This window comes from Corvus cornix, chromosome 2 (assembly GCF_000738735.6).
Source record: "Corvus cornix cornix isolate S_Up_H32 chromosome 2, ASM73873v5, whole genome shotgun sequence".
Taxonomy (NCBI): domain Eukaryota; kingdom Metazoa; phylum Chordata; class Aves; order Passeriformes; family Corvidae; genus Corvus; species Corvus cornix.
Genome location: NC_046333.1, coordinates 76,609,746 through 77,763,178, shown reverse-complemented (window position 1 = coordinate 77,763,178; position 1,153,433 = coordinate 76,609,746). Strand labels below are relative to the sequence as shown.

The 1,153,433-nt window shown below is 36.6% G+C and overlaps 1 protein-coding gene and 2 long non-coding RNA genes across 7 annotated transcripts; 2 read left to right on the top strand and 1 right to left on the bottom strand.

Moving 5' to 3' along the window:
- The first annotated feature begins 14,110 nt into the window (after nt 1–14,110).
- LOC104689848 lies at nt 14,111–138,810 on the top strand. Its single transcript, XR_005601524.1, has 3 exons — nt 14,111–14,192; nt 64,396–64,488; nt 138,758–138,810. It is a non-coding gene; the product is annotated as an uncharacterized LOC104689848 (long non-coding RNA).
- Nucleotides 138,811–561,693: 422,883 nt separating this feature from the next.
- Nucleotides 561,694–1,084,030, bottom strand: CDH18 (cadherin 18). Of its 5 annotated transcripts, none has more exons than XM_039548866.1 (14): nt 1,083,673–1,084,030; nt 966,877–966,974; nt 871,389–871,474; nt 733,610–734,090; nt 698,804–699,098; nt 692,288–692,407; nt 630,189–630,356; nt 618,648–618,835; nt 615,327–615,580; nt 600,384–600,520; nt 587,984–588,105; nt 581,953–582,070; nt 570,244–570,495; nt 561,694–569,044 (listed from the first exon to the last, which is right to left on the bottom strand). In XM_039548866.1, exons 4-14 carry the CDS (start codon nt 733,835–733,837, stop codon nt 568,542–568,544), a joined length of 2,385 nt encoding a protein of 794 aa, XP_039404800.1. In that variant the 5' UTR covers nt 733,838–734,090; nt 871,389–871,474; nt 966,877–966,974; nt 1,083,673–1,084,030; the 3' UTR covers nt 561,694–568,541. The 5 variants fall into 5 exon arrangements, with proteins under 5 accessions (XP_039404800.1, XP_039404803.1, XP_039404801.1 ...); XM_039548869.1 differs by having other exon boundaries at nt 561,694–569,032; XM_039548867.1 differs by lacking the exons at nt 966,877–966,974; nt 1,083,673–1,084,030 and adding an exon at nt 871,627–871,703.
- Nucleotides 833,682–843,774, top strand: LOC104689846. Its single transcript, XR_005601420.1, has 3 exons — nt 833,682–833,980; nt 838,648–838,709; nt 842,681–843,774. It is a non-coding gene; the product is annotated as an uncharacterized LOC104689846 (long non-coding RNA).
- Nucleotides 1,084,031–1,153,433: the final 69,403 nt, after the last annotated feature.

The window sequence follows — 1,153,433 nt, the reverse complement described above, 5'->3', positions numbered from 1 at the left end:
TTAATGTGTCCAACATGAAAACTAGTCTCATGGAGATGAGAACCTCTCAAAACAAGATTGGATTGTAAGGGACACAGTACCTGCACCTCTGTTTTGCAATTGCAAGGTTTGTCATGATGCAGAGCTGCAAGAGAGAGGTATGGAGATAGGTGTCCTAAAGACCTACAGTTTTCTTGAATTCTTTTAGCATAAATCTTATAGTTAATGAATCCCCCTGCAACAGGGCTGCTGGAACTGCCTGTGTCCAGTCACTCACCACAGGGGTCACAACTGCAGCCCCCCACTGCTAACACTTTGCCACTTAGACCTAATCAGCCCTACATCCAACACAGGTCTGGTCCATGTAATCTAATTATCATCCTCTTTGCCACATTACTGAGAAACATTTCAGGAAGCTTCATTTCTTTCATATCCAGAGTGCTCACCTTACAGTCAGCACGTGGCTGGTCTGAATGCATATTTTGGCTAAGAGATGTATACAACTGTACATGTACCCAGGTGTTTTTACTTGAGTGGGTGTATATAAGCAACTTTTTTCGATGAAAAAAGTGCTTGTGAGACACAGCAGGGGTTGGGGCAATACTGTGGCAGTTCACAGTCCATACTGGTGTTAGGTGCTTAAAGCCTAACACTGTTTCACCTGGCTGGGGCCATGGGGAAATGCTGCTTGGTGCCTCCCTGGCATATCCCTTCATAAATCTTGAGGTCTTAGTGTTCTAAAATTTACTCTGAACAAACACCCTCTTCCCGCCTTCCCTTCCCCCTTCCAACATTCCCCCCCGCCACCTTCCAACAGTAAAAAGAATGCTTTGGCTGGAAGTATTCAGAGATGCTCACAAAAGCCCAAAGGGCGAACGAGTAGTTGTGAGAGAAGGCCTGTCCTTGCACACAAGCACCTGAGACAGAAGCCCTCATTAACAACGTCATGCTCCACTGGACATTAGGAAACCAGTTATCAAGTTGATTTGAATTTATCTTCCAGGATAATTCACAGAAATTTAACTACTATGGTACTAAGAGCGTTCTCAGTGTTTTAGTTTGGTTGAGGGTATTTTTGCTTGGTTTTTTATTTGGTTGGTTGGTTGGTTGGTTTTTTGTTTGTTTTGTTGAGATCACATTGTTTACAAAAACATTAAGATTAATCTAACATTTGCTGGAAACACTGGAATAAAAATACATACAATCTGATTTTGGAATTGACACCCCAGCTGGAGGTGAAACAGAAGATATATCCTTTGCTATATTCATGTTAATTTTATCATGTTCTAGATCAACTCCTGTTTAAATAGGGACTTCATTTAATGCTATGCTATGGAAAACAAATATGGATAGCTTAGCTCACTCTCATGGATTGAGCTCTGTGGGATGAGTCAATTCTGGATCCTTTAATGAAGCTGCAGATCATCCATGTGAAAAACAGCAGGAAAATTATGAGTTTAATATGCAGCTGATTATAGCAGAATTTGAGCAACTAATTCTCCTGCACACATTTGAAGATTTTAGCCTTAATCCCTTGCCAGCATTATCTAATGAAATATTGATAGAAATTTGTCTGAGTTAAAGTTTCTATCGTTACTGTGACATTCAATATGCAGATGTTTTCTAAATATAGCTTTTTCTAGCATTACTTTTTCAGGATCTGGGATTCTCTTTATCAAATGAAGATTCCATGGTAGCTATGTACACAGTGTTTAATACCAATGGTGTTTCACTCAGATACAGAAGTAAAGTAATATAGTTATTTCTTTATAAATATTGAATTAGAAAGCAAAGCTGTAAACATCTCTTTCAGAGTATATCACAAGACTTTTGGGAATCAAGTTTGATTGTTTTAAAAAGTTGTACTGAATTCAAATACTATGCAATAGAAATAAAAATTATTTTTTCCAGCTTCAAGTAAATTTATCATTCTTGGAAGAAAGGCCAGCACCAGCTCCTTGCATCTGATATACTAACCTTTATTTTCTACTAGATCCAAGCTTTTTGATAATTTCAGTTCAAGATGTAGCAATGAAATAGACTCCAAGTTCCTACACAAAAAACCTGCAATATTGGACTTTAACTCTGTGTCAGCTAACATGATCACAAAGAGCAAGAGTTACCTTTTTTATAAGAGTTTGTCATCTTTTTTCAAGTAGTTGGAGCCCAGCTTCAGTGGACTTCCATCCAGTAAGATCAGTATAAGGACTTCTATGAGACACTAAAGGATTTTAGGAGCAGATCCTCTCTTTTTCTGCTGACATTTAGTAGACGTGACAAGAAAAAATCATCCTCAGCACTGATTTAGATTTATATTTCATTTCCCTCTGAACCTGAATATCTAGTGTGTGATGCAGTCTGGGTGTTTTTTCCACATTATTTCCAAGTACATAGGACTATTTAATATGATTATCTATTTACTCTTAATGCGGAACAGATTGAGGGAAATATCACCAAAAAAATCCATTATTTTGTAAGGATACGTTCTTGATCCCTTTGATACACTTATTACCCATAGGAAAAAATGTGTGACAGATATTTTAATGACAATAATTACCTTTTGGTCTGAACAGAATTTGATAGAAATTTGGTAATTAACAAGAACACAAGAATTCATAGATGGAACAGAATTCTTCCATTTCAGAAACCCAGATGCCATTTTTATCTATGATGGTTAAAACAGTACCAAGAAAATTAACTAAATAAAATTTCAAAGCTTTTGTAAATCCCAGCATGATTTTACAAATCAGACAGCTTTTTTGTTTTTGAAGTGGATGTCACAGCCTTGAAAGGATTTAAGCTTTCCTTTTTTAATAGTAAAATTTAGTGTTCTGGCATAAGATTCTTGGATGTATGCCGATTTTAAAATTATGCCAAGATCAGTTGAAACAATTTTCATTACAGCTTACTTAAACCTTACAAAGTTATATGCCACATCAAATATGAATCTAACATTCCTCCAATTTTCCTTCCTCATAACTTTCACAAGTTATGACCTATATAACTTATTTTCATTCAAGTAAACAATTTCAAAAGGGAATTTAAAATAAAACACAATGAGCATTTTTAAAGTCGTAATAATGTGCCTCTTCAGATATCTGTATTGAACACAAAATAAACCAAAACAGTTTTAATGAGGCAGAATAGACACAATAGCAATTATGCAGTGGACATGAGGTTGTTGAATCAATACTTGACTGAAACTATGCTAATAAAAATAGTTTTCTTAAAAGTGATTTTATAATTTATGAGCATAAAGTTAGAATCTTCTTCAGTCTCTTCAGTGGAAGCAGAAGTCTAATGACATTAAATAATCACTTTCTTTAAACTGCAAGCTAAATGTTTTCATGCTAAGTCCCGGAAACTTTCCTTATTTTTCTTCAGTGAAAACATTCCTATATTCTAAGGAGACATTCTTAGGAGAGATTATATCTTTCACATTGTTGTCTATGGATTTCCTCTGACTTCAGGGCTAAAACTCAGATTAAACCCTCAATTGCTAATCTCATCAAATAGATTTTCCTTCTGGAATTCATGCCTCCCTACCCTGTCTGCATCACAGCAGCCAGCCTTTCAGCCTGGGTTTAGCATAATGGTGAGGTTTGGATTAGAGATCAAGTGAAAGTATGATTACAAAATGACAGTGTTCCCTCTCATGCCCACATGAGTACTGCATGCAGTTTTTGCCATCATCCTATTCTGTGGAAAAACAAGTAGATTTTCCCAGGGCTATCATTCCAACCTTTATCCTGCATATTAAATATGCCTAGGTGAGATCTTGAATCCATTTTTGTAAACTGCTGTAATGCCTACTGGTTACTGTAACTTAAACTCTTAAACTAACTTAAATATAGATCCTGAGACATCTATTTTATGTAAAACAGTTGTTCCAGACTCTACTGAAGGCTAAATTTAACAATATTGTTTTTAATCACATGTAATCTGGGGTTAGTTTGCAGTAGCCATCTCTAGAATGAAAGAGAGGGCATATGTATACTAGGAGGTGGAGGCTCAGTTTTCGAAAATCTGTAAGCAAATATATTCCTTTCAAAGACCATGTACTAAGCCACACTTTTTAAAGGAGTTTTAGAGTACTGTGGAGCTGATTTCTTAAAACTGCAAGGGATGTGTGTACATGAAGGCTAAGATAAGAAAAGTGAAAAATTGAAAGCCAGGGTAGCATGGAGGCTTCAGGCATTCTATGGTGACAAACAACAAGTTGTCAGGGAACTCATCAGGCAAAACCTAACAGAAAGTATGTGAAGATGATGAGCATACTTTTGGTTTTTAACTCATGAATATTTATTTAGTGGCTTTCAGAAGATATGCAGGAGACTTTAAAAAAATGAAATCAGATAACATAAGTTCATGATTTCAGTCTGTCAGTGACAATGTTTAGATGTTCAATTTGACTTGAACTTTGATTTTTATTTAGAATTTTTTGTCTGTATTATTGATTTTATTTAGAATTTCTCTTAGTCTGTGGGCTTGATATTTTGAAACATTTAGAAAGGCTTTACTTTGCCTGTAATAGTATGCAAAATTTTCTAATAGCTATTATTTATGTTATTTAAACATTTTTACTTGATTTCCATTCCAAGATAAACATTCTCACACAACTAAAAGTCATGCTGAGGAAGTTTAGAGTTTTTAAGTAATACTCAATTTTACTAGGGGCCAAGTTGTTGGGGAAAGATAAAGGAAAGAAAAAGGATAAATATGAGACTTATGTTTTAGTTTCTCATAACTTTTCTAATATACAGCCAAGAAGGAATTTTTGAAGACTCATCCTCTCTCTCCAAGGAAGAAAAAGAAGTATTTTTTTTCACACCTAGATCTTCTGATGCAGAGGTGTTGTCATTTGCTAAACAGTTTAAAAGCTGTTAAGCTTCCACCAAGTTAAGTATGGGCACTTTCTGCATAGGAGGTTCAGAGGACTGAAGTCTCAAGATCAAGCAGCGCCTTGAAGTTAGCTGTCATTCCCCTTCATTGTAGTCACACTGGCATTAGCACCTTTCTCACAGTTTTTTTGTTTTAGAATGAACTGGTAGACTAAGGTTGGTTAATGGATAAAATTGATCTTAAAACAGTACCAGAAGACAAGAATCCAGCAGTAAAGTTGTGTTAAACTTTTTGTAGCGATAAATATCATTATTACCTGTTACATATAGTGAAATACTACAGAAGAGAAATTAAAATGATATGCTTCTAAGCATGGCCTTCACTAGGTCTTTCCATGTTTTAATTGGTTTTCCCACTTTTTAAGCTATGCAGCAGTCGTTTTGCACCCTAAGCACTTTACACAGGGAAATATAAGACTGACTGAAAGTGAGCTTTATCTCAGACACAGTTGTACAAAACATCCCTTCACACTTGGCCACGTGTGATCTTTGCTGTTGATGCTGCATGTTTGCACCACACTCATAGCCCAGAGGGCCAGACTCTGCTGCTCTGTGGAAGTGTCAGAGCAGGTTGTACATGAACCAGTGGATCACCTTGGGTAGAAAATTCCCAGCCAGTTAGAACTGGCATAAGCATAGGCAGTTCTTTTCACAACAAAATCACAGCTACATGCCAGGAATTTTTGGAGAATGTTTGTTGCTCTGTTTGAAGTTATACTTTTGAAATATTGTAACAAGAATTTCAGAAAATATTTTTGGGACAGTACTTTACCTTTAGGCTCTGTTGCAACTTTCCTCATAGTAATATCTAGCTCCAGTCAAGAGTGTGCTTCATCATGATACTTTAGAGTGGCTTGAGATCAGATTGAACTTTTTCTCTGAGAGTGAATTGTTGGCATTTTTCATTTCAGAAAGTATAGCTTTGTTCTTCTGTATCATTCAGGGCTCCTGTGGGAATATGCCAAAGGTTTTGCCTCAGTGTCATGTTCAAGGCTGCTACTGAGACACAGCACTCCACCTGCCACAACTTTTGTTTGCTGGGAATACTTTTATTTTGTTTCAGAAAGCTTGTCCCTTGTCCTGACCCTGGCCATTTCCCTGGTAAGGCCTGGAGATTTTGTGATGGAGAACTGAAATATAATATCTCCTCTATAGAGCATAATAATAAATTTATGCCACAATTTACATCTCTAGGAAATATATAATCTAAATGAAACAATGTATTTAGGAGGTTAGCTTGAAAAGCAATCAGTATATCCTTATAAGCAGGAACTTTAATTTCATCAATATGCTTTTTACCTTTTTGATACACTTTGAAGCAGTTTTTCAGACTTGATAGACCAGATTTTGGGGTTTGTGACCACTTGTATACTGCATCTTCCTAAAGTATCTCTCATAGAGTGGCAGTTTCTTCTTACATTTTAAAATGTTTCTCCACTTCAAAGGATTTTCTTAACATTGAAAAGCATAAGCTGTTTATTCTTTCTTGCTAAATGAAATTTTCATTTGGAGAGTTCAGTTCAGCTGAAGAAACAAATTTTCTTATCTGAATTATTTCTTAGAAAAAACAGTCAGTGCACTGCATTGGTTCTTCAGCACTTCAGTGAGTCTTTTGCAGCTTTAGAAGAATAAAACCCTTGCCTGCACATTCTTCTCCACTGGCTCTGTGTCATAACCCCTCACATTTTTTTACACTGCAGAAGACCACAATGACACAGTTCCTCCTCTCAGTGTGGCACGACTTCACCTCTCTCTCTGAGCATCCCTAGCTCTGAAGGCAGCCCAGTAGGAGGTCAATTTTTCTGTTCTAGGCTCAGCACAAGACCTGAATTTGAACTTGATCTAAACCAGAAGGACATTAATTTTGCTCACCTGCTAAAAGACCCTTTCCTGAGGTCATCAGGTCACATGCTTAGTTTCCACTCATCAGATTTCTCAGTGTAACGGTGGTTACACTGTACAGTCTCCTGAAGAAGAAATGTCTGGCCATCTTCAGCTGTTGTAGAGCAAGTTTATTTCCAGATTAATGAGCACCTTGGCTTCTTAAAAATTCCTAAAAGCCACTTTCTGAGTTCAGGCCCCATGGCATACCACAGCCTGTTTGTCCAACAACTTAACTGAAATGATCTTTTGTGTATATTTCAGAGGTAGAAGCTAGCATTCAGTCTTTTCTCCTGAAAAGGCTCTTAGCTATTAAGCAAGATTTCTTATTCCACTCTACTATTAATTTCCCTAAAAAAAGTATAGGTTTACAAAACTCCAGTTTGTATTTTGTTTGCATGATTGTATTCTTTTGAGATGTCATCCTGAAATTAAGAGAGCTGTCACAGCTGATTAACAACTCTTCTGATTTAAGAAATATTGGAATACACCAAAGATTAATTGTTTTATCATTTTCATGGTTTTAAATCTAAACATCATTACATTAAAATCTGTCATTTAATGTATAGCTGAATTTAGTGCAATTAGTTTGAAAACCAGACAAAAAGAATGATTTTTAAAAATACACAAACAAGATTGTGTGCAATTATAGAAAAAATCTGATTATGAACACAGATACATTTGAGGAGAAATTAATTATCATTACACATCTTAGCTATTTTGACAGAACTAGAACAGGTTAGTTGAAGTTCATCACTCTCTTTCTGCCTGTCGTTTCCTCCCTCATTAAAAAGTGATTGACTTCTGAGCCATTTAGTTCAAGCCAAAATGAATGTTTGTTCATTTTGATCTTATTAATTTTGTTTGATGTAACTCTTTCAAAAGAAAAGTGAATGATCATGACAGATTTTAGTTTAGTTTATTAATATCCCTGAAATTGTGATGGCTGTGGTGCTGGGTACCTGTCTTTTTCCATATTTCAACAAACTTCCAATTTAGTGCTCTATTTGGCAGCTTCTTGCTATGCACCAAGAACAACATTTTAACACAGTAGGTAAGATGAAGCTGTTTCAACACATGCACTAATTTAGTCAAGCTCAGCTTGACATTCAAAATTTCACTTGAAAACTCTATGCAAAGTTCTGCTTGTTTTCCAACAAAGAGTGAAGTCAGTCACAGCACTAGTTCTGTTCTTTGAGATATGTATGCATATCTTGTCAAGAAAGAGGATAAATTTTTGGCATCTCACCATGTTTTAAATATCGTTCTGTTGTTTTGAAAGTCCTCAAGGAGACAAGTTATTTTCCATTGTGAAATGTACCTGCTAACTTCAGTGTTCTGAGCAATTGATTTGATATTTTTTTTTTATATATATCAAGGTTAGCTATGTCTATTACTATTAGTGTGTTTCTTCTGTCCTAATGTATGTCTGGCTGGTTTTAGTAGACATTAAGACTACATACCAGAAACTGCATTTGCTTATGAAATTTCTCATTTTACAGTTATATGCATACATGCATGTGTATTAGTCCTGTGGATCATCATAGCTAGAGTGCAACAATGCCGTAAGCAATGTACAGTTTTCCATAAAATCCAGAAGACAAAATGACTGCAGTAAAGACCTGACTTTTTTAGTACGTTTTGTACCACATTCAAACATAAGTAGCAAATATTATGTAATGTATTTTTATATTAGCTGATAAATATATAATATATGAGTACAAAATATTTATGTCACCAACCTGAGTGTCTGGCCAGCACTAAAAACACTGTTAAGGTGAAAGGATTTCTTAGGGCTGATACTGAATCCACCTATATTCTTAAACAAAACTTACATAAAGGTATATTGGAAACACATATTGTAAGACTGATGTACTTTAGCAGCTTAATCTCACCAATAAGCATTTGCATAACTACTTTGGCAAACAGCTCAAAAATGAGAATTTTCCTTCTACTTCAGCCTGTCTCTTCAAGAGTTTGCTTCTTATTTTTATAAACAAAATCTATCCAGCAAGACAAGGTGCACAGAAAACATCTCATCATGCCCACTAAAACTGGAGGAGTTTGGACCAAAACACAGAAGCTAGTGGAGAGATGCATTTCTAGCTAAAGCTGCAAAGAAGTGATTTTGCCCCTCAGCAAACATAGAACTGTCTTGGCTCAGTTATCTTCCTACAAATCAATCACACCCCTTTGGTCAGAAAACACCTCTATTGCAGGGCTGCATGCTATTTTTGATACAAAGAAATCTTAAGAAAGGAGCTCTTTGGGATTCATTAGATATCAAAAGCTGTCTTGTGAACTTTTAAGAACTCAGTTCTGAGTATAAGAAATCATATTTTAAATCAGTAAAGACAGAAATCTGTGCTGAAGTAGGTGTTAAAAATATCTTAAGTATTGTATCATTGAAGTTCCCTTACAGAATAAGGAGACTTTAAAGAGGGTAGAGATCTATTTGCTTTTTAAAACTTTTACTTTTAAACTGTAGTTTCAATTTCTTTCTATTTGGATTTAAAGCACACAGTCCTGCATGAGAGGAAATTATGTAGATCTTTAATTTCTCCTCTTGAGGAAGTGAAAATGGAGCTTTTATCAAATACTAACTAGGGAAGAATTTTAAGGAAGCTATCCATTAAATTCAAGTAATCAGTACATTATAATAAGTACTGTTTAAGACATCAAAAGGATTTTAGGAAAATAGTTTTTTTGTGCATCCTTCTTTGACACAAGAACTTGCACTTGAGAATGTTACATCTATTTAGGTATTTCTGTTATCAACACTAAAATTGCAATTTTCATTTTGTTAAAATTAGGAATTGCTAAGATAATGCATCCATACTGGTATTTGTAAACTTGGGTGTGGTATTGCCAATCTTAGTATCTTAATCTGATTTTAAAATCACATTTGAAACTTCTAAATAATATAAGTAGAGTAACCTATACTATGAAATTACCACAAATCACCAGATGTTTTCATTATTGCATTGCTTACATTTAAGGATCTAATATTAGTGATGAGTATTCTGCATTTCATATCTTTATAAATGGCTTTTTTATGCCAGGACTTTCTCCATAGATAGTAGATAGGTGAATAGTGTTTTTTGGAAGAATGCAAATGTTGACTAAGAAAACAGTGTTGCGTTGTCAACACAGATAATATTACATTATTAATAATATGTAGGTGTAGGTTCTGCCTACAACACTACTTTCAGAGCATTGGATTTCTCTCATCTTGGTTATTTAAATTGGCATGGAAATAGCATATTTATGATTTTGTGATATTTTCTGAGTTGGAAGGGACCCATCAGGATCATCAAATCCAACTCTGGTCCTGCACAGGACACCCCAGGAGTCATGCCATGCTCCTGGGAGAATTGTCCAAACACTTCTTGAGCTCTGTCAGGCTTGGTGCTGTGACCACTGCCCTGGGGAGCCTGTTCCAGTGCTAGAAGTAAAGTGGAACTTGTTCTTCAAGGGGATAGGAGTAGTTAAGTACTGCTCTAGTTTTACACACAAACTTTGAATGTACGCCCATGACACATTTACTTATCCTAATATTACACTTATACAAGCCTTTTATTTAGAGGTTAAAGCCCAAATTACTAAAGATTGCTTAGCCCCTGATTCACCTAAGGTGCTTATTCTTTCCCACAATCAGTATATCTGGTGCAGGCAGATGTGGGTTCACTCTGCCTGTATTAAAAGCTCATTGTAGAGTAACTGTGTTAGGATAGCAGAGAGCCCAAGTTAATATATTCTGCCTGTTCAGCTTTTGGTTCAGTTCAGAGCTGATTCACATTTAGTTAAGTATGGGCAAAGGGAGCCTGCACCTTTCTCCACCATAATGCTGATGTATCCTGTAGCAAGCCCTTAACCACCTCTAAGAAGTAGCACCAAAGTTACAGTGTGTGAACCATTAGCACCAAGGTAACTTCAAAGCAGTCAGTGCATATTTTACGAGCAATAGAAACCCTCCTGCTATAGTGCCTAGTCCAGAGCTGGCTGGAGTTGCTCCTCTTGCTGCTGGTATGGGAATCCTTACCTCAGAGTGTGGGAGTCTTCTCAGCAGTCATTTTGAGCTGCATGTGATACCTTTCTTCTTAAGACACACCATGTACTCAAGCACAATGTTGTTCCTTAATGTAGCTTAAGGTGTTGAAATAAACATCTAAGCCTTTATGTCAGTTCAGTCAGGGAAAGATTTTGTGATTTGCTGCCTTTTGAAGTGGATGTCCAGAAGAGAACAAATGTAATGATACAAAACTGATATATAATTCTATGTTAAGTTGCCTTAAGTTGCATTATTGAAATTTAGAGCTGATAAATGCTTGATTTGACATAGAACTGGGCTAATCGCAGTAGAAGCTTTATGAAAGCAAATTGGAAAAACAGTTCAAAAGACCCCCCTTTTTTTTTCTCCTAACGATTATTTTAATAACTTTAAAATCAAGAAAATCAAAACATGTAGTGATAGGACAAGAGGTAATGGTTTTAAACATGAAAGAGACTAGATTATCTATAAGGAAGAAATTCTTCACTATTATGATTTGAGGCACTCGAAGAGATTGCCTGGAGAAGTTGTGGATATCCAGTCACAGAAGTGTTCAAGGCCAGGTTGAATGGAGTTCTGAACCACATGGTCTAGTGGAAGGTATCCCTGCCTATGGCCGGTGGTTTGGAACTAGATGTATTTTAAGGTCCCTTCTAAACCAAACCATTCCATGCTTCTACGATAAATTAAAACTACACTATTTTGCACACCATGACACTGTATGAATGTCAAAAATAGTCTCAATAATTAGTTTTGTAGTTTGGCTTAAATATGACTTGAGATTGCTTTCATATAAATTAAACATGCTTCTGCTCTTTTTCTCACACTGTCATGGCAGTTCAAGTGAGATGTTACTAAAAACTTAATGCCGGGCAAAAAAATTGCATAGGTAAGTTGTGTCTGAAAAACCAAGTTACTGAGAATTAGGCTTATGGAGCAAGTTTGTTTTGTGTGGCTTGGTATACTGCTTAACTTCACTGTTGATTTATGTCCCGTTGGTTTGTTCATGTCAGTCTCTTCTTGGACTCTACATGCTACTTATTCCTTTCCAGTTACTAATTCAACAGTGCAGCAGTTATACATTTTGCCTGTATTGCACAAGCTGGTCATGAATCCCAGATTGTTTCATCTACTCTTACCACCTTAAAACTAGGGAAGGGGTTGTCCCCCTGTACTCAGCACTGGTGAGGCCACACTTTCAATCCTGTGTTCAGTTTTGGGCCCCTCACTACAAAGATGCTGGAGATGCTGAAGTTTGCCCAGAGAAGGGCAGCAGAGCTGGTGAAGGGTCTGGAACGCAAGTTTGATGAGGAGCAGCTGAGAGAACTGGGGCTGTTTAGCCTGGAGAAAAGGAGGCTCAGAGGGAAATTTATTGCTCTCTACATCTACCTAGCCATGTGAGGGGTGTTGTTTTCTCCCAAGTAGCAAGTGATAGGAGAGGAGGAAATGATCTCAAGTTGCACCAGAGGAAGCTTGGGCCGGATATTAGGAAAGATTTATTCATCATAAGCATCGGAACAAGCTGCTCAAGGAAGTGGTTGTGTCGCCATCCCTGGAGATACTTAAGAGATGTATAGATGTGGCACCTGGGGACACGGTTACTGGTGGACCTGGCAGTGCTGGGTTAATGGTTGGATTTGATGTTAAAGGTCTTTTCCAACCTAAATGAATCTATGATTCTAATAATATTCCAACAGGTCTTTTCTCCTTTATTTCCACTGAAGGGTCACCTGTAAAACAGGCAAAATGGAAAAAAAAATATTCTCAGCCTATATAAAAGTTGATTGAGATATTAATTTTATACATGGAAAATGCTATATGTATGCACATGTAAGTGCCATAATACCTTGCAGTTGCTATGGTAACTAGAGAGCAGCTGAGGTCTGCTTTTTCTATATTTAGAAATAATATCTAAAATGTCTCACCCAATTAAACCTTAACATTGTTGAGAAAATTTTACCTAGAAGGGAGCTATCAGTTTTGCAATAAATGCCTTTAATTCATCCTTCTGAGGCATGTCCGAGAGGGCACATCCGAGTAAACCTCCAGACCTGACTGACAGCAAATGTAAGCTGTGTAGCCTCTGACCATGACAGGGCACATGTATTCAGGTGTAGGTGCAGGCTAGCTTGGGTTTCTAGATTACAGTCAGCTTGGCAAATCTGTCCAAGGCACAGGCTAAGTATGCTTATTTGGGACTGCACCTGCCCAGACAAAGTGCTTCAGTTTCAGCTGGACTTCTAAACTGGGAAATGGTTGGTCTCCTAGGTTATTGAGGATTGCAGATGTACCAAATGCAGTCTTAATTCAGCACCATTTGCTGCAGACACTGACACACAGCACACAGTGAGGGGGTTACAGGTCTGTGAAGCTCTAAAGATTGTGAAAAATCATGGACAGAGTTTGACCTCTGGTTAATGCAAGCTGATCTGGAGCTTAGTAGGGAAAGGCTGCATGTTAGGTACATTTTATTCCTCACAACTAAAATGCAGAAAATACCCATATTAATGAGAATTCTGATTTTAAATTGGGTGTGAAATGGAAATCAGTTTATGTGAGGCTGAAAGGCAGCACTAGTTGTAAAGCTCTCCTCCACACTCTAGAAATCTAGTTCCCTACTTTTACAAAGGCTATTATGTTGAGAATGTTTATAAGTATTTTGGTTATTGGGGGTATTGAAAGATATAACGTGACTGAGCACTGATCATGCAACATCTCTTAATTGTGCATAAACACTTTTCTAAAACTACAAGTCTTGTCAGAACTGCCTTTAGAAATTATATCACTGAGTGGTTACATCAGATGCTTAGTTTGTGGACTTGATTAAACTTATCAGTACATAAAGACCAAGCTGAGTGACATCAGGTTTCTCCCTTAAGTTTTACTGCAGGTCTCCAGCTGCATAGCGGAAGGGGCAGCTATAGCTAAATACTGGTACCTGTGCCTATCACCAATATGTTTTGAGGTTGAAAAGAAACAAGAGAAAGTAGGCAAAATGACTGCTTAAATTATAGTTATAATTAATGCTGGTATCCTTAATATTCTCTGAAAAGTTGGCATCTAAAATATAATGACCAAATTTATCAACCTGTTGGTCCACTGTGTTGACCCAGTTGAGTTTTTGCGAGCAGTGCTGTGATGAAATACACTGATCTCATTATCTGAAGGATATCTTTTCCTTTCTATATCTCAGATGCATGCACGTATGCTTTGAAATGACAAAAAGGTAGAGTGGATGCATACGAATTTGAAAATAATCATAGTATGCTGTTCTGTTCTTTCCTTGATTTACAGGCTGTCTTCATCCAGACCACTTTACAGTCTGTGTCTCCATGCTTTCAATACAGACAGAAACTGAGTGGATGGTGTGACTATAGAGGGTAAGAAATTTCATTTTGAGAAAGGAGAATGTGACTGGTTTTGCTTTACATGAACTCCATGTACATTTTAAATGCAATTCTTTTTACTACAGTCTGCTTTTTTTCCCCTAGAAAAAGAGATAAGAAGAATACTCTATTCTATTATTTATTTATCTATTGTTCTATTCCTATGTTAATATGTGTCATCTGCTGACTGTTATCTGAGGAGAATTCCTCAGCAAAGTGCATGAAATTGACAGTATGATGTTCATATTCCCTAGTATCAGTATTCATGCTTGTATTCAGTATAACTGATCAATAAAAATACTATGTTTCAACTATAAAAAACAGAGGAGGCCAGTGTATGAATCTTTTAAAAAACCCCAAAAAACAGGTGCAATACTCTAGTATCTTATAAGACCATTCCAAACTATTGTGGGAAAATGACAGTGTCATCTACAACCCATTGTGTGCATGGAGAAAAAAAAACAAACTAAATTTCTGAATCCTATCAAAGATGACATTTCTCAACTTATTTTATGCAAGGTTAACTTAAAATTATATCTGGTTTTTGACTGCCTCCAGTCTCAACTAGTATTCTCAGTTTCATAGGGTTACCTAGGAAACGGACTGGGATAGATTTCATGATCAGGAGGGAATAGATTTGGAAAGTACAGCTGCTTTCCCTCCATAGCTGCTGAATTTGCCTTTCCCCTCAGATATTTTTTAAACGGAAGCATTTCTCCATCTGCTGGCTCCAAGGAAGCTATTGCAGCCTTCCAAGCAGAGAACTACTTACGGGCAATGGAATATTTGTATAATAAAAGCCTGTTTGGAATCAACATTTCTATGCTGATGCTCCAGAATTGCTGCATTTGTAGTAAGTAGTTTTGGAGTAGGTTAGCTTATTTTTAGTTCATTCACTGAAGGGAACTGGATGTATTCCAAAAAGTAACATTGCCCCACATATCTCTATTATAAGTGAGACAGTACTGTGAAGGCACCCTGTGCTGCTCAGTCACAAACAAATTACTCAGGGCCAACTCTCAGGCCTTTCCAGTGCCTTAGACGCTGACATGTAGACATCGTGTATGGACACTCAATTGTACAACATCCAGAAATATTTATAGCTAGTAGGGCAATATCCAGTCTCTGATAGGGAGGATTACAGCAAGCGATGCTTTCAGGTATATTTTGAAAGGTGCAAAGCCTACAGCATTAGACTGGAGACATGCAAATTAATTGTGCTTCTAGTAGCTGAAAGTTGAAGATGAGGCAATGAAAGTGGCTGCTATACAGGCTGTCTGTGTCTCTGTGAGGATTTTTTTTGGTTGGTTGGTCGGTTGGTTGTGGTTTTGTTTTTGTTTTTTGCAGGGGGCTTCTTTGTTGCAATATTTTTAATTTTTTGGCTCAATATTTTGACATAGAACACACATGGTCTCGAAGGAGTTGATATCAGCACTTGGCACTCCTCACATCACACCAGGCAGTCATTTATGATGCAGTACCTTAGGATGAAGTTATTTGGTTCAGAAATAGCAGTGTGTGGAAAAATGTAAGAAAGATCTCTGTTGCAGCGGGGATTACTGCTACAAGTATATTTCAAACCAGGAGTCCCGTGGAAAGCGAAGTATATATGGACAGATTCGTGGTAGATGTTTCAGAGATGTTTATTTCTCCAGCCGCATGGCCGGGGCTCAGCTCAGGAACTCCGCAGTCACGGGACCCCAGGGTCCTTGGCCACACCGGGGAACACAAACCAACCAATGGGAAATGAGACTGACCAGGGGCAGGGAGACCCCGTGCCTCCCCCCAGGGCCCCTCTCCCAGGGCTCCATGGCAGGGGGGAGGGACCCCAACAGATCTCAGTGGATGAGACTTCCTATGGAAGTTGATGGAACTGTGTAAATTTTGTTTTGTAACACAATGACCTTCTTCAGCCTGTCCTTTTGCTGATCACCAATTTTCAACACGTGAAAAAAGTACTTCCATGAAAGGCCAATATCCTGAAAAACTGCCATACACGGTACAGTAGGATAACACTGCAGTATGCCTGTTTGTAAACCCTGCACTGCGCAGGTAATGAAAATCATCTCATTTTCCTCTTGGTACTTAATTTCTTGATTGACTAAAATTACCTTAAGCCTCCTGCTACTGAAAGTCTTAACTTTCCTGCATATTGCGGGACTGATGCTTGTGTGGCAGTCAAAATCCTACTTGAGCTAAATCTGATTGGTTTGGTATATTTCTGTTTGTTTGTTTCCAGCATATCGTATCTTTGATCTGGATGGCTGCATAGCTGCGTGAGTGGAAGAGCTGGAGGAGGATGGAAAACACTTAGGGAAGAAGACAGAACCATCTCCTCCAGCAACTCACGTTTAGACTGGCTTTTGAAAATGCATACTTCTTTGGGCAGAAATTTGTATTTCATAGAGAACATGTACATGCAGGCATAATTCATTGAAATCAGTTGTCTACTACTTAGAGAAAAAAAAGTTTTTTTTTAGAGGGTGCTACTCTTCATACAAGCTCATTTGCCTCACTCGTTGTCCCCTTGAGAAGAAACATAGTGGACAGTAGACCCTCCAAATATGTGTGTATGAAAATGATGCATGCATAAATCTTTAAGGTGAATGTCAGTGTTCATTTTCTACAGAGATATACAGCTATCTCATTCTCATATCTGGAATAAAGAATCATTATGCCTGGCAGTAATTGATCCCAGATGATCTTATTAACTAGGACAGTCTGTGGTTTTTACTAAGAATATAGAACTCCTTTCTTCAAAAACTGGGAGAAAAAAGTAGAGGAAATCTTCTTTTGTTATCTGTATTGGCTCTGGAGTTTTAAAGTTGTCTCTGTGCTCATATTTAATTAGTTTCTGCAAGCCTGAGGTCAAATGAGGTGCAGAGCTGGCACATGAAAAGAAACACCGGAGGTCAATTAAAATCATTAAGTCACTATCAAACTCATCTGGAAAAATTAAAAGAATTTTCTTTTCCTTTTGGGGAATAACCACGTGCTGAAGGGTACACATTTTCCTGCACTAGCAAAGGCATAGCTGCTCTGAGTAATGACTGTTTCATGACAAAACACATTATATGTTAATTGAAAGATAAATGGCAAAGTCATTCTAGTACCTTTTTTTCTCAGCTTAGGTTTTCTATATTCACTTGTTCATTAAAATACCTCTCTTTATATATCTCTTTCTTTAGGATATTATTTGACCCTCTCTGACATTTTCTCTAAACTGCTTAATTTGTCTTTGTCCAAATGGAAGCTTCTGGTTGTCCTAAAGCACTTCTTCTCATAGCCTTCTTAAATGCATGTGAAGATGCCAAAAAGCCCACTTAAGCAGTGTCTTACCTCTTTTTGGGTGTCAGATGGTGACAATGATATCTGTTCCAGTGGTGATATCTCCAGCATACAGCAGATATCCATGCTCACCTCAAAACAGACACTTTTCTAACTTCAAATTTGAAAAATTATGTGGTTTTTTCTGATTTATCTGCAGGGGGAAGACTTTGCTGCTTCCAAACTACTTTTTTCGTTCCCTGAAAAAATTGTGTCGATTAAACAGGATTGAATTTCTTTTCCTTGTCTGTATCTATGCCTTGGTCAGTGTATCTGCAGTTTCTCTAGATGCACTGTATAAATTCATAGACTATGCTAATTCATAAACTAAAGATTATCTTCAGGAAAATAAGTTCATGTAATCTTTTGTAGATGGGACTAATTATGGCGGGGAGGTGAGGGGAGTGAATAAAGGCCTAGAAGAAAAAGAAGTGGCATCTTTAATGTTTATTTAAAACACAGTGGTGAATTGACCCTGGCTGGACATTACAGGCCTGCCAAAGCAGCTGGGCAAGGGAAAGAAAGGATAACAAAATGTTCATGGGTCAAGATTAGGGCAGGTAGAGATCACTCACCAATTACAGTCATGGGGAAGCCAGAGTTGACTCGGGGAAATTAGTTTAATTTATTGACAGTCAGATCTGAGTAGGGTAATGAGAAATAATAAGTAAGTCTTCAAACACCTTGCCCCCACTGCTCTTTCACAGGGATTGATTTCTCTACCTCTTCTTGACAGAGGTTTAGGGGACATGAAATCGGGATTGTGGTCAGTTCATCACACGTTGTCTCTGCTATTTCTTTCTCCCCAGGGAGAGGACTCCTCACACTCTTGCTCTACTCCCCAGTGGGGTCATGACATATTTTTGACATGGGAAAACTAAAATCTGAATAAAATCCTGTAGTTAATTCTTTCTGCAACAAAATCAATATTTTGGGTTTTGGTGTTTATTTATTAGTCTTGAAAATATTTTGGCTTTTCAAAAATTCTTCCTTTCAGTACTGTTTTCCTCCATTTTCAAAGCTACATAAGAACATCTCATAGATTTTGTTCTGTTACTAGTTCACATAACTTTTTACTCATTTAATAGATTTTTAAAAATTAAAAAACCAAGCATGGGATTATATTTACAATACTTCAATAAAAACTCATGAGCAGTTGCGGTTATTTTAAATAAATGCTTCTTTCTCATTGCTTAGTGTCCTCTGACACCTCTTCTAGTGCTGAATTGAGTGTCTGTTCCTTTTATTTGAAGAAAACTATAACTCCATCTGTTGCATAATTATTTTGGTGAGCAACTTTGAATAGCAGAAAAAGCTGATCCGACTACTCATTTTACAAGACTGGTGAGAAGAGGACTGAAGGATATAACCTAAACCGCTTACATCAGTCTAAAGCCTGGGAAGTTTGTAATGGTTTTAATGTAAACAGTTTTGTGCGAGTACCATAGGCTTGGAGACCCTTTTTTTGGTGTGTTTCTCACCTGAGACATTTTTAGGGTTTCAATCTGCTCTCCTCATCTAGAAAAGCAAGCACTGAGCTGTACAAGTTATACCACAGCCTAAAGCCTGCTCAACATAGAGATTAGATGTTCTGGGAAAGCTATTTTCTGTAGGTCACTATGTAGTCATTCTTTCTTGGATTTTGAGGAAAGCTTGCTTTTCTGGGAGGAAAAAACCCAACCCAACAAACCAACCAACCAACCAACCAACCAGCAAAAAAAACCCAACCAAAACCAAACCAAACCAAACCAAAAAACCAACCAAAAAACAAAAATCACATAACCACCCCAAAAAATCAAGAAACATAAAACTGTATGTTTTTTACAAGATCTTATAATAGTTAATGCTATGTTTCTTCTAACAAGTGTCATAACAGCAGTGGTAAGACCTACTGCTATTTTGGATCCTCATATTGATCTCATTCTTTTCTGTAAAAATAACACTGCAGACAATGTGATCAATATGACCAATTATATAGTGTTAAAAACCCAGTTCACAAACTTTTTATGACTGCTGTGGTTTTAGCGTTTAATTCCACAAAGATAACTAATGTCTGACCTTACAGAGAGGACACATGAATATATGCACAACTATTTCCAAAATTTTGTCTTTACTTAGACCTTTATTTGTCTGGCTTTGGAAGAAAATGCAAAAAAACTTACTTTAATTTGAGTCTTGCTTTGGGCTAAACAACATGACCCCATTTTACACTAGCCTACAAAATCACTATGTATACAGCAAAATTTTGTACAATCAGCAGAGTAGTTAAAGGAGGTTTTTAAACTCACTGTGAAAGAGCTCTTGGTAGCAACATTTGTAGGAAAATATATTGATTTTTTATTATCCATTCACACAGTTTTATTTGGAGACCTTTGAAGTTAAACATGCTAATTGTAAACCAATATCAGGATGGAAGGGATAATTTGAAAATATTTATTTAAAAAATGAGTGACTATTAATGTATTGTTCTTTCGATATACAAGCAAGTATCTCATTAATTTCAATCAGAGGACAGAATAAAAACTAGGTGTGTTTGACATATTGGAAAAAAACCCCAAACAGTTCTTTCAACACAGTCATCTGAAATGGAAGCTTTAAACTAAGTAGAATTCACACTTGATAAGCCAAATAATTGGAATTAGGTTCCAGAACTATATTCTTCATAGGCTGTAATTGGATAATCACATAGATGTAGCTTGCTACCCAGGAACTTGGAAATGAACTCTTAGAGGCAATAAAGCTATTCTACTGAACTAAAACCAGAAAAAAATCTGTGTGTTCAAATACTTTGGGACATACTTGGAAAAAAGAAAATAGTAGTTTTGATTCTTTGATACTGTCTATAAAGAAAGATGGAACCCTTCTTCCCGTAATGGACATACCTATTATTTAAATTTATCAGATAGATTACAAAAAGAGGCAATAAAATGTCTTTTTATTCAACATAAAATTGCAGACACCTGATAACTCTATAGTTCGAACAAGAAATTTCTTGAAATCATATTTACATGTTACACATGAAAATAGAGTATTAAATGTATGTTTCTCAATAATTCCATGATATGCTGAGATCATGAGTCTGAAGAATCATGTTAAGGGATACAGTCACCTGTGGAAGTAACACAGTGTATGAATTGAAAACTTGAATATTATACTTTCTTTAAACAAAGGGATATGGAGTTTAGTGTATTAATTAGGGCACTTCTGTCATTGGAAGCTATTAGTCTTATAATCAAGGAATGTTTAGGTGAATGGATAAATAACAATGTTGCTGTATATCCCAAGTTAAGGGAATATCCCAGCTAAAGGGTAAAGACTTGAAAGTAAAATAATTCCCATTCTCTTTCATCTTTTAACAAACTATTCTGATTTCTGTGTTCTGAAACATTCATTAGTTTCTTGAAGCATATACGTTAGTGCTGGTGTGCTCATATCACGCTAATATAATGCATCTCAAAGTATAAATAGAATTACTTCATGATGTTGTGTATATTTTCAACAGTTGGTTAATTGAAAGTCAATAGTGGTAATGTGAGTTTCCCGTATGCAACTTTAAGATGGGTAAGGGCATGAAACACACAAGCTAACTGGAGAGGCTGACAGTGGGGGACTGGGCTTGCTGAGATTGACAAAGAGGAGATTGAGGAGCCACCTGGTAGCAGGCTGCAATCTGAAAGGGGATGTACAAAGATGATGGTGCTAGACTCTCAGTGGTAGTGCCAGACAATAGACTAGGGAACAGCAGGCAAAAAACATGACTTGACACTGCTCAGACTGGACGTTGGTAAAAATGCTGGGATGACAGTGCAGAATACAAACAGGCTGTTGACACAACATCCTTGAAAGTTTTGAAGACTGACAAAGTCATATTTAGTTTGTGATGTTGGTTATTATATTGTTTTGAGCGGAAGGCTGTCCTACCCAACCTCTTTTAATCAATTCTCTACTGATCCCATGGCAGTATTCAAATATGATTTGCTTAATAGTTGCTGGAAATAAAGGAAAAAACATAATGTTGTTGTGAAAAGTGTTCAGTCTAATAGATTTCTACTGATGTGTTACTGAACTAACAAGGAAACCAAAGTCTGTAGGGCTTCTTAATTTTTAAAACAGTGAAATTAATTGTACTTTATCTAAATTCAAGTAGGACTGTTTCGAATTTATCTTGGAAATGAACTTACCTTGTGCTCTTTTGGTTAATGTTTTATTTTAATCTTCATATTAAGGCTAGTTTGTTGTCCTCATGTCATTCTTTATGGTCTGGTGTAGATTTAGGTGGTGAATTTCTGATGATTTGCTTCATGTTTTACTAGCCTGGATAATTTTTTACCTGTTTTGGAGCAAAAGGTCATGAGATTTGTGAGAAGGGAAGCCAGCGGTCAGTTACAATTCTAGGATTTCCAACTGAACTGTTATATTCTTTCTTCCTAAATATGTATGATGGAGGGACTGAGTTGGTGGATAATGGAAGAGCAACTGATGTCATCAGTCTTGATGTCTATGAGGTTAACAGTGTTTCACAAAGCATCTTTGTCACTATATTGGATAGATATGGGTTTGATGGACCCTCTTTGATGGATAAAAAATTGGGTGTCTGGTCATATCCAAAGAATCTTAGTCAACGGCTTAATGCACAACAGGAATGACACCTTCAGAGGTCTGTACTGGGACCAGTACTGTTTACTATCTTCATCGTTGACATAGTGGGATTATGTGTATCCTCAGCAGATGACATCATCCTGAGTGGTACAGTTGATATGCTAGAAGGACCTAGCCATCCAGAGGGACCATGACAATTCTGAGAATGGACTCATGTGAACCTCATAAAATTCAAGAAGGCAGTATACAAAGTCCTGCTTCTGGGTCCAGTAATTCCTTGTATCTATGCAGACTGAGTGAAGAACTGAATGAGAGTAGCCCTGAAGAGAAGAACTTGGGGTTTTTGGTAGATGAAACTTAAGACATCAGCCAGCAATTTGCACTTGCAGCCCAGAAACCCAATTCTATCCTGGGGTACAAGGATGCATTAAAAAGAAACGTGGCCAGAAGGTCAAGGGAGGAAACTATTCATCTACTCTTCTCCACTGAAACCATACCGGGATTACTGCATCCCACTCTGTGGGCCTCAACACAGGAAATATAAGGACCTGTTAGGGCTGGTCCACAAGAGTGCTGTGAAAATGATCAATGGAATGGAACTCCTCTCCTGTGAGGAAAATTTGAGAGTTGGTGTTGTTCAGCCTGGACAAGAGAAGGCTCCAGGGAGACCTTATAGCAGCTTATATATATTCTTACAGGAAACTTATAAGAAAGATGGGGAAAAATTTTATTTAAGATCTGTAATGATAGGACGGGGGGGTAATGGCTTTAAACTGAAAGAGGGTAGGTTTAGACTGGATATTAGGAAGATATTTTTAGCTGTGAGATCAGTAAGACACTGGAACAGGTTGTCCAGAGAATTTGTGGGTGTCTCATCCCTGGAAAGGTTCAAGGCCAGGTTGGATGCAGCTTTGAACTACCTGATTGCATTAAAGATGTCTCTGTATGCAGAATGGAGGTTGAAATTATATGACCTTTAAGGTCCCTTCTGAGCCAAACTGTTCTAAGATAATAGTGAAGGGTGAAAGGAGGATGCAAGAGAGATGAACTATAACAGATGACTGGCTTTGTATTTGATTTTTGTTGTCTGATGGGGTAGAATGTTTCCATAGGAAGAAACACTCTTGCAGGATTTAGCCAAATTATTTGCTATACTCTTTGACTTCTTTTGTCTGTAGGCAAGTTACTCTCTTAAAAAAACTTCCAGCATGAAAATGAAAATGTAAGACAAGAAAGTATTAAAGCAAAGCAGGTTATCCAGCTCCCTTGACTTTTTGAGATGTAGATGTTTATTTACTTTGCTCCGTATATCTTTGTATTAATTTTGCCCCATCAAGTAGCATGTCTTATGCTGTGAAAGCTTGTAATTTTTGTAGTTCCTGCTTTTACAGCCAGTTTACAGGCACAATACTAGTACAAATCTATTTCTCTTTGCAGTTAAATAATCTTGCTGAAAAATCGTAGCAGGGGTTGGGAGTGGGCAACTGCATTAAAGCGCATTCTCATGGATGGAAATAAGATTTGCCAAAAAGTGAGGCAGAAAATTCTGAAAGGATTCAGTGAAACTGGCAGAATCTGTTAATAGTTTAGTCTTTCCTAGCACTATCAGACTTGGAAGATACTTAGAGACTTAAGCTATAGACGAAAATATAGACTCTCATAGATACAAATTGTCAATGCCATCTAGAGCAGGTTAAAGCAAGCAAGGAAGACTCATGTTTCTGTAGGCTTATATTAAGTGATTAGTCTGTAGGCTACATGTATTTGCTTGTTGCCATGAGCAGTTTAAATGAGAAAATCCAAACTTCCTGTAATCTGTTCAATGTTGAAAAAGAAGTTAAAATTATGCTGTTATGAAAGTCTGATTTGTTGAAGATGAGAGTATCAGGGTTTAACTGAAGCAGTGCATTTTCCAAGGGATAGTTCAGCATATATTTTCAAAAAAATCTTAACATCAGCATTTTCCTTATTAAGTGGCCATATTAAATATAGAAAATATGCATAATTCCTATGCAAAGGAAAAATTACATAAGTAGGAAAAAATCCCTACTAGTGACAGCATATTTTTTTAATTGGAGCCACAGTTGCTTTGTATAGACTTTTTTTAGCATGATAGTTTTGTGTAGTTATACATCTAACTCCACACTTGCATTGAGTAAATATGCCTTAAAGGCCTGTCCAATTATGACAGGAAGATGTATGTATTGATCTTCGTCTTCCTACTGTTATGCAATTACTACTTGGGGGAGAGAAATTATTTCTTTATCTAACAATACATTGCCCCTTTTCTTTTGTTGTTCATTTCTTCCTTTTCTCTCTGTCATAGGTTAGCAAGCATAGTCCCGGAAGTGAAGTTCTTACAAAAGGGTGCTTACAGCTTCCTCTATGACCTAACAGAACCTATCAGCTGGCCAGTTTGAATATGGACAATTCTTTAAGCCACTTAAAGTTGTGACCGCCTCTGTGATCCACACTTAAGAATAGAAACCCAGAGGCAGACTCTCTCTGTCTCGTTTCCGGTGCTGGGACAGGTGGCTGCAGACCCCGTGCGGGGGCCAGTGGGCCCGGCCCTAGCCCTGCTCGGGCCAGGCTGGGCCGGGCCATGGCCATCCTGGGGCCGATGGGCCCTGTTCTACCCGCGGAACCCCCCCACAGCCGGAGCGGCCCGGCTCCTCCCCCATCCCCCCCACACTGTGGCCAAGTTTTCAGCAAAAGCGGCACTGCTGTCCTGCAGAGGTCAGGTGACCAACAGTGATAAGCCACATTCCAGCTGCAAGGCCTAGGTGAGATTAACCCTTTTAGTGCTGTGAAGAGCTGAAAACCTGAGGGAAGAGAAAGAGGAGATGCTTAAAGATGAAATTCTGTTGTGAAGCTATGATATATCAGAGTATCCGTTGTAATTTCATGAAGATATGGAGGGTGGAGTGTTCAACTTGTACTTGTGTACCTGTGCTGAGATAGGCAGATGCTGAAGCAGCTGTAATTTCATGAGAAGTTTGGACAGGGAGAGATGGAAGCAATGAGGACTTTTGCTCCAAATGGGAAAGGAGAAAATCTCAGTTCCTAGAGATGCTCCCAGAGATAGTCCTAAAGATGAAGATGAGGAAGACCCTTTGCTCCCAGGGAAGGAGAAGGGCCTCTGTTCTTAGAGATGAAATGCTCCCAGAGATGGGTGAAGAGAATTTTTGTTTCTGAACGGCTCAACCTTAAAATTGTACCCCAAAAACTTCAAGAGTGGACCCTTGAAAGCAGTTGTGGGAAAAGCTGCAAGTTGGGGGAAGGGATTCACATGCGAGCAGAGAGACTCCTCTTCCTAAATGGACTGAACAAAGTTATTTGGAAGTAGGTGGCTGTCTCATTGTGATAATGTGTTCATAGCATGGGCAAGAGAGACTTCTCTTTCTAAATGGACTGAACAAGGTTATTATGGAAGTGGTAAACAGACTGAACATCTGAAGGGTTGTCTTTTTACATTGTCAGTGGGAGAAGGGAGGAAGGTGGGAGGAGGAGAAGAGTTCTGAAGGTGTGGTATGATTTTTTTTCCTTCTTTTAGGTCTGTTAATAAACTTCTTTATACTCTTTCAAGTCTGGTGCCTGCTTTGCGTTTCTCCTAATTCTTATCTCACAGAAGATAAACGGTAATGACTATCTCGGACCAAACCACTACACTCTCATAGAAGAGAAAGGCTAAGAAGTTTCAGTTGACTAACTCTGTATGGAACAGAATCACAGAATCACAGAATTAACTAGGTTGGAACATATGCATTTGTTTTGTGTGGTTATCTATCTAGGTTTTGAAATATCTGGATTCCTAATATTAATCTTATTCTAAAATTTCTTAAATGGCAATCCTTACTCGCCTTGGCTTCCTTTGAAAAAATCTAGGAATTAGAAATAATGTATTGAATAGATTTATGAACAAAAATCCATGGTGAAGGTTTTGAGCCAATCAATTCATTTCAGCCTGTGTTGCTGTGCAGCCAAGGAAGTATTTATGAAAGCAACAGACAATTTCATAGCCCACAAAACAGAAAGTCACAAAATCGAAAAAACTTACATCCCTCCAGTGTCTATGTCAGTATCTGCAATGCTAGGAAACCTGCCTAAACATTTTTGGAGGGTTCATTTTAGGGTGACCAATCTGAGATTCTAAATACTTAATTGCCGATGGCTGAATGCTCAAAGATGCAACATAAGAATCTATTCAAACTGGGTTTGGAATGTATGACCTGTAAACAGTAATCTGAATCAAAATGGGTACACAGAATTGTTAGGAATCCTTAGAGCTCTATCTTCAATTTGAGAATAGAGTGCTTCCTTGCTTAAAAGGTGTTGTAAAGATATATGTCAATTGGCAAAGTCTTCAAATGCTATAATGATGGGGCAGTGAAAAGCCCCAGGGAAATCAACAATTCAATAGGTCTTTCTTCAAAGTGGAATCAAAGAGAGCATGATAAATAAGACTTTGGAATGAAACTGAGAAAGAGAATAAGCTATGTAAAAGATGCCCACTTAATGAGACATGCCCCTCTTGGGAACAAAAGGAAGTGGTAGTCTTCTGGAAGATGTGTGCAAAAATGTCATTAGAGTGAATTGTGCACACAAAACGAAATCAGCAATGTTTTTACTACAGTTTTGTATGTGTTAATGAGGCATTTTGAAGCAAGCAGCCTGGACCATGGGGCGACTGCCAGCTCTAGCTCACAGCACCTTGTATGCAAGAAAATAGCATCCATGAATGGATGTTATCTGCTTTACCAGATGCTATGAAACTTGCTGATAGCATTCACTACAAGCTGAACTTGTAGAGAAATGGCTGAGTGAACAGGGACATGTGTACGTGCACAATCCAAGCTATATTAGTGAACTGTCTTCGACAAGGGAAAAAAGAGAGGAGCAATGCTGATGTGGCAAGCAACAGGATGTTGTGGAGGGGGATGCTGACCACAGAGAGAGAGAAACTTATGTTAGTTAGTTGCGTGCATATTAATCTGTAACCAATCGCTTGCTATTAAAGGCCGCGTGAACAGTAGCTGTAACCCAATAGTATGGAGCTTGCTTATGCGTGCTTGGGGAATTAGAGTATAACTATGGGACTGACAATGGAATAAACGGAGTTCCATCATATCTCTATGAGAAGCATGGTTCATCCCAGCAGATCTCTGGCTATTTGAACTCTCACTTTTTATATACCTGGGGCTTTCTGCCTACCTATCTCCTTCCCATGTTACTTTCTTCATCACTATTCCATTGTTCTCATTTTACAAAGACTGTTTTCCTCTTTTCCTCTTAGGCTGGTCTTTCTACTCCCTGTATGCAGAAAATCCTGTTTCCACTTAATGATGCCCCTTTTTCTCTGTTAGCCTTTCCCCCAGCAATCATCTCCTAGTCTGACTCTGTTATATTCACTTGCTTCTGCTTGGTGCTTAACATTCATTTGGACCTAAGCCAAATTTCCCCAACAAGTTCTTGAGGTCTTCTTCCCCTCTATCTTTTTCTTTCTATTTTGTTGTTCTTATAAGTCCCCCAAGTCTCTTTACAGCAGTTCCCAGTATTGTTCAAGAATCTATTTATTTTTTATTTTACATCGTTCTGTTACCTTCCCAATTCTCAACATATCCATTGCCTCTACTATTGAATGCCCATTATCCTGGGAGCTGGGTAATCTCTTTATTAACCCTGCAAGGAACCCAGGATGTCTCTTCAGAGCCAAGATCTGGGCCGCTTGAAGAGCTGAAATCACTGGAAAAAATTCTGCAAGCATAAGTCTGAAACTTATCAGTAAAAATATTCCTTTAAATAAAGCTGGGGAGAGGGGGGAGCTCATAGGAGTTAATTTTTCAAAAGTTTATGATTTTATTATGCTTGGACCAGTTTTTGTTCATCACAAGACTCTCAGATATCTGTTTCGTATCTGTCTTTCAGGCTCACGTTTCAATCCTAGCTGAACAGTGTGGGAACATCTGAGCTTTCCAGTGAGACACTAAGGTTTTAATGAGACTTAACTGGTGTTTTAATAAAACAGAAAATAAAGACATTCTCCCTTGTGTGCATTCCCACAGGTCTGAAATATTTGACTTGTATTATAAAAGGAAACTTGGAGGAACCCAATTGAACTTGCAGACTTGCAAGTATAGTAACAAATGAAAGGAAACATTCCAGTAAACCAAAGTTCTATGCAAAAAGGAGGATTTTAATATACCTTTTTTTTCTATATTGTTCATTATGTTGAGGAATCCTGACACGTATATTAACATATTTATTCCTCATGGAGATGCTCAGATGTCTCTCTGAAATTCTAGTTGCACTGTAATATTGAATTACCTGATCAATTTCTGTGATGAAAAGACTGGCTTGGTAGACAAGGGAAAACCAGGGAATATTGTCTACCTGAACTTCACTTGACATTGTCTCCCCATAAGTTTTGTGTAACTCTTGTTTCCAGAACATTTTCAGTCCAGAGGAAACACCTCTGAGAAGACTGTAATGAACATTAATTTAAAATCTGGGCATGATGAAAACTCTCAGTTTGATCACAAAGATTTGCTGTTGCAGGTAGTCATATAACTACATTTTTTTGCAAATAAGTTATTGCATTGATTTAAATAAGTTCAAATTACATTATATGTAGGCTATTCTAAGAGTAAATCAACAGCTGATGCTATGATTTTATAGTTACTCCTTCTTAGGGAGAAAATTTTTGATGAGGAGCTGAACAATTTTCTCTGAAGAAGGATTTAATAGCATAAAAACCATGCTGATAAACTTGAAATTTACTTGAACTAAGGCAAACACCATGAAGCAACTGAGTAAGCTACTGCCATAAGAAGGTTGCCCCTATTTCAACTGTGGTCTAATCTTCCTTCTTTCTCCTTGTTTCTGGCTGTGTATTCCAGCCCACTCAGGTTAGCTGCAATGGATATTTAGAAACACGATAAGGTATATACAGGATCTCACTCAGATGAAGGAAAATTAGGACAACTTAACTAATTTTGAGCCATCTGGCTGCATAAGTCCTAGCACTGGCATAAAGAAGACAGGAGATGGGAAGCATCCTGGTCTTGGACTAAACAGCTGTGGAACTGTAAGTTTAGGAAAATTAAAGCAATGTGATAGCTTCTAAGAATATCAGTGTTAAATAATGTTAGCAAGGTAACTGCTGAGCAAGAATTATTGTTCAAAATATTTTCTTCCCACAAATACAGATATATGCAAGTACAGATACCTGAAACATTTGGCAGATTTTCTTTCTTTTTGTTTTTTACCTTTGGAACTGCACCTCCTTTTGAAGTTTTTATGTCAAAATTAAGCAGAAGATATTTTTAAAATTCCATTCTCCATGGAAGTTTAGTGGTTTGGGTTTTTTCCAGTTGTTTCCTTGTTTTGGTTGGTTGGTTTCCATTGCGTTTTTTTTTTTTTTTTTTTTTTTTTTTTTTTTTTTTTTTTTTTTTTTTTTTTTTTGCTTGATAGTGGAGAAAAATTATTTTTATGGTTGCATCTTACATGCTTACATGTCTGGCTAAATGCCAACCATAAGACTCTTCTAAGAGGACTATGTCATACTTGTCTGCAATTGTTTTCTGTGTTAAAGTCTGAAAGTTTGAGAACAGTCTCTGTTTAGGACAGAATATTTTAATTAATAGTGTGGTGAATGTGATCTGGAAATTCAAGCAAAAGTTCATATACAGACAATCCAGCTAAAATAGCATTAATTGAGATGTATATTTGAAATGTAGAACATTTCCTTGAGACACCTCTAGAACATTTCCTTAAGACGCCTTTACTAGAATTTTTAAAGGTTCCCATAGAAACTTGATACCTAATTCTTTTCACTTTGAAATAGTACTCTTAATGTCCAGTGTGGTGGGTTTTATTGGTGAGCTGGTGTTGCTCTTTTCATTCACCCTGAGTTATACCAAGCTCTGTGCATACTTACACAAAATAACCAAAAGTAACTCACTGAATTTTTAAAGGTTTTATTTGAATTAGTCTTGTATTATCATACTTTTTGGTGCTATTTACACTTAAGATGCTGAATACAGAGGATCTGTAGGCTGTTTCTATAGCTGCAAATTAAATAGTGACCAGGAGCATCCTGTATCACCAAACTGTTATAACAACAACTTGTGTGCCTCTGGCCTGTCCCTCAGGTTATTCGTGGGTGCAGTCTGCAAGCTAGAGTAATCATTTCCAGGAATCATTCCCAACTGGAAGTTAGTACGTGAGCCTGTTTCAAAAGATAAGAAAGTTTAATATTATGTATCCAGGCTGTTCAGTGGCAGCTGGCCTCACCACTGGAGAATGGTCTCAGGCAAATTCAGTCTCCTAACCAGAGCACAGTTGATGTGGTACACCTTGTTAAAAGTGAATTACTATTTGATACATAATTTCCTATGTCTAAATTTGATGTGCATATTATTTAATAATATGATTGCTTTGGATTCTCAAGTCTATGCATATTCTAAATTTCTCCAGTAATGAAGTTTAGTAATTTTTGAAATTCAACATTCTTCAGGTGCTCTTTGCATATTTCCACTTGGGTCCCATAACACCACTGGAAATACACAACATCTGAGACTACCCATTCCCCAGGATGCAGATAAGGGAGTGAATCTAGCCACATCTGATTTCCTGTTTGGCTGGACAAATTGAAAAACATCAGATTGCAAATGTTATATTCAATATTCTCACATTTCTTGCACTGAAATTTCTTTTAACTGGAAAGAAATCTCACATTTTTTAAACTGCTGTCTTTTTCAGTAGTATTATACAGTTACCATTTCTGAAAAATGTCCAAAGCAGAAGTCTAAGCTGACTTAGGTTTACACTGCAGTGGGCACATGTAGCTTAAGCAATGGTATATAAGTGCTCTTTCTCATGTGTAATCTTAGTGGTCGCGCACACCGAACACAACATACTTTCCAGCAGTGGTTTGTTGCTTGTTGGCCACAGCACTTGGCTGTGCAGTTGCATGTTCACTGCTGCTACCTGAGATAATGGGCGGCCCCAGCTGGAGGAATCCTGCTTCCACACTGATGACCGATTGATCGTTCCTCCAGCCAGTGTTCTCACTCACATTGCACTGATTACCAGTCCTGAGATCTGAAGGCTTTGGGTTTTAATCTTTTGTTTGATGTAAAAGGTTATGTCTTTCTTCAAACACCAAGGAGTCCTCAAAATTCTTGTGAACCTGAATATTTAGGGAATTACTATGACCCTGGGAAACTTGATTTGGAATAGCATGTTTTCTGTTAAAGCTGAGATTGAATTCCTCAAATCTATTTTCTATTTAGGCTGTGACTCAGCAAATGCACTGTGAACATATAGCAGTTAAAGCATTCTTGAGTTATTAACTTTATTTGAACAGTTCACTGTTGTGTTATATTAATCAAAACTCTTAGTGCTCTTCTTAAATTAGACATAAGTAAAAGTAAATTCTATTATTTTTATCTAGATGGGGAAAAAAATATAGAGGGAGGTCTGTATGTTCAAACATGTGAAATTACATCTTTAACTAGTCTTTTGACCAAGTTAACACTTATTATATTCGAGTTTTGAAACTACATTTTTTGTCCTCAAATGCGAAGGTTATTATCTACAGGCAGTGTTAGAACTTAATGTTATAACTTATCTATATAGAACTATCATCAAATACGATAGTGCTAAGGCTTGTGAAGTTTTCTTACACAATGCTGTGGGTAATGTTTTAGACTCTAACCTAATTATATTGTTTCTGTCATTTTACAGTAGCACAAAGACCTGCAGGCTGTTTTCCCTTTTGGGGCTTTGTCATCAAAACTGTCACATTGCATACCTGATAAAAGCACAGAGCTCTGTGTAATTTGTTTGCTTACAAAGTTGTCTTGAGGAGGGTCACAAGAGCCTAACACAATTGAGAATATGAGGTGTTGGCAGTCAGCAAAACAGAGAAAGGGATTGAGAAAGGGACTGCTGTCACTGGTTCCCAAAATGTCTCACTGAAAATAGTAGAAGCAAACAGATGAATTCAAATATGTAGTTTTAAGACCCCAGAGGATGATTCAGTAAACAAATTTTAAATTCCGGTTTGCCATACAATAAATTATTAATCGGTCACTCAGTTTTCCCACAGTAGAAATGACAGCTATTATACTGTAACATTTCTCCTTACCAGAATATATTTTGTTTTATTGTCTTGTGCAGAAAGTTCTGTATTTTTTTGAACCTCACAAAAGCTGATGAGATGCTTTAATACAGAATTAATGTTCTGCCTTCAACTAACCTGTGCCCTAAAAACATTCATTTGCTGTGTTTATATAATGAGATGGGACAAAAAACTTGTTCTAATTCACAGATCTCTTAAGATTCAATAATTTCACATTTGCCCCATGTTAATACCAGAGATTAGTGACTTCAGGGAGTAAAATAAGAAAATAAAAAGAATAAAGAAAAGTTCCAGGAAACATAGATGTGATGATTCTATACTCGTGGAATGCCAACTTTGAAGGAACTGGAATTTCAGAAAATCTGAATATTGTGGTCTTTGGTAACAAAACAGGTTCATTTTCAATCCTCAAAAGTCTCCTTTTGATACAGATGGCCTCAATAAGTGTGTTAAAAGGTTAAATAATATGAATGAAGTGACCAAAACAGAGTTATAGAGGTAATTTTTAAGATTGTCTTGGTTTAACACCAGCTGGAAACTAAGCCCCATGGAGCTGCTTGCTCATTCTTCCGAGTGGGATGGAGGAGAGAACTGGAGAAGTAAGAGTGAGAAAACTCATGGTTTTAGATAAAGACAGATTAATATGGAAAGTAAAAGCTATGCATGCAACAGATATAATTTTAAATATTATGTAATAGGAAAATGATATTGCATAATCTTGTTCCTGTGAGACATACAGAGGAAAGCAAGACATCTGAGATGACTTAGACAGGCTCCAAATTTTGAATGAGATAAGCTCATGTTAAAATATGCCTCTGAGATACATGGCTTACATTGCTCCTGGAACTCAGATTGAATGTACATAGGAAACACTCTGTGAGCTTCCCATGTGATTTGTATTTCACGCCATTAAGTTCTGCAAGCTTTACAGTTGTACTAGATCCTTGGGAAAAAACCAAACCAGAACAAAAGCAGGATGCTTAATTATGCTTCTTTCAGGGATACTGTTACAATTTAATGAAGAAATACGTAAACTGTCAGTGTAAGAATAACACCATAACTGGTTTGTTTATATTTTTAAAATTTAAAAAATATTTTTTAGCTAGCTTATACACTTTGAGAGACACATTTGCAATATTTTTTTCATGTGAATACCATACCATGTTTTTTGAATTTAGTTCAACTCCATAATCCTTTTCCTTTGCATGCCTGTTAACATTTTATATAAATTTCTTACTGGCATAAGTTGTTCTAAAATATTACAAACAGTCCCCATTGTTGACATCCCATCCCTTCTTTCTGGCAATGAGAAATAGAAATATGAGCACTCTTTCACACAAAAGACTGTTTAGCTTTTGAAAGGAGGTGTCTACCTGTTCTCCCTCAGCACTTGACAGTAGGTACATCTCTCTTCTTTTCAGACCGTGGCACCTTTTCCTGATTTTATTTATGGATTCCCTACTCAGGTTTTTAAAGTATTGCTTATGATATCTGATGTATTTGTGTTGAATTATTATTTTTGAGAAATAAACAGAACTCTCTTTATATATATATATAACTCTGTTCATAGTTTCCTTACTTTTGTTTCAATACTAAGACCAAACCTCAACTGCAAATTTTCACGCTTTTAGCCAATAGTCTTTTGTTAAATGAATTGTCCTCTCAAATACAAAAACCTTCTTTTAAGAAAGATCTCCACCTATTTTGAGCAAAAGAACTGGAGACACAACCTGCACTCTCTGTTTCACACAATGGAATTTCATATAGACATTCCAACCAAATGTTCAAAGCAGTGTACATTGCAATTCCTCAGTTGGCTACTGGAATGCAGGAAATGTGTGCTAAAATACACACATTGCTTCTGGAGAAGCAATGGAGAATCTGGAGAAACACAAAGTCTTTCTTCAGAGAAGCTTACATTCTTTGTGGAAATCAGTCAGGGTGTATCTAAGTGACTGAATAAGGGTGACCCCAACTTCACTGCCCTGGAAGCTGGTCAAGTCACCTTGATGCAGTGCTTTGCTTTTGCTTTACTGAACAAGACCATACTCACCTGTGGTTTGTTCATTTCCATTTAGGTATTTGGTTTGGTTTTTGAAAACACAGTGCATTATACTATACCATACTCCACTTGAGGAGGTGCTGTCATTATGGGCTTGATTACTCCTCTAGATTTCCTTCCATGTTCCTTTATCGTCTAGCATGTTCACAGGAGATTCTCCTGTCAGGTCAGGCATTCATTCCATCCTGGCTCATAATCTGAATGAAATCTTTAAAATACTTATTGTGGTTGATCAGCTAGGTGGGTTACCTTGTCATTAAAAGAAATCAGGTTTGATAAGCTTTGAATACTATTACTTTTTATTTATGGGAATTGTAATACTTACAATTATTATAATGGGATATTTTTTATTCCAAATATGGAGGAGATTAGTTTTAAAACATTCAATTTTAACAGGATGTTAAACTCAAGAACCAAAGAAGTTGAGAAACTCAGTCTCTCAGTGTTTATAATATGTCTCAGAATACCTCAGCAGTGTCCAGGATCCTAGGAAAGAGAGGTGGTAATGTGCTTATACTTAGGTTATTACTGCTTTTAACAGGTAAACTAGTAAAGTTGGTGTTGATTGCAGCCAAAAGTCCTGATGAATTGGATGAGTAAAAACCTTGTGTTGATCTTCATATGTCAAGGGAATACCCAGCAATGGGAAATTTCAGGAACTCTGCAAGTGCTGCCTCCAAATAAGATCTGAAGGCTTGGCAGTAATCTGAGCGACCTTTGTGTTTACAAAGATAAACTAGGGCAGATTTAACAATAGATTAGTCTGTCCCTATTTAGGAAATAGAACCAAAGCAAACTCCCTGAGTTATATCTCTGTGTAGACGTCTTACAGTTTTAAAATTTTTCTTTGCAATTCATAGCCTGAGTATGGCATTTTCTCACCAGGAAGTAATACGAGATCACATCTTTCAAAATATTCAACTCTAAGAAGATCAGAAAATATTAAGAAAAGAATTTATGAAGTCCAACAGATAGGTTCCCTTTGCCATGTTGAGCTTGTCACAATTCTGGTAATTTTTTTTCTCTTCTAAGAAATACTGCAGTTGTGAGGCCATAACAGAAATCCTCCTAGGAAAGTACAATAAAAGAATGACAAAAAATACTGGTGTAAGTGTACTCTTTTCTGAGCATGCATTTCCCTTTTTCAGAAATTAAACAAAATCTGTCAAGAGAAGAAATGAAAGTTAAGAAGGGTGATTTAAATTAGTAGGGAAAAAGTGACTAAATTTAAAATACACAATATTCTATGAAGTCATTAAAGTTACTAAGAATAGAACTATTCTATTTAGGATTTAGTCATACAGCTAGAAAATGGGGTGACTTACTAATAGCTAAGAAAAACAGTGGCATCATCACTAAAATTCTGGGCAACAGACTGCGTAAAGCCAACTAAATCCAAAGGAAAAAAAAAAATCAGGCTTACTTCTATAAACTTTTTTGTTGGTTTCTCAAATGTTGTTGACTTGTAGCCACATTTTGAGAATTTGTTCTCATAGATAGGAGAGAGCCAAACACAGCCAAATGTGTGAATTAGCTGTTCTACCATGTCTGAAGAAATAAAACCCCAAACCATAAAAAAAACCTTCAGTCAGCAAATGTTTTATGAGTTCATCAGTTACAAGCTCAAATATAAGACTCAATTATATTACAGGAACATGGTTTTGAAGGGACACAATACTGCCTGTTGCTATGAGAAAGGTAATTGGACACCCAAGAATGCCTTGGTGAAACTTCTTGAAGAATAGGGTTTGGCTTGCCCTGTGACCTGTTTCCAGGTAAGGCCTGCACTGTCACAAAAGTGGTGCCCAGTTACCTCTTTACTAAAAAGCTGACTGAGGGTGACCGGAGGGAAGACATTTTTTAAAGAGTGAAACATGAATAAAAGCTTGAATAAGTATGGTTTTTATTAATAGCCCTTATTTCCTGCACATCTGTTGATTTGATCCCCAGTTGCACAGACTTTAGGTGCTACCTACTAGTCTCTTGTGGTGAACTTGGTTTGTATGGGCAAAGAGCAATCAAGCATCCACATCTGTATAACGATTAAAAAAAAAGAGGGTGTTCTTTTTTCAGGGGGAAAAAAAGAAAATATGTAAGTTTGATGTTTTTTTGAATTTCCCAAAGATGTTGGATAGAGAAAGAAATCATCTTTGGATAATGGGCTTATTGATTATACCTCTGTAAAACTGAGTAAATATTTTTATTACTTCTTAGCACTAGCTTTCAAGCTGTAAAAAAGAGCTATAAAAAATCTGTACTAAAATTTCCAAGGGATGTAAAAAGTATAAATCAAGAGCAAATAATTTCTTCTGTAATTTTAAACGATAGTACTAAATATAAAACTTGCAAAAGGCAAATAGCTGACAGTCTAATTCTATATACAGGTGCAGAGAGTGTAAGAAATACTTTTTCTTGAGTTGCTACAGTACTACAGTTTACTAGACAAAATAGCTACAAAAAATAGCTAGACAAAATAGCTAACCTGCCTAACCAGTACTCCTCAAAACCACCAATTTCTCTGTCCTATGATAATTTCCTCTTGAAATGTAAGAATGGAAATTAGGTTTTTTTCTCTGATGGAACCTAGATTCTTGTTTGTGAAGGTATTTGACTCTTTCTTTTATCCATATTCATCATTGTACTTTTAGCTTAAGAGCAGTTAGATACTACACATTAATTTTAGAAGCCTTTATATTCTGAAGAAAAGTTTTTCCATGGTGAATGTAACTAAAAGTATTTCGTGGGCTGTGTTGACATAATTGTACATCTGAGATAATGAGGGTTTTTTCCAGATTTTTTCAGAACTCACTGTGATATAAGTGATGCTGCACTTGAAGAGTACTCCCTGGAAGGGACAAAAAAAAAAATCACAGTAGTGTTCGCTAAAAAGGATGTAACTTCACATGATTTGCATTGTAATTTTGAGGGAATTTCTACATGTTGGTTATTCCACAAGCAATTGTGGGTAATTCCGTTAGTTGAATGTTGATCATTTGATCAGAAGTTATCTAGCGATATCTAGTCATTATTCAGTCTTGCACTAGAGAAGACATTTGTGCTATAATAAAACAATGTATTCTGGAAATCATTCTACTCTGATATGGAAGTATGGGTGAATGTTATTCAATTCCCTACAGGGAAGTATCTTGATGACTAAGATAAATTTTTAGTTGCCAAAATTCCACTGAATTTCTGAAGCATCTCAGTAAAAAAGCAGAGTTTATAGCATGTTTTAAAAATTTCATAAATGGAAAGGTGTATGTACTAGTGAAGATTTTGTTGTATAATTTCTTCACACATGAGCCATGGTCCCTAACCACAACAATTCTTCTACTGAAGAGTGGTATTTAGAGACAATGCATACAATTGATTTTTTTTTACTAAACAGGATCAAATGCATAATGAGGAGTCTAGTCTATTTTAAAGAAAACAAAGACAGCAAAGCACCTGGTTTGGAAAAGATGCAAGAAAATAAGTCAGAAAGTCATAGATTCACACAAACATTTATATTGAATAGATCTTTGAGAATCCAACCATTAATCCAGCATTGCCAAGGCTACCACTGAACAATGTCCGTAAGTGTCACATCTACGTGACTTTTAAATGCTTCCAGGAATGGTGACTCTACCACTTCCCTGGGAAGCCTCTTCCAGTGCTTGACAACCTTTTCAGTGAAGACATTTTTCCTAATATCCAATAAAAACTTTCTCTGGTGCAACTTGGGTCAGTTTCCTCTGTCTTATTGCTTGATATCTGTAAGGAAGGATCAACACCCACCTGGCTACAGCCTCCTTTCAGGTAGTTGTACAGAGTGATGTGTCCCCTCAACCTTCTTTTCGTCAGGCTAAACAACCCCAACTCCCCTTATCTGCTCCTCATAAGACTTGCGCTCTAAACCCCAGATCCTTTTCCACTGCATCACTTTCCAGACACCATTTCCCAAGCCTGTAGTGCTACCTGGGTTTGTTGTGACCCAAGTGCAGAACCCAGCACTTCACCTTGTTGAATCTGATACCATTCACCTTGGGCCATCAATCCAGCCTGTCCAGATCCCTCTGCAGAGGCTTCCTACACTCCGGCACGTTAACACTCCGGACCTGCTTGGTGTCATCTGCAAACTGACTGAAGGTGCGCTTTATCCACTTGTCCAAATCACTGTTAGAGATACTTAATAGGGCCAGCACTGAGCCCTGGGGAATACCACTTGTGACTGGCCACCAACTGGATGTAACTCCATTCACTGCCACTCTCTGGGCTCAGTCATCCAGCCAGTTTTTTACCCAGCCAACAGTAAGAAATGGAGATTTCTGTAGGAAAAGGTGTCAAATTCTTTACCTGATGTCCAAGGTGACCCCCCTCCTTATTTGTAAGACAGTCTAAAAGGATCATTTTATGATCATTGAAAAAGTCAAAAGCTGGTCAGCAAATGGAAAGCATTTAAATGTTTACATATAAAAAAATAGTCACTATTAGCAGTGTCCTCTAGTGGCTATGTGCTTAAACTGCAAGGGCCCAGAGACTCAGGAGAGGTTTGTTTTAGTACGAAAGATTTTCTTGATGCTATCAAAGGATACTTGAAGAGTGGGAATCTCAGCTAAGACCAAACTCTTGGCTCTCTGAGCTGGCAATAACCGAGGTGGTCATTCTGTTCTACTTAAAGCTGAGGGAGAACAGGCTTTGGAATATATGTTTTTTAATTTTGCCTACATAAATGAATGATGAATAACTTCAGTGTATCGAAATATTTGGCGTCATAACATAAAGTGGGCTAGTTTAGCTGTCTTCTCACAAACCTATGAAACAGACAGAACATCTCTCTTTTGTAACATATTGATGTGCCTCTTCTGATTTCTAATATTTGTATAGCTATTTAATCCAGAACTTCTGGAGAAAGATTAGGTCCACTTTTCCATTAGTCAGGTGCAATCAAACAGCACTCTGAAAAGTCTGTCCATTAAGGCAAAAGCCATATAATACGTAAAAAGAAAGACATAGCAGCAGACGAGGAAAGGATGAACTAGTCAGCAACAAGAATGTGGCTATTTTAGGGAACAGAACTACAGGGTCAGCTTCACATTTTGAATCAATGAGTAACAACCATTAGCTTCACATTGGTTCTGAGGAATCAATGCTGAACTGATTGAAGGTGCATATGACTGAATTCTAGAATGATTTTTAGCTTTTTAAAGCAATGTATTAAGTATTAAGGTTTTTTAAAAGAAAACTTTGCTTAAACAGAAGGTTAAAAAGAAAAAAATCTTTTCTCATCAAAATTATTTTTCTGCCAACAGTGGGTAACCTAAAGGGACAACATGGTGCAAAAAAAATGTCATTCCACTGGGGTAATTAGATTGCTTTTTTTTCTAAATTGGGATGGCAATCTGTAATGCACATGGTTCAAGGTCCTATCATCTTCAAACTATTTTTTCTTAATTAAAATTATGATCTGTAAATAACTAGAGGATTTCTAATCCAAGTAAGTGGAGAGACAATGTGTGCGTTTGCGTGTCTGTGTGTTTGTGTGTGTGAACTTGTTTGTACATCATATTCATGCTGTGGTGTAAAACAAGAAAACCTTGATGAAGTAGTTTAGTAAAAAAAGTCCTCTTCATAAATAATTTTTAAAATTTCAAACGCTATAACCTCTCTACAGAATTAATTTTTAGCTTTTGAAGATTTTCATAGAAACTTTTAAATATTTCTCTTGGTGGAGATGCCTAGGAATACCTGCAACCTTGAGGTGTATAAATAAATTGGATTTTTTAGGAAGCTAAAACTACTAGATGCAGGTTGGCTTCAAATGCTTTTCAAATTCTGGTGGAAATGTAAGTGTCCAGCCCAAAAGCTGGTCCTGCAGGCAGCGTGGAACAATTTTGCTTGCTGTCCAGCAGACTATTTTTGCTATTTATGACATTTGCTATTTTTTCTTGGAAAAGACACACGAAGTCTAATTTCCCAGGGAGAATACAATAATTATTCACATGTGAAATATCTTTTCCTGAAGAATTATCCATAGCCTTATATTTTGTGTAAAGTTATTTCATAATTACTTGCTTTTGTTTGTAGATCCCAAAAAATTTATGGTAACTTAACTCCAGAGGGTTGCTGAGTGAATTTATGGTAATATGTTTCTGGAATATGTTATTTGCTGAAAAATACTTTTTCTGCAAAACTACTGTGGTGGGTGGACGGGGAACCAAACCTCAAACCTAACAGGAAACCCAAAACATTTGTTTTATATTTACAAAACTGATTGTACTAGTTTGAAAACAAACCAGTAGGAGGCACCAAGTCGGAATAACAATTTAATGGAAATTAAAGAAAAGGAAAAAAAAAGTAAAAGAAAACACTGTCAAACTGACAGAGTCAAGGTACAACCTGACACCCTGTTAGGCAGGGTGGTGGTAGCAGTCTGGTAGAATGGTGGCTGCAGTCCTCTGAAGCAGTGATCCTGTAGTAAAACAGTCTGCTCTTCCTCAGGAAGTCCAGTGGTGGCTGTGTAGCTCCTGTCCTCTGGAAATCCAGTGGGAAGCCAGTGTCTCTGGTGTTCAGCCTCAGATTATATCCACGATGGGATGCTTGGTTCCTCCCTCTGGGTGGAGCATCTCACAATGGGGTAATGAGTCATGAGGCAAAGTGTTGATTAGGCTCATTAACAGAAGATAGTCCAGAGGGAGTTATCTCTGAGTCAGGTGGCAGGACAATGATGGGCCATTAACAGAAAGATAGTCTGGGGGGAGGAGGCAAGGAAACACTGCCCCACCTGATTTCAACGGCTGATGGGGATGGTAATAGAATACACTGCAACCCAGGACACTGATACAAGAATAACTTCCATTTCTGTATCCCATAGCTATGTACTTAAATCTCCTAATTCCCCAAAGCTGTGCTAGCTTTCTGAGCCTTTGGTTCATTCCTAGCTAGCAGCACAGAGAAAAGAGTCTTTTCTTTGCCAGAAGTGGTAGAGTGCTAACTCTTGGATACCACTAAGTTGTAAATCTTTTCCAGACATATCATCTCGTTGTGACAGTGTAGCTAACACTTCTGATCTCATAGATAAATGTAGACCACCAGCAATCCAAAAGTTCTCTTCTTTTTCATCTGAATCCTAAACCAGGCTTTTTTCAGCGTTAATTGAAAGTGTTTAAAAACTTTTATAAATGCCTGAGTTTGCTGCTTTTAAAAAAAAAAAAAAAATCTGGCAATAGTAATTGTGATGCTTATTATAAAAACCTGAATATATGAAAAATTTTGACTTAAGGAAATTGAAATGCGTTCTTTTTGAAACAAGGCCATCAATGGTAGGACCAAAAGTAGAATATGATATAAGGAGATGAGAGCACAGTATGTACAGAATGGTTGCTGAAGTCCTTATTAATTGCAAAACAAGATTTGTCAAGAAAAGCTGTGCACCTGATGTTTCATCTGCCTGCATCTCAATGAACTGGTGTATCGCAGGATTTCTGGGAGAAAACTCCATTCATTCTTTCTCCGTATGCTTGCAATAACTGTTCACCATGGAGTATACTACCACTTTTGGCAAAGAAACTAAACTTTTCTTACAGCTCAAAAACCTATATCAGCTTTGAGGAATTAGCAGCCAGAACAGAAATCTAACTCACATGGATGTTTACTTGTCTGTTTTCCCCCTCAAAACACATGTAACTTCAGGGGGCTAGTTTAGGATACAGATGGAAGAATTGACTTTGTATACTTGTTTCAAACAATGTATTTTAAATGACACCTTTCCTTGTATAAAACTAAATCACCTAGTGGTCGGAGCATATGAAGAAGAACAAGGAACTGCTAGAATAAGTCACAGATCTGGAAAACTGTTCTTAGAATCCTCTAACTAAATGCTTGGCTTTTTCAAACCTTTGTAAATTTCTCTTAGATTTTGAAAATTGCTGATGCTCAGTACATTTTAGTACTATGGAAGCTGAAGTAATTGATTATTACAGATAATCCGTCATTGTTATTTTTACCGCAAGAAACAATCAGTCCTAGGCCCAAATTACAATAACGAATTTCCTGTAAATAAAGAAATTTACCCCACTAAAATACAAGTGTTATTTGTCAGCTCCACTAATTTTCTGAATTTCCCAAAGAAACTACTCATATATGAACTTCCTTAATTTTCCTAGAAATATATTGTGCTTTCATGCTGAAAACTGGGCTGAGATTTAAACCCTATTTGCTTTAATTTTACTTGTACATGAGAAGTTATTTCAGAGAAATAGGGTAGGAACTGAAAATCCCTGATGTCACAAAGGAGACAACCAACTCCTTATATAGAAAAACAAGTCAGCATATAAGTTTTCAAGACAAGACTACCATCTTGTGGCCTTTGTGTACAATGACTGGCTGAAGGCACAGATTTTGCATAAAGATAGAAATAACATTCACTTCTGTTTGTTGCTAACAGTGTAAGCCTTTGTGCAGACAAAGCATATGTCTTTCAATAGAAGTTGTTTTGAATCTAACAAAGACTTATTTGACTTTTTGTATGGCTGGCATAACAGATGCAGAATAATATTCAAAAGCACAACACAAATGCTTTGTATAAATCAGTGCTGCTGAGTATGTGTCCTGTTAAAGGAGACTAACAGATCAACAAAACTGTGCTACAGTCTCTCTGTTTGACACACATGAGGTAACTGGATGCTGTTTCTTTTTCTGGCAACAATACTGTTTGATGCAAATAAGAAGCAGGGCAAATACTCAGATGATTGCCCTCATAAATACTGACATTTGTTTGGAATGAACTGCTATGGCTATCTAAGGTGGCTGACTTAAATTGTTTACTACTTTGTGGCATTTAATGTGGTATTGAAAAGTAACTTTCATTTAAATTGAAACTTCTGTCTACAGTATATCATCTGTACTTTGCTTGAGAGATCTCGCTTCTCAGTACAAATGAGATCAAAATCTCATGTGATTTTATAAAAATGGGGGAAAACTGTCTTGACCATACCTAGAAAAATGCTTAGATTTATCCTTTCCAGGGCAGCAAATGAAACTACTGCTTTACTAGATGACATTCACTAAAATCTTACAAATTATATGTATACAGTTGACATGTTTTACCATGTCATGTCTTTGAAAATTAATACTTGCAGGACTTACTTCTAGTTAATAGCTCATTAGAAGAGATGCCCATTTTTTAATCTTAAGAACATGGATATTGCCCTGTTACAACAGCATCTAGTGATCTCTGAGTTTAATTTCCTTTCAAGAGAGGAAGTTCAGGCTTCTTTGCTCACTCCCACTCTGCTACCACATGCAGGCACCTGGGCAGTCCAAGATCAGATCTTTGCAGCAACAGCTGAGGAAAAAGAGACCTTTGTGGCCCTTGGGCTTTTTCTTGTCTTTTGTTATGACATCACCAGGAGGCACAGGTGTTCCTTTGTGTTCCATTGGTTGCAGATGTCACCTGAGCATCTTTTCTGGCTTCTTGTGACTTTAGTGTGAATCTGTGAGAAGAGCCTGCCTATGTCCTCTTGAGGACGTTGAAAGACAGCTGAACAGAGCAGGATGCAGCCTCATCGACATTTCTTCTCCAGAGTGACTCAAGTCAGATGTGCAGCCTTTCCTCATGTAATCTATGTTCTGTCTGTCTGCTTACCTGGGCCTTTTGGGAATTTGCTGTAGCTTGCTAATATTCTTGGTTGTGTGGTGAGTATTAAACTGGGCTTTTTCTATGGTGCAATAGTCTGGCAAGTGTTAGAATTCTCTTTGCCCACACTGATGGCTTGAGTCTGATGAACAGTATGGTGAGTGGTGAGTAAGGGAACCAGTGTGGGACACCCGTCTGAAATCAAGGTGCCTTGAAAACAGTGGGCATAAGCTGTAAGGACCTTCCAATAGCAACTGGAGACTGAGTCAAAAGTTTTGTTAAAATATATATAATGAATTTCTACTGCTTTCCTCCCATTGAATGATTCACTTCATAGTAGAAAGTTATCAAGCTGACCAGAAAAGGTATTGGAACAGATTTTTTAACATTTACTTCACAGTACACAAGACAACCAAAGTTGGTGTAAAGTTCTAATACTCGATCCAGATTCTTGTAGGAACATGAACTATTCAACTTTTGGTTGCTCTTTACCCATTTCTTCTTGTCTTCCTTATACTGAGCCAAAGTAATGTGGGAGAGCTTCTTGATCACCAGTTTGCTTTCTGTCTTATTTATGAAGAGAACTGTAATCTTCAGTATGACTGTGTATCTTTTTTTTGCCCAAAGACAGTATTGCTGCTTAGTGTTTGATAGGAGTAATTAAAAAATCATGTATGGACAGCCTGCTATGTGCCTCAGTCTTTCACTATGACTTAAAAAGAGTAAGGTAATATATATTACCAGAAACAAACAAACCAACCAACCAACCCATTATTTTCTAAGGCTTGAAAAGTACTTTATATATAATACAAGGCAGGCAATATATGCTTATCAGTGTTACTGGAATATAAATTATTATTTTTAATGAAATACACAATTACTGTCTTAATCAACATTAGTTGTCAAAGGCAAGTGATATTTGTGAGAATGAATTGTCACATTAAAAATTAACAAATAGAATAGCTATAATTGCTGCAAAACTGACATTACTTGCTCATAACACAGCATAATCTGAGATTTCATATGGTTGCCTCACTACAATTAGAAAAAAAAAATCTCTAAAATATGTTGTCTATAAATCAAATAAATAATTAGCTACATAGTTTTCATCCTGTCTGAAAGATATTCTTTTTTGTCATGAGTTTGTGTTTTCATAGCTTTCAAGACAAATCATAATTGCAATTTTTTTTAAAACAAGGTTAAGCTAAAAATAAATCAAAAAACCCACCACAAAACCAACAAGAGTAATCCAAAGAAAATAAAAGCATTCATTTTCTCCATACACCTTTCATTACACGCTTTCCTGCGTGTTTTCTCTGTAGCTTTTTAAGGGTAGCTAATTTTCTCCACTGAAATGTAGACCTGCCCTAATCCCATATGATTTAATGTTAAGTTCAGTAGTATCTATTTAATTCAGTTTCCTCTACAGAGACATAGGAAACATCTTGGGTTATCAGATGCATGACTGTATGTGCTTTTTATAGGAAGATACCATTTCTAAACATTTAGCTATGTAAAGTGGATTTCGGCTTCTCTGGAGTATCTCTCATTTACCCCAGAGTCTTTGTATCTTGCAGGAATAGTACTGAGTAATACATCAAAAACATCTTTTTTTTATCTGTGCCAAACAGATCCTATTAAAATAAATCAGTTACATGTTCTCACCACTCTTCTGGGAGCATGAACACCAACTGGATTAAAAATAATTGTTTGAAAAGTAATTTCATACATCTATGTATCCAGGAAAACATCTAAATTAGCATCCTTTAAAAATGCAGTTGCTGGAAGACACATATAGTTGGCTTGGTTATTGGATGGACTGTTTTTCATGTATCTTTCCTAAACGTGAGAAGTAAATAAATACAGATAACAATTTTTGGAAATGTTCATCTAAAAAAAGTTACCTCATTCTGTAAAAATGCTTTATGTCACAGAGTCATAGGCTGGAAGGGTCCTCTGCTGAAAACAGGATCAACTAGAGCAAGTTGTGCAGGACTGTGTCTGGTCGGGTTCTGAGTATCTCCAAGGTCAGAGACTCCACAATCTCACTGGGAAAGTGTCTCATCACCCTCACAGTTAAAATGATTTTTCTTATGTTTAAATAGAATTTTCTGCATTTCAATTTGTACCTGTTGCCTCCATTGTCATTGAAAAAATAGAAATATTTTCTTCCTTACAGAATTTTTTTTGGTTGGTTTTAAAGATGATAGATGTAGCAGGCTAGCTAATTTGAACTAGAGCACATCTAAGTGAGTGAGCTCTATATCTATTCTGAGTTATAAGACACATACACATTTAAGGCCAAGTTGTTAAAATGACACAAAGTAGTTATCCTGAATTAGTTTTTTTCATCTCACCTTCACTCACACTGGCTTTATCTCTGGCTTGTGTTCTGTAAAAATAAACCTGCCATGTCCACAATATTTAAATCTTTTTAAACCATCTGTTCTTCTCTGACAAGGACAGTAAGTCTATTGCAAATGTTTTATTTATTGTGGTACTTCCTCTGTTCTTCCTCCTATCTTTTCTGGCACCTTTAAAATTAATGCTTCCTTCCCAAATCCTTCTGCAAATCCTTGCACATAGACAATATCATTGTTACACAAAAGTCAGAATTTTACATTTCTAGATACTGAAAGACTAATAAAATTGAAAACATTAAAAGCAAGCCAAAGGACCTTCCAAAGGGAAAATTTATGGATTTTTTTCTTACAGAGGTCTTTTGGTAAGCCCTGGTCATTTTTTCTGCAGCTGTTTTAACAACATGCAAAGAAATTATCAGTCTTCTGTAAGTAATGTACTGCACTGACTGTTTACAACCTGACATTAGCAAAAAATATAATTTGAGAATCATATTTCAAAGTTAGTTGACCTATAATAGACTCCGATTTCCCAATTAATTATCATTGATTATTGTGCCTAAAGAGATAATGAATTGTCTTACAACCAGCACTTATCTTCTAATGACCATTCTACTGAGCTTTACAGCTCTTCTGACTTTCAGCATACTAATCCATTTCATATGACTAAATTTTATTCTATTGATGAATCTTCAGGGTTAAAATGTCATATATGTGTTACAGAAACACCATCAGATAAATTAGCCAATGATAACATTGGCCTGATTAATAGAGTGGAATTATTTTGTTTACTTTCTGTATTAAAGTCAATAATTAATGTTTCCCTCTTTCAGAAATGTCTACTACTTTTTTTTTTTTTTAAATTTCTTGGTGTTTGCTTATTTTGATGAGTTGAAAACACATCTGTCCGATAAAACAGCTTTTAAATAGTCTAATACATTTAGAACAAAAAATTTGAACTTTGTTTTCTGCCATTAAAATTCTTGGTTCTGCTTATTATCATTGAAGCATGTATTCTAGACTGCACAATCACCATGTGATGGAATTTTATCTACAGGGATCATGTAAAGTTCTGTTGTCTTAATAATTTAATTGTCTAATAATTGCACTGAATCTTCTGCATTCCTGCTCAAGCTGTTCTTCCTACAATTTTTTCTGTCCAAAAACATTACTTCATCTGATCACTTCATTCTCCAGATCCGACCATTTCACAGCTACACTTGATGGATATTATCTTCCTATTCCAATATTAAAACATCCTAGAATTGTTAGGAAGCAGTAGATGTGGGAACCTACTGGTAAAAGAGTTGAATTGACAGGTGGGCTGAGCTATTTCTGTTGCTGCCTGGCCATCAGGATGCTTTGTTGTAAAATATATTCCTTTTTGATACCTTAAATTCATAGATCAGTCATCATTAGTACACTCCTGTTTCCTATTTAAAGCTGGATGAGCAGATGTAAGTTTTGCTTCTCCTGCACATTTTTCTGAGCTGTAGATGTCACTCTAGGGCTGACCAAATGTTGCAGGCTTCTTTCTTATCAAAATAAATTATCAAGTGCAGGTGGAAGGTGCTGAAAATTTTAATTGTTTACTCCTGAAATATTTAAGTTTTTATATGTTAGCTTGAACAGACAGAAATTGCAGTAAAATTCTTGCACTGAATTATGAATTATGGATCGTGGAAAAAAATCAGTTTTTCAGTACCTTACCTGACTGATGTCTCAAGTATTTTTCAGGAAATATAGTTCTAGTGAATGCTAATTTTATTGCATTTAAAAAACCTTTAAAATCCAGATAGATGGCTTTAAAAATTTATTTTGTTTTAATCCCTAACAAACCCAGAAATTTTTCACTATATATGCATTTAGACAGGTACTTTAAGATGACTACCATGCAAGGTTACTAAAGTTGGATGCCATTTAGGTAATCTGCTAGGCTAACTGGATCTCAGCCTTTGCATTCACTTATGTTCAAATACAGTAGTGTATTTACATTAAATTTAAAAACTAGAGCGCCAAGGAACCCTGTTGTGGACAAAACTGGAACCCTACTAGCATGGGGAGCCAGCAATTTACTGTGAGCAAATTGGTATAATAAAAGTCCAATGAAAATAAAGACAGAATTTCCATTAGTCCAGTTAAATTAACACTAACACATGCCAAAATATTAAAGACAGAAAGGTCCTGATCCCTGAGTCCTCAGGGCAGTACAGAGCCTTATGCTTTCTTCTGCCAGGGCTGGGTCCACTCCTGGCTGGGCATGGGATAGGTCCTGGCTGCCAGGCCCTGCCATTGCCCACCCAGGAGAGCCCCAGGGAGCCACCTCTGTGCCCTGAGAGGTATCACTGACAGTGTCTATATTCCAAGGCCTGAGATGAGACGGGGTCTGGATCATGGATGGGGTGGAGTGATGCCCCAGGCTCAGGACAGACAGGGCCAGAAAGGGTCAGTAGTACCTCAATAGCCCTGGAAAACCACCCTGGAAACACCAGGCATTCAAATGAGATATTAAATGCTGGGTGTTGTGGATACTAAGCCTCTTTCTTTCAGAAGCTACCCTACCATGTCTCAAATTATTAAAAAAGCCATTAAAAAACTTTAGGATGCATTTATTTTATTCTATTCCTCTAAAATTTTGCCTAGGAAAGAATAATATACAGAGGTTTATGTCCTTGCAGAAGACCTCGGGTGTTACGGGTACAGTGTTCCCCACTCCACACTATTCACTTTCTCATTCCAATACCTAAAATTGCTTTCTGAAATCTGCCAAGAGGGTCAGATCCACTGTTAAATGGATTTCAAGGCATTTGAGAAGATAAGAGTTCATAGCAAGTTTTGAGCTCTAAAAAAAGGAAAACAATTGGAAGCCTCTCCTTAAACTGAAGGAATGGAGAGGTCTGGAAGGCAGGTGACATGATCTTTTCTTAACTAAAATTTTTGGACAAAATAAAAGGACGCAAAATATTAGAACAACATTTATTTTATTTTTTTTTTAACTGCTATATACTTATATGTTGATATATCTAATAAAGTCACTCCAATGCTGGATTAACATGGTAGAATTTAAGTTTATAACTTTGGTGTAGCCAAATGGATGACATTTCTAGAGAGAAAACCTGCCTCTGGAAAGTACAAAATATGTATTCTTAGAAAATGAGTGAAGGTACTGTCCATTTGAGTACACAAATACAGTAAACATTTATGGAAATTATTCATCTGAGACAATGTGTATTAATTTTTAATGAGGCACGTAAAATAGCAGCTTGAAGATAACTTTCATCCTACTTTATCTGGTCTGCCAATGCCCTGAATAGTGCTTTTTCAATTGCTATATATCTTCAAAAACTTTGTCTTTTGCCTCTAAACCAGAACACAATAGATATGACTAAATTTCTTTCAGAACACTTCTCAAAGAAAATCCGTGTCTTTAATTATTTATCTCATACAACTTGTTCAGTGATATAGGTTTTCCTTTTTTTCCTCCTGTACTGGTCATTCTCTTTACAGCTGGCATTAACTCATTTCTTCTCAGTCCCTCTGTAAGTGTAATCAGATTTTTCAATAATTATACAGATCCTTAAAAAACTGGTTCCATTACTCCATAGGATGAACCATTGCCCCTTGTTTCTTCCAGAACACCTTCAAAAAATTCCATGCTCTTTGAAAATGACTGTTCACATGTCCAGCTTTTCCATTAGGAAAACTGGGGAAAAAGCTGTTGCATAATAGAAAACTGCCATTCTCAGCATGAAGAGGCTGTGCCAGAAACTCTTTATTCAACATATATTTGCTCCTCCCTGGCCAGGACTGCCAAGACATTGCTGAGGATCCTTGGTTTTACTGCCTGTGCTCCGGACCATCTGTGATCCAGCCGAGCTCTGGGCCCTTGGGCTTGCTGCTGGAGAAGCCTGCTGCCATGAGAAGCACATGCCTGGTTCATTACTCTTAAATGATTACATTGTATATGTTCTGTGATCTTTTAATTTGTCTGGCCCTTGACCCTTTTAGGCCAAGAGGACAAATCTAAACATGAAATCTATGTATTTGATTCAATTGCATGTGAAATCTTTTACTAGTATGTAAACATTTAATTTAAAAAATTAGAGTCCTATTTAATTTCTTAAACTTTTAAAAGTCATAGTCTGTCTTAAATTGCTTTTCAGTGTGACTTTAAATATACCTCCAGCAGAGACCTTTCCTGACAGCTTGTGAAATCAATGTGTTAGCTAAAACATTTAGACATAAATTTTTGCAACTTTTGCAGCTTGTTACTGAGTGTAATAAAATTCTACACTATGATGATTCTTTCTGAAAGTAGGCATTTGTACATATACACTGTGGATCTGTCAAAGATGATGTTTAACTGCTCATTGTAGTGACTCTTGAACTGATATGACAATGTAAATCCCGGGAAGTCTTTACATAATTTTCTTCTTAAGTTATGCGTAGAGACTTATGTCTTTTCTGAATGTAAAAAAATCAGAATGGCATTTAAAAGCAATGGTATTCAGGACATATATGCATCATTCTATTATCTACAAGCTCAATAAGAAGCTTAACTTCCCTTTGCTGTCAACATTTTTTGCTTCAAGAACAATTTAAAAATAAGGAATAGTTAATTTTGTGGCCCAACAGATCTTTACATCAAGCACTGTGTGACTAAATACTCACTCATTGCCATTTTAATAGAAATACAAATAGGAATTTTTAGCGGAGAATCTGGCTTTGTTTCGTGCAGGATTGTCTCAGCTTAGTGACATCAGCTCCAAGTTGTTTGTTTGCCTACCCCCATAACATGGGTCTTGAGTAGAACAAGCTTTATGACAGGACCCATAGCGAGCAGAAAGATTCCAGCCATGGGATCTTCATGAATCTCAAGAAATATTCAGACATAGCAGAGTATTGATCAGGTTGGAGGTCTTTGGGAGAGCCTTGAAGAACTTAACTAGGCTTTTCTATTACAATAGTCATGTAAGTATCAAGGAAATTGTTTTTTCATAAAGCAGACTATAACTTTTGAAGCAAAAGGGGTACTAAGCATACCAGAAAGTAACATTACTTTGTGGGAAAGATTTGCTGCAGTCGTAATCTTTTTCCCTTGGACTGACATTTAAATCACTTAAACATTTCTGTGTTGTTTATTTTTAAATGAAATTGAAGATTTATTATGGTAAAGAAACAAAATGAAAGAGTAGCATGCACAGAAGTCAATAATTTAGGAGATACAGTGTCAAGACCACAGCAAGTAGAATTAACCTGTGACATTGTAGCTGTGGTAAACAAACTGCAGCAATCAATAATGAAATTAATCAACTTCAGATAAGTGAACAAAGAGATTTGCCTCAGATTTCGGTCAAAACCCAGTCAAAGGATTCCTCCTCCAGCTGATGGAAAAGTGTGTGGGTGTTCAATCAAATCCTGGATGAGCAATTGATGAGATTAATCCATGTGTACTCAAAAGATGGTAGAGAGTTCTTCAGCATGGAAAAATGCACCTCATATCTAAGCTGATCTTACTAAAACTGCAGGATCAACTATGGGTGTTGTGCTCAACACTGGTATAGTCCATGGCTATGGAAGCCTCTGGTGGGGTTACAAAGGAGGAAACCTTATACTGTGTCAGCTGCGTTTCTTCCTTCCCTCTTCTCCAAACATTTTGTGTATGATAGATAGGAACTGAGAAGGTGAAGAGGAAACCCAGGGCACTCCTTTTGAATGTGATTGTGTGCAGATGCAAAGATCAACGGAGAAGAAAAGATAACTCTCACTTAATAGATTTGAAATGGAATTATTTAGTGCTTGGGACCGTCCTATTGAGACCATCACACCTATGGCAAGATACACTTTTCAGTAAGCACGTTTTTGTTTCCTACCCCCTGCATTCTATTCCCATACTAATAGTGAGAATGTAACTGGGAAATGCTACTGCAAGCAACTCAAAATCTCTGTGGGCCTTCCAGCTTTGCATTTGTACTGGGAATTAAGTCAAAATTTTTTTAAACACTACGTAATTAATATTGGTGAGTTGTCTGTATATACAGGCATTTCTTTACTTCTCCTAACCAAAGATTAGAAAGTATTTCTGTTTTTATCCCTGCAGTTCTGCAGAAGCCACAATCTAAAAGAAGAGATTTAAGGCCCTCCATCCTCAAATTGACAAATATATACTAATGTTATTTCAGTATTATCATTGAGTCTTATATAATTTTCCATCTTTTCAATTGAGTTTCCAGCTATCTCTATGTAGAGAAATAAGATAAAAATTTTCCCTAACATGAAAGAAAGTAAAAACTGTAACCAGATAGGAATCAAACCTGAGGGGTGGAAAAAAAACCCTCATGGTTTCTGGTTTCATAAGCAAAACATTCAGAATTTTTCTGGCTTGTGTTCTTTAGTACTGGTAAAAGTACTTTATGAATAATTTTGGGTAGCCTTACTATCTAGGTTGGCTGACTAAGCATTTGGCCTTACAAAACAGAGAATGTGACCTGTTGGAGAAGAAAGCATAGTCCTTTCCAGTTTAACACTTGAAAGATACACATGAAATATTTTGAAAATTGAAGGAACTGCAGCCCATGGGGACTCAGGTTGGACCAGTCTTTTACTGAAGGTCTGTAGCCCAGCCTGGAGAGGTTCAGGAAGAATTGTAGCCTGTGAGGAGGTCCCATGCTGGGGCAGAGAAAACTTTGAGGAGGAAGGAACAGCAGAGAGGAGCTCTTACAGACAGACCACAGCCCCACATTCCTCATCAGCCTTATTTGCTCTGGGAAAGAAGGTAGAGGAGACAGGATTAAAGGGGTAAAGTCAAGCCTGGGAAGAAGGGGAGAGCTTTGTCTTTGCTTCTCACCACCCAACATGGTTTCTAATTGGCAATAAATGAAAATAATTTTCCCCAAGTTGATTCTGTTCAGTTCACCACAGTAAGTGTTCCAAACACACGTGTCAAGGCAAGCATATAGGAACAGAGTAAACATATATGATACATAGCAGAGTATGTATACTTGTATTCAGTAGCCCTCAGTGAACAAATCCTTGGAGGAAAAAATCAAATTACTTTTGCAATCCTTACAAGAATTTATTGCCTTCAGTCCCCTTTGGCTATTTTCCAGATTACTTATCCATCATGTGAAGACTTTTGTTTGTAACTGCCATCCATTAGTTTTATCTGATATCACCTAATTCTTTTTCTGGAAATGACAGTGAAAAATGGATTTCTACTTTTTTCACTGCCCCTCAAGACCATGAAGAACTCTTTCATATCTCCTTTGGTCATCTGTTCTTCCATTTCCACTGTTCAGTGCACAGAAGCCATTTCAAGTCACTCTTGTAATCCTTTCTCTGTACATCTTCAAAAATTCCTTTGAATCCTTTTTCAGAGGTAGGGGATCAGTACCCATAACTGCACACTATATTCAGGATGCTACTGAACCATGGATTCATAGTGTGTCATAAATCCCCTTGTTTCCTTTTTCTTTCTCAAGAGTTTCTGGCTTTAAAATTATTATTTTTTTGATAGCTTCTGAATACTGAGCCAATATTTTATATCTATCTATTATAGTTCTAAATTTTCATCTGAGCTGTCAGTCAAAAGACCACAATCCAATGGACAGCATTTGACATTTATTTAAAATGAATTTAATCTGTAATTATTAGAAAAAAAGTTTGAAATTCTTCTCTTGATCCTGATTTACCTTTAGTAGCTTAGCATCAATAACAAAATTTGTCACTTTATTATGCACCCCTTTGGACAATATGTTGAATTGCACAGATTCCCTTGGTGATCTGAGATGCTACTCTTATCTCCCTTTACTGAAAAAAACTTCCTATCCCATTTTTCCAATGTTTTGATTAATTATTCATCCATTCTTCACCCTGAAATTGCCTACATAGGTCATTACAGCATAAAAGTACTGTGAGCAAGTAAATTTTCACAATCTGCAAAATGGAGTAAGCCATGTTACAACTCCTGACTCGGCTGGGCTCCAAAACCTAATAGAATATAGGGATCAGCTTCTGTTTCAAAAACAGAAGCCTAGTTTGACTATGTGCCATTTAGCTGATGCACTGACCATGAGCTATTAATTAGTTGTGGCACTCTGTTTTCAGCTGTATAGGAAAATATTTTCTATGGCAGTATAAGTAAGGACCTGTTAATGCATTATTTCTGAAAAAACAGAATTAACATTCTTTCGTTAGTCAAAGATTTAGACTCGTGGTCTGGCTGTTCCTAGAAGAAGGGGTGCCTTAAAAGGAAGACTTTTCTGGACGTCACTGTTATGTGTTGTAACAGTGTGTGTAGTTGCATAGCAGTGAAGCTAAGAGGAAAATACAACAGGAAGAAGACAGCATTCTTTCTCAACAATATCTATTGTATGTGACAGAAGGTTAATGTTTCAGTCAATTTTTGGCATGAGATCATTTTTGAATAGTTTACCAAGCATAGTCAGTGAGGGACAGTCATGTCTCAGTTGCCATGCAACTATGTAAGTTGCAGGAGAAAAGAACAGATGTTAGTCTTCTTATGCAAAAATTATAGTTAATGAAAAACATTCTTCTTGAGAAAAATGTTTAAATGCATGTCATCACTAATGAAGATGTAAATAATTACCATGGCCTTTTTGTGACACCTGTATTTAAGTTAAAATGTTAAGCAAAATATAACGTACATTGCAGTACAATATGTGTTACCTGAAGATGTTATTCAGTTCAAGAAAGAGAAAGACAAGAAAAATCTAAACTTGAGGTTCAGCAAGCATACTGCAATATTGGTGCAATTTGATGCTATGAGATATGATACCTGTTGAAGCTTGCTATGGATCACTAAGAATATGAAATTAGTGAGTCAAATCTGGTTGATCAATGCCTTGTGTTCACGCTGAAATAAATTGACAGACTAAAAAATTTTGTAAAACAATCTAACACCATGCCAATGCCAATAGTTGTCATATGTTATAGCAGCTTCTTCTAGCATTGTACTTCGATCTGAACTCAATTTTTTGGGAACCAAACAACTGAAGATAATTAATATTTAATTTTTAATAGGAACATATTATGCTAGAATATAATTTCCTAATTTTAGATCCACAAAATTTTCCCAGGATCATTCTCTTCAAGTGAGTTAACACCTTAACTGACACTATTCTGCAATGCAAATGTGTGGAAGATGAGTCTCTTTTTCCAGTTTTGGAGTCACATGCAGACCGTTGGGTATAACTGCAATGTATTTAAAAACCAAAAATACGTGTGAATTGAGTATTCCATAGATAGACTCTCTTGTGAAGCAGAGAGAAGATGAATTCAGGATCCATTTCTTTTTAGTTATTAAAAAAAAAATCAACCCTCTAACATCACCTTCAAAGCCTACCATTCATCTCACCTAAAATTTTGACAAATATTCTAAAATTGAGTTACTATTTATTGAAATGCCTAAATCTTCACTTAGGGGAGAAGAAATGTCAGCTTCAGGTAGAGAATTTTTCTACTTATCCTGGGCATCAAATGTCTTTGAGAAATACTTTTCTCAGCCATAAAAGGAGTTTTGTAAGCTAGTTTCGAATGGGTCATGAAACTTCATATAGCTGGAAAAGGTAAAATCTATTTTGAGCTTTGCTATTTTCACAGCTCTAACCATTGTTTATGTAGATATGTATTAGAAACCATGTGGGATAGTTCAAAATTATGTTTGAAGAGAGATAAATAAAAGTACAGTGCACATGTTCAGGGAACAGAATATGACTCTCACTTGAGAATCCCTTATATTGCAGCAGAGTGCTCTTTGGAAAAAAGTACAAAGAAATATGAGGATGTGAATGTTTAAAATCTAAAACAGATTTCCTTAGGGTCTGGCTATGGTTAAAATACATTCATCCTAAAGCATGTTTTTTACTTTCAATTCTTTCATTGAGATTTATTTGAATCTTTTGTTCTGCGTGCTTCACTGGTTGCACCCTTGGCAGACCCGTGTATCAGTAGGGAGATACGTATGTGCTCTTAAATGTTTTTTGGATATGGACATTTAATATGACTGGAAAAGTTGGTCTTTCTTTGGACCCTTGATAACTAGTCTTTTTTTCTGAAATGGTATATCTGAGATTTTTCTAGCACAGTTTAGATAAATAAATAGTGAGCCTTACCAAGGTTTATTAACAAAATTTACTTCACGGTGCATCCTTCAAATATCACAGAATCACAAAATCACAGAATATGCTGAGTTGGAAGAAACTCACAAGGATCATCAAGTCCAACTCTTGGCCCTTCACAGGATCATCCCTAAAAGTCACATCATGTGCCCAAGAGCATTGCCCAAACACTTGAATTCTGGCAGGTTGGTGCTGTAACGACTTCCCTGGGGAACTTGTTCCAATTCCCAACCACCCTCTGGGTGAAGAACCTTTTTCCAATATCCAGCCTAAACCTCCCCTGACACAACTTCAGGCCATTCCCTCGGGTCCTGTCACTGGGCACCAGAGAGAAGAGATCAATGTCTGACCCTCCTCTTCCCCTCACAAGGAAGTTGTAACTGCAATGAGGTCTCCCCTCAGCCTCCTCTTCTCCAGGCTGAACAGACCCAGTGACCTCATATGGCTTCCCCTCAAGGCCCTTCACCATCTTCTATATACAGGGTTCTTGTTTATTTAGAAGGGCTTTGATTTTAAGGCATTCTTTTTTTTTCAAGGAGATGACATGGAATTTTTGTGCAACAGCTTTTATAATAGTAATTATGCTTAGGAACTCTATCACAGAATGAAATGTCAGTTTTTGTATTTAAGCAGTTAATAATTTGAAAAGTATAAATCTCACAGTTATTCACTGCTTTAGAATCAGGTTGTTAAATCTTCCAACTGTGACATTATTTTCAAGGTTGGTGCTGTTGCCTGTCATATTCCACATATAATTTTTGCAGTATACTTCATCTTTATTCCTCTATTTTCCTTCCAGAGGTAAATATTCAAGGTGTGTTAAAGTTAATTTAACTAGGGAGTTTTTACATTATAGGATTTCTGAAAACATTGATTTGTTTTTTCCCCTTCTTGTGTCTGGTAGTTTTTGTTTGATATCTCGGGAATGCCATCACTATCTTTGACCTGTAGTCAGTGAAAGACCTTTACTGGCCTCAGTATCTATTGAAGAGGCCATATGGTTATGTTTACTTTATTTAAACACAAGTATTTGATTAAGTTAAAACCTAAAATAAAAGCACCTCTAAAAACATTTGATTCTCTTTTCTGGTAAAAAAAAAAAAGAAGATGATGTTGAACGCAGAACTCAGGCTATGCTTAAAGCAGTACTTTTTGCTCTCTAACTGTAGTTTAACGCTGATATTTTATCACGTTAACAAAGACGTAATAAGGTTCCTACGACACAATTGCAGATAATAGAACATAATTATATGTTTATGTAGCTTATTATAATGTTGCTTTTATCAAGCTGCACAGAGGAAGAAAAAAGGCTTGTTATATACCATACCTGATGAGCATGGCTGTTTCACTGTATGAGCTAGTGAGAAATGCCACTGTACTATGTAAATTTGCATGAATAAGAATTATGTTGAAAAACCAAAATAATGTATTGTATCAATAAATTTCAAGGGAAAAAAATAAATATTTTCCTCTAATTAGTAACGGAGAAATTTTCCACCATAATTGGATATCCTGGTGAAATAATTAATTGTCTTGGATTTTGTTTCTTTTCACAGAATAGAATTGAAATTGTAGTATGACTTTGCATTATGTTTTCATATATGTCAAATTACTACAGAAAGCATATTTTTATTTTTCTATGACATTCAATATCAGGTTTTGTCATAAATGTAGGAAGGCCAATTTTCTAGGAATGTAACACAAAAAGTGTATGATACCTCTGAAAAAGCAGTCAATCTGAAATATCTTTTGAATCTTGATTTGTAATCACAAGAGCACCTGGGTGCCCCTATCAAAAGCTGACAGGTATTCTTGATTCAACAAGTTTCATATTTTTTATTCTGTCTATATCTTGAAACTAATTTATTATGTTAGTATGTGAAAATACAGTTTGAGAGAATCAAAGAAGGTAAATAAAAGAGGAAACATCTGCACTGTCTTTTACTTTCAGAGTAATGCCATCAAAATTGACTAAATATTTTCCAAATAAATCCTCTAAAGTAACATGCTAGTATTTGTGTGGTTTCTGAACAAGTAAACATTTGCCAGCAGTGACTGCTGTAAACAAGTTGCATTACCCAATTAATTTTTGTAACAATATTAAAATTTTGTCATTACAATCATGCCACACATTTATTACTGGTGACACAGCTTAGTCTATTCAAGCATCATATATGAGTAATTTAAATTGAAAAACATTTTTATACATTAAATGTATAAAGAAATTCTCACTAATACTGCAGAAGTTTTCGTGTTCTGTTAGACATCATAAAATATTAATATTATTCAGGATAGGGTTATAACCATCACTTTATTAAATAAATATGATATTTTACTAGAATTGCTTTCATTTAACCTTGGGGTTGCAGTTCCTTATTTGTCTTTATAATATGAGTGCATGGCATAACAGGTCAGCTAGGAACTCTGCGTTATTGGAGAACTGTCAAGTAAAGACCTACAATAAAAGAACAAGGATTTATTCCTTTATTCTGATTCTGTGTTACTTTACAGCGGTATAACATGTAACATTTCCTTTCCATTTAAGAATATACCAGCTAATATGTTCTTAAATGAACTTAAGTTCGATAAAAACTTAAGTTCGACAAAAACTTAAGTTCAAGAAAACGAACTTAAACCCAGACAGATTTCTAATGTTTTTTAGTAAAAAATAAGGTAATATAGGGCCAAATGCCATAAAGTAAACACAGATAGAAAATATTATATTGAGAATTATTTCATAATTCTCAATGTGTCCTTATTGATTTGTACTGAGAACCATTGATAACATACTGGAAAATATATTCAGCTCATACTGTATACAAAGTGTGTCAATGTTTTACACAGAGCAGCTTATATAGCTCAGTGCAGAGTTCTGCTTAAAAAAAATGATGGCACCATATGGCTCTCTGCTGCTCAAAGCCTCAGTCTCCACTTCCACTGTTGAAAGTTGTTATTGTCAAAACAGATGAAGCACAATGTCACTGAAGAAAATTACCTTAAGGCAGATCTAACATAGAAGGCAATCTATCATTTAAAGGGACAACTTTCTTATGCTCATTCAATATTTTTCTGATGATCTGGAATTTGAGAATTTTTGGTTGACACACTAAAGAAAGAATTAAACAAAAGAGTCTGGGACCTACATAATTAACATTTTTCCATTACAAAGTGATTTCCCACAATCATATGGGGATAGAAAAAGGATAATATCCATTCTCATAGTTCTCTGTGAAGAATGGCATGGCAGAAAATGAGCTACATTTGATGATGAGTCAATATGATGACCCAATGAATGTCAATGCCCATCCCTAAAGCCCACTCAGCCCCATGACAGAACTTCGGGTAAAGATTTCACACAAGTTTTCTGTGATTCAGTTATACTTGAAAGTGTCAGTAACCCTTAATCATTCATTGTCTTAGAGAACCATGTAGAAGTTCTGCTTCAATGCTGAGCCTCTCTGTGCCAAAATACAGGAAGAAACAGCACTTGCCTCACAGGTTAAACTTCCAAAGGAAAGGTATAAAAAATGAAGAATCAGTGACCTTGAAGTCATATTATTATACACTGAAATAGTGCAGTATTCCTCATTATTCTGCTACATAAATAACTATTTTAAATATTTTTGTCCATGGAAAGCAACAGCTACTAGCAATGCTTATAAATTAATTAAAGACTAGTTAGGTCTGCTCGTCAGAATTTCTTTGAAGTACAGTCTGTGAGAAATGGGTGTAAGGTATGATTTGGCATCTGGTTTGTCCATAATGGATGAGAAGGCAAAGCTGATGTTCAGAGTATGTAACATTAGGGGTATTTTTAAATTTCTTAGTGCCACTGGAAAATATTTTCTATTCAAATATATTTTTCAGTTGTGTGCTGTTCAGTTCAGCATTTCTGTCTTGGAATGCATTCTTGGTTAAAATATGGAATAGGAAAATCATGTTTCTGAGGGCAGAAATGTTTTACTCTTGGTATTTATATTTCTCCTTTCTGCATGACTCCATGTTTGTAAACTGAATTTATGAACTTGCATCAATGTAGGGTGAATTCTCTGATATTTACAGTACCCTGAAATTTCAACCTCAGCAGCTGAGTCATAAATCTTTCACATTTTGTATAATTTAGTCATCAGTTTCTCAATTTCTTGATTGATTGTTCAATATTCTATTATATGTTATATTAGGCTTATAAATGGAATCTTAGATCACTGTGCATAGAGTATAATATAAGTTCTTCAATTTTGATTACAGGAGCCAGAAAATGCTACATAAATCATTTCAAACCCTGCAAATCAAATTATATTTTCCCTTTTGAACTGTAAAGAAAAATCTATCACCATAAAAACCCAAAGTCTTTTTGTTACACTGGTATAAACTGGACTATGTAGACTTTAAACATAGCATCATCAGCTTATAAATTTAGCACATCCTCATTTTTAGAGGACAGAAAGAAAAGGATATTTATTAAGAGAAAACAATACTCATAACAAGAGGGAAAAAAGTGTGGGTGTTTGGGGTAGGATAGAGATGGTCCCATATGTGGGACCTTGACTTCTCTTTTGGGCAAGGGTTCACAATGACTGTTCTCTATCATCTTCTTGTCCTGCTTATCCTTGTGTATTGTTTCAAAGAAAAGTTGATGTATTATTTCCCAAGTAATAAGGTCAGGACAATTACCAACAGTTGCCCAGATCCTTCTTGATTTTCTTGAATATAGACATAATTCATCTTTCCCAGCCCTAAGGGAACTCTGCTTTTGAGCAAGTCCTCACAATGATATCATCCAGCACTTCTAACCATCCTGGGTACCTTCTAACCACCTAGTAGATTTCATGGGCTTGTAGAACTCCAGTTTGCCTAAGTGGCTTATTTAATTTTTCTGCTGTGGGTTATATTTCCCCTATGCCACACTGCCTTGAGGCCAAGATCTGGGAGGCCTGAGGGCAGATTTATCAGCAAAGACAGAGACAAAGAAGCTAGCAAAAACCTTTTCTATTTCTGTGTCTGTTGTCAAATAAAGTTCTCTAGGTGTAGGAACATACTATTTCAGTCTATCTTTGACTGGCAAAGCCACAACAGAGCCCCTCCCTGTCCTTCACTTCCACTGGCAAATTCAACTACAATTAAGCTTTGCCTTTCATTATTCCACCTCTTCATGCCTGGGTGATGTTTCTGTATTCTTGGTAGAGCCTGGATCATTATAACCATATTAGTTTGGGCACAGCTATCCTAAGAATTTACCATTTGTAAAAAACACCAATATATTTTATAATTACCTCAATAAACCTTGTATTACAAAATGTTGCAAACTGATGATATTATTGTTGATTGTTGTTGATGAATCAAAGCCAAGATTAGATGACTCTTAATTGAGTCATCTAATCTTGTAGACTTTGTATGTATAACGATACTTGTGATTTGTTAATAAAAGACAGATGTGGAAAATCTATTCTAAACATTAGGCTCACATATGTTCCCTGTTACTTCATCATGTCACAAACATTTCACAGTTTTAAGTGATTTAAGCAACATGAATAATTCACAAACTAAATGAGCTGAGTAGTCAGGATGCAAGTAAGATTTAGAAAATGGCTGCAAGTAAAGTTCAAATGTATGACCTGAGACTGTATGTTTAAAACAGTAGTATTTGGCTTATTTCAGCAAATCTTACACAGAGTAGTGATTGCACTCCTGTTTCTGTCAGTGGGCCTGATTCTACATTCATTAGTGGCACTTAATACCCTACTTTGCACGTAGTCTCTTGTGAAATTAAATCTGTATAATTATTCAGTGTAAGTAAAGGTAATGAATTTGAGCCCAGTGGGATTGTCTCAAGAGATAACCTATAATTTGTTGACGTATTGACACTTATTGCTTGCTGGCTTCCATCTGTTTCTCAGTTTAACAAAAACTCTGTTTATGAAGCTTTTAAATGTTTCACTCTGCTACATTTGTGAAAGTCAAATTCAAAACATGGCTGAGTCAAACAATTGAAATGACAGCAAATGATAAAAGATAAAGGAAGTATTTACACTACAGGCGGTTGATGACTAGCAAATATCTCTGGTATCCTCAGCATGAGCTTGTGTTCATGACTGTAGACTCTGTACAGACTCAAGATGGAATAATCCTTTTTTTGCTGATATCCATGTTTCTGGTTGTGCTGTGTTTGGCTGGTGGCAATTTCCTTCACTGTATGAAGCCATGTTTTTATTTGTGCTGTTGATAACACATTATCGCTGAGCAGGGGTTATGCAGTCAAGGTCTTTTCTACTCCTCATCCTGCCCTGACAGTGAGAAGGCTGAGGGTCTGCCATGTGTTTGGAGGGGACACAGTTGGGACAGCTGACCCCAACTGACCAAAGGGAGATTCAATACCATATGATGTCATGCTCAGCCCAAAAATCTGAGGTAGGAAGAAGAAAGAGAGGGACATTTTGAGTGATGGCATTTGTCTTCCCAAGTTGCGGTTATGTGTGATGGAGCCCTGCTTTCCTGGGGATGACTGAACATGGGAAGTGGTGAATTAATTCTTTCTTTCTTTCTTTTGCTTTACCTACTAAACAATCTGTATCTCAACCCATCAGTTTTCTCACTTTTCTGATTTTCTCTCCCATCCCATTGGGGAAAGGTGAGTGATTGGCTGTGTTGTGCTTAGTTATCACCTGGGGCAATACTGGTAGTGTTCTCCTCTTGTTTTAATAAACTTTGAAAGTGTCAGATAAAAGACAATATATTGGATGTTCATGAAGATACCTTAAAACTAAAATGAGACCCATTTCACCTCCATTCTTTTAAAAGACTAGAGATAGTTTAACTAATGGTCAGAGTAGATACATTGTTCCACAGGAATACTTTAAGCTGAAGAAATTCACATATTTTATGTCAAAAGCAGAGCAGGATAATGAGAAGTGAAATAAATATTCAAAACTTCCCCTTCCCCCTGCCTACTTCCCAACCCTACCTCCTCCCCTGAAGTGGCCCAGGGGATGGGTGGGGGTTATGGTCATTGTTCCTGCTGCTGCTCAGGGAGAAGAGTCTTTCCCCTGCTTCAGTGTGGGGATAGTTCTCCATGAGCTTCTCCAGTGTGAGTCCATACCACAGGCAACAATTCTCCATGAACTGCTGCAATGTGGGTCACTCCTCCACTGGCTGCAGTCCTTCAAGGACAGCCTGATCCAGCATGAGACCCCACAGGGTCAAAAGTCCTACCAGGAAACCTGGTCCAGCCTGGGCTCCTCTTTCCCTGGGTCTGCAGGTCCCTGCCAGGAGCCTGCTCCAGCATGGACCTCTCACAGGTTCACAGCCTCCTCTCAGGCATCCATCTGCTCTAGCGTGGGTTTCTTCCAGGGGCTGAGGTGGATCTCTGCATCCCTATGGTCATCCATGAGTGGCAGGAGTACATCCTGCTATCAAAACCTGACCATGCAAACCCAATATATCATCCTTCCACGGGTTATGTAAAACAAATTTAATACAGGATAAAAAGGTATTACTTAGCCTTGATGGAAAAGGTTTCATCTCTTATCTCAAGTCATCTTTCCAGTGGTCTTTACAGAGTAGTTTTATGTTTCAGTTCTTTAGCCTGAGTGTATTTGAGAATACAAATTTTAAAGTTTATTTTCATTTATAATAGTCCCTGGTATTTCTCTTTCTAAAAGTAAATTTTCATAAAAATTTAGAACTGGCAGAAGATAAACACTGATTTTTTCTGTATTATCTCTAAGGAAAAAATAACTGTTTATAAAATAGATTACATTAAAATATTTCTAATTTCAGATGCAGAATATTTTATTTTATTTTTATTCCTAATTCTTTCCCCATTTTAGAGGGGAAGAGGGGGTTATGAAGAAGATATTGCATTCAGGTTAACTTTAACTGTCTTGTACTGCTTGTTTGCTTTAAGAAATATCATTCAAGGTGTCATATATCCCGATTCTCTTTATCTGCTAGAAATCCCTGTTTGAACAAAATTTCTGAGGCACATCATAGGAATCCCACTGGGAAGACTGAGTCATCAGGACCTGAATGGAGCTGCAAAAAGAAGTAAGTACTAATTAGTGTTCCTAATGAACACTATGACCTGAAATAAAATGTTAATTTTGGATAAGTTAAAGTACAGAAATCCTACTAAATATTTTCTCAGTAAAAATAGGCTTAGTAAAAGCAATATTTTCCATACAAATCTTGTGGGAAACCTGTTAACTTGGTCTAATTATCACATAGAGTTACCTTACTCAGACATTGTTCTGAAACAATATACTTTGAAATAATAAAAATAAAAGGCCCCTGGTTACCCAGAGCATCAAAGGCAGTGCTTTGTATAGTGTTTAGTTTATTAATATAAAAATTTTTAAAATAAAGACCAGAGTGATTTTGGGTTTAATTTGGAAATAAGCATTCTGTCTTTCTGTTGTTCTGAGAAGGAAAGAATGCAAAAAATATTAGTTTTATATTTGGACAGGTAGTAGATTATCACACCAAAGATCAAACATTCTGGAAGAATTAATTTTTTGCATTAATTTCTGCAAGACCTTAATTGTCTTAATAGCATGCACAATATGCATTTTCCTGAAATATGATGACTTATTAAGCTCCATCTGTCATTTTTGACCTTATTATTTCAGAAAGACGCTCTCAGTAAACTTTTCTGTGTCTTCATGACATTGCACTAAAATGTCAATTTCTGTCTGAAAATGTAAAGATAAAATAAATCTATAGGCAGCTTGTCAGAGTTGATGATGTCATCATTTTATGTTTGGAAGGAGAAAGGCAATTTGTTGTTTTGGTTCTAGTTTTGGTTTTTTGTTTTTTTCTTCATTGAAATTAAAATCCTTGTTGTGACTGTTCTGTTTATCTTCATAACTGGGTTAAGCAGTGCTGGACAGGTAGCATGGATCTTTCTTTTCAAGTATTTATTGAGCATTTCAACAACAAATCCAATCCAAGAGAGCTTATTGCTCCACATGTATCAATAGATAAGGGAATATCATCCAGCTGCATATTCTGACAGTGATTTCAGCTCAGCAGCACACAGTTCCTACGTGGTAAACTGAGTGTCAAAAATGTAGCCAGAACTGCCTGCACAATGTTCATATCTACCCTGCCATAGACAGTGAGCTGAATCTGTTCCACACTGAGGAACTTCTGGTTTATGTGGCCAGATTTTATTCACACTTTCAGAGGAATCCTTCAGCTCTGTGAGCTTCTGAGTGTTTTCATTCTGTAGTTTGGTCATTAGGCTAGGTAGATAACTGATTTAAATCATCACTAGAACTCCATTGTGGTTAAGAGATTTTTTCCTCATTGAGAATATATGTAACCTTCAAATTTCTTTCTTTGTTTGCATCTTGCTTGTAAAACCACTTGATAGAGAATCCATATAAAAAGGTCTATCAAAAATGTAGATTTATTTGGTCTACAGTTCACATGCTTCATAAACAGACTATGCTCAAATAATCATTATGTATTTTCCATTTCATACCTGTTCATCTGTAATAGCCAATTTTTGGAACTGCTGGTGGATAGATACTTGAACAGTTGGTGTGTAATTGACATTCAATATACACATCTGAGATACAACACTGAAACTCTTTTTCTATTTTAGCAAAAGATTGGATAACAATCAGAGCTAGTGTTACCAGAGGGCAAAGTGTCAGGAAAGCAATCAGCAGATGAGCAGATAAAATGGTGGTGGAATGGTATCACATATCCGATGAGGCTGAGAAGTAATGATCAAACAAGGCTAGGGAAAGACAGAATGGTTGTGGAGAATACTTCTGTCATTGGCTCCTTCAAACAGCCTACAGTACTTGATATGAGTCTGCTGAAGAAAAGCTGCTGGACTGTATTGTAGGAAAGATTGTCCTCATTAGGTGAATGTATGTACTAGTTTGAAAACAAACTAGTGGGAAGCACCAAGTCAGAATAACTATTTAATAGGGAAATAAAAAAAAAAGGCAGGAAACACAGAGTCAGGATACAATGTGACACCCTGTTAGTCAGGGTGGTGGTAGCAGTCCAATAAAATGGTGGCTGCAGTCCTCCTGAAGTAGTGGGTATGGTTCTGTTGAAGCAGTGATCCTGCATTAAGGGCCTGCTCTTCCTCAGAAGGTCCAGTGGTGGCTGTGTAGCTCCTGTCCTCTGGGGAATCCGGTGGAAAGGGTGTCTGTGGTGTTCGGAATCTCAGATTATATCCAGGATGGAATGCTTGGTTCCTCCCTCTGGGTGGAGCATCTCACAATGGGATGATGCGTCATGAGGCCAGGGATTGAGTGGCTCATTAGCAGAATATAGTCCTGAGGGAGGAGGCAAGGAAACACTGCCCCACCTGGTTTCAACAGCTCATGAGGATGGTAATACAATACACTGCAACCCAGGACAATGTAATATTATTTCAACTATTTTTTGGTCTCAGAAGTGTGAGACTAACATGCATTACATGGAACAGATCATTAGTACAAAAAAAATCTTACTTAAAAAAGTCTTAAAATTTTTTAGAAAACTGAAAAATAATTTTTAAAAGCTTGAATTGGCTTCAAAATTCACATTGTCTTCTTGGTGAAGTATTTAATGAAACCAGATGATTTTGTGTATTGAAGGGATTGATAAATTATTTCTGTAGATTTATTTTTGACAGTTTGCTGCAGTCTGCAGTAATTAGTTATTTTGGTGTGAATTTTATTTTATATCTTACAGGTATACAAGTCTAGAATAATTCCAATGATTTTTTGTTGACTGACCCTGGACACAGGGTCAGTAGGCCTTGCCTACTTTTTTCAAAATTAAGACAAGCAGCTGAACTATAATGAAATATTCTTTTTTTAATTTTTTTTGTTGCCTTTGCAGTCCTTTAAATATAAAATGGTTTCTAACGTAAGACCTCAGGTAAAAAAATTCCAAATTTTTACGAGTCAAAATTATTTTTCAGTGATTTTCTTAGACCATGTGTTACTTCAGTGTTTTGTCTGGATAGATTTATGACAGTAGAAGCCCATATATGGAGATTTTTATTGAAGCATGTTCTTTCTAATTTTTTTTTTAAATAAATGCACAGTACTGTGATGAATTCTTGAGTACTTTTGCTTCATATAAGTGCTTGAAAAAGACATAAAATGAAATAGCATACTACTGTTCCTGTATGATGGAATGTATATTGGGGAAAAAAATTCCTTCAGAGCTAGGTTCCAAAGACAGAAGCTAGTAATCTACTCCGTAATTTATATTATACTCCATATAAAGTGCAGAGTCTTCAAAAAATTTTGCGTCTAATCATTAGGACTATGTATTCATACTTCCCAGTGCAAGTCAAATTTTTTTCAAGTCAGGGATTTTTTAAGAAAAGACTTAAAATGTTATTAAAGAAATACCATTACCCATATATTAATTAGTTAAGTGTTTAAAGCAATAATCCAAAATATGAGGAGATCTGCATGTTCCTAATCTATCTAATGCGCATATTCAGCATAATGGCTACCATGATGTAGCATATTCTGGTAATGGGAACTCTGTTAAGAGCTGTCTTGGAACAATTAAGTATAAAGAAGTATGGTTTTAGGCCTAACAGAGCAGTCACATAAAATCTGGTAGAGCCTGGGTCAGATCCCATCCTCCAGTCCAGGAACCATTGAACTTGGAATCATAGAAACACAGAACCATACAACAGGCTGGACAGTAAGACTAAAGATCATCCAGTCCAACATTTCATGAGAAAGCCTGGATGAGATAATCCAGCAATCCAATCATGTCTTGAACACTTCCAGTGACAGGGAGTCTATCAAGTTCCTGAAGAGGTTGTTCCAGTGATTGTTCTCACTGAAGAAAAAAAAACCAACAAAAACCCCAAAAAACCCCAACAAAACAAAAACAAACAAAACCCAACAAAACAAAAAAAACCCCAAATCAAACCAAACCAAAACAAAACCACCAATAAGACATTCATATATTAAGATCAGTCCATGATGAAACCAAAAGCTGATAAGAGTCTTGTTCCAAGTGTTTTCTGAGATGAGAACATGGTGCGGAGGAAGGAGAGTCAGTTTCAGGTTAGCAAAAACAAACCCACCAAGTAGCGATGAAGAGTCTGAAGGGAAAGCAGTATGTCAGAACCATGGGTGAATTAAATCAGATTGAATGAGTGTGTCCTGCCAAACCTTTCTAGAAACAGGTTTCCTTAGGATGACATTATAATCTCCTATTTTCTGAATAGGTAACACTCTCAACAGATACACGAAATCCCTGAGTTCAAGGTCTTGTTCCAAGTAATGCTTCCTGATTGAAGATATCAATATGAAAGTTTAATGATACCCTGGCAGGTAGTACATTTTTCTGGGAGTCAGCACTGTGACTTCAAACTCTGTCAGAGGAGAGTATTCAGCTGGAGACTTTAATAAACTGGCTAGAGATCCTGCTCAGTATTTATTAAGTAAACCAAAAGAGAAGAGACACTTTCTTCTTACCTGAAAAGGTAGTTCATGCCCTCCTATTTTTCCGCTGAAAGCCATATCTCAAGTCAATTCTTGTTCTATGGAAGAAAGCCTGTAGAACATCAGAAAAAAATCAATATCATGTAAACTGTTTATGAATTTAAATTAGGATAAGAGTTTGTTATATTTTGGTTTGAATTATTGCTGCCAGTTATTTATTAACTGATCATTACTTTTTAGCTGGTAGTGGTTTATGCACTTACGAGAAAGAAAGTAAAGTTTCCTGCTGTCTCTCCTTCAGCAATAACACAACAGCCTTTTGAATGAATGACTGCAGCTTGAAAGTGTAGGGTAGGGAAGGAGCTGTAAGGCAATTTATTTTGATGCTAAAAGTGTGCTTGAAGTCTATTATAAATATATGAGAGTACAAATCAATGTATCTGATAATTTACAAAAGCATCTTTGATTTTCAATTTGTCATTGCTGAGAGTGGGTATTAACTACATGCAGACAAAAGACAGTTTCCTGTAATAAATGTACTGAAAATATATTCACCTTAACAGCGCTTTACAGATATAGAGGAGTAATCTGTAGAGTCTACCTGGAGTAGACAAGAAGGGCATTTTGGAAGATAAAAACAGTCATTTATAATGATATGGATATCAGTTTTAATTTTTCAGTAGGACTAATTTAGGACCATGTATCTCTGTTTTGTATTCAAAAAGATTTGCCCCAAAAATTTGAATGATAACTTCCTGTATTAGATGCTCATTCTCTGACTGTGTAAATCAGAGCACACATCTATAGATTTGGGGTAATCTTTACTTAATAAATAGAACTCATAAGTGGGTGACCTTAGCTTGTACTGTGCTGAATGCTGCTCTGTTCTGTAGTGAAGATGGACTGAAGCCAGGAATCTTTGGGAATTTTCAGATTTGGAAGGCAATTTAATTTTTTTCAGATTTGGAAGTTCAATTTCAGATTTTCCTATCTCAGAAATGAAAGAACAGTTGCCCTGAACTGCCTGTAGGTAGGAATATTTTTATGTTTTCAGTACTTCCCCTGTTTTGATTTTTCTACTAGAGGAAGCATCTACAGTTCCATGCATATTACTTTGGGGTACATGCCAAAACATCAGAATTAATACTGGCCTTGAGTAGAGGGCAGGATTTTCATCCCTCCTTGATCTCTCAACAAGGTAAATTTACCACCAGACTTCAGATCTACCACCGCTCTTTGCTGTTGGACACCCTTTGAGGGATGACTGGAGACATCTGTAAGGCTTTTGCTCTTTTCCACTAAGCTGTGAACAGTGGGATTTTGAAATGGAAGGACTAAATGTTAAGCTTTTCTATTTCTTATGGCAAAAAATATTAATTAAGAGGTCAATATTGCTTTCAACAGGCTGTGTGTACCTGCACGCTTAGAAGCAAGTCCTCAGTTTCTGTTTCTTAGGAAAGAAATAGGGATGTATTTGAAATTACAGATATTTAAAATTTCAAATATGTATTATTTGTTTATGCCCATGGAAGCATTTTAAATAAGCTTCTGTTCTATCATTTCTGAATTTTACTATAGACATATGTGCTTTCAATGGAAAGTAAATAAGACTGACAGCACTTCTAGAGTTCAGAAAAAAAAAAAGCAAGCTGTTCAAGGATGTGTAAAAATGCAGATTGACATAAATTGAGTCAATGTTACAGAAACCATTTATACAAAGCAAATATTAATGCCATGATTAACAATAGAGTGAATATAGGGAAATGGCTATTTTATTGGTAGTGAGTCCCATTATTCTTTTCTATCTGTTTGAATTTTAATGTGTATTTGATTAAACACGGGAGTTTTGGACATCATTTCAAAACAAAACCACTTCCTGTAGAGCAAACTAAAAATTAGAACTAAACTCTGTCACTGAGATTGAATGGCTTGAACTATGACAAAGATAAATTATCTTGATCGGTAGAGTAATAGAAATTGATTTGTAGCGTGCCAGAATGTCTGATGTTTCATCCTGCTTATTAGGTAAAAAGGAAAGATACATGGATGGAAGCTGAGGGTAGGAGCTCAAATCACAAAATTTACAGCTGATTGGACCTGAGGTATTTCTCCAGGCTTTCAGTTTTTGCTGTATAATTCTCTGTAGTCAGCTAAATGACTGTGTTTCTTGGCACTAAATTTCACTGTCAGTTTTATTGCCAAGTGTCTTCCATTGTACCCCTTGTGGTGCTGTGCTCTCTTTCAGTGTCTTAGCAGATCCTTCCACTTTCCACCTGTCCTCATTAGGGCTAATCCACTTATTTCACAGTTAACACCAAAATTCTGGAAGGTATGCAAAGGCTTTCTGACTTAAGGATCACGGAAATTCTCTCAAAAAATTACTGTGCTCTTTAACTGTGTTTTCTAAAGATTCTGAAAACAGGTTTGAATAGGCCAGTGTCAAAATGTCTCAGAAGAAGTCTGATATTTTTTAAGTTTAGAGAGCTGTACTTCACAGTATTCTTCAAGGAGAAAGAAATTATTTTTTTTTCCTCTTCTCTATTTCACATTGTTTGTTGCCACCGATGTATTTAATACCTTCCTGAATGGTGCTGGTAGAAACCACTAATTCTTCACAACTGTTTTTTCTTTGACTGTCAAGTAATCTTTGTAATATCAGCAAATTTTGTTACTTCAGTTCTCTCTTATTTTCCAAATCACTTCTATGTAGAACAGCATGGGTGTTGACATTTAAGTGATATCAATATTTGATTATATTCTGCTGCAAAACCTGACTACTTTATTTCTCCTATTTTGTATCTGTGAGGTGTTCTTTCAAAATGCTATCTTCTTTCATCATGTTTATCTTCCTCTAAGTATTTTGTAAAGTATTCCATCACAATTCTTTGCTCCACCACTAACCACATTTTCTGCGATAAAATAATTGAAATAATTTGTCATTGGTGGAGTATTTGTATTTCGTACTAGGAGTTTGTATCTTAAATTTCTGATAAATATCCAGGCTATAAAACACATTGTTGTGATAGACCTTAGATTTTTATGGTTAAGCAAGTAAGATTTCTATGGTCAAAGTCAAACTATAAATAAGCAGCACAAATGACTGCATGTGTGCAAGCCCTTCGTGTGTTGTCAGCACATGAAAGCTGTTTATCCATAATTGACAGTTGATGAGACATTCATGGTTTTTCACCATTCAGCTGCATCCTACCTAATGTAATCCAATTATTTAATACAGATTTTGCCTTAAAAAAAAGGACTACAGGGCAGTCACAGACAAATTCTCTTTACCTGGTTTGAAATTCCTTCCATTTACCTGGATCTCAAATTGTATATTGTCTCAAATGTACTTCAAACATGTTAAATCCTGCCCTACATCAGATTTCACATGTTTATTAAAAATTAGGGAAAATGAGGAATGAAGACTATTATTGTTCATAGCTTAAAGACAAAAAAACTTATGCACTGTGATTGCTCTGTCCAATATCAGTGGCACATCTGTGAGAAATCCAGCACTAGAACCCATGCTTCTAACTCTCAGGGACCAGTATTAGCTATTATAAAAGTATTGCTTATGTCATTTAGAGCAAAGATGCCTTCAAAGGTATAACTAGAGCACAAGTGTTTCTCTCACTGGTAAAATATTAATGCTGAAAACTGAGGCAACTCAGGAAACCATAAGACTGTTCTCTTGGAAAACCATCTCAGGCACATTCCACATCCCCTCTCTCTTACTGGTTACATTAATAACACATCATTTAGTGCATTAAGCCTTATGTTTAACAAAAAACAATGGAAATATTACTTCCTGTGTAGAATGGACAAGACAGTGGAATGGACAGTGCTTAAGAAAAGCATTGTCAAAAAACTTCCTGAATTTTCTGACTGTGTTGGGGAAGATGAAACAGGAAAGCCTTATAAATATGGTTGCCTGAAAAAAGATTTTGGGAATATGAAAACTACAGGCGACATCGAAATGAAAGCCACTTTTGAAATACCAAGTCTTAGTTACTGAACAACTGGAAAACAATGGTATGGCCAACTGAAGGTAATCCCCTCTTGATTGAACAATACCCTCTGCTTGCAGGCAGGTCCAAGGGTCAGAGCAGACCCTACCTAGCTCAGCAGAAGGGGTCCAAAGAGTAGTTTTTAGAAGTTAAGATGTAACACTCTATGGTAATATAAGAACTCTTATAGGCTGTATGTAAATGCTATAGGATTTGTATCTTGTATTAGATTGGTTAGTGACAATTAGAATATTCAGTACAGAAGATGATTTATTGTATTGTAACCAAGACTTCACCATTCCACTCTTGCACACTCTTACTACTTCTTCTTCACTCTCACTCCTCTCGCTCTCTCTCTCCTTACTTACTCGCTTACTCTCTTGCTCTCTTGGGCCTGCTCAGAGCTGCCAGCTGCAGCTCTGAGCAGTGCCCCTATACCTACGCCCTTTGCAATAAACCGCATGTTCCAAGATCTGACTTCAGAGATCTCCCGTCCGTAACCCGCATGACTGCTGCCTGCCTCAACCATATAAAAACCCAAGGTGTGTTTTTCTTTTTGCATCCCCAGTTAAATTCCTCTCCTGTGCTGGTGAGAAGGAAAAAGAAATTAAATGCTAAAAAAAAAAATCCTAGACTACATCAATCAGCCTTTTTTTTCTTGAGGGCAGGTAATGTGTGTGATGAAAGAAGATGGCTTATCCCCTTTTCCTCCTGATGCTTCCAAGCTCATATCTGGAGGCCAGGCATCCAAGACACCACAGCAAGCTCCTAAAAAGAATGAGTAACCAGAGTCACAGCTCCTCATACATGACTGCTGTGGTTAGAAAGGACTGTTCAGCATATCTCAGCCTCAGACTGTGTCAGGTCCCCTTTCTAGAACCCCTAGTCTGAGATTCATTGTTTTTTTGCTGTTGACTGAAGCAATTTACCATAGTTTCAATTGTATAAACTTAAACTGATGTTTCAAAGGTTATGTAAAATGCCAATAACACCCATAGTAGTATGGGCCTTATGAAAAATAAGAGAAACTCATGCACATACACTCTTCACGTTTGTATTGGGTACAAGAACATTGAATTGATACACAAATATCAAACCTGCTATGCATGAACTGCCCAAACTTACAACATGTTATCATATTTTCATCTCTGTACTGAAAATTCCTGCTGAAACCATGGGGTTTTTTATTCCCTGTGTCAACCACAAACCCCATATTTATGTCTGTGTAGTCTAAGTCCTATGAAAAGATAAAATTGCAGGGAAAAACATCCCCTGTATATAAAAAGCATATAATTCTTAGCTGTGAAATGTAGCAGCTGCAATTTTATGTGTGTAAGGTTCTGGAGTGACTGAAAAGTAAGTCATCTAAGTAGGTTTTTTTGCTAGATACTTTGGAGTGATGACCTGCTTTATGAATTTGTAAGGATATTGTTGAAATGCCATGAAATTTCTGATTGAATTATCTCTAAAATACTGCATATATTTTCTTAAATTACTGAAAAACAATAACATTAATGGTTAGGTTGTGTTCTGGCATAAATCATCTTTCCCTTTTTAAAATGGATTAAAAGAAAAGACTTCCAATTAATGTTTGCTCTCTTATTTGTAACATATATTGAATAAATTTAATCCATCTTTTTTCAGGCATTAATTTTGTGTCCAGTGATTCACAACAAATTTCATTATCCTGAAAATTGCATTAAAAACTGTGATTATGACCACAAAAAAATCCAAAAATGAGTAATGCTTGTGTTCCCAAGTCTATGTTTCTAAAGAAAATTAGAAACAGAAAATGATGGTAAGCTGAAATTCCTGGGATTCAGAAATCTGTTTCTGTGTGTCGCTTCTTTCTTTGAAATATGTCAGGGAGAAGACCTTTGGTAAGAAAATTCTACCCCTTTATGAGAAAAAATACTGATACTGAACTAAATAACAAATTAAAACCTATGGTAATTTTCTAGAACAGTAAATTTAGACATCTACCAAAAATACTGTATGAAACAAAAGTAAGAATGTCTAAAAGTCAAACATTGTTCATTATCATAAGAGAAACTTATAAACAAAACCTATATGTTTTCAAACTGTGACATCTAAAAGAAATACATCCATGCCTGTGGGGAAAGAGGGAATATTTTCTGTTGACTAACTGAGAAAGAAGATATTTACACAGACTTTTAATTTATAGCTTTTCAATTAGCAGAGCAATTGTAGTATGTAAATGGATTTTCTGTTCTATTAAAAATTAAGGAATAGTTTGTGGTTTGTTTTCTATTAATAATAAATTCTGCTGTTGTTTATTAATTTGGGAATGCTCGTAAACGAATCATTTTATTAGGCCCTGGAAAATTCAGTGTTGAAAAATTATTTAAATGGCTTGAGAGGAACTAGTAATGTGCATGCAATTTTGCCAACAATGCAAATAACAAATGTGCTAAAATAATTTCCATTCTGTGTGTCATAAATATCAGTTCATGTAGTCAGATATGCTGTAATTAAGTGTCAGTGAACATGAATAGTCTTTTTTTATAGGCAGACATAAAATGACTATTCCAGATAAAACATTTTTTTTTTTTAGTTTTCTAAGCTGTAGGCAACAGCTTCATTTGTTGGTTGTTGCATGCATGGTTAAAAATTCAGAGGAAAACAAAACTGCTCATGCAGCAGATATATTCCCTTTTTTATATGCTTATTTTCATATTTTAGACATTGAAGATGTTTAAGTAACCTTATGGTTTCCTCCGGAATTTGCATTATTGTTGCACACACTACATTTGACTTCAGCCAAAACAGATTTTGTAAAAAAAAACCCAAACCAAAAAACTCAAATAAAACAAACCAATCAACCAATGAACCAATGAAAAATTTCAAGTTTTGGGAAAAAGGGACTGGAAAAACTGTAAATATCTTTCTACCCTCATTCTTTGTAGAACCATGCAATAATGCACATATCTGTGCATATATTTGCCATAAAAACCACTGCTTTCACCACTTTCACAACTCAGACTTAAGTTGTGGCAGTCTGCATATTATATATCAGCTAGCCAAGAAAGATCTTAGAAAACCATGCCTTAGTAACTGGTTTTACATGAAAATAAAAGAAAATGTTCCTCTGTTATGTTTTTTTGTTTTCTCTCTGTGTAATTCTTCTTTTTCACAACCATTTTCAGTAGTTAGTTAAATTTAATTTCCATAAAAGTTCTAAAACTCAGCAAATTAATATTTCTTAGGATAATCAGTATCTGTATCAGTAGTGGGTAATGCTACCTGCTACTATATTAAAGAACTGCAGGCGAATTAAGAGATACCAAGTAAAAACCTTGTGTTAAGAATTGCATTCCTAAATATTGAGAAGAGAAATATTCTCCAATGTTTTCTCCGAAAACCTTACCCTAAAACACCTTGATTATGTCACACAGCTCAATTTGATGCAAGACCCTTGAATTAGGACCACGTTTGGAACTAAAGAGATGTTGTATCATCACGACACACAGGGTCTCCCAGCTCAGTGCTGTGTATCAATATTGGCTTCAGGAGCTGCACACGACTTATTTGCACTCTATGGTCCTATCAGCTTGCCTCTATTGAATTTGAGACAACATATACAGATGATGTCACCTGGATCTGACAGCCTCAGAATGTCTGGAGAAACTGGCCACTCTTATTTATCCAGTTACACTAACTCAAACATACAATTATAAGTAACTAATTAAAAAAAATAAGATAAATTTGTGTAACCATATATTGGACCAGAATGAACTTGAGGAAAGGACGAGAAAACCTTAGGCTGCCAGAGTATAATATCTCATTAGGATCAAGGGGCAGACAGTTCCCAGATTCTGCACATGAATAGCAAGTCCCAAAGAGGTTCCATGATTCCTCACTTAGGTGTGAGTGGAGTTATTTTTGCATGATCATTTTCATCCTGTCTTGTACCATTGACACCAGTAACTTTCTTTCTTTTTTTGTGTGTGAGAAATACTTGGTTGTCTAGTTTATGTTTTACTCTGGCCTGGTTAGATCTAGATGGAGTTCAGGGATAGAAAGGGAGAAGTTTCACTGATTCAAAAATATTTTGGTTTTGCTGTGGTATTAAGGGGCATCAACATGTCATCTTATGAAAGTTCAGTGGCACTTTTCTGTTGCAATTGAGATGTAGCTAATATGTTCTGTAGATAAACATATATAGATGCAATATGTTTTGTAGATAAACAAAAACTTAGAGTTGCTCATAAGCTACATGACATCTACTATTTAATCAGACTTGGTGTGTTGGTTTTGCATGGCCTGTTTTTTGGTACTGGCGGGGACACAGAGGTGGCTTATGTGAGAAGGTGCTGGAAGCTTCCATCATGTCCAGCAGAGCCAATGGCTGATGGCTCTGGAGATGGACATATTGCTGGCCAAGGCTGGGCCAGTTAGAGATGGTGGTAATGCCTCTGTGATAATACATTTAAGAAGAAAATCAAACCAAAGTGGGGCACTTTCTAGTGAGAGAAGAGAGGAGGTGAGAACATGTGAGGGAAACAACATGATGACACCAAGGTCAGTGAAGAAGGAGGGGGAGGAGGTGCTCCAGGTGCCAGAGCCGAGATTCCTCTGCAGGGCATGGTGAAGGCCATCGTGAAGCAGCTGTGCCCCTGCAGCTCATGGGGATCCACGGGGGATGCAGAGATCCACCTGCAGCCCACGGGGGAGGTGCCCATGCTGGAGCGGGTGGATGCCTGGAGGAGGCTGTGATCCAGTGGGAGAACCGGTGGAGAGAGGGGGCCCTTGCTTCCAGGCTGGAGCAGCCTGTCCTTGGTGGACTGTACCCCATGGAAAGAGAGACCCACGGTGTGGCAGTTTTTGGAGGACTGCTGCTCATGAGATTGGAACCATGCTGTAGAAGATCACAGGCAACTGTGTCCCGTGGGAAGGGACCCCACGGTCTCACAGGGGAAGGACTCCTTTCCCTGTGCAGCAGAAGAAAACCTTAGGTGACGAACTGACCAGAATACCCACGCCCTGTCTTCCTGTGCTGTCAGTGGGAAGAAAAGAGAGGTTGGGGTAAAAAAGGTGTTTTTAAGAGCTTATTTTACTTTTCATTATTCTCCTCTGATTCTGTTAGTAATAAATTCACTTCGTACTTCTAAGTTGAGCCTATTTTGCCCTTTGAGTGTTTTCTCCCAGTCCATATCTCAACTCATGAAGCCTTCATCAAATTTTTCTCTCCTTTGCCCAGCTGTGGCAGGGGAGGGTGAGTGAGTGACTTTTGTGGGTGCCTGGCATTGGACCAGTGTGAAACCATGACACATGGTTATAAAGCCTTATACATAAAGGAGTACTATATGGATAAAGAAGCAGAGGTCGATGATGTTGAAAAATGGGCAGAATTCTTTTCATTTCACTACAAAGACTTCACAAGGCTGATGCATCTTGCTGCACTTTAGCAGAGCTGAAGGCTTTCAAATCCAGCCCTTGTTATGAAACTTGTTTTGTGCTTCCTTGATCCCATTCTGCTACCTGTTCTCCCTAAGGGGAAGGTTTCTCCTGCCTTCTCAAAGACTTCCTATTGCTCCTAAAACTTCACAACTTCAGGCTGTTTAAGTGAGGAGGCATCTAATAGGCAGCCTATGACTAAGCAGTGCCACAGGTACATTGCAGCTGTAAGAGGAGCAGCAACTGTCTCAGTTGTTCTCTTTAACAAAACATTTGAGATTAATTGAGATTAATTGCACCTTGGTGTTATTCACTGTGTTCTTTCTCTAGTCTGTCTTATTTAGTAGACTTTTAATTAAAATAATTATAGACATTATTCAGTTTAAGACTGTAATCTGTCATGCAACTTTGCATTGATTGCAAAAGCATATAGTTTAGTCAACTGTGTAACCAAGATCCAGTATCAAGTGAAATGTGCACCAAGAGCCAATAGCAAACTCAAGTTGCACTCTGTTGTGTAAAAAAAAAATTTGAAGGACTATAAAGTAAAATGGATGGGGACATAGGTAGGGGGGAAGGAAAGGAGAAATTGAGTGTAAAGGCATATAAACCAAGATGAAATAAATGTGAAGAACAAAAGAAAATGAAGACTACTTTTCTGTTTAACCCACTTATGCTTAAAAAATGATTAATCTCTCAGGAACTTGCAAGTAGAATACTGAGCCTATGTAAATTTGATACTGTGCAGAGATACTCCCTTTCTTTCTTTATGCTCACACACAGCCAAAGTGAGGTAGATACAGCAGTAAGTGGGAGGCTCAGATTCTCTTGTTGTTCACCGTGAGCAGTGTAAAAAATGGACAACAGCAGTGCAGTGATACACAAAAGATGAAACCTTGATACAGAACAATCAGTTATCTTCCTTTAAGCACCTCTCAAGTGGCTATGTTACACTTGAACTGAGGGTATGACTCTACTCAGTTTAGGACTTTGCTGTGTAGTATCTGTTCTGGCAATTGCAGCTCCTATGCCCTACGGATGCTTATGAAGTCACTGGTGAATAGGGAGGAATCTTATATTTTCCTAGTCATTGTATTCCTGTAAAAGAACATGATTTGTCCTCACTTCAAGACCAAAGAAAATACAACTATTGTGATGTCTACATTATACCTTCTTTTTCAGTCTTTCAATTGCTCACAGGGGAGGGGGAAGGAAATGCAGTAGTTCTGTATTCTGTGAATTCTGCCGCTCCATGGCACCAAATCAATTGTTTCTTAATCAGACAACTCATATATTTTATTCCAATATTGTGACAGTATAGTGCTTTCTGGGGTAGAACGAAGACCAGAATTTCTTCTCCTTAAAGATATAATTCAGCTTTGAAGAAGTAGTGGAGAAGAACATAATTATCTTATTAAGATTCTGTGACAGGAATTAAAAGGCAAATGAATATCAGAGTGTTAATAAGCTCTGAGTTACTCTATTTGTAGGCTACATGTACTGTAACTAATCCAGGCACAGAGCTTGTAATTTCAGGATAAAAACATTACTCATCCTTGGGTTTGTCTGTTTTCAAACTGGTTCATTTATAATATTATGTAGAGTGAACACTTTACGCAGAAAAATAATTTTTAAAAAAAACTTCATCTTAGAATAAAAAAAAAGTCTTCTGTGCTTCTTCTGCCTGCAATATTTCTTCTGAAAATGCTACTGCAATTTCAAGTATTTTAAAAATAGTTATAATCCCTGTTTGTGGAGCTTGCAAAACAAATGAGATTCCTAGATTAAACTCTTCAGTAATGTTTGATAAATTTGATTTAAAATGTGCTTCATTTATACGTGCTGTTCATTTTGAATTATTTGGTATGATGAGATGAACATTTATATTCATATACGGAAGAAATAAAATCTGGCCTAATATGTCAATTGCTAAAAAAGAATTTATAGAAGGCACTGATAACAGGTACAGTTTTAACATGACTTAAAACCTGTCCCTGGGAAATAACAGAGAGGTCTGCTGAACTAGGAAATTAATTTATTATAATAATGTGAATCTGACAAATGCAAACAAATTGTATCTAAAGTATTTCCCACCATCTCATTGAACAATTCTTCAGAGTGTCATTACAGCACATCCTGCAGCATACACTCATTCTCAGGCTGGCAGTTTTACAATTAGCAAGCATGGGGCTGTCTGTGATGTTAAGTTATATTTATTGAGACTCATTTTCATCTGGGGAAAGAGTGTATACTTTCTCTTGATATTTCTATGCACTTTAGGAACATTCCTTTAAAGCAAATGTTGCTAAAAGAGTGATATGACAGAAATATATTTCTGCTGTCACAATTTCTCAAGAGAATTTTGTTTTTTTCTCTGTAGCACGTGATAAATTCGAACAGGAAGACTATAAACTATGCATAAACAAAGGCTATAAACAGCATAAATTTTAACTAGCCTGATTAATATCAGATAGAAGATCTTATACTGATCTCCACATTGGAGATACTGTTTATTTAAGCATTGGTTTCAAGTCCCTACTATCACCTGGGGAAGAAGTAGAGTGAATATAACTAAATTTTCTAGACTTTCATTTACTTCTGAATCTTTCTTCAGACAAATTTTCTAAAATACATAACAGATCTAATTGCTTGAGAAAATTTAGATAAAAATCTACCACATAACAAAAGTCTAAATTAATTTAAAAATTGATTATGACCTTGAGTTTTCCTAATAATATTAGTAATTAAAATTTACCTATAATAACCTCACCTAGATCATTAGGCATGAAACAGAATTCTTTGCGAATATTTTCAAACTTTAGCACTTGTTTTCCATAAACAGTAACAAGCAAAATTTCATTCAGGGAATTAAATTTAATATTCAAAACAAAGAAGCAACCAAACCACTTTAATATCTAGAAACTGTTATCATCATGATGATCTATTTTTTTTTAGAAAAAACCAGATACATAACCTCCAAGAATAAATATAACTCAGGAAATATGTGCATTAACAATGCACAATTCTTAAAAAGGAAAAGGGAGGATTTAGAATAAATTGTTAATTACAATGCAAGATGTGAGCTGAAAGACAAAATGTAAGCGTAATTATTGACAGTAACATGTCAGTAATGTCTTGAATTTCTCTTATTGTAGTATATATTTACTTCTTGACCTGTTTTGACCTTGGCTTGTTTATATCACAGTTAAATTGAACAGATAAGTGTGAATAAGGATATTTAATATATGATCAGCTAGTAGCTGCTTCTTTCAAATTTTCATCTAACTGTCACTGTAATTTGTAAGTGATTGAATATTCCTCTTTTCCCCTCAAAGTAATGTTAAGAATCAATAAGTTAAGGTCAATAGCTGTGAATCTTCTAAAGTACAGTTAATGATATGAAGTTGACATTTTGAACAAAGTCCTGTCAGATCATGAGAGAAGGAGATATGCATGAATTCAAGATCCTGGCTATTTATGAGACTAGACTGTGACATTCTGAGATGGGTGCACACTAGATGCATTTCAGGGAGGATAAAAACTCTGCTCAGGCCACAGGGGCAAATACCAAAGAATCAGCAGAACAGGTGCTGAGGAAATATTACCTATCTATGGCAAATTCACCAACTAAATCTCAGTCAAATTCCTGAACAGCCTCCTCAAGATATCGTTGTCTGGTGGACAAAATTATTAGGACAATAATAAAAAGTGATCAGACATCTAGAAAACCACTGTCAATGACTGTTAAATTGTATCCTAAAAAGATATAGGGAAGCAAAGAGGGACCCACTCATCACACACTGCAGGATGAAAATTTTAGTTCATGCAGATGCTCTTTTTCTTACAGAGTGACACACAGAGAAACGAAAATCTTGCTGAGTTGAAAAAAAAGCCAAAACCATGTTTCACTTATATAACAAAAGATTCAGGACAACAGCTCAGGATTTGAAGGACTGGGAGTACCAAATCCACATGATCATGCTTTTATGTCAAGTTAAATAATACCATAGCAAAAGAAAAGCATCAATAGGAATTTACAAAGGGAAAGAACAAAACAAAAGCAGAAAGGTAAAGCACGATGAAAAATTGACCAAAGGAACAAATTTGCAGAAGATGGAAGAAAATGAAATACAAATGACAACTGTAGAAAAATGGGCAGTGAAAAACTTGTTTTCTGTCCTCTTGAACAGATGAGACTTTCAGCTTGTGAACTATTTTATTATGCATCAATAAAAACAGCAAGGGCTGCTTAGGCATGAAAAGTAGAATTGGAAATATTACTTCCCTTCAAACTGTATCAAGAAAACTAAATGCTGCGAGGAAAAAATTTGTTTAGATTAGACAAAAGCTGGGAAATAGCAGCTTGAGCTACAAAATGAAAACAATCCTGTAGAAATGAGATATCTTATATACCTCAATCAAATGCACAATTTTTGTTTAAATATATGTCTATGGATATCTCAGTGTACAAAGTTCTTTCCTTTTTGATGTCTATGACATGTACTGAAGAATATGTGACAATCTAGTGACAGACTGAAAGAATATATGAGGATTACTCTAAAGTTAGAGTGGAAGACACATGGTTTTGGCTAGTAATTTGCCCCTTGGTATCCACAAATTTAGCATTCCTATTTAAACAAAATTAAAAATTATGTACAGCATACTTTCTGGTATTGTACTTAATAAGCTATCTGATAAGAAAATAACTATCCTAACAAGCTTTTCCCTGAAATTATCCACTAGATTGACTTTTTTCAAGTAGATCCTGTTATTAGCAAAGATCTTGACATAAGTAAGAGATCACAATACTAGCAAAAATATGAAAAGACACTATTAAGCATCATGACGAGTCTGAGAAATTCTGATCTTTTTTTAAATAGTCCTTTACCAAACTAAGAATTTAAAAAGGCAAGTTATCACACAGTGTTATGCTTTTAACCTGTGCATTATTACCTTCTAGGTTTTGCCGTCGTTTTGTTCCCAAATATCATGTGGACCCAGGCAAAAGTAGATACAAGCAATTGAACATATTGCCAGTTATTAAATTGTAATTGCATCTCACTAGAGCATAGTAGTGGTTTGGTAGCTGCAGAATACAAACTATAAACCTTATAGTAGAAGAAACATTTTTGCTTCTTGGTGTTCATGCCTGCCTTTGATTTTGCTTCATTTTCTGTCCTGCTGCTTGAACATAACTTCTTATCAATTTCCATAAACAAATAAGGTTTTTAAAGATACTTCAATGATATCTAATAATTTAATTTGTAATTTCAAGATCTTTGCTTCAGTGGATCTATTGTGGCAATCAGCTCTGAAGCAATTATTTAATTTGCAGTTATACATCAGATTACATAATATTTACATAATTAGCAACTATAAACAAGAAATTATAACTTCATGACAAAATACTGTATTTCTCACAATGATTAGGAATGCAAATATTTCCTTTTGTAAAGTGCCAAGTATATAAAAGTGCAATGTTTATAGGCCTGGGGGAGCAATGGCTGCGAGTTTAACTTGCTTACCATTGATGTGATCAATACTTGAACAGAATCAGATGAGATAATATTGTGTTAATGAATGACCTTTTCCTTGTCTATCTTGCCTTCCAGCAGTTAATGATATAATGACAACCTGAACTCTATACTCTGAATACAAAGAAATTATTTTTAGTAAGAACTATGGGCTCTTTCTCCTCTTAGGTGTGGACTTCATAGATAAGGGCTATTAAGAATGCTTTAAATTTATTTTTGGTCTGCTGCTGCAGGGTGTTTTTAAATTTACTGCACAAGCTTTTAGCACCTAGCAAACGATATCTAGAGATAGATCCATAAGGGGGAATATTCAGAACAGCTTATTTTCTGACTCTGAATGCCTGAAATTTAGATAGAAGGTGTTCATTAGAAATAAAATTTTAATTTAAAGTAAGCATTTAAAATTTAAATCTGGGTTTAAGAAATCCAGATTTTTTTTCATTACCTCTATTATTTACAAGACAGAGATTATTGCTTGGGCCAATGCAGACAGCAGAAAAGTTGTGTCATTTCTTCTCTAAACAGTATGTGATCATTTCATCTGCGCAGTTGATATCTTTCTGTTAAAAGGAGATTAAGAACATTACTAATGGAAAACTTTTGAAGTGTTGAGAATATAGTCAGAAAATTATATTTGGTCAATATATAATTTTCACAGAAACAAAGCCATATTTAAGCAGCAGTAACATTATTGCACTATGAAAAATCATTGAAGATGATCTTCAACTATAAAGTCATTTAGTTACATGAGTTCTGTAGAAGTTTTCTCAGCGTGTCTAAGAGGAATTACAATAGAACAACATCAGATTGGACTTATGTGAAGCCTGGGACTGAATTAGTGGTTTGTTAGGAGCAAGACATATATAGCAAGAAAGCTCAGTCATCTTTTAAAAATTGTTTTCTATTATACAGAATAAGAATACCGTTTTTCTGCTGGCTTTGACAAAATGAATAGACAGACATGTAGAAGATGTATTTTGGCTGGTATTATTTTACCAAAGTGTGAAGTGTCCTACTTTAAAGCAAATCAAAACTCTGAAGTAAAATGAGACTCATTTCAGTAGAGTGACTGAAATTTTCTGTACTAACAGTGGAATAATCTTCATAACAAAAAATGCACTTCATTTTTTCTTGCAGAATTTACTTTTTCAGCTATTTTGCTGTGATTTTTACCTTGGAAAATCAGGTCTTCTTTTGCACACACTGGCTTATTTTTCCTTTTGCTCTAAAATGTATTTTTTGATCAGAGATACCCTAACATTTGCTTCTGAATGCAGACATGTTCTGAAATGCCAGATGTCTGAACTATCTCAATTTTTAAATAATGTTTTCTGTAAACTTTTGTAACACTCATCAAGAAAATGCTTTAAAGTTCACAGAGAGCTGATATTTTAAATAGTCTTTTGAATTAAACTGAAATCCCTGTTTTATATAGTGGAAAAGTAGATCGAGATAGTCACATTACTTGTATGGCTGGTAATCAGTGCAAAGAAATGGCACCTTCTGATTCTCTGCTTTACTATCTTAATTTTACCATCCTTCCACTTCAGAATAACTATACAAATACGTCATTCCTTCCTGTCTCACATTCTTCAAAGTCAAATTTCTAACATTTTTATAGTAGTATGAGTACTTAGGAAGTAGGATGCATTGTGTTTCCTTTTTCCAATATATTGCTTCTGAATGCTATGGTCATTATTAGAGAGGTATGCAAACTTGAACAAATTTATTTCGTAGACAGAACGGCTCACAGACTTTATGATTGTTTCATCATTACTCCTTGTTGTGGACCCAAATTTATTGGTTTTAATAGACCAATAAAAAATGCAAAACTCTTCAGTAAAAGAAAATGTTTGATCACAAGACCAGTGATAATATTACACAACCAGAACATGGTTCTAGAAATTTTACTGAAATATCCATTCCTAAGACTGGCCTAATGGAATAATCATAGTATACAGAACAAGGTCATGCTAATCAGAATCATAGAATATTCTGAGTTGGAAGGCACCCACAAGGATCATCAAGTCCAAGTCTTAAGTGAATAGTCTGTACTGGGATCAAACCAGCAACCTTGGCACTATTAGCACCATGCTCTAAACAACTGAGCTACTCTCAGAGTCAAATAACCATTATTTAAAGGTTTACTCTGTTTATAAGATAGTGTTCAGAATCCTTAGTGACTTGGAGTCTTGAGTTAGCTAAATCTAACGAGATTTAATTGAGCTTTAAGAAGGAAAGATGGTAACTTCATCATATGGACAAGATAAGACAGGGAATTCAAGGATATGCTACTTAAATGAATTTTAGGAAAATTATGACCTTATTATGACCTTAATTTTGAAAGAAGAAATTTGAATTTATTAAGTATATTTATATTGCATGTGCATTTCTTTTTGATAGAGATCACTAACTCACTATGTGCAACAGTTTTAATTGATATAAAAATTATATACCTGACACAGTATTGAATGTAGTCCCAAGACTGTTCCTTCTCTGTTAAATTAATTTATATTGGTTCAGTGGGGCTCAAAAATTATTAAAAGGAGACCCGTATAAGATGGAGTGACACAAGAAAATGAATTCATGGTTTTTTTTATTTTCTTAACCTAGATAGCAAAATATAAGAACTCAGATTACAATGCATAAAAATTATGATTAATTTTAGGAAATATATGGGATAATCAATTACTTTTTCCCTCATATTTAATAGTGAGATGAAATATGGTTTCTTTCTTTTAAACAAGATAAAGAGTAGCCCTTTTGACATATTTACTAATTCACCAAAAGCTCTGGCATTTTAACCTTTTCAGAGGTCAATGGGAACAACCAAATGATTAGTGCATTCTTGTTAACAAATGTTACTGTCTCTTCTATGGCATTTCCCTCAATCCTTAATTAGCAAAAACATGTAACTGAGCTCCAACAATTATCGCCACATTAATCTGAGTTAATTTCTATACAGAAATAGCTGTCTGGAGCCTTGTATCAGATTGTATGCTGAAGTATTATCTGCAATACATTTTCTCATGAAGTAGCAATGAGCCAGGCTGACTAATAAAATGGAGGAAAAATTACAGCTCTTACTGTCATTTGGATGATCAATATATTATTCCTATCATGAACTTCAGTATTTGTTTCCTTTCCAAGACTGAATGATTTTATCATGCTATAGTTAGCAAAATGTTTAAGGAGGATTCAGTAAAGCTTAAGAAACTGAAAATAGTAGTCAGTGATCAGTTTTAAAAGAACAATCACATTTAAAACAAAAGAGTATATTTTTGTGCCCCCTGAAATATAAGTTTAAGTTTCTATTGGATTGACATGAAAATTCCCTCATGGCAGCTGGGGAGATAGAGGGTTGGCTTCTGTGAGAAGCTGCCAAGATCTTCCCCCATGTTCTTCAGAACCAGTGCCAGCTGGCTCCAAGCTGGGCCCACCACTGGCAGAGGCCAAGCTCAACAACAATGATAGCACCTCCGGGATAATGCATTTAAAAAGTAGTAAAAAAACCCCAACAAACTCGCCAGTTGCAGCTGGAGAGCAGAATGAGAATATGTGAAAGAAACATCCCTGCACACACCCAGGTCAGTGAGGAAGGAGGAGAGAAGGTGCTCCTTGTGCTGGAGCTGAGGTTCCCCTGAAGCCCATGGAGCAGACTGTGGTGAGGCAGCTGGGTTCCTGCCACCCGTAGAGGACCATAGGGGAACAAGGACCCACCTGCAGCCCAGGAAGGACTCCATGCCAAAGCAGGTGGATGTGCCTGAAGGAGGCTGTGATCCCACGGCAAGCTGTCAGGGAGGTACATGGAAACAACACGCAGACCAAAAACTCAGAAAAACTTTAATTTGCAAACAAAACCAAAACTAACCAGCAACAGGGGTGATTGATGATGACATTCCAAAGACATTTACCAGGTGATATATTTGGTGTACCCATTGGGGATATTGTTACTGCATGGACCAGAATGATGACCTACAGCACAAGCAAACACACATTAGACTCTCACCCAGAAGTACCCAGGAGATGGGTTCATTTTGCCCTAAGGGTCAAAGGATCACTCATGGATGTTCAGCAGTAAAACACCCAGGGTAGGTGGAGGGGTGGGGTGAGGGAACTTCATCCCAGGAAACCTCCTTGGGTGCAATCCCAGCCCCAAGAAGAGGCCTCCCCTCACAGACTCAGTGTAGGACAGTATGAGGGCCTAAGTAAAACATTGGATTTAGTGCTACATGTTAAATAATAATTTTAAAAATTAAAAGGTGAAAAATAGTACAAGAACTGTAAAAATTATCACATGGACTGAAATGAAGGCAAGGTACGTGAAAAAGAAAAGATGTCTAAAAGAAAGGAATTACTAGTAGAGTTACTCAACATTTTATTTTGAAACTGACCTCTTGCATTCTTTAGTGACTAAGGAGAGTCCTTCTAACCATAGACAGTCAAAGCAGAATGAAAAACATCATGAATTCCTGAAATGGCCATTACTTGGTTTTTACTCTTACTGTTTGTTTCATGAATGCTCGGTGAGGAAAAAACAATTAAAAAAAAAATTAATCAGGGATGATAGAAGCAGTAAAGCAACCATTTTAGGTCTATTTCTCAACAACAGTACCCAGTTCAGCAGGCGTCCCAACATCATATATTTGGTCATAATACTGCTAATATTAAGCATGTTTCTGTTCAGCTTGAGAGACTAAGTCAAACTGAGTTTTTGGAAGGCAGAGTGCAATGGGTTCAATAGTCATGCAGGGGAGTTCTGATTTGCTACATCTAATTTCTGTGTACCTTTAATATCCTGAAGCTGCTGTAGCAGTAGCAAGACCCCCTGGGAGAAGGGGTTTCATTTTGTGTTATTAAAGGAAAACTTATCTCCTGGCAGAGCCCAGTTTTCTTCACTGGTTTCTGAGGCAACTTATGCAACTTCCTTAGATAAGGTGTCTGTTAGGAGTCACCGTATCCTATATTTGTTATTAAGGGCCATGTAGAACAATAGCGAGCCACATTTCACTATAAAGCAGATTCTGGCTGATGCTATTTGTGTAACTGGTTTGTCTTACTAGTTTCCCACTGCAGCCTTTTCACAAAACATTTGTCTTAGAAACAAAATATTTTGCAGGTCCATATAGGTGATCAATGGGTCTGCCCTCAGATTTTTCTCTCTATTCATGGATAAATTCATGCTCCTTCATTGACCACATAGATAAAATCAAGTTCAAAAAGTATTTCTCATTTGAAACGTTTTGTAGATACTAGCAAAGTCTGATGCTTTAATGTGAATCTACATATGATAAACTCTGTTATACATAATAGAGCATAAGTAATATCCCCAGCTATCTCAAACAACGTGCATGTGCAATATATTGTAGAAAAATCTTCTCTTTAATCAGAGTAGAAAATTTCTATAAAGCAGCTCTGAATAACTTTCTTTGCTGGAAAAATTAAGACTTTTTTTCTGAAATCACCTTACAAGTCCAAGAGAACCGAAGAATTCTATTTGCTGTAGACATGTCTAACTATATTGTCTAACTATGCTTTTAGTAGTTTGAGATCTGCTCCTGCAAGTCAATATCTACCATTATATATCTCCTCCATACACATTCCAGTTTGGAAATATGTTGGTCTCAAAGCTATGCTATGACAACTACTCATTCCACACTGTAATACTGGCACTGCCAATAGATGCAGAGTTGTCTGCTCTTGTTCATTTAATGTGCCCTTTAAGACCTGCAGAGTTGACTTAAAACCTTTGTGCCAGAGAAGTGCAGCAAGCAAATTCATAACTGTCAGGGAAGGATCTATTGAAAAATCCTCCTCTGTGAGTCATCCAGCTGTTAAGTGAAGGATTATCATTGCTTGCATGATGCTTACTCACAGAGTTCTGACATGCTATATGGATCAAGTTGACAACTTTCTGCAAGCTGTGAGCATCACCGGCTGAATCATTTTCCTTCCACACTTCTGTCCTGCCTGTATATTTTCAGGCTCAGCACGCACAAATAGGCTATTGTCATATCACTGGAAGTATTTCGTTGCTTGTCAAACTATTTTTCATCTGGGCTAATGATCTGTGTGAGCATGCATTGATCTCCCAGAAGGAGAAATGCAGTATGCCCAGTGAAAAAAAGAGGAATTAGGCAAGGAAAGACAGCTGAATACCAGTCAGGCTTCAAATCTTCTTTTGTTTAATCACTCTGACCTGTGTTGCCATCAGTGACTTTAACAGGGACTTTTGTGTGCTGCAAATAACTACACTGACCCTTTTTTCCCCCTAAAACTCTTGTCCAATTGTGCCTCAGAATCAGACAGTTTAAACCATCTGATTACGTAAGCACCTCACTTAGTTTCTTTACGGAAGGTTACCATAAGCCTTCAAAATAAAGGATCTTCACAAACAAAGGTATGTTAAATATATCAAGTGACTTGCCAGACTTAAACAAGAGGTGAAAGGAGTTAAGAGGTCATGTCTCACTATTTTCAGTCTAGTGTTTTTTCTACTGAATCCTCCTTTCTGCGAGCTTTTAAAATAGTTACACCATATATATTGGAATTAAGGGATTTGGGACCACTATAATGTATATTGAGTTGTGGCTTGATAATAATTCTCGGGAATTTTGTGTGGTTTTTAGTCTAAAATGTTTCACTGAACAATGAATGGCAGTACACAATCATCTGATTGTAGCTACTTGTGTGCACTCAGTGCATCAATTATCAGCAACTTTGTTATAATGTACAACACAAAGGAATCAGTGAGAGAGTAATGATGTCCAAATATTCTTAGCAATTAGACAGGCATGTAAATAAATAAATTACTGATGCAGCTAGTAAAGTATGTACTTATTCTTTCCTGACATAGTGAAATAAATCTAAAATATTTCATTTATGCTTTAGTCAGAAGTGAAATAAAACACTTAGCTTATATTGCCTTACAATTATTTCAAAACAAAGACAAATTCCACTAGATTGACGTAAAAATGTTTGGGGTTTTTGCCACTACATGACAGAAAACAGTAATTGCATGACTGTGTTGAGAATATTTGACACCAGTATGAAATTATATGAAAACACATATTTTGAATGGATTTACCCTATCACTGGAAATTTTTGAAACACTTTGTTTTTATGGGATAAATATCAGGTTATATGTCATGTTTATACTTTTCTCCCACAAAATGCAAGAGAGATGTAAGGAAAGAGAGAAATAGATAGAATTTTTAATTTCAGAAACTCTGTTGCTAGGCATTTATGACTTGATACAAGATTCTGCATTTCAATTAGAAAAGTTGTCAGGAAGCTGTCACAAAGGCAATATACGCTGGCCGTTTTCTTCTATAACTTATTTTTTCCTGGATGATTAGCCTGCTAGCATGGACTTCAAAAAATAACTCAAGAGTTGGAAATCCACAGATAGTTTGAGTAAAGGATCTGTCTGTTTCAAACAGACTACTAGCAACAGATTAGCAAGTTGTAATACACATACAGAGAAGTTTGCATATGCCAGAGTTGCCGAACTATCAAAATACTGATTTCTCCAGAACAATGGACTTTCTTTGCATCTGCTTTCTTGTTGCAGTGCGGATACTGCAACATGCGTATCAAACAAGGAGTCCCGTGGAAAAGAAATATCTATGGACCGATTCTTGGTAGATGTTTCAGAGATGTTTGTTTCTCCAGCCACATGGCCGGGGCTCTGTCGAGGAACTGTGGCAATCATGGGACCCGAGGGTCCTTGCCCGCGCAGGGAAACACAAAACAACCAATGGGAACGAGGCTGACCAGGGGCAGGGAAACGGGACCCACAGCAGGGGGAAAGGGACCCCGACATTTCACCCATTTATTTTTAACAAAAAGAGATTTAGAACTTAACATTGAAAACAACTGGATAAACATAACAAGAACAGTTTCAAAACAAAACAAGCCACCCTCCTGAGTCTTTAAATGTCCAAGCAGATTCTCTGGAACATCTTAAGGCTGACAGAAGGGAGACATGACTCTCTGAGCATGCTTTGTGGGGAAACTGAGGCAGGAGAGGGTTTAATTTCTTCTCTCCCCTTTTCATCCCCCCCTCAGCATCAGAGAGGATTTGTAGGGAAAGGGAATTGTATAGGGAAGCCATGGAGTGAAAAACAGATTAGAAATAAAATGGGGATGGGGTAAACTTAGGAAAGGGTTCATATTGGGTATAGGGTAAAAGGGGAAAGTAGGTTGTAGGTAGGGAAGTTGCTGGGATGGATATTGTTTATAATTTTGTGCATAACGGCTGCCTTTGACTGGAACACCTCCAGGCCCAGTAACATTTGCTGCTTGTAAACCCTTCTTTCCTTGTACTATATCAAATTGTACAACTTCCCCATCTCCTACACTTTGCAGGTAATTTTTAGGGTTATTCCTTTTAATGGCAGTTCTATGGATGAATAAATCTTCCCCTGTATCATCTCGTGTTATAAATCCATAGTTGCTTTTTACATTGTACCATTTCACACTTCCTGTGATTTTTGTTGCTACAACTTCTCCTATCACATGCTTGCGTGTTTGTCATGGCTGCTTGTCCTGCATGGTTGCTGCCTCGCCGACTCCAATGTCTTGGCCGCGGCCTTGCGTTGCGGCTGCTCCGTGCCCTCCGAGCGACGCTGCTCCGGCGCGTGTCTGGGCTCTGCGCGGGCCTGCACCCACGTCTCGGCCGGGCCCCCAAGCGATGACCCCCCTGCACCCTGCTCCAGCGCGCGTTTCGGCTGGGCGCGGCTCCGCTCCGCTGGCACTGCCGCCAGCCACCGCCCGCGTGCCGCCCCTCTCAGTCGGGCGTTCACGGGGCTCGCTCCAACTCTGACTGCACAGGGCCAGGTGGGCACTGCTGGTTTGCGCCGCTCCTGCCGCACCTCGCTCCGCCCGCGCGCGGGAACTGCCTCGCTGCTGCTCGCAGAGGGCTTGGTTCACGTGGCCTGGGCCGCACGGTCCCTGAGCCAGGCTTCCCTTCGCCAGGACACAGCTGACATTGCTCAATAGTCTCGGTAATTAAATAATATTCATGAAAATATTCTTCCATCGGCATATATTTTGACTCAAAAATTAACTGTGTCCAAACGGTGTTCCAAAAGTATTCGGTAAGAATCAGATCCCAAGAAACATAGAAAAAGTTCTTAAACAACCATGCCAGGAAGTGTTTCAGTTCCTTTTGAGCTTGAATTCAGCTAAAATTTACAAATTGTTGTTCAAGAATCTTTTCAAGTTTAAGATAAATGTCCATACGTGGCTCTGAGAGCCAAGAGTCCACGGTTCCTCCACAGTTTAGATATGGAATAGCAAAACAAAAACAAGAAGAGGAATCCAGAGTTTCTAGGGTTTACTCACACATCAGTCGCTTAGGGATCGGGGATCGCTCTGCTTGCATTACCCACCATTTGTTACAGTGCAGATACTGTAACATGCGTATCAAACAAGGAGTCCCATGGAAAAGAAATATCTATGGACCGATTCTTGATAGATGTTTCAGAGATGTTTCAGAGATGTTTATTTCTCCAGCTGTATGGCCGGGGCTCTGCCAAGGAACTGCTCAATCACGGGACCCGAGGGTCCTTGCCCGTGCAGGGGAACACAGAACAACCAAAGGGGAATGAGGCTGACCAGGGGCTAGGGAAACCTCGTGTCTCCCCCCTGGGGCCCTACGGCAGGGGGAAAGGGACCCCGACACTTTCTCTTCCTTTTGCTGAAGAATGTAGCTAAAGACTCACAGGCAGGTGGGCACTAAAGACCATTGATCAAGTTTTATTCTTATGAATCAGAAAATCCTTTTTTTAAAGGCCAGACAGACTACACTTCTCTTACTATGTAGGGGAAAATGGATGAACCCTTACATGTAAGTCCAAAGAGACAACATTAGTCTGCCTGATAAAAAGCAAATATATTGTATTGTTAACCTAACCACTACTAGGTGGTTTTGCTTTGTGGTAAGAAATCTTTATTGTCTTGAAGAAGGGCACTTTGGTAACAATTCCCTTCCAACCCAAGCCATTCTATGATTCTATGATTCTATTATTCTATGATTCTATGATTCTGTTCTATGATCCTATCTTCATGAGCTGAAAATATCAAAAAAGGGAGATAGAGATACTTTGAATACAACAGTTTTACAGACCTATGAGAATACGGACTTCACAGAGCAATTGATGCAAGAGAACAACACAGACTGTAGTAGCTAAGCAGGACTATGGCAACAGGCATGCTTCTAATGGGCTCAGAGAGATCCGGAAATGCATATTCTATTAATTTCTGCTTTATTATACAATTTCCAGATGCAAAGCCACACAATATTTTTTTTTTCAAAAACAATGCTGTAATGCAACAAAGTCATGACTATACCAAATGAGCAGACAAATATAAATATAATTTATGTGTTCAAATAAAATTTGTCCTGTTTAGAAAAGCAGCTGTTTCATAAGAAACCTTTACCATGTCTGCATGAACACGGATTCAAAAGGTCATGCTTGGTCTTGGTCCAAGTAACCATTATGGGAGCTAAGTTTAATCAGAACATGTCTGTGCATCAGTGAATTTGAAACATGATTTCTCTCCCTCATGGAGGTAAGAACTTTCCTGTATTGCAGCCAGAAACTTTTGTGCCCAACAGCTCTGTCTGAGGTTAGAAGAAATACAAGACTTCACTCATTTTTACTATACAGTACGATTAAGTAATCTTGCATTTTTTAATCCCTATGAGTGAAAGTCCTTATGCATAGATTCAGATTCAGTACTGGAAAATGTCCTGAAAGGTATATTTAATATGTCCTAAAGGTATAGTGACAACCTTCCCAGTTTATTACCTTGAGATGTTAGTGAATTATGATTTATTCCAAGGAATTGATTTGTAACTGATTACTGCTATATCCTGAGAGAATGTTAATCCCATGCAATTCTTTTTAATCTTTCTCATCTTTCCTGATCAGAGCCTTGTTCAAAAGAAACTAAAGTACAGAATGATTCATGATTACTTTGCTGAATTCTTTTTTTCTTTTCTAGCCTTAAGGTCTGGACTCCAACTGTACTTAGCCCAGACTTTCACGCTCTTTCAAAGAGTTAAGCTATTAAGGTAAATTTATAAAAATGTAAACCTGCAATGACTTTCCACCCTCATAAGCTGCAGTTCTTAAAACTGATTCCTTTGAGTTACTAATCCCTGAGGGCCAGGCCAAAGACAGAGCAAGGACTACCTCTACACTCCTGCTAGAGTAAGCCCACGGACAATGTTCAAGGTCTGATTATCTACTTGTCATATTATTACTTGCAGCAGTGCCTGTGGTAACAGTCCAGGGATACACAGGTGTGACCTATTCATGAACTGACACAATAACAAGAGTTTAAGTGTTTCGGAGGGGCCAAAAAATCCATGCAGGCTGCAGCTTTCCCCTCTGCCCTTGCCATGATGATTTTGTGTAGAGATGACAACTGGAGACATTTACCGCAGGTGCTGTTTTTAACACTGGCCATAGCAGAGATGTGAGGAAGCAGCAGATAAGATTAATTCAAGTTGCCAACAAAGGACACAATGGATGCTGTGTATAGTGTCTTAGGGACTGGCTGGACAGTGGAGAGCTTCCTGTATGCATTTTCTGTCTGGCACATTAGAGGTGCAGATAATGAATCCTGTCAGACAAATCCCTGCAATTTCAGACGTTTCACACTCTCTCTCCAAGATACATCAAGAAAGATAAGGATCTGATTTACATTCACTTTCACATACACTCTGTTTCAGCCAAATCTGATATGCAACCACTTCTTTTTCTACTTTGTACCATAAGTGATGCTCTAGTGGTTGGGTTGTTTTTGCAGTAGTTATACATAAAGAAAATTCTGTGGGAGGAGTGAGGTTCCAGTCATGTGTATAATGTATAAAATATGGTAGCATGTTTTTATGAATGACATAGCTCTTTGTGCAGAAAATATATGATAATGATATTTAAATAATAACAAAATATTCCCAAAAATTACACACACACACCCCTCCCACCCCCCCCCCCCCACATTTCTACATAAAATAGGTATACTTTTAGAAATATCTAAATTAACTAAGTAGATAAAATTACCTTAATTCCTGTGGAAGTGATGAGGAAGCTAATCCTAAAAAACATTTCTAGGCACATGAAGGCCAGTAAATTCACCAGGAGTAGTCAGCAGAGATTCATCGAGGAGGAGCCATGCTCAATCAAATTGGTAGGTTTCTATGATGAAAACACTGGTCTGGTAGATAAGAGGAGAGAAGTGAGTATTTTTTACCAGGACTTCAGTAAGGCTGTGGACACTTCTCTAATAAGGAAGAATGATGAAGTATGGGTGGCATGAACAGACAAAAACTGAGGTGGATTGAAAACTGGTTAACAGCTGGATTCAGGTGGTGGTGATCAGTGTACAAAGTCTGGTTGGAGGTCAATAACTTACAGGATACCACAGCACTCAATACAGGGTCCATTCCTGTTCAACATCTTTGTTAGTGGTCTGGATGGTGGGGCAGTGTGCTGCCAAAGAGCCAAAAAATCACAATGAGAAAAAATAAAATATTCTAATTTTTTTGTTAACTTTGGCCTGGATGTCAATTATCTAAATAATCAGTTCTACTTGAGGATTTTAATACTTTCATAGCATTGAAAAAGTGATTCTTTTATCTTAAGATTTTTATAAAATTGCTCTGCTTATTCCAAAATATGTGGAGTTCAAATCATTCTGGTTTTTTGTAGAAATTTAGGCATCTTCAACCAAGTATCCTAATTTAATCTTATTATCACCTCAGGGAGACATATTTCATGCTAAACTTATGAAATTGATTGTACTTTCCCAATACACAGGGTTTTTTTATGACCTGAACTTGCTTGCAAAATACATTCTTTTTTAGTAATTTTTAGAAAAAAATCTTTCATTTTAAGGAGGAATCAGCAGAAACAGATATTTCTGGGTCATGATGAGATAATTTGTATTAACTCTTCTCACTCTTCGCATCTGGGAAATCTTCTCAAGTAAGGTGTGACTCTTCATAAAAGTATGCAACTTCTGTACAACACCTCTATGTGTGCCTCACAGTCATTTAGCTTTTTTAACAGAGACAGGGCACTCTGTCACTGTGTCTGTTACTAAGGCACAAGGGGTGGGCTTCAGTTTATAGCCCTATATTGATTTTGTGTTTGGAGCTGGCTTCTAAGTAGTCAACTCAGACAGCCTGTGGACAGATCTGTCTGTTCACATAGGAGTATGTCAACATGACTTAGAACTTGTTCAGGGATATTTCTGTCAAGTTGTCACTGCAGCACTAGTGTATGCTTATTTTTTAAATAATTAACTTAATGTATCTATAAAAATTTATACAAATCAATTCCAAGGGCTAAATGAAAAATTTTAAATGTTTCTGATGGATAAACATTCTGGATTTTCATTTCTGATCAATAAGTCCCCTGAACAGAAAACTTTTGAGAAATGGAGATTTTGTGAACTGAGAAAGGCTTGTCTTTAATTTACTTTACACAGTAGTTTTATTGTCATTTATTGCTAATCCTGGCTAACCAGGGAGGTCCCAGATGACTGGAGGTTGGCTAATGTGACACCCATCCACAAGACAAGCTGAATGAGGATCTAGGGAGCCTATCAATCTGTCAGCTTGGCCTTGGAACCTGGCAAAGTAACGTAACAGATCATCCTGAGTGATGTCACACAGCAAGTGCAGGACAATGAAGGGATCAGGCCCAGCCAGGATGGGTTCATGAAAGTCATGTCCTGCTTGACCAGCCTCATCTCCTTTTATTACCAGGTGACCTGCCTAATGGATGAGAGAGAAGCTGTGGGGATTGTCTACCTGGACTTCAGCAAAGTCCTTGACATTGTCTCTCACAGCATTCTCCGGAAGAGCTGTCAGCCCATGGCTTGGACAGGTGCACTGTTCACTGAATTAAAAACTGTCTGGGTGGACAGACCCAGAGTGGTGGCGAATGGAGTTACATCCAGTTAGCAACTGATCACTAGTGGGGCTCCCAGGGCTCCATATTGGGGCCAGTCGTGTTAAATCTCTCTACTGATGATCTGGATGGGGAGATTGAGTGCACCCTCAGTTCATTTGCAGACAACATGAATTTGGGTGGGGGTGTTGATCTGCCAGAGAGTAGGAAGGCTCTGCAGAGGGATCTGGACAGGCTGGATCAATATGCTGAGGCCAGCTGTATGAGGTACCACAAGCCAAAATTCAGGGTTCTACCCTTGTGTCACAACAATCCCATGAAGTGCTACAGGTCCAGGGGGCAGAGTGGTTGGAAAGGCACCCAGGTAAAAAGGACCTGGAGTTGTTGGTGAACAGTCAGTTGAACACGAACCAGCGTGTGCCCAGGTGGCCAAGAAGGCCAAGGGCATCCTGAACTGTATCAGCAATAGTGTGGCCAGCAGGACCAGGGCAGTCTCTACTCAGCACTGGTGAGGTCACATCTTGAGTCCTGTGTCCAGTTCTGGGCCCCTCACTACAAGAAAGATATTGAGGTGCTGGAGCAAGTCCAGGGAAGGGCACCAAAACTGGGGAAAGGTCTGAAGGGTAAGTCCTATGAGGAGTGTCTGAGGGAGCTGGAGTTGTTCAACTTGCAGAACAGCAGGCTCAGGGGTGACATTATGACTCTTTACAACTACCTGACAGAAGGTTGTAGCAAGGTGGGAGACCTCACTCACCCATGCCAGTCTCTTGCCTTCCTTGCCCCATACCTTGTGTCTGGGCATCCCTAGCTGTTGTATTCTGTGGAAGGAGTCCTTAAAGATTTGCTAGATCTCTTTTGTGCCCTTGTCACTGAGAGAATTTTTCCAGAGAGTGCTGTTGAATAACTCTTTAAAGATCTGAAAGTTTGCTTTACTAAAGTCCAGGTTCTTACCATAGAATAAAATTCCCCTTCCCCTGCTGAATACAATTCCCTTTTTCTGTTAAGAGATTATACAGTATTCCTCATTAAAGTATTTAATTGCAAATCATAGATTTCATTACTAGTCATAAGTGACATTATTTAAGAAATAAGATAGAAAATCAAATTATCCCTCCAGAAGGAAAATTACATGTTTTCAAATATCCTTCAAGACAGTAAATTAAAACTTCGCCCTTATTTGACCAGAGGTTTGAATTAGATGATCCCTACCAGTTCCCTCCACCACCAAATCCTTCTATGATTCTGTAATCACTCACACAAAGTGTCAAGTAAGGGATAATTTACTATCTTTTCCCAAAGGTGTTCATGAAGCTTGTTGAGTCAGCTCCATACTTTGTGCATTAAATAATGGGAAAAAAAAGTGGTGTAGATTCTGTAAAGATGCATTCTATTCAGCAGTGGTAATACTGTCTGCAGGATAGAATGAGGCTGCTGTGAGGCTGTATCTGGTGTTTGGAGTATATGACTACTCTTGTGGACTAACTTAACATGAGGAAGAGAAATCCTGTGGTGCTGCTGCTACTCCTTCCCTCAAGGCATGTCCTCCTTCTTATACATCAGTTCAATCTTGGATTGGGGCTTTAAGACTTTTTTGTGAAGACTGCAATTCTATCCTGTCTCTATTTTCCAAATAAATGTTTAGTCCTCTATTGGCTGATTTTCTCTGAGGAAATCTTCAAGAAACAGGAGCAGAAGCAGAAAAATACAAATGGACTTCAAGGGCTGATGCCTCTTAATAAATGTAAAGAAGGAGAGAGATATAGAACCTTTCTTACAATTTTTACACGAACTATGGTTATCCTGGCAGCTGGTATAAAGATGATTCCTCAAAGGAAAGATAGCTTAATTAGTAGCTTAAAACCCCATTGTTGGCAAAGGGACAACTCACTTGACTTGGGTATGAATAAAGTGCAGTGGTTTTTGAATTTTCTAGTTTAATGGCCTTTTTTTTTTGTTTCACAATTTAACTTCAAGAAGGCAATGCTTATTGGGTAAAGAGGGCAATAATGGCCTTGGAGATGCTTTATGTGCTGTTTTAAATGGTGTAATATTATACTGCTGGCTGACTAGTATTAAATCAAAGGAGTTTGTCCAAGAAAAACTAACAAAAAGAAATAATGAGAGGGATATTAAGCCTTACAGAGACAGTGTGAAGAAATAGTAGCTGGTGAATTTACTTTCTGCCTTCCGCTAGACTGTCTAGATGTATTCATTACAGGACTGAACCTAGGATCAGTCTAAAACCATGAAGTTCCTAGAGCTGGGAAGACACTCATCATCAGTTTATTTAGTTAAGAGTCAACCACACAGCTCTGCAATGTGTGATGCTTTATCACCCCAGGGCCAGTAGCAGGATGCCAAGGGCAGATGGAAAAAATATGTCAAAAAGCAAAGTATTGTTAGGTTGTTATAAAAGGTCCATCCACACACCCACAAAGTAAGCATAATGTCCTAATAACCTTGTCAGAGAGGAGGTCTGAGTACCAGTAGCTGGATTGGAGTGCAGGCTCTGGAGTTTGCACACCCAAATGACATCAGAGGATGCAGTTATTGGATAGACCAGCTACTGGAGGGACCCATATCCTATACATGTGCCTATTTTCCACTAAGAGGCTCCATTTTGACCAGCCTGAGAGCAGAAAAAGATGAGGCCATTTGTGCTGTTTGTGGTTGTGTGAATGCTGTGTTTCCTGTCTGTGCTGATCCCTGTGCATATGTATGCACATATGATGTGGGTGGTTGTGGCTGTGAGCGTGTGTGTCTGTGAATGCATGTCTGTGGGGACCTGGGAACAGGGAACTGGCAGCCTCCCACCTATTGGGCTACTTTAGCAGCTGTAAGTAGGTGTAAAATTCCTTTTCGTTTTATCCTCTTTAAAAAATAAGCACCTCTGGGCAAACTAATCAGGGAAGACGCGGGTGCTGCCTTGGTGAAGTCCCTTCTGCTAACTTTCTATTTAAATCACTTTGTTTTAGGAGCTCAGAAATACATTTGTGTCATGCTGCAACCAAAGGGATGTGCTTTCTTAAGAATCTGTCCTTCTAATCCAGACATAAGCTGACTAGAACAGGAGAAAGCTCATCTGAGGCATGGGAACATGCTGTAGTCTCTCTCTATCTGTCTCTCTGCTCACACTCATAGAGAGGTGTTTAAATCAACTGCTTTTGCTTAAACCTGGAGGGCAAGATCTTTCTTGTAAAAAACCCCAGAATATCAATATTGTTGGTGAACAAATTACTTCAGTTTGGAGATATGTTTGGTGAGATGGAGAAATTCAAGCCTGTAACTTTAAGGGTGCTCTTGAGAAGTGCCAAAAAATTGCCTAAATATATGTATGTTAATAGAGTGAGCTTTCCTCTATTCAGATCATGGAGGGCTCTTTTGATATTTTATCATGGGATGCAGTTTATTCATTGCTGAAATAATGCACCTTCATATAAAACAGCATACTGAGGTATTTCAAATCCCACTAAGCTCATCACTCTATAGGTTATCACACAACACTTCACTTCTAACTTTCAGTCACTCAGATCAGCTGTTTTTGATGGAGATTAATAGACTTATGCAGTATCTATTTGCCTAAAAGATCTGCTAAAACAGCACATTATCTCAGATAGGAATTTGGATGCAACTTCACCAGATATATATATATGAGTTTCCTGCTTAACCAGTATCAGATGAATAATAAAGACGAGGAGCTAATCCATTGTTTTATTGCTTATACTTGCCAAATACTGTTACAAACAGAACAAATCTGAAGCTATCTATTAAATATTTCAGCACTTATATATGTTCTCTGGGCTAGTTGTGAAAGTATTGCATTTTCTAACTGACTCTCTTCTGGCATTTCTTGAAAGAAAGATCATGGGACAATTTAATGGATTATGTGTTTGTGGTTATTAGTGTCACATTGCATTTCACTATTGGTTTTGATGGCATCCAGGGTTTTGCCCTGTTGTTTTATTTGCTGCAACAGGTGCTATCAGGGTTAAGAAGAGTTTGTCTTGATGTAACAAAACATTGGCAGAGATGTGTTCTTGTTGTGCCATTATTATGTATTGGCATCTAATTTGGCCAAATGCTCAGAGTCAGAAAAGAATGCTTCTGTCTTTATACTAAGAGTCTTGGTAGCCTTCCTTTCCAGTATGGAAAACACACAACAGCATGGAAGAGAAAATTCCTTACAAAGTACTCAGTTTCTGAAATGTTCATTCTGCATTATGACCCCAAATCTTTGCTTTGTATTTAAGAGATTTTATGGAAGCCTGCAAATTACAAAGTCCTCAGAAATTTCCATTGACATCGAGCTTCAAAATATGATTCTTCAGTTTTGCTTTAGAGTCATATTCAAAATATCTCATGTACTGTATCTCTGAACTTCAGTGTAGGAGCTATGTGTTATGTTTTTTCCTGGGATCACATTGATTAATGATCAGGGCAAGAGACTTCTATGCAAGAGAGAGTTAAGAAAAGAACATTTCAGCCTGGAAAGAAACAAATGAGAGGAATGTTGGAAGTATCTGTAGATATAACGAGAAACAGAGATAAAAGTATACAGGGTTTTATTGCTTTTTCCCTGTTTTAATAGAATAATTAGGGAGAATTAAAGGAATTTATAAAGTAGCAAATTCAGAACAAGGGAAAAGAAGTAGTCTTTACCACAAATTTTAAGTCAGTCTTGGAAATAAAAGATGTAGGATGCTATCAATATTGATAATCTTCATGGAGTTTAAAAGGATCCTGAATATGAGCAAAAAAATTCATTCAAAGTTACTCAGTGCTTAGAAATGATGGGGGAACAAATGCCTGAAAGTTAAAACAGTGTATATATAAATGCAATATAAACATGTAAGTATCATTTTACACATGCAAGTATTCTTATACTCCACAGACTTAGGCTGTTAATCACAGTCTTGACCTGACTCTCTGCAGATGCTGTTATGTCCTTTCGTTTCTTTGACTGATGTGTCCCTGCAGCCTTATTGCCTCAAGGATTAATATCTCACTTCCACAGGGTGTCCCTGTTTATTCTCTTGCCTATTAGAGGATAGAGATAACAAAAGAAATATTCTCCCTTTCTTTGCAAACCATCAGGTTGTATACTCCTGTTAGTTTCTTTGCATCTTTCTAAAGGATACAGACATCAGCACAATCCTAATTAGTTTATTCCTAACGTGAATTATAGGAATTTTGGAAGCATTTGAAACTAGAATCAGATCACGGAGTTCTGTCTTTTCATATTAAAGAAAACCATATCCATATTAGAACTAGACCACTCTTCTACCTCTGCCACTCATACAGGCAGACTGTTCTGCAACTGTTTTTCCCATGCCAGTAGGTTCTTGGATTTGAATAGTTTCTGTCCTTTCCAGTAGCTATATTCTGCTATGTTTAGGCAGAGGAATATTCCCTCTTAACTTTATTGTGCCAAGATGAATAAATTGAATTTTCTTCATTTCATTCCATGGACAGAATCCTCTATTCTCATCATGCTGAGAGCTGTTGTCTCTTCCTCCTTCCCTGTTTAAATTCGTCTTCTTGAATTCAGTTTATCAAAATTGTTCAGTGTCCATTTTAGAGTCATAACAATACCTTGTATTTTTTCACATTAATACCTCTGTACATGTCTGTATACTTGCGACATACTTCAGGATCAGGCTCAGTTCAGATTTTCAGTTCCATATTGTACCCATGACTCATATTTAGCCATTTTAGTTATGTAACACTCCTGGTCTTGCCCTTCCTTGGGTTGCAGTGGAAAATCCTAATTTATAACAGACAAGCTCAGTATCAATCTCTAAGTGAATGACATGGCACCTTTATCTCTACTGTCATCTTGTCATACTACCTCTCTCCCCAGTTCCTTGCAAGTTCACCTTCTCATCTGATAATTCCTCCAAGGGTTTTCCTCTTTATCAACTCATAAAGTTCCAAATACATGCATACAAAGAAAATTCTAATGCTTTATTTAAGTCTTCCTTCATTCATTCAATGCCTTCTCTTCAGTGGTCTGCAAATATATTACATAGCTCATCTTCAATCAAGCAGGGATGCAACTACCATTCATGTATAGCAGTTAGGTGAGAAGTGTATGAGTATGTGTATATGTGTAGCTTGCAGATTTTTGTTTGTCTGTGGGTCATTTGTCCAGTTGATCCCATAACTTGAATAAAAGGGCCATATCAGTCCATTTCAGCAAAGGCACATATGATGGACTCATCTACTCCTATCTTTTCCCTTTTTATTGAAGCCTGCATAAATCTTTGTAAAAGCACTTAACAAAGACTGTATTTATAATGTATTATTTGACATTCATGAGTTTGACAAAATCTTTTTGTACACAAACAAGATTTAAGGTTGAAACAAACAGCTTATTCTCTCCAACACCCAAATGCAGTCATGCAGCGAATCAGAAAATCTCCTATTACTGAAAGTAAATTAATAGCATTTACATTGTGCTTAAAAGAGATGTTTAATTTGTTCAAGGCTTTGTGTTGCATTTCTCACTTGGCACATGAAGTGTTAGAAGGGAATGTTGTTTGAACAAAAATTGAATTTGCTCTGTTTGTATTGGAAAGTGTCTAGTTTTGAAATGAATACATGTAATGGAACTAGACAGGAAAATGTACATATCTTTCTCTCTAGGGAATACTGCTCAGAGTTTTACATAATTGCTTCTGGCTGCTATTCTTTATTTACTTCTATCTCTCCCTGTTTAAGAAAAGGATAGTTTTGTGATATCAACTGATAGAATATCACATTATTTCATATCGTTTGAACTCATAACTCTTTTTGCCTGTTCTAATATAATGAGACAAAGGAGAAAATAAGATTGATATCACATTGTACGTGGCTGTTGTCAGTGTAAGTTCCAGTAAGATTGAACTGCATTTCCACAGCGCCAAATGCTGTTCTATTTATTTAAATAATGTTGAGCTGCAAGATGGTTTCATATACTGAGGAAAACTGAATTAATCACCAATTTTTTTTTTTTTCTCATGCATGCTAAAGTTGTTCTACATTTTAAACAGTAAGGGTCTGGGATTACAGAACTAATAGAAACTGCTTTACTCTCTTGATCACTCCGGAAAGACTTGTCCATTCTCAGATAGTGGTTTGTCAGTGGTTTGAGGATAGTAGTGCATCCATTTGGAACCATTTTTTTTCCTAAGCAGATGTCAGATTCCACTTTCCCTGACCTTGCAGAAACTTTAAGCTCCAGCCCCTCTCTTTGTTCTTCCTCAATCATGTATCTTTAATTTCTTCTGACATTTGAGTCTTTTGTTTCAAAAGCTGTGATCACACAAAAACTATTCCCTTAGTTCTTTTGGACATGATTCACTACGGCTTTAAAAGTCTTTTTTGTTCACATAGTAGACAATAAAATATATTTCTGTGAACTGTTGCAAAACATCTATTTTAAACTCAAGTGCTCTCAGTCCTAACTAAATCAAAGTTCATAATGGAGATTTTATACTCCAGTGTACAAATCACCTTGCACTTTAGCTGGATATCTATTAATAAGTCATAAGTGGGGAAGAAAGCTATGTGATCTGCAAAGCTAAAAAAATAATTAACTCTTTATGATCCTCATCTTTCATTTTATGTTGGTAGTTGACTCATGTTCTCAACAGAACTCACACTGCACCAGCTTCGTTACTGTATAATTCATTTTTAGTAGTAATATTCATGACAAATCTGTGCTATCTGAAAAGAATTACAGTTAATTCAAAGAAGGAAGGCACGGTGCATTAAGCTTGGCTGAAAACTGAGGTCCTATCTGGTCGCTCACACCCTCCTCCGCCCTCAGCAGGAAGAGGGGATGAAATACTTTAAAGTGGATAGAGAAAGCTCCTGGGTCAGGGTAAAGACAGAAAGATTCCTTACTGCAACAAATGGACTCAGCTGATAGAGAAAACGAATTTATTACCGGTAATAAATAAATATTTACAGGGAGTGGGAAACACACACATCTAACATATAAAACCATATTTCTTCATCCCATTCCCAGACTCAGCTTCACTCTTCACAGGATCCTGCGTCCCTTACCTTCTCCCCCAAGAAGGGCACACGGGACAGAGAACGAGGGGCTGGGTCACTCACACAGCTCATCTCTGCCGATCCTTCCTCCTCACGCTTTGTCCTGTGGCGTGAGTCCTCCCCAGTGGCCGCAGGGAAGCCCCTGTCCCGCCGGGGTCTCTCCCTGGCCCAGGGCCATCCGTGCCGGGTCTCTCCCGCCTCCGTCCCCGCTCCCGCTGTCCCCTCAGGCTCGCAGGGCTGTTTCCCGCACGGTTCCCCCGCTCAGCCCTGGCTGCCGGGCAGCGTTTTGCCCTCCCTTGGCCAGGCTTTTTTCCGGGGCTCTCGCCCGCCCGCCCGTGGCTGAGGGGCTCAGCCGTGCCCTGCGCTGGGGCCGCTGCAGCCGCTGGCACCGCCTGGGCCCGGCCCGGGCAGCCCCGGCACTGCCCCAGCGCACAACCCGTGGGCAAGTAAACCCCGTTCGGAGGAGGAACGAGGTCAAGAGCTGACCATATCAACACTTCTTCTTATTCTTTTTTTTTTTTTTTTTTTTTTTAAGTAAACTTTACCTTTTTCATTTCAAATCGTGACATCTAACTGGCATGCACAGCTCCCTGAATAGAGTTTTGCAAATATTTCTCTAGATCACAAGCAAATATTCATATGAAGTCTCACCTACATATGTAAAAAAAAATTGTACATTTTGTTCTATTGGATACCTAATAAAAATTAATACATCATGTCTTACAGGAACAGAGATCTGTGTCCCTCAAACCATAACGATGATCAACAAAAAGAAAGCTTGAAAAGTATGAAAAGGATAGGAGAGAAGATTGGGAGAAGGACAGTTTTATGATCTACCTGATTGCATAATTCTTCTTTGAATGAAATACCTTTTCAGATTAACAGCTCAGAAGAAAAATCCTTCCAAGGATAGGAGAAAAATAACATTTCATTTGAAAACAAAACAAAACAACCAAAACACGTTCATATTGAAAAGAAGCTTCAATATCTCTTAAGTGAGAAAGTTTTACTTGATGTTATGTTACCATATAAGAATTCTCGTTCTACTATTGTTAAATCACAAACATTTTAAGAAGAACAGTGTAAGAAGAAACATTACTTAACATCCCTCTGTTTCATTTTTTCAGCCTCTTATTTAATTTGAGTAACTGGCTCCTAAAAGGTTTTTGTATTTCTCTTCAGCCTTCAAATCAGTTAATTTTAAACTGCATGAATTTGTCGTTAAATCTATTTACTTTTGAGTTTCTGGTGTATTCAAAAAAGATAATTTATCCACATTTCTTCTTCTAAAAATTATTTTCTGAGGTCCTTTCTATGTTGTGGTAATTTGAAAAGTGATTTTTGCATAAATTATATGAAAATCATCTAGTCATTCCTGAACTCAGAGATATTTGAAACACTGGTTTTGCAAATTGGCACTAAATGATAATTAGGGCATGAAGATGTGCATTGTATATAACTTGGCCACTTTTATCAACATAAACTTTAAATGATTTATATCTAGCATACTAGCAGCTGGGAACTACATCCATTTATTCTTGGAGGCAATTCCCAGCTGGTGTTAGTGCTAGAAGTACTTTAGATAGAGTAGGAGCTCTTAAACTCAGTGGATTCTGATTAAATAGTTGAATTTCAAGTTAAAATGTTATCCTGAATTGCATAGAGGTAAATACTGAGGCTAATTTCCAGTAATGTCTGACAGGACCTACTGTGGATCAATTTTTCTCCTAATGAATTGACAGCAATGACTGAGCTTCATTAATACATTGTCATCCTGAAAGTCTTTTAGTGAGATCTGCCACTGTTGGGGTCCCTCCCCCCTGCCATGTAGCCCTGGGAGAGGGGCCCTGGGGGGGAGGCACGGGGTTTCCCTGCCCCTGCTCAGCTTCATTCTCCATTGGTTGGTTTGGGTTCCCTGATAACGCCAAGGACCCTCGGGTCCCGTGACTGCAGGATTCCTGAGCAGAGCCCCAGCCATGCGGCTGGAGAAATAAACATCTCTCTGAAACGTCTATGAAGAATCCGTGCATATATATTTCTTTTTCCAGGGGATTCCTGGTTTGATACATGCGTGTTGCAGTATCCCCACTGCAACATGCCACCATGGATTTTTAAAGATAATATGGAATAATTTTTCATAAATAAGTAACAGGTTAAATTTAGTAGACAAAGTTCTTTATGATAGCCTCAAGACCTTGTTTTAGTTAGTTGCTGTATGGAAGACTGTATGGCTAAAACAAGTTGGTTATGTTTTTTTGCTACAAGAGGGCTTTATTCTGTCTTTGTATGTTGGGATGTCTGTTTAACAGACTGAATGATTTTAAGGAATTCTTAGGCTAGAGAATCAGCAGTCTAATGTGATAAAGGTGTTTCTCCTTACTTGTTAATGACTTCTTCAGAATGAGCTTGTGGGCTGGGAAAGTATTAAGTGATTTACTCTGAATTAATTCAAAGGCAACCCATTACCCTTAAGCTGATTTAATTCCAAGTTGAACATCAGACTGCTGGCTTCATGAAGTAGCTGCATAATTACAAATATATTTATTTTTATGCGCTATGGTACCCTGACTGCTTCATCTATAATATAGGCTGAGAACACAGGCTGCTGAAAAATAATTCAACATCAAGAAAACAAAACTTTCATAAGGAAGCAAAAATCTAGTTGTACATCCCATATAATCAAATCTACAGCTCTTGATATACATCCAGTCAAACAGGAATTAAAAGGCACCTGAACAACAAAAAAGAAAGGTAGCTCCCCATTGAAAAGGCTATCGAGTTCCCATGCCTGCTTGAAATGTTTGTCACTTCATTTTAGCTACTGAAGATGCACTATGGATCAAGAAAGTGCTCTTGAAAAGTTTTGCTGAAAGATACTTCTACAGGAGGTAAATTGACAAAGTGAGATTCGGCTGTCAAAAAACAAAGCTAAAATGCAATTAAGTCATAATCACCAACTTTGTGTATAGTGCACCATATAATTGATGGATGGTGAGGAATTGTCATGCAGATACAAATTTGTCTGCTCAGCTCATAGAGAGAAACAAGAGGAAACAATATTGTAATTGGGAAATACTCAGGGTGTTAAGTGGGAAAGAAGATTGATTTTATTAGGTAGTTAATTAATATACAATTTGAGTACCTCTGAACAGTGTAAACAAAGAAAAATGTTGAATTCTTTTCTGTTTGAATTTGGGATTTTTTAAAGAAGATATGCTAACTCTCACATCTAATGTGGTCTTCAGATATGAAGGCATAAAGTAGGCAAATCAGATTTTGAGCAAGATTGAAAACTGCTTAAAACACTTTTAAAATTAATAGGATTGGTAAGTTTTTAGGCAAAATGAGTCTGTAATTTAAATGCATTAATAGAAACTAATCACAAATATATTTTTCCTTAATCATTCTTGTGAAAAACACTTAAGATCCACTTTTTGATATTTGAAACAAAGCAAGGCAAACATAGTTTTATAAGTAAAATTGGTTTTGTACAGTTCTATATTAGTAGATTCTAAAATAAATTTTTCAAATAAACATTTTTACCTCCATATGGCTGTTTCATGTAATGTCCTAGCAGTGTGGTGAACACAGACAGGAAAAAAAGGTAAAACAATTCTGAAGTACCACTATGATCACTTATAGTTCATACTTCTGTTTAAGTAACCTTCTGTGTACATATGTGACATAGTTCCCTTCAAAAACAGAGCTTGCCACAAAACACAGGTAAAGGCTTAACCCCACTTTTACTGTTACTCCCAGTTTGTCAGTCCCATCTTTAGCTTTCGCTGCTAAAAATTTTAGTGTCTATTTCAAAGTTTTTTTCACAGGAGATGGTGGCTTTGCCCAGAAACATATTGGGGTCAGTGATACATTTAAGGGAAAGTAAACATAAGGAGATGCTCCAGTGAACTGAAGCTAAACACATAGCTAATTTTTATGTTTTTTTTTTGTTTTTTTTTTCTTTTGTTGTTTTTGTTTTTTGTTTTTTGTTTTTTAAAAATTCTGTTTATCTTTTGTTGGCCATTAATAAAACTCAAGATTAATAAAAACTCAATTTCCCACATTTGACTCACACACTGGAATAACTGAGATTGGGACCAGAGCCAAACAGAAGAATTGTTGTTGGACATAGGCAGAAACGTTCACAAGTTCCAATCTTGACATAAACAGACATAAGCAAGTTTTCCTAAACTGTTTTACAATGGGTGTTGGAATTTGTAAATGCAGATGATAGAGTATGCAATCACAAGTAAATCTGCTCATAGGGACTACTCCATCTTCTTGCCTCTTGTGAAACCTGACTTCACGTTAACAGTTAAGTCTTGATACTTGATCAAAATCCAAGCACCAAAAACAGTTTTATGTCAAGCAGTAGGTATTCACCTCATACAGACAGAAGGAGACGTAAAATTTCAGAATTCACGTAAGTATTTTATTGTGTACATCCTTTTTCTACTCACACCTGCTCACCTGTTTTGCATTGGTACCTTCCATGCTGTATCTTGTGTTCCTCAGCCATGAGAAAAGAGATGAGAAATGGGCCTATCTGAATAAAATCCATCCCTGGGGGCCTTTGCTGTAAAAACTATTAAAATGTGACTGGTCTAGCATTGGGAAGGAAGGATTAAGTTTGAGCTGTAAAATTGTCTTGTTCCTATCATTCTTGCCAAAGGATAACACAGAGAAAATTAAATTAAAATCAGTTGGAAAAAATAGTAAAAAAGAAAAAAAACCTAACACATTTAAATGAAATCTGGACTTTGAAGTACTACATTTTATTTTTTAAAATAAAATAGTAATTTAACTATAACATTCTAAATCCTAAAAGTGTCATTTTTTTTTTTTTTTTTGCCTAGGTTTAACCTGTCTTTCCTTAACCTGTGTGCTGTTCTAAACCTCTTTTCCCTTTTTAATTTGATATCTGTTACAATTTTGTGTTGTCTTTATCTGATATTTATAGTACAATAAAAAAAGATATAAGATAATAAATTCCTACATTACTGTGAATATGATGCCCCTTGGAAAGAAACAAAAAAACACAAGCAATCATTTAATTCATGTAGAGAAAGAAGCTGAGGAAAGGAGGAAAAATGAGGAAGATATGTTTGACCTAAATTTTATGATTTCCATTTAAATTGCTATGTTTTCTGAAAGACATAGAAGATGACAATAAATCTTGTATGTGTTTTAGACAACATCTCATTTTCTAAGTTAACATAGAGTGCCAAAAACAGAACATCAGTAAGAATTCTCCTTGTCTAGGGAAAGGTATGATCCATTATTTTTCCTGATGACATATACTCCAAGAGCACAACTCTGGATAACTTTGCGAATAAAACTTTATTTTTCAAGCACATTTGAAACAAGTATACAGGACTGAAGCAAAATTGTAGAAGTAGTTCTAGCTGATACCAGTCTGACTACTGCAGCTTGTTTATTTAATTGGAGTTTGCTATCACTATGAGACTCTATTGAACTTCGTTTTAAAGATGTACATATAATAAAGATTCCTTTCACTAGAATCTTCATCTCTGAGGGAGATGCCTGTATATTTATTTCTTTTCTGTGCTTGGTAATAAATTATTAAATTAGGAGGAGAGAAATATTAAGAGTAATATTTTCTTTTTGCATAATTTATTATTTTTTTCTCATTTGTCTTTCTGTGTTAGCACTTTTAAAAATATGAATCCAACTCTTCTGCTTCCAGATGATCATTATTATTAGCTGTTTAGCATCTAGCTTACAGCTAAGATGATAGTCAACCCTTTTTTTTTTTATAATATGAAAGAATTAGAATGGTCACTATGTCTGTAGAAGAAGGTGATTCTTTTCTCAGGTTTCTGTTTGTACCTGATTCATCTGACACAATGATTAAATGGGGCCACATTAAAAATATAATTTTGTGTCTTAGTGATATTTATTAATGGATACAAGACTAAAGGAAAGCCAGCTTGCTTGCTTGCTTGCTTGCTTCCTTCTTCCCACTTTTCTAAGATGCAATATTTCCCTCTGTGTTTTTTCCTACTTATTAAAGACTAGTTTTTTATGTTGTTGGTGGATAACCTATCAGGGAAGAAACCTGATTTAGCTGGATTACACCCTCTATGATAAAAGGTTTGCCACCATTTATGAGCAGTGAGTAGACTGAATGGACTCAGATACCAGAACAGTTCAATGAGTGTTATATAAGCAGTTTTAGGAGTCAACGACTTCTGTGTTCTTTCAGGGAGATGGCATGAGGCAGAAGAAGGCAAGATGGGCCTGCCCACAAGCAGTATGCAGTTGGGACCTGGATGCTGGGTATGGGGAGAACTCTCTTGCCCTCTCCCCGTGATCTGTCCTGTTTGTGTCTTTGATACCCTGGAGCCTCCCTCTGCTGACTGATGCAGTTAGCTATGGAGTTGGATAGGGAATACCCAGCTCCTGACTGGGTCATGCATGTTGTCTAGGCACTGGACACTGACCAGGCTGTAGCCGCTCCAAGGCTCTCCACAGCTTTGCAACTGCCCCAGAAAGTGGTGGGTTGTGTATTCTGCAGGAGCTCGTCTCTTGTAGTGAATTGTCTTCCCTGGGCTATAGGGTTAGCAAGAGCTTATATGCTTTATATGGTACTGCAATGTCAGCCAGACCCAAGCTGTGACAACCATCAGAGTGCTGCAGTGCCAGGCTAAGGATGTTATGGATACGTTTGACGCCATTGCCATTACCTGAAGTATTTCTGCAACTTGTGTTCTGGAGATATTTACTTCTATATTGGGTTCATTAAAACATTTTGTTTTATTAAAGGGAAAGATGAAGGTAGGACAGATAAAATGAATTACTTTAGAAGTTCATTCTACATGTGTAGGTACAAAAATGCTGTTAGTGAGGATCTTCTTGTTATTTTTCTAAGTCCGTGAGAGACTTTTCTCTCTCACAGAAGAGGTAGCAGGGAATGTAAACAAACAAGCCACCTGCAACCTTGGAAAGTCTTGTTTATGGTATAGTAGAAAATATTTTGATAATGGATGTTTTAGGATTTTGGCCAATCACCCCCAAGGGTGGCTGGTCCTTTGTCCAATTAGACTATGAAGAAAAAAGTCTATAAAAGAGTTTGTAAAATAATTAAATAAATCAATCTTGCTGCACAATTCCTGCCTGCTGGATCTTCTCCTCCTCCTCCTCCCTATAGCTGCGGGACACGGTGATATACCGTAGGAACCAGGCCTGCGGTAATATACATGCATTTGGTTATTTCTTTCAGTGGCTCAGATCAATGTAAGAAATTATGAACCTTGATTACATGAGCTCCTTAGCTTTTATTTCTAAAGCACTCCTCTGATTTACTGAATTTGCTGTATCATGCATACTCTAACATGCATACTCATTACAAAGCCTAATGGTGAGGTCTTGAGAGAAAATATTCTTCTTCCCTTCCAGTGTTCTGTGTTCACCTCTTTCTTTGATTTTTGAGACACTTTGTCTCTCTTTCTTTTTGATGTCATGTGAAGGAGGAGGCAGATCAAAGAAATGTCAAAACAAGTGTTAGAAAATTGACAAAGCAGTAGATCTACTGTGACAAGAAAATAATATTAACTCTAATCAATAATAGTATATACCAGACTCTTTCTGATGCTGATATAATGATTTAAATGGAGGGGATATGAAGGACTGGGCTTGTGGCTAAGTAGGAGTGATCTAGTTATTAGTCACAGCTCTTTAACACCATCCAGATAGATTTGCTGGTAGTATCAGCCACCTTAGAGAATGTACCTTCTTGTGCAGTTAATGGGTTGAAGTTTAAGGATAATTTTGAACTTTGTTATAGGGGGTTTAAGTAATTTTTGTGGGTAGGAGAATCACAAAGCCATTAAATCCAACTAAAATTAGTAGACAGGATGTATTCATAAGAAATAGGAGTATGTAGATATAGTCATCATTTGGGAGTAATTTAATGCAAGTGGTGTATTGTGTTGGCATATTTCTATTTCACATCTTTAATTTTACAGCTATAAAGCAGAAAGGAACATACTGTCAATGTACTATTTGTTGCCATTATATTTTGGGGTGCAGGTCTCTCTTAAATCTGAATTTACACAGCTTTGCTTTCAAACATTTTCAGACGTAAATTCTTAGTGAAAGCTATAATGAAACTGTCACTTTCTGTTTGAATTAATCCACAGATGATACTAAATACATTTGCATTTTAAATCTGAGTCATATTAATGTTGAAATTACTTCAGTTGAAACAGTAGAATAATTTTGAACTTCTCTTACAGTGTGTTTAGATTCACATGAGAATTTAACCTTTATAAATATCACCATTTGAAGGGGGAGAAAGGTACTTAAACCGCCAGAAAGAAAATCAGGAAGTCACAAAAAGACATTCATCCTGCAGCACTGTTTCATAATTCTTAATATTTGCCTGACAGTCAAACTTGGGTTTATAATCGGCTTTTGTTGATAAGACTGCTGTGAAGAGAAAAAGAAGACATGGGTAATTAAACAGGTGAAAGAAGCTGCTTTATTCGGTTGTCTGCAGCTTCAAGAACTGAAATGCACACAAAAGAGAAAAACATTTTTAATCCACATACTGCTCCCTGAAATAAAATGTAATAATAATAACAGTAAAGAAAACCAAACCACTAAAAGCCAAGATAGAGGGATTATTGTCTGAACAAAATAACTGAAAAATAAAATAGGATTTCTTAAAAATGTCTATTTACTAAGACTGCAAATAGATTGTGAATTTACATTACTGTATTTAGAAGAGTATACTAAACAAGTAGCTAAATGTCTAAAAATTTTTTGTAATTAAAGATAATGCTAAATATAGGTTTTAAAGATGAAAGTGACAAAACAAATTATTATTTTTCAGTGGAAGTGATGAGGTTTGAATATTTGTTGTCTTTAGATAAACTACAATCTGCAGATATAGAATTCAATTCAAAGGCATCTCAAATTAAAAAGTATCAGAATTCCTCATCAGCTGCAATCTTGCAAGAAAAAGAACTAGTGCAGTGTAGATCGCTTTTGCATAGAGTGAGCATATATTCATAGGAAAGCGCAAATGTCCTTCATTCTCTGTTAGCAAGGGTATATATGTTTGTAATATTATATATTGTATTCAGCAAATTTGCGCACTACTTTGTATTCTGCCATCAGAGTTTTAGTGGAAGGGTTCTCCTTATGCCTTCAGGAGAATTTTTTTGCCCAATAAAATAGTATTAGTAATTGTATAAATGCTGTATGTCACATTTTTTTCCTTTTTATAAAGATATGGAGATACAATAATTTATTCATTGTTCAAGTCCACAAATTAAATATGATTAAATTCCAAAAGCATTCTGCTCACAATCTACTTTCCATCTTTTCTAAATTATCAAACTAACTTCCTAAGACCACAAAAAATGGCATTCATTTTGCTTTGCTGCTTTTAGTGAGAGGTTGCACAAAATGACCTTCAGAGGCCTCTTCTAACTAAAGTTATCCTATGAATCTGTGATTCTGTCTTTTGCCTTCTAAGATAGTGCTTTAAATGAAAAAAAAAGTTAAAAAGATTGTAAACTGGAATATTCACATTTAAAGTTGTTATGTATGTTATATATTAAAAAAAAAAAAATCTGTATGGCTCTTTTATATTAAATACTTCAGAGATACTGGTAAATGTCCTTGAAGTGATGGAAGCATTACTACCTCTACCAGATATAATTTTAGGTGAACAAGTGATTATTCTCAATTCCCCACAAGAGTAGAACTAGGCAATACCAGGGAAGGGAAGGGAAGGGAAGGGAAGGGAAGGGAAGGGAAGGGAAGGGAAGGGAAGGGAAGGGAAGGGAAGGGAAGGGAAGGGGAAGGGAAGGGAAGGGAAGGGAAGGGAAGGGAAGGGAAGGGAAGGGAAGGGAAGGGAAGGGAATCCTGAAGTATTTCAGGTAAAAAGAAATGAGAAGTGGGGAGGGGGAATACGATACATTCAGGGTACAGCTCAGTAGCTGTTAGGTACAATAAGCCCTCCTGTCTTTGGCTCAAGAGTTCATGTCTGCAGCAACTTAGCTGACTTATCTGGGACTTAGCCTTCCAAAGTATTTGCCACACTCTGCAAAAGGTTCAGTCAAAAGATTAACATTTTAAATTAAGTTTTGCAAATTAAGAATCAAAACTTTGATACCTAGTTGTTATTAATTGGAAGTTGTTAATTTTTTCTTTTCTTCCATTTGCAAAAATATCTTTCTCTTAACAATTCTATCTAATAATTATTCTTTCCATCTTGTATTTATTCCTCCATCTAATGGTTCTAAACCTCACAATTTTCCAATTCATTTCCATCTCACAACTGATACCTTTTAAATGCTATTATTAATCTAACTATTTGGGGATAAAAGCCCAGATTTTGCCTTGGTTCCTCAAGCTTTTCAGATGAACTGTACCAAAACCACGAGAAAGTGTACATGTCCCCTTATTAATTGTATGTGATATTGAACTATTAACAGAAACTAACCATTTGCATTTTAATAACATTCTAACTATCTGGTAAATGAATCCATTAATCTTTATTAACTGGGTATCAGACACTGAACTGTATAGTTCACTGATGTGTATAGGTAAAAAGAGAAATGTAAGTCATGTTTGAAATAATTTTTCCAGCAAATACTACAAATAGTAAGTCAAGCTCGATTAACATGGTGTAAGATACTGATCTATACTCACACTAAGCAAAAAAGCAGAAGCTGATAGGTTTAAATAATATGACATCTGTCACACAAAACAAGTGGCTGGGTCATCAAAATGAATCTGACTTCCCCTCTACCTTATGATACTAAGATTAAAAGAAAAAGTTATGAAATTAGAATGTGGCTGTGCTCAGGAAGAAGGTCAGACTGCTGCTGATTTCTCATATAGAGTAAATCAAAGCTCAGCAGAAGAACAGCATGAAGTATATATATTAGTGTGAGGAGATATTATTTTCTCCCACAGTCCTTGCTGCTGGCTTTGCATTCTCTTTTATGCATTGTAGTCCCAGTTGCACAACCAGAAGTTACTCATCAAATAACCTATTTTAAGCTGAGGTCTTTGCTTCTGCAGAGGGTAGATCTTGATGTTGTAACCTCTAAAGATGCAATTTGACTGTGTATGTGATTGCTTGCAGTGTTTGCAACCGTACTTATTCTTTCATTGCTGCTTAGCTCTCAATCACTTCTCAGAGGAATTACAGGAGCAGCAAATTGTTTTCAGCACCTCTGCACTACCCAAGTAAAGCAACTTTAGTCCCATTTCTTTGCTGATACTGAGATGAAAACTGAATGAATGGGGAACAACAGAAAACAACATATTCACACTTTTTTCCCTGAAAAGTTGTTGAGTTTATTTTCCTCATGACAGTAATTAGTAAGAGAGCTTCCCCTCTTTATTTCAAAACAAAAGCTTTTCCAGATGATTTCTTCCATCCTCCTCCATCCTGTTAAGGAGGGAGAGTGAGAGAATGGCTGGACTGGCACCTAGCAGCCAGTCAAGGTCAATTCCCTACAAAAGCCTGACATCTAATTTGCTTTTTGAATAGCTATAGAGCATGAAACAGGTATTTTAATGGAACCTAAGCTATTGAACTCCCTAAGTATCCTAACTGGTAGCAGTTTGCTAATAGTATGTGGATCTTGACAGGCTTGAGAGGTGGGCCCATGTGAACCTCAAGTGTGAGGTCCTGCAACTGGGTTGGGACAGACCCAAGCACCAATACAGGCTGTGCAGAGAATGGACTGACAACAGCCCTGAGGAGAAGGACTTGGGGTGGTGTTGACAAGAAGCTTGATGTGACCCAGAAAAGTGCACTTGCAGCCCAGAAAACTGAGTGTATTCTGGGCTGCATCAGAAGAACCATGACCAAATGTTAGGGAGGTTGTTCTACCCTTCTACTCCATTCTCGGGAGACCCCATATGCAGTGCTGTGTTCATCTCAGGGACCCCAAATGTAAGGACTTGGACCTGTTGGAGTGAGGGCAGCATAGGGATGAAAAGATGATCAGAGGGCTAGAGCACTTCTCCTATGAAGACAGCTTGAAAGAGCTGGGGCTGTTCAGCATGGAGAAGAGAAGGCCCTGCGGAGACTTCTTTTCAGCCTTCTAATACCTAAAGGGGTCTACAAGGAAGCTGGAAAGGGACATTTTAGAAGGACATGTAGTGACATCACAAGAAGGAATGTTTAAAATTAAAAGAGGGTAGGTTTAAATTAGATATATAGAAGAAATTCTCTACTGCAAGGGTGGTGAGGCAGTGGAACAGGTTGCCTGGAGGAGTTGTGGATGTCCTATCCCTGGAAGTCTTCATGGTCATGTTGGATGGGGCTTTGAACAACCTGGTCCAGTGAAGGTGTCCCTGCCCATGGAACCTGATGTTATTTAAGGTCCCTTCCAACCCAAGCCATTCAATGATTCTAGGAAACTAAGGAAGCTAAGATTTTTTTTTTTTTAATTATGTGCAGCACTGTGCAACTCTTTTGAATTTCAGTTGCCTCTGTGTTTCTGAATAATATATCTTTTAGGGTCTTCCTGCAATTTTTCATGCCTGGTTCTCATTCTTGATACCCTGCTTCATTCATTCATCAATACTTCTTTTGACATTGCTAGTCAGTCATTGTTTTCAGGTTATCTAGAAGTTATTTGATATAATACACCACAAGTCACAGGATATACCTCTGGGAAGGCCAATAGTGACTTCCTTCACTGAAAGAAAAAACTACTTGTTCCTAAGACTGGTTCCTTTCTTTTTACGGATTACTTTTCCCATTCAAGCACTTTTGTTATTTTGCCATGATTTACTATTTTGGAAAAATTTTTTACATACCTGAGTCCCTTAAGACCATTTAACAAGTTTAAATTTCAAAAATGAACCCCATAATAATATTTAAAACTAAAGTTTAACTTAAAACCAATTTGTATGTCACTAGTCTGTAAATAGTAACACATAACAAGAGAAAAAAGCATAGAGTGCATTATTTTCCTTCAGGTTTTAGCACAGGTTCCTCTTTTTTTTTCTTTTGTATTTTTTCTAATGAGAAAGAACCAGAAAGGTAAAGCTCCCTTTATCATAATTTTTCTTCCTTATGCTGGTTATTGTTATACCTTCCAAAACAGTAACTGTTAAGTTTATATTTTTAAGTTTTTTATCCTTTGCACCCAGAAGTCATGGTTGTGGGCCCATTATGTAAAACATTATGCCCTGGCCTAAAAGACTGAATACAGTGATGAATACTGTATATTCATATGTACTGCTACTTAAAAAATAGAGGCACCAAAAGACAGAATTTCCATGAAATTTTGGGTTGTGGCAGAATTGGAAAATTCATTGCTTTATAGAATCTCACCAATCACTGTGTTCCTGTTTATATTTTCTTTCTTATAGAATTGAGTATCCTAATGATGTCAGGGGATTTAATGTTGAGTGTCACTTCAGTTTTGTAATGCAGAAGATAATCAGATAATTTAGAAGAGAAAAAAAGAATTAAAGTGAAAAGAGTAATTTCTTTGTTATCAGATGATAATATTGTATTATATTCACAATCTGCCCAGGGCAAACTGCTTTAAATATATTATTTTCAAAGAAAACATAATGTCTTGGAGCATGAAAACTATCATGAAATCTAAAGTGAAATTTAAAATACTTGCAAGTAGCTCATTTCAGTTTTCACAGATTATGCACAATGCAATATTATGAGGAATTTCTGTGAGACTGGAAATTTAATTTTATTCAATGCATTCCATTATCCAGTGTCTCTTCTGACACAGTATTTTGGCATTTGGTATTGTGTTTATTGACCTCATTATACAATATCCTTGGGTAGCTTTATGGCACTGTTAGTGAAAGGTCAGCAAGAATGATTCTGACTACAAGAATGGATGCCATGGCAATTCATACCAGCTGCTGGCCTGTGCCACTGGCCTGTGATGGAGTCACAGTGAGGTTGTTTTTATTTGTTATTATTCCTGTTGTAATTTTCCTTTATATTGCATCTCTCTCCTAGCTTTATATATCTGTTCTCAGTAATGCTTTATTTCTTGCCATGTTCCTCAGCAGCATGCCGATTTTTACATCCATCCATCTTGAATATGTCCGAAAGATGATACATTAAATAAATGAGAAATTATGATGAAAGCACAGTTTCCAGAAAGGCTGACCTTTCCAAGAATCGTCATGGTCATTCAGAAAAAGTTTCAGTAGATGTGACTGTCCTCTAAAAAATTTCTTTCCCTTCTGAAGTATTTTGTAATTGCTTCAAAGGTACTTAAAATTCAAGCAGACAAGAGATGGGATTCTGCCTCTCTCCAGTTCTGCACTGTATGTGAAAGAACCTGCCCTCAACAAGAAGCAGTTTAATACATTATGTATGAGAAAATGTAGCAAAGTGGAAATTAGTATATACAGTAGGAACATCTGAAAATTAAAACACCTGGCCATTTTAATGAATAGGATTTTACATAGCTGTACTGGGAAAAGATGTATTAAACAGAATATATTTTTAATATTCAAGTACAAATGCATTTTACACAGTGGGAATATAGGATGATGTGTTTCTATCTATTTTCTTGGTGGAATAATATGTGATCACATGGCTCTGTAGAAAATTCTGTCCCTGCTCAGGAGTCAAGAAATATTTTCTGAAGAGAAAAATTAGTGTCATGTTTAACAGAGAAGGTTTTCTCAGCTGGAGGTTTTCTCATGGAAATTTGAAAATTTTGAGAGATTTAATACTGAAACAAGTCAGTGTTTCAATATGCTGTAGACATAATGAAAATTTTTAGCAAGCCAGAAGGATAAAATATATGTAATTTATCATGCCTCTACAGTTCATCCCATCAATATTTTCTGAAATTTTTTAAAATTATAGAAGTACATTTTTTTGTAGGGCTTTTAATGCAGCTTGCCTAAAGACAAATAGGGAAAAGCAAATTTTTGAGAAACATAAAGGAATGTTTCTTGTAAGTATGGCTGCAAACTAAGAACAGTTCCAAAACAGGGCATCTTACAAGTAATGGCTAAGAAGCCTTCATGATCAGACTTCCCTTGTAGAATTTTTGTGGCTATATTGTCAGTAGTGTGTGAAGGGCTAGCACCTTCTTATCAAATTATTTCCTGAAGTATGTAATGGTTTGAAGCCATGTTTATGAGCTTTTTGATCATGAGAAGAGACCAGATTTGTATAGCTATTAATTTACTTTTAGAAAGCAATCCGTGGTCCTAATTTTCAATTTTGTCATAAAATGTTATGCTGATTTGTTTTTCAAATTTTTTATTTTTCTACTGAATTTCCTAGTTTCCTGAGCTTATCATCAGTAACATAAGTATTGTAGTAAAATATGTAAAAATCAAATCATTGCTGAATAGATTTAGTTTTTATTACAAAGAAGAGGGTATTTTTCTTTAGGATTTTACCTACTTTCTGAAAAGCCATTAGCCTATAACATTGTATAGAATGAAAATGCAGTTAAAATTATCACTCCATTTCAGGTTACATCAGTGTTTCCTTGTGAATGTATGGGGTTAAAATTGTATCCATGTATCTAACTGTTCTTCAGGAAGCTTACAAGAAAAGGTAACAATTTGGTAGTATTTGCAAAAATATCTGTTGAAGTCACCCCATTTTTTCCATTTCTTCCATGCGCTCAAAATTCACAGCAACATTTGCACTGATTTTGATTGCCCTTTTAAATACTTTTGGACTGAGATCAAATCTGGGACATATCACCTGGAAAGGTTTTGCATGATAATGAAGCAGTAGCTGAAAGAGTTTGATTAGAATAAAAGTTGAAATTCATCCATATTACAGCCTTATTATCACAGACACTACTGAGATCTGCCTTACAATATTCTTTAGAACTCAAGTGTACCTGCTAAATATTACATTCATTTCAAAATGCATATTACTAATTTAATTTGAAGGAGGACTGAAGGACTGATTCCAGTTATGATACCAACAGCTGTGAATGTAAAAGTACAGAGATGACTACCTCCATTATCATTAAAATTCATGGGAGGTGGGTTAAGCAGTTCTCATTTTCATTACATTGTTTTCCTGTGGCAATCAGAATACTGTTAGACTTGATGAAAATGTCATATAGTAAAGGGCCTTAAACTATCCTAGAATTTCACATTTTAAGGTGGCCACTAAAATATTACAAAATTGATTATTTTATTTTTATTCATTTTACTTTTTGAGACAGTAAATCCAGAGGAGGTCCAAAGTCTCTTTAAATTGTCCAATGTATGGTGAAATGGGTAATCCTAATAGTCATTGGTGGAGATATACATATTGTTTTCATGCACTTTTCCTGCAAAGTTCAGATGACTGTCAGGGTGTTTTATTCTATCTGCATTGGTGATTGGTGGCTGTTTTACCCATTTTAATGTTGAATGGGACTTGTTTCAACAGTGGTCATTTGTATTAAGACTGATTCATTAAGTTGGAAAACATTAAGAGGAAGCTCTCTATTTCTTTTTGAAAGAAAAAAAAGCCATGTTATGGCAAAATTCTTGATTCCTTTCACACAAGGCAAAAGCATCTCAAGTCAGTTTCATCCACACCAGCTGTAGTATTTTGATTTTAGCCATTCCCATAACATTGCTCTCCTCGTTTTACCATTTGCATTAAACTTTAAATGGCCAGGGCTCAAATCACTGTCTCCATGTCTATAATGCTAAACTGACCATGCTCAGGATTGTTATCCAGTGCTGGTGTCATCTGGCATGGAATGGCAATCATCCATGCTGCCAAGCTCTCTTTTGGGAATGGTCACTATCTGTGACAGCTCTTGGCACAACCAAAAATGGTTTGAGAGAGTGCTAGCTTGTTCAGGATGAAATCATGACAGTGACTGTTGAAACACTTTGAGCCTACACACACACATAAAAGTAACCAAAAATTTTAAGTATTTGTGTCTATCCTGGCAATTTATCAATATGGACATAGTAAAATAGAGTTGATGCTTATGACACTGAATTTTACTGTCCCTCTATCCCAAACTGAGCCTTGCAGCTGTTGAAGAATGGTTAGAGGATCAGGGACATGGATCATTGATAGAGCTGTAGGGTACAGATCAATAAAAGAGCTGTACAAGCAAATGCCTGCATGAGAAAATGCCTGCATGAGAAACAAGCCTGAGAACCAAAAGGGAGTTTTAAGGAGGTACAGTGCTGTGCTGATAAGATGTACTGACCATGAGAGGGGAGGAAGAACTTTGATTTCTCAAGGTAAAACATAAATAGTAGAAGCTTGCCAATGTAGTCTTTTATCTAACCCAATTATGTAGAAACAAGAATGTGCTTTCATAAGCTTAAACCAATGAAGAACTGACAAGCATGTATACTCATACTATATAAGTGCCTTTGTATTACCAATAAAGGAAGCTTGCTTTATCAATCACACTGATTGTCTGCATGTCTTCCCTCGCCGATGTCAGCAAGATGCAGCCAAGAGTTTTCCTCAAAGAGCTTTGTCAATAAGGCAAAAGTGTCAAGTAGCCAAGGAAACTGCATTGAAAAAATAAATGCTGAAGAGAGGAGCATCCAGTCCTGAGGACAGAAAAAATGTTCATTCACTGTTGTAAGTCTCTGTCTCATTGCTTCCCCCTAGAACAAGGCATCATCTTTGTCTTCTAAAGACAGCCTCTTCTTCCTGTTTATAAAACATGGAAGCTGCAAGAGTGAAAATGAGCTGCTCTTAAACCTCTGTATCTCCTGTTTCATAATATAACAAAACTTTACACTACACCAGTGATTTCAGAGCTCCACCCTAACCTAAAGCAGATGGCTGCCTTTTAATTAAGCACATAAATTAATTAATTTAATTACCTGGTTTTAAAACAGAAATGTATGGGCACAATGTTCTTGCTCAAATTCTGCAGAAAATGATCCAAAGTTAACTGAGCAGAAAGAGAAACCTCTCATCATTAAAATATTCACACACAGAGAAGCAGGAGGTCTGATACCTTGTTATTTGGGGTATTTTTTAGTAACTAAAAGATATAGGAATGGAACATTTTAAGCATTGTAAAATTTTAATATTATGGAAGCAAGACATAGATTTTTCAAAATATCCTTACTTAGGAGAAGATAAAAAATCTCAGTTTCACAACACATGCAGACACAGGATGATACAGTGTAACTACAGTAATGTTACATTGCTCTCAAATGTTCATGCCCTGTTAATGAGAAATAAAGATATTCAGTGTGGTGTGTCATTATGTTAACTACTGTTAAATTTCTACCAACTCTTCTACTCTGGAAACCAAATGAGCTATTCCTCATGTGAGTTTAGTCTTCCTACCCAGAATATCGCTTGCCTGAGACCTCTTCCTCCCTAAGGCAATGAACAGAGACAACTCTCACAGAGCAGGGCCTGTTTTATTTCTCACCCAAGCTGGTCAAAATCCTCACCTGGCCACAAATTAGAGAACTCTAAATAAAGCCATATTTTTGATTTTATCATATTATGCCAGGGATAAACCAAAATGGAGTGAAATATTAAATCAGAATCATTGTTATATTTAATATCCTGCCAAGATCTTTGTTTTAGAGGAGAAAAGGACACTATTTCACAATATCTGAATAAACCCTCTCCAGGGTGTCCTACTCAAGCCTCCAGCAAGGAGTTTGAGGCAATGACAACTGTGAAGTTCATTTTCCTCAATCCTTCCAGCTTTGTCCTTAGTGCTACACTTGTCGCATCTGGTTAGAATTAAAGAACAAGTTGTTAGAGTGAACAAATAGTGTCAGGCTACACAATCACTGTATGATGGTACAGGTTACTGAAAATCTGTAGTAAAATAATAATCAGCTTCTACACTTGAGAGCTACTACAGTATTATACATCAGCTGAGAGAAGAATTAGCTGATACAGACAAACAACCAGAGGTTCTTCAGTCTCATCTGTTTGTTTGCCCCTTAAGGCAGTTTCTTTAGCCCTTTTCCTTACCTTTATTTTCTTCACTTCTTGAGCCAAAACAATCAAGGTTTTTCATCTTAGTTTCTGTCTCCTGTTTCCCTGAGAAGGGAGTGATAGAGCAGATTGGTGGACACCTGGCCTCCAGCCACAACATATATAACAGGTACATGAGTACATGTACATGCACATGCATGAGTACAACTCTTACAAGGTGTATATATTAAATCTTAGAAAACACTTTGAAAATGTACTTTGCATTTGTACTTTGAAGACACTGCTTAAATTTCTGACTCTGTCTTGAGATTTAGTGATAAAATATGAAACACTATTCACAGAAAGTTTTATTTAGAGCTTTTAAAATTAAAAAAAAAAAAAAAAAAGAAAACACACCCAAAAAGAAAAAAAAATGCCAAAATTAAAACCCCCACAAATTCAGAGCAGAATATAAAGGTCTGGAACCTAACATCAGACCCTGAGATAAGCTCAGCTGGTCAGAGCATGGTGCTGATAACACCAAGGTTGTAGTTTCATTCCTGTATGGGTCATTCACTTAAGGGTTGGACTTGATGATCCTTGTTGGTCCCTTTCAACTCAGAATATTCTGGGATCTGATAATAACTCCAATAGCAGATGAAGAATTTCTAAAATAATATATACTGTGGCTATACTGAAAGCAAAAATTTCAGAATCAGTCTTAGATCAGCCTGAAAATTTATTGATAGACTTATAGAAGGAGACACCAAAAGGATAAAGTTATTTTCATTGAGTTTGATCTTCTGTAGCTACAGAATGACAATTCCTGACTTGTACAAGGAGAGTAATTCTTTCCTCTATCAACTGGAGAACAATATTGAATTCAATAACTCATGGTTATGGAACTTTGTGTCTTAATGCAATATAAATAATTTTGATTCTGGGAACATTTAATGTAATTTGTTTAATGCATAATGTTTGACAAGGGAAGATATCTTTTTGTGTCTTATGACTTTAGCTCTTACAAGTGCAAAAATATATTTGCATTGTTGTAACATATTAACTCATTTAGTTAACACATTTGTAAATCAAATGGCTTTGAAATTTTTTCAGATAATGAAGGATGGATTTTGCATATGCCGGACAACTTTTTCATTTAATGTTAACATCAGAGAACTAAGAACTGTTCTATTGCACAAACTAGTGTAATTGATGCTTTCACCAGAAATTAACTGACCTCTTTGATATATAAAAATATATATCTGTATGACGAGGATTCATTCTTCTATTTCTATCAAGATAATAGAAACTATTATGCAGTGATTCACTAGAAGATGGATTAAAATTTTGTTTTCACCAAGAGATTCTTCTTCTTCTAATTCTGTAGAGCCTTTTTAATAAATTACTTTCAGTCCAACATAACAGTTATTTTATTTGATCTCTGGTAGTGAGCCCAAATAAATAATCTTCAGAATTATATGAGTATCACAAACACAATCACAAAAAGATAAGGCAAAGAGAATGAATAATGAATTATTAAAAGATTAGTCTTTTACTAATTTTAAGTCTATTTATATTAAATATGGTACTGTAAGAGTTAACCTGGGTCCTTGAGTATAATTGTTTAATGGGCTGAATGGTAATATTGTCCCCTTTTACAGTTAGACTTATAAATAAAATTCAAAGGATAGGCTTCAAAAAATTGGTCCAATATTACAGTTCATGTCAGGAGAAAAAAAATCCAGTCAATGGATGGGGTAAAATGCAAAAAATTTAGTTTTATTCTGAGGCTAATGGAACTTCTTTAGGGAATAAAATAGCAGAGAGGATGCAGATATGCACAGTGACCAGCAGAAACCCCAAGGACAATGCTATTATGTTTATTAAGGACTCATCCTTATGAGTCAGGGTATCCTGACTGGATAGTGCAAACATACTGTGTTCTGGCTACTATGCACCAGTTTCCTGTGCCCTCAACTATTTCTTACTGGCAAAATATGCGCACAAACTTTCCATAGGGAACTGAACTTGCTAAGACCGTATTTACAACTCAGACTGCAATGTAATGCTGGGATACTCAATCTAGTTTGGAAAGAGCTGGCTTAATTACAGGAAACATTGGAGCATGAATAACAAAAGCAGATTGCACTGTTTCATGGACAGAGGAAAACAGTTGTCTGTGAACACCATGCTGGGAGGGGTATTTTTATAGGCAAGAGGCAGGAAAAACTACCAAAAGCGTGTGCAGTGGGTTCTTGGGAGCAACAGTGAACTAATTTACACTCTGTTCACCTGCTCCTATATTCTTGTGTGGGTAAGTCCTAAAATTACTGGATGGGTAAATGTCTGCTGTTAAAAGTGGAAAGTCCGAGGCTCTTAACATCTAAATTCTCAGACAAACAAAAAGTAGAAATTGATCTAGAAACTGTCTTTGCTTTTCTGTAGTTATTTTGTGAGACGTGGTAATTGAGCTTCTTTAGAGACTAAACCAGGTAGTATGTGGAAGGAAGATATGGCAGAAAATTTATGGAGAACAGGCTAAAACATAATAAATCTGTTTCAAACAAGCACCCAACAAGTCTGTGCTGATGAGGTAGGCCAAAGGTCAAACCAGAAAATCAAGCCTGGATCAAGGAGGCTTTAGATGGGGTGTAGATACAGTGGCAGTGCGGCCTTTTCTTGTTCAGGAAATTAGCTAATATATCTTTTATTCCTTTCAAAAGAAGAAGAGGAATGAAAGGAGATTTGGGTTCAAAAGCTCGTCTGGTTGTTCTGGTATATATGTTTTTTTATATATATAATGTTTCAGGTTTTTTTTCTTTTTTCATTTCACCAGTTCTTGTTTCTAACAAATGTTTGCTGGGCCTTCTCTCCAACAGCAGAAATTCCAGAAAATTTGCAGCCAATTATTCTGCGATGTTCTAGTCTCAGTGAGAACACTAGAATTTTCAACATCTGCTATCCATATTCCTGTTATATATCTCATATGATATTTACTTTTTTTTTCAGTGCTAGGTGAAGTTGGTGACCCCTGGAATGCCTACATTCTTTTTATTTTCCCCCTTTGTATTAGCAGACTTGACTGTTCTGTTTAATGTATTAACTTTTCCCTCAGTTCCATGTGCAATACTCCCACCTTGTTATCCTTATGTTGTTTGCTCAGTGCTGAAAGCGGCTTTTTGCTTTAACTCAGGAGGATGTATCTGCCTCCTGTTTATGACTTAATATATGAGCTAATTTTAATTAGGAGGCAGTATCCCCTGCTGATTCATATGTTTCAGCATCCCTGAAAGATCTATGTTTTTTGCTCCTGTTATTGAACTACTCTACTTCTAGCATGTGACAAAAATCTCATTTTCATCCTAAAAAACAAATCAATTCCATTTAATTTTGCATACTCTGTTTCAAGCTTCAGATAATTTTGAATTCTAATAGTCCTTTGATAGTGTTACAGTCCTCTGGGGCTGCTATTTCTAGCAAACATAATAAACATTCCCTGAAAGAAGGAATGCATTATTTCACTGATACTGTGTGAGGCAATATCTCACTTGAAACATAAACAAAAAAACCAAAACACAATGCCTTAACTTCTGGGCTGTATTGACAATAACACAGATGTATGTTGGAGGAAGTTTTAATGCACCTTTTAGCACTTTTTAGAGTGTTTCTGGAATACTGTATCTGGTTTCAGGCACCTCAAAATCAAAAAATTTTAATAAACTGGAGTAACCTGAAATTTAGTGGGGGACCAAAGCATTATTCAGCTTGGAGAAGAGATGGCTAAAGAGGCACATATTGAAAGAAACAATCTAAACTCTCTGTTGTAGCGCCTTTGCAGCAAAAAAAGAGTGATTACATTTGTAAATTTAAAGCAGTAGGTTCAGATGGGGTTTAATAACAGATTGGATATATTTTCCTGAGGCTGGACTGGCTATTTTGGAACTTTTGGAGAATGCTGCACTTGAGACATTCCAGGCTCCCTTGTCTTCTTTGCTCTTCAGAGCTGTTCCTGTTTGATTCCACTTGCCTGCTCCTTGAACAAGCCTCAGGCTGCTTCCTTGATGCCTGAGGTCTAGGATCTGCTACTTTATTTCTTGTTTGCCCTTGGGATCTTCATATCAATTCTTCATGCTCACTATGGGCCAAGGTTGCTACAGATTGCTTCATCCTCACGGCATCATTATTCAACTTTAAACTGGAGCTCGTCATTGTTGATGACCTTTGTGCTTTTAAAATTTGTATTCATAACAGAAGGAATAATCTGAGTAATAATTTTGAGGAACATTTATTCATCTGTAGAAAATAGAAAAAAGTAAGAAGGTGATTGGAATCTAGATGTACACTTCTGGGTTTATTATTTTTTGTTTGGTTCATGGTGGGTTTTTTATTGGTCTTTTTGGGGGGGGGAGTTGTTAGGGTTTTTTTAATTGATGAGGATACTACATGAATATTCCTTGTAGCTGATGTAAATTTCCCCATCTTTCTACAGCTATTAAAGCAATTAAGTAGTAAGTCTCAGAACTGTATGCATGTGCTGTTTCAATGCGGAGGGTCTCTGGCTTCTACAGTCCTGTACCATCCTCAACTCATGTCTCCCTGAGATTGTGTGACCTTACTCTCAAATAAATTGATTTATGTGGCATGTACAGCATGCTTGACATTGTTAATGATACATGGAAAGGCCATTAAAAAAGATAAGCATTAATTGTTAAATAGACTCACAAATGAGTCTGGTTCATCCCTCACTCCAATTTTATTAATGTGTCAAAGCAAAAAGCAATCTCCTACATAAAGCTGTGAGTCACAGAATCATAGAATGCTAAGAGGTTGGAAAGGACCTTGAAGATCACCTAGTTCCCACTCCATCTGCAATGGCTGAGATCTTCATTATGAATTTTTTTCTTTCCTGTAATACAAAATTAAAACCATAAAATTATCAAAAGAGAAAGGTTTGGTAAATCATTAATTATAATGAATATGATGGGATCAGAGAATAGTACGTAACTAAACCAGCTTTATGGCCACTTGAGCCAGTTCAACACTTCTCCGCAGTGTAGACAAATTGAGGGCAAAGTTAAGTTTCTTTCTGCAGTGTTAGCTTATACTGAGCTGTGACAAATTCTTTCTTATATATTGAAGATTACTGTTGTGAGTTTAAGACCTCATATATCAATAATTTCCTACAAAAAGAGACTCTAGACAATTTTTGCTATTTAGTTGCAGACTTTATTACAAGTTCATATGGAATACCCAGTGGATATAGATCCTTATATAGTACCAAAACATCTGAGCATTCCTGATAATAGTTACTCCTTTAAAACTCTGGAAGTAAATCAAAACTATTCTCATTTTACAAGGGAGATTCTGACTGACAGAGAAGTAAAGGGGCTTGCCACACTTTGTATTAATAGGCCATGGTTGAACAGCCAGCTAAGCCAAATTTTCTAAGGAACACCAGCGCTCAACAGAGAAAAAGAACAGTTCTTTGAACCATGAAAGAGTCCTTAGCAATATAAGATGTCATGCTGCAGTAATTTTGTAGGTATATTGATCTCTATTTTCTGCATTTTGCTAAAAGTGCTCATTGCCACATTCTGCTACTGTATACACCTACCCAGTGGTTCAAGTAAATGTTTACCTATTATAGGAGTGCATTCAGCTAGCACAAGGAATTGCACTGGTTTTAGCCATAATGTCCTCCACAAGCAGCTCTTGGAGCATGAAAGAATATTTCTTTCATGGCAAAACACTCTTGCACATTTAGCAGCTTGCTCTGAGTGCACTTCTGCATTTCTGGACCAGCATAACTAAATCCTTCACTGAGAATAACCTACGTGGAAGTATTCTGCGCAAATTGCCCTACTCCATGGTGAATCCTTTGTGAGCAGATGCTAAGTTATGCATCCGTGGGCAGCACTTTTCCCTCCAAGGTATTTCCTGATGATTTATGCATATTTGCCAGGGTAATGCCACCTGCTTTCCTTGTATCCAGAGGGTGCGTGTGAGTAGGCAGACCCCTAACTCTTTCCTCCACTACAACCAGGATATCTATAAGTATTTAGTATTACTTCTGTGTCTATGTCCCTCCTCGAAGTTGCCACAGGTGATCCAGAAAATGTTGACTTGCTGTTTAGGAAAGGATTCTTGGAACTGAATGTGAAAAATTCCATTTATGCACAGGCCTCCGTGTTTTGGCTTGGTATGGCCAAAGGTAATAAATGAGGTAATTTTGGATTGTTTTCACATCATCAAGGCAAGGCGACTAGAATGAGCAACCAGAATGACAGAAGATCCCAATTTTTATATGCTGTTTTCCACCACAGAATAAGATGTGAACGTGTGTGCAGGAATGACATATGTCGAAGCTAAACTATGGTGTCAGAGGGTCACCATTAAGTGTGACAGTGTTGTTTTGTTCTTGTTTTGAAAGTTTTTCAGGAGTGAAGAGTGGAAGAATGGTTCCCAGGGAACAGTAGGACTGCCAGCTATGGATCGTGTGCTAATTGTTAGGCTGGAATACAAGTACGCATCCATTGATGATACCTTCGTGTTTTCATTCTAATACTAAGAGGTTGAATTTTCCAAGGTTCCCAAATTTTGTTTTCCGTTTTCATCAACCAATTAAATACTGTTCAAGTAAGGAAATGACTATGATGCACTGGGCTTTTGCAGTTTTCTTCCAAGTTAGGCAAGTTTAATCTTTCAGTTGGAAAGGGAAAAATCAAGGGGTTTTAAGCTCACTAAACATCATTAAAGGACTAAAATAACAGAGGGAAATATCAGACAGCTAATAACGTAATATTTGAATTTTAGATTATTTAGTGATTTTGAGCAAGATCAAATAGATAGATATCAAACTAGATAATAAATACCAGACTTTTTTTTTTTTGATAGACGACAAGGAGTAATTATATTATTTCACTTTTTCCCTTTACCTAGGTAGTGACAGTGGGCAGTCACAGCTTGTTTTGTGTATGAATATAATTGTTCTTCAGGAATGTTGATTCTGCTTCTGTTGGCTTTGCACCCTCTGTTAAGTGTCCTGAGAATCTCTTTTCTTTGGCAGCCTATATACTGACGGAGTTTGCCGTATTGTCATGCTATGCATCCTTTATTTTTGGTCTTAACTTTATGGAAGATGGGAAGTGAAGTTAGAAAAAAAGATATGGGAGGGTGACTGCTAATGAATACATTGTAAAGACAATCTCTGCTATGTCAGAAGTCTCTTACTTTGTCTCTAATGTCTTTCACATGCTTTGCTTCCATGGGTTAATGAAAAAAATTTTGCTGTAGTTGCTGAGCCTCAACGGTGAGGTGTTTCTTATCACTGTTTCCATATAGTGTAATGCTTTATAACATTAGAATATGAAAATATCCCTCTAATGCCATCCATATCCTCTCTACAAGCTGTAGCTATACTAAATTCTTTTGTCTTTAGCTTGGGAAATCAGTGTTTTTGTAAATATTTCATAGCAGGGAGTGGAGAATTATCCAAATGCAAATTGGAATCATCCATCACTGGATTCAGCATTCGTTATCTGTAGAAGCTGGCTCTCTTATCTGTAAACTTTAGGGAATAAAAGAGTTTAAGCCAACTGCTTCTTGAGATCTAATCAATTTCCAACAGAACTTTCCAAATTTCAGCTGTGTCCTCCATTTTCTTCATGCTAATTTAACTGTGGAAACTGCCTATACCAGAGAGAACATAAGCACATAGATCCTTCTTCTGTTACTTCTCTTGCTCATATACCATTTCATTCACAAGGCATCTTCTGCTGTGTTTTGTTCAACTACTGTTCCTGGTTTTAAGTCCCTGAGAAGTGCATGTACCAGAACTTTTGAAAGTCAAGTGTGTAGTGGTTTACCCATTTTCAGAGGAGCACAGTATCTACCAAGAGAATCTCAGAGACCAGCTGCATATTTGCGAAATCAAACATCATTCCCCATTTGAAGACACCTGAATCTTATATCAGTGAATATGATCTCATTACATGCTGCTTTGCCGTTGGTAATTGCCTCCACAAACAACAGAAATGTCAGACTAAGTGGAAAAGGTGTCAGTAGAATTTTTCTTTAAAGGAAACTGAAAATTGAGATAAACCGTGACTGGACAAACTAGTTAAAGTCCCTTAACCTTTTCCACTTAACTCAAGATTAAGGCACTGAACAAATACTTTTCCTACCTTTCACAGTTACTTGCAAAGCAGAATATTTTCCCTTATCCTGGGAATCTTGGTGTTATTAAAAGTGAAAAGGCAAAGCACAGGAAGTGAACAGTGTTTTCACATCTTACTGTTATAATATCTTGTATTGGTTCTTTTTTATCATATACTGTTAAAGAATCTTAAACAAGGGAAAATGTGTCAGTGGCTACAGTATAGTTATCTCTGTCAGGGGAAGAAATTGCACTTCATCAAATTCTTTCTCATGGATTTAGGGTATCTCTCACATTCTTGACCTTTCAGCCCCTTTAGCTGGTAGTGAAATTATATGTCTGTAGAGATGGAGTGTTTAAAGGTATTTGTTTCTAAGCTTTTCTTTAAATATGAAAACAGAGGGAGAAAAAATTGAAAGCTACTTTGTGTTTCTGTTGTCTTCAACATGAAGGGCTACATCTTTTTTCTTTTTTCTCCCCCATCTTATTTGTTTCCCACACAGAGGAAAAGCTATTAAAAAGCTGGAGATGTACCAATTTTTTTACTGAAATAAGTTTGCATGGTACATTTGGCAAATGTATTCAAATTTTCCGTTCCCTATATAACATTCTGTTGTTTATCCTGTTTCTAACTAACACTTAATAATGTTCAATTTTTTTCTGAAAGTAGAATGAAAATTGTAGGAGACGCAAATTAAGAAACGTGATTGCTATTTATAATTTCATGTTGCTTAAGCAAAAACTAATTAGACCTTACTGTGTTTAATCCATCCATAAATGTGAGAACATTCACTGTTGATTAATTGCATCTCATAAGCATTCAGTTGCTGCACATTTGATTTAAAATGTCAAGGAATACAGTAAACATTTGTAAGTTTTCTTTTTTTGAACATGTATGCAATCCTTCTATAGAAGCAGCCAGAAGTTCCCCCCATAGATAAAAAGACTATACTAAATATGCTTAGAAATAATTTTGAATATTATTCTACTCCCATCCTCTTTGATTAGCATATTGAAAGACTACTACCTTTGAAATATTTTCCAATTTTGTGATCAAAAAAATCCTGACTATCCTAATCTCCTTTTATATTGTAATGATGCTTTAGAGTGAGAGTGGTAGTAGACTAACATGGACATTCCCTCTTTCAATTTTGGATAGCGCATGAAATTGTTCACATAGATTTCCTCACTGTGCTCTTGGGAATATAATCCTTTGTTAACACCTTCAGGAATGGTAGAATAGTGATTTAAACATACATTCAGCTCTTAGACAAACTGTGTCTCCCAAGTTAGTGGACCTCAGTGTAGAAATCTGTAAAATATGAATTTAGCTGAAATGACTGAAAGTTCATTGATTAGGGGGCATAAAGCTCAGGAATGGCTCTTACTGATTTTTAACAAGCACTACTCAAGAGCAAAGCTGTTTACTTATTAGAGAAAAGGGGTTTTTTTTGTTCTTTGGGGTTTTTTTTGGTTGTTTTAGAATTAGTATGCAGTGTTGTGAACAATAAGGTTTATACTCCAGTTATAAGTCATGGCTAGTTCCCCACCTCTCCATTTCCCTGGTTCTGATGAAAAAACCCCACTATCCTTCTGAGAGTGCTATGCATGAATGAATTACAATTCAGAGATATAACTAACAGTAGTGATGAAAATCCCTCTGTGGCCATACTTTCCTTACATATACTCAAGCAAAAAATGTGTGCTTCTAGAATTTGTAGATATTGACATAGACTCTAGGGTTATGATGAAAAAGAGTGCAGAAGCTGAGGCATTCCTCCTCATCACAATATTAAGATGTGTGAAACATAATGTTTAGATGTCTGATTACTTACTTGCTAAAGACAATATTTTATTCTACCAGACATGAAACTATTTTTTACTCATAAATAACTTCTGTATACTGCTTTCCGAGATTAAAAGTTCAGGGAAAAAAATCATTAGACAGCTAAAATTGAATTTACAAAAATAGTAAATTTATCTCAAAGTAGGGATGCTCTTGGAAGAAAGTCTGAACAGCTATTGAGATTTTCACTGATTTATATGCATGCTTGCAATGAAGATTTCAAGAAAATTAAGCCAAATTAATCATAGAATCATAAAATTATCTGGTTTGAAAGGGACATTAAAGATCATCTAGCTCCAACCCCCTGCCTTGGGCAGGAACATCTTTCACTAGACCAGGTCACTCAAAAGTTTCAACCTGGCCTGGACCACTTCCAGGGATGGGGCACCTACAGCCTGTCTAGGCAATCTGTTCCAGTGCCTCATGAACTGTACAGTGAAGAATTTCTTCCTAATATCCAATCTAAACCTGCCCTATTTCTGTTTTAAGCCAATAACCCTTGTCCTATTACTACATATCCTTGTGAAAAGTCTATTTCCAGCCTTCCTGCAGTCCTCCTTTAGGTACTGGAAGACCACAATAATGTCTCCCCAGAGCCTTCTCTTCTCCAGGCTGAATAACCCCAGCTCTGTCAACCTGTATTCATAGGAAAAGTACTTCAGCACTTTGATCATCTTTGTCACCACGCACTCCAACTGGCCCACGTCCTAACCTATGTTTGGGTCCTCAGAGCTGGACACATTACTCCAGGGGTCTCATGAGATTGGAGCAGAGCTGGAAAAATCACCCCCTTCAACCTGCTGGTCATGCCCAGCCTGTATTTGTGCTTGGGATTGCCCCCAATCCAGGCGCAGGATCTCACACTCAGTCTTTATGGACTTCATGAGGTTCATATGGGTCTACCTCTCAAGCTTGTCATGGTCCCTTTGTATGGAAAGGGAACATGTGGGATCTCACATGCTCTCAGAAGACAGAAGAGATGTCAAAACATCTGGCATGTTATTATTATATCATGTTGTATAAAAGATAAAATGGGCATAAAGCAGATGCCTCTATATCCGGTCTGAAGTCCAGGGCATGGTCTCCAGACAGATGTCTCATGTTTGTGCTACCTGTTTTACTCCCCAATTTTCATGAAAGCTGTGTAAAGAGGGAGGTAGAAGTTGACCAGCTGTTCCTCCTGCTTATGATCGTTGACAAGAGAAGCTCAACAAAACCACTTCTGGTAGTGTTACTTTATTTAGACAAGATTTGATCATACAATAATGTGTTTGCACAAAAAATAAATATTTGCGGAAGATATTGTTGTTTTCAGTGTTTTAAATTGGAATAAAAACTGCATAATGAGTAGAGAGAAAAAGGAAGCTGTGGATAAAAGAGAAAAACATGCTTTTACATATGTTGTGAATATGTTGCCAGTGCAAAGTGTTTGATAGACAATGCAGAAAAATAACTTTTTGATGTGCAGGTTGCTGTCAAATTGTGAACCATCCCTATAAAATAATTTATTTTGAGCTAACATTTTTATTTTTTGAGTAAATGGCTGAAATACTTTAACAGAACAAAAGACAAACAGTGTAAAAATACATCCTGGATGGGTTTCAGCTTTCAACGTGGATACTCAAAGTGTCTATGAGAATGAAATCCTATTCATGAAAACCAATAGAATAGACAATCAGAGTGAGCAGGAATACATCTCTTTGAGAAAATCTTTGTGAACATTGATGGGTTTATGTGGAAGTTTTAGACTAACCAGCCTCTCAGTTACAGAACTTTGCAAGAAATATCACAAAACTAATAGTATCTGGCAAAGTATGACCTAAACTGACAGTGCTGTTCTTCCTTAAATATATTGTTACATCAAGAATTTTATGCAGTAAAGCACTCTTTTCTGAAGCTCTGAGTAACAGATTTAAAATCTGGAACTGAACACGGATATTTCCTTGAAGACTGCAAAAATCTTATTGATGTTTAGATCTAGTCATGTTGAAAAGGAATGAGGAGGGAGAGTATGAGAAATATCATTTAACTCTGGTTTGCTTCTTGAAGTGTTATCTCTCTTAAATGATCCAAAGTGATGGAGAAGACCAAAAAGTCAGTGTCAGACATGTTTCATCATAGAAAAAACTTCTGGGAAAGGTGTTTGTACCTTTCCCTGAGAGTAACTGAGCAGGCTCATCTCAGATGGACAAACAGACTAATTTGGAGCTGGCAGAAGGAGTTAGGGAAATGGTGTTGTAGTAAGCAACACATTATCTGTGGTAACCAGAGGGAATGTGCTGCAAGCAGAGGGGACTGGATAAAAACCCACGGTTTTTCTACACAGTCATCAAAGGGTAGACTTGATTTTCAGGTTTTCTATTCAGTCTTTTTCACTCTCATTAGATTTTGATAGTCTCAGTCTTAGCTGTTTAATTATTTGCTCTGGAAATCCATTATCTTTGAAAATTATCTTACCCTCTAAACCCCACTTCCCCACATGGAAGATTTTAAAAGAAAGGCTGGGGCAATTGCTCCTCAGGCCCTGAAGCTGTGAGTCTGTATTGCTAGGTATGTTAGTCAAATCATCCAGAGTGGCTTGGAGCAAGTTAATAAAAATCTCAAAAACGTCAGAGGGGTATTTTTATTTATGTTGTTATTTGCAAACATATTAAAGAATTGTTCAGTGTTTATCACTGACAACAGTAAGCACTTTAGAACAGTAGAAGAAGGGGTAACATCATCTTTGGCTTGGGGAGAAGCTCCAGGGAGAAGTGCAGAAAATCCTTCATTTTTGACTCTTCATAGAAGAAACAGAATTCAATAACTCTACTTTTTCTTGTCTAATCAGTGTTTCCATGCAAACAGTGTTCATGGGTTTTTTATTAACTGACTTACTGTTTCACCAGACTTCTGATATTTTTTTTTTTTAATCACAATTTGTCTTATTTCTGTTTTCATGTTGTGGAATTCTGGGCCTTCCTACTATTTGTGGCTAGCTCTTAAATTTACAAGAAGTTAGATCATAATAGCAAGGCTGTTGAAAAATATTGTCTGCTACTTCTTAGTTTAAAAAGTTGTTATAGTATGTGTCCAGTTGTTTAAAACAATTAAGAAGTAGCTAAGCAAACAATAAGTTATTTAACTCCACAGTGTTTACTTTGAAACAAGTGTAGATTTTTTTAACCATCTTGGCTGATGGCAAGCTAGATTTGATAAAACTAGAGTTCCACTTTCCTGAACTAGATTTGGGAAAAACATCAGCAGTTTCCCTCACATGTTTTTCATTTGCTAGGACTAACCACTATTTCCAGCGGTCAGGGTACCTTTACCTTACCATATCGAATATCAGCAGTTTTTTATAGCTTCATATGTCCCTTGACTTCCAGGATTGCTTCTTTTCTTCTAAAAATTTCAAGGTGATTCTATGTAGGAAACCAATGTGCACTTTAACATGTTTATCATCCCTATATTGGCCATCTGTATAAAGAGCTAAGGACATTTATTGGGCAGTCTTTCCTTCTTCTGACTGTGACAGTGGTCATTGTAGTCTACAGTTGCTCTTGAGGGGTGGCTGAGCCAAAAGGTACTGCTGTTTACCAAACTTAAACATCTTGCTGCTGGGCTTTTAAGGATTGATCATAGTCATCAGATGTTTTAATACCTCTGGTAATTTCTACAACTGGAGAAGCTGAATAATAGATAAAACTGACCTATGGATACCCAGGAATGGTTCTTTGTCAAATAAGCGTCCTGTGTCACATAATCACTCAAAACAGTTTCTGGTAGATGGCTGTCTTAAAAAACAAAACAAAACCAAACAAAACAAAACCAAAAATCAAAACCAAAAAACCCCAAAACAAACAAACAAAAAAACCCCAAACCAAAACAAAAAAACCCCCAACATGCAACATGGAAGTTACATAAATAACTTAAATTTTTTGTTAAATTGGTCATATTTTGAATGTTTTTTGCCAAGTTTTTTCTTTAAGTTCTGTAGAAGAGGAAGTGAAATACAGCAATATTAAAATACAGTAGATTAAAGCTCTTTGAGATCTAGTTAAGCATTATCTCTTTGTTTTTGTGATTTTTTCTGATAGTGACAGCTGAGGTTCAGCCTTGAGAGAAAGAATAAAAGATGAGCTACAAAGGTGAGTTTTGTTCACTGCCAAAGAATGAGTTAATGTTGGTATTTTAAAGTAATTGGTAATAATAAGAAGAAATACGTAGAATGCACTTCATGTTTACAAGGTACCTGTTCTCTCATTTTTAACTCTGATTTTATTAAGATATGCTTTCTATCTGTAAGTTGTCCCTATGTATTTGTAAGGTATAGCTTTTGCTGTGCTTTTATATCAGACCGTGTCAACATAAAGTTTCAGAAATGCTGTAACACTATATTATGAGCTTAAACTCTTTTGGATGGCTGCAGTTTTACTGATAATGACACTTAATAGATGCTCGAGATACTTGTAGGAAGATAGAACAGGTGTGCAGAGGACGTCTGTACTTCTTTGACTACATCTGAGATATTTGTGAAAAGCGGGCATAACTCAACTGCTTTGTATTCAACAGATGATTTTTATGTATTAGCAAAACAAAGATTTTTCATTTTGGTTTTCCTCACACAATTTTCTAGTGCCACAGAAATCTGCTGTCTTATCGATAGATCTTTTCAACATATCTGAAGTACAGTAAAGCCTTAAAGGATGGGCTAAAAAAAGTAGTCTGTAGTTTACAAACCTATACATAATGTGTGCAAAGAAGTGAGGATCTCTTGGACTAAGTAAAGATTTAGTAGTATGGACTTAAAGGTTATAAGGCTACACTGGCTCTGGCACCTCAGCCAGCTTACCTCAAGTTACAAGGATGTGTTCTTGGCTGGAGTGTCTTATGCTGAAATATTATTGGAAAATCAGCATAACACACACAGAGGACAAGAAAGTTTGTTAAAAACAAGCATTTAAAACAAATTTATTGAGAAGTATCACTGTTTTACCATTACTGTGTAAGGCCCAGTCCTGCTCCATCTCATGTCTATGTCTCACTTTGGAGTTCTGCTGCTTCTTTCAGAATAAATTCAAATAGGCACTCTGCATTAAGTGTTATTTTGTATCATTTTGCTTCCCCGTTGGTGACCTAGACCACATGACTGCTCTAGAAATGAAATACCTTTCTCAATTGTGCCTTTCGCATGCTGGCTGAGCTGGAACATTTTACTTTTTCCCTCCCATCTCATTTTTGGAAAGTATTACTTTCCTGTATTATTATTTTCCTTTATAAAACGTTATACCACGTTAGTGAAATTTACTAGAATCATTGAAAAGTGTGTGAGGATCCATGTATTAATGCAGGTTTATAAATATCAAAAGAGAATTTTGGTTCAGTTTTTATTGTGTGTTTCAAGGCAAATATTGAAAATGTTGCAAAGTAAGGCCTGGGTTTTAACCCAGTACTGTACTCATGAAAAATCGCAAAGAACTTGAAGCTAGGGTTTGGGGGGCGGGGGGGGTTTGTTTGTTTGTTTGTATTTTAGGCCACTAAGAATGTACTAAAGGATTTTATTGCATTAACTTCTATTACCTTTCTAAAAAAATCAGTTAATTTACATACTGATTAAACATCTTCCATGCCTTTCTAAATTATTCTTAATTACAAAGGCTGTTTCCATAGTTACAATTTATATCTTAATTTCATAGTAGATTTCTTTCCACTTATTCAGCTCATTCCATTTATCTACCCTATTTGTTATTTGAACTACACATAAACTTCAGGGGAGCTTATCTCTTACAGGTTTTGAGAAGGAAAAAATGTATTAAGGAAGAGATAAAACTGTTTAGTATGCAGCTAGTTCAATTACCACAGATAGACTTCTCTCTTTAATAGAAATACAGGTCTTTGAAAAGAGTCTATAAGAAAATAAGCCAGAGAATCAATTAGATTCTCCTAGAATTGAATAAAGTACAATAAGAACCATTTAAAAGCTGTAATAGTTTTTAACAAACAGCCATAATTTTTACTGTTTGTGAGAAACAGATAAGTCATGAAGGCATTTAAAACACTTCTAGACAACTGTAATGCTTAAAGGAGTCCATTAATATTTTAATTAAAGTTGAAAAATAGCGTTCTTTTCCCTTTATTAAGCTTATTTCTTTACAGAGGGCAAACTTATTGAGAGCAAACCTGAGGAGAAAGAGTTGAAGGTGTTTGTTGACAAAAGCTCAACATGACCCAGCAAGATACTCCCACAGCCCAGAAAGCCAACAATATCCTGGGCATGACCAGCAGGGCTAGGGAGGGGCTTCTGCCCCTCTGCTCCATGCTGGTGACACCCCACCAGGAGTGCTGCATCCAGCTCTAGGGTGTTCAGTAAAGGAAAGACATGGACCTGTTGAAGCAGATCCAGTGAGGGACATGAAGCTGGGGGCTATACTCCCTCAAAAGTTGAACAGAACGCTGGAGCAGAGGAGTAAATCTCTGCTAGACTAAGACTTTCTAGTGTAAAGTCCATAGACATTTAACACAAATGACCTAGCAGCTCACTTGTGAATAACATCTTTATTCTATGGCTGCATATGTAACCTTTAAATTCTGCTTCATCCTTATTGTTGCACAGTCATAGCCAAATGGCTTTAAGGTTATTTATTTGCTAAGTTTTTATACACTGAGTTCAGCTTCTGGCAGTCCCTACTGTTTGATAGTGCAATGTGGAATTAGTCAAGAATTCTGGGAAAAAAGAGAAATGCCAAACTTGCAACAGACCTCAGATGATTTTAAGTGATAGTTTATGACCAATCTCCTACTTGGCCAAAAAATAGACTGTGTAAACAATTTCCCACTATCCATCTTATTTTGAAAGTGGAATTGTTTCCTGAATATCAAAACCAGCTTGGCCTAACTCTTTAACAATTTGTTGCTTACATAGCAGTGCTGAAATGACTTATGTCCTCCAGTATATCTGAAGGACAGTACAAAGGAACTCTTTGGTTACAAAGTTTAAGGTGTGAATTGTACATTTTCCTCTTACTGCTCAGCCAGTCTGTGGGGAGCTCCTGTGCCCTGGAGCTTAGACTTTAGGAAAGGTATAGGCTGAGCATTCACTGCAACCAGCAAGCTGGCAAAACTGTTTAGTTCCAGAGGTCATATGGTCATATCAATCTAGCCACAGTTAGAATGTGTTCAAGCTGGATCTATAAATGGCATGCTAGATTTTTTGGTTTTCATGGCATGAAGTAACTGCATGATGTCAAAAAGGGTTTTCTGCACATTGATTGTAGGCAATGCCATTATGATGTTGTCTAAACTGCTTTAGATTCTGGCATTGCAACAGTATTTATTGGCTCTGTCTTCACTTTCCTCTTTATTCAGGCAGTTCGTTCTATGACATTTCTGAGTGCTTTCCTTCTTTGAAGTGCCTGGATTTTGCTTTAGGATATATCCCAGTAAAAAAGTAAAGCAATCTGATTCCTAAACTGCTTTCTAGCCATCAGGGAGTAAAGGTGAGGCAAAAGATTTTATTTAAGATTGGCCAAAGGCAATGAAGAAAAAACAGTGCATGCATATTTTGCTGCCACAGCATCCATGGCATTCTCAGAATTTCATGTTTGCTGCCATTTTGTGATTTTGTGTCAAGAGTGATGTGTGTTCTGACACCTTCTGAAGACAAATGAGGAGTTCTCATTGATTATGATGGCTCTTAAATTGCTTGCATTTTCAGTTATGCTTGTGATTACATCATGAAGATCATCTCCTTCTCCTGATCTTTCCTTTCCTGAAAAGGAAAAAGAAGTAGGTTTCTCCAAGGTAAAAGACTATAATTGATAACTTTCTAGAGTAAAGCTTTGAAACTGATGTTTTTCTCCTTCTCAGATCTTCATATGACCATTGCGAGAGTATATCTTATAGAAATATGATGTTAAATTCTATTTAATTTCTTCCTCCTTCAGATTTTACTCCCAGATAATTTATTTATCTTTATGTTGATAGGGTTTGAAAGACATTATATTGAATTGTCTGTGGAATGAAATTTAGGCAACACCCCATACTCTTTATCTTTGTTAAATCTAGGTGACTATCCATAATGCAGAGGCCCTCTAAATCACCCTTCTTCATATATCTCTTCTCTGTTTTTATGTAATGCAGTTCTATTCTCTATGGACTCATATGAGTGAGTGATGTACTGGCAATGGAGTATGCCAGTGGGTCACAGCCTACTTATTTTGCCTGAGTCACCATTGAACGTTGTTTTTATTGACTTGCAGTGAGGCTCTCTTATTGACAAAATGCAAGCTATGTGACTCAAATGTTCCTTAAAATAAAATAATCTGATGGAGCTTAATCCATCAAATAGAATATTTGCTTTAAATCCTCCAGAACTTGATTGCTTGTGTTTTGGTTTTAATGTCACTTAATGAAAATAAAGGAAAGAGCAATATTCTCCATTTGTTCCTAGTGCTGCAAAAATCCTTAGATTTGATATTCATTTCCATGCACAATAATTAATTATCATTCTTTTAAATTATTTTTCCAATGTAGAGTCGAGTTTGAATGTTACATGTGCAATATTTATTAAGGTAAGAGCTAACATCTCGAAATACTTAGATTGGATCTATAAATTTTTAGCTTTCCAACTTCCTTTTCATTACTGATTTTATCTAAGTGTAGAATGTATGGAAATGTATCTGGTATTATAATGAAACTGAAGAGGAGACTGGACTGGAGAAAGTAGCAATAGCATTTTTGAAATGTTAATACCTGTTGTGGGTCAATCCCTCTGGCAGTTAAAACCCACACAGCTGCTTGCTCACTCCCCCTACAGTAAGATGTGGGAGAGAACGGGAAGGGTAAAAGAGAAATCTTGTGGGTTAAGGTAAAGATAGTGTTTAATAGGGAAAGCAAAAACTGTGTGTGCATCAAAGCAAAATAAGAAATTTATTCACCACTTTGCATCATCATATAATTCTAAGATAGCAAGGCTTCATCACCCGTAACAGTTAATTAAGGAGGGAAACACCGTAACTACTAATATACCCCCTTCCTCCTTTTTCTAACTTTTATTACTGAGCATGATGCCATATGGTATGTGATATCCCTGGAATAAGCCTCGCTGCATAGATGGAAGTAGTGAAGCATGATCCCGAAACACTGCAATTGCCCTAAGGGAAAGAAAGGTCGTATCTGGAACCTCTTCAGAAAACTAGGTGGACCCAGGTGAGCTTCTGAGGTATGATGTGTCCCTGTGGTGTCCCTCCAGGTGGGGGCAGAGGGAGAAATTATCTTGCTTGCAGGAGGAATGGGCTGTTTGAGAAGATGGCTCACTAGGATATGGGGATGCAGGAGCAGGTGAGCAACTTGTGGAACATCAGGAAGGATGAAGGGCTCAGGATCAACGCAGAAGAGTGAGATGAACAGCTTAATCCCCAGAACCACCTGCTGGGGTTCCCTGTACCAACAAGGATATGATGAAGCTGCAATGTGTGCCCAGCTGCACAGGCAGGTGAAACAAAGGACCAGCTGTCCCAGCTGTGTCTTCTTCCAACTTCTTGTGCACCCCCAGCCTTGAGCACTCTATGATGGGCCAACCTGAGAAACAGAAAAAGGTGTTGATGGTCTGTAAACATAGTGAAATAGTGAAAATATCAATGTGATAACAAAATTGCTAGCAAAGCCAAACCACTGTACAATCCAGTACAAACCAGTATAGTCTTGCCCATGCTAATGCATTTAATGTCTTTCTAGTAAAGTGCTTGCTTAACCCAGCAAAAAATTCCCAAAATCTCTACCAAAGATGCCTAAAACATTGCATCCAGAGGAGGGCAAAAAAGCTGGTGAATGGGCTGGGAAGAATGGATATGCAGAGCAGCTGCAGACTCTGAGCTTGTTTAGTTTGAGGAGAAGGAGGCTGAGGGGAGAACTTCTTTGCTCTCTGGAACTTCCTGAGAAAGGGGAGATGGAGGTGCTGAGCTATCCTCCCTGGTACCCAGTGACAGGACTCACGGGAATGGTTCAAAAAAGGGGAGGTTCAGATTAGAGGTTCAGATTAGATAGTAGGAAACATTTCTTTACCTAGGGAGTGGTCAACCACTGGAACCGGCTTCCTGGAGAGGTGACTGATGCCCCAAGACTGTCAGTGTTGAAGAGGCATTTGGAAAATACCCTTAAGCAGGTATGGTGTTCAGTCCTGAAGTGTCAGGCATTTGGATTATATGATATTTGTAGGTCTTTTCTGGAACTATTAAATTCTGTTCTGTTCTGTGGGTTCTTTTTTTGGGAATGGCATCATTTTGTTTCTCATACAATGTTTTATTATTATTTACCTACATTATGGGAATGCCCAAAACACTTATAATGTGAAACTGTTCCCTCCAAATCAGGCCGAGTAATGATTACTGGACATAAGGCAAAGACGAGTCTGCACCTTGGGTCTCAGTTTTAACTCTTTAGATCCACAACACTCACTTCTTCCAGCTCTCTGGGGCTGGAGTGTATGGAGTTACATGGTTAGTTCATAAACCACTTGTGGTACTACCACCTGATAAAGCAGGACAGGCTCAGCAAGAGAAAGTTTTCAGTAATTCTTTGTTTCTCAACTTAGACAGGTCTTAACAGTTTTCAAATGTATGCATCTCTAATGAACATGGAGATTTCAGATGACATGAACTCAAGTTCAAAGACTAAACTGCAGTCCCTATAACAAAAGCCATATTTGTACTAATGGAGGTCTTCCAGTATTTATCACTCTTATTTCTCACCTCAACCTTCCCCACTTCAACCTTGTGCCTGAAAACGCAAATTCTAACAAATTAATGAAGATGACTGCCCCACTTTCCTTCTCAGACCTATGCGCAACCCCGCTTCCCCTGCCTGCCCCAAATTAGCTTAGTCAATATAAACAGAGGGGCCAAAACATTGCAAAGTCATCACCAAATTTAAATAAAACCCTGTAATGGAAAACATAAGACAATAGTAATACATGGTCCCGCTATAAAAATATGTTCCTTTTTTTTTTTTCTGCTTTTGGAAATCTATTTGAAAATTTATATTTGAACCGCTGTCTTGTAGCTACATCACATTCTTTGCCATTCTGTTATGACTTCTTTTATCTTTTTTTCCCAAAGGAATAAATGTGCTTAATTCTTTGTCCAGTTCTGTCAGTTCATTACTTAAAAAAGCAATTTATGTCAACAAGTTATGTGTTTCAAAACACTAAGCCTCTGCCTCAGATTGCAAGCACTTTTCTGGTCACAGTCAGTCATCTTATGCTATTTGCTAAGAAAAATTTGTTATATTGATTGTACTTGCTGTGATTGAAGTTGAAATATTACTTTAAGAGGCTAAGGAATGTCCTTATTGAGTTGCAAGTAGCAATTATGAACTGTCTTTCTTTTTTTGAGTAGAATATAGTATCAGACGAAAAACTGAGAGTTGGCCTCAAAGCAGCTATTGTTAAAGTTTACTTCAAGGAAACAAACTTTCTCTATGAACAACATCATGTTAGCAACATCCTGCTTCAGAACGATGTTGTAGGCTTCATTGTATTTAACTGCAGCTCTTTCAAGTTCAATTGACAAAACTGACATCAAAATGACAAAGAGAGTACTTTATCTATTTTGAGATGTAAGTAAGTTTTTTCGGTTTTTTTTGGTCTTACAAAAAAGATATACTTCCTGCTAAACGATCTCATAAATTCACTTTTCCCTATTCATCTTTTGCTATAATATTTTAAGCAAAGTGACATTTAAGGAGTCATATCTTACCTGCCAGCACAGATGAATTAGTTTAGAATCTACACTGAGCAGTTAATTTATAAAGGACTGTCTGTGTCACTGAAGAAAGTTGACTATCGTCCAGAAGCTCTGTTCCTAGTATTAACCTGCAGATGATGAAGTGTCTCATATTCTTAGCACATTAAGTTCCAGATATCATTCAACCTAATTCTCTTTTTCCTAACATTTATGTTTATAGGCCTTCAAGGTATAGCTGTCAGTGTTCTTAGATATGCAGGGCATGGAAGAAAGAAATGGAAATGTGTGGCTTGACAGAAGATTTTGGTCACTTGCACTATTTAGAGTAAGGATGCTGTGGCAGCTGGTGGGTCTAGGTCAGAAAGAACAATAGGAAAAATGGTTAATTTAGCATATAAATTCCATATATAGGAAGTGCTTTTATGTGTCTGGTTTTTTATTCTGTCTTGTGGAATAAAAATGTGACATTACATTTACTTGAGCGTCCTCTACAGCAATTTGTGTGCTATTTGGTAATATAAACCCTGGAAGATAAAATGAACTAGGGTCAAGCCTGAAGTTTTTCTTACTCGAGTGTATGCGAGGGTTGAAATATAATCTTCTCCATGTTCTAGATATATTATATGTATATATGCGTATTAGAAGTGAGAAGAATAGTCACACTAATCTTAAAGTATTTCATAAACCCTTCAAATATGGAGTGATATTTCCATGACACTGTTTATTTGCTTTGGCTTACACCCAATAATTAAGCTGTTTATTGTCTACGTGGTCTTCACCAACATGAAATAAAGCACGTTCATTTGAACCATTAAGGTTCAGCTGACTAGTGGAAAGTCATTAAGATGCCTGCAACATAGTACTTCAATAATATAGATGTAGAAAATCTGATATTTGGTGGGATGGACTGTGGGTTTAAGAGAGTGATTGTTGAATTTCCTTGTTGACTCCCTCATGCTTACAAAGTGTAATTTTTTTCCTGTTAAAATAAAATAAAATAAAATAAAATAAAATTCTTCTTCCCAGCAGACCTTTTGCATGACTTTGAAAATGTGTTATGGGCAACTAAATACAGCCCAAAAGTGATCATTTCATAATGGAGCCTTGTTTTCTGCCTCTCTCTTTCAATCAGTGTTTTGAAATTATATTAAAAGTTCCTTCTTTTCTTAGTAGGAATGGCTGTTTACACATATCACTAAAAAGAAAATTATTGTTCTGGAAGAATTACTGTTTAAGTTTCTGAATGGTCAAGACATGGCACAAATACAAAATTAAGAATTTAATGAGGACAATAGAGACAAAAGTTCCATCAGAAATGCAAGTTATAATTTCTTAACATTACTCTAACAAGTGAATAAATGCACATCTTTGCTGCAAATCCAGTAACAGTTTTATTATTTTTCCGGATGTCTCTGATTTATGTCAGTTTTCAAGGAAGAAGTGCCATGTGGGAGATTATTGTATTTTTTCTGAAGTTGTTGAAGCAAGAGGACTAGATACTCTACAGCATGGAGTTTTCATTTCATGGTAGCTGTCCCAAAGTGTTTATTTGGCATGCTAGGACAAATAAGGCAAGTATCTAGTCTAGTACTTGTAAGAAGGATGGTGAAGTCCCTTTAACTCCTATCTCTGCTATGTTTTTGCATTGTCTTTTTGGCTAATTATTTCCCTTTGCTTCCCATGGTCTTCTCTACCCACTCATGCACTTGGTGTTATTTAGGGTGTGCTCACAACTTGCAGTGTTATTAAAAGATACGATGTATAACTGGAGAGCAGCAGGTTAATTTTTTTCACTGCAAGAGATACAAAATCACTTAATAACTGATGATTTATTTTTCCACCTAAAAGTTTTGAGCTCCATGTAGGAAAAAAAATTGTTATTGTGTTCCCTAACTGAATACGATTTGTTATTGGCCAATAGGAAACCTATCTGTTGGGAAATAAACCCATATTTTTTATCTTATTCTATGTGTTAGCTACACTACTAAATGACAAAATTATGTTTTTAGTATAATGACATGATATACTAAATAGTCTGTAGTAATGAATTTTTTGGCAGTACACATTTTGAATGCCCCAACAGAGGTCACATTTTTGGGTCGCAGAACAAATAAAAACTAGAACACCACTCTAATCAAACTACGTCAATATTGGCCTTCAACACACTAATATTAAGTGACCAGGTTACTGAGACTGTAGATTACTCGTGTAGTCTAACCAAAGGGAGATGAAATTTTCCAGTGCAAGGGGCCATCATGTTTTGGTCTCTGAACACTGCAGGGAACTCTGGGAGTGCACATGCCAATGTTAAATAATTTATGCCAATCTGAACCTACACTGAGCCAGGGTGTGCCAAGGCCGTTTCTGTTATTATGAAATTCTCCATGCAACTGCTGGCAGTGCAGTGCTTGAGGTACCTCCCCTAGTTTCTAAGGAGCCAGCTCAAGAATGAGGAGCTTCAGTTTGTGCAGAAAATCTGTGGTTAAATTACCCAGGATGTATGTTCACACAGCCATGAATAAACGACTTCTATCTTTCAAGCCCTCTGGTTTACAGCAAACACTGGTATTTCTGTGCTATAGTTAAAATTACTGTGTGAGGCCATTAAGAGATGACAAGCTGAGCATTAAGGCAGTAATTTGCATCAAAGACTGAAGAAATTTCATGACCTTCGTTTTTCATAATACTACTTGGAACCAACTGAAAATAAAGCCCAGGCTATGTGAAATAATTAAGGAAAAAAGTGGAAAAAACCAAAATCAATATTGTGTTTTACTCAACTCTCCATATAAAATGCTATTTGTTAATCATCCTAATTTTTGTGGTTCTTCTGAGAAGCCTTACATCCACATGCATTCACATTTAATTACATAAATCAGTAGCATTTTATTAAGTCATTTCCAATTTCCACTACTTGACAGCTTCTCTTTTCCTGTAGAAGATATTTTTTCTGAATATTCCATAGCCATACTGGTGGGAAACTGATTCTATTTCAAGACGCGTAAAGATTACTTTGTAGATGCTCAGAAAGGTGGGATGGGTGCTGGCTTTTTAAAGTTAGGTTGCAGACAAATGGAGATATATTGTTTACGACCCTGACCTTATAAACCGTGTAATGTATAGTGGTTTTTTGTACCGTATGGGGTTTTTTTTACTGCATCGCTTTGTTTATTTTCTGCTCGTGTCTTTTAATTCCTTGACCGTATTTTCTAGAGTTGACTGTCTGCTTTTAAATTATGTTTGTCTCAGAAAAATAAAGCAGCTTGAAGATAGTTAGAGACTCTAATTTTAGAAATGATCAGAGGTAATTCTGCTCATTATAGCCCTGATGCTGTATGTTGCTTTTCAGTATTGGAAGTGATGTCTCTGATGGTAGTAATGTTTTCCTTATGTTTATTTTGGGAGGTTTTTTATTGTATTTCATTTGAGTCCAATGGACTTAAAAATTTCCAAGAGAAGTCTCCTTATTTTTTGTTATGCTTATTTAGAAGATGGTTTTCCATTACCTGGGTGTGAAATCAACTTAGTATACCACGTTTATAAATCTCATTAACTGCTGGTCTGCTTGATGTGTATAATTACTAGGCTGATTCCTTTGGTGAGAACCGCAGTGACCATCTGGTTTTTTGTTGTGCTGTTGTCTGTTGTACTTAGAAATATTAAGGACTTCTTCTTTAGATAGATCTAAGATAGCTTTCTTCCAGAGTTTCAATTGCTGCACTTCTGCTATTGATTCCTGTTTAGTGTACATGAAGTGAGAAACAGCTTTTATTTTCCCTATGTTTCTAGTTTTTCTATTAAACTGCAAACATCTGCTTCTAAGGGAGATTTTGTAAACTGAGGGAACTGAGGGAAAGAGTGAATTTTGTGATAGTTATTACTGGAATGAGCATTGCTGCTCAATTATTTTTATTTATTTATTTATTCCTTCATTTATTATTTATTTTTTTTTTATTATTATATAGAATGGAATATAACATGATTTTTTTAATGGTTCCACATAATTTTAGGGGTTTTCAATTTTGTTTTTTAATTTTATAAACTGACAGTCATTGGGTTTGGACATCTGTAACACACAATTTAGACTAGTAACTGACCAGCCGACCAACCTTGTTTTAAGGCAGAGGTCTATTTTGAGCTGTTCATTTCTCTGTTTGCTAATTGCGTGTTCGAAAATTAACATTTTATACTTGGTGGTGACCACAGATAACAAGAGAATGCTTTTCCACACAAATATTATTTGGAAGTGCTTCTTAAGGATCCACACATCTTCTAGCAAGAGTTGCATTTAAATGTTTGACTGTCACATTAGGATACAGTTGAGTAAACAATGTGTGAAGCAATTAAGATATGGTGCTGGAATGTGAATATCTGTCCTATCTCCTCTCAGTCAGCTGTCTTTTTCTAGGCTGAAGAAGCTTTTGTGATTTAATTTTTGGATGTACAGTGTTGCCTAATATCAAAAGACAAAAACTCTTGCAACAGTATTAAATGGTAAGATAAAAAAGCAGTTCTTTATTGGAAACCCCCAGGTGCCTCCCTAGTTATGGGCTTGGGCCCATATTGGATTTCTACTGTCTTTATAAGTTTAAATTAGCATATTTGACAAATATAGTTGAATTAGAAGAGCACTTGCTTATGTAATTTTCCCCTGGGTACTGCCCCACTGGAATTGGTCCAGGTCTTCTTTTCCCCATTTCTTGTGTCTTCTCAGATTCTGTTTGGGAAACAAAATGTTCTTCTTGTAGGTTCTCTTCTTGCAAATAAGACTAAACAATATTTCAGGAATGTGTTAAAAGGTTAACTTATTACTCTAAAATCTAAGAGAAATAGTAGGAAAAATATGGGGAGCTATATAACCCTGTATTAATAATCTACAAAGCTACAAATATATGAAAAATGTATAAAACCTGAAATCTTTAGGTATCAACAGAATCTCTTCCACCTTTGGCTAACCTTTTACATTCTTCTCTAAGCTTTATCCACTCTGCTACATCCTTTTGAAGGTTGGAAAGAGAATATTCACAGTTTAGAGGTGGCAGCCACTGGAAACTTGAGTCTGTAATGATGTTCTACCTCTTACAAAGTACCTTCCTAATTATCCCTAAAACCTGTTTGCTTCTTAGACCACTGCTGGATTCTGAATTTATATTTCTTTATTTATCATACCTTCCATGAATATCAAGGGCTATCTCAGAGAACGTAATATTATTTCAGGGTAACAGGACTTATTTTTTTGGGGTGTGAGCATTCCTTTCACATTTAGTCTTCTACTGAATCCTGCAGAAGTTATCTGCAGTTCTTCAGAGATGCTTTTTATTTTCCTTCTTCTGAACTACTTTGCTTTATCAGCGGTTATGATCTTACTCTTCTTCTTTCTCAGGTTCTTTACAGTCTATCCAACAGTGCTGATCCTACATATATTCATAACTCTACTGGTGACCCCTTCCAAGGTGAAAACACACAGTTTACTCTCACTTTCTGTCTTTTCACACATTATTTATCCATGCAAGATCCTTTCTTCCCAGGCCATAGGCACTTTACTTCCTAAAGAATACTCAATGAAAGCTTTCAACTAAAGTCTCTTATTAATTCAGACTGCCTCTATTAATTTTGATCTTCCTTATTCCTAGTCTTGCTGAAATTTGCAGAGGAATCCAGTGATTCTGTAACAAATTATTTTCCTTTTTTACAAAACCTTGTGGTTCCTTCCCTGTAATATAATTTTTTAGTCAGATGACCAGACTTCTGGTCTCTTTATTTATGCCTTCTACTGTGGTTTTCCCATTGTGAATGTCGGGCTTAGAAACCTAGAGTTGAGTCTCTTTGGCTATTTTCCAGTTCTCTGCTCTGAGAGGGAAGAGGTTAGCCATTAAGCTATTTCATTTTTAAGATCACTAGGTGATTACCACCTGGCCTTGGCAGTTTGTTTCCTTTTTATTGAATTTCTTCCACAACCTCTCCTGCCACCACTTCATCTTCTATTCTGGCTCTGCACATAAGGAAAAGCTCAACAAGAACAAATACCGAAAAGTCCCTTTCTGGTACGTATTTTCTTCTTACACAGCATCTTTTTTATTGGGGTTTTTTACTACTCTTCCAGGTTATTTGGCATGTTTCCTTAGTAATTACACATATTTTGTCTCACCTGGAAACTAGAAAATGTGTGAACTTGCCCAGAAATAAAGAAACTTTTAACAGCCTCTGATATTTTATTCTGGGAAAGTGTAAGAACCATGACCAGTACATAACTCTAACCACTCCACTCTCCATAGTTACTTTAGTATTACTGATTTAAGTACAAAAATAAGATCCTAAATAGAGGTCTGAAAAATTTGTTTTGCATGTGTTGTGGTTGAACTCTAGCTGGCAGCTAAGCGCCTCTCAGCTGCTTGCTCACTTCCCCCACCCTCACCATGTTGGGATGGGGAAGAGACTCAGAAAAAGGTAAAACCCATAGGCTGAGGTAAGAAGAGTTTAAAAATAAAAATATCAAAAGCAGCAGCAATAATAATAATAATATAATGCTACAAAAGAAGAGTTGTAAATTTTTTTTTTAATTTAAGCCCTTTGGATAATATCAAGTATGTGTTTAACAATGTGAAAAAATTATTCTTTGTGTGTGTGACTTGGAACATGTCCGCATAAGGAACTCTTGGTAAAAACATTTTAAGTTAAAATAAAACAAGAAACTAACAGAGGTGACAGCTTTGACTAACAGAAGTATTGCCATCTTGCAGGAAATTCTATCTAAACATAAGAAGAAAAAAGCCAAACAACCCTAGTCAAGTACTGGCACAGCTTGTTCAGGAAGGTTTTGGAATCTCCATCCATTTTGGAGATTAATAATCTCCATCCTTGGAGATATTCACAGCCTGAGTGAACATGGTGCTGGTCAACCTACTCTAGATGTTCATGCTCTCAGTAGCAGGATTGGACTAAGTGATCTCCAGAGGTCCCTTCCAAACTCAACCATGTTATGTTTCTGTAGCGGAAGGTGAGATTACATTTCTTACTGCAGTAGGCACATTGTATTGCTTGTCCAATTCCTCTTATAGGGACTTCAGTTTCAGAATTATTTAAGAAGAGGAAGTACAATTAAATGTCTTATCAGGAGAATATATTTTCTGAAAATGAGAAGTCTAACTGAGGGAGCTTCCAGAAAATGCATTATTAACAAATTTTGAACCTATATTTTAATTGGAAATATAAAATATATATATATTTTTTTACCTATATTGACCTATATCATGAAAGATTCATGTTTGATATTTTATTTCAAATATTTTAAGCAATATTATAGTTTGGGGCAAAAACTTTCAACCTAGCATTTTAATGCAGGTAGTTTATTTTGGTATGGAAATGCAGATTCTAGTGTTATTTTCTGCCTTTGGGAAGCCTGAAGTTAAGGTTTGAATATTTATTTAAGATGTATTTAATCAACTGAGGCTTTAAAATTATTTCTCCCTTCTCTTTTTTCACCTCAACAAATCACCACAAACAGTTTGTACTTTAACTTGTCTTTTTACCGACCCTGGATTTGTGGGGTTTTTTTAAGAAGAGAAAGGGAGAAAGGTGCCTCTAAGAATGAAGGTCAAGTGACTTAGTGATGATGAATGGTAGATTGTCCTTAATGTTGTGCTGTTTTTGAAAGTAAAAGAAACAAGGCAAGGAGACTAGCATGAAATTCAAATAAAATAAAAGTCAAAATAAAACCTGTAGAAAAATTGAGATTTTTAATTTTTTAGGTGTGCAGACAGTGTTTTTTACCAACCTTGGTCATAACTGATGCTGGATTTTTTTTCTTTTTTTCTTTTTTCTTTTTTCTTTTTTCTTTTTTCTTTTTTCTTTTTTCTTTTTTCTTTTTTCTTTTTTCTTTTTTCTTTTTTTTTCTTTTTTCTTTTCTCTTTTTTTCTTTTGTCTTTTTTCTTTTTTCTAATCTGTGTCTGAAATGCACTTTGCTATGCAATTTATGCTTTATGTGTACCCTCTGCCCATTTACACAAACTGACGTAGTTGCATTAAAACCTTTGAATACTGACAAGTTCTAATGGCATGACAGGAAATGCTTGTTTCTTTTTCAGTCATGGTACTTTTTCTTCAGTGATAATGACAGCTTCCCATGAAAGATGTTCAAAATTCAAATCAGAAGAAAAAAAGTGAAATCTTCTTGTCATTTATATGTTAAACCACTTGACCATAAATATTAGGAAAGGACTATAATCTTAAGTACTTTAAATTCCAATTAGATTATGGAGTTTCATTTGTTACCTTAGCAAGCAGGGCATGTTTGATTAATTCTATAGTTTTTCTTTAGATAATGGTGATATGCTGTATTTTTTCCTGCAAGCAATGGGAACTTTTTGAACTCCCTGATAAGCTGTGTAGGTGTCTATAATGATAAAATGGTAGGTGTTAAGTGTATATTAAATATATAACAATTAGTGTGTGGGAGTGAAGTAGATTAAAATATGAAGTTTGAAATGCTCTGATGTGGAAAAATATCTTTTTCTTCTGTATTATCATCATATTTAACATCAGAACTCATCTGTTTTAACATGAGAATACTTGTGGTTTGTTTTAAAAATAAGAACCAGGAAAGTATTAAACAAAAATGTTTGAAGTCAAGTTCTAACATTCTCTTCATTTGCCATTTCTGTCCTCAGACAGACCCCTGTGGACAAACTCTTGTGTGCTTCATGGTAGTAGAAAAGATGTGAAATGAAAGGAGACAACGCATCTGTGAGCCTTGCCCTGGGCAAGGGAGCAGATGAGAGTGCAGCTGGTATCTAAGGGAATGTTTCCTGTATACTTCCTGAATACTTCCTTTGAATATCCTGTTGGTGAAGCAAACTCTCTTGTTTCAAGAAATTTTGGTGAAAGCACAAACCGCACAAACCCACAAATCTAGATGTGATTCTAGAAGTGATTTTCTCTCCTTTATGGCAGGCTGTAAATACATTAAGATGGACAGGATGTTTGCTTGGCTGTTAGTTCAGGACTGACAGACCTTTGTTTTTAAAAATATCTGTGCCAGTTTGGCCAATTTTAGAAATACATCCTCTGAGAGAAGGCAGGTTACAAACCATCCCTCCCCCACCAGGTTCGGGAAAAAAACATTTTCCTCGAAGGAAAGTGAAAGACATAAAAGCTATTTATTTAACAAACACATGGGAAAAGGATAATAATGCTAAATAATAAAATCTCTCACTGTGGAGAAAAACCTGGAGAGTGTTAGAGTCCTCCCTTTGGTCTCCTCGGAGCTGGGGCTTGGCACAGGGCCAGGCCCTCTGCGCTCAGTGGAAAGTCCTCCCAATGTGCTCTGCTGTTGAAGCAGTCCAGCAGAAAAGGGAGAAAATCTGAAATTCCAGGGAAGGAAAAAAAGTTCAACTCTCAGTCTCTCCCCAGAGAAAAAGAAGCTGAACAACTGGCCAAAAGCTGACTGGGAAGCAGCAAGCTGGGTGCTTCCTCGTTCTCCTGCCACAGTTGAAAAAAAAGGTCTCTATCTCTGTGTGACCTTGAACAAGCTGCAAACTGCTTTGAAAAAGTTTTGCTCAAGTTTTCCTTCCCCCCCCCTCAGGCTCAGTTTAAAGGCATAGAAAGGCACAAAATTAATTCCTGGACATAGGGCAGCGATATGGGATACACATCATAAAGTCACCCCAAGACAAACTCTTAGAAGATATTTATTGTCACATACAAAATAGATTGTTATTATTTCTTTACAGTCTCAATACTAAGCTGAATTTTACCTAATTCTTGAGTTGGATGCCCTTAACATGTCTTGGAAAAGCTCTGACAATTTCACTTTATAACCATGTCAAAATTGTTTGAGATGAAGTAAGGAAAACCAAAGAACAAACACAAACAAAATCACAGGCACTTTGATATTTCTTATTAGTTGCAGGCAGAATAGTAGTGTACTTAGGTGATCATAAAATCTTTGGAAATCGGCATTTTCCCGTATATTAGGTGCAAGTTTTGTCAGCAGGTAGGTTCTGCCGGGGCTGCCCGGGCCGGGCCCAGGCGGTGCCAGCGGCTGCAGCGGCCCCAGCGCAGGGCACGGCTGAGCCCCTCAGCCACGGGCGGGCGGGCGAGAGCCCCGGGAAAAGCCTGGCCAAGGGAGGGCAAAACGCTGCCCGGCAGCCAGGGCTGAGCGGGGGAACCGTGCGGGAAACAGCCCTGCGAGCCTGAGGGGACAGCGGGAGCGGGGACGGAGGCGGGAGAGACCCGGCACGGATGGCCCTGGGCCAGGGAGAGACCCCGGCGGGACAGGGGCTTCCCTGCGGCCACTGGGGAGGACCGTGCCTGCTGTTAAAACCGCTGTTGGCAGTCCTGTGGGGGCAATTCTGAACATAGGTTGATATTCATGACACACTTCTGACTGCTTGGAAACTATGTACCAAAAGTTCTGTTGACCTAAACTCAGGGAACAGTAAAGTCAAGTACAAGTAAAGACCTTTCTTCAGAAATACAGGTCTTCTGAGGAAGGGATAGTAAAGTCAAATGCAGGACAGAAGGAACATGAAATTAAATGTCAAAATAACATCTTGGGGTGTTTGGTGATCATTTCTGCAGCAGCTGTATTCAACTCTGTTCCAAGGCGACTTGCTCCCAGTGTCAATATCCCATTCTGTAATGCTTTTCTGCTTTATATTGCACTGGTTAGAAATTAAAAATAACTTACTTTTTTGCTTATTATATCAATTGAACCAGTTGTCTTACTGTCTCTCTTGCAGGATGATTATTATTAGTGATGAATTAATGGAGCCTTTTTGAATTAAGCAGCTGTTTGAGAAATGATTAAATGGTAACCCTCACCTGGGAAGAAAGAAGGATATTTTCTGTACTGAAGAAAGGGCACTCTTACATAACGTTGTGAGATGTGGTTTTCCCTTAACACAAATACATCAAGAATATATTACACTGGCTTCAGTGAGGCTGGAATCCCAGAGGAACAGGGTGTCATACATTAAATTTTATGGGAAAAAAAACCCAAGACCAAAAAAAATAAAAACCACCAAATACCAAATTATGGCCAAACACTAAATAGCCAAAACAAGACTCAAGTTTTTTTTGAGCTATTGCTGGGAAAATTACTGTTTAAGCTTATTTTTGTATACTTCTTGTAGGTCTATGAAGTGGGTATTTGCTTTTCCATTCCTGAAAACTAGGAATTCTGTCATTGAATGTGGGCAGCATTTTTGGTGGAGAAGTCATCAGTCATAAACTATGTACCTTTACAGGAGAAGCAATCCCAGATTATTCAATGCATGAAATAGAGGAAATAGCAACTCTTTGCATTTGGGATTCATGTAGTTTTTCCATCTACGACGGATGACTGAAAAATAAGTTCTCTATGGAAAGTTCATGAAAACAGCTAAAGATTTAGAAAATTTGTCTAGCAATTCAGTCTTTAAAAATCAAGATAAGGTGTTTACTAAGAAGATTAGAGGGTGATGCTAGTCAGCACTTCTATGTAGGAAAAAAAAATCATTTAAGAGCTCCTCATTCTACCAGGAAAGAACATAAAAGAGCCAGTAACAAAGCTAATGTGAGTTAACATTTAACATCAACATAGAATACAAAAATTTAAAGGTGAGAGGAATTAATAGAACCATATTTAGTCAGTTATATGTCCTTTTGAACAACAGCTGAGTTGGAGGAAAATACTGCATTGAGACTGTTGCACTGTAATATTGATGCACTATGTCTGGTATAGCAGCAACAGATCCCAATTCCTTAAGTAGAAATTTGTTTTGAAACAATCCAAATCTTCTCAAACAGTTAAAAAGGTGCAGACAAATGATTCAGACAGAGCTCAGAAAAATACCAAAACAGTCAGACTTTTATAACAGTCTGGAACAGTATTTTTTTTTTAAAAACTTGCTTGTGAAAACTCATTCAAAATGAAAAAAAAAAAGATGTTTTTCAGGTATTTGTGCCAGAAGAATTTTTATAATTTTATTAAAATTACAGCAACATAGCAAAAATAAATTAGTCACTGAGGGATCTTAGGTTTCTTGCAAAGATAATATTTCTCAAGTTAAGATTTTATTTCGAATTACTAATTTAGTCAAAATCTATTAAAACTAATGAGCATTCAGCATGGATTTTACTTTATAACTGAATCAAGATCTTATGAACATTGATTGTGACTGTTGTACAAAGAATGCTCTCACAAAGAGTTGCTAATAACATAGCAACGGTTTTTTAAATTATTTAATACGCACATTTTCCCAAAGCAGACATTCCATGAAGTATATTTGTCTGCAATCTTTTAATAAGTCACACAGCTAGTTAGAGTCTAATGATTTTATGTAAGCAAATGTGTGCATGGAAGGCAGCCATGCAAAAGATATTTTGTGTTGCCTAATACCCACACTTCATGAGGAAAACTTGGACTTCAAGCAGTGAAAGGAAACATGGACTTTGTCAGCTGCCATTTGAAATCTATATTGCCTGGTACATGTTGGTATCCTCAGCAACAAAATTTTTTCTCAGGATTTCTAGTCATGGTACACCCCAAGATATGTAATGTCCTGACAAAGTGTAATGCTGGAGCTATTCTGTAAACAACTGTCTTGCAAAATGTTCTGCAAAGTCCCCCTTGCTGGTAAAAGTGGGCTCTGCAGTGCCATTACTGTGCGATCAATGCAGCTCGTCTGGATTAATGAAGAGTACAACGGAGAGAACTGAAAAAAATGGCAAAAACCATACTGAAAATACTCTTTGCTGATAGTATTGAATTGTGGTCTCCTAATCACAAGAGTGATTAACAAAAGATCAAAATCTTGACAGTGAAAGTTCCTTAAATACAAGTGGAGAACTGCCATGGGTTAAGAATCAATTAGAGAGGTGGGAGAACACTCTTGCCCAGGATGCTTTCTCTGCTCAAGCGAGGCATTTGGAATTTATGAAGTCAGAAAGAACAATATCAGTGATCTGATTTTACCTTCCATATAGTGCATGATATAGAAACATCAAATACTAATTCCTATTTGAAGTTGAGCATATTTGAAAAGTTTAAATATCTAGACATTTCATAAGTCTGCAGCAATAGGAAAATTTGTAACAGTCACTGCCAAATTCAGGATTGTACCAGAAGAGGTTGACATGACAGTTTAAATGTGCCTTTGCTGTCCCATGATTCATTTGGTAGATCCCTCTGTTGAAAATGTGTCTCTCCCTTCACTTCAGTTTGCTCCTCAAGCTCCATACTGGCTCTTTCTTGGAAAACAGATTTTGGTTTTCCTTTTCTTTTTTTATTTGACTTCCTCCCATTAAAAGTCAGCTTTTTGATTTCTACCTCTAATCGCTAAAGAAATAATCAAAATGACACATTGTTTTTAGTTAATACCATATAAAATTTTCTTATTCTTTGATAATGCATGCATAGCTATTCATCTATCCATTAATGCTGGAAATCAGGTTTGAACACCAAATGAATCATTTGCTCTTTACTAATTAAAATTTCTAGACAAATGCTACCAAACAAATTATGTCCAGTTTTTTTTACATGGAATTAAAAAGAATTACACACAATGTTGTTTGAAAACATTTTTAGTTTCAAGTATAATCAGTAGATTTTAGACATAAGTTTTTACTGAAGAGTGCAATGAGTATCTAAACATTGTAAGCATACTTGCCTTTAATTAATTCTATCAAATACAACATCAGCAGAGAAGTGCATACATATTTGTCAGAAATACTAGGAGGAAAAAACACTGCATATTTTTAAAGGATGACAGTGGTTTAGCACATTTTTAATTTATTAGATATGAATAATAGAAAACTTAAAGTTCACATAAGCAAGATGTATCATTTTTCTGATAAATTATAAAGCTTTTAGGGTATAAATCTACTCAGATCCTGAAAAGCGTTTATGGCAAGTATTCAAACCTTTACTAGTTAGGAGGGCACAGTAGGAAAAAAAGTAGTTGAATATGCATTTTAATTGTAAGAAATTAGTACAGAAAATCTAATCCAGCAATAGGAAGAATACCACAGAAACAGGTGAGAAAAAACTATATTCTTTGGTGCTATTGTAAAAATGTATTTTATAAGTAATTTGGGGTCTGAGGTCCAGGCATAATTAATTCAGAATATGTATTCAGATGAAGATTAGAGAGAATATTTAGAAGAATTATAAAGAATTGGAATGTTTTACACTTCTTTAGATTTGTCTTATGAAAGCACATGTAGATCAATGTTAATTTATTGTGCTTTGACATCACTGCATGTCCAAAAAAAAAGAGGAGAAAAAATATTTGAGGTTATTCAGAGCCTGATTTCTCTTTTTTTCTTTCTTTTAAGGATATATGTCTGAAATCAGCACATAGGTCTTGTTATACTGAATGAAAAATATATAACAAATTTTCTTACCCCTGACTTGCAAAGAGTGGCTGAAAAGCTGTTCTGCAGAATTCTGTATTTTGTAGTTACCACTGGGACTGCCTAGCAGACATTTTGATGTAAAGGTCAGGGAGGTTCTCAGTCATTAAATATTAAACAAATATTCAATATATGGTCTTTTGTGATCAAAATAGATTTAATTCCTCTAAAATCTTAGATTAATCAATCTTTCTAGACCTTTGTACGCCGCCTACAGAAGACAACTTATGATTTTTACTTATTTTTAAATTGTTATTCCACTCTATCTCTCTGGCAGTTCAGAATAGGGATTATTAGAGTATATGAAGTGGAAGTGATCTTTAGATACTAGTTTTCTGGAAACATGTCATAGAGCCCACTTCTTAAACTTAGCAAGTTCCAAAGAGCGCTCAGCTTTCTGCATGTCATTTACCCCTGCCTTTCTAAGTTAGAGGTTACTTACTCCTTCTGTGCTTAGACCTATTTCTGCCATGTTTCTAAGCAGTAATTCTTTCCTTTCACTCTTGTTTCTCCAGGTGAAAACAGTCTTATTCTTCTAGTCATCACTTACAGGATAAGATTTCTATTCTCCATATTTGTCTTTGATGAACATGCATACCTACAGTTGCACCTGATATTCCAAATAAAACTCTCTGAGACCACCTGCACTTATGTTAGTGCTTCTTGCTCTCTGATGAAAATTATTATCCTGATATTGGGATTTTATTTGTTTTCTTTGCAACTGCACCAGAATGCTAATTTACAGTTATCCTATGCCATGTACTATGTTCAGTGCTTTTCTGTAATTTTTAACTCTAGAGCTCATAACTGAAGGCTTTTGTATTAACAAGAAAAGTGAGTTTAAATTCATTATCGTTTTTTTTTTTTTTCACTTCAGTCCCCAACAGAAGGAGACACACGAAATTTCGTAGCTTGGCGTTTTCCCCAGCAGAGACCCAAGCAAAGACAGGGATGTATAGCATAAAGTCTAAATATGTTTAATTGTTACTATTGAAGTAACATGGAATTTTACATTTAATGCTGCTGTGATAGACCAAGAAACAAAATAACTGTATCTGACTAGAGAGGAAGACGTACAAACTGGAAAATGCTCCTATATTACCACACATCTCTAACAGATATATTTGTAGAATGAAATGATCCAATAATGCTCAAGACTGGACTCTGAGTCCTTCTTTACATAGGAGAGGAGTAAATAATCTAGAAGTTTATCTGGTGCCGACAAAAATGTATTTTCAGAAACTAGTGTTTATTCTCTGAGTTCAGGCTGCTGGGCAGCTTTGATCACTGATAGTTTTATTATCTAGACCTACCATGGTTCACTGAACAAAGATTTTTTTTGTTCAGGCAATACTTCATTCAAGAGATCTAACAGATTAGTTTAGCATGTTATACGTAAAGCCTCCATGCATCATGTTATGTTATTTTTTACATATTTGCACATTATTCTTTCCAAAATATGTTTGAAAATATTTCATGTCTTCAGTTTTCCCCTACTCCCCTTAATTTTTATTCAGTCACCGCTTGGTGACAAGTTGTATTTTTTCCAGATTATTTTGACAATATTTGTTCCTGAAGCATATATTCTATGCAAAGGATACAAATAGAAAACTTTGTTAATAAATGTTTTCTTAATTTTTAATTCAAATATTCTTCAGTAACCAGCATCAGTGGTCTCTTCCTAACATTTCTGAACTATGACATTTTAAAACTCAATTCTACATCCTATTAAAGTACTCGTGTATTGTCACTGGACTATGTTAAATAGGTTTATTTAGAAACAAGGCTGGTCAAAGACAGAGTAAAATGTCTTATCCCTTGACTGTTTAGAAATGAGTGGAGGAGAAAAAAGAAACAATTAATATGTCCATAAGTTTTTCTTTAAGATTCTCTTGAAATCTTCTGTAACACCTTACAATATACCTATTTCATCTAATTTAAAATTTTATGTCAATATAAAATTCTTAAATGTCAAGTCATGGCCAGCCATATTTAACAACTGTGCAACTGGCAACTGGAATATATCCATATTTCAGCTCGTTCTAAATAAAAATTCATCTGCACATCATAAACCAGCATCTCAGCAGGACACAAAATGAGCATGAACGTAGCTGTATCCTTGGAAAGTTTTTGATCAAATAACATGACTGTGACAAAAGTGTGGAGAGCTTTTGGGACTTCAAAATGTGGTGTACATTGTAACGGAATACATGAATGTGTATGTATTTTTATATATATATATATATATATATATATACACATCAGGGAATTAGGGATTGCCTTGATCGGAGTGCCTGGAAGACTGACAAATCAAACCAGTTAAAAAAGTTAAAACAGTGCTTTACTGGATTGATGTTCATTAAGGGTACACATGATGTTCATTAAGGGTATGCAGTGGGGTTTTTTTTAATGACTATCAATCTTTAGACACACAAAGAATTTGTCCTTAACTATCTTGTTTTGATCAGTATTAAGTAAAGCTCACCAGGGCTGATGCTGGCTCTTAATGCTGACTGTTGTCTTTGGTCCTCATTGGTCTTAGCCTTGAAGGTTGAGGTCATCAGGCCTGAGAGCTGGAAACAAAATGCACATCACTTTCCTTCATTTTCTCCCCTCAGGCAGTGTTGGGGTTTTTTGGGGTTTTGTTTGTTTGTGTGTTTGTGGGGGTTTTGGTTTGTTTTTATTTTGGTTTATTTTGTTGGGGATGTCTTTGTTGCTTCTTCTAACTCTTTAGTTCTTGAATTGCACATTTTACAGCATACACATTTTTCTGCACGCTGCTCGTGCAGCTCTACCGCAGGTCCTGTTACTATGAACTCGCTTAATCGACATCTGCTTTACAGGTGCACCGACACCCTGATTTTTCTGCACGTGCATTACGGAACTCCTGGAGCTCATTCTCTGTGCTAAGGACAACCAGGGACTACTGATGTGCCCAGTGTGCTGTGCTGACCCTGCCCTATCCCTCCCAGGTCACAGCTACTCTGAATGTTGAAACAGAGGAAGCTTTCACTCTGTAATGAAATGAATATGCTCAAAATCATCCACAGATTTAGAAACCAATAACTGGACAAGAATTCCTCCTACATAATTTCAGTAGAAAGATTTTTCTGCCTTCATGTACATACCTACTTCTAGGCTTTTTCTTCTCAATTTCCTCTTGTATTTATGTATCCACCCTGTATTTTAATGTCTTCTGTGTCATTTGAAGAAAGTTGCAAATAGATCCTATATACATAAATAAGATATATACATTTCATATTTAAGAAATGTTTTATCTACAGATGTTAGTCTGCTACTACTGGTAATAATGGTAGCTGTGTTTCCTCCTTTTTTTCCCCCTTTTCTCTTGTCCTACTCCCATTGACCACTATCTCTGGTTAGTATCTAAAATAGATTAGAGAAGAACTTAAGTATGAATACACCACTATTAAGCACCTTTTATAGTAGTTACAGTGGTATACATTAAATAATTATCTTGATTTAAAGAACATTGGACTGATTTAATACTGGTGTAGTTTTCTTCACTCAGGAAAGTATAATCTTTTTATATAAGGCTAACTTTTTGAAAGTCTGCTTGCATTTCTCCCAGTCTAATGCAGTCCTTTGGAAATGTCTGACTCCTCCAAAGAGAAATGTATGTTGGATAATTTTTGCTGTCTTCCATGGTTCCATCTCCTCTGTAAAACAAGAGTGCTGCTTCTCTAGTAAAACATTTTGCCAGAAACTTACTTTTCTATGTTTTTAACTTGCTATGGGGCTACTCACTGCCAGAATTTTGCTGTGGGTTTTTAAAGACTCAGTGTCACTTGTGTTTCTAGTATCTAATTATTATTTAATGAGTGAGCAGTAGAGAGAATGTTTTAGGTGATTCAGCCTTTGGAGTCCAGTGTTGTTGGTATGCATATGGTGGTGACTTACATTTTAGGTTATCCCAAAACTCTTCGGAAAGGCATATGGATAGATATAGTAGATTGGGTAATGGGAAGGAATGTCAGGAGTTACGGTGCTCTGGATAAGCAGAAAACATTTTTGCCTTTTTCAAAATATGCTCAGAGATGCATCAGATCTGTCCAATCATCTGGATGAAAATTCACATAAGGAAAGGATAAAAAGAAAAAACAATTTAGACTGGGTTGTCAGATGGAAATTGTTCATGATCAGCATTGGCAGACAGAGAAATTAGAGTGACAGAATGTTATCTGAATTTTTCAAAGCATCATTGAAGTGGTTTCTACTCGAAATTCCAAGAAGCACTAAGTGGTTCACTTTTAAAACTGACACTTAAGAGTATGAACTAATTAAAATTAAAATATACTGAAGTTTTTCCACGTGGCTAAGAGTTTTTTCAATTCTTCTATGAAAATACACAGATTTCAGAGATGAGCAATAAGGTTTGATAAAACTAAACATGTTAAAAAAAGAGGTAGCTTTAATAAATGGAAATGTAGCCGGTTAAAATCTAAAGACTAAGGATAAAATCCAAGAGGGATTTATTTCCCTTTACCTAGAACTCTAAAGGATTGTATGGAGAAATGCCTTTTCAAATTGATTTTTAAAGATTGATCATTCAGTCCTTTAGCTGGCATTGCAACTGATTGTATACTTTAATAACATTGCTATCCTTCCCCATTTGTGCTGGTTTTATTCTTAGCTTTATCTACTGTTTCTTGTCACCCAGTGTACTCATTGTCTCTTTCCCACAGGCATTCTAGATGGAATAGTAATCAAAACTATTATATGTTATCATAATCTATTATTCTTCTTTTAAAGAAACAGAATTGGAGTTACCATTGTTGAAGAGGCAGGGGTTGTCTACTTCTAAAGATAATATCACAATGTATAGACTTCAAAAATTTTATGTCTGTAATTATCTACAAGACTAACCCAGAAAAGTATGGCTTTGTCTCCCCATCTCTCTGTTTAGATGTATTCTTATCTGGAATACCACAGAAATGCCCTAAATAATGAGGGAGACATGTTCAGTCTGGATTATTTTCATCCCAAAGTATGCACTTTCTGCCGTTCTCTTTCCAAGTGTGCTCCCATGTGCATTTCACTGTTTTTGCAGTGGGATGTTATTCAATAGTGAGACAGGATAGAGTTAACTATCAGTTTTAATTGCAACAGTACAAATTTGTCACATGCCTCTCCTGACAATTCACTGCTCGTATTTGTTTTCTCCTGCTATTACTAAATGGCAAATGCAAAATGATATAACAAAGATTAGAATCATAGGCACCATATGCTTAATTGTTCATTTTTTATGACATGAACAAGTAAAAAGGGCATATTAATCTTTTAAAAAGTTCACATATTCTGAATGAATACAAAATTCTATGCTACCTAGATCTTTAACTGAGACAGCAGGCTTTCAAGCTCCATCTTTAAAAGGAAACAAATAGAGGACACTGAGTACCCTAAAATTATTAACTGTTGTTAACTGTTACTCCAGATGTAATTTCAGGTATATTTTATTCTCAAACACAAATCCATATAGCACATACTTGCATTATGTATGATCCCAGGGAATAAAGATAACATTTGGTGTATTTGGCAAGATTTTAAATCATGAAGAAGAAAAACCCATCAAAATTAGTATTGTTGGATGAAATATAATAGTGGAATAAATTGATGCCATTGATGTCAAGTCAGGAAAACAACCTTGGGCAAGTAGATAACCATATTTTTGTTGAAATATGTATAATACTGTTTTTATTAAAAAAACAGGCTTCTTATAGTAGTCTGTCTGTAGTGCTTTTTCTCTGGTTTTAATGAATAAATATCCAAAAGAATGTACTGTAAAATATAGCAACTAGCAATGTTTCACATAATTTCTTTTAAATCAGGGATGTGAGTTTTTCAGAAATATATTGTTGCATTAAGAAAAAGTGTTGTGTTTTCAAAGAATTTTCTTTAAATATTTGGTTCTCTTTTTCTTATACAGTTTATTGATGAAAATGACATTAACAAATATATTACTAGAACCTTTGATACAATCTTATACTTGCTTGGTTCATTTGACTTCTGACTGTTTATAAATTTTATTTTCTGTAGGGGAAAAACCTCTGTGCAAAGCCCAAATCTGTTAGGTTTTGTTTCCTAAATACTACAAAAACTAATGGTTTCCCCCCTTAAAATAGTTTCTCTTGTGGAATTCTATATGAAATTACTTAGGTATATTTCAGTAACATTTTCAGTCTCACTCAGTTGAATTTATTTGCAGTTTCTTTTTAAGGTAATGCCTGTAAGGTAAAGAAATTAACTGGCTATAAACTTTATTCTTAATCTGTCCATAGGGGTACTATATTAATTTCTTATCTTTGAAAAATTCATATTCCTGTTATACTACATTTATACCACAGTTTCAGTACTTTTTATAGCAATTAAAAAAGTACAATAATCAGAATAATTTTTAATAGGTGTCTTTTTCTTTTACAATAATTGTATCTGTCAACTGTTGTCTGATTTAGAAATCACCACAGTTTGAAATTTATTCAATATATTGGATGTATCAGACAACAAATGATTCAAGACTTATTCCATTACCCTCAGAATGCTCCATTTGCACAGAAGAAACAGATATTGTTAGTAACATGTTTCTTAATGTAGATTTCTGACTCAGTGTGTTTAGGTATGTATTACATTTTTGCAAATAACTTTGCATGTATCTGCAATTATATTGGAAGCCTGGTGTGAATTTACATGCATCAGTATAGGATTGGTGAAAGTTTAGTAGCCATGCAAGACTTGGTTTTAAATAGGGACCCAGTATACTACCCTTGCTATTTATAGAAACAGCCATGTGCTACCGTACACGTCTCCAAGGCAAATCATAACAGCAGATGGGCAAGAGTGATATGGAAATTAAGATGCAGAAACTGAAAGAAGTTATTGAGGTGGCAATGGATCTGCCCTCACTAAAGGGAAGAAAGCAAGGGCCAAGTGTCATCTGGTGATCAAGACCCCATCCTCTCACTCCCTGAGCCTCACGCTGTTATAGCTGCCATTGCTGTGGCTGCAGCTGAATGCTGACAGTGGTGTGGCAGGTCTAGGTCTGGAAAGGACTCATGTCCCCAGGAATATTGCTGCTCTAAATGGCACCATGCTGTTTACTTCAGTCCAAAACTAATGTCACAGGTACTGCTCTTTCTGCACCCTGGGTTGTGTTCTTATTTCATTACAATTATCTCAATATTGAGGAAAATGCCTGTAATATGCATGCATAGTTTTTGTACTTTTGCTACAAGCATCAAACAGTCTTTCTGAACCACCAGAAACTCAGTGGAAAACTCATAATTTTAAAAAATGTCACTGTTTTCCACCGCAGTCAAAACACAATTGTAAAGGTATTGTATGTCTTTAAATATAATATTAAAATGAACAGAAAAACATTACAACTGTTCATAAAAGGATATTGAAGAAATGTCTTTTAGTGGAAACTGTGACCGACACATTCTTTTTATTTTGTTTGTCTTGAGCAACATAGACTCATAGAGTGATTTGGGTTGGAAGGGGCATCAAAGACCATTTAGTTCCAAATTTTCTTCCACGTGAAAGGCACTAGACCCTCCCAAACAGTTGCTCAAACTCCCATCCAACCTGACTTTGAACTCTTCCAGGGACATCCACAGCTCATTTGAGCAACCTGTTTCAATGCCTCAAAGCCCTCACTGTAAAGAATTTCTATATATAACCTAAATCCATCTTCTCTCAGTTTAGTATTTGGTTTATCCTCTTTCAGTCATCCTTTACAGTTTATTAATACTACATTTTGACTGGGTCTTGGGAAAGCCTCACACGGTTGTTTGGTTTATTTGTGTGTGTTTGTTCTCTAAATGTTTTATACTTAGTGACTGAAAACCCAGAAAGAAAGTCAAATCTATTCGAAAGGTAATAGAAATAAATTGCACGTTGAGCAGCTTACTCTTTCTTAAAGACTTCAAGGAAGGTTTTGCATCTAGCCAGAAATTTTTGCTCGGAAATGGCTCTCAGTATCACACTCCTATTAACTATTCCAGCCTTAATAACTCAGTCATTATTGCATGTGGCCTTTACACTTTTTACTGCCTGATATGACTCTTCATATTTTTTTTGGCTTTAGAGAACTCCAGGGAATCCTAATGTCTTTGCAATTTGGAAGAAAATTATGAATCCCTGAAATGACAGTCAGACTCATGTTGCCTGCTTCTACCTTTTTCTGAAAAAAATTGGTTAGATATACATTTCTATGATGTTTCATACTTTGGAAACTCATAGATAACACCTATATTGAGAATTCCCATAATGTTTATATATTTTATTCTTTGAAAAAGCAAAGTACTCTTGAGACTCCATGCAAGAATATGCCTCTTAGGTTTGTTAATTGGAGTATCTATAAAAATATTAGAATATGTGAACTAGAGTTAACAGGTATGAACCTTATCATCTACTTAACAACACAGAGTTTTATTCTGGCAGTCTTCCCCAAACAAGAAATATTGCATGACCATATGTGTCATCCTTAATTTGATCCAGGTGATGTGTGACAAAAATAGTATTTGTTCCACATGCAAGGTGTATTGTGTATCATCGTAGCCTGCAATCCCCTTTTTCTGTAAAGCTGTCATCTTTTTCCTCTGAAAAAGTTTTTAAACTCTGCTTTCTATTAATTTCTGCACTTTTGTTCTCTCCATATTAGTGTTTTCCTTCTTTTTATTGCTTTTGCATTTTCTCTTTAGACATGTAATAGGTATTTTGAGAGAGAAGTAACTGTGTAACAGAAGCCTGATTTGGCTACTTTTTTTTTCTGTGTTGTGCCTGACTCTCAGAATAATTTAATTTGACTTAAAATAAGTACTTCAAGGAAAATTAACATTTATGAATTTTAGAGGGAAACAAAATGTCTCCTAGGAGTGCTTTCTTCTCCAGATTTGAATATTCATGGCACAATTCTGAATAAATTACCAACAAAATTTCAAAGTTTTGATTATATGGTTTCTTTAACAGAAAATAGCGGCGAGGGGAAAAAAAATGTTAAACATTCAAATCCTGAAAAACAAAGGTGGCAACATACCCTTGAATCAAGAGAATAGATTTATGGGTCTGTGCCTATTTTGCTGAGATTTAGGGATTCTGTGTCCTTTGTATTTAGGCACTTCAGTGTCTAACAAATGAAAAGTAAAGCTTAGACTAGTGAGAGGGTAGTAGCAAGCTGAATCCACAGTATTTGCAGTGCTTAAAAAAAATGTGTACACAAGGTGATGTGAGGCCTGTGACTCCACTGCCCTTCTGTGGTAGCTGTTTTCCCAAGGGAAAAGTTGTAGTGAAGCAATACTATTGTACTTAGTTGTTCTGTTAATTTTTGCTTGCACTGCAGTCAGGAACTGACAATTCTCAATTGTTTGCTCCATATGCAGTCATAAGGCTTCACAGTAAGTACAGGGAACTGGGACCTTATGCAAAGAATTCAAGGACAGGGAGTCTGAAAGTTTCTTTATAGGGTTTTGAGGTTTTTTGCCTTTCCATTAAAATAACCTAAGAGAATACAGCATAAGTGTAAATACTAATAGGAGGAAATAACACTCTTTTGTATCAGCAAAGCCTTGTTAAAAATCAGGCCCTCATTCTTAGCTGTATCCATGTATTCTCTGTTGCTGTTGAATCTGTAGTATCTCTTTTACACAAATGCCTACTAGTGCACGTATAAATGTATTTGGACATGTGACACACTTTCTTTCTTTGTATTTACCTTAGTAGCTTTAGAATCTTAATTGAAGTGACGGACCTTTCAGAATATTTTGAAGAGGAAAAAAGTTGTTAGGAAGCTCATGTACTAGACAAGAAATAATGTAGTCAGTCATGTTGAACGTGGGCATTTAGTACTAAACATTATTCTTATCTATTGTGATGGGGACTGCATTACATGAAAACAAAATGTATTGGCTTTTCTTCTTGACACACAGGGAGCGGAACAACTTTGGTGCTTCTTTTGGCTGTAGTTTTTTACTAGGGAATATTATGAGAATACCAATCCAATATACAACTTAACTCAAGGGGAAAGGAAGAAAAAAACCTGTCCTGTTTAAACTATCTTTTTATTTCTTTCCTTGTTGAAAAAATAAAAATTGAACATAGCTGTCTGTGTAATCCCAGCTGAAGATATCTAGATTAAATACTCAGGAAATGCTGAGTTTTATTTTTGCAGTCCATTCATGCAAGCTGACACAGATAAGTTATTTTTCATATAAATGAGAAACCCTGTGTGCACAGTAAATGTTTCCATTTTTCATGGGAATCCTCTAACTTCTGATTTGTAGTACAGAGTGGTAACATTGCATGCAGTCTACTGTAACGTAAGCAATTGCTCAGCTTTGGCATGAAAGAGGTATACTTGTTTTAAATTATCAAACCCCTTGTAAACTGCAGTCTATTTAAAGTAATCTTGTGTGCATTAGCAGCTCTTACACAGCATTGCCTATAATGATTTTTCCTTGGCATTTTGCCACTGTAAGCTACTTAGTATTTCTCCCTCCTAACCGTTTGCCAATGGCAGCTGTCAGCTAATTTACTGTAGATGTAAGCTCCTAAAAGTTAATTCTAAAAGGTAAGTTGGCTCACCTCCTTGAGCTATTGAACAATTATAGACAAAATTCCTCTTCTAAGAGCTTTGGTTCAGGTTCTGCACTTTCTTCCTGCAGTGGTAACTATCAGCACCCAGACCTGCACTTTAAAACTACAGTGTCTGTACCTGGCTTACATAAAATAAACTTGTAATTATTGCTTCCATTCTTTACCTTCCTGGTGCTTTCTATTTCATTCTTAAAGGAGTTTCTAATTCATTAGGTGAGTATTTTCAGGTGGGGTGGAGAAAAAATATGAGGGAAAGACAGAAAGAGCTCAACTCTGTTGCTGATCCAGAGAGGCATCAAGTGGTGAGACAGTCAGTCTAAAAGAGCCAAGACCAAAAGAGAAAGCCAGGAAAGCTCAGCCACCTTGAATTACACTTTTTTTGGTTAAAACTAAAAAATTTCCTTTAGGTTAGTGCAACAACACTATGGAGTTTTTAGTTTTTGTTTTGTTTTCTTTTTCCATAATTTTCCCCAGTTTACAAGAATTTGACAGTTTTTAAAGCTGAAATTTTGGTTATCTATGTTTTTTTTCACAATGGGCTCTATTGATCAATGTTCCAACGGCAATCTGACTTTTCTGTCCTTCCTTTTAACAATGACATAGAGGAGATGGAGGAAAAAAGTACTGAGCGAATAGTTTGGGCAAATTTTTTATAACTGCTTTGGGGAATAACTTCAAACTACCATCTTCTCAGACTTAACAATTTTCACTAGGACTAAGAATTGCTACAGCACATTAAGTGCTGATTATATTTGCAATGTATTAAAGCTTGATTTCTTTTTTGTCTAGAAGATATTTTTCTAATACCAATGGAAATGTTTTAGGTTGGTAATTTTTGACAGTAAGTAATTTCCTTGTAGAATGAATTACTTCACATCTCCACTGCTCAGCGTAAACTCTTCTGATCATGTCACAAGATTTTTCTGAGTTTTACTAAATTACCAAGTCTAGAATTACTTGGAATATTTCAGTAATGGTTCTACAGGTGTTTAAAGAGGGTCATGCTTTTAATACATTGTGCTCCCTTTCCATAATTTTCCCCTAGTATTCAGTAATACTCAATTAATCACTTAAGGGGCAACCTCCAAACGAATTTGTTGCTCAAATGTTCACATATGTTCCAAAGTAACATAGAGTTTAAGGAGGTGCAAGCAAGTAGTAAAATTCAGCTGGTGATATGAATATGGACATTAAAAGTTGTGTCTATTGAAATGATTTGTCTACTTTTTCTAGTAGACTAGAAAACATTAGATTTCTTACCCAAAGGCTAACTTATCATGGAGGACGAATTTTCAGACTGTAAGAACACAAGCTATCTTGCCAATGGGCAGCTGTTACAAATCTCAGTGAAGTCAGAGAAGTTTTTTTCTTCCTTTGTGGATGCTAAAAGGAAGGAGCAGAGGAATTTTCTAGCTGCTGAAGCATTTGTGAAGTTTTTCCTTTCTCATGCTTTAGCTGAGAAACAGAGAAATCCAGCTTCTCACAGCTTCTCTGTGAAAGCTTTCGTTCTCATGCGACAACAGTTTGAGAGAATGTAAACCATTTCTGCATGTGCAGGCCGTTGTGAGAACAGTGGAATTATTTTCAGTCGTGTGAGGATAATACTTTGAAATGGGTGGTTATACCGATCAGCCACTCAGTGTAGTGGGTGGCTAGCCAAGGGCCAATCATGTAATTTCTCTTTTGCGATCCGTGCTATAAAAGATGGGTTTTTGGCATTAAAGGTGGCTCAGCTCTGCTTCGGCCATATCATCTGACTTGGATTTATGTCTTTCGCTGTCTCTCTGGGAATAACAGCGACATTCCTTAGGTTTCCTTCCTTATGATTTTCTTAGGCTAGGAACTATGTATGCTTGTTTTATCTGTGTTCTGTAGTAAGAGAGAAATTTTTTGTTACACCACGAATGAAGTCTGGAATAAAGAAAACAGACAGAAAAAACCCCAAATATGTTGGCAGTAATGTGGGAACCAGGCAGCAGGTAATAAAATTGAGCTATCAACACCTATAAAAGTGGAAGAAATCTGTATGTTTTTCAGTTACTCCCAGATTATATCAGACTCAAGGAAACAACATGAGAAATAAAGCAATTATTAGCCTATAAAATCATATAGAGATGGAAAAACTGCAGCAAGATGTTGACATTTCTGTTCAGCCTAGATCTGAACAGTTTTTGATTGTTGCTAAAAGGAAGTTGATGAGAAAGCAGAGTACTGGAAAAGTTCAAATATTTCTACAACTGACAGGCTACAACATGAGATAACAGTAAGAAAAATGTGTTTGTTATGTTGTTGGACCTTCCTCTTAGCATCCTCACTCCTCTGGTGACCCAGATGAAGTGTTAACAGAATATACAGATGATCCACTAAACATGTGAGAAGCAACACTGCATCTGTCACTGCCACTGAAAGCAAGTGCTGAAGGAAATGGGTGAGGGTGAGGTCTTGCAGGCTGGCACTGAACAACGAGTGAGGCAGCCTTGCCACACCACTGGCAGCTGTTTGGGAGGTTTGTTCATCAGCTGCAGGGAGCTCTTCCAATCAAAGATTGTTCCAAAATTCAGTGACCATTTATTAAAAAAAGAAAAAAAAGAAAAAAAAGGGAACCATTTGTTGGAAGAGAGATTGCAGGTATCAGATAAGGACATTTTCAAAGAATCTATCTGTGCCTCAGGACCAAATATCTGATTCAGATGAACCTCTGATTAATAATTGCACCCACTTTTACAGTCAAAAAATCCAAAGATATTCAGTTTCTTGATAATTGTATATGCATTTCTATTGGAATACATAGATTTCCTTAAGTTCTCAACAGTGGAAATGGGTTCATTAGTTTCATTAATTTTTGTAGTGTAACTAACTGTAACCAATAGTGGTTTTGTATAAGATCCATCTATTGCTTGATACTATAAAATACATAATAAAATACACAAACTCATCCAAGTATTTTAGTTGTACATCTTTTAAAAATACAATCTTTTATTTTCTTGGGCACAGTAAAAATCCTTGTCTCCTGTAGGATTAATTCTGTTTCTGGATGTGAAAAAATTTCTTCAGAAGAATGGCTCAGATAAAACTTTCTTAAACTCAAATACTTAAAAAAAATCTCCTGGAATGATGGCATCACAAGAGACTTTAAAAGATGTCAATCCTTATAAAATTGAGCTGCTTTTGAAGCAAATAGAAATGGGACCTTCTCCTAGAAAAAAACGTAGAAATTGTTACCAAAGGATTTTGTCCCACAAAATCTGCTTGATTGTAAATACTTGCAGGAAGAATAAATACACATAGAGAATCCTCAATCTGACATATTTATCACAACAGACAGCTAAGAGAAGAAGACCAGTTCCAGGGTTTTGCTCCATATAATTTTATAGATAAGACTAACCATTTTTTACTGACTGTGTGGGGAGCCTGCAATATCTGGATGGTTCAGTGAGGTGCATAAAATTGAGTAACATGAAACTTCTGGTTAAAAAAATGGTGAAAATGCAATTAAACGGTGGTATTATGGAAGTCACAGGCATCTCCAAGTGTTTGACACAGCAAGAAAAAAATGGAAAGGCCACTAACATAAATCAGTAAATTTGAATGGTCTTTTAAAATTATGAGTTATATTCTTTAATGGTTCTAAAAATCTTAGATTCATGGAATAGTTTGCACAGGAAGGGAACCTTAAAACTCATCTAGTCCAACTGATCCACAGGGATCAGGGATAGGGCATTTGTCCGGGCAACCTGTTTCAGTGTTTTACCACCCTCTCTGTAAAAAAACTTCCTTTTATCTAACCTGTGTTTTAGTTTAAAACCATTACCTCTAGTGCTGTCACAACAGGCCCTGCTAAAATGTTTGTCCCCATCTTTCTTATAGGCCTCCTTTAAGTACTGAAAGGATGAAATTAGGTCACACTGAGGCCTTCTCAAGGCTTAACAATCCCAATTCTCTTCACATTTCCTTGTAGGAGAGGTGCTCCAGACTCCTAATTGTCTTTGCAGGCCTCGTCTGGACTTTCTCTTTCAGATCCACATCCTTCCTGTGCTGGGGCTCCCAGAGCTGGATGCAGCACTGCAAGTAGGGTCTCACCAGAGCAGAGCAGAGGGGCAGAATCCCTTCCCTCACCCTTCAGGTCACTCTGCTTTGGATGCAGCCCAGGAGACACTGGGCTTTCTGGGCTGTGAGTGCATATTGCCAAGTCATGACCGGCCTCTCCTCCACTTTCATCCCCAAGTTCTTCTCAGCAGGGCCGCTCTTGATCTGTTCATCTCCCAGCCCCTGTTGATACCAGGGGTTACCCCAACCCAGGAGCAGTACCTTGCTAAACCTCAAGAGATTCCCATGTGCCCACTTCTCAAGCTTGTCCAGGTCCCTCTGAATGGCATCCCATCCTTCAGGCTTGTCACCTGCACCTCTCAGCTTGGTGTCATCTGCAAACTTGCTGAGGCTGTGCTCTAATGCCACTGATGAAGGCATCATCAGTTCTGGTCCCAGTACCTACCCCTGACAGATACCACATATCACTGATGTACATTGGGACATTGCAACATTGACCACTATGCCCTGGATATGACCATCCAACCAATTCCTCCTCCACCAAGCAGTCAATACTAAACAGTATCTCCTGATTCTTCAGGCCTGCAGTGAATTGATATTTTTAAGCTTCCTTCCTCAAAACACAGAATTCCCTCTTAAAATTTTGCTCATGTCTTGCAAATTCAAGGTAAAAAAGCACATTTTCCACTAGTAAAGAATTGCACTACTGGATCTGAAAGTACTCCTGCAGGGATCCTTTTTTATACATGTCAGAAAGGAGTGTTCCAATTTTTCTCATATATTCCTACTGCTTGTTATGGGTAACCCTGTCAGAGTTATGATGTATTTGGACTTAGTACTAGAAGTAATGTTTTATAATCTTGCAGGCAATACTGAAAAGTCCTACTGCACTTTTATTGCTTTCATGTCTTCATTGTAGCTATACTTTTTGTCTTCACCCCTATGGAAAAGTGCATTGCTTGACAGTGACAGTAAAAAGAGACACTGGTGTGCCAGTGCTGTGAATATGTACACTGTCTCCTAGCTCCAACACAATTCTTAACATTTCTACTGCCTGTCATGGGTTAGCAAGCATAGTCCTGGAAGGGATGTCCTTGCAAAGGGGTGCTTACAGCTTCCTCTGTGACCTAACAGAACCTACCAGCTGTCCAGTTTGAATATGGACAATTCTTTAAGCCACTTAGAGTTGTGACCACCTCTGTGATCCACACTTAAGAATAGGAAACCCCGAGGCAGTCTCTGTCTCATTTCCGGTGCTGGGACAGGTGGTTGCGAGCCCTGTGCGGGGGCCAGCGGGCCCGGCCCAGGCCCTGCTCAGGCCAGGCTGGGCCTGGCCACGGCCATCCTGGAGCTCATGGGCCCTGTTCCACCCGCGGAACCACCCCCATAGCCCTGCTGTGGGCAGCCAGAGTGGCTCGGCTCCCCCTCTCCAGTGTGGCCAAGATTCAGCTGAAGCTGCCCAATGCTGTCCGGCAAAGATCATGTGACCAACAGCGATAAGTGAAATTCCAGCTGCAAGGCAGAGGTGAGATTAACCCTTTTAGTGCTGTGAAGAGCTGAAAACCTGAGGGAAGAGAAAGAGGAGATGCTTCAAGCTGAAATTCTGTTGTAAAGCTATGATGTATCAGAGTACTCGTTGTAATTTCATGAAGATATGGGGGGTGGAGCGTTCAACTTGTACTCATGAGCAAAAGCACCTGCGCTGAGATAGGCAGATGCTGACGCAGCTGTAATTTCATGAGAATTTTGAACAGGGAGAGATGGAAGCGATGAGGACTTTTGCTCCAAATGGGAAAGGAGAAAACCTCAGTTCCTAGAGATGCTCCCAGAGATAGTCCTAAAGATGAAGATGAGGAGGACCCTTTGCTCCCAGGGAAGGAGAGGGGCCTCTGTTCTTAGAGATGAAATGCTCCCAGAGATGGGTGAAGAGAACTTTTATTTCTGAGTGGCTCAACCTTAAATTTATACCCCAGTGATTCAAGAGTGGACTCTCTAAAGCAGTTGTGGGAAAAGCTGCAAGTCGGGGGGAAGGGATTCACATGCGAGCAGAGAACCAACCCGGGCAGCTGTCTCGTTGTGGTAATGTTTTCATAGCATGGGCAAGAGAGACTCCTCTTCCTAAATGGACTGAACAAGGTTATTATGGAAGCGGTAAAAAGACTGAACATCTCAAGGGTTGTCTTTCTACATTGTCAGTGGGAGAAGGGAGAAGGGGGCGGAGGGAGAAGAAGTGTTGTGAAGGTGTGGTATGATTTTTTTTTTCTCTTCTTTTAGGTCTGTTAATAAACTTCTTTATATTCTTTCACATTTGGTGCCTGCTTTGCATTTCTCCTAATTCTTATCTCACAGAAGGTAAACAGTAATGACTATTTTGGACCAAACCACTACACTAAATTGGTGTTTCTGCCTGGTTACAAACCAAACCCGCTACACTGCCATTTAATTTACATGCCCTTAAAGACGTCTATGAAGAGGCTGAATTCTTTACACCTTGTGAACAGGGTGCGTAAAAGAGTGGCTTCTATCCACACACTGTGGTCAACAGGAGAGGCAGAGAAATGGAGTTGAGACATAATGCCACTCTGACCCAAATCACAAAACAAGCATAGCTAAACTAACATCATAATTGGAGCCACTAGAGGTCACAGAAAATTTACTACCTGCCCAGAGCAAAAGGAAATCAGAGAATGAACTTTCAGAAACAATTCTTCTCCTATGCTGCGTTCAGGACAGCACAGCTACTTGTAGACAATTTATAACAGATTTGCTGCCATAGACTTAGAGTGACCATACTGGGAGAAGAAGGAAAAAAGAAAGAAGAACTCACCTTCTATTTCAGAAATAGAATGCCAAATTGCAATTAAGAAAAATGTTACAATGTTAATTGGGGTGGTTTGGTATTTGGCCTTTATTATGCAACTTAAATAACCCAGAACTCTAATGGAAAAATTGATCAAAGGACAGTTTCCTTCATGTCTTTATAACAGTTCTAATTTTGACTTTAACTTAACTCTCTTCGACTTTTCTATAATGAAATGTGATCAGGCTGTTCTTCTGTAATGTTTTTGTTTAATTATTATGGAAATCTGATGCAAAATAGGACCAATCTGGGTTCTTTAAAACTGACTAAAAAAAAAAAAGTTTTCTATTAAAAGGTGAAACTTTAAGTTCAATTGTTTCTATTCCTTTGTTTTCTGCCATCCCTCCATGTACTCTGGCAGGACCTGCAATAAATTAACAATATGTTTTCAGTTAATATGGAAACTCAGTATTTGAAAACCCACTTCATTTTTCTTTTGCATCACAAAGTGATCTGGGATGGAGTTGGTTAACACTCCATATCTGCTGCACACCAAAATTTCAGTGTGAGCAGAAGTTACAAGATAGAAACATCATACCTTGAGAAGAGAATAAATGTGGAACAGAAGCAAACAACTGCTGTTCTTGAATTTGCCTAACTCGCCCTTAAGGACAGGGATTTAGAGAGTTCTGTGTACTGTGCAGCACCACAAACAAGTCACTGGGCAAATGAAAGAATCTTAGCATAGAAGCTGTGCTTGTTAAGCTTATAGGGCATTAAGTTTTATTTGGATCTTTCACAAGGTGGAAATTCTTGATCCCTGGAATATGGCAGATCTAGAAAACTGTTGATTAAAATGGAACCCTAGACAGAAATAATTACTTGTTTTTGTGGAAAAAAAAAGTTACGACAGCATCAAGTTGGAATACTTTTTCTTATTTTTATGGTTATTTATAATGTACTAGTGTTAACTTAATAATTGTATATACAGCTATTTGTAAATATATCATATTAACATGAACCTATTATTTCTGTGATCTATTGACCATCATAAAATGAGAACTTGAGAGACGATCCTCGTAATTACTAACAAGGAAAATCTACAACGATTTCTGAATAATGCTGTCTTCCAGGCTTTTTCACTATTCCTTTCAACTCTTTATTGTACTAAATTGTAGGCCACCTACATTTTTCCTATTTGGTGGGTTGTACATTGCTGTGCAGCACTTAAATTATAAAAATGTTTGCCATACAATATTGTAGCCCAGTATGTATTGTGCAAAAATGGCTTGTTGGATGACTTTGCTTAAAATAAATGTTATTTTAGTATCTTCTCCCTGTGCTAGATTCAATGGAGGATAAAAGTTGTGTGTAGCTAATCAATAAAACACACAAGCACATGCATGCATATACACACTTCTATTTCAAACATGAACATTCTGATGTAGGAGTGCAAGGCACAGCTTGCTCTTGTAGAGCTTTGTGTATTTGATTTTAGGGTATTTTCAGTATTGTAACCAACTTTTTCCTAGATATGGCATTTTTTAAGAACTGGAAAAATCATCTTTGTGTTAAGACTGAAAAGTTTCATGTAGTTTTATAAGGAAAACATTGATCAGAGAAATATAATTGATTCATTACCGGTTCCTCCCTTCAATTATGGCAGTGGAATTTTCTAACTTCCCAACATGAAATGTGTTTGAGACTCACAACATTGAGAAGTACAATATGTCAGAGACTGAAATATTATAGTTTATGACTTAAATATTTTCTTGATGGACTTTTAAAACTGTATTAGAGAAGCTGCAGAGAAGACTACCACACCCTGAATGGGGCCCTGACTGAGGCCTTACACCGCTCGCTGATGAAGATAAGATAAAGTAACAACTCAGGGCTGGAGACATTCACAAAAGCACAAGCTTAACACCTTGTCATAGGTTAGCAAGCATAGTCCTGGAGGTGATGTCCTTGCAAAGGGGTGCCTCCAGCTTCCTCTGTGAACTGACAGAACCTATCAGCTGGCCAGTTTGAATATGGACAATTCTTTAAGCCACTTAAAGTTGTGACCACCTCTGTCATCCACACTTAAGAATAGACAAACTCCCCCCCCCAAGCTCTCTCTTGTTTCCGGTGCTGGGACAGGTGGCTGCGGGCCCCGTGTGGGGGCCAGCGGGCCCGGCCAGGCCCTGCTCGGGCCAGGCTGGACCGGGCCATGGCCATCCTGGAGCCGATGGACCTGTTCCAGTCGTGGAACCCCACCCCCACCACTTCCTTGCCGTGGGCAGCCGGAGCAGCTCGGCTCTCCCCCCTCTCCACTTCAATAAGAAAAATTCAACATTCCAGCTGCAAAGCTGCAAGGCAGAGGTGAGATTAACCCTTTTAGTGCTGTGAAGAGCTGAAAACCTGAGGGAAGAGAGAGAGGAGATGCTTAAAGCTGAAATTCTGTTGTGAAGCTATGATATATCAGAGTATCCTGTTGTAATTCCATGAAGATATGGGGGGTGGAGTGTTCAACTCGTAAGCAAAAGCACCTGCGCCGAGATAGGCAGATGCTGACGCAGCTGTAATTTCATGAGAAGTTTGGACAGGGAGAGATGGACTTTTGCTCCAAATGGGAAAGGAGAAAACCTCAGTTCCTAGAGATGGACCAGATGAGGACTTTTGCTCCAAATGGGAAAGGAGAAAAACTCAGTTCCTAGAGATGCTCCCAGAGATAGTCCTAACGATGAAGATGAGGAAGACCCTTTGCTCCCAGGGAAGGAGAAGGGCCTCTGTTTTTTTGTTTCTGAACGGCTCAACCTTAAAATTGTACCCCAAAAAACTTCAAGATTGGACCCTTGAAAGCAGTTGCAGGAAAAGCTGAAAGTCGGGGGAAGGGACTCACATGCAGGCAGAGACTCCTCTTCCTAAATGGACTGAACAATATTTGGAAGTGGGCAGCTGTCTCGTTGTGATAATGTTTTCATAGCACGAGCAAGAAGAGACTTCTCTTTCTAAATGGACTGAACAAGGTTATTATGGAAGTGGTAAACAGACTGAACATCTTAAGGGTTGTCTTTCTACATTGTCAGTGGGAGAAGGGAGGAAGGTGGGGGGAGGAGGAGAGTTCTGAAGGTGGTATAATTTTTTTTTCCCTTCTTTTAGGTCTGTTAATAAACTTCTTTATATTCTTTCAAATTTGGTGCCTGCTTTGTGTTTCTCCTAATTCTTATCTCACAGAAGATAAACTGTAATGAGTATTTTAGACCAAACCACTACACACCTCCAAGGTGGAGACCACAGCCCCAGGGCTATCAGCTGCCAGGCTCCCACAGACCCTCGCACCAAGGTGTGGAGGGAGGAGAGGCTCTGGGTATCTGGGAAAAGCCTGTGGTCAGAGGTGCCGTGACTGCCCATCCTCCACTGTGCAGAGGAGCCCAGCTGAGGGGTCCTCACTGGGGTGGAGGAAGCTTATCCACAGCAGAAGGGGGTGACATGGCCCATCAAAGAGGTCCCTAGACCCTGTACCAGAGCACCAGAGATGATACAACAGACCCTTAGTGTTGCAAAGGACAGTGTCAAGCTGGCCCCTGCAAGACAGGACACGTGGGCATTCCCACCTGGCCCACAGTGTATATTAATCCACAGGATTCTGTACTCTTTGGTGTGTGGAGGTGTGGCAGTACGTGGCGGTGTGGCCACGGTGGTGATGGGGGACCCTCACCACCAGCAGACCGGATAGAGGGGAGCAACGAGACGTTGTTGGGACCCTCGGATGGGTGATATGCTTCCACTTAACCCCCGTCACCTCTCCGTGTTCCCCCAGCCCCCCACGCACACTTCCCTTTCTATTTCTTTCTTTCTTTCTTTTCTCTTTCCTTCTCTTTGCCTCTACGATTAAATAAAATACATCAATATTTTGGCATCAGCATTTAATCTCATTTAGTTTTAATCTTGTTTCTGGGAATATTTTGAACCTTCTAAGTTCTTTCCAGTTTATGCACAGAGACTTAGCTTTCTGTGCTTTTCTAGATTTAAACCGGATCGTAACACCATAACTGTCTGGCAAAAAGTTTAAAATATTTTGTGTCATAGAAGAATGAAATAATTTCAGAAAGGAATTAAATATTTTAAATAAAGGAGGAAAAAAACTACTATAGAAACATTTGAAAATAAGAATTACAACTGTGTTTGCTGTTGGAGGTTGTCTTCAACTATACCTTGAAGAGGGGCACGATATGTTAAATATTGTTTTTCAAAGGCAATTGAAAGACAAATGAAATCTTACATTGGTTGTGTCCTTATGAAAATGTTTCTTCAGATCTTTCAGAAGGCAATATAGGCGCATTTCCTGGATATAAACATGAATAACATTTAATAGAAAACTCCCATGTGTTTGTGCTTGTGTTATCAGTTCCCCAGCTGAAAAATCCAAAGGTAAAGAAAAGAAAATGGAAATTTAGAAGGTTAGCTGTATTGTACTTAAATATGATTCTAAGCCTATGCAGTTAATAACTGCACATTTTAGGCTGGCAGTTATGTCATATCTGAAACACCTCTGTGAAAATTTGGTAGAAATGGTTCTGAGTAAACATTTTATACAGAGATCAATATAAAATAGTAATCAATCAGTCTAGAGTAAGAGGAAGTCAAAGAAGATAAACCGCCAACCCCACCACTTGCCAGCGATCTCCGACAAACGGGACGGGGGGCTCAAACAAGCATTCCAGGAGCTTTTATTAGTTTATCAGTCTCACATGCAGAGTTGAAACAAAGTTGGTACAGAGCTCACCCTGTCACAGAGACATCCCTAGATTTCCTGATTGCAAAGCATTCTTAAAAGCTTTTTGGCCAATAGAGTGCTTCTAAAAGTTACAGACACCTGTCTTAACCAATCCTTAATAAAGCACATACATCTATTGTACACAGTCACTTTTTATGCCTTATATAATAACACACAATACCCCATTGTTAAGCTTAAACTTATCTATCTAGCTAAGCATACTTTTTGCAACTTCAATATCCATCTAGGCCAATCCTAAAAAACTCTAACCATTGTCTTTTAGTGTCCTTGCTGCCTTTAACTGTATCTTCTTCTAATTTTCCCAGGCAAAGCTGAATTCTAAATCCCTTGCTTTATTTCCTGAGGCCTGTTTCTATGTCTCACACCTAAGAGCTTTTCACCTTTTGTGATTGCCCACAATTCCCCCTCTTGGTACAACTATAAAGAGACCTTTTTGATTTTGTCGCTTATTGACTACCTTGTATTTCATAACTCCTCTACGTAAAGGCACTTCTTCTGCTTACTCTAAGCAGTGCTATTTTACACTATAGCAATTTTAATGCTGTGAAAGGTTGGGTCTATTTCAGGAACGTAGGTCAAATCCAGCATTAGTTTTTTTATCGTTCGAATAGGTCTCGCCCGTTCCAAGGCCTTAATTCAAAGCCTTCATCTGTAATTGCCTGTGAAAGATTCTGAGAACTTCTTGTGATCCCTTTTCCTACATCATTTTCTTGTACGACAAAAACTTCTTTAACAGTTTTGTCTATCATTCGTCACACGCACTGAAGAATACAATGCATAACTATCAGTATCATCACTGCAATCATCAACACATATAAACCTGCCTTGCAAAGCTCCTTCAGCCAAGGTGCAAAGCTCCATCCCTCAAACAGTCTAGCCACAATCCACTGTCTCTTTGAATTTGAGATGTTAGGTCTTTTAGTTTTTGTATACTTTTGTGCATGGATTCAGAGTGGTCAGACAAATTCATACAACACAATCCTTCAAATTCTTCACAACCATATTCATGTGCCAGTAAAAGGAATTCAATTACTGCTCTGTTTTGAAGGGGAGCATGCCTAACACTGTTGACGTCAGCCAGCATATTGCTGATTGCAATGGATGTGGCATTGGTTTGTTTACTCAGCCAACATCCTACGCGATCCAATTGCTTCAGTGCTATTGCTGAGGCAAGCGGGGCTACTAACAAGCCTGCTGAAACCCTTGCTGTTTCTTTCCGGGGTCTAAACTCGCTGTTACAATTCTCACCATAGGGATAAGCAGATCTTTTCCCTCTATGTTTTTCCCTGATGACTGTTTTAGCATTGGGTGCTAGCACAGCAAGTTGTCCAGTGTTGCATGGACCACCTTCAAGGCGTGATGGAATGCCTTGCCCAGCCCTATCTCCACAAATGAACCAATATCAGACATATGGTATCTGAACCTGCTGCCTTGGCTAAAGTGACCCAAACATTTGGTTTTGGTTGTACCACAGGGAAATCTGCATTGCAAAAAGCAAACAAAGTTAACAAGCTCCAATAAAACATTTGATTTTGCTCCATTTTTGAGATCTACTTCTTGGCAAAAGACTTTCCTATATATTACAATTCACAAATTCTGCTTTTGTTCCCTCTCGAAGCTGCCGAGGAACCAAATGGCAATAGTGAAATTCCCCAAGAGTGGAAATTTCACCTCTGCAGACACACTTTTATTGAACAAAATAGATACCACGCTTTTGCCAAAAGAGCTCTATGAAACTAACAGATCACTCATTTAACATGACATGAAATTGAAGTTTGCAAATTCCATGGGTGAGCAAGGGACATCAGGCATGACTCACAGTCTTTCTGTTTGACTCACATCTGCGTGATACTTCCTTGCTCGTGGAGTTGTCTGAGCGTTCTCACCAATATTGTCTGTTCCCTTATGCCGAACCTCTTTTCTTTGAGGAGAAAACAAGCTGACTTTCTCAGAAATGCAATTAATTCCTTTTCTGATTTGAGAATATGAGAAAAGCAAGAATTTTAAAGAAGGTGGAACTTCAAGATATAAAGTTCTGCTGCTTGTTCAAAATTTAGAATAGTATGTGGGCTGACACTGACATTGACTGGATTTTTGTTTCATCTGGTGAATTTGCAACTTTCAAAATTGATAAAGGAAGAATGGAAATTCTTTCCTGAGGGGATATGAACATGGGATGAATGAGGAAGATTCTTTTAGGAGCTATTGACATGTTGTTGATTCTATGAATGTGTGCTTTTTGCAAGCAACTACAACTCATTCCAAAACATATATCTAGGTTTCCCTCTTCCACTTGCTTCCTCTCAGCCCTTTCCCTGACAAATATGTCCTATACATGCAAATGCCTGAGACAGTCACTCACACATGTTGTTAAACCCACATCTGCATTTCTGAGTTAGGTATTCTTAAAGTAACTCTCACTGCATGCAGGAACAGATCCTGATTGTTTGTAAACCCAGATAAACAGCTGACACTCAAAAATTCTGTTTCACCTGCATGTTGCCAGCAGAATAATTTCCTTTTATTTCTCTTCAGTTTGGATCTTAATACAGTAAATTCTACTATTAGAAGAGAGAGAGAAAGCCAATTCTCTTCAATCTCTTGTCTGTTTAGGATTCAGCTCTTTTGCAGGTGGAAAAGTACAGTCCACTTAGCCATTCCCAGTGAGAAAATATTTCATAACTTGATCATTCTTCTTGCCCTGAACTTACCTCTCTGAACTTCTGCACAAGTCTTGAGATGGAACCAAGCTACACAAATTATTCAGAAGGCAGGTAAACCAGGGATTTAATATAAAGCATAGTTACATTATGTTTTTTCCTCTGTCTTTTGAAATACTTCATAGGACTTGATTTGGGTGTTTTGATTGATGCTAAACAGTAAGTTGGCATTTCTCACAGATCTGTATTTTATAATAACATTTCCAAGGTGGTCTCAGAATTGCTTTTTTCTTCATGAAGTAAATGCTTCTTTTTTTCCCAGATGGAATTTCTTCACATATGATGACTTTAAGTTTTATTGTGTAGTCATTCACTTCCTAAGTCTCTCACCTTTAGTTGTTCTCATTTGTTCTTATCCATTCTGTTCTGAAAAAAATAATTTCAGTGGAAAACCTCATCCCTCTGTTCCTCACCCTGATTTCCAAGTGTTAAGCACAACAAATCAAAGTGAAAATTACCCAGTGGCCCTTCTCCACTCCTGCACTTTACTTCCCTACCTCCTAATCAATTATTTATCTGTGCAGTGACATCCCTTTTATAAGAGGGCTGTTTGGTTCCTTTCAAAACCTTTTCTGAGCAAGTTGTGAAGGTATTTTAGAAAAAACTGCTGGATTGTGTGAAATGAATGATCTTTGTTCCTTCAGCTGTTGGACACCTCAGAGAATTCTAGTAGGTCTGTAAGGGTGACTTCCTTTTATGAAAGTCATGTTATTTCTTTTATGACCATTTTCATAGCACCTCTTAAAGATGTCAAGCCAGTTGTTACATGTATCTTATGCCTAAATCTAGGGTTTCATTTGACCTCTTTAACCTAAATATTTCCTAAAAAAGTTACTGCTATTTTCTAATACCCTGATCTCCTCTCTATGTTTATTATATTTGTTCAGTTCAAATAGGATAATTAGTTAAGGTTTCTTCTTTATTATTGAAGTCTCTTTGATCTGCCTACAGTAGAAATTTTTGCCCTTTTCACATGGGCAGCGAAGAAGAGTCAGTATTGCACTGTTCCCATTTAAGCTCAGAATTTTGGTCCCTGTGGATTCTGATTTGCTTCTTGAGTTGTTAGTCTGCTGACTAAACTTGATTTTAATCCCTGTTTTAAAAAGCAATAATCAAATTCTTAGTGTATTTCTAATCTCTGTTTAGACATATAGTTTAGCACACTAGCCCTTATGTATGTCTTTAAGCAGGATGTTTGTTCAGATCACCAGGTTTTGGGCTTACTGAAGAAGAAGTAAAATGGGTTTTGTGACGCTTATGTCTTCTACTGTCTTTATGATATAACGATTCAGTCATCACATTTATCCCAGACAATTAGAAAACAAACATTCCTCGCCATAGAAAACCCCCACCTTGTTCTCCAATAGCACCTATCGCCTAAATAAAAACAAGTCTTGAAGCAAAGGTGGGCTTATATTTTTGGTGAAAGTGGGCTTATTTTGTTGATGAAGCTATGCTATTAAGAACATCAGACTTATGGACCCAAAATAAAATTCGTGATCTAGTGATGTTTCTTCAGAGCATTTAGTCAGCAAAAGCCGTAGATTACAGTGTTCGGTTCCAGTGCTTGCTTACATGTATTGCACTTTACCCCACGGCTGATAAGTACAAGATGTATAAGCACTCCCTGAAGCAAACAAATTTTTCTATTTAAAGCAGAGATGCTGTCACCAGTGGGCCACAGAGTCATGTTCTCTGTTGTTTGCTTCTCTTCCTTTGCTGTGCTTTGAAATGACTGGGGCCGCTCTTATGCATGATACCACAATCTGTGTTGTCTTTATACACTAATTTTGCTCTGAATACATTTTCTAAATAGGGCCCTGTGGGGGACTTATCTAAGTGGAAGCCTACTTTGTGCATTTTGTATGATTTTATTTATGCCTAATATGCTCAGAAAAGCCTTCAATATATCCAGTAGTGCAGCTTTACTTGCTTACATAATTGACACAAATGGAGGCAGCAATGGTTTTTAAAGCACCTAAGTTTCCAAGAGGGGATTCTGTGTTTCCTTGTTTGTTTGTTTTCCCTATAGACTTTAGACTAAACTCCCTATTAATATCTGTTGAAACTTTGTCCTATCATCATCAACTAAATTCAAGCTTAGCCCCTGAATTCCTTTTTTTATTACTTTTGAAAACCTAACTTATTGTGCTTCACTTGTCCATTTAGCAAATGAATGCACCATACAAATGCCCAGATTCTTTGCATATATTTGTTTATTACCAGAATATAATACTAATAATGTCATTTGTTGTTTTACACAATATAATACTTTTGACAGTTCAAAAATTTTAATGCATTGATTTTGCTGTTTAGAAAACAAAATTTATGCTAAAAGAAAAGTGCTGCTCTATTAGTTTTGTCTTAGAAAGACCAAACTATCATAATGTGTTCTTGAGGTAGACTTTTCCTTGTCTTTCATCAACAGTTTCATAGAAACAGCTGACATTGCAGTATATAGCACACTTGTTCCTGTCCAGGATCCATGCCAGAAATCTCTCATATTCTTTTTTCCACAGATTTCTAGTGTTCTCTTCTGGTCCTCCTCTAATTTAAAACTTTATTCATACTCATACCCTGAATGGTCCGATGATAATGTGTTGCTGTTTATCAAATTCATTGTCTCTTACATGACTATCTCTGCAGAAGAAATTGCTTCAGAAATTGCTTTTAGATGGTACTGATTTTCTTTGTGTATCTCTCCCCTTGGGTGATCAAACATTACAGATGCTGTGAACTAATTTGGTGCTTTGCTGTTTGTACAACCAGCGTGATACTGCAGCATCACTTTAACATTATTTTTTCTTCATCACAGCATGAATGGAAAAATCCAAACTATTTTTAAAAACCTCAGGAAGAGAGTAGGAATAAAAACATGTATTAGACATGATAAATCATGTTCTTACAAAGGTAAGGGTTGAAGGTGAGGAAAGTTAAACGGAGGGACTTTAAAGCTTTTTTCCATGTTAAAGATGCTGGATTAGTCTTTAGATACTGATTCAAGATAAATATTTCTATACATCAAAACTTGTGGGCAACAGTAATATGAAGAACAAAATGATAATTAAGGCAGCTCTGTGTGAGCTGATCTGTTTGGAAGCCTTCACCTAGCACATTTTCATGCTGGGCTATGTAGTGCTGCATTAAAATTGCACTGCCTAATTTTGAATGAGTTTCTACCTCTAACCCCAGGGGCAGGAAGGCATGGTTGTGGTCATCTTGCTTCCACCACTTACATTCTCACAACCACTTCTGGGGCACGTCATGATAATGCATTGCCAAGTGTGTCCTGAGTGTAATTTTTTTTTTTGCAGTAGAAATACAGGTTATGAACTTCCTGGAATTTCTCTGCCTTACTACAGATCACAATTTTTCTGTTTGGTGTCTCTCCCCTTTTGACTTTCTGCACTTTGTCCTCAGTCTAGTTATGAAGGCTGCCATTGACCTCTGCACATGGAAAAGATAATAAGAAGCAATGAACCCCATGAAGATATTGCCTTTACCCTTCCAAAGTGAGGATTTGCTGGCATTCATGCCTTGTCTTTGGTTCACCTCTGTCCTACATTTAATGGAATCCTCTTCAACTGATTGATTGCCTTTAAAACTTGTATTTTCTCCTCAGAATGGCAAGTCACAAACTGTGACCTCCTAAGGGCAAACTTTCTCCAAACACTTAAAGATGGCTAGACACATAGATGTGTATATATATTCTTGTGCTTTCCAGACTAATGGCAGACCAAACAAATCCCCAGAGTACATCGAATCAAAACATAAATGTAGAAGGCAACCCATAGCTGCATCAAGATGAAACAGAATCCTTCTGTTTTATTTTGTGTCATCTTCTAGGGTTTCCATAGTGAATTGCCACCTTCATTGTCCCAAATTCTTCTCAAATTGTTCAAAATGAAAGGTACATTTCAACATGTGATGAACTACGGTGTTCTATTTAAAATCTCTAGGTCTCAGAGATTAATGCATAATTTCTTCATGACTCATATCATTCTAAGTAAGTAAGAATAATTTTGACACACTATGATAAAACACAGAAAAGAAATACATTCTCAAAAAATATGTATGACTGAGTCTGAGTATGGTCACAAAAGAACAAAAATGAACAGTGTATATTAATATGCTTGCCCTGAAGGAAATCCGTATTGCTAGTTATTTTTCAAGAGGATTTTCTGTTATGTATTTGATAAGAAGAAGGTAAGACTATAGGATCTTTTCCAAGAATTTACTCTCTGTACACTCAAGAACCACGCAGAAAATAGGCAAGCCTATGCTTTAATACTTTGCTAAATCTGTATCAAAATCAGAGCCTCTCTCATAAGTGCAATCCACCTCCCTTTGCCCTGAGGAGACAAAAATTAAACAAAACACTATGCATTTAGATTTTTGTTTGCTTTGACTCTTCAGTACTAATAATTCTCCATACTTCTCTTCCATTTGTCCTTTATGAGTTTGAGTTGATAGAAACATTGTTCCCACTATCCCAGAGTTTCTCGTAAGCAAAAGATGGATCAGCAGTATTTTGAGTACCTTACAGTGATTCTTTTTCATGTTAGTAAGACAAAATGCTTATAGATCAGGAATTCTTTTAAAACTTTTTCTTTCATTTCTGATCATAATTCCATATAAGAATAAAGAAACAAATACAACCAAATTAATGCTACACAGGCTGGATTCTTTTAAATTCTAATTTTGCAGAACTGAAAATAGTTATGGGTAACTATCTAAAATCTGAAGCTCACTGGAATAATGGTACCCTTTTAAAGAATATTTTCCTAGTAGAATTCAAAAATCTACATTCTGAGGCATGAAAATAAGAATGGTAAAACACCCCCCTGCACATTCAATCCCCCCAAATCAGGAGAATTTGTAGGGAAAATGAAAGCAGCAATTGAAAAAACTAACCAGCATGATTGAGAAGAACAGTGGAACAGTTATAAAAGAATCAGAACTATAGAGAGGGGCAAGTTATAGAGGTCATTTAACTGCTTTTATATTTACTGTTATTTGTTAACTTTGCTTTTAGCTGTTTACCAAGTTGATAATGAAGTTTGAAAAAAAAACCCCTAATACTGCTGTAGTTTCATGTCTTGAGTTAGTTGAACAATACAGTCAAAAAGGGGAAGAATTTTTCAATTATTTTTTATTTTGAAAAATCAGATGACTCAGTCATAATGAAAGATGATTCAATGTTTTCTATTTCAACAATATTTCAGAAAGTTCAACAGCAGAGGCTATATTTCAACAGAAAAAAATCAGGACACAAAGATGATTTCCATCTACAATGATTTAAAGATCTTTATGATTAAAAAAAATGCAATTAATTAAAATTTATTTTTAATAACTTTGGAAACAATGAGTAACACAGAATATCTTTATTCCTGGTGGATGTCAAACCATTAAGTTCTTTGCAGATGCTCAGATAGGATAGGCACAAGAAGACCTGAAATAAGGGAAAATATTCAATCCAGTGAAGAAATACAGAATATTGATCATCTCAGACAATTAGAACTCATTCACTTGGTGTTTAAGACTGAAGATCTAACTTTGGATGGTAGGCTGAATATGCTGGAAATTAGGTTCTGTTTTCCTTGGGTACAAAAATACCAGTTACAGGACTTATCACTTATCAGTGATAGAAATAAGGTTCATCTTTTCAACAGTGAAGCAATATAATATTTGTCACAGCTTAATAATGTTTAGTGTGTTGCCAGTTGTTATGATCCACTGGAATAATGTTAGGATCCCACTCAAATAGTACTGGGGTCCAATTATTAAGAGATGCCTTTGCCTGAATTAAGGTGCGAAAATGTACATCGGCCAAAGTCAATAGTATGAATTTTATTTAACAGTAAGTGGTGAGAGAGAGAGAGATTATAGTCACCAGCATGAGTGTTCCAGCAGCATCCTGATGGTTCTTCTGGTCTTCTCGGTGGTGGGGGTCCCTAGAGTGTTCTTCTGGAGGTACCACTTTTCTACTGTCCACATCCCACGTATTCAGAGCCCTACATGCCGTTCTTACATCTTGGGATGGCATGTATGTAAGCAGTTCCTTCCTTTCCTACAGTTTGCCACAGTGAGAATTTTTGTCCAAATAGGTTACTCAGATCTGCATCACCAGGCCTGGCATCTTCGCCTCGTTGTGTCCGAGCTTTTCCCACAGTCTGCACAGTGGAATCTTGTCCAGTGTGCTAATTCCAAACCTTTCACCTCCATGTAGGCCTGAAATTAACATCTTCTTGTTTGCCATCTGAGACTGCTGGGGTAGTTTATCTTGCAGGAACTTCCTCCTTTGTCAGTGTTTGAGAGAATTCATTGCATTCTTTAAGTCTAACAGTGACAGCAGTCACTAGCAGCTTGCCAATGTGTTTCAGTTTCCATGAAGATTTCTTGTGTTCAAAGACATGACAGAATCACTAATTTTTTTTGTTTTGTTTTCTACCCGCATCTACTTTTTCTTCTTATACCACCTTTGCAGTGGCTTCTTACCTGTCTTTACTCTACAGAAGCAGCACAAGGTCCTTTTATGCAGCAGCCTCAATCATAAGCATCTCTATAGCTTTCGTGTCTCACACAGAACCAGGAATGAAAATGCACTTCAGAAGAAGTACAAAAAATAGAAAGGAAAGTGATAGGTTTGCAATATCTGGTTTTAATTCAGCATCTTAGTCTGTTTTTATTTAACCAACTTCACCAGCTTACTTTGCTTAGATTTAGTACCTTAATTTTTTTTCTCAAATATCCTAGAAGCACAACTTATCTCAAATTTTGAATCCCAGCAACAGTGAAACTCATGATTTTGCAAACATCCTGAAAAAAGAAAATTAAGATAGTCTCTTGAAACCTTCACTGAGTTCTCAGGCAATTGTTGCTGAAATATTTATACCTGTATTTTCCTTGTATCATTTGATAGGCTTTTTATAAGGAAACATAGGCTTTATTCAGTACAGATTGCTGTGATTACTACACCTAAGACACCACAGAAAAATTAATATAACCTCTTAGTGGAAGTTGCTGGTCATAATGGCCAACTAAAGGGAGTATAAATAACTTACATTTTGGCCGGTTAGCTGCTTGCTACAATAATTTAAGTTAAGACACACAATGAATATACTGTGCCAAGAGCACCATTTGTTGTAAAACACTGTGGAGAGAAGGACTTACTAAAGGCAATAGATAAACTCATGTCAGGGCATTTAAGATTTAGTATAGATATTTAATTGCCTTGTCCTCATGGAGACTTTTAATCAAATCTCTGTTACTCTCTCCTTCTAATGGGAGGAAAATCTCAGACTTTTTAAGTTTGTACTTTACTCGTGTTTTGGTTTTCCCCAGAAGTGTTCATGGCAGCTTAAATAGGTGATTAACTTCTCCTTTGAATCCCCATGATTTATTTTCAGATTGGATTGAGTTTCCTTTTAGCTTGTAGGTTAACTGAAGAAAAAAAAAAAGGCAGGTTGGATTAGCTTTGATGATTTTTTTAACTCTTTTAACAGCTAGTTCTAGTTTTCTTACATCATATATCATATTAAAAAAACCTCCAGCTCTTGTAAATTAAAATCTAAAATCACATGCCAAAAAAAAATTAAGAAGTTTCTGTTGTCTTCTGTATAATTCATTGTCCTGCAATATTGTAGATCTTATTGTGAAACTAATTTTGCTCTTGTCAAATCTTAGGGACAAATTGGATTTGGGAAAATGTTTTAAATAATTTTACATAAGTCATTCCTATATCTATTTTCTCCAAATAGCCACAAGATTATAAAAACTGGGACTTTTTTTTTTTCCTTTTTCAAGGTCTCTTGCTTCTTTTGAAAACTGTTTTTAGGTGAAGGTATAAAAGTATATTATTAACATGGCATTTATTTTACAGTGAATATGCTGTATCATTAACACATTATCAAAAACATCTGTCTATAAGTTTTAAAAGAGTTAAAGAGAGTAAAGTTCAAGTCTATGGATTCCTTGGCATTTTATTTAATTTTTCTGATTCCTTTAGAGTTCAGAATGGAAATATTTGCATTTAAAAATATAAAATTAATTTTGAGACACTGATGCCTTATTTTCTCACACTTTCAATTACTTTTTTTTCTTAGAAAATATGCATTTGCCAATTAAGCCAATTTGAAATACATCTTGAAATATCTTTTTCTGTAGATTGTTTACCCATCCCTGTCAATATAAATGGTCAGTTTGAAATAAAAAGCTCAATTTGCACAGATAGAAGAAATAAAGTGTATTATAGTTATAGCAAGCCACCTATGGGAGTTTTTCTGAACAGTCATAGCTCAGTCCTTTGTCTTTATTTTTTTTTCACCCTGTACCCTGACATTATAGCTGTGTTTGTAGATTGGTGCTGGCTTTCACTTTTTTCTTATGACTCTTCTGTGCAGCAACCCAGACCCATTTTTGTAGTACGTATAATGTAGCTTCACCCATTTCACTGCCAGTTAAATGACACATGACTGTTTTCTTCCATCAGTCCATTTGTTCATGCTCTTCTTTGCTTCCTTATTTACACTCTGAATGTACTGGAAAAATTTAGAAGGTCACATCTTCAAAAAGTCAAACAATTTTATATATATATATAAAATACTAACAGTAATTCCTTTATTACATCGTAACCATCCATGTTCATGATTTATTTAGTTACCAAAGGACTTCATCAATTCTCCCATTCAGAAAATATGTACATGTTGAAATTCAATCTCTCCCCATTTTATTTTCCCTGGTCTGATCTCCATGAATAACTGAGAATCATAGAGTCATTTAGATAGGAAAAGAAGTTTGAGAATATCAAGTTTTGTTATTAATCCATCACTGCCAATCCACCACTAAACAATGTCCCTAAAAACCACAACTATGTGTCTTTTTAATACTTTCAAGAATGGTGACTCAACCACCTCCCTGGGCATCCTGTTCCAATACTTGGCAACCATTTCTGTGTGGAATTTTTTCCTACTATTCAATCTAAACCTTCCCTTGAGCAACTGAGCGTCATTTCCTCTTGTCCTCTAGCTTGTTACCTGGAAGAAGAGACCAATACCCACCTTTTGACAGCCTCCTTTCAGGTAGTTGTAAAAAGCAATAATAATAATACGCTCCTTTCCTCCAGCCTAAACAACCCCAGCTCCTTCAGCTGCTCCTCATAGGACATGTGCTCCAGACTCTTCCCCATCTCCGTTGCCCTTCTCTGGACAAGCTCCAGCACCTCAACATCTTTCTTTGAGTGAGAGGGTCAAAACGGAACACAGGATTCAAGGTGTGGCTTCGCTCTATTAACAAAAGCTAGTGAATGTAATGCAGACATTCTGCAGTTTGGTTTAGATGGTTTAGAGAAACAGGCTAAAACTGATTTTAATTCTAAATTTGATACCCGTATGCAAAGCTGGGAGTTGCTCTCAACTAATTTAGGAATACTGAGATAATTGAGGCATGAATAATTTCTATGACACTTTGACTTTCTCTAGTGTTCTTTTCAGATCAGTTTTCAAGCCTCTAAGCAAAAGTTTGTCCTAAATGTTGATGTGCAAGACAACAATGAATCATGAATACACTGTAGCTAAATAGAATCTGGAAAGAAATGATGACAAAAAAGAATCATGGAAATTTTCCCTGAGATTTCAAAAATCATTTTAAACTGTATAAGAATTGATTTCTGGTTCGGAGCCTTTATCCTTGAACTCATTAATTTGGGAGAAATTGAACCATTAGTCTTGAGAGTAAATTTATAAAATTGTAGTGGATATGAACAAAAAACCCACAATAAAAAAGGCTGTTTTCAAAAAGATATGTCAAGCTTTCCGTATTCTACATCAGCTTGGTGACAGTCATGAGAACATTATAGTGTTCTGTTAGACTATGAAATACTAGAAGTAGAGGGATACGTTGATATAATAAATCCTTCTGAGCAATGTATCTTAATTCCTATTAGCAGTGCATACAATTATTTTCTTTTTACGGTAGCTTTTGAGATAAAGTAAGTATTTTTTTGTTATTACTTTAATTGTCCTGTATATCACATTTTATATCTAAGTGACTGAGTGATTGGTTTCTCTGTTCAGAATGACATTACATTACCTTGGCTATTTCTTAGAAAACTACTTTTCCTTTTTGGTTTAGATTAGAACAATTTTTAGTTCTTTCTGTATAATCTCTGACTAATAGAATATCTTGTAACAAAGGCTGTGATAACTGGTCTTATCTTTACTGCCATACAAACCTAATTATAAATACATCACGGAAATGAGGCCTACTGTTCGTGAGCCTGAAGGATGGCGATGGGAAAAAAAAATGCAGGAGGAAACTGGCAGTGGTTTTGCCCAAATGTTTGACATTTCCTTTTTATAAGAGGAATGACAGTCTGGGGTATATATTTCCAATAGGAAGAGTAGTACTGGGAAGCCTGGATAGCCTTAAAGCTTGAGCTTGAATAGAGGTCAATTAGTTCCCCAAAGTGATTTTTTAAATCAGTCTTGCTGGAGCAGATTTCAAAGACTCAGGTGCCCTGGAACATTAAAATTTCATTTTCCAAACAAGCTATTTAGCTAATTACTCTTTTTTTAGCAGAGATTTTTTTATTAGAGTAGCAGTAATATGGGGAGTGAACAACACCATGGAAATGCAAACACTGTTTAAACATTTGGGAGACAGAAAATGAGGTGAAGCAATGAAGTCATTTTGTAATCTCAGTTTTGCAGCTTACTTTATCTAAATTCTGTTAATAATGCTGTTCTCAGTGATCCTGAATGTCATCACTATTACTTTGATAACTATGATTGGCAGTTCTAACAAAAAGGCTGAGAGATGCATGCTCATTTATACTGAACTTTTTCCATCCCTGGAGGTATTCCCCTTCAGGTCAAGACTGAGACACATGGATGGGTTAGTCTGAGGGAGTTTGCATTATTGCTTCTAATATAATATTCATTCTCTGAATTTACTAGCACAGAAATTTTTCTGCCAGGCTTTCAATCTGGCAAACCTCATTAGTACTGAAGATTTTCTAGTATGTATAGAAAAAAATAAAACCTTTGTTTTCATTTAGTCTCTTGGTAACGTAAGACAGAACAAGGTAAATACTACAGACAAGAATGTCCTCCCAAAAGGTAATCTTTTCATGATGATTGCAGGTAGAACTAATAAGAAGTTCCCTCCTGGTCAGTCCTGCAGCTACATCCTGGCAGAACTCTTACACATACAAACAATTTAATCTCTCTTTTTAATTATTAGAGACTGTACAGTGACCTATGATAGTATTTATCTGCCCAGTCTTGCCCTTGAGGATCTCAGTGACACATTCCTCTCCCACAACCTTTGCAATCTCCTTTCATGCATTTTGTAAACCATCCCTGAATCATTGCATGCTTTACTCAATTTACAGTGTCGTCAGTTATAACTTACTCCATGCAAATGTATTGAAACTGTTCATTGTAAATTTACCTGGTTGAGGAGAACAGTTTCACCAAAAATATTTTGGAAAAGCAATTAAATAAATTAATTACAATTCAGTTCTGTCTTTAACATTTATGGTTTTAATCCCTGTAATATAGTAGACAAAATGAGATCAGAGATAAAAATCACATCTCATTTCATACTTTCTCCATAATAATTTTATTGATCTAGAACTGCTTAAGAAGGGGTGAGGACACACCTCTGTTAAAAGCCTAAGAAGTTTGAGGTGACTGGTTCCAGCTACAATTAGAAAATTAGGAGAAAAAAATTTCAATGATCTCTGAGGCTTCTGCAATGGAACAAAATGGGTTGACTGGTGTGGTCCCAACTAATCCTATTAAACCACTTCTATTCTTAGTACTGAGAGCACTGTGGGAGGCAAAAAGCTTCAGTGAATTCACCTGTGTGACCTGGCAGTCAATTTTCAATAGAAAATCAGAGCAAGTATCCTCAAGTATCTTCAAGGTAAACACTAAAAGTGACAGGTACCTGGTTTCAGCTTACCGGCTTCATCTCTTTGGGTATCCCACTCTATCCCTGTTTAAAACCAGACAAGAAAGGAATGAGACACAGAATTTGTGTATCCATATTGAATTGCAGGAAGAAATGTCCTAGCTGATCTGAGGTGGTGCCTGGCTAAATCTGAAGTATGTAGTGTCTGACTGGGTTTTTTTCATCTCACCTGCTGACAAATCCTTTCTCCTTCCATCACAAAGTAATAAAAGTATATTAAAAAGGACAAAGATTCATCTTGTCTGCTACTATCTTTCTGTGAGTCATCTTTATGTATATTTTACTTTCTGATGAAACTCCAGGATGCATAGAAGTCCAGTGACAGTGGATAAAATCATTCTGTGCTACTATGTGCCATACTTATTCATAATGTAAGAGTATTTTATGCATAAGCAACACCACACCAACTGCCTTTCCTAAGAAGTGTGGCACCATTCATTGCATTTAAGCTTCAGCATAGGAATAACCACACACTGGCAAAATGGAGTAAACTATTTGTGTGAGTTGTGCTGCCTCAGGATGTCTCACGGGCTCTTTGAATGTAATTGTCTTTTTCTTTCTTTCTTTCTTTTCTTTCTTTCTTTCTTTCTTTCTTTCTTTCTTTCTTTCTTTCTTTCTTTCTTTCTTTCTTTCTTTCTTTTTCTCTTTTCTTTCTTTCCTTTCTCTTCTCTTTTTTTTCTTCTTTCTTTTCTCTTTCTTTTCTTTCTCTTTTCTTTCTCTTTCTTTCTCTTTCTCTTTCTCTTTCTCTTTCTTCCTCTTTCCTCTTCTTTTCTCTTTCTCTTTCTCTTTCTCTTTCTTTTCTTTCTTTTCTTTTCTTCTCTTCTCTTTTCTTCTTCTTCCTTCCTTCCTTCCTTCCTTCCTTCCTTCCTTCCTTCCTTCCCCCCCTCTCTTTTTGCTTATGAACTGTGAGATGTGTAGTTGTAAAAACAAAGACACCTGCATCTTAGTGCTGACTGTGCCAGATGCTTCCTAGTTTTTCATCTGATCCCAGTGGGGAGAGAAAAAAGTAAAACACTCTTGTAAGATATCAGTAGCCCCACTGGAGCTTTCCACTGTATTTATTCTTTCAATTATCCTATTATGGATTCATTGAACTTTGCTGGTTTTATCTGAAAATTACAAGGATTTACACTGTCGTTATTTGTTGTATAATGTCCTAGGTGGTCTGGGATTTCATTATACTGAACATATTTGGGAAGAGACAGTACAGTTCAAAGTACGATCTGAGGCTCAAAGAAACAGTGGAAATTGTTAGAATGTTAGATTTTGAGAAAATGATGGCCAAACCTAAAAAGAGTAAAGCATGATGGAAATCAGCAGAAGAATGTAGATCTGTGTCAGACTACAGACACATATACTTGCATTCTGTGCTGTATTTGGATTTCCAGTTGTGCCAGTTAAATAAAATGGTTTAAAAACTCAAGAATGGACTAGAACTGTCTGCCACTTCTCAGTGCAGGAACTTCCATTAATGTGTACAATTGCAGTTCATGTTCACTCATAAAGGTTTCCTTTAAACATATCACTAAATTGCCTACTGAAATTCAGTGAGTTGGTGAAGCAGAGGAAGGTAAACCTTAAAGAACAAATTTGGGAAATGATGTTTTGAAGTTCCATGGACAACTGAATGTCTCCATGAGCTGTGGACAACAAAACTAGACAAGACCTGGGCACTGCCTCCTTTATCCATTCTGTTCTCAGTTCGTCTCAGTTATGGCCATCCCCGTGCCCTCCTTTCCCCTCCCCTCCCTTCTCCATTTCCCTTTATTGTCTTCATTTTTTGACCGGGCATTTAAATATTTTTGTATTTTCCAATGTTTCCTAACTCTTGAACCTGCTTATCTTTGATGACATAGAACAAATAAAACTTTTTGCTTTTTGAGTCAATATTGAGTGATTTTTACGCATACTGTATGACATTTTCCCTGCATGTCTACGTGCCAGCTCCCCATATGTGACAGGAGATGACCATATATTAAAAATCTCATCTGCCCTGTTGACAAAGCTTTTTGTGCTGTATCTGTTACTGCTGAGCTTACTGCTTTGTCTTTGCAGGTCGTTATTCTCTTCCATTCCTGTTGCTAAGAAGTGGCTGTAGTAACCAGACTGTTTATGTACTTGAGCTTTAAAAGGGAATCAGAACTGTTAAAAGTCTTTATTGCTTAAATCCTTCTGGGTAATATCATTCAGGTCCCCTCATAATAGTGAAGATTATGGGATCTAATCATAACTGTATGGCCATGAATCTTAGCCTTGATATATCTTGTAGCTGAGCTGCATAATGTCTCAGCTCCTGCTGTGCTCAACATCTGAGCCACAAGAGAAGTCTTCCCATAACTCACATTGTTATCATTATTGATATTAAAACTTAATTTTTTAATGCTCAGGTAATGATTCTTTTTCATTATATTGCTGCTCAATATACAGTTTCTGTCATCATGGAGTTAATGTTTTTTAATGAAGTAAGGGTTTCTTTCTCATCTGCTGATTTTGGTATAATTGAGTAGTATATTTGTCTTTGGATGTTTTACTGAAAAAACGTGGCAGGTAGTCAAGTGTGCCATTTAGGAACATTAAATAATTCACTCCTCTGAAATTTTATCTAACAGCAGTCATTTTGAAACCCATTAGAATGGACTTCATCAATAAATAAATAGCACATCATCCAGTTTCATATTATGCCAAAGTAACAATGTTTAAAAATGTTCAGATATATCTGCTCTCTGAATTTCATACAGCAGAGATCTTTATGCTTCTCCATAACCTAGATGGCATTTTAATTTATTACATTTCTTAAAAACAGAGTACTTTTCCTATGCTTTGTCATTGCAGACTCTTCCTTGACTGTTAAAACTATATAGCTGCCATTTCTAAATAGTTTATGTTTTTAATTAAAATCATTATTGGTGAAAAAAAAACCCCTAACAATTGTAGAGCCCCCGACAAAAGGATCAAAAGCAACTTTGAAAGGTTGCTTTTCAGTCTTTCTTCTGATCCAGTCATTCTTTACTAGGAAAAGCTTTTCATAAGTTTTCACTGATGCTCCCTTCAGTTATGAATTTTACCCTGAATCTTTACTGAAGCAAAACTGGACTTTTCAGCAGTCTGTCCTCCTCCTCCTCCTCCTCCTCCTCCTCCCTCCCTACCCCTCCCCCCCCCCCCCCCGCCACTATTTGAACCAGAGTTTCTGAGGCTGTAAAAACAGCTTTACTTATTCTGAGCTGGACCACAGGCTGGATGTCTGGAGTCTAAGCCTCCAGGATATGCTGTGGTCAACATCCTTCTTGGAAAGGGAGTGACAGAGTCAGATGCAGCAGTTCCCCACTCACCGATCATTCATTTTCTCTCTTCTTTCAAGACAGTATCAGTTGTAAGAAACTCAGTGGGAACTGGCTAGTATATCTCTTTATTGCACTGGAAGATGATTTCATCTGGGTTGAGGTAGGGTGGCAGCTCTCCTGTACAAGAAACAAATAAGGGATTAAGGCACATGTGACCACTAGTCCTGTGCTGAACATGTATTGTCAGAAATTTAATTATCATCAGAGGAGGAGAAAACTGAATTAAGCTTGTCTACTTAAAACTTGTCTTGTGCATTGTGCTTCATCTGGAGATGTCCAGGTCTAGGGTATTACTTAACAAGTATTTGCAGTACCAAGCTGCAAATCAATGGTAAGCAGAAACCTCTACTGAAAGTACAGTGAGAATTTTTTAGATAAAAGGCAGATAACAGAAGTAAACATTGGTCAAAATTTCCACTTTTCTACCCTATCAGAAGGATATATTATCCTGGTCCTTTTGAAGATTACTTCTGTCCTTAAAAATAGTGGCTCATGAAAAATACAACATTCCTTTAAAAGCAAGTATAAGATTTTGGCACCTATGACACAGAACCTTGTATTCCCAGTGTAACACCTAGAGAATTGAAATGTACTGGAAGTCCTTTCTTTCCCAAATATGCTGGTAGGTTTCCAGAATCTGGTGGTGGATGAATTCTTCTTGTAGAAGAATGAATAACAATTTTTAAAGTTTGAAACAGTGTCTTTGAAGTAAAGCAACACTCTGCACATTCTGAATTGACAAGAACAAACTGGGTTGTCAGACCTTTTATTAGCCTTTCTCCTTGACAGTACATCTCACTGACCGTTAGGCAACCTCCAAAATAATTTTGTGCATGATCTGAGATGTGATAAACTATCTCTCCCTTCTCCACTCAGAGGAGTGGTATTAAATCAGATGGAATCTGAAAGGCAGGGTATTCTTCAGCAGTACTAACAGTCGGTTTGTCAAACAGTGCAAATCATGCAGTATGAACAGGAGCATAACAAAAGGGAGTAAAAAGCATATGCAAGGGAGAGAAGATTTGTTGATCACTCAGTAAAATCTCATGCAGCTGCTGGGGGTTTGTTTCTGTGGAGCCACTGAAAAGGGTATGAACCCTGAAGAAAATATCAATTACTCATTGAATGATGTTTTGAAGTAACAAAATGTTGACAGCATTCAGGCTATTTACTGGGGACAGACTGATATACACTGGCTATACATAGATATGTAATGACCATTCATCTCTATTGCAGTAAACCAAGTGTTCTTTTCAGACTCAAATTGATTGCCTTCTTTGGGGGAGAGTGGGGGGAGGAATATAAGGAAATTGATTTATCTCCTGTCTTCTATTTTTTGGATGATGGTAACATTTCTTCCTGAGACTTCGCAATTTTACTCTCCACTTGTAGAAACTGGTAATAAGGCATTGCCTTACAGATTTTCAGAAAGACTTACAAATGAGCTGCAAGCTCATATCAATGTGCCAGATATTTTGAAATTGGTCATGCTTTACTCCTACACTGAGGTGTGTGATTAGTGCTGCTTTTGCCATGGCTCTGCCCTCCTTGCTCTGTTGGTAAATACCATTAGACATATGTGGAATATGCCAATCAGTGTCACTCTGCTAATGTGCTTTATACCAGCTTTCACAGAGATATACATTAAACCAACAATCTGCCTCACTTATAAGCTTATCTCTTTACACATAAGCATGTTTTCCAGAAATTAGCATGCATGAATGTCTCACATCTGCAGTAGCCGAGTTTCATATCATCAAAATTTCATATTCCAGAGAGCACATTGCACAAATAGTCTTTGAGAAACTAGGTCTCATTCTATATGGTGGATTGGGGCAGTAAATCCAGTGTTGCCATTTTGAACTGCTGGAAAGACCAGAAACACACAGCTGATGGTCAAAAGTATTTTCTTCAGTGAATCTGATCCAGCACCTCAGTAGCTGATAAGCTAAGATGTGCTATGTCATGGGTTGCTTTTTTCTCTCTTATTGAAACAACATTCAGCTGTGAGATTATAATACCAATACTTCTGTTAGGAAAATAGGGTTTTTTCTTCCTTAATTATTACTGACAATGTGAAATGTCATGCCATTGATTTTTGCAAGATCTTCAAAAAAGACTTTTTGTTAAAACAGTTAGCTTCATATGGCTGAAAAAAACTTCACAGCTTCAATTTAAAAGGACAAATGGAATTTTAAGGACATGGGGTTTTTTTAAGTGGTAAAAAAGTTTTTTAATTTAAAATTTTATTTTCCAAATAAAAGTCCTAGGGATGTCAGGTGTAAATGAACCTAATCTAACCTATTAAAATATGGTTGTTACAGCTCAAACTGTTTCCCGTTATGACATTATTTTTTATCATATTATGAAAAAGATCACAGAAATATTGTAAATGCAATAGTGATTGAAAATGCCAAGAAAATCAAAACATGATTCTCTCTATGGCCTGTTCTTGCTAAATTACTTTCCGTGTTTCCTTATAAAAACAGTCAAATGAAAATTAATCTTAGTTTACTGATTCTCGTGGTTAAGCAATTATTTAGAAATATCCACAGAATTTTAGAGCCCTAAGTAAATCTTTTAAATACAAATCCATTTTTTTCCAAGTCTCTGTAACTGTAATATATACTGGGTTGATGTGGAAATGTACATGATTTCCTAAATACTTCTGTTGCCTCTCTTTCTGTCCTGCTGTGTTCAACAACAGGAAATGCCAAAACTTCTTTTAAGATTTATCTCATTTAATATCATTTGTTTGAAGATCTGTGTGTAAATGTTTACTATGAAGATATATCCCCTGTAAGATCCAAATTTCCTATAATATTAATCTTTTCTTTCAGCTGTGTAGGCAAACCAGCAAAATATTAGTTAGGAGAAAGTTTTGTGGAAAAACAAAATCTTCAGATTTCAAAAACTCTAATTTTTATGTGCAATAGTAAAATACTCCTGTACTGTAGGTTTTAGACAGCCTGATCCTACAAGTCTGACTAAACCAAATTGCCATCATAGTCATCTTATGTTCAAATATGCAACACTCTGAATGCATCCAAAATGGAAGTTTCCTCTGTCTGAGCAGTGGCTCATGGAAAAGGCAGCAGAACTGGTGGTAAGGGCAAAGTTAGGGATCCTGAAAAGACAAGCTGGTGACATAAATGGGGTTCCAGACTGGTTGAGTGCTACTCAGTGGGTAGCACTCAACCAGTCTTTCCTTTCTTCTGTAGACTTGACTATCCAAAATCATCACTTCAATCCATTTTTTTGCTATGATTTCCTGCATACAGCTAGTCACAGCTTCTAGCTGTATGCTAACAGTGAATACACAATTGACAGCTTACAGTAATAAGCAAACTTTAATAGCTTGAAAGATCATGTGTAGAAAAATGTACCTCTATACTATATGCATCAGTAGAGGGCACTTCATAAAGCCAAATCACAAGGAAGCAAATTGTTTTTAACAAGGCATTTTGCAAGCATGTGCATAGTCATTGACTTGCAGTATATCTTTAACAGATATAAAAGAAGTGTGTCTTAATTAAACTCTTTTTCATAACCACATTTGCATTTTAGTGTCTGTGTTCCTACCTATGAAATAAAACAATGGATGTTTAATGTACTGCAGTTCTACAGATGTACCCTTGTAGCTCTCTTATATTCCTGTAGTTAAAATTCCATTAACAGTTCTAATGTAATCCTCTAATTTATACAAATGTTCACAGAACAAAATGTTGCAGTCTCCTGTGCTGTCAGTTTAAGTAAACACAAACTCAGTAAAAGATGTAATTGAATTCACCAGTTAGAAGCAGATTATTCCTATCTCTGGGTTTTTTACATCATTTGCATAAAAAACTAAATATAGTAGTAGAGCTCCACTGTTAATATTATTTGCCCAACAGTCTGAGCATTCTTATGAGGGTGAAAAACAGTTGTCATACTCTGCCATGTGGTCCTGCTTATGTATGAGAAGTATAAATGCCCTTTTTTTCCAGGAATGCCAGAAGAACAAGAAGGCAGTAAGTAGGCAGTTACTGACTTTGATCAGCTGTTAATAATGTCATCTCTGTCTGTTGCTTCTCTTGTTGTTTACAACTATTTCTTCATGTTTTCTAGTGTCTTTTTCTATCACACACAGATTTTATCCTGTATAGAAATCACTATTTTGGTGTTTGCATTTGAGGAAACCCATAGTATAGTACTACCCTGTCATGCTTATAAGTAGTTTTTATTGTTTTGAGTTCATTATCTAAAAAGTAGTCAAAATACTTCATGACTTTAAAGAGCAGTGTGGTTCATTTTCAGATCAAAGCTAATTATATTTTTCATGCATACACTACATACATCACATGTATTTCATTTAATACAATTAATGCATATTAATGCATAAAATACAATAATATGAATAATTATATAAAAGATATAGTAATATTTCATATGTTATTTTGTGATATTCATAATGTGGTATTAATAAACTAATATCCAATACATTATTATATGTTTTTTAATAGATCATGTATAAATATATTATAAACCCTAAATTACCAGCTGCTATTCATAAGAGCTTCACACAAGCATATGATTTTTTTGTCAGATAGTTAATATTGTAGAAAAAAAAAATTAAATGTATAAATAGTGGTCTCTGTTTATAATATTAAAGATTTGAACAGTAATTTAGTTCAAAATCTAATATGCTTGAATTTGACTCTTAAAAACCTTTACAATGTTTCAGTGAAATTGAAAAAATGTGAGCTTTAACCAAAAGATAATTAACTATTAAGAACTTAAATGAGGCAGGTATGGTTTCTCTTCCTATATTTTCCCATATTTCTTCCTCTCTCTTGGTTTGTTATATTATGTTCTTCTGTTACATATGATTTATACAAGAAACAGTATATATATGTGATTTCAGAGTGTTCAGCTGCCAGAAAGTGATGTGTCCTAGGCTCTTTTACTCTTCATTTTTTCATCCATTTTTCCATATCAGTGTATCACATAAGTTTCCAATGCCTTTCTTCTAAGACAGAAACAAACAAGTGTCTGCTTCCAGGGAAATGTGGTTCTCCTTTTTCATTCATCTGTTTCTTAAGGACAAGGAATAAGACATTTAAACCTTGTCATGGGTGGCCTTTTTCTAGGCTTTCTTGTATTTTAGAGTGAGGCATATATTTTCAGCAGATATTCTCAGCAGCTTCCTCATTTATTTTGGTCTGTTCCAATGAAACCAGAGGCTTGAAATTCCTTTGCTATGAAAATAAATGTGACGTTTGGGTTTGCTATGATTTTTTTGAAATAAATGATAATACCTATTATTTCTTTTTAAGTAAATATTTGTTTCACAAATGTTGCCCAAATGGCTAGATTCAGTAGACTCTTAACTTGTAGAGAAGTAAAAAAAGGAAGAAAAGCGTCTAAAGCATCTTGTTTGGAAAGGTTTCAAATATGGGATTACACATTTCAAAAAAAGAGAAGCTACAATTTCACAGGTGCAGAAAGCAAGAGGAAGTGAGAAGAGTTCTGCCAGGAGGCAAAGAAAAGATGTCAAGGAAAGCGTGCTAATCCATATATGAAAAGAACTTGTGGTTCTTTTGTTAAGATTGTATGGAAACTGATTAATTTGGGTCTATTTTTCAATTTAATTATTAACCCTGTTTGTGCTATGGAATGACAACAAAGTTGTTTTTTTTAATTGCAGTGTTACCTATAGCATCTCCCGGAGATTCATCTTAGCTGCCAATGCTCTTATTGATGTCTTTATCAGGGCTGCCAACATTGCTGATTTCTTTGAAGTCTTTTGGACTGATGGAACTCAGCACCTTTCACCTTTTGCTGTGTGCTGAGCATGGGCATGGGTCTTTCTGGTGTGGTGGTTTAGCCCTGGCTAACAGCCAAATGTCCACCCAGTCACTTCCTCACTCTCCTCCTCAGAGGAACATGTGCAGGAAACAGGATGAAGACAGGAAGATCACTTAGCAATTTTCATGGGAAAACCAGGCTTGACTTCAGCAGAACTGATTTAATATCTTGACAACTAAAATAGAGTCAGATGGTGCAAAACACCTTTTTCCCCACCCTCCTTTTTTTCCCAATGAAATTCACTTCATTTCTTCATTCTCAGTTCCTCTACCTCTTTCTCTCAAAACAACACAAAGGGATGATTGAGGTTAGAAGGAACCTTTGGAGATCCTCCAGCTAAATATACCCCAAACTTGTGGAAAAAGGCAACTAATCACTGAATCAATATTTGGTGCCTGCGAGTCATAAAAAGAGAGCAAAATATAACATAAAAGTTTTTGGGTTTTGTTTGTTTGTTTGTTTGTTTTTAGCTATTCTTTCTTGGTTGGGGTTTTTTGGGGGTGGGGTTGTATTTGGGGGGTGGGTTTAGGGGGGTGGGGGTGGACAGGGAGGGGTGCTATTCTGAAAATTTTAACAGCTCTCTGTTCTTCTACTTGTCATTTTTGTTCTTGTGTCATCCTAGCACCATGCTGACTTCAGCAACTACACAATGCTTACAGTTTTGCAAGAGATCTGCTTTGCTCTGTATGGTGCCATCTGGAGCAAGACAATGACTTTTTAGAGTATCCAGCCAAGTCTATGTTTTCTAACCTGAATTATTAGATGCTTAGCCACCAGTGAAGTAGAAAAAGAGGAGAAACTGAGAGCAGAAAGGTGGAGAGACAATGAAATAGCAGGTAACGGAATGATAAATAAGTAGTATAGCTAAATCTGAATAGCCACGTTTTGCAGTTATATTGGAGAAAAGCAGAACTGGAATGCCAAAAGCTTTTGGCTTTCATAATGAAGCATTTCTGGTGCAGCATCATCCTGATGCTCAGGAAGAAGTTGATTGTTCTCAAGCCCTCTGGTTCTCAGGGACGTAGCTTGCACAGTGCTGACCCTCCAGTCTCGAGCCTTGCTGGGAGTCAGCTGTCAATGGTTAAGAAAAAAGATTTCATACCAATTTCTATGCATCATAATACAACAAATCATCCCTATACAATCCCTTTCAGCATGAAAACATGAGTACTGTGAAGTGACAAAGCAAGCAGCTATCTGACCCTTCCACTTCCCCTCATCCAAGTTAATTAATATGTCTGTAACTGGGGCCAATAGACTACATGAGATGAGAGAAGAATATAATTCAGTTAATGTTGCCATGTTTTAGTAATAGTAATTTTTTTTCACCAAAAAATCCATTTTGGATGGTTTCACTACAAATAGTTTCAGAATCCCTTGTTAACAATATATTTTGTCTATTTATTCTTTACTCATCCACTGAAGTGACATACCATTTATGCTGTTATCTCCTCAAGAAACCTAGGCCTTCATCAATATCGGTTTCAAGTTGTGTTTGTACTTTTTTCCTTTTGGCATGTTTCCAAATACTTTTATATGATTTTTTCACTATGCTAACTATATATAAGCTGAACTTTTTTTATAATCCTAAGTGTTTTCAAGGACTTTTCAATTTTATCTGAATTTTCCAAGTCATTAGTGTAATAATTCACCTGCATAATGTGCATTCAGGTGAATGAGCACAGATTAGTTATATTTAAGTCACTCATTTTAGAGGTTATCAAGTGTGGGGGAAATTTCCTTGAATAATTGTTTGTGACAAGGTTGATGAAATTGTCAATGAACATTTCTCACAACTAATTGCTTAATAGTTGTACTTTATGCTTAATTGTAATATTCCTGCTGTATGCAATAAAAAGCACAGCCCACCATAATTTGAGGCACTTCTCTCAAAATACTTGGAAAGATACAGTGTCTGAATGCGTTCTCACATATGATAATGTCAAAGATATGTCTGGATTTTCATTCATTATAGTTTTCACAAATACAAGTAGTTAGAATTTCCCTGGCAAAACCTCCAATTAACTCCTTGGTCAAGACTTGAGAGAAGACAATAGACAGTTTAAATTCTTTTCTCTGTAATCTCAGGTTTTACTCACCTTTGTCACTGTCTAGTAACTTTTTGGATTTTATTCTCAAAGGAGCAATCTTTTTCTCTTTTTGCTGTGGGTGTCATACAATTAAAATGGAAAACATTCCTCTGGAATGGAGTAAGTACACTGTGTTAAGTTACCACAGTTTCTACATTTGAAAGAAAACTAAATTTTCAGCAAGTGTAATGAGGTTGCTGGTTTGCATTACTAGAGGAGAAAACAGTAATGACCGATGACCTCCCTAGGGCAACCTGCAAATGGGGAATCAATCACTCAAGACTACTGGAAGAAGCAGGAAAACGTTTCTTATTCTCAGGAGGATCTCGCATAGAACAAAAAGAGGAGAAGAAGACAAGTCTCAGCAACTCTCTTTCTTTTTTTTAACCAAGATGGCTCATTTGAAATTGATGAGTCAGTTTCTCTGTTCCTTACTTCTTTCCCACAAGTATCTCAAAAACAGAGATGAGGAACCACAGTGCTACCTGCGCCATACTGCAGGTTTGGGGAGGAGGAGGATAAATGCGTAAAGACACAGAAGCAAAATCTTAGATAGGAAAGGAAGGGCACGGAATAGATTTGACATATGAAGGTAAAATTGTCTGGGGTAGAGCAAACACGTTGATTTAAAACTGTGGTAATCGTGGCACACATAACTTTCCACTTTCTTTAAGTATTAAGAACAGAATAAATTTTCTCCTGTAATTACCGTTATAGCTTTCCATTTTTAATGAAAATAAGTGCAGTAAATAGGAGCATGGCTTTAAAAGAAGCCACAGATTGGTACCAATGCCATTTCCATACTTAGAAAAGCTAATGAGGAAATGACACATTGATCACTATATTTAGGTTTCTAAATTAAGTTGTCCTGAGTCTAAGCAAGTTGGTTTTGCCTCTCATTGCTTTCAGCAGAGTGAAATTGAGCTGTTCCTAAGCCTGATTTATCTTATTCTAAGGCTCTAAGACACATAAGATGAAATGTTCTGGAGAAAGCTTTTCTCTCAGGTGTCTTTAAAGAAAGCACTGGGAAATCTGACTTAGTCTAACTTTTAAACATACAAGTGTCCCGTGGTGTGATCCACTCCATCTTTTTCAAGCTGTCTAGGCAGACATCAAGTTTTCTCTCCAGCTTACTATTTCATTATGTACATTAAATCATTACCATGGAAAAAAAAATCTTAGTATTATTAAAAAAAAAAAAAAAAGAGTTTGGAATAAAATGTATGGAGATTTCTCTGTAAAATCTTAAAAGTCTTAAGTAAATAAAAAGTAAAAAAACTGTCTTTGTTTCTAACGTTAATTAGACATACTTGGTAGGTGCCTACTTCCCTAAGTTTGTGCTTTTACTGAGGATGATTTCTGATACTGTTGTAAAATAAGTATCACTAGGTTTTAATTCTGAGTGAAAATAGCCTGTTAGAAGTTATGACTGAACTCCAAATGGGATGGAGATGGATACTTCTTTTTTTCTCAATTAAATGCACTCTAAATTTTAGAAAGCTAAAACCCCCCCATCTTTTTCTATGAGTAGCATACTTTCTCTTTTTCAGCTTCTTTTGTTGGGTTTCTTTTCAGTAGCATAGAGCTGGAATTTGTAGCTTGTGTTTTAGATTTTTGTAACATTCATATTTTTAATTATGAGATTCATCATCAAGATCACATGACAGTCTGCCTTTCTTATGAGAAGTGATAAAGATTGATTTAGGTCTGTAGTTTTATATCATATGCTATCTTTACAAAATGCAACCGTGATTAGATTTTAATGTTTCTTTTAGAATGCACAGGATAAGAAAATCTAAAAAGTACTGGCTTTTGTTCTAGGGAAAAAGCTTGAGGCTGTGTCACAGTAAACTGGATGAAATAATTCTCTTGTTCTACAAAAATACATGCAGGAATAATTCAGATTCATATCTCTGAAGCACTACTAAATTGAACACAAAAATAATTGTTTCCCTCACATTGCAGGATTACAGATTTATTGAACTCTTAATAGTTTACAATCTTCTTGTTTTAGTCAACATGACAATTCTACTTTTTGATCTTGGCACGCAATCTAGTTCTTCCAGGTAGATGATAATGAAAGGTTTTTCTATCTTGCTTCTGCTACAAATTTTTTATTTTATATTCCCAATATAGTACCATTGCATTTATCTCTGAATGGTAGTGCAAAAATGTAATTTTTTTGATTCAGTTTGTGATTTATAACTGTACTAGTTCATTGGAATTTTGGTTTTTTTTGTCATGAAAGTTGGTTGGCTGTTGTAAGTATTCCTATTCTTACAAGGGAGAGTCAGAGGCACAAAATAGAAAAGTCACACACTAAAACAAAGCTAGATGAGATATAGCAAGAATAAAACTTGCTTTTGGAACATAAAAAAGTGAGAAATAATATATTTGTTCTGTGCAGCATATTGTCTTTTCATTTCTGTAATGTTTCTTTCCCTTTTATTTTTTTGTCCATTCTACATAGAAGGAAATGAAAATGAAAAATATGCAGATAACAAGTTTGAATCCTCTAGCAAATCAGCAAGCAGAGGTATTTCATTTGGAATTCTAAAGTCAAGTTGAAAAAGAAAGTAAAGAAAAATTTTCTGTGGTGATTTTGTTGGAGGATTCATCAGAAGGACTTTGTAGAATGGTATATTTTAGATTTAAAATATACAAAATTTACTTTTGTTTTTTGAGCCTGTTTCAAGTTTCTTGCACAGCTGAAGTAATAGACTGAGGATACTCTAGACTGGATGCACACAGAGGTATGGATATATGCTGCCTTGCCTTTTTTTTTTTTTTTCCAGTTGATATTCCTATCTCACTAACAAAAAGTTTCCCTTGTGAGTATAGCTGAATCTTTTTCAATGTTTGTATTGTTTGACTCCACTACTGAAAAGCCAAACCCCAGTGTTTGGAATGCTTGAGTCAACATGGATATATCACAGGAAGTTTAAGAGCTGCTTCCACTGTAATTAATAAAATCAAAGCTTTTTGAAATGTGCTATTCCCTGTGCAAATTGTCAGACAGCAAATGGAGAGGAAGTGTCAGCACCATCTGCCATATTGCAAGCAGCATCAAATAGAGGTGGCTAAAGAGAGTGAAAAGCAAATCAGTTGCTCATCTCATCTTACCTCCCCTCTTTCTGCTAAACAAAGTTGCTGGATCACACTGTGTAACTACAAGAATTAGTTGAAAGAGCAGTCTTTTCTCACCTGTCTTATATTTCTGCACAAATTTTTGGTTATTTTATTTAGGCCTGAATTTGACATGGTGAAAACAGTGGGAATGGGCTTCTTCCTTCCTATCAGTTCTCACTAAACTTCTGTTATTTCATATTATTTAAGATAGGCCAGTCCTCTTAAATTAATGGCAAATTAACACAGACCTCCTTGGAATTTTACATCCATGAAGTACTAGGAAAAGTTTTGCTAATGCATTAGAATACTGGAAGAAAGAATTCACTGATCTTGGAATTCATTACCATGAAGAAAAGTTTTCAAGGGTACAGGAATCTTCCCAGGAATAGTTTTTGCAATTAAGTACAGCAGAAAATCAGGATCACATTTCAGGTGGTGCTGAAATGAGTACCTGTATGCCAGATGTGCATTTGTATTTGCACATTTAAAATACTATTATATTTTCTTAGGAATGAAAGGCTATGCAATCCTTGATTTTAATGTGGATAGCAGGATTTATTTCAAGTAAACTTGATTAATACTGATGATCTGAACAGGAGGCATTTTTCGAAGGAACACTTTTGGCTGTTCTATTACAGATATTACCACCAAATCCTTGTCAGAAGCCTATTGACTAGAGAAATGATTCTGAGAGAGTGGACATAGAAGCAAGATAAATGTTGATCTCAGATTTGGTTCAAGGCTTGAGATTCAAGGGAAGGTTTTTGTTGACATAAGAAATGAGAACATAGCTATTCATATGGTTTATGATAAGCAGTAGAATTTTAAGGCTGACTGATAGCCTTGATGAGAAGCTGGAGGTTTTAAATTTTAAATCTGTCAAGGAGAAGGTTAAGGCTTATGCTTTATTAGGAGTGAGGACAAGAAGGTACTAGAAGGTATTACGTGTACAAATAGTGGGCCTATGCTTGTGCGTCCCAATGAACATGTTTCTCTGCATAACTTTTGCAGAAGCCTGACATCATGTTTTAGGTTAAATAAAATGTGCCAGTTATTCTTTTCAATGAAAAATGGCATAAAAATTGTCAGAAAGGAATTAAACAGTGTGACAAAACTCATCAATGAGATACCATTATGTAACAAACTTTTTAAATTCCTAGTTAATTTTTTTAAGTTACTTTTGTGGGGGTTTTTGGGTGTTTTTTATTTGGGCTTTATATTAAGAGTAATGCAATATTTTTTCCATTAGTTGTCATTGGGTTAATGTATAGAAATAAATATATAAAAGGTGAGCTCTCCACATGATGCACTTCTCACAATGGGAAACTCATTGAGTTAAAAATTTCCTAAAAATTCTTTTAAGGGGCACAGCACATATAACTTTCAATGTCCATAATTAGTAACTTTCTATCTTTCTCTTTCATAGAATTAGCAATTTTCATTGGTAGAATGCCAAGTAGTTGTGCTGAAAATTAAAAGTCATAAGAAAAGAGGCTAAAATATCTGAAGCTCTTCAGCCATGCAGCTGTCAAAACTGAAAATCTGGTGGAAAGTATTGTAGAATTCCTGCATTTAAAAGAAATAAATAGAACAATGTTGTTTTCATTGTCATCTTTATTGCTATCCAGATGAACAGATGGTATTTCAGTTATAAATCCATTGCAACAACAATAGCTATTCATTTTTATTCATTAAAATAAAAAGGCCTAAATAACGTATGATGTGACACTTGTGTTTTTCTATAATTGCATATTTATTCATGAGGGACAATGCATATGCCAGATGTACAAAATAATAGGACTTTTTTTTTTTGCATGGGATTGAAAAAATATTTATATAAATATAATGCATGCCTATGTGTTTTGTTTTTCACCTGTGTGTGTATAAATACAGAGTGTGTGAGAGTATTCTAAACACATTTGTGTGTGCCTGCTGTCTGTTCATGTGTTTTCAAACTATTGTGGTTATAGAGCCTAGTATGTATTTAAGGCTTTATAAATACAGCTTTGAAAGAAGTTAGCTGGACAGGTGGCATAACAGCTGAAAGGTATTATTATAGGATGTGAACAAACAACTTGAAGAACAAGTTCTTCAAGCTGATACTTAAAATCATACTCTAATGATCTATTGTATTAACTGTCCAGAAAAAACTGTGGTAGCTATTATTTTATAGTTCTTCCTTAGTGCTTCAGCCTTCTCATCAGTGATTCAGAACTTTAGGTTGCATGCCAGATATGTAGAGGTACAGCAATGAGTTTAAAAATCTGAGCTCACATTATCTATGTAGTGGCTAGTCTTCCAGTATACAGAACCTCTGCCCTAAGACAAACCCCACAAGAACTATAAAAAGCTGTATCATTCATGCCTTAATGGACTGTTAGGTATCAGAATAACAACATTTAACCCAGTATGCTTCCTGAGCAAATGGCTTAAGTCTTCACTGGTGGAATTAGATCCTTTCACTGGCAGAGGAAGCTGCCCATAAACTGTGAATTTCTCCTTACCTCTTATAACAGATTTGTGGTTGTGATAGATTGATGGAAGAAACATTACAGCAGTATATGGCTACCTTTTCCATCACTTTCACAGCAAGAAATTGGAATTCTGAATTCTGAACTTCTTTTCAGAATAGACTGCAGCAAGCCATCTTTGCTTCTTTCTCACACATTTGGTTTTGAGTGTGCCACTCACAGACTGCTCAGATTTGATATTTGTCCTTTAGCCTGAAAAGATAAGCTACAGAAATATACTAATATGGGATAACACTGAACAAGCTGTAAAATGAATGCATTATGCTTTAAGAGCATATTCATATTTGAAATTATTACTGTTCCTGTTCATCTGTGTTGTTTTACCCACAGATAATGGTAGCAGGCATTTGGACATTTCTAAGAAGTACAAAAGCTCAACAGCTAAACTAACATCAATCTTCCATTTCACTGGGTAAGAATCTAAACATTGTTTTGATTTTTTTTGGGAGTGGTCTAGACGCTATTTTACATATTCTGTAAGAAGAAGAGATAATCTCTGACATAATATAAACTCGCTCTTTCTTGTTCCAAATAGCTCTAAAATGCTGCTTCAGGAGTCTCCTAAGACTTCAGTTGTTTCTTTCAGCCCTGGCTGTTAGCAACTCAGACGGATGTGGAAAATGTAATTGCAATATTTGCAATCCTAAATGCATTTTTTCTTTGTTGAATTTGTTTTGATTACATATTAAATGATTCCCCAGCTTATCAGTAGCAGTATCTTAGCTTCACTACCTACCTCATGTGCTCATTTCAGAAACTCCATAGACAAGTTACTACTGTAGTAACTGTAGAATGTGTCCAAGTGTACCTGTCCTGCACTCCTTCAGTGCACTTATTTCTCACCACATATTTGCAGAGCTGAAGCTGCTCTGTTCCCAAATGGGGAATTCTTTGTGAGGTACAGTCTCTGACTTTCCCTGGAACATTATTGTCATGTTACTCATTAGGTTCCTGGCAGTCCCTGTAGCACACACACACACCATATCTCTAGTGAACTGACCTACACTGGAATGACACATGCCTTGTTCAAGTTCAGCTGAGTCTCTCATAGCATTGCAAACAGCTCCACCTAATTTGCTTCACTTTGTGTGCAGTTAAAGCACTGAGTGCAGCTGTAAGCACTCTCTGGACCATAAATCTGGAGAGCACAGCACATCCTGAGTTATAACATGCCTGCTTTCAACAGCAACATCCTTACCTGACTATTTTCCATATCTTTTGCCAGCTGAGAAAAGGCAAAATTGTCTTGTAATAATGGTTTGTTTACTTTATCCACATATTAATCTACCTTCTGCAATCAAAAGAGTAGATGAAGTGACAGACGGACAGGGAAGGCTCGTAACTCCAAAGGTACAGAATAGCTCTGGGCATTTGTGATCTTTAAAGTAGAGACAATATTTTCCTCTGCAAATTTCTTCAGAGTCCCTGAGCTGTAACACCTTGCTTCACTGGAACCTCTGCTGCCAACCTGGCTTCAGCAAGTGCAAAAAATGTTATGGCAAAGCATGGCTAATTGCCACAGAATGAATACTTACAGCTTGCTTGTTTTAATTCTTATCTTGCAATTCCTATCTTGGATGTGAAGGTGCATTAGTACCTTGTTAAAGACAGGAAATATTACCAGGCACATATTTCCAGGTTGTAAGGAAGAAGGGCAATTAGATATTTTTCTGTCTCTGCAAAGTTCAGCATCAATAAAAGCTTTATCTGTGGTACTTTACTGATATGATCACATAAATGCTTTGCAGGCTTATTACATTATTGTGTTCTAGCTGCTTGCACAGCCTTTTTCCTGGTAGGTGTAGAGTGAAAAGGCAATGGGATTTTTCTCATGCATTTTGTTCCATAATCTGGAAGTTTACTTTGAGTTGTCACAAAGCCATTGCTTTCTCTAACAGAAAATTGCAGACTTCATACTAAGATGTTAGAAGGTAAAATAGATACTAGTTAATTTTAACTTAAAGCCTAAGAGTTGATGTTAGCAGCAATAAAATCCACCAGAAAGCCAGGATATGCAGCTATAAGCATCACCATGAGAAAATTTTATGAGTATGGAGGATAGTGCAGCATGAAGCCTGGGGATTTCTGAGCAGGAAAGCTCGAGCTGCCTCTGTTGAGTGCTTGTTAGCATTCAGGGAATCATTTCTCTGTGTTTCCTTTACCTCACTCCCCCTTAATACCCCAAATTGCTACTTGCAAAGAGTCCAAAAAGGTTATACCCACTTAATAGTATCTTCTCGTTTATATTATAAGCTATTCCAAGAAGGTGTCAAATATCGCCTAACTTCTTGGTTCCAGGAGTAGCAATACTAACAGTGGATCTTAACTAGCCAGGCAGAAAAAGACAGGAGATTGGCTTGCAAATAATGAAAAAATGGGGGGATTTGTTTGTTTCCAAAAATATGACTGATGATGCCTTCTTGTCATCAAACCTATCCATGTAACTCCTCTCATCTTGAGTTATTCAGATTTATGGTTTTTTCTCTAGAAAAATATATTTTTCTGTTTCATTGTTCCATTGTTATTTCATATCAAATGGAAAATTTTATGTAATTACTTAATCTAAAAAAAAGATCATTCAGATGCTCACCTTTAGTTTTTACTACACACTTGCTATGTGAACATAGCAATACAAGGAGATCTCATTGACATGAGTGCTTAGATTTTATTATATTGTGAAGAAAACACAATCACAAACTTATTCTTGACTCGTAAGTTTAGGTAGTTGTTAACACCCAGTATTATTAATACAGTGCCACACATCTAGTTTGTCCCTCACATTATTTCCACCACTGTATTTATCACTCTTAAGGGACTTAAATTGTTTTTCCTTCCTGTGTCATCTTATCTGTCGGGGCAATTATTGTTTATTTCTCTATTTGGACTTATTACAAATTTTCATCAAAAGAGCCTTTAAATGCTTTCACCATTCAGATATTTTTCTGTGAGTTAAAATATTTTATACAGGTTTGTACTGAATTAAGCATGTTTTGATGTTAAAGCTGCAGCCATCTGTATGTATTTTTTTAATAGATCTTCTCAACAATAAAGACTGAGCGTAAAATGTAAAACATATGCTAAAATATACACGATGCCATTCCTAAATGAATAGTAAACTTTTATTTTGCTAGTCTCTGATTTATTAATTGATATTCCATGTTGTCTTTTGTAAAGCCAAAGAGAAAAAATTTAAGCAACAAGCTTAAGAAAATTATTTTCAGAGCTTTGTTGTATCTTTTGTTAACTAATAAAACAATTCAAACAGCCATGAAGCAGAATTTTTTTTTAAATACTATTCCATGGAGTCAAAACTTCTTTATAATGTATTCTTATGTTCCTTATTGATAATTTTAGGTCATAAAATAAGCAAGAGGGATAAAACAGAGTGAGAAAGGTAAAAACAAAGCCACCATATTTTTTTCTATGTATTCTATGTGTTCATTCTATTTGAGTTTTCTTGTTCCAGATATACTGGTGATTTTATTAAATTTGACAATGTAAAAATAAATAATATTACTGCATTTTTGTGTTTGTGGATCAGATCACAGGATCAGAGAGTCTTATGACCTTTTGTTAGGTCTCATGGCTCTCAGAAGAAGTTTCTCCAGATCCAGATGTTGTATGATAGTCATGTTACTTGAAGAAGAGAGGAAAGAGTAACGTTATCACTGACTGTTTTACATGTAGAATGAGAGACAGAATAGTATTTATCCAGGTTCACTTGAGAATCTTATGTAACCAAATCTATATACTTCGTGGCATCTTTCTTGATAGGTGATGTATAAACAAGAAACTGATTTATTCATCTAATTCCAGTAAAGTTGGTGCATTAAATTTTTTTTTTTCTTCTGGAAAGGTTATACATTCAAGAAAACGTCAGTAATCCTGTCTTGCAGAAATATGTTATTCAGTTTTGCCTCTAAAGTAATCCTTTCTTATAATTCTTCCTCCAGGATGCACAGACAATTAGTTCAGGTGATTTTGAATTGTTAAGTGATGAAGGACTAGAAGGTGTCATGGAGCTCCTTTGTCTGCTAGCTATAAAAATTCACCTTATATTGAGATTCAGTGGGAAAGATGAGTGCAGAAGGAAGACTTGAGGATATTTGTAGATGAAAAATTAGACATCAGCTGGCAATGTGCACTTGCAGCCCAGAAAACCAAATGTATCCTGGGTTGCATCAAAAAAATTTGCCAGCAGGTCAAGGGAGGTGATTCTCCCCCTTTGTTCTCATATCAGACCCCACCTGGAGTACTGACTCTAGCTCTGGGGTCCTCAGTACAGGAAAGACATGGACCTGATGGAATGGGCCCAGAGGAAGGCCACAAAAATAGTCAGAAGGATGGAACACCTCATTATGAAGAAAAGCTGAGAAAGTTGCAGTTGTTCAGCCTGAAGAAGTGAAGGCTCCAGGGAGGCCTTATTGCAGCCCTTCAGTACTTGAAGGAGCCTTATAAGAAAGATTAAGAGGGACTTTTTACCAAGGTCTGTAGTAATAGGACAAGGCACAACTGCAAGAGGGTAGATTTGGATTGAATATAATGAAGAATTTTTTTGCTATGAGTGGTGACACACTGGAAGACATTGCCCAGAGATATTGCAGATAGTCTCAGTTTGGAGGTGTTCTGAGCCAGGCTGGATGGAGCTGTAAACACTCTGATTAGTGAAAGATATCCCTGGCCATGGCAAGGGGTTTGGAATAATTGGGGCACTACAGTTTTGTCAGTGTGACCTTGGTGTTGGGGAAGGTCATGTGGCAGATGATCTTCAGTGCCATCACATGGCACATACAGGATAACCAGGTGATCATGTCCGTTCAGCACGGGTTTATGACTATCCTGACCTATATCTATCACAGAATCACAGAATCATCAAGGTTGCAAGAGACCTGCAAGATCATCCAGTCTGACCAACCTAGCACTACCACAGTCACCCCTAGATGATCTACATCTCCCACATAGTGGATGAAAGAAAGGCTGCGAATGTCATCTACTCAGACTTTACTAAAGTGTTCTTCCAGGATAAGCATTATTCTTCAAGAGTAAGTATTTTAAGGTACAAAACTGTTGGAAAGGAACCACACATATTAATATTTTTTCTCTATTCTTCTGCAGATTATAAGCAAAAAGGCACATTTCCCTCACTACAGTATCAAATTCACATTTCAAACCTTGAGTTTTTCTTTCCTGTGATGACTTTCACAGGAAACGTGCACTTTATAAATAAGAAATAAGGCAGGGTGTATTATATGAGCCATGTATATAATATGCTCCTTAGTAGATGTCATTTTATTTCACTGCAGTAGAAGGGAAAGAAATTGACATTTTCTTGTAAATTAGGATCTGAATTAAGACATCATGGGTTTCATTTTTGTTGTATCTCAGGCTCATTTTTAAGTTACCTACCATTTCCTTTTTTTGCATTTATGCTGGTTTTCCCTTTGGTTACCAAGTTAGATACCACAGACACCACAATATGAATTTACTTCGGAACCTCATCCCCGCTCTGGGAAGGTCCCAGCCAAAGCTAACTATACCAGCTCTGAGGTAGGGTGAGAGACAGCAGGAAAATGTGGAGTGGAAATGTGGACTTTCTATTCAAGTTGAAGAGGTGGCCCATGTGGCCATGTACACAAAATATTCAGACCTAAGCACTGTCTTGAAAAAGTGTTTCTTGCCTGCTGAACTTGTCTTAGGGGCTATATTCTGTTGATATTTTTTAGTAAGAAACAGCTTTCTTGAACTGTGTGTTGAGTTGGTCTTTGACAAAGATTTGAGTACTTTCCAGCATTCGGTTTCCTGCCAGTAAAATAAAGCAATATTTACTTCCTGCTGGCCTCAGTGCTATATTTTTGGATGCACAGGGCTGAGTCATAAGCCAAATTTCATGTTTCTCTGGTACTACTTCAAAATGATAGTGCTCTCAATGACATGTACCCACCCTCCTAGATAGCTTGGCATCTTCCATTTTCCACTCACTCAACACATGTCCTCCGGTTACTTTTTTACAATTTTCAGTTTATTCCTTCTTGTGCAGAAACTTTCACTCCCAGGGAGAGTTCAACGGTATTTGACAGCTGTGAATATGTCTCCCTGCTGATGACAGAAAATTACAGTTCACCCAGTTAGAGATGCGTTTCATTGACCTGAGCAATGCTAGCAACCAGGCTGGCATGAAGCTTCATGTTCCAGAACATTTCAGAAACCTTATATTTTTGACCACAGATAAAGCAGAGCAAGGACAGACATCACCAGTATCAGCAAGAGTAACAACTATGTTAAATGAGACAGACCCAAGAAGAAATACTGAGCAGCTCCAGCATGATCTTTCAGTGAAACAGGCTTACAAGTAGGCTGGATATGGACTTTCCACAAGTGCATGTAGTGATAAGACAAGAGGTAAAGGCCTTTAGCTGAAGTAGGGTGGATTGAGATTAGATATCAGGAAGAAGTTTTTTCTGTGAGGGTGGTGAAGCACTGGAACAGGTTTTCTAGAGAAGTTGTGGACTCCCCATCTCTGGAAGTGTTCAAGGTCAGGCTGGATGGGGCTCTGAGCAGCTGGATGAAGTGGAAGCTGTCCCTGCCCACAGCAGAGGGTGTTGGAATTAAATGATCTTTGAAGTCTGTTCCAACCCAGACCATTCTATGATTCTGTGAAAGCTGAAAAGTCTCCACGCCTCTGACTGATTTAGGTTTAAGCTGAAGAAAAATTCTTCCCTCACCCCAAAGCTATTGATCAGGCTCTCATTGAGAAGGACACTTGAGAGGTATTACTACAAGTCTTATGCCCCAGAACTATTCATGCATCAGAGCACCTGCATGTCATTTCCTGGTCCTTTATCCAACCATGCTAAACACCTTTTCCTTCACAAGAAGATGAGGACTGATTAATCTTCCCCTACTTTTTTGAGTAAGTCAACATGAAAACTTTAAATGTAGATAACTACAAGAAAAATACCCTTCCTTGTCCTCGTAGAAGCAGCTGAAGTCTTGAATTGTGACATAAAAATACCATTTCCTTTCATATACCAGGAGGTTCAGTTTTATTTTTCTGGACTGGAATGGATGGGTGAACAAAAGAAATAGCACAGGTTCCATCTTTGTCATTACTTTCCTTTGGTAAAAATATTAAGCTATCACAGTATCAAAGAGCATTCTTTATTTTGCTAGAACTTCATGAGTTATCATGGGATCATTTGGTTCTTAACAGCCCAAGTAGAGGTTAATAAGATTCTTAACTCAGTGCCAGACTTGGGTACCTTAGGTATTGTATTGCCCAGAGCATTTGGCAAAAAATAGCTAAAAATTGTACCCTCTGCTCATGAGGTAAGGGACCTAGGGACAAAGGAAATGGAAAAGGCTTAGCTGCTGATTGACTTCTTTGCCTTCGTTTTCACAGGAAAGCTGTACTCTCACAAGCAGGCTGTGTTAGAGCCTTCTGACACAGTCTGTGGGAATGAAACACTCCCAGAGCAGCAGGATAAAGGGGTAAAGCACCAAGCAAGTTGAACATACACGTATGGGAGCAAATGAGGTGCTGGCAGAGCTCACCAAGGTTGATGTGAGGTTACTGGCACTTAAAAGACACCATGTAATGAAGGGAGGTTTGTGATGGCTAGTCAAAAGCAGACATCGCATCCTCTTCAAGGCAGGCCCAGAGGGTGGGCAAAGAGACTACAAGACAGGAAATTTTTACAGTGGTTTCTTTCCAGTTCATATATTACCTGATGCAGGACTTGGGTTTTCATACAGTGGAAACAGGTTTCCAGATGGTGGTACTCCTGCTGCTTAGGAGGTAGGCATGTGTGTGAGAATTAACATGCATGAATTCTGTTTTGCTCAAACACCAACTCAAGTAAACTAAGCCTTGTGTGGTCTTCTGAAAATGTACTTATTCTAAGCAAGACAAAGAGCACTGTTTTCTGGGTTGTATTCCTAGCATGCCTCTACTCGTCTTTTGGGAGCAGGGGAGATAGCAGGGTTGTTGCTAAGCAGCAGCTGTCACCAGGAAGGTCTATGTATAATACTGTGGTAGTGGATTAAGTGCCACTGAGGTACATCTCTTCTGAAGCCTTTCTGTCTGTTAACTGTTGCAATAATTTATAGCCACAGTATTCAGCCCAATGTGTATATCCATTTTTCCCCTTTCCACACATCCATATTGACTGTGATGTCTGGTGACTATAAGGCTGTCTGTATTTTTGATGTTAGTATTCTGAGGAAGTCTGGCCCTAGAGCCAGGCTGGATAGTGCTGGAGTAAAAGTCTACCTGTACTGACTTGCTGCTCTCTAATACGATCCCCAGTTCTACCATTATGTTATCTGTATGAATAGCTCCTTAATCCTTGTCTTCTTTTCCCATATGAAATCTCTTTTCTTCCTCACAGACAGAGTTGTTATGGCCAACTCCCAAAATAGTGGTTGCAGAAAATACTTTTTTTCTGCTCTTGAGAAAGCTATTTCAACAAATTAGATTTTCATTTCCATTTCTATGGGCATAACTAAACACTGATGCAAAATATTTTGGTACTTAACCTGTTTTCAAAACTGCAGTTTCTTGAAAACAGTGAGAGAAAAGTCTGGTAGCTGTTTTGCTAATACTGTATGAACACAAAATGCCATTAACTTTCAGTGAGACTGAAGAAATCAGGTTCAGATGAGGGACAACGCTTCTGTCTGCTCTTTATGCTGGCTGGGCAGCAGGCAATTGAGATCCAAAAGCTTTTCACGGAAATTGGAATGACATTGTCCACAAACAAATCAGTCCTCCTTTTTAGTAAATCCATTAGACACACAGTCCAGGCAGAATAGTGTTGGCTGCATCTGCACATGTCAATAAGTTTTTCAAACTCTTTTTAGGTGTTAGGAAAGTTTAATTTCTTTTCTTTTCTTTTCTTTTTTTTTTTCAAAAAACAAATTATTATTTTCTTTTTACTTATTTTTTTGTGCTTCTTGTGTCTTGGACAGGTAAACTTTTGTTAAGTTGGGTTATCTGTGCATTTGTACAGCAACTATTGTGTTTGGATGCTAATCTGACTTTTGTCTCTTACTATTCTAGCAGTGCAACTGATACTTAGGGCTAAGAAATAAGCAAAATTTGTGGCTTTGGAAGTGGGAAAAAGCAAAAAAAATTCCAAAAGGGTGTAAAAACATTTCTCTACCCCAACTTTGATGCTACAGTTCTTTCAGTCAGCTCTTTGTCTATAAATAGGTCCAATCATAATTTTACAGTGCTGCTCAGTCACTTGTATTTATAAAGTAATAATTGCTTCCTAAAATGATGGTCATTAAACCCACAAATACTCAGATTGCCATACTGTGGGAAAAGAAAATTGCAACACACAGTTGGGTGATGTTACATTGTTTTCCAGTCTTCTGAAGCCTGGTAGATATGGGTGCAATCACCTCTGATGGCTATTGCTAACACAGAAATTTGGCTGGCAGCTCCCACCATGGACAATCTCCTCATGTTTTTATTCATATACACCCATTTGTGAGCATAACTGAAGGGAAAAAAAAAAAACCCCATAAAAATGAGGCTGAAATGTCCCATGTACATGTTTCTGATCCAGCTGTTTATTTAGGTCTTACATTTTAGTGTAAGGTCAAATGAACATTGAGTGGTCTTCATAAATGTCAGAGTGAAGACGAATAGACACAAAAAAACCCCCCTAAAAGTTAGCTGGCATGAAAAAAGTCAGCAGGTTGTAGCTGACAAAAGAATATATGCTAAGGCAATAAATTAGCCAGAGTCCTTTGCAGAGTCCTTTCATATTTCATATTGAGTACTTGTTTCCATTTGACTTGGTGAAGAAGGTCAGCCTGTAAGTAGCACCCTGTGAAATTGCCACGGATCTACAGCACAAACTGATGGAACACTAGTGGTGTTAACAGAAATAGAGAGACATTGTGATGACTACTTATTTTCCAAGTTTATTGATTTGCATTCTATCTCTGTTGGTTTGATGTCTTTGCTGACGCTCTTGTGTCTTTCTGTGAATGTGTGCTTTCACCTTGTGTAGCTTCCCAGTATTTGAATGTGTTGGTGAATTGAAGCTCTACATTTAAGCTGTATGTTCTTAATTGTAAGGTAAAAAAAGAAAGCAAAAAATATATTAGCAAATGCATTATACAGAAATCAGCTTGCTATATTTGTAATACTAGTTGAACCACAGTCTGTCACCTTTGACATGTGTAGCGCCCAGCTATAAGCTCTGGAAAGTAAATGAATATTGATGCAACTATAGTGACAGTAAGAGAAAGAATAACAGGAGAAAAAAGGAAAAAACTGATAATAACATCCTCTTCTGCACAGACCCTAGCACAGCACTTGCACTTCTGTAATGTGAGATTGCTGTGCAAGCACTGTTGTGTCCCACATGTTTAGATAAGGATAGTCTCTGCTCTCTATTCTCTGCCTAGCCTAAATCTGTGTCTTTGTGGATATGATCATACTGTCCAGGTAGCACACCTAATTACTGAGAAAGTAGCTGATTATCTGAACGGCATTTTCCAATGGAGCTGTGTAACTTTTGTTCCCAAGATTCTGATAAGACAGTGAAGCATAATAGAAGTCTCTGATGATATTTTTTTGAATGAAGCTGGATCTCCTTACTTTCCAGCCCCCTCCCCCCACTCTTGTCTTTTGTGATTAGAGTGATGAATCACTTATTTTAAACATACCAGAGTTCTGCAAGAGTGTAGTCTAAATGGTACTTCTTCCAACTTCTGATGTCAGTGGTCTAGAAACAAAACTTGCAAATGCAATTTCTATCACCTTAGTTCCTATTAAATTTGAAAATTAGCCTCTGTCATCTCCAAAGGTGTTAAAAAATGAAGTAATGTTAGTATGCATTTCTACTTTGTCTCACCCTTGCAGTGAACCAATCAAACCAGCACAAAGAATTCAGGTCACTAACAGGACATGCAAGTGGCAATAGATATGAATGCCAAACAAGGATCAAACAGAGTTTTCACTTAAGTAATTATATGTAAGTGCTATATTAAAAAATAATTGATGCAGTTCCTATTTCTGTATCAAACCAGAAATATTGAATTGCATGCAGCCTATAATTATGCAAAAGAAGGGAAAACTAAAAAATGTATTATTTCTTGGAATAAGGATATGTTGGTGACTGTGGTGTGGATGCTACCTGGTTTGGAAACATACTAGTAATAAGCCAAATATTATTTTCCTGTATCCTAGCATGGGATATTTGTGCTCAGGTGTAAAAAGTCTGAGTCAAGATTGTAGGACCTAATCTACTACATGACTTTTGCATTTCCTTAAGAATGGGATGCAATCACTTTGATGTGCACCAAGAAAATGATCTTTTTTAGATGGGAGTTTCTGAGATTAACATGCAGAAAGGTTTTGGGGGTTCTGAGTTTTATTTGTTGTGGTGTTATTTTGGGGTTTTGGAGTGTTTTTATGGCATTTGCTTGAGGCCAACATCTTATTTACAAGTCAAATTAAAGAGCTTAAAACATTGGTTGGTATATAGGGAATCCCAATGTTCAGTGGGACAGGACGTGTTCACTGGAGAAAAAGAAAACTATTCATTATTTGCATTTTAGGAGTGATGGGATCAGGAAAGTGAAGGAACAGTTGGAGCTGAATTTGGCAAGAAATGTGAAGAATGATGAGAAGGGCTTATACAAGTATAAGGAAGACAGAAAAGGAAGAGAAATGAAATTGCACCTCCATGATAAATATGAGAGGATAGCTAGCAGCAATGAGGAAAGCTGAGGTACTCAACAGTTTTTTCCTCGGTTTTCACTGGCAATCCCTCTTCCCATGCATCTTAAGTCCCTAAACCTCAAGCCAAGGACTGGGGAAACAAAGTCCTTCACATTGTAAGAAAGGATCAGGTTCAAGACCACCTAAGGAACCTGAACATATACAGGATTGTGGGACTCAATGAGACGCATGCATCCCTAGGTCCTGAGAGAACTTGTAGATGTAGTTGCCAAGCCATACTCCATCATACTTGAAAAGGCATGGCAGTCAGGGGAAGCACCCAGTGACTGGAGAAAAGGAAATATTGCACCTTGGGAACTAACAGCCTGGCAGCCTCAGCACCGTGCCTGGTAGCATCATGGAACAAAAGCTCCTGGAAGATATCTTGAAACATATGGAAGACAAGGAGATGTTTAGAGACAGCCAAGATAGTTTCACCAAAGAAAAATCATTCCAGACTGTTAGAGAGGATGAAAGTTTGGTAAGAAAGTTTCACAGGTATGTAGGCTTGGCTGAAAGATCTCTGAATGTAGAAACTGAGGATGACATAGAAATGAAAGCAAGTTTTGATAGAGAGTAAAAGATGTTTTGCTGAAACACTTATCACTGAATAACTGAGAAGGCAAAGGTTGGAGATGAGTTGGAAGGAGATTTTTATGATTAGGACAAAGGTATGTGACTACAAAGAAAGACATGTTTTTCACCAAGTAAATAAGTCTCAAGAAGAGCATAAGTAAATAGAAAACATGTTTTTACCAAAAAGAGAGATATCACAGGCAAACAAGAAATGTCGATGTAGCAAGAAGAAGAGAGGTCTGAGAATTTTCCACTGTAAGCTTAAATTGTAACTTACTTACTCTTGTGATTGGATAATAATGACTGTAATATGGTAATGGTAGTAGCTATGACAGGCTATAGGCAAATGTAAAGGTGTTGTGTATGGTGCTTATTGGTTGTTTTGTATTAAGATATTCAGCAAAGAAAAGTATCTAATGCTTTGTAACTTGAACAGAAAGTGGCTTCAGGTATGCCTACAGCTGGAGCTGGCAGCTGTAGGGCTGGCTCTGGATACCCACTCCCTGAAATGCTGTAACTTCACCTATGCAATAAACAGCTTTCAAGAGAGCTGCCTGAAATCCAGACATCCTTCGTGAACCTTTCTCCTATACCAGACTAATACAGTGTCATTCTACAGTGGATTGAATACATCCCTGGACAAGGGAAGAGTTATGAATGTCATCTACCTGGGCTTCTGTAATAGGCTGATGATAAAGTCCCGCACAAGGTTCACATTGCTCAGCTGGAGAGATATGGCCGACTGCATCCTGGGCTGCATCAAAAGGAGCATGGCTCCATGGAGCTGGTTGAAGGAGGTGATTCTCCTCCTCTACTCTACCCTTGTGCAACCCTGCCTGGAGTGCTGCATCCAGTTCTGAGGTCTTCAGCACAAGAAAGATGTGGACCTGTTAGAGAGGGCCATGAAGATGACCAGAGGAATGTTGCACCCTTCCTATAGACTGAGAGAGCTGTGGTTATGCAGCCTGGAGAAAAAAAGGCTTCAGGGAGATTTCATTGGGGCTTTCCAGTACCTTAAGGGGGCTTTTAAAAAGGGGAGAAAGACTTTTTATATGAAGAGTCATGAGTAAACATCCTCCACAAATTTATGAATATTTTAGCATTCCTATTTATTGTACAAGTTATATTGTTATGTGTATATTTCTTTAGTAGTATCTTACATGGGTGTTTCTGTAATTTCTACCCATCAGAATGTCATAAAACCTCTGAATTTCTTGTAGTCAGTAATTCCAAACCAGAACAAAGGTTATGCAAGAAATTGCATCATACTTTTTAAAATATGTTTTAATGATGTTTGTGCAGCAGTAGCATGTCTGTACAGTTGTAGTCCTCAAAGTCAGTTTAACAGAAGTGGGTGGTGCCCAGTCAGGGTTAATTTTCCTGTGGAAAAGATGGCACTTGTTCTGATTTGAGTTTTCATTAAAGGTGCTTTGGAAAGACAAACAAATAACACCTTCTCATGCATATGGATAGGTGTAAGTAAGGAAAACTCTTCCCATTTGGAGAATCTTGGAGAGAAATTAAAAGTAGAAAAAAAATCACATCAATAGAGGTAGTAGTTTCCTGATATTTACCTGGGGATGTGGTCCAGGTGGCTGTGGCAGTGATACTGTCCTCTGACATGCAAAAGCTTGTCTTGCATTCACTGATATTGGGTGGTAGAGTGCAAATGTGGGTCTGCTTTCTAGATACCCGCATATGATATACATTCTTTTAGCTCTCAATAGCTCCAACTATTGTTGAATTGCAAAAGCCTCCTTATGGACAATTTAATGAGGACTGATTTTTGCATGCTTCTTCTTCAGAGAACTTCTAACCTGATCAGATTTATCCTGGGATACCTTAAATTGCAGTACAAATTCCTCTGGGGTATGTCTGGCCTCTGAAAAAAAACCCACAACATGTGAATATAACCAAAACCAGGCTCTGAAATCTAAATTGATTTTACAGTGTAGTGTCCAGCTGCCAGTTCATAAAAACCTTGACATGAAGTGATTATAGTAATTTAAACCTTTTACGACTCTGGTCTGCTGATTTATTTTGTCAGAACTTGGGTGAACTGTTCCTCAGCAGGTTTCTGAAGGAAAACAGGAAGTAAGATATGTGTATTCAGTTCTGTTCCTGAGACACTAATACAAAAGCAGCAGTACTTCAGTCAAAGCATACATACTAACATGAGTACAAAATATGTGTAAACTCTCTCATTTTTAGTGTCAGGGCAGTGAGAAATGCAGAAGCTGCACAGGGCCCAAATTGAATAAAATATATGTTGTAGTGTCTATCCTTAGTTAAGTAATCAGTTATATTGTCCTGAGGAAAACTTAACCTGACTGAAGGCAATTATAGTTGTACATATGTCTGGAAAAGGGGAAAGAGGTAAGGAAATCTGATGTGTGGAAAATATGCATTAAATTACAGTGTGTTAGATTCTGTAGTCCCCCGAAGTTTTCTTTCCTTTTGTAAACCAGTGCTTATTAATCAAAGTCCACATAAACACGTTGCTGATTATAAGACCTTGTTACAGCCTGTCTGTGCTCCCACACATCGATCACCTTGACAGCCATTAAGAAAATGTTGCAGTAAGGACACTGAACAAATGTATGGACAACCAGTATCTTCCTCACAGATTACTGGGGCAGCTCAGACGGTGCTGAAGTGCACAACAATAAGATCGGGGGGGACTGATACTCAGTTCTATTGGAAGTGTCTATTCCAAAGCATGCCTTCTGTTTTAGTTTGCAATCCATTGTGCTTTGGTACAAAGGTTTGCTCAGGATGAGGTATTATGGCTGCTTTTAACACTTTCTATATTGGTATATCCACATTTTCTTAAATGTGGAAAATTGTGCTTTAGTCCATTTTTAGACCACAGGGACTCACAGGCTATGAAAGCTGATCTTTCTTTATCTAACTTTTTATTGAAAAGAACTTACACAGTTTTTTAATTTAAACTGTAACTGGTATTGGGATCAACACATCATTTAAATTTGAATTAAATATTTAAACAATTTCTCAAGCTGGCCAATTTTATTTTTGCCGTAGGGATTGGGGGTTAAGCAATTGTTTAGAACTTAAAATGGAGAAAAAAATTGAACTAAGCTCATGCAAAGTAAGCTGAAGTGTTTACTTAAGACTTAACTTTTGTATTTAAAAGAGTATAGTTTTAGCAAAAATGGCTACAGGTTTCTAATACTACTTTTAGGGATTGCAGCAAGACAGGACTAGCATATGAAAGACTGGCAGATTAAGATACTTTGAAATTACAACTATGTTAGTGTGATTATTATTTATTATTATTTATTTTAGCCATTTATTAAATGCATTATGCAGGTATATAGTTATCTTACATTTTACTCCTTTTTTCTTGGTTTGATATTTAGCTATTTAATTCTGAAGTTATATAATAGCAATATTTTGGTGTAGAAGAAACACATCTCAAAGAGGAAAATTATTGACCAAAATAGGAAACCAAAGTACTCCTTTTCTCCTTTTCAACAACCGATTATTCTCTTTTTCCTTTCATGAATTTCAATAAAAATAAAATCTTGCATCGTTAAACTTCCTGTGATTTTCTTTCTTCAAATTTGGAGGCAAAAACTTTCTACTTCCATTAGAGTGTGAATAAAAAGCTTTCAATAAAATTAATTTCATTCTTTCAGAAGCTTTGTTTGTCAGATCGACCAATTTATTATTTACTTGTTCTTGATTATTGGATATTCAGGCTTGGATGTCTGAATCTTTGAGACTTGGAGCTCTCATACTGAGTATGTGATGGGGCTGTGAAATGTCCTGGAGTATAAATCTTCTTTTGGTAGGGAAGGTGGGTTCCTTGAGGCTAGATGTTACTAAGGTTTTGAGATCTTCTGTTGCAAAAGTATTGAAAACCCACTAATAAACCCAAAACAATTATAAAATAAAAAGTGGTTTGTAGAAAAAATTAAATTCTTTAGCTGTTACCAGTGATCATTCGTGACAATTTCCTCCTGTATATTTTGATGCACATGATGAGGACAAGACCCTTGACTGTCCTGTAGTGTCTTGAATGCTGTGGTAAATCAGAGACATTGAAAGTTATTCTGTGAGAAAGCTTAAACAGTACTTAACAAAACCCTTCCTGATGGAGATGTGGGAGGGATGTGGGTGTGGGTGTGTGTGGGTGTTACTAATAACTCTGCAATATCTCTATCTTTGCTTTAATTTCTCTGGAACTAGTGCAGCTTCTGGTAGCTCTGTGGAGATTTTTTATTGCTGCTGCTTTTGAGAGAAAACCTAAGATAAAAAAGCCTTACTGCACAACTCTTTTCAAAGAGATAATTTGGTTTGTTGCCAAACCAAAGTGGAAAATGACACAGTCACAACACCATGCTGAGCTCATCAGAGTGATATAGAGTGTGTTCCAGATTCAGACACATGTATTTGCCAATAAATGCTATTGAAAGCAGGAAAATAAAGGTAATAATGCTAGATGTAATTTGAAAAATAATAAAAATTTTTCTTCTGGTGTTTTTACACTATCCAAGACATAATTTTAAGATGCCGTATGCTAGCATTCAACATTACCACAGGATTCTAACAAAGCACCACAGATATTCATTGCTTCATTTCAGAAAGGTGGTTTAAAATAAGGTAGACAAAACAGCTTCCTTGCTCTGCTAAATTTCAACTATGGTTGTTATGCTCCTCTGTTTTTTTCCCAGGTCTAAAATCTATTCCAGTGCTCCTGGAAGCCCCTGTGTGCTCTTGTTTGGTGCAACAGGATCTCTGCTTTAGCACTGTATCTCTCTCTTCTGGGAGGGGCACTTGTTTCTCCCGTGAAACCTATTGTTCAGGAGAAGTCAGACAAAATTCACTGGACCAGAATTATTAATATTTTCACCTTCATCTGCTATTCATGGAAATCTTTGGAAAGACTATTGACTACCTCATGTGAAGTAATGGTATATAGACTGTGGTAGTTCGACAACAGTGCATGGCACTGAGATTTGTAATGCTCTCAGAACTATGGTGGTTCATCCATTGAAAAGATGTATCTGTTTTTTTGCAAAGATTAAGGAACTGAAACTCCTCAGATAGCAAGAACTTGCCTTAAATAAAGGTAATATAATCATTATGGACTGAGAAGATGATCAGAAGATATAACAAAAGTTAATCCACTTGATCTCATAGAAGAGGTCTGTGTACAGTTCATGATACTTTCACATTCGGAAAAAATATGAATTCAACTGTTCAGCTCAACTCCAAATAAACAAGTATGTATGGCCACTTGCACTTAGATAAGATGCTACAGCCCTCTCTTCTGATCCCTGGCATATTGCATAGTTAAATTCTCTCTTGCAACATTGTGGAACTGTAATGCAACCTCTGTGATCCATGTGTTGATTTGCAACAATGAAATATTATACCTCTGCAATTACATTTTCCACAGATAAAACTTTAAAGCTATCCTGCAAGTTGTGTGCTACCTATTCATTCATTATCTAGATATCTGAAGATGATGGTCAGAAAAATTCCTCATATAACAGATATTCAGCAGTACCTTGGATGTTTCTATAAGAGTCTGTGAACTGGAGCGTGAATTTAAAAATCAGCACGACTGGGCAACAGATGAGGGTTAGTGAAAATCCCTTTTTAAACTCTTTGTGGTCATGGTCTTTCCCCAGGTGTTATAACAATTCTGTTCAAAGGTGTTATTTTTTAAGCTTGTATTCCCACAATGTGCTGTGTAGTGGAAGTTGCTGAAGGTGTGTTTTTAAGTTTAATCCCTCACCACGGAAAGCATTGTCATTCTTACATCTGGCATTCAGAACAGATTAGGAGGTCTGCTTTTCAAAAAGCTTCCCAAAAAGAGGGAAATTACCAAGGGTGGAATTTGCAGGATTAAGGAAGAATATAAAGGAAACCTGACAAGGATTAACAGACTTTATAATGTAACACTGGATCATTTCATGTGCTTTGTGTTTGCAAGTGTAAATATAATGAGGACATCTTTTAAAGAACAAATTGTAGATATAAATAAAAAAAGGAGAAGAGAAAGAAAAGAAAGAGAAGGGAAGGGAAGGGAAGGGAAGGGAAGGGAAGGGAAGGGAAGGGAAGGGAAGGGAAGAGATTTGGTCACTGCTCTACTGAATTGGAAAAATAGCAATACAAAATGTAGCAAGGTGTTTGTATTCAACAAGACCATGAAAAATTGGAAGGGAAAAAAAAGAAAACAATTTATGCAACTGTCAGAAAAAGAGGATGGAGCTTGAAATAAATCTTTGCAAATGGAATCGCTCTTGAACATATGATTGAAGAGAATACTTGGAAAGGTAGAATTCAAATATAGCAGTATTGTTTAGAAGAGAGGTCATGCTTAGCAAATATAATTAGTGTTATAAAGAAGAGCTAATGAAACTCGATGGTGTAGAAATAGAACGCAAAGTATTACGAACCCCTGAAAACCTAGGATTCAAATTACAGGAGCACTGTAATTTGGAATTAAAATAAAATAAGAATTAAATCTATAATTCCCTTCCTGGAGAATGGGGAAGCAATAAATGAATACAGTATTGCTCATCAAGGAAGTTGTAAGTGCTACATCAAGATCTGTGATCTGGGTTTGAATTTGTCATCTGTAATTGTACATATTTCCATTACATGAAGGGTGGGGATTTATTCTGGTCAGTCTTTGAGAAGTGGACTGGGACAAAAGAAGACAAAAATTAGTAACATAAGGATTATAGAATGTAACAAACTACATGGTAACCTGGAGCAGTGTCATAATAATTTTTAGATTATTGTGTGACAAAAATCCTTCATTGATTTATTACTATTGTGTAAAGAAATGGAAATGCAAAGAAATAAGGATTTCTCAGTGCATATTTGTATACTATTTTTTACAGAGAATAAAGTTTATGGAAAATAACATGCAGTTCTTGACCTTGTTTGATTCATTCTGCCAGGGAAATCAGACCCCTTAGTTGCTGTAAGGCTGATAATATGAAGTTAAAATTCCTCAAATAATGTCTAAAATATCATATGCATGTATCATTATTACTTATTATAAGAACTTTCACCTCTAGAAGAACTTATAATGTGTTCCTGTTGCATTGGGGATACTGCAACACGCATATATCAAACCAGGAGTCCTGTGGAAAGGAAATATATATGGACAGACAGATTCTTGGTAGCTGTTTCAGAGATGTTTATTTCTCCAGCCGCATGGCCGGGCTCTGCCGAGGAACTGTTCCAGTCACCGGACCAAGGGTCCTTCTGCCCCGCGCAGGGAACACAAACCAACCCATGGGAACGAGGCTGAGCAGGGACAGGGAAACCCCGTGTCTGTGCCCTCAGGGCCCCTCTCCCAGGGCTACACGGCAGGGGAGGGACCCCAACACCTCACCCGTTTTATTTTAATAAAAGGAGAATGAAAACAACTGGATAAACATAACAAGAACAGTTTCAAAACAAAATAAGCCACCCTCCTGAGTCTTTAAATGTCCAAACAGATTCTGTGGAACATCTTAGGGCTGACAGAAGGGAGACAGAACTCTCTGAGCATGCTTTGTGGGAAAACTGAGGCAGGAGAGGGTTTAACTTCTTCCCTTCCCCTTTTCATCCCCCACTCGGCATTGGAAAGGGATTTTTGGGGAAACAATTGGCAAAATCATGGTTTTGTGAGGGAAACCATGGATAAAAAAACGGATTAGGAATACACTGGGGGTAATAGGGCATAGGGTAAAAGGGAAAGGTGGGATTAGGAAAGGGAGACTGTAGGGGGGGGCTTAAAATGGAGATACTGTCTAACATGACTACGATTTTTTGCATATATACTGCCTTTTACAGGAACACCATCAGGCCCAGTGACCTGCGATGCTTGTAACCCTTTTCTACCTCGTATAATTTTGAATTCTACCACCCTCGCCATCTCCCAAGCTTGGATGCATTTTTCAGGGTTATTCTTTTTAATAGCAGTTCTATGCACGAATATGTCTTGCTGGTTGTCACACCTTGTTATAAAACCATAATTTTGCTTAACATTATACCATTTTACTATCCCTAAGATCTTAGTTACTATGATCTTTTCCTTTTTCCGAGTGGCTGCTGTTTTCTGTCTCGCTGCGTCTTTGCTCTCTCCTTCGGTCGCTCCCGTGTTGGAATTGTCGGGGCTGCTGGTGCCTGCGCACTCTTCCCGGGGTCGCGTTCGGGCTGCGCGGGCCGGGCCGGGCCGTGCCGCTCAGTTCTCCGTGCGTCGCCTCCTCTGGTCGCAGCTTCGCTGCCGCTGCCGGGCGCTGTACCCACGTCTCGGCCGGGCCCCCGAGCGATGACTCCCCCGCGCCCTGCTCCAGCGCACGTCTCGGCTGGGCGCGGCTCCGCTCCACCGCCATCGCCGCCAGCCGCCGCCCACGCGCCACCCCTCTCGGTCGGGCATTCACGGGGCTCGCTCCACCACGCGCTGTGCGGGCCGGGCGGGCACCGCCGGGTCCCGCCGCTCCTCGCTCTGCCGCCGACACTGCGGCTCGCGTGGCTCCGCCCGCACGCGGGAACTGCCTCGCTGCTGCTCGCAGAGCGCTCGGTGCACGTGGCCTGGGCCGCACGGTCCCTGCGCCAGGCTTCCCTTCGCCAGGACACAGCTGACATTGCTCAACAGTCTCGGTAACTAAATAATATTCATGAAAATATTCTGCCATCGGCATATATTTTGACTCCAGTATTAACTGTGTCCAAACGGTTTTCCAAAAGCCCTTGGTAAGAATTAAATCCCAAGAAACATAGAAAAAGTTCTTAAACAATCATGCCAGGAAGTGTTTCAGTTCTTTTGAGCTTGAATCAAGCTAAAATTTACAAATCGTTGTTCAAGAATCATTTTAAGTTTAAGATAAATGTCCATATGCGGCTCTGAGAGCCAAGAGTCTTCCCACGGTTCCTCCATAGTTTAGATATGGAATAGCAAAGCAAAACCAAGAAGAGGAATCCAAAGTTTCCAGGGTTTACTCACACAAATCAGTCGCTTAGGGATTGGGGATTGTTCTGCTCTCAATTCGCCACCATTATGTTGCAGTGGGGATACTGCAACACGCATATATCATACCAGGAGTCCCGTGGAAAGGAAATATATATGGACAGACAGATTCTTGGTAGCTGTTTCAGAGATGTTTATTTCTCCAGCCGCATGGCCGGGCTCTGCCGAGGAACTGTTCCAGTCACCGGACCAAGGGTCCTTCTGCCCGCGCAGGGAACACAAACCAACCCATGGGAACGAGGCTGAGCAGGGACAGGGAAACCCCGTGTCTGTGCCCTCAGGGCCCCTCTCCCAGGGCTACACGGCAGGGGAGGGACCCCAACATGTTCCATTGAAAGTTTCATCTCTTTTCTATGAAGTGATGTAATCTGCATATTTTCTGAAAGACGGGGAGGCCATGAAATGTAAAGGAATGGTGGCATAATATCTAGAAACACTAATTCTTATGGAGAGCTTGATCTTTGCAGTTTCCTTCAATTATGAAGGGAAAACTCTAAGTTTGAGGCAATAGTAAGAAAGTAATTTTGGACTTAATGTCCTCCAAGCAATACATATGAATGTGGTGAAATAACTTGTATCTTCAAGTGTGTACCATAACTGTAGGATCACGAAAGAAAAAAAAAAGAAACATCCACTATCATAGTAAAAAAAACCTCCAACCCTTTAGGTAGCTGTAAACTTCTGAAACTTGCAAAATTAACTAACTTTAGTAGTGTAGTATGAAGAAATTTTATATATCAAAGTGACATACAGAAATATAGAATAATGTGGGCTAGTCATGTAACACGACTTGATTAAGCTTTGACCTGCAGCTATAGTGCTGATGCCAGCCTGAAATACATAGTCAGAAAAAAATTTCAATACTTTATGTTCTAGGTATAATAAAAACAGTGGTGTGTTTATTTTTTCAGGTTTGTAGATTTTTAAAGGAATGGAGTGGAATCAGCAAATGGATCTTTAAATTAATGTTTAGTACACACAGAATACATCTGGAGACTTTGTAAGCCTCATCCAAAGTAATTTTGAGCACTTACAGAGAAAATAAAACCCTCCAGGATTTTCTGTGTTGTCTATGTTTAGAAAATAAAATTATGAAGAAAGGAGAAGACAATATGGCACAGTGGATATGTAACTTACATTTATATTTTTTATAAAAACATTTACCAAAGTAGGCTGGTAATAAAAAAACACATAAAATTTTGATTATGTCTCAAGTGATTTTCAAATTAAAAATAGATGACAAACTTGAAGTTGTTGACAGGAATTGTTAAGGTAAATACAATACTAAATAACTGAAGATTAATGTCCCCACAGCCTTCTGATAACACTTTTTTTTTTTTTAAACTAGGTAAAATATTCTTTCTTTTCATTTTCTTAAAATACTTAAATTTTTTATCACAGGAACAGGATAAAATGGAATTACTTAAGGGGTAATAAAAAGCAAGATAATTACAGTTTAGAGGAAGCAAAAATGTATTAATGTGATTCTTGTAGTAGAATTACTTGCTTTGGCAGAAAATGTACTGTTTCTATTAGTATGAATATTAATAGTGTCACTGACATGAATGACAGTGACAACAGACAGTAGAGTAGATATTGGATGCTAGACATTAGTTTCGACCTATTCTCATGTGTTGCTTTCATTGGTGCACTCTGATGGTTCCGGACAGACACCAGTAATTGTAGCATCAGAGCTGGAAAGGGGGGAACTCCTGCACCTCTTAGGTGTAGAACGAGGATACATCAGTGCATTGGGTCTGGCTGATCTGGAGTTCATTTCCCCACAGCAGCCCTCACAGTGCTGTGCTCTGCATTGGTGGCTGGAAAGGTGTTGATAATACACCGGTGTTTTGGGTACTGCTGAGCAGTTCCGGCACAGCATCAGTGCTGTCTCTCCAACATTCCCTGCATCAAGGGTCTGGGGGTGAGTAAGATCCTGTGAGGGGACACAACCAGGCCAGCTTACACAAATTAACTAAAGGGATATTCCTTACCATAAATCAGCTCGGATATAAAAGCTAACAAAAGGAGGAGGAAAGGCAGGTGTTCTTTATTTACAGTGTTTGCTTTCCAGAGCAACTTCTACGTGTGCTGAAGCCGGCTTCCTGGGAAGTGGCTGAACATCACTTGCTGATGAAAAATGCAGAATAAACCTATTCTTTTCCTCATTGATTGTACATGCACAAATGTTTACTTTTTCTTTCATAAACTGGCTTATCTCAATGTACAATTTGTTTTTCATCTAATTTTCTCTCTTCCCTCTGGGATGGGCATTGATAGAGTGACTTTGTGGGCACCAGGAATCCAGCTGAAGTCAACACACCACAACATGGCAGAAACGACAATCCTAAGTCTCCTATTTCTTTTCATATTCCAAAGAGTGCAATATGAGAACATAAAAGAGCAAGCTGAAATTTGGAGGAAAACACCTGGAAAAATAATTTTCAAGTGAAGCATACTCAAAATGTGTCCAATTCATTAATTTGAGCTGATGAAATGTAATGATTAAGAACAGTAATAAATCTAAAAGTCAAAACTATCCTGCAACAAAGGCAGTTAGGACTTTCTTCTGTTTAAACAGAAACAGTGCTCATATAAGAGAAGCACAAGAAGATGTTATTAAAAGTCAACTGTAAGAAAATTGTATCAGTATTGACATATACGAAGGATAAAGAAATTACAGAAAACAAATTTTAAAAAGCGTTTCATTAACACTTCGGAGTCATCAGTTTATGTGGAATACCACTCAATTACTTAAAGGACAAGATAAAGCAAAATAGTCCACACAGATCTTTCATGAAAAATAATGAAATTAAGTTAAATTAATTTAACATAAAATAAAATTTCTTCATAAAGAGAGAGATTAACTTATTTGTAAAAATAAAACACAGATATTTTTCTGAAAACATTAGCACAAACTTTACAAAAATCTGGTAGATCTTGTGTCATTATCAGAAAATGGAACACATTACATTGGTCTGCTAAATTCTGTGAAATTATGACTATTTATCTGTCCTTCAGTGATAAGAAAAGGCAAAATAATTACTAAAAATTTAAAAAAATTGAAGTTCTTGAACTAGATATTAGCATCTTTTACTACTTTAATGTATTGGAACCCAAGAGATTGACATTTATAAATGTCATGAAAAGGAGGTGGATTTTAGGCTGTGATTTCTGAAAGCATAAATTTAACAATGCTAGGCACAAAGATCGACCTGCAGGCATTCCCACAGAAGTGTAAGCACTGTATTTCAGCCAGAGAGATTACTTATTTTTTCCCCATGAAGACATGCACATCAGTGAAAATGCAGAACACAAGGTTGGCTGAGTAGTTGTGATACCTAGTGTCCTTAACAAAGATTAAAAAAAAAAATAAATAAAAAATAAACTCTTTACTTTCCCTCCTTCAGCTTTAGGATCACTTGAGTACTGCTCAGTGTGCATAGTCTCCAGGATCCTCCTCATGAACAGGCTGGTTTTGCTCACCCTCCTTCTCTAAACTGATTAGGATGACGGTTTTCTTCTATAAAATTCCAGTTTACTCTTACGTCTGATGGAGGATTTCCTTCAGTGATTTCAAACACTTTCTAGGCAGGACATGGCTTAACTGAAAGCTCCCTTAGGACATCTGGCTCGTCCAGCACTCTAAGCTCACTCATTGATCTGTTTTTCTCAAACTGTTGCCTGTCCTCTCTTTGGGGACCATGTCCAGTTTCCCTAGGGGATCTCAAAAACTTTAGGTTTTCTGTACCACAGTCTGAATTGCTTTAAATGTTTACAAGCTGAAAATAGTTGAAGACTGATGGAGGACTTTGACTCAAATAAGCAAAAAGGTAATAATGCAGGTGTTAGCTTGATTTAGCTTTCCACCATCATGCATTGCTGTGTTTACAGCCCTGAAATGACACTGACATATGCTATTCTGAAAATCAACTTCCTAACCAATTATGTAATACAGTTCTGAATTGTATTCAAGTAAGATGTTTTGGTTTTTTTTCAGTGGAAGCTGACGCTTGTTTTGCTTATTTCCTCAGACCAGAAGGAAACATACACGTGCTAAAATCATGTTAAAGTCTATCAAATTTGCATCATAAAAAGGCACGTATTTCAATAGCTTGTCAGAAACAAAAAAGTTCCATGCAATCTCTTGATTGTAATATTAAACAGAATTAAATACAGTTCTGTTAAAAACAGATTCAGTCATTCTAATCGTAAATGGATGTTTGCATTAAAAAAAAAAAGAATATGTATTTGGTACATATTTTACTGCCTATGACATTCCAGAAGTACAGGCAGTCTCTCGTAAGTTGAAATCCTGTCACCTTAAGGGCTTTCAACTGACGTTTCAGAATTCCTACCCCAACTAATTTCCAAAATTAAAGGGTTTTTTTCTTTTTTTTCTTTCCTGAGATCACATTTAGAAATCCACTTCCTCACTTGAATCTTAGAAAGTTTACAGCTTTTGCATGTCAATATTTTTATTTGATTAGTATAGGTTTTAATAAAAATGCCAGATGAACACAGTTCCTTGGTTCATTCTTGTCTTGAATAGTATTTTCTTCACTTTGAGAAAACTTTGTTTTCGTCATCTGTCGGTAATAGAATTGCAATAGAATAACATTGAACTGTCTTTCTTTTTTGCCCATTGAATAGCCAATGTGAGATAAAAGTTCACCTCATAGATTTTTCTCTTCCTTTGGACCATGTCTCCCTATTGCCTTTCACTGTTGAATTTTTATGAATGAAAACAAGTCCCTGAACCTTTCTATGAGGTATTGACCCTGTGAGGTTTTGTTTCCTTTCTTTCATGTAACCACGAATGCTATCTTCTCTGTCCAGTCCAAAAAAAAAGAAAAAAAAGGCAATAATCCCTTGGTAAAAACCACAATAAAAAATTAACTATACATCTAATTTTCAAATCCTTTTGACTAAGAATCCATTCAGACATGATCTTGACTCTCAGCAGCACAAAAATTTGGACAAAACCATACCAGCCTCCTGCTGCTTTGTGTTCTGGGATCTGTTATGGCTGCACTTGCTAAGGTCTCATTCAAAAAACTATCATTATAAGAAACTATTGGGTTTTGAGTCTGAGATACAGCTACTCTTGCTTTGAATTCTGGAAATTCCTAATGTAGTATGTTAGCCCAGACAGTAGCTGTTGCATTAGCTCCTTAGTATTACTTTTGGTTTCCAAAAAATTTCCTGTAATACCAAGGAAAGAATAGCTATTAAAGCACAAACTCACTTGTATTTTGAACATGACATTACAGTAAATCATTATGCTTTCAAAGTGTGGAAGGAGAAATATTACTCCTATCCTATTTTTACTCCTTGTTTACAACATTAGTTTTTTTATTAAAAATCATGGCTTCAATCCTTAGTTTTTTGAAAGTCAAATAACCACACAGAGGAAACATTTACAGCAATAAGCTTCTTGCCTCTACACAAAAACTTTGTCTGAAATGCAAAGGTCTATGTTTGTCACATTAAAATACATTTTATGACTATCATCCTGACACAGCAAATGACAGCTTCTATTCAGAGGTCTAAAGCTGACTGACCAAATCAGCTGTCTGAACAAATTCTATTCACAGGAAAATCGTTCCATTACTGCACATGACAACTCTATTCACATAATCAGCCTCTATGAGGCCAAACAATCCATAGGTAGAGGTGATGGACAGCAGAAAAACATAATTATATGGAAGAACTGAAAAGATAACAGTAGCTTTTGAAAGAAAAGGAAAATTATTAGTTGAACACATTTGTTTGAAAAGGTTTTCTGCATTCTTGAGGGACTTGCACAAAAGAACAATCAATAGAGAAGCTGCAGCAACTAGAGGATTAAGGTCACAAATAGATATATGCTTCAAGCCTACTCTTAGTCAAGTACATCTTATAAATATATAAAGGACATCTTCTAGTGAGAGAATGTATATATTATAATAGGGCACCTCTCCTGTCAGTTTTTGTTCAATAGCATTGAACAATTAAGTAAATTAAGCAATTTCTGCTTTGTAAATTTCATAACATACTTGGTGCTGATGACTGCTACTGGAAATTACATCTGAATATATGAAAACCTGAATGACAACAGATGCCTGTTTATAAGAGTTCTTGACATTTTTTCCTTGCCAATTTCTCTTGTCTGTTTCTGAGGCTATGTTTATATTTCTGAACTGTGTCTGTAAATTAATGCTCTGTATGCAAATAGCATCTGACAGATTTGCCTTCCATTTTGGTGAGATTAATATCTTTACTGCAGAGTAACTTACTTTATCAAGTTTAGAAATGCACTTGTTATATATCAGATGTAGAAAGCAACATTTATACAGAGTAAAAACATGATAAAGAACATTTCTTCTTCTTCTTCTTCTTCTTCTTCTTCTTCTTCTTCTTCTTCTTCTTCTTTCATCTTCTTTCTTCTTCTTCTTTCTTCTTCTTCTTCTTCATACTAAATTCGCTTACATCATTTGCAGAATCCCCTCCTAAACTATGTATAAAAATATTAGAAACTCTAAGTTAGTTGTTTTCTCTGACGAGTCATCCTTTTTGCAGCTGGGACAGGGTTAATTTTTGCACTATCCAGTAAAGGGGCATGACCAGGACCCTGAGATTATTCTATTCTACCTTGCATCATTTTCTGGGGACAGGGAAATGTTGAGTTCCCTTCTGGGTCGGGTAGCGTGGAGGAGGGAGCAGTCAGCCATCACATGTGAATCACCGCTGTTCTTGTACACCGTGCCATTAGTATGGTTGCTGTTACTGTTCATTTTCTTAACTCGTTGCTCTTTCCAGTAAATTTTTGTTATCTCGCCCCATGATCTTTTCCTTTTGTGATTCCAATCCTCCTTTCAAGCCCACTACAGGGAGAGAGGGACGAGGGATCGGGGAATGGGGAGTGAGAAAATGATGCATGGTTTGGAGTGTTTCAGAGGGAATGCTAAACTGGGGAATACCATTCCTAAATTGTGACATAAGTGGAAACAGTTAAGGACACTCAGATTGCATCTTTCTTGCCTAACAGAGCAATTTTTCTACAAAACAAGTCCAGTAAGGTCAGTTCAGTAGTGCATTTCTGAGATGCTTTTCATTCTCACAAAAGAGAACAGGCATTGTCGTTACTGTGGTCAGGGGTGGGTGAACAATTTTCTAAGAAAACTCTCTTTCTAAGGTCTTTAAAAAAATGAACTGTTCATGTGAGACAGAATAATAGCACATACATGCACACAAAAAAAACCACCAAAACCCCAAAATAACATTTTTTTGTGTTTGGAAGTCAGTTTCTCATTGAGGTCTTTCAGACTTAATTGCATCAAGAAAGTATTTGCCTTGCATGCTTGAGAAAGCTTGTCCAAATCAATTGAGTGTGGAAATAAGAGGGCCATGCCCAACATGTCAAAGTAAGATATGAATAAATGACCAGCATGTCCCATCTCATTGCAAGACAAAGATACCTTACATTGAATCATGGATGGAGAAAGTGTGTGAGTACAGGCAGCTGTTACAAAGTAAGTAATTCACTGTAGGGGTTTTTTACAGTTTCTGCAGTCCCTTGCGTGTTAAATGTTAAATGCGTTAAAATGCATTAATTCCAATGTAGACACATATTCAGAATTAAAATGTCCCTAATTTAATTTAGCTTAATTCACTTTGAAGTCTGAAGTAGACTACATTGAATTAAAGGCATTGAAAATTTGAATAAAAGGATCAATATGTGGTTTTAATTTGTTTAATTAATCCACTTTAAAAGTTACTTCAGATTAACTTTCTTAAGTGTTTCTGCATTGACAAATTCAATAGGTCTTGAGTCTTTAGATGGGACCTTATCATTAATTATGAAATTATCTGTTCCTTCCTTTGAAACCTAAAGAGCTCATGGCATAAGTTGTAGCTGTTCTGAAACAAACACAAAGCATACAGAATGAAAGCACAGAATTTTTTAGACCCTGGCACTTTTTTTCCCTGAAGCCTTGTTAATCATTGAAAAGACAGTAAGTTTATTTGACAATTAAAAGTAATCTATTATTAGCTAAAATGATGCAAGTCATTCAAATTGTTTATTCTATCATCTTTTAAAATGGACTGTGTTTCACATGAGTAAAAGGCAATATATGATATTTTTTATAATTATTCTATTTCAGCAGATTATGCTGTTTCTTAATTTAGGGTGAGAAGGAATAATTGATTAATTAAATGTAGTGTCAATATTTATACCTGGGACACAAAGGATCCTTAAAATTATTTGTTTTTTAAGTACACAAGGAGTTATTGTAACATTCCACATGACTAAATTGGAATAAAATTTGTGTTACTGAAGTAGTGCCACCTGAGTAGCAGAAGAATCCAGGATCATACCTCTTTTCAGGCTTTTGTTCAACCACAATTTCAAGGAAACACATTTTCCCCTCATCTGAATATATTTGAAAGCCCTCATAATTCAGTTAGCTGAAAGAGTTAAACATTGCAGCAAGTTATATATAAAATCATTATTGTAAGCATCTGTTTCCCTTATGCCATGGTAAGTGTCCAAAGCAATGGTTTCATGGAATTCAGAGAGATATTCACCAGTTTCTCTTGAAGGATCTCCTTTTCTCTTCTTTACACCATCATAAAGCTATCAAATCTTGACCTTAAATAGTGCTTCTGAAAGTGTCTCAGAGGAAGTTCTTAAAGAAAGGGCATTTTCTATTGGTTGGCTTTACAGCATGGAGGGAACACTTGTTGGAAAAAGTCATTTCCAGAGAGTTAATAGGCTTCACTGTCAAAAGAGAAGGCTATGTCAAATTCATTCTCTGCACATGTATTGTTCCTCATTAGTATTAATGGCCAGGTTGAAATAGAAATGAAATATAAAATATGCTTACTACATTTGAAGTTGAAACAAACCTGGAAAAAGCTGCAGGTGTGAAGGAGAACAAGATTAGAATTCAAAGTGATCTGTATAGTTTGGGAACTGGCCTGAGAAACCGGATGAATGTACAAAGTACTTCACACAGAAATAATTAATAGCACGGACACAGAAATGGGAACAGCAGCTTGAGGAATAGTTATTTACAAAAACATCAGGAAATTAAAACGTCACAAAGAGGTGAATGAATGTCAGCTATATTGAAAGAGGGACAAAGACTGTATTATGAAAAAAATAAACAGAAAGATACTCTACAAGAAATTTGGAATAATGCTCCTGTAAAAAGAGATGTATGTAGAGCCTTTGTACAGACACTGTCTCTCTTCAGAAAGGCCTACAAAGTCTCCCCTTTGCAGCTCTCCTCTGATCCTGACTTGACTGCGCATGAGGGCTTTACATAGCAGAGCAATGGTTACTGCTGAGTACGTTGTCATTTGGCCTGCTCTGCGTTAGTAAGGCTTTCCTGCAAACACTGCTGAAAGTTCTGGCCACTGCCCTTTGAGAAAGAAGAGACTTGGACATTCCTTGGAAAATGTCAAATGACCTCACTAAAAAGCATCAGGGCTTGAGAGCACATGAAGGAGAATTAAATTTGTTATAAGATTAAAAGGACTACAGAGGGGATTAAACAGCCTTCAAGCATGTTAGAAGCTGATGCAAAAGGGAAGGGAAAGGTCTATCCTCCACATCTGCCATAGCTAGAAGCATAAAATAATGGACTATTACGGGATCCCACAATGGTAGGGAGGATAGGAGAGATCCAACAGGCAGGAATTGTGCAGCAAGATTCATTTATTTAATTATTTTACAACTCTTTTATAGACTTTTTTCTTCATAGTCTGATTGGTCAAAGGATCAGCCACCCCTTGGGGGTAATTGGCTAAAATCCTAAAACATCCATTGTCAAAATATTTTCCTACTGTACCATAAACAAGGCTCTGCAAGGTTGCAGGTGTTTATAGTTTACAGAACTCTGCAAACATCTTAGTGAGAGAGAAAAGTATCTCACGGCACTGGAAAGAAGCAAGAGAAACTCTTGATAGCTGTATTTTTGTATCCACAATGGACTTCTGCTGCAACAAAACGAAGTCAAGTAAAATATTACGGAAAAAAACATTAGTGAAACACTGAAAATACCTGGTGAAAGGGCAGTGGCATCTCTGCCACTACTCATCTTAAGAACAGGCTAGAAAAGCATCTGCAAGTACTGATGCTGCCTCATCCAGTATGGTGCATGGAGTAATGCTGTCTCATGAGAACGGGAGGAGGGAGTAATGCAGTCCAGTTACAATTTTCCATGCCATTTACTGGAACTTGCTGACACTTGCTTTAAGCATACAGCAAAAAAGTTTAGGTTATTAAGTTTTCTAAAAGAATTTTTGCTTCATTCAGGAATAGTTCTCAGTATTTTCTTAATTTTCTTTTACTCCTTTTCTGTATGTTGTAGATAATTGGGACATATTCTCCACTGTTTTTTTCTTTTCTATCAGATGAAAATATTGGTGTAACATAAAAGGATTTTCCTTCAGTAGAGCCTTAAATTATAAACATGAGGTTTTTTCTAGGGTGTCTTTTGAAATTTTTAGAAGCATTCAACAGAAAGACACATAATTGTAAATTAAAACACAACATTGAGAGACCTTATGCTTCAGAAGTAGGGATGTTCTGCAGTTTTCTTACTAGTTTTTTCCATCTTCATTTAGATAATTTAGATAATACATTGTCAGCTTTATTTACAAAATCCTGAAGCCATTGAAACAATTTTTCATTTGTAAAGTGTCAGTGTTTGGAATGATTTTGTTATGGATGAAGTTTTTGAAAGTATATTACTGTTATTTTCTTGTGTTTGGATTCTATTCTTAGACTGTCTTCTTTTAAATTAATTTCTAAAAGTAGCAGGAACCTTTTTTACACTAACGCCCATTTTGTTCAAATAATTTAAATGCTTATACCTCAAGATTATATTTTATTGAGAAATTGGGTTTTATGAAGAGACAGATAAATGATTTTAAATACCTTTGCCTGAATTAACTTTATGTCATAATTTGAAAGATGATTTACTTTTATTAAAAATATTATGATAGAGGAAATAAAAACTTGTAGAAAATTAACACATGCAGCTATAGATCACCTGAAATGAGTATAGTTTCCTAGAAGGTATAAAACACTGAAGCTGTGTCTGGTGGCTCTGAAGAAAGTAACTTCTATTTCCTCTGATGTCACCCACAAGGTGCTTATTTCATATGAAGCTCTAATGACAGATGGAGCACTATTTCTTTTGAAATTTATTCCGTAATTTGAGATTACATTGTCTTCTACTGAAAGGGTATATTGGATCAGAAGATCAGAAATACACAGTTACAAGGCAATCCTTCTCCACAATACTTTTAGTTTCAGTTTAATGTTAATGCAGATAAGTTTAAGTACCAATCTGAGTCATAGAATCTTTAATCTTGTCTATGTCCTTTGTTTTCATCCAACCCAAGACGCTATCTGTCCATGAAAGAGACAATGGGTCTCCAACAGAAACCACAGATGTGATTATATGCATCATTTTTGGTGTTAGTTTTCCAGAAAAGAGCAAACCCGAATCCCAGACACATCTCCATAAAGTAAATATTCTTCACAGGAATCTATTATACACACAAAGCAACGGAAGAACTATGGCACGCAACCTTTTAAACCGTAGATCATGCATGCAGTTCCAGTGGAGCCATAACTCTGTCACCTTCTAAATGACATTTCTTTTGAATGTTTGCTTTACGTCCCTATTCCTCTGCAATGTTTTTTGTTCTGAACTTTTTTACTGTCATATATAAGCTGAATGTCTGCATCAATCCTTCTGTTCAGAGGGAAAGGGCCAGCCAAATCTGGTGAATTAACAACTCGTTCAAAAAAACACAGTGAGGAGTCTGATTAACTAGACCTTAGGACTTGTTTTGAGAAACCTGGTCTACAGCAGGCTCATGGGCTTCATCTGCAAAGGAGAAGATCATCTTCAGCCACAGGTTTGCAAAGTTGGTGAAGAGGACTCTATCTATCCCACTCCTACCAGTTGGATGCTAGTGCCAGAAAAAGATGCCCTGAGCCTGGAAAGGGATCACAGGTCAGCAAGAGAACACCTGAAGGGCAGCACCAAAGGAATTCCAGCCACCCCATCCAATAAGTCATTTCATTGGAAGCTCAACTTAAATTCCTCTATGCCAACATGTAGCATGTGGAAAAAACAAGGTGAGTTAGAGATGTGTACATGCCTGTAGGGATATGATAGGCATCATAGAGACATCGTGGAATGGTTCTTATGACTGGAGTGCTGGGTTGGAAGGATACAGGCTCTTTAGGAAGGACAGGCAGGAAGATGAGGAGGCAGTGTTGCCCCCTTTGCCCATGACCAACTGGAGTGAAAGGAGCTCTGCCTGAGGATAGATGAGGACCTGACCAAGAGCTTATGAGTCAGGATTAAAGGGAGGACACGGATAGGTGACATTATGGTAGGCATCTGACACAGGCCATCTGACCAGGAATATTAAGTGGATAAAGCCCTCTATAGAGAGATAGAATCAACCTCACACTCACAAGCCCTGGTCCTCACGGGGGACTCCAAACACTACAATATCTATTGGAGGGACAACACAGCAGGGCATAAGAAATCCAGGAGTTCTTGCAATGCACGGAGGATAAATTCCTTCTCCAAGCAACAGAGGAGCCAGCAAGGACAGGTGCTATGATGGACCTTGTTCTGACCAACAAGGATGTGCTGGTGAGGAATGTGGAACTCAATGGCAGCTGACCACAAGATGCCTTAGGATTTTCCAGATCCTGTACTGCTTTAGTGTGTAACTCTAAAACTCCACATAGCCTGTTAGCTACTGTTCTCCCATTCTGATTAGACATAGCAAATCCTCTCTAGGCCTGAGACTCAATGACACCTTACTGTCACAGGCCCCAAAATACGTAAACAAAGCCTCTAAAAAGGGGGAACAAACTTGGGGTAATGACATCATTACCTGAAATTGTAATTGGAAGATTGACCCCAATATGCAAATGGACCAAACTTATAAAAGTATGGAAAACTCATGACCCGTGGTCCATTTTGGATGTAGCCCTAGGGCTCTGTCTACCCATAGTGTACCTCATTGAAGGCACTTCAATAAATATCCACTTTTATCTTCTTAATTTTGTCTAGCCTCTGTTTTTAGGTAGCCACAAGAAGGCAACACATGGAATGGTGGCATTCAAGATTCTTTGGACAGGGAGGAAGGTGCACAGCAAGCTCACTACTCCAGACTTCAAGAGAGCAGATGTTTGCCTCTTTGGGATCTGTTTGGTAGAGTACAAAGGACTGAAACCCTGCAAGGAAGAGGGGTCCAAGGAATCTGGTTATTATTCAAGGATGACCTCCTCTAAGCTCAGGAGTGATGAATTCCAGGAAAGAGGAATAAAGGCAAAAACACCAGGAGGCCTGCATGGATTAACATGGACAAATATAAACACTAAAAGGAAGCCTGCAATGGAAGCAAGGACAGGTGGCCTGGGAGGAATACAGGGAGATTGTGTGAGCCATAAGGGGTCAGGTTAGGAAAGCTAAAGCCCTGACAGAATTAAACCTGGCCATCCAGGTCAAGGACAAAAGGAAAAGCTTCTATAGGTAAATTGGTGATTTAAGGAAGACTGGGGAAAACACGGGCCCTCTTTGGAAGAAAACGTGACACATCGTGACCTGGGACATAGGCAAGGCTGAGGTACTCAATGACCTTCTTGCCTTGATCTTCACCAGCAAGTTCTCCAGCTACACTATCCAAATCACAGAAAGCAAAGGCAGGGACTGGAAGAATGAAAAACCACATGTTGCAGAAGATCAGGTTCTCTACCATCTAAGGAACTCAAAGGTGCACAAGTCCATTGCACCTGCTGAGATGCAGCCATAGGTGCAATGAGATGCAACTCACAGTCCTGAGGGAACAAACTGAAGAAGTTGTTAAAGCAGTAGCCTTGATATTTGAAAAGTTGTTGTTTGAAAAGTTGATATTTGAAAAGTCCACCAGAAAGGACTTTTCTTCCCTTTGTCTCTTGCTCTGCCATTGCGGAGGTGCACAAAAGAAACTGGAAGGGACCATAGCTGCAACAGGTGACCTGAACTTACCAAAGGGGTATTCCACACCACAGAACACCACAATGAACATTTTTCTGTCCAGTAGTCTATTTTCGTAAAAAATGTGAGGTGTTATTTTTGAATTTTCTATGTGTTCCTCCAGTATTATTAAAATCAGCAGACATGAATATTATGGGAAATGGATGGCAGGCATGGTTTGTTAAACAGCACATACAGAGAAACACAAGCTTAACCTCCATCCCTTGACAGACAGGAACTATCAGTTTAAGCAAAGTGGATTAAATTAAAGAAGTGCATGAGAATTTTAAAACAAAATTAAATACGTTATAGCACACCATGCAATGCATGCTTTGCTGCAGCAAAGGATATCACAATGATTTCTGTCTTAGTCTACACAAGTCATACAATTCAGTATGTTTTACTTGTGAGCAATACAGACCATTCCAAGAGAATTGTAATGAAAACTTAACATGCCATAACAGATTTTTTTATTAATACTTACTGTTTAAGTTTTGGAGGGAATATTTAATCTCACTTTATTCTATACCTGTATTGAACTTCTGTGCAAAGACCATAGGAGGCTTTGGAGCACTTAAAATAGCTATTTCTGTATACTTGCTACTGTTTGATACGTATAAGTGAAATATTTGGAGGTCTGGAAGGAAATCTTTTATGAATTATTCAAAAGCTGAGATACCTCTCCTTTTTCTATAGGAAAAGTATACTGTACCAAGCAAAGAGATAATATATCTCTGGCTCAGAACAGAAACTTTGGTGTCTTAGGAATACCTTCTATTTTTTCTGGATGGTTGGTTGGTTGGTTGGCTGGCTGGTTGGGTTTTAAATGAACAAAGGAAGATAATAGATGCTCTTCTTGATTTAACCTACTCTGGTAGTTGATTTTCTGTCAACTGAACTGCTGAAAATGACCCAGGATCTCAGCATATCTCAATGTCAGGTGATGTTTTAGTGCAAAGAGAGGGTTTCTGAGCAGCCTTCCACCATATTTATACACAGGTTTAATCCATTTATACATAGACTGTTAGTGTGGTTATATTTTATCACACAGACTTAACCCTCCATAAAAACGTAACAAAAGTGAAACATTGACCAATTTAGGAGATTTTCTGTTGGGTGAATATAAAGTCAGGTAGGCAAATCTGCGCTTCCACCTACACACTCAAATAAACAGTCCCAGGACAGATCTGGCCTGAAACTTGCATAAATAAATTAACATTCCTCTGTCACTGAAACAGTTGTAACTTTTCAACATATTGGGTTTATTAATGCAGCTATAATACCTTCATTTAATGTACATCCTGATGGCATGACATTAACTTCCCAGCTCAGTTTTAACCTTTTAAAGGTGGACTTTTTGTTTTGAGTAAAAGCTTAGCCCAAAACATAGATAAGGATTATCTTTGTTGCACAGGGCATTAAATTAGAGGAGAAATATTCAGGATACAAAAAGGGCGTATTTATAGGACAAGAATTCTACTTGTCAATGAAAAATTACTTTTAGATTTTGCTGAGAGCTTAGCTGCATTTAAGAATATTTATGAGAAATTTCATCTACTAGACATTTCTCAGTTCATTTTTTAATTCCTGAAGACCATCTAAAAATTTTTCCATTTTGAAGACTTTTTCTTAAAATCCTATTTTCCTTAGTGGTATTGATAGCTCTGATTTGTTTTCTGATCAGGTTTCTATGGGAGCTTAGGTGATTTTTGTTTATTCAAAATTTAATGAGAATACTAACACCATTGCCAATTTTAATTGTTAAGCTTTAAAGGGCAAAAATGATTGACATTAATTTTACCCTGGCCATAACTAACTAGAATCTCAGCCTTGTGGCTATGCTTTCAGACATCTTTGCATTTCAATTTGACAGCAAGAGGCTGTTAGTCACTCTCTTCTGTGAAATTTGTTTCTTGTTTATTGACATTATAAGAGGGTGTTATAATCTGAAGACTAATCAACCTTAACTACAGATTTCATACTCTGTATGGCTCAAAGCTTTAATTAAATGGCTTGCTGAAAAATATTGTGCATCACAGAGGTTTTTGTCTATTCCTCCTTTGTATTGGTTCTGTGTTAGGCTAATTACTACTGGTGCATTGGTCAAGAATTTTATATATTAAAACAATACTTGATAAAGATCAGAAGTTTTCTGTTAATATAAATACATGTAGATGATGCCAGACAGCTTAAGTCGCAATTAGCATTTTTTTTCAAATATCTTCAGTTCTCACAGCATTCATGTATGTCCTAGCAGAAAGTAAAATTACCATAGTCTTAGTTTCTTCACAATTAACCCATTGAGAATCTGCTACTACTGCTTGCAAAAGAAAAAAAGCAAAACTATTTAGAAAAAATGAACTCACACTATAGGCATGAGTTTAGAAATAATTAAAAGGATGATAGTAGAGACAACTTGTGAGTGGGGATAAAAAGAGATGCCTAATAGGGGAAAGGAGAAGGGTTAGAGCCCTAACTCAAGATGGAACAAACAAGAAAGGAACTATAAGGAAGCTGGAAATAACATGGAGCATCTGTGATAGCACAGCTGATAGTATGGAGAGAAAGACCTTCATTCTGATATGTGCATTTTTGATCCTGTATTTTGGAGGAGCTTTTAGATGAGCCAGATAAAAAATGTTGTTGCAGATCTAATACTTTTTGTACCAATTCCTTCTTTATCCTTTCTCTCCGAAAGAAGGTGGAAACGGGAGATCTCTGCTTCAGTGACTGTGTTTGAGCCCCTTTTCCCTTTTAGTGATACAGTCTGGGAGTTCAGCATCTATGATTCATTCCTCTTCCATGGTCATATTATCAATAGCATCTTACTGACCTATTCCCCAGAAGGTTTCAGGTATGGAGTAAGTATGACTTTACTTAGGTCATATAAGTTTCCTAGAACTTATAGTTTTTGTTATCACTTCCTAAGCAGCAGATGTGACTAGGAATCCTTTCCTTTTACACCTTGCACAGGTAGCTCAGCATAAAAACCACAAAAACTGAGGAAATTACTATGAATGAAGTAGACTCTATTAAATTTGGCATGCAAGCATGAGTAACTGAGGAAAGGCATGGTGGAAAAGGGGAAAAAAGGGAATGAAGTCAGCTGTTAGTCTTTCAGATTTCCAACTGTGCTAGGGAGGGATACACTCAGCTAGTAACTCGATCACTTAATGATCTTCATAGCAGCCTAGTGATCTAAATAATTGGCTCTAGCATTAAATCAATATATCTGCAATTCTACAACATAACCTAGACTACCAAGGCAACTGACACAGCAAGATTTTTGGCGCTTGGTTGGTTGGTTAGTTTTGGTTGTTTCTTAATATTAATAAAAGAAATTCAGTATTTCCCGTATGGTAAATAAATAACTGAAATAGAATGTTACTTTCTTTGATGGGTGACTTTTATGAATATATATTCAACAGAAATAAGGAAATTTTCTGGTGTAAATTCCTACCACAGCTAAACATGTTATGAGGAAGTGGGAATAATGAAGGATAAAGACCTTTAATAGTATACCATTTTATTTTCTATTTCTTTTTATTTGGCACTCATTTTCTTAAATAAGCATTTCTGTCACTGTGCCATTCTCATATCTGACCATTTCTACTGTTTATATTTGTGTACTTACTTATTTCACTAGAAAGAAGATGGCATTAACTCCCCTCATCCTTTCTCAACTTCTCAATGTGAATCCTTATTTGCTTATTATTCCTTAATACTTTATCTTCAGACATTCTCATGACACTGTCTTAAATGACAGAATCTTACTGATGTCACATTTCTGTGGTTTATTTAATCTTTCAGCTGCTCCTTTGTACCTTTGGTCCTGTGTCCTGGCTTCTGTGTTGCTCATGTAATTTCACATCTTCTTCCAACCTTACATTCTCTCTTGTTAGTGCTCCTTTCAGACTCTTTCTTGTCTGCCCTTTCACCCCTCCTATTGCCTTAATTTTGTTGTTTTGCTTTATTATTTTTTCTTAGAAACGGTCCCAAATTTCAAGCACAGTCTTCATAGAAATTATGCATTTAGTAATCTGGGTTTAAAGTTTCAACAGACTAAAAGACTTTTGGAGAATGCTGTAAGATTTCTCTCTCCACTTTTCATTATAATTTTCAGCCAGTGGCCAATTTCCTGAAGGGGACTGTTCTCTGATGCATGGCTTGTATGTTTATGTGTTGTCTGCGTATGTCTTGCCAAGTCCACATCACTGATTTCATGAAGAGGTAGAATCATAGAATCACTAGGTTTAGACCATACACTAACTGCCATGTACAGTCATTTCTTGAACACCTGCAGGGATGATGACTCCACCACCTCCCTGGGCAGTGCATTCCAATGCTGAACCATCCTTTCAGTGAAGATGACATCCAACCTGAATCTCCCTTGGTGCAGCTTGAGGTTGTGTTCTCTTTTTCTGTTGCTAGTTGTCTGGGAGAAGATGCCAAAACCCAGCTGGTTACAACCTCCTTTCAGGTAGTTGTAGAGAGAGATAAAGTACCCCCTGAACCTTGGGTTTTCTCCAGGCTAAGTAACCCCAGCTCCCTCAGCTGCTCTTCATAGGAGTTACTGTTATACCCAGATGACTCAAACCTAGGGCTAAACCAAGGTTCTTTTGCTCTGGGTAGATGGAAAGGAGAAAAATCAAACCAAATATTATCAAGAGGTAAAAATACACAAAAGTTTACTGTCAAACTATAGAAAATTAAGGAACTTTGGCAAAAGAGTAAATACTACATAATATCACTTATCACAGCATGGGCTGAGCCCATGGAACATAGAAAACCTTATAACCCATTCGATGTTAATGTTCTCTGAGAAGAGAATTAGAAGAAAAACAAAGGGATAAAAACAGAAAGACAGGAAAGCTATAGAAACACAGACATATAGCTATCAGCTTCTGGTTTCCAGTGATGTAAAACTCCAAGATGAAGGTAGGGTTACAGAACAATGTGCTCACCTTGTGGTGACCCTTCTTAAACATTTTTGGCCCATCCTGGGCCTTCCTCCCAGGAGGGACTTCCAGTCTCTAAGCTTCTCAGGGACTGGCTTATGCAAAACTGGAGCTGCCTCCAGTTTGCCATGATTGACAGATGCTGTGGGGCTGAGAAGTATGGGGGGCAGGGAACCACTTCACCAGAGCAAGATCTGACCCACCCTCTGCATTCCAAGCCCCCAAGATGTCTCGAAACAGATCACCTTTTCCAGTCTCTAACGCTTACTCACTAAACCCTTCACCAGCTCTGTTGCCCTTCTCTGGACACTTAAGGTCTGTCTTGCTGTAAGGGGCCCAGAACTGAACACAGGATTCGAGGTGTGGCGCCACCAGCGCCAAGTACAGGGGACAATCACTTCCCTGGTCCTGCTGGCCACACTATTGCTGATACAGGCCAGGATGCCATTGGCCTTCTTGGCCACCTGGGCACATGCTGGATCATGTTCAGCTGGCTGTCACCAGCACCCCCAGGTCCTTTTCCACTGGGCCACTTTCCAGCCAGTCTTCCCCCAGCCTGTAGTGCTGAAAGAGTTGTTGTGACCTGTAATGACTAAGGCATGGATTTAGACCAGCAGGGATTCTGAGACATTTATTGAGAGAAACGGGCTGATTTTATACACTTCCTTAAGACACGGTATTTCCTTATGTGGTATTTTTCATGAAGCAACCTATCACACAATGCTATGTCAGCAACACACTTTCCGAATGTCCTTATATGGGGGTGATCACACAGGGTTCAGGTGTCTGGCAGGCTCCTCTCTGCGGGGCATCTGCCACATCAGATCTCCTCCCCCCAAGGTCAGGGGGAGACAAGCTTCTCTGTGCTGCCATGGCATTCTGCAGGTGAATCCCACAGCCTGTAGTTCAATTCTATCTTACCTCTCCCCACAGTGACCCAAGTCCAGGACCCAGCATTTCACCTTGTTGTACCTGATATAGTTGGTCTTGGCTAATTGATCCAACCTGTCCAGATCCCTCTGCAGAGCCTTCCTACCCTCTACCAGATCAACACTCCTGCCTGGCTTATGTCATCTGCGAACTTACTGAGGATACACTTAATCCCCTCATCTAGATCATTGATAAAGATATTTAACAGGACTGGCCTCAATACTGAGCCCTGGGGAACACTATTGGTGCCCAGCCACCAACTGGATGTAGCTCCATTCACCACCACTCTCTGTGCCAAGCAATCCAGCGAGTTTTTAACCCAGCCAAGGAAAACACAGAATAAAAAGGAAGGGACTTGAAGAAGCCTTAAAGTAAAAGTGTCTTTACAGAGCAGTATAAAAATCTAAATTAAAGATAACATGGGCAGTAATACCATAGTTTTAGTCGTTGCAAAATATCTATTTTTAAAAATAATATGGAAGGGTACATTGACCGACTAAAATTTACAGAAAAGCTCTGTGGGACTGGATTTACATGTGTGTAAAAATTCAGCAAAAATAATAATTCTATAGGGTTCATGTGTCTAACTTTCAATGGAGATACAGTGTTACAATGATCTATACTACTTCAAAGGATTTGCAATGCTTTCTATCATTAAAAGTTTTTTTTTTTAACCTAGGGTGCTGGATTTAATATCTATATACGTCTTGTTATAAATATATCTTAGTATAGGGAATAATTTTCTTAAGCTGTTTCAAGTTGTTCTGATGAATGGTTAGTATCTGGGTAACTTTTATGTGTTCTTAAAGATACCACTTTGATTTATCACTAACTGAAGTGGGTATATGCACACACACCAGAGAAAATGAATTTCTCTTTGACAAGGACATGTAGAACAAATTAAAACATAAGAAAAGCAGGCATATTTTGAAATATATCTGTAAGTATTCTTCAAGAAATATAATTGTAATTATACTTCTGAACCAATTAAAAACAATTTATGTATTTACATACTTGATGAACAGATTGAGGATCTATTTTTCTGTATCAATGGATTATGAATTTGGCAACAGCTCAGTAGTTATTCTCTTTTGACTGGTGAAACTGTAGCCAGTGCTGCAGAAAACATTTGAATACAAGCAAAAAATATTCTGCTTTAATGGAGTTGTGCCTGTCTAATGAAAGATGCTTCAACATTAACACAGATAGCTCCACATTCAGCTACTTTGTTTGGTGATTAGAATCTATAGCTCTAATTGGTTGTGCAGGACAGTTATCCTCCATTAACATTAGCCTGTACATTCCTCTGATATCCAGCACAAATGAAAACTACAAGAGCTGCTGTTTCTTATCATCCTGCCTACAGACTCTAAATTGGAATGGGTTGTATTATGAAATGAGTTGCACAAAGAAGTCAACAGTCCTCTTTCTCAAAGCTCAGTATATCTTCCCCAAAGCTTTGAATAATTTGGTTTACCATTTCTGCTTGGATTTTGGATAAGCTGGAAATTTATTTTGAATTTAATTCTTAAGCAGCAGCTGTACTCTAGATTAAAATGAGGAGAAAAATAGAAAAGTATAGCCATCTAAAGGACTAAAGAAAGAACACATTTAATTTATTTTTTTCTCCAACTTGTCACCATCCTACATTGATCCTACAATTGTATACAACTGTAGCGGTCTGCATCCCAGTCATTGAGAAAAACAGTTTTGTTTGTTCCCTTTTGTTTTGCATTTGAAAGGAAAACCTATGCAATTACAGACACAGATGTGTATTCAGTTTTGTCAGTTAAAAAGGAGGCCATCCTGCTGTAAAAGATAGGTTTTTGTTGAAAAAAAATAGCAAAAACAAGTGTTGCCAATTCAGTCCATTCAAGTTATAGAGTAGGTTGTTTGAATTCTCATCAAAATCTTTTAAACAAAAACTGTTTGCACCAATGCAAACACAATAATTTATCATTAAAGTCTTATTAGTATAAAAAAAGAATTATTATTAGTTTGGTTACAGTGATAACTGCACTTCAAGGTCAAATTATATAAAGTTAAAACCAGATGTACATGAACTTTCTAGTGAATTTTCCTTTCTCTGTTGTGCTCGTTTCACTTAGGGGGGAGCCATTAGTTTGGGGGAGTTCTCAGCATCCTATGTCCTTCATGAGATGACTATGATGATGCTGTTTGGTTTCTTGAAACCAAAGAAGAATGGTTTCTTCTACTCACTGCAGGACAATTTGAGGGCATTTTTATTTTTACTACCACAATATGTCTTGGTCTTTCTTCATTGGTGTGCAAGTCCACATTATATTCAAATCTACCATCTGTGATGTGGTGTTTTTATGTGAAACTGGTGCTGCAAATCTCCCAAGGGTGCCTTCATTTTACCATTGATTAGTTCCTGGTGTATTGTTTAAAATCCTGCAGACACTCCATGCCTGTAAATTCAGGTCATCTGCTGTAATCTCATGCTGGTTTTCTTCCATATTGCATTTTATCAGCATCATAGATAGCTGTTCTTCTTAGAATAGCTGCTGACAACAAATAGGCCTGACATCACACAACTGTACAAATCTAGACAAAAGCTGAAGAAAAATAACAGTGAGCTGGTCATTAGATAACTAATACAACCTAAAATAAATCTTCCGACAGACACAGAAAACTCTGGACAAAACTTGACAAGTCCCACGTGCTTTTTGTTAGCCTGTAAGAAAGCCTGTGTGCTGCTACAAGCAATGTCAAAAAACCCCACCAAAACTAAACATAACAATAAAACAAACTACCTAATAAAACCCCCACAGACTTGGGCTCTTTTTTAATTCATTGTCTACTTCAGGGTATGGTGAGATGTAAATTTGCTTGTTCTCTACTCCAGATTTTGCAAGCAGTGTCTAAACATCAAACTGACCATCTTGGTCACCAGAGTGAAGATTGGATAAGTGTTTCATCCCTTTGCAGAAACTGTGATGTGTACCTGAATTCAGAGTCAGAGTAAGCAGGTATATGGGTGATGGGAGAGCAGGGGGTATAATTTCCCTTTACTTTAGCTGGGCTTTCAACTCCTTCTCCCACAATTTTTGTTTTAATCTAAGTTTTCACTGTAGGGTCTGGATTGCTAGACAGTAAGAGGGGTAAAAGATGGGATAGATGATTGTCCTCAGAGGGCAGTGGTAAATGGGGAGGTGTTCAAGTAATGCTGGTGACTCATAGAGTACAAAAATGATATATCCAGCTTAACAGTGTTATCAGGAACTTGAAGAAGATTACAGATAGCACAATTATCGAGTAGGTGATAACCCTACTTGGTACTCTGTGGAGCACCAGTGCAACAACACAGACTTGTGCCTGCCTGTCTGGGAGCTGCTCTGTTGGAAGGGACCTGGAGGCCTTGGCCAATAGAAACTGAATATGAGCCAGCAGTGTGCCCTGGCTGCAGAAGTGGACAACAAACAGCATCCTGGATAGTATTCACACGGGTACATCCAGGACACTGAGCTGGATTTTTCCCCTCTGCTTGGCACCTATGAGATACCATATAGGTACTGCGTCCAGTCTTGCCACCCCAATTTTCACCCCTCCCGGGAAAGACATTGGTAAACTGAATCAGGCTTGGCAGAGAGACCTTAAACCGGCCAGAGCTGGAGAAGTTTCCCTGGGAGAAGAGGCTAAGGGACTGGGACTTGCTCATGCTGAAGAAGAGGTAGCTCCGGGATGAAGCTAACAGCAGCTTCTCAGCAGCTCTCAGGAGTTCATCAGAGATAAAGGCAGGCTCTTTACTGTGGTACATGATGGGAGAATGATAAGAAGTGGGCACAAGAGGAAGAAGGTGAATTTTAGACTGGATAGAAGAGAAAACCTTTTCTCCTCAAGGATATCAAGCAGCAAAATAAGTTTTCCAGAGATTTTGTACTTGAGACTCTGTCCTTGGAGATGTCAATATGAAGTTGGATAAAGTCCTAAGCAACCTGTTCTGACCTCAGAGCTGATGCTGCTATGAGGTTAGACAAGACACCTCCTGAAGTAATTTCCAACTTGAAATTTCCTGTGACTTCTGTATCTACTGGCTGAAAGAACAGAAGTAGAACAGTATTTACAGAAAACATTGTTATTAAACCTTATATTTTTAGCAAAAAATCAAAGTTATATCCTTAAAATTTGCCTATAGAATGATATCTGTTGACATAGATACATTAGTTCCATGGAATTCTAGCAACAGTCTGCAAAATATGTGGTTTAAGACGTGAATAAGACTTCTATATTATCTTCAGTTACTATCTAATGGAGTAATCAAAATCAATGCAAAATACCTGAATGAATATTCATAGATTGATAATAAAGTCATTATATCCACTAGTTCTCAAAAGTGTTTGGCATGTAGTAACACTATGTAATTTTTGTTAATCTGGAATTTTATCCTATTTCTCTGTATACATTTGATCTTTTGCACTGGTTTTGGGTGCTGTTTCAAAGTAAAAACATTCTTTCTTAATGGACTGTTCAGAATCAAGAACAGGTTATTTTTAGACACAGATTTCAGCTTGTAACAATCTTCTGGATTTACAGAACTAGAATTAAATATCCACAACTACTATTAAGATCTGTACCTGGAGAACTATTAAAGGCTAGGTATTCATTTGCCTGTGTGCCATTTTAGTGGAATCAACTGTGCAACAGTAACTAGATTAGTACTGATATAATTGTTGGGAGGAAAGGGTTAAAACCAAAAGATTTGGTGAGGAGGGAATAGTTCCATTCAAAGGGGCCTTGCAGCTGGGAATGCTAAGAATATCAGTGTGGGAAAACACATATTATGCCTTTTGCTGATTATCCTCTCTCTGTTTTGAGAAGTAGAATTTCTGCAGAGATAATGCAAATGTTGTCAGATACTTGAGAGGCATTTTCACAGACAGGCTTGAGTCTCCTGCTGGGAGAGAAAGCTCAAAACCCCAGAGATTGTAAAAAGCACAGAAGCCTTTTGATATACTGGGGCAGGCAGTGAGCCCCCCCCCACCTCTACTCCGGGCTAGGATTAACTAAGCCTAAGGGAGCCTGTGTCCCCAAGTGTCTCTGCTGTCCAGCATTGTTAGCAAGGTAATGAAACAAATCTACTCTTCACTTTTCAGTTGTGGCTTGGTGGTCGTGCTGGTTACCTGTATGTGTTGACTCACATAATAACCAAACAATCAGGTGTATGGGAGAAAGGACCTGGTATTACACCCCCACACAGGAGCCTACCTAAATTCATAAAATATCTGTGTATTGAACACAGCTTCACAAATACATTTGCGCATTCTGCAGCATTGGAAAAAGACATTTAGGAGTCGTCAGCCTTCAGTAACCCTCACTAAGTGATGATATTTATGATCTTTCGAGCTGAAAGTTATGGATGGTCAAGAAAATAGAGAAAATAGTTGCTGTTTTGAATTATTCTGTTTAACAGTCCACTTCTAGCAGATACAAAAGACAAGTGCATTAGGCTGAGGTGGAACTCTTGAAATATTTTGCTTGTGAATAGGGTTTGTGTTGATGGATAAATCAGGGTAACATTTACAGTTAAACCTCAGAATAAACAAACAAAATACCTTGCAATAAGAAACCGTCTAGAAGCCACTGTTTTAGAGTTTGTTACTGAGTAAAGAGGTACTGTGAGACATTGTTGAACTTCTAACTGTAGTTGCTAAGGGTACATCTGGTTTGGTGTAAGAAGTCACACCCTTCTCTATAGTTTCCTTTGTTTTAAATATATTAGTTATTCAAAGAGGAGTAGATAGAAGAATAAAAAACTGTGCAAAACTGACTGGTTTATTAAATCTAAACTTCAAAATAGAGGTAATTGAAGATTTTGATCATTACTCAAGAAACTTATTGTCCAGTACTGAAAGGAAGAACTTCGGTTATGACCTCAGTTTTAGCTCTTGGTTTCATAAGTAGATTGATTTTTCCAAAATTATGCCTGCAGCCTACACATAGATGTCACCACTGGCTCCCCTATAATGGGATGAAAATGATATTTCAAGAGAAAGTAACTCATCCTGTCTTGTAATGAGCCCTCTATGATATCATAATTTCCCTGAATTGCATTCCGTGTCCTTGTTGTTTTCTTAGCAAAAATCCTGAACTAATTTTTTTAGTGTTTCCAGTAGTGCAGGTGTTCCCAGATTAGTCCTCTAAATTTGTAGTTTGTTAGTGCCTAGCCACTGTTTAGCCTCGGCTTGTCATACTAAAGGAGTATGTACAGTAGTAGTAGTAACATAATCTGAAAAAGCTCATCTTTGGGTTTCATGGCGGGAAATGTAACCTTTCAGTTCAAATAAAGCCTCTAGGGTTTTCTTTCTAAGATAAGCCTGAAAGAGTAAACAGGTATAAAACAACCACTAGACTTGAAGTGATTAATGAACAAGAGCTGAAGACTCAGTACAGAGGTAAAACACATGCACATTTACTTACAGAGTATCAGTTACTTTTGACAGCTATGCTTGAAAAATCACTGCACCAAACTCTCTGCAGGTACTCAAGGCAGACATGTTCATTGGGGTGCAGTGCTGGTAGACTGATGTTTCTTGAAGGAATGACCAAAAAATTATTAATTCTGAGACTAAATCGAGGTATGCTTTGCTCTTTGAACAGGACTCATGGTACAGTGCTCACTACTTTGCATCAGCTGTTGCCAAGAAAAACCTTCTTGTTAAGAGACAGAGACAGTATATTGTGCTTGATGGGAATACAGCAGGGCTGACCAAGTGTATTTCAGTGAACACATTTCCTAGCATTACATTTCTGTTGTCTGTGTGATAAAGTATGCAAAATGATGCAGCTTGAAAGAAACTAATGAGCAGACACATGAACTGAATTACAAAGCAAATTTCAGGAAATAACTTCTTTCAAACACAGGGAGAATTGGGTAATCAGTCACAGATGACAAAGGCAATATTGCTTTTCAGAGTATGTACTGCATTACAGCACATAATTAACACCTAAGATTACAGAGCTCTGGAGGCAATTTTGCTGCAGTCAGAGGAAAAGAAAAAATCAGCGATTTCAGACCTGGTTTGTGAACCTGAAATCTAATAGTATTTCTTCAGTGGAATAAGAAAAAAATAAAGAGAATGCATAGTCTGTTCTCTTTGTAAGCTTACATAAAGTCATGAAATTGTAATCCCTTCCAATTCCAATTCTATTCTTAGAATTTTATATATGCATTTAAAATGTAATCTGTCTTTCTCTAAAATTATTCTAGGCCATTTAGGTTGCAATCTACAATTTAAGACAAATGCTTCATTTTCTCTTTATTTGGACTCTGAAATTTGCCCAGTTATTTACCATTTTGATGCCTGGTTATGAGATGTCCCTTGGAAGGCTCCTATTTTTAATAGCCAAATTCTTGTGAATTTGTAGGTTTTCCATCCTACTTAAAAGAGAAATTCACGACTTCAGAGAAACTGGAATATCTGACTATAAGTAAAACTGCAACCTAGCAATTAAGAGGTGATTTTCTCTAGTGTACTGTTTCTTTAAATTTTTAATAGAAATTTACATAAATATGTGCCAAATGAGGTTGATACTAAAGTTGTGATGGTTTAGGAGGTCAAAAAATTCAAACTATTTATGGTGTCTTTGACATATGGCGATATTGTAAACTTACAAAAGTATCTATAACCTGAAGTATGGAAAGGTATGATTTCTCCCTTGAAGCAAAAGAACATATTGAATGTCTAAAGTGAGGTTTACTGTGAAATTTAATGACATTACTCACTTGAATTTATACACCAAAACCTCATTCTGAGTAATGAAGACATACAGACAGAATCTTAGATTTTGGTACATTTCTTGCATTTACAAAGATCCTAGAGATAACAGAATTAATGCCTTTTGTTTTTATTTTGTGAGATTTCCAAAATGTTTCTAAAGAAGTTACTTTGTCAAAAATTCTGTATAATATTTAAAGTATTTAAGATAATAATTTGAATATTTTGCATAGTTAGGTTTGTTAAGAGAACCCCTTAGAATTCTACAACATTTACATTTTCATATATTAGAAATTGACCTAGATCTGTCTACTCATGTATCTGAGTTATTTCAAGTTCTTAGAATTTTAGGTGTTCAGATGGCCATCTTTGGGATTCATTCTTGTTTATCTAAATTTTTACCTTTTGTTTATTTCAAGAAAGAAAAGAAAAAGAAGAAAAATGAAAAACAAAAAAAGTTTCTGGCAGAATAAGGGGGTTTCCTGGAGGGCGGGTAACCTCTCTCAAACTACTCTCAACTTTTTGTCATCAATGTGTCATCAAAGTGTTGCCAATTTGTGCCAATAGCACACCTCTGTAGTTAACTTGACCTCTACTGCAGAACTGACTGGAAACATTTTTGTGTGAATGTTTACACAGATATGTATGCATCTGTTTATAAACATATGACTAAATTTACTTAACTTGCACACAGTTAAGAGCTGGGAGACCATTTGAGAGTGTGATCCAAAGGCTACTCCAATCGAAACTCAAGTGTGAATATTGATTAAACATCGTATTTAAGGGTTATTCATCAAGCTACCTTTCTGTTTTAACTGTGGTGTTCACAATGATATATGTACAGAATGCAAAGCAAAGTTCTGGAAAAAAATGAAAGAAAAATTAAATCTATACACATGTTCGTGTTTTATTCATAGGGTGAAGAACATGATGTGAGGGTAATAAGCTGCTTCTTCATTAAGTCTATCCAATCAAGAACATTTTCAGTTCCAAAGGCAGTAAGTAAAGAGGGAGGTGATAACCAAAACCATGGAGAAACTTAAACTTAGTACATCAGGGATAAAGGATACCTGGTCAAAGATTAAAAGTCTCCAGTTACTAACTGATAGGCTATTAACCAACTCAACACACAGGTTTGGAGAGGGACACCTGATCTTTTAAACTGATAAAAAGGGGGAAACTAAAGGAACATGAGGATTTGGGATATTCAGGTGGCATCTGTGAGACCATGCAAAGCTCAGGAAGAAATTTTTAACTGATGGGTCATGAGGAAGAAAAAAGCTGCAGTAATTTGGTGAAACTTCTTATTTCTAACGCTCTAGCTTTTGAAGAACAGGTCTGTTTCTAACCAAACTACCAAAGACCATACCAAAATTTTCTGGAGGAAGTAACTTTTCTCATAAGAAAAATATTTTTTCTCATTTAATATATTCAGTTGTGAAAAATAATGAAAATAAAATAATGCAGTGTTATGAAGAGAAGCAATGTTTAATTAAGTTCATCAAAACCAAATATTTAATTACTTGCCAGATAACAAATATCCAAAGTCTTCATCTCTTCTTACTCTCTTATTATATGTAAAGACATACATGAATATCCAAAATAAGTAATTTAAAAAGGTACATGGTATCAGGGAGTTTTGTTCCTGTGTTGAAGAATACATTTCTCTTTGTATTTAAGAGTTTTTTATTTTAGTCATTTATTTCCTAGTGCAGGAGCCAATAAGATCTGAAAAATTTACAGTTTTGATATAAAAGAGTGATAGGCCTATTGTAAAATTATATTCCTGAAAATTGAGACAAACATATTGTTGCAATAGTTGGCTTTTTTATTAGGAGTTCTGTGTAGACTTTCCTGGGGTGAACTGAGATAGGTCATGTTTTACATTCTTTCAGACTTTGAGCAGAACATGTTTGTAGTACATCTTTCATTCTTTGATTTTTGCTGTTGAGACTGTACAGTATTCCAGTGGAAAAAATTTACAAAGCATTTACAACATTAAGAAAAGTCCTAGTAGATAGCTTGTAAAAAAAGATGTGTCACATAATATTCAATTAGAATTTTGCAACAATAGCTAGAACTTCAAAAATGTACCATTTTATTCCATCTTCAAACTCCTTTGAATCTGCAATTCTTTCTAAGTTTTCTCTATTTTTCTCATTATCAATAACTTTTTTGATACTGAAAGTCCACTTTCTCAAGTTTTCTTAGCTGTCATGTAACCCAAAACACTTTAGGTTAGAGTAGAATATCCACCTTTTTAGATTTCCACATTGGTAGATGTGGGAGGTTGAACTGTATCTATCTCATGTTCTTTGTCCCAGACTTTAGATGCAAAATGGAAGTTTTGTTATTAAAAAAAAAAATTCTCCTCCTACAGCTGTAACTAAATATTTTTCTGGATCTTGTCAAAGTTATTGATGGCTTTATTTCTGAAAATGTTCATGTACTTTATAAAGTCAATTACTTCCTACTTTACTTCTGCTGGTTGAACAAATTTGGAGGCAGTGAACAAATATCTAACATGTAATTCCTGTTGCAAGCACTTTTCTTCCACTATTTTTTTAAATAAAGAAAATATTATTAATCCAATTGTGCAAAATGGAACACCTTAAGAAATCTTGCTGGATGTTTCTTTTTTCTATATATCCTGTTAATCCTGTTTGTGCAGAAAAATGTGAATTATGCCTACAAAACTGATATTGCTTAACCATGAGTAGAATCTATTTCAATATTATGAAAACAAATGCTCCCTTTTGAAAGTCAGAAGTGATCAAAAGTTAGTTTCCCTCGCCCCTCCTGTTCTTTGTTGGGAAGGGGCCTATGCTATAATGATAAATACTAAGAGCAGTAAATCCAGGGACAGAAAAAGGAAGCATAAACGAAAAACACTGATAAGCAATGAAGTATTCGGAGTACGAGTATTTTGTATGTCAGTTATACCAGCTGGAAAGATGAGGTAAATTCTTTACAATAAGCCCTTGCACATTGATTTTAGTATTATAAAAAGTCACTTAAATGTGCTAAAAAAAAAAAACAAAAACTTACTGTAATTAAGTTTTTTCCTCTTTTGTTTATGGTCAGAACTTGTCTGCTGTGAGAAAACTGAGCTACATTAGTCAAAATATTTTGATTCTATTAGTTAATTCAAAAACTACACAGGTGATTGCATGGACAAAGCCATTTTCCTGATTAAACAGATTTGTAAGTTTGCTCATTCTTGCATTTTAAAGAGCATCTAGATCATCCTGAAATAAAAGGTGAAGATGGAATGAGTTGCCTAGTTTGCAGATGAGTATTTTTCACATCCTTGAAAGACCCATGAGATTCTCTCACTCTTTGAAATTGAGCTGCATCTAATTGACAATATTCATGGTTACAGATCTCCAGAAACATATGAATTGCAATTCGCATTTTTGGTACAAATTTCAATGTTTCCATGTTTTAGTATCTCAAGTTGTAATGTGGAGACAAACTTTAAAGAGTTTATTGAGAAAAAGTTCTCTCGGTCATTAATTTGTGTGCTACTGTGAGTTGAAATATATTTTGTTCAAAAGTTCCTATTGTGAATGTTTTAATTGTTCAACTGTGTTGAAAGGCATTTGGTTGTTTAAGGGAGTGAGGGGAAACTAATGAAACAACAGTGAGACTGAAGGAAGAGAAGTTTTAATTGGTACTTTTATTGCCATATTTCAGTATGTCCTGTCATGTTGCTGAATGTGACACTATATCAAAAACTAGAATATTTTTGTTGAGTAAAATGTGAGTGTTCATTTTCATGCACCACCGCATGGCTTTCAACCTTCTGAATAAACTGTACACTGACTGGAGGACATTGATCTTTATGTATGCAGCATTTGCCATTATCACTATTAAGCTTCACTTGCAGTTTGGCAGTGAGCCCATGGAGCAGCAGTTAATAAAACAACTTATTTCTTCAGTGTCACAGTCCTAGATTCATTTTCTCTCACACTGAGCAAAAAAGAAAGAATCAACATTTAGTAACTCCCATAATTGTGTTCTTAGTTTTATGTGACGTACCTGATGCTTACTTTCCAGTTATTGCAAATAGACTCCAGCTGAATTACTCTTCTAAATGTAATACCCTCATAGGTGTTATGCAAGTATAATTTCAAGTCTGTTTATTCACAGAATGAGGTCATTCCACTTTAGTGAAATATTAAGTGGCTGATCATATATTTTCATACCTATTTCAGAACTCAGCAATATGAGTTCTTGTGAACATTTTATACCCAGCCCTCAAAGCTGGTTCCTCACTGACATCCCATTCATGTCCATGTGTTTAGTGTTTACCTTTTCCAAATCTATCTATGCTCTTTAAAGTGCTATTCCATAAGTTTGCAGAGTGTTGTGGATTTCACAACTGCAAGAAAAATGAAGGTAAGGCTCAGGATTCAATTAATTTAAATCTCATTAACTAAAAAAAAAAAAAATCCTACTGGTATAAAGATAATAAGTATATATAAAAAACTCATTTGGAAGATGGTGGACAGCATAGTGACAGGTCTTTCTGGTTGTTTTGTCTGTTTAACATGTAGACTGATGTTAGAAGATAATACAATTTAGAGTGAATATGTCACTGGAACAATACCTAACATTTTGGAAAATGATCTAGAGCCTCTATAGTGCAGATAGCAATCATCATGTCTTGAGCAAAAATAGGCATTGGTCTCTCATTTGAAGATTCATCACGTTTGACTCAAAAATGCTCAGATTGTAGATGAATCACAATATAAAACATAAGAACATATGTTACGCTGAAATCTAACAGACTCTTAAATATTTCAGAGAAACCTATAACCATGAATAGTTTCTGGCATTTATATTTACTATCTCATTCCTTCTGCTCCATTACTTTGAGATACAGCCCTATAATAGATGTTCTAGAAAGCAGAGCTTTAAGAATCTAGTATGAGTTGCTTGCATCAGGTTATTACATTTTTTCAGTGGCTCATTCCTTACCAGACTAATGATCCCAGATTCAGACATATCAGCTATGCCTGAACCATAGAAAGCAGGGCTAACACACTGGTGGGTACTACTTTGCATGTCCATCTATGGCTGCTCTCCTCACAATCGTGCTGGGGTGGTTTCAGTCTCTGTCAAGTTGGTGTGCTCTGAAATGGTGCCCAGGCATGATTTCAGTGAAGAGCATAGGGCAGGGACAGTCCCCAGCTGGCAACATGGATTCGTTATGTCTGTCGGTTTAGGAGAGGAAGGTCTGTTGTAACCATGTGAAGACAAGCTCAATTTCACTATTTGGCTTTATGGACAGAGAGCAATTTCTGGCCTGTTGTACTTAGTAGAATAATTTGTAGCCTTAGTGGGGACATGTTGATAAACTCCTTTGAGCAATATGTTTTGCAATTTACCTTTTTTGTCCAACAATAGATTTTAATCTGTTTGAAAAGATAATGCCCTGTCCATTCCATCCTTCTCAAGTTAAAAAAGAGGTTCACCGTTTAGAGAAGATGGTTTGCTTGCTTCTCTCTTCTCACTGTTTTCAAGGATGGCACATCTGTAACCTCTCTGGGCTACCTGTTCCAATAATTCACCACCCTCACCATAAAAATATCTTCCTTATATCTAATCTGAATCTACCCTCTTCTACCTTAAAGCCATTACCCTTTATCATATCATAACAGGTCCTGCTAATAGAATTAATCTTTCTTATAGGGCCCCTTAAAACATTGAAAGGCCACAATAAGGTCTACCCAGAGGCTTCTCTTCTCCTTCCCTCTGCACTGACAGACAGGCCTAGGCTGCATGAAAAGATAGAAAGACCTGCTTCTTCCCTTGCAGTGTGAACAGCCACTCATAGAACTTTGCAGTTGAGATAAAGAAAGCATGGTCATGTTGGAAGATCTTTGAAAGAATCTCCTACTTGGAGGTCTCCATTCTACTAAGACCTTGCACTGCAGAACTATTGAAATGCTCACTGCCATTAGTATTCAAGAAAGAAGTGTTTATAACCTGTTAAAGTTAAAACCTTTCTTTGCAAAATCTGATATGGATAATTTTATGTATGGTCTTGCCATAGATGCACAAATGTAAACCTCCTATCTGTAGAGATTTGATCAAAGGAAACGTTCTTAGGTAAAACTCTTTTTTTTTTTTTTTTCATTGTTTTAACTGATTCTCATGGGTTATTGGTGATATCAATGCCCAAGGAAAACAAACATATTTTGTTAGGGCCTTAAAGAAGAAGTAGTAAAATGTTGATATTTATTGAACAGAAGCAACTAAGGAATGAATGAATGAATATTATGAGATAAAAATTTGGAGAGGTGAAGCAAATTAGCACAGAAAGAGGCAAGTTAGAGAAATCTGATTATATATTGCCTGAGGAATATATAGGCTTGAAAGATGTCAGGATGAAAAAAAACTTTAAGAAATAAATACAACAATGTCTGGGCAAGAGAAGCCACAGAATATAAAGTAAATTTGATGTAGGAAAGTTCTTGAATTTAATTTGCCCACTTGGGTGAACAGCTGATGAAATCTGAGAGGAAAAAAATAGCTGAATTACAATGTGCTATGGAAAGAAGCAAAACTAAAGCAACTTCAAGAAGTGAAACAGAACCCTCAACTTGATAGTAGTGTCCAACCACATCAACTGGGAATTGATGCCAGCATTTCTGAGGTGAAAATGTTCAGTAGTAGGTGTGAATGAAAAAGACAATCACAAATCCAGATTTACACACTTACATATTAGCAAATTAACCCATAACACGGGCTATGAGTTTAAACATAAATAGATTATGCTCAGATTTAAAATATACTACCTTGACTTCCACTGGAAATCAACCAACAAAGTATTTAGTGAATGGAAACTTTCTTAACATCTTCAATAATTTTTTTTATATTACAAAAATTGCCTTCATATGTCTAATGTTTCTCTCCCGAACAGTGGGTATGAAGAACACTGTAAAAGTAAAAGTCTGACTGTGGTGAGGTGATTCTGCTAGGATGTATTTAGCTTCATGAACCACAAGCACATCCAAAACCCAGGTGCACACTCTGCATACCAGTCTTTGTCAGGATGGAAACTGAACATATTCTTCTCTATGATGTAGAGAAATAAAACAGAGCCTGCTGGGTGCAGATTCCCAAAGATGGACTCCTGGGAACGTTAGAGATTTATGTGTCCTGTATTTGAGCATAATATATAGGTTCCCTATTCTTTGGTAGCAGTAACATCCAAAACTCTAGTACCTTAAAGGCCACTTTATTAAAAGTACCTGGGAACTCATTTCAAAATTAAGAGAAAACAGGTTGAGAATTCCTCAGCAGCTGGATCATCATGTGCTAATCTGCATATTCTCTTTTAAGTGACCCAGGTCACTTAAGAATTTTTAAGTGACCCTGGTCAGGTTTTGTCTAACAAAGAGATTTCTTTTATAACTTTCAAAATGACAAAAGAATTTTACTTTCCCTAATATTTCCACTTTTACTTTGAAGTGTTTGAAGTTCTCTTGTTACTTTTTTCTCTATCCAATCGCTTTTAGAGTTCATGGACTTTCAAGATTGTTATCATGTAGACACAATGACTCCAGAAGTTTAGGAAGAATTTTCCAGTATTCTTATCTCTGTTCAATGAATCGGATTGCAAAACCTGCCATACTGTGTAGTTCACCTATGCAAGGAGCCATATTATTTATAAGACTAAAACTTTATTTCAGTGTGAAGTATGACCATTAATTTTTACCAGTTACCTTACAGGAAGTAATTTTAACAGGTCAGAAGTTTGGAAAATCAAAATGCAACAGAAGAAATCATTATCTTCTCACAGACACACTGCAGGCTGAAGATGATCTTTGAGTAAATTATTCATTGTGATTTTTTTGTTCAGTTCTAATTAATGTTTTCTGTTAGCAGGATATGTTCGCTATATTATAAAGTCATAGATTACACAGAATTGTACTTTCAGTTAGATTTGATAGAAGTTTTGGTTTATCGAATTTACACTCTGACAGAAGTTTATTCTTCTTTGGTTTTCACAGTAAAGTGTTTTAGTTTAATTGCGGTGGAAGAAAGCCAAATGCTTAGGAAGATATTTTTTCTTTCTACTGTTTCTTATGGCTCATATAAAAAAATATGACCGTATGGTGCGTTACATATCTAACAGCTGTTTCATTTTATTCTTCGTATAGAGCTACATAGCTGTTTTATTGAAGTATGGAAGGTGATGCAACCTCGTTTTGTGGTTTGGGTAATAAGTTGCCATTAGTACAGCAGTATGAAGCAAGATTTATTTATCCACGTGTCCAAAGACATATCTTCAATGTGAACTAGCATAAGAAACGTGCTGGAAAATTGTAAATTGATACTTCTTCAAATATTAGTCTATTTCTTTCCTTCTTTTGGCTGTTGTTGTTAGGCTTCCTGTTCATATAGACCAGTGATAAAGATGTTGAAAAACTGGTGTAATGGGCTTTAGTTTCTGAGTGCAATATTTTCCACCTTCAATAAATAGCTGTTTTAATTAGCACCTTCTTGAAATGAAAGCAGTTTCTCCATGTTGCCTGCATAAGGAAATAAAAACATACATAAAAATTACCCCAAGAAAATTGCAGAGAAGGGTGAATTCTGAGTACTGTTAGAAGAAGAGTAAAATTCTCTGTGGTGACTAGATGAAACATAGAGCTTACTTGTTTTTTTTTGCAGAGGAACCAGTTGCAGAGAATGAAAGGAGATAGAGTAATATCTTAATGAGGTAATAAGACTTAGTAATTATTCTCATTATACTAGATTAGTATTTAATTATTCTGAAAAAAATTCTGTCTTGCGTAAGCACACATGTACACACTCTCCTTTAAAAGAAAGCAATATGTGGCCTAATTCTATTCCATCAATCTGCTTTGTGCAACTGCATCTAAGAAGAAAAACCTTCAAAAAGCAACACATCTTCCTGCTGAGTTGCTGAAGGACTCATTTTCAAATAGAATCTTCAAATATTTTTTACAATTGTTGTATCCTGTTAATTCTCCTGTTCAGTTGTCTACTTTGTGGTAGGTTGCAACAAGCTAAACCACTTTTTGGTTAATGAGGTAAAGCCAATTTTCAAACACGGAAAAGTACTTGCATAAATATTTAAAAGAGGGAAATGTTGATTAAATAGGAGTTTGGTAATCTACTCCATTAACTCCCCTTGGAAACTGTGATCCTAACATACCCTTTGCCTTTCTTTGAAGACCTTTCAGTTAGAGTTCATTTAGTGACTTCAATACTCAGGCTCTGCTGTCTTTCTGTTGAATTAGGCAGTGCATGAAGTCAGAGTATATTCTAGCCACCTAACAACAAATATAGTGACAGTTGAGTGATAAATTTTTTTCTTTGTTGTAAAAAATGTCACATGAATCTAGAATAAGGAATCAACAAGATATTTAAGATAAAGTGTTCAAATATAATTAGAAAATAAATTTAATTTCATAGAATCATAGAACTGACAGTGTTTGAAGGGGCCTTAAAATCATTTCATTCCAACCCCCTTCCCCCCATGGGCAGGGATGTGACTCACTAGATCAGGTTACTCAGGGCTCCATCCAAGACTGCCTTGAACACTTCCAAGGATGGGCCATCCACAGCTTCTCTGGACAAACTGTTCTGGTGTTTCATCACCCTTTGAGTAAAAAATTTCTACTAAAATATAAAAAGGCAAGAAATCTATCTCCACTGTGTAAGTCCAGTGATGGTTACTGATGTGGGATAGAAATTTGAGTTTAAAGCAATTCAACTTGGAACATATATAGGTACACTATATTAAATATTATACCATGTCTAAAAGACTCCTCCTAATCATATATTGCCATTCAAACTGTGTACTAGTTTGTGCACTAGTTTTCTGTAAATGAATACTGTTCCTCCTAAAACTGTTCCTATTTTATTCTCATTGTCTGACACAACCAAAAAACACACACATCCCCTCCATGTGTATCTGGCTATTTTGTCTATACGTAACTAGGAAATATCCAGAACTAAAAGCACCCTTAATTAAAATTAAAGTTTTAAAACTAATTTCACTATATGATTGATAGTTGCTACAGCTACATTTATGCTAAAAGAATTATTTGAAATTACAGGAATAAAAACTTGCCTTTTAACAGCTGTCTCAAAGAAAGCATATCAGTGTTCAAACTCTAAATAACATTAGCTTATTCAATTACTTAAAGCCTGATTTAAAGATTGCCTGAAAAAATTTTTAAAAGTCTCAGTTAATTTACTTTGGATTAATGTTTGGGGTTTTTTTTGTTTGGTTGGGGTTTTTTTTTTTTGTTTTGTTTTGTTTGTTTGTTTGCTTGCTTGTTTGGGGTTGGTTGTTTTTTTTTTTTTTTTGTAATTGGGGTTTTTTTGGTTGGGGGATTTTTTTGATTTTTTTTAATAAAGCAAGTTGAACATAAGTCCAGTTGGCACAGTTGCAGTTTTAATTTTTTAAGTGAGTACACTTTAAGTCAGGTCAAAATCTGAACTCTCAAGCATAGTATTGTGTGTTAAGAATTATCTTGCTCATGAATCTTATTAAAATATAAGGTTTATTTGAATGTTTGTCTGCTGTGTGATAACACTTGTATTTTCTTCTTTCTTGAGGTGTTCTGGTACAGATAATTTTGTTGTAATTAAATAGATGGGCTTATATGTTTTGGAAAAAAATTGATCTATATTGTTTATATATAATGAAACATAGAAACATGGAAAAAAATTAGAATTAATAAAGGTATATTCAACTGTGATCTTTGTGCAATTGTGTCAAATGTAAAACATTTAAAATTGCACTGTGTATAAAAAAAAAGAAAATTCATAGCCTTTTGGAAAGGTCTATGATGAGTAAATAAAGCTTACTTAGTGTTTTAAAATTGCATTTCTTCTGAAATAAGCTTAAATAGCTAGTGTGTCGGTCACTGACTGCTAGTTAGATACTAAATTTGTAATTAGAACTGTTTCAATATTAGTATTCTGTGCTTTCAGTAGTTACATGCACATTTAAATGAGCATTTGTAAATACATCTGATATATTAACAGTATCTGAAATAAGTCTCTGTATTTTTATAGCTACTAATTCTTAAAAGAACAGTGTGTGTCTGTCCAGGGAATGACAGAGTCCTCGTGATATCTTGAAAATCATTAATATTTTTTGCAATTGAAGCAGTTTTTTCTCATCTCCAAATACCTATTTTTCTGACTCCAGAGTTGCACTGCATTAGCCAAGACAGATAGAAGCCAGATAGTCACCAGCTTTATTTATATAATGATACCCCTTTTTTCAGCTGTAACTGCTGGTGAGATTGCTCCACTCTGCCAAAAGCCATTTCTCTTCCCACAGCTTGAAAATCACCCCTCTGATTTTCAAGTAGTCCCATTTCCCAGTTCCAAAGTGATAGGAACAGAGAAACATGTAGGAATGGCCATGATTAAAAGCTTATTTTTCAGGTGGACTTGCTAGCACTGGGTCTGCTTTGACGAATGCAGCTGCAGGACTCATATCAGAAATGGTTTGTGTCCCACTTGCTCAGAACACAGGTGAAATTGGTGCTTCCACATAATTGTACAGCTTCCACATAATTGTACATCAAGGTCTTTTCTCTTTTCCCATGTCTGGTTGTAAATCTTTCTCCTCATTTCAGTGATTTTTTTCAAGTCCACAGCATCTATTGTCTTCCACTGAATTTGTTTGTGCAGATAGCACAACACATTTTAGAAATAATATTTACCAATTTGACATGAACATACAATGGACAAGGGAAATGTGAGAACTCTTAAACCTTGAAAATCACAATTCTTTCTCACTTTTGATTAGAGAGTCCCTAGTGAAAAAGTTGCACAAAGTTAATACCGACTTTCTAACAGCTCTGTGCTGAAATCCAGTGCGTGGGCACTGCAGGCACCAACCACTTAATTGCAGTCATCATCCACTGAAACATCTTGTGGTGTACAGAATTTGGAAATATTTTTGTTGAGTTAATACACAATTTTTTTGATCAAAGAAACTTAAAGACATGGCATACCTCCTTTTTCTTCCCAGAAATTTTTCCTTGCATTCAGAAGTCAAAGGTATTTAGAAAAGCATAGTTACTCTGGATGCCTGAATAGATCTCAGTGATGAAGTAATCAATCTTTGTGTATATTTTCCCTAATACCCAAGAAGAAGTATCATAACTGTTTTCTTGAGCTATGACCTTAACTGTGACAGCATCTAAATTGCATCGCAGGTAGTAATTATCCTGAGATTTTATTATTTTTAACCACTTATCTTCTATATTAAAAATGATAAGTAGACAATTGCAACTGTATGCTGGCACCTCGTTTTGTTCTTTTCTTTTTTTTTTTTTTAATATTTAATTTCAAAGCTTCTTTCACTGCAGCATCTTAATGCAATTCATTTTTTTGACACAAATCTGCATTATTGGAAGGTCACATTTTAAATTTTGGATAAATTTTTCTGGCCATTAAATGTAATCTGCTATTTTAAAGAAAGATCATGGCAGATGGTACCGTGTAATTTTTCTTTTTCACTTCATTATCAGTTAGTTTTCTGAATTTCAGAGGATTATATCAGGTTCTAATGGTCGCAATTCAATATTTATCACAGCAGAAAAGGTGCACTGAAGTTCCTGATACATGAGAAGAATTCATCATAACTGATTTCTGCTCTAATGAAAATGTTATCTGGTATTAGTATCCTTATATTTTGGGTTTAAGGAGTCTAAAAATGCTTCTCGTGTGTTCTCCAAAAGCAAAATGAAATAAAATAAGTCAGTGGTTTTCTACATTTGTTCAGAATTTCCTGAGTTCTTCATCACATCACCTTTAATTCTGTAATTACACTTGAGTATTTAAATTTTCAGTACTGAGGCATTTACTGGACCAAAATCATGTTCTGACTTACACCTGAAGAAGTGCAGTGTCTTTGCTCATTTCAACCAACACCAGCTTTCTCTCAATGAAAGATCAGTCTACAGAGAGATAAAAAGACCTTTTTTCTGCCTTGCCTTTTTCACCTGCCCTATGAAAATGCAGTGTCTGCAGAGGCTATGGGGGATTATGACAGAGATCTTTGTAAATAGCACAATCTCCATTTTAATAACTTCTTGAAGCAGGCCCTGCTTGTTCTCCCATGCAAGGCACTCTCTTTTTGAATTTATTTTTTATGTCCTACTCATCTGAAGCTAAACTAACTTCAGATTTCAGTTAGTGATTTTTGGGAAACTGGAAGGATAACAATAGTTGTAATACTCAGACCTGATTTTAAACTGTGTAGGAAGGTCATGGTAGGAAAGAGTCAAGGGGAATGAAATTTGATGGCTCTGAAAAAACAAAGGGAAGGAGGAAATAAGGAGGAAATTCTGCCCTATGGCTGTTCTAGGTTATTTAATCAAAGCTGAAAAAAAGGTAAAACTGCTTCTTAAATATTTAGGTGTAAAATGCTCAACTAAGAAGTTTTTAAGGTGCTGTATCTCAAGAGAAAGACTCTGGAAATCTTAATATCTAATAAAAATAACATTTGTTTTTTTAAACTTTTTTTATTAATTTCTAAATAAATGTGTACACCATTCTTATGTAATCAGGACATAGCAGACTGTCAAGGGACTAGAGGGATCTTCATCTGATTGCATTTAGAGACAGCAGAAAGAGGAAGGCATTACTAGTAATATTTAAATGTATATATTCAAATCCACAAAGGATTTAGGATGGATGCAGGCACCTAGTTGAAATATCAGACACAGTCCTCAAAACCACAAAGTCTTAGGCATCTAATATCTACCCAGAGGCCCTTGAAATTTTACCAGTGAATTGCTACTAGTACAGACAATTTGCTTCCAAATCTTTCCCTGTTTGGTAGCACTGAGTGGCCTAATGCACCCTGACCATTTGCCTTCAGCTGGAAACATCTGCTTAGGCATTTCACACAGATCAATCCAGAAAGTGTATTCAGAGTGAGAGAAGCAACGTGCATACCTCCTTTTACTAAAACCAGCAAGTGGTGCCGCTTTTGCCTCCAGAATATCTGCTGCAACCTATACAAAATATACAAATGGACATTTAAAAACAGAAATAGTTCTTGTCTGCTGGTTTTTGGTGTTCAGATGTACTCTTGTCTGGACATTTTTTGAACAATTTTTTTTAATTCTTAAATTTACTCCCAAGTGGCTTGCAGCCAAATTGAGCTCTGACTAATGTTAATTAGTCTAACAATATAAAAAAACTTTTTACTGTAAACATTTGCTATCGTATGCTTTGTAATCACAAGAAAAAACTAATTTAGCTTCAGAACAACTGCCTAGAAACAGTACACTGTGGTGGTCCACATGCAAAATTATGATGTGATATGAGGATGGTTGAGAAACATGCATGGATGTTATTTATCTGAGATCGCATCAAGCACAAAATGATTTTACAGCATGAATGATCACTCTGACTCTGAATTACTGTTATTTACTGCAATATTCTTTATAAGATTTTGTGGAGTTCAAAGGAACATAAAGCCCTTTAGAAAGGGCATGGAAATGGAGAGTGATTTGTTATATAAGTGCAGGCATTTACAACAGAATGAACAATTTTTTTAGCTGTGTTTTGACGTATGTGATTGGAGCTTATGAGAGTATATAGGTTTTCTAACTTTCCTGGTAGGTTAAGAAGCAGTTTTCACATAATTATTATCAAAATATTTCTATCTAAATATTATATTACTGTTGAAAATTGTTGTTACTTAGATGGATCTTGGGAATGGTCCTAGGCTAGGCAGGCTATCTCTAGATCTTGTTGTTCACCTTTTGTACTCTGTTGATTTATTCCATCAGGTTATTCCCCAGTTAGTTATGTCTTCCAGTTACCCACTGTGAACATTTCTGTCAGTTTGATATACAAAGCTACAGGTGTACTCACTGAAAAATCCCATGAAATTTGTAAATTTTTGCTCTACTTTTGGCTAATGAAGAGCATTATTTAGAGGGCAGATGTTGTTGCTGGTAATGTCACTGTGATTTTGCAGAACTAATCTAATCAAACTTACTATTCTAAAGTTGAAACAACTTTTTAATGTGAAAGTAGAGCAATATGATCAGGAATTTCTGGTCATTTTCACATTCTTCTTCTTTACTGCATTTAATCAAATTATGTCAAAGTTTTCTGCTTACGAACATTGGGAAAATCTCAGCTTCCCCCTCCCATATGAATCTTGAAGGAAATAAGATACAAACAAAAGTGAGAGGAGTTCTCATGCTATTTTAAACTAAGAAGAACTTAATTATCACAGATGAATAACATTTTTCTAATTGCTTCCTTAGATATTTTTAATTTGTTCCTATAATTTTTTTGAAAATATGATTAAATATTTAAATGCTGATTTAGCTTGCTTCATTTTTAGTGTTTCTTTATTAAAATAAGTGCAGCTTTACCAACCCTGACAATTCTGCTAGAGTGCCTTAGTGGTTTTAATATTGAGTGTCCCTGATGCAGTCCAAAGTAATAACACTTAAATGTATAAAATTGCATAGCTCATTGAGATAGTTGACTGCAACAGCAGAAGTTTTTACTTGTATGTGTCTTAAGTACTTTTAAATTCTTTGAATTATTGTATCATGATAGAAAGAAAAAGAAGCAAGTGAAAAAATTACATTGGTCGTGGTACCCTTATTTCATGTGCTATGTATTAAAAATGTGTTTTGTGGTTTTGCAAAGAAATAATGGCATGACAAAAAATTATATTCATTCTATTTTTAAAGTTCCATTCATTTCAACAGCTGTGTCTGTCAATATATATTTCTGGTTTTCCTTTCCTCTGAATTTCTCTTTCAAACTCTTCCATTCCACAGATCTGAACAGTTACGGTCATTTCCTTTTTCCCTGATGTTGCAAGCAAAGATGTTATTGCAGTTGTTGTATGAATAATATCTCTTTGTGGTCACTCTCAATGATCATTTTCTGCTCATGAGACAATGCTGCCACTCAGCAATGAACTGTTTGAGCAACACAGGATTTGGGAGAACAAATGCATCATGTATGAGAGGTGGGAAACTGAAAATTACCTGCCTAAGAACTATTCCCCAGATCCATCTGAATAATTACAGTCTTCCAGAGCGATATAACCATTGGCTAGAAATATTTTTATAATAATTATGTGAAGGACTTACTATTAATCTGTCAGGAAATTTAGGACAGCTATGTATTTCTGCTTACTATCACAATGATTTCCGAAATTATATTGCTTGTGCAGTAGCATATGTCCATCTTGTTACCTGGGTGTGCAGCTGCTGATTTTTATGAAGGACCCCACCTTAATAAAGTCTGAAATTAAATGTGGAAAGTGTGTTTAGAAAATCAAAGGCTTGGTTCAGTATGAATTCTGGGTCAAGACTGACATGTTAACACTTGAGTTTGCTTTACATTGAACATAAAATTAGCAATACCTCTTCTCTCAAATGCTAATAAAATTTACAGATTAACTGCTTTCTACTTATTTTTCTTAAGAAATATGTGTTCTGGATTGCAAGGGTAAAATGTCATAGATGAGTAGCAACATGGGCTTTGTCCGATTTCAAGAAAAAAAGAAGCATCTTGCCCTTTCAATGGTAAGACTTTTACTCTGTCTTAATGTCAGTGTCTAAAAGCACAGGCACCCAGATACTATTTATATTTTTATTATTTGGAATTATTTTACAGTAACTTTGTTTGGAGAATTCTGCACAGCTCATATTTGGTTTTTATTGCTTCTTTGGGTGTACTACTGTTCTCTTTTTGAGAAGTAATTTATACCACATCACATCAGTAGTATTTTCATAAACATAGAAACTATACAAACCACAATTTTCTTTGCTTTTAATAAGGAAATCTGTCATCTCATTGTAGTGAGAACTCAATATGAAAGGGAAAGCCAGATTTTTGTAGATAGAAAGCATTTTTCTTTGTTCTGGTATTTATCAAGCCAAGATTTAACTTTAATGGTATTCACTTTATGTTTTTAAACATTTCTATGCGTGTAGAAAGAGATACTTGTACAGAAATATTCTTTCTTTCATTGTGAAAAAGCTATTGCAATAAACCTTGAGCTGGCATCAGTAAAGATTTTCTAATATTCATACCTCTTACCCATTGCTGCATATTTTATCATTGAACTTCAGATCAATCAAACAGTGGTGATATTTTTGCTGTTTCTAGAATTACTCACACAGTGGAATTTTGTTGGAAAATACTAACACTGGGAAATTGATCTCAATCATCACTGAGAAGGAAAAATTAATTTTTTTCAGTAGTTTGATGAACTCAAATACTTTCTTTGAGTTTGGAGTGTTTTTGCAACATTTGAGCGTGGTATTTTGGAGTTATTTTACTGTATCTGAAATTTAAACCAATAGAGAATAATTGCAAACTTAATAAAATTTCCAATTATTCTGTTAATATAATAGAAGTTAAAAAAAAAAAGAATAATATGGTTGAAACAATAACAATTAAGTTGTAAGTAATTACAATTCAATTTCTTAAATTTTAGAACTATATTTATTTTATTTTCATTTATTTTTGGAATGCAGATATTAAAGTGATCCAAAGTGTCTAACTGCAAAATGAAGTTTGTCTGTGTATCAGACTCAGACATGTTTGCAGTGACTGTTCAGGGTTGCAAGGAGGTTGATTTCTCTGCTTAACATAAGACATGTTAACATGAAAAATTTTCGAGCATTCATGAGGATGTAATCAATAATAAGACATGAACTCTGATGCCCATGTAAAAGCAATCAGCAAATCAGTTTTGGGGAAAGCCATTTCTAAAGAGGAGTGAAATTCTGCCAACAAATCCCAATTTACATTCTAAAAGTGTTAAAATCGGATTTTTACCTAAATTTTCAGAACTGACTGATTTAATTTTCTTGGTCGTGGATATACATGTATTAAGGAGAGGTAAGTAGAATAATTTTTAAAATTACTTTAAAGTTTGAATTCATGCAAAGACTGAAATACAAAATTTATTCCAATAACAGTACAAGGATAGATAGTGTAATGTAGAGTAAAACAGAGTTTTGAAAGAAAAAACAAATCTGTCAGCCTAGGTCTCCTGGAGCTGTCTTTCTTCTTTATTTTACTATGTAAGGTATAAAAAAGTAGCTTTAAATTTTTTTTTGTATTTATTTTCTTATTCAGCAAGACATTCTTGTCATTTTCCTCAGGAAAGTAATATTGCTGCTTTAATAGAACTTGGGATGTGTTTGAAATAGCCAGTTCAACTTTCTTTATTGTTACTCAACATCATAACAGCACTATTTCTTGTTACACTATCTTGCATTCTTTAAAATAACAATTTTGTCTTTTGGGTTTTCATCCTTCAAATGCTTATTGATTTCTTGTTCCACTCCAGGCATTAGACAAGCCAGAGATGTGTAATTTTCTAGAATTGTCATGGTTGTCTCTGAAGTCCCTACAGTTTACAAATGTTTATCTGGAAGATAGTTTCTTGAACTGAATCCCATATTTCAAGCATTACTCCATCAGAGATGCCCAGAGACAAGTGTTGCCTGTTTGCTTTCTCTCAAGATATCTCTGTATAAACTGGAAATAAATTTTCCTAAATTGGAAAGATTTGGCCTTCCTTTTCTGTCATCTCACATTGAAAACATACAGTTTGTTATCACATGAACAAATTCTTTCCATTTCTGAGGCTGTCCATCAGGGAGGTCTTCCTATCACATTAAGAATTTGTTCTTCACATGGTTGCCTCCTCTTACCCTTTCAGCTCTCTGTTTCCAAAGTTGCATCTCAAAATTTAAAACATAAAATACATCAAGAAATAACAATTGTCAGGAATCCCAGTACTCTGCATCACATATTGTCTTACTGTAGCCATCAGATTTACTCATTCACATACTACATTGTGAATAGCCTTGAACAAAATATGTCTTGGGAAAAACTCTGACCTACGTGCTAGAGAAAGAGATATTGAGCACCATGGAGCTGGCTCACTAAATCTGGAAATTTCCCTTTCTAATCTACAAGGTAAATAAAATTGCTTTCTGATTTCTTCAGACTGTGAAACTGGGAAAACACATCCATTACAGAAACACATGATCTACTATGTGAATTTCTCTCTCACAGATGTTTTGGCAAGCTAAAGTGGATAAGTAAAGTTAACATATTTTATCGTATCAGCTACTGGATCTATCACAAGTTAGAAAGGATCCGTAAGTTCCAAAAGCATGCAAGCAGAAAGCAGGGATGGAAGCAGGATCGTGCATGTATTAAGGAAGAGTACAGGTATTTTGCAGCTCTGAGTTTCTGTAAAGCAACAGAAACATAAACTTAACAGCAAACCCCCACAAAACATTTAGGAGCCTTTCACAGAAAACAGAAGTTTTAATAAATTGCAGGACTAAAAGAGAGCCTGCCCTGGTTCGATTTCTTGTGATGTATAGTTTAACTGTGTTGATTACTGAGCACAGCCTAAACCCAGAGAAGTGGTTTGTAGCTGTAGTTGTGGCACAGAATGAAATTATGATAGAAAAGTGGTGATTTTCTGGGAAACTGAATTTAATAAATAAAATGTATGAACATAGATATCTCCTGTGCAAAAAGATACTTTTTATCTATTGACAGTCCTGGGGAGTACAGATAAAATGATCCTAAATACCAGAGATTTGACAGACTTTGCTGCTCTTTAACGTTGCCAGTTGAAAGGAAATGCCAAGCAGAGTTTCAGGCCTGTCTGAAAACACCAAAACAATGTGTTATTTTCTACTTACATGCTTAACAAACTATTAGCACCCTGGTCCACCCTAAATATATCTGTTACATGACATGTCTACTGAAGTTTTCCAAATTAATATTTCACTCTGCCTATTTAACATGGAGAAATTTTATTTGCATAGATCATTTTGGAAGTTAAAAGCAAATGTTTCTGTCAGTGGCCTCAATAAAAGGGTTATTTTTGATGTTAAAGTTTTTGTTAGATTTTAATTTACATGAAATAATAGCCTAAGGGGTGACAAGATACAGACTTATTTTGAGATGTTAACGAGATTTTATCATGTTGCATAGCACAATCCAAAGGCATCTTACTACCAAGCAAAGATGAGAACTTAAAGATAGATTTTTGTTCAATTTGGAAAGAAGATGTCACTTATCGACTGGAACACTGGGTGTGGGATATCAATACTAAGGGTCTAGTATAAGACTCTCCCATGGACTTGAGGTGAAATTTTCTTTGTGCTTTTTGTTTCATCAGTTTCAAAATGAATGTAGTGTAATAATCACATGTAAAAGTAACGGTGAGACTTAATGCATATTTAATGAAATGTTTCCCCAGACAAATAAGAATTTCACATTTGTCTGGATTTGAATTAGTTTTGGGTTAGAATGCATAGCTTAACAAATATGTGCAAAAGCTCTGAATAAATTGCCTCTTGAAATAAGGACAAAATAAAGATGACTCTTAAATTGCTTATTGTAAGATCCTGTACTCTCAAGAATATGGTTGTAACTTTTATACAAAGAAAATATTCTCCTCTTGACAAATATGTACAAATCTGAATTTTCTATTTCCTTACATGTTAATGAGAAAGATTAATTTAATACACATGAGGAGTTGAGTAGCTCTGTGCTTATCTCAAGACTCATGGAAGCTCTTTCACATTATGCAGTTGGTGATCTGGCAGCTTTTGTGATTGGTAGATCTCTCGCAAAAGCAACTAACTGTATGGTAGATAGAAAGGTTTTAACACCCTTCTGACAAATAAGCAGCTGACAGAGTCCCTTGATGGTGTTGTTTGTGACACAGATACACCAAACACTGTCTCATTTACTTGAAAATGTCAGCAGCTGGAACGCGGAACAAGATGGTGACTAATAAGTCTGAATTAATTGCAGCCATTAATTTTAATTGGGATTCAAAATGTTCCAATTTGATGTACATTTAAATTACTAATTAAGTTTCACTCTGTGTATCTCTCATATGAAGCAATTACTGATATTTCTCTCTGAGATAAATACCTCAAAAGGAAACTGAAGAAAGATTTTGATTTTGATTTTCATCAAACTGCGTGCATTTAAACTTGGCATTCTCCTTATTAGTCATATTTTAGTAAGATTCTCTAAGGACTGGAAAGATTTTTTAAAAAAACCCATTTTTTTTAATAAAATACACACCTTTATGGAGAAAAAAGTAAATTACTTACAAATTTCGGTACACTATACAACAATGCTCAGATTTTTAGGATTTTTGGGTTTGGTTTTTTCATTAGTTTTTTTGTAAAATTATGTTGCACAAAGGGATGTGTCCTAAGCTGCCTGAATTCACATATTTTTCATCATTTTGGACAACTCAACCATCCAACCATGGAGAATACTCTGTTATCTAGATGCTTACTCCACACACTTTGAACAAAATAGGATGTTGTTAAAAAGTAACTGTGAACTGGTTGAATAATGCCCAGAAATAATAAAATACTTAATTACTGATAAAAATACTCACATAATAAGTAAAGAAATAATAATTAAATAAAAATAACAAATAATAGAAATAAATAAATAAAAATAGCAAGAACTGACACTATCTAAAGACTCTAGAGGCCTTAATAACGTTTTTCCAAAAACTGCTCATGTATAAGTAATAATACAATTTAACACTGTAAGCAGCTCATCATATCATGCTGTTGTCTCAGAAATACAAAGAAATGGATCACCCTCTGAAAAGAACTAAGAGTAAAAAATTAATGTCAAAATGCACAAGGTTATCTGTAGATATTGAGTAGAAATAGAAAACTAAAAAGTCTTCCTTTCAGATCTTAGTAATCTAGTAGCAAAATCAAAATAACAATCAGATATTCTGTATGAGACAGCACACCATATAACTTGCATATAGGATTTTTAATTTATAGTAAAATATTTTAGTCAGTTAGTCCTTCTCTTCAGATGACCACCTACTCATTTTATTATATTAAAAACATTTTTTTTCTTTGTATTTAAAAATTCTACTTTTTGCTAGGACCTCAAATAAAAAAAAATTGGGAGTCAAGTCATGCTATATATCCAGGAAAGTAAACAATAAAAGTTATTTGCTAGAGGCCAGTTCACTTCAGATTTTTGGGGATTTTTTGTTTAAAAAGTAAGAATGAACTCTGTATGTACTCCCAAGTTTCCTATTCATTTTTTTCCCCTTTATTTCTGAATTTACTAGAAACAAAGTTGCAAAAAACTTACCGTTTATCTTCTAATCCTAAATTACTTACATCTAGCAACGTATTTTTGTTGTGCTGGTTTTAGCTTGGGTGGAGCAAATTCTCTTCACAGTAGCTCTTATGGGACCACGTTTTGTGCTGAAAACAGCACGGATAACACAGGGATGTTTCAGTTACTGCTGAGCACTTGTCAAGGCCTTTTTGGCTCCTCACAGAACCCAATCAGCCAGGAAGCTGGGGCTGCAGGGGAGCTGGGAGGGGACACAGCCAGGACAGCTGACCCCAGCTGACCAAAGGCATATTCCAGACCATATGGCACCATTCTCGGCATACAAAGGTCGGGGAAGAAGGAGGAAGGGAGGGGAAGTTCCGTGTGATGATGTTTGCCTTCTCAAGTCACCATTTTGTGTGATGGAGCCCTGCTTTCCTGGGAGTGGCAGAACACCCGCCTGCCCACAGGAATCAGTGAATGGATTTCTTGTTTCGCTTTGCTAGTGCATGGGTTTTTCTTTCCCTATTAAACTGTCTTTATCTGAACCCATCAGTTTTCCCACTTTTACTCCTCTGATTCTCTCCCCCATGTCACTGAAGGGGACAGTGAACGAGCAGTCACACAGGGTTTAGTTACTTACTGGAGTTAAACCACTACAAACATTTAATACAGACTTATGCAGTTATGTTAAGCTGTATATATCTTGTTCAATTTTATTTTATTTTATTTTATTTTATTTTATTTTATTTTATTTTATTAATTTTTAAATTATTTTTGATGAAGTTTTGATTATTTAATTCTGTACTGGGAGTTAATGTTCCTTATTTTTCATGCTGTAAGTTTGGCCAACCAGATAGGAATATCATTGTCAACAGCTGAATTCACCTAAGAGCTTGTTACGCAAATCATGAATAAGAGCATACTGTCATGTTTAGCTTCAATTAAAAAAATAATATTTTCTTTTCTTTCCATCTTAGGGTGGAAGTAGAAAAATATGGATATATAGTAAGTGGGAAATGACAACCCAGCTCTACCCCTGATAAATAGAAAAAGTATTTTAAGAGACTGTGAGATTAATACTGTAGGCATTAAGGAGTATATATGTACATGGCATTACCAATAGCATAGAGGATTTTGTGATCTCAGAGGAAAATCTGATTTCTCTTTGCTTGCAACATAGATTGATAGGGGGTTTTTTTGTTTGTTTACTTGTGGTTTTAATAAAGGCAATAAGTGTGATGCTGACATAATGCTGAAATAGTAGGAATTTACGTATTGCTGGGCATCTAATTAATAGGAATAAAAGAAAGGAAGAAAAGATTAATTCTGTTGGGAGAATGTGAAGTGTCCAGAAAAATACAGAGAGCACTTGCTGATCCTAAAAGACAAGAAATGTAATAAGCTTATTTCTCTGTGAAGTTGAGTGGGTAATGACAGAATCAAATATAATAACCCTGTCATGCTACTGTAGATGAACCATGTGCTCCAGGCAAAACTAATACAAGAAGAAGGGTAGGTTTGACAAGGCAGAAGAGATCACAGATCTCTCCTTCAAACTGCTGTGTCATTAAAAAAAAACCCCATGCAAGTGAATCTGAATTTCAAAGAAGAAAATCAAGGAAATACAAGTGTTGAATTAGAACATATACGGGAATAGCACAACCTAAATACCAAATGTTGCATTAATAATATCTTAAACCACAAGTGAATAAATATTTCTCATTTTATGATTGTGATTTGTGTAATTTTGATTTTTGTCTTCTACACAGATTGTAGGGCTCAGCTTATTATTATAAACATTATCATTATCATTGCCATTATCATTATCATTATTCGGTCCTTTTCTGATGGGCACCAAATAACAAAGCTCTTTTTCTGAGGATGACATTAAATTATGAATGAATCAATATTTTATAAATAATATTTTGCACTGAGAGACATTAGGACCCAAATAAATGTCTTCCATAATTCTGTATTTTATAGACATTTTTGTATCACCAAAATATTATACAATTTCTATTTTAAATTAATAATTTTAGTTTATGGATTGCCTTGGCTGAGCAGTCTCTTTCATGGAATAGCTTCATTTCATTTATTCTGGAAAATTATAGCAAATATTTCAAAATTAGTTGATTAAAATCTGGAAGAGATTCAATGATCTTTGCCTTTCATTTGATTTTTTTGCAGTAATTAGTTTTCTTTACCCCTCTATAGGATTTCTAACTTCCAAAATATTTTAAGACATTATAGAAATAATTTTTGATGTATGCAGTTTTGATGTGAGCAGTATTCTGATAAATAAATCCTTTTTGTCTGTGGGCCTAAGAGGTCTATTTAGCAATATTTAACAAAAAACCAAAAGAAAAACCCCCAAAAAAACCCACAAAACCAACAAACAAACAAAAAAAACCCCACAAAAAATTTACAAATAAAAGAGGAAAATTATAGCCTTCTTATTATGATTAGAAAAAGTTAGAGGCTGTAAATAGGGTTCTGCAATGATTTAGTTCAAAGAATAAATATCAGTAGCTAGAAAAATGAATAGAAATATGAGTAAGTAAGGAAATTAATAGTTTACAAAGTTTTATCTAAGGAAAGCAAAATTTTCTTGTGATGAAAGGTACAGCAAAGTAAATAGAATTTCTCATAATTTTTTTCTTCTTAGAGCATCCTTGCTAAAGGAGATGCTCTTTAGTTAGAATACATATAATTATTAGTAAGTATGAAAATGGGCATAACAGGACCCATAACAATAACAAAACAGTTTAGATAATTGCAGATTTTTTTTTTTTTTACATAATACCTGTTTGACAAAAACAGAAATTCCCAACTTCAGAAAATTCTGGGAAAAAAATGCATACTATGACAATAATGAGCAGAGGTCACACACACACTCAGAAATAGAAATTTCCATATTTTCCTGGAAAGAGATGTGGACAGAAGTATGGTCTGGAACAAGAGGCTTCACAGAGCCTAGAGCTAGAGAAAGAAATGACTACTTTTATACCTACAGTTGAACTATCCAAAGCTGAAGTAATTGAAATATTTTAGTGAGTGTTTGCACCAAAAAGTGACAGATGTTTCAGCTTTTAAAATTATTTTTGTCTTGAATGAACAATCTAACATAGAACACTGCTAATTATTTCTCTACTATGCTCACCTGTACTAGAAATAAAAATAAATTAAAAATTATGTTGGAAACCAGAGGAAAATGATTTTATCTGAATTAATACTTCATTGCAGCTGCAATAAGATATTCTGACACAGTCATTATGTTAGATCTACTGCTGTTTATGAACTCAGAATAATGATGCAAGAATCAATAAAAAGTTTCTGAATAGATGCAGACCACATTAGAAAAAAACAAACCAAAAGAACCTACTGAGTACAATAGAAACTCCTGCTTGTTACATATTGCAGCTGATTTAGTTGTTGGTTATAATAAACGCAAAATTACTTCTCAGTGATTTGTACCTAAAAAGTTCATCAGAAGATAAATCTTCTAAGGACTTACAATGCCATAAGGTAAATTAGACCAAAATTGTGGTATTGGTACTAATTAATTTAAATAGTGGCAGTGATGACTGAGAATGGATTTTTTCATCGTTCCTTTTATAGAGTTCAATAAATTCCATCTCACTATTGTGTAGAAAGCAGGTTTTTTAAGGTTTAATACTCACCATTTTGAGGGTATGTAAATGTTACTTTACTTAGTACTGCAACACCTGAACCACGGTCTATCTAACATTTAATTTTTGATCATGCATAGCGATCTGATCTTTTACGTTGTCACATCAGTTTGAAAATAATAAAGAGAAAGAAAAAAGAAAAGAAATGCAATTACCTTTGATCAAGAATTGCAGTGCTTTAAAACTTAATAAATCTGCACCCAAAAGGTCTTGATTTCTTTATACAGTGGAAATGGGAAGTCATTAAGAAGGTTATGTCAGAATTCTTCCAAGCATTGATAGAGGTAATTGAGAAAAGCTAGGGTCTCAGTGATCCAAAAGATTATTGCTTCAAGTTTGCCACTGGCTGCAATGATCTTGAGAAAGACCTTTAACTACTAAACCACTAAGACTTGATGTTGGCTTTTCTGGTTTACTTCATTGGATGCTGAGAACACTCTTAATTTAACTATGTGATCATTGAATGTGTTAACTAGAAATAGCATTTATTATATTTTATTTCAACATATACATCAAAAAGCAGTCAGAATGCATATGTAGATACTTCTCCTTTTTATGGACAAAACCAAAATATTCTCTCCTGTGCACAAGAGGCCCAAGGAGATGTTCTGCTGAAGATGCTTAAAAAATTTGTGAAGTACTTGGTTTGGTGCTTTCTTGTGTCTTGACAAGATTGTGCCTCCAGCAAAGCAAGGGTATGCCCCCTGGAGGAGGGGGCAGGAGTGGGAGGAAAGGCACACAAAATATGGAGATATTAATATTCTAGTAGTGGGTTATTGCTGTGGAGTTTATGTCTACTTTTGAAAAATATCATATCAAGGTGCCAAAGTAAAGGGTAGAGAGCTTTTATTTACTCAGATAAATATTGGATAACTCATTATTAGACAAGTTATGGACTATAAAAAGCCTTCTGGCAGACCCAGCCCAGCCCAGATTTCAGTAGAAGCATATCATAAAACACTGTCAGTTGCAAGTAGCAGCCGTGTTACTGGGCTGCAAGGTTACGCGCTCATTTAGCTCTGCTGTGGAGAGCCCCGTTATGAAGTTTTGCTTTCCATTTTCTTTGTTTTCCCATTGATTTTTCAACTGTCAGGTTGTCTGTCTTACTTTTCCTTAGTTCATCCCTTTCCCTGAGACTTTGTTCCTCCCAGCTCCTAGCTATGGCATACCTGTGCAAAGATGATCTTCTCAGTTTTGAAACCTGCGGTTGGGATGGGAGGCAAAGTTGGTTGTAGGGATGGTGCCTCTTCTGACATTTCCCTTGCTCACCCTCCAGGTGAGACAATAATTTTCTGCCAAAATTTGATAGAATAGTACTTTTGTTCTTAAATAGTAAAAACAACTTCGCTTCCGTAGAAAAAAAATCCCTGGGATTCATCTACGCATTACCTGGTCTTAATTTCTCAAGGCTTTAAGTACCCTGATGGTCCCTTCCAAAGCTCTGAGAATGTACAAAATTATTTACTTATTTTCTTACTTCCTTTGGTGGTTTTCTAGAGTTTTAATCAACATGTTGAGTGAGAGTTGTTGGATAACAGAATTAACTAATTTCATTGCAATTCATTATTTCTTTTTCCAAAGTTATGGAGAAAATACCACTATGTCACAAATTGAGAATTTAGTTTAAATTTTGAGAATTATTTTCCTATAAGACATCTTTGACATCACTATTATTGATGGAATTTAAAAATAGAGATATAGAATTTTCATTGGAAGTGCACTCATTTTAGAAGTCAGCTCACAACAGATTCATGTATGAAAATATAGTGAGAAGCATAATAATGCATCATTATATTTCATAAATAACTGGCAGCAGGATGGAAAAGATGATAAAAATGCCAGCTGTTCCCAATTAAGCCTTTCATATGGGTTGAATTTCTGTTGATTTATTTATTCTGCAGTTCACTTTTATCCTCAAAGTTTTGCAGTAGCAGGAGCTGTAGTCCAACACGAGGAGCAAGGTCTGATTCTGCAGTGCAAGTTTTCATTTGTGGCTCTGAACCAGGTACACCAATATGTCTCATGATAGCTATCATCCTGATTAAATTTTAATCCTCCAACCAGGGTCGTACCTGAGGGTTTGGAATCCTTTCAAAGTGTAGCGATATATCTGAAGATTTGATATCCTATGGTCCTTTTCCAAGAAGGTCACATTTTAGTGACTGCTGAACCTCAAACATTTCAGATAAGGTAATGCTGTAAATTTATTTTTAGTTAATTAAACAATTTAAATTAGTGGTCTCTTCAAAAAACTAGTAAAATTCTGGAGACTACTTTTTTATTTTGATATTTCTGGTGGGTTTTTTTAAATTTATTTTTTGTTTGCTTTGGGAATTTTAAGTTCAGTGGAGATATCTAATTATGTATAGAGTATAAAATTTAAAGTATTCCTAACCTAATTTTTAAGGGAGTTCAATGTAGAAGGCTTGTAGAACAGGCTAGCTGCATATCTCTTGGGACTGAAAAGTATATATGGGCATATCTTTGAAACTAAGGGGATGATCGAGGCGTCTTGTGATATTTGGTGGGAAAAAAAACCCCTTCCCCCTCCCCCCCAAAAAAATAAACATAAAGCAGGAGAAGTTAAGGAGTATATAAAGACATATAACAACAAGAGCAGAGATTCTGCATTTTAAGATTTATTTTACAATTTAGAAAAACAAATTTTATTTTAGAATACTGAAAAATTAATTCTGCTGTTTTGTATCACATCTGCAATTCATTCAAATTCTGCACACAGGAGTTAAATGAAATAAAACTTTAAAATAATTTTAAAAATGCATTTATGGTGTATGCATGCTATGTACCTATGTACACTCAAGATTAGTATAATGGTTATCAAGCATTTTAAAAATGCTTGCCCTTAAGAGTACCTTCTATGGCCTCAATTGGTTTTAAAGCAAAAGGACTTTTGTAATAATAATATCAACTTGACTAAAATTCTACAAGATTTTTATATTGGATTAATGCTAAATGTATAAGCATATTTCATTTATCAGTCAAGTTCCAGGCAGCTAATTAAACATTAGCTTTTTAACTGAATATCATAGGCTGTAACTTTGCAGAGCATTCTGCATTTCTCATAGTGTAAATCATTTATACCTGCCAGCAACAGAATTGGTCAACTAACTGGTGCCCCAGTTCTTATTTTCAGGCAATGTCCTGATGTCTTTGCAGGTTTAACCATCAAGTTTTGAGCACAGCATGTGGCGAGAAACTACTGCCAGTTTGAGTTTTTAACTGCTTAATTTCTATGTTTCAGTTTTCTATTCTTGATTATATTAATTTCTCTTCAGAAGCCTCATCAGGAATAAGAAACCTGTATGCTATCCAGTGTTCAGATATATTGCATGCTTGGTGGATAATGCATTTGAATTGAAATCAGAACTGATTAAGTGCAATTCTTCTGAATCCATTTCATCTCACCTTATATCAAAATGACTGAATTTTATCTCCTTTTATAAAGCACACTGAGATCTATGAATAAAAACATTTCCCAAGATTTATAATGACAATTGTCATTCTTTGTTCTTAAGAGAGTAAGAAAGAGTGGAATGGATACAATGTAGTGATGAATGTAAAGTGTCCATACTCACACACTCGCTCACTGGCAGAAGAAAGACAATTTTACCTTGCTCCTGGATTAATTTACAAGAAAGCACACTGTATTTCTCTTATATATAATACCTTCTCAGAGTATGTCAAGAGTTTTACTGTGCATCTTCCAGTAATACTTCTGAAAATAGGTATGTGTACCTAGCTGATTACTTCCCAATGAAGAGGAAGATGGATATTTAGAATGGTGTGCTTTATATTCAGATATGCAATTCTTGTCCTAGAGAGCAGTTTCACATACGGATGTTACACTGAAGTCTATGAGCATTGGAGGCACTCTGTGTCTTATGGAAAGTATTTTTGCATTATTTGACCTTTGTGCTTTCCAGCATGTGTACCTTCTTTCAACGATATTTTCAAGGAGATGTAATATTCAGTCACATTTTCCAGTGTCTTTTTGTTAGGGCATTGCTTCCCTAGCAAGCAGTGAACCAGAACATCTATTGTCCTACAGCTCTGGGTCTGCTCCTTGCACTGTCAAGTCAGGCCACAGATCCTCATAGCTCAGTGTGTCCTTTGTAGCAACAGAACATATTAGCTTTTCCCAAATCCTTTAATAATTCTTAACTCAGAATAGTATCAACTCCAGAAGTCTTGTAGGGGTGATGGGGAAGTCTCCAAGTATTCGATTTTTATTTAAAAAGTTGTTTTTCTCTGGAAGGGCATTTTTAACTTTCCTTGGCTAGCATAAGGTTCAGGAGCCTGGTCAATACAAAATCTCGCATACGATGAAATAGCTCTTTATAATTGTCATGTCCAAGCACTTTTCCAGTGCTTTTTAATCTTTACTTTTTTTTTGTTTTCTTGCTTACTTACTAAGTTCCTACTCCCAATTTAAGGTCTTAAGGTGACCTTTTTTCAATAAATAGCTGATCCTTAAACACAAAAAAAAGACCAAATATCCTCCCTTGCTTCCTGAATGGGCAATTCCATTTGAAAGGGATGTTTATGTAGAGGAGTGATACTGAACTATAAATTTCAGGTTAAGTGACTATTTATTTTGTTTTTCCATCTATTTCTCTTCTTTCTTCCATTAAATATAAGGCAGCTGCACTTGTCACATACAATTTATAATTGCAGTTTTGTTTTGTAGAGGCCTTGCTATGATGTACTCTCTTAGGAGTTTTCACTGCATTTCTCTGCAAACTGATTAAAAAATTATAAGGAATATGAAGGTGTAGGAGTTTATTTTCTACTTAAAATTTCAGCTTGGAAATACAGAAGATGCTTGTCATACTTTGCTAAGAAAATAGTCTAAAAGCTACTTTCAAACTCTTGTCCATATATTTTGTCAAACAAAATGTACCACTAAAAATTGTAATTTTATCCTTAATACATATACAGATTTAAGCTAAGCAGATACTAATACAAACATAGAAAGAGTCTATTTAAGGAAGAAATCTGACCCCAAAATTTTTTCTTCTAGTTATATTGCTAAATTTCCAATAAATTAAACCATATTCTATACAAAGTATATTCAAGTACCATTTAGTTTACTCCTAGACTGAAATAAGGTTTATCAAAAAACTTTTTAGTTCAAGAAATTGTAATTGGCCATTTTTTATAAATAATGACACCTTAACGCATCACCAGCTCATTGACTGCATTGTGATTATCCGTGGAATAAGACATTCTAATACAAAGCTTCAGGCTGAGCCAAAATTTCTCATCATAATATAAGCTTTTATAGTCATTATAGAGTGTTAAGTTAGGCTGAGGGTTGGAGAAGAAATTCAGGAAATGACTAAGTGATAGACCATCAAGGAATAATGAGATTAGATTGGAGGGCTTATCAAGCATCTCTTTTTAACTTCATTTTTTATTACAGCGGAGAGCCAGCTGCTTTGCTCTGGTTCTCTCATGCTTCTCTCACATGCTTCTCTCACATGCTTTCTCTGATTCTGTTGCATTTTGAGCAAAGAGATCAGAAAGGACTTTTTGGACAGATGGTGATGTTGACTCTGAGCTGTAATTCATATGCAATCTCTGTCCAGAATTACTTTTGTGCCATATGCACTGACTTTTACATTCCCTTTGGAAATGGTTTTAAGAGCAGGAACAAGCAAGATATCAAAATATGTCATTTCTCTTCCCCCTATGGTTATACCAAATGCACTTCTGCAAGGTGCTAATGGACAAGGTGTCTCAAACCTCACATCCCATCTCTGTAAGGGGGAGGCCAGCCTCAGCTGTTGAGGACAAGTCTCCTAGGACAACTAGTTGTATAAAGGTGGAAATCAATTTATATTGAGAGATTAAATTGAAATGAATTATTTAAATTTTAGTGAATACTTGAAGCCAGAAACACTACATCGTCTTCCAAAAATCTGTACCTCTAAAAAGTAGAATTGAACCGAAAGCAGGAAATATAAGACCTCTACCTTTAAATAACAAGGAATGTGGTGGTTGTGCTTATAGTAACTCATTATACACAAAAATACAGATGAGAAATAGGCAAATAGTATCCACATAGTGCATGTGTAGTGCAGTTTACATTGAAAGGGTAAATGGTAGGGGTCTAATTTAACAGCAAAATCAACCATAGGTAGGGCAGAAAATTAATTGTTGTAGAGGTAAAAGCAGGCTACAGAATACAAGTCATTCATTAACTAGTGTAATCCGGAAGAAAGTTCCTTTGTGCAGATTATACCATAGTTTACCTCTACAGATGATTTTTCAGTTTCCATGAAGCTTAACTGAAGAAGAAAAACCAGGCAGACAGGACTATCAGGTGAGACCTAACCTTAGTTATATTTTTAAAATAGCACCAGTTGTTTTAGGAGAAAGGTGTTATTTGCTAAATCTCTTACAGTTTATGGGTCAAGTCCTTGACTCTTAAAAGAGGATTAGGTAGTTGACAGTGCTGACAGTTTTACAGGTCATTCAAGGATTTCCCTCATGCATGTTAAGTTTCACATGTTAAAAATTAACTGCTCTGTTTTTCACCACATTTTTCAAAAATGTCTCTCATAGCAGAATTATAGCTACAGGATCTCAGGGAGAATTAGTCAGGGATAACCTGTTGGAATTATATTGTTACAAAAAATATCTTATTCATTTTCCAGTCAGAAAATTGTAATGTTATATTTTTCCTGTTAAGAGAGTTGAAATGATGGCGCCTTGGGTGTCTGCTTTGGAAGTCCTCAGTTTTATTCTGTTTTAGAGAAAAAAAGATAATGCATTGGAGGACAGACAATTTGATCAGTATCCAGGTTGTTCCATAGTATGCAACCTATTATCTGGTAGACCTAGACACACAGAAGTGTTAAGTCTCTTCTTTAAGCTTCCTGTAACTTGCCAACACACCTTAAGCTGCAAAAGATACCAAAGAGGTTGTTTCAGAATGTTTGACAGTTCATTCTATGCATTTGGAGGCCTTATTGCAGACTTCCAGTACCAAAAGGAGACATCCAGGAAGGGCATGCACTAATAGGCCAAGGGGAAATGGCTTCAAACTGAAAGATGGTAGATTTAGATGGGATATTAAGAATAAATTAATCATTGTGAGGGTGGGGAGGCACTGAAAGAGGTTGCCCAGAGAAGCTCTGGTTGCCCTATCATGGGAAGTGTTTAAGGCTCGGCTGAATGGAGCTCTGAGCAACCTGGTCTAGTGGAAGATGTCCCTGCCCCCAGCAGGGAAGTTGAAACTAGGTGATCTTCACAATTCCTCCCAACCTAAACCATTCTGGTATTCAAAAGGAAGAAAATGTATATAGTCTATAGAATAAGTATAGTAGTGTAGTGGGATATTAGGTGCTTGAGACAATGAGTTAAAGCTTCTAGAAGAAAAATAAATATGATAAGCATGAACAGATGAAGATAAAAAATTGCTTTCCCTTCTTAAAAAAAAGAAAAAACAATTAAGTTATTTTTGTCTTTTGTTTCCCCCACACATGGATTTTAATTGCCTCTGAAAACAGCAAAGCAATATAAAGGAATGCCATTTCCTTTCTTTGAATATTGTAGGGTTGAAAAATGCTATTTGCAATGTCTTTCTACCATTTACTTTTTACCACTACAAAACATAAAACAATTTCATTATCATGTGCTAAAACATCAGGGCTGTAAAATATCATCCTGGATTCATATAATAAGATTTCTTTTCTGGTGTTCAGATTAAATGTTTCTTTCAGGGTCTTGTTGAAGGGAAAATTTTCTATATGCATAGCAGGTAAGAAAGAAATGAAATTCATATAAATAAATATGCTCTATGTATACAATAGCAAAAATATTCCATGAAAACTGCCAGACATAGCCTATGCTATATTTTGTTTTCCTTGAGTGCACTGAGAAAGCTAAAACTTTTATTTACTATACACTTTTTGGGTGGCAAGGACTTTCAAAACATCAATGGGCAGTCTCTAAAAAGCACAAATGGTAAAGTTTTATGATATTTTTAATCCTATTGCAGCCATTTTTATTTATTACCTTTTAATAATTATCAGGATCTCTAGGGGTTGGCATTTTTTTCATTTGTGGTCACATGTTTTTCAGGGGGGTTGTGTACTTATCCCTGATTTGTTTTTCTTATTTTTTTTGTGGGGTTTTTCCACCAAGCTCAGCACTAAGGACCTTATCTCACCCTGGCCAGCCTTATTGAATCTGATTTTCTCTCTCATTGGGTTGATATGTTTGAACTATTGCCAAGTCAACTTGATCTTTAATTATTCTGGGTAGCAATGCTAGCATTATCCTGATTATGCATTTTGGGAGGAGGGATTGTGTGTATACATTATATTTAGATTCCTTCAATTAAATGAAGAGAAAATGTATTCTTAATAATACAAGCTGCCAAAATCTATAAAGACAGAAACAAAGAAGGGATAAAACAAGATGACATTACCTCCAGCCAGTCATCTTTTGTTATGCAGTTTATTGTAAGTACCATGGACTTTGCAAAGATTTGTTTACATGTGTTCCGACGGCACAGTTTTCCATCCCCCTTCTTCCTTCTTGGAAAGGAAAACGAATTTCATAAACTCTGATCTCTGAAGTGAAAAGATTAAAGCAAATCTATACTTCATTCTTTTATACACAAGACTTTTCAAATTTTTCAGTGGTATTACCTGTAAGAGATCTAAGGAATCAAGGAAAATTAGGCCCTTTCATTAATGAAAAATTATCTCAGGAGACCATTTATTTTCTGCCAAGCTAAAACAATGTGGTCTGCAATTCTAACTATTCTCTAAGTTTGATGAAAATCTCCATATCATGTAACACACTTTCGCGAAAGAGAAAATACAATATAAAATTCATAATTGTATTAACAGTATAGTTCAAACTAATATCTAATACTGTTTCTGCAGATGGAAAAAGAAAATGCACATATTCTGGTGGCCTAACTTTTTTAAAGCCATCTTAGAATTATTTATTAAGAAATAACGGCAAAATCTGTGAAATATTGCAATCGATTAGATTATTACTAGTTGTCAATAGAAAAGAAAACTGATACTAGTATGGCACCTATAAATAAATGGTAGATAATATCACCAGGGACAATACTAGAAATTATTACCAGAGCAATAATCTTACCAGTGTACCACAGCTGAAATAGAATTTCTTATCTTGAGTGTTGAGGTAAATTCCACCTTCATTGTTGGAAGCATGCCATTAGACAAACTCAGAGCAAATACTACGTTGTAACAATGACACATGGAATAATAAATTTGGGAACTGGTGGCAAACAGTAATGAAAAGCTAATGAAGAAACTAAAGCTTAATATACATTTCATAAGTTGTGCTTCTGTGAACAGAAATAACCCACAGAACAGTACTGTAAATGATGCAGAGAATTATGTTTTACAGCATCAGCCAAATTGCCTTTATTTAAATTAGAAGCTTTCTAAATTCAAGGAAATGTAAATAAAGTTATCATTAGCAATGTGCTGCACTAGTCAAGATTAATTGGATAGCTGTTCAATGAACAACAATTCAGACTTAAGATTATGAAGAGCTTGCTGTTTGCTTTCTCTGCAGTGTATTTTTAAGACAGTATACTGGCAGAATTAATGCTACAAATTGAAATGGTAATGCAACAAAGAGACGACAGTTAATATAAATCCATGCATTGTATTTTAGGGAAGTTGAAAGGATATTTTTGGTTAGGGATGTAATTGAATAGTCAGTGTCTTGAATGTTAATTTAGAAGATTCATAAGCATATTGTAGCTGTATAAATACATAATTGTTGATAGGAATATGTGGATATTCGAGAGGTGAAGTGTGGTTTCTTATTGAATGCACTATTGTTTTTATAGCATTACCATATTGGCAATAATGATGAGCCATAAGCCTTCACAGGTCTTTGTAAAGAAAAAAAGAGTACTTCTAGTACAGAGCTTGCTTTTTTTCTGAAGGAGAAAGAAGAATCTTAGATCCATATTTTTACATATTTAATGTGGGTTTTTTTAAAATCTTGGTAAGAGTACATAGAAATATATCAATACAAAATATGTCCCACTTTGAGAAATGAAAATTTTATTTTCATTTTTCTTTTTCCCCCAATTTGGTTGTATTGTAATGGACACCTGAATAGTTCTGTCAGCTCCAAACAAATGTACAGAGTAAAACTTTTTAGTCCAAATAAAGTTTCTAAAACATACCCTTTCCTTGTATTCAGGGCTAAATATGATACACTGCAGGTAAGCATAAATAATCAGCTTTTGCCCCTAATGACTGGAAATTTATGCTAAGCATGCCAGAGAACATCAAACTCTACAAAGAGAAGAAGCAAGGACAAGAAGACGGCAGATATGTCATAGAATGGGAGAGTAATTTGTCAAAACCTTTTTGTCACGTTCAGAATATATGGGTTTTAAAAGAAGGTCTCAGATGTGGGGTGTTTTGCCAAATAAACAAGCTTTAACTGTGGCACTTTATAGTCTGAATTTCTTCAGCACTGCAGTAAGGCATTCCAATTATGTTTGGATAGAAAATAAACTACAAAGTCTATTATTTCTTTTGCTAATGCATAATAAACTATTGGTTTAAATCTGCACAATTTTTACCCACAAAAAAAGAGAAAATTTTTTGACAAAGACGTGCAGATGATTGGATTATAAAGACAGGAAAAAAAGTAATAAGTGATACAAAACATATGAAATATTCCTCAAATTAATTCTTTTTAGTAATGAATAAATATTTTCTATAAATGGAAGTATTTTAGAACTTGGATGTGGAAATTAGGTGCAAAGAAGAATAGCAATGAATAGGAAAAAAAGGTAGATGGAATTAAGTCAGAAAAGAAAAAATGTTCTGAAGAAATGACCAATTCACTGAAACTAGTCTCATTAAAGCATAGATAAATAAGAAGTCTTGAAAAAAACTTTATGGAAGTAAAGCTTATTTTGAATTGTTAGAATTTCAGATCTCATTTGGCTTTGATATATTTTGTTTTTAATTTGTAGAAATAAATTTGTTTCCTTTTTTTTTCCTTCAGTAAGTCTGATATTGAGAGATTTCAAATAGTTCTGGGTGAATTCTTGCCCACTGTGAAAAATTCTGGAGGTTAAAAACACCTTTCAGAACTTTATGTGAAAAAATATTCCCTCTTTGCTATCCCTTTTGCTAAAATTGACCCCTTTCCTCTAAGGACATCAATCCAGACATTCTCCTGATGAACCTGCATCCTTTTTCTCACAGAGGGTTAAGAGGGAAAAAGAGTATTTTTTTCTCACAGTGCTGAACATAAACACTCCTACCTATATGGCCAACCTTCTCACACAATGGTCTTTCACAGATCCACAGGGATGATATCCTGCCCTATTCTAGGAAAAAAAACCAACAACAATCTGAAAAACAGCAACAAACCTGTTTCCAAAAGTGTTTAGGTAGAGATGGGCTGCTTCAACAGGTCAAATGTGTTATGATTTCCTACTGATGCTTCTCTGTCACCAGTGAGATCGTTGCACCTATGAAATTAATTTCAGTTAAGGTAGCACTGCAGCAGCTTTTCTAAGAAGTCTTTGGTCTGGAGGAGGAGTTGAAATCTGTTGGAGATGGTCACATGATTGGTTTCCTCTCTGAAGTACCCTACAGAAAGGCATATGGCATGGGGAACACATGGGAGAAATTTGAGATCTGCATGCTATGGTTTCTTTGAGGTGAAAGAGGTGCAGTGGGATAGATCACACAACTGGAGTGCTGCACTGAATGGATATAGCATTTTTTAGAAAGAACACAAGAAGTGAGAATGGGGAGTCACCCTTCTGGGAAAGAGAAGCAGGAATTCATGGAGCTCTACCTTGGATTGGATGATGAGCCACCTAAGAGTTCAGGATTAGTGGAGAGACCAAACCAGGTAGTCTTAAGGTGGGTACATCAATGTCAACATCCTGGCACAGCCTGACTAAGGATCGGATGGTAAAAGATGCTCTTCTGAAATTGATATTAAAAAAAAAAGAGTTCTAGTGGGAAATCAAGAGGTTGGGGCAGCCTTGGCTGTGGTGTTTATGAGATGGCGGAGTTCAAAATCCTGGGATAGGGCAGGGAGGTGGGAGTGGAAAACAAAGGTAAAAAACAGGATTACAGTCTTGAACTTTGTACAAGTAGATTTAGGCCTCTTTTGAGAATCTCATGGTATAAATTTGTAGAGAGAAGAAGTGTCCAGGAGAATCAGTGGATTTTCAAGAATCACCTCCTCTAAATTCAAGAATGGTCCATCCTGAGCATAATAAAATCAAGGAAATGTGACACCAGGCTTGCAGGAATGAGCAAAGAGCTCCTGAAAACTCTCACATATGAAAAGGGAAGTGTTGAGAAGCTGGAAGAAGCACCTAGTGACCCAAAAGGAATTTAAAGTCACTCTCAAGGTCTGAGGGATAGGTTTAGAAATTCAAAGCCCATCTGGGGTTCTATCTGGCAAGGGGCATGAAGGGTAAAAGGAGGGCCTTCTACAGGTGTATAAAGAAAAATATCTTCAAGAAATGAACGTAACTTAACTTCAATTTATGTTAATTTTCAGATGGTGTTTGACTCAAGTCATACATATGGCATACATCATATTGTTGTACTTAACTATTCTGAAAATGTTTTAGTAATAGAAAGTGAAACTGTTTTCTAGACATTGAATTAATCATAAGTAATAAGAAGGAAAGAAAACTAAGTTCAAAGATCTGATGATTTTACCTTTTGTTGCTCTTTGGCAGGTTGGTGGATGAATCAGTAGTTCTGACTGAATTTTGTGTAACTTTTATTAGAAAATATGTAGTTAATGCTAGAAACAGAATGCAAGCTGTTTTATAGAAGATGAAAAAATTATAGGCCATAGTTTAAATAAAGTGCTATTTTATTTTGATTATGTGTTCCAAATGTTTGGGGTTTTTCTTAGTCTGTTCTATCACAAACTCACACATGCAAACAAAATATGCTGTGAAATTCAGTTACTCAGAGGTATAACCCAGTCTTGTTTAAGTGTGTCATAGGGTGTGTACATTTGTTGTTTCATAAACAAATCAGAGAACTGCTATTTAAACTTGGTATCTGAAAGAATGACAAAGGGTGAGTTAACTGACCTTTTTTTATGCACAACAGTTAGACATATAAAATCCAAATGCTTAAAGCAGTTTCCCTGTTGTGATTGCAGACACCCTTGGGGACTGCAGTATTAGCCAAAACAGGAATGTGTATTCATAACACAATGAATAGCTGAATGTTACTATGCTATATCACCAGTCTTCCACACAGCAATGTTCTCAGAATGCAGCAGTTCTTTCTTTGCTGTTAAACAGACTGATCATATATGTGCTAATTCTTGCAGTGCTCAAGATTTGCAGAAAATTACGGGTAATTTACTGCATTTTGGATGACATGATTAAGGACAGTACTTAGGAGGAAAGAGATATTTGCCACAGTTGAAACTGACTGTCAGAGGCATCTAGGAGTGCCTGATAAATGCAAGATTATGTCCAGTAATCCCAGGTAGTAGTGATGATGCTGATACAAAAATGGAAAAAGGAAAGTTAACATAAAAAATTAAACAAAATCTCCCCACATAAAGAAAAAAATGATCATTTAAAAATAATTACAGGGCAGCACTTGAAAAAGGAAATTTCATCAAAAGTCTTTTGTAATCAAAACTGAGGTCTCGATTTGAGACAACAGTGTTACAACCATGAGAGATGACAGGGAACTCCTGTGACAATGCAAAAAGCAGTGTCTGTCTGACCTGACAGTAAATGAATTAGAAGTAAAAATGATGATATGACTACAGCAAAGGAATTTTCTACAAATTATGTTAGTAATGAATAAAAATGAGAAAAAAATGAACCGAAATGTACAAAGGAAAATATAAAGGGGAGCTGGAACACCTTTGTAAAAGCACTGTTAAAAGCGGTTTGAGCAATGATGAAAATCTTTAGGAGAACATTTATTGCTTAGGAATTGAAAAATTTCTGAATTGCCAAAAAAATTCTAAGGGGTTTTGAGTGGTTTAAGTAGTATCAGAAGTCCTTAAGAAATGGAAGAAAAGTGATCTGCTAAAGGTAACCTAAAAGGTCTATGTTGTGACATTTGGTTTTGCAGACAATCACCAAGGAGCTGAAAAGTAAATAAGCGTCAAAACACACTCACAAAAAACCCCCACCTCTCAACAGCAGGAAAAATATGCTCTTAGCATGATAGGGGGCAAAATTTGGGGCCATCCAAAACCATATGTGTAGTAGAGAACAGCTGAGTAAGTTAGCATAGGTTTCACTAACGTACAAATGTATGAACTTCTTTACAAGGAGAAATCAGAATTTCCAAGCTTTTGCCCTTAGTGATCCAGGCTGGTTTTGCTTTCATTACACTGAAAACAAAGCAGAGCAGGAAAACAATTGTTGAGCGCATCCATGGCATCTTCCAGAATTTAAGTGAGGTGGAACCAATCACAAACAGCACCTGAAGAGCTCATCTCCTAGTATGATAATTGTTTTGGAGTCCTGTTTAATTTTCTTTAAAATTGTCATACTGGATGTCTGACTGTATCACTAAGACCTCTTCTTCAGACCTAAATGAACTGTATGAGTTTACATATAGTGATGAGTCAGAATATTATACCTTTAGTTTGCCTTATATTATCCAAGATGTTGTACTGAGGTAACTTGCTTAGGGTGGTGCAAGAACTGCTATGTCCAGAAAAATATGTAGGCTACAGTTTCAAAGGATGGAATAATTATATTTTTTTTACATTGAGAAGGTTCTCTAAAGGTGCTGAAAAAGATATCAGTTGTTAAAAGTAATGTACTCCAAGTGTCATTTCAGTTATACCCCTGAAGAAAATAATCTATATTTCCTGTCAGAAAAAGAGTTTTCACATTAAATAGAACTGTTTTGTTCAATGGAGCCACAGGGTTTCTATGTTCACAGATAGTATAATCCTTTTTTCAGACTTCTTTGTCAACAGAATTAGTTGGCATACACATCTCCAGCAAGACAAGTTAGTTTCAAGTGCTCTGAGAAGCTGAGTTTTGTACACATCTTTCTTCCCAAATGAAATTTTAGTAGTTTTTTTTTATATGTATTCCCAATGAGCAAAGGAACAGCCAATGGCAGAAGGGCTCCCTTCCCCCTGGTGTGGCACTGGTCCCGGGGGGCACTGTGACTTTTCACAGTAACAGCACCAGTAGCAGCAGTAGCAGTGGCTGCTCCTTCTTCCATGACTTCAGCAAGGGTAGCAGCAGTTACAGCTTGATGTGTGTTAAAAGGAACAGTCTATCTTTTCCCACAATGGAGGTTAAGACTGGGTCCACTTCTAGAACTTGGCATTTTCTGCTGAAACCATGCCCCCTGCCATGATGGGAGTCGTATGGAATTAAACAGTGCTCCACAAAAAACTCCACAATTTTTTCCTCTCTACCCAGGAAAACAGAGAAGGGCACTAAGGTGTGATTCTGTGATTCAGTTTTTATAGCACTTCCCCCTTAAACTTGTGTAAGAGGACTGTACTGTAGAACAACATATTTCAATAAAACTGTTCAGAAACATAAGGTGAAAGTTAGATACATGTCACCTGTTCTGCGCACTTGAGCATCACCTAGAGAGTCTCTCCAGAAGCCACCGCTTACTGCAGTAAAAAAAGACTAATTGTATTGCTTCCTGGTCTTGTGCAATAGAGAGAATTAAAAAAAATAAGCTCAGTTAATGAAGTATGCTCATATTACATACCGAAATCAAGCCAGTAGACAATTAAAGCTATGAAAAAAGCACCTAAAATTTCATTTTCTTTGTGTAACTACTCTTTTCTTTTAGGAGAAAAAGGGTATGATTCACTATGAAATGTAATATAAAGAAAACACTTTTTCCCATTTTTCTGTAAAAGAAGATTTCCATCTTATACCTGGGAGCCTCTGCCAGTCACAGACACAAGCTGTGAAGGGCCACAGATCACCACAATAATGAAATTGGAGCTCAACAGGATCTGTGCCATTCAGAGAAACAAACTCTTTTCTTGCCCTCAAGAGGAGCAGCTGTTGCTTCACAGCAGCATTTAGGGAGTGCAGAAATCATGAGATGTTCTGTAATCTTGGGGGCTGTAGGCAGAGCCGCAGGCTTATGCTACTCTCACCCATTTACCAGATGAAGATAGCTTTGAACACATTGGTGGTATCTCGAGACCCTGCTGCTGTAACTCTTAACAGTGACTTCGCTCTCTGACCCTTCCAAGGACTCAGCACCTGCTGAGTTACTGAGTGCATTCCCTTTGGAATGCAGACCATCAATCATGAAACAGCCTGTATTCTGGATCATGTCATCTGATAAGGAAACCTAATGGGTTTGTGGCTTCCTCCTGTGCATAAGCTCATTATAGAATACTTTCCTCTTTTTCTAGACTGCCATTGAGATATGCTGCACTATTTAAACCCAGAATGCATCTCTTCACAAACATAAATACTTGAAAATGTCTGGTCTTTTTGAAGCAAAAGTAGTTAGAACAAAAAGCAGCAAACTTTATGCAAATGTGATGACCACAAATTTTTTACTGCCTAAAGGGGTAAAAAGAGCAGTAAATCTTTTACAGTTTCTCTCAAACTATTAAAACTATCACTTCAAGTGCTTTTTATTGAATGAACACCTTTTGCAGTGTGAGCACCCAGAGCAGTTCATGTGTTTAACTTACTCATTAGGCTGTGCTGGAGGGTCAGAGAAAGTGCCTTGAGAAGAAGTTAAAGGCATTCCATGATCAAGGCATAATGTCAGAATGTCCACACTGTTGTTCTAAATTGAACTAAATTAGATCAAATTATGCTGTCAATGTAAAGTGGGACTCAATCATACTTTTTTCCCCCCCCTTTTTTAACTGTTTTCTTTATACAAAGTAATCATGACTTCAGGAAATTTAGTTAAAATTTTGGATTTACCAGAAAATATAATTTACTGGAAAATGTTTAAAATCTTCAGGGTTAGGAAAGAATGAGCTTTTAAATATTTGGAACCCAATCATTGAAAAGCAGGGACTGAAAGGGAACTTGAAGCAAGAGAGTCCAATCTGCTGCTAAGAGATAATCCAACCTGCTGCTAAAAGCTGGTGAACTTGAACCAGGTTTCTCAAGGCTTTATTTGCCTGGGTGTAGAAAATCTCCTGATTATTTCTATAAATTTTAAAACTTGAAAAGCAATCAGAATTTTAAAGAATTTATTACTCCAACTTGTAGTGTCTTCTAGTGTCATCAAATTTAACTGACTAGCTAAACCTTCGGAGTCCCACGAAAGAAGTGGAATGGTTCCTCTGCAGAATGGACAGCTCTCTTCAACAGATGTTCTCTCCTAAAAAAACCCCACAGAGAGCTGAGCTGTTCCATTAAAACCGTCACAAAAAAAAAAAAAAAAAAAAACACCAAAAACCCCCCCAAACCCACCAAAAACCAGGCAATAATAGTTCATTTGAAAGAAAGAAAGAACACCAAAACCCACTAAAACATATATGTTTATATAAATAAAAATTAATTTAATTAATTTCTTCATTAACGTGCTAACACTTTTTCTACAGCAGAGCTGAATATGACTGAACATCTATTATAGATGAATACTTACAGGGTTTAACAAAAATATAACTTCTGGCGTGTTGACACCACTCTGTAGACTTACTTCTGACCAGCTAACAATTTGTACATTTCAAAAACTTACAGTAAATTTATTTAGAAAAAAATTAACCAAAACCAAACAATAAGCATAACAAAACCAAACAATGAACATAACAGAACAAAACTAAACATGAACACTGAATTAATTCAATAGTGACCCATTCTAAGAATCTATTTGGGCCACGTAACTGACCCCCTTTTAGAAGTTTCTTCTTCTTTTTTGGTCTAAACTGAAAAATAAATATTTTTTATTTCCTGTAGATCATGCTATGAATGATCTGAAAAGTACACGGTTTCTGATAATGATGTGTGTCTCCAGTTGACAATCAGAGAAGTTCCATGTCATGTAGTGTATTTTGCCCAATTGGATGGAAGTGATTCAGGCATAAAGCGTGGCCACCACCTGGGGAAAATTATGGTTGAGATGTATGGTTGTATGATGTGTGAACAAATGGTAATTCTCAACACAGCAGAAGGCCTGAGATTTTGTTGATCGTCTATTTACTAAAGGTATCTAAAGTCATGTGCCTTCCTGCTATATTTATTGCAATTATCTCTTTATGCCTGTATTAAAAGAGGACAAGAATTCATATAGTAGCTTGCTTGCCTTGATAGTTCATCAGTAAGAAATACACAAATTAAATGGACTGCAATCTTCATTGATATTAAATTAATTTAAATCATGGTCCACATAAATGAATCCACCCTTTAATTTGTCATCTAGCATTCACCATTTTCTTTGATAGTTTCTGAAGTTGTTCCTGAATATCAATTACACCATCTTAAATATAATTTATATCTATGTCAGAATGCTATTGTCAGTAGTATGAACTTGTGTGAAGGGATTTTTTCTTTCATTTTTACTTAATGTCCATTTCCAGTTAACTGTTAGAAAGAAAACACCTTGGGAGAAATAAGAGTTCAAATTGCCATTGTAGATGACTGTATAAAGCATGAGACTTCTTTCCACCTAAAATAAAAATAACAATTTTTTTCCTGGAAAGTTTCAATCATATCACCTCTGCTTCAGCCCTGAATATTTCTTTGGAAAAAACAGTAATTTCCCATTAACTTTTCCTATAGTTCTGATTCAAGTATTTCATAAGCCAGAGGGAGACCACTAGTATCTGCCAACACAGAAGAGGTTTGGTTCTTATTTCAGATAGAGATTAAACCATTTAGAATATAAATATATTTACTATAAAGTAAAACTTTACAAGCATTGTGGTAGACTTTAAAGTTGCATATATTACAAGCTTGATAATTAAAACACTTGAAAACTTTCACTTTTTAAATTTTTGAATTTAGCAGCTTTTTTTTTTTTTTTTTAACTCCATGAAGTATACAGCTTTCTGGTTAGGAAAATATTGTTAGTATTCACAGGGAAAAGAGAAATGCCAGTTTATACCCTTCATGTGTTTCTAACTGAAAGTGTTCTTTTGTGTGAATTTCAGTTAAGAAACTTATCAAATTGTTTTCCTTTTCAATGAAATAATACAAAAGTAATACCGAACTAACTAACTATAATAATTTCAGAGAACATACTGACATCTCTATGTGGTGCCTTTTCATAAAAATGTCAGTCTGTAGTCTATAGTGTGAAAAGAATTGTCAAGTAATACATTTGTTTTAATGAGAAGTTTTGTTGGAAAATGGCAAGGCCAAAGATTAGGATGATTATTTTTCTGTGACACTGTAGTTCTCCAAATATAACTATGACCACAAATAGCATAATGTCACTTTCATTCCTGTTTCTGCCTGAAATAATTTATCCGTTCTGAGGACAACTGTACAGGCAAGGACTATCCAATATAAGACATAAATATCAGGAAGCTGAACTCTGTGGGGAGCTTCTACAGGCTTACCTTCTACAGCAGTGAGTAAGGTATGGCAAAAACATAAGAAATAGTAATAATTCCACAAATAGTACAAAACTGCTACAAACTGGATAATGTATGATTGTTTTAGAAGGAATATCCAGCTCAATAGTATGAGTCAGCCTCTGCAGATCAAGGGCAGACTTTCCACTAATTTTGACAGGAGTTGAATAAAGTTTATATAGGATGGTTTTCATGCCGATAGAAGTACGAACCATACAAACATAAATGGCAAAACTAAGGAAAAAAGAAGATGAGGCTACTGTGTCTGTAGTGGAAAAGTGTCACACTGAAACAAAAGACTGTATGATGTTAAAATTTGCTCACTTAGTTAAAAGCCACAATAGTTAGGAAATTATGCTTTTTCTGTCCTTTCAATTGAGTAGGAAATGCTGGATGCAGTAATTGAGAGAAAATAATTGACATAATTGTTAAGTTAATGACTGGAAGCCAACAACTTTTAAAGTAATGAATGGAATTTGACAGCTTTTACTGTCTGGACCTTATATGTGAGTGTATATTGCATTACAGATTAGTGCAGTGAGTTCATAGCCTTCTGGGAGTGCTAAGTCTTCCTTTTATGTGTATGGGAGAACATTAGCACTAAACAGAAAACTACTTTGACATTGATTTTTAGACCATTTTTGTATGTCTATGTTTTAATATGTTTATGATAGTTTTATGGGCAAGTAAGACTGGAAAGTGCTAACATTATCTAACTTAAAAAATTATATTCACTGAAGAAGGAAGCATGCAGATAATTTTAAAGTATCCACTGTATAGAACAAAAAAACCAAAGAAACATGGATTATAAATAGAAGTGTTTAAAAAATGGTTATTTTTTTGGTTAGACAAGCTCAGTTTTTGAAACTTGGAATCCTGAATTCCATTTAAGATGTAAATACCTGTAGTAATGTAGGTTAACTACATTACCTTGCAAAATGCTTCTTACTTCAATTGCATCAAGAACAATGAACCTGTTTCTTCAAATGGCATCAGCATTTAGCTATTTAATAGATATTATCAAAGAACTGTAGACACTGCTAATACATGAAAGATAGAATTATTTTGACATTTATGGGAATTTCTGTTAAATTTCTGAATAATTAATAGGAGCTTAAATAAGTACAAAAATCTCTAAATATAGGTTTCAGTTTTGTATTGGGATACATACTTTTGCCATGTAGCTTTGAAGTGATTTTGTTATCTAGAATTTGTTTTAAAACCAAACCAGGTCATTAATGACCGAAAATATATGTTGTCAGTGATTTTAGTGAGAGGACTTGAATGTGAGTTTTTCCAAATCCTGACTTTTCCAGGGATTAAACAATACTAAGCTAGTATGATCACTTGTTCTTTAAAGACAATTCCACTAATACCTCAGATGAATTGGCAAGACTTACAATATCCTAACATTCCCTTTTATCTCTTTTGTGAACAGATGTATAGCTTCTTGCCTATGAGACAAGTGTGCAATTTGTCAGGACCACTGGATTCAGTTGAAATACAGAAACAGGGCAGTTCAGAGCATATGCTCTGAACCAAAGATTTTGATTTCAAATATCTTTTAAATGTAGTGTGTTTTCCTAGTATTTTAAGAAAGGCATTGTAACATGGAAATAATAGAAAAAACATTAATTGATAACCATATGGTAATTAATATGTTTTGAAACTCATCAGTAATGTGTGTTTTCTCTGTAAAACTTTTGATACTCCAAAGGAAACAGATAATATCTGGATAATGTTAACTTATGGAATATCCATTATAAACACATTGCAGTGGCAGTTCAATGTGGAGGCATGGTTAAAACTGAAACTGTTAATCTTGAACTAAATTTTTGAACACTGGTAGTGTTAAAAGCCACACTGGATAAGTCCTTGAGCAACCTTGTCTGGTGGCAGGTGTCCCTGCATATGGCAACAGGGATTGGGACTAGATGGTCTTAAAGATCCATTCTAGCCCCTAAATATTCTATAATTCTAAGAATCTAGAAATAGTGACAGAAAAATTAATTTTCATAAAATCATAAAATATGCTGAGTTGGAAGGGATCCAAGAGGATCATCAAAGTCCAACACTTGGCCCTGCACAGGACCAAGAGTCATACCATGTGCCTGAGTGTGCTGTCCAGATGTTTCTTGTACTCTGAAAGGATCGGTGCTGTGACTTCTTTCTGGGGAAGCCTGTTCCAGTGCTCAACCATTCCCTGGGGAAAAAACCTTTTCCTAATATCCAACCTAAACCTCACCTGACTCAGTTTCATATTGTTTCCTCGAGTCCTGTCATGGGTCACAAGAGTGAAAAGATTGGTCCTTGCCCCTCCTCTTCCCCTCATGAGGATGTTGAAGGCAGCAATGAGGTCTCCCCTTAGTCTCCTCCAGGCTGAACAGACCAAGTGACCTCAGCCACTACTCATACAACTTCCCCTCAAGACCCTTCACCATGCTCTTGGCCCTTCTTTGGATGCTCTTTAAGAGCCTAATGTCATTTTTATATCATAGCACCCAGAAGTGGATTAAAGAGTAGCACTAAGAACTTTTTTGGAGAGAGAATCTGAATGGAAGTGTGTATAGTTTTATGAGTAGGACCACCCAGTGTTGAGAGAAACAAACTTGCTGTCTTAGTTCATAAGCAAAGGAAGGTTTCACATCCCACCATGAACTCTTACTGAATTACATCTTTGAATTTCTCACCAGAAAAAAGGTGACTACCACAATAACTATTTTTTTAAATGTGATTACACTTCTTATTATATTTATAAGCCTTTATATCTAGTCTTGCAGTTAAGTCCTTGACATTAAATCTTCTGGAATAAATCCTTTTCTTGTTTTACCAAGATGTGTGATGCTGAAGACATAGTGATGTATGGCACGATGCTGTATGGCCACAAACATAGAGTGGTGTGTTTTCTTAAGGAAAGAAAAGAACCCAGATAAAATATAGTGAAAGGGATCTCCCAAGAGAGCTATAGTTGCTAATATGTTTAACATAGGCAGAAGCTGGGAAATAATTTGTGCCACACTTCAGAGAATCACTGATGGATGGAAGAGAGATGGTACAGACAAGTATATGTATTGGGCAGGAATTCTATTTAAAAAATGCAATAACTCTCACACTTTTCCTGCAAAAGCTGATGGCTGTGTAACATATTGCAGTTCAAAGAGAACTCAGAGTGCCACAGGAGGGTGTTCCCTTGAGTAATGAAGCTGGTTATATAAAATAAAAATAAAATGGGTAGCTTATCATTTGCCTGAAATGAAGCTGAAGGAGTGAGCAATAGGCCCTATTAAAGAGACTGACCAACCTCATGCATTTGATAATGTCTTTATAAATGACATTAAAGATAGCAATGGACTGCAAACCTGCAACCTGGTATTGTAATTTTATCTGTAATTTAACATTACCCTATCTGATGCCTGATGGAAGCTGCATCTTCCCTGAAATGCATTTTCAACCTACATGTAATTTCTTATTGAAGAGATAAATAGAAAATAGCATTTTTTTTTAAAGAAAAAATACGTTCATAAAAATTCCATTAAATTGAATTTAAAAGAGCAGGTGAAATGATGTGAAGTAATTGAATATTTCAAAGCAAGATTAATAAGATGATTTAGATTGACAGCCCTGAAAAAGCCAGAGCTGCCTGTTCACAATGTAAAGGGTCATTGGCTGCATTTATTGCAAACATAATTGTTTTGTTCTACGAAGCAAAGAAGTAGCTTTGTTTATGAGTGTGTCTGCATATTTGGTGGCATTGCCTATGAACATGCCAATAAAGAACACACAACACGTAAATTCTTTTCATATGTAAAAACTTTTTTCACAAGTTTTATTATCTATGAGGTAATAAAAATAATATGAATAACTGAAGATAACATTTTACAGACAACGTAGAAGAACAATGGTTCCCACATTTTCTGCTTCAAAGCATCTATGAGCATCTTTCGAATATATGTGTTTGCAAAACTCCAGGATGCATAGAAGCATGCTGAATGACTTTTAAAAAGTCATGGCAGTCAGGGGGTAACCTCAATGACTGAAGAAAATGGAATATTGCACATATTTTCAAAAAGGATGATAAGGAGAACCCTGGGAACTACTGACCAGCAAGGCTCATCTTTTGACCCAGTAACATCATGAAACAGGTCATCCTGGAAGACATGTTGAAACCTATGGAAAAGGGAGGTGATTAGAGAGAGCCAAGATGGTTTCACCAAGGGCAAATCAGGCCTGAGTAATCATGGCCTTCAATAATGGGGTTACTGCATCCCTGAATAAGGGAGGAACTAGTAATGCCAGGCACATGGACTTCTGTAAGGCCACTCCTATGGTCCCACAAAAAATTCTTGCCTCTAAATTGGCTTTGAAGAACTGTTAGCTGAGAAATTGGCTGGATGGCCCTTTTCAAAATGTTACAGTCAACATCTCAATGTCCACATGCAAACCAGTAGTGAATGGTGTCCCTCAGGGGTGTGTACTGGGATCAATACTATTAAATATTTTCATCAGTGTCATAGATAGTGAAATGGAGTGCACGTTCAACAAGTTTGCAGGTGACACAAGTTGAATGGTGCAATTAATTCACTTGAGTAAAAAGATGCTGTCCAGAGGAATCTTGACAGGTTTGAGGAGTGGGCTGATGTAAACCTCATGAAGTTCAACAAGGCCAATTTCAAGGTCCTGAACCTGGGTCAGGCAATCCCCAATATCTATACAGACTGGGTGAATAACTGATTGAGAGTAACCCTACAGGGAAGGACTTGGGGATATTGGGAGATGAAAAATTATGTATGAATCAGCAAAGTGCACTTGAAGCTCAGAAAGCCATCATATCCTGGGCTGCATAAAAGAAGCGTAGCCAGCAGGTCATGGAGGTCAATTCTCACTCTTTACTCCACCGCATGAAATGTCACCTGGAGTAACAAGCCCAGCTCTGGGATCTTCAAAACTAAACAGACATATAACTGTTAGAGTAGTTCCAAAGGAAGGACATAGAAATGATCAGAGGGCTGGAGAAACCCTCCTATGAAGAGAAGCTGAGAGAATTAGGGTTGTTCAGCCTGGAGAAGAGAAGACTCCAGGAAGACCTTATTGTGGTCCTTGAATACTTACAGGGGGATTACAAGAAATACAGATAAAGACTTTTTGCCAGGACTTCTAGTGACAAGACAAGGGGAAATGGTTTTAAATGGAAAGAGAGTAGATTTATATAGAATATAAGGAAGAAATCTTTTAATCATGAAAGTGGTGAGCCACTGGAACAGGTTGTCCAGAAAAGAAATTGAAAATTATTTGGTTAAAAATATATAGTATTTTTTTTTCCTCTATCGACAGGGAACTCTCTTTTACCCTCTATAGAATCTAGACAGGTCTTGTCAAAAAAGGTGTCTGTTCACTAAGTGTTTAGCCCACTTAAAATGTTTTCATGGTTGTTTATTAAGTAATTATGCAGAAGTTTTGCTCCTTAGCCATTTATTAACTGTTAATTTAATGCCAATTTCTCCCATAATGTGTCACTATTTGCCACAGGTAAAGTTGTGCATGTGATCATTAATTCTTTATAAAGTGGCCATAATTCTTTATAAAGTGCTTAAAAGTTGTGCTCTGTTTCTCTAGGGTTTAATTGTGTGGGGTTTTTTTTAACTTCATTAACAAATTAGTTTTTCACAGAGTCTATGGTTACTATTGGTTAATATTTGTTCCTGTTCATCATAATTAATACTTCAATAAAATACCCTTTCCTACCTCACTGTCAGGTTTTTGCGTGGTAGCTCAAAGAGCGCCCGGAGGTCGAGCCACAACCCGACTGTACTAGGGCAGGCACAGACACACACAGAAGCGCAGGCAGACGGGGGTGCACTCCTCACCTGAGGGAGCCCTCTCTGAACAGGGTGTGAAGGCACGCAGGCAGAGGCAAAGAAGGGAGAGAGGGGGGACTCTCCATGTAATTTCTATGCTGAAGGTTTATTGAGGGCAGGCAATGGGAGGAGGAGATGGAGAGCCTAGGATCTGACAAGGTCCAGGGATTTTATAGTGGGGATAGGAAAGGTGGGGATAAGGGATACAGCAAATGGGATACTTGACAGGAGGCAGGGTTGAGTGCAAGGGAACCAACGGAAATAACATAAAGGAGGGATTTAGGGAAGGAACTAATGGGGCATTGAAGAACAAAGAACTTTCTAGAACTGATGCATATTAAACTTGGGAAATGAATATACACAACCTCATACATAAAGCAAGGAGGGAAAAACATTAACTAATCGGGGAAAACATGCAAACAGCAGAACAAAGGAAACATGGGTTCTCACCATGACTGAAGTTACATGCTAAACTTGGGTTGCTAACCACTAGAGCAGGTTGTCTGAGTTCTCCTCAGGAGAAAGAGTGGCTGGAGCCACCTGCACTGCCATATCTCACCAGGTATTTGCTGTGTCACCGTGTACATGGATGAAAAGCACTTCAGTCTCACCTCCATGACTTTTACATGAATAGCTGAGACAAAAACCAGTAGTGCACTCAGTAGGGAATGCCATTCATTGTTTAAAATACAATAAATTATACCAAGTAAGAGGTATGACAGAAATTCACTAATATAGTACAAAAGTCATTAACTCAGACTGAGACCTGGCTTATTTCCAGCAACTTGAGTGGAATTAAGCCAGTGCTAAATTTGGGCCATTAACTTCTGTATAGTTTCTGCTACACATAAGTTTGTTCATTCTGTATTCAAACATTTTATTACCAAGATTAATAGCCTCTCTCCTATTGCATTAATAATCCAATAGCATGACAAGGAATAGCTAGCACAATGCAAAATGCTTAAACTCATTAAAAATAATTACTCTGACACAGTGGGTTGTACTACTCAGGGACTGATTTCAAATCCTGGCTGAAGTATATTGCTGTACTGACAAAATGTCAGAGATTCGTGGGATCTATGACAGACCCTGTAAACTGTCTGAAGACTTTCATAAATAGTATCTGTCTACAGAATATCTTTCTTATTCTAAGAAATTACAATTTTTATTTATGGTGTAAATATTAACATACTAATATGACTGGATAGCTCCAAAATTTTTTGTTTAAGTTATGAAATACTTAGCTTTTGATGCTATTTGGCCTAAATGCCAAGAAGACTTTAATTGTCACTGGATTAGATGAAGAATTACTTGAATTAAATGTAGGCTTTCCTTTCTTCATTATATAATGTTTCTATTAATACTCTTTCACAAAAAGGTATGGCCAGTCTTGAGATAGGGTAACTGTTTAAATAAACCTTCAGGAACATATGGAGTATTTTGCTGGTGTTGATGTTGGTTTTCAGTACTATTAAGTTTGCATTTTATTTTCAAAAAGTGAGTTAACTTCATTTAGTTTTGAAAATGGTTGATCTGCATGCAGATCTTGTATTTCTGAGCAGAACAATGCACAGCTGTAATGGTTATCATGGAAAAAAAACAAACCCACAGGGTTCTGCATAAGATATGCTGCTGAGATAAAGCATAGGATGAAAATTCATGCAACCAAAGCTCGGTTGGAGATGAAGCTGGCCAGAAATGTGGGAGCAATAAAAAGAGTTTTTTCAAATATATTAATTGTAATAGGCAGTGTAGAAAAAACTTCTGCCCATTACAGGAAGAGGATGTGCACCTCACAAATAGGGACATGGACAAGGCAGAGGCGTCTAGTGCTTTCTTTGCTTCTCTTCAACTCAGATGACAGACCAAGGACATCTCAGTGCCCTGAGCTGGAGGACCCATGACTACGAAAATGATCCTGAATTTGTACAGGATCTGCTGCACCAACTCGATCCCTACATATCTATGAGCCCTGATAGGATTCATCCAAAAGCCTCAAAGACTTAGCTGATGTCATTGCAAAGCCTCTCTCAATGATTTTTGGGCAGTCTTGGGAATCTAGAGAGGTCCCAGCTGACTAGAAGATGGAGAATGTTGTCCCGATATTCAAGAAGGGAAAGAAGAAAAATCACAGAAACTACAGGTCTGTCAGTCTCAATTCAGTGCTCAGTAAAATCATGGAAAAGACTGTTCTAGGAAGTATTGAAAAACACCTGGAGGACAATGCAGTCATTGATCACAGCAGGCACAGATACATGAGGGGAAAGGTCCTGTTTGTCAAACTTGATTTCCTTCTCTGACAGGGTAACCCCACCTAACTGGTGTAAGAAAGTCAGTGGGTGCAATCTTTTGGGACTTCAGCAAAGCTTTTGATACTGTCTCTCACAGTATCCTTCTGGACCAAATGTCCAGCACACACCTGGATAAACACCACATCATGTGATGGGTAAGCAACTGGATCGTGGATTGGGCACAAAGGCTAATAGTGAATGGGATGACATCAGCTGGCATCCATTCTCCAGTGGGTTTTCAGAGGGCTCCATCCTCAGCCCTGTGCTCTTCAACATCTTCATAAATGACTTGGATGCAGGACTCCAAAGAACACTAATCAAGTTTGCCAATGACACTAAATTGGGAGGAGCTGTCAGCTCCCTCGAGGGCAGAGAGGCCCTGCAGAGAGGCCTCGACAAATTAGAGAGATGGGCAATCATCAACCATATGAAGGTAAATGAGGGTAAGCGACAGATTCCATACATGGAATGAGGCAACCCTGGCTGTGTACAGACTGGGGAATGAGATGCTGGAAATCAATGCTGTGGAAAGGCACCTGGGGGTCCTGATCAATGGCAAGTTGAACATGAGCCAGCAGTTCCTTGGCAGCCAGGAGAGCCAACTGTGTCCTGAGGTAATTCAGGCACAGCATCACCAGCCGGGCAAGGGAGGAGAACATCCCGCTCTGCTCTGCAGTGGGGCGGCCTCACCTTGAGTCCTGTGTGAGGTTTCGGGTGCCACAATATAAAAATGACATTAAGCTCTTAAAAAGCATCCAAAGGACAGCCAAGACCTGGTAAAGGGCCTGGAGGGGAAGTTGTATGGGTTGTAGTTGATGTCACTTGGTCTGTTCAGCCTGGAGGAGACTGAAGGGAGAGACCTCATTGCAATCTTCAACACCCTCATGAGGGGAAACAGAAGGGCAAGTATCAATTTCTTCACTCTTGTGACCCATGATAGGACTTGAGGAAACAATATGAAGCTGAGTCAGGGAAGGTTTAGGTTGGATATTAGGAAAAGGTTTTTTCCTCAGAGTGTGGTTAAGCACTGGAACAGGCTTCCCCAGAAAGTGGTCATAACACCAATCCTTTCAGAGTTCAAGAAATGTTTGGACAACACTCTCAGGCACATGGTGTTATTCTTGGGATGTCCTGCAGAGAGCCTGGAGTTGGACTTTGATGATTCTGATGGATCCCTTCCAACTCAGCATATTTTATGATCACTGTTCCTGTTTTATATTAATTTTTCTTATCTGTATGGAAGACTCAGAACAAGGGCAAATCAGGCCTGTTTAATAATTCCTGATTACATTCTTTTGCCATGGTCATGTCTTTAAACACACATTTTCTAATAGCTTGTTATTTGGCTATGAAGTAACGCAGGTAGTGTTCCCATTTGTGATATTGTAACAAAGGATAGAAATGTATTGGTTCTTTACCTGTTCACCATAGTATAATTTGTGAATGTTTGTTCAGTTGCAATACTGTAATGAATGTGACAATGCAGTTTATCACAGAGTTCTACAATAATTGTTTGCTTCTCATCACTTGAATGGAAGTAGAAATATTAAGACCTCAACTGCCAAAAAGACTGGTATAGATTGCACAAAGCAGTTGACTTGCATGAAATTGCACAGTAATTCATCAAAACCTCTAAAAGACATGGGATTTCTTTTCCAATATCATTTCCCCAGTTGTGTTGGAATAAAATACTTAAAATAGGAAGTCCTAAACCATATACTATAAATGCAGTTCTTTTGCATGTAATCATCACTACTATTGCTTTATCTGACCAATGACTAGAACATCAAAACACAATATGGGTTTGTTTACAGAGAAAAGGGTTCAAGAAAGGAAAAAAACCTTGGCAGACAAAGAAAACAAGGTATAAGTATATAATACCCATGCTTGGTAGTGTTCACTACCACTTAAACTATGAAAATAGTCAGTCATTGGTTTCTAAAAAAATCAAAGAGCTAGAAGACAACCCCCTAGACGACCTGCCAATCTGCATTTCCAACTTCTTTACTGTCATTAAAAGAGCTGAATTTAACATGAATAATTTCAAAGCATTCTAGATGATTGTTAATTAGTTGCAGTATGCATTTTACTCATCTGTCAGTTTTTCCTTTCTTTATGACTAGTATACTGTGATGATAAGTAGCATGTTTTACCCCATGTTTTACCAGCTATGCTTTTCAGAATTTTATTACTTTATTATTGGATTCATTTACATGCCAGACGCACACGCATCATCTTGACAATTTTTCAGGATATAGCTGTTGCTTAGTGGGTAGACTTTACATTTTCAAATGTTTGCCCTCTTAAATCCATTTTCTAGATAACATGAAAACTTGAATCTGAACTCTTCTGAAACTGATGGCCCTTCAACTGTGCCTAAAAAAGTATCAAGTGGGGCTTTTGATATCAAAGATATTCCTAAGAAATATATTCATGTAGCATGTGTGTGGGAAGAATACAAGTGTCATATCTAGATTTTTTTGGCATAACTGAAAGCCCAATATTCTGTGTGAATAAACCCAGAGTCCTGCAAAATAGATTCTGACCCAACCATTGCCCTGTCTACTGTTGTTTGTGGGCACAATCAGTCTGCATTAGAAGAGGCTGGCCAAGAGCATGATGAAAGTAAACTAATTGAATAGAACAACAGGAAATGTTCTCAAAAGCAGGTCACAAATGTAGTCTAGGTTGGCAGAAATCATGAGTAACAAACTGCTGAAATGCTCGGACCTACTCTGGAACAGTGATGAGACTTTGGTTTGAAAATGCAGAGTGTAGATGATGGTGGACACAGTGAATGTATCAGTGTTTTGAGGCATAACTGACTGGCTTTGGTTAATATGAAGGACGGTTATTTTATTTAAACAGATTGTGTTAAAATATTTGGATATCATTCAATTTATTTGCTAAGATCAGCTCACTCCTGATTTTGACTTCCATATATCATAGTATAAATATGGGCAGAGTGGAATGATTTTCTTGTATTTCACTGGTCATGTTGCATTATTTTTTTATGACAAGCATTTGCACTTAAAATAGTATTCATCAAGTATGCTAGCTACTCTACATTCAAAGTTCAAGCAGAGTATATGATCCATGGCACAAATGCTATTCTGTTGATGGAACTTTTAACAGTAAGCAGCAAAACTGCATTTAGAAACATGATGGCTCTTGAAAGAAATCTCAGAGATGTAAAGAGCATATCTAATAGTTCACATCTTTCTTACATGACGGTGAAGAAGCATGCAAAGCATAACTAAATTAAGTTGACATAATGAAGAAGTTGACCATTGAAGGTTTTCTGTAGGCAGATGCTTAATTTGATTTTTTTTGTTTTGTTTTCTAAATGTATTACCCTAGTTAGACATCCAAAAATGCATTTCAAAATTGAGTATGAAAGATTTAGGGTTGATAATCAGGGTATTACAATCAGTTAAACTTTGTTTTCATCCATTTTGAAAATATGCATAATTACATCTGTTTCTAGAAAGGGTAAAAAAGGGTAAAAAAAAGTGACTGATAGGTAAACTTTGTAAAGGGAAGGCCTGGTAAAATCATGGCTCCAGCCTGTTACTTAGCCTAAGTAGAAAGGGACCGTGGGAGAGTGGCTCAGCTAGAATAGAGGAAGTGAGGCATGCTGCATAAATGCCTCGTGTCCGCACCGTGGTGTATGGTGGTTGGTTAATTGGGTTTGTTGTGCCTTAAAACTATGTAAACTAAAAACCGACTAACGGCATAAAAAGGCTGGGTTTTTTGTCAATAAAGTTCCTCCTCTGCACCTGGCTGGGGACTCCTTGCTGCTCCGTATTGCTACAAAAAAAAAGGGTAAAAAAGGGTAAAAAAAGGAGAAGGACCCTGGGAAACATTGTCCAATCATCCATGCCCAATAACATAATGGAACACATCTTTCTGGAAGACATGTTGAAATGCATGAAAGATCGGGAGATGATTAGAGACAGTCTTTAAACTGAGAGTAGATTCAGATTTCATATAAAGAAGATATTTTTTACAATACTGTTGTTGAGACAGTAGAGAACCTGTGAATACTGTGTCATTGCAAGTGTTCAAAGTCAGGCTGAATGGGGTTTGGGCAACTTGATCTAGGGAATGGTGTTCCTGGCCATAGCAGATGGTTGAACTAGATGATCTTTAAAGGCTGTTTTCAACTCAAACCATTCTATCCTTTTATGACTCTATATTATTCCTAAAAATTACATGTTCACATAGAAATAAATTGAGCAATTTAATGAATCGCCACCATTTTTACTACTTTGGTTCAATCTAACTGCTAAGCACTGTAAAACAGAGTCTTGCTATCACTGGAGATAAAAGGAAATTAATACATTATCTTCTACAACTAGAGAGTGGAATAAAGAATAATTGGAAGTTGTTAAAAAGAAACTCTTTCAGCTGGTCAAAATTAATAGTTTATAATATCATCTTTTCTAATAATGATTGAAGAAGTTACTGAGCAGCAAATAAAATGTAACCTCTGACTACAACAGACAGAAAAAGTAGAAGAATAATGGTCCCCTGATAATCATTTTGACATTGTTATTGTTGCAAATTAGGATTGAACTCACTCTTCCTAGCACACCATAGCAGCTGTACTATAAATCCTTAGATTTCTTACAAAGAGAATCCATTTTTATAGTTTTAAAACTTTATTCAATCTTATGAGGGAATGCCCTGAAAAGAATTCAATGCTGTGGTTTCATAAAGATTAACATTAAATGTCCTTTTTGCAGTATGGCAAAAGAAGACAGACTTTGGCCCTGATTAAAACCATAGAAAGAACACATTAATGTTTACAGACATAAAACAAAACTGAGCAGAATTTCCTAATCTGATGTCATGGCTCAATATCATAGAAATATAGAATCAATAAATGGTTTGTGTTGGAAGTGACCTTAAAGGCCATTTAGTTCCAACCCCACTGCTGTAGGCAGGGACGCCTTCAACTAGAACAGGTTGTTCAATGACCCCTCCAAACTGGCCTTAAACACTTCCAAGGATGGGACATCCACAGCTCCTCTAGGCAACCTAGTCCAGTACTTCACCATCCTTACATACATCCCTACATAAACATTTCCTCACTATATCTAATGTAAGCCTATTCTCTTTCAGTTTGAAGCATTCCCCCTTGTTTTGTCACTATGTGCCCTTGTCAAAACCTTGTCAAAACTCTCCAACTTTCTTTTGGGCACCTTTCAGGTACTGGAAGGCTGCTCTAAGGTCTTTCCAGAGCCTTGTCTTTTCCAAGCTGAACTTCTGCAACACTCTCAGTCTGTCTTCATAGCCCTCTGATCATCTTCATGGCCTTCCTCTGGAGTCATTCCATGAGATCCATGTCCCTCTTATGCTGGTGCCCCCAGAGCTGAACACAGTACTCCGTATGGAGTGTACAGAGGGAGAATCATTTCCCTTGACCTGTTAGTCAGATTTCTTTTGATGATATGGTTGGCTTTCTGGTCTGAAAACCTACATTACCTGGTCATGTTGAGCTTCTTTTCAAATCACACATTCAAGTCTTTCTCTGCAGAACTGCTCTCAATCCATTTTCTGCCCTGTTTGGGATTTGTGATTGGGATTGTCCTGACCCACATGCAGGACATTGTACTTGCCTTGTTGAACTTCATGAGGTTCACACAGGCTTGTCTCTGAAGCCTGTCAAGGTCTCTCTGGATGGCATTCCTTCCTTCCAGCATGTCAATGAACAGATTGGGATTGTCAATAAATCTGCTGAGGGTGCACTCAATCCCACTGTCCATGTCAGCAACATAGATATTAAAGAACTCTGGTTCCAATATGGATCTCTGAGGAACACCACTCATGACTGTTCTCCACTTGGACATTGAGATTTGACTGCAAGTCTTTAAATGTGACCATCCAGCCAATTCCTTATCCACCAAGTCGATAATCCATGTCTCTCCAGTTTACAGACATGGATGTCATGCAGGACAGTGTCAAATGCTATCCACAAGGTCCAGGTAGATGATATCAGTCACTCTTCCGTTATCCACCAACAATTTCACCCTCCTGTACAAGGCCAAATTTCAAGGCTAAAATTTTCAAATACAATGATTGTTGCAGACCAGCTTCTGTCTTCTAGCCCTTTAAATAATATATTTTCCATATGTGCAAAGTCCTTCTCTTTAGATGAAAAAGAAATTCATCAGATGCCTTTGAGTGTCAGATTCCTTTCCTATGCCAAAAATATTCCTTAAGTACTAGAGACATTAGTTCTGTGTAAAATATTTTTATCAGCGTTTGTACTAAATATTGAAACTTCAGGTGTGCATTTATACATTGGCAAATGCTTATAAAAGTGACTCCCCTATAGAAATACGATTTACCTAAACACATACGGTATTATTGTTTTGTTCAGGGAAAAAAACAGTACAGTAACTTGGATTTTGCAATTGAAGTTAAAATTTTGGAAGGAAATTGAATTTCTGTTATAGATATGTCTGCATGTGCTGCCTCACGTCATGTAAGATGTGTGTTCTGAAAGTTTATTTCCTGAATCCTGTACAAAAGCTGTTCTTAGCACTATCTCACTTAATATTTGCCTCAGAACTATATATTAAGTGAAAATTAATTAAATTTCACTTAAATAAGTGAAAATTAGGTCAAAATTGGGAGATAGATTCTGCCTTCTGATATACATTATATGATTTCATTACTACTATGTGGGTCATCTACACACCTCTGAGGAGATTTTACTCAATCAAGTAACTTCATACAATATTACTGGAAAAGAAAATTTCCAAAATTGCAGGTACCAGAAATCTCTGATTTAACTCAGAAGAAAAGGACCTGGAGGAAAGAACGGAGAGGGGGCATAAAACTGCCAGACGAAGCTAATATGTGAGTGAGAAGTAAATCTGATGAATAAGGGGATGCATTAACTTCTGTAAGCAAAGCTTCAAAGCTGAAAATGAATGGATTGACAGTTTGGCAGTTAAAAAAGAGAAGAAAAAAAATCTTGGTGAACAGACTGCCTGATACATCTATTCTGCACCTTATATAGTGAAAGTCATTAGAAGGAAGTTTGGAATAAAGAGAAATCAATTGCTTGTGATGGAAGCATGGACAAGAGTAGTTTATCTTGATTGAATGGAGTACCGTGAAAATATTTTTTTATTAGAACCTGAGTGATGACACCACTATGTCAAACTGAAAAAAGCTTCATTACTCTTGAGGAAGTGAACAAAATCTATTGGAGACAATCTTCCAAACAAAGAATGACTTTCTGATGGATTTCCCACAAGTTTTTGCAAGGAGTCGCTTACAGATTTTTAATGAACAGACTGATTTTCATAAATTTTGAGTAACTGAAGAGCTGTCTTTTGGCAATATAAATGTACTATAAAATGTCATATTGGAATCTGGAATTACTTTTTCTTGGTGAAATATCAAAAACTTGGTAATATTTCTCCATGCAAAAATTTCAAGGTTTTGCTTTTTGATCAACAATTAAAAACTAAATCGAGTTAATATAGGTAGAAATTCAAAAACTGTAGACAAATACTCATGCATACATTCTATTCTTTTTATGCTTATTGTCAGTAGCATCTTCTGGTTGTTTTTGGTTCTCTTTCAAAACAGAAGCAGTTTTCAGGCTGCTTTGTGCCTACATGCAGTCCTGGGAACTTCATTCAACAACACATGCTTATGGTCTGTGTACTCAGTACTCAGCAAGCTGAAAATCCTATCTCCACTTGCCAAATAGGACTTAATTCCCCAAAAGCAAAGTTATGAAGGGCATATTGCATACTGCTTTATCTTAGAAGAAAGTGTTGCAAATAATGTCTGTTTCAAAGTCTGTTTGACATTTTTCATTATAAAAAATCATTTTCAATTGCTTAGATAAATTAAGTATCAAGTGAGTACATAGACAATCACATTTCTCAGAATTTGGTAAATTAATTCACCAAAGCCATGCTCTGTCTAAGCAGGAGCTCCAGATTTACAGAGAAATTGAACACTTCAGGGATGCAAGGACTGCGCAAAACTTCTCCTCTATTGCTACGAATGATTCCATGCTGAACTCTGTGTAAGTTCAGTCTAGCTTTTAGTTGTGTCAACAGAATGTATTGGAGAAGCATCAAAAAATAAACTCATCACAAGTGTGCAGGTGGGAAGGGAATAGAATAATAAATGCAAGAGCTAGAAGTAAAGAGAAGGAAGGCAGAACCATAGAAAAGCCAGGGATGCCACTGGCAGAGACAGGATGAGGAGCAAGAAGAAGGAACTTCAGATGATGTGAAAGGAAAAATTAGTTGTGTGGCTTGATGTACAGAAGTTCAGAAGATAGCTGTGTGTGTTGGTATGACAACAAGAAACAGCCTAGGAATATTCACCAGGAATTACTTTCCTTACAGCATATCTTTCTATCCTCATTCCTAAGTGGCTTTTAGTATAGACTGCTAATGTCTATTTGCAGTCCTGAATGTGAAATGTGTTTGCAGATTTGAATCTATCCTTGTGTGCTATTCTAGTAGCTGGAATACATTTTCATATAATTTTGTTATTGAGGAAATAGCTGTGAAATCCTGTTCTAAAAGCATTCCTCTTGTGCCCCCTTCAAAAGTCCAATTGCTCAGAGTCTTTCAATGCTTGGAGATATTAAGGTTTTGCACCATAAAAGTCTGCATTGTTGCACTTAAATTCTTAACCTTAATGACAACCCAGACAAAAGTCTGGGTTTATGGTTTTTTTTGAAATGTTATTGAACTTGAGAAATTACATTAAAAATCTGTCATAAATGAATGTTGAGAGGATGAACTTAATCACTCTAAAGATGAGATATAAAGCTATCTGTGCATCATAACTTTTTTTCTTCCCTCTAAAGTGTATTCTACACTGGGAAGTGTCAGGTAGCTATAGATCAGACATGTAAAAAATATCCTCAGTGTGAAAGCCTCACAGTTTTGATGACTCATAATTACTCTGCAGGAAAGAAATATTATTTCCATTTTACAGGTAGCACATAAAAGCATATAGATGAGTGTCTTGCCCAAAGCTGTAGAGGAAATCTGTGTTACAGCAGATAATTAAATATCCCAGAACAGCTACTGGGCAGATGCATACTCTTCTGTTAAAATTGCACAATATAATATTGGGATAGGTTCAGGTATTTACACACAAACCCTTGTGCACATACAGACAGGACCTCTGGAAAGATTTATGTGCTGTTTAATATCACTAACCAAAAATTCAAAAAGTCAAAAATTAAATATAATAGAGACATTCCATGCTCTGTGTCTGAAAAAACAAAATCTCCTGTCCTATTGTCCTACTTTTGAAACGTGCTTTTTAAACTATGGCACTGCTTAACTGAGTCTCCTGTTGAAACCTCATACGTGAATGGTGAGGGATATAATATTTTTATCTGTTTAGACAATAAAGTCAAAATATGTCCCATGAGAAATATGTCAGGCAGCTACATGGATCCTTCATTGTCTCAAAGAGAACAACTAAGATAATTTTCTGAATTGCAAAGTTGCAGTAAATGTTACCAAGTTAAACTATAATTTTGTGTTCTCATATTTAAAGAATACACTCGATTTCATTGATACAAGTTTTTTGGGGGCAATATTGCTTGTTTAGGGAACAGCTTAAGCATCTTAGAAAGCAGAAAGTACAGGACAATTCTTAGTTTAAGCATTGCTACAGAATAGAAAATAAATTATCAGTTCTTCTTCTGTGTAATAGTCTCTTGCTTATGTCAATAGAACTATACCACCTAAGTGTTCAGGAAACAATTCTGGTCCACACAAAAGAGAAAAAAATTGTCATATTTAAAACATAGAGTGGTTCAATATCTGCTCTGCTCCGCTCCCTAGACTACTCTGCCTGGGAGATAATTAATTTTGTCTTTTTTGTAGGTAGGTGGTGGCCAATATTGACTGAAACAAGGCGGCTGGGATCGAGATTCCATCACCTGTGTTTATGTGACTGCAGTGCAGACAACTGTGTGCAAGCTAGTTGTATGTGTCTAAGCTCCTGCTGCAGTCCAACAGCAATAGAGAGTTACACAGTCAATGAAGTAAAGAGAACTATTCAAATACAGACATCCAAGTTAGGGTGAGATATGGGAACTCCCCATAGTCCATGGTTGACAAGATCTGCATCTGTTACAAGTAGCTAGCCTGCTAAAACTTATATTGCATGTACCTAAACTTGTGTGTCTGGATATAGAGCTGAATACCGCTCTAGGAGTTAGTCTCTTAGTTACCAGGGGGCAAAGATTCTTCTAGTGGTTCATGCTTCTGTCTGTTGTGCATTTGTAGCCATCTTAGCCTACTGGACAGATGATTCATTGCTAGAAGAAGAAAAATTCCAGATAATTGTCACTTTTTGAAGGTCTCCATATCAAGCTACTGTTGGAATATTAGAAAAGTAAAGCAAGGCTCTAACAAGTCCAGGCCTAAAGACACAACACTGTCTGATATCAGAAGTTTAGGCCTTGGGTGACTTCTTTTTTCAGACAGTGGTCCAATTTGAGTGCTGTAGACTGTCTTCAGAAGCCCAAGGAAAGAAGAATACTGAATGTACCTGTGTCCCTTCTCATATGCAGTGTTTCTTCCTTGTCTAGGAGACTAAGGCAGCAGACAGCTGCACTTTTCAGCCATTTTCAGCACAGACGTAGTCAGTCAATACTGATGCATCATCTGTTGCCAAAGAACAACTTTTTCTTACAAATTTTCTGCTCCTTCTTCAAAGAAAAGGAGTGTAAATCTTGGCAAAAGTAAGTTGGTACGTAAGTTTTTTGATTATCTAACAGCTTTCACTGCAGTTCATCTAAAAACATGAAAGTGAATACAATCAAGTCCCATTGATATATAAATACTAGGGAGTGGAATAGAAAAAAGAAGAGGCCACATCACTCACAAAAACCTTAAATAGGTATAAAACTACAACAGATTATTCTATTATATATATTATCAATATAGACACAAGAAATATTAAAATGAATTGAAACTATTTAATTGAATCACTTTACACAAGTCAAGGGGTTTTAATCATACTGTTTTTATAACAATATGAGATGTCATTTTACTTTTCACTTTGTTGGAATACTCTAGAGAAAGGCAAACATGCCAATTCGTAGGTAGGCAGTAGTATTTTCAGACAGCTTTGAATATTTTATCTGATTTCCTGGTCTTTATTTTTCTTCAGATACTGCTCGGCATATAGAATTTATACTGAGCACTCTGCTACTCCATCAGGGTATCTCTGAAGTTTTTCCAGAGTCACGTCATCATAATTTAGAGCCAAAAATGCTTCACTATGCTCTCACAGAGGTTTTAAAAGGTCAGAATTCTTCATTAATTTATAAGAAATGTGGTCATTCTAATTTGTGCCAATAAAGGTCTTTTTATTTCCATGTCCCAGTCTTATACCATACAATAAGATTCTCTTAGATGTGAATTTACGGAGTAATAATTTATGCCTATATACTGCCATAGCTGCTGACCTTCAGTCTTACACTCAACATATTAAGTCTGAATTACTGGGTAGTATGTTGAGTTTTATAGTGATTCATTCCTCAGCCATGGTGTAGGTGAGGGAAGGAGCCAGATAACATCATCACAGTAAATTATTTCTCTAAAGGTAAAATTACTGCATTGTTCTAGTGAATCCTTACCATTGCCTTATAGAACTTCATGCATATAGAGAATATAAGAAAGACTTGTTGAGCATATAAGAAAAGATTTGTTCTAGTGGTAAATGTAAAATGATACGTTTTTGTTTAAAGCTTATATTCCCATTCTGATCCCATCTGGGTGCTAAATGCTTCTCAGTGCTGATCCAACATGGGAAATGTCTTCCATCCTTATATGCATCAAACCCATTTTCTTTGTAAAAACATGTTATCAGATAGAATTTTTATTTTATATGCAACTTCATTCTCAGAAAACAGTATTTCCACAGGTGCTACAAACATTTATAAAACATTACTGAGCTTTTAAAAGCATCATCATAGGAATTTCTTTAGCACTAATTCTGGAAAACTATTTTCTGCTATCTTATGTTGAATATTTGTCCTTTAATATATTAAGTTTCCTGAAGTGAGTGATCATTTTTATATATTAACTACATCTCCAAATACGGTTTCCTTCATACCTAAAACTTTTTTGGTCTCATATGTTGAAGTATGAACCAGATTCACCATGGATCACAGTACTTCAGGCAGTACAGGATACAGGATATCTATGTCTGTTTCTGTTCTCCTGCGTGAGATTTGGGAAACTCTCTCCCATCGACTACACTTTCTCTTGCTATTTCCCCAGTAAAGTTAGTGGCAGGGCCCTGAGAGTGCCAACAGGCTCTGCAGACATTCTCTACTGTGAATTTAGCCACCCGTGCTTCAGGCTAGCTCTGACCTGGTGCAGCTGTTGGACTCTGAGTCTGACTTCTGGGAAAGAGCTGTGAGAATAAAAGGCTTGCCCTCATCTCATGGGATCTGTATGGAATCAAGAGCTCAGACTTTCTCTTGAACTGAGCTAGGCTGTGATTCTGAGCCTTACTTTTCCAACCTACTGCCCCGATCACCTATACTGCCTCAAGACTTGCCTCACTGCTGTTGTATCTCCTGGCCTGTGGCCACTCTAGGCCCAGCTCAGCAGGACTTTTTGGGACACAATAACACTACACCCAGTTGGGGAAAGGAGGGTAAGGTGGGCATTTGTGTAACCCCTTGCACGAGACAAGTTAGCACAGCTGTTAGCATAAACCTCAGAGCTCTAACCAACATTTTCTTAAGCAGAAGAGACAAAATGTGACCAGCACCTTTTCCCAAATATCAGAATGAACCTTGAACAGTTTTTGTGTATTCAACAAAATAGGAAGCTGAGCTATACAAACAGCCTGCTGATCCTCAAGCCTAAGCATGACCAGAAACATCCTGATCACTTGATGACAGTACCGGCAATGGAAATAGCACATGAGAACCCAACAGCACAAGCTGAAAACACTAGTCATGTGAGAGACTGGACTGCTGGTGCGTAATGACTCAACCAAAATATTCTCAATCCTCCTCCCCCACTCCCCATAACTTGGGAAACTAAAGAAATTTAAAGGCCACTACAAGGAAAGAGACTGTGGAGGGAATCCAGAATTAAGGAGAACCTGAGAAACTTTGGGGGAACACAGGGGCCCCCATTACCTTGCTCAGAATTATTTTTAGAAACAGTTGTGCAATGTCTTTGTTTAGAGACTCATAGCAGATTACCATGGTTAAATATATAGAATTCCTTAGTAGATTTAACTCAACATTACTTTTTCTTGATACTGAGATGATTCTTCCTCTAGAAAAATACAACTTAATTGGTGTTGCAATAAATGTTTTTAGTGAAGTCATTTTTCATAAATATCATGGAACTTACATTTCAACTAATAGCTAGTTTGGAGCTGTGTTTCATTTAGAAATGCATGAAATGAAAGTACAGTTCTCCAAGGAAAGCATACCACTGACTTTAAAGTGGGTTCAGCTGCTATGCTTCACGGCCTTTGAACACTCATTTTAATTCTTTCTACAGTTATTTTTTCATAGCAAAGGATATTGAACTAAGCAATACTTAAAGCAAAAATAGAATTCTATGTGTTAGAACAAGTAAGATATGTTAGTAGTAAAATGACCTTTACATATTTTTAAATTGCTTAAATTTAATCACACATGCATTTGAGAAACCATTTTGCAAATTCTATATTTCATGAGAGTGAAATGCATGTTACTCTGCATTGATTTACTTTTGTCTTCCAGTGACAGCAATGCATTTAATTGTCACAAGAAGTAGCAACCCCTGATTATATTTTTGTTTTAAGTGTAGATGAACTTGTAGAGTTTCCCCAAGGGTCATATTTGCTATGTGAATATCAGCACCTTCTAAAAACTCTGCTTCAATAGTCTTGATAGTATCTTGCAGAAATTGCAGAAATCTTATGCATGCCTAGAACTTCCTTGTTACTCATTTGAGAAGGTTCACAGACTAGATTAGATGATTACAGACCATTAGATGATTAATATCTTTCCAAAATCAGCAGTGTCTCTCCCAGAAATACCTCTGCCGGAACATCTCCGTCCCCGCTCCCGCTGTCCCCTCAGGCTCGCAGGGCTGTTTCCCGCACGGTTCCCCCGCTCAGCCCTGGCTGCCGGGCAGCGTTTTGCCCTCCCTTGGCCAGGCTTTTTCCGGGGCTCTCGCCCGCCCGCCCGTGGCTGAGGGGCTCAGCCGTGCCCTGCGCTGGGGCCGCTGCAGCCGCTGGCACCGCCTGGGCCCGGCCCGGGCAGCCCCGGCACTGCCCCAGCGCCAGAATCTGTGCATTGACCTTTGGTATAGAATCAAATACTGAACTTCACTTGTTTTGAAAGTCCAAGTAGAATGGTTCAGATATCTTCTACCACGGTCACGAAAACACCACCAGCCCAGACTGTCCCTGTTGAGTCTTCTCTCAGGAGTCTTAGTTCTAGTTTTATCATGTAAGTTCAAAAGCTTCCATGGATACATCATCAAAGCTGGAAATGGGACTGTAGGGGATCAAAATGTTACCTGGTGTAACTCCTGTCATTGACACCCAATTATAGATGGGATCAGCTAAATTTCTTCATGAAAATCTGTGTTTTCATTTTCACATTGAAAGACAGATATAGCTATAATTTCAGTCTTTTAATTTTCTTTATCATCCAATACCCAGCTGTGCCTGACACATTTCTGCTTTTTTTTTTTTTTTTTTTTTTCCCTGAAGGAAGCAATGAGCTATTCAGTGAAATTTCTTGATTTCACAGCAAGGTAGCATAATCTCTGTAGGATTCTTTTTTTTTCCCTTTTTCTTTTTTCTCTTTTTTAATGGGGAAAACCTCCTTCAGTGCTCCCCATGGTATGTTTTGCAACAGAGATGCATTTACTGAACAGTTTTGTAATTATCAATATTTATAAGGCCACGAGAATTATTAAAACTCCATGGGGTACCTAATTTCCAAGTTCTTTAGCTTGCTTTTTTAGAGTATTTCAACAGACTAGTGAGCAAGCTGCTGTAACTGGATCCACTGAAAGATTTTTTCCATGAAACAAAGCTGACATTGAAGTCTAATGTGGGGTGAACTACTTTCCGTTTTAATTTCTACTGTGTAATAAAAAGGAGTAAAACCAGAAATACTATTAATATGTACAGAAATAATTAAGCTTCAAGGAGGAAAACTCTATCATCCAACATGAAGTAAATGTGGTTTTCTTACCAAGAAACTAATATTTGAACAGTATAAATCACAGGCAAGAAGAGTTCATTTGAGTCACTCTACCTTCCTGATTATAAACAGACCAGACAAATAGAGAAGTTAATAGCAATGTCAAGGTGCAGTAGGAAAAACATTAAGGATATTAAGCTGTCTCTGGGCTGAGCAAATCAAAGTACAGCAAAATAATGAACTGAAAACCCATGCTGACACAATATTGTTTAAGGGATTTGAAGCTCTGATTTTGTATTACTGCAAACAATTCTAGATTACTTTTGGAAAAACCTACATTTTTCTTTTCTTTTTAAGGTTTTTTCCCTTTCCCTCTTGCTTTCATTTTTTCCTCTTTTTCATTCCTCTGCCTCTTCCCTTTTTATTCATTTTTCTTTTTCTTCCTTTCTTTTTCTTCTCCTTTTTCTTTTTCTTTTTTTCTTTTTCTTTTTTCTTTTTCTTTTGTTTTCATTTTTTTCTCTTAATTTTCCTTTTTTCCAAAACCTTAGAAGTTTAAAACAAGCTAAGGAAAGCCCACTCTATGGAGTGAGACTTTACATAGTTCTTTCAAGCTGATATCTCATATAAGTTATAAGCAAAAGAAGGCAAATACTGCTAATGAAAATAAATAAATGAATAAATTTCTGTTCTCCTGTCAGAACTAGAAGAAATGTTAATTATTACCTTTTTTTATCTTTGATCTTCATTGAATCATTTTATAGTTAATTATATAATGATTAACAAGAATTAATTAATTACAATTCAGCCCTTGTTTTTAATTCTTCCTACCAAGGCTGTTCCACTGATTTCATTTTCTAAAGAACAATGATGATTGAGTAGAGATAAACTGACACTGAAGCATAGAACTGGACTGGGCAGCTGTTGGTTGTTCTGAAGTAATGTGAACTCCCATTGTGTTTAGAAAGAACATGCTAAGACAAAGATTAACCATATATAGAGAAATCGATGTTTTTTACAATGATTCTCAGTTGAAAGGTGTGATATCTTTTGATATTATTTTAATGCAGCATTCATGCATGTAATGCAGCCTCTGCTCTGAAGCCCTGGGGAGAACAGATGATCCTGCTAGATGTCTGTTCCCTCTCTTTTAAAGGGATCCTGAGCCAACCACCTCTATGAACCTGGGGTAAAACACCCTGGTTCTGCTTCCGACCCCCGGGTCTGAAAGAGACAGTGGTAATCTTGGGCAGGTCAGCACAGGAAAGACATAGAATGCAATACACATTTTTGGGGCTACCCAGGACAAATGCCCGTGATGATATAAAATAAATATTTTTCAGTGAGCCAAAACACTATTTTTTTTCAGTCTGCTATTGAAGTGTTAAGAAAAGGAAAAGTGTAAGAATTGTCTTTAATAGTGTGCTTTCATCTGTACTGGAAAGTACTTAACATTGGGAGTGTATTACCGCAGGCCTGGTTCCTACGATATATCACCGTGTCCCGCAGCCATAGGGAGGAGGAGGAGGAGAAGATCCAGCAGGCAGGAATTGTGCACCAAGATTGATTTATTTAATTATTTTACAAACCTTTTATAGACTTTTTTCTTCATAGTCTAATTGGACAAGGGACCAGCCACCCCTTGGGGGTGATTGGCCAAAATCCTAAAACATCCATTATCAAAATATTTTCTACTATACTATAAACAAGACTTTCTAAGGTTGCAGGTGGCTTGGTTGTTTGCATTCCCTGCTACCTCTTCTGTGAGAGAGAAAAATCTCTCACGGACTTAGAAAATAACAAGAAGATCCTCACTAACAGCATTTTTGTACCTACAGGAGTGAAAGCTGCCAGTTCTGTTAAAAGAACAGGGCATAATTCCTTTGTGGCTGTAGGGAACCTAGGTAGTTTAACAGCTTACATGAAGGTCAGCAGAACTTGCAAAACACCTCAGACAGTGAGTTTCCTAAGGTTTCCTTGAAATCTGTCTCCCAGGGAATTCCTTAAAAATCACAGCCTTCGTGTTGATGTGCATAGATGTTCCCAGCATTTAATAAGATATTTGTGATAATATCATCACATGTGATAAAGAGAACTGATTTTGTTTTAAAGAGAATAGCAATTCCCATCTTACAGAGAAAAGGAAATGCACAGACAGTGAAATCTTGCTATTTCAGTTGTTCTTTGTAGGAAAACTCAGCAAAGCATCTGCTCATGCTACTGTGACTGCTTTGAAAAGACAAAACTGAGATGTCTGTTGCTTCTTGGACTTTATTCCTTATTTAGGATAGACTGACTATTCATCTCTTGCACTTTCCCAGTGTAGTTCAGACACAAAATATGACATTACTCTGTTTTCATTTTAATTCAAATAAAGACAGAAGAAATGGATGTTACTTCATAGTTTATGGTGTATCATAGAGAACCCAGTCATCCAATAGAAAAGAGGAGGAACAATGATTTGGACTCAGTTAAACTCTCACATTTCCTTAACTTTCACTATAGTATCCTAGAACCAGTAATTGCTGCATTATCCTTTTAAGAACTATCATGCATAGGATGAAAAGAAAAACTATAAATATATATATTAACATTAAGACTTTTCATTATTATTTTTTCAAGTATAATTTTTATCTTCAGGATGCTGGTAGTGTCGAATTTCACGTTGTGAAAGGAACATGTGGTAGCACTGAGTGCACTTCATGGAACAACAGGAAACCCAGTAAAGATCAAGCCTAAATAGACAAGATGTGAAAAATGTCACCTTCATTACTACTAGGGATGGAAATTCTGTTAAAAATCTTCTACAGATATGCTAACTTGCAACTTGTATTGACTGATTAATTTTCCTTTCTGGTTATTGTCCCTTTAAGTGCTCATTAAGTATACTTTCTAAAAAGATAACAGCTCATACCTCTTTCAAAAGAAGTCTGATGTCTAAAGAGAGTTGCCTAATTGGGAAATTGCCAATTGTACTAGTATTGAGTTCTCTCAATCACCATAATTGGATGATTGCTACCTCTGTGGATAGATAGGAAGAAGAAAGATGTAATCCTTTTGGATTTCAGCAAAGCTTTTGATAATTTCTCTCACATAGGATCCTTCTGGACAAAATGTCCAGCGAACAGCTGTAAAAACACATAATGCGGTGGGCAAGCAACTGGCTCATGGGTGAAACATAAAGGGTTATAGTGAATGGGGTTACGTTAGGTCTGGCAGTCATTTATCACTGGGGTTCCCTGGGGCTCCATTTTACACCCTATACTCTTGAACATCTTCATAAATGACTTGGATGCAGGGCTCAAATGAATACTAAGAAAATTTGCTGAAAATATAAATTAGGAAGAGCTGTTGATTCCCACAGAGGCAGAGAAGTCCTGCAGAGACCTCGACAAATTAGCGGGCTCAGCAACCACCAACAACATGAAGTTTAACAAGAGTAAGTGCCAGATTCTGCAACTGGAACAGGGAACCTTGAATGTATGGACAGATTGGGAAACGAGAGTCTGGCGAATGCTGCAGAAAGGGACCTGGTGGTCTGTAGGAACCCAGAGTGCCCTGGCAGCCAGGAGGGCCAACCCTGTCCTGGGGGGCATCAGGCACAGCATCACCAGCCAGGCAAGGGAGAGGATTGTCCCTCTCTGCTCTGCATTGGGGCGGCCTCACCTCGAGTGCTGGGGGCAGTTTTCATAAATATAAAATTATTGTAACAGATCTACTGTTGTGTGGATGCTAAAAGGCAGGAGCAGAGGAATTTTCCTGCGAAACTTTTCTTTCTCATAAGAGAGCAGTTAGAGAAATCCAGCTTCTCACAGCTTCTCTGTGAAAGCTTTCGTTCTCATGAGAACTGGATGGACAACAGTTTGAGAGAATGTAAACCATTTCTGCATATGCAGGCTGTTGTGAGAAGAGTAGAATTGTTTTCAGTCTTGTGAGAATAATATTTGGAAATTTGTGTCTTACTGCTCAGCCTATCACCTCGAGAGGTGGTGAGTGAATAAGCCAATCATGTAATTTCTTTACTGCAAACCACACTGCAAAAGATGAGCTATTCATTAAATGCGGGCTTAGCTCTGCTCTGCTTCAGCCATATCATCTGACCTGGAATTATGTTGTGATTTCGCTGTTCTCTGGGGATAACAGTGACAATGTTATACAATAATTTTATATATATATATATATATTGTTAATAGATATTTCTTTAAGCTGTTAAATAGATAATCAACCAGTCTGGAATTCTCTGAGGTTTTCTATTCCCTTGCTTCCTGCTATCATAATTAAAATTAAATTGATTTTATGCTGCCTTCAGTTGTTATACAGTTTGCTAAGTTACTGGTTTGTGTCTTACTGTGTCTTGATCTATTTTTAAACATGTTTATTAGCTTATGTCATATACTAGGGGCTAGAAGAAAAGTTAGGATTACGTTGCTGCTTCACACCTCCATCAGCGGATCTTTCCAACTGGCCTGTGAGCCACCTGTAATCTTTTTCTCAAGCAGCAACAGTCTCTTGTTTTGAATAATTGATCTACTGATTCAGCTGCTTTTCTGCCGTAGAAAATACTGGGTTTGGATTCTGCTGTTTAGTTTAAGATCATATTAATGACAGTCACAGCTTCTTCAGTACAAAGTCTGTGAGCTCACACCAGGCACATGAAGCAACAATATAAAGATATCCAGGCCTTATATATCGCTGCAGGTATCCTGGTAGCGTTTTCCCTCACCACAGCACCTATGTTGGCTGGTACACTGTACACCAGAGAGGTACTGCAGTTCTGATGAACCTGGGAATCTGGCAAGCTCTTGGAGTCATCTCAAGATCAGTGTTATCTCCTAGTCTTTCTCTCATACTGCTGTTTTCTTTTTGTTTTTCCTGCCAATTTTTAAGTGCCTGTAGCTTCTCATGATTTCCGTGCCACCCAGATGAGTTTCTGAAATACCTTCCCTTACAGATAAATCCTTCCTGTTATAAGCCATTTCTACCACCTCTCTGAGCATGAGGATGAGGAAACAAGGATGCCAGAAGGCTTCAGATGAAGAGACGTATGCCAGAAACATGAATAGCAGCCTCAGCAAATGGGTACTAGGAACCATGGTAGCAATCACAGGTTGATGGAAGCATCCTTTTAACACAATTTTTAGACTCACACATTTTTAGGAGCCTTTGATAATCAACAGCAGCCATATAATTTTTGCATATAGCAAGCAGCTTTTCCCATGAGCCTGCCTTTCTGTTTCATCTCACAGACACATGAGTGAGATCACTTCAATGAAGTCAGGGATAGGTCAAAGCTGTTCTCGACTGACACTACTTTTAGGAAAAAAATAATCGTTCTGACTCATATCATAGAAATCAAGGACAATGCAAGATCATATTTAAAAGCTTTAGATTAAGCAAATGGCAACATTATATAAAAGAATCGCTCTTGGAGGCAACCTCAAATACAGAGGATTTTGAATTATTTAGTTGAAGTCTTAGAAGATAAAGAAGGCTTATGATAGTCTCTTTTCTGGTTGCGGGACTGTCTTTTGTGAATGGATTTTTTTTTCTTTTAACTAAAGAAACTTTAAATGAATAGAACCCCCAACCCCAAATTTTGCAGCACATTGAGTATATTATAATGGTATCTTGTTTGCCATTTGACTTATACATTTCTGAAAAAATCTAATTTATACAGTAAAACTGTAAAAAAACGAATCAAAACTATCAGAAGTAGAAATGTATCATTTTTTAAACCATGACTGTATCATAGACATAGGTTTAATATAAACCAAATAAGTGTCCTTACCATTTCATACTGAGATTATTAGACTCCATTTGATCTAATTTCAAAATTACTTCAAATATAATTATCAGTTATATTATATATAATATCCCTGACAGCCAGGAGGGCCAACCCTGTAATGGGGTGCACCAGGCACAGCATTGCCAGCCGGGCAAGGAAGGGGATTGTCCCACTCTGCTCTGCACTGCGGCAGCCTCACCTCGAGTGCTGGGGGCAGTTTTGGGTGCCACAATATAAAAGAGACATTAAGCTATTAGAGGGTGTCCAAAGGAGGGCAACAAGGATGATGAAGGGTCTAGAGTGGAAGCCGTATGATGACTGGATGTGGTCACTTGAGGTTCAGCCTGGAGAAGAGGAGACTGAGGGGAGACCTCATTGTGGTCTTCAACATCCTCACAAAAGGAATCAGAGGGGCAGACACTGATCTCTTCACTCTTGTGACCCATGATAGGACTTGACAAAACAGCATGAAGCTAAATCAGGGGAGGTTTAGGTTGGATATTAGAAAAAGGTTCTTCACCCAGAGGGTGGTTGAGCACTGGAACAGGTTCTCCAGGGAAGTGGTTCACAGCACCAAGCCAGACTGAGTTCAGGAATTGTTTGGATAATGGTGTCAGGCACATGGGGTGATTCCTGTGGTGTCCCGCATAAGGCCAGGAGCTGGACTTGATGATCCTGATGGGTCCCTTCCAACTCAGCATATATTTAATTTTATGAATCTATGATTCCGTTTCAAACATATAGGATTTGACTGTGACTGTATTTATCTTCTGCACAGAAGAGATTGGGATAAAGATGCCAGGAGAAAAACTTTTGTAGGGTTCTTCTGTAAGTAGAGTAAGACAACAAATGAGGATGAGAAATCGAGGAGCTTACTCTCTTATGGGACTGTTTAATGGGTGCTGTTGACCAGAAGCACAGGCAGCTAGTTTTCCCTTTTCATAGGTTGTAGAACTGATGCAGAAATATAATTGTTTATATAAATTATGCACTTACGGCAGAGAAATATCCTTGTATGAATCTGTTCCTTTCCTAGTGTCCCTTGAATACTTAAAATTGCCCCATCAATGCTTGCATCTGTCTTAAGGCACCTTAACCTCATTGATAGGGAAAAGGACAGCATAGCAACAGAGAGAAAAGAAGATTAATATTTTCTAATGAAAAAGATGAAGTACTATATTTAGGGTGTATTTATCATATATCCATTAATGAATTTTTTTCACAACAACTTTGATCAGAACATGGAAAAGCTGAAATAGCATTTTAAATTTGAGTAATATAGAATTTAAATTAGCATCGCAAAGTATGCCTTTTCAATATTTAAACACTTCAGCATTTACACACTAGACACAAATTAGGTCATTTTGATCTGTTAAGTTCATGAGGTTGTAGTGAAGCATGTATTTTCATGTTCAGTCACTTCCTAAGAAGCCTTTGAAGAAATGCATGGGAAAGGTACAAAATAATGTTTTTTTCTTCCCAGAAAAGTACCATACCCTTTTAGAGAGGAAAATTTTGTTGGTACTATGTTGGGGTCCCTTCCCCCTGCCATGTAGCCCTGGGAGAGGGGCCCTGAGGGGAGGCACAGGGTTTCCCTGCCCCTGGTCAGCCTCGTTCCCCATTGGTTGTTCTGTGTTTCCCTGCGTGGGCAAGGACCCTCGGTCCTGTGACTGTGGGAGTTCCTCGGCAGAGCCCCGGCCATGCGGCTGGAGAAATAAACATCTCGGAAACATCTATCAAGAATCCGTCTATATATATTTCCTTTCCACAGGACTCCTGATTTGGTGCATTGTGTTACAGAATCCCCTCTGTAACAAATGGTAGAGAATTGCTCAGAAGACACTGATCCCCAAGGACAGAAAATTCGTGAGTAAAAACCACTCTAGATCTCTCTCTTTTCACCTTCGTTTGGATATTCTCTCTGGACTATGGAAGAATCGTGGGAAATGTGGTTCTCTGAGCCACACAAAAAATTGTATCTAGAAGTTAAAGGCATCCTTGAACAGTAAAACAAGAAAGTGTTTGTTCCGGGAGATCTAGAACATTTTTTTAACTGGCTTTTCAAAAATTTCTTCTATATTTCTCGATACTTACTTTTTGATATTGAACCTCCTGGAACTAGTAATGGGTGGTTTTGGTCCGAGATCTGGGATAAGATAAGGGATCAAACAGAACATGGACTAGCGACAGAAGCTCTCCGTGGACTAATTGTAATCAGTGAAGCTCTTGAGGAGTATTTGTATGGTCCCATTACCCCTAAAGCAGAGGATCATACTAATCCCGTGGCCGAGACTGCGCAGCAGCCATCCCAGGAGTGCGTGACTGCAGCCGTGCTGGTGGAGGTGCCTGCGCTGGGTGCGCACGGCCCCCTCGGGAGCGTGCGCCTTATCACAGACCCCATCCCTGTCTCGGGGTTCCCTGCCACGCGACCGCGAGTGAGGGAGTGATGCCGCAGGTGCCGTGGGTGCCGTGGGCCACGAGCAGCCAGGAACTGGGGGTCGGCGTGGCAGCCCGCTCTGAGCACATGGCTCGGAAAGCTCTGTGGAGCAAGAAGCGGCGGTTTCCACAGCGACACAAGAAGCCGCGCAGCGCAGCACCGAGCCGGAACGGGGCCGCACTCAAAGCAGCGTGGAGTTGGCAGAGCAGAACCATTCGCAGGGCGTGGGGCCGGCGGTGATGGCGACGCAGGGCTGCGCAGAGCCCAGACACGCACCGGAGCAGCGCTGCTCGGAGGGCGCGGAGCAGCCACAACGCGGGGGCCTGGCCGAGACGTCAGCTACGCGGGACCGGCACCCACGACAAACACGCAAGCATGTGATAGGAGAAGTTATAGCAACGAAAATCACAGGAACTGTGAAATGGTACAATGTAAAAAACAACTATGGATTTATAACACGAGATGATAAAGGGGAAGATTTATTCATCCATAGAACTGCCGTTAAAAAGAATAACCCTAAAAATTACCTGCAAAGTGTAGGAGATGGGGAAGTTGTACAATTTGATATAGTGCAAGGAAAGAAGGGTTTACAAGCAGCAAATGTTACTGGGCCTGGAGGTATTCCAGTCAAAGGCAGCCGTTATGCACAAAAGTATAAACAATATCCATCCCAGCAGCTTCCCTACCCACAACCTACTTTCCCCTTTTACCCTATACCCAATATGAGCCCTTTCCTAAATTTACCCCATCCCCAGTTTATCCCTAATCCGTTTTTCACCCCATGGCTTCCCTATACAATTCCCTTTCCCTACGACTCCTCTCTGATGCCGAGGGGGGGATGAAAAGAGGGAGGGAAGAAATTAAACCCTCTCCTGCCTCAGTATCCCCACAAAGCATGCTCAGAGAGTTCTGTCTCCCTTCTGTCAGCCTTAAGATGCTCCAGAGAATCTGTTTGGACATTTAAAGGCTCAGGAGGGTGGCTTGTATTATTTTAAAACTGTTCTTGTTATGTTTATCCAGTTGTTTTCATTCTCCTTTTATTAAAATAAAACGGCTGAAATGTCGGGGTCCCCTCCCCCTGCCATGTAGCCCTGGGAGAGGGGCCCTGAGGGGAGGCACAGGGTTTCCCTGCCCCTGGTCAGCCTCGTTCCCCATTGGTTGTTCTGTGTTTCCCTGCGCAGGGAAGGACCCTCGGTCCTGTGACTGTGGGAGTTCCTCGGCAGAGCCCCAGCCATGCGGCTGGAGAAATAAACATCTCGGAAACATCTATCAAGAATCCGTCCATATATATTTCCTTTCCATGGGACTCCTGGTTTGGTGCATTGTGTTACAGAATCTCCGCTGTAACAGTTCTAAGCAACTATTTAGGTATCTTTGTCACAATTTCTTTCTCTGCTACAAGCTTTCTGGGTAATTTTGGGTATGCCATATAAAGAGAGATAAAAGTTCTTCCAGCAATAGCCCTTCTGGTGGAACTAGACTGCCTCCACATTCAATACAAAATTACAAAAGTAATTTTCTGAGGGGGTCACCACATCAGTTAACCATTGAGCAATGCTGTTAGTCCCTTAAAGTGTAGCACACTTAAATACCAGCAGTTCTGCTAGAAGGGTCATGTCTCAGTGCAATGGTGTTAGTGACCTCTGGGATCTGGTATCGGAACAACTTTTTTGGGACTTCCTGTCCCCGAACTCCAGTTGTTCTCAACGAAGTCTCAAGGACCAGGCAACTGTGACTTCAGATGGGATTGCTAAAGGTTCCAGAGCCCAGCTGGAGTGCAGTTCTTTACACTAATCCCATTTACAGGTGGGCCTCTGCATTTCAGGCTAACCAAGCTGCAGCCTTAGCAAAGGTAACTGCTCCACAACTGCAGAGTCAGAAACACTAATTTTCTGGTAGTGATGTATTTGACCAAGAATCCACACAGAATTTCCATGGACGCCCTTTCTTGCCTCAGGGAAAAATCTAGTTGAATAAGTCAGTGCAATTGAAAGACTGAAATTAAAGGTGTTTATGACACGACAAAGATGACTTCCTGACCTCAATCACTAATTTTTTTTTTCACTAGTTTAATTCCCAGACTGCTTGATATTTTTCCTTACCTTGTTGTCTTAACAAACATTATTGTTTCTTTGTTGTTCAGAGGTCAGAAATGAACTCTTACTGGTTTTTATTGGAGTATCACAGTGGAATGTTTTGCCTGCAGTGGTATTGAATTTTAAAGCAACAGCTTTTAGAACTTTTTTCTTTATTAATCAAAAAAAATTATTCTGAAACAATATTCAGAATCCATGCTAACAGATATTTATACATAAAATATGCAAGCAGTAATATTTCCTCCTGAGATATAATCACCCATAGTTGATTACATTACAAATAGAAACCTACCATTTTCAATAACAAGAGTTGTTTATTAAGAATACACATTGCATTTTATCAGTGAGAATCTTATTTCAGTTACATAACAAAGGAAAATTGATCTGGGTAGAGCAGAAACAGAGCAATGTTTTCTTCCTCTATAAGAAAGTGTTGTTCTGAGCTCCTCCTGGTTTGCTCTGACTTTTCCCAGGTATCCTTTGCTGCAGAATTTGAGGTGAGTAGTTGAAGAACAGACTTAAAAGGAGGAATAATGATTACTTCAGAAGGGGTAGTCTTCTGAGAAAACACAGAAGTTTCTGGAATGAAGTTATTATTTTATGTCATATTCAAAAAAATTTTACAAGACTGTTTTTTTCAGAGTAGCCAGATGCAACTAAGTTTGTATTGTGGCATATCTAAAACTTTAGATTTTAGGTTTACTTTGTGTATCTTGTTTTGGAAAAATTCATAAATCATAGAATATGCTGAGTTGGAAGGGACCCATCAGGATCAAGTCCAGCTCATGGCCCTCTGCAGGAACACCCCAGGAATCACCCCATGTGCCTAAGAGTGTTGGCCAAACACTTCTTGAACTCAGTCTGGCTTGGTGCTGTGACCACTTCCCTGGGGAACCTGTTCCAGTGCTCAACCACCCTCTGGGTGAAGAACCTTTTCTTATATCCAACCTAAACCTCCCTTGACACAACCTTAGGCCATTCCCTTGGGTTCTGTCACTGGTCACAAGAGTGAAGAGATCAGTGCCTGCCCCTCCTCTTCCCCTCATGAGGAAGTTGCAGACTGCAATTAGGTCTCCCCTCAGTCTCCTCCAGGCTGATCAGACAAAGTGACCTCAGCTGCTCCTCATACGGCTTCCCCTCAAGGCCCTTCACCATCTTCGTAGCCCTGCTTGGGATGTTCTCTTAGAGCTTAATATCTTCTTATATCATGGCATCCAAAATTGCCCCCAGCACTTGAGGTGAGGCCGCCCCAGTGCAGAGCAGAGTGGGACAATCCCCTCCCTTGCCCGGCTGGTGATGCTGTGCCTGGTGCACCCCAGGACAGGGTTGGTCGTCCTGGCTGCCAGGGCACTGCTGACTCACATTCAGCCTGTCATCAACCAGGACCCCCAGGTCCTTTCCCATGGGGTTGGTCTCCAGCCTCTCATTCTCTAGTCTATACACACAACCAGGGTTGCCGCATTCCAGGTGCAGATTCCAGAATTTTAACTTGGTAAACTTCATATAATATATCCCTATTCTTATGTGGTATATAAGTTTTATATTAGTGCTCTGTTTTCTATTTAGCTGAAGATGCAAACGTAGAGAATAACATTCATGTACTATAAAAATTGAGTGGCATAGTGTGTTCTATAAAATTAAAAAAGGGTATAAAGTTCAACTGAATTGTGAATGCACTTTTGATATTCCCCTAGTTGCAGCTACAACAGTGCTGTTAATTAAAAATGTTAGCTGCAGGTACTCAGTGCCACAACTAACAGATGAATGTGTGATTAGAATCAAATGAAGGCAAATTGAATTAATTCCTCCTGGGGTAGTATGGTTTATCTGGCATATACTCCATAGTCCCAAAGCTTAGACCATTGCCTGTTGCGCTGTATGAGACATCCCTGAAATGAAAGAATGTTTGGCAGAGGACCAGAAAGCCACAGGAGAACTTCTAGATTTAACACTCAAAGAATGCTTGTGGTGCATAACTTTTAGCATGCTTACGAATTCTTTTATGCCTATGACAGGGAATGTGATGTTTTCCTCTGAAAAATCTGTTCGAAGTTTGTTTGATTTTCTTTTTTTGTTAAGATGAGGGAAGGTGAGTACAGTACTTAACCTTTGCAACAATTCTGCTTAGCCCAGCAAACAGAGGAAATGCAGGTTGAACATACACTTTATGTCACTATGAACATACACTTTAAGCCACTATTCACAAGTAGTGATCAGAGTGGTTTGTGTGATGATGGAAAAGTAGGTCAGATGCAACTGCTGTTAAATCATGATTGATAGTGAGGCTACAAAAAAAGATAATCTGCTGGATAAATCCTTGCCTCAGTAAAGAAATGAAATGTGGCCACATGGCTGGTAAGACTTACTTGATGGTGTCACTCTATAATCGAGTTCTGTACCCAGATAAGCATCTTATATCCAAGCTGTGTCTTGGAGAGTCTCCTTTCTGTCTCTGAGGTAGGGAGTATCCATCTTCTGCCTCCCAGCTAGACAAGTCCTTAAGTTGGAAAGGTTGGCCATCTTATTGATTCATTGATCTCATGAGATCTGAGTCAATAGTGCAGGTCAGGAACCAAATTCCAAGTTGACTCAATGCAACTCCGGTGTAAATTTGCTGAAGCACTGCTGCTAGTCTGTATTTACAAGGGGTAGCAGAACATGATAACATTATCATGTCAGGACTGAAACTTTGATTGTATTGTGATAGTTTTCAGCAGCTTTGACTTAGCAAGAAAGAAAATACAATCATATAGTTCCAAAGGAAGTAAACTACTTTAGTAATGTGCACTTTTATCTTTTTCCTTTAAAAGGTAAGTCATTTGGTAGTCCATCAACCCATGATGATCGACGGCATTGATCAGCATGATCCAGGTTCATTATTTGTCCCATTGGTTTCTTTCTATAAGAAGAGGAAAAATGAAAAAAGAAGAAGTGAGAAAAAACCACAAACAGTTAATATTACATATGTTCTAATAATATCTGAATATCACATGGCTGAGGTGCTCAACAAATTTTTTGCCTCAGTCTTCAATGGCAACTTTTCCTCCTGTGCTTCTTCAGTGCATGGAGAGCAGACTGGGAGTTGGGGGAGCAAGGTACTTCCCACTGTAAGTAAAGATCAGGTGCATGATCACCTGAAGATCCTGAAAGTACATAAGTTCGGGACCTGAGGGAATTGGTTGATGTAGTTGCCAAGCCACTCTCCATAATATCTGAAAAGTCCTGGTCAGGAGGTGAGGTCCCAGGGGACTGGAAAAATGGAAACTTTGTACCCATTTTTAAAAAGGGTAGGAGGGAAGACCTGGGACCTGTCAGTTTCACTTATGTGCCTGGGAAGATCATGGAACAGATCCTCCTAGAACCCATGCTAAAGCACAGGGAGGATATGGAGGTGATTTGAGACAGCCTCAGCTTCACCCAGGGCAAGCCCCATCTGACCAACTTGGTGGCCTTCTAGGATGGAGTGACTACCTCAGTGGACAAGGTAAGGGCTACAGATGTAATTTATCTGGACTTCTGTAAAGCCTTTGACATGGTCCCCCACAACATCCTTCTCTCTAAATTGCAGAGAAATGGATTCAATAGGTGGACTGTTAGGACACCAAGTTGGATGGGAGTGTCACTTTGCTGGAGGGCAGGAAGGCTCTGCAGTGGGATCTGGACATGCTGCATCAGCAGGCCAGGGCCAACGGCATGAGGTTCAACAAGGTCAGGTGCCAGGTCCTGCACTTTGGCCATGAGCCCATGCAATGCTACAGACTGGGGAAAGAATGGCTGGAAAATAGCCCAGCGGAAAAGGACCTGGAGATGCTGGTCGACAGCCAGCTGAACATGAGTCAGCATGTGCCCAGGTGGCCAAGAAGGCCAATGGCAATCTTGGCTTGTATCAGAAATATTTTTGCCAGCAGGACCAGGGCAGTGATTTTCCTTCTATACTCAGCACTGGTGAGGCTGCACCTTGAGTCCTGTGTCCAGTTCTGGGCCCCTCAGTTCAGGAAAGGCATTGAGGTGCTGGACAAAGTCCAGAGAAGGGCAACAGAGCTGGTGAAGGGTCTGGAACACCAGTCTTGTGAGCAGTGACTGAGGGAGCTGAGGTTGTTTAGCCTGGAGAAAAGGAGGTTCCGGGGAGAACTTATCACTCTCTACAACTCCCTGACAGGAGGTTGTAGCCAGGTGAGGGTCAGTCTCTTTTCCCAGACAACTAGCAACAGAACAAGAGGATGCTGTGCCAAGTGAAGCTTTGGTTGGACATTAGGAAAAATTTCTTCACAGATGGGATGATTAGACATTGGAATGGGCTGCCCATGGAAGTGATGAAGTCACTGTCCCTGAGGTGTTTAAGGAAAGACTGGATGTGGCACCTAGTGTCATGGTCTAATTGACATGGTGGTATTAGATCATAGGTTAGATTTGATGATCTCAGAGGTCTTTTCCAACATAAATGAATCTGGGATTCTGATTCAGTTCTTATTTTCATTAATGACATAGATGAAGGGATTGAGTGCACTCTTGGCAAATTTGACAATGACACCAAGCTGAACAGTGCAGTTGACAAGCCTGAAAGATGAGATGCCATCCAGAAGAAATGGGCCCATGAGAATCTCATGAGGTTTAACAAGACCCAGTGCAAGGTACTGCCCCTGGGTTGGAGCAATCGCCAGTATCAACACAGGATGAGGGATGAACAGATCAAGAGTAACCCTTGGAAGAAGGACTTGGGGGTGCTGGTAGATGTGAGGCTGAATGTGAGCCATCAATGAGAGCTTCCAGCCTAGAAAGACAACCTTGTTCTGGGATCCATCAAAAGAAGTGTGGCCAGCAGGTTCAGGGAGGTGATCATGCTCCTCTACTCCACTCTGTTGAGATCCCACCTGCAGTCCTGCATGTAGCTCTGGGGCCCCAGCACAGGAAGGATATTGACCTGTTGGAGTGAGTCCAGAGGAGGGAAACCAAGATGATTAGAGGAATGGAAAATCTCTCCTACAAGGAAAGGCTGAGAGAATTGGGATTGTTCAGACTGGAAAAGGGAAGCTTGGAGGCCTTTCAGTACCTGAGGGGAGCCTACAAGAAAGCTGAAGAGGGGCATTTGACAAGGGCGTGTAGTGATGGGCCAAGGGGGAATGGCTCCAAACTGAAAGGAATTAGGTTTAGATTAGATACTAGAAAGAAATGCTTCACTGTGAGGATGGTAAAGCACTGAAACAAGTTGCCCAGAGCAGTTGTGGATGCCTCATTACTGAATTGTTCAAGGCTGGTTTGGATGGTTCAGTGAGCAACCTGGTCTAATAGAAGGTATCCCTGCCCATGACAGGGGTGGTGGAACTGGATGATCTTTAAGGTCCCATCCAACCCAAACCATTATGTGGTCTCTTTCATACCTATTGGTAGTATTTGGACAAGCCATATGTTACTACTGTCTAAGAAAATTTATTTTTTAAAGAACACAGGATTTCTATACCAGTGAGTGATTTAATACCCTGGTGACTGAAGGAAAGTTTAATTGTTAGTTTAATATATTTTTTGCCTCTGGCAGCTTGTTCTGAAATTAGAAGGCAGCATATGTCAAACATACCTACTTGCCTGATTTGTTATGAAAAAGAATTGTGACTCACATTGCTATCATTTTCCCATTGAGTTTTTCTAGGATTTTTATGACAAATATGAAAATGAATCCATTATATGACATGTACGTCTAATGGGTTTGATAATATAATCCTGTGTAGTACTAATGTTCTTTTGCTCTTCTATCTATTCAATCTCCTGCTGTTCAATTTCTGTTTTGCTTCTAGTACATGCTCAGCTTCCACAGGCAACTCAGGGTGGGTAAAAATGCATGCATGGCTGCAGAGAGAACTAATGTCCTGGCAAGACTGCTGTCTATAATCTTTGACAGGTTCTGGAGATCCAGAATTCGATGTGTGAAGGAAGGCAAATGTTGCCCACATCTTCAAAATAAAGGCCAAAAGGATGATCTGGGGATGATCAGCCTCACTTCAGCTCTTGGGAACATCTTGGAGCAAATCCTCTTGGAGGTCATTTCAGGGCACATGCAGAAGGGAAAAGTGACTGGGAACAGTCAGCATGGACTTACTAAGGGTAAATCATATATCGTTTATTGCAACATGTATGTTGTCTTTAGCAGAGCTGTTGCAGTCTGGAGAACTAGACAATTAGGAGAGTAAAAAGCTGGGTAGATAATTGGGCCCAGAGCAGTGGTTAAGCGGTCATACTCAACATCTTTGGCAAGTTGAATACTATGGGGGTCTACACGGAGACCTTTTCTGTTCACTGTCTTTGTGAACAGCCTGTATTTTTTCAGCACAGAGTCACTGAACTAGAAGTGGGTCTATTAATAAAGTTAACCTTGTGGGTCAGAGAACATTCCCATTATCAAGGACATATGCGATGCCGAGCCTCAGGATAGCTCAGACGAAGGTGCAGTGTCACATGAGTGACAGCCCTTGACAGGTGGGTCACGGTCCCTTAAATGGCTCGCCCCTCACTCTGAGGAGCACACCCCAGGCTCAGGTGTGAGCGGTGTCTGCAGTGGCAAAGAAACAGGAGAGACTCTCTGTACGGGTTCCATGAAGAGGGGTTTATTACAGGTGAAGATCTAGGGACAGAAAAGCCCGCGATCTGGGGGGGGGGGGGGGGGGAGGGGGAGGGGGGAGGTCACCCGGGGTTTTATACTGGGGACCGGAAAGGTGGGGAAAGGAATTACAGCCAATGGAGTTCAGGGTACTAGGCGGAGTCAAGGGAAAGGGGGCCAATGGGGATTACACAAAGGAGGGACTTAGGGGAGGGGCCAATGGGAATGTTGAGTAGCACAGAAACTTCTAGAACATATACATATTAATTAAGGGGAATGAATATGTATCAAGCTCATACATGAAACAAGGAGGGGAAAGCATTAACCAATTGTAAGAAAAGATGTAAATAACAGAACAGAAGGATTATGGGCTCTTGCTGTAATGGAAGGTGGATGCTAAACTCAGGCTTCTGACCACCACAATGTGTTCTTGGTGTTCTCCTCGGTGGACAGAGTAGCCAGAGCTACCTGCACTGCCACATCTCAGTGCCATCTCCAGTAATAGTGGCAACTGATTTCAGGGATTATTTTTACTGAAGATTATTGAACTGTGGTATGAGTTGTCTCACAACTCATAACAAATAGATGAAAGTCAGGAAATCCAACTGATGTGTTTTGTTTGCCCAGTACCTTTTTTGAAGTGTAATAGTTGCATCTATGATTTTGTGGGTTTCAGTGAAGTTAGTGTTCTCATATAGGACATTTCAAAGAATGTAGGTGTGCTTCTTTTGCTCATGTTTATTTGTTAACTGAAAATAAAATTGCAAAGTTCTCAGCAAGATGAAATTGGTGTCAGTGTCTGAAATGTCCAGCTGTGTAATGTGCCCAGACCTGCACCCTACAGAATTTTTTTAAACGGGAATATATTTTTCTTCACTCCTTTCTTTCTTTCCTACTGATCAATTTGAAGATAAATTACTTTTCAGGTACAGTCTATCAGTGCAGTGTGGTGAAAATGAAGCTGGTGCAGCCAACACTAGACACAACTGAAATCAAAAAGATAAATTAGTTAACAAAGAGAAGACTTTCTTTATTTTCTTGTATTCTAAGACAGAATTATATGAGAGTTCAAACAGATTTGTATAAATTTAAGGCATTTCTTTTTCAGGTCCTACGTTAACAGGAAAATAATCAGGAGGCCTATCCAAGCAAAAGAAATTTGAGATAAAATATTTTTCGTAGAGGAATGATTTTAGGCTATTTTTCTAACTCTGTATGAAAACTTATGAGTCATTGACTTTGTACAGTGCTTAGGTACAAATACAGTGACCACACATTTTGCGTTTAATTATTTTGTTCTGTTTCCTCATGAATTTGACAGACAACAACAGCAAAAAAACAGAGGTCTTTACTCTAAGGAAGTCTTAATTCAAAGATCCCATGGTTTTAAAAAGATGAAAGGTATAGATGGACATTCATTAATCTAATTCTGATTCTGTGTTGTAACTATGCAATGCACATAGGCAGTATATCATATTAGTTCCATGAAAATATGTTCTTTTATATGCTTAGTTCTTGTTCTTTCTAAGCTGTGTTGGATGCTACCACAGTCTTCTTGTGATATCATCCATTTTCCATCATTGGAAGACTTCCTCACTACTCCTGAGAGTCTTTTTTTCAAGTCATGAGATCGAAGCTGAACAGATACTATCTTTAACACCGTTTTGGTACTATACTAATAATCTTGTTCCTCCTTCAGGTCCCTTCCACTGACAAGAAGCTTTGGCTTCCAGTCTGTGGAAGGTATTCTTTTTTTCCTATCTCTCTCCAACTTCTTCATTGTCCTAGACCTATTTTAATGCACCAGTGCTTCAGACTGTTTTCCAAATCTGGAAAAACAGATGTCTAAAATACCTTTCAGTGTCTTTTCTTCCAAGGTATATTTTAGGAGTGTTAAGGCATGATCACCAGGTTTTAATAATGAATACTATATATTCTTGTGAGGCTGTTAATAGCTTCCTTACTTTTTCTAAGATGCACATCATCTATAGTTCTCACATGGATAAGGAAGGATATCATGAATAAGGAGTTTTTTGTCTTGCTGCTATATGTAAATGATAAAAAATATTACTGTGATATACCTATGGTATGCATTCCATGGTACGCATTCCTGCCGCCACTAGAGAAAAGGCCTGTACTTAACAAAGTCTTGACTCACGCTTACTCTCAAAGGCATTGCTGGAGAGGAAAGAGGACTCTGCCACTTACTATATAAAGTAATGTGGAGAAGTTCCTTCCCTGATTAGATGAATTTCACCTTGTTTCTCATTTAATTTGTTGAAGCACTCACACCTTCTGTGTCTATTCAAAAACTTCTTTGCCTAGTGTTTCCGAAGAAGCAACTGATAGCCTTCTGTTAAATACTTGCTAGTTAATTGTCATTGAACAGTGGAAGTTTTTCCAGTAAGAAGATTTTGATATATTGAAGTATGGAATATCTCATTATGACTGTTGTAATAAACAAGCCCATTTCAAACTGGGTTTTTAGTATGATTTATGTTCATTCATCCATGAATACCTGGTAACTGGCAAATGTTAACACAGCAGAGTGTACCAGCAGCAAATGTAGTCTGCAGCAGTAATATATATGTAGTCCACAGCGATTAGCAGTTTCTTTGAGACAACATCCAAGCCGTTTAACATAAAAAAGCTGCCAGAAGGTCATGGTACTTCTGCTGATGTCTGACACTCTATGTTATTACCTGTTTGACCTTTCCTAACTGGCACTCTTAGAACACCTTAAAGTTCTAAGATTTCTTGATCTATTGACCTATTTTTCACGTGAATAATGCTCAATGTCAATTCAGTGGGTGAAGAGATTCTATACTTATACAAACCTTAGACAACACAGCATTTTCTTTTTTCCCTCAGGAAAATTCTACAGCTTCAAGACAAATTCTATTGTCACAGAAAAAAAAATTCTTTCTCCTGTCCTTGACCAGCAGAGGCATATTTCTTGAAACTCACATTCCATAGGGCCTAGAAACCTCATCTTTTTGACTGCTAGTTCACATGTAGAGATGTTTGAATATCTCCTGATAGAATTCTTTTTTAATGTTAATGCCACAAACTGCTCCAATGAAATTGAGACATTTTGTTGATACTATTAAAATAAATAAATAAAAAAGATTCAGGCAGCTGAAACAATTTCATCATTGTGGAACTGGGGTTCTAAAGAAGTAAATCAAAAGGGAAATTTTGATAGGCTATAACTTTCCTCTCATAGAAATAATAATTTTTACTAAATCTCCTCATCTGTGTAAACAGATTTATTGCAGTGTTTGAAAGATCAAAAAAATTACTTGATTTTTAAATTATTTTATAAAATTATGAATTAATTTGTACATTTTCTTAGGGCATCAATAATATTCTACAGGTGAAGTAAAATTAATTGTGTGTAGCGATTTTTACCATTGATATTTAAAATCTACCAACTCCTAATTTCACAGGAAACAGCTACAAGTAAGTGCAAGACAAGTGCCTCTGTTACCTGAATGTCATGGCATTTCCCAGTTGCTGTAGACATTGTGAATACTAAAAGTTCTCGGCTCCATTTTATTCCTAATGAAAGACATAACTGGATTTCCATCAATATTAAATACTGTTACATAACAAAAGGAAACCATCTCTTAATTAGTTCATTTAATGTCTCACATTATTGTTTCCAAGGAGCCCAATTCAATGAAATTTAGAAATAACAATTGCTTTTATCTTGCAATATGTTGTCCTGCTTTCTAGTAAGTGATCAAAGATTGTTGAAAAAGGATACAGTGTCTCAACATACCTATCCACAAAGCAGCTCCACTGTTATAGGTATAAAAAAATATATCACACTGTCCATTTTTGACTTTTTTTCCCTTTGGCATAATTTCTCCCTCATTTGATTTTTAATGATTTTTCAAATTTTGTTATGTAATTAAACTCGTATACCACAGAAGAACAAATTTCATGCCTAGAACAACTACACTGACTTCCACAGCTTTCTAATGGAGATATTAATGGTCTTTGTTGAATTTAGGAGATTTATGTCTACTCTGACTTGTATTACTTTTTGTTTTTCTATAGCAATATTAAAATTTGCTCAAAGTATGAAAATAAACTGTAATTTCTGAAATATACTAGCATCAGTATGACTCAGCCTTTAAAGATGAAGTGTTTTCTTTGAAGCACATGCAAATTTCTACATGAAAAATGAACTTTAAATAAGTATAGTTGTTTAATTTTGACAGTACAAATTATGATTCACAGCAGCTACTAGATGAACTGTATTAACGTAACTTTTAAATTTGTACTTTTCATAGTACTAATGCTTAACAGTTCCATTTTAAGCATCTCTTTGGATTTCTCCAAGTTGTCTTGGCAAGTGACCTGTACATCAAAATAGTGAAGAGATTTTAAATGTATGAACTCTGTCAGATTACGTCACAGTGTTTATGGTATGAACCAAAGTTGCATATTAAAGCAGTGAAAGACAGGGCAATTTACAATCTACAATTGCAAAAAAGAAAAAAAAAATATATAAATGTTTGAAATTTAATTAAATTTATTAATAAAATAATGTTAAAAACTAGAACACTTAAGGAACTGAAAATCTTATTTTTTTTCAAAATAATTATAGGCAGAGCTAAAATAGTATGAAATGAAGAAGACCAGAGTTTAAAAAATGGTACACTAAACACATGAAAGGAGCTCAAAATGGTCTCAGGATTTATGTAAATGATTACAAAAATTTATTATGTATTTAAAAAATGTAAGGATGAGTTCTATTTAATCCCTTTTTTCAGTGCTTTTCTTCCACAGCATTAGTTTTAGTGTCCTCACTTGGCTTGATGTTGTTTTACAGTGGTATTCCATGCTGACTTCAGTAGATTTATTCTGTCTCTTTCCACGGTAAATTAAATCAAAATCTATCTCGCTAAGCTTTTTCATTGCAAGTAAGGCTACTAAAGAAGCAGTGCCCTTTTGCAAGTTATTTTAAATGCTTATCTAGCATCTATTATGTATGTCAGTAACGTTTTTCCAATCTGAGTGTCAATGTTAATCTGTAAAAATAAATTAGGAATGTTGTGTACATTATTTCTTCATAGAATTATTAAACTAGTTGTATAAGATCGATATTGGCATCCATATCATGTTGCATCTTTTATTTTAGCTAAATATTTCTTCTTCTTTTTCCCTAAAGGATCTTTCTGTACTAAGGAAATAACTAGTTTTATTAATCATATGTTTGGTAGATACAAAGAGGAAAAACCAAATTATTTATTTGAGTCAAGTCCTATTATTTACATGTTCTTTTATTCTGATTATGTTGTGTGCCATTCCCCTTTTTGATTTCAGATTCAATAGTAATAGTGAACTAAGTAAATATTTGCATCTTCTAGTAACAACCATAAATTGCATTCTAATTATACTCTGCATTTATAAGACTTGAGAAGAATGTTAATTCATGCAGCTACATCAGTACTGTTTTAACAGAAACTTTTCACCATACAAATAGAGATTAGATGAAAAAATCATAACATTTTGTTTATTTTGCATTGGAGGATTTTTTTTTAAATTATGACAAAACTGAAATAAATGAGAAATCCATTTGGGAGTGCATAGAATGATTCCACAACAATAATATTAGGAGACAAAGCTTCACAGAAAGGATGGTTAAGCATTGGAACAAGCTTCCCTAGGAAGTAGTAGAATCACTATCCCTGGAAGTGTTCAAAAAGCTTGTGGATGTGGCACTCAGGGATATGGTTTAGTAGTGATCTTTTCCAACCTTAATGATTCTATGATTTTTTGAAATGTACATCCAGAAGACCTTGCAAATATCTAAAATTGTACTAATTGATATCACTTTGCCTGAGGACATAGAATAATGTATCAAATAATATTCACTTGAGATTGGTTTAGACTAGAGTTTGGCAATTAATAATCATAAAAAACTTTACTATCTGCTTTCATTGAAGACCCCTAACATGAGTTGTTCCATCTGATTCTTTGATTTGAATTTAATCTTAAATTACTAGTGAAAAAAAGGCCTCAGTATTATTAATAGAACAATTGAAACTATTGGAGCTCATTTGGTCTTTTCACTAGCTTTTTGCTTGTTTAGTTGGTTGACTTTTTACTGCATTTAGAGATTAAAACATATCAATTTATTTTTTCATTTTCTCTTTATAGTCTTTGTAACATTACCCTCTGAAACATGTAATATATAGTTGTAAATAGCTTTCATGTAAGCCTCTTAGAAAAAGTGCTACAGTCATAATGGCCTGAATTAATAGGAAAGTAATCCTTATTAAACTGGAAAGAAATCATGAGTCCTTGATGTAAAATGATCTGAAATAGAAGGAATTAACAAGATTTCCAAGGGCTTTTTCCAGTTAACTTTTGTGTCATGTTAAATGTGTAATTTTGTTTTCCATTGCAACAAAATGTTGGACTTTGAGGTTTTAATAGTTACTAAAGGAGTAGTATTTTTTTTCACGATGAACAAATGGCTAGGTATGCTTTGATTCCCCCACAGCAAAACATTCTGTGCCTTCTAGCCCTGTCTTTTTTTTTTTTATTTGGAAGCACTGTTGTTTGGGCACACCTATAGAAGCAGACAAAATAGACTAAGGTTCAGCTATAAGGCAGGTTAAAACTTGCATGGACTTTTCCTATTTTTCTTGTCCGGAAATGTCAGTAACACAAGGCCTACATACTTTTTATGCTTTTCTTGATTTTATTTTTTTCTGGCCATCTGAACCAGCAACAGCGCCGTTGGATTTACTGCACGGTTACTCTGACCAGGAGCCTGACTCTTTGTTGTTGTTTAACCCCGGCCAGCTGCCAAGCCCCCACACAGTTGCTCGCTCACTCCCCCACCAGTGGGATCAGGGAGAGAATTGGCAGGGTAAAAGGTAGAAAACTCATGGATTGAGATAGAAAATGGTTTAATAGGGAAAGTAAATGCTGCACACACAGGAAAAGCAAAACAAGGAATTGATTCACTGCTTCCCATGGGCAGACAGGTGTTCAGCCATCTCTGGGAGAGCAGGCCTCCACCAGGTGTAGCAGTTACTTGGGAAGACAAATGCCATCAGTGTAAATGTTCCCCCTCTTCCTCCTTCCCTCCAATTTATATATGGAGCATGATGTCATATGGTCTGGAATATCTCTTTGGTCAGTTTGGGTCACCCGTCCTGGCTATGTCTGCTCCCAACCTTCCAAGCACCCTCAACTTTCTTGCCAACGTGGCAGTGTGAAAAGCAAAAAAGGCCTTGGCTCTGTGTAAGCCCTGCCCAGCAATAAAAAAAACCAAGTCTATGTCTATTATGATCGCTGTGTTCAAATCAAAAGCACAGCCCCATACCAGCCACCACTGTGAAAGAAATTAACTCTACCCCAGACAGAACCAGAGCACCTGTACAATATACTTGGAAGCAACTTCAGTATTTCAGGATTTGCTTAGACATATGGTACATGCAAAAATCAGTTTTACAGTACATTTAGATGAAATTTATATGGACCGTACATTTCTATGAAAAAATAGATCTGTGTGTAACTGTCATATGTAGAGAGAATAATGAGACAGTAGCAAGGTAGTTCTGGTAGGAAGAAACTTAGTCTGGATTTTCTCAGTTGAACTGATAGAGTCAGAGGATTTGTAACCTCTCTATAACATAAGACTGAGAAGACAGTCTTATAGTATAAACACCATTTGACTCAGGTTTATTAAATGTATGATGCTGTGTACCTTTTATTTAATAAAATAATTGAAAAATAGAACAAATCTATGTTTAACAAATATCTTCCGACTACATTTTCTCTCATTTATGTTAATGATAAAGTGACAACTTTGTTCTTTTCATCTCAAATCTGAAGTATTAATAAGTAAAAGGATTACAGCTTTGTAATTTTTATGATGCTAAAATAGTTTTATCAATATTGAAAAATAGTGAGGAAAACCTGCTAGGATTATATAAATTTCCTGAACTATTGAAAAAATTATGAGCATTTCCTGATATGTTTGACATCATCATTTTGTGGAAGCAAATGAATGCGTACATATGCAAAAGCTAAGTCTTCAAAATAGGTGACATTTCTGAATCTACAGAAAAGAGCATGTACTAGTAGTTTGAATTATGTATTTTTACTTTATTTTCATCTGCATTACAGGCAGTTCTCGCTGTTTTCAATAAACAGGTATGGTGCTTGACTCATAAAACATAGACAAATTGGAACATTAAAAAAAAAATCTTTGCAGAAATATTTGTATGCTATACAGCAACACAATTATTTAAGTTACAAAATACCCTCCTATTGCATAGTGGAAAGAAGTGGATCACTTTAATAATGTAGACATAAGATAAGCATTGTTCATTGAAGGAAACTGCCTACTGAGAAATTTATGTTTCCACTCTAATAATTGCACACAGCTTTAAGCTCACTGTGATGAGGGGAGAGTGCCATTGAGAGATCTTCATATGATAAAAAAAGTTAGATTTGCATGGCCTTGAGATCATCAAATAATAGTAAAATTCTCTCATTTTCAGTGCCAGTTTTCGGGTTGTTGACTTTGCAATGATCAATTGTAGCATTATCAAATTATAATAGAAGTACAGAAAGAATAGTAAAACATACTAGATTTAACAGTCATTATATTTTAGACCATAAATAAAAATACCTTCGCTACCAATTCAGACTTGAAATACTGGCTGGATGAAGTGCTTAGATATAGAGTTTAATTATGGACTATATATATAATATAAAAAAAAATCTCACTTCTCAACAAGACTTCTTTTTTCAAGAGAAGATGTTTTGAACATAAATATTATTTAGTAGACTTCATTGCAACTCAACTCACTTCTAATGAATCACGCTTTCAGGTGCTCAGCTGGTTTCCCACCTTTACCACTACCTTTTATAAGCTAGCAGTGAATGTAGTCTCTTGGCTCTTTCCATCATGACAGACCATCTGATTTAACACTTGATGTGAATCACATGACCCCTTTCTAAGTTTTTGTGTGACTATATACACTGCAACATTAATTAGTAGATTCATTTTCCAAAATTGGGAATTACTGCTTGCTTTGCACAATGTAAACATGTAGAATGAATATGGATTTCGCATACATGATTTCAATTTTCTATTTTCTCTTGATTCTTGTGTTCTCATTTTAATCTATTTAACGATCATATGAATTGAGGTCTATGAATTGTGAAATCCTGCTGAATTCTTTCAGAAGGAGAAAATAAATACAAATGGATTACTGCTGAATTTAGACAATTTTTTTTTTTTTTGTTACCCAATCAAGGAAGACTGAGTTGTTCAAATGAATTTTTGAATATTTCAGATGAAGACCTTGTAAATATTTTTCCACTTTTATTCTGTGGTCTGTCTTTTGTAGAGTTGCAGCACTAGCAACTCTCTTAGTGGTATTGTCAATTTAGTATAGTGTGTGTTACATTAATAAATATTTAACTTATTTTCCTTAATTGCTTGTTCCATATTAAAATAATTGTACCCCACTTAAGACTTGGTACAACTGCTAAGCAGAACATTGAACCATCATATCTAATTTCAACAAATAAAATCAAGCAGCTATATCAGGATTATCACAACTTGAACAACCACATGTCCAAGCTAAATCAGACAAGCTGAAAAATATACCTTGAAACTGTCTATTGAGCAATTCCTTCTTCCCCATAAATTTGAAAAAAATTCTTCAAAGATTAGCACTAGAATTAAAAGCATGGAAGATTTCTCTACAAATTTCTGTTTACTTCCAAATGAAGTTTATTGAAGAGAAGTCTGGGCTTTTCTATTTGTTTTCTCCTTACTTGTGAATAAATGAATGCTGTGATCCAGCAGTCTCTGCCACTGGAGGGCTGCTGATCTCCAGTAGCCTATGACAGTTACCAGATGACCAGACATCAATCGCTTATTGTCTTTCTTGTGGAAAATCAACTTTTCTATAAGCTACTTAGTTCTTTCCTTCCCAAGCTATAAGGCTGCCATGCTCAAACAGAATCAGTCACATCAGTGCAGTTGTGGAGTTAATACTTAATTTAGAATTTAAGTGCTGCATAAAAAAAATGTGATATATGCTTCCTCTCTGTTGCATCTACTTTTTCCATAAAGATATTTGTGCAGTGTCTGTAACACACTTGGTCTCGTTCCTACATGCGTCACAAGAATGGAAAAAACCACATTTGTACGTCACAAGAAAAAGGCAGCACCAACCAACCAACCAACCCACTACTCAAACTCCCCTCCCTCACCCTGCTATTACAGCTACTGAGAGTGAAAACTTTTTCTGTGTCACAGAGGAGCAAAAAGAGTGAAGATCCCTTACTGCAGAGGGGATGCTAGGAATTGCAAAAGACTGTGTCTATCTTGTGCATGGGGAAGAATGTAAAAATGCTGAATCAAGGTGCTGTTTATAATGTATTAACATTGGAAGTTTTTGATCTTAACTTTTAAGATTTTTTTTTTTTTCTGAGAGCTTGCTCAATGAAAGTCCCAAGAGCAAAGTCTTTCTTTCCTCTTGCCTTCTTCAAAACAATTACACTTGGCTTGTGTTAAAGTATGTAACGTAACTGCATGGCATAACCAAATCTATTTTAGAAAAGATTCTACCATTGGGGATCAACTTCAGCAATATTTTTCTGTTAGTAACTCATACATTTTGCAACAGGCAATTTTTTGTGAAGTTCGTTTGCATACCAGAAAGACTAACATTCCTTAAAGCTATTCCATTTTCCCTGTCTTTCATTTTTGTATTGCTACTATTGCACCTTGAGTGCAACTAGTATTCTGTCATGATTATAATCACTAGGTAAAATACGGCTATACCAAGTATTTTTTATGAAATCAAGGGGATAGAATGAAGACATGCATCCAAAGGAATATAAAATAATAACTTGAAATTAACAAACTTGGAAAGTTTATTTTTTACAGTCTGAAAGGAGTAAGCCCAAGGCACACATTTTTAATTTATAAAATTCATTGAGGCAGGAGCGACACTCAGCATGATTTCTCTCCTGACACCACATAATCTCCAGGTGCTCAGATCCCTTCAAACTACAACTGCAAGGTTGCCAGTGTGCATATGCCCTAGGCTTGGAAATATCTGAGTAAATTGGGCATACTCTAGAGATGAGCTTGCATATCAAGTTAACTGTAAGGTTTCATTATTTATTTGTGCCTCACTTGTCTTTGCTCAATTGCATCCCATGCCTGCAGACTGTGCTTCAGTTCTCCAAAGCTGACATACTTTTCTGTGGCTTTTTAAATTATACATATTTCAACCAGAAGGGGGAAAATGTCATTTAGGAATCCATCCCTGGTTTCTAATATTCTTAAAAAGCAAGTGTGAGAAAAGTTGCAGAGATGCTACAGTGTGTTTTCTGCCTACAAATAGGGAGGAGAAGGGTATGAATAGTGCCCCATCACACAGAGTTCTGTCTTATGTGTTTGGTGTGCAAAAAGATTTGATCTATTGCCCTTTGTCAGTGGATGTAGCCATAGAAAAGGCTTCTGTAGAGCTGCACAGAAGGCTTAGCAGTTCAGTATTTTAAGATACCAAATAAAAATGCTGTGGGCATAGCAGAAATTCAGGTTCAGACTGAAGCTTTGTTAAATTCCAGATCATGTGAAAATAATATCCCATGCATACTCCTTTCCAGTAAAATAAACTGGGTTTTCATCTGCGGTCTAAAAATCCAGCTTAGAGATGTGCTCAGAATCCTCAAACATACCTTTCATTAGGCAGCTCATCAGATTCACATGGCTAAAGCATGTCAGCTTCTGTAACCAGCAGCATACCATCAATATTTTCAGCATCAGATATTTTTGCTGACAGATAAAGAAATTCACAAAAGTACATAAGCAGCAGAATGAGGAATGATATAGTTAGAAAAAGGGGGATTCCCAACAGTATTATCTTACTGCATGTTTACTCAAATAAACAAGGAATGTCTTCCCATCTTGACCTTATGTCACAGCACAAATACCCACAGGAAGGAGACTGAGAAGGAAAGAAAGGGATAGGAAATGACTCAGCTGGCAGGAATGAACCATTTTCACATCGTTTGATTTCAGTCTCAATACAACCTAACAAGTTATTTCCCTTTGCAAGTGAAATACATTTAAAATTTAGGCCTGATCAAAGAACAGTTAACTCTAAGAGATTTTTGATCTCCCAATTTTTTTTTGTCTGCATGGCAGTTCTCTCTATAACTCTGTGGTACAAAATAACATGTTACTAAGGAGATAATCCCCAATAGATTTGCTAAACCAAAACAGCAGAACCTTATCTTTGCCTGAACATGGTATACGGAAAAAAATAAAAGGGGAGAACAGAACCACAGTTAAAAAATTTGAAAATAAATTTCATCACGTGTCACAGAATACTTCAGGTGGCAGCTTTGTAGCTGACAAAACGGCATGCTAATAAGTGATTTGCTTTACAAAGACCTGCAAAAAAGAGATATACCTCAGCTGAAGTTTGGAAACTTCCCACATTTTTATCTTTAAAAACCCAATAAGGTCCAGATTTTGCTTGTGTTCTGGAAGTAAATACCATTAAAAGCACAATGTCATACCTTTCTCCATTTGGAATCAAAGGTAAAATATTTTGTAATATAACCTGTTCGCTATCCCATAAAAAAAAAAAGCAAAGTTTAGCTGCCAATGAGGTTCAAGATGCACACTGACTTTAATACTTGTTGAGAATGATGCCAGTATATGATTTTTTTTTCTCAGATGTTTTATTGACTAAATAATTCATTCTTAAATATCTCTACCTGAAAAATGAGAATTATTCTGCTTTTGTTGGTCTTCCTAAGTCTATAGCATTCAAATCGTGACTGATGGAGTCCCTAGGAATGGGTATGTACTTATTAACAGGTAGACGAGTGTCATGGGTCAGCAAGCATAGTCCTGGAAGTGATGTTCTTGCAAAGGGGTGCTTACAGCTTCCTCTGTGACCTGACAGAACCTATCAGCTGGCCAGTTTGAATATGGACAATTCTTTAAGCCACTTAAAGTTGTGACCACCTCTGTGATCCACACTTAAGAATAGACAAACACCCCCCCCCCCCCAATCTCTCTCTCTCGTTTCCAGTGCTGGGACAGGTGGCTGCGGGCCCCGTGCGGGGGCCAGTGGGCCCAGCCCAGGCCCTGCTTGGGCCAGGCCGGGCCAGGCCACGGCCATCCTGGAGCCGATGGGCCCTGTTCTACCCACGGAACCCCCCCACAGCAGGGCTGTGGGCACCCGGAGCGCCCGGCTCCCCCTCTCCAGGGTGGCCAAGATTCAGCTGAAACTGCCCAATGCTGTCCAGCAAAAGATCATGTGACCAACAGCAATAAGCGAAATTCCAGCTGCAAGGCCTAGGTGAGATTAACCCTTTTAGTGCTGTGAAGAGCTGAAAACCTGAGGGAAGAGAAAGAGGAGATGCTTAAAGCTGAAATTCTGTTGTAAAGCTATGATATATCAGAGTACCCGTTGTAATTTCATGAGGGCATGAGGGGGTGGAGCGTTCAACTCGTGCTTGTGAGCAAAAGCACCTGTGCTGAGATAGGCAGATGCTGACGCAGCTGTAATTTCATGAGAAGTTTGGACAGGGAGAGATGGAAGCGATGAGGACTTTTGCTCCAAATGGAAAAGGAGAAGACCTCAGTTCTTAGAGATGCTCCCAGAGGTAGTCCTAGAGATGAAGAGGACCCTTTGCTCCCAGGGAAGGAGAAGGGCCTCTGTTCTTAGAGATGAAATGCTCCCAGAGATGGGTGAAGAGAACTTTTGTTTCTGAATGGCTCAACCTTAAAATTGCACCCCAGTAGCTCAAGACTGGACCCTCGAAAGCAGTTGTGGGAAAAGCTGCAAATCGTGGGAAGGGACTCTCACATGATGCGAGCAGAGAACCAACCCGGGCGGCTGTCTCGTTGTGATAATGTTTTCATAACATGGACAAGAGAGACTCCTCTTCCTAAATGGACTGAACAAGGTTATTATGGAAGTGGGTAACCAGACTGAACATCTCAAGGGTTGTCTTTCTACATTGTCAGTGGGAGAAGGGAGAAAGGAGGGGGGGAGGAGAAATGTTCTGAAGGTGTGGTCTGATTTTTTTTCCTTCTTTTAGGTCTGTTAATAAACTTCTTTATATTCTTTCAAGTTTGGTGCCTGCTTTGCATTTCTCCTAATTCTTATCTCACAGAAGATAAATAGTAATGAGTATTTTGGACCAAACCATCACAACAAGAATAAAAATTCATGGGTAAATTGCTGTGGACAGAATAAGATCTACCCATTCTGCAGCCATTCTTAACTGAAGTAAAATTCAGTCATTTAAAGGATACACATGCTGGCATGTGTTTAATATCTTTTGCTTTGAAGACACAGAAGAATTTAAATACTGTACAGGAACAGCTCCTCCTCTCTATATGAGCACTTCTCTTCCCTGAACATTCAGGAAAGTAAATCAGAATGGCAAACCTGGTTAGTTTAACAGTGTTAACCCCTTATTTCAGAAGTTAGGGAGTTGATAAATCAAATTAGTGTCCGCACAAAAATTCAGTGCAGATAACAAATCAATTTTAAATTCACCCCCCAATTTAATTTAGGTTGATTTTACCAAGTGTCATTGAAGATAGTAGACATGTAAGAACCCCAGTTAAGAACCTGATCTGATATTTTCGGCTTATAGTGAAACAAGATGTTTAGGCAGAAATCTTGATGCATACCATTTGGACTGAATTCTGCATGTTAAACTTTCGAGGGCCAAAAATCTTTTTATCCTGTTTGAAAACAAACAAACAACAAAAAAAAGTAAATCAAACCTTTCTAAGGCTATGAGACAATTTGAGATCATCAGAATGTACAGCCTTACTTTTTCTTGTTTGCTTTGCTTTGTTTTTTAAATCTGAATTTTCTTTAATCTCATAGAAAATTCAATACTGTCCTCTTTAAGAAAGGCTCTGAGTGTCCACCACTCACTTGAGCTCTATAGACTACACAGGGGAAATGAAACTTAGAGTGTTAGGAAAATTTAAACTCTAGAGCTCAACTTTTACAGAAACATTCCTTTGCATATATCAATTATTTGAATTAGAAGTAATATCCTCCTTTTGATTTCTTATGTGCCCTTTCCCTTCTCTTGAAAAATCAATATTTCTACCAGATACTGTCATGCAAAAATAAATATTAAATATTGTTTTCATATAGGATTCAATCTTTTACTTACTAACTTGGGAACCTGAAGTCATGTAAGGGTAATCTGCCAACTTACTTGCAGATGTAACTAAAGTAGAGGTTTCTTTCCTAGTTTTGTATGTGTGCTGTAATTTAATTATTTAAATACATGAGTGGGAGATGGAGTTGTACATATATCTAGCTCACACTGCACTACAGAAGACATAATACTAAATTCATCCAGGATTAATGCTCTAATTGTCACTTTGTGTCATCATTAATATAGGACTGGATTTCTGTTTAAGAGAGAAAAAGAATGATTGAATCCATATAGCAGAGGTAATGCTAGAAGACACATGGATCAGCAAGAAGATGGAAGGAAAATAAGGAGGCTGTGCTATCAGGAAATAGTTTCCTATAAGGGAAAAAAATATGGGCTATAGCCTTAGAAATTATGTCTCAGAAATATAACCTTTAAGTGCATAAATAAGAATATGATATTTTCACTGAATTTGAGGAACTTCAGGTATGTGGTAGGATTAGAAAAGTGAAATAAAGATGAGAAAAATAAGACTAATTACAGGTATCCTTGCAGCATAACTGTTTTTATATATCTCCAAACTTTCATCAAGTTAACAACAGAACACATAACCAAAGACACCATCTTTACACTATTATTGCAAATTGACACATTTGGTGTGTCAATTTGATGTTCTTTGGTCAAAAGAGAAAGCATGGAAACTTTTATAGAAAACTCAATCCAATCTTTAAAAATTGTATTAATTAAAAGAAAAAGCGAGAGTAACTAATTTTGGAAAATATTCTCTACTAAGGAATACACTGTTATTAAAAGAAAAAACCAAAATAATCGGTAAACAAAACAATCATTAAACAAAAATACTGGTTTAACCATGCTCAGTTTGTCAAATTTATGTAACTACTGCTGAAGATGTTTTTGAAGAACCAGAGAAAATTTAATAATGCAACACTTTGAATCCAATGAAAAACTCCTTTTGAAATAATTCTTGAAAATAGAAAGTCTTCACCCGAATTAAGAAGGATTTGAGTAATCACTGTTCCAACAGTAGAAGGATGTATGAATCAGGAAATATTAAGGCTTGAATAAATGATGTTTGCTGATGGTGATCTTTTTTTAGTTCTGCTATTTACGAACATTTCAACAGAAAGCACTTCAGTTTAAAGAGAAGGCTTTGTATTACTTTAGTTTTACTTTACTAGAATGGTGAAGGTCTCCCAACACTAAAGTAGTAGACAATAAAGTGCTTTCTGCAACCACAATATCTTTCAGAAGTACCAGTAATCATTATGAATTTATAGTCCCTGTGTTCCCAGTGTATGAAATATGAATTTTATCTAGGAGAACAATATTCATCAGAGTGCTATATAATCATCTTTACTATCTGCCATAAACTTTGTATGAAATCACAATGTTTTTTAAAAAAGTAAAAGAACATATGAGCACTCTGCAAGTTTTCTAAATCTACTTTTGCAGAAAGCTCAGAAAGCTAGGAGTACTCACCTAGCCTTGACTACAGAAAGACTATAAAATATAAAGTGCAATTTTAGACTAAAAGGAAAAGGACAGGAAAGGGGTTTTTTGCTCCTTTCCCTTTTCCTGGATTCACTGAGGGCATATATGTTGGTACATAACCAAAGAGAAGACATCTGAACCAATCAATGGCATGTAAATATATTTACACAATATTTGTGGAACTTGAGGCACTGACTGAGTGCTCCCATGGCCCAGCATGGATGTCCTCTACTGTTCCTTTTCCATTGCTTTGTAGAAAGCCCATCCTACTGCACTGTGAGATGTCCCTGGGAAGCACCTCCAGGTGATCATCCTTCACTTCTGAGGCTAAGCCTGCTTTGGAAACCAGAACCACCAGTTAATTCCCCTGCACTCTAATACCACCACTGCTACAAGAAATAAAATACGTGTTCCAAGGGCACACGGATTCAGCCCAGACAACAAACTGTTAGCGTTGTCATTTCCCAAAGGACCATGGTAATAAGACTTTTGAAATTTCCCCACACTGTAAACAGAGTTTGAAACCCTTGAGGTCTGCGTACGAGAAAACATCCTGAAAATACTTGATATAGGGTTGGCGACTGGAAAAACCTCTGAACTTTTAGCAGATGATGATGATGATGATGGATGAGTAGAAGATGTGAAATATGATCTGGATGTGTGGACAGAGTAATGGCTGATGGGAATGGACTCATACTTTGTGCAAAACAACAGAGAGAGAACTAATTTCAACCATGGATTATAATAGGCAATCCAGTGCTATCAAGTCTATGCCATTTGGGTTGTGCATGATGTCTTTGATTTTGAAACAGCTTGCTACACTTCCTGTGATAAGGGTTTGTGATGCAAGGCTTATTCCTTGGGAAATGAAGAGAATGATTGTATCAGCACCCAGGAATGCATCAGCACTTAGACTTTACTCTTGGATTCTAAAAGCTGTTCAAGGACCATCTCACATGGCAAGGTTATTCTGCTTTATGAAAAACTGTCAAAAATAATGCAGCTGTAGATTGAAAATGGTTGTTCTAAAAGGAACATAATTTTATACATCTGAGATCTGAAGTCTGTTTTCTGCAGAAGTGTCTCAACATGATCACTGTGCTGCCTAGGGCCTGCCAATACTTTCTCCTTTTATAGCCTAGCAAATACACTTTCAGTCGACCATATCCCATCACTTCAAAAACATTAACAAAGGAACATTTTTAATTGAAAGAAACATGCAACATGCATGCTGGGAAATGGGGAAAAGTGTGGGGTAAGACAATTCTGGGTGGAACTATGCATAAGGTGCTTATCAATTTAGTTACCAACTATTCTGCTATCCCACAGAAGGTAAGAGAAATGCCTTTGTAAATAGAGGGAATGACAATGTGTCATTAGTGTTCAATCCTAGGAGTATGGAAGTCCACGCCTTCCTATTACCTCTGGAAATTTTGATATAAAATCCTTTGTCAAATATTCGATGACAAAGTTCTTCCTCTCTCCAAAAGCCCTTTTTCTCTAGGAACAATGATGAGAAATATTATTTTCCCAATGACACTAAAAAATAAGCTGGAGTGGTCATGGCAGAATATATGTAACGGGGAGGAAGAATAAATGGAGGTCAGATGGTTACAGAATGTGTAGAAGTTGTCAGTTTTCCATTTTTCTTTTTTCATTGTTATCAATTATTATTTTCAAAGTAGAGGAAAGTGAAGGAATCTGGACACAAGTTTGTTTATCAAAGCTATCCAGGGACGTGATATTTGGAGCATTACAGATTAAAATAATGAAATACAGAATAAGGGTCTGGAAAACTAGCTTATGGAAGGACTATTCGGATCAGCTGCCAGGAAGCAGGAATAAAAAATACAAATGCAACTAAGCCATTCTGGTTCAAGATTAGCTACAAAATTATTCACAAATAAATGTCACCAAAAAAATCCCCAAAAAACCTTATGAAGCCTTTTGCACAGAGATTTGCAAACTGATCACTTCATTCAGCTAGTCTTAGCATAAGGCAAGTTACTTTTCCATCTGTCTACTATCTAGCCTTCTAGAGGATTATTATTAATACTATTATTGTTTAATGTGTATCTGGATTTGTTCAGGACTATGCCTGAAAGTGATATATAAGTTTTAAATTTCAACACCTCCATTAGTATCCTCCATGTATCTTCTGGCCTATCACAGTTTTAAATTTCAAACACTAATCTTTTACTTAATTCTGCTCAAACACTGTTTCTTTTATCTGAAAAAGTGAGACCCAGCTGCTGTCCTAGAAAAGGACTAAGGATTATTATCCCCATAGAATTCAAACAATTGTGTCATGGGGAAAGGGTCAAGGGGAGAGTTTTCTGCATACTTCCAACTTTTGCCTTTAATAGCAATGAAACATTTCTCTTTAGAAGTTTAGGATCATACACAGAGGTGAATCTGGGGTTCTTTTGTAGATCACAACCGCTGTGTAAATCAGGTGCTGTGAATCTTTCCCTTGAGAGGTTTATTTCACTAAATATGAGAGTATAAACTTTTAAGCTTTCTAGTGTTAGGCACTTTAACATCACCCCCCACTCTCCCCCTCTGCCCCCCAGTTCATTAAGTGCAGAGCAAAACTGAGAAAATCCTAATGAAAATTGATGTAAACATGAAAAAATTATAGCAAACAAAATGGAGGTCTTTCTATAAATAGCATCATTTCACTGAGCATCATCGTTCATACTTTAGAATCGAAATGTTCATCTGCCTCAAAGCCATTTTCAGAGTAACAAAACCAATGTTTGGTCTTTTCCCATCTGGAAGGGAATAACAATTGGTTTCTCTATCTTTTCTCATTGGATTAGTGCCGTGCATACCTCATTGGAAGCAGTTAACACTTTCAGCCAAAGCTCTGTTAACCTACTGCCCAGGGATTCAATGAGTTTGAATTTCCTATAACCTACTTTCTCACTCTCTTCCTCACACTGTACTAAATATGCACGTCTTTCAAACTCTTCCTAAATACTTGTTTGGCTCAGAGGTGAGTATAGTCATGACAGCGGTTGGTAGTCTTCTGGGCTTTGATACTACTACCATCTGCCTCAAGTAAAACAGTTTCTGAGATTGTTCACTTATTCATGCCGTAGCAGCAAGCCAATTTTGGATAAATAATCAGAGAAGGCAGCTTAAGTGATATGCTTAAGCATGTTTGATAGAAACAACAGGTATTTTCAAGAAGCAAATAGCAGACTGATGTCCAGACTGTGCTTTTATTAAGTGAGTTAAAACAATAATAAGACAATAATTCTTCTGCTAGTCTGGAGTGCTATAATAAACATGCAGCCTCTTCACAATTACTTGGCTCCAAACTTGACTGAAAAACTGAAAGCAATTCTGAGTGAGTGAGCAGCTGAAATTTAATCAACAAATAAATTCAGCCACCATGTGAATCCAAATGCCAATCTGTAAACATCTGAGGGTTAATTAGAATATAAGGAATAGAATGACATGAATGACATAAAAATTGCTTGTAATGTCAGTTGTTGAAAATTAAAAGAATAGAGTAAAAAATATTTATGACAAATACAGCTATCAAAAAGGAGTAAGTTAAAAACTTTATCTGAAGACTGTCAGAGATAGCATAGTTTAAGGATTCAGAGAGGTTTGTGCATGTAAAAGGTGATATATCCCAGAAAACTAACTTATTTTTATGAGGTAATTTTAACGCAATTAAAAACCTGAAAATATAGAGTAATTGTCTTTTATATGTGTAACAGCTAAATCTGATGGACTTGGGTTCCTACAGCAATGTACCTACAAAACTAACTTGGATATAAATGATATGAATAGCAGAAATTCTGGTTTCTGTGTGCAGATACCAGAGAAACAGACAGTGTCCAGTACAAAGCTCCATTTTGGCTTTGTATCCTTTTGTCTCAAGTTTTTTAATTGTGTTTTATTTTATTTGTTTGTAAGTTTGTTTAATTTTTGTTTGCTCTTACACTGCTCCTGCATTGCACCTAATTCCTGCTGAATTCATGAGTTAGATACCCATGAAATGGCTCCTGGGCATCTAGGAGCCTACATGTGAATAAGCCTACAGAATCCTCAAAGAGTATTTCAGTCCTTTTTTGTCCATTGATGCAATCTACTTATTCTGTGCTCTTACACATGAAGATGGAAAATTTCAGTGTTTGGGGGATTAGGCTGGGGTTTGGGAATTGAGCTTTCAGTTTCTTCCTTGATCCTGTTAATATCTGAAGCAAAGCAGTTGGTCTCCCTGTGACCCAGGGGATTAAAATAATCATCTGGATGCTACACTCCAATCCTTTAATATTTAAGTGTCTCAAAGAGTGAAGCTATTATATTGTGAAGATAATTCAGCATCAGATAGGAAGCATCTAGTATTTCAGAAGAATCTGATGCTTTCCTGCAGAATTTTTTCATGCAGTAAGAAAGGATTCAGACTTCCCTCATAACACTTACCTTCTCCTATCCTACTTCCTCTGCCAATAATATCAAGGGAAGTGGTTGGGGGAATCCAGTGTGATGAGAGAAAACAAAATGGTGAGCATAAAATATTTTTAGAAAAAAAGCAAGCCTTTCTGTTACAACAGTAAAACAACACAGAAAGAAAGACATTTATGAGAAGATGGACTTTGTAACACAAAGTTAGAGGGTCCCACTGTGTTTCAAGTTTTCTAATCTATTGTTTTATTATGGTAACCCAGGACATGAACAGAATTTGTAGTCAACCTTGAAAGAGAACCTGCTGATGTTCTGCCATATGTAAACACTGTCCCACTTCTCATCAGAAGGTGAGCAGCAGTTTTTTGGATTACAGTACCTCTCTCCTAAAGTAATTTTGCTGCATGTCTGCCACGTAACCAAACAGCAGAAGTTCCCATCATGTGATGATAGTCAGTTTAGAGGAGGAAAAAAAAAAGGGGGAGAGGAAGCCTAAGCCATAAAAAAAATCCACTTTATTTTGTCAAGGTCCAAATACTGTCCACTGCATGTGTACAGCTTGGTCATTGCAGCTATGCACAGTACACTGGACAGCATGGTGTAGGGTAAATCTACCTCCCTGTCATAGCACGATGATAACTTTTGTTGTCAAATTGCAAACTGCCTTTCAGTAATCTAGTATAGGTGACAATAGTAAACTACCTGAAAGACCAAGGAACTCAACACAAGCTGAAAAAACATCCTTAGGATCCTGAGCAGTCACTAGGTCAGGTAGCTGAAAACTAACTTAAGTATGCCTATGCATTTTCCATTATACATTGAAATCATCAGTCTGCTCATTCAGAAGAAAAGAAATATACATTATGGTTTCTAGGAGGATAAAGTTTACTTTGTTCCATGTCTCCGTTCTCTTAGCACCAATAAATAACTAGCACCACTGAAAAGCAAAAAAAAAATGTTTTCAATATGCCATTTCTATATTCCATATGAAGAAAATTTTTCAAATCACTGTGCTCTCTCAGTCTGCTGAAGTATAAAATTAAGGAATGATTTGACAAAACATTCATCATAAGTTGGAGAATAAAGCAAAATCTGATGGCTTGAGTTTATTGGGTTTTCTTTAAAAAAATTGCCATTCAATATATTTTAAATGAAAATAAACCATGTTTTATATGTGGAGTTAGATACAAAGACCAAATGAAAATAAAGTTTACATGATCGTATGTTGTTCTGGTTTACTATCTGATAGCTCTCTCTACTATTTTTTAAGTGTGCTGGCTAGTTGCAAACAAACCTCAGAAAGAGGAGGAAAGGCATTAATTTTTTATTAGGTTTGTGTGAACAGGCAAGGGGAAATGGAAAGTCGCACGCTGCAGAAAAGTTTGCCTCAGGAATTTCTTCCTGATTATATGTCAAGCAGTACACACAGAGTTCATCCTTGGAACAAAAAGAGAGGGAAAATATGTTCTCATGGGTGCAAATGTTGACATAAAAACTTGTTTAAATGTTTACATTGCAGCCTTTTGCAGATCAGATATTTGTTGTGCAATACGCAGTCTCTTAGAATTATATCCATTTAAAACATTACTCTTTAGAATAGCATCACTCTGATTTAACTTTCATAATTGCAACTCTGTAACATTTCATGTTTAACTGACTTCTTTTTAATAGCACCATGTTCAGTAACAGATTGCAGTGTGGATTGCACTGCTGATCTACAGGCAGTTAAACACTGATTAGCTCATGGCTGAAAGTTTTTAATAACATTTGCTCGTTTGCCTGGTTTTAATTTCAAGAATAAATAAACTGTGTGATTTAAACCCAATTATTTTCTTTTTTTTGAAATATCCTAATTGGTTTAGAGAGATTAATGTATTGGTTAACTGAAATATTACTTCATATTAGCAAATCTATCAAATGCCTTTCAAGGCATTATTATGCTATGAAAAAATGAAACAGAATAAACCAGAAACTAAGCAAACATTTGTGGAATGCATATTTTGTATCCTACAGGATCTTTACTGATGTTCCTAGATTATCTGAACTTTATAAGCACCTTTGGGCCAACCTATGAAACCCACAGTATGTTTCATATTAGCAATAAGAAATCTGAAAATTACTATATTCCTAGGTTTTCAGAGATCTGTTATTAGTCATTGCTAACTGATATAAAAGCTTTTTTTGTTGCTCACCTATGCATCTGTGCCTATTTCTGAGATTATTACATTCTAAGAAAAGACTTTCTGTTGGTTATATTTATACATGCTGGGATCCAGGGTTCTGATCCTACAAATAAATGTGCAGTGTTATACACACCTAGTGATGTGTAGCTCGAGAGGGCTTATGAAGTGCATTCTGTACTGCTAGTAGAATGAAAACTCAATGTAGTCTTAACAGTGCCCTGGAGTTTTGTCCACCTAGATCTCTTGTCCCTTCTGCAAGCATGGCTAGCTCAATACATGTACCAATTTATTTTCTCAGGTTCAATGATGCCTGTGGTTAAAAGATGTCAGTGGTTTATCTAAAAAACAGAGTTGTGAATTTCACAAAGAGTTGCAGTAGCAGAAACTTGTTAATGTTGTCTTTTAAAGCAGATGCAACTCCATAGTTACTTTAACTCCATAATCATAGAAAAAATCCTGAGTTTAGGTGTAGCGCATACCAACACAGGTAACCAGGATTTTTTTTCCTGCAGGTATTTGAATATCTTATTAAATTGACTGACTTTACTGATTTCTTGATTTCAATGTGAACATTTAGAGTAGGAAGATATTGTGGGTATCTAACAGCTTTGTTACACTGTTCCCAGAAGTGTAACTGCTGCACACGAAGATATATTTCCAACATCTGTAATCCACTTAATTCCAGGGAATGAATGTAGAGGAATGGTATCAGCTTGGTCATTCTCTGCCTAGCCAGTGCCCTACATTTGGAAACAGCTGCAACAGTCTCCTGGGAAAACTAAATGCTTGGCTAAGAAACAGGCAAAATTCCTGTAAGCTCTTTAGTTAATGACGTCTGATACAATCAAAAATTAAGGATGAGCTTCTTCATGCTGTATAATTAACACTATAATTTCCATTGAACTTCAAATATTCAGCAATATAAAAAGGAGATAAGCAGATGTTATTTCTCTAATATGAATATACCGTAGGGTTTTCACAAGTACCTTCAACCTTGAAATGTTTTTTACCTCTCAGTGTGAAGGGGCAAAAAGCAGAAATGCATTAACTAAATCTATACAAAGAGGCAAACAACAAAAAAGTGAGAAAAACTGCTGATTGTGGTTTGTAAGTGCTGAATATTTATAACTATGCAAAAAATTAGTAAATATCATGAGCAGAATCATCCCCTGAGGAGAACATATGGAAGAAGGAATAGAAAGCCATCACTGGAGAAAAGGAGGGGCTGAGATATAGAAACTGATAAAAACATTTTATCAATTGCCAAACAGTGAGACCAGTTCCCAGAGTAATTTGCAAGCACTGATTTAGGTAAGTCTTACATAATTCAGTAGCTACTTAAATTGCAAAAAAAATAGAATGAGAAAGGATTAGGAACTGGTTAGTAAAACCAAAGTAATGTAAATTATACATATCACAAGCATCAATTCAATTATCATAACAAAAGAAATCTTGTTAACTGACAAGCATAAGAAGGGAAGAGATTGAAATATCTCTCCCTGTCTTCAAGAAGATGAAGCACATAACTGATTTCTGTTATTAAACTGAAACTATATAGTTGCTAATTTATCGACTATATGTTCACAGTGTTTCAGTATATATTAACAAAAAATATATATAATTCAACGCATTTTGGTATGTTTAAAAATCTCAAAGGGATATACAGACAATTTTAAAATAATATATTACCTCAAAAACTATTTCAAAGTCAGTATAATTTGAATCTAGTTTTCCTATATACATCCCTCTTAAAGAACACTGCCATCTTTCTTAGTAGCACTTAAACTAATACCACTGTTGAGGTGCAGAGGCAATAAGGCCAAGAATCTCAAAAACAGTCAGATTTCTACAACAGGATTAAATATGCCCTTATTTAAACATGGCCAGTTTCTCAGTCATTTATCCAAGTTAATGATCTCAAGCTTTGTTATTGCCAGCATGAAGAGACAGACACTTGTAGAGCAAGCTCATCTCATGCTAAACAAAATGTGTAAAATAGGTCAGATGACTCAACAACTTCTTTTACTCTGTTGACTGTGATCTTTCAGATATATATCATTGGTTTAAGTCTAGTAGCCACCTCCATTAGCCCAACTGTTAGGAATACATAGAAGCACAGAACATAGTATCTTCCCCAAAATCTTTTCTCAGAAATGCGAAAAACTCTGAAACTCAAGCAAATAACAAAAACAGAAAAAAACCCCAAAAACCAGAAACAAACAAAGCAGAAGGAAAAGTATATTTGCAGCTGAGGTTTCTTTCCATTTATCAAAATGGAGAGAAGAAAGAATAAAAAATAAAGAGAATAAAAAAATCCTGAGGCACTCTAATATCCTATCACTCTAATATCAATATGTACTTGCAGTACATTTATTACTACTCTGCTATCATGATTTTAATTATCGTTGCTGCTAATTTTATATTTTTATAACAACATGAATTTTGTTGTTAAAATGTAAGATCTTTTATAGACACTATTAGTTGGTATTGAGTGGATTTATTGAAATTTTAAATAAACATGAAACATGTATAATATGTGAATGCCTATGTACAAAACTAAACATGAAAGAAGCCTTTATCCAACACATATACTATATGCCCATGTTTATGCAATGTTTCTTAGCTCCCAAAACAAGGCCACATTAAAAACAGTGGGCTTTTTGGTTGGTCTAGAGCAGGACAAGACCTTACCTACCTTCAATTTCCCTTTAGTCTTGAAACTGATGGAATTTGATCCTGTATGTGCATCTTCCAATGAGATGTTCTGTGATTCAATAAATTAATTGCATGCGTTCATAAGTTATAAAAGAATTGTGACCACATCAAATTATACATGAATCTTTTCAAAATAATTGTTAGCTTCTTCATCACGTGTTCTCAAAAGTTCATTCTTTTTGAATCCAGACTTTCAAGGTTTTTCTTCAGTCATGAAGGCTAGAAATGTCGTTTTGTTAGAGAGAAAGGAAAGTGTTTCTGGTATTGAAAACCCTGTGATTTTTGCCAGACTAACAGAAAATGGCTTGGGAAGAGGGGTCTGCGAACCATGTTGGACTCCTCTCTACCCAGGTAAAAACTTTTATCTTGCAAGGGGTTTGCTCTAGAAGTCTGGAGGCACTGTTGGCACAGTCAGTCGCTAATGGTGTATTCCAGTACTTAATCTCTACTGAAGAATCCCACTATATCTTGAACACTCTTGATCACAGGAATGAGCTGGCAATCAAATGAGTAAAATATCACTCCCAGAAATGCAACATGTTACATTCAAAATGAGTATTTTTCTGGTACAGGACGTAACAAATGAATAAAGATAACATATAGATACACAGACTATTTAATGAAAGAAATAAAAGCAGACTGCCTTTTTTTTTTTCCCCTTGTATTGACTCAGACATAAAAGTAACAACACTTAAGCTCTTAATGAATTTAAAACTTTGACATGGCCAGCCTGGAAGAGATTAATCTCACTCAAGCTTTAAATGTTGAGTTGTGGCGACGTAAACACCTTCTTATCTGTCCCGGTGGAAATCTCGAAATTAGTTTAAGTTTATTACAAGAGGAATTAACCTCAGGACAGATGCCTTAACTTATTTTCCAACTACATCATTTATTACCATGATGGAATCTCAGTGCAAGACTAGAAATCCTTGGAATTGCTAAAAGAGCTACAATTAAGTCTTCAAAAATTCTTCCAGGGTGGTAAGAGCAGTCTGTCTCAAGGTGTGTGGCAGCATCCTAACTGCTTGGCTGTGACTGAGCTGGTGGGTATGCTCAGACAGCTGGTATTCCCTTTGGAGCGCAGGGTACCTCAGTAGCACTTGGATTGCCCTTCCCCATGTGCTGTTTGGAAGACATGAAGGGCAAATATACTACTCTGCTCTTGAATTGACTCTCAAGACACAGGACAGCATAGTCAGCCTCACAAGTTCTGTTTACCAAAGCATCAGCTTTCACACACATAAAAGTGAAAGATGTGCTTCAAGTGGCATAGGAACAGCACTGGAAGTCAACCACATATTATGGAAATGAGATATTCAAGTTGTCTGTGAAAAAAACCAACAAAAAACACAGGTTAAAAAGCTTCTACATCAGCCAGGCAAGAAGTGGAAGTGGAGCACAAACGATATTATCAATAATTAACGAACATATTTCAATGGCACAGGCAGCAGGCCAGAAATCAATTTGTTTCTTCTGTTAGTGCCAATTTATTCTTTTTAATGAATCCATAGAGTTTGCATTGTTTCTGGCCACACATCAAAATTTACAATGTATACCAAAATTTAACACCAGCTAGCCCCTTTAAGAACACTGTTAAAATCATATCCTTGCTCTTTGTTTTAGGTACCCCAAAATGATAAATGTGCCTCTATTTTTAACACTTATAAAAAGATATTTGTAAACAAGATTATGTCTGGGAACTATTTGTGCAAAAGACATGCAAACTGGCTGACCTCAACTTCTTTCGTGAGAACGTTGTTGAATTCTGGTGAAATGAAAAATTGAGAAAAATGCAAATGCTGTAAAATATTTCCTTACTTCTGCTTGAACCAGCAGCAGAGACTTCAGTGGTTAAAGCATGTCTACTGTCACTGAATACCAACGGGAATGCTCTGTGATGTGGTTGCATTTGCAAAATAAAATTTAAATTTTTGGGATAAGAAATGGATTCTATTTTTAGAAATAAAAGACAAGATTTTTTAGACAAGATCCCATCATGAATTACTTATAGGAACCCTGACATCTTAGCTCCACAAGGCATAATCATGCCTAGACTCTTTTCAGTGCTGATATGCAACTCTTAAGAAATACAAATGTTTTGATTATAACAGCTACAACACAAACACCTAAACTTCTATCGAAACTTCTTTCTAGAGTATACAGTCTCTTTCTCAGTTGAACGACATCTGCCACGGGTTCTGAAAAAGATGGAAAACTGCACCCAGATGCATCAAACTCAGTGTAACCTTCTGGTCAACAAAGTTGATTATCCCTCTCTATTCAGCATTGGTATGTCCTCATCTTGAGTAATGTGTGCAAGTCTGGGCCCCACAATTTAAGAAGGATATGAAGGTCCTTGAATGTGTCCAGAGGAAAGCAACAAGGCTGGTAAAAAAGCTGGAAAGAATGTCCTATGAAGAGCAGATAAGGACTCCAGGCTTATCTAGTTTGGAAAAAAGGAGGCTGAGGGATGACCTCCTGGCTCTCTGCAACTTCTTGAGGAGGGGGAGGGGAGAGGGAGGTGCTGAGCTCTTCTCCCTGGTATCCAGGGATAGGATATGTGGTTATGGTTCAAAGTGTGCCAGGGGAGGCTTAGACTGGACATAACATTTCTTTAAAATGAAGCATTTCTTTACTGAGAGGGTAGTCAAACCCTGGAGCAGGTTTCTTAGAAAGGGGGTGAATGCCCTAAGATTGCCAGTGTTGAAAAAGCATTCGCATAATGATTAAATTACATGCTTTAACTTTTGGACAGCCATGAAGTGGTAAGACAGTTGGACTAGATGATCATTATTCCATTCCAACTGAAATATTTTATTATATTCTAAATAGTATTAAGGAATATGATTAAGTTGTCCATAGTCACTTATGCTCTGGCATCTTTGACAAGAGTATTCATCTACATCAACTCATTTGCTTTAAATTGTATGATGTACATGAAAAAGGTACACAAGGTTATAGTTAGTACTTATGTAGGTCAACACTAAATTTTCACCTCAGGTACACATAATCTGACATTTTCAGTAGATTTATAACATTAAAAACGAATTTATTAAGGTAATCTAAGATTGTAAGCCCAGATACAGTATAAGGTTTTCATGCTTTGAAATGATCTCAGTATCTGGTGTTTCAAAGAACTCAAAGAATTTTACTGTACATAGCAGACAGTATAAGAGACTCATTTGTTACAGGGAGGAAGACACACTTTGATGGATGTGTTGCATAATTAGAAAGAAATTGGGATATCAGGGTTCTGAAAGGACTGTAAGTTACATGTTCTTTTTTTCATGAGTATACTGGTTCAGGCTTTTCTATGAAAGACTATTCAGGAATTTTTCTATAAATTAAATTCAATCATAATGCTTGAGACAATGTTCCTTCATATTTGTCCATTTAGATAAATGATTTGAAGGAGATGGACAATCAGAGAGACACACAAAATAGCAACTTTACCTTTGCTTTTATAGAAAAAAAAAGAAGTTAATTTTATTATATGCAAACTACAAAGTTAACCCATATAACATGATATAGTAATCTTTTTATACTTCAGCTGTACTACTCATCATGCAGGCTGAAGGCATGTAAGATGAACAGGTGGTGTCTTGATGATTGCAATGGGAAGCATCACTTTCAAAAAGGCTACTCTGACAGACAAAAAGGGAATTTTCTTAGCCCTTCTTAGTCTCTATTTGCCACCATATTAAAAAATTTCAGCCACAATGTTTTTTAATAAGTTCTGTTTCTCTAGTTATTCCAGCTCTGTTGCCTTCACTAGGATTGCATGACCAATAAAGATTTGAATTAACTTTATTATTTATTTCTTAGGACCTCTGGCCAGGACATATGTACAAAACCCTTAAAGAACTGTAATGCTACTTTTTTTTTAATTATCAAGGATATTTTAAGACATTTTATTATTATAATTAATCATTATTAATTAAATATTATTTAAATATTTAAGAAAACTTAGAATTAATTATTTTGATTGTTATCTAGAATATATATATATTCTAAATACATATATACATATTACAGTATGCTGTAAAAGCATAAGTAAATTCTATTTTTCTTACAGGGCTAAATTATATATTTTGTTTGCTTGAGAGGGAAGAGACCAAAATACACACTCTCTTTAGTTGAACTGTTCTTTATCAGTATATACCTGTAGGCTTACCCTTTGTAGACTATGAAATCTAATCTTATTACACAAAATGATAAATGATAAACCTGAAAAGCTAAGTGTAGAAGATATTTTCTGTATTATGGGAGTGGAGATGGTGATGGGAGGAGAAAGGAGAGAAAAAAGCAGGGGAAAAATGCTGTAGGAAGGAAGGAAAATTATAGTGTGTAGACAGTGAAGGAAATGTCAAAAAGCATACTATCAGTCCAAGATTAATAATTGTAGCTTAAAAAACCCCAAACATCATCTATCTTTTTTTCTCTTTGGCTTATCACTGCTAGCTACAATGAGTTCTGATTATTTTCTTAATCTGAAAAGAAAATAATCATGTTTATATCCCTAATCTGCAAAGAAAACAGGAAAATAATGCATATACTGCCCTTCTAAATGAGAGGTTAGGCAAGGTAGGAAAGTGGAAATACAGCAATCATGCTAGTACAAGGTTTACTGTGTTAAAAAAAGTTACTTACAGTGACAATTGGGAAAAGTGTAGCAAGCTTGTTTCAAATGGGTTGTGGTGAGTAGTTTCTAATTCACATCCATACTGGGATCCAATTCTCAAGTTTCCCACAAGCTATTACAATTATATTACAAAACCAGCAGGATCCACTGCTTTGACTTAAATCTGCAAGGTTCATCTTGTCTTGAAAGCAAACTATATTTTGCTTCTAGATAAGAAAAACCCCAAACAAACAAAATAAACCCAGATGAGTCAGACCTACATAAAGGGATTACTCATTTAACAATATTGATGAATGCAGTTTGCTTAATCAAGCAATTGTTCCAAATTGTTCCACCAGTATATGGACGTAGTCTTCTTTTTGCAAACGGATCTCAGTTTATTTGACTTACTTGATATGGGCATATTTGTGAAGTTGTTAACGTGTATGTGGACAGTGAGGGCATTTAACATTTTAAATATTTAGAAAAGCTAATATGTGAACAGTGTTGGCTAATGATGTCTGTTCATTCATGGGTAGCTTTTTTTTCCTTGACTGGATGCAATGTGAAGATCTAGGAGGAAGTCAGAGAGTCTCTGGAGAGCTTGAAATTATTAACTGCAAAGGAGAAGGTACAACTTAAGAAATGCTAATTTTCTTTTCTGGGTCAAAATCATAAAGGTCTGCTTCCTCTTTAGACATGCCGAGCTGTTGTGAACTCACCTGATTTGTTGCATTTCACATCTTACCTACACTGTCAATGACCAAAGCATTTGGGAAATAAGCACTTGAGATCTGATCCTTAAGCACCTTCATGAGGTCTTAGAAGCCCCTTTGTTAAGGCCCTACCTTAATTTCAGGCAAATATGGTGTCATCCTACTTCATGTGAGAAAACTATTTATATTTAAGGAAAACATTGACATCTTTAGTTTATATATACATGTGCACAATTCCTTCTGCAAATATGAGGGTATGAACTGTTTGCCTTGTACATTTAGTGGACAGGCATCCAAAAACAGCTCATCACTTCTTAAGGAAGTGACAGGGCTTATGTGGAAGAGGTGATTCCACGTTTGCAGCAAAAAAGCTTGTGCTTCCTGAGCTATCTTTCTCCATGTATACATAGACGGAGATATTGTGTATTAGGTAACATTCTTTGGAATACAATGTACTGTGGGCTGACCAGAATTATGTGCTGTATTGTAGTCCCATATTTTCAGCATTCACAGTATCTCTGAGTCATCTGAGCTGAAGTATTATCCAAGAGATGTGATTTTGTTCAGCACAGTAAGCCTGGATGACTGCAGTGAAGCATCTCACTACTGTTTTTACAAACTGGTCCAACCTCAACAGCAGGGAGAGACGAATCTCAATTTTGGACTCCCCTCCCCTGCATAAGAAGAGGCAGTCCTTGACTCTGTGCCGGGCTGTGCAGGCTTGGGAGGAGGTGTGTCTGCAGCCCTGTGATGCCCACTCCTGTTACATCTGCAACTTGCTCATTGCCAAGCCATTCACAAGGAAACAGATTTGGCTTTCGGTGTAAAATCTGCTTTCCAAACACCTGTTCCAATTTTGTCCAGAAAACCAGCAGCCAGGTGGATGCTTATATCTTGTGGATGGGCTATGGCCTTCAAGTCACCTGATGGGTCTCACTGAAAAATACCAGCCTCTGATGCTCAGCAAAATGTTCTGGATTTCTCAGAAGTTGAGAAGGAGTGTCATTCCTCCCAAATTCGGTCCTCCTTTATTACCATGGGTTGTGCAAACAAAAATGAAATAATAGCCTACAAAATCATGGAGTCAGAGGAAGAAAATGACTACTGATATTAGAAAAAATTCTGATTCCAGCTTGCGAGTACTGTGGTCAGAATGATGATGATTTATAGTGTAAATGAGAAGAGAAGGGGGAAGAGTACATACAAGTAAAAATCTTACAGAATCGTGATGTCTGAAACATTTACTGTAAACCGCTGCTCATGAACATTCTTGCATATATAACTATGAAGGAGATAAGCAAAACAAAAATTATTACCATTTCAATCAGATTTCAATTAGTTTCAATTCAGCTCAATCAATTTTTGTATAATTATTTTGAAACCCACTCAACTACATTGAACTGTCTACTTAGCTTCTCTGGAAATTGCCCTCTCTGCCCTCTCATAGTGTTGTGTGTGAGCACAGGGTTTATTTTCACATTAAAAAAAAAAAAATTGAAGCTGATTTTCAATTTTGGATTTAATTACCAGTGTAATTCCTACTTTCCTAACCTGATTTCACAGACACTTCATCAGCTCCTGTGTCTGTCCTTCATTTCTCTGTGAAGGCAGTGAAAACCACAACCACAGGAATGTTTTGCACAACCACACTGGGGAGCTCACCAGTGGTTTGCTTCGAATCCTCAATAGAAGCAACTCCCAGCATAACTAAAATGAACCAATCTGATCCTACTTTCATTTCCCCATTTGAGCTACACTGAACTCATCTCTCCTGCTTTGAATTTTCAGGTTGCAGTGTGGGACGCATTCCCTCTGGACAGGTGAGATGTATGCAAGGCAGAAGGCAAGTATGGCAACTCCCCTGCACAAGCACAGGCATCTCTCTCTGTACACACGTCACTAAGCAGCCAAGCTGACAGCTGACCCATGACAAGGTTATGTCTTTCTACCCATTGCTTGTAATCTAGTGCATGCATTAGAAGCTTGAGTACGCAGTTAGTGTTTGCTGATCTAAACAGACTTCATACACACCCTTTATTACTCTAAAAGGACAAGTGCTTTAGATTAAATTCCCCAATTGAAACCTTAAGGTTATTTGGACAGAGAAAATGTCCTTTCAGCAACTGTTTCATGACAAACTCTGTTCTGAAATATTTTGCTGCTCCAGACTAGAAGATAGGAAAAGCAGCAGAATGGAGCTCAGTCCAGCATATATGGCCTTTGTTTAAAGGTTTATTTCTTAACTCCAACCCTTGCTATTTGAAAAAAAAAAAAAAAAAATAGCATTCCAGGGGATCAACAAACATCCATAATTAAGTCCAAATGGTTCATAATGGGTATAGGATTTCCACAAATTAAATTTTGACATAGACTGGTTCAATACTCAAAAGAAAACTACAGAAAAAATAGCTTAATCCCACATCTGCCCTTCAAATGCTGGCACTAGGTCCAGAAAACATACCCATCACCACATTACACAACAGTTCCCTACTTATTATTTTATAATGTTTGCAGGGGGTCTGTGTTATTTAATGTAATTTTGGCCTGTATCTAGGGCTGCTGACTGCTAACAATGTGAGGAGTCACATTCAACTCTTCTCTTGCTTAGTTGCATAATGTGTATTGCTCAGGGTGCAGTGCACTTGGGCAACCTCCACAGCACACCGTTAGCATACCTAAAAATACACCAGCTGGCAGAAAGATGTACTCTTGTCCTCTTTCTGTGCTGGTTGTTTATGACATTATTTAGAAATCTAAACTTGGAAGGTTGCATTTTGCATTTATATTTTTTTCCAGATACAGATATGCTGTATTATTGCACAATTATTATCTACTGTAGTATGCCAAGGACTACTTTTCTTGTTGTTCTGTATTTCTTTAACCTGGATTTGTCCCTGGCTCTGTACCAACCTCTGGAACAGAGCTTGCTTTCAGAAATTCCTCAGGAGACTTTGTTGCAGTAGCCTTTTCTTGCTCATACAGATAAGCTGCAGGTGTCTGTACTGTCACTCTACTGTCACTGACATGCCAGCAGACACATCCAGCCCATTTTGATATTTCTTTGACAGGCAGGAGAAAATTCTTCAAAATAAAAGTCCCCTGACTACAGCAAATTGATTGTTTCTTTAAATAATAGTGGTGTTTTTTTTTCCTTAAATATTATTATCAGCAACACCACCAAAAATGAAGAGAGTAAAGAAAGCTACCTGACTAATAGTGAGGTTACAAATGCTGATTGTTATTTTTTCTTTATTTTTCTTTATTTTTTCTCTTTTTTTTATTTCTTTTTTTTTTTCCCCTCTAAATGAATTTGCAGTACATATAAGCTGTGATACTTTTAGCTTGCTGGTAATAATCCATTCATGATTTGTTTGGATGAATCAACCTATTTCTAGGAGACTTTCTGTCCTCAAATACTCCTAGTATTCATCACCTGGAAATTCTGTGCTTAAAAAACCCCTTTCATATAACTTCATGAATACAAGGATCTCACCTTAAGCATTTTTCATAGATAAATAGAAAAAATAACTTCTCTATACACCCCTGAATTTTTCCCTATACCACATTTACCTCTTTTTGAAGCTAGATCTTGGGATAAAAAGTGCCTAAATCCAATATTTGGAAAATTAACCTGTCATTTATGATCCCTTTGAATACATCTGGGAGACCATACTTGTCTTCTGTCTCTCCATGGGATCCCAAAGGACCTAACCCCGTGTATCACTACCTCTAAATATAAACTTGAAGCATAAGTCAGACTCCTTTGAAATCCCATGTCTTTATAAGTTTTTCAGAATAGAACATTAAAGGCAAAAAACACCGGAGAAGAGAGCTACCTGTGAACATACAGTCATATATATATTGTCATAAAAACATGCTTCATTTGATACTTATAAAATGATGCTACACAGGCATTAATGCATTTCATCTTCTTAGTTGGCATGTTGGTAGAAAAAGGAAAAGACAGAACAACTCCTGGTGAAAAAGTTTTTCTTTCTGGAAGAAATGGAAATACAGGCTACTACTAAGAGTTAAAATCGCCCTTTATTTTGCCCAAAGGCTGCTCCTATTCTTCTTGTATTGTGTTATTCCCCAGAGCAGGTAAAGTGCTTTAATATAGGTTGAAAATCTTTGTGCATGCCAGGCTGCAGATGATCCCCTGTGTCCCAGAAAAGTGCTGCACAGACTCACACCATGACTTCTCAGTGCCTGTACCCAAGCTGATGCCAATTGTTTGGAATCGGATAAAGCACAGTCAGAAAACCAACCCAAACCTGCACAGTCATCCAATTATCTACTCCCACAGCACACAGATGTTTTCACAGTATATTCTTCATGCTGAGTTCTGAAAAATGCAATAGTTTTTTTTTAAGCATGTGTTCATTATCCTTGCAATTGACCGATACAACAAAGGAGTGTGGGAGGGAAGGCTTCTAACAAACAAGGTACCCTTCACATAATATGTAGCCACAGTTAGGCAAAAAGATGTTTAAAGTGCTAAAATTGTATGAAGGTTCAAAAGGTGAACCAAACCCAAAAAACCAAGTAATCAAAAAAGGTAAACAAATTAAATAGAAACAAACCATACACACACACATAATACAAATAACCACCATCACCAACAAAAACAGAACAGGGAGTGTGGAGAGAAAGGATTATTAGATCACAAAAATGCGGATAAGATTCAGGCAGTCTCAGCCATAAATCACTAGAGACCAGCAAAGTACACCGGAGAAGTATCACTAGATGTTTTCCAGGTTTCTCTTTCTTCCAAAAGGTGCTCATTCTTCACAAGTGTCATAAATAGAATAATAGGCTAGACCTCTTCTCTAACTTACTAAAGCATGAGGGAATTAAGAAAAGAGAGATGCAGGTCGCAAATGGCAGTTTGGATTCCACACTGAAGTTATTGTTTAATGAATGAAATCAGTGATAAAGTAACAAATTATATTAGGGATGTGTAGTCACACTTGTTCTCACTGATGTGTGCTGCAAGTCTTAACCTCGTCTGTTTTAAGGTGGGTTCCTGGTTTCCAGGTGGAGCTTTGGTGTAAGTGCTGCCATTTAGCTTTGAAGCCACAATCTAGAGTAGAGATTTTTTTCTTCCTCTTACAACATCAAGGAGGAAAAATGTTTTAAAGTATCTTGCATATCATAATACAGGAAAACTAAAACACAATTTTTTTGGAAGGTAGACATACTTGGCAAAAAATATGTCAGATAATTTTCAAAAATAATCCAGAATGTATTGTAATTTTATTTTATTTTATTTTCCAAACTTAAATCAGTATTCATGGGCATTTTTGCCTCTGTTATCTATAAAACTTCTTGAATCAGAGTAATGCAATAAGACACAATTTGGAAAGACAACCCAGACAGAGTATAGCATTTTCCACAGAGTGTTACGTGCTCTGAAAGACACTGCTTAATACATTTTTCTCTTTAAAATACATTTTTTTAAATGAAGCAATTTTCTACAGGCAGAAGCATGGATTTCAAACTTTGGAAAACCTTAACTAACCACCTAGGTACTTAAACTGCACAGTAATGCTCACGAGAATCAAGAGAATTCTATTCTTATCAGGTGTGAGTGCAGTTGTCTCTCCTATAGTGTTTCCCTGTTCTACCTGCATATTCCATTCATGCAGTACAGTATCAATAATAGTTTCCTCAGTTACACAGGATGAAATAGGAATCTGAAAATATGCTAACAGTTTAGACTGCCCTTGCAATTTGGTACAACTGCTAACTCCGCACATAATTGTTGCCTGGGAAGAGTATTCCCAGAAGCACTATTTAAAAATAGTTCAAATAATTTATGTCATTACCATGGATCCTTAAAGCTGCTCATTAGTTGGACCAAAAGGTTTCCAATGGTGAGAGCTAATCAAATTCTCTTAAGAAACTCATCCATAAGGCCAGGGTAGTAGGTAAAGATCCAGCAATATGCCCTTTATTTGCCCTCAATAAGAGAAGGTTAACAGAAGATTTCACAGGGCCAGAACTTCACTTTCCAGATTCTTAATAGCTTAAAGAGCTGCTTTAAAATAGTGATGTTTTTAAAAGGGAAGTTATCACAGGGCCAGAACTTCACTTTCCAGATTCTTAATAGCTTAAAGAGCTGCTTTAAAATAGTGATGTTTTTAAAAGGGAAGTTATCACAAGGAGTAGCTTTCCTCTGCCTACATTTCCAACTCCATCTTCTGCTAATCTGATCTCACATATGAAAAATAGTCATATAAAGATGATAACGAATGAAATCTCTGCACTAAACTGAGGTGTATTGCTTGTCTCTTTTTTTCCCTTGAAACCAGAGCTCTTTCTTTCATAATCTTGACAGGAATTTTTATATTAGAAAAACTAAGTCATACACAAAAAGCTTAGCATGTGGAAAGTCAGCAGTGAGGGGAATGAAAGAGAGATGCAGGTGGTTGAGTTGCAAAGATACAATGGAAGAAGACTAATACAAGAAAAAACCAGCAAGCATAAAAGATATGGAGTAAAAAGAAATGCAAAGATATAATCAAGTGGGAAAAAAAGGAAAAGTGAAGCTACCCCTCTTCAAATATGTTTGTTGTAACCAAATCTTCCTGCTGTGCCTACTTATTTACTTGTATCTCACAATATCAGACTGGATTATATAATTGATCAGTCATCAATGTACATAAATTTTTATTCCCATATTCAATATGGTCAAACAGATGAAATACATAAATAATTGGTATTAAACTTTACAGATTTTTAGCAAACCAGTCTCATTGTAACCTCCAGTACATTAAAGGGAAATCAGGGAAATCATCAAAAGGTGGTTTTTTGTGGTGGTTTGTTTGGGGTTGGTTTTTGTTGTTTTTGGGGTTTTTTTTGGTTTAGTCTTTTTTGTTGATTTTTTTTTTTGTTTGCTTGTTTGTCATTGTTTGTGAGTTTTGTCCATTAAGAAAAGAAAAATATGTGGGAACACTTGTTTATGCAGCCATTCTCAGACTGCTACTGGACAAAAAGTAACTAGACTAGCTGCAAAATGACACCTCTATTTGCAGCAATATTTTTCGACTGTATGAAACCCCCAAACTGTTTCCTCATATCAGTACTTGTCCTGATACATGAGGACACAGCATTATTTAAGCTAACACTAAAGTAGAAACTTACATGTAAACACAGTTTTAAGATCCTAATTCCTTGCTATTTGTAACCCTAATATGATTTTATGTAGTCAACACACCTATACCTGTATGATCAATAACAGGGTCACTACAGAAAATTTATGAAATTAATGAAGCTGCATGCAAGATTGTCTTAAGTCTTGTTGGGTTATTTTATTCCTTTTGCATCATATTGCATTTCCCCTATTCTTATTCCTGTCACATTTCGTTGCACTACATTTTAACATACTCAGTTTGGATTGTAACTGGTCTGTTTGCAAAAAGTTCTTTGTTTCATCCCTTGAGATACCTGTTTCTTTAAAAGAAAAATAAAATGCTGTCTAGGATTTGCAAAGAAACGAATAGATATTTTTATTTATTTAAAGATTTTATCAATACAGAAAAAAATTTGGAAACTTAAATTGCATAGAAAAGTCTGAATCACTACAGAACACAGATTTTTGGATAACATTTCTTGCAAGAGGCAAAGAGCTAAACAGATAACAGATGCAATAAAAGCAAAAATACACAAAGTACAATTTATTTCTCAATGATTACAGCAGACTCTTCTCAACACTGCAAAAAGTAGTTCACAGATAAGGGATCATTAGGAAGCATTTTAGCCAGCTCAAGTGCCTAAACATAGTGCCGCTAAGATTCTCTGCACCATTAGCGTACAACCAGCTTGTTCTCCACAAGGATGTGGGTCTTCTCTTGGCTGTGTCTGCCAGCCTGTCAGAGACTGAAAATAGTTCATCCCTCAAACATTGATATAAAATTTTGCTCATTATAAAGAAGCTACAACCAAAGAAGCTTCTCTGAAGACTGGACTTTGGACTGCAAATCAAACTGCTGATTACATAAAGGGAAACCTATTGTTCAATCATCTCACGCTGAGGGAAAGGTTTGCATCCACAAAAGGCCAAAGCCACCAGCTGCAACTATCCCCGGCTGAGTTTGGGGTGGGGGGAGAGCACAGCTCACAGAAGCCAGGATTACACAGATCCCCCTCCAGCCGAGGGGGGAGGGGGAGGTTTCAGATACGTGGTGTAACCTCTGGTCAGAGACACTGAGCACCCATCCTCTGATTACACAAACCGGCCCAGCTGTGGAACCCCCAACCACACAGGCCACATCCATGGGACATTCTCGTGAGACACAGCTGAGGGGGAGTCATAACCCCCCCCAAAAAGTGCTCCCCAGAGGCTTTGCACCACAGGACTGCACGTGACACAACAAATCCAGAGTCTGCTGTAAGAGACTGCCTCCCTCCCCAAGGGGACATGCCTGGACATTGCTACCTGGCTTGAAGGTATATTAACCCATCGGATTCTATGCTTTTGGGTGGGATCTTCACCACCAAGAAGACCAGCTGGAGAGGATCAATGGAATATTGTTGGGATCCATGGAGTGGTGATTTTCCTTATTCTGTCCCAGTCACTCCCTTTTTGTCCCCTCCCCCCCCCCCTATTTTTCTACTTCTTTCTTTCTTTCTCTCTGTCTCATATTTACCATCAAATAAAACCCGTACTATTGACTGGCATATGGTCTCATTTGCACCTTAATTCGGGCAGAGGAATTTCTAAAGAACCTTAATAATTGGGTCTTAACAGAGCCCTGTGAGGATTTTTCAGGCAACCTCGAGCACGTTAGTTGGATGTCTGTGTTTGGACAAGAGAATTGCTGCCCTCTGTCATGAAGTGTATCACAGATACTCTTTTGTAGCAGATGATAGCATCTAATCACATTGACTGGATTTGCATTCTTCAGAAGAAGCAATGTAAACAGCAGCTGTTTTTACAGCAAATGTAGCCCTCATCAAACAGCCTTAGATATTTTATATATTCTCATAAATCTCCCATGTTTTAGCTCAGGGACTATTTTCCAGAGCCTGACTAAGGTCTCCTCAGAAAGCTCTACAGCCCCAGCAACAGTAGGAATGGTCAGGAGTAGGGCACTACCAGATGGTTTCTTAAAAAACTGCCAGTTTCCTCTCTGTCCGCATCCTCTCTTCCTGCCTTCACAGAAGTCTGCCACTTTATCTTTAACCAGTGGGAGCAAGAAAGTGTCAAGTGTGGAATAGGGGAAGAATCAGCAAGTATCTAATGAGACAAATTGGAAAAGACATCTAAAACAGGCAGCTCTTAAAAGAGAGCTGGTGGATATTTAGTAATATTTAGAATATCTAGAATTTTTAGAAAATCTAAGACAAGGAGTAGGATCCAGTGCTGAGAAGAGGCTGGAAATTGACTATGAAATTAAACTACTTGACAGTCCAGTCAGAAGAGCAGAATGCAAGATGTAGTGGGGAGATGTTCAGAGCAACTATGCTAATGCTTGGCAGAGTGACATGGTCATCCTACCTACCTACTGCATATATTAGTGAATAAATAATTATTCTCTGCTTTAAATTTTTTGCATCCTGCTGACAGAATCTCTTTCATGGAATAAAAGACAGCTGGAAAAAGTGACCCAGTGAGGGAGGGTCATTCTTCTCTCTCTGTTTCCATCATTGCTACTACTTTTTTATAGATTCCCATGTGTGCCAGCAGTCTTTTGGAGATTTTCTGGTTTGCAGAAGACATTACATATATCTTTCTTCATCCCCTGGTAGTATTTTTCTTTGTGCTTCCTCTGATACCTTGCTAGAGCACCTTGATCTACTGAGACTTTTCCTGTTCTCTACTGTGCTAAGTCAGTGCTGGCTGTGTTTCTCACACTCTCAATATCACATCTTCATGGATATCCTACCCTCATGCTTATAGTGGTTTGGTCCAAAATACTCATTACTGTTTATCTTCTGTGAGATAAGAATTAGGAGAAAGTAAAGCAGGCATCAAACTTGAAAGAATATAAAGAAATTTATTAACAGACCTAAAAGAGGGGAAAAAAAATCAGACCACACCTTCAGAACTCTTCTCCTCCCCCCACCTTTCTCCCTTCTCCCACTGACAATGTAGAAAGACAACCCTTGAGATGTTCAGTCTGGTTACCACTTCCATAATAACCTTGTTCAGTCCATTTAGGAAGAGGAGTCTCTCTTGCTCATGCTATGAAAACATTATCACAACGAGACAGCCGCCCAGGTTGGTTCTCTGCTCGCATGTGAGTCCCTTCCACAACTTGCAGCTTTTCCTGCAACTGCTTTCGAGGGTCCAGTCTTGAAATTACTGGGTTGCAATTTTAAGGTTGAGCCATTCAGAAACAAAAGTTCTCTTCACCCATCTCTGGGAGCATTTCATCTCTAAGAACAGAGGCCCTTCTCCTTCCCTGGGAGCAAAGGGTCCTCCTCATCTTCATCTCTAGGACTATCTCTGGGACCATCTCTAGGAACTGAGGTCTTCTCCTTTTCCATTTGGAGCAAAAGTCCTCATCGCTTCCATCTCTCCCTGTTCAAACTTCTCATGAAATTACAGCTGCGTCAGCATCTGCCTATCTCAGCGCAGGTGCTTTTGCTCACAAGTACAAGTTGAACGCTCCACCCCCCGTGCCTTCATGAAATTACAGCGGGTACTCTGATATATCATAGCTTTACAACAGAATTTCAGCTTTAAGCATCTCCTCTTTCTCTTCCCTCAGGTTTTCAGCTCTTCACAGCACTAAAAGGGTTAATCTCACCTTGGCCTTGCAGCTGGAATGTGGCTTATCGCTGTTGGTCACATGAACTTTTGCTGGACAGCATTGGGCAGCTTCAGCTGAATCTTGGCCACCATGGAGGGGGAAGGGGAGCCGAGCCCCTCCGGCTGCCCACAGCAGGGCTGTGGGGTGGTTCCGCAGGTGGACCAGGACCCATCAGCTCCAGGATGGCCGTGACCCGGCCTGGCCTGGTCCAAGCAGGGCCTGGGCCGTGCCCACTGGCCCCCCCACGGGGCCCGCAGCCACCTGTCCCAGCACCGGAAACGAGAGAGAGCTGGGGGGGAAGTTTGTCTATTCTTAAGTGTGGATCACAGAGGCGGTCACAGCTTTAAGTGGCTTAAAGAATTGTCCATATTCAGCCTGGCCATCTGATAGGTTCTGTCAGGTCACAGAGGAAGCTGTAAGCACCCCTTTGCAAGAACATCACTTCCAGGACTATGCTTGCTAACCCGTGACAATGCTCTAGAAGCTTCTCAGCACAAACATTTGTCATTTTTTCTCAGATGCAATTTCTTGTTCCTTCATATGCTTATACCCCACTCTATGTGCAGCTACCAGGACATCTGTCCTGGCTCTGACCTGGACAGGGTTAATTTTGCAGTAGCTCGGAGGTGGCATGGCCAGGGCCCTGAAGCTATTCCATACCAGCTCATGTCATGGTTACAGGTGGGGGAAAGGGGGTCTCTCTCTTCCAGGGAAAAGGGGTTCCTTCTGGTTGAGAAAACATGGCAGAGGAGCCATCCAGTATTGGTTTATTGTCACGGGTTTTGCATGTGAAAATTTTTCTTTTCTTATACATTTTGTTATTAGTATTGTTGCTGTTACTGTTCATTTTCTTACATCATTGCTGTTTCCAGTAAATTGTGCTTTTATAAGCCCATGGTCTTTGCCTTTTGTGCCTCCAATTCTCTTCTCTGGCCACCTGTGGGGAGTGGGTGAGGGTGGGAAAGAAGAGAAGTGAGGGAGTGAGTGAGTGACTGTATGGCTTTGGAGAGCCTTGGGACTAAATTGAGTAGTACCATTCTTAAACCATGACAGCAACACAACAACCCAAAGAAACAATCTTTTTAATGGAACAAAAGTTAACACACATTGTAAAGCACAAAGAAAAAATTAAATGTTTTCCATTACATTTGTTAAAGATTGGATGAACTCTTAGATTTCTGTTGTGGCAACTCTAACCTGAAGTAATTTATTTCCTCACCCATGTGTTTCCATATATGTGTCAACATTTAGGCAATTGATCCAATACAAACTATTGCAAAAGGCTTGTGTAAACTTCTCTGCATCATTAAGCTTTTTATATCAAGGGAAGGATAACAGCTAACAGCATCAAAAATGAATATTTGCTTCCATAAAGAATGCTGGCATCTTATTAATATTTTTTTCTTTCAAGATCGTTATATCTTGAAATGGCTGTTCATTCAATATGACATTTTCTGTATGTTTCATTGTTTCTGGTCATTGCAAAATACGTATGCATAAAAAGAGTTTATTTTTCTTGTGTTCATTTGCTTCTACTGTCTAATAATCATAACAAAGCAATATGATAGAGAAGCAGCATTGTTAGTAGGCAAAATAAATTTTAAAATCTCCCATACAGTTTCCATTTCTTCTTAGTGTAAAATGATGAAACACAGATGGTTTTGTTGTCCATAGAAAAGGTACAAGAATGTTCGCACTCATTTTGGGGTGCAGCCTTTGGTGTTCTGCATGTCTGAATCTCACCCTGCAGGCCCCAACCCATCCAGTTGATTCATTTCCACAGCAGACATCACTGTGGTGTGTGCAAGAGTCTCATGCTTGTGGGAACCGTCCTCAGTCAGCTGTGCTTTCCCTGTCTTCCTGAGCAGAGACTTCCATCCATTTCACAACATTCCTCATAGCCTAAGAAGCTTCCTTAAAAGAAAAGGAAGATGCTATAGTGGCACAGAATCAGGTACCAGTATGCTGAGATGTTTGTAAGTAGAAAATGTTTATTAACTCACTGCTGCTGGATCCAATGGAATCATGCCAAGATGATGCTTCAAACATGACGAAGTGAACAAGAAAATATCTGGGGCAGATCATCAAATACTTTGTAATACTTGTAATCTAAAATTCTGAACCAAACTTTTCACTGAAAGAAAGCCATAGTATCATCACCATGGTATCTGTGACCATCTCAGGTCTCAGAAGTAGCCTGCATGTGAACCACAAATGGCTGAATCTTTCAAAGCAAAAACTCTGGGTCTATTTCTGTTATTTGGTTTCAAGGACAATTTGAGCGGAAGAGGCCTTCTTGCAAGACTGCTATATGGGTCCTGAATTATTTTCGATATACAAGGTAAATCCTTGCTGCTGGACAGGAGCCAGCTCTGTGAATGAATGAATGGCTCTGATAGCAGCTTTCCAAACCAGAGATCTGGAGCAGAGAGGTGAGGGTACAGATACAGGCTATGGTGTGTGGACACAGAATGGATGCTGTTCTATACTGAGAGAAGCATCACAAGTAATTTTGGGAACCATTCTAGATTGAGTTGTCTTTTGCTAAGTAGGAGTAAGGAGAGCCTCCAATTTTAATTTTATTCTAACACTGAAATGGTAGCAGTGGAGTGGTAGTGGTTAAAATCCTCCCATCTCCAATACTTAGAAAGATTTATTTCTGACATTATTTACATAATCTAGCAGAGAACTTAAGATTTATCCCAAAGCTGGAGTGTAAATAAGAAGCTCAGAGTTGTGCAGTTCCTTGCCTGCCTCCTTCTTCAACAGTAGTTGAAGTAACCAACCACTAAGTCTGGAGCTGCTGTTATATATCAGCATAATCACAAGCTCTCTTGTCCATCCATCCTGGAGCTACTGTTAGAAAGTCTCATTATGTTGAACTGTTCAACTCCTCTTTCCAGTTAGCAATTTGCTCCAGCCTTTCCATAAAAATATAAAGATACCAGTGGCTGTATGTGAAATTTAATCTTCCTTGGAAAGAATAATCAAAGACATCCTGAGAACTCTTTTATAAGGATTTATTACATGTTATCCACTGTGATTTGCCTTTTTGTAATAAAGCCTTCATTGGCATTATTTGGTGACTTAGTAATTACGTTGGTATAAGTCCAGAGGCTGAAAAGTTCACAGCATTTTCCTCGTGTGATTTATGATCGCCGATCATTTCAGTTCGCAAAGGCTGTTCATCTTGAAAGTGATAAGGAGAGAAAATTCCAGTCATTTTAATCAAGGAAATTGCCAAAAAAGAGAAAGAAAATTAACCTCTGTTTTTCATGTCTGATCACATGAGATAACCACAGGCCATCACATTTCAGGTTATCCTATTGCATTATTATCATCTTCATAATCAGATTGCTTGGGCACCCTTCTGAGTAACAAGAAGTCAGTGAAGGTACTGTCATTTAACTTGTTTTTCATTCAGGGAGTAGCTCATGGTAGCTTTGAGTAAATAGTGTTGTCCATTGGATTCCAGCCCATATAAAATGCAATAAGCCACATGCTGTTTGTGGAGAAAAAATAAAGATTGTCTACTACAAGGTTCAATAAACATTTTTATTATCAGACTGATTTGATTTATTTCTAAAAGATTTTTTAAATATTTACATAAAATTTTTCATGTTTGAAGTTAGGAATGTGTATCAAAAGGTGGATAAGAACTTACGATATTTGTGTTTTGGGGGTTTTTTGTATTTGTATTTTTTTTTTCTTGGGGCAGTTTTACCAACCTGTTCATACTGATTTGTAGCCCATCAAAAGATAATGAACTGTAACATAAGAAATCTTGCTGTAACATAAATCTACATGTTTTTTATAACTACATTGAAATGTGATAATTATAATGAGTATTAGCCTAATTAACCTTCTTGTTCTATGTTTCCTAGTAATATTTTTCTTCCGAGACTGTCATTATCAGTAAAGGCATAGCCAGTTCATCTGTTGAGTAAGTATCTTTCCACTTCAGTAAAAATACAAAGGGTGATAAATTACAGAAGACCAAAATATTTTGAGCTATGATTTATAGACCATCATTTAAAAAACAAGTAGAAATACAGAATAGTTTGTGATAATTAAGCAACCACAATTTAATTAAATAAGGGACTAGATTCTCACATTCATCTTCAGATATTAATCCTCATCACTAGACCCCTGAGCCCAGAAATGTGGTTAAGAAATCTCCTCAAAATTAGATCTGTCTTCAGACAGGGACAAGAGAAGAGTAGGAGAGAGGAGAAAATTATGAGCAACCCTCCTGGATGAATCAAGAGCAATAGTAAAGAACATTTTTCTCACATTTCAGTGCATCTGCTTACTCTCATGCCAGAAAGAGACACAGCTGAATGAAAAACCAAGTAACAGTCAGTATAGTGGGTTCAGCTTTTTGGGTGTGCTCTCATGCTTCAGTCAAAAAAATCTGTTAGAGGAGCTCTGGCAATGCACGAATTCCAGCATCTCAAATGCTGACAAATAACCAAATTTGGGAAAGCAGTATTGTACCACTTACAGGTACCCAAGGCAGCAGCAACACTGAGGAGTGCAGGGTCAGCCCCTGTGTGGAGAGGCTGGAGCTGACCCTTGCTGGACACAGTTGGTTCTGGTGGCCCCACTGCAGGCCACAGCTGAACCTGTCAAAAAAATACTTGAAGAAACTCACTCATCAAATTTAGAAATAATATATTTGATAAGTGCAGGTAATCATGGCAACAGTACCTTTTCCTGTGATTAGGATGTAACTTGATTGCTTCTTGAAGCACATTACAGACTTCTACAAGACAAATTTTACAGAAGTTCCTATCAAATTTATCTTGCCAGTGGGTGGTGCTTTTTTTCTCATCTTTTAGTATTTATTAAATTTTTATGCAAAGGTTGCTGCTTAAGTAGATATAAGAAGGCCACTTAGTGGCAGAAAGGTCTGTATTCTGGCAATAAGGTAATGAGGAGCCCCTTCTGTTCATCACAACGGGTGAGCAACAATTAGCAGACTGAACTTATATTTTCTTTGATATTATGGTATTTCTTGATGAATAAAGCATTTTAGAATAACTAGGAAAGTGTTTAAAATCTTTCTTTCTATCTTGATGGTTAAGACCATAGGATGAGAAGTTCATTCAGTTTTGACCAAAATGAAAGTAGTTGGTGACATGACAGGCAGAATCAGGAGCTGCCCACTGTAAACTGTGCAAAGGTGTCTCGTTCAGGGCACAGTCTCACATAGCTCTTCAGGGTTTACTGCTGGTAAGTGGCTGTGAAGCTTGAGCAAGACCACAGAGAGCATTTCCCTGGTCCACTTAGAACACCAAAACAGTGCTGCACTTGATATGCATCAGTTTCCACATTTAACAGCTCTTACAAGCATTCAAATTGCACCTACTGAGTAGATAAATTAACCTATTGCTTTTGTGAAACTAACTTTCCTACTGCTGTTCAGGTGTACTGCAGATTGCTGTATCTCTTACACTCTTTTCAAGTGCTTGCTTTGTAACTATAAAAGTTTATGATGCTCTGTTTTTTTTTTTTTCTGAGGAGCTGTAAGATGAGAATTGCAGGAGCGCTTGCGAAGCACAAGCTGGTACACCAACAGCGACTGTTTCTGATCCCTCCTTCTGTTCCACAACAGTTCTGCTTTATTTTGACAGCCAAATTTTTGTTTTATTATTTTGATAGGTTTTGTGTATGCATGTTATATATCCTGCTTGCTAGCAAGAGGAGTTCTTTGATAGAAGAAATGCAAAGCATAAAGGAAGGATAAACATTTGTCAGCTGCTGTCTGCTAATGTAACTTTCACTATTAAGTTTAAAATTATATGTGATAGACATAGTAAACATTTCATGCACACATGGTACAGTTATACATATCCTATCCTCATCTGTGTTCAAGAATATATAAATATTGGCACTAGCATTTTGCAGTTATCTGCATTTTTATCTATCTATCTATCTATCTATCTATCTACCTGTGTATCTATCTCAACATAATGTTGGCTGTTTCCAAATCCATATGGGTATATCAGTAATGCCTACACCCCCTTTGCCATTTTGTGCTTTCTAGATGTTTACTCTGAGGATTGTATTGTAGGAGATACATTTCAAAGGCTGAATGTACAAATATATATATATATATATATAAATATATATATAGAAGTGAACAAAAGACTATCTAATTAGCCAGGTTTATATTTAACATGTCTAATTTATCTGAGCATGTACAAAAATTTATTTTGGTAACTCTTTCACTCTTTAGAAAATCATGTGTAGCACTAAAATTTGCCAAAGAAAATGTTTATACTGAAAATACTTTTAAAGCTATAGAAATGGCAGGGTACCACTCTCATGTTTAACCCTGACTGACAGCTCAGTCCCAACAGCTACTTGGTCACTCTCCCCACAGTGGGAGGGGGAAGAGAAAGGGAAGCGTAAAAGAAAGAAAAGCTGTGTGTTGAAATAAACACAGTTTAATAGGGAAAGCAAAAGTTGCACATGCAGACAAAGCAAAACAAGGAATTCATTCATCACTTCTCATGGGCAGGCAGGTGCTCAGCCATCCCCAGGAAAGCAAGGCCCCATCATACATTACGATGTGTTATCATCACTGTTTTTAGTACCAATCCAAAACACAGCCCCACACAAGCCACTATGAAAAAAACTCTATCCTAGCTGAAACCAATACAGGCACAAAATTCTCACCTGAATGTACCACATTCAGGCATGTGAGAGATGTTTGTTGCTTTAAAAGAAAATGCGAAGTTTGATCATGTTTAACAGGAAGGACATGTTTTTGCATTTTAAGAATTTAAAAACTTAATTTCTGGGTGTCTAACTTTGAGGATTCTTTTTTTGTCAACATAGTCCACTTCACACGGAAAAATCATGGACTTTGCAGAATGCTTAGTGTTCATAAATAAACACCACCTGTCATCAGTGACAATCATGTTGCAAGTCGGATCATGAAAATGCTGACCAAAAAGAACCCCAACTGCAATTTTCAAAAATAAAAATGAGACTTGACTGCTGGGTTTTGGTAAGTTTGGTTTTGTTTCATTTTGGAGGGTTTTGTACTTCTGTTTTTTATTTTCTCCAAGAAAATCTACCTTTCAAATTTTTCATTGGAAAAATAAATAGGAAGAAAGATTAAAAAATAATGAAAAAAATGCATATATATGTGTCATTCTGCCATTCAAGATCAGTTCTGATGTTCCAAGATCAGCTTCAGTACGGCATATTCCATTGTCAGAGTAATAATTTTCTTATTCTTTGTTCATACATAATCTCTTTTTTTTCTTTTTTTTCAGTAAGTTTTCCTTTTCAAGTAGGGGTCAAAATTAATTACTGTGATTGAGGACTGGTTGGTTTCACTACTTGTGAATTTAATGATGATCCATATCAGGAATTATGGTAGAACATTTATTGATTGTTTGTAATTTGCTGTTCACTCATTCAAAGAAACACTTCCGTGCACAGCAAACAGTGTCTCCTGTCCATTTCATAATGGAAAAAGGGGACTTGGCTGGTGTGGTGGTTTGACCTTAGCTGGATGCCAGTTGCCCACCAAGCTGATCTATCCAAGCTCTATCTAACCCAGCTGCCACCATCTATTTCAAGGAAATTTCACTTGCATGGCTCTCTCAGTTGCAGCATGTTTCACATTCATGGATAACCTGCGTGATGGCCTCCATGGTCACTCCTTGATCACAAGCCCACCTCCAAGTGTCATGAAGTAAAGTAGCAGGAATGACAGTAAATCAACAAAGAATTAATTTTGTAAGGAGCAAGAAGAGTGTGATGATGACCCCAGCTGGGCCTGTGTCAGTGCCCAGGCCTCTAGTGTGCTGCTTTTCCTGTCCTGACTACCCATCCTGATGGAATGCAAGTCATGGCCTGTTTTTGAATATCTGGTGAGGTGGAGGAAGCCCATGAAATATTAAATAATATCTATCTGTATAAGGATGGGTAATAGTAGTTAATGAAAATGTATAAATCTGTATGTTGGGCAGAGAATAAACCAAATTTTTTCTCTTTGTTTGTGCTCATGGAAATTTTGTTTTCACTTTTGTAAACTGCTTTATCTCAACCTTCAACTCATTTTCCATGTCTTCCCTGTCCAGATGGGAAGGGAAGTGATAGAGCAGCTTGATGGGCACCTGGTGTCCAGCCAAGGTCAAACAACCACAACTGTATAGAAAAGACCGTCTTGACAGCATTTCCATTTGTCAAAAAGACACAGAAATTGATTCCTTTTTTGTTGTAAAATGAATACACCAATTATATCTGATGATCTATAATAAAATAATAATCCTTATTCTAAGGAAAAACAATTATAGTATACATTAAACCAGGGAGTTTATTTCTTTCTGTGAAGAACAGAAGGTAGTATTCTGTACTGAAAGGGTTATATTTCTTATGAAATAGCATGTGGCAATTTCTTGTGTGTGTCTGTGGTTGCAAAGGAGGAAGAAACATTTAACCAACATATAAATAATTAGAAAAAGAAACAAATCACACCATAGTCACAACAATATAAACCTTTCTTCCCAAAATGAAATTCACATATGTCAGGTTGTATCTAAATTACATTTCAATGCCTGAGATAGAAAACCTTAAACCAAGGTTTTATTATGGGAATACATACACAGCTCTCCTCTGTGCTGCATTAAAAGGGTGAATATCTAAAGCCATAATTAATTTGCCAACTAAATAAAAATTATATATTTCTCATAAATGTGGCAAAATTCCAGCCCATGCTATCACATTTAAAGAGTAGTATCCTTCTTGGGTTGATGAAGAGGATAGACTGGGGAAGACAGCTTATCTAGCCATTAGTTCCATGTCGTGAGCTCTAAGAGAGGCTACTTTACCTGGGTTATGGCATGTGCTGAAAATCACAGGCTGCACTGTGTTGGAAATGCTTTTGTATCCAAATACTCAGTAAGATGAAAATTTGAAATTGATATTATAGGGAAGCCTTGGAATCAGTCTGCCAGACCTACTTCACAGCAAGGACTTTAGCCCTTGGGTTTCTATCCTTGCCCCCAAACACTTTCCAGAGAGATATTTCTCTGTCTTCATTTCTAGGACAAAGATAAGGTTTTTCGCCAAATATATGTTCTGTTTTGCTTGTAGAAAATGACTAAGTAAGGTTTTGGTGTGTGAGCCTGTCATGCTCTACAACAAAAGAAAACATCTAGGAAGGGACATTTTAGGAAGTGAAAGGTATCCAGGTGGGACTCAGAACAAACTCAAAAACAAAGAGAAAAATCTACACAAAGTGAAATACAAGTGTTGCTTGACTCTAACTGATTTAAACCCAATCTTTTCTTTGCAGATATCAGGTCAAACTCCTCTTCACTAACCTTCTGATAAAACAGCACAGCACAGGCGGAAGAACATTGCCAAGAGGCTGTTAAAATTCTCTATTTTCAGAATGGATCTCCTGCTCCCTGAACCTTGGCAAAGTTTAAGGCTGATTACAGTGAAATAAGTCAGTTTATTTCAGCAGAATCAGTAGGATAAATATAAATAAATGTACTGGTTTGGACTAGGGTAGAGTTAATTTTTTTCACAGTGGCTGGTGTGGGCCTGAGTTTTGGATTTGTGATGAAGACAGCGTTGATTAATACAGAGGTGTTTGTGTTGTTGAGCAGGGTTCACACAGAGCCAAGGCCTTTTCTGCTTCCCACACTTGCCACACAGACACATGTCTAGGACATTGGAGGTGCACGGGAAGTTGGAAGGAGACACAGCCAGGACAGATGACCCAAACTGACTAAAGGGATATTCCAGATCATGTGACATCATACTCAGTATGTAAAGTAGGGGGAGGAAGGAGGAAGGGGGAATGTTTGGAGTGATGGCATTTGTTTGCCCAGAGAACCGTAACACATGATGGGGTCCTGCTTTCCCAGACATGGCTGAACACCTGACTGCCCGTGGGAAAGAGTGAATTAACATCTTGTTTGGCATTTACTTTCCCTATTAAACTGCCTTTATCTTGACCTACAAGTTTTCTAACTTTTACCCTTCTGATTCTCTCCCTGATCCTACTGCTGGGGGAAGTGAGCGAGCGGTTATGTGGTGCTTAGAGGCTGGCTAGGGTGAAACCATGACAATAATAAGGCATAAAAATAATAGAAAAAGAAAGAAAAACACATAAATTTTGTTTTTAAAAACAAAATATTTGTTTTAAAAAACCAAACAAAAAAACCAAACAAAACCCCAAATCTTTTTAATGCAACATTGCAAAATCAAAAGTCGTATGACATTTGATGAATTCTGTACAGGTTAAAACATTGCAACACCCGAATTTGAGGTGGTGAACTAAGTAACTTGTTTGACTGCTTGAAGAAAACATACAGAACTGTTTTCTATTATATTGATTAAAATACAGTTTAGATTGATCAAATCATTAAAAAAAAAGAAAAAGAAACATGGCATCTCATAAAAGGCTGAGAAATAAAATGTTTTGGAGTTCAACTTCAAAAGCAAGCTGTTTTGATGGCCAAAGATGTTCTTGAACTACCTCTTGTTGTGGCTTAATGCATTCCTGTGTAGGAACTGAAGAGTAAATGGTGATTAAAGGTGACTGAGACATTTTTCAGTTCATTGTTTTCTTCAGCAAAAGGTTATCACAGATAACAGTTTCATTCCCATGCTGAGAGTCAGGCCCAAGCTGGAACAGATGATCATTTCTAAAAATCAATAAAAGTAGAAATCTGGGCATTGACTAGGCTAATATTGCAGGCTTGGCTTGCAGTTCCTTTGGTATTTCCAGTAGATTTATTAGTAGGTAATGACACTGTATTATCTGCAGTTCTCCTGAGCAGTTTCACCATGTCTCATCAATCAATCTGTCAATGCATTTTAGAAATTTGACATATTTCTTATATGGTTACCCTTCACAATAAAGTGGCTAGAACATTCATTCATGGTCTTGCATTAAAGACTAAGAATATCATTAGGATCACTTCTGAAACCCTTCAAGATATTTACTTTCAAATAATGAGTATTAAATGCTAGCAGAAATTTAACACATGATAAAAATTCTGGGCTGTGGAAACAATGCAGAGAGGATAATGATTTTTAGAGGATGATTCCTGTGAGCACAGTTCATTTTGTTGCCTTCTAATGAAAGAACATAGATATAGCTTAAGCTGTTTTGTATAGAACTTGAATAGTTTTATTAAAGTCCTGTTTTAAAATATATTGACTCTGCTTGAATCAAAATAATGGTTCTTTTTGAACCAATTTAGGAAATTATGCATTTAATATTTTCTGAAATAGTATTTTTAGTTCAAATTGGAGTCAACTTTTGACTGCATGATTTATTTATGTCTTTTTCTTTTTAGAGGAAAACAATGTTAGTTTAGGCAATATAACAGACAAATTTAATGACTTCGTGGCTATAACTGATTCACATTCAAGCAAGCAGAAGCTCACACCTGCCCCTAACTGGTCTGCTTAGATGAGTCAATACTTCCTAGCACTATGCTCTATGTAAGGCATCTTTCTCGTGGATTATGAAGTTTGGCTTGCAGCCCTCATGGATGCAGCCATAGCAGAGTATGTAACACACGCTTCTCTTACTGCTCACACTACTGTGGAAGCTGTACTTTTCCTACAGAAATAACAATACTGAGAAACACAAAGCAAAATATTTTTTTATAATATATATTTGGAATTAAAAGGGACCTGAAAGTTAAAGATGTATTAAAAAATGTATAAACAATGTATCAATATGTCTTGAAGATATAAACAATTAAGAGCAGTTTAACCTGCAATTGATTTCACAGTTTTCATGAGCCCAGGAATATAGATTTTTTAAAATAAATTCTTTCCATTTATCACCTTCACTGCCTTCTGATTCCCACAGTAAAATATGATTATGTATTTTATCCTCAAAATTATCCTTATTGTCATTAGGTAGCTGTGACCTGTTACTGTAAGTTTTTAAATAATATTTTAAGCTGTCAGCTTACCAGTGTTCTTGTCTGACCATTAAGAAAAAGACACATTCAGGTAATCCAGAGGCCAAACTGTTTCAGAAATATTTTTCTCCAGTAAATAAATAGGTCTCTCTGCATTTTCTCACTACATGACCAAATCCCTGAAAACAAATCACATTTTTTAGAGCAGGTTTCCCTTATTAGGTCTTTTTTTAGTGATTGAAATATGTCTTTCCTTACTAAATACAGACTTGCTGAAAAGTCTCTGGTGTTTTACAGAATAGCAAGGGCAAATCAGTTTTCCTTTCACCTTGAAGTCTTGTTTTTTGTGTTATCATAGTTTTCAACACTTCAATAATGGCACCAGTCTGGCATGCCTTAAGACCTAACTATTTTTTGTCTTGGATGAAAACTAAAAAGGCTACAGATTTACTCTGAGGATAAATATAATCCTGCAAACTCAAATACTGTCTTTAACAGGTCTCCTAAATGCAATCTGAGCATAAGGCTATCCTTTTTCCCTTTTTTTTTTCCCTGTTTAATTCAAAAGAACATGTTCATTTATTGAACTGAAGTGTTTGGTTACATCTTTTGCTGAATGCAGTCATCATTAATGATCTGGATGAGGGGACTGAGTGCAACCTTTTTAAGTTTGCAGATGAGATCAAGTTGATTGGGAGTGTTGATCTGCTTGAGGGTAGGAAGGCTCTGCAGAGGGATCTGGACAGACTGGATCAATGGGTTAAGACAGAAAAGGACCTTGAAGTTCTGGTCGACAGCAGCTGAACGTGAGCCAGTGTGTGCCTAGATGGCCAAGAAGGCCAATGGCATCTTGGCCTGTATGAGCAATAGTGTGGCCAGCAGGACCAGGGTGTGATTGCCCCCTCAGTTCCAGACACAGAAATGAGAACAGTACTCAGTACTGGTGAGGTCACATCTGGAGTCCTGTGTTTACTTTTGGGTCCCTCACTATGAGAAAGACATTGAGGGACTGGAATGAGTTCAGAGAAGGAGCTGGGGAAGGGTCTGGAGCACAAGTCTGATCAGGAGCTGCTGAGGGAGCTGGGGTTGTTTAGCCTGGTAAAAAGGAAGCTCAAGGGAGACCTTATCATTCTCTACAACTACCTGAAAGGAGGATATAGTGAAGTAGGGGGGCAGTTTCTTCTCCCAAGTAACAAGAAAAAGGCCTAGAGAAAACATCCTCAAGTTGCACCAGGTGCGATTTAGCTTGCCTACTAGGAGAAAATTGTTCACTTAAAGAGTGGTCAGGCATTGAAACAAGTTGCCCAGGGAAGTGGTTGAGACACAGCCATTAGTAAGATATTTAACTTAGCAAGCTATTTACCTGATGACAGGTAGGCCAGTTTTCATTTTAGTGGGACCACAATAATACACTGACCACATATACCACACAGAAAATGGAGAAAATTGTTCTAAACGTTTGGGTAATCAATTATTTAATTTTCCCCTCTTAAAATACAAATGAATTCATTTTAAGAAGAGCATTTCATTACAGAGAGAAATTCACTAATACAGATAAACTGGGCAACACCCAGTATCTAATGAGTTCTTTTCTTTCTGTTTCACTATTTGCAGCCCTCTTGTCTGACTTTTCTCATGGAACAAATGCTGCACCAGCTAGATGCTTCTGCTTTCTAGTAACGGCTTGCATGTGGAGAACTCTGACCTACTGTGCCTTGTTGAAGTTGAAAGATAATTTAGAAAATAGCTCTCTGACTTGATGACATGGAAATACTGCTTCTTGCTCATAACTATGCCTTATGGAAAAAGTATGTTTCTAAATTACCTGTAAAAGAAAACCTAATAAGGCCCAGAAAAATCACTCTGTGACTGTAGACCCCTTTCCAATCTCTCTCAAAGTGAAAAACATCCACTTTGCACACTGAGTTTAGATTCCCCAACCTGCTTTTGTGAGCATCACATCAGTCCTAAATTCAATTAATAAATGTAGCATTTGATACATTAGATATCCAACTTTAGAACAGCCTGCAAACAATAATTAAAAAGCTATTAAACTACAGAGATCCCTAATAAAATCTGTTTCAGTTATGTGCCTTAAGAGTTGCAAACCTTTCTGAAATTCATAAACCTATGTTTCAAAGATCATTACAATCTTTAACTTATAGAACAAAGTGCCTGATATTAAATTTTTACAGCAAACCACCAACCATTTAGGCAGACAGTACATATCCACATCTGCAGCTAGCCAAACACAGATATTTCAAAGTGAGTTCTGATGTTCATGTGAATCTTTGGAAGTGGCAACTGGTAAGTACTGAAAATATGACAGTAACAGTCATCACACATCAGGAAACCAAATAGCTCATTAGAGCAAGACAGTAGAGGAGGGGCATTGGCAGTGAATGACATGAGGGGAGAGGATACCTGTGCTACAAGAGAAGAGCGCTGAAGAAAATTTGGTGTGTTCCAGACACAGAAATGCGAACAGCTATTTTGAAGCAAGCAAATCAGCAGTAAAGGAGTAACGGAGAAATCAACAGTATCTGCCAAGTTTGGGAGTGACTATTGACAGGGGCAGGGAGAACTGGGATGCCACAGGCTAGCTGATGAGTGTATGAGCATCCACCTGCCAAAAGCCAGGAACTGACAAATCATTTAAAGAACTGGGAGAAAAAATATCAGGACTGAAAGCTGTCAGGATTCTATTTGAAGAGCTATTCACTCTTCATAGATCCTGTCTTTCTAAAGATAATCTCACCACACAAAAAACTGTGAAAGAAGCTTCCCTTTCCAAATAACTTAGATTTGTCACTTGCAACAGAGACTAAATTTGTGTGACCTTGTATGGGAATTCTTCATGATATCGTTCTGCTTGTATAAGCCATTATTGTGTTCAGTTACAGGATTCCCGCTAATACAGTCTCTTTAGAATCACTCTCTATTTTATTTTGTACTTTACCATAACAAAAAATTTATGACCATGTACAGTTTACAAGATAAGGCATTTGAAAAAAAGCAGACTTATCATGAGACCTGTATCACAGAGCAATATGTACTTAGCAGGTGGTATCAGCATAGTGAGGCTATATGTTTGGAAATATTTACTGAACAGGAGAGCTCTGCCCTGATCCTGCAATATTTGATCACCAATTGGTACAGTTTATGATGATTTTTGTTTTATTTGGTAGGCACTACACTGGCATAATGAAATACACTTTTTTTCCCTGAGAAAAATTTCACATAAAATATTTCTTTTCACATTTATCACATTTATTATCACATTTCCATGTTAGTATTCCATACTTAAAAAAAAAAAAATCTATATTCTTGAGTTCTGTTGTAAACAATTTTGATCAACAAATTCTGGAAAATAATGAAAGCCAAATAACAAATATTTTCAGGGCTATGTTAAAAAATTAATTTACAAAATTAATTTGAGTTTTACCAATTGTAAGAGCTAGATTTGGAAATGATTCCTAAGTTGGAACAAGACTAAATATTACTTGATGACCTCCAATTAACACTCCTCAATGTCTCCTTTGTGAATATTTAAATCCTTTTATTTTCAGGGCAAGACTTCCAAAGGATCTTCTCTTATTTATTTCCACTATAAATGTTGAACTGTGAAGATGTGAAGAGGGATGGTAAATGGCATCCATCTCTTAAAGTGGTGTAGATTATTATTTCCTCATAGAAGTGAGTGCTTCAGATTTATGTCACCTGAGAAGGTGGTGAACTGGAATTGGACAGCTGGCACTGATTAAATACAAAACCTGAGGTGTTCACTGAATCTTGATATCTAGTTCCTGGATTAAAATAAAGAGTCAAGCACTGGGTATGGACGAGTAGTAGATAAAATGCAAAATGCCACAAACCCATAATAATTATTACTCTAAAAATGTCTTGGAAATAACTTGAGTAGAGAAAGCTCTTTACATTAACACTTTTGATAGGAAAGTATAATTATTTTCACCACTGGTCTGAAAATAGAGTATAATGTTTTTGGAAAATTAGTTTTTACATTCAGCCCTTGTGTGTTTTCTCTATTTTGAGACTAATTATGACCTTCAAATAATAGTAATAATATTTTGCAAGGTATATTTTGATAACATGTATCCATTTAATAATATTTATGAAAAATATTTGGAAAAAGAGTTAGTTTAGTTTAGTTTTTATTATGTCCTTGGGATTTTTTAATAGAACTAACAGGAAAGAATAATTATCTTATAGCAAGATAAGATATTTTTAAAATCCTCCTCAGATTTATTTTGTATTTCATATGATAAGTCTGCCTAACTGGGTTGCTCATACAGCAACGATCATGAAGTGTCAGATATCTCTCGCTCCACTGTAATGAGACATGCATGACTCTGAACAAATCTGCAGATGTGATCTTGAATTTGGTGCAGAGGTTCTTCTTTCCTTTGTATTTACTCACAAAGGAACTTGCTTCCACTTTTCTTCATGACTTTTGTGTGATATACTTTATTTATTTACAGTAAAAGGTATGACATACCTCAACAATTATAAGAGGTTCTATATTAGGTTAACAATTAACAATTATAAGAGGTTCTATATTCTGTGCATCAAGATAACATTTTGTTCTAGGCAAACTGACATCAGCACCCAGAAAAGCTTTTAGAACTCACATGTGCACTCCCTTGGAATCAAAGACAATACAGAAAAATTCTCGATGATTGAAGTGCTATCTGGTTATCTTTAGAAGTCTCCAAAATGAGCATTCTTTATAGGTGCATAGTGTTCCCTTCAAATTGACAGGCTGTATTTATGTTGAAAAGTTGAAAATACTAATTTACTGTATCGTTTCAAGGAAAAATGTAAGAAAACTCGTAATGGGCATGAGGCTGAGGGGAAGGATTACATTCCAGAAAGTTTAAAGCCACTTTGCTTTTAATTTATGTAAAGTGTCCACAACATCCTACAGCTGAGACAAAAGCTTGGTTCAAATGCTCCAAAATTCACAAGTCAAAGTTAGATATTTTCCATAAACACAAAGAAATACTGTGCTATTAAGAACCACAGGTGCATAAGCACCAGATAATATACTGCACATCTGTGAATACACTCCTCAGAAGAAATAATGCTTAAGAATAATATTTCATAGGTATATTAAGAAAAATAGTAGCAAGAAAATAGTCTGTATATGGTGAAGTATTTAAAAGTGATCAATACTTGCTCAGAGAATTGCACAGAGAATTCTGTGGAGAGGTCTCTTATGTTTCATTTGCTGCTAGGTATTGGGTTGATGCATATCTCAATCTAAAAAACACCCTAAATATTTTTTGTTTATTTAATATAAAATTATATTATTAAATATTATTAAATATTATTAATGATTATTATATTAAATAAAATATTCTTTAATATGAAAATGTTTATTTAAAAACTCCTGTAACATGGAGCTTGAAATATCTGAGCACTGTAAAAAATATAAAGTGATATAAAATATAACCTGCCTGAGAAGACTAACAGTTTCAAACATTAGTTCTTTTATGGCCATTTTTTAGCACTTGTTTTAGCATTCATAACCACCTTCATAAAATAAATTAATTTACAAAAACCAAGCAATAAACGTGATTTCTAGGCAACTGAAACTCTGCAGGATGTTTCATTTCGTCATTTATCCTTCTTGTCTTACTTTGTCAATAAATCGAAGCTTCCTGGAGTTACTACCTTCTTCATCTTGCTGGACTGCTTGACACATATTTCTGTGGAGTTAATAGGTGCTTGTTTACAATAATTGTCTCTTTATATGTAAGGGGAATTATTTTTTGGGCTGGGTTTTGTTCCAGATATAGAGTGCAGTAAATGCATGCTCTTAAATAATTCCATAAATGAACTCCATTTTTGTAAACTCGATTAGGAGAGTGAAAGTGAGGTAAAAGAATACTAGAAAAAGGACAAAAGGGATTTCTGTTTAGTTTCCAAACTGCTGATGCTTTTAACCAGCCCAGCTGGAGTGTTTTTTTCTTTTTAGGTGTACTGATTCCTAATAGAACCAATGTCCCTTCTGGTGGAAGAACCACAGGAGAAGACAGGCACTAGGAATTCTCCACTGCTGCTTTTGATCTCAAGGCTCCGTGAATTATAATGTTACACCACAACTCATTAAGTTAGAGAGATGTGAAATCAAGAGGCAGTTTTAAGACTGCCTATCAAGTGGAGTTTTATCACATAATCACAGAGATTGGTTGAGATTGGAGGGGACCTCTGGAATTCATCTGAGCTAACCCCCCCTTACACCTAGAGGCAGTTGCCCATGACCACATCCAGATGCATCAGACATTTACAAATATATACATGATCCAAAAGGTCTACAGCAGTGTGAGGCTAATGTGAAGGGGTGAACTGAAGACTGAGATACTGGTATTAGATTTTGAAGGAGAAGATTTTTATATAAATTCCTGGGTACCCATACAGATTTTATGACAATCCATTTCTAAGAGTGCCAAGCCAGTTAAAATGTATTTGATGGTATTAGAGTCAGGGAAAAACTTTTAAGAAGATAAAGACTCTAAAATCCTGGATTCCTGTGAGCAGCAATTGTGAACCTGGGCATATTCACATGCACACCAAAAAAAAAAAGGGGGGGAGACAAGAAAAACTCATTGGTAAATACATCTTTTTATTGGAATATACAATTTATATAAGCTATTTTAATGATAGTTAAATGATCACAGTATAAATATGTCTTCAGAAACAACTAAGAAAAGGAAAGTCTGTAAAAATTAGTGTGAATTATGTTAACTGCTGTGTATTATTTTAACACATTTACTTCAAAAAAAATCTATAAAATGTTTATGAAATTCATTAAAATATATAAAGATGTGCTGTGTGACCTAAACAGAAATAAAACGAGTCTGTCTGTTGAAAATATATATATTTCAGCTTTATAAACCATATTTCCAGGGAGAAATTAAAAAATCCATAATAAACATAATTTAGTTGCACTTTGTGAATAAACTTTTCAATATTTATTGCTCTATTGGCAACCACATTTGTTAAAATGCAAACAAGAACCCATAACTATGACCTAAACAAATAAGTAATAATGCATTATTTAAACAAACTTGAGATCTCACTTTCATTCAAAGATTCTTGCATTTGCTATGTCTATATATAGCTATATTTAACACTCTAAAGAAAACTTGTTTTTCTTATATGTTATTAATGAATTTGTTTTATGTCTTACTCTATACACAGTAAACACACAATAAATTTCTCTGAAAAGTAGTCTCGGGAGGCACATTAAATATGAAGCTAAAACTGATCATTAACCTTATCTAATTTTGCCAGATATTTAATTCAGTCATTAAATGAAATATTTTCTATTTGTGCTAGCGTCAATCACATGAAAAGTGAAATTGAATCCAATTTTTATTTGATGTAGAGTTCTTTCAATTTGCTGAAAACATCTAAAAAACTTGGTTCTCAAGAGATCTGACTGCTATATGAAAACCTCATTTGATGCTCCATAACAAAGAGCAGACACTGAGAAAGAAATAGTGACATGCATCCAGCCTTTGAAAAATATACTAAATGTGACTTTTCCAATATATCATTAAACTAACTCAGTGACATTTTATTAGCATCAAATCACAGTATTATCCTGTTTCACAATAATTGCAATTATGCAAATCATTTAAATGGCCAAAAATAATATCAAAACCAGATGGAAACATCAGGAATGAAACCCAGAATTTCTAAGCTTCTGAGTAGAATCTCTGGTATCATTATGGGGCCTGCATCTTGCTGTGATGTTCTGCAGTTCAAAGATGCTTAGATTTATCTTGTAAAGATTTGTCTGAAGGCATCAAACTCTATGTCTGCTTCAAATTTCTTTAATGAGTCTTAATTCTTTAATCTGACAAGGCTTTCTATAATACAGAGAAGTTTCAACAACTGTTTTTCTTGTATCATTACTCTAAATGTCACATTTAAAGGTACAACCATTTTACAGCTTCTTACTGTGCAGCAGTCTTGGGTACAACTGAGTCATGGCTACTAAATAAACATGAAATCCAGACTTAATGTGATGACACAAGCAGAAACAAGGATAATAGAAACTGAAGGCTTAAAAAATGGAATGCAAAATTAGAAAAAATGTAAAAATTTAAATGCTCGGTTTGGTTCCCAACTGAAAGTATAAATGTCATGCTGTTTAATTTTTTTATAGACTGGATAATTTGTTGGGTTTATGCAAGTACAATGAAATAAGTTTTGCTGCCATCATTCCTGTAGTTACTGTTTGTCAGTATTGAAGATCCAGCCTTGTAAGGTGTTTCCAGCTTCTGATTGCTGTCTGTAAAACCCTAGATTTTGGTGAGGTTTCTCAATGCACTCTGAATTGAAACATGTTTGCAGAGCCAGCAGGTAGCACTGTTGTTCAGATGGGGTTCTAGGTTTTGGAAAACTAGTCGCAAGAATGATGTCCTCTGTAAATGAGGAGGCAGCATTTGAATTTAAGCTAACTCAGAAATAGCATAAACTTGACCAAATCCATTGAAAACTGCAACAAGCAGGAGAAAATGTGAAGACAGACTTGACTGCCCACGGCAGACAAGATTATTTTTATGTTTGGCTGGAAGAGCTATCATCTGGGAACAGAGGAAGCAACAGGTGAGGGCAGGAGAGAATTGTGGTAAACAAAACAGAGAAGGTCTTGACATAACATTAAAGAATGGCAAGAACCTGCACTTAAACAAACTACTTTAAATGTTGCCTTGCTATTTTTAGTTGATGATGGAACAATTTTAATGAAAATTCTGTTTGTTGATTATGAAAGGATACATTAAGTAATTGGTCAATAATGTGTCACTGTACTTAAAATGTCAGTCACTTCTGTGTTGGGATAGCTGTTCCCACCTCTCAAGAGATGTAGCCCACAGACACCATCAAGAGAGGTCCAAGAGCAGACTAAAATTATTCTTGGCTGATGCACAACGGTGCTCAGGCAACAAGTGTTATTTGTGCTCTTCTTACATCATCAATCAGGGAAGTCTGAAAGTCATCACAAATCCATTTTCTTGGTGACAGGTTACTTTCTTGAAAACCTGTGGCCATTTTTTTGGGTTTCAATCTCTTTTTCTGATAAACAGTGCTATTTCTGAAGCAAGCTGTGCTGTAGTCCCTTACAGCAGAAACATGAGTACTCCAGGTAGAATCATACTGAAAATACTTTAGATTTGATGGCAGTTTTGTGAACTTGAAATATTTAATATCTCTATACTATGTTACTTTATTGAATGTGATATGACGAGAGGTGGACAACCCCAGACACCAGTTCCTTACTAGTTTAGCCAGTGCACTTTTGTTGACAAAATTTGTTACCTCCACTTCTAACCTAGTGAGATGATTTACATTTGTTCCAAATGAAGAACTCTTCCTGACGGCTGATTGTTCTGTAGGTGGAGGATTTTTTTGATCCTCATGTTATTTTTTTCATATATTTCTGTTTAGTATCACATCAATAGTGGGCTTCACTGTAAATAGCTCACTTGCTTTGGATAAATGCCAAAAATCAAAATATATATAAATACAAAACTTCATTTTTACAGCAATTTCTGAAGGCATACCTGAGGAGACACTAAAATAGCATTATAAAATTTTACTGAGAGAAAACTTGGTAACTGTTAGCTTTTCAAGTTAAAATTAGATGATGATGTGAATAAGGACTTTTTCTTTCCACATACAGTAGATGTAATCCATGATTATTAAATTAAAAAAAAAAAAAAAGAACAAAGAAGGCACCTATTATACTGCTGAGTTGCCCTATCCACCCAGGATTTTCTTCACAATTTGTTTTAAAAACTACATTTCAGTACAAATCTCAAAAGACCAAAAAATGCAGCACACAGTGTTAGGAGAAGAGACAAGACAGCTTACTGACCTGTCATACACAGGAGATTACATCAATATTTTCCCAGTTATTCTTCTCCATCAGTGCACAGTTTGACATATGCTCAATGGAGCAGAAAGTACTCATTTGCTTTTCTGGTTTTGAAAAGATGCATCTTTTTTGTTTATGTAAATATCCCATATATATCTGCTTTGTATTTAAGATTTGTTACCTCTTCTTTTTGTGATTCTCCATTGTGGTTTCATGTGTTATAACATCTGTGTGGTTTTTTGATTATATGCTCTTTGTAGAAGAATGCATTCTGCTCCAGAAACTTCTAAACAAGCCACTTTTGAATCATTTTTGTAGATACCGTATGGCCTCTTCCATCCAAAGCAAAATCTAAGCCTGGACACCATGGAGTCACTAGTCTAGTTGATATCCCTATTTTATCCTGTTATTTTGGTTTGTCTGGGGAAAGGTACTGAATTTTACTTGTCCTCTGATAAGTTTAGATGCTGGACTGTGCAGCAAGAACACAGTCAGTCTCATTTAACTAATAGACATTCTTGAAATAGTTCAAGTACATTGTTGTATTCTAACCCTGTCCAGCTGCTTGCTCACTCTTGTCATATTAAGGTGGGGGTGAGAATCAAAAGTATAAAAGTAAGACAAACCCATGAGTTGAGAAAAAGGCGATTTATAGAGGAAAAAACAACAAACATGCACATTAGCAAAGCAAAATATGGTTCATTCACTACTTCTCATAGACAGGCAAGTGTTCAGGCCTCCCCAGGAAACGGCACATAAGAGTTACTTGAGAAGGCAAATGCCATCTCTCACCTGTTCTTATTCTCCCAGCTTTGTATTGTTGAACACAGGGTATGAAATGTACCTTTGGTCAGTTGGGGTCACCTGTCCTAGCTGTGTCCCTTCCTAACTTCTTGTGCACTCCCAGCCTGCTCCTTGTTGGGACAATATATAATAAAAAATTCACATTTAAATATTGCCGCTATTTTGTCAAGCAGTAGAAAAATATGTGTTATTAAAAAACCTAAAATAATCCCCCCAAAACCTCAACCAAAATCCACAAAGAGCCCAAAGAGTAAAAAAAAAAAGAAAAATTTACAAATAAATAGTCATCTACTCTAAGGAACAAATGAAACAACTGAAGATAATAAATGTGACCAAAATGATTAAGTGTTGCAGTGGGGATACTGTACCATAATGTATCAAACAAGGAGTCCCATGGAAAAGAAATAGATATGGACAGATTCTTGATAGATGTTTCAGAGATGTTTATTTCCCCAGCTGCATGGCCAGGGCTCTGTCGAGGAACTCTTACAATCCCCGGACCCGAGGGTCCTTCCCAGCGCAGCAGAACACAAAATGACCAATGGGGAATGAGGCTGACCAGGGGCGAGGGAAACCCCATCTCTCTCCCCTCAGGGCCCCTCTCCCAGGGCTACATGGTGGGGGGGAGGGACCCCAGCATTTCACCTGTTTATTTTTAATAAAAGGAGATGTAAAACTTAACATTAAAAAACTACCAGGACAGTTTCAAAACAAAACAAGCTACCCTCCAGAGTCTTTAAATGTCCAAACAGATTCTCCAGAACATCTTAAGGCTGACAGAAGGGAGACATGACTCTCTGAGCATGCTTTGTGGGGAAACTGAGGCAGGAGAGGGTTTAATTTCTTCCCTCCCTCTTTTCATCCCCCCCTCGGCATCAGAGAGGAGTTCTAGGGAAAGGGAATTGTATAGGGAAGCCATGGGGTGAAAAACGGATTAGGAATAAACTGGGGATGGGGTAAACTTAGGAAAGGGCTCATATTGGGTATAGGGTAAAAGGGGAAAGTAGGCTGTGGGTAGGGAAGTTGCTGGGATGGATATTGTTTATAATTTTGTGCATAACGGCTGCCTTTGACTGGAATACCCCCAGGCCCAGTAACATTCGCTGCTTGTAAACCCTTCTTTCCTTGCACTGTGTCAAATTGCACAACTTCCCCATCTCCTACACTTTGCAGGTAATTTTTAGGGTTATTCCTTTTAACGGCGGTTCTATGGATGAATAGATCTCCCCCTGTATCATCTCGTGTTATAAATCCATAGTTGGTTTTTACATTGTACCATTTCACAGTTCCTGTAACTTTCGTGGCTACAACTGCTCCTATCCCGTGCTTGCGTGTTCGTCGTGGCTGCTGGTCCTGCGTGGCCGCCACCTCGCCAACTCCGACATCTCGGCCGGGCCCCTGTGTTGCGGCTGCTCCGCGCCCTCCGAGCAGCGCTGCTCCGGTGCGTGTCTGGGCTCTGCGCGGCCCCGCGTTGCCATCGCCGCCAGCCCTGCACCCTGTGAGCGGTTCCGCTCCGCCAACTCCACGCTGCTTTGAGTGCGGCCCCGTTTCGGCTCGGCGCTGCGTGGCTTCTCGTGTCACTATGGAAACTGCCACTTCTTGCTCTATGGGGCTCTCCGAGCCATGTGCTCAGAGCGGGCTGCCACGCCGACCCCCGGTTCCTGGCTGCTCGTGGCCCACGGCACCCGCGGCGCCTGCAGCATCGCTCCCTCACTCGCGGCCGTGTGGCTGGGGACCCCGAGACAGGGATGGGGTCTGCAATAAGGTGCGCACTTCCGAGGGGGCCGGGCGCATCCAGCGCAGGCACCTCCACCAGCACAGCTGCAGTCACACACTCCTGGGATGGCTGCTGCGCAGTCTTGGCCATGGGATTATGGCCATTCTCTGCTCTAGGGGTAATAGGACCATACAAATGCTCCTCAAGAGCTTCAGTGATTACAAGGCATCCATGGAGGGGTTCAATCACTAATGTATGTTCTGTTTGATCCTTCATCTCACACAAGATCTCGGACCAAAAACACCCATGACTAGTCCCAGGAGGATTAATATCAAAAAGTAAGTCTCGAGAAATATAGAAGAAATTTTTGAAAAGCCAGTTAAAAAAATGTTCTAGATCTCCCGGAACAAGTACTTTCTTGTTTTGCTGTTCAAGGATTCCTTTAACTTCTAGATACATTTCTTTCTGTGGCTCAGAGAACCACATTTCCCACGATTCTTCCATAGTCCAGAGAGAATATCTAAACCAAGGTGAGAAGAGAGAGATCTAGAGTGGTTTTTACTCACAAATTTTCTGTCCTTAGGGATCGGTGTCTTCTGAGCAATTCTCCACCATTGTGTTGCAGTGGGATACTGTACCATAATGTATCAAACAAGGAGTCCTGTGGAAAAGAAATAGATATGGACAGATTCTTGATAGATGTTTCAGAGATGTTTATTTCCCCAGCCGCATGGCTGGGCTCTGCCGAGGAACTCTTACAATCCCCGGACCCGAGGGTCCTTCCCCACGCAGCAGAACACAAAATGACCAATGGGGAATGAGGCTGACCAGGGGCGAGGGAAACCCCATCTCTCTCCCCTCAGGGCCCCTCTCCCAGGGCTACATGGTGGGGGGGAGGGACCCTGACAATTAAGATGAATTCCTGAATTTTTTATGAACAAAACAACTACAGCTCTTTTTTTATAATGAAATCCCAATTATTGTTACCATCCTTAAACCATAATTACAGCATGATTTGAAGCAAAATATTTTATTAGGCCAATAGAGCTACATTACAGACCACATTTTCTGTCTAAAAAGTATAATCCATGTCTGAATGTCAATGAGTTTATGCTTTCAATGACTATGAACCAAAAAGTTTATCTTAACTAAATTAGTGATTATTTTTTGAGATAAAATATTGCAAACTTATTGCTTTTTCAGTTTTTACAGCCTTATGATTCAATTTCAATTTCAAGCTTTATTGTGGAAGTAAACTTAAAAAATAGAGAGCTATGCAGCTCATTGCCTTTTCCAGACTTGTCACCTCGTATATGATTTCTGTGCATTTTATGGATCAGTTATTTGTATGTAGCTCTGCAGACAACTCATGCCAACTTTCAACCTTTGAAAAATATTAAGAAAAAACAAAACCAAAACTGGATGTTCTCATAGTTTCACAGAGAAAAAGGTGCAAGGAGGTACAGCAAAATGCTTTCACTTTTCATCACACCATGCCTAAATGAAGTCAGAAGTTATTTGGGGTGATGCAGCATAAGGCTACTAGAATAAAATTGAGTGCCTTCATCAAGTTCTGTTCTATTGCAACTGGACTATTTCTGGTACTTAAGCACAACTAAATATCTCTATTTTAAAGATCTATGCATAGAGGAGATATGTCTTTCTTAGCATAGATTACATATAACCTGCATCCTCACCTGTATCCCACATCTGTGTACTCCATAGACAAAGAGCAGGTAAACTCTTCACCTGTGTAGATAAACAGTCATTTCCTATTCCCAAAACTAAATGAAAATGTTTTCCTCAAAACAATATATTTTGAGCAAAACTAATCAGAAATTGAAGCATGATTTACATAAAATGTTCCTCTGTAGTTGCAGTACATATCCATGCTTTCTGTAGGAGTCTCTATGGCTAGTAATGAGCTCATGCATTATCTCTGCAATCAACTGGACACATGAAGTATTTCTCCTCTACCTAATTCTTATTATCAGAAAAAATCCAATCACCATAACTTTGTTTGATACCCTTTTTTTCCCCAAAAAATTTTGTCAATTAAAAACGTTTCTTGAAGGAGTTCAGAGGCCAAGAAATTCACACACCCTGGGCTATGTCTTCATAAATGTAAGTGCAAAGATACTGTGTTCTAGATCTGAGATCAAGTACCACAAACTGCTTCCAAACCTTTTTTATTACTGTGTGGAATGCAGCCAGGTAGCATTAAGAGGAGTTATCTAGTATGTATTTCTTTCCCTTCTGTCTACATAACAAATTGCCCATAAATCTACTGGACAGTCTCTTTAAAGTAGAAGAGATATTAAACAGATTGTTGCTAAATAAAAAGCTTAGGAAAATAAGACTTAGAGTCAGTACAGTCTCTTCAAACAGGAGTGAAACTGGCAAGAAAAGCATCTTCCTTCACTGCCTACACCCTGTGCTCAGGAGGGAGGAAAGACTACTGCGGTGGGGGTGTTTTCTGTCCCTATTTTAACTTACTGCAAGTGAAAATCAGCATAGTAACTGCTATGTCTTGATCTGACTCTAACATCCTGAAATTGCCACCAGAGGATGATTCTTCTCTTGTTCATCATTTGAATCTTGAACTGTAAAGAGTGTTAAAATGAACACTGTGTATTTTAGTTCAAGATTTGAATCTTGAATACCATATTTTGTCCACTGGTTTTTGGAAAAATTGGTTTTGAGCACAAAAGCAATGTTCCATGTGCATGAATTAAGGCACAGTGAAACCATTTTTGAGGTTTTTAAAAGATGCTGAAGATATTCAGGACATATAGTTACAAAGTTGTGGTTTTTTCCATAACATGGAAGCAAAGGTAAAAATAATTCCATAATGTCTTTATAAAAAAATACTGAGGTTTCACGTTTTATTTTGCGTACCAAAATTGGTGTGTCAGAACTTACAATGTGTTGTGGTTTTGGAATCTTGTTCCCCAACTTAGCATTCTTATTGAAACACTCCAAACCACGTGCTGCTCGCTCACTCACCCTACCCTTTCTCTTCCCCCATGGTGGGATGGAGAGTAGAACTGGAGGCACGAAAGGTAGAGGTTACAGGTTGAGAATGATGCCTTTTCCTGGTCTTAAAATCAAGAGTCAAACATGGTTAGAAGGGGAAAAGGGATTTTACCTTGGTATTTATTTTAAGGATCCTTAGGTGCACACTTCCACGTCATATGCATCGAAATGCACCCCGCCGAAAAGCTCCAAAAGATCTGGTATAACATTATAGGTTTTACTAATTAGCATATCTATCGAAGATTCCCCAATGAGAGGCTCAAGTGAGCTCCCCTCCCCAAGGAACCTTCCCCTGGATGGTTCTATCTTAGTTTACAGAATGTGTTCTGGAGAGGACCTTGGGGTCTGGGGCACACTGATCCCTAGCTACGAAGCTTCTAAAATGTTTAGTCTCTTAGCTTGAAAAACAAGTCCAAGAATGTAGGGAAAAAGCACTAGGAATACAGAAATTGTAAAAAAGGTATAACAGGGGTATAAAAGAAAAGGCAAAAAATCTTCATGGCATCAAGATGAGAACAATTTACTGGAAACAGCAATGAGATAAGACACCAAGGGTAACGGCAACAATGTTAATAAAAGTGTTTACCAGAAAGGCGCCCATGAGGAAACTGGTAATGCACAACAGGTAACGAGCAAACTGCTGCCACTTTACCCGACCGAAGAGACTCTCTCCCCCTTGCCCTATCAGTGATGTGAGGTGGTATAGAATAGCCCCTTCTGGCTACTTCAAATATTCACCTTGTCCTGGCTGGAACCAGGACAAGATGTTGTCCTGAACCTTGTAAATCCAGATTCTTCTTGGAGAGCAGCTTTCTAGATGCTTCAAATGTGTAGCCTATTTATTTCTATGTTCTTGTTTCCTATAGGATTAAAAAAAAAACAAACAAAAAAAGTGACAAGGTTGAAGATAGAAGGAAAAATTGAAATTGAAAATGTATTTGCAAATAATCTCTATTGTATATGGTTTATTATTGATTTTATTTTTAAGGATAAGAATAATTTCTGATAATACCAAAATATTCTGGGAACCCAATAGACATGACAGTAAAATATATACAGAAACAATCATTTCATAGAGCAAGTCATGGTTTGGGTTTTTTTCTACTTTTTTCTTTCAATGAAATGTTGTTCTTTTGTTTTCCTATACATTTTTCACTAAAAACATACTTCTCTAGCTCCCTGAAGTATCCAGAAAATATAATAAAATGCATTGTCTGAAACAAATCTGACACTTCCAGTTGAAAATCTATTATCAGTTTCTATAACATTTTTTGTTGTAAAAAAAAAAAAAATCCACATCTCCCAGGTACACCTTTGTAAACTATTCTCCATAAACTACGTATTTAGCACATTGCTGTCTACAAAGAGTAAATGAAAAAAAATCTGTAGATACACAGCCTTGATACTTTAACTATTTATCTTACAGAAAAACAGAACAAACCAAGAGGACTCCACTTTGACAATTAGCTCCTCACAAGCATTTTCACCACAGCTATATCTTGCCTGATTATTCAAGGGTAATAAAATATTTCTTATACCTCTCTGACTAATTTATTTCGGAATTCATGATCTGTTTCTGAGATAGTAGTAAGAATACTTTCGTCAGTGGGTTTTTCTTTTTTTTTTTTAGGTAGACAAGGAGCTACGTCTGTGTAATACTCATAGGGATATAATATCTTTCTTTTCTGTAAGGTTCCTGTGGAATAAAAAGTTCTATTTGTTTGCAAAAAAACCCCAACACATATTTTGTCCACAGCTTTCGCAGTTATGTACTTGAATATCAAATTATTATGATGTCTTCTCAAACTATGAGCTAGAAGTAACAAGTTCTTAATGTATTCTGTACTATGTCATGTATTGACAAGTGTTTTAAAGTATCTCCTAAAGCATCTGTAATTGTGTTTCCCCCTTTGTTGGCAGGTGTGCATATTCCCAATAATGACAGAGACCTGTCACTTTTTGGTAAAACAATTAGTATGTTCTTGTTAGTAAAAATCAGAAACTTTTTCAAATGCTACAAATACCTATGTTATACAACAGAAGACCTTGGCCTATTATTCCTGATAAATCTTTATTTACTTGGTCTTCTTAAGGACCTGATGTTTAAGTGTACATAAGGAATAGTTCCACATAAGAGTTATATGCTTTTTTTCCTTCCAGGGCCTGATTTTATTCTCAATTAGTTGGATTATAAACCTTGGAATAAGTAAGGAGAAGACTTAAAGGGAGGAAGATCGCCAATGCTCAGAAGACTGTATTATTATTTTTTGTGAAAATTGAAGTTCCACTGCTTTGTGCACTCTGATTTTAGCAAAATTCAAACTACTTTGAAAAAGGTAAAGAGAAAAGGGTATCTGGTGACCATGGAGGTTTGCCTTCACACAGCCATTTTCTTGACTATTTTGTTCCTGTTGTAATTGTCGTTATTACTGAAACAAATTAATTAGTAAAAAAAGGTAGCTCTCAATTTCACAAAGGGAATTTCATCTTGTTCAATTATTTGGAGAGCTTGTTGAGCTTCTTGGGCTTTAATGATCCAAGAGTGTAATTTTAGGACAGAGGCTGAAATCAGAAAATTAGAACTCAATGGACTGTTTCAGAAAAATATGACCTGATCTGAATAAGCTGCAATTAATTCAGCTGAACAAAACATAGGTATCATTAATTTAAGTGTTCTGGTTTACACTCCTGCAATATTCATGCCACATGCTAGCTAATCCCAGCTTTCACCTACACAATTGCACCACAAGCTGCAGGATGGGTGGGTGGCATGGCTGTTTCCACAGCTGCCACAGCTCACAGTTCCATATCTTAAGGTAATATGAAATGAGTCCCAGTGCAAGCTGATACTCTGAATTGTCATTTGTTTCTTTTCCAGGTGGATGTTTTAACTTTTTGGCTAACATGGACAGCAGTCTGTTAGAGAAGGTGGGCAGGTAGGGAAACATACTGCTTATAAAGCCCTTGCAGAGATTGCCTGAGGCTGTAACTGAAAGCCTTTCATGCAAGAAGAGGTTGACATTTGCATTATCCCATTGCAAGTGCACCCAAGAAAGCTTTATCATCCTAAAAGCAGCCTGTTTATTTAGGGAGGAAAACAGACCAGGGAAGTCAACACAGGCAGGATACTGTTGGTACCTTTGCTGAGCAAGCAGCAGGTCTCCTTTTTATGTAGTTCCATCTCCATTCAGAGCAGAAATTTGAAGATAATGTAACTGAGATGTTTATTTACTTGTAAAATTTATTGTAATCCCATTGACCAAGATTTGAAGTAATCAGTAAATATTCAAAGATAATTATGTTAGTTATGAAGTAAGTTTAAAGTAAACTAAGCGTAAAAAATTAAATAAATTTCAGATTCGTACCTTTTATATTCTTGCTCCTGTCTCTATGTAGGTCATACAGCATGAAAATAACAAAGCCTTTGTAACTAATGACTTTAACTCTTTTAACAGCTATTTATTCCATTTAAATCTGACATTTTGAAGAGTTCAATGAGAGAAATACAATTTGTCAGAAAAAACCATAGAAAATGTCTGTAGTGTAGAGGCAAAAACATTAACCTTAACCAGATCTTTGGGACATCCCCTTGTACAAGATGCTGATGTAAAATTCAATATAAAAAATAAATTTAAAATAGCTCATATTCAGTATGCAGAGCTCCCAGTAGGAGGAGAGAGTTCCAGCCTCGTGCATTCACAAATTCCCCATTGTTGGTGGAATGATACTGGAGCCAATGTCACACTGTCAGCTCCTGCCAGTTTGATATGTCTGGCTTTGGGCTGATGGGGTTAAAGCACATTGTCTATTGAATCCTTTTTAAATGGGGGTCTGAATGACCATGCAAAAGAAGGAAATGTCAGGAAATGGTGGCTGTCTTCTTGGCATCCTTGAATTTTGATAGGAATGTAATTCCTATGTGATAGGAACGTAATTCATCATAAACAAGAATGCAAACCTATCACCATTAGCCATGACCCTTTAACTTAATTCATCCTTGAGAAGTCCATAAGAGCAAGTACTAACCAGCAAAGAGTGATACACACACGAGTCCTATGCTGTTTGCCAAACATGCTAAATATGTAACAAATGCCACAGAAATTTCCTCATTTCTGGAAACATATCTACTGATATGAATTCGTGCATCTTTCATGCTTTTATTCTGCAAAAACATCATGTTTCAAAGGTTCATAACTGAAAACAATGCATTAAAATTTGTATATATTTTTAAAAATCATGTATATTCATGCTTCAATTGAATGCAGCTTCCCAAAGCACATGCATATAAATATAAGGAAAATATTGTATATAAAACATAGTTGACTTCTTGACATAAGGTAAGAGTAGACTTAATGTTACTACATTCTTACATTTATTTCTCATTCTGAATCATGTCAGTACAGCCTGCAAATGAAGAACAGGCTTTGGCCTTTGCAAAAGGTTTTTCTGTTTCTGTTGAAACTCTTAAGATGTGCAGTTCAGCAGCAGCTACTAGGAAAAATGTTGTTATGCTTTGCTCATACTTTCTTGCCTGAGGAGTACAGAAGCCTCTCAGAGTGGTGTCAACAGAATGGCTTTCAAGTTAATTGAAAAGTATAGTCAATCTGCTTGGTATTTCTGTCACAGAGCAAAGGGAAGAATTGCATTTAACCAAGCCTCTGTAGTGTTTATGCATGGTGTGCTCTAAGTGTCATGTCAAGCCCTAGATGAAAAGTAAACAGAAAGGTAAAAGAAAAGAAATTACTTAGAAAAATGTGCAAAAACATTCTGATTAAAAGCATTACCTGCAGGACCTTGACAATGCAGTGCTGGGATGAAGCCTTTTAGGCTTCCAGTTAGGCAAATTCAAAAGTGTTCTGTTGACCTTCATGAAATTGTTGTCATCCTCAGACACTTTCTAGGCTGCTAGCTAAACAAACTCCAATGAAGTCACTCTATTTCAAAAATCTTACTAATCTCATCAGTCTGAAGAAGTCATCTATCTTTAGCATTTTAGGGCAACTTGAGATTGCTAATATATGATTGCTGAGCTACTTTTCATGTGCAGATATTTTGAATGACAACGAGCAAGTCATCTAATCTACGTAATTGTTGAGGTACAGTGTACCTGTCTAAAATTGTCTTATGAATAAATATCCTTTCACGTCTCTTTGAAGCTTGCATACTGCAGCTAGATGACCAAGAATACTTTGGTAAAACTTACCAAATAGTAAAGCCTCTGTTTTCTTTTTATCCTTTTTGTGTCCTATCTTACATAATCCAAATTATGAGTGTCATACTAAATATTGTAATGTGAAATATTTATTTTACAACCGTCAAATCTTAAAGTTATTCTATTTTTCTTCTACTAAAGCATGTTGAGAAGACCCTAATTTTACTGGAACATAACTTATTTCTCTGAACTGTAATCAAAACTACTGCTTTAGCTGTATATGCATTTACTTACGATTCCTCTGTGTCTCTTTTATAAACAGGAATTTGGCTTTTTATGGAGACACACAGAGTTCACCTCAGTAAAATTCCACCTGCGTGTCTTAGCCCACTAAATCAAATTCTATAAGCTGACAAATGAAATGGTCTTCATGACAGCAGTGTATCTACTGCTTTTAAAGAATGTTACACATTCTTTTAATGTAAGGCATAAATGCAAATAATTCAGCTATTTCCTTTATTGTTTTTAACAAAAGTATTTATTTCTCTCATAAAATTTTAAATAGTGTGTGTTATTGGCTTGCTTTATCTTTCCCATTCTGTTGCAGTGGATGTACTATATCTAAATCCTAAGTGAAAAATAGTTTTAGTTTGAGTAAATCTATGGTGAAGCATGAAAAAGCTAGAAATATTGCACAGCATTTCTGAACACGGTTAAATGAAATTTTTAAGATTTTTGCATGTGCCAACACACATAAGTATGGGACAAAAAATGTATTTAAATTACAAAGAGGATATAATGATTATAGGTGCAAATATATTGTCATAAATAAAATTATGCATATGGGTCGTAGATATATGACAACAGAAATATGCATGTACAATGTTGAATAATAAAAAAAAAAGACTCATACATTTGGCCTAAAATAGTTTTAAAATCATGAGAACTGACACAGAAAGCATATATGGCTAAAAAGCATTTACTATCTCCTCCTAAAACATGGTGGGTGACATCTACTATCCACATTTTATTTGATCTTGGAAGCTGCAATAGAAAGTCTGGATCACTGCTGTTATCTTTCTCAGGGAAAAAAGATAGTGTTCTGGCTGGCTTATACACTATACTCAAGGCAACAAGCAATGGGCTATGACACAGATCGATAGAGAACATTTTATTGCACACACCAATTGTCCTACAATGAGGAGAGCTTTACGCAACGCAAAGATATTTATAAAACAATAGGTTTTGAAATACTGCTTTTGCGTCTCTGTAGATACTCTTATTTTTAATAAAATAAAATTGTTATTTAAATAAAAATGTAACCAAGAATAGAGGTGATATTTCATATTTATTTGGTTATTCTCGACACAGAGAGCAACTGGAAGTGCACTGTCTTGCTTTCATCAAATTGTGTTTTTATCAAGGCAAAACATGTATCATCCCCTTACCAGAATTTTTACACTTGCCCCATTATCAAGTAGGTTTTATAGATTTTACTAGCAATGGAGTCTCAGAATGCCTTCAGAATCTGTGATGAAGAAATTTATAAAAACAAAGCCTTACAGACTTTTGTAGGGATTCTTTCATGTGCATTAACAGTAACAAACCAGAGAAAAGAAGAAGACATGTAGTGTAACCATTTAGATCTACATGACTGCAAGCTTGTACAATAAAAACAAGCATAAATCTTGTACTGATCTAAATGACAAACTGTGTTAATGTCATAGGTCTGCATAGTGAATATGATATGTGAAATTCATAAAGCTCTCCATGGTACCACTTTTTAAAACATTATTTCCAACCTTCTATCTAGAATACTTCTATCAGACAAATAGGAATTATATTCGCAGCTGTGCAATACTATATACATAAAAGACTTTACAGATTGCAGTCCTTACATATTGATGGTAGCTAGCTAATCCCTAGCATGTTGCTCTTTAATCCACAAGGCTTAGATGTTTGTTGCAGTGCTGAATGAATGCCTCTTAAATGCACTTGTACTGTTGAATTTGCTAAAAACTTGATATGGGCATCACCATTCTTTGCATCTTTCTGGCAGCTTGAGTTGCCAATTGTAAATAGCATGACATGCAAGGCCAATGTCAGAACAGCTGGGGAAACTGTCACAGTCAAGCGAAGGAAAAACAACAAGATGATGAATTAGGATATGCAATGATTTAAAATCTGTGGTCACCCATGTTTTCTTAGGAGAACTTGAGGTACTCTGGATGATTCTTCTGTGCAACTGAGTTCATAATATTTGCATTTTCATAATCAAAATTTGAAAGCATAACTGAATAAAAGTAACAGTGGCATCTAATTTAAAAGATGCAAAGGAATGACTGCAAAGGCAATTTTATGTTCTTGTCTCCAACATGATAGAAAATCTGCTCTGTCAAAACTGGGATTATGAGGAAAAAAGTGACATTTTCTAAATTATTTGATATAGCAGTGAAAGATAAAAAGCAGTCAAATTCTGACAAGAAAAAATGCCGATGAAGGAAAAACTGATGTCTTAGAATCTAGGTGTTGTCTGTATATAAGCTACTGATAAAGTAGACAGGAATTTAATAATTTTAATATTTTAATGTTTTAACAATGAAATCAAGGACTGTCAAACTGAATTCATGTGGAGGAAAGAGTTCCCTAGTGTATATGTGCATGTGTGTGTGTGTGTGTGTGTGTGTATTATTCACCTACTGCAACTGTTAAGTTTCTAGTCAGTCCATTTCCACTACATTTGTTAGACATACTCATAGCTCTCAAAGATAAACAGGTTTCCAAAAATTCCTTGGAAAGTTTCTGTGCTGTGAGTCAAGGGAAAAACAAGTTATTTTTACCCCAGTGTTCATGGACCTAGGTGCTTTGGAAATATTTTTGGGTGTTTTAAATAGTTGAATTGTGTCTTCAATGCTAAATCAACTTGGTTGAGATGTTTATAGGTATTGTGTATAGGGTTTGAAATCTAGAGCCTGGTATAACAAAGAGTAAATGATGTTAAGTTCTTTGGTAGGGATTGAATAGTCTCAGTCAAGAGAAACCTGGGAGACAGACTATGAACAGAGGTGAATTTCACTCAGAAACCATGAATTCTGCTATCCTGGGAAAAATTACATATCACAGAAAAGGTGTACAATTGCAGAGAAAATGAATTAAGGTTGCTGCTCTGGACTAGTATTATTCAGATAGTGGCAAATTTGTAACAATTTTTAAAATTTGTACCAACTTTTTACCAATAAATGTAGTCTACTCCCTTTATAATTGTGGCTAAGCTTTCCATGATCACCAAGGTGATCAGCTCTGAATCAGGTGCATTCCACAAGGAGAGTATCACAACCTTTGGGTTGTGTTTCGTGTTCCAGGGAAAGTCCAGGGGTTGCTGAGCCCTGCCAGGAGCCAGCATCTTGCATGAGAGTGGCTGAGGAGGCCTGGCCGGGTGGCTGCATCCCGCACCAACAAAGGTCAGCCCCAGGGAGCATGAGTGACCAGGAGCACCATGACCAGGGCAGACAAACCAGCCATGGTGTGTTAGCTGTGGTGTGGTGTGGCAGTTTGTGCGAGAGGGTGTGCAGGAATGTGCCTCTTCAAAAGGGGGTTATTCCACTGGCTGAGTGGAGCCACTTGAAGTCCTCATAACCCTGCAACCAGCCACCATTCTGTGATCATCTGCACAGGCCAAGGGCACTCATCCTCCCAACCCCCAAAGCGAATGATGAGCACTTGTCCTAGAGCCAAGGCTGCCTCTCCTACTAGAGGGTCTGTACCATCTACCCTGGTGGCTGATGACTCCACCCAGAGGGAGCTGCTGAAGGGGAGAAGCTGTAGCTTGGACCTTTGACTACAGGAATTGTGAAGACATTTCTCCTGGGACAGGCAACAAACCTGCCTGCAAAGAGTGCGCCCAAGTGAGGTACCTTCTGTTGCAAGTGGTTCTGAGCTGCAGGAGTCAGTGAGAAGACTGCAGTACCCAGGAGGCTGAGGAGGAGTTGTATATCTGGTTCCAAGTGCAGTCTGCAGCGGACACGCAGCCCATGGCCAAAGAGCCAAAACCTCTTCCATTGAAACACGCAGAAAGGAGGGGGGCCAGTAATGTAGAATTGTAACTCATAATGGCAAGGATCTTCAGGAGGGAAGAACCTCTTCACCACGCTGCAGACTGAAATTGAAAGACCTGTCACATCAGGAGAGCCACTGGAGCTGAGTAAGGCAGCCCAATCTTCTCCCCGTATAACAACCAGGGCAACTAAGGAAAGGTGACAGCTAATAGTAGCAGGCAACTCTCTTCTGAGAGGTACAGTGTCCTGGGTTGCAGTGTATTCTATTACCATCCCCATCAGCCGTTGAAATCAGGTGGGGCAGTGTTTCCTTGCCTCCTCCCCCCAGACTATCTTGCTGTTAATTGCCCATCATTGTCCTGCCGCCTGACTCAGAGATAACTCCCTCCGGACTATCTTCTGTTAATGAGCCTAATCAACACTTGGCCTCATGACTCATTACCCCATTGTGAGATGCTCCACCCAGAGGGAGGAACCAAGCATCCCATCGTGGATATAATCTGGGACTCTGACCACCAGAGACACCGGCTTCCCACTGGATTTCCAGAGGACAGGAGCTACACAGCCACCACTGGACTTCCTGAGGAAGAGCAGACTGTTTTACTACAGGATCACCGCTTCAGAGGACTGCAGCCACCATTCTACCAGACTGCTACCACCACCCTGCCTAACGGGGTGTCAGGTTGTACCTTGACTCTGTCAGTTTGACAGTGTTTTCTTTTACCTTTTTTTTCCCCTTTTCTTTAATTTCCATTAAATTGTTATTCTGACTTGGTGCCTCCCACTGGTTTGTTTTCAAACTAGTACATACAGAGGCACCTATTTTCTGACCTGTTGCAATTTATGGAGAGGTGTTCTGCTCACCATGGGCTCGTATCAGGGATGTCACCATGAGACTACCTAGACCACTACAGTCTGCTATTAGCCGCTGATGTTGTTTTTTATTTTACACTTCTCTTCAATATACTTTTGTACTTTAATGTACTTTTTCCAAATGTAAGATTACTGTCCTTTGCTAGTTAGGAGTGTTCCCTACCACCTGAGACGTCAGAATTCATCTGACAAAAGAAATGCCATTCAGCAGACAGTGTAGGTTGTGACATTTTTTTGAACATTTAGGAAGAACATCTACAAAAAGCTGCAGTTCCCATACTTTTGCAAGTCAAATGACCTGATATTCCAATGCAGTAGCAGCTGTTTTCCACTCCTGAGCGGAAGACAAATTATATTTTTCTCAGCCATGCTGCATCTGTGCTCTGTCTTGTATCTAACCTAGTTAGATTTGACTGACATCCACCTTATTGGAGAAAATCCTGCACTTAGTTTAAATTTGCTGCAGGCCAGGCCAGGTCAACTATAGATGGTCCCAGAGACTCTCCACCTGAAAAAGTCACAAATCAAAACCGGAGCTTAAACTATTATTCTAAAAAAGTTGATGTACATCTTTGATGTTGGGAAGGAATTGCTGGATGTTGGCTTGTGGCAATGGGCAAGATGGTTTATTCTTTGAACAACCATGGAAAACTTAAGCACAATTAAAAAGGGATTAAACTGTGTTTACTAATATTTATTTGGTAACAGATTTATCAGCAATAATGTCTAGAATCATAGAGTGAGTTGGGTTGGAAGGGACCTTAAACATCATTGGTCTCCAACCCCTGTGTCATGGGCTGGGACATATTCAACTAGACCAGGTTACTCAAAGTCCCATCTGACGTGGCCCTGAACTTTTCCAGGAATAGGGTATACACAACTTCTCCCAGAAACCTGTTCCAGTGCCTCTGCACCATCACAGAAAAGGGTTATATTTAAACTAAATCTATTGGTTGAAAACTATTGCCCCTCGTCCTTTCACTACACTCTCTGATAAAGGATCCCTCCCCACCTCTTTTTATAAGCCCCCTTTTAATTACTAAAAGGATGCAATAATGGCCCGGCATAACCCCCTCTTTGCCAGGCTGAACTACCCCAATAGTTTTAGCCTTTCTTCAAAGGAGACATACTTCAGCCTTTGCTTATGTTCATGGCCCTCTTCTGGACCTACTCAAGCAGATCCATGTATTTTTTATGCTGAGGGCCCCATAACTGGATGCAGCACTCAAGGCAGAGTTTCAGGGGAATGCAATAGAGAGGAAGAATCACCTCCCTTGACCTGCAGGCCATGCTTCATGATCTTCATCAAGTCTTCAACAAACGAATAATCCAAACTTCTCATGTTTTCCTGTATTCTATCTCGAAAGTAATTTTTGTCGTTATATTATAATTTATAATATTCCAGTACTGACTTCTAATGTCTTCTGCCTTTGTAGCCTAGTCTGAAAAATGAAAAATTCATTAAGGGCAGAGAAACTTTGTAAAAAGTTCATCAAGAAAACTCCAATTATCAGCATAAATCAAGTGAAGGACTGCAAAGTTTGAATTTAATTTCTGTTCTTTAAAATGTATATATACTCCCATTTAGGTGGGCTCTAAGACTTACGCAACAGTTTATGGAAGAAACTTTTTGTATTGTTTTACCTCTTTGAACAATATTCCCTTGTTATGGAGAAAAACATTTTATCTTCTCTATATTCTCTATTGTATTTTATCATCATTAAAAAGTACTTGTGATACTGTATATTGAAGGCAGCATTTTTTTTTTACATCATGTGAAGGAGAGCTATGTCAATCTTCAATACTAATTTCTACAATAACTTTATGCTGAGCAGCTTCTTGCAGCAAAAAAACATACAAAGTATGGGCAACAGAAGTTGACAGATTCTTGTCATAGTGCTAAAACAAAATACAGGGAAAGGGCACAGCACACAGTTAAGAAATTTATATTGAAAAAAAAGAAAACAACAAACCAAACCATAACATAATGCAAAATATTTCAGTTAGAGAAAAAAGTTTCTTTTCAATTTTCAGGCAGGCAACGGCTGTTGCAATTCTAATATGTTTATTCATGCACATGTATATGACTGATATCTATGTCAGAAGAGTAGTTCTTATAATAGATTCACAGAATATGTTTTCTTTGAAGAACTAAAAAAAACCAAAACAAATAAAAATAAATTTATTATGAGATGTGGAATACAGACATTTCTGCATTCATTCTATACTGTAAGTTGTGGCTTTCTAGATATTCCAAAGTGACTCTAAGACAATAAGGATTCAAACCAATATCCTAAAGGTCTCTTAAAATGGAGACCTTCATTTCTCATTGCACTAGATTGTGTTGCAGTTTGCCTTGAAGGAAAAAGGATTATTTGCCTCAGGATTCTTGAAGACGTCAAAATATTAAAAGTGTCAAGTCTTCTGCCTGCACTAAAATTTGTCATAATTGGTACAAAGACATCATTAGTTTTTCCTATACACATGGGTTCAATCAATATTTCACTGAAATCCTTTGTGTTTAAATAATCAATAACCTTTCTCTGTAATCAATTGGCATTTATATATCATTGTTTGTTAATGAACATGCTAACGTGTAATCATTCATTTAGATATTTAAATTGTTGTTGTGTAGATAAAGAAGATTATTAATCCTCAGTAATGTAATTAAATTCTGTATGAAAATATAGTGCCCTATTAACAACAACATCACAAGGAAACAAAAAATCTCACTTCTGTAATTTTTCTTGTAGTTTCAAAAAGTGGTAATGGACTAAAAGGTATGTTAGAATCTAAGGTCATGATTCTGCAAACTCTTTCAGATATAGAGTAAATCATCATTGAAGTACATGGCAAATTTTTTTTCATTTTTGATGAATCAGAATGAATGAGGTTTGTTTTGATGATCAAATCCTGAGAGTTTTAACTAAAAAGACCCCATGTCCTATAAATGTTACAATTAAGGAATGAAAGAGTAAATGCATGAATAAATAAATAAGCTGCATAAAACCCCCAGGATTCCTATACACGAAAAATCTGTCACTCTAGATATCTAGGAAAAAATACACTCATCATATCAATTGTGGAATTCTAATGCAAATTTTGTCAGGCTACTCTGTATGCAAAATGACTATAGAATATGCAGCACAATTTCCCGATATCTGCAATGCAGATCAGAGGAAGGAAATTCTGCCTACGTTTACTATATATATATATATATACATATATATATATATATATGTTGACACATGTTTATGTATTACTGGCATGCCTGCTTGCAAAGAGAGCATCTTCCACATAAATACAGCATTTTGTATTATACCTACACCTCTAAAAATAAAAAGTGTCATTACTTTGCCACATGTCCACTGCTATAATCCCTGTGAATATTTTCTATTCTTAGATATTAAAGGCAGGGAAAGCAGAAACAATGTGTATTCTTCCATAGAGCTTATTTGTTAAGGGGAGGCATAGTCTTTCACAGCTTCCCTTCTTCACCAGCTATTTTGGTGATAGCTAAAGCTCCCTCTGTCTCTCTGTGTCTATCTATCCATTTAATGATCTGCTTTAGCTCTCTCACATTCAGGGGCAGTATATTTAAAATTATTATTCAGTTGACTTACCACAAGGTTTCAAAGCTAAGGTGCCAGGCAGTTAATTAAGTTTCTTGAGTATAACTATGCAAAATTAATGGCATCAAGTAGTAGACTAGGTTTCAAGATGAGTCAAAGTCTAAGCCTGGTTTAGATTCAATTTCAAAGATTTTTGTTAGAATGGTGGCCTGACAAAAAATCCCCAAAACCCCAAAGTAAAACCCAACCAAAAAAAAAGCCCATTTCATAAGCTTATCTTTTTCTCTCCAGACTTTCTATTCTCTTACATAAAATTAAGAAATGAATGGTTCTTTCTGAAAAGTTTTCTCTCAGAAAAGAGAAAAAGCAACTTTTAATTTAGATTGCATCCAAAGTAAAAGCTACAATAGAGGGTCAGCAATCTTTCAAGGTTGCTGTGTCAGGCTGCATTTTTTCATCCTCAAATTGGATATTGAATGCAGTGGCATCCTGAAAATGCCTTGTCTCAGAGGGAAAGGAGTCCAAGTATCTTAATTTCTGTATTTTGTCTCTGGGTGCGGCAGCAGGTACCAGGGTTTTTTTGCTGAGTTTGGACCTCCTGGCAATCAGGAAAAACAACTATTTCTCATAGATGCCACTCTCCAGATATGCTTCAGTGATGGATCTCCTGCTTTTCATTTAAAAATCTGCCTCAGACAAATCGCTCTGTGCTCTCTATGGCACCTAGACTGCCTGTCAGCAGCCCCAGCTACTTGAAAAACTTTCTCACTCTTATAGTTAAAGGCAATTAAACAATGAACTTTGTATTAGCACCTTTCTCTTGCTGTTACCGCTTTCTGATCCACTGGTGCTATTATAATGACATGGTTAAGTAAAGGGAGTTGTTTCAAGAAAAGCAGAGATAATTAAATTCAAATTTTTATTTGGTAGTGTTTTGTATTTTCTAATAATTTCTCCATTTCTCCTATTTCCTGTCATGTCCTTAAAGTCCTTTCATTTCTCCCTTGCACAAGATTCCTTTCCATTTTTCATTTAATGGGAAAAAAGCTGAGTTCACAGTTTATTGATTAGGTAGCTGTTTATTTCATTCTGGAAGAATTACAGGCCAAATTTACATTTGCTTTTTCTCCACTAATGTATGTCTACTCACTCAGCAATTTTTACTGGATTAATAGTAATAGAATACCCTTGACAACTCTACTCTCAGATAGGTTTAGCTGAAATGACCAACAGATTCTAAAGCAATTAGGAGATATTTACAAATATACAGATGGAGAGACAATTTGGTTGCATGCATCTCCTTTCTTCAAGAAACTAGGCTGAAAATGTTGCATTAAAACAATTTGATACTGCAGATACTCCAAACCCCATTCATGGGGTTCTCTGGTGAAAACCTAACCAAAAATGGTAGAATCAGAGCAACAATTAAATGCAAAATTTATATACCCATGTTGATCTATGATTTCCTATCCCCAGTTTAGAAGTGTGCCTAGGTCACTTATTTCTGAGAGCACTAAAACTCCCAGAAAGGGATAAAAGGATCAAAATATTTTCTGGATGGTTTTTAAGAAATCTCTTTTATACTTTTCTAGCTAGGTTAATTTATACTGAGTTATTAATGAAGGGTAACTGACCAAAGCTCTCTTCAGATTAAAGAAAATATTAAGCCGTATGAAGGGAAGTAGAGCACATCATGGAAAATATGTTCTTTTGAAAATTTATGTACAATTGGTTGGTGAGATCAGCAGCTGAAAAGTCTGACTGGACATTGGTGTATCAACACTAGGAAATTAAACAATCCCAGGTACTGCTCCCAAATAAAGGAAATATGTTGTTTCTATGTTTTGAAGTTATCAAAATGGTCCATGGCATGACTGTGGTCATGGTCATATGATGACTGAAGGATCCCAACACTGGAAAACTTGTTGGAAGAAGAAATTATTATGGGGTATCTGTTTGACAAAATTGTGTAAGATAAAAGTGACAATACTTATGAAATTAAAATGGCAGTAGCTTTGGGAAATTATTATTGACCTTTGGATAAGCCAATATCACCTCTGCCAATCTCTTCTAATGGAAATCTTTGGAGTGAAATATGTTTGCTTTAACTACATTTTTTATCCTCTTGAGAGAGTGAAATGATGATTTAAGAAAGAAGAGGGGATGCAATATAAAGATGATGCCCAGTATTATACCTTCTCAGAAGTCTTACTCTTAGAAATAAAAGCCTCAAAAAACATTAGCAACATGTTTGTGGCCACTCTGTTTAAAGAAAAAGAGAATTTAATAGCATAGACATGGGCCATTTTTTTCTGTAGCTATCTGTGTATGGATCAGGATACTGTTTTGACCTATATGTCTCTATGGGCTCATGAGATAATCTTGTGACGAGCAGTCTTTTACTTACCATCATTTTTCCCCCCTTCAGAACAGCATAAAAATAATTACTTTGAATAAACAGTAGGAAGCAGCAATTAGGATTTCTTGAGTCATCATGTGTTTCTTTTCATTCAAAATAGCTCAAAACTGACTACTTTGAGTGATACTGTAAAACTGCTACATCTAAGAATTAAAAATTAGGGGGGCCCATGGCATGAGTGTGGTCATGGTCATATGATGACTGAAGGATCCCAACACTGGAAAACTTGTTGGAAGAAGAAATTATTATGGGGTATCTGTTTGACAAAATTGTGTAAGATAAAATTGACAATACTTATGAAATTAAAATGGCAGTAGCTTTGGGAAATTATTATTGACCTTTGGATAAGCCAATATCACCTCTGCCAATCTCTTCTAACGGAAATCTTTGGAGTGAAATATGTTTGCTTTAACTGCGTTTTTTATCCTCTTGAGAGAGTGAAATGTATATTTATAAGGTTTTTAAAGATTTTAAAGATTTAAAGTGTATTAAGGTTTTTAAAGATTTAAAGTGTATTAATCCCTATTTCAGAATCAAATTCTCAGTATAACAACAACATTCATATACACCAATGATTCACGAATTATATATACTCTTTTTATTCTCTATATTTTCATAGATTTTCCTACAGCAGTCCCTTTTAATAAATGAAAAATTACCTTCCTAATACAGAAAGTCACATAGATATCACACTAAAAATAGAACATAAATTATATACTGACCCTCCATAATAGGGCAGATTTTATGTGCAAAACACTAAAGGAAATCAGTAATGGGTTACTGAATTAAAAAAAAAAAAAAATACAAACCCAAACCACCAAAATCAAAGCAAAACCAAAACCAAGAAACCTAACTGAATAAAGGGGTTTGAGTCAACAACTCCTAGTCTTCCTTTAAAGATAAAATTAAGTTGCTTTGGCTTTGAAATTAAATATGCTATAGCTTCTAACTGTGAGTCAAAAACTCCTAGTCTTCCTTTAAAGATAAAATTAAGTTGCTTTGGCTTTGAAATTAAATATGCTATAGCTTCTAACTGTGAGTCAAAGAAATAAAAAATGTTAAAAAAAAGAAGGTGTTTTTCAGCGACAGATCAATATAAAAAATTTTAAATGGAGGATATAAAGTTCAAGGAATCTAAAAATGCAAATCATGTTGTTAAGGGAAAATAAGTTACAAATTCATAAAGATTATGAGTTTGTCTACTAGATTTATCCTGCTACGTTTGAACCTGGTACCTCACAGGAGAAGAATGAAAGGGGTAAAACTCCACAAAATGTTATCCCTCTCTACAAGCTGAAGGAAAACTGGTGTCAAAAAGAGACATAATTGTAATGCTTCTATGTGGGGACAGCTAAATTGTGAGGTCATTTGTAATCCTCATTCATTTGACTGCCAGTGTGTAGGCAGGCAGGATATATTTACCAGGCCAGGTAATTGGGAAGTAGCTTTACATCAAGGACATGGCACGTACTTGACAAGCCATGCAAAGAAAGACATAGAGTAGGAAAACAGCTGGGGGGGCAGCACTGAAATTGCTGGATATGTGGAAGTGACCAGTGGTTACTAGGGTCTATATAGGGACCACACGAAGGTATGTTTTCCCAAAGGCTGGGAAGACTGGTCTAATAACAATGACACTGCAAAGTGTCTTTTGTCCTTAAGAACATCCGTAGGAAAAAAAGCTTCATTAGTTCTGCTGTTTGGGGAGCTATTTGTGTTTGATATTGTTATGAACAGGGCTCAGTTAATAAACTGAAATACAGGTGTGCAAAATCAGGGGTTTTTTATAGCCATCTGGCTGTGAAAATCCAGACTGTGAATACCATGCTTCCTTCACCCTTAGGGATTTGGGTGAGTTACTACTCTCACTCTTAATGCTGGGTGCTTATAAGTAAAATAAATACTGTCAAAAAGTACATTGCAAAATAAAAGGAATTTATGGAAAATATATATAAACCAAAAAAACAACAAAATTGACTGTCCGGGACTAAACAAGTGGAGTTAGAAACATGTGCACACCTGCAGGCCTACAATCGTACTGGCATCACTGAGACATAGTGGGATACCTCCTATGGCTGGAGTGTTGAAACAGAAGGATACAGACTCTAGGAAGGTCAGGCAGAGAAGATGAGGAGGATTTGTTGCTCTCTATGTCAATGAATAGAGGGAGTTCATGGAGCTCTGCCTAAGGATGGATGAGAAGCTGAACCAGAGTTAACAGGTCAGAACTAAAGGGAGGGCAGGGACATGTGACATTATAGTGGGGGTCTTCTGTAGGCGGCCCAATCAGGAACACTGAGTGTATGTGGCCCTCTATAGAGAGATAGGAGCAGCCTCATGTTCATAAGCCCTGAATTCATGTGGGATTTCAGCCACACCAATATCTGTTGAAGGAAGAACACAGCAGGACACAAGTGATTCAGCAGTTTTCTGCAATGCATGGATGACAACTTACTTCCAAGTAATAGAGAAGCCTACAAGGAGAGGTGCTATGCTGGAGTTTATCCTCAGCGACCAGGAGGAATTTATGAGTAATGTGAAGCTTTAGGGCAGCCTTGGCTGAAGTGACAATGAAATGGTGGTGTCCAAGATTCTTAAGGCAGCGAGAAGGCTGCACAGCAAACTCACTGCCCTGGACTTCAGAAAAGCAGACTTTGGCCTCTCCAGAAGTTTCCTTGGTAGAGTACCATGGAATAAAGCCCTGGAGGGAAGAGAGGCTCAAGAAAGCCAGTTGATATTCAAGAGTCACCTCCTCCAACCTCAGAAATGGTACATGCTGGCAAAGAGGAAGTCAGGCAAAAACACCAGGAGGCCTGCATGTATGAACTCCTGGAAAAAACCCAAAGAAAGAGGAAGCTTACAGAGAATGAAAGCAAGGAAAGGTAGCCTGGTGTTAAAATCTGACTGCTGAGAGGTGCCTCTACCTGAATTAAGTTGCAGATGAGACCATATACCAAAGTCAATAGTATGGATTTTATTTAACAGTAAAATGTGAGGTAGAAAGATAGAAAGAAATAGAAAAGGGAGAGGGGGAGAGAGAGAGACAGATTAAGCAGAAGATAGCCACCACCCCTGCATCCACTGGCCTCCTGTTGGTCCTTTTTCACCCTGGGCTTCTTGGTGCTGGGTGTCCCAAGGTCATTCAAAACTTTTCACTATTTATATATTTTTGCCCAAAAAGGAATTAATACTTATTGGCTACACACTTATTCCATTGGTTAAAAGATTCCCTCACTTCTAATGCTAATTAGTCCTTTTGAATCAGTGGGTTTCTTGAGTCAGTGGGCCTCAATCGGCCCCTGACATAGTCACCTTTTACCTAAAATTATTCAAGCACAGTTGTTGAGTTGGTTTCCCTTGTGGATTCTTTGTGTCCATGATCAGTAATACATTCTTCTCTCCCAGCTTTGTTTACCTCACCACAGTCTTGAGGAAACACTTGGGCAATAGTACCACATTTATCTTATCACAGTGGCTTAGTTTACCGTCCAAGTTTCAGGTATCCTTAGACGCATATTCGGCAGGGGACGAGGGCTTCACTGGTCACACATGAGCAGTTGCTTCTTTACACAGTTTTCCACAGTGGAAGTTCTTCAGTGGTAACAGGGTTTGAGATAAGCAACTGTGATTTGAGACAGAAAACTGTGATCTTTTAAGTCCTTACACCTGGGAGGAATGGGGAGAGATTATCTGAACAGCCAGGGATCAGGTAAACCCTGAAAGAATCAAACCTGGCCAGATGTTAAGGTCAACAAGAAAAGTTTCAATAGGTAAGTTGGTGATAAAAGAAAGACTAGGGAAAATGTGGGGTCACTCCAGAAAGAAATAGGAGACGTTTTTTGTTTACCCTCAACATGGAGAAGTCTGATTTACTCAATGACTTTTTCTCCTCAGTCTTCGCTATCCAGTGCTCCAAGTGAAAAGGAGCACTGGATAGTGAAGCACCTTGAGAGGTAGGCCTGTCCAAACCTCATGAAGTTCAACAAATCCAAGTGTAGGGTCCTGCACTTGGGTCTGGACAATCCCAAGCACAAATACAGATTGGGAAGGGAATAGAGGAGGACTCTGAGAAGAAGGGCTTGGGTATGTTGGTAGATGAAAAGCTTAATATGACCTGGCAGCGCATATTCACAGTCCAGAAAGCCAGGCATATCCTGGGCTGCAGGTCTGAGGAGGTGATTCTCCTGTTCTGCTCTACTCTACTCTACTCTACTCTACTCTACTCTACTCTACTCTACTCTCAGGAAGCCCCACCTAGAGTGCTGCATCCAGCTCTGGAGTGCCAAGCACAGAAAAGATGTGGACCTGTTGGAGTAGATGCAGAGAAGGGCCGCCAAGTTGATGAGACAGCTGGAACACTTCCTTCTATTGAAGACACATTGAATGAATTGGGTTCACTGTTCACTGTTCAGCCTGGAGAAAAGAGAGCTCCTCAAAGAACCTTATAGCAGCTTTCCGGTACCTAAAGCGGACCTTACAAGAGAGATGGAGAAGGACTTTTTACAAGGACATGTAGTGATAGGAAAAGGGGTAGTGGCTTCAAATTGAAAGAAGGCATGTCTAGATTGGATATAAGGAAGAAATTCTTTACTATGACGGTGGTGAGACATTAGAAGAGGTTGCTGTAGTGGCTGGCTGGTCAATCTCAGGTCTGGTGCCTGGAGACCTCCTCCCCCTCCTTCTTCACTGACCTTAGTGTCGCCATATTGTTTTCCCTCACATGATCTCACCTCCTCCTCTTCTCTGACTAGAATCCCAAAATCTTGTGACTTTGTTTGATTTTCTTCTTAAATATATAATCACAGAGGCATTACCAGCCTCTCTCTTTGGCCCAGTTTTGGCCAGCAGCATATCCATCTACAGGGCCATCAACCATTGGCTTTGCCAGACATGGTGGGAAGCTTCCAGTAGCTTCCTCACAGGAGCCATCTTTGTGGCCCCCCTGCTACCTAAAAGGCCATGCCAAACCAATACAGTTGCCTAGAGAAAGCCTTCTGCCTAGAAGTGTTCAAGGCTGGTTTGATGGGTGTTTGAACAACCTGGTCTAGTGTAAGGTGTCCCTGTCCATGGTGGAGGGATTGGAATGACATGATCTTTGAGGTTCGTTTCAACCCAAACCATTCAATGCTTCTAGGATTAGCATTGTCACTATACACAGCTGAAAGTCAACTTTCATATCCTGCATTGAGAGTTTACCATGTTACCATGTCCTTTGGTGATTTCTCACAAAATGGTTGATCTTTGTTTCTAAATATAACATATACATAATATGCAAGTTTCCAAGTTTCTTCTTAAATGATTCTGTGTTTATCACAGTAATATGAACAGAATAAAATTGAATATGAATTTTTAAGCAAGAGATTTTTATCCGCTATTTAGTTTTTCCACATGAACTCAGCTCACCTTGTTGAAAGCATGGGAACTCTGTTTACTGTCTCTGTATACAAAGTTTCTGTCAATTTCGTATGAATAATCCTCTTTTCTAACACTCATTTGATTAATGGACTTTGTGTAGGCATCAGGAACCTACACCATGTAAGATCACTCAGGATCAGAGCCTATGTATGCCAGTGTAAAAAACTATTAATCTTAGAATATATAGGAAATATTAATGGATACAGGCATATACTGGTGAAGTAAATGAGAGATTTTCCATGGAACAATAGACTTGGGTGCTAAATCCCATGATCTTGCCTAGGCACTGTACTGATTGAAATCCTAAAATCAAATTAAATCCTAAACCAAAATTGAAATCCCAGAAACTGATCTGTCATGCTCCACCCACATATAAATTTATTATGGGTAGTTCAACACAGCCATACAAGCTTGCACAGATTTATTTTTTAATATCACAAGATTTTGATTGATCTTTTATTTTGGGCGAATAAATTATTTTACCTTTGTCTAGATAAAAGGGTTTTTTTATTAAAAAGAGCACAGAAATTCTTCTTCTATGAACTATCTTACAAGATTTAAGCTCTGAATGTTGTTAGACTGTAGTTTCTAGATGCTTTTACCAATTGCACAAAGACAGAAAACAAATTAATTAATTTATAACAGAAGTAACTGCTGAATTATTAATACAATTTTTCCTCCAGTGTTATGCCATTCTAAGAACACTGACTGCAAGACATTTAATTAGCTTTAAGTTGAAATGAAAAATTACATTTTGCCTTTTAATTATTCATGTATACTACTTATTTGTATTTATTTAATTATGTTAGAAAGACATATATTAATGTGGCAAACGGGAACCTCATATTCATTTTGAGAACTTGTTTTTCCTACTGAGGATGCATTTGGTACATAGGGAAGTTTGTAATCGGGTATAATAGAATAAATTGATTTTCCAGCACAGGACTGGAATGTGAGTAGGATGTAAGAGAAAAGGAGTAAGTGGAAGGAACATGTCACAAACCAGTTTGCCATAAATTCATCTGAAAACCAGTGGTGCTGTGACTGATACAAATGGTATCCTGCAGCAGGAAAATATAGGAAAATAAATTTTCAGCTTCTTTCCAAGACATATGGTTCAGTGTAACAAAGAGTTTGCTAAAATTTGACTCCTGAATTTTTTTTTAAATCCAAAAAGTACATTTAAACATACAGTTTTGTATTGTGTTCCAAACAATATCATTTAACCTCATTCAGCCATTCAGGCTAATCAATTTCTATAGAAAAGATGATCATTTAGATAAATGCTAGATGGATGCTTTCTATATTTTGCGACTTCTTGGAATTCAGCTATCAATTAATGCAGGTAATTGGTATCAATATATTTCATGAACACTCTCATCTAAGAACAAATTTTATTAGAACTTACTTGTGTTCTAACTAGTCCTCTCCCTTCCAAAATTAATTTGAATTATATGAAACCTAATTTGCATAGCATTTCCACAAAAGAAGAGTAGTTTCCAAGTGGATGAAAAAAATAACTATCATCCAGGAAACTGGAATATAGGGAAGCAGCTAGGAATGTATATAAGACACCAAATAACTAACAAAAACTTCCCAGAGAATATTGCATCATGTGGGTTCTAGCAATTCTCCTAACAATACAAAATTCTTAACAACAAATTCAGTAAGTGTATATACCAATAGTCCAGAAAACATGGGGAAGAAAATTAAACAATTTATTTCCTTAAGACAATTGTTGGAAAGAAAATGAACTTGAAAACTTTATTGGAATCTGGCCTTAAAACAGGAGATAATATTTAGAACTAGGAGATGAGGACCATTATTTTATTTTTAATTAATATTTGCCTGTTATCACAGTAATTTCTTAAGCTTTCCATTAGAGTTTTAACCTCATTTGTGTCACTGTTTATTAACAGCATAGAAAGACCAAGAGAGAAAACAAAATTCTCTCATGTAAGAGTAATTTCTAAGTAACCTTGGGGTAGTTATCTTTCAAAAAATACTTTTGTACATAGAAAAGCAAATTGTACAGAGATTTAGTTAACTACTTCAAGCAGCACATGTAAATACCCTTTAGACACAAGTATAGACTTTAATGTCTATTATCATTACTACAGATGCCCAAGAGTATGTGTTTGAAGGAGTTTTAGTCTCACATAGACTACACATTGGGGATCTTTTCTATGCATCTCTGTAAGCAAAGCAAGAGAGAATTTTATAGTTTTGATCAAAAATACAAACAGAAAAACAAGCCCATTTTTAATGTCATATTGAAATTTCCCTGTGGCACACAGAGAAAAAGCTCTCTACAATATATGTGGTATATGTATCTGTAAGCAGCAATTAATGCAGAAAGAGAGACGTTCCACAATTTCCACAGCTTCACACTGCCAGCATGCTTTTCTCTGGCAATTAACAGCAAGAAATGATACCTCAAAAAGTGTCAGGGGGAAACAGAGACTTTGATAAAAGCACAGTTTTTAAACCAGTTTGACAGTACTCAAACTTTCTCTTCTCCCATTTTCAGTACTATTATATTTTAATACATTTTTGATGTGCAACTGTGTCCTGTCACCTTAAAATAACTAAATAAATCTATTATATGGTAACTACCACAATTCAAACATAAAAAATATTTCCACCAGAAAAAAAAAATTAGCTATGGCATTTCCCAAATATCAGCGATATGTCCCACAGAGGAAACTCTTTCTTAAATGTTACCTAGAGCCAGAAAAACTTTAGTTCTGCTCCCTAAATTTTAGGAACAGGGTGCTTAACAGTCAAAAACATTTCAAAATCAATGGTTAGCTCAGAGAATTTTCTCACTATGACTATTCACCATGAGTATCTCCCAGACTCCAAACTGTTCATTCTGGGTTTATCTCCTCAACTCTTTCTCCAACAAACAGTGCTATCTACATGTGGAAATAGCAACTAATGCAAGAATTGGAAATATAAATAAAATTATTTTTCTGCTCAATCTTTACACCACCATGGTCACTACATACTCGCTAAGAGGCAACTGTATAAGAGTAACATAATTTCAGACAAATGTTCATGGAGATCCTATGGGTATAAGCCATCATAATTATCTTCAAAAACACATAGCTGCTCTACCTACTCCCTGCTTTTGCACCACTGTAACTGTGTCCTTCTTGACTTCACTGTCTAGTAAAAAAAGAGTGACCCTTTACATATGTTCAGGGAGGCTAAATTAAAAAGGAAAAGATGGGAAATAAATGCAAATGACAGTAAAAGACAAAGCAAGGGACAAAAATTACATATGTGGACCTGCTACATAGTATGGTAGCAGGACTCACTCATATGAAAAGTATATTTTCTGTCACATGCTGAGTGGGAATCTCAACACTTCAGGAAGAGAGAAGGAGGTCAGAGATTGTTATCTACCAGAATAGCTTGTTCAGCTTGCAAACCCATCTGCAGCTGATGAGGCACAAAGGGGTAACCAAAATCTAATTACATTCCTTCAAAAGGAAGTACCTAGTGCCACACATAGCTGATCCTGTCATATACAATAAAGAACTATTATAAAAAAGGAGAATGCAAATTTTAAAGAAGAGCTTGTAGTAGAGTGTCCCATTCAAATTGCTGTGGAACTTGCAATCAAATTCTAAAACTGATGTATCTATGCCCCTATCATGATATTTATGTTCATATCCTCCCTTCAGCAGAAAGGGAGTGAAGCTTCAGTATGTTCATTCTGAATGTAATATTGTTAGACTGAGTACAGCATTTTAGGGTATTTTATAAAAAAAAGGAAAAGTTTGTAATTTTCCAATCATCATGTGTTCTGAACACCTTCATTCTTCCCTGCTTATAAAGAACTTAGCCTTTCACAAAAATGAGTGGACTAAAATATACTGTAAAATTTTATTGACAACATATGTGTTTCTTTTTCAGTTCTAATCACAGAAAAAAAGTATGCTGGGGCTAGTTTATTCGTTGTCTATTTGGGTTTTAGTCTTTTTTTTAATAGGAGTAATTCCAATTAATATAATGAGGAACTTAAGAAAGCAATAAATTAATATGTCTGCTTTTTCCATTGGGTTTTAAAGACACATGGGGATAAATCATGTGCATCAGTAGTAATAGGATAATATTCAATCATCTTTTTACTTGTGCCAATTAAGGACTTTTGAAAGCAAAACAAAGAGATTTTTTTTCTGTTTTCCTTGTTGAATAAATCATGGCTTCACAAATGCCTTCAATGTAAACTTCAATTTTTTAAAACCATTAGAAAACTGTATACTTTGTTTCTTATTCTTAACAATATATATAGGTTGACAAGGAATAAGAATAGAAGTCACAAATGAGTTTAAAAATAGGAAATAATATATTTCAATGAAAATTCTCAGGAGGTATTTTTTTCCTAGAAATTGAAGAGGTGACAGTTGAGAAAAAGGAGAACAGAAACTATTCATAATGATAAGAATGAACAGGGACTACATGCTTGCTGACAAAAAAAATCTTCCAACTTCTGGCATGTCTCCCTGAAGAGAAAGAAAAATAAGCTTCTTTTCTTGGTTTGTTGGTGAGGCAGACAGTGGGAATGGAAGAACAAAATCAAGTCACAGGGGAATAAATCTATTTGCATCTAGTTTCTTAAAGTCTAACTAAACAATCTCTATGGGCCAGCCTTATTACCAAAATATGAAATTTGGTGCCTGTTAGGAGACGGCAAATGCATTCTTGTGCATATGGCTGCTACAGTAGACAATGAGGAACAAGAGCCAAGAAGGTATGACCATGCTGAACTACAACTGAGTATGGGAAGGACAGGTCTGTTTCACTTTTTCACCCAACAACAGAAATTTACATTAAAAAAATAAAATGGATAACATGGCAAGTGTAATCAAGATTTCTCAGTCTGTACACCAATCAGATAAGGTTCTTCTCAAGACTGATTCTGTCATTAGAATTGTAAAAAAATTCTTCAGTCAAGAAAAAAGTTTCTTGACATTTTCATTCAGTCTGTGAACAGTTTACAGAAGGCTTGAGAGTCCAAGCATAGTCAAGTATAATTTTCCCATTTCTCCAAGTAGCAAGATAAGAAACTAAGTCACAATATTCCTAAACAAGTCATTTTGAAATCTCACAGCATGAAAATATTTTCTGATTTTGCATCCAGTGGCTCTGTGGGATTTGTTTTCTAGGTTTTTTAATTGTCCATGCATAAATCTTGCTGTATTTCAGATGAAAATTTTCCAGCATTCATGAGTTGAGGATATCACTTCTTTCATTTGTACCTTATGGGGAAAACAACGAACAAGGGTTCCTCCCATGCACACTACCACTAAACCACTAAACCCGGGACTTTTAACAGATTATTTCTTTTCATTAGCTATAGCCTCCCACTCTACTTTCTCCTGGGACCTCTGGGAACTCCCTCTACATCAATTCTTTATCATCCTTTATGACTAGTTTTCCCCATCCATTGCGTATCAACAAGTCTAGTCATAATGAAGGAAAAGGGTGTACACACAGAACCCAGGAAGGAAACTGATACTCCTCTGGGTCTGCAATTTGCTTCTGTACTCTTCTACCTTCCAGATGTTAGCAGAAGTTATGTTTTGGCTCCTCTCACCTTTTCTTTCCTTATGCCAGCTAATCTGGAGCATTGTAGTCCAACAAAGAACTTCTCCATCGTATCTGTCTGTGATAAAATTGTGAGCTTCTCCTGCCCAGAACACTTTAAAGTGCTGCCTGTACCTTTCAAAGTACCTTTCTAAGAAGTAGGAAGCTGTGACTCCTCTATATACATTTTTCAGTGTTAAAAAATATATTCTGGATGTTTTAAAGGTACCATCACCATGCTGGCAAGTAAAATAATTGTCAGTTTACAGTGCAATAAGAGAGATAGTAAAACATGAAAGGAGCATGAGAGAAATATGCAGAACAAGCAGGTGTAGAAAAATAGGGGCAGGATGGAGTGCAGAATGTACAGTGAAATATATGGGAGCATCTATATAGATAGAGAAGTAGTGCATGAGAAGCACATACCTATTCAAATCTGGGAAATGATTAATTTTTTCAAACCTGGATTTGGTCTGCTGTGTCTAGTTTTCGGTGAATAACTTGCTTTCAGAAATTTGGAAGTAAAAATAAGATTTTGCACATTCATTTTTCTTTCAGAACAGTTTAAGGAAAATCTTGGAATTTTTTGAAATTTGGTTTGAAACTCCAGAATGTGTTGGGTTTATGTTCAGCTGGCAAAATGCAAGAAAATGCCAAAAACTTAGTGCAAAATTCATTTTACTATTTCTCTAAGGGATGGACTAAAATATATTCCCAGTGTCCTTTTTTTTTCAGAGTACTCTGGAATGAGCACTAGTCTGAGAAATTTCCTTCCAAGAGTAACTGGCTTGGAAAGATATAAGCATATATATAAGATATAAGCATTTTTATATATAAGACATATATGTAAGATCTATTTCCACTTAAAATGGAAATAACACCTTAACCACAACTGATAAACTTGTATCTCTGTCACCTCAAGCTGTGAGTTCAGATCTGAAAAGATATGTGACAACAGTCTGACTCAGTACTCAGATGAGAGTCATTTAGGAAACATCCAAACAGAAATTCAGTAGATAGCAGCATTCCCACTGGACTGCTAATGAAGTAATACCCGTGCCAGGTGTTTAAGCCTATCCAAGACAAGACATAGAATTATTTTCTTATCTGTCTAGTGACATAGTTATTCTGCCATACAGAAGTGAAACTTAGTGTCCTGGTCTGAGGTCAATCTGCATAGTTTCTGTCATCCCTCAACCACATTTGGATATGCAGTGCTCTGTTTCTTGCTCTGGAAGAGTCACAGTTTAGCCATCAGGGGACAGACATTCAATGGTCTTCACTATTATTTTGTAACTATGCAACAGGAGACTGCTAACCACAGAAGGCACTTCTCGGCCCTTGTCTGTGTCCCTAGACAAGCCATAACAAATGGAGTTTTTAGTCTGGTAGGCATGAAGCTAGGTTTTTAAATGAGACAGTTCATCCTAATTGTATGGCCTCTTTGACTGAAACAGAAAGCCAGGTCTGCCTCCTTTTACAACTTGATTGTCCAATGAGGAATCACATTTACCTACTAGTAGGTAAATGGTAGAGCTGAACTTCAGTCAACCTGCCAAACTTCAGCCTATTAAGATAATATAAAATTATTTTCCAGTTTCCAATGAATTTTCTGATTTAACATCCATGAACATCTTTAAAGATGTCAGATTGTGACTATTATTACATATGTTGGATATGTAGGAAAGCTGTTAAAACATGGAAGAGGTCTCTTGGGATCTATTTGCATGTAATTTATTTTGTACATGAGAATATGTCATTCTAGCAAACAAAAAAGTAAAGGATGTTCATAGAGTCTGATTTCCCCAGTACACAATAACTTCATCTGAAGTTAGTGATTTCTCTTTCTGAAAATTCAAGCTTTGAATATTTAATCCTGTTGTTCTACTGCTCCAAAACAGTCATTAGTAAATTCAGTGTATGTTCAGGTGAGAGCCTTAAGGCTCTTTCCACATGCCTTGCCATTTGTTCAAGCACTGGGATTTTCCTCTTTTTTTTCTTTTTTTGTATATGTTTTTTGTGTCCTCTGGATGATATTAGTTCAGAATAGCATTCATAGAAATTTAATGGCCTTTGTCAAGGTGTTTGTTCTACAGACACACATGCTCTCTTAACATGAACAAATGCTCATCCTACTACTAAAACAGTTGGTTAGTATCCTTCTTAAATATCTGTAGACATTCTTTTACTTTGGTTTTCTGAGGAAATTAAACTTATGCATTTGCATAGTTTATTCATCTATCACCCTACCCCTGATGCTTACTCTTTGTTTAATTAATTGATCAGAGTTCAACCACACTTGGCAACTGGAAAAGCCATTTCAAATATAAATAGAATTCTGAGCTCATAAACATTACTCAGAGAGTAGAGATGCAGTTACTGAAGGGAGAGATGAACTCGTTTTCCTCTTCTTCTAGAGAGAAAAAGGAATGCAATTTATGCACCCCACAATGTACATACCTCACCTTCCTCTTTCATGGTTCCAGCAGTTGGTGGGACATTGGGTTCAACAGGCCCTACATTTCTTCCTACCTCTTGAGAAAGCAAGTTACATTCTGCTCTGCTGTGGCTCTGTCTGTAGTTTGCTCACCATCTTCACTATGGTTTTACTCTTAAACAGAACTGCACAGTGCTGAATAATATCTGGGACCAGGGTGGTCTTTGCCCTATGTACATGGAAACTGGACAGGGAAATATACAGTAAGACTTTAGTGCCCCACAGAAGTTACACCTCCAGTCGATATTAACAGGGCAACCTTTATTAACCAACCATGAATCCTCCACTTATGTAAAGGATGGAGAATGAATTTTTATGGATCTCATTAACTGTGCCACTTAAACTAGTATAAGATGTGAGAATTCTCAACAGCCAAAAGCAGGACCAGCACCCACATCTAGGATTCACAGTCACACTTCTCTTACCAGGGAAGCTCCTGTGGCAATAATGGTGTGTGTTCATCCATTTTTCATAGCAGCCTGAAACCCACATTTAAATAACTAAAGCTGCAATAAAGCACTTCAAATACAAAATACAAAACAAATCAAACAAAAAAATCCACTAGAGAAATTTAAAAAGTTAATCATCCTAAATTATTTGGCAGACTCAGCCGAAGCACTGTGGTGCACAGACTGCATGTCCGAGCCATATGACTTATTTTTATGTGTTCTGAAGTAAAACGTAGTGTAGCATTCAAACTGCAGAGCTTTTGTTACAAGGATTTTATCTCATCAAGTGGTCTCAGCATTTCAATTCCATCTTCTAAAACCTAAAGTGGAATTTGATCAAATACCAAATTGATTTTAAAATCGCTTTTATGACTTTTGAAAGCATTGCTCAATTTGGGGTCCTCTGTTTATATTTATCTTCAGTTCCACCTATGCACTCAAATTCATGTTGCTGTTTGAGAATAGTTGGCCATTCTAAATAAAGGCACACACACTTGTCTTTGCAGTATGTACTGAAAAAAGGAGTGATTTCTGGCTTCAGGCTGAAATGCTCACTAAAACATAACCTAAATCTAATCCTATTTTACTTTTTGATGTTAGTTATTTTACATTATAGCAGGGGTTTCTTGGGTTTGTATTTAACTTTGCTAATGATGCTAAATGATCAATGTGGAAAAGCATTTAATTCCATATGTTCAAAAAAGAAGGTTTTATAATGAAAGAAAAAGAGGGAGGGAAGGAGGGAGGAGGAAGGGAGGAAGGAAGGAAGGGAAGAAGGGAGGACGGGAGGAAGGGTGTCCCCCAGTGTCCTGGCACACAGATCTCCTCCCACTGAAGTTAGTGACATTGATGTAGTACAAGGAAAATTATGACAATGTAAAATTCTTGTGGAAATGTCACTCAAAGAAAATATACTAGCTGGACCATCCCAAACTTTACAACGGAGACATTTCAAGGTATCAAAAAAGCCACAAACCCAAGAAATTTGATTTTCATGGGCCTGGTTTAGACTGTTATGGTAATGGTTCATGACATACACGCTATGCAACGATATTTTTCATGTTGATAGGAAGGTTCATGGTAATTATAATTTACTCTTGAAATCTCAGCATTTTCTGAAAATGTTCCAGAAAGCAGGCATGCCAGATGGAGAAAAGAAAGTCATGTGCAAACATCAGTCTTAATTCGTAAAGTGCAGTCTATACAGCAATAAATTTAATTTAACATTGCTCTTCCAAGAAGATTAAATAAAAACTTCAGTCTCTATCAAGCTATTATTTTCTTCCTAACACTTGAGCCAAATGAGTGAAATTCAAGGTATTCTCAGGAGAAATAATAGGCAATTAGAAAGCACTTGGAAATAGCTACATAAGTACCAAAACACACAATTCCTGTAAGTAAAACCAGATTTGAAGAAAGCTAAAAGTTTTATTAAAAATTTCAACATCAGAAACATATTTTCTTAGGCAAATAAGGAACATAGGGGTTTTCACACTTCCTGGAACAAGAGTAAATTATGGACTCTGAAAGTGTATCTAAACTCCTCTCTCTCACAATTGCCGCACAGAGTTTTTCACCCTTATTTATATATTGTGATAGAGGTGCCACAAGCCTTGCTGATGGGCTCAGCTTCTGCTACCAGCAGGTCTGTTTTGGAGCCAGGTGGAACTCCTCTATACAACACAGGGGCAGCTCTCTCTTGCCACAGAATCCACCTCTGCAGCCTCTTGCTACTAAAACCTTTCCACATAAGCCCAATAAAAATATCTATCATTCAAGTTTGAAATAACTTTCTATGAAAACCATGTACCAAAGATCCTTGACAATGTCCTGTCTCAAAAAAGGAAACATTTCACAGACAGACTTCTAGAAATAGAAACATAACCTCATTTTCTCATGAGAAACCTACATAGAGTGGGAGGAGAGACAACTGTTGCATTGCATCTGCAAAGTCCCTCAAGACTGAGGACATCCAAGAACAGCAGTAATGAGAATTATTTATTCAGCCTGCTAGTTCTTCCTGTCTTCTTAGAGGCCAAGGTGGCTAAATGCAATTCTTCCCTCTGCATGGCTCTAGCAAGTTTCCTGAAGATGTGGAAAACTCTGTAGGTTACACAAAAACATCTTTATTTACTTTATTTAAAAGTAAGGGGTCAATATATGCATCAGTTCTTTTCATTAAGGTTTCCTGCTTACTGCTTAAATTATATTGTCTGGAAGATGAGAGCAATAAAAGGGACTATGTTTTTTGGTCTATTACAATGGAGGACCAAATAATGCAGTGTGATTCACATAGCTGAATTCTTATAGAGAGTTAGACTTTGCTCTCTGTTAGGGCAGTTATACAGTAGACTGCTTATACAGCTTTCATTGCAACGAAATGTAACAGCAACCCTCATAAAGATATCACCCACATCTATTTTTACAGATGTGAAGGATGATTATGAAAAATAAGTTAGAAATAGAACAATGTATGATCATGTGGAGAGCGAAACTACAGGGTGTTATTGCTGAGATGGCTTGTATCCAGCAAGATACACACTTTCAAGTTATTCTTAAAACTATACGATGCTATTTAGCACATTTAAATATAGATGCACATTATATTCAACATTCGGAAAGCAATACAGATTAAGATAATGTAGAATCTACTATGCTAAAACATCTGTTCAGTCTATTATATTAGTCCAAAAAAGTTAGTTATAAGTCCATGAAATTTTCAGGCTTTTTATATCACCTGAAATCATGTCTTATCAAAAAACTAGTGCCCAGGTTTCACATCATTAAAGCAAATACCAAAGTGTCTATTGACTTTGAGAGCATTTGTATGAAGCTTTCAAAATACTGGTTTGAAGCTCCAGAAGTTTCAACTCTTTTGAATGACACCAACACTAGTGTTAATATATTTTATCTCAGAGGAAGGGACTATTTTTGGATTAGCCTAGAAAAATAGCAATCTTTACAATCTCTTACAGCTGAGCATACCTCAGTGTTGTTAGTTACATTTGTAATTAATATTTCCAAAACTCAGATTCTGTTTTGCTCTTTTGATGTAAGCTTGATAATTGATTGTCAGGTGGGTAGATTATGAAGCCTTTTGATACTGTTCATCCACAGTTCTTAGCTAAATACCATTGTCTAAATATGATGTACTTTTATTATTCAGTTAATGTATTTAGAAGTGAAGAGGGAGTCATATTTACAAAAACATTGAGGATTTCTTGTATTTTTAAAGAGATATTAATATTTCATATCTGAAGGTAGTCCTAGTGGTGAAAATAAGTATAATAATAATTCACAATACTATTTGCAGTGTCAGTTCCATTTTCGGTGGTGCAGGAAGTAGGGGGAAAGGAGAAAGAAGAGCTGTGTAACTGCATATTTTTACTTTTGTCATGCAATGCATTAATAGTGCCAGAAGTAGGGTTGCCATTGCTTCCTTAATATAATTCAGCATACCTTTCACTTGTACTTCCAGAAAATCAGTCTTGCTAAGTTACATAAAACATAATAAGTGCTAGGCTTTTTGCACAAGTAGAAAGGATGGTAATTGTCTCAGAGAATTTACTTCCTACTGTGTTTATTTCCACTGAAGCTAAAACAAAATTGATTGAAAAAAATAGAAGCTGGGATAACAGAAGAAAGAAAAAGAAACATGAATACCAAGATAAAAAACATGAAAGTTAGCAAATTATGTGGTGAGGAAAAATAAAATTGTAAAAGAAAGGCACAATCTCTATGTAAACAGTAATTATGGTACTGTCCCTAATGACCAAAAATTAGTCTAATCTCCTTGTCTATCAAAATAAGAGGGGAGACTGGAGAACCACTGCAGAAGCAGTGTTCTCTTTGTAGCTTCTGCTCCTAGTAAGAGCTGTTCTGAGGCTTCACTTAGTTGGTGTTTCATTCAACACCACTGGACTAGTTACATCTCCTACATCATCTGGGTGCTTTGCAGTATTATATATATTTGTATCTTCTCAAGGCTATCTCATTATCTTACAGATGTTGCAAAAAAGCTGCTGGTGATAACATCAAAAATTTGAAGCAATTGTACCTTGAGAGTATCATTTCATCATTTAGGGTCAGGGCAACCAGTAGGGAAATACACTTTCAGATGGTTACCCAGCTATCGTCTCCACAGAGTAAAGAGAGTGAGGTGGATGAAGGAGAGCAGGCACAGACAAGATATTGACAGCAGGTTATACAGTAAAGATCCACTCTTTCTATTAGCTCCTACTGCCCACATGGGTATCTTATGCTGAATTGAAGATTCCTGGATTTTGGCATTGATAGTAAAAATAGATGAAGGGCACATCCTTGTTTTCAGAGAGAAAGAGAGAAATTTGTGTAAAGAGATTAGTTTTCTTTAAACAATAATCAGGGAAGATATCTGAATTTCTAATGATGCAAGTTTCTGAGGGTAATTTGAACTGGGAGCTTTTGGGGGTGAGGTAGGGTGCCTCCCGTTGGGGGCAGAATATGAAAATAATGTTTGTGTGAAGCATATGTCACTCAATTTTTGTGATTTAGCCTAGAAAAGATAAATACAATTATATCAATTATAAAGCTCAGGAAAGCTAGAAAAGCAAACTATGTCTCCGCAATTTTTCACCTTTTTATGAACTGTTATTGTGCTAGGAAGAGATGCCACACAATAAGCCACAAAGAAATAACAGTTTCATTTCCCTTTTCCAAATTCTTCCCTCTTTGGCAACAGAAGTTATTTCTGAACAGCAACATCCACTCTGTGATCTTAATAACATATGCTTCTGTGCCAGCATGATATTATGAAAATTGTTTTCAGTTTCAGTAGGAGCTGCAATCATGCAGCACCTCTAAAAATCCATCTGTTTTTTAACCTTAAAAGGAGAAACAAAGCGCCCACTTCATATATAGCGGTTAATAAATTAGAAATCAATATTCTTTAAAGTAAAAAATTAGGGTCTCTATGTGCTACAAAAAAACCCAATCAAATTTACTTAATTTTCACTATACAAGAATAGTAACATGGGTTAAAAACTCTGTTATGGGGGAGGTTTGCATTCAGAATTGACAGGCCTCCTTTTTATTACCCCAGTCATAGAGGAGCATGAGAGGAGGAAAATGACTAATATTTTTATTTTAGAGAGAAGGCAAAGACTACAGTGGCCAAACTATTTTCAGTGGAGATATTCATTATGCAGTCATGTTAGATGTGATTTTAAGTTGTAAGCAGAAACACATGCTTCCAGGAAAGATAAGGAACAAACATGTTAGAAGCCTGAAGTAGAACCTATGAGTACAGGTTCACTTGCCCCAACACTGTTCAACCTCAACCAAGAAAGAAGCAACTAAAAAAGCTAAAACAATTATCTGAGATAGGAGTTTTTCAGTCATCCTTGCTTGCTGCTGTATAATTCAGACTATTCATCCAAATGTGTCCTGAAATACCAGGAATACCCATCAAAAAGTCTCCTGAAATACCTTTACAATTGTTGGGAACTGTCTTTAAAGGTTGAAACACTGTCATGCAGTGAAAAAAATGGCTGTGCTATACAGTACCAATTAAATAGAAATCCTTTGTTAAGGGTAGAAAAGAGATACTCTGTCTTCATCTGGCTCTGGAGTTATTTCAGGGAATTCATGCATGTTTTGAACTAAAAAGCTTAAAAATAATCAGCCAAGCTACAGATCCATTCCAGTCTAAGAATCCCATAGCCCAGTCACACAACAAGGTTTCAATACCTTATTTGTTGCCTAGAACAGGATATATTGCCCTAAAATATTCAGAAAATATCTGCCCTAGTCACTCATACACTTAGTTACTAGCCCAAGACTCAGAAATAAAAAGAAATTGTTCAGTCCCTTTAAATCCAAAAACAAAGTCAAGTTGTAATAGCCAATACTGTGTTTCTGTTTAAAATAGTGCTGATTTTACCTCCAGAGACAAAATTAATGTTGAAAAAAGGAGTAATTATAACTTCTTAGGAGGAAGAATACTCAAGTCTCTGAATCTGATGCTCATTTTCAGCACTCAAGCAATAATTTGAGCAATATTTTCCTTCAATATATTTTCATAATTGTAGTGGATTTGTGTGGCAAGGTTTTGGCATCTGGGGCAGGGGCAGCAGGGGTGACTTCTGTGAGAAGATGATAGAAGCTTCCTCCATGTCCAACAGAGCCAATGCCAGCCCTCTCTAAAATGGACCCAGTGCTGGTCAAGACTATGCCAATCAGTCACAGTGATAGTGCCTCTGGGATAACATGTTTAAGCAGAGTGGAAAACAGCTGCATAACTTCAGAAGGACTTTGACAAGCTGGAGAGATGGGCAGAGAAGAATTACCTGAAATTCAACAAAGACAAATGCAGGGTCCTGCACCTAGTGTGGAATATCCCCATGCACCAGGACAGGCTGGGAGGTCAACCTGCTGGAAAGCAGCTCTGCAGAGAGGGACCTGGGCACCATGAGCAAGAAGTGTGGCCAAGAAGGCCAAAGGTATCCTGGGATGCATTAGGAAAAACATCTCCAGCAGGTCGAGGAAGGTGATCCAGTGCCTCTACTCAGTCCTGGTGAGGACATGTTTGGAGTACTGTGTGTGGTTCTGGATTCCTCAGTGCAAGAGACATGGAACTCCTAGAGTGGGTCCAGCAGAACATAACAAAGACAATTAAAGGACTGGAGCATCTAATTTATGAGGGCAGGCTGGGAGAGTTGGGCCTGTTCAGTCTCTTCTGAACCTGCATGTCTGAACAGCTACTTTGCAGCAGGTTCAAGCATAAACGTTCTTTTAAACTTTAAGTTTGCAAACCGAGCACTTAAAAGAAGGCTTTCAGACATTTTGTTATGCAATATAGCATTTCACTGGAAAATAGTCCAATTTGAGGAAGGGTTTTCTTGTTTCTTTCAGTTATGACTTTGCCGTAGCAGCCCCTTGTTCCCTGATTTGTTTGTTGGTTTACTGTAAACCAACAGTGAATGGCTGAATATACATGAGAAAGCTGCTCTTCTCCAGTCAATTGAAATTATAACTGCTATCATTTTAAGTAAAGAAACCATATTCTGGATTTGTCTCATAAGTATGAAAGTATTTTCTACTAAAGTACCACACATGTATTCTAACTAAAGTATGGGAAGAATGAGAATTATTAGCACAGTTTTGTACTTAGTGAATTATTACAATGTACCAGTGTAAGTAGGCTTTCATACTGATATCTACAGTCTGAATTTGTCTTTTTAAATTTAAACAAACTAGTGCTAGTGCTATCAGTCGTAGAGCATTAATGGTTTCAAATGCACCATTGTGCTTTGTTTTGTGTAAAAGTGTAACAATAGAGGAACCCTTTGGATGGAGCCCTGATATATCATTGATTACAGTATTCTGCAGGCCACATTTGTTAGAGGCCACCTAATGCAGCTTAATGAACATTAAAGGTGGTTGAAAACACTTCAGCTGCAGAAGTAACTGCTGTCTTTAAGAATGGCTCTTAAGCACACTAAGCATCTCAGCAGAGTAAAGATGATGCTCAGATTTTTTTCCCTCAAACTGAAATAAAAATGGCATTACAAGATATTTGGTTTGTTTGTCTTGGCCTGTAAAAACATTATCAGGTATCTTCCAAGTAAATTTAAAACACTTGTATGGCTTTCTAATTTTGGCTAGAGATTGATAAATGCTTTATTTTCTAATTATAACATTTTGCAAGAATTCTCTTGACAATCTAATTTTGCCTTTTTTAGTCAAGTTTTGAGGTCAAAAGTTTAATTTTAAAGTTTTGGTAAACATCCAATTTCAAACATATTAAGAAAATATAGTATCTCTTCCATATGGTATACAAATCAGTGGTGATTTCAGTAGGCCAATCACGTCTACCCAATATATCTTACATAGCTAGAATAAATGCTTAAACAGCATTTCAATTATCTGTTGAAATCTTCCATTGAATTGTAAACAAAGATATATACCGATTTTCATTTTTAATTCTTTAAGTTGTCTGTAGTAAATTAATGTAGGACAATTGTCCTGGTTCTAGGCAGGACAGAGCTAATTTTTGCAGTAGCCAGGAGGGACCCTGAGGTGATTCTATACCTCCTCACCTCCTTCTGTGGTGATGGGGGCAAGCCGTCCCTTCTGGATAATGGAGTGTTGTGGAGGGAGTGGTTGGATATTGTTGGGGATTTCTATGGGAATCATTTGCCTCTTTCTTGTACCCTCTGTCACTCGTATTGTTGCTCTTAATGTTCATTTTCTTATCTCTTACTCTTATGTATTAACCTTAAGTATTACTTACTCTTATGCAGTAAATTTTTCTTATATCAATCTATGATCTTTTTCTTTTGTGTCTCCAGTTCTCCTCTCCATCCATTCACAGGGAGGAGGAGAAGGGGAGCAAGCAGATAATGGTTTGGAATGTTTCAGTGGGAATACTAACTTGGGGAACACCATTCCTAAACCATGACACCGATAAAATAAATAAAATTCTTCATATGCAATTTTTGTTTGGAGAGAGAGGGAGAGATGTGGGGCTGCTGAAAATTTCTGCCAGTATGAGAATGTACTTGTTTTCCCAGTAGAGTGAAGGAGGCAATTTTCTGTCCTGCAATCACACAGTAACCCTCATTAAGAAGTAACACAGCTGTTGATCTGCTAAGAAAACATGAATTAAAATAATTAAAGCAAATGAACAACTAATGCAACCTGTCTACTAAATTATTAAGGTTCACATCTAAATTGCATTTAATGATTAAATGGTAGCAAAGTGTACCAAAACCATTTTTTCATAAAAGACTAAACAAGCTAAACTGGATCAGCAATAAAACCAACTCAAAACACCATTTGACAAAAATCAAGCATTATATTGCTTATTTCTGCAGTACACTAAAAATAATTGGCAAAAATTATTCTGATTTCAACACATTTACAAATACACAAAGCTACAAGCAGTGAGGTCAACACCAATCCAGAGCACCATAATGATATTTCATAAAATGCAGAGAGTTATTTGAAAAATTGATGATCAAAAGCAGAACTACTGCATTTCAGAAATATATTAATAAGTTTTTTTAATGAAAAAAATATAAAAGACACCTGACATCTATTACAAGAGAAATGAAAACAAATTGTCAGTTTTCTCAAGGCTAGACCTGCTGTTTGCAAACAGAGAAGGGCTGGTAGGAGATGTGGTGGTCAGAGGCTTTCTTGCGCATAGTGACCATGAAATGTTAGAGTTTTTGGTTCTTGGTGAGGTAAGGCAAGGTGTCAACAAAACCTCTGTCTTGGGCTTCTGAAGGTCCGACTTTGGCTTGTTCAGAACAATGATTCAGAGAATCCCTTGAGAAACGTTCCTATAAATTGAAGGAGTCCAGGAAGGATGAACATATTTTAAGAAGGAAATCTTAAAGGCACAGGAGCAGGCTACCCCTCTGTACTGAAAGATGAGCCTGCAAAGAAGACCAGCCTGGCTAAAAAGTGAGCTTTCACTAGAACTCAGGTGAAAAAAGAGAGTTTATGATCTTTGGAAGAAGGAGCAGGCATTTCAGGAAGAGTACTAGGTTGTAGTTAGGTCATATAGAGAGAAAATTAGAAAGGCAAAAGCTCAGTTACAACTCAATCTGGTCCCTGCTGTGAGAGATAATAAAACATGTTGCTATAAATACATCAGCAGCAAAAAGAGGGCCAAGGAAAATATCCATACTTGATTGGATGTGGAAGGGAACATTTCAGCCAAAGATGAGGAAAAGGCTGAGCTACCTGATAACTTCTTTGCCTCAGTCTTCAACAGACACCAGTTATCCTCAGGAAAACAAGATCCCTGAGCTGGGAGACAGACATAGGGAGCAGAATAGACCCCTTGTAATCCAGGAGGAAGTTGTTAGTGACCTGCTGTGCCGCTTACAAGTATATGGGATGGGATGGGATTCACTTGAGGACACTGAGGGAGCTATCAGAAGAGCTCATCAAGCCATTCTCCATTATTTATCATAGTCCTGGTTAAGCAGGGAGGTCCCAGATGACTGTAGGTTGGTCAATGTGATGCCCATCTACAAGAAGGGCCAGAAGGAGGATCTGGGAAACTACAGATCTGTCAGCTTGACCTTAGTGCTGGGGAAGGTTACATAACAGACCATCTTGAGTGCAGCCATGCAGCACATACAGGACAACCAAGGGATCAGGCCCAGCCAGCACGGGTTTAGGAAAGTTGGGTCCTGCTTGACCAGCCTGATCTCTTTCTATGACCATGTGACCAGTGTAATGGATGAGAGAAAGGTTGTGGATGTTGCCTACCTGGACTTCAGGAAAACCTTCAATACTGTCTCTCACAGCATTCTCAGGAAAAGCTGTCAGCCCGTGGTTTGGACAGGTGCACTGTTCACGGGAGTAAAAACTGGCTGGGTGGCCAGGCACAGTGGTGGTGAAAGAAATTCCATCTAGTTGGCATCTAGTCGCTGATGGTGTTCCCCAAGTCTCCGCATTTGGCCCAGTCCTGTTCAATATACTTATGGATGATCTGGACAAGGGAGTCGAGTGCACTTGCAGTAAGTTCACAGATGACACTAAGTTGGGCAGGAACGTTGATCTGCTGAAGAGCACAAAGGCTCTGCTGAAGGACCTGGACAGGCTGGATCAATGGGCCAAAGCAGTGTGCTGTTCAATAAGGTGAGATGGCAGGCTCTGCCTTTGGGTCACAACTCCTCCATGCAGTGCTACAGGCTGAGGACAGAGTGGCTGGGAAGCAACCAAGTGGAAAAGGACCTGGGGGTGCTGGTTGACAGTGGCTGAACATGAGCCAGCATGTGCCCAGGTGGCCAAGAAGGCCAATGGCATCATGGCCTGTATCTGGAATAGTGTGGGCAGCAGGACTAGGAACATAATTTTCCCTGTATATGGCACTGGTGAGGCGACATCTCAGATCCAGTGTTAAGTTTTGGGATTCTCGGTTCAAGGAAGACGCTAAAGTGCTGCAGCATGTACAGAAAAGGGCAACAAAGCTGGTGAAGGACCTAGAGAGTAAGTCACGTGAGGAGCAGCTGAGGGAGGTGGGCTTGTTTAGCCTGGAAAAAAGGAGGCTCAAGGGTGGCCACTCTCTACAATTACCTGAAAGGAGGCTGTAGCAGGGTGAAGATCAATTGTCCAGGCAACTAACAACAGGACAGGAGTATATATCCTCAAGCTACATCAGGGAATGTTCAGGGTGGAGATCAGGTTGGTTCAGGTTGGAAGAATTATTTTTATGGAAAGGGTTGTTGAGCATTGGAATGAGCTGCCGAGGGAGATGGTGGAGGCACCATCCCTGGAAGTGTTCAAGACACAAGTAGACTTGCCACTTAGAACTATGATTTAGTTGGTCTGATGGTGTTCACTCAAAGGCTGGACTTGATGATCTTGGGAGTCTTTTCCAGCCTTAATAATTCTAAGCTGATATATCAAAGAAGTCACTTATAGCCTATTAAAAAAAAAAAAAAAAGAATAACGCCAAATCAGAAAAAAGCCTGCTTTAGTTATAGGTCCATTTTTTGTGTGCTTTCACAATGCAAAGGGGATGACAAAGAAAGAAATGGGGCCTAAACATGAATCGTGGTTATATTTTGCTTGTGTATCTATTTATGTGCTTCCAGGGGAAGTGAGGAAAAGGAGAAAAAATGACGACAGGCAAAGCAGGTGCCATTACTCTAGACTGAGAGCATTGTCAAGTCCAGGAATCAGTGCATTTGGTCACCAAAATCCTCAAACAGTCCTGGCAATTCTTACATAAACTAAATGAGAGAAATATAATACTGTAGAACTTCTAAAATTCTGTAGTTAAAATATGCTCATTTACGTGCCAAAAAAGGCAAATATCACTACCCTGCAAAAGCACTGGAAATATAGACTATAAAAATTAATCACTTTATAATTTACACAGATAAAATAATTCCTGACCTTACATGATATTTAATTTGATTAGCACTATATATTTAAGTGCAGTAATTCTGTGATAAAGAGAAAACATTCTACTTCAATATCACGGTGGAAATTAATTCTGTCCTGAACCTGACATGTCATGTCATCTATATTACTCTGCTGCCTGCTTTTTTAAGTTTTCATGCATTCAGACATGATCCAGGATCTGAATAATTGCATGTTTCACTATAGTCAAGGTAATGATATTACTAATTATTATTAGTCTTTGATCAAAATGAAGAAATGCAGTTGGACATGTACTTTTTAAAAGAAAGAAGAGGAAAGCCTTTGCCCTATTATTACATTATTTGCAATAAGCTAAGGAAATTTAAAAAAACCAAATTCTCATCATTTAGAGCATACAAATTATAGAAAGTTGAATATAATAACAAAAAAAATAAACCACACTCTGGTTATGCCATCATTTAAAAAGAAAGATTTGTCTCAGCTAAATTTAATAAAGCTATCTTGGGTCTTCCGAACAAGTCAGACAAAGGAATATTAGAGTATAGCATAGCTTCCTGAGGGTTTATGCAGGACATTGGGCAGATTTGACATATTACTTGGAATCCCCTACTGCTAAAAACTATTTTTAAAATTCCTTCATGCAGGTAGCTTAACATTAAATCCCACATACCTATACATGCTTCAGCTACACCTTTAGATTTCATTGCATTCATATCTAAAATATAATTATTTCAGATGTTTCTAGTATTTCCCAAAAGACCTTTCATAAAGCCATCTCTTTGCAAGTATATATGATTTCATCGCACATTTGTTCTTAGGCTGAGAATTTACCTTTGCTTAATAATTTTGTGGGCTACTATTCATCTAAAACAGTAAGTTCCAGTATGTTCCTCCCCTTGGGGTGGTACACACCAGATTTAGCCATAAAATCATCCTTGTTGCCACCTCCCAACTGAAAATAGCACAAGGTCTTATTCAGCAGGTTGTCCCAGTGCAGAGCCCTCGAGCTGCTAAAGATCATCTGCTTGACTAAGCTCTGAAACACAAGTATTCACACAGTCAATACCAGCCCCTTCAAAAGTTGCAGCTACCCACATCCTTTTTCTGCTTTCCAGCCTGAGTCATCTCACACCTTGTCTTGCAAGAGTTTGAGATGCTTTCAGGAGTACCAGACCAGAAGTCAGGGTTTAACTTGTGTATGCACAACAAATTTGACCTCAAATTCCACTTCATGCAAGGGCATTACTACCAATAAAGGCCCATCAGATGTTGTTTAATATACATAATGGTGTCAGATATTTCATTGCTGATTTATACTATAGCTCAAGTACTGAGACTTATGTATTGCTAAATACATTAAAGAAAGCCAACAAACTCCCTCCTGTTTCATAGCACCATTTTGATACATGCTTAGAAATACAAAAGTTTTCTTTCTAGAGACTAGGGTCACCTAGAAGTTCACCCAGCCGTAAGAAACTTCATTTTCAGATTTTTCCTCCCTTTGCAGTGAAATATTAAACATACTCTCACTGTTATATATAAACATACTTCCACCTGTTATCATTAATGATTCTAGCAATACCATGAGCTTCAGGCTCTGGTTTCAAAACAGAGACACTAAACAAATGCCTTGATTTGACTCCCAATTCCTTCTCAGGTAAAAGCTACACTGTTTTCAACACCGGCGTAAAAAGTAATAAAAATCAAGTAGTTCTTTCTCTGAGCTTCAAACCAGTTGTAACAAAGCTTCAGTACAAAACCTCAATCACTTTAACTAGGGCTCCAATGTATCATGGAAAACCTCAGTTATGACTCCTGTTCAATGCAGAATTGTTCATGACTCAGTGACCTTTTAAAAGAACCAAGAATCAAATGCAATCCTATTTTTATATTATCATCAAAACCACTGGCAAATCTCAACTTTGTAAGGCTTAAACATGGAACAAAAAGAACACTGTTGTTTAGGGGATTGTTTTGCCTGTAAGCAAATTATCATATTCCAATCAAAGCAGAACTCTCCATCTACAAATTCATGTAGATAAAAATTGGCAAAGGATTTGCATGAACTCTTACGATGTAGGACTGCAGGATTTTGCATATCAGGTTCAGAGGGTGTCACAGTGTGACTCATCAGGATTATGTGAAGTCAACAGGCTTCCTCGGCTGCTGCAGCTGCTCTTTAGAAGTGACAGCCTGACTGAGTCATGGAAGCTACTGACACCACAGCCTGCTTGAAGGAGGGACCTAATACTTAATAGAAACTGGCAGGGTGAGTTGTTTGGGTGTTTTTGTTATGCTTTTGTGGAGAGCGCTGCCTCCTTACATGAGCCAAAGACACTCTACTGCTTTCCTTTCTTTAGGGTTTTTGACAGAAGAGACCCTTCATCAAACCAGGAAGTCATCTGGAACTCAAACAGAAATCCGTTTTGAGCTTTCCTACCTAGACTAATAGCTGAACCTAAAGCATTACTTTGAATTTAAGCCATCTAATCATGTAGTACCTTCTACTAGAAAAATCCCTTGTCTGAAGGTAAGAATAATTTACTTTGAACAAAACCAATGCTTTTCTATAGAGCAGCATTGGCTAAGTTGGATGAGGCATATTTTATTTGCAAAAACTTGGCAGATTAGAGGAACTAAATCCGAACTTAAAAACAATCTGAGAAGAGCTTTTCCTTTCCTTAAAACAGAGCTGAGCGAACTATTAATTTGATGCTTTTTGTAATTTAACCAGATATGACTTGAAAAGAATTCATCAGTGTTAGTAAATCATAGTAATTATATGGAAACTTAACATCTTACCCTCCTGGAAGAGTAATTATATGGAAGAGACTTGACATCTTACCCTCCATGAAGTGACTCTTACTATGTATACATTATGTACTAACATGGAAGGGTAGATGTACATCTGTGACCTGAGCACTGGCACTCAGGACTTGACATTGCCCATGTTTTGAATGATTAAAACCTACCTCAGGCCAGCCTAGACCTGCAGATAAAATGCCCCATAGAAGTGGGAGTGCACCAGGTGCATTCCTGTGATTCATCTGCCAGTTTATTTTTTCCACATGGGAAATAAGTCAATGTTCTTGAAGTCTATTTCATTATTATATTCAACATATGGTTCACAGGGGTAACTAGAATATTTATTTCTCCCAGTCCTAACTGTAGTGCTACTGTAGGTGCAGCCACTATATAGTAAAGTGATTCACTGTTTCAGGTGTTCTCTCCATTTTCCTTTGCACTAGCATTTCCACACCACTTCCATGAATACTCACTTGTAAAGCAAAAAAACATCACAGACCTCAGATGAGATGTAAATATTCAGCAAGTGGGAGTTGTGCATATCTAAAATGAACATGAATTAAGTTTCCTTTAAAAAATGGAGAATAGGAGACACATAGCAACTACATCTTTAATTCAGGCTTTTTTGTTGGAAAACATGGCCTTGCTGGCACCTGGGTCTTGAAAGCCATTTTTGAAACCATTAGTGTGTTCTTCTTTCCTGTCTTCCCACTGGTAGACTGTGTTGTAAATAAATATCTGCATATGTATTTCTGTTTCTTCTTTCATGTGCATAGAACTTGGCTGATGAGTTTTATTGTAACCTCCCTTTTCACTGAAATCTCCTCCTTTCTGCCTCAAAGCAGAGTTTTAGCTCCTGTGCTCCTTTGTGCAACATACCTTGGAGAGCTGAAGCAAAATGGAAGTGACGAGGCGGAGACAAGTAAAGGCACTTCTCCTACAGGGAAGTGGGAAATGAGGCTACAGTCCCCTTGTAGCTGTAGCTCCAGGTAGATGGACCTTTCACTTTCTTAGCACTGTTTTTGGGTATAAATCACATACTGCATCACATATGGCAAAATAAATAGATTTGGATTTGTATTCTTTCTCAGACACGTTGGTATGTACTGACAGCCGTGGGGCTGAGTGAAACAATTTGCTAAATGACATAGATGGGAATATCATCATATATTTAATATTCAGCAGAGTGCTCCTTAACGCACAAAATAACAGGATGAAATAAACTGTGATGACATGGAAATAATTGTCTGCCTGCAGGAAGTTAATGCAATAAATAAACGAATTCACTTCTTATTAGGGCCTTAAACTTACAGCAAGTTTTTAGTTAATTTAATTAATACTCAACAAATAGCCTACAGTTAGGTAAATCACATCCCAGAGCAGCAATACCAACTGGCATTTATTAATCTATTTGCTGATGCTTACTTAGCATCTTTAAAATAATTTTGGTAAAAAACCATGGTAAACATAACCATCCCTTGTGGTTATTCTGATTTATCAGGAATTTTGATTCAGTGGTCCTACACAAGTACTTCTTTAAATGACATGCCTTCCTATTGGAAACTTCTTGATTTTGTTCTTACACCTGTCCACTGCTAGATATAATAACAGCCTTATAAAATTATAGAAATCTGAAAATTTTATATCAGGTATATTATATTTATATGATTATTTATTATAATTTCCTGGAGAAACTAGTTTTAAGTTGCCCTATTGTTCTTAAAGAGTACAAGGTTGTGGTTAGGTCACGTAGAGAGAAAATTAGAAAGGCAAAAAGCTCAGTTACAACTCAATCTGGTCCCTGCTGTGAGAGATAATAAAACATGTTGCTATAAATACATCAGCAGCAAAAAGAGGGCCAAGGAAAATATCCGTGCTTGATTGGATGTGGAAGGGAACATTTCAGCCAAAGATGAGGATGTGGCTTTTGTTTTCCATTATTTTCCACTAAGAAGAAAACCCAATAATTATAAAAACTTAATTTTTTCTCTGTTCTTAACATCACTTTTCTTTAATGAGTTATTACTCAACACATACATTTACGTGTTGCAACCCACTATATCTTCAATCTTTCCACAACTTCCTGCAGCATCTTGGTTAGCAAGACACATTTATGACCAAGAAATCACAGTGCCAGAGATGATGAAAACCTGCAAGAAGGAACAGCTAGTGAGTGCCTGTATTACAAAACCTGTTGTAGTTTAAAAAACCTTTTCTATGTTTGTGGCAACCAGGGAAGTAGCTCTGCTTAAAGTAAAAGCAAGTTCAGCACTTCAGCAAGAGTTGTTTTATTTTCCTTCCTTAACTGATGTGTAGCTTATCTTCACTGAGATAAGAGATGAAAAAGGTGTGTTCTTGACTCAGCATATACACAGATGTATATTAGAGAGGGAAGAAAACTGAAATATGTTTGTTAGATTTCCCTCCTTTAGTCTATCACTTGCAGTTACAAGCAGTGTGTTGCATTAAAATGATGGTCTGGATGTTGATACAGTGTACACAAGGTACAGTGCAACACCAAAGTTCAGAATTTAAAGTTTGGAGACAATATGTAATATATCAAAGACCAGTATCCATAGGCTGAATATCTAAATAGATCAAATATTTTTGAATATGATATTGATATTTGTCTCCAGGTACCACCAAAGTTCTACATGTTTCCATTAGTCCTGTCCGTCGAAGTAAGAAACTTTGTGCTTTCATACACTACTGGTATGTGCACCTATATGTCTACTTCCACAGGAATTCAAGGATTGAAATTCTTGACAGAAAACACTGGAACTATAATTCAAGAATATTCTGTGTCCTAGTTATGAAAAAAACACACACAAGTGTGTTACAGTTATATTTCTCTCTTTGCAGTAAGCACTCTCTTTGTTGAACAAAGTGTTGCCAGCCTTGTGATTTACTTAAATTATCATAGAATTATAAGGATCCATTTAAACATCTGTTGAACTTACTTTTATGGGGTTATATGCATACATACAGGTTTAGGTATCTTATACTATATTTAAGACTTATTTACTGAGGTTCTTTTGGTAAAATATAGTGTTTACAGTAGCAGTTTAGGCAGTTGCACTGTAATTGTTCTACTGAATAGGATTGCTTCAGTGTGAAGATAGAGGTTTTCCTTTTCTTTCCTCCCTCCCGCCCAGCCCCAAACTTGCTCTCTCTACTATTAGCATATTTGAGGTGCAGATTTTATCTAGCATGATGAGAATAGAAAGGGCTGAAGCTATGGCATAAAGAAGCTCCACCAATCTCCAGTGCTATTAACAGCACCTGTTAGAAGTGTGATGAATGTTCAAGAGACGTATCTGTTCAAATGCTATGATTTATCTGCTGTGATTTATCTTTTATTACTTTTCATTGCCTTGATACAATATAACCCTGTGTTCAGTGTATTCCTACCCAGTAGAGCCACACCAAAAGTCTGGCAGAGACATCTTCTGCACTTTGCACAGCCAAAGGATGGGATCAGGAGGTTCCATCAGGTTTTGCAACAGCCCAGCTGGATTTCTGGCATGTTTTACCTGACCAGGAGTCTGATTTGTTGTTGTGGTTTAACCCCATCCAGCTGCCAAGCACCACACAGTCAGTTGCTCATTCCCCCTCCAGTGGGGATAGGATTGGAAGGGTGAAAGGTTGAAAATTCATGGGTCGATATAAAAACAGTTTCATAGGGAAAACAAAAGCCATGCATGCAAGCAAAGCAAAACAGGGAGTTAATTCACCCCTTCCAATGGGCAGGCAGGTGTTGAGCCATCTCCAGGAGAGCAGGGCATAGTGGTTAAAAAATACCCTCAATTTTTGTTTGTTTGCTTTCTTGTAGCGTAAACAAATGAAGTAAAAGCATCTCAGGATGCCTCTTGGCTAAAACGACACATGTGAATCAGCTATCTCTTCTTTCCCTCACTCTCTTTTGTTGTCATGGAAGTCTTTCTTTTGAAAGCACGCTCTTGCTGCTTCACCTTAAAGACAAGCAGGCATGAAAAGAAAGTAATCGGAGTTGCTTTGGTGTTTACATTTTCTGTAATAGATTATCTTCACGTTTCAAAACATCCATGGCAACACATTAAGTACTAAATGTTCAAACCATAGGTCCTTTATATGTTCTGCACGCATAATAGCACACAGGTTTACCAAGACATTACTTCAGTTACTTTAACTAATATTAATGATACATGGTATATATAAAACTGAATATTTCAAGCCAGAAAGGAACAAAGTAGCTGGGACACATCTAAAACTGTCTCATTACAGGGATGAAAATGGAGAAAGAAACAAACTGTCATTATTTATTTTTTTAGAAATGGAAGTGTTAGTTATGAACATTTTACTGATGTAAAAGGCACAGACTGGAACAGACATCTCACAGGCTGTTATATTCTTAAGGGAAGCTGAGAATAATATACATAATTGCTCCTTGTTAAGTGAAAGATGAAGGTAAGAAAGAAGCACTGCACATATTATGCCTCTGGTTAATGAAACGATTTCAGTAGAGGTCTTGGAGAGCTTTTGTGAAAGTTCAGCAGACTGAACTGAGAGCACTTGCAACAACACTATAACATCAGATACCCTAACAGGATATTCAATCAGTTATGTGGAAGAAGATAATCTTTAATTCTCACACCATTTGTAATGTGTGGATGATTATTGTTTACAAAGGACCTCCATCTCCTTCTTCTATCTTGCTGTCACAAAGATGTTCTGAGAGTCTAACTCTCCAGATGGCAGTGTCCACCTGTGTGTGAAGGAATGACTGACTGACTGACTGACTGAGCACTAAATCTGCATCAGCAAGTTCTGCTTCACCTACTGTTCCAAGAGAAAACGGCATTTCCTGGCCTCACCCAGGCCACTGCCTCTCACCTCTTATGGCTGTTCATAAAAAGAAGTCTGAATAGATCATGAAGCAGCCCCTGAATAATCACAGTTTTCTTCTAGATTTTGAAATGTAAATAAAGATCCATCACTCGTGGTGCACCAAGATAAAAACTGTGTTCATTCAGGAACTGTTAAAGACTTTCCCTGGTAAATGCCTCAAAGCAAGAGAAGAAAACACATATGACCAGCAGCTATTTAAACAGGAGGATTTTTATGTTCTGCTGCATCTGTAGGAGTCCTTTGAAAAGCTACTTCAATAAGTATTTTTAGTGAATACTAGTATTCACAACGTTTTGTACCTTGCTGTCATGTCAGCCTACTTAACCAGTGGTAAACTGACTGGCAATTTTGCTTGTACCTTCCAGATGATTTATTTACTTCAATCACTTAGTGTGTTTTTAGAAATAAATGTCATCCCACTCTGTGGATATTTCTGAGTTTGTTAAGAATACCAAAAGATCTTTTTCCTCCAGTGTACAATATTTGTTTTTGTGCATGGTTTCAAGCAGAATACAGGATGCAGAACAAAAAATGGAGTACATGAACTGAGTAGAGAGCTCAGGTTGAATTAGGGACATCAGGGCAAGATTTTTCTGTCTGCCTTTATTAAATGCAAAGTCAAGTTTAAAAGTGCTTGTCTTGCTAACAGGTCCAGGAGAATGTACAATTAATATTTCATATTGTTGAATATTATTCATCAAATGCATTCAAGTTTAACATCATATTGCCTTGTCAGTGCTCTATTTGGTTTTCTACAACTACTAAGTTTATAAAAATTAGGACTTGATTGATATTAAATTATGGTGTAATACTGTCAAGCCACACTATATAATGATTTGGAAAAAAAAATATAACCAACACAGTTTAGCTTCCCCTTCCTTTCTCCCCCTTCCCTTCCCTACTCTTCTTTCTCTGCCCTACTCCTTATGCAGTGTGCTTTTCCAGATTCTAAAGATCCTGAGAGTGAGAGTTAGTTGTGGAAACTTGCCTCCCCTTGAAAAAGACAATAGGATCATAGGATTGATCAATAGCTGGTTCTCCCAGTTGTAATCATCTCATAAATCGGTGTAATCAGTGTTTACGAGAAACTACATCTTTCAATACAGAAAAATTTTCCTATTTTCCTGGAAGTATGCAAGGGAAAAAGAAAAACAGGCTTTTTAACCAGTAAATTACATAATTTGCACTCAGTGCTTTTATTTCAACCCCAAAGAATGTAATTTTTTTATGTGACTAGAAAATCCTCCTCAGTGTACTTGGGTCCAGATTGTAAATACAACAAAGGCCTTCAAAAAGATTGATTTTTAGTTCAAAGTTTAGCACAATAGTATCTCAAAATTATGCAGATTTTACAGTTTCGTACCATCAGTTCTATAGCTGAATTGATGACCTCACTAGGGACAATGGGACAGGCCCGGTCTGATAAGGCCCCTGCAGTGCCAGCCCAGGGGACACCTTGTGGCTACCAGCCTGTAGGGAACACCCAGCCCTTGCATCACCTTGACACTAAAATATTAACTGCTGTTAATATTAATGTCAAGGGTTTTTTTTCTCCACTGTTAATATTATAAAGTTCATCACTATTTTCCAGTACAATTTAGCAGTAGTCCAATATAATTTTCTTGTTCTTTTTGAGAAAAGTCAACAGTGGTCACAGAAACAGCACTAAATTCTTGGCATCTTCTTCAGCAGTCAAACATCACAGCTAAGAGGTAACATTTCAGAGATATTTAAGAGGATTTAGCTTAGCAGTTACTACTGGCTTTATCTGCAGGGTGCATTCATTAACACCTGTTCTGAGTTCTGAACATTTGTCCTTATTAATATTTAGGTTATGTTTTACACTAAGAGCTCCCAGGGTAACTGCTTACATAAAATTTCTGTGAGGAGGCCATACTCCACTCATTTCATCAGACATAACTGGAAATGTAGTGTGCATATTTGGAAACAGAATATGCTTTGCAAATTTGCAAGAGAATTGGAAGAATGGGTACAAGTAATATCAACATTGACATAGACTTCTTTGTTGTATTTTCGTTAAGGAGTGGGTCTTCAAATTTCTGAGAATGTTACCTTATTTTTATCATCTGTTTTTTAAAACCCCAAGTCAGCATAAGATCAATCCACAGAAGTGTATCTGTACTCTGAGGAAATGGAAGCATTACCAACAAGGCAGGTAGAATTTTCCTGGTTAAGGAAATCAGCAATTGTTCTTACTTCTTGTGTAAGGGAAGCTTCCCTGTCTGACCATCCAGGAGCCACTCTGGCAGACACACTCACGCCACCTGAGCTGGGTGTGAGGCCCCTTCCCAGCTGCACACCCCACACTCAGAGTCACACCAGGTCTCCTTAATGGCTCAACCACGGGTTTCCAATAGCAGAGCCTCAGACACCCAGATCCTTCAGATGATTTAATCTTGGTCCAATAACAAAATAACAGCTCAAACTGAATGACTCCAAGGAGGGACCCTGAACAAAAGAACTCCTGGGCTTTTATTCTCTTACAATCTAAGCTTGGGAAATTCTGGGGGCTATTGGCTCCTGCCTGTCTTTGAGCGTCTGGTCACTTGGCCAGACCACAGGTCCCTGGGTTGGCAGTTCATGGCCCCTTGCCTGGGGCTCCCACCCAGAGCTCAACCTGCAGCTCCACTGCAGCTGCACCCCAAGCTACCTGCACTGTGTGTATTCCTCAACATTGTCTGTGTAGGAATGACATACTTAATAATTCATTCTGCTTTTTCTAAAACACAAGACCCTTTAAAAGCCTCATGTACCATGTTGCCAGGGTTAGAAAAATATGATTCAACCCACAGAACTTGTGTTGCAGAGTGTAGAGCTGCCAGAAGAAAGCACTTAAGTGGGCATTATGTTGTATTATCATTAAAAATGGAATTATTTTAAACTGTTTGTGAAGCAGTTAACACCATGTTAATCACCTGAAAGAAACATACAGAGGCAGCATGATAAAAGTTAAAGCAAACATTTGAAGTCAGTGCTGCTTCAGAGGTAAATCAGTGTGCTTCAGAGGTAACTCACTATCTTCTAAAGCAAGCAGCTATCCAAAATTCAGAGCCCCAAGTCCAAGCTCCTTTCAAATTACTCTTTACAGTTTTTCATGTCTATCATTTTTCCTTTCTCAGTCATGCTGTTGGCAATTCAGATATTTCCCTGATATATTCCAAGGTGTTTGTCTTTCAATTTCATGGAATAGTTACAAAAACATGAGCCAACAAAACTGTTGTCAGGTTTTTCTTTTAGAATTCTTCTGTTAGATGATGATCTGCACTTCTCTTTGGAACAGGGTCATCAGGCTGTTAGCTTGTTACAGCTGTCATAAATAAAGAAGATAAATCCTACTTAATCTGTAATCAGTAGTCTTAAATCAAGGCCATTTTCACGTGCCATTAAGAAGAAAAACTTGCAATAAAGAAAAGACGGTGGTGTTGGTGGTATTTTCCCAGACTTAATTTTTGAGAAATATTATCATTAAAGAAAGCTTAAAGTACCTAAGCACTGACTTCCACAGTGATTTTCCCTCATAATGCACCTATATCTCACTAAAACACTCACTTTTTCTTTTGGCTGGTTGCAGGCACACTGTGCATGTGTAATTATTTACATGATGGAGAATCTGACACAGCATTAGAATTGCCAACATTGTATAAATTATTCAATAAGAACACAGGCAGGAATATTTTACCTGACATGCTGGTGTTGTGGAGTCCTACAAGGAGATTGTACAGAGGAAAAGAAAACCCACAGATCAATGTACAGAAGCAAAGGTAGGACTGATTAATACCAGATTAATTCAGTAGGAAACAAAGACAATCTTTGTGTACAAGAAGGAAGAAAAAGCCTATTAATTTTATCTTTAAGTTATTTTGTGTCTTACCATCAGAGCATCTTGATGACTCAGACACTAATGCATTTATCCTCACAAAACCCCAGAGACAGGTAGACAATGCTTTGAAAGCCATACCTCAGATATAATGAAGCAAGTTTATGGCAAAAGCAGAATAGAACTGACATCATAGAGTCTTTCTTAAAAAAGACCACCTCTTCCCATCCCTGTCTACTTCCACATATGTATTAAAATACATGGAACTGACTATTTTTTTCCTAACTGATGGACATTAAACTCATAATTTGTTTTCCTTGCACAAGTACATAAGTAGACATATGAACAAGCGAAATAGATTTCAATCCTTGAAGACTTTTTTTTCCCCTCTGTTTTTAGAGACAGCTATGACAGTCATTACATCAAAACCTTTGCACAGATTTATTTCTCTAAAAAATACTTAAAATGAGAAATCTGATGTGCTGTTCTAGCCTTGAGAAAATACATAACTGCAAATCTTCATGGGTACCAACTTCACTGTCAGGCTTATTATGGGAAAGAAGAGCATTTGAATAGCCTTGCAATATGGGATGATTTGTTTCTTCCTTGTGAAATTGTTCAGCATTGGCAAACTTATCACAAATCCTGCTTCTCATCTGCTGGAGATGGATCAGTTAATCTGTGGTGTTCAGTGTGAATGTTCAGTGTGAATGTTGACATTCTTTTGCTAGTTGTCAAATCCAAGGTACCTATGCCCATGGAGTTAAACACTATGGAGACAAAATACACATGCTTTTAAGGTGACAACAATACAACAGAGACTTTCTTCATAGCACCAGGACCTGATACAGCAATGGCTACAAACCTCCAAACTGAGTGAATGTAAGCCAGCACCGCCTGGTTGTTTAACAATTCTAAAAACCCTGCATTAATTTACACCAATGATTGTATGAAAAACTCTATGAGAGTGCAGTAATGAGTCAGCTGGTAGACAGCATGTTCATAGAACATGTACATTGTGTGCAATGGCAATGGTGGTAAACAAGGAGAAAGGCAGCAGGGATATCAAGCAAGCTACTTGCCAACAGAAACTTTTTACTGTAAAATGCTATTAGATAAAAACAAGAGAATGTTATAAGCTGTTGACTACAGTCTTCCTTTCTAATCATCTAATATTTAGTAACTCTAGGGGATGCTTGTTCAACAATAGAAAGAAAAAAATAAACACCACAAAAACAACAAACCAATATTTCCTACACTATCCCTAAAAACAAGTAAACCAGAAAATTGAATCCTCCCAGCACTATCTTATCTTCAAAAGTCCTTTCATTTGGAATGAACAGGAATCAGAAGAAATATCAAAGATCTCATAGTCAGAAAAAAAAGGCACCATCTGAAACCAAATCAAAAGACCAATTTATATTTTCATTCATAGTCACATATGCACAAAACAAACTTTGGACACATTCATATCCTTTCAACATTAGCAGAAGCACTTTAGTCACTGTAATGATTAATGATGCATCATTTTGAACTCACAGCTGCCTCAAAGCATGTGGTATGAATTCAGCCCATCTTTACAAATATGTCATGCTGAAGTGCATTGCCCACTGTATGAGCTTCCCAGTCTAAAAGTTTCACACATTAAAAAGTGTATGGTTTCATTATGCTGTGATGAAATAATGCCTTCTCTTTGAGGTACAACACTTCATATTCTAGCTTCAGTTCCAGTTTAAAACCCTAATGCATACAAGAAGATTCTTTTGATGTCTTCTGGTTTCATAGTCCTTTGTGCTTTCACATAGCAAGAAAGAGACTGCTGTTTTTCAGAAATTCTTATATATCTTTGGGACTTGTATATAGAATATATGTGGTTGTAAATTAGCCACAGTATTATGATTAATTTCTGTTTTGAAGTAGGAAATCCATTTCCAGTGGATCACGCGTGTCCATCCAATAAAAGCTACAGCGTGGTTTCAAATATTAGCTTAGCTGGGAATATAGCTGGGTCTATTTACTGTAATGGTTTTTTTTCAGAAGTAAAACCCATATGTACAAGAAAGAAAACCATGATAAGAAAGAACACCATGATAAGAGTTAAAGCCGGGTAACTTACACAAAGTGGAATTAGATTAGGATTATAAGTGTGTAATTTTTTTAAACTTTTTCATTACAGAGTGACTAAGATGTGATGACATCTGCTCATCAGATTTACTGACATGTTAGTTAGTAATATATTATCTCATTGACAGCTAGAAAAAGCACAAATCCAGGGCAGTAAATCTAAATACTCAGAACTTTAGGTGAAGGTTAAATTCAAATTTCTCAATGAAAATCCTTTTTGTGCTCTCAGCTATGTGTCAGAGTTAAAATCAGAAGTCCAAACGTCACACAGATTGAAATGTCAATGCTTCATTTCATCTCTACTTAGAATAAATGAATTTGATATTAAAAGATATGAGATGTTTTAAATATCATATTTCACATTAATGTGCACTCATCACCTTTACATCAAAATGTACTTTTCACTCTTGTTTATGAATCAGTGGAAATATAGGTAATTCACAGAACAGAAAGAGAAAAAAACACAACAAAAACCACCTCAATGGCGATGGAAATCATCAACTGTCAATTGAGAATTTTATCAGCAATCTCAATTTTTTGACTCACTAACCCCACCAAAATAATTTGATCAAGACTCCACAAATATTTCAAAAAGACATTTTTCCTTAACCTATTCAAGAGAACAGGAAGAAATTTAGAACAAAATTATTTTCTAGTCCTGACTGTTAATGTGTAGGGTTAGATTTAACAAAGTCTTAATGTCATGAAAAAAAATCATGAATCTCATCCAGTAAGCGCAATGGTGATCACTGGGTTAGACTTTTGCATTTCTGCATACTTCTTGTGAGGTGCATACATCTGTGAACATTCTTTCTGTTATGAATCCTAAAAATTCAAATGATAATAATGTTATATCAGATAAAACTGAAGTGATTGAATACATTTGGACTTATAAAAGACAAAAATACATCAAAAGCAGTAAAAGTAAAATTTATATATCTTGCAGTAGAAACTATATTTTTGTGTATTTATGCACAGACAGATAATGTAATTTTATTTACATATCAAATTATATGCACATAAGAAAACCTGATTATTGGGAGTATGAAGCTCATATTAAGTGTGTAATTGCTGCAAGGTTTCATTTGTAGACCTATAACTTCTCTACAAATCAAAGAGTCTGAAGCATTTGATTCCAAAAATTGCTCTAACCCTGTAAGAAGAATTGAAGGGATAGAATTGCTTATTATTATATAACTCCATTGGTTGAGAAGGACATTGGGTGGTTTCAGTGACTCTGAGAGGATAAAAATAGACAGGATTACAAGTCCACGTTTGGACACACAAACTTTGGAGGTATCCATATATATATGTGTGTGTGTGTGTGTGTGTGTGTATGGTATTCATATGTATCTACATGAATTCAAAAATGAAAATCACATTTTCTTTCTAATGTTGAAGAAAATCCATCTCACCTTCCCCAGTAGACCCCTGTTCCTTTATAGTATCTGTCCTGGAATGGTCTTTTTTCCATTGAACACAAGGAGGAAGTTTGATACCAGTCAGAAAAGTTCAGAGGACAAGATGAAACACAACCAAAAATATCATCAGCTTCCAGAACCTCAAACACTGCTCATTCCAGATAGACTCTAGTGACAACATCTTGACTTGCTACCACCAGAAATTGCCAAACTTCTCTTCTGAGAGAGTCCCTAATTGCCTTCTGTTCCCCTTTATATTTTCAATATCTGAATGTGATAGTAAGAATAGCAGGACAGTGATGTTTAAGATTCACAGAAATACTTCATATTTCCCTGGCTACTGTGGAAATCATATAAAAGATCATACAATTAAAATGGATCACTGAAAATTAAATTAATAATGAAGACCAAAAAAGCATATTTGAAAGCTGTATTTGAATTTTGCAGCACATAGGGAATGTTTAATTAAAAGATTCACGGACTATTTAACTAGTTCATCAGCTCTGTAAATAAAAAATAACAGAAATCCATTTAAAAGAAATAGTAAAAAAAAAAAAGGAAACATTTTATCAGCTTTAATCTCAGCACTCCTAACCTTGAGAATATTTTGAAGATATTCAGACAGCTCATCTTTGTGCTATGTGGTTTAGGGGACTTCTGACCAGAAAGGTTTAAAGTCAATGCTTGTCTTTTTCATGTGGTTTTCCTTGCAGTTCTGTATTTCACCTTTCACATTTAAGCCTTTAGTGCATCTGGTATAAAGATTAATAGAGAAAGCTGTGAAAACAGTAGTCAGAGGATTAAATACCTCTTACTGGATTTAGTCTTGATTAGTATTTTCTAATTAACATTTTGCTATCCCTGTTGACATCATAAACATCTGCCCTCGTCACTCCTTGGCTAAATGGTTTCTGATTCTCCTGTTTCCAGAAACAAATCAACACAATTAAATATGAGAGGTTGCTATTAAGTTAGACATGTAAGTTGGAGGTAGGAGCAATGTGACAGATGGAGCAAGTGACTCACTGAGAGCCCCTGCCCCAGTTTTCTCAGTAACACAAAGTTCAGACTTTTTTTCTGAATTTCTCAATCCTATTTTTGTCCTAAAGTCAATTTTTCTTTCAGGTTTCTACCAAATAACTTCCAAATCTCCTTCAGTCTCCCCCGTAGCTCAGTACATACTCACAGCACATAATAATGTAGCCTATTAAGGGATGGAAACTTTTTCTATTTATAAGTAGTTGAGACAAATTTCTGAGGAACTCCAGCCATGCCCCTTATCTAGAAAAGGCCAGATGCTCACAGTAGGTGCTGGATGATTATCTTGTTTCAAAGACCTAACCTCTATACAGACTTCCCCGGACTTTTGCAATAGAACACAGTAACCCAAGTTTCTGTTTGCATAGCCATTAACAAGTTTTCTTACAGGTTTTATTCTTTCCTTTTAGTTTCCATGTTTCACCTGGAGAATCTTATTTCTAAAATGTAAAGTCACAAGTATATAGCTGCATCAATGGATTCCGTTTCAGGGATGATGCTGGAATAACACAAAAACCCCTGTACTCCCACCCTTTTAAAATGTTATGTTTAGATTTCTTTTTTGTTAAACAACTGTACTGAAATGTATACGGAAAAAAAGGAGATATAATCAAATGTTTCTGCCTAACATTCCAAAATAAGTTTGATTCATTGATTTCTTTTTGGTTGCTTGATACAAAGCAGAATAAATGACTTAAAATAAGGAGTTAGTTGCTGCTTGTCAAGAATTATTTAATTATTAGTCTTTAATGATCTTTTACATAAAACAACAGCATGTTCAATGCAATGATTTAGATCTGCTTTTAAGTCTAAATATCTTTCATGCAGAACTTGTGAACTTAAAACCTGAATAGGTTAAGTATTTAAGGATAAGGCAAGCAAAATAATTTTTAGTTAATAAGAGCTAGATTATTTGACAGAAAAAAACCATTAATTCAGTTTAAAAAAGATCAGTTTACCAGACATAGGAGACCAATTCTGCATCATGGTGCTCTAAGTTACAGCAAAGGATGAGTTAGATGAGGTAGCAGGTTACTAGAAAATTGATACTGTTTGATATATGGATTCAGTTGTCTGCAAAGAAAACACTGGCTAGCTAGTGTTTACGTCCATATTTGTTGTCTTAATATTTATTTAACACTTTTAAGGTTGTACTTACTGGCCATATAAAATATATTCAAAATTCTTTAATCATTTGGAATTTTTACTTCACAATTACTCTCTTGAGAATCTCATAATTCTGAGCATCAAGTTAACTAAATTACATAATTCTATTTTCAAAGGGTAGTTTTGGCCAAGAACTTCTCCCATTTACTAAACAACTACCATTCCTACCTTCTAAGCAAGTTAATGTCTTCAATTCCATTTTTCTATTTAGATTAGATACTAGGAAGAAATTCTTTATTGTGAGGGTGCTGAGGTCCTGGAACACGTTATCCAGAGATATTGTGGATACTCTGTCCCTGGAAGGGTTCAGGGCCAGGCTGGATGGGTCTTTGAACTACTTGGTCTAGTGAAAGGTGTCCCTATCCATAACAGGAAGGTTGGGAATACATGATTTAAAGGTCCCTTCTAACGCAAACCATTCTACGACTCTATGTAGTATTGACAGTAGCAATCTGCTGTATCTATGAATCATCCTGAGCAGGGTATAGTTAAGTACCTTTTTATTCCTGTAATTGTTAAAATAATAAATTATGTCCAACAAAAGAAGAAAGTAGTCACAAAATATTTCAAAGTAGCTTTAGTGACTTATGAAAATCAGTACAACATAGCCAATCTTAATGCTTCAAAGTTGTTGTTTTTGGGTTTTCTTTTAAGTATGACTGCTTAGAGAAATGTAGGACTCTGCCAAAAGTAATTCAAAAAAATTTAAAAGAATTGGCAGCTCCAACTAATGCTAGCTCCCAAGCTGCTTGTTAAAAAAGGCATTTGTTCAACTAAATTCTCATGCTGCTCTCCTACCTTTGTTCTTCTTGACAGATCTTCCTCTGCCTCAAGATGATCCCACAACAGGTATGATCAGAATGTTTTCTCCATGATCTTACCTCACGTACCCCTGACAGACCCCTGTGACTGGCCCTTCAAGTTTGCATTTCACAAGGTGCCCTCACAGGTAAGGGCTACGCAAGGCTATAATTTCATTATAAGTAAATATTTCACCGTTAAATCCATTAAGTTTATGATGAGTTGATTGACTTTTGGGTGTGATTCATGTGACATTCATCAAAAATGCTGTATGAAAAGAATTTTGCAGGTTTCTAAATATACAATCCTGAGAGTAGCTTTATACTTCCATTTCAAAAATTTCGCCACCTTAACAAAGAGAAATTCTGCCTTGGTTGACGCTTTACTAATGGACTGAAATGAAAGGAAAAGTCTCTTTTGTAAAGAACAAGCTCATTATTGAGGAAATGGTTAGAGGTAGGAGAGTTCAGATTAACTAAGGATCAAAACCAGCTGAAAGACCATAGAAATTACAAAATTCAGAAAAGCTGACAGGGAGGAAATAATGTTTTCCTAGTGTCTTAATGGTTGCCTCCTTTTTCTTTGAAAAAAGTAACAGCAGTGATCACTTGAAACGTGAGTCAAATACAGAGTCAAACTATGTGTCAAACTATGCAAATGGAGTTATTTGCATTTGACTCTGTAAAAAAAATGTCTTTTTTTAGGATTCCCAAAAATCTCCAAAAGTGGCTGCTGATACCTGAGAATCTTTTTGTTGGTCAGAAGTATTTTGTTTGTATAAGCTGAAAAATAAAACAAATATGCACATAAGAAAATGGGAGTCTAAAACTCTCAATTAGTTTTGTGGCAAAAAGAATATAAAAACTCTATAATTATGTCAGTACATTCATCTAAGTTGAACACAAAGTAGAGATACATAAAATATGCCATATACTTTTTACTATTATGGTCATTAGTGTTCCAAGCTTAATGCATACTTCATTATCTAGAAATTCATGTAATTTGCATTTTAATAGGATTTTATCTGAGTTTTCTGCATCCTTTCTTTGCCTATAATATTCAACAGCTAAAGCAAGATAGTGAATAGAGATTATAGACTTCAAATATATTCACTTAAGTGATTTAGATTCCTTACTTCTTGCTAGTTAAAACACATTCTGACACACAAAAAATCAACATATGACATGGTACTGATACAGGCAACCGTTTGATCTGCAAAATTTCTTTTCCAGATTTTAAGGCAATTTTCATCCTTTATATTAGTGATTTAAAATTTGTTTTCCTGGGGGTATGCCCAACAGAAAATAAATTTCTTTTTCTCATTTGTATGCTGTGTACAAAGAGTATGCAGCAATCACACAGTATTTTAAAGAATTCACATATTTTTTTAATAGACCTCAAGTACACTATCAAATACATACATTAATGTCTGCTTTGTAAAAAAGGGATGTAAAGCAACCTTGCATTCTTTATGAAGGAAATGAATGCTTTAAACAGAACTTTATTTTTCTGTACTCTGATCCATTGCAAGATCTTTCCTTTAACTCTTAAATCAGTATTTACTCTTCTATAACTTCTAAATTTACAACACTCATTCCTGATAATATCAGTAATCTGAGCTACAAAAGAAATACAAAATCTGCATTTTATACCTCTGGGCATCAAATTCTATCATTACAAGAGCTATGTCTGTATATGATTATTGTTATCTTAAAAAAAAAATCTAAAGGGAACATACTCTGCTACATCAAAAATATTTTTCATTAATAAAAGAGAGATTCTTGTCTTAAAAGTATCATCTGTATTTTAATCTGATGTCTTCTCTAAAATTGTACAGTGGCCCTTGTGCTAGCTATAACTTCATAACAATGCTGAAGATGGTTTTTAATAGGGCAAATATATCTGTTGCAACTGTTTAAAATTAAAGGTCTTTCTTATCTAGGTATAGCTCTTCATGGTAAAGAGGCATCAAAGATTACACATTAGGGGAGTTATTTTACTCTTTAAAAGGTTATATTATTGCAGCACTGTGCCGTGTATATACAGTCAATATTAGTTATTGCCTCCATGAATTTATCAGACATATTTTTTCATTGAAAAATCCTGAATAGATACGAAGAAAATTTATCAAAGCAAACATTGAAAATTAAGAAATATGCAAAAGATGCCTTATTGTTTCCTGGTTTGTTTTTTGGTTGGTTTTTTTTTTTTTTTGTCTTTTTTTTTTTTTTTTGGACTATGTTGAGTGAACATTAGAAGGGCTTTTCATATGTTGAAGCAATGTTTTGACAACTTGTTTCACACATTTCTTTGTGGTTTCTCCAAAATTTCCCCCCTTCCTTAAGGAAGAACACTAGTGTCCAATATATGAAATGAAACCCTTTATTTCAGTGAATAATTTGAAAGTGAAGGAGTACCTCACTTCTCTAAGTAACTGTAGCTTTCAGTCTTGTGTCAGCTTCCCATGTATTTTGGAAATCTATTTTTTAATCAGATGGATTATTATAAAAAAACAGCAGCTTTGTTATTCTGTAAAATTAATGATCTTCCTGTACTCATTATAACCCGTACATTGGTAACCACGAAAATAGTGAGAATAATCTAATGCACGAAAGAATACAAAAGAAATAATGAAGTACATTTTGGACTACTATTCTCCGTGCAATGCTTCTAGATTGTTTTCCTAATATGCTTGCTTCTAGATTTTCTAGCTCAAACCATCTTTAACATAGAGAAAAACATTAAATCTATTTAAAAAATCTTCAGATAAACTGTACAAAAACTCTTTATCTGTTTGTATATTCTGTTTCTAAAATGCAAGTATATATATATAATTCAAGGTTTTTGTTTTTTGTACCGTGGCACAAGATGCAGGCATTTTCTCTGTTTATATTCCTAGTTTCACAGTCATCATGATAGCAACACCACCTCCCTTCTAAAGGCCCAATAGGTTAAATTTGGTATTCAAATCTGTGGTGTTAACACTGATTCAGTACTAGCTAAACATTTCATATTTTTCTTTTGGGTACTGGACAGAACATGAAAGTGTAACAATAGCAGAAGAGATTCCTGATACAAAAATAAATAAATTATCATTACTGTTAATCATAGTTATTATCATACCAGAACTTTTAAAAGCATATGCAAAAAAGAGCAGAAAAAGCCTCTCTTTTATCTAAATATTAGCCTGTGTTGGAGCACACTGTGAAATATGTCAGGTTATTACCCTTTTTCAAAAGAAAGATTTGTCTTAAAATCAATTCTGTCACCTGAAATGACAAACACTAGAAATAGCTTATTTGCAAAGCATTTTGAATGATAGAATGACTTTTATTCTAAAATGTTCTCAGGTAAAATTTGAAAAACTCAAGACCATAAAGCATCTCGGAGGTATCAGAGGTACCCTGATTGGGAAAAAAAAGGAAATATTTGGACAAATTTTGACTATCAAATATCACACCACTTTTCAGTCCTGATTATATTTTCTCCTGAGTTTTTTATAATACTAAGGTTCAACAATATTTTATTAATTTTAAAGTGAGTTTTGAATTTCACCTACTGCTTCTAGCCAGTTTTGAATGGCAGAACTCCTCACTGGAGAAGCCCAAAAATAAGAATGAAGCAAAATCATAGAGAAAGCCATGTTGGACTAGATCATGGGGAATTTTGGCAGTCACTTCTAATTGAAATTTAAATTTGTAAATTTATTATTGTATATCTTGACAGCAGTGAGCATCATTAGAACAATCCTCAACATTCAACCTGTTAGTTTCAGAAAATAATTGCCTGAGAAAGCTCAGTTTGACAACACATGCTGCATGGTGTTTTATGTCAAATCTTGTTCTTCACAGAACTTAAAAGTGAGAAATATTGCCAGATAACTCAGAACAACTTTCTGAAGCTCACAGATAACAGTATTAAAACCTCTTCCTTAATATGTATATTTAATAAGAAGTAAGCAGCATGAGTGTTCTGAGGAACATTCTGTTTCTGCGATTAATGGGTTTTTTAGGAGACGTGGTACTTAGATACTAAATTTTTAAAAATTATTACATGAAAATCTTCCCCATGGGCAACTCTAAATATGTTTACATAAATTTAAATCTGAACTTTACACATGAACTCTCCATGTTATATAATATCAAGTTTTACTGTTTATGATACACCAATTCGTTTACATATATGCTCTATTGAATAATGATTCTGAGCTCTCTATGTCATCACTAAGGAGACATGACTGGAAAAGGAATTGACTAAACTGCAATGTCTGACTTTGAAAATTTACTTTATCTATACTCTCACTCACAGCATTTTCTTTTAAAAATAGCAATCTAAAAGCAAATAAAAACATAGAAAATGGGATAAGCCATTTGTAAAGTTTTATACATGAAAGTTTTCCAGATTTAGGTGGAAACAGATCAGATTAATAAAAAGAATTATTAACTAACTACAGCCACAGTAAGTCACTTAAAAGTAGTTAATGGAGGACAGTCAACTCGATAGGATGCTCTGTTATAGCAATTGTTTCCAGAGTTGCAAAGTCTGACCTTTCAAATTAGGTTAAGAAAACAACAAGATCCCTTCCAGACTGAGAGAACATCTGACAATTACAACTGTGGATTGCTTTGTTTTCCTGGGGCCTCATTCAGATTTTACGGTTCTCTTGCTCTCTTAGTTGCTTTCCTTTCGTGTTGGCTGAAACTGACTGAAGCAGTTGGTGTGTTAAAGAAACAATTCATGCATGAGAACATATGCTGTGTGTATGAACCAAACCTGTGTAGAGCCCCACACCCTGCCTTAGCTCCTTGTCATCCCCCAGTATGACTGTGGCAGGGGGAACACTGACCCATGCAGACAACTGTACTTCCAGAAGACAACCAAAGCATGGCTGGAGGGCAGCCATGAAGTCATTCTGAGATGATGCCAGGACAAGGCAGCATGACTGGGCAGCACAGCACTTGGAAGCCCTCTCAGGGACAACAATTATATTTTCAGCTGCCTTACCCACCTTCCCCTCTACTGCTTGTGAAACATTTATGTTTAAATGTGATCACTGAAAAAAGACTTCTTTCTGGAGTCTGGAGTTTCTTCTCACCACCTTTTTCACTGCTTTGTCAGCACAGCTTCTTTTCACTTCTGCATGCTTTTCCCTTTCCTCTTTGAGGTGTGCAATCAAAGCAGCAACTCTGTATTTTCTTCTGCAGGCAGCTGTAGGGATAAGGAGAGCCTCAGTCTCTAACTTTGAGCCCTCTCTTTTGATTTGTGACCCACAGGTTCAGAATAGGAATTTAAATCTTGATCTTCCTATAACCTTGAAAATAAGACAGTCAATGCTATAGTTATGTCGGCTTTTTTTTCTGTTTGTACTTTTCTTCTTGTGGTTTTTCTCAATGTCAAGTGAAATTGACTGCTTACAGATCATAGTCACCTAGGTTTATGAACTTGCCCAGTGTCGTGCCAAGATAAATTTACCTGATTTAACTTAGTTTTGCTTCTCTTTTTCTAAGAGTAGTCCTGCCAGAGACATAGATCTGGATGCTGCATTTGTAGGTCATTGAAGAGCATAATTTATCTTTATTTTTTGAAAGCATACACATAAATAAATAAATACAGAACTGCTTAAATTTAAATTAATACAGTTATGTGCAGAAATCCAACACATAAGCAAAATGAGATTTATAGTTTGTGGCAAGCATAGTTAATAAAATTTGATTATCACTGCTTTAGAAAGAAAAGAGAACACTGTCAGAAATAAGTTGTATGCCAGAAACCTGCAGTTTATTTTTAAATACAAATCACATAGTAAGAATTTTAGTAGGCATAGTTCAGCTAATAATTTATCAGATTTTTTAGGAAAATTTTCCCTGAACTAGAAATATATTCCTTATAAATTTCTTTCTGTGCTATTCAAATAGTAAAGTTAAGATAGCCTGACAGCAACTCAAACCTTTGAACTTTGCAAATACTCTGATATCTGATAAAAATACAGAAATTATTAAGGAGAAAGCAAAACTTTGTTTTTAGTTTATCTGATTGTTTCTTCAATCTTCATCTGTCCTGTGGGAAAGCTGAGAATATGCAGAAGAGCTAAGCTTTACCAAGAAAACCACTAAGAATCATGCATATGATTTCTCCTCTGTTTAATTCCTATGCTTCAATGTAAGGAGATGATGAACATAAATTCGGCTGCATCACATATCTATGAGAATCAAATTCTTGAAAGTTTTGCAGTATTTATTTTTGGAGATATTCTCATATGAATTTAGGCTTAAAAAAGGTGTGTTACTATTTACTTTCTATCTGTACTTCTTTCTGAAGATGATAGCATTTCAGTCTCATGATAAAATACTACCATAGCAGTTTACTGCATTTTATGTCCTTTATGATCAGCAAGAGAGGATGCAGGGGACAGTATTGACTTGGTCTTTCTGGATCATGTCAGCAGATTCAAAAGCTCACAAAAGCACCTTCGCAAAATTAAGCACCTTATCAGCAAGCAGTAATATAATAAGCCAGTACACATGCAATTTTTTGGTAAAGAAAAGTATTTATCTTGAAGACTACTAGATGAATATACCAGACTTCGGGTAAGAGCAAGAAGGATCTTACGTGTTAAAATTAATAATTTATTTCTACAGATTATGCAAATACAGTTAACACTTAAGTCACATGTGAATGAGAACACATATTGTTGTGTCTTTTTGGACTTGTACTAACACCTGGACTAAAATCTAAAATCCTTCAAATATTGTAGCCTTGTATTTACATTTAACCTTTCTGTGGTATTTCTTGAAATGCATATGCAGGATATTTTTTTTTTTAAAAAACAGATCTGTGAAATTCCACTTGCTACAATGTATCAAGTATCTTCAAATGTTTCTCACTGGTACTGCTGATCTTCAAGAGTGCAAAATAAATATTACAAGGCAACAACCCTGCTAGTTCTGCCTTAAAATTCATCTCATGTCACACCTGCAAAATATGGTAGTAATGCTCCATTGATTTAAAAAGCATTTGTCTAATAACCCCCCCACTTAACTTGCGTATTTACTTCATTAAACTCCCTATGTTATTCTGTGGTATTCATTTAACAATGAGTATTGCTCTTAAGTCATTTTTTGCCCATGTCAGAAATTTTTTCTATACACATTTCCTAGCACACTGGAAACCTCGTTCCTAAGGTCCTGATAAGGATATTTTAGGATTACCACAGATCAAATAATGATCAGAAATCAAATTATTAAAATTAATGATTTAAACATGGAATATAGCTGTACACAGTTACTGTATTCTCTAGAGTTTAAATTTCAAATATTACCCTCATCCACATAAGGACTTAGTTCCCCGCTTGCATAAAAGAAGTGAGAAAAAACCCAAACATATTAGTGCTCTGTGCTAATATATAGAAAATAGGTAATAAATCCCCTTTTCCCAGGCAGTAAGAAGTCCAGGATTTTAATTTCTTTTCTATGCTTTAAGTTGTATTACATTGCACAGATCTGTGTTCTGAATCTTCGCATTAACATTTTTATTAATAGATTTATGCTTTTAGCCTCTCAATTAATATTAAAAACTGTACATAAATATACATCACCCCAGATATCAATCTGTGCATTTGTAATCATATTTGTTTCCTGTAAGATTCATTTATCAAAAATCCTTCCTCCAGCTACACTGTAAACGTTCCCTTCCAATAGTTTAGATTAAGCATATAATATGTTCCTGCAAAAATATTTAGTGAGACAAAACAAATTATGGAGTACCAGTAAGACACCCCACCCCGCTCACTTCATAGGCATATATACATGCATATATATATATATATATGCACTCGTGTTTGTGAATGCAACTCCCGCCAAAACAACCCAAAGATATAACAAATATCAAAAAGTAATTCAAATAAGTGAAATATTATTTTCTTCAGTTAAGCCATGACAATTTTGAATTCTGAATAGGCATCTGATAGAATTATACAGTCTTACTGAAAATACAGATACTGCCATGCTACATGAGGAATTGACATACATGCTTTGGTCTTTTCTGTAACAGTAGCTGTTATTTGGGTTTTTAGATCAAAATGAACTTTATAAAATAACGTTGCATGTGCCAGTGGAAGACAAAGGTAATTTCTACAACCTCATTGATAATCACTGGTGATTTATTGAGCAAGGAAACAGAAGAAGAAGAAAGGAGATGTTGGAGCTATAGACATCCTCCCTTATAAATTCCAACACAGTATCAATATGTGATAATCCAGATGACCTGCTTTATACAGATTCTGAATTCAGTTTGGCCTTAGCTGAAGATACTGGCTTGTATTTCCCTGGGTTAAACTTGTACTGTTCTGAATAACGTAGCAGGACTTTACAAAAGAAACCTAAAATACCATAAGAATACCGTAAGCCACCCAGCAGTAACAGATAACAGGAAGAGAAAAAGGTATCACTTTTCCTAAGTCTTTGCAATGTTGGAGACCTGACAAGTAACATGTCCAGAATTCTCAATGCCCTGTTACTTCAATTCCATTTTCTTTTAAAAACACTTTTCATTACACAGAAATCATGACACATTTTTGTCTTTTATCTCTTTAGCACAAGAAAAAAAATCAGTTCTAACTCCTATGAAGAAATAGATAGAAGCTCCTTTACTGGAGGCCAAGACATCCAGATCAAGATCTGTTTCTAAAAACTGACTCACTTGTTTGTCAGATCAGTAATAGAATTCTCTGAGACTTATTTTTTTCTTCCTTTTCTCATATAATTTTCACAGTATGAGTTAAAAGAGTTTAATAAATCTAAGGTACAAAAAGGCTTATAATGAACCTGACAAGAGGCTTGATTGTAATTTGCTTGAAAGTATATTAGTTCCTGAGAATGTGATTCTGTCTTCATATAATTCTTCCTGAAATGCCCAATGTAGAACCCTGAAAATGGATGTTGACAATTTTGAATACCATCCACTGCTTTTTGCTCTCCTAATATGCTGCCTGAAATGCCTTAAAGATCAAGTGTAAATCAACTTCACCTTGCAAAGAAAGTAATTTGATTTTTTTTTCTGAAAAGAATTCCTTTCTTCTGAAATGGTTGAACCTAGCAGTGTATAAATGTATCTTTCTAATTGTTAGCATGCTTTTAACACAGTTTAAGTACTACCGTTCAAGTTAATGCCATCAGTGTATAACATGTTTTGTTGGAATATTCCTCATGATAGTAGCAGTGGTATAAGAGCTGAGTTGAACAAATACTGTACTCCACAATTCATTTTACATAGACAAGTATCCAGCTGGTGTATGAATCTGTAATTATTCTTCACTACCTTATTCAGTGCAGAACTTTGTTCAGCACACTTTGTTCTGAGAGTTTCTGGGGATGAGTAAGGCTTGTGCTTCTCTCCCTAATATTCTCTGTAGGGAGTAGAATAATGGGGAGCAGTCTTTACATTTTTTAAATCTCAAATTATATTCAGCAAGGAAGAAAACATGGCTGTTTGCCCTTGAAAACAGTAGAGGAGTGATCCCTCTGGTTTCCTCTTGTTTCAGAAGGGGTAAAATAAGACAACACTTATTGTTGTAGAAGTTCTCTCTTCACAGGATGCAGTGGAATTTAAGTTATATATAATACAAATGACAGAGTCACCAGATCTAGTCCATACTTAAATGTCTTCAATATAACACGGCTTCAAATATGTCCTCAGCAGTTTGAATACATTTTCTTCATGTAATATGTTTCATTCTATTCTAATTTTTTTCTTGATTTCATGAAGAGACACTCTTTGAAATATTTTTGATGGCTAAACACCTTTTTTGAAATCACTGCTACTGAAAAATTATTGCCTCATTTTCTGTACTCTAGACACTGAGCCGTTTGAAGCAATCCAATGACTACAGTGTAACTATCCCTATTTGTTACTAATACAACTGAGATTTCATGTAGTATTTCATATGGAATAGCAGAATTTGAGGTTATGACTCATAATTCACTAATAAAAAACTTACATGAGAAATCAAAATTAGATGGTTGATCTGAACTGATCTGATCTAGAGCAAGATTTTTCAATATTTGGGGAACATTTTTCTCTCATCTCCTTATTCATAACCATGGATGAAGAATTATAGAAACACATAATATATTGATTTATGCAATTACATTTACTTTGTTATTCATATACTAGTATGCTAGTTTTCCATGTTGCTTGCCAGGCTCCTGAAAAGTGATCCAGCATTGATTACAAAGTATCTGTACTGACAGAGTGAGATATTTCTAAAGGATATACTCTCTACTTACTTTTCTCACTGTAATATCAAAAGTTTGTCAACCAGTAACACAGATCACCCAAAATCTGTCAGGACATTAACGACTGAGCCTCTGGCAAGGTAATATTCTTTCATTACAAGAGCCTTGATGGCTCTCTCAATTCAGACAAAATATCAGACACTGTTCCTGATTGCTGAACCAACTCTGCTGGGGCTCAGAACATGCCTGAGAAAATTTGGAAAAAGAATTAGAACTTCTAGTGTTTTCAGAAAGGAAATGATTGTAAGGGACCACAGTAGGTCTTTTCAAAAATAGTTTAGTACTTTTTTAAAATTTATTTACTAGAAGATAAGTGGTAGTGAAAGTTTATTTCTCAGATATCTTCTTGCAAATTAAAGAAAGTCACATGACTACAAATATGACTGAACTCGAAAGGACACTATGCTGTGCGTTGATGCAATTTTTCAACTGGGACTTTTGTCTCTTGAGTTGAAAGATATTTTAAAAATGCAGTGAAACAATAGGAAAAAAGGCCTTAAACCCCCTTTTTCAGCCAACAGAAGGCAGCCATACTTGTCTTCCCAGATGTTGCTCTGCTTTTGCTAGATACCCACTGATCAGAAGGGCCTGCCTCTTTTTGTTAATAATGGTCTTTGCTGAGGTAATACTATTGTTTCCTTTCCCTGATCTAAATAAAAATGACTGGCAAGTCTGTCTCACCCATAATCTCTACTTAAGAAGGACAGTTAGACAATTATCAAGTCACATGGACTGGTCTGTCTGCTTCTTTCCATCAATTGATCCAAAGATTTATGTCCATTTCCAGAAAGTGGAAGTGCCCTAGCTGTTTGGCTTCCTTTTTTTTTTTTTTTGTGAGCCCCACTATTATTGCTAAGAGCTACTATCATCATCTCTTTAATATTTTATAAAGTATACTTTATAGTATACTTTATTTGTATACTATATTTGTAGCTGAGTAGTTTACCAAACTACTAATTATAGGTGACTGAAATGACAACACAGAAAAGCTTATAGTTTTAGGGTACTTTTTAAGATGGTCGTTGTACCAAGATTATTTGTTTAATGTTTTCTGACGTTGTTGCATACTACTTGAAATAATGAACTGCATTATTCAATTTTTTCCAGTTATCAAAGGCAAGGGAAATTTTTTTAGAATCCAACATGTATGTTCAATTTGAGAGACCAATGAACTCTCTTGTATTCCATCCATCTGCAGAAGATTAAAATTCTCTGAAAGTCCATAATTCTTATAAACCATTCAGAAGAACACATAAGCATCTTCTAGTTTATTTTGAAAGCTCAGATCTCAGAAGTCTTTTCAGAATGTATATTTTCCTCTTCCCATGAGAGCTGTTTCAAAATTTTTATTGTCCCAAAAGAAACAAAATTGCCTGGATTTTCAGTCCTTATCATTTCACTTTTGGGCATGTGGGACAATCTGTTGCTTAGTCTTCAGCACTAGCTAGTGTGATTTAGAAAGTATTGGAAAGATCTGCAAAGATGGTCACGCAACCAAACTGATGGATTACTTGCACAAATAATGCAATACTGTAGTTTTGTATTCACAAGCAGGTTAAACAAACACCGAGTAGATCAATATCACTTGGTGTTCAGTTCTGGGCTTCCCAGTTTAGGAAGGATGTTGAGATGCTCAAGTCCAGACAAGGGCAACAAGGCTGGTGAAGGGTCTGGAACACAGGCTCTATGAAGAATGGTTGAGGGAGCTGGGGTTGCTTAGCCTGGAGAAAAGGAGGCTTGGTGGAGACCTTATCACTCTCTAAAACTACCTGAAAGGAAAATGTAGCCCAGGTGAGGGTTGGTCTCTTCTCCCAGGTAACCAGTGACAGGACAAGAGGACACAGATTTAAGCTGCACCTGGGGAGTGGTTAGGCTGGAGATTAGGAAAAAATTCTTCACAGTAAGAGTGACTGAGCACTGGAATGGGCTGCCCAGGGAGGTGGTGGAGTCCCTGACCATGGAGGTGTTTAAAATAAGACTGGATGTGGCACTCAGTGCCATGGTTTAGTTGATAAGATGGTGTTAGATTATAGGCTGGACTTGATGCTCTCAAAGGTCTTTTCCAACCTAGTTAATTCTATGATCACAACTTAGCCCAACCAAAAATATGCACTTTACCTCACTGAGTGTTGCATTTTAAATAATACTTCTCCATTTCTCCTCTTGCTCTTTGTAACCTGAAGAGCACCAAGAACAGCAGCGGCCACTGCATAAGTCACATCCTGAGGTGTGCCAATACCAGAGCTAAAACTCTCACAAAGACTTCTTACCTATTAGCACACACATGATTTGAAAACCTGAATACAGGAGTGTGTCATCATCATAGGGAAGCTGTTGATAGGGAGTGATTAATGGTAGCATTGATTCTGATGCTTTTACTTTTCAAATGGAACTTTTTATGAACTGAACTTCTTAGCTTCAAAACTAGGAGTAGTGGAAATATTGTTACTGATCAGGCATTATACAAATTGTAGAAGAGTAGAGAAGCAGTCTCTAGTCAGAAGTCCTGTACAAAAGTCACCACTGTTTCTGTGAAGAGCACTATACCAGAAGAAGAGTCATAATTTCATTTGAGACAGAGAACTAACTATGTTGGGCAGATAAGATAACAAAGGCTTTCATCACTTTTTCTGCGGCGAACCCACTGGAGTAAAAATGTAAATTAAGGCCCAGTGAAACACACTTTCTTTAAACAAACACAGAAGAGGCCACTGCCTCAACCAGGAATCTAGAAAAAAATACATTCAGACAAAAGAGGAGTATGTAAAGCAGGACAAAACTGCTGTGAATTTTTAACATCGAGTTCCTATATTTTCCTTGTATTTTTGATACAATATGACTGTGGGTAGAGAAGGAAAACTGGAAGATATCTGTTAATGTAAATATCACACATCATCACAAGTGGTTTACTTTTAAACTGTATTTGACCAAAGAGGGAGAGAGAAGTATTGTCGTCTTCAAGGAAGATAAATCATGCCTCAATCCAAGGCATGAGAGAGGTGAGGCTGCTGCATCTCCACGTCTCCAGGTTCAACTAATAGCAAGGCTTGCATGAGCACAGATATAAGCAACGGTTTCATTCTGCTCTCCTCTCTGTCTAAACAAGAATAAAGTTCACTGGGGAAAATATATTTGTATGCATATGTACAAGGAGGATCTCTCCAGCAGCTGGATTTTCTGAGTCTGTCGAGTTCCTGGGTCCTGGACCCCAGTCTCCCAAGCTGTGTTGGCCCTGGGCATAAGAAGTCCCACTCTGCTTGCTGGTATGGATGCTTGTACACACACAGGCACACATAAACACTCACCTAGACCTGCCAGGGACTCCCCTGGTCCCACACCTGAGGCCCTCTGCTCTCAGCCTTAGAGACACATAGGTGCTCTCTCACACACACAGAGATGAGTTCCTATGTAACCTAAAACATTGTATCCTGCAAATATTTTTTTTTAAGTAGCTGGGAACATGAAAATAACATTTCTGGTTGGTTGGCTGGTTTTCTTTTCATTTGGAGTAAAGCAGCAAAGAAGATTCCTGGGAAATCAGACAAAGCATAATATTAAAGAAGTCGGAGACAGAAGTAAAGTGCTTTCTGTAAAAATAAAGAAGTTTTAAAAAACAGAAAAATGTTGACACTTCCATTTAAAATAACATATGCACAATGTATTTGCATGCTAAAATAGTTTATGCAAATCTGGGCCAGTTATCATGCTCCTGACAGGTTTTTAATGTAAGATTAGCTCAACAGCAATTTTTGTACTGTTACATTATTTTTGCTATTTGTTTAGTTCTTTTATAAAAACTTGTCAGTTCTGTTTCTTTAATATTTATGATTTTTAATTAGGTCATAGAAATCATTGGTTTCTTTCAATAAAGCATTTTCCCTAGAGTTTTCAATAAGAAGATAAAAACTTTACTTGCAAGGTTCCAACAATACCCAATTATACAATTCAAACTCTAAACTATAAATTCCTTTCAAAGTCAGGATAACTTTGATTTAGTCATTTCTGTTCTATATCACTCTTGATTGTTTAGGCTACTAAATTGCTACAAAGTCTCCAGAGAAGACATTATCCAGGTTATATTTTTTTATTTCACCTTTGTAGGATGGTCTTCCTCTGACTGCTCATACATCTGCTAATTGTGCCATTAAAGAGGCAAAAGCGTGACATCTGATTTGTGTCGGAGAGTGAACAGAAGTAAATCTTGCATGAGCACTGTCTTCTTGTTGTTTTCTTAGAAATTCAAGCATCTTTCATAGAGAAATATGCACTCACTATAATACAGGATAAATCCTCACAACTGTCTATCATTAATTAAAGGTTTATTCTTTTAATCAGACCTGAAAGACTTTTTTTTTTTTTTTTAAGTTTTAGTGATCAATCCCAGAATAGCCCATCTTACATTTAATTTACCTTGCCTTGTAAATAGACCTGGGAATTTAGAAAAACTTCAAGTATTTGACTCACACTTTAGCCCACTTAAGCTGGATTTGCCGTACAAAAGACATGCATAAGCACTACAGTTCATGTGATGTAAATTCCAAAACATCTGCAACCTTCATCAGGGACTTCTCCCAAGGACTCTGCTTCCTCAGAATGCATCTTTTACCTCAAGACTTGTTGCTCCTCATCACCATGTCAGAAAGGCTGAAAGACATTTTGTAGAAAGACTAGCAAATCTTAATCTTTTGGGAGTATGTCTGACAGGCTGATTTTTTTTTTTTTTTGTTATTATTGTGATTTTTTTAGTTATTTTAGAGAACAATGCTAAAGAAAATCAGAAGAATTTTTTGGTTTTTATTAAGTAAGTTTTTTGAAATTTTTTGTGGGGAAAACTCTATTGACATCTCTTTGCATTAAAAATCATAACCTCAGTATACATAAAAAAGGACTTTTGAAGTTATAAACTTCAGTTTTCCTCTCAGTCTTCAGCCTACTTCAACTCAGAGCCTGGGTTTATTTATATTTAATGTCATTGTGAGTGGGTGCTACAGTTTAAGGTGGTTCCAGGATGCTTATCTGAGAGCAGGCATCCATCTTTCCTGTGCTGTTGAGGAAAACTTTGGAGGCTAACGCAGAACAAATGCAGTATTAGAGAGGAAAGAAGCAGAGAAATACAAATTAGGTTTGGATATGAGTATGTGTTTGAAGTGCGAGGAGGGACAGGGGTGCTCCATGAGGACATTATCTCTCTGTAAAACATGCTTTCTCTAGCTCAGGGAATTCCTGAGGAGCTGACTGGAAGAAATGCAATAAATAAGAAGGATCACGTTAATAAGCTCTTTTATTGTACTCTTTCTAAATATCCAGTACTGCCTATTCTTCAGCAACTACAGGAGTGAGTTAAGGATTTGTTGGGTAGGGCTTTGTTAGGGTCTTCCTGATCTAGCCAGTGGACATCCCTGTGGCCCTGGGTTTGGCCTCAACCCTGCTTGGCTGGTGGAAGAAGCCAAGGGAAGGACATGTACCCCTCACATTTGGGTTTCTAGCACCCTTTCCCAGCCCCTAGGACAAACTGGAATCATACTTGAAGAGGTATGGAAGAAGCATTTGTGTATAGCAGAGGATAGTTCTGTCCAGAAAATCCCCTACACCAAACCTTGCTCTTCTTCTGATCAAATTCTGTGAAACCTGCCAGCAAAGCATTGCTTTTGGTCCTGCTCTTGTTCTGGTCTCCATAAAAGCTAAACTCTTGTAATCAGGTTCCTTATTAGGCCAAGTACAAACATTCTGCATGGAGACAAAGACTATGGCATTGCTAGTATCCTGTTAAATATCAATGCAATGTTAAAAAATGAAAGCTGTTTTCCCAGTGAGAGTTTTTACAGAAAAGCTTAGGAAGTGGCACACACATTGTTCATGCTGTAGCATTGACCACGCAGAGGGGAAGAAATACAACATTTAAGCTTCTACATATTCTTAACTTAGAGGCTTATTAGATATGCATCTTGATTCAGTCTTAATTATATGATTGCAATGATCTGTTCCCCTGTGTTCAGTTCTGTGCACTGGAAGGATAATGGTTAGTTAGAGAACAGCTGTTTAAGATTTTGTTTTGCTCTTGTGCATTTTGTTGTTCTATACTGTATTTATTGCACAGTTTTCAACCTCGTTATAAACTCAGAAATATTTATTTACATCTGGGTTTTGTATAAAACTAATCATTACACTGTATTTAATTGTTTCACAGGTATGAAACATTTTCACAATATCCCTGTGAGATTAAGGGTTGGTATTTACTATGCCCATGTTACAGATGGGGACTGATAATTTAAAATAAAAATGTCTACTTGTTCCTGGAGACCTGTCTGAGACACTTTGCACATGGTCTTCCAAAGTACTCTTCCTTTTTACTGCACTTTACGCATTCAAAGCATAACACCACTGACCTGTCCACATGTCAAACACCCCACTGATCCCTTCAGTAGATAAATTCTACAGGAGCTACACCCCTAGCTGCTTGCCATTACTAGCTCCCAGGCTTTTGTTTGTTGCATTTTTAAATTTTATTAATATATGCAAATCTTATTTAGTCATATATCTTTCCCTCCCACCTTTGTGTCATTTTTGTTGCCCTTCTCCTTAATTTCTGTACTAGCATTCTAGAGTTAGAACTCTTAAAATCATCTGATATTACTCATGCTTACACCGATGAGGAAGTGCAATTAATTTCATCCATTAAAACCTCTCATTATGTATATTAGATGGTTTTGTTTCTCTAGCCAATGTATCAACAGAGTAAATATATACCTACTCTTCTATCTTTTGTTAAATTGTGTTTTCCTGCTCAAGCTTTCTAAATCACTTTCTACTCAATTTCTACGTATGCCAAATATTTCCATACCCACCAAAGTACAATGTAAATTGAGTGATGTCTGTTGCATTCTGTTGCATACTCATTGCCTTTTGAATCTTACTGAAAAAATATTTAATTGATTGACTAAGGCAAACAGCCCTAAAAAAATCACAAAATTGCATATATATTTGTTATTTGTGTTAAAGAAAACAACAATAGAAACTGGGTTTTGAGGTTTTGCAAACTATTTAAAAATATGTATTTTACTTTGTTACACAAGATTTAACAAGCTTCGGATGGATAAACATTTATAGCTAGATATTTACTGGTTTTAAATGCTGACAATATGGCCAGCACCTGAGTTAAACCCTTGAAGTCATTGAATGTTAGACCAGCATTCTAATTGCAATAATGACACTGACAGAATATTACTGGTAATTCCAGTTGAACATGTGAAAAAGTGTGTTAAGATCTACTCCATTTTTTGAAGCATCATTGTCATAAATAAGCAGGCTGTCTCAAGTCAAAATCCAAACAACTTTTCCTATCATAAACATTGTGCAAGATGAATCTTTTCTAAATAAATATTGTGTAAGATTCCAGAACACTTTATGGGGCTTATAGGATGTATAAAACTGGTTCTGTTGCACTCCAGACAGGGTTTTTTTCTAGTAGTGCTTTACAGACCAGAAAATTTTTAAATTTAGATGTTCTAGTCTCCACAGGTTTACTGAGGTGTGTGACACTTGTGTGCTCATTGCAACAACCTGTCATAACACAATGATGGAGTTTCACTCACTCTTTTCACAAGTGTATATGACTACAGAATGTGTGTCCTATGATGAAACAGTCCTAGTGTGTTTGATGTGACAGTGTGATCCCATAGCCTTTCTCTAGGTATGGCCTGTAGTCACACAGCTCTGTGTTTTCCATATATCAACAGCAGACGCTTCAGTGGAACTGTATGCTTACCAAATACAAATGGCAACATCGGACTCTCAGCACAATCCTGACACTGGCAAATGAAAGAAGCATAACAACACTTCATTCATGGCAGGCACTGCATTTTCAGAGAATATTCATGGTCATATTTTGGAAAATACATTACTTTCAAAAATTTCTTAGTATTTTCTGAATATTTTACTAACCCTAATTAACATAAGGATAATTGCTTTGAACTCGGTCACCTTAAAGATATCAAGAATTTCAGAAAACACAATAATGTGTGCAACTGGGAGAACAAAAAAACCCCTATATCATATGGAAATAGGCTGGTTAAAAAAGGAAATAAAAATAATAAAATAAAAAGTTGCCATTTTATTCAATGGTTTTGAAATATTATTTCACTGTGAGAATAGAGTTATCTGACATCTCAGCAAATAACTGTTTTACACACCTTTATGAAAACTGCATGTACTCAGATATATAGTGACCTTCTCTTTAGTAGATCTGTACACATATTGCTAAAGAGATACACATCTTTATTCATAGATTAGAGATGGATAGTGAGACACAACTTCCCTTCTTTGTTTAATACCCGTGTCCCAGCCTTCAAATATACCAGTGAGATGAATTGTTCAACTAGTAATATTTTTATAAAACATATTCCCTATGCAAATTGCTTCAAAAGCAGGTAATTGGATTCCAGCATATTTTGCTGTATTAATGGCAACATCAAATAATTATAATAAGTACTGAAGAAAAATATATATTTGTAACCTTTGAAGAATACTTCAGATTTCACGTCACAAATTGACAAGTTGACATGTTAATTACCTATCTCTATGAAAACTGGGTTCTCTTTCAGTTTCTGACATGTTTTAAGTTCATTAACTTTTCTTACCTCATCTTCCTCTTATGTCTTCTTTTTATTGAGAAACTAAATATAGCAGGATCACAAAAAATCAGACCAACAAAGAGGTAAAGAACAGCATTTCCTGAAACAGGATGGAACATTTTATATTCTGTATATACATTTATTGTTCAGCCATTCAATTATTTTCCTTTTTTGCAGCCACCTATAGCCTGTTTGAGAACGACAGACACTACTGTGACTTGATACTTCTCAACTGATAAAAGGCAGAGATTATAACAATAAATTATTAAATACACATTTAGTATTTATTAAGGAAAAATAATAATACTTTGAAATATAATGGTATCAGATTTAAATAATCTAACATCCAAGGATTCAGTCAACCAACAAAGCTATACAACAAAAGACTCATTCACCACTGTTTTGCCCTTTTTCATGCCCTGTGCTGGTAAACGAGTTGAAAGTGAACCAGAATTAGCCAATTTTAATGAACACCTTGGAATCATTCCACATTGATGTTAATTATTACATCCATTCTGAAATGTTTTCATTCTCTAGAAATTTCTGAATTGGAGAGCTCCATAACCCCCTTTTACACTCTTCAACTCCAATTCCCTTTTAACAGTAGTAAGAAAGTTGTACTATGACTTTCCGAGAAGCCAGGGAGACTCCAATGGTTGAGGAGTTTATACATTGATAAAATGGGTTCTGGAGTCTCCCACCTGATAACTGTGATCCATCTGCAGAGCTACACCTGAACAGTGTGTGTAGGGGCAGTCACAGTACAGGAGGGCATTTTTTGAGTTAGCAAACCCATTGGATGTGTTTCTGAACACAGTGTCCTGCATGACCGGGGAGGTACGTACAGGGTGTACCCAGACCTGTGCTCAGTCTCAAAGCTTGGACAGCTGATCATCCGGACAGTCTCAGGACATAAACATACTAGCAGAGCAGGCAAGAGTACGCACTTGAACAGAGACATAGCTTGTTCTTTGCCTCTGGAGAGTAAGGAAGGCATCTGTGAAATAAAAGTGTGTTGAAACATGTTCAGCAGCTGGCATGGAACTAAAGCCTGCTCAGTGCCAAAACCTTTCTGTTATTAATAATGCATGTCAGTGATGTGTACATTTACCAGTGCCCTGGCAAATTCTACTACCAGTGCTGACAAATGGAAAACATACTCAATATTTTCAGGAAAAAAAAAAAAAAATTCTTAAAGTTTGCATCTTAATCATGTGTAGGAAATACCAAGTAAGTGTTGCTCTAATGTATTGTTTTATTCATCTTTTTTTAAAGCTTTCATACAGTTGAGTTTGGCCTGACTACACATACTGATAAAAGCTGGTTTTCTGGTTGCAAGCTCAGCAGCTGGAACACAAACCCTTCCCATAGCATGTGCTTTCAAAGGAAGGCTTCAGAGCTAATAAATTGGCAAGAAGGTGAGAACATACATGAGACTGCCAAAAGGTGTAATGTTTACTATCATGCCCCTAGACAACCTACCAAGCAGTAACGTCTGACATTAAATCACCATTACTGTCAGTATTATTAGGTTTAAATCTGTTCCCCTGAAAGATCTCTCAGTTAAATAGCTTTCATACTAATATGCTTCCCGATTAAGTGGAGTCTCTCCCTCCAGAGACAGAATCTGAATTTCTGTCTTTTTTTATGATCTTATCCTTGTAACAGTTTAGCTGCAGCTCAGGATTGAGGTAGGACATCACATCTTTTGCTTTCTTATTTCTCTCTCTGTTGAGAATAGAACTGACTTGTTTCACCCGAAGGTTTCATTATTTTTGCACATTTTTTTGTGTGCATAATTTGGTGCTTCACAGACAACTTGCCATAAAATTTAAAGCAATAGCAGATAGATGTCAGGACAACACTGTCCAATTCATATGTACTTATGTTCTATATATTATACTCAAATATTTGCAATAAAATGCTTGATATTCTTTAACCATTTTCAAAAATTAATGGTAACTGTACCACAGAGGTAGAAAGAAAAAAAGAACCTGCCATAGTGTTCCACAGTGTTTTCATGTATTTTGTTGCTACCATAACACTTAAGAGCGATGAGGACAAACAATATCTGCAGCAGAGCACATTCAACAGTAGGAAGAAGAGCCCTTAAAAGTTTTAATTCTACATTACTTAGAAGAACTATTTATCAGTTAGACTTCGCAATGGCTAGAGAGATTAGGAACCCCTAATGCAGATGCAACACACAGTCTTACTGACTCGAGTGGGTCTGCGTCAATATATTAAATAAAATAGCTGCACACCCTCAAAATAAAATTATGTAGCGATTAAAATATGACAGGTTGCAAGACTTTTCTGCACACTTCCTGGATTGCACTAAGCAAGTCGTCTGGCCTACCTGTAAAGAGAAAAGTACTGTGAACTTTTAGAAATGATAACATCTCCAAAAGTTAGAAATATTCATATGTAGACAACAACTATTTAGTAAAAGAAATTCCTAGTGCTGAATCAATGAGCCATTAGTTTGTGCTGTTTTAGTCCAGAAAAATATTCCTTCTCAACTATTTGCCTAATAAACTTGTAAATTAAAGAAAATGAGAAATGCTAAACCTTCTACTAGAGATAAAATTAAGTTTCTCTTTATTTTCCTCTGTTATAGTCAGTCCATGACATTACTGGTGAAGAGGCTAAGTTGGTATTCTGTTTAAATGGACTCTGAGTGTTTAATTTCTTAGTAAATATACTTTGTTATTAATTATTAATTTACACAGACACTTTAGATTTGAATAATTACAATAATAATCTTAACAGTTATTATTCACATGAAGGTATGCGATTTTGATGTTGATTGAAGTTCTCTTTTATTTTTGTTAAAATTAATTTACTTCTGAGAGAGACTGACATAGTTTCTATAATTTTCCCATTTTTAGCATGCAATGGAAGATTATTTGTTTGCACTTCTTAGAGATATATGGCATAGTTTAATAGTAGCAGCATTCCTGATGTTTCCAGTGCGTGAATACTCCATTGATGTTTATGAAAATCCTGCATGATATTTGCGTGACAGCATGTGTCTACCTTCTGTGACACTTTTGACAAAATAGCCTTTCTTAAGGCTTTTATTTTGGAAATATCACTGGAGTGTATCCAATGTAATTGAAATAGCACACACATCGACTATTGCTACATGCATTCCCTAAGCCAATGAGAAATCTGCTGGCAAAGTGAGACTGGCATTAACAAAGTTAGTCAATTCACTGCATTGTCCTCAGGGAGTAGTATTGATCCAAGCATAGGCAAGTTGATTAGGACAGAAAATGGTTACAGCAGTAGGCAGAGACTTCCTGAGGTCTCAAGACAATGAATATTCTTACAGTAAATTTTGCCTGACATGAAGGTCTTCACTTTTTCTCGCATTTAAATCATTATTCTTCTGACTCTTTTTTTCCTCCACCTATGTATTCTACTGGCTGAAATGTCATGTGGATATTACATTAATGTGAATCTGGGGAAAAGTCACATTTCACACAAGGATTGTCCACTGCAGAGTCATTATTGTAGGGAGCAGAAGCACAATTTATATAGGAATAGAGTTGGTATAGAACCAATTCCTCACTGAGTGATGTGCAGCAGTCTCGTAGTATATGAACAGGGTGAACAGTACCAGTCTGCTAATAGTAGTCAGGTTTATCCAAGAGTCTACATCACCAGGCATGTCCATCCCCATGGGGCAGCTTTGAGGTCAAGCCAGGAACCTGAGTCAGCAAGTCAGGGTCAGGATATGCAGATCTAGAGAAGCAAAACTTATTTTGTTGGTAGTGGTGAAGCATTACTCTGCAACTTTTTTCTTTGACTGTTCTGAACATCAAGACCATAACTCTCCACTGAAATACTGGCGAGATACTCTCCAGTCTCACATCTTCACAGTACCTTTTTATGCTATAGTCTTGTATTATCCTGCTCTTAAGCCCAGAGGATAGCAGAAACACATTTTGGCCATGCAGGGAGTGCATAAACAAAACAGTGCATCTCCTGTTGTCAGCTTACACTTGACAGAACAGAGCTCATTGCTTATTAGTGGGAAACCTGTCTTCAGCTTCTATTATTAGGGGAACCTGCAGCCTGAGCAACCTGAACCACTACTGCCTTGCCACCACGAACACATGAGTGAGCAGCACACAGTGATACCTGGATGGTCAGCCTGCACATGTGCATACAGCCTGATGTAATTTTATGCTTCAGCACTCACTGCTCACAACTCTTGCTCTGCATGACTTCCTCCTCCTTGCCCCCATGACCCCCACACCCCCTTCAATCAGAGAGACCATCTCAACTATCTATGCTGGTTTTGGATACGAAAATGTACAATTAACATATATACAAACAAGCAGAAAGCACAGACAGAACTTGCATTCTCTGCCTAAAAAGCATTTCCCAGACTGCATGAGCTTATTTTTGTTACTAGTATCCAAACAAACACCATCAAATTCCAAAGAGACAATGGATGGACCCTGTGACATGCATTTACCTGAACTTTTACAGCGTAAGGGAGAGGCAGCCTGTTCTGCTTTCCGTTTAGTTGGGTCAAGTCTTTGTATCCCAGGGAAACGAGCTCCAACATATGGGGACTAATAATCCCTTAAGAAAAGAGGTCTCACAGCTTAGTATTGAAAGCATTGTTCTAAAGTTCCTTCCCAGTCAAAACTGCCTCTTTTTGCCTGCCTTTTGCTGTAGCATTCTGGGACATAACAGCATGAGTCACACAGTGTCCTGTATATAGTACTCTGTGTGGCATCAACAGGGTTGGGCTCAGTGATGGGCAGGTGTTACTGCAAGCAGGAAAATATGGTGAAGGTCTGTTTTGGAAAAGGCGCCATGATCTTCCAAGGCACCTCAACCTGAAAGACTCTGGAGGATGCCAAAGACTCAAAAGCATTCAGTGGGAAAGCCAAGGTCATATTTGTCTTTTAAAGTACTTTGCTCAGGCCAGAGCCACTTCACTACATGCAGGTTCTGTTACCAGATACACAAATTTGCAATCTGAAATAAATTTATTCTAAGTGTGAGTAGATAAAACAAGCACTGCTCTTGGATGTTGTACCTTTAGCAATGAACTCATTGTGAACTGCTCAGTCTAGTTTTCAGACCTCTGAGATTGGAACAGTGGAATAATACACTAGCTGTTTATCTGTGGAATACCAAATTCTTAGATCACCAAGGTCTGATGCACGAGTTAATCCCTGATTATAAATATGTTCTAGTCTCAAGAAGAAAAGAATAAGAGAGGCTTTTAACAGCACATAGACATATCTTAAAGCAGGTGTCAAGAGGATGGGGTGGGACTCATTTCAGTGGTGCCCAGTGACAGGACAAGGGGCAATGGGCAAAAACTGGAACACAGAAAGTCACATCTGAATATGAGGAAAAACTTCTTTACTTGTGAGGTGACAGAGCATTGGAACAGGCTTCTTGAAGAGGTTGTGGAGTCTTTGCTGGAGATAACTCAAAACCTGCCAGGATGTGATCCTGTGCAACCTCTTCTGGGTGAACCTCCTTCAGCAGGGACTTTACACTAGATGATGTCCAGATGTCCTTTTCAATCCCAACCATTCTGTCATTATGTGGAATCAGAGAATATTATTGCAATCTAGTTCAGAGGAACCAGGACTCAGCAGTTTGTAGTCTGTAATTAGTATACAAGATTCATTACTGCTGCTGAGAAGGAAAAACTGATTTAAAATCCAGCAGTACAAAAACCAGAGCAAATGAACACTTTTTCCCAAAGGTGCATGATTACAAGATAAATGTACCTTGAGACTGGAATCATGCAGAGTTTTCTAAAACTTAATTAAGTGAAAGTCCAAGTGGTAGAAGAAAACCCAAGTGGATAAATGATCTTTATTTTGGACCCTGCAGCGTTAGCCTACAGTTTCTTAAATATTAGCATTCAGTGTGGTTTATGTGCTGAAGAGGTGAAAATAGAGACAAACTTCAACAAATTTGCCTTCACTTCTGCAAGTTAACTACCTAAAACTTCCATAAAATCAGCTGATTGTTCTTTGTAACCAGTACTTTTCTGTCATGATTTATTTTTTTAATAAAACATAGCTACTATTCTATCTTCTCTATATGGTATATTTAAATACTGAGAACTGTACAAAAGAGGTGGGCTGGGGAAAAATACTAAAAAGAAGGAAAATTACTTTTCCCTTTAAGTTCTAGGGGTCCCTAGGGTTTGCATTTCAATCTACAATAGGAAAAATTGACTTCCTATTCCTAAGGGAAACAAGAAAATCCATTATCTTTGCTAGAAAATAGGAATAGTTTAATCTTTTTCAATTTTAGCCAAGTGGCTCATTCTGATTGTTAAGCAGTACATTGTACAGCCCATTGTTCTTTCTTGAAACTTTCTATTGAGTTTCCAGTTTTGATATTTTATATTCTGTCAGAGTTATGCTAGTGACAGAGTATATTTTCTCATTTTCATCTCAAAATGTTTGAATACTAGATAAAAGAGAAGTAGCCACAACTCTGATAGTATGTCTGGCTGATAATTGGTTTGGACACAGCTAATTTTGAAATCCTTGTAATTATGCAGGCATCTCCATGTATATTATTTTGCTATGACTTTGTTTCTCTCTGTAGGTTTTTCTTCTATTCCCCTTTTACATTTATTATTAGCCACTGTATCATCCTGTGTTTTTATTATACACTGAATATTATCTATTGAGTACAACCTAATTTTAAAAACCTTTTAAAAATACATACACCTGTAAGTAACCTGTGGTTGCCTTTGTTCCTTCTGTACAATTTGTGACATTGAATAAATCGCACATGAGGTTCCTTCTAAGAAGCAGAGGTTCTCTTCCATGTGCACACCTACAGTACCCATACAGACATTTTCCAGATCTGGTAGCTTCAAAATGAAGGAAATTGAAGAAATTATTGAGGTGAAGAAAGAACCCCAAGAAAATCCTGGTCAACAGCAACAGGTCAGGAACAATAACAGCAGTAGCAGGCACCATTATAAAAGGTTTTTGTCCAGGGAAATTAGAAGTATAGAACACGAAATATAGGAATCTCATATTCTTATTTCAGATAATTCTTTTACACTGATTTTAGACATAAGAGGTAAAAAATTCCCTCTATCTCTAGTACTTCCTTCACGTGGGTGTGGAAATCCACACCACTATTCTACTTTTGTCCAGTACTTTTCTTATTTCAGTGGATATATCATATTAGGAGGATTTATGAGGAATAGAGGAAGAGCATATAATTATTTATGCAGCACTAATGAAATAAATGCTTGCCTTAGGACTCACTGAGAGCATTCTTAATTTTCTCTTCTTAAAAGTTAAAAAATCTGCTTATTTTTTCCTTCCCTTCAGTGGCTTAACTTTCCATAACAAATCTCACCCTTTGGTATAGTTTATCATTTCTTCTTCATCTTTTTGTTCTCAGCTTTATATCTAATATCTAATGCTGACCTTCATTTAAAGTCTGTACTGTGTTAGGTCTTTCCCTCACAAATAGTGCTGAGAAGTGGATTTTAACAAAGTAAAGGATTTCCTTTACATCAATCCATTAACTTTACAAAGGACACAAAAAGCTGCTTACACTAATGAATGTCACTGAAGAGATTAAAAGAAAAAGCACTTTTTTCTTCCAATTCAGAACATATGTGTAGCTTTGTCATCTCGAGGCCACTAATCAAGTTTCTGTCAGAGATAAAAAAAAAGAAATTGTTTCAAAATGAAAATTAACAGGAAAAACAGACTTTATAGAAAGGAGGTCTCTCTAAGGATTGGTATGAGGATACCTGCATGACAGTTATTTTTGCTAATGAAGTGATATCTTTTAGTATCGAAGGAATTTTTCATGTGTCACACCTTTCAGTCACACACTCATAGAATCATTTAGCTTGGTAAAGACTTCTAAGAGCACCAAGACTGATGTTAACCCAGCACTGCCAAGTCTACTGCTAAGCCACAGCCCTAACTGATACATCTACAGTCTTGTCTTTTAAATACCTTCAAGGTTGGTGGCTCAACCACTTTCCTGGACAGTCCATTCCAAAGATTAATCTTTTTGGTTAAATTTTTCCTAGTATCCTACCTAAACCTGCCCTGGCACAATTTGAGCCTGCTTGCTTTTGTCCTATTGCTTGTTTTTTGGAAGAAACTGACTCTCACCTCACTACAATCTCATTTCAGGAAGTCATAGAGAGCAATGTTTTTTTCAAATATGAAAAATATACATTAAATTGTGCTCTTTTTTTCTGTTCAACTTGATCTGGGGAAGATTGCTAGAAGTTACACACTCAATGTATATAATTCCAATTCATATTTTCAATTCAGTATAAATAATAGCTTACAATATAAACATTGGTACAGTAAAGTATATGTGGTATATATTACCAAAAGAACTATAAAGATTATTTATTTTTTAGTTTTTACATATGCAAACAAAAATCTTGCTTCAACTTCCATACTTTCATTTTAATACAAATGTTTTTTTGCAAGACTTGTTATATCACTATAAACAGGTATTTTAATTGGAACTGTTAGGTCTTACTTATACTTGTTCTTGAGATAGGATACTTAAAAAAATTGTATTGTCTGTCTTTCCAGGAAAACATTTTGACAGTGTTCAAGGCAAAGGGTAGTGCCTATAACTCATGAGAGTTATTTGCTTATAATCTATGGCTCCCCACAAGTAGCATCATGTCATTATTCCAACTCTAGTCATAAAAAGCACAGAGGAAATCATTCTACTTCAAAGACAGATTCTGCCAGCTTTGTCACAGAGAATTGTGCTTACAGCTTCATACCCTCAGGGAGAAGCAGATTCCTCTACAGGTTTGATGAAGCCCACGTGGTCTTTCCCAGAAGGACAAAACTCATTTATGCTGATCACCTGCTAACTTTGCAGTGGGAACACAAGCCAATCACCATGGGTCTCATAGACCTGCAACAATTCATCTCCATGATCTGTGAGCCTAAAAGAAAATTCTCACACTTGGATTGGAAAAGATACCATATGAAGTGGTTCAGCTTACTACGGGGAAAAATACTCTAGGATATAGCTACACAATTGCAGCAGCAGCTTTGTCCCATAGCTCAGCAAAACCATAGATTTCTATATTTATGCTTGTATCCAGGCTAAATAAACTTAGGTATCAGAACTGTACATCAATCACCATGTCTAAATTGGTATAATACTAAGTGGAGAGTGGAGCTATGAGGAAAATTGGCTCAACTATTGATCTCAAAATGTTTTAAGATCATTATGGCTGGTATTCACCAGGTGTAGATACTGTGACTGTTACTCTTTACCATCTGTATTAATGGTCTGATGGAAAAGAATCCAATCTCAGTAAATACAAAGGTAAATCCAGGTTGAGGGCAGTGGATGATATGCTGAAAAACAGGGCTGTTATACAGAAAGCCCTTGGAAGCTGAGGTTTGAATGTACGTTGCACAATCAAACAAACCTTCCAGAGCACGAGATAATATGTCATTCACAAAGCTGTTTTTTAGTTTCAATAATTACCAATTTGTTTTTTCTTTAGCATGACCAAAATAAAATTCTGAGAACTATTGTTCTTCGTGTCCTGATCATTCTCCTCATAAAGAACCCATTTTATTTCTGTGAGATATAGATTACGTGATCTTCTAATACTTTCCCTAATAATTTTGAAGCATTGGTCCAATTTCTACCGCATTTGGCACAGAGGTAGAGAGCTCACAGTTACTATGTTCCAACAAGTCTCATGAAAACAGGCACAGGAGTAGAAAGATTATTGCCCCTACTACAAGAAAAAAAGTTCCACTTCAGCTCAGAGGTGTTGCCTGGCATATGGAACATAAAAGCTTTCGTGGAGAAAAAGAGGTAAGGACAAAAGCTAAGGTGCTAGAAGGCAAGATTGGAGACAAAGTAGTAACAGTTTAAGAAACAGCTAAAAAGCCTGTGGAATACATTCACATGAAATTGCACTTAACCAGTTCTGCTCCTCATAAAATATCTTGGAGTTGTAAGTTTGAAAACTTGTAGCATAAAGTGAGGATAAGAACAGACACAGCCTAAGCTTACAGAAAATGTAAGTAATTGACAAAGCAGAAACAAAGTATTCTCACCATCCACAGAGAAAAAAGTACAAAGCCATTGTCATAAATCAGGGTATGCATCCTGATATTTCACAGAATCACAGAATATGATGAGCTGGAAAGGATCCTCAAGGATTATCAGTCCAAATCCTGGCCCTGCACAGGACCATCCCACACCATGTACCTGAGAGCATTGTCCAAACACTTCTTGAACTCTGTCAGGCTTGGTGCTGTGACCACTTCTCTGGGGAACCTGTTCCAGTGCTCAACCACCCTCTGGGCAAACTTGCAATATGTGACTACTGAAGAATCCCAACACTGGAAAACTTATTGGAAGAAGAAATAATTGACATTACTATGGGGTCTCAGTATGATAAAATTGTGTGAAATGAAAGTGGCAACACTTATACAATTAAAATGTCAGTAGCTTTGAGAAGTTATTACTGACTTTTGAATCAGCCAAACCTGATTCAAAAAAAACTCTGCTAACCTCTTAAAATGGAAATATTCAGGAGTGAAGAATATTTGATTTAAATATAGCATTTTTCCTCTTAAGGGAGTGAAATGATAATCCATGAAAGGAGTAGAATGTATAGCTGATGCGTGGGATTCCACCTTTTACGAGATGCTACTGTCAAAAATAAAAGAAAAAAAAAAATTAAAAAAAATGTTCAGAGTACTGAAATCCCTTGTTATTTTTCCAGCACACAGCAGCATAGCTTTTTCATGCTTTACATGCATCATTTTCCTTTGCATGTTTCAGTTCTTTACTCTGATGAGAGCAAACTTTCCTCTTTGTGGTCTACTGGATATGATGTAGCAGGTATGAACCTGTACTATAAGTATCAGACAATTTTTCTGATTAAACAAAAGTTACAGCTTGATTCAAGAAAATCACAGAAATTTTTAAGCTTCACCAAGTTATGTCCTTAGTCCCTGCTAATTTAATTATATTTCATGAGGAGATTCATCTATTTTTTTTTTTAAATGGTATTTTTGGTTCAGTGGCCAACTGCAGGGTTAAAGCTGCATCTGCAGCTTCATTCTGGCAAACGCCTATCCTTTTTGTGCACCCGCAATGAAGCATGTTTATTATTCCATGTTAGAAACACTGCAGCTATCAAGATGGGAGAAGCAGATGTTTCCAGAAAGGCCTGGGGACCAGTAAAATGAGCAAGATGGAATTAGTGACTTTGAAGGAGGAACATAGCATAAAGATCCTCAATTCCTTAAGGTTTTGTTACAAAAAAAGTAAACATCAAGGCCACTTTCTAATTTCGTACCACAGGGTTTGAGCCCCTACCCTTCTCCAAAGATATTTAATAACACCTTAGCTGATGACATCACCACAACTTGTAATAAGAAAATCCTTGCAATGAAGTAACAGATAAGTATATGACTGGACATAAGAGAATGCTTGATTGCCTTTCATGAAAACATTTTCAGCTTTCTCCAATCTCAAAACATAACTTTTACTGGTTTTAATTAGTTCTCAAAACTAATGTTTGAGGCAGTCTATATGAAAAGGTAGGAGATATATTCAGATGACATAATGGACCACAGGATTTAATTTAAAGCTTTTCAGTGGACTGGTTTGGACTATCAATGTGTAAAATGTGAGGGAAAATTCTCTAATAAGCATCAGCCTTAGACACATACTTGTCACATTCTCAAAAATTCCTTAGAAACCCTATCAGGAATATTTCTGTGCTGAATTCAAACCTTGTCTACATTAGTAAGTTCACACTGGTGCAATTTACTTGTTGTTGTTCACAAATGAACCTACACTGATATATTTTAAGCATACTTAGGTAAGGCTTTCAGTATTGTTTAACTGCCTCAGAACAATATCAGAGCAGATTTCTTTAAAGGTAGTGGAAATAAATATTCTGCTAGCCTAAGTAGAAAAAAATAACAGCTAGGAAAAAGATAATCCTTGACAAAACCCCAAACTAAATCAGATGTTTACTGAATGAGATAGTAAAGCATGCTCACAATTCTGTCTTAATTTGTTTCCAACACACCATGGCAGCCCCAGTACCCTGTAGAGGATGTGTTGTCACTATACAGTAAACTCTCTAATTTTAGATGTCCTCAGTGCTCTCTTTGCAGAGTGCATATAGTCAAGTGCCAGAGAAGAGTCAAGGATGGATGTGGACAGCTCCCATGGTCTGTTCTGTAGGCAATCTAGTCACACACATGGGACAGGTACTATACGAGGTGCTGTGAATACAACTCTACAAAAGGGAAAAGATGAACTGCCTCACACAAACTTCTACAAATCATTCACTGTGTGGGCTACTCAAGGAGTCAGATGAGTGTTTTTCCTAACGGAGACATAATTTATTTCTTTCATGCATATTTAGGTCTTTTGGGGGTGAGATAGCTAACTCAATATTGTTTTTCAAGAAATATTCTTGAAGACATGGAACAGGGATTTTTTCCTGTATTTGTCTAGATGAAGAAAATACTAGATGACATGAAAACATTGAAGGAGACACTGTCTTTAGGGAGATAAAATAAGATATGTTTCTAATACTGTTGCACATCAAGGTAATTATTGCAACATAAATAAATCATTTTTCCAATTGATATAAAATACTAGGGATTTTTATTAAAGTTGAGATTCTGGAAGAGAAAAGAATAGAATAGAAACTCTCTAAACAAAAGAGTATCAGAAAGGGAAGCTGTAGTGAAGCAGTACAATCCAATACTTGCTTGAAAGCTTATGGATGAGGCCCATTAGGGAGTGACAGACAAGTGAGCCCTCACCCAGAGATATATGACCTGTAGGTAATTTTAGTGTCAAACTTAAGTTCTAAATATTACCTTCCAAATTTGTTGTAAAGATAAATAAATTAGTAGAACAAAACTGTAACATCTTCACTATGTATGCTAAGAGTGAATGATAAAAAGGTTAATTAATATCTACAGCAATACTGACAAATGAGAAATAAATGTCTCTAAATGATGTGCCTGACTTTCTGCCCCCCCATTAAGTTGCAAATTATAATTGTGTTAAAATACATCATGATGTATTAACGTGTTTGTATGATTTTTTAAGGTTTCTAAGTAGAGTATGAGATACTAAGTCCCAAGGAACAGTATTTCTCTGTTCAGTGTTGCAAAGAGAGAAATGGAAGGAAAATGCAATCTCAGCACTGAAGGCATCATAGGTATTTCAAAAACTTAAACAGACTAAGGAAATGGTCCTCTACCTTCTAATCAGGTTTCTGGGTTTTTTTCTTTTTAATTTGGTAGTAAGCAATTATTCCTTAGGAAATCCCACTGCAGGTTGAAAATTTGGAAGCAGAGCTGCTACTGTTAGGATGGCTTTTTCTATACAAGGAAAGAGTAGTGTTTCTTATTCCATTTTAAAAAGCCCCTTCTAATTTTCACATGCTTCTTTCCTTTGCTCTGGATGGTCTTGTGCTTGACTTGCAGGAGTCAGTTTACCCAAAGCTTAGTTTCTACACACAGAAATGACTTGCACCAATAGTCTGTGACAAGACAATGCCGATCCTGGACTCCCTCTTCAGTGAGTGGTAGCCTAGTATAAGGTTGTCAACAGATGGAAGAATGGCACTTGGACAGCTGCCTACCTGCCATCCCATGCTTCTTTGCACACTACACAGATTTAGAGAAGCATTTTATCAGGACTTTTTTTAAAGTGTTCTTTCATGATGTGAAATCATGTTCACTTGATCTGGTCTCACTCAGATTTGATTGGCTGATTGTTGTACTCATCCAAAGTCCATACCTGTATGACACACTGTGATGCAATACCAGAAGAAATACATTCTGTTGAAGCCATTGAGGGATTGTGACTCCCCTAGTCAGCCTAGTAGATCACAGGGAGAAAAGAAAAAAATGACAAAAAAACAAACAGAAAAATCCCATTTTTTACAACACAGGTATTTGAAGCATTTTCTAAGGGAAGTAAAATATGAAAAAATGAAACAGTAAAAGTCCCTGGTATGAACAATAACGAGGGCTCAGTTAAGGCTCAGTATCTGTAAATAATTGAATACATCTACTAGTTTAATTTTGATATGTACTTTGAAACATGTATAAATGGATTTTAGGTACTTAATGTGATTATCCCTTTTTTGAAATTACAGGCAGAAAATTGTCTTGCAGGTCATTCCACATCATGTAGTTTTGCTTTTGTTTCTATGAAATTATGCCATTCCTCCTAAAAAGTACAGCTTTGGTCTATTTTTGCTTTCTGGTATGTGGCAGGTACTTTCCAAGTAAGGGCTTCTAACAGAATATGATCTGAAAGTGTATGTTTCAGTTGTTTCATATTTGTTTACTCTAGTTTTGAATTACAGTTAAATATTTACACATTTTCCCTTAAAAATATTTATATCCTCTTACACTTGGATTTGGGGGGAAAGTTTGAAGTTCTCACAAAATGACACGAGATATTACTATATATATTCCACATCGTGTGAATTAAGAAAAGTTGCAAGGGCTGTTACTTTTGCTCCAGAAACACATGGCATTCAATGTTCATCACTGTGGACATTGCTGTTTTAAGGGGAATGTCTTTGTCCTGCTCACAACACTCTGAAATTGTCTGAAAAACTGTCCCATAAGCACTGATTAGTTACTTTCCTTATCTGCAGTAACTGTAAAAAAACTCCAAACAAACAAACAAAAAACCAAACTAATGGAGAAAACAAAAAAAGCAAAAACCACCCCTAGATATTAGTGTATAGATATCACATTCTAGGTACCAGCATATGTAGACATGTTGCTCCATTTTGGAAGACTTCTTTCCGAAGCAGCTGGTATGTATTATCCTGTCATGACAACTATTGGCAACTGTTGGTATCTGCCAATATGGATAAAAAACCTGCTGCAAATGATGCTTAGGAGAGTGGAGATCCAGCAGGGAAAGCATAGCAAGCCTGGCACTGAGGGGGTTTCATGCTCTTATGCAAAGCACTGCATATTTGAAGTTACCTACTCCATAGCAAATATAGTGTTTTGTCCATTCTGGCTAATTCTGGTAATAGTTATAAATGGAGCCACTTGGCCAAAACAAGAGAAACAACAGGATATTTGGAAAAGAGAACCTTGGTGCTCAACCTCTGTTGCCAGAATTGCTATTGCGTCCAGCTGGCTCTCATTTTTATCACAAAACATGCAGCAAGAAAAATCCCACAGTGCATGGAACTGGAGTTAGGGCAAGGAAGATAAAATAACTGCCCATGAGGCTCATCAAGAAAAAAATCTTGCTGTGATTTTGAGAGCAGCGTGAGCTGGATGTACAAGTGAGCACATTTATGGCTCATTTATCAAGTAATGAACCATCACACGAGGTGACGAAGCTCCTTCACATCAACTCTACACAAATTGAAGAAGCTCTAAAACAGGTCTTGTTTCCTGATATTTTTTCTTCTTGTCTAAACTTTCTTTACTTTGAAACATTGCCTACTAAGCAGCACAAGCATCTCGTATGTTAAACATAATTACACTATTCACAAAATGAACCTTTCACAGGCTGCTGCCATAGAAATCATATATTTAGATTTGAAATTGCTGCAATCAGACTGTACTGCGGTTTTAAATCCAACGGAAGATAGATGTATTTTCCTCCTACTCCTCAAAAACAAAATTCACCACAGAAAGAGCTATCTCAATGAATGGCCACAGTTCTAAGTGCACAGAACAAGTAAGGTTTTGTAAATTACACACTTAATTTCCCTTCAAAAGCCAATTGCAAATGTTGTTCTCTGTGATGAGTGGTATCTCATTTGCTCACAGTTAAACTTTCCTATTAAAGAGCATGGCTGGGCAGAAGAACTCCTGTTTTTCTTGTTTTGCCTGATAACGTCCACATCCACCAAAACCCGCTAGAGGGCAAGGGTGGGTAATACCCCTCCAGAGCATGCCTGACACTGCTCAACTGGGCGACTATACATACAGGGTACAGGCAGGAACTGAAAACCAGCAGAAGAAACTGTAAGACCAAAAGAAAGACTTTGAAGAATAATGGAACAAATAAATAGGGAAATTTCAGAGTGACAGAGTGAAAAAGTGTTATAGAACCAGACAAAGGGCATGATTTTGCTGAAACTCAGATAAATTGATTAACTGAATATATGATTAGTTAAAAGGACCTTCCTATCAAGAATTCAGTGAGGAGACAGAATAGTTATTTTCAACTCATTTTACTGTTGGTCTTCCCACTAATTGGTCTCTGTGTTTAAAAAAGTGAAATCCTTTGTTGCAATAAATCTTTATTTCTGGACATGCAGAGCTGTGGTACATTCAATTTCTGGAAATCTTTATGAAAACATTCTTCAAAATTCTAACATATTTCTACAACCATAAACTTCAATAGGGACCTATTCCTGATATGTTTAGAAGATTAAATGACAAGAATATAAAAATCACTTCCTCTTCAAAGGAAAATGTTAGTGTAAATGCTCATCTTGTTTCTCTACCATAAGTACATGAGGAATAATTAATTATGTTATTCTGCAGCAGTCTCCTTGTATGTCAGAGAAGACAAATATCCAATTCATTGCTCAAAGTTCATTATCAAAACAAACAAGGTGTCTGACAGTAATTTATAACATGTAACTGGAGTACCGTGGTTTGGCAGCACATTCACCTTAAGAGTTTCCCTTGCTTCTCCTGCTTGCTTGTGCTTACCTTTAAAGTGCCCCTTATTGTGCTAAAATAACTGAATCCAGACACCTGAGTTGATCTTGGTCAAAAAACAAACTCTGAAGAACCAAGGATTGAGGAGTGTTAATATTGCTGTGGTATACTCACTACAATATTAGCATTTCCTAGGTATCTGTTTGGCCTCTGCCAAGAAAGAATAGAGGGGAGGCAAACTCCAGTGCAGAGTCAGGACTGAGAAGTGGTAAGAATTTCTTTATTTGGTGCTGCTGTCATGTCCCTTGGCTGATAGAACTGCACCTTGAGGTGAGAGTCATGGGATGCTCATTTTGCACTTTGTGAAGTCTAGATCCAGAGCGACTCTGCTGGAATTCAGTATTATTCACAGTATGGTTGTGTAACACACCTGCTCATCCCGTCCTGCAGTGACTGATGGCACAAACTGGAGAGGGACGGGGGATTATACACCAAAACACTTAGACGAATTTGAATTTTATAAGAAAGAATGCTTCATTTCCCTCATTCTATCTTAAACAACTCTCAGCTAAATAGCTTAATAGTTTTAAGAAGAGCTACTCCAATCTTACCCGTGATTTCTTTTCAGACAAACATCTGCACTAATAAACCCCCATATGTATACAGTAAGGCTGTGTAACCATGATGAACAGTGATTTCTTTTTTTCGTTTTTCTTTTTTTTTTCTTTTTTCTTTTTTTCGTTTTTTCTTTTTTTCTTTTTTTCCTTTTTTTCTTTTTTTCCTTTTTTTTTTTTGTGCAGAATAAAAATACCAGTACAAAGGGGTTTTTTATGTCACCATATTCCTGCGGGGAAAGGAAGAATATATCACTTACTTGTAATACAATTCTGTTCAGCTTTCCAACAGCAAATCCAACAGTCCTTTCATCTTCCTCTCAACTAATTTTTATGCCCTCTTGGTTAGCAAAAATGTGCTTCAGAGTGGCTATCTTTGACCCTCTGTTCTTTTCAATTTAAAACAAGGTTTGGTGCAACTGGTCTTGGCAATTTGCCTTCTGTCCTTTGTCCTTCTACAGGCAAATCAGGCTCCAAGTGCTCTGCCAGCTGTTCCACAAGGGAAGGTGAATATATTGGCATTTTACCTGCCTTGGAAGAGGTTATGAGCAGTTAATTGTTCAAGATCCCATGCACGGAAGGCACAGTACAGATATAAATTATGAGTCTAGTTGCAGCAACAGAATGATAAAAGGCAACAGCAATGAGGGAGCTGCTGCACAGATGTCTAATTGCTTGTATGCAACAGCTGTTGTAATTGAATTTGTGACAAGACCCTGGCATTAATGCAATGATTCTAATAACTGGACACACCAATGAAACATAAATGAGGAGTTCCCTCTGGCAGGACAAACTGAAACAAAAACTGCAATTAAATAACACACCAAACAAAAGAGAAATACCACATGCAAGGCACCATAAAAATCCAAGTTTGTGCTAGTAGCATCATAAAATATTAGAATTTTCTTCAGTCTCCTGAGATTTAGAGTACCCTCCCATCTTTTTGAATGAGTTCTTTCAAAATCTGAAAATTGTAAGTTGAATTCCTCTACCTTCTGGAACTGTTCTCAGAAGGGGCCAAGTCAAGTGCTAGATATGTGGGTTCACCAAACCACACCCATCTTAATGAAGAAGCAATCAATAGGTCCTTGCTAAAAATAAACATTTTAGATAACTTTCAGAACACTCTTCATTATCTATTTTCTTGACAGCCTTGCTATAATGAGTGCTTAGGTTTATTTTGAATAAAAATTATGAAAGTAGTAACTGAAATATAAGAAAAATTAACTATATCTACTCTTTATAATGATATATTATCTGATTTTCAGATTATGATTCTAAATGAACACATTTTTATGACTTCATCATAATTGGAACTTTTTTAACATAAAAGAAAAGAGGGATTAAAGAAAATGCAAATAAAGAGGGATTCAATCAAATGACAACAAAAAAAACCCCAGTGACAATGTGGAGTGTGCCTCCAGAGATAACATCTGGGATGTAACTAATTCATAATATTAATTATTATTGGTCATGGATTTCCCAGTAAATATTTGTGGTGTTCAACTATAACTTTACTTTGGTGATTGGTTTTGCTCCATTGTAAAACTTCATTTTCAAACTGTAACAATGCCACAAGCTACATCTTACAAACTTAAAAGAAAACAGAAAACCATATTCTTGCCCCCCCAAAAAAAGTTTAGGAATATATAGTTAAATAGCAGCTTCAATATAATATTTTTTTTATTTTTTAGGAAGTATCATCTATTATTTAATCATTTTTCTGTGCAAATATTTTATTAGTACTTACACTATAATGCCATTTCCTCTAGTAGGAGGGTGCAGCCTAAGCCTAGTGCTCAGCGATGTTGCTGTGCTGCAATCCATCTACCAGCTGGCAGTAGTGCTGCTGCACCTAGAGAGAGAGGAGCCCGAGTTTGTCCAGATTCCTTCTCTAAAATGCTGTATCTGGCACCTATTTTCTCATGACAATACAAATCTCACTGCAGAAAATACATTTCTGATTACCTAGGCTGTTTGCCTGCCAATGAGTAATTAATGCTGTTATCACCTAATCAGCTGCTGTTTAAATGCAGAATGTAAACTATGTCCTTGGCTTTGTTCTTTTCACTCTGAACACTGGTAAAAACAATAGGCTCTTCAGTAAAATTTCCCAGGGCTCAGACTCTTGAAGTGTCACTACACAGAGATTGGAAAGAAGGTGTATTGTGAAAATTTACTTCTTTCTGTACCTAAAGAATTAAACACTTAAGTGTTTTGGTTTACACATTTCCAAAGCTGTTTTTCAAGACCTGTGTGAGAATATTTTTCTTTGCCTGAATATTTTAATAGATAAAGACTCCTTATAGTGCTAAATTATTTCAGTAGACAATCTGAGTACCATTCAGCTCATGCCGGGAGACGAATTTCTTCTGACATCATGCAGTTAACTTTTAGTTTATGTTTCAGCGTTCTCACTTATTTCACAGCACTTCAAAGAGGCGCCGATGGATTAGCCACTCCTGCGCCTTCTCTAGAGCAAAGCCCGGTGCTAACAAAGTTGCAGTCATGAGGTCAGTGATAACTGACAGCAGCAGTATCACTGGGGCAGCACACCCCAGACTTGACACTGGGCTCTCGCAACGCCCTCAAAGTATCTCCTCTGCACACTAAAACACCAGCTATTAGTTGTCTGTCCAGTTTGCAGCAACACTGGCCTGTTTTTTCACTGTGGATCATCCTTTTGTGCTCTAAGAAGCTTTTTCCACAGACCTGATAAAAAAAAACTGATAGACAACACTAAGCTGTTCTTTTTCCTTTTTTCTCCCCTCCTAGAAGTAGAAAGACAATATCTGTAAAACAAGGACTCCTAGTTGGAAATGATGAAGACCCTGAGGGAAGATTGTATTTTGAAGTTCTCTCACATTTCATCTGTCTTTTATCTATTGATCAATCAGAAGTAGGTCATTTTCAATCTCTCATGCTAGAAAAAAAAAACCGAAAAAAAAAAAAACAAACCAACCCCACAAAAATAATGAAAGTAACCTCTGTCATCTGAGAAGATCTGAGGCAGAACTTAGGTCTTCAATAACCACATTGACTAACAAATCTATATGCCTTAAAGACAGTTTGTGTCTCTCATCTCATCAATTCATTTTACACATTTGAATAAATGTATTCTTACACAGTTTGTATTTTTATATTAATTTATTTGGTTTTGGTTTTGGTTATAGCTTTTTTCTTTTTCTTTTTTTTTTTTTTTTACATAAATCTTGACTCTTTCCATCCAAGTCTTTTCCAGAGGGGTACAAGAAGCCAGGAGCCTTTTCATCATCAAGCATACAGACAGTTACTGCTGGGAGCCTCAGATCAGATCTGTCTGGATTCCTGTGCTGCAGAGGTCTTTGACAGCTTTTCACAGTAAGATGCACTTCACCTCATGTCCAAAACCCTACTCTGTGCTTCAGTACAGGTAACTCAGAAGGTCAGCCACCAGCAACAGGGTGAATTTTCATTATGCCTGGCCATAGGAGGTGATGGGGAGAGCTGTAAGAGAACAGTACCAAAGCCCAGATTTAACTGCTTAATTTTACGTAAATAAGATACTTAAATTAGGTTTTTAAACACTCCAGACTTTCTCAGAAAAGAGACAGGAGTACATTTCTGTTTAACTTCATTACTTATGTTAAGAGTTTACAGCAAAAAGGGTTTTAGTTTAGATATACAAGTTAAATATCTAAAATCAGAAATATAATTCCCGTATCTCACTGCTCCTCTGCATGATGCTTTTACTCTTCCCTCTTTATTGAAGTAATAAGTAGACTTCAAAATATTAGAAAAATCAGAACAATCACTGCAGACTCCCAGAGCTTAAACAAAGCTCTTAGAACAACATTGACCAAAGCCTGTGAATCTTTCTGGGACCCCAGCTGATATAATTTTCATTTTTATCATCATATTCACAATTAGAAGAGCTCTTGGTGGTTTATTATTTTGGGTTACGAAAGAAAGCAAAATTAAAAATGACTAATTTCCCTATGCATGTAAAAAAGTGTATCAAGTTAAGTTTCAATTAAAACACTGATGGTTTCTGACACTTTGCTTTTCTTGAAGGGTTGATACAAGTTTAGACTTATGTTTATACCCCTACAATATTGGAAATTGAAAGTAATTATTGGTGTTTTGAGTTATATTTGGTGTTTGAGTTATATATATAACAGGAACCACAGGTTTTTGAGTCTTGAAACTATTGAATCTAAGTTCACCCTGATACTGGTTGTTTCACATGAGATCTAGTTCTAAATCGTTCACATCCTTTCTTTCTATGTTTGAAGCCAGATATGTAACACTGGGAGTTCCTGATTTCCAAAACTGGTGAAAAAAATGAAAGCATAAAGACAGGAGTGCAAAAGCAGGACCCCTGTTGTCTACATGCACAAGATCAACTGTAAGAAAAGCTTCCATTCTACAGGTCTCCTTTCAAATCTCTTCAGAAAATTCCAGTAGTACTTTGGACAATTAGCACTATTTGGAGTATAAAACAACCTCTTTTTTTTCAGTCAAAAGCCCAAGAGAGACAGAATTGTTTAAGCAGTGCAAGACACAATCAATTAAAATAATATATACTGCAAAAGACAGCACACATCCTAACATGGAGGCTTGACTAGGCACTATTGCCATAACTTTCACTGTGTATTTCCTCAGTCTAAATCAGTAAATTTGTTTTTGTTACCATAAAATGGGTGCAAGAAATGCAGATGTGATGTTTTAGAGAAAGTGTTACATCTTTACTGGGCCTTGGATTCTGTTCTGCAAGCATACAAAATGTGTGGTTTGTTAATTATAACATTTGGCCAAATTATTCTTAAATAGGATCTGGCCTAATGTTGATGCTCAGTTACTGGAAGAGAAAGTGTTAAGGAATCTTGTAAATCACAAACTGGTGGACAAAGAAATAACCCCATAGTACCTCTGCCCTTTTATTTTTTTAATTAGGCTTAGAAATTCATTCAGAGTTCAGTGCCTGGTGTCCATTAATGAGATAGACTCTTAATAGAGTCTCTTCATCATTAATATATTTGCTTCAGACAGAGATGCAAAATTTGAAGGAAGTGTCATGTCAAAGTTCAACTTCCTGACTTTTTAATTTTTCTCTAGGGAAGAAATGATATGTGCCAGACTCTTATCAGGCTTGATGGATAAGAATCCCTTGGTCAGTGTGCTGGGATGTTTTTGCTGGCACATTCACCAGTGGTTATAGAAACAAGCATTTCTATGAATAGCAGGACTAAAGAAGCCTGACTCAATTTAAATTCATGGTTCAAAGGATTTTCTTACACTTACAACATCTCTCTTCTACAGAGTCTCTACTGTGTGCCACAAAATGGCCTTATGTTCCAGTGTTATTCTGTGGTGAGTTGGGACAGATTATTTCCAGAATAGGGAGAGTTTAGCTCTATTAGGGTACACTCTTGTATCCAGGCATATAGTTTGATAAAGGAATTTCTAACTCAATTTGTTCATGTGTCAAATTTGGGTAAAAATCACCATCTCAAATCTCTGATACCTGGCATGAAAGTTGTTGTGAGGTAGAAAAATATTCATAAACACATGTCTCAAGCAAGGGGTACACTGTCTCTACACCTGCTTTCTTAGCAGCTTTCACTATCTAGCAGTGACAAAGCACCTAATGGGATGCAGAAAAATTACCTTTCTAGAATAATCTTCAAACATTTCCCTACCAGTAAATCGAATTTTTAAAAATATATAATGCTTCATTTTTTAAAATTTTCTTTTGAGGTCTTATTTAAAGATTTCCTGGAGCTGAACAAAGGAATAACAAATCCTCCAAATCCCTGAATCAAAGTTTTTTGCACTGTTAAATGGATCAAGCAGGCAACACATTAAGATAAAATTAATACTAAACTTCATATCTAACAATCTGAGATCTAATTTCCTTATTGTGGCATTCAGAGAAAAAAGCAAATGTATTGAGTCTCCTGTACCTCATTTCTATTATGTTGCAAAATACTGATTTTCAGTTCAATAAAAATATAGAATGCATAGACACTGTTGTCAGGTTTCTCTAACTTAATTACAAATTTAACTAGAAATTTTGCAGTGTATAAATCCTCAAAATTTCATCTGCAAGACACCCTCAGAGACAGAAAAATTAAGGAATTGACAATTTTTCAACCAAATGCTCAGAGCTAGCTGTTGTCAGCTGTTTAGGCTGTTCTTCATTGTCATTATTCCAGATCTCAGCTGCCAGTTTTTTGCCCAAGCCATCCAGATATCTTACTATGCAACACACAGAATCTGGTTCCCTTATGGAGAATATTGCTTTACACTATAACTCCCATTCATTTGACCATAAGACTTTATAATCTGGCTACTATTTGATATAAATGAATCAACTCCAGTCCTTTTTCTCCAGCTTCTCATCCTCTCTAAGAAGTAAAAGTTGCAATTAAAAAAAATGTTGCATCAACCATTTTAAGAAACATATATATGACTAGACAGTATGATTGCTCTGACAGCTTCTGTCCCTAAGTTGCAAAGAAAGCAAACCAAACCAAGTAAGAAAAGCTACAACCTCAACTGATTTTGAAACAAAAGATGTAAGCTTAGAACTGAAAATTCCGATTCCAATACAGGAGTATTTCCAACATTCCTTTGACTAACTTGCTTTGAATGTTGCTATTATTCAAGTATTCTCTGTAGAAGAAGCAATCCATTTAAATCCTTATTTCTTTAATTTTCTTTTTATGTTCTGCTTGGGTTCTGTATTTTTCTTTCCTTATAAGCAGTTCTCTGCATGAATATCAGCAATTATCCTTATTTCTTTAAGGAAAATGTCTTTATTTCTTTCTTCATTAGACACAATTTCACATCCTTAGTTTTTTTTCAAAAGCTTCTCAGGCTTTCATTAGAGGAGAGTGTGCAGACAGATTTTCTGAACCAATTGAACTTAACATTTTATAAAAAATACTACATCTCAAAAGAAATGTTGCAAAACACAATCTTAAGTGACAGATCGTAATAAGAACATTAGATGGGGGAATAAGAGCTTCACACCGCCATCTCTCTTCTACAGATGCAGTATAAGAAAACTGGTTTTTGAAACACTAAGCTATTTGGTCAACTAATATTTTAGGCAATACTCTTTTGCATGTGCATAAAAGATCTGCTTCCCATTCCATCCAATAAGCAGTCAAGAGCAGGAATATATAGCTCATTTAAATTTAAAATGCAGTCACTATATCTCAATGTCCCTTAACCACTTTTGCCTTATAACAAAGGCCGTAAAGTTCAGGAATATAAATGTATTCTGAAATGGATGAACCACACTCATGAGGAAAAATCAGTAAATTACCACGTCTTTAAGACGAAGGGCGTGGGTATTTTATGTGGGAAGAAGGTTACACAGGAAAAATGAGTGAGGGGAGAAACAACAGTTGGGTGGACTTTCCTACAACTTTTATTTCCCCTTCCACGTGACCTCCTAATAAAACAGGCTAAATGTATCAGACTTATTCTTCTAATTGGAAACATTATTATTACTACAAATGCCAGTGAAGAACTTTTAGAATGCTAGAATTTATTTTCATCTCATTTCCTTATAAAGTATTATGAAAATTGCACTCAATTTCCCATAAACATCTGACATAAATCTCAAGAATTATTTCATTTTTTATATGTTATGTCTGTTCTAATCTGTATTTCCTCAAGAGGGCTTAGAAAGCCAAATTCAACAAGAACTTGTTCTTTTATTTCAACTAATAATTGCAAACTGTTGAGTAAATATTACTCTCTGCTATACAGTTCATTCAGAATGTACTCTTACAAAATACTAAAATCCTCCAGTTTCATTCCAACATAAAATTTGGGATTATTTTACCAAATATTTCTGATTAGTGGAAATAGTTTATTAGCTGTATCTGAAATAACTTCTCTGCTGGTTTAACTGCAATCCTTTTTGTCAGTGACACTGTAAACATAGAATGAAAGTGCTAAAATATAAAAGAAGAAAACAAGTATGTTTTCCCAGTTTTTTTTTAACTTTATGCTTGTTGAGTATGTATTATGCAAGACAAGTTATTTGGTCTCACCTTAATAGATAGTATGTGACAGATGAAAATTCTGCATGATAAGACTAAAATTTGCATCTTACCCAATTTTATACCTGTGAGAGTGAACAACTACAGTTAGTTAAGGAAAGAGCCTTCTCCTGCTTTATCTTCCTGACTTCTAGTTTGGGGTCCCTAGAGGTCTGAATTTCACCTAGAGTTTTACTTGAAAAAGTCACTGCTTGATCTCCCCTCCATGTACGTGTTTAGTACTTTTTCAAACCAATTTAGACTAAGTTGCTTAGTGTGGAAACAAACTTTACAGATTTGGGGTTTTTTTATATGCTCATAAAGTATTCCTTACTGATCTTCTCTATGATGTTGCCTTTTTTATATCTAACAAATTCTCCACATCCACCTTTCATGCTGAAGACACTTAGCCAGTGCAGGCTTTCCTCGAAGAAATGTTCATACAAATTTTATTATTTTTTTTGCTACTTCCTTTTTCCATGCAGAATTGCAATTTTAATGCAGAATGAATGAATATGACCAGGGAATTGACATGCACATCATCAGTAAGACAGAATCACAGAATTAGGGTTGGAAGGGACCTCTGGAAATCATCTAATCCAATCCCCCTGCCAAGGCAGAGTCACATAGGAGAGGTTACAACAGAATGTGTTCAGGTTGGTTTTGCATGTCTGTAGAGAGGGAGACTCCACGATCTTCCTGGGCAGCCTGTTCCAGTGCTCTGGTACCCTCAAAGTAAAGAAGTTCTTCCTCATGTTGAGGCAAAACTTCTTGTGTTTTAGTTTATGGCCATTACTTCTCCTGTCACTGGGCACTGAAAAGGATCTGGCACTATTCCCTTGGCATGTGCTTTTGAGATTTATACTTATATGCTCTCAGTCTTCTCTTCTGTAGACTAAGCAGGCCCCACTCCCTCAGTCCCTCCTCATCAAAGAAATACTTAGATCCCTCATCATCTTTGTGGCCCTTCACCAGACACTCTCCAGAAGCTCCTTGTCTTTCTAATATTAAGGAGCCCAGAACTGGACACAGCACTCCAGATGTGGGAGGGGCAGGATCACCTCCAGGGCTGAGAGGGGCAGGATCACCTCCCTTGACCTGCTGGTAACACTCTTCCCAATACAGCCCAAGATACCATTGATTGTCCTGGCCACAAGGACCTCCAACTGGATTCTACCCTGCTGATCATGACCCTCTGAGCTCTGCATTCCATTAGTTCTTGATCCACCTCACTGTTCATTCATCTGTCATTTCCCAGCCTTACCTATGAGGATGTCAAGGGAGACAGTATCAAAAGCCTTGATGAAGTTAAGGTAGACAAGTAGTCAAAGTATCCACTGCTCTCCTCTCACTGACCCATCCTGCCATGACAGCCAGCCCAGCATGCTGGACCTGGTTCCCCAGGCAGGGCTAGTGATTTAAAACCATGTCGAAACCCACAGTTGTTTGAACAAGCAGAAATTAAATTAAATGGGTGCTGAAATGAACTGAAATTGAATGATATGTAGGAAAGTTCAATAGTGCTTATAGAAAAAAAAATCTTAAAAAATATTATGGATTGTCTTAAAGATACTGTTAACTCAGAGTAGCTGATGATTCTTGTGTTTAGTCTCTAGGGTTGGAATAATCTACAAGGTTGGAATAACTCTTACAAGGTTTAGCTCTTTGTATGGCATCTATTCCTGACCTTTTCAAAAAATAGCCTATGATATTGATTCAATAAATGGAAATACTTCATAAGAGTATACATTAAGGGAAGTCTCATTTTATCACTAGGAAGTTTCTAAGTGGCTGTTAAATGGTTGCTCAACTTTAAAGCTGACCTTGCTTTGAGTGGGATTTAGAACAGAGACCAAGGTAAATTATTTTGTGAGACTACAGGAGAAGACAACTGTTCTGCCAAATCACCATTTACAAAATTGGTTTCCCAGCAATTCCCAAATAAGACAGGAAGTGGTTAGTTTAGTTAAATGTTTCCCACAACTCAGCTCTTGAAGTAGTCAGAGTGCACTCAATTAGGAGATTTAATCTGCATAGCTGTATGTGAGATAGAGAGGACAATCATATGTTCTCTGTCCACTAAAAGTTTTCTCTTAAAACTAGGTTGTTTGCATGGAGAAATAACCCAGGAGATATAGGATGCAGAGTCCCTGCACCAGTGGATTGGGAATGTACATACACAACTCAAATAAACATGGGAAAGATCTTTCATATCCTGTCTCGGTATAAAGAGTTTAAAGCATTATTTTCTTTCATTTTGTATTGCAACTGTGTTTTTGGATTATAAAATTTATACTCAGCTGTCCAATAAAGGCTAAAATGCCAGACACCCTTGAAGTTGTTCAGCACATTCTAGCTGCTCCTTCAACCTGTGACAAAACCTTTAAGGGGCATTCAGGATATCATCAGACCAACATTATGTGTAAAAACCACAAAAAAACTAAGACTGTCAAATACTGTATGCAGACAGATCGTTTGGCATAGTGAGAATAGCAACTATCTCAGGACAAAAGTTGCTAGAGGCTTTTGATTAGACAAAAAAAAAAAAAGAAAAAGATAAAATAAAATCAAGAAAAACTGCCAGTGCAGCTTGAGAATGGAAGTGTTGATAAATGTAATGTTATCAACAATGACTACATCTTTCAGGGGGTAGTGTAAAAATATATCAGTTCAATATACTGCAGGCAACTTGAACTCTTTCTGCTCACATTAAAAAAGATGGGACAAAACCCATTCAGCTTCTGAATACGATAAGACACTCAGGCTAACATACCTTGCCTCTCAGCAAGATTGCCTTAGATTTAATGCCACTCTATATGGCTTTTGAAACTCACACAGAGTTTGTTCAGACATTTTTGTAATACAACATTTGGACATGTCCTTAATGCCTTTCTCGTGAGTAGACTTCAAAGTACAAAGAGCAGTCCAAGCAAGGATAGGGCCATGGTAAAACAATCAAAGGGAAGAAATAAGTAAGAAATGTAATATTCTTGGTACATGGCAACAAAATACCAGACATAACACAGAAAAGACTCTAATAGGATTACACTGAGATTCAGTTTCCAGTAGGGGAGAGAAACGATGGCAGAGAGGAAAGCAGACAGGTAGACACTATAGGTAGGCAGCAGGAGGAATACTTGCCCACTTGCTGATGGTAAAGTGTCAGTTTACAAGGTCTGTGTGGGTATTTTCATTAACATTTGGAAATTTCTTTAAAAATATTATTATATACGGTGAAATCACACATTCCTGAAAGCAATTTCTGTCAGACAGGGAGAAACAGAGAGGATCTTCCCTTGGAATGTAAAACCTTGCTCTTATCCCTGGGTCCTGGCACAGCCCCGTGTCAAGAGATGAGAAGTGCATATCTCTTATTTGTGCTTGCTCCAGCATAAGCCTTTTCTGTTGTCCACACAATAGGCCAGACATGATCTGGGAACAGGCCTGGTAGTGGTAATTTGGGACACTGTGTTTCTTGAGGTGAAGGAATGAGTGCTGCAGCCAGGTGGAAAAAAATACCTAAAAAGATTGGCAAAAAATTGGAGAACGTTATAATTGGAATGCCTGCTTAATGTTAGTAGTAGTTGGAAAAGCCATTAAAATCTACTTGTCCTGCATGCAGTTAATGGGTACCAAAAGTACATCAGAACATAACAGTTTGCTTGCTTGTGGAAATCTGTCAAAGGTCCTATCTGCCAGAGAACACCAAAGTGGAGACTTTTAAGGAGTTTCCAGTCAAAGAGCTCAACTAGTCCTTCAGGATGCAGTGTGATGAGTGGAACTTAATCTGAAATTGGTGCTTTGCTACTATGCTGCAATATAAAGGCTCTAAAATTTAGAAGACATTCCCAGCTTATCTTTGTTTTTAGGTTATTCTTTCCAAAAACCACAAAATAGCTTAGTAAACATGAAATTTTGGAATTTCTCTGCTTTTCTGAGTTTAATACATTTGAGAGAGTTTTCTCACTCTTGCCTTCTTACCTATTCTATGCTGTACAATACATACACCATTAATTCATTTTCCTACTCCATCTTATTATTTTTATTGTGTCACTGCATCTAAGTCCCTTCTAAAAATTCAGATTATAAGAAAATGTATAGATTTACGCAGGAAAACAACACAGAAGGAGCCTAATTGCATCTTAGCTGTTCCTACAGTGTTAGAAATAGCTTCATTTCACCAGCCAAAATATCATGCAGTTAGAAATTGAACTATGAGGAGTTTTAGAAACATTATGAGGAAAAATATTGATAAAACAGGAAAGAGAGAAAGAGCAAGAAGATCACTCAGAACATCTCTGAACTCTTGATTCCTCAGGTGGAGAGAAGAAAATTAGTTTAAGTTTGCAGTTTATGAGGGAACATAGGGGTATTTGGAAGGCAGTGCCTTTAGACAAATGAACAAAGAGCTACTGACAAAAGAATAAGCAAGCTTACATTTGTAGTGCCAATACTGTGTTGCCTGCCCACATGTTAACTTAAGAATAGCTAATCCATGCTCTAGAGGTTTTACTCTCTACCCAGTAAATAGAGAGGATATGCGAACCCATATTTACTCTGTTGTTACCAAATCTTTTGAGCAAAACTAGAGTTTTGAATGAGACTTTCTTTTTTTTTCCAGTTTAAATTGCATCAAAAAATGAGCCTCCAGCTACCATTTAATATATTGTATAGATTTAAGTGTACCATAAATATTTATCAAAACCTTTAAAAAATAGTGTTTCAACAGGATATTGTAGTTTAACTACTTAGTCTGAACTGCTTGGTATAAAATTTTTCATTCTTGTATTCATCTATCTTTTCTGTTCCTACTAGTGTTATCCCTGTGCCTCTAAGCACTGAAAGACAAGAAAATTAATGATATTAATTACTTAATAATAGTAATGATAATAGCCTTTTTTCTTATTTTCCCCCAATCTTAACATTATGACCAAATATTTCAAATTTGTCTGTTTCTAGCTGATGACATCTTTATGATTTTTCTTCACTGATATTCACTCTTACAAAGAAACATAATCATCGTAGGAGAGAAGCATCCCTTCTGTTACAGTGTGGATACTGTAACACGCATATCAAACAAGGAGGCCCATGGAAAGGAAATATATATGGACCGATTCATGATAGATGTTGCAGAGAGATGTTTATTTCTCCAGCCGCATGGCCGGAGGTCTGCCCAGGAACTGTTCCAGTCATGGGACCGGAGGGTCCCTGCCCGCGCAGGGGAACACAAACCAACCAATGGGAAATGAGGCTGACCAGGGGCAGGGAAACCCTGTGTCTCCCCCCCAGGGCTGCTCTCCCAGGACCCCACGGCAGGGGGGAAGGGACCCCGACATTTCACCCGTTTATTTTTAACAAAAAGAGATTTAAAACTTAACATTGAAAACAACTGGATAAACATAACAAGAACAGTTTCAAAACAAAATAAGCCACCATCCTGAGTCTTTCAATGTCCAAACAGATTCTCTGGAACATCTTAAGGCTGACAGAAGGGAGACAGAACTCTCTGAGCATGCTTTGTGGGGAAACTGAGGCAGGAGAGGGTTTAATTTCTTCCCTCCCCCTTTTCATCCCTCACTCGGCATTGGAGAGTTGTAGAGAAAGGGAATTGTATAGGGAAGCCATGGGGTGAAAAACGGATTGGGAATACACTGTGGGTGATAAAATATAGGGTAAACGGGAAAGGTGGGATTAGGAAAGGGAGACTGTAGAGGGGGCTTATAATGGAGATATTGTCTAACATGACTACAATTTGCAGCATATGTACTGCCTTTCACAGAAAACACCATCAGGCCCAGTGACCTCCGCTGCTTGTAACCCTTTTCTACCTTGAACAATTTTGAGTTCCACCACCTCTCCATCTCCCAAGCTTGGGATGCATTTTTCAGGGTTATTCTTTTTAATAGCAGTTCTATGAATGAATATGTCTTCCTGGTTGTCACATCTTGTTATAAAACCATAATTTTGTTTAACATTATACCATTTTACTATTCCTAAAACCTTAGCTATGGTGATTTTTTCCTTTTTCCAAGTGGCTGCTGTTTTCTGTCATGCTGCGTTCTTGCTTTCTCTTTTGCTCACTCCTGTGCTGGAACTGCCAGGACTGCTCATGCCTGCGCGCTCTTCCCTGGGTCGCGTTCGGGGCCACGTGGGCCGGGCCGGGCCGCGCCGCTCAGCTGCCCACGCTCTGCCGCCTCTGCTCTCAGCTTCGCTGCCGCTGCCGGGCGCTGCACCCACGTCTTGGCTGGGCCCCCGAGTGACGACCCCCCGAGCCCTGCTCCAGCGCGCGTTTCGGCTGGGTGCGGCTCCGTTCCACTGCCACTGCCGCCAGCCACTGCCCGTGCGCCGCCCCTCTCGGCATGGCATTCACGGGGCTCGCTCCACCACATGCTGCACGGGGCCGGGTGGGCACCACCAGGTCATGTCGCTCCTGCTGCACCTCGCTCCACTGCCAACACTGCAGCTCGCGTCACTCCGCCCGCGTGTGGGAACTGCCTCGCTGCTGCTCGCAGAGCACTCGGTGCACGTGCCCTGGGTCGCACGGCTCCTGAGCCAGGCTTCCCTTCGCCAAGACACATCTGACATTGCTCAACGGTCTCAGTAATTAAATAATATTCACAAAAATATTCTTCCATCGGCATATATTTTGACTCAAAAATTAACTGTGTCCAAACGGTCTTCCAAAAGTCTTTGGTAAGAATTAAATCCCAAGAAACATAGAAAAAGTTCTTAAACAGCCATGCCGGGAAGTGTTTTAGTTCTTTCTGAGCTTGAATTCAGCTAAAATTTACAAATTGTTGTTCAAGAATCTTTTCAAGTTTAAGATAAATGTCCATATGCGGCTCTGAGAGCCAAGAGTCTTCCCACGGTTCCTCCATAGTTTAGAGATGGAATAGCAAAATGAAAACAAGAAGAGGAATCCAGAGTTTACTCACACATCATTCGCTTAGGGATTGGGGATCGTTCTGCCCGCATGACGCACCATTTGTTACAGTGTGGATACTGTAACACGCATATCAAAAAATGAGGCCTGTGGAAAAGAAATATATATGTCGACCGACTCTTAACAGACGTTTCAGAGAGATGTTTATTTCTCCAGCCACATGGCTGGGGCTCTGCCCAAGAAATGTGGCAAGCACGGGACTCGAGGGTCCTTGCCCATGCAGGGGAACACAAAACAACCAATGGGGAACGAGGCTGACCAGGGGCTCGGGAAACCCCGTGTCTCCCCCTCCAGGGCCGCTCTCCCAGGACTACATGGCAGGGGGGAAGGGACCCCAACACCTTTCTGCTTTAAGTACATCTGAAATTGTTCCTCTTTGAAACCAAGGAGGAAAAACATTACTGTTACAAGGCAAAAAAAGCATCCTACCTTTCAGAGAAGGCTTTCTTCCAGATACTTCTGCTTGTTCCAGATTAAGATGAAGAATAAATGAATGAGCATGTAATTTGCAAAGTTCGGCAAGTACAGGCATGTATATATTTATATATATAATGGGACCCTACTTCTTTTTGTTAATAAGTTTCATATACTGCTTAATATTTTACCAATAAAAATTACCAAAACCCACATTTTTCCAATGCACCAAAATATTTTTCATTAGGATAAAATAATAAGATTTTCTGCAGTTATTGAAGATTTAATTGAGTGATGCATGACAGTATTGAAGTATTCAGTGCTAATATCATTGTACATCAAAATAATCCATTGACCTTCATAGTAAATTAACTGAGAAATATTATTATATACATGAGTAGTCTCTTCCATTAAAAAAAACTTTGCTCTTCCTACTTTCCTCTGCAACTTTTTTCTCATGATATCCCCAGATTTCCAGCCTTAGCAGCAGAAGTATAAAAATAACCTTTTTTTTCGACAAAACTTCATCCTTTTTTGATTTTGCAATGATCGTATGATTTACAAGGTTAAAAAAAGAAGAAAACAACCAAAACCAAAAAGACAAAACCCAAGAGAATAGCACCATTTTATATGTGCAGTTCTAGTAGTATAAGCACATTCACTAATAAGAGGTGCCTTTTTAAAGATTTACTACCAGTATAATAATATAAAAGAGCAATCAGAAATTCTGCACAGTTGGTTTAAAAAACCATATGCACAGAATTTCTGCTTGTAATTTTAGATTACAACTTAAAACAAAAAACAGGTTTGATATAAATACATGATTTCTTTGAGCTCCAGACATGTTGTCTTCAGCTATCAAGATCACTTTTGAAGATAATAAATAGAAGAGGAAAATTATTATTTTCAGTGGTTGTTTTGTCACTGATTTCAGGTCTCAGCAATTATCTCTTAAGCAATGACTAGTTGAGACAGAAGGCAGCTTTAATGTGTTCCCACTAGAGCATCAAGTTCTGACTACTCTGTGATCCACCTCAGTTAAAGCAGAAATCCTTACTCTTTTTCTTCTCACTCACAAATCAGCTGCCAAGACCTCATGACACATGTATTTAGTGAAGATATCTCTTTTCAGAACTTACAAAAGTATTACAAATGGATTCTTTGCCTTCTTGTACCATATTTAAATTTTTTTCCATTCGTCTATCTCTCTTGAATTCAGAAGACTAATGTTGAGATAAAACAGACACAAAATTGGGAGTTCTGACTAATTGCTTGTCAGAATTATTTGTAGCAGAAGGACAGTTTTGATCGTATAGTTTCACTTTAAAGGATGAATTGAGTTATCTGATATTTCCCCTAGTGGCTTTTTCGAGGAAATGTTTTACAAGCAAAATCATGTAACACAATAAAGTTAAAACAGGAATTGCAGATGAAAAACGGATTTGTCATGGTCCCAGGAGGTTAATTTAGTTCTGTATTAGAGCAAGAATCTAGCATAAGAAGCACTTTAGTATCAAGAAGCCTTTTTTCACAAACTTTTAGTTCCCTGAACTATGCCCTTATTTATCTAATGAGAGATGGTAGACAGAAAAGGCATCACCTACTCATAGCTACTTTTTTACAGTAGAGCCATTGCAGAAAGGCTACCTGGGGGTTCCAAATTCCAGTGGGAATCACAAAATAGTAAGCTGTCTTTTCTAGATGAGTTGGAAAATTAAGATTTTGACTCAAGAGAGAAATCAGAGAAAGTGAGTGGTCTATATAGTCCTTGACGGCAGAACAAATCCTGTTTTTTCCCCTGGTAGACTGTATTTGCTGCAGCTGACAAGAATGAGATCCAATCCCCCAAGAAAACATGCTGTATATTTTATCAGTTGCAAAAAAAATATATAAAAAAATGAAGTCTTAATAATTTTACTTCCCCTCAATTAAACTCATGCATCATCGCTGCTTTCTATTCCTCACTCCCAGGTAGTAGACCCCTAATCACTTAGGAGACTTCAATTTGGAGTCTTTGCAACCAAATGGAATCCTTTTTGAGCCGCTCAGGAAGGACCTGCAACACATCTGCTGAAAGGCTACCTCTGCTCCTTACAGACTGTAAAAAGTACTATTTGACAGGAACATTCTGAAAGATCAATAAAGTGAAATCCAAGCAGAGCAAAGAGCTACATTCATATTAAACTGAAGATTTTTCTTTGCAGCCTAAACTTTTGCCATCTTTAAATATCTTCTGAATATATAATAATTCAATTTCTTTGGAGAAAGAAAGCTCCTGTTACAACAGAACTGCGTAATATTTTCTATGCAGACTAAGAAATCCGCTGCATGAAGGGTAGAATTTCAGGATCTAGAGGCTGAATAAAATAATGTACCATGATGAAAAGAAAAATATAAAGAATAATATTTCACACACACATAAAATGCAAAATTTCATCAAGCTGATTTTTTTAAGCTTGATTGCTTTGAAAATAGTTGGTTCCTCCCTTATGCCCTTGCCAGACTTTTCTTCTGACTGTATAAGTCAGCATAGAATGATTGAGAAAAAGAACAAATGTGAATTGTAGGAAAAGGCAAATGGTAGCAATCAAGTTTCTTAAATTATTATTATTTTTACCCATCTTCCCAACCATAATGCAGCTGCTTCTGGAGGTTTCACATTGAGCAAACTGTACCAAATAAAATAATTCTAAAGACCTTTAGAGCCACAGAGGAAAGATTTCTTCATTTATGTGGCTCCAAGTTGTGTGGCAGAGCCCTGAATTTTCCTCTCCATCCAGTTGTATTAGAAAGTAAGTTTTTGCTGCTTTATAGTTTGAGATATTGTATGTCCCTAAGGCAGTCATATACACAGTCCTAAAAATCTAGAGTCTTCAATTCTATTTGGCTGCCAAGCACAGACTTGTCTTGTTCCTTATGCCTGATCATGATTCCTTCATAGTAGCAACCAGAACCTGAATTGCAATTACTCAGACACCTGGAGGTGTGTAAGTGGAAACAAGAAAACCTACACTACTACGCAGCACAGAGTACAGTTGTCCTTGAGTAAAGAAGAATTCAGTATGTGGAATCTAATATAAAAAAGGTCAAGTCCTTGAATCAAAAATTACATACACCTGGGTCATGAGGGTTGGCTTGAGGGCCAGTTATCTTCAAGATATCTTGTTTAGAAATACCTGGACTCCTCTGTCTATAACTCACCAAAATCAATTGATCAAAAACCAAAAAAAATTAACACCACCATAAAAATCCATTTAGTTCAATTAAAAACTCTAGCAATATTAAGAATATTTACTGGTTTTTTGTTAGAATGTTTTCTCTGCTCATTCAGTGGTGCAGTGAACCTGCTCTCTTTTTCTTTGTATTAACATATTTTCTGCTTGCTTTGTAACAGTAGCTCATCCTACTTCATAAATAAAGGCATCAGGAAGCATAACAACCCAACCCATTAATATGCCTCGTGGCTAGTCTGTCTAGGACCTATGTATAAATAAGAGAAAGAGCATCATCTAGTGAATGATTTGGGACACATAACTTCAGCTCCTATCTAAAATTACTCCATAGGGGAGCCTCTCTGCCTTTCAGCAGTATCTGTGCATGCCAGGCTCCAATCTCACAATGATTAAAGCGAGCTGGTATGAAACTCCCTCCTGTTTTAAAGGAATGCATGAAGTGAAATCTTCTGTAATCTTAACTCCGCAGTTCAGCCTCAAAACTGTGTTTTCTGATTTTTGATTAGTGACTTCCTAGGTTTAAGAATGTGGCAGGGGAGTTATTTTGGGGAATTTTGTCCAACAGCTGCTGCAGTATGACCTGGTGGTTGCACAATGCTGCTAGGCCAAGAGTAACCAAATGGTATCAGTGTTATTACCTCCACAAGATATGTTGCAAAAAAGCACTAGAAGCAAACCCTGCATTCCTGCTGTCAATAGCTAAAGAACCAATTTCAAAGGAGAATTGCACTTGAACCTTTTTTTGTGAGGTCTTCACTCACCCACAGACATTTAACCTATCATTGCTGCAGTTACTTTTAAGACTAAATGCCCGAGGAGCTTCAGGTCACGCATATTTAATTATTGAAGAACTGTTTTGTGCATTGACAGAGAAATGCTGCCTTCTTCCTTGATGTACTACAGTCATACTGTGGTCTCATACAGAAAATGAGAAGGTGTATGGAAGTTTTCACATAAGCCATTAAAAAATCATTATGCAGACACAGTAAAGAACTTTTATTCCTTTACCCATCTCCTCTTCTTGCTGTTGCTGTCATTGTTTTCTATCTAGGCTTTTGGCTCAATCTCTTGTTTCTTCTGAACAATTGATTTTATGGTATCATATAATTCCAATATATCCTCATTTCCTGCTTATCCATTTAGATGGTCTCTTATTTTTATTGTTTTCTTTCAAAATACTGAAAGTCTTTTGCTTGGTTTTTTTTTCCTTTTTCCTACTGCCTTTAGTACTAACCAAAGAGTATGAACGAGTACAGCTCAGGGATGCTGGGAATAACAGGAAGAACAGGAAAAGAAAGCTGGGAAGAAAGGAGAAAAATGCATTTTAATTTTCTGGGTCCTGTAAAATTTCACTTCTGCTCACATTTAATGCTCCACAGGCAAATGTGTTTTACCCCCAGAATCTCTGCAATCCTCTCCACACACAGTGAAGCTTCTGTCAAACATTCCTAGTGTCTGGCCTTTCAAACCAGTATGTAAACAACACTTTCAAATATTAAGGTCTTTGTCAGCCTACTTGTTTCTTAAACATGTTTTGTTTGACTGCAAGAAAGTATTATTCCATCTCTCCCACAGATTGTGGATATGGTTTATCTTAGATGCAAGTGTTTTGCAATTATCAAGACTAGGTAAAGAAAACTACGATAGTGCAGGGTATTTGTGGGTCAGATCGATTGATCTACATGTAGTCCTATCACATGACAATCATTTTAATGCCTGAGTGCCTCCAGTAGTGCATTAGTAATGCATAAAGGTTAGTCATGTTTGCCCTCTCAACTTCAAGAGTTTGTCCATTGAAGAGTTGCATAATGAGGGAAAGAATAGGTTTGAATTTTTGATGTGAGTGATAGATATGGGGGCTTTGTTTGTTTGCTAGTTTGCATTTTAAAGAAAAATTAAAAGGTTTTAAAATTTAAGATTTGCAATCTTTTAGACTGACTGGATCTGTCAGCCTAAATTTTGTTTACTATATCTTGTCTTTCTCCTTGCAAAAATCTACGGGTTTAGTCAAGCATAACTGTTGGGCATAGTTTTTCTAGTTTTTCTAGATAACATCAGGTAAGGCTAAAAACAATCTAGGTATAACTTGCACATAAAAGTAATTTTCAAGAAATACATTCTGAAATTGTTAATATTGTATTGTTAATCTTTTAGAAAGGAAATGAAACTTTTTGTGTCTTTTCGCTGATTTCTGAAAAACATGTTGTCGTGTGTGCATCTGTGTTTTGTCTATAGGAATTCAGAACCTAGATCATGATGCTCTAAACCAGAAATCTCATAGAAAATGTATGGTCTATTACTTCTCCTATTTTTAAAGTGCTATAATATCTCTCCAGGAACATGACATGCAGCTCAAATGACTCTCTTATGCTCTGCATATCTAATGGTGAATAGTCCAAGTGATTAATTCGTAAACATGTCACAGGCCAATATTTGCAATTCCAGCTAGGCCAAATCTGAATATTCAGGTGCTCTCAGCTACTGAGGCATTTGAAAATGAGGATCAGACTTCTGTGTCAATTACATGTTGCTGTTTAATGAGACTTGGACTGCCGTGTCAATTACATGTTGCTTCTTAATTTGTCCTAAATATTTTTAAATCCTTTGCCTAGAAACAGTGCTCAGGTCTTATAAAGTAAATGGGTTTTTTTACCTTCTGCATTAGTATTGCAATATATTTATACAGACATGCTGAAAGAATACTGAATTTCTTTAAAATATAAATAGTTTATTAGAATTCTCTGTATTCATTACTTTACATACAAGGAATATGTAGTTTAATCAATAATTGCTGATATTTTCCATATTTCATATCTGTCACTGTGCTAAAATAGCTCCTTATATCCTTACTTTTTGTTTTGTCTGCTGACTATGACAAGCATGAATGCCATTTACTCAATAAAATTAAGAAAAAGTAATATAGCAGTTTTGTCCCCTATCATTATTTCAATCTTCACTTTGAGTTTTTAGGGAGTCTCCTAAACGGAAGAGTTTTACGGTGTTATAAAAGGCAGACAATTTTTTTCTGTACAAAATATCAATTTTTCCTTTGTTAGGAAAAGCAATGGGATACGCAGGTATGACACAGGTAGTTTTTTATATTTAATGCAGGATCCCACAACATTACAAAATGTTGTAACACAACACTACGAAACACACAGACAAAAAACCAGATGAAAACAACAAATGAAACTGCCAGAAATAAAAGATGAAAATTGTAGTAAATATTTTTCTATTTGGAAAGTTTCTCAAAAAATCTATATAATGCATCAAATTTCTGAGATGCAACTGAGTTGCATAGTAAAAAGTACAACTGAATTCTGGGACACAGAAACACAAGGGTTTGCAGCTACAGCTCTAGAGAGTATGCAGTAGTTGATCTTTCTGGACCTTCTTCACCACATCATAGTATTGGAACACAACACTTTTTTTGAATTTAGATGTGGTATGATGCCTTAAAAATTTAGTTTCCCAAATCTAGTACCTAGAAGCCTTACGTCTTTAAAAAGAAAAGAAAGGTTTAATTTTTGTAGCCAGTAATCATGAAAAATTGAAACACAGAAGTATTTTAGGGTCAGACTTTCCCTTAAGCATAATTTTTTCTTTTATCCTGTTTGATCTGCTCCTATTAGTGCATTAATTTGCAGGTGGTTACATGATGCAGATGTAGCTGTTAAGAATTTTGTGTTGGTTTCTATGTTTGAACCTGTGAACCTATGACTGAAATCAAGGGATGTCATTTTCTTTTATCCTGCCAGCTTACTTAAAACTTAAGGCTTGTGTGGCTATTAGAAGTATGCAGTAGGGGCACATGGATAGTGATGGGAATCATTGCTTTCACTTCCAATATGCCTGCAAGCCAAAGGATGTGGTCTAGCAGAAAGTCAGTCCAGAAGGAAAGGCAAGATAAAACCCCCATTGCTAGCCAGCAAAAAGGTGAGTCAAACCCATTAAATTATAGTGCAGAAACATTAGGCTGGAACAATGTTACTGTCTTAGATGACACAGTCATCTCTCAGCTGAAGTTTCTCTGCTCAAGTAAGTCTGATAAAGCAGTGACAAATGAAACTAAATTCTGATCTACATTGGTGTTCATCATTAGCAAAGCTGCCCATTCATTTTTTCATTGCCAGGCACAGCTTATGACTATGTATCATTTTGGGTGACCTTTGTCTAGAAGCATTTGTGACTTTCTGCAAATATGTATGTATGTGTGTGTATATACACATATATATACATCTTGTGTGTATGCAAGTGTGTAGTAGAACAATCTGAAAAAAGACTATTTTTTCAGTTAGTAAGAAGTTAGCCTGTTAGTAAAAGCTTGGAAGCATAATGTAAGAAGCAACACATGGAAGCAATTTTAATAATTAGAGAAAGCAGGGGAGACTAGAGTTTATCCAGGTGAGTCCTAGTACAGTAAAGAATTGATAAAAGAGAATAATAAAACAGAGAAAGGAGAAAGAACAGAATGAGCAGTCATCCTCCAGCTCTGTTTATATAGACTTAGAACCAGTGCATAAACCTTGGGTGAGATGATTTTTAGGATAAAAGCTAAATAACAACAAAAACCCAGCTTCAAGGAGGCTATAATCCTAATAACATTTTTTATTATTAAAGATCCTAATGTCGCAGCATGGGCTGATGGTAAAGTGCCGTGACCTTCCCAAAAGCATCTCCTTGTGAAGCCGCTTGGCGAGGCCACTACACGTACGTACACCACACCATAGCAAAGGACGAACCGATGACAAAGAAGGCAGGAAGGGTCTCCCTACGGGGTTCCCTGGGGCAGGTTTATTCCAGCCATGCATGTGAAGGGATCCAAAGATGAAGATAAGGAACAGGGGAGGGTCCAGTTTTATATGTAGGAGCAGAGAAAGCATCAGAGACCAATGAGCTGAGGGCACAGGGGCGGTACACAGGCAGTACTAGGGAATGGGAGCCAATGGGGAAACTCTGAGGGAGTGGTGATGGGGCAAGGGCCGACTGGGGAACAGGGAGTGGAGAACCTTCTGGAGTGGGGATATATTAGGTAAGAAGGGGCAGGGAGGCCAACAGGCCAAACAGGGAAACAGAACTGGGGTACACTAACATAATGGAACAAAGCATCCCGGGGGAAGCCTTTTTGGTCACCCTAACCTGGGGAGGATCTCTGGACTTAGGGATAGTCCCACCAATGGAGTCCCTTTGTTCTTTGGTCCGTAGGCCCACCGGCCTCCACATCCTAAAGAGGAGAACATTCCCAGATATTGTATGTTTCTTTAACTGGAAAACATCACTTTTGCAGATATATTGGGTTGTGGGGAATGTCAAACCGTGGATCTTTCTCTCAACAAGGTAAGAACAGTAAGACCAGAATGCAGTTGATACATATTAGCATACATAGATAAAAATACGTAAGACATATTCATATCTGACTTCTGAAGGTTCAGACAGTTAAGGGAGTTGAGTTCAATTCTGCCAGGTAGCTTAGAGAAAGCATCTCACCTCCTCTTCCTCATCCTAGTCTTCTCAGGTATTCCAAACCTTCAAAACACTAGGTGCTTCCTCCATGCTCCCTGGATTTATGTTCAAAAGTGTGGAATGAGCAGAAAGACAGCATATCTCATAAACAGACCCATGGATTTACCAGTGATACTGGCGGCATTACTATGGCTTATATTGACATATGGCAGAAGTATTCTTACTTTTTTATAACTTTGCTGGAAAAGTATTATTATTTTTCCAGCAAAATTATATCCACACAGCACACGAGTAAGCAAAATTGCTCAACCAAAATAAAAGGGGAAATTAACCACTCCGTTAAATTATTAGTAGCGTACTTTACAGATGTCTCTATTACCTGAACTTCTTTCTTACTCTTGGGTCGCAAATGGTTTCATGATCCCTTAGGCAAGTGCAGGTGAATGGTAACCATAATGGTCTGTTAACTCAGTGTTTACAGTGGAAACTTCTTCAGGTCATCTTCAAATTTTTTCTATTTTTTTTCTTTTTTTTTTATGTTGGTATTTGTCAATATGTGTCTTTTCCATTTTGTCTGCAATTCTCTATTGTAAAAATGCTTTTCTTATAATTGCTTGCTGGACCTTTGATAGAAATGGTGCAGGGAAGTACCTGATTGATAGCATATTGATAGCATATCAATACCAATATGTGCTATTGATAAGCATTAACTCAAACAATTAAGCACTAGATAAAGCCATTTAATAAAACAAGTTTGAATAAGTGCAGAGATTAATAATAGTGAACAAAGTCTGTAGTTTAACAACAACCACCATTTTATTTTTCTAGTCGACTTTAGCCACCCAATTGTTTCATAGCTAGTGCAATAAACTTTAAGACAAATCAAGACCATTCCAGACTTCAATTTTACTTGAATATGTTTGTCACCTTCCCATGAGAGTACAGCGTTTCAGGGAACAGATTTCATTTGAATTCACTTGGGCTTGTGTTCTGCTAGTAATACTTGATATTCTGTCCTAAAAATAAAAAACAAGTGCATGAAACTGTCTAAAGAAATCAAGATTTACCCATAGTCTTTGGTAGGAATTACCATTATAGAGGAAGCATTGGTGTTCTGGAAAGTTTCTGCAAGTATTTCACTTGAATGTGATATATTGTATCATGATCTGGACTTAAGTAATAATATAATCAAATAAACATTTTTTTTCTAAAAGGCCACTGCCACCTGGTGATTAATGCCTGTTAAAAACATAGTGATATTTCTTGTCAAATGAGCCTTTTCTAAATCAATATCACTTAAGAAAGCCCATCTATTATAAATAACAACCTTTTCCTTATTCAATGTTTTCATTCTGTTGGGTTTGTTGCAACTTTACTTACCAATTTAGCAAAGCAGGTCTGACATTCCTAACATCCTTGCTAGTGCATGCATAATTAATAGTAAGCAAACAGGTTCAGGAAAACTAATAGTGACAACCAAAGTGCTAAGACCATTTGCTCATCTCTTTTGCCTGTATTCATCCAGAATTCTTTCTTAGAGACTAATGTAGACATAAAATGGTATCTGAGAATTTCATAAAAACAGATCTCTCTCCAAGAGAAGAAAAGATTGGAAGGACTAAATGGAAAGTTTGCCTATGCCTTGGCTTTATCTATACATATTGCAGCTCTGGAATAATTTAAATTTGAACTCTCTAAATATGTTCTTTGTCTTTCTGGGTCTTTTAGAAAGCAGCCATTGTTGAGATATGCATTTCCTAATTAGTTAAATTTCTTAAATCTGAAAATATATGGAATTTCCACAGGGTGGTTTTTCTGATTAGTTTGTTTTTTATTTTGTTTTGTTTTGAAATATTGAAGGTTGTATCTTTAATTCTAAAAGCAGTGAAAAGGTAGAAGACAAAATAAGAACATGAAACATTTCAAAAATCTTAAGATGCTGCTTAACTGCTTTGTGCTTTTTATGGAGGTCTCGATCCAAACAAGTTTGGTAAAAACAGTTCATGTGACAAAATCTACCTGGGTTTTTGGAAAACAGTTTTGTGAAATACAAGATGACAGACTGCTAATAAGCCATGAAACACCAGGCATTCAGGGCAGATCAGTGAGCAAAAACACTGGGGGCAGAGAATTTGTAAAGGCTTGAGTAATGAAGAAGCAGTAGTGAGAGTGAGAACTACAGAAGGGTAAAACCCCTTTTCTATTGATGAACTACGACCAAAGCCTTTTCACTTATTTTTCCATTGAAATGAGTTCTTAAGGAAGGAATGGTGCCAGCAACGTCTGCAGTTCTATATCTAGATTCTCGTTGCCCACAGGTTCAGGTCATTACTCCAGTTAATAGTATCAACATTGGCATGGTGTCACAGATTAGAACACTAATCTCTGGTGAATATATGTAAATTGGTGGATTTATTTCTATTTTATTATGAATTCTGGGCTCCGGCAAAGTATTTAAGCTAATATATTTCACCCAGAAGTGTATTCCTAGAAAAGAACAGATGAGTGGCAAGCTAAGAACTATAACCCTTCAGAAGGGTACTGCATTGTGTATAAAATTACAATGTTTGTATTCACTTTCAGTTCTTGAAATGAAAAGAATGACATGCCAGTATAGCCTGTATGCATATATATGTGCATGTATTTCACATGTGATATTTGCAGCTTTAGAAAACACCATGAAAAGCTCTTTATTATCATGAAGAAGAAAAATCAGCAAAACATTCACATATATCAACTTTAAAGAGAGCTTCTGGGGTTACATATTTGCATTAAAATATCCATCTATTCAGCTGGTTTGTTTGTTCCTCACTTTTGAAAAAAACAACCAATTTCCAACTTGATTTGGATAGCCAAGTGAACATTTTATGAATTTCCAGGAAAACACTACTTTCTATAGCTCTTTAGAAACTTTTGCAAGTACTGTGCATTTATTTTCTGATAACTCTTTACATAATTTATGGCATAGATGTAGTACCTACATCGTCTGTAAACCAACCTTATGAGGCATGTTTTGCACTTCCATCACTAATTTGGCCTTATTCCAGGGAAGCATCTCTGATCAATGCACTATATATGCCACACATACAGTTTCACTGGAGCTGATGATATTTAAATAAATGCACTTAGCATCATATAGAAAACATGGCATGGTGTTCATGTTGCAGAATAACTTATTCATTAGAAATCAGTGCAAACTTCTTGAATTTAGAAAAAAAAAGTGTAATACTAAATTGTAACTGATTACAACTGCTCAGCTCCCATCCTTGACACAGACTTCAGGTTTGATCAGATGCATATCCTGCAGAGGTAGGCCAGTGCCCCTCTCTGGCTCCTTAGGAAAAGATTCAGTTTGCAATGTTAAATAAGAAATAGAATATATGGCAGCTCTCACAGGTACAGTTGGTCTTACTATAGAACCCTGCTTACTATTTACCATTAATTTTGAGGTAATAGAGGACAGCAGACCAATCCATGGCCAGTGACAACTGAAGCAACAGATGTGTCCAAAAGACATGTCAAACTGCCTGTGGTAGTCCAAAAAGAAAAGAGGGAAGCTAGCTGGTAGACCACAATGCAGGGTGAGGAGCAGGAGGGGAGAATACTTTGTCCAAGGGAGACAAGACCTGCTTTATCTTTCCTGTTCAGCTCATCAGCTCCCCTTTCTTCCTTCTAGAGGCGTCTTCATCATCCTTATGTAACAGAGGTACTGTTGCAGCTATTTTTATCTGTTGATATTGCTTTATCCTCTCCATCACTACCACCAACTTTCCATTTAAATTAATTTAAATTAATGTCTCCACTGACTGTGTCGGAGATTTAATAACGTCTCACATTACAAAGGATGCTTTTAAAATTTATTTTTACATCTTTTTGTTTGTGCTGAAATCTGAACAAAAAGAATGGTTCAGTTGATCAATTTTTAAAAACTATCTTGTTGTCTGGTTTTGAATGGCAAATCACTGTACAAAAATAGTTTGTATAGTAATGGTAGATAGTCCTAAAACAAGTCTTTTAGATAACTTGGGCAAAACTTAATCAATGACAGTTTAGAAACTGAAGTTTACCAAAATGTGGGCATGTCAGAAGGACAAGAGTATATATTATGTATATATAAATATACATGAGTATAAATATCCTATTCATCTACATAATATGTTGAGCTCTTTGTGAACTTTTATTTGATTAGGTGTAAGATATAGGGAGCTTCTTTAAAGGAATATACTACTGATTTCATTGTAATATTTAAGGAGTTAAAGACTAATGATCATCCTCTATGGATGCTCTGTACTGCTTTGTGTCAGGTAACATCTGGACCCAAGCACAAAATATATATGTTTTTATATATATAATATAACATATTACATATATATATATGTATATATATATATGTGTATATATATACATACATATATGTTTGTTCCTGAGGGGACAGAAAAGTGGGATGTAGGAGAGCTAGGTGTGGTGGTTTTTTGGTTTTGTTTTTTTTTCTTTCCAGCTTGTTCCGTCACAATTTTGGATGGAATTGTGTACAATGTTTTGTTTATTCCTCTACAGATAAGGCCAAAGGCATAATTAACATGCTATTTAATTACTTTGTCTCTTTTTTCTAATCCTACTCTTTTAAGAATAAATATAAATTAAATACAAAAACAGTGGTCGCTTTATGTATTACCCTTGCATCTTATGTATTTAATTATGGGATCACAGATTTTGACATGATGTTTATTATGCCAAATATGTTATTTTTATGAATTGGTTATAAAGATCTTCTGAAAAAAGACATGATTATGATCAATATTTCTACAGACTTCTTTAACTTAACCCAATGCCAAACTTATATTCTTTCTATTCAATTTATTTTATAGGAAACATTTCTGCTTCATTTTGCTTTGCCTTCTTTTACAATAAGGGTATAGATATTGGGCAGAAAATATACCTCCTTTCCTTACAACTGGTTCTCGGGGATCAGAAATATTGGATGTGACTGGGCTTAATTTCTGATTTTAGCCAATTCAGCACTACCAGTCTGGTTGAGTTTAATAAAACTTGCACAATCACTGATTCATAAACCGTGCAGTTTACCAATCCAATGCAAAAGGTCTGGCCAAGTTCAGTGAGAGCTTACAGAATCCAGGTTCATGAATAGTGCAGTTTATTGAAGCAACAGAGCAGAAAACGTTTCTAATTATTATGCAGCAGTCAAATTGATTGCTATAGAAAATTCTATATATTAAATATTCTCCTTCATTTTGTTGAAATCATATTTCCCACCAAGTTTCTAAACAATTATTTTGCACCTCCATGTTCAAGACTGTTTGCTGTTCTTTCAATGTCACTGTATTTATTATCCTGGCTGCCACCCATTGAAGAAGAATTTGGATCAGGTAGATATCAAATGTTTCAACAAATCTTATAAACAACAGTTTTTTAATAACATTCTTAAATTACTCTGGCAGGATTCTCACCACGATGTAGGCAGTTTCTCTCTTGTGACCTGGAGCTCTGATTTCTCATCACAGATCTGGGGGGCGTGGTGGAGGAATACAGAAGCTGCAAGGTGTTGATGGAAAATAAATAAAGGATGAGAGTTATTTTCTGCAAATGAAAACATTTCCTTTATGCAAAAAACCTTTCAAGATCAGCTGGGCACTCAGGAGGTTAAGTGAATTAATTGTCTAGCTGTGAGGGAAGTGAGAGCTATCTATGTCTGTTCCCTCATACCCTCCCACTCCAGTGAAGGGTCTGCTTTAAAGAACAGTTAGCAAGGGGGTTTTTGGGTGTTTGCTCATCCACTGAGGCTTCTGTTTAATTTGTTCATGAATGTTTTGCATAATACTGTGCAAAATATCACTTGCACATCATTTTGTTTCTCCTTAGTTGATGGTTAAAATAGAAATTATTATGATAAATAGGATTTATAGAGCAGTGATATGGAGTCCAGTTGTTTCAGCTGGGTTTGCTTCAATATAAATTCTGAATATGAAGATACATGTGTAATCACAGAAGTTGAAAAGAAGAACTCCATGAGTTTTGATGATTTTTTTTTTTTTTTGTAACAGAAAATGAACAGATGGCTATCATTACCAGCAGAAAAAAAGAGAAAAAAATACTTTGGCAATTAATTTCATAAAACAAAAAAAGATGATAGGATTAATGAGTTATTATAATGCTATCGATCACAAGCATTTTTTGTTTTCACTACCTTTTTGTAAGTTTCAAATTATTCAGGCTGTGCCACATACAGTATTTCAAGAAGTAAACTCAAAACATATTAGTTCAGTCCTACAAGTAGTTTGGTTACCCATGCATTATAGTTTGTTAAATGTAAGAACATTCTGTAAAACATATAAATGAATTTTTAAATTTATATTATTTATTCATCCATGATTAACTGCTCAAGCCTGTAATTCTTGCATTTAGCAAGAAAGTGGCCTATTAGTTTTTCAGAATTAAAGGTGAAATGAGAATTATCTACCTACCTGCATGAAAAGTTCTGTCTTCAGATAAAAATCTAATTTCCAGAAGTCTGACTGCTTTTATGGAAGAGGTCTGTTAGACACAATTTGGTACTGTGTTGCTACACAGTTGTCTTTTGTTCTTTTGGATGTGAACAAAAGTGCCAGCTATGCAGTGATGGTGGGACTGGATCAATCAGAAGTTTGCCTGGTACTTTTCTGAACTTACACTACTTTCCTCATCCTGAGAAATAGAATAGCACTAATATTTTGGATAGATTTATGACTGTATAATGCTTTTACACAGATGCTTAACCTGATATGGAAAGGCACCCTTTAGTAGAATAGACACATTCATACTTTTTTAAACATGAAACGATAGAAATAGCTAAACAAAACCAGTCATATGCCAGGGATATACCTGAAATCAGTAAAGGCTTCAAAAATAATTCTTGACTTTATAAATCAGAGAGTTATAGAATGAATAACTCAAAATTTAAATTTGACTTACAATATGACAACTAATTTGCTAACGCTCTTGAGTATATCAAGTAAATATCAGCTTTTAATTTTAATCAATTCTTGAATTCTAAAGAAGCTTTTATAATTTGTCTTGAAATCAGCCATGGTTAAGATTTTCAGTACTGAGTTTTTAGATTTTTTTTTGTCCCATATTAAGTGTCTGAGGAAGCCAGGATTTTATGTCATTCTGAACATCCTCTCTATCGAATAACATTACAATCTTAGCCACGCCCTCTCCTGCTGATGTGGGCCAAAACCAGGACGGGATATAAAGGATATAAAGTTTTGCCTCCTGAAAGCAAGGTTGGAAGCAGGCTATGGGCTTTAAATAATGCAGGAAAAAAAAACAAACAGGACACCATTTAAATTATAAGGAGAGTGAGCAGTGCTGGAAAAGATGTCTCACCCAATTTCAATTGTGTTTCTTTCCAAGACACCTTAGATTTTAATCTGAATCTTAATAAAATTAAAGAATATATTCCCATTCTACTAAGTTAATGACAAAAACTCAGCTGAAATTCATCTTTTTGTAGTGAAATTAGGGATCATATCCTGTCGTTAGAGTGGTCTAAGTCTATTATCATTTTATACTGTGAATTCAGTGCTAATATAAATAATAAATTATCTAGTAATTTAATTGGTGTTTTCTTCAACAAAACATGGCAAATTTAAGAAAAAATATTTAAAAAGCAGCACTTTGACTTTCCTTCAATGGTCTATAACAAGAAACAGTAGATCTTCAGCTGCAGAATGGGATCTAATGCCGTGCTCAAGATACTAGCATACAAATAGTGTAACAGAAAATGACACATCATAGGTTATTGCTGGCTCACTGACTCAAAGAAAGAAAGAGGGGATATTAATTAAAGTCAGTGATGGTTTAGACAGGAGAGCTGCAAGGGAGGGGGAAAGTGTGCAGATAAGATAATTTCCAGAAGAGATCTAACATTGAAATTATTCCCTTCTTCCTCTAACAAGAAAATTTTGGGCTGTGACAAGAGCAGTCCATTAACTGGTGTGACCTGACTGGGCTTCTTAATTCTTCTAGCTGTTTTATTAAGACAAATGAGAGGCAGAGAAGCCATGGCTCTATAGGCAAACAGATCACACCTGAATGCATGTGCCAGATTAATACTTTTTACACTGCATGACTAAACCAAAGGTCAAAGTACAAGAAAGTCAGTCAAGCAAATGATGGAATTGTAGTTCAGGATGAAAAGATGGGGGAGAAGAGGGAGGTATGACAAATGCTCTTTTACCAGAGGAATTATAAACAAATGTAGTCTTTTTTGATAAAGTACTTAATTTTCCTTCTTGTCTCAGGTCATTTAACGAATGGAAAAAAAGATAGGAGTATGTTTTGAAATTACAGTTCTTACCTCATAATTTAAGGTATGTGTCAAAGCAATTACTGAGTTTGTTACATTTCCCTCAATACATGAAAAAGATTATGTTTTGAAATGAGTTACAGAAATGAGTGGAGGAAAATACAATCTATATTTCTCTATGATAGGAAAGATAAACAGAATTACAATATAGAAAAACTGTAACTGTATAAACTTTTTTCGTTATTGATGCCAAATTAAAATCATATTCATAAAATAGTGACAATATTGCATGAATTGTCATAAAATCAAATGAGATTATTGCTTTCTGCTATTTAGAGATAGAAGAGATAGAAGCTTTAAACCAAAAAAAAAAAAAAAAGGCACAGAGACTATTGTTGTCATCTTACTCATCAAAAGCAACAGACAAGAATCAGTGTATTTATCTTATGTTGCAAGATTTTGGTAGCTGAAGAGAGGCTGCAGGGGTGGTGGTTATAGCTGCTCAGATACACACCCTTTAGCAGGAAGGTCCAGAATAAAAAAAGGAGACTTTTTGAAAGGTTCCTCAGAATAAATACAACTACTCTAGAGTGAAAAATTATCAGAAAAAACAAAGCATTTTTTTAAAAAACTATATTAAAAGCCCAGCTTCAAAATACCCATTTTGAAAGAAAGATGGGAGCCGTAATGAGAGATGTTTTTTTTCATAAACTTCAAATAACTATAGACAACATACAAAGTGGATAATCACACCTACTGGGAAAAAATTTGTAGTGTAACATGCACATTAGGACCAAAAATCAAAGTAACCTGTGATTGTTTTTTAGGATTAAATGGATTGGGGGATTAGGGGTTATGTTTTGGGATTTTTATAGTTTTGCTGTTTATAATTAGCATTTTGTGTTTTGTTTAGTGGTGTAGAAGGGGTTGGTTGAGGTGATATAAGTGGTTTTCTTTTTTGGTTATTTGGTGTTGTACGTGTTATGAGTGTTTTGTGTATTGTATTTAATGGATATAAAAGTTTTGTTAGTGTGTTGTGTGTAATTTGATTTTATAATGTGTTTTTTAAAGTGTTTTATGTTTGAGGATGAAAAATATTGGTAGTATTTAAAGTTGGATTATAGATTTTTGTTCAGAATAAGAGTTTGTTTAAATTTGTAGATCTAATTTTTTTGTTGCATGTTTGTAAAATTTGTTTTAACGTTTTTGTGATTTTTTGGGGGGAAATATTATTTTTTATGGTTTTTGTGGTTATTTTTTGTTTTGTTGAAATGTTGATTGGTGTTATGAGTTTTGTTTTAGTTTTTGAGTTTTGTTTTAGTTTTTGGGGTTTTTTTAGTTTTTTGTAAACTTTAGTTGAGTTGTTTTTATTGGACTAACTGTTAGTTGTTTTTTAGTTTTTGGTATTGGGTGCCATTTGTGAGTGAGTGAGACACAGACCCAGACTAGTAGGGACTCTGAATCGTTTATTCAAAGAAATGAGATGGTTTTATTGCATTTTTCAAGGCACAGTATTTCCTTACATGGTAATTCTCACTACCTATCCCATGTTGCCACATCAGCAACACAATTTCTAAATGTCCTTCCATGGGGAGATCAAGCGCTGTTCACCCGTCCGTCAGCTCCCGGCAGGCTCCTCTCCGCAGGGGTCTTCCCTGTGACACCTTCTTACCCCAGGGTCCGGTGGAGACAAGCCTCTGTGTGCTGCCATGTGCTCCTTTGTGCTGCCATGTGCTTCTGCAGGCACGTCCCACAGCCCATAACCCAGTTCTATCTTATCTCTCCCTACAGTAACCTCTTTGTTCCCTTCATTTGCCAGAAAATTCACTAGGAAATTCACTGACTGCTCTTATGAGAAAAAGCTCTTCCATAATGAAGGGTTCCAAACATTAATTTCTATTTTGAAACTAATGGAAAATATGTAATATCTAAGAAAACTAGAAATAGTTCTAGTTCAACTGGGAGATGAACAAATTCAGAACAGTCCTGTCAAGAAGGCCTTGGGGGTGCTGGTGGGTGAGAGGCTGGACATGACCCAGCCGTGTGCACTCACAGCCCAGAAAGCCAAACGCGTCCTGGGCTGCATCCAAAGCAGCGTGGGCAGCAGGGCAAGGGAGGGGATTCTGCCCGTCTGCTCCATTCTCATATGACCTCACCTGGAACACTGCATCCAGCTTGGGGTCCTCAGCACTAGGACCCGTTGGAGCAGGTCCAGAGGAGAGTGACAAAAATAATAAAAGGAATGGAAAACTTTTCCTATGAGCACAGGCCGGGATAATTTGGGCTTTCTCATCCTGGAGAGGATGAGAAAGATTGTGGCCTTTCAGATCTGAAAGTGGTCTTTTAAGAAGCACAGGGACAAAATTTTAGCAGGGCTTGCTGTGATAGGACAAGAGGTAATGGTTTTAAACTGAAATAGAGTCAATTTAAATTAGATATTGAGGCTGGGGAGACACAGGCATACATTGTCCCTAAATGTGGTAGATGCCTTATCCCTGGAAGTGTTCATGGCCAGGCTGGACTGGGCTCTGAGCAACCTGATCTAGTGGAAGATGTCCCCGCCCATTGGAAGAGTGCTGGAACTAGATGACCTTTAAAGGTCCCTTCCAACTCAAACCATCCTATAATTCTATGATTTTGCCTGTCTGAAACAATCAAACAAAAAGCCTGAAAATAATATGTATCAATCAGCTGAGGTTCAATTCACAGCAGAATTTGGAAGAAGATAATCCTGCAATTTATTCATATCATCCAAAACCCAGTTGGTGAAGATAGTTCTCTGTCTATCCAATATTACACCTTCTACAACACATTGACACTTTCAAATAAAGAAAATGTTTCACATATGTAGACACAAGTAAAGACTGGGATGCTCTTTCATGTGACATTCCTGAGCACTGTTAGGGGAACATAACCTGATTGCAGCCTCAATCAAGCAAGTGCAGAAATGATCAGGAAACTGTCCAGAGAACAGGCAGCTGAACATCACAGTCAAAAGTACAAATAATGGGTTGAGTGCTTTTATATGGAAATTGGACGGCAATCGTACTATCCACTATCTTCAAGCTCCATAATGATGGAATAGCAGGTACACTTACCAAGTATGCAAACTGCACCAAACCAGGAGGTGTTGCAAGCTCTGTTGGACAGTATCCATTTTATTCTCTTGTTTACACAGTTGTTAGATGCTCTATACAGCACTCTGCTTCCAGTGCCTTCAATCAATGCTTTATGCACAGCCATGCTACAGCCACCAATCTGCAGAATGTAACCCTTCTTTTTCCTCTTCACTTTATTCACTGAATGTTCTTTCCATGTAAGTAGTACACAGAAAACCTGTCATTCTGGTTCTGTTTCCAGAAAGGAGTGATATGGCATGCTGCAAATCACTTTTTGAGCTTTTACTTTAGTAATACATTGATTGGCTTTTTCCCTTTGGTTTGTTTTTTCGTTTGGTTTTGTTTTGTTGTTTTGGGTTTTTTTTTCATTAAAAGCCTTTAAAATGGATTAACCTTTAGCTGAAATCTATACTGAGTCACCATTTATTTTTCACTTGCATTCCTATATTAAAAAAAAAATAAAAATTCTAGAATTATCACATAAGCATGTAAAATACATTAAAGAAGTATACACAGTATACACATGAAAATTCTGTAACTATACAAAAGAAAAAGAAACGCTGAAATCTTTTAAAAGAGAACAGCATTGGTTCTGATTTAGTTTAGTATTTAGTTGTTTAAATTGGGTAATGGCCAAGAATTCAAAGGGAAAAAAGTACCCTGGTGACCTGCTAATAAACTCTAGATCCTGAAATCAATGACAGACAAAGGGTTGCTCTCTAATCAAGCCAGCTAAGGGATTTTAAAGCTTTCAGCTACTTTCAAGTACATGAGAGGCCATCAACTGCACAGAAACAGAGTTTCAGCTCTATTGACATAATGAGCAAGAACACTGTGTCTCTTCTTGGTAAACACATTAGTAAAATAGCAAGGAAATCAACTGTTGTTTCAGCACAGAAAAATATTTAAGGAACTGTAACTTTTCATGGGTGTTCTGTGTGTCTAGCTGATATGTAATCAGTTAATAGTACCAAAGATGAATATAGCAGGACAGAGGACTTTCTCAATTTGATCTGTGCAAATCTGTACAATTAATTATTTCATAAGCTTCATTTGACATATTTGTAATTTCTGAAAGTGGCTGTGTTTCCCAGAATATGAAGTCTGACTTTTGATAGGAAAATTGCCTAAGAAATATAAAGCAGGTTCTGAACTTCTATAGGAGGTTATTTTTATTTTTTTTTTAACAGGCCTATATGTGTAACCAAGACAATTTTTCTAACCTACTTTTGTCTTCAAGTCTACTTTTTTTATAGTCATCTTTTGAATAGTGTATGGACACCTTCCTTAAAATGCCGAACTGATGTGAACTGAATGTGTACAATTGTCAGTGTTTTTTCAAGGGAACTAACAGAACCACCAGCTCTTAGAAAGACCATAGTCTAGACAACTGCATTCCTTTGACAGCTGAAGGGACTGATGTGATTTGACAGCATTCAACAGATCATTTTAAAGAGATCCCAAAGATTGGTAACGGTTTTCACTTCTTTATCACTGACAGTCAGCTAGGTGTACGAGGATGAAGTAGGATACAACCTGCTGAATGAACTTTAGAGTCAGGGGGAGGAAAAGTGTGTGAGTGATAAATGGATGCATCTAGATGTCACCTAACATTGTCTCTCAGATATAATGTTCTGAAAGTCATCTCCTCTAGGGCAGTGGGACTACCCTATGAGTGATGATTTAAGGTACAGAAAGGTACCTATATATCCGAGGCTTTTATTTAGCACATGTGCATAATAAAATTGAACTGATCCTGATGGAAATCCTAAGAAAACTGAGTAAACTGGAGCATTCTTTTAAAATGAAAGTTGGAGAATTAAGCTTGAAATCTGAGTTTCATCACTCATGTAGCCATTTTACTATGCGTCGTTGAGTCTTGACAGTGTTAACATATAAAGCCTTCTCCCTTCAGTGCAATACCTGAATTTTATTCAGAGAAGATATTTTTTATTTATGAATCTTGTTCGGGAGAAGAAATGGACTTCTAATTCAAGCTTCAAATGTGTTGCATGACTACTTTGCTAACACAACACATGGGAATAGTAATCTCCATCAAGTGAAACGAAAATGACTGAACCTATCTGAAAAGTGTTACAAGAGCTTTTCTGAGCCTTGATCAGTGCTGTGGAAAATGAGAGGTAGAGGAAGCAATGTTTAAAATAGACTAAAGAAAGAATTTCTTGTTGTCTTGTTCTCTGCACAAAACTACATGGAATTTTATAGAATACTCTAAGCAATTAGATTTAAAGGCTCAAGAAAATAGAATTTTTTCCTATGGCTGAAATAAAATTTATATTGTCTTATGGCAAACACCATTACAAGTGGTGATGTACAGTAACAACTTACTCCGGAATTACACAATGTACTGTGCTCCGAACATATATTATGCAATATTCATGATTTATTCCTGCACATACTGTGGCAGTACTGTACAAAGACTGGGGGGAATTTTTTCAATACAGAGGGGGTTTTTGTTGTGGGTCATAGCTTTTATCATGTTATGTTTTAGAGGCTCCTCTATCTTCATTCACACTGAGAAATTGATCATGTTTCTGTTTGTGCTATTTCAGATTCAGTTTGAAGCTTATAGGAGTGGCAAAATCTAATGGCAAGGAGAGAATGACTTTTCCTTTCTGCAGTCCTGTGTGGTAACTGTGCTTTGCTGCCAAGCAGAAAACCATCTAATATATTCTCTGAGCTAGATGTATTAAATCACCTCGGCTGCCCTCAAGCTATGAAAAACAACAAAATAAGAATAGCTAGGTGGTGGATGCCAGACACCCACCAAAGCATCTCTATCACTCCCCTCTGCAGCTGGACAAGGGGAAGAAAATATAATGAAGGATTCATAAGTTGAAATAAGGACAGAGAAAGATCACTCATCAAATACCATCACAGAAAAAACCCAACTTGTATTAGAGATATTAACTGAAATTATTACTAGAAATAATCAGGATAATGAGAAGCAAAATAAGACTGTCAAACACCTTCTCCCCACCCCTCCCTCCATCCCAGCTTGAGCTCCTCCCCCCAGCGATGCAGGGAGACAGGGAATAGGGGTTACAGTCAGTTCATTGCATGTTGTTCCTGCTGCTGCTGAGGTAGAGGAGTCCTTCTGTTCTGGAAGTTCTCCATGAACTTTTCCAATTAGTCCATCTCATGGGCAACAGTTCTCTACAAACTTCTGCAATATGGGTCACACTTCCATGGGATGCAGTTCTTAAGGCACAGTCCTTCAGGTGCTTCAGGACCGTGGGGTCATAAGTCCTACCAGGAAACCTGCTCCATGCTGGGCTCCTCTCTCCATGTGTCCACAGGTCCCTCTCAATAGCCTGCTCCAGCAAAGACCTCCCACATGTTCACAGTCTCCTCTCAGGAGTCCCCCTGCTCCAGTGTGGGTTTCTTCCATGGACTGCAGGTGAATCTCTGAATCCACATGCTCCTCCATGGGCTGCAGGGGCACAGCTTCTTCAATATGGTCTGCACCCCAGGTTGCAGAGGAGTCTCAGCTCCTGCACCTGCAGCACCTCCTCCCCCTCCTTCTCCAGTGATCTTGGTGTCGGCAGAGTTCTTGCATCTTACGTGTTCTGATCCCAGTCTTCTCCAGCTGCAATTACAACTGCACCATTTTTTTTTTCTTCTTCTTCTTTAATATGTTACTATGGGGATATTACCACCATTTCTAATTGGCCCAGCCTTGGCCAGAAGTGTGTCTGTCCTGGAACTGGCTGGCATTGGCTCTGCTGGACATGGAGGAAGCTTCTAGAAGCTTCTCACAGAAGCCACCACTGTGGCCCCCACTACCAAAACCTGCCCATGCAGACCCAGTACACTGGGTAAATGTTGCATCATCCAAGGCCATTTTTTGTCTGACCAGTAAACCCGAGGGGCTATTCTTAAGTTTATGGAATTCAGGTTGTAGGCACAGTTAATTCAAAGGGCTGTCCAAAAGACAGTAGCGTTCTTACTGGCTTTTATAGAAGTTAGACTGGACAAGATAGGGATGAGATGAAGAAGTCTTTTGGAAATCACATAGGAGTCTCTCAAAAAGGAATGCCAGGCATATTAAAATCATGAATGAATCATGGCTGTGTTGTGTCCAGATGTCCAGACTTTGACAGGAAGGGTGGGCTACAGGGGTGACCCCTGGGTGGAGTAGCCAGGATTTGGGCCTGAGAGTGGGTGCTTAGTGGTGCCTATGGCCAGGAAGCGTGGGGCTGTGGAGAGATGGAGACCAGCCCTGTTGCAGCATCACTGGGACAGGGGTGACCCCAGCTCATTGTTGGCAAGTTAAATGTACAAGAACACATTAACATAAATCATTATACAATTGTCTGCCCAAACTTGATAGCAAAAATTAATCATTAAGTTTTTGAAAGCATTTGAGTTGCTAATGCTTTATTTTCCACTAACTGGGGAATATAAGAAAAACAGAGAAGTTCAGGAAATGTTATTCTGCTCTAGATTTCCTATTTGTTTTTATTTCCACCATGCCAGAGAGCCAAATCATACATTAAGTTAAAATCAAATTTACTTACAAACAAAAAAAAAAAAAAAAAAACAAAAAACTAGCCAGTGGAATTGTATTAGGGGAGTCTGGACCTTGTCCACCTAGTCTTGAGGCTAACAAATGAAATCAAGTCACCTACTAGACAGAGGTGTAAGTGCCAAACAACATAAATGAATGCTTCAGCTCCCAGGAGTACAGAAAAGCAGAGCTTCTTGTTCTGTCATGCCTATATTCCATGATAAGACATCAACAGCCATGACTCTCAAGTGCTGAACTGTGTGACTTTTTCATACAGAAACCTCTTAGTGTTGCGTCTCTGACAAGACTGTGAATACACTGCAGTTGGATGTGTGACTTATAGCAAAAATTCATTTAGAAATCCCTACTGGGAAGCAGTTTCACTCCATCCAACAATATACAAAAGATAGCTCATCATGCCCAGCTGCACAAAATTTAGGCTTCAGGAGAAGTGCTATTCTGATGCAGGTCAGCCTACCAATGTGCTGCTGCAGGACAGAAGGACAAAACCTGTCATTATCTCTTTTAACACCATAGCCTTGATTTACAGACAGTTATCTACATTTTGTCTCATATAGAGTGGTTAAAATAGAAATTTTTTGAATAAAAGATGTTGAATCTCACACGTCAGTCATATTTTCCCCATACATAATATTCTGTATGCTCTCTAAGGCTTTTTGAAACAGAAAATTAAATCCCTTTAAGCCCACACCTCCCACTGCCATTTCTACCCTATTATGTTCCCAACATCTTGGAATGCAAAACAATTTTCCCCCAGGAAGGCTATCAGGGTAGCATCTTTGAACAAAAAGCACATTTGAGCTTATTTCAAATGGAAGCAGCAGAGCAGGGGAGCCATCCCAGAATTAAATGGTCCCTTCAGTCTTGTGGTTTATCCTAAAAAACAGACACATAAATATAAATACATCATACAGAAATAATCTAGCTCCAGTGTTATCCCAAATGAATAAAAAAGAATATCCAAGTCAGTTAGTATACCTCACCAATCAGAAAGACTTTTTGTTTAGTTTGATGGAAAAAACCCTTTGCTTCTATCAAATAAACATAACAGTAAAGATGATGCATTGAAACATTTTAGTACAAGAATAAAATCTGTCTAGTTTCACACAAGTGCATGAAATTTGTTGCTCTGGTATGACTTTCTGCTTCTCTCTTTAGGACACTGCTTCTTACTCTTTATTCAAACCAAGTTTGTAATTTTACCATATATTTAACATGCTTAAAATGAAACAGTATATCAGGGGGATGTATGTGTGGTGTGACTCTGAGGAAGCAGGGGATCTGATCTACTGAGTAAAATTGGATCTGTAAGCAGAACTTTGTAATACAAGGCTGTTACCTTAGAATATTCAAAATATTCTAAATTAAATAGGCAGTTGTTTATTTAAATGATCAATATTTTCTCCTGAATTTTATGCAGAAGCACATTAAATGCCCATACCTAACTGGATCTTATGATTATTTTGGCCAGCATATTGGTGCAGTTCTATATAAATAAATAAGCTGTTAACCATGGGTGGTAGCTGTCACATTTGCAAATGACATTGACAGAGCTAATAAAATGCTGCAAGCTAGATACAAGCTTGGGTGGAATGATGAATTTTAAAGAGAAGAAAAAAAAATGTTCTGATTATCAAGAAGGAAGGAAGAAATAGCTCACTGCAAAGCAATCAATACCCCACAGAATTTTTGTGTATTAGCAATAAACTCTTAGTAAGCAAAGAATGCAATCTTCATTCTGCAAGAGGAAGTGAGAATTTTAAGTTTTAATGTATTTACTTGATATGCTTACACACAGAAAGACCTCCATAGAGCAATTTATAGTCCTAGTCCCATACATATATTTTACTATAATCAATATGATTATATTGTCTTTTGTTAAATTAAATGCATGACTATTTTTTTCTCAGTAAGCAGCAATTTTTTTTTCCTAAAAACCAGTGTATTTTTACATAGACAGTATAAAATTTATCAGAGAATATAACTAAGAGTAATTTATTTTAAAAGTTTAGGCACTGGAAAGAAGAGGAGTAATTATAATAAAACCAATCACTAATTTGCAGGTAAGAAGTAAATGTGTTTTGGCCACACGTTTCTTTTCCTTCTGCATAATGTGAATAATTTATTTGCTTACTACATGGACAATGTAAAATTTATAAGTTCATATGCTTAAAATATGCATTTCCTTTCTTTTAATTTATCACATTGGAGAAAAAGATGTGATAGTTCAAAGTATTCTTCTAAATTACCACTTTTGGCAATTGATGGGTTTAAACGGTTACTTTGGTTTGCTTTGAATGTCTCAAGTTTTAACATATATAATTGGAATCATTGCTTTCAAAGTTGTCTTTGAGCTATCCTAATGCTGAATAAAACATGTAGCTGAGTTAGTTTCTCAACAGGTATTTTGTCAGCTACAGCCACATACATAAAAGGAAAGAACTCCCTGAGTGTCACAGGTGATGTGATTAATAGTTGAAAAACGTGGTTCACATTTCTATTTGTCTTTAAAACTGATTCTCTGAATATTTTATGTGGTTTCTCTGTCATCGCAGGTCTCAGTAATTTAATTAAGTAATGACTCACTTCAGAGCATTTTGAATGGGATAATAGAAGCCTGTGGACAGTACAGGATGAGTAGAGGCCAGCAGTTCTTGACTTCCATTTCATAATTCATTGGACTTTAAATGAACTTGTGAGTTCATTTTCCTGACTGGCGTTATCTACAGATGAAGCAAGTCAGCTGAAGAAGGTTCACGAACTACATCTGTAACTGGGTGACTGGCAGATTTAAAAGATACAGAACAGGATGGAGGTAAGAATTAAAGGGCTGGAAATTAGTTGATGGTTTCTTTGTATTCCAAAATGTTAGGCATGAAACACTGGAACCAGTTTTAATGCTATTGATACTTGGTCTCATTTTTAGTAGCTCTCCTCTTTGTCAGAAGCCCGATTTTTTTTTTTTTCCTTTGTCAGAAGGCAAAAAACCAGGAAAATAGTGCAGGTCAACAACACTGTAGCTAAGAAAAAATGGCAGCTGTGTGACTTCCAAAGCCACATCTGTCATGGAAAAAAACTGTTCACTTTTACCACTTGGTTGTATGCCATGTGAAAAATAATCTAATTTTGTTTATTTCAAATCTGTTAAATAAAAGCTTGTTTTATAGTTCTTATTTTTTTCTTTTTAATTTTCTATTGTGAAAAATAATGATAGTAGATTTCTGTTTATTTTCCATATGTCAGTTGTAATTTTGAAATTTTTGACTTATTAGATATTATTCCCATCACTCATTTCTTTTCCATTTTGAAGAGTCCTAACTTTTAAAAACTCCTGATATGCATACTATTTTACAACTATTAACCATTTTCTTGATTTCAGTGTGCTTTCTCTTGTTTTTTGAATGGGCCTAGACTGTTTTACTAAGTAGTTGAAATGTGGAATCACTCTGAATTTTTGAAATAGCATAATGACAATTTAAATTGTTTTTTCTCTTATTACCAAATAAATTTTAATACCAGGTTTGTTTATGTTGGTTTTGGCCACTACCTAGCAGATATTTAGTTAGAAACAACAACTCAAAATAATCTCCCTGAGTAATAAATTTATTCTGAGCTGATGGTGCAGGTGCATTTTGGGTAGGTTTTGCCTGTGCCTATTACCTTGTATTTTTTTCAGTTTCAGCCACAACTTCAGTTCATGCAGTAATGATCCATTGATTGCTTTGCAAGTAGTCACAGTTTGCTTTTCTAGATTATCTTTGGCTCTATCAAACAATTCCAATCCTAAAATAATGCCTAATAGTACTCTTTACACTGAAAAGCCCTACAAATTAGCCCTGTATATTTCTTCCTGTTCTTAAATCTGTCTTTAAGATCATGTCCTTCTATCATAAGTTTGATGGAAGACTTTATCAAAATCTTACTGGAAATCCAAGGGACTAAATCATATTACCTTTATTCAAAGGCTTGTTGACACTTTCAAGAAAACCTAGAGGATTAGGCTTCTATATAAACTAGGTTTACTTTTAGCTTGCATATCCTAGGAATCGCTGTGTTCACTTGATTTTGCTGTTTGTCTAAGTTCCTGGACACTTCCTGAGAATATTCGCAGAATAGAATGTGTAGATTTTGATCTTTTTCAACACTTTCGCCCCAGTTTCTTGAAGTATCTAACAAAAAGGGACTTTGAAAGCTGAAGTTGAGATTCTAAATCACTTAGATTGAAGGTTCCAGGTTTTTAGCAGAAATTATGACTTTGAAGCTTCAGTACCTTTTGTTTTAGCATCTTCTGTTTAGAGTACATTTATATAAGGAGAGTATTGATTTCAAGAAAGCATATATGAACAGTGGGGTCTGATTAATTCCAGACTGGAAAAAAGTATTAATTCCCTGCTAATAGGCATATATTAGGGTATTTTCTGAAGGATAGATAGGGAATCAATGATAGAGACAGGAAAAGTATTTTTGTTTATGGATGCATCATCTTTTTTTTTTCATGGAACAGAATTTTGCTTTTTGTATACTAAGCTCAAGGAACAAGTTTTCTTTTACTGTAGTGTTGTTACATACAAAATATTTTACCTCAATTCTATATAATTGCATATACAAAGAGCTTTCTTATCACTAAGTGAACTGCAGTTTCATGTCCATTATTACTGGATCCCATATGGCTATTCCTCTTTCCTGTGTACATCGTGTCATTATCCTTTATCAATTTCAAAAAAGTGTAAGGACTTTTGCTCATCCATAAATTTTCCGTTGTAAATAACCAGATATATCAAGTCACCCAGAAGCAATCTGGGTAGCTTTTGTCACTGTTCTTGCAATCTATAATCTTTATCAGAAAAATTAAAATTCTGCTCCAGAAGTGAGGAAGTTGTAGCAGTTTTTCATTAGAAAAGTACAATGCAAAACTTCCTGCAAAACAAACTAAATACTTTCAAAATGCGTGTCAAATTAGCAAGCCAAAACCTAGGTGCACCAGTGGGAATCTGTGTGTATATGACACATCCAGCAGTGTGGGTTATTTGCAATACCAGCAATAGAAAATAGCATGGCCTGAATAGTATAAAGAAACACAATAAGAAACAAATAAATCATTTTTAATTATGTCCATTTTCCACAGTATTTTTTCCAGATTTCTTACTCTATCCCCATTATATATCACATATAACTTAGGTTTTTATTAACTTGAAGGGGACTAGTCATAAAATATTGCAATTTTATTTTATAAAATTTGCAATACCAATTGTAATACCTTACTTAAAAATCTGTCCTGTATCACTATGTATTTTCTTTTGTGACATATTTCTGATAATTTCTGTGTAGTCACATCTGTCCTGTGGTGTTTGTTGTCTACTCTACTACCCTTCCATTGCTCTTCATGCTTCCTATAATTCCCTTCCCTCTCTTATAAGTCTTTGTAACACTGAAATCAGAAATCTTGGCTTTTATGTAATTACTTAGGCAAATAATATCGTTTTCTATGTGACCTTGGACACTAGGGTCTTGGAAAATATAAATGCTTAAAACCAGCTTAAAACCACTTTTTAAGTTAAAACAGAAGGTGATTTGAATTTTGTAATATCATGCAGGGAAACAAAAGTTAAGGAATTCAGCTGTGATAAAGTCCAATTTAAATGTTTGCCCCAGGGTCCAAAAATGAAGATTAGTACATTTGGCATCAGATACCACTGAAAAGTATCTCCATTTTTTCAGAGAGATGCAGCTTTATTCCTAAGTTCCCCTGATATTCTTAACCTAAGCTACTATACTGCAGTTCTTCGAGCATCCAATGCAAAAGGGGGCCTGTGGGGGTAGGAAAAAAAAAAAAGAGGAACAGTAAAGCAGGGTACAAAGTGAAAAATATATAACTCATGTTTTCAGGATCATTCAGCCACACAGAGCTTGAGAGAAAACAAGAATGTTGTTTTCCCAAAATATGAATTAAAAAAATAGTAGAAATTCATTGAAACTTCTAGTGGGATGATGATAAAGGAATAGCTGAAGTGGGAGATCCCCATCTAACATCCTGCTCTGAAGTCAGTCTTGCACATCCATGATAAAGTGTTTTGACCGGTAAGTTATTGATTAGTCCTTGCAGATTTTGGTGGGAAGTTCTATCCCGGACTTGGTCAAAAAACTGTCCTTCTGACAGAATTTCCGTCAAATTCAACAGAAGTGACTTCTTAATGTTCTGAGGAAATCAAAAGAAGAAAGTTTGTCAAAAAAGTGTAGTGAGTCTTACTGAAAAAGTAAGAAAACCTATTGATAAAGATAGATGAAACGGTCATTTGGAAAGGACACAACATCAAGTGATTATTAGAGGGCTTTTTTTTCTTAAATAGCACTACATGGAATAGAATATGTTTATGAGGTGATGGTTTCTGATACACCTAAAGAGTCTGAGCTTCTGTTTCACATACACGATTTGAGAGTTTTACTTTACATTTCATTTCCTTCTTTCAGAAAATTGCAGTTATATAATTCATTTAGTCAACACTTAAGGCATACTTTGGCAGCCTACATTAAAAATTATGCTAAAAAACAAGTAAGAAAGAACAATAACATAATTATTTTTATTGTCACCAACATCATATGCAAGAAACTTGTTTTTCAGAGTTGATAATCCAATTCATATCATAAAGAAACATATTTTCAAGTTTTCTCCTTTTTAATAGAGCTGCTAGAGATAAAAAAGATTTGGATCGCTTAACTATTCTGCTCCATGTTAGCATTTCTAAGATGAAAATTTATGTACCACAAAGCATTAAAACTATCTGGAAAATGCAAGTTTGATTTTAAAATAGTTAATATAGTTTTTAAATAGTTAATATAGTTTTTAAATAGATTATGAGCTGTGTTTACATCTTTTGAGAAATCCAAACGTGGTTTCTGTGACATAATCAGTATGTGTGTACTTTCATACACTTTTTCACTTCAAGCATAGTTTTAAATGAATAGACCTACACTAGCAGAAAAAAAATAGTTTGCTTAGTAAGAGTGAGCTCTACTTTTCATACACAACCTGTGTTTGATTTCTGCCCAGCCCAAATCCAATAATGAAACTGTCTGTGAGATGTGTGTGCTCGAGACTTCAAAACAGGGCTGAATTTTAATTGTTGGTGCTTTGTCCCCAGATCAATTCCAGAAGATAAAGGGAAGAACTGCTCTTAAACCAAGGATATTAATACAGATTTAAAGAAACAATGCATAGTCTTAAGAATAAGGTTGAGAGCAATTGAATTTGTTTCAAGACAGTTAATGTGGTAGGTAAAGTTTTGTGTTAAAACTGTCAGAATTGTGTTCACACTGTTAGACTGACAAACGTATTAAGACTAATTCCCACCCAGAACTCTAGCAGAAGATGTGGCAGTTCTGATATTGGAGCAGTTCACTTATTTACGTGTACCTTTACTGAGATTTCCATTGAGCTCACCAGGTATTTGCACATTGAACATGCATGATGACAAGGTCCGCCATGGTGGAAGTTCCTGTGGACTCTGATTTTATTCAGGTTTGGCTAGGACTCTGTGCCCTATGATCCTCTAAGAGTGCTAATCCCAATGTCCATATTTGCTTTGAGGGTATCTCTGTTGGAGTATGTTTCTGCAGGTGCTGACTGCCTATCAGCTGTAATATGCTGTGTTGCACATACTTCCAGAACAAACCAGATTAAGAGACAGCTAGAGTGGAAAGTTTGTTGGATCTTTGGGACTTCCTTGATGGACTTGTGAGGAGTTACAAGGACACAAAAATGTTACATGGAATCATGAAGCCCACAGAAAAAGTCTGCTAAACTCACAAGCCAAACGTTCTAGCTTTTGAAGACTCTCTGCACTTAAGTATAAATAATATATTTGCCACATATATAGAAGTAGTATGGACTCCAAATAAAATAAAAATCAATTTCAGGATAATATAAGATGATAGCAAGCTTTGCTAAGACAATAAAAGAAGAAGAAAATTCAATCTTAAATAGAAAATATTATCTAAAATATTTCTAAAAATTCTTCTGAAAGTTTAACATGTCAACTGAAGACCAAAACAAATACCACAAAACCTCCCTGAACTTGCATTCAGATTCAGGCTGACAATATTTATCTTGCAAATATTATCTTACCATAATATTTTTTTTCTGGATCTGTTGTGAGGCACATGTGAAAATTCCATAGTATGGTGGTACACAATCTAAATTGGCCCATAGACAATAGAGTAAGTAGGGTTCAACAAGAAAATTCTACTTCTGTTTCCTGTCTACCCTAGCACTATTTTTTTATTTCAGTCTGGGAAAGACAGCCTTTCATGCAACAAGTTTGTTGTGAGCCATGGTATCATTATTTTCTAACACAGAATTTGTTGATAAAGCTTTTTAATTCCTTTGAGAAAGAATGAGTGATTCCTTTGCACTTGCAGTGCCTGTGCCTGAGCTTGATCATTATAAATGTCCTTGCCTGTTTTTGTCTTGTGTCAACTTAGGATGATAACCATGGCTTTTATCACCAATCTGGATTCATAGATGTGCAATTCCCCAATTCACTCATGTGGATAATGTATTCATCCTATGACACTGTATTTCAGTTTCAGGACAGTGATGGCTGGAGAGGAACAGTTGCCACAAGTAAAAGTAATGAACCATTTAGCAGCTATACTGCAGTCTGTTGTAAAGTATCTTATGGTGTCTCTCTCCATCCCTATCCATCTGAAGTAATAATCATGTGAGAGAGTCTTTGAAATAGTGGGACAACCAAGGGGCTATATCAGGAATTACAGATCCAGTTCAAGTTCCCATACAGTTTCTGACATTGGCCTCATTAATACAACTGTGTCACACATGAGTTGTAAAGACAAAGAGCCTTTAGATGTTCTGGTTCCTTGGTGAGTATAGACTATAGGAGTGAAGACAAAATAACACATTCTGGTTGTGGTGAGGAATACAATAACCCATCACCATAGCAAAGAGCACATTTTATTTGAAAAATACAAATAAAAGATTTTGTCCCTTTTGTTTATTAAAAGAAAATGTAACAATTTCTATCAGTAACACTTGCATAAGGAGGTATACTGTACATTACTCTTTTGTTAAAAAAAATATATATATTTTTTGGAGACTTTGGAAAAATAACAATGGCCCAAAACTTGCAACACACTTCTAATGTTCCTTAGAATGCACTGTGCCATTTATATGTACTGCAAGTACAAGGTCTTAGCACTTTATAATACACAAAGTAACGCTAGGCAGCATAATTTTATATCCTTCTTTGCATTTAGAATATTCCCTTTGTTACCCTTGTGTGAGTTTATGATTTTGGTTAATTCCAGACCGGTCCAATACTTATATTTTCTAAAGGATGATTTTGAAAATTCTTAGACCACAGAAATTTTGTAATTCCTTTTAAATAGCAGAAAGAATACTTTCACATAGACATTTTCTTTCAATATTCACAATTTAAACAACTGCATCAATTAGAATTAAAACTCAAAAATGTTTGCAGTTATTTTGGTTTTCTAAGAAGAATGCAAAAAAAATAAAGTGCATAAGAGTGAATTTACTTTCAACTTTTACAGTATTCTATGTGTATGCAATAAAAGGTAACACTGATAAACAAATTAATTTGTTCTCAATGTATGAATCTTAATCTAACACCATCTGAATTCAACTCTTCCCTGTCTTTAAACTGTATTAAACTACCTTTTTGACAGGTTTTAGTTTGAAAAAAACAGTTTCATATTTTAAAATTCTTATACTGACGATTTTTTCAGACAATTTTGACTTGTCAAGATTACAGCATACTGAGTGGCCTCGCCATTACAAGAAAGAGGATGTATTTGAAGGAATGCAACTAATTATTTTGGTGGAAATGTGCTATTAGTTGAATGGTTGTTGTAGAAATCAAACTGAAATAGAAAACCCTGAAGTATCACTTCGCATGTGCCATTTAACTTTACTCAGTATTTCCAGTTTAAATCAAACTGGCAGTTTTCATCATTCAGTTCTTAAGCAGCAACAGGATTAATATTTAGGCTAATAGGAAAATATTTGAGAATATGAGTACACAAAAAATCCATGAAAGCTTTAAGCATAGTCTATATAATCAGACTTTAACATAAACTTGGAAAGAGTTTCCCACAATACTTTCACTGAATGTATACTTTGTTTAAATCAGCAATGCTATGAAATGATTGTTCCATGCATGGCATACCGTGTTAATTTTCTTCCACTTCAATCTAGGTCAATATAGAATTTCTCAGATATAGTTTAAATTTTTTTTTAGGACATAAAGACCCAAATGAAAAAATTGTGAGATCAGGATAATAAATCTGTAAACCTGTTTTTTCTGCACTGTGAGGACTTCTTCTGTGCCTCTGAAGATTTAATATTCTGGTATTTGTCATGCAAACAACACGACACTGTGATGTATATTTGAATAAAACACAGTAAGCATAGCAAGCATGCAGACATATCATGATTGAGAAGCACATTTGGCGATCACTGTGGATAGGATGTACCAATCAGGACACACCACAGCATCACAGAAGCAGCCTTTCAATAACCCTGCAGAGTTTTAAAGGATTCAGGTTTCCTGGGGTATGATGCATGTGCTCTACAGCAGCAAAGGGAGCACCAGGGATGGTGAAAAGGGGATTCTTATTTCTCTGAGATATTATTAACTTAAACAGACCATTAGCATAAGGAGTGACTGCTTGCTTATGTCACTGCACTTCTGTTGCCTTTAAGCCTGAACGTTCTGTGATACAAATTAAAAAAAAAAAAATGGCAAGAACAGTGCTTAAAACACAAAATACAATTGATTTCCCCTGCTTTGGTGTCGGGCCAGAGGGAATAGACATAAAGATAACTAATACCTAGTTCTCAAAACTATAATACAACAATGAATGCAATTTTCATGCAGCTGTGATACAAAGTATTATGGTAGTAGTAATGCTGAAACATTTTGTTTTTACCACTCTACTCATACAGTATAAAAATTTAGATGTTGGCATAAAGCAAGTGTGACCTAAATAAAAAGAAAATTTCTCCTAACAAAATTGCACACTACTAGTTGCTTTATTTGGGACAAAACTGAAACATATCCTAGATCTACCCTCCCAAAAAAGACAATATATAAACCATTCTCAGCTTGTGCATAACTCTTACTGCATCTGTTTAACTTCACTCTACAGTAAGAACGTTTCCTTAAATACATTTCTAAAAGATTCTGTATTTCATAAAAAAGTTTAAAAAAGAAAACGAACACAAATTATTAAACTACTTTAAAGTCATCAGCAGAATATCTTAGGGTTCAGGGGGTTTTCCCTACTAAATTTTTCCAGTGGGTTCAGATTCCGAAAGAAAGAAGATTACAAATTTTAAACAAAATAGTGTACTAAAAACCAATTCTGGAACTACAATGCAACTAATACTTTTTAGAGTGTAAAAAGTTTCTTACAAAACTGCTTGCTGTTTTTTCCAGAAGGTTGTTTAAACCAAAAGCAGTCAACAACATCTCAGGAAGGAAAAAAAAAAATCTCCTCAAAGTAAACTGATTAGAAATGTCTAAGAGCCACCCAACAATAGAATAAAGAAAAGAAGGCTTAATTATCTAGTTCACCTGTGTGGCTCACAGTAGATCAGCAATAAATATAGACTCTTCTTTACTAAGCTGAATGTAAGTGGCAGCTAAAATGCAGAGGGAGGAATCTAGTGCAGCATACAAATCCTTATCCCTCTGCACACCAGACCAGACAGTAAGAAAAAAGTACACAGCTTCTACTCTGAGAGTTTTTGTCTCTAATTCATACTGGAAGAAGTCCATTTCTCTAAGTGGAGTTACAGTTAGAAGCAGAGGACTGTTAATATCTTTCATGAGCATTATATATATCTTTCATGGGATATTATGAGTTCCTTGTCCTCTCACAGTATTATCACCAGAAAGACAAAGAAAAGGTTAAAGTTTCAAACAAAGCAAAGGAAAAATCAGAATCTGCTAGATGAGGTGATAAGCAGGCTGCTATGTTAAGCAAAATTGTTTAGCAGTCCTACAGCTGCAATGCTAAAAAAAGAAAAAAAAAATTGCTGGATTAGGTGTTAAGCAGTCTGCAATGTTAAGGAGAACTATCAGTTCTGTAATGCTATAAAGTTACTAATATAAGAAATCAATTTACTTAATCCACAGGAACCACAGAAATGGTATATTTCCTCCACTGACTTAAAATGTTCCTGTTTCCATGGTGCTTGAAATAGGGAAAAACCATCTTCTTCTGCTTAGGTGGCAATTACTCTAAGAGAAATAAATATCAGTAGATTGAACTTAAAAGAAAAATGCATCATCATCATCTTATTCTCCTTGTTTCAATTTTCGCTATCCCAATGTCTTACGAGCAGCTCTATTTTGCTTTTAGTCACGCACAGAAATAGAGAAACATTATGATTAAGAACACTGTGTTTTAAACAGACTGTTGTAGCTTCTGGACTCAGACCAGCAACAGATTTAAAAAGCTTCAGCTCTTAACATAAGTGAAGCACAGTGAACCAAACAACTGCATAGTTTAATGGTGCTGCCATTGTTGTTTTTACTGAAAAAGCCTATGCTTCATCTGCTTTGTTGCATAAAGGGTACTTTGGGCCTATTCCATTTAAATGAATGATGTTCCTTTGAAAAGATAAAAAGAATAAGCACAACACTGGAAACAACACAGTTCCTCTAGCATGCAGAAACAGAGCAGGTCTGGGGTTAAGGGCTAGAGCTGTGTTTGAGCTACAGATAATGATGCCCTCCATCTGTTAGCTGGTTATGGATGACATGATTATGAAGGACATAATGAAATGACAGCTTCTCAATGCAACCTGCTAAATCAATAAGATTAAATCATCAAAGGACCATTTATTTAAGAGGACAGGTGTGGCCTCTTAAATGTAAAGGAAACAGACTGGTAGCACTTCTCACACTGATAGTAAACCCCGTTGGCTACTTCACGTTGGGATCACAAGGCCTAGAGCACAGCTAGAAATGCAACATCACAACCATCTGCCAGAGATTTGATCCTCTGTTAGCTCTCTTCTTAAACAGACATGACCATAAACTTACTGTAGCTTGGAGATGTTACGCATATTGCAATAAAAATGTTGTTGCTTTCCTTTACTTTAGGTATTGTTGCAGATAAGGTACCAGGGACTTTATTGAGCAATTAAAAAAAAATATACAAGGGACAATAGATCCTTTTTTCTGTATTTTTCAAATTTTGACTTTCTTCCAATTGGAGAACCCAGTTTCAAATATGAAAAGGGCACTTGTTCTACAGTAACTGCATACACTTAGTTCCAAGTACTGTATTCACTTTTTTTGTTACTGTTGCTGTCATTATCTGTCCAGTTGTTTAGGAACTTCTCTGTTCTGGGAATTACAACTAAGTTGTTCTTTCTGATTCTATTTCCCCATAGAGTTCAGCTAGCTTCTTGAACTCAGGTCCCCAGTCTCCAAGGTAATTATAATCCTGGTCAGAGTGTGTCGTTGCTGAATCCAGAGAGCTGATAGACCCAGCTTCTGATCTATGACCCTCATAGGCATATGTCTGCAGGGAATCATACGGGGGCACACTGGGGTCCAGATCAGCCTCTGCCAGTCTTTGTTTAATGAACTCCTGAACATCTATACTGTCAAGGCTTGAGGAGGGATGATGCCTGGACAGAGGCTTCACTTCAGGACGAACATCCCTCCGGTATTTTAGCTCTTCAGCAGCAGAAGGATTCCGCAGTGCTGTGATGTCAAATGCTTCTGTGTCTTCCTCTCCACCACCCTCATCATCGTATGTCACAACATTTTCTCGGACATCTTCTTCTGAAATGATCAAAGGCTCCTTCTTGCTACGTCTTAGGGTGATGAAAAGGACCACAATTGCTAAAGAGAAAACTGCAGATATTAGAGTAGGTTTAAAGTTTACATCTGAGTATGCTACAGAAATAGCAGACACTAAGTCAAAATACGGTGGTGTAATATTTTCAGGCTGGTATTTTCAGTACTGGTATTTGGGATCATTTGCTACTTAGTTTATTAGGGATTTCATAAAGGAGATAAATGGAGATAACATTCTTTCAGATAAATGAGAAACGAGTAACTATAGTTGGCATTTTTCAGAAGCATAGGCCAGGGCTTTCAGTGCTTCATTAAAACCAATGTTTAGCATATAAATTGAATTAATATGTAAAAGGTTTATTTTTTTCTTATGAATATTCAATTTTGTGTAATAAAATACAAAATAGCAAGCTAAATGTATAACTATATATTTTAAACCAGCCTTCTGACAAGAAAATACTGAAGTAAGCTGTAAGGAAAGTAGTTCTTAGAAAATGTAATCTTTGGGAAAAAAATCCTCAAAATATCCTGTTGGTCACATTGCAAGTACTATTATTTCTTGCCACTCTATAAGAATGCAGCAAGTCACATGAATAGCACAGAGTCATGTATGCAGCAAGTTGTGCCTCTGACAGGAAAAAAATCCCAAAACCAAAACCAACCATAATATTAACTAATGGGTAACATTCAAATTGGCCCAGAAAAATAAATAACCTAAAAAAGTCAAGAGGACATGCACTTGCAATGGCATTAATCTTATGAGTCTGCTTATATTCTCCTATGTCCCTTGCCCCTGTGGATTATGTTGTGCATTGCTATCAGTTTATTCCACAGAGGTAATTAAGAAATGGCTTTTGTAGAGTGCTAATGGTGTTTCTTACAGCTTAATGCATTTCAAAAAGCTTTGCCCATCTATTTTCTATCATTTTTCACACTGTTCAAGACATGGAATTAGAGTCAGTCGCTTTCTGAAATCTTTCCAAATTACAGAAAAAAAGATCTGCAGTGCTAATTACTTGATAACCTCTGGAAAAAATTCTACTGGATTCCAGATATTCATGAATGTACTTTAAAAGCATTTTTCCCTATTAATTTTAGCTAAACCTTTCCCCTCTAATCACAGCTGTGTGCTTCTAATTGCCTCCTACTACCAGGCAACCACTAGTTCAAAAGCATACCATATTAAAACCTTGTGCCCTGTCAAATTCCAAGAGGGATTGGAGGGATAGCATCATTTAATATTGCAAATGGCTTACCAAGAAGAATGACAACACAGAGCAGGATTGCGATTAAAGCTCCTGTGCTCAAGCCAGCAGAGGAGAGGAAAGCTTCAGCATGGCAAGTTCTCACTCGTCCATCTCTCTCGCAGGCGCAAACCCGGATGGTGAGGGTACTGCTGCTGCTGAGAGGGGGCACTCCTCCATCAGAAATCAAAACTGGGAGGTAATAGATATCCTGAGTGGTTCGACTGTATCTCCTTCGTCTTGTCAGGATACTGGCTGTATTATCTACAATATCAAAACCAGAATAAACTTTCAGTGAAGTAAAAAATGAAAAAAAAAAGTTTTTTACTGCATGTTTCCCATCAAATGGAAGCGTGGACATCTTAAAAGTAGACAGTCCAAATCTGTGAATATGGACAGTCTAGAATTAAAATTTGTCAGGAAGCATTTCTGGCCAAGAGAGGAAAAAGAGGAGGTGGTGGAAAGTAACTAAGATTATGTAAATAAGATTATTTAAAACTCTTGTATTTTTATTGGAATCTAAGTGAACTTGGACAAACATTTTGGGACCAGTTTGCAAGTGTTTTCATTCCATGTTATGCTGTTGGTTGCATATGGACCCTTGCCAATTTGAACACCTGGAATTATGAGGATATTTGTTGTTAAATTTTTGCACAACACAAAATCCCCTTGAATCTCAGAAGAATATTAAAATTTCTTTAGTAAATCTAAAATAAGACTTTCATCTTTAATGTTTGCAAAAGTTTTTAAAGTTTAAGTGAGCTTTCAGAAAGCATCTGAAAGCACAGTGACCAAAGACACATGCTATGGAGAGGTCTGGAGGAAGAGGGAAGGCGAAGGAAGGGAAAAGAGTGAGTATTACATGTTCTAAACTAGTAGAGTTTAGAGATAAATATGAAAAGGGGAGATAGTGACATAAGACTTTGTCACCCTTCTGTTCCCTACAGGTCCATCTGGCATAATTTGCAGTCAAAGAAAATCCACTGTGTATTAATCACACATTGCAAGAGCATTTGTAGGCATTAAGGAGGGTAGGAAGTTGCCACCCACATACCTTTAAATCCAAGAAATTAAGGGGCATGAAGAGAATGCAGGAGTAGAAATGCTACAGCAATATATAGTTACAGTTAATATTCATAGGTATAAAGTTTATTTTCAGTTTGTTGCCACCACTATAAAAGTATTAGCCCCTGAATAAAAGTCCAAGATAAATTAAAAAAGAAATTGGGGACAGTGAGAATTTGAGACACAAGGAGTTATGGAGAGAGAGAGATGGAGACTGATAAATGGAAAGAGACGTTAGAAGAAGAGAGCTTTCTTGTATTCCTTGTCACATGGTTTCCAAGTTGTGGGGTTATGAGATTGGAATCTTTTAGCAAACAACAGAAGGGTAATAAGTACAAAATACATCTGCCAGGTTTCTCTTTCTATTACAAACAAACAAACAAGAAATTTTCTTATTTTTCCTTACCACTGTAGCTATAGCATTAAATGGCTTTATCATAATCTATGGAAAAATGAAATCCATGTCACTCTGTGAAAATCTAGTGCAACAAATAGCCAGTGTGTCATGTATTAGCCCATTGGACTGAGGCACACACATTTGAGTGAAAGAGTTAAGTTTCTGTTCAAACTGGATTCAAGATCTGTTTCAGGTGACTGATCTTCATGCTACACTTTCTACCAAGTTCTGTGCAAAATTTTAAAACATTAACCCACTTTTCTCAACTGGTAATATTATCCCACATCAGCATAATATCACAAGATATTTGGTAACAGGTTTCACACAAAAAATACATACATGAGCTGGGAAGTGATACCCTTTTTTCTAAGCCAAGAACTAAGCACTGGAGTCCTTTCTTCACAAGAGCAACACCCACAAGATCCCTCCACAAACCTCCACACTCCCCCCCCTCCCCCCCACATTTTGGAAATATCCAGCATGGTGAGTTTGTTATAAACTCATTAAGTGCTGTTCTTTTCACTTGGAGTGGGCTCAATAGAAGATATTTATTTATTTATTTGCTGTATGCCTTGGAGTCCTGCTTCTACTGGTTTATGTCAAGTTTGCTTCTACAAGTTTATGTTTTGATGACTGATGACACCAGCCACTTATTATGCTGTTTATATTAATTCAGTTTACAGAACCTTAATGGAACCAGAATGAGGCACACAGATAATTCTTTAATCTAAAAAATTGTGACAGAACATAAGAACATCATGTTGTGGAAATTATACTTCCATAAAGGTTATAAAATGTCAATGATATAACGTACTTTACAAAGTTATTTGTTACAAATACATCCTTCCCCCAAAATATTCTGTATTTTGTTGTTCTGGGCCAACTAGGACTCTTACATAACACCCAGGCACAGTCACTGTTACTAGCATACACCAGCGACCCTTCTCAGGCAGTATGGACAAGAGCGCACCAGGTTTGTTGCCTGCCTCAGCATTATTCCAACAGTCTACAGATCCTTAAGCATCCCTAAACAGCATCAAGCACGCACCATGACACACTGTGGCATGTAAATTCCTTTTGCAATATGATAACAGTATGCTGCTGAGCTGCAATATAACTTTCACATTATTCCGTAAATTCAAAAGAGAAAAAACCCCATGATAATGAAATCTGGGTTCCATTGGGTTCTACAAAGAGTCGAGAGGAGGTACAAGGCCAAGAGCTGTGCATGTTGCCTATGACATAAATTTAAAAAAGAGTGAATGAACTGCACAGCTCCAGAGGCAGCGATGAAAATGCTAGCTGACAACAAAAGCATCAGAGACTGAATATAATGAAGACGAACGGAGGATTCATGATCAGAAATCTTGCGGTAATGATAGAATTTTAGCAGAGAGAGTATTGGTAAAGACATAAAGGGAAGAACATTGAGATGTGAAAATGTATGCTATGAGGGTAACTGTGGACAGATGGGGGAAAATTGTGAGGAAAAAGAAATTAAAGCTAAGAGAAAAAAGAAGAGAAAAATAATTACAAATAGGCAAATTATACAAGTCAATGTTACAGTGAAAAAATGTGAAAAAAGCTATAATTAAACCATGCTTCTATGGGAGGAAGGTTTTGCCAAAGAAGGAACTGATATTTTTATACTGCACAAAATAAATACAAATTGAAGAAAATAGACATTTTTTTCTATCAGTGTTGTATTCCTTCACTCAATATTAAATTGTTTTTCTTGTACTGTTGATGCCATGACGATTTTTTGCCTTTTCTTTTATACCCCTTTTATACCTTTCTACAACTTCTGTATTCTTAGTGCTTTTCCCCTACATTCTTGGACTTGTTTGTCAAGCTAAGAGACTAAACATTTCAGAAGCTTCGTAGCTAGGGATCAGTGTGCCCCAGACCCCAAGGTCCTCTCCAGAACACATTCTGTAAACTAAGATAGAACCATCCAGGGGAAGGTTCCTTGGGGAGGCGGGGCTCACTTGAACCTCTCATTGGGGAATCTTTGATAGATATGCTAATTAGTAAGACCTGTAATGTTATACCAGATCTTTTGGGGGTGGGCATTGCAGTGTGCATTTCAGTGCATTCAACCTGGACGTGTGCACCTAAGGATCCTTAAAATAAATACAAAGTTAAAATCCCTTTTTCCCTTCTAACCATGTTTGAGTCTTGATTTTAAGACCAGGAAAAGGCATCACTGTTAAATTATACAACTAAATATTAGTATAAGATACAATGAAATATTAGTACAAGACACAATTAAAAGAAAATAGGGAACCAGTACAAAATTTTTTATTTTAAAGAATTGCCCTGGTGGAATTGTGTTGTTTGTATTCTCTTGATTAGTAAGTAGATTTCGTAGAAACAGTTGCATGACACACACAGGAGTTTTTGTAATAACATACCCAGTGATAAGCACTCTCAAAGAAGCAGTGTAAAGCTTTTCCCTCAATGAATTTTCACAAATTTTAATACAAATAAAAATATGATCTCTCAGACACTGGCTTGGAAATTTTCTGTTCCCAATATTGTCAGAGGTGTTAATTCTCACTATAAGTCTATCAGAGATTTAAATATGGTAACTTAGTGCATTGTGTTCACATATAAGTAAAATACTGGAAAGTATCTGAACTCTCACATACTATCTTTTTCTCATTAAATTTCTTAAAATATTTTACAAATAAGATATCTAATTTTTTTTCAGAAAAAGAAACTGTGTCTGGTTTTCCAAAGATCCCTGAGAATCAAGGATAGCACAGGATCAAAGCTAATCGTATTGCCACAGTACAGACATTACATCTCTGATGCTCTAGTCAGAGCTCTGTTTCTGAGGACAATCATATGCAAAGGTATGCCAAAAAAATGAACAGATAGAAAAACGTTTAGCCAAACTGCAATATTGACTGCATCCTGGCAACTATTCTAGTGTTCTGAGCTTCCAGATTTTATTTGGTTTTGTTCCTTATCAAGCACCATTATAGGAACATGTTGGGAGAAGAGCTAGAAAGACAGCAACTTTTAAGAGCTTTGCACAGAACAAAAAAATCTCACAATCTGTAAAAGCTACAGGAAGCCAAGTTTAAAAACAGACACTGATGACCTAGAAAAGTTTATTGAAAGGGGAAAAAAGTTCTATCAACAGCAGTAGTTTGAAAGTGAGCCAGGGTGTTATGTATTGAGAAATTTCTTTGATATCTGAAAGCAGATACACCAAATAGTCATGGAAGACAAGCATACAGGATAGCAGCAATAGCAGTAGGATGATGAGAACTGCAGATCTCATTGTTCTAGGCCTCGAAGGAAAGACCTTTTTATCTCAATAGATTTAAATGGTGAACTTCACCCCAGAGGAGTATGATGAGAACCAGGACTCACTCGAGATTAAAGGACTGAGTGCTAAGGGAAATTAACAACTCCCACACAGAGAAAGAAATATTTATCTGATTCCTTGTGTTGTACATTGCTCCATTTAATGATCTAAACTTTCTAATGATCTAAAATTACTCCTAAAATTGCTGTTCTTTGCAAATATGTCAACTAGAACTTAAGATTCATCTCATTAACCGTGGGGAATGCTGCATGGCTGTAACGCAGCAACTCTTCACACTCTGAAGATGTGGTAGTTTACTAAGCCAGACTGTACACTGTATACCAGGCTGTTATCACAGTCTTTTTCCCATCATCTCTGCCTTTTTATATTGATCTTCTGAACTAAGAAAAGAAAGGAGGGCATAGGAAAATCAAGGAAGCAGAGATACAATGGTAACACCATGGAAGGTGACTACTGAAGCACATTGGAAGATGCTCATTTATTATTCATAATTTGAGAATTCCTTTGACCCATTATGCATTAAAAGCAGAGACAAGAGAAATAGAAGTAAAAAAAAAAAGTAAAATCCTGTTTATATCGTAAGGCATGTTTCAGTTTTCAGTTCAGCTCATATCAGCAGTTCAACTACCATAAATTTTCTGAGAAGTCATAAACTAATTAAACCCAAAGAAGATATATTGGAATGATTTGCATTTCTTACATTTCTAGAGTTGCAGCAGTTAATCTGTTTATGTGGACAACATTGATAGGCATTTCTGTTTCGTTTCTTTACTGATAACTCTTGCTGGCTTCAAAGCTATTGCCAATGGGCAAAAAGCTATTACAAGTTTCCAGTTCAGTGGGTAGCAAAAATGAAAAGTAACATAGAACACATTTTTTGGCCTGAAATATAGTTATTTTTTTATGGTTGGTTTGTGAATCACCAACAGGTTGCAATCCAGAAAAGAAATGCAAGAACCTCTACACTATACACTAACCTATGATCAATCTTAGAGCCAACTTTTCAAAATCAAAAAACTTTCAAAGATGTTCAGAGGCGTGAAGAAGGAAAATGTCTTCCCTCTACAGTAGTTGGTCCTGGTTTTCTGTCTGTTGTACTCATGGTAGAATTCCTTTTTAACTTCCATATGTTGATTCTTGATAATACCTACTCAGACATTCAATCCATTTACAGTAGCAACACTTCTGTGGACTGTACTTACAGTCACCATGTGTGAAGTTAATTATGCACTTTCTCAGATATCATTTCTCTCGAGTTACAACTTGTCTTCTTTGCAGGATGATATTTCACAGAAGGTCAGCAGAAACTCACAGTAGCACATAACTAGAACAAGCATGACACCGTGATGTAAATGAAAGCAGAACTATGCAGCTGTTTACCCCTCGTGTTGGGTTGTAAAGTGGGGTTTCAATCCAACCTTTTAAAATGCCACTTCAGATGTCCTAGAACAACTAATACGTGGTCTGGTATCTGGCAAGCTCATCTGCAACTTGAAAGCCCTCAAGTTAGTTCACAGACACATTGTCCAATATGTTAGGAAATGAGAAGGGCAGAGCAATAAACAGAAGGTACTGCAAGAAATTCACATTGGGATGGGATCACTTACTCTATGGAGGTTGTTCTCTTTCTAGATAACATCAATGATGAGTAAAATTTATCTTTTTTTTTTTTACTATTTTTTGATCTGTGACACAGGGAAAAATGTTAATATATATCACAGGCATGTGTGGACGAACATATTCTAAATTTCATTTTATACAGATGCCATTGGAATCATTCTGCTCTAGATTTTACAGAAAATCACATCTCCATTTCTGCAGCTGTTAATGGATCTTCTGACATAAAATTAAGAAAATGGAATCTCCAGAATTAAGTGCCAGAAAAATGGCATACCTTTATTCCAATTCCAGAATATTCTCCATCACTGGACAATAATCAAAGGGCCAGATCTTTGAGATAAGTGGGCAGAGGGGAGAAATAAATTGCAAATACTATTGTGATATGATACCTTTGTCCATAAGAAATAAAAGGAGAACAAAAGCTACGCATTCTCTAGGGAGTTGCTCTTCATTGAAAGTAAGCTAAACTTAGTTTGCTATCAGAAGTCAGCAATCTCAATTTACTGAAGTAAGAGAATGCACGGATCTTATTGGCAGTGTTGGGTGAATGTGTCCATTATCTGCATAAACCCTTTTTGTCCAGGAAATTTACAATACCACTGAAGCATCCAATGGTAGACTGTATATCTTGTGATAAAAAATAGCCCCAGCAAAACAGTGCTTTACAGTGCAGAAAATTCTTAAATGTTCTAAGTGAACTGTTCTCTGAGACTTCAATCTATTTTCATCTCCTGAAATATGTTATGTAAGTTCTGAAAGTGAAGTGTGTCTACATATTAATGCTTGGAAATATGATAATAATGACATGTTCAAACGCATTTTCCATCAAACTAAAAAGAAATTGACAAATATATCCAAAATTCTTTAACCTTCTGGATAAATATTATTATTTTTTAGGGTAAGAAAAAAACAGTACAAGTCTAGAATTCAATACATGGAAACTGACTTTTTGTGAAGAACTTCTGTCATCTTTATTCTGATTTCCCAACAGAAGATGTTTTTAGCCCCATATTGCTCTGGGAATTTTTTAATGGGATATGCAAAAGCAAATATTTCTGATTAGGCAAAAAGTGTAACTTTGTGATATTAGAAAAAGGATTACAAAATTATCTATGACAACATCCTAAAAAAGAAAGTGAGTAGAACACAGTCAACAACAAAATGTATTATGTAGAAGCTGATCTACAATATAAAAGCACAGCCAAAAAAGTACTTGGCTTCTCAGGTTTTAATAGAAATTGTAACAATTTTCTAGGCAGAATAAATTGTAAACAACCCTGTTTTCATCAAAAGCCCTTCATAAGTACAATTCCCAAACAACAACAACAAAAAATCTTCTCTGGGTTTGCTCTCTAAAGCTGCAGAAAATTATTACAACTTAATGCATTTTCTTTGTATAACAAAGAAATTCTATTACAGCTCTTGTTCTGCCTTGCTTACATAAGCACAGGTACTGCATCATTTTGTTGTCTGTCCTCTTGTTCATACTTGTAAGTCTTTACTCTCTCTGAATAGTACTTTTCAGTGTGTAATGAAACTCAAATAGCAACAAAGAATCTCTTGCACTTTAAGAATAATATTCTGTATTTTCCTTTCTTCTTTCCTTTCGAAAGAATATTGTAGCACAAATGGAATCCAGAATGTGATCCAAGGAACTCTTCATTTTGCTGGATGGTATATTTGGTATAGCCCTGTGACTCTCTCCTGACCTACATTTCCCTGGAGGTTTTAAACTCTGCATTATGAGGGTGAATATTCCACAAATGGAGATTTAATATTGTGGAGATTTTCATTTAGAAAATGCACAAGTTCAGGCCCAGGAAATAAAAGTTTAACTGGTCAGATCTATCATCTGGACTGAGGCTTTAATACCTATTTAGTTCGCTGAAGCCATAGAATATTATTGACCTGAATCATACACACACTGGGATTATATATTGCTGCAATCTATACAGGTAGATAGGGACAAACTACAGAATTGTATGATTGTACAAGCCTTAGATTTCAGTCAAAGTGCATAGATACAAGCATAAATATTTGAACTTCCAGTGCACTGCTCTGGAGCATACTGATAATAAATGAGTAGGGGTACATCCATGCAAAAGTCTGTTTGGGGTCAAAGAAAACAACTCCGTTGTTTTTGGTTAAGAAAACACGGGAGGAAAATGTCTACCGACATTTTTATGAAATGAAACCTTTTTCCTGAAGAAATAAAAGGAGTGGATGACTAGATTAGAAGGTGACTGCAAGAGGAATATAGTTTTGTAGAGACAGATACAGCTACTACTGACTACCATTTTCTATGTGACATCAAGAACTTGGGTTTATCATTCTGCAAAACATTATCACAAATTATGTTTAGGCAATTTTTGTCAGTATTTCTTTAAAAGCATAACATAACAAACAAACAAATGAAACCCTCCAAGACTTCCAGCCTTTATAGAATTCAGAAATCCAGATGTAAAAATAGCAGCTGTCTTCTATTAAGAACATTCAGATTATTTTTAATGCCTGATGCTTGAAAACATGAGTTTTCAAAAGTGTAAACTTGTCACAGACATAAGAAAAGCCTTTTCTGCCTGCCTTCTTTCAGCTATTTCCTAGAATAAAAAGCAACAGAATATCTGTTTCTGAATAGAAGTAGATGAGAAATATGATAGTTGTAAGTGCTAGGTAACTGCATATTGTGCATGTACTTCATAGGTATTTTACTGATATTTTATGTATAGATTGTGTCACAAAGGAAAGGTCCCAATAAAGGACAGTGTTTAAGCAATACACTCAAAGTGTCTTTTACCAAGCAAAATCATGACTATGCATTTGTTTTTAAGATAAATTTCTTGTTATCATTTGAGTTAAGCAGTCATTTTGTTAATTATATGGCCGGTTTGGAAGTTGCATTACTTGAGTCTCTGTATGTGTGAGAAGTTTTATGCAAGATGCTACAGGAAGTGCATACTTTTGTACTTCCTTAGGTGAAATAAAAACACAATGCACAATAGGCTTTTACCTTAAAAGACACCTTTTTCAGTTCTTTCATCTACTTCCCCCCATAAAATTCAATCTAGGATAATCCAAACACTGATTTCAGCTGTTGATTGCTAAGTCACTGCTCATTGATCTTGGGGAAGTCACAAGAAAGCAGCAAGTGCTTCTATCCAAAGCTGAATATTTCTATCCAAAGCATGACATTGCTGTATCAAAAGCTTGTTAGAAGTTTGTGCCCTCTTATAAATCTGTGTAGTTAAATAACTTACGTAGTAATGAACACACAATACAGATCCAGCTTTAAATATGTTCAAAACCATAAAAAATCTACTTTGTCACAAACTACAATTTTAGTAGAGCTGTTCAAAAACACTTCGCGATGTAAGCATTTTGTGTTGAAACAAACATGCCTGTGTTTGGTCACTGGTTACCCTGTGCTACATGGGACAGCGAGAGTTATTGGTAAGACAGTCCCTAGTACCACGGAGTTCTGCCTATGTCACGGTGAGAAAAGAAGCCTCTCCCAGAATGCTTTGTTCTGTTATGGTAATCTACCCCAGTTCTATTTCCCTGGTTGGCCCATGGACCCTCCACCTCCTTGTTACCTTATATGTTCCATGCCTTAGAGGGTTCTCCCTTCCCTGTTCTCCCCATTGGCCTTTGCCCCTCACACTCCCCCAAAGTTTCCCTATTGGTCCCTGATGCTCCCTCCACTCCTGTACTAAAACCTAGACCCTGCACTGCTCTCAGTCTTTTGCCTCTAAAACCCTTCACAGTGTAGAAGCAATAAACAGCTCCTTTGGACATCTCTGCAAAGACCCTTCCTGCCTCTTTGCTGCCGATCATATTACTGAAGCTCTCCGTGTGTTTGTGCACACAGGCGTGTGTGAGTCTATGTAGCTGATGCTGCTGAGTGGCTTCGCTTTGGAGACGCCTTTCAGAGATCGCTACACCTTGTGCTCCGGCACAGAAATGTCAGAGCCAGAGAGATCGCGAGACCTGTGGTCTTTCGCATGAGATCACAGTCCAATACTAAATGAGTTTGTTGGAAGCGTAGACTAAAATACAAAAATGCATAGTGGTACACCTCCTTCATTTCAGAAACAACAGTCTGGCCTTTGCTATAAAGCAAATCTGAGTGGGATGATATATTAATCTGGGAAAGTGCTGGAGTCTCACTTAGGGAATATTTTTATATATTAATTAGCTGTTCAATTTTTATGGTTATTTATTGATATTGATATATATTTATTGATCTGTTTCGGAAATAGAATATGAAATCCATTAATGTAGTCCAAGCAAATAGCATGATTTTTTTTCTGCTGTAAGTATAGTTAAACATTGGAACAGATTCTTTAGGAAGATTATACAGTCTCCTTCCCTGATTGATTTTACAAACAGATAAAAAAGTCTGTAAAGAATTGTTTCAATATCACTTTATGTACCAAATATACCAGTGATGGAGTTAATACATTACAGAAGACTACTCAGAATGCATTCCACAGCAGTACTACAAATATATAACTGTAAAATAAAGCAAATCCCACATGCTTCTACACGGGCATACAAAGAAAACCCCACAACATGTGCATACACAAAACCTCAAGAGGAAAATTTAGACAAACATTTAATGTTTACTCTTATTTTCATCAGGTTGCAAAATGGAGACCACAAGGTAATACTTGACCAAGAGCAAGGCTGATTTAGGTTTGGGTTTTGGAAAGGTTAGACAGTTCTTTCACTCAAGAAATGTTCAGAAACACTTGGTTGGGTGACTCTAAGAGATGTTTTCCTTCTGGGCCTATCTGTTATGAATTTCTGATTGTAATGTTCAGGCACACTTTCTTAGGGATGGCATGAAGCAAAAGACTATCATCCAGGAACCACAGAAGGACCTGCTCTTGGTGTCACGTCTGTAAAAGTAAGCATGAATTACAACTTTTATGTCCCTTAGTTTTTTTTCTCCTTTAAGCAATAATTGGCAATAACCTTGACAGTACCCAGTCAGTGCTACTCTCCTAAAAGTAAGTGAAATTTACATATTTTTCATTAATCCACTTTTCAAAAACATTCCTGAATGTATGAATTATAAATGCTAAAATAAAATGGAATATAAATCCAAAATGAAATATCTGATTATTCATAGTTTACAATATACTGTGTACACATGTCCTTGCTATCCAACAGCTCAGCAATGACATATTACGGTTTTCCCTTTCTATCAGGAAATGCATGGAAATTGTTCTGTTCAATTGAGACATCCCAGACAAAACAGAAGCCCATTTCTTTGAGATTTATGTATTTGATTTACCTTCATTGTTCCTTAGAGAAAAGTTGGGATTCAAAGAAAGCCCTTCATCAAGAGAAAAATGGAATCTTGCACCATTTGCAGAGTTATCTTTGTCAGTAGCAGTGATAGTCTGAATTACCTGAAATAAAAATTAACAGTGACTGTGTTGAAATTTGAACTTGACCCATATAGTACCTGACCTCAGCAGGATGCTCAAGTTTACCTTATTTTAATTTTCTACTTGACTGCTGCTGAATTCAACAGATGAAATGACTGGGTCATTAACTCTATTTCTCTAGTAGGAAATATTTTAGGAACAACACTTCAGAGCCAGGTAAAAGCATCTAAAGTATCTATACTTTCTGATGTTTTGATACAGTCGGGACCCGGTATAGAGATTATCACCATCTGCATTGCATCCTGCTGAGTTCCTGAATTAGTGTTTTAACTAAATGTCTGTTTTTATGGAGGCAATAGACAAGCTGAACCAGGATGGTCTATGTAAAGTGTCATCTGCTTGCTGTCCTGATAATTAGATGTACTTCAATATTGGTAAGGAAAAATAATTAACTAAAATAGCAGGCATATATTGCCATATTTGTGCTTAAAATTCCTGTGAAGGATCAGTTTTAGACTGCCAGAGAACAGAACAGGAAGAACAGCAGCCACTCCTGGCTTTAATTTAGTTTGCCCAAAAAGGAACAGAACTGGATGTAGCAACCATGTATGAGAGAGGTATTTTTGAAAGGTAGGACCTTTGCCTTCGAAAGCCCTGGTGGTTTTTTAAATTTACTTTCAACTAAAATTGATCTAGGCTGTTGGAATGTGGGACCAAACAGTATTTCTACCTCTGCTTTCATTTTCATGCTGAGTCTTGAAACTCAAGTGCTAAAGTGGAATCCAATAAAAGTTGTTCTTGTGATATAGGCAGTGAAGCCCACACAGACTGCTGCGCAGACCTGATAGATATCCTGAGGGAAGCATAAAAAGGGGAGGAAAAATGCTCTTTTCATAAGAATTTTTTCTGTCCAGTGTTCAGCTATACTCTGTCTGGACTGAACCTGAAACATAAACAGTGCAGACTCCAGTGGTTTGGTCTGTTTTAAAACTGAAAGACACCACACAATTCTCTACCTCCATTCACCTAAGAGAAGAAAAACAAATATATTTTTAAACCATGTTCTGCTTTGGGCTGGGGTTGAGTCAATTTTCTTCACAGTAGCTGGTATGGGGCTGTGGTTTTGATTTGTGCTGGAAAAGTTGTTGGTAACACAGAGATGTTTCTGTCATTGCTGAGCAGGGCTTGAACAGCATCAAGGTCTTTTCTGTTTCGTGTACCACCCCGCCAGCGAGGGGGTGTGGGTGCAGGGAAAGTTGTGAGGGGACACAGCCAGGACAGCTGATCCCAACTGACCAAAAGGATTTTCCATACTGTATGATGTCATGCACACTTATGAAGCTGGGGGAAGAAGAATGGAGGAGGGGATGTTTGGAGTGATGGTGTTTGTCTTCCAAAGTCAACGTTGCTACATGTGATGTTGCCCTGCTCTCCTGGAGATGGCTGAACACCTGCCTGCCTGTGAGAAGTGGTGATTTCCTTGCTTTTCTTTGCTTGCATGTGCAGCTTTGGCAATACTATTAGACTGTCATTATCTCAACCCACAAGTTGTCTCACTTTTACTTTCCTGATTCTCTTCCCCATCCCACTGGTGGGGGAGTGAGCGAGTGGCTGCGTGGGGAAGAGTTGCCAACTGGGGTTAAGCCATGATGTCTCAATAGGGTATAATGCTTATTCCACGTACTATACACAATAAAGTACATTGCACTGACTATACACATCTGAGACAATTATCAATACTTACGATGGTTGCCAAGAATATTTTACAAGTTTGCCTTAATACTTTTTTGCTGAAGTGGAGCAGAGTAAGATCAATCTGAAACAATCTGAAATATCTATAATCATGCATATGACTTTTACCAAAGTCATGGCAATATTGGTTGAAAACTTTGGCAAAAGCTAATTTCTCACCACTGAATTTTGAAAAGGTGGCACAACTGTTAGTGAAACAACCATGTAAAACCAGAAATATAAGATTTTCTTAGCTATATATGTTTAATTCATAGTGTTGAAATTGTATGTGACACAGCAAGACAAAGAAAAGGGTGATAGAATATGTTCAAAAGAATCAATTTCTGTTATTATTCAAATACTAAAAATACTGTTAAATACCATACACATCTGTAAAAACTTCAGATAAGAAAAATATGTTATTTTGTTAAATATTTGTTTGTAAATCCTCAGTGGTGTTTCTCAGTGAAATATAAGTCAATTTGCTGTGCAGCTTCAGCTTTTATTTGACAGCCTTGTGGATAAATTTTCATCCTGTTGCCCTGTGCTACATAAAACATTCAGTGACATTTTACAGAATGCTGCTTCAAGAACATGCCATTTTGCAACAAAAATACCTTTGATCAAGGCCTCAGTGACATGACTAGTATAAAAATTATTTTGTTTTAAGACTAACTTTATAACTCAAAATATACTGTCTATATTCCCTGATTTCACACACAGAAATTCAAGTATTCCCTGAACTCATGAATGTATGTAAAAAGTATAGCACCACATGGTACAGAAGTTACGTTTTTTCACATAGAAAATAAACATTGTATGTTTACTAGGACAGGTCAAAGCATTTTCAGAGATCTGTTTTTAAACAGAAAGTTCACACACTTTCAGAAAAGATTTCTAAGACATTCATTCAGTGGTGAGAAACAAGAGTATGTGTCACCTTGACATCCAAATGTACTATTAACCCTTTTCTAATTAATTGACCAAGTACTTAATAGCCTATTAGTAGACATTAAAATGTACCTTGCAAAGCCTGATTAAAATAAAGATGTAGACACATAACCTCAGCTTCAGTAAAGCCCAGTTGACAACACTGATAGGATGAAACTGAAGGGTCATGCTATTCTTTTAAAGGTGAGACATGATGAGAAAAGAGAATTTCAAGAACTGAGGAGAACTAATTGAAGAGGACAGAGAGCAGGTGCTAAATTTTACTCAGAATCTTTTTAGAACTGAATCAATAAACAAGCAAATATACACATGACAAACACATAGTAGAGGCATTCCTTGCCAGCTAACATTGATTTCTTTTGTGGAAGATGGCAAAATGTCATTTTCCTACATTGGCTAAAATTGGCAGTCATTTACAAAATCAGTATATGTCGAGTAGTCAGTATCCTCCACGTCTGAATGTCATCTAAGATCAAATCACAGCTACTTTATCTACTTTAATGTATAATATCAATCAGGCTTCACTTGGAATCTATTGTAGATACTTAGTCTATCTTCTCAACTCTATGATTACTAAGTGACTAAAGCAGTCACTTCAGCATGGAAATTATCGTCTCCTCACAAGCATTTTCTTTTTGACATGCCTTAGGGTTGGTCATTTAAGCTTAAGGCTTAAGCATTAAGCACTTGAAGCTTTTTTTTTTTTTTTTTTTTTTTAATGCAAAAGGTAGAGCAGTGGAGGGAGAAAGAAGCAGGAGATAAGGCTCTGCAATTAGATGATACTGTGATTTCACTCCATAGAAGGATCTTCTGATAACAAACAAGCAATAACAAAAAGACTTCCAATGGCAATCTACTGGTTAGTTTATCTCACACATAATAATTTCAAAATGGATGTGCTGAGGAAAGAAATAATTAATGTTAAGGACAGTGCAACCAGGAAGCCCAAGTCAAGCAGATGTCCCCAGCAGTACAGAATTTGTTCTGTAGAGATAAATATTATGAAACATTCTCACAGGATGATGGATAACTCAAAGTTATACTGTCTTTTTAGTGATTCAGAACCACCTAGTTAGGAACACTTTTTAGCATATAGAACACTTGTGGTGTTCCGCAATGTTTATTTGCCCCTCGCTAATATTTGTTGAACACCATCTTACTTTTTTCTTTCCTTAGACTAGATGGTAACATCTGAGAAAAAGACACGTACTTTCTTGCTTTGTTTTGGATTTTGTTTAGTGTTACATTTTTTTCTAAAACCTTGTTGTGAAATGCAAATAAAAAAATCTCATTACAAATATGTACAGGAGTCCTGTTAGTTGAAGAATACAGTATCAAGCTGGTCCAGCCTTTGGCGTTAAACCACTGCTTGTAGAGTCCCTCATGGTAGCACTTATCTTGGGTGTTAAATTGCAGCGTTGCCACGGTCAGGAGTCATTCAGACTTGCAACAGTAGCTCAGGGGAAAATACAAGGCTGACCCAAATAGTGAGCCAATGCTATTGTATCCCTTAAAGATCTCACCTGTAAATTATCATTTGTAAGACTACAACTGGAGAATTAAAACTTTGCTGTGAAACATTAGCTACGCACAAGGAACATTTCTGAGATATTTTAAGCAAAGAACATTTCTGAGATAGCTTCACTGCCTGCTTTACTTTATTATTGGCTATATAAAATGAACATTTATTGCTAAATTATGTGATTTAAAAATATAAGAAAAAGTTGAAAGCAATTGCAATTAATGCTTAAAAGAGTTTTTTTTTACATTAGTTTTTAAAAAATTCTAATTCTTCTATATCTGCCTTTATTTGAGGTTTTCAGAACATTATTTTTACTTTAATAAGCATTTAATAAGAGATATCAAGTTTCACTGCATACCTGCATCTTGATCTTGATTCTATCTCAAGGAGAATAGAGAGGAATTGGAGAAAGTTTAAAGGAATAAAAGATGAATGATCAAAAGTCTAGAAGGGCTTTATCATGGACTGCCCCAGTTAAGTAGGACTGACTCATTCTGTATAAGATACAGCTAAGGGACAATGTGCTAGAGTTTTATGCATGTCACAGCGATAATAAATAGGGATCAGCTGCACTCCGTCTTTATCTCCCAAGAGAACTGGTAAATATAAATTGAAGACAGTATGGAAAGATTAAAAAAAAAAAAAAAGTTAGGTCTTCTTGAAGGATGCAATTGAACTGCAAAATGCCTTGGTGCATGAGGTAGCAGATATCAAAAATTTATGTTTTTTATAGGAAAAGTTAGACAGGTTCATATGAGATGGTTATTAAAGGATTATTGAAAATACACAAACCACATTTGGATCAGGAAATGACCTGCAAACAATCTGAAGTATTTGTGGTAATTGTCATACACACTTGCCGTGTTCTTATACTGTCCTTTAGGTGCCAGCTTTTGGCTACTGTTAGAGTGAAGACAACTTTGATCAGGCTACAGTCAGACAAAGTATGGCATTTTTATAGTCTCAGCTCTAAAATATAAATATATTACTATGCATTTGTGTACACTGCTTTCAAGGATTTGATGAAAATAATGTTATTACTAGTAATATATTCCTCAGGAAAGATATGAGCTCATAATTGAAACATACAACCTGTGCAATAATGAAAAACAAGCATAGTGTGGGTAAAAACTCAATCTATGCAGAAAAGCAAAAGCACTTGTTAAAATTGTCAAACCCTGGACTGCAATGAAGTGCATCAATCAGAGGAGCAGCGGCTGGAATATGATTCAGCTATTCAGTCTCAGTTCTGGCCCTTCCCATGCTCATAGTTGTGAAAAACCCATTCAAGATCTTTCATGTAATGACCCTGCATAGACAGGGCAACCAACATGCAAAGAGCGAGCATGTGAGCCATGCTCACCAGCCATTTCAGTGAGCTGCATTTGAAACATTGCTACTATGTGGCACTCACATGAGAGATGTTAAATCTGCTTCATTCACTTTGTTCAGCATAGTGGCTTGTCAAATTCTATCCCTTATCTGGCAGGATTAAAGTTTTACCTGTCTTTACAGAAGATAGTTTGAGTATTTTTTTTGCAGCAGCAAGAAAGAGATATTGAACAAATGCCACAATTTTCTCGCTTCTGTCTAATACAATTAAAATTTCAATCAAATGCAAAATGCTAACATGAAATCAGAAAGAATTATGACATGTTCCAAACTTCTGACATATGTATCATTAAAAAAAGCAATTGTTATCACTGGGAGAAATATAGTGCGAGAGTTACCTGACCAGGCTTTGTGTTTTCACAGACGATGATATCATAATCTCTGGCAAGCTCTGGAGGATTGTCATTGACATCCAGGATTCTAACACCAACTGGAACGTGGCTCACTAGCCTAGGATTGTCTGCAAAACACACAGGATGTTATGAAGCCTTTTGAAAACAGGATGTTATGAAGCCTTTTGAAATACTCAATATTGAATGTCATCCTCAATTTAAAAGTGGTTTATTAACACAATAACTAGATGAAAACTGGATGCAGTTACAGAAATTTAGGTAACAACATACTAAAAGATGTTTGTTGTGGTTCATTAACTGTTTTGAAAAAATAGCAATTAAAAAGAGTGGGAAGTATTTTGTGAGTCTCAAGTCGCTTATATCAAATAGAAGTTATTCTGGAAATGAAGTGGGAGGAAGCTGCTAGACTTACATGTTACACTGTATGCTAAGAAATGATTAATTGCTTGGTAATGAATGTTAAAGTGTCATTAGCATATTGAATTAAATCTAACACAAAAAAATATTAAAGCATTTTTCTTTTTCACAGTTCCTTAAAGGGTTTAGAAAATAAAATGCAACTATAATAATAAAATATGAATGCATAAGTACATATAAACCTTTCCCAAGCTTGAGTTCAGGTTTCTCACAAGTTACTATGGTATTTCACATAGTAATTAGTGAGTGTGGTTTAGGAGAAGAAAAGAAAGTTTAGCAGAAGTGAGTCTGGCTTTTGCAGGAAGAAAACAATGTTTAAGTAACAATGCCTTAGGCTGTGATCTGTACTTTCATGAGAGCTCACCCTCAGAAAGATTACAGTCTCAAAAATGCAAGAGAAATTGAATCCTTTCAACAAGAATACACTTTCCATGATAAAATGAAAAAAAAAAACCCAAACCAATTCTTTTCGATCCATAACACTCTTGTTCTTACTTCTAAGTAGTAAGGTAATTTTATTTTGTTGAGAGAATTATGTATTTAAACTTTTTATAATTAACTAATATATGGCTTCTGGAGTTCATACCAGTATCAATCAGTTAGATGACAAACTTTATCTTATGTTCACCAACTAAATGAGACTATCAGTAGAAGACATTAAAGTCAATGTTTCAAATACAATGAAATGGAAGAATGGGGTATTACAGATTGACATTTTAAAAGTTCATGTCCCTGTGTGTGTTCATGAGAAGAAAAGAAAAATAAAAAAAAAAGGAGAGAAACATTAGTAGTCCAAACTTCATTCACCATGGTTATTTTGTTCGTAATGAATCTTTACCATGTTTCTGTTAAAAAGGGTCATTTTTAAAATGCCTTATACTCATCACACCTTTAATGATCTCTGTTCAGAATTCTGGAAAACATTGATTATACACATACTTGGCTTTAAAGCTACCAGTCATATACACTCATGATGAAAGAATATTTGAAAATGTTGGACTTAATTCAGCAAATGGAGAGACCTCTCCTTCTTGGTTTTCACATGGGATACTAGCCAAAGCATCCAGGTCTTAGAAGTTCCCTCAGATTTTTCACATTTTCTTTTTAACTAATATGTATATGTTCAGATGATGATTTTAATTCACTTTTGGAACTTAGTCAACTATCCCCATAAAATGTGAATAGAAAGGAGACAAAAAAGTCAAGAGAAAAGGAAGAATTAACTAAGAGAGTAATGCTATTCCCAACTACCATTAGCATTAGAAGTTAAAAGAACATTCTCAGAAGACATTTATAGACTTGAAAATTCCATTTTCTTGCTGAAATTTTCCCTGACAGTTGTTATTTTCAGCTTTATGCTGAACCTGTGAATATCTTTGTAACAGGTGAACTAAGGGACTAAACTGGACTATCTTAGCTGTGTTTAAGCAAGACTGAGGCTTTCTACTGCTATTTCTATTCCACACCTTTAGTGGAAAACTTTGAGGAAAGTTAAAATGCTAGGGATATATGAAGTGAAGGTAAGGAAGAATGACACTTGACTTCCACTAAGAATTTGGGAGAAGGGAACCATTATCTACCTTTGCTGTTATTTCTGAAGGAAGCAATCTTCTCTCCAGGAGAACACTTGCAGTATGAGTATTAATACAAAAAGATGTTTGTTCCTTTCCTGGATGTAGGTCAACAGATTGTGTAGAACACCACAAGCAGTAGAGATTTAAAATTTCTTACTGCTCACTTAAATATAGCTTGCAACTCATTTAGGTAACTTCCTCTGTCAACATAATCAGACAATTAAATTACAAAAATCCTCTAATTACAATTACAGAACATGATATCTATGGCTCAAAGAAACTTCTGTTTTAAGGCTTTGTTGGGGAGGTTCTTGAATATAATTTGTGAGGTATGTGAACTAGAAAGTGGTATAAATGAAAGCAAGGACAATGCACATGGAGAGAGAGTACATAAATCATAGCAAGGAGCTGGAAGGCAGAGATCACTGTAAAGAGTTAATGACAAATAAATACATTTGGGAGGGGATTCATAAATGATAATGAAGAATTTGAAGATCTTAATACTATAGAAAACCTGGAAGAGCTTTAGCAAGAAGGCAACAGAAGTTGTGATTATCAGATAATCACAGGATCACTGAAAAATCTTAGTTGAAAGGAGGTCACTGGTCCAGTTTCCAGCTCAAAGCAGGGTCATCTTCAAAGGTATAAGGGGGTATAATATATCTAAGAGGAAGGGAGTGAAAAAGCAGGGAGAGCACAGGGCAGAGGATACCACAGATAAAGGACTGCTCTGTAGGCCTGGCATGTTTGGAATAGTTACTGGGGAAGGAAAAATCAAACTTTTTAGTCCAGTGCGTGACAAAAAGAGTTAAATACTTTTGTTTCAGTACAGTGTTGCAGACCTCTTTGCCCCACCTTGAATGTGTCCTCTTGTATGCCTCCTGTCACTACTACCCAGAGCACTCTTACTCGAGGAAGTTAGATTTGCAGTAGTTTTACATAGAGGGTTTATGGAGATTCAGTAAAGTTACCTTTATTTCTTTTGCAGCTGTTTTGCAGTACAAAGAATTTATAAATACCTCATCAGTTTGAAAGTGCTCTTTACGCACACAGTACTATTAGTAACTCTCTGGAAGCAGGTACCTCATGGGATCACTGACATTTGCAGGAAAATTTCCATACTGACAGGCTACTCACTAAAAAATGCTAATAGGTACAGTATTAACACCACTTACCAAAACAGTCTTGAAGAGTGTGCATACAACATAGATTTGCATGCAAGGCGACAGAACAGTTTATAATGGGGGAAGAGAATGTGAAGGAATTGAAGGAAATACAAGGTTTTTCCTTTTTCTTAAGTTTTGATTTTGAGAACTAACATAAACTCTTATCTTTTTCAAGAATACAATTCACCTTCAATCTCCAAACCAATCTAATAATTGGCACTTTTAATTGTACATTTTTCTTAATTAGACAAATTTCTTGCAGGAGTTTGGCAGATTTCCAGTTTTAAGATAATCAGTGCTGACATACATTTCAGGCCTGCACATTACAAAATATTCTGTGTCCTATTAGCATTATGCCTCAAGAGCAGATTTTTCAAAGTGAATGCTCTGTTTTAAGGGGTAACGGAAGCAGAAACATTGCTCTGATTCACCTATGCTAGGGACTTGCTTTCTTATGCTTGAGACTTTTCCCAGAATAAACAGCTCTTTTTCCAGAATACTAAACATCTGTAAAGTGAATCAATTTCATTACCAGATCCTCTATTGGCAAGTCCACTATAAATTTACAGAAGACCCAATTAACAGCCAATGTGAAGCCTTGAGTCTTCTCTTTGACTAGTTTCTGGGGGCAAACTTTAAAACCCCCATTTAAGAAGAAAGATTTTTTAATGCAGATACTGATGTCTGAGACTTCCTTTTCACAATAACAAAATTCCCAAAGGCTTTATGAAAATAAATTCTACTTGCATGACTTTCAGAATTGAAGTCCTGACATCAACAATCTTTTGTGGGTTTGTTTATTTGCTTTTTCTTGTTTTGTTTTCTTGGTTTTTTTCAACTTTTTTTTTTAAGTTAGACTGGTACCTAACTGTAGATTCTTTCATAACTGTTTTACTGTATAAGCCCATTTTGACATCTTTTCAAGACCTTAGAATGCAAACCAATACTTAGGAAATTCAACTAGCTCTCTACACCATTATTTTTAAAGAGAAGTACAAAGCACTCATCACACTTCTCTAATAAAGATTAGTTTTAACATATTAGAAGAATAAACATAGATCTAGGAAGAATAAAATATACCACTGAAACAAAGCTAAAGTGACAAAAGAATGCCCAATATGCAAATGAGAGTGGCACTATTCATAAAATACTGGGTTTAATTCAGGATGGTGTATATGTGATAAACTAAATTTTCTGGCAAGGAGAAAATTATGCAGGATCTAGGAATAAGTGTAATGTTCCAGTCTGGTTTTTTCTAAGGAAGTGGGTATCTCTAAATAATGTTATCTGAATTTGGATAGCTAATGTTTTTTTTTTTTCTTGTAGCAAAATTTAACTTTTCACTGATGAACACAAAGCTGAAGGTGCTGCTCAGTTCTCTTGGATCACAGTAGCAGTGATAGCAGCAGCAGCTATAGAAGCAATAGTAAAAATCATAGCATTGCACTAGACCAAAAACATTTAGAGCTTTCAAGCTGGAAACTCCCTCTTGCCTTAATGCAAGCAAAATTCTCACAGACAATGTTGGTGTTGACTGCCTGATTAGAACAGGGCACCAGAAAATATACCAGTTCTGTGGCTGGAAATGCCCTTTTTGAAATTTCTGTCACAAAGCTTCCCATGGGGAAATAAATGCCATATGATTCCAAGTTCTATCCTTTCTCTGGGGCCCCACCTTGGGAGCTAAGAAGAGCTGTACCCTACCCCATTTTCAGATGATAATGTAGGAGTACCTTCATCATAGCTTTTCCCAAAGAAACAGGAGAAGAAAATCCAGCATGCCTAGAAGCCAATGACTAAACCAATATAAATAGGGAATAAGCATTGAAATTGGAATTAGAAGCATCATTTCTTGAATAGGATGGAGACCTTACTGCCTTTCAACAACTGTTGGATTTTTTAAATACCTTTTTTGTAGGCTTTCCTTATTGCATTGATAAGTACATTTAAAAGAACAGTAGATGCTGCTACATATGACTTTTGAACACTTACAGGAACTGTTATTCCACCACATCTCTGGGCAGCTTGTTCCAGTGCCTGACCACTCTGTCAATGAAGAAAATTTTCCTAATATCAAGATAAAATGTCCCCTGGTAAAACTTTAAACTGTTTCCTCTTGTCCTCTCACTTGGTACTAGGTAGAAGAGGCCAACCCCCACCTTGCTGCAACCTCCTCTCAGGTGGTGGTAGAGAGCAATAATGTCTTCCCTGAGCCTCCTTTTTTCCAGGCTAAATGGTTGGATTCAATGATCCTAGAAATCTTTTCCAACCTTAATGATTCTATGATGCTATAAATTCGTATTTTTGTGATGCATTAGTAGGCAGCTTGCCAAGGCTTAAAGTAAACTGTGTATCATTGGTAAGTTTGGACAGGGTACCAGTACTGCGTCCAGCTCTCACCAGTAAAAAGATACCAGATATCCAGGTCATCACTACACCATGACCAATAGAGTCTCAAAATTCAGACCCTGCAGTTTTGTTTTTACAATCTACTTTAATCTGTTTTAGATTTAGGGAAAAAAAATTGTCAGAATCTGTTTCTTGGAAAAATAAAGTAAACGTTACCAATACCAAAACTCTTTCTGAAACTGAGCTAGCAGGCAGAATGCAACTGAGGTCAAAGATGAAGAATGAACATGATTTTTTCCTCAGTGAAGGCAGGGTTTATGACAACAATTTTATTTCTGTTACTGTAATGTACCTATAGAGATAATAATAGATATAGCAAAACAATACAAAAAAAATATTTCCTTCTAATGATATTTAAAAAAAAATTAGTGAATTTCATTGTTTAAGTCTATTCTCTATTGATACACAAATCATTACATTTGAAGAAAAAACTGAGACTGAAAATCACTATGAGGACATTTTTTATTTATTGTAAGAAAAAATTCAAAGAAAAACTGAGACATGAATCTAGCAGCAAACTCACTGGTATTAAACAATCATCCTGCTGTCCACCAGATACAAAGTGCTAGGAGATTATAAAACTGCAACAGCATTTTGTTCTGATTTAGATTACTTTCTTAAGGATATTGTAAAGGAAACATTTTTTAAAAAATAATTATTTGACACAAACTATTAGAGTTATTCTTGGTTATGTGGAAAAATTTAAAATGAGAAAATAAATTGTCGCAACATCTTGTTCTTTTGTTTTCATGCTCTCTGCCAGGATACTATTCCTCTAAAGACTTATTTCTTTCAGGCAATGCATATATTTCTTTCATGTGTTTCAAAATAAATGGAAATGAATTGTTTATTTTTGTCTTTTCATTTCACTTTTTATAAAATAAATCAGCATGCCTCTTAATAGCATTAGCAGAAATACTATGTATACTTTATACCTCCCCTCTAGCTTCAGTTATCCTTCTCCATATGACAGCCTCATGTAGTGCTATCAGGAGTAATATATTTTAATATTCTACCAAAATCTTAATAATATCTTTTCTGCAACCATAAAATGTGAAAAAGAACTGTCAAATTCTTCTCAAAACTTGCTGTTTAATGACAGTAATATGAGTAGCAATATCCCTGTGATTCCAAAGAACAGATATAACCACACCTCACTATAACAATACACTTTATCTCTTTATTTGATGTAATTATAGGACTTTCTTTTTTCAACTTCTCAAGGGGTTTTATATTTCACTGCTGGAAATTATTATTTGTCTCTGTGAATCCTGTTTTCCTCTGAATTATGTAACTGTATCTTTCTGTTATTGTTTTTACCAAGACACATTAAAAAACTACTTATGTTGTAATTAGAAAAGGCACTTTAATGTTTTGTATTGTAATTCTTGTAAAATAAATGTTCCAAACTTTTATTCTTTTGAGCTATCTTGCTTTTTCACATATTTTAATTCTGAACAGGGTTTGTTGTCACTCTATTAAAACATGTCTGAAAGTTATTTCTTTGAGTAGTTTTTTGCAATGACAGGATTTTCACGGTGTCCTTTCCATAGCACATAGGGTATTGCATATTTTCTCAATGAAGTACTGCTCTAACCCAACACTTCAGTATTTTTTCCCCTGAAGTTCATATAAGGAATATGCATAGCAAATAAAATACAGAAGACATATAAACGAAGACAAATATATTTGCTTGGTTGGGGTTTTTTTTTCCAATATCTGATTTTGTCTAATACCTTGGAGATTTCTGGGTTTTTTTTCTGTAAAGTCAACTGCATAATGATGTCTCTTCAGTATTTTGATTTCTAATCTGTTACAGTATCAAAGCTCTGTATATACAGTATCCATCATGTGGTGGTTTTTTGCTGTCTCTTTATAGGTTTTCATTAAGTCTGGGGGATCTGACAGAACCTGGCAGGAACATCATTATTTCAAGTCTCCTGTTCTATACAGCCTTGCCACAGCTTTACAAATTAGGAACTCTGTATTGACCCTTCAAACACAAGTTTTTGCACCCATCATATTGAAGTTTTCCTTTAAGCAAATAGTGGAAAACTGCCTGATTTTCCATTTTCAAACAATTGCAGAGCATTTTGGAGACACTCAGAAGCACCACAACTCCATCGCCAAACTGTTGAGGATCTATCTAGTTAACCCAGCAATCCATTCTACACACTGATATGATAACCAGCTGGGTAAGAGAAATATGCAGAAATTTCGCAGTAGAAAGTACCTTTAAAATCTTTGAAATATAAGTGCTTATCTTGCTTTCAAAAAGTCACATTTCTAATTAGAAGTACAGTTATTATCCATCTAAATGTTGAATATTTTATGAACTCCAGTAGTCTTTTGATGTTAACATCCTCTGAAAAACATATCTAGAAGCTGGTTTTCTCTGTTTTCTTCTTTCATTTTCTTCTCCACATTCAAAACACAGTTCCCGGTATAAAAAAATCACAGAATCATTGATTTTGAAGGTGACTCCATAGATCTGCAAGTCCAGCTTCTCTGCTCAAAGCTGGATCTACTAGGGTGCATTAGTCTGGGCCATGTCCAGTTGAGTTCTGAATAGCTACAAGAAAGAGAATCCACAACCTCTCAATGTGACCTGTCCCAATTTTTGATCAATCCCACAGTAAAACCATTTTTCTTATTTGGTTTAAATGGAATTTTCTGTATTTCAATTTGTACACATTGCCTCCTGGATAGTACTCAGATGAGTCTTTCCTCATGTTGGTCATCTTTAGTCACCTTTTACACTCCCCCTAACAGTTATTTAAACACACTGATAAGCTCCTTATAAGCCTTCACATCTCCAGGCTGAACAATCCCAGCCTTTTCAGCCTATCCTCATATGAGAGATACTTCAGTCCCTAAGGATTTCATGCTCCTGCATTGGACTTAGTCCAGTATTTTGTACTGGGGAGCCCAGATCTGGCAGCATTCCTCGTGTGGCCTCACCAGGGCTGTATAGAGGGGAAAGATCACCTCTCTCAGCCTGCTGACCACATGCTTTCCCACACAGTGCAGAATGGCATTGGCCTCCTTTGCCACAAGGGTACATCACTGGCTCACGTTCAGCTTTCATCCACCAGGAGTTCCACATCCTTCTTTCAAAAGCTGCCCGCCTCTCAGTTGGTCCTCCATGTGAACTGGTGCATAGGATTATTCCTCTCCAAGTGCTAGACTTTGCATTTCCTGTTATTAAATCTCTCTTCACAAGATTTCCTGTTCACCCACTTCTTCAGCCTGTTGAGATCCTTCTGGCTGTCAACATGACAGTCTGATGTGTCAGCCATTACTCCAGTTTTGTGTCGTTTGCAAACTGGCTGAGAGTGCACCCTGTTCCACCAACCAGGCCATTAATGAAGAGATTAAAAAGCATTGTATCCTGTATCAACCACGGGGAGTACTTCCCACTGACTGGACTCCAGCTGCACTTTGGGCTGCTGGTTACAGCCCTTTGAACCTGCCTTTTCAGACAATTTTCATTCCACTTCACCCTTCATTTATCTAGACTGTTCTTCTGTGTGTCTTGCTCTTACATTAATCTCTCTCAATCTTCCTTAATTCTTATCATCTAGACAGGTAATTTTGGAATTTTAATCACTTCCTATCATTGAGTGCTATCATTAGAATGAATTCTAATTGACAGATTCTACACTACTCCTTAAAATAGCTCATCCTTAACTTTTTCCACTTCCAAAGGAACAGACTGTATTTTCTGTATTACTATGACTGTATTTCTTTCCTCTAAATCAGTCTTTCATCTGTTATAAAACATTGTGCACTTGCTTTGTATTTTCCTATTCTCATTACTCTTGCCAAAGACTTTTCAAAAACCTTTACTAGACCCAAGCAAATTCTATCTTCTCCCTCTTTCAAACAGACTTTTGTAAATTTTTTCAAAGAATTCTAAGGAGTCAATTAAATGGTAATAATTCTATGTAAACCGTATTTTACAACATTACTACTACTATTACTACTACTATTCCTTCCCCCTGCCCCAGATTTAGTCTGTAGATTCTTGAACATAAACTACAGTATTATTTTATTATCTTATTCCCTAATACCACAAAGAAATTTTAGGAAGCACCAGTACTGAAACAATCAAAGTAGATGCTTCTGGACACAAAAATTCCACTCCTCCTCATTGTATGGTGCTGTTTAAGAGCAATGAATGTTAAAGAAAGAAAAGGATTGATCATCCATTCTTATAGTAATGGTGTGCTTTAAGAAGTAACAGCATAAACAGGAAAAGCCCACTGATTATTACATCAGCATTATTCTCACAGAGCAAAGTGGTAGGACTTCCTCTGATTTCAGAGAGGACATTTGACCAATGCAGAGTGTATATACCACATATTGAGATGAAAAGTAAAAGTAAATGCCTTGTGAAAGGTTCAGAAAGAATAAGGCTGGAGCGTGAAGATATCATACATTTGGGGGTAGAAATATAATGCTAAGTACCATTTAGGTAAAATAACCCTGGTTACAAATAGTGGCCAAAAGGATGATAGGTAGAAACTGAATTCTATCACAGGGACATTTAATAACAGGAAATGTAACACAAAGTCAGGAGAGGAAAACACTTCAAGAAACCAGCTATAACCAATACTTTATACCTGCAGAGCACCTCTTGTTATTGAAGGAGTACAATCTTTAGGGGCCTTGCAGGTTCTGCTGTGTTCTTGGCTAAGCAAATGGTGTCAGAAGCTTCTATGTTTGTCAGATAAATTTGAAGAATCCCACTCCCACAGCTAAATAACTCTTTGGTCATAGCCTTTGACCTATATTTCAGCTTTTGTCTTAGTTCTGCAATACCTTCTGCTTGAACTTGAAATCAAAAGTCATAAAAGACTGTAGGTATGGGATAGATAGCACTTAAAGTAAGAGCTTTGGCCATACACAGCATATGCTCCTTGCTCCACCATAAATTCAATTGTTAAGTTCACAATGGATTTGGAAGAGAGCAACAGTGTTGTAATGGTTGAGGAACTAGACACAAGGAAAGGCTGTCTGTCATTTAGGCTGCCTGTCAGTCTGCCTGTCATCTTCACTACTCTCTTCCTTTTTTCATAACTGAATTGTTTTTCCAACGGAAACTATAGATTTACTTATTTTCCCAACCCCCAGCTTTAACCATAACAAAGACAGTGCAAGGGACAAAAAAATCAGATCTATGTTTCCCTGTAACAAATTGCACCTGAAACAGAAAATTCTAAGCAGTGTCAAAAAAAAAAAAAAAAAAAGGAAAAAGGGTATAATTTTTATTATTCATTCCATTCTGTTTTAGTTATAAACATAATCCTCCTTCTTCGTGCTCTTCTCACCATGATAAATGTACCAGAACTCTTTTGATTATGTGAAACAAATAATGTGTAGAATGCTATGCTTAAGTTTTATGCTACTGAGATTTCTTTCTGGAAAATAACTACATTTCAATGGATTCCAAAAAAGGACTCATGACTACTCCTTTTTTCAGTGTCCCAGTGTAGCTTTTAAGTCTTTTTTTGAATTAACACTATGCACCCGCTTATGATTAGGCTTTAATTATATTTTATTTCATGATGCATTGAAATAGCACATTCTATATGTGAAAACACTGTCAAGCACACAGGAGTGATAGTGTTTACTTTTTCAAAGAGCTAATCATAAAATTATAGATCCTATTATTTACTACAGAGAAGTACTTAGCTCAAAATGTCAATTTAGTTGTGAATGTAGGTACAATAATAAGAAACAATTTGTTATGTGTATGAAATATGTTCATGCTGTTTATTTAGTAGTGTGTGCTAGTGATGTAGTGGCAGAACAGATTAAATTTTAACCTAGAGATGAAACAGATGAAAGCAGACCAGGCTCAATGTCAGTGGCACCTGTTAGCAGTAAAACCTGTGTTTTGTCATAAAAAAAGAAACCAAAAAAAAAAAAGGAAAACGAATATACGTAAAAGTATTTCACAGTTTTGATCAAAATCACTGCCACTGAAAGATGGTGTCATGAATAGTGCTTAGGAGGACTGGATCTATTGATCCAAGATGGGATTTTTTCTTTCGTCATTTGTTTTGTTGAGTTTTTTAAATTTAAAACTTTGACTGTGGAAAAATAAAGACCCTGTGATAAAAAGGTTAACTGAAAAGTTCTTTACACTGTCCTTGCCTCAAGTAGAAATATTTGTCTCAGACTACTCAGCCAGATGTTTTTTGATCATTGCAGGGCTTATCTGAGGCAATGGAAATTCATCAAAATTAGAGGGCTTTCAAATGCACAGGTAAGTATTTATTGTACCTTTATTTGTCAATTTGCCTATTAAAAGGCCAGAGACATAATCAGAAACTGCAAGGAATCTATGGATTATAAATTAACATGGCCATAAATTTAGTATCTAATTCATTAAAATAGTAAAATTGATAGTAGATACAAGAAGGAAAGATGAATTTCTTAGACCGTTCTATATAGTCTTAACTTCTAAGACATATGAACTATGAAACTCAAATGGGACAAGCTGTTGATTTTAGGACACTGAATGCTTAGAAATGTTGCTGGGTAAATAGGCAGCCTTCTGCCCCATGCAGAGAAATGCGGCAAATTTACACAGGTGGAATCACATAGGCATGTGGCATTTTGTTTAATTGTTCTGTGGAGTTAAGAGTATTCACACAGACGTGGGAAACTCTCCTTTATCCAGACTAGCTAAAAACCCACTAGTGTTTAAAAGAACATAACATATTAAGGTAGTCTTTCTTAAAATCTGAAAGTGATTATTTTCCTTTCTAATTTTTATTTTTCACACTATGTGCCAAATAAATTATTTACCTATCTCAGAAGCAGCCACTGTGATGTTGTACCAAGGTGTCTCCTCTCTGTCAAAGATCTTGGCAGTCTTAATGGTCCCAGTACTAGCATCAATGGTGAAATACCTATCTTCTTCTGTGTTATGATCAATGAAATATCTATGAAGAAATATAACAATAAATATATATTCATTGTAGTAAATAACAGAAAGCTATATAAGAATATTACTTTCAAGCTTTTAAAATCACAGACATTTTTAAAAACAACCTAAAAAAATCTATAATTTGAAGAAACCCAAAGTAACACCGTATTTAATTTCTTTCATAATGTTTTATTTCTTTTCAAACATAACAATATTTCCACTGTGAGCCACAAAGGTATAAATTGCTAACAGGTTGTATTTTGCACAGCAGTATAAAATCCTGTCAAAAGTTAGATACACATGTATTTTGACTAAAAATCATGAAATGGAAAAGCTGAAAAGAAAGCAGATACTAAGATACTATTTTTCTGCTTATTTGCCTGTCACTGCAAACCAGTATGCTCAGCCTCAGTTCCTGCTCAGTATGCCTCTCTGACATGAAGCCAATGACATGATGACACATAAGCCATTTGGAACATAACCACTACAGAATATCAGAAATGTCTGGTTCCCAGAGCAGCCATTGAACTGCCCTAGAAGCAGAGCTAAGCATCCCTGCTTTACTCCCTTGGCTTCTGGGAGCTTTGCCCAGCAGGGAAAGTAAAAGCCTTGAAGTGGGTAATGGAAGCAGAGTGAAAGAACACAAAAGAAGAGATTGACAAGATATTTTTTCTCAAAGCTGGAATAATTTACAATGGCTTTTAACAAATGAAGCACTTACAGAACCCTTTCAAGCCTTCTTAACTAACTCAAGAAAAACAAAAAAAGGAAAAATATTATTTTATGTACCATAATTATTTTCATGATAATTTTTCATCCCTGATTTCATTGTGTGAAATTCCATATATATTTAATATATGGAAGGTATATAAATGTCAAAATGAGTTATTTGTCCCATCCAGTTGCTCTTATTTTTACATCACTATAAATGTAATTCCCAGCTAATAAAAAGAGTGGCACACATAAAAGCTACCATGCTCAAAATAATTAAAAATGAGTTTTATTTCTCCCACAATGTACTTATTTATACTAGTTGTGGAAAGGAAAAGCAAACAAGCAAATAGACATTTAATTGAATGATATATGAATGTCATAGATGATATGAAAAAGCAAAAGAAAGAAAGCACTTAGAGGGGAAGGCAGCAATCTGAGTGCGTTACCTTAACTGGTCAAAGGATTGGACACTCAGTGGAAAAGCCAGATAGGATTTGGTGACTTAGGTTCGATCTTCCTTACTGGAGAGAACCTGAACCCACCACTCCCACCTGCAAGAAGTATTTACATCTGCCTTACAATATGCTATCTTGCCTTGTGGAACTCCAGATTTTCTTACCACGCTTCAAGTATTTTCAGCAACTAAAGGACCATAGTTCAGTCACTGAAAATCAAAGCAGCCAAAGGTAGTCTAGAACATCTTTCTTTTTGCCTGTTCTCCATCTTTCTTTTCAACATCATGAAGAGTGAAAACCCTGCCATATGACTGTGGGAGTTGTTGGAGAGACAGTAGGCCTCAGTTCCCACACATTTTACGTTTCTCTGGAATAAGAATTTTCCTTGTTGTTTCACATCTAAGCCACAACCTATTGTGTGGTTCATTAATTACCAACAGCTGAGAATACCTCATTCCAAAATCCACCGGATGTACCCAATAATGACACTTTGGATGTACAAGGTGGCAGCTCAAGTTTCTTCAAACAAGTGGACTGACAAGATCTTGATTATGCAGGGGATGGGGCAATTTTTTAAGAGTTTAAGTCAGGAAATTTTTTTTCAGAGGACATAATTCAGTGTATCTGTAACTGAATAAAAAAACCAAAAGAATAAGTGATGTTGACAGAAAAAGAACAAAAAAGTTAGTTAATTTATAATTGCTGGATCACAGCAATCATTGCAGACACACTTCTGAAAGTTGGTGTGGTTCTCCATGCTCGGTACACTCAGGAGAAGAATTAAAAGAAAACTCCTGATGAGCATTCATCAGTCACTGATCATGATATGCTGGATGGTGCAGACATCCAAACAAATTTATATTGCTTTGAGGAATATTGGAATCCTCTGTCGAGACATCACAAAAAAGAACAAATATGGACCACACAATTATCCCTTGGCATTATTTTATGTGGCCAAGCTATAATCACCTCTTTAAGACTGTGCCAGTCTCAATGGAGAACTTGTATCTGCTGTGTCCACAGATAGCATTACCTTTTAGTATTTACAAAAGCTTGGAGACAGAGTAGTATCAACCTCTAAAAATCCATAAAGTTGCCATATTTGCTACAGAGTCATGTTGACATCTGGACTTTGTCCAGAAGATGCATGCTTGAGGTGGTGAAATGCCCCCATGCCTTATACCTCCTGCTTGGCAGTGTAGGAAAACTGAGCTAGGAAAAATAGTTGGAATGTTTTGATTATACTATTATTAACACAGAAATAATGAACGTTTGGTTGTGTTGGGCAAGATACATACACAGATACACAAACATCTTTTACATGATAAACCAGAAGGTTAAGAGAGGAAGCATGGAAAGCATAATTGTCCTTCAGTTTTCTTGGAGACATTGTACTGGTAGAGCTTACAATCAGTTATGCTATGATAAAATTTAATTAATTCTGTCCTATTATAGCTCTGTTTTTCTTGACTGTAAGAATATTGTGATGACAACAAGAATTATTTGCTGAAAAAAAGAAATCAAATGGTTTTTCCTGACCTGTTCTTATGGAATATGTACTGCAAATCGAGACCAATTTATAATACAAGAGTCTTGCCCCTGCAAACATTAAATACTCTGGAACCTGTTTGCTTATTATCAACATCAAGCACAGTGACTATTCTGTGAGTCACTACTGCGCTGACCACACAACCACAAAAATAGGGCAATTTATTATTTGTAGACAGTAGCTTAAAAATAGACAGAATTTCATGTTGGGCTTCAATAAGAAAAAAAGAGCTGCTTCTGTGTGTGTGTGACTTATAACAAAACATTACTTTTTCCTCTGAGTAAAGTACAAAAAAAAAAATCTGTCCCAAGAATGAAGCTTGCGTAGAAAAACTGATGTTTGATTTTCTGATGAATCGTGATCAGCTAATGATTCATTTTTATAAACATATTGTAAAAAATGGTCTATTTTTTAAAAAAAAATATGAATACCTTTTCCTAAATCAGTTATTTAAAAGTGTTCCACAGAAGATCAAAACTCTATTTGAGGAATTTAGGGTTGGATTAATAACTTCAACTGTATTTTCTGCATAATTAATAGAAAAAAGTGATCCTTTGGTAACTTATTGTACTAACACTTTTACTTCCAATGATACTGGAATAATGAAATTTTTTTCTAATTTATCCGCAGTAGCCCTTCCCTTTCATGTGTTAACTTTTGCATACAGTTACAGATATTTTGAAATATTCACAGACTGACAATTATTTTCTTCATCAATGAATAAATAAGAGAGCGGTACTTTCTTAGGCTTTCCCATTATGAAAACATTCAGTTCTCCTCCATTACTCCAGATTCTTCCCTAAAATTATTTTGTGCATCATATCTAAAGCAGCCATTTGCACTGCTCTGTTTCCCAACCTTCATGAATGTGTCGGTAAAACAAGTTACAGAAGATATTCCCACATAGTAGAAAACCTAGGAATGCTAGTTCTTCTAGTGCTTTAAAAATATTTTGTACAAGAACTCTCTTGGTAGAGCAACTAAATTTTGTCATGTTAGAGGACATTTAGAACAAGTTTCACTGTATTTACAAAATGCTGAACAATTGAGACCTTTATAAATTCTAGTCACTCATTTATCTACATGTTGAGACTACAGACCAGATATATCTGTAAATAGAGAACATTCTAGAGGCAATGGTACTTTACTTAAACTTCCAAATTTACTTCACCTTATTAAAAAAAATTACTTTCCTTTGGATGATAGTGGCAGCAGACACAGTCATTCCCTTCCACTCCTACCCTTCACTCCACATCTACTGGTCTGCTTTTCGATGCTTTTTCTAGATCACAAAAAGATATAGTGCAAGTTTTGAATTTCAAAGAGTAATTTCAAAAGAGATTTTTCTCCTTAACTCGGTTGATGGTTTCTGCTCACTTAGAATGCATTAATTCAAAAATTAATTTACAATATCCACTTGAGATATTTATTTATAGACATTTAGTCATGACAATGCCATGTGAGTTAGCATACTTATAAGCACTACACATTAAATCAGCATATCTAAGTTGCATGGCACATGTTAATAAAGAGACTTAATAACAAGACATGCCTAGATAAACAGCTCTCCATAAACTGTTTACATTCAAACCAGCAACAGAAACCAATCTGAGAGAAACTTCATTAAAAAGGATCATGAATATAGAAAACTTATTAGTCATACTATCTGAAGTTAATCTAAAGGAAATTAAGTACCAAAACTGAATCCTGCTAGTGCTGGGAAATGCAACATGTGCCACCTTTTTATAAGGCAGTGTCAGTGAATGGAGGGGCATTTCCAGCTTCATCCATATCCTCATCCCTTCTTCTGACCAAAGAAAGCCACTGGCTCCTCTGACTTTGTTCCTCACTTCCTGCCTTTTAGCGAAGCAGTGGGTCAGAGGTGACAGATATTCCCCCCATTTTTACTGAAAACTAAAAGCATTTGCATCAATTAGGAAATAAAGAGAAATATATATGAATGACGGTCCTTGGGCAGAAGGTCACTATAGAATATATAAATCTGCTTTCAGTATTAAACCTGTCAGACTCTAATAATGCAAAGACTGCTTAAAATTGAGAAAATTTTAAAAGGTGCTAAAATAGCTTAGGAATATTAATGATCTCCAAGCCTTTTAGGAGGGCTTCTGAACCTAAAAGGCATAAGCATTTTCAGAATCTCTCTACCTAAATTATTCAGTCTTAATATTAACATCAGTTTATCACGGGATAGACAAATGGCATAGGCTGTTACTCTTCTGGTATGGCTCTCTAGATACTGTGTTTTAAGGAAGAACCTTGAGTTAAAACTTTTATAATAGTTTTGAGATTTTAAGTTGTCTCTTTCTGTTTTTAACCAAATTTTTAACTTTTCATTATATTATTTTTCATTTATTGCCCTATGTGTTAACTACAAAAATGAACTCTTACATATTTCTATCCTGGTTACAAACCTTGTGGAGGGCTGTGAGCCCTTGGCACAGGAGCCCTCTGCACTCCCTTGGAGAGAGGCCTGAGGCCCAAAAGACTCTCTCCAGATATAAGCAACCATTCTCGAGGTCATGGTGACCAAAAGAGCCACTCCTAACATGCCTTGCTTCTTTATGGTAATAGCCTGTACCCTGTTGCTAGCTGGTTTCTACCCCACCCCCTGCCTTCCCCATATAACCTCTGCTCCGACCCCGGATGAGGGGGAAGTTGTCATCCCTGGCCTTTCCTTCACAGAGGCTGCTGGACAATAAAAGCTGGCTCTGTGGAACTGCCAAATGAGGCTCCTGTCTCTCTATCCCTGAGTTCGCCTTGGGTGATTTCACAAAGAGCTGAATCACAAGAGCTGATATCACTTGTAGCTGAGAAGTTGCTACACTTGCTGAAATCACCTGTGGCTCAGGGAAGTTGCTAAAGCCTCTGGAAAAGCCTTTCCCTGGCAGGACGCTTTCTCTAGGAAGGTCGCAACACACCGGGTTGTCCACCACCGGACCCAAAGGCGATAAAACCTCATACTGATAATAAACTTCATAAGACAGATTTCAGTCAGATGTGAATTCAAAGATCACAGCACTTCTTTGGACTTTTGTTTTGAGACATAAGCAAATAGCCAGTTCTGAAATAACAAGTGAAACTGGTTACAAAGGATCACTAAAAAAAAGTCCATGGAAAGGGAACAGAATCTTGTCCAACCAATTATACCTTCAAAATACTTATCAGTTAGAAATCAAACGCCTTTATAAGGAAACCTGTTCAGTTAAAGATTTAAGCAAGAAACTTTATACAAAAAAGATAGATTCAAAGTACAGAAATTTTTTATTTCATTTTATGAAATATCTTAGAAAAGGAAGAGTAAGCAACTGCATAGAGTGAGAGGAGGAGGTATACCATGACAAAGAGTAAGAGAACTGACCAGCTGCCAGTCTCTGTGTTTCACCAGCTGGACAACGAGAAGAAATGGTCCATGCTGGGACATAACTCGAGTGGGTGCCTTTTATCTTCTCTCCGCCTCCTGACAGCAGCACTCATGAGCCTGGGAACAAGCAGGAAACCCTCGAAGCTAAATGAGGTGGTGGGGTGACATTCTGTTGCTGTGACTGTCTTGCACTACACTACCTCCATTCCAGGGCCAATCTATTTCCCAATAGTTCAAACGAACTCAGCCAGGAGAGAAAAGCAATTGTGAAGTATGAGTCAGAAGTCATGCCAATCAGCAGGTAACCAATTTTCTCCCTGCAGCATGTCTGGTACATTAAGGAGACATTCGATATTCCAGAGCTCCTTGGCAAAAGACTGCTACAAAGAGCTACACCCTTCAACTGTGCTTTTCAGGTGTGAAAATTAAATACATTTGAAGATAGCTTGGAGCAGGTAATCCCTCTGTTTACTGTTCCTTTGCTTTCTTTTCAAACAGACATAGCATAACTTTGAGAAAAATACTGTCCTCTCAGAGCATTTAAAGGAAGTTGATTCAATACGCTGTTCCCACTGAGATATTGCTGGTGCTGGCTGCCAGCTGACATCCATCAGCTGATCAGCAGTACCTTGTTTCTGTACAGGACTCCTGGCTCACCTCTCATACTGAAATCTCAGCTCGGCAGGAGTAGCAGCTTTCCATCTCCTAATCCTGAAGATGAGAGTTCGCAGATCCCAGGAGACATGGGGGAGTTGACAGAAGTGAACCACTGTCTCCCAGAAAAGCCCCGGAGAGGCAGACACTACTGATTTGAGTTTTATGTGGAAGTCAGCTTCCTGCTCCTGTTCTCATTCCCATCCTCTATGATTTGCTAGCACACTGCTCACCTTGAACACAGAACATCTGGAACGCTGTTCATTTGAAGGAAGTAAGCCATTTCTAGACACTCATCATTTCTAGCTGGAAGTTTCTGTCTGCATGTGTTAACCAGTGATCATTTTTCTAGCTAATTCTATCAGTAAATGTAGGCTAAGAACAGGCCACAACCTTCAAGGCATAATTCAGAATTCAAAGCAAGGTAAAGGTTTGTCTTCTTTTCATGACTTTATGAATTTCTTCAGAGGATTATGACTGTACAAACACATTTCTGTTAAATGTGTTGATGGCAGAACTATATCTCTTATTATATCTAAGTTGCTTGTTATTCAAAGAGATTAACATTCAGATATCAATGCTTATAAGAAATAAAATGCAGTAAGTGTTACATGAGAAACAGTTTTATTTTTCCCTACAAGCTAGCTACAGCTACAGCTACTTCTGTACAGCTACAGCTACTTTTCTACCTACCAGCTAAAGAATGGTACTCTACTTACATACTTTTTTTTTCCTCTACATGTTATAGACTAAATCAAACAAAACCAAGATTGATGGATTTATGCCTATTTATTGGACTTGAATGACCCTATCAAATAACTACAGTCTAGAGGTGTTCGGATATGAAAGCTTATTCTAGAACCATAAAAGAATGTTGATACTTTAGGCATTTGGAAGTCAGTAGAAATGATAGAACCATAAAGATGATGTTCTGGCAGGAAAAATCAGTGTTTCATGATCAAAAAGATGATCTGTCAGTGTTTTCTCTCTCAGCTCTAAGGGAGGGATGGAGGCAGTTCTGGTCGATGTGAGATTCTGACCACTATCCTGAGCTGGATTCTTCCTAGTCAGAAGAGCTGTCAGAACATCTTACCAGTTCCTGCTCAATGAGATGGACATTTTTGTTACTGGGAGACATAGGACACATAGTCTGACAAGAATCAAAACTAATTTGACGTCTCAGGGGGCAAAACAGCAACAGACCTCCAACCTCAACACCATAAAGAAAGTTTTTAAAATACTTTCTGCCTGTGAAGTCAGATGGAGAATTAGAGAAGAAATTGAAGAAAAATTCCCATCTCTCTCCAGCCATTCAAAATAGGGTGTTCTTTTTCTGTCTCAATTTACTGACAGTCTTAGAGAGAATACTGGAGGATTTTGGTAGTGTTGTGCTTTGAGGTCTCCTTTGAGGAAGACAGATGTCTGCCTTTGCCTCCACAACCACAGGGCTAGCCGAATCTGGAACATCTCACATGTTCCTCCACGGGCATATGAGTCGCTCTACATGATGGCACTGATCTCAGCAAGCTGCCCTATGTACAGCCAACAAAGAGTTATAGACTCATTTAATCATAGCCAGGATTGTAAGGGACCTTAGATATCATCCAGTTCCAAACTCCCTGACATGGGTAGTCAGACCTTCCACTAGACCAGATTGCTCAGAGCTCCATCCAACCAAGCCTTAAACATTTCCAGGTTATGTGTCATCCACAACTTCTCTGGGAAACCTTTTTCAGTGTCTTACCACCTTCACAGTAGAGAACTTTTTGCTGACATTTAAGCTAAACCAACTCTCTTTCAGTCTGAAGCCATTCCCTCTTGTCCTGTCACTACATGCTCTTGAAAATAATCTGTCTCCATCTTTCTTGTAGGCTCCCTTCAGGTACTGGAAAGCTGCAATCAGGTCACCCCAGTCCAACAGTCCACTCATCCAATCCATCTCTTCCCAGTTTAGTGAAAATGATGTTGTGGGGGACTGTGTCAAAGGCTTTATGGAAGTCCAGATAAATGACATCTGTAACCCTTCCCTTGTCCACTGATACAGTAACTCCATCAAGGCCACTAGACTGGTCAGGCAGGACTTGCCCTTAGTGAAGCCATGCTGACTGTGCACAGGATAGCAGGAAACAAACTGATTTTATTCCTCTTATCTAACATTCAAAGGGCAAGTAAGACAAATGAATATAACTAGGTGAAAGGACTCCTGCAGGGGATCAGTCTTATCCCTTCTCCCTGCTGACAGTACGAATGAGTGGCATAGAAACTGAACTGATCTCAGAGAACAGGAAAAAAAAAAAAGTTAAAAATATAATTCTAATTTTCAGCCCCTCCCTTTGATCCTCTCATGCTGTTGTCTTGTACCTCTCTTCAGTCTGAATCACAAGTTGAGGTTTTATTCAACCTGTAGCAAATTTAAACTACATCAGAAAAAAAGTCTAAAACCTGATTTTTTCACAGTACTTTATGTATTTAAGACTTTGAGAAATAATAATAGGAATATATAAAACTTACTGGGTATGTTCTTTCATCTACATATGAACATGCCTCTTAAAATACCATTTACTGAAAATTAAGATTACTTGCTAAAGGTTGATGACAGAAATTATTTACCTTCAGATGACTCTAAAAGAGGACTATCTTTTACAATCAATGCAGCAAAAGTTAAAATAAGTTTCTCTACCTAATGCAGGAATTGAAGAAAAAATTCCTACACCACATTAATTGTTTCAATCATATGCATCTGTAATTCATTAATTTTTCAGTATTCTTTCTGAAAGAAGGAAAGAGAAGTTTTTCAATTTAAATCAAAGTAGGACAAGGGAACTCTATTTATTAGAGCTTTGATGTACAAGGTTTGGTGTTGAAAATTAAGTTTTTTACTCATTAGCATATACCTGTATTATAACCATTATGATATATCATCCATTTTAAGGCAACACCATAGGACCATTAGAAAAGTGAGAAGCCAGGATCAGAGCTGAGGTTGTACTTTTATTCTTCACCATCTTAGTGCAAAATTAACAGTCAATTTCTAGGAAGAAATTAATTTAAAAGATTTTAAAATTAATTTTTAACACAAAATTAAAAAAAAATCAAACCCAAACCAAAAACAAAACGTGTTTTTTCTGACTTCTGTTTCCTATAGCTGATCAATCCTTGTGACTAAAATACATTATAGTAAGTTATGTTACAGCCTGATTAAGGTCCAACAAAAAATTTACTTGAACTCCAACGTATTAATATAACAAATCAATCTTCCAAGGACCAAAAAAATACAAAGTTGTTTATAAGCAAGCACTTGTAGACCTTCTGAAAAGGTAAGATACTTATCTTTCTAATTATTTGACACTACTGTCACAAGCAGAGTCCTGATCAGGGCCCCTACCCTGTTCTCCAGAAGTTTTCTGTTAGATACCAGCAAAAGAACAATTCCTCTGAGGAATGCAAACAACCTATGTTAAACATAATAACTGGGTGTAAAAAAATGACTAGAGGGGGAAGAGGTCCTATCACTTGCGCTCAAAACAGTGGTTTACCTTCTGTTTTGCTGAATGACAAAGCAGCACCCAGAGGAGTGATCTGATGTTACAGTATTTCTACAAGTGGATGTCTTATCTCTCAAACACTACTGTTTCAAGAGTATAATGTTAATAAAGGCTTTCAGACCTTCATAGTACATGATCAAACTGGGAAGTTATTCTGGGGGAAGTGGTCTATTCCATGGAACTACATTCACTATTACATCAGAGTTACAGAAGTGTCATGATCTTAAAACTAAGTCTTTGCTCTTTTCTGAATCACTGACTTGGAGGTGGCTTGGGAAACAGCTGCAGCATTGTTTCTGAAAAGCATTCCACTGGAAACGGACCAGATGCAGTTGGAAAGCTCCAAGGATCATCTGGAGTATGTGCTGCAGCTTGGTGGACTTACCACCCAAGAATCACCACCTACAGGAAGATGTCAGGGTTTTAAGAGGTGCTGCTGCAGCCCTGAGGCAGCACTAACAGCCGAGGGCTGCTCTCAATGCACATAAGTGCCTTGCCAATTAAATAAAAGCTGTTTTCACCCCTAATCTCCATGAAAGTCTTCTGTGTATGATTTCAGGAAAAAAAATATAATTTCTAAGTAGATATAGAGAGATTTAAAATGAATCATAGACTAAGAAAAAATTGTAATTAGAACATTTGATAGTCATCCTTTCTTCCATATTGTGTGGGAAGAGACCTTTCAAGACCCCCCTTGCACATCAGATATTATTATGAGATGTGACTTAACCCTGTCCTTTTCAAGCAACAAAAAATATGAGTATGGAAGCAGAATACTTGACACAAAGCAATGAAAGGGGATTAGTTTCTCATAAATGGTCCAACAAGGCAGTAATACCTGTGAATGAATTACAAATAAGGGTGGTTTCTGTTGATTTAGAAAACAATTCTTAAAGTAAATTTCTAAGTGATTTTCAAACTCTTCAGAAACTCTTTATATTTAAAATTAATACATGATGAAGTTGTAATTGATGCCATAAAGATTTTTTGCCTTTTCTTTCATACCCCTGTTATACCTTTTTTACAGCTTCTGCATTCTTAGTGCTTTTCCCCTACATTCTTGGACTTGTTTGTCAAGCTAAGAGACTAAACATTTTAGAAGCTTTGTAGCTAGGGATCAGTGTGCCCCAGACCCCAAGGTCCTCTCCAGAACACATTCTGTAAACTAAGATAGAACCATCCAGGGGAAGGCTCCTTGGGGAGGGGGGCTCACTTGAGCCTCTCACTGGGGAATCTTTGATAGATATGCTAATTAGTAAGACCTATAATGTTATACCAGATCTTTTGGGGCATATTATCGGTGGGGTGCATCTCGATGCATATGACCTGGACGTGTGCACCTAAGGATCCTTAAAATAAATACCAAGGTAAAATCCCTTTTTCCCTTCTAACCATGTTTGACTCTTGATTTTAAGACCAGGAAAAGGCATCATAATATATTTCTTTCTTATGCTTCCTGTTATATCTTGCTTTTCATATTTCATTAGAATAATAATCTTATTCTAAAACAGAGAACTCAAAAAATTTTCTCTGAAAATACATTTCTATCTATTCAAAGAAAAAAAAAATATCCATCAGCTTAATAAGAAAAATCCCTTAGAACAGTCCAAACTGCCAATCAGGTAAGTACTGAATAAAAAGACCCCACTGCTATTAGCTACATTAGTTATTACAGAGGTTGCTTTGCAGGGGTTTAAAGATTAAAACACTAGTACAAGCACTGGCAAAAAGTCAGTGCCCTCTGAAGACTGCTCAGCTCAGGAACAAGATGAAATCACTGTGATGAAATTGCAGTGAGGAAATAAGGACAAAACCCATTTTGTCTCCCTCTACTGAGAGCAATAGCTGTTACTATTTATTTTTGTGTTCAATTCAAGTAACTTCTTAAAAAGATTTCAGCACTGTTAATTACCTTAACTACACTTCCAACGATTATTCTGTATACAAGAATTGTTCCTGCCATCAAAATAAACTGTTACTTAATTGGACAGTGAACAAATCACAGCACTGTATCTCTTTCAGCAGCTGAACAGCAAAGTGATATGGTTTCAACTATGTGGGCCTAAATGCTTCATCAATCTCATACACATCAGCGAGTGTCCTCATAAAGTGGAAAGGATGCACAAGTGGATTAGGAAAGACTAATAAGCAAATCGCTGCTCTGTATCTTGTCCTGTAGCCTCACAGTATTTGGAGATGTATCTGAGCCATTTGGATAAGAAGTGCTATTCTGTAACTCCCCTGCAGCACAGAGATCAGCAGGGCAAGTCCTGTCTGTACCTATCTTCCCTGGAGATTGTGATCTCTGCTTTCTAAGAAAGTTACATTGAATCTTCCTGGTTACATTTTCATTTTCAATGAACTAGGAATTGTGGGGAAACAAAGAAGAGATGTGATCTCATTACCCTCAGACTATCTTTCAGACTCACCAGGATTTCAGACAAACAGTGGAGACATTTCCTGCAAAGCAGCACAGAAGGCCATAAGCGCCCTGTATGGATGCTTCTGAGAAATACAGCTGCCTCTGAGCCGCTCCTTTGCTCATTGCTGTGAGTGGAGTGTGGGGCAAGACCCTGCTTCCAAGTGGAGCAGCAGCTCAGCCCATGCAGTCTGTCCTGCTTCTCAGGTCACACCTCTTCCAACCCATAGTTTCCCAAGCTGTAGACAGATCTCAAAACAATACAAAGCCCTTCTGCATCACATCAGTGTTTCTGTGTGAAGCTGGGGTAAGGGAAAGGGGATTAAAGCTGTCCATTCTCAGACCAACCTTTCTGCTCCCGCAGGAGGAAGGTCAAGGAAAACTTGAGGGCGCACCAACCCAGCCTGGTGCCTGTCTAGAGTCTCATGCAGCAATGTGTTAGCTCAGGCCAGAATCAGCATCTTGATAAAAAGCCCACACCCTCACAAATGACATTTACTGTCAGTTCCACCAAGATGGAAAAAGCCTGGCTAGAGGGTGGACCTGGGCACAATATAATGCCAAGGATATCTGAGCTGACACTGCCCTTGCCAAACCCCACCAACATGTAACTAAGTGAGAGCTGGCTCCCTTCAGATCTTCATGGTTTGGTATGTTATATTATGCTATATATTTTTCCCCATTGAGACAGAGAGAGATGGAAGGAACAACTCAAAAATATATGTCAATGGAGGGGAAAACAGGATAGAAAAAAGTAAGGACACTTTTTTCCCTCAATTATGTGAATAATATAGATAGATAATATTCTGTCCTCAATTCAGGTTTGGAAACGAACAGGACAAATCCAAAAAGCTCAATATCTGGAAATATTTTTTCTTCTGATCCCTCTATTTCCAAATTACTGCCTGTTTCTCCCAGAAAATCTACTTCTGGCCTTCCCAGCCTTTGTACAAAATGCTGCTGCTTCCCTTTTGCCAGAGTTATCTCTTTCTAGACAAAACTGTCATGGGCAACAGACAGTTGAATTATGGACCAACTAATCAAATCTGCACTTCCCCTTCCTACTCCAAACTTCCATGATGGTAATCAGTCTGACTGTGTTAGTAGCTTCAGAATTATAGTAGTAAAGCTATCAGCATTTGGCAGTTATTTTTAGCAAAATTTTATTATTTATGTTATAATTTAGGCACAAATACCATAATGGAAACTTTTCAAAGGCAATAACTTGCACTAAGAAATTGCATATATTGATTCTCTGACACAAAACATTTTGAATCTTAGACTATTAGCACAAAAGAACCATAAAACCCTGATATTTTCATTGTTCTGAAAAAATTGTTTAATCTTACCAAGACTATTGCACATACCCAGCAGATTTCAACCCAGTCAGGAGACTAAATAAGCCCAATTATCTTAAGAAAAAACTGCTTTCCAAGGATATAATAATAAAATTTCTACAAACGTTGTACCATTATGTCATAAAAAGGAATAGCATCAAAAATGTTTTCGTGTATATTTTTTTGGAAACTTTTAAAATCTACTACTACCTTTGACACATAAAGTTCATGTATTGTTCCACAAAATTCATTATTACAACTATTTGATTTTTTGATACTCCACTAAAGCTGAAGAATGTTATGAAATATTGGGTTCATCCTGAACCAAACTTTTTCAAAAATGATCCTGCCTGTCTCAAAAAGAGAGATATATCTAAAGCTGTTGCTGTCTTGCACAAACACCTGGGACAACTACAATGCAGCAAGTGTGCAGAGGGCCAGCGCAATACTGACAGACAGGGAAAAATGGTGCTATAATCCTTAACAGATTCACAACTACTGGCAGGATACCGCTGGCAGATCAGACCTTTGCTCAGACCAGTGATGGGAATTTTACATACATAATTATAGCACAAACCAAAGAAAGACTGAAGGTTATGTCACTAAATCTAACCCATACAGACTGATCATGACACTCTTTTGACCTATGTTCCCTTTATGTAGTAAAATAAATACTCTTCATACATTCCAGATCTCATTAAACTTTAAGCTTGTGAAATCCATCTCATGTTTGAAAAATTAATCCATATAATTTGGATTTACTATACCTCACTAAACTGTTTGCAGCATCAGGATCATGTGCCGTTACTGTGCCAACAGGCGTCCCAATCTTTGCATTTTCATAAACTTCCATGACATAGGAAGGCATAGTGAAGAGCGGAGGTTCGTCCACATCGCCAACGATGATCTTCAGCATAGTTACATCTTTGAATGGTCCCAGGTGTGAAAAGCGAAAATCAAGGTGAGTATTTGCTCCTTCTATATTAAGTGTATATGATTTCTTTTTTTCGTAGTTGAGTGGCTGTTGGCAGAAAAAAAAAAATTCTCAGAGCCATTCTGTTCTCCAGTTTATCCTGGTAGCAACTTAACAGCATCTTTTTGGTTTAACTTAAACATTCTTCATGTTACAGCAAAGGGATGGTATTTTTGATATTCTGGCAGTCACTGCCACACCTTGTATGTAGATGGATATACATGAAGCAGGATGGACTCAGTTTTTCTCTACAACAGAGTATTGGAAAAGGTACCAGTTTTGAAAATAACCCAAGGTTTAGAATGAGCCTCAGATTCTGCTTTCATGATAACGTAAACTGTCTGGGTTTTTTCACCTTTTGGTTTTAATCAATAAATCCTAAATCCTGAAAAAGGTAGAGGCTGATATATCCTAAACTAAATTAACTTCACATTTTTAATAAAAAAGTTTTATAGACAGCAACAGGGATATTAAAATTCTTTTTGGCATCTCTTAAATCCTCAAGTGAAAAAAAGCAACTTCTCATTTACTGTAAGAGACATGGACTTTTATGTCTGGTCATCCAGATCACCCTTCTAGTGAATGAGGGAAAGGCTGCAGATGTAGTCCATTTCAAACAGTCTCAAAACACAGTCATATCATTAAAAGAAGTTGCATATGCATGGATTTTTGGTTTTTAGAATCAAAATTTTTATTGACATTATGACATGGCAGAATTTCACGGATACCAGTATCATTCTGTGTTGATCTGACAGCCTGTCTAACAAAAACTCTTCATCCAAGTTTAAACTGGCATCTCCTGTCACCTCAAAGGGTGGAAAGGTAGTACGATAGGCAAGACATATGAGGAACTCAATATATGATTCATCACTGTCAGTGTATGTTTTGAAGATAAAATCTACAATAAATTAAACTGATGATATATAAGAAAAATTGGTCAGAATTTATATATGCTTTATGTATTTTTTGATTTCTCCTCTGTGTACTTAAGGACAATTAATTCATTCTCTAACAGTATAAGACTTTTGGGACCTTACATTCTCTGCTTCCCTTTCCTGAATGTAAAAATAAAACATTTTAAAGGCATGGAAATGTACCATAGCCTGGTAAATCTATTACTATATATAAAAAGAGAGCTAAGTATGCTACTCAATTAAATTAATTCACAAAGAAATATAAGTTTAATAAATTCTAACTCAGATGTTCATTGATTTATGATTTTTTTTTAATGAACAGTGAAATATTGAATAGTGATTTTCATTTCTCTGCAGCATGTATATTCTAAGAGTAAACAGGTTTAAAATAGGACTGCAACTTGTAACTTTGATGTCTTTTGGAAAACTGAGTTTATACTGACAATGACTGGATTAATTTCTACAGGAAAGTTATATCACTCAGAAAACATATGTGGAATGACACAAAGTCCTGTGGTAACACAAACTCTTTCTTTTATGTAGCTATTTTATCAGGCAATAAAGTATCTTTGAGACTGAAGAATGGCTCCACAGGTTTGTTAAGAGGAAAGATAATGAAAGTACTGGATATTTCGGGTCAGCCCAGAATGAGACAAGAAGAGATTCTGTCTAACACTCAGAGCCTTTGCATACCTGTTGAAAAGACTAAATTGAGGCACTGAAAAAAATTATTTTTGCATCAGAATCTCACATAAGTGAGGTTTTAATATCTTGATGAGGATTTCAGATAATTAGACAAAATAATATATTTATTTATGACTTTTTCTACTGTAAATGCTTCTAGAGAAGTATTAGAGGACAAATAATTTTATTCTACATTTATAGAAGGCACTGGCATCTGATACACAAAACTTAAGAACAATTTTGTCCTTAGTTTAGATTATCTGTTTTGAGTGGGCTATCAAAAAATTCAGCTTGAAACCCAATCTAAATTAAAAACAATCACAGTACACAGAATATAATATACTTGCTAAACTGTATACAAGATCTGAGTAAAAAAGGGAGAAAAACAAACAAAAAAAAAAAAAACAAGAAGACTTTTTTGTTATACTGTACAAAAGCATACATTATCTTAGGAAATAATGGAGGTATTTCACACAAACTTATGTAACTTTAAGTGCCGAATTTCTGCTCAACTGGAATATAACATTACCTAAGCAAAATGTACCTCTTCTTGTCCTGATGTAAAAATGACTTAAATCATTGTCATATTTATGTACAAGAACAGGCAACATATGCTTTTGTCATATTCTAAATCATAGTGAAAAAATTTTTAAAGCTACTTTGTCTGTCAAAACCAGTAAGAAATGTGATTTAACAGATTTTGTGTATTTCATTATGTTGCAAATTCTTCCTTTCTACTTCATGTTTTGAATATGCATAAATGTTGTAGTTAATGAACAGCAGCCATGGTGAGAGTACAATGCTCATATTGAAGAAGAAATAACAGATTATGGTTTAGCTACAACAAGGCCATCAGAAAATAATTCAGCGGTACAGAAAAGACAGTTTACTTTTATCTGGTTGAAAAAGGTGGGTATTACATAACCATTACAAAAGACACTGAGTTAAAGCTTTTTAAGATATTGGAAGAGATCTTTTAAAATCCTTATGAATTATAAAAATAATATTTCATTGAGTTAGAAACTACTTTTAATATCTTAAATACATATATATTCAGAAGCAAAAAAAAAAAAATTACATGCTCTATGATAGTTTTTATTTATTCTCCTTTTTCACATTTTCTCAGGATTTCATTCCTCTAACCATTAATCAAGACCAGAATACATATAAGCAATTTTGAATATACACTCACTTTTAATTTTTAGGGTCTATGGGTATATATAATTGATATCTACAAGATTCAATATCAACAAACCTACATGAGAACTCTCAACTGACTGGGGCAAGTATAAGTAATTCATATAAATGATAACTCTGTGATAGTTTGACCAGTAACATTTTAAGTCTTTAGCACAATACTGGATGATTTAGATACCAGCTGGAAAGTCAAAGAATAACAGTCTGTGCTAACTGAATTACACATTCATTGCCAGAGATAAACTTTCTGTGTCAAGATTCAAGTAGTCTGGGAACAAAAGTAGAATTTTCACCCAAATTTTACATCTTCTATGGCTTACCTTCTTCAGCGAGAGAATTCCTTCCCTTGTTTCTTTGTCAGTAGATATGGAGAATACCCCAGAGCCATCTCCATTTATAATTGTGTACTTCATGTCTGCATTTGAACCAGTGTCTGCATCATTTGCTTTGATTTTGCCAACTGCTGATCCAACTTGAGCTGACTCAGGAACATAGAGTTGATAGTGTTCTGAGGGGGGAAAAAGCCCAACATAATAGCTTGGACATTTTCTAGTCATTTTCTAGTTATCTGCTTGATAGATGTCTGAGTAAATGGAAGAGTATTTCATATATAAAAGTGACAAATAAACTTATGAATTTATTTAGATCCCTGAAAGAATTCAAAACTGAATTGTATTTTACTTGGGATGCCTTCATTCCCTATTCAAAATCCAAATTACCTCATGTAGGATTTTAGTTTTCACAGCTATTGCTGTACATCACATAACACAGAAATTACTTCATACCAGTATTTTTACAAGTTTATATTCTCCATAACCAAAATATATATATTTTACCAACTTACAATTAATTGCATGGTCAAGTGAGTACTTTTGAATTGAAAAATCTGTTACCTTTTTTTCCAAAATCCAATCATTTTTGCAACATTGCATCAACATTTTCAACACATAATTTTTTTCTAAAGGAAAAAGTTAATAAATCTTAATATTTTACCCTTTGCAAAAAAAAAAATTAACTGCCATCCACAGTAAACGGAAACTAACATAATGAGTACAATGAATTATTACACATTTGTGCCCAGAAAAATCTTCCTTTACAGCTATGACCTCCTTTCAGTGTTTTTGTAACCTGTTAGGTTAATAATTAGTAAGTGACATATTTTTGTAAAAGATAATTTTCTTAACTGTCTCTATGATTTTTTATGATAGCTCCTAAAAGCTACAAAGTTTTCTGGTGGACAAGAAGGTGCCACAAGGAAATAAAAGTGGCAAACAGACACAATTTCATTACATAAATCTCAATCTCCATATGAAACTAGGCCAAAAAACCAGAGTTTTCTCCAGTAATGCTACCATTGTAACACAGCAGGGATGCTGAAATCTACCAGAACTGAAAAGAATAATTCACATCCAATAGAGGGTGTGCACGTATCAACAACATCCCCATTTTCCACCTAAACAACCCCAATTCAAATGCCTCCCTAACAGTCTGCAGAGTTTACATCACTGTCCAACTACCAACACAGAAAAGAGAGCAAAACAACTTCTGTTATTACACATCTTCTGAAACTTTACCAAGTTGCCTTGAAGGCATTCTGTGACAGTGAGTGCAATAGTGCAAAACTGAGTGGCAGGATGGTGGATCAGCAGGTTTGAGAGTGGACATATGAAAGCTAAGATGTTGTTATGGTTTGTTGGGTTTAATCCAGGTAGCCTGACTGCAGAAGAGCCCTTGGTAAGCATGTAGCAAGAGAAAGGCAACATTTAAATTGAATCCAGAAATTGAACCTGAATTGTGGCTGAAACCCCGTACTGGTTGGATGAAGAAATTATCAACCTACAGAAGCTGCAATTGAAAAGGGAGTAGATATCATGACTAAAATATAGCTACCTTTATAGACACCTGCTAGAAAACAGAAGATTTCATTATAAATCTTTTAAATTTCTTGCACAACAGTTCCAAAACATTTTTGTAGTTTTGAATTAATTTTTTATTACTAACACATACTAAACAACTAGTGGTGTGATAAGGATGGACAAGTGCACTTAGCTTTGTTTGTCTAGAGGGAAAGAGAGGCTTCCTATGAAAATGAAAAATAAGTTATTATTCATTTTGGAAATCTTAAGGAAAATAAGAAATTTCCAGCAGAGCAACAGGAAAAAATTATCATGTAGAAGATAAAATACCAACACCGATGTAACAGGACAATTACTTAATTCAATTAAAATTCATAGTTAATACTTTGATGCAATCCTTTTTATGCATGTAAAAGCCACCTACACAAATTTCCAAATAAATGCCCTGCAATGTTTTTTGCTTACAGATGCTGTCAACTGACACTTCAGCAATGCTGGTTGCTTTATTTCATACATAAAATTATAGTAATGGGATGAAATTAATTTTGAAATTTACTTATTGTTAAAATAAATGCAAAATATGGGGGTTTTTGACACTTTTGCTCTTCCAAAAGAGAAAAGATTAAGGCCATTAAGATCATGTTATATAATCAAGCTACTTCAGGAGCTGGATGTATATAAACTCATATGATAGGGTGAACTAATTGGAGACTTCCAAATAGTTGAGCTTGTTCAAATATATCTATCTACATGACACTACACTCTGCTTTATAATCACACCCCAAGTGTTAGCCATCTGTTTCAGAAAATTGTTTTACTGATACCAGCTTCAAAGACTCCTAAATACTAAATCTTCAAGCAAAACAAATATTTGAAATGACTCATTAATTATGTCAGTTTCTTTAGAACAGAAATATTTAAAAAAAGCAGATAGAATGAAAAGAAAACTGTTGAAAAAATAAAAACTCTTAGATTATAAGGTCAGAAATGTCTCCCAACAAGTATTTAACCACTGCTCCATAGAGAGAGCCTGACAATATCTCATAGAGACATGAGTCAAATAGATAAATACAAAAGAACATTATCTAAAAAAATCAAACACACAAGAAAATAAAATTCAGCAACATGAAGGTTAGGTAAAATATATTATAGACATTTATTTAAGCTACTGGTGGAAACTGGAAATGTTAAATGCTAAATTGTTGGAAACTTCATTGCTAGTAAGAGGAACTGACTAAAGGCTCAATTGGGCACTGGAACAGGCTCCTCAGGGAAGAGGTCACAGCACCGATCCTGTCTGAGTCCAAGATGGATTCAGACAATGCTCGCAGGTACATGCTGTGACTCCTTGGGTGTTCTCCATTGGGTCCCTTTAAACTCAGCATAATCTGTGATTCTGATTCTATGAATGTTTCCTTGGGCATTGAATAAAGAAAGTTTAATAGGACACTGTAAAATATGGGAAGTGTATACTGCAAATCTACAATGCTGTATTGCAAACTGAGTCTGTCTCAACCCTCTAAAACAATTGACTGGGAACATAGGAGCCCTGAGGATCAGGCACCATCAGTCTATAGCAAAACTTTTCCACCAAATCTGCCCATGTTGAACAGTTTGCTCCTATGCTTCCTGCACTGCAGACTTCTGTTGTGAAGCAGAAATCTTTTGGGGATGGTCTAATTTTTTCTAGAGAAGCTGGCCTGTTTCTTACAGATAGAGAATCTTGGTTGATTCAGTTATCAACTTTTATCACATTCTCTCAGATGCATTCACTTTGCTCATGATATGAAAAAATTAATATTTTTTTACAGATAATGTACTGTATAGGATACCACCTTGCAGGACTTTAATCTGTGCTAATTGAAACATTTTCCAAATTCATGCATATGATCTTCATCTTTCAATAAACTTTATGGCTTATCTGTCATTATAGTACAGAAACAATTTATTTCTCTTTAGCGCAAAATACTTTCATTGCAATTAGCCTCCAGGCAACCTTCAGTGCTGTGTCTTACTCTCAGAAAACTAACTTCTGTCTAAACCTCTCAAAAAAGAAGTATAACTGTACTTAATGAAAATCAATAAGCATAATATTAAAAAGAATGTATTTATTAATCTATTCTATTCTGTTGATAATTTTGACTTACTTATAGGTTATGATGTCTTCTTGAACAGTAGACACTATCTTATTTAACAGTGGAAGAGAGAAGAGACATAATACTGAACACCAACTTGGGGAAAAAGCGTTTAGTACACTGGAGGGCAGGGCTGCTGCTCAAAGGGACCTGGACATGCTGGAGAAATGCTCTAACACAAACCTCATGACATTCAATGATGGCACCAGGGGAGGAATAGTGCCATTCATCAGTACATGTTGGGGCCAGCCAGTTGTAAAGCAGTTTTGCAGAAAGGGACCTGAAAAGGACCTTTCAAGGCTCTGCAAGATGAGACTCTTAGCAACTTGATCTAACTGAACCTGCTTTAAGCAGGGCTTTGGGTCAGATTACTTTTTCAAGTCCCACATGAACCTATGATCCTGCAATTTATGAAGGTATGTCTCATGTTTTACTGCCTGCCATCTTTGGTAAAACAAGTGGAGCTTCCACTGTGGACTATGCTCAATCTTCTTTGGTGGTTTTCTTTGAGAAAGATATTCTTCATTCATAGAGTTGCTTATTTTCATTACATGTAATAGATAATTCTGGATTTCTCTTTTGAGACTGAAGTCTTTTTAGAAGCCTATTTGTCACAGTATGTCTTGGACATATGTCACATGTTCCTTTACTATGCTTATTTTTAATATAATCAATCCAATTTTAATCCATCATCATTAAGAATACAGCAACTTTTATGGTTGCAGGAGTTCAGTCAATTTTATAGCTACTATTGTTGATTTGAATATTCTTTTTGATGCCAACATCTCTTTCATAAAACTCAACTAAGAAATTTTTAAGAGGTATGTTTGGCTTATTCTTCTTCCCTGCCAAAAACCCCAATGCTATTGCACTTTCTAAACATATCTGAATTATAAGTGAAGTTACTTCTTATTTGCAAATATGACAATAAAAAAGCTTTCAAAACTCAAATCCTTCAAAATTTTGCTTGCCTTGAAAGTGTGAAGAACATAACAATCTTGGGTCAGTTTAGAAAAAAACCCACAAACATTCTTCTTTTGATACAATAGGCTCCTTTGGCTGAAACAAGACTTGTACATCATGTCCCTGCTTTTTACATCTCAGCGTAAAACAGGAGTTATGATTATGGTTACAATTTTAATCAGTGATGAGTTTATTTTCCATGACTCTTTGCCTTTAGAGACAGTAACTAGAAGTTCTTGAAAACTTTCTGACCCCAGAATACTGAACTTTCGACCTTGGAGAGCAAAAGTACTCTGGTTCTTGCAAAAAGTGTGATGTTTATTCCACTCATATCTATGAATGGAAGAAACATAAAGAAAACTGGCTTTCCTGGATTTTCAGACTGAGTACTTTCCTGCAGGTATTGAAGCCCCAAACACATATTTTCTATGCAAATGGCATGGGTAAAGCAACATAAGCACTCCATAATAATCACTAATGAGGAATTTAATTGTTGGGCATGATCTGTAGCAGTCTCTAGAGTCTGTGCTGTGTTCCCCATATTTTATGCCATTTAAAGGGGGACCATGGCTACCTCAGGCAGCTTGGGTAAAGCAGAGAGCAATAGCAACACCTGTAAAAGGGTTAAACTCCATTTGCACTGTGTTTGTTTTGTTGTTTGTTTGTTCATTTGCTTTTCCCTGGCACTAGCACAGCTAGGATTGTGATCACATTGGGGTTTAGCTTCATAAAGGACATGAAGATTAAGGCTTTCCAAAGAACACGCCTCAAAATGGAGTGGTCCTGCTCCCAATTCTCCACTCAGACAAAAAAAACCAAACAACATTGCCTAATTCCCAAAACCATTATGGTCTCATTCAAAAACCCATCGAAAAACAAACAAACAAACCAAAAAACCTGCATGTTTTTTTCTGTCTAGAGTGTTTCAAAGTTATTTTGATATACGTAATTAATAATGGATCTGGTACCCAAAAATCCTTATGGACAATACTCAAGAAAGTGAAATAAGACTCCATGTTATGAGTAAATTTGATGCACATAGCTGGAGCTAAAACTCAGTTTGTAGACCACATATTTATTACAAATATTTAATCAGACTTTGACATAAATATATTTTTACCCCATTAAACTTCGCTGTAAGATTTGAATTCCATAAACAATTCTATCACCAAATTTCATTGTCATGAATTCTCATTGAAGGAGAATTTTAAGAAAAGATATCTAATACTCTTGAAAAGTACTATATTTAGTTAATTAAATTTTACAGTAAAAACTGATTACGGAAATCACGCTTATTCTACTTAGGAAACAGAACATCACAAGATTTCCTATGTAATCAAATGCCATTAAATAACTCATGTCATATTTCAGTGAAACAATTTGGTAGCTTTAACTTCAAATATTGCGCAAATATTAGAACATACTGTCCTTCTCAAAAAAAAAAAAAAAGGAAAAAGGCAAACAAATCACTTTAGATAACATTTTCCAGACTATGGAAGCATACACCCAAAGGTACATACACTTTTATTTCATGTTTTAACTCTTTTTTTAACTTAATGAACATAAATCTTTCAAGTAATGTGTTTCTCATATGTCCAAGGCATCCCATAGATGAATGATTGATTCTAGCACATTACGAAGATACAGTACAAAAGAAATTTTAGAAAATCACTCAGATCAGCAAGGTTTGTCTCTTTTACCACTCTCTAAAACAGCTTGTTGTCCATGTGCAGTAGCCTTGCTAAGCAGGTAATTCTAAATACTTCTAGAGAATCAAGCTCCAACATACTTCTCTAACCATTTAAAACTAACATCTTCACCAGGTAATACAAGCATGCAATAGCAGCTTTTCCCCCTTACCTTTGCTTCTGGCTGCACAGTTTCTGTTGAACTTCCTCCTGCACAGGAGGAAGTTTCTGAAAACTCACAGAAAGAGAAGCTTTATACCTGCCCCTCATTCAGTTTCTGATGTGACACTTTAGCCACTTTCAAAGAAAAAAAAAAGGTCAGGGGCCTTGTGATAATTCTTTGTAAAGGCAGAAAATCAGTATACTGAACACCAACTGTACTCACAAAGGAAGTGTCACTCACTGGTCATCCACTTCAAAACCTGATCACTGACTTTGAAACCTGAGCACACACTTTAAAATCTCAGTTAATTCAACATATATCAACCTTTAAGAATATGTGAGAAGCAAAATACTTTTTAGCACTAGAATTACGTTGTGCAACTCTTACGTGAAAATGTAATAGTCACACAGATAGGAAGTGACAAGTGAGAAATCTGAAAAAGATATTAGTCTAATTATAATGAAAAAAATCTTAAAAAATAAGCAACCTTTAAATGTGGAATAATTTCTGGAATGAAATGCTTCCTAATACTCCCTGGATACTGGATCATTGCTAGACTCATCAACATGTAGAATCATAGACTCATAGAATGCCTTGGGTTGGAAGGCACCTTAAAGACAATCCTGGTTTTAGCTTCCCTAGCATGGGCAGGGATACCTTTCACTACACTAGGGTGCCCAGACCCCCATCCAACCTGGCCTTGAACACTTCCAGGGATAGGACATCTAAAGCTTCTCTGGGCAACCTGTGCCAGTGCCTCACCAGCCTTACCAGTAAAGAATTTCCTCCTGATATCTAGTCTAAACCTACTCTCTTTCAGTTTAAAATGTTCCCCCTTCTGATATCATTACCTGCCCATGTAAAAAGTTGTTCTCAGTCTTTTCTGTAAGTCCTTTTTAAGTACTGAAACACTGCAATGAGGTCTCTCTTGAGCCTTCTCTGTCTGTATTCATGCCTGGGATTGCCCTGCCCTCGGTGCAGAGCTTGCACTTGGGCTTCTTGAACTACATTAGGTTCATCTGATCCCACTTCTCAAGCCCATAAGTGGCACAATGAACAGGATCTAGATTATACTAGATATGCAAAAAATCTAATTTAAAAAGGTACAGTTGATCAGATGTCAGCAATCTTAAGAGAAACCAGTTATCATGTCCTGATCTTGTTTTATTTAAAATCTGAGTTTCCTGAGGACACAAAACTTCTGTAATCCTTTTAACTTAACAGTCTCCAGTAACTTTTAATCCTTGTCCAATGTCAGGCAAGTCTAACACAAGGACAGAGACGTAAAACACGTGATTCTACAAGCCTCTTCGCAATTACTGGATGAAAAAAGGAGAAAGGCCTGCTAAAAAAAAATCAGAGAAAATTTTGCTTTTCTCATCACATTTGGGAGGAGCCAAGTGGTAAAAGAGAAGGCAGATAGCTCTAGACTAGTCACCAGGTGGGACAGGACAGTCTGCAGCACACGGCCGTGGGGAGTGATGGGGTGCAGACAGTTATGTATGGAAATCATGACAACTGGATGTACTACATGGAACTGGGGATTCAGAAAGGACCACATGAATGAGTATGAATTTCAAAAGAAAATGGGTGGCAGATACTTTTGCACTTAATTAGCTAATGAGTTATATTAACAAGGCCAGACAGTGGACACCTTACTAGCACTGAACAGAGTCAATGTCTGCTTCTGGGATGTGAGTTTACTTTTTCAGAACTAAGAGGAGAATCTTCATGCAACATTCCTATTTAAACGTGGCTGTGTACTTTTCATATAAGGATATTGTAAAAAGAGAGGCCAAACTAATTATGCATATAAATAATTTCACATTGCATTTTCTTACTGCCACAAAATTACTAAGCCTCAACAACCAAGCTTTATAAAAATTGTTTTAAGCCACGACTTGTATTTAAGTTCTGCTTTATCCTGAAGAACTAGGTGAGTAGATCAGCTAGATGTACCAAACAAATATTACAAATTAGAGTCTAGACACAGCAACTACATATATTCTACACACTAGCCAGAATGTAATCATTAGAACTTGGTGTTCTAATGATGTAGTCATTAGAACTGATGCATGCCAGTGGAAACCTCTGCCTAGTGTGATGATCTTGATGCTATCAGAATTTCTTCACACTAAACAAAGCAAAACACAGAGAATTCATCTTAAGCAACACCAGAGAGAATTAATGAAATAAAAGTATACAGCACATTCTGAGGTAACTCAAGGCTGATAACAGTGTCATCAGAAGATGGAATATCTTCTATCAAATTATGAAATAAATTTATGACTATGAAATTAGGGTCCTCAGCCATCAAGAACATGGGTCCATCAGTGGTAAAACTAACAAGAACTGAGGGATGCAAAATTCTTCCCATGCAGAGCACTGTCGGCTTACATTAGTTCATTTATTACTTGTCTCTTAAAAGAAAGGAAATTTATGATGATGAAGAAAAAGAAATCAGTATTATACAAGATGCACTGAAGTAATTGAAAAGCAAAAAGTATTTGAGGTTTCAGGCTATTCTCCTGCTGAATTCACAACCCCTTTCCTACTTCTGAGACATACTACTGTTTTGCAATCAGAATTTTTCAACTGTGTTTCCTATACCAGAAATCAGACTGATAAAATTAGGCAGTCCTATTTCATATTATTTCTCCTAGGTTTTTTAATATCTTGGAAAACTGTAGCTCTTTTAGGAATTTCTTTGAAAGAAAGTCAGCTCTATTTATAATGAGTAAAGAATAAAACACAATAAACCCTTTTTAGCAGATATATTTACAACCATTATGTTTGTTTTAAATAGGGGTTTAAAGTGTTTCTTTAAGGGGAAAAAGCCTGTACATCTTACTGCATTTTGCGTGTCTAATGAACACTGATCTACTAAAGCCAGAAAGGTACCATCTTTTAAATATATACAACAAAGTATATTTATAAGTAAAACAAATAAAACAGCATCAATAAGATGTACTTCCCAGCATGTTCTCAAGTAAGGTACTCATACATTTAGAATCAGATTCAAAACTCACAAGTATGGTAACGGAGAAAAGGAAACTAACCAAAAGAAAGTCTGTGGTTTAGCTGAGGCTCAGCCTGTCCCAAGGGTTATACACTCGATATAGGCAGTTTTGGTTAGCACTTCCCTTCAATTCAATTCTGAGTGTGACAAGCCCCAGTAAGTCTCATTTAGCATTCCGTCTAATAAGGAAATTGAAGAGAAATTTAACGGAAAATCATGGCACACAAAGGAAACAGAAGTAAAATAAACAAAGAAGTTATTTCTTTTAGTGCAAGACTCGTGTATATAGCTCATGATGGTAAAACGGCCTTTTTTAAATCAACTGTATTTTCATTCTCTATTAACATGAAGCTACTGCTCTTTTGCAAGGGGTTTAAAATATAGTTCTTGAGAAGGAGTAAAGAAACAATGTCAGTGATAGCTGTGGTATAGGAATCTTCTGTAAGCAAAGAAAGCAAATGTTTGCATTCTACAAGACCTGTTTTAGAAATAATATCTTTATATAAAGAATAAATATTAAAATACAATTTTGTTTTGCCCTAAATAATAAGCTTTCATTAAATGTGAAATGTTTTGTCATTTTCAATGTTATTATAATCCCTTAAAATGTTTAAATTACAACATGAATATTTTATACTTCTTTGATTTCCAAAAAAATATTAACACAGATGAAGAAATACATATGCCAATGTACATTTCTTCCTGCTTGTCAGTTTTATATCTAAACCCGTCCATTCAAAATAAAAGAAGCCAATTTTTGAAACCTGATAGGTAGGGATCCATTCCTGCATTCATTGAGTTTGCAGGAAACTTAAGACATACTTTCTTTCTAATTTAGCTCTAATTTAAAGATAAGCCTTACCTTTTGCCTTTCCAATAGTTAAAAAGTATTATAAATAGAATGATGAATGCAATGAAAATTTTGTGGAACATAAAACCGAATATATTTTATTTAAGAATGTGTTTCAAAAGCTTTATGTTTTCATGTCTTTTTGAGGCACAGAACAAATACTCATTTCTACAACACTCTTAATAAGCCTACTCACTGTTTGGCCAGATTTTATAAAACGTGTATTGCCAGGGAGCTTTGTTTGTCCCTGGAGCCTTGTGATCTCTACTATTGTTTATAAATCTTCTCATTCAAACAGCTTAATGCATTTCCTGGTGGATGTTCCTATAGCTACCAGTCCATTATGCTCTACAACAACTCACGCAATGTCTGAGACCAGATTACAACACTCTTGCTGGCCTTGAGCCAATATGCAGAGAAAATACATTTACGTTCCATAAGATTTTTAAATAAATTGTCGACTGAATTCAGAATTCCTACAAGATCCCAGCTGCTGTGTCAGATCAATGGACACCCAATGAGCTGGATAAAAATTAACCTCCTATTAGCGGTCATATTAAGATATTCTATTCTGGTATTTATTCTTCATATAAGCATGTGATGATATTGTTTGAAATCAACACCAACAATTCATTTATCTGTGATAAATTCAGATTCCACCATTGCTCAACAATAGTGAGAAACATCTTAGATTTTGACCATCTGAGTATAATAATTGATCTTAAAAGTTTAGTTGGGTGTAGAAGAAGAAAAAATTTGATAGATACGTATGGAAGCAGCCAAAGGCATGTTGGATTAAATATTTTAATGCATTGTCTTTTGCTTTTATCTACCATAGGAACATCATCATTCCCTCATGGGATCAAAATCACAGAGTTATTGAAATATGCATTTAACAAATACTGGAGAATAACCCACATATGAGAACAGTATACCTTTGTAATCCACCTCGATATTATTCAGCGGTTAACTGAAAGAAATCTTTACTGGTTTCAGTATTTTAACTATGCCATCTCTGTGCTTTATCTGCAAATACTGGAAAATTAAAAAATATTGGTGAATCCAAATGCTTTCAAGCTCCCTATTCCCCGCGAATTTGACTGCCAACTGGATTTCACTGATCGCTTCTTACTTCACTGAAAATCAACGTGATTTTCAAATCAGTTATATGTTGAAATTGTACATACTCTGAGGAAACCTGGGTGGATTGTCGTTGACATCTGTGAGTGTGATATTTACAGTTGTTGACCCTGACAGCCCTCCGACCTGCCCAGCCATATCTTTGGCTTGAATGACAACGGAATAATGCTCTCTGGCTTCCCTGTCCATGTTGTGCAAGGCAGTCCTGATGACTCCTGTGAAGGAAAGAAAACAAACAAACAAACAGAAGATCAGGATTAACCTGTTCAAGCAAGAGCAAAGGCTGGGCATAACCTTTCTTCTAAGGGAAGGTGGAGCTAAGTCGTTTTCAGTTGTTTGTGTCATAGATATATATATAAAATACAACTCCAGATGCTGCTAGACAATCAACCTGCTTGATAATATGAAGAAATTAAAACAATATTTATTAAATCAATTATTATATTATTAAATAAATAATCTACCTTATATAACATTCCTGACCCAAAGGTACATTGCCAAAATAACAGTGTTTTCTCATACAACTCTTTAAATCGCTACTTAACAGAAAAACTAATGGATTGGAACTCTTATCCCACTGAATAAACAAAAATTGTTTATTAACAAAAGGTAATTTCTTAATTAGTATATCAAATATCTCTTAAAACTAACCCAAAAGCTAGATTTTCCAATTTGACAAATTTAAAAAAAAAAAGATATTTTTGTGTTTGGTACATGTCAATCATATCGATTTATGAGTTTGACTAAATTAATAATTGTCTTTAAAGTAAAAGATAAACCTTTTATTGTTATTACTATACTAGAGAGAGAAAACCAAAATTGAATGATCCTAAAATTCTATTAATTTTTATCCATCATCATCAAGTTTTTTTCACATTATTTACCTATACATGTAGAAGCAAAGATTAAAATAAAAGTAGAGGCAGACAACTCTGTGGGCACAGTTTCAGTTAGGGGACATTTTTCACCTATGATGATACCTGTAAAATTCAGCCCTGCTAATTTCTTTGATCACAGACTGACAGAAAAATCATGGAATTCAGTAAAGAGAGATGTCAAGTGCAGTGCCAGGAAACCAGTACATGCTGTGGACAGACTATCTGGGAAGGAGCTGTAAAGAAAAGAATCTGGTGTGGTCCTCAAGTTGTACATGAGCCAACGATGCAGCAAACAAGGCCAGCATCTTCCCCGGTTGCATTAAGAAATTCATTGCCAGCAGGTCGAGGGTGGGGATCCTTCCCCTCTGCTCGCCAAGTCTGGAGTGCTGGTTCCAGTTTTGAGCACATCAATACAGAAAAGACATTGATAGACTGTAGTGAGTTTCACAGAAATAAATAAAGAAAGTATAAAAAATGCCAAATTTATTAACATTACATTTTTAAAGAGCTAAAATTTTGGCTTAACATCTGTTGGACTCTGAAAGTGAGTTATTGCTATAACCAGTAAGAAAATATACCATAACATGATGAGATGTTGCTTCTGGGTAAATTTTAATCATACAATAGTTACTAATGCAAAGAATCTTAAGAAGTAGAGCCTTGCTCTTCTGGACAACTGGCTGTACAGCATGATTCTCAAGCTTTTTGATTCCCACAGTTTCAGATGGTGTAAAAAGTGGCTTCCAGAGCATTATTTTTCTTGTATTTTAAAATTACTTTCTTCGCATTTCTTCAATAAAACCATTTAGACATTATTACATAGGAAATGATAATTTTCATGTAGCTTATACCACTGTTTCTATTATCTTCTGAAAGTAAATCACACAAAAATAAGGAAATTTATCCACGAAGAATATTTTTTGTTTAAGTATCCATGTTTTAGAATAATTTGAACACAGTTTTGCACTGTAAGTTACTTTCCATCAGAAGTGTAGATTTTGGACAAACTGGCTAAAAAGAGTATACCAGTCAGGTTTAGTTCATCAGTGCTCTTTTCCTTAAAATTATACAGTTTGAAACAGACCTTTTTTCAGAAATTGCAACATGATATATTGAAAATATCCACAACTTACACAAAATATAAATTTAGAAACAGAAATTTACAGAGTCATTTAGATAAAAGGAACTGGTATAATTTAAATATGCATTTTCACTGAAATAATTATGGCTCAAAAATCTGGTACTAGTATTCTGAAAATTCATTTTACAGATAAATAGGAATATGTGAAATTATTAGAATTGAGAATGTCCTGCTTTGACTTTTCAAATGAATTGCTTTAGTTTTTCCATTTAAACCAAATTTATCATGCTTATGCATATGCATGTAAGAAGCATGGGATTTTTAAAAGAACCTTCCATTTCAATTTGTAACAGACCAAATGTTACATAGTAGAACATGTCTTCTATACTATCCTCACTAGTACTAGCCACTTGCATTTTTAAAGTAATTGAAACAAACTCTGAATTGAAACAATTCCTCTGAATTATTACTTTCCTCTTTGTTTGCTTCAAGGTGCATGATACTGAATCAATGCTTCTAGTTAATAAGGATTTGTGGATGACTAGTCATGACTAATCATTTAATCCCTCCCACTTACAGCAGATTCCTCTTTTTTGAAAACAGAGACAATGAAACTGGGCAGGTTCTTAATTTCAAAACCTTGTATGCAAAGTTTAGAATAAGAAAACTAGTTTTAAGGTTTTGATGGGCTGAAGGCAGGAGGTAAGGGAAGATTTAGTTCTCTCTCTTTCCTGGGTTGCATATACATTTATACATCCTGAAGTCATATCATCAATATGAGGTATGTAACTACTGTGAGGACCCTAACACTCTGTCCTTGTGATGCATTAGGGTTTTAGCTTTTCCATAATTTTTTAGTGTATACTTCTAAGACTCCATATAGCCTGTTAGCTACTGTTCTCCCATTCTGGTCAGACAAAACAAATCCTCTCTAAGCCTGAACTTCAAGGACACCTTAGTGTCCCAGGCCCCGAAATACATAAACAAAGTGGATTAAGGGGGAGCAAACTGGGGGTAAATGACTTCATTACCTGAAATTGTAATTGGAGGATTAACCCCCGATATGCAAATAGACCAAACTTATAAAAGTATGAAAATCTGTGACCCAGGAGTCCATTTGGGGTGTAGCCCTGAGGCTTTGACTGCCCAAAGTGTACCTTGAAGGCCCTTCAATAAATGTAACTGTTTTTATTCTCTTAATTTTGTCTAGCCTCTGTTTGCAGGTAGCCCCATCAAGGCATCACTTGTCACTAGCAGCTCCACCGTTATGCAGTATAGCACTAAAATAGTGCATAATCTCAAGTTTCACTAATGATCCCAAAAGGTGTAAGGAGAACTTAATCATCTTTTTCACTAAGATAATATTAAATGTTCTGGCAGGTTCTTTTAAAAGTAGGAATTGCCCCTGAGTATCTTGGGTATGCTTGACAGAGGTTCCTATACATCCCACAAGAAGACAGGAAGTTACTCTTAAGAAACATATTTCCCTGACTAAAACAGTTACAAAAAAATACTGAAAAGGAAAGCTGTCACAGGTTTTTTAAATTTAAACACAGCCCTGATTTTGCCTCATATTTGTTAGGAAACTCTCTGACCCTGTTAACCAAGTACTTTTCAGCTATGCCTTCGGTACTTATTCATCTTTGGTAGGAAAGGAAGACAAGAAAATCAGAAAAGCAAGATGTAGATGTCATTACAGGTACATTCCATCCTGTTTCTGGTATTAAGCAAAGAATTTTTACAGAAGTTTGACTGCTGTGTCGAAAATCAAATACAACATATGGAAGGGTAAATCTGTTGGAAAAGAGTTGAGAACACACAGCTTTGGACCTCTGGCCTCACAAACAGTCATACCTATTTCCATCTTAAAATTATGAGAGATGTTTTTTTCCCACATGAAAGGCTCTCCCAAAACACACATTTTCTTCTAACTTCTTCACTAAGTTTATTAATCTCTAAAGCACACCAATTTTCGTAGGGTTTGGGGGTTTTCTTGTTTGTTTGTTTGGTTGGTATTTTCTTTGTTTTGGTTTTGTTTTTGCTTTGCTTTGTTTGTTTTTTTGTTTGTTTTGGTTTTGTTTTGTTTTTATTTTGGGGTGTGTGTGACAGTTTCTACAGTTTTGGAAAGCACAGTTTCCAATCTGAATTTATCTTTCTTGACCATGTATGATGAGAAACCTACTTCGTTTCCAATTAAATTTTTAATACCACCTTTTAAAATTGCAATATTTTTATTTTTTATACAGAATACATGACACTGATGATTCATCTTTAATTGACTAATAAACCCAGGACATTCTCCTCCAACGACATTTCCAAATTCATGAGACCAGAATTACTGTAGAACCATAGAATATCTTAATGTGAATAGGAGCAATAAGGATCAAGTCCTACCCCCTGCTACTCACAGGACCAACTAAAACTAAACAATATGTCTTGTAAGTAATTTTACTACATAATGCTATTAAATTAGATTATGCTCTTCTTGCTCTTGCCCATAACCACATAAGCTTCTTTCTCTGTACTGACAGTTCTTCACAACATTTTGCAATCAAGAAATTTCTTCATGATGGTCCTGAATTTATCCTCAAAGTATCAGATAAAACTGAGAAAAAAATAAGCACTGAGATGAAAGATTGATATAGCTACTATTGTGGATAGCTCCTTTTCTTTCCTTTTCCCAACAACTCTGGATTTGAAAAAAAGCCCTGAAAATAACTTTATTTTTGGCGAGTTTTACTTCCCTCTCCACTCAGGCTCTCTAAATTCATTCCTGTTACTGAATTGCAGTCAATACCTTTTTTTTTTACCAAGTTTTCTTAAAGATACTTTTATGCTCTGCAGCATCTGACAATGTGTTATGTTGTCTTTTTTAGCATTCTGTGAACCATTTAACTTATATAAAAGAAAAGCTACAACAGAAGGATCTACTGTAACTGAGACTGTAAAGACTTTTTAACTCAAGTACAGACAAATACTAAGAAAATGTTTGCCACAGCCAGGTGCATAGCTATGCATTTACTGAAATATATAACTGTGTACTTACCTATTAGTCTGGTACACTTGAAAGAATTTATCTTATTATTTACACAAAGTAAGAACTCATTTAGATTCAGTAACCACTGCAGAATTTTAATCATCTTTATTTTACAGCCTACTCCTGCATGGTCTGAATTTCCCACGAAAAAACAGGGTCTATTTTAATATTTTGAGCTCAAAGATCTTCTATCTAGTGGGGAAAACAAAAAGAAAACAAGAAAACTTTAATGGCAAATTAGTTTGCCATGGGGAAATGAGTATTTTTTTGATTGGAAAATTTCCATTCTGTTGTTGGATCATGAGTGTGGTTACTAGAGATTTGATAAAGGGCCAGTAGGTCACATTAGATCCCCCATATTCTAGTTTCTTTTATGTCTTGCTATGTTTATAGCCAATAATGACTGAAATGTAATTTTAAATTATCTATTTAATAGCTAACTAAATGTGGGGGTTTACAATTTACTGAGGGATTTGAACTCATGGGAATTTCATTAGTATTATTCTTTCTTTTGGAATAAAAGCTCTATTTTTATCACTGCTTGTTCTGGGGTATGAATTTAGCTTATTTTATTGTAACTGAATATTCTGAACACATTGTACATATTAAAACACATTTCAAATTCTAATATTATTCTACTATTAAAGGGAAACAATTTTTCCATTTTAAGACAGATTGACTGAACAAGTCAGCAGATACTTTTTTTTTCCCTTAAAATCTCAAAATAAAGTTCATATTTAGAACTCTCAATAGACTTGGATTTGTTATTTAGTTCAAAATATAACTGTAAACAGAAATCTGCAATATAAAGTCTATGGTCATACTCCACATTCTGAATACTTCTATAACAAGGATGTTTTTAATCTAGGCCTTTGAATCACATCTGCTTTATATAACTAACATTTTGTTCCTTTACAGGGAGGACATCCCTAGATAGGCCATGGATGAAAGTCATAGCAGTATAGAAATGACAATTAGTGGTCAATTATCTTCTCTGGTCATGGTTATAGTACTGAAATACAGTATATCCTTCCTTAAAGAAAATTAGCATTGAAATGAAATACATGAATCCAACATATAAGGATAACTGCTAGAAAATAAAAATTACTGAAAAAATAAGTATATTTTAAAAGGAAAATAGTAAATGTTTTAAAGAAATAGGCTAGAATAGCATTTATTTTGTATTAAAAGAAGGGGAAGATTAACCAGACTGGTTGTACTACAGTGAATACCCTAGGAGAAAAAAAATCTATTTAAATTACTGTTAGTAAATACAGCCTTCTCTAAAATCTCAATGAGTGACAGACTGAAATTACCAAATGAAAAAATGTCTTATGCTGATGCTTCCTAAATTAAGGAATCTGAATAAAGCTTCACTAACCGCATGGAAAATATGCCAATTTATGTGGCAATTGCATGGATACCAAATGTAATCACAGCACATCCCCCTGTTTTCATAATGCAAAGCTCAATAAAATTAATTAAATTAAAAATTTGCTGCCATGACACTTCCCAGAAAGAAGACAATAAACTCTAATGTGCAATATACAAGTGCTGTAATCAAAGGGATATCTGTTATAGAAATAGTCATCCAAAAATTTTACCAATGATACTCTTGAGTTTACTTTTAATCCACACAGAAAGAGGTTGAATAGAGCTGGTCTCACACTGATCTCTGTAGAGCCCTGTCGGAATCTCTTCCTTTCATGACAATTCTGTCTTGAGGATAACTTTTTCTTACCTCCCAGGTAGCCAGTTCATAGCCATTTAATATGTGCTTTGTTGCTGCTACTAATTGCTATCTATTTAACTAGAATTGCATGTGGCATGTGTCAGAGACTGAGATATTATATTTTATGACTTAAACATTTTCTTAAAGGACTTTTAAAACTGTATTACAGAAGCTGCAGAGAAGACTCCCACACCCTGAACGGGGCCCTGACTGAAGCCTGACACCGCTCACTGATGAATATAAGATAAAGGAACAACTCAGGGCTGGGGACATTCACTGAGCACAGGCTTAACACCTCCAGGATGAGGACCACAGCCCCAGGGCTATCAGCTGCCAGCCTCGAACAGACCCTCGAACCAAGGGGTGGAGGGAGGAGAGGCTCTGAGTATCTGGGAAAAGCCTGTGGTCAGAGGTGCCGTGACTGCCCATCCTCCACTGTGCAGAGGAGCCCAGCTGAGGGGTCCTCACCAGGGGGGAGGAAGCTTATCCACAGCAGAAGGGGGTGACATGGCCCATCACAGCCGCCCCCCGCCAAGGGGTCCCCAGACCCTGCACCAGAACACCAGAGATGATGCAACACACACTCAGTGTTGCAAGGGACAGTGTGTCCAGCTAGCCCCTTGCAAGAGAGGCACGTGGACGTTCCCACCTGGCCCGAAGTGTCTATTAATCCATGGAAGTCTGCACTCTTCGGCGTGTGGCGGCGTGTGGTGTGGCAGCATGTAGCGGCGTGGCCACAGCGGCGACGGGGGACCCTCACCACCAGCAGACCGGATGGAGGGGAGCAACGAGACGTCGTTGGGACCCTCGGATGGGTGATATGCTTCCACCTAACCCCTGTCACCTCTCCCTGTTCCCCCACCCCCCATGCACACTTCTTTTTCTTTCTCTCTTCCTTTTCTCTTCCCTTCTCTTTGCCTCTTTTACTATCAAATAAAATACATCCATTTTTTGGCAACAACATCTAAACTCGTTTGGTTTTAATCTCATTTCTGGGGATATTTTGAACCTTCCAGGTTCTTTCCGGTTTATGCTCAGAGACTTAGCTTGCTTTGCTTTCCTGGGTTTAAACCGGATTGTAACAGCATGGTAATTACCTTTTTTAATATAACGTGCCATTTTATAAAAAAAAAGAAATCAGGTTTGTTAAGCGTGGGCTATTTTCCAGAAAAACACATGGAAAGGCATTATTGCTATTCCGATTTTTTAATTGGCTAAATTCTTTCTAGATCCTCTATTTTCCTTTTTTAACTCTTTGCCTACATTTGCCAGCCTCATGTTGCAAATTTCTTTTACTTGACCTCTCAGAAATGATACACATTTACATTCTGCAAACTTGCTTATCTACTTTATTCAGGGAGAATCTACCACCCTTCCTAGACTTGGGACTAGACAACATTTATAGTTCCCCATTAATCTAATTCTGTTCCTAAAAGAGTCAACAATTCAAGGTGAAGAAAAGTGGAAATTCTGTCTTTTTATTCATATACAGATTCTGAAAATACTTCAAAAAAGGTTAATTCCTCATAAACTATTTATCAATATGTTAAGTCCTGAAAATGTGCAAGTAGTTTCTTTTGAAGTAAAAATTGCATGTAAGTTCCTATGATTTTTCAGACATAAAAATATAGTTAAGCACTCTTTCAAGCAAATCTCCTACCTGAATGATTTTGATCTCTCATAAAATGGTTCTTCCATTTTTGAACACACTTTTTCCACACAAAATTGTTGGAGATGTGGTATGGAGAAGTAGAAGAAAGCCTTAATGACAGACTTAGAACAAAAACATTCCTGTGTCTTGGCAACATGCCACTATATATTAATTCTCTGCGTAATTGTGCATGATGAAATGATTCAATTTTGATAGAAGACATCTTGGTGCTTTTGCACACACTCATGAGTTCTTTGGGATTGGAATCCAAATTAGTGGCATTTCTATAGTTCTGAAGAAACATGTGGCTAGGAGCAAAAAGGGATAAGCAGTCAGATCCTCCACCTTGACCAATACACTGCTCATACTCTGATGTGCTCCTGTTAATTCAGTAGGCGTGTGTCTCAGATAAAGCCTGCAAAAGAATGATGCTACTGCTCTGTTGAAAATATGTTTTTTAGAATTCAATTAAAAATATATTAAAAAAGGGAAGAAGAATCTGTACCCCAAGGGAGGGGAAACAGAATAATTGTTTGCTCAAAGACGGTAACGAGTGACTGCTGGTTGTATAATGAAATAAAATGTTAGGCCAAGATAGCTATGGAACACACCCTAGATACAGATACATGTGACTAACATACAACTTAATGCCACTTAGATATTGAGGGCTTCTCCATAACAGTTTACTTGTCACATATGCAAGCAGAGGAACCAAGCAAATGATCTCACTATAGAGGCAAGGGCAAAGAATGCTGTGCGAGATTAAATTACCCATTAAGTGCAAATTCTTCAGATATAAACTTCTTATAGGTGTATTTAATCCTTGGTGAGGAGGAACAACCTAATGACACGTGACGAACAAAACAATTAAGTAAAAAGGGGATGCATTCAGTAACCTCTGAACACAGCAGATGGGAATTAAGTACGTGAGCCTTCTCAAATGAAATCACATTTGACAAGAAAGAGCTTAAAACTATCTGAAACCTAACTACTTATATTCACAGGCTTGGAAATCCTGCTCTCTTAAAATAGAATAGACCACTAATATTGAACATTTCTTATTGCAATGTCACATGTTCTGGCCTACACAAAAATATATTTAATCTATAGCTTGAATGAAAACAACAAAAGAAGAGGCAGTTGAAGGTTAAAGTTGCTAATATTCCAGTCATAATCAAAAGCTCCTTAGCACCTTCTTTATAATGAAAGAAAATAAAGATGGAGCCACAGACTACTTCATATTTACCATCTACTATTAGTAAATTAGCCTTTTATGTGAATTAAACCTTTTATCTTTAATAAGTACATAATAATGTATCTAAATAATTGGAGATAATTAACATAGTTTCCCATTATGCTGAATAATATTTTTGTTTCTCTTCAAAGTAGATCATCTTCATAAGAGGTCAAGAAGAGAGACAATGACTCTTAGGCATAAGTTACCCCTTTATAAAAGGTTTAAAATTGTGTCCAGGTAATAAAAAAACTGAATTCAACATACAGTCTTGAAAAGATTCCACATCTGGACAAATTTTCATGTCCTCAATCATTTAATTACAACTGACTGACAAGGTCAAGACATATAACTCAGATTATCTATTAGTGAGAAAACTTAGCCAACATACCAAGCATTTACACCATGGTTGTGTTCTTTTCTCCCTGTGATACTTCCTCCTTACATACCCATGAGCATTCTACTGAACTGCAATGCTTCATTGACCCTTTTATAACATGCTAAGGACCTTATAGCAGTATAGCATAATTTTAACTTTCATAAGTCAGTTAGAGTGCAATCTTACTGAGCACTTCAGTATGCTTATTTGCAAAGTGTGAATGAAGTACACTGAGACTCGTGTCAATATGGAAAGTGAACAATTTCTTCCATGTATCCCAGGTGCATAGATTACAATGAAAACAATTCTGCCTGATGTGCTATGACAGTGGCCATGCAAGCTAATATCTGTTTAAAGAAAAACTATTAAATTCAAGAACCAGCAGAATACAATCAGCAAAAAAACCTCTTAATTGTGGAAAGTGCTTTAGTGCTAGATTTAGTGTATCAGAGTGTAAATACATATATATATAGATGATACAACAAATACCTTAAAAATATGAGTAATTGATTTCCTGACAAGTCCTTGAAAGAAAAATTCTAGGAAAAAATATTATCATAATGTTTTCTGAAAGAGTAAAATTAATGAACAAAAATCATAAATTCTTTGAAACCTCAGTAGTTCTATAAAAATCCTAATCTATTCGCACAGTAAAAAATATCTGCACAAGACAAAAAATATCTAAGAATGGTACTCTGGATAAACCGAAGGCTGGCTTAGGAACCATGGCAGATAACAGATACTTTTGAACGCTGAAAATGTGTCTGTGGTAGCTTAAGGCGAACCACAATTTTCAAAATTTTCTGATGCACACAAAAATGATGGTGATATATAAATACAATTTAAAGGAATTCCATTATAAAGAATCTGATACATGTTCACAAATGTTATTTTCTTTCTTAGACCCAACATCCACAAAATCTTTGTGTATTAGGTGACATAATAGGTAGCTATTGACTTCTGTTGAGATTCAATCAGGAATTATTGACCTGGAAGTCAGATATTGATCTATTCAGAGAAAAGATAAATCTCTACCTGGAAGCACAATAAATCTTACAGTTGGTTGAAAACAGAAGTCTTTGTTGTTCATTTGTTGCAGTACACTGCTATCAAGAAAATGATTACTGGATTACTGAATTACTGGTGTAACTTGTTGAAAAGAGGCACTCTAACACTACAATAAATTAAGAAATTTCTCAGTAAGGTCACACAGAACATAAAATATGACACGACTCAATTTTATACAACTGTTTGTCTTTCTAATTTGAGTGAATACATTATTCAATGAAGTGCTCAACTGCTGCAGTACATATTAGTATTGAACACCTCTTGACTTGAAACAAGCATTGTCTGAATTTGAAATTATTCTGAATTTAGACAAATCACAAATTTGAAAATACTAGCTCTGACTCCTAAGAACTCTTACTGGAGCAAGACTTTCTTAGGAGTAACTCTGCATACATTTTTTTTTGTCCTGGAAAAGTTGTAACTTAGTCACCCACAGTGAGGGAAGTTATACAACTTTATGAATCAAATCACAAGTACCATAATTTCAAGCACCATATATTACGAACTTCCATGCTGGATTCTGTAAAAAAAAAAAAAAAGAAAGGAAAAAATTCTCTCTCCTTTTCTTCTTCTTCCTACTTATCATTCTTATTTAAAATTGCTCAAAAATGCAACAGGTCTTTGTTTTGTACCCTCAGGTTTCAATTTTCTCTATGAGAAAATAACAAAACCTACCAACTTAAGAGTCATCTTACTTGCTCAGTCATCAATAAGCTTAATAAACAAAGCACAAGAAAACAGATCAATAGCAGTGTCAGAGGGTTTTTTTCCTTCTCTGGGGTTCTATCTTGTGCAAATTCTTGCCTTCTGTAGACCTGGAATCACTTAAAAAAGTGGATCTCAATACCCTTGGTCTGTCCTTTCTAAAGCCCATAAAATTTTCTGAAATTACTTTTAATTTCTCCATTTCATATAGAAAATTCACAGTAGGACAATACAGACAAAAGATAATAGGCCTACCTTGATTTACAGTTTGGTACAAAGTGTCAGTGATTGTTCTAAGTGTATATTCTAAATAATGACATGAAGATTCATTGAAACTTATTAAAATATACTTGTAAATCAATCATTAGAAAACAAACTTTCGATACCAACAAGAAAAGCTGTCTTCCTTAACATGGCTGACCTTAAATTATGCTATTACCATAATTTTTGTATATAAATGACAAAAAAATTCCCTACTCTACTCTACTAACATTTAGGAGGACTAAGAATGGTTTTGAAAGTTTGTAAGGAAGAAGGCTGTTTATTTAAGATCCAACCACTCACTTTGTTTATCTACCTATTGTCAGGCTAAATCATTATTCTTGGTCTAATTGTTCCTGAACACCACATTACAGGCTATAAAAAAATACCCTGTTTCTAATTATAATGACAAAATGAAACAACAATTCAGAGAAGTATACACATTTTCATTCAGAATTCTTTTCAGCATTCTTCTTAAATCGAATGAAGCACAGAAACTTTTTTACCCGGTGTTTTCTTTATATGTCTGTATAGGAAGTCTATCCTCTAAGTTTAATCTACTATAACAAGCAGATAACAAGCATTTTTTGAATGTGTTGCTCTGTTTTCTAAATCTCTAGAATGACCTGAAGTAATATGAAACAGCACAACTAAAGAAATTTACATGTACCTACATATCTAATACATAATTAAAAACAAATTATCTCATGTACCAGGAAAGAACATGTGAAAATCCATGGAAGCAGGATGAATGGGGAGTTCCAAACAAGGTGGACAGGAGTTTTTCTAGCGCAGATATTCCCCTTATTATCACCTGCCATGTTTGGAACTGTCAAGTGCTTCTCTTGTCCACACTCTATAAGACCTTCTTACATACATGATGAGGGTGAGCAGGACCTCATATTGTCAATCTTCATACAGTATAAATCCAGGTACTTCATATCAAGGTAATGAAGTTATGCTGATTGACACCAGTAAAGAATCTTATCTGTTATTTTTAGGCAAAAATCTTCTTAGTACGATTAGGACTAAGTTGTCAATCTAGTAATCTAGTTGATGAGTTTTTCGCTCTTCAGGTGTTACTGGTGATGGGAGCTCATATCAGGGAAGAGTGTCTTATATGAGCAAGGTTGCTGTTACAGCTCCTTAGAATCTGGACAATAATTACATTTTGTTTATACCAAAATGCTAATAAAATCAGAGGAAGAGCAAAATATGTATTTGAATCAGTGTTTTGAGGTCAGGAATAGGATGCACAGAGAGTATACCTAGTTGGGCCATTTGCTTCCTCTTAGGAACACGCAATTAAGTTAAAATCTCTCTACCTCTATGTTGGGGAAGATGAAACAGGAAAGCCTTATAAATATGATTGCCTGACAAAAGATTTTGGGAATATGAAAACTACAGGCGACATCGAAATGAAAGCCAGTTTTGAAATACCAAATCTTAGTTACTGAACAACTGGAAAACAATGGTATGGCCGACTGAAGGTAATCCCCTCTTGATGGAACAATACCCTCTGCTTGCAGGCAGGTCCAAGGGTCAGAGCAGACCCTACTAGCTCAGCAGAAGGGGTCCAAAGAGTAGTTTTTAGAAGTTAAGATGTAACACTCTATGGTAATATAAGAACTCTTATAGGCTGTATGTAAATGCTATAGGATTTGTATCTTGTATTAGATTGGTTAGTGACAATTAGAATATTCAGTACAGAAGATGATTTATTGTATTGTAACCAGGACTTCACCATTCCATTCCATCCTTTTCTCATCACTTCTTCTTCACTCTCACTCCTCTTGCTCTCTCTCTCCTTACTTACTCGCTTACTCTCTTGCTCTCTTGGGCCTGCTCAGAGCTGCCAGCTGCAGCTCTAAGCAGTGCACCTATACCTACGCCCTTTGCAATAAACCACATGTTCCAAGATCTGCCTTCAGAGATCTCCCAGCCTACACCTCTACTTCCCATCCTACATTTTAGACTGTCCAGAGTCTTTTACCATCTTGTCTTACTGAAGAAAGTTTGGCATAAAAGTGAAGCCCATTATCTGCTGCAGGGTCACAGTGATGCTCCAGTATACAACATTCAATAATTAAAGAAAGAAGCTTTGTAAGTGGTATATTTCCACAAATGAAACTCTCATGGAGAAATTTAGAACTGCATCTTATGAGACAAGATTTAAGTAAACCAACAGTGTGAGTGTGAAATAAAATTCTGACTTCCTAAAACTCAGCTACTGTAAATTAAATCAAATATTGAAAAATAAATAGATCTAAGTCAAGAGATAACTATAAAGTACTATACATTTCCTGGATCTAGGACATTTTTTTGCTAACAATTAGTTATGGTAACTCTCAGGAAAGTGAAAATTAAAATGAAGCATGAGTATTTTAAGGAATTTCACATTTTCACAAATGCCATGGCTATTTTTCTGCTGTAATTGAGTAGCTCTGCTGTTTCTATAAGAAAACTTCTAATATATAATTGTCCATGAAGTGGCAATGGTGCAGAGTAGCTGCTTTAGAATCAGTAGGGGTTTCCGACTTGTGTTAACAATTGTTTCTTAATTTTGATTAGAAACTCTTACACTGGCAAAAATCTTTCTTGGTGATGAGCATTGTCCTGCGCATGGGAAAATCTACAGCTTGAACTCAGAGGATATACTGTCCTAATAAATTCTTTTAAAGACTTTCAAAGACATAACAAAAAGTTGTATTCTGATTGTCAGGAGATAAAAAAGTAAACCTTAAAAATATATTTTGACATTCACAAAACATTCACATGGTGATCTGTAGCAGTAATACAATATCACTTGGTGGTTTTTATGAAATTTGTTACAGGAGTCATTTCAGAAAGATTGGAGATCAGACTTTTAGTACCCTTTTTAAAAGATTTCATTTGTCAAAGGAAAATGACACACATATCCTCAGAATTTTAAGATAATTTAATGGCCTATACATGCATAGTTTGCAAAGGAAAAGGCTATATTGCTCTGCTTGTACCAAATTCTTTTTTTAAAGAGCAAGATATTAAAGGTTTCTAAAAGTTATCTCAAAGCATTAAATCTTCTACTTTTAGTTCTGAAAAAATTAAAGCCTTAGCAAAACAATTTTCTTTACATAACAGAACGATAATATAGCTAAAATGTGCAATTTTCAACTGCAAATGCCTTAAAACAATCATTTAAAAACATGGCCTGCAATTAAGTGTGCCCACTTGTCTCTCAGAAATCATCCCTAACCCTGGACAATGAAATTAAAGGTCATTGTCTTCACCCTTAGTTTCTTGTATCTATAAAACTGATTTGCAGAAGAATAAAAAGGATTCAGTCTTTCTGTGTAAAGCAGGGGACAGCGATTGCATTAGGGAGAAAGAAGGGTTTGATTATTTATTATGTCCTGGATAATACTACTGCTTATTAACTATTGAAAATTTATGACTGCATAAGTGATATTGACCAAATGGCAGGACATTTAGGACCGAAGTCCAAACAGTCCAGTGTTGGTCTATCATTTGTCAGTCGGTTCATCTTCCCCACCGGTGCCAGGTGAGAATCATGAACAGGAACTCCCATGTCCTGGGAAATGAATGCATGTCCGCCACAAACCCAGTGCATCACAGAACCAGTAGATGAACTGACTCCTCGTGCACACACTTCTGACCCAGAGCTCCTTCTGATTTTAATGTGCAATACATATCATGATGCACAGCAAATATTTAGGGATGATTAGAAAGCAGCCCAGGCTAGCTGGCTCCAGAGCAGTCCCTTTGACCCATAGCTATAGTTCCTTCATATTTTCAAGTTCTAGAAAGGTGCTGCTCAGAGTATGACTGCTGCATAATGTAAGTATGTAATTCCTACACAGATTACCATTACATTTTGATTTCAGCAAAAATGTTGTACTTTAGCATCCAGAGACACAAAAGGTCTTCCCTTACAGTATCTATGGCTGCAGGTCTGTGCATTTTACTTACTATTTATTAGTGTTTTACAAATCCAGCACATAGGGAACCTTTTTTGAAGTCATCCCAATTCCACACAAGTGTTTTTAGAGACACTTTTGAAAGCTATTTCTAGGAAAGGACTGAAGACATGTCTGTGTTTGACAGTCCTGCATAAACACCATAAATTCTCATAAATCTGTCAAAATGGAATTTTTTATTTTCTTTTTTTAAGACTATTGTTATTACAAAGGCATATAAAAAGACTGAATTGTCAGCACCTGGGATTTATGAATTAAATTCACATTCTATAATGGCACAAAGAACAGCTTGGTAATTATATATCTGTTTACTGAACTTAGTGAACAGTATATTCAAAGGGACATATTGAGTAAACAGTGAGAAAATATACACAGAACTTAACCTTCTCTCATACTTCAAAAAGTGTTTAATTTTTTTTTAAACTGCCAGCCCTGCAATTATGAAGTCTGAAGGCTACAAAATGTTTTTTTGCATTTGTGCTTCATTATTAAGGCTAGACTTCCTCTGGAGGAAGGATGGTCTCTTTTTAATGGTGCAAAATGGACAAGAATTAATACATCAATATACTACGCATATATTTTAATGAGCAATACAAACAAAATTATGCTGTCTGATGTTCTAAGAGTGCTTATGAAAATGCCTATGAATTTCCACCAATTTTCAATGTCCTTTAGCTTTACACTGAACAATTCTTGAGTGCCACTTGAGATGAGCTTGTTCAGGAACACACCACATTTAAGGAAGTCCTCTGAAATATTCTAAACACTTTAGTATAGATTTTTTTCACATAAGAACTCTTATTAAGATTATTTAAACACTGCACTACAGCAACAACTGAGTGTCTCTGCACTGTTAAAAGGACCACTTTTTCTTGTTTGTTTAATTCTGTGGCTACCTACCTTAGTTTGCAGAATGGTGATGTTCCCACTTTTCTATTTATGGACAATAAAATGAGTTTATTACAATACGCTTTTATGATCAAAAAGAATATTGGCTAGAGAATAGAAATGCAAGAGCTATCAATAACTTATCCAACAAGCACTCAAACAAAAAAGGAAGAGGGAAAGAAAATGAAGGAAAGATATTCCATGCTCCTTCCATGTTTGTGTGTGCATGTGTGTACATTCAACTCTTTCCTCCCTCCTCATGAACTGGGGAAACAGAGGTTATGAAAGGGTACATTCATCATATGACAATCTATCCTCCAATGTTCAAATTTACATAAATTAGAATATTACACTGTAAACAATAGTGTAAAACTATACTAAAAAAAACCTTAAAAACTTAAAAAAATAAAGAAAACCCAACCAATTTCTAACCACTGTTTCTATCCATCCTGTGCATTTTCCCTATACACAGCAAATCTAACTAGCTGATGCTCCCAGTGAAATATATCCCAGTTTGGACTTAGTACTGAGGTACTAAACAGATGATAAGTACCTACACAACCAGTGTCATGCATTTAGGGAGTAAAGAAGTCTTCCACTGTAAATTGAGTCTTTAGATGCTCCATATTTTGGTGCACCCTAAAAGTAAAGAATTTACTGACAATTCACAGAGCAACTGAAGTTTGTATATGTAGGTTTCTAATACAGGTGAATATATACTTCTGAAAGCACCAGATAGAAACAGGAGACTCCTTCCTCCACTGAGTGAGCTCTGCATTTACTGTCTCCTAGTATTTCTATGTTTTGCTCTTCACCTACTTTTCCCAGAAATCCATCCAGCCCATTCATTCAAAGATGGCTCAGGAGCAAGTATCTTCATTCCAGGCTTGGCTAATCTTGCATTTTGAGAGAATACCCATTAGTTACTTCAATAGCTCTTGGTTGATTTTTGTCTGTTATGTTATAGACATAAAAAAAATAGAAAAGTTTGAATTTCACATTTTTTAATGAAACAGTTACATTTTTCTGGAAAAAACACCCAAACAAAATTAGTTTCACTTTTCCTCGTAGATGAGAAATGAGCATTTCACCATGAAAATCACTCCAGAAGCAATGAAAATGTAGTCACTAACATTCCCTCTCCAACACTTTTACCAGCCTGAACTAATCTTCAATTTCTACATGAATACAATCTAAAAGGATATCAGCTTAAAGCACTAAATCTTACTGCTATAAATGCACCTGCCCAAGTATAAAGCAAAAGAATCACAGAGAAACAGGACTTCCTCTCCTAAGGAAGGATCAACTGTGTTTGAAGCATTATTGGCACATGTTGATCTAATATATTTAAAAGATATCTTTTAAGAAAATTGGCATTTCTTAACAGGCAATGCATTCCAGTGCTTTAAAAATCTCATTATAATTTTTCTTAATGACTAGGCTTAACCTGTTTAGTCACAGGACAGGTTCATTGGTTCTTGTCGTATTTTTCTTGAAACTGAAATTCGGTGAGATTCCGATGGGTTAAAGTACACATCATTGACTATAAATATATTTTTTTGGGTTGTTTGTTTAATAATTTATTTTCATTCTTATTTAAACAGAGATTTAGACAGATTATTATAAGCAGTGACCAAGTTTAAGAAAAATACCTTACTAAAAAATCTATGCATAATCATACTACCATTGGACAGTATTACCCTCTTTTTAAAAAATTATTTAATGAGAAGAAAAGCTACTTTTATATCTTATTTTACAGTGCACTATCTATAACTATATTTCACCCTTTTCACGGTGGTGTAAACTGACAAGAGTTTATGGCACCATACACTACAGTGTCACAAACAGCTTTTGAGCAACATTGAGATAATTTTCCAGACCATTAGGTGCATTCTCCACTTAAAAGACTGAGATGCTCATAGTAATGCAGAAATAATTCAAACAAGTACACACAGCTGCAAACCTGTCAAGTGGGAAAACACTGGAAGGAAAATGGGTTTCCAGTCATCACTTACAATCCTCTACTTCAATGCAATGTCTGTGTTCAGTATATATCTTTCCTGATCAGCTGGCATAATGTTGCCTGACAACAACAGAGTATTTGCAAAGCCTAAAGAATGAAACTAAATTCTGGTTAAATAAACTGACCTCAGAAGGAATTATGAAAGGAAGTGAAGGAGGAGTCATCACAGTTTTCAAGTCTAAATGATATGTTTTCTCTGGTTTTGTGGTAAATTGTCAGACTTGCTATGGAATCACTTTAAGTCAGTGAAGAACTGATGAGGCTTCTTGAAAAAAACCTGAGCTGGGCCCGTCGGTGATCTCACACCAGGCTCGGACCAGGCCTAATATTGGAAGGATGTCTGGGGTGGAGAGAAGGCCTCACAGCCTCTCAGTGAGGCAGGGACGAGCATCCACATGTCTGTACCAGCCACCAGACTCACTCTCCCTCACTGGGCATAACAGGACTTGTAAATCTGGTTCTTCAAGGAGATAAGAACGCTCACAAAGACACTCTGGAGAAGGTCAGACAGCCTTTACTGATGCCTCAGCAGATAGAGGAGGACCAGTGTGCTTATTTTACCTTTGTATGAACAGTAAATTCTGACTGAAAGTAACTAGGCAAGTAACCAAGACCCTCATTAAGCCCTATTTGCATATTAACATTCACTCCCCTAAGAATGCAAATGAAGAGAAGAGAGAACATGTCTTACATGTGTAAGTCACAGTCACCAAAACCCTACCTACAGCATGTGATTGTTCCATCTTTTGGGAAGGGCCAATAATTATAACATAAAAGAGGAAGTTTGGGGTAAAAAGAGAGAGGGGGGAAAAAATAACATCTCTGCTGTCTCAGTAGTATGAGTTGATGGACTCCATCTCTCCCCCTCTCCTAAAGGGATAACTTTAGGTGAGCTATGCCCCTCCAACTGCATTGGAACAGACATGGGAGTACTTGTTACGTATATATACACATACATACATACACACACACATATATATATATATATATATATACACACACACACATACATATATATATATATATATATGTAGTGCTAATAGAGCTTATTTTCTGACTCAACACATATAAAACTCTGTAGTTAGTGCACCTATCACCAGCAATCCTCAACCAGCCATTCTGTTGCTTCAATAAATTGCACTATTTGTGAACCTGGATTCTGTAAGTTCTCTTTGAATTTGGACAGACCTATGGCATCAGATTGGCAAAGAGAATTATTTGTGAGTCAGTGATAGCACAAGTTCCTATTGTATTGAACCACACCTATAGTGATAAAACTGCAGTATTTGTGAATCTGTGCCTGTGAAAGATCTTACTGAACTCCAGGAGATTTAGAGTGCTGGATTGGCTATGATCAGAAACTTAGCTCTGCTGCGCACAGCCCCCCTGATCCCTCAGAACCCACTGAAATGCAAGGGATTTTATTTTCTGCTACATTTCCATACCCTTAATGCAAGAGGTATAAACCATATGGCTATTTTACACGTATAAAAGGGTAAGAAACTCAACTAGAAATGACAATCATTTTTCGTGCACAATTACGTCTCTGTGCCATTATCTCCATTCATCTCTGCAGTGATTTAAAACATGAAAAGTAAGTGAAATGTCTTGACATGTACACTTATGAAGAAACAAAGCAGCAGCACTCAACTTTGTGTATTTCCAAAATGATGAGTAGTAAGAAATCCCCAAAGGCATAACTCCTCTGAAGCTTTCTCAGAGAGAACACCTACTTAAGCTGCTTTAACACTGGAGGAATTACAGATTCCTCCACATTCTGGAAGACTTCATAATGCATGTGCAAAACATCCTAATTATTATTTTGCAAGAGATATCACAGCAGTTGAAAATGTTTGGCAGAAACCTTAATTTATGACTTCCAAAACATTTCCCTAAAAGTTAAAAAGGAAAAAAAAATGTTTTTAACGACTGTAGCCTTTAGTCCCTTGTTTCATACTATGGTTTCTGCTGCCTGGGGGAAAAGGACCTGGGGGTGCTGGTTGACAGAAGGCTGAACATGAGCCACCGTGTGCCCAGGTGGCCAAGAAGGCCAATGGTATCCTGGCCCGTACCAGCAATAGTGTGGCCAGCAGGACCAAGGAAGTGATTGTACCTCTGTACTTGGCACTGATGAGGGCACACCTGAAATCCTGTGTTCAGTTCTGGGCCCCTCTCTGCAAGAAAGACATTGAGGTGCTGGAGCGTGTCCAGAGAAGGGCAACGGAGCTGGCAAAGGGTCTGGTGAGTGAGTCATATGAGGAGCAGCTGAGGGAGATGAGGTTGTTAGCCTGGAGAAAAGGAGTCTCGGAGGAGACCTTATCTCTATCTCCACCTGCCTGAAAGGTAGTTGTTCCTTAAACCATAATTGCAAAATACAAATGGAGCTGCCTTCTATTCAATTTAGTTATTTTCTGCTCAGTAGAAAAAAAACAAACAAAAAAATTTGCTCCCAGATTTGGAGGACTTTCAGTCTTCCTTTCTCATAAAACCTTTATATTAGTTCTCAACTATGCAAGTATGTTTGCATGATGTCATTAGCTAGATATGTCAGAAGTTGCAAAAACATTAGTTATCCCTACTTCAGTTACTGACAAGAATTCCTTTGTGGACATTGAAGAAACATGGGAAAAAAGTGTCTGGCTAAGACTCTTGATGTTCTGTCTGATATATATCAAGTATATTTTAAAAATATTTTTCAATGTCTGTCAAAGTTTGAAACAGCAAAATATTTTCCCATTCACAATCAGGATCAAAGTAAAACAGCTTTGTGATTCTTTACGAGAAAAAAAAAAAAAGACTGAAGATTACTAATATTGAAGATGTTTTTTACATCCTTTTTTAAATTGAATTCCCACTTATGAACATAAAAATAAAATATTTCAAAAACCTTAAAAAAACCCAAACAAAAACAACTTCTTTACAGAAAGAGTGATTGGGCATTCAAATGGTCTGCCCAGGGATGTGGTGGAATGACTCTCCCTGGAGGTGCTTAAGACTGGATATGGCACTTAGTGCCATGGTCTAGTGGACAAGGTAATGGTTATGTCATAGGTTGGACTCAATCACCTCAAAGGTTTTTTCAAACCTACTTAATTCTGTGATTCTGTAACCGTATGAAATGTTTTAATTTCAGATATCAAGGCTTTTCAAAAAAATACATATCTTCTAACATAATCCTTGTCAAATGTGATGGAAAATTGTACGTATCCAAAAGCTTAAAGGGGATTTTTTTCTTTCACAAAATTATTATTTTTATGTCTTGATGACTTTGTGGAGAAAAAACATATATGTGTGTAACTAAAGAACATGGATGTGTGTAACTAAAATGCTTGAGTACTTCAATTTCCTACCAGAGGTCCCTGTTGGAAGTTGCACAGGTTGTTTTATAGCTAGTACAGAATATAGCATTCTGCCTTGAAAAACTGTTCAATCATCATGCCTGACTGCCTAGAATGTGGTAGGATAATTTTATATTGTTCAAGTTATTTTTTGTTAAAAGCCTTTCATAGCATATGCTCTAACAATCTGTCATACTTCCTTCTTGAGTCGTGTCCTGAGTAGTAACTATGCTTATATAAACTTGCTCTTTACAGATTATAGCTAAATCTCCTGCTGTATAACAACAGGTGATTTTATCTGTGCTGACACATTTGCTTAGATTTGTCACTCCTATCAGTTCCACTTCCACTCACCCTTCCGCATCTAAAAATTATAATAATTTTCATTACCAACCACAATATTTTTTAATTAGACATCTCTGACACTGCAGTGTCTTGAGTGCCAGTTTTGCTTAGCTTTTAAATGGTTTGTTAAAACAGTAGAATCATTGAAACATTTGGGCTGGAAGGGATCTTTAAAAATCCTATAGTCCAACCTCTTTGCAATGAACAGGAGATTTTAAAATAGATCAGGCTGTGCAGAGCACTGTCCTAACGGACTGTAAATGTTTCCAGAAATAGTACATCCACCACTTCTCTGGGCAGCCTTTTCCAATTTTTCACCACTCTCATTGTACAAAATTTCTTCCTTATATCCAGCCTGTATCTACCCTCTTTCAGTTTAAAATCATTGCCACTTGTTGCATTGCAATCATCTCTGCTAAGAAGTTTCTCTCCCTCTTTCTTTTCAGCCTTGTTTAAGTACTGGAAGGCTGCCATAAGGTCACCTTAGAGCCTTCTCTTTTCCAGGCTCAACAGCCTTATCTCAGCCTTCTTCATAGGAGAGTTGCTTCAGTCTTCTGATCATCTTGATGGTCCTCCTTTGGACTCATCCTAACAGTCCCATATCCCTCCTGTTCTGGGAATGCCAAGGCTGGATGCAGTACAGCAGCTGGAGTCTCACCAGAGCAGAGCAGAGGAGCACTGTCAACTCCCTTCACCTGCTGAACAGCTTTTTGGGCTGCAAGGGCATGTTGCCAGCTCATGTCCAGCTTTTTATCCACCAGAACCCCAGTTAGGGATAAGTTTTCAGTACAAAATATTTTTCTTACTAGAGGTGAGATACAAGAGAAGTTGCATTGGAACGTGCAATATTGGAGAAATATTAACTTGTAACCAGAACTTAGCTTTGCAGCTAGATCCTGTTACTGTCTCTGATAACAAACACACTTCAAAGCCAGAGGTCCAAGGAACAGTTAAAACCAGGGCTGGCACAACACCCTTCAAAGTGACTCTATCAGGAATACATTCAGCATAAGTGCACAGACGTACAGTTATGTAAGTCTGGAAAGAATGAAACAAAATGAAAATTCAAGGTCTGCTTACTGCAGAACTGGACATGACGTGCTTTACAAATGCAAAAAAAAAGACTTTTCTCTGATCAAATTAAATACAGTCTGTGGAAATTTAACCATGCACAGGTTTCAAGTAGGAGGGAATAGGCTCTGAAAGCCATTTTATCTTGTTTATTCCATTATATAAGTCTAATTTCAGCAACATTTGGCTTTATTTTAACTTTCCTTGGTGATATATGTGTACTTAGTCAAAACTGTCAAGATTTTTTTTTTTCTTTTTCTGTTATTAGCAATTCTCCCATGTTATTTATTAGAATCTGGAGAAGGAAAATGAATGTGCTGTTCTCCACCCCACGCCTCCCCTGCCACACACACACCCCCCACCTATGAGAACTGCATCTGCAGAATATGTTTTCTTTTTCATTCATTTTAGGGGCAGAGATGAAGAAATTATATGCATTGGATAACAGTCAAAACACACAGCAAGAGAAGATGATCTTTTAAACCAGCAAGATCAGGTCACAGAACTCTGCTCTGTACAGTGTAGCTATTGTATGTTTGTCAGAGCAAAGGAGAAGTGAGAAGGGATTGATGAGAGACTGATGAATTTATTCATTCTCCACTAGACCACAAGGTACTAGAACTGAGTTTTTGAACAAGAAAAATTTGGTGGTTTTTTACAGAATACATAACATCTTCAACAGGTATTGGATCCTTAATGAGCATCATTTTGATAATATGCGATATCAGCAATTTGGTTGCTAAACTATGCTGACACTAAATTTGCTTAGAAAAAAACCTGTTTTTGTTTTCTTATATCTTAGTGATAGTTTCCAACTAGCCCTTAGCACTGAAGAACATTTTTATTTACTCTTTTCCCTCTCTCTCATCCATGCTCTACTTTTCCTCTTAAGCCACTAATGCCTTTACTCTAAAATCCAGCAAGTTAACCAAAGACAGACATTAGCAGATACATTCATCATACTAATTATGTGTTGCATGCTATGTTTCTCCCATCAAGTGCCTCCCACATATTTGATAAAAACCTTTCAAATCAAGAAGAAAAATGAAAACAAGTCTCAAAGCCAAGCTGTGTGATTGAGAAAATCACTTATCCTAGTGTCACTGAACTACAAAATCAATTAATGTCTTCTATCATCTTCAGAAAGTGCTATCTAACAGGCAGCCTGCAACAAATTACACTAGATTTCAATGGAAGTAATTTTTTCCATTTAGGATTAGAATCTAGGTAAATTGACCCTTTCTTTACATGTTCACAGCATAAGGAAACAGGTCGGTTTTCTTCTGCAAGCCTTTCAAAAAGGTTTTGAATGGCATGCGAGGACAAACCAAGGTGTAATTGAAATTCTGGTTCAGGAACCCACAAAGGAATATTTAACCAAGGTGTAATTTCTATGTAAAGTAACTTTCCCTAGATGCATTATGCTTTGTATAATTTAAACAGTGGAATTGACCTTGCATCTAAATGGATTTAAAGAAAAACTCAACCCACACAGTGTTCTTCAAGTAAACAAATCTTCACAGTTATTTCATTACCATATGCTGTATCTCTGATTTGTGGGGGGTTTTTTTGGTGGGGTTTTTTTTTGGTTTTTTTTTTTTGTTTGTTTTGTTTTGTTTTTTGGTTTTTGGGGTTTTTTTTGCTTTGGCTTTGCAGATGTGAGCAATCCTATAGCAATCAAGTAGACGTCCGATTCCTTTCTCACACCATTTTGCCAAAATTCACCTGAGAGGGTATCTAAGCTTCACAGTGCAAACCACTTTCTATGGATAAACCCTTGTCCCTTTCCTCTAGTAACTTGGAAATAGCTGTTTCCAGAGTAAGCAGAAGAAGATTGTTACTATGTCTTGCAAGAAAACTGTCTAAAAGCCAGGAAAAAAAATTTACTGGACTCTCAGTGGAGGTTTGTGTTAAATCCTTAGCTCCAAATTTTGAATATGATTGTACCTCTATTTAAGTTTCAATTTTGTTGGAAGGCTTTTCCTTTCTCACTTGTTTCTGAATGGAACTGAAGCAGATAATTTTTAGCTGTAACTCCTCACAACAAATGTACAGCCCATCTTAAAGAATACCTGCTTTCATTTACCATTTTAGTTTGCTGAATTGTCTAAGATAGCATTTGTTAACTTGAATGAACATTTGGAGCTTAAAACTGCTAATTTTCAGTAGGAGGTCCTTGACTGAATGCTACATGAACCAAATGTAGCTTTGCTGATGCATATAAAATGCTGCAAAGCCTTTTTACATAAACTTGCCTTGGATGTTAACTTCTTTAAGACACTGATTTCATAATTACACTGTGAAGACCAATATTCTAATGTGCAAGAGAGGAAATATTTGAGCACTGACTTCTCTGCATTCCTTTCTTCCAAACAAGGCCTACATCTTTACTTCTTGCCAGAAGCCATTTTCTTGCAGTCACTTCTATATAATAACACTTAATGAGATTGTCATTGACAGGTTCCATGAATGATGTTCTTCAGTCTTCACTCTCTCTTAAATAAAGGGAAAGAAATACCACTGCTCCATTCCTTATCTTGGTAGGAAGGGCAAGAGATAGAATGTGGATTCCTTTCTTCTCCTGGGTCCTTAAGTGCCACACTTGGGGTTAGCTTTTATATATGATCCACTCACATTGTATATGTTTAAATTCATTGTTATATAAGGAAGTAAACCAGTCCACCTTTGACTGACTATTTTTAAAAGGACAGCTACCTCACTTGGATTATCTAAACTATGAACAATAAAATTATTTCTAATACAAAAAATATACTAAACATCCTGATACAGGTCAAAAAGACACCCAAATAACTACAAATTTAGCAGACAGAAAAACACAGAAAAGACAGCAAATTTCAGAAACCTTTGTATAATAATTTTGTGTATGTTATTTTTGCATTTGGTGTAGTTCCCCCTGGGGAACACGGTATATTACTATCCCAGTAATGGAATATCAGCAGAGCCAAAGCAACTTAAAAATTCTGAAAATGTTAGTCTTGAAAAATGTCACAGGGGAGAAAAAAGAAGACCGTATCCAAAGGAAGTGTAAATGTGCCAATTTTGGCATACTTCAAAAATAAGCAATGGTTTATGGAGCTCCATAATTCCCCCTTCATTCTCCTTTCTTCTGTCCCAGAGGCCCCATATTACTGTGACCACCATCCTAGATAAAAGAGCTTTGACACAACTTCAGGTGTCTGCCAGAAAAGGATTCTTCTGAATGACACAGAGTATTCCCAAGCCCCAAGGATAGATTTGATTTTTCTGCAGTAGTGAATATTTATATATTCAAAGGGGGTTTGCTGCAGTGGAACAAGGAGGGAAATACTGCTATGCCTTTTTTTTGGTAAGATTTTTTATATTCTGTCAGAAATGATGTTCACTAATCTGAATGAATCAGTAAAACAAGTAATGAATTTCAATTTATACACAAGCTCTGTTCATTCATTTTAGTCCCAAACACTCCTGCATGAAAATCCTGTAATTACATTCCATTCTATTTAGAGCCATTGTATCTGTTCTTTACATACATATATATATATATACACACAAGTCTCAACATACTTCTTTTCCTTCCTTTTGATATTTTTAAGAAGTACCCTTTATAAACCTTTACATAAGTATGGAAGTGTGAAATGGTAACTGTGAAAAACTATAATAGGATTAAAATCCTTACATCTTTGTGTTTTCTATGTGAACATCTGCAGGTATGCAAAAACAAGGGATATGAAAAGTCTGTGTGATTGATTGCTTAACTATGAAGTGGATGCCACCCACATCAACAGTTGGCAGTAAATTTATTCTTAGTACAAATAGCTTGCAAGGTACATTTATGTCGGGCTGCTTCCTGGATAGATACTGTGCTGCGCTGATCTTCTTGTTTACAGGGACCTAATGCCCCACAATTTGTTTGTTGTTCATTTTTTGATTTTTGTTGTTGTTGTTTCCATTTGTTTATTTCTTTTCCTTTAGTTTTCTAAGCTATGATAAGATATGAACTGACACAGTGGGAATCTTTATCTTAAGAAAACACTTTTCTTAGTCAGATGAGGCTCCATCTTCTTGAGAACTGGCTACTTGACACATTCGCAGCCAGGAATGAATTCTTTACACGCACTGATGTCCACTTGGAAAATCAGACAATAAATCTAAATAAATCATCTCCCTTGATGTAAAGGAGAAACAACTCGGTATTAAAACACTGTGGATTTTTACTTTTGTGTTGTTATTACTGGTAAATACATACATCTTGGATAGATTAGCTAAAGAGGACAGTACAACTTACTGGTCCTATTTTTTTGCCAGTGAAGGTTTGTTCTCTAGTAAATAATCAGCAAATTGACAATCTCAGGGTGTAAAACTACTTGATGGATCTTTCATTTTTCCACCATGCTGACAGAAAAATTATTTTATTACTGTGAACACAAAGCATCACTGAGAAAACGGAAACAAACATAGATTTATGAACTATTTTTAAAATGCCTATTGACAGAATACACCAGCTTTTCTTAGAAGCTATCTATTAAATTATTTACGTGGCTATACCATAGAATTGAAATAAAAATACGATCAATAGAGACATAAAATATCTTAAATTTCCCTTCCTATCCTGCTTTTACTGGTATATGGCAAGGCGTGTAACACTGTAGGCTGGTGGACTTCAGTCTATTCAACAGCAAAACTGGGCTTCTGCAAGAAAACCCTCAGAATAGAGACATCACTCATACTGTGAGCAGTTGAAATATTTATTCCAATTAAATTTTTCCTGTATTCTTTATGACAGCTCAGATAAGCCTGGAGGAACTATGGTACACTTTGTGGCATTACACATGTGAGTAGCCTCTTTCTCATTTTTAATGCTGCCATTTCATGTGTTGCTTCATCATTGCAAAAAGCACCCCTACTATCAAGCTATGTAAAGTTCATACAACAAATAATGTATTGTTGAATTAATTTAATTTACTTATGTACTTTCTATTCTGTTCTCTGTAACTTTCTTAGAATTTTAATACATTGTCCTCAAATTTGTTCATTAATGTTGTTCTTTTTTCCTATTAATGCTGACATTACTGTCATATTTATTGATACATTTCAAAAAGTTTATCTAAATGTCAGTAGAAAATACTTCTGTAAAGAGCATGCCACTTTCAGTACAAGACATATATATACATAAAGTTCTTCATAGTTTCTGCATTGCAACTATTGGGTTTTAAACATTTGTAGCAGAATGCCTCTTTGCTACTGCTTTATTCTGCAAGTACTAAAATCACGGAATCATTTTGGTTGGAAAAGACCTCTAAGAACATTAGGTTCAACCATGGAGTCAACACTGCCAAGTCCACCACTAAACCATGTCCCTAAGTGCCACACCTACATGTTTTTAAAATACATCCGGAGTAGGTGACTTAATGCTTGCTGGCCCTTCCAGTGAAGAATTTTTTCTTAATATCCAATCTAAATCTCCCCTTGTGCAACTTGAGGCCATTTCCTTTTGTTCTATTTTTTGTTACTTGGAAGAAGAGACTGACTCACACCTTGCTACAACCTTCTTTCAGGTAGCTTGTAGAGAGTGACAAGGTCTCCCCATAGCTTTCTTTTCTCCAGAGTAAACAACTTCAGCTAGGTAGCTTGTTCTGCAGTTTCCTCACTAGCATCACTTTGAGCTTGTGTGCTGGTTTAATCCGGGGCACATTAAATTTTCATCATGGCAGCTAACATGGGGCTGTGTCTCGAAGCAGCTGAGCATTGCTTGGTTACCAGCTGGGGTGAAACCATGACACCTTGGACTAACAGAGCAGGTGAAGGTTTGTCTTCCATGCTGGAAGCAGCCCTGACACAGGGAGTTCAATCATCCCAGTTGGAGCCTCACACCGCATCCCTCACCACCACGCATCTGTAAGGTCCCATGTTCCCACGTGAAAATTCAAGAAACTCGTATCAAGTATTCTTACCAGAGGTTATTTGACCTGATCATAGAAACTTAAAGGTTCCAAACCCTTTTGAATAACATAGATAACTTGGGTACTGTTTGGCTGAGAGGATTTTCTCATTCCTGTAAAACCTAAGGTGTTGCAGGGGTTGGCTTTGAATTTTTGTTTATTTGATTTTTGTTTTGCTTTTCTTGTTTGTGTGTTTGTTTGTTTGTTTGTGGTTTTTGCCTATTTTAAACTCATAGAACCATAGAACAGCTTGGATTGGAAGGGACATTTTATAGGCCATCTAGTCCAAGCCCCATGCAATGAATGGGGATGTCTTCATTCAGATCCTGTCCAACCTAACCTTGAATGCTTCCAGGAATGGGGCATCCAGCACCTGTCTGTGCAACCTGTGTCAGTGTTCTACCAACCTCATTGCAAAAAAAATTAAACCTTCCTTATAGCTAATCTAAATAAAGAATGTCATAATATGAAATCTGGCAATCCACATTAATTAACACTCCCATATACAACAGACACAGAAAGCAATTTTCTTTTTGCTACAGTCCTTTGTTGGATATTTGAGGACTCTTGTGATTTATTTTCCCAGTCAATTCCTTCTTAGCAAACAAGGACAACGCTCTCTATGTGTCTTTATAGCAAATTTTCCCCAGAGTCATTATCATACTTGTTAGCCTTGCGGGACCCTTCTAGACTCCCTCATTTTTTGAGTACCAAGAACCTAGTACAAGACTCAAGCTGAGGATACACCAAGGTCAAACAAAGTAGAAAGATTATTATAGTGTGTCTTACAGTCATTTAATGAAAGATTTTGTTAGGGGAAGTGTTACTATGTATCACTGTCAACAGCGCCCTATATATCCTTCAATCACCATTATGTTCTAAATTTCTACTGTTAATGTTTTGTAACCTCTGTATTATACACAGTACTGATTATGGGGTTTTTTTTTTTTCAAACAGTAAATTTCAACTTAGAACTTTATTACAAAAGTGTAGCATCTTGGAAGATATTTATACAGGTGTGATAAGAGGTAACTTCTATGTTTTCATTCAGATGTGTAATCATGCCATCTCCTAACCAGTGAAATATCTGCTCAACTGATGAAGAGAACTACATGCTTTTGGGATGCTGTAGACTTTCCAATGGGGCGAAAATGTCAGAAGTACCCATTTCCCTCAACTAACCATAAAAGGTGTCAAGACCGAGTTCCAAAGACACAGAAGGATATATTTAACTAGATGAACATATAAAAATAACAATTTCAGAAGAAAAACTTTCTATTAGAGAAGGAAAAATGGATTCAAAGGGAAAAATGTAAGCTATGCTGGAAGATTTATGTTACTGAGGATTTAAATGCTCCATGGATTCATCAACATGGGCGTGAAAGAGAGCAATTTTAAGCTTTTAAACATTTTTTCCTTTGGCATTGCTAATAGGCATTTTCTAAAGCCTTTCAAAAGTATACATTTTTCTGTGTAAAACAAGTAAATGTGGAAGAGGCAAGCAGTTCTCATAGTTAAATTATTAAATTTTTGAATTAAATTATTTAATTTGGTTATCATCTAGGTCATATTAAAATTTCTAAAAGTGTAGAAAGATGAACTGTAAAGTTCTAGAAAAGCCATGGAGAAAGAGAAACTATGAGCTTTGTTTGCTAAAAAAGAGCAGGCTGGAGATCCATGTTATCCATTCATTCTTTGAGATCCAGTAAAATGTGATCTATAAGGAAGTAATTTTTTTAAAGAACACATTAAAGACTGTTAAAGGATAAAGACTGTGGGCTGTTCCAAGGTATATCTCTGAGGTATTTTTTATGAATAGGGTTTGAATTTCTTCAGCAAATTTTGAAGTGAGAAATATTATACTTCAATCAAATGAAAATACACCTGTTACCGAAACAAAGTATGGACCAATGCATGCTAAAACCTATTGTAATTCTCCTCTCTGTGTTAGCTGGGCATTTGTGCACTCATCTGATTTAACTTTAAATACCTGCAATAACTATGCTTGAGCTGGTTGTCTAGATTTTCTATCAAACTAAGGGAACTAGATAGTGCTAGGATTCTTTAGATGTTTCAATGAAATGAGAACTCACAGAAATTCCTATTTCCCCAAAACATGAAAGGATTTGAGGCTGACTAGCTCAGACAAAGAAAGATGTATTTGAACAGTATTTACATTCAATGGTATTTTAGCCTATGTCAATTTCTCAAGTGTTCCAGATCACTCTGTCAGGGTCCATTCTCTCTGTCATTTCCCACTCTGTTTGTCAGTATTAAGCAGTATTCAGTGGTCATTACACAGCTTCTTCAATCCACTGGTAAGTTTTTGTATCCTAACAAACCCAGTATCCTAACGATGGTTACTCAACATCTGTTGCTATTGTACCTCCCTGGAACAGCTAAGAAAACCTGGAAGGTCAATAGCTGAGGTTTGCAGGAATATGGTAGAACAATTTCTCTTTTACAGCAGCAGTGGACCAAAATTCTTACCACAGAGTACAGGAGTCTCAGCAACTGAGGGCACCTAGCTGAGAAAAAGAAATTAACCCAGTGGTCAAGACCTGCTCTGACACTGAAATTGATTTTCTTTTCTTTCTTGCAGGTTGTTCCCTCCATAGAGAAGCACTTTAGAGAAATAAAAAGAGGCATATAGTGCCAGCGGAAAGATTTAACTATTATATACATAGGTAATTATTCTTGTGACATCTGAGAGATTACAAGTTGACTGTGTAGGTGTAATGCTAGGTGTAAATGCTACACCTAATACGTCAAGAGAGCTGGGATGTAAAAGGGATGACCCAGTAAGCATACTTCATGTTCCTATCAGGGATGTAGAAAACTGCAAGAGGGATGCTCTGGTGGATTGCTCATGGCTTCACAGCAAGGAAACTCAAGTCCAGGGTCTCTGTGGAAAATTGCCATGTGGTTATATAAAACCTGAGATGCAGGTAGGGACTTACGGTCTCACTATGCAGATGATAGTGCAGTGTAGAGAGGAAGAATTTTGCAAACAGGAACCAGGGAACCTTTTGAGACAAGAGAAACCTGGACAGACTCATCAGGCTATATTTTAATAGTAATGGAGCCAAGCTGCTGGCATTAGAAACTAAAAAGTTCACAGAATACCAAGTCCTGCAAGAAATTCTGTAAAAAGCTTAAAAAAAAAACTGGTCAGAAAGGTGAAAGATGAGATTTAATGTAGAGAAAGGTCCAGTAATACACTAGAGAAAAATTACCTAAACTTTGTCTATGCATACTGGTGGTTAAAAATAAGGAAAACAAAGGTTTCAGTTAATGCTGGCAGTTTTAGATCACAGGAATAATGGCAATTGAAAAAAGAATGAAATGGTCAATATATTTGGATGTGTATTAAGAACAGAAGAGAGCATGACATTGTGCCACTCATTAAATCCTAATGCGTCCACATCTTGAGTACTGAGAAGTTCTGGCCTTCAAGTATAAAAACACACAACTTGCAGTCCAAGCAGAGTTAAGTCAGGAACAGAAATGAACCAGTAGCTTGATTGTTTAGTACTTTACAAGGAGGAACTAGAGAGGCTCACATTCTTTGATCTGTTGACTGAGAACTGCAGGAAGATACACTCAAGGTTTATGAATGAGGAAGCTAATGCATTTTGCTGCAAGAAAACCAGGATTGTTACATCATTTTGTCTGCTTTTTTTATTGTACTATTATTCAGTATTTCTATCAAAGACAAAGGAGTGTTCACTGAAATCTCAAAGTCGGAAGATAACAGTAAGTTCTTCTGGGTAATAAAATGTAAGATAAAATAAACACTAAACTGTTATTCAGCAAATTAACAACATTATAATTGAAGACAACAAATGAAACTCCTAAGAGAGGCTGGTTTGAAAGAGGTAGAAATTACTTCTTTAAAATTCAGGTAGTGAATTTTGGAACTTGTTACCACAGAACAGTACTAGCAAGTTCAGAAATGGCCAAAGTTACAGACAATAGATTCATAAAAGGATAGTGTAAAGACTAGGCAAGGTGACAAACCCTTACAACCCTAATACAACTATTCTGGATGCTGGGAAAGTAAAGGAGCAAAAGGTGCCCAAGTTACTCTACTGACACTGTCATCCCTACTGACATTGTCAGAGGCAGGATACTGAGCTAGATGGACCACTAATCCAGAAGGGTTTTATAATATCTTGATTACTTAAGATTGCTTTGTTAAATACGTTTTTCTGTTTTGCATCTTCTCAGTAAAGACTGAATTATTCATGTATTCATGGTTCAAGTAAAATCAAATAAAATATATCTAATAACATACAGGCTTAGGTCTGAGACATCAGTTCTAAGAGATTATGGCAACTTGTGTCAAAGGCAAGATTTACATAGACTTTCAATTACATTCACTCAGGAATCAAAAACTTTGTGAAGTTTTATAGTAATGTAAAAAGTACTAACAAGATACAAGATAAAGGAATGCACACATACATACAAAGAGACAATAACTGAGGGTTTAAATGTTGCAAGTGGGCAAACAAAGACCACTAGAGTACTAGAACACTAGAAACAGAGGACAATCTGTAGAGATGATTAAATCTAACTGTTTCCCTTGGGTAGCTGCTACTTGTAAAATGATAACCCAGAAACTTTGTTTTCCAGAAGCAGCAGATGCTGGTACAGAAGCAGTTGAGAATAAAAATGCAGCACAAAATAGCAATAAACATAGCAGATTTATTATATAGGATTTAAACACAGCAAACAGTTATTAATTTTGTTGAATGGATTTGCTTATTTAGTTCACATGTATTTAAGTCATCATTCTGTCAATAATCAATGCAAAAAACAGCACAAGTTTTATCAGAAAGAAATTAATTTGGCTGGAGGTTAAAATCAGAGTGTGAAGGGATATTGAATTCAAAATATAAATAAATTGCACTCTCTCCTTCTATCTGCATTTTTCTACTTACATGAATTAGTGCAGTACAATCCTATTATTGGGAACTGAAATTTCAAAACCATGTTTTCTTAAAAATGCTTTGTTTCTAGGGACTACTAAATTCATAACTTGAAGTAGCACATCTTTAATGAAGCAAAATCTTAGGATTTCTTGCATTCTGCAGTCCAGAAAATGGGTTAATGACAGAAGCTAAGAAATACGGCAAATTTAATATATCAGTTTTTGACTGTATTATAAAGAATAAAGACTAGTGTATGATGATTTATTTCCTAGTAATTTACTAATTTGTGATGGTTATGACTTTTTTATGGTGTACTGCATCCAGCTGTGGAACTTTTGGAGTGGGTTCAAAAGAAGACCACAAAAACTATCAGAGGACTGAAGCACCTCTCCTGTGAGGACAGGCTGAGAGTGTTCAGCCTGGAGAAGGCTCCAGGGACACCTTACTGTGGCCTTTCAATACTTGAAGGAGGCCTATAAAGAAGGGTGAGGACAGACATTTTAGCAAGGCCTGTAGCGCAGTAGGACTTACATAGACAAGGGAGTTTAACATTTTCTCAGATTCAGAAGGAATAGAGCATACAAGAGAATAGAATAGACTGTTTCAGTTGGAAGGGACTTGTAATGATCATCCAGTCTAACTGCTTGAACAGTTCAAGGTCAACCAAGTCAAAACATGTTATTAAGGTCATTATCTAAATGTTTCTTCAATACTGACAGGCTTGGGGCATAGGCCACCTCTCCCAGTCTAAACCTTTCCTTGCCCAGTTTTGTACCATTCTCACACATCCTGTCAATAATTACCAAGAAGAAGAGCTCAACACCTATCTCTCCCCTTCATCTCCTTGGGAAGCTGTAGAGAGCAATGAGGTCACCCCTCAGCCTCCTCCTCTGCAAACTAGACCAGCTCAAACTCCTCAGCTGCTCCTCACAGGACATTCCTTCCAGCTATTACACCAACTTCGTTGCATTTCTCTGGACACGCTGAAAGACCTTCACATCTCTCTTAAATGGTGGGGCCCAGAAGTTCACTCAGTACGCAAGATGAGGTCACACCAACACTGAATACAGTGGGATAATCACCTCTTTTGACTGGCTGGGGATGTCCTTTCTGATGCACCCCAGAATGTGGGATCGATAATCTCTGGACCATCAGGGCACACACTGCTGACTCATTGAGCTGCTGCTGACCAGCACCTACAGGTCCCTTTCCGTGGGACGGTTCTCCAGAAAATCCCCTCCCAGTTTATACCTGTGTCCAACATTACTCCATCCTAGATGCAGAATATGACATATAGACTTGTCAAAATTCATCCCATTAACCGTACCTAAAAGCACCAATCTATCTAGATGTCACTGTAAAGCCTCCTGCCCCTCAAGAGTGTCAACAGCACCTCTCACTTTGGCATCATCAGAAAACTGGCTAAAGGTGCATTCAACTCCTTCCTCCAGATCACTGATAAACAGATCGAACAGGACTGGCCCTAGAATTGCACCTGAGGAACATCATTGGTGACCACTCACCAGCCAGATGTAACCCCATTCACCACAACCCTCTGAGCTCTGTCCTGCAGGCCATTCTTCCCTCAGCGCACTGCGAACTCATTCATCCCACAACTGGGCAACTTCTCCAGAAGGATACTGTAAAGGACAGTATCAAAAGGCTTACGATGGACACATGGACTTGTGAACATTCATTTGATGCAGCTGATCCCTTACAATTTCAGTGTCCACAAATGAACAATCACTGTTCCCACACTTGTCTGCGCCCCTTTCTCCTTCCTATGACTGCCCAGTCTATTTTTTCCTTCAGCAGGTTTCATGACCCCACTCCCACAAATGCCTGAGGAGTATAACTTTTCAGAAGAAATGCTTTCTCTAGAGATATATTTTTAAGGAACTGTACTCTGAAATTTTACAGGTGTTACTCATTGGGAAACAATTCCATTAAGGATACAAAGCAAATGTAGTCACCAAATAAAGACCAGATCTTTTTCTGAGAAGGCCTTAAAATAATAAATACATTTACAGTTCCTTGTCACAATACTTTTTTTTTAAACTTGCATTAAAAAAAAAAGTTTTCCAGCTTGCTGTCTGACTACAGTTGTGTCAAATAGATTATTAATAACTGACCACTAATTTCAGTGTTATTTCAATAATTTAAAACATTTCTATTAAACAGTTCATTTTAAATAGAAATATTCTGAATTTAATTAATATTAGATGTTTGGCTACTCTTTCTGGATACAAAAAATATGGCACATACCCACTGTAATAATAACAAAAGTTTCTAGAAGCAGGACAGTTGCTTATAATGCCACAAATGTCCTTTTCAGAGAAGAGCTTATTAACAAAAGAAAAAATAACCCCACCTTTACCCTTCAATATAGAATATTTCATTAATAGAAAGTAATAAGGGCATCTGAGTTAGGACTTCCATCTCATGGGTATATTTCAGTCACCAATTACGGAGTATTTGTTGCTGTTAAAACTGTTCTAGTCTGTATGTGAAACTGGTAAATCAATTTAAATAGCAAATAAACTTAGTAAACAAACTTTTAGATAAAATAATTTCAAAATGGAGTTAAAAAATTTCTTTCTAAAGATATCAAAACAATAACATTGCACTGTAGAATATATTCCTTCTTTTCTGGCAAAAACAATCATTGCCACTTCCATTTTTTAATCTGAAAGTGCAACTAAACAATAACAGTCTAGCCATTTTAATGATATTCTTCGTGTGCAAAGTATAGGCTTGAATATCCTAAGCAAAGGAGAACATGAAATTCCATCTCCTACATAATTGCCTACTAGATAAAATGGAGAATGAAATAATTATCTTTCTATTGGCAGCTTTGTAATTCCAGTCCTCAATTTCTCAGCTTTTTCATGAATGCACCAAAACTAATTATATATTTAGTGTCATGGGCTCTGAACAAATGACTGAACAAAAAATTTTTTTCTTCCCATTGAGGAATGCTATTGAAAAAAATCAGTTTGACATTAATTTCTTCCATCCTTTTCCAAACTAATCCTTCAATCAAATAAAATAAACAAATAATTCCCTTAATGCTAAATTATCAACATTGGAAGGACCAATCATTTTAAGGCTCAACTGCAATGTCCTGTGGTTTCACTGATGGTTATGCTCACTGTTGATATAATTTGGAGGAGCTAAACAGAGACACATGACCTATTCAAGTGTAAAAAGTATTTAATATATTCTTTTAGAATTAATTGTAAAAGATATTTTTCAAAATTAGGCAAAAGTGTAGCTAATGAAAGAGAGAACAAATAATATTTTATTGCTATTGACAAAACAGTCAAGCCGACAACTATCACAGCACAAAATCATGCCTTCATAGCTGCATTGATTCAGCTCCAGCTTGCACTACTGTAATACTTAGCATTTAACACATAAGCTAGAGTTTTGTTGGTATGACATCCCACTCCTACCCCCTGGGATGCACATCCCAAAATAAGGAGGTTCCATCAACATGCAGTGATAGCAGCTAAAATCACTGCTCCATAGCAGAGCAGAAGACTTTCATTATGTTAGAGGTATCAATTCCAAATGTACTCTCTATTAGATAATTTGGCAAAAGTGTAAACACAACATTTATTATCTTTACATCAGTGAAACAAGAATTAACAAAATGAAAAGCTAAAGGTATATGTATCTTAATATTGAGCTACAAAACCCCTCTGAGTCATAGAATCACAGCATTAAGGGAACGGATCTTAAATATCATCTGTTCCCAATCCCCCTGGCCTGGGCAGGGACACCTCCCACTAGACCAGGTTGCTCAAGGCCTTATCCAACTGGGCTTTGAACACTGCCACGGATGGGGCAGAGACAACCTCCCTGGGCAGCCTGTTCCCGTGTCTCACTATCCTTACAGCAACAAATTTTTTTCCTAGTATCTAAGCTTAATTTCTCCTCTTTCAATTTGTACCAATTGCACCTTGTCCTATTACTAAAGTTCCTGACAAAGAAATTAAAGCTATGGTTTTCCAATGGTCTCATTAGATTCTTAAGACTACCAGTCATTCACCAGTCTCATTAAGAAGAGTCACAAGGTGAAATCACCTATTAACATAAAATACGAATTATGATGATGGCTGGCACAAGGTTTTACTGGAGCATATGTACCATGAATAATTAAGAGCAAATATTGTAAAACCAGAATAGTCAGATCATGCTTGGGATATATTAGCATGACTCTATTGGCTTTATTAGTATTGTGAGCTTTTTTCTTATTTGTCCATGTGAAAATGGAAATAAGTCAACTCTTTTTAATGCAAAAATAATTAGACCATTTTGTACTTGACACAAAAAAGGCCCACAAAATAAGTAATAAGTGAGAATGATGTCGTGCTAACACATTTTCCAAGAAATCAATAATCAGTGTGTTCTTAAAATGTCAGACAAAATCACTGCCTGGGTATAAATTATATAATCTCTTGTATATTTCAACCATACTGAACCATTCCTGACCTTCTAAGATGCAAAAAAGCATGCAATTGTTCATTACCAAAGAGAAGAATGTCATGTCCAACTAAGACCAATTCTGAAGATATAACATTTGAATTATTAATTATAGAAAAGGGGAGCACTTATATAACTTGTTTAACAAAAAATGTACTGGGATTGTCAACAGTAATGCATAAGGTAAGTGTCTGCAATAAAGTAAGGGATGCTTACATGGGCCTACCCGTGTTACACAATCAACACAACAGTGTCCTCTCACATGCTAAGAACGAAAATGGGGTATCTGGATTTTGGCTACGTATTAAATATGCTTCCTGACATCAGAGAATATATCAGGAAATAAGATACCAGAACATTTACTGTGATTCACAGTCCACTTTATGTCTCTAAGTGAGGAAAACCAGAAACAGGAACAAAATTTTTGGTACCAGTGAGATATTTCTTTTGCACCAGTTCTGATAGGGAAGAATTTTGTGAGGGCACATGGTTTCAAAAACAGAGATTATTAATTTCAAAGAAAGGTATTGCTTATATAAATACAGTCCTAAGGTGCTCAAGACATTATAATGAAATACTTCAATTCTACTTCAGCTAAGATCTTCATTCATTATTTCATTTTGTCTTGCCTAGACTAAAACAGTAATTTGTTTCATGGCTTCTACAAATTCCCATTTTTTTAATGCAGATTCCTGAAAGACACAAAGTTTATATCTATCCCCAATATGATTCTTATTTTTCTTCATCTCATTAAAGGTAGTTTTAGCTCTTGAAATCCTGAAAATAATAGCTTTCTAACTTTCTCAAAAATTTTTAGTTGTTTTTTTCCTATCTTCCTATTTGCTAAACACCATTTTATTCTTAGATATGGTCATCTTGTTACCGGCAATATCTGATATTCCATACTTTTGAAAGAGCTTTTGCATGCTTCTTTATTTTATAAAACCCATGCATAGTTTTTTATCTTCTATTAGTCGTGAAGAAGGAAGAAATTGCTAAGTCTAATGACCAAAAAATATTTCACCTTTTGCTAGAAAGATATCAAGACTGCATGAAGTATAGTTCACATGTGTAAGACTCCAGATTGAAACAGTTAAAAAACCCATTTGCATTATCTTAATCCATTTCATACACATTAGGGCATTAGCCAATTTAAATACAGGCTAATATTAAAGCTAAGCATAAATACAACTGTTTACAAGATCAGGGCTTTATCTTGGAGCATCAGAAACTAATACACACAAGGAATAACAGAACAGAAAAGACTACACTTACCAGTTCAAATAGGTCTGGATTATGAAAGTCATGAACGATGATTGTGTACCACTGATAATCAGAGCTATTGTTTAATATATTTGTTGATTTATTCTATCATGCTGACTATAAATGTAAACACACAATCTCATTTGAGAGAGTATTTCCAGGTAGAGGTTTCACGGTAGGTCTTATAATCACATTATATTGTATTGCACAGAATGACTGAAGATAGAAGTAGGAAAGCTAGCTGAAACTGGGATCCAAGATATTACAACATAGCAGGAATTCAAACATTTAGTTTTCATATGTACTGGAAATTTTCTTCTGTAAACCAAAACATCTTTAGAAGTTTTAAGGTCACAGTATAAAGGATCTTAAATCTTTATGTGAGATTATCCTGGATATCTTCATACTTGCAATATTCTTTCTAACACTGAGGATAAAAGAGTAACTTTTTTGAATGCCTATATACAGCTCCAGTTCAGATAAAAACAGGAAACTGTTATTTCCGTTTAACTAGGGACAAAAAATATCCATTTTGCACATAGTAGAAATACCTTCAAAATGAAGATACTGTAGAAAAAGCAGCTTCTATTTCAGCATAAGCACAATTTAGCTTGTTTAACTGGCATGCAATGACAACGGCTTCTCACTGGGGAAAAGCCAGGAGAGGCAGATAAAACAGACTCAGTATCTGGTAGAGAAGAACACTTTAAGACCCTTTCAAGCCCCAGTCTTAGTAGTGCATTAGATTAAACTTCTTCACTTATGGTGTTTTCATTTCACTGCAGCTATTGGGAGTCACTGAACCTGCTGTGTCAGAGGCCTTCAGCCAGCCGGACCTGCTGGTGGCAGATGTAGCTCTCCAGGTCACAGAATGTCAGGAGTGCCTGATGCTTCTCCATGAGACTGGGGCAGACAAGCAGTTCTTTTGCAGGCATGCTGTGGCTGAAGAGCTGTGTCACCAGGTGAGGGAGCTATGGGAGGAAGTGAACAGGCTGTGTAGTATTCCAGTGAACGAGCAACTGATTGACTGGGTATTTACAGAGATGCTACAGTCTTAAGATTCTCAGGAACCTTGAACCTCCATTGCAGTAGAGAAGAAGATGGACTTAGAACCCTGAAATGTAATTAATCTAGGATCAGTTGAAGATGAAGGCTGGAAGCAGATCACTGAGCATACCAGGAGGAAGGTTCCTTCTCCTTCCAAAAGCTTAACACGTAGAACTGTCATCTTCTGCAACAGGTATGAGGCCCTGTAACGCAAATACCAGACAACTAATGGGGTGGGAGAAGGTCCTTTCTGGGACAGAGAGCCTCCTAAAGCACCATCTCCCTCCTAAAGCACCATCTGTAACTTGCATCACAATCACCTCTGTTAAAAGAAGCGTAGTTGTAATAAAAGACTCCCTTCTAAGGGGACCAGACAGCCTGGTATGCAGACTGGACCCAACTCACAGGGAAGTCTGCTGTTTCCCAGGGGCTTGAATAAGGGACATCACCAGAAAACTCTTCAGTCTCTAGTACGGTCCTCTGATTACTATCTGCTATTGGCTGTTGAAGCTGGCAGCATCAAAATAACATGGTAGTCCGAGTGCAATCAAAAGAGACTTCAGGGCCCTGGGACAATTGATTGAAGAATCAGGAGTGCAGGTGTCCTTCAACAAGGAATAATATTGATAGGAATAGGCAAATCCATCAGGTCAATATGTGGCTCTGAGGCTGGTGTTGGCAGAAAAATTTGGGGGTTTTTGACCATGGGATGATCTATTCAACACTGGTCTACTGACAGCTGACGGCATGTACCTTTCTCAGAGGAGAAAAAGAGTTCTAGCACAGGAGTAGCAGAGCTCATGGACAGAGCTTGGAATGGGGAAAATACCAGACTTGCCGGTGATGAGCAATGCGACGGGGTGCCAAATCTTGAGGAAATGAGCATTAATGGCATCTGTCAATCTGCTTCACAAGGTGTTGTCTACAAAATACCACACCTGAAATACTTTTATACTAACACACACAGCATGAAGAACAAACAAGATGAGCTCAAAACTTTGGCCCAGTCCCAGAGATTTGATGTCACTGACATGAGTGAAATCTGGGTAGATGAGTCCAGCGACTGGAGTGCCTTGTTGGATGGTTACAGGCTCTTTAGGAGAGATAGGGCAGAAGAAGCAGAGGGGTAGTGTTGTATGTAATGGAAGAGATAGAACGTACAGAGCTCAGTGTTGGGAATGGCACAGTTGAGAGCCTCTAGGTAAGAATCAAGGAGCAAACAAATAATGTGAATGTCATCGTGGGAGTCTACTATAGAATTCCTAGCTGGGACTATGACACTGACAAATTATTCTTTGAGGAACTAAAGGATCCTTCCAAGTCAACTGCCTTTGTCCTTATGTGGGACTTCAGCTTGCCAGAAATAACTGGGAGCATCACACAGCTGGTGCAACCCGGGCCAGAAGATTCTTAAAAAACCTAGAGGACAACTTTTACAGAACAGGTCCTAGGGGAGCCAACTTGGAAAGATGCCCTTCTCAACCTGCTGCTTGTCAAAAGAGAGGCTCTTGTGAATGAAGCGGTGGTTGGCGGCAATCTTGGCCACAATGACCACGAAGTGAATGAGTTTAAAATCTTTGTTGACATGAGGAAAAGTGCCAGCAAAAGTTCAACTCTGGACATGAGGAGAACTGACTTCAGGCTGATCAGGGAAGTAAAGTGAGTGAGTAAAGTCCCTAGAAAATATCTTTGCAGGTGCTGGGGTTCAACACTGTTGGTTACTTTTTAAACATCACCTCCTAAGGGCACAGGATCAGGCAATTCCCAAATGCCTGAAGTCAAGCAGATGAGGCAGAAGGCAGGCTTGGCTTAACAGGAATATTCTCTTGGAAATTAGATGGAAAAGGAAGGTGTATGTCCAGTGGAAACAACGTCAAGTGACATGGGAGGAATACAGAGATACTGCTTGCCACTGTAGGGAGAAAATTTATGCAGCCAAAGCTCAGCTGGAGATGAAATTGGCCACAAATATGGGGGGCAATAAGAAGAGTTTTTTCAAATATATCAATGGTGACAAGCAGTGTAGAAATAACATCTGCCCATTGCAGGATGAGGATGGGTGACGTAGTTGAGTGAGCTGAACATGAGCCAGCATGTGCCCAGATGGCCAAAAATGCCAAGGGCATCCTAGCTTGTGTCAGCAATAGTGTGGCCAGCAGGACAAGGGCATCAATTGCTCCTCTGTACCTGGCACCTTGAATCTTGTGTTCAGTTCTGGGTCCCTCACTACAAGAAAGACACTAAGGTGCTAAAGCGTGTCCAGAGGAAAACAAAGCTGGTGAAGAGTCTGGAGGTATAATGAGGAGCAGTTGAGGGAACTGGGGTTGTTTAGCCTGGAGAAAAGGAGGCTGAGAGGAGACTTTATTGCCCTCTGCAACTATCTGAAAGGAGGTTGAAGCCAGGTGGGTTTTGGTCTCTTCTCCCAGGCAACCAGTGACAAACAAGAGGAAATGGCTTCAGGTTGCATCATGGGGGCTTTTAGGTTGGATATTAGGAAATTCTTTATGGAAAGGGTTTCCAATCTTGGGAACAGGCTGCTAAGGAAAGTAGTTGAGTCACCAAAAAATGTGTAGATGCGTTACCTAGGGACATGGTTTAGTGGTGGACTTGGCAGTGTTATGTTAATGGTTGGACTAGACATTCTTACAAATCTCTTTCAACCTAAAGAAATCTATGATTCTAAATGATTCTAAATAATTCTGTAATCATAAACTAGTGTCTTTCCTGTTTGGTTTTTGGTTTTGTTTTTTTTTCTTTGACAGTGACAGAAGAGTTCTTTTGAGCATCTTACAACTTGAGCAAGTTTATACTGGGTAGAGTTTGTCAATTTTTCAGATTTCTCTCTGATTTCTAGAGCTGACCTACTATAATTTCTCAGTCATGTTATCCATAAAGGCCTCCAAGAATAACCTTTTTTGTAGATCTACTCAATAGTAAGCCTATAGAGCTTTTGCTGAAGTAACACAATCAGTAGACATAACAGTTATATAATAGACCATTTCAGCTCAAATAATAAAATGTTTCAAAGACTATATGCCTCATAGTGGAACTGTTACTTAACCTCAACTATAGGTATTGCTATCAGCTCTTTTCAGAATACAGTACAAAACCCCCACACATCTGAAAGCTGATCTTTTTTTCCAGTTAGCAGAATCTGTGCCTTACATAATTAATTCAGAGTTAACAGCAGTCTAACCTACCACCTGCCACTTGCAATTTCTAACTTTAAACATGTTACTTCTTATGTTATGTTCTCAGTATTACACCCACATTTCCAACAAGAAGAATAGCAAAATTAGATCATTATGTATTACTTCATCAATAGTTACTGAATCATGAAACACAAACCAAAAATATATATGGGAATGGATTCTCTAAACTGACAAGTAATGTAAGAAATATATTCAAAAGACAAACTATGAGTTTGTCTGAAGGTTTTCAGTATAAATTGGTTTTCAAAGATAAATACGCTTTTTAATACACAAGGGTGTTTTGGTGCTTTTTGTTGGGCAGGGAAACAGGTGACTGAGAAGAAAAAGTTCTTCCTTCTCACTTTTCCACCAGACAGGAAACCCTTCCACTTAAAGTCTTACACTAAATTATCTAAAAAACATTGTGACTGCCAATCTGAACAGAAATTTTTGCAAATCAGAGCTTTGATGTTGAATCAGAAAAACTTCACTTAATTATTTCATAGCTGAAAACTTATACCTACTAAACACACCATTAAAAAATCCATCTTGATTCAGAAAAAAATTATTTTTTCGCCCCTTCTTCCAAGATAGTTTTTCAAATTATCCTCAGCAATAAACAGTTATTTTTAGCTAAAATTATAAGGATAAAAAACCACTCTGTAATGTCCCTTAAAATATGTTATCATGTGATATTTAAAAAGTAATTGAAAATTAAAAAAAAAAGATGAAGGCTTTTAGAAATACCGTTTTCCTCAAATAGACTTGACTTTTTTCTATTTGTTGGTATTTCTAATGGCAGAAAGGAGACACTGAAACAAAACCAAGTCACACATAAAGACTATAAAGTACAGTTACATCCTGCATTTTTGTCTTAATAATTTCTGATTCTGTGCTGAAAGGTTAGACTTCAGAAGCTTAACACAAATTTCACTGAATAGCAAAAGAAAATCTCTTTGAAATGAAGAGAGTTTAATCAGATTGCAATGCCATCATATTATATTTTGGATTACACCATGGTCTACTAAACCATTCTCTCAGAATAGTAACACCATTATATATATATATATAGCTGTACAATTGAATTGATATGAAAACATTTTGGGCTGGAAGATCAGAAGCACTTCATATGGAACCAGATGACATTTCAGTCTTGCAGAGGCACTATGATGAATATCACCAGAGAGGAGACCCTTTTTACCATGGATATGAGGACCAGTGATCCTCAGACAGACCTTCCTCTCAGTGTCTGTGTTATAAGAAACTGGCCAGCAGAAGCAAAAGCTAACACAGACTCATGTAGGTTGGGAAAGACCTTTAAATTGATGATCTGAACATGACCTGTCTCTTTCCACTTTGACTAGTCAAAAAGGAAAATGCCATCAAAGCCTTCTTCTGTTCTTCTGTTCACTATGTACCAGGCAGGGTCTGCAAGCAGAGCACGTCCACAGAAGCCCACAGCTGCAGGGAACACCAGTTCAAAGGCTGGGCTCTCCCTTCACAAGTCTCTGCTCTCAGACCTTTCTTGTTCCTGAGGACAGGAAGCACAGATGTTCAGGGGACACTGATGGGTTAGAATATGCTGAACTGTCCTTATGCACATGTAAATTGAGTGAGCCCTGGAGAAGGCCCCCGACATAAAGTGAATTGAGATAACTATGGCACTAGGGAGAAAGGTACTCTGATATTATTTTGAGCCACAGGTTGCTTGCAGCATGGCCAACATCATTGGCTGGGTTTTAAAGGTACCACAAAAGCTGCAAGTCCTGAAAAAAGCATGTTTCCAGATATTCTTCTAAGACCTACATCCTGTAATAAAAAAAAAATTTTCCTCTCCATATTTGTACCAATGAGTATTTCCACCCATATGCTCTACAAGCAGAAGTTATTTTTCATAAAATAAATGGCGTAAAATTCTTAGCAATCGATAAAATATAGATAGTAATGCAGTGAAAAGGTGAGGTAGATTAAAAAAATCCTAAAACTTAACATGAATTTAAAAGCACTGCTACTTTTTTTACCTGTTGCTTTTTATGTTCTTTCCACACAGTACAGCCCTATTAAAAATGAAATTTTCACTAATAATTTAGGATCTTTTAAGTAAAATGGCTGACTTAGGAGAAAATGTAAAGGACTTTTGGTTTTGATTTGTTATTCTGCTTCTGCCTAGGAGTATGTGTCAGCAGCTACATGAATCATTTTAATTTCGAGGCCTTGAGATTCACCCTGAGGACCCCCATCAGAAAGAAAGAATCTCCAAAATGAAAAGAAGAAAATATTAAAAATATAGCAACTTTGTAGCTGTCATTTGGCAACAGCTGTTATTTATATTATTAATTGAAACTGAATCAAGAAGAAAAAAAATCTTATTAGATTTTGACAAGGAACCTAATGCAGTGCTTGGTGAATTCAGTAGATAACCCACAACAAAGGTTTATGGAGGTTAGGGTGTTCCTAAGGTCTTGCCAGGGAGTCTCTATTCAAAGGTGGACTAAATTCCTGTGAAGCCAGATTAATCCACTTTCAAATGAAATATATCTGCGAGTCTTTCACCTCTTGTATGGTTAGCTGGTCAAGAAAATAGTTCCATGTATCTCAGTGGTTTTTTTGGTGGTAATGTGTATCTGAGATATAACCAGTAACAAATTCCTACACCTGGAGGCCATTCCTACGAGAAACAAGATGTTAATAACTCTTCATATCTTTAAAGAACAATACATCCAGAGAGAAGCACAGGGATGGTAAATATGTATCACCCCCTCTTTACCTCACGCCAAAAAGTCACAGACTAATCAACTATATTTAAATTTTCATTTTTTAAAATTTTCATTTTACATCTGCTCTTCTCTGAAAGGAAGCAGCTCCAGAAATGGATGTTCCAAAAATTTTTAAAATTACCAGATGTTGATTTTAGGTACATTTGCATAATTTTTTCAGCAGTCCAGATTAAAAATCCACTTGCAAGATCTTTATCATGGAAAAACTATCAGTGAAAAAGAAGATCAACCTCAAGAAAAGCAGAAATACAGAATTTACAATAGTGATGAATCGTCAAAACCTATGTCAAGAAACAGTATTTTAAAAACTACTACTCAGGCCAAATTAATTTTTACTACAAGTGCTTCATGTTACATTGTACTCATTCTTAGTTTCCTGAATTAATGGGATATTAGCTGAACAAGAAGATTTTGTCTCAAAATAAATAAATCAGCATGTTGAATACGAAATGGAGGGGTTTTGTACTTTAATATATATTAAAATTTTTAACAACAGTATGGTGTAACAGTAATCTATCACAATCAGAAAAAAATGGTTTTCTAATAAGTATTTTACCCTCTTTCATGATAGTTCACAAATGAGGCTCTTACATCAGCAATTTATAGCTTTATAATTAATCATTTTCCATGGCAGCTATTACAAAAATTAATTTGAAGATACATGTTATTGCACTTTGTAATGCATTGTATTATTTTTAATATCTCAGCATACATTGCAACTGCTGATTTACCAGAGCATTTTGAAACTCTTGGAGAATGTACTGCACTACACAAATTTGAGGTTAGAAGAAAAAAATTTGAGTACTTAAAAAAAAAATACGGTATTTTACATCTTTTTTTTTTTTTTTTTTTAATAAGAAAATGCTGTAGTTTATATATATTATCAGAACCATTGAGAATCTCTTGGAGATAGTCCCACACCTCAACCAAATCTAATCTACTTACCAAAACAGAGGATTACAAGAAAAAAATCCAGAACCATGATTATATAGGGGTACAAAATTCTGTTAAACAACAGGATAAGTTTTGTTTGATTTTTCTAATTTAAAGCAGTATTTTTATTTTATTCTCTTCAAAAGGGTAAAGTAAGCCAGATATTTACCATAAAGATGTCCACTTTTAAAATGGAGGATTCCTCTCTAAAGCACAGAAGGGTGCTCTAATAAGCAAATGCAAAAGATTACACAAGTAAACACACTTGTATGTTCCTTCACTGATGCAGTTATTTTTTCAGATGCTCAATTCATTTCACTATAAAAGTAACTTTTAATCAGAACTGATTACAATTGGATTCAAGCCTAGACTTGGAAAATTCATTCAAGGGAAAGGATCTACATTGTGTTACCAGCCCTTGTCATTTCACCTCGAAGACAAAGAAAATAGAGAAAACCTTATCATAAGAGAGATTTCTGAGGAAGAAACAGCCTTAGCTTCTGAAGTCCCTCATTTTATTTTCATCTTTGATTCAAGTAAAGTGAAGTCTCTCACATGGTGGTTAGATATATAGCGAATTGTTGTATTTTCTGTTTGAACACATTTAGATGCAATCTATTGATCTAAAATGCATTTCTTGAAAGAACACTTTGAGAGAGAACAAAATCTCATTTAATCTACCCTCTTCCCTTAGGACAGCTCCCATGATAGCTATATCTGCTTCTGGGACTGAAAGTGCTTTACCAAATTCCGGGGAGGCTTCTACTCTTGCACCTTCCCTAGTGTTACAGATGGAATTGAACTGTTCATTGAAAACATCATAAGCATACTACTGAAATACTGTGTAACAGAAATATTGAGAACTAAGGAAATAGGAAGGAAAGAGGGGCCAGTTAAGGAAATAGGAAGAAGATCAGCAACTTTAGAATACTTGAATATTGAATCATGATCATAAATATAATGAAAAATGTCATGCTTTAATGCTGAAGAGTGTACTATGAGAAAAACAAGACAAAACTATGTGAAAAGAAAACAAAAGCCTTCCTTAGGGACCTAAATTATAGACTGCAGGCTGGGCTTAACTATTCTGCAATGGGTAGTAAACACAAATCTGCTTCTTCCTCTTCTATCATGACACTTTTCAGGGGCTTTATCTAATGCTTTAAAATTGCATAAGGTATGTGCTGGCTGCGAATTTGAAAAGCTTTGGGTTTTTTTTGACTGAGAGATGGGTTTTGCAAATGGTTTTTAAAATGTGAAGACAAACATCCACCTTACCGAACTTTGTTGACAACAGCACTTGAAACACTGTCAGGGCACCAGAGGGGCTGGCAGCTTCTGGGGCCAGGTACCAAGGTGTCCTAGGATGGTGATGGCAGGGCCTGGCAGCCACAGCCTGTCTCACCCCAAGCCAGGGACAGGGAGGCCAGGGACATTGGAGCAGCCCCAGACCCAGGCCTTGGCACCTCCTTGGGGGCAAGGACCTGGGGACAAGGACAGACCACCTCGGGCTGACACATGCTGACTAATCTAACTCTTGGAATAAAAAAAAACCAAACAATTAACTCTTACTATCATTCACAAATCAATTCACAGAATGTATGTGTAAGCAAAGGTAAGTAAAAAAAGAAATAGAAATAAACAGAATCCTCTCCTGGAAATACAGTTACAGAGTCTCTAGGAAGTCTCTCCTAAATTTTAAATTTAAAAATATGATGGCAACTCATAGAGGCAGTTACAAAGGTATGAGGTAAATTTGCTGGTTACTGTGTTTGATCAGAGCCTATCTTCAGTCTTAGAGACCAGAGAAAGCCTACTTGTACTGCTTCTGCTGCTGCTCCTGGGCTCGACAAAGTCGGCAAGCAAATGAAACATGCTCTGGAGCAAGTTCAGAAAAGATGGATGCCACCTTAGGGAAATGGACTAAACTTATTGCAAGGTTTGGTGTTCCCCATTTGCACAGGGACTGATGGTGCAAAGGCAGCAAAGTTGAATATTAAGAGAAGACAAATGCTGTCACGCAACAGGCAAATGTTGAATTTCCTGGATAGATCACAAGTTTCTTGGTGTTTTGTGAAAGTAATTATAACATTCCCCAAATGTCATCTTGGCTGTTATCATTGTAAAAATGGTGTAAAATTGGTTCATATACAGGTTGTGCTTGTTTGTTCACGTAGATGGCCAGTAGATACGGAGCTTGTGTTAATTTTGTAAAGTTTTTGTTCAGCTTTTCTTAGGAGGCATCTCAACTGCAGGTGGATTATTTCTGCCAGGTAAGATTACTTGAAGAGCATTTTCTTTATACATAATCTTTGGCAAATCATTGTCATCATACTAGTTTTTTTGTTCTGTATGGTTTATTACAAGGCAAGACTTTATCAGACACATTTATTCAGATTGTAACTGAAAATGAATGTATTGTTCTAAAAGATGAAGACTGATGGGAAACCAGATGCATGCATATTTATTGATCTAATGTAAATTATTCATGAATTCTGAGACTAGTTTTGTTTTTAAATCACAGGATTTGTGAGTCTTATAAAAATTAAAATAAAAATATTAATACAAATATATAAAAGAAAACAGTATCCTCAATCAGTTCTGTATTTATAATTTCCTTTTCATATGTCTACCAATACTGGTTTTATCCACTCCAATGTGAATTAAGTATAAACCTCAAAATATGAAAGGTAAAAAAGTGACCTTACTGAAGCTTATTATTAAAGCAATAACATTATTAACACAATATATCTGTACCAAAAAAAAAAAAAACAAAAATCCAAAACAACATAAACCAGAACTGCAAGTCAGGCACTTTAAAAATATATATAACCAGTGTATCTCTAACCATAAGCAGGCATTTCAGCATTACCAAACTGGTGGATAACAGTTTCTGGAATAGAACCTCGACACTTTGCCTCATTTTCACTGCCATTGCAAAGTTTCCTGGTCACCTTTAACTGCATTTCTGAAATTATTATCCTCAAGCACAGCAAGAACCCCAACAGTTTGGGAAAGAGAAAATTAAGCTGGAAAACGGAAATGTGGATCAAGAAGGAGAGATAAGTATGAATTAGGGTACCCCTGTGACGTTCAACTTAATGCCATGTTCTAAATCTTCATTTCAGTTCCCTAGACAAAACTTTAAGGGGGTGTGTGTGGAGAATTTGTTTCGATGCCTTGGTAATTTTTTATTCTAGAACTAGAGATGTAAATAATAACCCCTTGTCTAGAAAAAGGACATCTGTTAACCCCTTGTCTAGAAAAAGGACATCTGTTAGCTGAATTAAAGACAATAAAGTCACCATTTTATTTCACAATAAAGACTGATCTGTAACAGTACTGTTAACATGTGGACCAGTCCTTTGGGTCAGAGCCTTTAAACAGTCTAGTGCATTAATCTTCTGAGTCAGTGTCCTAGTTCTCATCCCAGTTGAGCTAAAAATTACAGTAATGTATTATTTGCTTTAGGGCGAAATCTTATTCATTCCCTTTCCCTAAAGTTAAACACATTTTATCACACATGTAATTTCCATACTTTGTTTGGATGAATTAGCCTTCCTTGCTTAAAAACAGAGGACTTAAATTATTGGTTCATATTTCCCTTGAGTAAAGTTCACACATCTCACACAGAGATAAACCCATGTTTATAAAAGTAGTTCTACTCTGGAAAAACAGACATTTTACAGACACTTGCAATGTAATGCTTTCCTCATATCAAGATCTTTAACTTTTCTAATAGATATAGAATGGTATTTTAGACTTCGAAAATAGAGCAAACTCCTTACAGTCCTCATTACCTCTTAAAAGATGTGAATGCCTAGAAGTACAAAAAGCCAAGCTTAATAAACACTAAGATTAGGAACCTTTTCCTATGTCCAATAGAAAGTAAAAGCAAAACCTTGAAATGGTGAGCAGAGAGCAATTTTATATCTAAGAGAAAGACTGTGAAGGATGTGGCCAAAGAATCTACCCTACATGATCATGTATGTCTCACTGCTTTCAGTTCAAGATTTTCAATCCAGTTACACAAATAAGAACAGTGCTTCACCTGTGTACTGGTCTTGGCTAGAATTGATCATTTTCTCCACAGCAGCTCGTACGGTGCTGTTTGGACTTGTGACCTAAACAGTGCTGATAACACAGGGATGTTTTAGCCTTGTCAAGTAGTGCTTACACAACAACAAGGACTTTTCTGCTTCTCACACCACTCCACTGGTGAGAAGGCTGGGGGTGTACAAGAAGCTTGGAAGGGACACAGCTGGGACAGCTGACCCAAGGGACATCCCACATCACACGAAATCACAATCAACGATAAAGTGGGGGGAAGAAGGAGAAACAAAGGGCCCTTGGAGTGGTGGCATTTGCTGTCCCAGGTCACTGTAATGTGTGATGGAGCTCTGCTTTCCTGAGGAGGGCTGAACAACAGCCTGCCCATGGGAAGAGGTGAATGAATTCCTTGCTTTCTCTTGCTTGTGTACATGACTTTTACGTTCCCTATTAAAAAGTATTTATCTCACTTGTATCACTCCTGTTCTCTCCCTCATTCCATTTTGTGGGGAGTGAATAAGTGAATGTGTGTGACTGAGCTGTCTACCGGGCTTAGCCCAGAATAAGATATCATTACATTTTAAGTGTAAAAATATATTTGTGTATTTTCAGATGAAAGGTTAAAAATATATACATATATAAATAAACACATGTCTACTAAAAAAAGGAACACAGTACAGTAGTCCTGGTTAGGAAGCCAAGATGATATTATAATCTGGGAACTTGCCTATTGCCAATTAATGGCTACAGAAACACATGGGGGTTTTTTGTCTTTTTTTTTTTTTTATTTTAGAACAACTTGTTGCTGAAGAGCAGCAGAGATTTTCCACAGTAGATGTTCATACCACCAGCTGGTGAAAGAATAACAAACACAGAAACAAACAAAAGAGGAACAACCAAAGAAAAGTTTCTTTCCTACTTCTGAAATCAATCTCCAACACACATAGTCCATCTCACCAAAGAAGAAAAGCAAGGTTAGAACATCAGGCAAAAATTTTTCCCCACCTTGTCTGCCTCCTACGCCTGTCCTTTTTAACTATATGATTGATTCTGGGAGAGAGAGTGTTGGTAGATATCAAGCAAAGAAAATACAGTGCCAGGACACTGTTCCTGATGAGTGATCAATCCATCTTCTGCCCTGCAAAGCTTTCTCCAGCAGGTAGATGACAAAGTTTCCTGGAGGTGGATGCCAGAAATTGTATCAGGATACATAGGAAGGATGATGTACCAGAAAACATCTGTCACCATAAGAGAAATGAAGCTAGGTTGCACAGAACATTTTGCCCCTCCTCTTTGCACACTTTTGATTAACAAAGGACTTTCTGATTGTTACTGTGATAGTGGAAAACAAGGTCTAAGCAACAAGGTTTTTAGTTGTGCCAATGCCCTCATAAAGTCTACAACTGTACCAAAATGGAATCCTTAGAAATCTAAAAGAAACAGTAGATTGTTCTGCCTATCTCTCTGATGCCCCGAGTTATTCTTTGAATGACTCTTGGGAAAACTGTAAGAATATATCAATATTTTGAACACAACAGAAAACTGTGAGAATTAAGTGCATTGTTCAGAGAAGCTTCTTAAAAGTGTAAAAACTGTAGGTGTAGAAAATCCAATATTTACTTAAAATTGAAAACAAAGGACATTCAATATTTACTCTTAGCTGAGAACTGACAGATGACACTTTCAAACAAGTGTTCATGACAATATTTTTAGATGAAGCACATATTTCTGTTCCTTCAGGAACGGAGGAGTGCACTGTACAGTACCTGGTGGAATTAGAAAAAAAATGTAAGACTCAAATTTTGAGTTTGAATTTCTAGTGATTCTCTTGTCAGTGAAGAGTAGACATTGAAAAAGGTCTAGACTAGAGATGCAATTTCTGTTACAACATTTCAGAAATTCCTTGAGGGTAATCAAACATACAAAAACCTCAGTATGAAATACAGCTCTTAGAACTTCAACAAAATTTCAGTACCCATGCACAAAATAAAGTTATTTTAATCCTACACACTGTTAGCAAGATGTATCACTTATTAAAATAACTAAACTTTCAAACTGATTCTTCACTATGACCGCCTCTTGATACTGAGTAGAAACCAATCACATATAATTAAGTTGGAGTTTTCACCAATAGCTATAAATAAGTGTTCTGCAATGCAATCACATGTGGAATTCCAGAGCTTCATCATGGATATTTCCTTATCTAGCTCAAACAGAACATGTCATTAGCAAAATTTTATGCTTGACAACCCTTAAATATTTCCTAATATCCAACTTAAAGCTTGCCTGGGCACTTTGGGGACATTACTTCTTGTCCTATGACATGTTACTTGTGAGAAGAGACAGACCTCCATCTTGCTATCTTCTACCTCCTTTCAGGTAGCTGTAGAAAGCAATAAGGTTTCTTCTGAATCTCCTTTTCTCCAGACAGGACAGCATCATCTCCCTCAGCAGTTCCTCATAAGACTTGTGTTCCAGACCCTTCACCAGCTTCATTGCCCTTTACATACACAGTGCCAAAAACAGTTTAAAAGCCCGTGTGCAAAAACTGTGATAGACGAGGTTAAGCTTACTTTAAGACTAGTACAGGAACCTGGGAACTGGCTGTGGCGTCTTAGTTGTGGATTTTGGGGGTTGTTGTAAGGTATTCCTCCAGAGCAGAAGCATTCAATGTATGTAAGATACTTAGTATAGCCCTGTAAGGTCATTTAAATTATATTGGAGCCCCTGAGCAGGAAGCAATGAGACAGTTAAATACACTTAATTTTCATACTCACTTAGCAGTCCAATATGAACTAATCTGCATTTCAGCAGGGAATCACCAACCCTAGTAAACTAAACATGCTCATTTTAAACAGATGTCACTGAGAAAGATATTTCAACTAAAAAAAGTAAGAACTCTTAATAGGAAAAGTAAAAATTCTTGTTCAAGAAAGTGACAGAAATTGATTTCTGACATTTTTTTCTTAGCTGATATGATTTTCCGTGTACTCAGGGACATAGAGTCATGGAATACCTTATCATTATTTCAATTAGCACAGTAGATTCTTATCTGGGATATCATGACAGGCTGTTCTACTAAAGCATGAAAAGAGTGCTCTTCTCTTTTGAACTGGAAAGTTTATTCAATTTGTCTTTATATCAATATAAATTATCTTGTCTATAATAAGGAGATGAGGTAGGCCTTAATCCATTAAACCAACAATTATTATCTCACTACTAAAAGAACTTTGTTTTAATAGATTCCATTACATAATTATATTTTTAAGTATTCATGCTTATTTAGCAGTATTAAACTTGTGAATAACTTGATAAAAAATATATTTTTCTTGTCTTGCAGAGCAATACACATGCAACTTTAAAATTACACTCTAATTATTTAATGCTACAAAATCTGTCATTCCCATATGAACTATGGCCAAGAACTTCCAAAAAGGTGTAAGAAGAGTTCCAGATATGGACAAAAGTCTCGAACTCCTGGGGTAGTTAACTGGGGTTTATGAGGCTCATCTCTACATTTGGAAGTATCTATTCAGACATTAACTATGTTTATTTATCATTTGTATTGTGCTCTCAGTCAGGAACCAAAGATAATCAGTGAATAGGTCATTTCTTGTAGGGATCCTGGAAGCTATTTTTGTGAAGACAGAAAGCAGAAAGAGACTGACACTCTTCTCACACTTCATTATTAGCATGGACTAATTTGCAGTGACATTCTTTGATAAATGGAAATACTTATTTCTTTATTATTTAGTATCTTAAAGTAAAACAAAAAACAAACAATACATGACTAAGATCTTTGTAATATTGTTGCTGCAACAACAGAACATTATAAATACAAATATCTAAGGTTTTTTCACGTTCAATTCAATGACAAATGAGTCTCCTGTCCTGTCAATGTCTACACTTGAATTCAAAACTGCAGTGAATGGAGGTTTTATCTCTTATTTTATAACAGCTGCAGCAGAACTGCTGCCTTGAAAGGATATATGCCCTACACATTTCTTCACTTTGTATATTCTGTTCAGAAAGACTGATGCACCTGGGAAAGAGCTGTGTGGAACTAACATACCCCAGACAGGATTTACCATGTAAGCAGTAGAATTGTACTACAGGTTTCATTTTCATTCCCAAAGCCTGTAGCAATAGGAAGTGGGCTGCTATAGCTGCAACAAAAAGCACATAGGCTAATTTGAAGTTTCCTCAGGAAAAATAAAAAAAGCTCCTGGTGCCGAGTTACCAGGCAAATGTTGGCTGCTGGTCTTTGATGAGCCACACTCAACGTAAGCAAAGAACAAGCAAGGACAGACCATAAATCAAGTTTATGGATCAAAAGACCTCATGGCTTGGGAAAGGCAGAATATTGAATTTGCAATTCAAACTCCCAGGAAAAGATTTCATGTACATTTGGGCATTTCAAAAGATGCTCAAAGTTTGAAGACAGGTAGCAGTGGGGGGATGTATACATGAAAATGTGGGAGTAAGAGAAGGGATAATCCTTATTAACACTAAGTATCTAAATAAATTATTTGCTCTATTTTTCACTAATAACTTCACTTTTTGTTTTATTTTCTTTTTACAGAGAAGCATTTCATGTTTTCTGGGGTTCCCTGAATATTCTGATTTAAGAAAACATATAATCCTATCCGCATAATCTTTGCAAATATACCTAAGATCTAGACATTGACTTCTTCCCTCTCTTTTTCCAGCATTATTAGTACATATTTATAAATTGAGTGAGTGCTTTGCTGCAGTTGGGTAGGAAAAAAAAATAGGAATCAGTAGTGGCTATTGCAAGTAATTATTAATTACATGACTAGTTATTATTACACTCCACAGCTAATTACCAAAAGTAAATAATAACCACAAATACAGAGCAATTCCTAGAAAGCCATTCAAAATCAAAGGATTTTGAAAGTCTTAAAACTTTAGGTTATGCATGGAAAATAGTTTTGACATTCACAGCCAAAATTACATAGTTGCAGCAAATTTCTATGCAGAGACTTCACAATTTTTACCCAGGGGAAAACAAAACAAAGCAAAACACAAGTCCTAGAGCCAAGCAACTGATAAACTAGATTGTTGGTAGCCTGATGGAGATGAGGTTGCTGCACCTCCTTATTTTTAATCCACGATTTAGAAGCAGTGTGAGGTCAAGCAGTGTTCCCACAAGGCACATACACAGATGCAACACGCAATGGGTGACACACAACTAGAACCACTCAGTACTCAAACACAAACAGCACAAACAACCTCATTCTTTTCCAGCTGACCAGGAGGAAGGATGATTTATAATTGGAAATGTACTCACATACTCAGCATGGATTGCTCCTGTAACTTGCCACACTTGGTCAATCCAGTAGCTAACACCTGGACTTTTCACTTGGTGCCATCTGGACATAAAACTCTGGGGCCTTCAGCTCCCCTCCAGCTCCAGGTACAGACCCCCTTTTAATCCTGGACATAATCACACACCCCCACTCAACCCAGCACACTTACTGATCCCCCACAGCCTTACACACTGAATATATCCAGTAACAGTACCTGGACCCCTTGGGCCCTCAGTTCCTAATGCCATCCTGGTTCCTGGTGCCCTGGTCTCCCCTTGCCTCATGCACAGAGACACACAGCTACAAACAGGGCTCTCAAACTACATACCATACAGTTGCTCTAGACTGATCTTGGCTCCTGCAGCTGACTCCTGAGCTTTCTGGTCTGGACTTTTGGCCAAATGGATATCCATCGCCCAAGCCACTCATCCAGCTTTCTGGCTATTCCAGCCTGAGACCCTGTAGTGATCCCATACTGGCATAGACACCCCTGTAATACACACACAGTTTGCTGGCAACAGACACACAGACCCTTTTGACTCATGGTCCTGCTCCAGCTGCTAGTACTTAAATTATCTCCATGCACACATGCATACAAGAGAGAGACCTTTTACTTGGGAAATGGAGTTAGAAATGGAGCATAAGGAAACACAGAACAGACTGCTGATCGAGGACAGGGCATGGCCAGGAAATGGTGCTGAGCAAACTGAGGCAGGAGAGGGTTTCTTCTATTTTTACCTGTTGGAACTCTAAACAAAAATAGTTAATTTCTTCCCTCCCCCTCTTCACCCCCCACTTGGCATTGGAAAGGGATTTTTGGGGAAACAATTGGCAAAAACATGGTTTTGTGAGGAAATCCATGGGTGAAGAAATGGATTGGGAATACACTGGGGGTAATAGGATATAGGGTAAAAGGGAAAGGTGGGTTAGGAAAGGGAGACCGTAAGGACTGTTTATAATGGAGATATTGTCTACCATGACTACGATTTTTAGCATATATACTGCCTTTCACAAAAACACCATCAGGCCCAGTGACCTCTGCTGCTTGTAACCCTTTTCTACCTTGCACAATTTTGAACTCTACTACTACTTCTTCCCGGGGTTGCATTCGGGGCTGCGTGGGCTGGGCCGGGCCACGCTGCTCAGCTCCCCGCGTGCCGCCGCCTCCTCTGGTCGCAGCTGCGCTGCCGCTGCCTGGTGCCGCACCCACATCTCGGCCGGGCCTCCGAGCAATGCCCCCCCCGCGCCCTGCTCCAGCGTGTGTTTCAGCTGGGCGCGGCTCCGCTCCGCAGCCACTGCCACCGCTGCCGCCCGCACACCGCCGCTCTCACGGGGCTCGCTCCGCCACGCGCTGCGCTGGGCCAGGTGGGCACCGCCGGGTCGCGCCGCCGCCGCCACCATGCCCTGCTCCGCTGCCGACACTGCGGCTCGCGTCGCTCCGCTTGCGTGTGGGAACTGCCTCGCTGCTGCTCGCAGAGCGCTCGGTCCACGTGGCCTGGGTCGCACGGTCCCTGAAGGAGTTTTAACTTGGCAAGGACACAGCTGACATTGTTCAACAGTCTCAGTAATTAAATAATATTCACGAAAATATTCTTCCATCGGCATATATTTTGACTCAGAAATTAACTGTGTCCAAACAGTCTTCCAAAAGTCTGTGGTAAGAATCAAATCCCAAGAAACGTAGAAAAAGTTCTTAAACAACCATGCCAGGAAGTGTTTCAGTTCCTTTTGAGCTTGAATTAATCTAAAATTTACAAATCGTTGTTCAAGAATCTTTTCAAGTTTAAGACAGATGTCCATATGCGGCTCTGAGAGCCAAGAGTCTTCCCACGGTTCCTCCATAGTTTAGATATGGAATAGCAAAACAAAAACAAGAATAGAAATCCAGAGTTTACTCACAAATCAGTCGCTGTCCTTAGGGATCGGGGATTGTTCTGCCTGCATTACCCACCATTTATTACAGTGGGGATACTGCAACACGTGTATCAGACAACGAGGCCCGTGGAAAGAAATATATGGACCGATTCTTGATAGATGTTTTCAGAGAGATGTTTATTTTCCCAGCCGCATGGCTGAGGATGCCGAGGAAAACTGTAGGAATCACGGGACCGGAGGGTCCTTGCTCGCGCAGGGGAACACAAAAAAACCAACGGGGAACGAGGCTGACCAGGGGCTAGGGAAACCCGGTGCCTCCCCCCCAGGGCCCCTCTCCCAGGACCACATGGCAGGGGGAAGGACCCCAACACTGCCCCACTTTGAGTGAGTGGAGAAGAGCCTTTTATCAGATAAGCTGACAAAACTGTTCTGCCAAGAACACACATTTTCCTACTTCAGAGTTTGTAATTTGGGGCTGTTCCCTTATTATTCTTTAAATGTATAAATTCTATAGCCTTATACTACAATCTTATTTAAACTATTCTAACCTAAGCTTCTAAAAATCCATAACTTTAAAGTCTTCAGATATTAAGTCATTTAAAACCAAGTATAGGCAGTACTAAGCTAGAAGTAGCAGACTTCTTAAGATGAGTATTAACACTCATTGATATCTGCTTCTGATTGCTCCGAGAACCTTTACTGATCATGATATGAAATCCTTACGCTTCATAAACAACATTCTGTCATTAATGCTGGGACCTTTCTCTTTCCCTTTTTCCCTCTTTTGGACCTCCTTTGTTGTAAAGGAAGCTTGTGCATGTAAGTGTAAATTCAGAAGACTTCCAGATAAAGTATAGTTAAGCTGGAATTGAACAGTTGAGGTATTAGGAAAAGCAGGTCGCAGAAATGCTTGCAAATTCAGAAGAGTGATGTTTTAAAAAAAATGAGTCCTAAGCCCCAAAAATTCAAAGTGAAATTTCATAGTGAAAAATTTTATTCTTCAAGACTTTCCCATCTTTTCCAATATTCTGCTTCTTCCCCTTTTATCATGCCAAATTAAATTAACTGTTATTCTACAATTCTGAAAAAGCAACATATAAAAAAAAAAGCTTTCTCCTGTGTTTTTGCTCCTGTCCTATTTACCTCATTTTCCCATTTTCATAGACTATGGTATCAGAATAATTTTCATATTCTAGAGAAATATCAAAAAGAGTTTAAGTTCATAAAGTGTTATTAAATCGCTGTCAAAGCCTAAGGCTTGAGGAGTGAAAATACACTACCATCTGTTGTTTCATTATAACAATACTATTTCATGTGTGATGCAGACTTGATACAGAGAATATCCATTATGATTCTTCACTGACTGAAGAGCAGCTCCAGACTGCAAGTTCTACACCATTATAAAAATAAAAAATGCAGGCCATTGCTTCAGAGTGGCTAAACAGATTTAGAAATACAAACTAGGGTTGTATTTCTAAGTATCACAAGGGCAAGGGGAGCGTGAGGACTGTAGCAGTGATTTTCCATTCCGTGCATTTCTAACATGAGCTCACAAATTTATAGAACATTTTAGTTTGAGAGAGACCCTCCTCTGAGGGCCACGGAGTTCAGTCTCGTAATCAAAGCAGCACCGACCTCAAAGCTCTCTGAGATGGCACAGATACACTTCTCTTGTAATGAAGCAAGGGTACACCTCCAAGTGCCACAGTGATCAGTGGACACAAGCCAAGAAACTTAAATGCAAAAATATTAAAATGAAAACTGTTTACACTATGCTGAATTCACATCTGCACATTTTAAAAGCCATTATTATTCCCTTCAATTAACTAGTGAAAGATATACTGTTCAGTGTGTTTCATTTTTCCTCCTCAGTATTAAAGCTTCAATATAGAAAGGGAGAAACAGTTAAAAAATTTATAAAAAAAATACACTTTCTTATATTATATTTACTCATTATTGAGGTCTTCAAATACACACTAAAAATGTATAATCATATTAATATCATTATCATAATAATTCTCTTCAAAAAATCCAAAACTAGCAACACCTCTCATTCCCAAAAGAGATTTCTTCTCTCTTTAAATAAAACAGTTTGGGTACATTATACATAACTTACACTTTGTGGAAAAAAAGAAAAGGGTGATGCATGGAATTTAAGCATAAATATTTCAGTTCATTCTACTTCTCCAATCATAGAAGAAATTTTCAGTTGAATGGCTATCCTGCAGTTTTATAAAAACATGAATTATAACAATTTATTGTGGTATATGTGTTGAGGCACACATTCAATAATCTTCCCAAGTCTATCCTTCAGGCAAAACAAAGCATTGAAAATCATAATGTGTTAGGCATACTTGAGTCACTTCCTAAACAGAGGCTTGAAAAGATGAAAGAGTGCTATTCCAGTTTGGCTGAATGGCTCACATCATGACATGATGCAGAATTAATTCTGTACACAGCAGGCTCATTTTAGTACTCAGCAAAACATAGCAACTTATAAATTTCAGAGTGCTAAAGCAAGAAGCAGTCAACAAAAGGAATAAGAAAAAAAATCTACATACCTGCATTGTGTACATCGCATTTAACCTACCAGACTTAATTAACTGCAACATATTAGCTAAATCATATCAACAGAAATATAAAATACCCACCTGTTTTGGGGTCAACAGAGAAATATGGCTGTCCCTGAAGAATACTATACACTACTCTGGCACTGTTTCCATATGTGGGGTCATCTGCATCTGTGGCTGTCACCTGTAGGACAGATGTACCTGTATACACAGGAAAAGAAACATTAACTTGCAACAAATACAATTTTCTGATAAATATTTTCAAATACATTTTAAAAACCTCTAAACTCCTCACATTCTAAAATTTAGATAGTAATAACATTTTCTCCATCTATTATCATAATATCATTTTTTAAGAAAAAATTGTTACACTAATTTGGAAAAGAAATTTCGTTATATATTTATGTGCTAATTAATTACATACATACAAACCTAAATAGAAACTACACAGGATGTAAACATAAATAGTAACTACATAGCATGCATATTTACATATGTTCACACACATAGAACCCAAGTTGGATATTGATTTCTGAATAACACAAATTTATGGACTTCAGGATTATCTTCATCCACAATACAAATGAATGCTGAAGTATTCAAAATAACTTGTATAAATGCTCCCATATCAAAAAAAGTTGCTTGAAGAATAAAAAGAAATCTAGCTATTGGAAGGCATCAAAGATCTCGAAATAACTACTAGAACCTTGTTGGGGATGAAAAATAGAAAGATGAGTTCAAAAGACAATTATTTTTATGCTAATAATAAACACCATTAGAAGAATAAAATCACAGTTTCTAGCACATCACTAGGTGGGATAAATTATGAGCAACCTTTTTGAGAAAACAAAATGCATAAGTACTGCACAGATAGGATGGAGACAAGTGATTTTTTCATTTTACTGTATTTTTAAAGACATTTAATGATAAATCTTTGCTATCACTGCCAAACACTTCCCATAAGAAATCAGTAAGATTGTAAGATAGTAAAGTCTCAGACTTCATTCCATTTGTTTATCCTTATGCAGACACAGCTTTCTACAGGCTCCTTTAGTCCATCGTTAAAATAACAGAATAATAAGAACAGAACAGAACAAAACAGAACAGGCTGCTCTCACATAACTCTGCATGTGAAAGCAGATTCTCATCTAAATTAACCACTGAGGTATCGCCTCCACTCTGGGGTGTTCAATTTCACATTTAGTGGAGATGAGAAGTATGTTTTTGAATTGAAGCCCTTGATCTCCTTCACTTGTTACACTTTGATTTGCCTTATAGAAGAGTTTCAGAGCATGCTAACTAGATTTCTTCAGATGAAACTAAACCAGGAGATGTGCTTTAGCAGCACATCTGATTTATTCTGACTGCTAATAGGCACGTAGTCTCAGAGACCGGGCCAGAGCTAATCTGAAATAAGATTTCCCAAATACATATGGCATGGACATCAGTTCCTCAGTTATAGTTATTTAGCCTCTTAGATCAATTTCCATTGCACAGAAATATTTAATGGGCACACCCTCAGTGTACACTTGAGTTAGAAGTATCTGAAGTCATGGAGTCTCACTTCAGGTCCAGCAAACTAAGCATGCAAACCTTCATAGATTTGGTTTCTTCACTTTTTGAGAAACTCTTCATTCATTTGTGCCACACTAACTTGGACACCAAGAGTTGCTGTTTGTATCTCTACTGGAGACTTTGTAAAATTGTATGCAAATATGTCTGCATACTTAAATATAGTGTCTTCTGCTCTCTGAAAAGCCCAAGTGCATACAGTCTCATAGATAAATATATTAACAAAGTAAGTATGAGGATACCTGGATAATTTTGAAGCTGAATATTGTAATAAAATCAAGCTGGAGCTAGTTGTATGTTCATAATTATTCAGACATTAATGTTAAAAGTAACTAAACTACCGTATTTGTGTTCATGTGGAAAGGTAAACAAATGTGAATTAAAGTTTGTGTTTTTTTCTTAAAATGTTCTAGGTATCAATTCAGCCCTATTTATTTGCTACCTAAACATAGAATAAGAGGCTACTTCCAGGAACAGGCACTTCCCCCCCGCTATTCTATGACATTGAAATGCTGTAACTATACATTTCTGTAGCATAGTTTGCAAATAATTTCTAGCTTGAGAGGAACTTGTCCATTTCAACATTGTGGGATCATTGAAGATTAAAAGGTTATAGATGCACAATGATTTTATTTTATTATATAGTTGCATAAAACAAAACCACAGCCATTCAATAGTCAGTCACCTACCAGAGTTTACTATCCAAATGCTGGACAACTTCTCTACCATTTCATCTACAGATTTTCCTTTTTCCAGGAAAACAGTTACCATTAATGTGGGTTTCCACTAGCACTTCTCTCCAGAATTCTAGGAAATCAAGGTGTCTTGAAATCAATGAACATATTTTGGCATATTTCAGAAGAAAGAAACAGAAATTCTGAGATTTCATAGTTCTCTCCTTCTTTGAACACTCTCTTCTCTCTCCTTATTTTAAAAGAATCTAAGCACTTGTATAACTCATTGATGTGAGAGAAAAGAAACAGAACCAGTGAAAGGCAGCATCTCACATAAGCAGCTGACAGGTCGTTTTAGCATGAATGGAATGCCATTGTATCTTAAAATTTGCCCCAGTGATTTTCTAATACAACTGTATCTCTCTCCCAAGAAAAATACCTGATAATAGCAATTTAGTATTGAATAGTGGCAAAGTGTTCTCTTTCTACCTAAAAGAACCCTTAGAATCACAGATTTTAACTCAACCTCCCACCCTACCTCTCAAACTCTCATTCAGTGGAATGCAGCACTTCAGAAGCTTTACTTCTTCACTATCTCACACAAGCACACTCCGCATTTTATAAGATATCCCCACAGCAGCTTTTTGTCCGACTCTTGCCTGATTGGCTGAGCACCAAGAAAAGGCAGCTTGTGAAAGCTGCAGGTTAGAATGCCTTGCAAGAAAAAAGGCAAAGCGGGTACTTTTACCTTCCAACTACTCCTTTCAAAGTTAGCATCATTCAGACTCGTCTGCACAACAGACAAATCACAATTCTGGATACATTTGTATCATTTAAATGCAGTATCATTTTTTGTTGTTGGGCTAGGTGTAATGAAGGATTCTGATGGAGAGTTATACAGTACAGCTCTCTTGATATTTTAAATGTTAACAAGTCCAAAAAAAAAAAAAAGTAATCAAATACAAAAGACAGAGGTCTAATTTCTCTGGACACCACAGGACAGATATGAACATCAGACCAATACCTTCCATTCTTTTTTGCTATCTTACTGCAAAAGCCCCTGTCAAGAAAGCCTCAAGATTTTGCTACAAAAGAATTTTGTCACTCCAGTTAGGCAATAAAAACGACTTTTTTTTCCCAGTTGGAGTCTCTGTTTATTCAGAGTACAACTACCTTTCCATATGCTTTCCCACTACATTTCAGAGATTACAATATGGAAATACTATTTTTTTAGTTAATGCTTTATAAAGAGCTGTAAAACATATCTGTATGCTCTGAAAACCACTCTGTGAGTTTTGTCTTTTTTCTGGTATAAAAAATAAGGATTATTCAGTTGGGGCACTACACTATATTTTTATTTCAAAATATCTCCATTTGTTTTTTCTCTTTTTTTTTTAATAGTTTGCAATAAAAATTTTGTGAAGTTATATATCAAAGGAAAGCTGAAAGGGAATATTTCAATTTGTCTCTCTGAAGACAAAGTTTTAATGTTTAATGAGGCAGTTCAATGAATAACGTGTGTTGAGAATGCAAATTTGTATGCATGACTTTCCATAGTTTGCTCTAGTACCAAATCTCAAATGAATCAATAGTGAACAAAAAACTTAAAACGAGTGATAAAAAGGTGAAGTTTAATAAACACAGGGATTTTCTGCCTAACTAAAGTAATTCTTAGTGCTGTCTTAAAACACTAATTACTCAACAAAATGTGATTCAGTTTCACAACACAGGAAGTAAAATAGGCACTTCTAATAAAAATCATATTTATGAACAACATTAATATTGTCTTCCAGATTATCTGAAATTATGACTAACTCCCATTGGAATACTCTCAAAAGAAGTCAGAAAAATCTACTGTGCCTATCAATTTCTTAAGTAGAATTTATTGGGAAAACTCTTCTTATCAGAGAATCACAGAATGATTAGCATTGGAAGGGACCTCGAGAGGTCATCTAATCTCACCTCTAAATTACCTTAGCACTAAAATGTTAACATGGAGTGTTTCACTCATTTTGCAGCTGACAATTAACACATATGGAAGTCTTTTACTGATTGAAAAATATCCTTATTTTCTTCTAATTTACATAAAGACGACTTTCATAAACCTTAAAACAGACCACAGAGATCTCAATGCAACTGGGTTTTTTATGCTGCGGAAGAAATAATTTCAGCTATAAATCTTGGTTCTTGAGCCAAATTTTAGGGAAAAGTTTAATTGAAGGCAAGGAATAGACATTTTCTTTCATCTCTTTCAGAATACTACATAAAGCATAAATAGTATGTTTATTTTGTGTCACAATGAAAACTGTGATGTAGTATTTGCCAAAAAAAATTTTAAAACTTTCCTGTACTTACTTGTCAGTGACCTGAGAAAAAAGAAAAGCCATAAAGGTTCTACAGCTTTTACAGCTAGATTAAGTTCAAATTGTGGGGAAAATACCAACTAGCATCTTGAGGAGACAAACAAGAACTGCTGCTGAAACTAAACAGCATAATGGAGATCAAAAATAACACCACTTAGCATGAGAACTGTTCCAGAGAGACAGTAAATTTGAAAGATCTTTAAATGATCGTGTAAAAACCAGAAGAGATATTCACAGTGCAGCCTCCTTAGAAATTTGTAGAATAATATCAAGAAGTTCAATTATGCATAGACTCCACAGCTAAATGTCAAAAAAAAAGTGCTAATTATAGAACTAATAAAAGTGGCAGAGGTATCTCCATCATTTGACACAAAGAGTGTATCCTGTGGAAGTAATAATAGAATTAGTCTTCCTGAAATTGCAGACTATAAAAGTCCTTTCAGAATGCAACAAATACAAACAAATCAAGGAAAAAAGAAAATAAAGATAATAAATTTGCAACGAAAATATAACGTACACCTACAATAGAATGCCTGTATGACAAAATATGAAAATTCTGTTTTATTCACACAACACAAAAACTTTGTGGAATAGATATTTTAATGATTTCCCTCAAGTACAACCAGTAAAGTATTTAATTTATAAAACATATGCATCAATTCTCTATTTTACTGGCAAAATTTCATTGGTTTACCATAATCCATTCTGTTTTATAACACAAAATACCATCCCAGACTATTCAAATCATTCTTTCGAAAACAGTAACATGTATGATGTAGTTGTACAGTAACACCAGATTCTGATTACTGCAGAATTATTACTAACATTTATGTAAGAATGCTCAATATTGAGAAGGTGAAAAAAAATTTCATATATAGAATACAAATAAAAAATAATATTATATTAATAATATAATATAATATAATAATATATAATATTATATTATATTAGCTACTTTTGATTTTGAAGATAATATTGATCTCTTTTCCACTATCTTTCCTCCTATGCAGAAAATAAAATGCTTCTAAAGGTGAAGGAAATAATCAATTAAAATGGTTTCCATTAAAGATAAAAGAAACCAATGAAAGAGAAAGATGGAGCTATGCATTTTTGGAAACAGTTGGTAAAGGAAATGAATTACTCATTAAGACAGCCTGTGGTGTAATGGGAGATAACTGAGATAAAAGCTTAGATGAAACTGAAATGAACTGCAACTCTAACAGTAAATCTTTGTGCCATGGTGAATGATCAGAGACAGCTGAAGACATTTCATACAGACCCACAATATTCTTACTGGAAGCTCTATGCACTCACTGTAGTAATTCACACAAACAAGTATTGCTTGCATAGTCCTGGAGTTATTGTGTTTCTCACAGAAATACTGCCCTTTTTTCCTTGTACAAGTTTCTGTTGGCAATTCGTCTGTTAGAGGAAAGTTATAAACTAATTTCAACACCAGAGAAGTATTAAATAAAGAAAACTGATTGCACAATACAGTACCTCAAAGAATAAGAGTATCTGAACTATGTAACGGGGAAATACAAAGATTGGTACTTTTTTGAACTTCAGTTCACTTTAAAGAAAATTCTTTAAAAGAATCTAGGAAACTACTGTTCCTTTGTGATTCTGCAAATTGTACAGAATGCTCATGTGGACGTAAGAGAACACCATAAAGTGTGCAGTTGAACAAGGATATATGAATACATCTTGTTTCTAGAATGGAAAGTACAATTTGCCGAAGAATGTACGTTAACACATTCAAGATTAAGAGTGACTCTTCTCTTACAACTAGCGTGTGTGTCTGTACTGTTTTCTTACTATGAATGTCACCAGTAACATACAGGTTATATTTCATGTCTTCTTCTCTTCTTAACTCCAATATATTTAACATACACTCAATGATGTGATGGTGTTATGACTTTGACAATCAGTATGTGGCATTTGCACTCGCTAAAAGATTGTTGAACTGCACAGTTTGTTTTCCTTACCCATTTCAGACATCTCTGGCACAGTAACAATGTACGGTCCATCTGTAAATTTTGGTGCATTGTCATTGATATCCTGCACTTTGATAATGAATTCAGATTCGGGCTCGAGCGGCTTGTTTGTCCGTCTATCAATAGCTTGGGCATGAAGTACATAGTGCGTCTTCTGCTCTCGATCTAAGCTTTTGGTTGAATGGATGTCTCCAGTTGTGTCATCAATAATAAATATAGTCCCTGCCCCTTCTCCAGTAAGAATGTATTTGACTGATCCATCACCTTTGTCGGAATTGGAATGCAGCTGTAGAATAAAAACACATAAAATAATATAAAATTAATTATCAAATTTCATTAAAGGTTATTGCACACAAGATATAAAAACTATGATATTAATGTTAGCACCCTTCTACTTTTTTTCACCTTTCCCAGCTCTTGCCGTAAATCCTCCTATGCTCTTTCTGGCAACCCAGTCATTTTATTCAGGGTCATTTCCACCCAGCATAGTTCATTTCTTAAGCTGGGACTTCTTGGGTTCTACGTCCATTGTAGAAAACTTCCCTAAGTCAAGAATATTCTAGTAACTGGGATGGTTTTTGTATTATTTGGTTCTGGTTTTAGTCTTTCTAGTAGTTATCTAACAGCACTCGTGCTAGAAACCCTGTCCTAAGTAGTCCACTGGATTGTCCACTGCAGTGGTGGCAATTCAGTCCCACCTACATTTTCTTCTGTGGCCCCAAGGACAACATAATTTACTGTGAAAGAACACTGCACAGTGTGCCAGTGGCAGATGCCTGTCTGGATTACTCTATCCAACAACAAAACACAGGCATTTTCTTTGGTTTTTGTTTGTTTATTTTTAGCTAGAAGGCCATCTAACTTGATTCTATTTAAATTATTTCTAGTTAAATGATGAAGTTTGACAGATATTTCAGCATTTTCATTGTCCGTAACACTTTGTGCTATGAAATATACATTAAATATATTTTACCCCTCCTTGAGTACAACAAAGATTTAATTTATTGGGGGATGGGGGAAAAGGAAAAGCCAGTAAGTAGATTGGTGTGTTAAAAGATAACATGAAATTGCTTCCCACTGCCTCACTGTTTCTAACCTGACTTTAAAGAATTGCCTGTTTAGATTAAAAATGAACATGTGTTGCTTGATAAGAAAGGGTGGGTTTTGTATAGACTGAGAAGATTTGTGGGTTTGGTGTTTTTTTTCTTTGAAACAATTTTGAGAATGGAATGCATTTATTGAGGAGCACAATAAGAACAAAATGGTAACGCAGAAATGAACAGCCTCAGGTATTTTGCAGTTATACTGTGAAATCAGAAGACACTTGTTTTTATCCTTATCCTACAGCTCTGGATATTTCTCAATATCTGCAGTGTGTCATTACTAAGTTTTGATACAGAATCTGAGCAAAGCAGAAAGAGAATGACAGATACTATTTTTAATTAATAGAATGCAAGGTGTTACTTTCCTGTTTTCATTCTCAGTTCAAAAACCATAGAGGGTTGGACAGAGAGAAAATAAGACCTGCAGGGTAGAAAACATCTTTTATTTTACATAAAACACAAGCTAGATGCATCTTTGTTTTTCCGGGTCTTTGTCTTGCCTTTAAAACTATCTTCCTTATTATTTGTAAAAGGAGTAAGCATATGGCACTTGACGACAGTTTGTTTTTTTTTTAATCTTGTCTACTAAATTAATGAAATTATGGCGTTGCACCTAATTTATATCTTGTACTGTAGGGGGCTTGGAAAGGGGAAATCTAATAAACTGAAGTTTTTCAACTCATATAAATTTCAGCACAAATTCAGTCAATGTACTATATACTTATCTGAGTCACATGAAATCTGACTGAGTAACCAAAACTAACTGGGTCACCACTGTGGATCCTTTTTTTTTTTTTTCTTAATGGAATAAAGAAGCATCAAAAGGGTCTGTTTGTTTGGCATGCCTTTGTAGGACAGCAGAACATTCTTACACATTTCATTTACAGTAGTCATTGGCAAAATTAATTGCTTCTTATCCTTAGAATTACACTGTATTCTATTAACAAAGGAATAATCCACTCAATGTAAAATTCCAGGAATCCAAACTTCCTATAAAGTCAAAATGTTCTTTGAAGTAATTTATTCCTAAAAACAAGTGTAGTGGGTATTCTGTTATTCTAGCATAGGTTTACTAGTACTCTAATTTTTCAAAACCAATTAGAATTGTAGGAGTCTTTTGGGATAAAATGAGCCCTCAGTGCTGGTGCTTGCAAATGCTAACAGCAAAATGGCAGATTTGATGAGTCTGTGATGCTATAAGGAGCTCAAAACTAATCTGAACTGCAAAAGATCAGAGGGCTTTCCATCCTACTTCTCTCCTTTTACCTCTACAAGTGGATATGTAAAAGCATATTCAGGTATACCAAATAGAAATCCCAACAAAAATCGCTGCATCCATAACTGGAATTACGAACATATGAATCAATTAAAAAATTGGTTATGTTGCTAGGTAAGAAATACACAGAATAAGGAACTGCCATAACATATGAGAAGGTTCTCCAAAACCCCAAATATCAACATAGACATGCCATTCCAATACCATTCTGCTGAAGGGCACACTCACAAATTCACTGTGATGGCATGAAATGCATAGACCATTTGGCAAATTAGTAACATTAGCTAATTTTTTTATGGTGAAGAAACAACTATTTGTACTTGTCATCAGTGAAGAAAATACAGATTTATTTTGAGTCAGAGGGTTTTTACATAGAAAAGTAAGAAAATTACAAAACACAAAAGATACTCAGCTGATTTCATGGTCAACAAATTATATGTTATTCCTGCTAAACATTCTGGTATGTTAATAAGCTTCAACTGAAAAGTACAGGCAGGAATATCATCAGAAGAAAATTATCTCCATATTAATAATCACTGAAAGCCTTCCATTAACAACTGGGTCTTTTAAATTGCAGTTGTAAGGCAACAGCTGAAAACAAGTAAAACCTAAAAGAAGTTCCTGCTTGCTTACTTCCTGATATTTCTTATATTGTTTGAAATATAACACTTTGATTTGTGCCTTTTAACTTCTAATGCTGAATTTTAAATTCACATAGGAGGATTTTGCATAGCAAAATGGCATTTTCTTTGTCAGTTGTTTATATTTCAGTTTTTCTGCAAAGTAAAGATTAAAGAATTGTTTGTCTTCTTTAATACTTCCATCTCAGTACAAATTGGTCCAAGCAGAAAAATATCAAGATTTCTATCAAACGCTTATTTGCAATATGTGTTGTGCTGAGAGCCCCTGGGAAATCCTACTTAAGACAGTGTTCACTAGATTAATGAGAGATTTATGTCCATGAGCAGGGCGCACTTCTCTCTTTTCCCTCCGTACTGTGAAATCATCTCCACAACAAGAGGTTTACTCCACGAAAGCATTTCCAATTAGAATAAATGCAATTCACCTCTTAGGTTACAAATTCGTGTTTAGGACAGTGTATTTCTGCAGCACTGCCTATAATAGTTTCTAAAAGACATCAAGGGAGCAAAATCTAGCTGGACAATAGTCAGCTTTCTCTCTGCTTGGGACTGCTGTAACTATTTCTCTTTCAGATTAATCTGATGGAGAGAAGGATGTCACTAGCAATGCAAATGCAAACCAACCCATGTTTTGTTCACCAGTTCAGACCTGACTCGTGTGACCTGGGGAAGTCATCTCAAAGCAGATCCCTAGAGGAGTGTGGCCATTTCATTTCAGTGCGATTCCATCACCTCTGCCAATGACTACTGTAAGAACGCATATATGTGAGAGGATGAGACAGTCACACACTGTAGCATTGTGAATCAGTATCTTAGATAAACAAAAAATTTGGTGTTACTTTTTCCTTTGCTCTGTCAGTCAGAGACAGAAAGATACAACATTGTGTCTTCGAATTTAAAGAGAAATACAAATGCACTCCAAACTGAAACATGATTACTCATAATGTTGAGATGAGTAATGAGCACTGAAAAGAGATGCAAGGGAAATATGCCAAGCATTAGAACACAGCTTTCTGATATCTGTGTGAGGTTTTAACTATGATTATGAAAACATAACTGAAATTGTCTTTGAATAGATCTTAGTTTCCATGACAGCCTGATGATTATATATTGATTTGTGATATTGGCTGTTTAACTGTTACTTAAAGACACTTTTTTCCCCCTTGCTTAATTGTTCCAACTTGTTTTCCTAAGCAATTTTACATTAGACCCTGAACGTTACTTTAAAAATGCCCTTGCAGACCAACAAATACTTTGCCTAGTTATCCACTAGAGACTAGCGCATCTTACACTTTACCACTTATTCCTCTCAAGCCTTGCAGGGCTTCCCCCCTTGCCCATGTCTCAGGACCTCATTACAGCACCCCAGGGGCCGTAGTCCTGCCCCAGCGATGCTGCAGCAGAGTTGGTCTCCAGCTCCCCACAGCCCTTCCCTGCCCAGCCTCAGTCTGGCTCCATCTCCGAGGAGGTGCTCGATGCCTGGGCTGGGGATGCCCCAGTAACCCTGGGTTTCCTCTCCAAGCTGAGCCTAGTAATGACCCACTTGGGGGAGTCTCCAGTGTCCCAGTCCCAGGGAGCTTCCTCCCTCTGCTGATCCCTGACAGCAATGTCTCCAATTCCCCAGACTGCAGTCAGTGCAGCTTTTGAATTCCCTGTAGAAATGCAGATTCAATTCTTGCTGGCTTCTGCAAACATTACTGCTGGTTTGGTTATGCTTCCAACAAGAAGAGATCTATTTAATATTCTGAATCTGTCCACAACCCGAAGCTGCCAGAAAGTATTCAGTTTTCATCCCCTGTTGGTCATTATTCCTGTCTTTATTTCGCTGAATTTTTTAGGGAAAGAAGAAGCTGAAAATAATAGCCAATGGGCATATCTGGAATATCCCCTTTGTCAACCCAGTGGGCTACACCTCTTGACATATTTAATAACAAGTTGCATCCAGGAAGATTTATGATGGTTCCTCAATCTTTAACTAGCCCATATCAGCAGTGTATATCTGATTTTGCAGAACAGTAACCAAGGTGTCCTTGTTTAGCTAAGACTTCAACATTTTTCTTCCATCAGTCCATTTAAAAGCTCATTTTCTTTTAGAGTTTCTGCAGAAACTGCAGAAGGGCTACATTAATCAAAGGCGTGATTTGCAGATACTTGCAAGTATTTCAGTTAATGAGTTTTCTTTATATCCTTATATTAATTTTGATACTATGAATCTTTAAATACTTTTTTTGATGCACTAGCATTAGCATATTAACTGCTATAAAATGAATGCACCTATTGAAGGCTAATTGCCCAGCTACTACAGTGTTGTTACTGTTTGTAACTGAAAAATGATCAAGTGGCTAAAGCCTAATCACAACCCCAAATACCAGGTGGCTGCTGCTTAGTTACTGGCCTTATTCACTACCAATCAACCTCATATATCTGCATTGCTTTAGCTGACGTTTAGCCAATTCATATATCCAAACATTTAAACATACCTACTTGTCAAGCAACTGACCACAAATAGGGAGAAACCACTGGACAATAGGAAAGGGGCCCAATGGGAAAAAACACACCAATAAGTACTACAAAATCAATCCAAAAATTGAGAAAGCCAACATCCTGCTTCTACTGGGAATGTGGAATGTTAACAACTCACAGTGATCACTACGCTCCCCCGCACTTGTCTCAGGAAAACAAGAGGCAACCACGAAACCATGCATGACCAGGAGAGAAAAAAGCCTGGACAAGAGGGGCAACTGTAAAGTAGAAGAGTTTATCAGTAATTTAACTGTGTGACTGCTTCCTCCTGTTTGCTTTAGTTGAACAATCTGCATTCTTGGAGTGCTGCGTGGGTGGATTTTTAAGTGGACTACTTATGATTTTTGCAGTATTTTTAATTGACTACCAATAAACTCTTGAATCTGGATATATCTTGTTCCAGAAAAAAAAATATTGTGAAGAGATTGTCTTATAGGTACTAAATTCAAATCCAAGGCTGATCTGAAAAAATTAAGAACTGTTGCACTAACCTAATGAATTTAATCAGAGTAGAAGTGGTTATGTACATAACACTTAAAGTATTTTGAAATAACTGCAGATAATTAAAAATTATTGTTGAAAAATAGTAAACAATAAAAATAATATGCACAAAATACAAAAGCAAAACCTGTTATGTTAATGACACTACCATTATGTCTTGAAGAAAATATTGTGTTCTGTTCAGAGAGCACCATATTCTTTCAAAGAAAGCAGCAGAACCTCCCCTTCTTAATTCTGTTGTCATTGTCAACGAGTTTATCTTGACAAGAGGGGCCCAGCACAACACTACTGCAGCAAAGTCTACCAATGAGTGCCCAACCCAGAGGAATGACAAAATTATGTCCAAAAAAACATGAGCTATAAGCTTTAGCAAAACATAGAGGAATGTATTAAGCTACTTTGCTTTTGTCACACAGAACTGTTTATTGCCTCACTAAAAACAACAAAATGTAGAGAGATATATAAAAAATTAATGTTACAGCACTAAAATACTAAAAAATATTTTAATCTTCCCTCTAATATTAACTGCAATCATACTGACTTCCTTTGATGTTTATGTAGACAAAACATTTCATTTAAAATAAAGGTTACATTAAATTATTAGTAGTAAAAATGGCATATAAATTTTTTCTGGATCGTACCCACTGCAAAAGCAGAATCTAGCTGATACTACTGAAATGTTCATTGTGTCTATGCAGTAAAAACATCATCAGATTTGCTGCAGACTTGCTTCCCTTGGTCTGAGCTATAATATATATTTTAATGAAAGACACTGCTCTGGGCAATGTCACACATTTTGATGGAATTTTCAGAGGGAATCATTAGCCCAAGAGATAACCGTACTATCCATAGCAGTGTCCACAAATTGACAAGAAGTTATTCCACACCCTTGTCAACCAGAGGAAGAAAATAGAAAATTGCAATTTCCCCATCTGCTGAATGAGTTTTCTGAGATAGAAGAAAAATAATTGGATTGCAATCATCCAGGAAAAACACAAATGAAACAGTATTAACTTCACAATGTAACACTATAGCACCCAAACATCTGTTCTTGTAAGATGCTCCCGTTTGCAGGCGGCTTCTCTAAAGCCTGCTCCTTTGCTGCAGCCATTACGAAGTATAATGGCAGAAGTATGCAGTGAGCAATCACGTCTGAAACAACATCAGATATACTAAAGCAGCCACAAGTGGTCAACATTAGCTTCTATTTTCTTTCTATACAGAAGCACTCCAGGGAATGAAAAAGAAAAAAAAAAAAAGAAAAAAGTAATTCTAAAACAACACAGTAAACATTTCTTTATAAAACCGTCATTTTGTTTCCAAAGAACATGATATATTTTTAAGAAAAATAGAATTCCAAGTTGTTCTTTCAGTGTGCTATGTGTCCATACTATGTGTCTTCTGTATGGGAAAAAAAAAATTACACTCTGGAGAACTTTTCATCTGAACTCTCTTCACAGCAGTAAGCTTTCGTTTCAGACATCTTTTTGTGGTGATGCAAAGTTTTTATTGTATTTTGTATGTTCTTTGTATCCTAATGGCTCGTTTGTACCTTCCCCACTTCTATTCCCAGTTGGTCTGTCCCACATCCAAGCCGCTCCCCCGGTGCTCCCAATGTGGTTATCCCCTCGCTTTGTTCTGGCACCTTCCCTATCAATCACCCAAACCCCTCCCGGAGTTCTGGATTGTTCTGTGCCTGTCACCAAAGCCCTCCCTAATTACCCTTATCCATATAATCCCCCGAGACCCTGCCCCCTCCGATACCTCCCCTCTTGGAAATCCCCTAAACCTCGACGCCCCATTGGGGCATGTGATCCCTTTCCCTCCACCCGAGACTATTGGTCCGCGTGGATGTCTATCCCTGTCCATATCCCTCCCCCAAAGACCCCTATTGGTCCCCTGTCAAGCCATCCGCGTTTTAACACCTCCCTTTATAAGTTGTTGCACAGATCTGATCTGTGCTTGTGTGCCTTGGACTCTCTTCGGGCAGAAAACCTGAAACTGTATCCAAAGGCAAGCCTCCCCGCTACTTTCTATCCTCTCCCTCGCCGGGGCTGCTGACAGCCACAGCACCTGGAGCTTCAGCTCCCCTGGGCAGAGCTGAACTCTGGAGGAGCAGCTTTAAAGCCTCGAGCCTTTGGCTGCTCCCCACTCCTGCCACACACCGCGGGTGCTGGCCAGGCTGAAGAGAGCGGTCACTGCGACATCTTTTATTTGGCCAAATGCTGTGATGGGCATAGAAATTATTCTTTTTTTTTTTTTTTTTTTTTCTTTTCCCAGCAACTAGGATTTATGTTGTATATGGGTTTTAGAGGTTTTTAAGGTTTTTTCGTATCTGGGCTTCAGTTTTTAGCTTCTCTTCACAATTACTGTCACCAAATCTCACTTTACAATCAATAAATCTGTAATCATGGTGATAACTTAGATTCCTAGATCCGTTCAGGAGGACCATAAATTTGACTGAATCCAAATGCCTTGATGATACACTGTTACTCAAATAAGCCCTGACCACACATCATCAACATTGTAAGAAAAAGGTTTTGCTTCTGACTGTGTAACTAAATCATAATAAAAAGGTGATATGCCATCATAAAACACTTTTAAAAATCTCACCATTCCTATAAAAGGGCACAAGCACAAATGGGAAATAAAAGCTTTTCAGTTCATGAACTACTCTTGGGCACAGGTCCTGCAAACCTCTCATTTCCTTAGACCAGTGAAATTCTGCTTTGTCTGTAAATGCCTCACCACACAGCTACACAGTCACAGATGAATTACACCTCAAATATGTCAAAAGCAGTCCTAGGTACCAATATCATAACTTGCATTACCTGCTCAAGTAAGCCTGCTTTCATATGAAAGGATGTTTTCTTAGGATGTTGAAAAGGTCAAAGTCAGAAAAACAGTAAGTGCATATATTTTCTGAAAAGACCCAAGAGATCCAAGAGTTCAGGGCTTGGAAACTCACTGATGCAGTGAAAAGCTGCTCTTCACTGAAAAACATTGCACATTTGTGACATCGATGGAGAAAAAGTGTGTGTAAAAACAGTCTGTTTCCACACACTGTTTCTCCAGACTTTCTACAGGTGCTTTTGTGCTTTTGGCCTTCATTTCTGGTGCTTGTTCAGTCAAGCTACTCTCATTGCACTGTTATTTTTATTTTTTTTTTACGTGTATGAAGAGAAAATCAAACTCTTCTTTTTCTTTCCATTTCTAGTACAGAAGGCAAGAAGAGAACACATTCCCTGTAACAGGATCTTCCAAAAATAAAAGATACATATCTTTTACTGAACAGGAATGACAACCTAAGGATTATTTCAGATTTTTCAAAATGTGAAAAAACTATTAGTTCTCTAAAGCTCTGATCAACAAATTCTGTATTATGTGTGATCTCTGTGCACAGAGCTTCTCCTGATAATGAGAGCGATAGAAATAGCTCGCTGCACCACATAGCTCTAAGTGTAATAGTACTCAAACTCTTTTTTAAAGTACCATTTATTTGTTTGCTTGTTTGTTCAACAGTGCTACAGATAATACTGTTTGCTCTATGATAGATCTGAAGACAGCACATTAATTTTTAAGCTCTGGGAAAACAACTCTGCTGTGTACTCATGTGATATTCTAAATTACTTCTTTTTACTTTGCTTCTGCTGTGTACTCATGTGATATTCTAAATTACTTCTTTTTACTTTGCTCTTCCTAAGAAATACTGTGAAGGTAAAAAATAAATGTGTGATTTTCTGATGTAGTATCTTTGAGCCATGTAAAATCAGCTAGAGGAAATTTTTTGCCAGGGACCTGATTACTTAGTCAATTACAGAGTTAGATTAGGAAAAAAATATTATGTGGAAAAGATCAAGGAGAGATAATTAATTTAACAGCTTCCTTTTATCCTATCCTTCCAAAAATCTTTCACACATTTTTGGTTTTGATGTCTTTGAAGCTAATTTGCTGGGAAATCTTTAAGACTGTGGAAATAAAACAGGTTAGCTACTGTCCAATGGCTTCTATTTCAGGTGAAAAAGTTGTTTCATTCTGAAGAAACTGAAAAGAATGCACTACCACGTGTCATCAAGAGTGCCATATATCATTCTTTAAAAAGGATTTAATCTCCATATTTTTATGAGCTCCCTATCAACTCATATTAATGCACTTTCCAGGTAAAAGAATTGCACGTTTTCATTATTGAGAAGTTTTTTTTTCTTTTTGTCACATTTTTTTGGTAAGACTTATTTGTTATATACTTTTGAAATATTAGGAAGTGCTATCATAACATTGAATATCAGAATATTAATTTATTGGGGTAGTGATTATTCACTGCTTATGTAGTATTAAACACTCAAAATCATGTTCTGGTTTTGCATCTGGATAGTGATTTCATCTCTTTTATGTGGTCTACAGCTTTTCTTCTTGTGGGGTGAAATTTGTATTTGTAAAAAACCTGCTTCGGTATAGAGTTTCCATTACAAGTCTCACAACTGATCACCTTTCTTCTGCATCTCTCTGAGAAGAGAGTATGATCTTTTTTTCTGATTACAGACACTTTCCTTCTTCCTCTAATGTAGAACTCTTCCTGTTTGCTAGAAACAAAACGTACTACATGACACAGGAAAAAACTCTGCATCATCATGTTGAGGGCATGTTTCCACAAATTTGAAAGATTACCTGTCTCAAAATCCATTGATAATGAAAAATGCCAGCTTTGCTACTTTGAACATCTTTGTTGTGTAAGTCAGAAGGTTCATGTTCACAGCAGAAGCTTATCACCAGCTCTCTCCACAGATATGTCATGTAATGACTGCAATAGCAAAGTGACAAAGTGATCCTGACTCTTACAAAGATGACTATAGTTTCACAAGTAGGAATAAAGAAATAGAAACCTATCAATGCCAGTGAGTGGGAATGTAAACAACTTTCCTTACCTTTATCATGCTTTTTATGGGCTGTTACAAAAATTTTCTGTATCCCTTATGGATGTAAACTGGGGAAATTTAAGAATCTTTTGTGTGTATTTCCTGACTTCACACAAGCATTCTCAAGAATAAATACAATTTCTGAGATCAAGGCTTTTTAACCAGGTAATTCTCACCAATTAGCACAGTTTATTCAAAGGGGTACTGTGCTACTGCTCCTTTTGTCTTTCTAGATTTACCACGACCCACTTCAGTCCATAAAAATCTGAAGTGCCACAACTGCAAGTTTTTGATTTTACGATGCAAGAAACCCCTCATTTTTCACATTCACATCAGCACAACTTCTGGACAAGTAAGACGCAAGTTCTGAAAATGTTTATAAAACAGTTTTACATCACTATTAATGACTGACTGGTGTTTTGAAAAAGCACTCCTATAGAGGACTGATGTAATGTGTAATGTTCTGCTAATCTTTCCACCTGACAATGTAATTGCAAGTGCTGTGTGGCATCTTTTCAGCATAGTACAGATAATTTCCATCCTTACATGGACAACCACCATTTTTTGCCTTCTCAAAGTTCTAAATTTCTCATTGAAAAATATTTATGTTCTTTGCTGTCCCTTGTAATGTCAAGTTTCATGCTTGAACTTGTTTTCGTTTTTCTGTAGAATAAATATATATCCTAACCATGGAATTATTTTGAATTTAACACAAGAAAGATCAAGCTGAGAACTACTTTCTTCCAGTTACACTTTGACAGTGGTTAACAGAAAGCATTTCAACAAAGCAAGACAGAGGCTTATTGATTTACTAAAATGAACAGTAATATAATCTGCATGTTACTTTTAACACAAAATCTATGTTTCTGATTAAGAACTATGCTATGTTCACTATCATCCAATTCCAATAGGTAACAACAATATTCTCTTTCTGTACATGTAAAGAATCCCAGACAAGGTGTTTCCTTCACGGCTATCACTTATTAAAATAAGGGATGAAGCCTGTTAAAATTTGATCTTTCTCCAGAACCAGTATTCCAACTATATTAAAAGGCATAAGCATACTATTCTCACTTCAAGGCAATATATTCCTCTCCTCAGTGTTTCTTACGTGAATGCTGATGCATCAATATAGATGTAATTTATCATGAACATTTCAATGATTTTTCTATTCAGAGATGCTCTGACACCTTCTCCCTTCTCAAAAAATGTTCAGGCAGAATAGGATTACAAACCCTAAAGCTATTGGCTGCTAAGAAACAATTAGGAACAAATGATTCTTTAAAATAATATGTGTAAAATGACAGGGAAAGAAATATAAAATTAGTTCATTCTGGGAAGCCATTAAAATGATGATTAATAGACAAATTACAAGACATTCTTGCCAGCAGTAAGAGTGTCAATACAGAGCACATATAGTATTCTTTGGATGCATAGTTTATTCATTAACACATTTTCCATAATAGACTGTCTTCTTTACATTTAAGAAGCCTAGGAGGAAGTGCCTGTATGGCCCAGCAGGAGACCCAGGGGTAGGATTCTGTTCTCCCAATGTCTTTTTTTTTTCCCTAACCTAATACTGTGAAGTCCAAAAATATTTATTCTTTTTCAGGAAAAAATGAAAATAATAAAAACATATTGCTTGGTACTTCAAACACCCACTGAATACAAGTTCTCACTTAGTCATCCTAAAGTGAGTAAATATTACTCATATTGCTAAAATCTTATTTATTCCATGTAAGGAATAATCTAGCAGATTGTTATGTTCAGTGGTGCAGTATGGTCCCAACACAAGAATTCAGGGAAAAAAACATGACTACTAGTTAGGCAGCAGAAATACAAATCTTATTTTGACAAGAGGTCAACTTTTTTTTTCCCCTCAAAAGATAATTTTAACATCATGTAATCAACTGGAAATATGTTCCTTCTGACCCAAACAGTGTTACTCTCTTAGAACTAAAGAAAACCCAAACAAATGTTGGAAATGTAGTAAATATCATATTCTCTAAAGGCAACTAAAGAAAACCCTGGGTAAAACTAGGGAAGCCTCCTGCTTCCCATCTCCTTTATTAATATAAATAGAATTTTTTTTCAGGCACAAATTCACATCTCAGAGAATTTCATGTGTGTGCAAGGGGAGCAAACTACAGAATAAATACTCAGTATCAGAACAATGCTGATGGTAGCAGTAAAACAAGAAAGATTGTAGCAAAACTGTTCCTCTGTAAATGCCAATGAGGTATATTTTGTCTTTCCTAAGGATAAATTCCTGACTTGACCTACCTTGTAGGGAAAAAAAAATCTACATTGTGAAGAACAGAAATTTATCATTTCCATTAGAGATTAGTAGCACTAGCATTGAAGTAGTTTTACTTTAGAGCAACTTTTTATCTATCTGGCTCACAACTAATTCCAAAAGAAGCTATACTAAAAATATTGTGTATGTCTTCTATGACTTGTCATACTGTGCAGGAAATTTTTCAAAACTACATTTTCTTTCATTATTTAATGCCTGACTTTTTCTACAATACATAAAATTAGAAAAAAAGTGGAAAATTACTGTATTTTAAATGTGTTTATTTTTATTTAATCATCTAATGGTTGCACTTAAAAAAAAAAAATCATACTAAGAAATTACCCATACAAATATCCTGTGGTTTAAATGATAAAGGTCCTTTTGGCTTACATACAGGAGAAGAGTTGTTTCCTCTTTAGACCCAGGTTTAGATTCAAATTGCATGAAAATAAACAAAAGGAGGTAATGTATCCTATTCTGAAGATAAGGCCTGTTGAGCCAACAGATGATGCTCCCTCAGCTTTCAGCAACATCTGCAAACATCACATAACTAAAATACAACTTAGGAGTAAGTAGTACAAGTCTCCACAGTTTTCATTCACAATAGGTCATGAATGGCAGGGTAAGATGGTTCTCAAAACATTAAATGGTTATTATTTTATTAATTGCTTGCTCAGGCTCAGCTGTCTGTGTAAATAATAAGGTCAGGGCAGGAGCAGTGAGCTCTCAGGCAAGCTGAAGAGTACTCAGTAGCACAGGAGATCAAAGGGAGAAGCTTTCTTAAGACTTCAGACAGATTTTTCAGAGTGGAATTACTTTTTTTTTTTTTTTTAATTTCATAAACTGGGGGTGGATTGTTGTATTGAACCTTTACTCCAAAGAGAGAAATCCCACTTCTTAGCCCAGGATATCACATCCTTATCTGATCAAATTCTTCTCCTTGGGCTATCTTACATCCATCTATCTTTCAAAAAGTGCCATCATGCCTCTTCACTTTCCCTCTTCATCCAGTGTTCTCCTATGCATCCAAGCCTGTAACACTCATGTTTGCATGCTCCACATGCACTGCAGTTCCTACAATCCTATCTCCAGCAGCATTCACATTGAACGCACTGATATACTGTAATGTCAAGGACACATGAAAATTTAAACATAAGATTTTGGCATTTAAATTTTTTGCTGAATGATATGGAGAATTTTGGAAGGATGATTGGGTGCAAAACTCTGCAGTGAATAGAGAGTTTTATAAACATATATTAAACATATATTTTCTAACACAAAGAAATCCAAAACTAAAACTGCTTGTTTTAGAATTAAGGTAGGCAATGTGGAGTTTTCATTAAAGTAAATAGGGCCATCTGTGTTTCAGCCTTTCCTAAACACATCCAAAGGCTCCATGGGCAGGCAGAAAATGAGTTTTCCGTTTAAAAATTACTTTCCCCTTCCCACCAAAATATCCACATTTAGTTCTGTGAGGACAGGTGTACACCTATTTATATACACAGCACATGTACAATCTTAGTCAAGTTGAGAAAGACAGCTTAGAAATACAAATATTTTAGAATACTTCAATCATATTTTGAGTTTTCTTTTAAATGGGGAATTAAGACATTTTTCACAATTCTACATAAATTTCCAGTATAAAGAAGAAAGCTTTCAGCAGTCATCTTAAAGCACATGATATGGCTGTGATAACATCTTTGCAGAAAGACACCAAGGACACATTCAGTAAAGCATGAGTTTGCCTGCCATTTATTTCCTCTCTGGAAGTGGTGCTTTCAGTATCATGCTGTTATTCAAATTAGCATGTGAAGGGAATAGTTGCTTGCAAAATTCTGAAAATGCTCAAGGACAAGGGAAGCCTTGTGAAAGCATAATTTAATTAATGATAAAAATCCAGAAAGTGGTTTAATAGCCCACAGTTGGGATTAGTACACCTAGTTACAGATTAATTCCACTTATATCTTACAGCAGTAAGGTTGTTGCTTTACCTCTGTCTGTGTAGTTTTACTTCTTACACTACATGCATCTTGTGCTTTGTTTTGTGAATTTTTAAATTTTTTTCCTTCTCATATAAATGATTATTTTTCAAGTTTCATATGATCTTAAAGCTTGTCCCAGGGAAAAAATGAAGGCCTGTGAAATAGAAACAAAATACTATTTGATATTAAATCAGCAAATTTCTTTCTAGTGGATATGATTTTTTCCCACTTACTCCTGACCAGTAGTAAGCACAGCATACTGTATATGAATACTCAAACAAAAGATTTTTCAGCTGGCTTTCAATGTCAGTTCCAGTATCTATTTAGTAAGCAATGCAAGATTTTTTTCAGACTAGTCTGGTCATGAAAAGTACCGATTCTGGACAATCCTTTCTAATAATAATAACAACAAGAACAATAAAAATATTATTCTTTATGGTAGAGGAACAAATGTTTTCACAGCTGTGCTCCCCTGATGCACGTAAAGGGAGGAGAGAGGTGATATTTCAAAACCTTAGCTGGTGAGGTATCTGGACTAGATTATCAGAAATACTACCTACTAAACAAATATTCAAAATAACTTTTTTCTGACACTAGTATATGGGAGTTCTCCAAGGAGTCTCTTCATGGGAGAGGTACCTGTCTGTGCAAAAGACACATTGTCTCGGGGGCTCCAGGAAAAATCAGATGGGCCCTGGAATGTCCAGCATGAATCCTACCACACCAGGGAATCTTGGGATGTGTTTTGATGTCCTAATAATAACTATACACTTAAAAATCATGCTAAGATAGATAAGCGTTTCCATGTGATTACCTCTGGATATGATTTCATTTTAGTTTGCAATGATTCTACTTATTCCCCTCAAACATCCCCGACTTGATCATGTAGTTTCAGTAGTTAATATACAAGTAACTCTGGCTTATGGACAATTGCCTCAGACAAAACAAACAAAAAACCAGACCAAACCAAAACTACCAAAAAAAAAAAAAAGCAAAAAACCACAAAACAAAAACCCCAAAATAAAACAAAAAAACAGAAAAAACCCAACAAAACCCCACCCCCAAAAAAAGCTCCCCTCAAACACACACTAAAAAATGAAAACATGAGAGAAAATGAGTGAACAAATGAATAAAGAAATGAACAAGATGATGCAAAAGTGTACTGATTAAATGAGACAGGGTAGAAAAAACTCTGTTAGAAAAGGTTTAGTCATAGCTGGCCCATAGCAGGCTATCATTATGGAACGAATGATCTTTTGATGTTTCTTGCTGACCTAAAATTCTGTGGCTTTCTAATTTTTAGAAAGCATTTTGTCTATTTCATGTATAAATCATCTCCTTTTAATCTGTTATCCTTCCTTGATTACGGAAAGGTAAAGGTTCAATTCTATGAATAAATTAGACGCTAACTTTTAAAGGTAGCATTTATAAAGGGTAGGAAAAGGGTCTAATTTTTTCAGGAAATCATTATTTCTTTACACATCAGCAGCACTTAATTTATCTTGCAGACAGGAATGCTGAATTACTACCATAACACATTTTCTTGAACCAAACAAAATCTGAAAAAAACCCCAAGCACTTTGTAAGACAGGTTGTTTCTAGTTCAAAGTTCTAAAGAGGTGTAAAGCTTGACAAATAACAGATTTATTCATTTTCTTATATTTCTTAAAATAGCTATTTATGTTTATGTTTAGGGTTAGTTCCATATGAATAAGGGGCTTACATACAAAAATAATGTGTGATCATACCACTAACATTAGCGTTAGAGCATTTATCATGTGTTAATTACTTGCCCTTCTTAACCATATATATGTATACACCTAACAGGGCAATAGTCTGCTGTACTCTGCACACACACTTTAAGCACAATACAAGGTCATTAAAAGAAATTCATCACGTCTGGAAAAAAAAACCCAGAAGACTTTTACTGAGGTGATGCTTAATTATGGAGGAACTTTTAAATAAAATCACGTATTTTCAACTCATAGAGTTACATACTTATTGGTTATATGTGTACTTTTATCTCCTGCCCATCATTTCAAGAAACTGGTGAAACTTCCCTAAGTGCTTGGTGATCCTCCCATTTAGAGGAGTTCCATATTTTCTCATTTTTAAGCAAATCATGACAAAAGCTTCTTTTGCCTTTGCAGCTACACGGCAGGATAGAAAGTAAAAAGTCAAAAGCTCTTGGACATTTTTACACTGATAGATACTCTAAACCCAGTATTTTATATTCTTTTAACTTTTTGTAAAAAGGCAATGTTAACACTGTGAAAGATAATGTCAGTCAGTAGGACTACTCACTAATAGATACTATTGAAAACGTAACAGTACTGACTTATTTAATTAACAATCCTTTCCATTGTTCTGGCAATCTGAAGATCTCAGAGAGGTGACAGCATAATTTAAATTAGGATCGTTCATTACGGTTCATAGTTGCAGTAGATAACTTAATGGTAAATAAATGGTGAAGCCAAAACTGATTTGAAGCCTTACTCTCCTTTCACAGTCCTCATGCTTCCAGTTCAGGCTGTTAGCTCCATCTCATCAAGTTCTTTTGCACATAATTTTTCCTTGTTCTTTCTACTTGTCTTGTGTAATGACTCACTATTGATCAATGTGGTGTTATTCTGGCTGCCCTGAGCTATGAGAGAATGCACTTCCTGCACCTCTTCTCATGGCAGCCTGAGACTTAAGAGTCTGCTTGGAGACTTAGCAGTACCCTTTAGCAGTGCTCTCTGGTTTTCCACCTCCTCCCTTCACTGCCACCCTGCACCCAGAATACCATCTAAATCCTCAAAGCAGAGGAAAATAAAAAAAAAATAATAGGCAGTTTAACTTATTTCAACATGATGAGCACTGGTGAAAACAAAAGATGAAATAATAATAGTAAGCAGCCAAAGTTTAAAGACATGAATGCACAAAATAAAGTATCTCTACAAAAGATAATATTCAGATCCAACATAAAAAGTGTCATGTCAGAATCTGACCCATAAAAATATTCCTGACACCTTTAATAGAATGGGAAACAAAAAGGAACAGTGGCGTTTATGCAGAATATAAATCTGGCCTTCGTGTTACACATTTCTATTTAGTTTAAGCAGGAAAAGAAAAACTCTCATCCTAAAATACACATCTCATTTTCCAGTCATATAGTTAAATTCAGAGTTGAACTGTGGCTTATTTCTCCTCTCTTATGTAGAGTTTCATAAATATGTACGAACAAATGTCTTTAGTTCTCAATTTCCCTCCTTGTCAGGAAACTAAGTTCACTATTAAAGGCCATAAATCAAGACATTTGCAACTCACCTAATCATCAAACATGTTGTTTAACTAATTAATCAAGTTGTATTTGTTGTATGTCTCACATGCACAATTAATCCAGCCACATAGCTTCTCAGTGTGTGCTCTGCCGGGCATCCCACCTCTGCAGGATGGGTAAGAATTGTTCCTCTACACTCTTTGAAACTCAGTGTATGAATAATACAGATTCTTTTATCTATTACCTCATCCAGAATCCTGCAACTGCCACATAACAAAGACCTATCAAACAAAAGTCAATTCCAAATTTAGCTTCTGACTGTCAGCTGAATGTTAACAAAAACAGTAAAGCATTGCTTCAATGCTTAGGAAATTTTCTGAAGTTAGTCAGGGTTCTGCAAAATTCTCAGAAAGAAATACTGATTATGATGAAGTCCAAAACTTTAATATTTTAATTTAATTTTTCAGGACTTTAATATCTCAGGTTTACAATTCTTTTGTTTTAACTTGAAAAGAAACAAGGAAAAAAAATCTTAGTGATCTGCAGATATGGCAACTTCACAGGAATTACAAAAATTGTTCTCCACAGACATTAAATACGAGCCATCCATTTTATTCTCATGGATAAGCATTTTAATTTGTTTGAAAACTCAGACATCTCATATAACTAATATAAAGCCTAAAACCATCTGTGTTTCTACAAGAGGGACAGAACTTAAAACACTGACCCAAATCAGAAGGCTTTCAAAAAAGTGATGAAATATCTTGACCAAACAACTTCACTGTAATTTTATGCCTGAAATCTGGTTGATTTGAGATTAATCTCTACAGACACTGCATAGTGGGCACTTGGGTCTTTCTACACTTGCACTTTGTCTTGTTTCTGTAAGTTCTGTTCTGTATTTCCCATGCACTTCAGCTCCATACATGATATTATTCAGTAACTAACAGGACAGAAACCAATTTCTACATGTCACCTTATAAGCACATATGCTTCCTTAAAACATCTTCCTATACAAATCTAATTCATGTTTTCCCCTCTTGGAGAGCTTCACACACTAAATTTGTAAAGGATTTCTGCCAGAATGTCTTCAGAGGGCGCATGAAATAGCAGCTAGGATGGAGATTTCAACAAACAATTACATTTCCCTACAGATGTGGATCCACAATTACAATTCCCTACAGATGTGGCAAAATCATAAAATGTAGAGAAAAAAATCCAATGATTTTCCATTTACATCTGCTGAGAACCAGTCCATGAAATTCAGATTATAGTCACATTAGTGTGGTTTGCTAGAGTTTTTCAGAATCTAAGTCTAACCTCATAAACTTCTATAATATGCTAATGTTACATTAGATGTTATTAATTATCATAGGAGATGCTACACCTACTCTCTAGAAAGCGCAGATCTCCAATACTTTAGTACTTATGTTCTGTTAGCAAGACAATAGAGATACAGATTTCTCTCTGCACAAAATCTGCACATAGAAGAAGAAAACAAGGAAATGGGAGGTGCAGAGCTCCCTTTTACACTGCATGACTGCTGGTTAATTATAGGCTTCAGTGGAGTGATGAACACTTCAGGGTAAAAGTCTGCTTGTTAAAGTGCCTTGTTTTATGTTCTTGGTTTATGCCTTCAAACATATTTGAGTAGATACTGGTAGCAAGTCTGCATCTGTCTGATGTAAAATGCATTTGTCTGTTGTAGTGACAAAATCCAGGAAAACTGACTGCCACTCCATGTGTACACATTTTTAATATTTTTTTTTTAATTAATATATTCTGGAATGGGGATAAGGGGCTTCTTGATATATGCTGAACTAATCTTAAAATTAAGATTCAGAAACATGCTGTGAAGGTGAATTAATTGATCTTTGAGAATCTTTGGACACTAGACTGTAGGCAATACAAACCAAAATTCACATTTTTCCTGGCTTGCTCCTCATTAGCAATTCATGTAGCTGTAATATATTAATGTAATATACAGTCATGAAACATACACTATCTTCCTATTTAGTATTTTTCAGAATGGAAAAGGTTTGAAGAAAGGTGCATTGAATAGCTTTCATTCAGATTCTAGTGCCCACATACATAATGCTCACATATTTACATGGTCTTTCATAAAATGCCAATGGAGATGAGGTAGTGTGAAGATTGAATCCTCTTTTAGCCTCCAAAGGATCCACAAGAAGTTAGAACAAGGTGATCTTTTAGAGTCACAGGTAGAACAACACAAACAAATATTAGAAGGAAATGCAGTCACAGATCACTGGAAAGTGGAAACTTCAATGCGAAAAATTTCAGTTGGTGAATGGAATCCAGCTGAAGAGTGAAGACTGAGGAGAAAGCATTTCTGCAGATTATGAACAGATTATAAAAAGTTTGCCACCACTTCCTTAATATTACTGATGAAGGGGGAGGGATGCAGGTATTAGAAAGCAAAGTAACTGGCAACAATTCAACAGAGGGGAATACCATGAGAAGTTAGGAGCATTCAAATGAAGTTTATTCAAGGTAAAACAGAAGGGCTGACAAACTGGAACACTCACACAGAGAAGATTCCTTTTCTGCACTTGGTATTCAAGAGACTGAAACACTGCAGATAATTTTTTTGGAATAAGAGTATTGTAATTTAGATGTATTCAATTTAATAAATCAATATTGCACCTACAGATATATTTCCATTGATAAAGGCAGCTCCTGAACACCAGTGAGTTTTAAATTCTCAGGCTTATTTTTTCTTTTTGTGGAGAGGGAGGGGAGCCATGGGAAGGATACTGATTATAGACACAGAAATGGTTCTATTGATTTTCAAGAAACTTTAAGTTAATTTACTACTCAGTATTTACTGGGCCAGAAGGGAAACTTCTACATTCTCTCTAGGATGCCTGTGGGGTTTGATACTTGTATCACATTTCTACCTAGGGCTTGTTTAATCTTGCTTTACTACAAACGGCTGACAGAGAAAAACTTTTCTGCTTAACGATATGTCTTTTTTTGTGAAAAAATAAGAAACATTACTCTAACCATCTGATTTCCACTCCAGTACATTTGTATATGCTGCCTAATTAGGTGATATGCATTCCTTCTGCACCTGGAATGAGGCAACCTTGGATGTTCAAACAGACTGGAGAATGAGATGCTGGAAAGCAGCACCACAGAAAGGCACCTGATGGTCCTGATCAATGGCAAGTTGAACATGAGTCAGCAGTACCCTGGCAGCCAGGAGGGTTAACCCTGTCCTGGGGGGCATCAGGCACAGCATCACCAGCCGGGCAAGGGAGGGGATTGTCCCACTCCGCTCTGCACTGGGGCAGCCTCACCTCGAGTGCTGGGGGCAGCTTTGGGTACTGCAATGTAAGAAAGGCATTAAGCTCTTGGGGAGAATCCAAAGGAGGTTACAAAGATATTGAAAGGGCTTGAGGGGAAGCCGTATGAGGAGCAGCTGAGGTCACTGGGTCTGTTCAGCCTGGAGAAGACTGAGGGGAGACCTCATTGCAGTCTGCAACTTCCTCGTGAGGGGAAGAGGAGGGGAAGGCACTGATCTCTTCTCTGTGGTGACCAGTGGCAGGACCTGAGGGAATGGCCTGAAATTGCGTCAGGGGAGGTTTAGGTTGGATATTAGGAAAGGGTTCCTCACCCAGAGGATGGTTGGGCATTGGAACAGGTTCCCCAGAGAAGTGGTCACAGCACCAAGCCGGACAGAGTTCAAGAAGTGTTTGGACAATGCTCTCAGGCACATGGTGTGGCTCTTGGGGTGTTCCTGTGCACGGCCAGGAGCTGGACTCAATGATCCTTGTGGATCCCTCCCAGCTCAGCATATTCTGTGATTCTGTGATTTTATTAACCACTGTAATAATTATCAATATCCCTATTGAAGTTAGGGAAGTATACATGAGGGAATTCAGAGGTGTCACTTTAATAAAAACTATCATTTTCTGCAGTTGATTCACCAAGAGAAAATAATACATCATAGATGAAAGACAGTATAGTCCAAGGTAAAAGTTAATAGCTCTATAAGAGAAAGTGGCACAACTAAGAGCAATTAAAGAATTTTCACCTAGGAGTGCTTTTATTTTGAACAAGTGTATGGAAGGGAGTGAACTCTGGGTGCCACTTGTTTAGGGTTCATACACAAAGGCTTCTCAGTGGGACCTGATTTTCTGACAGTACCTGATATCTATACCCTAAAGTCAAAACTGGAAAGAAACAAATCGAACAAGATAATGATATAATTTAATTCCTAAACAGTGCACTAAACTGGAGCCACTGAGTATCACTAACCACTTATGAGATAGAAAGGTTTTTTTGGTTTGGGTTGGATATTTTGTCCCCACAAACAGCACTTAAGAAATAAGAAATACTACCATATTCTGAGTATATTTCAGCTTTTACCTTGAAACTACTTTTGTATTTTACATGATCCTTGTGATTAATGATTTAAATAAAAACAAACTTTGAATGAGTAAATTATCAGTTTTCTTTAGGTATGAAAACTCTTCCTTTTGCTTGGAAAGAATCATGTCACTATGTTTTCATGCAATATAGATAGAAAAAGGAGAAATTATTTCATCCAAATAAAATGTAAAACAAGACTTGCTAATGCTCTTATAGACATGTAGAGGAAAGGTTTTCTAAGAAGGGAGTATGGACTGGAAATTCTGAATTCATCACTGATATTCTCTGACATAATCAATCTTGCAATAATGTTTAGTCTCACAAAAGACCCTTGTGACATAGGTGTGTGATAGGCAAAAGTAATTTTTGTTAACATTTATCTGAGCTATCTATATTTGTGGACATACAGCTCTGGCTTCTTGAATGTATGGCCTTTCTGTCCATGTGACATAGTTTTTACCTGCTGAATTACCTCAATTCATTATTGAGAGACTAATTAGGAACATTGATGTGGCATTAAATATCAAAGAGTGCTATACTAAGCAGTTTCACCAATTTCACAGATGAAAACCAGCATTGTTTTCTTTATTTTTCAGTTGTCAACCTTCCTTTTTTTTGGTTGGTCATTTTTGTTTGGTTTGGGATTTTTATGGTTTTGGGGGCTTTTTTTTATGACTTCTACTGCTCATAAGAGGAAAGGGAAAGAAAGTGAAAAACCACTCCTGGTTCGTATTACTTAAAACTGTCTAGGCCATTACCTAACTCACGTTTTTTATTTTTTGTTCAGTCAGAAGAGTCCTCATCTACTCTGGTGTTTGTCATACTACTTCCAAAGCCATCCTTTCCCATTAAAAAATCCTGTACGCAGAAAGACAACAGCTATAAAAGAATATTAAAATTCCAGAACTGAAGTTGTTAATTGAAAATGTGGAGTTTATCAAATAATGTGGCTAATAATCCAATTAGTCACTTCTCATACAGAGACTGTTCTATATGTTACGTCAGCCTGGTAGTTCTTCTCTGAAATATTTATTTTGCAACACTGGGGAAAGAGAGAAGAAAATAAGAACCATACTTTGCATTTGAGATACAGGTGCACTGTGGTTTTACAGAGTTACTGGTGGTTTTTTTCTCTCTTCCCAATGATTTCTAACATTCAGTTTGTTCATCGGATTGTTTCTAAGCACTTAGCTGATGGAGTTTTATCTTAGGGCTCGTAGAACCTCACAGTCCTTTTAATGACTGGTAACTGTCTACACAGTTAGAACTACTCAGTTGCTGCTCTTATGCCTCATTCTATCTGTACTGAATTTCAGTCAGTCTTGGAATATCTTTCTGCTGGACTTCATTACAGTTGGTCTTTCCCTCTTTCTTCTTACCATCATCTTCATATAATTAGTGAAGCTTGTCACCTATTTATTCACGCTGCTTCCCACAAATAGTTTAAATTGCTTTTTCCTACATGCAAGTTTTGGGGATCATTTGAGGTTGTTTTTTGCTTGTTTACTGTATTGCTATAACTGCACACTTTGGTCCTCAGTTACCAAAGTTGTTTTAGATATTTATATACCAAAGTTATTTGGTTAGGTATTTCTTCCTGGATTACAGCAACAGGTATGTGTGATAATTACTGTTCATTTATCGATTTGTTTCATAGTCTCTCCCACAGTGCCTCAGTTTGAGACTTCATCTTTGATGCATTCTTCATAAAATGACTGTTCAAGGTCTCCCACAGTAAAGAGATTAAAAAGCATTCTTGTAGCTTTCCTGCAACAGTCTTGTTTTGTTCTCTTTACACATTTTATGCTCCAGAAGTGCATTTTCTCACAGCAGCCTCTGGTAGGCTTCCACATCCTCATGTTTCTGAAGAAGTACTTTTTATTGCCAGTTTTTCTTCAAACTTGCTTTAATGGGTTATTTTGCTTCACAATTAATATGTAAGATTGCTCAGTCCTTTCTATTCCTCTAATTTTGGAAACAGACTTTTTTTAAAGACTACCTTTATTTGCCCTTACTGCTGTATCTTTTGGTCACTCCTACTTCCTTTAGCCCTTCACGTCTTTCTGTCAGGTATTTTGCATTTGCTTCAGGTGTTACTTAAGTTTAGCTTTAGTTCCTCTTTTCGAGATTTGATGACTAGATAACTTATGAGGCAGCATTTTTTTATACTTAGAGACTTTTCATATTAGGGTTCAAGCTCAATGTAGAATTCAACCTGTGTTCCAGGGAGTAAGTGAAGTCTCCCATCATTACTGCAATTTTCATGTCTAAGAATCTATCTGAACATGCTCAACACATCATCATCAACTTTGTTATTTCAGTCACCAAGATAATGATGACATTCTGTAGTTTTAATATTACATCTGAAACATCCATACAGATGTTAAATGCTCTTCGATTTTTTGAAAGTTATGTTGCCATGATTTCACTCAAGGTATTCAGATAGAAAGTATTCATATAACTAAAGTGTGAAAACATTGCTTCTGTAACTTCCAAATGAAAAATTATACTTCTTTAGGCCACTATTGACTTTTACAATTAAGATTTATAATTAATACTAAGTAGTGAGATATGTATATATATAGCAATAAACACTTATTTCAAAGTAAAAACAGACTATGCATTTCAAAATGGACTATATTTATATTAGTTATAAACATTTCTATTTGCTTTGCAAACATATACAGAGACTCTTTCTTGAACAGGCTTCCTTAATGTAAAGCAGGGGGTTTGTCTGTTGGATAGCACCTCTTTTATCAGTATCACAAGAATGTCTCAAGTAAGCCCTTTGAATATTATGAAAAGATCTCTTCAGTAGAACTGTAATTATTAATATGTCTTTCATATGAGACTTTAAAAAGCTGTCTTTTTTATACTGGTAGCTTAAGTATTAAGTATTATAATTCACAGGAAAACAATAAAATGAACACATTTTGGCAACAGCTAGGGTTATACATCTCTGACAACAAAACAGACAAGGACATGCAATGATCTCATGCCACACAAATTAATTATACACTAAGCCTGACTTAAATACAAAGTGTAGATTTATGAATACAAACTATTAAATCTGATGACTGGAATTTTTGTTTGTTTGTAATCTGATGGAAAATTTTACAATATTGTAAGAGAAAAAATGAAGACTTGATACAAATGTTTAAACATAGGGCAGCAACACCACTGTTCTTCAGTAAGAGCGTTAGAAAAAGCTCTTCTGTTGAGTTTATTCCCAAGCCCTTTAATAATAACTTTTTGCAGAGAGACATTTTTGCAACAGTTCTATCTCCTGTCTTGAATATCTCCATACAGGCAACCTGTTTTTAGAAAACCTCATCAAAATTCTGGAAGGAACAGACTTTTTAGCAAATGGACCCAAGATCACAGAAATGCAAAGATGACTTTAAAGTTATTCTGCTCTAATCTCAGATGCAAAGATTTACCACTGCTTAGGTTCTTGACTGTAAACCATTGTGCACGATCCAAATGCAAATATCATCTCTGCACTTTCTTTCCAAACAAAGGTGTTTGCGTTCTTTTCATTGTTATTAAAAGTATGCTTAAATTGCAGATTATAAACTTGTGGGAATAACTATTTAAATGAGAACTAACTGCTTGCCAAGATCCAACCAAAGCTAATACAGCTAGGCAGAAAAAAAAAGGCATTCTGAAATAGTGCTTTCATGGTTTTACAGTCTGGAGTTTTTCACTACAATAAGTAAAAACCCTAATTTATTTTAGAAATTAAATATTTACAAAGGCATTTCATCTCAGTATTCATCACCATGAATTAGTTTCATAGACTGTGTGTTATATGATTAGAAATGATAGAGAATTTTTAGATTCAAACCTTAGTTCTGCTTCACTTCTTATTGCCTCACACATTTTATTGCCCTTAAAAAGTGTGCATGTGTTCTAGAACACAAAAAAATACAATTAGGCATTAGACATCAATTTTATTTGAGATTTGAAAGATAACATGTAGCCAGTGTAACTTATAAGGCAAAGAGGCAATTGTTGAGAAGGCACCACATTCAAAATCAACAAATATGAGCAATTACCTTTACAGCTGTACAGAATATGCCATACAAATAACCCTTTGCTACCTCCACTGAGTCTAGGAATATTGCAGTCTCATATTCACCTTCTTCTCAGATATTTTGAGATTAATTAATAAACTACTAGACCTGAAATTTCTATTCTGTTATAGCATCTTCACCTTAGAAAAGCAGGCCATAAAAGCATGTTCTGCATGGTTTCATTTGTCACATCTGTCTAGATGAAAGAAGACTTAATTATGATGTTCAATTTACTTCACCTTTTTAAACTTCTGTAGCTTTTTATACTGTAAATGAAATTATTTAGCCTACAGTTTCAATCATTGAACAGAAGTGTTCCTGTCACTGTTTAAACAAGCAAAGTCCAGATAACATTTCATTTTACAAATCATCTTGAATGGGTTGATAAACTATATTTAATAGCAAAATGATGTAGCAGAATCGTTTAAAAGACAACAAGGCATGTGGGTGTTGAAAGTTGCACAAACAATGAACATGAATGAGCACCTCTCTTAAAATAAGGTCAAGAAGATACTTGAAAAGTAACTGATGTGCTAATTCACACTTGAGTTTATCAGCATCTCTTCAGCTTCATTACCTATTGATTTACAATTAGCTGGTAAATATCCTTAAAAAACAAAGTTACTAAGTTCACCATTAATATAAAAATATGCAGAATTATCTTTGTTTCCTTGTTGCTGCACCTGGTGTATGTAATTGGTTTAACACCTATTTTTTATGGGTTGTTTTTGTTTTTGTTTTTCTGTTTGTTTTTTTTTTTTAACAGACACCAATTATATGGCCATTTTACATCGTTTTGATATAAAGACTGTCAGAGGCTAAGAGGCTATGCATTCAGAGAGTATGGCATCAGCTAAAGATGCAATTACAGAGCAGGCATGTTGTACCACACCAGCTTTGTGGTGGGTCAGTCTCGGCTGGCTTCTGAACACCCACCCAGCTGCCTCTCTCAGTCTTCTTTCTTAAAATCATTCAGGAGAAAACGAGCTGAAGAAAAGTTCATAGGCTGGGATAAAACAGAGAGATCACTGACTAATTACTATGATACATTTAACAGGAAGAAATTGAATTCAATTTCTTGGCAATTAAAATAGAGTTCGATGTTGAGGAAAAAAGTACAAAAAATTAAAACAATTTCCCCCCCATCTGACTTATTCCCAAGTTCACCTTCAGTCCTGACTGGTCTCTCTCTTCTCCCGAAGGGGCACAGGCAGATGGGGAATGGGGGTCTGCGGACAGCCCATAGCAGCTCCTCTCTCCTCTCTCCCTGGCCCAGGGCCATCCGTGCCGGGTCTCTCCCGCCTCCGTCCCCGCTCCCGCTGTCCCCTCAGGCTCGCAGGGCTGTTTCCCGCACGGTTCCCCCGCTCAGCCCTGGCTGCCGGGCAGCGTTTTGCCCTCCCTTGGCCAGGCTTTTTTCCGGGGCTCTCGCCCGCCCGCCCGTGGCTGAGGGGCTCAGCCGTGCCCTGCGCTGGGGCCGCTGCAGCCGCTGGCACCGCCTGGGCCCGGCCCGGGCAGCCCCGGCACTGCCCCAGCGCCAGCGCTAAGATATGTTAAACCAATTCATTACCAAAATGAGACAAAAAAAAAAAAACAAAAAAAAAAACCACCAAAAAAAACCGAGGGGCCAGGGCTAGGTAGGAACAAGGTGTATTTCCTCCCAAAAAATTACTGCTAAACCATTTAAGAGAGGAATGGCAGTTCCACTTAAAAGATGTTGGTTTCATCAATGTCGTTTTTCAGTGTTAAAAGAAATGTAAAAGTCACGGAACTTGGCTGCTGGTGCGTCAAATTCATTAAAGGATAAGAGGTAAAATATATATTTTTAAAAAAATAGGAAAAAAGAAAGAAGTCTTGTTCAGAGTTCTTCAGTCCGTATTAACTTCAGGGTAGATAAGATCACCTTGACAAAATTATTTTGAACCATTAATTTAAATAACAGTCTCCACATAGAGAACTGATGTTTTGCAATATAGAACTGACAGACTCTATAAAGCTTCCTTACAAAAACAGTTATTATTTTGACATATTAGGTTTAATGTAGCTGCTTTGACATAAAAGAGCCAGTTTCTTCTTGCTGCAATTTCATGTTAACTTAAGTTAAACAAGGTAGACACTTTATCCTGTGTCTTTGGACTAGGACTGAACTTCAATATGTTCATGCTTTTCTGTTTCTTTGGTTGGTCTGTCAAGTCAAAATGCCCCTGTCAGTGCTATGCTTCAGGAAACCTCAGATATAGCTGGACACACTGGAAAGACGTCAGACTAATCAGGCTGACGAAAGCTCTCTCTTCCCTTGAATCTGATTTTCCCCCAAATAACCTTTGAATATTTAGAGATTCCACTTAAAACCCAAAACCAAAAGTGTAAAGGTCCACAGCATTTTATGAGTTGTAGAATTCAAGTAGTGTGCCCTCAACATTTTAATGTGAAACCAAGTTGAATGAATGTAGGAGGCAGCAAAGTTTTCTGTGCAAAGAAAACTCAGGATAAAACAAGTAGGCATTTTTTATTTGGGGAAGCTTCTGGGCTGGCAACAACATTGAGTTATCTTTTTGGAAAAATTACCACAGAAAATGAGATGGCTAACATGATAGAAGACCATATAATGTTGTACTCTACTGATGTCAGGTTTATTCTTCATGTTGTTATTGCTTCTACACTTTCCCTAGGTATAGAAGAAAAATTATTTTATATAAATACATTATTTGTTAAACTAGCAACCTAAAAGATAGAAAGTGAGATGCATGTTATTTGAGAAGTTGCTTTTGTTGCTGATGCCATTTGTCTTCCTTCTTACAGAGGCATGAAAATGGCTAACAAATCGTGCAAAATATTTAGACTATGTCATCTACACGTTCCTTTTAATTTTCTCTATTATAAAATACAACCCCTTTTTTATCAAAATAAATTTTTAACTATTTGCTTGCGTTAAAAATGCTGAAATACCTGATATACTTTATTTTATGTAAACCTCTATAACTGAATAAAAGTGTTGTAATTGTTAAACTCTACTTTTGTTTCTTCCTTGGCACTTATTCTAAAACATATATAATGTCCCCTTGCTGTCATTAAATCAGAGATGGAAAATTCTCTTGATATGATCAGGGAAGATTAGATTCACTATCTTGTATTAGAACTAATTTATTGCAATGATATGTCACATATTACTTTGAAAAAATAATTTCAAATAACAAGTCTGTTATGCTATATTTATGTTTTCAAGAATAAAATGATAAATTAAAAGAATTACTATCTTGTAAATCCAATACAACACCTGGGATTACCTTCCTAAGCTAACTTTCATTTCAAGTACAATCATTTCAAGACATAAGAAAGGTTGTTATTTTCTTCTTCCCTTTCCTGTATTCACACTCATTTCCAGCTGCTCCATACTTCCTTATCTCCTACATCAACATAATTCTGAAACTGTTTTTGCATTACAGGTAAAAATGTAAGAACTAAGTAAAGGGACACTCCCCAAATTAGGGAAGAAAAATGCAGGTGAAAACCAACACAGATCTGAATACTTGAACAGTCATTCCTATTTACTCTTCAGAGGACATCTGAAGTGGATTAAGAGGTATAGGTTTGGTATTTCAGAGATCCAAAGAGTCCACAGAGAAACTGTCAGTCTTGTGCATTATATTCCTCTGTTATTCAGTCAATAGCATGACTCACTGAGCCTCAAATCCACAGTGATCTTCCTTTTATCACTGCTTATTTACTTCTCTCTCTAAAGTAAAAAACACACTAAATGTGTAGTTATGACTTGCTTCCAGTGCAATTGATTTTTAGAAATATCCTTTTAAGAAGGAGCAGACCCTCTGGAGACAGAGGTGTGAAGGCTCAAAATGAAGAATGTTATGGACTGAAACATATAGTCTGTTTCACTTTTTTACTAAAATGCTTTATTTGCTATTTTTTCCAAAAGATGAGACATGAGTTATCTAACCTAAAAGCATGCAGAAAATGCAAGAGAAATGTAAATTATATCAGCCATAACAACTGAGAAATGTAAAATCTTGCAGTACTACAGCCCGATTTTTCTAGATTTCCTCAGGAAATCTTCATTCCTCTGAGCTGGTGCAGTAGGTGACCGATTCATCACCAGATCATAGTGCATTCACTAACCCTGCCCCTTTCTGCACTCATGGCTGTTATTTCATTAGAATAATTTACACCAGAGACACACAAAATACAGGAAGTCTCATGTAACTGAAAGCTTGGTCTGTGCATTCAAGTTACTTATCTGAGACAAGGATATTTAATCTTGTTTACTCAAATTGTTGCAGATTCTGCAGTGCAAACACACCCACGCAGACACATACACACGTACATACTTGCACCTGCAGATGAATAGTCTCTCTGAACTATCATTGCCAGATACCATTGATTATTCAGAAGTTTTCCAGAAACCCTCCCCAAATAATTGATAAATTTTGTAAAAGAAGTCACTGTGGTTTTAAATACTTTAAAGATACCTTTTTAAATACAAAACTATTTTTTTTTAGTTCTTTCATCAGTGAAACACACCCTGAAACACTGAAGACTTACCCCAAGTGCAACAGCAGGGAACCAGTTCAATAATCCGAGAACCACAGATAATACTTAATATCTATAAAAGGATTATTTTTTATTTCTACCATAAGCCCATTTTTCCAGGACCTGTGTCTTGCCACGTTCCTAGAAAAACCTTGTGAGTATAGCTAATAGGGATTATTTTTAAGTCTTAATTAATTTTAAGATTTCAAGTCTCCAAATGACATTTTCTTAGAGAAAAGAAATAATGATTGAGGAATGGGGGCATGCTTGATGTTAAAATATAATGATAATTTGTTGTCCTAACATTGTCTGTATGATGATGGCAGTGAATTAATCCATCCTCTTGAGAGTCATTTCACAGTAAGAATAAGAAAGCTTACCTTTTTCATTGCAGGCCTACCCTATTCTTGTCCTCACTGTGCATTTCCATGACAATGACTGTGATCATCGTAACAGTATTGTACATAATGACTCTGCTTTCTGTGATGTTACTCCCAAATTGGGTGTGAAAAATGTGAAAGGACAGATCTCAAATGGCAAAACTCTCACCAGTGAAGCAGAGTAGTCTACAGAATTAATAATTGACATAATTGACAGCATGCTGCCACCGAACAGAAGCCTGGAATTAAAGGGCACTGACTTCCTTTATAACTGAGGGGCTTTGAATGAAAATTACTTGTCAAATTAAGCGCATGTAAAATGAGACTTTGATGAGGTGTGTACGATTAAATGCAACATTAGTAAAACATCTATTTTTCTAAAATGTCTATTTTTCATGTTTAATGGCCACTACTGATATTTTGCTAATTACTAATATTATGACAGTCTCGCCCAGGCTTTCCTGCTTTTTTTTTAATTAAAAGTATATGCCTGAGCTAATATAATTGATCTTTTCTTCAAATCAGGTCATCAGAATCATCACAACAAATGGAAAATAGAGTACAGTTGCTTTTAAGTTCAACAAAGCTTTTGCAAAGATAAGCTTAGTAATGTTGTGAAGTACTCAGAGCAGAAAATCATGAGCACCAGAGGGAATTCTTTGAGGAAAAGGGGAGAAAAATTGGTAAGTGCAGAGGGAGAAATGTCCTCAAACAAGGCATGCAGTCACATTTTGACCATAAAGGATTGAAAGAAATTCTATTCATTGATCTCTGTAAATGTGGCATTAATAGAGTGGTCAGAGGATGAAAGGAAATACATAATAGTATCATAAGAACATAAAATTGAAAGGGACCATGCTTTAGCTCACTGAATCCAGGCCTCTGTTCTGGCATGCAATCATGTCTATAAATGCTCTCATAAAGACAAGTATGCTGTACCTTGAAACCTCTTCAGTTTTCTTTTCTCTCTTGTTAGTAGCCTCTTTCATAATCTGACTTATCCTTGTTTTCATTCTAAATTAACTAGATGTTAGTTCTAAATTAACTCATCATCACCAAAACCTTATTTTTTCAAATAATATTGCAATCAACTTAAATAGTTTTTTTCATTGTGGTTTATTCTGAGGTGTATTTATAGAATATTATGTGCCCTCCTCTATAATTTGTGGGAAAAATTAAACAAACATATTTTATTCTCCATTACTATCCCAGCCATAATGTTCAATTCTTTCTGTACAGCTTCACATATAAATCCACTTTTCTTGGCCAAAACTAAGCAGAATAGGAAACTGTTTAACAATTTTCTCCACAATGGCTTCAGTGGCCTTTATCCCCGTTTTTTATATCTCAGCTTTTGCAGCTTAGTATCATATTCACCTTCTTTAAGGCATGACATTAGATCTGGTAACCAGATCTTTCTCTTCCTCTGTCACTTACAACAAATCATTAGTGTATAATAGAAATTCATTACATTTTTCTGTATTTCTGAGGTTTACTCTTTATTTCTATCCAAATAATATTCATAGTATCTAGCTCTTTCCCAACAATGTTTTGATTCTCTTGAATAGGTTTATATCAACAAGATTTTTGCAAAAATGTTTTTTCTATTCCAAACTCATTTATGAAAATGTTAATTGATGTAAAGTGGGTCTGAAGGCATATCTCCTCCTCCCCCAACCCATTTTAAAAGCTTCTCTTTCAGTGCAAACCACTACCTCCCTTTAGAAAGGTCCTTTCTCAGTTTACATTTCCTGCACATATCTCAGTAATTTTTAGCATTCTGAAATACTTAGTATTTTACTAAGGTAGGCTTAACATAATATTTTTTTTAGCCTTTGTGTTAACAGTATCTTAAATACAGTTGTTCCACTTCCTATTTTTAGTTCGAAAGATACTGTTCAAATTTGGAAGCCCTCACTACCAGACATCTGTGATTTCAGAAGCTACTGGTTTCCTTGCATATCTTTCTACAATATAATTTTCAGAATTCTCAATTTCACAGGAAACTAAAATGAAATAATTCCTTTTCCATGCCCTCTTCCCCATTAATCATCTTTCTTTAGCCCTCATATTCTGTGTATTTCTGTTTTCATTAAGGAAATTAAGGCTCATGTAGATTATCTAATAAAAAAATTCTATCATAATGCGGCAAGACAGTCTTCAGGGAGAGAAAAACTTCCTCTGTCATATATCATGGATTAAAGCTATATGGAGAGTTTTGTGTTATTTAATGCAAAGTTAAAGCCCCAGCTCTACAGACAACATTACACATGATGAAACAGGCTTCAGCTGGCCAGGTTTCTGTTCAATTATATTAGTCTGAACTTTATATCTGAAGATCACTCCATATATCAAAACATAAATGCAGGGCTTGTTCTCCCAAACTTCTGAGGAACTCTAACAAGTAACACACCTTGTGCCTCCTTATATGAAAAAAACCACAGAGGACTTCCTTTTGGAGGAGACCTTTTCCACCCTACACTCAGAGTGGAATGAACACCCTAGGGACCTTGCCTGCATTTGTAATATTCCCTGAAGCAGAACTGAATATAATTCTGAAATAGTCTGGAAAAGCCATTAGCAGTCACCTGGTGCATTTAGAGTTATGGAAACTAACATAACAGGATCAACTGCACTCACTCGGTGTTTAGCTGACCTCAGAAGAAAAACTGGTTTACCACATTTTTGTATCTTTATTCTATATACTTTTATTTATCTTTTTTATAATAAACACAGTATACACAGGCAAGCAGCAAGTTCAGTGTAAATACATGTAGCAATCCAAGAGGTGTCCTTTAAAAGACGAAGCGCCATCTAGGAGATAAATGGTTTCCCTCTTATCAATGCCACATTTCAGGGGATGGAAAAAAACAAACCAAAGCCAAAGGAAAACAATGGCCTTACCTTTCCTACATATTGAGGATCTGGTCCCATGTGTTCTTCTAAAACAAAGAACTGATTCCACACCCATCCACGCTTTGGACGATGATGCACTTCTGTTTCACCTTCTATGTGTTTGGTTTGATTTCTAGTCACCTTGATGGAGCCATGGTGAGCAGCTCCATAACACCTCTGCACGAAACAGAGACAAACTAGGACTGGGCAGATACAAGATGTACTTGTAATTCTCATTGTAGGATAAGCTTCCTGTTCAAGGTCTTCTTCCTCTTGTCTTTTTCAGCTGTAATCCTTCAATAAATTCCTGGGAGAGAAGGTGAAGTCTGGTTCAGAAATACAGTCCAAATTGGGTTTTTCTGCTTGTTCATGGTTTAGCTGCCCATTTGGGAAAGCTCAAATTATATTTACATTATGAAAAGATGACTGGAAAAACTGATATTTCTTCTGAGGTCTTCACAATAGAGTTCCACAGCTGACCATGTTCTATCTAATAGGAAAAGAAAAGAAAGCCACTTACTCATCACTAAAACCAGCAATTTTCAGGTTTCTGACCTTAGATTACACTCAAAGTTGTACTAAGCAGTCAGTCAAAAACTGTCATTGGAACTAAAATTTCTTTTCAATCCTTCCTGTAAAAGCATTTCCTGATTGTTTATGTTAAAATACCATAAGACTTAGCATGGCTCCTACAAGCTGTGAAAACACGTCGTTAAAACCCGGACGATTCAGAACAGTTCCTTTGGCTTTTACCTACAAATCATTGGCCTGGTCTGGCAGTAGAACAAAATCACTACTACTGTGTCATTAGCTAGTGATTGCTAAATCATTTCACATGAGCTTTTGATGTTCTATATAGCACACAGATGTCCAGCTTGATGAAAAATACCTAGTTTATAATTGGCTTTGAGAAAATGCCTCCAAAATGGGCTTTGAGAATTCTGAGTCAATACTAGAGCATACCGACAGGAAGCTTCAGTCAAAATGTGCATTTTCACACCTTGTGCTTTACATAAATTCCAAGCAATATCATTCTAGGACCTCATAAAATTATGTCATACTGACAGAAAGTTCATGTTGTTTAGATATCAGTACTATTCCCAGTGAAAATATTTTCTCAGTCACAAAAAGGAAAATGTAACCTTTTATACTACAATAGTAAAATGTGAATATATGTGGAAGTTGATGTAGTGCTTAAAGCAAACTATCTTGAGAGTAAAATATTTCTTTAACCTTAGAGAAACAGTTACATTAAGATAACCATTTCTTTAGTTATCTAAAGATATCAAAGATCATCTCCATATCAGTCAGTCCATCAGGAGTCTGAAAACATGCAACTGAATCTACAAAAATTGGAATCTTCCAATACTGATTTTCTTTGAGTATCATAGAGCCTTTACAAACTGCATAAACAGAAACACAATTAAACTAATTTTGTTTCTAGGTTTCATGGAAACCCAGCAGAAGAAATTTGAAATCCATAAAGAAGAACTGAACAAGAATTTAGAAATCAGAGAAAAAAATCCTGCAGTGGAAGAAAATTTATTATCTGTCTTTTAGCTGCAATATTTTTTAACTTATGTTTCTCTCAAGTCCATAATAATAATGGAAGCCCAAGCCTCTTAGCTGAGAACAATTCCTCACAGAACAATGGAAGAATACTTCAAGACTATTGCACCTGAGAAACAGACAGAAAGGACATATTTTCCATTGCTAATACTCAAACCGGCACAAGTACTCAGTTCAGGACATTGGGTTTTGCTGAAGTAAAGGAAGAACTTCAGTCTCTTGTAGTTGTGCAGGAGCTCAAAAAGAAACTCTGTATGGCATTTTCAACAGAAGAAAGAAAATTGTAGACATTTAGCATTATCCTGCTTCTTGTTTCCACAGCACTGTAGTCTCCCCTCAATCCCTATGAAGTCCAATACACCATTCTCTTAAAATCCTGGCATTCCACCTCAGAACAGATTTATACAACATGAAGAATTATTATCTCCTTTAAGTTCAAATGTGATTTAATAGGATTTTTTTTTTAACAGCTAAATGTTGTATGAAGTTAAGTTAGATCAGAGACACAATCCGGCCTTTCTGGGTCTCACATTGGTTTCTGAGTATATTATGCTTCTTTCTTAGTTTCCTTGCCTTTCTGCATTCTTTGCTGATTCTTGTTAGAAATATTTTTTTTTACCTTGAGGCATGCAGTTTCCTTGCATAGATTTCTATATATACAGATGAGCTATTTAAATAGATTAGTCATCATTATACTTTAGATGTACATTAAAATTAAGCGGTACTTCAAAAAATATTAAGGCTTTAGTTTTATCCATTCAAGTATTATTTTTCTTCCCTTTGTTTCCATCCTGAGAAATGCCTGGGAGCCATTCATAAGACCACAAGCAGCAGGTAATAACTTAAAAATGGTGTATAAAGTGCAATGAAATTTCTCAGAATGGCACATTTAAAATGTATTTGAAATTATTACCTCTATACTTTCTTTTCCAAAAACTGTGGGGATAGTTGTGATGGAAAATTCTTGCCTCATAAAAAAGTATATATGAGAGCAGAAGATACCAACAAATCAAGATTTACTAACCAGAACTTTGCTTCCCTTTCAGAAGTCATCCATAGGAAAAAAAAAGTAACCCACCAAGATGGAACCTGCAAACTGTGTTATGCCACAATATGGCTCACATATGAGTGAGAGCAAATATTAATATTATGTGTATATAGATTGATATAGATATATAGATGATAGAGATATAGATATAGATATAGATGATATAGATCGATATAGATATAGATATAGATATGTGTGTATGTGTATATTATGCATAATATACATTTATATTCTAATATTAAAAATAAAATTCAAATATATTGGAACCAATAAGACAAAAAGCACAGCAAAATATGAAGGGCTTCATCTTATAAAAGATCTGTTCATCTTAGCATTAACATTAACTAGGAGGCAACACATTTTTATTTAGTAAAACCGCTATTTTTTTAAATTCAATTAAGAGATTTACTTTTAAGCATCTGAACCCAAAATTAACATTTTAAAATCCTTTTTTCTGAACAAATATACTTAGTAGTAGTAATAATAATAATAATAATAATAATAATAATAATAATAATAGTAACAATGACAACAGCAGGGAAAAGACATTACCATGACATCTACCTCCTGTTATAATCATGCTTAGAAGTTCTTGCCTTGAACTGTTCCTGAATTGTACGTGAAGCCTGGAGAATCATTTCCACTAAGACAAATTCAACAATTAGAAGAGGAAGGGTTTTAAGTGAAGATTCTTGGAAATGTTACACCTCTGGTAAACGTCTTTAAAGCCAAAGCCTAATTAATGCTCAAACAAAGGTCCTTATTCAGCACTCTCCTACTAAAGGTCTAGAATAAGCATTTAATAAAAATCTGCCACCTACTCCAAAAGCAACTTCAAATCTACCTTGAAGATAGAAGAGTGTTTCTACAGGGGAAAGTTCAGATGGAAGGATCTCACATAGTTAACACAGAAGAGACAGTAAACAAAGAATAGAGAAGCGAACTCTGAACAGAGGAATAAAAAATAACTTTCTGAAATCCCTTGAATTGAAGCTAACATACTGAGATGTGCCTGCTCATTGCTCTTGTCTGCAGGTTCAGAGTAAGTGCCCTGATTTATGGTTTTTGTTATAAAGATGCATGCAACTGCAGAGTAGACTTGTGTTATAGCCATCTCCCGGGAGCCTTCATGAAAATGAGTTGTGTAGCTCAGGAGACTGTCAGAGTGAGTTAAAATTAAAATAAATAATTAAATAAGATGAGGTGGGAATGTTCCACCAGCATTGCTGGAAATTATTACAGCAGAGTAGTTACAGCTTTGTGTAAGGCACTATAATGAATTCCCAGGAAACCAACATGAGCACAGTGATACAGAATGTGTATGTATGCTTCACCACCATGAGGAGATGCATCCTTTGTAGTAGGTACTTGTCCTGAATCTCAGTGTCCCCTATCTTCCATCAAATTGGCCCATATTTGAATTATTCTGAATGATCGAGTTTTGCAAATGCACATTCAGCACAGTTCAACTTATCTTTTATCACATCTGTTTTCAGTCCCACAGTGACAGAGTGACAATTAGCTATGAAGCTTGCAATAAATTACATTGCTCATATATTTATGACTTCTCTCTGCCCTCTGCCCGGCAAATATCCTCTGATCAGAAAAAAAATTATTTGATTATCAAAATCTGAACAGTTTCAAATCAATATAATTGTTTATATATAAATAATCACCCAGAAAAATCTTACTTTCTGCATGCTTGCGTTTATCGTTTATTGCCAATGTTATATCTTTCAGCGCTGCAGAAACAGTGGTGTATTTACCTGGACACCAAAGGCAGAATAATGCACTAGTATCAGAAAGGAAAATGGGATATGATTTTTTGTTCTATCCTTTGAATAAGAGTTCGATAGATTGCCAAGAGAATACAGAGTATTCCTCAAGACCTCAGGTAACTGGCAGAAAAAAAGTGGTATTTCTAGGTAGATGAAGGAAAGCTGCTCATCTATAGTTGATCTCTATTCTCCTTTCCCAAGACTGGTGCAGTTGAGCTATGGGAAGTTACAGGACAAACTGAAGCACCAGTTCTTCGCAGCCTATGTAAGAGAGACACAATATATAATTGTCTGTCTTCTACATAGGCTAGTCAATCTGACAGTAGTAGTGACAAAACTGTCTTGGAATGCATTTAAAACTGTATTACATGTTGCTGTCTTGCCTCTGTTGTTTTTAGTTGTAGCTATGTGTATGAGACTGAAAACTAAGAAAAAGATTATTAAGAAAATGCCCTTGAAATAATTTAATAGTGATTCCAATAACCACAAATGTTTTGACTAGAGTTCTATATTGACAGACTTTCTAGAAATAGGAAACTGAACTCTTTTTTTACTTCAGTAGCATAAGGAAATTTCCTTTAATTAGTAAGATAATTGCATGAGTTATCAAACTCCTAAATTATTGCTAAATTTATTTGTAGGTATATTACTATTCTGAAACATAGTCTTTATCACTCTGGAACTCGATCAGTTTCCCAAAGAAATGGAGAGAAAAGAGCATCTCCTCACCTCTTTAAGCCAGCAATTCTACTTGTGGCTGTACTGTGTCAAGGGGTGTTATTTCTTGCACCACAGCCTGTTATTTCTTTACACACAGCCTTATGGTAAAGAGCACATCTAATCACCAAAACCTAAAAAGTGTCTATAGTAATCTAGTACCAACTGTTACTTCACCTACTAAATTGTTCTACATAAACTCCTCTTCTATAAAATAAATAGAAACAACCACAGGTGAAAAAATAAAGGCACCTCCATGAAAAATAAAGATTGTTCTTTCTTATAAGGCAACAGAAATTCTGTTGGGGGAAGAAAGGTGTGGATACAGGAATCCAAAAACCAACAAGCAATCAGACATTTTAAAAAAATAAATAGAATGAGAAAAAAATAGAAAAAGATACAAAAGACACACTGAGAAACCATTGGGAAACAAATCAAGACAGAGAAGCAGATTGGAAAGTTCAAGTGGAAACAGCGGAAGCAGTTAGAGAAGATGTAAAAAATCCACCAGTACAATGTCTATGAAATGTAAGAAATATATTTAATACAGCTCAAGAGAAAGACAGCTGAATAAATAAAATATGAATTGGAAACAAAAATCATGGAAGAAAATTCTACAAAAAATATAGATTTCTGGGAATTGGTATGATGAAATTAGCAATGAAGTATAAATCTGGTATATCCATACCCAAAAAGCTCTTCTTCTAACTTCCACAGTCTCACATATAATTCACAGATCAAGCCAACTGCTAACACATTCGATATCAAAAAATTAAAAAATAGATACCATATAAAGATATAAAACAGTATAAGGAAAACTGTAGAGGCTTAATGATTACAGGTTGTTATGCAGTATGTGCAAAAAGCTGTGATATTCTCAGATTCAATTTACAATCAGAGAAACACATTATACAAAATTAATTACTTAGATGAGTTCATCACTCTTGCTGACACTGCCTAAATGAAAATCAAGAAAAGGAAAAGAAATGCCCTCCTTTTTTGTTTTTTCTCCCCCCTTATCTCCTATCTACCTACAAGGAAAGGAACAGTTATAAAAAAAGCTCAAGAAGAATCAAAAAAAAGCAGCCATATCCTGGAATACTTTTAAAGAAAGGGAAATCCCACTTTTTTTGGCATTCTAAAACAACAAAAACAAAACAACAGACAAATCTTTCACATGGGTAAGCAAGCTAGCTGGTCCTCTGAAAAGGAACTTACATAACAGAAGAACAATTTAGCATCACAGATGTGGGTTCTACATGCCCAAATGTTGTAGTTAGATAGCAAAAAACCAGTGACTGCACAGGAAAAAATAAGGTTCTCTTCCCACTGGATCTTCCAAAGGTAACAGCAGCATTTAGCTGCAGAGTTAGCATTAAGTAATTTTAAATTATTTCAGATTGTAAAGTGTGATGGATTATTCAACACTATCCTGACTGACATAAATACATCAAATAATCCATACTTATGAGACTCCATTCCTCCTACTGGCTTGGATCTCCACAGACACAATGTCAGAAGCCTCCACTGTTGTTGCACCTAGGATGTAGCACCTAGGATTTCTTCCAAAAGTGTTCACAATCCAGGCTATTTTTTAAAGTCTAAAACTGTCTCTTTTTCCAATTCTTCTTCCATTTGAGGCAGATATTATTTCCAAAGATTCCTTTTATGTTCAGTTATATATTTCTTAAGGTCTATTGATATATTTTTCTAAACTAATATTTCTTGTTTTAGTTACTCAACTCCATAAAATTTCAGTAGCTGTGAAGTCACAGAAACCAATGAATTCTTGCTCTGTAAAGATCTCAGAAAATAAAGCTTAGTCATCTTTTTGGATTAACAACTGCTGAATAAGTAATTAGTTTTTAATTATTTCAATAGCTTTCAGAGGCCTAATTGAAACTTAGTGGGTTTGTTCATATTTGCATTATATTTTTGGTTTTAGACAGTTTGTACCTAAACCTTTAATACAGCACAAGTATAGACTCTTCTTTATTTCTAGCACATAAGCTTTGTCAGATCTTTTCCTTTATAAAAATATTATATTATGTTAATAATATCTGGAGACTGAAAAATGGAAGATTATAAGACCAGAGATGACTTTCCATTCAGCATGAACACACAAGTTTTCTAAGGCTTTTTTTTTTTTGTTCTTTTCAGATCTATTTTGTCAAGATGGAATAGAAAATTTCAAAACTTTCCTTTAAAATCCTAGCTGCAGCCCTAGCAATTAACCAGCAATGGATTGATTCAAGTCCTAGATAAAAGTTAATTTTCTTTTTTCTTTACTTTTATCTCCAGTATAAGAGATACTTACACTATTCAGAGTCTAGACTGCCTGTAAACTTAATAAGCATTAAAAACTTACCTGGCTGGCTGGGACAGGTTGAATAATTTAAAGCTGGGGTCACAAAAGAAAATAGACATCATAGGAATAAGAGCTTTTGGAACTGTCATCACTGTCTACAACTTCCTCACAAGGGGAAGCAAAGGGGCAGACACTAATCTCTTCTCTCTGCTGACCAGTCACCCGAGAAAATGACATGTATTTGTGTCAGGGGAGGTTTAGGTTGGATGTTAGGAAAAGGATCTTCACCTAAGGGGTGGCTGGGCACTGGAACAGGCTCCCCAGAGAAGTGGTCACTGTATCAAGTCAGAATTCCAAAAATATTTGGACAATGCTCTCAGGCACATGGTGTGACACTTGGGGATGTCCTGTTGGACTTAGGGATGGCCAGGAGTTGGACTTTGATGATCCTTGTGGGTCCCTTCCAGCTCAAGATACTTTGTGATTCTATGGTTATTAATAGAAGAGGTGCCACATTACAGAGGAGGCATGAACTGCAGTTCAGATTTTATTATGAAGAAAGATGTAAGGACAGCCTAGTAGCACCTGCAATTAAAAGAGCACAGAAATGCTGAACCAGTGCAAACAGTCCTGGCCAAACACCTCCCTGCCTGGATTAAAGGAGATTAGTCATGTGTTTTATCTAGATGTGTTTCACTGGGAAAAAAACCCCACTGGAATCCTACCTAACCGTACCATGAGGATGAACAAAGTGTAAAAAGCAGAAAGAGGCTTAGAAGATAAATAGTCACCAGAAAAAAACATTCAAAAGGTTTTAGTGTTGTTTATGGCAAGGGAAACTCCTGAATATTTACCGGGCTAGCATCTGCTTTATCATTCTTTTTTTTAAAAAATAAAATAGACTGCCAAGACTGTTGTGTACCAAGGTCTTAAAATAGCAGATTTAATAGTTCAAGGAATTTATAAAAATCAATGTGCACTCATGATCAGGGTACTTTCTTCTGGTACTGTGCGAAGCTTATCACTAAACACAAGCTTTAATGGATTTCTTAATGGAGAGCATCCACTGAAGCACCACTCACAAAGAGTGAAAACCAGCCACATTACAGCTAGGTGACTAATCCAGCACCTTATATGGCCAGGGAGATTCATACTGAACAGTCCAAATAAAGGATTCTAGGCACACTGACTCCCAATGTGACACTAAAATTAAAAAAAACCAAAACAACCCCTCTAACTATTTTTTAAAAAAGAGTATTCAAAGAAGAATGGTTTTGTTAAAATCAACAACAACAATAAAACTTAAAAAAAAATTGGGCAGGGTTCTAGCCCTTTTTATATACAAAACCATTCAATTTTTACATACAAACCGTTAATGCTTCATAACAAAACCCTATCTGCCCTTGAAATTCCCATCAGAAGAGGGATTATCACTGCCAGACTACAAACAGATGGGATACACAGGATCCTCACCTGCACTGTCATGCTGAAAATATATTGGAACCACTATGCAATCGAAGTTTTATTATCATAGCAGGATTTTTAAAACTGTATCTAATTGATGCTTTGTTTAGATGATATGCAAGATGAGCAGTGTTCTGCTATGGTGCCTTTTACAATAAATGCGAGTAGTTAATTTTAGAGATGACTTAAGACTCCTTGATTTTTGAAAAAATGTTGAAGATTGTTATTAGAAGACATTCTTATATTTATAAATATATACAGGAAATTATTAAACACTACACACTAATTATTAAACACTAACACCCTGTTGACCAAAGACATTTTATGAGAGGTAAATGCATTAAGAAACATGATATTTCTTGAACAAGGGGGGATCTGAAAAGTTTGCAAATAAGACTGAAAAAATTCTTAATCTGCAAACAGCACTGCATGTACACAGGCAATTAATGCTACAATGGACAGATAATGTAAACATGGCATTAAAACAAGATTAAGGGATTCAGTGCCATCCTCAGCTGGCATACAAAACTATTTTGTCTATGATAAGCAGGGATATGGAAACTATCCGTTAAGAGAAATGAAAAGACATAGCCAATGACTGAAGAAATATTTTTGCAACTATACCCATATGCTTTGCACAGAGACTGACTGTCAGAAGCACAACACAGTAACAACACAATTAGTCAGATAAAATCCAGCCACTGTTTCTGTAAATATAATTGCACACACAGTCATGCTAGCCATTACCTGCTGTGAAAGGAACAACTATGAAAGACAGAGAGATGATTCATTAATCTGACTCATGTCTTTCTCTTTTCTTCAACCAGAGAGCAATACATCTACATTTATATCTGGGGCCATGTAGCTAGTCAAAGGTAATACAGATATGCAAGGCATACAAAGGTCCTTTTGTATTCCCAAAGCAGCAGAGGCTTTTCTTCTGTGCTATTTCTCTTCCCAAGGAACTTGCTAGCCAAATAAAGATCTCACTGATTTCTTGAGTCATTCCTCCCATATATTAAGGTCAGGTCATCCAACCAGGAAACAAAATGAATACATGAGACTGATGAGCAATTACTTAGTTTAAATAGAAAGAAATTTCAACAGCCCACTTGTGTATAATCCACAGGTACTGCTTGTCCTAAAAAATTATTTCTCAAAAATGAATAGCCAGAGCTCCTCTGAGCAGTAACATCCCATTGACTGGCAAAAAATAAACAAAGGGAACAGAGATCTAATGCAGATGTCTGAGGCTTCAGAAGCAGTTAAAGACAAACCTCTTGTTCTTTGCTAGCAGTTAAGCACTGTACTTGAAAGCCCTTAAAATCATGTACTCTATGAATTATATTAGTGTTACAGAAATTTTAACAATGTATAATAAACATTTCTTGTGTTTCTAGGCTGCACACAACTGTTCAGCTGCAGAGAAATTTGTTGCCTGGGTTAGGCTAACTGAACAGGTGTTCAAAAAACACAAAATATGGCAAAACAACAGACTACAGAGAAGTTAGAGACAGAGCCATGAGGAATGGCTCAATTTCACAGAGACCTGCAAGAGAAGCAGCTGAATTCTGCAGATCATTCCAGAAACATATGGGGGCTCTCTTATAGAGTCGAGTCTTGCAAGGTCCACACCACCAAGATGACTACCTGAGTACTACTCTTCAAAGCTGAGACTACCTAGGTAATGCTACCAGATATACTGAGCTTGGGTGTATTTGTGGAAAAACTAAGACAAATAAGGAAAAGGTAATTATGGGCAGTGATTTTCACATCACACTTTAACTCAGATCACCTTAAGTCTTTGATTCGTGACATTACTTTGGCCAAACATACTATAATCACTGTTAACCACACAGCCTTGCTGCTCTGATGTCTCCACATAGATATGCATATGTATGTGTGTACTAATGTGTGCTAAATTTCTACAAGCTCCCATCTTTCAGTAGTTGCACTGGTCTGTTTAAATTTCTAACTAAATGTTCCCTGATTGATTACTTTTTGCTCAGTTTTCCATTTTCATTGCTCAAAATTATGGAAACAAAAAAAAAGAAAAGAAAGAAAATGAAACTCCACAACCAAAAAACCCAATCATTAAAAACTCTTTATAGGCGCTATTAATAAATTTCAGTTCAACAAGTGAACTCAAACTTCTTTAATCTTAATAATCTGAATATGAGGAAGAACTTTACTGTGTGGGTGACTGAGCACTGGAATGGATTGCTGTGGAGGCTGTGGACCCTCCCTCCATGGAGATATTTAAGAACCATCTGGACACAATCCCATGCAATGTGCTCTAGGATGACCCTGCTTGAGCTGGGAGGCTGGACCAGATGACCCACTGTGGTTCCTTCCAACCTGACCCAGTCTGTGGTTATGTAATCTTGCATTTTTTCTATCAGAAAGTGAAAATTCTCTTGTAAGCATGCTGATTTGCATTGCATATGTATATGCATATTTTTTTCTCTCTTTAAGGGGAGGGAAATCCATAAACAGCATGAGTGGAATGATTTTTCTATCTCAAGAAACTGTGCATTACACAACATGGTATTTGCAAAACAGGTAAAAGTAACTATAAAAATAACAGTGTACTTGTTAAATAACAGAGTCCAGTTACCAGTGGAAGTCAGTACTGACATAAGGAAGATGGTGACCTTTTTTTGTGTTGTTCAGACTATTTGATACCTTGTTTTATTCCAAAATCGATGCATATTGTCACCAGTTTTATTCTCAGGAATGCAAAAGGACATCAAAACAACAACAAAAAAATTAAACTATTTAAATTCTGATTCGTGTATCAGTACCTTTGAACACATAATATTTCATTGTATTAATTAATGAATGTTGGTATATTACAGTAATTTTTAAGAAATTAGTTTTGTGCTAATACTAAAACACAAAAAGCCATGTTCATTCTCACCTTTTCAGGGCAGAAATACATATTTCCATGATTTTATTTCAGATTGTTCTTTACTGTTTTTCCTAAGCTTCTTTTCTGAGGCAGAGAGCCTGTTCTTCATTCCAGCCAAGGCAGATTTTTATAACTTTTATGTTACTCCTCCATTCTTTTTGTCTAGGTATAAATCACCTCATTTCTTCCTTGAAAAGTACTCTGTTATTCTAGAATAGTGATTTTTAATTTAAACCAAAGTCAAACCTTACTAATGGTCTTAAGTTTAATTTGAGTTTCATACAGTGAACAATCTTCACATACTAGTTTGTTTTAAGACTTAAATAGCAAAATGTGTCAAGTACACCAATCCCACTGAATTGCCACAGACTTTCTATAAGTAAATTTTTTGCATTCTTGTGAAAATTTTAGCTTTCGTTCTCATCCTAGCAACTTCCCAGGAACAGATAAACAGGTAGATAAACTGAGAGTTAATGTTCAAGCCATAACACCAGAAAATCCTCAGAAACAGAAGGGGAAGAAGAATCTAGGTTAATCAGTAGGATCATCTCTTATGTTCTGATAGAGCAAACAAAAAAAGACTTACTTAACTTTAGGCCTATTAATGAAAAGCTCATTCACATTAATTGGATTGTCTGACTAAAACTAAGCTTAAAGTGGAACTTTTTAAAGATCATGTAATTGGTGTTTTAATGGTGCTAGAAGAACAGCTTCTATAGACAGATGATATTATATCTACAAATGCACCAGGTAAACTTAAGAAAGCAGAATTCAAGTTTCAAAATATGTTTGTCTTCCATTATCACAGTAATAGTTAATGACAAGTGAAACCTTGTAAGATCATTTTGATATTCATAAATAAAAGGCATGGCATGTTATACTAGACTTTCTACTGTGGGTTGAAGATCTTCAAGAAATCATTCACAGTGTGCTTAATAGAAATAAAAAGGACTCTTTGCATCCAGAGAGAGCCTCGGACTGTAACTTACGTGTTTTCTGGAGTTTAGCTTTGTTTCTGCAAGCGATCAGGATGAGGTTTAGTACTCATTGAGCATCACTAAAAGAGCACCAAAGAACTGAAGGACCAGCAAAATTGCACTCTCACTTTAAGTGGGAAAGCATTTCACAGCAAGGATGAATTTCTAAAACTCATATCTCAGTTTCATTTTGAACCTCATTTAACAGTGCTTATCCTATTTTCAGAGGTTTTTTTAAAGCAAGTCATGAAAATGGTAGACTGATACCTAAATAAATATGAAAACTATCTTTGGACAAGTTGTAATAAGTTATTCTACTTATGAAAGTAGTCATTCAACTGAGTTACTAGAGAGAGAATAATTTAATGAGTGATAGAACAATGAAAAAGAAATTTTAAAGTACAACAGCTTCCAGGTTTTGTTTTGTTTTATTTAATGAGGCTTGGAATATATACTATGAAAACAATAAAGACAAATAATAACTAAGATTGTGTACCTATAATTTCATTTGTAACCTCCTACTTTTGATTAAAGTAAATAAGTATTTCACTGTTAAGGGTGCATAAATTTCCACATAGTCTAGCACAGAACTACTGTTACTAGATATAGATTGTGCTGCTTGTGAGACTACTAGCTAAACCTCATCAGCCTTTGAGAATAAAAAGGAGGCTGTTATCAACAACCAACAATCTTCAGCATTAAACAGATCATTATCAAAAAAAAAATGCGATAAAACTACCCACAGTGATTAGTAAAGTTTAAAAATCTAATAAAAAGTTCTTAGAAACAAAACTAATATTCAAGTTTTAAAGTTACAGCAAGTTGTGTGATGATGATGGTATGTGGCAGGTGGTTTCATAACTATGAAAAAAATGCAGCTTTGTTCTGCTCCTTGAAGAGAGATGTCACCTCAGAAAAAAACCCAACAAAAAACGACAAGAAAATATTTTACTGCAGTTTCTCCAATGAGGAGAAATAGGATGGGGTTTGGGATGGAACACAGTTGCTATACAAGCTCTTATTCCATCAGCCATCACTTGGGGTTAAAGATCAGCTTTGTGACAAACCTGTCAGAGCAGTCCCTTAGTCTCCTATTTGCTGAGTTGCCTTAGCCTCATGTGCAAACAATTTCTCTGTGAAGAAGAGGCCTAAATCTTCCTTACTGCTGTAAAATCTGCATCAGATCATGGATCTTTTACTCTTGGAAAATGATGGGGAAAGGACTGAAATTCATCAAACTGCAGTCTTACCTTCTACAAATGTTTTGAATCATAATCAATTATGTTGATCAGTTTGGACTCCACATTTCAAATTAATAAAAACTGTGTTGTGTCGTTATTTTTTAGATTTTACATTTCAAAATCTGAATTTATATTTTCTTTAGAAAAATAGAAAGTGCAGTTGAATTACATAATATATATATAATAAAAAAGAAAAAGGACAAAAAAGAAATAAGGGGAAAAATGTAATCAGGAACTCAAAATGCTTCCAACATGATTTCTTGATACTTATATTTCCAGTTATTCTGTCTGCAAATGGGAAATACATATCAGAGCAATTACTTTTTGTGAACAGCATCTCTCCAGCTCTGACAGCAAAGGACTGAACTCGGGCTGCACAGAATGACCAGGCATTTGGGCTAAAGTGCCAATGGCTGCCTGCACTGTGCTCAGACACTACATGTACACTCACTCCCATGTAAGCTAATTTTCTAGGAACTCATCCCAGTGTATTTGCCCTATACCAGGGATATTGCCAATCACTGATGTCCCTCTGTAAAAAAAGGTCAAAACCAGACCAACGTGTTATCAAGAGGCAGAGTTCAACCCTGGTCATTTCAGCATGTATTCAAACAAATGTCTGAGAAATACGGCCTGCTATGAGGAAACAAGGGTTTTAATGCATGAACAAGGGTATTTGGTATGTAGTTTTCCCATTTAAAATTAGATTATTAAAGGAAAAAATATATACTATATGTACACTGTAAGATGCCCTTAACACACCTTGAATAGTAAATCATTCAAATATGCAATCTTCATAGACTATCAAAGGCAACAATTAACTTATTTTAGCTAATAGATAAAAACAAATGCAAAGCATTGATATGTCTCAATAATACTTCGCCCACAACACTACCTAGCCATAATTTCTTCTAGAAAATATCCTATGAATTTTTGCTATACCCTTCAAGTCTCTTGCCTTATACACGTGAAAGAAAGCCAATTCTCTAGTGTCAGTAACCAAATTTTGCCAAAAAACACAATTATATAGCTAAACATAATAATCTCATGGATTGTAGTGGAGTTTTCTCCCCTCCTTCATCCTCTGTCCTTCACTATTTTTATTATGTGGACTGTAACAAATCAAAATAATATTTTTTTAATGCAACTAGGTTACATACACACACTATGTTATTCTAAACACAAGCATTCTAAATACAGGGAAAAAAATCTCTCTGCAGTTCTAAAATTCCCTTTCTACTGCAAATCTATCTTCTCTTGATAGCAGAGATAAAAAAAAAGCAAAACACTTCTTCATAACCAGTATTTTAGAATAAAGAAGTTATAGACAGTGGAGTTCCATTTCATCTACTACAGTTGCTTTTAGCAATAGCATTATGAAAGTAACGCACCAGAGACCACACTTTTTTCTAATTCATTTTTTACTGAATTTTCATCAGGGAGCAAGGAAATGGGACTCCAGGGAAGCTGACTACATGCGCTAGTAGGAAGAAACAGCCTACAAGACACGAATCCTTCAATATGTACCAAAATAAATGATTGAAAGCAAACAATTTATGAGTTGTATTCCTATTTCAACACTCAACCATAAAATCCTATGCATCAAAAATTTATGTGTCAGAATAACATCAACCACCAGAAAAACATCAAAATACAAAAAACCCAGCTCATTTTAATTTATCAGTATTTCTTAAACAAACACAGTAACAGCTATGTACTACTGATATCAATATACTCCCACTTTGCATGACTACAGAGCATCAGAACAACTGTTCATCACTGACTGAACACTCTCAGTAGTCATGAACCTTCTCATATGCACAGACAAGGCCTCAAATAGCTAATGTCAAAGTAATCAGTCTTTATCCCTGACAAACTCGCTCATATGTGTTGCAGTTGTGTCCTGAAAAATAGTCTTTCGGGAAATACAGGAGAAAGCATCCTACAGGTCCATAACACAAGTACTTTGTCCCATCTCTTCAATTAAATTCTTTAATAAGAGAAAAATTAGTGCCAAGTTCATAGAAAAACCCTTAGGTAGCAACCGTTCTGATCCTGCTAGACAGGGCAAGATTTTTACTAGTAACCTAAGATCAGAATGTTTCTTCTGAAAATAAAATCATCAGCTATTTATTGGTCCCAAACTCAAGTAAAGGTATTATAAGTCTTGCAATATTCATGTTTCTCTCCAACATCTTACTCAAAGCATTTGGTTTCACTTCTAAGATACTTGCAATTCAATGATTGCTGTCTACCACATAGCCTTGACATTGATTACTAACACAGTATTGTATCAACCTCCCCATGACAACTTGTTTTCAGATAGTTTCTCAAGCCATATTTCTATAAGCCACAACAGATGTCCTATAATATCACAGTTATTCCTTCAATATGCAATATTTATTTAAAAACCAAACAAAACAAACCACCTATTGTTCCATTACAATTCCACAACCCTTCAAGTTAGTGTAATTTATCAATTTTCTCACTTATTCAGTTCCTCCCTTCCTCTCTAGAAAACCAGTGTTCATTACTCAGGAGCTGAAGTTAGCTTCCATCCAAAACCCAAGGAGACAGCAGAGGAAGGTGTGCAGTCCCTCAGAGGCAGAAGTACTGAATCTGTATTTTGTGGAGAGAGGAAGGTTATGGCTAGGCACAGATTACTTCCTCCAGCATTTCAAAACTATTGAAATTTTTGGTCCAGTTCCTCTGGTTTTCTTCTCATTTCCTGCCATCTCACTTCAATCTAGCTCCGTTAACAGACAGAAAACCCTACATCTTTTTGGCTGAGTCAGTCTTTCTCTGGTTATTGTGCTGCAACTAGCTTCCCAAGAAAATGAATGAACATCAGACATGGTACAAAAATGAGGGAAGAAAGATAGCTGAGAGCCATACATCTACTAGCAATGAACAAGCAGATGGATTTGACTGGGTCTAATCTGCATCCGAGGTACATCCACATTAAAAAATCATACTCCATGCTCCTTCCAGCTAATTCTATTTAGTTCTATTCCACTAAAACATGACACTGTTCTTTTGCTTCCCTACACTGCTGCTTGCTGCTCTAAAAGGATCAATATTCTGTGTATTCAAAAAGATGCAGAGAGCAGCTTGTTCCACTGTCGGGGAGATCTTATGGCATTCTCCTGCCCTGCACTTGTGTATAAAAAAAAAGACACTAGAGTATGTTAAAGTCATGTTTATGTTCCCTAAGCTAACAAAAGTACAACCTAATATTATGAACTTCTGCCTCAGCTGCTTTAATATTTTCAACTGCGTGAAAACAAAAATTTCATTTTAAACTAATTTGTTGAAGTAATCAAGTTTATAAGATATTGTATATCAGGTGCAGAGTTTAAATATTTTTCTTGTATGGCTGTCCTCGAACAACAGCTTAAGTGCTTAAGACACTTAAAATATGTCTAAACACTTCTAAGGCCAAGCTTTGTACTTTAGTGTTGCAGCTCAGCTTCTCACATCCAAATCTATCCTTCTAAGATTCATTATTATATAGTGCTTTTTGATGCAGAGATATTTTCTGCTGCGGAAATTGAAAGCAGTTAGCACCTGCATTTTGAAATTGAAATTTTAATTTGACGTGAATCAAAAAAGCATTAGAATTAACAGACAAGCATGCCGCAAACAAAGCTGACAGTCATTTTTAGTATAAAACAGGGCAGTGTTTTTAATAGCCTGCAAGTACTGTCGACAGGCATGTCTTAATTCAATTAGTTCCAACTTTCCAAGGGTAGAGTTGTGTGCACACATCCAAACTGCGTTTTCTAATTTCAGAGACTTTCTATATTGAATATTTAAAACTACTTAGTATCCGAATCAATTTACTAGAATGTCACTTAATGTTAACTTTTTAGTTTTGGCTTCCTAGAATTTAAATTGTATACCTCAACACTGCTCATGACCTGATCCATAATTACATCCAAGCAGATCTCTTGGCCTTCTTTGAAGTATTTCAAAGCAGTTATACTTCTATGTGTGCACATTTTTGTATGCTCTCAGTATTATAAAAGTTTCATGCCAATCCATCTGCGTATCCTATTTACTTCTGTGGCTAAAATAGCAGGTAAAACTGGCACTTACTGTTCAGTGCTTACAGGGCACTTCTCCACCCCTCTTTTTCCAAATGATTTGCCAAATTAAACCTACTGCCTCTTTAGCTGCTGGGAAACAAAAACAAAGAACCCACACACATGTCAGAATTCAAGGAACTGAGGGAGAGGGCATTTTACTAAAAAAATCCATTTGAGGAAAAGTAAAGAGCAGTGTAGTGGTGGTATTAACACTTAAACTTTTTCTCATAACAGCTAACAAGAATTTCTGAACAAGAAATCCCTTCGCAGGGGTGGTGCGGTAGGGCGTAGAATTAACATCTTTAGACAGAAAGAAGGAAAAACAATACCAGAAACAATTATATTAAAAATATAAAAATAAACATAAAACCAGCTCAATTGTTTGTCTTTTTACCAAACTGTGAACCATCAATAGTCCAACAATGAATTAAATTTTTCTAATGCCTTCTCCACTGGTCTACTGTATTAAAAGATTAGTCAAGGTTTGTCTACCACCAACTTAGTATAAATTTTTTTTTTATTTTCAAACACAAATGCTTATCATTCAATACAGAATTAAGCTTTTTTGAAAAAGCTTTTTTAAAATATATTAATTTTTTAATATAAAATTTTCCACTATATGCATTTTTCCACTGGAGAAAATGCAATTAAAAAAAAAGGTAACTATAAGAAATATATTTTCTGAAGTACCCGAAAGCTGCTGATTGCTTAGCATTCCCCAAAGGTATCAGTAAGCAAAGCAGTGCTAATATTGGCTATTCAACAGAGTTATTAATAACTGCAATTCTAGCACAAATAAAATGTGCTGGAATTATTCCCATAACACTAGTGTGATGAAGCACCTACAATTTACAGTAAGCCTCATTTACAAGACACCAGATAGCACCTTAAAAAATTAAAGTTTAAATAGTCCTTTCAAACCAATGTATATTAGAGATGCCACTGTGTTGAACACAATTCTGTTTCACAAAGTGTGCAAAACTCATCATGACTAAAACATGAAATAGGAACAGTTTGCTTTCTAAAAGTCAGCATCATTCTCATACCCCTTGTCAAGTCCAGAGACAGCTTTTAAATGAGTACCACCAGATACAAAATGGTTTTCTATTCACAGCAGCTGGTGGCGATATTGAGAGACAATATGAGGAGCCCTGTTGCACTACGCACTCATTCCTTACACACTGCTAGGAGACGGCCCCTGTACTGCATAGGTGGAAATGTATTAAGAATGTATTTTTGAAGAGTAACCTTCCTGGAATGAAAATGGCTATTATTTCCGTGTTACTAACAGGAAAGGGAGGCATACCAAATTTCTTGGGGTAAAACCTACTTGCAAGCAGCATTCAGATAAAATGAGATCTGAACAATATCTGCCCATTCTACTTGAGTAACTTTGTGCAGGACAGAAACACAGATGCGCTGCTACTAAATTTATATCCTTGCAAGTCTACAATTACATTTTTATTGAGACAATAATTTTTTACTTATTTTTCATTGAGAGTAATGTTTTTTTCAAATTTCTGTTACTCACGTTTATATTCTTGCACTGCAGGAAATCTGAAGCTAAAGATGAGAGATCCTGTAAAAAAAAAAAAAAACACCTCTTTTCGGAAGATAGAGTACTTAATCAAGTGCTTAATTAATCTGCCTTCCTCACCTCTTTCAATTTAATGTCATCATTCTCATCTCCAGAATGACACCTGCCAGTACAGCTGTTTTACTTGGGATTTTTGTGTGTGCTCAAGCCCTGCAGAATGAACACAGAGTTGGAGTCAGGAGACAATGGAGGGGCACAAACCAGGATATTATTGGGGTTATTTCATGCTCTAATTCCCAAGGCTAATTCAGGAAAAAATATTATTGCTACAATATTGCAGAAGAGACCTGGGAAGAAATGTCAAGGAATAGAAAGGGCAAAACACTTTCCTATCAAGTTTTTTAGAAGTCCTGGAGAGATAAAGGAGAAGGAAACTGCAAATGACCAACAGAAAAGCAGAAGAGGCAAAGCAAGGCCATGGGGCTAGCAACCGCTTTTGCCATTAGCTCACAGGGAAAAGCACAAAGGAGAACTGCTGCAAGGCTCCTGTCTTCTATTGTACATAACATAGGGTGGTTATAAGAAAGGTGGTGACAATCTTTCACTAGGGCCTATTGAAATAGGACAAGGGATCATGATTTTGAACTGAAAGAAGGTAGATTTAGACTGGATGCAAGGAAGAAGCTTTTTACAATGACATGGTAAAATGCTGGAACAGGCTGCCCAGAGAGGTTGTGGATGCCCCATCCCTGGAAACATTCAAGGTCAGGTTGGATGGGACTGAGCAACCTGATTTAATTGAAGATAGCCCTGCTCATTGCATGGAAGTTGGACTAGATGACCGTTAAAGATTCTTTCTAACCCAAACCATTCTATGATTTTATGATTCTATGATCACTGTGGAAGCCACTGTTTATCCTTAAGGAAACACTTAGCTAAGGAACTGGTTCAGGAAATGAAAAAAAAAAAAAAAAAAAGAGTCGTCAAGGAGATCAGTATCATATGAAGCAGTAAGACATTAGATTAGCTCAACTGATTTAGAAGGCCAAGACAAATTGTCTGAATGTTAAACTGTAAAAGAGCAATCTGAAAAGACTCTTTGGCATTTTGTTACTTTCTTCTTGTTTTTTATCACCAAACGATGAGAACAGAGTGGGCTAAGCAATCTGCCCAAAAGAGCCATGTCGGGGTCTCCTCCCCCGCTGTGTAGCCCTGGGAGAGGGGCCCTGAGGGCACAGACACGGGGTTTCCCTGCCCCTGCTCAGCCTCGTTCCCATTGGTTGGTTTGTGTTCCCTGCGCGGGCAGAAGGACCCTTGGTCCCGTGACTGGAACAGTTCCTCGGCAGAGCCCGGCCATGCGGCTGGAGAAATAAACATCTCTCTGAAACATCTAGCAAGAATCTGTCTGTCCATATATATTGCCTTTCCACAGGACTCCTGGTTTGATATATGCATGTTACAGCAATCCCCACTGCAACAGAGCCAAGCTCTTAATCTCCAGTGGCTGAACCTCAGCCACCTACATATCTGCCACTTTCTGTATTCCAAATAGTGTTGTGTATCGTTTGCAGAAAGAGGGCTTGAATGAACATTAGTAAACAATTTTTAAACTGCATAACCTGCTCTTTGTTCAGGTTTTCAGTACAAAATACTATAAGGTGCAGCTTGAGTCGCTCTGCCCGCGTGCGGGAATTGCCTCACTGCTGCTCACAGAGCGGTCAGTCCACGTGGCCTGGGTTGCACGGTCCCTGAAGTAGTCTTAACTTCACAGCTGACATTGCTCAACAGTCTCGGTAATTAAATAATATTCACGAAAATATTCTTCCATCGGCATATATTTTGACTCAGAAATTAACTGTGTCCAAACAGTCTTCCAAAAGTCTGTGGTAAGAATCAAATCCCAAGAAACGTAGAAAAAGTTCTTAAACAACCATGCCAGGAAGTGTTTCAGTTCCTTTTGAGCTTGAATTAAGCTAAAATTTACAAATCGTTGTTCAAGAATCTTTTCAAGATCTTTTTTTAAGATAAGTGTCCATATGCGGCTCTGAGAGCCAAGACTCTTTCCACAGTTCCTCCATAGTTTAGAGATGGAATAGCAAAACAAAATAAGAATAGAAATCCAGAGTTTACTCACAAATCAGTCACTGTCCTTAGGGATTGGGGATCGTTCTGCCCGCATGACCCACCATTTGTTACAGTGGGGATACTGCAACACATGTATCAGACAACAAGGCCCGTGGAAAGAAATATATGGACCGGTTCTTGATAGATGTTTCAGAGATGTTTATTTCTCCAGCCACATGGCTGAGGATCTGCCGAGGAACTGAGGCAATCACGGGACCAGAGGGTCCTTGCCCGTGTAGGGGAACACAAAACAACCAATGGGGAACGAGGCTGACCAGGGGCAGGGAAACCCCGTGCCTCCCCACCAAGGCCCCTCTCCCAGGACCCCATGGCAGGGGGGGGAGACCCCAACAATAAGGTTTATTTGGAAAATTATTTTTTAAAAAACAATCTAATATTGGAAAAAATAGTAACAATTAAAAGAAATTATGTATTTATGTTCTGGAGCTCTAGTAAAATAAAGCATGCCTCATTCCATCAGTTACTGTAACTAGGCTTATTTCAATCAAATACAGAAGCATTCACCTATTCACAGTGACAGCAAGGGATATGAATTTATCACTCTGGTTACAAACATTAGGGTAATTCCTGCAGGATTTTCAGCTTGAGGTCAGTGATTTACCTGTTCTTTCCAGTATGAAAATGGGCTCCACAATTTCTACTAGACACTATTGCAACATCAAGCATAGTCTGTCTACTTATTAGAACAACCCACTAATTTTGCTTATTTCTGTCTGTTCTCCAGCTTGCCTTCCTCATCCTGCATCTTTTCTTTGTTGTGTAAGAGTTTACTGATATTATAATCAAGACTAGAAATTTATCCTCCAGAAATGACTTAGCTTTACCAGTGCAAATTTTATTCTTGGGCAGAAATAAAAAGCTTATTAAGTGATTTCAGCTACCAAATACTTTATTTGAAAACATCCATGTATGGTGCCTCTTAGAAGATGCTAAATGCTCTGTATTCCTACACAAGTCCTTCATAATGTTGCAATTTGTGTAATTCTTAATGAAGAGTATAGTCAGAACTATCCATCCACTTTATATAATTTTTTAATATTTTCTCAATTGTTCTGTTGAAAATTACATTGTAGCATCACAAATTCAGTTACAATACTCTTAATTATAATCTCCGCTAACAGAATGATCCTAAATGATCCTCTGGAAATCTAACATATTTATAAAATGTGGGCACAGGAGAAAGGAATACAGTTTAACTAACAGATGTACTTTCAGTGCTTGCTGCTTATATATTCATCAGTCCTGCCAGTGACTGACAGGAAACTTTTAGGAAACAACTTCTGGGAATCAAATTAAATTGCTGAAATGTTGTTTCTGAAAGGGTTATTTAATTTTTTTCTTAAGTCACCTCTCCCACTATACAGTAATTATTACTAGGGAGGAACAAATGCTGTATATGTTTATTCCTTTCACTTATGATTAAGGAAAAAAGCAAATGTCTGAAACAATTTAGGACATCTTTTGACCAAATGCTAGATAAAACAGGGTGCAATCAAAGCCTTGACTTGAACTGTGAAAGGCTTCATTCCTTGAGTGGCTCCAGTAATTGCAGTGGGCTTACTGGAGAAACAGGCTAAAGCTCAGTGTAGGGAGCAGAACACACAGCACTAAATTTTGTGGTCTGCTACACACCTCTGGGCAGAGCAAAGAGTTATGTTTTAACTCATATTCCAACTGTGCCAATAAAAAAGCTCCTGGCAGATTAAGAAAAGAAGTAAAGTTCAACACTGCTTTCTATGTCTCGAAGAAAATACAAGATACAGAAAAAAATTTAAAATAATAGGACAGATATTATCAAATAAGTTTGAAGTGAGCAAGACCAGTTTTTTATTTTCCTCTAATTCTTGCTTGAGATACAGCTGAATAAGATCACTAAGATCATCTGCCATTAGAAAAGCTTAAGGCTGGAAGCTTTCAGGTCTCTCTTAGGTGCACACATCCCCCAGTGTGATGTTCTTGTTTCTATACTTAGCTGGAATCCCACTGAGCAAATGGATTGCATGTGCAAGAGCAGAACAAAATCAGACTTTTAGTGCGACAATTTTTCTCCCTACACTGGCTGGGAGAAAAGAAAGAAGATCTGAAGTATAAAAGAATAAATATAAATCATTTCAGGGAATCTATTTACTAGGCAAATTTGCAGCAGGTTTTAGCTATTATCTGAGGTTTATGCATAAGCAACATTTACTAAATATTTACACAACATAAAATCATTATATTTCAAGAAGTACAGGAAATAAGTAAGTCACTTAAAACCCAAGTAAGTCACTTAACTCTCTTTTCAGTGTAGTTTAGTCACCATGAAAACAGAACAAATAAAATTCGCTACCATGTGACATCAGTATTTCTGAATTCTCAAAGCAAGGGAGAAAAAAGGACATTGAGGGAAAGTGCACTGCAACCTCCCAAACCTTCAGGCTGTTTTTGCATTCCATGTACAGAAGCGCAGGAATCCTTAAACCTAATGGCACTTTGGTGCTTTATGCTATGACACTGAGACGTGAACACATGGTGTAAGCAGACTTCCAATTCCATGGATAAAACACCCACATGGCCTGGAAAACCTGTGATTTACAACACTCTAACAGAAATTCAGGCAGTGATCTACAAAAACTCTCTATGAAATGACTCAAACCAAACATATTTCTGATTAAGTGTTTTGACTTGAGGTACTCAATGACTTCTGCACCTCAGTCTTTTTTGGAAAACTAGTCTTCAGGAATCACAGTCTAGTCTTCAGGCCCCTTGGTCTAGTGTCAAAGTCTGGAGTAAGGAAGACATTCTTAGTGGAGGAGAAACATATTACAGAAATTTTAATAATCTGAACATACATAAACCCATGAAGCCTGACAGAAAGCACCCACAAGTACAGTAGGAACTGACTGATGTCATTGTGTGGCAATCAGAAGAGGTTCTTGAGGACTGGGAGAAAGCAAATATCACTCCTGTCTTCAAGAGGGACAAGAAGAAAGATCCAGGAAACTACAGCTTGATCAACCTCACCTCCATCACTGGGATGGTGATGGAGCATCTAATACTGGAACCTATTTCCAGGAACATGAAAGACAAGTAAATTATGAGGAGCAGTCAGCATGGATTTATGAAGTGGAAATTGTGGTTAATCAACCTGGCTCCCTTCAATAATGAGGAGACTAGCTTGGTGGCTGAGGGAGGAGCAGTGGGTGTTGATTACCTCATCCTCATTAGGGAGGCTTTTTACTCCTGTAATGTCTTCAAAGCTGACGAAGTATGGGTTACGTAAGTGCAGTGAGGTGGATTGAAAACTGGCTGATAGGCCAGGCAGAGAGGATTGTGATAAGCAGGACAAAGTCCAGCTGGAGGCCAGTGCCATACCCCAGGTGTCAGTAGTGGGGCCAGTACTATTTACACCTTCATAAATGACCTGAAAAATGGGACAGAGTCCACTCCTCTGCAGATTGCAGATGATATAAAACCAGGGGTGGGTAGGGGGGAGTGAAGATGAACCAGATGGTTGTGCTGCCACTCAGTAGGATGTCAACAGGCAGGAGAAATGAGCAGAGAGTAATGTCAGGAATTTCAGCAAGAAAAAGCACTAAGTCCTTCAACTGGGGAGGAATACGTTCACACATATCAGATCATTCACAGAAAAAATATCTAATGCCCAATTCCCAAAGGTAGGTGCACAGAAGCATGCATTGCAACTGACTCTGTTAGATGGTCTCTTGTGCAGTCAGCTGTTATCAAGCTTGAATTCAAACACAGGCAAATAATCTAGGTTTCTGATGTTCTATGAGTTTTTTGTCACGTATTGAAAGTTTTCAAGTGACCAAAATCCCTCTGGCAATGAATGCTAATGAATATAATGATTCATTTAATGGCATGACTTAGCTTTACACTTCAAGACCCAGTGCTGCTCAGTCTAGGGACCAAGCATATGCATTTTCTTGATACAGAAATTGTAAACTAAAAGTGCAGCCTAGCAGGGAGTTTCAAGGAATTGTCAACAAGTAAAGTCTTCTATATAGCTCTGATGATGCAAACTCTTAGTGAAAAACAGACTATATGGCTGAACTGAATGATTTCCCTATATCACAGATTTTAGAGCTTCAAGAAAATGTTGCACCAACAAAGGGATAGGTGAACAGTTCTGATATTAACAGTACAGTTATACAGTAATAAAACCAAAATTCTTCAATTCCTCTGTATAATTTCTTCAGAATTAAACATCCTAACTGTTCAGGCAGGAATTCTCAGCAGTTATGCCAATAAAGAAGCACAAACCGGTAATTTATCAGCTTTTTTACACATTTTCATACATTATGAACACTTGCTGCTGTTTCCTGGGTGCCTGTTAGTTTTACTTTCACATTATGTCTAGGGAGGGGTGATCTCAGCATGCAATACATCTGGTCCCAAGGAAATGTTACCATTCTCTGTTATTCTACAGAGATCTTTGTAGCACACAGTTTTAAAGTACAGGTTGTTATACAATGTTAACTGATATGCAATGAAATGTAAGAGGCCACCAAGTCGGCTTTGTAAATTACCTTACAAAACCATTTAAGCAAGTGTAATTTGAGGTTTAAGACAAGTAGAAACAGTGTAAGCCTGACTGCCATTTTGACAGTATAGATATAGGTCAACTCAAGGAGTGAGGCACAAATAAGTTGATGCAAAGCTTGTGCAGCAAGGATCACTGCAATGCCTCTCACTTTTGCCTAAAAATGTTTTAAACTGTGTGGTCTAGACTGTTTTGAATGCTACAGACAGATGGTAGGACTTGAGTTTTACCTCAACTTTGCTTTAGTTGAGTTTGATTAGAGACAACTGGATAACAAACTAGCCTTTACCTAAGTGTGTGTAAAATCTATGAACTGGATCCTGGAACAGCCCAAGAAGAACCCCCAGACCCAGATTTCTTCCCACTTCTCTGGGGCTGCAGTGAGGATGGATACAGAAAATTGATACTACAGGGCCAGTGGAAGCAGGAGCATCTCCTGGTGACTGCTGCTGACCTTGAGGAATCTCGGGGACACAGTAAGATTTTCAGGTACGTGCTTAAACGTCTAGCTTTATAGAAGTATAACTGTGATGGATTTTGCGTTGAGGTTTGACATCTGGATGCTTTAGAGTAAATAATAGAATTATAAATGGCTGTAAAGGTTTAAATCAGTTGCAAATACTATTCCTTTACCCTAATCTCTACTTTCCTTAAAACAAGATTTACTTCAAAGAATTCAGAAAAAGGTAAGCAAAGACTTATTAATGGACATAGTCAAATCTGGCTTTCTAAACTTCTTTCAATCTCAAATGCACAATTGTTCTGTTGGGAGAAGTCTTTCTAGAAAAAACATTGATCTGATACACAAAAATAAAATATGATCATTTTTGTCTATATAGCAGGCAAAATCTTTTTTAAAAAGGTTTTTCAATGGTGTAAAGTTTTCAAAGACCTGCTTTGTGTAAATCCACAAACCATATACTCATGGTCTCAAAGTTCTTACATTCTACTTTCACAAATTTTGCAATATAGAAAGAAAGGACTATTCATATCAATTCAGGCTTGAAAAATTAGGGGACAAGCTCTAAAATAATTCAAGATTATTTTAATAAAGATTACTTAGATAATAACTAAATAACATTATATAAGGTAAAGCTAAAAAATGCTTTCCTGGTTGCTAGTAAAGAACATCTGTAAGGATAGTTAACTCACAAGGGTAGTTAACTGGCACAGTTAACTAAACACAATTAGTCATTAAAGAGGTTAAGTTCTCTTAGTCCTGCTTTCTATTTTTCCCTGTTATTTTATACTATTGTACATTTTTTCCATCAAACTGAAATTTTCATTAATTGTCCAGCGTTTTCCATGAGGTCCTAAAATCACATGAAAAGTAAAGATCTTCAAGGAAGATGGTTCAGTGACTTGACATGGTGTTCTTCAATGACTGTCACCATTCTAATCTTGTTAATGTGAAAATGTAAAAGCTCTCATTTTTGTGTTAAGAAACTGCCATTTCAAACAACAGATGAGATTCCTTAAATATTCACTGTATCGCTTCCCTTTGCTATGGACATGACACATCCTGTTCCTATTTAAACATTGTGCAAGTCAGTTGGAGGAACCTGGCAATGAGTTTTCATTTTAGCTGAACCTAGAGTTGCAGTTGGGATGCAAATGAGGTATTGGTTTGAATCCACACCTTGGAAGTTAACCTACCCTCCCTCATAGTGTATATACTAACACAGTGACGGCCCTCAGAAAAAGCACATGAGAGTACTGCTTTTGCTCCAGCAGTTTCCCAAATAACAATCTTAAGACATTACATCCATAATTTGTGATGAAGAAGAAGGGATAAAATGTTGACCAAAGACTTGAATAGCCAGTAACAATATGTGTTTGGAAAAAAATATATGCAAAAAAAGAAAATAGTTACTTTTTCCAATACAACTGCTGTGGTGCTTAGAAGAGAGATATCTACATAGGTACCCCTAATAATTAAGGTACAAATAAAAAAAAAATAGAAAAAAAAGGAAAAAAGGAAAATAATAAAAAACCTACCCTGCAAACTGTATTAATTTATCTCTATATTATGTAGCAATTCACAATTCTTTAGTTGATTTTTAAGTTAACATGCAGGGACTGTTATTTCTCTCCTGAGTATTTTAACTCCGTCAACAGTTTACCCCCAAGCCTGAAAAACATAAAACACACAGCGCTTGCTCCAGCTTCTCTCGCAGTCTGGGTGGGTTTCTCCATAAAGATCACTGAAAATCATCATATATTCTATGTCAAGTCCCAAGGTTTAGCCTTATAGCTCAACAGAGTAAAAAAACTTCAATCTAAATTTCCCTCACAGGGCAGATTCTAGAGACATTCCCTGTTTCTACCAGAAACGTAATTCTCTCTGATCCAGAAAACCATTCCTTTCCCCCAGCTAACATCCCTGTTAGAGCTGGACATACCCGTCTCTCAGTATAACTCAAATGCCCTGGAATTGTACAGCCAGAATTTTGCATATGTGACTAAAATTGCTCAGGAAAAGACTTTCACATTCTTTTCTGCAAAAGTCAGAGAGGCCGCTGGTTCATGCAGCCTGAAGCTGACTAGCTCAATGGGAAAATCATCTGCCAATTTCAAGATCTCCCCAACAATCGACTAACTCCTCCTCTCCACCCTGCCCCCAATAATTACTGCAAAGTAGTAGAGTCAATCAGTCAAGTTTAGTATCTGTGAAACAACCAGTTTGTAAGAAGTTATTAGAGGATTCTCAGGTACACCAAACCCTGGCTATCACGCCTGAAAATCATTAGCCTGCAATGCTTTCAGCAAAATATTGCAAACTGAAAATTGCAGAATACATATGAATAAAACTAAAAAATAATTATCGCATGCTGTTAATGTTTGAATAGCCCTTCAATATGTATAATTATAAGACTATTTCTTGTTTCATCTACGTTTAAATTATATTCATCCCACGGAGGGCATGTTCTAAGAAAATTTCCATTCACTCATGGAACTAACTTTCATTGGCTTCAAAGTATATATTTCCTCTCAACTATATCATTACTCTCATGTAACTGTCAACTGAATATGCTCAAATATGTAATTTTAGGCTGTACTATAAAGAAATCTGTGAATAGGATGTCTTCCCAACAGATTTTTTAACTGACAGATAATAGGAAGTAAAATTATAGCTACAGTCTGATCCTCTGTCCTGCAGCAAAGTCTTACAACAAACCTCACAGAAGTGTCTCCTCCTTCAGTCCATCTCTAGGTAGAAAACAGCACCACAGTTATCAACATGTCCTTGTTTATAATTTTGACAATTTTGAGAGTCAAGCCTTTAAGGTTTATCAAGATGCTGTTGAAGTTGCAGTTAACAACATACAAAAATTGATGTCTCCACTACTTCAGTATCAAAAATTATCAATAAATTTCTATAAATACTTCTTTATTTTAATTGGCATAAAAAATGTTTATAGTCCTTTACTGACATAATGTGAGTACGTATATCTGCTCATGTACTTCAGGCAAATTAAAATAAATTTTTATTTACATAACTGTGAAAGGCTGAAGACTAAGTACAGTATCATCACTACAGTTAAACAGAAACATTCATGTTTTACTCTTCAGAGAGAAATAAACCTCTGGGTTTTATTTATGTATTTCCTTAGAGCCCAGAATCCTTGGCAAATTAACAGCATTGAAATATTTTGTCCAGATGAGAGTACATTACTCGGTTCAATGGATTAAAAAAAACCCACAACAAACCAAACCAACCAAAAAACCTCAATGCCTCCATTAAAATCCATGTCAGCCTTAATTACCACTGGGAGTTTATTTATTTATATCCTCAGATATTCAGATTTTTAGTAGGAGCAGAGTACATTTCTACTGCTAGAAATATTAGTGACTAAGAATGCTTACTGCAGATTCAATTTCAGGTTAACCAGGAATATTTTTGTTATTTCTTTGTTTAAATAGTGCAGTGAAATGATAAAGTAATATTAAAGTCCTGGGTCTACTTCCAATAAAGTAATAAATTCTTTTAATAAGAATGCAGGAAATGGTTTTCACTGAGTGATGTTTGGATGTAACAAAAGTATTTGTCATACAAAAAGCTCTGCTGATCTTTTAGCAACTGTGAAAAATCAAAGTATGGTCACAAACCCAGCACTGTATGATTGGTTTTCCTTTCACTTATTTGTGAGCCCATTATAAATAATTAACAAATGTTGATTTTTTTTGACAGTAGAGTTCAATTCAGATAAAGCCAGAAGTCTCTTCAATGCTCATCTTGACATTTCTGCATACAACTCTTTTCTGGAAATCAGAAGGGAAAACTCAGAAGCTCCTAACAGGAGCTTTCCATACACCTTCTGTTATTTGTGCCAGAAAAAAACTGACAATGCTGCATTTCATTTTCTATCTAGTTTCTCAGAAAGATGGCAAAATTTTACATTCAAACAATAAAAGAAATTTTAAGATTAAAAATTAGGTACTTTAAATATTTATTTTACACTCATGACACTTTGTTTGGTTTTGGTTTTAATGATCTATCTTATTTTAAGTAGTGATTATAGAGCAGTAGAATTATGTAGTCTGGATGGGACCACTGTTCAAAGTAAGGACAAGGAGATCAGATTATTCAGGTAATTGTCCAGTCAAGTTTAGCATATCTTTAACATGAAGATATATACCACACTGGGAATCCCATTCCACCATTTGATTGTTCTCATTATATTTATGTTCTTCTGACCAAAATTTCTCATGCACCAACTGTACCCATTGTATTTTGCTATATTGTCATGCACCATTAAGAATCCATCTTCATCTTCTCTGTCATTTAGTAGCTGAAGAGAGCAGTAAGACCTCCCTGCAGCTTATCTTCCTAGGACTATACAAACCCAGCTCTCTTAACCTCTCATTCATCACATACACCCCCAACTATCTCAGTAGCTCCTTGTTGAGCTTGGTCCAAGACATCAATGTCTTTTATGTAAATGGGGTGCTCAAAATGCATACAATACTCCAGATGCAGTCCCACAAGTGTTTAATAGAGGGGGAGGTTTACTCCCCTCAGCCTACTGGCTTCTTTCTTGCTAATATTCTGCAGAATGCAGTTGGCTTTCTTTTCTTGGCTTCCTTTACCAAGACCTGTTCATGACCTTCTCTGCAAAGATGTTTTCCACCCTGCTGGCATGGAGCCCATACTTCTGCATGGTAAGTTATTCCAACCTAAATGAAAGACTCAGCATTCACCTTTGTTGAAATTCATGAACTTTCTGTCAGCTTGATCTTTTTCATGTCCTTTGTCATTAGATCCTCTGCCCCACTGAGCAATGGGCCCAGTTTCCCTAGGCTGCCTTTTGCTGCCAATGTACTCATAAAAGTCAACCTGGTTTCTTTTATAGTTCTTGATCCAACTGAGCTACTGCTTTCCTAACCTCACCTCTACACACCTGGGCAATGCCTCCATAGGAAATAACCAGGAAGCCCATCCCAGCTTCTACCTTCTGCGTACATTCAGGTTTTGCTTATATTCAGTCAAGATTCTGCTGTTCACCAGTGTGGGTCTTCTGCAATGTCTGTGTGGCTGCTTTCTGCATACTGGCATAGACCACTCTAACTGATGACATTGTCCTTAAAAGTCAACCAGCTCCCCATGGCACTTTTGTTCTCCAGTTCAGACTCTTATGGGATCCTGCCAAGATGATTCCTGAACAAGCCAAAGTTGTTTCTCCCCAAGTCCATGTGATTCTACTTGACTTGTTCATTTTTTTTTTTTTTCAAAATTTTAAGCTTTACAGTCTTGTGGTCACTGCAATTAAGGCCATCAGGGACCTTAACATCTTTAGCCAGTTCTTCCCCTTTTTTGTGAATAACAGGTCTGCAGAACATCCACCCTAATTGGCCTATTGATTAATTGTGTCAAGAAATTGTCTTTGACACACATCAGGCATATCTTGGTTAGCTTGCACTCTGTCATGTTATGTTGCCCTTCCAGCAGATACCAAATTTGGTAAGATTTTCCGTGATTTTTCCAGTCATGAGACTTCCTTAAGCTGTTCAGAGAATTTATCTACTCTCTCCATTTGGACATGCAGTTTGTAGCAGATGTCTTCCACTATGTAACTGAGGCTGGTCTGCCCCATGACCATTACTGATGTCATGGGGCAGCTCTATGCTGGCTTGTAACTGCACCAAGACAAAGCTCTGTGCAATCAAGACATTCCTTAGCCCAGATGACTCCAGTGACTGTTAATGTAAAATGTCACAGTGCTCATTCGTCATGAAAAGAACCATTCCTGCACTAATTAACTTGCCGGAATCTCAAAGATTGTTCTAGCTTCCAAGCACTTTAGCAATTCAAACAATTCATTTTAATCCTACAACTCTATGGGGAGAGCAACCTCAGGTGCTGGGTTTTTTCCCTCTTTTTTTGATCCACAGATTAAATACCATGAAATCACATATTTTTTCTTGTCTCTCAGTGGGTAAAAACACCAAAACTTTTAAACCTATTTCATATATGATGTGACAGCTAGCATTTTATTCAGAGGTGTGGTAGGGCTACTCACAAGTGACACTTCTGTATCTGCTTCTGTGTATGACTAAAATCAGAACTATTCATTTCACCTAAACTAGTTTGCTAAATCCTACAAGGTACATCACTTACCTGAATCAACTGGCTTTTTAAAATTTGTTATAACACTTTATTTTCTTTTATTCACTCACTCCCCTCAAGTGGCATGCAGATGGTCAGCTAGAGAAATGAAAAAGATGAAGGAGGATTAGTTTAGGTGTTTTGGTTTTTTTAAATAAAATATTTTTCAGTATATACATAACTGGGATGACAGCTTTGGATTTGTATAAAGCAAGGGAATAAATAAACAGTAATGAAATCCCCACTCTATGCTGTCTCAGACACTGCATGTGCAGATATTCTCCTGTGAGAAGTGCACATAGATACTTTTTTTCCCAGCTTCTCTCCCATTCCCTTCTGCACATTAACTAAAAAATATTGATGCCTTTTATCATAGAAATATGGGTTATCAAGATGATGACTTTTGTTTTGATGCCTCAAATTTTCTGTAATTCAGAAGTCAAGCTAACCCAGAGCACAAAATTATTAGAGATCAGCTTTGGGGAAAAGAAAAAAAGGAGACTATTTTAATTTGGTTTCTGAGTCTGGAGGTACAATGAAATAATGTTTTAGATCTTTCTCACATGCAAAAGGAAGAATCCTCTTCAATTTATTTTTAAATTTAAGCAGGAATTCTAAAATAAATTTTTCAGTGCCAGAAACTGCAGCCTAAGAAAGCACACATAAGAGGGGAAGAAAGCATTGATGGAATATTATTCTCTCACACACTTTCAGGAGGAGCTGACTAGTCTACAGGCCAAATGGTTCTTCCAAAAAAGATCTTTTTAAAGTAAAAGCAAGAGGAACTGAGTGACAGAATGGAAAAAGGCCAGAAAAGAGAAAAAATGTTTTTACAAAGTGAATAATCACACCAATTCCTCCTTTCTTCTCATGGTTGCCCCATATTTAATTTGCTGTTCATTCATCTGTGCAGGCTGGAACACAGTCTCAGTCTTTGCTGTTTGCTTATATTCTGCCTTGGACAACCAAGACCCTATGCATATGGACCTGCAGTTTGCTGCCATACAAACATTTGGTCTGTGGACTGGACTTTGCAACTGGAGTAAAGATAGTGAGCATGGACACAGTTTTAATTGCACCCAAAATACGTGTTTAAAATAGACAAGTCTACTCTGAATTCTAAATACAGTATAAATGAACTCCATTAAGATCCTCCTTAATGGAGTTCTTAAGATTCTACAGCACCTTCAAAGGCACTGTTAGCAGATAAGAAGCATGAAGATCACAGCTGAGGAAGCTGGATTGATTCACTGGAAAATGTGAACTAGGGAGAGAAGGATCACTCCAAGTTATCTTAAGTAAAGCTGGAACTGTAACCAAGAATAAAAGAAAAACTATTTTGCATGTTCTTCAATGCACTTTTTTACTGTAGTTGATAAAGGCATAGCCATAAGCAAATCACCTCAGTCACTTTATTAAGAGTCTACAGATCATCCTATCTATTTATAATGAACATAATGTGCATGACTTTATATGTTCAGTAGAAAGTAGTGTGCAATAGCAAGCTCAGAGAAGTATATAAATTATTTCACATATACATTACCGGATGAAATACATTAATTTTTTCAAATAATAAGGAAGCTCCTCAAATGTGAGCTGCAAAGTGCACCAACCATGCAGAGAGGTCAAATTGTGTAGGATTAGCCCTCTGTGTGTTTGCTTCTTTGGACTCACTCTAAATTACAGAAATAAAAATTAATAATTTACTGTACCTATACAGGAATACAAGTTCTCATTCACTAAGCTACCATGCACTTCTTTGTGGTTTGCTTTATTTTGAAAAGGTTTATAAAATATTAAAAAAGGCATCAAAAGAAAATATAAAAATACCAGTTTTAATTTTAGTTCTTTTATATACTCACTTGAACACTCCACAAAAAATAAAGGGCAATGCTAATCATGTTTTCGCTATTTAGAAAAGATCCACAGTGACTTGGGCATAATCACAGCTGTATCAGTAAGAAAATTTTCTATTGCTCTTAAGGCTCACCACTAAGGGAAATTTTAGGAACAATAGTGTTCAAGGTTTCTTTAAGAACAAATTTCACAATCTGCTGCTGTCACAATTCCAGAAACAAGTTATATGTAAAACAAGAAAATTCCTTCAAGAGGTAAATAATCAATTTTTTTTTTTTGCTTGGACTTTATTTTTTCCCTCAATTGTACCCTGTAAAAGAAATAAATATTTATTTGGCCATCATGATATCTCTCTAACGTCTAAGTCTGCATAACAACAAAGGAAATAATCACACTGCAGGACAACACCCAAAAATACAACAGCACACAAGAATCTGTTCATGTAATAAATCTAGCTCTCAACACCGAGTTCAAGACAAAAATATCCACCATCAGATAACCCATCCGCTCTCTGCAGCTTTTCTTACGTGAATTCAGCATATATGACTTTAATTTGTGTGACAGCTGCTGTGAAATGAGGTTATTAGAGAAATATTCTCAAAAGTGATGCTACTTACTGAGGGAAAACAGGGGGGTTTTTTGCTTATTTGGACAAAGAAAAGTGTCTTGTGTGTGTAATACTAATTCACCAAAGTTACAAAACATAGCTATAAATAACTATTTGTTTGAATTAATGTCGATTACTTGAATGGGCTGAAAGAGTCCTTCAGATTTGGCTGTACAAAACAGAGAACATAGAATCAAATTAAAATTGAAATCTCTATATACAACAGCACCTGTCTCCTTGTTGTATATACACATAATAGTGAAAAACATGGAACTGGGAGAAGGTCACAAGAGAAGGAAAAAGCTCACGTTTTTTAATAAGCCACTTATTTATATCTGAATATGCACCCTTTTCAATCCATCTATATGTATCCATGATATATTCTATATCAATTTTAATCAGGTTTTGCCTTCAGACTGTATTTATATTCCTGTATATAAATAGCTTTTCTGTGCTTTTGAGTACTATTCTCAGTGGTCTCTCTCCCATTTCTCCCATTCAGATAGAGCAGAAAATATATGGGCACTCTGCATTTGAATTGGAGGGCTCAGTTACAGGAACATGTAATTGAATTAAAAGATACACTTTTTCCAATTAATTCTGATAAACTGGTTCAGTTGGGACTGCAGCACTGTGTTTGATCCACAGTGAACCCTGCTGCACTTCTCACAGCAGAAGATTCAGGACAGGGTTCCTCCCGCCTCCTCAGAGAGCTGGGTCTTAAAATCAGAACCTCTGATCAAAAGTGGTTCCTTCCACTGAGATCCACCTCACATTGTTTAAAACCTGTCCTTTGTTAGTCATTACAGGAAGCTGAATGAGCAACACAGAGCCTTAACCAGCTTCAGCAGTGATCCTTTCTATGAGTGTGTGGGAGTTATTACTGCAAAGACAGTGTGGTGTGAACAGACTAAGGCACAGATTTCATACTTTAGTGCAAGGAAGATTTTCCTATATTCTCTTCTCTCCGTTAACACAATACCAGCTGTTTTCACACTGGTTTGAAAATTAAATGGCCTTTGAAATACTGTTTATTATTACTACAAATTCACTTTATTTTTTGCCCCTGTGACTTAATATTTTAAGAGAATAAAAAACTCAGGATCCCTTTTATACAAGTATACATCAAGGTACAGTAGAAAAAGGTCTTCCTTCTCAGGACATTGAAACAAACCCTTCACCTGTGAAAAGTAGATGACATCAACAAATTCAAGCATAGGATCAGTCAGTATCTGACACTGTCCTTATGGCAAAAAGATCAATATTAACCACATCCTATAAAAACATTTCTGATGACTTTGTGTGCTGAAGGTTTTGGGGTATTTGATTTTTGCTTCTTTAACTACCAAATATAAAATACAATGGGATAATCACATAGGCAGCAACTAATCCTTTAGCTTTCCCTGTTTACAAATATGCATAGCAGTTTTTCTATAGTCACATAAAAGGTAGCACAGAGAAGAAGAATGGAAAAATGGTAATAAATAAGGGTCTGTGACACTCAGGTTCCTACACAACATCAATAAGCCTCTTCATACCTCAATATCAGAGAATCACAGACTGGGTCAGGTTGAAGGGACCACAGTCAGTCATCTGGTCCAACCTCCCTGCTCGAGCAGGGTTATCCTAGAGCACATGGCACAGGATTTTGTCCAGACAGTTCTTGAATATCTCCATCATTTCCAAAGTTTCTTAGATGGAGTTGTGCAACTGCAAACTCTGGACAATCAATTAAATCAAAATAGGGTAAATGAAATTCCTGTGATGATGCTGCCAAAAGAGATCACAGAGACACCGAGGTGACAGTTTGGGGGTTTTGATGGCTGTAATACAGGGGAAAAAAGTCCTTTTGGGACTACTAGTTTACAGGGCATTTGTGTGCCTAATCATTAAGATTGGTATGATTTAGGAAGCATCTTCTTCATCTTTTTTTTTATATACCCTGTAGCTCCGAGGAACTCAAGAACTTTTTCTATGAATATTATAATAAACATGTTATAAAAAGAGAAAAAATGAATTAATTTGAATTTTATGAGTTGGTGGAGAAAACCAGGAGTAAATGCTTGTCACATTGTAATCAGTTTGACTGGTATGATTGACTTCAATAACATTAACTTAACATCCCTGTTTCCTTCAAGTTTTGTTGTTTTCTTCCTCCCTCAAACAAATTCTGAAGAAATAGCTCGCAGCTTTTTAATAAATGGAGCAGAAAACACACATCAGAACAAAATAAGTGATTTGGTTCGTAAAATCCTTGATTCCTTGGAGAAAAAAGGCATGCAGATAAGGAGGACTCCTTACTTTGTGCCAGTGGCTGTGAAAGAAATTTTTTTCAGTGAAATTCAGAAAATATATTAGAAGTGTAAATAGCCATTGAAGTCATACACATTTCATGGATCTAAAAGGAATAATTTTTGAGAATTTGCACAGGTAAAATCCCTGCTTTCTCTTTCTGTCATCCTCACACTTCCAGGTGGACTGAGGAGGGGATAGGAAAGGGAGGGAGGGAAAAGAAGAGTAAAACTTCTTATCTGCAAAAAACTCCATGTGTTACATGGTTCCTCAAGGTTCTAGGTTAAAGGAAACTGCTCCTGTGATGCCAGGAATGATGGCTGAATGTCCATTGGTCCCAGGAATTTTAGCAATTACTCTTGGTTGAGAGATGAAAAGGAGGTATTTTACAAGCAAAACTCAAACACCTCTATAACCAAATGTTTTCTGCATATTCACTAAAAAGGCAACCTGCCTAGATGTTTTCTTCTACAACAGGTCCTGCAACTGCTTTATCACACTATATGTGATTTTAAAAAAGAGGAAATGTTCAACGAAGCTAACTCTAATGGCTTCAGAGCACTTGCATAAAACTGAGCTGAGCAGATGGTATTTCAGTTCTTGGCTGAAGACAACATTTAAATTCAACTGTCCTGTGTTTGGCAAATGTTAGTCTATAATATTTACTCTTGCGGCTCCCTGAATTGCAAAGAAGGTAACTTAAAAACATAACTGCAGCATACATAGTATTCTTGCACACACACATGAACACACACATTATGTAACAATATTTCATTACTTTTTAATTGCGATGTACCTTCTCTTTTATCTGCCTTGAAATATTCTTATTCAATCTGAACTATAAGGACACAAAATCCAGAAGAGAAGCTCAAAGCATTATTACATAAAACACCAAAAGTACCTACCTTCCAAGATAATAAACTGTTTCAATTTAAACTTCAATTCACCCTTTCAACTGCCTTATTCTTCACTTAAATATCAACGCTATTCTAAAATTAAAGACCATGGTCTTTTAGAAAGAATGACAAAAAAAAAAGGGTGAGGAATGCACATGGTTATATCACTGGCAGTTTATCGTTCCAGTATGTTGATCCCTGTCATATTCTCTAATAATAAAATAATATTTTAGCATTAAGTGGAGGCTGAATAAAAAATTTTGTTTCCACACCTGTGAAACTCTGTAAAATTAAGGGGTTTTGGTTTCCTTTTCATTTGGCCTAGATTTTTGATTTTTCACCTTAGTTTTTTTTGGGTTTGTTTTTTTTTTAATTACTAAGCATTCACATGGAATACTGTCTTGGGGTGGCTTTATGATGCTGTATCCCATGTCGCTGTTCTATGCCTAGAAATTAATTTTGTGCCTTTCTGTGCCTTTAAACGGAGCCTGAGAGGGAAGAGAAAAAAAACCCCAGCAAAACTTTCAAAGCAGTTTGCAGTTTGTTTTCACTTTTCAAGGATACAGAGATACAGACTCCTCTCTGCATTCTGTTTGTGAGAGGAGTGGGAGGAAGCACTCCTTGCTTTGCAGCCAGCTTTTGGCTTTCTTTTTCTCCGGCGGGAGACGGAGAGTTGAACTTTTGTTTTCCTGGGATTTTATTTTTTTTTCCCTTTTTTTCTCTGCTGGACTGTTTCAACATCAGAATACATTGGGAGGACTTTCCACCAAGACCTTGGCCCTGGAGGCGGGCCCACCATGACCCAGCTCCAAGGAGGGGGAGAGAGATCTACAGAAGGACTCTGAAATTTTCCCAAGTTTCTCTCAGCAGAGCAAGAGGTTTTATTATTATTTGGCATTGTTGTCCTTTTCCTGTGTGTTTGTTAAATAGTTTTTATCTCTTTCACTTTCCTTCAAGGAAAATTTATTTTTTCCCGAACCTGGTGGGGTAGGGGTGGTTGTAACCTGCCTTCTCTCAGAGGATATATGTCCAAATTTGCCCAAACAGGCACAAATACCATCAACCTGAAGAGTTTTTAAATAAGCTGGTAATTTTTAAGGTTGTTGTCCTAGTAATGAAATAAATTTTGGTCCATTGTATAACTTAGGATATTGAGGAGCAGAAGCTTAAATAACCACAAAGGGTCATTGCCAAAGTAAATTCATGAGCAGAACCTTATGTATTTTGCCAAGGATAAAAATAACTTCCACCATATTCAAAAGAAAATTACTACAAAGAATGGGTCCCAGGCCACAAATTTTTTTCTGTTTTCTACTAAGCCCATGGCTGAATCAGGGCAGAAAGTTTTTGTTATAGAATGCTTAAATTCTGTAGAAAATTGTTGCTGTATACATGTACATTACAACATCACCTTCTTATTTTCAACTATTTTTTTCCAAATATTTGGAAATATATTTTAGCAGTCATATTTTAAGCAAAAAAAATCAATCATCTTATTATTTCAATGTCTTGAATCTACATTTTTCAGAAGTTTTCATTTTGTTCTAAAACAATATTTTCCAAAGTTTTGACCATCAAAAACAGGAAAAAAACAAAACAAACCAAAAAAAACCAAAAAACAAACCCCAAAAAACAAACAAACAAACAAAACCCCAAAAAAACCCCAAACCCAAAGGTTTTAGTACCACACATCCCAAGTATACCTTTAAAAATCTAATAAAAAGGCGAAATCAGAAATATTAAATAACAAAAATTATATAATTTTCTATAATATTTCAAATACCTTATTCTTGGAAACCTCTTCCTCATTAAAGTTTTATAATACCAAATAGTCCTTTTGTCACAGACTAGCAGCAAGGTTATATTTATTTATTCAGTAATACATAAGAAAGTGCATTATTTTTCAAAATAAATAGTTGTATTCTGTTAGACCATTTCAAGTCAGAGAACAAAAGCAATATAATAATACAAGGTGGGAGACATATATTCCACTGTAGAAAAAGTTATTGCTGCAAAGCAAATTATTAGAAGATGAACAATCAAAGAAAAAAAAAGACTAACTACCTACTTTGTTGTTAGTATGTGAAACAAATATTTTACTGACACATATAAAGTCAGAAAATATATTTTTCCTATCAGAGCTGGGATATAACATTGTAAGAAATTTTCTAATCATATTGCTGTTCTGATAAGAGATAAAATTGTCTTCCCATATGACAATGATGCAGCTGTAGTTTTCTGTCAGGTTACAAGAAAACACCTGCTTTTTCCATGTGTGACCATAACATTGACGTTAGGCCCCTCTCCTACAGCTTGGGATTCTGATGGCAGTCAGAGCACCCTACCAGAAACCACACTGCTCCATGCTCCAGAGCAAGTGGCTGAGCTGGATAAGTGCCCAGAGCTTAAGGTATCTGTTTTCTGTCTTCATGATTAGTGACAAGGCATAAATTGAATACTTAAAGGAGTGCAAATGTTCTCAGACTGATTCTTGGAATGCAAAATTCATCCTAGTAAATTATCTTCTTGGCTGACATTGTGAAATGTGTGATCTGGCACAAGGTACAGCTCTAGATCTGCTTAAATGAATGCATCAACTTTCACAATGTTGTAGGAATGGAATTACAATATTCTGTGATGTCTCTGAAGATAGAGTGTGTCAGTGTCACCATGAGTTGTTTCATGAATAGGATGAAGGAAAGAAAAATGCATGTGTACAAAATACTCAGTTAATTGCAGAAAAAACCCACTCTCCAAAATAGAACAGATTATTTAGTATATTTATTGAGTAGGCAGATCAGTTTTACTGCTGTGATATATTCCACGTTTTCTCAAATAATAATTTTTAAAGGCATTACGGCTGTTCCCACTCCCCCATTTTGATTTGGAAGGAAACATACCTGTACAGGACCATGCACTTCCTATGATATACTAAAAGTCATAGTAAATAATCAACTCGGCTATGGATAAAATTGTGTTGCACAATGAAGAGTTCACTTACAGTACTAAATGCGTAGCCCAAACAATAATTTTGTTTAAACTTGAAAAGAGATGCAGAGGTAGCACAACTCTTTCCATATAAATGTATATATTTAAAAAACAAAAAAATAAACAAAGTGAGTAAACCTCAGGAAATTTTGGAGAACATGAAATGTTGGCTATTCACTGCAGACTTTGTGGGTGAGAAGTATTTATAAAAGCCTGAGAGACTGTGGTAAAAGTGGTAACTATAAGTTATCCCCTCATATTTATGAAAAGATGTGATATATAACATTAAAAAAAAATCCACACAGGAAAAATATCCCCATGTTGATATATATCCTTCCCTTAAAATTTTCCACTGTCACTACAAGATACACAGATTACATTTTTGCCTTAGTGTTAGCTTGGCTACTCTATCATGCAGTAGAACAACAGTAAATTGATGATAGAAACTTTTCAAAATTAGGTTGAAGTGTTAAAAGTAAAGGTAGAGTAGTTGATGATCTTAAAAATGTAGCTAAAACACTCCTTGTACTTAATTCTCCTCATTTTTCTATGTTTGGTACCACATTTCATGTAATATAGGACTAGTATCATAAACTCTCTCTGGAATCTTCTTTTCTCTCACCTCCAGAATCAAGGACAATAACTCATAGAAGCAGGAATAATTTTCTCTTTCTAAAATCCTGAGAGTATTACAAGAAGTACTCAGGAAATACATCTGTTTTGTAACACAAAAAAAAATATAATTATTTTTATATGTATGCATTTTATAGAAAGCAGTGTTCATAGCAAGTATTTAGGATATCAGGATTTCTCCTACCTTTTTTTTTTTTTACTAAATGAAAACTGTTGAATTTGACCTTTCAAGTAAAACTCATGAGTTGCAATTAACTAAGACATACTGCAGGTAAACATTTGTTTTTATTGGTTGCTATGAAAATTAAGTGGCACATTCATTACATAGTCCTTTCCGTTTTTTTTTTTTTTTTCTTCTTAGTAAGAAAATTGGTCATAAATCACAATCATTCTAAAAGCTATTTTTTTCACATGGTTAGAGCTTCTGGCTGACAGATCAAAATCTTGCCTATTTCCTTGTTCCAATATGTTTCATTTACTTCTGCTGGACAATAAAGACAGCATATCCAGGACTATTCTTAAACTTATTTGTCAGAACACTAATTATTGTCATGTCCCAGAAACAAATATCAAACAGGACCAATACTCACATATGTCCTCCTATCATATTCACTTGCTGAATCAGAAGTTTCTATTTACCCCCTTTTTCTTATCCATTAAGACTTCAAAGTAGCTCTCACTAATCTGTCTTTAACATAGCGTGCAAGTACAAATCCAACATCCATTTCTCACTTCCTGTAAAGGAATCAATGCTACTGCTCAATCCAGTCAAGTAGATGTGTAAGTTCTTTAATAATGGCAAGGAGAAGAACCTCGGGGCTTTATAATACTTTCAAATTATGAGGAAAAAGAAACAGTCCAGGATTTACATAAATTACTTTGTATGAACAGCAGTGTCTTTATCCAACTATTTATCTCAAAGAAAAAGATGAGGGTTTTCACTGTTTTTATTCTGGGAAAAAAACAAAGATACTCTGCATGAACAGTATTTGCACAAGGGGTATGGTAAGATTGACTTGAGTCAACAATGTCACTGGTGGCCAAAAAAGTCACCCCTGTCCTGGGGAGCATTAAGCGTGGTAGAGCTGACCAGCTGAAAGAAGGGATTGCTGTGCTCTACTCTGCGCTGGCATGACCTCACCTCAGTACTGTGTGCAGTTCAGGGCTCCACAATATCAAAAGGATATAAAAATATCAGTTTGTTCAAAGGAGGGCAGAAAAGATGGTGAAGGGCCTAGAGAGTATGACTTAAGAGACTAGGTGTACTCTCCTTAGAGAGGGGAAGACTGAGGGATGCGTCGTCCCTCTCCTGTGAGGGGGAACAGAGAGGGACTTGATGATCTCTTCTCTTTGGTGTCTGGTATGCAAAAGAATAGCTTAAAGCTGCATCATGGAATGTTCAGATTGGATATGAGGAAAAAGTTCTTTACTGAGATGGTGGTCAAGCACTGGAACAAAGTCCCCAAGGGAAGCAGTCATGGCCCCAGGCCTGTAAGTATTTAAGAAACAATTGGGCAAAGCTGGTATGTGATTCAAGTTTTAGGCTGCCAGGAATACTTTCTGTTTAGAGTCAGGAGCTGGACTTGATGGCCTCTTCCAAATCAGGATATTTCCTCATTCGGTGAAATATGATTTGCAAACTTTATACTTCTTTTTTTCTAAAATGGCACATGTAGATAAAATGTTGTGCTCTTAAGACCTTAGGTTGTTTTTTTTTTTCCAGATACTTTTTTGACTGAATACTTTTGAAAAGGGCGTTATTTCACAAGAGTAGAAAGCAAGATCTTTTCATGTGGTAAAATATCTTAATTATTTATGTAAACCTCCTGAATAACCAGTGTTGATACATTTGATTAGAATGGATGGTTCAACAACTGCTGTTAAAGCAATAGTCTCAGATGTTAAAATGTTTTACCAATGATTTTTTTTTTTTTTTTTTTTTTATTTACCAAATCATACAGTTCAGGATTAGAAAAGAAAGCAGGCAGGTGTTCCATTTCTATTCAGACTGAAGTGATATCATTATGCAAAGGTCTAGTTGGAGAGTCTAATGAAAACCGTTCTAACAATCTAATGAAAAACAATTCCCAAAACATAGAAATAAAATACATGATCGCAAGGACATTCTTTATTCAAGGTTTCTGCTCCATCAAAAACAAACCACTTATGACTAAAGAAAAAAGTAATTGCTATCAAGTACAGTGAAATTCAAAACGGAAAAGTTTCCAGGTATTTACATACAGAATAAGCATCATGCTCACCTTCTGGCTTAGAGCAAGTGCTGGCTTATTGAAACTAGTTACAACAGAATCTACACCGACTGCCCATTCACTGAAAAACTTAAAATTTCATTAGAGAGTGTGTCCTGGTTATATAATTTAAGTACAAGATAATGAATAAACATTAAAATTTACATTAAACAGGAAACTTTCAAACTCCTACCCTAGTTAGAAAGAGAAATAAATAAATAAATATATAAATATATAAATAAATAGTAGTGTTAATCTTGTTAAGATCACATATGTGAAAGTAGTGATGGAAGATGTTTTTAAGAATATCAAAATTAACTAGATCCTAAAGTCATGTTTTCCAAAAAAAAGTAGCTTATTTACTCTACATTATAATTTCAGTGCTTTAAATTTTTTCAAAGTCTGATACTCTTTACTGATTTTTTTTGTAAGAAAAAATTTGGATTAATGTTTTGCAAATATTTGTACACTGAAATAATCCTAATTCAATGGTTTTTATAGGACAAAATTCCAGCTCTTGGAGTCTGAGTTTCTTCTATTTTCATCAATAGTTGTGTTCAGGCATTAAAAAAAATATATCCACTCCCTACACATACTCATGCAAAATCTATTCATTTTTCATTCTCTATCCAAAATGAGACAGTTTCAGAGCTTGATTCTGGTATCTGAGTCTTTCTTGACTTGTCAGCCTGTCTGTGAACCATAGTGTGGAGAGTTCCCCATCTTCTGCTTAAAAATCATCTATCTCTGCAGTGTTGAAGAAACTACTACTTAAACTAATCTGTCTTCTGAGTTACCCACATTTGGTCTTTAGGAAGTGACTATCAGACAAAGTTTTCCATTAGTATGTTTTGGTGATAGTGCTATGTTATGCATGCTATCAAGACATCGTTAAGTAACTCTTAACTGTATAAAGACAGAGTATTTATAATTTGTTTTATTGAACAGCAGAAGACCTTTTGTTTGTATCTAAGAAAAAAGATTTTTTTCAGTAATAACTCTGTAAATTATGTGTTTTAAATAGGTACTTGACTGCAAAGTGGTGTTTCACATTATGAAAATAATGTTTCCCTAACATTTTCCATAAGGTATTTAAGTTCTTATTTTAACAGTCCATGAATTGCCATGCTTTTGAATGATTCCTTCTCCTATGTCCACATTCACTCCCTTCTCCTGGTAGTCAAAGATTAAGGTAGTTCTACTTTTGCTCAATTTTGAGATTTGTTTTCTGCATTGAAAGCATATTTTCTTACTGTGTTCTCATATTAAGAGGTTCAAAACCCTTTACATATCTAAAATTTTATTCCAGTTATCAGTATGCCATTCCGAACTATATTTTACTTCAGCTTCTGGATGATATTTTCTAATTCATTCAAATTGCATTTCTAAAAGTTGCTACATTGTCTACAGCTACTTCTAATGTATAAACATACTGTAAGAGGAAAAGAAAATAATCACAATACACGTGCACGTGTCAGTTGACACGTTTTCTGGGGCAGTGTTTGTGTCAGCCCATGCAGGAGAAAATGCCATCCACGTCATCAAGCATTTTCTCCTTGCCTTCGCCACCCTGGGAGTTCCTGAAGAAATCAAAACAGATAATGGGCCTGCCTACACCTCTCGTAAGTTTGAAGATTTCTTCAACCAATGGGGAATAAAACACAAGACAGGCATACCCACAGGCAATCCCACAGGACAATCCATCGTGGAAAGGACCCACCAAACCCTCAAGAGAGTCCTCAATCAGCAACAGAGAGAAACAGAAATCTTGTCTCCTGTTGAAAGACTCTGTAAGGCTCTCTATGTCATTAACTTCCTAAACAGTACATCATCACAGCCTGACCCCCCAATACTCCGCCACTTCTCAAATTCAACTCAAGCTAAGCTCACAGAGAAACCACCAGTGCTGGTAAAGGACCCTGAATCACACCAGGTCTCTGGGCCTTTCCAATTGATTACCTGAGGGAGAGGCTATGCCTGTGTCCAGCTACAATCTGGCCCGAAGTGGTTCCCAGGAAAAAATATAAAACCATACCTAGGCCCTACTAAAATGTAAAACTACAATGATAGGACTCCAGAACTTTCAACAAAATCCAGCAAAGGAAATAATAAAATCTGCTTCCATATGTACTTGCATAATTGAGGAATAACTTTACCATTTTGTGGAAGCACTCTGCAATAACACTGAAGAGCTTATAGTCCAGGAATGAGTGAGAAAGAAAATTCCTTGCACAATTTTTCACTAGTATATTAAAAAAAACCCCCAAACATATAAGATATGCAGGAATAGCAAAAAATTCATCATTTGAAGCCCTTTTTAATTCCCAGCCATCTCAACTTTGAAGACTGTCCTTTGTGATGCAATTAGCACCTTGTTTCACAGCAGCCCTGGAAAGATCACAACTACATAGCTATATCATAATATATAGCTAAATCAAAATAAGTATTTTCCTGATTGTGGGATATTTAGTAGAAGGTGTTATCACAGAGCAATCTTTTCTCCTAGAAGCAGCACTTATTTTTGTAAAATGTATAGGATATTTCACATCTTTGAGCCTTCTAGCCATCTGTGAAACTTGGCAAGAACTGGCCAATGGTTTAAAAAGTTGTTAGCAGTGGAGGAGCACAGGATAACAGATAGACATACAGACAGGAGGTATTATTAGATTAGGTGTTAGACCATACCTGAATTAGACCATGTGTGTTAGGTTTTATTTCTTGAGACTTTTCCATGTCTGTTAGGAGTCATCTCCATATGCCAAGAAAAAGTAATTTTAACTAAAATACAGACTGTATCTCTTGCATCTGAGTGTCGTTGTTTGTATGGGGGCCCTCCCTACAGAAGAAGCTCAAAATAAAAGCCATAAAAGGAATCTAACTGTATTAAATTATCTCAGCTCAGGTAACAATTCGAACATATGGAGCATTCAGCCACATTGGCTGAATCAAAATTTAGGTTAGGTTTTTTGAATTCATTCCCTTTACTGACAAAACACCCTCCTGTGTACAACTAATTACTGTCTGATCATTACAAGTGCAAAATGATCAGAGTACTGCTAAGCACTGCAATACCCAATGAGCACCAAGGATGTCTGGTACCTAAAGCAGTCTGTTACCTATCCAGTAAAGGACCTAATTAGGATCTTTATTATGCACAAGCTGCTTCTAATAAGTGACATTTGGAAGTGGGATCATTTAGGAAATATACATTCAGGTCCTTGCAAAGAAACAGGTTCCACTGGTAGAAGAAACTTTGTCTGAAATTGTATTTCAATACTGCAAAATAGTTAAACAACTGATAATACTATCTGCCTCACTTTGTTCATTAGCCAGTAAAAACCTCATAAATTTTATACATTATTTGAGCAATCAGTACACACTATTTCAAGTTATAACTACCCACTAGATATTAGAAGTTTCTCTGTTCCAGGCGATTTAATTGGTTGAATAATGTTGGCTCTCTTGCAAAGTGAAGACTCAAAAAAATTCATCAAAATACACTAAGACAAACTCCGTTGTTCTTTAATTTCCAGGACAAAAAGTAAGAACACAGTATAAGGGGATTACCATTTTTCTGTTTCTTGGGAGTCACCAATAGAAACATATTGTACATACATGACACCGTATTATCGACAGCATCTTTTTTTTTTTTTTTTAACTGAGAAAGAAATCATAAAAGTATAAATGGCATAATTTAAAAGTTATTAAGGAATAGGGAAGGTTAAGTATGTAAGGTGCTCCTCATAATTCAAGTGTATATAAAGATGTACAATTGAGTGACTTGGCATACCTAACAGAAGTTAACATTGAGAGAGTAAGAAAAAGAGGAAGAAAGATGTAACTGTGCTATATGGTTAGTCCAACAGTTCAGGTGCATAACCCCAATACAGATTTACACACACAACTTTAGTCTAATAGTCTTTTTATGAGCTATGGAAAAGAAAAAGCAGTGTTATAAAATAAAACAGGTTTTTAAAAGGTGTCAGGATATGCCTAGCCTTCAAAATTTCTCAATTCAAAAATATGTTGAATACCAAGATTCTGTAGGGGTTTAGGTAGCACTAGCTGTCAGGAATACTGACTTCAAGTAGTATCTGGAAAAACCATTAAACTTCCCTCTCAAATTCCATTTCAACAATATTTTCTATCTACTTTCAGTGAGAAAATATTTGAAATAAACGTTGTACATATATAAACATTGTACATATAAAATCTTGCAGAAATAGAAACTACAGCAGAGCTCAGTTAATAAATTGGATGTTCCTCACACTGTAAATGTTTTTAAGTTTACACTTTCATTTTGCAACTCTGAAAACTGACATAATTTGCAAACATCATCTGCCAGAGAGCCTGTAGTGCAACTCTTCACACAGCAGTATTTGTCACAATCACCAGCTTTTCAGGCAAAAAAAAAAACCCACCAAAACCAAACTCCAGTCTGCGACAAATAGCAGGATATTTCATGTGAAAAATCTTTTGCAAATCTCTTCCTTCCTAAATCTGATGACTCACAGGACACAACACAAAACCCTTTTGCCAAGCTTAGCAGACACAGCAAATGGAGAATAGCAACTTTGAAAAGGTGCAAATTAAGTGCTTTCACTAAGATCTGCTCGTCAGATGTAGCACAGTACTAAATAGTAGCATAGATTCTGCATATCATTCAATACATACTCAGTGTCTCTTCATAACTCACCCGTCTCAATGATAGGACAAGAGGAAACTGGCTCAGGTTGCACCAGGGTGGTTTAGACTGGATAGTAGGAAAAATTTCTTCACTGAAAGGGTGAAGCCATTGTAACAGGCTGCCCAGGAAAGTGGTGGATTCATTACCCCTGGAGGTATTAAACAGACCTGTAGATGTGACATTCAGGGAGATGGTTTGGTGGTGGACTTGGCAGTGTTAGGGTAATGGTTGGACTCAATGATTTTGAAGGTCTTTTTTGGACATAAATGACACTTTGACCTTTCAAGCCCTTCTCTCAGAAGTTACACATTTACCATCTGTGACCAGAGGCAACACAACGAAGAAATATTTTCTATTAAATAAAAACAAAAAAGCAAGCAATTTTTCACCATCATCTCAGCTAATTCTCCCTTCTATGCATTACAAAATTCTGTAAGGTCTGTCTGAAGTGGCCAACCCTTCCAGAGACACTTCTATTGCTAGATCAGTAAAACATAGCCTGTTCCATTCCTTTCACGTAGCACAGGAGTAAAATGAAAATTTAAGAATGGCACCCTAATGTATCATGCTGACAAATACATTTTATTTTCTGTTACTCCTGATTCCATTGGCAAACATTTGTTTTCCACAGCAACTATGCAGGTGATTTGGTCTCACTCAGAAATTTTCTTTCAAACCCAGAAGAATTATAATTTTGATTCATTTCATCTGTATGCTGTAATTATGACAATAATATCAAGGATAAATGAAAGCATTAACAAGAGGAAATGAAAAAAATTTTAAGTTTTCAATTACATTTTATCTTCCTAGCAAAAGAAAAACTAAAAAAATGATGCAATGTGGCACACAGAAATTAAATTATCAAGAAGCCACTATATGGCTTTCCGCAAGTCATTTTACAAAGGATATGTTGGAAACTTTCAGAGATCTTATTAGCAGTAATGTGGGTGTTTATGAATATTGACTATATAAGCCATTCATTAGTCTCAGCGCTAGGAGAGTGTGAGATCGAATTACCTATAAACTTACTTAGACTGCAAAATTTTAGTAAGAATTTTGCATGAATTAATTCTAAGTGGTGCCTTTCACAGCTTTATAAAAGAAATTATCTTCTTTCTTAGCTCCACTAAAACATATTTACTGAGTTATGGACTCCACAGCATGAAAAATTTAACTTATTGAGTGAGTTCAAATTACTAACTATTGATTTTTCTTGACTTTGAAAACATGGTGACATCTGTGGGCAGGCATTTCCAGCTTTGTAATATTTAATGCAGCCCTGGAAAAGGAAAGACAAAACCCTCTAATAACACATCCCTGTCACAGCTATGTGGTTGTGTTGCCAGTAATGTTGAAGGAGATGATCCCTTCTCTCTACCGAGCACTGGTGTGACCACACCTGGAGTCCTGGGTCCGGTTCTGGGCTCCCCAGTACAAGAGAGACATGGACATATTGGAGAGAGTTCAACAAATGACCAAGAAGAAGATGAAGGGACTGGAGCATCTCTCCTACAAGAAAAAGATGAGAGAACTGGAACTGTTGCACTTAGAGCAGAAAAAATGGTCTGAGTGGATGTTACCAAGGAGTAGAAATATCTGAAAGAAAAGGATGAATAAGAGGCAAACAGACTATTCTCAGTGCTGTCCAGTGACAGGGAAAGAGGCAACAAGCATAAACTGAAAAATAGGAAATTCAAAATGAACACAAGAAAACACATCTTTACTGCAGTAACGCAGGCTGTCCAGTGAGGTCATAGTCTTCTTCTGCAGAAATATTCACCATCCAACTGGACATGTTCCTGGGCAAGATGCTGTAGCTGACTATGCTTGAGCTGGGGGAGCAGACTAGATGATCTCAAGAGGTCCTTTCCAACCCACATGATTCTTTCACTCCCTAAATTTAAAAGGTGTTCTATCAAATATATGTAAAGGTATTTCCAGACAGACACACACCACCACACTAGGAATTACATTTAAAAGAACTATGAGACACAGCAATTCCAACAAAGACCTTTTAATTTTAATTTCATCAGTGTATTACCCCTCTCCACACATTTTACTAACAAGGGCCTGTAGGTTGTATCACAGTGCAAACAGTGTATAAAAGAAAATATTAATGGCCATAAGGTGAAATATATATATATATATTAAAAAAAAAAAAAGTCTTGGTCAGTTTACCATCTGCCTGTGAACACAAAGAGACAAAACTATATGAATGAAAGTTTTTACATTGTTTGAGTTTTCTAATTTTTTGAGAACATCTCTGTAGATCTCTAAGCAATAATAATCCAATGACTATGAACATGCAGTATAATAAAAGAGAATAGTATTAAAATTTCTTCAGTACTATTAGAATCCGGGTAAAATTTCTCTAAGCTTTGTTGGCATGTCAGAAGTCTTTCAAGCCTCACAGACAAGGTTTTAGAAGTGTACTTCTGCACAATACTTAACTGTACCACAGATAAAGAAAGCTTCAACAACAGCTCCTTACTGTGAGCTCCAGACAATTAATTAGCTTGTGTTTTTGGTATAATTAGCCTGTTAGACATAGAGCAGTTGCACTAAGATTGATGGATACAATCCTAGACTAACAGAAAAGGAATAACCATTCTGATAAACCTGATCCTTGAGACAGAAAACATTCCCTGAGGTAAAATAAAGCCTACAGCCCCAAGGAATCTGTACATTTGAGAGTTTGACATAAAATTTTTCCTATATAATTTCCTAGTTTCAGGCTCACACTTACAGCTCTACTCCTACTTCTCTAGAAGAAGACCTAGATTTCATTTTGATCAGGTAACTATAAAATCTGATCTATAGTTTGGGCAGTCAGAGTAAGTGATACAAAAAAAAGAACAACATTTAAAATAAAGTGGGTGAACAGTGAAGATGGTGAGAATTGCGGCTAGATATGTCTGAGGTATTTTGTGACTAAACAAACTTTTTTTTTAGCCTAAATATGGCTCTGTAAATTGACATTTCCATATATGAAATTCCATGTGGCTGTTGACATAATTTAACACTCTTTTTATGGTACCAGTCAAAAAAGACAAGAGGTTCAGAAGTTGACTCAAGATTCTATGCAAATGTTTTACTGTTGAACTGGATAAATCTAACCATCTCAGACGTTTCTGATCATGAACATACTCCTAGTTTTTCAATTACAGTTTTACTAGACAGGAGGGATAAAAAAAAATCCACATAATTGCCATAACTACGCTTTCAAGCATGTGAATCTATAATTAAAGTTTTATGTTTCTGCAGTTTTATTATAAAGCCACTTCAAACATGACCAGGTTTTCTTCTTTGGTAGGGAAAAAGAATTAATCAAGTAAAACAGACAACTTACTTAGGTTACCACTTATACCCACACTTGCACAAAAGCCACTTGCTGAATTATCAGAGTAGTGCAAGTTATGTGCTGATTTTCTGTCCTTTTATGTGTACACAAACACTGCATCTCAGACACCATCTTGTGACAAAAACAGATAAAGGATGACATGAAGTGTCAACACCTTTCCATATGGTATTTACCAAAAAAAGATATGCTTTATATATATGGAAAATAGATCATATATACACAGAGTAGATTGTTCTTCATCACCATCAATCAATGGGGCTGAGAAGATCTATGCTATCCTAATCAGTAGTAAGTAAAAGACCTTGCTGACAACATATAATTGGGCAATGAGAAGAATGCAATTTTTATTGAAAAAATAGAAGTTTTAAGACATAATAAAATGAGCTTCAGAAGCAAAAACATATTAAAAAAGGTAGAGTGATTAACAGGGATGACTTTGAACATTAGATATATGACTGCATCATTTTGCACAAACTGGCCTCAAAGCACAAAGTTCTGATCTTAGCTGGTACATTAAAATACACTTTTTTTTCCTTGCCATTTATCTAAACCCAAAAACATACTATTTGTAACTTTTAATAAAAACAGGTTTCAGATATATCATTGCACTTTCGACAAGACATAGTCAATTGTGAAACTGTTAATGTGTTCTACAAGTTAGCTGAGAATGTACTAGCAGACCACATAAGTGGTTAGAAGGCAACAGATTGAATTTAGATAGACAAATGTCCTTTCCAAATGTCAACTAGTAAATCATCTCATGATATAACTTGGAAAATGAAACCAAGGTGCACTTTGAAAAGTCTGTCTTTAGCTATATATCATGTAATTCAAAAGAACCGTATTTATGACCTGCGTTCAAGCAGAGAGGTAGAAAACATCATAAACCATCACAATTCACAGTAGTATGTATCAGCATCTGAATAACTTAATTATATAAATGCTAGCTGCTTTTCTTTCCAATTTCTGTTCATTTATGTGATGGAGTAAAACCATACAATGAACAAACACCACAGAAGATTACGGAAGTGCTGACATATGCTACTGAATTGCATCACAGCTGCATGACACCAACAGCTTAGAGTGCTGAGCTAGGTGCTTGCCTCCTGTATCTCAGGGTCATCTGAAATATACATATATCTCCAGCAGTTTTATCCTTCCTTTCATAAAATGGAAAAAATCTGTAGAAATAAAAAATCTGTAAGAATGTCCACAGCCAACATAATTCAAAATCAGTCTTTATTAACCCATAAGTTAAGATCTACTGACAATATAGCTATGACATTAAATGCACCTCTGATTTGCAAATCAAAATGTTGCATTCTATAATAAAAGGTAAATCCCCTATTTAGATGTATCTAACACATTTAGTATTAAATTATCCTTCTTTATTATCCTAATGAGAAATTTTCTAAATTTTTAGAACAGTGGTGGGTGTTAGTTATTAAAAAATATGGCTTGAAAACTTTTGAAAAAAGTAATCAAATGGTTGGGCTACATATCCCAGTTCTAGATTCTAACACATTTCTATTAATGCAGTGGTGTGACTAACCAGCAAAATAAAGGAAGAGATATTTAAATGAAGAATTAACCTTATAATAGTGAAATGTGTAATCATATCATTTATCACTAATATAAAATATTAATTCCTTTTAATTTTTTTTTTAACGATTAAGAGGCTTTTGGGGGATTTTTTTGTAGTTTTACTTTTGTTAAACACAAGAAGTATTTAACATAGTTATGAGAAAGTAAATCATACTTTTTCCCTGGAAGTGCCTTGCAGAGCAAGTGCTAAGGCCTACTCTTAACACTTTAGCTAAAATACTACAATGTCATACCAAACTTTTATTCCCTCTGACATAGGGTATTTATGATAAAACAAAAATAAATCAGAAATATATTGCAACCAAACCCTGAGATAATTGCTGAATTTAAAATATTGCAAAAAAATTCTTCCATGTATTAAATTGCTTTTATGCAGCAGTGAGAGAATACACCAAGGCTCATTTTTCTCCTTTCCTTTTTTTGATTACTTTGCTGCTCTTACTGACACAGTATAATGCATAATATACTAATGACCTAACCAAGAAAAAATTTCAATAATATTAGTTTCTTTCATATTTTGAGACATACTTCTCTTTTTTGCTCCTTACACAGCATTAAGAGAATTTGGGGAGTTTGAATTTCCTTCAGTGCTAACCATAATCAAGACATTTGTTTTTCTTCAAAATATCCTATTTCACAAGACTAGAGAAATGTACCCAAGACAGCCTATGTCCTAATATAGTGACTCACATTCCTTTTTTCTTGTCCACTTTGACCAAAAAATTAAGACTATGGAAGTGGATATTTGTTTAAATGTTCAAAGCTTCTACAGAAATGTAAAAGCTTCTTCCTGCATCCTGAATTCTCACACAAGTTGTTGAATGTTTTGTGCATATTTAGGTAGCCTCTTAACCATCACTGGAAGATTTTTTTTCTCCTGCTAATGTTTTCATGCAAATTCTGACAGCAGTCTGCATGAAGCCTTTTACTTTTGAAAGCTCTGGAGAGGTCCCTACTTGTGGTAATCTGCAATCCTGACCCAGGGCAACACACTCGACAGATCCAGTTTCTTCTTTTTTGGTTTTACTTTTTCAAATAAAACCAAAACACAACAAAATGAACAAACAATAAAACAAGTAACAATAAAACTAATTATAAATATCATCCTTGTAAAAGAAAAAAGTATTAACCTCTATATGACAAGGCTAAATCTGAACTACAGCTGACTTACTTTAGGCTCTTGTTACATCGCTGGTTGTGTTTCTCAGACAAAACCCTGTCGCTGTGGAGCACTGCTAGTTTTCACAGCCAAACTAGCATTTGTATTTTGGAATTAGAGCCAACGGACCTAATTTCTTTCCCTTTCAATATATACTCTTGAAAATAGCTTCTAACCTATCCAGAAGACATGCTTGACATCTTGACATTTTTCACTCTTTGGCATTCCTTTAAGCATTGTTTCACCTCTTCAGATGTCACTCTGTTAGACAAGGTTATCCTACAATAATAATCAGCCACTTCAGGACTTGTGATAATAGAAAAGGAAATGAAAAGTCTTTCTTCTAAAGATATAGCAACAAAAAGATCCCTCTTGGAGGAAAAAAAAAAAGATTAAAAAAACCCCCTATTTTTTTCACAAGTTTTAGTTGCTAAACCACCTGTAGTCAAGGAACCATCCATTTGAGAAGAAAATATGACCTTCCACTCTGTGTGTCTTTTATCTTGGTCATGCTTTGTGGGTATTTTTATAGATCTAACAACTGAACCTTTCCATTTCATGTCAACTATGTCACATATATTGTAAGGAAAGAAGCTACAACATTGAGTCTTAGATGCTCTTTTAGCCTTTGTCACCTACTCGCCAGCAGGTTACCCAATTCTGATTCTTTGGAGGTTTATCTGGATGTCCAGAATTACAGACTGAGTTATTCCACCACTGGAAAAGAATTAGACACACTACATAAAGTTAAGAATCCGTGAAAGTAGAGATCAATGCCTAGATCTTTCTCTCTTTACGATTTTTAGTAAGTCCGTAACACTAGACAAGTATGATCAGTAACCACTTTTATAAAGGATATCTCTTAGATCTCTGGTAGGAAACTAAACTTGACCTGTACAATAAAATTTCTGTGATTACAGTAGTTGTAAAATATTTGTGTTCTGAAAAAGTGTAAACTGAGGACAAAGCTAAGCATTGCTATAGCTAACTAAGGCATAAAACAGATCTGAGCCAGAAAAGAAATCTCCTATGATTTTATCAGCTTCAACCAGCTACGTGTACCTCCTGTTAAAATAAATTAAAGTTTAACAGTCTCTCAAAAGTGTACTTTTTTAGGCCATAACCTTTTTTCCCTTACCTTTAATAACTAGACTGGTACATCTAGCTACAAAAGCTTTTTCATTATTTCATGGGTCAGCTCTAGACCCAACTATGCATACAAATTTAGTGAATGTAATTTAAAGGATTCTTATAATTATTAAAAATAACAATAATATGGTGAGATAAAGACAGTGCAGCACCCGTGTCTCTCCACAGGTTTTTTTGTGATAGTTTATCAAAAAATCAGCCTTCATATGAGCACAGATAGCCACACAGACACTTACAAGCAAGCATATGTCCACCTAGGTTTATAACCCCTTTTATCTTCCAAAGTAAGCCTGCATTTCTGAAAGACATGCCAAAGAACATTTAACCATATTGCTGCCACAACAGCATTGGAAGCAACCATGACAAATGCCTCATAACTTCCAGGGTAATATTTGACTAGAAATTTTTTGAAGAGAAAAAATAAATAAATCTTTAGACTCAAAGAAAATTATATCAACTGCACTGTGACCTACAGACACAATGACTTTTGAAAGCAATGATGCAGAATTTCAGGTAACACTAGGAAGTATTGGAACGAACTAAAAAAAAAAAGAGAGAGACTCTGCACATATTCACAAGCTATTTCCAAGTTACATTCTGTACAGCTGTTTTGACTTCACCAATGTTACATCCAGCATTAATCAGCAAAATTTCTGGCTCATTATCTTCAGAGTTAATTTTTGGGAGACCTGTTCATTAAGCAGGGCTCATTCCTCAGTTCTCTAAATTTATTTAAAAAAACCCTAATCTCATATTGAGGCATAACTACCCACTTGCTCATGGGATAAAAATATAATGTTACAAGGAAGAAAACTTTCATTTGGGTCCAATCACAGTAAGATAAAAAGCAAAAAAAGAAATCTAGAAAGAAATATTTTTGTCATCAAATCTATGACATATTTTGCTAGTTTTCCAGACATCTTTTCACACTTCTAGAACCGCACAGTTGTTACTAGCTTTCTTTTTGGCTGACAGTGAGTTAAGTCAAAAAGCTAGAAACGAAAAAGGAGATCTTACTGAGATAGCATTAGAAATATTCATTTAACATAGCAACTTTCCAGAAACTGGATTAGGAGTTGTTTGTAGTCCTGGTTCTGTACAAGAGACCATAAATTTTAGATGCGAATATCAAAGACACTTGCAAAGCAATGTTACTGTGATGTTAACTCAGTATTTTTAACCCTTCAAGTTTGATAAAAGACAGTCAGTTATTAATTAACACCAGAGAGATGCCATGTTTTCTTTCTCCATGGTCAGCAGTCTGTAATAAATTCAAAAAGATGACACACTACTTCCATGGAAAAGAAAGAAAAGGCAAGAGTGAAGTCTTTACTTTTATAATTTCTGTCTGGATAGAACACACTCTGACTTCTATGCTGGGATGAAAAAAAAAGTCTAAATTACCTTTTTCATTCAAAAAAGTAGAAAAGAAGTTATGTGTTTCTAAGAGGCATTACAACAGCAAAAATTATATACTATATGTACTGCTTCCAAGAAATAGAAACATTTATTTTGAAGTAGCTGGGCAGAACTGGCAGTTGAACTCAATTATGATTCTATCAGGTGCCACCTAATACATTCAATAGTATTTGAGAGAAGATGAAATACAGTAGTCCATGCAAATCAGAACGGAGAGGACTCTCACTAAGCTGATACTGAGCTGCACCTTGCCCATTAATAGGTCACACATTCAAGATAAAACAATCTAATGCATTAAAACTAAAGGATAAAATCAACTTAGCAGAGTAATATAAAAATATTTTTGTTTCAAAAACACACTCCTGTAGAACCTAAAGCAGAAAAACATATAACATGGTGTTATTCTCTTTGTAAAAGATCATAAAGAGTTACAAAGACGGTATTTTTCTTAATGCAATGTCTGCATTGTTTTTTGTGTCCATCTGCAAGAGACCTATTTTCTCCACACTATTTAGCATATGCTGGGGAGAGATAATAATAAGGTTGCTTGAGATTCCTCCAAAGCTTGCACAATGCACTACACATGTAACATTTCTTTAGCATTATCAAAAGCTGCAGTGAAAATTAGGAAATTATTAAACATATACAGAAATGAAGAAAGAGTTGGTCCTTTAGGGTGGTTGATGCGTCCTTATGCTTAATGCCAGCTAGGCCCCAACACACTAACAAAAGCACTACAGATTAGTATCTTCTGCCAGGCCATGCTGTAAATTAACGCTCTTAATTGTACTGGCATGGTGCTCGAGGGGAAAAACTAATTCTAAACTCAGAGAAATCAGAAGAAGGACTTTAATTCTGCTCTACTAAGCAAGAGGGTTATCTTAGAAACTAAGGAAATATTCTAAGCACACAAAGAATATTTCTGTCATCATTATTTTCTAGAATGATCTGTTGTCCTTCTGAGCAATTTTTTTCATGAGCTTAAACTTCTTTCCTTCAGATAGTATTCTAGTCCCAAACAAGTCTTTGGTCCTCCTGGTCATCACTCTTTTTTCTGTATCTTACCACAAAATGACATAAATATTTTGTTTCACCTTCAAAGGTTCATCTTTTGCTTTGGCCTTAAAGATGTGAAACCCTATAAATCAATTCTGCTCTTGTCATTATGACAAACAAGTTACTTATCCTTCTTGTGCTCCCAGTCTTGAAATTTCCATTCACTTATGCTCTTACCTCTCCACAAATACTCTTATCTCGCTCAAACTATGTATTTTTTGGAAGAAGGGTACTTGATTTAGTAATCAATGCACATAAAAAAGTATCCTTTAAAAATGGCTCTGTCTCTCTAACCTGTTTTCTCCAATTACTGAAGTTTGAAGTGGATGTTCACATCCAAAGTTACTAGAAATGAGCACTTAATAGATGCAATACATTCCCAAGTCAGCAAAATATAGTGCTGAAGACTTAGAACTTAATTTATCCCTGTGAAATCGCCAGATAGCTCCACAGAATTCTACAGATTGCTATTTCTAAAAAATAGCAAATGATAAAGTCAACACTTACTGCAAATAGGACTGCAGAGTGAGCAATAAGAGTAAAAATGTAGGTGGAAAGGACTTTTGGAGATCCAAAAAGTCCAGATTCCTCCCAAAGGCATCGCTACCTTTTAAGTTTTATTGGGTTGCTTTTGGGCCATGTCCAGATGAGTTTTAAAAACCTCTAGGGCTGGAGGTCTCTCATTAAGCAACTTATCCCAGTGCTTAACCTTGTTCCCTGTGAAAATCTACCTCTTTAAATCCAACAGGAGTCTCCTTCCATGACACTTGTGGTCACTGTCCCCTGCTCTGTTGCTGTGCACCTCCCAGGGGAGCCTGGCTGTGACTCCTCTACTGCTGCAACCAGCTCCCTACAGTGCCCTTTCTCTTGTCTCCTGGCAATACATCCTCCAGAACCTCAATGCCTCCCACTCATCACTATATTTTGTTGACCTCCTTCTTGTTTTGGAGCACTGCAAAATTGGCACAGCTGTGCCACTGCAATGGAAGAGGACAATTCCGTGCCCCAACCCTGGTTCTGTGCCTGGCCACCAGGAAGCCTTCCTTGCTGTAAGGGGACTTTTCACCCATAATTCATGGCCCACCAGATCCCCACATGCTCTTACATGTGACTGTTGGCAGCCAGGCTGCATCACTGCACTGGGTAATCCCAAATCAGATGCAAGACTTCTGCTGAGCTGTCTGTGTGAAGTGTATTTTTAGAGAATTTTAAGAGAGATACTCCTGTCCTAAGAAACTTAAGCCTAAACTAGGAGAGAGAAGTAGATGAGACAGGAAAAAATAACTGTTGAAGAAAGACAAGTCATTAAAAAGAAGGCCAGTTAGAAGGTTTGAGATGGATTCAGAGGGACCATGAAGACAAATGCAAATTCGGGAGCTTCTGTTCAATGTGTGGGAGACAGATAATTGAGAGACTCAAACGGAGGAATGGATGATAGAAATAAATAAAGCAATAGTATTAGAGGGTTACCTGACTGTAAGGAATAAGAATAAAAGAATGATTGAAAGCAAAATTAGATTATGTACAACCTTAGGTCTGCTGATCATCTCTTCATTCAGTTATTTTATTTTTTCACTTCTGAGTTTCCAATTAGGCAACATCAAAGATACCACAAGCCACTTTAGGTGTAAAAAGGTCTTCAAAAGGAGAAGTACTGCAGTCTGTCTGTACTATCTGACAAGGAAGAGTTCAATAAACCTCTACTGCACTTGAATAATAAGGAGTGAAAAGTATAACCTTAAAATATAAGTGATGGAAAGAAATAAGCATGTGCCTGAAAGGAAATCTCAAATTCATCATCCTAAGCTTTCAAAGACAAACTTTAAACAAAATGGAGGGAGCTGAAAATACCTATTCATTTTGCTTGTGAGAAAAACCAATCTCTCATGCCTGTAGGCAGTACAGAATTATGTGGTCTTTTGAACTGAAAAAGTGCAAACTGTAGAGGATCAGACTGAATAAATGTTAAGATACCAGTCTCACAGGGCCTTTGGGAATCTACTCAATAGCAATATTTTTGAGGTGTTACACCCGGGAATGGTGTATTTGTTATAGCTATTTACAACTTGCAGAGTAACCAAATAAAAATTAATGGATGTGTTTATGCAACAAGGAACAGAGTCAAAGACAAAGGAAATACCTGCATGGTAACATGTAACACATATAAAAAGACCCATCATTTTAAGGCAAATTGTACAGAGAGAAGGCAAAAAAACCAAACAAAGAAAAAAACTACACACCACCCAAAAAACCCCCACACCAAACTGATGAATTTCAACTGGGCTATGCTATAAGAAATACTATGTGGAAAAAACATTAATCTATTTCAAATGTTGAAAAGTTAGTCTGGTTAGTAGGGCTCTTTCCCCCAGTTTACGTAAAGATTTGACATGCAAAATTTATTTAGTCCTTATAGCAAGAAGAAACCTCCTTATCATAAAAAGTAGCAACTGGATGGAGAAACAGTTTCCTAAATCTGTAAAGTTTATTCCAGCACTACTGTTACAGCTGTTGCAGATAGGACAAGAGTTGTATCCTACATCCAAAAATGAGATACAAACATCTGAAGAAGGCTTTTGAATAAGTCCTCATGTCAACCTTGTTGCAAAGACCTGCTTCCTGAAGACAAATTTTTGGTGCACTTTATCCAGGCTACAATAATCATGGCAGCTGTGCAGAAGCCCTTTGGGCTCTATGATGGGAAGGTTAATACCAACAGAATCCACCTCCATTGCAGAAGTTCTTTCTGTGCTTTTAAGTAGAAATGTCAATAAAAAGCTGAGGCTCTTGGCTGAGGATCTCAGTATATCTCAAGGTTGAGAGCCAACTCAATATGCAAATATATTTTGCCCTGGTGAGCCAAAATTAAGCAGAAGATAGGTATAATTTTCAATAGATAGTATTTTGCTTATAATATCATAAAAAGTATTTACAAACCCTGATTATTTGGTCTAAGCCTGTAATCCTCTTTAGGAGTAAGATATCTACTGCATAAATAGCTTCTTGAGGGGGAAAAAATCAACTTCATTATGTGGCAACCTGTAAAACTAACTACATCTTCTTGTGAAAAGAAAAAGATAAGAAGGCATAAAGGAGCTGACTCTAATTGACACCTTTCCTACAATAATCTGGAACAATACTTCAAGAGGAGCAAAAAACAGGTTTAGTCATGCCTTCTTTTCTTGTATCATATGCTAAAAAAAAGGTTTCAATCTCTTTCTTAAATGACATACTTTTATTTCCTTATTGAATTCATTATTTCATCTCTTCTGTCTTTTGCTTTCTGCCCTTTTTAATCAATTGCTAAAATTGGTCAGCAGAATTGCACATCAGGTACACAGCACATCCTTTTACTGGCATGAGATACATAGGAGACAGGAGCTTCACAGGCCAGTAATTACATGCAGTCCATAAGCTACCATTTCCTGCAGACAGTGTACATTCACAGTTACAGCAGGGATGAGGCCAAATTTTATTTAAACTATCCATTGGAAGTTCCTTGTTTCTGCAATTATTCTAAGTCCAACTTTGTTCCAAATATGATGTTCTCTCATGTCAGGACTCTACAAAAATGGAGCAAAAGGACTTGGACCTTTAATGTAGCTACAGCTAACATAAAGACAGGAGTGAAAATACAGAGTTGGCAGTAATGAAAAAGTCATAAAAAAGTGTAAAGGTGTAAGGGAAAAAGTGGGGAACTGGCAAGGCAAGGACTCAGAGGGAATAACAATTGCCCCATCTGCAGATGCCATGGAGGTTCACAATTACCTACCTGAGTGGTAGCTGTCTGGTGTTCAGGGACTCCGTAGGACCTCATGTTGGAGTAGTCAGGCATTATAACATTCTGCCTGGGAGTCGGTTACCTATCTACTGCTTCTATCAGAAAATAAATAATTGCTGTGTACTCATAAATTCAGTAAATTCCTGTTTGCAAGTCTCTGGTGGTGGTAAAAGATGTTCAAATAAAAGTGACACAGTAGAGAAAGAGTACAGAAAAGAACAGAATGATTTGATTAAAGAGTTATCTATCAGTTTGAATTTACTAATACTGCAGTTTTTAGAAAAAGAAAATGAAGCTGGCCTTCAGGTTTTGCAAAAGATAAACAACTTTGTTTGAAAAATACTGTTTTATCAACATTGAGACTTAAAAATATGAAGTGGTTTTCTGAATTGGCAGTTACCTCATTTTGAATCTGACTTTTCTGGCAACATCATGAAAGCATAGAGAGGAGCAAACTGTTTCCTTCAGGGCTAACACTGTATGTAGACATTGCAGAAATGTAATTATAAAAATCTTTGGTGTCACAGTAAGATCACCAGCAATTTACAAAGATTGACTACATAGACTGACAGGCTAAAGACCTTGCCTACAAGTCAATTCATATGACATTCCTTTCCCTGTTCTCATTTTTCTGAATACAGTGTTGTTGCCAGAATGTTGACAATCTTCAGAAGACAAAAACCAATTCTGTATTAGAGTTCCTCTAATTAGCTTGCAGATTCAATAAACCTATTTAATATTGACTAATATTTTTCAAAAAATATAAACCTGAATCTAAAAGGTGCAGATTTGGAGGGGGGGTCGAGTACCAAATGACATTAATTCATGAGCTATAATTTTAATGAATACACCACAATCCCAAACAAAAAATTTACAAGCTGCCCTTTAATACAAGAGTGTTTTAATGAAACCACTCATCTTTCACCTGGTATAAAATATGAATGCTAAATATACAAGCATCCATGTTTTGGGATTTCTGCAAAGTTAAGAAATACCCTGCTTTTAAAAGCAAAATTACAGCTGTATATTGCAAATAAGTATGTGCTCACAAGTCCCAAAACTTGTAAGAAATTCATTTAAGTGAACCATGTACGTGGAGACACACTTAAGTTTTGCTCTGCAGGGGAGTCACAACAGTAATTAAAATATATTAAGCTCCACAATAAATACAGCAAGTGCTCATTATAATATAATGAGTAAAATTATCACACCATGGTCCTATGGAGGAAACTCACTGCATTTCAAGAATGTTATACCTCTTTTTCATTATAAAAATATCAAAAAAATCCCAAACAAACATAAATGGGGACATCTCCTGTCTCAGTTCAGAATTAGAAAACTTATAGGTATATTGATATGACATAGCATAGCAAACACATTACCATAATGTAACATAAGCCAAACTGGCTTCAGTAGCACAGTAGGCATTAATAGCTTTAGGAAATCAGCCATCACCTGACCTATTTAGTCTGAAAGAGCTCAAGTTCATTAGCCTTCAAGTCACAATGCAAGGCTACATAGTCAACTGTCTTCCTTCTGGCTTTCCTTGAGAGGTATTTATGAACCTCCTGAATAGGTTTTCATCTAGGCTACTTATCAAAGGTCCTTACAAAGGAACATCCCTCTGGTCATCTTTTCCATTCATCTGCCTAATGGCTAAAGAAAGATCATAAAAAAAACGCTGCCCTAGTTTTCTTTCCCTTCATCCCCCCTGTTGGTTCCCCAACTTTCTCGGCTTTAGATCTAGAATGTGACAAACCTTCCTATAAAATGACATAGCTCTCTAATCCAGCAGAAAATTAACTCAGGAAATAAAACCCCCAAGTTCTAGAGAAAAGCAGCCACATGTTGGCTGAATAATTTTTGCATACATTCTCCATAAGCTCCGCTATGTTCTCCGAGGATCGATTCTCTGGTAATACATATCCATCTACTAACTCCTACTTAACAGAGCAAGAGGTCTCCAACATTATGTTTTTCCATTATAGTTTAAAACATGGTTGGTATCAGAAAGATGCAGTTGTTTGAGTAGTATCTGAGAAATGCAAAGGCCTCCTCCAGAAAAATATTCATGTAACATGATCATTCCTCCTAAGCCCTCGAAACTTACTGTCCAATTTATAGCACACAAGTGACATGCACTGTCAAGTCAAAGCATTTATGTCCCAGCAGCAAGCTGGGGAATGAACCACAGCACTCAGTCAGCTCTGGGGACCCACTCCGTATCTAAGAGCTGTGCACAGTCTACATGCCCATAACGTGCCTGCTAAACACCTGGGAAGAGGTACCTGCTGCTTGAAGAGACTTGTGGCAGCAGGTCACATCTGCTGCAGGATCAGTAACTATCTGCTGCTGCTTGGGACAATTCTGGTGCACCCACTGTGTTAATGCACAGGGAACTGTATGCCTTGAATAGCTGCCCTGAGAATACACAAGATAACAAATAAATCCAGTTTAGGAAACGCTAGACCTTGTATGGATCAACTGTAACTGTGAATACTCTGGCAGTCTACCTGACACTGAAAGAAGCTCAACCAGCTAGAAATGTTGACTGCCACTTGAAAACATATTAGCTTGCTGGTTGTTTTGATATTTCCCAAAACCACTTAGAAGGGTTCCTAGTACAAAGCTGCACCGGATTCAAAGTGTTAGTTGTGCATTCATTGAAAATGAATGAATATAAGAATGATCATTATACTTCACCAGTTTTCTAGAAGAAGTTTCTTAGATGGTTCATAACTTAAAAAAAAAAAATACAAAAACCCAACTTAACATACAATGCTAAATGAACTGATTATTTTATACCTTCCCTCATGCAAATAGAAAAATATTTAAGATCTCTCTAGGCTGAGTAGTCAAGATAATAACTCTGAGCTCAAATTCCCTAATATGAATGCAAGAACTCATGCTTTAATGGACAGCAAATATATAACAAATTTTCTTCATCAGCAAAATGTGTGGAAATTGCATGTAATAAATGAGGCGTAGCTTTTCTCTTGATTTTATTACTCCAGTAAGGAAGCTTATTATTTATTGAAAGACCAAATGTAAAACATACAAGAAATAGTGATTGAGGACTGTAATCCAGACAGAAATGAGTTTCCCTTTTATTTTTAAACACTGGCAGTTGCCATGAGCAGTTAATGGCTAACATGCTAAAATGCTGTTTATATGCCCTAGTTTTATTTCACCTCTCCTGAAAGCTAAGATTTTACATTTAGAACAGTCAGCACTTCCCAGGTGCTAATACAATACATCAGTGTTAAAAATACCTTTTTACAGTCAATTGAAATCTTTCTCGCTATTGAACAAACTAAAGGAACTAGCTCCCTTTTAGCAACTGTTTTCCTTCAAATATGCACAAACACATGCATACGCACTCCAACACCCTGAAAATTAATAGCAGCATTATTGGCCTGAGACAATTGCTAAACTACTAAATTTTTCACTAATTATAGGAAGGTTCTCTACTGAAGGAACACTTGTACCTTACACATAGGACAGGATACACTGAGGCAGTCTCAAACCTGGCTCTGAATACCTCAAATGCTTGCCCTGCAATTATAGAGATTGTATTCATGCTGCTATTTTAAAAAATTACTTATTCTATCTATTGTCATATCATCAACAGCAGAACATGACTGAAAGTTTGACCGAATACAAGCCTGAGAAATTTCACCCCAATATGAAGTAACATGCTAAAACATCCTTCAAACAATGGCCCAATATATAAATTTTGTTCACAAGTAAAAGACAAAACAAGATTATTTTCTCTGGGCAAAGTATAATAATTGAAAATGAAAGCAATCATATCTCTTGAAACAAAAGATTTTCCTTCACAGCTTTCCCACCGCCCAGCAAGAGCAAGATGTAAAGTAGACAGTATTCAAATCCAAATGTATAACTTTTATAACAATATGTTACTGATTTGGTTAAGTTGACTGATCATAGAATTCAAATAAATAATTTAATATAATTAGGAAAATGCACATTCCCATCTGTGAACATAAGATGACTTTGGTCAAAAAATTGCTAAGTCTAGTGCCAAACAATGTTACTAGTAATTTTTACATGCTTTTAAGAGTTCCAAACATTGTAACTTTTTTTAAGAAAAGTTACTATTAATTTCTTTGTACCGTCTCAAAGAATATGTGTGTATGTGTACGCATACCATATATATACCAACAACTGTGCTCTGAGGGCTTAATGGCAATTAATTATAAAACAATACAGTTCATGATGGAGATACTGGAACAGGCTGCCCATAGAAAGTGTGGATGTCCCATCTCTGGCAGTGTTCAAGGCTTTGAGCAACCTGGTCTGGTGAAAGATGACTACGCCTGTGGCAGAGCAGAGCAGGTTGGATTAGATGTTCTTTAAAGGTCCCTTTCAATCCAAACCATTTCATGATTCTATGATACACCTGGAAATGCCAAAACCAGGAGTCAACCAAATAAAGAGTTGGTTGTTTTCAACAGGAATACTGCACAGGGAGAAGACGTGCTACGAAGTATTTAACCACATATATTGAAGTGTGTACTTCTATATCACTACCAAGGAGAGACAGATTTCTCCAAGAACGGTTCAAGCAACTGAAGTACATGAAAAACTTGAAGATATCTGATTTGCAAGTGCCCAGTTCACTGTCCCCATCTAAGAGAGGACCTGAATGAGGAAATGGCAGTTCCCACTTCTCCATCCAACACTCTCCTAAGGAAAAGCCTGATGGTCCTATTGCCTCACTCATCCCATCTGTTAAGTCAAGACAATGTGGCTGATATCTTTTGCGGAGCAATTTCAGGGTTCAATATTACATTAGTCTGTGCAGTACTACAAAGAACAAAAGTGTCACAGATCACCACAGTCCTATGGTAGAAATGCAGCTGATACCTCAGCTAGCTTGGGTATTTTTACACCACACTTCATAAACAGCCTTGAAATTTGTCCATGTAAGCACCGGATAAATTATATCGAAATCTAGGTAAGGTGAAGTGAGAATGGAATAATATGTCTGTGACCTAAATATATTCCCTTTTTCAAGAAGGTTTGCTTAAAAGAAGCAAGCAATTTCATAAGGAGTGGGGAGAAAAGTCTGTAATTGTAAAAAAATGCTTTGTCTATTCTGTGATAATAAACCCAGCTTTAACTCTGCCCAAGTTTGAACTAATTCCACAAAAATAAAAATGACAATTGCCATAAAGCAAAACTGCATTTCTTCCAGGCCTCAAGCAACCGCTGAATGTATTTTCATTATATAAGGACTGCAGATGTGCAAATGCTACCAAGTTGCTTTTCAATTACTTATAAAGCTACATGACTATGTTATTCTGGTTATGTTCAATCCACAAAGACATGATTTATAAAAAAAAAAAACCCAAAACAAACCTGAAACAGCAACTTCCTCCACATAAAAACAACCCCTAAATAGGAGATTTGTCTTATTTACTCCTTTCAAATCCCAAACTGGTTTCTTTTAAATCCTGTTGATTCTTCTTGTGAATATAAAAACCAGTCAAAAAAAAAAAAAAAAGAAAAAAAGTAATGGTACATTATTAAAAGCATCTTTTAAAACATTTCAGTATGAACTGTTTTTCTGATAAAACCTGATCTGGGAAGAAAAAAAATCTTATCCTGCCAATCTTTGTTCTCCCTTATATGATACATGATTTTTTTAGCTCTCAGTTCAGAAGCTTCTTAAAAATTACACTTCCATTCTTTGAATTTCCAAATTCCATGTAGCTTCGTTTGCTGGAAATGAATAGCAAAATTGTGTATAATTCAAAACTGAAGAATAGAGTAATGGGGACAGTAACACTTCAGTATTAGGTTCTGCAGCATTTCTTTTAAACAGTGTCATGCAATATTCATTCTATTATTATTGTGCAATGCTCATGTCATACATGAAGTTACAGAGCGCTTCAGGGACGTTTCCAAGACTGCCCATCAAGTATATGATGAAGTGTAAGCACTTCACCCTGATTTATCACCAGACTATACACATACTATTTAAACTACAGCACTATTGACCATGTAAAATAAGTTTTCTAATAATTAAGGCTAGTGAGATATACATGCTGGATTATATAAACCTTTGTAGGCTATGCTGGGGTTTTCATATGGAGTTTCTTCTTATGACCTTCACGCATGTATCGTTTCCCTCTAGGAGAAGACGGTTAGAATCTCTTCTATAAATACAGTCCCTTTGTGGTGTTGGGTGGGTTTTACTATGTATTTTATCCCCTGCCTGCCATGTCAGTGGTCACCCTTTTTTTGCATTGCCTATAAACAAAGAAACTGTGCCCCATGGTGTCTTGATGGTTGGTTTATCTTAGGCCTCTTTGCAGGACAGGTCTGCCAGGGCTAACTAGCTGTTAGCTGTCCAAACAGGAGCTCATGTTCATCCACTTGGAACAGATGACTCACTGGTATTTAGCTGGTTTTATTAATCTGATAAGACTGATAATTTTTAGCACTAATTGTATTAACAGAACTGCAGCTCTTAACCATGAGCAGGAGCTATGGTTAACAGAATTTTTCATACCTTTCAAATTTCATTTATCAGCCAGAGATAAAGGTTGAAATCTTCCAAACAACCATATTGAGAACTAATAGTTCAATTCCTCATATCTTTAATGTTTAGAGCTCACATCTTAAATGTTTAAGAGTTCAGAGACAAAATTATTTAAAAAAATATATATAGTCACTTTTAAGTACAGATTATTCCCTGAAGGGTATTATGTAAATTTTATGCACCACAGGAATGTCAGTACTGGTGCAGCAACAACTGTGCTTCTCTGGTGTGCACACATGCACCCTCATACACTAATTTTGGATGTTGAAGACATTTATCCCCAGTTGTTTTATAACTTTGCATATGCTCACCAGAACTACTACCATGAATTAGCACAGCATGCACCAACGAAGTGGCTGAGTTACAGTCTCTGCATTGCAGGACAAAAACACTAAACAACATTTTTAATGTAGGTAGTAAAGAACAATGCTCTCAAATTAAGCTACTTGAGGAATTAAACTGTGCAAAGTATAAAAACTTTGACTGGTATTTTGTCCTAATAGAAGAGTCAGCAATCCTATCCGAGAAAGTCTTCTAGGATCTTCAATACCTGCAAGTGGAAGGCATTTAGTTTTGAATCTCATCTGTAAATGGTTCAGTCAGCAGCACAGTGCCCCCTAAGCCACGCTTGTGCACTGGATTTGCTCCTGTTTAAAGTAAAGTGCTGCCTGACACACTACTTCTCCTGACATTTTTTAAAAAAGTAGGTAATAGTAAATGGGTTGGTTTGGTTGTTTCCTTGATTTGTTTTGTGGGGTTTTTGGTTGGATTGTTTGTTTGTTTTCTGTTTGATTGACATTTTCTAAAGAGAAATGAAAAAAAAAATTATTTATCGTAGTCTTTAAGTAGGATGATTAGTAACTTTAACTACAAAAGAAGAGTATTACACTTTTTCCATAGGTATACATAAAAAAAAAAAGAGCCACACCTTAATTTGCATTAGGTAACTATACCATACTATATCTTCTTCACAAAAGTATGAAATGAAATATTCTGTTAAAGGCAGTGAAGTAGGTTAGGGAAGCCTTTTGGTTATTTCTCTAAATCAATCTTCTTACCTTTACAGTTAGGCAAAATGCCAAGCATGTGCCAAACTTTTAAATTAATTTTATATTTGCCCTGAAAACAAACATTTACTATTATTCAGTAGAAGGATAATTTATGCAGAAGGAAGGCTTCAGTGTTTTCACACAACTGTGTATGGTTGACTGCAGCATAGAAGTAAAGACTTGGAAATGAAGGAGCTATGCTTAGTGTCTCGGAATGAAAAATAAATTCTGTACCTTGAAGTGATTTTTTCACCTGTGTTAACTGAAGTCATAATTTTACCTGTATTTTCCATTGTATTTCTTTTGACTGTGAAAAACTAATGGGGCATTGATGCATGTGAAATTGAATTTATCCCAAACCCTAATCTGAATTATAAACTACATTAAAATATAAGAAATGCTGATACTGCTTTACAGAAATCCAGTCAGAGAAATACATGCAGACATCTATGTTTGCCACATTTCATTGGCTTCTGTACCCTGTCCTCCTTGTATCTTGTCACTCATGTACACTCTCACAGAAACACACATACACACACAGGTTCAGGACTATGTTGTTTTCAAAGATATACACTAGGGCAGTCATCCTGAGGAACTCCTTGCTTGCCAAAGCACCCAGTTCCAGACCACTGACAGTTCAATCAGTCAAAATGTGGTGTGAACTAAAGGCACATAACAGTTTTTGTTCATTAGGAAATGTACTATTGGGGTGGGCTAGGAGGAAATCAAGAGAAGATTTATTTCTGCCTGTGCATTATTTACAGTGCCCTTTACACAAAGTAAAGTTAGGTGACTGCATAAGCTTTAACAAGCAGCTAAAGGTAAATCTGCAGGAGGTCTTCTCTTGCTGCAATTTCAATCCTCAGTTATCACATATAATATTACAAACAAGGGGGGGGGGGGGGGAACGGGACCGACCCAAACCCCTGAAATTGCTATTCAAATACCAACCTTAATGTTCTTCACATATAGTTCAACATGGCACGCGTTTTTATGGTAAAAAAAGGCTCACATATGCGAGTCGAGCTAAAGAATCTGCCTGCTGTCACCATTAAAACGCATCTGCACATTTATCCCCATAAGTTAAGGAGCAGAACTGTAGGTATTACGAGCACGGTCACACACAAACACATACACAGAGCGCCGCTGCCTTTCTAAGCCTGTATTTTGCAGGTCCCTTTGCAACTGCCTCGGATAAGCAAACACGTTTCTACAGCACCACAAGGGTAAGGCTTACGTGCAAGCGGCAACTTTAACACAGACAAATTACAGGTTGTGCACCCACTACGATAGCATTATTGCACAAAATATTTTGCGCTACTCGGAAGGCTGTGTTAGCGGCACCGCTGTCCAGAAATATCCATGTTGTCACATATTAAAGTGGCATTTTATTTAAGCCTTACCTTGGCTGACTTGCCCTAACTGGTGACAAGGCACTTTAATTTATAAGAAGCAAATGGGGACTTTTCGCGGTGCTGGCGGCACAGCTGCTCGCCGTCCTCAGAGAGGTACCCGGCCCCGGCTCCGCATCCCTCGGAGCCCTGAGCCCCGCGCTGCCGCTCCTGCAGCGCCGGCAGCCCGGGCGATTGGCCGCGCCGCCGCCCGCCCCCGCCCCGCTCCGCGCCCGTCCGCCCGCCCCCGTCCTTCTCCCCTCCCCGCCTTGTTTTCCCCGGCTCCAGCACTCGGGGCCGCACGCAGCCTCCTGCGCGCAACGGCAGAGCAGGGGTAGCCCTGGCGCTCGGACAGATGCGCGATTCATCCATCCACATACCGATCCATCCATCCATCCATCCATCTGTCCTCCCGTACCGATATAACCGGTGCGTTCGGGCACAGGAATATCCTTGTCCGGCAACTGCGCGGCGGCTGCGAAACCCCCCTTTTGGTGCTTGAGGTGCAGAAGAAGGACGGCTCCAGCTTGGTGACAGCGAGCCCCTAAATTCGGTGCCGGGAAGGGGGGCCGGGGGCCGGGAGGGCTGGGCTGCCGAGCGGGGCGGGAGTGCACAGAAGGGGCGCGCCACCGAAAGCGGGCAGTACGGCACTGCTGTGGTAAGCCGGCGATAAATTTTCCTATTTCTGTGCAAAGTCGTCACAGCCTGCTAAACATTCCACTGCCCGGCTCGTTCATCAGCCGTCCACATGGTCCGGCGGTGGCTGTAAGATTCAGACTGAATGATGCCCTTTAACGTCTCCTTCCAATCCTGGTGGGGCACAGGTGTCACATTAACAACCTGTCCCCTGCCAGATCAGCCCTACTCCTTTAAAGATTTCCTGCCCTCTAACACCCCTATATTCATATCACTACACCAGTGACTGTAAGTTGGTGGATAATTTGTGCCATTTCAGGCTGGTCTGGATCAAGACAGGCTGGGTGATGCAAAAGTAATTCAAAAATCTGGACCTTGTATAACATTTTAACTCCAAACACACCTTATTCGGAATTAAGATTAATGGCATTCTCCTGATTCAGGGTTTCAGGAATGGGGCAACCGTGTCAGACTCTGCTTATCCAACCTGCTAAGGCAGCGTATTAAAAATGTAATTAACATACAAGTGAAAGCCCTGGCACATTCCCTGCTGGTGCAAAGGAACCTTGCTTCCAGCCAGCAGGACATGTACCCTGGAGTGAGCCATGAAACCAGAGCGTGCTTGAGTCCCAAAGCTCCGGCAGGAAATGACAAGATGAAAGAAAAGAAAGCTCCTGCCTATTTTTTATAATGTATTATGGGTCAGAAGCAGCATCTGAAGTACAAATGATAGGTACCCCATATACAAATGATCTAGATTTGAAAAGGAGAGCTGAAAAGAGTGATTCTACAATTTAACATAACCAGAAGAGAAGCTGTTACACCAGATTATAAGGAAAGAACAACACTGCTCACTGAGATCACTTTGACTGCTGGATTTTGAGAACTTTTCAAACAAAATCACTCTGAGCTGCCCAGCAATATACATTAAAAATGATTTTGCTAGCAGGATAGGGAATTGAATGCAAGAAGCAGCTAGTTGTTTGAATTTGGGGGGTGTAAGCTCTTGGAGGGAATGAAATGGAAGCCATTTCAGTTTGCTGTTTATACGTCCTCTGGCTTGCAACTGCAGAACACATGAATCAATGCTTTAATACACAGTCTTCAGAATGTTCTCTCTCATGCAACTTCTGTTAGGTTGTGCATAGCTTCAGATTCAGATCTCATGATCTGGGGGATGGGCTGCTTTTATCCAGATGCTTTCACTATTTTACTGCACTATGGCAGAAGCAAATATTTAATCCCCTTTCCAGGGAGGTAGTTGCATTAGTAACATGGAGGGGGAAAAATGAGGGAAAAAAGGAATGAAAAGATACATGTTTCCTTTCATTCTCTTAAAGTCCAGACAATTTCACATGAAAACAAATTCATGTCAAACAATCCTCAGTGCATAAAATGGAAGAGATGAAATATAGGGTTGCCTTTCAGCCTACCTACCCTTGGATGAAATGCTGCTTAGGTGTAACAACCCAGGGATACAGTTGAAAACAAAACATTTTCTTTTTAAGCTCTTTTCTCACTAATTTCCATTTAATAAAATGGAATTATGAATATTCACCAGTTACTCAGAGCATAAGTCATCAACTCATTTGTTACTGCAATAGGATGTTTGACAAGCAGAGGGAAGTCTTGATGCTCCAGAAAGGCATTTAGAAGGTGAAAATCTGCAATTCTTTATATTATATATATTTAAATTATATTATATATAATTCTTCTCTCTATATATATTTATAAAATAAATACATGCGCATGCATTTGTATTGACATATTTTAGAGTCTTCTCACAGGCAGGAGTAAAGGATATCTGTGTAAAGAGATTATAGCCAGTATTGCAGACTAATTTAATATGCAATGATCAAAGTTTTCTTAAGAATTCAAAATTACACCATTTCAAGGCAAAACTGACAGTTTGAAAAAATTAGCCTCAATGAACTCTGACATTTCTTTTAAGCCTACATTTTAAGACTAAATACTGAGATTTGATGTTACTGATGTTAGGTCAATCTTTTAATCAGTTTGAATGCTAAAAGAATTTGAATTTGTCATGGGGAAATAAAGTCTGACGAAAAGAACCTCAAAATGAAGTTAGTGTCTGGGACTGCAGCAGATTCCCAGAGGAATTCCAAGGAAATTTGGATATAACCCTTGAAGCCATGGTGTGCATGGGTCTTGCCTAAGGAATTCAGAAAACTTACACAATTCTAGAAGTATATCAAAATACAGAACTTTGTCAGTCGCGTTCAGTAATTTCCCTTCCTAGACTTGAGAGCTTGTGACAATGATTACAGGGCCAGAAGAAAAGAAGAGGGTCTTTTTGTCCCTTCTAACTTGTGGACTTTCTATGTTTAAAAGCAATACTGAAAAGGAGATAGATGAGTTTTGAAGGACATGTATAGCTGTACCAGAAATAAACTAGTTTCTACAGATTTAAAACAAAATTATTCTTCTGTTGTTCCAGTTAATAAATTATAGAACATGGTCACAAAATCAGTTTCTCTTTGTGGGTGCTTAATATACTAAACATGCATTGATTGTCTTGCAGGTAACTGCTAGAGAGCTAATCATCCAGCTAACATTCAACCAATTAAAAAAACTCTAAGTGGTTCATTAATACATAAAGTAATGAAAATTCCAGGTCATTTATAGATTACAAAGTTCCTGTAGGCAAGACAGATGGATTAGGGATGGCTAAGTTCATATTGGGATAAGGATGTTGCCAAGTTAAAGTCCAACTCTTTCTTAAACACGTGCACTCTAATAACTGCAGTTGAAGAATATTAGCTCAGTCGCTGCCAAGAACCTCTGCTCACATGCTGAGAGCAACTGCACTGGGAATTTTCATGTTCTTGTTCAAAAACATCAGGGAATAACATAGTTAGCTCTACCTCCAGCAGCAACTTCTCAGTCTACAAAAATTCACAAACCCCTTCCCTTTTTCCTAGATTTGAAGGAGTGAAAACAAAGGATTCTACCATTTGGTGCCACCAATTTCACATTCACAAATCATTATTTTTGTTCTCAGCTGCAGTGCATAAGAACCAGACCCAGCTGTACATTGGAGAACATATTTGACACTCCCTACCAAGCTATGTTTCTCATCTTAATAGATGAACATTTTATTTACTGAGTTATTAATAAATATTCTTAAAACTACTAATTTATGCAGGAGTGAATTTTCTTAAAAGTTTGTGTATGATTTGCTAATGACAGTTCTTTAGAAACGATCATCTAAAAATATATCAGTAAGTGGAATTAACAATTGGGCCTCGAGTTTAGAAGCATCATATGTCAAGTTGAATATAAAAATAATGTATATAGTTTGATGATAGTTTGATGATGCATCACAATGGGACATAATTGACTCACCATGCTACTGCTATTTTTGTTTAAAAAAGGATCTAAGTGTAGTAAAACATAAAAATGCAAAAATAATTTTGACATCAAATGCATTTACAATATTGTTACCTTTCTATCTCTAGATACCTAACAGAAAACCATACCAAAATAGATTACAGCAGTTAAATTTTTCATTTTCTGATACATAGTGGTAGGACAGAAATTTTTAACTTGTCTAGTAGATGAACATACTGAGTCATGTTCATGTTCCTAATGAAAACTCTGGAGGATTCTCATATCATGCTTCTATATTTTTATTTTTAATTTGGTAACATGCACAAATATGCAGAGGGAATAGGATTAAGACAGTTCATTTTGTGTATGGTCTCTCTGAATATTCTGTAAGGCATACATTTCCTCTAAAAAATTTAAATAGTTGATTACAAAAAGTAAATTTTTAATACATGTTAGCAAATTCTACACTATACTAATTGCAGAGAATGGTGCTGCTGATACTGCCTTGGCTCCTTCTACACTAAGCATCACTGGAGTATTTTCTAATAAAACAACAACAGCTGTTCCTAGATATATGATGCCAATAACAGTTGCCAGTCACAAAAATCTTGTGATAATATAGTCACTTGCCTTTAGTATTACATGAAACAGCAGGTAAAATATACTGACAGGACTTGGAGAAAACAACATAATACCTGGCATTTTCGTACCTGTTACCATAAAACTCTGAGCTAATCAGTCCCTCTCTGAATGCAGGAAAGATAGAAAAAAATATAAAGGGCCATAAAAGAGTAGCGTGGTGTGTCAATCTTGCAGTCTCTGCACGAAAACAGACAAGAAGGAAGACTCAGTTGAAGGCAATGATGTGATTGACTTAGACATTAGTAGATCTTTCTGCCCATCCTGTGGAATTTCACACTAGCATTTGTAATAGACCCCTTTCAATCAAGAAACTTGCTTAATTGGGGTGTTTCCTAGGAAACTAATACAACTGTGTAATTGTAGGTCATGAAGTGACCAGTGTAAAATGGGATACTTTCTGGTAACTATGTAATGCTCATGTGTAATGGGTGGAATTTTTGTAAGTTTAGATCTTGCAATGAAATTATCCTGATGTTTTTGAAATTAATGTTGGCAAAACATAAACTTTTTTTCATACACAGACTGGTATTAAATCCTCACAGGTCAAGGTTCTCTGAATTGTTGCAAATGGCTATTCATATATCCTATATAAAGCATCAGATACAAATATGTTCTATTTCAAATAATGAACATTATATATGGTGGAGTTTGGTTCTTACAGCTGGAAGTGAGATACAACCTTCTTTCCCACTGTAACAAGAGCTTTAATAAATTCTTGCTTAGAGGTAGTAAAAAACTAACAAGCAAAGGCTCCTGGGACAATATAAAGATAGATTTTCATAACATTATCTAAAAGCATATTATTTCTGGGGCATATTATGTACTTTTTATCTTTACTAAGATAAAGAAATTGCTTCTCTTAGACTCAGCATTCAGTAGGCTAATGGCAGATCAAAAAAGGGGAAATGTAAAATGTTACAAGATGATGATGCAACTTCTACTGAAGTGAAAATATCCTTTCCATTGAAACCATAATGCTGAACCATGCTGAAGATATGTGAAGGAAAAATTGGGAAATTCTTGATACAGATTCTTCACTGAAACTTAGCAGTCCTTCTGTACTGTATCCTATACTCCCTGTACTATAGCTGTATGTTTTTCCAGTTATTCTTCTTTAGCACTTCTTCCAGTATGAAAATGTGTACATATATTATTTAGCTCCTTCCAAAAAGGTACAGGACCAACAATATATTTAAATATTTAAATGTATGCTCATAGTTTCATGCCCAGTCAATGGGCACCACTGAGAGGAGTCTGGTTTCCTCTTTACCTCCCCTGCTTCATCAGGTATTTTTACATTTTGGTAAGACCTCCCCAGAGCTTTCTCCTCTCCAGGCCGAACAGGACCAGCTCTCTGCTTCACCTGATATGGTGGATGTTCTGATCCATTAATAAGGTACACCACTGTTTGCTGCACTTGCTCTAGTACGTGTGTCGTGTACTGAGGGCTAAGAATGGGACTCAGCATTCCAGATGGGCCTCACCAGGACGGAGGCAATGGACAACTTCCCTTAACCTGCTGGTAATGCTTTTCTAATGCAACCCAGGATTCTGTTGGCCTTCTTTGTCACAAGGGGAAAAATTTGCCCTATATTTGTAGTAGTCATATTTTGTAATTATATTGAGCACTAACATAGGACAAAAGTTGAATTTTGAAATTTACTGAGCTTTGTAGTAGAGCTTCTACATCACTTTGTGGGACAATAGTTTTTAGTACAGGGCTGTAGAATCAGTTAATGTCTAATCCCAGTGTTTCTCTTAACTGGATTAATCTAATTTCCAATTTGAGTAGGAAAAAGGACACATCTGAGTATGTTTCTGGAAGGGGAAGAAACTGAGGGGAAGTGAAACAAAGGATAATCTTCTTGGTCACTTCCAAATTCTGAAAGCTTAGATGGACAGCATTTTTATTTAGAAGCATCAAATGACAAACAAAGTTAAAAGCCATATAGCGCTGTCCACAGCAGCATCCTTAACCACTGTATCTGATGGGGGTTCTCCCCCATAAAGGCTAATATGTAAGCATGGCATACTTCCTATTCTGCAGTGCCTAGCCTTGTGTGTATATCCCCTTCCAGTGTACTTAGGACAAGTGGTAGATCATAAGATTTTACTGAAGGTTTAAAAATTCCAGTAGAGATAAGTCTTTGATATCACCAAGGTAAAAGCCCCTCCTTGCTGCCCCTCTGTTGCATTCCTCTAGCCAGGCAATAAGACAACCAAAGAAATAGAAATGAGAGTCAAGAAACAAATTCTTACTATATTTGTTTCTACTTAAAGAAATACTGCAGTTCCACCAGCCAATTACATGCTGTCATGTAGGTAATGCCATGGTTGCCATTTAGTTAATAAAACCACCATCTACTGGAATGTTTCTCAGGATGTGCTTTTCTTTTGCCATTTACTTATTAGTGCTCTCTATAATTAGTTAGAATTAAGAAAAATTAAGTTTATGACTAGTATGATCTGTTTAAGAGGCCAAATAAGTAACAAGAAATAACCTCGTGTTAGATGGTGACAAACAATGAAGCAGACGTATGTTTATTTTGTTCCCCAAGCATAAACAGAACACAGAGTTTCCCCGACTAATAAATTTACTTTCATTTTAATTAAAACAGAACATTTAGTTACATTTCCTCTGTTCTGTCAAAGAATTAAATAGATAAATGGCTAGCAGGAGAAAAAATGACAACATTTTCTTTAGTGCCCCAACTGCTTGCATAAAGGATTACTACCCATCTGTTCACTAAAGGTGTAGGAAAGGCACATCATATAAAGCCTCATTCCCTTAAACAGGCTTGCTAAAATACTTTGGTTTTGATTCGATATATTCCAAAATGAAAAAAGTTTTTCGAAAAGTAGAATTTGTCATTTCTGTTTTGGTATAACATTAGATAAGCTGTTGCCATTGTTTTATTTCTTCGGATTCTGTCTACCATTAAATCCAAGCTCCTGGAGAGTGGCTCCCTGTGGTGATGCGATGTTTTTATTGTATTTTCATATGTTCTCTGTACCCCAATGGTTCATCTGTACCTTCCCCACTTCTATTCCCAGTTGGTTTGCCCCAGATCCGAGCCGCTCCCCCGGTGCTCTCAATATGGTTATCCTCCCCTTGTTCTGGCTCTTTCCCTATCAATCACCCAAACCCCTCCCATTGTCCCTGAAAGTTCGGTGTCCATCACCCAGTTTTTCCTTATATGGTCCCCGTCAATCCCCTGAGACCCTGCCCCCTTGGATACCTCCCCTCTGGAAATCCCCTGAACCTCGATGCCCCATTGGGGCCTGTGACCCCTTTCCCTCCACCCCTCAAGACTATTGGCCCATGTGGATGTCCGTCCCTGTCCACATCCCTCCCCTAAAGATCGCTATTGGTCTCCTGTCAAGCCATCCCCGTTGTAACGCCTCCCTTTATAAGTTGTTGCTCAGGTCGGATCTGGGCTTGTCCGCTGTGGATACTTTCCAATAAAGTTGCATTGCGTTCCGTGGCAAGCCTCCCCGCTACTTTTTAATCTTTCCCTTCCTCTAGGGCTGCTGACTGCTACAGTGCCTGGAGCCGGTGCTCCCCTGGGTAGAGCAGAGGCTTCAGAGGAGCAGCCTTAAAGCTCCGTGCCTCCAGCTGCTCCCCACTCCTGCTGCACACCACTGGAGTTAGCCTGGGCAGTGGACAGCAGCGGTCACTGCAACAGCTTCCCTTGAGGAAATTATTGCAATGGCAATTCTGTAGATTCTAGCCGAGAAGGATCCATTAAGTAAACAGTCACATGCAAGACAAGACAAAACAAAAGACTCCACTCAGTTTCTCTGGTAGTAAGGTTTGATTGATGCATACAGTCCAGGAAGGTTCTAATTTTGCTCTAAGAAATTGAAGACTGAATTATCAGCTACTTCCCTTGGTATTTTTCTTTTGTAATGGTTAACGACTTCTGTATTTGGTAACTCAATTTACTGGCTTTCAGGAGTTTTTAAGAAAATCTGTTCCATCATTCTGATAAAATGCCTCATTCTTTCAGTCACGTAAGAGGTGTGTAGGTAAACAGGTGAAATACAAAATGGGACAGGATGCATCCAGCAGTATTGAGTGGAGTGACTGTCATTATTGGAGAGATACTCCCTGCTACAAAATAACAGAAAGGTTTGTGGTGGAAGGGACCTTTTAAGGTCATCTAGTTTCAACCCCTCTGCCATAGGCAGGCACACCTTCTGCTAGATGATGTTGCCCCATCCAAGATGGAATTGAACACTTCCAGGCAGTGGGCATCCACAACTTCTCTGAGAAACCTATGCCAATGCCTCACCACGCTCCCAGTGAACCATAAATCTAATCTAAATCTACCCTCTTTTAGCTGAAAGCCATTGCCCCTTATTTTAGTACTACATGCCCTAGTAATAATTTGTAGGTCTCTTTAGATACCAGATGATTTCAACAAAGTCTCCCTAGAGACACCTCCTGCCTGAACAACACCAACTCTCAGCCTGTTTTCACAGGGGAGGTGCTTCAGCCCTTTGATCATCTTTATTGCCTCCCTCTGGACTCACTCCAACAGGCCCGTGTCCTCCTTATGCTGAGGTCCCCAGAGCTGGACATAGTACTCCAGGCATGATCTCACAAGAGCAGAGTAGAGAGGGAGAATGACCTTCCTCAACCTGCTTGTCACTTTTTTTTTGATGCAGTTCAAGATACAGTTGGCTGTCTGGACTGTAAATGTAAATGGCTATCTATTAAACAAACAGAGAAATTCTTCAGCAATTGAAACACGGCAAATCACGTCCATCTTCCAAAAACAGTAAGAAGGAAGATCCACAGAAACACAAGGCTGGTCAACCTTACTTGAATCCCAATCAAATTTATAGAGCAAGTTGTCCTCAAAAAGCTTTTCAGGACAGCAACCTGATTTGGACTGGCAAGTATGGATTTACCAAGAGGAAATCTTGCCTGACCAACTTGTCTTCTGTGATGAAACAACTGGATGAAGACAGCAGGGCAAATACCTTCCCTCAGTCTGAGTAAAGCTTTTGACACATTCTTTCACAGTATCCCCATAGTCATACTGAGGACTTTATGGGTTGGGTGGAACCTAAGGTAGTGGAAGTCTGTCTGGACTGTAAGACTCTGAGAACCACTTGCATCATGAGTCAGTATTGATCTAGACACTATTTAGCATCTTAGTCAACAACATGAACAATAGGACATTATGCCAAGTTGGCAGATGAAACTTCATTGGAGGTTTCTTTGAAGCTGCAAAACCAAGCTAGATATCTTAAAAACAGACCAGTCCTTCCTTTTTCCTTTCCTATATTGACAATAGCAAAACTATTTTCCATGTTAGTCACTTCTAATAGCTCTGCATGCCAGTCACCCAATGAACCAGCCAGTCTCATTTCTCACATGGTAAGAAATTCTATTCTCAGCTGGCTGTGCTAAAGACCAGCAAGTCAAATTCTTAGATTTATAGGATCTGCAATGAGAAAAGAAAAATTGCAGAAATTTCCATTTATTACTAAAAGAGCTGGACTTACCTATATGGATGCAAAGAACAGACTACGCAGTAAGAAAACCACTGGTTTTACAGTATTGTTTTTAGTGTAGCAGAAAAGCATGATCTAGGCCCGTAACACTATTTAAAATTATGATTGACAAGGAAGAGTTAACCAGTTGTTCCTTAAAGAATTTTAAGATAGAAACATTTAACAAGTTTTTCAAAGCTGAAAGTTTATTTACTCTTTCTTTCTAGTCCTTTTTAATATAGGGCTATAAATCACTGATCCTTTCTAATTCTTCTAAATGATTCAATGGAAGTGGAGCTTCATTGTTGTAAATGAAAACTCATTGTACACTATGCATAAATTTATGCATATAACATTTCACTGCTTGTATTTTAGCACTTACAGTATGTGGATTGTTGTATGTTCAGATGTTTTAAGCTCATACTAGGTAATATTAATTTCATTTAATATAAATTTGATTTTGACCTTCATGGTGTATTGTACCACACCTAAAAATATTTTTATCAGTTGCATTTAATGGAATCAGTACATCACCATAACCTAAATGAATAGGCAAAAATCGATCTCCAGCATTGTTCTTTTTTGTCCCAATGCAATATCAGTATTAATAAACAGACATTATTAAATTCCAACACAGACATTATTAAATGTAAGGTGTTATTTCCATGTCCAAGACCTAAGTTCTTTAATACAGATTTTAATTAATAATTATTTTTTAATTTCATTGCTCCTGCTGTTGTAAAAAGGTTCATCAGTATCACCAAAGCTGGAAGATAAACCACTCTTTATCTAATGTTAGTTATTAAAGTGCTTCTCTTAATTTTATGGAAACCTAAGTGCAAAGAGCCTGTTACAGAACACACATTTTCAAAGCTGATTAGGGGACAATTTAGACTTTTCTGCCTGGAAAGAGTAGAATTTCTCTGAAGTCCTCATATTACTAAGGGGAAAGAAGAAGGACTCAGAAGCAGGAACGCTGCTTGAGAGCAGCTGTCTTTCAAGGTTGTCCAAAACCTTTTCCAAGCCTAGAAGGGGAGGCCAGATGATGTGCAAAGTGCATCACCCATCTGCACTGATGTGATCCCGAGGAGCACTGCACACCTGAGGGCAGCAAGACACGCAGCAATCGGAGAAACTACTGTCACTGCAAGCATGACACCAACCACCACAAGCTAGCCCAGGAATAGATACACACAAGGGAAAGACACTTGAGTACCTGATTTACCAAAATATGAATATCGATCTAATATCGATATCCAACTGAGACAGACAAAAACTCTCTAACAGTTTAGAGTTAGAAAGTGCATGTTTTATTTGGTGCCAGGCACTGTGTGGGATAGCTCCCTAAGATGCAGGGCCCCGATACAAGCAAACACAAAGGTTTTTATTTACAAAAATTATGAATATCCAAAATACAAATGCATATTCATAACATTAACACCTCCCATTCTCCGCTTCCTATGGAAATGAGCTTAAATGTCATTAAGCATGCATAGCGTGTGTTCTGAATTGAGTCGGTGGTCTTGAATTGGGTCAGCGGTCCAAAAAATGATGAAGTTACTCATCTTCCTCATTTTGACCTTTTTGCCCTTCTGAACTTTAACAATCCTAATTACTTTAGTGACCTCTAAGTTTCCTCTTGCGTGACTTTTGAACGAGTTCCCACCAAGGGAGGAAATTGGTAATTGTCCTTGTTCCCTACACTTATCAATGTTTCTGTTCCTCATTCTAAGCACAGCTAAACAAACATACAAATGACAGATCATCAGTTGTTTGGTAATCAGTTACTAACATCTTAAAACCCATTTCAGGTCAATCTCTCTTAACTATTTTAATTAACTCTAGCTGGGCCCAAATTCCTTCTTACTCTAACTTTATTTCAGTACAGCTAGCCTATAACTAAAATCTTTATGTTTCTTCTAAATCTATGTTTCAACCTGTAGCCCATGTCAGGGGCTTATACTTACAAGACAATAATTGATACACAGAAAGTTTCTTCTACTTCTCTTTTTTTTTTTCTTTTTCTAACCTGGTCACACTTCTACTTCCTGTGAGTAGGGTTTGCTCCTCATTTGTTACAATGGAAAAAACTCTTAAAAACCTCTTGCTGGGTTAGATTTACTAAGTGAGTTCAGCAGTACAACAGCACAGGGAAACATGCAGCCCTTAGCATCTTTAAAGGGTGAGCTAGCACTGGGGACAGCTGTGGAAGGGAGAAGGCAAAACCATCTGGTTTTCAGACCAGCAAAAGCGAGCTCCAGAACTGACAGATATGTTTGCTTTAAACTGCTGATAGCAGGGAGAAGCATTCATATAAATGGATGAATTCGAAAAGTCTACAGTCAACTTAAAAAGCCTTGGTAGAACTTTGACAAGAGTTAGGAAAAGGGAATTTGATTTTTTTTTTTTTTCCAAAAAATCTCATTTCTTTCTCTACACTTTTCCCTCAAACAAAACCAGTGATATATAATGCAAAAACTTTGTAGATAAAACCAAACACTAGTGCCTGATACGGATAAGGAAACCATTTTATTATTAAAGCTACCATCATTTAAGCATTTAAAACATTTTAAATGCAGCTAAAGTGAAGTAATAACTGTATAATAATCACACATAGACAGGAAAATCTGCGAATAAAACCCCCCATGGAATAGTTTTAAAAAAAATTATGTTTTTCAACAAAAATTCACAGTAATACCTGAAAAGCAGGTTTTCTTGTTAGCTATAAGCAAGACAAATCTTAGTTGTATTCTGCAATGGAAAGAAAGTCAATCATCTGTATACTGAAATTAGTTCTGGTTTTGAATGTCTTGTATGTTACATGGTTTATCAAAACAGTATCCTATGTCTTCACTGCTGATGTGATTTTGTGATTTTTCAAAAAAAATTATAGAATAGACCTAACTATGAAAAAAAATTAGCAAGAAATTATGTTTATTGATGCATAATATGTCAAAATTTAGGACTGTTAAATTGATGACTCATGTCAGTCTACTGTGACTAAAAAATGTTAATTGACTTTTAAAATAGATACTATTTCATAATGTCAAGGAAATACCAAGAACCAGTCATGACTGATTATTTTTAGAAATTCAAATCTTATTAGTGCCTCTGTGATACTACCATTTTTGTACACATTGAAGTTTCCTCCCATGCAGTTCTTAGGTAAACCCAAAATATTTATTGAAAGACATTTCTGTCTTACCTTAAAGTAGATAAAATCTCTTTATAACGTTGCAGGTATCAATATGCTTTAAGCACTAGTCTGTCTTTTCAGCTAGCACATTTTCTTGAAGACTAGCATGTTGAAGTGATGTTTTGAGTGAGAGGCTCTAGAGACAAAACTATCAAAATGCTCTTCAATCACAATGTTTTAAAGTACAAAACCGGAATGATTACAGAGATTACATTCCTGGTTTGCCTGATAAGTTGGATATAACTGCTGGGATAATAAAGTTTAGTCAGTGTCAAAGATGACACCCTCAAAATTAAAGACACTCTCCCCCATGTGTCATAGCTGCCACATGAAAGATGCATGATCATAAAAAATACAGTTTTGCTTTTTCTTTTTGAGATAGTCTTCAGATAAATCCTGAAATCAGTTTATTTCTCTCCTCTGGTTAAGGAAGCAGGCAAAACAGAGTGTAAAGCCTCCAATTATGGAATTCTTATTTATTTGGTGTCTTTAGCTTCATTATGACCCTCTCCTTCTTTCCTCCTTTTCCACCATTTGGTTTCTCAGAGTATCAGAATGTGGGAAAATTACTCAGGGTAAAATCAAAGAAAACTGAGAAGTTATATTCACACTCTAACAGGAATTATAACAGTACAGAAATTTTAGGGTGAAATGCAATTCATCCCTGGATGGGATGTAGTCATCATGCCCAAATTCCCCCACACAAGACATGCTAAGGGAAATGAAATGGAGGGTGGAACAGATTGGAGACACTCCAGCGAGGCTTTGCTGAAATCCTTGCGATGGAGGGACCTCGGAGGTATCTTGTAGCTGATAAGCCCCCTATCAGGTGTTAACCAAGGGAGAAAAATGATGCCTTGGTCTTGAACCTGCAACCATGGTGAGATCACAGATGCCGTACTGATGCACACATCCATCCCAAAGCTACCTGTTGCCAAGGTACCACCACCCCTCACAGAGAAGTGTTCTCTATTTTATTGACTATATCTTAGAATTTTACACCAATCAGTGACAAAGGTATGTATGACTGGAATTACTCCTGCTCCACCTAGACATGAAGAAATAGTCTAAAAGTAAGTTAAGAATGGGACAAAGTTAGGGAAGAGTCCACTGTAATTTTTGGGATCAGTCCATGGGCTGAACCTGTCTTCTTCCCCATAGGGACTCCTATAGGGTAAGAACCACACTCTAATGTGTGCTGAATGGTAATCTCAAGCCAGCTTGTGTTTGGGATTAGAGCTTGTCAGTGTCTGGCTTTGAATACCTTTTTGCAGTCAGATACTATCACTGACAATCCATGAACCTTAACCTGTCACAATCTTATTAATAAAGGGTGTTCCGTAAACTGTTAGTGTGAGTCCTTCATGAGTGCTGTCAGTAGCTGTCAGCAGGTAGCATACTCAAATAAAGATGTGGAGACCTGGGAGGGGGTCTTTCTGTTGGCATGTGACCTGGAACAAGTCAGTCCAATCACTCTCTTATCCAGAAGACTATTCAGTGAAAGGTCCCCATAACTGGATGCTGGCAGACTGGTTGGGCACAAGGATCTCGGCTTTCCTGGGATGCTGACAGTCTTTATCAAACACAGAGAGTTTGAGGAAGTCCCTTTTCATGTGACACAGTATTTTTGGTATCTCCTGTACTCCATTGCTTAATGGCAAATGAGAGCTTCAATGTAAATTTTTTCAAAGGAACACATGGTCATTATTTTTATCACTTTGTAGAGTATTTATTTTCTTTCTTTACATTCCACTGATTTCAGTGCTGTCATACACCACAAGGGGGACACTGGTGCTTTATACAATTTTAGTTTTTGTAATCATAATACTAGATTAGCCCCTGGATTCTAAAAAGGTTCATATGCATGGCCTAATTATTTTAGAGTGAGCAGCTTCCATGATTGCATGACTTTCCATGAGCTTGCAGGACCTCTAAAATGTTTCTGCTGATCTGCTTGCAATAGTACACTTTTAGAACTTTTATACTTTTATATATATATATATAACTTACACTTTTATATAGTTTAGATTTTACAAATGTTATCACAAACTTCAACTTTCAGACACATACCACTATTTCTTAATTAGTTTAAAAAATAGTCTTCATATTTATCAGGAATCACTTGTGACAAAAAAAGGTTTTTGTTGGAATCTGTGTTTTTCCTACAGTGCGGAATGAAAAATATCCAGAAACAAACTGGAGGGGGTTTTTTGCAGTGAACACTAGAGATACACTAAAATAATTTATGTTAAATATTTTACAAACTCAAGATCAAGTCCAGTATGGTATTACACTGAGGAACCCCACAGCACTTTCAATTCACCATTAACTTCACAGAATCGACAATAAGGGAGAGTTTGCCAACTCTTTACTTCTCAACCAAGATTTAAATCATCTACTTTGAACTGTGTCAACATGATTAATTACAGAAAGAACTCATTAGTGGGACCTCTTAAAAATACAGAGATTAATGGAATGGGAATTGGGAATTAGATTCTGCTACTGTTAACAAATTTCACTGTTGTTTCCACATGTCATTTACAAATTTACATTAGAGTTGGTGGTCATCTAGCAGTTGGATTGCTATAGAAAAATGGAAATGTGTCAGCAGATTAAAGATAGACAAAATAACACATATTCAGCATACAATTTGGAGGTAAAATAATCCTACTATGGAGATTTATTTTATGTGTGTGAAAAGTATTACAGTGTTCTGCATATTCTAGGAGTAAACGACCGTCAGACAATATAGCGCTGAAAGGATATGTGTGTATACATCTGACTGCCAAATCAAGAAAAGGATACTTGGGGACCACACCATGCTAAAATGAAGGTATTGAGATGCACTCACAAAAGTGACTCACTGAAATGATTCAAGGTAACTTCTCTCTATCGCTGTCAAAGAATCTTATCCAATATAAAATATTTAAGGGTTTTTTCATTATGTCTGTCTTATTTCCAGGGGTGAAACAGAGATATATTTGTGTTTCATTCCCTTGAAAAATTATCTCATCCAATTCCCTAGCCTTTCTTATACAGGCTACTTTTTGACAGAAATCGTAAAGCTTTGTTTTTAAGCCTTTTTGTCTGCCACCAGCTCTTGCAGAATTTTAGTGAACTCCATATGCCCTTAGTATTAGAATTTCATTTATATCTTTCAGTTTTGATGTTTTTAATAGGTGTTAAATGAAGTTAGGTTCAGAGCTTTCAGGTATTATTTTTATTCATGCTATATCTTCTTTGTCTATTTTTAGTGTCTGTGTAAAATTATTTGATTTTTCTTCTAAATCGCTATTTTTCATTCTTTCCTGTTTGCATTTTTTCCCTTTGTTCTCACTACAGGAAATGTAAACTTAAAAATACTTAGTGTGTTGTTTTTGTTTTTTTTTTTCCTGTGGATATTTCTTTCATTTGTTCTCACACTTTGAAGTTCACATAATTTCTTACCTGCATTTGCTTTACTGGCACATTTTTTACCCTTTTTTTTTTTGGGCTGAGTAAGGTTGCTACAACATTATGTTACTCCTTGAAGACCAAGAAAAGACCAGTTTTAGCTATAAGAGCTGTGTTGGAATAAAATTCATATTATGGGCTCCTTACCTATGCTCTTCATTTTCAAAGGAAGAGGTAGATTAAAAAGTTAAAAGAAAAAGGTTCTGTCCCTTTTCCCTCTTTGTAATTGTTGCTTCAAACAATTGCTGCTGAATACCAAGATTCTTTAAACTTGGCTATACTGAAGAGGAAGAGAATGTAATTGACAACTTTAATCCCCAAACACAATGGCCCATTCTGCTGCCAATGTACAGCAAGTTCTTTGTGGTCTGTGCAGAGCTTTCTTGAGAATTGATGGGGACCATAAAGTGAGCTACTGCCTTCATTACATTGCACTTCAATAGCAAGATGTATTTCTTCAGCTGCATCTTCTTTGATATAAATACAAACCTAAATTTACTTGTGCATTTCTACACAAAGTAGTACATCACACAACTGCTTGCAAGATGAGTGACAAACCAGCAAGAATGAGAGCTCTTTTTGGCATAAGTGCAGGCTGATGCAGGCATAAATGCTTTTGAAATTGGTTTAGGGCAACTGGTCTTTGCGAAATGACCTAGCAGAAAGGCACAGAAAAATTTCCATGAATTCAAAACACATTAAATAAAAATTTTCAAGGGAAAAAATTGACTGATGAGGTAAGAATGATATATCTTTGTTTCACAAGAAGGAAAGAAAGGTTTTTTTGGGATAATCTGAAGAGACAGAAACAGATGAAGTCATTCCATATAAAACATTCTCTAAAAAACCCAGAGAAACAAGGATCTCAGCCTCCTCAAACATTTTTTATTGCATCCATTTTTATTGAGCCTGACTGACCCCTCAGACTTGAGTATCTGTTGCCCACTTTACAGAGATACAACAAGAAGGATAAAATGCTTACAATATAACAAACCATTCTAATTTAAATTGAATAACTGAGAAGTTTGACCTTTGATACTGTGGTTTACCATGTTCTTCAGATGAAATTATGTAAATCAGATGTTTGGGATATTTATTATCTCTTATCTCTGGAGTATAAAACTAAAGCTCATTGCTTGAAATAAATGGGATTTAAGTATTTCTTTAAATTCTTTGGTGAAAATACATTTATTTGTCTTCATTGTTTTAAAAAGAAACCTGAGGTGGAAAAAAAGCAGAGAAGGAAAAGTAATTTACAAGAAGTTCCTTCATCAAAATGAATGTCAATTCACAGGTAGTTAGACACAGTAGGAACTGATGAAACAGAGAAATGAGACAGTGATCAATAAGATGATGCAGTTGTACTTTTGTAAGTAGATCCCATTTTCTATCCTTCCAAAGCACTGGAGCCCAAGGTTGTCTCATCAATATACATATACATTCTTGGAGGGAGGGTACAAAGAGTAGGGAGCCCAGTGGTGCCTGGTGGCAGGACCAGAGGCAATGGTCACAAACTGAAATACAGGAGGTTCCCTCTGAACATCAGGAAACAATTTGTCAGATGTGAGAGTGACCAAACAGTGGCAAATGTTGCCCAGAAAGATGGTGGTGTCTCCATCCTTGCAAATATGCAAAAGTTGTCTGGACATGGTCTTGGAGAACAGGATCTAGGTGTTCTTGCTTGAGCAAGTGGGTTTTGGACTGGATGACTTCCAGAGTTCCCTGCAAATCTCAGCCCTCCTGTGATTCTGGGATTCTGTTCCTTTCATCTACAGTTATTTCTGCTTGTCACAAAGCAGAGCTGCTCTAATCAGTTTTCATGCTGTAACAGTTTATCAAATTTCAGCCATTAGCACCTTAAGGCTATTTTCATCTTGGACAGTCCCAGCCTCTGTGGTGTTTGGTCTGTGCCTGATTCCCCTCCTTGTTCTGATATTATCTCCCTCCCAAAAGCATGGGGCAAAACCTTCAGAAAGTATTCCACCTGAAACTGGTAACTGCTACTTCTTTCTGACACTCCTCAAGTCTTGAGCTTTTCACCGCATTTGTACACCACTGCTCTTTTCTCAGTATTTATTCTTTTCTTTTTTTTCTTCCTCCATTTCCAGCTGTAATTACCCATCAGTTTCCCTGTAAAATGCCACTGCCCTCTCTTTTTCTTCTCAGGTCACTTAAAAATAGGAAAACCCAAAATTTAATCAAATCCATGTATCTGTTCCCATACTCTAAGTGAAATGCCAATACAGAAGCTATTTTACGGGGGGAATCTATCAAGTAGTGCACTAGTTACTGCACTGGGGCAAGGAGGGCATAAACAAACAAGGCTCTTCACTTAAGTCCGAGTAAGTCAAGCAAAAGTTTGAACCTGAATGTTAGAGGTGAAACCCTAATTGTGAGATTATTCCCTGTATTCTGTCTTACTGACCTGATGTTAAGAAACTCTGGTTAAAGTTTCTGAGAAAGAGACGTGTTCTTGAAGTTTCAGTTATATTTCAAGGTGCAGACATTTCCCAGTCTCTCTTTTTAGGATTGCTACTGACAATTGAAGCCATCAATTACCTTTTAATATTTCAATATAATCCATGACTGTTTTCATACTTTTTGTATCCAGTTTTTAAAATTTCAGATATTTTAAATATAGTTCTATGGCTACTACACTATGATAAAACAAAGATACTATACAAATGAAAAACAAGATTTAAGACAGAAGATTTAAAAGGGATTGCTTATTCACAAAATATTTAATTACAAACATTCCCTCTCATCCAGCTCTTGAACAATTCATGTATTTTGAAGTTCACACAACCCGAAAGGAAACCTGCAAGACAGCACTGGTTCTTTAGGAAAGCTACCCCATCTTCTAGCAGATGGTTAAAATACTTTACCAAGCAAAAAGCCCTTAGAGTGGAGAAAGAATAGAAAATTAAAAAGAACACAGTATTTTGGGCATTAGAGAAGTCATCAGTATTCCGTATTTTAGTGATGCTGATCTAATGACTATAAAATGCAAAAGCCGTAGCACATGGGCCCAAGGCAGTGAAGAAAACACAGTAGGAAAAAAAAACAAATGATGACTAGTGCAAACAGATAGGGAAGTGCACATTGACTTGCAGACTCTGAGCACGCTATGGCTGCTCTGTAGACCTGCATTCTCACAATCCAGTAGGAATCATTAGATCTCCTTCTTTGACCTGCTGTAAACTACATGCCTGTGAGTGTAGGACAAAGCTAATGAGATAAGTATTTTAAGGGGGAAAAAAAGGAATAATACAAGAAACAAACAAAGAAACAAAAAACCACCCAGAACTTTCCCCCAAACCCCCAAACTAACAAAACACACCAATAAAAGGATTAAATTTTCTCTTTTTGAAACCTACTTCCTCTTTACAGTAGTAATGTGTTTTCTAGTTTCCTTACTTTTGTTAATTCAGTTTCATTAATTATCCTGACAGCTAGAATGCATATGTTAGTAAAATGGTAATTTTGGACAACTTTCAATCAAGCACACTGTCACACTTTGTCACCAAGGCTGATAAAACCTGTAATTTTCAGCTATCTTGTCTATTGACGCTGTTCCTATATCTAAAGATCATGCTGGAGTAAATTGAACTCTTCAACTCTCATTTCAAGGGACTTATTTTTCTCATCTTGGATAATTCTTTTACCTTCTTTTTAGAAGTACTGCATAGCTCTCTTCACATCTTTTTGGCAATAAAATGACCTGAGATATACATTATATTTTAATAGTGGCCTTTCTATGTGTGCACAGAAATAATGCCACTTTCTCCTTTCTTTTCTTTGGTCCCATTCCTGTGTATTCAAGGACCAATTCAGAGTTTTTTTCTTTTTCATATTAGGGTATTGAAAATTATTTTTGAGGCAATTTTCGGTAATGATTCATTAGCAGTTTCCAGAGAGAGCAATTTTCAGAAGAAGGTGTGCCATCATAAGAGAAAACTGGATCATGAAAGAACTTAATTTTGGAGTATTAGATTTCCTTCTGTTGAATTGCTCTACTTTCATTAGGAGATAGATTAGAGGATCATTCTACAAGCTGTGTCTTGCCTTTCTGATAATTTACTACATAACCACTACATATTTCTCCTGCATGCTCTCCCAGTATCTATTTAACCTGGAAATTACAAACACAAAATTATGGACAAACCTTAATTACTCAGATTTCTTCTAAACATTATAAAGTTGCGTTGATTCCTAGGTAGATATTTTTCTTTCCCCTCAGGTCATCCTGAAGTCACTCCTTTAATAAACATTTTTACAATTTCATTTTTGGATCTGCCCAATATGAGATGATACATAAAACAAGTTTTCTTGAATAAAAATACTGCTGATAAAGCAGATAATTTAGAGAATTTGAGTATGCTATATGAACTCAAACACATGTATCGACTAGATGTTTGACATGGATACCAGAATATCTTGTTTATAAATACTTAATTTATGCAACTAAAGTGGGTACGCATTGATGATATACAGTATTTCCTAAACTGTATTATGACACTTTAATGGTTTCCTGGGATCTTCATCAGACTAACTAGTCTATACAGATCCCAAAGCATTATCTCTTCCTATACTATCTCATCTTCTAAGTACTCATCTTGTTCAAAAAATAATGCTAGCAGTTTAAAATCATTCAAAACACTCTTGAAAGATGTGTCATCTCAAGTTTCCCATGGGTTCCTGTTTGAATACCTTTCATTTCAGCTGATGTTATTTCATGTCCTCCTTCACTACAGATGAAACTCTTCAGTCATATGGGAAAGAGGGCTCTGTGCTTCTGTTCACATACGTTTCTGCCTAAAAGGATGAGCACGGGGAATAGTCTATACCTGACTACAGGGTCTATATAACAATTACAAAATCAGAGCAGACTCTGGGTTTTGCTGGGTTTGTCCAGTGTCAGTGTAGTAAGGCAAAAATTAATTCTGGCCTTAAGGCAGGGAAGAAGACCAGCTGTCAGTACAGAGATGGAATAAGCATTTCTAAGTGGGAATCAGTTCCTCTTCTGTTTGAAGAAGGCTGCTATAAAAATATCCTAGTCAAATATATTTCTGTTCCAAGAATATATGGTATAAATTTTTAAAAAAGCCATCATATGAAATTGAGAACACAGATTTATTCAAATTTAAGTAGGCAAGAAAACAATGTCATTAGCATATACATTTAGGATAAATTTTATGAATGTTACATTTGTTTTCAAAATATGTTGACATTTTGCATGTAGAAATTACAAAATTCAATTACCCATATGTATAAAAGCTACATTTAGGTAAAATATACTTCAATCCAGAATTCAGCATACAGAGTTTTTCTTTAATAGGCTCCTGAAGTAAGACACAAGATGTAAGAAGCTGAAATGAAATTTACTGAAGTCAAAAGTCTTCCCCCCATGCTTGTAACAGAAAAGAAAATCTTTTTAATGTGAAGAGTTCGGTCATTTTTTGAAGTAGAATTCAATTCAGTCTTCAGTCAATCAAGTTACGTTTAAAGGCAGGATATGCAGTAATTTTAAAATTATAATTAAGTTCCACCTAATAAAAATTGTATGTACCAATTCAGAAAGAAATGAAGTATTGATATTTGTCCTATAGCTACAAAAACACTACAAAAATTGAATGTGACAGACTGAACTCTCGGAGTTTCTCTTCTCCCCATTCAACTCCTATAGGCCTATTTCTGCCTGCAAAATATAAAGCAACCAAATCGAAATGATGATACATGCCAGAGATCTCAAGAAGAGTGCTGGCTTACATATTCCTAAATACAGACTCAGAGAAACTCAGACTTTGAAAAAACATATGTATGAATTTGGATTTTAGCTACAGCTCTATTTTATTACAGCAATTCTTAAGACCTATTAGTCTCTTCCCATAATTTATTTTCTTGATAATATCTCACATTTTTGCTTCAGAGTCATGTTGATATTCTGTGTCCTGTAAAGAATAGATACTTTCAGGCTAATTGTTTTTATTCAGTTTATTCCATATGGTAAGACTTACCATTAGTTGGAAGAATGGTGTGAGTTCCTAATATTAACTGTTCACTAGCTTGTGAGGTTTCTTTTGGTAGATTCAGCTTTAATTTTTATGATCTGAAATGTCTGTACCTTTGATACCTCTTTGGTGCCAGCATTTTTTTTTCTATTCAAGAACAGAAAACACAGCTATACTAGATGACTTTTTAAAGCTCTTTAAACCCTGTAGTTTTCATTGTACCAATCTAGTGGCTGAATGTTTATTATTATTATTATTATTATTATTATTATTATTATTAATGTGAAAAAGCAATAGAGGGCAGGCTAATGACTTCTCAGCACAGGTAAAGGTGGTTGTTGATGGTAGCTGACTTTTATATTTGTAGCCAAGTGAGAAGTTATTAGCAGGACTGATTCGCTAGGCAGCACAAGGACTGTCTATCACTGCAGTGTCTACCTTCAGACAAGCAATAACACTATGATTCCAGCTTTCCTGTTTAGGTGGAAAAGAGAAAAGACGTGATGAAATTTCCATGAAGTCTACAGAATGCTTTTACTAAACTGTTCTGACCCAAGCAGAAAGAGATAGGGATATCTTGCTGGATAGTGACACGGGGATTAAGAATAAAAAAAAAAAAAAAAAAAAAAAAAAAAAAAAAAAAAAAAAAAAAAAAAAAAAAATTAAAAAAGAGAAAGAAAAAGAGAAAGATTAAGTTCTTACCAAAGTAACACAGTCTTTCCAATTCTACAATTCCCATTTAAAAATATGGCTGCTACCACTTTCTCATCTTTTTGTAACATGCTAAAGAGAAATATATTGTAAAAGGACAAGGATCCAAATACTGCAATATTGCACACATTGCAGAGCTCTCATAATACCAGTGGGCATCCATCATATTTCACATGTGAACCTCTGCACTACAAACTTGCTAAGTTTCTTAATGTAAGCTTATTCCTTCCCTTCTCCCAAATTCCTGGACATTCTTCCTGCTGTTATCCTGGAAATGTAGGAAAAAATGAGGAAAGGTTTTAATAAGTAATCTCAAAGCAAAAACTGCTCCGAATATAGCAGTAAGCACACAGTAGTTTGGAAAAAGACTGGTGTGTTCTGTGTTTGATTATACTACTCTGGATTGGTTTGGATTGTGTTCTATGTCAAAAAACTGCTGAAGGATGGAGCATAGGTTCTTTGGTTTTGATCAGTTAGTTACTAAAATGACAAAGGAATGGCTTTGAAAAGGATTTTGATAGCACATTACAATTGTTACTCTCACTTTCTTATTATAAGCAAGATTTTTCTAACAGTTCAGCAGATACTTCCTTGGAAACAGTCAAAATCAAAGCACAGAGTGAATATGAGTTTAGAAATAAATCCAAACAGAAAAATCTTTTAGACAATCATTTAATCAAAAAAAAAAAAAAAAAACAATGTTCATACTACTTGTAGGCACAGAAACTGTATAATCTCTCTAAGTTCTGGCTAAATGTTGCACTGGTGGAGACATCAAAAAATAAAAGCTAAAGACAAAGACCATCCAAGCACTGAAGCTCGACTAAATAGTACTAGCTCACAATTAAATAAAACAATTCAGCATACAACCCCAATTATCCAGACATCTGGAAAGATATAAGAAAACTTTAGATAATTGGAGAAGTCTGCTGGCAGGCCTATAAATTCCCTGATCCCAAACACAGAGTTCAAACTTGCTAACAGCCTCTCCTGCTAGGCTGCCAAGGCTCAGTGAAGGGAGTTGCATTTGACTCTGGAGTGCATGTTTTGTAAGGAGGATGAAATTCTGATGTAATGACTTGAGCTCATAAACTCCTCTATGTTCTCATGGGACAAGTCCAGTCTTATGTTCTGGACTATGCCATGAAAAAATGATTTTCTTCCTACAGATTCTTAACATCCTGAAAATCAGGAATTTGAAGAGGTCAGGAAATGAGGGAGTTTAGGAAAGCAAGAGGGTGCCAACATATTACAGCCAAAATTATAGTGTTATTTAAGTTGGTTTTTTCTGACACAGACTCCAGTGGAACTGAGATTCCATTCCTGGATATCACTACCATAACTGATTAACTACAGATAGATTTCCAGATTTGTCAGATACCCACTCACATCGAACACACTGTTATGCATATGATCCCTATTTCCATGTGGTATCTACTGTCCTTAGAGTACTCTATGTGCCCGCATTTTTACAAGACTCCTTCAGCCTACGAAGCTTTGCCTGTTCAATTTGATATGGATGGAACTGGATGGCAGAAGAGTGAAGGAAAGCAAAGCCCAAAGGTCAAAAACAAAACCTAAGGAAAGATTGTTCTATCAGTCCCTCAGCAAGCCCACGAGTTGCCATCCGGTTTTTAGCAGAGACTGCTTAGCACCTCCTAAGACAGATGGCTGCAAAAGTGTTAGGTTAGACTTAAAGTTTTCTTTAAAGTATAGCCAGTCCCAAGCATGAACTTTCTGTTCTGTTTGGTAAATGTCCTCTGTGTTTCAAAAAATCCAGGCTTCTTCTAAGGAACAGAATTCTGCAAGCAAATGTTTTTCCCCTCATGAAGAAAAGCCAGGGCTTTAGTGTTCCTCAGGTAGTATCCAGAATTGATTTAACCTTAAGCCTCCCTTGCTCTGTCTGAATGATAACTTTTGATTTTCACTTGAGAAGTAAAAAAAAGAAAAAAAGAAAAAAGAAACAAAATGTGATTGAGTGCTTGATAGTTATGTAGGTTATTTCATACCACTAAATTAGGATGTGACTTTTAATCCTTATGATTTTATTGTATTAAAATACAAGGATGACAAGTTGCCATATGCACTGAAGATTCAGTAAATGAAATATCAGTGCATGCTGATCTGTGCCACTCAGTGATGTAAATGTTGAGCACAAAATTCTCCCCTTCACATGATGAAGATGCAATCCCTCTGTGTTGATACAGTTATGGTGCAGCTGAGGAGACAGGCTGTGTATAACATTTGGGATTGAGGAATTTAGAGAAGGCTGCTGAACTGTGTTGGGAATAAATGGGCTGGTAATGTTTAGCTCAGAAGTAGAAGCGGGAGGCTAAAATCCCTATAACTCCTTCCTAAATTTTCTTGTCCAGTAAAGGTACATCGGCCTGCAAGACCTCAAACATGAGAAAATGAAGAATAAATTAATATCATATTACCTAGGTTTGCTCTTAAACGCTCCTGAGATCAGCACCAGACAACTGCCATATCCTTTCCCAAAAGAGCAGCAGACTTCAGCAAATCTATAACGTAGAACTTAACTCTCTGTTCCTTTCCCACAATTTTTTTATCTTAAAGTGACTGAAAGCCATAAACTATGCCTGAAGAATGTGATCTTAGTAAGAGTTCAAAGAATTTAATAGAATTTTCAAGAATCTGAATCTGAAAAATTACAAGAATATTTTTCCATCCTCTTGCTATATTCTTGCTATTTTTGTAGTCCTGAAGTTAATAGAAACAACCCACTTGATGTATTCATTGTGAAGCTCACACTCAGTACACTTGGGTACAATTAATACTCAGAATTACCACTGCCAGAAGACACATATCAAATAATAAAGAACAGTATGTGCAAGATGTGATGTCTCTGCTTGCACAGAAACTTCTTCACTGGACTGAGCCATTCCTGCTGTCTCTGAGGAGAGATGAAATTTAACCTGTGCCAAATACCGGAGAGGACTACTTTAGCTTTTTAAGGTGAATATCAAATACATCTTAAGATGCAGACTGTCTGAATCAAACCAGAAGCAATGATCTTTTTCTTCCTGCATGTCTGGATCACTGTCAGTGTTAAGTGAATTAAATGCATAATTTATTAAATGGTCTCTCTGAGCACTGAAATCTGTCAGAACTTAAACAGATTCAGTTTGCCATCATTATTTTATAAGGAGAGGTTAATTTTAATTATTTTCTTCCTCTTTCTCTTCAATGCTGTCCACAGGATAATTTTTACAGCCATTCTTCAACTGTTCTTTTATAAGGGGAAACTGAAGTGTATTTTATTCCCAGGACACAAGATCCAGGTTTTACCAGTCCTACCTCATAAGCACTTGAGGCAAGAACTCCCAAACATTTTGTGAGTGTCCTGTATTGATTATCTTATTGGTAAATGGCTATGTGCTGAAGGATGAGGTTCAGAATTTATCCCAAATCCTTACCCTATCCAATTCTCAAAATCAAATGATAGTGCTACTCCAAGTCAAAAAAGGAAAGTTCAGAGGAAAAACTCTTGCAAAGCTGTAGGTTTCACACTAAGCGCTACTGACACTGACAGTGACAGCATTCAAGAAAATCTGAAGATGCTACAATGCACTGAGCCACAAATCGTTTTGATGTAAACAACCCTTCCAGGAGACAAGTACTGCTCTTACTGGTAGCAAGAACATTAAGATAAATATTTATTGATGGTTTTAACTTCTCTGAGATTACTTTGGTCTTGCTGTCATGTAGGTAGACTTTCTTTCCCAGAGAGGACTCCCTGTACAGTTGGCATGTGTCTTGGTTTGAGACAAATTTGGAAGAAACGTCTGAAATGAACATCCCTCTAATAGAAGGCAGATTTCAGCAGCCCCTTCTCCACCAGGTTCAAAAAGAAATTCCTTGAAGGAAGTGAAAAAAACTATTTATTTAACAAGCAAAGTGCACGCAGGCACGGAAAAAAGAATGAATAATGTAAATGTAAAATAATAAAATCTCTCACTGTGAAGAAGACCTAGGAAGATTCAGAGCTCTTTGTAGGTGTGGTTCTGCCCTCTCCAGAGCTGGGGTGTGGCATGGGCCCCTCTGGGCCACGGTGTAGGGCCTCCCGGTGATGTTCTGGTGTTGCTGAACACCAGAAGAAAAGAAGAAGCCAAAGTTCCAAGGCCAAATTTTCTCGCCTCGGCTAGCAGGCTAGCTAAAAAGCAAAGAATTTAGCTCTCTGTCTCTCTCCTGAGAAACAGAGCCAAAGACTGGGTGAAGCAGGAAGGTGTTTTCCTCGGCTCTGTAGCAGCCAGGAGTGCAGGGGAGTGTGTGAGTCCTTGAACACAAAACCGCTCTGAAGAATTCACCTGGCTTCTCTCACCCCTCTCCTGAAACAGCTTAAAGACACAGGAAGGCACAGGATTCATGTCTGGCACAGGGCAGACAGTAGGGAATACAGTATCATACAGTCATCCCAGGACAGCATGCTGGGGTCACCTGGCAAGAGAAAAAGAGGGAGGAACACTAATTCACTCAGTGGGGACACCCAGGAGAGCTGACACTGCCTTCCCTTGCTGAAATCCATCTTCCTCCTGTTGGTCTTTTGCCACCTCATCTGTTAGAAAGCAAAATTATGAGCTCAGATCATTCACCTATTTTTGAATGTCTTAAAGAAAGAAATATATTTTTGATGTTTAATACAGATGGTGAAAACAGGCAGCTGGTTTGAAATTGTCTTAAGGTTCTTGTGCAAGTTCTAGATTTAAAGGGTATACACACACCCGTAGACCATTCTTTCTAAAGAACAAGAGGATCCCATACACATTTCAAGATAAAACTATTCTATATATGAAAAATGTATGTGAAGAGGAAACATAAATGTGAAAATATTTGGTGTAAAGTTGGTAGATTGCAGAGCTCAGTGTTCCTCAGCACATTTTAAAGAAAAAGTCTTAAAGGTGGAAAGAACAAAGAGCAGAGGAAGGAAGACTGAGGGCTGAGGAAGGTGCCTTCAGAGGCTATGTCTTTCTTTCTTCCTTTAGGCTTCTATATGACCTTCTTCCATCATCTGCAACACTTCTAACCATACTTATTAGTTGGAAAGAGACAGTTCTACAGAGTGGGCAAAAAATGTACCTTGTAACATCTACTTGCTCCTCTGAAGCTCTGTAAATCCCTCTAAGGACAGCCCCTCACCCCCAACTTCACAGATGAAGAAATTAATCTTGAAGGTGAGTAGTTTTTATGACTGAAGCCACATTACCTTTCTTTGCCATTTAGAAGAGATACATATTCTGCTCCTGTTGCAAAAACCCTGCCTTTAATGTTTCGTTCTTCTTAATATGATGAGAACAAAATTTTAGTTTTTTTACCATATTGTTATCATATTAAAAAAAAATCTCTACTACCATTTTTTGTTTTTTTTTTTTTTTCCCCAAAGAGATGCAACTCTCTTCTCCTACACTCCTGCCCCCTTATAAACACCAAGACACTATCTGGCATTTTGCTGAGAGGGAGCTTTTCTTTCTTCCAAGGGTAGGAGGAAAGCAGAGTTATGGGATTTCTTTTTATGTTGTTAAAACCAGAAATATAATGAACTTTGGAAAAACCTAACAACCTTCACACTTGAAGATGAAAGCATTTTAGCCTTATAACAGATTGACAATTATATGGAAAGAGTAAAACAATATCACCAGGTTATATTTAATTGGCTAACATGTAGTATGCATGCATAAATAGTAAATAAACAAAAAAATGTATTGATATTAAGTGATTTTTTATTTAGGCAAATCGTAACTATTTAGATCCTGTTTAATTTCTCTACAGAGGATAGCATCATATTTTCTGATCCTGTAGATCAAATTGAAGAAATTTATTTTCAATAGACAAATAACAGCTGACCAACAAAGTACATGTAATAGCTCCTACAAACAAATAGCCATACAAAATGTAACATTTATACTGGACCCAGTCCTATCTCAATAAGAGTGGAAATTTTTTTTTTTTTGTGATAAGCATTTTTATGTCATTAGGCATACAACTCTACCACCATCTTCACATTTATGCTCTAGATGCAGGCAAATGCTCTTACAGTGCTTAATTAGAATCACAGCTGTAAAGTGATGGACTATCCAAAAGTACAATTACTCTTAGAGCTAGAGGCTACTGTAGCCCATAACATTTGCATCCAGGCTCTGTAGCTATTAATGAAGCTCCTGATTACCCATATTCTGCATTTTTTTTTGTGAGAAGCTGAGTGCAGCAGGAATCACATCTTAGCATCTCTCTTTTGCTCGTTCATCCTATTCCAAAGTTCCTTCCTTCTACCCCCTCCACTCCTGTCGGTTTGCAAAACACAAAGCCTATTGCAGTTTTGTTCGAACAAGTTCAACCATCTTTTCAGACATAGTGTTACCATGTGTCTTGAGGTAACTTTATGATGTGTATCCCATGTTGCTGCCCTATGCCCAGAAATTAACTGTGTGCCTTTCTATGCCTCTAAACTGAGCCTGAGAGGGGGAAGGAAAAACTGAGCAAAACTTTTTCAAAGCAGTTTGCAGCTTGTTCAAGGTCACACAGAGATAGTAGTTTGGTTTTTTTTTCCAGCGAGGAAGCACCCGTCTTGCTGCTTTCCAGTCAGTTTTTGGCCAGTTGTTTGGTTCCTTTTTCTCCGGAGAAAGACTGAGAGTTGAACCTTTTTTTTCCTTCCCTGGAATTTCGGATTTTCTCCCTTTTCTGCTGGACTGCTTCAACAGCAGAGCACATTGGGAGGACTTTCCACTGAGCGCAGAGGGCCTGGCCCTGGGCCAAGCCCCAGCTCCAAGGAGAGCAAAGGGAAGACTCTAACACTTTCCAGGTTTTTCCTCCACAGCGAAGGATTTTATTATTTAGCATTATTTTCCTTTCCTGTGTGTTTGTTAAATAAATAGTTTTATCTCTTTCACTTTCCTTCAAGGAAAATTTATTTTTCCTGAACCTGATGGGAGAGGGGTGGTTGTACCTTCCCTCAGAGGATATATTTCTAAATTTGGCCAAACCGGAATACCATGATAATTGTCTGATATCATTATGGAAATGCAAATGCTATTATTCATTACTACTAAGAGCGTCTTGTTGAACATGAGTAACTTTTGTTACTTTTCAGTTTGAAAAAGTTATTCACAACAGGGTTTAAATATTAGCAGTCTACTTCCAAGAATAATGGGAGTATCAAATTAAAAATGAACCCTCTCTACCAGCTTAATTAAGCAAATCATGCTTGCTGATTTTCTTCTCCACTTCAGAGGAGACCACAGTTGTCTTGCTTATTTCACTGCTAGCAGCTATGCTTACATATCCCGAATAGTACTACTTCAGTGAGATTGTCTCCAGCATACCACACCGTGCTCTGATATCAGGTCCATCACATAACACAATACAGCACAACATAATTCAACTACATTTACTGATTCTTTAGTAATTGCAGATGTATGAGTATAGATACTATTACTGCCCATCTGTTACCACGTTGGTCACATGCCTGCCCTCTCCACTTTAGATGCACAGCCCTGCACTGCCAAACTTGAGTGATACTTGCAATCACTTGCTTCTGTTAAATCAAACATCTAGAGCAATGCTGCTGAAACCACTGAGAAAAAGGAAACACCATGGCAGTTTCCTTTGACTATGACTTTTTGAACTTTTAATTATTTTAAGCTTAACAGAAAGGTTTAATTATTGCTAGCTCCCTGCCCATCTGCAGGACTGCTTTTGCTACTCATTTATATAGCATTGCTGAGGCAACTGTAATTCTTCACCTAGGAAAGTTATGTACGTTTAGTTTCTCTTTGTGCAAATAAACAGTAGGAAACAAGAAACCGACCCACTGAAGCCCTATGCAAGTCACATGTATTAGTGTCCCCTGCATGACTTTAAGGTAGTGTCAAAAGAAAGATCTTTCCATCTCCAGAAGGAACATTTCTGCATGTATTAGGATGACCTAGTAAATCTCCTCTCCCTGCAGATCATCTGATTCTTCCTATTATCTTCCCATTTATTTATAACGTTGACTAACAAAAGTTTTCTTGTGGATGTTTTCCATGACAAAGACACTGATTAAGACCATGAGAGGATGGATCAAGCAGCATATGCTTATAGTCGTTTAGAAGATACCAACTGAAGGCAGCAAAACCATGGTTGAGTGGGGGAAACTTTATTCTGAAAATTCTGTGAATGTAACAGAGCACTAAGTCAATCATAGCCTTTGAAAGAATGGTACAATTTCCCAGATATCATATCTTATGTTACTATTACATTGAAAAATTTTGCATCATTAACTATAGACAACATAGACAAGAAAATTTAGTATTAATCGTGGCAGACATCTGTAGAAAATGAAATTTGAAATACAAAGCATTAAATTTTATATTAATCATGGCAGATATCTGTAGAAAATGAAATTTGAAATGCCAAGCATTATCCTAAGAAATCTGCTCAAGAAGCCCTCCAAACAAGAAATAGTACTTTACTGCACAATTTCTATGAGGGATAAAATAGTAATTAGTCCGCCCTATTGTCACATAGCCGAAAATCTGAAAAATTAGCCATCAGCAATTGAAGCAATTATTAACAAAAACAATTAATGTAGTCTCCTACAAATGATCCCCTGAACTTTCTGTGGTATTATCATTAGATGTACACTGACTACCTGAAAAACTGTATTAAATGAAGACAAAAATGTTGTCACATTACATGATAAAATTACAGAGTAACTGAATCTCCATCCAGTGGACCAGTTTAGCTGTTTTAATCATATTTAAATAAATTAATGAGGTTTTGACTGTCAGTCAGTGTTTCTATAAAAAGAGTCAGAAAGAATTACAAGAAACTACAAAATTCAGACAGTTATGTATTTCAAAAGCACAATAATTCAAAACATCTATTTTTGGAGTGTGAAGTGGTTATCTTCTATGTAATACAAATTCCATAATTAAAAATGAAGATATTACACAATTAATTCTCCTTTACATTTTTCTTGCTAATGTGTTTATTTAGCCCAACAAAAACATTTTTGATGTTTAAAAAACTGAATAATAAAAAAAAAATTAAAAATCGGTGTATACCCTTTAAGATACAGCAATGAATTTCAACATCAAGTAAAGCAATAATATTGGAATGAATTTTAATAGACATTGATCCAATAAACAGCAGCATTCTGTGTTCTGGATGCAGTGCCACAACTGCAAAATCAAGGACTAGATGTGAAATATGCTTTTAAGTTTCCACATATTAAACCTATGGAATGCTCCTCAGAGATACCAGAATATGAAGCTGTGCCTAGTGAAATCTGAACTTCAAATAGGAATTGAGCCATTTCAATGCTTAGAGCTCTAAGGCAGCACCACAGTCTATCAATTTTCAACTCAGAAAACTAAATGCCTGCTCTAATCTAAGAAAATACTGAAATAAATTCAAAACAGCAATTTTGCAATTGAGATAAAATATACTGATTATCACTCTAAGCTGTCATTTAGCAGCTTAACATACATGGTCAAGATTTAGTAGAGTTCTTTCCTGACAGTCCATAATCACATAGAGGAATTTTTTTCTGGCAAGGAAGCTCCTATCCTTGGGCTGTTTCTGCTGCTGTTGGGTGGTTTCTGCTATTCTGTTCTCTCTCTGTTTTTGCATAACACCCAACAGACACTATCTGAACCACCGTTACCTAGTCTTCAGAAATAACCAAGGAAAAAAGAAGAAAGAGGGGTGGGGAAGGGCAGGGGAAGGGTCATATGTTTCAATCTGTTTTCTCTTCAGATTTTTAAACCATCCCATTGTGGTGCCAGAGAAATATCAATGCCAACAGTGAGGAAAGCAACACAAGAATGAGACAAGGGAATAATAAACCACTCTTTTTCAGCAACATCCCAGTACTGTGAAAGTACACCAGAGAACGTTCAAGTACCAAGAGGGACATAAAGAGTAAGTGTTAAGAGCTCTTTCATGTTAATTCCACGCTTTCAGTATTTCATTTTGCCATATTTTGTTGTATATTTCTTTAATTTTTAATCACCAGACTGCCATATCTTTGGATTGGTAATTTAATTTCAAATAATCACAGTCTTAAAAACATAAAATTATCTATATTACTGTTTAATTACTTCATGCTAAGTAAATTTTAAGTACTCTGAGTATCAAGACACAAGTACAACTGGCTTGAAGATCTTGTATTATAGTGCTTTATATGAAGCTAGATATGTCAATACTTCATTTTCCCTACTATCTGATTGACATGACATACAAAGAAGAAAAAATTTCATAGTAAATAAGATGAAGCAATTGCCTTTTAAGAAAACAGTGAACAAGCTATGACTCTTCAGCTTGCCAGGACTTGAGAGGGGCACAACCAGGGTTTACTGACTCTTACAGTGGAAAGTCAAACACACAGCTTTTATTTATCCCATCCTTACAAAACCAAAGTACATGGTGCCTGACAAACTGGTTGAAGATTGCTTAAAGAAAGGGAAGAATGTACCACTCTACACAGCAGACACAGAATGACTGAAACGTGGAGCTGCAGAAGGCCCTGATTGAAAGCTGTATTTTCATGCTCAGAAGAGGATCTGTCCAACAGAACTGGCAGGTGAAATCAACAAGTGTTAATACTGGGAGAGGACTGGCCCACAGCAAGTGGCCAAGTTCACCTGCCTTCCCCTCTTCCCTTTTGAATATCTTCTCCTACCATCACTAGGAGAGAGGTGGTGCAGGAGAGCATTTAGGGACTTCCAGCTTGTCATGGTCCCATCCTTAGAAGGCAAAGCTCTGGGGTGAAAGGAGCACTGCTCTGACAAATCACAAAAATCCAGCCTTCTCATCTTGTCTGCAGTGCTTGCCACAGCATTGAATTACTCTTTAATTGTTAGTTTTCCATAATGCTTGAATTTTTTTAGATGTGACAGAGCAAAGAAAAAGATTGCTTTATTTATTTTTAAGTCAAAGAGAAAATTTAAACTTTTCATTGCAAAGTTGAGAGCACATCTGCATGATTTGTTTCCTATTTGCATTAATTTAAATAATTTTCTACTTTCATTCAGTGATAAGACAATTATACAGACTGATAAATTATGGACTGTTATAACTGTGTTTTTCACTGCAGCACCATGCCCTGAACCGATATTCTCCTCCACTGCTTTAAGATAAGATAGGTCCTTCTAAAATACAAACCTAGAACACTATTTCTGTTTTCAGACAGATACAATTTACTTATCTTTCAAAGTTGATATATATTCTTGTACAGTACTATTCATTCACCAGTGGTTTTCTTGTAGACCGTGATAAGATGGAAAATATTTATAAGTTTACAGAATTGATCTGCCTATTTATATATGTGCGACTTTTTAATGAAAAATTGTCTGTATTTGTTTTGTGGGACAGCATAGGCTGTTATATTACAGAGTGGAGTACTTTAAAATTACAGATACCTGTCCACTACTAAATTTAAAATGCCGTTGAAGAAATTGATTTGGTAAAACTCCCAGATGAGTTAGTAGGTAATCCTAGTTGTTAAAAAGAAAGTATTTTCTCCTTCTAATTTTTCTCCTAGGAGTGATTCAATAAGCATTCAAAGATAATGTGTAAGATCCATTCTGATCCAAACGCATTCTTCCAAATTCCTTCCATCCACAAACACAGAGGTGTCAAATCTTCTTTCCACAGGATACTTTTCTTGGTCTTCCACAAATACTCAGAAATGGTAATGCTGTTTTCTATAGGCATGTTTGTTATTTTTCTCAGTTAGAATAACTGATTTTATTTTTTTTAAAGCCAGGTATTTATCAAAGGTTAGCAGAATACAGAAAGTTTAAAGTGTTACAAAAAAATCTTCTTAGAAGGATTCTAATACTTTTTTACCACTTAGTTTGTCTATGAAATTCTTAGCAACTTAGCAACCTGACCATAGTGACTGAAACAGGGTGCTTTACTGCAGAAGTCACACCTATAAATGTGTTTTATTCTGACAAAAAAAGATGAGGAAAGGTGAAAGAATTTGTTTCATCATGTTTTTCCTCTAAGTCCTAATGCCTAAAATATCTTCCTAAGGAGAACACAGCTAAATTTTTGTTTCTTAGAAGGAGTACTGCACATTGATTGTCTGTATCTTTTTCAATTTACAATATATTACAAAAGTGAGAATTCTGAAACATGATTTATGTTCATTGCAACAATAGAACATGTTTTTGTGCAGTAATTGCCTCGTTTGACAATAATTTAAATCTTTAATGCAATTTCATAAGGAACATTTGGCTCAGCAATATGAATGTAGACCAGACAGAATAACCAGTAGTAGAGCAGGAACTTATTCCCCAGTAATATTTATAAGGACAATCTATTTCCAAATCTGCATTAACTTAAGGACTCTACCATAGGTTAAGAATTATTTCTGTAGCTAATCCTTGACACTGTTTTAGAGAGTACACTTCTTGCATGAGTTGCAACATGCAAATTTCTATGAAACCATAGAAACCATGACAATCAAACTGTGTCATAAATAGTACTCATGAGATGGATGTCATCACCATAAATGATAGCTGAACATTTGAACCTTCTTTCCGTATACATTTTCTTTTCCCCCGTCTTTGTTCTGCAGTGAATTGTAGTGCTCAAGAAAATAAGCTGGGAAACCATGAAGCTCAAAGATAGTCTAGAAGATATAACTGAAGCAGACCATATTCTTTTACATAAGGTTAACTGATACAGAAAAATCTATCTCCCTTGCTCTATGTCCCAAGAAAACAACACCAATAGCTGCATAGTAGAAATGGAGGCATTCATATCTGTCTTGAATCTCCTTAGTCTGCAGGAGAGGGTGAAGGTAGGAAGGGAAAGGAGGGAATGGGGAGGGAAAGGAGGGAGCAACATACAGCACAACACAATATAAAGAAAAAAACAATGAAACAAAAATATACTAGCAAGTTCAGCAACATGACTGACTATACAGCAGATGTGCTGATTTGACTGCACTGGTTTTAAACAAAATTAAAAAATGAAATTGCCAAAAGACACTAATTATAATCCCACATGTTTAAAAAAATCACGGAAAACAGGTTTATTACCACCACTATCACAGTTTAATAATATGCTTAAAGATGTCCAAAATATTTATATACAAACATCAAAATAAAGTAGGGCTTTTTATCAACTAATTACCAACAAAATTGCCTCAAACCCCTGCAGACTTTTGGTTCCTTCTGAATAATTAAAAAAATACATGCTAGTAATCTGACACAGTTAATGGCATAAAAATAAATATGTTCAAAATTTTATAACATTTTTCTGAATATTTCAATAAAACTAAGAGCACTGACTTCTGATGTACCAGCCAAAGTCTGTTCTTGCTGAGCTCTAAAGGCAAGTATGTGATATCCATCAATGTAGTGATTCTGATTATCAAAGAAATTTAAAACACCCTAAAGGAGATCAGAAGAACTACTGTCAATGGCATTTCTTTAAACTTGTATTGATGTAACAGGATTAATAAGTAATCCTTGGGGATATGATCACACCAGCCATCTTTCACAAAAAAGTATCTTACATGAGGCAATAAGCATGTATCTAACACCATCTGAGAGGACTGAAGTGCCCATTACTGTCAATTTTCTTCCACCTCTCCTGCCCAAATCACAAAACTAATTTCTAAGAAATTATTGGTAAAATACAGTCTCCTGCAATGACAGTCTTTCTCCCATGAAATTATATGAATATGCCAGAAAACAGCATCCTGCATGCTTGAATGTTTGACGCCAGGAGCAATCCATGCCTTCACTGCTGTCTTCTGATTCACAAAGCTGTGTCAGTTCACATCCTGTGATAAATTTCACTTGTAAATCTATGGCTGAATACACAACATGTTTTGTATGATTGGTTTACATTTCCCCATCATCCTCTTGCTGTAGGGATCTCTGTGAAAACTCCTTTCTCCATCAGAGGACTGAAATATTTCATTGCAATCAGTGCAGGTGCCTGAAGGCACCAAGAGGCCTTAATTGTCCAGACCTGCCTCACCAGCGACCCTCATTCGTGCACCCATTCCCTTGGATCTGGGGACATCTAGACCAGGACTGAGCCAGGTGCACTTCTCAGAGGTACAACTCTTCCCAGTCCTGCTCCTGGCTGTTCCTTCACTGTCATTAGGATTTCCCAGACTAACTTCTGGTCTGACTTGCTACCTCACCTTTTTCTGGATTGCTGACTGCTGGATGGTCCTTCCTGTCCAGCAGTGAGGATTCACTCCCAGATTCCCCACTCCTGTGGACCAGCCCCAAAACCCATATTGGAGCAACATGGAGGTAGCTGTCCCTCCAGTAAATACAGTCTTATTACCCATCTAATTAATGTGACCTTTCTTGATTTTGAGATCCTTATTCACTGTTACATGTGAAAAAAACCCAAAAAACCAAAAACCTTTCAGGAAAAGAAAGAAAAATATACATTATTTTTGAAGTCTTTGATTTGTTAAAATGAGCTTTTCATCCTCACTTTACATAAAATATTGATGACAGTATATGAAAGCAAAATACGATCTTTAAGCTCTTTGAAATTGCAAAAGAGATTTTAAGTTATTTTTACATAAATCCAAAATGAAAAGGAATTGTAAGTTATTAGTGACCTTGTGCAAATGTGCATTAAACGGCTTTCGTGCAAACTGCATAGAAATTACAAAGAATTATATCATCTTAGAACTTTTATATGTGAGCATGTTTATGGATAGCTTAAGAATGTCTATATTCTACCTTCCAATTTTGTGATGAATAGAATTCTAGTAAAAGAAAGAAAATGCTATTAATATTTGCTAAACTTGAAAACTGTTCATGTCCTACTTTCCCTCATTGCAAGTATTTAATGTCACCTTTAGCCAAAACTAGTAAAGACAATATAGTCTATGTAAAGATATAGAATGAATCAAATTTAATTCTTAATAAAACCCACTAATTTTTGTATGTAAAATTGTAGGAGAAGGGAAAATATGAATAAAATTGTTGAAGCTTTGTGTCATTGTACTCTGTACAAATACTTCTAAAACCCCTGTATGGTTATCTGGGTACTTTTGTTGAAAGCAGAAGGCTGGGATCAATCTTTAGAAGACTGTCTTCAACTTCACAGGGCAATTTCTCAGTGCAATCAGACTCTCAGTGAACTTCCTGCTGTGATTAGGGAAAAACAGACAATAGCATATAGTAAAACTTTGATATCTGCAGAAAAAAGAACATGGAATAAGTAGGCAAGAGATACATCATATGAAAAATGAATGCACTTTGATGCTTACATTATTTTAGGACAGAAGTGAAGCATATTCCCTGTCTCTATCAACTAATGAAGGAATACATCTAAGACTCTAGGAAGATATGATGTTTTACGGTCTACTTATGTTTCCACAGATGTTCTAAATACCATAGGGCTTTTTATATAAACATGCATGCTTAGTATGCCAGGGATTGTAAAAATGTGGTAAGATTTAATTAGCATTTAAAAACATCCAGACTATTATTTGAACCATATTTTGTGGTAATAGTAAGGGACATCTCTGAAAGCATAGACAGCAACTAGGTACCTAGTTACTATTTATTGCCTTTGCAGATATAAAGAGTATTCTAGGGGACTGAAAAGTTTCAATTAAGTGATATCCATTACCATCCTATCACATCCTATTGGTCTTCAATCAGAATTTCAGTAATAATTCTTTGGAATCTCAACTGAGAATGAGAGAAATGTAGATGGTCAAAAGTGCCTGAAAAAACAGATTACTATTTCTCAGGTCATGTAATAGTTTCATGCTTAAAAAACTCAAACAACAATTCTGAATGAAGCCACCACAGGTAACTGAACCTTTGAACAGAGAGCTTTGACTGGAACTCAGGCCAAAAATAGAAGTTTATGAGCTTTGGAAGAAGGAGCAGGAAAATGAGGAGAACTACAAGGATGTCATGAGGTTATGCAGGGATAAAACTAAATACATAGATGCCTAAAGGCCCTAAATAAAATTTAAAAAAAATGTCTAAATTCTTTAAATACATCAGCAACAAAAGGACAGCTAAGGACAATCGTCATTCTTTAACAGATGCAGAGGGAAATGTAATGACAAAGGATGAGGAAAAGTCTGCCTTCTTTCCCTCAGTTTTAAATGTAAAATAGTTGTTCTTGGAGTACCCAGTCCCCTGAGCTAAAAGACAGGAACAGGGAGCAGAATGAAGCCTCCGTAATCCAGGGGGAAATGATCAGTTACACCACTTAGACATATACAGTGTGTTTCAGTCTAAAGGGCTGGGTGGAATCCACCCGAGGGTACTCAGGAAGCTGGCGGAAGTACTCGCTGAGCCACTTCCCATCATATACCATCAGTCTTGTCTAAATGGGGAGGTTGCAGTGGACTGGAGATTGGCCAGTGTGATGCCCATGCATAAGAAGGGTCAAAAGAAGGGTCAAAGGAGGATCTGCAGAGCTACAGGCCTGTCAGCCTGACCTCGGTTCCAGGGAAGATTATGAGCGAGATCATCTAGAGTGTCATCACATGGCATGTGCAGGACAACCAGGGAATAAGGCCCAGCCAGCACAAGTTTATGAAAAGCAGGTCCTGCTTGACCAATCTGGTGTCTTTCTGTGACAAAGTGACTGGATTAGTGGATGATGGAAAGACCACGATGTTTTTCGCCTGAACTTAAGCAAAACCTCTGACACTGTTTCTTACAATGTTCTGGCGAAACTGGTTTCTCATGGCTTGTATGGGTATACATTTCACTGGGAAAAAAAGTTACTGGATGGCTGGGCCTGAAGTGTGGTTGTGAATGTAGTTAAGTCCAGTTGGCAGCTGGTCAAAATTGGTGTTCCCCAGGGCTTGGGTAAGGGGATAGGTCTTTTTAATATCTTTACCAATTATCTGGATAAGGGAATTGAGTTCATCCCAAGTCAATTTGCAGATGACACCAAGCTGGAGTGTAGATATGTTGGAGAACACGAAGGCTCTATACAGGCTAAATTGATGGATTGAGGCTTATTGTATGAGGTTCAACTAGGGCACATGTTAGGATCCTGTACTTGGACCACAACAACTCCAGGCAGCACTACAGTCTGGGGGAAGGGTAGCTGGAAAACAGCCCAGTGGAAAAGTACCTGAGGGTGCTGGTCGACAGCCAGCTGAACATGGTCCAGCATGTGCTCAGGTGGCCAAGAAGGCCAGTGGCATCCTGGACTGTATCAGCAATAGTGTGGCCCGCAGGACCAGGGAAGTGATTGTTCCCAGTACTTGGCACTGGTGAGGCCACACCTCAAGTCCTGTGTCCAGTTTTGGGCTTCCCACTCCAAGAAGGACATTGAGGTGCTGGAGTGTGTCCAGAAAAGGGCAGCAAATCTGATGAAGGGTCTAGAGCACAGGTGTTATGAGGAGCTGCTGAGGGAACTGGAGTTGTTTAGCCTGGAGAAAAGGAGGCTCAAGAGGAAACCTTATCTCTCTCTGGAACTACCAAAAAGGAGGATGTAGCCAGGTGGGGGATGGTCAACTTCTTCCACGTAGCAAGTGATAGGACAAGAGGAAACATCCTCAAATTGCATTGGGGGAGGGTTAGATTAGATATTAGGAAAAAAAAAAATTCTTCACCAAAAGGGTTGTCAGGCATCGGAACAGGCTGTCAAGGGAAATGGTTGAGTCACCATCCCTGGAGGTATTTGAAAGATTTTTAAATGATGCACTTGGGGACATGGTTTAGTGGTGGACTTGATCGTGCTCAGTTAACAACTGCGCTCAGTGACCTTAAAGGTCTTTTCCAATCTGAACAGCTCTATGAAAAAGCAGAAGAGAGTGGAAACAAAAGTCCTCTTAACCACTCTTTTTTCCTTTGACCTCCAAATTTTTACTGCCTTTAAAACCATACTTTCCTTTCATTTTTAGAATTGTTGAGTAGTTTCTACAAGATCTTTCCCATACCACCTCTAAGAAAAAGTTGAGAATCAAAGCATGATTTGTTCTGAAAAGTTCTGAATTCTCTAAGTCCTTACCTTAGTCATAGCACTATAAAGCCTAAGAGGTTCTTTCAATTTTTCGTCTCCATAGCTTCAAACATCAAAATGACAGTGTAGTGCAGCAGTGAATGATCAGCAAGAGAACTTAACGCTCCAAAGTCAAGCTGACCAGTAAGTGTCAGAAATAACTTGTGCAGTCATGCTGTCATTACCATAAATAGTATCTTTATCACACATTAATGGAAAAGCTACAAGATAAACCAGTTAAACACTCTGGAAAGCAGGACAATATTTTCAAATACTAGATACAGATAATCATAAAAAATGCAGGTTGCAACGGACCTCATAAAGTTCAACATCTCCACTCCAGCTCAAAGCAACATAAAATGATCACAATTGTTAAGAGAAATGGGGAAAACACAGCATTTAAACTTACACCTTGAAAATGCTATGTTCCACTAAAATAAAATAATAGAAATGTAAAATTCATCTTAGGATGAATCAGGAAATAAAACTCATATCTTTATCTTATTAACTGGTTAGCCATGAGTGTAAAAGCAGAGAGTGCACTCCACTCTTCATCTTCAGCAGAACTAAACACAGAGAGTGGATCTGAGTCTTCCTTGGAGTATCAGACCAGCCAAACAAAGAAAGACAATCCCATTGGAAATAAGTTTTTGTTGTACAGTTTATATTTAGGCATGATTCCCAGCACAGGCTGCTTTTGATTTCTGATACAGTATCAATTGCTGGGTAACTTAAATGAAGTTAAAACATTGTTACACTCAATGGGTAGTTTATTAATGGATATATATTCCTCACTAATTGACAATATTAAAATGCGATGTGACTAACAACGCTTAAAAGACATTCCAGTCTTAACTGGAGGTTTTGAGGCAGCTAATGCTTCAGTTTCTTATGTCTCTATTCATTAGATGTCTGAAACATGTCAAGTGCTAAGACACTGTTTCTCTTGCTGGTATCCTTCCAACCTCATTACAACTTATTGAAGAATTGTCTTCTGTTACTTGATAATGCACTTTAAAACAGCATCAAAAGTAAGTTAGAATTCCCGTTTTTTATGCAAAATTTCGAAGAAGTTCAGGGGAAAAAAATATTTTTTTTAGAAAAAAGGTTTTAGATTATAAACATTTATCAAGCACTATTTGCATTCCTCAGTATAATGATAATCAGAACACAGAAACTTTCCAGAGATTTGTTTCTTGAAAATATCTCCAATCCCAACTGCATGCAAAATCAGAGTAAAATTGGAGTGTTGACCATTCCCTGTGGCCCAAACTGTAGTTGGGAAAATAAGAGGTAAAAACCCCAACCACTACTAACAAAAAAACCTCACCCAAGAGCACCTTGAAATTTTAATTGTGTGTTAGCAACAGTAGAAATTAAAAATACAAAACTTAAAATACATTTTTATTTTCTAGCAAATGAACAATTATCACTTACAGTATAAACTTCCTAGTTGCAAATTTATACCACAATTATGCTTTGAAGAGAACAACATAAAAGCAATATTTGCAAGCAAATTAAAATGAATAGAACATGTAATTTTTTTAGTTCGAAATTAGTCTCTAGACAATGTTTCTACATAAAAATGGTTGAAGATTTTGTTGCTATTTTATTTAATGCAGAAGACTAACCGAGCTGCTTGTTATTATTCTTGATTAAAACCTTCTTTAAGTGATTACATAAAAGAGGGTCACTTTCACTGTAGGACAGACATATGCATTTCTAGTTGAGGATTACAACTAATTTGTTATTGAGCAGAAGTATCAAAATACAGTTAATCACTCCAAAGACATTTACATGAAGAAGTACACAAGCCTTTTAGGTTTTGATATGAAATGGTTAAATAAATAAGCAAATCCAGAGACACTTGGTCCTGACCAATTTATTATGATGCACTTGCACAATGTCCCTTATCATCAGGAGATAGTCAAGGTCTAAAAAATGTCGTTACCACAAGTGGTCCTTCTGCAAAACTACATCACTGTCTTGTTGCTTAAAGCACAATGTCTTATCATGCCCAAATTCCTGTATCCACGAAACAGGAATAAAACTATCTCAAATTACACATACATTGTGATTATAAAGCACTTTGAGGTCTATAAATCAGAACCATTTTCTACAGCAATTTAGCAATAGGGTGGTTATGGCAAGGAAACAACGTGGATATTCAGGCCAATGAAACCCACAAGTGTTATAAAAAGGAAATAGTCCGCTTTTGAGAGTTTGCAGCTTCATTTACAGACTGCATGCTACATTCTTAATTAAGTTCTAAGCCCTCCTGCTTGGAGGGTACAGTAGCAACAGCTACAAATACTGGCGACATTAGAAAGTGGAATAGAAACAGACTACAGAGGGAAGCTATCAGTGTTGTGGACCCTATAACCACAATGTACATTTTTCATGGCATCTACTTCTAATCTCATCCTGTAATGAAGTACCACATAACAGCTACAAAATATGGGGCCATGTGCTTCCAGGGAACATCTTCCAGTTTATTCTTCTCTAGAGGGGAATAATGTTGAAATTGCTCAGTGATGCAAACCAAAAAGTGACAGTTCTTAAAGACAGACCTGTTTCAAACACATTCCCACAGACATTTTGCAAATAAACAGCAGGTGTAATTTCAGATTGAACGTATGTAAACCTCTTAAATTTCAGAGTGATTTTCTTTAACCCTTACAAAAATGTACAGAATGGTAAGAATGGTAAGAATGGTGCCTTCCTTGACTGACTTCTGAAGGTCTTTAAATGGAGCTTAAATCTGTGAAAAGTAACCTGATGTCTACCTTGAAAAAATTATCTAAAATTAGAGAGAACTGAATTCTGGTATTTACTTAAGAACAAAAAAATTCCCTCTCTAAGAAAAGATCAAGGGTTACCAACCCATCAGTATACATATACTTAAATTTAGACATCTGAGACTGAAATGATGAAATGTTATTTCAGCTACTGCATCTAGCCTCGTTGAAGGTTTGCAGATTTTCTACTCTTCCCCTGAGAAGAATAATATAATAAGTAAACAGTGTCTATTTATTTAATGAGTCCTGGAGAAAGATTAAGAAATATTAAGAATTATCTTCCTATATTGTGCTTCGGACATTAATAGATGTAACTGGGTTTTCACAAAAACTGAACATGTGAGTATTGCCTAAGATCAAAAATGCCTACATATATGTCTATATACTTTTATGACTTTTTTTTTCCAATGACAAGTTAAAAACTACATTAGAATTCAAGACTCAATTAAAAAATTAAGTCCTCTACACAACATGAAATTCTTATTTATTTAGCACATACCTTTTGCTCTTTATAAGCTAACCTCAAAAGAAGAATGCAGAAACTGGGATGGTATGCTCGTTATGCATGTCAGAGGAGATCAAAGAAGATTCAGTGGAAGATAACCATTTGAAAGATGAATTCCAAATTCTCCAGAATTCTTAGAAGCAGAAGAATAAGTCACAGAGAATTTCAGTTCATATCTGGTTTCCAGTTCCTGAATCATTCAGTTTTGTCAACAGTAACTTTGGAGGCATTTTCGCTTGCCACAGTTACACAGTGTTGCATCTATATATTTTGGCTGGTCAATAATTAAAAAAAACCCCAACCTATCCAACTATGCAAACTTCTTGTTTTCACTGCAATTATACATAAATATAAAACCCTCTGCACTCTCATATCAGGTTATTTTCACAGTTATTTGTGAAAAATAGGCATTTTCACAAGTGAAACAGTGCCATCTTGTGTATTGTGGACTTTTTTGCTTGTCAAAGTAGAAATATTATTTTTCCCAGGGGACATTCAGATATTTTTAATTTTCCCCTGAGAAAGATACCAAGTCCCATAGATAAAGTTTGAAATTTACTGTTGAAAATAGTTGTTCAAGTTGTTCAGCAAGCCACATTAAAATCATATCTTTCATTGAAGCAAGCAAAATGAAAGCCAGTTTTCAAATAAAACACCAAAGGGAAGTTAGATTCAGTTCTTCACAAACACATTTTAATCATATAATTTATTAGACTGCAGCCTCCCTACATAATGGTTTAGATTCAGTTTTAATTAACAGCTTTTAACTTAAATTTTTATAGGATGGATCCCAATTTATTTTTTGTCTCTGAGTACCTATGTAACTCCTTATCATACAATTTAAAAAGTATTGATGACCATAATTTAAAGGAGAAACATAGCCAAAAAAATTTTATTTTCGGTTTATAGATACTACTCTAAAGTTATTGCTGTAGACAACTGGTAATATTTAATTGGTATTATAACATTCATATATCATATAAAAATGAGCAAGTAAGAACTTTAATTAATGGTTCACATTTGCATTCATTTGAATGCCAAAAAACTGCAAACCCCACAAACAAGCCCACAAAGAAAACTCTGTTTAACAAACACTAATGTGGATTCAGAATAATTAATAACTCTAGAGCAGCTCTTGATGAGTGCTTTCATAAATTTAAAATTGTGTGGTGACATGTACTGCCTATAATTTGGGTAGTTGTCTTAACCGTTGACAATTCAATGCTTTTTGTATCTGTAAAATTATTAACTCCTGCTGATGAACTCAAACTTTGTTCAGAAAAGCAAGCTGAAGGACACAGCTGTATATTGTACAAGAAATTCAGCAACAATGATAAAATGAATATACTTTAAAAATGGACGTAAATATGTCACCTATTTCTATAATTTAAAAATTTCAATATTTCTTAAACTTCTTGTAAGTTGACACAAACATTAGAAAACTTTCAAAACATAAACAGACTTCTGTAATCGTAGATAAACACACTGTATCATCCAGCTGCATACTTCAAATAAAAACAACTATCATCTGAAAGGCAGATTTCTGGGGAATAAAACACTAGACAAATGGCAAGATTGAATGTAATGAGTTGATATGTACCCTAAAGGTAATTATGAATTGAATCATGTTTAGATTAGGAAAAAAACCCTCTGTCTATCACAGGCATAATCTCAAGAGTACTCCATGTCACACTTTTAACTTGCTGTGCTGAAACTGCTAGAAATATTTGTATTCAAAGACCAAATATAATTTGACACATTGCATATCAAGGAGCTGTACTGAGATTAAGGAATAAAGGATAGAAACCTTTATGTCTTCTCTCTATTTCCCATACACTGGTTAATATACACATTTCCAAACCAATGAAACTAAGGCAATCAAGACTCATTTTCTGCTCACACTTTACTTGCAAATCACAACCCTTAAGGTATTCTAAAATTTTCAGACAAGAAAACTAGCGTCTCACTAAGGAGAGTAAGCTCTCAAAAGGTTCAAAGTGATACTAACAAATTTCAAAATATTAAATATGCCACTCAGCTCCTAGGAGCAATCCTGGTGAGGAAAGTCCCAAGCCCCAGAACTACAGAAGAGCCCTGACACGGAGATTGGATCTCAAGTATTACACCAAATAATTTAATCTTCTTTGGGCATAGATTGACACAAGGGCAAAAAGTACTGAAGTAGAGTAACACTGAAACGAACAGCAGCTGCAGTTAATGGGGGAGGGCCCTTGCTGGAGATAAATAAAATTGCTTTGTATGGAGGAGATGATAAAAGAAAATGTCTCTAGGTGAAAACTTAAGACCCCTGAGCTTAGTTCTCAGTTTTTCTAAATTTCTATCACTACAATTGACATATCCACTATATATTTCTACATATGTAAATGCATGTACATGCACACACATACACATACACATATATACATGTGTCTTCTGTGTATACTTACATCATGTATGCATATAAAGTCATAATATAAAAATGTTACAACTTAGAGACTTTGTTTTCGAGCAGAGGTAATCCATTTGGGCAGAAAGCCATGGATCTCAGGGTCCAAAGTGGTTTGGACAACTTGTTCAGTACTTTACCACACCCCTATCCTACCTCTGCCTCTTATTTTTCAAATGCAGAAATAGGCTCCCAAGTCCATATGAAGTTTATGCTTTAAAAAGATGAAGTTTTAAAAGTTGCTTTGCATATCAATAGACTAAATCAAAAAGTGGTCACTAAAAATTTTATCCATTAAGAAAGCCAAAGCACACCTATAAGTTTGATTTTGCTTTTAAATCACATTCCAACAACTTCCACAAAGGTCATTGAGTTGTTAAAATGCAAAAATAAATCTTTCAGGTCAAAAGCCAAGTAGGTAAACAATAGAGATTTTTCTAGATGTACTGCATGTAGTACAGCTAATTTACTCTAGCTTCTTTACATAGAATTAAAAAAAAAAAAACAAAGAACCAAAATTTTACAGTCACTTAATATTACAAAACACTTTTTTTATGTTTATAAGTTCAATACTTAATTGCATTTAAAATACATTATTAAAATATGCTTGTGTAGTTTGCATGCTACTGCTTGGAAGCTGCAGAAGTAAGAGTAATTCAATTATCTGATTATCTGTTATGACTAACTTGACATACAGCAGGCATACATTAGAAAGAAAATAGTTGCTGCTCCATAAGCATATAGTGACTGTATTCAATCAAGCTCACATGAAAGTGAGAGTTCCATGTGGTGATTATAACACAAAGTGTTTTCTGCATCAGCTACAAAATAAGATCCCATAACAATAATAAGCAGTAGACCATATTTAAAGCTTTAAGAAGCATGCAAGTGCTACTAGGACCTCAAAACATGACTTTCTAATATTTGCATAGCTCATATGCAACCTGGTGGTTGCGTACCTGGGATATTTGCAGTGACAGCCATCCTCTTAAAGTAAGTCAAATTATTAAAAGGGATGTACAAAGACTATTAGGAAGCCCAAAATCTGGTTTTACCTCTACAATTGTATTAATTTCTTTTTTGTTTGTATATCATATAGTAAAGAATTCTGACTGTATAAATTAATTTTGCATTTAGAGGAATTTGTATATACTTGCTTTACCAAGGATGACGCGTTAGAAATTCCTGGGTAAATCACTCACATGTCAGTCTAATATTCACAAAAAATCAACTTTGTCTAGGATCTCAAAGTTGATTTTAAAAGAGTTTTCAAAACACTGCTGATTATTTCTTTACTTTTCTTTAGCTTTATATCTTTTAAAATATGATGACGGCCTGAAAATTCAGGCCACTTGGAAATAACTTGTAATAAGAAGGATGTCAGTCTCTTCTCAAAAGTAACAAGTGATAGGACAAGACGAAACAGGCTCAGGTTTCACCAAGGGTCATGTAGATTGGACATTAGGAAAAATTTCTTCCCAAAAGGGTTGTCAAGTACTGGAACAGGCTGCCCAGGGAAGTGGTGTAGTCACCATCCCTGGAGGTATTTCAAAGATACATAGATGTGGCACTCAGGGACCTAGCTAGTGATGAACTTGGTAGTGCTGGGTTAATGGCTGGGCTTGATCTTAGAGCTCTTTTCCAATCTAAACAATTCCATGATTCTATGATTCTAAGGTAAGATTAGGCAAACTGCACCCTTTGAAAAATAAGGATGTGACATCTGAGTTCTATAATTTTAGCTACTGTATCTCTTCACGCCATCTCATATATCCTATGTGAAGAGTCAACGCAAGCTGAAAAAGTGCGCTAATAGAGAAGCAAATGAGGCTATACCAGCTAATAGATTATATCCTTTGTCTTAATTTGACTTAATTTGGCAAATTATTGGTAGAATACAATTTAAGTATGAGTACTATCAAGAGAAATTCTTTACTTCCAACTAATTTACTACTTATATACATCCACTGTGTTTATTGCCTAAGGCAGACAGATGCTTTTACACATTTTCTAGGTCTCATCTCTGGTAAAAACAAATTTTTCAAAAGTGAGGTCTGGGCAGAAGGTTAGTAGGAGGTAATGGTAAAATAATTTTTCCACGTAATGGAAATGTGATCTTTTAGTCACAATGGGTAAGAGCTTGGTTAACAAAATAATACTGCAGATATTGTGAAAACAGATTTCAGCGCAGGCTGTCAATGAGCCACACATTTCAGAGTAGAAGGCATAATAACACTGAAACCCACTAGATTCAGAGGAGAAAAGTATTGCCTGTAATCTCACCTGCCACTAAATAGAGAAGTGGATCATATCCTAGTGTGACTGATTAATAAGCTTCAGCTTTAACTTTTAGGTTTGGTTAATTATTTACTGACAACATTTCTCATTATATTATTTACCAATGTTGTGCATAAACCAAGTCATAAAACTATTCTGAAGCCTGTGAAATGTAAATATATGAAGCAAAGAGGGCAACTCACATACTTGTAATAAATACTGCACATCTAAGGAAAACATTTTTTGTTTCAATATTTTGTCAGATACAATATCCATTGAGAGGACTCCTAAAATTACAATATAACTGGAATCTAGGTTCTCATATATGTTTCTTCAATTTTTTTTTTCCCCTCTTATGGATCATAAAACACCAAGAAAGAATTAAAATCTTGCATGAACTAGTACTGTTGACTCAGGAATGATTCTGCTGCACCACATTATATGAGTTGGCCCCATTTCATTACCCTTCCTTAAAATGTGCCACCATCTTACATAAGATCAGCCCATAACTCCTTTAAATTTAGCTCATCATCCAGTATTGATGTTTTTTGAATTAATAATAGAATCTGGTGAATTGGAAGGGGTCCACAAGGATCGAGTCCAACTCCTGGCCTTGCACAGGACACCCCAGAAATCACATCATGTGCCTGAGAGCATTATCCAAAACGGCTTGAACTGTGTCAGGCTTGGTGCTGTGACCACTTTCCTGGGGAGTCTGTTCCAGTGCCCAGCCATCTCCGGGTGAAAAACTTTTTCCTGACATCTGACCTAAACCTCCTTCAACTCAGTTTCATGCTGTTTCCTCGAGTCCTGTCACTGGTCACAGGAGTGAAGGGATCGGTACCTGCCCCTCTGCTTCTTTGATGTTGAAGACCACAATGAAGTCTCCTCTCAGTCTTGTCTCCTCCAGGCTGAGCAGACCAAGTGACCTCAGCCACTCCTTGTTTGGCTTCCCCTCCAAGCTCTTCACCATCCTTGTTGTCCTCCTCCCTAATAGCTTAATGCCATTTTTGTATTGTGGCACCCAAAACTGAACACAGGACTCAAGGGGAGGCCGCACCAGTACAGAGCAGAACAGAGAGGGACCAATATTAGGTAGTTCTGTTCTCAGAAATGGTTCCCAATAATCATTGCTATAATACCAGTGGAACACGAACTGTGCTTGAGTTGGGAAAAGTTGTACGGACAGTAACAATTCACCTATAGAGGTACCCAAAACAAAGAAACAAAGAAACAAAGACCTCAAACAAAACAAAACAAAATTCTAAGAAACCCATTGTCAACAGACATAGTCTGGTTTGAATGAAAGTGCAGCCCTCAAATTTGCTGCTCTTTCATTTAATATTTTCCCTCAGGAATAATGATCAAATTGTTGTCATAACTCCAGTATAAACTAGTATGTATTTTTTTTTTATCAAAGTAACATATGTAGTAAGCTATATAGCTTCCTCACTATGTTACTTATCAGTGAAGACTAAGTGTGTGAAAGCCAAGTGAACATGGCAAACGGATACTGGGAAGACCCACTTTAAGAGTTATCAGTCTCTGTGATTTCTAGAGTGCAAGAGGGAAAGACTGGTAGCACCTGCAGTGCTTTGCTGGTGCAGGGACATGACTGGGCCCTTGCAGCCTTCCTAAAGAACACTCACCTCAAGTAGTCCACTATGCTTTGGTGAGGAGGACAACTTGAGTTTATGATAATGGCAAATTCCTCCTATTTCCATTACCCAATTTTATAATATGAAATAAATATATTTCAAAATGCTTAAGAATACATATGTGAACCTATTTTTTTCTTTTTATCTGTGTTTTGATAACACAGATATCAGCCACTGCTATGGTGCATTTGAACTGGCATTTTAAGGAGACTCTAATGAGATGCAATAAAGCTCAGACACTGCAGATGAAAAACATAACTGAGCCATTATTTCCATTCTCCTCATCTACCATTCACTACATATCATGTGGTGCAAAGATGGCACAGCTTTGCGCACATAAGTGAACTACTTGAGATCAAATTAATTCTCAGAACAAACACTCATACAATTAGAACAAATATGCTGATTGTTGGAAAAACATCTGGGGAAAAAAAAAAAGAAATATAACTCTAGGCAATCATATATTTCAAATATTCAAGGCAGAGGAAATAGAAAACATAAACACTGAGACCAGCATTGCTGTTGACTTGAAATATCTTCAACCCAGACTGGTGGGTTATGTCACTGAATATAAATAGAGAGATTATATTGTAGTTACTATCATTAACTTTGTATTTCATAAGGAAATTGCTGTTTAGACCTTATAATTAAGATAATGACCTACTTATTTTAGAAACAAGATGAAGAGGGAAGAATGATAGCATTTCTAAATACACTTGTGAACACAAATTTTTTTTGTCACAAATAAATATAATTTAACTAAACCCAAAGAATTTCTAGTCTTACTGCCTAATCTTTTTCTTGTCCAGCTATGAAACTGGTCCAGCTTCTATAATCTCATGAAATTTGTTTCTCCACGAGTGGAGAATCCAAACTTAATTCTAGCTGCATCACTCATCACAGCACATTTCCTGAAGAGTGATACCAGAAGAGTATCTTCTAAATAGGCATTTTTTAACAGAAGGACAGAAATGTGAATCACAAAACCTTAAGACAGGTGTTAAGGGGGAAAGAAATGTAATTCAACTTTTATTTTGGAACGAAAGAGACTAGAAGCTCCAAAATAAAGACTGCAACAAAAGATGTAAAGAGCTAGATATTCTTCACAGTGATGTATTTCAACTACTCTTCTATTACACAATTTTATTCACTAAAGGAAAGTAAATTAGTGCTCTAGCTGATGTTCAAGTGCACCTCTAAAATGGGATCCATGCAGCATTATCATTCACATTTTTGTAAGGGTTCCAATGTTTTGCTCTTGTCACTTTGTCATCTTCACTTAGGATTTTTTTTTGTGTGGATTTTTGTGGATAAAGTTATTAATGCAGGCTTCTAATATACCATAAAATTCAAGTTCTGAAAACATTTTGAAGAGCTTCAAATGCGCTATGAAACAGGTTATCTGTCCACGTGTTCTACTTCCCAAGTAATAGGGCTTCACACACTATAGCACCCCCTGTTTTGGGGAAGCATTTCTTGACATTTAGCATTGTATTTCCTATTACTGCAGTGTGTCTCAGTAGTTAGTGAGAACTTTATCATTCCTGCATGTTACAATCTTTTATTCAAATGACTGCTTATTAACAGTCTGTTATCCAAATATAAATGCTTAAAATCACCCTTATTTATATCATTTCTGCTTAAGACAAGGGACTGCTGGCTCTGGAAACACATAGTAGGTACAGCTCTAATGAGACATGTTACAACAGGTCCAGCCATTCATTAAGATCTCTGAAAGCCAATTTTAAAATTCCCTGAAGTCTCCCAGCATGTAACAGAGGAAAAAATCCACCACATAGGATGAAGATGGCTTCTGAAGAAGATTAAAAAATAATCTCCTCAGACATGTTCTGAGGTAACTCATGCTTTAATATACATATATGTTTAGGTGTAGAAATCAGAGTATAAGCACACTGATCAATTTTATGCACTAAGTTTCTGAATGTTTAATGGAATCTTTCATGCCAGTATTTCAGGATTAGTTAAATTTTCTGAACACAGGCATTATCACCATTTGAGCTATCCAGTGTGCTAAAGCAGCCGTTCCAACAGGGGCACAATCACACATTAAACTTTTGGTTTTTTGGTGTCTCCCTCCCTTTTGTAGAGGTGGACAATCAAGGGTGCCTTGAACAATACACATCAGTAGTTAAATGGAGGCTCTAGTGGTCAATGCACCTAAATACTGGTGAAGAGGGCAGTGAAGAAGACAGAGCCTGGCTCATCTCTGTGGTGAGTGACAGGCCAGCAGACAATGGACACAAATTAAATTACAATAAAATATATTTAAACCTAAGAAATAAAAAAAGGTTCACTGTGGAGTTTATTAAATACTCTTACAGATCTGGAAATATCAATATCCTTGGAGAGATTCAGAACCTGAGTAGACACAGCCCTAGGCAAACCTGCCTTAGTTGACCTGGCTCTATACTTTCTACTACACTTTTTTCTCCTCCTTACCCTTTCTATGTTTTATTGTGACTCAAGATATTTGGGCACAAGCAAATGTAAAATAAAATTATAGGGAGAGAATTCCTTGCATAATAACAACTCCTGAAGCAGTAGATTGACATTATCCAGTGTAGTTACATTACTAAAGGACCTGGTGAAACTAGTGAAACAATGTTTTAGCACTTCTTCTACACAAAATTTTCCAGCAATGCTACCACATAATGTTCTTCAGATTGAAGAGCTGTAAATTTAGGCCTTGATAACATAATTATTTGAAAAATATGACAAGCGCTTGTCAGTTAATATTTGCCTTCAATCTTCCTTTTCTCCTTAATACAAGAAATGAAATGTCATTGTTTTGAACCTGAGTTATTAAGAAGGCTATTGCTCAAAGAAAGGTAGGATTTTCTTTCTGAAGAGCTTTTTAATTTTCATTATTTTTAGGATTCAATAACTTGTCCCTAATAACAGGATATGCCACCTCTGCTCAGCACTGCTTTGAAAACTGGCTAATATTTAAAATGTGGAACAGCGAAAACAGCAATGTATCTTGTCAAAAGGACGTGTCTGTTGAATGCTGCTGGGATGAATGCTAGGTCATGTTTTAATTAAATTCCTCATTAATTATCTGAAAAAAAGTATAAGGACCCTGCTAATGAGAGTTATGTATCCAAACTGGAAGGTGCCTTACAGACCAAACAACAGAGAAAAGTTTGGAATGTCAGGAAAGAAAATATCTTGTCTTTGATTTGGAATAGTTTTCATTATCTGGCAGAATTTAAAAAGAAAACAAGTACAGAAATGAAATTTAACTCAGTGAGGGTTTTTTTTGAACCAATGTGAAAATGACCAAGAAAAAATGGTAACTGAAGGGATAGATAATTGAGATGTAAGAAGAGGATAAAAAAGTATCCTAGATTTAGACTGGCATTACTGACAAAGAAAGTTTACATCAGTTCAAGAAGAATTCTATTACAGATTTTCAACTTTCTTTTTCACCTTACAGGAGAAGCATCAGATATTTTAGGAATTAATTCTTTGTCAAAATATGTTTGAATGCCATAATGAGAAAAATGCTAAGGGAATAGTAAGAAAATATTTTCAAGGGTTGAGTGAAAACCATGTTTCTCTCATGCAACTGTATCTAAGCAAATGTTTACACCAAAACCAAAATATTTTTAACTTTACGATAATAAACAGCCTCTCCATGTTTCTTTATTATTGTATCACTATATTACCCAAAATATTACCCTAAAATTTGTGTTGAATTTCAGCTCTATTGAAGTTGAGGGTAAAGCTTGGTGGCCCCTTGATTTTTAAAACTTTCTTACAGTGACAGTTTAGATTAAATGCAAAATTTGGCACTAGAAGTAATAAAGGCTACCAGTTTTTTCAGAGATACTGAGCTATTATCTTTTAATTTAGTTCACTTTAAGAGTTTTCCTTCAAAAAATAAAATTTGCAATAATCTAAAGTCCATGAGAGTTTCATTAGTGTTGCAATAATATTAACTGTTATACCTAATACAAGAAAATACATTACACAGGGCATGAAAGCAATATGAACTGTATTGATTCATTAAATGCATGTTTTCTTTTGCTATTGATGTACACAGATGATGAAAATGAATTTTGAATTTTGTTGTCTGTTACAGTTTAAGCAATCTCATTCATGTTACAGGAATGTGTTTTGTGCTTAATTTACCTTAAGCCAAGGCTAAATTTCTATAACCTTTGAAGTTCTGTTAACACTTTTTCCTACTCAGGAGTCTTCATGAATTCCTCTTTCTACCACTAAATAACATGGATCTGCATTTAATTATGAGAGCACTTACTAAGTGAAATAGAGGATAAATGAACTCTCATTTAACCTTAGCACCACTTGAAAACTGTAGACGTCAAAGATGATCAATAAGTGTTCAAAGCTTAAACCTTTTTCCTCTGGAACTGCTAGAGTCACTCTATCAAGAAGAAACACAACGACGCTGTTAGTATTTGGCAGACTATGCGACTATGACCAGGTTATTTCTTGTTCCATAGATCGTTGATCATATAATGTAACAAAATGTAAATTATACAGGCAATTGAAAAGTATCACATCAGAGAATTTTCAGATCACCTGAGGAAGACCATGTGGAAGGATAATTTTAATTTGCTCCATGAAATGGAAGCCTGGACCTTATATTTTAATTAGAAAAACTCCACTGCAAGAGAATAACACAGAATTTTTAAGAAGTAATTGATTTCACTAAGCTGATTTAACATTCAGAGGCTGTACTAAGTACACATGCATTTTCTCTTTTTCTTGCCTTAGCAGTAAATATAGCAAAAGACAGAGTTTAAGAAATGCAAAATACCTCAGATGAGACAGAATGAATCAATGCTGCTGAATACAAGAGCTTTAACTAATTTGATTTGTTTTATCTTTTTTAAGGTATTTATTTAATTCTGTAACATTTTCTGATTGCAATTTATAGGCATCCCAGTCTTCAAACATAAAAAAAAAAAAGCAAAGACCGAAACAGTCACTCCTGACTTATTACGCAAACAAAATTCAAATCTCGTTGAATGAAACATCACACTCACTGTCAAATTCTAAACTCAATGACCTTATAAAGAAAAACTTCCAGAAACACACAAATACTAACAAAAAGGTTTCAGTACAAGATATCTGCTGTATTTCTCAAGTAGAAGATTTTTATGCACATAACATTCCATGCACTTCTAATTTAATATAAACAAATATATTGCGACAAATTTCCTTCAAATTCTGATCCCTTCTAAACCAAATAACATTCTGCAATTTGCAGGGTGGGGAAATGGGATTAGGAAGGACTTTGTGTTGTACCTAGAATACTACCAAGCTGCAGGTTCTCAAACTAAAGGAAAAAAAACCAAAACAACAAAAGCAAAAGGAGATGTAAATGACCCTTTTTTCTCAACCATTAGTCTCTGGAAACAAACTTACCTGCAATATATCATCACTTTAAAAGTGTTAGTTCAACGTTACTTGGAAACAGTAGTTAATACGTTACTGAAAGATTTCTGGGATGGATGGGTTTTTTTCCCCTTTCACATGCTTTAACTGCAATGTTCAGTCAGCTGTCAATTATATATTGTTAAAAACATAGGCTTGCTGGGTTACAGAAAGAGTTTAGGTATGTTTCAACAGCAAAGTCATGTGCATATAAAGCCTTGAGTGGGCGCTTGCTTGAAAAGGTTTACATTCTACCCTCATCTGCACCAGTGACCTTCTGTTTCTCTAATAAATCCTGTATGTCTATTTTTAAAACCTCTAGTAATGTGTTGTCATTATCTGTGCTTTTTGCTTTATAAACTCACTCCTTTATTACTTTTGAAAATTAAGACTAGTCAGTCTCCCCAAACCTTTTCCCCAGAACAGTCACAATTGTAAGATGATGTATAAATTATCTTGGACAATAAATAAAATACGTGTGCTTTACCCATTGATAAGTTGCATTAATTTTATTTTTTTAATTTACTGTAAAAATTCAGAGTAAAAAATAATTTTGTATCACATTAGGAAAGATCCCAGGAATGAGTATATATTGTAAAACTTAGCAATTCAGATTTACACTACAGGATCATATCAGCTGCCAATGTTCAGCATAAATCTTTTTAATAGGGATTATACATGTCTATCAATGGCAGAACAGGATATTAAACCCTTCAGGCATAATGCATTTCTTTTTCAAATTTGGATGATGTATAAGCCTGATTTTGAAAAAAATTACCTTCGTGTATCCACTTGCTTATATTGAAACATGAGGTCCAGTTGAATTCAGTGAGACTAAAAAGAGGGGCTAAAATTTATGCAGTTGTCTTCTACTTTCCAGGTATCAATAATTATTTCACTGTTGCAATATATTGCAGGGATGCACAAAGTCTCTTAATTCAGATGCCTTGAGGAATTTTAGGATCTAAATCACGAAGAACTAAAATCATCCACATATTCTGAAAAAGTTTGACATGAATGAAAATAAAAAGCTCCTCACTGCAGCTATGCACACAAAATATAAAACAAACTGTTCATGTTTTAATTCAATTACAAAAAGTTATTAAAATATTCAGTGAAAATTTTGGCATGTAAGTTTTTCAACTTAAAATTCTTCATTGCATCAAGGAGAGACAAATTAACCTATGGGCAACACAGAAACTTGATAGAAGCAAAGCCTGAAGGGTCACATATTTATCTCAAGATAAACCCTTATAAGAAAAAAAAATAGAAAAAACAATATGGAGAAATAGTCACAACCATTGCAGTTGTCTGTCAGTCAAGGAGAATCTAGAAAAACTAAGAGTTTCTAAGAAACTAAAACTCTGTGTTGGGACTTGATCTTCAGAGAGCTGTCTTGATAATGCCCAAAGTCAGCAATGATGAAAAAAACCTTGGAATCCCTTTAAAAAAACATTGGAAACGGCTGTAAAAAGTGGTTTAAAAAGTGACAAGTATGTACAGACAAAGACACACCTGTACGAGACTGCAGCAAACCTAAAAGTAACTGACCGCCTAATTTATTTCTGAACTGTTGGTATAAGTTGTCCTGAATAAAAGGTTTGAAACAGAAGAGTAAAAGATTATGTGAGCAGACCAGCAGATATTTACTTGTAGTTGTCAAAGATTAATGATTTTTCTCTGAGCTGATACATGTGCTTCATGAGTGGAGGAAGGTGATAGAATGAGAAATCTCCTGTCCACATATTTTAAAAAATTGATGTAAAATATGAAAGTTACTTTTTTTTATTTGTTTTGTTTTGTGTTTGGGGATGGTGAGGTGGTTTTGTTCTTGGTAGATTTTTTTATTGTTGTTTTGTTTGTTTTGGTTTGGTTTGGTTTTTTTAAGTGATCCGGCATACTGCTGAAAGCCACAAGAATAGAACTAATGATGACACCTATTGAGCTCTTCATGTGAATATGTCCTCACAGACAGCATAAAAATGTCCAAATATTTATATTCATCTCATTAGACTGTATGAAGTATCAATTTTATCTCTCTTTTATCCATTCAAACTACCGTATGGCTGGAAATTTTTGGCAGCAGCTGTGTTCTCACTCACAACTCAATTTCTGCTCACAATTTTAACTCTGGAAGCAAATGAGATAAAACCCCTGGTTAATGACTAGTAACATGACCTGTCAAGGGTTGTTATTATCCACTACTTTTTTTTAAATTATAACAGTGAATTCTAGAGACATATATTGCACAGAAACACAAGCAATTTTAGAAAATACTATTTTTTGAATTATGGGTGTTTACTTAAGTTAATTTCTACTTTCCCTCTACTTGATGAAAATGGCAGCTTATGAGATTTGATGCATTCAGATCTATTACAGACCCACAGACTAACAAAGATTTCAGTCTTATTTTAGGGTTGAGCACAAAAGAAGGCACTTTGGAAAAAATTATTCCAATGACTCTAGCCTTAACAACCAAATGGATGCAGGTACTTGTTTTAAATCTTTGAGCTATGCATCGTATCTAATTTCTGCTTCTTCCCCTGTCAGATCAGGTGCCAGTAATCCATTCATCTTGTTCATTACAGCTTCTGTATAATTTTGGATTAGAGCTTTCAGACTTGGATTAAGCCTATTATTAGTGCTTCTAAATCAGCATATTTGATTTTCTTTTTGTCAGGAGCAATGCTGTAGAAGAATTTCATAGGGCATCCCTACTATTTCCTACATCAAACATGACACTAAGACCTCTCAACAGAAACAACTTCAAAACTAACACAGGCATTAAATTGGCAGTGCATTTCATGACACTCCAAAGTTATAAATGGCAAATAGGAGATGAAAGCCTATATGTATGAAACAGCATCAAAATAATATTTACACAGTGTTTCATAATTTATTTGAAAGCATATAAATATATAACAGTCAATTTTTACTTTTTGCAGATGTATGTCTGAGGACTCTTGGAGAATATCAGTAAGGTTCCTACTCACAATTGTAATAGAAATCTCTGAAACTCAACTAATGCATAAGTCTCATCTATCACAAAATTTTACACATTTATTTTCTTCTATTCTCACAGTCAGGCATTTATTTTCATGCTGCAGCCTGCTGGTATGGTCAGGTGTGAGTTCTTACAGCCTTGTCTAACCTTATTCCTTGTAGTCCTCTTAAGAGTAAAGGTAATCTTATACCAGCCAGCAGTCTCTCTCAAGCACAAATATATCTTAAGACACAATGTTAAGAAAAATATACTTCCTTGAGTTTTCATTCTTAATGACAAAATTCCTAAAATCTCAAAAATTATGTTTTAAATATTTCATCCTATAAATTTATATCAATGTAAGTAAGTACTATGTCCCAAAAGTAAAAAAAAATCGAAAAAAGGAAGAGACTCCCTAGCAACAAAATAATGAAAAGCACTAATGATTGCAGCACCTCTTTCAGCTGCAACATACAGCACCTCAATCATAATACATTTTATAAACATGAGTGAAAAGTTCTTGCTGTGTTTTACAGTTTTACACAGGGACATCCTTGTATGTTCAGTTTGAAACACAGCAAATATTTTTAAATTAAGGACCATTCTAAACTGTGTCCTTTGCTGCATTTATGAGCTTTCTCTATTTAGATATATATAAGGCACCCATCTCATTTTTTCTTTCTGATGATCTCTTTGAATCACACGCTCACTGCTCTCATGACAAGATCTCTGTGCATTTGACCATGCATTATAAAATCTGTCTTCTTAATCTCAAAGTGTCTTGCCAGTATTTTCACTTAGTTTTTCTGCCTAAAAATTTTAAATGCACCATCATTTTACTTACAATGGGTCCTGTTCCAGACTAGTTCTAAAATTGTTTCTTTAAATTGGACTCCTTCACACACATGAACTGCAAGCATGCCTGCACAGTTTCCCCATGCACTCTGTGTTCTTCCTTCCTATTAGTCTCCACTTGGACATAAATATATGTGGATGTATTGGTAAATAATTCAGACAGTGTCAAGTCTACAACTGGTTTAATTAGTTACTTTTCCCAGTCCAGGAAGCAGAATTTTCTGTGTCAACATCTTAATCTCTATTAGGTAATGAAGCAGAGGGTGATGTCACCTACAAAGCTAAGTGCTGATATCAATCAGTCCTGTGACCTAATTACAGACCCATTAAAACTGACACAGAATACAGAACGCAGAGAGATGCTCTGTGTATAGTATATATTTCCTTTCTGGTTTTCCCTCTTTTGCCTCAAGTTAATTGTGTGCTATCTATAGATGGCTGGAACATTATCTCAAGAGCAGGGACTGATCAGCTTCAGGGTTCAAAAATTGATCCATTAAAAATAAATAGAAAAAATTCCCTGGAGCGTGGGCCAAATCTGGACACTGTAATCCTAGAGTATTACAAAAAAATAAACCTAGCCCATATTCCTTTTCAGGCAACCTTACAGGTAATTTAAACACTAATTTGTTTCAACTTCAATGTCTTTTAGAATTAAACTCACTTCACTGTAAGAAACAGAACTAATTACTCTTTCTATTGGAAGACATATTCTTTCTTAATCCATATTTTATAGAAAGAGCTATACTTCACTATTTAGCTGTAGTGTAGTTCATGTTGCTAGCAAACCCATAAAACTAGAACAGAGAAATAGTAAAATTTTGGGTAAAACCTGACATTTTTGGATTTGTACTTCCTAGAATTCAAGTGCTGCTAGTGGCATTTGCTAAGCAGCTCCCATGTGTTCTGAAAGACAAAAAAAACCCCAACATATCTGTAGTTTTTTTCACTTCCTGCAATTTCACTGGAGCAGCTAAAAACAAATAACCACTTTGAGTTATATAGGTCAAGTGAAAAAAAACCCTGGTAATAGAAGTCTGAATTTCTGTGTCTTTTTGGATCTGTTTAAATAAATTTTAAATAAATTAAATTATAAAAGAAAATAGATCATAAATAAATTCTTAAAACCAAAGGCTGTGAAAACACAGACAGCAGATTATCAGGTGCCAGAAGTAGCCAATTAGAATCAAACTCCTGTATACAAACTGACCCCTGCTGATCAGATCACACCTAAGGCATGCTTTGCAGGTGAGAAACAAGCCTGCCTTTCACCCTCAAGCTGCTTCCAAGGGTACAGCCTCTGCAGCAGAGTCCAGCCAAAGCAGTGCCCCATTGCCAAATGCCAGGACAGGACTCTGGATCACCACCGGCTGTCCTTGGCAGCTGCTTCAGCCCCAGTGTGGTGAGGCTGCACCCCACTGCCTCTGCATGAAGGTACACCTCCTCTACACAGCAAGGTTGGCATCCTGGCCATTTCAGGTTGGAATCTTATGCTACTTCCCTCAACTGAAGCGATTAATACAATTAAATCTTCCCCTTCTTCCTAATTTCTCATGCTGTTATATTTCACATGTGATCCTCACCTGCACTTTTGCTGCTTTAGTCCTAGAGTGGACGTGCCACTGAATTTACAAAGGGAAGCAATCTGATGAATATTCAATGATATTCTTTATGACTCCAAGAAGGAGCACACTACTTGAAGGCTACTTGAAGCTGCGATTGATTTCACAAAATACCAAGGTGTTGTACTTTTAAACAAGAATGGTTGCACAAAAGAAAACTGCAGACAAGTTCCAAATAAACTAGCTTCTAGTTCAGACTAGTCATAGTAATGATTGACTTCTCACTAAGTTTTGAACTAGTGTTTAGAAATCTGTCTTGAAATCCTTCTGACATATTTGGATGAGATGGATGAATATCTACTATTTTCATTATTTTTCAAGAACACCTTCATATTGTGGTTGTTACACAATCAAGTTAATAAAATTTTATGACCCACATAAGCAATCTGAAAAGGTCTTAAAATATTTTTTCTTTTTTCAAGACATATGGTGTGATAAATTTATGATTAATTTCTCTGCCTTTTACATTATTATCTCAAATGAAATCAAATCATTTTAAACATAAGAATAATACAGATCAGTTTATACTGATTTTGAAACCAAAAATTATTTTGAAGGGAGAAAGAAATTTTTTCCAACATGATATCAATTTTTAAATTACTTTCAGAGTGGAAAACCTTGAAAACCTCACATATTCAAAATTTAAGTTTGCAGTTTTTTGCAAGCTTCAGTCAACTTCCTGCTTTAAAATGTTTTTCAACTCCATTTCAAAAAACACTCAAAACATTCAGTGATATTTCTGAATTTTCAGGGAAGTAAAATACCAATTAGTCTTGCAGTAGGCTAAAATCCAATGTTAACTCAGAGTGCACTACTTTAGGCAATTAATTTCTTGGTTTATATCTTGAAAAGTAAGGCCAGCATTTAGCAACACTTGCAAGAAGGCTGAGTTCCTTCAGCCCCATCATAAATACACATCTGTGACAAGGTAGCTCTGAAGCTTTCATTTGCATTTATCAAGTTAGGCTTTCACACAGACATGAAAATGTAGGCTTCTCCATGTATTTTCATATAGTAATTTTAAAAGGTAATTACATCAAAAGCATACAGTATGCATTCAGTACCTTAGCAAAATTGTACACATGTTTATAACCATATAAAAAGGCAAAATATGCATAAGAGCATTGGGAATATCAGGTAACTTCATTCTAAATCAGAGAAGCAAAATTAGATATCTGGGTTTGGAACAGACAAATCTAAGTTGGACTCTTAGGCATGGAGCAAAATAACATATATACATAAGCTACAAGCAGAAGTTTCACTCATCTGGTACATAGCCTCTGTGCCATTTGCAAGTTTCCATTTACTTATTTCATTAAGGTTTATTAAGTCAGTAAGGCAGATTCTTTCGAAAGCACAAGCATGAACTTTCTTGGTAGTTCCTTGCACTGCTTGCTCAAGAAGGCTTACATCACCAGGAGAAGATTTTAAAGTACAGCTTCAGACAACCATAAACTCATTTTTTAAACTTCAATATGAAGTCTCAGAGAAAGATTATATATATATATATATATATATATATTTACCAATTATTTGCTACAAAAACTACCTCGGCCTTATTCTGATTATTATACAACATAACGTCTCTCACATGGGAAAGTTGGAAAGTTACAGTCTTCTCTGCCACCAAGGACTATGTTTACTATGGAAACTACTATAATAAAGTAATTTGAAGTCGCTTTGGTAACCTGACTATAACACCATTCTTTAAAGTGTCAGAAATGTTGAACTGCAGATTAAATAATCCACTTGAAATCCATATGAAATCAGATGGTAACCTGTCCATCTGAAACCATCTAAAATGACAGAAATACTAAACTGAGTAAAATTAAATAATCTGGTAGATGGAATGAGAAAGGGCAGACATGTTTTGCTTCTTTTGTTTTTCCTCATAATATGTTATTTTTTGTCCACTGTTTCACAATTATTTCTCCATAACTGAGAGAAAGTGAGGATTTTATGAAGGCTTAAAAATTATGTAAAAACAAGCACTGCATGGGAACACTGAGGAATCAGACTAGACAAAAATATATCAATGTCACAAATACATCTGAAGCTAAAGCATACTGATTTAAAATTATTAAATATTTTACTTGGTGTCTTGTTTCATCAAGAACCAGTAAAGTGAGATCTATTTTTTTTACACATTTTTCTCATGACTCAATATAAAAATATTGCCTTACCATGCTTCTGAAAGCTACATGTATTTAACATGAATACCATGAGCTTCTATCCTTAGACTATGAATCAAACACAATCTGCAAGACAAACTGTGCCCTGAGGAACAAGTATGTATCTTAATGGGAGTCAGGAAAAGGCCGAGGAGATTTTTCATTTATCCAAAAACATTTTTCCCAGATGTCACTGGCAGATGTGTAGAGTCTCATCAAAAGTTCAACAGCTTTAAATTCCTTTCTCCAATACAAAATGTAGGTATGCTGACAGATAAGAGAATAATAGGCTAAATATGTGAATATTTGCTGATTTCTCTCTTGTCATATATTACAATACTTCAAATATTGTTTCTCCAGGGAAAAAGACTGACAGTAAAAGAGAGGTGTTTGTGGTTACAAATGCTAGGAGGCAAAAAATTATTCTGAAGCTATTCACTGTGAATGGTATTATACGAAGGTAGTGTACAGAACTCAACTTCTAATTTCCAAAGGCTTTAAACCTGTTATTGAACATCTAAACATCTAAAGCAAAGGAAAAGAAAAGAATCCTAGAGGTCAACAGTCTTGAGCAGGTATGTGGTTTTTAAAGAGACCTGAAATAAATATAGTCTTTGAGGGAGGAGGAAACTGAGTTTGTGTTTACTGGTTGTTTTTTTAGTAGAAAATTATTTTCGGACAAAATCTGTACATCACTATAGGCTTGCAGTACCTAACAACCTAACAACCACGAGATGTTTGTGTCACTAGCCAAACTTCTACATGCTCCTTCTATCAGGTCAAATGTGAACAAAATTACTCAGATCTGATGGGAATGTAGAAGAGAAAACAGTCTATGTTGGTGAAATATACCTCTTCAAAAAGGAAACTTCAGGTGTGGATTGAAGTAATAAAAGAGAGAGGAATTTTGGTTTTACTGTTGTGAGAAAATATCTCATCTAAGACAAAAAAAATATCCTTTGAAAGTTTGAATTTTTTTTGTAGCCTAGGAAAAATAAATCTCAGCTTATTTTCAAACTGAAAGCAGAAGGCTAGATCCAGTTGAAAGAAAGAGAAAAATAGGGTAGGAAGGACTTCCGGGAAAGTTAAACTACACAAATATATTTCCCAAACGTAATAGAAATAATCCTTTCCAGGCCCTAGCACTTTTTGAATGTATGAAGACCATAATTTCCTCTGTTTAAGGTCCTGAACATGCTAAGGGATAACTAGACCTAAAATGAAATTAGCATCAGCTCCATTTCCTTAGTTCCCGGCAAGCTTTGCTGGTACATTTACAAAAGTAGAATCCAATTTACTGAGTTCAAACATTTTGTAACTGAAGAACAGTGTTAGATAGGCTATTTTTAGACTTGTGAAAAAGCAGTGATGAATTCCTTAGTTTATCTTCCGTTTCTACCTACTGATGACTTTCTATTGTCTCCTTTATGGAGTTACTCATAATTTATTTCTATGCTCTTTAACATCTATCTGATAGAAATATTTATTGTACCTATTTTAAACATAGTAATATGTGTTGCACATACAATTTTTTACAGCTTTTTCCTGGACATTCTTATTGGGAAATTTTTCTCAGTACCTACAGCACATAAAGAAAGCAGTAACTGTTTAGTCAGAAAGAATATAGAACCTTGCTGATTTTTTTTATTTTGCAGGTGCCTATATCTAAATTTCTAGACAGAAATATAATTTCAGATAAAATAGAAGCATATTTACACCTAATTCCCCATACTTATCAAAAAAAAAAAAAAGGAGTTTCCTTTCAAAGGAACTACATCTGAAGATGAGTAATAGTCACTAATGTTCAAAAGCACTCACCATTACTCTCACACATAGCAGCAAGATTAATAAATAATTAACAACATTTCCAAAACAAACATACCTCAAAGACACTGGTGTCTTAATTCTTCTGGAGAATTGCTACCTCAGCTGCCTTTTTGTCTTCTGGTCTTGAATTTGTTTTGTAGCCTAGGAAAAAATAAATCTCAGCTTATTTTCAAACTGAAAGCATAAGGCTAGATCCAAGGGGAAAAAAAAAACAACACTTAATAGCATTGCAGTTAATTCTGCTGTAATCCTGCCTCATTATCTTAAGCAAATAAATCTCTAAAAAGGATTACCTTTTTAAAAGAAAATTAGAGAACTGAATGTCATCTGTGCAGGGAGACATTCTTTTAAAATGTAATCAGCAAGGAAGCTCATAAATAGGACACTATATAAAAATATCCTATCAGGCAATCCTTAGCAGATTTTCAACAGATGTGTATGTAACTATGATTTCACAAATTCCTAAAATAAAATGTATCGAGATCATTTACCACAAAATTTCAGGAGTCTAGAAAAATGTACTCATTCAGATTCTAGAGAAAGAACAATATCAGAAAGAATTGTTCTTTATGTATCTTCAACTGCAAGTGTTCTTGCCACACCACCCATGTCAAGAATGGTAAATGCAGGGACTGGGAGAATGGAAACCCTAAGCCCATTGTAGGAGAGGGTCAGGTTTGAGAGAAAGGAACCTCAATGTTCACAAGTCCATGGGACCCAATGAGATTAATTTGCAGGTCCTGAGGGAGCTGGCAAACAAAGTTGCTAAGCCATTATCCATAATTTTTGAAAATTCATGGCAGTCAGATTTGTGCTTACAGCCCGGAAAGCCAATGGAATCCTAGGCTGCATCAAAAGGAGTGTGGCCAGTAGATTGAAGGAGGCGATTCTCACCCCCTCCTCTGCTCTTGTGAGACACCCCCTGCAGAACTGCATGCAGTTCTGGTGTTTCCAATTTATGAAGGACATGGAATTGTTGGATCAAGTCTAGAAGAGGGCCACCAAGTTGATAAGAGGACTGGAGTACCTCCCCTGTGAAGACAGGGTGAGAAAGTTGGGGCTGCTCATCCTGGAGAAGATAAGATTATGTGGAAACCTCACAGCAACATTCCAGTATCTTTCCCTACAGGGAAGCTGGAGAGGGATTCTTTGTCAGGAACTGTAGTGATGGGACAAGAGGTAACAGGTACAAAATGAAAGAGGTGAAATTTAGGTTAGATATTAGGAAGAAGTTCTTTACTGTGAGAGTTGTGAGACACTGGAACAGGTTCCCAGGGAGGTTGTGGGTGCCCCAACACTGGGAATGTTCAAAGTTTGGTTGGACAAGGCCTTGAGCAGCCTGGTGTAGTGGGAGTTGTTGCGACTTGATGATCTTTAAGGTCCCTTCACACTGTTTAACATTCTGATTCTATGCAAAACATAGCAAGAGTAGCTATTTAACTGCCATGCCTCCCACTCCTGCATACCATTATAATTTTTGATTTACTGAGGAGAATTAAAAAAAACCCAAAAACCAGGCAAGGTTATTATGTTTTTACTTTATTTCAATAACCATGTAAAATTCAGGAGGCATAGACCCTAGGTGCATCTTAACACTCATTACACATTTTTAGAAATGCACATGGAGTATATAAGCAGTGAAGAAGCAGCAGACGCTATCGAGAGAAATCAAACTACTGAAGTCACTATCATCGTTAGAATGCCTTATGTTTTCTCAGAAAAGGTTTACCAATTTTAAGCACTTTTTGATATATTTAAGTTAGAAATAGAAACCATGGGTTATCACACTCTTGAGAAAAAAAATCAATACTATTACAAAAATATTTTTTTCATTAAGAAGAAACCAGTCTGTGATTCTGTGACAACTTTATTATTAACTTAAAAGAAAACAACAGACCTAAACAGACCTGTTTAATAAAAAACAAATTGCCATTTACATTTTTAGCTTCCTTTTTATTGAGCTTCTCGGTTTCCGTTTAAAATACTCTTTATCTTAATCATCCTGCGAGTTACTCCTTTCTTCAAATTATTTCATTTATCTGTACCAAGTTATTTTAAATAAAACAAGTTAGAAGTTATTTTAAATAAAAACTACACAGAAGACAGCTTGCTTGAAGGGAATATGTATATAATAAATCTAGGTGAAATCAACTTTGGAAGATGATTGTGGTATACGCGGAAGAAAATAATGAAGTATTTAGATGAAAGTAATAAAAGCTACAAAGCCAAAACAGAAATGAAAAACAACTAAAAAGGGTTAATCAGAGCCTCATTTGTACCCACAAGCCAGCAATGTAGTTAGTCAGAAAGAAGTCAGGGAACTAATTTCTGTCGATAGCTGCTTCTACGTCTTTTACTTCAGTATTTCTCAAAAGCAAAATACATAATCACACACACATGCATTTGAAAATATGAAAGCCAATGCATGATACAGAAGGTAAAACAAGGCATCCAGTATTCACAATAATACCCAAGAAATGGCATATGTTATGTTATCATTCAAGATTCTCTAAGAGCTAGGGAACTGTGTACTTCTGATTTGCAAAATTAAAATAATCACACTCCTACCATTAAAACAAATATTGATTTATAACTATCTTTATGTCAGAGTGGCCATGACTTGAAGGTTTTGTATTACTTTTTCAGGTGGCAATATAATGGAATCTCATGCAATTTTTCTTATTTATCATTTTGTTAACAATTTTCGAGACTTGCAAGTTTGAAGATTAACTGATGTCTCTTCATCCAAAGTCTATTTTCATCTGAGTGCTAGAACATTTTCATGGTATGTTGAAAACAAGATAATGGAGTGACAGTGGTAAAAAATAACACTTGAAGGAAGTATCTTTTAATCAATATTTATGTGAAAAATGGAAACAAAGTAGATCTCTTCACACTTAACATCTTTCTTTTTATTATTTAAATACATTAAGTAAAATGATCAAAATAGTTTTTTCATGGAACAAGAGCACACATTTAAAAGTAGTTTCTAGTATCAGAATTCCTTACATCTTTGTATTGTTACATTAGTTGGAATCTTTTCATCAGATTTATTGGTTTTGTGATGTTTGCTGAGGCTTGAGAAAATGCCTAATTATTTCGATTTGCTATTTTTTTTTTCCCATTTTATTTTCTCCTGATTTTGGTTGGTTGTTGTTTGTCTGTATGGGTATTTTTAAGGCTCCCACTAAGTCAACATCTTTGTGTTCATGTATTTGTTCAAAACCTTGAAAACTGATGTTTTCTACTCTACTGTGCTTTCAGACACACAACTTCAATACCACATGCATCTGTATTAGTCAAACATTTAAAGAAAAATATAATTATTCTTAATGACACTAGATTGAAAGGAACCCTTGGATTTAATCTAGTCCCTCTTGACGTTTGAAGATCCATATTTACTGTCAGGAAGGTTTTGCCCTTGCAAACTGACAGCTTTCGGTTTCCTTTCTACAGTCATTTTATTGCTGGAGTGCACAAGTTTGTGCAAGGTTAAAATAAAGAATAACTGATCAATCTGTCCCTAAAATGATTTTTTTTCTTTTTTAAAGAAAACAACAAAAATATAGAACTGAGTCAGTTATGTTGTGTTATGAAGTACAGACACATAAGTTCAACTGTCATTGTGGTACTGACTGTATTCTTGTAAATCATCATTTAAAGGTTTCATAAAAACAAAAATGAAAATACTTCCTTTTACAAGTTTTCCAATGTCTTGTGTCATGTGAAATGTCAAGTTATGGCATCTAAGATAGAAACTATGCTATGAGTAAAAACAGACTGTATAAATTCATAATAAATTTCTGTCTACAAAACAAAAAAGCCCCTCCAAACAACAAAACATCCAGAAGATAGCAATGCTAATCAGACTATGGGAGTGCAATTATCTACTTTTTTATTATCTTGATTTGGTGAGATCTTACTAGCCGCAAGCTAATACTGTCATCTACTCTTTCATTAAAGCTCAGTTTGATTAAACATTGTGAATGTGAACTGTTAGCTACTACCTGTTTCTATTGCAGTACACAGATGAAAAGGATTTCCCCAAGCTAACAAAAATTAGAAAAGAGAAGACAGCTTTAAAACCTCAGTTTTCTCTTGGTGCTCCTAAAGAGATCAAAACTCATAAACATCTTGGCATGTCATTACCTACAGAAAAAACAAACTTGCAGACAACAGAGACAATGACTAAAGTCTTCAGCTTACATTTTGAGTCTTCAGCCATTGCTTACCTATAATCTAAAATCAATAATCAATTACTTGTTCTCAAACAATTCAAGGTACAACTAAAACCACAACAAAATTAGCTTTCTGGAGGCAAGAAGCTAAATAATTTTGATCCCAAATACTTGGTTCATTACCACCTGGTAAAGGAAAGAGAAGACCTCAAGCACCAACACAGAGGAGCTGTGTTTGTAAGGTGGCATTGGCATCACTCAGATGTCTATATAACAAAACAAAACAAAATTAACCAAAAAAGGCAAACATCTTAAAAATAAAACAGTCTGATGTCATTAAATAGAAGGCAAAATAACAAAAAGGAATGAAAATCTCTTCACATGCCTGTTGTTCAATGACATTTGCTAACCAAGACAATGACAGGTAGAGATATTTGGCCTACTTTATCAGTCTAAATGCATTTACAGGATAATCTCCTGAACCACAGCCTATGTTCAAAACAGTACCCTCACAGATCTGTAGAGGATTTTAAGCTGAAGTGATGTGAAATACACACTGGTTGACTATATATATGCTTTTTCTTAGTTTCTGACATTATTTTTCCTTTACATCTGTTAAATAGATAGATTTCTAGTTGAACTATTTATTCTTTTATTAATGCTAGAGAGAGCAAAGTTCGTATTAGAGTGTTCCATGTGAAAACAAGGATCAAGATTCTTCAAATCTGTGTTTTTACTGTTATCAGCAAAATTTCTCCATCTCTTATTTTCCTTTATAAGTTGCTTTTCATTAAACACAGAGATGAATTAGACACAAATGAGTGTGAGGCAACTTAAAATCCTTCAATTTCCAAAGTTCAGGGAGGCTGCAACCGCCTCTTTCCATTTGTTTCCACTTACAGCAAAGAGTATCTTGATGTTGCCAGAAGAACTTAAAGAATATTTCAATCTGAACTCTAGAAATATATTTTCAGCCAACCTAATGAACACCTTTTTACACTCAGATGTACAATGAGGCACCAGATATCCAAGACCCCGAACAGTAATGCCTTCAGGACTTAATTTTGCTTGATATATTCAATTCAATTATATATTCAGCTGAAATATTCAATTAAATTCCTACTATAATGACACTGTAGTACTACAATAAATGTCTAAATATACCTAGGGTAAAAACCTGCCACATTTTAAACTTGACTTTATTTCACTAATTTACTTGGCAATAAAATAAATAATGAACACAGATTAGGAAAAAACACAACAGAATATTTCAGTTGGAAGGAACCAGCAATGATCATCAAGTCCAACTACCTGACCACTTCATAGCTGACCAAATGCTAAAGCATACTAACAAGGGCATTGCCCAAATGCCTCTTCAACACTGTCAGGCTTGGGGCGTCAACTACCTCTCTAGGAAGCTTGTTTCTGTGGTTGACTACTGTTTAAGAAACATTTCCCAATGTCCAGTGTAAACCTCCCCTGGAAACTGTTCCCACGAGTCCCAGGGAGGAGACATCAGTGCCTCCCTCTACTACTTCCCACCTCAGGAAACTGGAAAGATCCACTCAGTCTTCTTTTCTCCAATCTGGACAAGCCCAAAGTCCTCAGAAGCTCTTTACTTGTAGGACATTCCTTCCATCCCTTTTGCCAGCTTTTTTAACCTCTTCTGAATGCATCCAAGGCCCTTCAAAACTTTCCTAAATTGTGGGGCCCAGAACTGCACACATTACTCAAGGCGAGACTGCACCAATGCTCAATACAGCAAGCTAATCACCCCTTTTGATCTAAGAACATATTTACAATTATTTCTTACAATTCTAGTTCCATGGAGCATAAGTAACTATAAAACATAGGCTTATTTAACACTTATCTTTCCCGATGAAAGGTACCTCTCTTGCCTGCAAGTTAAATAACCTATGATGCATTTTTTTAATTTCCCTCGTATTTTAGATTTTATAATTAAGGACATACATTCATTAGGGAAAATCACACCTGCCTATCATTTGATATTTATAAGGCATTAACATCTGTATGTGCATGGAAAAAAATGAGATGGAAACTGACATTAATTCTATTTCTTGACTGAAAAGGAATATAGCATTCAGATTTTTTACTTGTATCTATTAATGAGTCGTTAAACATTTAGCAGATTTCTCTTCACCAAAGAAAACAAATGAAGCAAAGTAGTCTTGTTTCACCATATCTAATCTTTGTATTCGCTTCAGAAAAGGCGTTCATAAAATATTTTTCTCATGTGTCTACTTCTGTAAACATTCATAGAAATACTCAAAAAATATGGAAATTAACTCTACCACTACACTAATTAAGTTTAACTCTTTGAGATCAGGGCCAAAATGTTGGTGAATATAAATGCAACTATATCACTGGAGTGGATATGTGAGCGTGAGGTTTTTGAAGACCATGTATAGAGCAGTTCAAGAGAAAACCTGTGTGGAAGTCAAGTGGATCAATAAAATAGAAATATTTTGAGTTGAAATTAAACCCTGAAAGTATTAAAAATACTATTTTTAATGTATTATGTTTAAGGCTCTACAGTCTTATATACATATTGATTCATAGAAATTATTTAGAAAAGTGCTATAATTTTTCTGGGATATTCTTTTCAGCTAAATTGTTAGAACCCCATTATTTTCTTGTCAAGAACATAGCCTTGTTTTCTTCAAATTTTTGATGTGATTGTTTCTCTTTATATTAGATTAAAATATGATCTGAATTATTTGGAACCAGTGCACCATCAGAAAATCTTCCTTGACTAAAGAGCAATCCAGTTATTCAGTGAAAGGAGAACTAATTCCAGCCAGAATTTTGTCTCTGCTACCATGTCTATTTGTGGAGAGAGAAGCAGCATTGATTTTTCTGTTTTGTTCCCATAGATAGGCTCAAATTTGTATTCAGAGGTGTGCAAAGGAGAAAGGAATTGAAGGGTGAAAGAAGCAAATGCAAATGACTGGTTGAGTCACCGTCCCTGGAGATATTTAAAAGATGTGTAGATGTGATACTCAGGGACATGGTTTAGTGGTGCATTTGACACTCCTGGGTTAATGGTTGGACTTGATGATCTTAAAGACCTTTTCCAACCTGAATGATTCTATTACTGTATGAAAATAGGAATTAAACATTACTGTAATATTGTTTTTCCTTCTAAACAAATGACTTCTAAAATTTTTAGTGCTTAACAGTATTTTACTGTTTACACATTAATTCTAAACATTGAATTTAAAAAATTCACCTATAGATTTAAATACGTCTATTTTTTACTTTGCTCATCATTTAATATGATTTCAAGACCTGAATGAATTATGCTTAAATCCCATTTTCGCTTGAACACTTTGCTTAAAAGAAATTAACCACTGATGTCCATACTATCAAAAACAATTCCTCATGGTCTATCCAAATATCCCCTGGAAGTGAAAAACTGGAAGCATTATGGCATAGGCAACAATGTTCAGGTATCTGTAATGATGACAAAATTTACTAAAACAGTCCTAAGGTCATTTGCCCTAGTACTTACTCATATATATAAACTGGGAAACAGCATTTAGAGATCACATTAGAATTCCATTGAAAAAAGTGACCCTTCACTTACTAAAGTATTACATCTAATTTACAAAGAAGCCATACTAAATTAGTTATCTAAATCTCTGGCTGAAATAGATCATAGCTGTGTCTTACCAATTAACCTTTCAATGCACAAAACCCCAAATGGTTTCTAGTGATTTTGTTTCCAGCTCATTGTAAATGGCAAATGTTCTCATACATGCAGTACAACTCAACTACTGCTCTCAATTCATTAAAGGAAAGAGTTCTTCATTTAATGAGATGGAAAAGAGAAAAAAGAAAACATATTTTACTATGTTAAATAGAATTTCACTCACATATGTATAGATAACCAACATCAGTTTTTACATACCTTAAGTCCTTAATAGCAAAGTCAGATAAGAGTACAAACATTCAATACTGCTATTATCAGAACATTGCACAGCTTCCCAAAACAAAATTTATCAAATTCAGTGGAGCTTACATTAGCAAAATTACATTTTCTCAAATGTATAAATATACTCTGTTGTTAAAATTCAAGATTAGTCTAATCATTGCTTACTTTCTATTCAGTCTGAGACTTCTGTCTGGAGTGACATTTTAATTTATAGTACCAAAATGACACAACTAAATATTATGAAGAGAAAACCAGACTTACTAAAAAGGAAATACACAAGAAAGTGGAATACAATTGTATTAAGTGGAAACATGACAAAATACAAAGCAGAGGAACAGCTTTAGATTCACCACAGCAGCATCATAAATTTTCTTGAGAGAATGATAGTGAAAGCAAAAACTGGTATCAGCTTCTTTTCCTGTCAAACCATCAAGAGTCATAGCATATAGTTTCCCTTGGATGTATAGAGGAAAAACTTTTCCTTCAGACTGCTTGAAGTCTGATGATGTTCATTGCATAGAAAGAAACATCCCAAGATAAAGGAAGCAAACACTTTTTTAAGCCATGACTTAGAAGATAATTTCTGAGCTCACAGAAGGTCTCACAGCATATTTTAAATTACACACTGACGTACATCTTGTCTTCATAAAGTGTAATCAGGTCTCAGTCTGTTCAGTGAGGTTACAAAACAATTTTTGATTTCCCACAAATTGAGTCTATGTTGAAAACAATCTGTGACTTGAAGGAAAGGAAACAGCTTTGCACTTTGAACTTGCAACAGCTGAAGGCTTTATTTAGTGTATGGGGCTGCCTGCAGTTGTCTGCATATCAGGAGAGCAGAGCAGCCTGTGCCTGTCTTAGGAGCAAAAGGAAAGAGATAGGAATACAACAGTTCTTGTACTAGGAGAACATTAGAAAAATGTTTTGTTTTCCTCAGGTGAGCTCTTTAAATTTCAAAAATACAGTAAATAAAACTGTAAAGAAAAATTAAACCTTCTCTTTCAACTGAAACAAAACTTTGAGGTGAGAAAACTCAGGGATGAATAGCCTGATTAATCATTTACTGCTGTATGATCATGAGTAGTTTTGGCAGATTTTGCTTCAGTTTTCTAACCTATCAAATGTGATTTCTTTTTCCCTTTTTATTCCCTTTTTTTGGCTCATGAGTGGATCAGACTCTTGCTGGGGCTTGCATAGGGTGATACTAAAGAACTATTCTTAGAATTTCAGCATACCACAACCAGAAACATGTAACAAACAAAGGATCACTGCCTATTGTGACAGATAAAAACTCAAGGCTTAAATGTTTATTAGGTCAAATCTGAAAATTGATTAAAAATAATGTTCTCCTTTAATCTAACATATTCAAAGGAGAAAAAAACCTGCAAGCCTGAAGTGATACAGTGTTCCATTAGAGACATCATATTATGCTTAAAAAAGTGAGAAAGAGAATCAGAACCAGTGAGATTCTTGTATTATATAATAAGCATCCCATCCCACCTGTATTGAGAAGTGCTCTTATCTTTGAAAGAAAGATATTTGAAAGAAAGAAATTTCTATTTGAAAGAAATTCAAGTAAAAGACAAAATTTCCTGCAAGAAAGTAAAAATTCACTTGCTTTACTTATTTTGCTTGTAATTTTCTCTCTCTTCTTTACAGCAAACAAGATGCACATTTATTTGTAAAACCTGAATGGTCTTGGATGGTTTCAGATTTCTGAAGTTTACAAATGCCTCCTTCAATAAACCTGCAACATAGCACTTACTGAAGAAAACAGACATCTGGGAAGAAGGACTTTTCCACTTTCTGCTAATATTATTGGACAAATGTACACTGTTATTCCTCCAGCTGACCAAGGAAATGGAAAAGATACTGAGACTCTACATCTTCTAGCCTACCTTTTCATTTTGGGACAGCATACATCAGCATCTGCACACACAAAATCTGGTTTTGTTCTGAGTTCTTTTCCGTAAAATTACATTGATTGTCAAGAAAACACTCTCAATACTACTATAGACATTTTAAAAAGTCAGAAAGATAAAAAGAAATATTTAAATTTTAGGAGGCTACCAGTTTTATACCGACAGTAAAAGATATGTCTATATACATAAACAATTAAACCAAAGTCATTTAAATCAATGTAAATGAAAAAAACCCAACCCCCACTGCGGGTGCTGGGTGGCTCGGACAGTCGGGACGGACGGAGACGAGAGATCTCTGAAGTCAGATCTTGGAACATGCGGTTTATTGCAAAGGGCGTGGGTACAGGGGCACTGCTTAGAGCTGCCAGACTCAGCTCGGAGCAGGCCCAGGAGAGCAAGAGAGTAAGCGGGTAAGTAAAGAGAGAGAGAGAGCGAGAGGAATGAGAGTGAAGAAGTGAGAGAGAGTGTAGTAAGAGTGTCTGAAGTCCTGGTTACAATACAATAAATCATCTTCTGTACTGAATATTCTAATTGTCACTAACCAATCTAATACAAGATACAAATCCTATAGCATTTACATACAGCCTATAAGAGTTCTTATATTACCATAGAGTGTTACATCTTAACTTCTAAAAACTACTCTTTGGACCCCTTCTGCTGAGCTAGTAGGGTCTGCTCTGACCCTTGGACCTGCCTGCAAGCAGAGGGTATTGTTCAATCAAGAGGGGATTACCTTCAGTCGGCCATACCATTGTTTTCTAGTTGTTCAGTAACTAAGACTTGGTAATTCAAAGGTGGCTTTCATTTCGATGTCGCTTATAGTTTTCATATTCCCAAAATCTTTTGTCAGGCAATCATATTTATAAGGCTTTCCTGTTTCATCTTCCCCAACACCCCCCCACTTATTTAATTTTTGTTTTTGAGAAAACAATCTTACTCATCTTTAAGACAGTTTTGCATTTACTCCCAAGAAAAAATTCCATTATTCCATGCTTATGTGACCAAGAGAATCTTCTGCATGTTCCCTTCTCCCAGATAAGCTTTCTCTGTTAGCTCTGCATTCTTTCATCTGCTGGCTTTGCATTGCTTTATATCTATATGCACACAGTCCTTTATATTGTTCTGTTTGTTTGGGTTGTCCAACTCTGTTACACACATTACACAGTTAATCTGTAACAACACTCCTAAAGCAGCCCAGGGCACCATCAGCTTTCTTTATGTTTCACTTTGTGTCCACCAGGTCCCACAGTTCCTTTCCTTCCAAGCTGCTGTCCAGCTAACCAGCTCCCTCACATATGCTGCCTCGCTACACTGCCTGGGTTTATTCCTCCCCCTGTGCATGACCTCACACTTATCCTTGTTGAACTTCATGAAGTTCCTGTCAGACCATTTGTCCAGCCTGTCCAGGTTCCTCTGGACGTCATCACAACCTCTGGCCTGTCAAGCACTCCTCCCTGTGTTGTAATATCAACAAACCAGCTGAGGTTACACTCTGCCCCATCATCCAGATCATTAATGATGATGGTAAGAAGGGCTGACCCAATGTTGACCTCTAGGGTACACTGCCAGCTTAGACTTAATACCACAGGTTACCAAGTCTGGGCCTTTAGCCAGTTTACAGTCCACCTCAATGTCTGTCCATCCAATCCATACTGTGTCAGCTTCTCTATGAGTATCTTACAGGAAAGAGCATCAAAAACCTTGATGATACCTAGGTAGCCCTACTGACCACCCATTGTTCTACACTCATCTACCAAGACTGTCATTTCCTCATGTAAGGTTATCAGTTTGGTCAAACACGACCTCCCATCACTGCCCATGGACTTATGTACGTCCAGTTTGTTTAAATATTCCCTGACCTGGTCCTCTTCCACCACAAGTACATTTTCCTCGCACCAGGCTTTTCCTTAGCTTCAGTAACTAACATTTCTGAAGAATGATTTTGCCAGTTAAAGCTCAGAGGAATTCAGAACCTCAGCTTTTTCCATGTCCTGTGTCACCAGGTTCCCTGCCTCATTCAGCAGTGGGCCCACATTTTCCCTATTCTTCGTTTTATCACCTATGTACACATAGAAATTCTCATTCTTTTGATATCCCTGAACAGATTCTGTTCAATCTGGGCTTTGTCCCTCCTAACAGCATCTCTTCAGGCTTAAATGCTGCCTCTATATTCCTCCCAGATCATCTGTCCCTGCTTCCACCTTCTGTATGCTTCCTTTTTGTGTTTGAGTTTGCTCAGGAGATCCTAGCTCATCTATGAACTGCTCCTGATATTTTTGACTGACCTTCTGCCTGTAGGTCTGGAACAATAAAATCTAAAACAGATAAAGCTTTTATGAAATGGTCTTCTCAGCAGTGTAATCCATGAGAGACAAATTCACAAAACTATGTGTACAAAAAGGCTTTCAATAATATTTAAGTAAAACATGTAGGAAATCAATATAGGCAGAAAGTAGACTCTATACTGGTAGTACCATCCTTATTATATTCTAAAGTCACTGTCAGAGCAAAAAAAGGGAGTGCAGCTGCTGAAGAATTTAGGGAAATTTAATGTATTTGCGAAATACTGTTGAAGTGTTGCCTCTAGTGTCTTCTGAAAGCCTTTACCATGGTACTTCTGAGTCACTTTTTTTCTGAAAATTGTTAAAAATATCCCTCCAAGGACTGGTAGCGTCTAACACGTGAAGCTTCAACAACCGCTGTACCATCCCTCTACCCAAACAACTAAGAGCTTTCAAAAAGCGCATATGGGATAAAACTCTCTTTATTAGTAATTCACCTTTGCTTAAGTGCACAACTTATTGCTTTTCAGACTGCAGGTAGTTAGTTCAATTCCCAATAAAGTGAGACTTTATGTACATTCAAGAAGTACTTAAACTAAAGCAACTGATTTAATGCTGCTGTCTGAATCATTAGTGTGCTAGCAGGGGACTCCCAAATCAGTAGTTCAAGAACTGCTACTCAGTCATTAAGGAATTTTTCAAAGTGCTGCACCAGCACTCAATGAACTTCAAAGCATAAAGAACTTTTCTGTACCCAGCAAACTACTGACACTTCTCAATTACTGTGACATTTTACACACATTTTGCAAAAATATGAGAACTGCACAATGTAAGGAGGAAATAAACCACCAAGCCTTTGGTGTTCATTGAGTATTTTTAATTATATATTAAGTTTTGCAACCATTGAAGTCACCCAGATTATTATTCAGTTGTGAGCCAGTTTTGTGACCCCTTCCTCAGGGTTATGCAATATAGCAGTAGATCAATGAATTATCACCTCAGCCAGGGTACTAAGTCTGATTTGTGAAGGATATGTGTAAGAGAGGAGCACAGAATATAGCTGGTGACTGACTTCTAGCAGAGAGAACATTTTTTCATTTTACTATTTCCTCTCTTGAAATCACATGATAAACATAAATAAGCCAAACAAACTGTTTTCTGTTTACTGTTCACATCCACACATATTTTATAACATGTACTCCCACACTACACAGACAACATGCTGATAATTTTGAGTGAAACAGTTGTGCTCTTAGCCTTCTTTCATTTCTGTAGGTAGCATAGGTTTACCAGCTGCCTTTACTAAAAATCTTATGTAAAATAAAAATGATATAAACTTGGGAAAAATTATGACAAAAAAATTATCACCACCACCTGCTGACTTGAACTCTCCCATTAAAAAAAGGTCTTCAAATAGACATTTAAATTAATATTTAGGTTAGCTACTTACACCTTCTCTGTCTACTTCCAAATTTATTTGCCATTGTAGACGTCCCAAATGCCATTTTTTGCATAGTCTCCTTAAAATCCTTTTGCACTCTGGAAGCTGGTCGTCTCTTAAATAAGAGCATACAACTTCCAAGCACAATAATTCCAAATAATTCTGCAGGTATGATGACTGTAGAGAGACATCATATTTAGTTATCTTGCTTTAATTAGCAGTCTGAGTTGTTAGAACTGATGATTAGGATATCTCCTGTCTTTCTACTGTTGTGCTCCTGGAATACTCCCAGCAGGTAGGAATAAAAATTAGCTTAGTTATTAAGCACGATGTTCCTGCTGAAGTACTTCATTTTCTATGGAAGAATACAAGAATTATAGGCCAAGAACTTGCTACTGTTTTGCTGTTTTATTTTTTATAATGGAGAAAGAGTACAGCAATACAGCATAACTTTCATCTTCATGGTAAAGGGGATGCTTTTCATCTTAAGGACTGTAAAGATAGTGAACACCATATGAAAACCAGTAACATAAGTCCTTCTCTTACCCCAAGACACTGAAAACTATCAAAAAAGAAAATTGCAACTGGAGACTGTAAACAAAAAGTACGTGAAAACTCCAAAAATATTGTGCATGTGTTAAAAAATACTAAGATCAAAGTCTAGATTAATTCTGGTTTTACTAAGGTTGTAGAACTCCCAGGCTACCTTACAGTACCCCCTGAAAGTTCACATATCTCAGCACCATAAAGACTTGTTAGAGTCAATGTCAAAAGTTCTCACTGGTACTGAAACAATGGAAAATATCTGTAAAAGTCTTAACCAAAAATAAATTTGAGTGAATTTTTCTGATTCCTTTAATGATTCATTTCCTTGCTGTCATAACACCTACATTTTGTACTGTGTTCATCCTAGTAAGGCAATTTTTAAATACGATCTTATTAAGCATCTGAATTTACTCATAACATTGTTATAATTATTAGCACATTCAAAGGGTTTGGAAAATAGAATCCGATAAGGATTATGTTTACACACACACCTTCAGTTTCCCTGAAGTAACAGAACAGATTGAAGATGGATTAATCTGACAAAATTTAGACCTTTAAAAAGTCTCAAGCAGCTAGTCATTTCGACCCTCTTTAGGGTCAGCAGAGAGAAACAGACATCTGTAACAGGTCAGACAACTTGCTTACTTCTTTCATTCAAATATAAAAGCTACAGCCAGCATTTCCAGCAAAAATGATTTTTAGGTAAACATCCTGTTCCTCATGCTGGACTCTGAGCACCTTTTTAACTTGGGAAGCTTAAGCTTTAGCTTTGACAAGCAGAAACTTCAGAACAATGTTACCCCCGCAGTTCTGGTATTCTGTATTGCCTCACAGCAGAGGACGAGGTTCCAGAACTGAATAGCTGAGGCACGTTCTCTCAGATGTGTCTTAACTGCAGCTGAAGTCAGTCTTGGGAGGCAAACCATACATAGACAATTTCCTCCCCCAATATCACATATCTTTCCCTGCCTCCAAATGACACATGTTGGTAGAGGTTTTCATTAGGTACTGATCCCCCCTTCTTCAATCTTTCTGTCCCTAGCATTATGTTCTGTTATGTACATTTTTGATTTTTTTTACAAAACACATCTCATTCTAAAAGCTTTGCATGCATACTTAAAAGGTCTTTCAGAAGAAAAGGTAGGTCACTTGCCCATTATTTAAGATGGAAATAAAAATGTGCTATAGCATGCCAATTCTGTAGGCCTGTTTTCTTTAAAAATTACATGGTTTGTCCAGTGAAAGCACAGGAGGCTTTTTGATACCTGTACATTAGCAGTCATTGCTAAAAACACAGCATGAACAAGTTGTTTCACAGAGAAAAACATCTAAATCATTCTTCCTACGAATTGTGGGGGTTCTTTTTATTTTTAGGACAATGACATAACTTCCCAATATCCCTACCACATCCCTACTAAACAAAAGGTTGCACACACTGTGCCTGCAGCTATTTGTGCACTGAAAGGGTGGTTAGAAAAACTACTGTCACTGGTTGATTAACTGCTACAAATACAATGTGTGATGCTCAGGTCCTGTCCTGTCTGTCCTCTGCTCGAGGGAACAGCAATGCTGCTCCCACATTCAACCCGTTAACCAGTTTCCCCACAAACCACATACAAACATAATGACCCTGGAGACTTCTTCCTTACTTTCACCTGCACTACACACTGGCAAACCTATCCAGGAGGGACTGGCAAATAGAAGCAGGCAGCCTTGCTAAAACACATTTAGAAACGAAAACAGGCCAAGAGCAACTTAAGTATGCAGTGAAAATGTAGATGAAGAATTAATTTTATGTAGACGTAGTAAAATAGTTGTTACAAATTGTAGGACAATACACACTGATGGACTATAATTGCTATGCAGATTCTGTACTGCCACTCTGCCAAGATGGTGTTGATTGACTGAGCTTGGTAAAGCACTGAGCATGAGAACGAGTTACAAAATTGTTCTTCACACCATGCTTGCCGTATGTGCATGCCTTTTGCTTAAGTAAGCTATATGAGGTGTCGGTACAATTTTAGCACCCTTGAAAACAGAATGCAAATTCAAAGCCTACGATTGCATCCATATGACCATATGGTCATAACCATAGAATATATAGGGGGTGAATGCAATAGGTAGTCCAAAATTTTTGCCAGAACTCTGGCATCAGTTTAAAAAATAAACTCCATAATTTCTCACTTGAATTTTAATCATTCAGTATCTTCTTAATGAAATAGCATGTGCATAATATAATAAATTAGTACAGTGTCTTAAGTAATAGAAAAAAATCTGAAAAATCCCAAGTACTGGTCTAAGCGTTGCTTAAAGAAAATCTAATAAATCACAAAGGTTTAAAAGAAAAAAAAAAAGTACTTTTCTACTCTAGAACTCATCACAATTCTTCTTAACTCATCTATTTAAAATTTATTTTTCCCCACCACTGACTTCAGCCACATTTTATTCCATCATAAACATCTGAAGCAAAATAAGTTATTTCAAATAATGTAAGATGAATTTTTTGGAACAGCATTCTCATTTTATAATTTAAAGTACAAGGTAAGAAAAATATATCAATGAGTAACTGAAAAGATTTTTTTCACTTGAATACTTTCCAAATTATTTTTGTTCTTTAAGCCAATATAAAGTGCACACTCTTAAATGATTGCAAGTTTACCTGGTCTGAATTCTTCAATAATAAATATGTATCACTTTTTATTTATTTTCTTTTCTAGCAGTAAAAGGTTTTTTTTCTATATTTGATTAATCCTTGTAGAAAAATGGATAAAATCTAAAAAATGGAATTTGGAAATTTAAGTTTTTCATTAAAAATTAATAAAGAAACAAAATAGGTTAATACTAGTTAATTTATCTAATACTAGTTAATACTATGTTAATTTATCTGGAGAAAATAACTATCATTACAAACTTACAATAAAAATGAAATTAAAGAATTGGATGAGACTATGACAGAACTAAAATAGAAATCTAGGAAGAAATATCTTGAACAGCACATCAGAATAAAACATTATAAATACAAAAAATACATTTTCAAGGTATATTGGAAACTTTAAAACAATCTGCTTTTTCTTCTATTTCTAAATTTAAAAAAATAATACTTTTGAGATCAATACAAATATTTCAATTTATAGTAATGAAACAAATTCCAATTAATTATCAATACAATTTGTAGACCGTGAACATAACATCCCACTGAGATATTTAAAAAATTACATGCAATTTTCAATGTACTGGTTTATTTCCTTAAAAAGTTTATCTCAATAATGAAAATTACTCTTCACAACCACTGAGTAATCATCCTGTTTCAGAAAATATTAAGAACATAGATTTAATTTCTGTGTGATGACAGCAATACGAGTCTGGAAAAATGAGGCAGTTCTGCATTTGTTTGTTCTTGGTGCCTTCTTGTAAAAGGAAATTTCTCTAAACTCTTTCCAACTTCTTGTCATTAATCCAAAGGTGAAATACTGACTTATTTTCTCCTCCTTTAAGTTTACAGCTCTTCCAAAAGATAGCTGTTTACCTCACTAGACTGATTAATCAATTAATTGAAACAAACAAAACATCCTAGGTAGTCTTCTGATGCTATAATAAGAAAAAAAAATTTTTCATTGTCATTTTCAATGACTGCTAATGTACAGGTATCAAAGTCAATATTCTTGACTTTATCAGCTAAGGAAATTTTCTCTTCTAGTTCCAAACACACTTAGATCAGCTTCTTAGATTTCAATATCAAACTTCAGGTGCTTCTTGGTCAAAGATAACTATCTTTTCTGTTGGGAGGAGTATTTCATACACCATTATCTCACAATCTTAAAATAAATAATCAATTCACAATGGTGAAAGAAAAATTAAGTAAAAGAAGGAGCACAGCTATTAAGAATGACAAAAGATAAAAAAAAAAACCCCACCAAACACAAGCCCACAAAGAAAACCCACTTGTATCTTGAAGCCAATCCAGAAACTTGAGTAGCATTTTCCCCAGAGATAAACTGATATAAGGATATTGAATGCAATTAAACCATCCTATTATCCACACAAGTACTCAATTTTCTAAGATGTGATACATGTGCATATTCAAGTGCAGACTGAACTTCAAATCTATGGCTTAGGTAAATAACAGCAGTCAAGGTGTGGAAAGCACACTCTCAGTTATGCTACAAACAATACACAGCTGGCAATAGAATTAGCAACAGCTACAAAAAAACTGGTACAGAGCATGGTTTTACTTTATCTTCCAGATGAATCATACTTATAGTCTAACCAGCTGCAACAGTTAGATTCTTTATTTTGTACTACACACCACCTAAATCTCAGTTTCTAAATTTTTCAGTAAAGAGTGCATGTTCCTGTAAGCTTGGCTGAAATTTATCAGCATAAAATACAACAATCATTAAGTGAATGAAGCCAGGGTATTGACCTCGATAGGACCCTTGCATCCTACATTCTGTAGCCTTGTGAAGGAAAAAATTAATCATTGCAGTTAGTGAATGATTGGAACTGAAGTAACATCATGGCCTTTGGAAAAGACAAGCAAAACATTCTCATCAATACCTATGATTCATCTGATTACCTGTAAGGCCGAGTCAGAGCAGAACTAATGGATTACTTTCCTTGAATCATTACTTCGCAGAAAAGTAGTGTGCTGGGCAAGATACTTTTTTATAAAAGATGTTCTACACTAGAAAACACAATTTAAATAACCCCAAACATAACAAACAAAACCCAAAAAACTTGTGAAGAAATAAATGGAGCATCATCAAACTCTCCCTTTCTCCTCTATAACAGCAAAAATTGCTTTTGCATTTCTTGCTGTTGCTTTGCTCAGTTCTGATCGATTTTAAATTTAGTAATGTTTCACTGGAGAACATTTGTTGAAAGTAAGTAATTTATACTTAATTTTTGCATTTTAGTCCCAATTTTGAGACAAAGGGGGAAAACCCCACAAAGACAAGTTTTGGTAAATATGTCTATTAACTTCCAATTACCAGGTTTCACTGGCAGTTTTCAGCTCTTCAGCTGCTTGACTAAAAATAGAACTAGTTTGTACACACAGCTGATTATTGCTACTCTAAAGCTCCTCAGACACAAGATTTAGATGCGTAAAAGTTCTCCATACAGTCTTATGTAAAAAATACTGGCTATTGCAGAGTTAAATCAACCGATAATTTTAGTTTTTACTAATTTATTTGTCCTCTTAGGAAATTAATGAATTAACAAACAATCACATGTAGCTTACTGAAATCCTTTATACCTAAGATGGATTTATTTTTAAAAAAATATAATCTCAAACTAATTTTTTGGAACTATGACTTCAATTTTTTAATACCTATTTTCTATTCAAAGCTTTGTTTAACATGGCCTTTACTTACCTAAGAAAATTCTTACCCTTCCAGTCAAAATCTCAAGGTTTGAAGAAATAATATGTGCTTGACACTGTTACTTGGTCCCAAATTTATGTCTTTAGTGCCATTAATTTTTCTCCAGTTATAATAATTGTATAACCTCAGAAACACTGTATTATAGAACTGTCTTTTTTAATTTCTTACATAAATTTAAAGCTATTGGGAGTCTACATCTCCAGGCTAAGTTGAAGACCAGTATATCCTTTCCTGTTCACCACAGATACCAACAGCTATTTTAAAAAACATCCAAACCCCCATCCAGCAAGCAGAAAGCTAATACAGAATTCTCCCAGAAGCCAGGGCATCTCCAAAGTCAGCAACACTCCTGAACTGCACTTTTTGATGCTCTCTGTAGGATAAAAGGGAGGGGATGTTGTAGCAGCTTGTTTTGCCGTCACATGGGACACGGGGGCTGCAGAAGGCATGCCAAAGGGAGCGTGGCACTGTACCAACACTGCTCCCTCCAAGCCTTTCTCATCTTGGCCACCCACAGGAACTCAGCCTCAAAGGCACCTCAGTCTTGCATCCAAGCTGCCCTTACAGTTCAGAGATCTGCAAATCCTACAGCTCCAGGGACACCAAGGCTGAAGGCTTTTGCCCTAGTGTCCCTGGATCTGTAGGTTTTGTGACTCTCTGAACCTCAAACCTGGTGCATTTTGAATTACAGACATGGCTGCTAAAAAATCTTTGAAATAATCTAGACAATAACTTAAAAACATAAAGAAAATATAAAACTAAGAAATAAACACAACAGAACACATTTTATGAATATAAATTAATTCCCTGCCAAGTAAATTAATAACATATGTTTTACACATTCATAGATATCTTAAGACAATAGGTGTGAAATAAATTTTATTTATATAGCAAAAATAAGTGTGACTTATATTGTCCCAATCTTCAAGTGACTCTCATTTGACAGTTTATCACACCTAAAGATCTTTTTCTAACTGTTTTAGCGATTGAAATTTTAAAGCTGTTAAAAGTAACTTGTGAACCACAACAGGATTAGAGCAGCTATCATTTGATTAGGAGAAATTCCAAAGAATTTAGATATTATTTCAAGCTTTAATTAATTCTAAATTTACCACCTGTAGACTTTTTGAATATGCCCTAAGCAATCTGTTAAATTGATTAGTCCCCATTTCTCTTCAAATAGCTGTTTGCTTACTGCAGCTGCTTCATTTTCTGGAGGCAGTGACACTGAAGTTCTTTTAAATAAACACTGTTGTACCACACAAGCTTCTAGTGTAACAAGCACTACATTTTTTTACCTAATTACAAAAAGCAAGCGACTACTAACAGAAGGAGAGATGTTGTAGTTAAACTTTATTATGCTCACAGAATAGACGGGCATGAATTTCAAAGGGTCCTGATTTCTTTTTGCAGAAGAAATGCCACTATTGAAAGAGAAGGAAAGGTCTGTAGTTTCAGACATAATTACTCAAACACTTCTGAATTATTAAGTGTATGTCTAAAGTAACATAGTGGTCTGACTGTGGAAAATAAATCCTTTGCTGAAATGATTCATCTTCTCTCAAGTGGATACACATTATTTTGATACACAACAAACTGTCTCTTGAAATCTATTCTTTTGAGATTCACATATGGAAAGCTGTTGGTTTTAATGACAAAACAGAACTACATATCAGCAGGGCATCAAATTAGTAATCACATTGTTTGCCCTGATACACAAGCAGAAGTTCTGCAGAAATGAGCTGAGTACACAAAAGCAGAGAGACAAACTCAGACCATTAAGCAGAAACCAGCTACTCCAATGAAGGTCATTCTTCATTTTCTTCTTCTGATATGAACTGAACAACAACCTATTGAATATCTAGAATTATTTCAAGCCACATCGAAGTAATGATTTGGAAGATAAGTAAAAATGTGTAATTTTCACTGTGTATGAAGGAATAACATATTATTCTACCTGAGTGTAACCCGACAGTACTCTCACTGGACAATTAGCAATGTTCTTCTACTGTGCTCAAAATCAGTTTTCATCTTACGTGCAGATTTTTTTAGACAGCACTTAATTTATTTTATTCAAAGACACTTTACCTTAAGAAAAGAATGGAGTATACCAGCAAAGAAAGAAAAAGGTAAAAATGTCCACTGTCTTTCTACAAATCACTGATGACCTTTCACCAGAGTTTTGTCTCGGGTGAAGTGTTGGTCAATCTGTCCAATGCATTTGAACTCAAAGAAGAGCCAAGAAAAGCTAGTAACATACTAATGGAATTGCAGGGACTTTTCATACAGGAAAACTAAAGAAATTTAACAAAATCAAGGCCAAGAGAAAAATGATTGCTTTCCAGATATTTGTTGTGTTACAGAGTCAGGACAGCAGAAAATTTTTCGGGGTTAAAAAAAATTAAAGATAGTTAAAGGTAACTTTAAAAATAGATTTAAATCTCCCAATCTCTCACAAACAGAATCTTCCAGAATTCTACACGGACAATTTCTGGCCAGCAGCCATATTCCTTAATGTCAAGTATCTCACCATAAAAGTACACTTCAAGTAACTCACTGTCTAGGTATACCACTTGGACACCTACAAACAACATATTAGTGTTCTTGATAAAGCTGATATATTCCCATATCCACCTGAAGCCACATCTAGTTCAGACATGAGTACTGACTTCACACACTTTTGGCCAAGTGTTCTCACTGTGTGTTCCTCACCCATTGGCAACTTACCCGTGTCAGTCCAATAATGAAGCCCTCTTTTCCTCAGCATCCCTTCCCTCTCTTCCCACTGGCCTTGGCTACAGAGTGTGCTTAAGGCGAGGCTTTAAGCCTCATGGAGGCTGCCCATAAGAGCCCTGGACACAGATCTGCAGAAAGGATGAAAGAAATGTAGATATTGCAACCACCTTCGAAAGGGGTCAAAAGAACAATCCATGACACCTAGCGCTCATGAACCTCAATTTCACCCCTGGATAAAATCACACAAAGAGTCTTCTTGGTCTGCAGTCCTTCTTCAGCCCTGCAGAGTGAGCCTTGGGGAACCAAAGGACAGGGCAAGGGCAATGAGAACATAAGAAAAAGAGGTAGATTCTTGGAAATTTTGTATTTATCTCATTTTAACTGAATATACTGAACTGATCCACAAGTTTTAGCATTATTTTAACTGGATTAATAATAATATTCTTTTTGTTAGATTAAAAATTATATTAAAGCAATCAACAAGACTGACTCCAACTGATGGGAATTGAAGCAAGCTAATCTGAAACTTGCATGCAACAAATTGATACGAATTTTATACTTAACATTTTCACTTCCCGCTCAATTGTCATCTTACAGAGATAAAAAAATAATTAAACTAACTAGTAACATGACAATACTGAAATGCTTTATCTATATCTGATAACTTCTCCTTTTGTCTTACATTACTGTCCTATATCAATGCTATTCTAATGAAGAACCTTTCCTTCTGATAAGCTGAGGACATATTTGATTTGTTATAGCTTGAAACAAGCAATTAATTTAAATACTTCTAAAATATTGATCATTACTGTCTTATCATACAGTCACTCCTGGATATTTGTTCCTATGCTACTCCAATCACTTAGGGAACTAAGTATGTGCTATACTGGGAGGTGGAGAAAGTCAGGGTTCTGTTTCAAAACTGGCTTCCATAGGGGAAGGATACAGCTAGTAAGCTGAATGATAAAAGCTGAAGCAAAAGCTTGAAAATGGGGTAAGGGCATCCAAACATCATTGTGTTCAGAAATCATCTGGGCAATGTGCTGCCAAGGACTCCTTCCTGACAGACGCAAGAAATTCTTAGTGACATCACTGCATTTGAAAGGACTTTGCGGAAGCAACATTTCGTATTTTCATAGTCCCAAAGAGTGAGTTATTTTCCATCATGGAAAGAAATAAAATCCCACACAGACCAATTTTCAGGCATGATCACAAAAAAAAAAAAAAAAAAAAAACCAAACAAACCCAAACCCCAAAAGCAGAAACCAAACACATGCAAAGCAAACTAAAAATCTGGGAAAAAAGATGATGTGGCCGCAGTTCAAATACTGTAAGTATGAACATATATATACTACATAGAGTCAACTTTCATTTAATCTGTTGTTATATTTTAAAAAGTCTAGTATCAGAGTTCACTGAGAACAAACTTTTTATCTGACATCTGGAACAACTTGTTTAATTTAGCTCACAACTGAGTATAAGCATGAAATCTCTTCTTATTTTTTGCATTCAGAAACAATAAGACTACTATAAAAAAGACAATTTTTTCTCAATAAATGTAATAATTTTTTCATGGGGGGAGATTCCTGTCTCTTTTTACTAATTAAAAAAACCACAAACTAACTCAGCAATATCTAATATCAAAAATACCAAACACATTGCTTCAAATGAAATTATGAAAACGCTTATGAATATTTCAGGCAAATTTCAGTGTCAAGGGACAAAAGTTCATAAAATTTTACAGCCTGAAGACACGATTAACTATTAGAAATAGCTCCTCTTTACTAAAACACAAGAGATTAATCCAGTGCTGCAGAGTAAGGAACTTTAATGTGAGAACTGGGCTGTTCAAATTACAGGAAGTTACTCCTTTGAGAGCACTAACAAAGGCAGTTGAAGCCAATGGATGTGTCATGTCAGTAGTTAATCCTTCACTTACAGCAATTATTGAAAGATCCTACTGAGGATACAGGTTTTCCACCCTCAGTCCCTATCTCTGTGGAGAGAAACCCAGATGTTAAGCAGGTGTTTATCTCAAATCCTCTAACACTACTTTTAAAATTTAAGAGGAAAAGTATCTAAGAACAGAAAACCATCAAACCAAGCCAACACTGAGCTTTAGGTCTGCAAGGCAGTATTAAAGGTTATCATCTTCAAATAGAATTTGTAATGGTTGTGGTCCATATGAACAGGGACACAATGAAATTGCTGCAAACTGCTCTTTGGGCAGAAAACAGTGCAGCCCCTTGAAATAATAACATGATAAGGAATTTGACTGCTATGAACTCAGAAAATCAGACTCGGTTTCCTATTATGAATTTAAAACAAACAAACCCTACAAAACTCCAAAGTCAAAATCAACTAATATTTTCTTACATATTCTACTCAATGAAACTCTGTCTAAACATCTTCAAAACTGGTACACCATAATGCTTCTTTTTCCATTTGAGATTGGCCTCTCATCAGAAACTTCACTAAATCTGCAACTAAAGAAATGATCAGTGCACCTGAAGAATTGTGACTCTTTCACATCTATTGAAGTAGGCAGTTTATCATATTATATGCACGTGTAGGTATGAGATTTAGAAGCAGTTTGGGTTGCAATGTTGATTTTTCCCCCCCATCCCAATAGAAGTATGTTTCGCTGCTGGGGTGGCTCAGCCTGCTCTCGGGCTGAAACCATCAAATGTCAGTCACCAGAAGAGATCACTGAGATCTAGGTTACCTCCCCCTGGGTGGCTCCCAATCCTAAATTACCTCCCCCTGTTCCAGAAAGTTCTCCCTTTTGTAGTTATTAATTGGTTCCCTGGTATGACTCCTGCCTCCCTGTTTTCCCCATTTGTTCTGAAAAATTGTATCCTCCCCTCTGCTTGTACCCCATTGGTTGTTTTCCCTTTCCCTGCCTTACTCCACCCCCCCATCAAGGGGCTAGCCCACGTCTCCCCGGCGCTTTTTGCTGGTCCCTGGACCCTCCTGCAAATAAACCTGTTGGAACTCACACCAGAAGCCCCTCCCGCCTTCTTTGCCTCCGGGCTAACACGAGCCTATTCCACCGGCTGCCCGACGTGTTTCCTCTGAGGAGGAGCCAGCGCATGCACCCATCCCACGCTGATTCCACTGAGCCGTCCAGTGAGGACGTTGTGGAGGCTAAAGCTGTGTCCCCTCTGCCCGAGGGCACGCCGAGGCTTGTGATAACAAGCCCCCGGTTGCGTTATTTCACCATTTAAATGTAACATGATTTCTTTTTTTCATGGAGGTACTTTCTTCCTTCCTGAGAGATTCCTTTAACTGATTTAAATAGTTGGATTCTAAAGTTTAGATTTTTCCTCTGCCTTTACTGTGTGTGTGAAATGTAAAAAGATAAATTGAGCATGCTCAAGTCCAAATTTTCTTTTTTCTCTACTTTTGGAGTATATATTATATAAAGGGAGATTGTATTATTGATTGGAACAGATGGCAGTTATTTTTGCCATTTTAATGTGTTAGTATTTTTATTACAATTACAAAGTAAGACTTAGTAACTCTTGCAAAGGGAACAAGTAATTTTTTTTTAGGCACAGAAAGACAATTTCTAGTAGAAAACAACAATAAATTTAGCACTAAATATATGTTAAAAATAAAAAAAACCCCACCACATTAGCGGTAAATTATCTGTGATGCATTTAAAATATGTACTTTACTACCTACATGTTTGGTATAAAACAGTTACTTCTACAACTAAATGCAGCTTTTAGAAAATAAGGGCGAACTTTACTTATTTGGAGAGGTTGTTTTCAGTGAAATTCATGAAAAACCCTTCCAATATTTTTTTTTTTTTTTTTTTGCAGCATGCCATAACAATTTTAGTTTTACTCCTTGTTTTGAATCCTCAAGAGTATGTTTGAATGCCCTAATGGAGTTAGTTAAAAAGGAACACATGCAGTTTTGGGAATTAATCTTTAAAATATCCTATCCTGCTTGAAGTGTCATTGGTAGCAGATACTTTTATATCTAACGATATTCCCACTAGTCTCCATTTATTCTCCATTGAAATAGTCATCTTTGGGTTGTTTTCTGTACTGGAAAACAACAGTGCTTATTACATTTTCTCTGCTCCAGAGGAGAGCCATTCTCTTTATATGAGCTAGTTCAGATGAAAGCTCTTTTCTTTACAATGCTTTCATTTTAGGATAATTTAGTATTAGAATTTTACTGGGGGTTTTTCTTGGAGAATATTCAATCAAAAACTCTCTATGTTAAAATATAACTGCAGGAGTAAAAAGTAAAAGATAAAGAGCACATGAAAGGCAGAAAAAATAAAACCTAATTGATGAAAATGACATCCACAGAGGGGCATTGCAGCCATTGAATGGCACATTTATGATGTTTTAAGAAAATGGAAGGTGAAGCACAGCTCAGTTGTGGTGCTGCTGTGTTTGTAAGAAGCTCCTTTTTCCTACACACTGACTCACATTCCACAAGAACTCCAATCCAATACAGTGCCAATACATAAGATATGAAATCACAATTCACATTTCACTGAGCTTAAGTATCCTTTTGAGCTTGAGCCAAGATGGTTTTCAGGCTAAATTGATAGGATGCCAAAGAGCCTGATGAGAGGTGGACAAAATATTTTGTTTATGACAACAATCATGTGCTGTATATGACGGAATATTTTACTTACAGTGTGAAAGTTATTTAAAATTGAATATTAATATAAAAAGATCTTTTCTTGACTGGGAGCACGCCAAAAACATACTGTGTTGGAATTAATCTTTTATCTTTCTTTGAACCACTCACTCATTTAAGTGGCTTTCCATTTAAAAATGTGATAATCTGTCCTAAAAGCAATAAAATCAGGAATTGTTCCAATTGTTGCAATCTCTAACTAGAATCACAATCTAAATATAATAAAAACTTTGATGAGGCATTCCAGGAACACAAAACACGGCGCTGATCTGTGAAACACTCAGGGAGCAGTAAATGAACACAGGCGTAAGAGCTCCTAAACACTTTTTTGATAAATTCCTCCCTGAACTGACTAGATGAGTTTTTATTCTTTCTTTGTTTGAATCTATAAGAAACTCTCCAAACTCTTTTTTATTCATATACTATGATTCAGTATCCAAGAAAGGTGTTTGGGAGAAAACCCACTAATTATAACAGAAAGACTAGCTACTAGAGCTGAGATATTTTATATGCTTCATTTCAAATTCCAAGTGGGATAGTGTTACACACACACATTGGTGTTCCATGAAAATGTTCCCTTGTGCAGAGCCAGGCACCACACTGGACAAGCTGAACTGCATTTCTGCTGTTGACAATAAGAGCAGATAACTCAAGAATTGGGGTAGGTTCCCTGCTGCCGTGTGAAACTCACTGTGAAATAAAACTAACCACATCATCAACAGACTCAATTTAACCTAAAATATATGTGCCAGAACCTTACGGATGTGTGCACATATTCTGAACTTATTTACTCCCTACAAGAGCATGTATACAGCATACAATTATTCGTGGCTAAGGCAATGCAATTATACAAGTTCTTAATTAAAAGACAAAAAAAAAATTATTTTCTTTTTTTCTTTTCAGTATGAAACCTTGAATGAAAGAATATAGATGGATTCACTTTCATCTAGATTTCTTGCACCTCTGTTTATCAAAGCTTACTTTAAGATGTAAGACCTTCTTTCCATCGGATTCATTTTCATTCAGTAATGTCTTTCCAACCACAGAGCATGGAAGTTACGTAATACTCTACCAATTTTTCTCCCTTTTTTTAATATTCATTAAATCTTCTTTCCTTAGAAATATTTATCTAAAAGCAAAAGAAGTATATACAAATTTTCCAAGGTGGTCATAGAACGCATATTTATGTCAAGAACTAGAAACAGCGCTTTAAGAGGATCTAAGGTCCTCAGTTCTACGCCTGTTATAAAACTATTCCTTTATTGTTTTAATGATTTTTCAACCTCAGAAAATTTATTTCGTTTATACCTCTATTTTGTTAAATATGTAATCATCCTAAATATTTGTGATATTTTATAATACATACACTAAATGATATATATCAAATCCTGGAATTTATAAAATGTATTTGAGAACCTTGGAAGAGCAGATCAGTCTCATACTGGATTTATCAAGCTCCAGATGAAGGCACTGAAACAATGAAGCTGCTCCAGAAGAAACAGATTAAATCTAAGATTGCTAATTTAAGTCTCACTGCTACAGGACATTTAGAAGGCCAAAAGTACGGATGTGTTCAGCTTCATAAGGACGACACTATAAGTGACTATTAATGTGATGGATCTTTTTCATAGAAACCTAAGACTGTATGAACTACAGAAGTTAGTAGAAGTTAGTTAGTAGAAGACAATGTATGAGGAAGATCCTGTAGTCCATGTTCTTTTCTTATATTCTTCCATAATCACTAGATAATTGTCATTGCCAGAGATATGGTGGTTGCCTACATGTAATATTAGTTTGCCAGTGTCTGACAAATATTATGTTGTATTCCTACTCCTGTGCTTATGTCATGTCATCTCACATTCTTACAAATGTTATTCACCAAAATCACAGCCTCATATACTTTTAATTTTTCAAATAGGAGACCACCACACGTAGATATAAATCAGTTTAGTTCCTCCCCAGGTTAATAAGTTTGTGTCTCTCTAGTGTTTCAGAGATCTCTGAAGGAAGCTCATTACACAAGATAGACATGCCAAAACCATATTTTAACTTTGCAGAGAGGGACACATTTACAGAGAATCAAACTATGATTCACGCAAGGAATATGCTGGGTTTTTTCCTGAAAACCACTTTTCAGTGCTCAGCAACAATATTAAAAAGTTAATCATAATCCAACACTATAAAAATAGGATTATTAGTCCATAAAAATTGTCAGCCTCAGATGTCCTGTGATCAGTAGGGGTCCTCATTATTAAAATAGCCAAAGTTTCTGGTCTAAACCCACAGATTTTGTCAGCAGAACAGAAAAAATAATATTATTGCTGAAATACTCAATTTATATACTTTAAAACAGACATCCAAAGATGGTGCTAAAACATCCCATTATAGAGAGAAAATAGCAATATTATTTGCAGTTACCAGTCTATACTGTCAGAGCAATTAGCAGTTAAAATCAAATTAGATTTGACAAACAGGATTTCAACCACAAACTCATTTTGAGTAATTAATATAATTAACAGTCTAAAACACAGAGAACAATGTATAAGCACCATGAACATATTGTTTGCTCAGATGAAGCATTTTCACAGTGCTGTTTAATTGCTGTGACTTTTGCTTCAGATACACTACAATTAATAGATCATGTTACAAATAGATCAGAGAGAGGAAAATATGTCTAGATTACTGACAATTTTTTTTAAAGGAGAAAAACATAATTAACAGTTATAAAAACTTCCTGCTCAGTAATGTGAAGAGCTACACACAAAGGTTGAGCACCTACATTTAAAATTGTCCTATTTCAACACGGAAATACCAAAGCTTGATTACATGCCAAACAACATGCAACACATACAGAATATTACCACAGGCCTACTTGTAGAGAGTAAAGCCTCACAGGTTGGCAAGGATAATCATCCTGTTGGAGAAAGAACATTTCCTAAGGGAAAAGTTCTTTTAAGAGACTCACGATTCAGAAAAATGGAGCAAGAACTCTAATACATTTTATAAAACTGATTACAAAGGCACACTAAAAGTTGTTGCCATCTCATTGCTAGTAAACACAAACTCCCTGAACTGTGCTGACTTAAAAATTTAATACAATGTCTTAAAAAAAAAAAAATCTGTATCTCCATAACACATTCTTTTTGTTTCGTAGAGAAAGGAACATGAGTGCTAGCTAAATCATATGAGGAACATGAGTAAGATTTGCTTCTACAAAGGTCTTCAGCAAACTTTCAAAATACAGTGTCTGTTATCACTACCACTTACTCCACAAATCATCCTTGGGAATAAGTCAGTCACTGTCACAAAGCACTAAACTTCTACAGTTCAAGCTGAAGAAGGTATCTCTGGAGATCCAGGATTTTATCATGAGAAAAGGCCAGGAGACAATTTGATCAAATACAATTAATTAGCTCTGACTAAAACACAGCTTTGTTTGCTAGGCAAAGGTCATGCACAGTATTGACAGTCTGTCAGAAAAAAAGGAAATTGCAAAATGGAATGGAAAGGTTTTCTCCTGAAGGAACAACCTCCAGTATTGCTATTTCAGTGGTTCCTAAAAAGCATAAGTGCTTTTTCCAAACACAGATAAAAACCAATATTTATGTCAAAAAAGGTTGCCTTTTTTCCCTTCCGACTTCTTTTCTTTAGTTAGCTTGGCTGGTGTAGAAAACATAGATGATAGCAAAAATCTAGCAAATCAAATCCAGCAAATCAAATCCATTAAATACATAAATACCTTCTATGGTATATAGGAGTTATGAATATTCTAGGTATTTTTCATTAAATTTCAGAGAATATACAAGCTTTTATTCTAAATCTAAGTGCATTATAGAAAGTAAGAATATCTTCAGCCTGGATTATATATGGATTATTTCAGAACTTCAGGGATCTGTGTTGCTTTGAAAGTGTACTTCTATGGGCTTGAGGGTCTAAATAGCTAGCAAACTGTGTCAACACTAACTCAAGAACACTGACATGTTTAAACATGATACTATTATTTTCATGAACCCTTGAATTTTGCAAGACTTCCTTTTATAGAAGTAATCCTGCATACTACTACAACACACCATCACTCTGCAACAGCCTTCTGCATGGCCTTCCTTAGCTTCAAGTTCTGTTACTATGAACAGGAAGCTGAAATTAGTTATACAAGCAGCTATCTTCTTACAGCTCTACAGCATGTACCCTGGTGCCCTTGGCTGATCACTCAGCCCCCAGCTATTACAGCTGGTGGTGGGGTCCGAGGCTGTGACCCAGGAAGAGGTGACCGGTCCGGGGAGATGGTCCCGAAAGGAATCGCCTTCCCGAGGCCCGGTGTCTTCCCTCAGCTGCTGGCAGGAGGGCCCTTGCAGAAGCTGTCAGCTCTTTAGTGATATCAGCTTGTGATTTCAGCTCAGCTCTGCAGGGCAGCCTCTAGGCCAAGCCAGACCGGAGAGAGAGACGAGAAGACCGCATGAAGGGAGCTTTATTGTGGGCTCCCTCCGGCGAAGGGAAGGCCAGGGATGAGAGCTCTCTCCTACAGAGGCAAGCTGGTCTTCTTTATAGGGATACAGGGGATCAGCAAGGGGACCAATGGGTTACAGAGGGTCTGGGATAGACCAATGGGTTACAGAATGATCTGCATAGGGTATCCCAAAGGATTGTGGGTCTACTTTTCCTCACCATGACTCCAAAGTCCTTTCCAGGGAGTCCTGCTGGGTGATTGCGAAATCTTTTATCTCAGCAGACATCCCTCCAGGGCAGTGGCTGGGCATATCCCACACCCAGCATTGTACAACAGGAGCCCACACTTACGAGGCTGCACTGGAGCCACTTACAGGTGCATCCCAATTTCCTTGCAATAGTTAATTATTATCATAGCCCTCCATACTACTGACATGTTCCACTCAGTGCAGAGACCCTTTCTGTGTGCACAGCTAATTCTGCATCTTGATGATGATGACTTCAACTGTCCCTATCTCTGATCTCTGTTCTGATGGTAAATTCCATTTAGAGATGAAATGTTTTACAGGTCTGAGTGAACAGGTAAGAAAAGAACACTTTAAAGCTACTTTGAACTACATGAACTAAAAAAAGCATGAAACAGTTCAGGTGAGTCAGAACAGCAAGACAGTGATATAATGGTTGTTACCTGGAAGACAACTAATTTTAGTAGCTGATCATGTATTGCAGAAAGCAAAAATTCAAATAAAAAAATTAAATTCTGTAGCTTGAAACCCACAACTATCAAACTATTTTTAATTTTCCAGAAAGACTGGGGGTTTGCAAAAACAGCAAAATGAAATATCCTACAGGAACTGGAGAGCTGAAACACTAAATTGGCTTTCCCCAATATTGTCAGAAGCTGATTTTCATCTCTTCATTTTGGTGATATAGAAAGAGTAGAAATGGCTATTATTTTCCACCCACAGCTTGGAAAACAAGGCAATTTGAGACTCTGAACTCAGTGATTTTTCTTCCTATCACAAATGATCTATAAGTTTCATTACTCTATGATCTTTGAATCCTCAGGCAGAAGTTCTGTTACATAAAATAAGCCTCCTAGAAACTGAAACAAAACCAGACATGCATAGAATTCCACGCAAACACAAACATCTCAATAGAAAGCCTTATTTCATTTTTTTCTACTTATCTGAGCTCTGCCTGTAGATCTGCTACCCATTGTCAGCTTGGCAGCAGGTGCTATATTCATACAATTTGTTTATTCTCAAGTGCAAGTACTTTTCTCAAAAGCAAAACAAAACAAAACTCAAGCAAAAAAGCTAGCTCTCCACACACAGTGAAGAACCAAGCAATCCAAGCACTTCCCTCTGGCAGTATAAGTCATTTTCTTTTCCTTGGCTGCTGTGCTGGAAGCTGGTTTTCATGCTCCTCACATGCTTGTTTTCTTCTGCACTGGAGGGCAGGCAAAATGATGTAACAATGTAGATTAAGGTAAAAAGAATTTCAAATATTTGTTCTCATTATTGAAGTTTCCTCATAAAAAAAAAACAAACCCTGGAAATGTTTAAAAACTTGAGATGATCTGTTTATTACCAGTGACTTTTATTTCACCAAGGCCTCATTCACATGTCTCAGTCATGATTAGAAAGTAGTTAATTTATTGTTCTTTGTTCTCTGGGGATAAATAAAAGAATTCAGTAGTAGAAACAGAGATGGTAAGTGTAGCACAATATCTAGTGACAGCAGAATCACAGGTAAGCAGGGATTACTTCTACACTTTTTGTTTTGTTTTGTTTTGTTTTCATAGTCTTTGTCAGGTATACTGTGCAAGTCAGAGAAGAATTGCTTTTAAGGAAAACTATGTGAAGGCAAAAATATTGAGGAGGAAGGGTTCCTAATAATTCAGATTATAATTTTAGATGTGTTTCCATTACACAATGGAAAACTCTCCATGTACCAAGAGCAATTTTGCTAGACAGAAAGACCACTCAAAGTAGGTATATTACAGGGCTTGGTGGTTTGTTTTTTTTCTTTTTAAAGTACAGTATGTTGTAACATAAAGCAGTTCATGACCACAGGAAACAATTAGTACATCTAGTACACTCCTTAGCCATATCCTGAGGTAGCTCTAAAATTTAAGACTTTTGTTTCAAAAAAGGGAAAATATGACACAAAACAAAGAAAAAAATTGAGATTCTGAACTTCATATTTGTAATAAGCACAAAAGTGAAGCAACTCCAGAAAATAACAGGGGTTGAGGCAGTAAACTGTCCTCCAAGGGATTCTGATTTCAAACAACCTTCCTGTTTTGGTATGCCAAATTAAATAGGCATTTCCATACCTCTGGGAATTTCTTAATCACTGGAACATAAAGTTACGTCTTTTTCCTGATTATTACTCAGTATAATTATTATAATGCTATACAAAATGAAAAGGCCAGAAGCAAGAACACTTTGATGGAAAGAGCACACAGTATGAAAACAGGAATATCAAAACTGAAATTGATGAAAAGTTGAAAAAACTCCAGGTTCTAACCCTCATCCTCTCTGACTCAGAATACAAAACTTGAAACTGTCTCTGAGATTCCTGCCTTAATTATTGACTGGTTGTGTGTGTGTGTGTAATTTCCATCTAAACCTAAAAAATTATGTCCAACAAAACCATTTTTATCTCTCTTCTTTTTCATAATTTTAAATACCTTTCCCCATCTGCTTATTTTATCTGCCTTTTGCCCCCAAATTTTCTTACTGAAGAAAGGGGAAAAGGAAGAAAAAGAAAAAACAAACAAACAAACAAACCCACAAGAGTTAGGTATAATCTAAAACAAAAAATATTTTTAGGGTTTTTTGAAGACAAAATTTAAACAAGACTTCTTGCAATAAAATACAAATTTTAATTCTAAATATCCAAGCGTTCATCTGAAAAACTTAAAAAACCCACCTAATCAACCAAGCTTCAAGTGACTTTAATATTGCACTGAATTGAACAGCAGTATCTGTACTGCAGAAATATTAATCTATAAATAAATGATGACTATATCACATTCTCTTTCTATTGATATATAGAAAAGAAAAAGGAACCTGAACACAGATGATGTAAATTGGAATTCTGTCCCTGTATTCAGTTTGATTATGTATTCTACACAGGACTTAATATCAAATCTAGAGTTAGCTTCTTATTTTAGCTGAAGGTTAAATCAACTGAACTTACGTTTCAGTACTTCTTATTTGAAGGTGGCATTCTCCTAGTCCTCCTCGCAATCACTTTAAAATCCTTTTAACCCTATTATTATCATTTTTCACAAGGCAGTAAAAATGTTAATAATCAGTTAGAACAATATACAATTATGGCACCAATTTCAACCCTCTAATTAAAAAAAATAAATTGCTTTTCTGTCTATCAAAACCTTCATCATCACTTTAATCAGGCTTGACATGTTTGCTGTGAATATACTGCTCTCTTTATTACTCTACTATAAGAGTGGCCAAAAAAATCTTTTCATAATTGTATTTAAATACTAACATCACAAAATTGTTTTAAAGGCTTATATTCATATTTTAAATTATAATTGTTTGAAGCTCTGAGTAAAATCCTTTGAAGTCTAATAAAATAAACTCTTCTGAAATTACTTTTATTAAGCAAAAGAAGTGAAAATTTAACTTTTTTTTTGTCAAATTTAATAAAATGCAGTTATGCAAAGACGATACTGGAACAACATTGCATTTCAATATCGTGAACCACATGCATTATTCAATTTACCTGTGGAAAATTAATTCAGATTATAGCACACTCTCAAAGATATCGGAAAAAATAGTAAAGATAATATTTGCAAATGTTCATATACATGAACAATTTTCCTTGGGATAATGGCATGTATGGATGCCTGGTGCAAGCAATTCATGGTCCACAGAGACACAGTAATCTTTCGTAAAGCAAGAACAGCTAACTGCACAAGTGAGCAAAACCAAGGCCAGCTGCAGACAGTAGGGCAGGGCAGAGCTGGAGAATGGGGGAAAGAGCAAATAGAGAAGTTGATCTAGAGACACCATAAGGCCAACATACTGAAAGCACTTTGGAAGAGCAGACAAATCTCACAGCAGTGAAAGCAGAGGTTGTGGTAGAGCTGTTTCACCAGAAGACAGTCAGGTATGCACTGAACATCAAAGATAAACACCTAGAGATTAACTTTCTTCCATTTTTATAAGTTTTTTATAATTTTTCTACCACTCTATTACTTACTGAAAGAGAAGGACAAGAGACATGAAAATCAAGCTATATATCATAGTGGTGAAACTGGAAAAAATTAGACTTTTCACAGATTTTCCACAGAAGTACTAACAGGATTAAAGCAGGCTGAATTTTCATCCATAAACTGGTAGTATCTCTCAAAATCTCTATTCTGTGACCATTCAGAGTAGATTTGAGAATCCTGTTTCCAGTTATAAGGGGAACTGCAATCACACCTTTTGTACTCGGTACTGGCAGATAGTCACTACACTTTACATAGTTGCACACCAGAAACAAAGGGGTGCCTCAAAAGCTGGAGAGTGTAAAATTGTATCTATCAAACTATTTATGTCCTTTCCAGTGCAACCTCTACCATTAAACAAGATCAACTAATCAGGTGCCCTGTACATCTTTTAAGTTAGATAAATTACTGCTGGGCAGGGAATAAATCTTTCCAAAACAAATTAACTACAGAGACATATTTGGTAAATCTATCTCTTTTAAACACATGTAAACCTCAAATTCACTAAATATCAATCCAATGTTCAAAAAGTCATTCATTTTGGTAATTTATATGGCATGAAGTAAAAGCTAGATCTTTTTAAGTTTCTGTATCTGACAAACTTCAAAACAAGAACAAAAACTGATAATATGATGCAGAATTCTTAAAATACAAAATATATACTTCAATATTTTTTGTATCATATTACGTTGTACTCTCATTCCTAGATTTTCTGTTGTGATCATCAAATTGTCAGTTACAGAGCAAAAATGAATTAATTCTCTTAAAACTATCATTATGCTTTACCTCTGTGGAAGACTAGGGCAAGGAAAAACCACTGTCAGATGTGCAGAATCTGGTTTAGAGGGGGCATTTTCTATTCTGTTTATAAGAACTTCAATCTAATAATAAGCCAAGAGAGCAACAACCCATTTCATATAAGACACCATCTAGCTCACTCAGTAGTAACGCCGGTTCAAACACTTATTTCCATAATTTCCATAAAAGCTGGGATGTGAGACGTGCAGTATAGGAAAGATTTTATGTGAAAATTAATAATACAGGATAGTTTCAGAAGGTAATGGTAGGGAGGAGCCCATAATGCATCCAACAGCCACACATAGTTCTACAGCTCTAATCTCTTCCAGCTACCAGTGATGCATGAATTTATCACTCTCCACACAAACACTGGCAGTGCTTTTTTTGCTTTAACTCACACAAATGTCCTCATACAAATATCAACTTAGAGATTTATGAGGTGTTATTACCTGTGACAGTGACTCACCAAGCCCAGTTTACATGCTTCCCGATGAAATATTTTCATTCACTTGAAATGTGTTATATTTCTTGGAAAGTACCCTATCAATGAAGTATAAAAAGGAGGGTTGCTTTGTGGAGGGTTTATTTGGTAATACGTAACCTTCTGAAACATGGCTACAACCTCTAATGAAACACACAGTATTTATTATTTCAGTAATTCTGAAATAATTTAGTAATTTATTATTAATTCAGTAATTTACTACAAAAGTAAAATTTTCCTAATTTTAAAAGTCAGGGAAAAAAAAGAAAAAGAGGACAATTACTCCATTGCATTTCTGGGCAAGTACCTTTAAATGAATAAATATAACTTCTAATATGTGAAATATAGTTTAAGGTATCTTCATCTGCAAAGTATAATCATTGTGTGGGGGCATGTCTCATTATTTTGTGGCATTCAGTGCTTTCAAAATGAAGTATCTCCTGCAAATTTGTAACTGTTTTGGCAGGTGGGGAAAAATTATTAAAAACTTTGGTGACACAATGTTCAAGATCAAATGATGAATTATCTCTTTTGTACTTCCCTCTATTGTGCATTATAGAAATTGAGCAATTCACTGTAAGCAAATATTCATTATAGTTCTCTAGTAATTTATGTATAGAGTAATTTCTCACAAAGTCAAACATATCAGGTTGATACTTTCATCATAAATCTTACTCATATGCTCTCTGTGCTTTCATTGCTGTCTCGAAACTTTTAACCTGAATTTCAACATAAAATAGTCTCTAATATTTTGATACATTTGTAGGAAGCATCAGTGATGTGAAACAAAAGTATGCGCTTTTTCAGCAGATCTGTCATATCTTTTGTAACTAAAAGAGGTGCTAACATTCTGTTGGAAATACACAAAGCCATTTCTCTCACATCCAGCACCACCAGAAGGTATGTCTCTCATAGGCAAATGTCGGCAAACAAAACTAGTTGTTTCTCCAGTTTAATCAAACAATCTGTGGATCTATGACCATGAATCACACCGTCATATGGTTTAATTGTGTTTGCAGAAGATATATTTTCTGCATTTTTACATTTCTTAGAAAAAGCTGTAGCTTTCACCAGTGTTCAATACTAAAGACACAACAGAATTCTTTATATTACCTAATGCCATCTTAGATTCCACAATACTGACTTCTTCTGGACAAAACACAGAAAAAGCCTTAAAGAAACTGTTGTTTTCTTAACTGATCCACTTTTCCACTTTTGTTATGGTTTGGTTTGGGTTGTTTTTTTTTTTTTTTCCTTTTTTTTAGAGCAAAGTTTCTCATTGCTACATTTTAGGTGATAAAGTAGATGAAAGAGAGGAAAAACAGATGGAAGGGAAGATGAGCGAGGAATGGTCCACATGGAAATGAAGCTTAACCAACTAAAAATGAGTAAGTTTTAGACTCAGCTTCAGTTTAGGATCACAGTGCTAAACATCTTTTATGTGGTAGGATAATATAAAGTATATTGTTTGTTTGTATTCCATCACACAAATACTTATCTGTGAAAAACATGCAGTATAAAATAAAAAGCCTGATCATAAAAAGCAATCCTAATTACTATTCTTCTACATGGAATAAATATACTGGAAAATTCACTTCAAATGAATTTTTCATTTCCTTTAAGGATTGAAAACACTTCTCCTTGAAGTTTCTGATGATACAAAGGAATCTTTGGTTTTAAAGCTACTTTGTAAGCACTGTGTGAAGTCGAGGACATAAGGTGATCTAAACATCAGCAAGAAATTCTTGGAAGAGAGCAAAGCAGCTCATACTCATTTATTCAAAAGTCCTTCAGAAGTGGTAAAAAATTATAAAAACTGTCTCCAATATTCCTATTTCCTTACATCACAACCAAGCTTTTTCAGTTTACAAGCAATGTGCCCTGCTTAGAGCATGACTCAATCGCCACCAGTTTTGGAGACAGTCCTTCAACTCACTCGTTCTTCTATGCTTTCACCAAATCTTAAACTGAAAGCAAGGCAACTTCTTTTCCCAGTCCTACTCTATGGCTTGCACTGCTCCCACATAAAGAACCCAGAAAACATTCAGATCACTTAACAGTGATACAGGGTAATGTCCTTCCGCATTCATATTCAGCTGAGACTGAAAGAAGTTTCAGAGAGAACTCTGATAAGACCTTCACCTGGAAAATTCCGGGGTCTGCTATGAAGAGTTGAGTTTCTACCCACATTTAAAATTCCACTCATGAACACACTATTCACTGAGCTTAGTGTCCTTATGTAGAAAAGTATTTGTTGGTTACATATGAATTAATTTTCCAAAAGAATTTTTTCTGGCATGCCTTGTCCTTCTCAGGCAAAATAGGACACTCAGAGGAAAACATGCATTTTAAGAGACAAAGAATAAAACATGAGGCCACTGTCACAATTTTATTTGAAATATAAAAATAGTTTATTATTGGGAATGTTAAATGAGAACATTCTCTCCCTTTTTATTTCCTCTTTGCACTCTGTGAATTATATGTTTTGTTAAAAAGAAGTTACTTCAGACATAATTACATGCAGAAAACCTGTTTCAATCAACAATTACAGTGTTCACTGTCACTCTTCAGAGATTTGATAAACAATACACCTTTCACTTACTTGTGAAATGGATGAAGTAAGTATTGTTTTCAAAAATGAAAGACACCTAACAGAACTGAAGAATTTATAACCCATCTCAGATACCAGAAAGAAAAGTATTGCTTCAGCAGATCTTAGGTCTGGGATGAAAGGAAAATATCAGAAAGTGTTCCTCAATTCACTAATAGAGGAAAACAAAAAAAATTACTCAGCTCTTCCATTTTTCTACCTTCTCATATATAAAGTCTTATACTGATTTTCTCATTTTAAAAAAATCTACTTAATGAGTTCTCAGTTTTTCTTCTTCCCAGTTCACTCTACTTATTGATGGTATTTAGAGTTCTGTATCATTTCCCAGATACATCAGATACAACTCTTTTTTTAGATGTCAGTCTTGTCCAATACAAATTATTTCTTCCTTTCCAAACACCAACAGGCCAGATATTCTCACCTCACTATGCCCTGTCCCATTTATGTCCATATTTTCTTGATTTTGTATTCTTTTGTGTGAGCTGGGATTTGACCAGCTTCTTTCAGAATATTCTTGCTTCTAAAAAATAAGAACTGAGGGCTAAATAAAACGTAACTCTTTCAGACCTGAAATTATGGCAAGAGATATTTTTTGCTGCTTGCTACAATATTGAGAAAGATGAATACAAAAGGAAAATGCGGCCTTTTTTTAAATTGTTTACATTTTTCTAAAGTGAAAAATGTCCCCAAACCAGTTTTATTACACTATCCTGTTAGGGATATGCTTGTATAGATGTAGTGCATTGAGTGTTTACAGGGCAAGTCTGCTACAGGACTTTGTATGCAAAGTAACTCTTTGAATACAGTAGAGTGCTACAGCTGGCACATTAAGAAAACTAAGTTTGTGTTACAGATGATCAGGTAATAAGACCAGATTACTTGGTAACAGTCAATATTTACATTCACTTTTGAAGCAATATAGAGTTTTAAAAAAGGGATTTCACATGTTAAAATATTAGTTAAAGAGTATTTAAGCTAATCATATAATTAGGCTACATTTTGGGTTGGAAGAAACCTTAAAGATTAGCTAGTTCCAATGCCCCTGCCATGGACAGGGACAATTTCCACTAAACCAGGTTGCTCAGAGCCACATCCAAGCTGGCATTGAACACTTCCAGGGATGGGGTATCCACAGTTTCTCTGGGTAACCTGTTCCAGTGCCTCACCACCCTCACAGTAAAGAATCTATTCCTGATGTCTAATTTAAATCTACCCTATTTCAGTTTAAAGACATTGTCCTTTGTCCTAGCACTACACGACCTTGTCAAAAGTCCCTCTCCAACTTTCTTGTAGAGCTTCTATAGGTACTGGAAGGCTGCAGTAAAGTTTTCCTGGAGCCTTCTCTTCTCTGGGCTGAACAGACCCAACTCTCTCAACCTGCCCTCATAGGAGGGGTGCTGCAGTTGTGTGATCCTCTTCATGGCCCTCCTCTGGACTCACTCCAGCAGGTCCATGTCCTTTTTGTGTAATGGTAGGTTGTGATACATCTCAAGCAATGTGGACATCTTGCTGACAAAGTTCTTTCAGCCTTTGACTAAAGTGTTTTCAAAAAACAGGAATGAAATCCCATAGCAGGCCATTAATATTACTGTATTCCTTCTACTTACTTAAAGCAGAGAGTAGTATCTCTATTCTCATTTGTCACAGCTCATATACTTATCATGTTTAGGATTAGCTTCTGTCCTCTGTGAAAGTTAGTGTGAATTAATTTCTACTCAAAGAGTGTAAGTTAGGACTTATCAGAGATCATAATTGTTGCCTTCTTATGTGAACAGTCTTTTTTTATTTATGTATATAAAAGCCATTTCTAATTCCCATGTACTTTCTTCCTCAGTTGCAAAGCTACATAGATCATTCAGATGAATTAGAAAAGCCTGCAGAGATCAAAAATTGGCAGCTGTCCTATGGACAACTGGGCAGCACTTCTTCATTCAGCAGACTTTCTAGTGGCCTACAATGGGTTATTCACTCTACTTTCTTTAGAAAAAGAAAGTAGAGTGCAGCTTCTGAAGTCATATTCTATTCCCAGACAAATACATTGTAAAAGGCTGGAAGATTTAATGTACTGTGTCATCATTAGTATTGATAAAGATTTAAGAGGCTGAGCTTTCAGAGAAAAAGGTAGCAGGGAGTGGAAAAAACTAAAGAATTTGTTGTACTTCCTTCAGTTGTTTGATGAAGGAGACCAAATTCTAACTTTGATGGTCACTAAAGATATCACAATACCTAACATGTAGGTACAAAAATGCTGTTAGTGAGGATTTTCTTGTTATTTTTCTAAGTCCGTGAGAGACTTTTCTCTCTCACAGAAGAGGTAGCAGGGAATGTAAACAACCAAGCCACCTGCAACCTTGGAAAGTCTTGTTTATGGTATAGTAGAAAATATTTTGATAATGGATGTTTTAGGATTTTAGCCAGTCACCCCCAAGGGGTGGCTGGTCCTTTGTCCAATTAGACTATGAAGAAAAAAGTCTATAAAAGATTTTGTAAAATAATTAAATAAATCAATCTTGCTGCACAATTCCTGCCTGCTGGATCTTCTCCTCCTCCTCCTCCCTATGGCTGCGGGACACGGTGATACACCGTAGGAACCAGGCCTGCGGTAATACTAATATTTATGTTTCTCCTGAATACTTAGATTTATACAATATATGTTACTGAATTTAATTATATTTCAAAGTATTGCAAAAGTTAGAATCAAAATCAATCAGATATTTTTTTTCTAAATTGATATCCTGTGATGGGTTGACCTTGGCTAGCTACTAGACACTTGACCAGCCACTCTCTCACTCCCCCTGCTCAACAGAACAGGGGGAGAAAATAACATGAAGAAAAGTTGGTTACACTCAAAATATCAAAGGAGAGCAAACATTTTGCCCCTTTGCCATCATTTTTCTAGGCTGGATAATATAAGACTCAACTGGAAAGGCAGAAAATTATTCATCTGATAGTTGTTTTACTCAATATAGAGATAATAACACCTAATCTGGACAGGCAGGTAAGCATTGTCCTTCTCTACCTTTTCTGCTGATAAAGTTGACTCTTTAAAAATGTGATTGTTTCTAATTTCAAAAAGCAGAACTTTTTTCCCCTTATTCATTACACTGCAATTTTTTCAAACTCCAGGGTCATCACTTTTCAAACGATCTCAGACCACATTTCTATCCAAAATATCTGAAAATTCTGTATCAGCATGTGTTCACACTTCTTGTTTTTAAGGCAGTCATTAAACAAAATATTAATGATCTCCTAAATAAGGAACAATACTATTAACTTTGCTCTAGAGAAGCAGCTCTTCTTAAAGCATAGCATATTGCTTCACCTTTAGCCACCTCTATGTATTTTATAACATATGCAATCTTTTTTCCACGCTAATTGTTTCCTATGGTACATTGCATCAAGTGCACTGCTGACATGGAGACATGGATCTCTAGAATTTCCTTTTAGGTATCAGAAGGGAAGTCAGCCTTTTGTAAATCCTCGCTACATTTAACTTGAAATAGGAGTTATCCCAACTTGGTGACCAATAGTTTAGTTTATTGCTCCTAGTTATATCTGATGGTTTTGTGTATATTCATATTTAGGGGAATGTGAAAGGCTTTAGATTTATGAAACACATCTTTCTGAAGAGTTTGAAAATAGTATTTTGTTCCCATAGTCTTTTAAATTTTGTCACAGAAAGACCCTGAACTACAAAATATAAATTAAAATGTTTTCATATTGAGAACCTGACATTTACAGTCAGAAATTTCTTGAAGAGAGCTAAAGTTGCTTTCAGTTCCTCCATAATTGGATCTAACAAGGCCTTAAAAAACTTTTCTCTTCATGAATGTGGTTGTTTTATAAATGAAATGATGAAATTCAAGTCCAACTTAAAGGTAAAATGTTTAATAGCATAAATTTAGATCTGTAAGTTAACTTTGTCTGCGTAGCATCAAAGCATATTTGGACTTGACTAAGGACCATCCAACAATGATTATTAGACTGCAACTGAGAATTGCATTAAAGCTTGGCACAGACAAAATGTGATCAGAAAGAGTAAAAAGTCTGAACAAGTAATAGGTAATTTGTAGGAATAGATATCCATTTGGATTCCCTTAGAAGTTTCACAGTTGATGGTCAAACCACTGAGTTCAAAACCATCACCACTTATACTGGAAGATGAAAGTAAGCAAATATAAGCTGATGGATAAAAGTAAAGTGTTGTCTTCAGTCGCCTTTTTTTTTTTTTCATCCTTGTTACACTTCACAGATCTTACTGAACAGCAAAAATATGTTTTGTTTTGGTGGGGTTTTTTTGGAAGAGACAGCATTAAGTTAACCTTCCACTAGAATTAGAGCTAAATATATATTAAAAAAAAAAAAACCAAAACAAACTAATTTGCATCCAAAAGTAATTACTTTTTAATTATTAATGAATTTTGCTCATTTTTCTCAGCTCTGAGAAAGGATTGAATAAGCTTTGGCATAATACTGAGTCAATATTAATTAAGATATTGCTCTCTTTAAAAACCTAACCAAACAAACAAAATTAACAAGGAAGAGGTATGTTGATGATGCCTTCTTTGACACTGATCCCACCATTATCAGAAAAGCTCACAAAATAATTATAGTTCCTTAAATTCGAAAAAAAAAGAAAACAAAATCTCACTTGCTTGCTGAGGAGTGGCTTACCCATTTATTTTTAAGTCAAAACATTTAAACAAATAACCAGAATTTCTACACTCAGTTGTGAAATGGCCAAACAAAATGTCCAGAGAAAAAAGTTCTAAAATAATTAGCTTAGCAAAAGAGAATTTGTAAAACATTTCAAACAGCACTTTGAGTTTCGTAATTGCTATATTTTGCAATGTATACTGAAAGTAACACAGTGGGTTGATGTAATGAGATATTTTTTCTTGGTTTCACCCCATTGTCTCAGAAGCACTTGAAAATCAAAAAGTGAAGAAATTATCAGAAAATACCAGAGCCAGCAGACATAAAGTATTGCCACTCGAGAATGTAACATTGACAGATCTGATACATGAGATCCAAGAACAGCATTATAAATATTTCAAAAGAAAAACAGACTCAATATTAAAACTAACAATCAAGCCCCTGCTAATTAATGACCACCTGGAAAAGAGGCACTCATTTAGCACCTGGCAGTGTTGGGAGATGTTTAAAATTGGAACATGGTATAATTTACTCTCAATTCTTCCAAAACAAACTCCATCAAACTAAGACTTGAAAAAAATATTAAATTACTTTTATCAATAGTAGAGACATATAGCTAATCTTTGTCTTCCAAGGGAAAGCCCAAATATGAAAGCTAGAACAAAATAAATTACACATACATAATTCAAGTGCAAATGTTATTACTATGTGGAGCCACAAATCATTGCAAAATAACACAAAACCCATTAATTTCGAATAAATGAAGACAAATACTTGACTTGAATAAAAAAAAATATAATATCTGTCAATATTGAGTCCATACAGCTTGAAAGTATGTACTGATGTCTTTATGATAATAAATTACTTTTCCAGTAATTAATTACATATTTGTCCATATAAATGAAAAAACAGGGGAAAAAAAAAAGTGCAGTGTAGAGTAATTCCACAACCTGAAGCAATGGAGACTATAACAATGCAAGAAAGTTCATCTGTCTTTACTGACTCCCTGTAGTATTTGCAAAATATGACCTTCATGACAGAGTGATTTAACTACAGGAGAGACTGTAAAGACACTTCTATCATGGACCTTGTGTATCAAGACAGCATTCCAGAAATCAGGCACATCATCTGAGTTACTCCTAAACAGGATCTGAATGTCTGTTGCCAAATAGCACCTGGAGTCATGAAGTCTGCAATGATTGCAAAGGGTCTTGTTGCTTCAAGTATTCATTCATATTTATTTCATGTGGTCATGAAAATCTTCCTTAGTACTCCCAATATATGTTTATATAAATTAGTGGTCCCAATCACTTTCTCCAATTTGTACGGTCTACTACTGCTTCTTTATAACCACAGATATTCTGATCTGTTTGAAAAACATGAAGCTGGGTCTGCATTTGATTTTAGGGCGTGGAAAATTTTAACAGTTTTACAACTTTTATACAGCCACTGACCTACTGCAACCAACTATCTTCTATCACGTTGCAATCACACATTGAAATGAAATGTGTGGAGTTGACCATTTCCAGTCATACTGCCTCTTGTTCACTATGTGAACAGCATCATTTTCTTATGATTATATACCAGTCTCAATACTCACAAAAAGCCAACTGGGATATTGTTAGGAATGTGTCTAGTGATGAAAAGGAGTATCTTTAATCTTTCTCTTAAAGTCATAGTTTTTTTGATATATATCTGCAACCACTACATATTTAGTCTTAACTAATGCATGTATACAAATTTAGATCCCAATGAACACTTAGGGTTTTTTTTAATCTGCCTGACATTTCAGAGTCAGATTGAAAGATACACATCTGACAGAAATAATAACCATATCTAGCAGTGGACTATTGCAACAGAACACAAATCTAAAAAGTAAAGAAGGTAAGAATCCCTGAAAGCAGAGCTGTACAAAAAACATATTTTATTTTTAATTTCTTCATTTATCTTGTTATAATTCTTTAGAGAGATAACTTCTTTATAGTAAAAAAAAAAAAAAAAAAAAAAATCAGCCGTCCTTACAAAATTACTGTGTAATTCTATAATACACATTCATATTTTACTTAGATTTAGTAAATGGGGATTTTTTTCTATTCTGTTCACCTGATTCTCATTTACCATCTCTCCATTGCATACTGGTATTTTTGGCTAAAATCTGAATTATGAGTAAAGTTTTAATTTTCAAAAAAAGAGAAAAATTTAAATTAGTGCTGTGGTTGGTTTTCAAGGATGGTGGTAGTCTCAGTTTATGTGGGTTTTGTTTTTTTTTAACAAAATATATTTCTCTCTGGGCCAGATACATTGTCAATATGTCAGAAATCAATCAATGTCTTATTTTTGATTGGAATCTTACAGAATTTCTGAAGAAACGGTCTTTTTGTAATTTATTCAAGAACAAGAATAAAAGCAATATATAATTTAAACATTCACTCATATTCTCTCTATATATTTTTCCATATACATGCATTTCTTATTTTCTACCAAACCAGTTTTATTTAAACTTGGTGCTCCCGTTTGTAGAAATAGATCCTTGGTATTTATCACAATTAGACCCTAAGTTCTAGGAATAATCAGCTTTTATTTTGGATAAAGTCTTCCCCCATCCGCATCCCATAGGAAGCTGATTAGCCATTTCAGAAATACACATGGAAGAATCACAGTATCAAAGAATCTTGGTTGCACCACAGCAAGTCTCAAGAGGTAACACAGTCAGCAATCACATTAATACTTACAAAGGGGAACAAATGTTCATATAAATAATTAAAAGTGGGAGCTTTTAAGGACTAAAGAGATATTTTTTATTGTTTTTTATATTGCACACTGCTTTATCCCTGACTTAGAACACAGTCTTAATTAAAAAGCACACAGTGTGACATGAATTTTAATATTTCTGTGTAGTAGTATTTTTTTAAAAAAGTAACATGAACAAGACGAAAAAGCTACTGTGTGTGTGAGTTGACACATGCTTCTGGTGCAAACTCTATGTAAATCTGTCTGCCACTGACAGCTATGTGAGAAACAAAAGCCATGAAAGAAATATTTTTACTTTTTATAAAAGAATGAGTGATAACTTTTAGTTCACAATTTTGTTCTTATATACTTTAATTATTCAAACCACATAAACAGCAAGAAAGGAAGCAAAGCATAAACTGGATTTAGTGATACACAGGTAGTGTGTATTAAAAGAGGAAGTCAGTGACCACTTCTTTCTCACAGAGTTGAACCAACCTATTCTACTTACTGTATGTGTATTTCTCTATAATGTCTGTCTGGCAACTGCACAAACCTCTCTGATAATATGAATCACTATGATGAGTCACTACCATTTTTATGAAAAAAAATAAACAAAAAACCAAGAAACCTTTTTAAAGTGTCAGAACAACTTAACTCTGTCCATGTGAATATTGCTCCTGTAATTTTATTGTGTCATTGAATGAGACCACTGGATGCTACTAGTAAATTTTTTATGCTTCTCTGCTGTATTTCTTTTCTCTTAAATTTAAAAAAACCACTGTATTTAAACAGATCAGAACATAAGAGATGATTTATGCTGCATAGTACCTTTGGGTTCAATAGAAATGAAACAAAACCGCCTACATTAAATAAAGTTCAGTTGAACTTTTGCCAGCAGAAAAAAATAATTCTGGCAGATGTAGAAAGAGGAAAAACTGACTAAGAAGCCAACAAAAGTTATGGAGAGAAATATTAGTGGACAAAGTGAAGTCAAAATGCTCAAACATGCATAATTATTGTAGTATTTTACGTGATTCTGAAGTTTTTTCACCTGATAGGTGTTGAATTATGTAATTGTGTAATAAACTTCTTTGAAAAGCTTAAGAACCAACAGGAAATCCTTGAACAGACTACCAGACTCAGGAGTGGTCTGCAGAACCATCTGAAAACTCTGAATTCCTGAACCAGCACGAACCAGGATGACTTAGAATCACACTGAAGACAGTAGAAAAAAACAAAGATTTTCCATCCTTTTTTTCTCAGGTAAGTAGAGATCAACACTGGACTGTTTTGAAAATACTACTGTCTCAGGCAGTATTACCTGTGTTTTCAGGTTGACTTATTGCAAGGCAAGCTTATAGGGGAAGGATGAAATTTATTTTTTGAAGTTCTACAGGTCTGCAAACTGTATGTTAAAGCATATGAAACTCTGTCCCCAGAAATTTATCATCAAATGATATAAAGAAAAATAAACATTTTTATTGGTTACCTAAATGCTCATCTGACTTGAGTTTTAGATTTCTTTTCCAAAGAGACTTAGATACTGTCTGTAAAAGCAACACCTTGAATTACAACAAAAAAAGTCCAACATTTAAAATACTTTTTAAAAGCAAAGTACCCATATAACCCTTAACAGTACTTGTAATCAACCATAAAATTCAGTGAAACTGAGACAAGAGAGATGCATTCGTTAAACCTAAAGAATATATGACTAGGAGAGAATTTAAGCAGCTGCCATGCTACTCAGGACAAGTAGCCTACTGGGTAGATTTTGATCTCCAGCGAAGAGGATTCCAGCCAGCTCCTAGACAATGTGAATGAATGTTCATTATTATCACACTGAAAGTTTTTCCTAATGTCAAAATAATTTTTTCCCCTTGAAATTTTAGTTCATTTTTTCTTGTCCTGTTAGCAGTAAATATGGAGATTACTGATCATTATTTCTTTTGCGCCAGCAGTTCTCAGTAGGTTGCTGTGCACCAACATGCTGTGACTACAAGCACATGTACAGGCAACCAGAAACACCAACAGTGGAAATACTCATTTCATAACTACATTTCAAAACATCCTTAATATGTTCAGTTTAAAGGGTTTTATGCTTTACACTGAACAAATGCAGTTCCTCCAACTTTTTCTTAGCAACTGATAGTTTTTAAATACCATTCTCACTGTGTTCAGCTGTATGATCTCTAAATTGTTTTCAGCAGTTTAAAGCATAATGCTCTGTTTCATATAAATTTTATGGGCTAATTTTCCTGCATTCTGCACAGATTTGTTGCACTCTGACTTTTGCAGTGTATGTGGGCCAAAGAAACCCACTTTCCATGCAAGGCAAGAATTTAAGAGCAGATGAACTTAAACCTTAAGACTCTGACCAGACAAGGATGACTACCCCAGATTTATTATTATTATGAAGAAAAGACTTCTGTTACATAAAAAGATCCCCAAATAATGACACAGTGACACAGATATAATATACAGATACTTCCTTGCATTCTATCCCTTAGTCTTTGAGATTAAGATCATTCTTCCCCTGGCCCTTATGGAATTATGCAAATAACTTATTCCTCCTCACTCTAGTACCCTCTAGGGATTATTTCTTTATGACTTCTAACATTCTATACACCTTGATTTCTTCACTGACCCACATTTCTCTATGACATCCAAATGTACACTTTAAAGCATATTTACACATACATTATTTTTCAACATTACATCTCTGGTTTCCAAATCAGTTTTTTCTAAGGCTACATTCCTTAAATGATCACTAATGGCCCATTGGTGAGATTTTCACAGTGTTGGACACTCATAATTCCATACCTGTATTCCTCTATCCTGAATTTTTATTCACAGGTCATAGAAAAGATATTCTTCATGAAATAACTGCTTGTTACTATTGTTTATAAACTACAGAAATCTAACTAGATTTTTAACAGTAGATGTTACATCATATAAGGCTAAGTTAAAACTGACCAAATTAGGTACAGTTATCTGACTACTAGACAATATCTAACATAGTTAAACCAATATTCCAGCAAGCCTGAAGCAAGTACAGGCAAAGCAAACCTGCAAGTCCCAGCATGGAGACCTTGCAGACTGAACATAAAAGGCTGCAATTCAACTATTAGCAATAGTAATCCTTGCTGTCTTCATAATACTCCACATGAAATATTATTAGAAATAAGAAAAGTCAAATGATCATCTCTTAGGTGAATGCAATGGCTGTCACATTGCATTCAAGAATAAAATCACCTATGAATTACACTCACTGTCTATCATATTTAAAAATACTATTTGCCACTTAGAAAAAAGAAATCAAGTTCACACATTCTTGGTCAGTAATCCACTTGTACTGTGTAACAGCTCCAAGGGTTTTTTAACCCGTGATTTAAATGATTCCCCCCAGAATACACAAAGGAATGACATTAGGTTTGAGAAATATGTATGCTAGAAAAAATTGCATCACACACTGATAGCAACGATCTTCTCATGCAAAAAATATGCAATAAAATTCTGACATAGCTTTCAATAAAGACAGAATTTCTTGCCAAGTACTTTTAGGATTATCCCTGAGAGCTCTTTTAAGTAGGGATTCTTACTATTGTGGTAAAAAAAGGTCACAAATAGTTCCCATCTCCTGCCAAAAGCATAAAAAACCCCATCTGAGGCCTGTTTCTATATTTTTCTATCTCCACCTATATGCCTAAATAAACATAGATGTGAATTTCAGGTTAATTGTATCTGATCATTAGAATGAAAACAAATAGGCAAGCATTGTATCATTTCTTCAAAGATACTTAATGAGGTTCAAATTGTACTATTCAGCTACCAAAAACTTAAGGGGGAAATATTATCCAATTGCTGAATTGAATGTTGTAAAAAATATCCTGTATTAAACAAGAATACACAGCTTCTATCGCTGTCATTTTTTAATCTGGAATGAATCTTACTCTCTATTGAGTCAGTTTATCTCCTAAAGGTATTGCTAACAACAAACAAATAATGTTTTGTTCCCACATTTCTTTCCTCCTAAAGTTAAAGTAAAGATCAACTCTGACAACTGGATATTAGAAAGGAATTTGTCTTTCAGATGCAATTTGTAGAAATGTGTGGATGATTTTTACCTTCTCTTGCATTTAACAAATCTTCTGGCAGTGCAAGATCTTCGTGCATCGGGGGAAGCCCTCATCCATGATGTCTTCAGCCCTTGCTGTTTTCTTTCTATAGCATGTAAAACCCATGACTTTTGCTGTTTTATTACAGGTCCTAAGTTGCTAACAAAATTCCATAGTGCTTTCATTGGAGTGTGTTTTATGTTCTCTGATGGTGTACAAGTGACCCAATAACTTTGCTGAATTAAATCCTTAGTGTGTGTCTGCTGAAGATTGCACTTAAGGCCACTCAGTTATTAAGTTTCTCATATTATTTACAGATACTTTTGGCCTGATTTTTATTTTTTTAAGCACAAGTGGGCTAACCACAAAATAATTTATGTTTATTTAAATGCTATCTTTAAATACATAAATGAGATAAACAACTAAACAAGTAACACATGCAAATAGAAGCCAGCTGCCATAGGAAAATGAAGTGTAAGACTTTTAAATTTTTTGAAAGTATTATTAAGAATCATTTCAGAACAGCTGAAAGTGCAATTATCTATGCACTTTTTAAAATTTATGTCTGTTTATGTTACTAAAATTCATATTGCTTTAAAGAAGTTATTCAATGCTGTGCTAAGTCCAGGCTCATACCAAAGTGCAACATGGAGTAAGAGCAACCAAAAGATCAAGTAAAATAATTTGAACACTTGGCAAATAAAGAATGGCAAATAAATAAAAAGAACTTGTCACTATTTTCATTAGTGAAAAGAGTTTGCTACCTTTATGTACAAGAAACAGGGCAAAATATCTACAATGTCTTTATTGCAGGCTACTTTAGGTTTTACCCAAGACTGCCAAATTATAGAATCGGAGAATTGTTAAGGTCAGAAAAGACCACTAAAATCTTCAAGTCCAGCCACTAAAAAACCATTAAATTATTGTCAACCAGTACAGCTGAACTGGGTAATACATGGATAATCTCCACCCCCAAGCTAAATTTTGTCCTCTCCACAGCTGCATGTTCTGCATAGTCAGGAAATTTTTTAGTCTAATATCTTCCCAAGACCTGCTATTCCTTCATCGTGGCATGAGGCTGAGTCAGGGGAGGTTTAAGCTGGATATCAGGAAAAGGTTTTTTGCACAGAGGGTGGTTGAACAGGCTCCCCAGGAAAGTGGTCACAGCACCAAGTCTGATAGAGCTCTAGCGGTGTTTGGGCAACTCTCTCAGGCACACAGCGTGACTCTTGGGGATGTTCTGTGTAGGGCCAGAGTTGAACTCAAAGATCCTGATGGGTTGCATCCAACTCTATGAGTCTATGACCTTTTTGACAGAAGTTCTAGGTAACTACATATACTTAAGATCATATTGCTTTATGTTGAGTACATTTTAATTATGTTATTACTAAGTAAATATAAATTTAATCTGTAATTGCTTTTTAAACAACGGAGCATTATGGGTCAAATCTACCTCATAGACTGTATGGAAATACTAGATTCTTTCCTATTGGAACACACAGAGCTGGGTTATAATCTGACTGTAATAACATGAAATATAAGTTTAAGTTCAACAAATTAATAGTGCTTTGATACTCCTCTTTGAGATGCACATACCTAAAGGGGCTAAAAAATCCAACTAGGCTGCTGTCTACATAAACAGAATTTGAATTCAAAAGCAGCTTTAGAAGATAATAGGAAAGCTATTTATTTAAAAGGAAGGCTGTAATGGGTAAAGTTTTTTTCTTATCCAAATAAAACCAAAGCAAAACACCTTAAAGAAAAATATATTTCATGAATAATCACAGATTAATTTCCACAGTGGGAAAAAAAATCAGTCTACTGACTAATTACTAAAAGGAAGAAGAGTCATCCTTCCCTAGGGAATGGAGGCTTTGGGGGATCACACAAAGCCCAGGGTATGATGCAAGTCCCAAGAGATACAGGCCTTTGAGACTTTACATGTCCTGTAACTCAGAGTCAAATAGGTCCAGAAACAGGGGGATGAAGTGCTTTTGGAAAGCAGGACCAGGAAGAATGGGGCTATGTGTGACCGTTCATCACTTGATACCAGTAAACTTTTATCAAACTGATGAAATTGAAATCACAGATTTTGGAAGACTTTTCCCATGATTGGTAAGTGTTGGAAGACAGCGCATATGTCAACAGTAAAAACAGTTAGCATTTATACGTCCTTTATTTAGAAGCAAACTGTTAAAATTCTGGCAGATAGTAGCATTTTCTTGTCATCTTTATGGGTCCCTCACAATTCTTGGCTATCTGCTAACAATTTTTATAAAAGGAATAAAAGTCCTAAAGCAAATGCACACAATTCATCATCTAAATGGGCAGTCATAAAGAAAATACACAGGCTAATATTAATATGATCTATGCTTCTGTGTTGTATGTGTGGCTGACAGTTAACACAAATTAATTGGTTTAAAGAAAACATATTACACTTCCAATGAACATTCAGCTATATAGAATATAAATTATTGTATTAGAGTTGCGTGATTTTCATTATTTTTCTACTGCAATACTTGACTCATATTTTGCATGTAAACTGACTACCTCTGAATGACATTTATTGTGCTCTGTATTAATTCTTCTAATTTTCAATGAATTACAAAACATGTTAGTTAAAATTGTCTGCTGTTATAGAGCAGACAACATAACCTACTCAGAAAAATAACTGAAATGCAGCATCTTTTTCACTGGAAATAATCATTGTTTTCAACAGGGACAAAACATGCAGGAAAAACAAAATGATGAATGTAGTACATTTGTGATACAACAGTGTAATTACTTTACTTAGAAAAACATTACAAGAAGAAGATTTACTTTTTCTTCCTGAATTAAATGTCCAAATGAAGTTATATTTTACTCTAAGCACTTCATTAATTTTGGTAATTATTTACTTTATTAAATTCCTTCAATACTCTTATTTGATTCTGCATGTTCAGTAGTGTTTGCTACTTAAATATCACAGCAGTAATAAATCTTAAAGGTCAACTATGAAGTAGAAAATCATTAAGACTCTTCAGTGCATGATGCTTGTCATAGACCATAGTGCTCTACATTATCTTATCTTATTTATGCTCAGCTAAACATACCCACATTCTGATTGTGTTACTTTCACAATTCCCAAAAACAATCCTAGTCCAGATAATTTAAAAAGTGCCACACTAAATGAAAAGCCCTTAGTTTCATCCTCTACCACAGCGGATGTTTGTAGACCAAATGTGTTTCTTCCCTCAAATAATGTTAATGTTGGAGTATCAAAAGGAGACAGGCATATAAAAACTTATGGAAATTCTACATTCATTAGATTAGGAGCAGAAGAAAAGGATAGAGAAGGATATTTTGTCATTTATATCTGAGATTATGCTCAACAACATACTTCTCAATTGTCAGAGAAAACTCCTCAAGCTCCATAATATTAAGAAAAATCATGAATTATTGATACTGTGCAAAATGTAAAAAAAACCAAAAAAGTTTTACTTTGAGTAGGCAAACTGAAGAAGACTATAAGACTCTGGACTACCAATATATAAAATTTCTTGATATTTTTTGTGTTTCTCATATGAATTAAACATTACTAATTCCAAATATCTCTGCTATGAACCAACTGATTACGAATACTCACAAAATGCTGTCTGTGCAACCATGAATACACACTATTAAATCATGAATAGTGAATTATATCATTTAACCATGAAGAGCTATGGTTGGCATGGACTTAATCATGAAAATAAATGTGGCATTAACCTACCCACCATGACTATTCTAGTACTGCAATATGCTGAAGAAGTATCAACAATGCATGATAGGTTTTAGTAGTAAAGAACTTACTCTTTCAGACATGGGAGATAGTTCCTATTCCAGCAAAGAGATTATTCTCTCTTTTTTCAAGTTCAAAAAGAGGACGAACTTTTCCCCTTTCCTCCTCCTTTCCTCTTCCCATCAGATTTTCCTTCATCTCCAGAAAGTAAAAGATGTTCATCTTTCTTTCAGGTAGGACAATGTGACTCTGATAACCTTTCTCCTCTCTCTTTCTCCCCCCTACTCTGGTGAGGGTTCTGCTCTAACATTTTAGTGCTCCAACTCCACCACTTGATTGTTCAGACACAGACAAGAAGGGCACACAATAGTTATGGTGTTAAACTACCAAAATCTGAAATTGATGCAAATGATGTCTTGCTCCCAAAGACGCTCCTGCCCCATGCTTCTTTTACTCTTCCTTCTTGATGTCCCACATTTTGTTTCCTTCCTTCCTACTTGATTTAGAATAATTTTCTAAATATATTTTCTCTACTAAGTACTTCAAGCTGTTCATAAAATCTAGTACAAAGCAGTTTTGGCCAAAGTATGTTATGTTCTACATGACAACAGTCTTAATAAATCATTTAAGTAAAAGAGCACGCCATATACCACTCTTAGATATAGTTTATCTTTATTTTTGTGGTGTTAAATTACAGCATTTAAAACTCTGAAAAGATATACTTTCCTTTGTTAGCTAAAATTTAACCAAAAATACTTAAATGAATTTTTCATGTTGCTACTGGGATGAAGGTAAATGTTCATCTGCTTTTTCCCACATGGAGAAAACATGGTGACTTTAATCATTCATAGCAGGTGAGACCCCATTGATTGCTTCCTTCCTGCCCTGAGGAAAAAAAAAAAAAACTATGTATTTAATTACTCCATAATGTTATGTATTTTCTCACCTCAGTATGGTGCAGTAACATAGATGCACCTGATATCAGTAGCTTTAAATATGTTTCATTTTTAAACCCACATATTTTTAAAGCTACTGTCAGTCTTCTCTGAACTATTTTCCGTCACATCTAAACCTCGTAATATCAAAAATTGTAGTCTTTAATTTAGTTTAAAGGAACAGTGTCTGTTAGTAATCTTTATTTTTAAACCTAACCAGCGGCCTACTAGATAAAAGTAAAAGAACAGCAACTTCTTTTCTCTGTTATTCTGATCTCTTCTGTTGAGGAAATGAGGTGCATGCACATATCTGTACTCATATTTTAGAAAGGAAACTTGCTTTCTGCTCAATACAACAAAATTTGTGGGCATATTCAGCATAAAAGCAGCCCCAAGCCTTTGAAAACTCTAGCTTCTCCTTGATTCATATAGACAAGGTTGAAACCATGTTTAAAAAAAGCAAAACAAAAACCCACCAAAACAAAAAAAAACCCACCCAACCAACTAACCAAAAAAACCTGAACAAGACAACCACCAATACTCCAGTTACTGGAGCATCACCTCTGCTGTGCAGAAAGCTTCTTCTCTTTATCACCAGAAATTGAAACTTTGACTGTGAATATAGTTTTTCAGCCCTATTTTAAAAGCCATTTTAGGAAATAGAAGCATGTCCTAGGTTACAATGTAAGGTGTGCCCACAAGCATGTCTTCTATCACCATCTTCATGAGCAGTTAAAACCAGCTGGGGCAGTGCTCCCTGCCTCCTCCGTCAAGACTATGTCCTGTTAATGGCCCATCAGTGCCTTATCTCATGACTCATCATTCCACTGTGAGATGCTTCACCCAGAGGGAGAAACCAAGCATCCCATCCTGGATATAAACTGTGACTTTTGAAGACCACAAGCAGCCTTTTTCCCACTGGATTTTCCAGAGGACAAGAGCTACATAGCTACCACTGGACCTTCTGAGGAAGACCAGATCTTTCTACGCAGGATCACCGCTTCAACAGAACCACATCCATTCACTTCAGGAGGACTGCAGCCACCACCTTATTGGACTGCTACTGCTACCCTGACTAACAGGGTCAGGTCGTATCTGACTCTGTCAGTTTAAATCAGTTTTTCTTTTTTTTTTCCTGCCTTGTTTTTACATATATATATTAGTAAAGAACTGTTATTCCTATTTCCCCTATCTTTGCCTGAAAGCCCCCTGATTTCAAAATTATAATAATTTGGAGGGAAGGGGGGTTGCATCTGCCATTCCAAGGGAGGCTCCTGCCTTCCTTAGCAGACACCTGTCTTTCAAGCCAAGACAAAGCAAAACCTGGATAGCCAGTTTCTTCGTTCTGCAGATGGTCTAGAATGATGTCACCAGTGGTCTACTCCATGTATCCTAATATTTGTTTTGTACTTATTTAAATTATTTTAATTCTTGAATATACTAATTGGTACTGATTTGAAGAGAAATATACCCATTTTCCCCTTCTTATTGAATTTTCTTTTTCCAGACTTCACTGAATCTCCATTTGCCAGCTATTAATTTTCCCTTTCTCTGCAGCTCCTACAAACAAGTTAAAAATTGTCAACATAAAACTCAACTGCACAATAACATTTGAGAAGGTTAATCTAAAAACAACTAAAACTTAAAACAAAAAATGCCTTTAGTAGAATATTCTTAGCATGTTTCTTTTATCCAACAACCAAAGATTAATTCTTAAAAAGGCACAGAAATTGATATTTTTATTCAGTAAGACAATTTACACACACCTAATTCCAAAGGTGATTCAAAACAGCATTAACATCACACCTTCAATGTATGTTATTATACTATGCAAGGCACTAAAATATTATGGCAATGTAAAAAGGCCCAAAACTTGAAGTGAAAGTTCAGACATTATTTCTCTCTGTTCTCTTTATACCCTGTAGTTTTTTACAGTAGAAGCTTGAAAATAATAATGAAATCACAGCCATTTAATCTTCAAAAGCATAATTATTACTGTAGAAAATGCCTGAGATGCTTAAATGAAGAAAGGGTTTATATATATATGTAGCTCTGTGTCATACAACCAACAGTATTAACTGATCAGGAATCAGTAATGAAAGTCTATCATAATTCAAAGATTCCTCCAATAAATTCTAATCAATGAACACATGAATAGTGAGCACATCAATGTACAATCCTTCCAGACCCCTGACCACGTTTATGGCCCCTGACTGCAGTCTGTCACTCTGCTGGAATTGTGCTTGTATGCAAGTCACTAAAGAGGAGGAGGCAGCACCCTGTACCTGGTGACTGCTTCTCTCTTGCTTAAAATCCTGTATCACTGCCCTGTCCATGTCACAAGACTTTGAAAGAGGGAGTTCTTCATGTCACCATGCTAAGTTAAGTGAGTACACTTGAGTGAGGAGAGGACGCATTACAGCATCACACATGATCTCAGAGCTACACAGTTCACAAGCCTGAGCTGTCATCTGCTTTCACAGTGGATCAACGTGTTCCTGTGGATTCATCATGCAAAATTCTAAATTGTTTCCGTTTGCAGTTTGTGCTTTTACAGACCCCAAGTTTTGACTTTTTACAAAGTGTGAGGTAAAGATAGCACTTCTTTTGACATTTTATAAGAGTATAGATATTTTTTAAAATTTATACTAAATATATGAAGAAACCAGCATTTTAAGCTGCAAATAAATTAAGCTTATGAGGTTAAACAGTCTTATTTTGGTATAGAAAGACATGTCTGAATTAGTCCCAGGTGACTCCCTTGAGACCAAAGAAATTGTACTTGGAAGGACTGACTGCATGCCTCATCTCTGCTTTCACATCTTCATTTAATTAATTTTTTATAGAGTTTTCTTTGACATTTTCAGAATAATGTTTGAGAGAACATTCCAGAACACTATTAAAATCATTATGCATAATCCTCTCACCATAAAAGAAATGAAATAAAAAACTCCAAGGCAGAAGATACTTATGTAGATCCTTAATCATAGCTAACTGTTTTACTCCATACAATATAAAATGTGCTAGTTCTTTCAATCCAACAGCCAATATATTGGAAATCAATTTAAAACAAGGAATTGGATTGGCCAAAGGAAGATTTTATTATTATACTATGGACAATAATGAGGATCATAACAGCATCTACTATCATCTATTATCTAACCAGATTCATTACTTGGAAGAAAAAGGTCAAAAAAGTGTTTAAAAATGTAAATTAAGAAGCATAAAGTTTTGGTTTTTTTCTTTAGCAAACTATTTGCAACTTCAAATCACTATTACAATAGAGTTGTGGTTTTATGCTAAGTATGGTTGTTGCAATATAAAAAAAAATAGCTGACTCAGAAAAGATATCATTGTTTTTCTTTATTGAGTGACCCCTTAGTGGTGTGGGTATTCAGGAAGGCACAAGCAAAAAAAAGGCCCACTAAACAGTTTAAAAATTTCCAAAGACTAAGAGGAATGCCTAGTATTGTCCATGAAGCCAAATATATCCCAATCCTGCAGTAATTAGTCTTGTAAAACTAGGATGCTTGGAGAAAACAAGCCATAAAAAATTAAATAAAATAAGAATATTTCCTTACATACAAAAGAAAAATGAAATGGCTGCTGAAGGCTGGTAGTTCCTGACTTCCAATATAATGAATACCACAGGGACATGAAGGCACAGTTTCAAAATCAGTCTTTCATTTTTCTGGAAAACAAAAGAATGAGGAGTCCTGCCCTATTAGGAATAGCAGGAAATTTTAACTTTGTGCTCCTCATGTCAAAGAAGAGTGGCTCAGGCTTGTCAGGAGAGCTGCCCTATTCATTAAGAAAACTGCATGAAGTTTTTTTAGAACTGCCAGTTGGGTGTGAGACTCTTAGAGGCAATCTCACTATTCCCCTCTATCTTTTGGACCAGCAAGATCTTTAGTTTTTTTAGTCCTTACTTTAGAAAATAGTCCTTTTTTAGTCCCTACTGCAGAGGACACTGTGGCAGCAGAACAAAAAATCCTGTCTGAATAACAAAATCATATAATAGTTCAAATCAAATAAACAGCAACAATGATAAAGTACTTGAAAGAATTTGGATTCTTAAAAATTGTTACTGCACCATGAAAATCTATCTGCTAGAGAAGACCATCATGCACAGTGTTATAAAGATCTCAAGCACACAGTTACTCCACTGTATGTATTTCTTTTCATGTATTAGATATACAGGAGCCAATTGTGCACTTGACAATTTTGTCTCAGAAATCTCAGAAAGTAAAATAATTACAGCGGGTTCAGAAACTAAAGCCCATGAACATCTGGAATGAGAATTAGGGCACTTACTGTCAACTGGGTATTGACATGTTGATGTTTTAGAAAAACACAGCTCCTCAAAGGCCACTACTTCTCTGAACCAAGTTAAGTTCAGGATGCTATTGAGCCACTCTCTTTTCCACCTCCTTCCCCAGCCACTATCAAAATAAAGGATCAGTATTCAGGAATGGCAGTCCCCTCATTCAGCTGTACAGTGCTGGTCAGGAAGAAGGCAGAAAAACGTTGAGAGCAATGAAGATTCCCCTTTAGTAGCAGCTTGTGTTTATCTTAAAATTTAAGCTAGTTTCTAAACTAACAGAAGACAATTTATTTTTAGGCAGTTAAAAGGTAGTCAAAATTCTGCTGTATCCAGGATGCTATTACTGATTATTCATTGCTATTATTTTTACACTTGCCTGGTAAATGTCAGGATGGGAAACTTCAGGAGCGATGTAGAAGTTTGCCAAAGAGTTATCACAGAATAGAATTTTTAAAAAAGTTAGACTGAAACTCTTCACTGATTCTGGTTGATTAATGAGAAACATTTCAGAAAGATTCAAAGTGATTTTAGAAGTTATCTTTGCAGGACATACATGATCCATTTGCAGCTCCTCAGCAGATACATTGATTTCATAAAACTGACATGATTTTATAACAAAGAAAAAGTATTTCTTGCAGATAACCTGCTACTATTTTTGCTATTTTTTAATTGCAGTTGTAATTTGATTCAGCATTCAATACTGACAGCTGCAAGCTTTCAGAAATTACAGGGCAGCTTTAATTTAAAATATGATATCTTAGACAAAGGCACCTTCTTCCTCTTGAATTGTGTTTTTTCTTAACTAGTATTAGTTCATACTTTCAGGCAGCCAGAAACTAAGACCTTTTATCTTAAATAGAAGTAAAACAGGCCTAGGATTTGAAATTTTGAAAATGTCATGTTGAGGGACTCATGCTTAGTCTTGAAAGTTGAATGAAATGTCAGAACTGCAGTACTAAGATGTGTATTTACTTTGCAATGAACAGAAGTACCCAAAGAAGCCAGAACTGTCTTAAAGTTTTATGTAACAACTTGGGATGATAAAAACCAAAACAAACATACATATGTAATGCTGAAGAATCCAAGTGCTTTCAAATTTATTGCATAAAAATAGGAGTATCTCTATAGCAATTATTACCATGTTCACCTACATTGTGCAGATGGCACAAGAGAGGGCAAAAATTTTTTTCCTTCCCATGGAAACCAAGAACCAGTAAGACTTATCCACCATTCCATATTAATTTCATGTTCGTGAGACAACCAAGAAATTCTACAGAAGTTACATGGCTAAAAATCATGCTTCCAAATAATAAATATTAATGTATGATTAATTAGCGTATTATTCAATTTTAAGTGCCGCAAAGAAAATTTGATGAAGCTGTATATTGCATGCTTGTAAAAGTCAAATATTTTCCCCTAGGACTGGTGCACTCTCATAAGATTTACACGTTTTTTTCCCTGTGCAATAGTTGCAACTGGAATGTGAAAGAAAAAATGTCAGTTGAAGACAAATTATGTAACAAAGAATTGTTATCACATGCTATAAAACCAGTGACTGAAAACTGAAGAGTAATTACAAATTTCATGGTACATAACCAGAATCACAAACACCAGTCTTCCTTGGCTGGAACAAGGAATAGCCACTTGCAACAATAAAAGTAATTTTTATATCTTTACTGTTCTACATCCATGCTCAACAACACATTTTTAAGTATTCAATACTACGGTGTTCAAATCCCACAAGTACAGATTTAATAGAGAAAAACACGGGGGAAAAAAAAAGGTTAGTTCATTGCAGAAGGATGTAATTTTTCACTTAGAGTTTGTCGTGTGTTTTTGGCAGTAATTTTAGTACTGAATTTGAGAATGCAAGGTCTGTTCAGGATGTATTTTACCTTAAAAAGAACACTGAGCACTTGTTCTTCAATAAATATTTAAGAAAAATATCCAAATGTATTGTTGTATGATAATGAAAATATAAACTGTCACTAAATTACATAAACTAGTAAGCGAGACAGAAAAGAAAATTCACAGCAAAGTGTGAAAGTCTGCTGTTGACACTAAGTTACCCACATAATTAGGACAAGAATTGACTGCAGAAAAGTGTAGAAAGACTGTACAAATCCCCATGATTATCAGTTGAACCAAAAGTGAATGAAGATAAATTTAAAATGCAAGTAAAAAAAAAAAATCAATCCTAGCTTCACAAATAAAATAATGGATACTGAGTTACTCAATAAAAATTTAAGACCAAATTCATAAGTTTTTAATAGGAAACTTTCCAGGGGAAAGCCAGTTTTCTTTTTAAAAGTAATTCACAATTCTACTCAAATATTAAGAAATGTGAGGGTGATTTAAGGGAAAAACAACAAAAAACCCAGACAAATATGATTCCTTTACTCATGGGAATTGTGGATTTTGTAAAACGATGGTCTTTAGTTGTGGTCCCCCATCTTAAAAAGAATGTAGTATAGCAAGACAGAAAAATGAGAAGGATTATCAAAGTAAATAAAACTTTACACAGAAAGAATTAGTTTAGACGGATATGTCATACTATGCAATAAATGTATGGCATGTAGAGGATAGATAATGACTGATTATTCACAGTCTTCCAAAAATGAAGGCTTATGAAATGAGGCTTGTAAGAACCAGACTCCAAAAAATAAAAGTAGATGCTTCAGGGAGATGGCTTTAAAAAATGTAAAAAAAAAAGTTGCTGTAGATACATAAAATTTACATGGATTCAACAGGCAAATGGAAGAGAGATACATTGATGGTTACAAGGTACATGGATACCACATCTGGTATCTGAGAACATCTTAAGGCTGAAAAAAATATTAGAAAAAGTTTCATATAGGCCTATCCTATTTATATATTTCTTCCCTAAGCATTTGTTTACAGACAGTTCTGGACACAGAATATTGAGCTCTTGGAACTTTGAGATATTGACAGAAGTAAAAACTACAAGAAAAAAAAAATTCATGTTAAAAAGTAGGATCTGATGAACTCTAAACATACTTACAATTACTACCTTCTTTGGCTATATGCCAAAGGTCAAGCTTTGGAAAAAAAGATATTCTGCTTTAGGTCCATTTAGTTCAGAAATTATATTACAAGTTCGATAATCATTCTGTTCCCCTCAGTAATTGTGCTAACTTCCTTAAAGTGTTTGAATAGAAAATATCAGATACAAAAAATACAAGACATGAATAAGAAATTTCATGAAAAGGTGTGTCTGCTGTAAAACATAACCTTAATAATTTGATCCTAAATTTCACTGTATCAAAACATTTTCACTCATTAACACTGCAAAAAATCTCAGACATCAAGAAGGATGATGCTCTGCAAACTCTTTAACTTACTATATGTGAGAACTGACTGACTTCTCAGCCTAGTTTTTATTTTACATTATTAAGTACCTGGATTTTCTGGTCTTAAGCCAAGATACTGTAGAAATACATTGACGAAGTCAATGTATTTCCACAGAATATTTTAACTTTGTAAAATCAGCTATTCATCATTATAACTAGCCAGAACTTTTCTACCTGAACTTTCTCAAGCTGTTACCTGGTATGGTTGGATAAATACTTCTGCAATACATAATTAAATTATTGTAAGAGAATACAGACTAGCATGATCAATTGAAAGATAAATACTGAAAATAAATATTTGAGAAATGTCATTTCCTTCTCACCTTTTTGCACAGTACTTTGGTCAGAATATGAAAAGCCTTTATGTTATTAAAAATAGGCACTCATGTACATACCTAACATTTCTTAATCTTTGCTAAGATAAGAATTTTCATGGTTGTCTGCTGTAGAAACTTATTTCAGGCCATTTTTGTCAAAGTACAGACTTCCATAAATTATACCTGGATCTAGTTACTTTGAAGTAATAAGGTTTGATATTTTTAATTCAATAATATATAAAAGGTAATAAAACCAAAACAAAACAATCTACAGTAAAATCAGTAGTTTCTCAGTAGTTTCCAGGAGAAAGTGGATTAGATGAAAAGTTGGTTTCCACTGGAATCATATATCCTTTAACAGATGGCACCCAACCTAAAAATTCAGCTCACACTTTCATCATGGTTGCCATACTTACGTTACATTGAATATGTCATAATCATCATGTAAAATTCCAAATGCTAGTGTGTGTTCTTTCTGTAGAATACCTATACTATATATCACACACACAGTGTAATATACACTTTTAACATGGAAGCAATTTAACTTGTTCAAGGAAAAATTTCTGAAGAAAGAATATTTGAGAAAAAGCTAACATCAAGGACATAGCACTATTTGTTTATGATATTTTTCAACAGATAGCGTTCAGCCACTTTTAGTGACTCTACACATATCACAAAGGCCTTGAAATTATATGGTCTCCTTTGCTAGAAAAAGTAACACTATCAAGGACAACAGTAATGTAATATTTAAAAATCCAATAGGCCTCATAAAAAACATACTAGGCCTCTTTGGTTTTATTTCCATTTAAAAAAAGGCAAAAAACCCAAAAGAAGCTTAAGAAAAACACACGTCCCTTAATAATCATGGTAACTTTAAATGCGTCTATGTTGACACAGGAGATTTTAATTTCATTAGTATCTTTAATTATACATTAGTCTACCCAATGTAATTCCAGTGTACACCTTCACAAGCTATTCTATCATGTTCTCTTCTATCACCTACAAACTCTCCCCCCACAACTTTTCCCAAACAAGACTTTTCCATGCATCCCATAAATGAAAACCAAATAGGACTAAGTATCTTTGTAGGAATGGCTGATGAGTTATGGTTAGGAAACTGTAGCTAAACCTCTGTTTTTACAAGATTGTCTTGTATATGATATATGGTACACATGAGGGAAGATAGTTGACTCAACTCTAATTCTAAGGAAATTTTAAGTATAAAAGATCATATTTTAGCCTGGGTTTTGAAATAATACCACATGCAAAGAAAATGCTATAGTAAAAACTGAGGCTCTGATCTCTGAATAGGGTAGAGTAGAAGTCTTTTAAGGATGACTGTAAAACCAAAAAAAAAAAAAAGTATAATTAGAATATTAATATTGCAATTAAAATAATAACTGTGTTACTGAGACATGAGCACTGATATTTTTAGAAATGTTCCACTGTGTGTAATCAGGGAAAATTATTTTCTTCATACTTGTTTGCAAATCAGATCCACTTTTTTTCATTTGCTGAGACCTACAGGTGTTCCCCAGAAATTTTCAGCATAAAGGTGCTTCTCCCATTCCATTATTCTCACCAAGACATGTGCTGGTGGTCCATTTGATGCATCTCCACCAATCACTCCATTCTGGCAGGCAAAGGATACAGCAGTAAGCTATGACTGAGATGGTTGTAGTTGGCAGGACTCCTTCCCTTTCTGGAATACATGTACACATACACACACTCCCCACCTGGCTCAGCAGAGTGGTAAGAGAGATTCTAGGAGCATATAATGCCAGTTCCTTGACAACATTCTACATGCTCTTCATACCTTATATCCCATGAGTCAGTGCTTGGAAGTTGGAGAATGGAAATCTAAGGTCTGAATCACACAGTTCAGAATCATTAAAATAAAACTTTCTAAAGCCTGTTATGCATTCTTATTTTTTCACTCTGTGTGGACGCATTATATAACAGGAGCCATTATCTGACTAGCACAAAATTTCTCTCTTTGGGTTTCCATTAGTAGAAGATGATGATTGAACAATATTGGTCTGGCTCCTCTTCTGTCTCACTGAATATGTTAAGCCATTTTCATTAAGGATTTTCATTATATCTTTTTCCAAAGAGGCATTGTCTACACTGTATTCATTAAAATCTTTTTCATAAATAAGACTAGGATAATACTTTTTTTCTTTTTTTTAAAAAAAAACCCTACAGTTAAGTGTTGAAGTGTTCATTAAATATAATTTGTCCATATTTTACAGAGAAACTAGAATGCAATATAGAAGTTAGATGAAATAAAATGAATCTGAAATATAGAAATATTTTTGCATTCTTAATATTCAAATCTATTCTATACAAAGCAACAGTCTTTCCTTTTCATTTCCTAGTATTGCACAGAATTAGATGAAAGCATTTTATTGCTCTTCCACTCTTTTTTTCTTGCAAGCTTCTTCCCAAGAAAGTCTAAAATGTAACAATGGATGAGAGTGCAGAGTTTTTAATAAGAGAGAAGTCAGAGAAAGTTATGAGACATATTAGTATATATATTTGTTTAAAACAATATTGATTTTCATGGTTTGCACTGTACTGATAAGCATACATTTTCATTTGAAACAAACAGCCAACATGCAAAAATCTACTTGTCACAGAGAAACATTTTGCTGGTTTTCATAGGCAAGTATATTTTTGCTACATAAATATGTTTAGTCTGAAAATCTGAATAGGTATCTAAGCCATTATTTTAAAATAGAGGAAAATGTGGATCCTTGGCAGGTATAGATCATGCAAGAGGGACAAACAAAAACTAATTTACCTAATTTTTTAATCTACTCAAAACCCATCTTCGACGTATAGCTTTTTCTTCTTGCGAGACCTTTTACTTTATAATAACTGCTTCAATCTAAATCAGACCCCCAAGGTTTTAATTACCTCAGAATATTCTATAACAAAGTACTTCAGAAGAAAACAGAGGTTATTTCATGAATTAATAAAGCTTAGTTATCTACAAATTTGTGTTCTATATCTCCACAGCCCCTTCCCTTGCCCAGATCAGCTCCTTCATCCCTCACACCTGTTTTTCTGGCTCCCTTCAGACTGTCCTTTCTCCCCTAGCTGTTGCTCCCCTGAGCAAGTGGTGGGGCAAGGTAGTTGCTCTGTGTTGGCTAATCAGCTGGCTGATTAAATTGGTGACAGCCTGATCTGGCATCAGGTTGACTGAAAATGAGAAGTTACATTCTTGCTGCGTACCTTTGCTTATCTGGACTCATGACAGAACTAGTGTAAAACATTTATCAACATAAGAATTCCCTGACTGCAGTCATGTAAATAGTCCAAAGGGCTTCGCTACATTTGTCTGTCACAATGGGGTCGTGAGTTCATTCTGGAAGGCACAAGAGTGGAGACAAAAGTCTGAAAATCAGTGTTGTTGCAATTTCATAAGTATTTTTAGAAAATTGAGGTAAAATGAGATTCAACTGTACAAAAAAACCCCCCAAAATTACAAAATACACCTATGAAACCAGAATGGTAAATTTTGTACCAGTAATTTTCATTAAGCGTATGAATCATTTCATACGCGTTAAAAAAAAAAAATTATTTATTGGGAGGGAAGACAATGTGGACAACCATCTGAAATATTCACACATTGTTTTTAGTGTCTGATATACATATTATCTATACAGATTAGGATTATAAAGAAACACCAAAAATCTAAACATGCTTAGTTTATACATATAGTAATTTATCTAGGTTTACAGAGTAAATGGGAATAATTTCAGGTAACAGGTCTCATTCATGTTAATGGACATTAAATCAGATGCCAATTATGATCCTTTAAATGTCAACATCTTTAACATTTTTAATTCTTTCACTGTCAAAGGAAGGGTAAAAGCAAGTAGGTATCATATTAAAAAGAATAACAGAAGCTACTCTTGAAGATTGCTTTTTAGGGACAGCTTTTATAGTAGATGATAGGGCTGAAGAAGCAGGTACAGCATTTGAATCACCCACCCTTAATTTTCAAATAGTCCTAAAATATTACTATTGGATTGAAAGTTAAAATAAATTTGTGTCCAGAATTCTACCTAATTAGAACTCTTACTAATTGAACTGTCTATTAAGGGGACAAGTAGAGTCATTCAAGGAAAATCCTGTTTGTCCCAAGAAGAGCAAACTGCTTCCCACTGTAAGCAAAGACCAGGTTCATGACCTCCTGAGGAACCTGAACATACATAAATCTGTGATAAGCTGCATCTCAGAGTCCTGATGAAATTGGTTGATGTAGCTGCCAAGACATGCTCCATGGTATTTGAAAAGTCATGGCAGCCAGGTGAAGTCCCAGGTGACTGAAAAAAAGGGAAGATTTACACCCATCTTTAGAAAGGATAGCAAGGAGGACCCTGGGAACTACTGACCCATCAGCCTCACCTCTGTGCCTGGGAAGATCATGGAACAGATCCTCCTAGAAGGTGTGCTAAGGCACATGGAGATCAGAAAGATGATTCAGGACAGCCAGCACAGCTTCATCAAGTGCAAGTCTTGCTGAAAAACCTAGTGGCCACCTATGATGGAATGACTATCTCAGTGAACAAGGGAAGGTTTACAGATGTCGTTTACCTGGACTTCTGTAAAGCCAACAACATCCTTCTCTCTAGATTGGCAAGAGATGGGTTTGATGGCTGGACTGTTTGGTGGATAAGGAATTTGTAGGACAGTCACATCCAGAGGGTAGTAGTCAATGGCTCAGAATCCCAGTTGACATCAGCAACAACTGGTGTTCCTCAGGGACCCATATTGGGACCAGTGTTACTTAATAGCCTTATCAGTGAAAAAATCAGTGGGATCAGGTGCAACCTCAGCAAATTTGCTGTTGACACCAAGCTGAGTGGTGCAGTTGACACACCTGAAGGACAAGATGGCACCCAGAGGAAGCTGACAAGTTCAAGAACTGGGAACATGGAAATCTCAGGCTTAACAGGACCAAGGGCAGTGTGCTGCACCTGGGCTGGGGCAACCTCCCAGTATCAATCCTGGCTGGGTGATGAGCAGATGGGGACTAGCCCTATTGAGGAGGACTGGGGGGTGCTGGTGGATGAGAGGATGGATGTGATCCAGCAATGTGCACTCCGAGCTCAGAGAGTCAAACAGGTCCCGGGCTACATCCAAAGCAACCATCAGGGTGAGGGAGGGGATTCTGCCCTTCTGCTCTTCTCTGGTGAAACCTCACCTGCAGTGCTGCATCCAGATGTGGAGTCCTCAGCACAGTAATGACATCGACTTGTTGGAGCAAGTCCAGAGGAGGGACGCCAAGATGATAAGAGGGATGAAGCACCTCTCCTACAACTAAAGGCTGAAAGAATTGGGATTGTTCAGTCTGGAAAAGAGAAGGCTTTGGGGTTACCAAATTGCAGTCTTACGATACCTGAAGGGAGCCTACAAAAAAGCTGTAAAGGGACTTCTAACAGGAGCATGTAGTGACAGGACAAGGCTTGAGAGTGCAGCTGCAAAGATTGATCCTCTGAAATATGAGTGGACAAAACAGTGCTGTCTCTTTCTTTGGATCTTGACCAGTGGACCTAGGCAAGACACAATGGAGGTAGAATAAAAACAGAAAATGCTTGAAAGACTGCAAAAGATTGAATGTGATGAACCCTAGCCTCTCCATGAACAGTACAGACATAACAGTGAGGCTTGCAATCAGTCTCAAAATCCAAATCTGAAAGCCCTAAATCCCAGGTAAAGCACTTCTCTGGGTGGCTGTCTGGGAGAAGCATGTGATGCTCTGGGTTATCAACAGGAAGAGATCAGATAGAGTGGTAATGTTGCAGTGCTAGCTTAAATAAAGTACTCAACGATTTTCTAAGACATTGGCACTTTATGTACTGCTGGAGTTAAAAGTTATTTTCAAGTTTTTGAAAGTAACTGAGGCTAGCAAGAGGCACCTTTTGTTCTCTGAAGAATAAAGAACAAGAAATCAGAGTTTTACCAGGGAAAGACAGCACTATTCTCCATTCCTAATTTTCAGGAAAAAAAAAGGCATTTTAAAGTATTACGAAGTTGCTCACACTCATAGAATACACATCTAACACCTCTGTTCTCTGAGCTGACACATTATCACTGAGTTTCCCAATAGGAAGTAACAAAAATAAACAATGTCTCAGGATGCTCAATCTACTATTATTAAACATAGGTTTAAAAATAAACAATCAGATGAAGAAAAACCCCACACCACCCAGGTGATCACAAATATACTGTCACAATGCAATTATTTTCATTTATTTATAGATTTGGGATTAATTTTGAGATCAGATTTATTATAGTCACAGCTGTAGATGTAAATGTTCCTAAGGGTTCTGTAAAAAATAAACTGATAAATAATTGTGTTTATCCATTATTGCAAGTGGCTTGATTCTGTGTCACTGTGCAGAAATTTTTGTCCATGAACAACATTTAGTGTCAAGAAGAATCAATATTTACCTATCTAAATATTTCATGGATGAATTCCAGAATTACTAGAAATATTGTTATCTAAAATATATTGTGTAAACTCTTTCTGACGAGATCCAGGAAACATTTTGGAGTCCCACTAAACCACAATTAACTCACTTTCCAGAAAAAATAACCAAAAAGAAAAATTATGCATAAACACACACAGGACACAGTTTTGTGTCTACAGTTTTGCTGTTTGTAATGCTCACTTCTCTCTACAGGTCTACATTTGGACTAGGCCTGTCTAAAAAGCAAAACAAACCTGAGTGCACAGAAAAAGAGATAACATCTGTTCTTTCATCATTAGCTGTGGGCCGCGATGGAGAACAAGAGTGTCAAGTGGATGTAAAAACAGCTAAAAAAAAATCTGTATCTGAGTTATTCACGATACCTGAACTAATGGTTCATCACACTGTAAGAATCCTGTCTTCTTCCTCATCCAGTGATAAATTCCAAATATGCTCTATATTAAGTTGTGATTGACTTCAAATGTTGAGTTATTCCCTTGGATAAACCATTAATATGTACCATCATTTCTAATTTATATTTTTTATTTACCTGGATGAACCACTTAATTGTGATTACAATCAACAGAAAGCTACCTGAATTTTTCTCTTTAGCTTTTAAGCTCTCACTGGATCATTCTATATAGGGATCACATAAGGGTAAAATGTCCAGTGGTACCAAGATTGAAAAAAGAAGGTCCTTATTTTGGGAAGAAAAAATCATTATGCATGGAGCTAATCGGCAAAAGCTCCATATGTAATTCAGCCCTTAAAATTTGATTATCTGGTCTACTGGAATTTATTCAATTGCAGTCTCATGCTGTTACTAATTAATGTAATTTTGATTGAATTTACATTGCTTCTTTTAAGTTTGGTAATAGACTGCCCTAATTTTTTCTTTGCATACTCAACTGGTTTTTACTAGTTTTTATGTCAATATTCAGAGCGATCTTGAAAATTTTCAAGTGGTTAGACGGTTTGCTCTTTTCTACATTAATACCTGCTTATTGAAGCTACTAACTTTAGTTACTCATTATAAATACAATAAAGTTAGGAAATCATCAAAATCATGAAAATATTAAAAGAATTCACATACAATATCATGCCAACATACCCAAGAAAACAACTTTGAAGAGTCTTAATGGTAAACAATAAAGTCAGATAACTGTAAGTGACAGCAAAAATGTGTAATGGCAAAATAGGGAAAAAGAGTCAAGGGAGGAAGAAGAAGAAAAAGTGGAGACCCAAGTGAGATGTTGCAATTTTCCTAAACCAAATTTTCAGAAAATTAAATTCCTCTTAATCTGACCCATGCTGTAGTTTTTGATTGCTAGTTAAAAATAATGCTGGTATCTATTATGTGCCAATCTTTGGGCTTTGTCTAATCTACAACTTCATGGTCACTGCTGTTCTCAGGAACTATCAATGTAATGATCATAAGTGGTCCAAATTAATGACCACATATCCTAATACTCAACCTTGTGATTTCTTCTGCCCCCAAGTAAGTTTAATTCTAGTGGTACATTCTTAGAGCAATTGATTGTCCAGGTGATACTCCAACAAGGAAGGAAGGACTAGGCACTACTGCTGTAATCAGCCAGAGAACTTACAGTCTTACGTAAGTTAAGTGCCTCATTTGTTATTGTTTATTTAAATACAAATCTGTCTGTGAAATCATGATTTGTTGTACAAATTATGACTATTGACTTTGGAGCCTTTCAACTTAATCAAGCATTATATGATCTTCCAGTTCTTCTTAGCCATGTCCAAAATTCAAGACATCTTTTCAATCAAAAGGAGAATGGAACTAATCTAAGCTCTTACAGTACTTCTGCTGAACCTCATTATTTCAGATACAGCATCAGTGCTCAGGCTCTCTGGCAAAGTGGCAAGAAATTGCATGTTCTTCAGTGCCTTTCATGCCTCCACAGGAGACAGCTCATTCTGATGCTGCAGCACCCACCTGGAACCACCCATATATTGCTAACCAATTTACACAGAGACATCCTTCTTTCTATATGTTTCCTGTGTTAAGACTGACTAGAAGCCACAATATATCCTAATGCTGGGTATGGTGCATAGATAAACTGAGGACAGTCAAAGTATAAAAATGGAAGTTTCTGTAGTTGCTTGTACTGCAAACTGCCTGCCATATACCGGGATATGTTGCTTCTGGTAACCTGCTGCACTCTCCAAACCAGAAGTTACGGTCCTACTCATACTTTCTGTGCCTGTGGAAATAAAAGTGAGTACAAATCCCCCTACTAAATTCTAGTCTGCATTACAGCTTAAGAGTGGTAGAGAGAGTGATAACAAAGCTCCTGAATATGCATGGTTTGCAAACAAGCAGGCTGCTGGAAGAGGACAGTCTCTGCTAAGGTTGTTGTTTACTATTTAGAATGCAGAAAACAAAGGAATATATGACAAAAAATTCTTCCGGAAAAGATTTTGTTGTTAATCTATTCAAACTCTGCCATCATACATAATTTCTTCTAATAATTTGTAGCCAAATATAGCTAAGTTATATAAAGCTCTTGAAAGGCAGTTCTACTAGGGATTGCAAAAACTGAATCAGGAAATTTCTTGTGTAGAGATGATGACAACATAAACATTTTCTACTGAGAAATTGAAGTAATCAATACATGACAATCAATTATCTTTCTTAAACAGTTCCAGTATTACAGAACCACAGAATGGTTTAGGCTGGAAGGAACATCTGAAGGTCATCTGGTCCAACTCTCTGCCCAATTTGACTCACTCAGAGAAGATTGCTAAGCACCATGTCCAGTGGCCTTTTGGTTGTTTCCAAGGATGGAGAATCTACAACCTCTCTGATCAACCTTTGCCAGTACTTGGTCACCTTCACAATAAATTAGCTTTTTCTTGTGTTCAGACAGAACACCCAGTGAATAGAAGAATAATGATGTGGTAATACATCTTCATAGATTGACCTGAATAATTTGCTAAAAAAAAAAAGAAAAAAAAAAGATGCTGGAAGTTCAACAATTTGCAAATTACAAATCATTAAGGAATTTTCCTCAGGAGATCCAAGCATGATGGCCAGAGGAGATGATAATCTATGCTTATGTTATTCATTAAAGCTTCCCTTGTATGTATTCAACAACAATGAAATCTAATTAAATATACACAATCCAAGGTTTGCTTAAGGTTTAAATGAAACAGAATTAATCTTTTTTTCAGTAAGATTTATTTCTGTTGAAATTTCCAAGGCAAGCTCAGACTACCACAGCATTTCCAGACATTGAATAGTAAGAGTTCATAACTAAAATAGCTTTCAAGGACTCACCTGGCACATGAGCAGCTAAAGACTTATCACAAAGAATAGCACTAAGTAAAATTCTGAAGAGCAAGGCCTGTTATCAGGCTTTTCTTATGTGACTAATAGAACCGTGCAGAATGTAGCACACAGTGTCCCAGAATGGATCTTCCATTCACTTTCACATTTGTTAAATAGCCACAGTTGCTGTATAAGTTTCATGCCAGCTTAAATTCAATGCTAAAAATAATGCCTACTTACTAAAGGTATCTCTTCTAATGTCTTAGCTCCACCTGTGAAACAGAACAAGGTTTGCTTTCTGATCAGAAACACTATAAGTCACTATTTTTCTCCCACTATTTTTCTTCAGTAAGACACAACTGAGAAGATTGCTTTTACATATAAAAAAATATAGATATGTAGATGAGGCTCCTGGAATATTATCTAAGTTTATCACTCCCACTTGCAAAGGAAAAGAAGTATTGGTCTACTACTGTAGCTGTTACAGTCGTGACATATTTCTCTGGCACAAAACAAAGCACTGCAAAATAATGATGTGTACCTCATATGAGCTCAGCAAAACTGGTGAAGGTGAGATAAAGTGTAGTTACTTTGTGAACAGTGAGACCTGGCAGTTTTGCAGACTGAAATATTTAATCCACTGAGAGCAGAGTTCCTCCATTAACTGCACCAAAAAACGCTTCACTAACACTCGTAATGTGAATAAACACTTTGAAATTTGTGTTACCTGCTAAAGAGTGAATATATCTCCACGAGAAATGCTATCCACTAAAATATTCACACTGGTAAAACGACATCAGCCTACACTTAATAGCTGCATGCCTGTATTTCACAGGATAATTTACATATTTCAAGGATACCCATTCCATAGCCAATAACCCTGATTAGGAGAAATCAAGTTATTTGAAACTGTGTTACAAAAGAAATCCCAACCCATTAATTACATCAAAAATGACCTTGGTATTACAGATATATTCCCTATCCTCTGTGACATTCAGATAAAGTTGACTGCACTATGCATCAAGCACTGTGATACTCTGAAGTGCAGAGTCATAAATCTGTACCTGTTTATGTATTTACTGACTCATATGCTAGAAAGCCCAAGTGATTATTACTTCCAACACTGCTATGCATAAACAAACTCTGATGAGAATGCATTTATGGTGTACTGCATCTAGTCAGTGAGAAGTCACAGAGGAGAAATGAAATATTGCCAGAAATCATCCTGACTGCTCTACAGGACACGAAAGTCATTTTCTTGTGGACAAAACAGAATTTTATGCAGACCGTATAATCCCCTATAAATTATTTCACAGGGAAAAAGTAGTGTTTTATATGCAAGATTTGAAAGATTTTTCCTACAAGAAAAAAACCCCGCACTGAATTATGGTCTAACAATATAGTGGTAAAGGTTGTTGGTGAATCTGTATTAAAAGGTTATCAGTCCCCTCTGAATTCTTCAAAAACAGAGGTAAAAAATAACTTAGGAAAAAAAAGACAAGAACAAAGGATACCAGTGGTAGGATAGGTAAGACAACAGCAAAGGCAGAAGAAGACTATGACCTTACACAGACTGGGCAGAGAGTATAAAGGTCTGAAAAGGCAATGTACTCAACAGAAAAGCCACAGGAAACAAATAATGCAACATGTGAAAGTTATGACACACATCTGCATGTATGAATTGTTTCTTTGTATAAACTTACAATAGGAAGCCAAGAGGCAGGAAAAAAGTATAATTATTGCACTAGACCCAAAAATCTTTTCTGACATAATTTGTTAATGAATAAGAATGAAGATCATTGTGCTCCCTTTATGATTCTCCTTAGCATGCAAAACAAAAGGAACTCTCACAGGACAACTATCTGTCTGAAGAACTAAAACTTGACAAGTTTAGGAATGTCAGCACCTCTCTATGGATCAAGTACACAAGAACTTTATTTGGGTTCTACAGAAATTAGTGGAGATACTTTCCACACAGCAGAACTCCATCGAGCATACAGCTATTGCACAGTTGTTGACATTAGACGTGTTACTCATTTGAGCAACTGTCTGTCTGTAAAAGATTCACAATCAGGCACAGTATATAAATCTCAGAGCTATTAAATCACAGGAACTACACATGTATTCCCAGGGGTGTTGGCTTATTTTCTTAAAGAAAACAGAGTAAAAATATGCCTAAATTTCTGCCAGTTTAATGTTGGAAACAAGGCTGTAAGAACTAGTAGAGTCTTATGTTGGAATTGAAGAAACATCTAAGACTGAAAAGAGCTCTTCCAGGATGCACTTCTCTTTGTTTCAGCATTACATCACATAATTTCTTCAAAAGAATGATTTAAACTTGACTGTAAATGACCCTCATTATTCTAAAATGTGTCCCTCATTATTCTAAAAAACTTAATCAAGGTAAGGACATAGTGAAGAGAAGAAAATGAATGAAATAAAATCATGGCAAATTAACAAATGTGTACAATTTTAAAGTACCAACATATATATTTAAAGAATGAAAATTTACAGCAGGTTTGGACCCATATCCAATTCTTCATATGCATGTAAAAATGCGCATATATGTGTATATACATTTGCATAAATACACATACACACACACACACACACACACACATATATATATATATATATATATGTATATATATATAGTGGTAATGTGAAGGCATGTTTTTCTGTTATCCAAAACACCTGGAATGCAGGAAGCAACCTGGTCCCATATCCTGTTTTTCAAAGGTAACCCATGCACTTGTTGTCTGACTATGCTCTGCTACCATTCACCTTCAGGAAAAAAAAAAAAAGCTTTTGTTATATAATTCTGTACCTTTACTTATTCAGGTATGAATATTTTAGCCCTGTGTTCTACTTCTGTAATTTGCCTGAAGCTCACCTGTCTGTTCTCTTGCTACGTGCTTGTTGTTTCTCTGTTTTCCTTTCTCTTACCATTGTGATCATTCTTTTATCTCTTCCCTCCCAGGTTCTGTGCTTAAGTAACTGGGCAGTTTATACAGCTATTCACATTTAATTTTTCGTTGTTTCCAGTCAATAACCACTAACATATTTTCCTACTTTCTGTCTTTAAAATCGGTAAGTTGTGTCCATCTCCTTATTCTTCTTGCCCTTCCCTTTTTACAGTCTAAAACGCAAATCCCCTCCTTCTTATTTGGACTTGAGAGCTGTTACTGCTTATATTTTTAAGGTTTTGCCTTGACACTTCTACCTGACAGTAGTAAACAAAATCAGTACATATTTCTCATGCCTTCAGCCATAATGCTTCTGTCTATATATATGTAATACAGAATCCCTGTAAAACAGTGTCTAAACTTCAAGCTACAACCAAGCTGAACATGATCAAAGTCACTTCTGGAGGGAGATGACTTGCTGCTAATTCCCCAAGGGCAAAGATCTGATGCCTGCAGTTCAGAAATTACTGGGCTAATCAATAAAGACCATCTGCATATGCATAACCTCCAATGTTTTGGGAGTGAAATAATAATAATAATAATAATAATAATAATAATAATAATAATAATAATAATAATAATATACCAACTAAGAAATTGCTACAGCACTGCACGCTGCCTTTTAAGCCCTTGTAGAAGCCATATGACAAATAGAGACAACTCTTGCTCCACTAGCTTGGCTGAGGATTCTTTTACTGACCAGCCTTATTCTCTGGGTGCATACTAAATAGAACACTGAGATCAGATCACCTTTATAAGCAGAGAGATCCAAAGCTTAACATTAGAGTTTTACAGATTTTATTAAACTGTAGCACAAAATTATATTTTTAGCAATCTCCTAGAATTATAGAATCATTTAGGTTGGAAAAGACCCTTAAGATGGAGTCCAGTCCTTAACTAGGCACTACCAAATTATTCTTACAGTTCTCTGTTCTTCTGCATTATATAAAATTATAAAAAAAAAACCAAAACAACCAAACCCTGTTCATTTCTTCCTGTTTTACTTGAAAGATATAACCTCAGCAATCATCAGGTAATTTTTTTTCCTTGCCTTACAGTAAATTACATCCTCCTCCTGCTGCTGAGTTACATGATCCCTGCAGTGTGGGTGATTATTCTCTGTTTGCTATTACAATGTACAGTGTAGAGAAACATTGAGAGAAATCTTGGGAAATGCAAGCTCTTTTTCAACCAAGTTTATTACATTTGCTGGTGTGGCTGAAAACAGACAGAAATGGGATTTAGCCAGTGTTGAACAGACTGATGTAGGAAATCTCTGACACGCCAACTATAACAAAAATTCCAATTTACAGTAAACACACAAGAGGAGATCGGATGGGACTCTGGGACACTTCAAAAAATGTGATTATTACACACTATTGGAAGAACAATTCATTCACTGGACAATAACTTGAGTTTTTCCTTACAGCAGAGACAAGGCAGTATCACACATTTGCACCAGAAGCTCTGAAATGATAATGCAGCAGCAAGATCGGGTTATTCCCCACAAAATTTTCATTAGTCAGCAGAAGAAAAGAAGTTAAGTATTCCTTTCATAACTAGAAGCACCAGTCTTTCCTAAAACATGAAAACCAGCTCTCTTACGCATGTGTTTTTTCCAATTACTTGAGAACTTAGTAAAAAAATACACACATAATATTATCTAAACACATATTTTTGAAATTAACACTAATGTGAGACAAGGGATAGGATGATTTTGAAGTATCTCTGAAAATGTCTAGAATTTCTGTTGGCACACTACTGTAAATACTGGTGTTTCAATTATCATGTTAAAATTTACATGTGCACTCAGAAAAATTCAATAAATGAGTCTAAATTTACTTGGAATAAATTTAAATATTTAGAATAGAACCATTCTGAGAAGTTTTCTACTCTTTATTCCCCTAAAGTAGCTCTGATGTAAGTCTTGTGACACTAGCTAGAAAATACTACTAGTGTAATACATCCAAGCAGCTGAAGTGGTAGATTAGATAAAGCTCAACTTCTAAGCCACATCATGATTAAAGTGAGGTGGTTAAAGAAACTGATGGAGTATGAGAGATTGATTTTATCATAGAATAAAATTATGTAATGGTTTAGGCTGAAAGAGAGCTTTAAAAGTCATCTAGTGCAGCCCTCCTACCATGATCAGGACATCTTCAACTAGATCAGGTTGACCTTGAATGTTTCCCAGGACAGAGCATCTACCGCCTTTCTGAACAACCTGTTGCAGTGTTTCACCACCTTCATCATAAAAAATATCTTTCTTACATCTAGTCTGAATCTAATCTCTTTCAATTTAAAATAATTAATCCTTGTTCTATCACAGCCAGCTCTGCTAAAATGTTCACCTCTGTCTTCCTCATAAGACCCCTTTAGGTACTGAAAGACTGCAACAAGGTCTGCCTGAGCTTTTCTCTTCTCAAGGCTGAACAAACCCAGCTCTCTCAGCCTGTCCTCACAGGAGAGGTCCCCCATCCCCTGTTAATGTTTTTGTAGCCCTCCTCTGGACCCATTCTAATTGATGCATATCTTCCACCTGCTGGGGGCCCCAGAGCTGGTTGCAGTAGTCCAGGTGTGGTTTCATGAGGGCAGAGTAGAGAAGAACAATCTCCTCCATAGACCTGCTAGTCACACTTGACTTTTTACAGCCCAGGATACTGTTGGCTCTCTGTGTTACTATCCGGTTTAAACCCAGAAAAGCAAAGCAAGCTAAGTCTCTGTGCATAAACCGGAAAGAATTTAGAAGGTTCAAAATATTCCCAGAAATGAGATTAAAGCCAAACTAGGTTAGATGTTGATGCCAAAAAATGGATGTATTTTATTTAATAGTAGAGAGGCAAAGAGAAGGGAAGAGAAAAGAAAGAAAGAAATGGAAAAAAGAAGTGTGCGTGGGGGGCGGGGGAACAGGGAGAGGTGACAGGGGTTAGGTGGAAGCAGATCACCCATCTGAGGGTCCCAATGACATCTCGTTGCTCCCCTCTATCCGGTCTGCTGGTGGTGAGGGTCCCCCATCACCACCATGGCTGCACTGCCACACGCCGCGCCATGCTGCCACACACCAAAGAGTACAGAATCCCGTGGATTAATATACGCTGTGGGCCAGGTGGGAACGCCCACGTGCCTCTCTTGCAGGGGCCAGCTTGACACTGTCCCTTGCAACACTGAGGGTCGGTTGCATCATCTCTGGTGTTCTGGTGCAGGGTCTGGGGACCCCTTGGCGGGGGGCGCCTGTGATGGGCCATGTCACCCCCTTCTGCTGTGGATAAGCTTCCTCCCCCCTGGTGAGGACCCCTCAGCTGGGCTCCTCTGCACAGTGGAGGATGGGCAGTCACTGGGCCTCTGACCAAAGGCTTTTCCAAGATACCCAAAGCCTCTCCTCCCTTCATCCTTTGGTTCCAGGGTCTGTGTGAGCCTGGCAGCTGATAGCCCTGGGGCTGTGGTCTCCACCCTTGGAGGTGTTAAGCCTGTGCTCAGTGAATGTCCCCAGCCCTGAGTTGTTACTTTATCTTATCTTCATCAGTGAGCGGTGTAAGGCCTCAGTCAGGGCCCCATTCAGGGTGCAGTAGTCTTCTCTGCAGCTTTTGTAATACAGTTTTAAAAGTCCTTCAAGAAAATATTTAATTCATAAATTATAATATTTCAGTCTCTGACACTCTGGGCTGAGAGTGCACATGGCCAATGCATGTTCAGCTTCTCACCAACCAACCACTCCAAGCCCGTGTCCGCAGGGCTGCTCTCGACCTATTCATCCCCAGCCTGTATTAGCAGCGCAGTTTGCCCTGACCTGCGTGCAGCACCTTGTACATGGACTTCTTGAACCTTATGAGATTTCCATGGGCCCACTTCTCAGGCTTGACCAGTGCCCTCTGGATAGCAGCCCATTCCTCAGGCGTCTCATATTTCCCACGCAGCTTGGGGTCACTCAGCTTGGTTTTCTTCAGGCAAATAAATGTGATAACTATTTTTTGCCATTTTATACAATGGTAAGCATGGTATAAAAATGTGGGGTTTTCTATATATTTTTAACATTTTACTAACCTTTCATCAAAACGCCATGTTCTAGTTTAAGTGTGTTTTTAGAGACATTCTGGGTTTCTGTCTGGTTTGAATTCCCCTTTCCCCCCAGTTTATAATTGGTTCTTTTTTTTTCCCCCCTCTGTTGGGTATTTTCTTCTGAAGCTTTTGTCAGATCTTCAAGGTCACCATGTCAGGTTACCTAATCTGCATCTTCTTTAAATTAAATATTTTATTATAATCCTTTCTAATCACAGAAAAAGTCAAAGAAAGAAATGTGAAAAATGAGTAGATTGGCACTACAATCCCTTGAACTAAATTCTCAACATCTTCAATGGAAAGAAGAAATACTCTGTCATTTCTACACCTGCTTTCATCTGCTCTCCGGGGTTCTTCCTGCTGTGAACACCCTAAAGGCTATTTCTCCTCTGAGTACATAGATCTCTTTTTAAGCTGTCATTTTATACACTTAACATTCTGTGCACTTGAGTGCACTTACCATTTGCTTTTTGCTGCAGCTATAAATAACGTTAAGAGAATATCATTGTTGAGGTGTCTTATCCACACATATGCAATGGAATCAGCAGGTTTTACAAAACACTTATCAACATAGCATTTGGATTTTTCACTCTGCTTTCATTTGAAAAAGCAAGAGCTGCTACAAATGGTTTTCTCTAGACAAAGTGGTATGTAATTATTCAAATTGCTTTAGGCTATAATGGTTGTACTAAGCATTGTTCATTTTATTAATGTCGAATCTTAATATCTTTAATATATTAAACAGTGATCTTTTAATTCACCGCCTAGACAAAGATTTGTGAGTAAATATAATAAAGTAAACAAGAAGATATGGCTAATTTATTAGACAAGTAATATTCATAGCTTGCTGAATTGCTAAAGTTTTACTTGAAGTGAAATAATTCTGTGGTAGTCCAGACCACACATTGTATAATGTAATCAGATGCTAGTGATTAACAACAACAAAAAAGTAATTGGCAAAACCCTTTTAAAACAAATGTTTTCTGTAGGAGAGAGGAGGATGGAACCAGTTCTTACAAGGAGAAGAAGGGAATAAATTTGAAAATTAAGTCAGAGGTTCTGTATCCTGCCTAAAATGGAATTTCTATGTATCTGCAGTCACATCTCTCCTACCTTTCAAGATGCCATAGACTTTTCTGCAAAATTCAAACAAAAAGCATGTTTTTTAGTGTATTGAGGTTCAATTAAGGTTATGGAAAGCCCTATCTTGAAGCAGGTAATGCATTCCTTTAGGCGGTCTAAGTAATCTATGTTTTAGATTTTATCATATTTACTCAGATGGTAGTACCTTATGCCAAGAGACCTGGCTTCTGAAGTCTACCAATGCCTGCTGAGTATTTTTAACAGACCCAAAAAACAGCTTTAATTAAATTTTCTGCTCAGTGACATATTTGCAGATCTTTCTGTAATTCAAAATAAAACCAGTCTGTAATTTGAATGGGGTTTTCAAAAAATGCTTCCCAAAGATTACCATAATTTATACAATAGAGTAATCTCCTGGCAGGTACCAAACTTGTTTAGATTGTCAGTATTACTACCTGAGTTTTTTGAAAGAATATAAGACTGAAAGAAGCAATGAGATTCCCATTTTCCCAAAAGATTACATTCTCACCAGAATAAAGAAGAGTGAAGGTGGATAATAGTATATAAGGAAGTATCTGACACTACCTCCTTTTCCCAAAAGAATAAATGAGCATTGTATTTTCATTTTTTTTTCCTCCAGATTTTAACCCATGAAACAGAGGCTTACAGGCTTCAATATCTAATCTTTCCAATAAAAATAATAAATATATTTAAGTATATATTTAAAAATTGCCACAATCCAAATTGAAAAGGTTCTAAAATACAGAATAGCTGGTTAGCAAAAAAATCAAGTTGTAGAGAAATATTTCTTTCTATTACATGTGTGCTAATGCTAAAAATATTTTAATAATGCTTTCAATAATGCATCTATTCAAGTAGTATATCCTTGACTGCAATGATAACCTGATATTAACTTTCAGTTAATCATCCTCCCTGTACTTATTGTGGAGTTTAAAGTGTAAGGACACTGGTTTACTCATTAAAATAAAAATTTTAAAAAACCCCAAAACCCTGAAAGCCATATTCTGTACTCATTTAAATACTGTAGTCACTTTCCATCATTTTTCTTGTACTGGAGATGTTTAAGACCACCTATTGATTATTTCACTTGACCAAGATCCTAAGTAGATTTAATATCTGTATTTATTTCAAATCATACAATCGTGTGTAGCTGGTACGAAAAACACGGTTCAAGGACAAGTATCTAGAACAGATTACCCTGGATTTGTTCGCTGATTTTGTCAATAGACATAGTGGTATTATGAAACAAATGACAGTGATAAGTGTGTCCCATAAGAAGCAACAGAGGAACAGACTTTAGTGAAGCAAGGCAGTGGTGACATTCAGCAATTGTATCTATGTGAGCAAGTTCCTCTGCAGTAATGTAATGATACAGATAAGCTTTGTAGAATCTGATAATAAAATAGTTTTTCAACAGAAAAAAAAAAATCTCAGAGGAACCAGTGCATTTCACTTTCATCTATTAGTGCTATGATAATTTGGGCACAAACACCTGTGTTATTTTTATGTAATAATTCTTCTTCTGTTCAATGATAATTCATTTACTTCTTTTTGGTTTTATTTAAAATTTTCATGCACAGTTTTAAAAAGAGAACTTAAAAATTGTTATTAATCTCATATGAAAAATAAAATGTTTCCTTTTTCTTCATGGAAGACTTCTTAGGCAGATTTTTATGCAGAAAAATGTTGTAATTTCTCCAAGTTAGATTTCTTTAGGAAATTACTAATAGTATCATATCCTTCCAATTGCTGGCACAAGAGTTGCATACACATGAAATGTTAGCCTGGGAAGTTGGCCCTCAGTAAACGTATTTGATGTGCAGACATGGTCTTCTGTATGCTTTCACTCATAGCCATCTGCTATGTGGGCACTGCTCCCATTCACAAGTGGATTGGAATTTTTCCTTAGAGTATTCATGGCAAGAAACAGGAACAATAAGCCAAGGCTTTCCCCTTCTACCAGAATCACTTTTTTTTCTGCTTATAAACAACTGACATAAATGCCCCAGCACAATGAGAAAGGGTGTTTCAGAAAACAATATCTGAAAAGCAGAAAAACATGTCATGAGAACCAAAAGTCCTGCTACCAGTAAGATTTGTTGCAATGGCACAGTAGAGAATAACAATAACCACTTCTGGTGAGAAAAGATAAAAATAAGCAAGTATCAATATGATAGGACACTCTCTGCAAGTAAAATCCTATGGCAGAAAATAATATTAGAACATAAACTTTATTGTAGAAATACGGGACGTCCTTCAGAGAACACAGGCGAGTATCAGTGTTTCCATAAATGAATTTGCTATTCTGAATTCCTTCATATCTGTGTAATTAGATATCTGTGTAATTAGATCAGCAAACAGATTCCCAAACACCGTCGAATGCATGATCACAAAATAAGCTGAGTAAACTAAAACTATCGAAAACAAAATGAGCAAGAATCTGCTTGTGAAGTTTTTGGTTACAGTGTTCACAAACAACAAGGTCTGAATTCACCAGTGAAGTTACATCAATGGAAGTTGCTGTTTCAGTGAGTATATGGTAAAAAAAGGAGCTTATGTTGGAGCAATGTACCTTTCTTCCTCACGTACAAAATTCCTGTTTTCATTGCTGTGGACAGTTTGATTCTGTATGAGTATGATGAGGACAAATCTGAACTATTTCCACTGCTTCTGTCTTGACATCTTCCACACAAAATAGAGAATGAACTGAAATTAGTATAACTGTGATTAACTTGAGTGGGGAAAACTGAGTCTTCTCTTTTTGAAAAGAATAAAAAAGAGGTTAAATTACTCTTGAAAATGAAGGAGTACACAACTGAGGCAAAACCAAATTATAAAGGTGCAGTGATGGCTAGGAAGAAAACATAAATAAACCTACTGAAATGGTATTGGGGGAATTGGTTCTCCAACCATTATCTGCCGACGCAACGTTTTCATTGCCTAAAAATACATACTGCCTTCAACACTGTTGCTACTTTATTGCATTTTATATTCAAAAGCCAAGAAACTAAATTCTCAGAGCACTGAAGAAGAAAGCATTACTAATATTAATACTGTGACAGATTATTTAATTCAATTTCTGCTTCTGGGAGTCAAAATGGGCCTACTGATTGTGGGAAGGTCTGTATTTCCCAAATGACTGTACCCCACACAGCACCTTATGAAATGAAATACATCCATGCAAATGGAAAACAAAACAAAAGGCTATCATTTCCTTCCTTCCTTCCTTCCTTCCTTCCTTCCTTCCTTCCTTCCTTCCTTCCTTCCTTCCTTCCTTCCTTCCTTCCTTCCTTCCTTCCTTCCTTCCTTCCTTCCTTCCTTCCTTCCCTCTTCTCTTTCACTCTACCCCTTACTTAGAATCCACTGCTTTGGGTTTATACTATAAGAAAAGGGAATAGCTCATACCAATTTCCATGTTGTGTGCATAATGTATTAATAAAACTTTGTAAGTATTCGTGGGCGCTCTGATTTTTGTTGTTGCTTTTCAGCTATGGGCATCTACAAATCTTGGGTTTTCCTTTCCCCTTCAGTGTAGGATGCCACACTACTTACTGCTCATTAAGAGCGTCTCTTGAAGCATACTACTAAAAACACAGGAAGAAAAGCAATTCTAACATCCATTGGGGAAAAACTAAGTATAGAAGGCTAATGAAAACATACTATGTTTGAAATTAGGTCACAGACTTAAAGCTGAATGTTGTGCTCAGAAGGCAGTCTCTGCAGAGAAACAGGACTCTGAAGAAAAGCATTTATCCAATGAGTTGTCCAAGAGGACTCTGTTTAGGAACTATTCATACACATAGGCTTGTTCATGCAGCCTGGAGTGAGTCTCTCTCTTAGTAAATCTCATCCCATCCAAAAAATATTTTGTATGAGGCATACATCTCTAAATAAAAGCATATCAACATAATGAAATAATTCTGGAACTTCTGTCCATTTGTTCTCTGTCCCATAACTTTTCAAGAACCAGAGTTCTTGTTATTCTAAATCAGAAAAGTGATTTCACCAGATGCAGGTTGCAATTACTGTCCACAGAGAAAAGTCAGATTATTTCTTCAAATCTGCATCCAGTATTTAGACATTGGATGGTGCCAATTTACCTTTAAGAAGCATTGTTGGAACCCTGGATTCTGAGAATTTCAGCCTTTCAGTGCTGAGAGGCAGTGATCCTCAGAAACACACTGTATTCAATCCAAAACGCTGTGAAAATTTTCCTAAATTGTGTGATAACACTGAGGTTGTTGCTGTGTGATTAAAAGTTATGTCACTGGGTGAAATACGTAGAAAAGTAGAAAATTAAGTTTAGAAGATATAGGTAAGAATATATGGAGGATTTTGGGTGTGGATTTATGTCTTCTACCTTCTCCTTCTTCTTCACAAACCTGAATGTTATGTCATTGGGTCAAAAGTTCTGCACTGCAGAACATGAAAATTTAGTAATTGGATTGTAAGTAAAACATATCTTATAATTGGCTAGTTTAGACTTTAAAAAGCTTGGAAAAATAAAACTCATGGCCATTTTCCACCCTTCCAACATAGAAGCACACTCTGTGTAGCTGTATTACTGTAAGATATAATAAACAACTAAGTCCGAACAAGAATACTCGCTCTCCTGCGTCTCAATTCAAATTCTGAGTAAAAAGAACTCGAGATGTAAAAGTAAAAGAAAGAAAAAGTAATAAAGCATAACATCTTTAATATGTATATTTATATGACTAATGATTAATTATTTTGTTTTCACAATGTTTAGACAAGGTTAAGCACATATCACAGTGAGCTGTAACAATCTCACAAGAATATTTTCAGCAATTATTATAACTAGATACAACTCAGGAGTCCATCAAGGGACACTTAATTGGTTTAAAATAATGATCTAATCATAAAGACTGCACATAATTAATAACAAACAAAATCTGCAAATAGTCAGCTGTCTCCCATTAATCACTACTGTGCAACTCATCTGTATTATCTAGTTATGTAAAATGGCGTGAAGAGCCTGAGGAAGCAACAGAATTTTACAGTGACTTCTTGTGCTAAGTACTCCTTCAGAAGCAATAAACATTGAAAAAAAAATCCATGATGATATGATGGTGGTGATGGATAGTCCCCATTCAATAGTAGTCAGGTAGAGTAACCTGGCTCAGTGCCATTCTTCTTGTTGGGTTCTTTCTGATTGTCCAAAAAACCCAGCCAGGATTACCAGCCGCACCTTGTGCCAGGAGGGAAAACAGTGGCCCTTCTTTGCCTGAAATGCTGTTAAACTCTGCCTGGAACACAAAGACTCACAGAGTCAGAGAAAGCATGAAAGAACAAGGATGTAATGAAAAATATGCTGACTTACATTTGGGGTAATAAATTGAATTTCATCTTTCTGTGTTTTTTTTTAATATTTCTCATGTCATTAGAGAAAGTGAGATCAAAAGGGACAGATATTCCTTAGAAACTTAAAAAACTACAATAGCAGATTTTGTTCCTTATTCACCTACTTTGCTCCTCTATTTTTTCCAACTGCTGTAATTCCTCTTCTTGCTTATACATTCTAACAGGAGCATTCAATTTTTAACCTCACATACAAACTAAACAAAACAACTCCCCAGAAAACCCTAGAAACCTGCTCACTGGCCTCTAATTGAAAATAGAATTATCACTCTTTAATAAGCACACAGATTCCTGCTAATCCATTCCTCACAATTTTTTATAAATATACAGTATTCTTCACATTCCTGTAGGAATACATATTTCAGTCAGATTTCTTTCAGTAAAGACAGAGGGAATGTTTTAAATAATCAAAAGTAAGCTTCTTCTGAAATGCATCACTCTCCCACTCCCAACACACATTACGAATCAATATTCATTCTGTGTGTTTTTTCAGCACATCCTCTGCATAGTGTTCAAACAGTTTTTAATGAATCCTGCACTCTGTACTTATTCACTATGGCTTTCTTTGTATATCCAGAAAGGGACACAAGACTGAAAATTACTGCAGACAGAAATATAAGGTGTGTTCGGATGAGATAAGTTACTTTCAGAAAAGTAATTTCAATTATTACTTACAATCTGTGCCGGTGTCGCTCTGTAGGCTTCAAAGAGTACTTGTAAGAGCAAAGACAATGTTTTACTCCCTGTCAGCAACTGTAGTTATGCAGGAATTAGCTGATACAAACCACCATGGAGATGAAAATAGCATTTATACTGGGAGTGCAAAAGAAAATGAGATGCTCTGTTACTTAAATTAGTTGAATTAAATTTTCATTGGCCTCACTGAATATTAATCATCCACACAGTTTGTATTCATATTGCACCCAAAATCTTCTCTAGTTCTCATACATGTATACTTCAAATCACTTTCCTTTTATATATATTTAGAACTATATATCACAGAATGACAGAATAAGCTGAGTTGAAAGGAGCCCACAAGGATCATCGAGTCCAAATCCTGACCCTGCACAGCACCAGATGCAAGAGCCACACCATGTGCCTGAGAGTGTTGTCCAAACACTTCTCGAACTCTGTCAGGCTTGGTGCTGTGACCAGTTCCCTGAGGAGCCAGGAAACACTCTTTGGCTGAAGCACCCTTTCCTAATATCCAACCTAAACCTCCCCTGGTGCAAATTCAGGCCATTCCCTCAGGTCCTGCCACTGGTCACCAGAGTGAAGACTTCTCCTCTTCCTCTCAAAAGGAAGTTGCAGACTGCAATGAGGTCTCCTCTCAGTCTCTTCTCCAGGCTGAAAGGCCCAAGTGACCTCAGCCACTTCTCACAGGGCTTCCCCTAAAGGCCCGTCACCATCCTCGTTGCCCTCCACTGGATGTTTTCTAATAGTTTAATATAAACTGAACATATTATTCAAGGTGAGGTCGCTCAAGTGAAGAGCAGAGTTTAAGCCTAAACACAATGCATCCTAAAGGAAGAAGGAATGATACTGTTGAAGGTTAGAGAATACTATAGTATTTATAATTGCAATTTACAATCCTAACTTTCCTTACACATTAGAATTTTACAGGAACAGTTAAACTCTAAGCATGAAAATGTTCTCCTAAATACAAAACTTTTTTTTTTTCTGTTTAATTCAAAAATCTAAAACTGAACAAACCAACCCCTAATCTAAACAGCACATCCTTAGTGGTAAGAAAAAGTTGCAACAGCTGAAGTGTGTACCTTACGGTGGAGAAATTAAATGATATTTACTTTATTTTAATTATTAACCAAGAGTTCTTAGGAGCTAAAAGCAGAGTTACCTGTCTCAACACTGTTAAGGTAAGGCCACAGAAGGAGAAATTCACGATAGGAAAGTCCTAATTCCAGGCCTGGCAGAAGCCTGGAAGAGATCTGGTTAGCACATTCTCTTTAAGGGATCCGGGCAAAATCTCCCCACTGTGACAGACTGTGAAAAGAAGAAACTGCTAATATGTATATCATTGGTCAAACAAATCCCCCCAGGTTATGGGACAGATGGCATCTGTGACCACCAATGACCACGACACCCCCCGAAATATGCCTCTGTGGACATCTGGAACTGGGACTATATAAGGGTAGTATGGTGGTCCAGGTACTCAGAGATAAATTCAATGATCTCAGACCTAGGGGGAGGTTAACAAAGCTTGGAAAGAAGGACGTGTCACTGATAATGGGTGCAGAAAATGCAAAATTTAGGGGCCACAAGGACACTTGGCAGAACTCCCAAGATAAGAAAGAATCTAATAAAACCAACTCAGCAACTGTGCTGAAATCAGCTCCAGCTGGGTCAAAGGTAATTCCAGCAGGGGAAGATTGCAGCCATTGATTCATGGCCCACTGATCCAAGAAACCCACCGACTCAAAAGAAGAGAAGGACTGAGCATGCGGACTGACTAGCATAAGAAATGAGGGAATCATTTAACCAATAGGAGATAGAATGCTAGTTAATGAGGAAACTATGTAACTTGTAGACAACAAGCTTTACTTTCTCTGTTTGCTAAAATTTATGAATAGTGAAAAGATTTGATAGTGGTGGACTCTGTGGACCCAGCACCTGTCAGAGACTGAAATATTATATTTTATGACTTAAACATTTTCTTAAAGGATTTTTAAAACTGTATTACAAAAGCTGCAGAGAACACTACCACACCCTGAATGGGGCTCTGACTGAGGCCTTACACCGCTCACTGATGAAGATAAGATAAAGTAACACCTCAGGGCTGGGGACATTCACTGAGCACAGGCTTAACACCTCCAGGATGAGGACCACAGCCCCAGGGCTATCAGCTGCCAGGCTCCCACAGACCCTCGAACCAAAGGGTGGAGGGAGGAGAAGCTTTGGGTATCTTGGAAAAGCCTGTGGTCAGAGGTGCCGTGACTGCCCATCCTCCACTGTGCAGAGGAGCCCAGCTGAGGGGTCCTCACCGGGAGGGGGAAGCTTATCCACAGCAGAAGGGGGTGACATGGCCCATCACAGGCGCCCCCCGCCAAGGGGTCCCCAGACCCTGCACCAGAACACCAGAGATGATGCAACACACACTCAGTGTTGCAAGGGACAGTGTGTCCAGCTAGCCCCTGCAAGAGAGGCACGTGGGCGTTCCCACCTGGCCCGAAGTGTATATTAATCCATGGAATTCTGCACTCTTCGGCGTGTGGCGGCGTGTGGTGTGGCAGCATGTAGCGGCGTGGCCACAGCGGCGACGGGGGACCTTCACCACCAGCAGACCGGATGGAGGGGAGCAACGAGACGTCGTTGGGACCCTCGGATGGGTGATATGCTTCCACCTAACCCCTGTCACCTCTCCCTCTTCCCCCACCCCCCACGCACACTTATTTTCTTTCTCTCTTTCTTTTCTCTTCCCTTCTCTTTGACTCTTTTACTATTAAATAAAATACATCCGTTGTTGGGAAATGGTTAGAGGATCAGGGGCATGGATCATTGATAGAATTCTGGGATCAATAAAAGAACTGTACAAGCAATAGGCCTGCAAGCAAAGGTTAGTGTGAGAAACTGTCTGCATGAGAAAAATCTATGTGTGAGAAACAGGCCTCGGAAACAAAAAGGGAGTTTTGAAGCAATGCAGCTGTGCTGATAAGATGTGCTGACCGGGGGAGAAGGGAGGCTGAACTCTGAATTCTTTTAATCATAACATAACTGTAGAAGCTTGCCAATGTAAGTCCAATTATGTAGAAGCAGAAATGCGCTTTGATAAGTTTTAAGCCACTTAAGAGTTAACAAGCTGGTATACTATATAAGTGCCTCGGGATTGCTAATAAAGGGAGTTTGCTTTTGTCAACCATATTGGTTTGGACTGCAATTCCTCCCCTCGCCGGAGTCCACGGACCCTTTTCCGACAATCCGTTGTACCTCGTTTGGTTTTAATCTCATTTCTGGGGATATTTTGAACTTTCTGAGTTCTTTTCGGTTTATGCACAGAGACTTAGTTTGCTTTGCTTTTCTGGGTTTAAACCGGATCGTAACAGCACCTCTTTCTGCACAGAACCCACCAGGGGAAGATTGAACCAAGTCCCCTGCCTCACCATCAAGAACCCCAAGGTGAAGGAGAATTCCTCTCACCTCTCTCTCCCCACCTCTCTTTTCCCCACCTCTGTGCCTCTTCTCCAGCTCTCCCTCTGCCCTCTTTCTCTTCCCACCACCCTGCCAGTTCTTCTGCCTCTCTCTCTCCCTTTCCCCTTTTCTACTCCTTTCTGTCTTTCTATCTCACATTTACTGTTAAATAAAATCCATGTTGTTGACTTTGGCATATGGTCTCATTTGTACCTTAACTTGAGCAGAGACATCTTTTGCTGGTTGGATCTTAATATTAGTGAAAAGAAAAATTCACTCTGTCATTTTCTTACCTATAGGTTTGTAAATGATAATATTTAGCATCTTAGTCAGTTTCTTTATAAATGCTCATGAGTCAAAATCCAAAATTGTACTCAATTATTTCTCATTATGATTCTTAAGAACATGGTGAAGTTTAATGGACATCAAGCATGAAAATTGTTACCCATTACTTCTGTGAAAGAGATTATATCCAAAAAGTAAAGCATAGGGTCCAAACGGTGATTTGAAACTATGTTTAAGCTTCTTTTTTTTTTAACTGACTGAAAAAGAGGTTAGTGGGTATATTTCTTCAAAGCTTAAATACATTTCTACTGGCTACTTTTCTTCATGACTTCATTTGCTGAATGTATTTTGCAAAATCAACTGATGAGTTTTGGACTGTGCCTGGATCTTGCAGTCCATGGTCAGAAAAAAGCAAATCAGAAAATCTCTGCCTGCATTCCTTTAAAGCTAACTGGTTGTGCGGGCTGGGTAGGAATTAACTGTCTTCTCTCACTGTTACATGTATCATTCAATTAAGTCTTCACTATGTTTCTGTGAAACTACTACATTTTTAAAGATATATATTTATTTCTAGACATAAGAATCTTCACCGCATTTGTTTCCATGTACTAGGTACCAGTCCCTAATCCAACATCCTATGACACTCCTGCGGAAATTTTAATTGAGAACACGTGTTATGAGTGCGTCCATGTATTCACAATTCAGCCATTGCATTTTTTTAAATGCATCTTGCTTTTTAGACTGTTTACATTTCTTCAGGATGCAACAGAGCAGCTGGGCTACATACCAGGTCATGGCAAGATGTCTTAGAGAATCTCATACTATCCTGAATCAATACCATAAAGCCAAGATAGCTGTCTCCAGACCAACTCATCCTTCCTAGCCATCAGAGATCCTTCAAACAGAGGTGATATAACATTTCTTATAACCATAACAACTCTTCTGATGTTACTAGAAATCTACACCATAGAAAGTTGTCTTCATTTCATTCATGGCCCATTTGCCTTTGAACTAAAATGAGTGAATGGTGGCCATCAGCTACTTTACCTTTAAGTTCTGGAACTTCAAGTTGAGTTGTAGTGTGGTTGATGCTTTATTTTCTCACATTTTAGTATAATCTTTTATTTAAATGCAAGAATGTTTTTTAAAAAACAGCAAATACTTGTGAGACATGGATTATTTATTTGTTTCCTAAAAGCATTATGACAGGTATTTACTGAACATGTGCAACCTACTTTTAGTTCACTGAGTATCAGATCTGTAGAATTCTGTCCTAAAATTAATAACATCAATAGAAATTTTAGCACCAATTCAGATGGAAGTAGTTTTGTTGCTTTCACAACTAATAATTCAAGGTCACAAATCCAAATCATCTTATATTCATCTAAGTAAAAGGAAAAGAAAATATGGACCAAGGACAAAATAGTATCAAGGAGATATTGAAAACTTATGTTTTCAGGGACTCAAATAGAGAAAGAAATTTATAGATGAAAATGAAACTGCTAAGACAATATGTAAGCTTACTGATTACCTATTATATGCTTCATTACTTAATTAATCTACTACTTGCCTAAACATACTTTCAGAATACATAGCATGCCATAATAAAAGTGATCAGGGTCTGTTTTGCTCAGTAAAACAGTATGTGAGAGGAAGTCAGCTAAATCTTATCACAGCAAAGCTTGTCTCCTGCTGACATGAAAGAGAACTGCACAGCTAAAGCTCTTCAAAGGCTTTGAAAATGTACAGCATTGTAATCGTAGTCAGAGATAGTGAATTTGGGAGTGTGTCATCTGATGAGTCCCTTATAACTGAATTCCTTTATTCCACCTCTCTGTGTTACACTTTAACCTACTCAATGAGATCATGCCAGTGTCACACCACTCAAGCAGCAACATCTTTAACTATGACTCACTGACATCAATCATTCTTGTTTTTTTATCACACCAGAAAAAAAACCACCACTGCCTTTGTTCCCTATGAGACTTTTCACTTTTATGTTAATGTGATAAAAGAAAATACAGAAACAAACCAAAATTATTCAACATTTAAAAGAGTGTAAAAGAACTTCATGACATTCAATGGCATTGAAAAAGACACCTGTAGCATTCCCATCCTTAAAATATTCTTCTCTAACTTGGTCATATATAACTCACTCTGCAGTTACTTAGACGCAGTATGAACAAATTATGAGATGTAATATGAAAAAATGAATATGATCTATATTACATTTCTTAGTCTATGAGCAGGTGTGTGACTGAATATATTCCCTTTTTGAAGATGAGGCACACGTCAGTCAGCATTTTGCGTAACCTTCAGAATGGCACAGATGTGCACTCTGATATAAAAATTCTGCCCTTGTAAATTTAATTAACTTGTTTTGAAACAAGAACAAATATTTAACTTCTAAATCTATACATTCAGACTGCACTTAGAGCCTTAGAGGTATATAAAATCCCAAGTAACCCAAATTAATCCAGAATGACAGTAGCTGTACAAATTTGCTAGACAGGTCAGCTGATTAAAATCTTAAATATTATTTCTGCAGTTTCTAATACTTGAAACATTTTATATTTTTCACTGAGATTAAGCCTAATTTTGTGTCCCAACTTTAGGTTAGATATTGTCTTCTTCTATGAGCACCAACTGAATTAAACATTTGAATTTCACCATCCCTCCTAACAATTCAATCAGTTCAATCAAGACCTATTTTTGTCAGGCTAAATTTGTAAAACAACACTAAAATGAGGACATAATTCTCACTCTCTTTTTTATAAGTTAAACAGTAATGAATGATGCATTCAGTCTGAGCTATCAAATTCTAAACCAGATAATCTTGGTACTTGTTCCTTTAAAATTGTAATTTTATTTCACCAAAGAGCAAATAAATAAATAAGCATTGCTAGTTTTCATGGACCGTGATTTTTTTAAGAATAGAATATTTTGTAAAGAGATCCAAATGCATATTTTTGAGACCAGTTGAAACATTTCCACTCACATTGAAGACATTTTTAAAACTGAAAATTAAAATAACATTTATGCATTCTGTGGGAAAAAGAAAAATCAAAATCACTACATTTTGATGAGAAGTGACACAAACAATGCATCAATTCTCTAATCTCCACCAGCATAATTTTTAAAAGGTTAAGACTGTTATTTGAGTAGAAATTGTAAGTATCATTTAAATGTTACAGCTAGCTTTCCCCCATTTTTCATTTTACAGATTGGGTTTTTTATTATAATTTTCCTATTTCAAATGCTTTCCCATCAACCCACTTTTCTTCTTTAGGTTTAGAAAAAAAGCAAAAGAATAGGTATGAAAAAATTATTATGCCAGACAACAAGTATAAGAAGATGACACAAGAAACTTCTTTAAATGAGTGGCTTACTCTAATGGAATTTAAAATATTTAAGATTGTATGAAGAACAAAGTATGTGATAAAGTAAGAAAAATGATACAATCAGAAAAACAGTCAGGTGGATGACAATAATAGAACCTAGCTGTTTGCATATCATTTAACTGGATCTACCTATTTAGTGATTGATTCCTAGGCACCATTCTTGACCACCTTTACCAGGATAATGGAGCAACATATTTAGATGACCTGATCAATTCTTAGTTCTGCTTACGCTTCTTAGTGTGGGACTGATAGAGGTCACTGAACAGCATTCTGATAGATGCTGAAAGGGAATACTAAGAAAATGTTTCTTTTGAGGCTTTTTTTGCTAAAATACTTATAAACACTGACTTACATGGTTATAGACTTTAAAGGAGCACCAGACATTAGAAAAAAAAAAGTTTTTATAGAAAGGAAAGTCAAAACAATGGTGAAGTAATTTTTGTTATTTACTTAAGACAACACAAACACTTAATAGGAGGTGAATGACAACTATACAAAAAACACAAGAAGATACTTACTTGATGACTAACCAAGACCTTAGAAATATGTTTTCCACCAAACAGTCTTGCAAGCCTCCACTGAAGATACCAGAAGCCTGATAATATAGCAGCTTTCACTGAAAGAGAAAAACAAAATATTGAACATGGTCAGAAAATAATGTTTTTCTTTGCATGATACTTAAGCAAGCAGAAAACAGTATAAGCATTGGAGTGTCCTTTGCAGTAGAACATGTAGATGTTAAGATGTTTATCCTGGCAAATCTATAGAGTCTGTACTACAGTAATGAATAGATTTTTATTTTTATGCAGCTGTTCAAAATTGGAACTTATTGAAATAATTAAATGTACAGCAATGGTATTTTCAAGGTTTGTAAGTAGCTTGGGAGCAATACATAAGTCCATATCTCATGCCAAATATAGGAAAATGAGCTAATTTGAGAACCTTTTGAGTTAAATCAAGTTAATTACTCTCTTAGAGAAATAAAGAAGCACTGATTCTGAAACTGTTCAGAACCCACTAAAAATACTCAAACAACAAAAATAGCCTAGTTCTGTTTTTGCACAAATTTAGAATCAAATCTGTTTTAGACAATATTTTTCTTCATTTATAGACATTACCCTTTTCAAATATGCCTTTTATCAATATAATCCCATGAAACACTTTTCTTAGTTATTGTCACCTAACTAATCTCACAGTATATGATACTAATAAAAATTAATAAATCAACCAAGAAAAAGTTAAATAAAGATATATTAAATCACTAAGAATTTTTTTTTGCATTATTTCTGTAAGCACCCCCTCAGAATATCCAGTGATATGTATGTAGATTCCTAGTTAATGTGAGTCCATAAACAGAGTCTAGGTATACAATATATAAACTGAAATAAACTTATCAATTTAATATTTCTTTTTTACTTGATAAACTTTAATTTCTATAGATCTATAGACACTCTTTCAGGCACTGAAAGAGTCTGCCTTGTATGGAAGACCAGTTAGTTTTAAAAAAGCATGTGAGACAAAGAATTACTCACTGATCTGTAAATTCTACCAGTAAAATATATGAACATCCTTTACCAAGAAGCTTTGTTAGCTTTATTAAAATGCACTGCTTGTTTTAAAATACTCATGAATCATTTATAAGAAATAGGAAAACCACAGGCAAGCCTAACCCTCAGTTTCACATGCAGGTGTTTTGTTATGCCCCACAAAGATATCATTTTTCAAGTCAAGAAACCTTGCTACTGACAAACAAGTTCTCAAATATACCCTGAAGTCTGTGAACAAGTGCTTGGGTCAAAGTATCACCAGAAGCTGCAGAAATGGCTCCACAATAATATCATTTTTACTGCCCTTCATTTGCCTCCTTGTAATATAACTGTAAAGTATCAGAGATCTGTAGTCACCCCAGAGAAACTATGAATAGTAACAGCTAGAAAACCAATAGTACCTACATTCCACAGTGTAAGCCATTTATAAATAAAGTGTCATCTGTCTCAGAACAAGGCTCCTGATTCTTGGTTACAACTGAAATGTGTCATCAGTGACATGGCTTAATTGCACGTGGGCCTGTAATCCTTCCATACAACAGAAAAAGTATCAGTTTGGATGAGGTTTTCCTTTTAAAGTATTATAAGATTCACAGTCCTATCTGGGTTTTTTCCACACTCTTTTCTTCAGAATGTGTAAATTTCTTCATTGCTAAATTCTCTGCTTTCACCTTTGCTAACTTTTTCTGTCTTATTTCCACTGATCTCCCCCCTAATATTGCTTTTAATATTCCACTGGGATAATTGATCTCTGTCTAGGATTAATCTTACAGGAACTGTTATTGGTATCTTTATGAATTATAATTCTATTAAGAATGACAGATGAGTTGTTCTTCGTATGCTTGATCCTATGAGTATTAAGGCTCTGTTGAAACACTGAGATATGTAGAAGTAATTATATTATTATTAATAATATATTAAATTCATGTGATTGCCACTGTGATTTTAAGCAAATAATATATGAATAATATTATTATTAATATTGATATTAATATAATTATTGCCATACTAATCATCAATTGCTGTTGTCATTATTAATTGGCTTAGAGCTTGTTTCTGTTGGGGTTCCTCCCCCCTTGCCATGTCGTCCTGGAACAGGGGCCCTGAGGGGGAGGCACGGGGTCTCCCTAGCCCCTGGTCAACCTCGTTCCCCATTGGTTGTTTTGCGTTCCCCTGCGCGGGCAAGGACCCTCGGGTACCATGATTGCGGCAGTTTCCTCGGCATCCTCAGCCATGTGGCTGGAGAAATAAACATCTCTGAAAACATCTATCAATAATCAGTCCATATATTTCTTTTCCACGGGCCTCATTGTCTGATACATGTGTTGCAGTATCTGCACTGTAAAAAATGGTAGGGAACTGCGAGCAAAGCGATCCCCGATCCCTAAGGACAGCGACTGATTTGTGAGTAAACTCTGGATTTCTCTTCTTGTTTTCGTTTTGCTGTTCCATCTCGAAACTATGGAGGAACTGTGGAAAGACTCTTGGCTCTCAGAGCCACATATGGACACTTATCTTAAACTTGAAAAGATTCTTGAACAATGATTTGTAAATTTTAGCTTAATTCAAGCTCAAAAAGAACTGAAACATTTCCTTTCATGGTTATTTAAGAACTTTTTCTATGTTTCTTGGGACTTGATTCTTACCAAAGACTTTTGGGACACTGTTTGGACACAGTTAATTTCTGAGTCAAAATATATGCTGATGGAAGACTATTTTCGTGAGTATTATTTAGTTACTGAGACTGTTGAACAATGTCAGCTGTGTCCTGGCAAAAGGAAGCCTGGCTCAGGGACCGTGTGACCTCGGCCATGTGGACCGAGCGCTCTGCGAGCAGCAGCAAGGCAGTTCCTGTGCACGGGCAGAGCGACGCAAGCTGCAGTGTCGGCAGTGCAGTGAGGCACGGCGGGAGTGGCGCGACCCAGCGATGCCCGCCTGTCCCCGTGCAGTGCATGGTAGAGCGAGCCCTGTGAGAGGAGCAGCACGCAGGTGGCAGCCGGCGGCAATGGCTGCAGAGCGGAGCCGCACCCAGCTGAAACACACGCTGGAGCAGGGTGTGGGGGGGTCGTCGATCCGGGGCCCGGCCGAGACGTGGGTGCGGCACCAGGCAGCGACAGCGCAGCTGCGACCAGAGGAGGCGGCGGCACGTGGGGAGCTGAGCGGTGTGGCCTGGCCCAGCCCACGCAGCCCCGAATGCAACCCCGGTAAGAGCGTGCAGACACGAGCAGCTCTGACGGCCCCAGCAGCCCTGGCAGTTCCAACATGGGAGCAAACGAAAGAGAAAAAGAAAGCAAAAATGCAGCGCGACAGAAAACAGCAACCACTTGGAAAAGGGAAAAAATCATCGTAGCTAAGGTTTTAGGAATAGTAAAATGGTATAATGTTAAACAAAATTATGGTTTTACAACAAGATGTGACAACCAGGAAGACATATTTGTTCACAGAACTGCTATTAAAAAGAATAACCCTGAAAAATACCTCCCAAGCTTAGGAGATGGAGAAGTAGTAGAGTTCAAAATTGTGCAAGGTAGAAAAGCGTTACAAGCAGCAGAGGTCACTGGGCCTGATGGTGTTTTTGTGAAAGGCAGTATATATGCTAAAAATCATGTTAGACAGTATCTCCATTATAAACAGTCCTTACAGTCTCCCTTTCCTAAACCCACCTTTCCCTTTTACTCTATATCCTATTACCCCCAGTGTATTCCCAATCCATTTCTTCACCCACGGTTTCCCTCACAAAACCATGCTTTTTCCAATTGTTTCCCCAAAAATCCCTTTCCAATGCCAAGCCGGGGATGAAAAGGGGGAGGGAAGAAATTAACTATTTTTGTTTAGAGTTCCAACAGGTACATATAGAAGAAAACCTCTCCTGCCTCAGTTTCCCCACAAAGCATGCTCAGAGAGTCCTGTCTCCCTTCTGTCAACCTTAAGATGTTCCAGAGAATTTGTTTGGACATTTAAAGACTCAGGAGGATGGCTTGTTTTGTTTTGAAACTGTCCTTGTTATCTCATGTTTATCCAGTTGTTTTCAATGTTAAGTTTTAAATCTCTTTTTGTTAAAAATAAATGGGTGAAATGTTGGGGTTCCTCCCCCCTTGCCATGTGGTCCTGGGAGAGGGGCCCTGAGGGGGAGGCACGGGGTTTCCCTAGCCCCCGAGGTCAACCTCGTTCCCCATTGGTTGTTTTGTGTTCCCCTGTGCGGGCAAGGACCCTCGAGTCCCGTGATTGAGCAGTTCCTTGGCATCCTCAGCCATGCGGCTGAGAAAATAAACATCTCTCTGAAAATATCTACCAAGAATCGGTCCATATATTTCTTTTCCATGGGCCTCGTTGTCTGATACACGTGTTGCAGTATCCCCACTGTAACATGTTTCCTCTAAGCTACAGGATTCACAGGGAGTGGAACACCATACATTCAGCGATTATGATGTATTTACTTATTTACTTCTATTAGTGTGTTTTCTTAAGATCCCAAATTTGTCCAAGAGTTTTTCTTAATCCTATACACTATTTTTGGGAATTCACGACCAATTCTTTCTTCTTGATGTGATATGCAATTAACTACCTGGTATTAGACTGGTAATTAGACTGATCTGAAAGAGTTCATTTTTTTTCTGGGTTTGGAAGTGTTCTGCTCAATAGCATATTAAATAAGCCTAATATGCACTATAAATACTGAAAAGTATCATAACAGAAAAAAAGCTCTTGGTACATTGGAAATCAGAGTTTTGGTTCAAAGGATAAATGCACATTAGTGGCCAGCCACTAACTTCTTTTAGACAGACAATCAGAGTCAGAACATGTTGTAGGTGAGACTGGCTAAATATAGGTGCCTAATGACATCCAAATGGGACAGTCAGATATAAAACTAGATTCTATAGTTGACCTTTTGAAGTGGTCTTCTGGCCATGAGTAAATATCATAAGACATCTAACATGACATTAAGGCAGCTAAATCCCACTCAGCTATGCTGTGATGTTTTCAAACCAGATTTGAGATGAGTCCTGAGTATGCCAAGAGCAGTGAAATGAAATCACTAGAAAAATATCTGTGCCTTTTAGAGGATGACTCTAGGAGGCAGAGTGTCACAGACTCTCTAGAGGAGATTAAAAAATGGCAGTGAAATACTCAAAGGGAAAAACATTCTGAGATCATAGAAAAAAAACCAAAACCCCAACAAAAACCTAAAAAAACCAACCCCAAAACCAATCAAAAACCAACTAAGGGACATTAACACAGCAAGTATGCTTTCCCAGACTAATGTCCCCTTGATTACTCAACTGAATAATATGCTGAGTCCTACTGCCAGCTCTCCACTCTGCCTGCCCAAACCTGGTGAAGAATGTAAATCTCCAGCTTTAGGGTGAGCTGTGCTTGACCTTTAGAGAGTATGGGATACAGTAGGACTATCTTAGATATTTCAGAGTTCAGTAGCATACACAAAACAACTGATGACCCAAGAGGATGTATGCAACTGTAGACTTTGTAGCTCCTCCCTCCTCATTTGCCTTGAAGTGCTACATATTTGAAGATATTTTTTCTTCTAGAGTTCTTAATATTAAAGGGAATACTTATCTGGAGAAGACAGCTTAATTACAGAGAACTCATATTCCAGGATTATTTAACATTATTCTCAAAGTAACTGAGATTAATACTAAGGAACACACAAAAGGTTTTTTTTGCTGTTCTCAAAACACCTACCAGACTTTCAAAGAAAACTTGCCTCAACTCTTACCTCTCACAAGCAAAGCAACTGTCACTGTTTTGCAAAATTCCTCATCAAACAACAGCATATGGTGTATTCAAAAATTGCTAATAAACCAAGGTCATAAAAAAAGTATGTAGCAAATTCCAATTGCACATTTCAGTCTGTAAAGCTTATTTAGCCTTAGTGAGTTTCACCTCTAACCACATGGCCCTGTAATGCAGTGCTGTCATTGCCATTAGTCAAATAACAAGCCATTACCACTTCACAGAGCCTGTGCAGTCTCCACCCCCAACATTTTTTAAGACCCCTTTTTTTGATGGGCTCAGCCATCTGCTGTCAACCAAGTGATTTGAGAAACACATTGGACTACATGACCTCCAAATTTCATTGATATTAATGCAAATAAAATGCACACATATACTAGACCACATATTGTCTCTTTGTCTGTATTTCCTTATTAGGGATAATAATAAAGCTGTAAATATATTCCTTTTCCTTTTTAAATGAAATTTTATGGCTGAATTCTGAATTCCATGAAACTGGATGGGAAAATTGCCAGTAACTTTCATGTGGAGAACTTTTATCCTGTTTGTGTTAGACAAAGCGCAAGTGGAAATCAGGACTCTTAAGTTTTGATCACGTAAGTTCACGTGATTGCCGCTGTGATTTTAAGGAAATGCTTCCATATTCACTAGAGCATAGACAGACATGCCTAAACTGAAGCATGTTGTGTACTTGAACTTTAGTAAAGCCTTTGAAATTATCTCCCACAGCATTCTCCTTCAAAACAAATCTGGGAGGAATGGCCAATACTCCAAGGTCCTGTGGAGCCCTTCAGAATGACCTTGACAAGTTGAAATATGGACAGAGAAGAACTGTCTGAAGTTCAACAAAAGCTAATGCAGGATCCTGCACCTGGGGAAGAATAATCCCATGGACCAGGACAGGCTGGGGGATGAACTGCTGCAGAGCAGCTCTGCGGAGAAGGACCTGATAGTCCTGATGGACAGCAAACTGTCCATGAACCACCAGTGTGTCCTTATGGCCAAGAAGGCCAAAGGTATCCTGGGGTGAATTAGGAATAGCATTGCCTGCAGGTCAAGGGAGTGGATCCTGCCCCTCTGCTCAGACCTGGTGAGGCCACATCTGGAATGCTGTGCCCTGTTCTGGGCTCCTCAATACCAGCCAGACATGGGGCTCCTGGAGCAGGTCCTGCAGGGGGCTGTGAAGATGATTAAGAGACTGGAACATGTCTGTTATGAGGAAAGACTGAGGGTGTTGCGCCTGTTCAACCTCACAAAGAGAAAACTGAGAGCGGACCTCACACGTCTGTAAGTGTCTGAAGGAAGGGTGTCAAGAGGACAGAGCTAGTGTCAGAGGCTGAAATATAATTTATGAATTAAATATTTTCTTGAAGGACTTTTAAAACTGTATTACAAAAGCTGCAGAGAAGACTACTGCACCCTGAATGGGGCCCTGACTGAGGCCTGACACTGCTCACTGATGAATATAAGATAAAGTAACAACTCAGGGCTGGGGACATTCAAAAAGCACAGGCTTAACACCTCCAAGGGTGGAGACCACAGCCCCAGGGCTATCAGCTGCCAGGCTCACACAGACCCCCTGGAACCAAAGGGCGGGGGGAGGAGAGGCTTTGGGTATCTTGGAAAAGCCTGTGGTCAGAGGCCCAGTGACTGCCCATCCTCCACTGTGCAGAGGAGCCCAGCTGAGGGGTCCTCACCGGGGGAGGAAGCTTATCCACAGCAGAAGGGGGTGACATGGCCCATCACAGGCGCCCCCCTCAAAGGGGTCCCCGGACCCTGCACCAGAGATGATGCAACAGACCCTCAGTGTTGCAAGGGACAGTGTCAAGCTGGCCCCTGCAAGAGAGACATGTGGGCGTTCCCACCTGGCCCACAGCGTATATTAATCCACGGGATTCTGTACTCTTTGGCATGTGGTGGTGTGGCACGTGGCAGTGCGTGGCGGCATGTGGCGTGTGGCGGCGTGGCCATGGTGGTGATGGGGGACCCTCGCCACCAGCAGACCGGATGGAGGGGAGCAACGAGACGTCATTGGGACCCTCGGATGGGTGATCTGCTTCCACCTAACCCCTGTCACCTCTCCCTGTTCCCCCGCCCCCCACGCACACTTATTTTTCCATTTCTTTCTCTCTTTCTTTTCTCTTCCCTCTTCTTTGCCTCTTTTACTTAAATAAAATACATCCATTTTTTGGCATCAACATTTAATCTCATTTGCTTTTAGTCTCATTTGGGAATACTTTGAACCTTCTAAGTTCTTTCCGGTTTACACACAGAGACTTAGCTTTCTTTGCTTTTCTGGGTTTAAACCGGATCGTTAACAGCTAGGGTCTCCTCAGTGGGGCAAGGCAATAGGACAAGAGGCAGAAACTGATGTACAGGAAGTTCCACTGGAATAAGAAGAAAAGCTTCTTTATTGTACAGATGACTGCACACAGGAGCAGATTGCACAGAGAGGTTCTGGTGTCTCCCTCACTGGAGATCCTCAAGAACTGTCTGGGCACAATCCCATGCAATGTGCTCTAGGATCACACTGCTTGAGCAGGAAGGTTGTATCCCATGGCACACTGTGGTCCCTTCCAGCCTGTCCCATTCTGTGATTCTATGAAACTGGCTACTTGTGGCTTGGCCAGGTGCACTCATCACTGGGCAAAAAGCTGGCTGGATGTCTGGGAGGAGAGAGAGGTGGTGAATGGAGTTACATCCAGCTGGTGCTTGATCACAGGTGATGTTCCCCAGGGCTCTGTACTCAGACCGGTTTAATATCTTTATTGATGCTCTGAACAAGGAGATTGAGTGCACCCTCAGTTTGCAGATGACACCAAGTCGGGCAGAAGTGTTGATCTGCTCAAGGGTAGGAAGGCTTTGCAGATGGATCTGGAGAAAATTGCCTCAAGTTGCACCAGGGGAGGTTTAGGTTAGATATTAGGAAAAATTTATTCACTGAAAGGTTGGTCAGGGCAAGCCCTTGCAGGAACAGGCTGCCCAGGAAGCAGTGGAATCACCATCCCTGGAAGTGTTCAAAAGATGTGTGTATGTGGCACTTGGGGAGATGGTTTAATGGTGAACAAAGTAGTGCCAGGTTAATAATATGACTCAATGATTTTAGGGGTCTTTTCCAGCCTTAATAACTCTACGATTCTGTGTAGATGCCTGACTCAAAAGAGGATGTTAGCATGCTCAGCATTAGATCTGGGGTGAACTTGGATTCAGCAGCAGATGATTCAGAAGTTTTATGTTTAAATATAAGTTCATATTAGGAGATTTGATACAAAGCAGAAGTGTCACCTTCTGACTAATATCACAAAACATTTCAAATGCTTCTGGTTTCAATTCTGTATTATGTGAAACTATGAAAAAGTCAGTACATAAAAAAAAGAGAAGTTATTGACAGCTACATTTAATTCTTTGCTAAGGCTTTTGTTTCTACTGTCTCAGAAGTGAGTCATCTATTAAGTCAACATTAGAACTCAGATCTCATTTATATAGGCCTTTCTTTCTTTCAGAGTTGAAATCTGAACAGGCCAGTATAAGCTGCTCTATCTGCAGGGTATAAGAAGGAATTCTCAGTAACTCTCTAGCATTAACTTTTCTTACAAAGCATCTACTGACATCTTACAAATCCTCAGTGTTAAAGACTTACTAAAGCAAAAACTCTAATGGATTTCTACATGCATTACCTTTAAATCTCCTTCAAGATAATTCTTTTATGTGGGCAATACAGTCTGCTTGACATCTTAAATAGTGAAGAAATGGTGCAGAGCATTTGACAACTTGACAATCAGAATAGGTCAAAACAGTAGTGCTCAGAAAACTTGCTGGAATATCTGGATACGTTGTTACTGTTGTTTTGTTTGTTTTTATTGTTGTTTTTAGAAGACTTATAAGAGAAAGGAGACTGAGTGACAGAAAAAAACAGCCCTTAAAATGGAGGAAATGGCAAAAGTTAGAACAGACTTTGTGAATGTCTACAATACATACATTCTCTTTTGGTGGAAACCTGATGAATATTATTTAGGAATTGAACCTGAGATTACATACCAGATATGATTATAATAACTTTATCATAGTGTTATTTAAGATAAGAATCTGAGAACTGAGGAGAAGAAAGGAAGAAATTATCCTAGAGACGTTGGAAAAAAAAGAGATTCCAACACAGGTCAAGAATACTGTAAAAGAACATCCCTTACAATCATTTACACAGACTCAGAAGGGAGATGTTGACAGATTCACAGCAGTTCCCAAAAAAGTAGGTCCTGTTTAAAAGGTAGCAATTGGACAATCTGCACAGTAAATCCAGAGAGCAGAAGGGCACCTTATCTACTAGGAATGTGTAAAGATATTAAAAAAAGTCTAGGACCATTAAATAATCCTATAAATTGTAAGTGTATTAAGCAAGCAAAAAAGGTGCTTTAAACTGGAATATAAACACAGTCAAATAATACAACCAACAACAGTATATTAATATTTTGTAACACTGTGATAACATAACTACAAAATAGGCAAGTATTTTACATAAGTGACTAATGTGTCTAGAGAGTAAGTGATATGAGGAGTGAGGGAGGGAGCTGGGGTTGTTTAGCCTGGAAAAATGGAGGTTCAGGGGGGACCTAATTGCTCCCTTGCAAGGTGGGCGTCAGCTTCTTCTCCCACACAACTAGAGACAGGAAGAGAGGACACAGACTCAAGTTGCACCAGGAGCGGAGGTCCAGCTTAGAAATCAGGAGGAATTTCTTCATGGAAAGGGTTGTTAAGCATTGGAATGAACTGCCCAGGGAGGTGGTGGAGTCACCACCCTGGGAGTGTTAAAGAAATGATTGGACATGGCACTTAGTGTTTTGGTCTAGTTGACAAGGTGCTGATCAGTCAAAGGTTGGATTTGATGATCTTGGCAGCCTTTTCCAACCTTAATGATTTTGTGATTCTGTGCACCTCTGAAATCAAAGATCAATATGCTTACCTAAAGAAGAAGCTAAAAAAATAGAAGTGAACTTTGGTGAAATTCTAGTACTTTCTATAAACATGAGGCACACAGTATAATAAAGAAGCAAAATATCATCTACAGGAGAATATCTAAAATTCATCAAAAAATCAGAAAGCAATCACAAAAAGAGGACTTTTCCAGATGCAAATTCCATCAAAGATTGAAACAGGTGTAAGTAGTAAGAACATTAAATCAACAAATACAGATACAAATTTTGCCAGAATCTGAAATGATATGAATATCAAATTTTAATCACTAGAAGAAGAAAGGAAGTTTAACAAGCTTAATGGGAAAAGATGCTGGTCTAGAACTGGATTAACTGCCAGCAGTGAAGAGCAAATTGCTAGTACTAAAAGAGGGATTTAGGCCACTGGTACACTTAGGGAAACTATTGAAGTGAATCTCTAAGAAAAAAGATATTGTCAAGAGAAAAAGCAGATAATGTCGAGATGTTTATGCCAGCAACTTAGACAATATAATATAGATGCTTTAAATATTAGTGCAAGACACACACTCAGGGGAAGAAAAAGAGGAAAGAGAAAAACAAGAATAGCAATTAAAAAACATGGTGAAATGGTAATGTTACTACAGCATAGTTATTGAATAAGAAATAAGAAAAGGAAAACCAAATATAAATAATTACTATAAAATAAGAAGAGATCATGTGGAAATATTGATTAGGAAATTCGGAACAGCTCATATGGACAGAAGAATCAAGTTAATCAAAGCAACTTCAGAAGGAAAAAGAGGCGGTTTTACTGGTAGCTGAATTCTTGAAACCCTCCCTGGGACACTTTTTCTTTGGATGACTGAGTATTCTCCCCAAGTCTTCCTCCTGCATTGTGTAGGAAGCGGTGCAGCCCCACACCAATGCAGCCACGCACTCTGGAGGCTGAGACAGCTGCAAAAGGTCATCTTGCCAAAGCAAGTAGGTCCCAAGCATCAGGCCCAGCACTAGTAAGCTCACTAGGATAGCTTTAGACTTGATTTTTTAGTTTTAATGGGTACACTAAAAATCAACACAGTTACCCGAAATTTTCCCAGTAAATTAACACTAACCTTTACCAGGAAATGGAATTTCTTGAAATACATCACAAAGTTCCTTTGATGCCTTTCTGTGCTGGGCCCTAAAGTCCTAGTCACAGTCTTAGATTGTTGCTCAGGCCCCTCTGTAATTTGCCGGCAAAGAGAGGGGCAAAGCAAGATGTGTTCCAACTCAAGACTGTGATTTTCAAGGTCTTTAGGGTCCTTTCGTGGTCGCCAGCAACTGATGCCTTTTTCTGGTCTTAAAATCAAGAGTCATACATGGTTAGAAGGGGAAAAGGGATTTTACCTTGGTATTTATTTTAAGGATCCTTAGGTGTACACGTCCAGGTCATATGCATCGAGATGCACCCCACAAAATGCTCGCCCCAAAAGTTCGGGTATAACATTATAGGTTTTACTAATTAGCATATCTATCGAAGATTCCCCAATGAGAGGCTCAAGTGAGCCCCCCCTCCCCAAGGAACCTTCCCCTGGATGGTTCTATCTTGGTTTACAGAATGTGTTCTGGAGAGGACCTTGGGGTCTGGGGCACACTGATCCCTAGCTACGAAGCTTCTAAAATGTTTAGTCTCTTAGCTTGACAAACAAGTCTAAGAATGTAAGCAAAAGGCACTAGGAACACAGAAGTTGCAAAAAGGTACAACAGGGGTATAAAAGAAAAGGCAAAAATCTTCATGGCATCACCTTCATCTCAGAAAACACCAGCTAAAATTTTATTTACCTGTAAGTCACTGAATCAATAGGAAAATTTTTATAAATGGCTTTGAAGAGAACACTAAGGAAGACTTGATTATAGAAAATAATTCCACAACTGCCTTGACAGTTTGAAGGGACTAACATTGTGAGGGACACTGTAAAGAACATAGTCTCAGTCTCTAAGTCCACCATTCTTACATCTCATCAACACATACAAATATGTCAAAAGTGGGTGTCAATAGGATGGTTCCAGACTTTTTCAGTGGTCCCCAGTGACAGGACAAGGAGTAATGACCATAAACTAAAACACAAAAAGTTCCCCCTAAACTTGAGGAGGAACTTCTTTACACTGAGGGTGGCAGAGTACTGCCATATTGCCCAGAGAGGTTGTGGAGTCTCCCTCTCTCGAGATATTCCAAACCCACCAGGACGTGTTCCTGTGTCACCTGCTCAAAGTGACCCTGCCTTAGCAGAGGGTTTGGACTAGATGATCTCCAGAGGTGCCTTCCAACTCTAATGATTCCGTGTTTCTGTGATCTCAAGCAACAATTAAGTACCTGTGGAGAGAGATGCTAAATGAACTAAAGCTTAACTGCATAACAAATTTGAAAAAAATCTTATCTCTGGCATCAGAAACCACAGGTCTAATGTAAGCACTTTCAAAAACAGCAATAAATTTTGCAGCTGAAATACAAGTAAAAAGATTCAGGGAAAAAACTTGAGCCCCATCAATAATGGCAGCAGAGTACCAATTAAAAGCCATCTATGTGTTCCCAAAACTAGATTGCACCTGGTCTGTTTGAATGCAATTAATGAAGCAGACTGCTATAAGTAAGAGGAAATAGCAGGAACTTTGCAAGATGAAATGAATACTAAAATTATCAAGGTTCTCCTTTTCCCATTCCAGAATTCTGAAAGAAATACTTCACTAATAAAACAAAAGTAGATTCTGTTTTTTTTATCCTGATAGCTTCCTTTGATAAGGCAATTAATTTTTTAAGTGGAAAAAATACAATTCATCTCACCTATCTAGATTTTGGTAATTAGTGTGATAAAATGGTATTAGAAGTTTCTCCTTAAATGGAAGAATATATGTACTAGTGCAAGAATTTTAAAACCAGTAAGAAACTGGTAAATGGAGAATAATGGGTTAGCAGTGAAAATTAAGGTTAGAGAAAAATTCCTACTACACTACCTCAAGGACTTCTATTGGGACTTGTATTTTTCATTAACCCAGTCTCAAAAATCAGGACTTTTTTAATGAAATGCAGTTTCAATGATAAGTGCAAGCAACATATTTAAGAGTTACTGTAAGAGAACTGGAATATCATACCTGGAGAATTATATGACCAGGAAAATATATTAGTCTTCTTTCTACGACAGACTTTCAATGTTCTTTCATTGTTTTATCTTCAGTTTTATATTCTTGCATCAGAACAAATAAAAAACCTGAAGAACTGCCTTACAACTCCTCTGCAAATCCTATCTCCATTTCTGGCATATATCCCCAAGAGTTTACTTGCATTTCATACTATCTATATGCCAGAACCATTCTTGGTTTTGTCCAGGTATGAAATGTCTCGAGAATTACGACACTTAATCCACAAAACTACACAGACTACAGAGGTACCTAGATTGGTAACATGACAGGTATGTTTTCTTGGGGACACCTGTCAACAATTGTTTCTCCATTTTGCATGCCCTCACAACCCTAAACAAACTTGATAAAAGCTCTTCAAAAGGGATACTATACAAGCATTACATCACTGTTCTATTCAAAACCTTCTGCTACTGCAGGATTAAATTACTTGGGGAAACCAAACATTTGGTCAATTATGATGCTTTTATTTTAATATGGCAATGAAATGTTCCTGCTAAAATTGTTAGTTATGAGTAATGGCAAAGCAGGCTCTGATTAATTTTCATTACTATATTATTTAGCTGTATGCTACAAAAAATTGTACTTAATTTTATATCTAAAATCAATATTCACCTCAACTAGAAAGGAACAGCAATAAACACCTGCAGCGCTTGCTCAAGGACAAAAGAGACAAAAGTTGAATGCGGTGAATATTTGCCCGTCAAACTTATGTCATTTAAAATGTTTCAGATGCAAATTCGTATCAGAAAGCAGAATCAATATATCTTCTAGCAAACACATTCTCTGAACAAGTACAGCAGAGCCTTCTTAAAAATCTTAGTTGATCTGGACTTTATAGTTTTTGGTCACAATCTCTCACACTGTAATATAAAGACTTTTAGTAGCTGACAAATGTTCATGACATAAATTACAAAATATATTTATGCATGTTTTACGTCACCTGAATCTATGTATTTCCATGTACATGGAAATATTCAGGTTTTAGAAAATACCAAGAATTGTGTCCTGAAAGATCATAGATCTAGATTCCTTATTAAACAAACAACAAACAATAAAACAACAACAAAACCAGGCATCCACCCCCTAGTTCTGAACAATACACTAATTATAATTATTTTGTCATTTAATATGAAGCCTAGCAAAAATTTTCCCTATGAAAAGCTCTTAAGAGAAAAAGAAAGGAATCTTAGGAATTGGACTGTATACAGAAGAAAAGGAATAGCTAAAAATGTGATGAGGCTTGGTGTTATTCATAAAGCAAAGCACTGTTCTCAAGAACATTTTTCATTATATAGCTAAACTGTTTTGTGCTAGACTGACTAAATAGTGTGACACCAGCTTATTTACAGAAGAGAGTCAAGAGATTGATTTTCTCTTTGCCCCTATCTCTGTTTTTCCTCCTTTCTTGGTGTTATGATCACTGTATATTTCTATGCAAAAAAGAATGGAAATTGTTTTGATATAGTTACCAGAAAATTCTGCTTTGTACAAGTGCCCAGGAGCAGCAGCTGTTTTCAGTAGGCAGGTGGATAAACTGCAACCCAGTTTTTGCCAGTAGTAAATTGTAGTAATGAGAGTCTGAGTGAACACTCCTTGCTCATATAATGCTCACTTTAATAGTAATGCCAGCAGGCCATAAGAAATTAGGCAAGTAATATGAGTGGACATGAGTCCCTTGTGAATAAATTACTTATATAATTCACCCATATAGTGAAGCTGAAGTGACTAAACTGCTGAAGACTGTGGAAGACTAGAGGTTCCTTTCTATTGGAAAGAGTATGATCTTTCCTTTGTTTTACCATGGAAGGACAATAGTTTAGTGCCTGTGAATTGAAAAACACAAACTGGCTGCCCTCCATATTTTAACATAAAATAGTGTTTGCTGACTAAGCAATTACCAATCATTCTAAAAGAAAAAATCTCTTTAAAATAAAATTACCATTATATATCCTTGCTCAGTGTCAAGAAAATGTTAAGTTTGCTCTACAATATGGCTTCATGAACACAAAAATATGGCTTCATTTTCAGTTACCTAGTTGCAAACATTTGCTTTATAGTTCTTACAAGTTCTTGTAGCACCAAAAAGAATTGTCATGAATTCATTAAAACACTAGATAGAACAACTCATTAGAATGGCATACGGAAGAAAACCCAACAAAACCAAAACATGAAGAAGTGCTAATACAGTCAATGGCTCATATGAAGAAAGGAAAAACTTCATTTTGGCACTATGGGTTGAAAATGGATTTCTGCAGTAAGGTCTCCTTTCTTTCAGTTCAATGATTTAACACTGATTTCAATGCTACAATCATGTCAAAAGAGAATGTTGTACTTTCAGGGATCACATTGTTTGGTATGTAATATATTTTTCTATACTACAGAGGTAAAAAACCCCAACAAACCAATACTTTTCCACATTGTTGTTATTACACTATTAAATGCTGTTAATGAGAAGGTTTATTGATCTTTAATTAGGTTGCCATAAAATATTAATAACTGGGAAAAAAAAAAAAAGTCCTGTAACCTTTGGTAAGCTAACCTTCAGACAAAAGAGTATTTGCAATACTGCTTTTGTTAGTAAGTGCAGCTGAAAGATTACAGTCCTGTAAAAGAAGAAAAAAGGAGAAGGGCTCATTTCTTAAATGAGAATCCATATACTGTTCAGGTCACATGATGCAAACCTGATTAGGTAAATCAAAACTAGTACTGATTAGATATAAAGACTCAGTAAACTAAAATGACACTAAATATTGTTTAACTACTCATAGAGTAAAAAGCAACCTGAGTAACTCTACACTGAACTTCCATAAAATGTAAAGAGAAGAAACCTCACTACTATTTTCCACATTATCTCCTCCCTGGTGTCCTGGAGAAGGGTCTGGTTACCTTGTTTTTCATAAAACAAAGCTGTTGGTAAGGAGAAAGGAAAGCAGGTCAAGCCCAGACTCCCTTCTCTGCTTTTGAAGGCTCAAGTTTAGAAGGCAACAAACCCAGGGTTTTTCTTTTGTTAGCTTGTGCTATCTTTATAAGAATATATGATAAAACAGTGCATGCTTTTAAGAGAGAAACCGTTTATATTAAAATCAATAATGTATAGCTAACTAAATTTTTACAAATTATCATTTAATAACACTATTTCATTTAAACTGCACTGAAAGTAATGAGACATCATGCTTTTCCTCATTTGTTACCATGCTGGCTATGACAATTACCTTAAGGAGTTTCAGGTCAGTTGTAGTTATAACTGTATTTTTTAAAGTTTTATGTTAACTTGAAACTTCCTTTTTAAATTATATATTTCTTTGTCTATTTGGTAAGATTTCGATGACTACTCATTATCTTACTTTGCAAATGATCAATTCACTGCTACATTCACAGAAAACAGCCCCTTCGTGTAGCAAGCAGTCAAATATATCAGCACAGAGTATTATAAGCAAAAGAATTTAAAAACTTAACTGTAGCTATGAAAATTATTAGAAAATGGGATAAGAAGATTGTCCCACAGTACTGATACTGTCCTCACGTTAGAAACTCAAGCTGTCTTCAGTGGGAACTACCATCGTTGAATTGCATGTACAATTAGACAAATTAAATTCAAATGTGGCATCAATTTTAATACTATTTATTTTAAAATATTTCAGAAAACATCCGTTGCATTTTCACAGAGAAAAATGCTAACGCATCTCTACAACTGCAGAGCGATCTGGAGGATCATGCTCGTGCTGTAACCATGCACATCTACTGCCTGATCTTTCCTTATATAGAGCTGCAGCTGCTTCACAGCTGCTGAGGCAGCAGCTTCATCAGCACACACAAGGTCGCCAGAGGTCTTCACCTGGTTTCATCTGTGCAGCATGTCTTCTTTTAAAGCCTAGGGAGAATGCTGCAGGCATCAAATTCTGTGTCACCCACAGTGCTCCTTTCAGACTGTCTTAGCTTCTACTTTCCACTACAGACATCAGAATGGAAAATCTCTTGGGCCTTTCTGGCATGAAGCTGTAGAGAAGCCAACTGATTGCTGGTGCCGTAACTGTGGCTCGCAAGGCTTGCAACCGGCTAGCAATCCTCCTGAAATTGCACTGTTTATTCTCTTCCGTGCATCAACATGAACTTTAAAATATGGGGCATTTTGAATGCTTCTGCCTCTATAACAACTTTATCAAATGTATTAAGTCTGTGTTCCTAGTTCCAAAACAAAAAAGGAAAAAGAAAGCAAAAGCAGTTTATTGACCTACATACACAGGGTTTTATATACAATAGGTTTTAATGTACATGGTGGCTGCATTTCCTACATATTATATCACACCAGGAAACACTTCAGTGTCTTCAGTTTATTCACTGCATAGCTTTTATTTGCCCAAGGAGACCATTTTTTATAAATGGTGCTCCCGATAACCATTGCTAATGGGAAGTTCAGGTCTGGTACAGGAGGCCAAGTGAATAGAAGTTGCATTGGAAACCTTCCCAAGTGCCAGGATGCTCACATGGAAGCCATCACTTCTCAGTGTTAACCACTTCATTTTCATTCAGTTAAACAAACAAAGTGGATGCATGTACTGCATTTAATATAATTTTTTCCCTTGAGTGAATATAAAGAAGCCACTTACAAGATAATTCTCATTCTTTACAAAGGAAATACTGCATCAGCTAAAGTCTTTATGACGACTGATTTCTTTCCAGTATGTGAAACTCTCATCCACCATCCAGCACCCTTTAGACTTCTCTTCCTCCTCAAAAACACCTTTGTCGTTCTTGCCTGGGATTCTTCATACAGTGCAGCTGAAAATCCATACTGTAGTTCTATAAAACTCTTCAGAGAGGAACCTATATATTTACCATCTATGGTCTCTACAAGTGTTGTACCAATGTGACAGCAAAGTCTAAGTTTAGATGAAGTGTCTGTTTCTAAACTGGATAGTAAAACGTCTATGTCCAAACTCTGCAAATTCTTATTATGTAAGGGGCTATGAAGGCATTGCCTGTTCACTTCTCTTTCAAGTAACCATCATGTAACCTTACAGTAAGATACTCAACACCAATACAAGTGTTTGGATTAAAAACATCTCTGGAATAAAATTATTAAACTTTTAATTAGACATGAAAATCATAATCAGCTCCTGAATTATTATTTATTACTATACATTATTTAGTGGTTTAAAAAATTACATCATTATATTTTCCCTCTGCTAAAGTAACACCTTTATGTGACAGTTTTGGGATCCTTTGGTATGAAAGGTACTACCTAGAGATCTGTAGTATCGGGAAAATAATTTGTTGCAATGCATTTTATCACAAGTATTTGATCAGTTTAAACTGATGTTAACCAGTGTGACTGCATTTCTTTTTCCTGTCTCAATATGGATTTTAGAGTGCTGCCTATGGTTCTCTACCATTTAAGCTGAAGTAGCGGAATTATGTGTGATACACATGATAAATCAGACACAAAATTTGCTCTAAAATTGATAAGGCAATGTTTTCTCTAATCTGCCTTTTAAGTGAAGGGGAAAGCTGTCATCTTAACTCCCATAACTTAATCCCAATTGAGTTCATTCAGTAGTAATGTGAATGAGTAGATTGACTCACAAAACAGAGAAGAAAGGAAGAAATCATCAGGAGAGATTAAAGAATAGGAATGTCTCATGGTATCATCACTGGATTAAATGCAGACTTGAATAATGGCATCACAACAACAGTTTAGAATTGAATATACAATGGAAAATTTCAAAAGTTCAGAATGAGCAAGTTTATCCTGTGTTTTCCCCTGAAAATGTAAGAATGGAAGATGAGTTGAATTGCCAGGTCGATTTCCTGATTTAACACCATAAAACCTGACTTGATTTAAAAATTTAATAAAAGGAAAAATTTACAAGCCTTTAAAATTTTTAAAGTTTAGGTAAAGTATTAGTGCAGAAAGGAGAATACTAAACCCTGGAAGAGATTAAAAGACACAATTAGTGTTTACAAATACTAATTTTAATTATAAGTTGGATATGGACAGAAGAAAAAATAAAGAAGACTGCATTTAGTTCATGAAATAAAACCAAAAAGTCTGGAGTAAAAATAACTGTAGAAGTCTGTTGATAACATAATTTGAAGTTAAGCATATCAAAGAGTGCACTATATTGATATTAAATCATCACAAAAAAGTTTAAAAACTTGAAACTTGAGTACTGAAGTCCTAGTTGCTATAAAATCTTGTATGACACTGAAATTTGATAATATACTGACAACCACGGAGTGTTTAGCATCATCAGCCAACAATGTAAAGTAAAACATTTCAAGCACTTACTGGAGTAATTTTGGCAACACAAAAATCCTGTGCAATCTCTTTGACCTGACAGATCGTTAATGAGTTATTACTAAAAAAACCAAACCAAACCAAGCAAAAAACCCAACCCAAACCTAAACCCTACACAAAAGCAGCACATAAATGTCAGGGAAGAACACAGGACAACTTGCCAAATCAAATAAACTTACTTTCCTATTAAACTTGATACCTACCGAAGACTGATTCTACTTACATTAGACAAAATGCAGAGCTTATTCTTTCACAGCATCACAGAATTAACAAGGTTGGAAATGACCTTTGAGATCATCAAGTCCAACCTATGAACTAACACCACATTGTCAGCCAGACCATGGCACTGAGTAGCCCATCCAGTCTTTTCTTAAACATCTCCAGGGACGGTGACTCCACCATCTCCCTGCACAGCCCATTCCAATGCCCTATCACCCTTTCTGTGAAGAACAAACACACACAACAGAGCCCAGCTAATTTTGGATCGCCTTACACAATGAGATGTCTTCCATATGCAGAAGCAAGAAAACCAGAAATACTCCTGCAATTACAGATTATGTGTTGTACAGATCTCTCAAAAGAGACTACATTTCACAGTGATCCCTAGTGCTCCCAAATCTGAATATATTCCCCATCAACAAAACCCAATACCACAGTTATCAGCAATTCATCTTTGTAATCTGTGACTTGTCAGCTACAACTAACTTGTCATGAAATCTATAATAATGATAATGAGAAACTATTTTAGGAAAAAAAACTGAAGATATATCCAGTGGACAGCTATTCTCTTAGGGCAATATCAAATGAAACAAATCTCAGAGATGTATCCAAGACTCCATTCACTGAGTTTGCAAAACCGAAAAGCAATTGTGTCATTAAATTTATTAACAGCTGAACTGAAAACCAGTTGTACCTCCCGTACCCAGCCTCTCCATTTACCTGTATACTATCAGAAGCATGCTATAAGGTTCTTCAGAAGAAACCTAAAAGCACCTGGTTTTACAAAAAAACAAAAAATAAAATCTGTGACAGATTAAGAGTGTGAAGAGTCTCCTTCTTTTTTCCTGCAGCCTGCTTTCCTGGTCTGCCTTTGAGCCAAGGAGACCTGTTGGGAATGCCTTGTGCCTGCCCGAAAGACTATTTCCTTAACTGCTCTTGGCATTGAGATGAGCTAAAGAGTTCCTAATCTGAAGTGTCAAGTTTGAAATATTGCAGGGCATTTTCATTGCAAAGACCTTAATTATGTTTCTTCTTGGAATAATTAATTAATCTAAATTACTATATTTTTTCCAATTTATTTTCTTTTATTCTGTATCATGTAGATAAACCTGACATAGTAATTCTTGCAGAGATTTGAAATAAGATATAAGGTACAAGAAAGGCACATTTAATTGCAGGTGTAGTGAACATAAAAATTTGAACCATCAGATTATATGTAGAGACCGAAAAGAAATATCATGTAAATCTCTGGATAAATAAGGAGCACCAAATAGAGTAGAAAATAACTGACAGTTTATGAAAGCAGTTGGAGCACTAAAATAAATAAGGTAATAAAATTATTGGGAGGACAAGTTAGCTTAGAGACAATTCTCTCTTGCTGTGAACCATTTACAAGAAAGTTAAAACTAGGCAAGGTGAAGTAAAAGGCAGAACAAGATCAATTTAATTTCATTTCCACAAAGTGAAACAACATTTCAAATTGTCATAAACCACTTGTTGTTAATTGCCATTATTGATCACTTTAGTTGTGTGGCTGTGTTCCAGATAGTCTCTGCTACTCAGCTATGCTGTAACATGAAACATGGTTTGATTCATGCATTCTTAAATTGAAACTGAACCCCACATTTTCAATGTCTATGTACTATACCTAGCTCACAGTTAAGGTCTTCTTAGTCCAGCTATTTAGTTTCTCTTCACCCATTCTGAAAAAATGTTGCCATCTCTATTTAGAATAACCCAGCACTGAAAATAAAAAAAAAACGCATTAGGTTCTCCCTTTCTCAGGGACATTCTGAACCACCCTGAAGATTGATGCCTCCAGCAAAACAAGCTGACAAGTCAGTAATGACATTCATTTAAGAATGTCTTTCTTCATGGAAAGTTGTTTTGAATTTTTTGAATTATTTCACTTATTAATAAACAGTGATGGAACTGGAAGGTCGTAATACTTTTTTTCTACTTGATTTAGAGAAGCAAAATAGACTCGGAGATGTCAGAAGTGCTGCACACTTTCAGGGTCTTTCTGAATACATTAATTGAAAACTAAGGCAAAGCCTAAGATTCAAGATTTTTAAGAGAAAATTCCCACAAAGGAGAACTTACTGAGTTGAAATTTAGATATCCATTCAAAGCTAAAACCTCCAAGAAGCATCTGGTAAAGCAAACAGAACATACAGGATTCTTATGATTGAAGTAAAATTCACACCAAGTATGTTATCATTATACAGAAAATGCTTGTGCAAACAGAGTACGTAGCAGTGCCAGTTATGAAGGCATTTAAATACATGCTGAGATGCTGACAGAAATCCTTTCTTGGATTGCAGACAAAAAGCAGAGCAAAACCTATAAAAAGAAGCAATGACACATGAGTAAAGGAACAGTTTTCCTAGGTGAGGTGTGCATCCAATGTTAACCTACTGCGGTTACGAAGAAAATGCATTGCATTTAGATCCAAACCTTCAAAACAAGAAAATGTCACTTGAGCTAGCACTCAAGACAATGCAAATGACTGAATATGCTTTTCCAATGCAAAAGTTAAAAATAAGTGTAATTTTCAGTGCTAAGACTGAAAAAACAAAGAAAACAGAAAAAAAAATTCATATATTTCACTAAAAATGTTGAGAATTAGGCTACTTTCCAACTCTAGGATTCCAGAGTATCTGAGGAGCAAAATACAAATTTTGTGCTGAGGACTCATAACCATTTTTAACAGTGAAAAAAATATATTTCCTTTTCAAATATTTGTATAACATTTGTTTCATATTTCTCCAAAGTGCAAGAAAACATGCACCTGTCACACAAATTTAAGTGCATAAAACACTTTTATTTTGGGGTGGGTTGACTTCATGGCAAAGCCGGGTAAGTTTTGGTATAACTTTCCAGAGTAATTAAAAACATTATTAACCCTATGTCATAGGTTAGCAAGCATAGTCCCGGAAGAGATGTCCTTGCTGAGGAGTGCTTCCAGTTTCCTCTGGGACCTGGTAGAACCTATCAGCTGGCCAGTTTGAATATGGACAATTCTTTAAGCCACTTAAAGTTGTGACCGCCTCTGTGATCCACACTTAAGAATAGACAAACTCCCCCTCCAAGCTCTCTCTCGTTTCCAGTGCTGGGACAGGTGGCTGCGGGGCCCGAGCAGGGGCCAGAGGGCCCAGTCCCTGCTTGGGCCAGGCCGGGCCGGGCCACGGCCATCCTGGAGCCGATGGACCTGTTCCAGCCGTGGAACCCCCCCACAGCCCTGCTGTGGGCAGCCGGAGCGGCTCGGCTCTCCCCCCTCTCCACTGCGATAAGAAAAATTCAACATTCCAGCTGCAAAGCTGCAAGGCCGAGGTGAGATTAACCCTTTTTATTGCTGTGAAGAGCTGAAAACCTGAGGGAAGAGAGAGAGGAGATGCTTAAAGCTGAAATTCTGTTGTGAAGCTATGATATATCAGAGTATCCTGTTGTAATTTCATGAAGATATGGGGGGTGGAGTGTTCAACTCGTAAGCAAAAGCACCTGCGCTGAGATAGGCAGATGCTGAAGCAGCTGTAATTCCATGAGAAGTTTGGACAGGGAGAGATGGACCAGATGAGGACTTTTGCTCCAAATGGGAAAGGAGAAAAACTCAGTTCCTAGAGATGCTCCCAGAGATAGTCCTAACAATGAAGATGAGGAAGACCCTTTGCTCCCAGGGAAGGAGAAGGGCCTCTGTTTTTTGTTTCTGAACAGCTCAACCTTAAAATTGTACCCCAAAAACCTTCAAGAGTGGACCCTCAAAAGCAGTTGCGGGAAAAGCTGCAAGTCGGGGGAAGGGACTCACATGCAGGCAGAGAGACTCCTCTTCCTAAATGGACTGAACAATATTTGGAAGTGGGCGGCTGTCTCGTTGTGATAATGTTTTCATAGCATGAGCAAGAAGAGACTTCTCTTTCTAAATGGACTGAACAAGGTTATTATGGAAGTGGTAAACAGACTGAACATCTCAAGGGTTGTCTTTTTACATTGTCAGTGGGAGAAGGGAAGAGGGTGGGGGGAGGAGGAGAGTTCTGAAGGTGTGGTATAATTTTTTCTTCCTTCTTTTAGATCTGTTAATAAACTTCTTTATATTCTTTCAAGTTTGGTGCCTGTTTTGCGTTTCTCCTAATTCTTATCTCACAGAAGACAAACAGTAATAAGTATTTTGGGCCAGACCACTACACTAAATTGGTGTTTCTGCCCGGTTACAAACCCAACCCGCAACACCCTAACAACATATTCTCCCTTAAAATTTCTCACCAACTCAGTCACATGGCTGTTGCACACTAACAGGTGAAGAAAGATTACAGATTAGCACTAACGTGCTACTATACAAGCACAGCTTCTACTTTGTGGCTCTAATGAATGGCAAACAGCTCACCAAGCTGAGGCCAAGATAAGTTTAAGTCGGATATTTCATACTAAAATCACCAAAGTTGCTTATGCCACAAGTACCTGCACATTCCTAAGAGGCCAGTGTCTTATCTCCAGCCTAACCTATAACATATCAGAACTGCATAATTTCAGCTCATGGTTCTAGAAATAACCAGAAATGCAAAGCTCTGTGAAGAATGAAATCTGACACAATGGAATGACATCTCTTCACTAAAGTTATGATTTTATTCAGAGGACTTCATCAGGACTAGATTAACCTCTCCGTTCTTCGTTAAATTACCCTACTGCCATGCATGGAGTGAATACAGTTCCATAAAGGTGATTAGTCTTTATCAGTTTTACCTCAGCATCCAAAAACCCTAAAAATCAAGTATGAGCTTTAAACTTTAAATATAAATGAATAAAGGTTGCTTACAAAGATGCGAGTCCCAACATACGTAAATAATTCTAATGAAGTCATACATTAAGCACTTCTTTCTCACTTTTACATCTTTCACATCAAAGACAGTGTGAGTATGTGTTCAGGTTGTCTTCATCAGGGATCAGAACATACAGGTATACCTTCTTCAACCACATTCTCTGTTATTTAGTAGCTTGACCTCAGGCTGGAATATCCTCTTCTGCTTTCACTGCATCACACAGAAAGCTCTATATGCAGTGTACAGCCACACAGCAAAGCTGGCATCTTTAAACCAGCATGTTATTTTAATTCAGAGATATACTCCATTGACTGAATGACTGCAGTTGTCTTCTCAATGTCTTCACTTTTTGTTGATGTCTAATTCAAAAATAATTAATTCAATTTTTGATAGAAATAAGAACAAAATATCACTGCTTCATGCGCTTTTCCAGAGTAAAGGGAATTGTTGCCATACTACCAATATAAATGTGTACATATGTTTAGGAATTTCAAATAGCTGCAGAGATAAGAGAACTCATTGTGACACCACTATGAGGACACCATTTACATGTAAGGGAAAATGCAATTTTCCAACTATTCAGTGTCAAACTGGTTTTTAAATTTAGTCATCTAAATCCAGTGTTCCTCTAGTCTATGGGGATGTGAGAAATGTATCTTTTACTGGTAGCAGTGAATTTCAGAGCTTGTTTTGCAGGGTTTGGGGTTTTTTTACACATGAAAACAACCATGTCTCCCATTTTAAGAGGAAAATGAATTTTCTTTCATGCTTCATGTATAAGAATTTTTTTAAAGTTTTTATTGTTAATGGGGACATATCAATTACTGGACATAGAGCTGTAATCCATGTACTGAACTGATTTCTAGCTTTTCAAAAGAGTAAAAAATATAAATTTTTCCCTAGTTTCCTGCTGTATTGCAAGTTCTCTTAAGAGCTTTTATATAACAGGGAAGAACAAGGTTAAATTTCTCATTAAATATTAATTCGAGATTTAGGTCCTGAATAAAATCATTCTTGATTCTTTGGCAAATTTCTACAGTGCCCCTGAGGTACCATAGCCCATTTAAACTAGAACTAGCACTAATAGCTTTACGTGCATATCTGCATATCTATATTAATATATTAAGGTCAAATTATAGTATGTTGAGTGCTGTTAGTAATTAACCATGGTCCTGATCCAACTCCTCTGAAGTAAATGCAAGTCTTTGCTGATTTAAACAGGAAGTTGAGTGAAATAGCAAGTTTAGGATAGATGTGCACCAAATATGCAAAAATGAAAGTCATTGTGCATGAATGGATATAGGGATAGATTGTCACTGTAGTTACTCACTTTGCAGATACTGCATGAGTTTTCCTAAATTGTATTATTATTCAAATACAAAAAGCTCTACTTTTTATTTTCAAATTAAGAATCAGAACTATCAAACCAGAACTATCAAAGATACTATAATTCCGTATTTTAGTTTGTTCCTGTTTGCTTAGCCTTAGCTGCACTACACAGCATAAAACCTCTCTACATATACATCTTTATTTAAACTGCCTTGTTCTCTGGGGACTGCTCAATTTATGTGACCCATATGGTGCATTGCAAAGCTTCAATGTTCACATTGAATTAAAAAAAAAATGAATGGGAATGGAGAGAAGTGGAAGAATAATGTGTGTATGCATCTGTTTCCTGTCTACAGACAGAACTGGTGACATTTGTGTATTAACTTTTTTCAATCAGGATGACTTTAAATGTCCTGAAGTTCTGTTGTGCCTGTCTATATGAACCTGCAGGAAACAAACATCATTTTGGTTTTATAAATACCCGTGAGTATGTATATACCGTGAACTCACTCCACTGAGTGAGAATAAAGAGAAAACATTGTTAATGAGAGGCTAAGAAAGTAAAAGCCTATATTGAAAAGGCACAGGAAACACCTTGTTATGCACATAAAAATAAATAAATTACAATAAATTTATGTGTGAAAAATATTGTTGCCCATCTTCCCAGCTATCTGGCTTTCCCTTTTATTCTTCAAACCCTGTAGAAGTGACACAGTATGTCTTCAGACAGGAGTGAAAGAGAGTGATGCACTGCAATTCTTACAAGACACTGTAAGACCTACTTCTTAACATACATAACTTCAAGACAATGTTTTCTCACCTATTATAATTTAAACAGGTCACAGTAAATTCCATCAATACTTTTGCATAAATATCACCCATTGCCATTTAACAGTCATATGTTCTAACCTCTAGCAAAGTGTCTCATATGAATTGCATTATATTCACTCAGCCTGCAGGTGTACTAAATGCAGTAGGTGTGTTGTAAAAGTACTAATCACTGTCTCACTAAATCACAAATGATAGCAGACAAGTGTGAATGCAGCCAGGCACTAGTTCTGTTCTGTATCAGCAATTCCTACCTATCTTTTTGACACTGAAGATGCTGGTGAGCCAAAACAATGCCTGAATCCATCATCCAGGCACTTTGCAAACAGTGTTCTGGTCCACTGAAACATCATTTCACAACTGCGCTTGCTGCCCGTTCTCTTTTTAGATCTCTGGGAACACAATACCACTGCAGCACAAAAAGTGGGGGATCTTGTCAGGCAGCCTTACAGGCAACCCAGAAAAAGAACAGTTAGCACACTTAGCCTGCTTTTCCAAGTTGAAAATCAACGGCATCTCAGGTCTTCAATGACTTGGAATGAATTCAACCTCTGTAATGTTTACAAGACTGCATTGTATTTTCATTACTGACCACATTGAGCAATTGTGCATTTCAATACTTGCATGTTTACAGAACTGCAAAGGTTCTTAATACAGAAAGTATTCAAGCTCAATTACTAATTTTAGTGTGTTTAGCTTAAACACAGTTCATCTTAACGTCATTCTGAGAGGTTTGATGAAGATGGAGAATATCAGCTTTCTAGCCCCAAAACCTTTTCCAGAAGCCCTTAATGTTGTGATTTTTCGCTTAGATTGGTTTTTCATTTTGGTTTTTGTTTTTTCATGATACAAGCCGGTTTAAAAGAAAATTTAAAAAATGAACAGACAAAAAGAAATAAATGAAAAAAAGGAAAAAAAGAAAGCAAGAAAAGAAAAAAGAAAAAAGAAAAAAGAAAAAAGAAAAAAGAAAAAAAGAAAAAAAAAGGTAACAGATGCAAGGTACCAGTACTGTTAGTTACTGTCCAGTTGCCAAACAGTGGCTCACTACTACGAAGTTACACATCATTGCTTAGAGGACCAGACCTAGGCATGTTTTATCTCAAACGTTCTGAGCATTGCTATAGGAAGGGATCCTACAGAGGTGGGGCAGGGCTTTTCTGAGCCAACTTCCTGTTCCACCTTGAGACTAATGCTCAGCTCCCCCTTACCCCCCATCTCAGCTCCTGGAGAAAGGTTGGCTCTACATGCACAAACAAAATAGTGTGAAAAATCTACTTAACATAAGAGGAATGCACCAGGTTAACTATAAAAGGGAGTGGATTGGGCTCCCTTGCTTTTTTCTCTTTTTTTCTGTCTCTCTTTCTCCTCTTTCTCCTCTCTTTCTTCTCTCTTTATCTTTTGTTTTGTTTGTCTCCCAACCTCAGCTCTGGACCATCCATGCAGCAGTACCGGGAATCTATGGACTGGTGATATTCTTTGTTTTCTTCCCTTGTTTTGCCTGGGAAAAACATAGATATCATATTCTACCCCATACTCTGTTTTGAAGTGTTTTTGGTTTGTGAGCACCTTTGATTGTGTGTTGTGAGAATTAAGAACTTATTGAAGTGTATTGTATACATTTTAAGGGCTTGTTAGCCAATGCCTTGTGAGTCTAAAGCAGTGGGCTGGCTGCTAGAGTTTTGGAGACCGTACAATAAAAGCCTAACAGGTGTCTGGTGTCATTGTTCAGCCTGAGGAGGATTCGTAGTGAACATCACGTCCTCTACTGGTGAGTTGTGACGAATACTAATGAATCAGATAGACTTTCTTATTTCCTTAAAGGGAACCAAATTTACATCTCAGACTAGCATGCTCTAACCAATTTATTACAAGTAATTTCAGGGCCATCAGATTAAAAGATTTCATGTAGAAATTCTTCTTGGTTGGCATTATATCTTTCTATACCATAAGGGAAGAGTACAGAGGTATTTGTGTGTCTGCAGATGCAAAAACATAAATACATGCTACAAGAAATACTGTACCATTTTGTAGCTCAGATTGTGTGCACTGTCACATACAGAGAGAGAGATGAACAAATATTAGATTCTACAGACTGATGGCAGTGAGGTGCAGGTTTGATTGCAACCCCTTTTCTTGGTCCTAAGGGACCAAGACAGAAAAAGCAGTTACAGCATCTCAGTTAGAGGTGGTGAGTTGGGTGTGGGTTTAAAGTCCACCAGGGAAAAAAAATAAACTTGTTTTCACCACTTACTGGGATTTTAAATCCTAAAATGAAATAAAAAGCAACAAAAGGAAAAGAACCCCAGCCGACCGAAACAAACATAAACCAAAACCCCTTCCTTCCCAGTCTCACAGATAATATACAAACATAACCCTTCATCCTGTTTTCTTTCAATAAAACTCCTAAATCAGGAATGGAAAATATTAATTCAGCTTGCTTTTGTTTCAATTCAGCAAACATGACAAACAAGAGTAACTGGCTTACACTGAGTGGAAACTTATTTGATCCTTAAAATAGACCTAGTTATTACTCATATTGACCAAAAAGTATAATTAAGTTCATGTTAATACAGGAGGTTAAATTAATTAATTATATGCTATGGAACAAATATTTTTTTTATCTGCTAGAAAACTATCTACAGCCATGATTTTTATTAGTGCCTTCTCTCTGCAATCATTCCTTGACTAAAATTCATTTTGAACACTGACTTTGTAATTCAAGCGGTTTTTGTCTGGATATAAGTCAACATGGGAGGTCTGTTCTCTGAATGAGTGACAGTAGCTCTGAGAATTGCAATCCCAGTGAGATTACTCCAATTTAGAAATGAGAAAATAATTTGTGAGAAAAGGCTGAATAATTTTTCTATATTCACTGTGCTTAAAAACAACCCAAACAAAACAAAACAAAAAATCCAAAACAAACAAAATAGAAAATCCAAAATAAGTTAATGTGCATGGCACATTCTAATTTTAGAACATGTATCTGGAACATACACTGTTTCTTATTCTGTTTCTTTAGTTTTTCCTGTTGCCTACAGCTTCAGAATACCTTGGGAAAAAATTCAGTTGGATGCAAACAGTCAATAATTTATTAAGGTACCTCAGCCCTACACTGTGAATACTTCAAATCCAAAGCAGTACAAAAAAAAAAAAAAAAAAACCAACAAACCCAAGGTTCTTGGAAAAATTACTATTTTTCTGACCATCAGCTGTCTGCACAGAGACTATATTGTTTTTTGATATATATTTTTCATCCCTGCATTGCATGTTGCTCTAAAAATACAGTTCAAGTTCACACTGAACTTTGTGAATCATCCACATCTGTATAGCCCATTAAAACTACAGTTGAAATGATGCTACAAAATATGCTTTGCTAACAAACAGCTAACATATTGAGTTAATCTAATAAGGAAAAAACCAGGTGAATACTAGTAGATAGGAACTATGAAAGAGAAAGGAATGAATGTAAGTTTGTGGCAGGAGCATACCCCAGCCCCAGAGACAGCACCTGGTAGCTAGGAGCTTCTCCCATGTCTGGCAGAGCCAATGCTAGCCAGCTCCAGGATGGGCCTGTCACGGGGCATCAGAGCTCATCAGTGACAGTGGTACTAGGGTAACATATTTAAGAAATGGAAACAAGTTACTGGGCAGAAGCAGTTGCAGCCAGAGGAGAGAGGAATGAGAACATGAGAGAAGCAACTCTGCAGACACCAGGGTCAGTGGGGAATGAAAGGGGGAGGTGCTCCAGGTGTTGGAGCAGATTCCCCTGAAGCTTGAGGTGAAGACTGTGGTGAGGCAGGCTGCCCTCCTGCAGCCCATAGAGGTCTACAGTGGAGCAGGGATCCACCTACAGACCCTTGAGGACTCCACACCGATGCAGGTGGATGCCCAAAGGAGGCTGTGACCCTGTGGGAAGCCAATGCTAGAAGAGTCTCCTGGCAGGATCTGTGGACCAATGGAAAGAGGACCTCACGCTGAAGCAGCTTTGCTGGCAAGACTTCTCTAAGGGGGACCCATGCAGAAGCAGTCTGCTCCTGAAAGACTGTGCCCTTTGGAAGAGACATGCTGGAGCAATTTGGGAACTGCAGCTCATGGGAAGGACCCATGTTGGAAAAGATAATAAAGGACTGTCTCCTGTGGGAGGGACCCCATGCTGGAATTGTTGATTGATAAATTGTTGGTTTCTCTGTCTTCTCCTTTGCCAGGAAAGAAAAAAACAAAACAGACACTTTTTGATTTTTCCTGTACTATTGAACTTTCTCAGAATTGTTCTGATTGTCAGATGTTCACATGATAGGGCTACCTACACATTAACTTTTCAGCTTTATTAGCTACTAACCAAACTCATATGAAATACATTTTCTCAGGACATTACTCAATAAAAATGAAAAACATTGGCCTGAGGTAATACCAGCTAAACTTTTCTTCATAATTAGAGTTAAAATTGGCTTATGCTGTGTAATGTAATACAATAAAACATTTTTACCAACAAATTATTCGATCATGCAATCACAGTGGAAAAAAGAAATCTTACTTTCAATTTGTAAGAGTACATGTGTAAACAAATTGGAGATGTTTCCATATGATTTTTTTAAAATTTGCTTGCATACTAAATGAAGTGATGTCTTTATACAGTAAAAGGTAGGCAATCTCCTGAAAACCATTAACACAGGAAGGAATAAACTACAGTAATGAATATAGGGTAGTTCGAATTCTGAGTTAAGCACCTCATAAATGACTGCAGTAGCAATGGCGATCCCTCCATAGTAGCATCTGCTTTGGCAGTGACATAGATTTAGACTGGTACAAAAAGCAGTAAATTACAGTGTTCCTTAAGTAATTTTGGCACCAGTGACTGAAAAAATTAGCCACTGCTGGCCTTAGGATAGAGAAGATGAATATGGCCCTATCTGTTTCCACACTGGACAAGTCTTTTTCCTCTGAAGGAAAATGTTTTTAGGTCATTCTGTAATATACAAAGCAGCTACAGTAACTGAATATAGTACACAATTCTTGTAAAATACAGCTTAATTTGAAAATATGTTTCTTCTATTATTAAAAAAAAAAACAAAACAAGGTGTTATTTTTTTGTTTGCAAATGCGTTGGTTGTGTAGTTTGGAACAAAATGACCTGTTAATGTTTGCTAAAAGGTTTCTAAGACATTTAAAGCAAATATAACTTTGAAAGCAGTTTCGCTTAGCTGAGACTTTTCAGTAAGATCAAGTCATCAATATGAAAAAAAGCGACTGGCACAAGGATGCTTTCATAATCATTATCATATGTATGATATGATGGTCAGTAATGGCCAGTAATTTCCCTGTGCTAAGTTACAGGACAATGATACCATGATATTTAATATCAGTACTTGTATAAAAGAACTGGAAATCTATTGTACATGTACTAATATTCTGCAAATTAATAGAGAAAAGAGAACATACTGGATAAAAGAGCACTTGCATAAAGACTTGAAAACATATTACCATTATCAGTGTTTCATGGGGAGATATCAGGCTTGTGCTTTTAAGGAATGGAACCCAAAGGGGAATTTTATTTTGCCCCTCTTAGTGCACTTTTCACTGTGTTTAATTACATTTGTATGTAGTGCTTTATTAATCATGATAATCATGGTCACAGTGTAGCATAAAAACTTACAAGTGAATGTCATGATTACAGATCTAATGAAGTGCCAGTGGTCAGGTAAAGTGAAAATACTGTAAAATGAACTTTGATAAGGATGAGCAGTGGTGGTGCCAAAAGGCTTCAATGGTGTGAATTTCCTATGAATGGGTTCCTAGGTACCTGGATGGAAAAGCCTTCCTAGGAAAAATATATTCTGAAAAGGCAGTTGACCAGTGACTGATAAATTCTGCAGGGTAGCAGCTGGAAAGCAGTGTGAAGGAAAGGGACCTGGGGGTCCTGGTCAACAGCAAGTTGAACATGAGTCAGCAGTGCCCTGGCAGCCAGAAGGGCCAGCCCTGTCCTGGGGTGCATCAGGCACAGCATCGCCAGCCGGGCAAGGGAGGGGATTGTCCTGCTCTGCTCTGTGCTGGGGCGGCCTCACCTCGAGTCCTGTGTGCAGTTTTGGGTGACACAATGGGAGAAACACATTAAACTGTTAGAGAGTGTACCAAGGAGGGCAGTGAGGATGATGAAGGGCCTTGAGGGGAAGCTGTATGAGGAGCAGCTGAGGTCACTTGGTCTGCTCAGCCTGGAGAAGAGGAGACTGAGTGGAGATCTCACTGCAGTCTACAACTTCCTTGTGAGGAGAAGAGGAGGGGCAGGCACTGATCTCTTCTCTGTGGTGCCAGGTGACAAGACCCAGGAGGATGGCCTGAAGTTGTGTCAGAGGAGGTTTAGATTGGGTATTAGGCAAAGGTTCTTCACCCAGAGGGCAGCTGGGCACTGGAATAGCCTCCCCAGGGAAGTGGTCACAGCACACCAAGCCTGACAGAGTTCAAGAAGAGTTTGGACAACACTCTCAGGAACATGCTGGGACTCTTGGAGCTGCCGTGTGCAAGTCCAGAAGCTGGACTCAATGATCCTTGTGGGGTCCTTCCAACTGAGCATATTCTGTGAATCTGTAACTGTTGATTCTGTAACAATAATCATGCATAATACATAACAATAATCTGGCACAGAGAACCTCCAGAATCCCTAGAGGGCCACAGCACACCCAGTACCAACAATAGGTTGAGTACCTCAGACCACATTCAGGAGGGTGGTAGCTTCCATATGCATATAAAGACTAAAGGATTCTATACACCTTTGATGAAATAAAGGACTGATTAAGGACCATTATAAATATCTACCCCAGAAGCCACTGGTGGCTACTGGGTCCAATCTAGCCTACTTCAATCCAACAGTTTTCTTCAGAGGATGAAGGTGCATCTTGCAACTGTTGCCCCATTAGTTAATGTGTGAGCAAACATTTTAAGTGACTGCAGTGTGACTAGTTGTGTTAAATATGACAGCTTGACTCCACTGATAGAAGCAGCTTTTCAAATAAAAAATGCTCATAGAATCATCACTTGTAATGTCACCTCCCCCAACCCCTACTCCCTACACCATTAAGGAAATGTAGAAATAATGAAAAAATATTATATATATATATATACACACACACAGATATATACATATATATTTATATACTTTCTTATAAGTTCTGCAAAGAACTTCCTGTGCCTGTCCTATCCCACAGCTTATTTCACCTCATGCGCAATGTTCAGAGCAAACATCCAGTCTTGATGTCACTGCTCATTAGGAACAGTGTTGCTCCCACTGGCTGCTGTTAGAGTAGTTAAGTAGTTTTAGAGAATAGGAGATGTTGTTTTTAACTCCACCCTGGGAATGAAATATCTGCCACAATAATTAACAGCACATATCTATTTGAGCAGGAATTATTCATTTACTGTGGTTTGGGGAATAAAGTCTGGGTTAATCTCAGGAACACAGAGTTGATAATCTCATTATTTTTGCTCATGGATTCAGGCATTATCCTCTTCTTTAAATTTCTAGTATACTTTAATTTTCCTTTTATTTAATAATAACCTGACATGCCGAGTTCCACATACAAACTAAAAGTGGATTCTTTCAAACTTTTTTTTGGTCATGCAAATGTGTAAAGAGAAAATTATTCCCCATTAGATCAGTTTAAAACATGGGAAGACAGCACAGACACACAGAATCACAGAAGATGCTGAGTTGGAAGGAAACCACAAGGACCATTGAGTCCAACTCCTAGCCCTGCACAGGACAACTCCAAGAGTCACACCGTGTGCCTGAGAGTGTTGGCCAAACACTTCTTGAGCTCTGTCCAGCTTGGTGCTGTGACCACTTCCCCGGGAAACCTGTTCCAGTGCCCAAACACCCCCTGGGTGAAGAACCCTTTCCTAATATCCAATCTAAACCTCCCCTGACACAAATTCAGACCATTCCCTCAGGTCTTGTCACCTGGCACCACAGAGAAGAGATCAGTGCCTGCCCCTCCTCTTCTCCTCACAAGGAAGTTGTAGACTACAATGGGGTCACCCCTCAGTCTCCTCCAGGCTGAGCAGACCAAGTGACCTCAGCTGCTCCTCATACAGCTTCCCCTCAAGGCCCTTCACCATCCTCATTGCCCTCCTTTGGACACTCTCTAATAGTTTAATGTTTTTCTTACATTGTGTCACCCAAAACTGCACACAGGACTCGAGGTGAGCCCACCCCAGCACAGAGCAGAGCAGGACAATCCCCTCCCTTGCCCGGCTGGCGATGCTGTGCCTGATGCACCCCAGGACAGGGCTGGCCCTCCTGGCTGCCAGGGCACTGCTGACTCATGTTCAACTTGCCATCAATCAGGATCCCCAGCTCCCTTTCCTTCACACTGCTTCGCAGCATCTCATTCCGCAATCTGTTCGTACATCCCATTGGTTACCCCTTTCCTGGTCCGGAATTTCTCACTTTCCCTTGTTGAACTGTATCAGTGATGGCGAGAAGTGAGAGGAGGAGGACAGGGTCAAAGGGGAGCAGGGAGAAGACAAAATTAGTAGCTTTCCTAAATTTTCTGGTTAGCCACAGGCTAAAAAAAAATTAATAAGAGCAATATGTTCCACAAAATAAGCTGAAGGAAGATATATACCTGTATAAAGGGATGAACTAGAGACTGAATGGGATCAAATCTGTTTGTTGTCAAGTTTATTTCTGCCATTTAATCAGGATTATCTGGTCTTACGTATTTCAGCCATTTACATGACCTCTTCTTTTTTGGGACTTGAGCATCTCACACCAATAAATAGGTTTGTGCAAAAGTGATCTAAAATGTTGCAGTACTAGTAACTACATTTCACAATTTGAAAATTGTGGTTTATACAATTTCCTACAGACTCTATGCAAGGAGAATGGAGGACTGACCCCCAAATGCCAGACAACCGCATGATCAGCAGGTCACTCTTCCTCTGTATTTTGTTAGAGACACATCACTACAGGAATAAATATTTAAAGGATAGCCTAAAGTGTCAATGAACTGTAGTCACTATCAATCTGATCCCATGCTCCTAATGAATTTGAAAAGGCCTTAACACAGTCACAGCCCTCCGAGACAACCCAAATCTTTATTCCCTTCATTCCAGCTGGCCCACGGGTTAGACACATGTACTTTTACCAAGCATACACAGTGCAAGCCTTCAAGCATGGAACAATGGCATGCGTATTTCACCCACAGCCAATTTAATTGTATTACCTTCATTTAAACATCTGTTGCCTTCTAATTAGAAGTAAAGGAAATTCCATCAAGAATGAAAATATCCACAACATTTCATTAAATCTGAAAGGGTTGCTAACCTCCATCAAGCATGTCAGAGACACTTTCCATTTATCCTTTATGCAAAATGACTTGCAGGTAATTGCACTCTCTTCAACTAATATAAAAGTATTTTCACTAGAACTACCGATTGTGACAAGGACGTCATTCTGAAAAATTATATTTGAAGCAATTCAACATCACTTTGAGAAAGCAAATCTAAAATAATCCAGAGGCACTGGTAGAAAGACAGAGTTAGAAATACCTAATATGAAGCAGCTTAACATTCAGCTATGAAGTATATGCTCAGGAAATATAATCATGGAACAGATACACACTTATTGTTTAAAGCTAGTGACAATTTCTTTTTGACTTCGGTGAAAGAAAAGCCAGGTCAAAAACAGAGTCTTCAGTAACAATTTATTTGTATTGCACAAAAACAAGTCCCACAAAATCAGAAGCTGATACAGAACCAAAAAGAAAGCAACATTTCAAGTACTGCTGAGAAAGAGATGATAGATTGTTCAGATCATGAACCAAAAGATTCTGATACACAAACTCATTCTACTTGAGGGTACTTCCAGTAGGACCCTGGGATACAAGAATCAATGTTGAAACTTCAGTCTTGGCTTCATTTTTCAGAAGGTACATAGTATGTCATCACTGCAGATCAGTAAATCTCAACACTGGGCAAAAATGCTTAACAAATACTTAACAAATTCATGCCATAGTTTTTTAAGGTCACTGAAGTTATGTCTGGTTTGAAATGCTCTCCAGGTACTGGGAAACAGTGAAAAAGCTAGGGAGATAACTTCCACAAGATCTATTCTGTGGTGGTTCTGCCCCTATCATGCTATTACAAATTCTCAATTTATTAACCCACATTCTCAAGTGTTTTCTGGCCCCTGTTTTCCTACTGCAGCTTCTCTGTTTTACAATCCTCACTCTCAGCTTCATCCAGAGCATGGAAATGATGGGGTTTTCTTCTGGTATTTCTGAGAAGGAGCTGCCTCATATAGTGGAAATTAAAAAAGGGTTCATGTGGGTTGGGAGAGATAGAATTGGCAAACACTGCTTGTTCTTTAAAAACAGGACTAGTGATGGATTTCACAAAAACTAAATTACAGCTTTTATTAGACATATAATAAACCTCTAGGTTAGAATTACTCTTGCAAGAAGACCAAATTTTAAAGTATGTATTAGCCTAATTAAGTTACAGTGAAAGCCAGCTGGGGTCAATAGAAATACTCTTACTGATTCCAGTGGCCTTTGGCTCAGATCCATAGCATTTTTCTACTTTCTGAACTATATACTATTGCTTGGTTAAAATAATTAATTAAATAAATCTTAGTGAAAAGAGGCATATTTTTCCTATTTTTATGAAAAGTTTCTTTCTCAATTTTGATTTCACTGTTAACATATAAAAAGCCGGATTCATGTAAAAACAATCGATAGTTTTACTAACAGCTTAGAAGAAGCCACAAAGTACAACTACTTACAATGTAATTGTGTGGTTTCAGGCTAACAATTCACATACAAAGGTACATGGCAAAGCAAATTAAATGGTGATGCAAAATATAGTATAATACTAAGAAAATTTTTTTCAATTCAACTGAATAACCACTGAATAAGTTTAAAATATTTTCCCTGTTTCACCTGAAGACTCCCTGATTGGTTTTAAGTCAAGATACTTTGACATTGTGTATGACCAACTACCTCATTAAAGTGCAGTGGAAGTAACAATGCTTCTGTTTCACTCTTCTCAAATGATCCTTCAACTGACTTCCATTCCACTTGTTTCAAATTTAACACTGAAATTTTACAGGTAGATTTCAAATCAGAATTTTCTACTTTTTGAATCCCATGCACTCAGTTGTTTGGTGTTCTTATCATACATAGGTTTTAGAGATTTTTTGGTTGATTTGTTGGTTGGTTGGTTTGCAACGATTTGTTGACTCTAATCTGTTGCAAGGCAGCTAAAATTTTGCAGTTCTTAAAAGTGCAATAATCATAACTTTTTTGAAAAATCACCTTCCTACATGTTTCTTAGATGTAAGCCTATCCCTCAGTTTCTCTTGTAATTTATGAGAGTGAAAAGAGACAATACCTTGTTAACATTTTCCTGAAAATATGAAAAAATGACAGAAGTTGACACCTGTCACCTGACACCTGTCAACCTGTCTAAGCATTTGGGAGATTTTCTAGATAAATGTGACCTTTCATTATTGTTGTATGCATTTTCTTCTTTATTCCAATATAGAATCAATCATTTTTTGTTGCATTTTATCTGTTCTTAAAGTATGTGATATCTTTCAGGGCAAAGAAATGAAAGTATAACAAAGACTACAGTGCATTTCAGTGTGCCTTCATTTTTTACTGCACAGAAATTTCTCAGTAGGCATATTCCTGTCTTATTAGACAAAATACTAGATCATGTAACAGCAGCTACTAGTACTACTTAATTTTATGAGACAAACATTGCCCTGGAGGAAAAAATCTGTGAGGTTTTTAGAAATAGCCATATGCATATACTGTATATCCATAATAAATCTGGGTTTCAGGAGACCTAAATGTAAGCCCTTCAAGGATCTTCTTGAAAGAATCTCATGGGAACAAGGCCTGCAGGGAAGAGGGATCCAAGAAAGTTGGTTGATATTCAGGGATCACTTCTTCCAGACTCAAGAATGATGCATCCCAATGAGCGCAGTACAAGAGAAACATGGAGCTCCTGTAATTGGTCTGGTGGAGGGTGACAAAGATGTTTAAGGGACTGGAACATCTCTTGTACAAGGAAAGGCTGAGGGAGCTGGGCCTGTTCAGCCTTGAGATGAGACAACAGAGGGAGGAGCATGTCAATGACTACAAGAAACTGAAGGGAGATGTCAAGAGGATGGAGTCAGGCTCTTCTTGGTGCAGCCAAGCAATAGCAAAAGAAGCTACAGACAGAAACTGACACACAGGAGATTCCACTGGAATAAGAGAAAGAACTTCTTTACTGTGCAGGTACTGGAGTAGATTGCCCAAAGAGGTCATGAACTGTCTCTCCCCGGAGATATTCAAGAACCATCTGGACACAATCCTGCACCATGTGTTCTGGGTTGACCCTGCTTGAGCAGGGAGGTTGGACCAGATGGCACACTGGGGTCCATTCCAAACTTACCCAGTCTCATCAGCAATTTTTTCCAGAAGTGAGTTTTTGCATTGTAGCGATCCGGTTTAAACCCAGAAAAGCAAAGAAAGCTAAGTCTCTGTGTGTAAACCAGAAAGAACTTAGAAGGTTCAAAATGTTCCCAGAAACAAGATTAAAACCAAGCGAGATTAAATGTTGATGTCAAAAAATGGATGTATTTTATTTAATTGTAGAGAGGCTAAGAGAAGGAATGAGAAAAGAAAGAGAGAAAGAAATAGAGAAAGAAGTGTGCGTGGGGGGCGGGGGAACAGGGAGAGGTGACAGGGGTTAGGTAAAAGCAGATCACCCATCCGAGGGTCCCAACAACGTCTCATTGCTCCCCTCCATCCGGTCTGCTGGTGGTGAGGGTCCCCCATCACCACCGTGGCCACACCGCCACACACCAAAGAGTACAGAATCCCATGGATTAATACACGCTGTGGGCCAGGTGGGAACGCCCACGTGCCTCTCTTGCAAGGGCCAGCTTGACACTGTCCCTTGCAACACTGAGGGTCTGTTGCATCATCTCTGGTGTTCTGGTGCAGGGTCTGGGGACCCCTTGGCGGGGGGCGCCTGTGATGGGCCATGTCACCCCCTTCTGCTGTGGATAAGCTTCCTCCCCCCTGGTGAGGACCCCTCAGCTGGGCTCCTCTGCACAGTGGAGGATGGGCAGTCACTGGGCCTCTGACCAAAGGCTTTTCCAAGATACCCAAAGCCTCTCCTCCCTCCACCCTTTGGTTCGAGGGTCTGTGGGAGCCTGGCAGCTGATAGCCCTGGGGCTGTGGTCCTCATCCCGGAGGTGTTAAGCCTGTGCTCAGTGAATGTCCCCACCCCTGAGTTGTTACTTTATCTTATCTTCATCAGTGAGCGGTGTAAGGCCTCAGTCAGGGCCCCATCCAGGGTGTGGTAGTGTTCTCTGCAGCTTTTGTAATACAGTTTTAAAAGTCCTTCAAGAAAATGTTTAAGTCATAAACCATAATATTTCAGTCTCTGACATGCATATACATGGAAAGTACTTCTTTAACATAGTTTGCATTCTAGGTCTAGCTGTATATTATGATTATTCATTTATAAAATACAAAAATCTAAACTAAATTAATTATCCCACAACAGAAAAATTTGCCCATTTTTTCCCAAGAAACAAACAAAAACTCAAAAACATTATTACAGCTTCCAGACTATTTGGAAGTTTGGATTTTTTCCCAGCTCAGTATTAAAACTGAGTATAAAATATGGCAAAACACTATGATATTTACTTTTGGAGTTGATGGGAATGGCAATTTGTCTTCAACAAGAAAATCAATGTTAACTTTTTCATAGTAAAAGGAAATCAGATAGAACAAAACATAGAGGAGAAGAGAGTTCTCCCTCCAGGCAGTTCAGAGTAGAACCCTCTACCAGACTGTTACGGTGACAGAAGTACAATCCACTTTTCAAGCTCTGCTTGGATTTTATGACAAGTACTAAATTCACACCTGGTATACACTTGAATAGAAGGCAAAAAGAATAATGCCTTGTCTTTAGTTTCAATTTTTTTTACTCTCCTGTCCATAAAACTGGACCAGTTAACTATTCTGTGATATTACCTGAGGGAAAATAAACTAACATAAATTTCCAACAGAAATCTTCTTTATTTCTGCTCCAAATCTCAAGTGTTCTTGGACTTAGGTTTTAAATGTGCTATCAGACTGAAGGTTGAATGAATGCCTATCCCTTGCATTCTCCTCCATTGCATAGTAATGATATAAAAATTGTATTTACTACTATCTACCAGCACTAGATTTCACAGATTTCTTACCTAAGAAGGGTTCTTTTCTGTTATCATGAAAAATTTTGTAGACTTACTCTGTTCAAGTCAAAACATTTCATCAAGGTTCAATATCAGTAATGTTGTACATGGTTTTGTCTTGTGATACTGAATTCACTATGAAGAGATGTGCTGCTTTTTGTAATTTTCACCCTTGTAATTAGTGAAAAAATTTTAGGAACTATTTGCTAACCTTAAGGATCAATGATGCTTAAAGGAGCACAAATTAAAAAATGGGCTACATTGCAACCCTTTGAAAGTCATCATAATGTCTATTCTGTTCTTCCTATGTACTCACCACTTCTAGAAATATAAGCTCCATTATTTCTACCTTATGTTTTGCAGACCTATTTTTGAGTTATAAGAATCAGGCTTTTTTCTATATAGTGTTACTGACTTTAAAATTTGTTCTTTGGGGAAAAAAAGCCCTCTGTTATATTTTCCTCCTCTTCCAACAAATAAAAAACTAAAAAGCCAAGAAAGCCAACCAAAAAAACCCAACAAAACAACAAAACAAACAAAAAATCCTTCTCTTTGAAGGTAATTGCTTAATTTTATGATTGATATTTTGCATAAAGTGGTTTTATTTCAGCCTGAACTTTTTTTTTTAATTCATACTGATGTCTGAAGTGGCTGCCTAAAAACAGAGACTAGACAAGAATAAGGGAACAAAGGTAGCTATCTATTTGAAGGGCCTTCAAAGGTACACCCTGGGCAGGCCAAAGGCTACACCCAAGATGGACCCCGCGTCACAAGTTCTTCACACTTTTATAAGTTCGGTTCATTTGCATACCAAGGTAAATTCTCCAATTAGAACTTCAGTTAATGATGTAACTACCCCAAGTTTGCCCTCCTCTTTGTTTACACATTTTGGGCCTAGGACAATCTGGGTGTCCTTGACGGGAAGCTTGGAGAGCTTGTTGTGTCTAACCAGCATGAGAGAACAGCAGCTAACAGGCCACAAGAAACTTCAGAGTTACATGTTAGGCAGTACAGGATTTGAAAAATATAAAAAGTTAAAACCTAAGGCATCAATATATGCTGAATTACTGTAAAGATTTGCATAAGTATTTCAAAAAGTTGACTTTTCCCTTTCATTCAAAAAAACTTGTAACTTTGAGAATTCCCATTACATGTTGCTCTTAAGTCAGGATCACTTATAAGGTACCTGGACATCAATATAATATTAATACAATGAAAGTTTAACTTTGGAATCCTGCTGAATTCATCTCTTTGTAATAGACTTCTTGAACTGAGTCAGCAGAAGTCAGTTAATTGTATAATTAAGAAGCTGTGACCCTTCAGCTCACAGCATAGACTTAGTTGGGTCTCCAGAGAAGGTAAGGAATGAAGAAAAAAAAAAAGCAGATACTATCACTCTGACCTCACATTCCTGTTCAGAAATTGTAATTTTTTTTACTGAAGTGCCACAATAAGGCAACAGTGAATTGTAAGAACAAATACTCTTATCTGTCAACAAGCATAAGTATCTTTTGAAGTTTTGATATGAAATCAGCATCTACTGTCTCAATTCTACTTCACTATTAATTTAGATTCTCCTCCTAGTTTTTAAAAAGTGCCTAAAATAGATAATTTGGCATAGCACCCAAGAAACCACCACTGGGTTCTCCTATAGCAAGAGTATCTTATATTTAATCTGTTTTAATTATCTTTATTTAGAAAGTGTGGAGGAGAAGAAAGCTCATTTTGTTATTTCATTAATTGTGCCTTCATGCTCCCCCAGGACAACAGCTTCTAGGTTAGTGGGAAAGCTACAGTCACCCTGAGCATCTTTTTGAGCATCTTAGTGCCTGTGGCTGGAAGACCACTGCACACCAAGGAGTGGTAATCAAGACACCATTTGAGTCTTCCCTGGCTCATGCTGTGCTACACGCACAGCCTGGAATTGAGGCCATATTCCACGGTCACCATAAAAACTTCAGCTCTGATGATAACAGAGGAACCTGTTTACAGCTGCCTGTTAGTACCAGTGATTCCATTTCCAGATGAGAAGCCCATTCAAGGCAGCACAAGTTGAGGTTACCAGCATCTGAAGGGACATAGGATTATTGACAGTATTCTGTCTTTATAGTTTTTATCTCTAATAAATGGCATTTTAAGCAATGCTTTACAGAATCTGAAAGCCTTTCTCACTTGGATGATCCCTGGAGATTATCTAGTCTAACCCCCTTGCCAAGGCAGGGTCACTAATAGCAGATTACACAGAAGAGTGCCCAGGTGGGTTTTGAATGCCTCCAGAAAGGGAGATCACATCAAATGTTTGTATTCTAATGGTATCAGACGTGGTATGAAGAATGGAAAAGAAGGGCTAACAGCCCTTTTTATTCATTTGCCTTCATTTCGTATAAGAAAACCCTAAGTATAACAGTTTCATGTATGGCCCAGTTTGTTTCTATTATTGGAGGCATCTGGAAAAAAAAAAAGGCACATGGGAAATGTAGTAATATTCAAGTCAAAACCATAAAAGATGTACTCATACTAACAGTATAATGAGGCTTAAAAAAACCCCAAAAAGGAAGACATCACATGTTACCATGAAATTAATGATCACTAAGGATGGGAAAGTGAAGACAAATATGACAGGAGTTTCAGTTTCACTCTTTAATAACAACAGAAACAAGGGGGAAAAAAGCGGCACCAAACTCCTCCGCGCTGAACTTTGAAATAAAAGATTGATCTTGTCAGCAAAATTCCCATTACTGTTTATCTCATACAAACTCCCTCTTCCCTCCTATGAACACAACATCTGATTTCTCATTACCATTTTTCAAGCAGAAAGCTTAATCTGAGTGCCTTTCCCAGGGGCTGGGATGAGCACTGCTCCTTTCTCTGCCGTGTAGTCTGACATCAAGCTGTTGCAGTCAGCCCCTGAGAGCAGACCTCGTTGCCACGATGGTGTCACTGTGTAACCTGGCTGCCCAGAACTGATTTTTAGTGACTAACACCGATGACCTCTGATACAATGTTATAAGTCTCAAATATTACCTTTCATAGACTGAATGAAAAATTAGGATTAAAATGCAAAACAACCCCAAAAACTCAACAGGAATGTCTGCTAAGCAAGTGTTATCAACAAGACTCCAATGTGTGTTTTCAACATTGTGTGTTCTAAGGGATTTATATTGTTATAAAATATCATAAATTATAGATGTCTTTTTTTCTGGCATTTCATAAAGCTGACAAAGTTTTATCATCAGTTTTGGAAAACTACGTACATATCTTTTCTCTTCTACAAAACCCAGCAAACATCTGCAAACAAGGGAATTGCAAGTACAAAACCCTCGAGTAAATTATTCTTTTTATTCAAGAATTGAAATACCTGAATAAAATTAATTCTTCCAAATATATTTAAATTCAAGATGAATGTAAATACTTGCATCAAAGCCTATTTAACAGGACACATATTTTCATCTCACAAGCACACTGATATTCATAGACTCCCTGAATATTAGAATGGCATAAGTTAATAAAATATGCCTGTCAGGGTTCTACATACCTTATCCATTCACAGTTCAGATCTTGGGTCTTTGAAGATGCCACCCTGCCCTCTTCTTCACTGGCTAGTCTGGCTTGAAATCTTTTAGCAGGTCCTATCTCTGCTAGATGCAGAATGGCGAACAAGGTCACATAGAAAATAGATAGGAAGAAATTAGTGAAAGGGAGGACAGACTACACTAATCGGGCACAGGACTTGGCCCCACAAGCAGACTGATAAGTAGCCTGTATGCAGCTGCACTTTTTCTCTCATCTCCTCCCCTTTGCTTGCTCCTCTCTGATCCAACTCAGTCCCTACCTTTCCCTGCATTTGGACCTTCTCCTAAAGATCCCGTAATAGTTCTCCACATGCATGCAGTGCCCTCAGAATATCCCTAGAGGTTTTATGAAACCCCACAAACGTCCTCAAAATTCCCATAAAAACTCCTTCTCAGGAAGCCCAATAACTATCTGGTGTCCCTAGTTTCTTCTCAACTACAAAGTTCTGGTTGAACTTCTTCAAAGCTCAGCTCAAAGTGATTCCTTCAGTTGTCCCTTGATCAGTGACTAGAGATACGATCTTTGTTACTTTCAATGTTATCTCCTCTCCCTTCTGGTTTATGCATCTGGGTATCTCATTTTTTGCTTATTCTGTCTCTTGTCTTTGCCTCTTATACTGATTAGCTATTAACTATGTATTCCGACAAACCCCATATCTTTATGTTATCTTCAACAGACTAAGTCAGCTTCACAGAGTCAGACTTGCATTATAAATATCACTACAAGATTATGTATGACAAAGTTTTTCTGACAAAAGTGCAAATCTGTAGGAATCGACTGAGTTTCACTTATGTGAGTATAACATAATACTTCTGCTTCACACTTAACATGCAAATGAAAGGTGCAGTTTACTGCTTTGTCAAACCTTGTTTTACTGACATGAAAAATTATTGTCAGTGACAGGACAGGTGTAATTAAAGATGAAAAAAATCTGACTGTTATTTCTATTGTGCAGCTGTGTGAGAATGTTATCTTGCTCTTAGTCTAGATTCTCAAGTAAATTAAATATACGGGGTTTTAAAGTTACTCAATAGTTTTTGATCCTTCAGTCAACTTTAAGGGTGGGCAGATAATTCAAATCCGAGAATTTGTTTAAAAAAATGCTTAGTAGTTACATATTGAAGAGAGATACAAATCACTGTCCTTACTGAAGAAAGGTAGGAAAACACCAACTGTTTTATACTCTTAGTATCTGGCTAATGAGTTAGGATCCGGCTAACAGTCAGCCTATCATAAAGCACATGCTTAGCTACCCAAAAGTCTCAGTCTTTTGTCTTTTCCCTTGTGGGAACATCAAAAGACACATGGGGGATTTTGGAGTTGATACAGCACAGGATAGAGGTGAAGTGAAGCCAATATGTGCCAAAAGAAGTTCAATTGGTTTTGCAGATAACAGAATTCATCTTCAGTTAATAGTCACACTGAGAAGAAAAAACAACCAACCAAAAAAACCCAAAAAACCCCAAGCCCAACGAAAAACCCCCAACAAACCAACTTACAAAGCAAAATAAACACAGCCTCCCCACCCCTCTCCTAAAAGTACTTCTTCCTTTACACATTTATCTCAAGGGTTTGTTTCCTTTAGCTTTGGAGGTGGTAGGAGATTTGTTTGTAAATGGTTAAATCATTCCGAGTAAGTTACTGAATAGCTTATCAACCACAAATTAATAAAAGACAATGTAAGATCCATTTCCATCAACTTCATTATCATTCAGCCTCCAACATTCTGAGAGACAAATCCAACCATGTAACCCATCCGTGTCCATCTACAAAGGCATTGTTTCTGTTGTAGCATTACTGCCTCCTTACCTTCAACTGCAGAAACGGTACAGGATAATAAAACAACAGTGACTTCTCACCACTACAAATACAGTTGTTTCTTCTGTATTTGCACTGAGATATGAAACAGGTGACACAAAAATTCACTTATTATGTACCTGGCACAATAAAGAATGCATTGTCTAGAATGTCTAAGCACTAAAGGAATCAAACCTTAATTTTCCTTTTATCACCTGGAAAAAGAAAAAAGGGCCTGCTGTCATGAAGTATAAAATTCACTGTCTAATATGATCTAGGTTTTTAAAAACCCAACAACACGTTTTACAGTACAGCACTTGGTTTATTCATGAAAATCAGGATTAGAAAATGTAGTATTTGTTTGAGTGCATGCCCTGTCCCTTCTGCTTACAATGATGAAATGAGATCTAGATCTTTTCAGCAGATTTTCTTTTCCTGTTTAAACTTCCAATCTATAATGAAATGTAGAAGGCTTGAGCACAAAGTAAAGTTTGTTGCAAAGAAACAAATCAGTATAATTTCTCTAAGTACACCAAGTTGAGAGACACTACAGTAAAACATGTCCCCACATTGAATTTTTCAGGAAAACAAAGACATTTGAAATAATACAATTTATTACGGTTCTGCAGTCAGATGTCCTGAAGCTACTTGAGACCAAGTTGTGCTTTTAAAAAGTGCTGGCTTAAGCAGCATTTGAGGATGTTTTCAGGATCATATTTTGCAAGATCTTGAGGTAACTAATAAGGCATCCTATTCTAGCTAGTGAGAATTTTTTGGTAATGCTTCTGTATTTTGGGACTAGGACTTTGAAGCATTTTGGTGTGTTTTATGAAGTATACACATGCTGAAATATAACTCAGTACAGTGTTGCAGCGGGGATTACTGCAACAAGCATATTTCAAACCAGGAGTCCCGTGGAAACGAAGTATATATGGGCAGATTCGTGGTAGATGTTTCAGAGATGTTTATTTCTCCAGCCGCATGGCCGGGGCTCAGCTCAGGAACTCCGCAGTCACGGGACCCGAGGGTCCTTGGCGTTATCAGGGAGCCCAAACCAACCAATGGGAAACAAAGGTGACCAGGGGTAGGGAAACCCCGTGTCTGTGCCCTCAGGGCCCATCTCCCAGGGCTCCATGGCAGGGGAGGGACCCCAACATCTCACCCGTTTTATTTTAATAAAAGGAGAATGAAAATAACTGGATAAACATAACAAGAACAAGACAAAACAAGCCACCCTCCTGAGTCTTTAAATGTCCAATCAGATTCTCTGGAACATCTTAGGGCTGACAGAAGGGAGACAGAACTCTCCGGGCATGCTTTGTGGGGAAACTGAGGCAGGAGAGGGTTTAATTTCTTCTCTCCCTCTTTTCATCCCCCTCTCGGCATTGGAGAGGAATTGTAGGGAAATGGAATTGTATAGGGAAGCCATGGGGTGAAAAACAGATTAGGAATAAACTGGGGATGGGGTAAACTTAGGAAGGGGTTCATATTGGGTATAGGGTAAAAGGGGAAAGTAGGCTGTGGGTAGGGAAGTTGCTGGGATGGATATTGTTTATAATTTTGTGCATAACGGCTGCCTTTGACTGGAATACCTCCAGGCCCAGTAACATTTGCTTCTTGCAAACCCTTCTTTCCTTGCACTATATCAAATTGCACAACCTCCCCATCTCCTGCACTTTGCAGGTAATTTTTAGGGTTATTCCTTTTAATGGCAGTTCTATGGATGAATAGATCTCCCCCTGTATCATCTCGTGTTATAAATCCATAGTTGTTTTTGACATTGTACCATTTCACAGTTCCTGTAACTTTCGTGGCTACAACTCCTCCTATCCCGTGCTTGCGTGTTTGTCGTGGCTGCTGGTCCCGTGTGGCTGCTGCCTCGCCGACTCCGACGTCTCGGCCGGGCCCCTGCGTTGCGGCTGCTCCGCGCTCTCTGAGTGTCTCTGCTCCGGCGCGTGTCTGGGCTCTGCGCGGCCCCACGTTGCCATCGCTGCCGGCCCCGTGCCCTGTGAGCGGTTCCGCTCCGCAAACTCCACGCTGCTTTGAGTGCGGCCCCGTTCCGGCTCGGTGCTGCGCTGCGCGGCTTCTCGTGTCGCTGTGGAAACCGCCGCTTCTCCCTCCGCAGGGCTCTCCGAGCCGTGTGCTCAGAGCGGCCTGCCACGCCAATGCCCGGTTCCTGGCTGCTCGTGGCCCACGGCACCCACGGCACCTGCGGCATCGCTCCCTCACTCGCGGCCGCGTGGCCGGGGACCCCAAGACAGGGATGGGGTCCGCGATAAGGCGCGCGCTCCCGAGGGGGCCGTGCGCACCCAGCGCAGGCACCTCCGCCGGCACGGCTGCAGTCACGCACTCCCGGGATGGCGGCCGCGCAGCCTCGGCCACGGGATAAGTATGATCCTCTGCTTTAGGGCTAATGGGACCATACAAATGCTCCTCAAGAGCTTCCCTGATTATAAGGTATGCACGGAAAGCTTCTCTTTGATCCCATACTTTATCTCAGATCTCGTCCCAGAAACACCCCTCACAAAATACAGGAGGTTCGATATCAAAAAGTAAGTCTCGAGAAATATAGGAGAACCTTTTGAAAAGCCAGATGAAGAAATGTTCTAGATCTCCCGGTTCCAATACTTTCTTGTTTTGTTCAAGGATTCCTTTAACTTCTAGATACATTTTTCTCTGTGGCTCAGAGAGCCCCATTTCCCACGATTCTTCCATAGTCCAGAGAGAATATCCAAACCAAGATGAGAAGAGAGAGATCTAGAGTGGTTATTTTACTCACGAATCTTCCTCAGGGATCGGTGTCCTGCCCGCATTCCTCCACCAGTTTGTTGCAGTGGGGATTACTGCAACAAGCATATTTCAAACCAGGAGTCCCGTGGAAACGAAGTATATATGGGCAGATTCGTGGTAGATGTTTCAGAGATGTTTATTTCTCCAGCCGCATGGCCAGGGCTCAGCTCAGGAACTCCGCAGTCACGGGTCCCGAGGGTCCTTGGTGTTATCAGGGAACCCAAACCAACCAATGGGAAACAAAGGTGACCAGGGGCAGGGAAACCCCGTGTCTGTGCCCTCAGGGCCCATCTCCCAGGGCTCCATGGCAGGGGAGGGACCCCAACAGTACAGGAATAAAAATAAATTGTTTTTCAGCAGACATTTATTAGGTGAAGGATATTAAGTGATTGCAGATGTTGCGGCACTGAGTCCAACAGACCTACATGAACTCCAAATCACCTCACAAGTTACTGTGCTCTATGTGGATTTATAGCCCACAATTGTAACAATGCAATTTGTAGTTTTGTGACATTTCTCACCATGCTAACCCCTCTCTCAAGAGGCCTGAGACATGATCCACACTATGTCCTACATATTATATTTCCCTAGCAGGCCTTTTCTAGACAAACCCTTACTACTAATAGTGCTTGCTCACCTGAAGGAGCAGTCACATCAGGACACACCACAAGAGAGTGGTATCTGCTCATTTTATTGACACAAACTTAACCACACTATGCTCTTCTGTAAGTAATCACAGATGCTGTCTGTGCAGAAAGCTGAAATGAAAGTGCACAATAGAAGAAAAATAACGTTGCTTAGCAATTTGCAGCATTAAAGAGAAAAGTTAATCAGATAATATAGAAAAGTTTCAGTCAAAGCAACAGGTTATAGTAAATCTTAGAATGGAAGATACAAATTATCCTCAGAGTTATACCTTTCATCATATCAAATGACCAGTTTCTGAAAATATTAACATTTAATCAGTGAAGCATACAATAAGAGAAATAGTAACGTGCCCTATAACTGCCACATTTATGAGTTGGAGGAAGTCCCATCAGATCTTGTAAGTAAACATTCTTCATTGACTTTCAATTTCACAGGATTTCCATTTGCACAGTGCTTTTTGGCCCAATCTCAGCCCCTTGGAGCCTCTTTGTAATCCAAAATTTTCATGGACATTCGACAAATGAGTGGGGCCTGCTGCCACCATACTAATTCATGTGGCAGTATAGCAACTTAGTTCTGCTCTACATCTTTCCAAGAGGTATCTCCCAAGAATAAATAAAAGTGTTACCTTCTATTTCCTGTATTTTTTCTAAGTGAAACAGACTTACATGAGGTTGGACTGATCTTGCCAGTTACCTGTATGCAGGCTTAGGACTGCCTGTTGTGCTGTATTATTTTTGATGGGTGTTGTAGCACGGAGAGACAACAAAACAATTACAAGGCAGTACCAAAGACATACAGTATAGTTCACAGAGAGGGACAGAAGCAGTACAACTGAAATTAAAATTGTGAAGCAGCTAGCAGCTGCAAGCCTGAACACCATGTCTTGGGCACACCACTCCCAGAGCAGACTGAGAAGACCTCCTTGAAAATGCAGCACCTTGGCAGGGCCCTACAGGAAGTCAAATCCTGTAACAGCAAGGGGAGATTAGCAGCTCAGGCCCAGCAGTATGTAGGTGCTGCAGGCAGCAAGGGAGGATATCTGTACATGAGGAAGAGAACAGCTGCACAGTGACCTGAAACACAGCATTTTGGCAAATGTCAAGGTGAAGTTTCAGCAAGGTAGCACATGACTGGGCTCAGCAAGGAGGAAAAGATACGTGGCATGCAGAAGAGCACAGGCAAGGCGCCCTGTCAAGTGGTGGTATGTTATGCTCAAATGAGTACAGTATGCAGCAGATCATGCTCTGTAAAGAAGACTCAGTTCTGATGTCCCCACCATATTTGTAAGAGAACCTTGCTTAATTTCCAGACACAGCTTACTATTTCATACACTTTGACAAAAAACATGTAAATGACATATCTTACACAGGATAAATCTGGGGAGAAGAGAGGAAGAATTTTTTCTAATTTTCTCTCTCTTTCTCCAGCCAACTATTACAACTAAGAAAGGTACCTTCTTCTATCTAATTATTTAATATTTTTTTGATTAAAATATATGAGATTAAATAACCATATGTGCAAATGTGCAGATAGAAATATTCCAGCTGATAAAATTGAACAAGAATGGTGTTTGGAGATCTGAGCTGGTTTGGAATAAACTCTAAATATTTAGAAATAAAAAAAAGTTATGAATAAAATTCTCTTGCTATTGAGAGCCTACTTTATCTAAAGCATCTTTCTATACTCCCAGTCCTAATGTCTTCATCGAATGTTCTGTGTTTTCTGGCCCTTCTCATCTTTAACTGGTATTACAGAAAGTAAATTACATTCTTATATTATATTTCACTCTCTATTTTACAGTAATTGTCTCCAGTGGCTTTGAAGTTCTTTTGCATATGTACTATAATTCATATCCAAACCACTTAAAACTCACATATTCAGCCATCTGCAGTCTCAGGTTTTCAAAGCACTACAAGTATTTTTAAACATATGTGCCAGCATTTCTGTATTTATAAAACTGATAAATACATTACATTCAAAATAAAATTTAAAAAAACCAAACATAAACCAAAAAGGCACATGCATATATGCTTTCAAGTTCTATAAATGATCTATAGGACGTATTCAAGTAGCTTCTGCTCTTAATTCCTCTTTGTATTAGCTATTAAACAAAAAGCTAAAAAGTTATTTATTGGTTACTAATTAAGATACAAGTGTACATTTAAAATTCATACTTGTTAATATATTGTAAATGCATTATATATCTAAAAGCTGAGGTATCTAAACTGCATTTAAATATGAACTTTAATAAAAATAAAACAGATTTTGTCACTCACAGAAATATGAGAACATTGCAGTAAGTTGGCAGAACCCATTGAATTTGTGTCACTGTGCATCTATCAAATGTATAAGAATTTCTTCAGCCAAAGGAAGTCTATATGCTTTATACAGAAACAAAATTCTGTGAGGAGCACACATGACCTCTTGCTGAGGAATACCTTCAGTGCAGGTAGCTTGGGGTGCAGCTGCAGTGGAAGACGCAGGATGAGCTCTGGGTGGGAGCTCAGAGCGAGAGGCCACTGACCCTTTGCATAACAAAGGGCCCGAGGACCTGTGGCTTATCCAGGGCACCGGACACTCAGAGACGGCAGGACCCAAAGACCCAAAGACTTTCCCACCCTTGGACTGTGAAAGTATAAAAGCACAGGGGTTCCTTTGTTCTGGGTTCCTCCTCACAAGCACCAGATCAAGCTGTTATTTTGCTATTTAGTTATTGGACCAAGATTAAATCATCTGAAGGATCTGGGTGTCTGAGGCTCTGCTATTGGAAACCCGTGGTTGAGCCATTAAGGAGACCTGGTGTGACTCTGAGTGTGGGGTGTGCAGCTGGGAAGGGGCCTCACACCCAGCTCAGGTGGTGTGAGTGTGTCTGCCAGAGTGGCTCCTGGGTGGTCACAGGGAAACTTCCTTAACACTTTAGTATATACTAGAGCCAGCATTGTATGGTTACAAATTTTTTTTAACCCAGGAAAAGCTACTTCCTCGGTGTCACACTCAATTTTTTAAGTGGTCACTAATAAAAGCTTGAGGATATTCCATATTTTTGTGTAACAGTAAGGGTGTAAACTGTGCTTGAGATTTTTGGGAAAAAAAAATTCCTCCACACATAAAAACAAGCAAAAACCCAACAAAAAACCCAAATAGTGTACTGATTAGTATTTAATCAAAATGGAAAGAGCAGTATTTTACGAAATATAAAAGCATTTATTTCAAGGCCAGTAAACTTCAACTAGCAATTCTGTCTCAAGTGTGGATACCTTTCTGGCTACACAGAGACAATTATGTCAAAGACAGAGCAGAGACCATTCTGCTATCATCACTTTAGTCCCCCACAGCAGTGTGATTTTTGCAGACTGCATGGTCTGAATACCAAGTGAGCCTTGATGCTCTAGATACCCTCAGTGTGGAACCAGAAATGGATTAGAATAACAAAGTAAAACCTTCTGGCATTCAGTACCAAATTTATTTTGCCCATGTGGCCACATATGGCTCTGTCACTAAATAAAAAAGAGAAGTCAATTCAATAATAATGTTGAAATTACTGTCATGCATGCTACAGTTACTTCTAGGAAACCATCATGTGGCCTTCTTCTACAAACTGCTATGAAAAATAAGTGTCATTTTTCATGTGGTAACTGTAAGGTTAGTGAGCTATTCATTATATATTATAGGAAAGAAGTGTAATCACCAAACAGCATACTTAAACCTTTCAGAATTTTTTTGTTATTGTGTTGATGAAAATTTACTAACGGCTTGGGTGAAGGGAATACACTCGTAATAATTTTACTGAGGTCTCCAAATGGTATAAATATTATGTGTATACACAGTACACTTTCTCTAAGTAATTATCTTTCATTCAGTATCAGACAATGGGCCAAGAGGAAATGTACATAGACAATGCCTAAGCACAACCGTGTATTCTGCTTGCAAGGAGTACAATCATCTTTCATTTACAAGTGACATGGGTACTCCTTGTCTGACCATATATAACAGGAATTTCTTCCATGTAGTTTACTGCAGATGAGTGGTTAAACAGCAAAAGTCGTGATTTTTTTATATCTATGTTGGAGAATTTGGATTTTGTTGGTGGTCTAAAATTTCTTCGCTTTCTCAAAGTTCTTCAAATACAATCTTTTTGAAGGATGAGCCACAGATATTCTAAACAACAGCTGTGGTATTTAGTTGCATTTGGTTTACTGAGTCACATGGCACTGGTTCTCTTTCCTAATTCATCAAGGCACTTATAGTTTTCACTTCAATGACAGGACTCATTTGCTTAAAGAAGTCAAGTTGTTAATTGCTAAATATCCAGCTTTCCATGTAATATAAACTACATAAATATACATTTTTTTATACATATTATACTGACGTGAATAAAAGGAAGATCCCAAAAAGGTGGCCCTGTTACTGAAGGAGGGTAACAACATGGAAAAGGCTGAGGTACTCACTGCTTTCTTTGCCTCAGTTTTCAATGCCACATCTTCCTTGGGTCCCCCAGGTTACTCCACCAGGACACTGAGCTCCAAGTGTAAAAAAAAAAAGTTGAGCAGGCTAGCTAAACTTTTGATGTTCCTTCTCACCTAGATTATTCTGTTATTGGAAACTTCTGTCATTATAATACATGGGGTTCTAAAGTATACATCTGAACTGTTAAATGAAATCCATAACAGCAGTGGTAAATGTATGCACATATTCTGTTATAAATGACCATGGTATAAAGTGTAGTACTTATTATGAATTAGGAGAGTATCCTCAGTGAAAGAGCTGAGCTTTCATTAATGTCGGTCTGACATTTGCAAAATTGATTTGTTTTGACATTTAGAGCGCTTCTGTTGTAGTGTGGGCTCATGTCTGACATTAAGCAAACTAAATTATGGTGGTTTTGCTTAAAAGCTTCCCATAAAACACTGTTATTTTACAATGCAGATGACATCTGTTCTAGGAGAAGCAGTCATGTTTTACAAAAACATAGCAGGTATACTGACATGTGGAAACAAAATCCTTAAATGAAGAATATTCAAAGCATTAATTGTTGGCTACTGAAAATAAATGAATGTTCACACAACTTGTAGATTTAATCATAAAACTTGGAACCCAATTAAACGTTTGAGGTAATACATCAGAAACCTTATCTGCATTTTTATCTTAAGAGAAAAAAATATTTTCATTTTAAGAAGAAATAGGAATAATCTGAGAGGGCATGGAATAGGCTAGTTCAGACATTGGAACTCAATTTAGTAGTACGCAGGTCTTTTACTCATATTGGTTTAAATTTGTAATGCATAAACAGATCAAGTTAAAAAGAGATGGCTGATTTCCTTCTGAGTGAATCACATCTAAATGCTCATTGATGATTAAATTTAATTATTTTTTTCTGATGCATTATAATAATTCAGATGTTATTTTGGATTCAGTTTTCTACTACATAAACACAGTGTATAACAAATTACTGGGTTCCTCTGGGACTTACGTCTGAAAGGTACACAACACAGGATCTAAGATAGTAATCCACAGTGCTATATGCATTTTTTAAAAAGATTAAAAGTCCATAAACTAAGTTCAAGTAATCTTTATAATTAATCATAGATGTATGGAATATTCCAACAAAGAAGCTATATTCAACCATGCCTTCTTTTTTTACCCATTTTTATCCTCCCATGGTAAAGGTGGATGATGGCATAGAAGCACAGCTGCTGCTAATAGTAACCACTTGGGGAACCCCTACCCCTACTAACCATGGCAGGTTTCTGTTTACTGGGTACCTCTGCAGGGCACACTCTCTATCCATGGGAAGCAACATACTCCATCCTACCTTTCTGCCAGCTCAGGAGTGACAACAAAGCCAGATGCAGCCTTTCACCTCCTTTGTTTTCCATGTTCTCTTCCATATTATGGTACTTGGCTTTTTGATCAGTTACCTGGGATTTCCACATATTCTCCCAGGACTCTGCTAGACAGATCCAAAATCGCTCAATTTCCAAGATCAATTGAAATCAAACCAATGTGGTCAATATAGATAGTGGACATGCAGATGTTAAATGTCTTCACTTGTTCCTTTCCTAAAGCTTTGGCTCAATAGTATCAATACCACAGAACTCCATGACGAGTTGTGCCAAGCTGGAAATGCATTTTGGTCTACTTCTTTCTTTGCTAAGCTAAGCATAGCAAGTGAGTGCCTGTGTGCATGGTATTCTTTCACATGATGATCTTTTCCACGTCTTACAACTTATCTCTGTTACAAAGTGCACTCATTTTATATCTCAAAATAGGTTTTGACATTAACATGGTATTCAAGGTGAAGTCCTGTCATCAGCTCCATGACATACTTTCACAGGTGTTTTCCAAAATGTTGTCTTTAGTATTTCTTGTCTGCTCCTTTCACTGAACTGTTGTCTGCTTTGACATACAGCTCTTTTGCATAATTATTACAATTAAATTTAAGTAACAACTTAAATATAAATATATTTAACTGAAATTATTTTTTCGGGAGCAAACTGTACACTGCTTGTCAATCCTATACACAACCACCAGCCTGTTCTCGTTCCTGGATCATCTTTTCCCCTAATCTTTTCCAAACTTAATGAAATCAGTACACTTTTCTGAGAGCTGTGACTTTTTCCATCTTAGCCTATTCTCTTTTTGCTTGCAATCTCATAAAGGGATATGTAATATTAAGCTTGTGATAACACAGATGTCATGTATTTTATTCTGATAGACATTTCTGGAACCTACGTTATCTATAGTCTTGTACCTTTAATACTCCTGGCAAATGAAACAGAAACATCCTAACTATATCCTTGTCTAGCAGACTCGCCATAGTTTCATGTCAGTTCACTTGCAGGAATGCACACATATTTTAAAAGTGCAGGTATAAAAATATAAAATTAAAAAAAAAGAAAGACATGTCCTATTAAAAATTGAATTTAAGCCCACGATTAAATTATTTTTTCCTATTAACTTACCATGTTTTGAGCTTTAAAATATACAGTAAACAAATTATATTTTAAGCACTGTTAAACTTGAAAATCAAACAAGCTCAATCAGATTATTCTTAGATGACTGAGTATTGGTTTTAATACCTGGTAGACTATTAAGATTTTTTTATTATTATTATTATTTATTTTAGGGATGGAATGAAATAGCTCAAGGGCCGAAATACATGAATTTGCATTTTAATGCATTTCTGCAGATTGATGTCAAGCCAAGGACATGGTACGTTTACTCAGGCAGAGTGAACCAACATTTATTTATGAAATTTCAGTTTTAGAGGGAAAGGACTTCTATCAAAGCTGTTTTATGTACTCTTAGTTGATATTTTTCACTACTAGTGACATGAAAATAAGTGAAGTTCAGGGGCAGTTGAAGACTCAAAGTAACATTAGTAAATATCATTAGACAACTCTTAAATATTCAATTAACTGTGTCAACAGTAGTTTAATAAAAAATGTTGGTTTTTTTTCTTTTTAACCTGTTTTCATCGCACACTAATGAAGATATAAGAAATCAGTAGTCTCAGCATCATTTCCAACAGTGCTAAATCATTGTCCTTGAGAAGGCAATTATTGTAGTAGTTAATATGTGCCTCTACAGATCTGAGAGAGTAATACCACTTATATTTTCTAATCATGCTAAGAAATCCATAAATATTTAAAATGTTCCAGATTATGCACTATTGGTTTCCTTGCCATTTTCACTTCCAGTGACTAATGAACATCAAAAGCAGAGCAATAATTTGAAAGTCCACAGAAAATTACTGGAAAGTAAACTGGCATATTAGTCTATGACTTTTACACTTTTACACTACTCATGATTGCCACTGTTATTCAACACCTGTGGTTGCTTTTTCACAGAATCAATAAGAATATGCAGTCTATCAAAATGGGAAAATTTTGGTACTCTGATATCATATAGAATGTGTATCAGTAATCTAGAACTTACATATAATTTTTTCTAGTGAAGTACCACATTTACATTCTCTTTAATAAATGCACAATATCTTCAGGTTACTGAACCTAACATGCTGAACTGTGGTCTTAATTTAAGACTTTGGTCTTAAAATCTTTGTTAAGAATGAAAAGTTGATGCTTCTACATCTTAAAAAAAGAACAAACGGTCTTCTAAGTATTTACCATTCCCTAAACTCAAACAGTTTTGAAATATAGTGGTGCAAATACATCTAAAGTGAACTTCATATCAGCAGAATTTATAGCAAACAGCTTACCATAAACAAACATCTGTGGTACTTCCAGGAAATAAAACAAAAAAGTTGAGTTTAGCCTCTGCTTATATTTGCCATCACACTGATACTGCCTCATAGAGAAATACTCAACACCACCAGATGCCTGTTTCAAGTGTGTGTATACACTTTCTACATCAAAACCCCCCTAGTTTAGGCTCATGTACACCATATCTATAAAGACTAAGTGTCAGAAAGAGGTAGCAGCACTATAGTGTGTACCAAACTGCAATCAACACCATAAGCTAGTGCATGTTTTTGTGTTCACCATGGTTATTGTATCAACTGCGGAAGGCTTTGCCAAGTTGCTTGAGAGCAGCTGATCTCCATAAGCACAAAGAAGCACAAAGCAACAGCAACAGGCTGAGGAACTTCAATAACCGTGTCACAACAAGCAGATGCCCCTCACCTGGCTCCTTCAGGGCTATCAGAAAAGGATCAATAGGCCAATTGTCCTGCAGCAACACCACTCACAATGGAAGAGGTCCTTCTCAGACCAAGTAGTGTTCCTGCCTACCAGTTTTCAAATAAAGGACAGCTTTGCTAGAAATTTTCAATTTTTTTTCTTTTTTCCCTTCCTTTTCTTCTTCCCCTCCCCCCCCTCCGCCCTGATTTTAAAATGCCAGTATTACTTAATTCAAGAAAAACTGCAAATCAACTGACACGATGGATTGTCATGATAAAATTCTGCTTGAAAGTGTGTTTCTGTTGAAAAGCAGAAGTTTGACAAAATGGATTTACCAAATTCAGAATGTGGAGTAATTTCAATTAGCTTTGACACAAAGAAAAAATTATTATTATTCCATATCACATTATCATCATATTAATGCATTGTATTTTCATGTCTTCATTTTCCTATTACCCTTGCCATAAGGTATACTTGGCTTTAATGGAATAACTTCCAAACTTCTAGAGATGCTAATCTTTAAGCTAAAACACATTTGTAACCAGACGCCATACTAAATATTATCTTAGAGGGATTACCACAAGTTAGTAATCTCTGAATGCACACAGCAGAAGCACAAATGGATCAACACAGGATCCACACATTTATCCTGCTTGAGTTCCTGGACTCCTTTTCAATTTGTTTAGAAAAGGGTTAAATTGAAGTATCTCCAAGTGAAGAATCTGATAAGAAAACAAATCACTACCCATGCTACTAGTCACAATACTGTCTCTGGAAAATGCTAATAGATCTCTCAGCTCTCCACATCCACTGGCAGGATTCACACTAAGTTACTTATCAAAACATAGCTTATTCATAAAATGCCAATTTGATATCTAAAAGATCATACAGTCAATAGAGCCAATTTAATATCATAAAGATGTTCCAAAAATATTATATGAATGACTCCAGACACACACTAATAGAGTGGAGGAAAATAAAGATAGGCAAGCTCACATTCTCACCATATGAGCAGGTCATCCACTAAATATATGTATAGATAAAGCAAGAATTTTCAGTGTTATAAAAGCTGAATGCAAATGGTGATAGAATTCAGAAGGATTAGTACTCTCTCTTTACACAGTTTCAAAAATATCAATTTTTTTCTTAATGCTTCTTCTGAATGCATAAGAAGTAACATCTTCAGTACCATGGGACAAGTTAACTACAAAAAAGGTAAGAAGATAAAAAGGGACATGATGAATCAGTAACCAGATTTACTTCATGATGATCTATCTTGGTCTGTGGTATAAAACCTAAAGTCAGAGACCCTGCAAAATCCAATAGAAGAAAAAAAGATTTAAAATATCTAATTAAAACCCATTTTGGAACAAAATTATATTCTCTTCCATTGTGATTATTTCTTCCTAGAAAAAAAGGCAATGTGTTTTATTTACAACAAAAGTTAGAATAAAACAAGTCTTGAGTCTCATGTACATGGCTTTGACAGCCATGTAAACCACTAAAACTGTCACCCAAAATCTTGCAAGAAAAGCTGCTGATTATGATGAGTAGGTTTTATACAAACACCAGGCATATATAAATGAAGTTTCATGGAATAAAAAAAGTAGACAGGAAAAGGTGTTCTGGGTTGTCCAAAAGAAAAACAGTGGCAGCAGCTATTTTAAAGAGGACAGTTAGTACAAAGTGTAACAAGTCCTTCAATAAAAGGGAGAGAGAAGCCAGGGTAGGCACCCTTCTGACAGCTAAGGGTTTGGGCTTATTGTCAGCTTTACAGGACGTGCAGTCCTAAGAGGGCTCAGGTATGGCTTCTCACAACCAACAACTTCTTCTTTTTCCACTGATGGGCTTCAACAACTTAAAAAACAAGCAAACAAACAAAACCTGCAAAACCAAACAAAAACAAGTAAACAAAGAAACAAAAGTAAACACACAAAACCCCAACACCCTGCAGATTACACTACTATTACATTTCGAGGAACAAGCCAAAATTATTCTTTTGCATTTTGACTCCATCAGATCATTTCTGCTTCCTTCTTGGCTCAAGAATGGCAAATAAATAACAAATAATCATATCCTAAACAAAATAATATCCTGAACAAAATAATCCTATCAACTCCATGTGACCAAAGTTCTCCTACTCTGATGTTGAACTTCAGTGTCAGCAAAATCAAGACAATGAAATTCAAATCCCATATTCATTTCATGCTTGTTTTCTTGCCTGAAAATGTCTGCTAAGATGCCAACTAATGAGTATCTCATCCTAAATTTTATCATGAAGATACCTTTGTTCTAGAGGGTATCTTAAGATAACAGAGAGGTTATTTTTTACTTGATGGAGATGTATGGAGAGGAAAGTAATTATTTTTCCCTAGAGAAAGAGACAAGAATAAATCCATATACAGTAGGTAAAACTATTATAATGAATTATAAAATTTCAATACTTTGTACAATTCAGCATAAGAACTGACACTTAAATGCTTTACTGAAAAAGAGGATATACTGATATGTACATAATGTACTGGGGGAGAATCTTGACCTATATTTAAAATGTGCATGTTCAGTTTCTAGGAATTTGGAAAACCAAGTGGAGTAAAAGGTTGTCACCTTACTATGTACATGCAGAATCAAGACCTTTGGAATAAACTTATCTGATTTAAGCCTATGGAGTTTTTCATTCTACTCTGAAACAATTCATACAAATGCATTTCATTTAATACATTATATTAGAAGAGCACTAAAAATACAGGTTACTCTGTCAGAAAAACAATGACCAAAATATGTAACCAAGCAATTGATTTTAATGGGTTACTACGCACTGATACTGAAATAAAAGAGATAGAGATGTGGAAAAAATAATACACGGAGAATCAGCACTGGTTCAAAGCACATGGAAACAGAGAAATTATTATTATGGGAATTCTTGTTTGCCCCATAAGAAATCCACTCTGTGTGATTTTTTTCTAGTACATTTCCTGAATAAATCAACCTTGTAGTTGTAGTAATCAAGATTCTAGTAGAATCTAACCTTTTACTGTCACACTCTCACTTATTTGCTGACTTCTCATAGTCAGCACTTCAATAAGACCTAAAGCCTATTTACATTACAGGAATTTAAAAAGATGGACAGATATTTAAAAAGTCACTCAAGAAAAATAATACAGTCTTTAATGAAAAGTAAGTTTGCTCTAGAGTCAACATAAAATGACTGACACTAGGGGCCAGATTCAAAGCCCACTGACGTTAAAACAAAGTTCAGTCTTTTAAATCTTGTTTTTATCTCTTTAAACCTCAAAATACTGATGTCTCATAATATCTGACTGGATACGTAAGATTTTAATCCACTTGGCAAAATTAAAGAGAAATATTTTGATGAAGATAATTAAACAGCAAAAAGACATAACTTTGCTAAGATTTTTATGCATATAAATTTAAACAAATATGTATAGAAACAGCTGAAGCATGGATTTCTAGAGACAGAGGAATGGTTCAAAGAACCAAAGAAGCTCTAGACTAGAAGTCTGAGTGACCACTGAGTAAAACAACAACCAAGAAAAGGCCCTGAGTCCAGCATCCCTTTTAGACCCTTCAGGGAGGGCTACAGAGCTGTCTTCTCAGACTCTTAGGAAGATATGTTTGTTTTTCTCTGCTCACATTCCAAGCTAGCAGGAAGGACATCAGCCAACCCTCCTCTAAAAAACATGTACTCAAAGCTACTGAGAGAGACATCAAGGCACAGAAAATATAGCTTCTCTGTCAAGGGCTGTGGCATAGCTCCAGCAATCTTTCAGATCAGATAAATCTAAGCAAATATGATAGCTGCTTCCATTAAGCCAATGGGCACAAATTCCAAGTATATATGAACAGGCAGTATATATATCAGATGTAGCTGATATCTCATTATGTATCCCTTTCCTAAGCCGGTAAAAATTCTTCATTGCTAAGTGTATGACAGACAGGGATTTTGAAAACTCATTTGATTTTAAAGTGAAAATTCCTCATCACCAAAGGCAAGCATGCCCTTCACAAAAGGAAACTTCATGCTGTCCTAATAGCTAAATACAAATCTGCTGAACTTTTCATCATGTAAGGAAATCTTATGATGCTTCTGAAGCTCATTAAATTCAAACTCCTACAGAGAGCAACCCCTGGGTATGTTGGCTAAACTGTACAGGTTTAACTGTGTTTCTTCCTGAAGTGTCATTATATAACACTCCTATTACTTAAAAAAAACCCCACAAAACAAACTACCAAAAAACCACAACCCCAAATAAGCAAAAAAAAAAAATAAAAGCCAAAACACAAATAAAAGAGAAAGCCACTGTAGCCTCAGCAGAAGAGCTAGTTTTCTTTGGCTTCCCTTATGCGTCATGAATCCTCACAGAATAATAGATGCACTCAGAGCTGCTGGTGTTAGGACACACTGTCAACCGTTGCCAGTTATCTTCATTTCCACTAGAGGGAATGGGAGTTGAAAGCAGCTGATACTGCAAAAGACTGAAACTTTAAATTAGGCATACATTGCAATGCAGTAGACAGAAATTGCCATCCTAACAGTCTTAATAAATACTGGCATGTATTGAGGTGCTTGCTACCCACTGCCTTCCAGAACGCAAACAGCCTGGCACTCCCTGGTTGTCATGGAAACCACAGGATGCTCCCATTTTAAATTCTGCTGCAGTGCTGAGGCATCATTTCCACTGCACTACAACACATGTTTATTATCGAAGAATTCTGCTACCACATAATCACATTGCAAGGTCACAAAAATAAGGAAATTTACAGCGCACAAAAATTCTGTTCGATTTTCAAGTGTCTGCCTTACAGATACTAATGTTAGACACAAAGTCCTATGAATAGAAAAAGTGCCACCAACATTCTAGATAAAAAACCCCCACGTATCATTCCTTCTTTGCTTTTCTGTGGGGAAAGAGAAGCTATTTTCAGTTGTTTCATACATAAGATAAAATATTATGAGCTTAAATGCTCTACACTGCCTGTACAGTGTCATTGTTGCACACTTGGAAGAAAAACAAGCTAATTCACAAAATACTTTTCAGAAAGTTACTAAAAGTGATATTGCAAAAAAAGAACATATGCTTACTCTATGAGACCTGTGAAACCCAGATATGCAATAGCCAGCTTGTCACATATTCTGTGGTCATGAACTGCTGTGCCTGTGACTGCTTTAGCAGAAAGGTTGAGCTCCAAGTATAATATCATCCTAGCATGCCAAAACAGAGATCTGTGGTCAGTGTACACCTTTTTGCCGTCATGTGCACATCTTGCCAGTGTATAGCATTCATCAGCCATCTCAGAATTTATATGATTTTCCATACCAAATTTAGGCCACATCCAATTTCAATAATGATTTAGCGTGAAAAAAACACTCTTTTCTCTGGAAGTATTTCTAAAGTGTCATGCACTGTTATTTCTAGTCTTACATAACTATAAAACCCACTTCTGCTACTGAGGACAAAAATCTCCCTTGCTCTTTTAGACAAAAATATAAGTATGGGTGAGGATGTTATTATAGCTTTATCAGGGTTTTAATTACTTGAATGACTGCAATACGTAGCACGAATACAACCTTGGATAACAAAAGCACTGCAGATTTTCTTAGTCCTCCTCAACAGTTTTATTTTTCAACATTTCAACATACAGATTAGATGCATAAAATTCTTATTTACTAACTGTTTCCAATCTACCCCTCCACTCCTAGTGGGACTTTAATTCCCCAAAATGGTATAATTGAGCTCAAAACATCAAACATTACTAATTTTTACTAATCTGTCATGTTTTGTCATCCCTGCAACTTCCAGGATACTTCAGGCGCTTGCTGCTTCTCTTGACTTCCTGTGATGTCCCATGTCAGAAGCCACTTTACATTAGAACTCTTTGATGATGTTCCTCAGAGATTAGGAAAAAATCCCCAGACACTGGCTACTTAAACCACCTCTGGAAAATCTAACACCGATCTTTTATACCAAAAATGCATCATGATTAAAAAAAACAAATCAAGAAAAAAATTGGCTAATTTTGATTTTTGGTGCATGAAAAGAGTTAAATTCCTCAGAACAGCAATCAAAAAACAATCAAACAAATGTACAAAGAAAGTGGGGATGCTACTTTCATATTGCTAATAAAGCATGAAGCAAATGGATCTGAGTCCTAAAACGGTCCCATCTTCAGAAGCTTGTAACCTCCAAACACAGACTTAAATCCTCCTATCTAAAAAGACATTTTAAAATTAATTCAGAACCTGTTATACAGAGGTTCATATGATTATTCAAATGGTAAAAATTCTGGATTCAGATCCATTCTTCAAAAAGGTTTTAACAATGTAGATATTCTACCCCCACATCTAAGGGAAAAGTTTTAACCTGGACATGATATTTGCTATGGTGAGAGTTCTTTTTACTCTCTGATTCATTTATATGTGACAGAGGTAGAATTTTTTGAGCAGCACTCGCTAAAAAGTATTGTTACTGTTAATTTGCACAGGATTATCTGAAAATTATAGCATAATCCAAAGACAACCATCTTTACACAACCAGTGATTCAGTGCAAGTTTTTTAAAAAAGTTCAGTCTTACCTATCCCAGTTCTAAAAAGTCATAAATGCACAAGCAAAGAAATAAAATCTCCCATCTCCTGTGGAGGTGGCTGATAGGACAAAACACTCTATCACAAGTTCAAATACTGGATTTGCTGCTAATCCCTTCAATATACAAGGACTGCCCCAGCTCAATCAAATGCAGTTTGAAAAGTCATTGAAACTGCTTGCCATCAGAGAACGACTCACCAAATGCCAAGGCTGTGAAAACCAATCTGCAATCAGAAAAAGATTAAGTACAAAGATTCACCTGTTACACGTACATAGGGGACAGAAGGGTCTCCCAAGATAACAGCTCAGTTCTCCTCTTCCCAATATACTCCCTCACACCAAAGCACTCTGGCCATTTGTCAGGTAATTGTTAAGGAAAAAGCGGTCTTCAGAGTAAAAAAGGCTCACTTGTTTCTCCAATGTGGAAGATTGGAAATTATGGTTCGAAATTGTCCATTCTAATCACTGTGAGACTGAATACTGAATATTAAAGAAATAAGGATAATTTCTAGTAAAAAGTAACTTAAATAAACATGGAACAGAGATTAGCCTCCTAATGTTCTACAGTGCATCCTTTTTTTTATGAATTATTATATACTTAGTCTACTAGATTGTTTTTTATTATTAAAAGCATGCTAGAACCTGAAAATATGTTCCAATAATAATTCTGTTCTGATACCCAAGACAAAGTATTTTCTCTGTCATTTTCTAATGCAAACAACAGTAAGAGTGATTCTGTAGTCACAGTTCTTGGGATAATTTCTATAAAAGAACTACTAAAAGATTATGTTCTTCTATGACTGTAAATGTATTTGGTTATGTATGCTCTAATTATTTTTAAAATACTGCATAGGAATGTGGTCTTCACAGCTTTAGATGGGGAAAAACACTCAAAACTTATTATGCATTCAGTGTTGGCTATTCACTAAAACAAGATGTCCCTGCTAAACTCAAACTCCCGAATGATCTTTGAAAAGTTATGTAAAATACTCACTGGTACTAAACCAACATCTTAATTTATGGCCCTATTGATCACTGTTTTTGTTGTGAGATTTCAAGTGTAAATAATTCACTCAAAGGCTAACTACACGTTTCCTTTTTCTACGTGTTTTTGTCTGTAAGAATAAAATACAAACAATTTGAAAACAGAATGCATTTCAGAGTGCCTTCTGAAGGCCTTTATCTTCAGTTATTAAATAGTAATGCAAAGGCCAAAAAAAATAGCTTATCTATGTAAATGAAAATGTCCTACTGAACTACTCCTCTAAGGTCTGTATGGTTCCAAGAGTTAGAAACCAGTTATCTAATTGGGTAATCACCAATGTAGCAGTTTATCTTAAGGTGTCTTAATTTAAAGATGCTCTTTGTCAGTCTCTTAAATTTACATACCTTCACGAACTTCTACATATAAAGCACATCATACCTGCAGAGACTCTGCAAGTAGCTGCCCACTAGCAAGACATCAATAAGAACAATTTTGTATGTGTTTCAGACTACTTGAGAAACAGCACAATGATTTCAAAAGTTTAGGAATGCCAGAATATATATATCTAATATTTTTAGCTGAGACAAAATAGGCATTGTCAAGAATTTGTAGGTTTTATTCCTTTCTTTCAAAAATATTCATCCTCACACTAGGGTTTCTATAGCACCATCATTATCACATAATAGAGAGCAAGTATACTCTGATCCCTTAAATCATTCTTTTGTATATTTTTAATGTAAAACAGTGTGAAAGAAGCAGACAAACTGTAGCTCTTCAGTTTATCCTTAGCTTCTCTTTCAAACAAAAAGTTTGTTTCTCTAACAGTGCCAGATGCATGGTACCAATCCTGCCATGAGCATGGGCCACTGTGGAAGCAGAACAGCCTAAGACGGCTTTCACTTACCCTGACTGTCAGCCCTCAGAACTGTATCAAACTCAACAGGTATGTTCACGGACAGAGAGAGAACCTGAAGTAAATAATACCTTCAACTTCTCAATCTTAATTCACCTGGCCATTCAGCAAAACCCTGCATGAGCTACCAAAATCTAGGGCATAGAGTTGGCCTCGGACTGGTCAGCTTCACAGATCCCTTCTGCCTCTGCAACCTGTGCACACTCTCCGTCACAATGTAATATTGGCTAGCCGTACCTCCCTAATACTGTATCTGCTTTCCTCAACCAAAATGTCTTACCTCTACTGTCCAGAAAGAGGGGAAATCTAAAAAACAAACAAACAAACAAACAAAAAAACCCCTCTTCTTAGAAGAACTTTGACTCCCAGAAGAAAGAGATGGAGATGGAAATCTAGATGTGAGCTCTGATGATAATTGTAGCAAAGTGTTAAGTTTCATTATGCAGAATCTTGCACAGAATTTACAAGCCTCTATTGATCAAATGCTTTATAGGAGCTGTACACAAATTTCCTCTCACAAAGAAATAAATAATCACTCAATATCTTCTGTTTCCCAGAAAATAATTGCCCAGAAAAAAGATTTCTTCCCTCAGCTGTGTAGATCTCCGCAAAGCCAACAACATGGGCCAAAGATTATAAGGTCTCAACTGCATAGTCACCTCCCACCCGAAGAACTAGCTTAATTTATGCAACAGAACAAAAGTAAGTGATCAATTTTCAAATGATACTTAGAGATAATGTACATGTATTGTACAGTAACAAGCATTAGTGTGCCCAAGATAAATATTTAAATATCTTAGGGTGAAAATTACTACATGGAATCAATGGTATATTATAATCCTGTGGAAGAAACTAGTACTAATTCATTGCCCTATGGAACTTATTAAATCATGTCCCATCAAAACTCTAAAATCTTTTTTCAGATTGTGGCTAGTGTGAATCTCTATGTCACTCAAGCCAAAGTTATATATAAAGAATCCATTGTTTTATTCTTCTTCCTCCTTCTAAAACAATATTTAACTATAATGATTTATACATTTTACAAAAATTTGCCAAATATGTACTTAACTGTCCAACATTGTTTTCTAAAAATCATTGTGAAGTAAAAGGCTATTTAAAAGATCTTAAGAATTTACCTTCCATAAATAAAACAAACATCCTGTACTTTGACAGATCTGCATACAGAGTTGTATATAATTATTAAAAAACAACTGGCAAATTTTTCTATTATATATAAACAATGACTGAAAAATCCCACTAAATAATGAGGTAGGTCAGTTTGGATGGCATCACGACAGAAGTTGCAATATTTATAGGAAAAATAATCCCTAGAGTTCATAAATATTTTAAGTATTCCCAATGACTTTCAAGTAATTAAGAAACAATGCAATGATTATTAATTATGTTATAAGAAGGTTAATTTTATAGACTTTGATATGAGTCACAGTAAACAGTAGTTATTTACTAAGATTAAAACAATAATATTAAGATCTGTGCCTTGAAATTATAACAGTTTGAATTTTTGCAGAATTAAGATTTCCAATACATACGTACAATAGCTACAATAAAAAATGCATATAAAAAGTAGGCTCTGTAGCTCCAAATAGCAGACTGATGATAAAACTAGTTTTGGATGCTGTCAACAACAAAGTACGTTTCTCTTTGAAAATTGCTTCCATGCTGTATCATACGCTGCATAGTAATGGGCTGAGATTTAGGTGAGAATGCAGACATGCAGAAACAGCTTGAAGTTCTTTTCCTAACCAAAGAAATTGTGGTTACTATTTCTAAGGAATAAAACAAAAGACTGTCAGATTTCAATATTAAAAGGTGTGTTGCACTCTACAACTGTTGTATAGTGTACAGTCATTCATATACAGCTATTGTTCAGAATATTTTAAAATACATATGCAAAGGGAAAATTTAAAAAATTAATATTTTTTTAATGCAGTTATTGCACCAGTCATATCAATTTGTATCTATGCTCAGTAAAAAGAGAGACAATATTTGATTTACAATTCTGCATATGATTAATTTTGTCCAAAAGTAGCTTAGGGAGAAACAATCAATAAATACATTTTGAAAAATAACAAAACCACCTGGGGGTATGATTGCAAACAAACAGAACGTTTCAGGTATGTATTTATGGCCAATCTCACTGGTAAAGTTGTTCATCTGGTTTCCCAGCTCCTTCTCTGACACTATAAATCTCACAGTACAGCCATTTCTTCCAGTGACAAAATGTAGGTAATAAAAATTCACCAATGTACTTAAATTTTAATTTTAGCATGATTAATTTACCATTGGGCTTGTGCTTTAATTTCTTTAAAATTAGATATCTGTGTTCCCATATACAGCATTAGATACTGAAGTAATTTTACTTACTGAAAAATTGATGCCAAAGGTGCATTACAACATTTCAGTACCTGCTTCCCAAATATGCAAAGGAACAATGTGAATATTCTAAGTAAAACAAGACACAGCTCAGAAGTGAAACGCATGATCTAGCTAGTCAGCAGAATTTTGATATTTTCCAGAAATAAAGAAAATTACATACATCATAGTAAAAGCTTTTAAGTTCTCATACTGACTCTCCTGTTCTTGTCAGTCAGAGCAAGACAGATTTCTCATTTTTCTTTCTTTTGACTTTTTACCTAAATAATAGCTAACTGCATAACTGTAGTACAGTCATTCATAGATAGCTATCTATTGCTCAGAATATTTTAAAATATATATGTAAAGGAAAAATTTAAATATTTAATCATTTTTTAAAAATGCAACTACTGCCTCAGTCATATTGTTTTGCATTTATCCTCAGTAAAAAGAGGGAGAAGGTTGGACTTTTAATTCTGCATACAATTCATTTTTTTCCAAAACTAGCTTATGGGAAAATGATCAATAAATTGCATAAGTGCAATTATGGTACAATTGTAAGTATGACTAGAATAATATTGTAAATATACTTAAATGGCTGACATTCTATATTAAAGAAACAAACAAAAACACTGACACACTTCATAGTTAAAAAACCAGCATCATGTTTCAGCAGTTCTGCAAAATATTACAGAATTCTGATGTAGTTAATTTTTTATAAGGTGGTAAGAAATTTACTTCTGTTCCTGTTATGATTTACTCTGCCCTCCTGCTGTTGTCTCCTCTTATACATTTCTCTCACATCTTTACCACTGTTTCTCCTTTCCTTCCCCCATGGCTTATTTCAAGCTATTAGAGAATCCTACACCTCCTGTATCATCACGGAGAGTTCTTGTAGATTCTTCAACTAGTACATTATTTTAAAAAGTCTAAAATAGTTTAACAAGAATTTAGATTTTCTTGTTTTAATTATTTAACTGTGATAAATGCAAAAATAATGCAAGGCATTATACAAAAACCTTCTATGAACTACATTTCTTATTTGGAGTTTATTTTAAAGTAAAACTGTCCTTAAGAATCCGTTTTTATTTCTACTTATAGTGACTTAAAAGTCACTACAGATATGACTTCCAAAATCAGCAATGAATGAATGATTCACAAACTTACAGAAGTTCAAAACTGAGAGGCTGTTTTCATGTTTCAGGCAGTAGAAAAAGGCATCAGCATGCTGGAAGGTGAACACAGTTGCTAAAGGGGCTTCAGTATTACAATATCAGATTTCAGTCTTCCTTAAAACTAACTTTTCATTTGGGTATTAAAAAAACCCAACCAAAAAAAACCCCAGCAGTTCATAAAAAAAGCAAGGTGAATAAAAAAAAAAATTATCCAAAAAAAGCAAACTTAGGAAAGCACCTGATGTGCTGGTTTTGGCTGGGGTTGGGTTAATTTTCTTCACAGTAACTTGTATGGGGTCCTGTTTTGGATTTGTGCTGAACACAATGTTGATACTACAGAGATGTTTTTGTTATTTCTGAGCAGAGCTTACACAAAGCCAAGGCCTTTTCTGCCCTTCACAGCACCCCACCAGTGAGGAGACTGGGGGAGCACAAGAAGTTGGGGGAGAGACACAGCCTGGAAAGCTGACCCCAGCTGATCCAAGGGATATTTCAGACCACATGGTGTTGTGCTGAGTATGTAAAGATGGGGAAAAGAAGGAGGAACAGGGGACTTTTGGAATGATGGCCTTTGTCTTGCCAAGACTGCTACATATGATGGGGTCCTGCTCCCCTGGAGATGGCTAAACACTGCCTGCCCATAGGAAATGGTAGCCCATGGCTTTTGATTTACTTATTAAACTGTCTATAGAAGTGGAAGAACCTGTGGGTTGAGATACTCTTCTGATTCTCTCCCTGATCCTGCTCGTGGAGGAGTGAGTGAGCAGCTGTGTGGCACTTGGTTGGTGTCTAGGGTTAAACCATGATACCTGATCAAGTGCCTCATTATCTATTAAAGCTCCCAGCTGATCTCAGTGCAATATTTACCTTGAGTTTAACAGGGCTGCTTTCCCCCTGAAAGTCACATACAAAATTTAACACATATAAAATTTGAGAACAAGAAATCTAAATCCATTGGATCTCATAAACTATGACCCTACACTTTTGTAGCTCACCTTTTTTGTACATTTGTAGCTCTGCACAAAAATAGGTCTTTTGTTGCCCAGGAAAGCCTCAACTAGGTTAAAAAAAAAAAAAATAACAAAACAAATTTGTTGGATTTATCAAACTCTTGTAACAGAAAACAACATAGTGATAAACTGAATCATTCGTAACCATAACATGCTGAAAAGTACCATATTCATTTGGGAACTATTCACCAACCTACAATACAAAAAGAGGACAGGCTTATTGCAGTAAAACAATGGAACATATCCCAATCTAGTTCATAATTTATCTTAATAAAGATCCTTCTAAACTGTTTTGGGTTATGGAAACACCTACACCTTCAAAAACAATCATCTCCGGACATGCATCAAACCCATTAGTGAGTGGCAGCCATACAGCATCTTCCATCTGAGGCCCTCACTACTGATGCCCTTGTGAAACAGAGAATTTTGCTATTCCCATCCCATTATTTGATATATACAAAATCCAAAATCATCTGAGTGATGGGGGAAAATCCAGAAGCCCTGACCAACAGTTGTGGAAGTTAATCAAAAGATACTCTTCTCCCAAATCAGTTATACTTCAAGTAGTTTTTCACATTTTTTATACATCAAGTAACAAAAATTTTTCATTTCAAAAATAAATAATTATAGAAAAAATAAAGAAACCATAAATGGAAAAGAAATTTTTACATTTCTGTGTTTTAACTCATAAATTTAAGTTTCAAGTGTCTTTCCAACATTTTTCTTAAACAAAAGAAAAACTAGTTTTCATCTAATTACACCTCAGATATTCAAAAGAAAAAAAACCATTCAAACATTAAAAAAAAAATTATTGTTGGTTAAAAAAAACCCAAACCAAAACAAACAAAATAAAACCACCAGAACTTGTTAGTTTAAATTACTCAAAGATTTAATGTTATATTGACAGGCCTAATGCCACACTGCAGTGGCAGAAGATCATGAGTCTAATACATCTTCAGAGTCACTAATTTAAAGCAGCTAAGCTAATTTTTTATCATTCCCTTTAATTTTTTCATCTAATTTGTGAAATCTTGTAGAGACAATGCAGGGGATAGGAGGAAGAAAAGGCTGCTCCAGCTTTGGACTGCCAAGCATAACTCATATGATTAACTACAAAACAAATTTCTATATTCTGACGTTCCAAAAGCCCCCTTTAAAGAGAAAAAAGGCAGGACAAAACCTTATTTATACAGAAAGTGAAACTACTTTTCTTAAAGAACTGTCTTATGAAATGTCTTTCACAAAACTTGCTGCAGTCATCCTCAAATCACCACTGAGAGCCCTAATATGTCCAAATATGCAACCTCACAAAAAATATGTGAGTGTGTCCTTGATGGGGACTGTTTGGCCTAGCCCAGCACATTTTCACACAGTTTAATGTAGGACACACCAAAGTAAGATATACATCATCTGCAAATCTAGAGAATTTCCACACTAGGGTGTTTCTTGAGCAACTTAGATACAATCACTTATTTTTTCAACTGGAAGGGGAGTTTCATAAACTGGAAAGCTATTGGCTGTTAAGGGATCTCATGTTGCTCATTAATTTCACGTTTCCAAGTTGTTGAACAAGCCTTTTAGAAATCTGAGGGGTTTTTTGTCTAGAGTTTTCTCTAGCTGCAAAACATCTTAAAAAGCTGTCTTATTGTCACAATTACTAATTGTATTTGGAACAATCTGTGTACTTTGGAGATAGTAGTTTTATGGTAAGAAATGTGAGGTAGCGCACAAGTTTTACAGTTATATGTCATTATTGCATAAATATGGTATAGTAATTGTTCCTTCCATCTAAAATACTACCAGATTTTTACAGTCTATACTAGGGAAAAGATTGTTCCCTTGAACTTTGGAGTATATTATTTGCTGTTAAAACTTCACTTTTACAAACAGTCACAGTGGTCACCACATAGCTGTACACATAAATATTCAACTATACCTCTAGAGTGGATAAAATTAAAAGTAAATCCTTTACAGACCTTCTGCCCTTCAGCTAAAGCTTCCAGGTTTAGAATAGATTTATATACTTCATCTGTTTCTAGTTAGGCAGACTCTTCACTTGAAAACATTCAGGGAAAAAAAGTCACACAATGATGACTTGATATGTCTAAACCTTTTCCTCTATTCAGAGAATTCATACTTGAGAGCATTAGTGAAACCTTGCAACAAAACAAGCAAACCCTAATCCCTGTGCTGAATCAGTGGCTACTAATGGTTTCCAAACCCATTAGAGGACATTATGATATTTTAATGCTGCAGGGGCTGACAAGTCTTTCCTGAATTGTTTTCACTGGGTAATGTTGCACTTGACCTTTTGTGTCCCATCATATAAAACTTTTATTTTTAACGCTTCAAATTTTACAGAACATTTTTCTTGTTCACATTATTAGAACTGTGTACAATTAAAACTATTTTATAGTGAACTTGAGATTTTATCCTTTATGGTCATTAAAAATACAGACATTCTTAAAGCACACATTTACATATGCAAGGAGTCATATTCTCCCTTCTATTATAGTGACTTAGGAAGTGCCCCCAAGAAGTAGAGAATTTTTTTTATTATGCAGAAACTTGCACTGCAAATCCAATTGTGTAAGTAATTTCTTTTGAACCGGCATTACATTATCAATTCTTAAATTTTTCAAGAGTTCAAAAAAATGTGTGAAGTTAACAGTGTTGGAGTACACAATCTATACCAAAATAATTTTTATATTGGGAGGACTCCAAGTGTCAAAAATTAAGCAGTGTCAGATGAGAGTTTAACACATGCCCAACAAGAACAGTCGTTTTGCAATCCAAACTTCCTTCTCTATTTACCTCCCTTGATGAATAAGTTGATAAAACTATCCTTAGTAAATAAGCATCAGCCTAATGGGAAGCCTACAGGCTAAGGAATGGCCTTCTCCTTGGGTTATTTTATCATAAACTCATCTAAATTCATTTTGCCATTCTGACAGACCAATGGAGAGCTGATGGTGTGGGGTCTGAGGTACTGTTAAAAAAGTAGAGTTCTCCTGTGACTGCAGAGAGGGATGGGTCATATTTCCAATTAAGGCACAATGCAAAGTTTTCAGATTAGTAAATAAAAACCAAATCCACAAAGAGCAAACAAACAAAAACCCCCACATCTCCTGATGATTCCTGGATATTCAGTGAGCTTCAAAAACAGCATACTGCATTATACTTCCAGTACTTGCAATGTGGAACATCATTATCTTGAAGTAAATGTGAATTTGTTTTCATTAAGTTCCTACAATTTTATATGGCATAATGAAACCACATATGAGAAAAATCCAGAATTCCTCCAGAATATTTCAGGAATAAATAAAGGAAGCATTACACTACCTAGAGACCACAATGAATACCAAATATCTCAACTATTCTTTAATTTGATAAGAAATATTAACAGGATGTACACAGACAATTTACTGGGGAGTTCTGAAAGTGAACAACATGTGTAAAAAAAGTTATTTTTTTACTAGCAGGAGATTGCTAGGGCTTCCAAAACAGTTCTATACAGGAATAGTGTTTGATATTTAATGGGAAAAAAAAAATAATTATACTGGGTCTTCCATTTTCCTGCCTATGGAGAGACAGGAAGGTGGCCAATGGGGAAAAAGGGTTGGAAGAAGGGAAATCACTCAGAGATGAACAGGTACAAACCAGGGGTGAAGTTCATGCTTGCTGCCTACTTCTAATTAAAGCAACATTTCTTTGAAGAATTTTCTTTCTTCCTAGGACTAAACCTTTGTTTAATGTCCCTAAAGAGACATCAGTTTTGTGCTGGACTGTTATAACAGGTTTCTGGTCTCATTGCCAGCAAAAATGAAACTAAGATCCAAATACCAGTAATGGCCTCAGTTTTGGAGCTGTGCCCCACCTCACATGGTAAACTAATTGCTCAGTTTGTAATTATTCAATGCAGGGTCTTGGATTTCAAAGGATTCAAATTCCTGGAAAATAATCTGGGGAAATAATTCAGTCTTATTTCAAATGATGAAAAATTGATACAAAAAATTATCATTTTGTTGCTTTTCTTGCTATGTACAATAACAAAAAATAGTGGACTCTTCCAGCATGATATGGACTACATTTCTCTCATCTCTTCTTTCATTGTATTGCTGCTGCTTACAATGAAAATAACTATAATGAGACAGTGCCTCTGGAAACTGAAGGATGCACAAACATCTGCAATAATTTTTTTGCAAGTCAAGTTTTTTACAATTTTCCTTTCTCAAGTTAATATTGTTGCTGCACTTACTATGGAAATGGAGATGTAGAGGAATGAACTATGCAGAAGACTAAAAATATGACGAATTAATTGAAGAAATTAGTTTTTCATAACTTATAAAGATGACAGGCATTCTTTTGCTCAGAAGACTGCTAGTTTGCCAGTGTCATATAATTTGCAAATACTTCACAACCATTTTGAAAAAAGATAGCTAACTATATGTAAAATGTTATGTCTGCTGCTGCTTAAGGAGAGAAAGATGTTCCAGCAGACAGAAATATGACTACTAACAGTAAAGACAAAAATAGCATCTTTGAGCAGAATGACTGGGCAGGAGATAATTTTTTCCATTTTGGCATATCCATGAATATGCTCTTAAAAATATAACAGTGAAACAAATAAGTGGATTACTTGGTTCTCCAAGATAGCATTGGCCAGCTAAGTCACAGAAAACACCTCACAGATATATTAGAAACCAAAGACAGTCTTAAAATTAAGCATTAAATAAGCTAGCACTGTAAGAAAGCAGAGATAAGAGTGAGAAAGACTCTAACACTGAAAAATTGTCCTTGAGGTATTTGCTGACAAGTTTCAACAGCAAAAAAGCTTCCTTGGTTCTTGTAAAAATGTTAATTGTATTTGTATACTTCCTGCCTCCAACCCAATTAACAGTACCACCTGTGATTTATCTGTATCAGGTTAAACCCAGCCCGAAGGTTGGATTTTCTTTGTTTGGGGTTCTGTTCTGTTTTTAAAGGGTTTTCAGTTGGGTGTAAAAGAGTTTTTGGTTGGAGGGGTGGAGAGGGTGTTAGGAGTGGTGGTTATCAAATACCATTACCAGCACAACGATTTTTTAGTATTTACATGTATATTTAAGGACATATACATATTTAATGACCTATATATTTTTCCCTCCAATATGCAGAGAATGGTTTCTTCTAGAAGTTCTGCTATTCATTGATGTAAGTTTCACATGGCAAAATAACTCTTAGGTCAAAGCTTAATTCAGTTATGTAAAGCAAATTAAAAAAATAAGAATTGCAGTCTCTGCAAATGAATGAATAAAAAGAGAAGAATGGCTTCTGTCATCTAGAGAAAAGTATAAAATTCTATTTGCCTTCAAACTTGCACATTACATACAAAGAATAATTTATGCAACTTAATAATTTACGGCATAATAATGATTTGTAAAACTGAATCATTGATGAAAGAATGCTAGTCTTTAAAGGAATACTAAATGAGAACATTCGCTCCTGCATGCAGCAGTTTCACCTTATTTACAGAATTAATACTAGAATGAAACCTCCTTCTTAGACAGTAATTACCCCAGGAGAAGCCTCTTCTCAATAAATAGGAGGCTATAACTGCCTGTAAAATAATGTCTACTTACACAACAAAATATATAATGCACTATTGGTGTTTTCTTTTTCCTACTCCCCACTGTTCACCTCCTTCCATTGTTACCATTGATGCTTCTTTTTCAGATTTGCTCTTTACACTTCACTCCATGCATTCAAACAGCCTTTAATGTGTATAATTTACCCTACTTCAGAAAAATAAGTTTTCTTATGGATTACTTGTGACTTAGTTCGCTACAAGATCATATGCATCAGAAGCAGCAGAATATAAAATTTCACTTGGGAGCATTGGCAAAATGTACGTGTTGGTATATACAGTCATTGCACCATGAACTTTATCTTTGATAAACAGGCAAAAAAGTAGAAAACATGCCCTGTTCTGGGATCGCCTTCCCTGGGAGTGTTCAAAAAATGTGTGTACATAGCAGCTGGGGATATGGTTTAGTGGTGAACAAGACTGTGCTTGTTGGACTGTGTTGTAGGACTTGATAATCTTAGAGGTCTTTTCCAACCTTAACAATTCTATGGTTCTAAGATTTGAAACCAATCTATTGGTTTGGAAATTTCTCTTAATTCTTGCTATGTATTCATTTATATGGATGAGAAAATGATAACGCAGTCACCAGCTGATACATCTCCCCATATCCAAAGAAGTGGAAAGACATTAACAAGCAACAAACTCTTTTAGAATAGGATCTCTGTGTGTTTCATCCATCCTGCCCATTCTGTTTGATTTTGTTTGTTCATTTGAGGGAAGACTACAAAGAGAAACTTAAAGGCAGTTGTTGCGATCCAGTTTAAACCCAGAAGAGCAAAGAAAATTAAGCCTCTGTGTATAAACTGGAAAGAACTTTGAAGGTCCAAAATATACCCAGAAATGAGATTAAAACCAAACGAGGTTAGATGTTGGTGCCAAAAAATTGGTATGTTTTATTTAATAGTAAAAGAGGCAAAGAGAAAGAACGAGAAAAGAAAGAAAGAAATAGTGAAAGAAGGGGTGGGGGGTGGGGTGTGAGGGGAGAGGGAGAGGTGACAGGGGTTAGGTGGGAACATATCACCCATCCGAGGGTCCCAAGGACATCTCATCGCTCCCCTCCATGTGGTCTTCTGGTGGTGAGGGTTCCCCATCACGATGCCATGCCACCACACGCCGCCACATGCGGCCACACACTGAAGAGTACAGAATCCCGTGGATTAATATACGTTCTGGGCCAAGTGGGAATGCCCATGCGTCTCCCTTCCAGGGGGTCAGTTTGACACTGTCCCTTGCAAAACTGAGGGTCTGTTGCATCATCTCTGGTGCAGGGTCTGGGGACACCTTTGGGGGGGCCTTTGATGGGCCATGACACCCCCTCTGCTGTCTTTCATGTGGATGCAGCTTCTCTCCGGGTAAAGGGGCCCCTCAGTTGAGCTGGTCTGAGCAGTGGAGGATGGGCAGTCACTGGGCCTCTCGCCAGAGGTTTTTCCAACACGCACCCAAAGCCTGTCCTCTCCCCACCCTTTGGTGCCTGTGCGTGCCTGGCAGTTGATAGCCCTGGGGCTGTGGCCTCCACTCCTGAGGTGTTAAGCTTGTGCTTGTGAATGTCCCCAGTTACTTTATCTTATCTTCATCAGCGAGTGGTCCAGGGCCTCTCAGAGCCCCATTCAGGGTGAGGTAGTCTTCTCTGATGCTTTTGTAATACAGTTTTGCTATAAGTCCTTCATGAAAATGTTTAAGTCATAAACCATAATATTTCAGTCTCTGGCAGCAGTATTCACAGGTTTCCCAACACTGTCAAGTCACAAAAAAATAAATACAGGATGTACCCATGATGATACATCTTTTGTGTATACAAGCTTGTTTGATCCCAAGTGGCTGGGCTCACAACATGCTTGCAGAACTACATTAAAGCAAATATGCACTGGCGATTTTTCTGAGATTTTTCAGGAAAGTATCTATGTGCTAATGAAATGAGAAATGAGGGAGTGTGGTAGAATCTGATTAAAACAACACATAAATACATAAAACTACATACTGAATCTTGAACAAGATTGTAGCCGAAAAGGTGTCTAAGGTCAAGGATGTGCTAATTAAGACATTTAGTTAAAAAATATTCATTAGGTAGGTGGAAACAAACAAATAATATTTACTTCCCTTCCCACATGCTATAACATGCTGCCCAATCATAGTAACTAAAAATAAACCAGATTGCTGAATTCTATTTTATGACAGCACTGAAGTTCAATTTACCTTCTTACCCTTCTCACTGAGCAAAGATAGTTCATCTAAAGATATGAAAAAATTATCCCCATGTAATCAAAACTTATAGTTAACTACAGCAGTCATTCCGAAATGTTTTATATTTATATAACTTCTCCATTTCCACTTTTAAATAAATGCAATCATTTCATCTTTAACACAGCTGGGTGAGGATGTTAGCTCCAAATGACTCCTGATTAGTTTTTTTCTCTCCCAGAGTGAAAATCCTTGGCAACTGGGTCAGTGGGACATAAACTATTGTTCAGGTACCCAGTAAATTATTTGAGTATCCAGAGAATACACAGCACAGCCTACTAAAAATCAGACTGCTTTGAAAACTGACACCAAGCAGGCCCCAAAAGGAAGAATTTTTCAGGAAGCTATCACTTGGAGTGACTTGTCCTTCACAATTTCTGTTACCCAGCTCCTACCTGGGATTGAAGAACTGAGTAGGAATGAAACAAAATTAACATTTGAAAGAATAGCTGATATAGTCATTATATTAATCATAAACGTCATCCCAAAGTGTTAATGTTAAAACACATCTCCACAAAATTGTACTTTCAAATGCATTTTTTTGACCAAATATTTTCCCACAAAGAATTCTTCACTGAATCAACCAGTTACAGCCAGCTCTACAGAGAGTGAAGTTACTTCCTTTATGCTCTCACAACTGCTTTTCCCCCAAAGCATGCATCCCTGACTGCATCAAGCCCAGGGAAGCAGCACCACACAGCAGGCTATCATACCATGCAAACATAAGAAAGCTAATGATTAAACAGCATGCCCTCTCACAATACAAATACATGAAAGAGTAGAATAAACATAGTATTTTCTCTGCCTGAACGATTTATAACTGGAAGCAAAAGCAAAAGAAACTTCATTGTGCAACCATTATTTGGTAGTTTACAGAATTGTTGCACTACACTGGCAAACTTAATTCACAATTTTCTATGAAAAGACATCTTCCCTACTGGTTCTGAGCAAGGTGATAATACACAATATAACGAGGAACAACTGATTTCATGTAGTTCTGAAAAGGACACCCTTCTCCCCCTTCCTAAGTCAGTTTTTACCATTCAAAGAATATTCAAACCAAAATGGTTTCACCTGGCTGATTTCACCTTGGAGATGGAGGGTGTACTAGAAGTTACTGATGAATATTAACACATTGATCTGTTATATAGTTTAAAAAAAAAGTGTAGTCCCTATGAGAACATAAATTGTGAGCAACATGTCTCAACTCTACAACACAAACTCAAAAGTAAAAGGAACTAATCTATACTGAATACCTTTGCAGATTTCACAGTATTGTAGAATCATAGAAAGGCTCGGGTTGGAAGGGATCTTAAAGATCATCTTGTTCTAAGCCCCCTGCTAGATCAGTTAGCTCAGGGTGGCATCTCTGCTGGATGACGTAATTTGATTTAGAAAGAAAATGATGATACAAAAGAGACACAGACATAGCTGACATCTCTGATGGCATTGTCTACTATAATACATTTACTTAGTGTATAATTTAGCAACTAAACATTTACATACAGAATTAGATTATGGGTTTTCTTGGGAAAGATAATAAACCGAAGTTGCACAGAAAACCATTTAGTAAAGCACATAGTTTACAAATCTGACACATTATAAGGTATTTTAAAACCCTGTTCTTAAAATTAACACATCAAGATCCGCTCAAGCTGACCAACCGGAAAATAGACTAGAAGCTAAGCATTACAAATTTTGAAACCTGAATCTGACAGCCACATATTACAACTATTCTGTCAATTCAACTGCAACCAGGCTTTTTATTTAAGCAATCTTTATAATCTACACACAACAATGTCCAAAATTCCCTTAATAGCATTCCCAGCATTCAAAGGAATACTCATAGTCCCATGAATTACCAGATGGCTGGTAATCACACAAAACTGAGAGGCATGACTGATAGGCCAGAGGTCATGTTGCTATCCAAAGGGACCTGGACAGGCTAGAGAACTGGGCTGACATGAACCGAATTGAGTCCAACAAAAGAAAGTTCAACAAGACATTCATCTGGAGAAGAACCTTATACACCAGCATCAGCTGGGGGACATCCAAATGTAAAGTAACTTTGCAGAAAGAAGGACCTGAAGGTGCTTTTGTACATCCAAGTTGAACAAGAGCTAGCACTATGTCCTTTTGGCAAAGCAGGCCAGTGGCATCCTGGGCTGCAGTAGGAAGAATGCTGCTCCTAGGCTGAGGAAGTTGATCCTTCACCTCTACTCTGCACTGGTGAGGCTGCATCTGGAGTGCTGTGTCCATTTCACAGAATCACAGACTGTTCTGGGTTAGAAGGGACCTCCAGGTTCTCCCTAGTACAGCAAGGACATGTAGAAACTGGAAAGAATCAAATGAAGGTTCACAGATGACAAAGGGACTGGAACATCTCACTTGAACACCATGTAGTGATTAGGCCTAGTAACTTTGTAGACTTAAGACTACTGGAAATCATAATACTAAATATTTTATTATTAAAATTAACATTAACTACATTACAAATATATGTAATAGATGTTCATGCAATTGCAGATATTTACATCTTGATAATGCACTCAAAACTTGTATTAAATGTCAGATAATCTTTAAATGTAGCATAAGCTGCCAAAAAATGGAAAGAAACAGTGGTATTGATCCTGTTTCAAATGACAAGTGACTTGCTACTTTGCTCAAAATAGCTTGTCTTTTCTAAAAACACATCAGGTATTCCAGATGCAGACAGCAAGACTGAGTTGATACATTTTGAGGATACATTCTTAATACAGCCCTTTATCTTGAGAAAAGGTGCTGTCATTTTGCAGTCTATGACTAGCCAAGAGCTTCCATGTCTGCAGCAGAAAAAAGACTTTCCTAGTGCTTCATACAGAATTGTCTAAATTAATTGTTTTCACATTTCATCCTTTTCCTTTAAGATTTGAAACATGAAAAACAATTGATCATGGTATGCAACTTACATAAGTCATTTGACATATTCTTAATAGATACTCTGATGATCCTGAATTTGCTTGTTAAATAAAGTCACAGGCTCTTAATTTACAAGACTTCTTTCCCTAAGAGATGCCTTCACAATTCAGGTCCTACTTAGGCAAGTTTTACTCTGTCCAAATACCACAAATGTCAGTAACCCTAAGATGCAATGAAAATCCTAATTTATAAGCACTCTTTTTTTATTTCTCCCCTCAGGGGGCAACCATATAACTATGGCATTCACTGTGTGGTCTTTGATCACAGGATAACAGAAACTGCATACTGTGCTAAGAAAATGCATCAGAAAACCAATATGCTGTTTCTTCCAGCTCTTTGATCACATCGATAGATCGCAGAATTTAAAAAAAAGTGCTTGGAAAAAGTCATTGCTAACTCCAAACACATTTAACTGACTTCATTAGCCAAATAATGACTACTTAAGGAAACACATTAGAAACATGAACAGCCACAAACAAGAAAGAAAAATTCTACTAAAAAAAAAAGTTATAAAACCTAGGAAAGACAAAAGAAAATTCCTGTTTACTTGGGTTTTGGGGTGGTTTTTCTTTTTGGTGTTGTTTGGTCAGGTTTTTTGCCTGTTTTAACTTAGACTATGATTTACTACCTTTATTACCTAAGATTATTGCAATTTATTATTTCTATTCATGGTTAAATTGAATGAATAAAATATAACGCTATACAGGGAGAAATAAAACTTAACACTATATTAAAACAGTCATTCATTAAGAATTTTTCTTAAGAATTATTCTTTACAAGTTTTCTTTTATCTACTTCAAATGGAAAGACAAAGAAAACGAAACCAAGATATTCCTTTCTTCAATGCCAAGGATCCTATTCTTCACATGTTCTATCCCAAAACACGTCAGGTCCCAATATATGAGGAACTTGCAATTAATTAATCCAAACATTTGTTTAATCTATTTCCACCTATACTTTGAGACAATACATTATTTTATCAGAGACAAACATACACACACACACAAATTATCAAAAGGGTCTCACTGGATATATATGTTTTAAATGCAGAAATATGCACTGCTGCAATTTTTGAAAACAGCAACTTATTTCTAGGTATGTTCACATTCAACATCTTCATGCAATTCCCTAAATATTTTATCAAAAACTCTTTTGCTATTACCCCTACCTGCCTGAGTGACTTCTGAGCTTTTTCTTTCTCAGCTTCTTGATTATGGATGAGCTCAAAGAAACAGATTGCTATTCATGCTCTAGATAAGGTCCAGGTATGGTTCAACTGTTTACAAAATGCACACAATCTTGTGAAAGGCAGTATTTTCTTTTCCATAGTTTTTTTTTTTCCTGTTTCCTAATGGGATTGCTATTTCTTTCTGGGACATAATGTACAGCAGTTACAGCAGCTGTATTTTAGATGCTACTGAAGAAAATACCTGTTCTAATATTTCCCATATTCAAATTAGTACTTACAGAATTTAAATCATTTATTTGAGATTCATTAGAGCCTTTGTATTGAAGCAGTGCATGTTTCATTTCACTGGCCTGAAACATGAAAAATCTGTATTTTCACATGAGCTAAGAATATCTTCTTACATAGAAGTCTACCTAAGTGAATGCCTTATAAAACAGTTTAGTGTGAATTCACAATTCTACTCATATGGACTAAGCCAATTGATTTTCACCAACACTAATATAAAATTATTTAGACTTTATACCTTTCATGCTCGCATCTCACAACAGGCTTGGGAAGTCACTGAAACAATTATATACATACAACCTTAGGTGGTGTCACATTTTCTTCTGAGTACAGGGCATTGCATTTCCTCTACTCTATGTCACCCCATTAGTACATGTTCAAGTATCATAGCCTTCAGTTCCTTATTTGCTTTCTAGACACCTTTATACTGTGTCAACTGGCATTCCTGGGTTTGGTGTTTCTCTTTTCAGCAATAGGAAAACCTGCTCCCTTGCCTTATGCCAGAAGTGTAGGTGACCTATAAGTTTTGGTATTTCTTGTCCAAGTAAATTCGATTTTGGGTAAAACACAAATTAACCCAGACTCCTGCAATAAAATTCCACAGTGTAAATGTTGAATTGCTTAATGTTCTGTAGAAGTAATCTAGTGTTTTCACACTACTCTATCTCTTAACTCCCCTAGGAAGGTCTCCTATAATATAATCAAGTCAAACTTCAATTTAATTTTAATATTGGATCCTATAACATTTGCCACCAAATTTAGTACTTATTGATATTTAGATGATGCGAAAACAAAGAAAATATTACTGTCTTTTACTAAAGGTTTTTTGCTTCCCTAATTACATTTATTCAATTACTTGTAATAGGGAAAAAAATCTCTTTTAACTAACAAAAAAAGCTCCAGAACTTTCAGTTACAGAGTTTGTTCACTTAGCTGCAATACTAACAAGTAAATTAGGAATTTTTGACATCATAACTCTGAATACACGTCACATTTATTTTATAATAAATTACTACAGCTTGATAACATACAAAATTCATTCTTTTTAGTCAATTTCACAGACTCTTCTCACCATAATAGAAATCACAAGATTGGGCTTAAGACACCCCAGACAGACAGAAGAGTGGGAGATGAAGAAAATGAAAGTTGAAGGTGGGAAAAGAAGAAAAAAATAGAATCAGGGAGGGAAAGGAAAAAAAACCAGCATGGGGGAGATGAAGAAATAAGGCTATGCTCATTTGTGATCTCCATTCTTATACTTTACCTTGTAAACTTTTAGTTATTTAATTTTATAAAAAATAGGTAGGTTGGATCAATCTGCTCCATATATTCCATGTTAAGTAATCTAGTGTGAACCTCAAGTTTGGTTGTTTTATGGGGGTTTTTTTTGGGTTTTGTTTGTTTGTTTTGGTTTTTTTTCTCTTTTTTCTTTTTTTTTTTTTTTTTTTTGGGCAAAACATGCAGGTTTCAGGGAAAGCTTTGTTATAGTTAACATAAATTCAAGAGGCACAAGGCAGGAGAAATACTTTATCGAACAGCCACTCACCAAGTATCCAGAGTATTCACACAGTTCACATTCCTCAAGACCAGCTCAATCAAGCACACCTAAGAGATGCAAATGGACTTGGAAAGTAAAGCCATAGCTTTATCCCTAGTTCTCTTTGCTGTCATGTCCACTGACATTCACTGTGTCTTTCTTAGTGAATAGTTTATCAAACACAACCAAAATTGAAAACAAAAAAAAAGACTACCTTCACTGACTTTGAGGAGTCTACAGGCTTTGAGGGGTGTAAGTGATAGTATCATTAAAATTCATTTTACGGAGTAACAGCAGATTGATAGTATTACAATTCAAAACTGGGAAATTCTACACTATCAAATTTTTTCTTCATATTAAATACTTTATCTTTCCTGCCACGCTTAATATGGGGGGTGTTGCAAATATGAAACCTTTCCCAATCATCACTGAAAACCCTGGCTCATCTGCTTTTTTTAGTCATAAATAATGAACCAGTTTGCATGATTAATACAGGAAGAAGACTTTGTACAAGCTGCATAGTTTAATTGAAGCATAAATCATACAGCTGGTTATAACTTAGAACTATTATAATAATAAATGATTATATTTTCTCTACTTGTTTTGCATGCTTAATATAAAACTAAATTAATGCTCATCTGGTAGCCACTACATACCGGTGGTTGTAATCAGCTGCCAAGATGCTATTAATCTAGCTGACAGGTGGTTCAGAAAGTTGAAGTACCTGTGCTTTTTAGAAATAATTATTAGTGAAATTCCACAGAGAATCCCATGTTCAGTGAATAATTTCAAGTCTGTGGTTAATTTTAAGCATAAAGGTACTCCTACTGTTTCAGCATTGACCCAGACACACGACTAGCTCCATCCCTCCATATGCTTGGAACGTGCAAAAAAACCACTGACTTACTCTTGAAATTCAGTTTTTGGAATCAGCTACATTTGATTCCAATCCATATTCTTGATCCAAAAATTACCACAAGGTATGTTTCAAAACAGGCCCTACTTTGTGACAGTTTCATGGGGCTTTTTTAGCAATTAAAAAAAAAAAAAGAAAAAAAACCACAAACAAACCCATACCAAACTGTCTTCTCTGGGAATTGTTAAAGGACAAAATTCTTGAAATTCACCCACTGTATTGCTCTGTCACCTGGCAACTTTTCTTCTAAATGCAGACATCTCATACAGAGGACAAATCACGACATTTACAGGATGACAAGTTCCTTCCTACTACAGATAAGCTTCTATAACCATGCAAAAAACAATTCAAAATTTTTTTTTAATAATTACATTCATGTTTCACACTAAAAAACCCCAAAACAACAAATATTTTCCTCCAAAGCATTTCAAATTTTTATACATCTATAATATGCTTATTCGTGTGTGCTTACTGGTGCTACCATATTGTCTGTTAGACTCTGCAGCCAATCTTTCAAGTTTGTTTTTTGCCTTCATCAAAGTAACGCCAAAGATCGTGGACAGGAAAAACCTGAGAATTTTAGAAGAATTCCCCAAATTTTCCTCTTTCAAGAGAACAGGTAAGTGAAATAGCAACTGCGGTATGTTAACCTTGACTGGACACCAAATGCCCAGCAGGCCATCCTATCTCTCACATCCTCAGCAGGACATTGGGTGGGAGGTGGGAGAAAATAAGATGGATAAAACCTCTTGCGGATCAAGACAAAGGCAGTTTACTAAACAAGGGTAACATGTATGAAGAAAAGACAAAAAGGAAAGTTTTTCACTATTTCCCACCAGCAAGCAATGCTCGTCCACTTCCCAGGAAGCATGGCTTCAGAATGTGTAGCAGCTGATCTGGAAGGCAAATATTGTAAATAGGGAATGCCCCACTTCCTCCTCCTTTTTCTTAACTTTTGTATTTGAGCTGACATCATATGCTATGGAATATCTGGTCGAACTGGATCAGGTGACCTGGTCGTGTCCTTGCCCAAGATCTCGTCCATCCCTCAGACTACTGGTGAAGAGACAGTGCTGGTGCTGTGCCAGCACTGCTCAGCAGAAGTCAAAACAGTGGCATTCATCAAAACATTTCTAGCTATTAACACACAGCATTGTGAGGGATCCCATGGGAAAAATAACTCCAAAGTCATATACCTGTGTTAGTAACAATATTCAATTAAATTAAAAATCTTAAGTCCTATTTAAAAAGCAAAGGAAAAAAATTCAAAATTCTACAACTGCTAAAACACAGAAACACACACTACATTAATTTTGGGGACTTGTTCTCCTTTTTTAAGATTCAGGTTAGGCTGGACTTCAAAGGTTAAGTAAGACCAATTCAAACTTAAACACCATGAGTTATTAATTGCATGACAGTACCACCACAAATAACACCTATCTTGATCAGCTTGGCAATATTTTGCATGATTTCTGCAAAGCTCATTCCTCAGTCCTATCAAAATAAGCTGAGAAACAGTGGGTGGCTATCCCTACTTTTTAGCTGTTTGCTTAAGGTACTTCAGACAAAAATCTTCTCCTTTAAAGAGAGCAGCCTTTTTTTTCAAGAAGCATTAAGAAATGTCAGGAGTTCACCTCAGGATGTCTTGCAAGGATGGCACTGCCAGCTAGCGCTGAGTTATCAAATAATGTGATGCATATACCCCTCCTTTCAAGGAAAAGAAAATAAATATTGAGCTCCCAAAACATTAAAAATCTAGAGTATCTCTACTTCACCACACAAATCTTATTAAGTCAGAGGTGAAAAAGGTTTTCCTCCCAATATTTTTAGCATCAAACACAAACTTCCCAGTGATATTTCTCACATTTCTGTCAGGGGTAAGAGCTTATGTTACTATCCCTTTTACAGGATCACTAAGGATAATTCATAGGGCAATTGTCCACACAGAGCAAGCAAACCTTATAACTCTCACTTGGAGCCTTCTTTCCTCATAAGCCTGATGCACATAAATCTTAAATAAAACAGTTTTCATTGACCTTTTCAAGTCCTTTCTAACCTCATCTCCAGATTATTATTACATGAGAAGTGCTGTTGAGTAAAAGAACTACCTAACTTAAGCTTAGTGATTCAAGACTACTAAAAAATCCCCAGCAATAAAAACAAACAGAGTTGTTTTCCAAACCTTCTTATGACTACAGTTCCTTTTAGGAAAGTTCCTTTGGTGAACTATAAGGACTGCATTCTACTGATTTCTATTCTTTTTAATCAAAGTTGAATAAAATAGTAACATGAAATTGCTAAAATAAACTAAGTTTCAAGCATGGGACAAATAACACTCTGCACACAGGTCAAAAATGTCTACTAAATGATAACACAACAATTTGATAGAACTAAAATTCCTTTGTTAAAGTCACATCATCCAGATATCAGGATTATAATGTTGCCTACAATCCACTTTCTAGATTATTACATCATTTAAATATAAGAGACATAAATGAATATTTGATGAGTGGATTGAAATACTAATAGAAATACGATGGGCTTTTTTATGTACTTATAAAATAGAGCCAAAAACCAAAGGGATGATTTCACAAATGAAGTCATTATCATGACTAACTTACTAACTTCTAGAAACACTGAAAGACTACCATAATTGACAAATGTGGGAAGTTTCCAGAACATATTTCCAGAATATATTACTTTCTATAACTACCTTCAGTTACAGGGACAAGAAAACCTAGGACGATCACTTTCAACTTCCATCTAATTTTGTCCAAACTTTCTCATGTCCTATATCTACTGACTGAATATGATCTAAATTGTAATTACAGATTTTCAGGCTCCAATGTCAACTTTTCCACAACATTCACTGGCATAATATCAATTAAAAAATATATATATATTTAACCATACTTTCTTCAAAAATATGAAAAAAAATCCCTGCAAGTCTTTAAAATTATCTGTAACTAGAATAAAGTTATTTCTAGTTTATGTACATGGAGTTGCCTACAGTGCAACATAAACAATGTCCCCATATTCTCAAAACCTAATTTATTGTGCTACGGATAAAATTTGTTGAACTTGCAAGTGAATGTTTCATATGTAAATCTTCATGTCAGAGTTTGTGTGCATGAACTTTTGCATGTGTTGTCACTTGATACATCCTTTGTAAGCATCATTCACAAGGAATATGGCAACATTTTCATAGCACCTATCGTCTGATCAACTTGCATATATACTGCAGACAAGTAAGATTTCTCCAAATTAGCTATTGATCAAGTTGTAATATATCTAGACTATCCCCTCAGAAAGTAATTAATTTGGTTTTACTATTTCCAGAGCAATAGCATTTACTGTAAGTTGTCCCAGTCTTTATTAACTCAGGTAGTCCAGATGAACTCCAGGGACACTGCATGTTATATTGTGACCTACCAAGTGCATTAAACAGAACCAGCCAGGGTCCAACACAGTCCAGATTATATTATAAACCTCACAGCAATGTGACACACACATTAATTATGTCACACATCAAGTTGTATTGATTGTCTAATCACTTAACACTGTAAACCTGTGCCAAATTCATGTTAACAAATTATTGTCAAAAAGGTCAATCTTGCATAGCAAATTAGGTGATATTCCCTGTAAGTGGCAATACTTAACCAAAGTCATTTGGATGGATATATATTTACAGGCTCCTGTATTAGGAAACTAAGTGGTCTAATTTTTATTGAGAGTCCCTAGAAGATGATGACTTGTGCAATCAGACAGCTTCTTTGGGCAATTAAACTTGAACTTGGATGTTAACTTTTGGAATGTCACTTTGAAACACCCTGGTTTGCATGCAACACCTTGTTGGACTTAGTCAAATTGACAGGTCATCAGATAGTGAGAAGAAATGGAATTTTAGATATAGACTTTACCTTTTCAAAAGTTTATCAGTGCTCCCTGATCTTTTTCTGAGAATTCCAGCATGGGCAACAACCTCTTTTTCTTCTGGGTAACAAAGCCTGAGTCATTTTCTGCCATGTAAGGCTCTGCAAACAGTGAACGGTGCTCCTAACATCCAAGAAGAAAAAAGAAAGGGGAGCCAAAATTGCTCAAAAAGTATTTGAAAAATCTTAGCAAGATGCAGTAGAATTTACTAACATGAAATATCTGGGGGGCGGTAGGAGGAGAAAGAGAAGTAACTCATACTATAGAGGAAAAGGAAAAAATAACAAAAGTCAATACAACACAAAAAGTTTTCACTTCCTTATAAAAATCAATTTCAGTTCCTCTGAAGCATGTTACATACAATAATGCTGATTAATGAAAGCTATGAAGCTCTAAGGACATATTTCAAAAACAAATTTCTACTGGAGGATTAAATCTGCATTCACTTGTACAACAGTTTTTATAAAGTGTCTTCTATAAGTGAGTGTATTAAAAAAGTAGGAATTACAATAAAAATTATACAGTTAGATAATGCCTTTATTCCATTCATTTAAATATTAAAAGTCTTGATCAATACTACATGAAGAGAAATATAGTTTCAAAAACATCATCTTTAGCTCAAGAGACAAGGCTGTACCAAAAAGTTACCACTCCCAAATCCCGTTTTCTTCTGAGAAATGGCAGCTGCAATATGTTAGGAATAAGGGTAGTTCAGGGTATCCTGAAGAGTTTGATAATCTGATTAAAAGTACACAAAATCATCTTTTTGAAGTGCAGAAATCAGTGCTTACTTTTCAAGGAAAGGGTCTACTTCAGCATAAATCCAAATTTTGTGAAGCAGTAGCTGTAATAGACAATACCTTTTTTAAGGAATTGTGAATTTTTTATTTCCCAAATTTTATCCAGGTGTCTAAATCATTATTATTTGTATAATTAAAAGCTCTCTTTGTTTTGTAAAAAAAACTGCAGAAAAAAACAGGGTATTAATTAAAAAAAAAAAAAGTAATAATTGTAATAACATTGAGAAGAAGGACAAGGACAAATTTTCCCCATAATTTGATTGTGTAAGTAAATTAAATTAGCACATAAAATTTACTTGCAGGCAGAACAATTCTAGACCAAAGGAACAAAGGTATTTGGTTGTTGGCTGGAGCAATTCTCCTATGAAGAAAGGCTGAGAGAGGTGGAAAAGTTCAGTTTGGAGAAGAGAAGGCCTCAGGGAGACCTTATCGTGACCTTTCAGTACATAAGTGGGGCTTATGGTAAAGACACAGACACCTTTTGTCAAGGTGTACTGTAGTGACAGTACAAAAGGGGCAGTCCTAATAAACTTATATTGGACATGAGGAAGAACATCTTTTAAGAGAAGGGTGGTGATAACCCGGGGAGGGTTGCCCAGAGAAATTGTGTTCAAGACCAGGGTGGATGGGGATTTGAGCAAACTGGTGTAGCAGAGGGTGTCCCTGCTCATGGCAGGGAGTTGGAACTGAGTGCTCTTTACAGGTCCATTCTCACTCAAATCATTCAACTATTCTATGACTTCTTGTAGTAAAGAAGTGATTTATTCAATTTTCATAGCTAAAGACTAAAAGAATATGAAAAACGAGCTTTCTTAAACAGAACGTAAGAGTAACTTAAACAGATATCCTTTTAATGAATTCCCTGTTAAGGAAGCACCAAGGAAATTTGTAACATATATAGGGGTGCACAAAAGACTTCAGAACTTGGAAGATATTTTTTCTTCTTTAGTCCCAAAACATGATTAATTAAAAAAAAAAATCATAATCATTCTCTAGACACATTCAGTGGTAATTGGTATATGAATCACTGTTCTGTTTTTCCTGTCAATATACACTCTAATTGATTTTTAAAAATTAGAAATGTAATAAGCTATAATCAAGCTAAAAAGTTTTATTTCTATTTATGTCTGTGGTGGATTGACTTTGGCAGACCACCAGGCCCAACCCAGCTACTCTCTTATTCTTCCACCTCAACAAAGGAAGGGAGAAAATAAAACCAAAAAGCTTGGTTTATTTCATTGGTTCACAATAAAAACAGAAAGATCACTTACTGATTACCATCACAACCAAAACCAAAGCAACTTGAGGCAAAATAATTTAATTTACTGGCAACTAAAAATAAAGTAGGATGCTGATAAACAAAAGAAAAACAAAACCACATTTTCTCCCACTTCTCTCCTTCCCTCCCACCAAGTAGCACAAGGGGATGGGGAAACCTCTGGATGATTGAGGTCTGAAGGGACCTCCTGAGATCATCCGGTACAGCCCTACTCTGCTCAGACAGGGACACCAATAGCTGGTTGCACAGGATCATGTCTAGGCAGCTTTGAATATGTCCAGTGATTGACTCTACACAACCTCTGTGGGAAACCTGTGCTCAGTCATCCTCACAGTAAAAAGTGTTTCCTGATGTTCAGAAAAAACCTTATGTGTTGTATATTGTGCACATTGCCTCTAGTCACCACTAAAGAGAGAACCAATCTCTGCTGCCTTTGTAGCCTCACTTCAGGTATTTTATGCACATTGATGAGATCTCATGGAGTCTTCTCTTCTTCAGCCTCAACAGTCCTTGCTCTCTCAACCTTTCTTTGTAGGCAAGATGCTCCAGTCCTTTTCTCAACCTTGTGACCCTTCCCCACAACTCTTCCCAATTTGTTCATGTCCTTGCTATTCTCAGGAGCACTGAAGTGAACAAAGAACTCCAGGTGCAGCCTCACCAGTGCTGACTGGGAGGGGAAAGACCACCCCCTTTAACCCAGGGACAACACCCCTCTTACTGCAGCCTAGGATGCACAAGTTACACATTCAGCATTGAAAGTGCATTTGTAAAAAATACAAAGACAAAGGTCAACCTCTAGGTTTTTAGCAAGCCATATGGATGAGGGCATATGTGTTTAATGTAGCATCTTATCCAGAGTAATGACAGAAGAATCATTGGGGCATGAAGTCATAACCTGTAGAGAGTTAATCGCAATCATTAATCACTGCACCGCATTCTTTTTTTTTGCTTTGTTATTTCCAAGATGGAAGTGCTGACAGAAACAAATTTCATTGTTTGTTTACTGCATAAATTAAATTCAAAACACCATCACACCTTGTTGGTGATGGGGGAAGAAAAGCTAAATAGATGATTTTATTTAAAGAGTGAATGTCTCATGAATCTGTGTGTTTCACAAGAAAAAAGAGCATCTCAACTCAAGGTTGCTGGTTGACAGCCAGATTAGACCAGCTAGCACCCAAATTTATCATTATACCATACTTCTAAAGTAAGACTGCTGATGAATATCCAGGTCATAACAGAAAGATGTTCTAGTTGACAAACACATTCTTTAACTTCCTTAGTATTCTTACAATCAACAGCAGAGGACAAGGAAGAATAAAAATGGAAGTCTCAACATTCTCCTTGACAGGGGTGAACTGACTGTACAGAGACACTAAATTGTCATTACTCTTGCTATCCTGTTTTCTGAATAACAATAAGAATAAAATGCATGCTATCTTTGCATGGCAAAAAAAACCAAACCACGCCAAATTTACAATTCCTCATCTCTGCCAATCATCTCCTAGAAACAAAATTTATTTAAAAAAAAAAAAATATGCATAATTCTAAGTAGTAAGAAGGTCTTTGTATAAATAATTTTAAAAAGAGATAATGTAATATTTAATTATCATGCAGTTTTAAAAATATGTTCCCTTCTAATTTCAACTTTAAAAGTTTATGCAGCATGGAGTGGAACTTACAAAACAGGAGAAAGGGAGATTTATTTTCTTTTACGCATAAAGATGATTGTTAATTGCATTCCATGAATGGTACTGTGAACACCTTCAGAAAAGGGGTGTGGGGGGGTGTGTACAGGAATTATGGGGTGTGTTTATTGTTTAGTTTCTGGTTTGTTTTTTTTTCCAGCCAGTGTACAGAGCTAAATAACCAAATAACAATCTAGATATATTTTATAAGCTAGGAAAATATGTTTGGATAATGGCATTGCCTAGAAGCATGTCCTCAGTCCACTATTGTGCCTGTGTTTCAGATAAACAAATGAATTTCAGGTCAGGCCTACGAATCAGCAGCACTGCTGTTTTTAAGTGAAGAATGAGATACTGCAATACCAGTTAGAACAATTTTCTTCTTCTCAAAATGTCACAAATATTTCACTCCCAAATTCCACTTATCTTGATAGAGCCGTCTGTCTTTATGTTCCTTAAGTTACAGCATACTTTCTTAGCAGATGAACTTGGTCTGACTATTGTTTTCTTACTTAGCATCCTTAAGAAAGTAGCTGAAGAAGGATTCAAAATAGTTTTCCAAAGTGAATTTTAGCACTAGTGCTTCTGTTGACAACTAGCTATGAAGTAAAAACTCCAGCGTTTAGATGTTAAAAAAAGGACCAAAATTTTTGCCTTTTATGAAAGTAAACTACAGTGAATTATGGCAGCAGACACTCATCACTACTTCTTTAATATGGTTTAGCAGCCTTTTAGCACTGGACAGCACTTTTTTCTCCCAGTACTTGGAGGCTGTTCCTGAATTGGCTCAAGGCACTGTGAGACTAAGATGACTGCAGCCCTCTTTGTTAGATCTTTCTAAAAGGTCAACTATAAACAGAGAAAGGACAAAACACTTCTTGGATCTATAGTTTCTATGGAGTTCAAGCTATCATATAAATCAATAAAGATTTACACCACTTAGTATCAAAAGTCATGCATTAATTATGACATCTTCAATATAATTAGCTTTTTGCAATGTTTATATGAGGTCCAAAGAGAGATTACAATTGTGCAAACACATTACATCCATGGGTAATTTGTCACTAAATACTTAGAATTAAAAGGAGAAGATTTCTAGCTGTTTCAAGTTCCTTAATTGTTATTTCAATTCCCATAATTAATTTTTTCTTTCTAAACTTTAAAAAAAAGATTTATCATCTTTTCCTCAACACTGAGTTACACTGATCCATTTTGATATTGTTTCAATCTCAGCTGGGGAGTGGGGAAGGGAAGCTGCATGGGGTAAAGATAAACAAACAAAAAATTCAGAATTTCTGCTACATCCCTGAAATCTTAGTCTAATTAATATGCAAAGGATACACAGAGGGTAAGAAAGGACCTATATAATTCAAGGCAGATTAAATGCAGGCCGTTTCAGATGCCAATGATGTCTGTTTCCAATTCTGAAGGACTTTCACAGAAAGAGGAAATTTGATATTATTTAAGAATGTACATTTAAATTTTCCACATGGAAATGTTTATGTCAGTTGAACAGTCTATTGAGCAACAGGTGAATATGAGCTTAAAGGAATTGTTTTGCACTTTATTTCAAATTTAGAAGTGACATCTCTGACATCAAAACATCATATAACCTGCAAAAAAAAGAATTCTGCAGTGGGTTTCTAAAGACTTTCCAGTAACTGCATGTGTCACAAAACACATTCCAGAAAACAAAGGTTTAGGTTTGCATGACAAGGCTCAAGTGACAGGTATCAAAATATTTTGATTATTAAGGATGTTCTTTCTCAAAGGATTCAAAATTTAATAGGCTTACTGTTTCTTTGAAATGATCTTAAACATACATGGTACCATTGGAAATTTGCAAAGGTAGGGCAGGGATGTGGGTTTTCCAACACAGAATACATCAATAAGTTGAGCTCTAAATGCTTTTCCAAACCATTTTCCCAACATTTTCTAGATTACATTAGCTAGAGACCAGATGAGGACAATGTAAGAGCATGCTATCGCAAAAGAAATATTAAACTGTTGCCTGTTTATATGTATACTTTAAATAATCTCACAAATGTTTATGATTAGACTTGTCATCAGATTTATCATTAGGAAGAAATACTCTCCCAAAATCTAACAGCTTGTTTTAAGCATTTTTAATTTTCATTTGTACCACAAATTTGCTGCAATTATCTAAGATTTTTATCCAAGACAGGGACGTGCTGTGTTTGAGCTCTGCTACATGCTACTAGAGCTGCCCTTTACAGCATCTTTCTTTTGACTTCTACTTTGCTACAGAGCATTCCAAAATATTCGGTGATGGTTCATTAACTCTGTTAGACTGAGCATCTCTTGCATTCTTGCTTGTGGTACCACAGGACAGGGTGAGATAGCAAGGCCCATATGACAGCTAAGATGTGATCAGAAACTCCGGAGGACTAGCTCATAACAAAGGAAACAAGCCATCTGAGGATTTCCCAGTTTTCTGTTCTTCATATCCTCCTGTATCAGATCTATCTCTAAGTCAAGCTCTAAGTGATACATTTTTGAGAGAAACTGAAACAGTATCTTGTATTTTTTCATGTTTATATGCTAATTAAGGCAGAAGTGTAAAAAATAATTTTTTTTTTAACTCCTTGCCACTAGAACACTATTAATTGATACTCACATTAGCCACTTTTAACCATCCAGGCACCACAGTGTTCACAGTGACTTGCTCTGAAAAATGAACCCCCAGCACCACAATACTGATTTTGCAACAAAGAAATTAGTTTCAGCAAATTTGTTAATTAAGCACAAATAAGAAATTTTATTTGGTTTCAGGGAGTTACATTTCTTATTAGTGTCTATCTTCTGCTTTCTTAATATGCAGAATGAGAGGAAGTAACTGCACAGGGTCTGCAAGTGAAAGCTGAAGAAGTAGGTTATAAGATACAAGTCTACAGCACTTTTCATACCTCCTTCCTTTTATTCTCATCTCCTAGCCATGCTAGTTCCTTTCCACATTATTGCCCTGACACCACAAGTCACCTTTCCACACATGTACATGTGCATGAAGCATTTATCAAGCTCTTCCTAGAAAAAATTCCACCTTTAACAAGGGAGGTCAAGATTCACAAACACATGGGAGTATTGCAGCTGGTCCTCTGCAGTAATAGGACTCTATTTATTTTTCATGTCTTCTTTTTTCTTCCAATTTCCTTTTGTCACCTGGGGCCAACTTTCCTCTAACAATTTTCTGCTTTTCCAGAATTTTGATATCTCAAGGCTTGTCCCTATGAAAAGAAAACTGTCCAGGGAATATGTAATCCCAGACTTGTAAAAGCTGCAACTGTTACTTTATGGTATAGATACAATTTGCTGTACAAAAGTAGTAAAATGTCTTTGAAATGGAAGCAAATAAAACCTGTGGAATGAGTCAGGGATCATAAACACAGGATGGCTTTACTCACCCACCGTGTGTGATTCATTTTGTTGAGAGCTGACAACATAGCCTGAAAAGAAACCTTTTCCCTTGCAACAGTTGCTGTAGCATACCTGTTACATTCCTAAAATATACTTACAGTAGTTACAGCACAAAGCTGTACAGATAATTTAAAGCTTTTTTTTTTGTGCACAGCTCTTTTGTTTGCTCTTAATTACTTCTGATGGTGCAAGTGTCCACAACCATAAAAAATATCAGGCATGAAACACACAGCATCACACTTATGAATCGGCTGCTGCACTCAAATGCATCTTGCAAGTTTTCCTCCATGTGTTGTCATTTCCGGTGGCATAAACACACCTGAGAGGGAGAAGTGCTTCAAAGAAAGCCTACTGAGCCTACCGAGGGCATCTGGCACAACTGATGTTCTTCACCCTAAAGATTAATACAGGGCATGCTCCTGTGTTCCTTCTACATAATTATAAATATACTTTTCTGCCTGCCCCTTAATGATCACCTTAAATTTACCACTACATTCAGGCAAAATTAATGTCTAGCTTAATAGCAGAAATCCCTACTTTTCTTATTGAAATCCTATCTAAACCAGCTACTTCAATGATACATGTTGTACAAAGACAGAGATAATTATTTTATGGTCCATCCTCAGAAGTTGTCTAGATTTGAAACACTCCTGAAAGACTAATCAGCTCAATATATTTTTTCTGGGCAAAATACTTTTTTCCCATGGCAAAAAAAAATATTTTTTCCTGTCAAATACTTGATGTCTGCTAATGTTAAACTGAACAGAAGTATCTTTTTAAATTACAGTTTCCAAAAGAAGCCCTTCAAACACAAAGAGACAGTATTTCTCAAATATTCTCATTATTTAGAAGAAAATCTGAATAAAAATTTTGCACATTACATCCAATAATTCCTTTAAAGCACAAACAAGTACAAGTCTACTTTCAGAAAGGACTCAGTGATCCTTGTGAGATCCTTCCAACTCAGAATATTCTGTAATTCTGTGAAGGTAGCTTTGCACATGTCTTCAGTTGCTCTCCACCTTCAAGATAATGGTATGACATAATAATATTGCAAGTACATTGCATTACCTACCTTCTATGAAAACAGAACTCAAGGGGAGCTGAGGAGCAACAGTTGTGTTTTTGCTGCCTACAGCAATATTCAAACGCTTGTACATTCTAGAAAAGTGTTTTAAGGCTTTACTAAGCTAGAACATTTATCTTCACACCTTATACCCCAAGATTTTGGGGTGTTAAATGCACAGGGTAGACACTTATGTTTATTTTCCTTACCCAGAAAAACAGACATGATAAAAAAAAGAAATCAACATTTGACAAATACTCTAAGCTACCTATCAATTTGGAATCCCCACTCAAGCTTCCTGATTTTGAAAGGTGTACTTCATTTCTTGATAATATATCTTGTTCCTTTCTTCAGGCAATAAAGCACTGATACAAGCAGCTAAACAGTGTTAAAATATCTTTGAAAATTTTATCTGATCCAATGTTGCTTTAAGAAAAATCCTGACTGACACGGGGCTGAGAAATAGCATAAAAAATTGATTTAAAAACCATCACAGGATCTGATCTATAGAGACATGAGAGTAAGTATTATTTCCTCAGAAAAATTAGTGAGTCAAGAGCAGGAAAGAGGAGATCATCATGATTAACTTTACTGATCCTCTTGCATAGCAAAGAAACAAAAACCCCAAACAAACAAACAAACGAACAGAGGACTTCATCTATTCTTTCTGTACACATCACCCAATATTTACTTAAACTGTAATATTAAACTTGAAAGGTACTCAGTCTTTACATAAAATAGTCATGTGATGAATAATCCTTCACCTTAGAAAAGCGGCTTAATTTTAATTAATAGTAATAAGTGTTATAGTTTCAGTATCAATACATGTTTCCATATTTGTATTCTGCCTACAATTCAGACAAGGTTTGTGCCTAAGGAGTAATGTGACTGTACATGTCACTAATGCTGATACCAGTGATACGGTAGTGCAGTTTTGCCTCAGAATCAATGTTAATTTGTCAAATTTTCAATCCTTTCTGATAAAGGGAAATTTTGCAATGCAAAATGGCAAATGTTAAAACCTTACCATATAAATACTAATTCAAAAGACAGCATCTACTCAGGATCCCCTAATTCACGTAGCATAACTCATTAATTATATTATACTCCAATATAGATTAGAATTTAAATACTAGGTCTGCACCATCTTGTAGTTTGGATTATATCAGAATAACTCCATTAGTTGTAGGAAATTGTAGGCTATTATCTGATGGATGTACAATAGACTATTCCACAAGCACAGACAGAACGTTTTAAGAGCATTTAAAAAAAAAAATAAAAGAATCAGATTCACAGAGGGAATTCTTCTATATAACAACTGCTCTTCCTTATTGTTCCTACATGTTCATATTTCCTACAAATTTGCAAAGAAATCCTTTGTTCATCTTCCACAAAGATTTCTAGGCATGCAATTCAGAATTCTCTCTTGTTGACTGCCACATGTATCCAAGAAAGGAAAACAAGACCTGGGGTGTAGTCTTACCAAAATATGCTGCAATTTAGCTGAAAAAAAAAAGAAAGTATTCTACGACAACCCAAATGTATGGACAAGAGTTCAGGCCAGAAGAAAATTATAACAACAGACAGTTGTATAAAATAAGACATAATATGCATAAGTAACAGCTCCAACGCTGACCATGCCCCACTTGCAATTTTGATGGCAGAGCTCTACGTATTTCCCCACCATTTAGAAATAATTCAGAAGGTAATTTTAAAAATCATCATTTGAGGGCTTGGTTATTATATTAAAATCCAGTAGGAAAATTAAATGCTCTTAAGAATAAATTTCTTTATCATTTGGCTCACAGAAACCACCTAGAGGATTTGATTTTTTAATTCAGTGAATGGCTGTATATAATAGCACTTGTTAGTGAAAAAATACCAAACCCATGCAAATATTTTGACAGCCTGTAAACACCACAATGCAGTAAAAGCTCTGCTCTTGCTTGTGAAATAAAAACCTGAGAGTCACAATTTATATTTAAGTTATGGACCCTTTGATATGAGAAGTTGAAGTGAAGAAGTATCTTCAGATAGTGGACTTTTCATTTGGTCCAAGGTAAGAGATGACACAAGTTCTTAAATTTCAGCTGGTTGTTGGTTTTGGGTATTATTTGATTAGGTTTGGATTTTTTGTCTTTAGAACAAAGCAAGGAATTTATCTTCTTTGATTTACCTAAATCATGCTGCTTTCTACTAATCTAAAATAAAACAATAATAGAAAGCTATCGATTTGCTTGTATACTTGTAGAAATCTGCAAAACATACATCTCAAAGGCAGCAGAGCAAAGAGATTGCACTTTTTCTAGAAACCACCTACATCTTCTTTCACACTCCCATCGCAAAAAGCCAGATACATTCTTTTTTTTTTTAACAGATTGCTTTATGAGGCCTTTGTGAAAAAAAGATGGAGAACTTCAGTGAGCCAGAAAAAAATGTAGAGATTTTAAATCTTACATATATTTATGACTCAATAAAGACAGAGAGCAAGAACTGGAATACATATTGTGTATGTTTTAAGTGGTTTCATCACTAGTCCATAAACCTCCAGTCAGAAGGAAACATGACAAAACTGTATTTTCCCACTGAAATAATCTTAAATTCTACTGAAAACCAGCCCTAGCTATTTTTTTTTCAGTTTAACATTTGATAAAGAAAAGGGCAGAATTTGTACCATGAGTGAAAGCTTATGTCTAGTATAGGTTTCTTTGTTTTTCCAGTTTTCACAGTTTAGCTGACGTCACTTGGTATTATTAAGCAATCATTTGAATAAAATACAGAAGTTAACTAATCACTTAAATGTGAGTCATAGGCACTAGACTTAGGGAGTGAGAATATAAAGAATGTTGTTTTCATTCCCATCATACAATTTAGTAGACAGTATTTTCACAATAGTTCAAATGGCACCACTTAATTCATTAATTCATTAATTCATTAGCCACCTTCCTGGATCCTTCCCCCTGAACCTGGGAATTGCAGGAAAGCTCTTTCTCCGGTACAGTATAACATTTTTTGTGATCAGTATGACATATTATACTTGAGAGATGGGGAAAAATTAATCTCTGAATGTGAGCCTATGCTACAAAGTCATTGTCATTTCATGAACTGCCCATGATTTTTCTACATATTTGTAAGAGACTGACAGCTTGAATAAAAAAACAATTTTGGAAAACCAAAGACTTCTGAAATAAGAAGGTCATGGATAGTTACTGAAGTGCTATGGGACTTGCCAGTAACAGGTCTGGCAGCAATGAGGAATGACAGCTTGTTCAAGGGCTACTCTGGCCACTGTCAATGGGATGGCAAGATGAAGTAAGGCAAAGGCCAGAGACTCTCTCCATCTGCCAGCAGCCTGGCTGAATTAACTCAGCACACGAGCCCATGAAACACGCGTCAGCTGCACATCTCTCTGAGGCTCTCTTGATGTTGTTTCATTTGGATTTGCGCACTGAACAAATAGCACTCCAAGTCTGAAACACTCAGATTAGACTGCTTTACCGGCAACATAGGAGAGTGTCATTCAACATGATTTGGTATTTTGGTAAAAAGAGGAAAGTGAAACTAAACACAACCCACACAACCCCAGTCTTCAGAGCTGAATACTTCTTACTTCCTTATCTTACCATCGTCTAGAAGTGTCCAAGATATAATACAGCCCTCAAGCCAAGGATCCACAACATGGCCCTATTTTGCAAATAGTACTGCCATCTACAACTCTTATACTACAAGTCTGGTCCTCTAGCACTCCTGTATTCACCACCTCCAGGGTCTGCCCCTACCCCTTCCTCTTTTCTCCTAAACTGCTTCTTGTCTAAAAGAATTTAGCCTTAGTTATTAGCACCTCATCCACCACAAGCAGGCCTTGGCTGCAGTTTCTCAGGCGAGTTTCCCTGAGGTTTAACTCCCTGATTCTGCAAAAACCTCACTCTTGGCCCCTCCAAGCCTGGCTGCCTCCTCAGCAAATGCAGCCAGGACCACCAAAATACTCCCCCTACAGCAAATCCAGCAGCAAACCAAACCCCCCACTCCGGCACCCAGGCAGGTGATATACAAACAAGAAGGTACATGGCCACAGCACAGGCCGCTAAAGGGAGGGCCCCACAAAAGAGTAGAAAGCAAAACAGGTGACTCGAAGGGCTCGCCCCGCCTCCCCACAGCCCACTCCTTGCCACTCCCTTCCCCCACGGGCCAGGAGATGGCTCCCACAGCCACACCACAAGGAGGGCACAAGACTGCCCTCCATCACCCTGGCTTCTGCCCAGATCTACTCCCTGGGCCCCCAGCTGTCCTGTGGGTGGCACAGGTAGCTCCTTCCCACACTAGCAGCAATTTTCCAGAAGGTTCTATAGGCAACACCTCGACCTCCAGCCGCAGCCTCCAGTCCCAGACCTGGCCCTGGCCCTCAGCCGTGTCAGAGTGTTACTCACCCAACAGAAGGAGCCTTGGCTGGGGGCTGAAACAAAGCAACCTTTCCTTTGCACTCCTGCAAGGGACATTCAGCTACAGTCAGTAGAAATGTGAGACATGTCCATATTTTGCTCTCTGCTTCAGTGGAATGGTGGCATTGCATCCAACACATTTAAGGGAAGTCATTTTCTCTAACTTGAAGCCACCCTAACATCAGCTTCTTGTATCATTAAACCAATTATGTTATTGATGAACACATCTATCAGAGTCTCATAGGTTAAAAAGGGATACTTCTTCTTATTAAGTTGTATTCAAGCACAATCAGTTTCAACTACAGCCTCTCACATCTCTGTAAGAAGAAAATGTTAGAGAGGCTGGTGGATTTTGTTTGTTTGGTGAATATTTATCAACAGGGGAACAGATTTCCTCAGCTAGAAGAAAACATTAATGACTAGTTCATCCTCTAGTTTGCCCAGAAGGGTGATCATTATAAATTACTTTATTGACTGATGGTTCTGCTCCGCACCCTGAGCTTCAGTGGACTGAGTAATCAACATGCTAAACGCAGGTAAGGGGGTCATTCACAGCAAAATATTGCTGCTGGACAAGAAAACTGTTTTATCCCGATGCCCAGTTTGCTTCCATTTCAGTTTTCTTGGTGGATAAATTTTAATTTTTAGAATCGTGGAGCATTGGGACTTTTCAATTTCCAAACAGAAGCTTCTGACTTGTGGTTATATAGTTATATATGCTGATATCTATAACTGTAGATATCTATATGCACTTGTTTGTGTGTGATTACTTGTAAACCAATTGTAGCTGTAATTCCCATGGAGGTTACATCTTTGCATGTCAAATGCAATTCTCAGGCTAGATAATGCATAGGAAAATAGGCAAATTTCAAATTAAGGCACCTAGAAAACTTATTTGAATTTGATTAATATTTTTATTCTCACAATACATTAAGGGGACTATTATCTAGGTAATTCTAAAACTACCCTTGAATCATTCATTCTGTAATTGGCAAAATCACCAATATTCAAAGGAAATTTAAAACGAGTCTTCGAGTTTTAGTAATTTTTAATGTAAGACTACATTGAGAAACCAATGCTGCATGATAAAAGACGAGCATAGTTATCCCTACATTATTCCAAAGTTCAAACTTAGACCTTGAATGTTTTGTTGGTTTTAATAATATTTAATTAAATCACATTTAATTAAATTAATTAAATCATACTTTTAAAGTATGATTTAATCCATACTTGGTAGTATGACATAAATCATTAATCTCTGATGATATAGATACATTAAAGATTATTTCACATCCTGAAAGTTTTATGCTATGTAGAACACTTTCAACAGTATTTTGGGTCTTCCTGAGTTTTATGAATTATATCTAGAAGAATTATATTTACTCCTTTTCTCTAAAAGCATAACACCTCTAGGACTATTTTGTTCCAGAGAAGAGAATGGGAGAAAGATGGCAGAAATGTCCATTAAGGCAAAAGAATAACATGTAGATTTGTCAGAAAATATAACACGGATTGAAAAGTGGCATATTTCTTTGGTCCTTGTCAAGATTAACAATCCTATGTGTACAGTTTGTGTTAAAGAATTGATTTATTGTTTGAGAAAGAATTGTAAGATCAAACAACAATAAAAATCAGGGCCTTCTTTACATCTTGCTTTTCATTTCCCTAGACAAGGAACTTTATAGAGAGAATTTTTTTCATTATTTATTAAAAACTTGTTCAACGTTGTTAAGAATATATATTTTTTTGCATCTAATATTGTGAATACTGCTCAGTGTTAGGTACAAGGAACAGCACTTGTGTTCACGAGGATAAAAAGTCTCTGCAAACACCACAGTGTGGTACAAAATCACAAAATTAAATTACAGCTGGCTTCAATACTTTAAAATATAATGAAATAAGAATAATTAAAAGTTGTGGAAATTACTATGACAACTTATCATCTGACATATGGTACATTAGCCAAAATTTATATGCTTCTTTATGCCAGAAGAGTTTTCTAGCTCAGAGGAAATAACCATCCTGATTCTTGGAACATTGGAGGCAAATGATGTTCAGGATCTGATTTCAAGAGTAGACTGCCTGTGAGAATTAATGACTTATACTTAAGTTATTTAATCAATGACTTTGATTATCCATGCTATTTTTTGGAGGATAGGTGTTGTGGTGCATGTGGTGGTGGCCACAGCCGCAGAACATTCAGAGGACTGGTGGACAAGCCTCCAGAACACCAAGGTCTAATCCTTATCCCTTGGTTACAGCGAGTTCCCATGTTCCTAATGGTTCTTAGTTTACATATTTTAAGTTTATGGGTTTAGGAGCTCTCCACCCAGTTTTATGTATAAGTTCATGTTTATTTATTTTTCCTAGTTGCTTATGTATTAGTTCTGGAAAGTTCTTCCTTCTTTGATGCCCCCATTGATCTACTCATGTAATTCCCTCCCTTAAGTTATCCCTATTGGATATTCCTCTCTTATCTCCTCCTCCTCAGTCGATCCCCATTGGTTGTTTCCCTTTGTTCCACCCCCGTATAAAATACTGCGTTCTCCTTTATCCCTGGTCTTTGTCCCTGGACTCTCCACCTGCAGTAAACCAGCTGGAACCTATACAAAGACCTCTCTCTCGTCCTTTGCCTCCGCTGATGCTTTTACATCATCTTTGTTTGGGGCTCGCTCCTTGCGAAGGAGCCAGCTTTCCCTGCACGCTGCATCTGACAGCAAGGACGTCTGCAGCTGGACGCTGTGCTGCCTCGGGCAGCCCCAACAGTGTCAGATAGGGATGAAATTTCCAGCATACTCTGCATTTTATCTGAAATCAAACTAAGAGTGGTGGATCTAACAATTGTTTGAGATCTCAAAAGAAAATTATGTAGTGACTGAGTTGTGCATACATATGTATCTATAACGAAAGAGAGATTTTAGAAAGTGTCATGTAAAACAACAGCCATATATCTTATTTAGGTTCAAGATAATACTACCAAGACAACGTTATTTGTTAAATATGTCATAGTTTTGCTTACTGCTGTTTTTTTAAAAAGGTAGTTTAAATTTTGTAAGTAGACTGTCATAATCTCCCAGTTCAATCGCTAGCTATAGTTTGAATTTAGTTGGGTTTTTTTTATTCCTGAAAGATTATACTTTAATGTCCATAAGACTTCACATACTGTATTTCCAGATACATATTATCATTTCTGAGAGTAGGGCACCTGATATTATGTTGAATTTTCCTAGTTGACACATATTGAGAAAGTGCAAAAGTGCAGCTAAATCCAGAGTGGTTCACACATCATCTACAATGAAAGCATGCATACAGGATGACCTAATTATATTTAATTTCATATCCAAGTAGATGATTTATTGAAGGGTGTGGAAATTAAACAAATTCATTAATAAAGTAAAGGTCTTTCAAAAGGCAGAACAGTATATTCTGTCCACATGAGATATTTATCTAATTAAAGTGTAGACACTTAAAACTTTAGTGACTAGAGATTCAACAGCTAAAACACCAACCAAAAAAACTCCACAAACAAGTAAAACCAGACCCCTCAAATTCTTCAACATTCTTATCGCCCAAAAAGATGAAATTCCAAATTACTACAGACTTCAATGGCTGACCTTATGTTCTTTTCTTAATAAAAGATACTACCTGTTACCTGCTCTGCCCACTCTATCCCGCCACCTTCTCCCAAAACAAGAAAGAAAAAAAGAAAAAAAATGCCATTGAAAAGGAGGAAAAACCCAAGAAAAGTGGTACAGACTTTGATGCAGACTTTGATAAATAAAATTTAAAAAGGAAAGGAAAGGAAAGGAAAGGAAAGGAAAGGAAAGGAAAGGAAAGGAAAGGAAAGGAAAGGAAAGGAAAGGAAAGGAAAGGAAAGGAAAGGAAAGGAAAGGAAAGGAAAGGAAAGGAAAGGAAAGGAAAGGAAAGGAAAGGAAAGGAAAGGAAAGGAAAGGAAAGGAAAGGAAAGGAAAGGAAAGGAAAGGAAAGGAAAGGAAAGGAAAGGAAAGGAAAGGAAAGGAAAGGAAAGGGAAAAGGAAAGGGAAAAGGAAAAAGAAAAGGAAAAAGAAAAGGAAAAGGAAGAGAAAAAGGAAAAGGAAGAGGAAGAGGAAAAGGAAAAGGAAAAGGAAGTAATAAAGATTATATCTGGTCCTGGACACAGGAGACTTGCAAAGAAGTTTTAGTTTTGAAATAGGTATCTTCAGCACAAAACACATGAAACTGTGCCATCTAAGAAAATGACAATACTTTTCAGCACAAGTTCTAGACTTGCAAAATTGTGTAAAATCAATGGCAAAATTATCAGGGACCAATAACCTCTCCAAATACCATGCAGGCTGAAATAGTTGATGCCGTCAGTGTCACGTAGGTTTTTTTTTTTTACTTTCACATACATGCACATTTGCTACATGCAATATTTTCACATACTGTACAGCATCTCTCTCTGGATTTTAGCACAAATCTAAAACATCTGCAGGTAACTTATGGAAGTGAAGATGATGAATAGTTATAGAAGTAGGAAAGACTGTAATGATATTCCTCAGATATGCATAGATAGAAAGATTGGTCTACAAATCACTGTCTGGAAAATGTTCATGGCTAAAGTATTCTTTGATTCCTCTTAAGAATGGTTACCTATGACAGTCAAAGAAAATACATGATGGTATACCAGAATGGAGATTCACAGTATATAATTTATTTCTTGGTAAATGTCTGTATGTGTACTCTTATGCCAATGTTTATACAAAGTAAAGAAAGATACCTCTCCTCGAGGAAAGTAGTTTGAACTGTTTTGCATGACAAAACCTTGTGGTTGAGTTAATTGTGACATCCTGTAAATCTTGACATTTACTCCTCCAACACACTAGTGTGTATCAACCACACAAAGTGACAACAGTTCTTGCAGTAGGGCTTCTCCAAAATTTTTAGGCAGGAACACTTAGTTATAAAAACAGGTGAAGAAGTTAATGAGTTTCAGATACTTGTATATATGTATGAACAAAAAATAATTGGTAGAAATCTAGATGCCTAAGAGAATTATAGAATCATCAGACAAAGAATTTTCATTTAGATTGATATGTAATCATAGTTGGACAGATTTTATGCATCTTTTTCTCTCTGTGTAACATAATTTCATTTAATTCTTTAAAGTTATTAAGAAGTTTTATATGTCCCGGCCATGTTGCATTTGCTGCACTAGGGCAAGACATTGAAAATATGACCTAGAGCGGGGAGGAGATGGTACCTCACATTGGAAGCAGGCATGTATAATTATTTAGTTGTTCCCCTTGAAAGCAAAGTCACTAAACTGTGTCACTTTAGAGTAAGGTACAACTCCAGTTTGAACGATTTTCTTAAACGGTACAAAAATTGTGACAAGAACTACTAATTGTATATCTGCATCATTTCACTCATGTTGTCTTCCTGATCCCATGTATCTGAGAGTTAGTCAGGTAAAAGAGCTGTAAGCCTTTCTCCAAGGTCCTAGAGATGTTGTGGCATCAAATGATATATGGATACAGACTGCAAAAGAAACATCTTTTCCCAGTGTTCTCTCTGATCGTCAGAATAATGTCTGCATGACACATCTGCTTGATCATGGTCCTGGTCATGCAATTCAGGGATGATTTTCCATTTTTGATAGACACTTTCACACTTTGCTCCAACTTTGCTGGTGATAAACTACCTCATAACAGCTGTAATCCTAGGCACTGACATTTGTTTTATTGGCATAAATTAATAAATAGCACGTACTGATGACATTGCCATAATTTTGCTAGTTAGATTCTATACATATATACTGGTGTATGACAGTGCCTAGAATTAATGGACAAACATCCAAGAATGAGTCCCTTGAATATTAACCAAGCTTACCTGAAGGTGCTTCGAATTTCCTGTCTTAAAATAAGGCAGGAAACTTGAAACTACATTTCCCCATCAGAAGTTAATTATGATTTCATTTAAGAAGATAGGTTCAAATTCTGGTTCCACCCACAGTATTAAGAAGATATAGTCTGTTATAAGTTAAACTAAAAATAAATATGAAGGATATGTTTATATTATTTAATCCAATTCAATAAAATGCACCAGTAGCAGGAATTGTCAGATGATTTTGTTCTTATTTACACTTGAAAGTTGCAACATTAATCTCAGAACTGTCCTTACACATATCAGTACAGCTGTGTTGCATAGAATTAAGAACTATTAATGAGTCGTAAGAAGCCAGGAAGAGCAAAACACTATAATTTATATTCAGTAGTGTTTAGAAGTTGATGAATTCTATGTACCCCTAAGAAAAACAGACTACTAGAACTAAACTTTATAGTATTTAAAGGAATATCATGTATTTTTCCTTTCTGGTATTCATAATTTCCATATGCTGCAAAACATTCCTACTGTCATTGATAAGTATTCTGGGCCACAAAGAGCTTCTACCTTCTGATTATTACATAGTATTAGAAACAAAACCAATGTTTCACTATATTCAAGGAAAAATTTTATCATCATTTACTAATTTTTGACATTTAATTTTGTTCACCTTTAACAACTTGCCCAAAAGTGAATTTGACAGGGGTTTGGTGTGGGATATTTTTTGGTGGGTTTTTTTTGTTTGTTTGTTTGTTTAGTTCATTGGTTGGTTGGTTTGTATTGTTTTTCTGTTCAATATCTGATAACTGGAGGGAAGAAAAAAATATTTCAGTCATATATCCCAAATCAGTCACAAAAAGTTCTGAGGAAAAAAAGAAGGTGTATAAATAGTCAAGGTGTTACCATAGCTTTGTCTCTGCTGAAAGCACATTAATTCTCAGTGTTACATATCTGCCAGAGGACAATGAATTACTTCTCACTATCAACTGCTCTGCAGAACTTTGTTCACTCACTTTATACTCCACAGACCAGTGTTAATAGTCACTGATCAGAGCTGGATTTATCCATGTCTTGTTCCAGAGCCAAACATAATCAGTGTTTTGCAAAGCAACGACACTTTTGACTCACTTCTAAGTTTTGAAATTCAAGCAAAGCTAAAAATTTAAAGAGCTTTTCTCAAAACTGTACTGTGTGTTTTAATGGTAGCTAGTTGCATGCTGCTACCACATCACAGCATTAAAGCAGATTATGTGAACAAACTGTTTTCAATATCAGGGAAAATAGTATTTTGTTAGAATCGTGGCATGTAATGCTCTGCTGATCTGCATTTCTTGGTGACACCTGTCTTTTAACTTGGACCCTCAAGTGGCTTCACAACCAAAAAACCCTTTCTTTTTATGGAACTCAGGGAACATGTTTGGGTTCTACATGGCTGTGTTGCTAAAAATTGCAAATTTTCCAGAACAGGGGTATATACTTCTTTACAGACAGTAAAATATTCTTTTCTTTACAAACAGTAAAATATAAGCTCAAATATAGGTATATGCACACATATATGCACATATATAATAGCGTCAAATCATAGAATGGCTTGGGTTGGAAGTGACCCTAAAGATCATCTAGTTCCAACACTCCTGCCATCGGCAGGGATGACACCATATGTGTGTGTGTGTGTATATATATATATATATATTTTTTTTTTTTTTTAGGTTTTTATGCAAATTTGAGGAAGCTGCGGGCTGCTGTTTTAGTGCAATTTCATTTGCTATGTAATTTTTTTCCAGTAAAAATAAAAAAAAAATATTTTAAAACCAGCAGATTTTGCTTTTCATTATATTATGATGTGTATTTTAGATTACATTGTTATTACTTCTCTTTAAAATATTTCAACAGTACATATATTAATTGCTTTTGCAAACCTCTCTGCTTCTAATATCTAGTCATTTGAATTATTCCCCTCATATATTATAGAAAACATGAAATAGGAAAAAGAAATTAAGTATTTCTTATTTGAGTACATGTCTGAAGAACTGCTTTTTCAGCCTTTAAACATTCATCAGAGATGAATTATTTATTCATGCTTAATAAAGCACCCCAGACTGTTGCAGTTTTCATTAGCTGAAGTGACTTCTGTCAACTTTGAGTGACTTCTGTTTGCCATAATAATACTTTACATTTACACAACAGTTTTTATTCAAAAGTATTTCAAAGTGCTTTGCATAGTGTGTTTATATAAGGGATAAATTAACCAGCCAGTAAATTATAGTTACCTCTGGAGTGACGCTCTGCAGAAACTTTGTGCCAGAATCTTATATGGGTTTAATTTTTATCTTTTACATAAAATTTCATTGATTTCAAGGAAGCAGAGCATACAATTGAATTAAACTGTTTTATAGAGAAGAAAAGAGTCTTATTGCTAGGGCGCTTGACTCCAACCAAGAAGTGGTCTCTGTTCTTTGCTTCTGCTACACACTTCCTGTCATTCTTCCTGCAATTTGCTTGGGCCTTAAATAAAGTCATAGTATCATAGAATATCCTGAGTTGGAAGGAAACCAAAAGGATCATCAAATTCCAACTCCTGGCCCTGCACAGGACAGCCTAAGAATCACACCATGTGCCTGAGAACATTGTCCAAAGTCTTGAACTCTGTCCGGCTTGGTGCTGTGACCACTTCTCATGGGGAATGTGTTCCAGTGCCTGACCATCCTCTGGATGAAGAATATTTTCCTAATATCCAACCTAAACCTCCCCTGACACAACTTCATGTCATTCCCTCAGGGTCTGTCACTGGTCACCACAGAGAAGAGATCAGTGCCTGCCCCTCCTCTTCCCTTCATAAGGAAGTTGTAACTGCAATGAGCTTTCCCCTCAGTCTCCTCTTTTCCAGGCTAAACAAGACCAGGTGACCTCAGCCGTTCCTCGTATGCCCTGCCCTCCCTTCCACCTTTCATCATCTTTGTGACCCTCCTTTGGATGCTCCCTAATGGCTTTATACCTTTCTTACATTGTGGCACCCAAAACTGCACACAAGACTCCAGGTAAGACCACCCCAGTGCAGAGCAGAGCAGGAAAATCCCCTTCTTTGACTGGTGGGTGGTGCTGTGCCTGATAAATTACTAATACTAATGCCATCTCAGCTTTGGTGACTGTTCATGTACATAATTAATTACTTGAAATGCAAGCAAGCCATAGTTAACTTTAGCCACCTTTTAGCAAAGAAAAAGCCCTCTTCTACTAACAGGAAGATAATTTGTATGATGCTGAATTTGCAATGTGCTAATAATATAGCTAATGAAGATCATCTTCTCTGAGTTTGAAGCATCAATTATCTGTCTCAGAAATAATACTTGATTTATTCCATATTTTTGACAATTTCATTATATTGCATGACCCCTGTCTGTGCAGAGCAGTAAACAAAGTGTCTTGAGATCCTGTTTGGAATTTATAGATGCTGTTTAGCAGAACAAAGTTCTTCATTGATATGTCATACAATAATATAATAGGATGCAAAAATAGAGAGATTATTCAAATGTGTAGTAAACCAGGAAATAAAATAATTTTTTATCTTGATGATTTTTTTTTTTTATTCCAACTTGGTTAGATTATACTCCTTTGTTGTGAATGTCAAGTATCACAAAGTGTGTCAGTCCTTTTTATTTTCTTTTTTTTCTTGAATGGAGTGGGTACTATTGGAATCTCTCCAAGCTAAACAATATAAAGTAGCAAGTTGGTTCAGGGTGGGTAAAATAATTTACCAACTTGGGATTTTTTTCTTTCATGTATGGCAGGAATAAAAAAAATTCTTCAAAACTGGAACAGGTGGACAATTATTTTGCTTGTCTTTTGATACTCATGTTTCTCCTGGCATCACCTCAGCATGATACTGCAGTGTTTACAACTTCCTTGCTTTGCTTTAAAACAAATTAAATTCCTTTCCTTAGCCTGCATTAGACTATTCTATAGTTCTTTCCAAGGAATCCCATAAGTAACCACACAAAGTTCACAACCCCACAAGAAATAGTACAAACTTCACAACTGCTTTCAGATACAGTGTTGCAATGAGTTTACAAAAACTAAAGGGTAAAAGGCAGAAAAAAGGTGTTGGAATTTGCTCCAGAGTAACTACGGTGTAGCTGCTCATATGAGTAAATGTTTTCAGAATTGAAACTTTCTTGTTTCATGAAATAAGGAGTGATTGAAAAATCCTGGTCACATACTTAGCCCTTCTGAAAGCAAGCTGTGTAAGGGAAGAGTATGTCACCTCTAGATACTCTAAGTTATTTTCAGTACAGTGTAATAGTACTCAACAGAATTTTTTTTTTTAGTGGTAGTTGCACCATTGTTCATAGTTACTGGAATAAATAAGCTCTAGCTTCTTGGACAGAAGTGGTGCTTCATAATCAGGCTCTTAATTAGATTTAGTAATTCCAGGGATTACTTCAAAGTTTTTGCTGAACGTGTTCCCTGTTTCTCCTTTATGGCACATAAAGTAACTTCTAGACATAACCATTAATTCACAGTAAAAGTTTTTAATTATGTGCAATAAAAAAAAACCAAAACCCAAAATAAACAGGACCGTCTTCAGCAAACAAACAAAAAATAGAGAGATTTTTAGTTGTTCTGTATTATTAAAATGGTCTACACCCAAAATAAATTATTCAAGTAGAATTTTTTTTGGTAACAAGTCTAGTAACTAGCTATATCTTTTTATTGCAGCTTGCTGTGTGATATCATAGGAGTAAAGAGCCCCCTAATGGCTTTAAGTTAGCTAGGAAAATAAAAATAAATTTCACATTCTGTAAGTTCAAGCTGGAAAGAAATGCAACATTAATTTCAAAAAGGTCAAATTAATCTTTTGAGAAAAAGGTGACATAACTGAATCAGTTTAAAGTGTTGCAAAAAGTCCAGATTAACATAAACAAAATCAAAGACTTGAAAGAAAATGCACAGTTTGTGCTGTGTAAACTCTTAACACTTTCTGATTTGAGTTTTTTTCATCTATTTTTTTTTCTGAATCTTACAAAAGAAAATGCTTACAATATTTAATGTGGAAATTAATAATATATGAGTAGAAAAACATCTTATGAATGTAAGCTTAACTAATTGTTTGGGTTTCTGATTCTCTTTTGCACTTAAATAAAATTAAGGTTCAAATGAAATATTCCCATTGCAAAAATAAACACTTTTTAGTGTTATTTGGAGTTTCATGGCTTGGATGTAACCTGACTAGTAACAGACACTAATTGGAGGAAACAATACTGCTGTCTTTGAAATCATAGAACTACCATGATTTTTTTCCTAATCAGAAAATTATAAGGTATATTTAAAGAGCATGGGTATAGTGAACAAGAATTTCAGAGAGAAAAGAGAGATATTAATAAGAGCTGTAGGAAATCTTTTGAGCATGCATAAAGGAATATTTTTTGCTAGTCAAACTGAACATGAGATATGCTGAGGCAGGCCTTAAGCTTTGTAAGAATACAAAGTGAATTAGACATTCAATTATCTTAGCTCCTTATAAAATACAGTCTATGCTTGGTAGATCTAGCCCTCAAAACCCATGTCTTTGTCTTACTGTTAAAATTTTCAGTCAGGTAATTAAAATGTAAAGGGTTTCTTTCCATTATTTATGGTCCGATTCTGCGCTCTAACTCCATAGTCAATGTATGGAGTGCTCACCTTTGGCACCATTTTAGGTAGTAAAATACCACTCAATAAAGCAATGGTGGCAAAATGTGCCCCCAAGAGAATTTCTGGCTACCTGGAAAGAGTTTCAGAAGGGAACATTGAAATTGCTGACATTTGTGTATATAAGAAACAACATAAGCACTATTCATAGAGAAGAGATAAGGTATTAAAACAGCACAGATGCTATAGTTTAAGTAAGCCTTAATGAGCCTTAGGCTCATTAGTGTAGTTCCTGTTTTGCCAGTGCTTATTCATATGATACTTTATAGAAGATGAAGCTTTCTCTTAAGGATTTCATATTTTATTCATGGGGTCACTTAAATACCCCCTTAAAATTATTGTTAGTTTTTAAAAAAATCTGTATATATACCTAAACTCCTCAATTTTTATGTCTTTTACAAATTATAAATAATCGTTTTGACAACTCCACTTCTCATTTGGGTTTCTGAGAAGTCATTAAGTATTTAAGTATGGTGTTTTATGGAAATTTATTAAAAATTTCTTGGTAAAGGAAGAGAAGAATGTGCTTTTCTGCAGTTGTGATTCTTTTGTCATTGGATAAATTGGATTACATGTAGGTGCACATTCTAGCAGCAAGACCTTGCTATAGGCAGTTTCTTAACTGGCCAAAATATTGGAACACTGTACTTGGCTGGGTCAAAATCTACTTAAATGCTAGCATTAATAGATTGATGCCTCTACTTCATCCAGAGGGAATAATCACAGTAGCTGGCATAGGAAAAACTCTGCAGTTTGGAGCAAGGAGCAGAGTGCACAAACTGATGAGGAAGTTGGTGAATGTTGTCACAGCTGGAAGGAATGTGCTGCTAATGAAGGAGCTGTCTTAGCACTATGCTCCCATGGCCTGTAAACCCCCAGTCAATCAACTTCCTGATTCCTTAGTTCAAATCCAAAAGCTAGGTTATTTCAGATATAGTTTATCTCCTTCAGGACCACAGCAATCTATCACAACCTATCACCTATCACAGCAAAACCACTTACAACACAGCTGAAGGAAATATGTAGAAACTTTATGTAAAGCTCTGCAGTTAGGAGACAGTAGTGTCAATGTCATACCAAAACAGGCAGTCGGTCCATGGGGTGGCTGCTTCAAACATGCAGCACAGTGTAACAGAACATCCTAGGTTTCACATTTCAGGTCATAAGTCTTGATCTTCACTTTGCAGGCAGAATGCTAGCAATTACTACTGTATCTATAAAAAATGGCAGTCTAATGATATATTATTTACAGCTGACCATATTTGCTCAGCAGTGGTAAGCTTGCAGTCAAAAGACTGATACTATTTCAAACTACTGACAAGCACTGAGAAATCCTTCAGGTAAACATTCTCTCTACCTGGCTTCACAATAGGTACACTAATAAATTAATAATATGGGAGAGCTTGTGTGCCATTATTACTTCAGACTGTTTAGCATGTGTGGGACAAGTCACATTAAAACATCATCCAAGTAGTTAGAAATAATCTTTTCTGGTTTTTTCATTCCATTCATCTAAAGGGTTAAGCATGATAAATGCAATGCACAAACCATGTCCTGTTAATTTCCTTCAGGTGTACATAATAATTGATGCATATAATCTGTGGGTGAAAGAAATACAAGTGCAAAAAACACATTCTGAGAACAAATGCCAAAGGTTGTATTTAACATGAAAGATACAAAAAGAATAATTCCTTTTTTAGCTGCTCAGAAAAGCAAATAATAATTTCCTTACCTGGAAGATCAAACTCTGTATATCATCAATATTATGTGAGGCAAGGGGAGAGGACGAATTTTTGTCTTCTGTAATAAGCCTTTTTTCAGAGATGTAGAACATGAGAGATATAATTGTAAGTAAAATGAACTATTCCAAGATTCAGTCTGCCGTCAGTTGCACTGGTTTAGAGCTGGAATCGTCTTGCAAATGAAAAAAGGGTAGCTCAGCAAGTTCTCCAGTGAAGGAGCTCAATATCAGTGTTATCAGGCACCAGCTGTCACATACTGATGCTATAGTGGGTACAGTCTCCCTCTATTGCGCGCTTTCTCTCACTTGCTCTCCCTCTCTCTCACCCTGACGTTCACTCAGCTCTGAATCTGAGCTCCTTCTGCTGCTGTATAATCAATCTAGCCTGTCTCAGTCTAATAGGCCTCTCTTTAACCAGCCAATCAATAGCACAGATTCCGCTGCTGCTCCCCAGGGTCTTTTCCAGGAGTGGTACAAACAATAAGAGTTTGGCTAGCAGTTTAACTAAGTATTTTTCATTATTTTATCTCTGTTGAAGAAAAATTGTTTAAGAGAGCCCAGGTTCAAAGTGATATTTCCCTGTGTTTTTCATGATAGTTATATAAACACGCACATTGCACTGCAGTAACATTCTGAACACTTTAAATTCTACATGTTTTAGAATGCATATTAAAAAAGAGAGAAAATAAAATAAACACACACACACACTCCCCCCACATCCCAGTCTCGAAATGAACCTTCATGCCAAGCCTCAGGTTCGTGTTCTGAAAAATCCAGTAGTGTGTTTTGGAATTGTTTATGGCAATTGTGGAAATTAAGCATAAACCAAGAATCAGGAGAATTGTGCTTCACAGGCTGTGCTCCTAACCCCTGTCAGCTTGAACTTACTTCTTTCCTACACTGTCTGTGTTTCACCTTGTGTGTCTCGTGGGAGGTTATGTGGGTTTTGTTTCTTTATTTGTTGGGGCTTTTGTTTATTTCTGTGTTTGCTTGGGGGATTTTTTGTTGTTTGGGTTTTTTTTAAGAATTTGTATCGAAACATCATAGATTCAGATACAGGAGGTGAAGATACAATGTCTGTTCAGCAGATTCACATGGGACAGCTAGAATAGTGGCCAGAATTAACTGATAGCAACAAATATCGGCAGTATGCTACAAGCACACCTTATCTTACCCTGCACTGCGCTCCCCACATATGCAAGAAATAGATTATCCTTTACTAGACAGAAACAAAAATTTCAGGAAGGATATAGTGCAAAGTAAGTATTTTTACTGCAACAGACTGGCATTCTTTTTCCATCGTTTAAAATAGAATTTTATTTTATAATTTAGGGACACTAAATCATAAGGACATTGATTTGAGACCTGTTCATTCTGGTTATAAGTGAAAATTATGAACCAAATCTCATACTCACGCAAACTGGGGAAAGTACCTAGCCTCCTCCTAAAGTCCAGAAGATAGGTTGCATCAATCACAGGTGTTTCTACATGGCAGGATATTGACACTCTTGTATTTCTGTTCTTGATTCAAAACAGCAACTGTAACTAAAAAACTTCATGAGTGCAATGCATTTGATGGTTTTCTTGAGAACATAATGTCCCATTCTTGCTGGTTCCCTTATATATGATTCTTGCAGAAATTCATCTGAATCCAGAAACAAAATGAGGGCTTTGATTTTCTACCTCTTCAATGTTTGGACTATCCATCGGTCTAAGGGTCTCTCAATTTTATTTATTAAGACCTTGTGACTGAGATCCTGTCCTGAGAACTGAAACTTGCAGTCCGGCTGTTTATTCCGTGGCTGAAATTGCCTCCTTAGAGAGCTAGCATAGGTCAAACCTTTTACTGAAGTATGAGCACTGTAGTCTCATGAGCATCAGAGTCTGGCATAAGCATAAGCAAGTAAATATACTGATAATTAAATAAATTTTTTTGTGACAACCTGGTTGACAGGGATTTCTACTTGACTCATGATTTCTTGTATAATCTCTTAAGAGTGATCAAAAAGGGTGCTCCTTTCCAATCCCTTTATCTGCCACTAAAAAATCTCCCACTAAACACATTTACAGACTCATGTCAGATGGTTTCTGCCTTATACAGCCTACCTAACAATACAGACTTATTGGATAAACACAAGCTAGTGCTACTAAGTCATCAATTTTGTGTAAGTGTCTTGAATTGCTATCCTGGAAATTCTAGTCAAAGACTGAAGGAAAAAGACAGCAAGAAGAAAGAGACCAGCTATTAAACGGGAGTTTGCAATACAAGAAGGAAATATATGGCGTTCATAAACAATAAGAGGTACCTCTAAGTCTATTCAGAGAAACAGAGCTATCAGGAAAAAATTCTGTTTACTTTGAGTGTTTACACAAGAGTATGTGTAAGGTCATGTGATGGCAGAAAATAACAACAGATTTATGCACTTCATTCTCTTTCAATGCACGTACAAAAAAAATTAGGAGAAAAAAACAATGAAGTCACAGTATTCACAGCAAGTTCAACTCATCCATTCTTCATGTGAAATATCACAGTATAAACTAACAATCTCTGATTTCCCAGATGTGTATGGAATACCTCATTAATTGCAGCCTACAAAACACATTTAACAGATGTCTCAAGTGTTTTGAGTGCTCTGGATCAGCTAAGTGATTTTCATGGATAGAGAAAAAGATTAAGATGAGAAAATAGAAGTGAAGATCAGTAGAATTATGGTCACACAATTGTATGAATGCAGATTTGGTGGTGAAAGCGTGAAAGTCTCTAGAGGCCTGTATGATGGGAAAAGGGTAATTAGAGTGTTCTGCCCTTGAGGGGAGGATGGGAGCAGGGAGGTGTAGGGCAGTGCAAAGGTTTCTGCGGATCTCAGTGGAAAAGGCGCAATAACACAATATGTAATAAAGTAGCTGTTTAAATAGGAGATTATGAAGAGGACTATAGATAGAGAGTACACTTTGCAACCCTTGTATTTTAACAACCCTTCTTTCAAGAAGCACAGACCAAGGGTAGACTTTCCTACAGCACCCTGTGTTGATCCCATTCATGGAGAGGTCCTTTTCTCCCTCCCATGCTGTTGTACCCTTTATTTTGCATAACAAAGAGAACCACATACCATCTCCTGACATTTTGTAATATCGTAACACCCACCAGCATAGTACAGACTGATGTGGGATGTGCCAACATGCTTCCCTTAAAGCAGCTGCTCACACTAACATTTGGGCTGCTCAAGCCCTAATCCTGGGGCCCAGCAGAGCCGGCATGGATTATCCAGAGCCACAGTGTAGAATTCAGCGTTTTCCACAGGGCTCCCAATACAGATGGGAGGAGCACTGTTGCATAGATTGGAGTAGGAGCTCACTTCCCAAGTACCTTTCCGATATTTTTCTTCCTGACTGCTTTCTGCATCTAATCTAATCTACCCCATGCAAACCAAACAGTAGTTATATGTGAGGCACTATCACAACATTGTGCGTTGTGTAGTTTGATATTTTAGTGTCTGGTTTTCACTTTTCAGGCAAAGGCAGTATTGTCAGGGTCACATTTTTAAAAAAAGGATGAGTGTGAATCTCAGCAACTGGACTTTTATGTAAACACTAATGATTAAAAACCTATTTACTGAAATACTAATTATATTTTAAGAACACAAATGTTATCACAGTTGTCTAAAGGTAGCTTTATATTCTACATACCCTTTGTGGAACTTGTGTTTGTATTGAATGTATGTGGAAATATCCCTTTGGCCTTCACGTCTGTAATGAAGTATGATAAATTGTTTCAAGAATGCATTGATACAGCATATCACAGCATGATGATTTAGAACTGCACTTATTTATTTTCAGTAGATGAAAAAAAATGTTGTTATCTACTACAGATGTTTAATACTGAAGGGATTAATGTAGAGGCCAGCGTTCAGACTTGAAACATTGTGCTTAAACAATGTTAAATAGTCTGTTAAAAGGCATACTGTATAAACTCTGTTAAGAAGCTCTGGGCATCTATTTATTTTTCATATTATTTTTTGCTTGGTTTGGGGAAAATTAAGAAGCAGTTTTGTCATAGAGCATTTCTCTTTGCAAGCACTGTGTTTTTATATGTTATTAAGTGTAATTCTCTATGAGAAATTTTTTTTTCACTATTTCAGATTTAATTAACAAAGAGGAAATACATGTGGTCCTATCCCATATTTCCAAAAATAATCAAGGTAGTTCTTCTGTATCCAATGATCAAAGGAAAGTCAGAATATGGAATATACAGTTCTGAGAGAGTATATCTTGTGAACATCTAATAATGAATAGCAGATGTGCCTATTCATAGAGGTGCCTTTGATAGACTCCCTCAATGAAAATAAAAAGTCAGGATTCAATATTTTACACCTTTCCCAGGAAAGAATTAATTAAATGGGCTTTCTACATTGCACCTAAACACTGATTCTAATAATTGTATTATTGCTGAGTGTGGCATTCAGGTTTCAAGTTCTGCCAAGTCTTACCACATTCTTAAAATGCTCAGGCTACTCACTGGCTAGAAATTAAGCAGTGCATGTTCATCTAATCAATGTAGAAACCTAAAATATTATTTAGTTTTCCTAAAGAAAATTCTTTTTCCACGGATGGAGGAAAAACTGTGTATAAAACTTTTTTTAAATTCTCAAATGTAAATACAAGAATACGAGGATAGATTTTGTCAATTTTATATTTCCTTAGAAAACTTCCCTTTCAGATCTGGAAGGGCATGCTTAGAAAAGAAGCCAGGGTACAAGCTCTGAGAGATAAATAAGATAATGATTCATCATTTCTTGTGTTCTTTATAGTATTTGTCATTACTTCTCAGTGGTGCTAAGCAATAGGACAAAAGACAAGGGGCAGAAACTCATGAACAGGAAGTTGCACCTGAACATGAGGAAAAACTTTATTGTGAGGATGACTGAACACTGGAACAGATTGCCCAGAGAGGCTGGAGAATCTCCATCACTGGAGATATTCAAGAACTGTCTGGATTCAATTCTGTGCAATGTGCTCTAAGAATGACCCTGACGGAGCAGGGAGGTTGGATCAGATGACCCACTGTGGTCCCTTCCGACTTTCTTCAGAGAATAGGAAAATATGTTACATTTTAATTAGATTTTTTTTTTTCTATTTCAAGATATAGAAGGTGGTATTTGAGTTTTATAGATACTCAGTTCGGTTTTGGTAAACACGCCAGAGAATAAGAGAAGGTAAATATCCATTTGTTAAAGACTTTGACTTTAGCCATGAAAATTATGTATACGAACATGATATAATGGAATACATGTCCATAAATCACAATATACCTTATTTTCTATCTGAATGCTTTAGTGAACTTCAGGGTGAACATTGTTATAGAAGTGCAAACCAACATAAATGAAATTATTTATTGTCATCACTGTTAATATTTATAATACTATTGTTTTCTAGGTCAGAAAAATAATTCACTAGGTGTTGCAAAACTAAATAGATGGCATTTCTAGGACTATATTTGTCTTCTTTGTGCAAAGATCATCCACTCCAAATTTATAAACATTTTTCTCGGAATTTATCAGATCTGCTTTAAATTCATGTCTGTCTATGATCTATATAAGCCAACAGGAACTGGTCTTTTTCACAGAATTCAGAACCTTCAAAGGGCCACACAGATGTTAGTGAATGAAATGGGCTGTGCTATTCTCAAAGCCAGCTGAAATGGAAAAGCTCATATCCAAACATCTAAATATTTTTCTTCCTCAGAACATCATGGCCACATCTAAGCTACTTCTTGGAATGTTTGTTATAATTTCTGAATGTTGCTTAAGCATTGTTTGGTAGAGTTAGCTTAGATCAAGACTTTCTCAGACATTTTAAAATACAGGCAATTACTGAATTCACCTGTGTAAAATTCCTGAATCCCAGTACAGTAAAATTTCTCTGAGCTTTTCAGTAAAACACAGAAAAACTAATTACTGTACTTAAAAATAAAAGGATCTTCATGAAAATTCACAGTTGCTGTAGGGCCTGTAGCTTCAGAAATTAAATATTTGCATGGAGATCAAATTCTCATTGGAAGTAGTTTCTGTTCCCTAAAACACTGATAATAGAGAAGTCTGAAAGTGACATATATTTATATATGTAACTAAATACATGACTAAGATACATTTAATCCACCAGTATGACCTTCAGCCACTGACTGCAGTTCCCAACATGACAGCTGTTTTTTGTTACTTTTTTTCAAGTTCAGAATGTTGTTAAAGGGCAAAAAATTAAATGCTCTCTCTCCATGTCAGTCTTTGCCCCATCTCTTGTCATCCCATGCCTGTATTTTGGAGCCTGCTAGGTGTCCACTCCTCTAGGCTCTCTTGAGCTATCTTACGGCATTATGACATGGTCATAAATACCTAAGTCTAAACAAAATAACTGTTTGAGGCTACTATGCCTATAAAACTAAGGTTGTCCTGTAAAAAGGTAAGTCAAAGAAATTAGCTGGGGAAAAAAATTGTGCAGTAGCTAACCAAGTTAAAACAAAGCTGAGGTTTAAAAGTCCAACAAACCTCAGTTCTGAGGAGCAGCAGTTTGATACAAAATCTGAGACCTGCCTCTAGCAATAGCCACAGTATATGATGAGACTGCCAGTTGCAGAATTTTTCTCACAGCCCATATTCTGTAGTTTTATTGTTCTTGATACTGAAGTCTTCAAAATATAGGTAAATTAAATGTGCTTTTATTGTCTTCCACACCAGCTCCCCAGTGCAAGAGACACATAGTGAAAGATCTGTTTCTAACACAAAGCATAGTGCAAGCAGCCTCAGAAAATTATAAACTTCTGGTGGGAAGTAAAGTGCATTTTCATTAAGGATCAAAAGATGGAGGGACCTTCAGTGACATTATGATAAGTAACATTGTCTTGCAAGTCTTAAAAGGACCAAACTGGGAACAACTTTAAAGGAGAAATGCAATAATAGAAATGTTGAATTTGCTGGGAATTTTGAAAGTTGCTTTTCCTGCATTAGTATTCCCTACTGGACTGTGTCCTGCATCATCTTGAGCCATTGATGATGTTTGTCTGCACACACTCAATTCTCCGTTATTATAGGTTTTGTTGTACAAGAGGGTTTATGTATTGTGATTGAATTCATGTTATTTGGAGCTTGATAAGAAGTATTAATTTGTTTTGAGTGGTGTATTATGTACATTTTCATACCTTTTCACAACAAATTCTTAATAACAATGTATTTATAGACTATGTGGCTGTCAGTGTTCAACTTTTTCTGCTTTTAAAATGGATATCATTCTTTCTTCTGGGTAATGTATAAAGATTAAATTTCAGAAAAAAATCTATATGGAGGAAAACGTTGCTTTAAATTTCTTTACCTTTTATTATTATTAGTGGCACAGCAGTAATGGTATTTGAGATGCTGTGCACAGTACAACAATACTTACAACACACAGTAGTCTAAATGATGATTTTAGGTTGAAAATGTGCCTACTGCACAATGAGGAGCAAAATGTAATTAGTGTTATAGCACAAATAATATCTCTCCTGATGCTTCTGTGAAATATTTCTTGCAATTTGTCATTGAATTAGGCCTGCAGAATTTTCCCCATGTGCATTGAAAAAACAGATACCCTACAAGTTTTTTGATAGGGTTTCAAATGCTGGCAAACAGGCCTATCAAAAAGATTTAGCTTTAGCCTGTGAGATTCCTTACATCCAATATTTAAACTTACGACATCCAAATATTTTTCTAGTGAACAATGGAGACAATAGAAAATGCTCCAGGCACAAAAGCTAGAAAAGCTGATAAAACACAGCTAATACTCAGAATTGAGCTCCATATTATATCATCAATTTTAATAGGATATATGATTTTTCTGATGTATGCCCAGAAAAAATTCAGGGACCTAAATAGAAACTATAAACCAATGTAATTCTTTCAAATAGATTTTGAGCCTATTTCTCTAGCTTGCACAGAGAAAGCCCAGGGAAACATTACTGTGAATTGCTAATGGATGGCAGAGTTACACTAATGTTGAAGACAGGGTTTAACATGTGAATGCCACATTTGTAGTGAAGCAAAAGATAATGTACCCAGTGTCCCAGTGCATTTCCTACTGCAGGAAATGATGTGTCCTATGTAGCAGAGAAGGCTGTAACCAAATACAGGAGAAACTCATCGTCAGTCATGCTTCATTGCAAGTAATCACTTTATTACTTTTTGGGGTCATATTTATAATCTTTCTGATTTAAGGCAGTTCAAGTTTTCCTTGGAAGTTTACTGGCAAAAAAACCCAAAAATTAAAACAAATGAAAATCCACAAAAAACCCAAACCAAATCAAAAAACAGAAAAAAACCCGAAACAAATGTAACATCCCAGTCGTCTTTTAAATAGAACTGCCTGTCAAATAGAGTAGAAATGACCTAACAGGTGAGATGACAATCTATTTCAATATATTTGCAAATACTTTTTTAAAATGTACTTAATACTGAGAAACTTACAAATGTAATATTGCAAATATTTCTAAACCACATCCAGTGACTGCTGTCATTGAACCTGGATTACAATTAATAGCAGTGAGAAGAAGGTTAACAGGATTTTGATTAATAGACTAATTTTCCATCTTAATTAGTCATGATGTAAATTTATTGTCAAAAATATCTATTTTTACATAATCAGGAATATGCAGCACAAGATTAAAAACTGCCCATCAACAAAATTGATTGAAATTTAGTAGAGTTTCTAGGCTGCCTAGAAGTCTCTTCAGGACCTAAACCCTAATCAGTTATGATGGATTTAGATTTTGATGTAATCAGAAACAAAAATGCTTCCTCTTGTGCAGTGAAGGGCAGACTAGTAATTAACCCACATGAGTAATAAGGAATAAATAAAAAAATAAGACCAATGCAAAATATGTGAACTTTTCTATTTCTTCCTCAGAAACAAAGAAAACAAATGAACTTGCTTTTATTTGATTTTGAGTCTGTCTCACCAAATTCTGCTCAACTGTCTATGTTTCGCCCTCAGAAGGTTATGATATATTTTCTAGGAGAGTTCTTTCCTTGACTGAAGTATCATTCTATTAATGGGAATTCTTATGTTATGTGTCAGGACCTGGAGTTCACTTCCCTCCTTCTAGGAATTTAGCTGACCTCCAGGTTGTCAAGTAGAAAGAGCTGCTGTGAAGAGCTGGAAAAAGCCTCAGCAGATGTTCCCTTCCACCACCTTAGCTTGGGACCTGCCTGCAGGACCTCCTTAAGCTGTACTGTGCCTGCTCTGGCACTTCCAACGCTTTTATACCTCCCTGATCCTATCCTGTAGGCTTGACTTAGTTTTCAATCTTGACTTTTTCTTACTGTGATCTTACTGAGTGATTGCTGATGCTGCATATTATGTCAGAACCGTTCTCCTTGCTTGGGCACTGTGGACCGTGTCCATGTCGGTGAGGTCACTGCCCTGCTGGCTGTGAGGGGGTTCTCTGTGCCTGGCTCACCTTGCTCTGCAGATCAGACCCTTCTAATTGCTCTGTGACAGATACTTCAGATGGGAGCCAGGAAAAGAGACATCAGCTTAAAAACACCTCAAAAAAAAACAGAGGTGAGCCCCCGTTGAGGTTTGTTCTGGCTTTTTGCAACAACTTTAATAAGCAAGCTGACCCTGAGTCCAGCAAGCTAATCTTGTGGAAGGGGAAAGTGCACTTCTGGAACTGTCAGTATGTGTTACCTCATCATTTTACTGGAGACAGTAGCAAACAAATACTTTGTTTGCTGAGATTATTTTTAATTTTCTGGGTTTTTAAAATTTTTTTTTATTTTATTTTCAGCTTTCCTTACAGTTTCAAAGGGCATGTTGTTTCAGTTTTATTTTTTATTTATTTTCCTTCATGAAGATTGGTAAAATGTTTCTTCTGTTTTCCTAATGAGCATCACCTTAAAGGTATTAAGGTGCCGTCCATGGTGCAGGTTTGGTTTTTTTTTTTGTTACTTTGGTTTGTTTGGTTTGGGTTTTATGTTTTATTCCCAAAAAGAGAAAAACAGAAAAACAAGTAAGAAAATTACAGCAATAACATTATCATCTCCTTATTTCCTTCTTCTCACTCCCCAGCCTTCCAAGGATCATCTTCCGCAGGAGGAGCAGTCCCATCTCTTTCAGCCTCTCATACGACAGATTCTGCAGCCCTTTAATAATTTTTATGGTCCCTTACCAGACACGCTCCAGTGTGTCCATGTCTTTTTTCATAATGAGAAGTCCAGGAATGGACCCAGAACTCTCAGTATGACCTCACCAGTAAAGCAGAATGGTCACCTCCACTTGACTTGCTGACAATATGATCTATTAAAATATGAATATTGATCTAGTATCAATATCCAACTGAGAAGGACAAAAACTCTCTAACAGTTTAGAGTTAGAAAGTGCATGTTTTATTTGGTGCCAGGCACTGTGTGGGATAGCTCCCTAAGATGCAGGGCTCCAATACAAGCAAACACAAAGGTTTTTATTTACAAAAATTATGAATATCCAAAATACAAATGCATATTCATAACATTAACACCTCCCATTCTCCGCTTTGTATGGAAATGAGCTTAAATGTCATTAAGCATGCGCAGTGTGTGTTCTAAATTGAGTCGGTGGTCTTGAAGGTCAGTGGTCCCAGATAGATGAAGTATGCTCATCTCCCTTGTTTTGACCTTTTTCGCCTTTCTGAACTTTAAAACTCCTAGTTACTTTAGTGCCCTCCAAATCTCTTGTGTGACTTTTGGATAGGTTCTCACAGAGGGAGGAAACTGGTAATTGTCCTTGTTCCCTACACCATCTTTATCAATGTTTCTGTTCCTCATTCTAAGCACAGTGAAGCAAACATACAAATGACAGATCATCAGTTATTCAGTAATCAATTACTAACATTTTGAAAACTGTTTCAGGTCCAGCTCTCCTAACTATTTTAATTATCTCTAGCCAGGCCCAAATTCCTTCTTATTCTAACTAATTTCAACACAGCTAGCCTATAACTAAAATCTTTATGTTTCAAATACTCCTGTAATACAGCTCTGAATGTTATTGACCTTCTTGCTAGTGGAGACATCACTGGAACATGTTAAATTTGTAGTCTTCCAGGATCCCAATGTCATTTTCTTCAAGGCTGATTTCCAGCCTATTATTCTCCAGTATGTATGGCTGCAGGGGCTGAATTGCCCATCTGAATGGCAGCACAACCATGATGTATGAACAGCTCCCTGAAGTTTTGGAACATCCAAAGACTTGATCATCTTCCAGGTCATGAATAAGAATCTTAAATGATATTGTCCCCTTTATTAGTCCCTGAGCCGCACTGTCTCTCCTAACCTCATCCCTGCAAGCTTTGACAATGTCTTTATGGTCATCCTAACTCACATCTCTGCTTCCATCTCTTGTATGGTTTATTTTTACATTTGTGATTTGTTGAGACCCCTTATTTATCCATGTAGGCATTTAGTTTACATAATTGATGTTAAGGTAAAATCTTGGCCTGCCAATTGTGTCTTGTGTTTATTTTTCATGGCTCTTCTGATGGAGATGGTACTGGTAGGAAAGGGGCATTTGAAAGTGCTGAAGTGCATTTTATTCTAGGGTGAAGCAGCTGATCCCTGGGCAAGAGGCAATGCAGTCATTTGGAATTCATTGAGCAGAATATAGTGCAAAACATGAATTTACTACTTTGCCTGAAGTTTAGAGATAAAAAGTCAGTTAGTGTCTTAACACTAAAAAAGGCTTAGCAAGCTTCAGGGGGGATGGGGGAAAGAGTGCATGAGGTTCACTTGTAAGAGCATCTCCTTTTGCTAAATTGGGATTCTGCAGGACTCCATAAAAAATTGCTGTTAAGTCACTCTGACTGATAACCTGGTCTGTTAGGGAGGGAAAGGGCATGTCTTTGTCTGATATATGCTCAGTCGCACAGAATAGTCCCTTTTCTTTATTGCCAATGGTAACTTAATGATTTCCCTTTTTCTTGTCTCACTGTAAAGAAAAAAACCATGCATTTCTTGCCCTTCTCCCAGCTCTCTACTTAGATTTCAAGATGAGACAGCTTCTTATTTTCTAGGTATTGGATGCAAAATTCCCTCCAGAATCCTGAGAATTATTGGAAAAATGGGAACATTTTGATCTCTTTAGGAAAATTCCTATTTACTTGAGAACCTGTGAAGACCAGGATTGAAAACTTTAATATTATAAAATATACACCATTGTTTCTCTTGGGTATATCTCTTGAAATAGAGCTGCATCGTTCAAGATAATTTTTTGGAAGTATTTCTGCTATTTAAACTTACAGAAAACAGCTTGTTAGAGAAAGGATTCTGTTGCTGTTTACCATAAATGAAGAGGTAGCACAAGTATTTGTGGTATTATTCCAAATTTATGGTATTATTCCCAATTTATGGTATTATCTCCCTATACCTTTGACAAAAATAGCATCTCTGTACCATTAAAAACCTTTCACTGGCTTTAATGCTCCAGTGTTCATACAGCTATTTTTATGCTGGTGTCACTAGAACAGCTTTTTTGCAGCTCAGTTTAGGCTAGTCAAAACTCCTCTTCCTTATTGTCCTTTACTGCAATAATTACTTTCTGCTTTGGGTCATTTACTGTAGACACATGTCATATGGCTGATGACATAAAGCAGGCATACAACAACATCCCAAGTGTTGTTTATTTATTTATTTATTACATTACATTGACATTACTCTGCCCTACCATCGTGTTGTAATTACTGTACAGTATATTTTAGAGAACAAGCAGGAGGCTTTTTCCCAGGTTGTCTCCATGCAATGCCACTGAAGTCTGTATTTTTCAAACATATGCAAGCACTTCATATGAGAAGATTTATATTCCCCACTCTACAATACAAAAAAAGTCCTATTTCTGAAATCAAAGGAAGTAAAAAAGTATAAAGTGTCTGAACATATAAGCAGAGATGAAAAAAAAACCAAGTGTTTTCATTTTCGCTTAAAAAAATCCAGAATACTTTATCTTTGAACACTGTTTTTCAAGGATTATTGAAAATATCAAAACTTGTTAGAAATTAAAGTTAGAATTTTTTTTTTTTTTTAATCTAAAATAACCTTCACACATTAGAAAGATATGAGTTCTTTACTGGAACAAGAGACTGAGTGAGGAAGAGGGAGGGAGAGAGCAGTTAATTCCAGAACAATGAAAGAATTCTCTGCCTTCAATTTATACAATGAAAGGGAAAAATAATCAGAAAGAAAGTGAAAGTTTGTGCTATTGAGATGATGAGAATTGTGTATAGTATTACACTAATGACAGTTTACAATCATTTGATTATAGTTAGGCAGATGGTGCTTCAAGTGTCATGTGAAAGAACCACATGTTGTTAAAGTTGGGAAGGATAGAAATAATGACATACTTGTAAGAATATTGAACTATTTCTGTGGTTGTATTGATGCCTTTTCCTGGTCTTAAAATCAAGAGTCACACACGGTTAGAAGGGGAAAAGGGATTTTACCTTGGTATTTATTCTTAAGGATCCTTAGGTGTACACGTCCAGGTCATATGCATCAAGATGTACCCCACCGAGTCTTTCCCTGTGTCTCTGTGTCTCTCTTCTTCCGTGTGTCGTGTGTGTGTGTGTGTCCCCCCAACATTGGGTATAACATTATAGGCTTTTCTAATTAGCATATCTATCAAAGATTCCCCACTGAGAGGTTCAAGTGAGCCCCCCCTCCCCAAGGAACCTTCCCCTGGATGGTTCTATCTTGGTTTACAGAATATGTTCTGGAGAGGACCTTGGGGTCTGGGGCACACTGATCCCTAGCTACGAAGCTTCTAAAATGTTTAGTCTCTTAGCTTAACAAACAAGTCTAAGAATGTAGGCAAAAAGCACTAGGAATACAGAAGCTGTAAAAAGGTATAACAGGGGTATAAAAGAAAAAGCAAAAATCTTCATGGCATCAGTATATCTTTGAAATTACTTAATATTTCCTGTATTTTCAGGAAAAATATAATAATTCTGTAGAGAATTCATCTTAAAATTGAATCAGAATAACAGCCTTAGAATTGAGCCCTGTTAAATGTTTGCCCAGTGCTTTACACGTAAGGCAATAATATTGTGCCAGTTTTCAGAGGAGACAGAGATGAGACAGTAGCAATGCATAAACTCACACTTCAGCATTCTATTCTTGTAGAAAAAAGTTCATGCATTTTAATGTGTTTCAATGGCAAATGTTGCAAAAGTAGTGATAGAAATCTATCCTTTTTTTCTGAAGAATGTGTGACATGGCAATGTTGACAAGAATTCTTGAAAAAATATATATGTCTGTGCGAGCAGTATGAGGAAAGAAAGAAAGGTGGAAAAGCACAGCAGGGAAAGATACTCTGAAAACTGAAAATAATTTTGAAGACTGTCTCTAAGGTGTGGTTAGGATAGTAAGACTTACTAAGGTTTTTTAAGTTTCTTGAGAAGTTATTGGATGAGCATAGTTCACATATTTTTATCAGGCAATTTTTTGTACAGGAAGAGGGAATAGCAGAGAGTCCGTAATGAAAAGACCTTGAGGATATAAAGGATTGTCTCTTAAAATAATAGACATAGAAGGCAGAGTGCTGCTGACATTCCTCACTGGAGTTAAATTATCAAAGGACCAGGCACTGTAGAATTTGTACACATCCTCAAAAGTAACAGTAGTGTCAGGATCCACAACTGGAGAGTTAGAAATGTTCACAGGTTTTTTAAGAAAAAGAATGTGAATGGGTTTTGTTGTGGCTGTTGTTGTTGAAGAAAAACTTCAGCATGTTGAAGTTTTCCTAATGGCTTCTCTGAGAGAATGATGAACACTAGAGCAATGCTGATGTACTTCAGCCTGAAAAGGAAGAGGTACTTGATATTTGAAAAGAGCATCCTTCTGTATAAACGAGAATAAAGAAATACCCCTTCACTTTTCCAAGAGGAAAAAAAAAAAAGAAAAAAGTCCACATTCTCAGTTCAAAGTAAATGCTTATAAGAATTACCATATAAACACATTTACAATTTTGTTGCTATACGGCTGCTCTATGTTTCTAATGATCCTGTGCTAAATTCAACTTCTCCCTCAGGAACATATAAAGAATCAATTGTCATAACTGCCCAGAAGATGTGAGATACATAGATCCAGAATTCTAAGTCAGCTAACAGGGTGGGTTTATTTAATTTATCTGTTCTGGAGCATATTAGGTTTTCATTTCCTGAACTATCACATCTTCATTAAAATGAGTTTTTGTTGTCCAGCTTTTCCTGGCCATCTTATTAAATACTAACTCTTAGAAGCAAAACACACTTTCATGACTGTTGCGATCCGGTTTAAACCCAGGAAAGCAAAGCAAGCTAAGTCTCTGAACATTAACCAGAAGGAATTTAGAAGGTTCAAAATATTCCCAGAAATGAGATTAAAACCAAATGAGGTTAGATGTTGATGCCAAAAAAATTGATGTATTTTATTTATTAGTAGAGAGGCAAAGAGAAGGAAAGAGAAAGAAAGAAAGAAATGGAAAAAGAAGTGTACGTGGGGGTGGGGGAACAGGGAGAGGTGACAGGGGTTAAGTGGAAGCAGATCACCCATACAAGGGTCCCAACAACGTCTCGTTGCTCCCCTCCATCCGGTCTGCTGGTGGTGAAGGTCCCCCGTCGCCGCTGTGGCCACGCTACCACACCACACACTGGAGAGTACAGAATCCCATGGATTAATACACACTTTGGGCCAGGTGGGAACGCCCACGTGTCTCTCTTGCAGGGGCCAGCTTGACACTGTCCCTTGCAACACTGAGGGTCTGTTGCATCATCTCTGGTGTTCTGGTGCAGGGTCTGGGGACCCCTTGGCGGGGGGCGCCTGTGATGGGCCATGTCACCCCCTTCTGCTGTGGATAAGCTTCCTCCCCCCTGGTGAGGACCCCTCAGCTGGGCTCCTCTGCACAGTGGAGGATGGGCAGTCACGGCACCTCTGACCACAGGCTTTTCCAAGATACCCAAAGCTTCTCCTCCCTCCACGCCTTGGTGCAAGGGTCTGTTCCAGCCTGGCAGCTGATAGCCCTGGGGCTGTGGTCCTCATCCTGGAGGTGTTAAGCCTGTGCTTTTGTGAATGTCCCCAGCCCTGAGTTGTTACTTTATCTTCTCTTCATCAGTGAGCGCTGTCAGGCCTCAGTCAGGGCCCCATTCAGGCTGTGGTAGTGTTCCCTTCAGCTTTTGTAATACAGTTTAAAAGTCCTTTAAGAAAATGTTTAAGTCATAAAGTATAATATTTCAGTCTCTGACAATGACCTATCTCCTAGGCATCCTCTTATACATAGGACCCCTCCAGATTACTGAATTGTAGAAATCATAGACTCCACAAATTCAGGAGTCAGTACTTCATCATGTTCTTTTCAGTAAGCAAAAAGTAAGTCAGTTACAGGTCTCTTACAGATTTTACAGCAAAACCCATTTAATAAAAATCTGACTTACATATTTGATTAACACCACGCAACTTCTTCTGGGGGTAATATTAAATGTAGGCTTGTGTGAACTATGCAGTTTAATTTGCTTTAATATGGCAGTGGAACTTATCATCTCTCTCTGAATTACAGTTGCACTTGCACATTTTTACTTTTGAATTAATTCTTTTAGTAACTGTGAACACAGGAAACATCTTTCACTTCATACTCTCTCACAGAACTTGCTTCAGGAGTTTAGCAAAACTGAGGGATTTTCAAAGCCTTTTGAATATATTGCGTAGTTTCAAGATATAGCGTATCCTTTTCTTGGTTCACTTCAGTTGGATTAGATTTCTCACAGTATGCCTGTTCTTGATGGGACAGTACTGACACAAGAATTTATTGATAAATATATTGATGTTGATTGACAGAATGGTGCAGCTGAAGAGAGAAGCAGTAACCTATTTTCATAAAAAGGCACTGAAACAGTTTCTCACGTTCTTTGATTCAAGTGTTGCAGAAAAGGTATGTGAAGTAGAAAATGGGAGCAACACAAGTTTTAAGTATTTATAACATATTTGTCCTCAAAAGGAGCCGGGCAGAGGTTCTGTAGTATAAAGCTGGCTGAACCCCAGGGTACAGCTGCTGCACTGCAGAGAGAGGAGTGCAGCAACAACAGAGCCTGTAAAAATAAACACATGTGAAGCCTAAACTGCTGAGTGCTCTAGAGATGACAGCAAGTTTTATGCAGCAGATATAACCTTTGCCTTGAAGCTGTTCAAAAGAGGAATGTCTAGCAACATCACATGCCATTGCAAGTTATTTGGAAGGCCAGAGACGGAAATACAAATAGCAATTTAGATAAATTCTTTCCTCACTCAAATGAATGGTGGTAAAATACATAATTAGTACATCCTCCTGAGACAAAATGTGATCAGAACCCATTGAGACAACTAAAAGCTCTTTTCCTGTCAAATGAAAAACATTGACTTTGATTATAAGCATTATTTTCATAGTATACTAAGTCATTAGTACTATTTAGCATTTTTTTTCCCTATTTGCTTTTGTCTGGATTCCCAAGCACTGGAATTAAAGAATGGCCCTGGAACCCCTTTTTCCTGATAAAACTGCTGAGTGGTTGTGTGTAGTCTCTTGATCTGTTGTGTGATACAAATTTCTGACAGAACAGTGGAAAGACATAGGCTTTCAAGAAGATATAAAGTGAAAAGACACACTTGTTTTTTTTCTCAAATCATTATTAATTCCTTTTTTATGTTACCTTGTAGTATTCATGCAGATTTAGTTTTCTATTTATCAGGTTTATTTACAAGACCAGAATAGGAAAGTAGAAAATTAAAATTTGTATATATCAGTAGTATTTCACTATTTAAATTTTTTACTACTTACCTCCCTAGCTGTCTTGATTTCAAATTAGTACCCCCCAAAAATCACAGTACTATGCACTTTAAAGAAAGTGTCTTTGAAACAACAATTAATGTCTACATCAGATGCACTCTAAAAGACTAATTTACGTATACTAATAGATTTTAAAGGGGGTTTTATGTCGTTGGTTTTTTGAGGGCTTTATTGAACTGTGAAACAATTTTAAAATTTGTCATAAATCTTCATTTTAATCAGAAAAAGATGGAGGAATTTGGCATCTGCATGACCAGATATAGCCAGATCACTTAGTCTTTGAAATTTTTTAGGAATAAGAGCAAAGGTATTTAGTTACATGGATAGAAATCCTGATTATTCTTTCCATCTTCTTGAGGAACAGAATTTAAATATTGTTGATAGTCTACTCATCAAATATGGTATGGCTGAAAAAGACATGGCTTTAGGAGGAAAAGGAACAAAAAAAGTAGTCATTTACATTTCTTGTAAGGAACTTATGAGGGGTTTGTTATAAAATACAGATCAAAGCAGGAACATGTCTAATTTATATAGTCTTTTTAGTTTATAACTCGAAAAATCTGAGTTTAATATTTTCTGTAGTGATGCAAATCTAAGCAGATTATTTACTTTTCTTAGACTTCCAGTTCAGAGTATCAGGTTTATTATCAGGTTTATTTACAAGATCAGAATAGGAAAATAGAAAATTAAAATTTGTATATATCAGTAGTATTTCGCTATTTTAATTTTTACTACTTACCACTCTAATTGTCTTGATTTCCACTACTCTTAAGTTCTTTCTCAATGTGAACTTTTTCTGCTTAACAGTGAGCATGTGTTTGAGGATAGCATGAATTTGATGCGAATTTTTCTCTCTGTTTCTCTGTTTCTGGTAATTGAATGAACATTTTGTGAATTTTAATGAATATCAGGATATCAACACAATAACAAGAGTGATTATTAAAAACAACTTTTAAGTAGGTTTTAAAGAAATCACTCAGCTTAGTAGTACTGCCAAATTTATGACTATAAAATGTAGGAGATTCTATCTGGAAGGAAAAAAAAATTAACAAATATAAACCTTTTTTTTAACTCTGTATCAGACAAAATGAGCATCATAGATAGGATTGGAAATGAGTCATTTTTTCAACTGAGAGAAAAAAGTAAAAATCATCATCCATTTTCTAGTTACAGTCTGAGACTCTATAGTAATTTTTTGGACAGACGAAGACATCCTAAAAAGTAAAAAATATTCTTTTGTATTTGAAGACTATATTTTGAAATTGCATACAGTGGTTTTTGCTCAATAGCCTCTTCTACAAAAATTGTAATGGATTAAATTACAGTTTACATTTAAAAGAAGAGAGAGATGGGCAAGGCTAACATTTATGGATGTTTATAAGACATCATCTTATAAACATCAATGTTTATAAGACTTCAATTTCATCAACAATAGATTAAAAACCTGGTCATCTAGTGTAGCATCATGCTTTGGGTTCAAGTTCCCAGAGTATTTCATTGTAGTTGAATTAGAATTCTTTTTGTTGTTATCAACCATCATCGTGAAAAAGTCTTGAACACACGACTGTGACAAAACTGAGGGTCTCTACTTGTACATAAACTAAGAATTTTTGTCCCCATGTTGAAGGCAGCCAGCAGTGTGCTGAGCAGCCTTTAGAAGGGTTTTGCCAGGAGGCTGAAGGGAGTACTCAGCACTTCTGAAACATGTCTGGAATACGGGGTTCAGTTCTCATCTCCCCAGCACAAGATATGGACATATTGGAGCAAAGCCATAATAGGGCATAAAAAATTAAGGGCCAGGAGCATCTGTCAAACTCAGAGAGGCTGAGAGAGCTGGAACTGATCAGCCTGCAGAAAAATAGGGTATGAAAGGAGCAGGATATCAGTGTGTATAATACATAAATACATGAAGGGAGGAAGGAACAGGAAGTCCAGCTCTTCTCACTGATATCCTGCAGGCATAGCTAGGCATAAATTAAAATAAAAGGAATTCCACTTAATTTTTTTTTTTTTAATTACTTTAAGGATGACCCAGCAGTGGAATAGGTTGAAGAATGACTGTGATTCAGTGCTATGAACAGTTTAAGCTGTAGTTTGAAGACCTGAATAAGCTGATAATGGGAGGGTATTTATCCAACTTGACCAGTGTTGTGATGTGACTGCTGACATTTTCTGTTCCTGTTTTCCTGATGCATTTTACTTTTCCTATGAATGACTTTTTGCAGTCAGACCTGGACAGAGCAAACTCTTAAATTCTATTCCCGAGGAAAATTCCTTCAGTAAGAGATGCAGTGTGGTATTGGATTTTAAGTACATGTTTATGGTATTTAATAACCTTATTTCCAGTCAAAATAAAGCATGGAAGACAATAATGGTTTACACAATACTTTAGACATATTCATGGTTTTACTGGACCTTATCAGATTATTTGTATCCTCAAGTACTCAGCTGGTATTAATGTTTCCAGCAGCAAGAAAGTATAGGGGGAAGACTCAAATGATACCTCTCATTATTGAGGTAAGGAGATGTGGGAGAACCTTCAGGTTTGTAATCCTGCAAAACAGTGGCTGTACAGTTGTCCTTGAGTCACTAAAGGGAGGCGCCTTCAGCCTCAAAACTCTATGAAAGTTTCAATGTCTTTCATTACTTGGAAATGTTGTACAAAAATTATTTTAAAAGTTAAACAATCAAAAGAAATTGATTTTGTGGTTACTCTTGGGCACTCACTGGTGACTGCAGCCTGATAAAGTACATGTTAAATGTCAACTATTAAAATGAAATAGCTGTGTATTTTAGTTCGGTACGATGCCTAAGTAAATAAAAGGTTTACATTCAGCTGTGCTTTTTAGAGTAACTGTTTTATATTCTCTGATGATGTGTTGAAACACAGAAAACTTACTTCAACACCAAAGTAAAATTAAAAGCAAAAGAAGCACTGAAAAAATTTAAAAGAAAAGTAAAATGCATTCTAAACAATATCAAGTGATACTAATTTTCCCAAAGATACATACAGTGCAAGTTGGGATTTGTACTCTTTTTTTTTTTCACTTGCCCTTCCAGTGGAGTCAAGAGCAAATAACAAAAACTGAGAGCGGTTGACATCAATTTCCTGCTCTGTACCTTTTGATATTTAAGAAGCTTCATATTTTTAATTACATTCACAGATTTCTCTTCCTGCAAATATTTATTTTCTGTAGGACTAAGTAAAGATGCACATAAGCATCAAATAACGAGCATGTCTCACAAACAAAATATGAAATAGGACTATGTGGAAGACATGTTTGTTAGATTTAGTTCCCATCATACTTTATTCTTGCAGGTGTCACTGTAACAGCTGATTATCTACTAGAGGGGAAATCATTAATGTCTCGTTTTCTAATTAATTTCCTGATTTGGATAATTTCTTTCATTTTCACCTACCTCCTGTTTATCTTCCTTGTACTCAGAATGTTAATTTCTGTTTCAAATCAACTTCTGCTGAAGTCAGTACCTTTCTAAATAAATATAATTCTTTTAACAATTGTGTTCCCTCTAGAATCAATTCTGATTTTCCTGAAATGTTAAGACAGTTAATTTCTTCATTTATGTATTTTCTATTGCATTTTTCATGTAAGACTTTTGCTTCAATATATTGGCAGTATGGTAGGGTCATTGCTATCCAAAAACAAGAGAAAATTTGATCTGTAACTACTGACACATATTTTCCCTTTTAGATTTTCAAAGTTGTTCTAGAGAATCTAAACTAGAATTTTTTTTTTATTGGAATTCTTTTATTTGTAAAAAGATTGCTTACATAATATTTATTTCTTTTTAGTAACCCAAAAGTCATAATTCAAATTCCCTCTGTAATGAAGACAGAAAATGTGCCTGCATTAATTTTTTTTGGATAAAACAATGTTTTTCATTAAATTGCTAAAAGATATTCTTAGTTCAAAGTAGGATCCCAAAAGCATATGAAAATATCTTTCTTAGTGCTATTAGTTGTTGGGATATAGTTAGAGGATCAGGGGCATGGATCATTGATAGAATTATGGGATCAATAAAAGAACTGTACAAGCAAGAGCTTGCAAGCAAAAGGCCTGTGTGAGAAAAACTGTCTGTCTGCATGAGAAAAATCCCTGTGTGAGAAACAGGCCTCGGAAAAAAAAAGGGAGTTTTGAAGCGATGCAGCTGTGCTGATAAGATGTGCTGACCGAGAGAGAAGGGAGGCTGAACTCTGAATTCTTTTAATCATAACTGTAGAAGCTTGCCAATGTAAGTCCAATTATGTAGAAGTAGAAATGCGCTTTGGTAAGTTTTAAGCCACTTAAGAGTTAACAAGCTGGTATACTATATAAGTGCCTCGGGATTGCTAAAAAACAGAGCTTGCTTTTATCAACCACATTGGCTTGGACTGCAATTTTTCCCGCTGCCGGAGTCCATGGACGTTTTTTCCCCAACAATTAGTCAGCAAAATTCTCTTTATGGTAAATTTGGATTTTGATAAACATAAATTACATTCAGTGGATGTTTCAGATTCCAGGCTTGAGTCTTATTTTTTTCTTCTTTTTGTTTTTCTCATCATTAATAATGACATCTGAAACTACTCATCCAAGGCTTAATTTCATGTGTGTCTGGATGTTTTTCCCTTTTTGCTTTTTAGTGCTTGTTTAAAATGCTCATCACACTGCAGAGAAGCTGCAAAAGGAAATGTTTTTTCCTTAAAGCTTTATGTTTTACTATAAAGAGGACTGAATCTGCTTTTTTTTTTTCCCCCAGCATTCTGATAATGGCTTTATAGAAGGAAAAACATGCAAAACCAGATTTTGAGATTTATCCCTATAGACTCACAGTGTTGAAACAACGTACCTTGTAGTCTTACTCCCTACAATTAAATGGCATGCTCTCAGCAAATTTAGACCTCTGTGCTTTGTCATTTATGACATTCTGGCATATAACATACCCTTCCCAAATAAAGTTTGCATATACATAAATCATATATTTGTCTTCAGCTGCCAATACCTATTGTTCCTCAGATTTACCCTCATCCTTTTTGGCAAACTGTTAATTTTGTAGTCTTTAAGATGATCATCATACTGCCTTACTTTGAGAAATAATTTCAGTGCCTGTAACTATTTGTATATATCTCAAGTTGTTTTTCATTTGCCAGGTGTTTCAGTTTCTATAAATGGTAAATGAACGTTCACATTGTGTTCTTATTAGGACAAGCAGCTGTCATTTTCAAAACCTCTTAATTCTACTTTCTCAGAGTCTATGTTTTTTACTTTTTGCATTGTGGCTTATGTCTGGAGTGTCTTGCAATATTTCACGGGGCAAACATAGGCTAACTGGAATAGCTGAAAAGTGTATCAATTTGTAGATTATGGCTGTTTTTCCTGATAAAAATGTAATTCAACAATTTTTTTTTTATTAGACATTCTTTGTTTTCTTTGTTTCTCTGTAGCAAGGTAATATGTCCTTGATTCCTTGTGGTCGTCATGTCTTCCTCCTCCTCAGTCTGCATATAATAAAAGTAAAGCAGTCATAGATTTTAAAGAGAGTAAAATATATATATATTTCTAATGGATCCAGCATGTTTTAAATTAATATCAAGAACATTGAAATACTTACATATTATTCCTTTCTCACATTTCCAAAATACATTTCAACTTTACCATGAGAAATTTAACCTCTCTTCAAACCATCCCCACAAGTTTTCTTGACTCAATCAGACTTTTTTTCTCTTTTTTTGATCAACATGTATATTCAGTAAATTCAAGTCAAATTCTTGATAAAGTTTTGAAAGAACAGCAATGGGTGAAAATAAACACTGGGGTTCTGTTCATGGTCCTCTCTGAGAGAAAAAAATAGAAAGAGCAACAAAACTGGTAGAAAGTGTATACACAAAAGATTGTTCTTCATATGTGAAATCAGACATAGGTCTGAACTGCACTGCTCGCATCCAGATTGGAACTATATCAAATAGTATTGAAGGCTAGTTCTGCACTAGTACGTACGAATTTCTGGTTTCATCATGCATTTTGCTTTAGACAGATTATCTTGGGATTTTTAGCATTCACATTATTTCAACAACAGAAAATTTTTAAAAAGTAGGTATTTCAGTGAATAGATGTATTTTCTCTAGTTTAATAAAGATTTTTTTTTAAAGACAACTGCTTACCAGATATCTAAGTCCACTTCCTCTGCTTGAATTTTTTACAGAAAAAAAAAATAGCATGACACATAATTCAGCTTTGCACACTCACTGCATATAGTGCCTAATGCTAAAGACGTTTAGCAGAGGAAGACAGTTTCAGGCTTTTCTCTGAACCGAAAAAACTGTCAAAACCAATCATGCGCATAATAGGATTGCCCTGCAGTATTTCAAGGCACTACTACTTTCTCCTGGTAACCTAGAACTGATTTTTAAGACATATACTATTATTTTATTACTTAAAGCAGTGGCAGTAATGGCTACCAGCCAAGGCTTTACCAGTTAAAGCACAAGATTTGTTAATGAGGTTGTACTAGTCTCTGATCCTTTTAGATATTTATACTACTCCCCTTTCATTACACTTCAATTTATTTGCAGCATTAATGAAATATTACCGCAGGCCTGGGTCCTACGGTGTATCACCGTGTCCCGCAGCTATAGGGAGGAGGAGGAGGAGAGAAGATCCAGCAGGCAGGAATTGTGCAGCAAGATTGATTTATTTAATTATTTTACAAACTCTTTTATAGGCTTTTTTCTTCATAGTCTAATTGGACAAAGGACCAGCCACCCCTTGGGGGTGATTGGCTAAAATCCTAAAACATCCATTGTCAAAATATTTTTCTACTATACCATAAACAAGACTTTTCAAGGTTGCAGGTGGCTTGGTTGTTTACATTCCCTGCTACCTCTTCTGTGAGAGAGAAAAGTCTCTCATGGACTTAGAAAATAGCAAGAAAATCCTTGCTAGCAGCATGTTTGTATCTACAATTCCCCCTTTTTGTTTTATAAGATAACAACTCTACTATTAATCCTAAATAGAAATCTACATCAGTTATTAATTCTAAATATGTCCTTAAGGCTTTAACTACCTGACTCCATAACAAGAATTTTAAAGTTCAGTCTCTGCTTGTGGAAGGACCACCCCAGTCTCTGCTTGTAGAAGGACCATCTGCCTGATGGTTGACATCGTGGTCATCATCCGAAGAGTCATTAGGTTGATGATCTACATTCTGGTCGCCATTTGGATTGTTGGCGTTCTGGTCATCATTTGGAGGTTGCCTGTTCTGCCTCTGGTGCCGTAGGTCAGGGCAAACGCATTTTGAAGGTAGCCACCGTATCCCAGTATCTGTGGAAACGCAAGTATACCCACGACCCCAAACGATAAGCTCATGAGGGCCTTCCCACTGGTTAGTGAGTAAATTCCGTACCCAGACTTTTGCCCGGGGCAGTTGTGTCTCTCCTGCAGACTCAATGAGAGAAAATGATTCAGAATAACAGGATTATTTGAATTTTGTGGTACTGTAAGGTGATTAATTGTATACAAAGCTTTTGCTAGTCGGCTTCAGTAACCAAATTCAAAGGTTCCTGTGAGAATCATTGAAAAGCCATGATAACAGCTCTTAATTCAACTAACTGAGCAGAGTCTGACTCGGATTGGTGTGTTAATGAACCACCACAAAGGCAGTGTAGGATGCTGTGCGCCCTTACACACAGTGACCCCTGCTAAAAATTTGTCCCAATCCTTACGCCCCAAGCTGCCAACACGTACCGTCCCCAGAGGTTAAGGGAAGTGGTAGCAACATAAGACTTAATTGTAGCTGTGTGCCCCTCTGAATCCTTCACCACCACAGGCTGTTTGCTTAAATAGCTCTGTGTGGATCCTCCTAATCCTGTGATGGCCGATCCCACTGGGACTAAAGGCCATGAGATAGGCCATGCAGAGAAGGAGATGATAGTTACATCAGCACCCGTATCAATCAAACCTCGAAGCTGAATCCAGGGTGGACGGGTGTTCGGCAGGATCAGGGTACATGTCATCTGTGGCCTTTGGTCAGAGATGTCTGCAGTCCAGAAGGCCTGCGGAAGTCCCGTAGATCCTCTGCCGTTCTCTTCGTGAGTTTGTTGCTCTATCCTGGGGACACAAGACTTAAAAGGCACTAATTTAGCAAGGCAGGTCTTTTCAGGAATAGTTACAGGGGGTTTTTGCGTGGAGACCATAGCGCAAATCTGACCTTTAAAGTCAGCGTCAGTAACTCCTGAGTGCACTAAGATTCCTTGATGGGCAACGTCAGGTTTTCCCACCAGCATCGCACTGGATCCCTGGGCTAAGGGTCCATATGCATCCAAGGGAACCTTATAAATACCGCTAGAGTCTAAGACGACTGCGGCTGCGGTGTGGACATCAAACCCGTCTGATCCGTGGGTGCCGTCTGATCCCTGGGTGCCGTCTCTAGGGTGGCTGGGTAGGCCTGTGCCTGTACCTGTGCCACTCTCTGGGGGAGCGACTGCATCGGAGAGCAATTCCCCTTCCTTGCACCCCAGCGGAAGTTTCCCGGCAATGGCCGACCATCGGCATGAGTCTGGGATCTACAGTAGCCCGTGCAATGCCCTGGCCTGCCACACCTTTTGCACTGGGGGATCGGTGTGTTCTCTTTTTGACTCGGCTTAGGCCGCTTCCGTTTCTTCACCTGTTTTGGTTGCTTTGGTTCATGACCAGATGATGCGTGAACAGGCTGCAGGAACGCAGCCAAAGCAGACCTTCTCTGGTTCCCAGATCCCACCTTAGCGCAGGCTTCGACCATGTCTGTTACCTCAGGATCCCCTGGTAAGGCATCTATGATTTTTCTGCACTCTTCATTTGCGTTATCTCTCACTAACTGCCTTAACAACAACTGTCTTAACCCGTCATCCTCAACCTGCTTCTCGAGAGAAGCAGCGACTTTCTCTGCAAAGGAGAGGAATGACTCTGATTTGCCTTGAACTATTTCAGTATATTGCTTTCTGGGTGCTGACAACTCTATGGTTTTCAACAGGGCAGCCACGCCGACCTGTTGTGCTTGCTGCAGGATGCTAGAGGGCAAGTTACCCTGTAGGCTGGGATCAGAGAAGGGACCAGTCCCCATCAAAGCATCCACTCCTGCTGTCTGTCTAGGATCAGCAGCAGGGAACTGCAAATTTGCTAATGCAGTCTTGTCGGCCAGCTTTCTCCAGGTTGTTTCAAAAACTGTAAATTGTACAGGTTGAAATAGAATTTGACCTAAGTGTCTGATATCAAATGGAGAAAGCAAATCTGTATTTATCACCCTTATTATCTGCATAACCTCAGCAGAACCTAGCCCATATTGTGCCACCTTGGATTGGAGGTCTTGGGCAACTTTCCAAGAAATCACCTCATGCTTATCATGCTTGCCTGAATTTGGGAGAGCCTTATACACTGGGAAAGCTTGGATCTCCCCTTTTGGGGAGTCACTACCATCCTGAACTTCTGGCACAGCCTGTGGATGGAGTGTAACAGCTCCCCGGTTACACCCAGAATCCTCAATTCTATTTGGCATTCCAAGGGTTTCCAATAACCTCCAATCACCCTCCTCCAATGCTCGCATCTTAACTGACTCTAAGAAGTGACTGTAGTGGGTCAGACGCACTGTTACTGTGCAATCCTGAAAGGTCCAGGGGCGAGACCGGCGCAGCCTTTTTCTTTGCCGCGTGGCTACAGCCGCCTGACGACCTGGGGCCAGAACCTCATCTGCCTCACTTCCTGACAAGGAATCATCAGGCAAAGGCAACTCTGAGGTGCTGGGAGCGAACAGAAATGGACGGAGAGGGGCACTTTGGCTAAGTTCGCTAGAGGAAGAACAGACAGCACAGACTGCAGCTAGCTGCGCTGCAGTTTGAACAGCAGCTTCTTTACGGGAGGCCGTCTCGGCCGGTCCCGACCGAGCCGGCACTGAAGCTGCTGCTGCTGTCTCTGGGGCTACAGCCACACCCGGCACCGCGCTTGGCCCTTGCTCCGCAGCCGTGCTCGGTGCTGCGCTCGTCACTCCTCCTGTTTCGCGCTCCCCGGCCGCGTTCGGTGCCGTGCTCCCTGGCCACCGCTCCACAGCTGCCGCTGCTTCCAGGTTCGGAGCCGCGGCTCCTGCAGGCGGCACTGGCGGCGTGGGCTCGGCGTGCCCCGCACGGCAGGGTGGCTCTGGCATCCGCTGCAGTAGCAAGCTGAACAGGTCCTCCACCCTTCGGGATATGTTCGGTAACTCTGTCAGCAGGGCAGATGCTGTATTAAAAGGTTGATGGCTCAGTTCTGCGACTGCGCAGAACAGTCCAGCGCCAAGGAGGGCAGCAGACCACACCCAGGCAGTCTCGGTGCAGTCTCGCCCGGTGCTACGCCGGCTAAGAAGTTAGATCCAGGTGCATACGCAACTGGGCTAGGAGCCGCTCTCGGGGTCCAAGTTGCTAAGCCGCTAATTTGCAGCCCTGGATAAGCCGTGGCTGCTGCCGAGCTGAGCAGTAAGACAGGCTGTGCGCCCTCCCACTGCCCCAACCCCCCGCCTCTGCCGGCACGGGGTCCCTGGGGGCCGCGGAGTCCTGCGATTGTGCAGGGTGAGGTGGCACAGGCTCTGCCTGTGGAGATGGGGAGGTTTTTCCGAATCCACCATCATTTGCCCCAGAAGCCCGGTCAGCGGGGTCCCCCCCTCGGACATTCCTCCGTCACTCATCACTGAGACAGGCGATCCAGCCCTGCTGTCACAGTCAAGGTCTGTCAGCAGAATAAATAACGAACGCCAGGTTTTGTATAATTCTAACGCTGCTGGGTCCCCAGTCAGGAGCTCATGTCAGACAGCACAGGCAAGTTCCTGCCATAAGGCAAAGTCCAGGGCAGTATCTCTGTCCATGGAAATCCCTTTTAAGGTAGCCCAGTCTAATAATTCCCGAACCGAGTTTTCAGGAACGGAGGTGTGCGTTATACTAAACACACCTTTCCAGACCAGTACCACAGCATCGGTTTGTGAGCCGCTGTTTGCCATTTCTCAGGCCTGTCGGACTTCCCAGTCCCAGGGGGGAAGGGGAACAGCGTACCTCTAGAGGAATTCGGCTTGGCTCACAACAGCAGGACACGTCAGAGAGTGCAGATCACATCGGGCAGCACCAAATATTACCGCAGGCCTGGTTCCTACGGTATATCACCGTGTCCCGCAGCCACAGGGAGGAGGAGGAGGAGAGAAGATCCAGCAGGCAGTAATTTTGCAGCAAGATTGATTTATTTAATTATTTTACAAACTCTTTTATAGGCTTTTTTCTTCATAGTCTAATTGGACAAAGGACCAGCCACCCCTTGGGGGTGATTGGCTAAAATCCTAAAACATCCATTGTCAAAATATTTTTCTACTATACCATAAACAAGACTTTTCAAGGTTGCAGGTGGCTTGGTTGTTTACATACTCTGCTACCTCTTCTGTGAGAGAGAAAAGTCTCTCATGGACTTAGAAAATAGCAAGAAAATCCTTGCTAGCAGCATGTTTGTATCTACAATGAAATAATTCTCAAAATATCCACAGTGTTAAGAAATAAGTTACAGTGATAAGGAGCAAAAGAGGAACCAAGATGCAAAGAAATCAAGGATTCCGAAAGTCTTTCAGGCCTAAATAAACAGCCAGATCTTTACTGGTTTTGCTTTTTTTTTTTTTTCTTTTTCTTTTATCTTCTTCTTTTCTTTTTCTTTTTCTCTTCCTTTTCCTTTTCCTTTTCCTTTTCCTTTTCCTTTTCCTTTTCCTTTTCCTTTTCCTTTTCCTTTTCCCTTTCCTTTTTTTCCCCTCAAACAATTGAAGCTGGCTAGGGACCTAAATATACTTCAGATCTTATTAGCACCTTCATGTCCTCTGTAACCACACGATAATTAACACCACTGACTTGAATCCTCACTGCAAACTCACAGTGCATGTTTGCTTGGTATTCATAAGCCTGGTGTTGGTGTCTTTAAAAATTAATCCCTTGACTGCTAAGAAGGAAAGGAACATTTTTTCAAACCTGGCTGAGAAATAAGCATGGAAGTGAACATGAGTATAGGCCTTAAACCTGCTCAGCTAACACTGAACATTTGTAATTGTGCATCATAAATTTCTGTTTAAAAAGTACATCTGTCATAAAGTACTGGACAATATCTAGCTCAGACAGTATGCAAAACTGGGGAAAATGTATCTAAGCATGCCTGAGCTGAAAGGTACCCAGATCATAGGTATTAGTATAAAAAGCAGGCTAAAGCCATAGATTCTATGATTGTGAGGGCAGAAGAGGTGAGCCATTAAAAAAACCCCAACAAAACATGGTGGGGAACTATGCTTTCTATGCTGTTTACTGTTACTAAAACCCAAATGTGACCACTATTAGCAGCTAGTGATTAGTGGTGATTAGGTGATTAGGCAGAGCAGGTAGTGGAGCAGAAGTGGCCGTTCTTCCAGCAGCATGGCAAGGTTTTGCTGCTGGGCAAGATCCAGGACAGAGCACAGCAGTATTTAAATATTTTTTAAACAGCTGTTAAGTAAATTTTGCTGTTGTACGTTACAGAATGAGTAATTATGTATTGGTCTATTCATTTCCCTTTTATCTTTTTTTTCTCTTCAGTGAAGTTCTGATTTAATCATGCTGCAAACATTTCATGCCTGCAAAGACCAGTCTTTGTGATTTATAAGTTGAATTAGTGATGCGTTAGGTAGCATTATTGTATGCAATAGTGTATTGTGGAGTTTCTGTGATGACTATGCTGTACCTTATTTGTTAGCGGTCCTGACCAGCCCTGTTCCTAGAACTTAAAAGCTACACACAGCACAAACATGTCAAGGTTGATATGGAGCCTCTCTTAAATTTACCTGCAGGCATTGATTTCTCACAGCAAGTGGCCAACACTTAATATTTGTCTGCAACACAATGGAATTCTTGCTGTTTCACCCAGTAAGTCACTTCACTGGGGTCTCAGCTCAAGACCTCTATGCAAACACATGCAGCATGAGGTACAAGCAAAACAAGTTAGAGACCTGCACATGCCTACAGGGCTATGATCTTATTGGTATCACAGAGACATGGTTGGGCGGCTCCTGTTACTGGAATGTTGGAATTAGAAGAATACTGGCTTTTTAGGAAGGACAGGCTGGGAAGATGAGGAGGTAATGTTGCCCTCTCTGTGAATAACCAGCCAGAATGCATGGAGCTCCACATGGAGGTACATGAGGAGCCAGCCTAGATCTTATGGGTCAGGATTAAAGCAAGAGTAGGGACAGGTGACATCATGGTGGGGAAGCACTACAGGCTCTGTGTCAGGATGGCTAAGTGGATGAGGCCGTCTATAGAGAGATAAGAGCAGCCTAATGTCCACATGTGGTCCCCCTGGCCCACATGGGGGACTTATGCCAACCAAATGATCTGTTGAAGGGGCAACACTGCAGGGCATAAGCAATCCTGGAGGTTCCTGGAATGCGTTGAGGATAAATTATCTTCTTCACATGATAAAGAAACCAATGAGAAGAGGTGATGGAATACAAGTAGAGAATGGTTTGGCCAAATTTAGAAATATATCCTCTGAGAGAAGGCAGGTACCACCTGGCCCCCACCACGTTCAGGAAAAAAAAACTTTCTCCTCGAAGGAAGGTGAAAGAGATATGTGGTGATGTGATGTTTTTATTGTATTTTTGTATGTTCTTTGTACCCTAATGGTTCGTTCCTACCTTCCCCACTTCTACTCCCGGTTGGTCTGCTCCAGATCCAAGCCTCTCCCCCGGTGCTCCCAAAAATGGTTATCCCCTCCCCTTGTTCTGGCACCCAAACCCCTCCTGGAGTTCCGGACTGTTCTGTATTTGTCACCCGAGCCCTCTCTAATTACCCTTATATGGTCCCTGTCAATCCCCTGAGACCCTGCCCCCTCAGATACCTCCCCTCTTGGAAATCCCCTAAACCTGGAAGCCCCATTGGGGCATGTGACCCCTCTCCCTCCACCCACCAAGACCATTGGACCAGATGTGAGTCCTTCCCTCCAGCGTCCCTCCCTCCTAATCAGCTTGTTGGTCCCTACTTGGGTTACTCCTCCTCTTCGACCTCCCTTTATAAGGTGTAGCAGCACTGCAACTGTTGCTTGTACGCTGCAGATCCCCTTCAGTAAACTTGGATTACCTCCCGTGGCAAGCCTCCCCCCTACTTTTTATCTTTCCCTTCCTCGAGGGCTGCTGGCTGCTGCAGTGCCTGGAGCCGGTGCTCCCCTGGGTCGAACAGAGGCTGCAGAGGAGCAGCTTTAAAGCTCCGTGCCTCCAGCTGCTCCCCACTCCTGCCGCACACCGCTGGAGCTAGCCTGGGCAGTGGACAGCAGTGGTCAGTGCAACAGAGATAAAAACTATTTCTTTAACAAATACACGGGAAAAAAAAATACTAATGCTAAATAATGAAACCTCTCGCTGTAGAGAGAAAACCTGGGAAAATTTCAGAGTCCTTCCGTAATCTCTCTCTCCCCCTCCTTGGAGCTGGGTCGTGGTGGGGCCCCCTCCAGCACCAAGCCTCGGTGGAAAGTCCTCCCAATGTATTCTGATGTTGAAACAGTCCAGCAGAGAAAAAGGGAAAAAAACCCAAAGTCCCAGGAAAACAAAAGTTCAACTCTCTAGAGGAAAAGGAGTTGAAAAACTGGCCAAAAGCTGGCTGGAAAGCAAGCAGGGTGCTTCCTCACTCTCGCTCTGCTGCTGCAACTGGACGCAGAGAATCATCTCTATCTCTGTGTGACCTTGAACAAGCTGCAAACTGCTTTGAAGAAGTTTTGCTCAGTTTTTCCTCCCCCCTCTCAGGCTCAGTTTAAAGGCATAGAAAGGCACAAAATTAATTTCTGGGCATAGGGCAGCAATATGGGATACGCATCATAAAGTCACCCCAAGACAGGAATGCGAAGCTCAAGGGCAGCCAGGGCTGCAGTGACCATGGAATGGTGCTGTCTAGGATCTTTAGGGCAGCAAGGAGGATTCACAGCAACCTCATTATGCTGGACTTAGGAGCATAGACTGTGCCATCTTTAGGGCTCTGCTTGCTAGAGAACTCCAGAGGGAAGAAGAGCACAAGAAAGATGCTTAATATTTAAGGACCACCTCCTCCAAGCTCATGATGAAGTCAAGCAGAAACACCAAGAGGCCTGCATGGATATGTAAGGAGCTCCTAGACAAACTCACAAAAAGAAAGCCAACAGGGGATGAAAGCAAGGACAGGTAGGCTGGCAGGAGTATAAACAACTAGGGATCTGGTTAGGAAATCTGAAGCCCTGATAGAATTAAATCGGTTCAGGGGCATCAAGAACAACATGAAAAACTTCTATAGATACATTGGTGATAAAAAGAAGACCAGGAAAACATGGCCCCTCTCCTGAAGGAAGCAGAAGACCTGATTACCTGAGACATGAAGAAACCTGAGGTAATCAAGAGCTTTTTTGTCTCTGTGTTCCTTGACAAATGCTCCAGCCATGCCACCCAAGTCCCAGAAGACAAAGGCTGGGACAGAGAGAATGAAGAACCACCTGCTGTTGGAGAAGATCAGTTTCAGGACCATCTAAGGAAACTGAAGGTGCACAAGTCCATGGAACCTCATGACATGCACCTACAGGTCCTGAGGGAACTAGTGGAGAAAATGGCTAAGCTACCATCCATAATATTTGAGAAGCTGTGGCAGTCAGGTGAAGTTCCCACCTTGTGAAACAGGAAAGCATAGCCCCAGTTTTTAAAAAAGGGAAGGAGAAAGACCCATGGAACTACAGGCCTGTAAGTCTCATCTCTGTTCCTGGAAAGATAATGGAGCAGATCCTCCTGTAAATTATTCTCAGACATATGTAAAATAACCAACTGTATCCTGGGCTGCATCGTAAGAAGCGTGACCAAGAGGGTAAGGGAGGTGATTTTCCTACTCTACTACACTCTCATGAGATCCCACATGGAATACTGCGTTGAGTTCTGGTGGTCCCAACAAAGGAAGGATGTGGACCAGTTAGAGTGCATGCAGAGGAGGGCCACAAAGATAATCAGAAGGCTGAAGCGCCTCTCTTATGAGGACAGGCTGAGACAATTGGGGTTGTTCAGCCTGGAGAAGAGAAGGCTCCAAGGAGACCTTGCAGCAGTCCTCCATTACCTGAAGGGGGCCTACAAGAAAGCTGGAGACAGACTATTTCCAAAGGTATGTGGTCATATATCAAGGGGAAATGACTATAAACTGAAAGAGGGTCAGTTTAGATGAGATATTAGGAAGCAATTCTTCACTGTGAGGGTGATTAGGCACTGCAAGAAGTTGCCCAGAGAAGCTGTGGATACCCCACCATGGTAGTGCTCAAGGCCAGGTTGGATGGACCTCTGAACAACCTGGACTATTGAAAGGTGTCCCTGCCCATGGCAGAGTTGTTGGAAGTACATAATCTTCAAAGTCCCTTCCAATTCAAGCCATTCTGTGTTTCTATGAACTTTAGATTTGCCCTAGGCACAGAGAAGGAATTAATCCACAGCAAATTTAACTGGTTTTGCAACCAGAATTTCTGCCCTAGATAATATCACTTTTTTGCTTGTAACTCATGAAGAAAAAAATTCTTTCAAATAACAATCTTGCCTGTCAGCAGCTATAAAGGGAGAAAGCTGCCACACGTGCAACAGATTTTCACATTTTCAATTAGCTTTGATCAAAAGCTCTGAGATATACTTTCCTTAGTTCACAAGTATAAAGTTTCCATCTGCTGAATAACAATTTGGAGTAAATGACAGGCACAGAAGAAGTCACTATCTACTAAGTGTGTCATTATCATCACAGTTATTTAATGTACAATGGATTCATTTTAATTCTACCAGAGTTGCAATCAGCATTTGTTTGTATTCAGTTTTACAGAAATCTGTGCCTGAATGCAGAGTTGTAAGTTAAAGAAGAATTTCCAAGGGAATAGTATTTTGGCTTCATCATGTTCTCCTTAACAGTCTGCTAACAAATGTTATATCATATTTGATACTTATTTATGGCCAACTCCAATCTAAGTTGACATTTGAAGTGTTGTGCTTCTTTTGTTTTGTTTTGTTCCCCCTCCCCCCCATCATCTTGAATTCCATTCTTGAATCCCATTTCATGGTATGTCAATACATTGTGGTGTTATGTGTAAGGGTTGTAACCTGAAGCTTGAGGTGGCAGTGGTACTGTTAGGGAAATACAATACTTAATATCTGCAATTCAGTCTGTTGTGACTGAACATGAGCAATCTACATTAAAAAGATACCATATTTTAAAAGTATGCCTAATCTGGTTCATATGCTTGAATTCTATTTAAGAAAAATGGGAGTCATGTATGCATGATTAAAAGAGTGGTAGTTTTTACTGGACAGCTAGGAATACCTCTATGCAGTTTCTTGTTAAAAAAAAAAAAAAATCAACTGATCACATTTCTTATAAAGCAATAGTATGCAGCACTTCCTGGAGATTTTGCAAAGAACAGGAAAGATGTTCTCAATAGATTTGCTGAACTATGTGGACAAAGATTTACAGGCAATGAGTTTTCAGAGGCAACATAGTATATCTCAAGCATATCTCAGCACAAACTGGTGACATGAAAACATTTATCACATAATTTTTTTTCTAAAAATTAAAAAAAAATACAGTATGTAGTCCCAGTGATCTGTCAAAGAGCTGTGCAGGCGTCTTTTGTATTCTTGCGTTATGTTTTTAGATCTTGTGGTTATTTTTGAGGATGATTGACATAACAACTAATGTACAGTGAGGTATGTACAATCTTTCACATGACAACTATTCTACATGTCAGTTCTCAGCACTTCCAGTTCAAACACCTCACTTATCTGTTGGTCTTCATGGATTTATGTGTCATAGGTCTTCACAAAACAAAATCCACTGTTGTATAAAAAGAGAAGTATGGACAGAATGATACAGTTAATAACTTAAATGTCTTAAACCTATGTATTCTATTAGCTGTAGCACAGCTTTACCAGCATGCACCATTTAATAGCTGATTTATACAAATATGAATAGAGTATGTTTGTGGATATTTTTTATTATTATTATTTTGGATTTGGTAGGTAATACAAGAAAAAGTGTAGGAAAAAAGAGATCACACTCATAGGCAGAGGAAAGCAACAAAAGATAACTATCAGGAGCAAGCACTGTATCAACATTTATCAATAAGATCTAAGCTGGAGGCTTATTTCTTGAACTTGATATACAATGAATCACTTCCTTGAAAATAGCTACTTACATGGCCTCAAATCTTGTTATAATACATGCCACATCTTGCCAGTAACATAACAGCTAAACCCATAGAATAATACAAAGCCTTCTGAATTCACAATGTTCTGCTGTACAATGAAGTTAAAATACCACAGGAGAAAGGTATGAAGGGAAGACTTAATGCAGCCTGGCAAGCACATTCCTCAGCCCATAAAGTATTCTAGTATTAGCCTTTCAGAATCTTTCCAGGGCCTTGCCTGCATTATATAAAAAAAAAAAAAAAAAAAAAAAAAAAAAAAATTCCACTAAACCCAAATAGTCCTTGTAGAGTACTACTAATTTAGTCATAAAAAAGAGATAACAGATTTCCTCTTAGATTACTATGTTCCAGGTAATTATGTCACTGTTTTGATTATGTTAACTGCTTTGGGAGTTAACTATTTAATCATGGAATCATGGAATGTTTTGGTTTGGAAGGGACCTTAAACATCATCCAGTTGCAACTGCCTTGCCATGGACAGGGACATCTTTCACTAGACCAGATTGCTCAGAGCTCCATCCAACCTGTCCTCAGACACTTAGGGATGGGGCATCCACAGCTTCTCTGGCGTAACCTGTTCCCGTGCCTCACCACCTTCACAGTATAGAATTTCTCCCTAATATCCTATCTAAACCAACCACCTTTCAGTTTAAAGACATTACCCCTTGTTTTATCACTACATGTCCTTTAAAAAAGTTCCTCTCTTTCTTTCTTGTAGGCCTCATTCAGGAGCTGCTATAATGTCTCCCCAGAGCATTCTCTTCTCCAGGCTAAAATATCCCAATTCTCTCAGCTTTTCCTCAGAGGAAAGGTGCTCCAACACTCTGATCATCTTCATGGCCTTCCTCTGAACTCACTCCAGCAGGTTCCTGCACTTGTGTTGGGGGATCCAGTCCTGGATGCAGCACTGGATGCAGTAGAGGGGCAGAATCACCTCCCACATCTTTTGGTCATGCATGGTCAACTTCTTTTGATGCAGTTGAAGACACAATTGACTTTCTGGGATGCAACCACACATTGATTGCTCATGTCCAAGGCAAGGTGATATTAATTACATTATGCTTAGTAAGTTTCTAGTTACTAAGGGTGCAACAGATCTATGCATTGTCTACAATTTACACTCATCTCTGTCCTCTGTTCCAAATATACTAATTGTTTTCCTAAAATTCTGATAAGTGCATATTTTTCTGTAATGCTTCTCTTTAATGACTTCTAGTGATCCTAGTAGTCCAGAACAGCATGTTTTTCCTCTTCAAAATCCAGCTTTTTTATGTATCTATTGCATGATTTTATGCTGTAATTGCAGTTACTTTCAAAAGTAGTAGTATTTCGATGTTATTGGCTCTGAATGCCAATTATGAATTATGGAAATATTTTAAACAATTCAGAGGTAATCTTCATAATTATTTTATGAACTTTAGCAGGTAGTTAATTGTACTGTCATAAACAATTTCTGATAATTCAAGATATTATCTTACACTTCTAAGAATCAAAAGAATTAGTCCAACCCCCAGCTTACTTACAATAAGTCAGACTCCAGCCATCTTCACAGAACTCAATTCCCCAAGGGAACCAGACCTGGCTCACAGACTTGGAACTCATAGTTCTGCAGTTCCCTGGTGCTGTTCTGTACAGTTTTTGTAAAACTTTTTGTTAATACATAGTTTTTAAACCAGTGATAATGCTAGTTACGGTTTGATGGATTAGGCTTTGAGGCCACATTCAATAAATGACTGCTAAGTGCTAATTAAAGTCTAACTAACTAAGGTTTTTTTCCACAACACTAGGGATCAGTTGATGTCTTTCCACCTCTCTCTTGTATATGAATAATTTTTAAAGCAAATAGGTTTATACCACTGGTGTTTGAAGAGTGGCTTACTGAATACTAATTTGCTAATTCTGGTACATAGCTAAAATATTTCTAAAAAACTCCAGCAACAGAGAATATTTCTGAACATCTGGCTTCTTCTCAACAGGGAAGTAATTTACTACTAAGACCATGAGCTTCCCTCAGTAGAAGAAACTAGAAGTCAAATATCTTTCCAAATGCTTGGTATTTCAAAGACATTTGTAACAAATTGCTTTCAGAAAGAATATTTACTTTAACCAGCCTAACTGAAAATTACAAAAGTTCAATTCTGCCTTTTCTGAATCTATATAAATGAAAGTCTTTCTAGGAAAGTAAAAATTATCTTTTACTTCATGTTTATTTTGCTATAAATGTTTGGCAATAAAAGTAGCATGATGACAAAATATACTTTAAAGGATAAAAAATTAATGGCAATTTTCACTCCTTCACAACAGACACAGGTATAAGCAGAGAAATAAATTTTAGTTATTTTTTGTAGTGGCTATTTGTAGTGGCCCCAAATCAAATTATATGTTCCCTGTATCAGATGCATATAATCAGGACAAAGGAAAGTCTCGGGCCAGAAACAGATTTTCAGTCTAAATATGTAAGAGAGAGCTTTTCATAGATCTCAGAATGAGGAAAGACACTGTATTCTGACAAATTATATAAGTGCATATATACAATTTTAGCCCTATCTGGAGGCATACTTCAGGCAATAATTTCAGTTGAACATACTAGATCAGATGCATTTCACTATCTTTGAACTGTTGAGGATATAGCTTAAATTATTTGTCTAAGTTCACACAGTAAAAAAACAGTGTTTGAGCACAGATCTCCTGAACATTTCATCATTTAAATTTTTCTCTAAATCATTTTTAAGTAAATTTTGTTAAAAATAATTAAGTAACTTTTACCTAACTGTATATTGTAGATGTAAGTTGTAAAATCAAATTCCTTTTTGGTGCAAATCAAGCAGATGTTGTTTTCTTTTCTTCTTCAGCATTTTAGAAATATGTGCAATGCTTCGGTCAGCATCCACACAAAAATGAAAACCTTGTTCTCTTACAGACAAGTTTCATGAATATGAAATACAAAACTTTTAAGTATGTTTTATATGTAATATTTTACACCTAAGGTCTTTGGAATTGGTTCCTTGTGCCTATAGGAAGATGTTTGCTCTTGCTAAGACTGATTCCTACTCCTCTCATATGATAATGACTCATCAATACTTGACGGATTATAGGGGAGTTATGTGATTTAATGTAGAATTCTTTGTGGGGTGATCCTTTACTACCGGGTTTTTCTTCAGTCAGGTCAATGGCTTCCTAAATTCCATCTAAACCTTCTCTGGCACCTGGGAGGAGTGTTAGCCAAGCCTGGCCATCTGCTGCTCTCAGGAGACTATGCCTGCAGAAGACTGTGCTTGTATGGAAACTCTCAGATCTTCTGAGACTTTCCTCTTTTACCAGATATCTGGACAAGTGTCTTTGACTGAACTTGAGACATCTGACTCCCTTCCTTTAAGTGCCAGACCCTAGGAATCCTAGAAATTTCTCTGCTTGTAATAGATAAATTTCACAGCAGGGAATTATGTATTTTTCTCTCCTTTCAGGGATACCACGAGACCCAGAATTTCCTTAACAGGAATGGCCATTTATGACATACACAGTTGAGGAAAAATACTTAAATATATTTTGTCCACTAAGGGGATAGTTTCTTACAGAGAAGTGAAAGAATGGGGTAAATTTATCTTCCAACAGACAATATGTAACGTTTTGTGATTTCAAAGTTAAATTGAAATCTGCACAGTACAGAAGCAGGTGGCGGACTGTGAAGCATAAATACACGTGCTTCTTTTGCCTCCAGATAAAAAATGCATTTTCTGTTTTGAAGTCTGAATGTATTACATGGTAGAGTTAGTATGCACAGCATCTCTTTCATGTTTGTTCCTTTTTGATTTTGGTGAAGATACTTCTAGTATCATTATGAAAAACTATCAGTTGAACCAAAATGTTTTGGATTTTTTGTTTGTTTGGTATTTTTTTGTTTTGATGAGTTTTTTGTGGTTGTTCCTGCATGGATGATTCCAAGAAAGATGTTCCAGTGCTCTGTGTCGTCTCACAGTAACACAACTTTTGAGGGAACCAGACTGCTTGTGGAAGGTGAGTGGGCCCTCGGAATTCCCAGAATGATTCTGACCAGTATGGTTTACCGGAGGACTCTGCAGATCTTAGGATGAGTCCAGTTTTCAGAGGTCAAACATCTATTTCCTGTGGGATTTTTGTGGAAAAAAATAATGTCTTGATGGTATTGTATAGACAGAGACTTCAAGAATCTCTGGCTAGTACCGTCTAAGATGTGCAATTTAGTTCTAAATACACTAATTTGGGTGTAAGAAGCAGTACAGCAAAAATGGTTTCTAAATTAAATTTGTGCTTTCAAGAAACAAGAGAAGAAGGTACTTTCTGAGTACAGGAGAGGAAGGTTGCATGTCTCTGTGGCCATTAACTCATCATGACACTGGACTCTGTTGAGACCATTGATTAACCCCTTAAATACAGATTTGCCCTCTGAACTTTTCCTGCTACCATTGTGCAACCTGATTTTGCGGCTGTGAGGAATATAGTTAATTGGGAGCCTTGTCGCTGGAATTTCTTTCCCTTTGACAGCAGTAGAAAAACTTATTTTAGGGAGAGAGAGATACTTTGTACTAGAGCTTGTGAGCCTATGAGTTTTCCCTTAGTTTCACAGTCTTCCATTTAATATAAGATTAATAAAAACACTTTATGTATAAGTTAATTACTGTTAATTTTAGTTCATTCCAAATCAGCTCCATTTACACAAACCTATTGTATTCCATGACCTTCATTTTCTTGAACCTTCATGGTTTACCAAAATTAGCATAAATAAAATAGCATCAATATTGTTGTTGCGTTTTATTGTCTGGTAATGTTGGTAATCATGTCTAATATTTCACCATAATGTTATTCTAAGTATTTCTTCCCTATTTTCTATTTCATCTGAGATTTTCTATTTCTATATTTCTATTTTCATCTGAGATTATAGAGATTTAAAACATTACACAGTTCTCAGTCTTATTGATGGTCAACTCATGGTTTTGCTGTGGTTGCCTTTTAAACTCACGGCCCATTCTAATTTAAAACTATTAACTTTGTTGATTTGTTGGGGTTTTTTTTCCATCTGAAAATCAATATTTTATTCCATATTTATGTTTAAATTATGATTTTATTTGATCTGATGACTGATTGGTGATTTATTATTTGCTGATACACTGCATCAGTAACTCTATCTGTTTTATTTACCCAAGATTCTTGTTTGAACATTTACAAATTCCATTTACTTTTTTCCTAATCACTGCATCTTATTTCCATGAGGGTTTGAAAGACCATTTTATTACCAATTATATCACCTACCTACTACTAGGTACACTGAAATGACACTTTTGTTCATCTTCATTACCTTTGAGGCATGTTTTTAGAGAATGTTCCTGCTTAATGTGGATTCAGACCCTTCTACGACTGCCTTCCACAGTGTTGAATTTTACCCTTGATCCCTTCCATTGGCAATCTGATAATGAAATTTGCTGTAGCATGCAGAAATCTTGGTGGATTATCTTCCATTCTTTTGGGTTTTTTTTTTCCATTTTCACTTTCAGCTATACATCTTAGATTTTCTAATGTCATCTGGTATGTCTCCATATACCTGTTGTGATACAAGTCTCAATGAGTTTTCAGTGACTCACATTATATAATAATACATCTGCTAGCAAATTTTGAGGAACATAGAGATCTTCAACAGCTTTTCAGAAGGTAGCAGGCTTGGGTAGTCATGTAGATTCTTTAAGTACAGTGTCTAGTAACATTGTTATTTTAGGTGGAATTTGGCTGCAGGCTTGATGTAGAAGACATTTTGACTAGAATATAAATTTTTATTTCCCTAAAGATATACAAATATAAGTAATACAATTGCCTTTCAACACTCTGCAGGGTTTCTTTTTTGTTTTGTTTTCATTTGGTTTTTGTTTTGTTGAATCAGTCCAAGTAGAAAAACAACTACTGCAAGCTGTTAAACAGAGTTATGCTCTGGCAAACATACTTCTGTAATCCTGTTGTTAACTGATGTTTGTTTTATTTAGGGCTGAATAAGACTTTTTTTGGCACTTTGCTTCTCGAATGGTTGGTATTTCTCAAATTTTTAAAACTAATAGATAGATTTTTAGGTCTGTAATTTAATCCTGATACTTTGGCAGGCCTGAGAACAGTAGAAATTGTGAATTTCCATAAAACATTTAGATTGTAACCTGATGCCCAAATACCCTCCGTTATGTCTGCTAATGAAAAGGTTTTCATTTGCAGTGTCCCAAATTCTTGAAAATTAGATGCTTAAATCAGGTAAGATTTCTAGTTTAATAAATAAATTGCCTATTTTTTTTTCTCTGAATCATCATTCCATAGATTTACATAATATTTCTTTACATTGACATTCTTTAGTTATACAAGCATCACATATATACGTTTCCTAAGTAGCACTGTAGAACAAGACATTGCCATGTCATACAGGGTTTGCAATGTTCTTTGGGGTTTGCAATGTAGTTTGGAGTTATTGGTGCCATTTGGCTGTTAAGTAAATTCTTCCTATTTGTTATCATGAAATTCTGGTCTGATTCTGTTGAGTACCTTGAATTCCTTTGAATTCCCTGCTGATACATGGGGTCAACAGCATTCATTCAAGACACAATATGCTTTACACAGTCCAGTTTTGTTCATATTGGAGCCATGACATTGCTGAAGAAATGCTTTGATAATCAGAAAAGTGTATCAAAATATTATTCTTCCCAAATTATGCAATTATGTTCCAGTTGTTTTCATCCTCTGTACTAAAACACTACACTTTTCTGTGGGATATTCTGAAGTTGTGCTTCTGTTGACCACAAGTCTTCTGTTATAAAAGTTTCTAGTTTGAACTAGATATTTGATTTCAAATTTGCAACTTTAAATATAATTTGAAAGCAGCATGTTAATTTAAAGTGGTGTGGTAGTTTAGCAGCTTAGGGAAACTTGGTTTGATAGGCAGTTTGCTAGGCCAATTAAACAAGCTGGTAACGCCTCTGGGATGGGCATATTTAAGAAAGAAGAGACCGCAAAAAATTCCTTTTCCTGCTGTCCCGCTGATGGGTGGAGAAGGGCGGGGGTCCCTGGGCTCCATCCTGGAGCGGGCCCGGGCTCACCCAATGTGGCAGTGCAGGGCCAGGCAGCCGGGAGAAAGCCACCCCAGAGCCATGAGCGGCCATGCGGCTGGAAACCATCCCCAACAGAGATTGGGACCGCGCAGCCGAGATTCATCTGAGGCCGCCGCGGCCCACGCGGGTTGGCAGGCCCTTCTGCGCAGCCGGCACAGCTCGGCCCGCACCGAGGAAACACACCACGCAGCCAACAACGAAACACAGGGCGAGTCTTTCCCCGATGCAGAGCCCAAACAAGATCAACTTCTCAGCTGGAAACTTACAGATACCAACTTTCTTCCAAGTCAGAGAAAAGGGGAGGTGAGGAGGTTAACATGGCAGCACCACGGTTGGTGGAGGAGAGGAGAGAAAGGAGGCGCTCCTAGTGCTGGAGCTGAAATTCCCCTGCAAGCCGTGGTGAGGACTATAATACAGCAATTTTTTTTCCCTGTAATTCATGAGATGAGGTACATGGGGGAGTACAGAAATCCATGCGCAGCCCGTGAAGGGAAACTGCTCACTCCAGAGCCATAGATGCTGTGAAAGGCTTTTAGAGATTGAAGAAGAGAGCCTTTGCTTTCAGCTAGAGTAGCTCATCCTTAAAAGACTAAAACCCCTTGACTATTATGACCCATGATGGCAGTGTGGGAAGACTGCAAGATTAGAGGGAGAGATTTTTCACTGCAGCAGATTTGGGCAGACTATTGTTTGTGAAGTTTGAAGCCACGCTGGAGAAGTTCGCAGAGAACTGTCTTCTGTGGGAGGAATCCTACAGCATGGCAGAAGAAACGCTTTTCCTTAAACATAAAGAAAGACTCTTAAGAAGTGAAACACTGGCCAAAACCCCATGTTTATTTCCCTCATGCGGTTTGGTGGAAAGAGGGAGGAACTAGAAAAGTGTTCTAAACGTTTGCCTTAGTTTCTCCGTATTCTTTTTACTTTTAATTCTGTTAGTTATAAATTTTCTTTATACTGTTGAGTTTGAACCTGTTTTGCCTTGAAGTTTTTTCCTCAACAATCCTTATTTCACCTCTTGAAAAGGAAGTTTCAATTTCCCCTTCTCTGCTTATCTGCAGAGGCAAATAGGTTTCGTGGTGCTGGCACCTAACCAGCGTCAAACTACCACAAGTGGGCATCCCAATTTCAAGTTGTTGACATAGCTAATATAATTTTTGTTACAAATGTGTAAATTCACTTTTTCCCCCCCATATAAAAATGACAGTATTTGTCTTTCAATCCTGAATAATGGTCAAAACAGATGTTGAAATACCTGAATATTTAGGGAGTATATATGTAATTTCCTGAGGTTTTTCAAACAGTATTTTGGGAACATTTTTTTTTCTGTTTGAAACAACAAAAAATAAGCAGGTATGATGGACACATACAGGGAAAATAACTGTTACCCAAACAAAATGAGTGACCAGGTCAAACTTGATTTCAATTATGTCAATGAAGGAGTCGAGTGTTTCCCATTATGTAACCAAAGAGACAGCTAGTAAGATTAGTTCTGAAACATACACAGCCTAGATAGTATAGTAGGTGTGTGAATTGACACATTCAGGTAGCTGGGACAACCACTAAGCCACAGCTGAAATGCGAAGAGTAGATTTATTCCATTACCTCGCTAACAACACTGGGCATCAGAGACACATGGGGTCACAGGCTCAATTAGGCTTAGTTCACCCTAGAGGTTGGGGCAGGGAAGTCCACTTCCTGCCCCAATATAACAAAAAGCATGCACAGTTTAGCACAAGCCTGTGATTCTGTGATCTCTTTCTCCCAGCAGAAGGCTCAAGCATGTCTGTGAGAGTGTGATATCTCTATACAGGTGTTCTACCTCTCAAAATAGGTAGAGGATGAACAGTATTGAGCATAATAAGTGGAATTTTCCCACACCAATTTATTTTTAGCATTCCCAACTGCAAGGTCACTATGAGTAAAACTATTCTCTCCTCCTCATCAAATCTTCTCGTTTTAACCCTTTCTTCCCAACAGTAAAGAAATAGAGAAAACTATAGGTTACCTTGGAAAGCAGTACTGAATTGGGAAGGCATCACAGAGGGGCAGATGTAATGAAGACGACTAATTGACCTAGAAAGTAAGAGCCATCCCTTGTAACTGGGTGAGAATCCATAGATGCAGGCTTTGATTTTTGCATAAGAGTGCATAGCTGCATCTCTATTTTTCTGCCTTGCCTTTTTCTGCAGAAATACAAATCAAATCTCTTCATGGGAGGGGTTAAGGGCACATTAACCTACACAGGGCAAAAGCTTCCTAATAGCATACAACTTTCTAAACCGCGAGCTTTACTTAAGCTCTGTTCTCCATGAAGTTGGATACCTAAACTGACAGCAATGACAAAAAATGAGCAGGGATGATGGAATATGAAGCCTGAACAGAGTACTCTCTGATACCATTTTAAACTGAAACAAATCCTTTGTAGGTGTTTGTGTCTTCCAATGTCTAGGGTCTCCAGGGCATCCATAGGTCAAAGCAGCAGTCCACTGCTTTTCAAAGCACTTTACATTGAAAACTGTTTTATCTGCACTAGAAAGGGAAACTGAAGACAACTGACAGGGGTAGTGTTTCCACAGAGAGTACATGTCAACTATAAAGCGCACCACTGGTTTAAAATGAAAGGCTATATTGTTGAATATCAATAAATTGATATGTTTATCAGGGACTCCATTCATCACAGATGGGGCAAAAATGATAAAGTGTCTCTCAAACTGTTAAAACTCAGGGCAAGAACAAAAACGAACACAAAAGGTAATGGCAGAAGAGGTGTGAAAAAAAAGGACTCAGAAAAGAAACATTCAAGTGATTCAGAGAATAGAAAAAAAGGCCCACTTACTAAGACTGCTGGAAGGTAAGAAAAGAAAGTTAGTGGATACCAATTAATGATTAAAGCATGTGGAATCAGAACACTGTAAGAAAACAATAGGAGTAATTTCTCTGACCACTGGTAACACTACCTTGTTTTGATCAAATTATATAAAAAAAAGTAAGACGTGCAAAGGAGTTGATGTAGCCTGAGACAGAAGGTATATTCCTGTCTTTAAAATATTGACCAAACTCATAAATTCTGTTGCTTTACATTCACTCTAAATCTGTTAGTCTTCATAAGTTTTAAGGCAGTTTTCTTTAATTTTAACAGATACTATATATACATAGAAAATAATTACACCATTATAATTTAGTCAAAGGCAAAAGTGAAAGTTAATGAAAAAATTTCCAAAATATGTGTTTTGACAAAAAGAGAAATAACTCTCTTCTGTTTAGAAAGAAAGACAAAGAGCTTAAAATGTGGAACAACGTAGTACATAGAACACATACTAAGAATCTGAAATATCCAGGTTAGATCAAGAAACTTGAAACAAGGAACATAACTTTCCTGCATGAACACAAATTAACCATCAGAACAATGACTGTGGAGGAGAAAGGCCTCACTTATTCTCTGTTTCAGTAGAAAACAAGCTGCAAGGTTCCAAATGAATGAAGTACAACCTATGTCATGCTTAAAAATTTACTTTGACTAGAAAGGAGTAATGAGCTGATACAGTCCATACCTCAAAGAATGAAAATATGTATTTCACTTTAATAGAGCTTTATATGTTTCAAAAAAATAGCAAGAATGTTAAACTCATGTTCGCTTCTAAAAGTCATAAAGCATTCTGTCATGAGTTCTCTCTATATTATCCAGGCAAAATGAAACGCTAAAAATTGTAAGCAATTCATTCATGCCTTTGGGGAAATAAAGGAAATAAGTGTAAATAGGGGTTTTAAATGAGTTTATGTCCTGCCTGACCTTTGCAAAAAACTCTTACTTAATAATACCAACAGAGATGATTATCAAATAAATTAGATTTGTCCAAACACAGTTGCACAGTTTTGAGTTCCATGTAATTATGAATGTAAGATTCATTGTTAGTAGTGACTGGTAGTAGCAATGCTTAGTCCAAATCAAATCCTCTACCTTAGGCAAATATGCACCTTATCAAGAGAGCATTCTTGCCTTGAACTGTTTACAGTCTAAGACCTACATCCCAGAAACACTTATGCAGGAGATTAACTGCGTGCATCTGTGTGGTCCCATTGTTCTTCTGATTTTGTACTTGGTGTCATTGTAATCAGATATATTTACACTTACAAGATATGGGTCCACGTAGACAAGACCAATAAAGAGCAAGGGGAAAAATGCATTTTGCTCCTTATGTAAAGAGGCAGCTGAGAAACCACTCAAGGCATTAGGTTATGGTTTGGCTGTAATCATATTTCCAGTTAATTCTTGGAAATCATAACTGGAAGCCAAATGAAATTAGTGCAAGTAACAGCCTGCATCTGTTTTGTGTATTCAGGTTTCCTTTTTAAGCCTGAAGCAAAAAAAACCAGCTCTGTTGTGTCTGTTACAGAGAGGGGACCAAGCACCTGTATTCCAGGGCTCTCAGAAAACTTCTGGATATCCTCTGGCAGCTAAGAAAAGAAAATGAGTCACAGCCTCACCCAAATGCCTCTCTGTATTTTGTGTTCTGGTGTTTAGACCCTGGAAATTCAGAAGCTGGATTTATTTGTGGAATTCTACAGACAGTAAAATATACACAGTACAATAAATCTTTTCTGCAATTTTTTGGATTTGGTTTGTGGGGTTTGGGGTTTGTTGTTGTTGTTGTTTTGGTTTGATTTGGGTTTTTTTTAATCTTTACAAATGTTGCACAAAAAGAAGTACCAACTTTATAATGAACTCTGGAGCTGAGAGGAATGTGAGCGTTCTAATTCAACCAGTGGAAATCAAATGCTGAAGGCTTTGGAAAATTATGGAACTTTTACCTAAGACAAACTTTCTTCTTAGATACAATTAAATATACTTTCCATCCTATCACAGGCAAGGGGGAATAGCAGAAAATGGGGGAAAAAAAGTCATCTTCGTGTCTGTTTTAATTGTTTCTAGTGAAAGTAGAAGAAAGACTCTGCTGCATATTGGAGGAAGTTTGGCCTTGGAAAAATCCTCCTCTGCAAGCATACTTTAGAGTAGGAGCTGTGCTTCTGGTGGGCTCAGGTTTCTTGAAATTGCTTAATAGGAACTGTGGGTGCAATGATGTTAACACAGCTTCAAATGAAATCAAATAGAAATCAAATCTCTGAGCAGAAGTGTACTGAGGTCCAGATTCCACTCCAGATGCAGTGCCCTTCTGTTGACTTGCTCCAGACTTTTAGAGGCACTAAATCAGTAGAAGACTGCTGGAAAAATCCCCAGGTGGAAATTAAGCCATCTGAGTCTGCATCACAGACTGCAGATGACTGTGTGATTAATTCACTGTCAAAACCCAGAGGCAAACAGACAAAAAGCAAGAGCTTACTGGCAAAGGAGAAAGTGAATGAAAAGAGTATTAAAGATGAAATATTTTCTTTTATCATATGTGTGTAAGGCATATCACTTGCTGAGGAAATATTATTGGGAACATTATTTCGGGGCGTTATGTCCATGATGAACTTTGTTATCCTTCCCATCATCACAGATTTATATTTGGCCCTTTTGTCTCCATCTCATCAAGTACACATCCAGTGATAGGGTAGAAGAAAGGAAGAGAAATATTTTTGCGTTTATTCCTGTGTATTTAATATTTCTGTGGTGCACTCACTGTGAGATCTGAGGAACTCCAGTGAAATAAATTGTGACACATTTAATGCTAAGGATTAAAACATGCATTTGTGACTAATTCATATCATTTGCCCATAACCAAACCTGAATGTTATCTTTACCTTTTCAATTTTCCTTCCTTTTCCAGGATTGTTAACTCTGAAAGAATGTGAGTCACTTTTTAAATATCCTAAAACAGAATTATGAAATCATAGCTCATAGAATGAAAGGGATTGGAAAATGCTTTCAGAGGTCATCTGTTGGGATTAAAACTGGGCCAATATATGAAGGTTTTCTCAGGTTCAGTGCTTCAGCTGAGCTTTTTTTGCCTTTTTTTTTTTCTCTCCCAAAATACCGCTACATGTATTCCCCTCTGACAGAGACTTTATAGTCTTAGTATACAAGAAGAAATGCTAACTGGATATTAATATCAGGAAAAAAAGTGACAGACTGGCTTACCCAAATGGAATACAAAGCTGTGCATCTTCAATATACAAAGGATTATTACAATTCATATCTGTGTTTCTGAGGCTTGAACAGGGTCTCTCTCCTTTCTGAGATGAAATGTGGGAGAGTGAGAAAGGAATACAATAAAGTTTAAACAAACCTGCTAGGTTAAGCCAGTAATTTTCTTGTAATTGCAGGATTATTCTTTCTTCTTTCTATTTTTGTGCTTTTGATGCCTTTTCCTGGTCTTAAAATCAAGACTCAAACACAGTTAGAAGGGAAAAAGGGATTTTACCTTGGTATTTATTTTCAGGATTTTTAGGTGCACTACATCCAGGTCGAATGCACCAAAATGCACACTGCAATGCACACACGCAATAGATTGAGTATAACCTCATAGGTCTTACTAATTAGCATATCTATCAAAGATTCCCCAATGAGAGGCTCGAGTGAGCCCCCTCCCCAAGGAGCCTTCCCCTGGATGGTTCTATCTTAGTTTACAGAATGTGTTCTGGAGAGGACCTTGGGGTCTGGGGCACACTGATCCCTAACTACAAAGCTTCTGAAATGTTTAGTCTCCTAGTTTGACAAACAAGTCCAAGGATGTAGGCTAAAAAACCACTAAGAATGCAGAAGTTGTAAAAAGGTATAACAGGGGTATAAAAGAAAAGCTGAAAAATCATCATGGCATCACTTTAAATTAAGAAATTATTTATAATGTACTGGGGAAAGAGGTATGGGGAAAAAATTTTGTTTGACTTTTAGTCACACCACTGACTCATAGATTTTTAAAAATCTTTTGTGTTGTGGAATATTAAAATCAGATGCCTATTTCTTCAAATGAATTGAAACCTTCAACATGAGGAAATGTTTGAATGCAGCAATACCATGGCTTTTGCTGACTGCCTGATATGCACATGGAAAAGAACTGTTTCAAAAGTAAAATATTTTTAGAGAAAGTCTGTATTTTGAATGTAAGGTAGCAAGGCATGTCATTGCTAAAATACTGTGCATCTTGTTACCAACATGTTTCAGTTCCAGCATCACGGAGGATATAACAGACAAGCTATCACCTTTGCTACAGAGGAGTATCAGGTAATACATATGATAAGGGTATTAGGGAGGAGCTGAATGAATAAGCTGAATAGACTATCTCTAGGCTGATCCCTTAAATGTAAATTATGACAACTGACAGGTTTCCTGTGATCCCAGCGAGCTATCACAGCAGCTGGGAGATAATAAGATACTCTACAAGTTTTATGTCCCCTACTTCTCACAGCAGAATAAGCAGTATTTCCTAATTTGCCATAGTCCACGGGCAACAATTTTGGAAAGGTGTCATACTGGTTGCAATAGAGTATTTTGGTGCTCATTTGGCTTTGATTTTCTCCTTGTTACTCTTCTTTGGCTCTTGAGGCTAGCCTGTTATTTATAGTCTTTGAGACAGGGATCACTTGGTCTGGAAGTTACTCTTTTTCTCTACTATTTCAGCTAGATTTGTTGAGATTGGTTTCTGTGGTCAGCTCTATTTGCTGGAGGGCTACTACGAAGTAGTGGTGCAGTGCTAAATTGAAGCCTACAGCCAAATAGCAGTGACAAAAAACTACAAGATAATCTGTCTCTACATTAAAAAAAAAAAAAAAAAAAAGTTAATGGAAAGGTAAATATATCTGACAAGAAATTAAGGTTTGTTCTCAGCTTCCATACAAATTTGTCCTTGTTCCCTGCTTAGTGTCACCTCTTTGCACTGCTCTCTGGAAAAAAAGCTGCAAGGGACTGCATACTGGTTATTTATCAATACATTGGTATATTCTCTATCTGTAAACTGTAGGATGGATAGAAACAGGCTGTTACACAAATATTTATCACTAATTTAATACACTCTTTTCAACACCTTGAATGATTATGTTTAATCCTCTGGAGCAAATTATTTTATTTATTTTAAAAGCTATTTCAGCTGGAGAAACAAGATTAACTGTTCACGAACCTATGGTAATAATTGAGATCTCCCAAATACCACGAATTGTTATGGGATCTAATTAAGCTACCATTACCCTACAGAAATCTTCTAAGGAGTGTCATGGTTTGACGCTGGTTGGACGTCATGTGCCCATCAAAGCCACTCTATCATCCCCCTTCTAAATTCCACAGGGGAGAGAAAATATAAGGGAAAGCTCACTGGTTGAGATAAGGACAAGGAGAGATCACTCACCAATTACTGTCATGGGCAAAACAAACTCAGGGAAATGAATTTAGTTTAATATCAAGCAAATCAAAGCAGAGCAATAATGAGTAAAATCAAATCTTAAAATACTTTCCTCCCATCCTTCCCTTCTTCCTGGGCTCAGCTTCACTCCTGACTTCTCTACCCTTATCCCCCAGGAGGCACATGGGTGTGGGAAATGGAGGTTGTGGCTAATTCATTAAGTGCTGTCTCATCCATTCCTTCTTCCTCATACTCTTCCTGTGCTCCAGCATGAGGTCCCTCTTGTGGGAGACATTTCTACCTGACTTTCTCTAATGGGGGCTCCTTCCCACTGGTTGCAGTTCACGAACTGATCCAGTGTGAGTCCCTCACGGGGTCACACGTCCTGACAGCAAACTTGCTGCAGTGTGAGATCCTCTCTCTCTACCAAGCCACAGGTCCTGTCAGGAATCTGCTTCATTGTGGACTTCCCATGGCCTCCTTCATTCATCCACCTGCTCCAACATGGGGTCCTCTAGGCGCTGCAGTTGGATATCTGCTCCACCATTAGCCTCCATGGGCTGCAGGGGATAACCTATCTCACCATGGTCTTCACCATATGCTGTCTTTTGTATTTGTCAGTTTTGTAACTGTTTTATGTATTTGCAGCAGCTTCCTAATTAAGTCAAACCATAAAATGCTTCCTCAAATACTCCTGTTTTCTGAGAAGCTACAGCTATTTTACAGATGTAAAATGAATGAAAGACAAATTAAAGTCTAGTATTGCCCTTAGTTGGAAAAAATTGCCTTAGTTGGAAAAAAAAAAGTGATAGCTAATCTTGTACCCATCTATTTAACTTACTGTGAATTCAGTTGTAAAAAGAATTTGGAAGTGTTCATACTTATGCCATATGGTCAGAATGGAAAAGTCTCACTAAAGTGTTTTGAAACACTAAGAGAAAAAAACTAGATATTTTCCACTATTTGGAAGATTGGAAAGAAACTTGGAAATATTTAAATTAAGAAAAGAAAAAATTAATTAGAACGAATTCAAAGCAACATCACCTCAGGACTGTTTCATCTTGAGTAATTTGCCTGAATTGGAACTACTTGGCTGTTTTTCCTGGCTCCAACCCTTCTCCTCTTTGCATTCAAGTTGTATAATACCTGAAGTAGAACCTAAACACCTCTGTGCTTCCATGTTAAATATAAACCAGATGAGAAACCCTGTAAAGCAGTTAGCCTTACAAAACCAGTAAATAGATTAATACTACTGAAAATTAGATTAACATGTAGAATTAGTGGAAGAAGGCAAACTACTTTCACGATATATAACATAGCTGATAGAATTTTAAATTTCTAAGAGATTTTTCAGTTCAAGAAGGCACTAAAAATAGTGGAAGTGAGCTGGTTGTGGGTATTATGTTCAATAGATTTGCAAAAGTACTTCCATAATTTCTACCAAGCTAAAGATCTTTTAAGTATAGTATGTACCTTTCCCAGCTTTCCAGCAAGTGAAAAAATTGCAAACCAGCGAGGTTCAGAATGATAATATAATCCCAGGTGTCCCAAACTGCCCCTCAGACATAACAGCCAAGTGCTGACCATTCCTTAGAGCTACAGTTCAGCTCTGTGAAATAAACACTCATAAAAATAATGACCTTTTTTTTTGGCTCTCTTGTATTAAAACCTCTGGAAGTCAAAATATATATTTGCCTAAAAAATGCAAATAATAATCTAATATTGTAATTAAAGATTTTTTTTCTGTTTCAAAATTCACTTCAAATATAATTAGTCCCCTTTTATAGTTTAATTGAGCTTTGCTTATCCCTACATATTCGCAGTTGAGAGTTTCTCATTTGTTGCCATTGAATTGGTAATAGCTCTTAGAGCATCGCTGGCTTGAGACCTTAAGCTTTATGTGAAACAAACAATACACTTTACTTCCAGAAGTGTAGTCATTGCTAAATTGATAAAATAGAATATATGGTGCTGAAAACATTTCAGAGTAATATGAATCCTGGTTCATATCAAAATGAAATACCCATGTGATGACCTGATGGAACATAATAGATTGTAATAATAAGGATGAATAACTGCATTCTTTAGAGGTCATGCTGTTTCAAAATAAGCTAAATATGTGTTAGTGCTACATAGTGAGAATTCTAAAACAGTTTTCTCTTTGGAAGGAAAGCAACAATGCTCTGAAAATATTCCCAAATACATAATAGTGCCCTTGAATAGTGCACCTGGGAGATGGTGCTCAACTACTAGTCAGTGAATATGTTGAGATGAATGCCTTTTTATGAGCCACCTGTGAATGAATTATAATTTTTTTATCTGGGTCCATATATTTTATAATTCTAGAGAAAATATGAACAAACACCCTATAAAGAGTTGAGAATTGAAAACAACTCTCAAGCTTATATTTTCAATTTGACCTTTTAAATGCCTTATTTGTTTTGAGCATCACATGACAGCTTTTATTCGTGTCTCAGAACCTAATTAAGACATCTGATATCCCAGCTATGTCTGTACTGTTAAAGTTATGTTTATCTAAAGGCACTTGCTGCATCTCCTTGATCTTCAGAGTGATTTAGGCAGATACTAGAAGATTAAGAACAAGTTTGAGCTTACATGAAATTATCAAGTAGGGTCAACACAAGAAAGATTTGGACCTGTTGGAACGAGTCCAGAGAAAGGCCACTAAGTTTATCCTAGGGCTGCAGCACCTCTCCTATAAAGACAGCTGAAAGCACTGGGTTGTTCAGGAAAAGAAAAGGCTTCAAAGTGACTTTATGGTACCTGAAGGGGGCCTACAAGAAAAATGGAGAGGGAATTTTTCACAAGGGCATGTAGTCATAGAACAGGGGGTAATAACTTTAAGATGAAGGAGAATAGGTTAGAATAGATATTATGAATTTATTTTTTACTGTAATGGTGGTGATGCACTGAAACAGGGGGCCCAGAGAGGTTGTGGACTCCTCATCCCTGGAGGCATTCAAGACCAGTCTGGATGGGGCTCTGAGTAACATGGTCTAGTGGAAGGCTCTCTGTCTTTGTCAGGGGGTTTGGAAGTAGATGATTTTTAAGGTCCCTTCCAACGCAGGCCATTATATGCTTCTATGATTCTATGATATATAATTAAGGATCACATTTAGCCTGTTAGAAGACAGAAAAATATTAAAGGCTTTTCCAGATTTTTGTATAAGAACTAAAAGACTTAAAAAAACTCCTTAAAATTTACAGCATGTTGAGTAGGGTTGGAGATGGGAAAGGGGCATATTTCTGAAACACTATTAAAACTTCTTGTTTAATTTTCAATTATGTTTTAATATCTATCATCTGAAAAAACTTGGTTTCATTGCTTCCATCAGTTTGAATTTATAATACAGGAAGACTGACATTCAAAAAGAATACAAGATATCTTAATACAGACTAATTATGGTTTAAACAGGTTTAAATGCTTTCAGCTCTATTTTGATGACACAGTGCTTTATTATCTCATGTGAATATTGTTCTTTTGTAGAAACCATTTTGCCATTGCATCACTTTTTCTCTTAATGTAGAAATCAGTCTGCTTCCTACTCATCTAGGAATCATTACCAGCAAACTGGTAGCTGCTTCAGAAGAATAAGCACTCTCCTAATGAATTGTTGTGCTGTAAACAAGTGAAAAAATTTCCCAATTTGCCTTTTTTAAACATATTTTCAACTTTCTCTGACTCTTTTTCATTTTCTCAATAGGTCATTCATTTTTGCTAAAGGACCTCACATAATTGTCAGTGATATTCCTATGCTTGAAGAGCAGATGTTGGTCATATATTTATGTTTCCTCCTGAAGAAAGTCCTCTATCATATGGTTTGGGTTGAAAGGGACTTTAAACACTGTCTAGTTTCAACACCCCTGCTATGGGTAGGGACTCCTTCCACTAGACCCAGTTGCTCAAAGCACCATCTAACCTGTCCTTGAACATTTATATGGATGGGGCATCCACAGCTTCTCTAGGCTACTTGTTCCAGTGCTTCACCATCCTCACAGTGAAGAATTTCTTCCTGTTATCTAATGTAAATCTACCCTCTTTCAGTTTAAAGCCATTCCCCTTTGTCCTATCACTATATGCCTTTTTTACAAAGTTTCTCTCCAGCTTTCTTGTAGTCTCTCTTCAGTTACTGGAAGGTGCTATAAGGTCTCCCCAGAACCTTCTCTCCTCCAGGCTGAGTAACCCCAGCTCTCTCAGCGTGTCTTCAAAGGAGAGGTGCTCCAGCCTGCTTATCATCTTTGTCACCCTCCTTTGGACTCAGTCCAACAAGTCCGTGTACCTCCTATGTTGGGGACTCCAGAGCTGGATGCAGAACTCCAGGTGGGGTCTCACAAGTACAGAGTAGAGGGGCACAGTCCCCTCCCTTGTCCTGCTGGCCATGCTGCTTTGGATGCAGCCCAGGATGCAGTTGGCTCTCTGGGCTGGAAGTGCAAGTGGCTGGGTCATGTTGAGTTTCTCATCCATGAACATCCCAAAGTCCTTCTTGGGGCTGTTCTCCATCCATTTTCTGCCCAGCCCATATTTGTGCTTGGGATTGTCATGATCCATGTCCATAGCCTTACACTTGGCCTTGTTGAACTTTGTGAGGTTTTCACAGGCCCATCTCTCAAGCCTGTCAAGCTTCCTCTGGATTTTGTATCCCTTCCTTCCACCATGTTGACTGCACCTCACAGCTTGGTGTCATCAGCAAATTTACTGAGAGGGCACCCAATCCCACTGCCCATGTCACTGACAAAGATGTTAAATGGTGCAATATCAGTGCCCAAGGAACTCCACTCATCGTTAGTCTCTACTTGGACATCAAGCCATTGACTGCAAATCTTTGAGGGTGACCATCCAGCCAATTCCTTATCTACCATGGGTTCCATCTGTCAAATCCATGTCTCTTCAGTTTAGGGACCAGATACATGAAGTCACTTTGTCTCTTCTCATCCACCAATGCTCTAATCCCATTGTAGAAAGTCACCATATTTGTCAGGCATGATTTTTCCATGGTGAAGTCACGCTGACTATCCCCAATCACTTCCTTATTTTCCATGTGCCTTCATTTTCTGCTAAAATATGTACAAAGCAGTGGCAAGCCTTCCAAAATGTCCATTAACTAACTCTCTATCTGAAATTTTTTTGAACTGGGGGCACTGCAGAACTTGCAGAACTTGTCAATACAGTAGAACTGCAGATGTTATTTCAAGACTTTGGAAATTTAGAGTTCTGTCACTGGAAAGTCATTTCCTTTGGTATTTTCAATTAATAGTGAATGAACTAATCAAGTTTTTGGACATTCTATGCTTGCTACAAATCTGCTCTGATTTAGTAGCACTGACAGGAAAGCTAATTTTCAACTTCATATCACAGAAGAAGAGTTATGTTTGCAACTTATTTAGTGGGGAAACAGTGGCAGTATACTTTATCACAGCAGTATTACAGATATTTTTTCCCCTTTGGGTCTGACAGAATGTTGTTCTTAATCATGGCCTTATCAAAGTGAATAAGGAAGGATTTCTCATATATTTCAACAAAATTGCATTTGGGCACTTTTTCTGTCCTTCCTGTGCTGCTGTATGTAGGAGAGATTTCATCCCGGCTATATCAAAATTGAGACATTTTTAGGTGTCTTAATGGGCTGAAAGTGTGAAATTTGCAGTCAAAACCATTTATGATATCACATTTTGAAACTACTTTAGAATATTTTTTCAATACAAATGAATTTTATTTAAGGCAATTTGTTTTAACCATCAGGGAAGAGGGATAAGAATTTCTCTTTCCAGGCTTTGATATGACACACTAAACATTCTACCTATTATTTTCTTTCTTCTGTGTGAATTCGGTAATTGTATCATTCACTGAAAAACATTCCTGTGCAAATTTTGATACTTTTCATGCTCTTCCGGTGATGAAATAACCATAATTTCATTCTAATATCAGGTATTTCATGTACTTTATGAGCACTTTCCTAATTTATTTGACTAAAATCTGTTACTATACACTTTTTAATTCAAGTCTATAGTTTGCTGAACTAACTAAGTCACTCATTGTATGGCTTCTCCATGTCATCAGCATGTCATGGTTATAGATCTGTGAATGTCTGCTGCCTCTCTTGTTTTCTCAATACAACTGTATGAATGATTCTCAACCTGGAAAGATAATAGAGACATTTCAACAAAATAAAGTAGAGGTAAATGGGAAAATAGTACGATGCATACTATAAGCAGTAAGCTGGAGTAAATTTGGGTAGCATTATTAATGTAAGTGAAGAGCAGTAGGATATGTGATCTAAGAAAAGCTGTATTGGTACTTGATAAAATTTATTCACCAAAGTACACACCAGTATATTAACAGAACTAGGAACAAAACTTCAGGCAGAGGGTTGAAATCAAAAATATATCCTACCTAGCCTTCATTTTCTGCTGTAATATGTACAAAGCAATCAGTGATCAATCTTCCAAAATGCCCACTAAGGAACTAACAACCTATCAATAGTTAAGAAGGAGCTGGATGAAACCCACAGTGTATATGGGATGAAGAATTACATTTCAGTCAGAATGATGTTCAGAGCAGCTTCTTGGCAATGAAAGTTCTGCCTTACTGCTGCATACCATGAGTACAGTTTCTGTTTCTTCTGCTGGTACTCCTCACCCAAACAGGCTTCCCTAGATCTGTTGAGGTTCTGCTGGAATGCCATTAAATTGCAGTAGTTTCCAAACCTGGCAACACTGCTTTAGCTTTCATGCCCAGTTTGCTACTGGGTTACTCTTGTATTCTACTCTTCTCAGATTTAAAGTTCAACTTCTGTCAAATACAGTATAATTTATATAGTAGTTTAAGAGTGCTTCTATACTTTTCATTTCAAAGCTTTTTTCCTTAAGCTTCTTGGAATCTATAGATATTTCTTTACTCATGTTCATCTCTGAATATATGCTATATTTGTAGTCGTTCCATGTCTTCTGTTTACATTCAATACCATGTACTGAAGCTGTACTCAGCATAAATGAATATACTTGTATTCCTAATAAACGTCAGGTTTATGAATTTATGCCATGGAATGGAGAATTGACAAATTGGAGTTTTTCTCTGAATGGCCCAGGTGCTGTTTCAGAGTTTTCACAAATGGGAATAAGTGGTCTTAAGGAAATGGTCAATGAGTGATGAAAAAGGAAAACAAACAAGCAAGTAGACAAACAGAAAACAAGTACTACCACCAACAAAAAAGAACTACCTGCAGGAATAGGATTTTTCCTTCTCTTTCAAAGTGCCCATTTTTCTGAAAAAAATATAGGAACTGTGCTGAAAGTCAATCACAGTAACTCTTCTTGAAGTAATATAATATTAAATCTGAAGACATTTGCAACATTACCACCACTCCGAAGATAAACTATATTTTCTTTGAAGGACTAGCTTTTGGACTCCTTTAAGTACATGTAAGTTTTAGCTCTTCTGAAGAAAAATACAATTTAAAAAATCTTTTTTTTTAGAAGACAGAGGCATGACCCAAAGCCTTTGATGCAATGGCAACCTTGTGTTCCAGAGTTTCTCTAATAGAGAAAGTTTCTACTAAAAGAACAAATGGTCAGACAGAAAACCTTTATGACTGCACATTAAGTAAATTTGAATTAATGGATTTTAAAAAACCTATGGATCAAAACTTCATCCAGAGGTGAAATGTGGTGCCTGACAGTGAAAAGCAATAAGCAGGATTAATGCTTTGATTTGTCAAAGTATTTCTGACAGCAATCCAATGCCAGCTATTCTAACAGCCCTGTTTTTGCAGTACTCTGGCACTGAATGAAAACCTCAGATACTTTCCTGGGGATTAGTATGGAGCAAGGATAATTAACTCAGTTTGTTGGATGCACTTTCATTAGTCAGGCAGAAGATGAATGGAGTCTGAAGAATGTTATATTTACTCAGGTAATAAATACATCGAAGTAATGAATGCACTACATAGAGACATTCTTCTGAAATATATTTTAGTCTGCCTCTGTTTATCTGTCAAGACTTATTTAATTAGCTTGTGGATTTAGCTTCCTTTTGATGTGTTTAGTGACAGTCTGTGTATCCTCTCCCTCTTTAGAGATCAGTAGGTTATTGCTTCTTGTTTAACAATCAGTCTTTTGTGAATCCTAAGAAAAGTCTGAAGGATCATCCTATAGCATGAATAAATAATAAAAGCTTTAAATATGTTGTGTATTTAAAAAGCCATACCAGTTCTGAGTAAAAAGCTCAAAATTTAAGTAATTAGGTGTTCTTTAATGACTTCCCTCTAGCTTTAGTATGTTTTTGTACATACAATGTTAGGGTTTTTTTCCTGGAGTAATCCATAAAGACACCATATATTCTAACAGGATCCTCATTTTACTACTTATTGATAATTGCAGTAAGACATACATCTTTAGTTTTGGCCAATCACTCTGCCTGCGTTGCTTCTCCTGGATAATACACCGCTGTCATTTTACTGTTCTAAAGGCTATTACCACTTCCTAATAAAGCAATTGTCCTGGCTGTATTAAAAGTAGTATCTTTTAGTCTGTCAGAAAGTAACAGTAGACATGGAAAAATAATACCCATATAATAGCTGATGAATGAAGGTAGGCATGAACAAAGGGTAGGGGGCAGAGGTTCTATATGCCAGTATACAGAGCAAGTTCATCTTCATCACCTGCTTTGCAAAGAGTAAAATATGGAGATGCAGGGAAGAAAGAACATATATAACAAGGCCCTATTCCACGTCATCACTTTGAGAAATAACAGATGCATGAAACCTGTCGCATTCCCTTATAGAGCAAGCTATAATTATTTTACTCTTCCCAGACTACCTTATATTTTAGCAAAGTGGTCTAGTTATAAGTGTCTTGGTTAACATTGCCACTTTTGACACTGATACTAAACCTCAGAAGGACTTTAAAGTTAGATGTGGAAATAATTGCCTGCTGAGGCCACAGAGAGGTGTTTTTGTCAGAGCTGGTACCCGTAATTTAGAATTTAGGGGTGACATTAAAAATGTTCATATTCACATAAAAGCTTCTATTAGGGAAACCTAGACCTTTTCCATGAAATAGACGGGTCTTTGGAAATAACAGAGAATTTTATCAATGTTACTAGCTTGACATTGGATCAAATACAGGCATACAAACTACATTCCATGGATCATTTTGCCGTATGAGAAGGTTTGGTACCTTTCAGCTAAGAATCTTGGAGAGAAACTGTGTGGTGTGGGCTTTAATTCCAGGTGATATTAGATCTAGAAATAGAATCACATATTGTGATCTGCTGCTCTGCACTGAAATTGCCTTCTGGCTAGTGTGAAACCCAAGAGCATCAGAATTTGAAAGAAACTTCACCATAATACAACATTTAGATAACAGTATATTCCTCAGTAGCTGTAGGCAGTTTAGAGTGAATTGTAGTCACAATAGAGGCAGTAGTTGTTTAAAGAAAAAAAATCCCCCAAATACTTTTAGTAACAGAATGTCTTGCTTCTGTTGAAGCTGGTAATGCATTTGAAGTCTGTCTGTCCCCATGTGTAAAATCATTTTATTTGCTTGTATATCTCTTTTCATGTGGGTAACATTCAGTGGAGCAGAACCTATTATCTATATGTCAGTCATATAACTGTATATGAGTTGGGGGAAGAAAAAAAAAAGAAACCAACACCAAAACCAAGATCTCTTTTACCAATGGGCAGTAGATTGGGAAAATAAGTTTTTCCTTGTTTGCTTGTTTAATCTGTGATTGTGCTTTTCAGAAGATCTTTCTGAGGCACAGAATTCTTATTTTCTTACAGCTTCATGGAGGATGTAAATGCTTGATCAGGTCATTCAAGTACTGGGAGGCAAGACATGTTCTAATGATCGGAGTGAACTATGCATGTGTAACAGATGATTCCTTTCTTTATGGAATCTTTTTACCTTAGTTTTGCTTTGTTTCTGGGTTTTGTGTTTTCTGATTATTTTTTTCTTTATCTTATTTTTATGATGGGGTCAAAAGGAAAAAGAAATGCAGGTTGGGGAGGCATTTAAATGCCATGGTGAAAACTGGGGAAAAGGAAATGCTATTCATCATGATTTTTTTGGTTTTGTTCTATCTTTGCTTACCTTGATTTTGTTTTTCTGAAACACTAAAGGAAAGGAAGTAAATTCTTCTTAGAAAACATGTCAGACAAGGCCAAAACACAGATGTATTTCATGAAGTTGTATGCTAGTTTTGTCTGCGACAGAGTTAGTTTTCTTCAGAGCAGCTAGTATGGGGCAATGTTTTGGACTTGTGCTGGAAACAGTGTTGATAATTCAGGGAGGTTTTAGATACTGCTTAACAGTGCTTCCACAACAGCAAGTCCTTTGTTCTTTCCCATACTGCCACACTGGTGAGGAGGCTGGGGTTGTGTAGAAATGTGAGAGGAGACATCTAGAGTACTGTATGTAGTTCTTGGCTCCAACATTTCAGGTGGATGTAAAGGTTTTTGGCTGTGTCTGGAAGAGGGGAACAAAGCTGTTGAAAGGGCTGGAAGGAATGTCCTGTGGGGAGCAGCTGAGGACTTTGGATTCACGCAGTTTGGAGAAAAGGAGGCTGAGGGGTTGCCTTATTGCTCTCTACATCTTACTGAGGCTGGGACATGGAGACAGATGTGCTGATCCATTCTCCCTCATGTCCAGTAACAGCATGTGTGGAAATGGTTCAAAGGTGCACCAGGCAAGATTTGACAGAACCTTAGAAAACATTTTTTTACTAAGAAAGTAGTCAAACACTGGAGCGGTGGTCAATGCCCCAAGCCTGCCAGTGTTGAACAGGCATTTGGATAACCTCCTTTATAACATGCTTTAGCTTTTGGTCAGCCCTGAAATGATCAGGTAATTGGACTAAATGATCATTTTAGATCCCTTCCACATGAGACTTTCTACTTCTATTCTATTCTATTCTATTCTATTCTATTCTATTCTATTCTATTCCATTCCATTCCATTCCATTCCATTCCATTCCACTCCATGTTATTCTCTTCTACAGGATTGGAAACAAGTATTGCTTCGATCTTTTATGTACTTTTCTCAAAATTTTGGGGCAGAAAAAATAGTAGAATTTCAGTCATAAATATTTATTTTTCACCTTACTACTGTTCTCTGCATTAATGTGACTTGTTAAAAGAGTTGAATGCAAAGCCTGTCCTAGGAGACATTAAAATCTTTCTTGGGTTGGAATTGGAGGGAGCTTGTACTAGATGGCATCCAGGGGAAAATCCATTGTAGCTAGGAAAACCGATTCACCTCAAAACCAAACTGAACAGATAATGGTCAGTTCTGAGAATAAAATTCTTTCAAAGAAATATACAGCAGTTGAAATAAAAATGGTTCTGCAAAGCCATATACCAGCTATGAAAATAGAGAATATAATTTTTTCTTTCCTCATAGGAGATAAAAAATGATGACTCAAGCCCTCATAAAAGGGCACAAGAATCCATTTTTACTGGTCATGGAAACTATTTATAGCTAAATCCCTTCTTTGTTTTCCATGGGTATGAACCAAAAAGTTACACAGGAGAAAAAGTTATGTGTCTGTTGAAATTAGCTACTGTGAAGCCAAAGTAGCTCCTCTGATTTTTCAAACAAGATAGGAGAATTATAGTTTCAATTCTTACTTTTGTTCCAGACATAGTCTTATCCCATTTTCACTGCTATAACATTTGAGTGATTTTACACAGTGCATTAAATGGTAACAATAAAGATTTTCCATATATGGTTTGATTTTTCATTATTTTATGACATGTGTTTGTTTCATATGCTCCACTGATGTCAAGTGATGATATCCTTCTCAAATTTTTCAGCATTCTATTTCCCAAGACTCCATAGAAATATAGTCATTTTGAAGTTAATTTCATATGACTATTTTGTGTGAGAATCTGATTTCCTTTCTATCTCTCTAAAAAAATAATTTAAGAAAGATGTCTTTATTTTAATACATTGCGCAAAATGTTTCAGAAACTAGCCACGAAAAAAAAAAAGGGGTTTGGTCTTTTGGTTTTCAGTGGTGAGGTTTTTTTGTTTGTTTGGTTTGGTTTTTTGGTTTTTTTGGCAGCAGGTTACAGTCACAAAGTCATAAATTTTGCTGATGTTTCTTTTTTTTGTTGTAGAAGCATATAGTTTCTGAGCACAGAAGCGTCATTATAAATTAACATTAGAATTGGGAAAAATAGCATTCTGAAGGTATTGTTGAAAATAATAGTCCCAATAAAATATTAAAACAAACTCCATGGACTTAGATAAATCTGAGAAATCTGCATCCTGACAAGGCTGTTAGCCTTCTCTGAGTGCACCAGCCCAGGTCTGTATGAAGTCACCACCTCTATACTGCATGCCTAATATGCTATCATCTCTCCAAAGAAACTTGAAAAATCATCCTTCCCCTTCAGGGAAGGTTTGTCTCCAGGTGAGTGCCTGTGAGTGTTTGAGGCATTCTTCTTTTTGAATCATCCCCTTGATCCAGAGTACACTAATGACTGTGAGAATCAGACTGGACAGTCTAGGGTGCTCTTCATGATACATTGAGTTATTGTCTGAGGAAATAAATTTTAAAGCTGAGAAAAATCACTAGATCATTAACCTGTTTTCACAGTGTATATCACAAGCATTGTGTTTCACCCAGTTAGCCCCCTAACAGATTTCTGAGATTAAACATTGATAAAAGGCAAAGAAGCCCCACTGTTCCAGTTGTAAAGATCTTTTTAATACAGATACCCTCTGTATGCTCCTATTCAACTTCTCAGTTAAGAAGACTGTTTTTTACACCATGGATCAAAGTTCTAGTTCACACAGAGCATGCATCCATAGATACTAATTATAACTTGAAAGGACATTAATAAACTGAGATGTTCTTTGAACTGTCACTAGTTTTCTTATAAAAAATATATTCTAACTCAATTAGAAGTTGCTAAAAGTATTACTAGTTGAACATTTTTTCCTGTTATGGGGAATATCCTATTAAATTATCATAATAGTTTCTTTGGCTGTTAAATTAGAAGCAGCTGCAACTGCTGTTATTGTTACTAAGAGAAGTCGAGATGTAGCTTCTGTGGTAGCAAGCAAGTAATGTTAAACCATATGGTCACAGTTAGGATGTTCAGGAAGGGAGCTGCCTCTATCAGCAATTTGTACATCAGCTGCACTTGTGCCATGTTTTGCCACCTTGCTGGGTGAAGAGGATTGAATGCAAAGAAGAATCATCTGAAGATAGTGAACTGCTGACTAAGCATCAAGTTTAATGAGAGCATTGAGAGCCATCAGGAGCAGTTGGAAGGGGAAAATGGCACAGATTAACTCATCCACTTACCTCCAAACTAATTGTGACAGTAAATCAGAAAGAAAGTTGAGTAATGGTTAGACTAAATACCTAGAAAGAGAAACAAAAATGAAAATACTAAATGCTTTAGTCTAAGGACCTGACAGCAAAAGTGAATGATTTCACTTTCTGGTATGCTTTTCACAGTAAATCAAGAAAAAAACATGATGGTTTTGGGGTACAGTTAATATTCTTCATGGAAGTTAATATTAGACTACGTTTTGAATTTGTGCTAAAACCAGTATTTATAATATAGAGATATTTTTGTTACTGCTGAGCAGGGCTTACACAGAGCCACAGCCTTTTCTGCTTCTTGTATTGCCCTCCCAGTGTAGAGGCTGGGAGGGCACAGAAAGAGAGGACAGAGCTGGGACACCTGATTCCAAAGGATCAAAAGGATATTCCATACTGTATGGAGTCATACTCAGCTTATAAACCTGAAAGAAGAAAGAGGAATAGGGGGTCATTTGGCATGATGGCATTTGTCTTCTCAAGTAACTGTTACCCATGATGGAATCCTGGTTTTGGGTCACAGCTGAATACCTGCCTGCCTATGGGAAGTAGTGAATGAATCCCTTGCTTTACTTGTGTGTATGGCTTTTGTTTTCCCTATTACACTATCTTTATCTCAATCCACGAGTTTTTGCACTTTTTCTCCTCCAATTCCCTTCCTCATTGAATCAGAGGAGTGAGCAAGCAGCTTTGTGGTGCTTGATTGCTAGCTGGGTTTGAAACACGACACATGGGTCTGCATTTGTGGTTATAAATATAGATTGCATTTAAAAAGTAATGAACTAAGGCTAGAATCCTAATTTTGACCTTTATAATAAAGTCTTTAAAAAGCATTTGGTTTCCAACTTCTCTTCCTCCTAATGTCCTTCTCTTTATCTTACCTGAAAACTCCATGATGTGGAACCCTACTGCTGGAACGAGGGACTAACTATGCAAACTGCTGCCATTTGAGCTTGTGAAGTCACAGAGACTTTTAGTTTGTTGAGTTTTTTGTTTATGTTTTTTTTTTTATTTCATGTATGAGAAAGAAAATGTGTTCTGATGAATGTAAGATTCCTCCTATGTTACCTGGACATGCTCTTTTTCCAGATGATTTCCATCTGGTCTCTTTTCATCTGTGGTTCTTGTCCCAGGCTCATCCTCCTTGCCTCAGTAACTTTCAGACTTTGGATATCTCATTTTGCTTCCACCAACTTCTTGTCTATTTTTTTATTCACATAGGCTAGTTTGACCATATTTGACGTTTCCCTTCTCCCCCATTTCATACAAACTTTTCTTTAAATTTCTCATGTAACTTTTTAATTGATATAATTTCTATCCTCATTATTCTGGTCTCATCAAACACTTCCTTTGCTTTCTGCATGTTTTAATACCCAGGTTTTTTGTACAGCCAGTCCAGTCCAGCTCCCAGGACTATCTTCTTTTTCCCAGTGATATGTTCCTATATAGCCTAAGACTTTTCATCAATTTACCCTTGCCCTCTTTTTATTCATAGTAATTATTCAAGATACCTTCTTTGGCATGTTCCTTAGTGCTGAGAGAGGAAAGTCTTCTTAGACTTTTTTGAGGTATTTAGACTATTCACAAAATGTAACATTTCAGTGCTTGAAAGGAGATTCTAAGTCGCCCATGAGCATGTTCTTGTGCAGAAAGTATGCAGGAGGATAGTGTGAAGTATGGATAAATTTAGCAAACCATCAGTCTTCAACTTTTTTACTCTTCTCCATGCAGTCTGACACTATGTCTTACAATGGGTGGTGGGGGAAAATATTACATTCTTGTCTGAATCAAGATGAGGCAAAACAGATGTATTGCAGTTTCTGTGTAGAACATTTCATTCATTATGTGGGAGTGAAAGTTTAAGTTCTGTTTCAAATATATTTTAATAATGAAATAATCATATGTTAAAAAAGTTGGTTTGTAGTGATTATGTTCAATAACATCTAACTGGGGTTTGTTTTTTCTTTTCTGTGTTCCCTGTTAATATTAGTATTGCAATCTGTATATTTATAATACCCTGAAAACTTTGTCTTTGGGTGTGAGTGTAGTAGTATATACTGGTGCCAGCTTGTAAGTGATAAGACAAATTCTCACAAAATTCTTTTCAGCCAAACTTATATCAGATATTCTAACTTAATACTTTCTTATATGTTCTTTATTATGCTTTAGCTCATGGAAGGAATGGAATGATCTTTCTTAGGGATTAGAAATTAGGAACTATATAAGTGATTATCAAGACTGGCTATCTTAGAAGTGGCTAGTGGAAATCAGAGGGCAAAATAACAAAAGGCACAAGTAATCCCCTAAAGTGAACTATGCGAGGCAAGTCAGAAGAATCCTTTCATAACATCCTTGTTGCTCTTGCAGTCCTTGTTTGCCCCTTCTTCCAAAAGTTGTAAACTCTCTTTTGTTGCTGAGTTCCAGCCAAAGCTTTCTGTTCTTCCCTGCCAGCTTGTTTTTCAGCACATGGAGACCATCTGCTCCTGTGACTTTAATATTTCCTCCATGATGAATGTCCAGCTTTTCTGGATTCCTTTGCTCTTCAGAAAGGCCTCTCAATGGACATTGTCTCCTAAACAGTCTGCCCTCTGGAAATCCAAGGTAGCAGTTCTGTTAACCAACATCTAACCCACCCTGTTCCTACTTCGGTTTTCATGGTTTTTTTCTAATGCATTCCATTAAACTGTAGAATTACTTATTTTTAAAAAAAATATTATTCAGCAGTTACTCTGAAATAAGATATGTGTGTCATATATATTTATAGATATAAAATTTCTGAAAGAAGGGATAGATAAAAAAATATGCAAAATTTCCTGATGTGAACCTGTATTTGTAATGGCTGTTAAATACATCAAGGAGACAGTAGTTACTTCCTGGCCATTTTTTTTTGGTTAATTCACTCATTGTTTTGTGATAGTTTACTATCAATCCTACATGTTAATTGCTACTGTTACTGCCCAATTATTGTAACTACAAAATCTATTTCTTTAAAAAAAATTCCTTATTTTAAATAGGCATGTGAAATTAATTCCTTAGATAGAATAAGTTCTACTTTGAGTAGAAATGACTTTCACTACTGAAAAACAGGCTTACTCAGTTTCTGTAAAGCATGCCTTAAAAGAATGAACATGTCTGCTTAGATTGCCCAATGCTTAGGGACAATATTGTTTCATGTTTTTCTTTAGAGATAATACAGAATAATAGAAACTAATATTTAAAATTACTTATTTGAGGGAAAAGCTGCAAAGACTCTTTTATTAGCTGTAGATTTAGTCTGTACTTCCTATTAAAAGTAACTTCAATTTATAAAGTTATTTTTAGCTAAAAAAAAGCCAACCAAAATGTTTCTTTTAACCTGCAGCTTAGAAAGCAGAAACAATATGCCTTAGACCTTACAATATTATATTCTGCTGGAAGACTGTGGCTAAGATTTCTCCCTCTTTCCCTTTTGCATAATGTTATACTCTGCCAAACATGGCCTAGTATTTAAGTTTTGCTTGCAGGTGTGAACAAAGAACTCTCTATTGTTGGGTGAGTTGATGAGGACAGACTGCTTTAACTGTGCATATGTTTTGTGCAGAGCCAGCTGTAAGATCTGATCAATAGCCCATAACATAACTAGTTGTGGGAGAGAAATTCTTCTGAAGAGTAGGGTCTTGACATAGTCCGGCTATGGAAAGAATGGAGAAATCCAGTGGTCTGTGAGGATAAAAGACAGGACACAGCATATGAGGTCACAGCAGGGTGATTTTCAATTCCATTAATTTTTTGCATCTGATAAGACTGGAGATGTACATTTTTTAAAAGGTTGTTTTTCAATTATAAGTGGTGATGCTAGTTCTGCAAGCTCTGTCATGATTTTGTGGTGTGTTGGCTCAGTTACAAAGCTCCAACTTGTTCTAAGTTTATTACTAAACCTAAACTTTTGTAGGTGCTGTGTGTTTTACTTTCATCTCTTGTCTTGTATTGCTTGCTCCCTAATATGATGTTGTATTGTCTGTTGTTATTCGTCTCCTGTGAGCTGAAAATTTATTCCCATTAGTAAAGCAGCAGGTATGGTTTTTCAAGCTGAGTTTGACTTGTGGCTGCTAACAGGAAAACATTTTCCTCTTCATCCACTTTTCTTCAACAACAACAAAAAAAAAAAAAAAAAAAAAAAAAAGAAGTTAGGTTAAAAAGAGATGTGAAAATGAAAGGTTTACCATTTATAAATAAAAAAGGACTGATGATACCTTTTGTATTTACTAACACTAGCAGTGTGCAATTTCTCAATCTTGTATGACTGCTTTTGTTCCCTCTGGCAAGAGGAAAAGACTTGAGCTCTGCATGGATTGCAGGGCTGAGCCTCATCTATTTTAGCAGGGCTTTGTTCAATACTGAGGATCTGTCTTCATAAAAATGTTTTATAGAACTGAAATCTCAGGTCAAGGAGAGGCTCTTTTCAGCACCCTTCACAGAGATGCTGTTACTGTTATTAGCTGATTACAAGTCCTCTTAGACATGAATTCAATATTCTGTCACTAATTATATCTAAAAACTGTGTGGTACAGTTTAATTTGTTGGTGGACTAGGTTGTGAGAAATCCCAAGGATAATAAGGCCAGATACAATGTGCCTTACTATGACAAGAATTGTCCTGTTCTGGAGATGGACAGCTTTATCACAGAATCACAGAATATGCTGACTGGGAAGGCACCGACAAGGATCATTGAGTCCAGTTTCTGGACCTTCACAGGACAACCCAAGTGTAACATCATGCGTTCAAAAGCATTGTCTAAATGCTCCATGAGCTCTGTCAGGCTTGGTGCTGTGACCACTTCCCTGGGGAGCCTGTTCCAGTGCCCAACCACCCTCTGGGTGAAGAACCTTTCTCTAATATTCAACCTAAACCTTCCCTGACACATCTTCAGGCCATTCCCTCAGGTTCTGTCACTGGTCACCACAGA

Coding starts and splice junctions, on each gene's coding strand:
- CDH18 (XM_039548866.1), bottom strand. CDS start 733,837: ATGAGAATTACAAGTACATCTTGTATCTGCCCAGTCCTAGTTTGTCTC. Junction 600,521..615,326: donor GCTGCAAACAGTTTAGTGAG/GTATAGTAAATC, acceptor ATTTCTTCATAG/ATATTTCATTGATCATAACA. Junction 582,071..587,983: donor AAAACACAAAGCCTGGTCAG/GTAACTCTCGCA, acceptor TTTTTATTTCAG/GTAATTCAGACTATCACTGC.